Raw genomic sequence first — 1,153,433 nt, forward strand, 5'->3', positions numbered from 1 at the left:
AGGCTCTCTCGCCGAGGTGTGCGAGCTCACTATTTGTAGCGCATGAGCTTAGTTGCCCTGCAGCATGTGGGATCTTCGTTCCCCGACCAGGGATCGAATCTGCGTCCCCTGCATTGGAAGGCGGATTCTTTACCACTGGACCACCGGGAAGTCCCCCTTCCCTGTGTTCTAAAGAACAAATTTAATTAGAGAAATAAAGAAACAAAGGAAAACAGTCAGGTAAGACAAAATAATAAGAATGTAGCCATAAAACAAAGTCAAAGACCTTTAGTTCCTCCTTAGGGGCTATAGATAATATCCTGAGTTGTTTTGCAGATACTAAAACCCCCATCAGGTAGAAGAAGTTAACTGCTGACCACCAACATGTAGACCCCAGACCAGTTGGAACCAGAAGTTTGATGATGTTGGTGTTGACTTCCAAAGTACCACCGAGTTACCTCACCACCAACCAATCAGAAGAACGTCCATGAGGTGATCAGGCACCCTGAGACCCTCTCCCTTACCTTGCCTTTAAAAACCCTTCCCTGAAAGCTGTCTGGCAGTTTGGGCCTTTTGAGCATGAGCTACCCATTCCTGCTTGACCCTGCAGTAAACACTGTACTTTCCTTCACCACAACCTGGTGTCAGTAGATTGACTTCGCTGTATGTCGGGCAAATGGACCCATGTTTGGTTTGGTAACAAACACAAAACGCGCTGTTGGGCTCCGGTTGGTCAGAGCAATGAATTTAAACCATATGAAAACTATGTTTGGGGGGCAAATGGGAACCAGAATTGGTCTTCACTAAATAACTGCACATGTGCAAAAAGTGGGGCGAGTGATTAGGAAGGGTGTGAAAGGGCTTTTCTTGGAACATAGAATGGCATCTTGGTTAAATAAATTGTTGTTGGCACCAGTTGGGTTTAGATCCTGGCCATGCCACTGAGCAGCTCTGTGACCTTGGCCAAATTACTTAACCTCAGTCTCCCAATCTATAAAATGGAAATAATAATGTTAATACATATTTCATAACATTGTTGTGGGAATTAGATGAGTCAGTGCCTGGTGTACAGTCCCTGCTTGAGGAATATTATTTTCCTACCCATGGCAGAGATTATGCGGCCAGCCCCCTATTTGAGAGTACGAAGTTGGGACAGATTAGATAAATTTTGGTGTGTTGAGAGGCATCAGTACAGTTCAGGAGATGGTTGGGGGGTCTGGAAGAGCAGACTGTAGGAGCAATAAATTGGGTTGATTAGGATTGCTGTGGCTATTCTGTGCAGCCATTTCTCCTGGTCAAGTGTAGACCTAATGGAAATAAACCTCTTTGGAGTTACCAATATCCCTATCTCAACCTTCGCCTTGCTCTTGACTTGAGAAGGACTAGTCTAGACCAATCAGGGAAGTGATGTGAGCAGTCAGTCTCTTCTTCTCAGGTCTCTAACTGGCAACCAGACTGTTCACATTAAGTCTCCTGCTCTACAGGCTAAGTTAGCCAGGTACCTTTGGCCTGTTCACATTAAGTAGTGCTTTTAAAAACAACTTTATCGAGATACAATGCATATCGACCATTTAAGGTGTAGAATTTGGTGGTTTTTAGTATATTCACAGAATTGTACAAGCATCGCCACGAAATTTTAGAACATTTTCAATGCCCTGAAAAGAAATCACTTTCCCATTAGCAGTCATTTCCCATTCCTCTTTCACCCTAGCTCCTGGCACCACCAATGTACTTTTTATTTCAATAGATTTGCCTATTCTGGACATTTTGTATAAATGTGGTTCTTTGTGTCTCAGCATAATGTTTTCAAAGTTCATCCATGTTGTAGCATGTATCAGTACTCCATTCCTTTTAATTGCAGAATAATATTCCACTGTTTGGCTATAACATATTTTATTTATTCATTAATCCATTGATGGGCATTTGGGTGGTTTCCATTTTTTGGATATTATGAATAATTCTTCCATAAACATTTTGTGTGGACATGTTTTCAGTTCTCTTGGGTATATACCTAGGAGTGGACTTTCTGGATCATATTGTAATTTATATGTTAGAAAACTAAATTCAACTCAGTAAAATTTTGAAGATCTTGCTGGCTTTATTCAACAATTCATGAATTGTGCAGCATCCAATCTAGCAGATAGAAACAAATTCCGAAGAGCTATATGAAATGTAAGACTTTTATAGTCGGGAGGGAGCAGGAATAAGGAAGTTATACTAGGTAAAAAAACGAGTTGGTTATTGCAAGGTTAGTTTCCTTTAGGGGATGGTTAAGGTCTGTCAGGCAGATTACCTAACTAGTGATGATCAGGTGATTCTTGATTGATTGGTTTAATATTCCATTTTTGGGAGAGCCCAAACTGTAATTAAGTCTTGGTCTGGTGACATGAGGCTTAGCATAAGCAACTCCATTTTGGTCCTGTTGTCTCATTTTTAAACATATGTTTAACGTTTTAAGGAACTGCCAGATTGTTTTCCACAGTGGCTGAATCATTTTATAATCCCGCCAGCAACGCACGAGGGTTCCAATTTCTCCACATCCTCACCAACACTTGTTATTGTCTATCTTTTTAATTATAGACATCCTAGTGAGCTCAAAGCGGTATCTCACTGTGGTTTTGATTTGCATCTCCCTGATGCCTAATGATGCTGAGCATCTTTTCATGAGCTTATTGGTCATTAGTATATCTTCTTTGGAATCTGTACATTCAGATCCTTTGTCTATTTTTAAAATTAGGTTATTTGTCTTTTTATTATTGAGTTTTAAGTATCTTTATATATTCTAGATACAAGTCCCTGATCATATATATGATTTGCAAACATTTGTTCTCATTCTGTGGATTGTCTTTTCACTACTGTGGAGCTGTAGAGAGGGGTATGGGAATAGGTGAGTAGGTCAAGTTATAACACTACAAACCCTGCTGTCTTTATGGATGTTCAGCAGGTTTTCTTGAATAAGTATTCCTCAGATTTTGCAAGTGTTTGCTTAATTTCTAGAGTTCTGAAAAATTAATTTTGACAATTTTTGCTAGTGTTTTTATTGCTTTTATGGAGGGGTGGGTTTACAGAGGTCCTCACACTGGCATTCCAGAAATCCTGCCTAGATAGCCCTTATGCATATCTTTTTGAAGACATTAATAATAAATAATAAATAAATAAATAACAAAAGTCTGCCTTTTATTATTTATATATTTATATTCTTTACAAGGTTTTAAGTTCCTGTGGCTAACCTTATGTGTTTTTCATACATTAAACACTCACTCATACCACAGGTATTGAGTAAAAACCTTACATGGAGTAGGTGGTAAAAAGTGAATGACCAAATGAAATTTCATTCTTTTTTATTATCCCCATTCTGAATCCATTCTGAAGGAAGTGAAGATGTGACCTAATTTCTTATAAAGAGAACTTTTTCTTCCTGTCATGATTGAAGTGAGAGAATAATCCATTTTCACCTCATTACTTTTCAGTTGCCTCCTTTATGGGATATTCACAAGTCTTATCTTCGGGAGAGAACAAGTCTTTCAGCTCTGCTGGAAACTTTTTCTTCAAGTAATTATTTTCAGAAGCAAAACGTACAATAAGGCTTTTGTATTGGTTGAGCTCTCAGGTTTTGGGAAGTCCCACTATCATTCTGGCTCAAACAGTCTGAAAATTTCTTAGAAAAATGTGAATTATCATTGTCAAGACATCATAATGTAAGCTTCAGACAGGGGCATACGTTTAATTAACAAGATGAGAAACTAAGATCTGCAAGTTTTCCTATCTTACTTGGCTCTAGCTGAGAAGTCTCCTTCATACTAAACACCTATGTTTTTTTTCTTATCTTCTCCCTGCCATCTAGTTCCAACCTTTTTTCTGCTCCCATGTATTCAGTAAAAATAAACAAAACAAAAAGTTCTCCCCCTGCCACAGAAAAAAGGAAAGGAAAGAAAATGTTGCTAGGGGCTTAATGCAGTCACTCAACTGTTCTCTATTCTTTTTACCTTTAAGTATATGTTTTCCTGATATCAACATAGATCTACAAAAATTTTTGTTAGTATTTGCTTGACAAAACTTTTCCTCATTATTTTCTTTTTAACCTTTTGAGTCCTTATGTTGAGGTGTGTCTTTTGTAAATTGCACATAGCTGTATTTTTTTTGGCTTGATAATCTGTCTTTTAAAATGATGTATATGTCCATGCCACTCTCTCACTTTGTCACAGCTTACCCTTCCTCCTCCCCATATCCTCAAGTCCACTACCAAACATAAAATAGATAGCTAGTGGGAAGCAGCCGCATAGCACAGGGAGATCAGCTCGGTGGTTTGTGACCACCTAGAGGGGTGGGATAGGGAGGGTGGGAGGGAGGGAGACACAAGAGGGAAGAGATATGGGAACATATGTATATGTATAACTGATTCACTTTGTTATAAAGCAGAAGCTTACACACCATTGTAAAGCAATTATACTCCAGTAAAGATGTTAAAAAAAATCTACAAACAAAAAAAATAAATAAAAATAAAATGATATATAATTTACCTACAGTAATGTTCATAAAGTTTAAGTGTACTGCTTAATGGATTTTACAAAAGTATCCACCCATATAACTAACCACTAGCTACATCAAAACAGAATATTTCCAGTGTCCCAGAAGGCTCCTTTCTGTCCCCTCTCAGTCAATATTCCCCAAAGGTAACCACTGTAATGACTTTTATGATTATAGATCATTTTTTCAGTTATTTAACTTCATATAAATTGATTTATATAGCATGTACTCTTTAACATCTGGCTTCTTTCACTCAACGTTAGTGTGAGAGCATCCAAGTTCTTGCATTTTAGCAGTAGTTCATTCGTTATTTATAAGAGCTTCAAAATGGAAACAACACAAATGTCAGTCAATGGGAGAATGGACAAGTAAACTGATCTAAGGGGAAAAGAGTTCAATATTTCATCATTAAATAATACGCTAGCTTTTAAAAAATGCCCCTGATTTAGAGAAGTCCCTTTCTATTCTTAGTTTGGTGTGTATGTTTTTTTTCTTAAAATAATGATCAGGTGTTGAGTTTTATCAAATACCTGTCCTGCAAATATTGGCAGTTTTCTCCTTTATTCAGCTAATATAATAAATTGCATTGGTTGACTTTCAAATACTTAAGCAAGATTCATTATTGAGATACACCTCACTTAGTCATGATTCATTTCATACATTGCTGGATTCCTTTTGTTAATATTTTATTTAGGATTTTTTCATCTATCTTCATGACAGATATTGGCCTGCATTTTTCCTTTCTTGTTGTGTCCTTGTTAGGTTTTGGTATCAGTGTTCTGCTGGCCTCATTAAATACAACTGCTTTGGCTTTCTCTTTTGGTGTTTGCATTGTATATATTCCCACCCTTTATACTTTTAACTTTTCTGTATCTGTTATTTAATGAGTCTCTTTTAAGCAGCATGTAGTTGCATTTTTTCTATAAAAGAAAAAGCAGTCTGATAATCTTTGTATTTTAATTGAAGTGTTTAGTCTATTTGCATTTAAAGTAATTATTGAAGATAGTTGGGCTTATAGCTACCATCATGCTATTTGTTTTTTATTTGTTCTGTCTATTCTTTATTTAGTTTTTCTTTCTTGCCTTTTTATTATTAAAATATTTTTATTACTCTATTTTATCCTTTATTACTTTTTAGTTGTATATTCTTTTATAATTCCTTTCGTGGTTACCCTGCGGATTATAATATGCATCCTTGACTTATTCCAGTCCATCTTAAATTAGTATTTTTACCATCTGCTGAACACGTAAGAACCATATAACAGTTTCACTCCATTTATTGACCTCTCATCCTTTGTGCCATCTTTGTTATATATTTCATTTCTATGTATGTAAAAACCCTATGTGAGTTAATTTTTACGTTATGTATATTTTATCACAATACAAAACTCCCTACAAGACATTATCATTGTTTTAAACAGTTTGTGCTCTTTGCACCTCCCTGAAGTTTCATGCTTCCATCTGTGATCATTTTCGTTCCACCTGAAGTGTCTCCTTTCATATTTCTTGTAGTGTGCATCTGCTGGCAAAAAATCAACTTTTATTTGAAAATCTCTCTTGTTTATTGAGGTGAAATTCTTTTTTTTTTTTTTTTTTTGCGGTACGCGGGCCTCTCACTGTTGTGGCCTCTCCCGTTGTGGAGCACAGGCTCCGGATGCACAGGCTCAGCGGCCATGGCTCACGGGCCCAGCTGCTCCGCGGCATGTGGGATCTTCCTGGACCGGGGCACGAACCCGTGTCCCCTGCGTCGGCAGGCGGACTCTCAACCACTGCGCCACCAGGGAAGCCCGAGGTGAAATTCTTTTAACACAAAATTAACCATTTAAAAGTGAGCAGTACGGTCACTAGTGTTAACAATACTATATTATATTCTTAAAAGTTGCTATGAGAGGAGAGCTTTAATGTTTTCACCACCAGCACCACCACAACAAAACAGTAATTACATGAAGTAAAGGATGTGTTAGCTAACCTTATTGTGGTAAACATTTCACAATATACACCTGTATCGAGTCATCACATTGTACACCGTAAACTTATGCAATGTAATATGTCAACATATCTCAATAAAGCTGAGGGGAAAAGTGAACAATTCAGTGGCATTTAGTATATACACGATGTTGTGCAACCACCACTTCTATCAGATTTCAAAACATTTTCATCACTCCCAAAAGAAACCTTGTACCCATTAAGTCGTTACTCCTAATTTCCCCCTGTTCCTAGCCCCAGGTAACCACCAATCTGCTTTCTGTCTCTGTGGATTTACCTATTCTGGCTATTTCGTATCAATAAAATCATATAATATTATACAGGACTTTTTGTGCTGACTTCTTTCACTCAGTATAATGTTTTTGAGGTTCATCCACGTTGTAGCTCTGCTTTTGCTGCATCCCATAAGTTTTGGTATGTTTTGTTTCAACCATATATGCATCCCGTATTTAAGGAGTGTAGCATATAAGGTCCTGCTTGTATTGTTTGCTTGTCAACATCTCCAAGCACTTTTAAAAATATGTATTTTGTGTAATTTTTATAATTATTTCCAGTGGGAAAGTTAGTCTGCTAAAAGCTACTCCCTTACTGCTGTAATTGGAAGTCTTTTTTCCCATCCAGCTTTTGACTTCAACTGAAGAGGTTAGTCTATTATGTTATTATGGCTACTGGTATATTTGGATTTAATTATACATTCTAACCTCTCACTTTAATATTTCTCATTGTCCTGCTACTCTTGTTTCTCTTCCGCTACCTTACTTCTTGCTTCCATTTGGATTGATATTTTAAAATGTGTCTGTTTATCTCAACTACTTTTTCTATTTGGAAGTTATATGCTATGTTTTTATTCTTTTAGTGGTTACCTAGAAATGTTAACAAGCATATTTAATAAAGTATAAAGTAGGGCTTCCCTGGTGGCGCAGTGGTTGAAAGTCTGCTTGCTGATGCAGGGGACACGGGTTCGTGCCCCGGTCCGGGAAGATCCCACATGCCGCGGAGCGGCTGGGCCCGTGAGCCATGGCCGCTGAGCCTGCACTTCCGCAGCCTGTGCTCCGCAACGGGAGAGGCCACAACAGTGAGAGGCCCGCGTACAGCAAAAAAAAAAAAAAAAAAAAAAAAGTTTAAAGTGAATCAGTGTATTTGCCATTCTCCCAAACAATGCAAGGACCACAGAACACTTTAACTCAGATTGCCCTGTTCTGACTTATAGGTATTTATTGACCAGAGTTTTTGTTCTGTATTTTGACCCCATAAATTAGACATTGTTTTATGCATTCACTGTTTATTTTGGCTTACTCATATATTTACCACTTTCTAAATTTATTAGATCAAAGGGAAGGAAATGTAAGTTTGGTCAAGGCAAATACATTGACAGAGGTGTACTCTCCCAGGATTCAGGATTGAATGTGATGGGACTCAAGTACTTGAGACTGACACACAATGGGAGAAAGGAGGACTATTTTTGGAACCCAGATGATTCACTGAGTTTTTATTACACTCCTTTGCCCAATTATATTGGACAAATGGAAACTGAAGCAACCCAGTAATATAGATAATACCATAACGAACTCACATCCTATAGACATAAAGAACTTGGTTTTCCCGTGAATTTAAGAACCTGGTCTAGCCTGGATGCTGGCAGAGGGAAAGGGGAATATAGAATGGGTGGTGGAAGAAGGCAGCTTTGATCATTATCTTAAGCAAACTACAAAAACCAGAGATTGCAGCTGCTATGTTTTATGTTATTTTTTTAACCCTATTTTGATCCCCACAACCCTATGTAAAAAGCAGTAGTGGTGACCATTGTTTTAGGTTTCACGTGGAAATTTGACTGGATTCACATCACCCTGTGGTCATACAGTAGCTGGTGGGACTTTGATCCTGTGCTTGTGAAACAAAATCTTCACCTAGATGAAGGATGATGAGTGGATACTGGGGGGCATGAGGAGTGGACTGTGTTGGATAGCTTCCACTTGCTCCTCTGGATGCACTCCTCTACTTTTCTTCACTCTGCTCTAATCCCTGGGAGGCTGACCTTTATGGATTACATCAACAGGATCCCTGTCCTTTAGTTAATTTCTAGTTAGATATGTCCATTGGAAGTCCATGGCAGGATATCCTAAAGAGATGGGGGAGTGAGGTTAGGCTATTTATCACTCCCAGCTCCTTCCTGTAGGATCACCTAGAGCTGGTTCTTTCAGTCTGCCAAAGGTCACAATTCTTTTCAGAGTGGTCCTTCTACATGAATCTTTGTGAGTTCTGGTAATCACTTCCCTCATTCCTTCCAACCTAGGGGTTTTAACAGCTCCAACGTATAATGTTATCCCTTGTGGTTTTGCCACACCCTTGCCTATATCTTTGTAAACAATCCCTTTATTAAACCCTCCTTGAATTTTCCTATTTTGAGTGTGTCATCCATTTCGTATTGGAACCCTAATATGTCCCTTCTCCTTGTTTCCTCCCTCTCTCTGTCTTGTCCTTTTCCTTCTCCAATTCCCTTAATTGTAGGTATTTACTGTAATTTCAGCTATTTCCTGTAAGCAGATGACACCCACATCTATAGCTCAGTGTCATCCAGGCCTCAATCTCAAAGTCATATCTGACTCACAGCTCTGTCCCACTCCTACTTCCACTGCTACCGAATCAGTTGCTGTTACATCTATTTTACTTCTTAAATGTTTCTTCCATCCACTCTCCCCTCTCTAGGCTCCTGGCTATTATAGTGTGCAGCATGGCGATGAAGAGCATAGACATTGGCCTCAGTCAGACCTGGGTTTGAATTCTATATCTGCCACTTTCTTGGATGAGTTCATTCCCTCATTCAGTAATTTTTTTTTTTTTTTTTTTTTTCAGTACGCGGGCCTCTCACTATTGTGGCCTCTCCCATTGCGGAGCACAGGCTCCGGACGCACAGGCTCAGCGGCCATGGCTCACGGGCCCAGCCGCTCCGCGGCATGTGGGATCTTCCCGGACCAGGGCACGAACCTGTGTCCCCTGCATCGACAGGCGGACTCTCAACCACTGCGCCACCAGGGAAGCCTTCATTCAGTAAATATTTACTGAGCATCGACTTTGTGCCAGGTACTGTTCTAGCCCCTAGGGATTCAGCAATGAACAAGACTAACTCCTGCTTTCCTGAAGCTTACATTCCAGTGTGGGAGGCAGATTATAAATACATGAACAAAACAATAAATAAGATAATTTCAGATTGTACCCTGATGAAAACAAAACAGGGTAATGGAAAACAAGTGTCATAGGAGGAAGAAATCTTAAGAGTCATAAGGGAAGTGTGGCTAGAAAAGAGAAGAGGCTCTTGGACTAAGCTCTGGGGCATGCCAAGATTTGGAGGTTTGCAAAAAGAAGAGCAAGTGTGTTTATGGTCTTACTAAATGCCAGGCACTGTCCTAAGTGCATTATGTACAGTAATCCATTCAATCCTTGCCAGAACCCTAGAGGGTATCATTTTGATATCACCATCATTTTACTAAAAAGCAAACTGAGGCACAGAGAAGTTAAGTAACTTGCCCAAGGTCATATAGAAAGCAAATGGTAAAACTTGTATTTGGACTTAGAGCAGGGGTAGGCTAATGTTTTACGTAAAAGGCCAGATAGTAAGTATTCTTAGGCTTTGTGGGCTATGCGTTCTCCATTGCCACTACTTATCCCTGCCATTGTATAGTGAAAGCATTCACAGAAAGTACATAATACAATGTGAGTGGATGTGTTCCAATAAAACTTCACTTATAAAGCCAAGCCTGGGGAGGGCTGGATTTGGCCCACAGGCCAGAGTTTGTCAACCCTTGGCCTACAGAATTAATTTGGCATTCAGGTCCCTACCTGCCTCTTTCAACCTTGCCTCCCACTTGCTCTCAGTTGTTGGTTCCCACTTGCTCTCAATTGTTGGTTCACAGACTGACCCCTGTACACAGAGGGCAAAAAGACATCAAAAAAGCGGCAGAGCACTCCAGATTGGTAGGTGACAGATTTAATGAGCAAGGGAACTTACATACTAGGCTTATCTTTGGGGCGGGGGCGGGGGGCGTCCGCAAGATGAGTAGATCTCTGCATCCATTCTCCAGAATCTTAAAAGTTTATATACAGGCCTTAACTGGGTTTAGTCACGTATACGCTCCAGATGGTCTCAACACATTATTATCTCAAGGCTGTGTCCTTGGGATAGCTTGTAGCATGGGGAAAGCGAGCAGAATGCACATTCCAAAGATAAGGGCGGGGGTGAGGAGCTTCCAGTTGCCCGAGTCCAGCTTGCAGGTCAACTGGTAGTCACATCCTCTCCATGACCTCCTCCAACACCAGTCATCCATTTAATACTCCAGCCAAACCAGATGATGCTCTGTTCTCTTTGTTTACACTAGTTCCTCTAGCTTAATTGCCCCCCTCTTCAAGCTGTCTGTTAAAGTCCTATGTATCTGTATTGATTAGGGTCCTTTGCAAGCATTAGAACTAACTTTGGCTGTGGTATAGACTGCAGGTGCTCATCAATATCAGTGTTCTTTTCTTTCTGGATGCCCATCTAGATTACATTTCCCAGCCCACCTTGCAGTGAAGTGTGGCCATGTAACTGAGTTCTGGCCAACAGAATATGAACAGAATTGACATGTGCTGTTTTCCATAAAATCCTCCCACATTTGATCCTGCCAGCTGAATGCAGAGGATGCCTATTTTAGTCAACTCAAGCTGCTATAACAAAATACCATAAACTGAGTGATGTAAACAACAGAAATTTATTTCTCACAGTTCTGGAGCTGGGAAGTCCAAGATCAAGGTGCTGGCTGATTCAGTTCCTGGTGAGGTCCCTCTTCCTGGTCTTCAGATGGCCACCTTCTTGCTGTATTCTCACATGGTGGAGAGAGATCATCTCTTTTGTGTCTCTTCTTATAAGGGCACTAATCCCATTCATGAGGGTTCCGCCTTCATGATCTAATTACCTCCCAAAGGCCCCAACTCCAAATACCATCACATTGAGGATTAGGGCTGGGCTTCAACACATGATTTTTGGGGGAGACACAACAATTCAGTCATAGCAACTCCTAAGACCTAGAGGAGAGCAGAACCAAAGAATGGAAGGAGCCTAGGTCCCTGAGTAGCATGGAGAATAGTCCTCCTGCTAACCCACTTTGGATTGGACATGATTAAGAAATAGACATTTTTTTAAGCCACAAAGATTTAGGAGTTTGTTTATTACTTACCTAAATGAATATACTGGCTAATCAAGGAATACACCTGGAAGGCAATGATTTAGCTCACAGAAGGAAAAAGTAAACAACCAGGTCTCAGAAACAAGGCATCTTGCAGGATCTAGATAGAGGGAACTAATGGACCACTTTTCTAGGCACACTGGCACTATGAATCAGCTCCAACTCTTTCCCATCTTTGCATTGCTCAGCTCAAAATTTAAATTCCTAAGAGGATCCAATTGATTTGGCTTGGACCTCATGCCCGCCTCTTGACCAGAGAAGCGCGGGATATATTGGTTGGCCGTCCTTCAAATGCTACACACAGTGGGGGAAGGGAGTCTTCCAAAGGGCGTAACACAGCTGGTGCTTGTAATGTCCTGAAAAGCAGCAGTAAACATTAGTCTTTATGTGGTCCATGGAGAATTCTTAATTTCATTTATTGTATTTTTCAATTTCAGATTTTTCATTTGATTATTTTTTTATAGGTTCTAGCTTTCAGGTGAAATTCACTATGTTGGCATTTCTTTTCTTGAGTATTTATAGTTCCTGTCATACAACTGCAATAACTGGATCACTGTGAGTCTGTTTCAATTGCTTGGTTTATTTTTCTCTTCTTGGGCTCATTTCTTGGTATGTCAGTTAACCTTTTACTGACTGCAAGACTTTGTGCCTGCAGAGGTATACAGGCTCTAGATGATCCAAAGAGGTTTCCCCCCATTTTCTGCGAGGCAGCAGAAGGGCAAATTACCTTAATCCAATCAGCCACTGAAGTGACTTGAGGCTGTTTTACAGCACTTGCTAGACTCAGCCTACCTCTAGTTTGCCCCATTCCAAGGATATAGCTCTTTACGGGGTCCCAAATGAGAGCCAGGGGCTGGATGTTTCCTAGGGACCTTCCTCCGTGAGAAGTCCTGGACTCCGACCTTTATTTCCTCAGCTCTCTGAAACTTCCCCAAACTCCACTCTACTTTTTGGCCACTCTGCTTGACTTCTAATATTTTGCCCTGTGTAACTTAATTGGCAATTTCCTGAAAGGAAAAACCTGGGCTGAGTGTCAGGCTCACTTTTCTGTGCTTCTCCTCCCTCCAGATTGTGGCCACTCAAATCCTAGTTGGCTTTGGCAGAACTTAAACCCCAATTTTTGTCGCTTCAGTCCTGTGATATTACCTAAAGCTCTGGTGGCCTCTCTGCCTCTTCAGAGTCACCCTCTACCCAGTGTCTGGGCCACGAATTGACAAATATCCTAAGGGAAGAACAACATGTAGGAAGTTGGGCTTGCTTTGATGAATTTCCCTTCTTTCTGGAATCTGCCTTCTCAAGTCCTGGTTCTCTGATATTTTCGAAAAGGATTTTGTTTTTTGGAATTTCACCTGATTTTTCTAGTTACTCTCAGCAACAACATTGGTCTGCTACAAGTTACTCCATCTTGAAGCAGAAGTCCCTTGTATGGTACAATATTTTAATAAGTATTGGGCCTCCAAGAAATTTCTTATATATTTACCTCATTTATCTGGCCCATAACTGAATTGGAAACCAGATGTTTACAACACCTTAAATATGTAATGTTTAATGATGGTGACAATGTTACAGTGTGTGTATCAGTCAGATTTTAGTGCAGGAAACAGAAGCCACTCTAAGAAGTTTAAGCAGGAAGAGATGTCCCTACCTCTTTATTACAGAAATAGAATCATACAACCTGTTGTATTGAATACATCATATATCATGACATACATACACATGTCAATACACACACAACATTTTTTTCAGTTTGGTCTAAAATATCTCATAGTGAGATGTACTGTATGAATTTAGCCATTCCCCTATTGATGGAAATTCAGGTTGTCACCAGGATTTTTTTTTTTTGCCACTAAAAATAACACTGCAATAAATGTCTTTGTGGCAATGGACCCTGATGCTCTTATTTCTGTACAATAGAATTTTCCAAATAAGACTGCTGGGTCAAAGGGTACAAATATTTTAAAACCATAATAGATAGTTAAACTACATTCCAGAAAGTCCATAACAATTTACAGCAACGAATTTAGAACAGAGAATTGAGTACTTACAGAATTGCTGGAAGGTCTAAAGGAGTGGTGTGTAGGCTGGATTTAAAAGAATAGTTACAAAAAAATACTGAACTGAAACCTCAAGGGAGCTCTTACTTCTGATGTCACCTCTAGAGCCCTGCCGGAATCAAGGAGCTGCCATTGTCACCTCTGCAGCTCTCTCTGAATACCCAGGGAGCTAGATGAAGAGCATCCGTAACAGCGATCCAGTGATTAGAAACCCCATCAAGAAACTGCTGTTACTGCCTTTGCTGGGGGTAACCCCTCTGTTCCTCTTGATACCCAGGAAGCTGGAGAAGAAACACTGCAGAAAATCATTTCTACAGGCAGGACTGCAATTTCTAGCTTGTCAGCCAATTTCCATCTGCCAGACTTTCACATAAGTGCATCTACTGGGTGATATCTAATTCACATGCAAAGCCCTAGCTGGATGGGACTCTGGGGTGGAATGCAAGTGGAGTAAACCAATGCATACTGTTAGCCACAGTCTGTAGTTATTATATAGCATTACTAACTACCCAATTCTGCATAATGCTGGGCAAGACACCAATTTGGGCTATTCTCTGTCTACCACTGGACCTTAGAAGTGGGGGAAGATACAAAGAGACACTTTACAAAGCAGGAAATGCATATGACTTATAAAATTATGGCAAAAGAATGTTTAAACAACTCACCAGTAATCCAAAAATGCATATTAAAGCTAGATTTTTTTTTTGGCCTGTGGAATTAACAAATATAAATTTGAGACAAGCTGGAGCTGATGACAGAGCGATAAAAAGGACACTTTTATTTTATTCACTGTTAGAAGGAGCATAAATTGGCCCAAATATTTTGGAAAATGAATACCATACATGTCAGAAATCATCACTGATATTCATATACTCTGACCCAGTAATTTCACTTCCGGGAATCTATCCTAAGGTAATAATACTAATATACTGAAGAGAAGTTTATATTATAAGATATTCGTTATAACATCACTTATAATAGAAAAAAATTGGAAACAGCCTAAATATATAATAATAGGGGAATGGTTGAGTGAATTTTGGATCGTACACAAAATTAAGTATTCCACAGCCATAAAATAATGCATAAGTGTAATGATAATAATGTTAGCCAGAAACTTTTATTTTAATCCATCAAGCACTATAGGCACAATGTCTAAGATCTATGAACTTTTATAAGACCTGCAAAGGTGTTTGACACGTGATGAATATTATTGGCTTCAAAATATGTAAGTAACTGCAAAATTAAAGTCAATAAATGTTTAAGTAAATGTCAAAAAATGTAACACATCGATTTTATGAATTACTTCTTTTTGTACTCAGAAACATTTCAATACATTGGAAAAATTGTTGGTTAGATTGAATCAGTTTGTAAGAGTTCCTGAGTATATATAATCTCTGCTAAGAAGTCATAACTAATACATTTCAAAGGCAAAATTTTAAAAAATCACTTCAATTTAGCAAAAAATATATTTAATGTAGGATGTGGGTACATGTTAAAGTATAAATGGAGAGATTGGGGTGAGGCCACCTAAAGCAAGAGTACATGGGGTTTAGCATGGTCTTAAAATGCTCTGCCTAAGAAATGCCATGTTTTGAGTACCCACTGTGTTCCGGGCACTTTATATGCATCATCTTTAATCCCCACAGCAGTGCTGGGTTGTAGCTCTGTTTAATCATCGTTTCTTTCATAGGAGGAAACCTAGGCTTTAGGGAACTTATGCAAGTAGCCCAAGGTCACATGGCTAGGAAAGTCAGAGCTGGAATTTGAAGACAGGTTGGCTTGAATCCAAATCCTGAGCCCTTAAATTTATGTATGTTATGGTATCAAATTTTTTTTAAAAGGAGCTTACAAAATTGTATATGTAGTTTGATTGTGATTTTTAGAAAAAATACAGTATTCATTAAAAACAAAATTTTTCTGATTTTTACTGCTCTGCATTTTCCAAAATATGTTTACAAGTCATGCAACACTTTAATTAAAAAAAAAAAAAAAATTGAGGAGTTTGAGAATACTTGTATAATAGTGACATCCTGTGGCTATGTGTGGGTTCCTTACAGTCTCAGTTTTAATTTCAGTTTGGGACCTGACTCCTAGAGGGCAGCACTGAGCTTCATGCTGGTCAAGATTTGTGGGCTGAATGTGGCCGAAAACTAGGTCAGGATTCTACCTTTCCTCTCAAAACTGGAGAAAAATAAACCCATTTATAATGTCATTTTTTGGCAATTGTACTTAAATATAGTTCAATGTAATTTTATTATATTTAAAAATATTATTCTGGGAAGGGTCTGTAAGCTCCACAAAATTGCCAGGAATCCACATTAGGAAAAAGGTCACTAATGCCTTTATCTGGCATATTCCAGACAGGACGCTCCACCAGCTGGGTCCTGGAGAGAAGACCACAAGAAGCGGAGCTGGGCTTCCCTGGTGGCGCAGTGGTTGAGAGTCCGCCTGCTGATGCAGGGGATACGGGTTCGTGCCCTGGTCCGGGAGGATCCCACATGCCACAGAGCGGCTGGGCCCATGAGCCATGGCCGCTGAGCCTGCACGTCTGGAGCCTGTGCTCCGCAACGGGAGAGGCCACAGCAGTGAGAGGCCCGCGTACCACAAAAAAAAAAAAAAAAAAAAGAAGCAGAGCTGCCACTGACTCATAAAGAAATAGAATAGATAGATGGATAAATAAATAGATAAATGAAACACCCTCTAATAGTTTCTCTGTATCCTGAAGCAATATAGCAAAGTTGTTAAGCTCGCAGCCCTGGAGCCATGCTACCTGAATTTGAGGACTGACTCCACCATTTCCTAGCTATGTGATCTTGGCCAAGTCACATAACTTCTCTGGACTTATCTTTATCTCCATCTCTGAAGTGAGGATAAGAATTGTCTCCCACATCTTAGGGTTCTGAGAGAAATAAATAAAATAATACATTTATAGTGTTAGTTGGGGGGTACTTAATAATCAGTAATTATTATATTGCCTGCTACCCAAAGCTATCCTTCCTTTAAGAACCAATATGTATCTTGTTGAGCATCATAAGCAGAGAGAACTTTGTTATTGCTGCTGAATTCACAAAAGAACTTTCAGTGGGTTAGGGTTTATATGAAGCATTTAAAGAGAGGTGGAAAATTGCACTTCAGAGCTTGCACTGGAATCAGGCAAATCTGGCTTTGAATCTGGCTTAAGCCTGCAAGGTACCTGCTCTGTCTAAGCCTCGTTTGTCAAAGATGGAGAAAATATTACATGCATCATAGAGTTTTTGTGATGATTGAAACGAGAGAGCACCTTTCATGCTTGTAGCACAGTGACTGGCATGTAGAGCTCACAGCAACTGTTAAATTTTATTTTCCTCCTTATCTTCAGCAGGGTTATATGTGACATGGCAGCCCTTGTGGCAAAATGTGGACGTTTGCAGTCAGGAAGTCACGTGAGAACCTAGGGAGCAAGGGAGGTGGGGGAAGATGACAGAGAGTGGGAGATTAACTAGGAACACACCGTTCTGGACTTATTTTTATAGCCCAGGCCCCAGCCCTGCAGAATTATTCATCCTGTGCCTCAGTCTCAAAAAGAGTACATAGATCCCAGGCTAATGTCATGGAAATCCTTTCCCACTTTCCCATGATGTATATAATTGGGGGTTTCCTGTAGTGTTTAGTAGTGAAAAAAAAATTAAATATTAAAGGGCTGTGTTTCTGTCTTTGCAGCTAAAGTTAAGAGGGAACCTGGACACATGTGTCTGGCTTCACAGTCGGTCTTGTGGGGAGAGAGGGTGCCATTCTGGATCCTTGTTCCATGGCTCCTTAGGAAGTAAAGATCATCCAGAGTTGCTTGAATTCTATAAATTGTTAGGCTTCCATATAGGGAACATAGAATGGGAACTGATATAAGTTTCAGTAACATCCAGTAGAATCCCACTAATATTCTCCAACAAGACCCCTGAGGGACAATATTTAACCAGACAGTGTAGCTGATGTTTCTGACACAGCGATTCTAAAAGGTCCATAGGAATGACCCCTAAGATTGTACTCGTGAATGAACTTAAGGTTTTTGTAAAATTTTAGACTCACAAGGAACCCTAGTGGTTTTGAATCATTATCATTTATCATCATTAATTACACTGTCACTGAGGTCTAGAGATCCAATGAGTATTTTTGAGCCTATGGATAAATCCAGTGGCCCCACCCTACAATTTCTTTTTTTTAAATTAATTAATTTATGTTTGGCTGCGTTGGGTCTTCATTGCTGCGCGCGGGCCCTCTCTAGTTGCGGTGAGCGGGGGCCACTCCTAGCCATGGTGCACGGGCCCCTCACCGCGGTGGCCTCTCCTGCCTCGGAGCACGGGCTCCAGGCACACAGGCTTCAGCAGTTGCAGCACTTGGGCCCAGTAGTTGTGGCTCGCGGGCTCTAGAGCACAGGCTTAGTAGTTGTGCATGGGCTTAGTTGCTCCGCAGCATGTGGGATCCTCCCGGAGCAGGGCTTGAACCCGTGTCCCCGGCATTGGCAGGCAGATTCTCAACCACTGCACCACTGGGGAAGCCCTACAGTTTCTTTTAAGAGGCAGTCATTAAGGACCTTGAGTCTAAAACTAGACCACTTGTTTTCACAATCTGGCTGCACCACGTACTAGTTGTGTATCCTTGGGCAAGTTACTTGACTTTTCTCTGCCTCCGTTTCCTCATGTATAAAATGTGGATGATAATAATACAAACCCTATAGGACTGTTGTGATGATTCAACAATTTAGTATATGTAAAGCCCATAGAGCAGTGACTAACACATAGTGAGCCTTCAGTAACTGTTAGCTATAATTATTAACATAGAGAGAGACAAGTGTTTGTGGAACTCAATAAAAAAAATCACTTTAGAAGTTTTATTTATATGTTAATTCCCAGCTACTCCTACCTATAAACTTGGAATCTCATGCCTATTCAGGATTTTGGAGCATTCCTTGAATGTGGCCCCCTGAGCATCCTAGCCCTTATCAGAACTCTCCTGTGAAGAATCTGCTGTCCCCGTAGGTAGAGAAGGCTAGAGGGCCCTCACTTGCATGAATATTTCTATCACGTCACCTAACATTCCACAACTGGGGATTGTTTCCTTTGGGTAGTCACCAGGATTTCCTGGACCCCCTGTTAAAATGCAAGCAGCCTTGGACGTATAGCACAAGAGATGCATTAGTGGAATGTGGCAAGGCTAAGAGTGGGCTTTGTTGGAGCCAAATGGCCTTGGGTTTGAATTCTGACTCCACCACTTATTCAGAATCCAACTGTCTGGGCTTAAATTCTGCCTCCACTGATTAGTGGCTGTGTGACTTTGGGTCAGTCACTTTAACCTCTCTTTACTTCTGCAATTCAAACAGTACCTATCTTATGGGATCATTGTGCAGATAAAGGGAGATATAGGGATTCCAAGAATGCCTACCATATCATCAGTACTCAATAAATATTATTATTGCCTAACTTATCTGAGTCTTGGTATCCTCATTTACAAAATGGGGGGAATAATAGCTACTTTCATGGTTGTTGTGAATATAAAATGAGATAATGTACATGTAAAAATGCCTACCGTACTAAAAACCGGCAGCCAAATAATGACCATTGGCAAGAACAGGTGGAGAAACAAGAACTCTCGTATATTGATGGTGGGAATGTAAAATGGTACAGCCTCTTTGGAAAACAGTTTGACAATTCCTCAGAAAGCTAAACATAGAGTTATCACGTCCCAGCAATTCCACGTTTAGGTATATACCCCAAAGAATTGAAAACGTATGTCCACACAAAAACTTGTACACGATGTTCATAGAAGCATTATTCATAATAGCTAAAAAGTGGAAATTACCCAAATGTCTGTCCATTCATAAATGAGTGAACAAAATGTGATATATGCAATAAAGCAGAAAATTATTCAGCCGTAAAAAGGAATGAAGTAGTGATGCATGCTACAAGATACATGACCTTTGAAAACATTGTGCTAAGTCACAGATGACTACATATTGTACATGGGCATTTATATGAAATGTCCAGAACAGGCAAATCCACAGAGACAGAAAGTAGATTGGTGGGTGACGAGGGCTGGGAGGAGGGGAAGAATAGGGAATGACAGCTAAATGGATACGGGATTTCTTTGTGGCAGGTCATAGAAATGCTCTGGAATTGGATAGTAGCGATGGTTATACAACCTTGCGATTACATGTATCAAAACCCGCCAAATTGTACACTTTAAAAGAGTGAATTTTATGGTATGTGAATTATGTCTCAATAAAGCTGTTAGCTTTTTAAATGTCTGCCATATGGTAACCATAATTTAACAGAAATCATTTTTAGCCACCGACCCCTCAGCTCTTACCTTAGGAATACAGAACAGGTCCCTGAATGAATGATGCTCGCGACAAAGAGGATTGCTAAGGGGAAGGGGATAGATTTAAAGTATGGGCGTGTGTGCAGAGTTGGGGGAGAGGGAGTTGGGGGGTCTCTCTTGGAAGGAAAGGCAGTGAGGCATTTAAGGAGGACAGAAGGAGACAAACTTCACCTACTTCGAATTTTGCAGGGAGTCAGCCTGGATCATCTTTCATATCCTGGCCTGGAATCACAACTGATGAATGTTCTGGCATTTAAAGCCATCCTGGAAAAAGGACATCATGTGTGATTATTGGACAGAAGAGAGAAAGAACACAGAGGCAAAATCTGAGGGTATGTGAGTCCAACTTTGAAAGGTAGAAGTAGGCAGTAGTCCGTGGAGGATGCATTTATCCAGAGGACTCTGTTAATCTCTGGGTCAATGCATTTAGGTCAGCACTAACTCTGCTACAGGTGGGATCAATTTAAAGGATTAGAAGTGTCTCTCTAAATCCTAATCCTGGTCTTGGGCTGGGGATGCCGAAGAGTGATTTAAAAAAAAGGTTTACTCTCCCTCTCAATTATTTCCCCATTAATGGAATTTATCAACAGACTGGAGTCCTTGGCAGGACTATGAACGCAGAGGATGCCCTGAAATGGACACACGGGGTAGCCAGAGATATGCATGCGCAGATGGTAAATTGAAGACTTTTGAGTGGTGAATTACATGGTGAGTAGTTGACAGCTCTTGTTTATTAGAAATATTGTAGTGGGGAAAAAACATAGCCCACTTGGGAGCTCAATCTTCTGACTGAGATATATCAGTTTTACTGCAGTGTGTGGCGGGAAAAAAGAAACAAAATAAAAAATGAAAGAGAGAAAGAAAGAATGAGAGAAAGGGGGAAAAAGAGCTTTCAAGACACTTTAAATAAAGATTTGGGCTCAAAGGCTCTCATCCAAGCTTTCATTTAGTTTCTCTTGTGGTTCTTTTTTATTTCATCCTGATGTTGTCTTACACAAGCTGTTAACTTGATTCAGGCTGTAACTGCGAAGATCTATCATCCATAGAAGTCCTCAGCTTGACAAGCTAGGATGAGGAACCATTATCCTCAGAGCTATTTGTCATAGTCTTTCTTTGTACATGTTTAAAGAACAGTCATTTCCCTTTTGAAATCAGGCTTCGCATCACATTGTGAAAGCTACCTGAAATAAAATGATGCATCCCTATGCTCCTTTCCATGGAAGCCCGATTCCATGCAGGTGTTCAAACCTGAGTTACCTAGGCAACGGCCCCAGAAGAGCTGTGGGTCAGTAGTATTCTATTTTCAAAATTTCATACCTTCAAACTTTTGGTTATGTCCACATTTCCCATTAATCCCAAAGAAGGCTTCAGCAGGCTTGTTGTGAAGACAGTGTCTTTTACACAAGAGCTTTATAATTTTGTTTTTAAACCCAAATCAGCAGGAAAAAAGAAGGCTTAGGGCATCTTCTCTCCCCACTCCCTCCCTCACTGTCCCTTCCTTTTTCCCTTCATTCTTTCCTCCCTCCCTCCCTCCCTCCCTTCCTCCCTTCATCTTCCTCTCTTCTCTGTCTCCTTACTTTTTTTTTTCAGACTAAGTTTCCTTCTGCAGAATCCTGGGATCAGGGATCAAGACTACATTCTAGAGCAACACAGAACTTTCTGGTTCTCAAGGGAGTGCTAGCAGAGCTAGAAACACCACCCAATGCATGAAATAGAGCCCAGGAAGAACGGAGAGACAAATCTTCAGCTTGGGAGTTGTTTAACAAAGGGCAGCAACAACCTAGACAAATAGCAAGAGGTACTCTCTGACGTGTGTGTGGCTTGAGGAAGGACCCATGTTGTAAATGTGTAAACTTGAAAAATGCTACACAAAAGGAGCAAAATTTGAATTTGAATTTTTTATTATGTTAAGAACACTTAACATGAGATTTGCCCTCTTAACAAATTTTTAAGTGCAAAATACAATATTGTTAACTATAGGCACTGTGTTGTACAGTAAATCTCTAGATCTTTTTCAGCTTGCTGGACTAAAACTCTCTGCTCATTGAACTTGCCATTTCCCTCTCTCCATAGCCCTCAGCAGCCACTATTCTGTTCTCTGCTTCAATGCATTTGACTACGTTAGACATCTCACATAAGCAGAATTACACAGTATTTGTCCTGGCTTTTTCATTTAGCATAATATCCTCCAGGTTCATCCATGTATTTGCATATGGCAGGAATTTCTTCTTTTCAAAGGCTTAATAATATTCCATTTTATGTATTTACCACATTTTCTTTTCCATTCATCCATCGACGGACATTTATGTTGTTTCCATATCTTGGCTATCGTGAATAATGCTGCAATGAACATGGGAGTGCAGATATCTCTTTGAGAGCCTGATTTCAATTCTTTTAGATATGTATATCCAGAAGTTGGATTACTAGATTATATGGTAGTTCTATTCTTAATGTTTCGAGGAATGTCCATACTGTTTTCCATAGCTGCTACACCATCTTACATTCCCATTAAGAGTTTGCAAGGCCTAAAACAAAAGCCTGTTCAAGAACATGGTAATAAAACCTTTCACTTGTGCTCCATGTCTCCTCTTCACTATTTATTCAACAAACACTTGCTGAGTACCTATTATGTTTCAGGCCCTGTGCAGGGCCCTGGAGATACCATGGTGAGCAAAAGCAAGCAGGGAACTTACAAATTTGACCTTTTACACATGAGCCATGTTGGTGGATATTATTGCTCTCTTCCTCCTGATCTACATAGTTTCTTTTCCTGGTAAGATTTCTTGGCCAGGCCCTATAGTCCCCCACTTTTTATTTTGTAGCTACAGGCCTAGCACAGAACAGGTTCTCAATGTATCCTTGCTCATAGTGATAAGATAGTGAATGGTTTTAGGAATCCAGATTTTCAGTAATAGTATAACTACAGCATGGGGGTGGCACTCCACATTGTAGGTACTTGATAGAGGATTCTAGACCCAAATTTAAAATGATCAGGAACTAGATCTGCCAGATGGGAGTAAGCGCAAACCACTCCAGCAAAATCTAATTAGAACAGCAGAGCCTAGGGAATGTTGAATGAATTCAGAAAGCAGTTTCATAGTGCAGAGGTTTAGAAAAGTCACTGCTTGGAAGAAGTACAGAATCCCAGGATCAATGTACATCAGAGAAGAAAGGGACTTGAAGATCCTCTAGTTCAGCTGTGGGAGAAAAAGAGAGACCTAGAAGGGGGAACAATATCTTCAGTGTCACATGGTGAGTCAGTGGCAGATCTGGGTTCAAGATCCAGGTCTTCCGATTCCCAAAGCAGTCCTCTTTCCAAACAGCAAGGAAGAACTAGTATTTACTGAAGGACAACTGCGTGCTCAGCATTCTATCTTATTTAATCCCTTACCTCAAAAGCGTTCAATTAAATTTGCCTCCATCTTGTAGATGAAGCAGTTAAGAAGCAGAACTAACGTGCCAAAGGTCGTACTCCCAAGACTTCTGTTCTCAAAGACTAGGATTAGCTTCATATAGAGTACAATGTGATTGGAGGCCCGCACCCCCAGTTGTGCAATACTGCACCCTCAGTGAGGGGTCCCCAGGTTTGGCCGGAACACTGGTGGCAAATTTCTTCTAGTTGGATAATAAATTTCTGTCCCTCCTAGTTTACTCCATCCCTCCCCCTCATTACTTAATTTATTATTTCATAGGGAACAAAGGGATTTTTAAAAAACCACCAATGAATCATTTGAGCTCTATCTGGGTAGCATAGAAGGTATAATAAGGACTGTCTCAGTGACTTCATAGATTAGGGGCTGTTGGCAGGCAGTGCTTGATCAACTGGGATACAAATCCCCATCCTGCTACCATGTGCCCTCAGGCAAATTACATACCCTTTCTGAGCCTCAGGTTCGTCATCTGTAAATGAGGGTAATAATAGTATCTACCTCAAAGGGCTGCGACGAGTCGATTTAATTTATATTTATTTATTTTACTTAGTTATTACTATCATTAGTTGCTTTTCTTTTTTTTTTATTGAAGTATAGTTGATTTACAGTGTTGTACCAATCTCTGCTGTACAGCAAAGTGACTCAGTTACACACATATATTCTTTTTTTTATATTCTTTTCCATTATGGTTTACCATAGGAGACTGAATATAGTTCCCTGTGCTATACAGTAGGACCTTGTTGTTTATCCATCCTATATATAATAGCTTTCATCTACTAATCCCAAACTCCCAGTCCTTCCCTCCCCTCTCCCCCTCCCCCTCGGCAACCACAAGTCTGTTCTCTATGTCTGTGAGTCTGTTTCTGTTTTGCAGATGGGTTCACTTGTGTCATATTTTAGATTCCACATGTAAGTGATATCATATGGTATTTGTCTTTTTCTTTCTGACTTAACTTGGCTTCGTATGACAACCTCTAGCTGCATCCACGTTGCTGCAGATGGCATTATTTTGTTCTTTTTTTATGGCTGAGTAGTGCTCCATTTTAACCTGTGTACAAATGATGGGGCATACTATTGTGGTACGTCTGTAAGATCCAGCAGATATGCCCCTGAGTGGTTTCTTGAAGAGTCAGGCTTTCTCATAAAATTAGGGGTGAAAGTCAAGGTGATAAGCAACAGACCCGGCCCAGACAGAATTATTGCTGGCAAGCCCAGTCACACAAGAGCCAATTATTAATCCTGAAGAGAGCCATGCCATTTTTTTTTTTTTTTTTTGCATTACGCGGGCCTCTCACTGTCGTGGCCTCTCCCGTTGCGGAGCACAGGCTCTGGACGCACAGGCTCAGCGGCCATGGCTCACGGGCCCAGCCACTCCATGGCATGTGGGATCTTCCCGGACCGGGGCACGGACCCACGTCCCCTGCATCGGCAGGTGGACTCTCAACCACTGCGCCACCAGGGAAGCCCCATGCCATTATTTTGATCTTTGGTTGGAATTAAAAATTCACTAAGGATTTTCCTCATTACTGTCTCCCCCAAGCAGTTAATTCTTCTTTTTATATCTAGTGAGGTTATTCTTGGCCTTGGAGCAACTTCAGTGTTTTATTAATTCATTTCACAAACATTTATCTGGTACCTACTATGTGTTGGCTAGGCATTAGTGCGATGAAGATCCTTAGGAAGTCCCAGTACAGTGGGCTCTGTTCCCCATAGAGAGTTGCCCTTGTTGCCTACCCCTTGTAGTTGAAAGTATGAGGTCCTGTAAATACAGAGATAGCAAACAGTTCGGTAGCTTTGTTACAACACAGACCAGAAACAGGGACAGTTTATAAATCAGAGGAACGCCTTTCCTAATGGGTATAAGGCACAGGTGGAAAAACAATGAACTCAACCTGGGGGTGCTAATTAAGGCTGCACAGAGGAGGGAACACTTTATTTGGGTCTTGAAGGTAGAGTTCATCAGGAGAATCTGGAAGTGGAGTATGGGAGGAAGGAGGAGGACATTTCAGGCAGAAGGAATGGCATTTTCCAAATCCTATGCTTGGCAGACTATGTGACATATGTCTATAGAACTGCAAAAAATTTACTATAGCATCAGGAGAGAACAGGGAGATGGGGGGTATAGGGAAAGACAAGGGCCAAGTGGAGAAAGGCTTTGCATGCATCATCTTGAAAGAGCTCTCCACATTTACTGACTCCACTTCATTCATCCCCATTCTTTTTTTTTTTTTTTTTTTTTTGCGGTACGCGGGCCTCTCACTGTTGTGGCCTCTCCCGTTGTGGAGCACAGGCTCCAGACGCGCAGGCTCAGCGGCCATGGCTCACGGGCCCAGCTGCTCCGCGGCGTGTGGGATCTTCCTGGACTGGGGCACGAACCCGTGTCCCCTGCATCGGCAGGTGGACTCTCAACCACTGCGCCACCAGGGAAGCCCATCCCCATTTATTTTTGACTCATTGTGGGTCCTTCCACTTGCAGCCTTACTCTCTGAATCCAAATCTAATGGACAGAGACCTTTCATATTTAGCTCACCTGACTTCTCAACAGAGTGTGAGATGTGATAAACAATCTTCATCCTCAAAGTGTCATCTTCCTTGTATTGTAAGATATCACTGTCTCCTGGATTTTGCTGTTTCTCTGGACTTTTCATGGAAGTTTTCATTATAACCTCCTTTCTCTCTGCCTGACCTTTAATTGTTGTGGGTTTTCAGGATTTTGTCCTCTGACTTCTTTCTCTACTTTGCAACTCTCTTTTGTTGATCTTATACACTGCCATGTCTTCAATTACCCTCTATCAATTGATTACATTCAAATTTATATCTCTGGCCCAGCTTTCTGTTACAAGATCCAGTATGTCAAATCGTCAACTGGATCTTGCTACTTGGATATTCTACAGGCATCATCAGTTCAACGTGTCTAATAGAATACATTATATTTCCCAACCCTTCCTTTAGTGTTCCCTATCTCAGAGACTTATATCATTTTCTAACCAGTTGCCTAGCCCAAAATCATCTTGGAGTCCTCCTTTTTCCCCCTTACCTTCTACATCTTGTCAGTCACTAAGTTATTATTGGCTTTACCTTCTTAATCTCTTTGATGTTTTTAATCTTGGTGGAATTCATCTCCATTCCTCTACGTCTTTACTACCACTCTCTTGGTCTGCCATCATTTCTCATACGGATTACTACAACAGCCTCCAAACTGGTCTCCCTGCCTCCAGTCTTGCCCCCTTCCAACCCATTCTCCACACTGCTACTTGAGTAATCTTTAGAAAATGAAGATCTTATTACATCATTTCTCTGCTTAAAACTATTATCTACAGGATTAAATCTAAAAACTTACGAATGGCATATAGGACTCTTGGTGACCTGGCCCCTGCCTTGGTTGACATCACAGACCTGAGCAGAACAAATGCATATCTTTTTTCCTTTTTTAACCTCTGGGCCTTACTGTATATTGTTCCTTCTGCCTAGAAGGCTCTTAGCAACGACCCCCTTGCAACCCCACTCAGCTGGCTAACTTTTCTTTCAATACTTAACTCAGAGAGACGTCCTTCCCCCTCCCTCTTCTCCTCCCCTGAAATTTGGGTTTGGGTGATCCTCTCTGTTTTCCTCTGTCTGGGCTACCTCAGTCATAGCACTTCTTACTCTGCTTTGCCATTATCTATTTACATCTGTGTCTGTCCCCAAGAGGGCGGTGTGGTGGAGAAACATGGACATATTTGAAACCATAATAATGATAAAAATATCACTAATATAAAGTTAATGACCTGCCAACCCCTGTTAAAAGTGTTTGCTGTATGTTAATCCACGTAATCCTTACAACACTGTGAGATGAGCAACTATTACTGAAGTTGAATCAACAGTACTCGGTGATGGATTGAATGAGGGGCAGAGAAGAAGGAAGAGTCTCAGCTGACTACCAGGTTTCTGACCGGAGCAAGTAGGTGAAGGGTAGATGGACGCACCATCTCCTGAGATAAGGATTACAGGAAGTAGAGGAAGAGGAGGACTTTTGGTCAGGGTAGGGGAGAGAATCTTCTAGTGTAGGGACTGCCATTCCTTTGCCATTCTTTCATAACTGTTATTTCCAGAAGTTTCAGGAATAATGTGCGTAACATACCTTTGCTTCTGATTGACAGGCATTTGGAAACAACAGTGTCCATCTCGGGACAGCAGACTCACCTTCCGGTATTTCTTCATTAGCCTGCTGGAAGCAGGAGAGCTCTGTTCTTGGGACCCTGGCCTTTCTCTCACCTTATGCTCTGGTTTGCGGCTCCCGGAAGACAGCGAGGGCTCCGTGGCCTTGCATCCTTCAAGCTCCTGTGGTGTTTGTGCCTCCTGGCCCTTACGTCCCTCCCACAGCGGATATGGGCACCCCCCTACAAGATAGGGGTGGTGGGCCCTTGGACTTGTGATCCGTTGTTCTCAAAGGCCCTGCCCGAGGTTGCCGCTCGGTTAGCCATTGAGCGGATCAACAAGGACCCATCGTTTGACCTGGGTTACTCTTTTGAATACGTGATTCTCAACGAAGACTGCCAGGCTTCCAGGGCTCTATCCAGTTTCATTTCCCACCACCAGATGGCCTCAGGATTTATTGGCCCTGCCAACCCTGGCTACTGCGAGGCAGCCTCACTCCTGGGAAACAGCTGGGGCAAAGGGATTTTCTCTTGGGCCTGTGTGAATTATGAATTAGACAATAAAAATAGCCACCCGACCTTTTCTCGGACACTCCCTTCTCCCATCCGGGTGCTGGTAGCCGTCATGAAATATTTCCAGTGGGCTCACGCTGGAGTCATTTCCTCAGATGAAGACATTTGGGTGCATACAGCCCATCGAGTTGCAAGTGCTCTTCGGAGTCGCGGCCTACCTGTAGGGGTCGTCCTGACCACAGGACAAGACAGCCAAAGCATCCAGAAAGCTCTACAGCGGATTCGCCAGGCAGACAGAATTCTCAGTGAGTGCCTTCTCCTGGCTCAGCTTTAAATGTGGCTTCAGTGAAAGGATATGACAATGTCCAAAGTTTTCCTATCCTCACACCCTAGGATAGCACATCGCTCTCCAGTTCTTCATGCATTTGCTCCCTTTCAGTCACACTCGGGCCCCAAGACTCTCCTGCTTCGCCAGAGCCTATCTCAGCACCTGGGTGGGAAGATTAGCATCAAGAGCAGCTGCGGTCACACACCCTCCATGCCCTTAGGACCCCAGCAGTTTCAGATCAGCCAAGAAGCGTGTTCTTATAGCTCTGTTTTTGTCTGGTCTAGTCACTGAAGGGAGATTTACCCTTGATTCTCTTCTGGGTACTTTCCCTCATAGGTGCTCAGTGCCCTTGTGTCATCACATCTCACTTAGAACCTGTCTTCTCTGGACTCAAAAATGCACACCCACCCCTTCTCACTTTCCACCCCCCGAAAGCAGGGCTTCTCTCCCTGCAGCACACAACAAGCCGATGTGGAGGGAGCTAGCTGATAATTAAAAGCATATTAAAATGAGAAGCCTGCCTAAATTGTAACCTTTCCCCTCCCAAGAGAAGTTTTCTGTTCAAAGATGATTCTTAAAAAAAACCCACAAACAAACAAAGATGATTCTTGCAGAGACCATGGACCAAGTGTAAAGCAAAGGACTGACCCACTGACCCAGGGCGAGTTGGGTGCATTTTGGGAAAGGGGAGGGCTCTTCCTGGTCCTCTTAAATCAGATGGAAGTCTTTTACATATACATACTGCAAGCCTTTGTGACACTTGGTTTTGATTTTTTTTCTATTCGAATTTTTTAATCTCCACTTTACCTTTTTTCTGGAAAGTAGCAGTGATTTGTGGGGACACTGCTCATCCTCTCTTGCAGTCACTCCATCGCTTTAGGACAGATAGCTCAGAAACTACTTGTCAAACTGATTACTTCTAGGATTAGTCCTGGTCCCAGTCATTTCCTTAACACAGCAATGGACTTGTTAGAGAATGGTCCAGCTTAGGGCTGGCCTATACCCAGGAGCCCATTTTAAGTTTCAAGTGTCTCCAGTATTGGACCTTAATTATGATCATTATGGGAGGATGAGGGCAAGAATTTTTAGTTCCAGGAACTATAGTAGTCTGCTTCCAGCTCCAGTCTACAAGATCCTATAAATGTTAAGCAATCAGTGTGGCTCTGATTACTTCATAATAGAGCTTGATTCTTTCAAAGCAGAGCACAGAATTATTTTTAAAGATATACAACCATTTCCAGGGAGGAATCATGCCAGAAACAGGCTAACATACTTAATATCATAACTTTATGTTACAAATCTTCATGAAGCCCAGTGTCTCCTGCAAGTTTACATTCCATGAGTGTTTCACATCCCACCCATTCTAAATAGTATACTCTTTGAAATGACATTTTGACCTCTACCATGAAATGTTAAATAAATCCAGGCCCCGGAGCTCTTTGGGTTGTCAGACTGAGAGAAGTTAGGATTGAGTGTTTACCACCCACAATTCTTTTGAGGCAGGGAGGTAGCAAATGTACATATTATCGCCGTACTATTAGAGACGCATTCCTCTAGGTCAATGGTTCTTACTCTGGCCGCACACTGGAAATACCTGGATATCTTTTCAAAATGATTGGGGCCAGAGTACCACCTCCAGACATTCTGATGGTCTGTGGTGAGGCCCCAGCAAAGGTATTTTAAAGAGCTTCCCAGGTGCTTGTAAAATGTAGCCAGAGTCAAGAACCACTGCTTCAAGTTCAAGAAAATGCAAATAAATGTTCCCTACTTTAAGTTACCAGACAAATTTTTGTCTTAATATGACTTTGTTTAATCAGATTGCTTTCTGTATAGCAGTGTGGATCAGCTCGCTAAGGGAATGAAAATTTTAAGATGGGGGTAAGGGGGTAGGAGGCTGGAAGCCTAGAGAGGGAGGTATGTGGTTATGCAGCAAAGAAAGACCCTGGGTAGGGAGAAAAGCAGCAGAAAGCGCAGTAGGGACTCAGAAAGGGAGATAAAAGGGAGTGAAGACAAAGCTCTGCTCTCCAAGATTTTGCCCCGGGTTTCTGACAAAACATAGGCAGACTCAGGTGAGGTGTGCTGGGAACTCAGTGTTATGAATCAGAACGTGGGTAGGTTGGGGCGGATGCAGGGAAACTGAGCCGTTGGCTGAGCTGCGGCCTGAGTAGGACCTCGGGCACCTGAGTGTGCACTGTCCAAAAGCGTGCGTGGTACTCACACTTGGCACAGCTAGTTTTTGGTATCTGAGGGCACTCCAAGTGATGGGTGCGATATGACAGGAGGACTTGCAGAAGGGGAGTGAGTCTTAAAGTAAGGTAAGCTTGTTGTCCACTTGATCATCCATTGAGACTAGTGCCCCAGCTAATAGGAGCATGATTCAGAGTATGAATATAAATAGAGTATCAGGACTTTAGCCACGAGGCCTAGGGTTCAGGGCACATCTCCAGTCCAATCAGAGAATGGGAGATCTGGTGAGAAACTGAGCTAGAAGTTAATGAGTATGGATTGCGCCAACTGAGCAGTAAGGACGGTTACAATACACCATATCCAGCATCTACTAGATCAAATCTCTAGCTGATCTTCTAGCCCCTTTCAACTGGTAGGGCTGAGCCTGTGAAAGTATTCCTAGCTGTTGACTATTGGGACTGAAAGAGCACTGAGGTTTTTGTGGTGACCTCAGCTGAGAAGGGCTGAGGAAGGCAGTGCCTGGCCTCTTCCTTATTTTGCTGGGTATGAGACTACTTCTTAACACTGTGGACCCCCAAGTAAACCTTCAGAGAAGGACCTTTTGTGATGTACAAAATATAGTGGAAAGGGATCCCTCTGGAGAGGACAGGCAATATTTGGAAGTAATGGAAATAGCTGGAAGACTGGTTTTGTCTGACCTACTCACTATAACAGTGACCAAAGCCCCATGTGGCAGTGGCAGTGGTGGCGGCAGTGAGAGATAGTGTTGGGGAGGGAGGGTAGAGCTGCTATGCCACTTCTCTTCCTCGTAAATTTATGTTTCCAATTATCACTGGCACATTACTGGAATCAGAAGGAATGTCTTTCTCAGAAACTGGTCTAAATTTTGCTTACACAACAGCAGGACAACGATAAAATTTAATAGTAAAGATGATCATAACAATAATAATGGTTGTGGGCTCTTGGGAAGGGAAACAGCAGGGGTGTTACTAGAGGCTGCCATTGAGACAATGAAAGCAACCATAATACCACTTTACATGTGAACAGCTCTCTACAGTTTACAAGGTATTTGCATATAGATAATGTCATTTAATCCTCAGGGTTATCCAGGAGCAAGGTATTTTCTTCCAAGTTTTACAACAGCTGTGAATCTCACATAACAAGTAGGTAGGTGTACGCATTATTAACACCAAAGAATGGGGTAAATGAAGTCCCAGAGAAGGGGGGATTCGGGATTCAGCCTCTCCCAGATTGTCAGCTCACTTCTTTTAAGCTTCAGAGGCAATTACCAATTAACTTTGTGTCTGACAAAGTCATATAGGAGAGATATTAATCAAGGACAAAGGCCTCAGCTTACAGGCAGGGCTGCTGTGTGTGGCTTTCCCTGCCCAAGGGAATCTAGCTGAGTGGGTTTGAGGGCCAAAATTCAGTTCACTCTCTGCTCCTTAAACCATGAGTCCTGTTGGAGATTTTGCTCCAATGGCACAAAAGAGCATCACTCACCAGGCAGAGCACCTGAGGGACTGCAATTACCCAGAAGTTCTTTTGCTAATTCTCAACAAAGACTAGCAGGAGGCCCCGCTAAAAAGCTCTTTAGAGAACTTTTCAAATGGCTATTTCGAGCCCTCCTCCCTTCTCCTCACCTTTTTGCCTATCAATGCTTGGCTGCTTGTGAAATCCTTTCAATGTGGGTTTACAAGGTTGTTGAACCATTTGGGGATTTCTTTAAATCCTTCCAAATTGGGAATGCTTCATTACAGTATGATGTTCAGTAACTAGGACACAGTCAGAATGTCCTTCTCTCTTGTTTTTTTTTTTTTAAACATCTTTATTGGAGTATAATTGCTTTACAATGGAGTGTTAGTTTCTGCTTTATAACCAAGTGAATCAGTTATACATATACATATGTTCCCATATCTCTTCCCTCTTGTTCTTCCAAAGTCAGATACTTTATTACTACCTCATTGTCAGGGACCTGGCTGGCCTCTTCCATCTATTGAAGATTCTTGACATAAAAAAAAAAAACCAATAATAATAATAGCAATGATAATAGCTAATATTTATTGAGAATTTGTTATATGCTAGTCATTTTGCAAGGGTTTTATATGGACCATCTCATTCAATTCTTGCAACCTCCCTATAAAGTAAGGCCAATTACTATTTAATGCACTTCACGAATGAGACTTTGGAGGCTGAGAGAGGTTAAATAACTTGCTTAATGTCACACAGCTAGTGAGTGGGAAAACTAGGATATGTATTCAGGTTGATCTAAAGCAGTGCCTCTCAAACCTAAGTGTGACCGGAATCCCCTGGGGGGCTTGCGTCCCTCCTCCAGAGTTTCTGACTCAGGAGGGCTGGGATAGGGTACCAGAATCTGCATTTCTAACCAGTTCAAGGTGGTGCTGATGTTGCTGGTCCAGGGATCATACTTTGAGAATCACTGGTTTAATGAAAGACATGCTCTCCTGCCTCCTGTCCACTTGAGGGATGCCCCTAAAGCTTACTCACTTGACACCCTGTGTTCCATGGTGTATAATTTAGCCCTTCCATTTTTCTCTCTTAACTTTTGGGCCCACTGATGAAATTCTTTTAAGTGCCCCAAGGTAACAAGTATCGCCCCAGTTTTCCTACAGTAGTAAGAATAGTGATACTGTAATACTATGGCCAAGAGCCTTAGTGATGATAGGGAATTTGGTATACAGTTTGGTATAGATAAATGTAAGTAAATGTAAATGGTGAAAGGACAACTTGCTCTCTTGAATGGGTCCACTATCAGTAATGATATATTTACTGAAGACCCAGCCCAGGAGGAAATCTCTAAACATCTAGGCTTCCTGCGTTTAGGAGGCCTTACCTGCGTAGCAATTTAGGAAAAGCTGAAGAAAACATACGTTGCAAAGTATGGAGAAATATTAAAAGCATAAGCTGGGCAGCAATGTGAAGGCGATAAAAGTACTTGTAATAACAGTTTTACTGGGTAAGAAAAAACACGATCTGATGCAGACAGAATGGCCATTGAATGTAATATGTGTCTGACAGCATGCTGAGCTACTTGGACCAGTTTGACACTGGTGGCAGGTAAGTTAAGTGGTGGTCTCAGGACTTAAGGCCAAAAATGTGTGCAGTGTCCTCAGTCGATAGAAATAGCCACACATCGTGTACTACAGTGTTCTTAAAGTGTGGTTTGAGGGCCTCCTGCACTGAATCACACTTTGGGCGGTGGTTGGGAAACATGCAGATTCCAGAGCCTCCCTCCCTCTTTTTATGTATCCATTTTATAGAGTGCATGGGGGAGAACTGAGGGGAGGAAGGTGTGACTCTACTTGTTTCAGAGTGTGGCCAGATGGGGCTGAATCCTGGGGGAATGTGAGACCTGGGATAAATCACACTGTATGCCCCCCTCCTCCTCTGACCTGCTTACTCTCCCATCTCTCAACACTTGTTAACACAAAATAGGTTAAAATGAAGGTTAGTGGTAGGAAATGTCGCAAAAGGGTTAAAATGAAAATTAAGGACAATAGAATGGAGGGTTTCTGGGGATTGGGAGCAGTATTGTGGGCTCACAATATGAATATGACTCCTAAGAACTTCTTCAGCAATAGCTAGTGAAACCATCTTCATCTCACAAGGTGTGAGACTGGGCTCAGGTTCCTCCACGAAGCACTCCATAGCCAGTAATCTGGGAGAAATAAAATTTGCTTTTGGAGAAACATAGTTCCTCCACCTCGAGGAAGTATTGGATAGAGTATTTCAATATAGGAAGAGAGGTAGGAATTGAGTGACTTGGGAATTGGCTTCTCCTAGAGTTAGACATTTCCTGCTGCTAGCATTGAGGGTGAAAGGGAGGGTCCTGAGCAGCCTGCCATAGTGGGTACCACAGTATGAAGACATAGCTACTAGACAACTCAGTTGGGGCTCAGGTGGCTCAGAGAAAGTGCTAATATCATATCCTAGTGAGATGGGATCTCAGCAGGATGTATCTCCTGGTCCTTGTTTAGGCTATAGAGTGGCTTGACTGTTAACAATCAGGATGGAAACTTACAAATTAATGTTACTCAGTGATCACCTGTTGACCCAGGTCTTGTCAAGGATTTACGGTTTCTGTCCACTAATCCTTTCCTGACAACTTACAGGTAAAATCCCATTTTAATGAATGTCATTTTGAGATAATAAAGCTATTTAGTAAAATAATCATGTAGAACAGATGCATCTACAAATCCCTATTGACAAAGCACTCAATCTATTAAATTAAGATGGTGCTGTTTGAATTCAGTATTTATGCTTTCTGTTTTAATCGTGTTCGATGGAAAAGTCTTACCTTGCAAAAAATAGAGTAGCTTGTGATCATTCCCTCGAAGCTTCCATTTCATCATCTGTAAAATAATGGGGGAGTAAGACAGGCTAGATGGTCTCAAAGGGTCTTTACAGTAATAAAAATTCTGACTCTGCCTAAAATGTCCTCTGTGTGGGCCAATGAAAGGAAAATTAACGGGAGGGTAAGGTCTTGAGCACAGTTAATGACACTAAACATTAAACACAGGCATGTTATTATCTACCTGCCCAGCAAATATCCCTTCGAATTGTTCCTCCATGCTAGCAACCCAAAATGCCCATGTCTCGCATCTCAAGGAACCCACGAAAGATACCCAGATACAAAACTTCTCCTTCTGAAATTTTTTCAAACATTCATTGTTCACTGGGTATATAATATGTACCAGGAAACAGAAATAAAATACAGTTTTTGACTTCAAGGAACTCATGGTTTCATAGTAGAGGCTGACATAAATAAATAAGGGCAATGAATCTTGTAACTGCCATGACAGAAGTCAGTTCAGGGTACAGTGGGGCTCTAAACCAGTGTCACAAGTTGGTACCCTAGTAAAAAGAATGGCAGATGGAGATCTGTGTGCAGGAAGCTTATTGGGGGAATGCTTTCAAGGATAACACTTGTGAAGGAGAGGCAGCAGTAGGATTGGAAAAATTAAACTGTCATGCAGTCACAACAAAGGTCCCAGCCAGTCCCTGTGGGAGCTCTGGAGCTGGGGTGGCCCTTCAGTGTTGTCCAGAATTAAGGAGTGTTGGCCTTTATGCCTCCATATTGACCAGTCATTGGGTACAGGCAGATACAGAGAAAGGGGTGCAATGTGATAATAATGGTTTAATAGCCAGTTTATCGGGGGAGGAGGGGAAAGCCCTGATCTGTAGCATTTGCTAATTTCCATGGTGTTATAACACCCACCATGGCCAATTTCAAGCTACCAACATGACATTAACTAGTTCATAATATCCCTGAAAATGTAACCATAGTCTTTTGTGAACCAGCACAAGCCAGCTCCCCACACACTAGGGTGGTTCTCCTCGGCTGAGGGCAATTCCCTGAGAGGTATCAGCTATTATCTCCAAACACTCCCAGCAGCTAGGAGAATGAATGCTTCCTTCCTGAGGGTTGCATCTGACTGGCACACCGCAGCGCCCAATACACGTAGTATATGTTAAAATATTTGCTGTATTTCAACCAACACAAAGCACTTAGTTCTATTTCCCATCCAGGGGAGTAATTTCCCATCCAGGGGAGTAATTTTAATATTCCTTTAAGTTAATTAAATGAATTTTATCTCTATTGGGTAACCTTGGTCTCATAATCTAATCTCTGTTTTTGTAGAAGATCCCAATACTGACCCGCTTGCCAAGGATACTGTTGGAAGAACTGACCAGCTCCCCGAAGCACCTGACTAAACTCAGTTTTTCCCCTCAATGGACATGTTACTGAATTAATTTGACCAAAGTGATTCATGTTTAATGATGTAGCCAAACTTAGGGAGTTAGGGGCCTTCGGTTCTAGTTTCTCTTTCTAAATCCAATCATTGCCTTGTTGGACCTCTCTGTCACTCCATTTTCCCATCATACAATGTGTGATGATGAACAAGGGCTCAAGAACTAGCTCCAAAGATATCCCTAGAGTATTCAAAGGAAGGTTTGCGCATCAGAATACGTGTAGAACCTCTCAGGGTAATTATATTGAAGGAGCTAATGGTCATTTGAAAACTCAACTTATGGTGTGTGTGTTTGGTATCTAAATCCACTTCATAACTTACTAGGTACACCTTAAAAAATGAAGGGTACCATCTCTGGCTCAGAGGGGAAATTTTCTGAGGGTATCTAACAAGTGCAAAGAAGGTTTTTGAAAATAGATGAGGCAATACGTAAATACCAAAGACCAGTCATTGAACGTAGTTTAAGCATACTCAGTTCCTGAGATTAAAGGTTCCATGTAAGCATGTATAATTAATAGTTACCAAAGGCAGTAGGGTCTTTGCCTTTCTTCAAGGAGCTCAGAATACTTGCCAGGCATTATCTAATTAAACTACTCAATGTACCTGTGAAATGCATTGGCATCTACATTTTAAAGATGTGGGCAGTGAAGCACAAGTGGGCTTAAACTAAACTCATTTAGCATGCCAAGGGCGAAATTGGATACAAGACTTTCAGTCTCATGGTCTAGCTGCCACTCTTCAACCGTGGCCTCCACTAATCCACTCTATTCTAGCATAGCCTTGCCAAACAACATAGTTTCATAAGTCTAGGAAGAATTAAAGTGAGTGCAAAGTAATTCCAATGATAGGGAAGTTGGATTTTTTAAAATTGAACATATCACCCGTAATATTAGTAGCATTTATAGCAGAGTGTGAGTTAGTACCATTCATTGTCTATAATGGCCTTGGTAAGGGTGGGAACAGTTGGTCAACATCTGTTAGAATGTATGTCTGTAGGAGGTAGGCAATAAAAAGCAACAGTGGCTATGGGAATATCACCCATCTTCTCCCTCTAGCCTTCTTATTCTTAGGTATAATAATAGCTACCATTTATTGAGCGCTGTGTGCTAAGCCCATTGTATGTATTCCCCCTTCAGTCATCACTACCACCCCACGAAGTACATATTTACTATCTCCATTTTATGAATGAGGCAGAGAGAGGTTAAGTAATTTACCTAAGGGTATACAGCTAGTAACTGGTGATGTTAGGATATAAACCTAGGTTTTCCAACTCCAAAGCCTCTTCATTATGCTACCTCCCACTTGCTATATTTGTTTATTTCAGTCTAGTACCAGTCTCTGCAGCCCGTAGACGTGTCTGATTTTTCCCTATTGCCTAATTAGAGTCCCTGAAATACCTCAGCCTCAACTCAGGGTTTCAACATCTTGTTCATCTAAAGACATAAGGTAGATATCATTTACAAATTGGTTATAATACAATTATTTGTTTCTCCCAGTCTGTAGTTTTTGGTACTATATTTTACTAACATATTGCCACCATAACCTCCCTGCTTTGTCGGTTTCAGTAATCATCATGTGTATGCATTCGACCTTGATTGGGGGAGAGACTCAGACGCATCTCTTGGAATGGGCTCACGATCTGAAAATGACTGATGGAACCTATGTCTTTGTTCCCTATGACGCCCTGCTCTACAGTTTACCTTATAAGCATACCCCCTACCAGGTTCTAAGGAACAATCCAAAACTCCGGGAAGCCTATGATGCTGTGTTGACCATTACAGTGGAGTCCCAAGAAAAGACCTTCTATCAAGCGTTTATGGAGGCAGCAGCTAGAGGTGAAATTCCTGAGAAGCTGGAGTCAGATCAAGTAAGTGCAGATTCACAAGTTAATCATGAACAGAAAACCTCAAAAATCAGGAAGGTAAATATTTTTCCTATCAAGTGCCTCTATTCCATAGGAAACTCAGTCAACAGCAGGCAACCACACACAAATTTAAAACACCTTTTGTTTGCAGAAAACATTTATAAAACAAAGATACATTATTGGAGGTTTTGTTTTTAAATCTTCAAGCAACCTGCAATGATAACATATACAGCCATGAAGAAGAAATAAAATGTGTTTCAGAACAGGGAAACAAAAGTTTAATATATACTAGGGCCGTTCAAGGGGGCCTAGTAAAAAGAAATCTTGTTTCTCACCCGAGTTTGGAACCAATTCAACAATAGGAGAGCTGGTATATAGGAAGATATTACCATTATTATTGATAAAGCTGGTGCTGGAGAATGCGGCTTCTGTCTACATGCATTTGAGTTTCCCAGTATTGAATCTAGGGGTTGATCAGACTTCTCCATCTAGTTACCAGCATTGCTGGACCCCTATATTTCTGCCCCGTGAGGACATGCCTCTTGTAAAACGTCCAGCCTGAAAGAGCATAGTGGCGCTTACTCCCAAGAGAAAGAAGTTAGGAAGGCTTGGGCTACACATGTTTAGTTTTCCTTCCAAACTAACCAGTCAGATTAAGTCACTCCTTTGTGGGAAGGAATGAGTAAGGGGTTGAAGAGGTCAGGTGTTTTTTGTTAGTAGAGCTATCTCTATATGAAAGGAATCATTTGGAATGGGGAAGAATTCCTCCCTAATAATATACGAGAAATAATATTTATGTATGTATAGATGAATATATGTATAAACGTATTTCAGATCAAATCACAGCCATTTGAGGACTAGTGGAAGGAAAAGCAGTGGGGACAGGATGAAAGCAAGGAAATGAATGGACAAGAGTAAAATGGACCCAAAAATGGACAAAAGACAAAAACAAAGAGGGAAAAATACAAAAGAGACAAGGAATATGAGAGGAAGAGGGGAAGGCCAAAGATAGTTAGATTAGAAAAAATACAGAGAGGGTTTTTATAGGTTAGAGGCCAGATGTAGAAGGCAGTCATTTTCAGAATGGCCCATCAATAAGTTTAAAAATTCTAGCATTTGCTAACATATTGTATTAGTTATAATGCTCTGTTATAACTAATACATTAGTTATAATGTATTAGTTATAATGCTCTGGCTGTAACTAAGAGGCAGCTCAACACAAAATGGCCCAAGTAGTTGTTTTTTGTTCAAAACTGGAAGATATGGGGGCTTTAGGGTCAGTTAATTCAGCCTCTCATTGATGTTATCAGTGAATCAGGTTCTTTTCATCTTTCCAGTTTATAATGATAGCATGCTAAATTGCCCTCATGATCTGGGTCTTCTCCTGGTCCCAAGATGACTGCTACAGTTCCAGACATCATGTCCAAGTGCAACTGTCTACAGACAAAAATGGGGAATGTCCCTCTCTTGTGTCTCTTTTTAAGAGTGACGAAATCTTGCCCAAATGCTCCTCAAGCAGACTTCTCCCCACACTTTCCTGGTCACAATTGTGTCCCATACCCATACCCAAACTAATAATTTAGAAAGAGGAATGAGATCATCGTGACTGACTCTATGGCTGCTGGAAAAGTGTGCAAAAAATTGAAATTCCATTAGCAAGGAAGAAGGCTATCAGGTAGGCTGGTGGTTGTACCCAACTCTCACATTCTCCATGATCTTCTCCTTTTTGTATACTATTTATTCCTTTATCCTGTGCACTGCCTCTCTATCTGAATAAATGATTCAGATGAAACTTAGGTTTTCTTATCTCTTTCTGTCCTGAGTATTGATAACAAAGATTTTGCAGATTCTTGTTCTAATAAAAAAAGTGACCAGCAGAGATATTAACAGTGTTGGATTTAAACTTTATTGCCACAGATATGTTTGTAATAAATCTTTCTTTTAGGAGACACACACATGTTTAATTGAAAACAATTCATTGATTTGGTCAAGAAAGGCAAGAATCCCTCAAACTGCTAAGAATGATTGCTCAAACCAGTTGTTTGGTGTATTTATAAGCAAGCAATCATATGGTGAATTTTTGTACTTTTTATCCAATGATAGCGCATCACATAGATACAGGACTAAGTCATCTTTTTACTTTAATCACAGGATTGAGGGAAATAGAAAGGTGTGTGTGTGTGTGTGTGTGTGTGTGTGTGTGTGTGTGTGTGTGTATCATATGTATGAGCAGATATTTTGATAAAAAAAATTCAGACCTTCTACTCTTAATGTTTGATCCAATCTCTTCGAGCTTGTGGAAAACATAAGGTAATTAAGGTAAAAAAAGACGCCATTAGTGTGGTTGCTAGGCAGCTTGTACGCTACTTTAGACAAAAAAATAGAGAAAGTGAAAACAAAGACTGTAAAGCTTATTAAAAAAAAAGCTTTTTTGGATACATTTCCACCCCCACTTTGCACGTGCCTTGGCTTTACTTTCATAACCAAAGAATGATAAAAGAGTGAGACAATTATTTTCACATCTCTGATAAACAAAACCCCCTTTTTTCCTAAATTACCTTGCTAAAAGGTATTTTTGAAGGGAGCTAGTATAGCAGAAAGAACATATGATAAGGAGTTAGACAAACTCGGGTTTAAATCTCAGCTCTCACTCTTACTAGCTGCGTGTCCTTGGGCAAGTTACTTAGATTTTTGAGTCTCAATTTTACCATCTGTAAAGTGGGTTAGTGATCTACAGCTTCTAGGATTATTGTGAAGATTAAACAAAGTAATACGTGTGAAGTGACTAGCAGAGTGCCTGGCTTATAGCTACTTCCTTTCCACCTTTTCTTTTTGGGGCCAGGATGACCCTTATTGGTTGATGGTGACCTAGCATCTAAGTTACAGTCTGACCTCAACTTCCTGCTCTCTTGAAGTTCTATGATTATTGGCACAGAATCGCTCAATAGTTCCAGCTTTCAAAATTATCTCACTTTCAGAATTCCAAATGGTATTTTCTCAGATCAAATTATGTAGCTCAATGTTTGCTTATCCCTTGGCTCCTGTTGTTTTTTCCTATTCAGTCAACAGATCAACAACTATGTATTAAGCACCTGCCATGTGCCATGTACTATGCTGAACTTCAGATAGAACAGTAAACAAGACAGGATTTTTGTCAGTAGTGTGTTGGAGCCAGTTCATAAAAGCTAATTGTGTGCCTCTTTGCCAAACACTGTGTTCAGTGGCATCATGTTGGTAGCTTGAATCAGGCATTGAGAGCATTAACACCACAGAAATTGGTAAATGCTACAAATAAGAGTTTTTTTCATAGAGCTGTTGCCAACATTTACTAGCATATCACTTGTTCCTGCTCTTATGGGGCTTAAATTCTAATGAAAGAGAGATTGTAAATGAGTAAACAAATGTATGAGAAAGATGGCTATATTTCTCCCTTGCCCGATAACTTCCAGTGGAATTGAAATTTCTATATATAGGCTATATTGCTTATAGAAGTGGTTTGCATCCTCTTTTAGTTTATACACTTGCCCATTCAAAAATTATAAAAAACAAAAAACTAGGGCTTCCCTGGTGGCGCAGTGGTTGAGAGTCCGCCTGCCGATGCAGGGGACACGGGTTCGTGCCCTGGTCCGGGAAGATCCCACGTGCCGCGGAGCGGCTGGGCCTGTGAGCCATGGCCGCTGAGCCTGCGTGTCCAGAGCCTGTGCTCCGCAACAGGAGAGGCCACAACAGTGAGAGGCCCGCGTACCGCAAAAAAAACCACAAAAAACAAAAACATGAAAACAATTTTATACACAGTAAAATCTGTTAAATCCCTTATCAATTTCATTTGTTTTTCCTGAGGCTCTCTGTCCTCCTATTCCAATCTAAACTTGTTGTTCCCTAAGGCTGCTGTACAGCTGTTATGGTAGGATCTCTCTTTTCATCACCCTGGAAATTCGCTTTCTCTTTCTTCTGTGCCGGATTCACTATTCATGACTCTCATGACTCCCATTTTCTTGTTTACTCTCTCATTTTCGTTGAGCGCATCCTTTAGTAGCTTCTGAAAAAGGTATACAGGAGGTAAACTTTTGAAATTTTGCACTGAGAGTCTTTATTCTAGCTTCATTATTGATTGATAGTTTGATTAAATATATAAATCTAGGTTAAAAATTATTTTCTATTAGCACTTTGAAGACATGGCACATTGTCTTCTTATTTCCACCGTAGGTGTTGAGAACTCCAATGTCTTTCTTATTCCTGATCCTTTGAAGCAACCTGTTTTCACTCCTCCTTATCTCCCTTGGAAACTTTTAAGGTTAACTCTTTATTCCTGAAGTAATGAAATTTCATGATTATGTTTGGGTCTTTGACATGTATTATGCTGTGTATTTGGTGGGACCTTTCAATCTAGAAGCTCATTCTGCCTAGAAAATTTTCTTATGTTATTTTTTTTGATAATTTCCTCAACAACATTGTCTTTGCTCTTTCTGAAAATATTATTAGTTGGATAGAAGATTGCCTGGGTTGATTTTTTAATTGTATTATTAGTTCTCTTGTATCACCCATATCTTTGTTTTAAGCTTTTCTTCCTTGAAGAATCCCTCAAGTTTGTGTTCTGACACTTTTACTGATTAAAAAAATTTTGCTGCTATCATATTTTTAAGTTGCAATAATTGATTATAGTTGTTTGATTATTCTATTTTTATAGCATCCTGTTTTTGAATATGGTATTTTCTCATATTTCTCTGAAGATATTCATTATAATTTCTTTGAAGTTTTCTTCTGCTCTTTGTGTTTCCCTCAGTTCCTAATTTTTCATGCTTCTTTGTCTTGGTCTTTCTATTTAATCTTGGAAGCTTTCCTTAAATGTCTGATGATCCTGGCTATCTGTATGTTTTTAAGAGTGAAGCTTTAAAAGGAGAATTTGAAAGTGTATGTACATGTTGGTTATGTTGACCTGTAGGCTTTAGTATAGTGCAATTGGCTTGCCAGCTGTTGTATTTTTTTTTCCCCCAATACCTGTAGATCTTGCCTCTTGAGCCAGTCACTTTCTTCAGAGAAGAATGTTTCAACCTCCTTCCTGGGAGTTGTAATCCTGGTTGTCACTATTCTAGGAGCCATGTTGGGGGAAGTAGACTGGGATTCTCATCATTAAGTATGAAGACTTTAACTTCATCGCTCTTTTTTTATGGCCCACCTCACTCTCACTGTCATTTGGGTCAAGTGTCCCAGCTCTAGAGCTGCTCTGAATCAGTTTAACCTGTTTCCTGCAGAGATCTGGTTCTCCTTAGTACAAGTGGGGTGGCAGAAGTCTAACTGCTCCTTACACAGACATCCAAAGCCATCCCTCTTTCGTGCTCTGCCTAACCTCCACTTCTGTACATAGTGCCTCTAATTCCTAAGTCTTTCCAGGATTCACAGGGAGCAAATGTGCTTGCTGCTTACCAATATTCCCCTCTTCAGATACTTAGATTTAATCACCCTCCACTCTGCTAAATCAGTTACCACTCCTGTAGCAGCCTTCTCTCTTCATATTCTGTGGTCAAGATTATACTTGTCTTCTAGTGCCATTAGATATGGTGGTTTATTGTTTCTGTTTCTTGTTCTCCTTGTTGTTTGGGAGTGATGTTTGAGAGGAGGAAGAGAGTGAAGGAAAAAAGTCTTGATTTTGCTATCATTAATCGGGAAGTCATGAAAGGAAAAAAAGAAGTTACAAAAGGTATATATGATATTCTTTTATTGGTGGGTTTAATGACAGTCCATGAATTAACTTAGCATTTATTTATTAAGCTCAGATATAACATGGTAGTTAAGAGCATGGGCTCTGAAGACAGACTGCTGTAAACTTACTTAAGCTCTCTGTATCTTCTTTTCATTATTTTTAGATTGGGAATAATAATAGTACCTACCTCATAGAGTTGTTGTGAGGATTAAATAAGTTAATACACATAAAGAGCTTGCCTGGCACCTAATGATTCCTCAATAAATGTTTTTCATTATTATTGTTAATGTTGTTATTTTTATTATGATGATGGCCTTGGCACTCTGCTGGTGATATAATGGAAAACAAAATAGAAGCAAGATCTTTCCTCCAGTGAAGGGGAACGTTTTACCATTTCAGGGTGCTAAGGACACTGGGTCCAAAACTGGCACTCTATTACATATTTGTGACAAATTCACGACTGAGACAAGGGTCTTGAACACTAATTTCCATGATGATATTACCAGAGCCCTGTGTTCCTCTTCTTAAATGCAAACAATAGCAGCTATCACGTAGTCAGTGATTATTCTGCACCAGGTAGTTTATGTAAATGATTCCATTGAATCCTCAGACCAAGCCTACAAATTAGGTATTATCAACTCCATTTTATGGATGATGAAACTGAGGCTCAAGGTAACTTGTCCAAGGTCATACAGCTGGCAAGTGGCAGAGCTGGGATTCCAACCTAAGTCTACTATCTGAAGTAATACAACCTGACCATTTAACCACACATTAGCCTTTAAAAAAAATTACATCGTGTCCCATGTCTAGTGCTTTACTCAAAGTAACATTGCTAAGTGACTAATACTTTGATTTGAATGGGTATTTGATTTGAATGGGTATTTGATTTGAATGGGTATTTGATTTGAATGGATTGTTTTCCTCTGATATAGGAGGTGATAGGGCTTTATGAGGACCTGTGAAAAGAGAAAAATAAATCAGAATGGAGAGATTGCGGGGGTGGGACATCAGTGAAAAACTTCCTAATTTGGTCTCAGCATGATTGGGCAAGGATTATCACTTTGTACCTTTATATTTTGGCACAAAAAGACTTCTGAAATAAGATTTTAGTTCCTGCATTCTTCTCTTTCATTGTATTCCCAATGCTTGTTTTCAATGAAATTCTATTGGCTACAAATGCATATTGCTAGAACACACATTTTGGATATTTTTTTCCAAATGTGGCCTTATTTGGCTAAGCAAAAGAAATCCTCTGGATTTCTCAGCCAGTCTGGGGGACCTTAAGCTCCTACACCTATTGTTTTCCATTACCATAAGTATGGGTGCTTGGCAGGGGGATGCTAGGCCGAAGGCGATGTGGTTAGGACTGGAACATTCCAGGATGGGGCCCACTAGACAGGTTGTCAGAAAAGCTTGCCTGCAGCTCACAGTGGCTACAATTGTCTTTGTACTGCATTCTATGTAAAAGAAGAGTGTTATCTTCATGAGTATCATCATATCAAACAGATTAGGCTATTAGACATTTTTTGGCTAAGTCCAAGGGTTGAGATCATGCATTATTGGAGGTACCACCTTTAATAACAAGAATTCAATTACCCTTTGGCTTCTTGGTCTCTGTAGGCACGTGGCTTTTTGTTCAAAGGTGATGTTGCCATTTTGTCCTTCAAGTGGTGTTTTCCAAGCCAGGTGTTTTAATGTACACTTCCAAGGACAAAGTTCTTTGGAAATCCGTTTTGTGTCCTTTAAGCACAGTAAATCTGAACTGATGATAGTCAACTTGATGACACCATGAACCATTAAACTGAACAAATTCAAATATCACTGCTCCTGATCCAGACCTTGTTCTCTTGGATACAAGCTCCAAAAATGCCTAGGGTAGAGCTAGCTAAAGTCACTGAATAATAATGAAAGATAAGTTTCAATTATCATTCATTTATTCACAATTCATTCGTTCATTCAGGCTCAGGTCTATACAGCACTCCAAACCAATAGACTGAGTAATCAGTGGTTTCACCATTCTGGCCTGTGATATAACAAGGCCATCTGCCCGACAGAAGGTCTTGCCAATCCTGTCTTGCTTCTTTAGAACCTAGTCAGAAACCAAGACAGAGGGTTGTAAAGAGTGTCCTTACTTTCCTTGTCCAATCCTCTATCTCTTTTTCTCATTATTTGCAGCAGTTGCAACTATAGAGCTTTTGTTACCAACGCTAACAGAGTATGCCTTTGGCTTATGGGAAGGGGCAATTACCATTGCTGAAAGGCACAGCAGGTAAAATGGCAACACAAACCAGCTAGAACACAAATCTAAGGCCTCACAGCAAGAGTGGGGCATAGTGACAACCCCTCTTTTGCAACCAAATGCTGTTGCTACAGCTATGTTCTTTCCTAGCTTCAAGTCCCCCTACCATACTTCTGTGGCTCTGCGCGCGCACGTGCGCGCACGCGTGTGTACACGTGCATGTGTGTGTATGTGTGTGGTATGTGGTGGAGGCTGGAGAATCCTGAAGAACAAGCTTCAGGTTTCATTCATCTTGGGGAGTTGCTGTCAGTCAGCTCTAGCAGGGGTCAATCCGAGAGCACCAAGGGCAGCATAGGCTGGCCAGCTGAAAACTCTGTGCGATGGGTCAGCTCAGAGGTGAGGATGATGTTTTTAAGCGTTTTAATCTTTGCTTTTCGTTGTAGGTTAGATGCAGTCCCTTTCCCAGAAGGCTCTGTGCCTTTCAAAACAGAATACTAGCATTCTCCCTGCTCTCAGGGTCTTGCTGCCCTGTGGTTTTTTACTCATTTGTTTTACTAGTATTGATTTTATACTCTACCTTCCAGCCTTCACTTATCGTCATAACCTACCAAAGCCCCAGTAAACAGGCAGACTCTTGCAGCAATCCTAAATACAATTAAATGGATCATCTGAGAACGTCAGGAAGGGGAGTTAGTAAAAACCCCTGAAGGGACCTCAGTGTGTGCTAGGCAACTAAGTGTGGATGCCATGGTGGCAGCACATGTCATCCATTCACCATGCCTATATCTATAGTGTGTGTTAAAGCAGGGTGGTGAAGGGAGATCATTGGAATAGAACTCAGGAGACTGAGATGTTGATTTCTGCTCTGCTATTAGATGCTCTGTTACTGGGGCAAGGTCTTTGGCCTGAACAACTGGAAGAATGGAGTAGCTTTTAACAAAAATGGGAAAAACTCATAAATGGAGCACGAAGATTTGGGGTAAAGATCAGGAGTTTGATTCTGGGTACACTGAAACTTAATATTGTAGAGATACCAAGTAAGCAGTTGACTATATGACTGGAATTTAGGAAACAGGTCATAACTGGAAGTGTAAACCTGACATTTATGGCATAGAGTGGTATTTAAAGCCATGAGAGCAGATGAGATCACCAAGGGAGTGAGTGTAGATAGAGAGGAGGACCAAGGACTGAGCTGTGCGGCACGCCAATGTTAAAAGATCAGAGAAATTAAGAAGAAACTATAAACAAACCAAACAAAAAAGTCTGCAAGCTAAATTTGCTCCCTGGACTAGATCAAGATTTGGGAAGTTTCACAGGAGTTTAGAACTAGAAGAGACCACGGAGAACATCTATTTCAACCAAGAATGCTAAAATAAACTAAGAACCAAGAGACTTGGGTTCTAGTCCTGATTTTATGCCTAGGTGAGTGACCATGACCACTGCAGGACATCTGATCCTGTCCCAAATATCCATAAGACATTTGGTCCACACCAAAAAGTCCTTGATATTTGGTCTTGACCAAAACTTCCATCAACATTTGGTCCATAAGACATTTGGTCCAGGCCAAAAGGTCCTTGATATTTGGTCCTCTCCAAAACCATTTGGCATGGACCAAATATGCTCATGGACATTTTGGGTAGGACCAGATTTCCAGGACCTTTTGATGTGGACCAAATGTCTTATGGACATTTTGGATAGGACTAAATATGACCAAATCTCAAGGACATTTTGGCATGGACCAAAATCTTATGACTATTTTGGACAGGACTAAGTGTTTGCTAATCGACCTTGACAAATCACTTAACTTCTTTGGGTCTCTCTTTCATATCTAGGAAGTAAGATCGCTAGACCAGATGACTCCCAAGGTTTAGACATTCATGATTCTATATCCTCATTTTAGAGAGGAAGAAACTGAAGTCCAGAGAGAGGGAATAAGTAACTCGCCCAACATACTGGCATTAGGAAAAGACCTCAGGCCAGTGTGTCTTCTTCTATACTGTTGGTCTTGAACCCTGTATGAATATTAGAATCCCTGGGGAGCTTTTCATAATACTGATTACTGGGTTCCTAACCTAAAGTGTCTCATTTTGTTGGCTGGGTTGTGTTTGGCGTTAGTATTTTTGACATTCCTCAGGTAATGTGCAGCCAGGGTTGAAAACCCTCTGCTCTACATTTACAAGGCATGGCAGTGTTTTGCTAGCTGCTACACCACTCTGCATCTTGACTTGTATTTCTAACACAAAAATGATTCACTCAATTTTAAACCCTTTTATTCAGATGCAGATTGTTACAGGAGGATAGCTTTCTAGACCTTATGAAACCAAAGTAGCAAGTATCAGCTTTCCCTGAAGCTCAGTAAAATGGCATCACCATAGCTTTCTTGAACTCCATCCTAGAAGTGAAATGTGAAAAGCCACGAAGCCATGGCCAGTGTGGGAGGAAGCATGGAGGGATCATTTGCTCTTCTTCCCCACCTTTTTGGAAAAAGAATACAAGGTTTGTTCCAAAAATAAACTTACCAGGTTAATGAGCAGGGTATCAGACACAGGACACAAATGCTGTTGCTTTTACCATATTTATATGAGAGGAAGAGTCATGCTGTCCATTGTAGCAGCCTTGTTGCTTTACAGTGGCTTCTCACCAAAGCTTTGCCACTTTGCACAGCAATAGGATATGGGATTTCTTGATTAAAACCTACTCTCTCTATACACAACATTTGGCTCTGTATTTGTGGGTGTGTGTGTCAGTGTGCATGTCTGCATGTGTATAAGTTGGGGTATATGTTTAAAACTGTATTCTAGTGTTCACTTTCTCTGGGGAGCACGTGTCTAGGAGAATAGCCTTTTTTTTTTGCGGTACGCCGGCCTCTCACTGTTGTGGCCTCTCCCGTTGCGGAGCACAGGCTCCGGACGCACAGGCTCAGCGGCCACGGCTCACGGACCCAGCCGCTCCGCGGCATGTGGGTTCTTCCCGGACCGGGGCACGAACCCGTGTCCCCTGCATCGGCAGGCAGACTCTCAACCACTGCGCCCCCAGTGAAGCCCGAGAATAGCCATTTTGAACTAAGTCGGGACACAGACCTGGACTGTAGAGACACATTATTTATAGTCTTACCACATACACCTACCACTCTAGTAGTGCCAACCAAACAATTTTACTGGGTTTCCCTGGTGGCGCAGTGGTTGAGAGTCCGCCTGGCGATGCAGGGGGCACATGTTCGTGTCCCGGTCCGGGAAGATCCCACATGCCGCGGAGCGGCTGGGCCCGTGAGCCATGGACACTGAGCCTGTGCATCCGGAGCCTGTTGCTCCGCAACGGGAGAGGCCACCACAGTGAGAGGCCTGCGTACCGCGCAAAAAAAAAAAAAAAAAAAGATTTTACGGTGCGTAATGCGCTAGTAATTAACCTGGTCAATTTCCTTTGCATGCCTCTTGTCTAAAAAAAGATTTTACCGTGCATAATGCACTAGTAATTAACCTGGTCAATTTCCTTTGCGTGCCTCTTGTCTATTTCATACTTATTTTTTTAATGCCCTTTATAACTCTAAATCACTATCTTAGTTTAGGAGCATAAAAATATATTGTGTATGACTTGGTTTGCTCATAAAATTGTCATATTTGATATATTTAAAGATGTGAAGTCCTGGGGGAGAAAAACAGAAAAAATTCAGGGGAGAAACCAAGCAAGTCCTGAGAAACAATTTTTTTTTTTTTTCCTCTGGGTCTTCATAGCTCACCTCCACTCAGACGTGCAGCCCTTAATAATGAACACAGGCTTGGAATACACTCTGAGATTGCTCTAGGGTGACTAGGGCTCAAGATAATTGTAATTTTTAAAACTAGGTTTCACCGTTGTTTGGAACCATCTACAATTCAATTTACTTTATTGCACAAGCCATGAATAATGCTATGAAAGAAAATGGACGGGCTAGCGCTGCCAGCCTGGTTCAGCATTCCAGAAACATGCAGTTCTATGGATTCAACCAGTTGATAAGGACAGATTCAAATGGAAATGGAATTTCAGAATATGTAATCCTGGACACCAACTGGAAAGAATGGGAACTCCACAGTACTTACACTGTGGACATGGAAACAGAGCTCCTACGATTCAGAGAGACCCCAATTCACTTCCCTGGTGGCAGGCCCCCTCAAGCAGATGCAAAATGCTGGTTTGCAGAAGGGAAGATCTGCCAAGGAGGTAAGGAATGGAAAATCAATGGTAGTCAGTTTGGCTCAGCTTGGGTTACAGGGAACCTCTTTAGGAGGAGGCATATTTTAATATTGGGACACTCGTAGAATCAATCATTTGCATTTAGGTGACATAAACATCTTGGCACTCTACATAGTTAATTTAAAATAATAAGGACCATGATAGGTACTTTGCAGCCTTAAATAACCATCCACAATTTAAAAGCCCCCCCCCTACCTGTTTTTAAAAGGATCCCACTCCCAAAGAGGTTTTTCTAATAAGAGGAAGGCATGATGCTTTTTCTTGGTCTTTTGTAGGCTGTGATCTGTGACTGTTCCCCCTGCTAGAAAATTCACCTGTCCTTCCTTTGATGTATCCAAATCCTTTCAATCAGGTTCCACCACAGAAATACCATTTTCCACCCTCTCCTCTCTGAACTCCCCTTGAACTAAAAGTCTGTACCTCACAGCTTAGCACAAAATTGCTTTTCAGTTGTTTCTTGTGTATTGATTGTGTCTCTTCCTCCCAAATGGACTGCTCCTTGAGGGCAGGGACCAGAGCTAATAATTCTTATACCCTCCAACCACCCAACACAGTTGGCATCCCTTGAATACTTGCATTTGATTGACTGATGGAACTCCTCTAGTTTGTGGAAGAGGGGAAACTCCATCCAATCTCTGAGAGCCAGAGGGGAAATTTGGAAGGATCTATACTATTCCTATGCAAGTGTACCCCACACCCTTCTAAAACCAAATGCATCTATTTGAAATAGACTTCAACTTCTATTTTGTTTTAGCATGACATACCCAGCTATCTCTTTACTTGCCTCATCATATATTTCCCTCTGAAATCTTAGTAATCTATCCAAATACTTAGATTTTACAGAGGACAATTTACATCCTAGTGAAAACACTAATTATCAAAAACAGACTTACCCTTGAAGGACAAGTGTTACGTTTTTCATCTATAACTCACGAGGTCTATGGGCTCAGGTGAATTAAAAAGGTCTTTTATTTTATGAAGCCAACATAATACCCTTTGCAGATGAGATAATATATTTATTCTCAAGAACTCTATTGCTGTCCAACTTAAAGTACTCAAAGTTTTCCATTCGTGGACTTTTTTTCTCCAAAGAAACACCCGGGTCAGCCTTAATTCATGTGATTTGTTATTGGCAGAGTGGTGAGTGGTTTTGCTTCAAAACAGTGAAATTGCTTTCTGTGTCCATAAAGTCAACAAGACAGACTGTGCTGGAGAAAAATAGAATTAAGTTAGGTAGGTGTAGCTTGATTTTAGAGTCACCAGAAAGCACGAGGAGTCACTCAGTGGTGCCCTTTATTTACAGCCTCTTTCTGATGCCATTCTCCCTCTTCCTCTCTGCAGGCATCGACCCTGCCTTTGCTGTGATGGTCTGCCTTGCCTTGCTTATAGCCCTGCTATCTATTAATGGATTTGCTTACTTTATAAGGTACATTTTTTCTTTTTGTATGTAAAAACACAAGCCCATTATAGCCTTGTTAATATTGATTTCTGGGAAGTCATGTTGCAGTACAATTGCCTCATTACATGACCCACTGATTTTCTTTTTTCCGTAGTGATTTACCATCCCCACCGGCCCATTTAGAGTGAAGTGTTTTCATGATGCCAAGAATAACTTCCTCAGCTGTGTTGTCAGTGTTGTCCCCTGTGAGTAGATCTGGCTGTCAACACTATTGTGAAATAAGGGAACTAACACTTTAGGGCCTGCCTACTCCCTAGCTGTGCTCCCTTTTCCACTGGCAGAGTCTCCTATAACCACTTCCTTCCTCAAATGGTATGGACTGGTAGGTATGGACTGGGATATTTTAACAAGTTCCAAGAATTAGGCAGACTTTGGCTAGAATCTAAGATTTAGGAATAATGGTATTAATTCACAGGACTGTAGTGGGGATTAAATAAACTGAAGCGAGTATTGTACCTAGAACAATAGCTGACTCACAGTAGGTGCTCAAGAAACAGTAAATCTCATCTGCTTCCCAAGCACGTGGGACTCTCCTGCTGATTGTTGGGAGCCCAGGATCCTCACTTCGACAGTAATCTCTTTTGCCCAGGGTATCATATTCCAGATTTTTACTGTCCTTCTTCCTTGGACAAAAACTATCCTAGCTGATGATCAACATCATCAAGTCCTTGTTTTTCTCCCTCAGATCATCTAATACATGACCAACTACTCTGATGAACTAATTCAGGATCAGGGATAAATGGCTGAAGATGGCTTAATATGACATCCCTTTCTTATAATCTTTGCATTTTAACAGTTGGATCCTCCCCACATTAGGATGATTTGGGAAAAATGAAAAATGAAATCAGCCATACCCCTCCCACTTTACCCTTTCCACCCTGCGAACCACACCTTTGTTATCTCTTTGTGGGTGGTCCTAACAACAATATGACAAGAACTTGGTAGGGAACGGAGCGGAGCTATTTTGGAAAATTCCAAGAAGAAAAATGTCTAGAGTGTATTAAGTAGCTGTGTAAATTTTTTTTTTTTTTGTGCGATACGCGGGCCTCTCACTGTTGTGGCCTCTCCCGTCGCGGAGCACAGGCTCCGGACGCTCAGGCTCAGTGGCCATGGCTCACGGGCCCAGCCGCTCCGCGGCATGTGGGATCTTCCCGGACCGGGGCACGAACCAGTGTCCCCTGCATCGGCAGGCGGACTCTCAACCGCCACCAGGGAAGCCCCAGTAGCTGTGTAAATTTGGACAAGACACTAAATCTCTCTTGGCCAGAATTTTCTCAGTTGTAAAATGAAGGAATTGGATTAGATGATCTTTAAGAGCCCTTCCAGCTCTGATGTTCTAATGAGTCTGCAAAATCCTGGATTGAAACTATAACAGGTGTTACTCTTAGTGTTAGAATGTTAGCATCGCTATGAAAAACCACTATTATCCATCTCCCCAGTATTAGAAACTTGATAAAGCCACACAAAATAGTAGGTAGCTTATGCATTGTTAAAGCACACTTGATAAAGACAATAGTGTAGTTCAAAGGAAGTTTTTCTTTCAGTTTCTATGACTGTGACATATCTCTGCTCAGAACAGAAATTTAATGTCTTTAGCTGCTGCCAAAGAATGAAGTATTTAATTAACATCATGAGATACTTAGTGAAAATAAATGCCCTCCAATCAAAATCTTCCCCCTCTAGGGAGATTTGAAGAGTAATAGGCTCTGGTTCCCCAATGCCAAAAGATGCCATGGCAAGGTGGAAAATGGAATCACTTAGCTGTTTATTTGTCAGTCCCCCCCCACTCTCCCCCAAATGACTGATCTCACTGGTCTTTCCCATGGAATGGACTGGTTTTTTGGGCTTAGAGTGAGCCTAACCTGCAATTCTCAGGAAGGGAAGGAAAAAAAGAAAAAAAAGTCATGGGGGGGGGTTTGTTTGTATCTTGTGGGCCGAAGGGCAAAGAAGACTGGAGAGGAAAATGATTGGAGAGGAAAATGAGTGAGACAATTGGTACTTCAAGTGGTCACAGAAAACTCAGAGGTGGGAGAGAGGCACATCATTTCCCAGAGTCACTTGGGCCTTGGTTCTTCAGTTAACAAAGCACAAAAGGTGCCCTCTCTCTGCTGCCTTCCTGCCTCTCGCTGCCCACCGCGGCTGCAATCAGAAGAGCTGAGCGGCTGATGAGTTTCTGTAATAGATGGTGATTACTTGCAGGAGAGTGGCTCTCTGTTCCTTCCTTTTCTCTGTGTTTTGATTGTTTAAGTTTTTTTCTTTCTTCAGAAAGAAAGACGTGCAAAGAACCCAACCACCCCAAAACAAAGGATTCTTTGAACTCCTCCTTTCTCCCTGCTCTGAACCAGATTGCCTCGCCTTTCTATAAAGCTCTCCCGTGCTCTGTAATACTAATGATGATAATGAAAATAATGAGCTCTTATACTTTCATAGTGCTTCGCGCTTTTCAGAGCACTTTCACATATATTATCTCATTTGATTTTCAAAACAACTCTATAAAGCGAGTAATGCAAGGACTATTATCTGGCGAGATAGATGAGGACACTGGGGCATGAAGAGGTTAAATTATTTATCCAAGGTAATCTGGCTAATTAATGACAGAATCTGGATTGAGAGTCCAGTATTTTTTCTACTAGAGTGTATTCTGTAGCATGATTATTTTTACAGGTGTGCCTGTTTTAAGACAATTCACTGCACATATGAAATAGATAAGTTAGGGGGTGATGCTTTACTTTGCCAAAAGATTCATGTGCTCTACCCAAGAATTCACTACAGGGCTCTTTTAATTTTCTCTGCAGGGAAGCAGCTCCCACAGTGATAAGGGACATATTTGTTGGCAGACAATTAGAAACACATTAATTGTTTGTTTACAAATCAGTAGAATCACTGAGAAAAACTGTCTGGGTTGCCGGTACTTAAAGCTACAGTGACACTGTAGACTTCTTAGAGCAACTTGACAAAGCAGTTCCATTCAGTGGTTGTTTTCCCCATTCTGGCTGTCGGCTTTAATAGATTCCACAGGGTGACCATTACGGGGTTATGGAAAAAGTGAAGCCAAACTGTAGCTATCAGAGCCCCCAAGACAAAACAGAACAAAACAACCACACGGACTAATCCAAGGTTCCCTTCAGGTCCTCAGGTTGCTCAGTTAGCTCAACTGAGGACCCACCTGGCTGTGTGGGTAGACATCATAAACTCCTATGTGTCTAGTAATTGATCTGTAAGAAATAATTGCATTCACCGCAAATTAATGGACATGTTTGGAGAGAATCAGGTTTAAACTGTGAGACAAGACTCTTTAAACAAGAGACCAATTCAGTCAAAGGAAAAAAAACTCAGTCAGCCCACTTGTTTGGAATCATGTAGACAAAGCAACCAACTGATTGAATTTTTCCACTTTTCAACCTGTTGCTTTGGCAACGTACAGATGCAACTTTGCAAGACAAGTGGTCTGTGGGCAGAAATCTGGGCCCACAGCCAGACACCAAGGATTCAAGTCCCAGCTCTGCCTCAGGCTATGGAATCTCACATAATTTGCTTAATTTTGTTTTGTTTCTTTAATGTGTTTTTTTGTATTTATAAAATGGAGATTAATGATTCTTGGCCTTGGTATTATCAGAATATATACTATGGCATATGAGAAAAGTTGTTGAGTTCTTTAAAAGTATTCAGAGGTGTTGTTTTGAATGTACCCTTGATGTGGAATCACTGTTGTATGAGTCTGAGATACCATCCCCATGCAGCGCTTTCCCTTTTGATACCTCTTTAATAGCATTTTCACTTTTCTCTTTTGGTCTTTGTAACATTGCAAGTTATGAGGACCAGGCTCGTTCTCTCTCTTTGCTGTGGATACTGTGGTAAACATCTATGTGTGGTTATTCTCCCAATTATCTTGTATATTTTTAAACTTCTATCATAGGGCAAATTTACCCCTGGTTTGCAAAACATCCAGCCCCCTGTGACCTTCTGATTGTATGCTTCTTTCAGACGTCGTATAAATAAAATCCAGTTGATTAAAGGACCCAACAGAATTCTACTGACTTTGGAGGATGTGACGTTTATCAACCCCCACTTTGGCAGTAAGGTAAGGAGCATCCCTTGCTCTTACTGCACGGCCCAAGCTGGTATCCACACGCCACAAGTGACTATTGGGCACTTGGCATGTAGCTAGCCTGAACTGAGATGTGCTGTAAGAGTAAAATACACGTTGGACTTAGAAGACAGTATAAATGTAAAATATCTCATTAAAAATTTAAAATATATTAATGACGTGTCAAAATGATAATACTTTAGATAATATTGGGTTAAATATATTACCAAAATTAACCTCACCTGTTTCTTCTTAGGTTTTTTAGTGTGACTACTAGAAAACTTAAAAGTACATATGTGGCTCATGTTACATTTCTATTGGATAGTGCTGTCTTAGTTTTGAGAAAGTGATGCAGTGCACTTTGAGCAATAGTGTAGCTTTGACTACATATAGCCCTTGTTTGTACATTTGGACTCAACATGTGATTGCTAGTTCCTCAATGGTGGAGGTACATCTTTTTTGTTTTAATGTTAGCCCGTAGCACCTGATGTGGTGCTGATAGTGTAATAGGTGCTCTTAAAAGTGGTGAATGAATCAACTAGTGAAAGAAAGTTAAGCGTCACCAGGGGTCCTCTTCTGATTGTGATTGTGTCGTAATTGGCTATTTTCACTGAGTGCCTGCCACTATGTCCTGGCCTTGGGCTAGGCTTTGTAAGAGATAGCATGTAGTCCCTGCCTTCATGGAGATTACAGTCAAGTCAGAGAGACAAATCATACCATACGAGTCGGTAGATGCCATATTGCACAAAGGACACTAGAAATACGGTAGAACTTAAGAGGAGATAGATCAGTGGAGGAAGGCTTCTTAGAGACCCACCACCGAATCTGGGTCTTAAAGAAGGCGGGAGAGGATTTGTCTAGGTCCCAGGTCACAAACTGGTAACCACTTTTGTCTGACATTTATGGTTTAAAAAAATTGTAGCCAGAATTGTGAGATTATACATAAAAACCTGGATTTCTGGATGTTCTTTATAGGTTGGAAGATCTATCAACTTTGGGCATCATTGTGGCAACTGGCTGAAACTCTTCAGTAGTTGCCATTTTGGGAAGAATTTGCAAAAACGGTGTCTGCAGTTTGACACAGTTCCCATCACTCTCTATTGTCTTAATACTCAACTTAATTCATCAATTTATATTACCTGCCTCGCCCCTATAGGCCTCCTATAGGCAGAGAAAACAGCACAAACAAGAGCTTGGAAAAGAAAATGTGTAGGGAAGAGTTTTGTCCAATGCAGCTAGTAGTAGGAGACTGTGCCTCTTTGTGCCCAGTATATGTGGTCAGAATAAAGACATTAGTCTTTGCAAATTCTAGTATGGTGGTGGCAGGGCATAGGGAGAGGATTCCCACACCTCACATTGTTCTTATGTGCTATTCACTTTTGCTACACCAGCATACCAGATCTGAGAATTAATTATCTCTGTGACGGAACTGATCACTTGCCTAAATGTGACACTAAAAGGTATGCTTTAACTAGTTGGCTGGGTGAGAGTGGATTTACATGATAATACCCTGTGCATTTGGAATCAAATGAAAAGTTCAGCTGTTTGCTTTAAGTCTCAATTACAACCCTAACTCTTACTTGTTTAAATCACCAGATCCTTTTGTAAGGTTGATATCATGTTCCTGGAAATGTATTGCTGAATGCCAAAATGATCACTGTGGCTGAAAGCTACGTTCTACCCTTATGCCATCAAGACTTATTGATGTTAGTCTCTATTTTTGAAGCCACCAGAGGACACTGGAACTCAAGTGGTGGAATTTGTCTGGATTTGTCATATTCAATATAACTAGATGTTTGGGGTCTAAAGTGTCAAAACAATAAACATAGCTCAATTTTGGACTGAATTAGCCTCTCCTTTTTATAGGCCTTGCAGTAGTCCAGTAAATATAAAACCTCCTCCACCTATGCCTTCTCTCTTTCCTACTGAGACACAAAATATATTTGGGTTTCATACCAGTTCTCACAAAATCACCATAAATAGCAGAATAGTGCTACCTTCAGATGAGCAAAGTGCCCAAGGTTTTAAAATCTTGTTCATGATAATAGATCTTTTCTTTTACTTGTGCATGAATTCTGACATAATGAGAGTTAAAAAAAAACAATCATCACCACTTCTCACCATATGAGTGATAAAAATTAATAGCAACAGGGATAGATAGCCTTACAGGGCTGCTTCTTCTTCTTCTTCTTCTTCATCATCTTCTTCTTCTTCTTCTTCTCCTCCTTCTTTCTTTGCTATATTGGCCCAGGTGGAAAGGAATGGCATTACCTAGAAGAACATAGCCCTTGGCCTCCAGATCCTTTGTGGCACTTGGCTTGTATCATGGGTTCTTATGGAAGAAGATAAGGGGAGCATATATTTTCCTTAACTGCTGTGTAGTCACAAACTTGCAGCTGGCTGTGTCTAATCAGTCAAGAAGCCAAGGCAAGAATTCCATCCAAATGGAATGTCTGAAAGTGTAAACTCTTGGTGAATAAAAAATTAATTCAGTCTAGAAAAATTGGCAGGTCAGTAGAAGTCAGGTCAGGAAAGGAAGTTTTTAGAAGAAAGTGAAGCTGAAGCCCAAATATATGTGGATTTTGGCAGATTCTCTTGCTTTCTCCTTTGCCCTTCATGGAGAGGTTTATATCTCAATATACAGATCTAGGTGCTCCTGCTGAGATATGAAAATAAAGAATGAAAGGGAAGTGGATTCCTCTCTGGCCTTGCTCTGTTGAGGAGAGTTCAGGTTGATGCAAGGGATATGTGAAGAGTCGTTTTCCACCTTGTCTGAATTTTGAGCTGTTGGGACTTCAACACATTAGGGGCTAAGTATAGTTTACTATTGCCTTGGAGCTTTGTGATTGTCTTGTCTTGGTAGAATGAACTGAACTCGGGGCTAAATCAACTGGTGATCTTCAGTTTATTAAAGACGGTTAAGGGCAGAGTGTGTGAAACTACTTAAGATTAATTTTTATTGGCAAGCAAGAGAGAAACAAAGCATGATGTGGTACAAAGAACACAAGACCGGAAACATAACATCTACATTCCTCTTCCAGTCCCTAAGTCCTTCTCTAGGTCTCTGTTTCTTCATTGTAAAATGAGAGTGTTGGAGTTGGTGGTGGGGAATGGCCTAGACAATACCAAATGTAACTGCTAACCCTGAATTGCTATAATTTTAAGAAAGGTGTATTTAGAGAAGTGGAGAAGGATATGAGGAACTTGTTGACTTATTATTTCTTCATATGAAGTACATCTGCTGGTTCAGTTGAAGATATTAAGTTCAGTTGAAGATGTTCAATTTTAAAAGTTAACACACATTGGAGATAACCCTTCCTTTTGTCATTCAACTGTACACTTCCTAGCCCTCTCTTATCAGACTTATGTGTACTAATTAACAAATAAAGGAATAAGAAATTTGGCCTATTTAAACATCAGACTTATAAATCATGGGCAGATGATCTTCTCACTCTCTACCATCTTATAGCTTTCTGAGATATCTTCTGCCATTAATCTTGCCTGCACAAAAAAGGATGCCATTCAAGATGGTATAACATAAAGAGCTAGGCCTAAGAGCCAGAACAGTGGGATTCTGTCCTAATTTTTCTATTGATTTTTTCCAAATGTTAGATTCTCATCTTTTTCTCATTTTTGTCTATAAAATGAGGGTCCCAAATTAAATTATGACAGACGTTCTTTCTTGTCCCCCAAAATCCATGGCTCTAATCTTCTCTAGGAGATGGAAATATCTGCAAAGCTTTGCCTTTCTTTTGTGGTATATGGAGGTGAATTGTGGTATACGGAGGTGAAGCACAGAACCAATCCTAGCATTAAAAAATGCTGGGGATAGGAAAAATTAATCAATCTCATGTTTATAGAGCTCAACTCATAGAGTTACTCGATTAGGAATTAAAAAAGAAAAAGCATACCACGTAAGCATAGTGTCTATACCATAGCTCAATGCTCTGTCCTTAATCACGATAATTTTGTTCATAAACTTTCTTTTCTAATCATTTCACAGAGAGGAAGTCGTGTCAGTGTAAGCTTCCAGATCACGTCGGAGGTCCAAAGTGGAAGGTACCCAAGGCTCTCCTTTTCTTCAGGGAGTCTAACTCCAGCTATCTATGAAAACTCCAACATAGCAATTTATGAGGTAGGATATCCAACAGCTATCTAATCTGCTGCCTTCTTGGGTTTTAAATTGAGGCAGTGACGTAGGACTTACTTAGTCTTTGTGCCAAAATATTGAGGCCTTTGGTAAGTCTTTCCTTTTGATAAGTTTTTTTGTCCATTATCCCCTTACAGACTTGTTTGGTTGACATTTTTGACGATGATTTTCCTCGGCAGCTAATCTACTTACTTCCAACTTCATTGATCTTTCAACACCATGTATTTACTATGAATGCAGAAAAAAGTTCGTGAGGCCCAAAGACTTAACCATGTCACTTATTCCAGAAGACATAGATATAATAATAGAAGAAATGACTTCTTGAGTGAACTGTTTGTGATGGGATGTCTAGAGACATGCTTATATAGAGTAAGGCTTGGGGCAAGCTCTTCCCTTCAAATACTGCTTGTTCTTCCTCTACCTGTTATTCTCTGATACTACTGAAATCTTTAAAAAATTATTCATTTCTTTCCTTTCCTCAGCCTGTACTTCCTCTTGCAGTAAAAGGTTACCTTCTGATGTCTGAAATAGAAATCCTTTTTATTTCACTTAAATTTCTGTCTTTCAAGCTTTAAGAGACCACCCCCCACCCCTTGTTCTAAGATACTGGAATTTGGCAACCAGAACAAATCTTGCATCAGTTAGAGAGACGGAACTGTTTCTTCTCAGCAGGAAAGAGTTAAGCAGGGGGTAAAAGGGAAACTAGACTGCCTTTCTATCCCTCCTAAGTAAGGCCTTCCCAGTATGGTTTCCTTGTTTTGTTTGAAGATACTCCCAAAAGCAGCAAACACTCTCAACTTCAATAGTAACTACAAAGAAAGTCCAAAACAGGCCAGAATGAGTTTTTAGGTTGTCCACCATTGGATTTTCCAAGTGAATGCTCTCCTTCATTGGATAAATAATTTATAGCTACATAAAAACACCAAGATTAGCGTGGCATATATTTTCTCAGTGTACCTGAAGTGTGTTGACTTAAATTTGGAGCAGGAAACCTCTGGATCTTGCCTTGAACTTAATTTAATCAAAGAGGAGATTTGATTCAAATGTAAACTTGAGGTATTGGGGAATTGACAGTTCTACTCTCTCAAAGACCAAAGGCAAGATAATCTCAAGATAATCTTCTGAATGTCAGATGGAATGGGGCTGATGGCTTTACAAATATATTGACATCTCTAAGATTCTGAAGTAAATCTCAATACCTATGGCAGTCTCTTGGTTTTTCATCTGTAAATTGAGGGGTTGAACTAAATTCTTAAACTTGGCTGTTCATTAGAATCTCTGTGGGAAACTTAAAAAAATACCTATGCCCAGGCATAGTAACTCTGATTCATTTGGTATGGGGTGGACCCAGGCATTGGTATTTCTTTTAAAAGTTCCCCTATATGTGCAGCCAGGGTTGAGAATTGCTGAACTAAGAGTAAGGCCTCTTCTGGCCCAGATATGCTATGAATCTCTGATTCTGTGGAAGAATTTATGTGTTTAATTGTGGTATGTTTTATTTGGTGGAGCTGGAAGGTGATAGTGTAGAATTAAGAAGGGAGAAAATAAACATCTGTATGTAATTGGCCTTTAAGAATTTGTCAGATATTTCCTCACTTTGGAAGGAAGCAGACAGTTGAGTTAGTTCCCATAATGCCTGTTGTTGGTCAGTCAGATCATGGGTGTTTCTGAACTGTGTAGGCCAAAGGAGGACTTTATCTGCACAAAAGGAAGGTGTTAGTGAGAATGATACCACGCCATGAGGTCAAGATTAGGCTGATGGCAGGGTGTAAAGGAAGACAGTTGAAGCTAGAAAACTGCCTAGCTAGAGCTAACGGGGACTCCGGGAGAGAGCGGTAGTCAATCGAATCAACAGACCAAAGAAAGAGGTCCAGTGTGCCTTCTGAAACAGCCCTCTATTAGGAGTGTTTTAAAGATTCATTATCTAGTTTCTGTTTAGAATAAACCGAATTTTCATAAGAATTTTTACTGGAAGGTGTGGAAGTTCCAGACAATGTGCCTGGAGTAGCAGATACCTAATAACAGAGGACAGGCTTCTTTAGGACATGCCATAACATTGTAATACACTGACACAGATTCACACTCTGTTGGGACACACAGATGCATAGCCTTCGGAACTGTACAGGAAAATCAGCCCTTATCTCAGAGATACTCTGTGAGATGTAAAAGGAAAGCCGGCTGAGCAGACTGCTGGGGAAAGAGCAATGACTGGCCGATGCAATGGGGACGTGTCGGGATCTGTTCTAATAGCCACAGTCTAGGGGAGAGGGGGTGAGGTGGGCAGTAGTGCAATCCTGACACACTCAGAGAGAACCCACTGAACTGATCCTCCCTTTTCATTCTCTGACTCCTTCTGTCCCTCAACCTCTCCCTGTGTTTTGCTCTTTGTCTCATTTCTGTCTCTCCCCCGCACACCCTCCCCATTCATCTCTCTTTTCCAGAGCCTTTTTTTCTATCTTCCCACCTTCTATATCCCATATAGCTCTCTCTCCACTCCTCTCCTTTGCACCAACCATCTTTTCTCTCTCATCACAGAATTGGATCATCAAAGCTGAAAAGGACCTTAGAAATCATCTAAGTTGTCCAGCTCTATCAGTGAGGAAACTGAGGCTCAGGTCAATGAGGTAGCTACCCTAAGACCACCCCTGAATTTGAGGCAAAGCCAGGTCTAGAACTTAATTCTCTCGACTCTTAGTTAATACAACAGGGCCTTAGTGCAAAACTGATGGACTTTAAATTACTTCTAAAAACTTTAGTGGATAGAGTTTGATGTTTCTTCCTCTTAATTAAAAAGTGAATGATGAGTGAAGTATTTTATCATTCTTTCTCTTAAAAGAAAAAACAAAACAAATAGTGCATGCACAGTAAAGATAAAACCGGTCCGTATCCTCCCTTTTCCTCATTACTCATAAAGTAGGATACACACAGACTTAATAAACATTTGCTTATAAAGTTCATGAGAATTGTTTAAATCTTGAAACAAACACACACAAATCCCCCAAACCAAAGAAAGCCCATGGGAGGAAAGAGCAACAAAGTGGGAGATGGAAGACCTTGGTTCTGTTACTACCTAACCTTCTGACCTTGGGCAAGTCATTTAATCTCTTCAGGCTTCAATTACTTTAAATATGAAGCCCTCAAATTTGGTGATTTGGGAGGAAAAAAAGCTCTGCTTAACTACTTGTAAAAGTTAATAAGCAAGAGAGAAAGCGGACCCGTATCTGCAATAGGGCGGACTCCAGGAAGAAGGTATTAGGCACTGGCTATAGGCAGAGTCAGGGCTGCCAGTACTGATATTCAGGCTGTACACTGCACAAGGGAACCACTTCTAAGAGGGTACTATTCACATTGTAGACATATAGTAACGTATATGAGAGTGGTGCAGGAGTGAGCAAAGAGATTCTGGCCTCTCAGCCTAGTTCTGGAATGAGGTAGCGGACCTGACAAAGAGGCCTTACCTGGCAGGCAGGGCTTGGTGGTACGCAGAATACTGAAGCTGCTAGTGGAGTGTTTTCCCTGGTGTCTGGAGGATGTATGAGTCAACGAGAGTGTGGTACATGCACAGATATATACAGCTGGGGCTGCTGCCCAACATCACAGGGCTGCCACAGGCTGCAAAATAATATTCTCACATTATTTTTTTACTTGAGGGAAAGCACCCTTTGCTAATTAGCACAAAGTTGCCATAGAAGCTAGCGGTGACCGTGCTCCATGTAATATAATTGCAAACGTGCTGGGAAGGCTTTACTATATATACATCAGTGTATAACCCACACATGGGCTGACTGTAAATTCCCAGTTAGAGTTCATTCTTTCAGATTAAACCTCAGCCTTTGATCCCTCTAAAGGGCAAAATCCTTTAGATTTTGTGGGGCCTTACAATGGGCCTTTCTAACCGGTTCCTAAGTGACTATGATGTAACTGGTCTAGGGCCCCACTCAGGGAATTGCTGGGCAAGGGACCAGGAAAGCTGCCTTTGGTACTTTGACCAATCTGCTACAGACAGGCACTGGTCCTGGACTACCTTTCTGAATTTTGTGGGCGTGAGCCTGGCTGGCACAGTTTTGTTCAGCTGCTGAAGGTCTCTAGAAGCCATTTCCTAGTTAAAGGGTTTTGAGCTCCTTGGCCAGAAGATACCCTCTAACACCCAGTACGGCGAGTAACTCAGATGCCTGCAGCTCCCATTATTAGCCTTTGCCTCCGGCTGGTCTCCAGATGTAGTGCCACAGCTGGATATATTCCATAATAAGAGAGTGGCTACACTCTCTTATTCTCGGAATTTGACTGTACAGAGCTCTCTGCTTTATTATCTCTACTTGATGACAAATTGGTGCAGCCTGAAATGGAATCTCCAGGCTATAGGTAATAGACGTGAAAGCACTTTGAAGAGGAGAGAGCGCTGTGCAAATGTAAGGCATTATTATTATTATTACAGAGAAAAAGGAATCTGTGTGTTGCTTTTTTCAGATTTGGGCTGGACAGAAACTAAATAGGGCTTGGTGACTGACGAATCCTTGAGGCTATGCACGTAGAAGAAAATTATCTATCAGGCACTGGCGTTAAAGTGAAGACAGTAAAATAATTGTTGTTTTTGACTTGACAGCAGCCTTAGAAATAGCTGTATTGTGCTTAAAAAGTCAGAAATAGACTTCTGAAAGAGTCTAGATTACTCTATTACTATGGTAGTACATTTGTACATCCAAATAAAAAATGTTTAATCGATGTTTAAGCGAATCAGTTTATGATTAAAGGCATAACAGGCTCCCAAAATGACCTGTCCCACAAGAGAAAAATGGATCAAGGTAAATGCAGGAAACATTTGCTGCACTACATCTCCTGCCCTACATCTCTCGACGTAGACGCCTCAAGGCAGTGAGAATTGCAACCACTAACCATCACCATTAATCGCAGGAAACCTGGTGCTACATCACTTAGCTATGAATGAGTGAAATGACCCGGGACTTTCTGCAGTTAGTTAAGGAAGTCGTTGCAGAGAGCAGTATCATTCCTTTGATGGCATCTGCATCCCTGCAATTGTTGCCCTGCTTTAGTTAATTGGAACTTTAAACTTTAACTTCTCTGTGTGACCTCCTTTTTAGCTCTGAATACAGAATGTCCATGGGGTGGAGGGTGAGGGAGGAGGAACAACGCTTGTTTAGGTTGATGGTCTAACTATAGACTCTTCATGTGGAAGGGACATTGCTCTAAAGCTGCTGGCAACTAAGGCTCACCAACAATCTTTACCTTTTCTTTCTAGGGTGATTGGGTGTGGCTGAAAAAGTTCCCCTCTGGAGATTTTGGAGACATTAAATCCATCAAATCAAGTGCAAGTGATATGTTTGAAATGGTATGAGAAACCCTCTCTTATATATATTCCCACTGAAACCACCAAGCGTTTCTCCAAAGTAACTAATACCAGCTGTTAGGAAGATCCTTTAACAGATCAGTGCAGGGAAACTATAGGGTAGCTACTGACTCATTACGACCGTATGATGCAATGGCAAAAGTATGGGCTCCGGAGTCAGAAAGACATGAAGGATTCACTTCTCAGCTCTACCACTTAAGAGATATATTAACTTGGAAAAGTCACCTAAACTCCCTGAGCTTTACTTTCCTTATTTGTAAAAGGAGTATATTAATGTCTACCTCCCAGGGTTGAGATAATACACGTAAAGCATCTTGCACATTTCCTGACATATAGCTTCTTCGTAAAATGGTAGGTATCTGATTATTATTAAGTACATATCCCATAATCATTCAAAATCTCCGTTTGCCAGGCCTGGAAAAGTCATCTGGTAATTTCTGTTTACATAAGAAAAATGGTGATTTCCCAATGCCACCAATTATATTAAAAAAGTCCTTGGGGGCTTCCCTGGTGGCGCAGTGGTTGATAGTCTGCCTGCCGATGGAGGGGACACGGGTTCGTGCCCCGGTCTGGGAAGATCCCACGTGCCGCGGAGCGGCTGGGCCTGTGAGCCATGGCTGCTGAGCCTGCGCGTCCGGAGCCTGTGCTCCACAACGGGAGAGGCCACGACAGTGAGAGGCCCGCATACCGCAAAAAAAAAAAAAAAAAAAGTCCTTGGATAGTTTGTTTAAGGAAGCAGTCTGTACATAAGGCAGAGATGATGATGCTTCCTCTCAAACCATTTAAAATTGACTCCTCCTTGAACTTTGAGTTCATAAAAGATTTACGGAGACTGTCTCTGGTTCCTTCAGACTCATGAAAGTGGGATTTCTAGAAGATAATGATATATTTCTTCACATTTATGAATCAGGCAAGTTCAAATCAATCCAATAGGTTTGAATGAGACACCTGCTACATCCAGACTGCTGTACAAGTGAGAAAACAAGGGAAATGGGGAAATGGAAGAGGTGCAGCCCATGAGGGACCCAATGTGCCTCATGGATCAGAATGAGATGTTAGGATTTGGTATTTCCCTTACATGTGGTTCTGATGCCTGGAGCTGAAGGAAAAATAATGAGAGATGAATCCAGAAGGGGTGACTAAGATCAGAGCTAGAATAAGCAGTCCCACACTGGTTTGATGATCTGGGATGCTAAACAGAGAGCTAGATCCAAAGTATGGAGCCAAACAACGCCAAACCTGGGGCAGCTGATAAACTAGAAGTACGGAAGTAAGAAGACCCAAGGTAGAGTGTGTCCATGATACCTTTTTTGGGTAATTTAAAATTTTGACATAATTTCAAACTTGCAGCAAAGCTGCAAGAATAATTCAAGGAACTACTGTATATCCTACCCAGATTCAGCAATTGTTTACATTTTTCCTAGTGCTTTTCATTCTCTATTTATAAATTTATGTACAGTCGGCCTTCAGAGTCCATGTGTTCTGCACCCCTTGATTCAACCAACTTCAGATTGGTTGAATCTGCAGCTGCAGAACCCACGGATACGGAGGGCCCACTGTACTATTTTATTTTATTTTTGTTTTTTTTAAGTTGACAAGTATTTATTACATTGTTTGATAACAACCAATATTATGTGTTAACTATTATTTTTTGAAAGGGTAAAATCATGATTCTCGCACAAATACAAAATGAATACATGTCAAAGGTTTTGTTTAAATCATTAAATATATAAGGGAATCAGGAAGATATTACAACCACTTCAAGGGAGAATTCAAAGTACTGCTGTATCATTTTATATAAGGGACTTCAACGTCCATGGAGTTTGGTATCCTCCTGGGTTTGGAATCAATCCCCAGTGGATACTGAGGGTTGACTATATATTCTTTTTTTCTCAACCATTTGAGAGTATGGTGTAGACATCATGCCATTTTACCTCTAAATACTTCAGTGTTTATTTCCTAAAAACAAAGACATTCTTGTATATAACTATGGTATAATCATCAAAATCAGAAAATTTAGCATTGATACAGTAATATTATCTAAACTACTGCTCATATTTTAATTTTATCATTAGTCATAATACATTATAGCTAATTTTTCCCTGGGCCAGCTTCCAATCCAAGTTTACACATCGTAGTTGGTTGTCATGTCTTTTTAGTTGCCTTTAATCTGAAACAGAGTCTCAGCTTTTTGTTGTTGTTGTTTTTCTTTATCTTGATATTTTTGGAAGAATTCAGCTGAGTTATTTTGTAGATGGTCCCTCAATTTGGGTGTTTTCCATGTTCTTCTGGTTAGATTTAGGTTATGCATCTTCAGCCAGAATGCTACAGAAGTGATGCAGTGTTCTTTTCAGTGCTTTGTATTAGGAAGCACATAATGTTGATTGTTCCATTATTAGTGATATTAACTCTTATTGCTTGGTTTAGGTGGTGTCTACCAGATTTTGCCACTGTAGAGCTACTGTTATTTTTTTCCTCATTGTAATTAATACATAATTTGTAGAGAGATCATTTGAGTCTGTATAAATAGCCTGTTTTTTTGATCAAATTTTTACCTACTAATTTTAGCATCCATTGATGATTCTCTAACTCTAGCATTCTTTCTATGTTTATTTGTTGGCTCTGTATTGTAAGAAAGAGCCTTACCTTCTCTACCGTTTATTTATTTATTCATACATTTATACCAGTGGTTTTAATTTTATTCAATTATCTGTCTATCATCTATCTATCATCCATAATACCTCCAATTGTAATTGAATGCCACAGAGTTCATTCTATCCTTTCCCTTTCCGTATTTGTAACTCCTTTCTCCAACAGTTAGAAAACTGGCTCCCTTTATCCTCATGACATCTTTTTGTGTCCCCTTACTAACTTGTGTTACTATGTCAGGTGCAGATAGTAACTCAATTCTAGGGTGAAGGCCAATTTTCCAGAATTTACCATGTGAAAGGCCCTAATTCCTTTCTAGTACTTTTATGAAGCGGGAAGTGGATCTGACGATGCTATCACTGTGAGTCTAGCACTGCTTTGACTACTATGTGCCTTCATGATTTTAAAATTTTGGGACTGAGTATCAGGGGCCAGACTGGAGAACACATCTTGGTGAGCCAGCTATAGAAGGGAGTCGTGTACAGTCAGATAGATATTCCTTAAAGGGAAACAGCTGGAGTCAGAAGGCCAAAGGACTGATGACTTCCAACATCTTTTAGGGTCCCAACTTCTCCAAAGACGTATGCAGGAAAATCAGGCTGTATCTGTCTCCCAGTCTCATGTTCTTTCCCATCATCTGGAACTGAGTGGCCTACTCCTTGTACCTTCTAATACCTTGGCTATTTAGTTCCTTGCCGTGTAATCTCTAATCATCTTCTCTTCCATTTCACTTTGGCCATCCACTACTATCATTATACCTCGGGGTTTGTCATTATCTATAATTGCTACTGAAAATGCTTCACTTCCAAAATCATAGATTCAAACATCACACTCTCTGACTATAGCCTTCTCTTCTTTCAACTGTGCCTATATTTTACATTGGGTCTTCCTGTCTACTGACCTCTACTTTCTCCCATCCCACAAGCCCTTCTTTTATCTTCTTTCATGCTCACCTTAGATTTCATAGTTGACCGTTTGAACACATTCTTATTTCTGTCTTTTTGGACACACATAAAACTCATATTCAGGATGACCCTAACTCTTAACTTTCTTTGTGCCTGCATCTGAACAGCTGAGTATTATGGCAGAAAGTCATGCAACAAGGTATATTGTTTCCATCTTAAAATGTCCCTTAAAATTATCCTTTAAGTCCATTATAATACTTCATTAGTTAATTCACTTTCTACAACCTGTATTTCAGAGCTTCTCCATTTTCCTTAAAAGTCCAATGTTCTCTTCCTCTATTTTTACTGTTACCATCCTGGTCCAAGCCACCGTCATCACCCACTAGAGCTACGGCAATTGTCTGTTTTTTTTTTTTTTTAAAGAGACAGTTTAGTTTTTAGAGCAGTTTTAGGTTCACAGAAAAATTGAGCCTCCCCCACTATCAACATCCTGAACCAGAGTGGTACATTTGTTATAATCCATGAGCACACATTGACACATCATTATCACTCAAAGCCCATAGCTTACATTAGGGTTCAGAGGGTAGTACATCCTATGCATTTTGACAAATGCATAATGATGTATCTACCATTATAGTAACATACAGAATAGTTTCAATGCCCTAAAAATCCTCTATGCTCTGCCTATTCACACCTTCCTCCCCATAAACCCTGGCAACCACTGGCAATTGTCTTTACACATACCCACTTTTATCATTGTCAAATCTTTTCTCCACATTGCAATCTGAATCAAAGTCAAACCTGATCTTGTCAGTTCTCTGCTTGAATCTCTTTAATTAGATTCCTATTGTTCTTCTCTTTGTGTGGGGATTTTAAATTACAGATTCAATTTCTTGAATAGATATTGGACTATTCAAACTTTCTATTTCTTCTTATACCTGTTTCAGTAAGTTATGTCTTAAAAGGAAGTTGTCCATTCCATATATGTTGTCGAACTTACTGGCATAAAGTTGTACATAATATGCTCATGCAATCTTTTAAGTAGCCTTAGGATCTGTAGTGATGCTCCCATTTTCATTTCTGATAATGACAATATGTGTTTTCTCTTTCTTGATCAGTTTTGCTGGAAGATTATCAATTTTATTAATCCTTTCCAGAAATCAACTTTTGGCTTTGTTGATTTTTCTCTGTTGTATGTCTGCTTTCTATTTCATTGATTTGTATTCTGGTTATTTCTTTCCTTCTAGTTTCTTTGCTTTTAATTTGTTGTTCTTTTTCTAGTTTTTTGAGCTGGAAGTTTTTATAGTTGATTTTAACCGTTCTTAGTTTCCAATACAGTCACTTAAAGCTAGAAAACTTCCTTTAAGTACTGCTTCAGCTACATCCTGGAAGTTTTTCTTTTCTTTTAAAAAACTTTTATTATAGAAAATAACAAACACACAAAATAAACAGAATGATATAAACAAACTCCATATGCCCGTCACCCAACTTCAACAATTATCAACATTCTACCATTATTATTTCATCTCTGCCTCCACCCACTTCTCACATCTCTAACTTGGTTATTATTGTTGTTATTTTGCAGTTCTGTATTTCTGAGGTACAATTACACACATTGAAATGCTCATATCATAGATATATAATTTTGATGAAGAGATATGCCCATATAATCTAGACTTCTATTATGATATAGAATAGGGGTCGGCAGAGTTTTTACATCCTGGCCTGTTTTTTACATCCTGGGAGCTAAGAATGTTTTTTACATTTTTTAAGGGTTGTAAAAAAAGAAAACAAAGATTATGCAACAGAAACTATACATGATCAGCAAAGCCTAAAATATTTACTATAGGTACAGAAGAGGATTGCTGACCCCTGATATAAAACATTTCTTTCTCTCAAGAAAGTTCCCTTGTGTTCATTAGTAAATTATTGCGTCCCCCCCCCCCCAACCAAAGAAAACCACTGTTCTGGGTTTTTGGTCTATCTTGCATTAATTTTGCTTATCCTATAACCTCATATAAGTGGAATCATACAGCATACTGACTGATTCATTCGTGTTATCATGTGTATAAATAGCTTGCTCTTTTCATTGCTGAGTAGTAGTCAATTGCATGAATATAACACAATGTAATTATCTGTTTTCCTGCTGATGGGCATTTAGGCTGGTTCCAATTTTGGCTATTGTGAAGAAAACTGATACGAATATGCTTTTTATGTCTTTTTATGGACACATATTTTAATTTCTCTTGGGTAAATACCTAAGAGTGGAATTTCTATGTTAAAATATAGTATATGTTTAACTTTATAAGACACTATCAAACCTTTCCTAGTTTAATTTCCTACACGCAAGTTATGAGAGCTCCATTTACATCATCACCAATGATGTAGTCTTGTCAGTCTTTTTGGTTTTAGTATTCTAGTAGGTTTCTATGGGTATCTTATTGTGTTTTTTTAATTTTAAATTATGATAAAATGACAGAAATTACCATCTCTAAGTGTTGAGTATATTCACATTTTTTGGCAACAGATTGTCACAGCTTTTCTCTTGCAAAGCTGAAACTCTGTACCTATTAAACAAAACTCTCCTTTTCCCCAGTCACCCTCAACGCTTGATAACCACCATTCTATTTTCTGCTTCTATGAATTTGACTACTTTAGATACCTCTTTTTGTCACTGGCTTATTTCACATAGTATAATGTCTCATTGTGTTTCGAAAAGACTTTTTTATTTACGTATAATTTGATGAATGAATTATCTGTTCAGTGAGTTTTGATAATTGCATATATTGCATATATCTGTGTAACCACTCCCCAAAACAAGATACAAAATATGTCTATCACCCCAGAAAGGTCTCTTGTTTCCCTTCTCAGTCATTTCTTTTATCCCAGAGGCAATCATTGTTCTGATATCTATCATCATGAATTAATATTTTTTCTGTTCTTGGATTTCGTATAAGTGGAATGATAGACTATATACTCTTTTGTGCCTGACTTTCTTCTCTCAACATAGTATTTTTAAGATTAAATCCACGTTTTTGCAGATATCAGTAGCAGTTCACTTTTTTAAATTTCTGAGTAGTATTTCATTTTATGAATATATCACAATTTGTTTATAATTTTCCTGTTGATGAACATTTGGCTGGGTTTCCAGTTTTTTGGAGTTATGAATAAGACAACTATAAATATTTGTTTAATTAAGAAAAAACACATAACATAAATTTTACCATCTTTATTTTTAAATGTACAATTCAGCAGTGTTAAATATACTTGCATTGTTGTCAAACACATCGCCAGAACTTTTTCAATTTGCAAATATAAAACTCTGTACCCATTAAATAGCAGCTCACTTTTTTCCCCTCCCCCTCTTCTGGGTTAACCACCATTCTACTTTCTGTTTCCATGAATATGACTACTTTAGACACCTTATATAAATGGAATAATATAGTATTTGTCTTTTTGTGACTGGCATATTTCACCTAGCATAATGTCTTCAAGGTTCATCCATGTGGTAAAGTGTGAATAGATTTCTTTCCTTTTAAAGGCTGAACAATATTCCATTTTATGTTATTCATTCATTTCTTGATGGACATTTGGGTTGCTATGAATATGGGTGTGCAAGTATCTCTCTGAGATCCTGCTTTCAATTCTTTGCATATATACCCAGGAGTGGAATTTCTGGATCATATTGTAGTTCTATTTTTAATTTTTTGAGGAACCTCCATACTGTTTTCCATAGCAGTTGCATCATTTTACAATCCTACCAACAGTACACAAGAGTTCTAATTTCTCCACATCCTTGTCAACACTTGTTATTATCTGGTTATTTTTTTTAATTTATAGTAACCACCCTAATGGGTGGGAGATGATATCATATTGCCATTTTGATTTGCACTTCTCTGATGATTAGTATGTTGAGTATTTCTTCATAGGCAACTATAAACATTTTTGTCCAAGTATTGATATTTTTGTGAACATGTATTTTCACTTCTCTTCGGTAAATGCTTAAGAATAGACAAACTGAGTCATAGAGTAGATGTACGTATAACTTTATATGAAACATCCAAACAGGTCTCCAAATTGGTTACAATATTTTACACTCCTGTCAGAAATGTACAAAAGTTCCAGTTGCTTTAAATTCTCAGCAACATTTGTCTTTTTGATATTTGCCTTTCTACGGTGTATAAAATGTTATCTTACTGTGGTTTTAATTTGCATTTTCTTGATGACTAATGTTATTGAGCATCTTTTCATGTGTTTATAATTCATTTGTATATCTTCTTTTGTGAATTGTCTGTTCACATTTTTTCCCATTTAAAAAAATTGAGGGTTTTGCCTTTTAATTGTTGAAATGTAGACGTTCTTTATATAACCTTCCTTTGGTTAGATATATGTTTTACAATATTTTTTCTCAGTCTGTGGATTGTTTGTTTAATGGTTTTGATGAGCAAAATTTTTAATTTTGAGGAAATCCAATTTATGATTTTATTTTGCGGCTTGAAAATCTTTGCCAATTCCAAGATTTTAGATTTAGGATTATGATCCATTTTGAATTAGTTTTTATGTATGGACTGAGATAGTGGTCATGGTTAATTTTTTTTTCATAGCGATATCCAGTGTTCCAGTAACAATTATTTTAAAAAGCCTTTCCTTTCTCCACTTAATTAACTTTTCAACTTGGTGAAAAGTTGACTGACTATATATGTGTGGGTATATTTTTAGACTCTGTACTCTGTTTCACTAACTCATTAGTGTACCCTACTGCCAATATCACACTATCTTGATTATCACAGCTCCAGAGTAACTCCTATAGTTAAGTGGTATAAGCTCCTGCAAATTGTTCTTTTTCAAGATTGTTTTGGATAGGGTAGTTTATTTTAATTTTCAATAAGTTCTTGAATAAACTTGTTCATTACTTCAATAAAGCCTTCTGGAATTTTTCATAGGGGGTTATATGAATTTATAAATCAATTTAGGGAAAATGGACATCTTAACAATACTGAACCTTCCAGTCCATTAATGTGGTATAGATCTTCATTTATTTAAGTTTTCTTTAACTTTTCTCATCAATGTTTTGATGCTATTATACAATATTGAGTAGAAATGGTGAAGGAAGACATCCTTGTCTTGCTCTTGACTCTAGAGGAAAAGAATTTAATGTTTTACTCTTGGGTTTGATGTTACCTGAAGGTTTTTTCACACATGTCCCTTTGACTTCTGATTTTCTGTGAATTTTTTTTTAATCATGAAGAGGTTTTATGACTGCCTGCATAAGTTTAGATTTTAGGAGTTTAATTATGATGTGTCTAGGTGTAGCTGTCTTCATCTTACCTGACCTCTCTAGTATTTATCACATTTTCCTGAAATTCCTTCTGGCATTTACCTCACTTCCCTGAAACTCTTCCTGTGGTGTTCATAATGTTGTTCTAAATAAGCCTTTCTCCACTTCTCTAGCCTCATTTCTAAGTCTTTATGCAGGATGTTCTTCCTTTTCCCATCTTTTAAATGTTGATATTCACCCCCCGCTTTTCTTTTTATTTTATATGCTTCCCTTGGGTTATCTCATTCACTCCCATTAATTTCATCTACCATTTACATGTTTACAATTCCCAAGTCTATTTAGCTAGAACACACTATCTCCTTGGAATAGTTCCACCTTGATGTTCCACAGGCACCTCATTCTTAATGTGTCTCAAACTGAATTAATCAGCTGTCCCCATCACCCAGAATTTGCTTTCCCACTGTCTTAGGTCAGATTCTCTAAAAGCGGAGCCTGAGATGGAGATTCTTGTTCAAATTACTCATTGAGAGAATGCTCTCAAGAGAAAAGGAGTGAGGATGCAGGATAAGGCAGAAGCAAAAGCTCGGCAAGTATGTGATCTCAGCTTGAGACTAGCTTCAGTATGATTTTATGGGAGAAATACTGGAGCACAAGTTATACCATGAGTTCCACTTTAAGGTGAGGGAGTTGAACTTTTGTACCTTTCCCAGTCAGTCAATCATTAGCTGAGGTCTGTGGGTGGGCCCTAACCTTTCAAGTAAGATAGCTCCCCTTTGGCTTAGCCTCTAGGACTATTTTCCAGAGAATGGAGCGACTGTGAGTTACCAGCCAACATTTACAGCAGCTGCAGGATGCACTGTAAAGGGGATATAGGTGGGGCACCAACATATCCACTACTAAAACATCCCTGAATTTCTTATATTGATGTATATCACTGCCATCTATCCAGGAATCCAAGTAGAAATCTAGAAGCAAAAATGGAGCCCTTTTCTCTCTCATCCCCCATTAAAAAGTAATAATAATAGATAACAATTATTGAGTGACCGTAATATTAATTTCGAATTCTATAGCACGGTTCTCAAAGCTGCACAGGATGTGGCGCCTGTCTAACTCTCCAGCCTTTTATAAATTTATTTATTTATTTTTGGCTGTGTTGGGTCTTCATTGCTGCACACGGACTTTCTTTAGTTGTCTTGAGTGGGGGCTACTCTTTGTTGTGGTGTGCAGACTTCTCATTGCGGTGGCTTCTCTTGTTGCAGAGCACAGCCTCTAGGTGCACGGGTTTCAGTAGTTGTGGCACGTGGGCTCAATAGTTGTGGCACATGGGCTCTAGAGCGCAGGCTTAGTAGTTGTGGCTCACGGGCTTAGTTGCTCCGTGGCATGTGGAATCTTCCCGGACCAGGTCTCGAACCCTTGTCTCCTGCATTGGCAGGCGGATTCTTAACCACTGCGCCACCAGGGAAGCCTATCTCTTCAGCCTTGTGTCTCATATTCTTTCCTTTGCACTGTGTTCTGGCCACCCTAAACCTGTTGCAATTTCCTCAGCATAACATGCTCTCACTCTCAACCCCTCCCACCATGTCACCTTCACATGGTCAGCTCTTACTTGCGCTTCATGATGGTCTAGACATTACCTCCTCAGAGAAGCCAGATCTCCCAGACTGAATTAGATACTTACCATCTGAACTCTACCAGCATCCCGTTCTCCCATAAGAAACCACTTCACAGGGAAATACAGCTGTCAGTTTTGTTTGTCTATCACCCTTCTTTAAATGTGAGCTCTTTCAGGATATTGATTTCATTTTGTTTATCTCTATATCACTAGCATGCAGTCCAATGCCTTGGACATTGTTGAGACACACTAAATGCTTCTCACATTAGTGGAAAAAAATGAATGGATACAAAGGTAAAATGTAGTCAAAATTCGAAGTGTTTCTTCTGAAACAAATTTTGTAAGCTTTGGCCTGATGTTTATGTAAGCTATTTATTTTAATAGATGCTGCATAGATGAATATTCACGGAAAGACAATCTATTCCACCTCTTACTGTACTAACCTCTTTAGTATTCCTGGGTCACTGAGCTCCACTCCACAGTGTCCCTAAAGAATCAGGAAGAAGGCCCCAGCTCCAATTGAGACAGAACAGCTGTGACTCTCTTCTCTCCCTCTGTTTCCAGATGAAGGACCTACGTCATGAGAATATTAACCCTTTAGTGGGCTTCTTCTATGATTCGGGGATGTTTGCCATTGTGACAGAATTCTGTTCCCGAAGGAGCCTGGAAGACATACTGACAAATCAGGATGTGAAACTAGATTGGATGTTTAAATCATCACTCCTGCTGGATCTCATCAAGGTTAATGGAAAGACTGAAAATCCAAGATTTTCCCTGTAGATTAGAACTTCAATATTTTGGGATGTTTCACTTTCCTTGGATCATTGTGATGCTCTTGCTCCTCCACCTTCCTTCCCTGTGTCTGCCCTCACTTCTTCTCATAGCCCTTTTGTCCATATCTGTTATAAGGTCCTGATACAGAAAGAGTTTGCTTGCTCCTCACCTGCTCCCCTGTTTGAGGGCCAGATTTGTCTTTACTTCCTATAGCTATTGAGCACTCTTCTGCCTTAAGCAATCCTTTCTTCCATCCCATTTCTCTGCCTTCTGGATGTGGGAAAGTGCTCATTCCCAGGCTCTTTGGTTCTGCTTAGCCCCATCTCCTGGCTTTCACGTTCTAAAAGGTGGTTCAGTCTAGAACTAGGTGATGGGTCTTTGCATAGGTCTATACCATAGGTATAGATGTGGAACTCAGCATGACCAGAAAGCCAAAAGACCATCGGTTCTACCAGGCAGCACCTCCATTCTCAGAGGCAAGGACTATTAACAGCCAACGGGGTTCACAGATGGGTCCATGGATGGGCTTCAGTGGAGTCTATGAACTCCCTAGAGTGATATGAAAATTGTGTCTGTGTGCACTTGTAGTGGGCTGATTTGGATAGCCAATAGTCATTGAGCTTCCTGCATATTAATCACAGTCTTGACCCTTGTATTGTGGCCTCTTTTCAAGGTAGCTTTATAGACATTATCTCATTCCAATTTTCTATAAAAGAAGTGTGATTATCCTCCTTTTACAGAGGCTCAGAGAAACTAAATGAGGTTTTTGTTATATAGTGTCTACCACACATAGTAGATACTCAATAAACATTTACCAGCTGTCTATTAAGTGGCAGAGCTAATAATAGAATCTAAATCTCTTAATTCCTATTCTAATACTCTTTCCACTCACTCTGTAAGCAAAGTCCCGTGAGTTAAGGGAGAGTCCTCTAAATGAGTCCTCTCAGACCCGTGATGAATGAAACCTAAGCATTAGACACCTAGGGAGAAATCTCCCCCACTATAGACTCTGCTTGGAAGTACTGGAGACTACAGAATTTCCTAGGGTGCAAGATGTAAAGCATACAAATACAAAGGGGTGTCAGGTGGCAAAGTAGAGCCAGATACTTAAAAGGACTCAGCATAAACAGTCCCGAGATGACTGCACTAGAAAATGGATGTATTTATATGTGAATGATTAAACCCATCTGGTAAAGTCCTGGTAGATCACATTTGAATGTCATATAAGGTTGCCAAGCAAACTGTAGCAGTCAGTATCAGCTTTCTTGCTTTCAGCTTTCTTTTTTATTGTCTATTTTTAATTAAAAATATATAAAAAATAAATTGTATATATTTTATATAATTTTAATATATTTTATATAAATTATAAAAATAAGACATTTCTAATTATAAAAATAATGCATTCAATTAAATTTAGAAATCAAGTGATATAAATATATTGGGAAAATACTGACAATTACTCAATCCTCCTTCATATCTTCCCCCCAAATTAATCACTGTTGACAATTTGGTGATTAGCCTTGCAATTCATTTTTCATGTATTTACATACATTATAGATTTTGTTTGTTGTTTAAAATACATACTGTCACATAGTTCTGCAACTTACTCCTTTTCACTTACTTTATGGCTTAGATATGGTCCCCTATCGGTACATACAAATTGATCTTATTATTTTTAATTGTTGCAGAATATTCCATAGGTTGGATGTACCACAATTTGGACGTCCCTTCTCGATATTTATTATACATCCAATTATATAATATAAAGCAGAGCTGCAAGGAGCATTCTTGTGTATGTGCACATGTGCAAGCATTTCCTTGGAGAAGTAGAATCCCTAGGTCACAGGGTACACATACTTTCCATTTTGATAGCTATTTCCAAATTACCCACCCAAAAGGCTGTACCAATTTCCATTCCTGCCAGTAGTAGATGAGAGTTTGGCTAGACCTTTTGGGGGAAAATCAGAATCTTCAAATTCTTGACAATTATATATGTGTAGATCTATCTGTGTTTGAAATGTCAATAAATCTTCCAATAACACACAGTTCTTTATGCCCACAAGATATGATTCTTCATCAAAACGTAAAATTTTAGCGCTAGAAGGGACCTGGAAACGATTCTTGTTGTCAGAGTTTTGCTTTGCCTGCGTGTAAGAGAAAAAGGCTGAATTCTAGATCATAATAGCTCATGCCATTAACAATCTCAGAAAGTGGTTCTAAAAGCCCCAAATAGTTAAATAAGTTGCTAAATAAATCCTGTTTGTATCATCTGCAGGGCATGAAGTACTTACATCACAGAGAGTTTGCTCATGGGAGGCTGAAGTCTCGGAACTGTGTGGTAGATGGGCGTTTTGTACTCAAAGTGACAGATTATGGCTTTAATGACATCTTGGAAACGCTAAGACTCTCCCAAGAGGAACCTTCTGCGGAAGGTAAGCGATGTATTGTACCCTTCTGATGCACACAAGGTAACTCCAAAGTTCAAATGAGAACATGCCCTGAATTAAAGCCTCAGGCTGATTCAACTCCCCACTTTTGTTGAAAAGCAGCCTCATTTCCAAGCCAAAGGAGTTGAATGAAGTCTGCAGGCTGTAATCTCAGCGCAGCCAAGCCTTCTGAACAAAGCCAGTGCAATAATGTTGAGTTCCTGCTGTGGCAGGATTAGGTTATATTGTGTGGAGACCCCAGGTGTCCCTGGAGGAACTTGCTGAGCACTAGGCACACAGTAGGTGCTCAATAAATACTTGTCAGATTGAATGGAAGGTAATTTGGTAGCTGGACTCCCACAAAGCCCATTCTGGAATGGGATGTCACTAGAGCCTACCCTCACTGTCTCTGTCAGAGAGAAAGAAGCAAGGAGGGGGGGTCGGCAGCAAGTAAATGCTCTGTGGGTTGTGTGGGATGGCTTCAGACCGAACTATGGCCTTCTAGTAAATCAGTAGGCATGCCTGTAATGTCCACTTTGTGTTTTTGTCTTCTATTTAGTGCACGTGTGGCAACACCAAACAATGCCTGTAGAGGTCATAACAGATCAAAGAAATAGAAACCTGAGATGGGGCTTGGGAGTGGGTGATTGAGAACTATGAGGGAATGAATTGATGGAAGGGAGGGAGGAAGAAAGAGAAAGAGTAAGGAGAGAAAATGAATAGGGTTAAATACATATAGGAAGTTTGCACATTAAAAGTTTTAACCGGTATTGCAAGGGGGAAGAAGAGAAATAATGACACAAAAACACAGAGAAACAGACAACCCAGAAGAGACACAGAGAGGGAGAGATGCAAAATGACAACATATACTCATATTCTTAAAATGATCTTTGGTGTTATAAGCTTTAAAATTGCTGACTTTATAGGAGAAATGAAGAGTGCAGGACACAGAGAGACACATGCACGGATAGAGACACAGTCCAGTCATCAGTGGCATCATCTTTGAGCTTTACAAAGCTAGTGGAATACGAAATTTTAGGGAGTCATCCGGTCCAACTTGCTCATTTAACAGATGAGACACCTGAGTCTCAAGATTTGCCCGAATCGTGCAGCCACTAAGCAGCTAAATTAAAACATTTAGTAACAATTTCCTCTTTCTCTGCCCATCCATGCTTTGAAGGACTTGCAGCTCATGGTAATCACAATAGCAACAGGTGCTATTGTCTTCCTCTGTGTCTCTGTTTCTCTGTCTCTCTCTGTCTCTGTCTCTCTCTTCGTCTATTTCTCTCTGTGGGCCTGTTCTTGTTGACGACTTAGTCGTATGGTTATTATTTGGCTAATCCCAATTTGAAAGCTTGGAGTAGTTGCCTGGTGTTAGTGCTAGGATGTTGGGACGACCGCTGTAGACTGGGAAGTACTTAGCTTCCTGTCAAAATTACTCATCTATAAAAGATAAAACACAGTGTCCAGCTTCCCAGAATTCCATTGAATTCACAGGTTGGCTACTTTCAAACTTAAGAAGCTCTGGTTTCAGAGTGAGGAAAGCTAGCTGCAGTGGGTGTTTTTTATTTTTATTTATTTATTTTTTAAATTTTTTATTATTATTATTTTTTTGCGGTATGTGGGCCTCTCACTCTTGTGGCCTCTCCCGTTGCAGAGCACAGGCTCCGAACGCGCAGGCTCAGCGGCCATGGCTCACGGGCCCAGCCGCTCCGCGGCATGTGGAATCTTCCTGGACCAGGGCACGAACCCGTGTCCCCTACATCGGCAGGCGGACTCCCAACCACTGCGCCACCAGGGAAGCCCTATTTTTATTTTTATTTTATTTTATTTTATTTTTGGTGGACTGTGTCTGTCTCTTTCCCTGTTTCTCCCTCTTAACGTTTCATTCCATTCTCCAAATTGCAAGGGCAATCTGGATGCTCAGTCCATTCTTTGCACACTGCAGCCAGAGGGAGTTTCCTAAACTGCAAATCTGATCATGTTACAACGGTGCCAAAATTCATTGAATGGCTTCCCATTGCTCTTAGGATAAAGTTCAAACTCTCTTACGTGGCTTACAAGCCCTTCATGGTCTGGGCCGTGAGGACCTCTTGTGCTTAACCACTCCCTCCTCTGTCTCTGTGCTCCAGCAATGCTGACTGCCTTCCAGTTGTTTATTTGCACCAGGCTCTCTCTTACTTCCAGAACTTCACGCATGCTGTGCCCATTGCTTGGGACACTCTTCCCTTCCTATTCTGTTACCCACTCATCTGAGTCTGGCTAGATTCTCCTCCTCCCACAGGGCTCAACTTAAATACCACTGATTCAAGAGACTTTCCATGACCCCTTAGGCTTGGCTAAATTCTCCTCTTTATGATCCTTTAAGGCTTTGAACTTTGTTGTAATACCACATTTTGTTGGTATTACATGTTTAATTAGCTGTCTTCTCTCCCTCCCCAAACTGTAAGTTTTGTGAAGGTGAGAAACAGGTTTGCCTCCCTCGGTGCCTTTCACAGTACTTGGTGGAGTAAATGTTTGTTGAATCAATGAATGGATGAAATAAAATAAAATAAAGAAATTTGAGGCTCCCTGCCTTAGACGACAGGGCTAATAGAATCTTATAATTGGAAGGCCCTTGGAGATCATCTGGTTCAATTTCCATTTTATGGATGGGGAAACTGAGGTTCAGAAAGGTGAGCTGATCAGTGACCAAGTTGAGATTGTGAACCCAGGTCTCTTGACTTCCATCATGTGTTCTCTTGTACCACACCACACTGGCTCTCCAAGGTTGATTTTATCACCATAGCAGGGCTCAAGAGTTAGTAGTAGCTCCAGCAAACACAAAACAAGCCAAAGTGATTTTTCTAGTTTTTTTTTTTTTTCCTGAGAGTTCAAGTCTAATGGTAGGTAGTGGCTCTTACTTGACTCTGGAGTGGGAATGGGAAATGGGGGCAGGTTGTAAGTGTATTCATTACTGCCCACTCTCAATTACATAAGTATAGTGCGGATAAAGCCTCATTTTAGCCATTAACAACATACATGTAAGTGCTCTCTGAAAATACTGTTTGGTAGTGATTGTATTTAATAACCCAGCTTTTTACCAGAGAGTCATGTCCTCTTTTCCCTTCTTGTGCTTTTTTTTTTTCCTTCTTGTGCTTTTAAATGTGCAGGGAGAGAGGATGCCAGGAAGAAGCAGCTGCATACCATTTTCCCTCCCCCCAAAACCGTATGCCTGAAATCCCATGGTCAGAAATGTATTCCTTTGACTAAAGTGTTATTCAATCTTTTTGGCTTTATTTGCAAATATCAGTTCTCCTAGGTGAGGAGATAGAAGGGCAAAACCACTATAGTGAGCGTATCAGAGACTCACAGGGGTGGTGGGGCAGGCGAGTTGGGGGACAAAGGCTGGGGACATCTGGAGGGCAAAGAGAGATGAGTATGTGATTCGGGGTGAGGCTAGAATTCCCTGTTCCACCATTTTGATCAGAGTTGCCTCAAAGTAAGAATTTCCAGGGTGAGTTTCTCTTTCCTGGGTTTCGCTAACAAACCAAAATCATCTCTGACCTTTTATCCTCCTTCTTGCTTCATAGGACCTGTCCTTTGGGCTCCCTTCCCAATACCCCAAATTTGAGAAGATGAAAAGTTAGCCAGCGCTTTCCGCATGCCACCTTCACCCTCAGGAGGCACTCTTTTCCAGCCTCCCTATCTGGACATCAACCTGCTGTTTACTCTACCTCTCTCCCCTCGGAAGAGCATATTGAGCCTGTCCCCAGCCCTGTCCCTTCCCTGTCCATTGTAGCCTACCTATATATCTCGTTCCCCATCCTGCTGCCGTCGCCCCTGCCCCCATTCAGGCTCCTTTCACCTCGCCTCTGGCTCTTAACTGTAATAGCTTCCTAGCCGGTCTCCCTGATTCCAGACTCTCTCCTTCTTCAATCCAGTTTGTGCAGGTTGCCAGATTAATCTTCCCGAACACGGCTTTCATCAAATCCCTCTCCAGCTCCAGCACCCCTACTGCCTTTTGTATTCGCTCCAAATGCCTTCATTTGGCTCTCAGGGCCTCTCACCTTCTGCCCTCATTCTTCCAGCCACCCTCCCTCCCCCACTTCATCAACCCCATTTCTCATTTCTCATTATTCCTTAACAGAGCCCTTCTCTTCAGCCAAGCTAATCTGCTTACCAGCACCCCCATCCGCAATTTGCTCCTTTCTACCTCTTGTTCTTTTGCACATACTGTTCTTTCTCCCTGCAAAGCCCTTACCCTGTCGTCGGCTCTAGGAAACTGCATCCTTGACCTTCTTAACAAGCTCCTTTAACTTTTCCGGGAAGCCTTCCTGGATTAATTTGATCAGCTCAGTTTTTTTATTAGCTTGAACCTCATGGAATTGCCAATATTGAACCATTTTTGATCTACAGAAATGGAATTTCATATGTTTCAATATGAAGCATTCCCTCCAATTTTTGACTACTCAATTTATATTATTAACTGGTATTTCTTTATATATTGCTTAAGGGGCCCTCGCCCCAAATTTCTGAGTCTCTGCCATAACTCTCTGAAAGCAGAGATAATATCTTTTTTTCCCTGTTCGGGTCTGAAATGCAGCAGAGCACACAGTGGGTTCTCAATAGTGGCTTTTAATAGATTCATTTCCTTACACTATATAGTGGCCCTCATCACTATCTCTGTTGTATTGCAGTTAGGGGTACACGTGTGTGTCTTGCCCACTGGTCTGTGAGCTCTGCAAGGGCAAAGGCAAGGTCTAATTCATCTCTGGCACTGCCCCTGTCCCTAGCACAGTGCCTGGTACATAGTAAATCCTCAATAAATATTTGCAGAACTGAGTTGAAGGAATTGCTGCACCCTTTTGCTCTGCAAGGAACAGAGGAGAATTGGGGATCCTCTAATCCTCTTAGATAAGACCTGGAGAAAGCAACTTATGACTCCTCGAGCCCCAGCACAGTCAAATTATCAGACACATATAGATCTCAGCACACAGCAAATCCATGGCAACCAGTCGGGCAGGGCACTCGCCTTTCCCTGGAAGCCTGCCAACTGCTACTTGCAGGCTCAAGAGAGCAAGAAAGTCAGCACCAGATAGTTTTTTTATTTCGAGCTTCTTTGCCCTTCCCCACACCTCCGCTGTGTCTGCCTGCATGGTCCTGGTGTGGGGAAAGTAGTATGCTTTCTCTGAGAGTAATTCCTTAGATTCATAAATGCAGGCTCCAGGGGAAGGGGGGGCGCGGAGGCACTAGCATGCCAGTCTGTCTTAATACCAATATAAAGCAGTCAATGAAACAGCACCCTTGGAGCCCTCGAGGGCATTGCAGATGCTGTCAGTTAATCCGCCCTGTATTCATTACACAATGCTTTCTTTTCAGAGTTGCTGTGGATGGCCCCTGAACTGTTGAGAGCCCCGAGGGGCAGCAGGTTACGTTCTTTTGCAGGAGACGTCTATAGCTTTGCCATCATCATGCAAGAAGTGATGGTCCGGGGCACCCCATTCTGCATGATGGATCTGCCTGCCAAAGGTAAGCGGGAGGTGAGAAAAGGGTACCAGGAGCCCACCATGACCCAGATCACCAGGCCAACCCAGGCTGCTGCGATATGCCAGAAGAGTGAACACGATTCCGTGTTTGTGCTAACTGCCCACTGGTCTGCAAGCAGCCCTTGTGTGCAGGTGGGACTTGGAGCCAGACAGCTTTAGGCATTTGGAAGAAATAACCCTCACCCAAGAAGCTGGTCGTTTTCCAAACTGTGACATAAGCCAAGGGCCTACAGGACTTACGTTAGTCCTTTTTTTAGCAGCCCCCTACTACTCCTTTGAGACACCCCCTGCCAGACATTTCAGTGCCCCCTCAGTGATGCTCCTGGATGTCAAAAGTCCTCCCATTCTTTCCCTGTGACACGCCATAGTCTTTCATCCTTATCTCCCATCAGAATCTTTGGCTACCAGGCAAAATTTGAGGGGAAGCAGGATGTTTACGTATTCTAAAAGTATGAAATCACTAGATATTTACTAATTACAAATGGAAAAAGAGTAAGTTTATTAGTGGAGGATCCTGCAGACACCACCTTAACCAAGTGATCAAGGTACATCAACATCATGTACCCCTGCCATGATGCACTGAGAAGGGCTCAATACCACCCTCGTGGTATTCTTGCCCCAAAATGCATAACCTCAATCTAACCATGAGAAAACATCAGACACACCCCAGCTGAGAGGCATTCTGCAAAATAACTGGCCAGTACTCATCAAAAGTGTCAAAGTCCTGAAAGACAGGGAAGGAATGAGGAACCATCACAGATTGGAGGAGACTGAGACATAACAATTAAGTACGATATGGGATCTTGAATTGGATTGTGAAACAGAAAAAGGACGTTATATATATGGAATTTAAGAAAAAAAATGTCATGAAGAACCTAGGGGTAAGGCAGGAATAAAGACGCAGACCTCCTAGAGAACGGACTTGAGGTTATGGGGAGGGGGAAGGGTGAGCTGTGACAGGGCGAGAGAGAGTCATGGGCATATACACACTAACAAACGTAGTAAGGTAGATAGCTAGTGGGAAGCAGCCTCATGGCACAGGGATATTGGCTTGGTGCTTTGTGACAGCCTGGAGGGGTGGGATAGGGAGGGTGGGAGGGAGGGAGACGCAAGAGGGAAGAGATATGGGAACATATGTATATGTATAACTGATTCACTTTGTTATAAAGCAGAAACTAACACACCATTGTAAAGCAATTATACCCCAATAAAGATGTTAAAAAAAAAAAAAGAAAAAGGACGTTAGGGGGAAATTGATGAAATTCAAATAAAGACTCTAGATTAGTAATAGTATTGTACCAATATTAACTTCCTTTGTACTGCAGTTTTATAAGTTGCTAACATTCGGGGACATCCCTGGTGGTCCAGTGGTTAAGACTCCACGCTTCCACTGCAGGGGGCATGGGTTCAGTCCCTGGTCGGGGAATTAAGATCCCACATGCCACATGGCATGGCCAAAAAAGAAAAAAATAATAATTTGCTAACATTAGGGGGAAACCGAGTGAAGGATATATAGGCAATTATTGTACTATTTTTACAACTTTTCTGGAAGTCTAAATTTATTTCAAAATAAAAGATTTAAAAACTGCAAAATCAAACCAAACCAAACCTAAAATACTTAGTTGTCTCTTGCCCCACTCGGAGTTTTAGTTCACTCCTCTACTTAGAACCCCCCAACAGTTCCTCATCACAAGTTAAATGAAGCCCAGTCTCCTCACATGAGGTACAAGGCCCTTCACAATCTGGTCCCTAGCCACCTCTCTAGGCTTATCTTCTGTCACTCCCCATACTCCAGCTAAGGCACGTGACTGGCAGTGCCCTGAAATCACTACCTCCCACCTCTGTGCCTCCACACGTGTTGCCCCTACCTTCTCCCCACCTTGCCTCATCCAGCTCATGTCACCTCCACTGGGAAACCTTCTCTGACCTTTTCAGTGTGGGTCAGGTGTCCCCTCTGTGTTTTCCTGTGCATATATCTGCTAGAGCACTTATATTGCTGGTCATTGTTTATCCTCCCATTTAAACTGTGAGCTCCTTGAGGACCTAAATCATGCTGGGCCTAAGCAGAGAGGTGACCTATTTCACTCGTTGGTGTTCTCAGAAAGGGACTCCCTCTACCAGAGAGTTGGATGGGGCGGTTGCACTCCAAGGGGTCGACGTCCATGGAGTCTATTGCACTGGGGGCAGGGTGAGAGATGTGATGGAGAAACCATTACTGGTGTGGGCCAACCTGGGTTAACAGAGCAGAAGGTGTGGTGTCACAAGGAGCTGAGAAGTCAGAGGCAACAACTGAAATTCTTTCACGGAGGCAAGGGGACACTTATAATGGTATAAAGCAGTGCTGTTGGAGTGTTACAGCCAAGGCAGGGGTGGGAAAGGCACACTGGTGGTGGAAGCAAGGTTTGGTTCACGATGAGGATGTTAAAGTCAAGGGTGTGGAGAGGGGACTAGGGGTAAGAAATGAGCTGAAGCAACTATACACCAGTAAAAATTAATAAATAATAAAGCTATTCCGAGAAATGTGGGACATTAAATTTGAAAATGGAAGCTCCAACTTCCATGTGCAGTAAAATCTTTCTTCAACCAAAAAAAAAAAAAAAAAAGAAATAAGCCGAAGAGATAGTCGGGGCTTGGATTTTATCCTGTGGGTAATAAAAATCCATGAAGGGATGTTAAGCAAAAAAGTGACACGGCCAAATCCATGTTTTCAGAATGGTTTGTTGAAGGCGAGGCTGGAAGCAGAGAGACCATGCAAAGTGCTCGGCCCATAGTCTGATACACAGTTAATGTTCCACTGAAAGTGGGGTTCAAGTACCAGCAGCCAGAAGGATCCCAATGGGGCCCTGAACTATTTACTGGAGGTTTTTTTTTTAAATTTATTATTTATTTATTTATTTTTGGCTGTGTTGGGTCTTCATTGCTGTGCGCGGGCTTTCTCTAGTTGCGGCGAGCGGGGACTACTCTTCGTTGCGGTGTGCGGGCTTCTCATTGCGGTGGCTTCTCTTGTTGTGGAGCACGGACTCTAGGCACACAGGCTTCAGTAGTTGTGGCACGTGGGCTTAGTTGCTCCGCGGAATGTGAGATCTTCCCGGACCAGGGATCGAACCCATGTGCCCTGTGTTGGCAGGTGGATTCTTAACCACTGCACCACCAGGGAAGTCCCTTTACTGGAGTTCTTAATTCCCTTACCTTAGGGGCCAGGCAGGACCCATAGCCCGGAACTGGGCTGGGCCTGGGCCTTCAGCGGGGGCTAATTGGGTCTACTGTAGAGACTGAGAGGCTTAGATGATTTGGGGGTGGGTGAAAGGAGCCAGATCATTGAAACAATGGATAAACAACGAGGTCCTAATGTATAGCACAGGGAACTATATTAAATATCCTGTAATAAACCATAATTAAAAAGAATATGAAAAAGAATATATATATGTGTATACACACACACACACACACACACACACACATATATATATATAAACTGAATCATTTTGCCATACACCAGAAATTAACACATTGTAAATCAACTATACTTCAATGAAAACATAAATAATATCTAGCAGAAGCAGAATAAAGCTGTGCTTAAACGATACCAAGAGCTCAATTGATTAGTTTCTCAGTCCTTCCTCCATTGATTGATGTAGCCTTTGTTCAGATACAATTTATATTCAGGCCACCTAAGGAGAAAGCAAAAGACATTGCCTTTTTGTAATTTCTCCTGACCAACCCTATTCTTGGCTAAAACTCAATTATCTTTGCCGAATCTTGGTGCTTTCCCCACAATCTGTAGACCTTTTTCTTCTTGCTTCTGGACAGAAATCATAGAAAGACTTAAGAAGCCTCCTCCTGTCTACAGACCAGTGGTTCCTCCCGAGCACGCCCCTCCAGAATGTCTCCAGCTGATGAAGCAGTGCTGGGCTGAGGCTGCAGAACAGCGACCAACTTTCGATGAAATATTTAACCAGGTAAGGACTCCGTGAATCTTAACACTCACAGCCCAGAAGCCGTACTGAAACCAGCCTACCTAAAATGAACTCCGTGGGTTGTCATCACACTGTGGAACCTCTTGCAAGAGAAAAAGGCGTTCGTCTTGGGGAAGAAGCGTGGAATTGGCTATCTGAAGGCCTTTGGTGCTGAAGCATCCCCAGCACATCCTCCAAGAGCACAAGGATAGGTTTTTGCGCTCTGTATCTGATGAACCTCTGTTCCAGACCATCCACAATCCGATCTAACTGACCCTTCAAAGATGGAGTTGAACCACTAGGCACTTGCAGGACAATGGCATTGAGACCATTAGAAGATGGAATAGATGTATCCTGGACTAGATGGGGATCCTCGTAGAGCCCCCTTTGCTTTGGAAATTCCAGAGAACTCTGATGAGTATCCCATTTAAGTGAAGCCAGATTGCTTTTGGAGGGTCAGGGAAAATATGGGGTGTTTGAAACAGTGTTCCAGATGGAAGGAAGTGCAAATGTGGAGTACAAGAGCAGGGGATTCCTCAGGTTTCTGGGGAATGACTTGAGGCAATGGAGTGCACGAAAAGTGATAAGCTCTCTCCTTAAGATACTGAGTTTCTAAAGAGGTTGACGCTTTCCCTAGAGTTGGGGATTAAAAGGGGGAAATGGGGAGCAGACAGAGAGAGCCCTGCTAAGGGAGCCCTGCTAGGGTGTGGTTCCTCTGTTGGAGCACGCTGTTGAGGGATTTGTTCAAGCTACAGGATACCGAAGCTGAGGGTGCTCTCTGGGAGTGCTGTGTCAGCTCTGGCGGAGAGGCTTTGGAGCCTGGCTAGGGTACAGCACCGAGATGCTTTGTGAGTGGCAGGTATCTGAGGCGGAAAAAAGAAAGACTTGGATTGAAAGCCTGAGGGGCCCTGAATATGAAGTCATCCGTGTCCCCAGGTAACAATGCCTCCATTAGCCCGGCTGAGTTTTTTGAGGACACTCAAACAGGTATTCAATAGTATGGAAAAGGCAAAGGACCATGAAGGTCAAATTTCTGAAAACTTACCATGAGGCAGGAGAAAAAGCATTTGCCCTGGTGTTGATGCTAGAGATGCTATTTCAGAAGGCAGCAGAGAAGCCGGTGATAGATAGAAGGAGTGCACATCATACGACCTTCAAACAAGATTGCTTGGAGCTGCCCTCACTGAAATGCTTCAGTGGAAGTTTGGACTGTCTGAAAGACAAGGGTAGCCTCCCAACTCCCTGCAGCTAATAAAACTGAAATGGGAAGAGGAAGAGAGGGAGGCTCCCTGGGTTAGGCAATAGGGGGCGCCCAAAGCATCTGAGCTGGCTACTGTAGGACCGTGGTGGACACGTAGATCTGGACCAGGCGAAGAAGGAAACTCCTAGTGTTAGCCTTGGGACATTGAGTGCTATATACAGCACGTGTGGCTCAGCTGTATAAAAGGGTTCATTGGGACAGATTCCTAGGCATGTGCTGAGCAAAATTACCACCAGTCTTCCCTTGTTGTCAGCCCAGCATTTTGCATGCTGAATACAACAATAAGGAGGGGTTACCCCTCGTGATTCCAATGCTATGCCAAGCTCCTTGTCTCTGTAAACGAACAGGGTCCCAGGAGGGCTTATTAAAAATCTGTGGCATGCAGCCACCTCTAAAGGACGAGGGGCAAGACCAGTTGAATTTCTACATGACCCTGACTGACATGAAGGCCAAGTGCTAGGAGACACCATTATTCTTGGACCCCATGGTAAGAAATAGGGGTAGATCTTACCACGTCGAGCTTGGGTCGTATTTAAGAGGTCAAAGAACCTCCCACTGTCCGAGAACTGGCAACATGGTAGCATTAGAAGATAAGGATGATTTTATAGGTTGATGATCTAGAAGAGTAAAAGAACACTCCCTGCCCTCTTCCCCTGACCCCACTCACAACTGGCCTGAGCTCAAGACCAAATCCTGGTGCCTTTGAAGTGGCTAACTATTCAGGTGCTAGCATCTCAGAACCGAAGGATCCTGCCTGGAGAGCACCTTTGCTTAGACTTGAAAGAACCAGAAGGGTAGGGGAAGAACTACTCAGGGAAAAAGAGCCCTGTGAGTGGGCCAGGGTGACAATAAGGGTGGGTAGTGACTTTTCCTCTTTATACTTGGGGTCACCTCTCCTGTCTTTTCATTTTAGAGGAAGGAGTTTATGATAAGGGGGTCCTGTTCCATCATCTCTAAGTTTAAGAAGTAAGAATTCCCTGGCTCCTCTTTCTGTTTACTTCCAGTTTAAAACTTTCAATAAAGGGAAGAAGACTAATATTATTGACTCTATGCTTCGGATGCTGGAGCAATATTCTAACAACCTGGAAGATTTGATCCGGGAGCGGACTGAAGAGCTGGAAATTGAAAAACAGAAGACGGAAAAGCTTCTAACACAGATGCTACCACCGTATGTGTGAACACCTGAGGAGTGTGAATGCTTGTAACAATGTGTTCTATTAAAAACAGAAAAAAATTACCCATCAACTAACTGCTCCCTCCCCCTGTCCTGTACACTCTCTACTCCCAGTAGGTTTGAGTCACACCTTCAAATCAAAGAAGAATTGGAAAGCCAAGGGAGCAGAGCACACTTCCTAATTTTCCACTGCTTGTGGATAATGCTAGTCATTTAAGTTTTTGATGCCTCGGTTTTTCTATGTGTCACTTCATAACTTTGCCTGGAAGTTGACCAATTAAAAGGAGGCAGATTTTTTAGCTCCTAGAGGAAAGTAGCAGTGTTGTTTTTCTATGTTTTTCCTTCCTTAGGTGAAAGCCTTATGTGTTGCTACAATTTCCAAAATTTCCAAGGCACCTTATCATGTTGTAACATGATCTTCGAGGAGATAATTGGGGAAGCTAGTCTCATGCAAAGGCAGCTGCCTGGGAACATTTCCCCCTCAGGTGGGGTGGAGTTGTTGGGGGGAACTGAGGAAGGATAGAGAGTTGAAAAAAACTCCACAAAGGTACAGATCAGGGCTCTCTGCTCAATGCTGCATCCCAGCACCTGTCACAGTGCCTGGCACATTGTAAGCACTCAATATCTATTTGTAAAATAGATGAAAGAATGAGTGTTTGCATCCAGGTGACATTTTCTTCCTTATCACTTACTTGGTAGTGATTTTTGGAGAAGTTGTGTTCTAGCAGATGTTTTGTGTGGCCTGGAGGGAGACCTGTGTCCTCTGAGGAATAGCTGTGTCTGTTTTCAGATCAGTTGCTGAATCCCTCAAAAAGGGCTGCACGGTTGAACCTGAGGGCTTTGACTTGGTCACCTTGTACTTCAGTGACATTGTGGGCTTCACTACCATCTCAGCCATGAGTGAGCCCATCGAGGTGGTGGATCTTCTCAATGACCTGTACACGCTCTTTGATGCCATCATTGGCAGTCATGATGTATACAAGGTACGTTACTTAGCAGAGCAGTATATTCCAGAGAGAAATTTTGATATGAGGCTCACCTATGTGTACTCCAAAATGGAAGGAAGGATGCAATTGTATTGAATGCTGTTATTTAGGAATTAAAATGTAAATAGTACACTACTTCCATTGGTCTCCCATTGGAAATGAAGGCCAAATAGAATGCATAGAATTTCACACTTTCCAAAACAACAATCTCAACCCGGCAAGAGATTGCCAGTCAGATTTCTTTTGAGCTATTTTCTAGAACTGGGACTAAGGAGAGGTTGGGGCCAAAAAGCATTATTGCACTTCAGTTTCTAAGTACCCACAGTGCAGACACGGAAGGGGATACAGAAAGTACTGGTGTCTGGCCCATAGTTGATGACTATGACAGAGTTCATCCTGGTAAAGTTTGTGTACATCTAATACGTGCTGTTAAAACTTGGTTTCCTCCTTTAGGTACCGTTTTTATACAGGAGGGAACTCTGGCATTATACATGTCAAGGAGCTATTGGACCTGAGGCTCTCTGGGATTGCTGTAGGGTAACCTAAAGCCCACCTAGTGGTCTGAGGTCTTGGGAAGTGATTAATTGTGAGGTTGCAACCTACTGCTTCCACTTCCCCCCACCCCTCCAGCCTGTCAATTTCCACTCTTCCTTTCAAAGGTTGCAGAAGATGAGTACAGAACAGATGACTGCATTCACTCATTTCAGTGCCATGCTTCTTTACCCTTGATTGTATGTGCTGTCCTGTCTCTAGGCAGAAAATGACTAAAAATCTCATAGCTACATAGGAACGTTTCCACGTCTGCAACATGGTTACTTGTTTTATTGATGGAGAAAGATGCCCCAGGCATCCCACACTTTAGACAGCTCCTCTGTCCCAGGAACCCAGGTAGAGCTGGAGAATGAGTAGCTCCATTCATTGGATACTTCACAGTAGTATGAAATGTTCCAACTCTCAAATCACACACAGGGCAGTGTGTTTATCTCAGATTAGACAGGGCCCTTTCAGGTCAAGTAGAGAGCCTCGGGGCTAGGCCAAGCTGCCTAAATAGGGCTCAGAAATAGACATCATACCTGTCAATCAGCAGGAGCTGCAAACTAATCAAGAAGCACACATGGAAACCACGGTGGAGGAAAAATCCATGGAATCAGACTACCTGTCTTAACTTGTTGAACTCAAGCAGCCTGAAGAGAAAAACAAATCACTGGAAGCTAATTCAGTTGAAGCTAAAATCAAAGATGACTCAGTGTGGGCAGTAACACAGCCACTGGTTTAATCAATCCAGCTGATACTGTTCAGACAATTGTCGGGGGTCTTGGGAATGAGATTGTTAGGTATTTTGATACTTCACGGCTGCAGTAAGAAGCTAGTGGGCTGTTTTCAGGACAGAGTCGGGCTATATAAATCCAAAAATGGAATCTAAGTTTTCAGTCATTTTTAATCAAAACAACACAGTGCAAAGGAAATAAACATTGAACCAGCAGCGAGTTACCAAAACCGTTTGTGTTTTCATTTTCCTTACCTGTAAAATTGGAGTCACCTCCCCTGGCACTTGATAATCTGAAATGGAAGGAAGAAGGCTGCTGCAGAATTATGAAGTTAGTGATTTGTTTTCAGTTTCAGTTCTCCTACTACCACTCCGTCTCAACCAGACCCCTTTCTATACCGCCTCTTCCCTTTCTGTGTCCTTATGGTGGTTTATACAACCCACAGTTCACCACAGCAGTCTCACACCAAGGCCAAACAGTGCCCGTGCTCCCTGCCTTTCTAACTGTCTCATCCATATTCCTGGGGGCTCCTGGATGACTGACTCATTAAAGCTGAAGTGTCAACCACCAGTCAGTGATAATGGCCAGCCAGTGAGTTTCTCCCTCCCATATAGTATTTGCATTGTACTGTTGCCTTCCTCCGTGCAGGCAGGCACGCTTATCTGAGAGCAGGGATCCTTTTCTCAAATTGCACCAGGTATAGGAGGCCCTGAATGGAAGCATCCTGAGGTACAAAGTACTATAGGTGCAAAGGATCGCTGTTATTGGCTACACGGGAAGTCATGATGAGGGGCCTATTGCCAATTATGAAATTTTCTCTGGAGCTGAGTCATAGGCACAATCCTATGACTTGTTTCAAGACACGTCAGTTTGACGATGATGATGTGGTGATAATGATGGCGGTGGTGCTAATGGCTTGCGCTTATTATCCACCAGACAGGTTTTAAGTGCTTTGATATCATTTAGTACTTAGAAAATTCTAGGAGGTAGGTGCTGTCATTATCCCTGTTTTACAGGTAAGGATACTGAAGCACAGAGAGGTTAAATTACGTGACTAAAGCCACACAGTTTGTAAATGGTGCATCTGGAATTCTGAACGAGGCTGTATGACTTCAGAATTTCATGCTCTTAACTGTGGCAATCTGTGAGTTCAGTTCTTTAGGAGAACATAGATTTTAACTGGATCCAAACTTGTACTAGCAGAGTCTGACAGGCACATTTCATAGAAGTCCCTTCAGCTTACTTATCTTTCGGATTTACCTGAAAAGTTTCACCTTGCTAATCACCTCAAAGAGTGAGTACACTTCTGTGGGGAAGACGAGCACAGATTCATTTGCCTTTATTTACAGGGGTCCAGCTCTAACTGCCCCTGCAAAGCAACTGAGGGCTACTATTGCTGCTCCTTTGAGAGGTGGCAGTAGGACAGGAGGAGGGAGCTGGTGGGAAAAGACTGAGTTCTCACACCCAAGGAGACTGCAAAACTAACTCCATCATATTAGCGAGGCAAAGCAGAAGGAACAGAATCGTTCACCTCCTTCCTTTCCTTTTCCCTATACTTTCCTTAAGGCTGTTCTAGCTTACTGACCCGAAATCATCTAGAGAAATGCTTGCTGGGAAAGCACCTTCTCCTAGGTGAATTATTTGGAGCCTGGTAATTCTCTAGGGTCAGACAGGAACCTGAGAAGTAACTGCAGAATCTATAGGTATGGGACCTAGACATCAGTATTTTTTTAAGTGAAGCTCCTTAAGTGATTCTAATGTACAGGCAGGACTGTGAAGCGGTGACAGCCTCTCTCTGGCTTCCTCACTTTACAAGAAGAACACTTGGCCTCCATCATACCCTTTAAGCTCTGTGAAAACACACACACACACACACACACACACACACACACGTTATTTACTTGCTAATTCTATCTCCCCTGATCTCCAGGTAGAGACCATTGGAGATGCTTACATGGTGGCCTCAGGCCTCCCAAAGAGGAATGGCATGAGGCATGCAGCCGAGATTGCAAACATGTCCCTAGATATCCTCAGCTCCGTGGGTACCTTCAAGATGCGGCACATGCCAGAGGTGCTAGTCCGGATTCGAATAGGCCTGCACTCAGGTAACAACCAGCAGCTAAAGCAAGAGAAGACATTCCCGTGTACCTCAAGGGAAGGCTAGAAACGGGAGGAAGAGGGTAGCTCTCCCCTGATTATTGGCAGCTGGATTATCCAGGTGTCTAGTGCTACATCATTCCTTTATGTCTCCCCAAGTTTACTCTCTTCCCAGCACCTGCCCTACCCCAGTGGGCGGCAACCCTTGTTCTAGGTACCATACCCTTCCAGTCTACCTTTCCTGTTAGAGCCAACAGGTCCATGTTTGACTATGATACAAGACCAACCTGCACATGTGGTATTTAGGATAATTGCTTTAATTCGTTAAAATCTCAACTCCTGGAGTATTCTTCTCCCACACGCCTCTTCACTTGCTTGAACATCTTCAGGACTCCCCTTCATCGTACCCTTTCCACCTATCTTCACATTCATAGGTATCTTCACAGGTCTCTCACCTACTAGCCTCTTGCTCCCCTCCTCTTTATCTTTGCTTTGTTCTTCTAGGTTCCTTTTCTTCTCCCATCATTTTCATCCCTTTCCTACCAAATTTTGTAGAAGAATGATTGACATTTATCCTGCCATTTCTTCACTATCCATTGCCTCTTTAACCCCTTTGCAATCTGGCTTTAGCCCTACCACTTTTCCCGGTCCTAGTCTGCCCTTATCTCTGCAGCATTTGATATTCTTGACGATTCTCCCTCAATTGGCTTTTATGACCTCCTCCTCAGTCTCTGAATTCTTCTTCTCCATTTCATTTACTGGCTCTCTTAGCAATCCCTGCTCTCTAACTGCTCCCACATTTTCTGCAAAGCTCTGAGCTGTGATCTCCTTGCTCTCTGTATGTCCTGACCTCGAATTCATTTCTCAACCCACTCCAATCTGGCTTTCATTTCTACCATTGTCTGATAATCTCTTCTGTCTTTTTCTGTCCCATCAATATTGATATGCCTCAGGGTTCTGTCTTTCATCCACTGTTTCTCTCCCCTTATACGCTCTTCTGGGTCATCTCATCCATGTCTATAATTTAACTACCACTCGTGTGCTGATGACTTCCAACTCTACAACTTCAGCACCCGTCTTCTCCCTTAAGCGTCAGCCCTATATAGCAGACTTACTACTGACATTTCCACTTGAATGTTCCACACAGACTTCAGACTCAACAGATCCAAAACAGAATGATTTTCTTCCCACATAAACAGCCTCCTCTTCCTGTACTTATTTTCTATTTCAGTTGTTGTCACCACCATTTACCTAGTTATTCCAGTTAGTCTTGAGAGTCATCCTCCTCGACTCCTCCCTCACCCTGACCTTCACCATTCAACCAATTACTAAGTCTTAAACGTTTTACCTTTTCAGTATTTCTTGATTCTGTCTTTCTCTTCTTGACTCTCACTGCTTAATTCTAGGCCACCAGCATCTCTTGCCTGGATCACTGCAATAGCATCTTCTTGCTTCCACTCTTGCTTCTTTCTATCCATCCTTCTCATGGTCATCACCACATCTGTGTTTGCTTGCCTGTCCTTCCATTAGACTGTAAGCTCCTTGATGGCAGGAACCAGATCTTACTCATTTTTGTATCCTGAATGCTTAGCACACAGCAGGTGTTCAGTATTTTTCTTTTAAAGAAAAGCCTTCATCTCCCATTTGTGCTTCAGTTTCACATCAACAACCCCCCTCAGCACATCTCTTCTTGGACGATTCACCATTACTTCAAATTCTGCATATCTAAAGCTTCAAGTCATCTTTTCCCACAAACCAGTGTAAGCTCATAAGCCCATGCCAATTTCCTCACGGTTGCCAATCAGACAGTCAACACTTCTCCTTTGATAATGTCTCTCTTTTATCACTCCTTTTTGCCCTCCGTCCATCATCACCTCCTTTCCAGTACTTACAACCTTGTGCTTGAATTACTGCTATTACACTTAACGGTTTTCCCTGTTTTTACTTTCTCCCCTTTCAATGCATTCTATACACTGACCTGAGAAAGAAAAAGAAAAAGGATTTTCATCATGTAATTCCCTGCTCAAACTTCTCTAACGATTCAAGGTCTGCCATCTTGTACAACCCAATAGCCAACCTTGTCTCTAGTTTCTCCTTAGGCACATGAACTAAGCAGACTGCTTTCTCTAAGAGCTTCCCAAAATTCCATGCTCAGTCCCAACCACAAACCTTACCTTACCTTACCTTCTTCACTGGGCCATTTTTGACTGAACCAGGTCTTAATAAGCAACCCCTCCCCCATTTTCTGAACTATTAGAGCACTTCTGCCTGTGCCATTTATCTTGCCTCAGCCATACATTGTCTTGGGTTGTTGCTTAATTGCTTCCAGTTTGGTAGTCTCTTTTCTTCAATTAGATTATAAACTCCTGGAGAACTGAGACCACGTGCTACATTTTTTATTCCCCTTGGTGCCTAGCTCAGGGCTTAATGAATGCTTCTTAATGGGTGAGAAATGAATTAAAATGAGAAACATAACTTTTATTCTTCAAAATTAATGTTCAGAAAGAACTTTTTGAAGCAAAAACACTTAATTATTTTCTCTAATTCAGGAAACAGCAAAAAGATAATGCTGAACACTTTTCACATAGAAACAGAACAGAGACCAGAAAGGTGAAGGTGGAGAAATTTCTAGATCATCTTGAACTAGGTTTTCAGTAGGGTTGCTGAGATTTTTTCAAGTAATGTTCACCCTCTGGACACTTAACATGATCGTACTAAAATGCAAGAACAAAACCCATTCTAAGGGCAAATAGAAAATATTCTCAGATTATCTTTATATACTACTCTTCCATGCCTCTAACACAAATGATTGAATGTCAACTCTACTTCTTTTCAGATTTTCCAACTGTCTTAGCAATAATTCTCTTTATAGACACAATTTGTGAGACAGCGCTATGAGATCCCTCCTTCCAACCCTAAGGCACGAGAAAGAGCCACATTTTTTCCCTTGCAACAAACATGTTTGGATCCTGAATCCCTGCCCAGGCTTTTCTGATTGGGTTTAATGCTTATTTGTCCCTGTTGACAGATATAAGCATCTTGGGTGTAACTGTTACTTGGAACAAAGGTATAAATCAGAAGGGTAATCATTTCTTCATCATTATAAATTTGCTTTCCGGTAGGGCAAAGAGTTCATTACTCACTGTAAGACTTCCTTCAGATGCCCAGAGCTATTTAGTGGCAACTTTATTCTTTTATGCAGCTGCATTCCTTCCCTTGGCAGTGTTCCTCTATTAGCATTGGATGCATACCTGTTGACTATACTCCCAATTGCCTGCTACTCTATAGGGCCGGTTGCTGCTGGAGTGGTGGGCCTCACCATGCCCAGATACTGCTTATTTGGAGACACTGTGAACACAGCTTCTCGGATGGAATCAACAGGGTTACGTGAGTACTTCTAGAGGGATGGATGGGATGGTAACCTCCTGCTACTGACAAAGTGATTCTTCGTCAAGAGAGGAGAAAGAGGGACTTCCCTGGTAGTCCAGTGATTAAGACTCCGCGCTCCCAATGCAGGGGCCCGGGTTCGATCCCTGGTCAGGGAACTAGATCCCACGTGCCGCAACTAAAGATCCCACGTGCTGCAACTAAAGATCCCACGTGCCGCAACTAAAGATCCCACGTGCCGCAACTAAAGATCCCACGTGCCGCCACTAAAAACCACCCAAGCCACAACTAAGACCCGGCACAGCCAAGTAAAAAAAAAAAAAGAAAAAATATTTTCTTAAAAAAGAGAGGGGAAAGAGAGCAGAGAGATGTTTTACTGTTTCAAAGAAAAATCAAAGATAACTTGAGAAGTTGAAGATTTAACACACATTATTTTGGTCTCTAATGACAAACCAGCAGGGGGTGATGTTGGATTGAACATGATGTTGTTCTAGACGTGAAGCTGTAGCTAGGTGACGCTGAAACAGCCAGACAATTTGATCAAAACAACTCAAAAAAATCCTTTGGGTAAAGGAACAAATTGGCCAACCCGGTAGGTTTGGGAGCGTCATATTGAAAAAGGAAATAGGTAAGGGACTGACATTTTTCAGTTTTTCAGCTAGTTTGTGGAGACACACCCAGAGCCAGCTGTCTCTCAGCCAGCTTCTGTTTGCTGCTCTAGTCCTCTTTTTGAACTCGTTACGACCCCAGGAGTTCTGGCTTCATCCAATAGTGCCCTCAAATTTAGCTAGCAATAATCCCTCAATCTAAGGAGCTTGGAATTCTGAAATAATTAATTTCAACTTGCCTGTATATAAAACTCTTAGCTTCTTTCTATCAAAACAGGCATGGTATCAAAGATACCATTTCTCCCTACTTCTCTGAGAAGAAAACTGTACAAACCATTAAGTCACTTGTGCGCCGCTGGCAACTCTTCCTTGTTTATTTCCTGCTACTATTAAGGCAATGTCAGAATCAAAATGTGCTTTACCTATGTTATGGTTGAGCAAAGCGATTTGTTCAAGCTAGTATAAAAAAAGCATCAAGAACCACAATAGATTCTATATATAGTTTTCATGGATTTTACATTAAAAAAAAACACTTAAGCCCTTAGCAGCCCTGGCTGTGGCAGCTACTAAGCAAGACAAGCTCTTCTCAAACTTCAGCAATATACGTAAACAAGTCCCTGATGATGGTGGCCTATATCACAGTGGGTGGTGCCCTGTGTGACCCCCCCCCCCCGCATCACTCATGTGTGGAAACAGCCTTGCACAACGGGTCCAGTCTTAGTCAATCTAGCCTGTGCAGCCATGATTAAGGAGGCAGCATGGAACTTAGAAGCTGTTGTCAGAATACATTTTCTGACATCTGGGAAAGTCTTCGAACTCCACAGATATGGCAGAGGCCATGGAAGGAGTCATCCAGGAACTGCCGCACGCATATAACTTTGCTCTGGAAGTGCAACCCGAGATGAAGTGAAATTGATCATGGAAACGCAATGCAGATTTGGCACAGTGCTCTGGACTGATGTAAGCTTGGAGAACGCTGAAGTCATGTTCTGGTCTGCACCAGGGAAACTCACTCCACACATTTCACGTTGGAAATACAGAGTTGAGAGCAGAAAGTGAATTTTCAGATTCAGGCAGCACCTCGTCCAGGGATCAGCTAGCAAGGAGCAAATGGAGTGAACCATGCACAGCAGTGTGTATTAAGCACTGACTATGCAAGGAAGGCATTGTGAGGGATACAAAGAAGCATACGTATGTGGTCTCTGCACTACAGGAACTGGTTAGAGTGCTTTTCTGGAAGCTAATGACTGAAATAGGACATTAAGCGCCACTCCTGAGTGAAGATCTGTAAAGAGGTAGACTAAGTTCATGTTGGATATGAGACTAGGACGTGTCATAGGTCTATTTTTTTAAAAAATCAATCTCATCAATACCTCCTTTATGCTCAGTTGAATCTACTGATTCTGGAGTGGAAGTGACTAGTAACCCAGCCCTGGAGTGACCTTCCTTGCCACACAACTGGATGGTGGTTGGCATGAGCCATCTCTCTGTATTGAGCTGTGTGTTCCCCATCAGTAGGATTATTCTACTGAAATGTTCCCTCGCAACAAGATGCTAGTGGAATGTCACACATAGGGCTGGCTCGGGACACACTAGCTGAATTTTAAGGATGGGACAACCTTTTCGGAGCAGAGGTTTTGGGTGACCATGAGGTAGTGCGGAAGATACAAACAGTACTGAGCTGTCAAGAGAAGGAAAGTCATTGTAGAACACAGCATAAATTTCTTGCAGTTCTTTTCAGCCATGACTTGCTACTCAGATTGCACTCAGATTCTAAAAGAATTACTTTCTCAAGTGTGTGTGAGAGACTGTCTTGGACTTTTCTTGAACAAAACTTGAACAAGGTCTTACTTCATAGGATGACAGTTTTCAGGACAGTTAAGGATCCTACCTCAGTTAAATGATTGTTCTTCACCAAAGAATTACACTTAATTTCTAAAAAGAAGTTTTAGTCATAGTTCCTCATATAAAGCTCTCATCCTAAGTTGGGATTATTAGTTGGAAAATAATCCATTCATGTGTGTACACAGCTAGAGCCACCCACCCGAAGGACAGCTATAGATGTAGTCACCACAGAATGTTGGCAGAGGTCTTGGTACATTTCTCACTGATGTTTTAAGTTCAGCAATACTGAAAGACAGTTGGATGGATGTATGTGGAAGAGACACCCTTTTGCCTCTTAAGTAGGATGGGCAGACCTTGGGGGTTCAGATCCAGCAGCAGCCTGTGAGAGTAGCTGCTGAAGCTTAACTTCCCTCAGAGGAGGTCACGCTTCAGCTAAGAGCAAAGTAGTGGTTGCTTTTTTCTTCATCTCAAACCTCAAGTTGAATGAACACCTTTCTATTGCATGGTCTTTCATCTGAGATAGTGTCTAGGAGGCTGATAGGTGCTACAGCTAATGTTTTATTTGGTGTTTTGCCTCATGAGAAAGGCCATCCATCTCCGTCCCCTCCTCCTGTGAAACTCTAACTACAGCTCTCTCTCTCTCTCTCTCTCTCTCTCTCTCTCTCTCTCAGGGACTTTGCTTAGGGTCTAGTTCATTTAGAAGTGGGGGCATTTATTACATTAATATTTTTCTCACTGATTTTACCTGAAAAGATCCAAAGTCTTGCCTCTCTTGCTTTTACAGCTTATCGCATTCACGTTAGTCACAGCACGGTGACAATTCTTCGAACCCTGAGTGAAGGCTATGAAGTGGAGCTTCGAGGAAGGACAGAGCTCAAGGTATAATGTCCTTTTGTTTTTTGAGTCAAACCACTTGGACACACCTGCTCCTGGAGAGGTCATGGTCTGCTGAAAGAGTTTACCTGGGTGTCTGACTATAATTTGGGCCGAATTTCCAGCTCCATTTCTGGTTCCCAAAAGATTGTTCCTTTTTGCCTCACCTTTCATTCCTTTAAAATATGGCTACAGTGAGAAGGATCGTTAAAATCCCTCTGCATTTTTCTGACTAGGAGTTGCATTTTTCTCTCTTAAAAAATTGCCCAGAATTTGACATTTCAGTGAGCGGCACTATTATTTACATTTTCTAACTTCCATTTCATTTAGTATGTGGCAGTGCTACAGTATTGGCGAGTTTGGGTTTTCTGTCCATCTGCTTGGTGACTCTCCTTTCTGATTTTTCATCCACAACATTGACCCCCTGTTTACAGAGAGGCTTTATGTCTTTCCCCAAGGACCAGTCAGTTCTGATGAAAGACAAACATTTTATAGTGCCTTTTCTCTGTTAGGACTATCACTTGATCTGGGATTCAGGATTATAGTAATATTCCTTTTTCTTGTTTCACCATTTCCACTGGATTCTTTTCATCTTCCTCTGGGTACCCCAGGGCCCCTGGTCGTCCCAACTGTAAGAAACTCTAGAGATTTGATAATTTAACTCCATTTTCAGATGAAGAGCCAAGGCCCAAAAAGGTGAAGTAATTTGATCAGGGTCATATAGTCAGTTGATAGCAGAGTCAGGCCATAACCCAGGAAGCCTGACTTCCCATTCAGTAGTCTTTCTATGATACCATTGTCCATGAAAATTATTTCCTCAGTGATTATTCTTCGGCAAAGCAAAATCCGGGCACTGAGTGATGCACAATTTGTTTCTGTCATTTGCATGCCTACCCCAAATAGTGGCAATTTACATATAAAAGGATTTCAGAAGTCAAAGATTGGAAGGCCTGATTCTAGTTGATCAATTAATTCCCTTAATGGCTAGTCCTAGGTTGTCCCTTCCAATAGATCCTTAATATCTTCTAGCAGGGGGGATGGGTCACTTATTAGGGGACAGAGGTTTCTTTCCCACCTCTGCAGAGAATGCAAAGATAGGATGTGGGGGACGATATTACTTAGGCAATGAATCAAATCACCCAAGGCGTTTGTGATCCCTCTATATATTTGGACATTTCTCAGCAGAAGAGGACGAAGGTGGCTTGGCTTCCTGAAGCACTTGCCTGCCTGTATTACTAGACACAGATTCCCTCATTTAAGAGAGAATTTAAGAGCTGAGGAGGTGCCACTTTTGAAACTGAAAAGGAAAAAATATACCCCCATCCCCATGGTTTTTATTGCCCCCCAAATACCAGTCAGGAGCAATCACATCTTTGGGTGGTTCACATACAAAAACAGGACTACTTCAGAAGGGCCCTTTGCAACTTCACAGTTTCCCCTACCCCAGGGAATTTGGGGGGAGAGGCTGGGAGAGGCTTCCCCTAAGGCCATGTCAGGCCTTGGTTATTGGGGTGACAGGGACCTCCTGAGGAAGAGAGATTGAGAGGGAGATACTGAGAGAGAAGAAGAGAGGGTGCCCCAGGGGAAAGGAAGGGCCAATGAAAAGAAGGATAAGGACAGGAAGTAAGACCCACAGAAAGGAAGGGAGAGGAGGGGAGATCTTTTCTGTCTCTGTACCTCTGCCTCCCCACCAGAGGCAGGTATTGGCTATTAACTAGTAGGGACTTGGGGACAGAAGATTCCTTGTCCCTTGAGGGCATGCAATATATCCCCAATAAGACGACATCACCAGCACACTTTAGAAATTCTGATTTAACATTTCCACCACCACCCGCCCCCCCCCACCCCATCCACACCGTGTTGCTGGAAAGCAAGAATCGCTCTCGTGCCTGGGTCAGAAGGACTACATTTGATGGCCAGCCAGGTGTGATTTCAAAGCTGATGGCCAAAAACATCCTCTCCTTCCAGCTGGCTGATGCTTAAAATTCCTCCATCAGAGCCTCTTCTCTTCAGCTCAAGGCTTGGATCCAGTAACAGCAACACTCTTCCCCCCTCTACCCCCCATCCCATTTCCTTCACTGGAGTGATGACGCTTTAAGTTGTTTCTTTTAGTGGGATCAAAGATGTGGATTGGATTGGCTGAGAGAGGAGAACACAGAGAAGTTGAGTAATTGGATGGGAGGGGGGTACAAAGAAAGAGACCAAAATGAGGAAGCTTAGAGGAGGACACATTTAGAGACAAGAAGCTCATACTCTCTGGGAACCTGTTCCCCTGCCCACTCCAACCTCCCCTTGTACTAGACTGGCACAGAATCATCAGTGCTTAACGGGCCATTTCTGCTGTTTTCAATATTTTTCTCCTAATGGCCTGGCGATAAGTCATCTTATTACCTCTTCTCTTACATGAATGAGTCCTGTTTCAGTTACTGTTTTCCTAACAAGTTTGAAGCTCCTTGCTGAGACTTTGTATATATCTAGGCTTATCACGTATATTTGCCAGGGCCTCTTAGGTAGCTCTACATTCTGAAAAGATTTCCCCAAATGGTTGTTCTTAGCTGGTTTCTGTTGTCCTTGCCAGAGGTGGACATTTACACACCAGCAACTGAGCTAAGAAGTAATGAGGTTGTATTGACAGAGTCATGAAGGTCAGAAGGTCTGGTCCATAATTCTTGTCCCATCAATGACTCAATATGTGACATTGGACAAGTAACTTCATCTTCTCTGTGCTTCCATTTCTCAACATGGAGGCCTCTTCTGACCTGTGATTATCAGGCAGATCATTAATCACAAGCTTTAAAATTCCCTGCAGTTGCTTTTTGGCCTCTAGACCTGCCCCTTGACTCCAGTGTGTTGGAAAAGCTATATGGTGTAGAGGGGAGAACACTTAAAATTTGGAGTCTAAGATGTTAACTAGACTTCTTGTTGTGATCATTTCACAATATATACAAATATCGAATCATTATGTTGTACACATGAAACTAATATAATGTTGTATGTCAATTATACCTCAATAAAATATAGCAAAGTCATAGTAAAAAATAAATAAAGAAAATTTGTAGTCTAGTAGGGTTGGGTTCAAGTCCCAGCTATGCCTGCTTAGCATAGCTAAGTCATTTTATCACCATAAACCTCAGGGACCCCATTTGCAGAATGAGGTTAATAATAAACCTAGTTTCCACAGTTTTTGTGAGGATTAAATAAGACAGGAGTGCCAAAGTATCTTAAAAGTGTCAGGCCAAAGTAAGGTGCTATTATTTGGGAGGTCTCTGGGACTGCCTAGGGATTGATACTGAGTCAGAGAGTTTGCCTTAGGCTTCAGTTGTTACATACTTGTTCCCCCCACCCCACCTCCCTTCAGCAGACTTTTGAAAGTCGGGTGGGTAAACAGAGAGCTAGGATTCTAAGAATTCTCCTGGATGGGCTCCAAAACCTCAGAGAGCCCCTGGAGCTCCCCAGCATACTCTTTGATTTGGAAGCTTGCCTGAGTCCATAACACTTCCATCCTATTTTGCAACCATTGGTTTTGGCATGCCAGTATGTCCCAGGACTCACCCAAATATCTAGACAATCCTGGCATCTGCAGATCTCCCTTGGGGATTGGCATACTGTCCTCATAGCCCCTAGAGCTCAAGAAAAACAGTCAACTATGGTTGGGGGTTGGGGTCAAGTTTTGAGAGTATGTTTTACCAAAATGAGGTCCAACGACACCTTGAGTATTCCAGGCACTCAAGGAATGAGAGTGCCAGTTAATGGAACAGTCTATTTACTGAGCACCTGTTCTGTACGAGACACTGTACTAGGTTCTGTGAGGAAAATAAAGAGCTGAGGAAGCAGAAGAGTTGTGCTTCTGTTTAGGGCCCAAGACATGGCCTGATAATTGGGGGGTTTTTTTGTTTTGTTTTTTGTTTTTTGTGGTACGCGGGCCTCTCACTGTTGTGGCCTCTCCCGTTGCGGAGCACAGGCTCCGGACGCGCAGGCTCAGCAGCCATGGCTCACGGGCCCAGCCGCTCCGCGGCACGTGGGATCCTCCCAGACCGGGGCACGAACCCACGTCCCCTGCATCGGCAGGCGGACTCTCAACCACTGCGCCACCAGGGAAGCCCGTGATAATTGTTTTTATTTAATTACACTGTGAGCTCCTTAAGGACAGAGCCATCTCTGTATTCCCAGCCCTGACACAACGAGGGTGGAATAAATGTAAGAATGAGTGACGGGAGCATATTTTCAAGTTGCTCACTTCTTCTGAAAACAGAGTGGCCCCAAACAGTCCAATTACTTGAGGTTTAGGTTTAGGGTGGGTTGGCTGCCTGTTCGTGGAGGTTGGGCTGTTGTGGTATTCTCTTCCTACTTGCCTCATGGAGGGCTCGTTCAGAGCCTTGAACCAAATATTTGCGAACGCTTTGAGATTCTCCAGTTAAATGTGCTAATTTTTATTATGGTTGTTGTCGTGATTGTTAAGGGATGGATATATGTAATGTAACATAGAGAATAACGGATTTGATATTTAAAGGGGGGCAAACCTAATTGGAATTTCTAAGTTAAACTATTTAGAACTGTTCCAAATGAGATCTGCCGAGAGTGAGACCATATTTCAGATTGAGTTGGAAACACATCCCATTACTTTTCTCAGTCTTAGTAAACACATTTTTCCCTTACGGATTGGGGGAAATGACAGGACAGAGAAAAGAGAATTGAAAGGAGGAGAGAGAACCATGTTGTTGAGGAGGGTTGATTGGAAAGAGGGGAGGACAGCGCAGAGGCAGAAAATTTGGCTCTTCTGAGGTCATCACTCAGGCTCTGGGGCAATGAACTTGAGTTTACATTCCCTTCCTCTTCTCAGACCTGTGGTTCTTGACAGTCAACTAATGGGGCTGTAGGTGGAGGCCTCCCTGGGGTCTCTCTCTGTAAGATTCCCTTGGCAGGAAGAAAAGAACATTGCAGAAATGCAGACTTCTCAAAGCAGCCAGGATGCCCTGGGCTTAAGATCAAAGTTGCACGGCGTGCTTTCCATTTCTATTCCCTTTTTGGGTTTTGTGAGAGCCATTGGATGGTGGAGTGTTGGGGAGGGAGGTGGACTCTGAATGTGTGTACTCTAGATACAAAAGACAATGGGTTGCCTAATTCCAAAAGACCATGGCAAAAATGACAAACGGAATCTTTGATTGAACGTACAGATGTTTGGTTGCTATGAAGCGGAACGTCCACGTATTCCCAAAGATGGAGCTGCGTGTCAGCGGGTAGACAAAACATCTGGATGACAGCTTGAAATGCTGTTCGCTTTTCATCTGGCCTCTGTGGCAGCTTATGGAGCTTGTCTGAGCCTTAGGTATATATGGCAAAGAAGCCGTGTAGGAAGGAAGACTCCAGCGAGTGGTGATAAGGGGAAAGCAGAGGCAGTTTCTGAGCCAAACAGAATGTTTGCACCCTATTGAACAGAAGGACTTCTTTAGGAAAATTGGTTATAGCACGTTTAAGATTTTCCGTATTTTCTATAATAAGGGCAAAGGCACAGAAGAGACCTTCTGGCTGGTTGGAAAAAAAGGCTTCACGAAGCCCCTTCCCGTGCCTCCACCAGTGGGCAAAGATGGGTAAGTGGAGATCACACTTAGTTAGCATCGTCCCATGCCCCTCTCTGCCACACTCTCTTCGTTAACTATTTTTGTGTCTCTCCTGCCCCGCAGGCAAGTGGGCCATGGCCTGCAACCAGTGGAGATCGCAGCCTTCCAAAGAAGAAAAGCAGAAAAGCAGCTGGTGAGAAACAAGCCGTAAGGTAATGGCCAGCAGGAAAACAGAGCCCAGGAACTGGCCAGATATTCAAAGCTGGGGCTCCCTTTGGCATGGATGCCAGTCTCAGCCTACATTCTGTTGGCAGAGTGTGATGGAGTTGGTGAATTTCCAAGCTCCACTGAGTTGTGCAAAAACCTTGTGGGGAGGCCTATTGCAGAGCAAGCTGCATCTGAGGGAGGTCAGCTGCCCCGGCCTTAGAGAGAGCTTCACCTCCTCACTGATAACGTATTTGAATGTTAATGAGGCTGGCCTTGTTATCCAGTTATCAGGCAGGTGCACCCATCTGTCTCATCGTGAGCACTTGGGCCTCACGGTGGGCCACCTCTGGTCTTCAGAGACTCACCTCTATTTAAGCCACACAGCAATATTGCCACGACCCCCTTTTCCCAAGATTTATTGGCAAGATCATCTTCGAGGGGATGCTTATGTCATTTCCTCTGCAGGCCCTGCCCCATTGCTTCTGCCTGGCAACTCCCTGACTGCCTGGCTTGAATTCAGGACAATTTCCCTCATCCCTCCTCCCCTACTAGAAGCAGCAACAACAGCCTAATTATCAAGAATTCTCCCCATGTATTTATTTCTGAGGAATCCATTGCTTTATTGGGCTCCTGTCAGTATCTTTTCTCTTCTTTATCTTGCTTTCTTATTCTCTCTTTCATGGAGACACTGACCCTCAGACCCATTGCTCTCTCCACATATCCGTGGAAATCACACGATTCTAAAGTAAACATTAGGGCATCTCCACACACTCCTGCTCCCTTGTCTTTTTAACATGTTCCAGAATAATCGCAATTCCAACAGCAGCTACCAAAGGCATCCACATTCTTCCTATATTTCCACTAGCCTTTGTTGACTTTGTCAGCTCTCGATGACTGCTTTTCTCCTAAGAAAACCCAATGCATCCTCATTTCTGTGACTATCACAGGTACCCTCTATGTGTCGAAACATTTATGCTTCAGAAAGCTTCTGTACTGAACATGTGGCTGCCCTGCGGCCCCGTGCCACCTGGGACCTGGCTCTGTTCTTTCCTCCTAACCAATACAAGCAGATGATCAACTGGGACACACATTCATCCAATCTCCAAGACATTCTTTCCTGTGGGGAAGGAAACACCCAAGACACACAGCACACAGTCAGTCTCGGTCTCTGCCTCTGCCTCTGTCTCTCTCTCACAGCAGGAAAGGGTTTGGAAGCTCTTGAAGGGTTTTCCCTCTGGCAGGGTGGCACAGGCATTGGAGGTACCGCACAAGAACCTATCCATTCCTAAGAATGTGTTGGAGTTTGCAGCAGAAAACACTGCGGCTGACTCGCCGTCATTGGTTGCGTGCTTGGTAGCGCTTTCCCAGCACTGGAGATGGATGTAGCCGAGGCCATTTACACTCACTCATCTGGATCCCCTTGACAGAGGGCAAGATTCCGTGGGCTGTGCATCTGTGGAACGGATTGAAGCCAATTGGCCCCAAAGTGGATTTGACCTCTGATCCTGGCCTCATCAGCACTTGTGCTCTAACCAGCGTGTTAATTGACCACAATGGCGTTGGCAGGCTGTACAAATCACAAAAGTCCTCAAAAAAGAGCCCCCTTAACAAATTTCAGAAGGCTTGACCTAAATCCAAGAGCTCCCAGACATCTCACTTACCTTTCACTAAATGTCCTACGTTGATGCCACCGACTAACACCACCTATTCCAGAATGTTTCCAACTTTCTATGAAGTTTCAGGCTGACTCTTAGTGAGATAGACTCAACTTATAAAATACCCACAAGATCTAGGAATGCCTCACACGCACTGCCACTACCATGGAAGCCATTGAGGAGACACTTGAAACCTTGAGAGAGCATTGTGGTGTCAGACAGGGAGGAAGGAAAGATGCTGTGAAAGGGGGTATAGCTTTGGCGAAGTGACTGCAGGGCTTGCCTTTCAGGCTGCACCCTGCTGCCTACCTAGTAGCTTCTTCCTCCTGTCCTCCAATATCTACCACTTCCTAAAACTTCCTAGAGGTTGTTACTTTCCCTTAAATTTCACCAACTGGGGTTCATAAGCCTCCTCTTCCAACCATAGATATACATTTTGGAGGGTGAGGGGCGATTCATCACTAATATCATAATGAAGGTGAACTGAGCTAGATGCTCAGGAGGACTGGGAAGTTTCATTTTCATCAGGACTAGGAGAAATGAAGAAGTTGGCAGGTTTGTTTGTTGTTGTTGTTTTTTTTTTTTGCGGTACACAGGCCTCTCCCTGCCGTGGCCTCTCCCGCTGCGGAGCACAGCCTCCGGACGCACAGGCTCAGTGGCCATGGCTCACGGGCGCAGCCGCTCCGTGGCATGCGGGACCTTCCCGGACCAGGGCACGAACCCGTGTCCCCTGCATCGGCAGGCGGACTCTCAACCACTGCGCCACCAGGGAAGCCCGAAGTTGGCAGTTTTGAAGAATGAAGGATTATAGTGGAAGGCTTGGGACAAGACACGAGCAATGGATCCCTAGGAGATGTGTGAAGGGTGAAACAAGTATGAGGGTGGAAAAGTCAGTTTAGATTCCTCTACTTTAAAACTTTTGCTTTGGGTTTTCCTTGGACCCAAAGAATGGGAAGAAAGAATGCTTTGCCTTCTGCTCTCAGGACCTAGGACCTCAGCCAGAGGGCTAATATAACTCTGCTTCATGTGGGTTAAATCAGCCTTTTGTGTACTGGCCTAGAAACCTGACCACCACATATGTAACACAGTTTCTATGCAGCAAGGCATTCCAAACTCCAAGTCATTGACTTATAAATGTTTAGGACACATCTCATTAGGAAGTTGAGAATTACCTATGTATTAATGTGCCTCCTCTTTTTTTGTTGTTGTTAAATCTGTAAAAACCTTGTAAATAGCAACATTATGCAATTGTAATTATGGAATCCTGACAAATGTAATAATGTTTATTTGTTCGACAACCCAGGAAAGTTTAGCAATTTGCAAACTGCTGGTGGAGTAGCATGATGTTGCAGGGCTTGGAATCATTCATATTGAAATCCTGTGAAAGGCCTAGGATGGAGAAGGTATACTTACTGTTTTCTCTTTCTCCCACCCAGGAGCAAATGGCTCCAAGATTGGCATCTTCTCTTGGTGAGGCAATGGAAAAGCTCACTCCAGTTCAACAAATTGTTCTGCCTGGGCAAGAAATTAGTGAATGACTATACCTCTGAGGATGATGACCAATGTCTAGGGTTATTCAAGCCTAATTCCACTGTAAGGGGGCCCCTGGGAAGTAACTTTAATAAGCTTCGCTCACTACACAGCTATCACCCAAAGGCCATTTGAATGTATACTACAATGGATGTGAACCCTAAGGAAGGGCAGAGAACCACCTCCAAGTTTAGTCATTCTAAAAGAGCAGACCCTACTTGGACTAAGATAAGAAGCTCTCTGTTTTCACAGAAAAAAAGTAGGAGGCACTTTGTTTTCTTTTTCATTTCGTTTGAATCTCTAGAAAGTATTTAATGAGCACAATTTACAACTCAGATACTGTGAGATTAGTGCCAGGAAAAAACATCTTCTAGCAAACATACATCTGAATCCCAGTGCACTGTGACCTCAGTTGGCTGGAATGCATAGGGAAGAGGAGGGGGGAGAAGAGTCTGGTTAACTGTGTTGTTTGGATAACTGAGGGCTAAGAAGAAGTTCCTTTGTTTTCTGATTGCTTATTACTCAAAATCTTTCCCAAACTGTCATGATCCCTTTTCTTGTCTAAGTAAGGAGAATCTAGGCAACACAATTGAATTGTCCTTGCTAGGTGAGTATCTCACTGGGCCTCAGGGTCACATTCTGAACATGACGGAAGAGATGTAAGAGATATTGTTAGGGTAAAAGATATAGCGGTCGTAGATTGACTTGAGCAATTCCCTTACAGTTCGGTACTTTCCCTCCCTTCCCCTGTCCACCCTGCCTTTCAAGCCCCTACCCCTGCTCTTAAACTAAATCCCTTTGAACATTTGCTTTTACTTTATTCTTTTAGTTTTCCTACTTTCAAGGGGTTATTGGCAGTGGATTGCCACAGTCACATGGACCGAAGCAATAAGGCTTAAGTCACAGGCATGTTTAAAATAGTTAAGCAAGCTTTTCCTCTCTTTTATTATAAAAAATAATCTCTTTATTAAAACAGCTGAACCCAAACATATCAGCCAGTAAAGCAGTTAATTCTTTTAGAACAAGCCTTTTTAAAGAAAGAAATGCCTAAGGTATAATTTGATACCTTTCTCACTAATATTTAATTTTTCCATTATCAGCTCACCCCGAATCTGAGTCACAAGCTCTTCCCAGCATTTTCCCCTCAATCTTCAGTCAGAGCGCCCTTGGACTACTACTCTCTTCACAGAAGCTCACTTCTCTCAGCCTCAGGGTGGTCTATTTACTATACTAACGCTGTTCAAGAGGATGCAGAAAAGGCTCAAGTTGCCTTGCAGTCTCCTCGAACTGAGTTTCTAATCCCTTTTTCTAGACGTGGCAGTGGAGGAGGAGACATGAAATATCATCATCTACTGGTGGCAAGGTTCAGTCAAAAGCTGAACTTTTAAGACTTCTAGAAAGAGGCAAACCCTGAGGGAAGTTTCAAAGAAAGGTACCAACTTAAAACATGACTTTACTTCTCCTAGAGGAGGTGGTACTGCCCTCTTATATGAATATGGAAGGATTTTGGGGGGCAAGGTAGGGGGAATGAGGCTGCAGCTGTAGGTGCCATGGATCAGGATTCTCCCGGACATCGTGTAGTGCTTTAGCCCCGGGGACTGTCTAGCCCCTGGGCTGGCCCTGTAAAGTGAGCACTGACTAGCCAAAGTCTTTTTTTTTTTTTTTTTTTTTTTTGCTGTATGCGGGCCTCTCACTGTTGTGGCCTCCCTCGTTGTAGAGCACAGGCTCCGGACACGCAGGCTCAGCAGCCATGGCTCACGGGCCCAGCCGCTCCGCGGCATGTGGGATCTTCCCGGACCGGGGCACGAACCCGTGTCCCCTGCATCAGCAGGCGGACTCTCAACCACTGCACCACTAGGGAAGCCCTAGCCAAAGTCTTTTAGTGAGCCATAAGAGCCACTGAGTGTGATCGCTAGCTCTGTATCGAATCCTACCCTCTAGTTCCCCCTTTGGTATTTCTCTAGTCCAGCATGCCAACCAAGCCTACCTTGTCTAGCCTGCTAGTTCTGTCTTGGTCATGATCACATCTTCCTTTGCTTGATTCTATCATGAACCTCTATCTAAAGTCATCCATCCTTTCTTGGATTCTTTTCCATTAAGGCCTTCTGCATTGACCAAAACTAAGCTTTCTTCAATTTGCCTTAGTGTTTTAATTATTTATGGAGAAGAAAAACACTCTCTACTTTCATGTACCATTTGATTTATTTAGTGGAGTATAGCCTGATTCTTATATTTCTCTATTCATCTGTCACTAATAACACAGGAGCTTGAGTTGGTGGTTAAGAGGGACCAAAATGATTTTTTCAAAATGATGTTTTCCTAAGTAAACTATATTCTTTGCGCAAAACAAAATATTTAGGAAACAACTTAAACAAGGTTTTCAAATAGCTATTTAAATCAGTTTCACCACATCCCTTATATCTGCTTGTTTTCTTGTGATTTGCCTCTACTCAAAGTGGATTATTGGAAAAAGAAAGCCAAATGCTGATGAACTTCAAGTTGGGTTCTGCTTACTTGAGGTTGGACTGTACTCTACAAACGTAACGTAACAGAATGGTCATCCCATGGGGGATTATTTAAATCTCTTTAGATTTTTTTTCTTACTGATCTCAACAGTAATACATGTTCATTGTAGAAAATTTAGAAAACACAGAAAGGCACAAAGGAAATTAAAATTGCTCGAAATCCCTTTAGATCATTTATTCTATTTTATCCTTCCTGTTTGGGCTCACTTCATAGATTATTGCATGTTATTATAACATCCAGCCAGCCAAAGAATACCTGAAGTCAGCCTGATTCTCAAATTAGTCCACTTTACTTTTATTTTATTTTATTGCTGGCAGTGTTACTCATGTGTCTGGTGGCGGAGGCTGAATCTGTTTAGATTGTGGGCAGCTTTCAGTGATCCACTTATTCCTTATTTCAATCCATGTAGCTAAGCAGGAGGAGATAGCAGATGGCTATCTACCTCGTCTGTAACTTGGTTTACTACACAAAACTACTCTACCAAAAAGTGTTGTTCCAAGGACTCCCATTCTGCCTACCTCGTCTTAGACTTAGTATAAACAACTTTATTACCAAGCTACTCATCTCATCACATTCTTGTCCTTAAGCCAGGTGGAGTCAACTTGCAAGGAGTGGGAGGTGGCAAACAGCCAAATGGTAATACTTCGTACACTGGGTGGTCACATCTATGTGACATCAGACAATTGGATGTAACTTGAAAACTCAGTTGAATCAAGTAAGCATTAATTAGACAAAAGGCCACAATGGATTGGCCCTTTTATTTTAGCCTCCTCTTCAGCCAAAGCTAGTCGACTTAATCAAGCACATTTCCCACCTGGCTGGTTACTCCTAGCCCATTAAAATAATGGAATCTGTGCAATACGATTCTCTCTTACCCCTTCTCTGGTCCATGCCGTCTTCTCAGCTCAAGATGACTGATAGGTAGACCACAGACATAGCCACAAGGTACCTTTTAAAAACCTACAGTACATCTGTTATTTGTATGTTGTTTGGGTTTCTCTGGAGTGGTTTGTAAAAACTGTGCTATCTTACCTCCTTTCCAGTTTGGATTTGCTGCAGGACAAGCAATAGTGGATCTCTTTCAAAGAGGCACTGAGAGCAGAGGTGACTATTAATCTGTATTCTAACTTTGGCTCACTGCAAATTAGAGTGGCTCCAGATGCCACTAAAGATTTTTCAAAGGTGACCTAATTCCAAGCAAATGAACGTGCGCACATAGAGTTATAGACCTGGCAGGGCCCTGGAGACCATCAACCGTGCTGAAATGTGGAAAAGTATATTAGGCTCCAGAGAGCAGAAGCTATCTTCCTAAAGTCACCATCTAGTTAGTAAAAGAAGAACTGCTCTTACCAAGTCAAAAAGAGATCTGAGTTATCAAGGACAACCCTTGACCCTTAGGAACACTCCTTAGAGATCCTGGGGAAAGACCCCTAAGTGTACGTATGGGCATAAGCTTGGCAGGAATACTTTGGGGTGTTTTGAGCTAGGTGACTGTATTGACATCACAGTCCAGAGAGAGAGAGAAAAAAAATTGCAGATTCCTTGGTCACTATATCACCTTTATCATGCAGACAGGATCTCATCCAGAGCCATACATGTTCCTAAGTTGATTTGGCCCAAGTGGATGAGAAACAAACCTCCAATTCTGCCCAGGCTTATGGATTCATTTGTTAGTTGAAAGCACATGGTCTTAGTCCTATTTATAGAATTAAAGTCTCAGAAATACCTGAGAAGAGGCCTGACTTCAGAGGACATCTTAGGAACATTTTCACTGTGCCCATCATCCAAATAAGAGCTCCAGTATATGAGGAGGGAAGTCAGAGGAGAACCAAGCCTGCAAACTTCAAAACGAGATAAGAACCAATTCTGATTACTATGGTTGACAACACCTTTCTCCTCCAGAGCCATGAAATCTGAGTTGTGGGTACAGTTCTGTACCCAGTGGGAATAGTCTGGCCAGGAAGGGACTTTGCCCCTGCACTCACTGGCTCCAGCTACCTCAGGATGATTGAGCCCAGCATGGGAAGTAGTCCCAGGTGAATTTCTCATGACCATGCTTTTCTGGAACGAGAGATCAAAGGAAAAGCAATTGCTCCAAGCAAATGCTTAGAATCCTCTAGGGGACTAGCTGATGGAGGTAGGTTCTTTATAAGTGGCAGTATATTAACTTAATTGGGACATATTTGATGTGACTAAGAAGCAAGACCTGCTTGTTCTTTTGGGTATCCCTCGGTCCAGGAGCAATCTAGGGTCAGATTAAATTCACTTGGATGGTTGTGAGTCTGCAGAACCTGTCTCATAGGTCAGACTTGGGTTGACTTGGTCTCTTGTCCGCAAAGGACAAATATTAACATGAAATATCCTTATTTATGCCTATGAAGTGCAACACTACTTTAATGGTTTGTAGTGACAGTGTTCCAAAAGGGTGTCAAAAGATGGTTATGTTACTCCAGAGAAGTATATTTTTTCCCTCTCTGTGTATATCTCTATCTATATTTCTGTGTACCTTTCTGGGATTAAAGCTCAGATCTTATAATCTTCTCTATCCTCTTTCTACAGTTTATGCTCTAGCCCAAACCTAGTGCTTGCTCTTTCCCCTGACCTTTTCTGATTCCATGCCTTTATTCATGCTTTTCCCTCTACCTGAAATTCCCTCTGAATACTACCATAGGAGGCCAATCCTTCAAAGTCTAGTCAAATATCACTTTCTCCAAAAAGCCTTCCTTTTCCCCACTAGTGATATGTCCCTATTTCTGAAGTCCTGTAATAATTGTACCTATACTTCTTTAATGGTTATATAATATTAACTTGTTTTCTAGCTATTTGTATATTTGTCTTGTTGTCTCTACTATACTTCATTCTAGAGAGAGAAAAAAAATGTTACAAGCTTCTTGATGGCAGGAACCATGTTCAATTCATCTTTGTGCTCTGCACAGTGCCTGACATATATAAAAGGTACTCAATAAATATTTGGTGAATGAATAAATGAATGTTTCTATGCCTCTCTGTATATCTTTCCTCTGTGCATCTTCATCTCTTTTCCTTTTTTATTTAATGTTTTTCCGGTGTTTCCATCCATCTGTCTATCTCTCACCACCCTTCTCTATCTGTATCTCTATATAAATATATATATATATAATTTAGTTAACCATTATAAAAATGTATTTTGTATTTGTTGTGTTTATTAAGTTGAGGTTAAATATCTTGCTTTTCATTTGAAAAGCAGTAGTGTTTTTATATCCCCCTCATAAAATTTCCAAGAGGTAAATTAAGTCACATTTCTATTATGCCATTGTTGCTTAACCTTTTTTTACTTTGAGAGCCACTGTCTTTTTTTTTTTTAACATCTTTATTGGAGTATAATTGCTTTACAATGGTGTGTTAGTTTTTGCTTTATAACAAAGTGAATCAGTTATACATATACATACGTTCCCATATCTCTTCCCTCTTGCGTCTCCCTCCCTCCCACCCTCCCTATCCCACCCCTCTAGGTGGTCCACAAAGCACCGAGCTGATCTCCCTGTGCTATGCGGCTGCTTCCCACTAGCTATCCATTTTACGTTTGGTAGTGTATATATGTCCATGCCTCTCTCTCGCTTTGTCACAGCTTACCCTTCCCCCTCCCCATATCCTCAAGTCCATTCTCTAGTAGGTCTGCGTCTTTATTCCTGTCTTACCCTTAGGTTCTTCATGACAGTTTTTTTTCTTAAATTCCATATATATGTGTTAGCATACGGTATTTGTCTTTCTCTTTCTGACTTACTTCACTCTGTATGACAGACTCTAGGTCTATCCACCTCATTACAAATAGCTCAATTTCGTTTCTTTTTATGGCTGAGTAATATTCCATTGTATATATGTGCCACATCTTCTTTATCCATTCATCTGATGATGGACACTTAGGTTGTTTCCATCTCCGGACTATTGTAAATAGAGCCGCAATGAACATTTTGGTACATGACTCTTTTTGAATTATGGTTTTCTCAGGGTATATGCCCAGTAGTGCATAGGATTGCTAGGTCATATGGTAGTTCTATTTGTAGTTTTTTAAGGAACCTCCATACTGTTCTCCATAGTGGCTGTACCAATTTACATTACCACCAGCAGTGCAAGAGTGTTCCCTTTTCTTCACACTCTCTCCAGCATTTATTGTTTATAGAATTTTTGATGATGGCCGTTCTGACTGGAGTGAGATGATATCTCATTGTAGTTTTGATTTGCATTTCTCTAATGATTACTGATGTTGAGCATTCTTTCATGTATTTGTTGGCAGTCTGTATCTCTTCTTTGGAGAAATGTCTCTTTAGGTCTTCTGCCCATTTTTGGATTGGGTTGGGGTTTTTTTTGTTGTTATTGAGCTGCGTGAGCTGCTTATAAATTTTTGAGATTAATCCTTTGTCAGTTGCTTCATTTGCAAATATTTTCTCCCATTCTGAGGGTTGTCTTTTGGTCTTCTTATGGTTTCCTTTGCTTTGAAGTTTCATTAGGTCCCATTTGTTTATTTTTGTTTTTATTTCCATTTGTCTAGGAGGTGGGTCAAAAAGGATCTTGCTGTGATTTATGTCATAGAGTGTTCTGCCTATGTTTTCCTCTAAGAGTTTGATAGTTTCTGGCCTTACATTTAGGTCTTTAAACCATTTTGAGCTTATTTTTGTGTATGGTGTTAGGGAGTGTTCTAATCTCATACTTTTACATGTACCTGTCCAGTTTTCCCAGCACCACTTATTGAAGAGTCTGTCCTTTCTCCACTGTACATTCCTGCCTCCTTTATCAAAGATAAGGTGTCCATATGTGTGTGGGTTTATCCCTGGGCTTTCTATCCTGTTCCATTGATCTATCTTTCTTTTTTTGTGCCAGTACCATAGTGTCTTGATTACTGTAGCTTTGTAGTATAGTCTGAAGTCAGGGAGCCTGATTCCTCCAGCTCTGTTTTTCGTTCTCAAGATTGCTTTGGCTATTTGGGGTCTTTTGTGTTTCCATACAAATTGTGAAATTTTTTGTTCTAGTTCTGTGAAAAATGCCAGTGGTAGTTTGATAGGGATTGCATTGAGTCTGTAGATTGCTTTGGGCAGTAGAGTCATTTTCACAATGTTGATTCTTCCAATCCAAGAAAATGGTATATTTCTCCATCTATTTGTATCATCTTTAATTTCTTTCATTAGTGTCTTATAATTTTCTGCATACAGGTCTTTTGTCTCCTTAGGTAGGTTTATTCCTAGATATTTAATTCTTTTTGTTGCAATGGTAAATGGGAGTGTTTTCTTGATTTCCCTTTCAGATTTTTCATCATTAGTGTATAGGAATGCCAGAGATTTCTGTGCATTAATTTTGTATCCTACTTTACCAAGTTCGTTGATTAGCTCTAGTAGTTTTCTGGTAGCATCTTTAGGATTCTCTATGTATAGTATCATGTCATCTGCAAACAGTGACAGCTTTATTTCTTCTTTTCCAATTTGGACTCCTTTTATTTCCTTTTCTTCTCTGATTGCTGTGGCTAAAACTTCCAAAACTATGTTGAATAAGAGTGGTGAGAGTGGGCAACCTTGTCTTGTTCCTGACCTTAGTGGAAATGCTTTCAGATTTTCACCATTGAGGACGATGTTGGCTGTGAGTTTGTCATATGTGACCTTTATTATGTTGAGGAAAGTTCCCTCTATGCCTACTTTCTGCAGGGTTTTTATCATAAATGGGTGTTGAATTTTGTCAAAAGCTTTCTCTGCATCTATTGAGATGATCATATGTTTTTTCTCCGTCAATTTGTTAATATGGTGTATCACATTGATTGATTTGTGTATATTGAAAAATCTTTGCATTCCTGGAATAAACCCCACTTGATCATGATGTATGATCCTCTTAATGTGCTGTTGGATTCTGTTTGCTAGTATTTTGTTGAGGATTTTTGCATCTATGTTCATCAGTGATATTGGCCTGTAGTTTTCTTTCTTTGTGACATCCTTGTCTGGTTTTGGTATCAAGGTGATGGTGCCACTGTCTTTGGATAGCAAAAATGGTCTCCATTCATGCATTGAAAAGAATCCAATTATTGTTTACTATGGTTTTCTCTTAAGGCATTGAGAGGAACCAATTTTAGGAATTATAATACCTAGCCAAGAAAAGTGGAGACTAAAGAACTAAGTGGGGGGCATGATAGCTGTCTTGATATATGTGAAAGGCTACAATGAAGAGCAGGATTTCACTTTGTTTTAGGTGGTCTCAGGAGACAGAATCTGAATCAAATGATGGAAGCTAGAAACATAAGGTCAATATAAGGAAGAATTTCCTAGAAATCAGAGCAGTCCAAAAATGAATGTTTGGGTCTCAAAGACAGTGAGTTCTCTGTTATTAGGGGTATTCAGATAGAGGCTGAATGGCCATGTGGTGGGGATAGAGTAGATGATATTTCTAGGATTGTAGGGGGGTTGCAATAAATGATCTTTGAAGATCTCTTCCTACTTTGAGAGTCTCTTGGTCTATGATTCCCTAACATGCCTACTTAAAAGAGACTAAGGTGGTTTTCAAATTTTAAGAACATATAAAAACAGATCAACTCAAATTAAAAACAGAAGAAAACATTACAGGAAGTAGAACTAGAAAGTTCAGACAGCCCAATGATAAATCACTGTCTTTGACCACTAAGTTTTACTCTGAGTTTCTTGGCAGTTAAGGTAAAAATGGAAGAAAACAACAAAATTGAGTCATATGGTTCTCTGTCGAGAAAAAAAAAAATGCCTGTGAGTTCATCTGCCCAGATTTTTTTTCCTGCCACTGAATTCTAAGAGGAATTTATTATGTAATTCCTTGTACAATAGGTAGTGTTTATTATAATGGACAATGTGGTTTTACAAAAGATACAGATATAATCTTCAAATGGAAATGTCTTTTCTTCCCCTTCGAGAAAAGGGGATGTGTGTAAACTGTCAAATCTTAAGCCGTTTTCTGTCAGAACACTAAGGTATTATGGTTAAGGTAAGTTGCTTTCTGTTGATCTGCCTCAATATGGAGACCCAGAACAGAGAACCTAGAAGAATGGACAGTTGACACGATCCTTATCTATTCTCAAGTGTCTCCCGTATCAAGTGATCCTTTCGATCACAGACAATTCATTGTTGAATTCTCTGAGGGGTCTCTCAAGGAGGATTGAGATTAGGAACCTAAAGATTTGTGGTCTTTGCCAGTTACTTGCTGGCAAAGGACAATAGAGATATGCATCCTGGTCCTACCTACCCAGTAGGGATGCCGTGAGGATGGAAGAAGAGAAAATTGATGTCAAAGCACTGGGGAAAGTTACAATATCTAACCAAATGTCAGGGATGAGGGATAGTGCTTTTGCCACCAGACTGCATCTCACTAGGGCCTAGGCCTCTGGCAGGGCTTTGGTAGTTAGCTACTGGGAAAAGCCAATTTGTGAGATCTGCTATGAAGTGTCATTGCATATTGACAGGGGCAAGACATTCAACCTCACAGAAAGATGATTTTGTGAAATTAATGAAGCTTTGATAGAGTAAGGACCCTCGTTGTCCAGTATCAGAGTAGGTCTTATTCAAAGACAGTCTAGCAACCAAAAGTAATTTCAAAACAATTCAAATTCTTGTGCTAATCAAAAACCATGAAGGAGATTCAGAGCAGCTCGTTAAATTCCCCTTTATCTCGTGTGGGTTTTTTTGGTTTGTTTGTTTTTTGCATCATATTCCACAGGTCTCCAGTGTCTTTCTCTTCAATTTATCCACCCCACTCCCAACTTTCCCTGGACCTCCAGGCAGAGCAATTCTCTTTTCTCAATATTTTCCTCTGTCCAAGCACTTTATTATGTATATTGGTTTAGAATGCAGCCTAAATCCTTTCCCCCTGCCTCTCATGTATTCTTGCTTTCTCTTCTTGATTGTGTATAGCAAAAGGCCAAAGATCAATTTTGCTAAACATAGGAGGGAGAAGTTGGAATGGCGAGAATCCGAGAAAATACAACTCAACTTCTCCTTGATGCACTGGGAGAGGCGGAAGATTAACATCTACACATGCATAATTTTTCACTCCATCACACCATGACATGGAAATTTAGTCTGTTCTTCATTATGGAGAGATGGATCATCAGAATAACTCACTTTAACTCTCTTTTGTTATTAACCCAATTTCTCTTGTTTTTCGCTCCAACTTATAGAATAGATTTTCCCACAAGAGTTGGAAACAAAGACCTTTGGAAACAATAGTTGGTTATCACAAAACCTTCTTGTGGATGAGGTGAGAAAAGGTAGTAAGCCTGGTGGAAAGGCTGGGGTTCCTCTTGGACCGGTTGTATACATCATTCTAAGAGATGTCATCTTCAGCATGTAGAAGGAGCAAGGAGGAGTTGGCTAAACTTCCCAGTGTTTCCTGTGTCTTCCCTTTGTAGTGCAGCTTCAATATTTCACTTGTGGTATGAAATCCCCAAGCATTAGGAACACCTCTTCAAACAAAAATCCAACCCCAAATTCTAAAGCCAAATGTAAATATTTTGGTAACTGATTGCACCAGTCATTCTTCCCTATTGGTAAAGATTCTGGCTAAGAGAAAGAAAATTGAGTTGAAAGCACCTTAAAGATGTGGAGAAAACATCTTCATCCTCTCATTTATGGCTCTAAAACACTGGCTATAGAGTTAAAGAAATGCCAGCTTCTGTACATTTTAGAAAGGTAAAGAAGTATACACTATGTATAGATTTCTTCAAGATTCTTCCCAGATTAACAATGTAAATCACTTTAGTAGTCACTCTAACCTTGCTATTTCATGTAAGTCATGGGATGCTGATACCAGATGGGATATGCATTCTGGTTTCATACCAGTATTGGCACAATGTCTAAAGCACTTAGCAAAGGCTCTGGCATGTATTAATGAAAAAGCAGGTCAGGCTTAACGGTGATGAAAATGATATCTATCCTTAATCATCTACCCAAATATCTCGCCTACAGACCCCCCAATATTCAGTTTTCATACCTTGTTTTTTTTTATGGTGCCAATAAATAGATTCATATAACTTCAAAGGTGGAAGGGACCTCAAAGATCATTTAGTTCAACTTCTTATTTCACAGACTAGTAAACTATTTCCAGAGAAGAAAGTACCCTCTCTTAGTTTGCACAGCTGGTTAGTGGCAGAGCTGGGACTAGTGCTTCCTTTCTCTTTGTTTCAGGTGCATAGTTACTGTTAAATTCAAACACTAGCTGTCGGCAAAATATCCACCATTGAAAAAGCACCAAGTGTCCTCAGTAACTTCTGCACTTCACTTCAATATATTCTGACCCCTTTCCATTATGAAGCAGACGAATCATTAGTGATTAATTAGGTCTTCATACGGCACTATCATTTCTAGCCTGCTCCATGATCTTGCATTTTCTCCCTTCGTCTTTGGCGCCGATTGAAAAAGCTACACAAACTATTTTTTGGACGAGCTCAGTTGGTTAGTTATATCACATCAGTAGAAAGGAAAGGCCTCAACTTTTGATTATTTAGTCTACACTCTTAAGAATTTCCTGACTTATACTTTCTAAATGGACTTAGTCTTTAGACCTTACAAGGAAGTAAATCATACTTATGTGAATAATGTATTTATTCAGCGTTCTCCTCCCCCATGGGAGAGAGGCTTGAATTTGCCAATCTATGGATCAGTTTAGGATCACATATCAACCAATTAGTTTCCAAATCCACTAACCCAAATCTTCTGACTGTGAAAGGTTACAACTAGAACAAGAATCTGCTAAGAGCTGCCAGATCTCCCACATAACAGTTTTTCAGACTAACTTGTTAAAATAATGCCTTCATGATATTAGGTTACCTGATTTTAAAATTCCACCTTGTATTTGTGCCAGTGAGTTCTAATTCACTTAATTATGACACTCACCAGTGTGGTATTATCTATCCTGGGAAAGAGAGAATTGAATGTATTCAAAGTCAGTTGTAGGCAATGGCAACAGTAACTTCAATGGAACTGCAGTTCTGACCTGTCCTTCTTGTCCCTTATAAATATAAACTTAATTTCCAGAAGCCTGATTTAATATATTGAATATTAACCAGTAAACAGACTATTACCCAGAGGTCTAATATACCGTTCGCTTACCTGACTGCAATAGAACAATTTGGAATAGGCAGTTGTCTAGATTCCGTCCAAGGCGTTACTCGTTAAAGTGACTCATTGGTTAATCTGCATCCTGTGAGATCAGCTGGATATCCATACAGCCTGGTGACCCTGAGAATGTGCTTGGAAGTTTCTCCAGTCATTTTTTTCTTTTATCATAGTGTCAAAGAGGTACTGGCAAATGGGCAATAGTTGGAGTTTCTTTTCTGCTTCTTTTCCAATCCCATCTCTGAGCCAAGGAATCAATGCAAGGATGACACATATGGCAAAGAGATCTGGGAAAATACTCTGTTCATCAGGTCTGCAGAAGCAGCCAGGCCAGATATAAATGGCTTCCAGAGTGGAGTTTTGTTTGTGGTAGGGGTGCTGAAGTGATCTGGATTGTGAGTTTATGAGCAATCAGGTAACTGTGGAATTTCCAAAGCATATTTCCACTTTAGCTCATCATCCTTGGAGTAAACATCAACTGTGGCTATTAACTCCAGGCATCATTAGCTTTCTGAAGAGCCAGATAACCTGTCATTTTCAGATCAGGAAATTGCTAATCTATTCCTTTTAGCAGAAAATCTCATCATAATCAAAAGCACTATCACTGTGTACCTACTATGTGGCAGAAACTGTACATACGTGATCTCTCCCGATCCTCACAACAGTTCTGGGAGGCAGGTGCTACTATTAACTCCAATTTTCAAATGAAGAAACAGGCTCAGAAGGGGTAAACAAATGCCCAAGGCCACAAAGGTGGTTAAGTGGCAAGTGGAATCAAAACCAGATTCACATTCTCCTATACTCAAATGAGGCAAACTTATCCAAGGAGACCAAAGTAACATTTTCACTGCAGACTTTGTAAGGCAGTGGACTATTTGGAATTCTGAATTCTAGGAATTTATTTCCCACTTGAGGGAACAGTCTCCTAGCTTTGAGGCGTGGTTCGACAGATACTTGATGGATGAAGCAGCTACCGGAGAACACATAAGGGTGGGGGGCGAGCGTATTCAGCAACCAGAGGTAGAGTGTGTGCTCCCTGTGTTTTGCCTGGCTGGGTAGGTAGAAATGAGTTCCTTCAGAATGTGAAACAAAATAAGCAAACACAAACCATTAAATCACATTGCTCTTAACTGAAATTTCAGCCTGTTAGAGAGGTTTTGTTTTAAAGCATTAGTCAGAAGAAAAACAATCTACTGAATCAAACATCTTTTAAAGTTTTATATCACTAAAACCATCAATGCTTCAAGACGGTCTACCTTTTCTTACAGAAGGGGCCTCTGATGGATACTGAATACTGGAATTTGGATGAAACCAGACCAGGAACCAAATGCCAGGACTAGCCACACTCATTTGCTAAGCCGTACTTCACCAACTGAAGCCAAATATTCTCACTGAACTGTGACCTGAACCAAAGTTTGTTGTTATTGTTTTTCTTTTCTTAACAAACAGTGAATTTATTCAAACTGGAACCAATGCTGTATATTTTCTGAAGTGACTGAACCCAAACTAACACCGAACTTCAAAGTACATAATCTTAATATTAAACCTGAATTTAATTGATATACATGTTAGTCCAGTCAGTTTCAGTCCTTGATTGATGATGCCACTGAGATCCTAGAGTTAGAGCCCTACTCTGTGTTTAGAGAGCTCAGCTCTGCTTTGACTGAGCAACTCGGTCAAGACCCCTGTGTCACATCACCCCTAAACTCACCCACGTTCTGAGAGAGCATGAGCAATAGAATAAGGTGGAATTGTCTGCTTTCAAATACAATAGGATGCATGTGAATGTCACTATAAGATATGAAACACACAGGGCTGTTTCTAAAACACACCGTGTATACTCTTGCCTCGTTCTTTGCACATGCCTGGAAGACTTTACCTCCACATACTTTAATCTCTCCTTTTTTTCAGGTCTCTACTCAAATGTGACCTTAATGGAGAATGCTTTCTGTGATTACCTCATCAAAAATAGCACCCATCATACTTTTCTTCTTCATATCTTTTATAGCATCCAACACCACTTGAAAAATTATACTTTTATTTTTAGTTGTTTATTCTCTCCCACCACTAGAAGGTAAGCTCCATGAGAACAAAGACTGTTTTGTTCACTGCCCTATCCCAGTTCTTTCAATAGTGCCTAGAAGGTGTTCAATAAACATTTGGGGAAAAAAGAAAAATATGACATAAAATAATACGGCGTAGTCCAATGAACATAACTCTGGGAGTCAGAAGCCCTCAGATATAGTCCAAGCTCTGTCATTAACTTGTGGTCTGGGACAAATCATGTTTCCTCTCTGGTGGAGTGGGACTATTTGATTCTTCTTTACCTAGTTCATGGGGATGTTGTGAGATTCAAAAGAAATGATATAGATGGAAGTCCTTGGAAAAGCAGAGGGTACTAGACTTGTGTATGTTTCCCTTCCGACCGTTGAGGTCAGGTCTTCTGCAAGAAGCCATTTTCACTTGTTTAACCTCTGGCGATTGTCATGTTGTCGCCTTATATTCCTAAACTAAGGTAAGTTCCAGGGGACAAGAAGCAAATAAGCTACTAGTCAGTGGGCCTGGCCAGCCTTACTCCTTGGCAGAATGTGCCTAAAGGCCAAAAGGCCGGTCTAACTGAAGCCAGGATCCAAACCGATTCTCTTTGCCAAAACTTGCGCTGGTCCTGGGAATGAGCTGCACATTTGAAACAGGGACTCAGAGCAGTGACCTATTTGGTTCAGCCACCTCATGTGCCAGGCTGGAGGCCCCTTAATCCTTCAGGATTTGGTCACTCATCAGTCTTTCAAATGGCCTAGGACAACCAGGCGCAAGGAAGTCAGCAGTTGACTCCTTTCCTGGCATCCTGTTCTGCCCTCCTCTGGCTTGCCATGGACATACACTGAACAAGTCATCAGAAGTCACCAGATACCTTGGTGTCCTGGCAGGTATTCACCGGCTCCAAGCCCAAATCCAATACAGCTAAACAACAAGCTGTTGATGAAGTCTCTGAATTAAATTTATGTGAAAGGTGCTATAGTCTGTACATACAAAGATTCTTATTCATTTTCCATCCATCACCTGGGCATGCCTTTAGGGATCGCAGGCTGGCATGGTTACTTTGATGAAGTACGAAAACAAATCTGCTTTCCCCCAAAGTTTCAAATGAATCGACTGCACAGCCATTAGCTAATACCCCAAGTGAGACTTACTACTTCATGCTGCAAGAGATTTTGAAGGCGGTAGAGTGGACAGAGTGGGTGAAAGCTGAGGTTGCCTTGTGAATAGAAGAGAAAAAGGCACATCTAAAGAGTTTTCTGATCTCTAAGGCCTCTGAGTCTAAGATAACTTAAGGGTAGGTTCTGAGATAGGGGAAAGGGGACAGGAAATAGACTTCTTTATTTTCCCTGCCCACAACCCACCGCATTCCAGCTCTGCCTCAGCCACTCGTCCCTTTGGTCTTTTGTTCCTGGGGGTGGTGGGAGTAGGGTGGTGATGATGAAACAAGTCCATGAGCGCCCCTCAACTGCAACTCGTAACCCCTGCCCAGCCTGGGAGGGGCCCTCATTGCTTTGCTTCCAGCTGACCACACCCATCCCTGGCTCAGGGATCTAAGTACTCTTGGCACCTCTCCCTTGCAGGTGTCTTATGGCCTAAGCCTGCCCTCCTTCTTCAACCAGTTTAAATTGGCACCAAAATGACATTCACAGATTAAGTTACTTTAAATATTTTAAATTACAAAAGACAAACATACTTGTTGACAAATTTTCAACCAATACCAATGTGTATAAACTAGAATGGGAAAGGTCCCCTTTAATCCCCCAATTTCCACCCCAGAGGTAAATGCCATAAGTGGCTTGGTACGTTTAGTTCCAGACAATTTTCTATGTACTCTGTGTTCAGGCAATTCAAGCAGATCATTAAAATTTCCAGGGAAATTCAATTTTGAATTCTGGTAATGCCAGACGCTACCGACCACAGGATAATTAGGGAAGGTGAAAAAGTCCCGGGTAGCATGCCATGGCTCTTTGAGACCCCTGCTGGTGGGTGGCAATGCACGTGTTGGATGACTAGTCGGCCGTCCATTAATGAGGTGCTTGCTGAGACATACGTGGGACACCTATACCTCAGGAAGCTGTACTGAAGCAGCCTAGAACCTAGGTTGAGCATTCTTAGCTTACCCGGCAAACTCTGGGTTGTGGTTGAAGCCAAACATCCATGCCAGCCTGAGAGATACGATGTCTTCCTGGTGAAGGTGAAATATTGATGAAATATTGATTTTTTTAAATGGGCGCCTCTTACACTGCTGCTTGCTCTGCTCTGGCCCCTCTCCCAGAAACAAAAAGCCTTAGTCAACTTAGTCAATGGAAAGCTCTTAGTAGAAGAGCCTCAGATGCAACGAAGAAAAGTGACATACATACATGATGGGTTCATGGTTAGGGGTTAACCAAGCCGGTTTACTGTGGAAGGGATGAAGACGCGTGCGTCAGAGATTTCTGGAATGGCTAAGATCTTTACATTTAGTCCTTCATTCAGAGCACCCTCCAGTCTTTCACCGTTAAGCACTTTTCCCTGCCACCTCCTCACAGCCTCACAGGTGTCATAAGCTGTTGTCCTCTTTGGGTCACCAGTGAAGAAGCAGGGAAACGGTGGAGGTCAGGTACTTAACCTGTGATAAGGACTACAGAAAACCCAGCAAGGGGAGAAAGAACTAGTGGAAGCCAAGTGTCGCACACCCTGATGTCTGCTTCTCAGAACTGTGTTCAGTAGAGTCAGATTTTTAGCCTGCTTGTAAGTGTTCACTCGTTCACTCCCCACTTCATTTTACCAAGGACCTGAGGAAGTTAGGAGTCTCAGCTGTTCTATCTTACATTAAAAGTGCTGCACAATGGGAAGTGACGCCTCTTTCTCCAATGTGGATAGCCGCCAAGCAGCCCGGTAGGGTTGGGCTTAGGGTCTGTAAAGCTCAGGTTAGAAAACTCACTGTTTTAAGAAATATGTTGCCTTGTTCAGGTAGGTCCTAGTCTAATCAGAAGGTCTAAAGATCACTGGAGTTTGCAGCTGATAATGTATAGATCCACAGAACGGCAGAGCTGGAAGGGGCCAAACATAATATAATCTCCCTACTTTTACCCTAGACCTGGGAACACCGAGGCACACCAAGACACATGGTCTCATCAGACCACAGGCATGTCATCCATCCCCTCCTGTGGCTACCACTGGCCTATCAGAGACCAGAGGGCTTTGAGTCATTAGAAAGGGTCCTTCTCCTGCCTTGCAGCTTTCAGGTTTCCATTCCTCTAAGAGCTTTGTATTTGTCTTCCTTCCCAGCTCTATCATGAGAAGAAATTACTTTTATTCAGACTAGAACATTGAGGTGGGAGGATGATAATGGTCGTAAAAACCCTGAGCAACTTTCTAACCGCACCCTTTGCTATCATCAAATTCCCCTTTGGGGTGTCCCCGGTGGAACATATTATTTCTTTTAATCTTGCCAGTTGCTAGGAAGATGAGCCTAAGGGTGTGTGAGGTTTACATCACGAGGCAATTAATTTATTAATAATACTGTGGCTACCTTCAGTTCCATTAACAAACAGGCCTGGTGTGTGTGCCTTCCCTGAGGCATCTCGTTAAGCATTTGATAGAGCAGTGATTAGCATTAGCGTCACTAATACCTGACACTGGCTGTGTTCCTGGCGTCTGCCCTTTCAGGGCAGGAAGCAAAGTCGAGAAAATAAGCAGTAAGCAGAGAAAATAAGGCGAGTGAGGGGCTAGATATATTACTGGAAACAGGATGGGTAGCTTACACCAGCGATCCCCAGAATTTAGAATTTCATAGAAGAGTACAAATCATTTAATTTGGGAATGGCATAGGGTGGTCAGCTTTTATTTTGTTAAAAAAGGAAAACCTCTATAAGCAAAAATTTCCACCACTTCATTCATCAGTGACACTTAACTCCAAAAAGGTAGCAAGGACAGAATAAATTTAAAGTAAATGTAATTCATAAAACAACCCCTGCATTGTCCTGATTCATCTAATTTCAACACAGACCAGTAGAAACACGGTTATAGACTAGAACTAGGCACCTACTTGCTGGTCTGGAGTGACACTGGTAAGTTTTCCAGAAGAACAGACCGGTATGAAGAAGGGTAGGAAAGTTCTGGGCCCAAAAAGGCAGGAAGATGGAAGGTTCTTTTCACTATCCTTCTGGGGCATGAGGGTGTGCTAAAAGCAGGAATGTCCTATGGGTAGACACATCGAGGGTTTTCCAGTAACAAACTGGTATAGTTCCTGGATACAGCAACGTAGCACAAGCAGACTTCCCACAGCATGGTCTTTTACCCACCCCTCCAAATGTACACACACTTAGGGGGCCCCCTCTTTTCCAAATCCCGGCTGCCTGCATTATGTATTGATAGGGTGAAAGAGCCTTCTACTTAGCGTCCAAACACTCAAATTCCAGTCCTGATTCTAATACTAGTCAGCTGTGTGATTTCTGGCACGTTCCCTCCTCTCTTTGAGCCTTGATTTCCTCACGGGGATAATGAGGGAGTTGGACTAGACATGTCTATAGGCCCATGTAACTCTGTCATCCTCCCCACGCTACCCCACCCCTTACCCAAGCTGGTCTCTGTTTATTCCATGGCCGCTGCTCAGTTTGGGGTTGATGGAGTCTTTCCTGGTAGCTCATCCCTCTTTTACCAGCAAGTTTATTATCTGGTCCCTGCTGGATTGGTGGTGGAGGCTTCCTCACCCCGTTCTTACTCTTCTCCTGCCCCATTACCAGTTCAGCAAGGTCGGCTCAGGACTGCGTTTCCCCTACTGCTGTGCATTATATCACCAAAGAGTGCTTCATGCTGGGGTCTATTAGCTGAGAACCCAAGGTCACTTCACTAATTGTCCATGGCTCTCTGGCTATATGCTTTTCCTCTAATAGGCCAATTTGTCCATTTGTGATAGACAAGATTGCCTTTGGTCCAGAAACCCTTTTAGAGTGGATGACTCTATGATCCGGAGGCTGCTTCTACACCTAATTGCTGTCCTCCATTAGATATTGCTGGAGCTGTGCTATCAAGACCAAAAGGAGGAGAGAAAGGGGGAGTTCAAACAGAGGAAAGAGGAAGGAATAAATGTGGTTGAAACAGAAGGGTCCACTCGTCCAAGCATTATTTTCCCCCTCACTCTATACTCCCACCAAAGGGCACTGACATACCTGAATTTTCACCCCAGCTCTGTCACTTATCAGTTGCATGATCTCTGGGCAATTTTCTTAACCCCTCCCTCTGAGCTTCAGTTTCCCACAGTTGTAAAGTTGGGAGGATGTTTGTACAGATTAGACGAGAATATACATATAAAGCAGCACTCAATAAATGGTAGTTCTTGCAATTCCTTAAAGCAGCTCTGTGGAGCTATTGCTATTTAATGAAACCCTTACTGCCCTGCTGGGCAGAGCTGGCTAGTCTCCCTAGCTAGGCATGCCTATCAGAAAACAGGCCAGTCTCTTCGGAGAGGTGAAATATATACCACCCAGGCTGACAGTGACAGGCAGGGAGCCATCTTCAGCCTACGTATCAGAGAAGAGCTCACTGTAAGATGCTCTAGGCCTCACTACATCCTGGGGAAGCCAGACGGAATGCTTCTGGAATCACTTCGGGGATCACGGATCTTCACTAGGGCAAAGTGAAGATTGAAAGGGTATCTATTTCCTACCTATGTCTGGCATATGGTGTTTTAAAACTTAATTAATTTTACATTGAGGTTTAATTGACATACATTATATCAGTTTCAGGTATACAACATAATCATAATGATTCAGTATTTGTACGTATTATGAAATGATCACCACAGTAAGTCTAGTTACCATCCATCACCACACACAGTTACGGAATTTTCTTTTTCTTGTGATGAGAACTTTTAAGATCTATCCTCTTGGCAACTTTCAAATACGGCATACGGTATTTTTAATCCTGACAGCACTGTAAGATAAGCATTACATCCGCACTTTACCATTAGAGAAAGGGGCACAGATTAGTTTCATGTGTTACTGTGGCCTTGGTGATGCCATGCTCTACGTATTACATTAGCTTTGAGGTAAGGTTCACGTCCACAGCTAGCTAGTTACATCCATCCTTCTATGTGTGTGGGTTAGGAGGTAAGGTACTTCCCTAGGGGCCAAACATCAAGATGAAGAAGGAGGCACAAAACCACAGACATAAACACGGGCAGAGACAATCTTATGTGTTCACCAAGTCCTGTTTAATTTTCCTCTTTCTGGGCTCACAGGAAGGTTATATCTCCCACACTTCCTTGCAGTTAGATGGGACCCATGTGACTGTGTTTTGGTCAGTGGTATGTGGAAGAAGTGATGTAAACTACTCCCTAGGCTGGCCGTTAAAATATTTCACGGGAACCTTCAGCCCTCTCTTCCCCTGCCGCAAAGAGCTTGGAGCCCCACGTCGCCCAAGTTGGAGGAGAGCCCCTGATGACTCCCATCAGATTTTATGTCCATGTGAAATAAACTTTAGTTGTGCCAAGTCACTGAGATGTAAGAGTCTATTTGTTATTGTTGCATAGCTGATCTTATCCTGACTAATGCATATATCAGTCATATATAGTTAGAAATATATGCATACTCAAAAGAGTAGGTAAAGAAAGAGATGACAGGGGAAATGGTTTGGCCTGTCGCGCATGGGGGAATAGACGAATGACAACACGGATGGGAGTAACACAGGTTGGGGAGCCAGTGCAGGGGGTTTGTGAAGATCAAAACAACCTGAGGATGCCTAGCCCTCTAAGCTTCTTGTTTCAGGTAAGAAGAAACCTTATCTTCAGCTCTTGCTGAAGCTGCTCCCCCATCCAGAAAGACAGAGCAATGCTGGGAGAGGACATTCACAATAACTTAGATTAGGCTCACGTGTTAATCGCATCCTGGTTGAGCAGATGCCGATATTCAGCAACCCCTTGAGCTAAAAGCCATTTTGCAGATCATTTGGTGTATTTTCCCTTAAATCTTCCTTAGAAAAAAGGAATTTTCCTGTTTCATGTCCTAAGAATAGACAAAAAGAAGTCTCATCTGGCTGGGTACTATGGGCCAACCCATTCAGGTTGTCCTCTTGATCAGAGGCCCCAAATGTTACACTGGAGAGTGGTCTCTACATGTCATGCCAGGTATGCACATCTAGCCCCTGAACTGCCAAAGATCTACGCTGGAGCAGCTGTCCATGTCTTCCTCTAAGCCTGGGCCATTGCCTGCCAGCAATCCAGGCTGTTGCTTTAAAGTTCCCCTAAAGCCCACATTCTACAGTTTAAGAGCATTTCCTTTCGTGCTGTTGTCAGTAGACATGGGGAATGCCTATTACCCATTCTGGCTAATTGCCTCCACCCAGCTTAGCTTCTCCCCTAGGATGCTGAGTTAACTGCCTTTCATTAACCTAGGAAAACTTCCCTTTTTGGAAAGCCTCCCTTAGTGAGTATTCCGAGCCTGACAGCAGCTGTATTCCTTCCAATGTCTATGGAAGTCATTGACAATTTTACAACTTCTCGATGAAGTCTGAAGAGGAAGTGAATTCTCAGCTAGGTTGGGCCATCCACAGTCTCCCAAGGGACTGTAGAGTGGCTTGAGGAAAACCTCATCCTGGCCTATTACAACAGTGCTGTCTTGCCAAAGTACACAAAGCCAGCCACTGCGCTCTGCCTCGAGCTGAGCCCGAGCAATGGAGGGCAGAGTGCAAGAACGGCAGGGCTTCCCTGACCTGACAAGTCAGGTGGCCAGTCCTCAGGCCAGTCAGCTCTGTGCCATGCAGGAGTCACTGCAGCCAAGCGAGCACACTGGCTTCCACGCAGCCGTGCTGAATGCAGTGCAGACTTCCAAGAACTGCCTTTAGTTTCTGATCCTAAAAGAGGTACTGAAATGAAATATAAAGAAAGGATGAAAGAATGAGAGAGGGAGGTAGGAAGGGGGGAAGGGGAAATGAAATGAAATAAAAGGAAGCAAACCTTGCCTCTGAGTGTTTCTGGGACGTGACAATGAGCCGTGTTGAGATTATATCTGCACATAGCTAGACAACCAGAATGTGTGTGCCTGGTAAATTCAGAGCTCTGGAATTATGGCAGGAACTTAAGAACCAGGAGGCCCTCCCTGCCCTAGTGTGCCTTCTCCTGCTATCTAAACATATGCAAAAGGACTTTAGGACAAGTCCAAGAAAGCATAGCAGATGTGAAGTAATAGAGTCCAGGTGGATGTACAGAAGCGCTTAGATAATTTCCCTCATGCAACTTAGCACCCCAACCCGGGCATGGACCACTGGATTTCTCAAGTCCCACTGTTTTCCCTATTGGCCCAAACTGCTACCTGGCTCCACCTTGGGGCCAGCCATAGTCTTCCTCTTGCAGCAGCTTTGTGGAGCTCTGATACCTCATTAAGGTTGCTGGAGAAACACCAGACACCAGCAACCCAGTATCCATTACACTCAGTACAGCAGGGGAGACTTTAAGGCCTACATTATGAGGAACTGTGTTGTTTCTGGTGTCACTGAAGGGAAGTAGCAGGTACATCTTCAATGGATAGAGATGAAATAAGCACATTCTCTGAAGACCTGAGGGCAGGGGTGCTGGAACAGATGTGATTGTTTTTTCTTCTAGATCTCTTTCAGTTCCAAAATCCTGTAATTAGTACTATCATTTAAAAACTTTTATTTAGAAGAATTTAAACTTGAACTCTTGCCCTCCATGATAAGGGCATAGTTCTGTTCAGCTTCCCTGTAGTAGTCAGCCTGTTTGAGAATGCTGTGTGTGTGTGTGTGCACGCGCACGTGTGTGCATGTGCACGTGCTCATGTCTCTATAAGTGTGTGTCTATTTCTTTCCAAAGACAAAAGACTCCTGAAGAGTTATAGAGACCCACCTAAAGGTGCCCCCCATCCCAATCACCCTCAACCCACCCACTTAGATAGGCTCGAACTCTAGGGATTCCTGAAGCCAGTGTACCCCCCAGCACACACTTGAAATTGCTCTTTATGTTGCCTTCCACCTTTTACAAGCGCTGTCAACAAAGCCATCAGGGCTGAAAGGTGTCTGAAATAAGCAAGTAAGCAAAATGACCTGAAGGAAAGCGGGCAATGGGAGGTAGGGCATTGCGCCTCTTGGATTAAAGTTGTTTTTCCTCTGGGTCTTTAAGAAGAAGGGCATTGAGGTGACAAGGTCATAGCGTAAGAAGGGACTTTGAGAAATAGAGTCACATTTAAACCACCCCAGGCAGATGCCACAGCACCCCTATTTTTTAAATTTCTTGGCAAATTCCCTTAATTATTGTTTGTAAGTGCTCCCTTTTGGTTGACTTCTATTCCTTGTGCTAGTTACTTCTCGGTTTGAGGGTGATGATGTAGGTAGTAATGAGTCGGCTGTCCTGGGTGAGGCACTATGCGGTATACAAAGGAGGAAATCCTCCAAGATGTGGTCACCCTCTCTGCTTACTAGAGAATCTGGGTGCAGTTTGGACAGCTCAGAGCCTCAGTCTGAGGGAATGACAGGCCAGGCTAACAAGAAGTAGCAAGGGGATCCCACTGAGATGTGTGACACTTGTCCAAGAAATGTTCAGAACCGTCTTCGCTCTCGCTATTTCTGAGTAGTCCTACAGGAGTCCTCGAGAGTCAGAGCACTTCTTTGTTTCCTGGGTACTTCAGAGATTCCTGGCGCAGCTAAAGAAAACCAATGGAGAAAGCAGCTCCTTTCTCCAGCTTGTCTGTAGAGGGGTTATTTTCAGTTCTCCGCACGTAGCTTGGGGCCCCCTTTCTATTAATGCTCTGCATCTCAGAGGAAATAGGGATTCTTGTTTGAATGTTAGGCCACGTGTTTCCACTTAGCATGTGGCAGTCAACTATTGTTCTCATGCCACCTTACTGGTGGTGGAAGCTGTGTGGATTGGGACCTGTTAGTGACATTTCAGAGGAGGGGTGACAGAAGCATTAGTTTGTCTAGCAGCATCCAAGCTGGGACACAGTGTGAAAAATAAAAGAAAGTGCAAATATATAGACGCATGCACACACATCCACAAGGTTCTGGGCTTTTCTAACCTCCCCTCCCTAGCACCCCTCCCATACACACACACATAAACAGCCATGGAAGCAAAGCTTGGCCTCCCAGATGTACCCAAATAAGAGCTATAGGGCTCATATCTGGAAGAGCAAACATCAGGATTAAGGAAGTTAGAATCTTCTCCTCTCCCACAGATGTTCCTCCAGGCAAGGTCATCCCTAGATAAAAATAGGGCTATTAGGTTCCTCTTCTTAGTGTTCTCCATGCCCTGTGCCCAACTTGCTTGGCCTCACTGCCACATCCCACTAAAGCACTCACCTGTCCTCCACCTGCCTTCTGTCTGGTGGCTCCTTCAGAGGCTGGCCTCTCCTCCAGTTCTTCCTGGCCAGCATAGCTGTTCAGGTCAGAGTGGCAACCTGGATGGAAAAGGTCAGCAAAAGCTGAGAGGGCTGTTCGTGCTTCTGTGCTCTGTCCAGACTCTCCTCTGCGGTCAATCACCTGCGGCGCCTTCACTGAGGGAGGCACTATGGGTTGTGGAAAGAAGGAGGAGACAGGTTCTGAGCTCAGGAATCTCACAACAGAGCTGAGGAGGAAGAGGCTAACATACCCACTGGAGACTGAAAAACTGGATATAGTGGTGGAGAGAGAATTGCCAGCAACCTTCTTGCTGAAAGAGCCGAGAGGGCATGGAAGCTTCCGGGTGAGCTAGAAGAGCTTGGGAAGACTTTGTGTAGGACGTGGGAATTGACCTAATATCCAGTGAGACTCACCATCGAGCCCCATACTGTGACGGGTTGGCGATCAGCTCTGCCTGGGTGTATTGGGGTTTGGAGTTGGGACAGAGGGGTGTGGCGGGGAGCCATAACCTAGAACTCTTCTAACTGCAGTCCTCCTGTGGTTCTCTTCCTCCTTCGCTTTGCCTTCTGCACCTCCAGCTACCCCTCCAGGTATCATCTCCTTGAGCTTGGAAAATTCACCAAGCAGCAGCTGGAAGCCAGGCATTGGCTGCTCAGACAACATTGGCTGGATTTCAAGTTGCTTTCAGACCATCACAGGGGGAAATCTGCTGTGCTCTTGCTCATTCTAATCAAGACCATGTGCTCTGGGCCCCCTGGAAACATAATTGGTGGGATACTTTCTCTAATAGTTCAGCTTGCGGATTCAACAGGAAATACAAACTCAAGGTGCTGAGGAAGGGATGCTGGCTGCCTGGGCTCAAAAACAAGTCACCTGGGTTCCCAAGGGGATTGCTTGTCCTCAAAAGAGAGAAGCTGTTGCGCCTCTGGAAAGGACACAGGATTCTGACGTTTCTCTCACTCCCTCCTGCCCTGAGAAACACAAGAGCTTCTTGTATCAATAGCAAGGGGAAGCTAGCATGGGAACCGTGATCTACTTCAAAAAGCCTTCAGGGTACACTGAATGAGAAGCTGGGCATTTCTGCCAACAACTGCTGGCCAGAGGAGGCCCGGGAAAGGCCAGGCATTTACTGAAGGGACCTCTGGTGTGGTGGGAAGCTAGGGACCTGGGCTCTAGCCCCAGCGGAGCCATGAATTCCTTGTGTGATCTGGGAGCAGGCTACTCTTCCCCCTGCTTCTTTTTTCCCATCTACCCTGGGCCCCAACTTTCAAAATGAGGGAACAGCCTCCTCTCTAAGGGCTTTGGCAGCTCTGAAATTCTGTGCTTCAAAGTCCAGCTCTTTAGGCAGTGGACAACACTTGAGGGAAAGCAGCCTATGAGAAAGCTCGCTCCAGGGATAACTTCATGCACAGGAGTAGTGGTGATTGTCTCACTGGGGAGATTTGGCATACCCTTGCCTTGCCTAAAAGTATCCCCTCATTGATGGATCAAGAGCCTCTGCTTAGTCTGGTCTCCCTTCCTTTGGGATAGTCCCAGCTCCCATGTCATTTTCTAAAACACAGATGATCTGTGTAACCCCTTTGCGTGAATGCACTAATCAGACGTACTTCTCCCTAACTGGAGGATAGAGAAATAGGGAGAAAGTGATGGGGGAAGGGTAGAGATTTGGAAAAGCGGTTGCCCAGGATGCATATTTTCCTCCCTTACAATCTTACTCGGGGACAGCCCTGGAGTTTCTAGTCTTCTTGTTGTTGTTTTGTTTCCAGAGTGGATAAGGAAGTAGAGAGTTCGTACCTCCTTCTAATTATACCTTATTTGGAAAGTCAGTTTTCAGAGATGTTGGCTTATCCCCAGTTGGATTTGCACGAAGAGAGGCATCAAATCACAGGGCATTCCTGCTGCCATCAAGCAGCATTATATTTACGTTCTCTGTGAGGGATTTGGAAAGACCTTTAGCAATGGAGAGCCTATGGCCCTGTGCTCATGCATTTCCATTAATTAGACCCCTTTGTCATCATCAAGTTTCTCTGTTAGCTGAAGTTTTTCATGCTATGATTTGCAGGGGACATAGGGTTTAGTCCTAGCTCACTTCTTACCTAAACTTGTGACCTTGGCAGAGGTCATTTAATCTCTGTTTGCGCTAGGTTATGAACCACGCAAGAAAAATGGTCTCAATGGTTCACAGTTATACTTGGAAGGAAGGGCAGGCAAGGGGGAGAGAGGGGCAGGTAGAATGAAGTAAGTTGGGGAAAGGAATGGCGAAGAGAGGGAGTGGGTTGTTTTTTAATTAAAAACTCTATCACTGAGCTTGATCACCCACCTTATTCTCTAGCCTTGGCTCTGTGTGACTTTCGGCTGTTCGCTAAAATCAAACCCACCCTCAAAGGACAAAGATTTATCACCACTGAGGATATTGAAAAGAATGTACCGCAGGCTCTGAACTCAATTACTAAAGAGGAGTTCCAAAAAACGTTTTGAGCAATGGCAACATCACTGCACTAAATGTACACGGATTTAGCCTCTCAAGGTGCTAGTCTGAAGGGAACACCACTCTTTTGGATGTGCACGTCCTAATACGCTTGTGAAAAAGCAGCAGTCAAATTACATTATGGTCATATTTCAAATTATTGCCTGTTTCCTCTCCTTTCGTTCTCAATGGGGATTGGCAACAGCTAGTTGCCAAGTTTTGTAGGGAGCAGCTGAAAGCCATGTGGGATTTTTACCCTAGCTTGTTCTGTACCTACGGCTATTAGCTTCCCTTCGCTGTACATGCAATAAAACTGTACCATAGGAAACTGGCACTTGTATAATGCTTTGTGCTTTTCAAGGCAGTTTCGTATCAGATAATAATCTCCTGGAGTGAAGGAACCCCATCTTATTTACTTTTGAATACCCAAACCCTAGAACAACGCCTCACCCATAACACTCAATAAATGGTCATGGAATGGAATAGCTAACCTCTCATTTTATCCTTGAAACATCCTTGTAAAAAGGCAGACAAGGTATTAATCAAGGTATTACTCCTATTTTACAAGGACCCAGGACACAAAGAGTACAGTGTGTATGGGGGTGGAAGAAGTCTACCATAGTATTCAGGAACATGGGCTTTGGAGATAGTTCTGGATTCTAATTTGGACTTTCCGCTGATTAGCTATTGACCTTGAGTTAATCGCTGAACTTCAGTTTTCTCAACAGAGGAACAATATCCTCCTCAACTGAGGATAATAATAGTTTCTACCTCCTAGGGTTATTGGGAGGATGAAATGTGATCATCTGTGTAAGGCACTTAGCATAGGGCTGACGTAGTAAGTAAGCATTCAGTCAATCAATTCATTACTTAGTGAATTGTTTAGTTTATACAGCTAGCTGGTGGCAAAGCCCGACATGGAATCCAGAGCTAACTTTAAGTGTCAAATTCTTTGCACAAGACAAGGTAGAAATGAGTGTGAGATAAAGTGGCCTAAACTCTAGAGATTTGGCCAGCAAATGGAGTACAGAATCTGCTGAATGCCCTTTGTGCTTCTTACACAAGGGATCTTCTGAAATGGATGTTCAAGACCATTTGCACCTTACAGAAATATTATCTCAGGCTTGAAGGAGATCCTTTTGTGACTCAGTCATTCCAACCATGGAAGCTAGACCCTCTTACAGTTCCCAACCTCCCTGAGAATGGAGGCAACTATATAGATTGATAGATAGTTTGTAAATACATATACACATACGTACCCACACACCCACACACATACATTTTTTTTTTTTTTTTTTTTTTTGCGGTACGCGGGCCTCTCACTGTTGTGGCCTCTCCCGTTGCGGAGCACAGGCTCCGGACGCGCAGGCTCAGCGGCCATAGCTCACGGGCGCAGCCGCTCCGCGGCATGTGGGATCTTCCTAGAGCGGGACACGAACCCGCGTCCCCTGCATCGGCAGGCGGACTCCCAACCACTGCGCCACCAGGGAAGCCCCACATACATATTTTTAAGTAGCTGAGATAAAAACCAAGTAGACAGAGTAGCCACTGATTATAGGATGAAATCTGAGGCGGCATCTCCTTGCATTCCAACTTAAAATCCCATGGAACGGAGTTAAACAGAGGCCCATGTTGGCCTGTTTCCTGATTTCAGAAACATAAATCCAATCAACTGAAATGCCTCCTGTTTATACTGGCTACACAAGGCCCCTGAAGACTTTACACAGGAAGTCATTAAAATTCCTTATATTCTCCCCAGTTAAAGGCGTACCCAGTCAAGCGTCTTCCCTCTTCCTTCTATCCAGAGGAGATCTAGGAATCTAGCAGCCTTCAATACAGGGAAATACCTTCTCTCTGTTTGGAGACTTGCAGATTGTCCCATATGGGAATCTTGAGTGACAATTTCAGTGAGCTACCCAAGGATTCTTGGCAGACCCAGGAATGGCCACTTATCTCTGCCTTCATACCTGAGAAAGCCCATATTCTCCCCTCACAGGGCCTACTCAACCTAAGTTCTCTCTTTTTTTTTTTCCTGTCCTATAGTCACACCTGAAAAAACAGGGCCCTTACTCAGGCTGAGAAATACAGCCCCAGAGAGCCACAAACCTTTCAGTCTTCAGTGTTCAGAAGACCAAAGGACCAGATCTCCACTTCTATTTGGCCCTTCGAAACCCAAAGCCTGAAACATCCTGTTCTTTCGCCACATCTGTTTCTTTACCATACAGCTGGAGCTGCTCCAGTGGGGCAGAAGGATGAGTTCAAAAATACCCATCTTAAACTTTATATGTGGCTTGTCGTCAACCTACAAGGAGAGCTTAAGCTAAAGCGTGGCATTCTTCTCATTCCTTCTTTTCTAATTAACAACATATGATCTCCACTCCTTTCCCTCACTCCCCTGCCAGGAGCTCCCCCCTTTCACAGTGCTAAAAGCCCAAAGATACTTGCAGTTCAGGCCAGCAGGAGCCCATAGCTTACCCAGGTCTTTTCTTCTTCTGTAAGAGGAGTCCCAAATTACTTCTTTCTACACACCAAGCTGTTTCCCGCTCAACAAATTTTCAACTTCATCCTGAAGAGACAAATATAAGGGCATTTGTGGTTCTATGCCTCCTTGGGTTTGATAGATGCTCCCTGTCCTAAGCCCTCACACTGAGTACAGAGAGCAAGCAAACAAGCTCTGAGCCAGCCCTTCCCAGAGTTGGTAGTTTTGACCTCATCAGCCCAAACTTACATTTTCTGGCTCTCTCCCAAGCTTCCAGCACTCCCACTTACTCCCTTCTTGTTCTAGCTATATTTTTTTAAAAGAGCATTTCCCCCAACACGAGAGAGAGAGAGAGAGAGAGAGAGAGAGAAAGAGAGAGAGAGAGAGAGACAGAGACAGAGACAGAGACACAGAGAGACAGACAGGCACATGCTTAACCCCCAAAAATAGAGCCTGGCGACATAATTCAACAGGGAGTTATTCGAGGACTTAAGGATCTTCTTCATGACCCACAGAGCCCATAGCCTGGGTGACTAACTCCAAAACCTCTAATATGAGACCCACATTTCTTTGGGCTCCCATTTTATACTCGCAAGATCTCCTAAACTCCAACTTGGCAAAGAGATTTTGTGCTTGGCTATAGACCTCCCGCAGAGCCGATGCCTGGTGAGGGGCTGAGGAACAGCTATTCTTAGGTCATACTCAGATCTCTTCTTAATGGATGCACAAATAAAACCACGGACAGAAATATGACCTGAGGGTTCCCAGACCTCAAGACCACCCTTGGAACCCACAGGAAGTCCCCTGCCTCTCTATACACACACATGCAAAAAGCCTCCCTATAGCATAGAGAGTCCACATGGGAAACATCCTCCCTCCACCTCAAGGGGCCAATTGCCTCTGTTAAGTGTGTTAGAGTAACTAGGTTTTGCACCTTGTGACATATATCATGGTCTCCTCGGTTAAAAGGTGACACTCATGATGTCACAGCTGCAGGGGTGCTAGTGGCTAAAGAGACACGTACAGCCAGCTTTAACCCCTATGAATAGGTCAGTAGAGGAAAAAAATATGGCATAGAATGACATAAAGAAGGAAAGAGGACAGTATCTCAATATATTCCACAGGATCTGAACAGCCATGCCTAGAGGCCGTGAGTTAAGGCCCACTTCTACTCCCTGTCCAAATGGTGTCTGCACTAAAGCTATTATTTGCAATGCTTCATACTTTTTGACTGACAGTTGGCTTCAAAGTTTTACTCATAGCAAACCATCCTATACTTTCCTTTGCCAGGTATAGGGTATTATATTGACGGTATTCTCCTTCTAATGAACATGGGATTGGAATCATGTTGAGGATGAAGATTCTCAGTGTACTGAGGGGTAGATCTGAGACAGGACTCCCAAGAACTAAGGCCTCTCTCTTCCTCTTGTGCTATTGTTGGGAGTACCGGTTCAGGGCTCTTACTCCGTAGAGCCCACGTGAAACGTGAAGTCCACAATGTGGCTCCTATAGCAAAATTTATTGTCATACCAGTAAGTGAGCTTGACAACATGGTCACTGAGGGCCATGCTGGCCCAAGCAACAAAGATAGAGGAGTAGGTATCACTGTTAAACTCACAGGAAACAGCCTGATCCTCTGTGTAGGCCAGGATGTCCTTCAAGGGGCTGTCCGGTGCCTGATGTCATCATATTTGTCTATGTCTATGAGAGACATGTTAGGGGTAGAGACACAGAGGCCAATGAGATTCCCATTTAGCTGAGGAATGACCTTGCCTACAACCTTGGTGGTATCAGTGCTTGTAGGGATGATGATTTGAGCAGCACCATGATCAACAGGCTGCGGTTTTCCAGAAGGGCCATCCACAGTTTTCAGTGTAGAATTAATGGTGTGATCATGAGTCTCTCCACGATCCCTACATTGTCAGGGGTAACTACCCTTGACCAGGGTACCTAGAAGTTCGTGGTACAGGAGGCAATGCTGGTAATATTTAGTCAGTGATCATACTTCTCATGGTTCCCTTCCCTTACAAACATGAGGACAGCTGCAGAAGGGAAAGAAATTATAAACCTCCAACCCTCAAGTGAGCTCCAGCCTTCTCCAAGAGCAGGAAGAGGCTAGTGGACTCCACAGTAAACACCAACCTGTTGGAGAAATGTGGTTATGGATATTTTGACTAACTAAAATGTTCAAATTAACTTCCAAGGCTAAATGTTGATTAATTCATATATAGCTAATATGTTACCAAGTTCTGATGAAACAGAAGCAAACAGAAAGCGTTCAGCACCGCATGCATTTAGTAAGTTGTAAAAGAGCATGACTAGGTCAATTGAATCATTTCTCTGATACTGAGAAAATGGCATGGCTGCTATAACATGGTTGTATTTTTAAGGTCACCATGAACAAGCTACTGATAAATCACACCTGACAACCCCACAACAAATCAATGAGAACTAAACAAGCTTAACTTTCAAACCAATAAACAGAAGGATGGAAGAGGTGTCATTAAATGCAGCCTTCTTGGAGGCCAACATTGGAGGTGATGGTAGTAACTTGAGAAGAGATGCATGCTCTGCTGGCCCTTTAGCGTTAGGGTTGACAACTGATGGCAGTGCTTAAGGTAAAGGAAGACGTCAGCATTCTCCCAGGCCCCATATTAGAAGCATATCACTTAACATATGCCTTATCCACATAGCCTATCAATTACCTAATCTGTTCTTTCAAACCGTCTCCTGCCACTGTCCATCAACCTCTATACCCTCTTCCATCAGCCTAAGTGAAAGTTTTTCTCCATTCATGATTAATAATAGCTCTATATGAAATGCCCAAGTCATGCTAGACACTGATCCAAAGAGTTAGGAATACACTGACTCCTGTGTTAGAGATAGGATATTGGAATGATTATTCCATTTCCCAAATGAGTGCCTCTGCATTTCCCAGAAGGAGAGAAAGTCAAATGTTTCTTCAGTGACCTGTGTATGTAAGAGATGACTTGGTTTCCTGGGCAGATAGATTGCCATACGGTGACTCAGTGTCTGACCAATAAGCTACCCTTTTTGATGGGGTCAGTCATTCCCTTTATCCCTAGGACTTGAGTTGTCAGAGAGTGTATCACTGAACTTACCAACAAAGAACTTGGAAAGAGTTTCTATAGTACTATGACTTCTGTCCAAGCTTACCTCAATTAGTCCTTACATTTAGTTGATCAAAAAATAAGTATTTATAAAGTACCTGAGGGCAAAGCATTCTGTTAGGTACAGTAGAGTGGCATGAAGTGCAAGATGTAGCCCCTACCTTGGGATAGTCTATTGAGGAGGAAAATCTTATATGAGGCTGGTTGAGCAGCCTTCATGGAGTTATGAGGATCTGGCATGGAAAAGAATTGGAGAGACGGAGGGGAAGGAAGGCATTTAGGTCCGTCCAGAATTTTACTGTTTTTGGTCTGAAGCCTTCATAAGACTCACAGTATAAAGTACATATAATGTGCTCTTAAAAATAAACTATCAAGATCAAAACAGAAGTTAGAAGGCTTTTTTGAGTTTCAGTTTAAGAAACATTTTCCAGTTGTTTTCATAAAAGGGATTGTCAGTCTAATAATACAGTTGGATTAATAGTAGTGTCTAAAATAGTTTTAGTTCTGATTATTAAATGATTGGCAGAAATAAAGAATCCAGTGGTTATGAAACTGCCTGGGTCAAAACTAAGCCACTTACATCTTCTAGCATTACTCTAAAGTTGACATTAGTTAAAATGATCACCCAACTCTCACCAAAATTTCCAGTGTGTTCGCTGGTAACAAGAATCCATCAGCTCAAAGGAGTGATGGAACATTTTTTTTTTTTAGCACAGAAGCAGGTGCACTGGATTAGTGGAGCAGATGGAATCAGCCATCTCGAATGGCAACAGGTATAGTTTGGGAGCAGGATATTACAAAGGCTTACTGATGCCCACACAAGGCAAGAGTGACCAGGGAAACAAGTCTATACTTTCCTCCCAGGTATCCACCTGACCTCTTCCTCTATAATAGTGTCTATATAATAATGTCTCTTTTAGACACTATTAATAATAGCCTGTATTATTAATAGTATCTACAATAGTTTTCGTGCTGATTTTTTAATGATGTCACCTCCCCAGAGGGATCTTCCCTGGCTCTCCCTATGTAAAGTCAGACCCTCTGTCACTGTCTATCTTCTCATCCTGTTTCATAATTATTTGAATATACGCTTATTGTCTCTTTCCCCATTAGAATGGACTCTTCAGGAAAGCAGGGACTTTCTTGCCTTGTTTACTGGTATATGTTCAGCTCCTAGAACAATGGGGCCAATAAATATTTGTTGAATGGATGTCATAACATTTGAAAAAAGCTATATATATCAATAAATCCCAAATAGGTGATTGGACATTATATTTTAAACCAATGATCTCATATAGATTACTACTTGCTTTAGAAATGGTTTATGATGTGGGAAGGGATAAAGGCACAACTTCCTATACAGTCTCACTCCAGTTCCACCTTTTCCATGAAGTCTTCTCAGGTAACTCCATTTCTTTTTCTGACCTCTGAATGCACGCTGCTTAATGCGTAACTGTCCTTTGTGTATAGAATTTATCTGTAAATTCTTTAAGAATGAGGATGATATCCTATCTTTTTTACCCTATATTTTCTATCATGCCCAGCACAGCACGGGGAACATAGTAGGCACTCAAAACATTACATGACTTGTTGATTGATTCCAGATGGGGAAATTGGCAAGCATAAGCTGTTACAAATGAGCTTTTTTTCTGTTTTTCTAAGACAACCCAATAATCAACTGGTGTTAAAGACATTACTCATAAATCCTAACAAATCATTTTAACTATAAAGGTAAATTTGATCCATCTGCTTCTGCCCTGGGCTATGTGGATTACAGTGGGCTGGGCAGCCTGCAAAGATTGCTTCATGCCTTGCCCTTCCCAGATTTCTCCTTCTAATCAGCGAATGTTGCATTCTTTCTGGAATATGAAGATATTAGAATTCAAGCTGATTTCTGGAGGCAGTATATTCTCCAGCCCTGGCCTTCGGTCAAGAACATACTGGTGTGCGCTGGGGTTTTTTTTTCACCAATTTCAGTGACTTTTGGGAGTCCCCAAACCCAGCAAGAGACTGCTTCATTCTAATTCATCCTAGAGTATTCTAATACAAACTGGGAAGTGAGGTGTTTCTTGAATTCTTCTGATGACTGTCGGCTCCCATGGTACCTTGTGCCAAGCCTACATATTCCTACTCAGAAGGTATACTTATACATCTTGGGATGTAGAGAGTTTCCTTCTCAGGGATGGTAGCCTGCTAGTAGCACTGGCCAGTTATGTGGATTTTCAGTGCTGTAACTGACCTAAAGTAGAATGCAGGCTCATTGTCATACTGTTTAAGATGTTCTCTGCTTGCTCATTTCATTTCAAAATGCACCTGAATCTATTAGCCTCTGCGATATTCTCTGCTGAACCGAGTTGAGATATGGATTTCCCTTAGGTCAGCCTGCTTTTAATTGCAACGTTTCTTACAGCTGATGATAGGGACCAGAATCAGCATTCCTACCAGGGTGCCCTCTGTCTTCAAGGCCAGTAACTCCTAACATTTTTGGAGTAGCGACAGTCTATTTGATTTTGCTTTTTAAAAATTAAAAAAAATTTTCTTTAAAATTATTTAAAAATTTTTTGTTGGTTAAAACTAACATACAATATTATATTAGTTTTAGGTGCACAACATAGTGATTCAATATATTTTTTTAACATCTTTATTGGGGTATAATTGCTTTACAATGGTGTGTTAGCTTCCGCCTTATAACAAAGTGAATCAGTTAGACATATACCTATGTTCCCACATCTCTTCCCTCTTGCGTCTCCCTCCCTCCCACCCTCCCTATCCCACCCCTCCAGGCGGTCACAAAGCACCGAGCTGATCTCCCTGTGCTATGCGGCTGCTTCCCACTAGCTATCTACCTTACGTTTAGTAGTGTATATATGTCCATGATCACAACAATAAGTCTAGTTACCATCCACCACCATACAAAGTTGTTGCAATATTATTGACCATATTCCCTGTGCTGTAACTTACATCCTCATGGCTTATTAATTGTATGAATGGAAGTTTTTACCTTTTAATCCCCTTCACTTACTTCATCTGCCCCCCTACCCCACTCCCCGCTGGCAACCACTGGTTCGTTCTCTGTATCTATGGGTCTGTTTCTGTTTGGTTTGGTTTGTAGATCTCATATATAAGTGAAATCATATGGTATTTGTTTTTCTCTGTCTGACTTATTTTACTAGCACAATACACTCCAGGTCCATGCTACAAAGGGCAAAATTTCATTCATTTTTATGGCCCAGTAATATTCCACTGTGTGTGTGTGTGCGTGCGTGCACGCACGTGCGCACATCACAATTTCTCTATCCATTCATCTATTGATGAACGCTGATTTTGCAACACTTCTGCTTCGTTTGTCTTCTCTTGGGAAGAGTCAACTTTTGGCGGACAACATTAATGACAGTGGAAGAAGTAGTGGAAAAGAAGAGGAATACTAGTTGAGAAGTCAGTGGGCTCGGGGTCTAATTCTGCGGCTTAACAATGGTTCTTCAACTGAGTTGTGACCTGAGAAAATCACTTGCCTCATTTGGGCCTCAGCTTCATTTGTGAAATGAGGGAGTTGGACTAACTAGATTAACGTTTCCTAAATCTTGCTGCATCTTAGACTCACTGGGCAGAAGCACCAGTGGGAATTAAAAATACTAATTCTAGGGCTGTATCCACCCCTGACCTACTGAATTAGAGTATATCATGGTGAGTATCTATAGTTTTTTAAAGCATCACCAGTAAATCAGATATATGTATACATGGTTAAGACTAAATCAGGGTTTCTCAAACTTTAATATACATACAAAATCACTTGGGGAAATTATTAAAATACCTGCCCTTTATGATTCAGTACGTCTGGGTTGAGGCCTGAGATTCTGCTTTTCTGACAAGTTCCAAAGTGATGCCCATGCTGAACTTTGAGTAGCAAGAGGCTAGAACTTTGATGGTTCTCATCTGGGGACTTTGCCCCCCTCACCAAGTAGTGTTGCCAGATAAAGTACATTTTCTAAATCTGGCAATCCTATCCCTAGGGGACATGTGGCAATGTCCGAAGACATTTTTGGTTGTCACAACTGGGGATGGGGGTGGCTACTGGGATCTAATGGGCAGAGGCCAAGGATGTTGCTCAGTATCCTACAATGCACAGGACAGCCTCACCCTCCAAGCAAAGAATATCGGCCTAAAACATCAATAGTGTCAAGGTTGAGAACCCTGGTCTAGATGATCTAATTTAAAGTTTCTTCAAATGTTTACATTACCGCATATGATTCTGGTATATAATTGTAATAACGTCATATATTTTGATCAGTGATCAATGGTTGCTATATCAGAATTTTCTTCCCTAGCCATGTAGCTTATCACAACAGGAAATTTTCTAATAAACTTTTCTGGAACTTTCCAACAAAGCTTTTATATTTTTATTTCTCCAGGAATAACAACTGAGCATTGAGAATAGGAGAAATGTTGAGTGTCAGAACCTGAAAGGCCTTTAGTAATCAGTTCACTCAAACCCTCTTAACCCACAGATGGAGAAATAAAAGCCCACAGAAGGGAAGTGTCCGGCCCAAGCTGTGTTGTTTTAAGGAAATTCTCCACATATCTGAGGCTGTTAGGGTAATTAATTGTTTATAAAATGTCAATAGTACTACCTGCTTTTAATTGGCACACATTCTCAAAATAAACTGGATAAGGAGATACATTTTCCTCTCATTTGAAGACCACCACCTCCCCACCCCACCTCTGGCTTCTATTTCTATCCACACATTGAGACTGATTTTTCTAGATAGCTAAAGTTGCCTCATTCACTGAATACACTCATTCTGATATGGCAGGCTTTGGAAGAATTTGCTTTGGCTTGTAGTGGTAATGATAATAGATATTTATGGGGGATTTACAATTGTTGGGTGTTGTTATAAGGGCTTTACCTGGGCTAACTAATCTCACCAACCCTTACTTCAGAGATGAGGAAACTGAGGAACAGAAAAGTTAAGTCACCTGCCCAAGGCTACACGAATAGTAAGTGGTAGAGTCAGGACTTAAGCCTGACAGTTGGATTCTAGGGTCCATGCTATTGGCCATCAAACCAGACTGCCTCTCAGAGCTTGCAGTTTTACTAAGAGCTAGGAGTTCCTTGAAGGAAGGGAGCATGGCTTTTGTCTACATATCCCCTGAGATTAACACAATAATTGGCACATATTAGGAGCTCATTATTTGTAGGTTGCATGAGTGAATGCCAAGATTTGGTGCTCTCAGCAAAGAAACCCACAGGCAGGTGAAATGATTTTTTGCTTATTTCCCTTTCCACAGATGTGAGCAAGAGTTTGCACAAGACTTAACTGCCCACTCTGTTGCCTGAATAATTAGAATTTTTTTCTGAGGCAAATGGTCTTTATGTCAGGGAGGTACAGTGAAGACAGTCAGATCTGCAAGGAGCTATTCATCTGTCCTAGGTAAAATGTTAGCAGGTGGGAATGCTCCAAAGCAAGGCCAAGGGGTTCAGCCTGGGTTCTCCACCTGGAGGGCTGATGCCTCCATCTCCCGCTGCCTTTGATGCCGTTTCTAGGCTGGCAGCTGCCAAACCCAGACTTGAGCAAATGAGCCTATAAACACAGCGAGGAAGATCCCTTTCTTCAAGAAGCGCTGTGACAAGAGTTTGGTTAGGACTCAGCTCAGATGTTCCTCCCTCCCTTTATGGAGGCAGATCTTATGGAAAGATCATGAACTTTGAAATCCAAAGGACCTGGAGTCTCACTCTGTTTCTGCTACTTTCTACCTGAGTAACTTGACCTCTATTAGCCTCAGTTTTCTTGTACTGCATGGAATTTTGGGGAAGATTCCAAGTTAACTTCCCTGTCACATGGAAGGCTTTCAACAAACATTAGCTCTCTCTCCTCCAGCAGATCCAGGACTCTCCCTTGTTCTGAGTCTTGTGGAAAGAGTATGATTCTCCAGGCTGCAGGCAATCTGTAGCTTGTCCGCACATAGCTGTTCATTGCTCTTTATTCCCTTTCCTCCTTCCTTACAGCAGTAGAATTGCAAACTGATATCTCCAAGTTGACCCTGTGATGTTGAAACCCAGGAAAATCCTCAAGTCAAAGAATCCCAAGGATAACAATGGTCAGCTAACTGCTGAAATGTGGCATCATGGTGAGTTGGTAGAAAAAGTAATTGTATAAGTCAAAATGGTTGGAGTGACCTTAAATGTGTCCTTGGAGGAACTTTCTGCAGACATGTTGGTTTTCTGTACAAAAGGATGTGCTGCCTCAAGGTAGTCACTGGGACTACCTTGGCAACTGGGAAATGGAAGAGCAAAGAGGAAGGCCTCAGTAATAGAATTCTACATCCAGAGGTAAATTATATCTCAAGTACTCAGTCATTTTGAACCAATATTGTTTTTTCAGACAGAAAAAGTACCACCAGGAGGTAGAAGCTTTTTCTTATATGAATACAGAAAAGCCACCCCACCCATGCTTTCCCCCTACACATGGATAGAATTTCACCTTGTTCACAGATGCTCCTGTGTCAAGCATTTGCTATCAATAATTTTTTAAAGCCAAGATTTCTGGTCTGCATGTGAGTTCAATTTGTATATACTTCTGTGATCTGGAGAAAGAACTATAGACTTTGGGCTATAATAGGAAAGCTAGGAGCAATAAGCAGAAGATCAGGGTCTTCCCAACTTGATAAGAACATACTCCATCTTTACAGGGACAGTTACAGGAGGAAACCCTTAAGAAACATTTGACTTGTGGCTTATAAGAACACACTTGTCCTGAGCTTTTGGCTCAGATCTGCCACTAACTAGCTTGGAGACTTTGGGAAATTCACTTTTCTGGGCCTCAGTTTCCAAAGTTGTTACAGGAGGGGACTACAGTAGACAATATTCTTCTAGCACTCATACTTGAGGATTCTGTGGGAGTGCCAGAGATAGAATTGGATGTTGACCTTACAGTATCAATAGCTAACTTTCTGTTCTTCCGGTACTATCAATATGTCACTGACCAAGTTTAAGGGAAGGAGTATGGGGGAGGGAGAGGCAGAGAGCAAGGCCTGTGTGCTGAGACTACACCATGTGTTTTGTATTTGCCTAGATTTACACGTGGCCTAAAGCCTGTTTGTTCTGTGCCTGTATTGTTTCAACTTCCCTCCGTTTCATTGGTTCTATAAATTGGCTTTAACCCAATTCTCTCTGTTTTGGTCATTAGATTTCAAATTGGTTCCTGGCTTTGTGTACAATCTCCTTCTTTCTTTAATAATAGAATCGATCTCACTCCCCAGAATGATGGTTGGAAACTTGAAAGCAGGCTAGTTACTGTTCCTTCGTTGTATTCAGTTTCCTACCATTTACCTTCCTTTGGATTTTCTCTTTACAGCAGTGTCCAGCATCTTGGGCCTCAAATTCCTCTCTGATGGGCTGAGACCTCTTATGTTTGAGGAGGCTGGGTAATCCAGTGCCCCTTGGGAATATGTTGTTAGGACAGCCACAGCAAACAAACCTAAAATGAGAAATTGAACCAAAGCAGTCTAGTCCTAGCCCAGTGAAGCTCTTCAGTTGGTAAAAGGCTCTTGACACTTGCCAAGAGCTGAAAGGGTCCCACCTTACCTGAGCATAGAAGGGAGCTGTATCTGACGCAATGACAGTTAATCCTGCCCAGAGATGTGCTGGTAAATGCTTAACAACTGGCTCTGTGTGGCGGGGGGAGCCCCGATTTGTAGTGTTTGCCAATTTCCATGGTGAAAATACTCCCACCATGATTGATTGTAAGCTAACAGCATGATGTCACTAAATGTGGAATTGGAAAGCAATGAACACAAATGGCCCTTGAGGGTGGTGCAAGTACACTCCAGCATACCACCCGCCACCCAACTGCATCTACGATAGGCCCACACAGCCCAAAGCTGCCAGACCTGGGTTCTCTGGCAAGGACTGGGGAGGAGAGAGTGGTCCTTATACACTGTCCTGTCTCTCCAACCTGCTCCTTGGGAAATAAGCATTAGAACTGAGTGTAAAACATCATATACTTTAAAATCTCCAGGAGGAAAACTCAGTCACATCATGTCCTTCCCAACATGTTTTTTTTTTTTTTCCTACAATTTAGCTCAGGGTAAGTTTCATTCCTGGGTCCCCAAAAACCTTTTAAAGAAGACTCCCTTCCTGTTTAAGTCTCTAGAAAGGAACCTGCGACATATCCAGATAATGGAGACTCCTTTCTTGGTGACTAAAGAGCTCAGAAACATGTGGTTCGGCAGAATGCCTGAACTCTGATTGTATCAAGAGACCAATCATCAAATTGATTGTCTCACAGTTAATCTGATCCACTTTGGTTACCCCAAACCTGGGTTGATCATTCGATGGATATTATCAGATTTATTTATGTGTGACTATCCAACCACTTGCTTAGTAAAGGACCCCAAATGGTTTCTCAAACCTATCTTATATATAACAGCTAACATTTATTGAGTGCTTGCTATGTGTCAAGCTTTGCTCTACGGGTTTCATATGTAATGTATAATCCTCCCAACAACTTCTGAAGGAGGTACTACTATTATCACATTTTATAGATGAAGAAACTGAGACACAGAGAGGTGAAGGATCTTGCCCAAGGTCACACAGCTGATAAGTGGTAGAGCTAGGATTCAAACCTTGGCAAGCTCAAGAGTCCTTTTATGTAGCCACGATACTAATGTAATCTTACCATAGGCACAGAGTTTAATTAAAACATTAAAACTCTCCTAAGCTTGAAGTCAGGAAAGATGAGTTCTGACTCTGGCTCTGGCACTGGCTTGTGAGACCTAGGGAAATTTCCTCTATTTCTGCATGCCTATGCTATACGAATGTCGAGAGAATTCGATAGAAAATTCTGGAGCCATGAGCAAGCTTTTCAAAAGGAAGTTGTAGGGATCTAAGTTGTTACTGTTTCTCAGTGTCTTTCAAGGATCTCATGAAAAAGATTTGCTTTTGCTGGCTATATGTTTTGCAGTTTGACCCCCATTGTTCTCCTTTCAGTCTCTTCAGGAGAAAAGTCCTTAGAAGTTAGACTTGAAAGAAGTCCAGGAGAACAGTCAACTCCTTGCTTGTTCAGGCAGGATTGCTCTCCGTTGACACATCCCGTGTGTTTTGGTTTAGCGTTTCCAATCTTCTTCCCCTGAATACTTTGCTAGGAATTTTCTCCAAATCTTTTCTTTCCTCTGAAGAGTCTATATGTTATATCGGCTTATCATCTTCCAATTTCAGGCCAGACAGAACTGTGAAGCACTGAGGAACTATTTTTTCAAAGCTGTACCCATGCCCATTCCTTAGCACTATCAGCACGGTTTCAGGGTGCTAAAATTTATATGTACCATGAAGAAAGAAAAGGCTCTAGTTCTCAGGAAACACTATAATTTGGGCTGTGCTGGCGGAGAAGGAAGCCCCTAGTAACTGGGGCTGTATGTGGTTATTATTGCACAAAGTAGGGAGTGGTGACAGGAAATCCACACTGTGGCACAAATACCAATGCTAGTAGGAGGCTCAAGGAGAAAGTCAATAGTCTACAGCACTTCCTATTCTCCTCCCCTGCTAGAAAGATTCATGGCTCCATGAATGATCTGAAGTAGGGTCCCTACATAAGTTATCAGCCAAATCGAGACATTCTTTAGAGTGCTGTTTGCTGAATCAAGTCAATAGGAGTAAACTGGACTGTCTTGGGCAAACTAGAAAAGCTAGTTTCCCTATCCTGGAGATAAAGCTCTCTAAAACTTGATGGTGTGGATTCACAGTTGAGGACCCTACTCTAGGCCCATGTTGGACATCACAGAGTGCCCACAGTTGCCCAGGACAGCACAAGGAGATGAGACAGCTCCCTGGGCCATGCATCCAACCAGGGCATCAGCTGGGGGTTTTGTGTTCGTGTTTTGCAGTGTCTTCTCAGATGAAATTGCCATGCTGATTGCAAAAAGGAAGAACAATTAGCACATTCATTAATTAGAATCTTGTTTTTAATTCTACTGTGAAGAGTAATCTTTTGTTAACTTGAATGAGATCCTAAGCTTACCCTAAGCTTTAATTATAGTGTTATTATTTTAAAATATTGGCTGGCCCTGGACCAAGATGCTAGAGTGTTTAAATTTAAGTACTCCAGAGGTAATTTAAACACGTGATAATTTACTGACGGGTACTAATGACCCAAAGGAATTCCACATTGTTTAGTTCAAACAAATGATTATGATGATAACAGACCCTGAAGTATGCTAATCACATTCTTTGCCAGGGAGCGTGAGTACCTGTAAATGGATGTGTGTCTGTTTGTGGTTGCCTCTGAGCTGTCAGGAGAGGCTGCAGCATAAGGGTGTTGGAGACTTGCAGCCTTTCAGGTAGCATGACCTTGTTTGAGTTCCTGCTCTACTATAAGCCACACTAACTGCCTGACTCTTGGCAAGTTACAATCTCCTCTAAGTTTTAGTTCCTCAATTGTAAAATGAGATTAATAATACCCCTCTTGGAGGAGTGTTTGTGAGGATTAAGGAGCCAACATATGTAAAGTGCCGGGGACATAGTAGACTCCTGATAAATGGTAGTAGGAGGCTTACATATCTATGTAAAATCGATTCCATTTTACATAGATATCTTATTTGCAGTTGTGTATTCTTGTGTATATCTCCATGTTTAGATTTTCCAGGTGTCCGTATCTGACTTTGTATCCATGTACTTACCTGGGTATATAGATGTATATTTTGGTATTTGGTGAAATGTATCTCTCTCTGTATCTGTATGAGTGCAGTAGTCTTGGTATGCAGCTGTATCTATGCATATACTGAGTGAGAGTCTGTGTGTGTATGAAGGAGATATGCCATATCTGCATGAATGAATGTATATCGCTGTGCTTTCTGTAGTTCACGATCTCAGACTAGGCTGTGAAGACCACCTTAAGTATGACTCTTCCATTTCCAGCAATACCTTAAATTCTTTGGCCTTGATTTCATCCTTGTTTAGGTGGTCCAGGTAGTGGAGGTGGTTTGGTTGATTCCTTCTTTTATGGATTTGCGAGTATGCGTGTGTGTTAGAACCAATAGCTCCTTAGGCACAATTAGCTGCTTCCTTTCTCCTGCTTCCTTTTTTCTTTTCCTGCTCCTTCCTTCCCTTTCCTTCATTGTCTGCAACCTTACTGACTTTTCACCCAGTAACATCAGGGGGAGGAACACCTTAAGCAGGTGGGACGGCAGTCTTTGACTCTGAAACAAACTGTGAACTCATTCAATGGGAACTCAAATTTGGGTCCCTGTGTGTTGGAGACGCAGATTCGCATATAAAAGGAAGAATGTAAAGGTTGGAGAATCACCAGAGACAAACTGAGAGGCAGGTGCTTACCTTTGTGGTTTGATCTTAGAATAACCATGAAGTCCTCTCCACCTAGAAATTGTTCTCACACTGGCCTGTCATAGAACCTGAAAGTCCACCATTAGGTCCTGTGTCTGGCCGGGCTTTTCCCTGTGCTGCAGACACAGCTCTGCAGCCTGCTTTGTGGCACCCCTGTAATATTAAAGTGTGCCAAGGCTCCGTCCCACCTGCTGAACCTATATTCTCAAGTTCCAAAGAGTCTTGGGAACCTCCAGGACTATTCTGCTGGAACTTAAATTGTCACTGATGGGAGGGAGGCATTAAGGACAAACAATTGTTGCCTTCCTCCTTCTGCCTTTCCCTACTTTCAAGTCAACAGCCCATTATCAAGCATTGACCACATGAAGTCCTTAGGTTGGATGTGGGGACCAGATACAAAAAGATCATCTCTTTCCTCTCTCTCCTCTCCATCTTGCAGTCTTTACGCTAAGCCCTCCTCATTGCTGCTAGGAGCAAAGCAGATCAGATAGACCAACGACAAACTGTGTTGGTTATCCTTTCCCACGAGTTTTGGCATTTTAAAAGAGGGCCTGGGGGACAGATTCATGAATTCCTCCCCACACTTAAGCAGTGCCCCTACATTCTGAAATTAATCTTCTCTCTGACAATGGCTGGAGCCAATCGCCCATTTTGTCCACGGTGGAGACCATCTATGTGGTAGTGAGGAAGCATTCTGATTAAATTAACTTGACTTAAGATGTGAATGATATCTGGCTTAATGTGTTTATTTCCCAAAATAAATATACATTTCGAAGGGGAACTTGTTAAAAATAAGTAACTCTCAAATGGTAGGCGTTAAACAGCAATATGGGACCCTTCAGGCTTTCTGGGCCTCTCAAGATATAGCATATAAGCAATTAATGTTTTCTTCCCAATTCTCATAATATGCTGATATTCACCCAGTTCTTCTGGCGCTCACTTTTGTTTTCAACAAGCCTCACAACCATGCTGTGATGATGCAAGATGCCATAGGCATTCCCTTGACATAAGGGCTGCTAGGTTCCATGGAAGGGCACGAATCACCCTGGAGGTGTGGTGGAGTAGGGGTCGCAAGAGATCACCGCTACCTCTCCTCCCTGTCTTCTTCTCCTCTAACTTCTACTTTCTCAGAAAGCAGTTTAACGACCTAATTTTACTTGGTGGTCTACAGAGTAGACTTCTCATTGAACTACTTTGCTACTCTCTATTTAATGTATATGACAGAGAAAAACACCAATGATCAATATGTGAGCCCTAGCTTCACCTATATTGTTAGATGCAATATATTATTAATTTTTACTGTGTTTTTCTACCTTCATCAAGATCATTAGTAAATATTACTGCATTCTAATTTACATATATGCATTTACATTTTGCATTTGTATTTCACAACAGGGACCTAGCCTCTGTCAACACTTTTATACCCTAATATCTGTAACCAAAACCGAGGATTTTACTTAAGCTACTAAATTAATGCATTGTACAATAGCATTATGGGTAGAATTCTGAGTTTCAGATTTATGAGCTATTCGTTTGTACAGCAGACATTACTCTCTGTTCAATCTTTGGCCAGAACAAATCCTACCAATGTAAAGAAAAGGTAAATGTACTTTAGTATAGGTGAGGCAATGAGGGCTAAGTACATGATCAGGGAAGGGAAAATAGTTGTGTGTATTTCATGTCCAGGCTGAACCAAAAAACCTGTCCGTTGGCCAATCTATCTTAGAAGACTGGAGGATTGATGGGATTTCAGCAGCTGTTTAAATGATGGGAAAGACCATTTGATTGCCTGAAGGAAAAGTATTCCAGGGAGAATATATTGCTTTGGAAAAAGTTCAGAGGTGGGAGTGAGATGTGCCTTCAGGGAACCTGAAACAGGTGTGCCTTCACAATGAGGTGTAACCATAAAGTGATGAATGTGACTTCTTTTGATACAAACATACCAGTACTTTACATCCCCACAGTGTTGTCCTCTTCAAAGCAGACATCTTGAGAGTCTAGATTCTTAATGAAGCCCAACATACCTTTGAATATTCTCTTCTGGTCTAGCCTTCAGAGCCAAACGTGCAGACTGCACCCATTCCTTTAAGAGAGAAAGTGGAACTAACTAGCTGCAATGTAAAAGGGATCTGAAGACTGGAATATGACTCATGGCTTCCTAGCCACCACCTTTAATGATCACTTGGTAAGCTGGAGAGGTGACCACCGACACCAATATAGTAAATGGAGCCATCTTAATTAAAGGTGGAGAGATCCATATGGCCTCTGGGATCTTCTCCCAGGTATAACACCCCCTTTTCATTTTGATGTTTATCTTGAGTTGATGGTATATCATCCTGCCAGAGTTTGCTTGCTTGCAAATGGAGTTAGATGAAACTCTTCTACACTTTCTACCCTTTGTGAAATAGACTCCATGTGACCAAATGAATTCCATCTAGGTCTTAAGGGATAAAGACAAAAGCAAGAGAGCTGTATGATACAAAATTGAATAGATAGAGATCATTGGGTAGTCCAAGATGTCTGATGACTGTTATCCTGGAAGCCCATTCAAAGAGCTTGATAGGCAGGGGGGAAAGTGAGGGGGGGATAAATTGGGAGACTGGGATTGAGAAATACACATTACTATATATAAAATAGATAACTAATAAGGACCTACTGTATAGCACAGGGAACTCTTCTCAGTACTCTGTAATGACCTATATGGGAAAAGAATCTAAAAAAATTGGCTATATGTACATGTATAACGGATACGCTTTGCTGTATAGCAGAAACTAACACAACATTATAAATCAACTATACGCTAATAAAAATTTAAAAAAAAACAAACAAAGAGCTTGGGAGGGTATATGAGGTTTGTTCTATCAGAGGCTTCAGAGAGATTGACAGGCATGAAAACAAACTGTCATTTAGATTTAACAATGAAAAAAATTACACATCGTTTGGGATGGAGCTTAGGGTTGGGATCAGGGGTCTCAAATGACAGTGGACAGGGTCCAGATAAATGTTGGGGCTTGTGAATTTCACAATGTGAGTATAAACAGTGCTGCTACAAGAAGTTGATGTTAAAAGGGGGAAAAGAGATGCGGTTAAGTGTGTCAAATGTTAGATTCTGTTACTGAAAAAGTAAGGATGAAGGATGACCCATAATGTGTATTAAGCATCTATTTTGTTCCAGGTTCTTTAAATATATTGCTTCAGAACAAGCCTGTGAACTAGAGATTATGATACCCATTTTAGTGATGAGGAAACTGAGGCTCAGAGAGGTAAAGTAACTTGCCCAAAGATACATAGCTAGTAGTTGGCAGAGCTAGGATTGAACACAGATTTCACTGACTCCACTGAAAGTTCATGCTCTTCATTAGTGTATTAAGTTACTCTTTAAGGATGGATACAGCTGAGTGTGCACACAGAGAAGAAAGAGCTAGAAGAAAAGTGTTTTTTAATAAAAGGCTAACAGTCTGAAGGACAAAGACTTAAGAATGTGGGCAGCAATGGGATCCTAGCTTGGTGCTGCCAATGACAGGGAATGTAGGAGAAAGAATTAAGTAGTGTTTTGAGCAGAGATTGTAAACTGGTGGCCCATGGGCTAGATCCAGCCAGCACACATGTTTTGTTTGACCTGCACAGTGTTTTCTAAAATATCAAATTTATTGCCAGTATTTAAAAAGAAATTTTTCACATAAAATTTCCACTTTCCAGCTTCTTTTAAAAAAAATATCTGGCAACATGGGAACTTCAATCCTGCATGGCAAAGTCAGCTGGGGCCAGGTTACACATTATACTGGTACTTGCTTTCCAGTTTCCCAAAGCTTTCAGCACATCCTACACTTGGGTGGCTTTACTCATCAGATTACCTGCTGAGCCCCTGTAAACCTTTTCATTTAACACTGGTAGTTTAGATGGTCACCGTGGATGGTTCCCTGTTTTCTTTTCTTTCTTTCTTTTTTTTTTTTTTTTTGCGGTACGTGGGCCTCTCACTGTTGTGGCCTCTCCCGTTGCGGAGCACAGGCTCCAGACGCGCAGGCTCAGCGGCCATGGCTCACGGGGCCAGCCGCTCCGCGGCATGTGGGATCTTCCCGGACTGGGGCACGAACCCGCGTCCCCTGCCTCGGCAGGCGGACTCCCAACCACTGCGCCACCAGGGAAGCCCTGTCTGTTTTCTTTGAAGAAGATACCATCTTGTGGAAGAGATATCAATGAAAGTAGGGCAAGATATTTTCATGAGGTGATTCAAGGTGCTGAAATGTCTGATTTGATTAATGTCTGAGAGGAGCTAGAACCATTGTGGTGTCAGCCATCAGCTTAGCTGGAGGTTGGTATGTACTTCTTTAGTTGTTCAGTCATTTGGGTAGAGGAATGGGGGTGCTATATTTTTTTTCTTTTTGTTTGTTTACAGTTCAAGGTTGAATTGTAGACAGTTTTTAGTTGGCGAGCAGAGAGGACAGTGAAGACGTCCAGTGTCTTGGGTAAGCTTTACCTCAAGATACCAAAAGTAGGGCCTGTCATCCATTGCAAAAAATCATTGGTGGCCAGAGGTGTTAGTGTGTCCCTGAAAAGGAGGCAGCAGCTTAAAAGCAATAAATAGCAGGAGGCAGATTGTCTAACTATGTTAGGTGTTGGGAAGAAATGTGGGAAATAAAACAGTGATCCAGGAAAACCCTAGTTTATTTTTTAAGTGAATTTACTAAGGGACTTATATATATATATATATATATATATATATATATATATATACACACACATACATTTTATATATATATATATATATATATGAATATGATTCAGCCTTAAAAAAGAAGGAAATCCTGCCACTTGTGACAATGTGAATGAACGTGGAGGATATTAGGCTAAATGAAATAAACCAGTCATAGAAGGACAAATACTGCATGATTCCACTTATATGAGGTATATAAAAAGTCAAACTTGTAGAAGCAGAAAATACAGTAGTGGTTGCCAGGGGGTGGATGGTGGAGAAATGGGGAGTTGTTCACTGGCTATAAAGTTTCAGCTATGTGTGCTAAATGAATAAGTTCTAGACATCTGCTGTAGTAACCATATGGTATCGTGCACTACAAAATTTGTTAAGAGGGCTGATCTCATGTTAAGTGTTCTTCCCACACACACACTAAAGCAAACAAACAAACAAACAAACCCAAAGGAACACAAGGAAACTCTGGGAGTTGTTGGGTATGTCTATTACCTTGATTGTGGGGATGTCATCATGGATGTTTGCTTACGTCTAAACTCATTAAATTGTACATACTAAATATGTGTTGTTCTTTGTATGTCAATTATACCTCAATAAAGCTGTTAAAAGTATTGTATGAATCCATTTATATGAAGTGTCCAGAATAGGTAATCTGAGAGACAGAACATAGATTAGTGGTTGGTTGCCCAAAGATAGTGAGAAGGATTTGGAGGGAATGGGGAATGACTGCTAATGGATAGAAAGTTTCTTTTTGGGGTGATGAAAATATTCTAGAATTAGATAGTGTTGATGGTTGTACAACTCTGTGGATATATACTAAAAGCCACTGAACTGTATACCTTAAATGATTCACTTGCATGGTATGTAAATTATCTCGATAAAACTACTTAAAAATGAATTTATAAAACAGACGTGACTCGCTATACTGCATTGTTTCCCAAACTTGGGAAAAACTTAGTTCTTTATTGTATCCTTCATTCTTGAAAAGGCTTTTAGGCCGCTGTCCCTTAGGAATTCAGCTTAAGTTAGCAAGGAAGGCTAAAGATCATTGCTTAGCACAAAAGTTCCTTTCAATTGTGTGTCTATCTGAAAAGTCTCTCTGGCCTCAGTGTATACCCACCTCATCCTTTACACCAGGCCACTCTCCTCAGTGTATCTGGTCTCTTCCTGAGTGTTGTTAAAGACAAATATCATTGAATAAAAAAACAAACAAGCTAGCCAACTAACAAAACCAAAACACTACAGAGAATTCCCAAAGTCTAGTGTTAAAAAGGACCTTGAAATGGAGTAATATAGTCTAGACAGACTCAGATGGGTAATAGATAATCCTTTGCATGAACATATTTACATGAAAACAATTCCATAATTTCTTTTGATATGTGGTACAGCCAGTCTCCTTGCCTCATCTGGTAGTTTGCTCTATTGTGAAACCTAAATTAAGTACTGGGAATCCTCAGAGAGTATCTGAGAGAAGAACCCAGTGCCTCTAGGAAAAGGCCTGATGGATCTAAAAAAGGAAGTGGGGTGGAGAAAAGAATGGCTATTTTGGTGGAAGGGACTAGTTTATACTGAAGACCTTATAAACAGCTCTAAACAGGCAGACAGCACTTTGGCTCTAAGACCATTACCCTAGCTTTGATAAAAAGCTTTTTTTATTGATGTGGAAAAAATGACTTTAAAGTGGAAACTCCCTAGGCAATTAATTCCTAGTTTTATCCAAGACTTTTCTTTCTGAATTTGAAATTCAGTGATTTCCTTCTGTGATTTTATCAATGGGCCACAAGTCTGATAAGATTGCTTCCTTCCTGCACTTGGAACTCTGCCATCTCACTTGGAAGAAGTGCTATACTTGCCTTTCTGCCCTGGCTCAGAACTCAGTGGAACAAGTGGCACAGGAGATGTGTGGCCAAAAAGTGCAGAGGCAGGCCCATATGACTAGCCCAGGGGTAAACCAGAGTGGACTTGACTTGAATTCTCTCTCTTTATCTCTGTGAATGTTGATCAGCCTGCAAATCACCTTGCTTTGCCCAGCTAGTCTGTGGGTTGAATCAAGAGCATAGCTTGGAAATAACCATGGTTTATGCATGATTCTGGGGAGTAACCCTGGGTCCAAGATAATCTAGCTTTTCTGTGGTTGGCCTTGTCGTTAATACAGCTTTGGAAAATTTATTCAGCTGAGTAAATCCCATGGCGGGAGACAGCCATTATGTGGAACTCCTGAACGTAAGCACTCTTGAGAATTTGAGCAACAGGTCAAGAAGTAAAACTCACCTCCCTTGGCTCTGCCCTCTCTTCCCTCTAACCAATATCAGAAAACTACAGGGCAATGTTTCAGTTTGGGGAAATATCCCTGGTGACCTGATAGTGCTATCCTCATGTCCAAGATCAGTCTTTCACAGAAGAAGAATAAGGAGGTCTCCTGTCCCCAAATTTCCTTATCTACCATCATGCTTATGATTCTGCCATATGAGGGCTATTCCTTTGGTTTAACCCTTATGAAAATGCAACAATCATACAAGGGAAGAGTGACACATTAAGCCACCAACTACATTTAACACCTTCAGTGGAGTTCATTTGCTCCTTGGCAGAAGGGAAAGCAGGTCCCCGAGGAATTAGGATAAGGAATCTAGTAGAGGGACCTTGAGCCAGGAGGCCGGATAGAGGGAATCAGGGTCAAGGAGGACAATGGTGCTGAAAGGACAGGTGGAAGGATACCAAAGACAGTCAGCCCTGCTGTACTAGGAGATGAGCACAGAGGAGACTCTTAGAAAAGGAACCCTTCAGCTTTCCTGGCTCACCCAAGAGAACTGAGTGACACAATTACAGAGAGTAGCATGGCGGCAAGAGATTTGGCAGCAAAAGAGAGCTACTTGTAATGTGGCCTCTTTGTCAGCCACTAAAAGGTAGATGACAGCTAGCTTTTAAGCAAAAAAGGATTCGACATGTCTTTCTGTTTGTAGATATGTGGGTTTGGTTACCCCCAAAAATGAGTATGGAGAGAGAGTAGGGTAGGAGGAACAAGAATAAAGGTGCAGTGAATGTGAGTGGGGAGTGGGAGTGTTGGAGGGATGGCAAGCTCCGTGACATCAAAGACCTTGTCTGGGGCCCTCTGAGAAATGTGTTGCTTATTTTTTTTTCTCCTTTGTCCTTCCCTTCTTTCCTCTCCATTATTTGTCTCCTCTCTTGCTCCCATTCCTTCCTCTCCCTGACTTCTCCCCTGACTGGGTTTCAAGGAAGCCAGTGGTCTTCTTTAGTCTTCCTTTGCCTCTGGCCCCATCCCAGTCCCAGCTGGGGTCCCTCAGAACCAAAGAGGCTGCTGGCAGACATTGTTTTCACAAATCAAGTCACATATTGTGCCCAAAGTCTACATACACGGTGTTCATTATCAGCTCATCAGTTAATGGTGAGCAGCTGTATGCTTTGTGTGTTTTTCCAGAGCTGCACAGGGAGCCCTGGTAGCAGCTCACTGGTTTGGGCTCTGGTTTCCAGTGGAGTTGGAGGGAATAATTTGTTTTGGCTGTGGGTGACCTGTTACAATAGAATTTCTCTGCTTCTCCTTGGTATCCAGACTATTCCCTATTACCCTGTCTGATAGGCTATAAGAACTTCTCCAGCACAGGGTGGAGTTTTTTTTTTTTTTTTGCAGTACGTGGGCCTCTCACAGTTGTGGCCCAGGGAAGCCCCAGGGTGGAGCTTTGATAGCAATACAAACAAAGAAGATGACAGCACAGAAGGAATCTCACCTTACTCAGCAGCCCTTCCTCCTTTCTCAATAGTGACCTCCTTTTCCCACTCCCCATCATACTAGGCTGGTGTGGGATAGGAGTGAGGTAGTGTTTTTGTATCAGGAGTTACCTCCTTACAGATTATGGAAGTTTAGGAGAACCATGCCTTTCTTTGCACCCAAAGGGCTGCTGTGAAGGGGAGGTAGGGAACAGGACTCCCTATCTCTAACCTTTTCTCTCCCCTCCTGGAGATTGGAGTAATAGGTAGAAAACACTTTGTCATAGATGCTTCAAAAGTCAGGCATTTCCCACAGGCTCAAAGGGACTCTGAGTCTTCTAGGCTCAGTTGGCCTCTTTCATCCAGAGTTCTGCTGCTGCTGAAATTTACCGGGCATGAATAGAAGGAAAGGGCCGGGGAGTCTGTTGGCCCCCCTGAACTAAGCAGAGTCCTAGTGGTTAAAGAAGTCAGAAAGAGGTAGTGGGGTCAGTGCATGAGGGTAAAGAGGCCATTCTGAGAGTTCCCCAGAAAGTTTAGTGGTCTCCAAATTCTACATGTACTACTTCAGCTTCCTGTGCATACGGTAGATGCTCAAGAAATGCTTACTGACTTCAAAGGGAAAGGAAGTCACATTTTTTGAAGCCATTGGCTAGCTTTCATTAAGCTCATACAGATTTCTTGGAGAGGGGCTAGAAACATAGATCTGTATTGATCTTCAGGACTTCCCAAATCATTGTATTGGACCTACAACTATGACACATGTTGGGAGAAAATACCCTTTTGGCAAAAGCCAGCACCATCTGTAACATGCATTAAATTTTTCTTTTTTTCTTTTTTTTTTTGCGGTACACGGGCCTCTCACTGTTGTGGCCTCTCCTGTTGCGGAGCACAGGCTCCGGATGCGCAGGCTCAGCGTCCATGGCTCACGGGCCCAGCTGCTCTGCAGGATGTGGAATCTTCCTGGACTGGGGCACGAACGCGTGTCGCCTGCATCGGCAGGCAGACTGTCAACCACTGCGCCACCAGGAAGCCCCATGCATTAAATTTAAATGACTGATGGAGAGTTTGAGATTCAGAGAGGTGAAGTGACTTATTGAGCTTCTATAGTAGGATGAGGAGGAAGGTAAGAACATAACTCAAATATTCTAACTCTCGTTATACTAAGAGATTAATTTTCATTCCCCTGGTTACAATAGTGAGAAAGGAAATTCCATTTGTTCAATAGTTCTGCATACTACTAATATAAAGACGGTCAATTCACCATAAGCAGGAATAGGGAAGTAGCATTATGGTGACTCATCAGATGCAAAATGCCCGCCCCCCACCCCTGACTAAATGGTATTTCCAAGAACTTCATATAGAGTGTGATGCTAACTTTGCATATGTTTATGATTAAGATCCTGCAACATCTCATCTCTTGTATATTTCCATGGCACATTTCCCTTTGAATACAAGTATCTTTTTCATTTTATGAAATGCTAAGTACTACAATGTTTCCTTCTGCATATTCATTTTCTTTCTGAAAACAATTTTTGTTTCATATATGAACACTTTATTTGTGACAGAGGTTACATCTGCATTGCAAGGGAAGAATGTTCTTTGTCAATTAATGATGCTTGGTCAACTGGATATCCACATAGTGTAAAAAAAAAAAAAGTGAATCTTGCCTTCTATTTTGCAGATACACAAAAGTTCACCCCATGTGGGTTAATAAAAGAGTGTATTTATGATCTTGTGGGTAGGCAGTGAACATGTAGAGTACATTTACCAACAGCTGTTTTAATACCCTTGTCTACTAATTCTCTTATCTGTGCATTTTTAAGACTGTTTATATTGATTGATTTTCCTCCTCATTATGAGTTGTATTCTCCTGCTCCTTTGCATGCCTGGTACTTTCTGACTGGATGCCAGACATTGTGAATTTTACATTGTTGGGTGCTGGACTTTTTTTAATTCCTTTTTTTTGAAAGCCTTGATCTCAGACACAATTAAGATACTTGGAAACAGCTCCATCAGTTTGAGGTTTGCTTTTAAGAGTTTTTAGGTGATACCAGAAGCTACCAAAATATTTTGGTCTGGGGCTAATTTGTCCTCTCTACTGAGATAATATCCTTCTGTGTACTTTATCTGATGTCCCATTTATTAGGACATTTCTTGACTTTGGCTTTTGGGAATGTGAACTCTCAACAGCTCTGTTTGAGCTCCAAGAATTGGTCTGCCTGCTCCTTTCTGATGGTCTGAGGGTAGTTTCCTCACAATACATGATCAGAACTCACTGGAAAACTGGAAAGGGAAACTTCTGGGTGTCTCCAGAGCTCTTACTCTGTATAGACTCCTCCTCTCTATTACTCTGCCCTGCATATTCTAACACCTTGGCCTCCTCAAATCCTCCATCCTGTCTCCTCAACTTAGTGAGGATACCAGACTCTTTCCGGTTTCTCACTTCCTGCATTATGTCCTGGAAATTCTTTCCCAGAAGGAAGCTAGGGCAATTGTAGGGCTCACCTTATTTGTTTCCCTTCTCTCAGGGATCCTGTGAGGCCTTGTTGTCCAATGTTTAAAAATCACTGTTTTATTTCTCTGTTTTTTTCCAGTTTCATTTAGAAATAATTGACATACATTACTGTATAAATTTAAGGCATACAGCATGTTGGTTTGATTTACATATATTGTGAAATGATTACCACAATAGGTTCAGCTAACATCTATCTTCTCATATAGATATAATAAAAAGCAAAGAAAGAAAAAAAATAATTTTTCCTTATCATGAGAACTCAGGACTTACCCTCTTAACTTTCCTATATATCATACAGCAGTGTTAGCTATAGTCATCACATTGTATATTACATCCCTAGTACTTATTTATTTTTTAATTTTTATTTTTTTTGTGGTATGCGGGCCTCTCACTGTTGTGGCCTCTCCCGTTACGGAGCACAGGCTCCGGACATGCAGGCTCAGCAGCCATGGCTCACAGGCCCAGCTGCTCTGCGGCATGTGGGATCCTCCTGGACCGGGGCACGAACCCGTGTCCCCTGCAACGGCAGGTGGACTCTCAACCACTGCACCACCAGGGAAGCCCTATTATTTATTTTTTAACTAGAAGTTTGTACTTTTTGACCACTTCCTCCAATTCCCCCTATGTCTCTGGTAACCACAAATCTGATCTCTTTTTCTATGAGCTTTTTTTAAAAGATTCCACATGTAAGTGAGATCATACAGTATTTGTCTTTTTCTGTCTGACTTGCTTCATTTAGTATAATGCCTTCAAGGTCTGCCCATGTTGCAAATGGTAAGATTTCATTCTTTTTTATGGCTAAGTAATATTCCATTGTATATTTTTAAAAATCACACAACTTCTTTATTCATTCATCTATTCATGTGTATTTAGGTTGCTTCCGTATCTTGGCTATTATAAATAATGCTGCCATAAATATGGGGGTGCAGATATATTTTTGATTTTGTGTTTTCATTTCCTTTGGATATATTCCAGAAGTGGAATTGCTGGATCACATGGTAGTTCTATTTTTAATTTTTTGAGGATCCTCCATACTATTTTTCATAGCGGCTGTACCAATTTACAATCCCACTAACTGTGCTCAAGAATTCCCTTTTTTCCACATCCACACCAGCATCTTTTTTTGATGATGACCATTGTAACAAGTGTGAGTTTTTAATTTGGTTTTAATTTGCATTTCCCTAATGTCTAGAGATGCTGAGCATCTTTCCACATACCTGTTGGCCTTTTGTATATCTTTTTTGGAGAAATGTCTATTACTGCCCTTTGCCCATTTTTTTAAATGGGTTATTTGTTTGTCTGCTATTGAGTTGTGTGAGTTCTTTATATATTTTGGATATTAACCCCTTATCAGATAGAGTGTTTGCAAATATTTTTACCTTTCCATAAGTTTTCTTTTCATTTTATTGATGGTTTCTTTTGCTGTGCAGGGGCTTTTTAGTTTGAGGTAGTCCCACTTGCTTATCTTTTTATTTTGTTGTAAGTGCTTTTGGTATCCTATCCACAAAATCATTACCAAGACTCATGTACAGGAGATTTATTCCAATGTTTTCTTCTAGGTGTTCTGTGATTTCAGGTCTTACATACAAGTCTTTAATCCATTTTGAGTTAGTATTTACGAGAGGTATAAGATATGGGTCCAGCTTCATTCTTTTTCTTTCTTTTCTTTATTGAAGTATAGTCGATTTACAATGTTGTGTTAGTTTCTGGTGTATAGAAAAGGGATTGAGTCATACATGTATATATATTCTTTTTCATATTCTTTTCCATTATGGTTTATTACAGGATACTGAATATAGTTCCCTGTGCTATATAATAGGACCTTGATTTTTATCCATTCTATATATAATAGTTTGCATCTGCTAGTCCCAAACTCCCAATCCAACCCTCTCCTGTCCCCCTCCCCCTTGGAAACCACAAGTCTGTTCTCTACGTCTGTGGGTCTGTTTCTGTTTTGTAGATAAGTTCATTTGTGTCATATTTTAGATTCCACATATAAGTGATATCATATGGTATTTGTCTTTCTCTTTCTGACTTACTTCACTTAGTATGATGATCTCTAGCTCCATCCATGTAGCTGCCAATGGCATTATTTCATTCTTTTTTATGGCTGAGTAATATTCCATTGTATATATATACCACATCTTCTTTATCCATTCATCTGTTGATGGACATTTAGGTTGTTTCCATGTCTTGGCTATTGTAAACAGTGCTGCTATGAACATAGAGGTGCATGGATCTTTTGGAATTATAGTTTTGTCTGGATATATGCCCAGGAGTGGGATTGCTGGATGATATGGCAACTGTATTTTTAGTTTTTTGAGGAAACTCCGTACTGTTTTCCATAGTCGCTGAACCAATTTACATTCCCACCAACAGTGTAGGAGAGTTCCCTTTTCTCCACACCCTCTCCAGCATTTGTTATTTGTAGACTTTTTAATGATGGTCATTCTGACTGGTGTGAGGTGGTACCTCACTGTAGTTTTGGTTTGCATTTCTCTAATAATTACCAGCTTCATTCTGAATACTAGTTATTCCAGCACCATTTATTAAAGAGACTGTCTTTTCTCCTTTGCATGTTCTTGGCTCCCTTGTGAAATACTAGTTGACTGTATATGTTTGGGTTTATTTCTGGGCTCTCAATTCTGTTCCATTGGTCTGTTGGCCAGTACCATACTGTTTTGGTGACTATAGCTTCGTAGTATAGCTTGAAATCAGGAAGTGTGACGTCTTCTGCTTTGTTCTTCTTTATCAGGATTTCTTTGGCTATGGGTCTTTTGTGGCTCCATATAAATTTTAGGAGTGTTTTTTTCTACTCCTGTAAACAATGGATTGCATTGGATCTATAGATAGATTTTGGTAGTATTGACATTTTAACAATATTAATTCTTCCAATCCATGAACATAGGACACATTCCCATTTGTTCATATCTTCTTCGATTTCTTTCATCAAGGTCTTGCAGTTTTCAGAGTAGAGATTTTTCACCTCCTAAATTTATTCCTAAGGTTTTTTTTGATGTTTTTGTAAATGGGATCAATTTCTTTATTTCTTTTACAGGAAAGTCATTAGTATATACAAATGATACTGATGATTTTTGTATGTTAATTTTGTATCCTGCAAATTTACTGAATTCATTGATCAGATCTAACAGTGTTTTGGTTGAGCTTTTAGGATTTTCTATATATAAAATCATGTCACTTGCAAATAGAGATAATTTTACTTCTTCCATTTCAATTCTACTACCTTTTTATTTTTTCTTGCCTGATTACTCTAGCTAAGATTTCTAGTAATATGTTGAATAGGAATGGTAAGAGTGGGCACCATTGTCTTGTTCCTAATCTTAGACAACTCTGCATACTATTGATATAAAGATGGTCAGTTCACCATAAGCAGGAATAGGGAAGTAGCATTATGGTGACTCATCAGATGTAAAATGCTTGCCCCCACTCCACCCTCCCCAACTAAATTATATTTCATATAGAATTGTAAAAATGCTAAGTATAATAATGCTTTGCATATGTTCATGATTAAGATCCTGCGGCATTTCATCTCTTATGTGTTTCCATGGCACATTTCCCTTTGAATACAAGTATCTTTTTCATTTTATGAAATGCTAAGAACTACAATGGTTCCTTTTGCACATTCATTTTCTTTCTTGCTAACAAATTTTTTTTAAAAAAGCTTTCATTCATTGATTTATAGAAGCATGCTTTACTTTCAATGATACTGTATCCAAGTTGTTGCTAGCCAAGCCTTAATTATGTTCCTGCTTTCTGTCTCCCCTCCCCTTTTTCCTGTCTTTTTTTTCCTGCCTTATAATTATAAATAGTGTAATGTTCAACTTGACTGGCTTTCATTTAGGACTTTCCCCAAAGGCCCTAACAGAGGACCTGGGGATGAGCCAGTATTTCACAAGTTTGGTTTGGATATGTACCCCAGAGGTTTCCCAAGTCTCCAGTCTGCCAAGTTGGCCTAGCAATCTCCCCAAAATCACTTCTCCTGCTGCACTCTGCCCCTTGGACTTCCAGGGGATCTATTCAATTGGATCCTTGTCTTCTAAGAGGCCCAGGTATGCTGGTATCTGAGGCGTAGCTAAACAAACCCAGTAGGGAAAGGGGAGCTGCCTGTGTTACCACCATCAGAAGAGCCATTCCCCTCATCCATCTTTCATCACAATTCCCAGCAAACATTAAGCACTTGGTTGCAGAGGAAAAGATACATTCCCTTGACTCCTGGGGCTCCTGTTCTATGAGGGCCAGAGACACGCTTAACCAACAAACACACAAATATGAACGACATGACTGGGAAATGCTAAAGGGACAGCACTGAACAACGGTGTGTGTGTGTGTATGTGTGTGTGTGTGTGTGTTTCAAAGGTACATAAATTGAGGTAATTTTTCTAGGCCTTTCGTCCTTTCCAAAAAATTTAGGGCAGAGCTGACCATAAATTAAATTGGGCTTTTAGCCAGTACCCTTCCAAGCCCATGTCTATATGCTCCCACTTTCTCCATCCCTTTTTAAAAAGGAAAAGAAAGTCCTGTAGTAAAGCTGTGTGCAGCCATACTTTTATTTAGTAGAGGAAAAATGTAACCATCTTACATGTGTTGTCCCTTCTCTCCTACCTTTCTTCTGTTTCTTCCTCCTTCTAGTGTTCTTTTCAGCCTCTTTCTTCATAAGTCTGATCTCTCTCCATCTGCTCCCCTCTCTTCCTTTATTAACCCCTAAAAGCATCTCTTCTGGAGATTATAGCTGGAAAGAGAGAGAGAGAGAGAGAGAGAGAGAGAGAGAGAGAGAGAGAGAGAGAAGGAAGGACAGAGAAGGGAAAAGGGAGAGGGGGGAACAAGACAAGGGTGGGTGAGGTCTTTATGGAAGGACGACTATTTCTCCACATCTTAGCATATAGATTCTCTGCCTTCCCTTCACTTTCAAAGAAACTAATAGTAATAGGTACCATACAATGAATACTTATTATGTACAAGTTCTTTCCATACATTATCACATTTAATTCTTATAACTCTGCAAGCTAGCACCATTGATTGCTCCCATTTTACAGATGAGAAAACAGAGTTTCAGCAAGATTAGTCAAGTGGAACCAGATAGCTGTGGTTTAAATCCTGGCTCTTCTATCTACTAGCTAAGTGAACTTGGGCATGTTGCTTACCTCTCTGTGTCCTGCCTATCACAATTTCTCTATTCTAGAAAGGTACATAGCCTATATCCCATTTGCTAAGAGCCTGCATTTTACTCATCTGTTAAACTTGTAGGTACCAATTTGTTGACTGGAGAAAACCAGCCCAAATGTACTCCAGGACCCTCCTTCTCCTCCCATGGGATTCATGCACATAGCCAAAGATCTTTGGAAGACTTGGTTGGTGAGCAGTTCAATCTACTCATTTGTTGCATAATTAAACAAACGAACAAAAAACCACATCTGCTTGGTGTTGGCCATTCCAAGTGCCAAGGTTATAGTGGTGAACAAGAAGACATGGTCCCTGTTCTCATGGAACTTTTATTCTAATGGTGGAGGCAGACATTAATCACATTATACAAATAAATGCAAAATTGCAACTGTCATAAGTGCTACAATGGATCCAATGGGTAAGGTCATGATACTATTAATGAGGAAGACAGGGAAAACACCTGCAGAGAAGTGGTGATGGAGGTAAGATCTGGAAAATGATGGAGAGTTAATTTCAAGAAGAACTTTCCAGAAAAGGAAATAGCTTGCACCTTGTTGCAGGAGGGAGTGGTGCAAATATGATGAACTGAAGGCAGATGAGTGTGGCCAGAGTACAAGGAATGAGCCGTGTGCGGTAGGGTATATGTCAACATGTCAATGCTTAGGGAAGAGGCATTGTGTTTGAGCACACAAGCACATGTGGTACCCTTCCATCATACTATATAAGCATGGTTATGGCACATCAAAGAGTTTCCAGGGCAGTAATGAATTCAAACATTCCGTGTGTTGTTGTCATAAGTACATTCGTAGCATCAGTTCATGTATTCTAATTTATAGTCTGAAGAATATGGCAGCTGTGTGCATTCTCAGTTTCCTGGATCATGTCTATTTTGCGGGAAAATGATTTGGCCACAGGAAGTTTCCAAATAGTGAAAGAGGATTAGGGTTTAGTATACCATGAATGAGGCGTTTACAGTAGGGTAGGGACACTGGCTAGGCATCTTTCTCATTGATCTCTCATCACTTTCTGATCCCCCTTTCTGTTCTCCCAACCCCTCACCACCTTGAGGGCTGGGGTACTGGTCAGGTGAGCCAGTGCCAGGGTAGAGTTTCCAGGGACAGGAGTTCGAATTGGCCAGGGTAGTGACCTAGGACTAAAGATCAGCAAGAGCTGGAGGATGAGGGCAAGGCTATTCTTAGAGAGCATTGAGAGGGTCAGAAGCTGAGCATGGCAAGCCTAAGGGGTGAATGCAGGGCTACAAATAGGAGATAGTTCCAAAAAGGTTTGAAGCCAAGTATGCAATGGAACAGAGCAGGAAATGAAGAGAAAGGGCAGCAGAGACGTGAGAGGGTTCGAGGTAGTTGCCTCGAAGGAGAGCCTGAGGTTTGTGACTCATTTTCTTTGGCCACCTGCTGTGTAGTATGTGGGTGAGTTGGCCCAGTATAATGACATGGATCCGGGACTTCTCCTGGTTTGCCCAGTGAGAAGTTGTGACTTGCTCCAGAGCATTCTTGAGGTAGGAGGCTGGTTCCCACCAGCACTCTGCTAATCCACAGCCTTCCTCTTGCACCAGCTCCCGCAACTAGCACTGTGGAGCTGAGAGTTTCATCACCTCCTCTTTCCCCAGTCCCCGGTTGTCATGGAAGGACATGGGGCTATAGGGAGAGATATGGGTAGGTTGGGCTTATTCAAGAGTGCTGGAAGCCACCTACCCATTACATGGGCAGGGTGAGTAGAAAAGAGAAGTCAAATCGTTCACAGTTTCTTGAATTGTAAATAGTTCCAGCAAGGTCTTCAAGCACTTAGAAGGGTGGAGGTGATGTAAATTGGGAGGCAATAGTGTTCAGCGGTTAAAAGTGTGGGATGTAGACCTGAACTCAAATCCCAGCTCTGCCATGTGATGGCTGTGTAATCCTAGGTGAGTCACTCAACCTTTCTGTGCCTCAGTTTCTACAGCTGGAAAATGAGGGTAATAATATTTGTCACATAAGTTTGTTGAACAGCTTATGTGAGTGTATGCATGTAAAATACTTAGCATTGTGCCTGGCGTATAGTAGATGTCTAATAAATGGTAATGTTTATTTTTATCAGGAAGAAAACTGGATGGGATCTGCTATCTGAATTTTCTCCCCAAGTGCTTGGAATTTACATGGTTGGGATGGTGCTTAGTAATGCAGGGAAGTGGCAAGGATGAAAATTGTCATTGCAGTGACTAGGTTAAGGGTGCATTCAACATGTAAAAAAAATCCTGAATGGGAACTCAATGGCAGTAAACTGGGAAAATATGTCATGTTGCTGCACAAGAAGTACTAGCAGAGGTTTAGTCTGATGGCCCTTGGCAGTGGCCCAGGGCTGCCTCATTGAGAGTTAGGTGTGGGGCTTGGCTGGACATAACTGGAATAGCCAGGAACAGGCAGAACCATAGGGTGAGTGCTAATCTTTGCCTAGGAAGCACTGAAATGGTCAAATCTGGGAGATCCGTGTGAAGACAGACACAGGGTGCAGAGCCAAGATCAGGAAGCAAGTACCCATAAGAACCAGTTTAGAGTGAATGAAGAGCCAGAGTAGGAGCAAAGTAGTGGGTTCAAGGTGATGGCCATGAAAAGGGCCCTGAGGGCTGGTATTTGGCTTTATTGGCTGCTAGCTGAATAGCGTGTGGGTGGGTTGACTGGAGTTGGTTGGTATGGGCTGGGGCAGACAGTAATAACAATCCTGCTAGGTGGGTATAATTTCTATTTTGTGGGGGAGGAAACTGAGAATTAAAGAGGTCACGCAATTTGTCTTATGCCACACTGTTCATCACTAGCAAAGATGGGAAGGTGGGAATGATCCCTAAGAGGACAGTTGAGGTAACATGAAAAGCAAAGCAAAGTTTCCGCATGGAGGGCTGGGGTGAGGGCAGGAGCAAAAAGAGAATGTTGGCAGTTGTTATACTCTCTGAGACCGCTTTGATTAGAATTGCCACATCATAAGGTGTACAGTATGACTTAGTGGTTAAGGAGTATTTCTGGAGCCAGACTGCTTGGGTTCAAAATCTATCTCTGTCACTAAGCAGCTGTATTAATAGGAGAAAATTACTTAACTTCTTAGTGCCACAGTTTTCTCACATGTAAAGTGAGCAAATAATAATATCTATTTTTTAGAGTTGTTATATAATTTAATTCATTAATATAATTAAAACACTTAGAAAAGTGCCTGGCTTATAATAAGCACCATCTAAAATTTAGTTTTAATATAATAATAATAGACTTATTTCGAGGATTTAGATAATGCATATAAAATACTTAGCACAATGCCTGCACATAGTACGTGCTCAATCGATGAATTATTATTACTATAAACAGTCTACAACAATTAGGATTATGCAAGTATTGACCTCAGAAGGAATGAAGCAGCCTCACAAAATCCATGGGGGGACTATCTTTATGCTAGAAATCTGAGAGGGACCCACTCCTCTCCTGCAAATACTATCCCTTCTCTCTGATACAGCTTTTTAATTGCAAGAGAAATGGGCTGTCCTGGGAGGCAGAGTGCTCCCATCATTGCAGGCACTGAAGCATAGGCTGCCTAACTACTGAGCAGGGCTGCCTTATTGGGAATTGACAGATAATAATTATATCTAACAATGATGTAAGCACTCTTATTATCCCCCTTTTACAGATAAGGAAACTGAGGCACAGAGTGATCAAGCTCTTTGCCCAAGATCACATAGCTAGTAAGCGGCAGAGGTTCCTTCTAACCCCTGACATCCTTCTGTGAGACGTAGCAGATTCAATCTCAACACTGTAATATGAATAAAATTATTGGATCCCCTTTTCTTTTTGCCAGGATGAAGGGGAATGATGGTGAGTTCTGGATTAGAGGATTTAAAAGAGGAAAAATATAGGAGACAGTGAAGCTAGTGGGACCTCTACAGACAAACTTGATAATCTCACAACTTTATTAAGGGCAGCCTCAGAACCTTGAACCTAACTTCGTGAGATCAGAAATGCCTGAGTTCTCTCTCCCAGGAGTCCTCAGGGGACCTCAGGATCAGAACTGGCCCAGAATTGGTAAATGGAGACCCAAGTACCCAAACAAAGCTGTTCTGCCTGTTTCAGATATGCAGGGAGCTAACTTGCATTTTGCGTACTGCAGTGGGCTCTATTTCAGTCATCAGTCTGATCTCCTGCCAGAGCTGTGTTCATGGAGGAGGGAGGGGAAGAGAGGGGATTCCAGGCATGTAGGACAGTTCAGAGACAGGTGTGAGCAAGTCATATTTACTCAGGAAATAAGATTACTTGGCCTGGAACAATGATTTCAAGTCAGACAGTAGCAAGAACTAAAGGAAGTTTAACAAGGAGGAGATTTTTACCTTTTTTTTTTTTTTTTTTTTTGCGGTACATGGGCCTCTCACTGTTGTGGCCTCTCCCGCTGCGGAGCACAGGCTCTGGGCGCGCAGGCCCAGCGGCCATGGCTCACGGGCCCCGCCGCTCCGCGGCACGCGGGATCCTCCCGGACCGGGGCACGAACCCGCGCCCCCTGCATCAGCAGGCAGACTCCCAACCACTGCGCCACCAAGGAAGCCCAAGGAGGAGATTTTTATAGAGGGCTTTGACAGCGAAGTTTGGACTTTCTATGAGTAGTGAATATCTGAGCAAGAGAAGAAAATCAAAACACTCCAGAAATATTCTTAGTGACCTATGCACCCTACGTTGGAGGGAGGTGAGACAGAAGTTCCAGGAGGAGACTTGAAGACGGGGGAGGCTGTGTAATGGCTCAGCCTGAAGGGAACTAGATGCAGAACTGGATGGAAAGGGGGTAAAAGCCAAAGGAAGAGAGCTGGCAAGAAGGGATAAGAAAATAACTGGTTAACATCAAGGCTTCTATTATATTTGATCACATCTTTACTGAAGATAAGTTCCCTGCCTAGAATCCACTTCCTACCTTTTTTATTTGACTCACACTCATCTTTCTAGACTTAATGCATCATCCAGATTATATTAAAAATGATTTGTTCATTTATTTATTTTCTCTACTAGATTTTGAGCTCCTTGAGGACAATATCTATATCTATCCTTCCTCCCTCCTTTCCTCCCTCTCCATTTTTCCTTCCTCCTTCCTTCCTTTCTTTCTTCTTTCTTTCCTCCTTCCTTCCTTCTTTTCTTTCTTTCCTCTCTCCCTCCCTCCCTCCCTTCCTTTCTTCCTTCTTTTACCAAATATTTTTGGATACTTACTACAGTCCAAGGAAATCAAGAAAAAACTTCAGACATTCCACCTGATTCTGGCAATACTGAGCTTAGACACTGATGGCATGTCTTGTGTGAAGCTGCCTTAGTGACTGCCAGAGAAAATGAACTCTTCTGGTGTCATAGAATAAAGGATGTGATATAATAAAAAATATGTTCGGTCAAAAAATAGAACAAGGGGAACTCTTCCAAACACATTTTACAAGGCCAGCATTACCCTGATAGCAAAACCAAATAAGGATGCCACACAAAAAGAAAATTATAAGCCAATAACCCTGATAAATATAGATGCAAAAATCCTCAACAAAATATTAGCAAACTGAATTCAACAGTACATTAAAAGATCATAGGCCATGATCAAGTGGAAATTTATTCCAGGGATGCAAGGATGGTTCAACATCACAAATCAGCCAATGTGATACCTTACATTAATGAAAAGAAGGATAAATATCAAATGATCTTCTCAATAGACGCAGAAAAAGTATTTGACAAAGTCCAACATCCATTTATGATAAAAGTTCCTAACAAAGCAGGTATAGAGGGAACATACCTCAACATAATAAAGGCCAAATATGATAAGCTGACAGCAAACATCATACTCGACAATGAAAAGTTGAAAGCTTTACTTCTAAGATCAGGGACAAGACGCTCAGCACTTTTATTCAACATAGTATTGGAAGTTCTAGCCAAAGCAACAAGGTAAGAAAAAGAAATAAAAGACATGCAAATTGGAAAGGAAGTAGTAAAACTCAGTCTTTGCAGATAACATGATATTATGTACAGAAGAACCTGAAGACTTCATGAGAAAACTATTAAAACTAATAAACAAATTCAGTAAAGTTGCAGGATACAAAATCAATACAAAAAATCTATTGTGTTTCTTTACACTAATAATGAACTATCAGAATGAGAAAATAAGAAAACAATCCCATCTTTAATTGCATCAAAAGGAATAAAATACCTAGGAATAAATTTAACCAAGAGGTTAAAACTACAAGACATTAATTTAAAAAATTGAAGAAGACACAAATAAATGGAAAGATATTTCATGCTAATGGATTGGAAGAGTTAATATTAAACTGTCCATACTACCCAAAGCAATATACAGATTCAATGCAATTCTTATCAAAATTCCAATGGTATTTTTCACAGAAATAGAATGAACAATCCTAAAATTTGTATGGAACCACAAAATACCTTGAGTAGCCATAGAAATCTTGAGAAAGAAGAACAATGCTGAAAGCATCATGCTCCCAGATTCAAACAACATTGCAAAGCTATAGCAATTAGAACAGCATAGTATTGGCATAAAAACAGACACATAAATCAATGAGATAGAATAGAGAGCCCAGAAATAAACCCATGAATATATGGTCAATTACTTTATGATGAAGAAGCCAAGAATATACAATGGGGAAAGGGACAGTCTCTTCAATTAATGGTGTTGGGAAAATTGGACAGCCACATGCAAAAGAATGAAATGGGACTGCTACCTTACACCATGTACAAAAATTAACTCAAAATAGGTTAAAAGCTTGAATGTAAGGCCTGAAACTGTAAAACACCTACAAGCAAACATAGACAGTGTATTCCTTGACATAGATCTTGGCAATGTTTTTTTTTTGTTTTCTTTTTTGCGGTACGTGGGCCTCTCACTGTTGTGGCCTCTCTCGTTGTGGAGCACAGGCTCTGGACGCGCAGGCCCAGCGGCCATGGCTCATGGGCCCAGCCGCTCCGTGGCATGTGGGATCTTCCCAGACCGGGGCACGAACCCATGTCCTCTGCATCATCAGGCGGACTCTCAACCACTGCGGCACCAGGGAAGCCCTTGGCAATGATTTTTTGAATCTGACACCAAAAGCAAAAGCAACAAAAGCAAAAATAAACAAGTGGGACTATATCAAAATAAAAAGCTTCTGTACAGCAAAGGAAACCATAAACAAAATGAAAAGGCAACCTACTGAATGGGAGAAAATAATTGCATATCATGTATATGACCAGGGGCTAATATCCAAAATGTATAAAGAACTCATACAACTCAATAACAAAAAAACAATCTGATTTTAAAAATGGACAGGGCTTCCCTGGTGGCGCAGTGGTTGAGAGTCTGCCTGCCGATGCAGGGGACACAGGTTCGTGCCCCGGTCCGGGAAGATCCCACATGCCGCGGAGCAGCTGGGCCCGTGAGCCATGGCCGCTGAGCCTGCGCATCCGGAACCTGTGCTCTGCAACGGGAGGGGCCAGAACAGTGAGAGGCCCGCGTACCGCAAAAAAAAAAAAAAAAAAAAAAAAAAAAAAAAGACAGAAAGAGAAAAACAAATACCGTATGCTAACACATATGTATGGAATCTAAAAAGAAAAAAATAGTCATGAGGAACCTAGGGGCAAGATGGGAATAAAGATGCAGACCTACTAGAGAATGGACTTGAGGATATGGGGAGGGGGAAGGGTAAACTGGGACAAAGTGAGAGAGTGGCATGGACATATATACACTACCAAACGTAAAATAGATAGTTAGTAGGAAGCAGCCACATAGCACAGGGAGATCAGCTCGGTGCTTTGTGACCACCTAGAGGGGTGGGATAGGGAGGGTGGGAGGGAGGGAGACACAATAGGGAAGAGATATGCGAACATATGTATATCTATAACTGATTCACTTTGTTATAAAGCAGAAACTAACACACCATTGTAAAGCAGTTATACTCCAATAAAGATGTTAAAAAAAAAGATACACACTGAATGATGACATTATATAAACGTTAAAAGGCACACAGAAATACTTAATTTTGTTATATCTGTAGGTGTGTTTGTGTATGCGTATGGATACGTGTTTATTACAGGCCAATTTCAGTACAATTGTTACCTTTGGGAAACGGGAGAGAAGGGGAATAAAAGAAGAGGTGCTTTCGATTTAAATAAAGATGTTAAGAAAAAAATAAATAAAAGCAAAAAAAAAAACCACAGTGAGATACCACTACACAATATTAAGATAGTTAAAATTTTTTTTAATGACTGTAGCAAGTGCTAGAAAGGGTGTGTGGAACTGAAATTCTCATATACTCCAGGTGGGAATGTAAAATGCTTCGACCTGTTTGGAAAACAATCTGGCAGTTTCTTAAAAAGTTAAGTGTACACTTAATGACCTAGTCATTTCTCTCCTGACTATTTACCCATGAGAAATGAAAGCCTATGTTCATACAAAGACGCGTATATGAATGCTTATAGTAGCATTATTGATAATAACCAAAAACCTGGTAACAACCTAAGTGTCCATCAACAGGTACATGGAAAAACAAATTCTAGTGTATCTATACAATGGAATACAACATAGCAATAAAAATGAATGAACTATTGATACATGCCACATATTTCAGATTCAAACATACTTGAATCTGAAAATAATTATGCTTAGTGGAAAGAAGACAGACCAAAAAGCGTACGTACTGTGTGATTCCCTTAATGTAAAACTCTAGAAAATGTAAACTAATCTGTAGTGACAGAAAGCAAATCAATGGTTGCCTGTGGCAGGAGGAGCAGGAAGGAGGAATTACAAAGGATGAAGATAAAACTTTTTCGGATGATGGGTATGTTCACTATCTTCATCGTTGTGATGCTCTCATGAAGGTTTTATATATATATATATATATATGTATTTAAACGTGTGCAGTTTATTGTATGTTAATTATATCTCAATAAATCTGTTGGAAAGATAAAGGAAAAAACAGCAAAAAAATAAAGTAGTTAAGTTGTTGATATTTATACCTAGAATTGTACAGCCTTCATAGTTCAATTCAAACACCCATACAGCTCAAGCATTAGTAGGCAGTGTTTTTAAGGTCTCAAATCACTGTAAGTCTTTCCCTCTGGGAAAATATAACAAGTAAAGTTCATGACCCAGCCAAGTTTTCCAGTGCTAGATAGAACCTCAAATACTTCCTCTATCTCCACTCCCCTGTCCAGTTCCATACATCTTTAGATTTTGTTTGAAAATATTTATTAAGGATCTACAATGTGTGAGACACTGCACTGGGCAGGAGCGTGGGGTAGGGATTTCAGATACAAGTGGGAATAAGACATGGTCCCAGCCCTTAGAAGGCTCTAGTGGTAAATAGGTCAAAACAACATCCAACATCTAAGTGTGAAATGAGCAATGTTTGTTTTCTATGCTCCATTCCCTCTGCTCTTTTCCTCAATTCTCCTTATCAGAGAAAAGATTGATCAGCTGTGGGTTTGCCATCCTTTAGAGTCAATAAGCCTCTGGGGATTAACACAGTGCCTGTCTACTTATTCCCTGAGACTTCTGGGAGCCAAGGAGCCTGGGAAACTGGAGCCTTTCCTGCTTTTCTGGCTCTTGCCTGAACTGACAGCCTGATCAGAATGCTTGTTCTCAATATGCCTCAAAGCATGAAGGTTCTGTGGATCCAGAGTCCATTGAACACTCCACCTGGGTTTTTACCTCCTCACCTATCTGGGTTTTCCTAGCCGCATACATACACAGCGGAGCCACCCCCTTCCCCTGCCATGCCTTCCTTGCCCCTTCTGTGGTCCCCACACCAATCAGGCTGAACCAGATGGCCTAGAATTTGTGCTGCTAGGAGTCCCTTAGATACCCAGGGCTGATCCTTCAGAACATCAGAGAGTAATCAGGGAGGGAGGCCAAAGGTTCTGAGAGAATACGAAGGGGTTGGAAATGCCTGGTACCGCAGCCCAAAGTCTAGGGACAAAAAGAAAAACTAGGCATTTCATCAGGCTATATGTCGAAGTTTGAGGAATTAGTCATTTACATTGACTTCCTAAAGTATGCTTCCACATGACCATAAAGCCCAGTTACTTCTATGCAGATGATTCAATATATATCAGAATAACTCATTAGTTATAAGCTGTATTTTATCACAACACCAAGCCCTGTTCATAAATACTCAAGCTCCAAAGTAGTTGCTTCTACACAACCACTTTAAGACACATATTTTTTAGGTCACGAGGAAGTCGTGTCACACTCAGATAATGTTTGAAGCAAGAAAGAAATCCTTGTCATTTTTGAAGGTTAATAAGTTTAAAAGGTATGGTAAATCCAGAAAGTCTTTTCCTGGACTTTATCAAACAACTGTCTTTTGATACCATATAAAATGAGTGTGAGGACACAGGAAAGTGTATCTCTTCAATGAGATTTTGACACTTGAAGGGTCCTCACCTTCCTATCATCACGGTCTTCACCTCTTCCCAACATATGTACACCTTTCTAAATTGTTAAATCACTGGTTACTTTCACCTTGAGGAGTCTCTGCAGTCACGATATTCCTAGGAAGAAGGGTGGCCACTAAGGCATAAGTGTATCTAGGCAAAATAATATCCCTTTCCTGCTAAAGCTACTCCTGTCTCTTGAGCACCTTAGAGAATGTATGCTGCTTTTCAAATATTCCTGATTCTTCTGGAGGGAGGTATCTGAAGACTCCCTGACATTTAGAGAGGTATCTCTTGACTGAAAGGAGGAGGGAAAAGTTACTATTATGTTTGGAGTGGGATTCTTACAAAGCTAGGCATTCTGGAAAACACGAGCAGGTAAGAGGCCTCTGTATCATGGGTTCCAGTACAGAGCCAACTCCTGACTTGGCCTGTTGTGTGCATCATAACTGTAGGTGTCAGGGTAAAGTGTCCTTTGAGTAGAAGCTAGTCTGCAACTAACATTTCAAGCCATTTTTTGCTACTTTTTTAAAACACGGTCTTTTTTCCCCTCCATTACATTCTGTAAGTTTATTTGGGAAAAATGATTCTGGGCCTTTAAAAAGCTTTACTAAGAAGGAGGGAAATACCACTGTTTTTTCACACTGTGCTGGGCCAAGTTGTAAAATTTTCTGGAGTTAACCAAGACCAGTGAGTTCCAGCCCTGTAGTCTTCATGCTTTCTATATTTAAAATTGTTCAGAGAATAAGCATCACATTCCACTTTAGGAGACCCATTCTATTATTTACCAAAGTTCAGTGCAGTACAGAGGGTTGAGATGAACACTGGCTTAGTGTTAAACTCACTGAGACTAGTTTTCCTCATTTGTAAATCAAGAGGGTTGAACTACATCTCTAAAACTATACTCTCTAAAGTTCCTGAGAAAACCATAATTCAAAAAGAGTCACGTGCCACAATGTTCCTTGCAGCTCTATTTACAGTAGCCAGGACATGGAAGCAACCTAAGTGTCCATCAACAGATGAATAGATAAAGAAGATGTGGCACATATATACAATGGAATATTATTCAGCCATAAAAAGAAATGAAATTGGGTCATTTGTAGAGACGTGGATGGATCTAGAGACTGTCATACAGAGTGAAGTGAGTCAGAAAGAGAAAAACAAATATCGTATATTAACGCATACATGTGGAACCTAGAAAAATGGTATAGATGAACCAGTTTGCAGGGCAGAAAGACATGGCCCCAGCTCTTAAAAATCTCTGGTGGGATTTCTTTTCATACCACCTTAAAGGCCTTGAACATTTTCTTTAGGAGTTGAGGAGCCATTGGTGGGTGTTTTTGAGAGGAGGAATGGGTCTTGCTCACATTTAGAAAGCCAAATCATCCCAGTAGAAAGCACTGAGGAGCCTGTTGCAGTGGTTCCTGACAGGTGAGGAGGGCATGAGTTAAGGAGGATGGAGAGGAAGGGACCCATTGAACAGCTAGTCATCAATGTAAAATCAGTAAAACTTGAGGGCCTCTTAAGTGCATAGCATTGGTACCACTATGGAGCATGCAAAATAGTATGAGAGGCTGCCTTCTCCTTCATAGCTTGAGGAGATAGTTAAATACTCCTTTGGAAAGTCAAGCAAAACAAAGATTTCACTGTGGAGTAATGAGGCTGGGAGAAATAATTTGTAAGATGAGAAAGTGTTTGAAGCCGGTTGTGATGATTAATTCCTCTCCTTCCAAAGTAGATGCAAAGTACTGTAGGAGTTCAGGAGAGGAAGGAAATGCACATTAACTGGAGTGGTCAACTAAGACTTCATACAGGAAGGGGTTGGCAATTTGCAATAGGGGAAGAAATATGTGAAGCCAACAAAGTATAGGTTGGGAGTGCCAAGAGATTTGTTTGTGGAATAGCATGTGGTTGGGTTGGAGAGTAGTATGGAATACGTGGTCAACCCATAACTGCAGATAAGGTTGGATCAGATAGGTTGGAGTCAAATCTGGGAAGTTGCCAGAAGCCATGCTAGATAGTTAAGACTTTATTCTGAATGTAGTGAGAAGCTGTTGAAAAGTTTTAAACAAGAAGAGACAATATGATATGGGATTTAGGAAATGAATTTGATGGCAATGTGGAAGATGAACTGAAGTAAGGAGAGACTGGGGAGGTCAATTAGAAAACTGTTGTAGTATATTTTGTATGATCGTTCTGCCCTGTTGGTGTTCCTCCCCACACACCGGCACATGCACACACACCACCTACTTCTCTATTCCCTGGGTCACCGATGAAGCAGGATTCTTATCTGTTGGGGTCCTAAGTCCAATTTCAGCAGTTTCAGGTTGAAGTCACCACTCAGTAGGCATGTCTTGATCTTGGCACACAGAAAACTTTTCTTCTGGTGCTGCTTCAAGGCACCTAGTCTCTTCCCAGTGTCACTAAGTTGAACTTCCCATTGTGATTGGCTCAGAGCTCACAGTCAACCGCACATCTGCTTGGCATGAAATTATCTTACCCCACTGTCTTTCCTGGGATTTTTCCGAGATTTTTTTCCCTTACATTTACACAAAATATCACATCTGCAACTTCAGACTCACTATCTTCAGGAGACAGAACAGGCCCTAAATCTACAGTGACTTCTGGAGAAAAGGTAGTCATGACAGGTATCTAAGAACTGGAGTGGCATTCACATGGCTAGTCTAATTAGATCAAGGTGGGAAAATTCTCTTCCCAATGGCAGCCTCCCTTTGATTTCCTAGGATGTCAGAGCTAAAGGGTTCCTTCGAGATCATTCTCCTACAGATGAGGGGGCTGCGACTCAGAGATAATAGGCAGATTTTCCTAGATTACCCTGCTAATTATGACAACTGGGACTAGATGCAGTTTCTTAAGCTCCAGGTTCAGCCTTTTTTTCATTATACTTAGCTTTCAAGGCAGTGTTGTTCTGATCCCTGTTGCTGCACCCTAGAGAAAATTTTGCTCTCATGTGTCCATTTCTCAGGAAATTGAAAATCTAAAGATAAGGAAGATTAAGAGACCTATAATAGTGATTAATCAGCTACTCAGAATTTCAAAAGAAAGTAATAAGAGGTATCACCTTGAAGATTACAGAGTGCCCAAGGGCAGAGCAGCAATGGCAATAACATATTTTAAAATACTTGTTGTATTTATGGAATACATTTTGATATTCCTAATACTTCAAATATCTCTTTTAATTAAAATTTTTATTTTGAGATAATTGTAGATTATCATGCAGCAATAAGAAATAATACAGAGTGATCCAAAGTACATTTTATCCAGTTTTCTTTAATGGTAATATCTTGCAACACTATAGTACAGGATTGCAGGATATTGACGTTGATACAGGCAAGATGCAAGGTATATCTATCACTACTAGGATTTCTTATATTGCCCGTTTATTGCCTCACCCAGTTCCCTCCTGTCCCCCGTTCCGTAACTCCTGGCAACCATTAATCTCCATTCATATAATTTTGCCATTTCAAGACTATGTAAATGGCACCTTACAGTATGTAACCTTTTGGGATTTGCTTTTTTTCACTCAGCATAGTTCTCTGGAGGCTCATCCAGGTTGTTGCATGTATCACTAGTTTGTTCTTTTTTTTTTATTGATGAATAGTATTCCATGGCAGGGATGTACCACAGTTTGTTTATCCATTCACCTCAATGAAGGGCATCTGGGTTATTTCCAGTTTCGGGCTGTTACAAATAAATCTGCAATGAACATTTGTGTACAGAATTTGTATGAATATAAGTTTTCATTTCTCTGGAGTAGAAGCCCAAGGACATGATTGCTGGATTGCATAATAGTTGCATGTTTAGTTTTTAAGAAATAGCCAAACTGTTTTCCAAGTGGTTGTACCACTTTACAGCAGCAATGTATGAGTGGTCCAGTTTCTCTGCATCCTTACCAACGTTTGGTGTTGTCATTATTTTCTGTTTTAGCCATTATTGTGGGTTTGTAGTTGATATCTTATTGCGGTTTCAATTTGCATATTCCTCATGACTAATGATGTTGAACATCTTTTCATGTGCTTATAGCCTATCAGCATATCCTCTTCAGTTAAATGTTTCTTCATGTGTTATTTTTTTTGCCAATTTTCTAATTGGATTATTTATTTATTTGTTTACTGTTGAGTTTAGAGAATTTGATATATGTTCTGCATATGGGTCCTTTGTTCGATATTTGGTTTGCAAACATTTTCTCCCAGTCAGTGACTTGTCCTTTCATCCTATTCACAGAGTCTTTCTCAGAGTAAAATATTTTTAATTTGGTGAGGAGGCCCAATTTATTAATTTTCCTTTTCTGAGTTGTGCTTTTAGTGTCATGTCTACAAACTCTTTGCCAAGCCCTAGATCCTGGAGATGTTCTTCTATGTGTTTTCCTAAATAGTTTTGTAGTTTTGCAGGGTACACTTAAGTCCATGAACCATTTGGAGTTAATTTTTGTATGAGACATAAGACTTAGGTCAAGGTTCTTTATTATGACTTTTTTTCTATGGATGTCTACTTGCTCCAATACCATTTGTTGAAAAGGATCCTTCTTCCATTGAATTGATTTTGCATCTTTGTCAATAATCAGTTGGGCATATCTCTGTGGGTCTATTTCTGGGTTCTCAATTCTGTTCCATCATTCTATGTTTCATCATTCTATCACTCTTTCAATATCACAATCTTGATTACTGTAGCTAATAGTAAGTCTTGAAATTGGGTAAAGTGATTCCTCCCACTTTATTCTTATTTTCCAAAATTGCTTTAGCTGTTCTAGTTCTATTATTTTTCCAAATAAAATTTGGAATAATCTTGTCTATATCTACAAGAAATCTTGCTAGAATTTTAAGAGGAATTATATTAGACCTGCATATTAACTTGGGGAGAATTGACATCTTTACTATGTTGACTCTTTCAGTCCATGAACAAACCATGCCTCTCCATTTATTTAGATCTTCTTTGAATTCTTTCATCAGCTTTTTGTAGCTTTCAGTATACAAGTTCTCTATATATTTGTTAGATTTACACCTAAATATTTCATTTTTGAGCAATTGTAAAAGGTATTGTATTTTTAATTTTGGTGACCTCAGGTTCATTGCTAATATATAGAAACTCTAATAATTGATTTTAATATGTTTGTCTTGTATCCAGTGATTTTGCTGAACTTGCTTATTAGTTCTAGGATATTTTTTGTAGACTCCTTGGGAATTTTTATGTAGACCATCATGTCATCTTCAAAAAGGAAAAGTTTTATTTCGTCTAATCCATATGCCATTTATATCATTTTCTGGCTTTATTGCACTTGTTAGAACTTCTAGCATTATGTTTAATAAAAGCAGTGAGAATGCACATCCTTGCCTTGATCTTAAGGGGAAAGCAGTCATTCTTTCACCATTCAGTTTAATATTAGCTCTAGGTTTTGTTTTTCTTTTCTTTACATGCTCTTTATTTTGAGGAAGTTCCCTTTTGTTCCTATTTTTCAGAGAGATATTATCATGAACGAATGTTGAACTTAGTCAAATTCTTTTTCTACATAGATTGATATGATCCTGTGGTTTTTCTTCTTTAGCCTATTAATATAGTAGACTACACTGATTGATTTTCTAATATGAACCAGCCTTGCATCCCTGTAATAAATCCCAGTTGGTTATGGGGTATAATTCTCATTATATATTGCTGAATTCTATTCTTAACATTTTGTTAAGGATTGTTGCATCTATATTCACGAGGAGTATTTTTAGTTTTCCTTTTTGTACTGTCTTTGTCTGGTTTTGGTATTGAGGTAACAATAGCTTCATAATACTAGCCTCTATTTTCTGCAAGAGATTGTGTAGAATTGGAATTAATTCTTAGTGTTTGGTAGAATTCTCCAGTGAAACAATTTGGGTCTGGAGATTCCTTTTTGAGAGCTTAAAACTAGGAATTACATTTATTTAATAGTTTATAGGGCTATTTAAAGTATCTATTTAATATTTAGCTAGTTGTGGTAATTTATATGGTTTAAGGAATAATCTGTTTCATCTAAGCCTGTAGGGTTATATGTAGCATTCTCTTATTATCCCTTTGATGCCTGCAGCATCTACAGCAATATTCCCTGTTTCATTCCTTATATCGGTAAGTTGTGTTTTATCTCTTTTTTCTTTGTCAGTCTTGCTAGAGGTTTGTCAATTTTATTGATCTTTTCTAAGAACCAGGTCTTTGTTTCATTGATTTTTCTCTATCTTTTTTTAAATTGTATTGATTTCTGCTTTTATGTTTATTATTTCCTTCCTTCTGCTTCCTTTGTGTTTATTTTGCTATTGTTTTACTAGGTTCTTGAAGTAGGATTTATATTATTGATTTGAGACTTTGCCTCTTGGCAAATATAAGCATTTAGTGCTATAAATTCTCCTCTCAGAATTGCTTTAGCTATGTCCCATGGATCTGGATATATATGTTTCCATTTCATTCAGTTTAATGTATTTTTAAATTTCCCTTGAAGCTTCTTTGACTCATGGGTTATTTAGAAGTGTGCTCTTCAGTTTCCATGTGTTTGAAAATTTTCCTGTTAATTTTCTAGTTTGATTTCATTGTGGTCAGTGAGCATTCTCTAAATGATTTCAATTCTTTCGAATTTGTTAAGGTTTGATTTATGGCCCAGGATATGGTCTAGTTTGGAAAATGTTCTGTGGGATCTTGAAAAGAATATGTATTTAGAATGTGTATTCTGCTATTATTGTATGCAATGTTCTATAAATGCCAATTAGACCCTGTCATTGAATTCTTCTACGTCTTTGTTATTTTTTGGTCTAGTTATTCTATCAATTGTTGAGAGAGGGGTGCTAAAATCTCAAACTACAATTCTGTATTTGTCTATCTCTTCTTTTAGTTCTGTAAGTTTTTGTTTCACACAATTTGCAGTTCTGTTTCTTGGTGCATATACATTTAAGATTTCTATGTCTTTCTGATGGATTGACCCTTTTTATCATTTGCAATGTCTCTGTCATTAATTTTATTTGATCTGAAGTCTACTTTATCTGATATTAATATAGCCATTCTTGTCTCTTTGACTAATGTTAGCATGATATATCTTTTTCCATCCTTCAACTTTCAGCCTCCGTAAATTGCTTTAACTTATGTGAGTCTTCTGTAGACAACATATGGTTGGGTCATGTTTTTAAATTCACTCTTCCACTTTATTTTAATTGGTGTACTTAGATTATTTATGATTAATGTAATTATTGATTTGTTAGAGCTTATGTCTGCCTAGTTCCTTTGTGTTTTCTGTTTGTTCTCTCTGTTGTTCCTTTCTGTGTTTTCTTTTTCCTGCCTTACTTTGGGTTACTGGAGTACAAATTTATATCCACATTAGGCAGTGTTATAATATTTGCTTCAAACAGCAAACATAATTAGAAAACTCAAGATGAAAAGGAAAGCCAACTTTATTTACTCATAATTTTGCTCTTTCGTTTGTTTGATCTTTGAAGTTGAAAAATTCCTTCTTTTCTTGTTATGTCTTTGTTTACAGAACTTCTTTTCGCCATTCTTTTAAGGTAGGGCTGCTGGCAACAAATTCTCTTAGTGTTCCTTCATCTGAGAATGTTTTAATTTCCCTTTCATTCCTGAAGGTTGTTTCTACCAGGTACAGGAATCTGGATTGACAGTTCTTTTCTTTCAGCACTTGAAAAAATCTATGCTACTACCTTCTGGAAAATGCTATTTTTTGTCTTTAAGTTTTTAGAAGTTTGTCTATAATGTGTCTTGCTGTGGATTTCTTTTTTGGGAGGGAAGTTTCACTTCTTGAATGTGTTGTTTTGTATCTTTTGCCAAATTTGGCAAGTTTCAAAAGTTATGTTTTTGATTACTTTTTCCATCTTGCCATCTTTATTCTCTCCTCTGAGACACCAATGGCATGACTACTAGATCTGAGACTGTTCACTTTTTTCCCTGGCTATTTTCTCTCTGTTGTCAGATTGGGCAATTTCTATTTTTCTCTCTTCAAGTTCACTGATTCTTTCTGTTGGGAATTATCCATGGTGGGTTTTTTTTCTTGTTTTTGGTAATTGAAATTTTCAGTTCTCAAATTTTGATTTGGTTCTTCTTTATATCTTCTGTTTCTTGCTGAGGCTTTCTATTTCCTTGCTAAGAGTTTTTCATTTCTTTCCAGCACGTAAGTAATTGTGTGCTGAAGTATTTTTATGGGGCTGATTTGAATATTTGTCAGATAATTTTAATATTTCTGTCATCTTGGTGTTGGAACCTATTGACTGTCTTTTTAAAAACAGCTTTATTGAGGTATAACTAACATACAAAGGACTGTACATATTTAATGTGGACACTTTATGAGCTTGGGCATATGCAAACACCTGTGAAAGCATTTCATTCAGATTGAGATTTTCTTGGCTCTTGGTATGGTGAGTAATTTTTTATTGAAACTTGGATATTTTGGGTATTATTATACGAGATTCTGGATCTTATTTAATTTTGCTTTAGCTGGCTTCTTCTGACTCTGTCCTAGCAGAGAAGAGGAATGCATCTTGTTACTGCCAGCAGGAGGTAGATTCCAGATTCCCTACTCAAGTTCTTTTTTTCTAAATTTTTACTGTATTAAAATATACATAACTTAAAATTTACAATCTTAACCATTTTTTAAGTTATTATAAAATATTGGCTATATTCCCCATGTATACACAACCCTACTCAGCCTTTTTTGACACTCAAGTGGGGTGTCATTATTTTTGGGTAGTGGTGGCATTTTTAGCTCCCTACTACTGATATATCCCTGATTGGGAGGGGTAAGAGTACCTCACTACTGTTATCCAAGTGACATCTAATGATACCATGAGGTGGAGTGGCCTTATGACTGCTGGCTAGTAGTGAAAGCTCTTACTCTCCACTAGGCCTCCTCTGATACCACCACAAGCAGGGAGGGGGAAAAGTGCCTCATTACTGCTAAAGTGGGTGGAAGTTCAGGTTCCCCATGCAGTCTGCATTGACACTGTGGCGGGTGAAGGTGTGACCTTGTTACAAGCTGGCAGTGATGAAAGTCCCAACTCCTTATTTTGCCTTCTTTGACTTCAGCCTTTCTGTGAGGGTGTTGTGCTGTCTGGTTACAGACTCCAGGGAGTAGTAGGCTTGGATGTCCTTTACTAGCATGGATGGGCATGGGGCCACCATTTTATCTGTAGTGTTTAGCTGGAGTAGAACAGGTATTACCTAAAATGTTTTCTATCTTGTTAGGCTGTCCCTTTCTTGGTCATTTAGCTAGAGAGAGGAGGCTTTTGTGGGGACCTTTTTGTTTCCACCTGTAGGCATTTTCTAGTTGAAGGTTTCTTTCAGTTCCATGTCTGTGATATATGAGGCAATAAGAAAACCCAGGGAACTCACCACCATGTCATTCCTTGGGTCCCAAATTTCCTAGCCAGTGTGCTTTCTTCCTTCTAATTTTAAGTCTTCTCTTGTTTGTTTCATACATAATGTCCAGGGTTTTACTTATACTTAATTGGAAGGAATAGGAGAAAGTAACTCAACTGCATCTTCCCACAATCAGAAGTAATCAAACATATCTTTTAACAAAACTTAATTTGTGTGTGTGTGTGTGTGTGTGTGTGTGTGTGCATGCACATGAACACATGCCTTTTTTTCCTTTTGGTGGATTTTCCTGGGCTTCTGCTATCTATGGAGTGTCCTGGAGTCCAATGCTTCTATACCGAAAAATTTTCTTGCTTCAGAATTAGTACCTCTAACTATTCTAAAGAAAAGCTTTTTTACTTGTCCCAAGAAGGCACATTACATTGGCATAAGACAGTATTGTAGCGTGTTTAGGAACACAAACTCTGGAGCCAGACATATTGGGTTTGAGTCTCAGTTTTGTCACTGTGTGATCTTGGACAAGTTACTTAACTATTCTATTCCTCAGTTTCCTCATCTCTTATATGGGGAGTAAGAGATAGTGTGAATAAGCTAATATCTGTAAAACATTTAGAACAGTATTTGGTTTATTATTGCCCAAAATAATATGTAATTTATTATTATTATTATTTCGGCCACGTCACGCAGTTTGCAGGTTGCAGGATCTTAGTCCCTGACCAGGGATCGAACCTGGGCCTTCGGCAGTGAAAGTGTGGAGTCCTAAACACTGGACCACCAGGGAATTCCCAATAATATATAATTTAAAGTGTTGTGCTTGCATTCTATACCACTAAGAGGGATGTCTTCTTCTTGACTTACCTTCCAAGCTTTGTACCTTGTCCACCTCTCCACTCTCCTCTCACACCATTATCTCTTAGTTCTCTATACTCCAGTTGCCCTGAATTTTGTTTAGTTTCTTAAATATACCACATGCTCTTTCAGCTCTAGGCCTCCACACTATATCCTACTCACTCTTCAGATTTCAGGGAGGCTCTTTTCTGAGTCACAGCCTAGATGAGGTCTCCTTGCTTTGTGCTCTCCCAGTACCCTGCACTTCTTCTACCATTTATCCGCCTGACCTCAAGCAGCTTCAGACCCAGCAGAGGATTATCTCTGGTCCCTTGTGGCATTAACTCAGGCCTCAAGCTATAAGCAGCAGCTTATGATAATAACAATTCTGGAGCTAGTATGGTTGGGGCTGGGACACAAAGAGTTTGAGATTGACTTGAACATAGCTTTGAGTATACTAATTTGTACAGGAACTTGGGGGAACTTATGGCAAAAAAAGAGAACCTCATTAAATCTGCTTTATAATTTCATTTTAAATGCAGCTTCTTAGTCTTAAAACTTTTAAAAATAGCGTCATATGCAACAACAGTTTAGTTTTACAGAAAGAGATTTTCTAAGTGGAGGAATTTATTATTGACATGCAACACCTGAAATTAGGAGTGAATAAATTCTGACTTGGCAACTTCAGCTCAGTATGTCCAAAACTGTATCCCCCATGTTGATGTTCCGACTTCATTCTCTGTCTCAATGAATGATATAAACATTTCCCCATTTGTTCAAGCCAGAAACCTAGAAATGATTCTCCTCTTCTTTAACATCCTCATTCTTGCCACTGTGGAAAAGAGTATGGAGGTTCCTCAGAAAACTAAAAATAGAATTACCATATGATCCAGCAATCCCACTCCTGGGCATATATCTGGACAGAACTATAATTCAAAAGGATACATGCACCCCTGTGTTCCATAGCAGCACTATTCACAATAGCCAAGACTTGGAAACAACCTAAATGACCATCAAAAGATGAATGGATAAAGAAGATGTGGTACATATATACAGTGGAATACTACTCAACTGTAAAAAAGAATGAAATAATGTCATTTGCAGCAACATGGATGCAACTAGAGATTATCATATTAAGTGAAGTATGTCATAAAGAGCAAGACAAATACAATATGATATCACTTATATGTGGAATCTAAAATATGACACAAATGAACCTATCTATAAAACAGAAACAGAATCATGGACATAGAGAACAGACTCATGGCTGACAAGGGGGAGGGAGTTGGGGGAAGGATGGAGTAGGAGGTTGGGGTTAGCAGATATAAGCTTTCATATATAGAATGGATAAACAACAAGGTCCTGCTGTACAGCACAGAGAACTATATTCAGTATCCTATGATAAACCATCATGGAAAAGAATATTTTTAAAAGAATATATATATATATATATATATACATATATATATATACACACACACACAAAATTGAATCACTTTGGTGTACAGCAGAAATTAACACAGCATGTAAATCAACTATACTTCAATAAAAGAAAATATTGATTAGCATCCTCATTCTCCCTCTTCCTATATTCCTCAAAACCCTAGCACCAAATAATGTCAGTTCTGCTTAAAAATTTTGTGAATTGCCCTTCTTCTTTTTATCTACTGCCCAAGCTCAGGTGCTTGTCCTATTTCATTTTGACTTCTACAAACCTGCACAATTTATCTCCCTGACTTTGATATCTCCTGCTTGCAAATCATCATTCATCAAAATTTACCTTTGAAACCACAAATCCTAGCATGTCAAGTACTCACTTCAAAAGCTCAGATTGTTTTCCATCATCCATAGGATAAGGTTCAAAATTTTTAGCATAGTATATGAGGTCCTGGGTAGGACTGAACCCAATTTTATAACATCATTTTCCAGCATTTTCCTTCATACTCTCTATGTTCTAACCACATTGAAATATGACTATTCCCCAAACACCTCATCCTCAAATTCAAAGCCGCTGTGCCATTTGCTTGGACTTTTCCTTCAGCTTGACTGTCTATGAACTCATCTTTACTAATTTTAGTCTTTATTCTTTCTGTGCTTCATTTTGAAAAGTTTCTGTCATTATCTATTCAGGTTGACTATTTTTTTCTGTAGTAACTAATCTGACTTCACTTCCATCCAGTGAATTTTTCAGATATTGTATTTTTCAGCTCTAGAATTTCCATGTGTTTATTTTTTAATAAGTCCATTTCCTTTCTCTGTGTTCATGTATACCTTTAAACCCTGAGCATATTTATAATAGCTGTTTTGCATGCCTTCTCTGATAATTCTATCACCTCTGTCATTTCTGGGTCTATTTCTATGGACTGATTTTTCCCCAGTTATGGGTCCCATTTCCCATTTGCATGTCTAATGATTATTTTTATTGGAGGATGGAATTTGATTGCTACACTTTTGAGTGCTGGGTTTTCTTGTCTTCCTTTAAGGACTGTTGGACATTGTTCTGGGAGACAGTGGACTTACTTGCATATCAGTTTGATCCTTTCAAGGCCTATTTTACGTTTGTGAGATGGATGTAGGATAATCTTTACTCTTGGCTAATTTAGTCTTACTAGAAAGGCATGACCCTTCCTAGCTCCCTACTATCCAATTGGAAGCCCTGGTTGCTACATGAGGCCACTTTACTCTGGCTGGTAGGAACTTAAATATCTCCCAGCTCTGTGTGAACTCTGAGAATTTTTTCACTCTACTCACAGTTCTCCAATCATTCATTGCCCAGCTTCATTGAGTTCTGCCTAATGCATTCAGGGCTTTTTACTTAGTAACAAATTCCAGGGGACCTCTAGGCAGATTTCTAGAGTTCTTTCTCTGTGTAGCTTCCTCCTCCCTGGCTACCTCAGTCTTCCTGAATATTGATCTCTCTGCCCTCGACTTGGTGAAACCACTATGCTCTACTTGGGTTCCCCTGCCCTGCACCATGGTCTAGAATTACCTCTAGGTAGAAAGCCAACGTTAACTTCATTTGTTTCTTTTCTCTCAGGAACAATAATACTGTACTTTCTGTTGTTCAGTGTCTGTAAAAAATGTTTCTTCCTCCTCCTCATTTCTACTTTTCAGGTCTTGAGAAAAAAGTCTCTTCAGTAGTTCAGTCACCTGACTACCTTAGTAACGAAGTCATATAGTAACTAGGTCATATGGTCATGCCATTCAATTTCCATTCCTTTGCATCCAAAAAGCAGTGTTGAAGCATCAGTTGTGTGCATTTTCAAAAGTTTTTTCCTAGATAAAAATTATCCAAATGGGAAGGAATTCATATCTTGGCTATTCTCATACTACTGCCGTCTAATAAATGTTTGCAGTAGACTGTGTTGAATGTATTCATTTAAAGAATCCAAAGGGGGAGAGAGGGAGAGATAGAGTGAGAGAGAGAGAGAGAGAGAGCAAGAGAGAGCTATTTGTCCCACTAGTCTCTATAATGAGTAAGATTTAAGAATGAATATTCAGTATTTAGTTTCTACTATCCAATTGGTGTAGCTGCTATAACCCACGTTGGTGTTCTTTTCTGGGATTGGCAGAATATGAGGCAAAGATAATGATAGTTTTTGGTACAGATGACCTATGGCTGGACTTGTGTTGTTTCACTGTACAAAATCATTTAAAAATCCATGGCACAAGTCCAGGTAAAAAGAATAAATGGCATGATGCAGAACACATAAGAAGTCACAGCCCAGATGGGTTACAACAAAGATCACAGAAAAAGTATGCAGTGGCTGGTGCATAGTGCTGCTAATCAACAGTCTAACTTGCCTCCTGCTAGACTAACATTGTGCTTTGGTTGATAATGAGACTTCTCAAAGTCAAGGAGCTTTAATACAAGTTGTACTTGATGGGTTGCCATTGTCCTGCATGATCTTATTCTTATAGGATTCCAGAGAGTCCACAGACACACCAAGTCACTTCCCAATAATATGACAAATGTAAAAAGAGATTGAAAATGTCTGTGTTGACATTAGATGAAGATTTTAAGTTAGTATGCAAGAGAACTTTTCTGTTTAAAATGCAGATGTGATCTAAGAAAATTGGATGAAAACTACCTACACTCTCTACCTCTTCTTCCCAACCTTTTTTCTTTCTCTCTCAACTTGTCCTCTCCTTACCCTACCCTCAGCCCATTTAAAGGCAGTCAGATGAGAGTTGTGGCACGTTTAGCTTTTGGACTTACTCAACTTCGATCAAGTTGATGGATGACAGGGCCAGGAAACAGAATCATAGATGCTTCAGCTTGGGGGGCGAGCAGAACCCAAACTCATCATCTATCTTGATTTGACAGGTGCAGTAAAGGCTAAAAACAATGGAGACGATCCTGTCTCCCACTTAATACCCCATCTGCTGCTACTGGCTTCTTGCTAAGTTCCAGAACATGTTGCTTCACACACATAGAAAGCAGACCAAAAAATATACAAACACATGAAACGAGCAATTCAAAGTCAAAACAAATTAAACAAACTAACACCCCCCCCAAAAATTAAGATAGTAAAATGCACAAAAAAATTCTCTTTGCTTATTTGAGTCAGGGGGAAAACTCCTTTTCCAGAAACAGTTAGCTCTAATTTCCCTTCAATGAGTGATAGGCTTTATGACGTCTGAACCTTGGCAATAAGAAATCATGTCTTGTGGTTGAATCTAGAGGAAGACTTTGTTGGAGTAATTGCTGGGCACCTAGGCACCACTGTTGTGGTTTGCTGGGCAAAGCTGACATTCTACTGTCAATCAACACAATTTTTATTTATTCATTTTATTTACTAGGCACTGTGTAGGTTCTCCCACAAACCCCCCACTTTCCTGGGTTATGGCCTCCATTTCTGCTCACTGCTTAGCTCATTACTCCTAAGGTGTTAATGACTGTTAGAGGCCCCAAGTGCTACCTTCCCATTATTAAAGTTTTCCAAACTTCAGCCATTCACATGTCATGTTCTTATTTTTGTCACAGCAACATAACAGTAGTACTTAATATTTACCTAATATATCTCTTATTATCACCTTACTTTTTAAAATCACCTCATCTTAAGCTACTATATATATTTATTTCATATATATATACACACATATAAGATATATACATGTATAAATATAAACTATATACATATGCATTATACACATGATATGATACACACACACAATTTGACTTGTGTAATTGTGTACCACTTAAATACTATTAAAGGAGATGATTTTAAGTGGCACACAATTAGGTGAATAAATAAATAAATTGTATATTCATACAATGAAATACTACTCAGCAATAAAAAAGAACAAATTACTGATACATGCAATGACACGGATAAATCTCAAAAATGTTATTCTAAGTGAATGATTCCAGGAATGTATGATTCCATTAATGTGCAATTCTAGAAAATTCAAAGTAATCTATAATGATATAAGGCACATCAGTTGTTGCCTGGAATGGGGGTAGAGAGCATTGACTGTAAAGGGGCATGAGAATACTTTTGCGGTGATGGAAATGCTCTATATCTTGATAATGGTAACCATATGGGTAAACACACTTTTAAAAACTCGTGGAAATGTATATTTTAAATAGGTGCAGTTTATTTTTTTATAAATGATGTCAATAAAATTGATATTTAAAAAGTTCATCGGGCCATTGAAATGTGCAGTCAGATTTGATAACCATTGCTCTATGGCCGTATTCTCAAAGTGCATTCCTTAGATCATTAGCATCTGATTCCCTAGGAGCTCATTAGAAATGCAGAATCTCAGCCCCCACCCCAGAGCTGCAGAATCACAATCTGTGTTTTAACAAGCTCCACAGGTAATGCAAACGCACATTAAAATTTGAGAAAATTGGCTTGGGAGATAATGGAATCTTGAGCTGGGGTCAGCCTGGGTCCTGAATCACCACATGGAATTAAACTACCTGCTGACCAGGAATACTCACCTTATACTAAACAAAGAATAGAGTTCTCTGTGGCTGAGACGTTTTAATTTGGGGTCTATTTATGGCAGGTTAGCTTAACGATTACAAGATTGATTTAGAGGGTCTGAGAGCACAGCCCAAAGTGTTTTTGGTGGAAAGTAACTTGCAAATTTCACGTTCATGCTTCATCTTGAAAATGCACTCAGATTTCTTTCCATTTCACGGTGTATTTGTGTTTGTTTGAATGTAATAATAATGTTTTCAATTACGCATTAATTGAATTACTTCACTGCTTTCCCCTAAATCTGGAAGTAAAACTGAAATCTCTAAGAAGATGTGTCATGTCTGTCTTGTTGCTTTCCCTTCCTCCAAGGGTTAAGCGTCCACTGTTTAAGAAGCATGGCATTGGAATAGAAAGTATATGGCACAAAGCAGAAATTAAATAAAGGCTTTTCTTGTTGCCACATGTAAGATGGTTAGATTCGAAAGAGCACTGTCTGCAAAGAGTACTTTAGATAACAAGAATGACTGTCCAGTCATTAGACTCTCTAGTCTCTAGTATTCAGAAACTGTAACAAGCTGGGCAAGAAAAAATCCTGCAAGGCAAACCTTCCCTCAGTGTCTCAATTGATACCACGAATTGGTTTGCCTACTCTGTACAAAGGGCCACAAATGGTTCTGTATATTTGTAAAAGTTGGTGCAAGTATGCAGCGCTAACCTACTGAGCCCTTACTATGTGCCAGACCCTGTGCTGGGCACTTGCCTGAACAAAATTTCATTTGGTACCAACCACATATCAAAGAATAGTATTTTTTGCTTCAGGAGAGTGAGGTTCAGAGGGATTAGATGGCTTGCCAGGACTCACAGTGAATTGAATATAACACTGTCTGACTCAGATGCCAACCTCTTTTTACAACATCATTGTGCCCTAGGCAGTCACTTATCTACCTTTTTATCCTAATGTATTCCTATCATTATGAAAGAGAAAGGGCCCTGGGACAGAGGAAAAGATTGAATGCCAGCGAGCAAGCGAGAGCTCTTTCCTGTATAGAGAAGGAGCAAGGGAGTCAGTTAAAAGCAGATGGGTTCTCCACACCCTCTCCTGCACTGTTGGGAATGTAAATTGATACAGCCACTATGGAGGTTCCTTAAAAAACTACAAATAGAACTACCATACGACCCAGCAATCCCACTACTGGGCATATACCCTGAGAAAAGCATAATTCAAAAAGAGTCATGTACCACAATGTTCATTGCAGCTCTATTTACAAGAGCCAGGACACGGAAGCAACCTAAGTGTCCATCAACAGATGAATAGATAAAGAAGATGTGGCACATATATACAGTGGAATATTACTCAGCTATCAAAAGGAACGAAATTGAGTTATTTGTAGTGAGGTGGATGGACCTAGAGTCTGTCATACAGAGTGAAGTAAGTCAGAAAGAGAAAAACAAATACCATATGCTAACACATATATATGGAATCTAAAAAAAAAATGGTTCTGAAGAACCTAGGAGCAGGACAGGAATCAAGATGCAGACGTAGAGGACACGAGGAGGGGGAAGGGTAAGCTGGGACGAAGTGAGAGCACTCTCTTATATATACTAACATGGACTTATATATACTAACACATGTAAAATAGATAGCTAGTGGGAAGCAGCCACATAGCCCAGGGAGATCTACTTGGTGCTTTGTGACCACCTAGAGCGGTGGGATAGGGAGGATGGAAGGGAGATGCAAGAGGGAGGAGATATGGAGATATATGTATATGTACAACTGATTCACTTTGTTATACAGCAGAAACTAACATGCCACTGTAAAGCAATTATACTCCAATAAAGATGTTAAAAATAAATAAATTAAATTAAATTAAAAAAAGCAGATGGGGTAGCCGCCTCATCACTCTCCCCACTTCCCCCATTTGGAGGCTCAATGCACCTGACACCTGTCTCCTGCTCATTCTTTCTTGCTCCTTTTTCAGTCTCGACGCCCTGCCCCCTCTGCCCTCCCTAGGCTTTTCTCCCTTGTCCCTGGGCCACCTCACCCTCATTTCCCCTTCCTTTCCTTTGATTCCTAACCACTGGCACCACCACCACCCCACCCTCTGTCACCATCCCCACTTCCTTTACTTCTCCTTCTCTCTCTGTTTCTTTCTCTTCTGCTCAGCTTTCAAGGCCCCATTAGGGCCCCACCATTGACTCTGCTCTTACAATGGCTCAGTGGTTTTGAGATGAAGTAAAACATCACTAATTTGTTCTAATTGGGGGGAAAGGTCAGTCTGCCTTAAATGAGAAGTATGAGTGATAGGACATTTGGGGGGAGAAAATGCAATCTCATTACTTTCAAGTACATAAAGTAATCCCAATGACTAAGACAAGAGGATAAAAGGCAAAGCTATATGTCTCAGAGATCTGTAAGTGGTTTGACAAATAAGCGTGGCTCGTTTATAATTAGGACATTCAGTTTGGAGACACAAATGCTGCCGCTGAGGTCTATGCACTGAAGTAGGCTAATATTTCCCTTGTTTACACAATTAGTTTGTGAAAAGAGCTCTTTCATCATAGACACAGGTACAATCTCATTAGAAGGGTCCGGCATTTCAGACCCACTTTCTTATGTCACATGGCCTGTAGGAAGAGTGCTTAGTTCAGCCAATTCTCCAAAAGGAGTAATGGTGAACAATGACAAAAATACTCATTTTTCTGCTTCTCATCTATGCAAGAGTTACTGTCAATGAAAAAAAATTCCTGTTCTGTTCTTATTAGTTGGGGGTGAGGATGCGGACGTGTAGGGGAAAGAACAGAATGGACACAAGCAGAGCCAAACCTCAAATGGCCTTAGTTTGAAATCTACTAATTTAAAACTGGTGAAAATTGAGGAACCAGCCTACTTTATTTTTATGCTCCAAGAAGCCAACTTGCTAAGCTAATTATAATAGTAAACACGATTTTCCTGCAAAAATTTGTAAAATTCCTTAAAACACCAATTTTCCATGCAGTGTTCAATACTTCATTTATGTATAATTGTTAAGTTAGTTGTTAAATTGGTAAATTTCTTACCAATTTCTGGAAGCAGCTCCCTTGAGGAAGTCCTACCAGGAAGCCCTCTTTGGCTTATTTTAGTTTATTGTGTATGGAAGCAAACAACCATACTTATTTTCTTTTGGAATAGCTTATAATCAAGGCTTCCCATCAATTCAAACTAGCCTCCCGCCATCTTACATTTTCATAGCTCAACAGTAATTTCTTCCTGTACAATTAAGCAAGAATGGGAAGAAACGTGGGCTGAATTCTACAAAGTTCTCTCTGAATCATTAGGAGGCCAGGGTCCTTGAATTCCCATGCATCCTGACCTTCTGTCCCTGATAGTGAGGAGATAAGTGGGTAACTGGTAAAAACGGACATTCCACCATACTTTGCCTTGCAGTCTCAGAGGACTTCTTTGGCATTCACACTGTAGATATTCCACGTCTCGCTATGGAAACATAATAGGAGCATTTCTTCCACTGCTAGGGGAGTCAATTGATAGAAAACTACAACTTTTTCTAAAAAACATAAATCAAGGACTACTTCTTACAGTTGTGAAATTCTTCAGCTTTAACCCAAAGGATTCATGGAAGGGGTCCTTGAAATTGTTCAGTAGGCCAAAACTAGTGAGATAAGGGAGGAGCTTTTGTTTACAAACCATTAGAAGTACATTTGAAGGGATTAAGTTTGTTTGAAAGCCACTAAATTTTCTGAACAAGGTCACGGGTCTACTTCAAACTAGTCTGAGGTTTTGTGCTTTGGAGTTCATGCAAACAGAATATTTGTTTTTTTTTCCTGTCTGACTTACTTCACTGAGCATAATACCCTCCAGGCCCATTCATGTTGCTGCAAATGGCAGAATTTCATTCTTTTTTATGGTTGAGTAGTATTCCATTGTATATATGTGCCACATCTTTATTCATTCATCTGTTGATGGGCATTTAGGGTGTTTCCAAGTCTTGACTATTGTGAATAGTGCTGCTTGGAAAGGAGCAACAGGAATTCGTTATGAACAGAGTGTACTGAATGGGGTGAGGCTACTGGATTCAAATAGTGATCCAAACCTGGCAACTTCCAAGGCAGAGTTAAAAGGAAAGCCTTTGCCTGCAAATTTCTAGGAACTGTTGGAGGTGAGACTATGATGACTTCTATTTGGGACTTTAGGATGATGAAAAGGTCCAAGAGCCTCCCTTTATCTCCCCAAATGCCCAATTAACACAATATTTTAATGGTAGCACAATCAAGTTTAATATAATATAGACACAAACCAATATTTTTCAGAAAAATACTTGCTTTTATGTTCCGTGGTCTAAAAGGAAGCTGGGCTGCATTCGAAGTGTGTTTTTGTTCATATTGATGTTCTAATATTTTCTATGGATATATCCAGTTTTGACACTAAGTGTAAATCAAAGAGAAAATGGAATTTTGTTTACAAATTTCTGCTTACGAGTCTGCATGAATAAGTCTGTAAAATGACCAAGGGTGATTTAAAAGACTATCAAAGAGTACATCAAAAGTAGCCAAATATACAAATTGAAGATTTACTGACTAATGAAACTATTTGGCATCCCTTTTAGTACACATGTTCTTAAATGAGGCATATCTAATTTCTGGAGGTAGTCCCACACCTTTGTGCTTTGGGGTTGGAATCAGAGACGTTCTGAGTAGAGAGGGACTTTAGAGTTTACCTAGTATTTTGTTTTTTCAAATTTCTTTTCTTCAAGTTTCTTCAGTCAAAATCTTGCTTGAAAGCCCAACATAGGAACCTCGTAAAAGGGAGAGTCTTTAATTAAAGTAGGGATCGAGCAGTCTGAAACCTAGTCTACGCCCTCGCCACATCTTCTCCCATACACGCTGACTGGGGAAGCTGAGGTCTACAGAAACTACGTGACTTGGCCAAGTTCCCTCAACAAGTAAGAGTGTTAATTCCACTCCTAACTTTCTTTCATCTTCCTCACCTCAATTTTCCACCCCCTTGCACCTCTAGTAAAAGAAACACACATGCACATATGCACGCACTCACACACTATCCCAGGTGGTCAACAGAAGCTTCTCTTGCCTCTCACAAGCTGCTAACATCTCACTGTGAATGTCTTTATTGCATTCTATCTTCCAGGAATATTTGCATTTCCAAAGAGAAAAGTGGGAAGACGGCAATGGTGAAACAAATGAAATGGATCACTAAAGATAGCATGACAGCACTGTGGCAAATTTTGCTGTGTGTGGGCTTCCTCAAATCACACTCTATAGGCAACCTCATATTTACCCAATATTTAAGGCTAACCCTGCTGGTTCTTTTAAAAAGAGTGGCCTCAGACAAAAGCTCAACAGGAATTTGCATTTAGACCATTTTGGTCTTGAGATGTGAACAAGCAGAATGAGGGTGAAAGGTGCTCCCACTCTTATTTAGGGGTTTCCATTTTGCTGAACTTCTTTCTGAATAGGTGCAATGTTCCAGAATACTTTGCTTTGTTTTCTCTATGGCTAGGAGACAGGCCTGTGGGCATGTGTGTGTGTGAGTATGTGTGGTGTGAGAGAGAGACAGAGACACCCATGGAAAGAGACACACACAAAGACACAATACTGACACAAAGACACACACACACAGAGGTACAAAGAAAGAGAAACACAGAGTGGCACACACACATATACAGAGAGATACACACATTTACACAAAGAAACAAGAAGGAGACACAGTGAGTGACAGTGACAGAGAAAGATGGCAAGACAAAAACAGCGACACACATACACAAAGTGAAACTGACAGAGGGTAAGATTGAGACTGAGAAATTGGGAGAGGCACACACAAAGAAGCAGAATGAGAGACATATCTACAAAGATACACAGAAAGGGAGACTAAAGAAAAACGCTTGAGAGGGTGTGAGAGAGAGACTGATGGAGAAAAACAGACAGAGAACGAGGAAAAGCATGGTGATCGGGGAAGAGAGAAATCACTCCCATTTTTTCTTCCTCATTGGAAACCTTCAATGTTTGTTTCTTTTGTGTTCCATATAACTTGGAAATTAAATTTTATTATCATCTCCTATTCAGAGGCAAACTGCTCGCAGCAGTATCCGCTGCTCAGAGGCAAATATTTTCATCTGACTATAGAAAATATGTTTTTTTTCCCATTTTAGTTAGCAAATGTAATTGTTCGGGAATCACAATTATGGGAGTATGGGAGCCAAAGCTGAAGCCAGGGCTGACAGGGGATCAACATGATGAATTGACCAGCATTTTTCCAGATCCCCAGTGCCAGACATTCACATCACTCTGCAGCCCTGCCATGCTATGTGCTTTCTGGGTGTATGCCCCACGTAAGGCAGGATGTAGCCCATTTTCAATGTCTGTGTGCCTGGCACTCATGGCAGTCTTAGGATTTTCTCTATGCTCTTGGTGGGAGTGGTGCTCACTTCAGCAGGGAATTTACCATCTTACCTATTCCACCAGGAATCTTCCCACTGCCATCTAATACTGGATGCTATAATAGTTCTCATGTAAGAATGAAAAAAAAGGAGAGGCTCACATGGTCTCACAAATCAGACGCTGTAAGTGGTTCTGACCACCAATCACATCTAATAGTTTGGAGCCATTTTTCTCACACACACGCAGACAAAGAGAGAGAGAAAGAGACACAGAGAGAGACACAGAGAGAGAAATCAATGCTTATGTCTATCAAAAAATGTGTACAGGGCTTCCCTGGTGGCGCAGTGGTTGAGAGTCCGCCTGCCGATGCAGGGGACGCGGGTTCGTGCCCCGGTCCGGGAAGATCCCACATGCCGCGGAGCAGCTGGGCCCGTGAGCCATGGCCGCTGAGCCTGCGTGTCCGGAGCCTGTGCTCCGCAACGGGAGAGGCCACAACAATGAGAGGCCCGCGTATCAAAAAAAAAAAAAAAAAAAAAAAAAAAAAAAAAAAAAATGTGTACAAGTATGTTCATAGCAGCTTTATTCATAATAGCTTCAAACTGGAAACAACTCAAGTGCACAGAGTAGAACAAATAAATAAAAAATGCATAATTAATTATGTATTCCTACAGCAGAATACTACACAGCAATAATAAATGAATTACTGATATATTTCACAAAGCTGAGTCCCACAGACAGGAATTATAAGTGAAAGAAGTCACACACAAAAGAGTACGTATTATATGATTCCATTTATATAAAGTTCTAGAACAGGTAAATCTCATGAATGGTAATAAAAGTCAGAATGACAGTTACCTCTGCAGGGAAGGTATTGAGGAAGGGGCTTGAGGAAGATTTCTTTGGTGCTGGAGGATTTTTATATTTTAAATGGTTGGGGAAAAATTAAAAAGAATATTTCATGGCACGTGAAAATTATATGAAATTCACATTTCAGTGCCCCTAAATAAATACTTATTGGCACACAGCCATACCCATTTGTTTACATATTGTCTAAGGCTGCTTTTGTGCTACAAAGGCAAAGTTGAGTAATTGTGACAGAGACCATATGGCTTGCAAAGCCTAAAATATTTACTCTCTGGCCTTTACAAAAATGTTTGCTGACTCCTGATCTAGGTCTTGCTTACACGGGTGTAGACATATGGAAAAACTTGAACTGTGCATTCAAGATTAGTGGACTTTAGACACTTTATTGCAAATAATGTTTTCAAGATCTAGAGAAATGGAGATTAATAAGAACACTTGCTCAAACGCTTGGTTTACATTAGGTTCAGAAAAGAAATGCTGAATTCAGTTCCTTCTTTATTTTCATTCTTATAGATGAGAATCACTCCTTTATACACCTTCTTTATGACCAAGGTATTATGTGAAGCAATATTAGAAGCACCTTCGATATAAATTAACTCATCAGTAAAGCTCTTTCAAATCATAAATTCAAAATGACATTTTGCAGGTAGGAAAAAGCATAATATGTCATTTCCTATTCTCTTTTTAAAAGGAACAAAACAGTAAAATGGAAAATTGTTTTGGCAATAACAGAACACCTGACTCTCATTGGTGGTCCATCTCTGAGTCATGTAGTAAATCATTGTTAAAGGTCATCATGACTTGTCTGAACAGGCATTTGTGTTATTAACTAAAGAACTGCTAAAAAAAGTCCCCATGCTACTTTTTCACAGGAAAATATCTGTTACTATGAAGAGTCCAGTGTGAGCCAAATGACAATGATAAATGCACTATAAACATTTCTTGTTGGAAGCTTGTAATGATGCAATTTCTTTACACTGTCAAATTTGCTCCTAACTTTAGTTTCATATTTTGGCTGTTTCCAATATTTATAAATTGTAATGTATGTCAAGGAGCACATTTCAGTGTAAAAAAGAAAAGGAGAGCTAGAAAATATGTCTACAAGATGGCTTCAGGGTGCGAAGTGCATTTGTTTCTAAAAGCCAGGATACAAGTTTAAAATCACAGTCTGGCAGCCAGACAAGCCACTGACAGCCTTTTCATTAAATCTTGGCTAAATTGTAGAGTTGTGCTGTTGTTGTAGTTGCTGCTATTGTTATAGCTATAGTTGCAAACCAAACAATATGAGAGCGATCCAAATACAGTGGAAAGACAAAGCAGGGCAATTTTGTTAATCAGCTTGTGTTCTTTATGCTCCTATTAAAGACATTTTATATTCATCTTCTAATTTGCATCCAGCCTCAGATATTCCAACCAAGCTTATTTCACCTGATCTGAAATACCTGGCAGCTTTAAATTTGGAGTGGAAGGACTTCACCAGTCTCTCTCCAAGTCCTTTCTTATGAACCCGAATGACTGATCCCACCTCTTGAAGTGTTGGGAGATTTTAGCTCCAATTTAAAGTCTACTTGGCTCCAGAAATTCATTTGTACATGGGAAATAGCCCACCATGCGGTTGTTGGAGGATTGGATGAAATATGTAAAGTTCCAAGAACACAGTGGTGCTTTATTTTTTTTTAGAAGACTTATTTATTTACATTATTTGTTTTTGGCTGCGTTGGGTCTTCGTTGCCGTGCGCGGGCTTCCTCTGGTTGCAGCGAGAGGGGGCTGCTCTTCGCTGAGGTGTGCTAGCTTCCCACTGCGGTGGCTTCTCTTGTTGCGGAGCGCGGGCTCTAGGCGCACAGGCTTCGGTAGCTGCGGTGCGTGGGCTCAGTAGTTGTGGCTCGAGGGCTCTAGAGCACAGGCTCAGTAGTTGTGGCACATGGGCTTAGTTACTCCGTGGCATGTGGGATCTTCCTGGGCCAGGGATCGAACCTGTGTCCCCTGCACTGGCAGGCAGATTCTTAACATTGCGCCACCAGGGAAGTCCCACAGCGGTGCATTATGATTGCTACTGATGTCAGCTTTGTAAGAAATCCATTTGGTCCTTTCACCTAATTTGGTGGTAGTTGGTTCTGGGCAGAGTGGAGCAATAGCATCCCTGTTTAATAAAACTTTCTGCAGTGATGGAAATGTCCTGTATCTGCGCTATCCAACTCAGTAGCCACTAGCCACATGTGGCTATTGAGCACTTGAAATGTGCCTAGTGTGAATGAGGAACTGAATTTTTAATTTAATTTAAATACAAATATAAATAGCCACATAGGTGGTTATCATACAGCCACAGCACAGCCTTAGGGGACTGAATTTTACTTACTAAAATAGCTTTGAATTAGGTGTTCTTATCCATTTTTGAAGTGCCATGGACCCCTTGGGAGGTTTGGTGAAACCTACTGGACAATTTCTTTAAATCTTTTTTTTCCCCTTTCTTTTAGAACACAGCTTTATTAAAATATAATTCACATACTGTACAATTCACCCTTTTATATTTGTAAATCAGTGGTTTATAGTATATTCACAGATATATGCAACCATTACTATAGTCGACGTCAGAACATTTTTACTGCCTCAAGAAGAAACCCCATATCATTTATCTATCATCACCCCATCCCTCCACCCCTGAAAAGACTTTTGTTCCCCATTGAATGGTTTGGTACCCTTGCTGAAAATCAGTTGACCGTAAATGTATGGGTTTATTTTTGGACTTTCAATTTTTTTCCATTGACCTATATTTCTATCCTGATTACTGATGCTTTGGAGTAAAATTTGAAATTGGGAATTATGAGTCCTCCTACTTTATTCTTTTTTTTTTTTTGCGGTACGCGGGCCTCTCACTGGTGTGGCCTCTCCCGTTGTGGAGCACGGTCTCCGGACGCGCAGGCTCAGCGGCCATGGCTCGTGGGGCCCAGCCGCTCCGCGGCATGTGGGATCTTCCCGGACCGGGGCATGAACCCATGTCCCCTGCATCAGCAGGTGGACTCTCAACCACTGCACCACCAGGGAAGCCCCCTACTTTATTCTTTAATGTGATAGTTTTGGTTATTCTGGATCTCTCACCAGATTTTAGAATCAGGTTATCAATTTCTGCAAATAATTCTGCTGGGATTCTGCTAGAGATTGCTTTGAATCTGTGTATCATTTTGGGGAGTGTTGCTGAATTTAAAATGTTAAATCTTCCAATCCATAAACATGGGGTATTTTTCCATTTACTTAGAACTTCTGTAATTTCTTTCAACAACACTTGGTAGTGTTCAAGTTTTTCACTTTTATTGTTAAATTTATTCCTAAGTAATTTTTCCTATTTGATGCTATTGTGAATGGAATTGACTTCTTATTTTTATTTTTGGATTGTTCATTGCAAGTGTATAGAAATATAACTGATTTTTGTATATTAATCTGGTACCCTACAACCTTGCTCAACTCATTTATTAGTTTTAATAATTTTTTTTAGTGGATTTCCTAGTATTTTCTACATACAAGACCATATCATCTGTCGATAGATGTAGAGTTGATATTCTTATTTCTGTTCTTAGGAGGAAAGCATGCAGTCTTTCACCATTAAGTATTATGTTAGCTGTGGGGGTTTCATAGATCCCCTTTCTCAGGTTGAGGGTTTCTTTCTATTCTCAGTTTATTGTTTTTATCATGAAAGGGCGTTGCATTTTATCAGATGCTTTTTCTGTGTCTACTGAGATGATAGTGCAATTTTGAAACTCTATGTGTTGTATTACATTAATTGATTGTTGAATGTTAAAACAGTCTTGTTTGCTAGAATTCAGTGGTGAAGCCATCTGGGCCTAGGCTTTCCTTTATGTGTACTTTTTGATTACTGACCAATCTCCTTCACTTGTGTTACTTACAAGTCTATTCAGGTTGTTTATTTTTTCTTGAGTCAGTTTCAGTAGTTTGTGTCTCTCTAGGACTTTGTCTATTTCAGCTAAATTACTCAATTTGTTGGCATAAAATTGTTCATAGTATTCCTTTATAATCTATTTTATTTCCATAAGGTCAGTAATAATATCCCCTCTTTCACTTCTGATTTAGTAGAGTCTTCTTTTTTTTCTCTTGGTCAAACTAGCTAAAGTTTTGTCAGTTTTGCTGATATTTCCAGCTTTTGGTTTTATTCATTTTCTCTACTATTTTTTCTCTTTCACTAATTTCTGCTCTAGTCTTTCTATTTCTTTCCTCCTGCTTGCTTTTGGTTTAGTTTCCTTAACTTTTCTCAACGCCTTAAGGTGGTGGGTTAGGTTACTGTTATGAGATCTTTTTTCTTTCTTAATGTATCATTTACAGCTATAAATTTCCCTCTAAGAACTGCTTTATCTGATTCCATAAATTTTAGTAGCTTGTGTCTTTATTTTCATTCATGTTGAAGTGTTTTCTGATTTCCCTTTTGATTTCTGCTTTGACTGACTGGTTATTTAGGAGTGTGCTGCTGATTTCCACATATGTATGAATTTCCCCAAAGTCCTTTTACTGACTTCTAATTCCATTCCATTGTGATCAGAGAACATATTTTATAATACTTCTACCCTTTAAAATTTCTTTAGTTTTTTTTTTTAATGTCCTAGCAATGGTCTTTCCTAGAGATTGTTCCATGTGCATGTGAGAAAAATGTATTTTAGGCTATTGTTTAGTGGATTGTTCTATAGATATCTATTAGGTCTAAGTGTTTTATAGTGTTGTTCAAGTCTTCTATTTCCTCATTGATCTCCTGTCTTGTTGTTCTATCCATCATTGAAAGCGGGGTATAGAAGTGTCTAACCATTATTGTTGAATAGTCCTTTTTTCCCTTCATTTCTGTTAGTTTCTGCTTCATGTATTTTGATGCTCCATTATTTGGTGTACATATGTTTATAATTGTTATATCTGCCTAATGGATTGACACTTTTGTCATTATAAAATGTCCCTCTTTATCTCTAGTAACATTTTATGTTTAAAATCTATTTCGTTTGATATTAGTATAGTCACCCTAGTTTTCCTGTGGTTACTATTTGCATGATATATCTTTTTCCATCCTTTTACTTTCAATCTATTTTGTCTTTGAATCTAAAGTATGTCCAACGTGGATAACATATATTTGGATCATTTTTTAAAAATCCATTCTGACAATCTCTGCCTTTTTTTTTTTCCTAATTTAATGGAATTTTACTGTATGCCTTTTTTTTTTTAAACATCTTTATTGGGGTATAATTGCTTTACAATGGTGTGTTAGTTTCTGCTTTATAACAAAGTGAATCAGTCATACATAAACATATGTTCCCATATGTCTTCCCTCTTGCGTCTCCCTCCCTCCCACCCTCCCTCCCTATCCCACCCCTCCAGGCTGTCACAAAGCACCGAGCCAATATCCCTGTGCCATGCGGCTGCTTCCCACTAGCTATCTACCTTACTACGTTTGTTAGTGTGTATATGCCCATGACTCTCTCTCGCCCTGTCACAGCTCACCCTTCCCCCTCCCCATAACCTCAAGTCCGTTCTCTAGGAGGTCTGCGTCTTTATTCCTGCTTTACCCCTAGGTTCTTCATGACATTTTTTTTCTTAAATTCCATATATATGTGTTAGCATATGGTATTTGTCTTTTTCTTTCTGACTTACTTCACTCTGTATGACAGACTCTAGGTCTATCCACCTCATTACAAATAGCTCAATTTCGTTTCTTTTTATGGCTGAGTAATATTCCATTGTATATATGTGCCACATCTTCTTTATCCATTCATCCGATGATGGGCACTTAGGTTGTTTCCATCTCCGGGCTATTGTAAATAGAGCTGCAATGAACATTTTGGTACATGACTCTTTTTGAATTTTGGTTTTCTCAGGGTATATGCCCAGTAGTGGGATTGCTGGGTCATATCTGCCTTTTGATTGAACTGTTTAATCTGTTCACACTTAATGTTATTATTGATATCATTAGATTTAGGTCCATCATCAAATGTTTAGTTTTCCATATATCTCATGTCTTTCCCCCCTGTCTATTCCTACTTTACTGCTTTCTTTTGCATTAAGTGAATGTTTTCTACTGTGGCATTTAATTTTATAAATGATAGTTTCACTTATGTTTTGTGTTTTTTTTTAATTGTTGCATCTCAAATTTTCAGAATCAGCTTCCCATTTATACTATCTTAATTCTAGTAATATAGAGAAATTTTGCTCCTATATGGTTCTATTCCATTTTCTCCCTTCTTATGACATTATTGTTATACATATTACATCTATCAATGGCTATCAATGGTGCAAACTCACCCATACATTGTTATAATTGTTACTTTACCATCTATTGTCATTTCTTTAGAACATTACAGCTTTTCTTCAACCTAACACTATTGTGCTGTTATTGGTAAATATAGTACACAATATTACATTTTTATAAGTTATAGGTCCAACAATATATTGTATACATATTAGTTTAAACAATTGCTTTTTAAATCAGTTATGAGAAGAAAGGAGAAAGATGCATTAATTTTGTCTTTTATAATTATGTAGATACATTTACTGGTGCTCTTTGTCCATTTGGATTTGGATTACAATCTGAGGTCACTTTCTTTCAGCCTGAAGAACTTTCTATAAGATTCTTGTAAGATGGCTTTGCTAGCAACAAATTCTCTCAGTTTTTGTTTATCTGGGAAAGTATTTCACCCTCATTATTGAATGATATGGGAATTATTTTGGGTATGAGAATCCTAATTGACCATTTTTTCTTTAAGCATTTGAATGTTATCCCACCGTCTTCTGGCCTCCATTGTTTTTGCTAAGAAGTCAGATTAATTTTATTGAGGTTTTCTTGAAAGTAAGGTGCCTTTTTTCTTTTGCTGCTTTCAAGATTTTCTCCTTGTTTTTGACTTTCATCATTTTTACTATGATGTGTCTGCTTGTGGGTCTCTTTGAATCTATTCTGCTTGGAGTTCACTGAGCTTCCTGGATATATAGGTTATTGTTTGTTCAATCAATTTGGGAAGTTTTCAGCCATAATATCTTCAATTATTTTTCTTCTTTCTCTCTCTCTCCTCTCCTTCTGGTATTCACATTACATATATGTTAGTGTGCTTCATGGTGTCCCATGTTTCTCTGAGACTTTGTTCATTTTTCTTTACTCTTCACTCTGTTTTTTGGTTTGCATAATCACAATTGATGTATATTCAAGTTCACAAATTCTTCTTCTAGTTCAAATATACTGTTAAGCCCCTCTAAAGAATGTGTTTTTATGTTAGTTATTCTACATTTCAACTCCAGACTTTCCATTTAGTTCTTCTTTAAAATTTCGATTTCTTTATTGATATTCTCTATCTGATGCAACATTGGCACCATATCTTCCTTCACTCCTTTAGGAAAGCTTTCCTTTAGTTCTGTAAATGTATTTATCAATACAATGGCTACTTTGAAATCTTTTCCAGTTAAATTGACATCTGGTCCCTCTCTCGGGCAATTTCTGTTGCTTGCTTTTTTCTGGTACAAGGGTCATATTTTCCTATTTATTTGCATGCCTCATAATCTTTTGTTGGAAACTGGACATTCTAGATAAAATATTATAGCAACTGTGGGTAGTGGTACCTCTCCTTTGGAGCTTGTTGTTGTTATTTGCATGTTTATTTGGTTAGTTACTGACTGGATATTTTAATGACGTCTATTCCCCCCATTACACAGTGTTCAGTCTTTGATATTGTTCTTCAAGGAATCACAGCTTTGGGTATGCCCACAGTCACCCTGTGATCATAGTGTTAGAGTAGGGCTCTCTTTTACTCTTTCCCTGAACACACCCAGCTGTTAAGCTCTACTATTTGCCTGCTGATTGCTCTATTAGCTACTACAATGCCCTGAAGCATGAATTCCTCTACAAGCTAATCTAATCAGAATAACTTCTGAGGTCACTACTTGGTATCTGTTCTGACTTCATGAGGGTTCCTCCAGCTCACTTAATTACCCTGATTTCTCCTGCAAACTAGCTGACGTATAGTGTAGCCTGTATTATTAGATTTTAAATTCTCTTCCCAATTCCCTTCACCACAATCTCCACTCTTCTTTTCAGGTTTACACTTCTCCATGCTCTGTTGCAAAGAAAGTCTGTTCCTAAAACAGGAGCTATCTGCTTAATGGTCTACTTCTACCTTTCTCTCCCCCATTGCAGGGAACTCTCTGGGACTGGGCTCTAGATCTAGTGGTGGAGACAATTTAAGTTTCTCTTTGAGTGACACTCCCATTCTAGGAGCTCAGTGCTCAGTGAAGTGGGGTGGCAGTATCTGAGGTCCTCTTAGCTTGTTTCTCCTGGTATGAAAATACCACCTCATGAACTGGGGAAAGGGCTCTTGAGACCCAAGTATTTTCAGTGTACCATAGCCAAGGTAGAGCCACTGTTTCACAAGTGGGGGTTTGACAGAAGAAAGGAATCCCCACCTCTTCTTGACTGCACTGCTGAGGGCTTAGCCTCAGCAACAGGCAGCTGTGAGCAAGATGAGAAACACTGACATCTTGCTCCTCCTAGGAAGAAAGCCCACCAGCTGGAAGCTGGGGGAAGAGGGAGCCCTGTGTTCTTGGCTGTAGCAATCTGGAGTGGAATCTCGTTGAACTGAGAGGGCAGAGGGAGAGAGTGGTTTGGGTTCAATACCAGACTTTCTTAAAAAATTTCCATAGATTTTCTAGAATAGCTGATTCTTCATTTCTTGTTTGCCCTTATGACCATTTCCACAGACTTTAAATGGGGATATCTATATCTTTATATCATATAGATATGATTTAAATATATATAAATATATAAATATTATATATAATATATTATATATAAATATATATGATTTTATATAATACATAATCTCCATTTTTATTGGGGAGCAGGTCAGTGGAGCTCCTCACTGTCATACCAGAAGCTGATCTCCTCTAAAAATCTCTTCAAATAGATAAAATTAAATATACAGAATTCCAAAGGAAACTAAGTATGTTGAAATATAGTTTTCAAAATATTAACACGCACTTATGATATATTAACATATGTACTTTTAAATTAATGCATTAAATAATAAGATATAGTGATAAGTCCAATAAATGCCATAAATTCAAAATAGTAGTAAATATAAACTATTTTAAAATATCTTGTAAAATTTTAGTATAATATGAAAATATCTGTGATTATTACTGCAGAAAAATTACAGGGATGGTTAAAAAATTACAGGGATGGTAGTGTGTTGCCTACATTCATAATTAAAGAAAATGCTACATTTCAATCAGAGATTAGTGAAAATAAAGATATAAATTTTTCCCTTACAAATTCAGGGCCTCTGAATTATCTTTATGGACTCTTTGGGGGCAGCCATAGACCCCAGGTTCAGAACCAGTGCTCTAAATGGTCCCTGGGATGAGGAGAGAGAGTGAGGAATCTTAAGGAATCTCATCCTGTTCTATGACCAATAAAGCACTATTAAGGCAAATTAATATTTAAGCTATTGCAAAATCTAAATGTCTTTTTTCACAGTTTCCTTAACCTCCATTCCTTCTTCATCTAGACAGCTGAAACCATGATCTATATTTTTATCATTTTTTCTCCATTGTGTTTTTTCTCCTTCATATCCAACCCATCTTCTCTCTCTCTGAAATGGCTCAAAATGTTTCTGTTAAAATTTTCTTCCATTCTTGTAACCATGGCCACCTTACTCACTCCCTCTTCAGACCTCTGACTCCCAAATAGCTTGCTATCAAGAATGGCACTTTATTGTTTCTATCTGACAAGCTCACTATCATAACACTTTGCTTCTACCTCTTATTTCTTCTTCTCCTACAAGGGTTGGCTCAGTATGTGACATATGCAGTCCAGGGCTGTGAGCTGAAGTCACTCACCATCCTCTGATTTTTTCAATGGCAAGTCCTAGCACTAGGATCTAAGGAGAAGCTGGTACTGTCATAGACTCACGGAGATGCCACTCTGGACAAATTCACACTGCCATTCTCATTTGTTATTTTGGGATGTCACTGTTATTTAGAAGACTATTATCCTGATCCTCTGCTAAACCTTTGTTCATCTATCTAACTAGCTTCTTCCCTCCCCATTTTCAAATCCTGCCTTAAAATGGCTCTGATTTTGAAAGTATTTCTTCTGCTTTCTTTCACTTATGGAGAAAATCAGTGATTAATTCATAAATCCAGCTGTTAACCCTTGTTCCCAGAACCTTTTTCTAGTCCATCCCTGTGCAAAAGGCAATTTCAACTTGTAGAAGCCTACCCTGGTTCATTTCATAAAATTGCAAACTAAATGGAAGTCTGCATATAGGTACTGCTTGCTAAGGCCATTTAAACAATCTCTTAACCACACACTTTCCTCCAGGCTCTATAGCAATACTACTGGAGGGCCGTCTTTAAACAGAAAAGATGATATATGCATAGGTAAGTGATGGGAAAAAAGAATAATGAGCAATTCTGTTGCTCTCAATACGTAAGGTCATTCCTTATTTCTTTTAGTAAAAACTTCTACAGGCAGAATGTGGCTATGGGGAAACATTCAGTGTAACAGACCATTCCTGTGCCTGGGTAGATGACCCATTGTAATATTGCTTTGTTTATCAACTGGTTATACAAATTCTCTGCAATGATGACTCTGTACAAAAAGACACTTCTCCCCCTACCTGTACATGTAATAGCCTCTTTCTATAATAAAAATACCTGATCCTGTACTATCTGCACTATGTTTAGGAGAAGAAAATTAAACTGAACTGTAGATAGTCTCTTTAATCCTCATTTGTCCAGGCATCAAGTAGAAATTTCCGCTCAATTACTCTTCTTGTGGCATTCTTAAAATATTTCCCCATCATCTCCCCACCAAAATACCACACACACACACACACACACACACACACCCCCCAAACCTAGCCTTCCAAATCACTTAAATCAAACAAAACAAATCCCGAGGTGAATGTTGTGTGTATAATACTTCCCACATTTCTCTTCTGGTACATGCAGGAACAGGAATCTTAGTAAAATCTTCAAAAAAGAAGAATTCTGCTCTAATAAATTAATCGGAGCTCCTCTGAACTTAGTATAACAAGGCAAAACCAGTGGGTAGGAAGAAGGAGGGGGCAGAGTGGCAGGTTGCCAATTTCTTTTTGGATATATTGAGTATTAGAGTCTGGAAAAATATTGTGGAGATGTTCAGCAAGATGTTAGGAATTCAAGTATATTTGTATTTCACAATTTTGCATTTTATACCAAAACATCAGACTCACACTCTTAGATATTTACAGTGTTGATTAGAGTAGAAAGCTTCACTTAACCAACTGCCCTGGGGTAATAGATACAATATGTGAAAAAATGAATTAATGAATTTACTATTATTTTCTTGCTTTGGACATTGCCCTTTGTTCAGTCTTTAGCCCTTGAAACACATAAGTTTGGGAAGCATTTGTCTCTAGATAGCATACTTGTGGTCCTTACACTGTTTTACATAACAAAATATTGACTCACATCCATATTGTTATGGCATCATGAGAAGCACCCTATTTTGCACTCTGTTTTCCAGAAGCAACAATTATTATCTCTGTTATTTTCTTCATCTAAACATTTCCTCTGAGCTCTACATTTCAGCTACCTTTCCAGGAAGTTGAAATGTGAAGACTGGCCTCTTACAGATAAAGGAAAAGGATGATTAATCATTTTCGAGAATTAAGCACATCGTATTTCTAATGACATTAATAAAGTCAATAAAATTGGATGATCTAATTGTCTTTCACCTAAACAAAATGTCCCTAGCACCCTCTTTACACATGTACCATTACCAAGGTAATTTAGGCAAAAAGCTTCTGCTTTTATATGCATTACTTTGGATCATCATGTGGTTGTTTTCAGCCTGAATTGTCCCGATTGATATAGTGTGGGTTCATGAAAGAAAAGCATGCTGCCTTCAAATAGATGTGGGAGTGGGATTTTATGCATTAGGTGCATGTCATTCATCACTGCTCCCTTTGATGTTTGCAAAGAATACCTTTTGTGGAGAACTCAGAAAGCATGGTACATAGAAGCACTTAGGGATATTTACACCCAAATCTAAATGATATTAATTGGATACAGATTATAGGCTTTGATGAAGAAGTACACAGCCAAGACCAAATATTTTAGTGATCCTAGCTTCACTTCTGTGTTGGTTACTTTCTGGAACCATATTAGATATTTTTTTCAACCGACATTGTGCAAAATGTTAGTCGGGAATGGAAATTGAAAGCAAAGCTGGCTTAATATTAAAAATAAGATGATCGGGGCTTCCCTGGTGGCGCAGGGGTTGAGAGTCCGCCTGCCGATGCAGGGACGCGGGTTCGTGCCCCGGTCCGGGAAGATCCCTCGTGCCGCGGAGCGGCTGGGCCCGTGAGCCATGGCCGCTGAGCCTGCGCGTCCGGGGCCTGTGCTCCGCAACAGGAGAGGCCACACCAGTGAGAGGCCCGCGTACCGCAAAAAAAAAAAAAAAAAAAAAAAAAAAAGCATAGACTATATTTTAGAGTGTTTACTAGTTGTCTCTTCAGGGATTGATTTCTTTTCTGTCCAGCTTGATTGCAAGCACTAAGAGCCAGGGACTACAGTTTCTTTGTAGTCCTATCTGTAGCCCTATTTGGTGCCTTGGAAAGAGCTGATGTTTAAAGGATGTTTTACACTGATAGTCAATATGACGCATGTTCTCTTGAGTCTGGTACTTATGACCTAGGCATGTAAATAGTAGTAAATCTCATCTGAGCTGTTTTGAACAGAACATAGTATGTGTAATAGAAAAAACTTGCAAAAACTAGAAGGAACACATAGACTGGATGATGGCATAGTGGCACTGTTAGCTTTTAACGTAAACCAAATGGAAGAAAATAGAGAAGATCCTAGAAGATGGAAAGATCAATCTCATTTTTTGAGCATAAGAACAGAACTACATATTGAAACTTACAACTCAGTTTGACAGTCTGGGTGTAACTCTCATTCTACAAACTCCTCTGCCTTTCTCTCTCACTTCTCAGGGTTTCCGAGATCCCCCAAATCCTATCTCGTTGACTAGCTCCACATATAACATTTAATTCATCAGCTCTTACTTCATTTCTTTGCTGGAAATGACTCAGATTTCAAAAACAAATTTGCTATCTTATTGTCAATTTCTGTAGTTTGTTTCTAAATTGTCCTGAATATATCCCAAAGAGGGATGTTTTCCCCAATTTATAAAAGTACACCAAAATGCAGGTTAACAAAACTAGCACCTTAATGAAAAAAAATTTCACAGATTGATATTTTAATACCCATGTCATATTTTTTTAAAGACTGCAAATGAAATCTGAGTTGCTATTGAAGAGATAAAATGAAAAACTATGATGTTGGCAAGAACAAGAGTACGAATATTCATGAAGAAAGACAAGCATATATTTCCCTAAAATATAGTGCTCTCCTTCCCAGGGGAGGCCATCTGGCCTCTTTGATTGCTAGTTAAAACCAATTAGAACAAAATGGGGATACTATGTTATTGGGTTTCACCACAAGCCTTCTGGTTTTATCCTTAATCTTATGGTTTCTTCTTAAATGTTTTCTGTTAATGGTACAAATTGAAAACAACAGCAGCAACAACTCATGTTTAAGCTGAGTACAGTCCACCAGGGCTCAAACAAACACTTCTCATTCATATCTATAATCATTGCCTTATCCCAGAGAGGTAAAGATAATAACAACTCAGGCCTGCTTACACATACAAACTGTTTTCTTGGCCCTTATAACAGGCAGGTAGCTAGCTAACTGCTTATTCTTCACTCATGCTGTCAGCACCTGAGGGCCTGGGTGTCTCTCAAGTGGAGTGGCAATAGTGTCAGAAACACTGATGACCCTGATTTCACACACATTTCCTCAAAGTGAATTATGACAACACTGGAGTGAAAGAAGCTTGTATTGCTTTACCTATCTACACATTACAATCACTGGTACATAACTAACTCCAAGTCCCTCAATACTGTCAATTTTCTCGGTGTTTTGGTCCAAGCTTCCTCCTCTTAACGGATTACTAGTGAAGTCTGTTCTCCTTAGCCCAAATTTTCTTCTTACTAAAATATTTTTCCCCCTGGTTATAGCTCCATCAGTCACCTCTCACTTTCGCTTGTATCTGGGCCATAGCCACTTCTTCAGATGCTCCTCCTTGTTCTGTAAATTAATTTATTCTTCTGGAGAAGTAAAAAGAGACAGAACCTAATGACTCAAGTTTTAATCAATATATCCACTACCAAATTTGTAGCTATGATAAATTAGCTACATATACAAATAGTATAGAGTAGGGCAGTGTTTCCAAAGAATGGCATGCATACTATTTGTGATATGTGAGATGATTTTAGGTGGTACATAAACTAATATTTTTATGATAATAGTTACATATTTATTTTATCTTATGGGTACACACACACACACACACACACACACACACACGGCTAGCATTAGAAAACTGTGATTACTCAGATTCTATTGCCTAGGATAAGACTAAGGTTTCTAAAAAGGAGGGAGTAACTTTTTAAATTAAGTAAATGATAGTATAGATGTTAACATAGATGTGGCAAAATCATGAAAGTGGTACTCAAAAGACTAAAATTTGGGAAACATTTGTGTTAGGTTTAAGAATTCTCCCATGTTTTAATGCCCTGCTCTGCCACTTATGAGCTGTGTGACTTTGGGAAAGTCTTACTCATTGAGTCTCAGTTTTCTCATCCATGAAATGCACTTACTTCACAGGGATGAAAACTAAGAAAGACATAACATTCCTCCCTGAAACAGATAGGTATATCCAGATTAGGGCTTGAGCCTTAAATTTGGTCTTTCAAGCTAGTATGAAAGGAAGGGAAACTGTAGTTATCAGACAAAACATAGCAACATCTAATAGCAGAGGCATGAGGCGGTGGACGATAGTAGAGGTTTTGCACAAACAATCTCCCAGGACATCAGAAGCTACTTTTTGGTGGATGTTGGAAGAATACATTGGATTTCATAACAGACGCTTGTCTGGAATAAGAGACTGCTCTTCTAACATCCTTTGCATATCTCTGCACTTACCAAATTGGTTGAGAAGTTATATGTTTCCATGTCTGTTTCTCCCATCAGCTTGGGAGCACCTTTAGGACAGCAACTATGTCTTTTCATCTTTGTATCCCAACATCTAGCATAGTGTTTGACCCAATGTAATGGTTCAATAAAGGGCTATTTAACTGAAAATAACAAGGCTGATTTTGTGTTTTTAAATTTAAAACCCTTAAAACCTTGGTAACTTTATGATGTAATATGCTATGTCTTGCCCTTCATATTAGTGAAAACAGAGATTCACTACCTGTCTTTTCAATGGCTCCAGAGTACTAGAGGAATGTCTATGTTTGTGAATGAGCCTGGATATAATGAAAATGGAAAAATTCCTAGGTGAATATGAATACTAGAATGGTGAACATAATGCAAAGGGAAGCCACATGATTCCCCACCACCAAAATAAGCACTTTGAGAAATGCCAGAAATCCTTGGGTAGAGAAGAGAAAACTCTACTAGCCAAAGATGACAGACTCCATATCCCATTCTTACAATGTACTTTATTGATATGAATAAATTTCTATAATTTCCTTAATGAAATCTGGTACTTATGGCATGATGACTGAAGACATTGCGTCTCCCCCCCCATCACCTGCTCTACTTTCCCTTCTGATTTAAGCTAATGAGTAAGAAGGGGGAGATAATAATTATCACTGTTAACTAACTTTGGGGAAAAAAATCAAGACTGCTGAAACATGGAACCACCTAACTCTAATCTTTATTATCAAGAACAGAAGATCTTAAAAATATCCCTGATTACTATTCTGTAATAGATGGGATATAGAAAATAGCATACTGTCCACTCATAATATCTACTAATAGATAAATGTATCTAAAACTGAGTTATTATATTCTAATCTTGGAGTTAGGAAGCAATCAGTTACTCCATCATTTTCCTAGCCTTTTGACACAACCCCGGTAGGTTTCCTGCCAGCTTATAAGTGCACAATTTTGAAGGGAGGAAAGAGCATCTAAGACTCCAAGAACCCTTTCAATGTCAGGTTCCTTAGAACCAGAGCCTACTAGTTTTTGAGAGCTTTAACAAGAACCAGCTAGTGATTGTGGCTTACTTGATGGATATAACTTGATTAAAATTGTATTGGGACATGGCCAATAACTTATTTCACATGGGAAATGAAAAGACCTACAATACAGTAAATAGGAAAAATAAATATTTTAGATACTGCTGATTGAACTGTGGCCAAATCGATGATCTAGAGATAAAAAGCTAGGCATTCAGCCTTCTAATTAATATTTTCTTCTTTCATAAACATATGAGCATGGATGTATTTATTTAGAAGAGATGTAATAATGAAAAAAATTGGGGAAGCACACCTAGGAAAGAGTTATAATAAGGACTTTCTGGTCATTCCAGTTGTGAAACCTCTTTGATTTGGTTCTAATCTTATGCTATGGAAGGCACCAGACTATCTGTGAACAAACAAACACAAGCCCAAATTTGAGACATCCCAATGACAATCCTCTTGTTAACTTGATGTGGTTGAAACAACATCTTTTTGACTTAAGTTATCACCTCTGACATTTTGAAAAGTAATAAAAGGAACAGAGTGGAAGTCAATCAGCCTGGATTCTAATCCTTAGCTGTATCTTTAACTTGTTTTACCCTGTCTTTTGACCTTTTGGATACTTGTTTTTCCCATTAGTATACCAAAAACAACATCTGCTTCACAGGATGGGCTTGAAAATTAATGAGATGATGTCTGAGAAGTACTCGAATATCAGGTGTTCTGTAAATTCTAGGTACTGTTATTCAATATTAAAATTCATTACCCTTCTCAGAACCACCTAACCTGCTGCATCTGTGGTCTGATCTCAGCACACAGGTGTAAACAAGAAAATATCAAACTGGACACCATGTTCTTCTCACTTTAATAAATTATGGTCAAATTTCATTAGTAACTAGCCATATTTTTCTTCCTCAAGTTTTTTATTCAGAATGTTGAACAACTAGGATTTATTAAGAGTGCATGGCCACCATCGATAGATATTTTGCAAAATGGTTGTTCTTGAATGTGAATTCTTAGCAATACTAAGGGTAAAGGATTCTCACAAGTTATTTTGGGAAAGTCCACCCTTGACCAATTTTTTCTCTCTGCAGAGAAGAAGTGTGTATCTCCAAAATCCAAAAAGAATCTCTTGTAGTAACGAAAATACCATGAAGGAGTAAATATTACAGGGTTGAATTTGCAAACTAACACAATAAAGTCCATATAGATGGCCTGGTAACCTTGACCTGTACTTGACAGTACCCTGGAGGAATGTAATTTTTTGTTTTAATAAACTGAAAACTTATGCCCTGAAATAATGACAATAATGATAAATGATTTTTAAGCAGGTGCCTTTCATATATGATCTCCTTTGATACATGTTGAAAATATTTCTGAGATAAATGTTATATACCTGAAAACCAAGGCTCAGGGAAATTTTGCTAACATGCCCAAGCTCATACATTTAGTGAGTGACAGATCTAATATTTAACCCAAATTATCTGATTACAAATTTGATGTATTTTCCATTATACTGTGATAATTGAATATGTAGATATTCAGAGGTCCCCCCCAAAATCTTACAGTGAATCTGAAGCTTTTCTAATGAACCAGAATTCTATTGAAGTGGCTTTTCACTGAGGATTCCTATAGGGTTACTGAGGAAGTTACTTGCTTTGCCCTTATGAGTCTGTCTTTGATTACCTTCTTCAGAGCTAGGATTGTAGGACATTAAGGAATACAGCTTTCAAGACGGTTTCCTATTTCTATGCGTAAACAGCTTTCCATCAACTCAATCACAATTGCTATCTTTGTGCTTCTCCCTCTTCTCTCTCTATTTCTTTTTCTCCCACTGTTTTCACAAATCCTTTTGATTGTTTTTCCTCTAGGGCCCTGTCCCTTGCAAAATTTCCACTTGAAGTGTAGCTATTTCCTATAAGAAATTCCAGGATATGGACAGTCATACCGCCAAGTACCATATGCTATAGCTCCAGCAAAATGACAGAGTGTTTTCTGTTCTAACAATGTCCCTTCTGCTTAGGGAGCCCAACTCCTCCACCTATTGGTTTTTGTTTTTCAACTTTAGCCCCTTAAAACACTTATCTTTCCTTTGTCAACAGACTCTTGTTTCCTCTTTTTGGTGGGGAAGAGTGTGAAGCAAGGGCTCTCAGTGGAAAAAAAGGCAGAAAGTAAGCCACATAACTAAACTAGGGGAAAGTTGAAGGGGAAAGACTTTAAGAAAACATTCTTAATATGGGTGCTGAAGTAGCAACAAGGGATAAATGTAGGACACAGGTGGTCAGCATGTGTTTTGAGCAAAGGCAACATCATCCAACAGACAGCAGAATTCCTTTAGAATATTGCCGTTTGCTACATAGGCTCAGAGGGCTAGAGGACAGGTTTTCCTCCAGGCAATTGTTTCTACTGTGTCAGGTTGTATTACACCAAGCAAAGCCTGACTAAAATCCTGTCTGGTCTGTAACAAGACTGTATTTTAATTCCACTGCCACACCAACCAATCCCTACAAGTCTGCAATCATAACTTAGTCTGGGGAACAAAAGCACTGCCTGGCACAGTGCCTCCTGGCATATATAACCCACATCCTCCCTTATCTAAAATATCGCCTCTAAACTGACAAAGGAGCTCCCTTGTGGATATCAGCTGCTGTGTTCTTCTAGTAAAAGAGTAGAAATTCCAGGTGACTCCATTTTGGTCATCTCAGGAGCTAGAGGAGAATTACTGCTTTCTTCATTTTGTTGTTATGATGTGTCTTCCAGAAGTGTAGCTCAAAAATCATCAACAGATGGCTCTGGCAGAGATGAGTCCAAGGGTTTGGCTGTTGACAAATCTCCCTAGGAAGATCTTTACTATTGATCATTATGTTAATGCCACACCTGCCCATCTGTCTCTGGACTCATATGACCCAGGGTCTGTTGCCTAAATTAGAGAGCAGAAACCCACCTTGGGTTAGCTTCTAACCTACTAGCAGAAACAAAGTCTCATGGTACAAATGAGTGCTATGTAGGCACAGTCACGCATTCATTCATCATCTAACAATTATTCATTAAATGCATACCATCTGTTAGTATGTTGTTTTAGGTGTAAAGAGAGTGGCATCTGGAATTTAAACTTTTAAGTCCTCATCGAAGTCCGAGTGGACACAATCAGGGCAAGGCTGGAGATGTCATACAGTTAGTAAATCGACAAGCTTGCCTCACTACATTGAATACGAAATGACAAAAGAACCAATTAAAGACCTAGCAAGTATCAGCCAGTCTCCCTGAATAATCCACTTCAGTGCATTCTTAGTTGTCTGCATGATTCCTTGATCATGCCTATCTGCTTGAGGGTGTTGAGGTGTGATAGTGACAGTTTGGAGAATGCTTCAGACAACAGATTTCATAGACGCAGCTGGGGAAGGTGTTCTAGCAAAAAATGGTGGACTGGGCACATGTATTTACTTCTTTTCTGTTCCATAGTTTCACTGAAATGCTAGAAAACACATTTTCAAAATAATTAAACCATAACAGGGCTAAAAAATAAGAAAGGCATCCAGCAATAGCCCAAAAGTTTAAGGAAATCCTTAAAGATGTAAAGCAAATGGGATCTGATTAATGGAGGTAATAGAGGGAAAACTGCAACGTAAAACTAGGGTAGTAAGAGTATTTTCTTCTTGGAGCAAGAGAGCTCCAAGAAGTGCCATGCTCAGACTCAGGAAATACAGGAGCATAAGTGAGCCACGGGGTAATTTTCAGTGTAATTAAGGAACTGCATTCAAAACTGCTAGGCCAGTAGAATTGCTCGTCCTACCCACGGCCCTCCCTGCCATTCAAGGCAAACAGTGGATGCCAGTTTAGACCTGCCCCCAGGATTAAACCAGAAAACTGCATCTGCATTATAAAGAGAGCAAAATACCTGCCTGGAGTGGAGAGGCTCCGAAGGTGTTGGGTTTTGAAGAGAGTTTGAGGTAACTTTAGATCCCCACAACAGATAGCCATGAACTAATGATTCTCAACTCTGCTTGCATATTAGAATCACATAGGAAGGAGTCAAGTAGAAAACAACTGCTCTAAAGCAGTCATCCTAAACGCTAATGCACATGTGAACCACCTGGGGATCTCGTTAAAATGCACATTTTGATCCTGCAAGTCTGAGGTAGGGCCTGAGATTATGCATTTCTACCAAGCCCCCAGGGTCCCAAATTCCAAGGCTATTGGTAGAAGCACCACACTTTGAGTAGCAGAACCTAAAAGAATCACAAAAGACTTATCATTTCAAAACAGATTGGAAATACTAGCCAACTTGGTCAAATGAAAGTAAAGGTATAAGTTAGGAAGTGGGAAATGGTAGGAAGGCGGAGATAAATAAAAAGGTGCTAATTTCATTATCTTTCACATCTCACCTTTTAGGATCAACAGACACAGTCTAAAGTTAAAATAAGAAATATAGACTTAATTCATTATTGAAATCTATTTTTTAAATCCTAAAAATAATATAACAAATATGGGGGAGTAGAATGGAAATAGGAAGCCATGAAAATGAGATAGAATTTTCATCTTTCAAGATAATAAAAATAATTACATTTACTGAACACTGACTATGTCCTAAGCACTATCTAAACGTCTTACATGTATCAACTTATGTAATCTTCACAAAAACACTGTGAAGTAAGTACTACCATTATCTCTATCTTTACTGATGAGAAAATGGAGGCCCAGAGAGATTAAGGAACTTGCTCAAGGTCACAAAGCCAGGAAGTGGCAGAGCCAGGATTCAAACCCAGGCAGTCTGGCTTCAGGATCTATGCTATTAACCGCTGAATTGAAATGAACCAATAGATGCTGTTTAAAACACCAAGAAATAGAAGCATAAACATATTGTCTAAATTGGAAACCACCTGAAGAATAAAAACCTAAGTGGGGTCTTTATCTGTGGAATTCAAGGGCAACTGGCGGATAGAGATGAGGGTATTTATTTTACTTTTCATTTTAGACACTTCTGAATTGCTTGAAAGTGTTTTGCCATGTACAAAGTTATTTAATTTTTAAAAACTAGTTTAATGCTTTTTAATTAGAAAAATAGGAAAGAAATACCAACATATTAATGGTAATTATTAATGGTAATTATTTTCTAAGGGTGGATGGGGGTAGGGATTTATGGTCATTTTTTTTCCTTTTTTCAATTCTCTGTGTTTTCTAAATTTTCTGGAGTTACTTTAATCTTCTAAGTAGTTCAACACGTTTAAAATCTCAATGTGTATGCCACGTTGTCAGAAATAGTAGTTCCTGTTACTCCATATATTGAAAACAACTGGCACAACAGAGACTGGAGGTGGTACTGTGACCCCTTTGGGACATTTTGAAAGGGATCCTAGCTCAATGAAGAAATCATTACTTTAGAGTGGCTCTCCAAAATTAATATGGATTCTTATATGTCTTCTGATCCCTCGGCGTCTCCATTCCCTCTCACCACTCACCCCTCTGCCCAGTAGAAAAGTAAATACCTTTAATTGGTTATTTCAAGTAGCTTGTCACAGGCTATACTCTTTTACAGTCTTTTAAATATCAGAACCAATTCCGGGACATCAGAAATAGCTTCTGTCTGAGGCTTTCATGCAAACAGACCCCGGATATGCTACATTTAGCATGGCCAAGATAACAAGAAAGCTTCCTTCTAGAAAAAACGCTACAATTCCCCCATACAAGGCATTCCTTATGGACAGGTAACTCATCTTGACAGCTTTGAAGGTCTTAAATTCTTTGGGTATTCCCTTATGAATACCCCCTCCTGATCCAGTTCAACACCCAGGCTAATCTGAGATCTCTTGCACTTAATTATGCAATTTGATCAGCCGAAAGAGCTGAATCTGGGAGATCTTTCAGCATCAAAATTTCCGATGGAGGTGACTCAACATAACCTAGAATCTGCAGGGGCAGACAGCTGATATTATCAGCATTCAATGGGTATGGTCCTAGAAACTCAGCTAGGAATTTCAATGTTGTCTACTTAGGGATGTTACGGAGTGCATCTCCTCTTGATTTGAAAAGCAATCATCACAGAGCTGAGAATAATACAAATAGCAAAGAAATAGTCATGGAGCTAGTTGTGGTTCTTCCTGATTTCTATTACAATAGGGTTGCCTTGACAATTTATGCAGAATTCTTATATACAGGTAATACTGCTCTTGAGTTGCAAGCAAGTGACAATGTCAGTGCTATTTAACTTGTGGGGACTAAGCCCAAATACGAAGAGGTAGCTGATGTTTATCCCACCATTCTAGCACATACTGAGAAGCCAATACTTTCTTAACTTGATTTGGAAAGATTCCATATGCTGATAAACCAAAACATAATTTTTTCTCAGTAGACAATGAAGTGACTCAGAAATTATTGACTTGTGGAAGAAAAACACAGTAAAGATTGTGTTGCCCCCAGGGAGGCTTACAGATCTTGATATTTTAAGGAAGAGGACTCTCCTGTATCTCCTCTTGCTGTAGGTAGGTGGGAAGGGGTAGGGCTAATGCCACATGGTTAAGAAAGTGACACTGAAACAACAGAAGTTTTACTTTCCTGTTTCTTTTGTTTGATTTAATTAACCAAGTCTTGAAATAATGCCCTCAGATATTATTGGAATAGGTTAGCACACCTGGAATCATCAGATGCAGAGTCTTTACAAAACACTGAAAAATTCCAAAGAAGATGACAATTTAATTCACGACAGGTACTTAATTCAGAAGACCCCTTCATGAGAATACTGTAACGGGTATCTGCAGTTGTATCACCTCTTGATGTTGGATTCACTTGGGAAAGGTCATTTTACTGAGACTTTCCTGCTAGCAAGAGTATCAGGGAATTGCTTGACTCCTAGAGTTAGCTGCAATGGTGAGGGTGGGAGTAAGTGCCTTGTTCACAGTGCACTCAGAGTGTCTGTAGTCTCACAAGTCATGCATTTGTAACTGTTGCAAGGACTCAACGAAATGCTCAATTTCTTGCTTTTCTAACACTTAGAGTAAAAGGCATAGTGAATTGGTGCAATAGCTAGAACTACATTGAGTAACACTGGATACTTCCTAAAAGATCCCAGATTCTCACAGAATATCTTGAGAAACCTGTTTCACAGCTTATTTCAGTTAAAATGTTCTAATTTTATAAATGTCTTTGACACTGATTCACATGGGTATGGACCAATTTCTTATCAAGAGGGCTTTACGCCACTCAGATGCTTCCCTTACAAAATATATAAAACAGTAGTTTTTAAGCATTTGATAGTGTACATGCAGGTCTCCTACACTCAAGAGAGGAAAAGCACTCAAGTTGAAGTCCATATACTCCCTGGCTTTCTGTCTGTGGGCAATTTCCAAACGGTAGTGCAGGGAAGTGGAGCTCAAGCAGAATGTAGCAGTCTCATGAAGCGAAGGGAAGAGAGATCAGAGTTATGAGTTGCTAAGTTCACTGAAATTTGTGGGACAGTTATGGAAAAGGGGATACAGAAATCTGTGTAGGAGTACCCATTAGGTTCTTGGCCAAATCCTCAGCTCAACAGAGATTTCAGAACTCATATAGTGCTGAGAATATATTAGAGTTCTGACCCATCCAGAGTGAAGAGTCCTTGGTGAACATATCAAGTGCTCACCTGAAACATGAGAAAGACCACACTTTAGGAGTAGGAACCACAAACCAGGAGTAGGGGCTGCATCTTAGGACTAGAGGCAAAATAGAAATTGTCCCCCCACCCTTACCCAGCAAAACCTAAAATCAGGCCTTGATGGGATCAAGATGAGTCTCCAGTAATGTAACTGCCTTCCAGCCCAAAACTTAATAATTTTTGGAAGAAGACAACATAATCCAGAGTCTCTACAACATATTCACAATGTCCAGTAGACAATAAAAAAACTTAACTTACATGTAAAGAGGCAAGAAAATGTGAATTATAATACTAAAAACAAAATTCATTAGAAGGAGACAGAAATCATCCAGCTGCTGGAATTAATAGGTGAAAAAAATAGTTTGAAATAGTTATTGTAAGTATGGTTTAAAAATTAGAGAAAATAGGGGAAAACTGTAAACAGATGTGAAAATTCAGCATATAAAAAGAAACTCTAAAAAGAATAAGATGGAAATTCTAGAACTAAAAAATGCAATATCTAAAATAGAGAGTTTATTGGAATGAAAGAAGACTGAACATAACAAAAGGGATTGGTGGACTCAAAGACAGGTCAACAGAAATTATACAAATCAAAGTAAAGAGACAACAACAACAAAAAAAATGAATAAACCAGAACAGAATATCTGAGACTTGTAAGGCAATATCAAATTGTCTAGTACATATGTAATTGGAGTCCTGGGAGAAAGGATAGAGGGAATGAAGCATTAAAAAGTATTTGAAGAGATAATGACCACATTTTTTTTTAAAATTGATCAAAGATACTAGCCCATAAATCCAAGAAGCTCAGCAAACCTCAAACAAGAGAAATACACAGAGCACATGTAGGGAAGTCATAGTCAAAGTCTGAAGACCAAGGTAAATAGAAAATCTTGAAAGCAGCCAGAGAAACAAGCAGCATTTTATACAAGAAAACAATAATAAGAATGATATCTGCTTTCTTATCAGAAATAATAAAATCAGAATTTTAAAGTATCCTTTAAAAATGGAAGTGAAATAAAGATATTTTTGGCAGACAAAGCTGAAAGATTTCATCCCCCACAGACCTGTACTATAAGAAATACTGAAAGAAATTAAGTGGGCTGAAGGGAAATGTAATCAGATAGAAACAGTTCTGCAGGAACAAATTAAAAACCAGCAGAAAGAGTAAATTTGTGAATAAATTGCCTTTTAAACATTAATCTTATTATCATTATTATATTTATTCATTATTTATTATCATATTAAATCTCTTTAAAGATTGTTGGCTATTTAATGTAACCCTAACAATAAAGGAATGTGCAGAATATAGCATATGTGAAAATGAAATACACGACAAGAACCCAAAGGGTAGGAGAGTAGTCATTGGAAATATACTGTTATAAAATTATTAAATAGTTCACGAAGTAATATAGTACATTTTGAATGTTTAGTAGATGTATAGATATATTATAATCTCTAGAATAATCATTAAAGATGAAATAGCATAAAAGTAAAATATCAAAAAAAAAAGTAAAATATCATAAAAATGATAGAGGAATAACTAAAATATCAATGGGGAAATACACTAAAATACTTGACTAAATAAGTAAGTAACTAAACAAATAAAATACTAAATAATTTTTTTTGCTCTTTCAGCCATTTCTTTATTTGTAGTTTGTGTTAATGCAAATCAATTCCATAACATGAGAAGTTACTATGAATCAAAACATAAATACACAAACACAATATACAATCCAAAATAGATGTATGGCATTGGGGCATTAAGCAAAAGGGAATGTTCATTCATCTGCACAGTAGTTTCAGATCTGCTGGATATGGTTGTTTTGGTGTAGGTTTCTAAAAATGGAAAAAATGACTTTGACTATCAAGACTACTGTGGCCATATTAGATAATGGAACATCTAAGCATCAGCGTGTGATCATGTGAACAAAAGACTTTAGGGAGTGTCTATTTTTTAAAAGATTTCTGTGCAACAAGGCAGTTGTGAAAAGAATTACTTTCGAAAATGAAGCCTACTTTATGCTTAGGACCAGATTCTAACTATCTAACAATCTTGACTGATAACAGAAAGTGTTCAAAATGTTGCTATTCTGATTCACAGAGATTTTTTTAAAGTATTTACAGAAAGAGTATAAAAGTTTTTCTGAATTTAATGTAAATAAGCTTCCAGCCTTCACATTCCAAATGATTGATTTACATTTTGGCTCTTCCACGTATTTTCCTTTCTAATTTCATGATTTGTCAATTTTACCTTCAAAACACATCATTTTTAAAATCATAAAAAGTATTCAACATATGCAGAGGTAAAAAGCAGTTTGAAATTAATTGAGATCAATGTACTTCTACTCTTTGTTATCAGTTTAGCTAAATGAATCTAGCGCTCTTGTTAAATAAGAATAGTTGATAAGTATATAAGAAAAATTGACTCATTTTGCTTGGATTTGGGGTAGATTCCAATCCATAATTGCCCAGGTATATGTCAATTACTATATAAAAAGTAAAATGCAATGTCAAACTCAAAGCCTCAGAAGAAAAATTCAGTTCCCAAGAGAACAGTGATAGCTTAACAATATAAAACTTTATCTAGAATATATCAGCATTAAATTAGTACTGCTGAAGTAATGCATTGAGGATTTACAGTAACACTAGCTTAACAATATAAAACTTTATCTAGAGTATATCAGCATTAAATTAGTACTCCTGAAACATGCATTGAGGATTTACAGTAACACCTGGAAGTTCGGCTAATGTATACATAAGTACAATCATGGAAGCATTTTGTATTACCTGTTTTATGACCTTATAGATTTAATATACCAAATGAAAACTTAATCTCTATTCCACATCCAATCCTTTATCTCTAGATAAAATAAAATCTATTCTCACTTTCAAGGTAGAGATTTATGTGTCCATGCTACTTAAGCCACATTTAAGGAAATCATCTCAACTAATTTCAGATGCTGTCTCTCTTCATTTCGTAGATGCAACAAGAACAGATTTAGTATTGGAATTCATGATCTAGTCAAACCCTTCAAATCCCCTTCAAACCAATCAAATTTGAGATTCTCAACATTTTATGTATCAGTAAAATAAAGTGTAGAATTAGCAGATTCAATGAAGACCTGTCTTTCCCTTGTCACACTAGATGTCTAGATGCCATTTGGATTGGGTTTAGAAGATGAGCAAGTATAGATATTTCTTGGCCTGAGTCTCTTAACAGTAGAGATGTAAAAGGGAGAACAAGATCACAAAGAGGCTGGCTGTTGACTGCAGAGAACTGCTACTTGCCTTGGTGGTGGGGTTAACTGAATTTGAGGCAGCCAAGGTATTCTGGGAGGAGTTACTTGAAAGGGTTACAACAGTTGTTTGACTTGAATAAATCTGCATGGGTAGGAGTAACACCAAAAGCAGCAGCCCCAGTCTGAGCCTGGCCACCCTCGTTCTGCCCATGTCTGCTCCATTATCTCACTGGATGCCAGGTGTATGGAGAACCACTGGCTCTGGGCAAGTGCAGGCAAGGTCAATACTTAATAGATTTGATTAACCCCCAAAAGGTTAGGAAAGTAGGAACTGAAAAACAAAAAACAGATGACATAAATAAAAATCAAACACCAAGATGGTAGACTTCAATCTAAAATATCAATTTCATTTTGTAAATAGACTAAACATCCCAATTAAAATACAAGACTGTCAAATTTGATGATAAAGTAAGACCCCACCATATGTTTCTTAGTTTATACATATATTAAACATGGAGACACAAGGAAGCTGAAATTGAAATGATGGAAAAAGATATGCCATGCAAACCCTAAGCATACAAAAGTTGTTATGGCTATATTACTATCAGACAAAGTAGCTCATGATGAGGAGATATACTAGAAATAAAGTGAGACATTTCATAATGATAAAAGGTTTAATTAATCAAGAAGATATAACAATCCTAAATGTGTCGCATCTGATGAAAAGTCCCTAAATATATGAAGCAAAAATTATTAGAAAATAAAGGATAGACAATTCTACAAGCAAGAAGACTTTAACAACATTTTATCAGTAATTGATAGAACATGTAGAGAAAAATCTTAAACAACATCATCAATCATTTGACCGAATTGACATTTATGTAACATCAGACCCATTAATAGTAAAATACACATTTCGTAAACAACACTCACCAATACAGATCACATGTTGGGCCATAAAACAAGTCCCAGTACATATCTAAGGCTTGACATCATTCAGAGTATATTCTCCAATTACCCAGGTATTAAAATAGAAATCAATAACAACAAGATATATACAGAGTCCCCAAATATTTTGAAACTATGTAACATACTACTAAAAAACTCATGGGTCAAAATGAAATCACAAGGGAGATTAGAAAATATTTTTAAATGAATCGTAATAAAACAATATATCAAATGTTGCCTGATACAGCTGAAGCACCCCTTAGAGGAAATTTTATAACTTTGAATGCCTGTATTAGAAAAGAAGATATAGAATCAATAATTCGTGTTTCCATCTCAAGAAGTCAGATAAATAAGAGCCAATTAAACCCAAGTAAGTACAAGAAAAATAATAAAAATAAATGTGAAATCAATAAAATAGAAACAAATAGTAGAGATTATCAACAAAGCCAAAAGTCGTGTTTTTTTTGAAAAGATTAACAGCATGAAGACACACAGAGCAAGATTTATCAAGAAAAAAAAAGAAAACATAAATAATCAATGTTAGGAATGAAAGAGGAGATATCCCTATGGATTACACAGGTTTTATAATGATAATAAAGGGATAATATGAACAACTTTATGCCAATAAATTCAACAACAGAGAAGAAATGAATAAATTTGTTGAAAGAAGCAAATTGCCAAAACCAATACAAGAAGAAGTAGGTAATCTATACTTGTTAACATAGTGGAATTCATAACAAAACAGCTTTCCACAAATAGAGCTCCAGGCCCAGATGACTTCACTGATGAATTCTATCAAACATTTAAGGAAGGAATAATACCAATCCTATGCAAAATCATTCAAAAACATTTCTTACTAAATTATGAAACCAGTATAACTTTGATACCAAAACATGACATACAGGAAAGAAATTATAAACAAATATCCCTCCTGAACATAGATACAAAAGTCCTAACAAAATATTAGAAAGTCAGATACAGCAATATATGAAAAGGGTAATATGCCCTGATCAGTGGGCTTTACACAGACATGCAAGGTTGGTTTCACATATAAAAATTGACTAATTTTTATCAGATTAAAGAAGAACATCCTATAATCATTTCAGTAGATGCAGAAAAAGCATCTGACAAAATACAAAATACTTAGCAATTAATTTGGCAAAAAGTGTGTAAGATAAATATACTAAAAACTCTAAAACATTGTTGAGAGAAATTAAAATATACTTAAATAAATGCAGAATAAGATGTTCTTTGATAGGAAGAGTAAATATTAAGATGTCAATTGTCCACAAGCTGACCTAGAGCTGCACTGTCCAATATGGTAGCCATTAGCCACATGTTGTTGTTTATTTTTTTAATTTGTTTTGTTTTTATTGAGGTATAGTTGATTTACAATATTATATTAGTTTTAGGTGTACAGCATAGTGATTCAAAATTTTTATAGATTATACTCCATTTATAGTTATTATAAAATATTGGCTACATTGCTTGTGCTATACAATATATCCTTGTACCTTATTTATTTTATACGTAGTAGTGTGTAACTCTTAACACCCTACTCCTATCTTGCCCCTCCCCACTTCTCTCTCACCATTGGTAACCACCAGTTTGTTCTCTATATCTGTGAATCTATTTCTTTTTTGTTATATTCACTAGTTTGTTTTATTTTGTAGATTTGTGGTTGTTTATTTAAAATTAATTATAATTAAATAAAAATTTAAAATCCTTTTTTCATTTATACTATCCACATTTTAATTGCTCAACAACAACATGTATGTGGCTACCATATTAGACAGCACAGATACAAAGCATTGACATCATTACAGAAAATTCTGTTGGAAAGTATTGATTCAACGCAATCCTGAAAAATCTCTTTTTTAAAAGAAATTTGCATGTTGATTTAAAAATTTATTTGGAAGGCAAAGTACCTAGAAGAGCCAAAACAATCTTGAAAAAGAACAAAGTTGAAGGACTCATGCCACCTGACTTCAAGGTTTTGTATAAAGGAACAGTAATCAAGACAATGTGGTACTGGGGACAGGAGTTAAAAAAGGATAAGTGGAAAAGCAGAGAGTCCAGAAATAGACCTGCACATACGATTTTCAAAAAGGGTGCAAAGCAATTCACTAGGATAAAGGAAAACCTCAACAAATGATGCTTTAATAATTGGGTATCCTTATGGAGGAAAATCCTAGATAACTATCTCATACCACACCCAAAAAAGTATTCAAGATGGATCATAGACCTAACCACAACAATTAAAACTATAAGCCTACTAAAAGTATACATAGGATAATATCTTTTCAAACTTGTGGTAGGCAAATGTTTCTTTGAGAGAACATAGAAATCATGAACCACGAAAGAAAAATTAATATACTTTACTTCATCAAAATTAAAAATTTCTGCTCATCAAAAGACAACATTAAGGAAAGGAAAAAGCAAGCTACAGATTGGGTGAAAATATTTACAGCATAGAACAGACAAATAACTTGTATCCAGAATAAGGAAAGAATTCCTACAACTCAATAGTGAATGAAAACCTACCGAGTAAAACTGGGCAAAACACTTGAAAAGACACTTCACAAAACAAGATATACATGAATAGACAATAAGAACATGAAAGGATGCTCAGTATCAATGGTCATCAAGAAAATGAAAATTAAAACCATAATGAGATATAGCAATACCCACTAAAACTGCTAAAAACAAAACAAGACAAAAAATGACAACATCAAATGCTGGAGAGGATATGGAATAACAAAAACTCTTGTACATTGCTAGTGGGAGAGCAAAATGGTACATCTTTGGAAAACTATTCAGCAGTTTCTTATAAAGTTAAATGTAAATCTGCTGTATAACAAAGCAATTCCACCCCTAGGCAGTAATCCAAGAGAAATGAAAATATATGTTCACAGAAAGCACATACTGAATGATTCCATTAATATGATATTCTGCAACAGAAAATACTACCCTACAGATGATAGAAATCAGATCAGTGTTTACTTGGTGGTGGTAGGGCTGACTAGGAGGGCTTGAGGGAATTTTCCAGGGTAATGGAAGTACTCTGTATCTTGATAGGGATGTGGGTAACATGAGCATATGCATTTGACCAAACCAATACAGCACACTTAAGATCTAAGCATTTTACTGAATGCAAATTATAACTTGTATTAATTTTCTATTGTTGCAGCACAAATTATCACAAACTTACTGACTTTAAACAATACCCATTTATTACTTCACAGTTTCTGTAGGTCAGAAGTCCAGTATAGCATGAATGGGTTCTCAACTAAAGAGATCACAAGGCTGAAATCAAGGTGTCAGTCAGGTTGAGTCCTCAGCTCAAGGTTCTGGGGGAAAATATGCTTCCAAACTTATTATTAGCTGAATTCAGTTCATTGATGTTGTAGAGTTGAAACACCCCTTCTTTTTTTTCTGATTATCTGGCAGAGACTGTTCTTAGCATCTAGAGGCCACTTTCAGTTCCTTACCCCATGGCCCTTTACATCTCAGCAACAGAGAATCTCCCTCACATTGAATTCCTCTCACATTTCAAATATCTCTGATTTCCTCTTCTGCTACCAGCCAGAGAAAAATCTGCTTTAAAAGAGCTGATGTTATTAGGTCAGACCCTCCCAGATATATTAAAACCAACCAATTTGAGACTTTAGTTACATTTGCAAAATCCTTTCATAGCAGCACTTAAATTAGTGTTTGATTGAATAACCAGGGGCCAGGAATCGTGGGAGAGGGGCATTTAAAAATGCTGCAGACCACATAACCAAATAAAAAATGAAGGAGGAATAAAAACACTTTCAGGCAAACAACAGCTGAGAGATTTGTTACCAACAAATTTTACTACAAGAAATACAAAAGGAAATTTTTCAGGGTGAAAGGAAAAGGAAAAAGGTGGAAGCCTAAATCTACAGGAAGGAATGAATAGTGCTAGAAATAGTTAATATATCAGTTAATATAAAAGATTATTTTTAATGCTTCTAGAAGATTATCAACTGTTTAAAGCAAAAATAATATGTGGTAGGCTTTATAATATATGTAGAAGAAACATATGTGAGAATAATAGCACCAAGGGCTAGATGGGTTAAAAATGGAATTATAGTGTTAAAAGTTTTTTTACATTGTTTGTTAAATGATAGAATAGAAATTCAAAATGGACTGTGGTAAATTAGGGTTTTATATTGCAATCTCTAGGGCAACCTAGAAAATACTGGTTCAAATGTGTATAACTAAAAAGCCAACAGAGGACATAAATCAAGTTACTAACATCCATGATTAATTAAAAAGAAGACTGGAAAGAAGGGATAAAGTAATAAGTACAAATGGTTTAATTATAAAGCAAATAGCAATATGATAAAGCTAACCATATCAGTAACTATATTTAATATAAATAACTTAAAATGTTCAATTAAAAGACAGAATTTGTCAGATTGGTTTTTTAAAGACCCAGATATATGCTATTTAAAAGAGACACACTTTAGGGCTTCCCTGGTGGCGCAGTGGTTGAGAGTCTGCCTGCCGATTCAAGGGACACGGGTTCGTGCCCCGCTCTGGGAAGATTCCACATGCCGTGGAGCGGCTGGGCCCGTGAGCCATGGCCGCTGAGCCTGTGTGTCCGGAGCCTGTGCTCCGCAGAGGGAGAGGCCACAACAGTGAGAGGCCTGCATACAGCAAAAAAATAAAAAAAAAAAAGAGACACACTTTAAATATAAGGACATTAACATATTGAAAATATAAAGATAAAAAAAGATATACAATGCAAACACTAATTGTAAGAAAACTGTGTGGCTATATTAATGTCAGATAAAGTAGTCTTCAAGGAAAGGAGCATTACTAGAAAAAGAGTTGTGTCATAATGACAAAAGGTTTAATTCACCAGAAAGATGTGAAAATACTAAAGGTTTGTACACCCAATAACATAGGTTCAAAATGAGCCAACAAAAATTTACATAACTGAAAGAAAAATTCAACAAATCCACAATCATAGATGAAGATTTTAAAAACTCTTCTCACAGTAATTGACAGAACAAGAAGAAACAATATTATCAAGATTATGGAAGATTTGGATAACTTGATCAAATTGACATTGAGAGAATATTATACTCAGTGACTGTAAAATACACACTTTTACAAGTGTGTACAGATTGATTATATCATTTGTTTACCCTAGTGACCAGGAGCTGCGGCCCCCGCCTCTGCCCAGCATCACAAGAGAATATTGCTAGCCTGGAAAAAAGATCAAAATTCAGAATTCTAAGTTTCTACTGAATCAAGTATCACTTTTGCACCATCAGAGTGAAAAATCGTTAAGTGGAACCATCGTAAGTCGGGACAGTCTGTAATCCAAATTCATACCTGAAGTCAGAAGTTCTCACCTGGCAGGGATTTTGCTCCCAGGGGACACTTGACAACTCTGGAGACTTTTTTGGTTACCACGGATGCAGTGCTAGGGGTGTCTAGGGGGCAGAGGCCAGGGATGCTACGTGCAACATATAGTATTGTATATCCCCCTAAACAAAGCATGAGCCACTACGCTTTTTTGTAAAAAAAAAAAAGACTTAATTTCTAATTTGGGACTGACTAAAATAGATCATATGCTAGGTCTTAAAACAATTATCAATAGATTTCAAAAGATTGAAACACTAAAATAAATCAGAAAAAAGTCAATTTTAATGAATATTAATTTTTTAAAAAATAATAAATAAATCAGAGGATAAATCCAGATAATCTGACAATAGATAACAGGAGTTCCAGAAAGAACAGAGAAATGGAGGAGATAAAATTATTTAAGAAACCTTGCAAGAAAACTTCCTAGAACTGCAAAACACTAATCACCAAATTGAAAGGGCCCATCAAGTCCCCAGCATAGCAAATGAAAGAGAAACACACACACACACACACACACACACACACACACACACACACACACACTCACTAAGTCTTATAATTGCAAAATTTCTGAATCCCAGAAATAGAAAATGGGTTGGCAGGTATTTGGTCCTGTCTAAGATGTCTATAAGACATTTGGTTCACATTTAAAGGTCCTATACAAAACATCCATGAGCATATTTCATCCATGCCAAATGGTTTTGAAAAAGACCTAACTAATATCAAGGACCTTTTGGCATGGACCAATGTCTTATGGATGTTTTGGACAGGACCAAATGTCCTGCAAGGCCTACCCCATTGCCTAATTTGACTCTGAAGTGAAAAACATTTGAGTATCAAAAATAATGCAAGCACTGTTTATCAATTTAACTAAAAACAATACTATAACTATAGTAGGAGGATTGCGGACCTGAAGTAGCAGTAGAGATTGATAATTAAATCCTCATGTGCCATATCTGGAAATAAATAGGTACTATCTAAAAACAAAATATTAAAAATAATAGTCTATTATTTAAAGCTATGTGGTAAACAGCTAAAAAGTCAAAAGCCATTGAACCTGAGGAAGGGGGAATAGGGATAACTTGGGCAGAGAATGGTTGTTTTTCATTGTAAGACTACAGTATTTTATTTTTAAAAAGCATATGTATTAGTTTGAAAAACAGTGCATATTATACATTGCTAAACAAACATTATACCTTTCTTTAACCACAGAAAAGGAAGATTTCCAACAAATAAAGAAAATAATCTCCATTTATACTTTGAAGAATATATGAAATAAAGATATAGAAAAAGAGAAAATGATTTTAAAAATCTTTTTATTTAATTTCTGTGACATGTAATGGCATCTAATAGACAATTGGAGTCTTTCTTTAGCTCTTTGTAAAACTCTATTCCATTTAAGCAAATCAACACCTTTTGGCTTCTTGTTCAAGAAAGTAGATTGACTACACATACTTATATTCTCCCCATACAATAATAATAACAATAATATTAGTAATAGCTAACACTTATACAGTGTTTACTATGTATCAGGCACTGTTCTAAGTACTTTACATACCTTAATTATAGTAATTCTCCACCAGGTAGGTGTCATTATTATTTCCATTTTACAGATGAGAAAATTGAGACATAGAGAGACAAACTATCTTGCCCAAGGTATAAAGGATGGTCAGTGGCAGAGCCAGTAATGTGGATCCAAATTCCACGTTCTTGACAACTACACTCTCCTACCTCTCACATTAAAATTCCACTAAAATAATCATGAAGGACAAAAAGAAAATATAAAACAGAAAGCCAATTGTGTCCTTTCCTGGGAAAAATCCCCCAGTGGTCTTCCTTTACATTTACAATAAAATGCACACTTCTTAGCATGGTTTCAAGACCCTCTGCTTCCCTCTCAAATCTCACCTCCTACTGTCCTCCTATATCTTCATTGATCTGCCCCTGTTGGGTCCCTTTATTTGGTCATTTGTTTTGGTCCCTTGGATTTGCTAGTTGTTTTCCTGACTTAAGGCTGTTTCATTTTTCTGGAATGTCCTTCCCCAGACCTAATGCTTCTCATCATTCTATGTGCTCAAATTAGAACTATCTTCCCCAATTTAGGATTCCATGATTTTAGGGTCAAACGAGATACCTTCTCTGAGCAGCTTCTCTGCCTCTCACCAGATCTCTATATCATATTACTCTGTTTATTTGCTTCATAGAACTTAATATTCTCTGAGATTACCTTGTTTATTTGTTGCCTTGTTTATTCTTACTAGACTTCTTGTCTTTTCTCTATTGTGTCCTCAATACCTGTATCTTTCACTTTTTCTTTTCATCTTGTCTTTAGTGCATAGAATAGTACCTGGTGTGGAGGTCTCTAAGTGCCCCAAAACTACTTGTTGGGGGAGGAGAGAATGCAAAGAGAATTGGAATGGGTTGCAGTAGATAAAAGACTTCAAACAAACTTCTGGAAGCTGAAAGAGCAGATGAAAGGATGGTAACTGGTAAAGTAGAAAAAAGAAAGCCACAGCCTAAAAAACATTAGGAGGGGAGCTAGAGTAGATGGAGTTGGGCAATCTTTTCATGAAAACTTTAGGGTAGGAGTGAGAAGTGAGCTGAAAATGGGTAATGAAGCAGGTCTCTATAGGGAAATGTTGACCTCCTACCCACACATTTCCATTCCCCCACATAGAATGCCATGAAACAAAGTATTTTCCCCTAGGCTAAGACTGCCTGGAAATAACCTAATGAGCTAGTGTGGGAGTTGGTGTCTCAGAATAAAAACCTTCCTCATCCTGGCATTTAGAGTTCCCTGGCATACCAGCTAATTCACTGCCTGCTCACCCAAAGCAAATCCTGCCAGACCATAAGCCCTGTTCTCGTATGAGCTCCTAGTCAGCTTTCCTATTTTCCTACTCATAACTATGATGGATAATCAATCACCAGCCACAGGACAACTGAGGAAAATCTCTAACCTGAAAGAAAAAAAACAAATTAATAAAAAATATTCTTTGAGGAAATAGAATATATGGAACTGAAGATAACTCCAAAACAACAACCAGAATCATGAAATTCCAAAACACTAAGGATAAAAAGAAGAACCTAAAAATTTCTAGTGGAAAAAAAAAGTTTACCCTCAAATTAACAAGGATCAGATTGACATAGAGTTTATCAATACTAGATGCTAGAAGATGCTAGAACAATACTACAAAGTTCTGAGGGATACTTATTTTGAGTCTAGACTTTTAAAGCAAACAAATATATCAACTAAGTAAGATGATAGAATAAAGACATTTTCAGGTATGGAAAGAATGGGAAAGTTGACCTCCTAGGCATCCTCTCTTAGACATTACTTAAAGATTGTTACAGCAAAATGAAAGAGCAAAGAAAAAGGAAGTCATGGGATTTAAGAAAAAGTAGATCTAAATCAGAATAGTAAGACAGTGAAGTCCTAGGACAGTCACTGTGCAGCAGCTCATATTTGAAGACAAGATAGAAAAGAATTCTGGGAGAGCTGTCACTAGCATTGGTGTACCAAGGGCCAGGGCAGTAAGAGTCATTTTCTCTGGGTGTAGGCAATAAGAAAATGCATTTTAATAGAGGATTAAAAACTATAATGAAACTGAATAAAGTTGGTCAACTTTCTGTTACCACCATGTACCAGAAATTGTAAAAAAATATCAGTGATAAATACTCTTCTCTAAAAATATCTTTTGTTAGTCTAAGTAAGTTCTAAACAACTCTTGCAGTGATTGTTGGTTGAGTCATGGTGATTGATCCCACTGCCCTGCCCTTGGTATACCAATAGTACCCAGCAAAAAAAGTGAGGGGCATTGATAGCATGATTGAATGTTTAAAACAACTTGAGGATATGATCAAGGCAATTGGTAAAGTATAAAAATAGGATAATCTATTTGAACTTGATCATCAAAATATTCTCCACTGAATGGTACAGGAACATAACATCATTCCTGTAGAGAAGCAATTACTATTCCAGCACACAATTTGGCTATACAGTGAGAACTATAGTTATAATCATATAAAGACTGTCTGCTGGTATTCAAGTTTTAGTATCAATAAATCAATCTGACTAATTACAGTACACTTAAATATAGTTACATAACAGAATGTAAATGTCATCAGTCTTAACAATGTAAAAATAAAGGTTTAACTGAAAATGGTTAAAAGGTAGGGGATGATGAGGAACAGTGAAAAGAGAGTGGGAGTGTTAATGTCTTCATCTTACAAAGTGGGGAATCAAGAAACATGGAACCAGAGATGGAACATTAGTCCATTTAAATGTTAAATATAGTTAACATTTCAGAGGTAACTAGGGTTGAAATGAGAATGGGGCTCTAAATTATATAGCAAGAAAGACAGTTGAGCGGAGACTTACATAAACTCACCACATGCTTATCTAGCAGAGCAGGATGTCAATAGACAATGTCTAAAATCGATTAAGAAATAATAAACATATTACTTAAGAGATAATACCAGAAAAAATTTAAATGTTTGAAAGAATTAAAAGTGATTCTCACTGGGGAGCCACATTGAAGGTGGGCAGGAGAGAATTGCCTTTTTTTCCATATAAGTCCTTCTGTGCTGTTTGATTTTTTAGCCAAGCATTTAACCATATTACTTTACTAAAATTTTCTAAAGTTTTAGAAAGAAGTAACTTTGAAGGATTTGACAATAAACTCTATACATAGAGAGAGCATACTCTATATACTCTATATGTTATCTAAGAGTTCTTCAAAACTGTCTTAAGGGAGATAGCACAGCTCTGCAACTAATGTAACAATGCCCTCACTAGACTATTCATTCCATTTATTTCATTCACTCAACAATGCATGATGCTGAAGAGCAGTGAGCTCTCCAAAACTCCACAAATTCAAGCCATGGCTTCATTCCATGTCATAGATACAGGGATCTTTGATAAGCAGGGGTAGCAATGATAGTGGCCTATGCTGTGCCAACATCAGTGTTTAGAAGGATACCATTGCTTTTCTCAGGCCTTGGGAAAATGAATGTATCTTAGCATATGAATCTTAGGGAGCAGGTTAATTAACTTTGGACTCTTTAAGATAACTCCTATGACCTATTTTATGTAAAAGATTTGTTTCTTTTTCCTTGTAATATAGGCAATCTGTTAAAGTAGTTAATAGTCTTATTAAAGCATGGGTTTGTACAATGTACCAACACCCAGATTTTTTAAAACAGAATGCCATCCTGATAACCATAAAAATGTTAGTATTGAGTACCACTGAGCTAGAGAATGGACAAACAGTTAAATAATGTTTATAGCGGGTTTCCCTGGTGGCGCAGTGGTTGAGAGTCCGCCTGCCGATGCGGGGGACACGGGTTCGTGGCCCGGTCCGGGAAGATTCCACATGCCACGGAGTGCTGGGCCCATGAGCCATGGCCCCTGAGCCTGAGCGTCCGGAGCCTGTGCTCCACAACGGGAGAGGCCACAACAGTGAGAGGCACGCGTACCGCAAAAAAAAAAAAAAAAAAAAAAAGTTTATAGCTACCAAACTATTCTGAAACTAATTTTAGTATACCACAGTTACTTAAAGGAATGAAAGCAATGACAAAGCATATAAGCATTTCATGGGTAAGGGTTTTACTTCCAGAATATATGAAGTCTTAAGTTTTTTTTTTAATAAACAATAGTTTTATCAACAACGTTTTTACTTTACTGCCTATATTTAAAAATTTAAGTCATAATATATGGTCCTGCTACTATAAGATTATATCAGAAGAATTGTTGCTGGATATTCCCTCCTTATGTATTTCTCTTTCTTTCTTTTTCATCTTCCCTTATTTTCAACTGTCTTACTAGTTTTCTTTTTCTTTTTTTTTTTTGTTTCTATTTCTCCTTTTATCCTACCCAAGCCTTAGGCCTAGCACTGGCACCCAGTGGCACCCCAAGGCATTGCTGATTGCACTCAAATATTTTAAGTGATTGCTGACAACTATCATCATTTCTTTGCTAAGAAAAGATCTTTTGCTATTTTAGTTGAATCATCAAAATACCTCCTTAATTTTAAGATTTAATTATTCCTCTTCTATAACACATGACTTTGTTTTTAGACATCGCTGCTCTGTTGTCTCTTTTATTACCACGTTTTCCAGTACATCATTACCACCTGCCTTCATTCAAAATTTCTTTAACATGGTTAAAAAACTTCAGTTCACTTAACCTTTCCCTTTGAGTCGGAGTCACAACTGTCTTCGGCTGTCCTTCGAAATACTTATCTTCTTACGAACTTAGTTTTTAGGCATGAGAAGTGAGAAATAATGCAGTGGCTTAAGAAAATAAACTTGAAAGTCTAGCCATGCCTTGGCAAACAAACTCCAAATGAGATGTTTATTAAAAACGCCCAGTCCTTCAAAAGGGAGTTGCCATTGAGGTGAGGAAATGGGTTTGCGACCTGAAGGAGTCTGCTAATGGAAATCAACACTAGTTTCTAGTTTCTGTTTGTAGAGGCAGGTCAGAGGGATATCTTGAGAACTCCCATTCTGGTATCTACTTAGTACACTTCTGAAAGGATCCTGGACATTTTTCAGCCACTTCTCCAAAAAGATAACTTGTAGACAGCCCAAATAAACCAGTTTTCTGTATGTAAAATTCCCCAAGCCTACTTTCATTTTATATCTGGCAGAAAAATTGCCCATATGGATGTCATTCTAAGTAAATACTGCCATTTATTTTATTTTCCAAAACTCAGTCACTGGAGATAATTTAAAATTAAGATCGGTCCTCCTACTGCTGTATTAGTACTTATCTTCTATTATACTGAATGTTTTCCTAAAGAAATATTTTCTCGGCTGACAAATATAGAGGTAACACAATACCCTCTCATGACAGACACCTCTGTCAGAAAAGAACATTATGCAGTGCAGTCAATTCTTAATTAACTGGGGTTATGGGGAGCAGGCAAAGTATGGATTAAGTGTAATTCCACAGGTAAGTCCTACAGTTCATTTTTATCCATTAATTTCAACCTCTTTCCTAATCACGAGTTTTATCAGAGCTCTTGACAATTAAGTAAATGTAGAGATTTGTTTCACTTCCTTTCTTATCCCTGTCTAATGAGCAGGAGAATGGAGAGTGGGAAACAAGGGGAAGAGGTATTATCTACTAATATAATAGTCACTGGATCTAAAAGAGTAGTCTGTGTTGGCTCATTAGATAGCCTTAGTTTCTTCCTGATGTTTCCGGAGTTTCATCACTAAGATTGGACCACAAATCAGGAATCAAAAGAGCAAAGGAGGGGTCAGAAGTTTTAAAAATCCAGAGTCATATCAGATGTGTGAAATATATCCTCTAGATATATAGTTCTGGAGTCCAAAACTACCTATGTATGCAGTTTCAGTGCTAGGACCGCTTTTGTCTTCCAGAGCAATTTTTTGCTCCAGGCTCTAATTTCCAATCTGTGAAACAGGAATACCTCCAGACTACTGTAGGGTTAGTTTGAAGAAAAACTGATAATGACTGAAGAGCATATTTGATTAAAAAAAGAAATGCATCATCAATGTGGGCACAGGTCACTCTGCTGTCTTCTGTGGGGATTGTGAGTGATGCCAGGACTACGTGTTGGTCTCTCCTTCCTGGCACAAATAGTCAAAGCAATTGTATATGTGAATTGTGTGCTTATAAATAAGATAGCTCCAAATGGTAGTATTTTTCCCAGTTCTCCCGAAGAATCCTCACTTAGACTGGAATTTCCCTTTCTCTTGGCCTTATTCACTTCCTATCTGTAAAGCGAGGAGGTTGGACTAGATTATCTCTGAGGTACCATCTAGCTCTATGAGTTTGTGATGCCGTTTGTAAAAACTTGCAACTTGACCCTTTTTCTTCTTTACTTCAAGCCTTGCCCTCAGCAGAAAATCAAAAAGTCGAAAGTCAGTTCAAGCCATACTGCTGCATAAGAAAAAAGCAACATAGCTTTTTATCCTTTGGGTACTTTTATTATACTTTGAAAACAAAAAGAAGTATTGGAATTAATGTGGGTGCCAACTATAATTTCTATTCTCCTGTCCAACTTCTATGCCTAGTAGTCTAACAAATTTTACCAAGGTAAGTCCATATGTTAGATGAAAGTAGAAAGAGTAAAATACTACTTTACAGTGATGATTCATTGTTGTCTTGATAACAAAAAAACAGCATCTTTTTCAGCAAAAAAAAAACATTGATGTTACTCTTGTTTAAGAAGACCTTACATATTTGGAAAAAATGTCTCACTATCATCTAGTATTCCAGAATGACATAGGCATATAGACTATGGACAACAGTCAGCAATGAGTTTCTTAAACCAGGTTAGTAGGGATAAAAAGACATGTAAATAGGTACGTGCAAAAAAATATGTCTCTATATGGCATAGAGGGGATTATGAAGGAGTAAGTGATCAGTTTGAACTACAGGCAGGAGAGGGTGGCCAGAACAGAGAGTGTGAGTGGGGACCCATGGAGAAGATGGGAAAGTAAGGCTCAAGAGCCAGATCATAAAAGACCTTATAAATTTCAATAAAAACTTTTTGCTTGATCCTATAGGCCAGTGTGTCCCAAAGTATGATTATACATAGGAGGGATGTTTAAGGTGGTATATGGGTTATGTTGTTATTTTTAATAGTATTTATTTTAATGTGTATTAGAAAAATATTAGACCTTCAAACTCTTGATTTCACAGATGTAATTGCTCAGGGCAAAGCTAAAATTTTTGTAAATGAACAAATTTGAAGAAAAATATTACCTAAATAATAGTACAGATGGTACACAGATATGGCAAAAAATTATGAGGGTAATGTACAAAAGACTGATATTTGGGAAAGAGTTCTACAAGGGAGATATTGGAGGGTTTTAGATGGGGGATAAAATTATAAGATTTATTGTTTAGAAAGATCAATCTGCCTATAGCATGGAGGATAAATAAAAAGGGGGCTAGCTAGAGTATTGCAGTAAAATCTGAACTAAAGCAGTAGTAGTGAGACTGGGGAGAACAGATAGATATGAAGGCTATTAAGTAGACAGCATTTATAATGCTTGGTGAATGGGTGCATTAATCCATGGTTCAAACAAGAAAATGAAAACCACTCTAAGCATTTAACACAAAGGAAATTAAATACAACTGGTAACATTGATGATGGAAAAACTGAGATGACACACAGAGGAAGTTGAAGCTACACAGAGATTAGCAACAGCAGGAATCCCCTGTCACTCCCAAGGCTGAAAGGACAACAAGAAGAGATGTTTTACCAGAGACCAAGAGCAGAGGTCACACCATGGAAGCTGGAATCATTGCAAGCTTTTCTAGTGTTAGCTGAAGACATGCAGGAGACACAGCTGCTGCCAAAAACCACTGGATTCTCCTTTTATCCCATCCTCCAATTTCCTATTGGTGTTTCCTATTGGTTGACTCCAATCAGAACCTCCTAACATGGAAACATGGGAAACGCAGCTTGCAGTGATCAACCCCTCTGCAAAAAAAAGCAGAGCAAAGAAAGGTAAGGAATGGATCCAAGGGCAAACAAGCCTATGACTGGCACACTGTGGGTAGAAAGTAGGGAAGAAAGAAACATATAAGAGAAAATCTAGTTTTATGACTTGAATAACTGGTTGGTTAATGTACTCTAAGAAATATTAGAGTAGAATAGGTTTAAGATTTCATTTCTTAACCTTTGAGTTACATTTGAGGTATCTGTAGAACATTCAGCTGGATGGAGAAGACCAATAGGGAGTTGAAACACAGTAGAGAGAGCTGAATGGTGATAGAGATTGAATAATTCTATGGGTGGTAGTCAAAAGCATGAAAATAAATTGCTCAGGTATATGGTATAGATTGAGAAGATGAAAGGCCACGGATGATTCTTTAGGAAAAACTACCATTAAAAGAACAGACAGGGCTTCCCTGGTGGCGCAGTGGTTGAGAGTCCGCCTGCCCACGCAGGGGACACGGGTTCGTGCCCTGGTCCGGGAAGATCCCACATGCCGCGGGGCGGCTGGGCCCGTGAGCCATGGCCGCTGGGCCTGTGCGTCCGGAGCCTGTGCTCCGCAATGGGAGAGGCCACAACAGTGAGAGGCCCGCGTACGGCAAAAAATAAAAATAAGAACAGACAGAGGAAGAGAAGTCAGCAAAGGAGCCTGAGGGAGAACACTCAAAGTGGTGGGATTAAAAGTAGTGCCTAAGGAGTCAAAGTAGGACAGAGTTTCAAGAAGGGAATCTTAAACAGTGCCAAATTCACCCAGAGTGATTAAGTAATATGAGAATCAAAAGAGTCCATTGGCTCTGACTGTTAGGAGATCATTAGTGTCCTTTGCAAGAGCAGTCTCAATGGAGATTTAGGGGTGGATAGCAGTTTATAATGGTCTGGTGAAAGGATGGGAAATTAGGAAGGAACTAGAGACAGTGGAGCGGATCACTTTTCAAGAAGCTTGTGAAAGAAGAAAAGAGAAGAGAGAGGGTAGTAGCTTGAGAGGAATGCAGAGTCCAGAGAGGGTTACTGAATTTTCAGCATCAGAGCAACTTGGACTTGTTTATATGTCAATGGAAAGGGGGAAGATGTATTAAAGATACAAAGGAGACAGAGAGAATAGCTAATGAAGTTCTTGAAGGTATATTAAGAGATAGGCACCAGAGCCAGATGGAGATATTAAACTTGGACAGGAGAAGGAAAAGTTCTGACACCAGAGGGAGGAAAATGAGAGTGGATACAGGTAAAGATAAACTTAAGTGTGGGAAATAGAAAGAGTCCATCTGTAATAGTCTCAATTTTCTCTAAGAAATAAGAGTTAAAATAAGCTTCTAAAAGAGAGTGGAAAGATGGCAGGGTAGGAAGTTTTGTAATTTCCACTCTGGGGCTTGGACTAAGGCAGTGATCAGGGCCATAAAGCTGAGATTAGAGAACACAAATTTGCTGCAACACCAATGAGCACAACCGTGTGGTGTCCTCAGCAGATGGTATTATTGGTTGTAGAAGTTGAGAAGCAGGCAGTTAGAATGATCCAAGGCTGGAGTTTTTAGCCAAGTAGTTAGGTCAGAAAAACAAGAAGTGGAGGACATGGACATTGTTCATCGAGAGAGAGAATTCAGTGAAGCACTATGTCGTCCAGGCTCAGGATGGAAGGGATTGATAAGATAAAAGAGCCTGGAGATCCCGGTGTTGGACGAATTCTTCCTCAATACTTTACCAGTGATACTGGTAAAGTATTGGCTTCTTCTTGGTTTATTTTACTTTAGTTTTGTGGCCTAGGAAGAGGAAGGAAAGAAATGAATTAGAGGGCCATGAATATATTATGACCTAGCTACATAAAGTACATTATTTTAGTTAGCCTTCACTGCTATCTTATGGAATAAATATATCCATTATACAGAGGACACAACGGAAGCTCAGAGAGGTTGAGAGAACTTGCTGAAGCTAACGACAAGTAATGAACACAGAAAGAGTTCAAATTCAGTTCTGTCTGAAAATTCAGTGTTCTTTCCACTATTCCCTGCTGTCTCTCTACCAAAAAAGAAGAAAAGAAAAGAAAATTTATGAAAATAAAATTTATAAGTGAATTTACTAAATGATCAAATGAGCATGCAGTACTCTTGGAAAGCAATACTTCCCAAAATGGAGACTCCAAATGAGACTATCGCTGTCTCCAAAGGTTATCCTGAGCAGGTCCATAGACTGATGTCTTGTATGTGCTAACATGTGCAGTATGGCAAGGCCTATACTTTGGTTTCTGGCATGAGTAAATAATTTGCTTATGACATTTAAACCAGACATCATCTCATTGGTGTCTCATTTAAAGTAGTGCCAGCCTTTCCATTAGTTTTAAGTTTGGGTTTTGTTTTTGTGCCTGTGGCAAGGGAGAGTTGGAGGTGCAGGTGGTCCACAGAGCTTTTACCACTGGAAGAAGTCCACAGACTGAAAAAGATGGAGAGCCACTATATCAATGTCCTGGGAGCTGTGGCCTGCCCTCAGGGCTGGGTTAAAGAAGTGACTGTGTATTTGAGTGAGGTAATACTTGACACTCCGAATCTTGACCAGTAAAGGGATAGAATCAGGAGCAGATGGGATCAGCATAATAATCAAAGCTGGAGAACCAGAATCCAACATCCTTTCCCCAGAAATCTTCTTGGTCCCTAACTTTGAGTTGAGATGAACACAGGACAGATGAGACCTCTAGACTTCAGTGATTGGTATTGAAAGCAGGAAAGAATATAATTTTCTCTTCAGAATTAGACACTCCCAACACAGAGAAAAACTTGGTCCCTAACTTTGAGTTGAGATGAACACAGGACAGCTGACACCTCTAGACTTCAGTGATTGGTACTGAAAGCAGGAAAGAATATAATTTTCTCTTCAGAATTAGAGACACTCCCACCACAGAGAAAAAGCCCTAATAATTATAGTATGATGAATTTAGGCAATAGACAACCAGGAATGGGTCAGTGATTCTCCTCTTTTATTGAGTACTGAAATAGAAGGAATCAAATATTTATTGAGCACCTAATGCATGCCAAGCACTCATTTTATCCTCCTCATAAAAACCTTTGAGGCAAGCATTATTACACCTATTTTACAGTTGAAAAAATGAGACACAAAGAGCCAAATGAAGTTTCTCAAAGTCATGTAACCAATAAACAACATAACTGGGGCTTGAACTTATATCTACATGTTCCAAAACGCCTCAGACTACAAGGCATTAAGTAACAAGAAGGAGGTAGACATTTCTGATAGTGATCTAAGCAAAGAGACTATATCTTGTCCATCCCATTTATGAACACAGATGCTACCCATTCACCTGGAATCCCTTGCAAGATTTCCTAACATTTTTTTGTGTGTGTGCTATGGACCACCTTAATGTATGGAAAGCCTATTAAAGCCCTTTTAAAATGCATAAAAATACTTAGGATTACAAAGAAGACTATTAAAATTTACTTATCAAAAATTTTTAAAAATTATATGACAATATATGTGCTTTTTATTAAGGTTTTAAATAGAAGATCTAGCAGTGGTTCTACCTATAATTTCAAAGTACATGCATGATCGAAGGAAATGATAAGTTTCACTTAGAGTTTAATAAAAATAAAGATGTAACTTTTCTTTTAAAAAAAAACAAAGGAATTTCATGTAAATTTATTGGAATTTGAAACTTGTGAGAATATTGTGAATTACTTGGGTATGCGTACTATTACTATCATTTCACAAATAAGGGAATTAAAATTTTCCTTATTTTTTAAAAAAATTAAAATTCAAAAAATTGAAGTGATTGCTTCATAGTCTCAGCAAAGGAGTGGCATGTTTGACGTTAGAGTGCAATGTCATTCATTGACTTCTTTTTTTTAAATTTTTATTGGAGTATAGTTGATTTACAATGTTGTGTCAGTTTCAGGTGTACAGCAAAGTGAATCAGTTATACATATACATATATCCAGTCTTCTTTAGATTCTTTTCCCATATAGGCCATTACAGAGTATTGAGTAGAGTTCCCTGTGCTATACAGTATAGGTCCTTATTAGTTATCTATTTTATATATAGTAGTGTGTATATGTCAATCCCAATCTCCCAATTTATCCCTTCCGCCCTTACCACCTGGTAACCATAAGTTTGTTTTCTACCTCCATGACTCTACTCCATTTTGTAAATAAGGTCATTTGTAGCTTTTTTAAGATTCCTCATATAAGTGATATCATATGATATCTGTCTTTCTCTGACTTACTTAACTCAGTATGAGAGTCTCTAGGTCCATCCATGCTGCTGCAAATGGCATTATTTTGTTCTTTTTTATGGCCGAGTAATACTCCATTGTATATATGTGCCACATCTTCTTTACCCATTCCTCTGTTGATGGACATTTATGTTGCTTCCTTGTCCTAGCTATTGTAAATAATGCTGCAGTGAACATTGTGCATGTATCTTTTCGAATTATGGTTTTCTCCAGGTGTATGCCTAGGAGTGGGACTGCTGGGTCATATGGTAGTTCTATTTTTAGTTTTTTAAAGGAACCTCCATATTGTTATCCATAGTGGCCATACCAATTTACATTCCCACTAACAGTGCAAGAGGGTTCCCTTTTCTCCACACCCTCTCCAGCATTTATTGTTTGTAGATTTTTTGATGATGGCCATTCTGACTGGTGTAAGGTGATACCTCATTGTGGTTTCATTTGCATTTCTCTAATGATTAGTGATGTTGAGAATCTTTTCATGTGCCTCTTGGCCATCTGTATGTCTTCTTTGGATAAATGTTTATTTAGGTCTTCTGCCCACTTTTCGTTTGGGTTGTTTGTTTTTTTGATATTGAGCTGCATCAGCTGCTTGTATATTTTGGAGATTAATCCTTTGTCAGTTGCTTCGTTTGCAAATATTTTCTCCGATTCTGAGGGTTGTCTTTTTGTTTTGTTTATGGTTTCCTTTGCTGCACAAAAGCTTTTAAGTTTAATTAGGTCCCACTTGTTTATTTTTGGTTTTATTTTCATTACTCTAGGAGGTGGATCAAAAAAGATCTTTCTGTGATTTATGTAAGGTGTAATTTTTCTTAATAAAAATTGTTTTAAAATCCTTGAATTAAAACCATGGACCCCATCTATGCTCCACAAGGGGTCTACATAGTGGTGTGTTGGAGTTGACATGAAGTGGCTTACAAGAAATGACTGTTGAATTTTTAGGCAGTTTGCAAACTGGTTGCTAAATGAAACCTTTGTTAATAAGTAAATTATATAAATTTAGAATTCAATAAATTATATTAAAAACAAAGTCAATAAACACTAAAAACTCATCACTTCCTAATTATTTCATTGCATTCTATTTTTGTCTATGCTCTTGAGGTTATTTATTTATATCTATTGTATCTGTGTGGTAAAAATACTATATAATAGCATGCTACCATGCCATATCTTCCCAACTCCACTTTCGGTGACATCAGGTTGGTAACTTGAAATCAGCCATGAAAACCATGGAAGTGGTACAAACCAGGGCTTTTTACCCTGCTGAGACAACTGCTAAATACTTAATAGTATACCACTTTGTCCATTGGCTCCAGGTTAAGAACATCTGGTAGGATAAGTAACACACCTGAAGACTCTAGGACACTCTTTCAAATCAAGAATTCTAGGGAAGTCATAACAAAGATTTTTAAAAATACAAGACCAAAAATATAATCCACAAAAGAAAAGAGAAAATACTTCTATTCATCAAAATTAAGAACTTCTGCTCTTCAAAGATACTTTTAGGAGAATGAAAAAATGAGCCACGGATCTGGAGACAATATTTGCAAATCATATATCTGATAAAGGCCATATTTAAAATATGTAAATGAATCTCAAAACTCAATAATAAGAAAACAACCAAATAAATAAAATGAACAAAAGATTTAAACAGACACTTCAGCAAAGGGTACATATGGATGGCCAGTAAGCCCATGAAAAATACTCAGTATCATTAGTCATTAGGGAGATAGATAGAAATCAAAACCACAATGAAATACCATTATGCACATACTAGACTGGCTAAAATTTAAAATATTGACTATATCAAGTGTTGGTAAACACAGTGAACAACTAGAATTCTCACACATTGATGGTGGGAATGGTACAACCAGTTTGGAAAACAGTTTGGCAGCTTCTTACTTACACTTACTGCATGACTCAGCCAGTCTAAGTATCTTCACAAGAGAAATAAAATCATATGTCCACACAAAAACTTGTACATGGATGTTCATAGCAGCATTATTTGCAATAGTTCCAAACTAGAAACAACCCAAATGTCCATCAGCAGATGAACAAATTGTGGTATCAACACACAATTGAACACTATTCAGTAATAACAAGGAATAAGCTATTGGTACACATAACAACTTGGATGAATCTTTTAAAAATTATTTCAAGTGCAAGAAGCCACTAATAAAAGAGTACATACTATATGATTTCACTTATGGAAAATTCTAGAAAGTGTAAACTAATCTGTCAAGGTTTATATCAGATCAGTGGTTGCCTTGGGATGAAGAGCTGTGGAGAAGGGCATGCGGGAAGAATTATAGAGGGGCATGAGGAAACTTTTGGGAGTGATGGACATCTTCATTATCTTGATCATGGTGATCATTTCAGGGGTGTATACATATACCAAAACTTACCAAACGTTACACTTTAAACAAGTGCAGTATGTCAATTGTATTCCAAAATAAAATTTATTTTTTAAGAGTAAGACTGATCCTACTGGCAAAAGATTTAAACAGACACTTCAGCAAAGGAGATATATGGAATGCAAACAAAATCTTTTAAGGTTTATTTTTTTCTTAGTTTGTGTTTTTGAGACCCCTTCATTATGTCAAGCCACTGGAGGCCAATTATTTGAGGAGAGAACTCTTTCAGATTTGTTAAATGGTATTGTTCATAAATGTCTAAAACATTTCCTCCAAAGTAAATCATACTTTTCCCTATATTCCCCATTTATTATGTGAATATATATGGAAGCAGAAAGCAGAGCGTTTTCCTTTATACTTGGAGAAGCTGAGGCAGAGATAGTAAGCAATGTGTCTCAGGTCGCTCAGTAAGTCAATGGCAGAAATGGGACTAGACTCCAGATCTCCATCTTCTCATTCAAATGATTAAGGGAAAGCTCTCTGTTGGGAGAAAGAGCCTTCTGTTTGATTCCACAAGGTGATCAAAATTCATGGCAGGTTACAGAAAGGTAGGCCTTCCTGTTGGAGGAATCATGTTCTGTTCAATTTTAACACACCCTTGGGAGAGTATAATCAAACAAACTTGGTACTCCAAAATGTTTAAAGCATGTTTTAAGTTGGGTAACATTTTTGTTTCTTAATCAAAAGGTCTCTTATCTGTAGAGAATGGACTTGAGGACACAGGGGGTGGGGAAGGGTAAGCTGGGATGAAGTGAGAGAGTGGCATGGACATATATACACTACCAAATGTAAAACCGAAAGCTAGTGGGAAGCAGGCGCATAGCACAGGGAGATCAGCTCAGTGCTTTGTGACCACCTAGAGGGGTGGGATAGGGAGGGTGGGAGGCAGGGAGACGCAAGAGGGAACAGATATGGGAACAAATGTATATGTATAACTGCTTCACTTTGTTATACAGCAGAAATTAACACACCATTGTAAAGCAATTATACTCCAATAAATATGTTTTTTTAAAAAAAGGTTTCATCAATATGATATTGCTTGATACTGCTAAGCTGTCCATTTAGTACATAGAAGACTCACATTCATCCACAGATCCAGGAACAATATCTGAGCCAACATTTCATTAATTTGTATATTTTTCCCGAACCTATGATTGGTTGTGTCCCCCCAACTCCCTGCACCACCCTCTTTCCCTTTAGATGTTGCTGGGGAGATTTTGGCATAGCCTAGAAAAGGGAGGAGGGAAATGGGTAGGAAAAGGAGGAGTTAAAGGGCGAGTTACCGGGGACCACTGCTCTCAAGACAGACAAAAAGGACGAAACACAAGAGTGGGAAAACCCAAGCCTCTGTAACCCCTCTCTCAGAGTCAGGGTCTCCTTATGTGGGAATCCTGCCAGAAATGTTAAGGTAGCGCTGAAAAGGAAGGCAACGGGGCTTGAGGATGTTCTTACACTCCTGTTTAAGGATGATTTATGGAGTATAGGCCACCTGTAATACCCAAACCCCTATTCTTCAATGGGAGACACACACAGTCAGCCACCCATGCATACACAATGGTCAACAGAGACCTCAGTGGCTACCAGGACACGTGTATGCTTTTGAGCAGAAACAAAGGGACAAAGGGAGACATCCAGAAAAGCACACATTTTTCAAGCCCTCAAAAAATTAGTTAGGCAGAGAGGAGAATTGTGGGAGAAAGCGAGGGAAAGCCATAGGTGGTCAGAGAGGCAGAGGTGGAGGTGAGAGACTGGATTAGCAGTGAAGTGTGAAAGAGAGAGGGTAAATGAGTTAGTCTGGTTCCATAGAAACTCTACCTAAGGGTGGATTAGAACAGAATGAGACACAAATCTCCCCAAATACTAGTGTTTCAAAGCTAGAATTTTCTATCAAGCCTTTGCATTCCACACACTAAAGTAAATTCTAATCACCTTTTCTGCATTCTCCAGTAGATTCACTTCTCAGAACAATTATGCAAGTGCAAAATGATCATATTAGTATATATAAAAATATATATATTTAAATAATTCAAACTTTTAGGAAATGTATTTCTAAGAAAATAAGCATGCACATCTCATGATAGAAAGGCAAAAAAAAAAAAAAAACAAATGCAAAAACAACTACTGCTATCTGAGAAGCAAAAGAAATCCTGTAAAATTGAGAGCATCTTCTAACCATTGGAAAGCAGAAATTAGACAGCCAAAAGGAATTTTAAAAAAAACTACCTTTTTTTCTTTTCAAATTGTTCTCTGTGTTGGCAAACATTTGAAGTCACACATACAGATGGCTAAGCCAATGCCCAATATAATCTCACTATTGTAAGTCACTGGAGGCAGGGCTAAGCTGAAGTAGTGGAAAATCTGAAATACACAATATTTTTAAAGACATGCATTTTTATTACTTTCAAGTGCAAACAGTTACTCAAACTATCTTAAGACAATTTTGCCTGGTGAAGGACTGGCTTTCCACAAAGAGTTCAGAATGGATTGTTTAGAGCAATTGCAATTACCTTGAACCCAGCTATGAGAGTTTTTCAATGAAGTAGATTCTACCTTGGCACTCCATCTTTCAGAGAAATAACAATAGCTAATGTTTATTTTGTACTTCCTATATACCAGGCAAGCACTGTTCTAAGCAGTTTACTTGGGTTGTCATATTCATTCCTCATTATTACTGTATAAAGTAGATTCGATGATTAGCCTCATTTTCCTGATGAGGAAACTTAGGAAGATTAAGTACCTTACTCAAAATCATACAGTCACTTAAGAGTTAGAACCCAGATTTGAACCCAAACAGGCTAACTCCGGGGCCTGTGCTATTAACTAGAGTACTGTGCTGCCCCGGATAAACAACCTTTGGCCTCAGGTAAAAAATCTGATATCAAGGATTTATTTTCAAAACAAAAAAAACTTTCAGAGTATGTTTTGGCACCAGCACACACTGAATGCTCTCTTCTACATCCTGCGGTCTCTGCAGCTACATATGTGGTTCCAAACAAAGATCAGTGACTTCCAGAGTCATGAGCCTTGGGGACTGCAGGATCCTCTGGCATCGAAGAAAGAGCCAGTTATCTTCAGTAGACTGCATTGCTAAAGCAGGAAAGTAAACTAGCATCTTTCAGAGGAATTTGTAACGAGGGTTGAAATATAAAGGTTTTCTGCTTAACCTTTGGTTAACCAGGAAAGTAAATCATTACAACCTCCCCTCCTTGAAGAGTAAAAGTCATCAAGACTGCTGCAATGAGCCTAACAATTGTTTACATGTATATGAATACAGTTAAAAAATTGCACCTCCAATTGTATCTTCTCAGCAAGCTTTCTGTCTTTAGCTAGTGCATAGATGAGGTTTAGTCCAGCCTTGCCTTACCACAACCCTCAAAGATCTTTAATTAGTGGACTCAGGATTATGAAGATTTTCATATTTACCTCTGATAAACATACTAGTGGCGATCTAATATGATCATTCAGTGTTTTTATTGTGTGGTGAGAAATAACACCATGTGAACCAGGAATGATTATGACTACGGACCAAAAAAATCAGAGCAAGAAAATTGAACGAAAACTAAAGAAATCATCTTTTGATAGGTTGAAAAGTTAAAAAGCTGCTGGGCAGGTTGCCATGGATACCATGTCCTGAATATAATACTGGGTTTTTCCTCACAGTTAAACACTAAAGGCCTAACTCTCCAGCTGCACACTTCCTTTCTGTGCATGCAGTAGTGACTACTTGAAATGGAAATTCTCTATTTTGATGAATGAAAATGCAATGGGAAATTTCCTGTGCAAGAATCCTAACTTGCTGAAAGATATTCGAAGGAGATTAATTCCAAAAGGATTTTTATCCCACTTCTCCATTACTCAAGACTTCTAAATTAAGCTCACTGCACAACAACCTTTATAACTCTATAGTAAAGAATCAGAAATCAAGAATTAGTCATAATCACAGCAGACCTATATAGCCCTTTTTCTTTTTTATCACCAACACTTGCCACCCAATGGCACACAGTCTTACTGCCCATTTATTGGAGTTTTATGGGGTCTGGACAGAACAAAGAATATGGCAAATTGGGAATCCCCTCGATAGATCACAGAGACACTATCCCAGAAACATATACCACAATAAGTTACCGTGTCAAGAGTGCATTGCTCCCTTCATATTCTTTGGATTTAACAAAATGACTAAGAAGTTTCTGTTGAATTACAGGAAAAAAATTGAGCACATAAGAGGGTTTGTAGGAAAAGGCAAAGAAGGAGCAGAAGCAGCCCTATGTATAGCAGATGGACTGTAGGGTAAGACAGACCTACAGTTAGAGTCTAAAAGGCTCAAATCCCAGTTCTGTCACTTTACTAGCTGGATGACCTTGGGTGAATTGCTTAATCTCACTATGACTCCTCTAACTAATTTGTAATACATGGACAATAATAATACCTACACTACAGAGTTGCTATGAGGACAAAATTAGTCATATATGGAAAACATTTAGAACAGTATTAATTCTTCACTAAAAGATCATTGTTTTTATTATTCCTCCACACCTCAAATCGTTGACTTCACTCCAGCTATGGCAAAAATACAAGCTTATGATAGCACTAACTTCCACTTTTTATGTTCTGGGAGAAAACTGGCAGAATCTTCATTGCCTACCTCCTTCTGCATGCACCTTCTAAGTTCCCTCCCCCCACCTCTCAATTTCTCTATTAACTCCCAAATCCCCAGGCTTTCTACCTTCCCACCATCTGATCCTTGATTCTCCTGGCAATGCCTTCTATGCAGTTCATGTTCTTCACTGTTCCCCTCTGCTCCCTGAGAAACAGAACTTGCCCTTGGTGTGGCCCTTTGTCTCGTCTGAGTTATATGACTCATGATCTTCCACAGCTTTTGAGAATTTACCTTGTTCTCAAACTCTCGACTCTTTACCTTATTTTTCTTTTGCACCCCCTGACAAATCCCAAATGATCTTCTCTATCTCTGGGGGACATTCCTAACTGTTTTTGCTTATCCATTCTATTGTGCCTCTCAAAGAGCCCTGTGAGTTGCTTCTTTCAGAATCTTTAGATGCTGCTAGCAAGTCTTTTACACACTTGAGAACATAGATGCAAAAATCCTAAATGAAATGAATTAAGTTTTAACAAGTATAATCAAGAAAATAAAATAAAAGTGAAGACACAAATAATATAAACCAAAAGAGAAAAACTACAAATACAGATGAAATTATAAATAGTATAAGATATAGTACAAAATAATACTATATATTACTTTATATAAGTTATTTTGAAAGCCTAGATGAAAAGGAAATATAAATAAGATTGCCCTAATTGGCCCAGCAGACATAGTAAATGCGAATATACCAACACTTACAGAAGAAATTTAAACAGTAGTCAAACATATATTCCCTAAAAAATACATGAGGCCCAGGTGGTACTGTGGGAAAACTTTCAAGGAAGAAATAATTTTTATCCTACACAAACTCTTCAAGAGCATTCAAAAAAATGGACCCTATACAATTTATTTTCCTCAGTTTATGTACCTGGAAAAAAAGATAGCACAAGGAAAGAGAATTGTAGGCTAATATCACTTATGAATTCAGATGGGAAAATCCCAAATAAAATATTGATAAACAGAACCCCTAATTAAAAAGAACAGTATCTCAAAAAACTGTAACTAAATGACGTGATAGATGTGTTAACTAACTTTACCATGGTAATCATTTCACAATATATACATATATCAAATCATTATTGTAACACCTTAAGCTTACATAATATTAAATGTCAAATATATCTTGATAAAGTTGGGGGAAAGAAGGATAGTGTGTCAATGATAAAGGGTAGATAAATTTTAGAAAATCTAACAATGAAATTTACACATTAACAGATTGCAGAAGAAAAAAAATAGCATAAAAACATCAATAGATTTTGGGGGTAAAAAGCACTTAGTAAAATTTGGCATACATGCATAATTTTTTTTAAATCATAGAAAATTAATTAGATCTTTTTTAACTTCACAAAAAGTATCTACCAGAAACTTACATCAAGCATCATATTTAGCTGTGTCATTAAAACTCTCCCCATTAAAATAAAAAAATAAACAAGGATACTGGTCAGTAGTATTATTATTCAACATATTACTAGAGTCTTAGCTAATGAATGAGAGTTAAAAAAATGAATGGTATTAAGTTTGGCAACTTTATAGAAGAAAATGATTATGAAATGCTAAAAAAGAGGGAAAATGTCATTATTTGCAGAAATATTATCTACATAGTAATCCCCAATTAATAAACTAATACAGCTAAACGGAGTACAGAAAGAAGGTAGCTATAATATTGACATATAGAAATCAATCTTTAATATATGCCATCAATAACATATTAGAAAGTAATGGAGAGATAGACTAATGGAATAGAATAAAAGTTCAGAAATAGGTAGAGTCATATGGAAACTTTGTATATGATAAAGGGAGCATTTTAAATCTTAGGGACAAAGATGGGCTTTTTATTAAGTAGTGTTGGAACAATTGGATAACTATTTGCAGAAGAAAATATTGGATCCATACCTCATACCATCGAGAAGAATAAACTCTAGTAGAGGAGAGAGATTCAATGTAAAAAGTGAAATTATACAAGTTGAGTGTGGGAAAGGCTTTCCACCTAAGATGCAAAATCCAGATTTAATAAAGAAAAATATTGATGAATTCAACTATAAGTTTTTTTGCCTCTCACTGTTGTGGCCTCTCCCGTTGCGGAGCACAGGCTCTGGACGCGCAGGTTCAGTGGCCATGGCTCACGGGGGCAGCCGCTCCGCGGCATGTGGGATCTTTCCGGACCGGGGCACGAACCCGTGTCCCCTGCATCGGCAGGCGGACTCTCAACCACTGCGCCACCAGGGAAGCCCAACTATAAGCTTTTTTAACATGCGCACAAAGCAACATAAGAAAAATTAAAGACAAATTGTAAACTGGGAGAAAGGATTTCAGCATATATCATAGTATCTTTACTACGTACAGAACTCATAAAGTAAGAACAAAAAAATACGCAAACTCAATTTAAAAAAACAGGCAAAAGACATGAACAGATAATTTTTAAAGTGATATGAATGACCTTTGAAGATATGAAAAGATGTACAATTTGACACAACATAAAAGAAATGCAATTAAAACTAATCCAAGATATCATTTACAATCTAACAGATTGGCAAAAGTTCAAAGCCTCAATAAAACACTGTTGAAGAGGCTGTGAATAAAAATCACTCTCATACATTGCTGGACTGAATACAAAATGGTGCAACATTTATGGCAGGGTGAGGGATTTGGCATTGTTTAACACAACTACATATGTTTTTACCCAGCAATTCAACTTCTAGAAATTTACTCTGAAGATATTCATCCAAAAAAATGCAAAGAAGCCCACAGTTTATTCAGTTGGTGCATTATTTATAAGTGTAAAATATTGGGAAAAACTAGATGCCCATATAAAGGAAATAGATTCGATAAAATATGATACATTCTCACAATAGAGTATTATATCTCAAATGTATAATACTGAGTTATATTAGGAATATATAAAACTATATGCTTCATATCATTTATAAATTGAAAAATACACATGTAATAACACACAATATTATGTATTAGTTATAGATATGTTTATATAGAAAATGGACTAGAAAGATATATACCAAATTCTGGTAGTAGTTTCCCCTTGGCAGGTAAAAGAGTGCAATAGAAATGAGGGTGGTCCCTAAAGGAGATTTTAATTTCTATGTAATTTTCTATATATTTAAAAAAGAAAAAGGACTAGAGGTAAATACCACAAAAGGATAATAGTTATTAACCCATAGTGGTGGGAATATAACTAATTGTTCACTTCTCTGTATTCTTTTTATTAATTTTTTTCCAAAAGTACAAAAGGTATTGCAAATTTAAAAGGGAAAATGCATGCTTTGGGGAAGAATTACCTTCTCTTGCCTTCCAAGACAAAATGTGAGGTAAGTGAAGTAATCTTACTCTTAAACTTTAAGGACATTTTGGAGCTATGTAAATAGGACTTCCTCAAGGAGTCTATAGAGAGGCATAAAGATTTACAGTGGAAATAAAAGACCAAGGTTCTAGAGACCTGGATAATGGATTCAACATATCTCTGAGTTTCAGTTTCCCTTCTTTAAAATAAGAAAATCAAACAAGATATTTAAGATCTTTTCTAGTTATAAAAATCTACAGTTTTGCCCGTGCAATAGTAATGATCCATAAAAGCAGAATATCACTAGATGTGAATTATATGCCAATATCTTCATGAGGATGAAGCTCTGGGGAGAAGAAAATAGGAGAGATTAGCATAAATCATCTAAGAAATATGTGTCAGTCAAGGTACTTGATTTCCTGAAAGAGAAACTGGCTGTGATGATCTTAGACAAAAAGGGAATTTGTTGGAAGATCATCAGGGATTCAGAGAATCGGTGGCTAGCTGGAGGATCAGGCTTAGAAAGTTGTGTGGAACCAAGGAGGCGGGACCCAAAGCCAAGCCACAAAACAGAAGCTCCATGGAGTACTGCAGCAGAGCGTTCTTTCACTCACTCAAGAATCAAAGCCGTAAGAGAGACCTTCTGTCTTATTGAATCTAAGTCATATTTTCAATTCTTTCATGGGAAGAGGAAGAATCATTTTTTCATTCAACAAATATTTATTGAGTATGAACTATGTTCTTAGAGACAGAGCAGGAATAACACAGATACATTTTTTGCTCTGGAATTTAGAGTTGTTTATAAAGAGATAAATTTTTTGCTTCTCTTGTGTTTGATTTTTTACAATGAGAATATATTTATGTATTACTCTTGTAATAAAAACACAAATTTAGTTAAGGAAAAAGACTCCTGGTAAAACAATGAAGTCAAGCTGTCATAAAGGGATGAACATTTTGGGGAATTCTATGTGGCAGGTGCTAGGTCTTCAAGGACAGCCTCAGAATATAAACTTCATTGAAAGACAGCTGAGTTTGGGATGCTTAGGAAGAGTGTGAACTCTATGCTGAAGAAAATAATGAAGGTGAAAGATGGACCTGGAACATACGCCCAAAGTTTTTCAATGCCAGATTTTGAAGAGTAGTAGGAATTAACTAGGCTTGAGAGAGTGGGGAGAATGCAGTGTATGTTAAGAAAAGAGAAGCACAGGAGGAAAGGCATGGAGTCATGAGTAAGTAATCTGGTGTGGCAGCACACATGAGAGAAATTGGTAAAAACAAACAAACAAAAAAACCCAAGACTGAAGTTAGAGTTCTTAGTTGCAAACAACAAAATGCACTCCAGCTATTTAAAGCATAAAGACATTTATTAACAGTTATTAGGTAGCTCAGAGTATTATTGGGAGGGCTGAAGAAACAGGCTTAAGGCTAATCTTCCAGGAATAATGCCCAAAACCACACCACAAAACTGGCCTGATGAGAAGGAAATTGCAATCTCTACCACTGCCAAAAACTAAGTGCCAGGAACTCAACTTGACTGCAACGGGTACTGCTGCCAGTACCAACGCCACGTCTGTGTTGCTGCTGCTTCTGAAAGTTGGATGCCTCTACCACCACTTGTGCCAGCAAAGTGAGAGCTCCACACAGAGCCAGTTTCCTCATGTTACACACTCGCAAATCAATGTCTCACATGAGTGTGCCTGTTTGATCCTAGATTAAATGTCTGCTTCCTAGCTGCAAGGGAGGCTAGAAATTTGAGTTCTGACATCTATAGCTAAAGAGTGAGCCTAAATACACTGACATTTTTCTAAACATAGAAAACCTATTCATAAGATGTTGGATAGGCAGCTAGAAATATAAATGATGACCATTGCAAATAGGTTGGAGTCAGACTCTGAAAAGCCTTGAATGTCTTTATTAAGAAGTTAGACTTGGGCTTCCTGGTGGGGCACTGGTTGAGAGTCCGCTTGCCGATGCAGGGGACACAGGTTCGTGCCCCGGTCTGGGAAGATCCCACATGCCGCGGAGCAGCTGGGCCCATGAGCCATGGCCACTGAGCCTGCGCGTCCGGAGCCTGTGCTCTGCAACGGGAGAGGCCCCAACAGTGAGAGGCCTGCGTACAGCAAAAAAAAAAAAAAGTTAGACTTTATCTAGGTAGGGGATAAAGGAAAGTAGGCAAGAGTTTGAAGTAGGGGGATGATTGATGTTTCAGCTGCTCTTAAAGCATTTGTAAAATTTGGTACAACTGGAGGTAGCAAAAACAGTAAGCAATTTGCAATGGTACAGATAAAAAAAGTATATAAAATTCTGGACCCAGGCAGTGGGAGTACATAGGAAGGGGCGTAATACAAGACATTTCAGGGACAGAATGCGAAGGCATGAAGGAATAAGGGACTCATGAGGTCTGGTTCTCATCTAAGATAACGCCACAAGATTAGCTATCCTGTAGTTTGCTTGTTTTTTGTTTTGTTTTGTTTTGTTCTACTAGAATACAAGGGTTTTTTTTCTACAGATAAGATTGTTCCTCATGGGTTGATTTTTTAATTTGTCAAATATTTACACTTTGTACCTAAAGGGATTTTTCAGCTGCAAATTTCAGAGAGCTTTTCAATCTTCATTAGCCCTCTTGGTGTTCAGCTCATATTCTGGGAAACAAATTATTATTGTCATCCATCCATACACTCATTCTTTCAACATTTTTTAGTATATTCTATGGACCAGGTATGAGTTTCAAATCTCTGAAGGCAGATTATAATAATTATCATGCTTGATAATTATTGTAAAAGCATAATTATTTTGTAAATATAAAATATTATAAATGACATAAAATAGTACAAAATTTTATAGCAAAAATACAAAGAGGTCAATACTGTAGGAAATGGTCAAATTTGATATTTGAGGTTTTAGAGGATGGAGAAATTATTTTCTTTTGGGACTTTGGGGGTTTAAAGAAAGGCTTCATGAAATGAGATTTGAATTTGCAGGATAGGTAGGATTTATATGTGTAAAGATGTGGCTTAAAAGGAAGGGAATAACATGAGCAACATGGGATATTTTAAGAAAGAACGAGAGATTAGTTTTGGCAAGAGTTCAAGGTGTAAAGGAATGAAGCTAAAGAGGTAGATTGGGGCCATATTGTAAAGAACTGTGACTGCCAGGTTGAGGGGTCTGGATTGCATCCAGTAGGCAATGGGGAGCCACTGAAAAATTTGAGGCCTGAAGTGGCAATTGGAGTCATGCTTTAGAATGATCAATATGACAACTGTGAGGAGAGTGCCTTCAGGATCCAGAGGCAGGGAGATCAGATAACAAACTATTGCAGAGAGACAATAATGGATAGAGGAGAGGAGGAAATAGATCTCAGTACTACTATGGAGTGGAGCTGATTATACGTGGGCTGCAAGGGAAAAGAGGCCAAAGGCGACAGTGAGTTGTTTAGCCTGGATGAATGAGAAGGGTGCTGTTCACTTATTAGACTGACCAGATAACTCCAAAGAGAAAAAATATTTAGTGAGTGTTACATAGACAGAGACAAAAAGTTGAAACAGTTACTTAGATAATTTGAATGGAAAAACACGCCATTGGGGGAAAAGGAAAGTTTTCATACCTAAATTGAAGAATTTCATCATCTAAATCACTTGACACTCTTCTTTTCATCATAATGATGTAGACAGAGCTGTGTGAACTCATGACAAATATATTATTTGCTGATAGGAAAACCCAAGATTCCTCATTCTTCACCAATTAGTAATGCATTAAATGTTATTGTGATAGAGTATTTAAGCTTTCTGAAGGCAGGGACTTTGCCTGCATTGTTCACTGCCATATCACACACATAGAACTGTGACTACCACATAGTAGGCAATTAATAATATATGTTGAATGAATAAGTACTTATGAGCAAACAGAAAATTTTACTCTGATCTCATTTCTAATGCCATCTTATAGTCATATTGCTCTAATGGGTAGGATCTTTGAATCCAATAGAGAAACTGCACAACAACGAACTTAGAAGGTTATAGATTAATAGGAAGGAGAAGAAACAGTTATTTCTGTTCTTCTGTTTGAGCAGTGAAACTTTCAGCAGCCCATTTCTGTTGGATGAAAATGAATACCCACTCTCCCCAAAAAAGAACAGCAGAAACAATATCAGACCTAAACAGGGTGAGTTACATAATTTTCAGGGGCCAGGGCAAAATGAAAATGTGGGTCTCCTTGTTCAAAAAAGTGTCATTAAAGGTACTAAAATACCACCCTTCTCTGTCTCTCTTTCTGTCTCTCTCTCTCATCTTGTGATAGTGCTTTCTATTGGCTATTGAAAGCCATTCTAAATAGTAAAAACATTAAAGTATTAGCATGAATTTTACCATTCATCTTTATATTGTGAAATGCCTCTTTCAAATGCAAATATAAGAGCACTGAACTCCTATGTGAAATCACTGAAAAGACACAATTCATATTTCATAGCCCATACTTGCCTATATATTTTGTTCTTACCAGAACTGTGGAAACGCTGCACAAAACTAACTCAACCGTTTTTATTTAATTTATTTTTACACTCATATTCTACTGATACTCTCTACCTTCAGTTTGCTGCTGAATATGGAAGGACTAAAAGGAAAAGGAAGAATGGTTTGCTGTATCTTTCCCTTTTTTTATATGCATTGCTTTCAGCTTAAGTGGTTGGATGATTTGGGGAGGTAGGACAAGTAAGAAAGGAGATAAGAAGGGTTCCTTGATAGTTCATGTTTCTTAGGATGCTATTGCTTTTTTTCTGTGTTAGAAGCAAGTTCTTGTTGGAATGGAAAGTGTGGCCTCTCTGGCTGACAGCGTCTCCCTTACTCACTATTAGACATGTTGAACTCCCACAGAGTGGGTCCACTGGAATTCTGTGCTCTGGGGCATCATGAACGCTATATGCAAATACAGTGGCAAGAAATGGGGATGGACACACATATTGCATGTATCTCCACTGCTCACACACATGACTCGTCCCATTCTACTACACTTACAAAACACAAATTCAAAGATAAAATTATTAAGGCTCTCAAGACAGTGACAGCAGAGCATTAAATCAAGCGTGGAGTCCTTTTGAGTGTGAAGCCTTGTGTGAGTCCACAGATCATATGCCCATGAAGCTGACCCTGGACCTTATTCTCTCCATCTCAAATCCTACATTGTTCCCCCAAAGAGAAACACAGAAACAGAAAAACTATGTGTGTTTACAAAGGATATAGGTGGTGACATCAGAGTGAGGAGGTAGCAGACTATCCTGATCTGGCCATCTACAATGAAAACCATGAAAGAGAACCTCAAAGTCACTTTGGTAAGAAAAAGAAAAAAAAGAGAAGGGATTAAGATTATCTTTTTCACAGATGCTGTTGGAGCATATGTGACTGTCCTTATTCTCATATATACAAGCACCATCATTGGATGTTTGCACCCTCCCATATAGGTCCTTCAAATTCATGCAACCATAGTTGGTCACAATCCCCAACAACTCCCACATGCACACACTTCTAGGAAAAACATACATAGGATGGGCAAAGATCGACAACAAGATGTCAACCATCACAGTTAGAAACGTATAAAGAATACAAAAGGAAGGAAGGAGCAGAGAATGAAGAGGGAGAAAGGGAGGGATGAAGGCAGATGGTAAATGGACAAGAAGGTGAAAGAAGGATGAGGGCTGAATGGTGGATAAAAGAGAAGATAAGGGTAAATAAGAGAGTGGGCTGGGCTAGTTAGACCATGGTGCAAGGAACTACTTGATGGCATTCTCTACTGACAGAAAACAAAGTTGAGAGATTCAAAACTGTGATTTGATTAGAGATAAGGACCAATTTTCTCTAGAGAGTGAGGTCAGCAAGATGGCAGAGGAGGAAGCCCTGGACAATCCTTCCCCCTACAAACACACTGATTCAGTAACAATTCATGGACAACTTAGCTTTGTGAGAAATCAGAAACAAATTGAAAGGCTCCTGCACCTTGGGAGAACACAAAACCACATTCACCAAAGCTGGCACGAAGATTCATGACACTCTCTCACAAGAACCCCTGCCCCTGCTGCAGCACGATAGAATCAGGAAGAGACCCCCTAGCTCCCAACTTCACCCAGGGAAAGGAAGGGGTTAGTTCACATGTCCTGTGCCCCAAATTTTCTAAGGGAGATTTCCAGAGGACTGGCTTCTGTCTTGCCAGTCTTGGAGCTGTGATGGGTCCAGCACAGTCCAGCCTCCCATGGAAAAATGGAGGTGGCAGCTTGGGCTGGTAGATGTCATGCCTCCTCCTTCCTGCTCTCTCAACACAGAGCAAGCCAACCAATACTACAGCTGCTTGCTTTTTCCTGGGAACTGAGAGTTGGTAGAGGCCTCCAGAATCTCTGGCTAGGCTACATGGTGAGTGTCATCTCCTGCATGAGCTCAGTCTATGAAGACATGGATCTTTCTCCAGAATAGATTCCACGTTAGGTCACAAAACAAGTCTTAGTAAATTTAAGAAGACTAAAATCATATTAAGTATTTTTATGACCGTAATGGGATAAAACTAAAAATCAAGAGCAGAAGAAAAACTGGAAGAATTACAAATATTTGGAAATTAAACAACACACTTTTGAACAATCATTTGACCAAAGAAGAAATAAAAGAGGAAATTAAAATATACCTTGAGAAAAACAAAAATGAAAACACAACATACCAAAACTCGTGGGATATAGCAAAAGCAGTACTAGAGGGAAATTCATAGTGATAAATGCCTACATTAAAGGAAGAAACATCTTAATAAACAACTTAATTTTACACCTGAAGGAACTAGAAAATAAGAACAAACTAAACCCAAAGTTAGAAGAAGAAAGGAAATAACAAAGATTAGAGCAGAAATAAATAAAATAGGAAATATAAAAAAATGGAAAAGGTCAACAAAACTAAGAGTTGGGTGTTTTGAAAAGTTAAACAAAATTGAAAAACTCTTAGCTAGACTAAGAAAAAAAGAAAGAAAACCCAAATAAGTAAAATCAGAAATGAAAAAAGCATCATTACCTCACAGATATAGAGAACAAACTAGTGGTTACCATTGACAAGATAGATGGGGGCAGGGGCAAGATAGGGGTAGGGGATTAAGAGGTACAAACTACTATGGATAAAAAGAATGAGATACACAGATATATTGTACAGCACAGGAAATATAGCAATATTCTATAATAACTTTAAATGGAGTATAATCTATAAAAATATCAAATCACTACGTTGTCCACCTGAAACTAATATAATATTATATATCAACTATAATTAAAAAAAGGATTTAGATCAAAAGTAATGGGGGGCTGGATAAGACTGGTAGCAGAAGTTTATGTAAAATTTTGTTTTAGACTAACATGATCTAGATCTTTTTATTTGTCACTGTTCTGCTACTGCTATATTGCCAAATATATGGTAAGCCTTTCAGTAAGTATTTATGGGCAGACTAGCTTCAGAGTTTCTCTACTAAAATTTTATGTGTAAAAATATCCTTTTACATAATGTTATTCCAAGTCATCACTTTTATTCAGCATGTTTCTTTAAAGGGGAAAAATAAAACATTTTTACTCTTCTAAAAACAGAGGACCATTACAATTGATGCCACGGAAATAAAAAGGGTTGTGAAACCACCATGAACAATTATACACCAATAAACTGGATAACTTAGAAGAAATGGATAAATACCAAGAAACATACATCCTACCAGACTGAATCATGAAGAAATAGAAAGTCTGAACAAACCTATAACTGGTTTGGAAACTGAATCAGTAATCAAAAACCTCTGAAAAAAGAAAAAGCCCAGGACCAGATGGCTTCATGAGTGAATTCTACAAAGCAGTTAAACAAGAATTAATGCCAATATTCCTCAAAATCTTCCAAAAAAATTGAAGAGGAGAGAACACTTCTAAACTCATTTTGTGAGGCCAGCATTACCCTCATACTGAAGCCAAAGACACCACAAGAAAAGAAAACTACAAGCCAACATCCCAGGTGACCATAGATGCAAAAATCCTCAAAATACTTGTAAATTGAATTCAATAGCATATTTTGTTTTTGTTTTTGTTTTTGTTTTTGTTTTGCGGTACGCGGGCCTCTCACTGCTGTGGCCTCTCCCGTTGCAGAGCACAGGCTCCGGACGCGCAGGCCCAGCGGCCATGGCTCACGGGCCCAGCCGCTCCGTGGCATGTGGGATCCTCCCAGACCGGGGCACGAACCCGTGTCCCCTGCATCGGCAGGCAGACTCTCAACCACTGCGCCACCAGGGAAGCCCTCAATAGCATATTAAAAGGGTTATACACCATGACCAAATGGGATTTATCCCTGGTATGTAAGAATGGTTCACCATATGATAATCAATTAATGTGATACATTACATTAACAGAATAAAAGGTAAAAATCATGTGATCATATGAATAGAAGCAGAAAAAGCATTTTGACAAAATTCAACAGCCGTTCATGATAAAAACTCTCAACAAACTAGGAATAGAAGGAAATTACCTCAACATAATAAAGGTCATATATGACAAACCCATAGTTAACATCATACTCAATGGTAAAAACCTGAATGTGTTGCTTGCCTCCACCATAAAGACCATAAAAGTTAAATACACACAGTAGAAATGTACTGGGTGGGTACTGGGAAAACTTTTTCTCTCCTCACAAAAGGGAAACGACATAATATAAAGAGATTCCTACCAGGTAGAGTAAGTATCAACCCATTTTCAGATGATAAACTAGAAAAAAAGAGATTAAATTATCAATATTTGCCTACTAGCACATGTGCAAAGAATATCGGAACCAACCAGGGTCTCAGAGTCCTGATAAAAAACGTTAGTGATTCTTTTAAAAGTTTTATTGGAGTATAACACACATGCAGAAAAGTGAAGAAAACCTAAGTTTTCAGCTCAATGAATTTTCACAAATTGAACGCCCCCATGTAACCAGCATCCAGATAAAAATAAAACAACAAAACTAACATCCCAGAAGCCCTCCTCAAGTCTCCTTCTAGTCATTCCCTAGATAAGGGTGGCTACTATCCTGATTCATAACATGTATTAGTTTTGCTTGTGTTTGTACTTCACATAATGGAATCATACTTTATGCACTCTTTTGTGTACTCTTTTGGCATACTGTAATGCATTTATCCATACTGTTGATGAACATTTGAATCCAGTATTTACCTTTTATGAATAGTGCTGCTATTAGGATTCTTGTACATATCTTATGTTGATCATATAAGAGTATTTATGTTGGTTTATTACCTAGAAGTGAACTTGCTGGGTTATAGTGTGTACATATACTGAGCTTTAGAAGATACTATGAGAGTTTTCCAGAATTGTTGTCTCAGTTTATGTTCCCACCAGAATGTATTCATACCAATGCTCTTGATATTTGTTGTCTTTCTCGTTTTAGCCATTCTGGGTTTTGTGGTTACATGTCAGTGTGGTTTTAATTTGCATTTCCCTGATGATTACTGACATTGAACATCCTTTGTATACTTATTGACTGTTTAGATATCCTCTTTGGAGAAGTGCCTATTCAAATCTGTTAACCATTTTTTCTATGAGTATACTGTGGTTTTAAATTGCTTTCTGGGTGTTCTTTATATATTCTGATGTGTCCTCTGTTGAATATATGAACTTCAAATAACTCTCTTATTCTGTGGCTTGCCTTTACAATGACAATTAATTGTTAAACATGAGTAGGGCCTTTTAAAAAGGGCACTCGAAATATCCCTGTCCTCAACCAGCCCCTTTAGTAGGCAAGGGAAGGAAATTCTGTCCATTTTACAGATAGGGACAGCAATGGGAAAAGTTAAGACAATAAACTTGAAACTGGAATCTCATTACCCTGATTCTCTTGGTGTTCCATTCATACCAGATTCTATTTTAGATTCTTCTCTCTTCAGCTTCTCCGCCACCCCCTCCAACAACCACATGTCTCCATACAATTTGACTGCAAATTAACATTTAGTTTCCTCTTGGAGGAAGATCGATCTTGATGTCAGCTATAACCAAAAATCCGTTTCTGGCTCTTCACTCCATTCTATATTTCCAGAGAGATTACACAATCGTTAAACCAGTCACCAATTAAACGAATTTATAACAACGTGAAACTGGAATACTAGCAGAAATGTGCCTCACATGTTAAAAGTGCAGTAACTCTTATTTCATAACAAAATATTCCCACTGGAATTTTAAGGTTAGCTGAGGCAAGAGATGAATATACTCAGAAGACTTACTTCTGGGAAAAAATGTGATTTCAGATGCTCCCTCAATATTCATTAAATGTTAGAAAAGAGGAAAGGTTTGCTTTGTCTCTGGAAAGGCCCTGGAAGCCTGTAGGGGTTCAGTGGGACACAATTACCCACTTCATAATAAAGGATAATTCTTTAAACTTTGACAGAACTTTTGTTCATCGTGAGAAAAAATGTATACCGTCACGAGGAGGTGAAACCAATATCCCGACATCTGTGCCCTTCACCTAGCGCAAGCCTAATAAAAGGCACCTTTGAGTAGCAGGCAATAGAATCACAATGAAGTGACGTCACAGATCTAAGGAAGGCCCACTCCACCTCACCCAGGTATTTTCTCATCAACTGGCTGAAAATACAGTCCAGACTTTATTTCTACTTCAAGGTTTCAATCTCTATTAAAATTAAATTTGGGTATGTATGGTTGTGATGTTTGCACAACAACATGAATATACTTCATGCCACTGAACTGTAAACCTAAAAAGATTAAAGTGGTAAATTTTATGTATATTTTACCACACTAAAAAACAAGCAAACAAACAAACGAATTAAATGTGGATATGTGGGACCATGGTGTTAGGAACATTCTTTAAAATTCTTTCAGATACTTTCCTGAGAATAGATTTGTATGAGGGAAAAGGTGACAGAGAAAATAACATATTTATTGGAGGCCTTTAAGATACTGGGGCTTAAGGTGAAGAAAGGAACTGCAGTAGACCTTTTGGTATAAATGTAATTTGCTCTGAGTCTATGCCCCTTTGGGCTGAGCTATAGTCCAAGTTCGATTCTACACTCTTTTCCCACTTTCAGTTCTTTCCTCAGTAAATATCATTACCCTCAAGTACATATTATAATTAAATGTGAGCTAACAAAAACTGTATCCTAATAGAGGTCCTTAGGGAAATTTGCTTTAATGAAAATGGACAAGAATTATTGCTAATTAGGATATCAGTTATTTTATATAAAACACTTTAAAATTGTTCTAGGGTACTTGAATATGGTTACTATTATTTCGCAAAAACGAAGAGAGGAATTTGTAACCAAGGTAATCTTGAGGCTGGTCCATCTGGATTGTCTCAATTTCTAAATTAGTATAATCAGAATTTATGAGGTTTTAAATGTCTAGATTATATGAGTACCTCATGTCTGATTAGTTCATAATGCATTCTGTACAACATCCAGTGCAGTGGGCACTTAATAGAAATAATTTATATTGTGGAGGACATGCTTATTAATAGATTTTGCAATAATTGATTTACAATATAATGTATTCACGTATTAAATAATGAATTAAACACCTATGTCAGCCACTGTTGCAGGAACTGAGAATATAAACTACATCATTCTTGAATATGGAAGCTGACAGTCTATCACAGGGGACATTCATGTAAGTAAAGCTTTGGAATATTAATTGAGAAATGCTATAGTTTTAGCAAAACAGTATAAGATCACAAAAGAAAAATCCACTATTTTGAGTCCAGGATCAGAAAAGACTTCTCATGGAAGGCAACATTTGAGGCAGTTCTTGAAGGAAAATTAGAAATTGGTTGAACTTTGGTGGGAGTGGGAAATAATTGTGCATGCATAGAGATTAACATTGTTAAAGGCCATGACAGGTCAAGAAATTTTATATAGGGGGAATTGGGGAGGATAAACTGAATAGGAGGAAGGTCTAGGAAACTTCTCTTAAAGTGATAAGGCCATTTTTTCATAGAAGACACATCATCACGTTTCCATAGCTTGGGTATTTATTTGGATGGCTTTGGAAGGGTGATAAGGTTATGAGAGCTCTAAAGCTCTCTGAAGCTCCACTTACATTAAAGTATATGTTTAGGAACTAACAAAGGATTGGTTTGGTTTGGCAGAAGCATTTAGGTGTTGGGGGGTGTGATAGGGAGGGGTAAGAAAGGTAACCATCACTTCCTTAGTAGAAATGACAGGAGATGAGGATTCCAATGCAGCAAACCAACACTGAAGGACAATTAATACATTCATAAATAAGGAACAGACTCTCTTTTTATGACTAAGACCATTCATTTGTGTGATTTTAGAAAGAGAATCTGACTTCATTAAAGTCATTAATTCCTATGATTAGGCAATAGCATGTTTAGAATTTATATCAATATCTGAAGTCAACATGTCTTGTATTTTATAGTGGGGTAAGAGCTTCCATCAACAATCTTATATATTGGTCATTGTAATCAAGGCATAACAACTGGGCTTCCCTGGTGGCACAGTGGTTAAGAATCCGCCTGCCCACATATATACAATGGAATATTACTCAGCCATAAAAAGAAACAAAATTGGGCTTCCCTGGTGGCGCAGTGGTTGAGAGTCCGCCTGCCAATGCAGGGGACATGGGTTCGTGCCCCGGTCCGGGAAGATCCCACATGCCGTGGAGCGGCTGGGCCCGTGAGCCATGGCTGCTGAGCCTGCGCGTCCGGAACCTGTGCTCCGCAACGGGAGAGGCCACAACAGTGAGAGGCCCGCGTACTCCAAAAAAAAACAAAAAGAAAGAAAAGAAACAAAATTGAGTTATCTGTAGTGCGGTGGATGGACCTAGAGTCTGTCATACAGAGTGAAGTAGGTCAGAAAGAGAAAAACAAATACCGTATGCTAACACATATATATGGAATCTAAAAAAAAAAATTGGTTCTGAAGAACCTAGGGGCAGGACAGGAATAAAGACGCAGACGTAGAGAATGGACTTGAGGACACGGGGAGGGGGAAGGGTAAGCTGGGACGAAGTGAGAGTGTAGCATTCACATATATGCGCTGCCAAATGTAAAATAGCTAGCTAGTGGGAAGCAGCCTCATAGCACAGGGAGATCAGCTCGGTGCTCTCTGACCATCTAGAGGGGTGGGATAGGGAGGGTGGGAGGGAGATGCAAGAGGGAGGGGATATGGGGATATATGTATTCGTATAGCTGATTCACTTTGCTATACAGCAGAAACTAACACAACATTGTAAAGCAATTATACTCCAATAAAGATGTTAAAAAAAAAAAAAAGAGAATCCTCCTGCCAATGCAGGAGACACGGCATCGAGTCCTGGTCCGGGAAGATCCCACATGCCGCAGAGCAACTAAGCCCGTGCACCACAACTACTGAACCTGCGTTCTAGAGCCCGCGAGCCACAACTACTGAAGCCCACGCTCCTAGAGCCCATGCAACAAGAGAAGCCACCGCAACTAGAGAAAGCCCACGTGCAGCAACGAAGACCCAATGCAGCTAAAAATAAATTAATTAACTTATTTTTTTCAAAAGGCATAACAACTAACTTTAGCTAACAAATAGTTATTTTCACATTACAAGAATAACGTCAACTCCAAACCATAAATTTACTAATTGCTCCTCCTTATGGAGCACATAAACTGCTTTCCATGTCTATATTCTGGTTGTTTACATATCATATATAACTTAGTCTAGGTTCATCTACCAAATTCACATAAATACAAATCCTACAACTAGAGTATTTTCTTCACTTCTCTATCAACTACACGGAACATAAACCAAAGACAAGAATAGCAATTAGTACCTTTGTTATCAGATATCATTTTCTTGCCTTAAATTGCCAATATTAAGGCAGAACACTTTAACCACTTCAATTTTGTTCACTTGAGTGGGGCAGATGTGTAGAGGGAGAGAATACCCCAAAAAAGACCAGAGATGTTGCAGACTTACTATAGGGTGTGATCTATATCCCTAGCAAGGCACACTATGGGGCATATCATTGGCATACCTGACTAATTGGGAATAATAGGCCAATGGTAGACAGGCAAGTATCAAGCAAATAATTTGGGGATAAAAACATAAGAAGACATTTGGTCAACAGGCAAAAGCAGATGCATAAGCAGAGACACATTAGCATGGCAGGCAAGGTAGAGAGAGGTCATGAACAGGAAGGATAATTGAATAGGTAAGGACATAATAGTTAGCTAGAAGTTGTTACAGAAGATGCTTGAGATAAGAGTTAGTTGGACAACAAATGGGGGTTACGAGAACTCAAGAACTATAAAAGATACAGGAGTGAGTAATGGTCAGGCTGCGGAGGGAGTCCAGCAAAGCATGAAGAGAATCAATGATCTCAGTGAAGTTATTGGAGTCAGAGCAATTGAGTGTCCTGGTGAAATCAGGGAGCTTGTAAGAAGATTGTGGTTTGAAATAGAGCTGGGCTGAATGAAGTCCTATTATTGTTGGTGAGTGGTAAATGTAGCGTGAAGGCAAGCATTAAACAAAGTTTAGAAGAGCAATGACTCCTCTATCTCTGGCACCTGGTCGGTCACTAAAAATAAATATTGATTGATAGATGGCTTAACATAAATGTTGCTGAGAAAATAGCAAAGGAAGAAGTAGAGAGGAAAAAGTCATCTAAGCGCTAGTTACCCACAAAAGAGAAGGTGATAAAGGGGTGGCAAGGAGAGAAGTGGGTCTAGCCTACCGTAGTTATGATTAGTATATGAATGAACTTTGAGATATATGCAGTTTAAGGAAAAGTCTCTGGGACTCAGATTTTTCCACTGAAGAAGGTGGTGTGGGAGGGTTGGACTAATGATCAGTAGGGTCCCCATTCAGCTTCGATACTTCATGGTACATGTTCTAAGGTGAAGCTCTGAGTGTGCCACCGGCACACCTCCTCAACTCCACTGAGTTGAAAGAACCTCCATTGACTTGAAAAAGACCTCTTTGGTGAGTCCATAGAGAAATCTGTGTTTGCAGGAGAGAACAAGAGTTCCACTTGGTAAGATGAACTGGAGAGGTAAGAGGAAATGGGTTCTAACATTTGGTAGGGATTTGAGGTTGTCCTACATAATGGATTAGAATAAAGAGAGAGATGATAAAGAACAAGAGATTGTTTTAGGGATGTCGTGAAAGAATGCTATGGGATTACTAGGTTTAAAGAGAGGACCATAGTAATGAGAGGTTTAAAATAAGAACAATAACATGTGAAGAGGGATGGAGGAGGGATCTTATTGAGCAACACAGTAAAGAGCAAGAGTCAGGCAGACAGAGAGAGAGAATTAATTCAGGGTCACAGGAGGGATGTTAGTCTGAAACCAAACAAGCGATCTTTCACTCTCAGCCTTCTCTTCTGGCTCCTCTTCAATCTGCAAGAACGTACACCTGACTTCTTCATTTCTCCAAGCAATACGGCATAGTGCAAACAAACTTGGTTTGAATACCGCTTTGTACTGGCTGGGTGACTTTGAATAAGTTACTTCAATGCTCTGTACCTCATTTTTCTCAGTTGCAAAATGGTAATAGTACCTACATCATAGGATTGTTGTGAGGCTTAAATAAGTTAGTAATCTTTAAGTACCTTTAAGGCTTCTTTCCACTCCTCCAACCTACAGCCAATCAACTCCTCACAACTGCTACCTCAACCTTGATGTTACTCCAGTGTCCAAAGTAGGGACCTAAAGGATAAAAGGCTGGTGGGTCACAAAATCCTGTTAAATGTCATGTGATCAGCCTCTTACAATGGAATGTGCACTACATATGGAATAAGACAGAACTAGGTTCAAAACCAATTTCTGTCACTTAGAAGCTGTTTTAACCTTGGTTAATTACTTCTCTGAGGCTTAGTTTCCACACCCTTGTTGTGAGGGAGAAATGTAATAACAAATATAAAGTGGCAGGTACACAATAAGCATCAATAAACTTTAATCCTCTTTCTATTTTTTTCATCACCAAATTTCTGGAGTGAATTCTTAACACTGTGTATTAAAAATCTTTGGATTTTTCTACCCTCAACGTGGCTTTTTAAGGTCAATAAAAACCTCTGTGCCACATCAAAGGATAGTTTTTCTTTATCATATCTACTTCTCTGCTGCTGTTGATACCATGAATCACTACATACTCCTAAGCACATTCTCCAATCTGGGCCTCAGTAATATTAGTCTTCATCTGGTTTGCATCTCTTATCTTTGGCTTCTTCTCTAGTATCTGTTTCCATACTTTCACATCAAAGCATTTCCCACTGGCCTTAAGACTCCCTTTTGGGATTTTTTATTGCTCTACAAATGAGGCCCTGTCTGTTCTTAGACGAACTGTTAGAGATCCCCAAATCAAAGAGACTTACAGATCTTTGTACTACGGGAAGAGGAGAAAAGTTAGTTATTCTAAAAGATGTCAACAAGAGAGATGGAGGTACATCTTCCTTGACTGAATTAATAAATCAGCCAAGCTAAAAGTTCTATCAAGAGAGATTAGCAGTTCCGTGCTGATTGCCCATAGCATTGGCTTCTGCTGAAATTATGAAACCATCAAGTTGCACAGTTCTGAATGTGGTGGGTTTACTGTACCAGGGTCAATACCATCTGTCTCCTGGATTCAATTATCGTCTCTGTGGATGACACACAATTCTACTTGTCTGCGCTGAGCTTAATCCATGGGTTCAGTCCTGTATAACTAAGGCAACCATATTTTCTGCACCAAAAATCAGGAGACATATGCATGACCTGACAAAGGATTTTTTTTCTGATCTGTGAATTATTCATATGAAGACTTGCAAAGATTCAAAAATTCAACCACATTTAGTTGTACTTTTAATGAATTTACTTTACTGAAAAGATTTCTAGCAGATGTCTATCAGTGTCACCATCAGCGTGAGCATACATTTATTCTTTGTGGCTTCCTTCAGGCTAAACTTTCCTATCGTAAAGGGGAAATTTGATCATTTTTTCTTAACATCCTGAATGAGGTAACTTAGGGTAATGTTCAACCCATCTAACCCCTGCACACATTTAATTAGTTTTTAAATTATCACTTCTTTGAGAAAAAAAAGCTTTTTCTTTCTACTTTATTCTCCTTAATTCTGCTGTCACCGTCATCATACAGGCAGGTGGTTCATCAACTGATGTGTGCACCAGGAACAACTGGAGAAACCTATTAAAATGACCAATTCCTGGGCTCCACCTCCACAAGGCTTGATTTGATAGAGCTGGCATAGGGCCCAGAGGTTTGCAGCTTTAACAAGCTTCCAGTTGTTTCTGGTGCAGGTGGTCAAAGGACCACACTCCTGTAACACTGTTCTGTGTGAACTATCTACTTTGTTATTAATGTTTCAATTCAACTCTTTTAGCAAAGGCTTATATTTTTGACCATAAAATGATATTGAGGGGAAAGTTAATGTCTGTGATTCAACTTGAAGATAAAACATGTGCCTTGTATATTTAATCATGATACGGTATGAATCCAGACACCTACTGGGCTCATTATAAAAGCACTGTACTCTAATTGTGGGCAAAGTACCTGACGAAGAAAAAAATAGCCCCTTGAGATAGGGTTGAAGAGTCGAGGACTAAACAATCTTGCCTATGGTGCTAAGGAATTTGCATTTTACTCAGTAGATCGATGGGAAGCAATTGATGAGTTGTAAAGAGGAGGAACATTAGCACACTTAGATTTTAGAAAGTAATTCTCAGGTCATAATTTGAAGAATATATGAAAAGAGTACGTAGTTAGGGACGTTAACTGGGAATCCGTTGCAATAATTATTTTCAATTGAAGAAAAAGGAGGAAATTGAGTACAACCAGGTTTCTGATATTGGTGATGGAGTTGATGTTAGTAAATTTTTTTAAAAAAACATAGCCCCTTGAGGGCTGAAGCTGCCTATCAAGAATCACAGCATAATAATGGTAATAGCACAAGTAAAACTTACAAAATGGACCCATGAATGCCTGACTACAGCTTGTTTTCATTTTTAATTTCCATCTTATTTGAGACTTTTTATATTATTAATAAACTGCTTATGTTCAACTAATAGTAACTTTGGGTACCTATGAATGCCCATCTTAGTATGCAAACTTATAGAGAGCCCACAATCTCACTTTAATATTGCACACAGTCTAACTGCATATTTGCTTCCTCATCTGTGATGGCGCGGGCATCCATGGCCAGAGGAGAATAGGATCTAATGCCAGAGTAGACCTAGATGTTTCTGAGCATCAGTGATACAGAATATGAAGTAGTCTAAAGTTCCATCTCGGGAGGTTACACTGCCTACATACCAGAGGATCCACTACACTATAACAGGACTACACTTTTAGAAACACTGGTCCAGGTCTTCCTGTATTGTCTCCTCTAGTATAGGACCTATACTCTTGGAATCTTCTTCTGCTCAGCCTCAGTGGCTCCTTCAGCATCTCGCAGGAGTATGCATGTCCTCTCCTACCATTAACCAATTGTTTTCCATTGCTTACATTTTATCTTGTTTCCTCTGTAATCACTGCTTTCTCAGACATCATTTGTTTAGTCCTGTATAGGCCTCCTTGCAAAAGTAATCCTTTTCTATTACTATACTTGCAAATATTCCAGGATAAAGTAAAAACCTTTTTGATGTTTCTTGGCTGGGGTAAGCTATTTTTCTAACTCATAGACACGCTGAGGCCCTTTGTCACCTTCTTATCTTGTACAAGATTTGTCTGTGTTTGTTGGTTTGGAGAGAAGAACTATAGATACGTTCTTTTTTTGTGTTGTTTACATTTCTTTCTATAAATGTTAATATACTATACAAAATATTTTATACATTGCGTTTCACTTAGTAATCTATCTTGGACATCTTTCCATATCAGCAATATGGATCCTCCTCTTTCTTTTAAACTGCTGCCAGGTATTCCATTTTATGAATGTACAACAACTAATTTAACCAATCCCCTAATGAAGGATGCAAGCTTTTTTCAAGTTTTTGCTTTTACAATCAGTGCTGCAATAAACATTCTAGTACACACATTACATGCACATGTGCCCCTAGAATGGTGAATCACAGGATATGTGCATTTTTATGTGGATATATATGACCAATTTATTATCTACCGAGTTTACACTCCATCGATGTTTTAAAACTAACAGTAAAAATTTCTTCCCTTATGAACAATAAAAATCTTCCTGACTTTATGCCATTTCAACATTTTAAATATTTTTTATTTAAAATTAATATATTCTTCCTTTAAAACATTTTAGAGTAAGCTAAATGGCCTTTGGCCACCATTGTCAAATCTGGTCTAACTAGTCCTGCCCTCAAAGTAACCACCATTTTGAGGTTGCGTGTTATGGTATGTATTCCTCTTGACTCTTTTCTGAGAACTGACAATACATAAGTGGAGCTATAGAAGAGATATACTTTGAAGTTCGATGGTTTGATTTTTTGTTCATAAATGGTATCGTATTAGGCATATCATTTTGCATCTTTTTAAAACTTAACCATACATTTTTGAGTTCTCGCTACATTGATCGATGATTAATATTTTAAAAAGGTATTATTTCTTGCTCATGTTACATGCCCATTGAGGGTCAGAGGGCTCTGCTCATTGGACTCAGGGACCCAGACTGCTGGAGCAGTCACCATTTTGAACAATGACAGTCCACACGGCAGAAGAAAAAGCTTTTCAGAGTTTCCTACTTGCCACAGAAATAATAACTCGTTGACCAGAACTAGACACAGTCCTAATCAACCATAAGAGAACCACTGAGTGCAGTCCTACTGTGTGCCCAGAAGGAAAGGAGAACTGAATAACAGTGAAGATCACTAATTACTCTAATAATCAGCAATATTGACGTCATAGGGCATACGCATTTCCCACTTTAATATACACACCCAAATTAAATTCCAAAGTGGCTACACCAATTTGCATTCCCACTGTCAGACTGTGATCATATATATCTCCCCATGTTCTTCTCAACACTTGTTATTATTATGGTATTTTTGTTTGTTTGTTTTCCAGTCCAGGAAGAAAATGGTGCCAATATAACTTGTATTTTTTTCTGATTGCTAGTGGAGTTAAGCATCTTTTCATTTGTATTGGTCATTTGTATTTCCTCTTCTATAACTTACACGTTCATGTATTTGACCATTTTTCTGTTAAGTTGTTTTAAGTACTCTTACAAATTTGTAGAAGTTCTTTATATATTGTGGATATGAATCTTTACCTGCTAGGTACATCACAATTGTCACTAGATTAAATTGTCCATTTTTTTTTATTATTCTCCATAGGCACAGAAAACAATTACTTTGAATCTCTCACATAAAGTCCTCTGAAATATTTGAAAATAGGTCACTCTCTAAATTTCTCTTCTTTGGGCTAAATAGCCACAATTCTCTTAACCTTTCATCATAGGATTGATATTTCAGTTTCTTTAACCACATTTCCACTTTGTGTACACTTTATTACTCTAGTAGCCTACTATAAACACCATACACTTCTAAACTATATAACTGGCCTGCTTTGTTTCTTTCTTCTTCTCTTTTTAATTAGCAGCGAATAAGCTTAAAGCTAAATTTGCTTTCCACCAACAGAAAAGATATATGCCTTTATAACTTGCATGTTTGAGCCCCATTCCTAGTCTTACATCCTCACACTTGTTTATCTTTCTTCTTTGCCATCTATTTTTATTTCATTATATTTTATTTCATGTGTCATTATAAGATGTATAATTATATTTCTGGGAAAAGGCAAGGTATAAATAAATGGGTAAGGGGACAGAGAAAGAGAGAATAAGAGAGTTCTGAGAAATTTGTAATATAAAGGCCCATCTCCCAGAACTACTTAATCCTAATTTTACCCCAGTATTTGGTTGGTACTTTTCCCACAACAACTTTATGCTATAGATTCTGGTAAATTCTGATCCTCTCCATCCTACTCAGTCTTTTCCTTTTACACATGCACCTAACCATCAGTCCATCCTAAAAGTAACAACTTGTACTTTTCCCTTTTAAGTTTTATCCTGTTGTTGTAGGGACATTTCCCCCAATTGGTCAAAGTCATTTTGAATTGAATTGCCTTTGAAAATATTTAGCAGCCCCTGTGTCATTTTGTATCATTTGCAAACTTGATGAGGTCACATATCTCAGGCATAATAAAATTACGTACTTAAAGACAATCGCCATCTTGATAGTTTGATTAGAGCTTCATCATTTTCTGATTGCTGAGGATGTCTATTAGCACAGATATTTATTCTAGTCTTAGTTTGTACTATCAAGTAGTGTTCCTGCTAAACAGAATCACAAGAAATACAATGCCCCTTACAAGACAACGCCCCCAGACCTGCAGAGAACAACCGGGAACCCCTAGAAAGCTCTCAGATGAATTTCTGTGGCTTTGTCATCTCTCACTCCAGGTAGGACCTGGGTCAAATCTCTTAGAAGTTACTGTGCCTTCTTTTCCAAAACTCTTGTTATAGCCCTCACTATTGCTCCTTGTCTGTGTCCATCACCCATACATTGTGCCACCGTTAGTTGCTCTAGTTCCCTTTATATTGTTAGACCACTATGTCGTATAGTAAAATGTCATCTTGTTCAGTGTTGTTCCAATAAGAAAAACACCGAGGCAAGGAGATTTTAACTTGCTATAAGCAAAACCTCTTTTACAATTAAGGCCTTTCCAACAATGGAACAGACTGTTTCTTGACGTAGGTAACTCCTGAAGCCCAGAGGTATTCAAGCACAGGTTGGAAAATTCCCATTTCTCCCCTAAATTATACCATCTGTCATCATTAAAACCAATTAAATTTTAAAATGGAGATATCTATTTTTTTTTGCTGAATATACTTGAATGTAGTAAAGCATTAAAATAGTACAGAGAAAATGAAAGCCCTCATTATTTCAACCCCCAGGGATCCCCAGTGTTAACAGTTTCATGTTCATTCTTCTAGACATTTAATTTGTCTATATAAACACCTTGGTTTTTACACAAATGAGATCATATTATATATGATGTTTTGCAAAATGTTTTGTCCACTTAAAAGGTTAGATATCGTTCCATGTCAAGAATAAATATTCTTGTACTGTAACATTATATAAATTCTGTTAATTTATAGACTATGTGCCAAACTCAAAATCATGGAGAATCAAAAAATGAGTTACAATGAGATTATCCTATACATGCTGTTTTTTCAACATTTTATAAATTAAAGTATAGTTGATTTACAATGCTGTGTTAGTTTCAGGTGTATAGCAAAGTGATTCAGTTATACACACACACACACATATGTGTGTGTGTGTGTGTGTATATATATATATATATATATATATATATATACATACATACATACATATATATATATATTCTTTTTCAGATTCTTTTCCCTTATAGATTATTACAAAATATTGAGTATAGTTCCCTGTGCTATACAGTAGGTCCTTGTTGGTTATTTATTTCATATGTAGTAGTGTGTATATGTTAATCTCAAACTCCTAATTTATCCCTCTCCCCTTTCCCCTTTGGTAACCATAAGTTTGTTTTCTATGTCTGTGGGTCTATTTCTGCTTTGTAAATAAGTTCATTTGTATAATTTTTTTAGATTCCACACATAAGCGATATCATATGATATTTGTCTTTTTCTGCCTGGCTTACTTCACTTAATACGATTATTTTCAAACACTTAGAAAAGTTGAAAGAAATATGCAGCGAATTCCTATGTTCTCATCATCTTCATTCTGCACTTTTTAACATCCTGTTTGCTTTACACATATCTGTCAGTCCATTAATCCCTCTTAATTTTTGATATATTTCACATGAAATTGCAGATACCAGTACAAGTTACCCCTAAATACCTTTGTATGAATAACTAGAGTCCAATATTTGTTTATGACTTTTAAAAAACCATTTCCAGCTTTATTGAGGTATAATTGACAAATAAAAATTGTAAGATATTTAAAGTGTACAATGTGACGATTTTATATGACATGTACATTGTGAAAAGATTCCTCCCATTGAGTTAATTAATACATCCATCACTTCACATATTTACCTCTTTCTTTCTTTCTTTCTTTTTCTTTCTTTCTCTCTTGTTATTTTTTATGAGAACATTTAAGTTCTACTCCTTAACAATTTCAGTGTCATCAACTATAATCACCATGTTATATATTAGATCCTCAGACCTTATTTATCTTATAACTGACAGTTATACACTTTTACCAACCTCTCCCTATTTCCTCCCCCAGTCCCTGACAGCAACTTTTCTCTTCTGTTTCTACGAATTCAACTTATTTTTTAAATTTAATTTAATTTTTTTATATTTGGAAGTTTTTAAACATCTTTACTGGAATATAATTGCTTTACAATGTGTGTTAGTGTCTGCTTTATAACAAAGTGAATCAGCTATACATATACATATGTTCCCATATCTCTTCCCTCTTGCGTCTCCCTCCTTCCCACCCTCCCTATCCCACCCCTCTAGGTGGTCACAAAGCACCGAGCTGATCTCCCTGTGCTATGAGGCTGCTTCCTACTAGCTATCTATTTTACATTTGGTAGTATATATAAGTCCATGCCACATGTAAGTGATACCATGCACTATTTGTCTTTGCCTGGCTAATTTCAGTTAGTACAATGCTCTCCAGGTTCATCCATCTTGTCACAAATGAGAGCATTTCCTTCTTTTTTAAGTCTGAATAATATATATATATATATATATATACACACACACACACAAACACACACACCTCTTGGCTATTGTGAATAATGCTATTAACATAAGAGAACAGATGTCTCTTCAAAATAATTATTTTATTTCCTTTGGATATATACCCAGAAATGGAACTACTGGATTGTATAGTAATTCTATTTTTAATTTCTTAAGGAAACTCCATACTGTTTTCCATAGTGGCTGTACCAGTTTACATTCCCACCAACTGTGCACAAGGGTTCCCTTATCTCTACATCCTCGCCAACATTTGTTAGTTGTTGTCTTTTTTGAGGATAGCCATTGTGACAGGTGGGAGGTGGTATCTCATTGTGGTTTTGGTTTGCATTTCCTTAATGATTAATGATGTGCATCTTTTCATGTGTCTGTGGACCATCTGTTTGTCTTCTGTGGAGAAAATGTCTATTCAGGTCCTCTGCCCATTTAAAATTTTTTTCCTGTTTTATTGAGAAAAATTGACATACATCACTGTAGAAGTTTAAGGTGAACAGCATGATGATTTGATTTACATATATTGTGGAAAGATTACCACAATAGTCTTTGTTACCATCAATCATCTCATACAGATACAATAAAAAGAAAAGAGAAAAACTATCTCCTTGTGATGAGAACTCTTAGGATCCACTCTCTTAACTACTATATATTATATAGCAGTGTTAACTATATTCATCATGCTGTACATTATATCCCTAGTACATAATTTATCTTATAACTGGAAGTTTGTATCTTTTAACCACCCTCCTCCAATTTCCCCTCCCCCTACTCCATGCCTCTGGTACCACAAATCTGATCTCTTTTTCTATGAGTTTAGTAAGGCGTTTTGTTTGTTTTTTGTTTTTAAATTCCACATGTAAATGAAATCAGACAATATTTGTCTTTCTCTAACTTATTTCACTTAGCATAGTGCCTTCAAGATCCGTCCATATTATCGCAAATGGTAGGATTTCCTCATTTTTATGGATGAATAATATTCTGTTTTTTATATATATATATATATATATATATATATATATACACACACACACACATACATACATACCACGACTTCTTTATCCATTCACTCACTGATGGACATTCAAGTTGTTTCCATGTCTTTTTGCCCATTTTTAAATTTGGCTACTTTTTAAAATTTTTTGGATATTAAACCCTTATCAGATATATGGTTTGCAAATATTTTCTCCCATTCTGTAAGGTTGCCTTTTCATTTTGTTGACGGTTTCCTTAGCTGAGCATAAGCTTTTATTTTGATGTAGCCCAACTTTTTTATCTTTGCTTTTGTTGCCTTTGTTTTGGTATCAAATCCAAAATATCATTCCCAAGACCAATGTCGAGGAGCTTACCCCCTATGTTTTTTTCTAGGATTTTTATAGTTTCAGATATTACATTCAAGTTTGCTTTTTTTGTTTTTTTGTTTTTTTTGCGGTACACAGGCCTCTCACTGTTGTGGCCTCTCCCATTGCAGAGCACAGGCTCCGAACGCGCCAGGCTCAGCGGCCATGGCTCACGGGCCCAGCCGCTCCACGGCACGTGGGATCTTCCCGGACCGGGGCACGAACCCGTGTCCCCTGCATCGGCAGGCGGACTCCCAACCACTGTGCCACCAGGGAAGCCCACATTCAAGTCTTTAATACATTTTGAGTTGCTTTTTGTATATGGTGTGAGTTAGGGGTCCAGTTTCATTCTTTTGTATGATCCTTTAATTAGATAAAATTCACATACAGTGAAACACACAAATGTTAGGGGTACCATTTAATGAGTTTTTTAAAATGCATACACGCATACAACCCAAGACCCATTGAGATAAACACATCGCTTCCAAAAGTTCTTACTGCATACTGTTTTGTAGTTCACTCTTTTTGCAGTTAAAAGCATATTGTGATCATGTTTTGTTTCTAATATAGATCTTATTTCTCTTTTTACATTGTAAATGTGAAATATGTCCATGCTGAAAATTCAAATATCTTTTCCTCTCTAGTGGTGAGATCATATAAACAATACTGTTCTGCACCATGGTTTTACGTGTATCCCATTACAACATATCTTGGATATCTTTCCATTCCAGTACATGCTGAACTACTAAATTCTTTTAACAGATGCATAATATTCAATAATATGAATTTAACATAATTTATATAGTCATCCCCAAACTCAAGTATTTGAGTTGTCCAGTTTTTCATATTGGCAAACAAGGTTACAATGAAAAACTTTGGATATTTATCTCCACATTTGTTTTATATATTCTTAGGACAGAGTTCCAGAAATGAGATAAGGGGACTTTTAGGCAGAGTTCACTCCCACACACAGTCTACACACCCAGAAAGCAGTGTGTGCTATTTCTGTTATTTGAAAGTGTGTTTTCCAGGTTTCATCAGCTGGCAAGATAAAACTTATATTCTATGACAGAGGAGGCCAAATTAGGTATCAAAGGATGGAAAGCCAATCTGGGGCTTCTGGGCTAGGAGTCCAAGTATTGCAAAGCCCACGGACAAAGGGAGTTGGAACAATCTTTATAATAATAATAATGATGATTAACACCTGAAAACAATGTGTCATCAGCCCCATAAAGGAAAAAATGAGGAAGGAAGATATTTAATTACCCAGGGAATTCATAAATGCCAGAAATCTAGAGCAGTGGTTTTCAAACTTGAATTCATATCAGAATCACCTGCAGGGTTTGTTAAAAACCAGGTTGTTAGGCCCTACCTGAAGAGTTTCTAATTCATCAGGTCTTCGGTAGGACCTGAGAATTTGCGTTTCTAGCAAGTTGTCAGCAGCTGATGCTGCTAGTGCAGGTCATACTGCAACACACTTATCTAGAGAAGACTAGAAGGATAATTCTCATATTTTAACCAATATTGGCCAAAATTTTGTTCTAATTTTCACTTAGTCCACATGGACAACTTCATGTAGATAGAGATCTAGTGATAACCATTTCTTTCAACTTTTGTTTGGATGGGTTTTTTTCTAAGTGTTTATGAAACCATGCCAATTTCCCTTTAATCTCTGCTCCCTTAATGTTCCATATCTCTCAATCTCCACTACAGGACTGATATTAGAATTTAAAATTTAGTGAAAAACGTCTTTAGTAACTGAATTATCAGGTGGCAACATCTAAAATGGAGGTACAGATCCTTTTCACATATGCCTACATAAAGCCTATTTAGACAAAATGGCACAGATTTAATATGTGTACTGGAAAGTTGAATTAACTACCTTTCTCTAGATGGAATGTGTATTAATTCTGTTAATTTAAAACACTACATGCTAAAATCAAAATAATGCTGAATCAGAAAAAGAGAACTACAAGTATGAGTGCTTCTTTATGCATACACATAGTATTCCTCAGGGTTATTTAACTTTTGAGACGTGAAATTTACTAGTCCTTCAGGAACATGTCACCTCCACATATCACAAAATTTCTTGTAAAAAATATATATGTAAAATAAATATGATGACATTTCTCATTCTGTTATTTATCTTATTTTTACATGATTGATATCTTAAATAAAACTAAACTTCACTTCTAAATAAAAAGACTAGCCAAAGTACTATGGCGGGAGGAGATAAATTAGGAGTTTGAGATTAACATATACACACTACTATATAAAATAGGTAAACAACAAGGACCTACTGTATAGCACGGGGAACTATACTCGATATCTTGTAATAACCTATGATGGAAAAGAATCTGAGAAAGAATATATATGTGTATATATATGTGTGTGTGTGTGCGCATGTGTGTGTGTGTGTGTGTGTATAACTGAATAACTTTGCTGTACACTTGAAACTAACACAACATTGTAAGTTAAATATACTTCAATAACTATCAGATTGTGCAGCTCAAAAGCACATATGTTTCCAATAAACATTTACTGAACACCCACTATTTACTATTCAGTAGGTGCTAGGAGTACAAAGAGACAAGGGTTCCTGCCCTTAAGTAGTTCACAGTTTAGTGGGCGAAACAGATGTTAATAAATAACTGTAAGGCTATGTGAGAAGGGCTATTATAGAGGCATGAAGAAAATGCTGGGGAATCTAAAGGAATAAACTGTTATTTTTTTCTTGAGAAATTAGTAAGGTCTTCATAAAGATTGTGACATTTGAATTGGATCTTGAAGGTGTTGCCTGGTGAAAAAGATAAAAAAGGCCATTTCAGGCAAAGGGACTTTTACCCAGGCAGATGTTTGGAGGTATGAAAGAGCTTGATGTGCTCAGGAAAGAGCAATGAATTTGGTGTGTCTCGGTTCTAGGTGATAGGATTGGAAGCAAAAAAAAAAAAAAAAAAAAAAACCCAAACCAACCAAACAAACAAAATCTTGAGCAGGAACAGGAGAGAGTGATATGGACTGAATTGTCCCTCAAAATTCATTTGTTGAAGCCTTAACCTCTAATGTGACTGTTTTTGGAGATACTGCTTTTAGGAAGTCATAAGGGTAAAGTCTTAATCCAATAGGATTGGTGCCCTTATAAGAAGAGGGAAAGAGAACTCACACTCTCTCTCCAGGCACATGCACTGAGGAAAGGCCATGTGAGGACACAGTGGGAAGGTGGCCATCTGCAAGCCAGGAAGAGAAGCCTCACCAGAATCTGACCATGCTGGCACCCTGATCTCAGATTTCCAGGCTCCAGAACTATGAGAAAATACATTTCAGTCACCCAATCAATAGTATTTTGCTATGGCAGCCTGAGAACACTAAGAGGGCATTGCTGAGTTGATTTTGCACAAGAAGTCATGATAAAACCTTAGAGTAAGTTGGGATTTCTGAGTTCATCTCGACCAAGTGCCCACTGAGTGCAAGAATCAATTCTACAGTATCCCTTGGCTTGAAGCTATCCAGTGATGAAGGACTTACTATTCAATGATGCAGCCCATATCATAATGGATAGCTTTGATAGTTTGAAAAGTTTTATATCAATATGTAACCTGTCTTCCTCTAATTGCCATTGTCCTTTATTTTGTTCTCTAGAGCCACCCAGCACAGATTGGTAACTCTAAGATTGCTAGCTCTGGGCTTTCCTGGTGGCTCAGTGGTTGGGAGTCCGCCTGCCGATGCAGGGGACACGGGTTCGTGCCCCGGTCCGGGAGGATCCCACATGCCGCGGAGCGGCTGGGCCCGTGAGCCATGGCCGCAGAGCCTGCGCGTCCGGAGCCTGTGCTCCGCAACGGGAGAGGCCACAACAGTGAGAGGCCCGCGTACAGTAAAAAAAAAAAAAAAAAAAAAAAAAAAAAGATTGCTAGCTCTAAGAAGCAGCAGGATTCATTTAAGAAAAGCTGAGACCCCTTTCAACTCTACCTTTATAAATTGACCTGAAGTTGAAGACCTGTGCTTGTACCAGGAACCATATTTGTAAAATGTGTACTGACTAGGAATTTCTACCAGAAAAATGTACCTTAAATCATTTACCTGATGTCTGCAACAGGAATCCTGCGATAGCTGATGCTACACCTAAGCTATGTCCCATCTGATCATAACCTACAGGTTGAGGTTCCCTGTGGCTTTATTTCTTCCAGAATTTCAAGAATTCTCAGTGTTTCCACAGCATGCACTAGCATGCATGTATCCTGTTATTACAACAAAATTATTTCTTCGCACATAGAAGACTGGATGTTTACCTGGGTTATAAAGCACGACCTAATGGAAATACCCTAGGTTATTGATCAGAACAATGGGGTTTGGTTCTCCCCGTATACTCACCTAGAAATCATGACTTCACATGGGGAAGTATCTAATACTTCTGGGCCTCAGTTTCTTTATCTCTGATACATGAATATTATTTGCCTTTCCATTATGAATATGTGGTAAGAATAAAATGAAAAGTTCTTTAGAAACAGTCTACACAGACTTGTTCTAAGACCTCTGTAGAGACTTATTTTTCTGAGAAGATGTAGTAGACATACTTTTTTTTATTTCTTTCACTAAGAACAACTTTATATATGGAATGAATATACATATATATATTATTTTGTTATATGTTTGGTACTTATATATCAAACACAAGAAAAGAGGAGAGGAAAAGGCAGAGTGACTAGAAACCTCAGGATCTGAAGAATAACACAGTAAAGAGTTCCCTAGGTTTTCTTTTTGCCTTATATATCCCAGACTAGGTACTGGAGGAGCCAGCAACCCAGAAATGGTAATGGACTTGGACAAAATAAAGCCTCCAACAAAATTTTGCTTTCTCTAGCCAAAGGACAAGGAAAGAGGCAGCCTAGCAAGACAGAAATCTTTTAGACAATACAGACTCTACTCCAGCTAAACACCACAGGAAAAAAATCTGTGGTCATTTACATACCAGCAAAGGCCAAGTAGGAAGCCAAGTCTTCCAGGCTAGCCAGGCTGTAATGAAGTGCCCCAAACACTCTGCTAGGGTGGTGTCACAGAAGGACAAGTAGGGAGCTGGGACTTCATTCCTGCTGGGAAGTAATGAGGTTCTCCTCCTCCCCCTGCCTGCTGACTCCCACTACTGCAATATTAGTGGAGACCATGTGGGGAGCCCGGACTCCCACTCCCATCTGGCAGTGACGAAGCACCACTCCCCCTCCTCACTAGGGTAATGTCAGAAAAGGCCTAGAGAAGAGTAAAACTTTCACTAACCCCAGTGTTAAGGAGGCCATCATCTGGTGGTGTCAGTGAAGACTACTTGGGGAGCATTAATGAGGAATACCTGATCTTCCCATTCAGGAAGGTATCACTGTAGGCCAAGCAGAGAGCCAGAACTCCCACACTCTTTTGGCAGTAATAAAGAGCACCCTCTTTATTACACAGGCCAAGTAGGGAAACTGGACTTCTACTTCCACCTGGAAGTAATTAAGTGGCACTCTCATTTCCTCTGATGGCATGGTCTTAGGGGAGACGAGCTGAAGCAGAAAGTTTAAATAGGAATGAGAGTCTCATAATATCTGAAAGCCAGGTTTCAATAAAAAAATCTTTTGTAATAAGAATCAGGAAGATGTCTAACTGAATGATAAAAAGACAATAAATAAATATCAACACCGAGATAACAGAGATATCTGAATAATCTGACAAGGATTTTAAAATAGCCTTTATAAAAATGTTTCAACAGCAATTATGAACACATTTGAAGCAAATGACAAGATAGAAAGCCTCAAGAAAGAAAAAGAAGCTTTCAGCAAATAAATAGAACATATAACACAGAACCAAACGTAATTCAGCAAAGTTGTAGGGTACAAGATCAACACATAAGCATTATTTGTACAACTATATACTAGCAATGAACAATCTGAAACGGAAACTCAGAAAAAATTCCATTTAAAATAGCATCAAACTTGAGGATATGGGGAGGGGGAAGGGTGAGCTGTGACAAAGCGAGACAGAGGCATGGACATATATACACTACCAAATGTAAGGTAGATAGCTAGTGGGAAGCAGCTGCATAGCACAGGGATATCAGCTTGGTGCTTTGTGACCTCCTGGAGGGGTGGGATAGGGAGGGTGGGAGGGAGAGAGACACAAGAGGGAAGAGATATGGGAACATATGTATATGTATAACTGATTCACTTCGTTATAAAGCAGAAATTAACACACCTTTGTAAAGCAATTATACCCCAATAAAGATGTTTAAAAAAATAGCATCAAAAAGAATAAAACACACAGGAATAAATTTAAGCAAATAGGTACAAGATTTGTACAACTGAAAATTATAAAGCACTGCTGAAATAAAGTAGACCTAAATACATGGAAAAAGATTCTAAGTTCATGAATTAGAAGATTTAACAATGTTAAGAGGACAATACTTCTCAGAGCAATCCACAGATCAAATGAAATAGCTATCAATATTCCAACAGCCTTTTTCTCCATAGAAATGGAAAAGTTTATGCTAAAATCCATATGGAATTGCAAGGTACCCAAATAGCCAAACAACCTTGAGAAAGAACAAAGTTGGAGGACTCACACTTCCCAATTTCAAAACTTATTACAAGCTGCCCTAATCAAAATAGTGTGGTGCTGGCATAAGGATAGACATATAGATCAATAGAATAGAATAGAGAAACCAAAAAGAAACCATCAAATTTATGGTCAGTTGACTTTCAACAAGAGTGCCAAGACCATTCAACAGGAAAAAAATATTTTCTTCAATTAATGAGGCTGGAACAACTGGATGGCCATTTGCAAAATAATGAAGTTGCATACATTTCACACTTTGTACAAAAATTAACATGGATCAAGGACCTAAAGATAAGAGCTAAAACCTTAAAACTCTTAGAGTTTTAAGGGGTAAGTCTTCATGATCTTGGATTTGGCAATTGTTTCTTAAATATAACACCAAGAGCACAAACAACAAATAAAGAAAACAAAGAAAACTAGTTAAATTAGACTTTATCAAAATTAAAACCACTTGTGAAAAAAAAACACTTGTGGATCAATGGTCACAGTCAAGAAAGTGAAAAAACAACTCATAGAATGGGAGAAAATACTTACAAATCATATATCTGATAAGGATCTAGTATCCAGAATATATAAAGAACTCTTACAATTCAACAACAAAAAACAAACAACCCGATTGAAAATGGGCGAAAGACTTGGATAGACATGTCTCCGAAGAAGACATAGAAATGGCCAATAAGCATATAAAAAGATACTCAGCATCATTAGTCATTAGGGAAATGCAAATAAAAACCACAATGAGATACCACTGCACCCCCACTAGGATGTATATAATAATAATAATAATAAAACAGAGGGTTACAAGTGTTTGTGACAATGTGGAGATATAATCCTCATACATTTCTGGTGGGAATGTAAAAAAGTGAGGCCACTGTGAAAAAATGTTTGGCAATCCTCAAAAATTTAACATAGAATTACTATTTGACCCATTACTCCTGGATATATACCCCAAAGAACTTAAAACAGATGTTCAAAAAAAAATCTTATACACAAGTGTTCATGGCAGCATTATTCACAATAGCCAAAAAGTAGAAACAATACACACGTCCATAAAGTGATTAATGGATAAACAAAATGTGACATAGCCCTACAATGGAATATTATTCAGCTATTAAAAGAAATGAAGTACTTATATATGCTACAACATGGATGAACCTCAAAAACATGCTAGGTGAAAGAAACCAGACATAAAAGGCTACATATTGTGTTATTTCATTTATATGATATATCCAGAATAGGCAAATCAATAGAGACAGAAAGCATATTAGTGGTTGGCTGGGACTTGGTGGAGAGAGGAATGGGAAGTGACTACATATGGGTATGAGGTTACTCCTTGGGGTAGTGAAAATGTTCTGGAACTAGATAATGGTGATAGTTGTACAACACTGTGAATGTACTAAATATCACTAATGCTAAATTTTCTGTTATAGGTATTTTATCACAATTAAAGGAAAAGACACAAATGGATATTTTAGAACCAAGAAATTACAGTAAACAAAATAAAATAAAAACCACAATGAATAGACTCAAGAACAGAATGGAGGGGACAAATGAAAAAAGTAGCAAAACTAAAGTTAAGACAATAAAAATTATGCAATTTGAACAATGGAGAGAAAATAGATTTTAAAATTAAACAGAGCCTTAGGGATCTGTGAGACAGTAACAAAAGATCTACCAGTCATGTACCTGGAGTCCTGGAAGGCAAGAAAAAGAGAGCAGTGCTGAAAAAAAAATTGTTGAAAACTTGCCACATTTTGCATAAGACATAAAGCTACAGGTTCCAGAAGATGTTCAACCCCCAACAGAATCCACACCAAAATATCATGGTCAGACTTCTGAAAATTAATGAGAAAATTAAACTGGCAAACATCCAGAGAAAAATGACATCTTGCTTATAGGGGACAAATAATTCAAGTTATGGTAGATATCAATAATTATATTGCATGTAAATGGTCTAATGACAACAATTAAAAGACAAGAATTGGCAAATTGGATTTTAAAACATGACCAAACTATACACTATTTAAAAGAAATTCATGTCAAATATAAAGACACAGGCTGGTAGAACGTAAAATGAGAGAAGATATATCATACAAAAATTAATAAAAGTAAAGCAGGAGTGGATATATCAGATAGACTTCAGGGGAAAGAAGATTACTTGAGGCAAAGAGCAACATCATATAATATTTAAAGGGTAAATCCACCAAGAACACATAGCAATTCTTAATGCCTATGAACCAAACAACACAACTGCAAAATATGCAAAGCAAATACTGATTAAAAATGAAAGGAGAAATAGTCAAATTCACATTTATAGTTGGAAACTTAAACACAGTTTTCTCAACAATTGACAGAGCAACTAGACAGAAAATGAGCTAGTTTATAGAAAATCTCAACAATGTCATCAACTGAAAGGATCTTAGAGATGTTTATAGAACACTCCACCTGACAACAGTAGAATACATACTCTTTTCAACTGTCTGCAGAACATATATCAAAGTTGACCATATCCTGGGCCATAAAACAAACGTGAAAGAATTCAAATATGCAGTGTTTTCTCTGACACAATGGAATCACATTACAAATCAATAACAGAAAAATAAACAAGAAAATCTCTAAACACCAGGAGGTTAAACAACACACTTCTAAATAATTCATGGGTCAAATAATAAGTCTCAAGTGAAATAGAAAAATAAAATAATATACCAAATTTTGTGAGTTTCAGCTTAAGCAATGATGAGAGGGATATTTATAGCACTAAATGCTTACATTAAGAAAGAGGCAAAGTCTTAAGTCAATAATCTAAACTCCCACCTCAAGAGACTAGAAAAAGAAGAGCAAAATAAGCCCAAAGAATGCAGAAGCAAAATTATAATAAAAGTAAGAGAAGAAATCAATAAAAATTCAATGAAATTCAAAACAAAATTCAAAACAAAATTCAATGAAATTCAAAGGTGTGATTCTTAGAAAAGATGAATAAAATTGACAAACCTCATTTTGAGAACGAAAGAAGGAACTGGAGGAATCAGGCTCCCAGACTTCAGACTATACTACAAAGCTACAGTTATCAAGACACTATGGTACTGGCACAAAAACAGAAAGATAGATCAATGGAACAGGATAGAAAGCCCAGAGATAAACCCACGCACATATGGTCACCTTATCTTTGACAAAGGAGGCAGAAATGTACAGTGGAGAAAGGACAGCCTATTCAATAAGTGGTGCTGGGAAAACTGGACAGCTACATGTAAAGGTATGAAATTAGATCACTCCCTAACACCATACACAAAAATAAGCTCAAAATGGATTAAAGACCTAAATGTAAGGCCAGAAACTATCAAACTCTTAGAGGAAAACATAGGCAGAACACTCTATGACATAAATCATAGCAAGGTCCTTTTTGACCCACCTCCTAGAGGAATGGAAATAAAAACAAGAGTAAACAAATGGGACCTAATGAAACTTAAAAGCTTTTGCGCAGCAAAGAAAACCATAAAGAAGACCAAAAGACAACCCTCAGAATGGGAGAAAATATTTGCAAATGAAGCAACTGACAAAGGATTGATCTCCAAAATTTATAAGCAGCTCATGCAGCTTAATAACAAAAAAAAAACAACCCAATCCAAAAATGGGCAGAAGACCTAAATAGACATTTCTCCAAAGAAGATATACAGAGTGCCAACAAACACATGAAAGAATGCTCAACATCACTAATCATGAGAGAAATGCAAATCAAAACTACAATGAGATATCATCTCACACCAGTCAGAATGGCCATCATCAAAAAATCTAGAAACAATAAATGCTGGAGAGGGTGTGGAGAAAAGGGAACCCTCTTACACTGTTGGTGGGAATGTAAATTGATACAGCCACTGTGGAGAACAGTATGGAGGTTCCTTAAAAAGCTACAAATAGAACTACCATATGACCCAGCAATCCCACTACTGGGCATATACCCTGAGGAAACCATAATTCAAAAAGAGTCATGTACCAAAATGTTCATTGCAGCTCTATTTACAATAGCCCAGAGATGGAAACAACCTAAGTGTCCATCATCAGATGAATGGATAAAGAAGATGTGGCACATATATACAATGGAATATTACTCAGCCATAAAAAGAGACGAAATTGAGCTATTTGTAATGAGGTGGATAGACCTAGAGTCTGTCATACAGAGTGAAGTAAGTCAGAAAGAGAGAGACAAATACCGTATGCTAACACATATATATGGAATTTAAAAAAAAATGTCTTGAAAAACCTAGGGGTGAAACAGGAATAAAGACACAGACTTACTAGAGAATGGACTTGAGGTTATGGGGAGGGGGAAGGGTAAACGGTGACAAAGCGATAAAGAGGCATGGACATATATACACTACCAAACGTAAGGTAAATAGCTAGTGGGAAGCAGCCGCATAGCACAGGGAGATCAGCTCGGTGCTTTGTGACCGCCTGGAGGGGGGGATAGGGAGGGTGGGAGGGAGGGAGACGCAAGCGGGAAGAGATATGGGAATATATGTATGTATATAACTGATTCATTTTGTTGTGAAGCTGAAGCTAACATACCATTGTAAAGCAATTATACTCCAATAAAGATGTTAAAAAAAAAAAAGAAAAGCATTATTTGAAATAGCTATCAATAATAAAATGGATACACTGTGGTAAAAAAAAATTGACAAACCTCTAGCAAAGAAGATAAAATAAAAAGAAAGAAAACATCAAAAGGATAATAAGAGAATAGTAGAAACAACTCCACACATATCAATTTGACTATTTAGATAAATTGGACCAATTCATCAAAAAATACAAATTACCACAATTCATCCAAAATTCAGTAGATAACTTAAACAGCCTTATATCTATTAAGGAAATTAAATTCTTATTTTAAAATCCTCCCCCTCAAAATTTCCAAGCCCACATGGTTCCACTAGAAAATTCTACCAAACTTTTAAAGATTTTTTTGCCAATTCTATACAATATTCCAGAAAATAGAATAAGGAGGGAATTAATTTTTTAAAAACTAGTATTACTTTGATATAACAATGAGATGCCAGTACAAAAGAAGCAAATTACAAACAAACCTTATAAATATAGATACAAAAAATTAACAAAATATTAGCAATAGAATTCAGCAATACATAGAAGGGTTATCCACCATGACCAAATAGAGTTTATTCCAGTGATAAAAGTCTGGTTCAATATTTGAAAATCAAATCAGTGTAATCTACCATATTAGCCAGGCTAAAAAATCATATGATCATACCAATCAATGCCAAAAAAACATTTGACCAATTCAACATCTATTCATGATTTAAATAACTCTCAGAAAAACAGAAATAGAAGAGAATTTGCTCCACTTAATAAAGTACGTCCATATAAAAACTGGAGGTAAAATTTTATTTAATGGTAAAAGACTACATGCTTTCCCCCTAAGTTAAGAAACAAAGCAAGGATGGCTGCTCTTATCACTCTTATTCAACATAGTACTATACATTCTAGCCAGTACAATAAGGCCAGAAAAGGAAATGAAAGGAATACAGATTGGAAAAGAAATAAAGCTATCCTTTTTTGCAGATCACATGGTGATATTTGTAGAAAATAAGCAACGAACCTACAAAAAAAAAAAAAACCCTCCTAGATGAGTTCAGTGAGTTCAGGAAGGTCAAAGTACACAAGATAAACACTAAAATCAATTACATTTCTATATATTAGCAGTGGACACATACATGGCCACTGTAATAATGTTTATAACCGCTCAAAAATAGTGCATAAATGTAAAAAACATGTACAGGATTTGCACACTGAAAACTATAAAATGCTGATGAAGGAAATAGAAAAGGTCCAAATAAATGGAGATTAATACTATGTTAATGGACTGAAAGAACATAGTAAAGATGTCAATTTTTCCCAAATTAATAAACAGGATTACCAACAAAATCTCAGTAAGTTTTTTTCTGTAGATATAAGAAAGATTATGCTAAAGTTTATATGGAAAAGCAAGAGGACTAGAAAGCTAAAACAGTTTTGAAAAAGTAGAATAAACTAGAGGAATAACTCTGATTTTAAGACTTGTATAGGTAATGTAATCAAAACTGTATGGTATAATTCAAAAAGAGTCATGTACCAAAATGTTCATTGCAACTCTATTTACAATAGCCCGGAGATGGAAACAACCTAAGTGTCCATCATCGGATGAATGGATAAAGAAGATGTGGCACATATATACAATGGAATATTACTCAGCCATAAAAAGAAACGAAATTGAGCTATTTGTAATGAGGTGGATAGACCTAGAGTCTGTCATACAGAGTGAAGTAAGTCAGAAAGAGAAAGACAAATACCGTATGCTAACACATATATATGGAATTTAAGGGAAAAAATGTCATGAAGAACCTAGGGGTAAGACAGGAATAAAGACACAGACCTACTAGAGAATGGACTTGAGGATATGGGGAGGGGGAGGGGTAAGCTGTGACAAAGCAAGAGAGTGGCATGGACATATATACACTACCAAACGTAAAATAGATAGCTAGTGGGAAGCAGCCACGTAGAACAGGGAGATCAGCTCGGTGCTTTGTGACCACCTACAGAGGTGGTATAGGGAGGGTGGGGGGGGGAGACACAAGAGGGAAGAGATATGGGAACATATGTATATGTATAACTGATTCACTTTGTTATAAAGTAGAAACTAACAAAAAAATAAAAATAAATAAAAGAATGTATTACTCCAACAAAACAAAACAAAACTGTATGGTATTAGTTTAGGGATAGACACATACATCAACCCATATGTAAAGAACTAAGATGTAACACATATATACCAAACTTACTTTTGACAAAGGAACAAAAGCAATTCAGTAGAGGAAAACTTGTCTTCAACAAATGGTGTTGGAGAAATTGCACACTCATAGGCAAAAAAAAAAAAAAAAAGAACATTGACTTAAGTCTCATAAATTATTCAAGTATTAACTCAAACGGATTACAGATTAGTGGTGTCCAGGGCTTAAGTGTTTTACCTATATAGGGTTTTACCTATTACAAATAATGCTGCTGTAAACTTTTATGTATAAATCTTTATAGGGACATATCATTTCCTTTCTCTTGGGTAAATATCTAGGAGAGGAATAGCTAGATCCATATGGTAGGTGAAATGCTTACCTTTTAAAGAAGCTTCCAAACTGTTTTTCAAGTAGTTGTGCCATTTTACATTCCCACTAGCAATGTCTGAGATTTCCAGTTGCTCCCATCTTCACAACACTTGATATACTCAGTGTTTTTATTTTAGCCATTCTAGGGTATGTGTGTAGTGATATCTCATTTTTTTGGTTTTCATTTCTATTTCCCTAATGACGAATGATATTGGGCATCTTTTTATTGGCTTATTTAACATCCATATATCTTCCTTGGTGAATTATCTGTTTAAATACTTTGCCCATTTTGAGGAACTGAACAGTTTTCCAAAGAAGATGAACAAATGGCCAACAGGTACATGAAAAGGTGCTCAACATCACTACTCATCGGGGAAATACAAATCAAAACCACAATGAGATATCACCTCACACTAGTTAGACTGGCTACCATCAAAAGACAAGAGATAACAAGTGTTGGTGAGGGTGTGGAGAAAAGGGAAGCTTAGTGCATCGATACTGGGAATTCAAATTGTTGCGGCCACTATGGAAAATGGTATAGAGGTTCCTAAAATTTTTAAATATAGAACTATCCTATAATCCAGCAATCCCACTTCTGGGTATATATCCAAAGGAATTGAAAACAAGATACCAAAAAGATATCTGCACTCCCATGTTTATTGCAGCGTTATTCACAATAGCCAAGATATGGAAACTATGTAAACGTCTGTCAGTGGATGAATGAAGATGTGAAGATAGGAATATTATTCAGCCATGATAAAGAAGGAAATCCTGCCATTTGCGACAACTCACATGGATCTTGAGGGTATTATTCTAAGAGAACTAAATCAGACAGAGAAAGGCAAATACTGTATGATATCACTTTTATGTGGAATCTAAAAAGGACAAACTCAAAGAAACAGAGAGTACAGGTCCTTTGCCCATTTTTAAATCAGATTGTGGGTTCTTGTTTTGTTTTGTTTATTTTGTTTTGCTATTGAGTTGTATGAGTTCCTTATATATTTTGGATATTAATCTCTTACCAGACATATGGTTTGCAAATATTTTCTCCCATTCTATAGGTTGCCTTTTCATTTTGTTAATTATTTCCTTTGCTGTGCAGAATCATTTTTAGTTTAATATAGTGCCACTTGTTGATTTTTGCTTTTGTTGACTGTGCTTTTGGTGTCATAGCCAAGACCAAAGTCAAGATGCTTTTCTGCTATGTTTTTTTCTAGGAGTCTTATGGTTTCAGTTCTTACAGTTGTTTTAATTTATATCAAGTTAGTTTTGTGAGTGATGTAAAATAGGAGTCTAATTGCATTCTTTTGCATGTGAATTTCCATTTTTTCCAACACCATTTATTGGAGAGAGTATCCTTTCCTTATTGAGTGTTCTTGGCTTCCTTGTCATATATGAGTTGACTATATATGCATAGGTCTATTTCTGAGTTCTCAATTCTGTTCCATTGGTCTGTGTGTCTCTTTTTTGCCAGTACCACACTGTTTTGGTTACTATAGCTTTGTAATATAGCTTAAAATTAGAAAGTGTGATGTCTCTAGCTTTGTTTTTTCTCAAGATTTCTTTGGCTATTCAGAGTCTTTTGTGGTTCCATATGAATTTCAGGATTCTTTTCTATTTCTGTGAAAACTGCCATTGGAATTTTGATAGAAATTGCATTGAATCAATAGGTGGCTTTTGGTGGTATAGACTTTTTCACATTAATAACTCTTCTGATCCATGATCATGGAATATCTATCAATTTATTTGTCTCTTCTTCAATTTCTTTCATCAATGTCTTACAGTTTTAGGTTAAATTTATTCCTAAGTATTTTGATGCTACTATAAATGGAATTGTTTTCTTTACTTCTTTTTCAGATAGTTCATTTTTAGTGTATAGAAACACAACTAATTTTTGTACATTGATTTTGTATCCTGCAACTTTATTGAATTTTTTTTACTAGTTCTAACAGGGTTTGGTGAACTGTTTTTGTATATAGATTTTCTATATACAAGATCATGTCACCAGCAGAAAGAGATAATTTTAGTTCTTTCTTCCTGATTTGGATGTCTTTCATTTCTTTTTCTTGCCTAATTGCTCTGGCTAGGACTTCCAGTGCTATGTTGAACAGGAGTGGTGAGAGAGTACCCTTGTCTTCTTCCTGATCTTAGAGAAAAAGCTTTCAACATTTCACTGTTGAGTAAGATGTTAGCTGTGGGTTTGTCATATATGGCCTTTGTTATATTGGTGTAATTTTCTTCTATTCCTAATCTGTTGAGAGTTTTTAATCATAAAAGGATGTTGAATTTTGTCAACGCTTTTTCTGCATCTATTAAGATGATCATATGATTTTTATCTCTAATTCTATTAATGTGATGTATCACATTTATTGGTTTGCATAGGTTGAGCCATCTTTTATTCCAGGTATAAATCCCTTTTGATCATGGCATATGATCCTTTTAATGAGCTGTTGAATTAGATCTGTAAGTATTTTGTTAAGACATTTTGCATCTATATTCATCAGGGATTCTAGCCTGTGGTTTTCTTTTCCTGTAGTATCCTTATCTGGCTTTGGTGTCAGGGTAATAATGGCCTTGTAAAATGAGTTTGGGAGTGATCTCTCCTCTTCAACTTTTTGGGAAGAATTTGAAAAGGATTAGTGTTAATTTTTCTTTAAATGTTTTGTAAAATTCACCCGTGAAGCCCTCTGGTCCTCGGCACTTCTTCATTGATACATTTTTGATTACTGACTCAAACTCTTTATTCATTATTGGCCTGTTCTGTTTTTTTATTTCTTCATGATTTAGTCTTCATAAGTTATATGTTTCTAGGAGTTTATTCATTTATTCTAGGTTGTTCAATTTGTTGACATATAATTTTTCATTGCAGTGTCTTATTATCTTTGTATTTCTGTAGGATCAGTTGTAATGTCTCCTATTTCATTTAAAATTATTTATTTGAATCCTCTCTCTTTTTTTCGCAGTAAGTCTAGCTAAAGGTTTGTCAATTTAGTTTACCTTAAAAAAAAAGCCAACCCTTAGTTTTGTTGGTCTTTTCTATTTTTTTTCTATTATCTATTTCATTTCTCTCTGCTCTGATCTTTTTCTCTCCTTTCTTCTGCTAATTTTGGGCTTAGTTTGCTCTCTATTTTATGTTCCTTGAGGTGTAAATTTGGGTAGTTTATTTGAGTTCTTTCTTTTTAATGTAGGCATCTATCACTTAAACTTCCCTCTTAACACTACCTTTTTTTTTTTTTTGGTATGTTGTGCTTCCATTTTTGTTTCAAGAATTTTAAATTTCCCTTTTGATTTCATATTTGACCCATTGGTTGTTCAGGAGTGTACTGTTTAATTTCCACATATTTGTGCTTTTTATTAGTTTTCCTCCTGTTACTGATTTCTAGTTTCCTATCATTATGGTAGGAAAAGATATTTGGTATGATTTCAATGTTTTAAGTTCTCTAAGACTTATTTTGTGACCTAACATATGATCTATCCTGGAGTATGTTCCATGTACACTTGAGAAGAATGTGTATTTTGTTGCTGTTGGATGGAGTGTTCTGTGTATGTCTGTTAGGTGTATTTGATCTAAAGTATAGTTTGAGTCCATTATTTCCCTATTGATTTTCTGTCTGGATTATCAATCCACTGTTGAAAGTGGGGTATTGAAGTTCCCTATATTGCATTGTTGTCTATTTTTCCCTTCAGATCTGTTAATATTTACTTAATTTATTTAAGTACTCTGAAGTTGGACCTACTCATCTTTTTGATATCTGCAAAGTTTGTAGTGATGTCCACTGTTTTATTCCTAATATTTGTAATTTTTGTATTTTCTCTCCTTTTTTTCTTACTAGAGGTTAGTCCATTTTATTAATCTTTATAAAGAACCAGATCTTTGTTTCACTGATTTTCTGTTTTCAATTTCATTTTGATTTATGTTCTTATTTTTAGTATTTTTTCCCTTCTTCTTGCTTTGGGTTCATTTTGTTCTTCTTTCCTAGTTTTTTGAGGTAGGAGTTTATATTATTAATTTGAAATTTTATCTCTTTTGTAATGGAAGCATCTAGTGCTATAAATATTCCTCTGAGCACTGCTTTCAGTGCATCCCACAAAATTTGATATATTGTATTTTAATTTGCATTCAGTTCCATGCATTTTTAAATTCTTTTGAGACTTTTTAACCTGCATTAAGGTTAAAGGTTTAGCTAAAGGTTTGTCAATTTAGTTTACCTTAAAAAAAAAGCCAACCCTTAGTTTTGTTGGTCTTTTCTATTTTTGAGATTATTTTGAGATTATTGAGAGCTGTTCTGTTGAATTTCCAAGTGTTTTGAGGTTTTCTTGTTATCTTTTTAGTACTGATTTTTTGTTTGATTATATTATGGCCCAAAAACATACTGAATAATTTCAATTCTTTTAAATTTGTTGAGGTTTGTGTTATGGCCCTGGATAGGGTCTACTTTCATATATTTTCCCAAGGGCACTTGCAAAGAATATGTATACTGCTGTTGTTGGGTTCAGCGTTCTACAAATGTTAACTAGATCCTGTTATTGATGGTGTTGTTGAGCTCTTCAATATACTTGCTGATTTTTTTCTATTCTATCAATTCTTCATAAGATGTACTATACTCTTCAACTATAATTGTGGATTTGTCTATTTTTCCTTTCAATTCTATCAGTTTTAGCTTTACATATTCTGAAGCTCTGTTGTTTGGTGCATACTCACTTAGGACTGCTATGTCTTCTCAATGGATTTACCCTTTCATCATTATGTAATAGTCTTATCTGTTTCTGGTAATTTTCTTTGCTCCAAAGCCTACATTATCTGACATTAGTATACCCACTCCTGCTTTCTAGTGATTATATTTTCCACACTGTTACATCTTTTCCCATCCTGTTACTCTCTCAGTCAACCTATATTTTTACCTTTGAAGTGAGTGAGTTGTGTCATTTTTTGTTATCCATCCTGACATCTCTGACTTTTGGTTGGTGTCTTTACACCTTTTACATTTAATGTGATTATTGACATTAGTCTCAAGCATCCCATTTTATTTTTGTTTTCTATTTGGACTCTATTTTTGATGTCTCCATTTTCTTCTCCCTGCCTTACTGTGAGTTACTTGAACATTTTATAGAATTTATCTATAGTGTTTTTGAGTGCATCTCTTTGTTCTGCTGTTTAAGCATTTGCATTAGGCATTATATTATATATATTTAATTTATCACAGTTTACTGGTGTTAACATTTTTCCAGTTCAAGAGGAGCATAGAAACCTAAACTCCCTTACATCTCTTTACCCTCCCTTATTTATAATACAACTGTCAAATATTTTTCTGTGTACATTGAGAACTATATCAGGATTTTAATCTTTCCTTCAGCCATCAAACATAATTTAGAAAACTCAAGAGGAGGAAGAAAACCTATTGTATTTACCCGTATTCTTTCTTTCATTGGTTCTTTCTTGCTTCCTGAGGTTTGAAAATTCTTTCTTTTATCATTTCATTTCTATTTAGAGAGTTTCTACTAGCTATTCTATTATGATAGGTATGATGGTAACAAATTTTTAAAAGTTTTCCTCCATCTGATAATGTTTTGACTAATCTTAATATAGTTACCCCAGTTTTCATATTCTTACATTTGCATAATATCTTTACCTATCCTTTACTTTGTTGCGTCTTTAAAATTTGTCTCTGATATGCAACATATATTTGAGAAGTCTTGCTTTTTAATGCAATCTGACATTTTGGAGTTTTTTCCCATTAATATTTAATGTAATTATTGATGTGTTTGGATTTAAATATTTTGCTATTTGTTTTCTATTTGCCTCATTTATTTCTTTCCCTTTGTTTCTCTTTGTATTCTCTTGCATTTAATGAATATTTTTAATATGCAATTTAATTTCCACCATTAACTTTTAAGCTTTACCACTTTAGGTAATTTTTAGTGGTTGTTCTAGATATTAGAATATGCATTCTTAACTTACCATAATTTGCTTAAAATTAATGTTGTATTATTTCATAGTTCATACTCCACAAATGTAAGAAACTTATAGTATAATTCCATTTATCTTCATCCTTGGTTGTTTTGTTGTCACATATTTTACTTTAATATATGCAATAACACTTACAATGACATTATTTTTGTTTAAATAGTAATTTGCCTTTTTAAAAGTTTAATAAAATATAAAAAACTTGTCTCATATTTCCCCACATATTACATTCATTATCAGTTCTGGTGCTCCTTATTTCTTCCTGTTTATATATTATATATTTCTACTTAGTATCATTTCCTTTCTGCCTGAAAAATTCCTTTTAATACTTCTTATAGTGAAGATCCACTGCAGACATATTTTCTTTGCTTTCATTTATCCAAAAATGGCTTCTCTTTACCCTCATGTTTGAAGATTATGTTTTGATGGGTGTCAAATTCTGGAGTGACAGGTTTTTTGTTTTCATTCATATCATTCCACAGACTTTTGGCCTCCATTTTTTCTGATGTGACATCAGCTCTTATTTATATTGCTTTCCCTCTGTATGTAATGTGTCATTTTTCTTTCTCTGCTTTCAAATTTTCACTTTATTTATTTATTTTTTGGCAGGTCAACTATAATGAAACTAGGTGTGGACATCTTTGTATTTTTTTCTTCTTTGTGTTCACTTAGCTTCATGGATCTGTAGGTTGCTGAATATCACCAAATTTGAGGAATTTTCAATCATTCTTTCTTTCTTTTTTTTTTAATTTGGCTGTACCGGGTCTTAGTTGTGACATGAGGGATCTTCATTGCTGCATGCGAGATCTTCATTGCAGCGTGCAGGATCTTTGTTGCCATGTGCGGGATCTTTTTTAGTTGTGGCATGCAGGATCTAATTCCCTGACCAGGTATCGAACCCGAGCCCCCTGCATTGGGAGCACAGTCTTACCCACTGGACCACTAGGGAAGTCCCTCAATCATTACTTCTTAAAATATTTTTTCTGCTCCATTCTCTCCCTCTCTCCTCCCATCTGGGATTTCAACAGGTCTCAGCAACTCTGTTCATTTTCTTCCCAATCATTTTTCTCTCCATTATTTAGATTGGGTCATTTCTATGGTATTTCAAGTTCACTGTCCCTTTCTTCTGTCATCATCAATCTGATATGTTCATCTAGCTTATTTTTCATGTTATATTTTTGTGCTTTTTGTTTCTAGAACTTACATTCTGCTATGGTTCCCCATCTTTTTGTCCATTAAAATAGTATTTTCCTTTATGACCTTGAACATTTTAAAAATTATTGATTTAAATCCTTGATTGATCATTCCAATATCTGGATCATCACAGAGTTGTATTCCATTGACAGCATATTTTTTTCTTGATTTTAGTCATAGTTTCCTGATTTTTCACATGTCTAGTGATTTTTTATTGCATGCCAGTTATTGTCAAAGATACACTTTAAGGAGTCTGGATTTTACTTCCATTAAAGAATGATAACTTTTGTTCTGATATTCAGTTTATTTACTAGTAGTTTTCCTTTACCCTGTGGAGGCTTGGTTTTAAGCTTTGTTAAGATGTGTCTAGAGTGGCCCTATCTTTAGGGCATGGTCTTTATTCTTAAGGCATGGCCCTTCTGGTGCCTAGGTTTTAACAAAGTCTCTCCATTCCGGCTGGAATTGAATCCTAATATCTCCCTGCATTGTGTGACCTCTAAAATCTCCATTCTGCTCACTTCTAACAGCCACAGTCTGCTAGGTCTCATGGCATCTTGCTCTGCACTTGTGCAGTTCAGGCCTAAGCCAAACACCTAAAGGAAACCCTCTCACAAACTCTGGTCTCTGTGCCATTGTTGGAAAATTGTCCCCAGGCAGAGAGGTGGGAGAATGTGAGGCTCACCTCATTTGTCTCCCTTCTCTTAGGGTTCATATTCCTGTACTGTCTATTGTCTAGTTCCTGAAAATAGTGTCCTTAAATATTTTCTCTAGTTTCATTGTTGTTTATGGCAGGAGATCAAGTTCATTGCCAGCTACTCTGTCATGGTTGCAGAGGATATTTGGTTATTATTTATATTTTTCTAAATTTTTAATATTTTAATGTGTGTATATATATATATTGCTTCAGTAATCAGGTGAAATAATAAAGGCATATTTTAAATTTTTAGAACTATAATAAAATAAAATATTAATCCAGGAGAAAATATCACTTTCCGAATCAAAGACAATATTAGATCTCTATGTTACACCCTCCATTAGCAAAATGTTATTAGAAATACAAAGATGGACAAGTATAAATGATTTAATTCTTATGCTGGGTTTTTGAGGACATTTCTTTATTGAGTTGGCTGAATATTCAAGCTGGAGAAAAGTATAAAAACATGAATGGAAGTTTTTGTGTGCAAGTTAGTGCAATGTAGAAGAGTCCTGAGTCTTTGAAAATATTTATGGATGTGTGCAGACTGTGAGCACGTGAAAAAAAAGAAATATGATTGAGTGTAAAAGAAGAAAAGGGGGAATGGGGGCGGCAAGAAGTATGTTGAGGAAGGAAAGCTTTAAAAAATAGAAAAAGAGTGCACAAAAGTCTAGATATGTTACTCTGATTCATATTATATATTAATTTGCTCACAATATTCTCATTGATTTGGGGCAGCTGGACACACAAAGGGCCTTAATAAGAATGTGATATTTCACTCATTGTTTCTAAACAAATAAATGCGTACTGGATCATCTGTATTTGTTCCTACAGACCACCCTATTGGGAAGGAAGACCCTCTACTATTGTGTTCCAGTTCATAAACATCACTTACCAAATTAGCAAATACAGCACCTTCTGTGTGTTTTTTGTGAATGAGTATTCTTGACTGTATTAACTACCTAGGACAGAAGAGTTAATAACTGATGTTGCAGGGAAGCATTAATTGAGAGTGATTTCGAAAGTAGCAATAATAATTAGACTCTGAGACCCAGGAGGCCCAGATAAATGATAGATGGAAAGAAAAGCTTGGGACCGGGTTGGGGAGTAAAAGAGAGTGGGTACAAAATGGAAAAGTCAGTCAGGGACCAATGAATTAGTGTGAAACTCAGTAGGTTTCTCTCACACTGCTTCTCCTTTTATGTTTTGAATTCTCTGTTTCTGGCTCCTCCAGCTCTCCTTCTTCCTCCTACTTATTTCCTCTGGCTGTCTCCCAAAATTCAATTCTTGTCCCCCAACCATTCCCCTTTGTACTCACTCTTTTAGGGGAGCTAATCTATTCTTCCAATTTTGGCTACTCCTTGTATACAAATGAATCTAATATGTCTAGCACCAGCACTGACTGATACTAGTTTCTTATTTTCTTTTCTGTATTCTAGTTTCAGTTGCCCAAAAGATATTTTTCCCTTAGGTCTCCTACTGTCTCCTGAAATTTAATATGTCAAATTTTTAATTATTCTCCTTTTTCACTCTCTGGATCTTTTTTAAAACAAGAATTCCTCCTAATCTCACCACTACCACCACCACCACCTTAGTTTTCCAGTGTCTTTTCCCTGAAACTGTGGAATATTTTTGATTTCCTGCAAATCTTTATACAACATCCAATATATTGCTGAGTCTTTCTAATTCTTCCTCTGCAAAATTCCTTGGGTTGCAGCTTAATTTTCCTTTGTAAAATCACATCAAGTAATTCAAGACTTTCATAATATATGTTCAAATGGTTTCCTTGCCCCAGCTTTGCTTTGCTCTAGTGCAACCCACATAGATGCTAAATTCAAATCATGTTACTCCACTTCTCAGAACTCCTTTAGTCTGCTGACTTTATCAATTTAAACTCATCAGCCTAGAGTAGGTAGTACCCTACCTCAGCTGTCTCTCTATCCATGCCCCTCTAAAGCTCTGTTTTCATTTATTTCCAATATAAAATCACAGAAAGTACATACTAGAAGGTACCTTTAAGTCAGAAATCCATGCCAGGCATTTAGAAGAAGTTTCTAGAGACCTAGAATTAGGTGTAAAAGTCATCCAAATATCTGTATTAGAGGTGGCAGTAGGTAACAGACTGGGAAGTTTCAGTGTGATGAGATTCAAGGGCAAAATCTTGGGTCATGCAAATCTTTTTATGGATTCAGGAGGAGGAAGACTCAGCAAAAGTGATTTAAAAATCAACCACAGTGTATATATGTCCCTGCCACTCTCTCACTTTGTCACAGCTTACCCTTCCCCCTCCCCATATCCTCAAGTCCATTCTCTAGTAGGTCTGTGTCTTTATTCCCATCTTACTCCTAGGTTCTTCATGACATTTTTTTTTCTTAGATTCAATATATATGTGTTAGCATACGGTATATACCAAATGTAAAACAGATAGCTAGTGGGAAGCAGCCACATAGCACAGGGAGATCAGCTCAGTGCTTTGTGACCACCTGGATGGGTGGGATAGGGAGGGTGGGAGGGAGGGAGGCACAAGAGGGAAGAGATATGGGAACATATGTATAACTGATTCACTTTGTTATAAAGCAGAAACTAACACACCATTGTAAAGCAATTATACTCCAATAAAGATGTAAAAAAAGAAATTAGAAGAACAAAGTATGTATCTACTGAATTATAGGGATGTCAATTTAAAAAAATCACAGAAGGTAGAGGTAAATTACTCGATGTGTCTAGTATATACTAGGTACTTTACATCCATTGTTTCTAAACCTCACCAACACCTGGCAAAGCAAATATTATCAACACCTTTTTAAAGACGAAAAAAACCTGTAGCTCAAAAAAGTTACATAGTTGCAGGGCCAGGATTTGAATCCAAAACCTCATTGGTTTTGATCCAGTCTGTGCTCTTTTCATCAAAGCCCATTGCAAAGGAAACAAGAATGAGGAGGACTAAAAATATACTTTGGGATTTGGTGAGAAAGAGGATATTAGTAACCATCCTGAGTTCAGTTTCTATATAGAAATGAAAGTGGAAGTCAAATTGCATGTAGGTTGAAACAGAAAAAGCAACAAGACTCAAGAAATTTGCTAAGGGAGACAGATGAAGCTGTTGCTTGAGTATGTAGTAGGGTTAAAGGAAGGTATTTTATGGTAATGGAGGCCTGTGCATACTTGTCCCCAGAAGAGAAGATGCCAGCTGAAAGAGAGGGTTTGAAAATGCATGCAAGAAAGGGGATAAAGAGGAGGGAGAGATGGGAAGACCAAGCACAGGTACAGAGGAGTCAGCCTTGGCAAGAAGAAAGGAATAATTTTTTCTTAAAGGCAGAATATAGCAAGAGAGAGAGGAGGAAGTTAAACATTTTGAAATAGAAACTATGGGACTTCTCACTAAATTTCCATATACTATTGGTGAAGGGCCAGTCATGGGATACTTAAGGAGAGTGGGAAGGAGCTGAGGAAAACATTCCAAAAGGACCTATAATGTTCCACGCTCCGTATACATGTTTTCTCTTTAAATCCTCACAACCCTCTTTTTTTTTTTTTTTTTTTTTTTTTTTTTTTTTTGCGGTACACGGGCCTCTCACTGTTGTGGCCTCCCGTTGCGGAGCACAGGCTCCGGACGCGCAGGCTCAGCGGCCACGGCTCACGGGCCCAGCCGCTCCGCGGCATGTGGGATCTTCCCGGACCGGGGCACGAACCCGTGTCCACTGCATCGGCAGGTGGACTCTCAACCACTACGCCACCAGGGAAGCCCATAACCCTCTTTCTTAAGCATTTTATGTAAGAGGTAATCACGATGAGGTGAACAACAAGGAGTAGAGGACAAGAAGTATATAGACAAATTCCCCACACACACCCCAACCCTTCACCATTTCCTTTCTGGAACACATTTCCTGCTAACAGTTCAGTCTGTTAGAGCCACTGTGCATCTTCCCTGTGCCTTAAAAAATATGAGCCATGCTCCCACCACAGGGCCTTTGCACTAGCTATTCTCTGTGCTGCAAAGATCTTTCTCCCTGGAATCCACATTACAGTAATCTCCCTTATCTGCAGGGGATATATTCCAAGAGCCCTAGTGGATGCCTGAAACCAAGGATAGTACCGAACCCTATATACACTATGTTTTTTCCTATACATACACATCTATGATAAAGTTTAATTTATAAATTAGGCACAGTAAGAGATTAACAACAATAACTAATAGTAAAATAGAACAATTATAACAATATACTGAAATAAAAGTTATGTGAATGTGGTCTCTCTCTCTCTTTCTCACTCTCTCTCTCCCTCTCTCAATACCTTACTGTACAAACTGAATGCCGTTTCCATCTTTACTAAGCACTTACCATGCACTGTGGCTATAACTTTTGCAGTTTGAGGTATGACAGCCAAAGTTACACAGATTTCCTTTTCCTTCTTCACAAGTTCACGCATAGAGGATTCCTTCCTGCTGTAGATCTTAGCAACCTCAGCATTTGATTTTTTTCTTAAAGGAAGAAAGAAATCACTTTTTCACTTGAAGCGCTTTACGGCTTCTCTTTGGCCTTTCCGAATTACTAGCGTCACTTCTCTTGTGCTTTGGGGCCATTAGTAAGTAAAGTGAGGGTGACTTGAACACACAAGCACTGCGATACAAGAACAGTAGATCTGATAAACCTCGACGGCTACCAAGTAACTAATGGGTGGGATATGCTGGACAAAGGGATGATTCACATCCCAAGCAGGACAGAGTGGGATGGCTTGAGATTGCATCACACTACTGAGGATAGTGCAGAATTTAAAAGTTGTGAATTGTCTATTTCTGGAATTTTCCGTTTAATATTTTCGGACCATGGTTGACTGCAGGCAACTGAAACCATGGAAAACAAAACCTCAAATGGGGTGGGGAGGACTAGTGTATTCACTCTCTCAGATCTTTTAAGTTTGGGCTCAAATGTCACCTTCTTTGTGAGGGCAATTCAGACTACGCTGCTTAAAATTGAAATATGTGACACCCTCTCCCACAGTGGACCTATACACTCCCAAGCTGTCTCACTTTGGTCTACTTTATCACTGACTAATAGAGTATACCGTTTACATGTTTTTTAATGTTCATTGCTGTTTATCTGTCCCCCCACGTTAGAATATGAGCTCATGGGCAGGGATTTTTGTCCCTTTTGTTCAGTAATATACCCCACATGGCTGAAACAAACAGTAACTGATACATGAATATCCATCACTAAATATTTGTTGAGTGAATGAATGAATAAGTGAATAAATAGGAGGTTATAGTAAGTGGGACCAAAATTCAGAGTTTGGGGAAATTATGGAAGAAGAACTGTGAGTGGTAAAGGCTTAGCCTCCCCTCAGGGGGTTGAAGAAGTGGTGCGCAGTATCACTGGGAGTAAGAAAGCCGGCACCATCACTGTGGTGCTAGGGTGTTTTCCGAGGCACTAGGGAGACACTGTGAGCGTTACCTGAGGAATCTTGTATCCTAAAATTGCTGAACTCACCAAAGGAGACTACAGTAGTCCACCCTTATCTGAGGTTTCACTTTCCATGGTTTCAGTTACCCGTGGTCATTTGTGGTCAGAAAATATCAAATGAAAAATTCCAGAAATGGGCAATTCATAAGTTTAAAACTGTGTGCCATTCTGAGTAACAAGCATGATGAAATCTCATGCCATCCCCCTCCTCCCGGGTCCCACCAGGGACACCCATAACCCTCAAACAGCAAAAGTCATGGCCACAGTGCATGGTAAGTGCTTAGTTAAGATGGAAAAGGCAATTAATTTGTACAATAAGATATTTCAAGAGAGATTACATTCACATAACTTTTATTTCAGTATACTGTTATGATTGTTGTATTTTATTATTAGTTAGTTATTCTTGTTAATCTCTTACTGTGCCTAATTTACAAATTAAACTTTGTTGCAGGTGTGTTTGTATAGGAAAAAACATAGTATATATAGGGTTCGGTACTATCCTCGGTTTCAGGCATCCACTGGGGGTCTTGGAACATATTCCCCGTGGAAAACAGGGGACTACTGTACTGTCTTCCCTACTGTCACCTTTACAAGGCTTTTTTGGCAGCTTTCCCCACCTGCTCTTCCTCAGCACCTAGTAGAGTGCTGGGCACATTTCTGAATGGTGTTTTGAATTAATCATGGTTGAATGTTCCTGGAGAGAAAAACTGACAAGTCTATGGATGGAGAAGAAAAGACAGGATTAAGATAGGAATAACTGACGGAGGCTTGAGGAGGTTTTTTCCTTTGAAATCAGAGAGGAAAAAAAAGGGGGGAGAAGGAGCTGGAGGAAGAAGGGAAGGGAGAGAGGCAACAAAGGAAAAAATGGTGGTAGAGAACTCAAAGGATCTATATTAGGAGAGGAGTAGGTTTAAGGAGTATCTCATAGCCCTGTTTTGAGAATTACTAGTGTACAGACCACATAGTCTTTCTTTTTCTTACACACACATAACAAATTACATAGCTATGCTCACAGGGCTAAACTACAATTTCCCCAAACTCTACCCTTCACACAGTTGTTTAAACAAATTGTCTCACACACGCGCATACCCATAAAAAGACTCAGATCTCAGACACACACATCCTGATACTTACATACTTAGTGACCTCAACGCACATCCAGGTACCTACCAGGCCTTTATACATACAGACACACAGCCGACCCCCTTATATATGCTACTGTGCACACAATCCCATTAAATGCTTCCCCACAAATCAACAGCCATGGATCTGTGCACACAAATACACACATCTACATGGCTTAGCTCCAGAATAACTCATCTCCACTCCCCTCTCCTGTTTACCATCTACAGTGGAAAAGAGCTCTCTTTATGGAGAATAACTATTAAATAGATAGGGACCAGAAAAATCATTTGTTGTACATCATTGCTGTCGGTAATTTTGGTAACCAGATCAACAAAGCACTGTTATAATGGACCATCTGCAGTGACATGGAAATCAGGGTTATAAAGAACCCTTATAATAGGATTTTACCTCTAGCTAAGAAAAGAGGTCTACTAACAGATTTAGAGTATAAATAAGGGAAATATCAGCCTATTTAAGAGTGAGGGCCTTACAGCTGCATAATAATGCTAATTATCCATGATTCTTATCTCTTTGTTAAAGCACTTATAAGACTCTCTTGGCTTCTGTTCCAGTTAGCAGTATTACTGGATGTACCTGAAAGTAGTACAATTACTTTTCTTGCAAAACGTTCTATTACTTCGATTTTTCATTAATTCAGACTGACCTTACCTCCTCCCTTTCTCCCACCCTCCACCTCCAGTCCGCAATTAGGATGAATTAGACCAGTTTCAGTGTATGTAAAGACTTAAGGGTTTTATCCTTTTCTGCCTCGTATTAGAAGAAAATAAGGGAGAGAGCAGAATGTCAACATTGAGGCCCCCGGAGGGGAGAAATCTGGGAGGTCTGAGCAGTTGGATCAGAAGGAAGAAAAACAGGAGGGGGATTAGGAGGGAAGGGAGGAGAGTGGGAGAGAGGGGTACAGAGAAGGGGAGTGCAGAGAACGAGACACCAGAGGGGAGAGCAGCAGGGAGAAGGAAGCTGAGAGGGAGAAGGGCTAGGGACCCGAGGTGGAGGGAAGCAGAGAACTGAAGAGGGGGCAGAGGTGGGGAGGGGGAACGAGAAACCCAATATGAGAGGTAATGAGCAGGGGCTGCAGGAGAAGAGGCCTGGGAAGGAAGCAAAGGAGGGCATTCAAAGCCAGTCTCTGTGCTGAATTCTATGAGCCTCTAGGAATTTTACACACCCTCACACACACCGCACACACTTTACTCAGATTTGTTCCGTTCACTTAAAATATGGATAAGACCAAAGATTAACTGTGCCTCCCTCGCCAGTCTGTCCACGAGCAATTGCGCACATGAATACAGCACACAAACACTGCTCCACCTCGTTTAGAAAGGGTCTGAAATCCCTCAGCTACTTTGAGCGGACTTAAGACCATGCAGCGTATAGTTGTTGCCTGGGACCATATACACTCCACTTTCATTTCCCAACATCACGCGCGTTACTTAGGCACTACCTCGCCGACCGATTTGTTTTCTCTTCATTTCTCTCCCACAAGCCCCCGCGCCCCGAAACCTCCAAATTCTTTCCAACCACTCAGTCCTCTGAAGCAGCCAGATGACACTCCACCCCCAAAGCCCGGCCTCACAGCAAAAAAAAAAAAAAAGCAAAAAAGACGGCTGCGGTATAGGCAGCTTGTGGGTGTGTCAGTGCCCAGCTGCGGAGCTGCTCGCAAATGTGGCAGATCCTTGGGGTCGCTGTAGAGGCACCGAGCAAGGCAGCAGGCTGGAACTGCTCTCTCTGCTCCGGGGCTAAGGTGGGGCAGAGACTCACCTCACTAATGTTTGCAACTTTTTCTGAGGCTCCCAAAGGGTAATCTGGCCCTTTGAGTTCACAGTCTCCCCTGCAGAAGACCTTGGGGCAGGTTGTCAGAGCGCTCTTCCCGAAAATGAAACAGCGAGTCAGGATACAGTCCAGAGCTCTCAATCCTCATCTACCTCTGGTTAAAATCCTGTCTTACTCTTGACACCATGACCCCCTTCCCCAGAAGGGGTGAAGGAGTAGGGGCCATCTCTTTGTCCTCTCTTTGATCAGTAGTATTAAACTTATAGTCTTATAACCTGGCCACCAGTCCCCAAATCCTCTTCACTATTTACCGGAAAAAGGTCTGGTAGTCCTGATACAATTGTGCTCACTGACAACAGCTGGTCATGAAGGAAGTAGGGATGGGGGTATGTGAGGAGTACCTCCCTCTCTGGATGCCAACCCAGACCCTCACTATATTCCTCCTTGGAATCCCTGTAATCCTCCAGACAGCCATAGGGAAAAATAAGGAAGTGAATAGTACTCTAAATAGGGCAACCCAATAACCCCAAGACTTGGTTCCTGGGATGGAGCAAATTTCCACATGCCAAGCACGCTAGACTCTGTAGGTGGCATCCTTCCCTGCCTGACACACCAGAGATGTAGCGATAAACCAAGCTACGTGTAATAGAGGTTTCCAGCTGCCTTGCCCCAATACCTCTATTCTCAGAACTCTTCTGCCTGGGGAGATTCCTCAACCATCTCCCTAAGTTCTCTGTGTGCTAGTAAAGGTGTTCTTAACAGGGCTCTTTAAGAGCCTGGGTGCCCGTATCCCAGATTCCAGGCAGCTAGACAAGGGAGTCAAAGAATTCAGTACCGCATCTTCAGCTGCAGGTTAAGCAAAACGGGTGGGGAAGAAAGGATTCCTAGAGATGGATGAGGAGATGAAAACTGTGAAACCCTAGATCAGAAGCACCTCTGGTGACAGAGACAAATGTGCACATACCTACAGGGTAAGAGAAAAGCCATAAACATGTCTTTTTTACAAAGTTATTTATTTCAGGGAGTGTTCCCCTGGAGACTTCCTCGGTGCTCAGAGTTTTCACCAGGTGCAGAATGCAGTGCACTCCACGTCTTGGCAGTATTGGCACCTGAGCAGCACATGAACAAGGTGGAGTCACTCAGGAATAAGAGATGCCTCGAGCTCACCAACTGCCTGGGTCAAAAGCAGATGTAGGGGGTACCGTAAGTGGCAACGTAGACACCTAAACCTGAGAAAGTCGATGTCATTATTGTTTGAAAGAACTCCCAACCAAACCCACTCCTTACTGTTCTAATATGTCAACAGGTCCAGGACTAGGGTGAAGCAAGAAAAATGCCTAAGGTGCAAAATTGAATAAGGCACTCACTCTCAGGGTCATGCAGTTGCTAACCATATACTTGCATGGCCATGAGAATGAGTGTCTCCTTAAATTTTGCACCTTAGGCATTTGTCTTGCCTTATCCTACTCCTGGCCCTGTACCTCACTCTAAAAAGCAAACTCCATCAGGCCACATCTGGACTGGGAAAACCAGAAGAAAATCCAGTGCCTCATCTGCATCTGGTACTATGCAGTTCATACAAGCAAAGGAGCTTTAACAAAACACTGGGACCACACAACCAAGAATTAAGACAAGGCACATATTTGTAAGGATGCTATTTACCCTCTGCTTAATTTCTTCTCACAGTGGGGAACTTTTAAGCTTCTCAAGCAACTCGTTCCATCTTTGGTCAGCTCTATTAGAAACATCTTCCGTTACTGAGCAGTAATTTGCCTCTCCCCAAGGCTCCTACCTGTACCTCCTGGTTCTAACATACAGAAAAGCCTACCCTATCTTCTACAGGACATTTCTTCTGATAGTTGAATATAAGTAAAACATCCATGCATCCCTACATGTACATAAAGTTACAATTTATTACACATTGACAAAGCCCCAACACTGTGTACTGAGCCGAACTCTCCATGCATCACGAACATGCATCATCTCATTTAATCCTCACAATAATCTTGTATAAGGGACGTGCTTAATATTATTAACCCCATTTTACTAGTGAAGAAACTAAAACTCTCTAAAGGCGAGGACTGTGCCTGTTTATGTCAGCATTATAGACCCAGTGCTTAGCACAGCGCCTGACACATGGCAGGTGTTAAAGTAAACAGTAACTGATTTGAATGAGTAGGGCTCAGCGCCCAAGTCACACAGCCAGTAAGTGGTGGAGCTGGGATTCGACTTCGAAGCCCAAAGCCTGTTATCCTTTCGTTATTCCCACATTCCTAGTTCCCTCATCTGAACTTCATAAGGCATTCGAGTCCCTTCATCCTGATGGCTCTCCTCAAACGCAGGTCTATATCTATTTGAAGATTGACTGGTGTAACTGACCAGAGAATGCCACCATGCTCCTCCGACACCACCATTCATGAATTTTCAGACTGGTGTACATAGTGTTGTTGCAATCGTACTCCAAGTCCTCTCACCGTAGGTTTTCCTGTTACCCACCAACTCCAATTTCCAGCCAGATGTTCCATTCAATCAGGTCTCAGTGATACTGACGAGCTCACATTTAATGTCCTGAGTTCTAATACAAATTTCACTTTATTACACATACTGTCTCTGGGCATTAGTACACAAACATTTGTGGACACAATACTGTGACTAGCCCTTTCCCTAATTGCTTTCTCATGTTAATCACCAGGTAAATTCTAAACTTTGATCTTTTTTCCCCTTTTCCTGTCATACCTGCTTTCCTCTACTGGAACTAGATTTAATATCTATGCATTTTTCTTTATTATTTGACACAATCTGCATAATCAGGCAGCCACCTTCCAATCCTGTTAACTCTTCTTCCAAAGGCCCAACTTTCGAAAAGGAGAAATAGAAAAACAAACAAAAAAGACCTGTGTTCCTAGCTTCCCAGGTCGCTCAGTTTACTGCCACAGATTTCACAGTCTTTAGAGATATCTGTCTGATCTTCTGATGGTGTCCTAAGCATCGACAGGAACGGGTAGTGATCAGTAGCTTTGGTAAGTCTCTGCAGGTCCTATGGCCCATCCTAGATAAGTGCTCCTAGAAGATGGTACACTTTCAGGTTGGCCGTATTTGAGTCACTCCCGACTTCCTCTATACCTTCCATGGGAAATCCTAACGGCCAAGATATGGCTCCCCTGAAGGTCTGTAGTACATTCTCTTGCTTCTAATAGTGCTCAGGAATCCTTCATGTAATTTGCGCTTTTAAAGATGGTCTAGTTCACTCCATTGTGATTAGAGTCACACATCTATTATTATGTTTTATACATATTTATGTTTATATTTATTTGCAGTTGTACAGTGATTCCTCACCTTCTCTTCCTTTTCTGTGACCCTTTCTCCTATTTCCCTCCATGACTCTGTCTTTGATACCTTTAGCCATGACACCTTTGGCCCACGGATCCTGGGATGCTGCTGCTTCTTTAAAAAAATCAAGCTTCATTCTCTGGGTAAAAGGCCTTACACCTATTGGACATGTTGTATACCTCACCAGGTCAGGCGTTTTTATTTCTCCTTTTGCTCATCCACGACACATTCAATGAAAATTCAACTATGAGCAGAGCATTGTTTTAGGGACAGTGGATACAAATCTGTAGTTGCTAAAATAGAAAGACTGGGAATCTTGCCTTAGCTTTGAGTTCTTTCTATGTTATTAGAATCTAAAACGTCTTTGTTTTCTTTTAATAATATTGCCCCAATTGTTGTGGATGCTTTCCATCTTTCCTGATAATATGGAGTCCAGAGAGATGCTTTGTACAACTTCTGCCTACTCCCCAAACGTGGCAGCTAGATGGTTTTGATAGCCACATAGCCAGTGCTGAACTGCAGCAAGAAGTACACTTCCTTCAAGTTACTAGAGAAGGTCCCTAGGATTTTCTCCTTTATTTTGGGTTGAGATTTTATGTGGCGCCTCATCTTTTACGGGCACTATTGGTAACCCACTTGTTCAACAACCATAATATGCCACATTTTCTGTTGCCCTGGTAATATGAGCTTTTGCTGAGTACTTTGTAGAAAAAAAATTTTTGCGAAATAAGCATTTAAATTACATACGTAAATACCCAAGTAACATGCAATTTTATCCGAAGCTTATAGACACATAACATGCTGCCTTTTTGAGGTAGTTAGCTCACCATCACCGGGGACATTGAATTTGAGACTGTATGACCACCTTTAAGGGGTACTGTAGTGGAGATTCCTACACTGAGTTGGAGGCTAGTCTAGATAATTTCTAAGGTTCTTCTGACTCTAAGGTTTCATGTTCAAAAACAAACCCTCATAGGGTATACTCCGTGTTATATGACCCAGAGCTAAGTCCGAGGCCCTGAGGGCCCTCTGCATGTGTTGTGAATGTCTGGCATTTTTGTCATCCCTGTTGCACGCTCTGCATTCTTGGATAGCTTTAAGATAATGTCAGGATTGTGTGATGGAATACACTGTGGATATCTTCATATTCCTCACTATATTTAGTACAGTCATGCACATATTAAGAACAGAATGAATGCTTGTTGCATTTGAACTTTCAGATCCAAAGCTGTCACAGAATACCTGCTTTCTGTCATCCCTGAGATTCATGGCAGCCTGGTGATAACATGTGGCCAGGTTGTATCCACTGGTCTGGGCAATTTACTTGAATGTACCTACCCCTCTAGGGTGGCATGAACCCAGAGTCATCCAGAGGAGGAAGTCATGGAGGAAATCACACCATGTGTTTCTACCCAACCTCTCTTCATATTCGTAAACCTACTTACAGGTAAATAAGTTTCCAACGTACGTTGGAGGTAGCATTCAATAAGGAAAATAAAATTAAAAGGAAATACGTTGGAAGTGAGGAGAAGTAGCCCAATTACTTTACATTGGAGATAACTGGAGATTTTATGAAATTGTTTTTTTGTTTGTTTGTTTGTTTTTTGTTTTGCGGTAAGCGGGCCTCTCACTGTTGTGGCCTCTCCTGTCGCGGAGCACAGGCTCCGGATGCGCAGGCCCAGCGGCCATGGCTCACGGGCCTAGCCGCTCCGCGGCATGTGGGATCTTCCCAGACCGGGGCACGAACCTGCGTCCCCTGCATCGGCAGGTGGACTCTCAACAACCGCTCCACCAGGGAAGCTCTATGAAATTGTTTTTATAAAAGTCTCAAATAATTTTAGTGTTCATGAAGGGAATCACTTCTTCCCCTTCACTACCTATTCCCTTAGGCAAAGAGACCTGGACAATTTTGAATTCACAGTGTCTTAGGGAAAACCGTGCCTCAAATTTATTATTGATTTTTTAAATTTAGTTGCTAGGATGTTGAGTTCTTCCTAGGTATGATCCGAGGTTATACCATTTACCAGAAAACGTAGCGATAACAGCAGTTCTTTCAGATGGTGTATGGCTTGGTGGGCATGTAGATAGAAAGAGAATGGAACAGATGAATGGAGAATAGGTGGCACTGGAAAATGGCTCAGTAAGTAGATGATGGAAATTGGTGTTGGCATCTTAGAAAGGTCATCCTTTCCCTGCCTGAATTCTGGATCTATTGTGAAATAAGACAAAACAGTGAGCCTTTATCACTGATAAGGGATGGGTTGGAAGATGTAGCTCATAACATTAGTCAAGAGTTTCCTGATACCAAATTCCAGAATTAACAGAGATAATAACCCAGGCACAGGCAGTGCTCTATGAGATCAGGTCTCTCCCCAAAGGGTATGTTGAGAGTCCTTTCCTTATAAGAGCAAAAGAAGAACAAAAGAGGGTATAGCTCATTCCCAAGAAGAAGAGAGGGGACTATTCAAATCCAGTTTTTGTTCCCAAACTCACTAGCCATGTTATTCCACCTCTCATGGGGAGGCACAGTAAAGGGTGGAGAGAGGTCAAGTGCATTACAGTGGTGGCCAAACCTCCACATGATAGGACACATCACCCTGGAGAAGAAGCATTTCGTAACCCCCTTCACTACAAAGCAGGTTTTTAGAGTGAAAATTAGTGGTTAGAAAAGTGGCCCAAAAATATTAACCATTTTTATTTTCTACATGAGATATACTCTTAGCAAGATTGACAGCATGCTATTACTTCAACTTACAATTATTGGGTTGGCCAAAAAGTGACTTCGGTTTTCAAGGAAAACATAAAAGACACATTTTTCATTTTCACCAAGAACTTTATTGAACAACACATTCACCGTTTTGTTCCACTACTTTCTGTCATTTTTCAGGCAACTTCATAATTCCATCTTCCCAAAACGTTTTATCTTTTTGAGAAAAGGACTGTTCCAGGTGCCTTTTATAGTCTTCCAGGGAATTGAAATTTTTTCCATTAAGAGAATTTTGTAAAGACAGAAATCAATGGAAATCCGAAGGTGCAATGTCTGGTGAAAATGGGGGATGAATCAGAACTTCCCAGCCAAGCCATAACAGTTTTTGCCTGTCATCAAAGAAACATGCGGTCTTTCATTATCCTGATGGAGGATTTTGCATTTCCTGTTGACTAATTCTGGATGCTTTTCGTGGAGTGCTGCTTTCAGTTGGTCTAACTGGGAGCAGTACTTGCTGGAATCAATCATCTGGCTTTCCGGAAGGAGCTCATAATAGAGGACTCCCTTCCAATCCCACCATATACCCAATATCACCTTCTTTGGATGAAGACCGGCCTTTGGTGTGGTGGTTCCTTTCACTTGCTCCACAATCACTTCCGTTCCACATTATTCTACAGTATCCACTTTTCATCGCCCATCACAGTTTTAAAAACAGAACATTTTCGTTACGTTTAAGTAGAGAAATGCACAGAAATATGGTCAAGAAGGTTTTCTTCGCTTAACTTATGTGGAATCCAAACATCAAAGCGATTAACATAACCAGGCTGGTGCAAATGATTTTCAACATTTGATTTGGATATTTTGAGTATGTCGACTATGCCCTGCGTGGTATAACGTTGATTGTTCTCAATTAATGTCTCGGTTTGATCGCTATCAACTTCAGCTGGTCTACCTGACCGTGGAGCATCGTCCAGCGAGAAATCTCCAGTACAATACTTCACAAACCGCTTTTGACACGTTCGATCAGTCACAGCACCTTTTCCATACACTGCACAAATCTTTTTCTTGTGTTTCACTTGCGTTTTTACCTGTCTTGAAATAATAAATCATAATATGCCAAATTTGTTGCTTTTTTCTTCCATCTTCAATAGAAAAATGGCTACACAAAAATTCACCAATTTTGTTAAGTTTTTTTAAAAAATGCATGCTGATATGGCAGCTATCACAATACAATCTAACAAAAATGTTTTGAGTGAAGTTAAAGACAACTAAGAGCTACTAGAGCATCTTACGGAAAACATTGAAAGAACTTTTTGGCCAGCCCATTACTTATCTGAATCCAATTAGCTCAGTAATTCAGAGCTGTATGCTACAGTGATGAAAAAAGAAAGTCCTGGTCACATTTAAATATTCTCTATGTTATAAAAACCACATCAGCCCAGGGTAATTTTAGCATACAAATGATGACTTATTTTGACCATCTTAATAATCCAAGGCCCAGAGTGGAAATAACATGTCGATATGCATAGAAAGTGGCTGCCAGTGATAATGGGTTGCAAATATCTAAGAAACTTGTATAATTAATAGCTGAATTCCTCTAAGACTGATCTTTTACTGACAAGCACGTGGGTAGGACAAGTTGTCCACTGGATTTTATAACAGTCATCTATCCTAGAGGTTGAAAGGAAATTAATATTTTTCATTATTCTAGAGAGCAGCGACACCAAGAAGACAAAACTTAATAACCTTGTCTATCAATCGTTATCTATAGATGGACAAATTCAGTATTGGGTTTAGGATTATGGAAGAGGAAGTTTAAAAGCATTGCAAACAACACACCAAAGATTTAATAATATTGCATGAATTATGAGCCCATCTCCATCAGAATTTTTAGGATGAGTTCTGGCTGGAAGCTATTACTTTGAACATGGTTATTTTCCAATTTTAAATGAAAAACATATTTCCTTAATCATCACACACAATTATCATTTGCATTATTTCTCTGCAGGTTTAAAAAACTGCATGCAATGTAAACATAATTTGGCTACAGACAAAACTGATACTGATATCAGGTAGAGATTAGTTTACAGTAGAACACACATATTACGTGCTGTGCCCTGCTTTTGATCCTCTCCGCAGTGACTAAGCCTCTTGCCTTTTAGATTAGGTCAAACATCCAAATGGAACGAATGAAAAATATGACTAGGAGTTTTCTTTGAATTACTACAGAAGCTACAATAAAGACAAACCATTGATGAGAAAAGTAATGAACAACATTGCTATTAGTTGAAATGGAGTTATACTCTCTCCATTTCTCTAACACCCATGAGGAAAACCAACAGCATAAAAACAAATACTGTGGCCAAAAAATGTTAGTTTAATGTTGGTAATTAACAGCTAATTTGAACATTTTAAAAGATTAATTACCTTCTAGAGTTTCTAGAACAATCAAATCAAAACTGAATGTAAAGGGCATTTACATGAAAGCAGCTGTTTCTGTCTTTCCATGCAGTTAGATATGTAGTTTTCTTGGTGCTGTGATTTGTTGAATCCAATAAATATATTTCCTCTGCTGATGACTGAAACTCCACTCTTTGGTTTTAAGAACTCCCTCTTTGGCTTTTTACTTCCCATTAGTCTATAAAGGCAACCAATATTTATTGTACACCGACTGTTCCAGACAGTGTACAGGTTGCTGAGGTTACAAAGATAAATAAGAGCCATTCTCCACCCTCAGGTACTAAAAATACTCCTCAGAGGAGTATCATTAAATCCCTAACACCTAAGTGAGAATTAGTTTTATCGATCCCTTCCTGCAAGAGATACTGAGGTATAAAAAGGGAAAAGGAGGATTTCAAAGGGAGTTTGGAATGCACTTCTACTAGCATTAATGCATTCCTTTCTTCTGAGTCATTAATCCCTTGCAATTTCATCAGGAATAAATTCTAAACACATGAAATAAAACAGTAATTATGTAAAATCTCTACTTGCTCCAATAATATAAAATACTATTTCTTTCAACTACAGGATGGAAACAGGTTCTATGAGTACACTTTACTTATTAGTAAAAATGGAGTTGGGGTACAGTGAAGAAAGCCCTATTTTAGAGGCAGAAAGACCTAGGTTTCAATCCTAAAGCTGTCATTTACTACTGGTGTGATCGGAACTTAATGGCCCTGAACATCTGTTTCTTCATCTATAGAATGGGAATAACAATAAACAATGTATGCAAAGCCTTAAGCACAGTGCCTGGCTCATAGTAGGTAATTCATAAATATTGTGCCTTTCCGCCACACTAATCGTACAGAACTGCTGTTCTCTCCATGTAGTCTGGGGAAATTTGCAGGTCTTCAATACCTTTTCAGGGGGTTTGTGAGAGCAAAGCTATTTTCATAATAACACTAAAATATTACTTGCCTTTTTCACTCTCATCCTCTTAGAAGTTTACAGTGGAGTGGGGTGCCACAACGGATTGAATGGAGAAGCAGCTAGGACAATCCAGCTGTCTTCTATTAAGCCAGATATTAAAGAGATTTGCAAAAATGCAAAATAATGTCACTCTTCTCACTTTTCACTATTATATTTTTTAATGTAGTGTTTTTTTACAGCTATATGTTATATTGTTATATTAACATATAGTGGGTTTATTATTGTTCGTTTTAAATGAATTAAGAAATAAATATTTTAACCTTTCTCAGTTTTAATTTATAATATGGTAAATATTGATGGATGTAATTCACAAAAACAAAGCTCTTTGTGCACTCATGTTTTAGAACTACTGGGGCTAGATCATTGAAATTCATAGCATGCCCCCAAATCTAATTTTAGACCTTGGTTTTCCTACATTTATCTCTATACTTTCCATAATTAATATATACCAACAGATTTAAGGTTTACTCCATTCTTATTTTGGCCTCCATCACTCTTTGGTAGAAGTGTGAATATGTCAGGAACCAATGAAGATGTGTGCAAGAAGAGAAAGAAAGGGCCTAGAAATTTCACCAAATGATTAATCATCTCTGACTAATTATTAGCTGTAATGATTAATTTAATAGCTTACAGTGTGTTTTATTAAAGGGACATTTTAAAAAACATCTTTATTAAAGTATAATTGCTTTACAATGGTGTGTTAGTTTCTGCTTTATAACAAAGTGAATCAGCTATACATATACATATACCCCCATATCCCCTCCCTCTTGCATCTCCCTTCCACCCTCCCTATCCCATCCCTCTAGGTGGACACAAAGCACCGAGCTGATCTCCCTGTGCTATGCGGCTGCTTCTTAAGGGGAGACTTCTTGAGATACAGTGAAATTCACCCTTTTGGTGTACTATTCTATGGATTTTAACAACTGTATACAGCCATGTAATCACAACCACAATCAAAAAGTTCCCTTTGTAGTTAACCCTGACCCCTTCCCCAGCAATCACTCGTCTGATTTATGTTCTTTTTTCCTTTTCCATAATGTTATATAAATGCAATCATATAGCATGTAGCCTTTTGAGTCTAGTTTCCTTCACATAGCAACGCAAATATGAGATTTATCCATGTCGTTGCATGTATCAACAGTTTGTTCCTATTATTAATGAATTGTATTGTATTGTATGGATGGAAGATTCAGTTTGTTTCTCCATTCTCTAGCTGATGGATATTTGGGCTATTTCCAGTTTGGGCGATTATGAATACAGCAGCTATAAACAGTTGCATACAGGTTTTTGTATGGGCATATGTTTCTCTTTCCGTTAGGTAAATACCTATTAAGAAACATCCAAACCGTTTTCTAAAATGGCTGTAAAAATGACTTTTCCATCAAGCATGTCATTGATAAAAATTCTAAGATTTCAGTAATAAAGGAGCTTATCTCCTATTGGAGAGCTATGTTTGTAAACAGCAAAGAACAGACTTTGGGGAATATAAATGCATTCTGCTTCTCATGTTAAAATTAATTCTGAGAAATTAAGTTAAAATTCCCATATATTGCTCTGTTTGTCAGCTTTTGTTCAATACAGACATTTTGTTTACATTTGATTATCCATTAGAAAATATAAGCTTATGCATTTTGAATAGTGCTGTCATAACAAAATTCATAAAACATTTGATGTCTCTTTTTTTTTGTCTGGCATCCACCATAAAATATAAAACAAAACCTGGGAGAGAACATTCCCTCTCACCTCTGAAAGGGTTGGGGGGAGGGTGAACACAGGAGAGTTATTTCTTATTCAAAATCGTGAGCCTAACAATGTGGCCTTATCCATGATTTTCAGTAAAACATTAATGAGCCAGTTAGAATCAATGCTTAGAGAGTGGAGCTGTAGTTTTCTTTGCTCTTAAAACCACACAGAGCCAAAGGAGATTATTTCCAGGATAGGAGATTATTTCCAGGATAGGAGACCTGAGGAAAGCCAAAATTTTTAGAATTCAGTATTTTTATCAGTAGCTAAAATCTGTGCCTTCTTCCATGCTATTGGAGAGATACTCAAAAGTTCATAAGCTGCCTTGAGCTGTAGGTACCGTTTCATACGCTTCTGGACCTCTGGTTTCTGCGTTAAAATATTAGGTTGCAAGAGGTACTACGGGACATAGAGCATTCAGTCCTTTGGCTCTTTTGGTAAATGATGTTTACAAATGTGGCTTCAGAATCACTTAATCCATAAGAGAAATTGTCTTTTCAATAGCCATGCTAAGGTTCTAATCATTTGGTTTTAAGATAACAATCAGTGTTCAAGTGAGTGCATTTAGGTATATTAAATGAAATCTGAGCTCTGATAATATGTGTATACAGGAAATTCCTGCCTTAAAACAGTTTTAAAACTGTTGATTATAAATCTATACTCTTTAGTTGCCCTGGCAGACGTAAACCTATCTTTTCAAAATTTGAAAAGCTCTGACATTAGTCATTCCTAAGGTACTGCTAAGCTTTGAAAGCTTTGAGCCAAGCTTTGAGCCAAGATTCAGACGGCTATTCTCACTCATTTTGTATGGTGTATCAGTTAAGTTGCCAGAGGAAATGAGGCAGGGAGGTTTGATGACCAGTAGGGCTAAAGCCAAATTGCAGAGTATGCGCAGTTGGTTTTGACCCTTCTCACCTTCTTTTCTGATTGCCATTCTCACTTGCAGTTAGCAGCTCCTCACCACTATCTAGGGCCATTGTATTATCCCCTGGCCTCGGTAAGTTCAAAGTAACCCAAGATGCCCTCCTCAAAATTGATTTATACTGACAGACAAAGACAAATACTGTATGCTATCACTTATATGTAGAATCTAAAAAAATAAAACTAACTGGTGAATATAACAAAAAGAAACAGACTCACAAATATATAGAAACCAGTGATTACCAGTGGGGTGAGGGAAGAGGGGAGGGACAAGATAGGGGTAGGGGATTAAGAGGTACAAACTACTATGTATAAAATAAATAAACTACAAGGATATATAGCACAACAAAGGGAATATAGCCAACATTTTACAATAATTATAAATGGAATATAACCTTTAAAAATTGTGAATCTCTATGTTCTACACCTAAAACATATAACATTGTACATCAGTTATATACCTCAATAAAAAAGTGATTTATACTAAAAATAATCTTTCTGACTCTTCCCTCTCCCTACGATCTTGTTCCCTCAGCTGACTAGCAAAAAGGAAATAATTCTGGTTACTGAATAAAGTAATTCATATTAATTAGAGTATGAACAATTGATAGACTCAAACTTCCTGTGCTAGCTATATTCCATTGTCCCCCCCTGCCCTTCAGATCCATTTCTACCCTTTTTCATCCTGATCTGTGGCCTGGGAAACTGGACTTTACAGGCTGCATCAACAGGTCATCCTGTCCTTTGGCTTCACATTAGGTGTGGCCAATGGGAAATACTGGCAGATGACTTAAGGGCATCATAGTGAGATCAGGATACTTATTTCCTTAGTTCCTTCTCTGCTGCATCACCATGGGCTGTCTAAGTCAATCGAATAAGAGCCATACCTTCTGTCAGGCTGTCCTCTTACAGCTTTTAATGGATTCTGGCAACTGTGAAGTCCTCTTGCTCCCTTGGGCCTATAGGCTCCCCGATGTTTCTAGTCCTAGGACCTTGCACCATCCTTTGTTGCATTCCCCTAACCCTGACCACACATTTGCTAATAGCCCTTTTAATAAGCTTTCCTCAATTATACCATTTAAGCATGTCATCTCTTTCCTACCACGACACTGACTGGATTCCCAGGTAATTTACCCTCTTTTTCTCCTGCCCTGCCCTTCTTCTCACAAACAGAAATTAGATATCCCAATTCTGAAAGGTTATGAAACCTATAAGATATGGAAAGAAGCGTCTGCTTCTGGACATAGTGATATGTACACTCTTATGATTCAAGGATCATCTCTTACTATCTATAGAGATAATGAAGAAAGAAGCTTATAATGATAGTTCATATATTTTGAGTATTTTCTATGCCCCAAGCAATTTCTATGAAATGCATCAGTTGATCCTCATAATGACCCAAAATTTGTTATCCCCATTTTAGTTTTCAGAAATTTAATTATCATATATCTTGACATGGGTTTTCTTACGTTTATCCTAGTTGGGGTTTATTCAGCTTCTTGAACCTGTAAGTCTGTGTCTTTTGCCAAATTTGGGAAGGTTTTGGCCTTATGTTTTCAAATACCCTTTCAGTCCCATTCTCTCCTCTCCTTCTGGGACTCCAATGGTACAAATGTTGGATCTTTTGTTATTTGCTGCAGTCCCAGACAGAGGCTGTGTTCCTTTTTTTTTTTTCAGACTATTTTCTCTCTCTGTTGTTCTGATCAGGTAATTTCTATTAATCTGTCTTCAAGTTAGCTGATTCTATCCTCTGTCATCTTCACTCTACTAACGAGTTCATCCAGTGAGTTTATTCCCCCTGAGGGAGAGGAGAGTCTCAGGCCCAAGAGACCAAAGGGGTACCGACCTGGTCACTTTTTGTAGGATGGCCCCTCTTGCTGGTGCCATCCATCTCTCCAGCTGCCTCTGGGAAGGAGAAGGAAGTCTCTGACCTGCAGGGACATAAAGGCTTCCCAAGCCAGGTCATCTCATAAGGTGGGGTCCTTCTTCCTGGCGCTTGTCACCCCAGTATTTCTCAGTGGAGGAGCAGAATCTTGGGCCAAATCTCAAGAAGAAGAGCACTTCACCAGACTGCTTATTGTCAGCAAGACTTCCAGTCAGTCAATCCTCACTACCTTCTGGGCTTGCTTGGTCTTATCTGTGGAACTTGTGCAACTGGAGGAAGAACGAGCCTACCTAGGCTCTCTTCAGTTTCTAGGGTGGGGGGGGTGAGGAAATTCTGGGCCTGGGTCACCTTCTTCTGCTGGGTGGTTCTACACACTGCCACTATGTTGTTCCTCTATTCCTTAAGTCCCAAACCAATTCACCTTCCTCTTACCACTACTCAGACTTACCTTGCATTATTTCCTGGATTTAAAGTTGTATTTAATAGAGGGAAGCAGGAAGAGACAAGTCTATGCTATGTTATCCATACCCTGATCCTCATTCTTATTTTATAGAGGAGCAGACTGTATCAGAAATGTTAAGATATTTGTCAAAGGTTGTAAGTTAGTGAATGGCTGAGGTGGGACTCAAATCGAGGCAGCGGTTTTCCCAAGTTCATTTTCTCACCTTTGGATTTGGGGAAATTCATCAAATAACCAAGGCATTGAGACTAAAATATCTCTTTGATTGTACATGGAGCTAGTGAGCCCTGTATATAACTGCTTATCCACAGTATGATCTAGGAGGTGGTTTCAGTTCCTTCCAATGGTATGGTTCATAAAGAGAATTTGAAGGCATGGAGTTGAGAAATATTGACTTTGATTTAATCGAACCTTTTCTTCTCTTCCAAAGTGCACTCTGTTTGAAAAAGAATAAAGACTGGACCATTTTAAAATTAAGACCCCAGTAGCTGAATAATTAATTCTGAATGAACAAGCATACTTGCCGCCTAAAAATTTGGGAAAAGAACATTTTATTAGTTTTCCTTACTTTCTGAACCAGGAGGGCATTTTACTTGAGGGCTGCTGGGTATTGATGAAGGCCACTTCTTATTTCTAGGAATATTTACTGGTATTCACTAAAAGCCATCATGAAGGATTATCAGATATTCTACAGAATAGTCTGGCTATCTATTCTTATGCCTTTTCACAATTCCTTACATAAGGTACATACCAAGGAAGTAATTCACTTGATCTCAGCCCTATTCACAAAAGTGCAATTCACTTTATATAAGCATAATTGGCCAACAATTCTATAAATCATGTGATCGAGCTCACACCCACTTTCATCCATGTGCTTATGGGGAGGTTCCCCCTTATTAACTGGTTTTAAGGCTATCAACTCTTCCATCTCCTGCTCATAGTGCTAGTGTTTACTAAAGAAGGGATCAAGGACAAAAATAGGTCACTGGACTCAATATAGGTTCCAAACCTCAAAGCATCAGGCGATTTCAAGACTAGGCACACAACTTCACAAATAAAGAGGTTCCATGGTTTCCAGAATATGAGTCATTATCACATAATTTAAACCTGATGATAATATTCCTGTGCTGGAAACTACAAAAAAAAATTATCCTTATGATCCTTCTACCCTTCTGCTCCCTCTATATGAAGTGGCCTCCCCTGATCAAATATGAAATCTACGCTTGATTTATAATTTCTTCTTTGTTTCCTCTTTGATATTGCTAAAATATGGGGCCACGAAATTTTATTTTGGCTCTGTATGATGATGTACAGCATTTTCCAAGTGCACCTACCTATCCACATTATCTTTATCTTCTCCCTTCCTCTACCCTAGTTAACAAAAAGATCTTCATCAGGCAACAAAACGAAACTTCTTTAAGCCCCCATGCATATCAACTCATGCAAATAGATCCCCTCAAAGGTATTTTGTTCTACAAACCCTGGTTTTGTAGCACTCATTGGTTCTACAGACTGTCATCCAAATTAGGTACAAATAGAGCACCCAGTTGCATTTAAAATAATGAGAAAACTGGAAACAACATAAATTGTCCAACCATAAGGGAAAGTTTAAATAGATATGCTATATTATATAGTCAAATAATATGCAGTCTTTGAAAAGAAAATTGTACTAAAAGGAACCAGGGAGAAATAGCTGATTTCAGAGATGAAGCAGGGTAGGCACAAGAGGAGCCTGGCAAACACTGTTATGCCAGAAAGTAAGGAAGTGCTTTAGAAAAGTGATGGGAACGTGTCAAAAGTACACAGAGGCCACCTTGAATGAGCCACCATTGGCCAAATCTGGAACAAAATTAGGATCAAAAAACCCAAAAAAAACAAGGACAATGATTAATTATAAAACATTGAAAAAATAAGAACCCAGGAATTCATACTGGTAACAACTAGATAGATAAAAAGTAAGCAAATTGGAGAGGAAGGAGGTCTCTTGCTTACCTAGAATGCTGAGTGCCAACTGATAAATGTGAAGGGAGTGATGAGTTAGAAGATGATTCATTTTGCAATCATTATGATAAAGATCGGTCCAGGCAGGAATCATCAATGGATGCTTAATCTAGGGAAAATTTTTGATGAGGAGAAGGATATTTTCATATTATGAAAGTGTCTCCCTAAAGATTGCTTATTACTTTCAAGGGAAAATACTAATTATACAGTGGAGAAATCAGATAACACCTTGACTGATGATCACAAGTAACATCACCAAGGAGAAACAGATGGGCATTGTGTGCCTACTGAATGGTATCCCGAGAAGAACACAGCATTACTTATGTACTATTCTGGCCAGGAATGCATAAACTAAATCTAATTATGAGAACATATCAGAAAAAATGAGAAACCTTTTATGAAAAAAGAGAGGATGAGACTGTATTCTTCAAAACTGTCAATGTAACCAAAGACAAAAATGGCATGACGGTTAACTGCAATCCCTGACACTAGACTGAATCCTCTAGTAGGACATTTTGGGGTCAACTAACATAAATATAATATGGATAGGAGATTAGAAAAAATTATTTTTTCAATGTTATATTTCCTGAAGTTGGAGAGTGTACTATCATGTAAGACAATATACCCATTCTTAAGAAACACATGCTGAATAATATTTAGGAGTAAAGGGCTGTAGTGCAACTTTTCTAAAATAGTGCTGAAATAAAAAATATAGAAAGAGTGGACATGAATGATAGACTAAGTAGAATAAATTGTTAAAAATAAGTGCATCTCTACTTGGTTAAAGAATAAGAATGAATTAAAACTCTATGTATTATCATGAAAAGATGTTCCCCATATATTTTAAGGGAAGAAAAGCAAGTTGTGGTATATAACTAGTATTCAATTTTGTAAAGAAAAAATATGTATATGTAGGTTCATGTATGCATAGATAAATATATGGAAGGATAGACACAAAACAATTAACAAAGTTTCTCTTTGAAAGATGGAAATGGTGGAGACTTCATTTTTCACTTTTTGTACTGCTTGTATTTTTACAATTAACTTGAATTACTTTCATGAATATTAAAAATATTTTCCATTTAAAAGAATTCACATAGGTAGACATCTGAATTCCAAGAGAAAGAACAAATCATTCAAAATGAAGTATGACTAGAAATAGATATAAGGAGCTAAAATCTGTTTAAAAACACACACACAATATAGACAAGTATAACATAGATATTCAAGTAATCAGTGATAAAAATGTAAATATCAAGTTGCAGCTGGATCTCTTAGCAAAATAAACCAAGACCAACTCTAAAGTGAGTCATTTCTCTACTCAGAGCAAAACTAAATATTTTGTGAGTGTGTTAAGGTCCTCTGTGAAGAAAACCACAAAATTTCACTGAGAAACAGAAAAGACATAAAAGAAGAATTAAATGAATGGAGAGACATGTCATGTTTCTCAATGGGAAGACTTAATAGTGTAAAGGTGTGACCACTCTCTTTTCCTTGAAACGCATTCTTCTCTTGGCATTTATTCTATAATCTTCTCCTGTTTTCCTTGCTCATTTTTAGTCTTCTTTCCTGGGTTTTCCTTCTCCCAGGAACCTCTGAAGTATTTAGTCCTTAAGCATCTTCTCTTCTCTATTTGCATTCTCCCTAAGTCAACTCATCTTCTCCTGTGATTTCAAATACTCCCCATATGTTGATGACTTCAGCACTGACCTCTCCTCTGACTGCTAGAGTCATATATTCAACTACCTACTTGACACTGTCACACTGATGCATCTTAGGCATATCAAACTTCAAACGTACAGAACAGAACTCTTGATTTCTAACTTCAGCTTGGGACACTTATCCTCTAGATCTTCGTAAGGCTTCTTCTCATCAATTAAGTCTCAGTTCAAATGTCAACTCCCCAGACCACCTGATCTAAAATACTCCTCTCCATTTGCTGAAACAGATATTCATATCACAGTACATTGTTTTAAATGTCTTTATGGCATTCACTACTATCTGAACTTATTTCAGTATATATTTACTTGTTTACTACCCACCTCCACACTACCACCACTGACTAAAATGTAAGCTCCTCAAGAGCAATGATCTCGTTTGGCTTGTTCATTGACTTGTTCATTTTTTCCCAGTATGTATAATAGTGCCTGGCTCATAATAGATGCTCAATGAATACTTATAGAATGAATGAAGGAAAAATAATGTATAAATTTTAAATAATTTCAATCAAATCCCAGTAGTATTTGGGGAAAAGGGTTCTTGACAAAGAGATTATTCAGTTGTTTGGGGAAAAATGAGCATAATGGTATAGTAAAGAAATCTTTGAGAAAAAATGAGTAAAGAAGGGGAATTTTCTATAGTAGGTATTTTTAAATGTTAAAAATTGAATAATGAATAATTAAAATAGTGTAGTACCATTGAGGAACTGAAGTGGTAGATCAGTAGAATAGAAAGTCCAGGCCAGAGGCAAATACATGTAAACATTTAATACATGACAAAGGGAGCATCTTGCATGAACCACTGCCAGTAGTGAATGGTAGATTATTCAATAAATAAAGTGGAGATAATTGGCTAAGTCTCCCTTTCTCCCGTGTACTACAACCTCCCTGGAGTGTTACAAGTTTCTTGTATATCCTGACAGAGATAATCTTTGCACTTTCAAGGATTTCCTATTTATACATTCTTTTCTCCCCTCACAAATGGTAGTATACCACCACATTGCTCTGCACCTTGTTCTTTTCACTTAAAAATATCTTAGATATCTTTCCATATAACTACATGTTGAGCTGCCAAACTCTTTTTAATAACTGCATAATATTCCATTATATAGATGTATCATAATTTAAGTAGCTCTCAGTGATGGTTATTTCCAATCTCTTGAAGGTACAAACAAGGCTGCAATAATTATTTCACTCAAATATGACTGTATTTGTAGGATAAGTACTTAGGAGTGGAATTTCTAAGTCAAACGGTTTGTCTCCTTTTATTTTTGATAGATATTGTTTTCAAACTGTCCTCCATAGAGGAAATGTCAATGTATTTTTTCCAGTTTTATTGTGATATTATTGACATTTTGTGTAAGCTCAAGTTGCACAAAATAATGATTTAATGTATTTATATATTGTGAAATGATTACCATAATAAGTTTAGTTAACATCCATCACCTCATATTCTTGTGATGAGAACTTTTAAGATCTACTCTTTTAGCAACTTTCAAATATACAATACAGTATTGTTAACTATAGTCACCATGCTGTGCATTACATCCCCAGTACTTAAAAGTGAAAGTTTGTACCTTTTGACTACCTTCACCCATTTTCCCCACCTGCCCACTCCCTGCCTCTGGTAACCACCAATCTGTCCTCTGTTTCAATTAGTTCAGTTTTTTATATTCCACATATAAGTGAGATTATACAGTATTTGTCCTTCTCTGTCTGACTTATTTCACTGAGGAGTTACCAATTTAAACTCACATCAGCAATGCATAAAAGTGCCTGATTCCTTTGACTGTTCCCAAAACAGAGTACCAGAAGCTTTTTGATCTTTGCCAATCTAACAGGTGAAAAATGTTATCTCGAACTTGTTTCATTTGCATTTCTTTTATAATAAGTGAGTTTCATGTTTTCATATATTTATAAGCCATCATTTTTATTTCCTTTTATACAAATTATCTAGTTATTATTTTTTGCCTATTTTTTTCTAGCATATTGTTGGTCTGTTCCCTTATTGATTTATAGGAATTATTTATATAGCAAGAAAAGTTAGCGCACCATTTGGAAAAAAATTCCTACCCAAAGCAATAAGCCCAAATCAATTCTATATGGATTTAAAATGTGAATAAAAAACAAGAAAGAATAGGATACTGGTGAATATACACATAATCCCGTGATGAGGAGAGACTTTCCAATATGAACTTAAAGGCAGAATTCATAAAGGAAAAGGGTAATGCATTGGACTCCATAAAAATTTCAAGTTTTATGTGGAGCGAAATTACAAACAAACTCAATAAGGAAATGACAGCTATATATGTCCATATATTAGAGAGAGGAGAGAGAGAGAGAGAGAGAGAGAGAGAGAGAGAGAGAGAAAGCAAACATAGTGAGAGTGGTAAATATAGAAAGTGATCATTATACTACACTTGCAATTTTTTGATAGGTTTAAATTTTTCAAAATAAAATGTTGAGAAACAGTAATATTAAACAAGCAAAATAGAGAAATCCAAACAACCAAACTTTAGAATTAAAAAAATTAAACAATTATTACAGCATAGAGATTCTTTTTTTTTTAAGGAAACTTTATTTATTTAAATTATTTATTTATTTATTTATGTCTGTGTTGGGTCTTTGTTGCTGCACGTGGGCTTTCTCTAGTTGCAGCGAGTGGGGGCTACTCTTCGTTGCAGTTCATGGGCTTCTCATTGCTGTGGCTTCTCTTGTTGTGGAGCACGGGCTCCAAGAACACGGGCTTCAGTAGTTGCAGCACGTGAGTTCAGTAGTTGTGGCTCACAGGCTCTAGCTAGAGCGAAGGCTCAGCAGTTGTGGCGCATGGGCTTAGTTGCTCTGCAGCATGTGGGATCTTACCGGACCAGGGCTCGAACCTGTGTCCCCTGCATTGGCAGGAGGATTCTTAACCACTTCACCACCAGGGAAGTCCTGAGATTCTTAAAAAATAAGTATAAAGTTATATGCAATAAACTGGAAAATCTTGATGAAATAAAAATGACAGCTAGCAAAATAAAAAGCAATATTTAAAATATATATGACTGCCAAAAGAATAATATTCTTAATATAGAATGTATTCTTATGAATTAATAAGGAAAAGATATAGGTGAAAATAATGGACAAAGAACAAGATCAGGCAATTTACAAAATAAGAAATACAAATGACCAATAAACTGTAAAAGAAAATTCAAAAAATTCAACTTTGCCTGTAATCAAAAAATGCAAATTGAATAATGCCATACATTTTCTGTCTATCAGGGTGGCAAAGCTTAGAATAAAATGAAAATACTCAATGTTGAGCAAATGGAGGAAGATGGACACTATCTCAAATGCTGATGGTGGGCAGATAAATTGTCACAACTTTTCTGGAGGGCAATTTGGGTGAAACATATACTGAGAGTCCTCAAAAGTTCGTACCATTTTACTTTGCAATCCTTTTGCTAGGAATTTTTCTAAGGACGTAATTGGACAAATGTAAAAAGGCTGGTGGATAAGGAAGTCCAACATACCATTATTTTTCATTCAAAAAATTGGAAACAACTTAAATTATCAATAAAAAACTGGTTAAATATTTATGAAGCCTTTAAGACAATTATATATGTGTATGTTTATTGATATAAAAAGATTCACAGTCAATAAAGTGAAAAAAAGTTATGCATATTATGATCACATTTGTATGGAAACATTTTGAGAAGATATACATCAAAATGTCAACAGTAGTTGATTCTGGATGGTGGAATTTTATTTGCTTTTCTTTGCCCTTCACTCATCGATATTTCATAATTTTTGTAGAATGATAATATACAGTGTGCGTAATGAAATTTATACCATATCAATACACAAAGCAGTTTTACAATTCAATATGAAAAGGCAAAAATACCAGGGAAAAATGGGCAAAAGTCATAAACAGGCAATTTATCCAGTAAACAGTGCAATAGCCAACAATAGGTTAAAAAGTACTAAACACTAGTAATTAAATTAGTGCAAACAAAAACAATACACCTTTGTCACCCATCAGATCAGCAAAAATAATCAAGTGGATGTATGAAATAGCACTCCTCTACCAAAGGTGGCTGTTTCCAACGGTACCAGAATTTTGAAGGGCTTTTGGTCAATAAGGATCAAAAACTTGAAAAATGTGCATATCTGTTGATCCAAGAATTCTACTTTTAGAAAATAATCAGACAAGGGTGAAAAGATGTATGCTTAAGAATATTCGGCAAAGTGTTGTTTATAATAGCAATATATTGGAAATAATCTCAATGATAGTTGGTTAAATTATGTAAACCCATATTATAATGGAATGCTATGCAACCATTAAAATTGTTATTTTTATGTTACTGACAGAGAGAGAGAGAATCACAATATGTTTTAAATAGCAAAAAATCAATTAAATATATATTACAACATGGATGAACCTTGAAAACACTATGCTAAGTGAAATAAACCAGAGGCAAAAGGAAATATATTGTATGATTCCCCTTATAGGAGGTATCTAAAACAGGCAGGTTCATAGAGACAAAAAGTAGAATAGAGGTTACCCGAAGTTGGGGAGAGAAGGGAATGGCAAGTTACAATTTAGTGGGTACAGTTTCTGGGGATGATGAAAAGTACTGGAAATGGATAGTGATGATGGTTGCACAACATTGTGAATGTACTTAATGCCATGAAATTTTACACTTAAAAATGGTTAATATGGTAAAATTTTGTTACATATATTTTACCACAATTTTTAAAAGCCAATTGCAAATAACCATGTATAACATGATCCTATTTTGTGCCCACCATATGTGTATATGTTCACTAAAATGTCCAGTTGATTAAGCACCACAATGTAAACGGTATTTTACGTCAGGTGGCGACTTTATGGGTGATTTTATTTTATTTTTCCTGTCTATATTTACCTATATTTTTTCTTTCATGAGTGCAATACTTGTGTAACAATATTTTTTTAAAGCTCAAAAGTTATTAGAAATATCTGATGGGTGAAAGCACAGAGTCAGAAAGCAGAAATCTTTAGAAGTTTGGGAGAAATAAAAACCAAATATAACTCTTAGTTAACTTACATGTCCCAAACAACAAAGATTACTCTGTACTAGCCTTTGGAAATAGGTTCTCCACTATGTGTTTACAGATTCTTTATTAACTTATATAAATTTTTCAAAGTTAAGTCTTAAGGTTTTATTTCCTTTACTCTAAAATGTTCAAGACAGGAAGTTTTAAGTGTAGATCTTTATTGTTACTTGAGCTTACCTCCATTTAACTTGAAGATTTCTGTTTTGTTTTAAAATAGATATCTCCAAAATTTTTTAAGTGTTTAATAGATAAATATTTATGACCCTTTTGGTTTTTAAAGTAGATGTTGCATTGACTTGAAAATGACACTTATATCAATCCACTGCAAATTAAAGTTTAGTAGAGATGGGAGTAAATAATGTGTCATTCATTCATTCAGTCAGTATTTACTGAATACCTAATACAGCAGTGAACAAAACATAGACAATGTCTGCTTTCATGAAAAAATGAAACCTAGCTGAGACTGGAAGAATGAGCAGGAGTAATAACAGTTAGGTGAACAATCGGGAAGAGTGACTCCAGGAAGAATGACTAGTGTCTGCAAATTTCCAGAAGAAAGAAAAAGCTTGAAATAACTCAAGACCTAGGGACTTCCCTGGTGGTCCAGTGGTTAAAGAAACCATCTTGCAATGCAGGGGATGCGGGTTCGATCTCTGCTCAGGGAAGTAAGCTCCCACATGCCGCAGGGCAACTAAGCTCATGTGCCACAACTAGAGAGCCTGAGTGCTGCAACTACAGAGCCCACCGCTTTGGAGCCGGTGCACCACAACTAGAGAAAAGCCCGCACAACGCAAGAAAAGATCCCACATGCCCCAACTAAGACCGATGCAGCCAATAAATAAAAAAATAAATATTAAAAAAAAAAAGACCTAGTAGTGAGTGAGGAGGAACACAGCTAGAGTATAGGAAGGGAGTGAGGAGAAAAATGAAGGAAAATGAAGATGGAGAAACTGCAGCCAGATCATGGAAGGCCTTATAGGCATAATAATACTCTTAAGCTCAATTAGAAGACATTGCAGGGGATGACGTAATCAATCATACCTTTTAAAAAGGTCATTTTCCAAAATTCCTTTGCTATAATTATAGCCACTAATTTTTCTGGGGGTACTTGAAAGTTTTAAAGTCTTATCCATACACGTTATCTTTCCACATCCTGGTGGGTAGATATCATTTTCTTCATTTTACTTAGGAAGAAACCTAAGTTCACAAAATGTAAAGTGAACTCACTAAGATCATGTAGGTAAGGAGCAAAATTAGGACTCTAGTTGAGGTCTTCTGACACGAAATCTTACACTCTCTATTGCCCTACTTTGGATACCAATCATATCACTGGTATTCAACTATCCACATTATCTTTTCATTAGCTTTGAAACTAATCTTAAAGGCAGGACAAGACAACTCTTTGGGATCCACTTAATTTTTTTTTGTTAGGAAAATGAAAGTTGGAGAAAAAGTTGAGTGTTCCACTTAGGTGAAATCATGCTAATAGTGGATTATGTGTACAAGATGAACTGCACTCAACATGGCTAATGCTGTTTTCCAGAAGTCTGATTATGGGACATGAAAAATATAATAACACAAAATAGAAAAAGATTAAGGTAGATGCACACCAAATAGGGTACAATAGTTAATGCAAGTAAACACTGCAAAATAGAAAGCACTTACCAGTAACTCAGATGTAACCAATTATTAGAGAATGTTTTCAATAGAAATGGTATTAACAGTTACTATAGCTAAACAAAAAGATACATTTTCAAAAACCTACACAAAACTATGGAGTATGATTTGGGTACATACAGGTAAGTACTACTTACCAGCAAGGCTATATCTATCCATAACTGCACAATGAATGAACTGAAGCCTTAGCCAACCCATTTATTTTGGTTATCTTCATGATTGATGTGGAGAGCCAAATGACTGAGTGAACCAGAGCAATCAGCATCAATCTTGAGGATGACCAAAATGAACAAATTGGCTGTACCTAAACCAACCAGTCAATGTCAAGTGAACAAGTGCTTGCATAGCACTGGCTATATGACCAGAAACGTTCTAGATTCTGTGGGGGCTATAGAGTTAGAAGACATCGTCTTCTAATGGGGTTTATACTGCTTTGATATAAACTATTAAAGCAGTATAAACCCAAGTATAGAGTACACAATATGGTACCTACTATGTGGCTTCAGAGATCAGTATGAACCAGAGTGAGCAAAATTAAGTTGGACATGAAAGAAAAGATAAGATTTGAATTGCTGAAGAGAGAGAAAAACTGTATCACTCATTTGCTGAGTGCCTCCCCTCAAAAATCTATTTCTCCCTTCTTCTTGCAGTATTGCTGAATTCTCGCTTGGGAAACCATTGCATAGACAATTCTCAGCCAAGTGCTTTAGGCAGAGTTGACTCTAGCTCCAGGTGTGCATGATAACTGCATTAAGTCAATCAGGATAGTCTATCCTCCTGGCACCAGTGACTGCCTTCGGGATGGGTATGTAACCCAAGTCTAAACGAATTACTGAATCTTATTCCTCTGGCCCCAGTAATTAATATAAAAGTAGATTCTTAAAGGCTTCTATCATAGTAAACTTCTGCACATTTTCTGAGAATGGGACACAGATCTCTCTTCTACTGGTTAGTATATTATGAAGATTCGAAGCTTCTAGCCATTTAAAACCATTGTTGTAGGGAGACCCTGCAGTTGCCAAAGATCTACTATGTGGACCTTGTGGGTTGGTATGGACATCACCGAAAGCAGAGTGGAAGATATTCAGAGTAAACCTGGATCCTTGGTAACATCACTAAACTGCTAGATCGATCCTTGCCTGAAGCCAGAATTATCTCTGGTTTTATTAAGTTATATGAGCTAGTAAGTTCTCTTTATTTGAATGAAATCAGGTTTTGTCCAGCCATTCATGCGAATAGAGCAAAGGATTCATGCTGGTGAATAGTGAGCAATCATATTGGACAATGAAGAGAGCCTATATTGTAGAGAAACTTGAGTGAGTGAGACAGAATTTGGGACGTGATATGATAGGCAATTAAGAAACATGACTTGTTCCTGAAAAAGATAATGATGTGAATGAAGTTGTGGCCTAGGAATATTGATCAGACCAAGGCGAAGATAATGGACTGCAGGGAAAAGAGCAAGAATACAGCAGGGAAATCCTTTAGGAGGAACTGAGGGCTTGGCCTATGGTGGTGGTGAGGGAAATATAGAGAAAAGGATAGAGGAGTACTTTGGTTAATAACATGAGTTCTGGAGACTGCCTGAGTTAGAATCTGGAATCTACCATTGCTATTTATACCCTACATTACCCTACTTTGGATACCAATCATATCACTTCTATCCAACTAGTCACATTATTTCATTAGCATTTGAAACTTTAATCCTAGGAAGATTACATATCTTTCAGTAAATTAGAGTAAGTTCCCTACACACGAACCTTCAAGTTGCAAACTTTCAAAGATATGAACATGTGTTCTCATGTCCAATCACGTAAGTTAGTTCACGTGTCTGGAGTACATTGTCACGTGCGTGCATCCCCTACAAGTAGTTGTGCTTTTGTGTACTTTATTGTACAGTACTGTATAGGGTACAGTAGTACAGTATCTTTATTTCAAGCCCAGGATGTCCAGAAGCAAGCGTAAAAGCAGTGGTGATGTAACTGGTACTGCTAAGAAGCGCCAAGCAATAACGATGGAAACAAAAGTGAAAATAATTGAGAGAGTGTAGCGAGGTGAAAAGATGGTAGACGTCGCTCGTTCTTATAACATTGAACTCCTTGCTGTGCAACACAAGGAATTTACCAATGAAGACCTGATGGAATTGAAGGCCCAGAGAAAGGACGAAGAGAGACAAGAGGAAGAAGAAGTAACTGAAGAACAGAAGAGATTCACAACACAGGAAATGGCAAGGGGATTTTCTTTATTTGAGGAGGCACTGTTAGTTTTTGAGGCACAGGACGGTACACGAAGGTTGCAGCAGCCGTTCAGAATGCAATCCAGTGCTACCATGTCATCTATGACGAGAAAAGAAGAGCTACTACCCAGACATCACTGGATCATTTTTTCAAGAGGGTAGATAGAATTGAATCCAGCAAGGAACCAGAACCTGTGCCATCCACGTCAGGCGTGAGTGAAACTGCAGCTTGCCCTCCATCTCCTATTGCTGACGATCCTTCAGCTCTACCATCTCCCACCTCCCCTCCCTCCTCCAGTCAGTAACTCTTCTTGCCTGTTCACTCGATGCCAGCCCCTGTATGCCAGCTGTTGTACTGTACTACTGTACTTTTCAAGGTACTGTACTGTAAGGTATAAAATGTTTTCTTAATTTTTTGTGTTTTTTTATGTATTATTTGTGTGAAAAGTATTATAAACCTATTACAGTACAGTACTAAATAGCCAATTGTGTTAGTTGGGTACCTAGGCTAACTTTGTTGGACTTATGAACAAATTGGACTTACAAACACGCTCTTGGAATGGAACTCGTTCATATGTAGGGGACTTACTGTACTCAGTATTTCTGCCCCCACAATTTTCTCATTTGCAAAATGGGAATAAAAATAGTTTCTACATCTTGAGGCTGTCATTATGATTAAATTTGGAAATATATGCAAAATACTTAGAAGAGTGTGTAGCACACAGTAATAATATTCAATAAATGTTAACTATTATTCAAACAGTTTTCCAAGGCAGAATCTATAGGACTTGGTGACTGACTGAAGGAAACAAACAGAAAGAAAGCAAAGAGATTAGGACACTTGTATTCTAGCTCTAGGTATGCCACACTAGCTGTAGTAAACTTGAGCAACTTAATTTTGGGGGGGACTCTGATTAGTCATCTGTAAAAATATGTATTTGGATTAGATGATCTCTAGGGTGGCTTCAGGTCTAATATTTTATGTGTCTATGTAATCTAAGTTGTAAAAACACATATACATATAGTATTATATATGATATATGATATATAGTATGTTAATATTATATATCATTATATATAGCATTAGTATGTTATATTAATACATATTTTATATAGTTATATAGCAAAATTTTATGTAACACTTTGAATGCATTAATTAATTCAATCCTTTCAACAACTGTGTGGGGTGGACCATTTTACAGATAAGAAAACTGAGGCACAGAATGTTTAAATGACTTCTTCAAGGATATAAATAGTTGCAGTTAGGACCCAAAGTCAGAGCTTTGGACTCTGAACACCACAATATTTAGTATGGCTTGCTACGTTCAATTTTAAATGTCAGGACTAGCATGGGAGCTATAGCATCCCTGAAAAGTGTGGTGTGTCCACGTTAAGTTCAAAGAACTCTTGGCCCTCATAGAATAGGCTCATTTTCTGTCAGTAAATGCAGGAAAAGTAGCAGATACAAACAGCATCAAAGGGTTTCTAGATTATTGTAGAATAATCCCATTTCCATGAGGGCAGTTACTGTGGTGCTCAGGAGAAAAAAAAAATCCTTAAAGAAGGTGGACTTGAATAGAAAAAGATCCTTAAATGAGATCCAATCATCAATATGTTGCTACAATGCCCTATATATGGAGAGTATGTCTCCAAGATAGGTTAGCAACACGTGGTGTTAGTATTGATAGATCAGATCATAGACTGCACAGATAGCCATGCCTATGATAATAATGAAGGTTATGTAAGAGCATTAAGCCATATTAGCTACATGGCTACCATGTGCCAGGCAAGCCTCAAGTGATGGCAGGAGGAAAAGCCAGTAGTCATTGCACATTTAAATATTAAGACTTAAGAAAATTTAGTCTTGGAGGCCAAATTTAGAGCCCTAGACAAGAAACTCAGTGCCAAAATCTCTATGTTAATGTTTTCTAAAAAGCATCAGTTCCATGCAGAGAAATAAGAATGGATACTCCAAATTCTTCCTAACCCAACAGAACTCTTTTAGTAGTTGTAGACTATATAGGAAGGCTATGTTCCTCTTGAACAAAATGTCATCAGGAATCTTGTACTAAAAAGGAAAGGACATGAGGCAAGCTAGTAGAAAAGCATAATATTCAAACCAATGTAGATCCCACTGGAGTAAAGGAAACTAAAGAAAGGAATGGAAAATGGGTAAGGGCTATGACAGTGGCATAAATAAAATGGAAGACAACTTACAATGCCAACTTCTTAAATACACAATTGACATATATAGGAAGTGGTTTAAAATAAGTAAGAATACAATATAAGTACATATTTTTTATACTTTTTCTAGAAGCCTTAAAAGGAAAATAGCTGAATTGGAATGTAGACCAGCATGTAAGGATATATAACTAGCCTTTAAGCAATTTGATAGAAGGAGAAAAACCAACCATTTACAATGCCAAGTTATATATAACTACAGGAAGGCCCAGCCTGGGCTGATAGAGAAGTATGCTGTTGTGTGTATAAGGGTCAACATACATAGTATAAGCATAGAATATTTAGACAAGGAAAGGGCAATACAAACTATATGAGTGCAAAGATACCATCTTTAAAATGTAAAGCTCATTAACAAAATTAGTAGCCTATGTCTACTTCACAGAAGACTTGACCAGAATAATACAATTTTGCCACCCAAAATGGAAATAAGTCAATGTTATACTTCTGGAGGTTTTTAATTATTCACAAGCAAATTTATCAAACATGTCATTGAGATGAAATAGATAATTGAGATTTGCATAAAACAAATGACCACTTCTTATAATGAGATTTGTATGACTCTAAATAAAAAAAATATGACTTTGAGAGACCAAAAATATCCATAGGAACTACTGCATAAGAGTGGTTAAGTTTCGCATACTAGTGTAAACAAAAAAACAGACTTATCAATCACTTGGTTATTCAGTTTCAGCAAAGAGAGTGATGATAAAATGCAGGTGTTGCTACTTTTTAAAACATACTTTTACAAACTAAAATCTTTTAAAAATCACTTTAAAAGACCAAAAATCAATGAAAACTACAAAACTTTGTTGAAGGAAATCAAAGAAGACAAAAACAAATGGAAGGACATCCTTTGTTCATGGATCAGAAGAATTAATATTATTAAAATTTTCACACTATACAAAGCCATCTATAGATTCAATGCAATCCCTATCAAAATTCCAATGGATTTTTTTCACATAAATAGAAAAAACAATCTTAAAAAATTTTTTTTGGCTGCAAGAAACTCAATTTATTTATTTATTTTTATTTTTTAACATCTTTATTGGAGTATAATTGCTTTACAATGGTGTGTTACTTTCTGCTTTATAACAAAGTGAATCCGCTATACATATACATATATCCCCATATCTCCTCCCTCTTGCGTCTCCCTCCCACCCTCCCTATCCCACCCCTCTAGGTGGCCACAAAGCACAAAGCTGATCTCCCTGTGCTATGAGGCTGCTTCCCACCAGCTATCTATTTTACATTTGGTAGGGGAGGGGGAAGGGGAAGCTGGGATGAAGTGAGAGACTGGCATGGACATATAAACAATCCTAAAATTTGTATGCAATCACAAAAGACCCCGAACAGCCAAAGCAATCATGAGAAAGAAGAACAAAACCAGAGGTATCACACCTCCTGATTTCAAGCTATATTATAAAACTACAGTAATTAAAACAGTATGGTACTGGCATAAAAATAGACACATAGACCAATGGAACAGAATAAAGAGCCCAGAATTAGTTGCATATAATGACCTGCATATATGGTCAACTAATATTCGATAAGGAGCCAAGAATATCCAATGGGAAAAGGACAGTCTCTTCAACAGATGGTGCTGGGAAAACTGGATAAATACATGCAGAAAAATGTGATTTGACTCTTATCTTACACTACTCACAAAAGTTAACTCGAAATGGACCAAAGACTTAAACATAAGGCTTCATACTGTAAAACTCCTAGTAGAAAACATAGGGAAGAAATTCTTCAACATTGGTCTTGGCGATGATTTTTTGGATATGACACTAAAAGCACAAACAACAAAAGCAAAAATTAACAAGTGGGACTACATCAAACTTAAAAGTTTCTTCCCTGCAAACAAAACAATGAACAAAATGAAAAGGCAACCTATGGAATGGGAAAATAATATTTGCAAACCTTGTATCAGATAAGGGGTTAATATCTAAAATTTTTAAAGAACTCATACAACTCGATAACAACAAAATCAGACTTTAAAATGGGCAGAGGAACTAAATAGACATTTTCCAAAAAAAAATACAAATGGCCAATAAGTACATGAAAAAGTGCTGAACGTCACTAATCATCAAGGAAACAAAGAAAAACCATAATAAGCTATCACCTCACACCTGTAAGAATGACTATCATCAAAAATACAAAGACAAGTGTTGGCAAGGATATGGAGAACAAGGCATTGTTACTGACTGTTTGTGGGATTATAAACTGTTGCAGCTAGTATGGAGGTTCCTCAAAAAAATTAAAAAAAGAATCACCATATGATGCAGCAATCCCACTTCTGGGTATATATCCAAAGGAAATGAAAGCATATTATCTAAGAGATATCTGCACTCCCATATCTATTGCAGCATTATTCACAATAACCAAGATATGGAAATGGAAACAACTTGTGTCCATCAATGGATGAATGGATAAAGATAATGTGATATACACATACAACACATACACACACACAACTATCCAGCCACGAGAACAAAGGCAATCCTGCCATTTGGGACAACATGGATAGATTTTGAGGACATTACACTAAGTGAGATAAGTCAGACAGAGAAAGACAAATATTGTGTGATACCTCTTATATGTGAAATTTTTTTAAAATGAATTTGAAAAAGCAGAGAGTGGAATGGTGATTACTATGGAGCTGGGAAGTAGGAGAATGGGAGAGTTTAAGGGTACAAACTTGCAACTAGTAGATAAATAAGTCCTGGAGATGTAATACACAGTACAGTGATTATAGACACCGAAACTGTATTATAAACATTAAACTGGCTAAGAGACTAGATCTTAATTGTTCCCAGTACTTTTATTTAAAGATTTTTTTGATGTGGACCATTTTTAAAGCCTTTACTGAATTTGTTATAATATTGCTTCTGTTGTTTATGTTTTGGTTTTTGGCCACGAGGCATGTGGGATCTTAGCTCCCCGACCAGAGATCTAACCTGCACCCCCTGCATTGGAAGGCAAAGTCTTAACCACTAGACCACCAGGGAAGTCCCCTGTTCCCAGTACTTAAAAAGAAATTATAATCATGTGACTTGATAAAGGTGTTATTTAATGGTACATTGGCAAACATATTGCAATATAAATGTATCAAATCAATATGTTAAAAATCTTAAACTTACACAGTGTTATTTGTCAATTACATCTCTATTTTAAAAAGACCAAAAATGTGTGCAGTGTATTAAAAAAAATTTAGCAATAAAAACACTTTAAGATCTCCACAGCTAGGGAGGGAGGGAGACGCGACAGGGAAGACATATGGGAACGTATGTTTATGTGTGACTGGTTCACTTTGTTGTGGGGCAGAGGCTAGCACACCATTGTAGAGCAATTGTGCCCCAATAAAGATGTTAAAAAAAAATAAAATAAAGGCTATTTGAATAAAAAAAAAAAAAGATCTCCACAGCTATATGACAAAGTAAAAGAGGCTAAGAGAGGTGGTAGGGGGTAGAGGGGAATACACTTTTCAAAGATGAAAAAAAATTCCCTACATGAAGAGAACAGGAAATCTTTAAATGTGTGCCTGGTGGAGTAAAAAAAAAAATAATAATTTCAAGGATCACCCTACAAGACATTCCTAAATGAATATTAAAATGTTTTTAAGATATAAAACCAGGGAATGAGCTAGAGAATCAGTGGGGCTGCCTTATGATCAGGCCAAAAGTATAATCAAGCATGAAAGAGTGGTAGCAGAGAGACCCAGTGAGTTTTTTTTTTCTTTACTGTGGAATCCATGAAGGAGAATCCTGAATCTAAATGAAATGTGAAGTAATGAAGTCAGAGATATTAGATCATAAACAGGCAGGCAGAGTTATAGATATGATGTGAAATGATATACATATGAAGCTGCCATTTACTCTAATGTTTAAAGAAACTCAAGGGTGAAATGGTAGAAGAGTAGCTTCAAGTGGTAATATGTTGCCAAGGGAGAATCAGAAGATCTTCAAGTTGACCTATATCCACCAGAAAAAAACCCCAGAAAATTTCCTTTGGGGATTTACTTCCACAATTAGCCACCTGATAGAATAAACAGCACAGGGTTGAGTCCTGAAATAAACATAATATGTTGGGGAGGGACTTCCCTGGCAGTCCAGTGGCTAAGACTCTGCACTCCCAATGCAGGGGGCCCGGGTTCGATCCCTTGTCAGGGAACTAGATCCCACATGCTGCAACTAAAAATCCCACATGCTGCAACGAAGATCCCATGTGCCACAACTAAGACCCGGCACAGCCAAATAAATAAAATATTTTTTAAAAAGCACATAATATGTTGGGGAGAGAGAAGAAAACTGGCATCTATGTTTTGGATGCTATGGAGGTCAAACATGTCCCCCTTCTCTTTCTCCACCTCTGTCCTAAACCCAGTGATGCCTCTTTCAGAATGTATTAATTTAATAAAATTAAAATAAACTTCTGATAAACTTCAGAAGACAAATATTCTGAAAAAATTAAAATAATTTCTACCAAGATGAAAAACCCTGTCAGCTTTTTGGTCTTCACAAAAAAATTTTGTTTTTCTGGCAAGATTTCCATGAAGGGGAAAGATTCCCTCCCCATACAGAAGGGTTTTGAATTAAGCAGGAATCATGGTCCCCACATAAGAGTGATCTTGCCAAAGCAAAGAGTGCAAACACAGAGTCTGAAATCCCTCATGGATTTGGAAATCCACATCTTTCTGGTAGTTTATTCCAGTATTATTTCATCAGAAAAATAGAGCAGCAAAATATCAGTAAAATTACTTGTTATAATTTCAAGAAGTAAATTTAATACTATTTCCAAAGAAAAGAGCATGCCATTTCCATTTATATTCACATTTCTACTTTTTTTCTTTAATTCACAATTAACCATTAGAGTAATTTTCCATAAAAATACTTCTCATAATTCTGCTTCCTGTTTTAGCTATGAAAAATGCATCGTTAGATGGTGTCCTTCTTATGAATTTTTTAAAAAATCATTTCTCATAGACTTAACCAACTTCTGATTCTTTCATGCCAAACCATACTTTTTTAAATTGAACTTTTACATTGGGATCGTTGTAGGTTCACGTGCAGTTGTAAGAAATAATACAGAAATATCTCACATAAATTTAATCAGTTTCCCCCAAATATAGTACCATATCACAACCAGGATTTTGACACCCATACAATCCACCAATCTTGTTCAGACTTCATCAGTTTTATTTTTAGAGTTCCATCACCAGAAAGATCACACATGTTGTCTTTTTATAACCACAGCCACTTCTCTTGTGTGTCCTTAACCCCTGGCAACCACTAATCTGTTCTCCACCTTTTATAATTTTGTAATTTTAAGCATATTACAGGTGTACCTCAGATATATCGTGGATTTAGTTCCACATCACAGCAATAAAGTGAATATTGCAATTAAGCGAGTCACACAATTATTTTTTTGGTTTTCCAGGGCATATAAAAGTTACGCTTACACTATACTGTAGTCCATTAAGTGTGCAATAGCATTATGTCTTAAAAAACAATGTAAATACTTAACTAAAAACACTTTATTGCTTAAAAATGCTAAGCATCTGAGCCTTCAGCCAGTCATAATCTATTTTTTTAATAGATCTTTACTGGAGTATAATTGCTTCACAGTACTGTGTTGCTGTTGCACAACAAAGCGAAGCAGCCATAGGCATACACATGTCCCCATATCCCCTCCCTCTTGAGCCTCACTCCCATCCTCCCTATCCCACCCCTCTAGGTCATCGCAAAGCACTGAGCCCATCTCCCTGTGCTGTGCTGCTGCTTCCCACCAGACAACTATTTTACATTCGGTAGTGTATGTATGTCGATGCTCTCATTTCGCCCCAGCTTCGCCCTCCCACCCCATGTCCTCAAGTCCATTTTCTGTGTCTATCTCTTTATTCCTGCCCTGCAAGTAGGTTCATCAGTACCATTTTTTTTTAGATCCCATATATATGTGTTAGCATACAGTATTTGTTTTTCTCTTTCTGACTTACTTCACTCTGTATGACAGACTCTAGGTCCATCCACCTTGCTACAAATAACTCAATTTCGTTTCTTTTTATGGCTGAGTAATATTCCATTGTATATATGTGCCACATCTTCTTTATCCATTCATCTGTTGATGGACACTTAGGTTGCTTCCATGTCCTGGCTGTTGTAAATAGTGTTACAATGAACACTGTGGTAACGTGACTCTTTTTGAATTATGGTTTTCTCAGGGTATATGCCCAGTAGTGGGATTGCTGGGCGGTATGGTACATCTATTTTTATTTTTTTAAGGAACCTCCATCCTGTTTTCCATAGTGGTTTTATGATTTTTTGCTGGTGGAGAATCTTGCCTCAATTTTGATGGCTGCTGGCTGATCAGGGTGGTGGTTGCTGAAGGTTGGGATGGCTGTGGCAGTTTCTTAAAATAAGACAACAATGAAGTTTGCTGCATCAATTGACTCTTCCTTTCATGTACAATTCCTCTGTAGCATTTTACCCACAGTAGAAAATTTTTCAAAATTGGAGTTAATCCTCTCAAACCTTGGCATTCCCTTATCAACTAAATTCATGTAGTATTCTAAATACTTTGTGGTCGTTTCAACAATCTTCACAGTATATTCACCAGGAGTGATGTCTATGTTCGTGAAAAATATTAGTCTGTATATTTCTCTGCACTTTCTTTGTCTCATTTTGATATCAAGGTTAACACTTGCCTCATAAAATAAGTTTAAAACTTCTGTTTTCTGAAAAATTTATTGTATACAATTGCTGTTAATTCTTTAAGTGCATAGTAGAATTGTCTAGTGACACCATCTGGGCCTGGAAAATTCTTTTTCAGGAGCTTGTTAATGACAAATTCAATTTCTTTAATTTTTATAGGACTACTTTGGTTAACTGTTACATCTTGGTTCAGTTTTGGTAGTTTGTGGTCTTCAAGGAATTGATCCATTTATTCTAAGTTGTTAAATTTATGTGCATAAAGTTCCTCATAATATTCCTTTAGTGTCTTTTAGTAGCTATATGATTTCTTTCAGCCCTGATATTGGTGGTTTATGACTTCTCTCTTTCTATTTTTGTCATTTTTGCATAAGATTTGTCAATTGTATTGATATTCTTGAGGAACCAGCTTTGGATTAATTTATATTCTTGTTTTACTACTTTCAATTTGATTGATTTCTGCTCATACCTTTATTCCTTCCTTCTGCTTGCTTTGGATTTATCTTGCTCTTTTTTCCCTAGTGTCTTGAAACTTGGATTATAGATTTGAGACCTTTCATTTTTATTTGATAGTATTTGGTTTTATAAATTTCCCTCTTGGCATTGCTTTACCTGCATACCACGTATTTTGATATGTTAAGTTTTTATTTCATTAAGTTCTATGTATTTTAAATTTTCTTTTAAGGCTTCTTCCTTGACCCATGGATTAGATAGAAGGGTGTTGTTTAATTTTTAATGTTTGAATATTTTCTTATTGGTTTTGTGTTACTGATTTCTAGTTTGATTATGTTATGTTTGAAGAACATACTCTGTATAATTTCAATTCTTTTCAATTTGTTGAGATTTGTTTTATGATTGAGGATATGGTCTGTTAGGAATTGACTGTGTCCCCCCAAACTTCATATGTTCATGCCCTAACCCCTGATGTGTCTGTATTTGGAGATAAGGCCTCTAAGGGAGTAATTAAGTTTAAATGAGATCATAAAGGTGGGGTCCTGATATGATAGAATTTGTGTCCTTATAAGAAGAGATACCAGAGAGCTCACTCTCCCTTTCTTTTTCCATGCATAGACAGAGGAAAGGCCATGTAAAGACAGGGAGAAGGTGGTTGTCTGCAAGTAAGAAGAGAGATATCACCATAAATTGAAATTGCCAGAACTTTGATCTTGGATTTCTAGCCTCCAGGACTATTAGAAAATAAATTTTCTATTTTTTAAGCTACCCAGTCTGTAGTATTTTGTTATGACAGCACGAAGACTAATGCATGGTCTACCTCGATGAATGTTCCATGGGTGCTTGAAAACATGTGCATTCTGCTGTCGTTGAATGGGGTAGTCTATAAATGCCAATTAGATCTTATTGGCTGATGATTTTGTTGAGTTATTCTATATCTTTGCAAATTTTCCATCTGTAAGTTCTATCAATAGCTGAGAGTGGGGTGTTGTAGTCCCCAACTATAATTTTGGATTTCTCTATTTATTCTTTTAGTTTTATTGGGTTTTTAATGTATTTTTGAAGCTTAGTTATTTGAGGCGTACACATTTAAGCTCACTATAACTTCTCGGTGATCGACTCTTTTATCATTATGTAATATCTCTTTGGCAGTTATTTATCTTTGCTCTGAAGTTACTTTATCAATATTAATATAGCCACTCCTATTTTTCTTAACTTAATGTTAGCATGATATATCATTTTCCATCCTTTAACTTTCAACGTACCTCTGTTGATGTATTTTAAATGAATTTCCTGTAGACAGAATATTATTAGCTCATATTTTTTAATCCATTCTGTGAATCTCTTTTAATTAGTGTAGTTAAACCATTTATATTTAATGTAATTATTGCTCTATTAGGGTTTGTCTGTGTTTTATTATTAATTTTCTGTTTCTTTCCTTTGTTTTCCCTTTCTTGCCTTCCTGTAGGTTACTTGAACATTTTTCCAGGATTCCTCTTGTTTTATTTATACTGCTTCTGGGTATGTCATTTTGCATAGATTTTTAGGGATTTCTACAGGTATTACAATATCTATACACAGTTTATCACAGCCTGCTAGTATCCATGTTTTACTACTTTGAAAGAAGTATTGATGCTTACTTCCTTTCACTCTCACACATTTAAAATATAATTGTCTCAAGTATTTCCTCTACATACATTGAGCATTACAATAGATGTTGGTAGAATTTTTGCTTCAACCATCACATATGACTTAGAAAACTTATGAGGGGAAGGATAGTCTATTATATACCCATATTTTATCAATTTATTTATTCTTATTTCCTTTCTGAGTTTCCAAGCCTTCGTCTGCTATAATTTCCTTCTGTTTGAAGAGTTTTCCTAATCATTTATTTAGGAAAGGTCTGCTAATAATAAATTCTCTTAATTTCCCTTTGCCTGAGGATGTCTTTATTTCCACTTCATTGATGAAGAATAGATATAGGTTTGGGGGTATATAGTTTTTTTCTTTCATGACTTGAAAAATGTTGTGCCTCCTTCTTCTGGCTTCCATGATTTCAGACGAAAATTCCTCTGCCACTCACATAGGTGTTCCCCTATGAGTAATGGGCCATTTATCTCTGGTTGCTTTGAAGATGTTTTCCTGACTTTACTTTTCATATGTTTAATTATGTTGTATCTTAGCATGGATTCCTTTGGGTTTATCCTATTTGAGATTCACTCCATTCTTAAATTTGTAGGTTTATACCTTTTGCCAAATTTGGGAAGTTTTACACCACTATTTCTTCCAAACTTTTTCAGCCCTTTATTCTTTCTTTACTCCTTCTGGGACTCATAGACCCTTTGGCATCTGTAAACGTTAATTTTTTTGTTATTTTCCCACAGATCCCTGTGTTTCTGTTTATTTTTTCTCAGTCTATTTTCTCTGCTTTGTTCAGATTAAGTTCTATTTTTCAGCCCTCTAGTTCAGATTATATTTTCTGTCATATCCACTCATTATTCATCTCATCAAGTGAGTTTTTATTTCAGTTATCATATTTTTAGTTCTATCATCTCCATTTGATTCTTTTCTATAACTTCTCTTCCTTTGCTGAGATTTTTCTTTTTTAAATTTGTTTTGAGATAACTTGTAACTGCTCAATGAAGCAATTTTATGGTGGCAGCTTTAAAATATCTATCAGGTAGTTCCAACTTCTGATTCATTTTAGTGTTGGAATCATTTTTTTTTCCATTCCAGTTGTGATTTTCCTGGCTCTTGGTATGATGGGTGATTTTCTGTCATAGTGTATATATTTTAGATGTCAGGAGACTCTTGATCCTATCTAAATCTTTGAATTTAGCAAGCAGTCACCTTGTTTAGGTTTATCATGTAGATTATGGCTTACTTTTGTGATCTGTAGTTCCAGTGAAAATTGAGATTTCTGAGCTCTTATGATGCTATTTTGGTGTTTCCAACTTCTAGCTCTGCTTGAGCTCCTGCTGGATCCCTGGTGATGCTACCCAGTGTTGTTAGGTATGGAGTGGGTATACTAGACCCAGAGGATGGAAAGCATTTCCCCTGACCTATTCTCCCACTGGATGCCTGCTGATGGACTTCCCACTATATTTCTGCTTTTGCCTTCAGGGAAGGGAAGTGCTTACCTGGACCTCCTTCTCCTACGAGGTGGAGGGGCTGGGGCCACCAAGCCTAAGTCACTCTCTGCCATTGGAGGAAGGTCAAGAGATGCCAGCCCTGAGTCATATTCTTCTGGGTGGAGGGCCAGGAGACACCAGGCACAGTGGTGCCTCTAATATGGGCAGAGGGGCATACTTGCTACCTCTTAGTATTGAGTATGGAGGGAATTGTCCTGCCCATGTTCTGCTGTTACCACTGTGGGCAGATTGTATCCACTTCCTCCAGCAGGTGTGGGAACATGGTGAGCTATCACTCCCTGAATCAATCCACTTTTGCCACTAATTCTAGAGGATCATTTCTACTGATGCCAGCAGGTTTAGGTCTTACATTAAGTCCCTGCTGGGCTCCCCCATTTTCAATCCTTTGGCCAGAGGCAGCAAACTTTTTTGAGGGTTATTTTTTCTATACCTATTGGTGTTTCTGGGTTGCTGAACTCTCCAGCACCCAGTCCAGGATACATGGAAGATAAAAAGAAAACCTAGGGAGCTCACTGTAGTGTCCTGCTCCAAGTTCTGGGCTCTCCAGCCAGTCTACCTTTTGCTTTCTACATTTTTGAGCCCCTTTGTTATAGTATCTAATTTTATTTAGAGCCAAGAAACAGGGAAAATTGAGTCTTTGCCATCTTGCTTCAGCCAACAAAATTCTTTTATATTGGCCTTCCAAGTAATTATTAAAACTATTTGATATATTTTATACCTTTTTTGGCTATAGAAATAGCCAGTGATTTTATATCTTAGCATATATTCCCCTATGCCAGAGGTTGGCAATTTATGGCCTGCCACAGGCCAAGACGGGAAACATATACATTACAAAGTCAGAGTTCAGTAGCTGTGACAGAGACTGTATGTGTCTCACAAAGTCTAAAATATTTACTATATGGCCCTTTTCAGAAAATATTTGCCAATCCCTACTCCATAATACTATAAGCTCTGTTATTTAACTAATTAATTTGGAAATATGTAATAGGTACTGAGACACTGCCACACATAGGACACTTAATAAGCATTTATTGAGGGAATGAATTATGAATACTGACAAAAGTCCCAGTTCTCAAAAAACTCACAGTTTAAGACCAGATTATTGAGAGAGATAAACATACAAAAAGATAATTGCATTACAAATGGAAATATGCTTATGTAGTGTTATGGGAACCCTCTAGGAGGATATGGCAGAAATTACAGCTCTCCACTAAACTTTTTCTTCCATTTTTGGGCCCACAACTAGGCCACAATCTAGCACCTAATGTAGTTAGGTATGGCCAAGGGAATATGTTGTCTCAAATAAAATCTGAACACAAGTGACATACCCCATTTCCAGATCTAGATCCTAAAACTACCCATGCTTGCTGCTCCTCCATGCTCTTTCCTCTTTCTGGCTGCCTAGGATGTTGACATTCAAGGCAAAATGAAAGTCATGTGTTGAGGATTGGAGTGTTTTCTCAGCTTAGGTCTTGAATGACTACATAGAGGAGAGCTAGTCCACCAACCTGAAAAATCTCTCACAAATGTTAAAAGACAGAAAATATTTATATAGTGCTAACGTGATAAAATTTGGGGATCCATTTATTACTGAAGCCTGGTGTACCATATCTAATAAAGAAAGAATAACTTAACTGTACCTGGAAATGTAAAGTAAGGCTTCACAGAGGAAGTAATATATGAGGTGGGCCTTGAAAAATGAATCAGTTGTTCTTGTGTCAATGAAAGGAATGGACATTGCAGGCAGAATGAACAGGATGTCCACATGTATATAGGCACAGTGTGATATGGGAATGGCAAGATGTGTACAGCTAAAGCATGGAAAAATAAGAGACATTGAGAGAAAGTGATAGGAAAGGAAACTGGAGAGGATATTAGGACTTTTAAGTTAGTATATATTCATATATATATAGAGAGAGTTTAACTTTATCCTTTGAGTACTGAGGAGACAGCAAAGGTTTTTTTTGAGCTGGGAAGTAAAACAATCAGGTTAGTGGTTGAGAAATGTAACTGGAGGCACCAATGGTGATAGATTATATCTTGGTTGCATCAAAGATAAATCTCTTTGTAACTACTCTGACTTCAAGTTCTGAGATAAGAAATTTGTTACAATTATACACACTACTGAACTGAACAGAAATAAACAAAGCAATTGCAGGAAGCTTTCAAAACAATTTCAATTCTGACCATACCTCCATGGTTTCCAGCTTTGTGCATTTGGTATCTGGATTCGTGGCTGGACTCAGATTAAAAATATGGCTACCTTAGGGATATAATGTACAACATGATAAATATAATTAACGCTGCTATATGTTATATTTGAAAATTGTTGAGAGTAAATCCTAAGAATTCTCATCACAAGAAAACATTTTTTTCTATTTAATTTTGTATCTATATGAAATGATGGATGTTCACTAAACTTACTGTGATAATCATTTCAGGATGTATGTAAGTCAGACCATTATGTTGTACAGCTTGAACTTATATAGTGCTGTATATCAATTATATCTCAATAAAACTGGAAGGAAAAGTTAAAATAGCATTTAAATGAGTGTCATAAGTTTCATTTCTGTTAAATATCATTATCATAGCTAGCCACAAATGTCAAAGAAATTATTGTGTTATCTGTTTATAGATGGCAACTTTATTTGCAGCATAAATTGGCAGAAATTTTAGATTGTAATAGTAGGTAGATACTTTTCTATAGTGTAAGGGCATAATAAAAATTTTTATCAAGACTTACGAAACTCAAAACAGCAGAGAATGTCAGAAATTGTGAAGATTAACTGAAGATAATTTTTCCACTTCAAATTATGGCCTTGTTTGACAAGCTCATGCCAAATTAATTCTTTGCTGCAGAAATTCAGGGCTTTTCAAATTATTATATCGCTAAAGAATATTATACCATTAAGATAACTGCAAAATGAAAGCTATTTCCTATTTTCAGTGTCATTGCCGAAATAAGATGGTTCTAATCACAAAGACAGGGGGATTACTAAAGAAGTGACAGCGATCATTCACTCACTGCAACACACTACCTTCACAGCTGTGAAGAAACATAATGCTAAAGGCTTTGACAGCATATCTTTAAGTACACTGTCAAGAGAAGATACCTTTAAAGGCTATCTCTTAAAAAATTAAACAGTGAATAATGCCAAAAGATTTCAGAGTTATCTCTTGTAACGTGTTCTTCAAGTAGAAAGAAAATAAAGTTGATAAGAATGATTATCATAAAATTTATCTGTTTTTCATTATTGACATGCTGTCTCTAGTCCTTCTGAATCTACCGTATTACCAGTCAAGACCACCCCAAAATCAAAACAGAATATATTTTTGTTGCACATAAAATATAGGAAAACATAAAATCACTATCTTTTCTGTCCTTTCAAAATGGTTCCATTTTTTAGCAACAAAGCAGATTACATGACCAGAATGATCCTCCATAAGAAAGCAATAAAAATAATGGGTAAAACACTTTAAAGTATTTTTAGGGCCTTTTAAGGTCTGACAAAAAGTAAGGAATCATTTGGCTACGTATTTAAAAAATTACCTAAAAATAAAAAAAATTACCTCACAGTAAATTAAGTGGAACACTAAAGTTTTCATCATGATAACACTCACCAAACTATGTGGAATTAAGCATTAATTTTTGCATATTTAAAGGGTTTAGAAAACAGAAGAGAAAGCCCAGGGCTTCCTCAAGGTGTGGAATCAACCAAAAGGTCCTTATGGAAATCTTGAACCTCAAAAATTTGAGGTCAGTTTAAGAATAATCTATAAATAAATCTGCTTTCCCAAAAGACCAAGAGGAAAATTGCCAAGAGGGTTCAATATGGTGGCATAGGAAGATCCTGAACTCACCTCCTCCTACAGAAACAACAAATCTACAACTACATATGGAATAATTCCTTGGAAAGGAACCTTATTGGATGAACAGAGGCTTCACAAAAAAGGGTAAAATGACAGCACTGAGATGGGTAGGACAGGCAGAGATACAAGCTTGCCAAGAAAAAACCCCAAAACCCAGTTGCAGCAATCCACAATTGGGAGGGATCACACAAGTAAAAATCTTTTCCCTGAGGAGCGAGAGATTCAAGCCCCACATCAGGCACCACAACCCTTAGATCCTGCACAGAAGAAACAATACCCCTAAACACCTGGCTTTGAAAACCAATGGGAATATGCCCAGGAAAACTAGAAAATGGAAAATCCACTCTTAATGGGCTCACATGCAGACACACTCAACCTGAAAACCAGTACAAAAACATCATAGGTGAAAGGGACCCACTTACTAATTTTGAAGCATTTGTCAAAGAGGCAGGAACCAGTTCAGATGCTCCCCAGGGACTGAGTCATTGGTGGGAACCATTTATGCAATTTCAGGCTACCTTGCTAACACTGGTGCTGATGGCTGCCGTTTTGGAACTTTCCATCTAACCTGTTAGCACCAGTGTACATGCCCCACTGAGAGCCCTGCCCATCTCTGCACCTTAACCAGGCCTCAAAGTCAGCCAAGTGATAGCTCCACCTACCAGTGTCCTGTCACAGCTACCACCAGGTCCTGGAGCTAGTCCAGGGGTACAGCTCCACCCAGCAGTGTCCCATGGCAGCTTTGGCCCCACCACAAGAGACACCCATTGAGCACTTGGCTCTGGTGGCCAGGCAGGATTGCTTTTAGGAGTCCCAAAGGACATCTCCTAAATAAGGCCACTCTTTCAAGATTGGGGGAAATAGCTGATACACCTAATATATAGAAACAAACACAGAGAATTAGGTAAAATGAGGAGACAGAGAAATATGTTTCAATTGAAAGAACAAGAAAAAATCTCAAAAAATAAAAAAAACTAAACTAAATGGAGATAAGTAGCTTACCTGATAAAGTGTTCAAAGTAAAGGTCATAAAGATCCTCACCAAACTCAGGAGAAGAATGGATGAACACAGTAAGGACTTCAAAAAAAGAGATAGAAAATATAATAAAGTACCCATGAAAAATATACTAGAGGGGTTCAACAGAAGAATGGATGAGGTAGAATTAATCAGTGAGCTGGAAGACAAAACAAAGGAGCTCACCAAGACAGAGTAGCAAAATGAGAAAATAATTTTTAAAAGTGAAGACATTTTAAGGGACCTTTAAGGGACAACATTAAGTGGAATAACATTCACATTATATGGGTCGCAGAGGAGAAGAGAGAGAAAGGACCAGAAAAATTATTTGAAGAAATAATGGCTGAAAACTTACCTAATTTTGAGAAGGAAACAGACATCCAGGTCCAGGAAACCCAGAAATTTCCAAATAAGATGAACCCAAAGAGACACACATCAAGACATATAATTAACATGGTAAGAGTTGAGGATAAAGAAAGAATCCTAAAAGCAGGAAGAGAAAAAAAAAACTTGTCATGTACAAGGGAAATCCCATAAGGCTGTCAGCAGATTTTTCAGCAGAAACTTTACAGGCCAGAAGGGAGTGGCATGACATATTCAAAGTGCTGAAAGGAAAACAATTTTTCAACCAAAAATTCTCTACCCAGCAAGGTTATCATACAGAATTCAAAGAGAGACCAAGAGTTTCCCAGATAAGCAAAAGATAAGGAGTTTACCAACACTAAACCAGCCCTACAAGAAACATTAAAATAACTTATTTAGGCAGAAAAGAAATGGCACTAATTAATAACAAGAAAACATATGAAAGCAAAAAATCACAATGGAAAAGGTAAATATATAATAAAGGTAATGAATCAATCACTTATAAAGCAAGCATGAAGGTTAGCAGACAAAGGCAGTAAAAGTACAGAAAGTTAGCTAAGGGATGCATACAGTATAAAAATATAAAATGTGTCCTCAAAAGTATAAAATGTGTCATCAAAAGTATGAAATGACAGGGGAAGGGGTAAAACGATAAAGCTTTGGAATGTGTTCACATTTTAGTTTCTACCAACTTAAAACAGGTTACTATTGGGTTGACCAAAAAGTCCCTTCAGATTTTAAGTAAAAATAAAAGACACATTTTTCATTTTCACCAAGAACTTTATTTATTTATTTATTTATTATACAGCAGGTTCTTATTGGTCATCAATTTTATACACATCAGTGTATACATGTCAATCCCAATCGCCCAATTCATCACAACAACACCCCCCGCCACCGCGGCTTTCCTACTTTGGTGTCCATACGTTTGTTCTCTACATCTGTTCCAGGTGCCTTTTACTGTCTTCCAGGGAATTGTAATTTTTACATTAAGAGAATTTTGTAAAGACTGAAATAAATGGAAATCCGAAGGTGCAATGTCTTGTGAAAACGGGGGATCAATCAGCACTTCCCAGCCAAGCTGTAACAAATTTTGCCAGGTCATCAAAGAAACATGTCGTCTTGCATTATCCTGATGGAAGATTATGCATTTTCTGTTGACTATTTCTGGATGCTTTTCATTGAGTGCTGCTTTCAGTTGGTCTAATTGGGAGCAGTACTTGTTGGAATTAATTGTTTAGTTTTCCGGAAGGAGCTCATAATAGACGACTCCCTTCCAATCCCACCATATACACATCACCTTCTTTGGATGAAGAGTGGCCTTTGGTATGGTTGGTGGTGGTTCATTTCACTTGCCCCATGATCTCTTCCGTTCCACATTATTGTACAGTATCCACTTTTCATTCCCTGTCACAATTTGTTTTAAAAACAAAATGTTTTCATTACATTTAAGTAGTGAATCACATGGGGAAATATGGTCAAGAAGGTTTTTTTCACTTAACTTATGTGGAACCCAAACATCAAAGTGATTAATATAACCAAGCTGGTGCAAATGATTTTCAACAATTGATTTGGATACTTTGAGTATGTTGGCTATCTCCCACGTGGTATAACGTTGATTGTTCTCAGTGAATGTCTCAATTTGATCGCTATCAACTTCAACTGGTCTACCCAAACCGTGGAGCCTCATCCAGCAAGAAATCTCCAGCACAAATCTTCACAAACCAGTTTTGACACGTTCAATCAGTCACAGCACTTTCTCCATACACTGCATAAGTCTCTTTTTTTTTGCATTTCAGTTGTGTTTTCACCCTTCTTGAAATACTAATGCATAATATGCCAAAAATGTTGTTCTTTTCTTCCATCTTCAATACTAAAATGGCTACACAAAAATTCACCAATTTTGATGTCTTTTTTTTTAATGCACACTGATATGACAGCTGTCACAATACAATCTAACAAAATTGTTTTGAATGAAGTTAAAGACAACTAAGCACTACTAGAGCCATTTATGGAAAAAACCAAAAAAACCTTGCGGCCACCCCAATAATACCTACGATGTCATATGTGAACCTCAGTAACCACAAAAACCTTACAATAAATACACAAAAGAAGATGAGAATAACACTAAAACACCCCAACAAAATACAAAGGGAGAGAGTGAGAAGAAGGAGAAAGGAACATAGAGGACTACAAAAACAGCCAGCAAATAATTAACTAAATGGCAATAAGTACATACCTACCAATAATCACTTTAAATGCAAATGGACTAAATTTGCCAATCAAAATATATAGAGTAGCTGAATTGATATAAAAGCAAGATCCTTCTATATGCTGCCTACAAAAGACTCATTTCAGAAGAAAGGACACACACAGTTTGAAAGTGAATGGGTGGGAAAAGATATTCCATGTAAATGAAAATGAAAAGAAAGCTGGAGTAGCTATACTCATATCAGATAAAATAGATTTGAAGTCAAAGACTTCAACAAAAGACAAAGAATATCATTATATATTGATAAAGGGGTCAGTCCAGCAAGAAGATATAACATTTATAAATGTATATGCACCCAACAGAGGAGCACCAAGATATATAAAGCAAATATAATAGACTTAAAGTGAGAAATTGAAAGCAATACACTAATAATAGGGGACTGTAACATGCCACTTACATCAATGGATAGAACATCCACACAGAAAATCAATGAGGAAACAACGAATGTAAATGACACATTTACCAGATTAACTTAATAGATAGATATATATATAGAATATTCCATCTAAAAGCAGTAGAATACACTTTTTTCTCAAGTGCACATGGAACATTCTCCAGGATAGAACACATTTTGGGTCACAAAACAAGTTTTAATAAATTCAGTAGGGTTGAATCACTTTAGGCATCTTTTCCAACAAAATGGTATGAAACTAGAAATCAATCACAAAGGAAAAAAACAGGAAAAAACACAGAAGCATGGAGATTAAAAACATGCTACTGAACAACCAACGGGTCATCAAAGAAATCAAAGGAGAAATTTAAAAATACCTACAGACAAATGAAAATAGCAATATGGCATATCAAAATCTATAGGATGCTGCAAAAGTGGTTCTAAGAAGAAAGTTCATAGCAATACAGACCTATCTCAAGAAATAAGAAAAAATTCGAATAATCTAATTTTGCACATAAAAAACTAGAAAAATAAGAATAAAGGAGGCCCAGAATTAGAAGAAGGAAGGAAGTTATAAACATCAGAAGGGAAATCAATGAAATAGAGACAAAAACAAAAAACAATAGAAAAGATCCATGAAACTGAGAATTGGTCTTTGAAAAGATAAACAAAATCGGCAAATATTTAGCTAGGCTAACAAAGAAAAAAAAGAGAGAACTCAAAATCGTAGATTAAACAGGAGAAGTTACACCTGATAGCACAGAAATACAAAGGATTATAAGAGACTACTAGTAGTATTATAATATGACTAGGATTATAATTGACTACTAAGAACAATTATATGCCAACAAATTGAAGACCTAGAAGAAATGGATAAATTCATGAAAACATATAATCTCACAAAATAGAATCATGAATGAAGAGAAATTCTGAATAGACTGATTAATAATAGGGAGATTGAAATAATAATTTGAAACTCTCCCAACAAACAAAAGCCTATGGAAAACAGTATGGAAATTCCTCAAAAAATTAAGAATAGAATTACCATATGATCTAACCATTCCACATCTGGGTATTTAACTGAAGAACACAAAAACACTAATTTGAAAATATATATGCACTCCTATGTTCATTGCAGCATTATTTACAATAGCCATGATATGGAAACAACCTAAGTGTCCAATAATGGATGAATGGGTAAAGAAGATGTGGTTATATATACAACGGAATACTATTCAGCCATAAAAAATAATGAAATCCTGCTATTTTTGAAAACATGGATGAACCTTGAACGTATTATGCTAAGTGAAATAAGTCTGACAGAGAAAGACAACTACTGTATGATTCTACTCATGTGGAATCTAAAAAGCAAAACAAAACAAATGAATGAACAAAATAAAACAGAAACAAACTCATAGATGCAGAGGACACATTAGTGGTTACCAGGGGGGAATGGGGTTGGGGGTTGGGCAAAATGGGTGATGGGGATTAATTATATGGTAATGGAACACAGGAGATTTTTAAGACAATGAAGTTTTTTCTGCATGATGCTGTAATAATGGATAAAACATCATTATACATTTATCAAAAACCCATAGGACGTACAACACAAAAAGTGAAACTTAATGTAAACTATGGACTTCAATAATAGTGTATCAATATTGACTCATCATTTGTAAATGTACCACACTAATGCAGGCTGTTAAAAATTGAGGAAATTGTTGGGAAGTAATGGGCATATGGTAACTCTGTACTTCTGGCTAAATTTATTCTGTAAACCTAAAACTGTTCCAGAAAAGTCTATTAATTATAATTTTTTAAAAAGAATGAAAAAAATCTCTGAACATCAGTTCCAGGATACACTAAGTGGATGGAAAAAGCAAAGTGTTAAAGAGTGTCTACTGTAAGTCATCTTTGTGTAAGCAAAAATGGAAAATAAGAAAAAATGTCTATGCATTTATGCAAAAGGAAACATAGGAAGAAAAAAATGCAGAAATAATGAGATTTATACATATGTTGGGGTGGGGGCAGGGTAGAAAGGATGGGAGTGTAAATGGGATATAAAGGTTGGAGGTAGTTACATTTCTCTGAGAATACCTTTGTCTATAGTTCTGACTTTTGGAACCATGTTAATATTTCACATACTCAAAAAAGGGATGGGGAAAACATAAAATGGAAACAGAAACAAATGAACCTAACTTATAACCAAACTGAAGGAGGGGGCAGAATAAACCCAAGTAATGTTTGAATGCAGTATTTTGACTATATATCCTCAGTCTAAAAACAAAACAAAACAAAAACCCCTATAAACAAATATTGAGCTTGAGTTATAGGTTTGTTTCTCACAGTAGAATTGGTTAGCAATCATAAAACTGCTTTCTGTGCATTCTAGGATTGAGCAAATGAGTAAATGTATTATGGATAATGGGAGCCAGATTTCTCACTGTTGGAAAAGGGAGCTACAACTGTGGAAAGGGGGTAAGCTAGAATCAACCCTGTGATATTGGACTAGAATTAGATGTATCAATGTGAACTCTTAATTTTCATGCATACATATCATAAAATATATGTAAAATTATAACTTTATAACTAATATAACAAATTAGCATTTTATGTATATAAATAAACAGAAATGTATATAGCTTGGCCTATATAGATATAGAGGGCCTAGAAGCAATGACACTCTAGTAACAACAAGCACACATAGTACCCAGGACTCCTTGATGAAATGACTCATTCCAGAGTTGGAGCTGAGAAATTAAAAGATGAGTCTGAGGATCCTGTAGAGTCAGAAAGTAAGGAAGGGCTCAAAGAATGATGAGTACATGCCAAAGGGATACAGATGTCTCTATGAAAGGGCTTTTACTGGCCAAATGTAGGACTATTTGGGCATCAAAATAAATAATGATGGTTATGAATTGTAACCTATTAAATAAAATAAGAATGCATGAATCCATACTACAAGTAAACAAACAAACAAATAAAGAGCAAAATATCTCATTCTTACATTAGAATGCCAACTAACAAATGTAAAAGTAATGATGGGATTACAGAATAAGAATTTGGCAACCAAATCACCATAATAATAATTGACTTGGGCAAGAATTTTCAATGGATATTAACACAAGTGGCTGTGGCTAATCAAAATTAGTATCAACAGAAGGGAACAGATCAACATAGTTGAGTCTTCATATAATGTTCTGAGAAGAACACAATATTATTTCTGTGGTAATCCTGCCAAATTGTGTGGCCTGCATCTAGTCATGGAAAAACAACAAATAAACAAAATTTGAGAGCAATTTACAAAAATAACTAGCCTAAACTCTTCAAAAGTAACAAAGTCATTAAAGACTAAGAAAGAATGAGGAACTGTTCTAAACTAAAGGAGACTAAAGAGACATCACAAATAAATGCAATGTGTGATCCTGGACTGGAACCTAGACCAGAAAATAAAAATCTTTTTATATAAATGACATTATTAGCATAATTGGCAACATTTGAATGAGGTTTGTAGATTAGATAATAGAAATGAACCAGTGTTAGGTTCCTAATTTTGATAATTGCAGTGTGGTTATGTAAGAAAAAAGTTTTTAAGAAAATACATACTGAAATATTTAGGGCTAAACAGTCATCCTGTCTACAGCGTACTCCCAAGTGGCTCTGAAAATTATATATACTATACATATCTTAAGAACTTAGTAAAAGAACAGTAAAATAAATTCAGATAAGATAGAAAGAAGGAAATGATAATGAATAAAAGCATAAATTAATGAAATAGATAAAAGCAAGCAATAGAGGAAATGAATGAAGACAAAAGATGATTCTTTGAAAAAACTAATAAAACTAACAAAATTACTGTTAAGATTGATCAAGGAAAAATATGATAGGAAACAGAAATAAACAATATTAAGAATGAAGTGGGGTACCTAATTATAGATACTGCAGACAATGAAAAAATAATATATTATAAACAAAATTATGCCCATAAATTTTAGCAATCTGTATAAACCAAACAAATTACCCCCAAAATTATGTAACTTACTAAGAATGAACTGGAAAGAAATAGAAAACCTGAATAGTTTTATAACCCTTAGGTAAATGAATCATTATTCAAAAATGTGTCTAGAAAGAAAATTCCAGCTCCACAAGGTTTACTAGTGAGCAATATCTCACATTCAAAGAACAAGGAATTCAAATCTCACATAAACTATCCCAAGATAGTCTCATTCATGAACCAAGATATAAAAATAATTTTTAAAAATTAGCTAATTAAATCTAAAAATTATAAAAAATAGCGTATCAACATAAAAATGTATTTGAGGAATATAAATTTGCTTATTTTGATATCAAATAATGTAATCCATGACATTAATAGTTTAAAAAGAAAAAACAAGTGATCATTTCAATAGATGTAGAAAAGACTTGATAAAATCCAACATGCATTCATAAGAAAAATTCTTAGAAAACTAAAAGTAGAAGGAACTTTTCTAACCTGATAAAGGGTATCTGCAAAATTTCTTCAGAAAAGATCATACTAATCTACTTAAAAAGTGAAGATATTTCCTTTAAGATCATTAGCAAGACAAAAATTGCCCATTATTACCATTTCTATTCACCATTGTACTGAAGAACCTAGGTAGAATACATAGACAAAATTTTTAAACAAAATACATAAGGATTGGAAAGGAAGAGACAAAGCTGTCATTATTCACAGATAATATAGTATACCAAGGATATGTAAAAGCAACTATAGATAAATCATTAGAATAAATAAGATAGTTTAGCAAGGTAGCTGGACATAAAATCAATCTACAAAACTAAACTGCATTTTTTTAATGAGCTCCTGAACCAGCTTCTGTCTTTAATCCACGCTTTGTCCTTAAAATAATTACATATACCCTCGTAATCATATGTCTTGTCTTCTGTTGTCTCATGAGTCACTCTTTTGATAAATCTTGTTTAATCCATACAACTAATCTGTACTTGTGCAGCTGATCACACCCAGAGCAAATCAACTACCCTGATCTCAATTTTACACATCCCAAACTGACTTCATAATTCCCAAACCTGCTCCTTTTCTTTTTTTTTAACATATTTATTGCGGTATAATTACTTAACAATAGTGTGTTAGTTTCTGCTGTATCAAAAAGTGAATCAGCTATATGCATACATATATCCCCATATCCACCCCCCTTGCATCTCCCTCCCACACTCCCTATCCCACCCCTCTAGGTGGTCACAAAGCACTGAGCTGGTCTCCCTGTGCTATATGGTTGCCTCCCACTAGCTAGCTATTTTACATTTGGTAGTGTATATATGTCAATGCTACTCTCTCACTTCGTCCCAGCTTACCCTTTCCCCCACCCCCGTGTCCTCAAGTCCATTCTCTACGTCTGCATCTTTATTCCTGTCCTGCCCCTATGTTCTTCAGAACCATTTTTTTTTAGATTCCATATATATGTGTTAGGATATGGTATTTGTTTTTCTCTTTCTGACTTACCGCACTCTGTATGAAAGATTCTAGGTCGATCCACCTCACTACAAATAACTCAATTTCATTTCTTTTTATGGCCGAGTAATATTCCATTGTATATATGTGCCACATCTTCTTTATCCATTCATCTGTCGATGGACGCTTAGGTTGCTTCCATGTCCTGGCTATTGTAAATAGTGCTGCAATGAACATTGTGGTACATGAATCTTTTTTTTTTTTTTTTTTGCGGTACGTGGGCCTCTCACTGTTGTGGCCTCTCCCGTTGTGGAGAACAGGCTCCGGACACGCAGGCTCAGCAGCCATGGCTCACAGGCCCAGCTGCTCTGCGGCATGTGGCATCTTCCTGGACCGGAGCACGAACCCGTGTCCCCTGCATCAGCAGGCGGACTCTCAACCACTACGCCACCAGGGAAGCCCAAATATTTACAATTTTTCTATCTTCTTCTTGGATTGATCCCTTGATCATTATGTAGTGTCCTTCTTTGTTTCTTGTAGTAGTCTTTATTTTAAAGTCTATTCTTTCTGATATGAGAATTGCTACTCCAGCTTTCTTTTGATTTCCATTTGCATGGAATATCTTTTTCCATTCCCTCACTTTCAGCCCGTTTGTGTCCTTAGGTCTGAAGTGGGTCTCTTGTAGGCAGCATATATACGGGTCTTATTTTTGAATCCATTCAGCCAGTCTATGTCTTTTGCTTGGAGCATTTAATCCATTCACATTTAAGGTAATTATCGATATGTATATTCCTATTACCATTTTCTTGTTTTGGGTTTGTTATTGTAGGTCTTTTCCTTCTCTTGTGTTTCCTGCCTAGAGAAGTTCCTTTAACATTTGTTGTAAAGCTGTTTTTGTAGTGCTGAATTCTCTCAGCTTTTGCTCGTCTGTAAAGGTTTTAATTTCTCTGTTGAATCTGAATGAGATCCCTTCTGGGTAGAGTAATATTGGTTGTAGGTTTTTCCCTTTCATTACTTTAAATATTTCCTGCCACTCGCCTCTGGCTTGCAGAATTTCTGCTGAAAGATCAGCTGTTAACCTTACGGGGATTCCCTTGTATGTTATTTGTTGCTTTTCCCTTGTTGCTTTTTATAGTTTTTCTTTGTATTTAAATTTTGATAGTTTGATTAATATATATCTTGGTTTGTTTCTCCTTGGATTTATCCTGTATGGGACTCTCTGTGCTTCCTGGACTTGATTGACTATTTCCTTTCCCATATTAGGGAAGTTTACAATTATAATCTCTTGAAATATTTTCTCAATCCTTTTCTTTTTCTCTTCTTCTTCTGGGACTCCTATAATTCGAATGTTGGTGCATTTAATGTTGTCCCAGAGGTCTCTGAGACCGTCCTCAATTCTTGGCATTTTTTTTTCTTTTTTCTGTTCTGTGGTAGTTATTTCCACTATTTTTACTTCCAGGTCACTTATCCTTTCTTCTGCCTCAGTTATTCTGCTATTGATTCCTTGTAGAGAATTTTTAATTTCATTTACTGTGTTATTCATCATTGTTTGCTCTTTAGTTCTTCTATGTCCTTGTTAAACATTTCTTGTATTTTTTCCATTCTATTTCCAAGATTTTGGATCATGTTTACTATCATTACTCTGAATTCTTTTTCAGAATAATAGACTGGCTATTTCCTTTTCATTTGTTTGGTCTGATGGGTTTTTACCTTGCTCCTTCATCTGCTGTGTATTTCTCTGTCTTCTCATTTTGCTTAACTTACTGTGTTTGGGGTCTCCTTTTTACAGGCTGCAGGTTTGTAGTTCCCGTTGTGTTTGGTGTGTGCCCCCAGTGGGCAAGGTTAGTTCAGTGGGTTGTGTAGGCTTCCTAGTTGAGGGTACTGGTGCCTGTGTTCTGATGGATGAGGGTGGATCTTATCTTTCTGGTGGGCAGGACCACGTCCTTTGGTGTGTTTTGGGGTGTCTGTGACCTTATTATGATTTTAGGCAGCCTCTCTGTTAATGGGTGGGGTTGTGTTCCTGTTTTGCTAGTTGTTTGGCATGGGGTGTCCAGCACTGCAGCTTGCTCGCTGTTGAGTGGAGCTGGGTCTTAGCCTTGAGATGGAGATCTCTGGGAGAGCTCTCACCAATTGATATTACAAGGGGTTGGGAGGTCTCTGGTGGACCAATGTCTGGAACTCGGCTCTCCCACCTCAGAGGCTCTGGCCTGATACCTGGCCGGAGACATGGCTGCTAGTGATGGAGGGTCTCCTGCAGAGGTGGGGGGTGGCTGTGGCTCACCATAGGGACAAGGATCATAAACTGCATTTATATAAACTGGAAACAAACAATTGGAAAATGTGTTTTTTAATGCTTTTTTCTAATGTATACAACAAAAATTTCAAATAGCTGGGGCTAAATTCAATAAAAGATGTACAAGCATTTTACAATGTAAACTACAAACATTGCTGAGCATAGTCATAAATGAGTTGAGAGTTGTATCATGTTCATGAATTGGAATTCTCAACATTGTTAACATATCAATTATGAATCAAAGATATCAATTCTCTTCAAATTGAACTACAGATATATATATATATATATATATATTTTGGCCATGCCACGAGGCTGGTGGGATCTTAGTTCCCTGACTTGGGATTGAACTCGGGCCCCCAGCAGTGGAAGTGTGGAATCCTAACTACTTGACCGCCAGGGAATTCTCTAAAGATTTATTTTAATCCCAATCAAACTCCAGGAAGAATTTTTGTGGAAATTGATAAGCTAATTTAAAAATCTAAAATGCAAAGGATCTAGTATAACCAAGACAATTTTGAAGAAGAATGAAGTTGGAGGATTCATACTACTTGTTTTGAAGACTTCCCATAAAGCAACAGTATTAAGACAGTGTGGTATTAGCAGATAGACAAATGGATCAATGAAAGTGAAGAAAATTCAGAAATAGATTATCTTGATGACTATCTCACACTATAGAGAAAATGAATTCAAAATGGATCATATTTCTAAATGTAAAATGAATCCAAAAAGCTCTATAAGAACACACAAAGGAATAAGTTCATGACATTTGGATAGGCAAAGATTTCTTAAATAGGATACAAAATGCATTTATAATTAAAAATTACATACTGGACTTTACTGAAATTAAAAGCCCTGTGCTGTTCATCAAAATAACATCATTAAACTCATCAAAATAAAATCTTTGTGCATGAAAGGACACCATGAAGAAAGTGAAAAGATAATTCACAGAATTGGAGAAATTAGTGTCATATCATATATCTGACAAGGGACTTATATTCAGAACATATAAACAATCTTACAACACAATCATAAAACGAAAAGCCAACTAAATATGGGCAAACTTTTTTTTGCGGTACGCGGGCCTCTCACTGTTGTGGCCTCTCCCGTTGTGGAGCACAGGCCCCGGACGCGCAGGCTCAGCGAGCATGGCTTACGGGCCCAGCCGCTCCGCGGCATGTGGGATCTTCCCAGACCGGGGCGCGAACCCATGTCCCCTGCATCGGCAGGCTTACTCTCAACCACTGCGCCACCAGGGAAGCCCTGGGCAAAGGTTTTGAATACACATTTCTCTAAAGAAGATACACAAATGGTGAAGAAGCACATGAGAAGATGCTCAATATCATTAGCCATCAGAGATATACGTATCAAAACCACAGTGAGATGCCATTTCACACCTCTAGGATGGCTATAGTCAAAAAATACCACATAATAACAAAGTGTTAGTGAGGATACAGAGAAATTGGAACCCACGTAGATGTTATTGAGGATGGAAAAAAAAGGTGAGCCACTTTAGAAAATGATCTGATAGCTCCTCAAACAGCTAAGCAAAGAGTTAAAATATGATCCAGTGATTTCACTCCTAGATATATTCCCAAGAGAAATTAAAACATATGTCCATGCAAAATCGTGTACATAACAGCATCATTCATAATAGACAAAGAGTGGAAACACTCCAAATGTCCATTAACAGATGAATGAATAACAAAAAAATATGGTATATCCATACCAGGGATTATTATTTCAGCCACAATAAGGAAAGAAGTATTGATATAGGCTACGACATAGATGAGCCTTGAAAACATTATTCTAAATGAAAGAGGCCAGTCACCAAAGACCACATATGGTATAATTCCATTTATATGAAAAATCCAGAACAGCAAATCTACAGAGACAGAAAGCAGATTAGTGGTTGCAAGAGGCTGGGGGTATTTAGGGACAGTGGCGAGTGACTGCTAATAGGTAATAGATTTCTTTATGGAGTGATAAAAATGTTCTAAAATTTATTTTGTTGATGGTTGCACAACTCTAAAAGCCATTGAACTGCACACTTTAAATGTGTGATCTGTGAATTATGTCTCAGTAAGGCTATTTAAAAGTACATCGTTTATAAAATGAAAAAGCAAGCTAAAGGGTTCCAAAAGATATTTGCAATGCACATATCTGACAAATTACTCATATTAAATGTATAAAAAGAAATTTTATTTCTACAAATTAGTAAGTAATTTCTACAAATTAATAGGAAAAAGAAAACAATAAAAACATGGCAAAAAACTTGAAGAGACACTTTACAAAAGAGGATTAAAGTGACCAATTAGCATATGAAATGGTGCTCATCATCATTACTCATCAGTGAAATACAAATTAATGCCACAATGAGATACAACCCCAACTGGTTCTAATTAAAAATATTGACAATATGAATTGCTGGAAAAGATGTGGAAGAACTGGAACTCTCATACACTCCTCCTGGAAATGTAAAACTGTATAGCCACTTTGGAAACCTCTTTGCAAGTATTTACCAACACTCATCATATGCTTGCTCTGTGGCCTAGCAATTTCACTCCTCGGAATATATCCCAAAGTAATGAATGCTTATACCCACAAAAAGACATGTACAAGATTGATCATAATACCTTTTCTATAATAGCAAAAAACTAAAACCAACCCAAATATTCATCGTCAAAAAAGTCGCCAAAAAATTGTGGTATATTTATACAATGCAATCCTATTGAAAAATAATAATAATAATGATACATAAATGGTATCACAACATGAATGACTCTCAAATATATAACTTTAAGCAAAAGAAGCCAGACTCCAAAATATCGCATACTGTATGACTGCATTCATATAAACTTCAAAAACATTCAAAACTAACCATTAATGATAGAAATCAGAATAGTAGTTTCCTCTAAGGGAGTGATGGACAGGGCAGGCTCACATGGGAATATTACAGGGTGCTGAAAAATTTTTATTTTTATAAGAGTGATGGCTATATGGGTGTCAATATAAATTTTAAAAAATTAATAAGATGTACAATAAAGATTAATGCACTTTACTGTGTGTATGTTATCCTTCAATATAAAACAATAACATCATCAATAACAAAACATAATTCAAGCAAAAGAAGCCATACAGAAAACATACTTATGATTTCATGTGTATAAAGTTCAAAAACAGGCATAAAACTAGACAATGTATTTTTTAAGGATACATACTTAAGCATTAAAAACTTTAAAGAAAACAAGGAATGATTAACACAAAAGTCAAGTGTTTAATCTCTTGGGAAATGGGAGGATATATATATATATATATATATATATATATATATATATATATGATGACAGAGAGTCATGTATAGAGCTTTTGGGGTACAGTAATATTCTATTTTTTAGACTGAGTGGTACATGCATGTATGTTGATTTTTACTTTTTCCATCAACTTTAGAAACACTTTTCAATATATTTTTTGTGTGTATGCTAATTTTCAAAGTTAAGAAAAATATAAAACTACTACCCTATAAAGGAAAAAATATATTAAAGTATATCACATAGAGTTAGTTCTCTGAGAATTTCACTAATATTCTAAGGCTGGTTAATTTACTAAATTATCCATTCCTTGCCATCACAAGAGTGTTTTATAATTGGTATGGAATAAAAATATTATATTCAGTCATACTAGGGAACTAGTGTGAGAAAATTTACCTGAACACTAGGAAAATCTTCCAAAAGGAAATACTCAGAATGTTAAAGTTATGAAACATTTATCCAGGTACAGCAAAATATTTCCATAACTGAATTAAAAGAGTAATCAAATGAATTATGTATAGCATTGGCAAAAGATTATGAACTGATAATACACCAGAAAGGTGAACTAGCCCAGTATTCTTTCAACATATTCTTTCTTTGCAGAATTCACTGAACCATTGTTTATAATAGCAAAAATTGCAAGAAACTTACACCTACCAATTAGATAGTAACTAAACAAGTTATAGTGCATCCATACAATGAAGTACTCTGAAAACTATGAAAGTGAATATGTAGATATTATATACCTGTGCTGTCCAATAAAAGAGCCACTAACTTTATGTGGCTATCTAATTTAACTTAATTAAAATTAAATACAATTTAAAATCCAGCTCCTCAGTTGAACTAGCCACATGTGGTTCGTGGCTACCATATTGGACAGTGTAGAACAGAACATTTCCATCATTCCAAACAGTTCTACTGGACAGTGGTGTATAGATGTCTGCAGCAGGTTGTTAAACAAGAAGTGTACATTATGCAATTAGAAGGTGACTAAGGTCTAGAAAGCTAATGCACAGCATTGTGATTATAGCTAACAATACTGTATTATATATCTCTGAGTTACTAAGAGACTAGATCTTAAATGTTCTCACCACAAAAAAATGATAATTATGTGACATGATGAAGATGCTAGCTGACACTATGGTGGTACTCGTATTGCAAATATATAAATGAATTCAATCAACATGTTGTACACCTTAAACTCACACAATGATACATGTCAATTATATCTCAATTTTTTTAAGTATAAGTTATAAGAATAGATTCATGTTTAAATCTGTATTTGTATTTGTGAATATTTGTGGAAGGATACTCCAAAATGTTAACAGTGCTTATTTCTAGGACTAGCTTGTGGAATTGTGGGTAATTTTTCCCTGCTTTGTCCTACTTTACTTTCTGAAAGTTCCTATAAGCATGTGTTAGCTCTATAACCAGAAAAATATCAATCAATTATTCCATTTTCTGGAAGAAAAATAGACAAATTTTTTGTGTTCTTTGATATATTTCTTGAAATATTCCCTAAGGGAAAGATCAGAATCACAAAGCTATTCATTGCAACATTCCTCATAATAAAGGGAAGTTGGGGTGGGGGTAACTCTATAAATCAAATCATAGTAATACATAAGTAAATTTCTGGCTTGCCTCTATGATGAAATATTATGTAGCTGTTAAAAATAAAATGATTTGATCCTTTTATTTTTTCAGCTTTATTAAGGTATAATTGGCAAGTCAAAATTGTGCTTATTTAAGATGTACAGTGTAATGATTTAATATACATATACATTGTGAAATGATTACCACAATCAAGTTAATGAACACCCCAACACCTCACATAGTTACTTTTTTGTGTGTATGGTGCAACCACTTAGGATCTACTCTCTAAGCAAATTTTGAGCATACAATACAGTATTATTAATTGTAGTAACCATGCTGTACATCTGATCCCCCTAATTTACTCATCTCATAACTGAAAGTTTATATCCTTTGATCAACATCTTTCCATTTCACCACCTCCCTGCCCCTGCCAACTACTGTTCTACCCTCTGGTTCTATGTACTCAACTTTTTTAGATTCCATATAGAAGTGAGATCATACAGTATTTGTCTTTCTGCGTCTGGCTTATTTCACTTCGCATAATTTCCTCCAGGTTCATAGATGTTGTGGTAAATGGCAGGATTTCCGTCTTTCTCATGGCTAGATAATATTCCATTGAACTTGTATACATGTTCTTTATCCATTCATCCATAGACAGATACTTTGGTCATTTCCATATCTTCGCTACTGTGAAATAATGCTGCAATGAACACGGGAGTGCAGAAATTTATTTCTCAAGTTCTGGAAGCTGGAAGTCTGAGATCAAGATGCCAACATGGTGAGGTTCTCATGAAAGCCCTCTTCCGAGTTGCAGACAACTGACTTCTTGCCGAAGAGGACACAGTGGGTCCCTGGACAGGCAGGAATTCTCCTGGACTTGGGCTAAGTGGGCCTGGAGCTGGTTCACCAGGCTCCTTAAGGGTGTGCATTTAGACTTGAGGTTGATGGGCCTGTCTCTGGGAGCACTGAGATGTGTGACTCCTGGGGGGTCCCTGGGCGGGCAGAACTGCTCCTGGATCATGGCTGGGAGGGGCTGGAGCTAGCTTACAGTACCACTTCAAGATCTGCAGCTGGGCTGAGGCTTGTGTGCCTACCTCTGAAAGCACAGATGGGTGTGACTCCGGTGGATCCCTGGGTGGGCAGGACTGCTCCCTGACCATGGCTAAGAGGGGCTGGAGTCAGGTCACTAGCCACTTCAGGGTCCACAACCGTGGGCTTGTTACCTTAAGCATGGGGAGATGTAACTCCTGCCAGGTGCCTTGGCAGATAGTACCACTTAGTGGTAGGACCAAGGCTAAATGGAGCTGTATCTGAATCCACAGGGGGAAAGTGTTGTTGCCCAGTCTATAGCCATGACCACAGTAGGTGAGTCTGCCACCCTGGCATAGGCCAGCCTTGTGAAAGTGGACCTCCTCAGACTTGGTCTCCACTGGGATGTCACAGTCTACTACCAGGATTCCAAAGCTCCCACAAAGAAACTTTTGTCTGTGGATGGCTGCCAAATTATTGTTGCTGAGGGTACGTAAGAACAGGGAACCACCTATGCTGCCATTTTGCTGATGTCACTCTCTATAGTTTAAATAACATGAGAAAATACAAAGTTAAATGAAAAAATAGAAAGAATTATAGATATAGTATGCACTTAATTAAGAAAAATATTAAAAAGATCAAAGAAGACTAATTTTAATTTCTTATTTATATTTATGTTTTTCTCAATGGGAATGTATTACCCAATGGGAATATATTTAGTGTTTAAGTTATGAACATAGACAAGGAACACTTCCTTATGAAGTCTTCCAACGTGTGAAATAAAGTCCTAATGATAGAGGGCTTCCAAGCAAAGATGGGAAATTGAATGCATACATTTATTTTTCTTCCTCCTGAAACCCCACTAAAGCAACAGTAAGAACTGTGTAAAGACTTAAACCCACAGAGAAAAAAAAAATTATGGAAGAAAAGGTAAAAGCTACAACATTTCAGGTAAGCAGATGGACAAGTGGTAACTGTTAACTGTCAGGAAAGCCCTCTTTCTCCGTTCTCAGAACATTGGAAGCCAGGCCTCAGGCCTCCCAGGCAAGAGATTTAAAGATTCTTCTTGGAAATCTGAATCTCTAAAAGAAACGTTTTAGAGAAAGAAACGTTGGGGTTTCTCCTCAAAATGACCTGGAATTTACAATCACCTTTTAAAAAAAGTATTGTGAAATATTTTATGTATATAGTTATTAGATATATATAATAGATAAGCAAACAAATGAATGATCACAAACAACACTTGAGTAACCACCATGCAGATGAAGGAAGCTCGCTATCAGCCCCAGAAGACTCCTCAGAGCCCCTTCCAAATCTCTACCTGCTCTTTCCTCACCTAGAAATAACCACTATGTTGATTTCTATAGCAAGTATTTCCTTGATTTTTCTTTCTAGTTTTACTACCTCAGCATGCATCCCTAAACAATATAGTTTAGTTTTGTCTAATTGTTTAGACTCTATATAAATAAAATCACATAGCTTACTTTATATATGGCTTCTTACACTCAACATTATGTTTGTGAGGTTCATCTATGTTGTTGCACGTAGCTGTAGTTGATTCATTTTCATTATTGTAGAGCTGTGGTTCTCAAACTCGAGAGTATCAGAATCATTCAGAAGCCTTCTTAGAACACAAATGTATGGGCCCACACCTCCAGTGTTTCTGATCCAGAAGGTCTAGGATGGGGCTCAAGAATTTACTTTTCTACTCACTTTCTGGATGCTGCTGCTATGCTCATCCAGGAATCATACTTTGAGAATCACTGCTATATAATATTCTGTTGTATGAATATGCCATGATTTGTTTATTCTACTATTAACTACTACTATTTGTTTAGTCTACAATTAATGGACATATGAATTGTTTCCAATTTGCCTAGTTAGATAATGCTGCTATAAATAGTCTTGTACATGTTTCTTCATGCACATATGCACACATATCTACTAGAAATATACCTTTGCTGGATCATAGGATACAGATATTTTTAAATTAGTGGATAGAGTCAAGTAGTTTTGCAGATAGTGTACCAATATATATTCCCCTTAGCACTGTCTCAGAGTTTTGGTTAACCCACATCCTTGCTAACACTTGGTATTAACCATTTTATTGGATCATTCATGTTATCACATTGTGGTTTTGATTTACTCCCTCATAACTAAGGAGGTTGAACAATTTTTCATACATTTATTGGATGTTCTCTTTTTGGAACAGCATGTTCATGCCTGTTATTTTATAGATTCTTAGGCATTCTGGATATGAGTCCTTTGTCAAATAGATATTTTGCAAATATGTTCCATGGCTTCATTCTTCCCTTTCTGAATGGTTTGCTAAATAGATGCTCTGAATTTTATGTTATCAATTTTTTTCCTTTTACTACATTATCATGTATAAGAAATATTTCTCTACTGTAACATCATAAAAATATTCTCTTATATTATCTTCTGGAAGTTTTTATTATCTTGCCTTTCATATGTACATTTACACTCTTTGTGAAAATAATTTTTATGAATGTGAAAAGTAAGAATAAAATTTAATTTTTTATTTCAAAATTGCTATCCAGTTGTTTCTGCATTATTTGTTGAAAGAAAGCCTTTACTTTATCTCTACAAATACCACTTTTGCCCCATTCTCTCTTCCCTCTCATTCTGAAATTGCAGCTATCCATATGTTAGAACTTCTCCATGCATTCTCTATAGTTCCAGCTCCATTTCTTTATTTTTCACCTTTTGTATATGCTTTATTGGGGCAGTTTTCTTCTGACCTATCTTTCAGTTCATCAAATTACTCTTTGGCTAGGTTTTATCTGATGTTAAAACACATCCACCAACTTGAGGATATGGGGAGGGGGAAGGGTAAGCTGGGACAAAGTGAGAGAGTGGCAGGGACATATATACACTACCAAACGTAAAATAGACAGCTAGTGGGAAGCAGCCGCATAGCACAGGGAGATCACCTTGGTGCTTTGTGACCACCTAGAGGGGTGGGATAGGGAGGGTGGGAGGGAGGGAGACGAAAGAGGGAACATATGTATATGTATAACTGATTCACTTTGTTATAAAGCAGAAACTAACACACCATTGTAAAGCAATTATACTCCAATAAAGATGTTAAAAAAAACCCCACACGTCCACCAAATTTTTAATTTCAGTTACCATAATTTTCCAATTCTAAAATATCCATTTTGTTGTTTTTCAAATCCCTCATGTCTTTTTAAAAATTCTTTTTAGTATCCTGCCAAAAACTTCAATCTAGTCTTATAGCCCCTTGAGCATGGTAAACATAGTTATTTTAAAATTTGTGTGTGATACTTCATATTTCGGGATCCCCCATGCATATGTTGCTATTGATTATTTTCTCTGCTGGTTCTTGTTCATATTGTTTTGTCTCTTGGTGTGATTTAATTGTATATTAAACATTCTAATTAAAATTTGTTTATAGAAATAATTTGAAATTTAAGATAATGTTACCATCCTCCAGAGAAAATTTACATTAGCTTTTTGCCAAGCACCTGTGGGAAATAACAATATAGAATCACTATACTACAAGTTCAGAGATGAATATGATTTGAAGCTGGATTGAAGCTGCAATCCCTGCAAAAGTTAACCTACTTCAAGGTTACCCTTACTTCTATGGCAGATCCTTCAGGGCTCCAATCCAAAACATATGGGATTACCCAGGCCTCCTGCCTCTTAGCAGATCATGGACTCTTTTGCCCCTCTAGACTCAAGAGTCTTTCAACATTTCTGCTTTGTATCTTTGCCATGTTTTATAGAATTGACAACATCCAAGGGGAAGAGCAGTTCCAAAAGGATAGCTCACATTTCTGGATTCCCATCTTCTTTGATCCAAGTCTAATGTTTCTTCACTACCTTGTTTATTCTCTGATACACTGAAGATTTCAGGAAAGATTAGTTCTTTTTTTGCGGTTATCCTCAGTGGGAAGGTTAGTCCAATTTACCAAATCTGCAATTACCAGAAGCAGAAGTCCCCAAGCAACATTTTAGTTCCACAATCTTTAAAATGAGCAGACAACAAATGATAACCTGATAACTTTTTCTTATGAAAGACAGCAACCAAAACAAATAGAAGAGATTAACTTGTAGTAAACAGACCATGCAGTGTTTTAGATAGGCTGTAGATTCAGCTTCGTGTAAATGACATGTTACCTTCCTCTCCCTACCCTACACTCAAAACAGCCAATACAAAATGGTGGGGTAAGGACAAAATAAAATTCAATAAAAACTTCCATTCAAAGAAAGTAAGAATGAGAACATGTGGTAATCACTGCCCTGTAGCAATCATTGAATCCTTCTAAACATGATTGTGATGATTCTTTCCCTCCCTTAGCAGTGAGGTGAGTTCCTCTGGAAGTCCTATGGTGACAATTCTCTCATCTATTTCCTTCATATTCCGCAGGTCTACCCTTTGAAGTATATAGGAAGTGAATCTTAGGAGAATAGTATGCCCTTCTTTGGGGGCTGGAAGGCTTTTACAGTTCACTTCCTGGGAGCAGAGGAGGGAGGCTAAAATGTCAAATAATCATAGGTTATTTTTAGTTCCATTTCTTTCATACTTCTTTATTGAGGTAGAGTTTACATACAGTAAAATTCATTCTTTTTATTGAACATTTATGTATGGTTCTAAATACACATGTAGCTATGTAACCATCACCACAATCTAGCCTTATGTTACCCATTTGTAGTCAACTCTTCTTCCCAACCCCAGCCCCTGGCAACCACTGATTTGTTCTCTGTATCTATTGTTTTCCTTTTCCAGGATTCATATAAGTGGAATTACACAATATGTAGACTTTCAGTCTAGGTTCTTTGGCTTAGCATAATGTATGCATGCTGCTGCTTGTATCAGTAGTTAATTAGCTTTTATTGCTGAAGTGTATTCCATTGTATAGATGAAACAAAGCTTTTTGTTTCTTTACTTAGCAACTGAAGGATATTTGGGTTGTTTCCAGTTGGGGGTGATCATGAAAAATAAACTGCTATGAACATTCACATACAAATTTTTGTGTGCTTTCTTTTTTTTTAAACATCTTTATTGGAGTATACTTGCTTTACAATGGTGTGTTAGTTTCTGCTTTATAACAAAGTGAATCAGTTATACATATACATATGTTCCCATATGTATATGATTTGAAGCTGGATTGAAGCTACAATCCCTGCATAAGTTAACCTACTTCCCTCTTGCATCTCCCTCCCTCCCACACTCCCTATCCCACCCCTTTAGGTGGTCACAAAGCACCGAGCTGATCTCCCTGTGCTATGCGGCTGCTTCCCACTAGCTATCTATTTTACGTTTGGTAGTGTATATATGTCCATGCCAATCTCTCACTTTGTCACAGCTTACCCTTCCCCCATATCCTCAAGTCCATTCTCTAGTAGGTCTGTGTCTTTATTCCCGTCTTACACCTAGGTTCTTCATGACCTTTTTTTTCCCTTAGATTCCATATATATGTGTTAGCATACGGTATTTGTTTTTCTCTTTCTGACTTACTTCACTCTGTATGACAGACTCTAGGTCCATCCACCTCACTACAAATATCTCAATTTCGTTTCTTTTTATGGCTGAGTAATATTCCATTGTATATATGTGCCATATCTTCTTTATCCATTCATCTGATGATGGACACTTAGGTTGCTTCCATGTCCCGGCTATTGTAAATAGAGCAGCAATGAACATTATGGTACATGACTCTTTTTGAATTATGTTTTTTTCAGGGTATATGCCCAGTAGTGGGATTGCTGGGTCGTATGGTAGTTCTATTTTTAGTTTTTTAAGGAAACTCCATACTGTTCTCCATAGTGGCTTTATCAATTTACATTCCCACCAACAGTGTAAGAGTGTTCCCTTTTCTCCACACCCTCTCCAGCATTTATTGTTTCTAGTTTTTTTGATGATGGCCATTCTGACCAGTGTGAGATGATATCTCATTGTAGTTTTGATTTGCATTTCTCTAAGTGTGCTTTCTTAAGTCTTCATTCTTGTGGCTAAATACCTAGGAGTGGGATTGCTGGGTTTTATGGTAAGTGTATACGTAATTTTATAAGAAACTGACAAGCTGGTATCTATAAAACATCCTGCTAGGATTTTGATTGGGATTGCATTGAATCACAGGATTAGGGAGTATGGCATATGAAAAATATTGAGTCTTCCAATCCATGAACATAGCATATTTATCCACTTCTTTAGGACTGCATTTCATCAGTCTTTTGTAGTTTTCAACATACTGATCCTGCATATAATTTATTAGAGTTATAACTAGTATTTTATGGTATTTTTGGTGCCATTGTTTCACATGCTTTTGATGCCTTGGTTTGTGGATTCTTTTACAATTTGTATGGAAACACAAAAGACCCTGAATAGCCAAAGCAATCTTGAGAAAGAAAAACGGAGCTGGAGGAATCAGGCTCCTACACTTCAGACTATACTACATAGCTACAGTAATCAGGACAGTATGGTACTGGTACAAAAACAGACACATAGATCAATGGAACAGAATAGAGAGCCCAGAAATAAATCTATACACATATGGTCAACTAGTCTATGACAAAGGAGGCCGAAATATACAATGGGGAAAAGGCAATCTCTTCAATAAGTGGTGTTGGGAAAACTGGACAGCTACATGTAAAAGAAAGAAATTAGAACATTTCTCACACCATATATAAAATTAAACTCAAAATGGATTAAAGATCTAAATTTATGACTGGAAACCACAAAATTCCTAGAAGAAAACAGGCAGTACACTCTGACTAAGTCTTAGCAATATTTTTTTTGGACCTGTCTCCTCAGGGTGGGGAAACAAAAGCAAAAATAAACAAATGGTACCTAATTAAACCTAAAAGCTTTTGCACAGCAAAGGAAACTACTGACAAAATGAAAAGACAACCTACTGAATGGGAGAATACATTTGCAAATGATATGTCTGATAAGGGACTAATATCCAAAATATATAAAGAGCTCTTCCTCAATATCAAAAAAGGAAACAACCCAAGTAAAAAAATGGGCAGAAGACCTGAATAGACATTTTTCCAAAGAAAACATACAGATGGCCAACAAGCACATGAAAAGATGCTCAACATCACTAATCCTTAGAGAAATTCAAATCCCTAATGAGGTATCACTTCACAGATGTCAGAATGGCTATCCTCAAAAAGACAATGAACAGTAAATGTTGGTGAGGATGTGGAGAAACTGGAACCCTAATACACTGTTGGTGGGAATGTAAATTGGTACAGTCACCTTGGAGAACATTATGGAGGCTCTTCAAAAAACTACCATATGATCCAGCAATTCCACTCCTTGGTACATATCTGAAGTAAATGAAAATACTAACCTGAAAAGATAACACACACCCCAGTGTTCATGGCAGAACTAATTATAATAGTCATCATATGGAAGCAACCTAAGTGTTCATCAACAGACAAATGGATAAAGAAGAAGTTGGGTGTGTGTGTGTGTGTATATATATATATATGTGTGTGTGTGTGTGTATATATATATATATGTGTGTGTGTGTGTGTATATATATATATATATACACACACACACACACAATGGAATATTACTCAGGCATAAAAAAGAATAAAAATTGAGGCAGTGGACTTTGAGAGCAAGATTTATGATTTTATCCCCTTTTCCTCTTTTTGTGAGTGTGTATGTGTATGCTTCTGTGTGAGATTTTGTCTGTATAGATTTGCTTCCACCATTTGTCCTAGGGTTCTATCCATCCGTTTTCTTTTAAATTTTTTTCTTAATAATTATTTTTTATTTTAGTAACTTTATTTTATCTTTATTTTATTTTACTTGATCTTCTTTCTTTCTTTCCTTCCTCCCTTCGCTCCTTCCTTCCTCCCTTCCTCCCTTCCCTCCCTCCCTCCCTCCCTCCCTCCCTCCTTTCCTTCCTCCCTCCCTCCCTCCCTCCCTCCCTCCCTCTCTCTCTCTCTCTCTCTCTCTTTCTCTCTCTCTTTCTTCCTTCCTTCCTTCCTTCCTTCCTTCCTTCCTTTCTTCCTTTCTTTCTTCTTTTACTAATTCTTACTCCACATAATATCAAATGGCGAAAATCTCCCAGAGACCTCCATCTCAACACCAACAACCAGCTTCACTCAACGACCAGCAAGCTACAGTGCTGGACACTTTATGCCAAACAACTAGCAAGGCAGGAACACAACCACATCCATTAGTAGACTCACTGCCTAAAATAATAATAAGTCCACAGACACCCCAAAACACACCACCAGACGTGGACCTGCCCACCAGAAAGATAAAATCCAGCCTCATCCACCAGAACACAGGCACTAGTCCCCTCCACCCGGAAGCCTACACAACCCACTGAACCAACCTTAGCCACTGGGGACAGACACCAAAAACAACGGGAACTACGAATTTACAGCCTGCAAAAAGGAGACCCCAAACACAGTAAGATAAGCAAACTGAGAAGACAGAAAAACACACAGCAGATGAAGGAGCAAGATAAAAACCCACCAGACCTAACAAATGAAAAGGAAATAGGCAGTCTACCTGAAAAAGAATTCAGAATAGTGATAGTAAAGATGATCCAAAATCTTGGAAATAGAATAGACAAAATGCAAGAAACATTTAACAAGGACCTAGAAGAACTAAAGATGAAACAAGCAATGATGAACAACACAATAAATGAAATTAAAAATACTCTAGATGGGATCAATAGCAGAATAACTGAGGCAGAAGAACGGATAAGTGAGCTGGAAGATAAAATAGTGGAAATAACTACTGCAGAGAAGAATAAAGAAAAAAGAATGAAAAGAACTGAGGACAGTTTCAGAAACATCTGGGACAACATTAAACGCACCAACATTTGAATTATACGGCTTCCAGAAGAAGAAGAGAAAAAGAAAGGGACTGAGAAAATATTTGAAAAGATTATAGTTGAAAACTTCCCTAATATGGGAAAGGAAATAGTCAATCAAGTCCAGGAAGCACAGAGAGTCCCATACAGGATAAATCCAAGGAGAAATACAGCAAGACACATATTAATCAAACTGTCAAAAATTAAATACAAAGAAAACATATTAAAAGCAGCAAGGGAAAAACAATAAATAACACACAAGGGAATCCCCATAAGGTTAACAGCTGATCTTTCAGCAGAAACTCTGCAAGCCAGAAGGGACTGGCAGGACATATTTAAAGGGATGAAGGAGAAAAACCTGTAACTGAGATTACTCTACCCAGCAAGGATCTCATTCAGGGTTGATGGAGAAATTAAAACCTTTACAAACAAGCAAAAGCTGAGAGAGTTCAGCACCACCAAACCAGCTTTACAACAAATGCTAAAGGAACTTCTCTAGGCAAGAAACACAAGAGAAGGAAAAGACCTACAATAACTAACCCAAAACAATTAAGAAAATGGGAATAGGAACATACATATCGATAATTACCTTAAATGTAAATGGACTAAATGCTCCCACCAAAAGACACAGACTGGCTGAATGGATACAAAAATAAGACCCATATATATGCTGTCTACAAGAGACCCACTTCAGACCTAGAGACACATACAGACTGAAAGTAAGGGGATGGAAAAAGATATTCCACGCAAATGGAAACCAAAAGAAAGCTGGAGTAGCAATTCTCATATCAGACAAAATGGACTTTAAAATAAAGTATATTAGAAGAGACAAAGAAGGACACTACATAATGACCAAGGGATCGATCCAAGAAGAAGATATAACAATTGTAAATATTTATGCACCCAACATAGGAGCACCTCAATACATAAGGCAAATACTAACAGCCATAAAAGGGGAAATCGACAGTAACACATTCATAGTAGGGGACTTTAACACCCCACTTTCACCAATGGACAGATCATCAAAAATGAAAATTGATAAGGAAACACAAGCTTTAAATGATACATTAAACAAGATGGACTTAATTGATATTTATAGGACATTCCATCCAAAAAGAACAGAATACACATTTTTCGCAAGTGCTCATGGAACATTCCCCAGGATAGATCATATCTTGGGTCACAAATCAAGCCTTGGTAAATTTAAGAAAATTGAAATTGTATCAAGTATCTTTTCCAACCACAGTGCTATGAGACTAGATATCAATTACAGGAAAAGATCTGTAAAAAATACAAATGCATGGAGGCTAAACAATACACTACTTAATAATAAAGTGATCACTGAAGAAATCAAAGAGGAAATAAAAAAATACCAAAAACAAATGACAATGGAGACACGATGACCTAAAATCTATGGTATGCAGCAAAAGCAGTTCTAAGAGGAAAGTTTATAGCACTAAAATCCTACCTTAAGAAACAGGAAGCATCGCGAATAAACAACCTAATCTTGCACCTAAAGCAATTAGAGAAAGAAGAACAAAAAAACCCCAAAGATAGTAGAAGGAAAGAAAAAATAATGATCAGATCAGAAATAAATGAAAAAGAAATGAAGGAAATGATAGCAAAGATCAATAAAACTAAAAGCTGGTTCTTTGAGAAGATAAACGAAATTGATAAACCATTAGCCAGACTCATCAAGAAAAAAAGGGAGAAGACTCAAATCAATAGAATTAGAAATGAAAAAGGAGAAGTAACAACTGACACTTCAGAAATACAAAAGATCGTGAGAGATTACTACAAGCAACTCTATGCCAATAAAATGGACAACATGGGAGAAATGGACAAATTCTTAGAAATGCACAACCTGCCAAGACTGAATCAGGAAGAAATAGAAAATATGAACAGACCAATCACAAGCACTGAAATTGAAACTGTGGTTAAAAATCTTCCAACAAGTAAAAGCCCAGGACCAGATGGCTTCACAGGCAAATTCTATCAAACATTTAGAGAAGAGCTAACACCTATCCTTCTCAAACTCTTCCAAAATATAGCAAGGAAGGAACACTCCCAAACTCATTCTACGAGGCCACCATCACCTTGATACCAAAACCAGACAAGGATGTCACAAAGAAAGAAAACTACAGGCCAATATCACTGATGATCATAGATGCAAAAATCCTCAACGAAATACTAGCAAACAGAATCCAACAGTACATTAAAAGGATCATACACCATAATCAAGTGGGGTTTATTCCAGGAATGCAAGGATTCTTCAATATACGCAAATCAATCAACATGATATACCATATTAACAAATTGAAGGAGAAAAACCATATGATCCTCTCAATAGATGCAGAGAAAGCTTTTGACAAAATTCAACACCCATTTATGATAAAAACCCTGCAGAAAGTAGGCATAGAGAGAACTTTCCTCAACATAATAAAGGCCATATATGACAAACCCACAGACAACATCGTCCTCAATGGTGAAAAACTGAAAGCATTTCCACTAAGATCAGGAACAAGACAAGGTTGCCCACTCTCACCACTCTTATTCAACATAGTTTTGGAAGCTTTAGCCACAGCAATCAGAGAAGAAAAGGAAATAAAAGGAATCCAAATTGGAAAAGAATAAGTAAAGCTGTCACTGTTTGCAGGTGACATGATACTATACATAGAGAATCCTAAAGATGTTACCAGAAAACTACTAGAGCTAATCAATGAATTTGGTAAAGTAGCAGGATACAAAATTAATGCACAGAAATCTCTGGCATTCCTATACACTAATGATGAAAAATCCGAAAGGGAAATCAAGGAAACACTCCCATTTACCCCTGCAACAAAAAGAATAAAATATCTAGGAATAAACCTACCTAAGGAGACAAAAGACCTGTATGCAGAAAATTATAAGACACTGATGAAAGAAATTAAAGATGATAGAAATAGATGGAGATATATACCATGTTCTTGGATTGGAAGAATCAACATTGTGAAAATGACTCTACTACCCAAAGCAATCTACAGACTCAATGCAATCCCTATCAAACTACCACTGGCATTTTTCACAGAACTAGAACAAAAAATTTCACAGTTTGTATGGAAACACAAAAGACCCCAAATAGCCAAAGCAATCTTGAGAACGAAAAACAGAGCTGGAGGAATCAGGCTCCCTGACTTCAGACTATACCACAAAGCTACAGTAATCAAGACACTATGGTACTGGCACAAAAAAAGAAAGATAGATCAATGGAACAGGATAGAAAGCCCAGAGATAAACCCACACACATATGGTCACCTTATCTTTGATAAAGGAGGCAGGAATGTACAGTGGAGAAAGGACAGACTCTTCAATAAGTGGTGCTGGGAAAACTGGACAGGTACATGTAAAAGTATGAGATTAGAACACTCCCTAACACCATACACAAAAATAAGCTCAAAATGGATTAAAGACCTAAATGTAAGGCCAGAAACTATCAAACTCTTAGAGGAAAACATAGGCAGAACACTCTATGACATAAATCACAGCAAGATCCTTTTTGACCCACCTCCTAGAGAAATGGAAATAAAAACAAAAATAAACAAATGGGACCTAATGAAACTTCAAAGCTTTTGCACAGCAAAGGAAACCATAAAAAAGACCAAAAGAGAACCCTCAGAATGGGAGAAAGTATTTGCCAATGAAGTAACTGACAAAGGATTAATCTCAAAAACTTATAAGCAGCTCATGCAGCTCAATAACAAAAAAACAAACAACCCAATCCAAAAGTGGGCAGAAGACCTAAATAGACATTTCTCCAAAGAAGATATACAGATTGCCAACAAACACATGAAAGAATGCTCAACATCATTAATCATTAGAGAAATACAAATCAAAACTACAATGAGATATCATCTCACTCCAGTCAGAATGGCCATCATCAAAAAATCTAGAAACAATAAATGCTGGAGAGGGTGTGGAGAAAAGGGAACACTCTTGCACTGCTGGTGGGAATGTGAATTGGTACAGCCACTATGGAGAACAGTATGGAGGTTCCTTTAAAAACTACAAATAGAACTACCATATGACCCAGCAATCCCACTACTGGGCATATACCCTGAGAAAACCATAATTCGAAAAGAGTCATGTACCACAATGTTCATTGCAGCTCTATTTACAATAGCCTGGAGATGGAAACAACCTAAGTGTCCATCATCAGATGAATGGATAAAGAAGATTGGCACATATATACAATGGAATATTACTCAGCCATAAAAAGAAAAGAAATTGAGCTATTTGTAATGAGGTGGATAGACCTAGAGTCTGTCATACCAAGTGAAGAAAGTCAGAAAGAGAAAGACAAATACCATATGCTACCACATATATATGGAATTTAAGGAAAAAAATGTCATGAAGAACCTAGGGGTAAGATGGGAATAAAGACACAGACCTACTAGAGAACGGACTTGAGGATATGGGGAGGGGGAAGGGTAAGCTGTGACAAAGTGAGAGAGAGCCATGGACATATATACACTACCAAACGTAAAATAGATAGCTAGTGGGTGGCCACATAGCACAGAGAGATCAGCTCAGTGCTTTGTGACCACGTAGAGGGGTGGGATTGGGAGGGTTGGAGGGAGGGAGGGAGACGCAAGAGGGAAGAGATATGGGAACATATGTATATGTATAACTGATTCACTTTGTTATAAAGCAGAAACTAACACACCATTGTAAAGTGATTATACTCCAATAAAGATGTAAAAAAAAAAAAGTCCACCATGTTTCTGATCTGAAAAATCTGCCCTTGCCATCTGGTGCCTAGCCATTCCTACTTTTTCTGTACCTTGAGGCTAAGCCCCACCCCCCACAGCCCACAGAGCCTTTTCCATCCCTGTGTGTCCTGAGCATTCACCCTGCCCACCACCCAAACCTTGCCCTTGCTTAGGCCCTACCCTCCACAGACAAGGCTTTTTCCCCTCCTTTTTCTTTTCTTTTATTTTCTTTTCTCTCCTCCTCCTTTTTACTATTGTGGTATTGATGTACCTTCTGGTTGTTAATTCATCTATATTTTTATTTTTATATTCTTCCTAACATATCTCTTAGTTTTCTAGTCTAATTTTACTTTTTACTTTGTTATTGTTGGGTTATTTTGTTTTTGCTGCCCAAGGCAGCTTGTGGGGTCTTGGTTTATGAACCTGGGGTTGGCCAAAACTCCTGCAGTGGGAGCTCTGTTTCCGAACCACTGGACTAACAGAGAACTTCAGACTCCAGGGAATGAACATTCATCAGAGTGAGGTCTCATGGAGTTCCTCATCTCAGCACCAAGACCCAGATCCACCCAATAGCCTGCAAACCCCGGGGTTAGAAGCCTCAGGCCAAACCACCAGTAAAACAGGAGCACAATCCCACTCATTAAAAAAAAGGGGGGGGATGGCAAAAAAATATGTCACAGATGAAGGAGCAAGGTAAAATCCTACAAGACCAAATAAATGAAGAGGAAATAGGCAATCGACCTGAAAAAGAATTCAGAGTAATGATAGTAAAGATGATCCAGAATCTCAGAAATAGAATGGAGGCATTGATTGAGAAAATACAAGAAGTGTTTTAACAAAGATCTAGAAGAACTAAAGAACAAATAAACAGAGATGAACAACAAAATAACTGAAATGAAAAATACACTAGAAGTAATCAATAACAGAATAACTGAGGCAGAAGAATGAATAAGTGAGCTGGAAGACAAAATGGTGGAAATAACTGCCAAGGAGCAGAGTAAAGAAAAAAGAATGAAAAGAATTGAAGACAATCTCAGAGACCTCTGGGACAGCACTAAATGCACCAACGTTTGAATTACAGGGGTCCCAGAAGAAGAGAAAAAGAAAGGGTCTGAGAAAATATTTGAAGAGGTTATAGTTGAAAACTTCCCAATTTCACAAGGAAATAGTCACCCAAGTCCAGGAAGCACAGAGAGTCCCATACAGGATAAACCTTAGGAAAAACACACCAAAACATATTAATCAAACTAACAAAAATTAAATTCAAAGGAAAAATATTAAAAGCAGCAAGGGGAAAAAAAATAACATACAAAAGAATCCTCATAAGGTTATCAGCTGATTTTTCAGCAGAAACTCTGTAGGCCAGAAGGGACTGGCAGGATATACTTAAAGTGATGAAAGAGAAAAACCTACAACCAAGATGACTCTACCCAGCAAGGATCTCATTCAGATTTGATGGAGAAGTCAAAAGGTTTTCAGACAAGCAAAAGCTAAGAGAATTCAGCACCACCAAACCACCTTTACAACAAGAGCTAAAGAAACTTCTCTAAGAGGGAAATGCAAGAGAAGAAAAAGACCCACAAAAACAAACCCAAAACAATTAAGAAAATGGTAATAGGAACATACATACAATAATAACCTTGAACGTAAATGGATTAAATGCCCCAACCAAAAGACACAGACTGGCTGAATGGATATAAAAACAAGAGCCATATATTTGCTGTCTACAAGAGACCCACTTCAGACCTAGAGACACATACAGACTGAAAGTAAGGGGATGGAAAAAGATATTCCACGCAAATGGAAATGAAAAGAAAGCTGGAGTAGCAATACTCATAACAGATAAAATAGACTTTAAAATAAAGGCTGTTATAAGAGATAAGGAGCGACACTACATAATGATCAAAGGATCAATCCAAGCAAAAGATATAACAATTATAAAGGTTTATGAACCCAACATAGGAGCACCTCAATACATAAGGCAAATGCTAACAACCATGAAAGGAGAAATTGACAGTAACACAATAATAGTAGGGGACTTTTACACCTCACTTTACCAATGGACAGATCATCCAAACAGAAAATAAATAAGGAAACACAAGCTTTAAATGACACAACAGAACAGATAGATCTAATTGATATTTATAGAACATTCCACACAAAAGTGGCAGAATACACTTTCTTCTCAAGTGCACATGGAACATTCTTCAGGATAGATTACATCTTGGGTCACAAATCAAGCTTTGGAAAATTTAAGAAAATTGAAATCATATCAAGCATCTTTTCTGACCACAACGCTATGAGAATAGAAATCAATTACAGGAAAAAAAACTGTAAAAACACAGATACCTGGAGGCTAAACAGTGTGCTACTAAATAACCAAGAGATCACTGAAGAAATCAAAGAAGAATTTAAAAAATACATAGAAACAAATGACAACGAAAACCTATGGGACACAGCAAAAGCAGTTCTAAGTGGGAAGTTTATAGCAATACAACCTCACCTCAAGAAACAAGAAAAATCTCAAATAAACAATCTAACCCTACACTTAAAACAACTAGAGAAAGAAGAACAAAGAAAACCCAAAGTCAGTAGAAGGAAGGAAATCATAAAGATCAGAGCAGAAATAAATGAAAGAGAAATGAAGAAAATAGCAAAGATAAATAAAACTAAAAGCTGGTTCTTTGAGAAGATAAAAAAAATTGATAAACCCTTAGCCAGACTCATCAAGAAAAAAAGGGAGAGGACACAAATCAATAAAATTAGAAATGAAAAAGGAGAAATCGCAACTGACACTGCAGAAATACAAAGGATTATAAGAGACTACTACAAACAACTATATGCCAATAAAATGGACAACCATGAAGAAATGGACAAATTCTTGGAAACATACAAATTTCCAAGACTGAATCAGGAAGAATTAGAAAATATAAACAGATCTATCACATGTAATGAAATTGAAACTGGAATTAAAAATCTTCCAACAAACAAAAGTCCACAACCAGGTGGCTTCACAGGCGAATTCTATCAAACATTTAGAGAAGAGCCAACACCTATCCTTCTCAAACTCTTCAAAAAAATTGCAGAGGGAGAAACACTCCCAAATTCATTCTATGAAGCCACCATCACCCTGATATCAAAATCAGAAAGATATCACAAGAAAAGAAAATTATAGATCAATATCACTCGTGAACATAGATGCAAAAACCCTGAGCAAAATACTAGCAAACAGAATCTAACAGCACATTAAAAGGATCATACACCATGATCAAATGGGGGAAGAGCACAGCTGTTTTTATAACAGAGCATAGCTGGGTTTTTTTTTTGTTTGTTTTGTTTTTTGCGGTACGCGGGCCTCTCACTGTCGTGGCCTCTCCCATTGCAGAGCACAGGCTCCGGACGCGCAGGCTCAGCGGCCATGGCTCACGGGCCCAGCCGCTCTGCGGCATGTGGGATCTTCCCGGACCGGGGCACGAACCCGTGTCCCCTGCATCGGCAGGCGGACTCTCAATCACTGCGCCACCAGGGAAGCCCCATAGCTGTTTTTATAACAAGCTTTGTAGAGATAGTTATTTTTTGTTTTCTGTATTTTTTTTTTCTTTTTGCGGTACGCGGGCCTCTCACTTTTGTGGCCTCTCCCAAAATCACAGACTACTATAAAGAGCCTGATAGCCTTTTGGAGTTTTTCATTAGTGTCTTCTATGAGATAGAATCTTTGCAAAGTAAATGAGAAGAATGGATGAAAGCAGGAATAGTGATCTTCAGAAAGGAAATAATAAGCAAGAAGAACAGAAGAAGCATTTCACGGGCATTCTGAATAAAAAGAAAACAAACTTCAAACAATGTAGCATTCTATTTTCAGCTGAGAAATAATAGCAACAGAAGGCACATCAGTTTGTTTTCTGTAGCTATCAGATATTGAATGACTGTTTCCAAACACAGGTTCCAGCATAACACCACCATAATCTGAAAAAAGGATTATCATAAGGGTGTGAACCATCTCTGTATGTGTACTCGTTTTGTGCAACAGAGCCCTATAGTTCTAGGCAAACATGAAGATAACTACAGCCATCATTCATATCGTGTATGACAGCATTAGTCATAAAGTGGCTTAATACTGTATTTGCAACTAAGTAGGACAAAATTTCCTCAATTGCTTTCAGGTGCTTATGTACCTAACCTCCTCCAGAGTTGCACAGTATTTTTTTTAAAGTTTTAAAATAAAATAATGTGGTTAGTTGCCTAGTAAGTAAAGGTGTTTAATAAATGTTTGATAAAGATGAAAAGCAGACCTGGAAAAGTAGTGTGGAATGGGCCCCTGATTTAAAGTGGCAGTGTTTTTAAAAATATATATTTTAAGGTTAGGGTGATAACAGGAATACAGGCATACCTTAGAGATATTGTGAGTTCAGTTCTAGACTACCACAATAAAGCAAATATTGCAATAATGCGAGTCACACAATTTTTTTGGTTTTCCAGTGCATATAAAAGTTATTTTTACACTATACTGTAGTCCATTATTGTCTTAAAAAATAATGTAAATACCTTAATGAAAAAATATTTTATTGTTAAAAAATGCTAACAATCATCTGAGCCTTTAGCCAGTCATAATCTTTTTGCTGGGGGAGGGTCTTGTCCTGATGTTGATGCTGACTGATCAGGGTGGTGTTTGCTGAAGTTTGAGGTGGCCATGGCAGTTTCTTAAAATAAGACAGTAATGAATTTTGCCACATCAATTGACTCTTCCTTTCATGAAAGGTGTCTCTTTAGCATGCAATGCTATTTAATAGCATTTTACTCACAGAACTTCTTTCAAAATTGGAAGTCAAATCCTCTCAAGACCTGCCGCTGCTTTGTCAACTAAGTTTATGTAATATTCTAAATCCTTTGCTTTCATTTCAGCAATCTTCACAGCATCTTCACCATGAGTAGATTCAGTCCTAAGAAAACACTTTCTTTGCTCAACCATAAGAAGCATCTCCTCATCCATTTAAGTTTTATAATGACACTGCAGCAATTCACTCACATCTTAAAGCACCACTTCTAATTCTAGTTCTCTTGCTATTTCCACCACATCTGCAGTTACTTACTCCCCTGAAGTTTTGAACCCCTCAAAGTCATCCATGACGATTAGAATCAACTTCCTCCAAACTCATGTGAATGTTGATGTTTTGACCTCTTCCCACAAATCACAAATGTTCTTAATTGTATCTAGAATGGTGAATCCTTCCCAGAAGGCTTTCAATTTACTTTGCCTGGATCCATGAAAAGAATCACTATCTATGGCAGTTACAGCCTTAGGACGTGTATTTATTAAATAATAAGACTTGAAAGTTGAAATGACTCCTTGATCCATGAGCTGCAGAATGGGTGTTGTGTTAGTAGGCATGAAAACAGCATGAATCTCATTGCACATCTCTATCAGAGCTCTTGGGTGACCGGATACATTGTCAATGAGCAGTAATATTTTGAAAGCAATCTTTTTTTCTGAGCAGTAGGTCTCAGCAGTGGGCCTAAAATATTTAGTAAACCATGTTGTAAACATATGTGCTGTCATCTGGGCTTTGTTCTTCCATTTATAGAGCACAGACTGGGTTGATTTAGTAGAATTCGTAAGGGCCCCAGGATTTTCAGAATGGTAAGTGAGCACTGACTTCAACTGAAAGTCACCAGCTGCACTAGCCCCTAAGAATCAACCTGTCCTTTGAAGCTTTCAAGCCAGGCATTGACTTCTCCTCTGTAGCTATGAAAGTCCTAGATGGCATCTTCTTCCAATATTAGACTGTTTTGCCTACATTGAAAATCTGTTGTTTAGTGCAGCCACCTTCACTAATGATCTTAGCTAGATCTGGATAACTTGCAGCTTCTATATCAGCACTCACTGCTTCACCTTGCACTTTTATGTTATGGAGATGGCTCCTTTCCTTAAACCTCATGAACCAACCTCTGCTAGCTTCAAACTTTTCTTCTGCAGCTTCCTCACCTCTCTCAGCCTTTGTGGAATTGTAGAGAGTTAGGGCCTTGCTCTGGATTGAGCTTTGGCTTAAGGGAATGTTGTGGCTGGCTTGATCTTCTACCCAGACCACTACAACTTTCTCCACATCAGCAAAAAGCCTGTTTTGTGTGTTCACCAAAGTTAGTACTTTTAATTCCCTTCAAGAACTTTCCTTTGCATTCACAACTTAGCTAACTGCTTCGTGAAGAGGCCTACCTTATGGTCTATCTCAGCTTTCGACCTGCCTTCCTCACTAAGCTTAATCATTTCTAGCTTTTGATTTAATGTGAGAAATGTGCAACTTTTCCTTTAATTTGAACACTTAGAGGCCATGTAGGATTATTAATTGGTCCAATTTCAATATTGTTCTGTCTCAGGGAATAGAAAGGCCCGAGAGGAAGGAGAGGGATGGGGGAACAGCCAGTCAGTAGAGCAATCAGAACACACAGAACATTTATAAATTAGGTTTGTCATCTCACATGGGCACAGTTCGTGGACCCCAAAACAATTACAATAGTAACATCAAAGATCACTTATCTCAGATCATCATAACAAATATAATAATAATGAAGTTTGAAACATTGTGAGAATTACCAAAATGTGACACAGAGACAAGAAGTGGGCAAATGCTGCTGGAAAATCAGCACTGATAGACTGCTTGATGCAGGGTTGCCACAAACCTTCAATTTGTAAAAAAAACTGCAGAATCTGTGAAGCTCAATAAAATGAAGTGCAATAAAACAAGGTGTATCTATAAAACAGGGGAATGTATGAGAATGATATAGTCATGCTGAAAATAATGTTAAGTTGAAAATAACATCAAACCGTTCAAACTTCCTGCTTCACTTATTACAGTTAAGTAAAATCATATGAGACTATACTAAGAGATGGAAAAAGAAATGAAATCCTATAGAGTTTAATGTTCAATGGGTTCTATTTTCTGTAAAACTGTTTAAGTTTATAATAACTCCACTAAACTTGTTCACGCCAAACACCTAGGAGTTATCTTTGATTCATCCCTGTCCCTCATACTCTAAATCCAATCCCTCTGCAACTTCTGTAGACTTTACCTCCGAAATATCAATATATCCCAACTTTGTCCATTTATCTCTATCTCCACTACTATCAACACTGTTTAACCCAGCTTTATCTGGAGCACTACAAAATTCTCCTAGCTAGTCTGTCAGCTGCCACTTTTGACCACCATCAATCCAAGTGACAGTGGTGTGGTGTCCATTTTAAAACATAAATCAGGTAATGTCACTCTTCAGCTAAAACCTCTCCAATGGCTGCCCAGTTTATCTAGAAAGACTTCCAGACTCCTCATCCTAACCTACAATCCCCTCCCTGATGTGGCCCCTGGCTCTGACCCCACTATGCTCCAGCACCCTGCATTCTTTCTGTTCCTCTAACAGTCCAAGCTCATGCCTGCTTTTATGCCTTGTACTTTCTATTTCTCTGCCTGGAATGCTTCCTTTGATCTTTGCATGGCTCGGTTCTTCTTGGCATTTGCATATCAGAACAAATGTCCTCTCCTTTGAGAGAGACATTTTCTGATCAACCAACACAGTTATATTCTCTATCATATCACCCAATTCCATTTTTTAAACAGCACTTTTTACCACCTGGTATTTTCTTATGCATTTATTTATTTGGCTACTCCCTACTAGAATGTAAACTCCATGAGATTAAAGACATTATCTTATTCACTGCCATATTTGCAGCTCCTAAAATACTACCTGGAACATATCTGATTTGTGATAAATATTTCTAAATAAATGAATGAAAAAAGAGGATGAAAACAAATTTTGTTTAATAATTTAACGAGATGTTCAGTGGTTAAGATTTGTTGCTCCAAGGGCACACGGTAAACCTTACTCTCTGTGGATGGTCCAAAATAAGGAACAATCTAAATATATAGCAATTGGGATGTATATGTCTGTCCTCTTCCTCCCTGTCTCAGAAACATTAGAAATCACTTGTCCCCAACCTCTCATTTTTCAGAAGAGTAAACAATCATATATAACAGGGGTCCCCAACACCCAGGCTGCAGACTGGTACCGGTCTGCGGCCTGTTAGGAACCAGGCCACACAGCAGGAGGTGAGTGGCGGGCGAGCAAGTGAAGCTTCATCTGCCGCTCCCCGTCGCTCCCCATTGCTTGCGTTACCGCCTGAAGCGCCCCTCCTACCCCATTCGTGGAAAAATTGTCTTCCACAAAACTGGTCCCTGGTGCCGAAAAGGTTGGGGACTGCTGATATATATATAGGATTAAATGATCACACAGCTAGTAAGTTGCAGAACTGGGACTGGAACCCACCTCGCCTGAGTTCCGGTGTGGTGTTCTTTCCACACCTTTCTTATTACTAAAAATAAATATTTTGGTCATTATCAAATACTTGTTCTATTATGGCATAACAAAGCTTAAAAGATAGGTCTTTCATGAAGAGAACTAATGAATTCAAGGAAGTTTTACTTATGAGTGTATGGTCTGCTATGGGCGAGAACTTAAAATTGTAAAACAAAAATAAATCACACGTGTTCAATCCTCATGAAAAACTAACACTTGGCTAACGTTGAATGATGACATCTAAAAGTTAGAGATGTGTTGCAATACAGGTGCTAGAAGTAATTTGTAACATTGCAAAATGTCACAGAGGATTAAATTTTAACATATTAGATTTTCAATTCACAGAAAGATTGTATATAGTAAATCAATTTCCACTTTAAGTAATAGAAGTTTAAAAAAGGCACAAGCCGATAGTTCTAGTAAGTTGAGTGAGTTTTTTTTAAAACTTATGGTCAGAGTGGCAAAAACTTAACCTGGATATCTGAAAATCTTCAAAATTGATTTATGGAGTTAATACTATTTTAAAAGATTTCCAGATCACAGCATGCTTTCACATTTATATTTCAATTATTTTCACTGTACAAAAACCCTAAAACTTACAATTAATGGTTATAATGCCTCCAGATCATATGCATTACGGGACAGGAGACTGTGATCCTTATATTCTCCAGCGAAAATTCTTTTGAGTATAAAATGGCGGAGACAAAGGAGTCACAAGGTATCAGAATATGACATGAATGCATTTGCAAATCAAGCGGAGGTATTAGGTGACTATCACAGAGCTAGGACACTCAGGGAGCATGAAAGACAGCAGATTATCCCTGTCCTCAAGAAATTTACAATCATGTTGATGAGAAAAAAATTTACATCAAAACCCACAATTGTATTGTACACACATATGCACAGAGGGTGAAAATCATAGAAAGTAAATAAACTTTAAAGGTATCTCTTCCCTGATAAATATCAGCTTGTACTATTAGGCACTGTGAATAGGGTTTCTCAGCTTACATGTCTCACTTTTTGGAGTGCTCTCAGCTTTGATTCTGTAACACCTCAGAGATTCCAGAGGAGTGCTGAACCATGTGACAAAAGAATTCAGGTGGACCTTGAAACAATCTTTAAAGAAATCTTTTTAGGTAGGCAAAACTTTTTATTCCGTTTGGTTTCTGTTTTTTAATTCTGAAAGCACCAATTTTATTTTCCAAGGGACACCTCTTTTCAGATGCAAATGTGACTATTTCCTAAACACTCTATTCAAATGTTAACATTATTCCTTTCTGAATGCTAATTAACAAAAAGAAGGAATGGTTCATACTTGGTTCTTGATTTTGAATCGATGTGAAATATTGATGTTTCCCTCTTTGGACCAGATTTTTCTTTAAGGTATCTTTTCGTTGATTGTAAAATACATCATATACACAGAAGGCTGTACAAAGTACATATGTGCGGTTTAAATAATAAATACCCACTGAATGCCCATGTAACTATCACTCAGGTTAAGAAATAAAATCCCAGGTGTTTTTGAATGCACTGTCACAGAAGGAAGGGAGCAGTTTACGATGAGACAGAGTCTAAATTTCCTTGTTGTTCCTTAATCAAAAATGAAAAATTTCCCTCCTCATTTCTCTTTTGACATGTTAGTCCCAAATTTGGAAAAGGTCCTGAAGTAAACAAGTACAAACACCTTACTTCCTAACTCCTGAACTCAAATTAAATTCTTTACGTAATAGTTCATGATGCTCCCTGGTGAGGTATTCAAGGGGAAGAGGGAACGTATAGTTAATGAAGAACGAAATATTTTAAACCTATGCTGCTGACGTTTTTATAATTATGACTTACTGTCCTGTATTGTTGCTATTTTTTTAAAAAAACCTCATGTGAAAAATTTGACAGGGAAGAATGATTAACAAGCCTAAATAAAACGTGGTATCTAACGTGACTCTCAAGGGCAGTGGCCCTAAATACTGAAGAGTGCATTGAATGACTGATGTTTCCTCTTTTGCAGAAAAAAAAAATCCATTGTCTTCTGGGCTTATCACCTTATGTAGTATTTTGCACTTAGGTAAAATCCTTCATTCAACAAGTAGTTACTGAGTTCAATGCAGTACTAAGCACCATGAAGAGGTGAACAAAAGTAGAAAAACATAATCCCTGCCTTCAGGGGAGCTTAAATACACTGGGGAAGATAAAGCATCCACTAATGAGGCAACTGAAAAAAGTACTTACAATCCATAAACAATTGTCTGAGAGTAAAGCACAGACTGAACGTAGAAACTCACGAAACTAAAGCAGTTTGTAAGGGTGTTGTTTTCAACTTAGAACACATTTTACCAACAGAAATGTGATAAATAAATGCTGATTGGGTTTATAGGCTTGCCAAAAGAAACTCATTTAATTCGGAATATAGGGAAATTTTCTCTGTATATTTGCCAGGAAAATACAGTAGAAAGCAAAAGTGTCGTAATACTATTAGACAAAAATTGGAAAACAAAAACGATTATGAAATAGGTTTATAAAATACATCTCGATATATTCTGAATGCTGAGGCTTGAGAAAGAGCATGTTTAATTAAAGCAGGTGGATGAAGACTTCTGTGGAGATTCAGAAATGAATCCCTATCAAGAACACCTGCAGTCCGTGACACATCTCTCTTTCAACTTCAAAATATATATGTTTCACTTTCATTCACTCATTCAACAAGTATTTATTGAGGATCTCCACTACATGGCAGGCACTGGGAGTACATGGGGAGAGCGCATGGGGAACACACCAGAACACAGGGATCTTACCTTCTAGTGGGGGCTGGGAGGGAAAAAGAATGATGTCAAGAACGGATAAGTGCTTTTCCTTGCTTCGTGTTGACCATTACTCTGTTTATGACCAATATTAATTTTATATTTACCACCCTCCATGATTGGGGTTGGAATGTCTCTTTGTTCTAAATGGAACTAAAGGAGGGTGGGGCAAATATAGGGCACAGACATTTCCCGAGGTTTCTGGCAACAACCCCAGGATGGGAAAGGGACGTATGTTAGAAAAGATGACCTCAGCTATGACCAATGAGAGAAAGAAAATGGGCACGATTCCTTTGAGGAGGAAGGGTGTTACATCAGGCAGAAATCACCAAAGCCTTGCCATCAGTCACAGAGAGCTTGGGCACTGTTAAAAGGAGGTAGTTTGCATTGGCCATTTAAACCTGTTTTGGCCATTTCTTTTCTCCTCTTTTTCTCCCTTCCTCCTTCCTTGTTTCCATTCCTTCTTCCCTCCCTCCCTCCTCCCTCCCTTCCTTCCTTCTCTCCTTCCTTCCTTGAAGCAAACATATATTGGTGATTGCCAGGCACAATCCTAAGCATGAGGGATACAAAGAGGAATATGACACAGTCCTGGCCCTGGTCCTCAAGCAGTTTATAGCCTAAAACAGCGTTCCCAACTCAGGGATTCGTTATATCCAGGGGTAGTACTTTTAACTACTTAGCAACCCATGTAGCACAAGCCTACCGATGAGAATATATGCCAGTCAAAGTTCCAGAGTAGGGTTCTGGAAATCCACTGCTGTGCTAGTAGTTAACCTTGTAGTGGCTGCATAGTGGCGAGGAAGGAGGTCCTGAGGGAGGGGTTGGAGTAGCCAGGATAATTGGGTAGGTAACAGCACTTGGAGGGGGGTTGGTTTGTGGCAGGAACTATTTACCAAATGGTTAACAATGACTGTCATTTAATGATGATATGACTGTATCAATGGGTACCAATTAAATCCTTAGCTCTAACTACAGCCAACAGTTAGGAAAAGAAGGCAGTGGTTGCAGTGAGATTATGTGAGTGAGGGAAGCTTTCCTGAGTGAGTCCTGAGCTTAGTCTTGAGAAAGAAGATTGGCATTAATTGGTGACTAGGAAGGGGAGGACATTTAGACGTGAGAAATAGCCCAAGTAACAGTGGAAATGGATAAATCGTATATATAGAATGCCATTAAAGAGACCAACTTAACTGGAAGTGTGGACAGTGAGAATGTATTGTAATAGGATGAAGAGTGCATTTGGAAGAATGGGTTGTGTGTAGCAAGGGAGAGAGGGGGTTGGTTGTAGTGTCAATTGGGAAGAGGGAAACATATGCTAGGGTTACAAGTTTAGTTCTGACATAGCAGGAAAAAAGGGGGATGGCTACTCTGTCCTCGAGCAGTATGATGAAAGTGACGTATGAGGAAAACCATTCTGCTGACTATATAGAGACTGAAGAAGGGTAAGGCCAGTTTAGGTGGCTACTTCAGCAACCCTGGGGAAGAGTTCATTAGGGCATGAACCAGTATGGTGACTATGGAAATGAAAGGAAGGGTTCAATCTCACAGATATTGCAAGACCACGTGAGGAGCGGAGAAAGGAATCGATGATAAGCATAATATATTACATCTTAAATATGACAGCTGGCTTTCTAAACACCCAAAGAAAAATGTAAGTCTCTAATACTAATTCCTTAAAAATATCAAATTTAGCCATATAACGATCCTATCTAATTTACAAAATAAAGATCCTAACTCTTCACGATGAGGCAGTATGAACTGATAATCTTTTGATACTAAGAACGAGGCTGCTGTATGATACCACAAGGAACAGCATTAGCTCATTTTTTTTACTGTTCATTTATATTAACACAGAAAATGCATATAGTATGAAGTTGTTGACATTTATGTGAAATCTGCTAGATTTAATTGTTCTGATGTTCAGTTTACTTACTAAGTCACTTCCAAATGAAAGTTTTATCTTTTGAAGGTGGAAAGAAATGCTTGATTTTTAACTGAGTTAATTTTCAATTGACTCCTGAGATAACAGGGAAGCTTTAGGAGCCTAATTAAACCATGTATTTGCTCTAATTACTTTAGCGCAGACTGCAAGGAAACAAAAGCAGCAAACAGACCTGTTCTGTGCGCAGCAGCCAGGCATTTGACGGTTGTTTTCTCCAGCAGAGATTTTGAGTAGCACAGAAGTAAAGCTGAGACGAAAAGCCATCATCTGCAAGCAGTGGCTGCAGCCACAAATCACAGGGCAGCCCCTTTTCCTGCAGTGTAGAAAACATCATTTATCGTGCATGATTTTATTTATGTCCTAACAGAGAAAGCAATCATCATCACTAGCATCATTTTTTGATATCAAGGTAGCACCACATTTTTATCAACATAATTGGATGTTAGCTCACAAAAACTCTAGAGTTAATACTTAAAGGACAACTTATATATTGGGCGAGAATAATCGTGTTTTTAATACTGGCTACTTTTTCCTCTCAGGCTTTATTCTCTTGAACAATGTCCCTATTTAAAGTAACGGTTTAATTTTCAAGCTAAGTAAATCCACATTTCTATTGTTCATTTTGATTTCAGAACAAGTGGAATTTAGAAGACTGATGATCATCTGTATGAGGAAAAAAGCAGATGAGTTTTTATTACTACTGACTATCAATTCAGTCAAACAACTGCTTTCTTAAAACAGGATTCACAGGAGATTCCTTTTAAAGGCAAACTGCACTAAAGGCATATTTCTTCATTAGATAGAAACTGTTTTAAAGGTACTGTGGCTGTATTTATCCATTGATCTTAGTTTCTAGGTGTAAAATACCAGCTGAAATGCTTGAGTTTCCCCCCTTCAGCTAAAGTGGTAAACAAATAAAAAATATTGTAGATTTCATTACTTCTTGTCTGCTGTTTAAAAAATCTGTGCTTGAGATTCTTGGTTCAGAGTCCAAACTTTACAGAAATTATGACAACTTGAGCTTTCTGGGGTAACTTGTCCTAAATATGAAAACAAAAAATTAAGAGACAAGAATCTACAACCAAAGGAGAGTAGAACAGTAAAAGCAACCATCTGGTGAGTTCAGGCCAAATACAAAGTCTCTCCTTTTTGCCTGAACCATCTAGAGGTCTGTACCACCCCTCTGCTTTATTTTGCCTATGGAAACCTGACCTAAACTAAACAACTATTCTATATCATTAAGTTGTCCAGGAAGATGAAAGTTTAAATATATGTCAGACAAGCTACAGCATCTGGTGCAATTCAGTAATGATCGTCTCCTCCAGAGAGCTTCAGTGTTGGAACAACTTTTAGAACTGAGGAGATTTGGTTAACCTATGTAAAGAAAATAACGTTCTTCTAACCACACATTCTCCCTGTTCACAAATACTAATATTGACCATATCCTCTCCCATCGTAGAAAACACAGAAAGTAAGATCCCTCTATGAAACATTTCACTCTCTCTCTAATTCCATTCTGTTGCGGTCAAATAATATACTTTGCATACAAATAATCAACATTGATAATCTTTCACTGCAGTTATTTAAAATTATTTTCATGCTTGTTTTTGTTTTGTTTAACACATTGATTAGTCCTAGGGGTTCCCCCGCTAGAGTAGAAAATAATGTCTTACAAACTATTGTTTAAGAGTGCTCCATAACATTTAAGAAGTATAGATGCTATCTCATAATTTGTTGATATGAGAACAAACTTAGTTCTCTCTTTAAAACAGCAGGTAAGTTTAGATATGTGAGTTTGTTTAAAAGAAGGTTAGAAGTGATCATGGTAACATTTGTGTGTGTCAGTATCTCCCTTCTAAACTACACTACAAACCTCCTGTGCCAAATTTACACATCTTTCAAAACAGAAGAGAATCTAGCTTAAAAGTGATATTTTTCATCAACAGACTAGGAAAAAACTTGCAACAAATATGACAAGGTTTTAATATCTTTATTATGTAAACAAGTCACACATAATAAGACAAAAAAAACACCCCCAAAACACTAAGAACCCAACAGGTAAGGCAAAGGACACAAAAAGACACTTTAAAGAAAATAACACTATTGTCCGCAAATATATGTAAAAGGTTTCTTTTTCCTAATCTCACTAGTAAAAAAAAATGCAAATTAAAAAAACAGTGGAATACCATTTCACCCATCTTATCAGTGATTTTAAAAAAATAACAATATACAATTCTGGCAATCAGTGTGGTGACAGGGTAAACTGATAAAATATTTTTGAAAAATAATGCATCAGATAGAAGTTCATATATTTTAACCCAGTAATTCCACTCCTCAGTTTCTACCCCAGGAGAATAATTCTCAACATTAAAAAAAAAACTATAGGTCCAAGATGTTCATTACGGCATTATTTATAATATTAAAAAAAAGAAAACAACCTAAATACCTCGAACAGAGGGATGATTAAGTACATTAATATACAGCTGCCTAGAATAGTTTGCTGCATTTTAAATAATGTTTAGGTTGATCTATAATAATATGGGCAAATGTTATCATGTAATGTTAAGTGAAAAGAACAAGATACAATATTCTATACATTGTAAGCCTACCACTCTATGATAAAATTCTATAAAGACATGAGAAGTTTAAAATCTATTATTCTCAGTATTTTCAAAATTTTATTCAACATGCAGTTTAATGTTTTCCCATACATTTTTAAATGTCAAGTTTTTACTCAAAGCACTTTCAAATGCATTGCCTTGTTTTCAAAACATTTCTATCTAAAGCAAAACCCAGTGCTTGGAAAGGCTTATGAAACATTATAACATCTATCATAAAAATCTCAAATGATTTTAATCATTTTCATTTTGGTTATAGGAGTAGGGAATCTTCTATATATGTGACCAAGCAGCTGAAACGTGGGTAGCAGCTGCAGTCAGAGCTCTGTCAGCATCCACACTCCTTCTACCTCTAGCCCCTTTCAGAAATCACGGCTGCTCCTAGCACCTGTGAATATACTGTGCTTATAAACCGGTGGCAGCAGAGGGAATGTTAATGGTTATTTCTAATATTTTGGAGACAGCCAAAACCAATTTCTTTTCTCCCAAAATGGGAACATCAAAAAGGAGTCATTCATCCAAATGTGTTTATTCTGTTACTAACAGAGAACAAATTCTTAAGAGGGCAGGGTTGGGGGTTATTTTTATGATGTATACATTGCTTGGTTTACTGTTAGATTTTATGAATAATACGCTTTGCAGCATCTACCCAAGGGCAAAGGTGAACTGACATTCCATTCTTTTAGAAATACCACGTCCCACCCTCCCCCTCCAAAATCCCTCTTTGCAATTGTGGTCACCCCTTTAACATTTTAATGTAACATGGACCCATCTCCACAGTTAGGAAGCTGAAATCCTAGTAGAAGAGAGAGAGAGAGAGAGAGAGAGAGAGAGAGAGAGAGAGGAATTGAGAAACACTTCAGGTTGCACTTACACTCCAGCAGTTTTTCCAGAAACAGAGGAGGCAGTAGTTCTTATTTTTGAGGTGTCAAGCTGTAGACTGAGATTCAGCAAAAATCTTCTTTTCTCGACGCAAGGGATGTGAAATATATTCTAGGATATGTGTTCAGTATGATCCTGTGTTCTAGGTATGAGCTATTCTTTTTCTAAAGTTTTTCGGTCTCGATCAAGGAAAGGGAAACTTAATATTATTTTGAAATTCTCTTAAAGACGCCTTTCAAAGCGTCTCCCACGGGAAAATATCACGACAGCTCAACACTGGTGTATTTGAGTAAGAATCGAGTCCGATTTTTTTTTCGTCATGGCTGTTTTGCAGGCCCCCAAATTTGTGCTTTCATAGTCAGCATTAATCTAATAGCCAGAAACACCATCTTTTGCCAACCTGCGTCTCGTGGGCTACAGACGCGCCCTGATGAAAGATTAGGTTCATTTTGAGCGCATCGATGTTATCTGTGTGCCTCAGACTCGCGGGCTTTTGTCAGGGATGAAGCGAGCTCGCGAGTGCCTGCAGCGCAGTGGGCGGCAGGTCTGAGTGCCCTGGTGGTTAACACGTTTCCAGGGGGTGCCCACGCTTTCTCCCGAGACTCTCGGCTCGCCGTGCGCGGCAGCAACTAGTGGACCAGACTGTGACAGAAAGAGAGAATTTATGTGAGGGACGGGAAGAAAAAGAGAGGGCGCCCGGCTCGGTCCCGGGTCACCGTGGCTTGGGGATTTGCATGAGTTTATCACTACCATTAATAGCTACTCGCAGAGGGTTGTTTACCGCCGAACGCGCGACAACCAGACAGCGGAGCCCACTACGGGACGCAAGCCACTCCTCCACGCCCCTCAGCTCCCTTCCTGCCCCCCAAACTAATTAATTCGAGGCCGCCTCCCTGCCAGACACTCCCATTGGCTCCCATCCCATCCAATGAAAACCTTGTAACAGTTTCACCTGGCTTCGGCTTCCCAAATAAACAAACAAACCGTCCCGGAACCTTGCCAGCTCTTCTCCCCTGCACCGCCCAAGACAGCTGCGGAGGCTCCGCCTCCTCCCGCCACCTAGCGCCCCCTCCAGCCAACCGTGCCCTTGCCCCCGTCGCGGCCCGCTCTCCCGCGTCTCTCGAACTTCTCCCTCCAAACCCCGCCTACCACGCCCGTGCCTCCGTGGACTCCTCGTGAGGACCTGCGTGGCGAGAGAGCCCCTCCTCCTCCCGTCGGTCCTCCCGAGGCCCAGAGGCCGGAAGATTCTCCAAGAGGGTCTAGGCGGGATAGGAGGTGGCCCCGCCTCTCGGACCCACTGCCCCCTCCCTCGCACACCTCTGCTGGCGGCCGCTCGCGCCCCTCCACTGTGTTGGTAGCCGGAGCCACAGCGGCCGCCGCGTGAGGCAGCGGTCACGTGTTGTTTTGCCCGCCGCCGCGCGCTTCGAGTGGAGTGGGCGGGGGCGCGGGCCGAGGCGGGCGGGCGGGCGGACAGGGGTAAACGGCCTCTTCCCCCAACCCTCGCTTCCCCGAGCCCCCCCCCCCTCCGCCCGCTCACCTTAAAACCATCGTGCATCACCATGGCGAGTTGCTCCTTCGCTCGCGACCAAGCGACAAGGAGACTGCGAGCTGCGGCAGCGGCAACAGCGGCAGCTCTAGCTGCGGTGGCGCCCACCCCACTTCTTTCCTCGGGAACCCCGACCGCACTCATTGGGACCGGGTCGTCTTGTCCGGGAGCCATGTGGCTCTCCACGGCCACAGGCTCCCGGTCAGACTCCGAGTCCGATGAGGAGGACCTCCCCGTCGGGGACGAAGTCTGCAAACGCGGCTACCTGCGGAAGCAGAAGCATGGCCACAGGCGCTACTTCGTGCTCAAACTGGAGACCGCCGACGCCCCAGCTCGACTGGAATACTACGAAAATGCCAGGAAGTTCCGGCACAGTGTCCGCGCCGCGGCGGCTGCAGCAGCGGCGGCTGCCTCTGGCGCCGCGGTCCCCGCGCTCATCCCACCGCGGCGCGTGATCACCCTGTACCAGTGCTTCTCGGTGAGCCAGCGAGCCGACGCAAGGTACCGACACCTCATCGCTCTTTTCACCCAGGACGAGTACTTCGCGATGGTGGCCGAGAACGAGTCGGAGCAAGAGAGCTGGTACTTGCTGCTCAGCCGCCTCATCCTCGAGAGCAAGCGCCGCCGCTGCGGCACGCCCGGCGCGCAGCCGGATGGAGAGCCGGCCGCACTGGCGGCTGCAGCGGCGGCGGAGCCACCCTTCTACAAAGATGTGTGGCAGGTAATAGTCAAACCCAGGGGGCTGGGGCACAGAAAAGAGCTGAGCGGCGTGTTCCGGCTCTGTCTTACCGACGAGGAGGTTGTGTTTGTGAGGCTAAATACCGAAGTGGCCAGCGTGGTCGTCCAGCTCCTGAGCATCCGTCGCTGCGGGCACTCGGAGCAGTATTTCTTCTTGGAAGTCGGCAGGTCCACCGTCATCGGTCCGGGGGAGCTCTGGATGCAGGTCGATGACTGTGTGGTGGCCCAAAACATGCACGAGCTGTTTTTGGAGAAGATGAGAGCCTTGTGTGCAGACGAATACAGAGCCCGCTGCCGCAGCTACAGCATCAGTATCGGCGCCCACCTGTTAACCCTGCTGTCCACTAGGAGGCACCTGGACATGCTGCCGCTCGAGCCCGGCGGCTGGCTCAGAAGGTCCCGCTTTGAGCAGTTTTGCCACCTCAGGGCCATCGGTGATGGGGAAGACGAGATGCTCCTCGCCAGGCGCTACATAACACCCAGTGAGCCTGTGCCCCCCTCCAGGCGAGGAAGACTGCACCTGCCCAGAGCGCGGAGATCCAGGAGAGCGATTTCAGTGCCAGCCAGCTTTTTTCGCCGTGTAGCACCCAGCCCCGTGCGTGGCCCGCACCCTGCAGAAGCCCCCAGCGAGGGAGCTTGCCTGTTTTCTGAAGCACCTGGTTCCGGCTCTGGCAACTCTGGGGAAGAAGGCAATCCTCAGGGAAAAGAAGATCAGGAAGGAAACGGAGGCGACTATATGCCCATGAACAATTGGGGCTCTGGAAATGGCCGGGGCTCAGGAGGTGGACAGGGTTCAAGTGGCCAAGGTTCCAGTAGCCAGAGCTCTGGGGGAAGCCAGTGCTCGGGCAGGGGGCACGGCTCCGGAGGTGGCCAGGGCTCAAGTGGCAGCCAGGGCTCAAGTGGCCAGGGCTCTGGGGGCCAGGGTGCAGGAGGAAACCAGTGCTCAGGAGATGGCCAGGGCACCTCAGGTGGGCATGGCTCAGGCAGTGGCCAGGGAGCTGGAGGTGGGCACGGCTCAGGCCGTGGCCAAGGACCCGGAGATGGCCATGGCTCAGGCAGGGGCAGGAACTCTGGAGGGAGCAAAGGCTCAGGAAGTGGGAAAGGCTCCGAAGGCAATGGTGATCATGGGAAATCTCTGAAGAAAAGATCCTACTTTGGCAAATTAACTCAAAGCAAGCAACAGCAAATGCCACCACCTTCACCGCCTCCACCCCCGCCAGCTGCAGCAACTGGTGGAAAAGGAAAGTCTGGGGGAAGGTTCCGACTTTATTTTTGTGCTGACAGAGGAGCCACAAAAGAACGCAAAGAAGCCAAAGAAGTTAAAGACGCAGAGACCCCAGAAGGTGCAGCTCGGGGTCCCCACAGGGCCAGAGCTTTTGATGAAGATGAGGATGACCCATACGTGCCAATGAGGCCAGGGGTGGCTGCCCCTCTCTCAAGCTCCAGCGATTATATGCCAATGGCTCCTCAAAATGTCTCTGTGTCAAAGAAGCGCCACTCTCGATCACCTTTCGAAGATTCAAGAGGGTACATGATGATGTTTCCCAGAGTGAGCCCACCACCTGCACCAAGTCCTGCAAAAGCACCTGATCCTGACAAAGAGGATGACTCAAAGGACAATGACAGTGACAGTGACTACATGTTTATGGCTCCTGGAGCTGGTGCAATTCCAAAAAACCCCAGAAATCCTCAGGGAGGCTCTTCCTCCAAAAGTTGGAGCTCCTACTTCTCTCTGCCAAACGCTTTTCGGAGCTCCCCATTGGGGCAGAGTGACCACAGTGAGTATGTACCAATGTTACCTGGAAAATTCCTGGGGAAGGGCCTAGACAAAGAAGCCTCATCTAACAGAGGCCCCAAAGATGTAACTTCAAAGCCTTCAGTTGAGGGGTCATTCTCAAAGCCTAGAGATGAGGGATCACCTAACAAGCGTTCAGGTGATGGGCCCCCCAAGAACAAGACTAAGAGACCTAATCGACTTCCTTTTATTACAAAAGGGAATAAAATCAAGCCAAAACCACAAAAGCCCACACATGAGCAGAAAGAAGCCGACAGCACTAGTGGCTACATCAAGATTGACTTCCCTAAAAGAGGTAGCAATATGCCAGCTCCCTGTATTCAAAGACTGCCAGGTTTGTGGGGCATAATTGCCGACCCCAGACAGTTCGCCTTTTCGAATTACGTGAATGTTGAGTTCGGAGTGCCATTTCCAAATCCAGCAAACGACCTCTCAGATCTTTTAAGAGCTATTCCAGGTGCCAACCCCTTCTCTCTGGACGGTGCTAGGTGGCCACTTCCGCCTCTTCCTCCCAGTGCTACAGGTAACAGTGCTAATGAGGAAGAAGGTGACTACATTGAAGTGATTTTCAACCCAGCAATGACACCAGCCGTGCCTTTTGCTGACAGTGCCATTCGCTACGATGCTGAAACAGGTCGCATCTACGTGGTCGACCCATTTTCTGAGTGCTGTATGGACATTTCTCTCTCCCCGAGCCGCTGCTCTGAACCACCACCTGTAGCGAGGCTGCTGCTGGAAGAAGAGCTCGAGAGAAGACGCCCACAAAGCCGTTCGCAAAGTTTCTTTGCAGCTGCCAGAGCCGCCGTCTCTGCTTTCCCGACCGACAGCCTCGAGAGAGACCTCTCCGCCTCTTTAGCCGCGGCGGCGGCAACCGCGCCAACCTTAGCCGTGAGCCGGGCTTTAGCCGCCGCCTCCACCCTGGTCGCTGCCCCGGGCAGCGGCGCTGCCGCCGCGGGCCTCGAGGCCGCCGCGGGATCTGACTCCGCCTCCGTCAGCCGGTTCCAACCTGCTGCTAATGCTGCTGGTGCCGAAGTGGTAAGAGGGGCCCAAGACGTTGCGGGTGGCTCGAACCCCAGAGCCCAAAACCCATCGGCAGACCTTGCGGGAGGTAACAGAGCCGGCGGGGCTGCCGCTGCAGCCGCCGCTCCCCCTCCATCACCTGGCCGCGGCCGGGCGCCGAGACCCCCAGAGCAAGAAGATTCTGACGACGACGACACGTACGTGAGAATGGACTTTGCCAGACCTGACAACGAGAAGTTCGACTCTCCCCCAAGAGGTTGGTGAGTTTAGAATTCATTTCCCTGAAGTTAATGGTTATTGCTTAATGAATCGATCGATGCACTACTCTGTCTGCATTGTTAGGAAAATGTGAACTAACATTTCATTCACTGGTGCTTATTTAGCATGGAAAGTAGAATTCAGTTTTAATCATGCAATACCTTGTGATCGTTGCAAAAACTTGTTTTAATCTAATGATAAGTTTCTTTACCCGGAAAGAACCGATTATCATTTAAACATTGGTTCTACATTTTAGGAGTAGTTCAAACTTAAGGATATGTAGCATGAGGATGCTTTCAGATATCCTTCCCTAACGCTTAGTGAGTTATACAAACAGGACATCGTAAATTGAATCCCATCAACTCATTTTCAGATCAACAAGTGAAAGCTGCTTTTCTACAAATGACCATATTTAATTGCAGGAAATTTAATAAGAGCCCCGAATATTGAGCAGTAATAATCAACTGTTAACCTTTGGGGGTTGATGACATTCTCCTTCCGAAAGTTACTTTCTTAAAAAGCAGTCATTGTTATGCTGGTTTGCTGTGATTTACCAAGAAAGTTAAATCTCAACTGTTAGCATGAACGTCTGGAGGGAACAAAAGGTAAATAATCCAGAACAACAGGTGATTGAAAGAAGAGGATATTTGGCTCTGGAATGTGTTTTTGTGTTGATTTGCTTAGTTTCTACACAGGATATGTTGCCAGAAACCTTGAGCATTCCTTTTCTTTGTCACTAACAGTGACAGGCAAGTCACCTCTGCTGTGCCTCATTTTCTTCATGTAACTCCCCCCAAAGAGGGTATGGTGACAACACTATAATGGGTATGAATATTGTTTGAAAGGTTTAGAAAGCATTTAAAACATCTAATTGGTGCGTCTTCTGGGCAATTCAGTAAGCAAGATAATAAGGGCTGGAGGAAGACCTGACCCCAGGGGCAGCCTACCCTGGAAGAGTGGAAGTTTTTTTTAAAGGGTTACTTTTCCAAAGGAAGAAGTAAGAGAGAATAGGATCTTGGAAATAAGACTTCGAGTAAATCTGCTGTGTACATCGTGCAATGTTGTTATCAGGGTGTCTGGAGACATTCTCAAGAAATGATTTTGGAAGACGGTGTCTCCATAGTCTCAACTGCCTTCCCTCTTTACCAGAATGTGCTGCTTTTCCAGGGAAGAGAAGGGATGGACCCCAGCAGTTTTCATTCCAGTAGTCAGTTTAGTGAAGATTTTTGCTTTGCTTGCTTTGTGGAATGCTTTTGTGATTGGATCTCTGCCCACTGTGCTTGATCAGGCAGAACAAGTTGGGGACTGATCACAGCAGTCACCTAACAAGCTCCCTATTTAGTGCAGGTGTAGGCCCCCTCCCCTTTCTCCCCCTGCTTTAGAAAACTTGCCATACAAAAACTCACGTTTGCAGCACGGACACATTAAAGAGTGATCATTAAAACGACCAAAGGATGCTTTGGCTTGCCAAAGGATTCAATTCAGATCTCCTTTAAATTGTGAGCTTCCCCCAACACACACACACGCACACAATCACCACTACTACTAGAACCATGCACTTAAAATATACAGATCTATTTCCAAGGATTTAATTCATAACCAGCTTTTCAAGAACAGATCTATTTTATTCTGTAAAGTACACCTGGAAATTGGTCTTAAGCTACTGTTTGAACCTAACTGCTGAAGACACCATTTATGATATTGATGTGCGTGTTCCATAGCCGTCTATGTGGTACTTTGGAAAGGACAAGTTTTCATAGAGGTTTGTCTATACTTTCCACTACTCTTTGTTTAAGCAAAGATGAAAATTAGTGAAAATTTCTTCTTCCTTAAATAAACCCTGTCTTCCCAAATATTATCTAGATTCTAAAATAATTAACATTATCTTAGCATAAGTTACTGATTTATGAATAACTTCAAATGACTTCGTAGCTATTCTGGAGGCTTAATGTTCTCTAAATGTGTTGTTCATTGAGGAAATTCCTAACTTTATTGAGTAACTACAGCAAGGAGGCTGTATCTCACAGGGAGGTAGGTGGTTAGGTTAAAACAAGAGAGTGAATGTGGAAGCACTTTGGACCTTTAAAGCACTTTACAAGTGTAAGATATTTTAATTTTGTCATTGGATTAACAAACATTGAAGTTTCAACAATTTCAACAGATGACTTAGCTTCTTGCCAAAATGATTGGTCCTGAGACTGATTAAAGCACGTGATTTGCTGAGATATATAAAAGGGAGGATATATAGAAAGAACTCATTGCAGGAAATTACTTTCGCTACCATCTTTATGTAAATTGATATGGTAGAATGTTGTCTGTGAAGGGTTAAGAACAAGCTGGCTAATTCTGATTCTATAAAGCTATAGAATAATTTTCACCCATTTCTGATCTCTCTTCACCTTCCTATCTAACATTAGAAAAAAAGATCATCTTAGAAAATAACAAATATGCTTTGACAAAGGAGCAAAGGCACAGTCTCTTCATTAGGAGTTAGATATCTCCCAGAGTAATTTTAATCTATGGCAAATGCTTAGAACAGTTCCTGGCACATAGTGGGTGTTATACATGAATTGTTATACTACTATTACCATTGTTGTTACTGTTCTTATTATTATCACCTTTAGAAACACAAAGCTAAATTAAAGTTCTGTGTCCCCAAATCCCACTTTTCAGTTAGTCATTACTTTCACTTAAAATGGCTTACATGCTTGTTCAGAGTTGGGATCTTCATAGTTGGGATCTGTTTATAACTTGAGCGAAATGAAGGGAGCCCGTAAGGCAGTGAGACAACTTTTTTTCATATAACACAAAATTAATATATAATCTCATTTACCTACAAGTCACATTGCATATAAGTAAGTACTTCAAAGCCATTTGTTCAAGTCAGTTAGAAAGAAGCACACAGAAATATAACCTGGACTTGACTTTTTTATAAATGAAATAATTTAAGAAGTGTGAAGTCTTCAGATTTTAAACACGTGGGTTATAAGTATTAGCATTTAGGAGGAGAATGCAGTTTCTTATATGGTTTAGTGTGACTCCTGACCCACGAATGCATTTTTGCCTCTTTTACTGCTGTATCTGATATAGAATTCATAGTTTGAAATGACTTAAGGTTAAAAAAAATTCACTGATTTTTCCATTCCAGAGATGGGAAGATAAGAGCAGCTCTAAGAGAGGTGAGAGAATTGGCCAGCCAAATTAGTGAAGTTATAACAGCACCTGGTATGAAAAAGCAAAAAAAAAAAAATCTGTAGTAATTATCTTTTGAAATTGTAGACAGTGTTATTAACATGAAGGAGATATAAGCTTCTTTTCAGTGTACTACTGCCAACTCCTCTTGCTATAAATTATAGGTGCTTGAGAGCAAATTTTTTGTTGTATTGGACTTATTTATTATACGTTACTAGAATAAAATCTCCATATAGCAGAGATATGTCAGTCACCATGGATGGGTCACTTATTTTAGGCAACATTCATCCCCACCAAAAAAAAAACAACTGGACAGTCATTTGGAGCAGATATATTTGACTTATAACAATTAAAGATTTCATTCAGTTAAAGTTAACTAAAGTTATTGGCAATCATTATCCATGTGCATTCATTCCATTTTTAAGAGTGATGCTTCCCAGGTAAAAATTTTGGCCATTCACTAGCAAAAGACCTTCTTTAAACAAGGACTGGGACTTGAATATCACACATGCATCAAAACTCGAATAAGACCTCTTGCTTTCTTTTCCTCCCCCTAATTACCAAATATGAACCAAAACACTTCAGTCATTGGCAGGGAATTGTTTGGGAAACAAACTCGGGCTTCTTCGAGTGATCCCCCCAAGTCTTCATGTTGGAATAGAGATGAGGATAACCGGTGTAGGGAGAAATCAGGAATATTGTATGTGATTTAAAAGGGATCGTTGTTAAATTGTCAGCTTGTTGATGGAGGAAATGCCTTACAGTTGCCTACTGCCTTATAATTGGCAAAGCATATTTACATTCATTATTTTACTGGGGGACAGTAGGTACTGGAACTGAAGCTGGTGTTAAGAATTTCCCCCTGGTCAAAGAGGTAAGTGGCAGAGCAGAAAATCAAACCCATACATCTGATTTCAAGCCCAGTGCTCCACCCAGAACACCACACTGCCCTTTCATCAGATGTTCAATATGTTATTTTCCTGTTGATGAAAGATTATTATACAGGCAAGGATTGGGAAAATTTAAAGTCTTCTTGAATTTGATAGTATCCAATCTCGTTGTAAGTAATTCATTCGGAGTGTTACAACTGTGAGCCATCCACCAGAGCTTGGGTCATTTTCATTACATTGAACTGTTTGCCATAGCTTTAGAATAAAAGTATTTGACCTGTACTGGAATCGAAGGTTTTCAGTCTGGGGGAGGAGTTTGCTCATCTTTACCTCTCAAACACAAATAGTGTGTGTATCTACTTGGATCCCACGGAAACACTGAAAGGAATGAAAGGGGTACATTCAGTAAACTTCCGGTAATGGTCCTGTCCTTAACTGAAGTCACCTATGTGTGGTTTTCCGAATAATCCATTGACATTTGCCAGTTATGGCCAAAAGTCTTTCAATTCCATTTTTTCCATATGTATAAAATCTGATATTTTAATCTGCACCATCATGGTGGGAAAAAACAGAATAAAATGACACAGGTGGAAGCAAAAGCACTGTAAGAAAGAGATGCTCTTCATTTGTTTAAAAAGCAAATTTGCTTTTGGCAGTCAGGAAAGTAGACTTTAGAAGCCTTGAAAATCAAATCCCCTCCTTGGGACCAAAAAATCCGTTTTTAAATTCATTTTGTTTAGCACCTTTTTGAAAATGCTTTAAGACTATGTAAAAATAGCTCAGATAGCTCAGACATTTTATTGGCAGTATTGGAAAATAGCTTTTGTCAAATGCTTAATTAAAGCCTGCAGTATGTTTTGTCTCAGAGGTGCTGCCAGGCTCAAAGATGGTGAGGATCATTTACTGGAAAGTACTGCTTGGTCCTGAGTGAGAAATGAGAGATGAAAAAGGCTACCTTTTATAATCATGACATGAATACATTACAGCACACTCAGTTTTTACCACAACTATTAGATTGCTAATTTTAAAGCTATTGATAAAATTGCCAAGATAGTGCACTCACCACATGAAATGAAAATACGTTCTCTAGCAATTCTGCATTGGTTATTGGTTGTGCAGCAACAGGTCTTAGATTTCCATCTTCTTTTGAAAATGTTGGGCTGCACACTTGAGAAATAAGACTTTTTAAAGATTTTCTTTAATGTAGACCTCTATCCTAGTTTAAATTTGCATTCTTTTACAGGGTACCTTACAATTTCTGACTGAGGACTTAATTCCTTTTAGAATTAATGGAAAATATGTAGTTAAATATTTATTTATTGAAATGAGAAAATTATTGCTATTTTTTCCCTAGCTTCCTGACATGCCCTTTCTTATTGGTTAGGGTTGCATTGATTGCATTATGTGAGTCTTACCCTCCTGTGCCCTTTGCCAAACTTGTGTCCCTAATTTCAGGAAAACATATGCCTTTCCTGGTCTCTCTTTAGCTGTAAAGGTGAGGCTGCTCTGGGAGTCCCTCGAGGCCCCCAGAGGGAGGATTTCTTTCCCCAGACGTTGCCACTCCTAGTTCACAGGCTGCTTGCGCTTAGCTCGCAGGAACAGCCTTCCTTGTGGCCTTCTTGTTCTGCAGGTCCTGGGCTGTGCTGCCTGCCCTGCTCTCACTTGCTGGCACAGAGGCAGCTGGGCTGGTGTTTAAAGCCGTTTTCTGGTTGGGTTGACCACAATATGTCTGATGCTAGCCAGACCTTCTGGATTTACTGAATATCCAATTCCCCATAAAACTGTAGTCACTTGAGCTAGTTTTCACAATTTATATAATTGGCCTGTGATTACTAATTTGCTACTTGTAGACTTGAAACTCAGAGAGAATATCCACGAAGACTACCTCTAAATTCACCTTAAAAATGATTCACGTGTGCACCCACGGTGCCCTTGAAGGTCTGACCAATAAGTGTGGTGTTTAACTCCTGCCTCTTCATAAGTTGTGCCTCTGGTCTGGAAGGCATATCAACACTGTCCTCATACGCAAACCTGCCACCTCCTATGAAGGACTCCTTGTTGTGGCCGCAGCTCCGACCATAGTTTCTCCTGCCACCCTGCCCCCAGCTATTTTAGCTGCTTGAATTTAGGGGACCCTATTCTTATTGCCATGGCTAGAAGAGATCTTTTCCTGGAGCCTCATATTGAAACTTCAAACAGATCTCCCCACAGAAATGATGTTGTAAGTGACCATTGGGTGCAGTCAAAATCGTTCCTCTCCCAGTTCAGGACCTGCATAGGTTTAATACAGGCATGTGTGGGTGAACCTAGGAACCTATCCGCCATTTATTTATAACATTGTTTCCGTAGGATAATTTATTCTGAGCTTCAACTAAACAATGAGGCTTGGAATATGTCTCTTTTGTAAATCGGAGACTGCCTATATTAGAGTTCTAGTAACTTGCATTCTTTAAGTCTGCAGTAACTAGGCAGCAGAGTGAAGTGGCCCAAGTGTGTGTTGGGAGGTAGTGGCGAAGCTGACCTGCGAGGAAAATCCTGTAGCTGATCCCCAGATAGTTTGTATCCAGATAATCAAGACTGGAATGAACATGCATAAGTGGTCCAGGGCCTGCCTGCGAAGGGCAGGTGTGAAACAATTGAGCTGACCTTTGAGGAGATGGAGGTTTACAAGCGTCATCCATTTCCCTTAACAGATTCTTTTGAGTATTCCATCACAAAACCGTTGCCGCCATGAGGAGAAGCATATTTGATCTTCTAATCTGTAAAGGAGACAACAGTCCGCTGTGATTGGTGTTGTAAAGACTAGCAGCAATTATTGCTAGTTTTCACCCTTGAGGGACAGCACTTCGATTTTGATCAGGCTCTTGAGGGTCATCCTCCCATATATTTACAGGGCACAGAAAGGTGTGATGATCTATTCTTATTGGGGGAAAAAAACTGTATATAAGCCAGAAGCAGTGCTAAGCTAAATAATGTAACTGTATTACTATACACTCATCTTTGGGGTAAATGCTTCCATTTCTCCTCATTTACTTTCATTTGCTTGTCTTCAATGCTTTGTTTGCCCCTGCTTGTTTGTGATCACCAGTTGATCATGGGGATGGCTAGCATGTTGACTAATAAACAGTGAGAAATTTTCAAAAGAACTTGAATTTGTTTTTCAGTTCTAGGAAGATTGGAGTTAGAAATATAACTGAGGCCACGAGATTGGGGAGAGTAGAAAGAGAATGAGAGGCTAACTGGATATATCGTTATCATTTGGGCTTCTCTGGGCAGGGGAACCATTGCTGTGTTGGACTTCAGGCTGTAATAGAGGCATGTTTGCAATTCATGTGAAGAGGCCTGGAATGCCCTGGAGGAACTGCCTTCCTGGCTCACCCTGCACATTTCCAGGGATATTGAAGTCATGTGTGTTTTATTAGTATACTAAAGATTAATGTTTAGGTTTATATCATTAGACAAATTGAACCAGAAACATTTACTGCGTTTGTTTTTGAGAAGAAAATGATACCTGCCAGATTTGGGGGGCCAAGAGTAGGAAAATATTTTGACCCATCCAGAGTCCATTGAGTTTTCTCCCTTATGGAGAAAAACTACTTGAAGAGCATACCTCCCATTAAAAGGGCTGGAATTAACTTGTCATTAAAGAGATCTTTGATTAATCAGAAAGTAAGAATACCTGGTACAGTAATTATTTACAACCTGTCAATCTCAAGTGGAAGTAATCCATCAAAATCAGATCACATTCTTAAAAGCATCGACATTTACCTTTCTGGTGGTGGAATGATATCAAAATGAACAGGAAACAGAACTAAGATATGACTGTCAGCCCTTTGATTCATTTTGCAGACTGTTTTTGCTGGAGTTTTAATCCCAAATTGCTTTCCTTTGCCACCCAGCAAGCTTCTGGGTTATTTCCTACGCTGCTCTTTGGAATGTGCTCCGGGAATGTAAGCTCATTTTAATATTGGCCTAAGTAAAACAGGATTATAAAGGTAAATCTGTGGGTCAAGTTCCCATAATGCATTTCAAAAGCAAATTAAATTATTTTTGGATTATCTTGTTTTGGATAGCATTATTCCTTTCTACCAGCATGGCTAATCAAGAGTTGACAAATATATTTTGTAAAGTAAACTTGAAATCACACCATTATTTGCTAGGTTTTAGTATGTTGTCAACCATTCACTCAATGCTGGTGTGTAGGTGTTATAGGAAAGCAGTTGAAATATGAATCAAATTTTTAGTAGAGCCCCTGTCATTTTTTAAAAAAGTAAGAAGAAAGAAACCTCTAATAGCAACAAATGCCCCTAAGTTCACGCTTAGTGTAATGTTGATGGGGCAATTAGATGGAGCTTAGTTTGTATGTTTCTAGAAAAAATACCTGTGAAATATAGTATATTATAGAGGGTAGTAAGAAATCTCTTTTAAAGCCCATTCAGTATACTATATATGAACATATTTTTATATTAAAACAAAGTAGAAAACTAAATACCTAATTTAGTTTTGATATTGCCCCTGCAATATCTTTCTAACCTTAAATTTCTGTTAAAATCCTCTAGCTGACAGGAGCTTCAAAATTCCACAATGTCTAGCCTAATTTTGCAGTGGATAACTGAGTTGCTAGTATGTACTGTCGTGGTTAACCTCTAGCTATCACACCTTTCATCCTGTGTAAAACTGATAGATACATAGAATCTAAAGTTTCCTAAGCCCACTACTGACAAGAAAACTTAATGGCTTTACTAATCTAAGGTGTAATTTAAAAAAAGAAAACTTTTAATGTGGAGGAACGGCCCTATACAATGAATCACGATGAATAGCCATAAGTAGGTGGGAGGGGAATGGAGAGCTTTGATGCTTCATCCAGATGCAAGTTGTTACATTTTTAAAACCTCTGATGAAAGAATGAATAGTTAAAACGTATACTGCTGGTTTAATGCAAGATCTTGTACTTGAAGCCTACTCTGGGGGGGGGGGGCGGGGGCGGGGTGTGTGTGTTCCATGGATTTTTTTACATTGGCTGTAATGAAATAGAATATTTGGTTGTTTGATGTGACCTGATCTTAAATTAACACTCACATCCCATAATCGATTTGCTGACCATTTTATCCCCATCCCTTCTCCAGTTCAGCACCTTCTTCAATGTACCAGACACCCTTCCTCTGCCCCACTCCCGATTATGTACCCTCTCAATAAGCAGAAGGCCAAGAGAGTAATACCAGACTTCTTTTTGTTAGACAGATGGAGATTTCAGTCATATCTCCTTTACAGGTGTGATTTTGCTCTTTTAGACAAAATTTAGTGATTGAATCTGGAGACTAGCACCAAGTCTATGCTTAAAGCCTTTGACTCGTGCCACATAATTTGATGAAGGCATAATCAAGCATGTAGGAGAAGAGAAAATTTCTTTTTGCCCAATGCCAGGCTTACTTGCTGGCCCCACTGGGAGAAAGTAGAGCAGTGCATGCACATTGATTGACAAAGCTGCTATCCACCAGAAAAGTCAGAGTGGAGCCTGAGGGCAAAAGGAGTAACTGCCCTTGCGCCTTTGCTGGGCTTGTGCTGGCGTTTCAAACGTCACAGGCAGCCAGCTTCGTTATGCATGTCCGTGCAAAGGCAGTCTCCTCAGTATGGCTCCCCAAAACTACTAGTTCGATTTCGTTTTGTTCTGTTTTAGAATAGGGTGCGGGTAAAAGCGCTTCACACTTTAATTCTGAAAGTAACTTTTATTCTGTCATTTTTTTTCCTAGAGTGATTACATTGCCACAAAAACACATTTTAGAAGAAAAGTGATGCTTATGGAATTTCATCTTTGTCTACTCCAGATCTGCCTAAAAGAAAGAGAAATAACAGGCTTCTGAATAGAAAGCAACCTGAATTTCTAAAAGCCTACAAGTGGATGCTGTCAGTTGAATGATCCTACAACAGATCATTCGTACTGCTGCCTTATAGATCCAGTGATTTTTGAATTAAGAAATTCCCACTGTATTTTCTTTTTGTTTTCTGGCTTCCCTCCCCAGTCTGTCTTTTTGAAAGGAAACAAATACTATAAAAGTGAGCATCTCATAACTCATTTCCTCTTTTAAAAAAATGTTATTTACATATGTGTAAATTTGGCCAATACCCATTTTACTAATGTATAATACTTAGATTAAGTTTTGAAGTTGAAAACCTTTGAAATAAGAGGAGATAAAGAAGAAAGGTATGTTCCTGAGAAGGTAGGTATGATCTGGAATCTTTTTTTTCTGAGTAGTATATACACAAAACTTTTCTTGATCAAGGAATTAAACATGAACTGAACTGATACCTTGATGGGACATTTCTAATATTTTAAAGGCAGCACCAAAGGGCAGATTATCTCAGTTTTGCTCATTAACAAAACTGCAACATTCTGTCCATATTAAATGTTAACTAAACTGATACTGTGATTGAACATTTCCAATGTTATAAAGGCAGAACTGAGGAACAGGTGATCTGTTTCTTCTTATACAATACTGTGATGTTCTGCTTGCAAATCAATTGAGGATTTCCAAACTCATTAATTTAAAAAAATTTTAAAACCTACATTTTCCCCCTAAAAGAACCAAGTTCTTCAGAACGTTTCCTCACAAAGACCCTCTCTGCCACTCTGGGCCTCCCCCTTTCACCCTCCAGTCTTCCCCTCTTTCTGGCTCTTTCCTTGACACATACTTTCCCTCCTATGCCCAGGGCTCCTATAAAGAAATCAGTTTCCCATATTCAAGACATTAGTGTATACATACCAATCAATATTCTGACTAAAACTTAAGCCAAAAGGAACCTCTTATAAGGTCTTGTTTCCCTTTGGACAATGAGACTATGTAAGATGTACCAAATTAAAAAAAAAGAATCAGAGCAAGCTCGCCCCTCCCGTTTTTGCTTGCCTCTGATGGAAACTGAATTAAGATTTTAGGAACCTGGACCTTTGAGAACATGACACTAACAGGTGGTGATCACAGAGGATAGGTACAAAGGTCTTGAAGCTTGCTTAGAGCTTTGTTACGTGGTGGCACACAAATCACGACTTGTACCATCACTGGCAAACCTCATCATATCAAAGATGGGTGTGAGTGTCTGTATAACTGTGTGAGTGCTAACGTGTGTGCACACCTTTTGTGTACATGTGATTGTAGATGTACCTGTTGTGCGTAACTCTGTTTAAAAAAATTGCTTTGCATTTAATGTGCAACTTTGAAATAGTATAACATTTACCAGAAGTTTTTCGCCACTTGGTTTTGATGTCTTTGAACGTGTACTTCTATCTTCAAGCAGGCTTATAGTACATGTGTTGCTACACTAACTTTTCCGAAGAACCGAGTTGACTTCTATGATTTTTTCCTTGCCTACCAACCAAAGGGATGGGGGGGGGCTCTTTACTGTTTGTTCCCTTGTGAGTGGTGCTGAGGAGAGGATAAGGCTGCAGTACCAATCACTACTCCAGTTACTGGTCACTGCTAGGGTATCAGTTTCATCAGTTCCTTCAGACTCTTCTCTTTTTCCAACCTAATCAAAGAATTCAGTGTGGCTTTTGTTCATTATGGTAACAATGCGTCTTTAGGCAGCCTTTTCTCAAGCCTTCTGTCACCATTTTATTTTCAAGTAAGTTCAGTCATAATCGTTCAGAATTGTGGAATGAAAAGATTATTTGGGGGAAAGTGCTGTATTGCTTTATTTGCATATTAGGTTCAGAGGCTGCCAGCAGACAGGGTACAGCACAGATGTGACACTGCTGAATAAATGAATGGGAAACCTCATACACAACAGTACAAATAGTAACAGGTACAAATAGTCACAGGTACAGCATAACAAATATGCAATCTTTTGACGCTACTTCTTAGTTTACAGACACAACTAATTTATTCAGTATTGTGATGGAAGAATCTTTTTAGAATATGTGTACCAATATATCACTTACCGTCCAGCTACCAGTTTATGCTGCTGTTAAGAAAAACCAATGATGGAACGATTTTTTGTGACGTCTACATTTCATTTGGTATCAGACATAGTCACTTGGTCAGTAAAATCTAAAACTTTACAGTTCCAACAGTTCATTACATTTGCTATTTCTGCTTCACAGATCTGCGTTGAGTTGCTCTGGCTTTGTCTTCCTTTGTAAATACTCTTATATTCTTTTTTCTTTGTAAACATCTCATTTGCAGTTTTGGGAGACAAACGTGCAACTCTGTATAGTGTTTATATATATATCCGACTTGCCTTTCCATAGAGCTACTCGCAATAAATGTGTTCATGAAAGTTATTTGTGTGGAGACTCATTTTTTCTTAATAGTGTTATCTCTACTACTTCATTATAAATATATTTTTCTGCTCCATGGTAGGATTGACTGCATTTTTCAGAATAAAGCAGTTGGGATAACTGAGGGTTTGGGTTAAAGTTACTATGCCTAGAAACTTGAGGCTTTTTAATAGAGTTAATATCTCCCAAGTCTTGATTCTCCAAAAGTGGAGGTTATACTGCGTGGCATGTGGGACCTTAGTTCCATGACCAGGGTTCGAACCCGTGCCCCCTGCAGTGGAAGCACAGGGTCTTAATCACTGGACCACCAGGGAAGTCCCTGGTGTAGAACGTAACCTGAGTTTTCATGTCAATCCTGATAATGTGTGAATCCTAAGTAGAAGGGACTACTCAATAAGGTTTCAGGTAATCAGTTACAGTTTTCTTTTGTCTCCTTCTCTTGCCACTTACTCTTGCCCTTTAAATGACTCCCTTTTTATTTACTTATTTTTAACCCCTGGGAAGATAAATATGAGTACATGGAAAATTCACCAATGAACAGATAGCAAACATTTCTGCATTGATGAATGGATTGAATGTCAAGAATATATTAGTAAATTGTATTGTCAGCCTAATCAGAAGCCAAAGGTTTAAAGGAACACTAGACAAATGATTGCAACCCCGATTCCTTCCTTTACCAAATCGCCCTTGCCACAGAGAAGGGCAGTGTAATAAGACTTTGGGACCCATGCTTGCTCAAGGATCAACGGGGAAATGGGGGAGGGATCAGTGGAGTCAGATGGGCCACAGAGTAGGAAGCAGTTCCCACATCATGTGCATAAGCCACAAGCTTCATGGATTGTATGTTTGTGGACAATTGAGTTCATTATACAGCTTGAGTTTACTTGATGCACCTAAGAAGTTGTGTGTAAAAGAATATCACAGTGGGAATGTATTAGTTAGACTGCCTTTATCATTAGAAAGTGTCCACAACAGAGATCATCTTAAAATCTGTAATTAAAATGTGTATATGTACACACATATGTATATATAAATACATATACACACACTTTACAGATTTAATATATCTATTTATCTATCTATATCTATATATATGGATAGATAGATCTATCTCTCCTCTCTTCAAGGTAGACAATCTATATTTGCCAAGGCATAGCCCAAATATATTTTTTTCATCCCAAACAGCCCCTCAAAGACAGATAGGCACATCTGTGCTTTTCAGTCTATATAATCATTGTATACTCACTTGCTGATTCACATCTTAATGGAACTTGAATTCCTGCAATAGTAGGCATAGTCAGTGTGGCTGCTTTGACTATCAGCAGAACTTGCCAGCTGGAAAGCTCTGTGTTGAAGAGTATGTGAACAGAACTTCAGCTTCTCCACTCCTCTAATCACATACATAGCAGCCACGTGCTCACTATACAATGTGAAGGGGTACTGTTTCTTTAAAGCATAAAACCTATTCAGAAGACTTGTCAGGTAAAACATGCCTAAGTATACACAAGTTAAGCACCTTCAGTGGCTGCTTAGAAAAATATTACTAGGTGGTAACTGACCCCAAAGGGCATCTTGGAAATGCACCAAAATGCTTTTTAAAATGTTTTGAAAACAAAAATGCTCAAAGGCAGAACCTGGAAAATGTGAGTATGAAAATATGGTAAACCAGATCAGGGCCCCTAATTTATAAAATGTGCAAAAGAGAAATCATGCAAAATTAAGGCACAGAATGAGGCTCAACTGTATTCTGTTTTAGAAAAACCAATACATTTTCCCTCCAAGACAGGCATTTTAACGGATGCTGGTTTTCAGGCAGCTACCTTAAGTCCCAGTTCGCTGCTTACGCGTACTTTGGAGATAAGAAATGCAACTGAGCTGTACAAAATGAGACAACTTCCCTCCTGTCTCTTGTGCATGATAAATGCTAAAGCAATTAGGAACCACTGTTGCATACTACATTGGAATTTGTCAGTAACATCAGTGCTGTGCTATATAAATGGGGGAAACTTTTTAAAGTCCTGAGAATTTCAGAGAAGACCACTGATTTAACTTAAACATTTGGGTCCATAGAACTGAAATAGAAACAATCCCCTCCTTGACCTTTCTTGTTTGTTTTTTTTTCTTTTTTCAATTGAGGTATAATTGACATATAAAACTGGTAGTTTCAAGTATACAATGTAATGATTCAATATTTGTATACACTGCAAAATGATCACCACAATAAGTCTGTCACCATCTGTCACCATACGAGGTTACAAAAAATTTTTTTCTTGCCATGAGAACTTTTAAGATTTATTCTCTTAGCAACTTTCAAATATACACTACGATATTATTGATTATAGTCACCATGCTGTACATTAAATCCCCATGATTTATATATTTTATAACTGGAAATTTGTACCTCTTGACCCCCTTCACTTATTTCACCCATCCCCCCTCCCCCTGACAACCACCTTTTTGTTTTCTGTATCTATGGACTTTGTTTTGTTTGTTCATTTGTTTTTGCAGATTCCACATGTAAGTGAGATCATATGGCATTTGTCTCTCTCTGTCTGACTTCACTTGGCATAATGCCCTCAAGGCCCATCCATGTTGCTGCAAATGGCAAGATTTTATTCTTTTTATGGCTGAGTAGTATTCCATTGTACATATGTACCACATCTTCTTTATCCATTCACCCACTGATGGACACTTAGGTTGTTTTCATACCTTGACTATTGTAAATAATGCTGCAATGAACATAGGGGTGCATGTGTCTTTTCAAATTAGTGTGTTTTTTTTTAAAACAAATACTCAGAAGTGGAATTGCTTGGTCATGTGGTAGTTTTACCTTTAATTTTTTGAGGAACCTCTATACTTTTCTCCATAGTGGCTGCACCAATTTACATTTCCACCAACAGTGAACTAAGGTTCTCTTTTCTCCACCCTTACCAGCACTTGTTATTTCTTGTCTTTTTGATGATGGCCATTCTGACAGGTGTGAGGTGATATCTCATTTTGGTTTTGATCTGCATTTCCCTGATGATTAGTAATGTTGAGCATATTTTCATGTACCTATTGACTATCTGTGTGTCTTTTTTTGGGAAAATGTCTATTCATATCCTCTGCTCATTTTTTAAATCAGATTGTTTGGGGTTGTTTTTGTTTGTTTGTTTTGTTTTGTATTTTTGTTATTGAGTTATATAGTTCTTTATATATTTTGGATACAAATCCCATATCAGTTATATGCTTTACAAATATTTTCTCCCATTCAGTAGGTTGCCTTTTCATTTTGCTAATGATTTGACTTTTCAATCTCAGAATATGCGTTATAGTGTATTCTATTGCACTGGCAGTAACCTGAAATATCATTTCAATAACAAAAGGAGCAAGGAAATATTGAAATGGGAAGCAGATTCTTAAACATCTACAGAAAAATGTGATGCCCACAGTTCATTCTGTATTTCCACACTTGTAACTCCCAAGAAGTTTTTCAACATTTTTGTACTTTCTGCATCATTTTCAGGGAATTGAATGCATATTGGCCATTGAAAATATGTCCATGCTCAGATTTTTGTTATTGTTTTATTTTAGCTTTCTCAGAAGCAGTTTAGGAACCATCTTTCTGACCCTGCCTTTTTATTATGCTTTCTTTTCCTCTTTATATTAAGAATATGCTCATTCTAGGAAGACAGGCAGTATTGGTGGTGGTGCTTAGACAGTACTTAGAATTATAGCTAAATATCTCACATTAATTACACAGTAGATATAACGCATATAAGGTACAGAAACTGCAAAAAACTTTTTTTGCAAGACTACCAGGTCTTTTGGTGGGAGCACGACAATGACAATAGGTCAACCTTTTAGTTGTCAAGGATTCCAGTTTGGTTCCTTAACACCTTAGAAAACTACACTTGACTCTTAGTTTGTATAGAGTTGATACTCTGGAATTGGGTTTAGAACTACAAGGGATCTTAGGCATTGTATAGACCAGGCCCTACCACCCTTCCAACTACTTCTCTTTTCATCCACTTCTCTCCCTTGGAGAAGTCTATTTTAACCATCTTTCCTAGCTATTAAAGTCCTAATAAGAGGTCTAGTAGGAGAATAGGATGTAATGATTGGAAAGATTTCTTCTTAGTCTAGAGTTCTATGACACATGATACATGAAAAAAAATAAGAGTTTGCCATATAGGATTTGAAAGGAGGATTTTCACTTCTCCTTCCCTGTTTTCATACTTCCCACCCCCACTAAGAAATGTGTTCATTACACCAGTGGTGCTCACAATATTTCACTTTGTGGATTCAGAGCCTAAAACCGTTTTTTCTACTTTCCCCACTTACAATAAAGTAAAACACTGTATTCCTAAAGTTAATGAGAAAAATATCTTATCTGAAACTCCAACTGTTAAATCGCAACTGAGACAAAAGACTAGCCTATCCTAATACAAATATTCATATTACAAGAGGTAACAGATGACCCTACAGTTAAAGCCCTATGTGCCATATAGTAAACAAAATCCTCTACAAAGATTTTGACCTACTGTTGTAATGAATATTTGCCCTGTGCTGGCACCAAGTAATTGTAAGCAATGAGATATGAGACTTCCACTTCTGGCCAAGGTAGACCATATTTAATCTCCCACCTGAACAACTGAAAAAAGAACCTCAGAATATGAAACAAGGGGGTTCAAGACACTAGATATCAAGTAATAAAGAATACTGATCCCTAAGAGATGAGAAACAAACTTGGTAAGACCTACATCTGCCCTGTCTTACTGCCTTGAGAACAACTTCAGGTCATGGAGCAGGGTTGTGGAATCTAAGCCAATTCCTTGAATTAAAGAGATGGACCTCTAAGGCCGAGGAGGTCAACATGGCTAGAATTCATGGCATAGGTAAGACAAAAGACAGAGAAGATTCAAATTATTAAAATCAGATATAAAAAGGGGGCATTGCTACTGACATTACACAGATAAAAATGACTATAAAAGAATACTATGAACAATTGTATGTGAACAAATTAGACACATTAAATGGAATAGACATATTTCTAGAAGGACACAAACTGCCGAAACTGACAAAAAATAATGGAAAAACTGAATAGATATAACAAGTAAAAAGACTGAATAATCAATTTTAAAACTTCCCACATATAAAAGCCTAGAACAAGATAACTGGTGAATTCTACCAAATGTTTAAAGAAGAATTAATACCAATCATTCACAGAATTTCCCAGAAAAATTGAAGAGGCAAAACATCTCAACTCATTCCATGAGGCCAAAACCTCATAGATACCAAAATCTTGATACCAAAACATGAGGGAGACACCACAAAAAACTACAGACCAATATTCCTTATGAATATAGACACAAAATCTTTAAACAAACAAACAAACAATAAAAGCCACTAGCAAATCCAGCTAAGCAACATATAAAAAGCACAGGAGCAGACAGCTTCACTGGTGAAATCTACCAAACATTTAAAGAAGAATTAATAAAACCCTGGTTAAACTCTTCCAAAAAATTGAAGAGGAGGGAACACTTCCTAAGTCATTCTATGAGGTCAGTAGTATGCTGATAAGGCACTACAAGAAAACTACAGATTCACATCCCTTATGAATATTGATGTGAAAAATCCTCAACAAAATGCTAGCAAAACAAATTCAAAAGCATCTTAAGAGGATTATACATCACGATCAAGTGGGATTTATACCAGAATGCAAGGTTGGTTCAACATATTAAAATCCATGAATGTGATATACCTAATTAATAGAATGAAGGAAAAACTCACATGATTATCTCATTGATGCATAAAAAGCATTTGACAATATTCAACAACGCTTCATGATAAAAACATTCACCAACTCGGAATAGAAGGAAAGTTCCTCAACCTGACAAAGGGCATCTATGAAAAACCACAGCTAACATCATACTTAATGGTGAAAGACTAAAACTTTTCCCCTTAGATTAGAAACAAGAAAAAGATGTCCATTCTAATCATCTCTATTTAATATTATACTGGCGTTTCTAGCCTGATCAGTTAATAACAGAAAATGAATAAAAAGCATAAAGGTTGGAAAGGAAGAAGTAAAACTACTTCTATTTGCTAATGACATGACCTTATATATAGAAAATCCTAAGAAATCCACTAAAAACTATTCAAGCTAACAAATGCATTTAGTAAAGTTATAGGATACTAAGATCAATATATTAAAAAAAATGTGTTTCTATACACAAGCAGTTAACAGTTGAAAAAGAGAATTAAGGGGAAATTTCCATTTACAGTAGTGTAAAAAAGAATAAAATACTTAGGAATAAATTAAATAAAAGAACTACAACATTTGTTCACTGAAAACTACAAAACATCATTGAAAGAAGTTAAAGAAGACCTATATAAATGATAAGCCATCCTGTGTTCATTGGTTGGAATAGTGATTATTAAAATACAAAATTCCCCAGAGTGAGGCACAGATTCAGTGCAATTTATCAAAATCCCAGTTGGCTATATTTTCCCTTGAATTAAGCGACAAGCTGATCCTAAAACTTATATGGAATCACAAGGGAGACTGAACAAGCCAAAACAATCCTTAAAAATAAGAACAAAGTTGGAAGACTCACACTTGACAATTTCAAAACTTACTAAAATGTTACAGTAATTAACTGTGTGGTACTGGCATAAAGACAGACATATAGATCAATGGAATGGAATTGAGAGTCCAGAAATAAACCCACACATTTGTGATCAATTGATTTTTCAAAGGATGCCAAGACAATTCAATGGGGGGAAAATAGTCCTTTCAACAAATTGTTTTGGAACAACTGAATAGCCACATGCAAAAGAATGAAGTTGGACCTTTACCTCACGCCGTGTATAAAAACTAACTCAGAATGAATCAAAGACTTAAATGTAAGAGCTAAAACTATAAAACTCTTAGAAGAAAACATAGGGGCAAATCTTCATGACCTTGGATTAGATATGATTCCAACAGCAAAAGCAACAAAAGGAAAAATAGATAAATAGGATTTCATCAAAATTAAAATCTTTTATACTTTAAAGGACACCATCAAGAAAGTAACAAGACGACTCTCAGAATGGAAGAAAATATTTGGAAATATTGATAAGGGACTAGTATTCAGAGTGTACGAAGTACTCTTACAGCTCAACAGTAAAAAGAAAAATAACCCAACTTAAAAATGGGCAAAACATCTGAAGAGACATTTCTCTAAAGAAGACACGCAAATGGCCAACAAGCATACAAAAGATGTTCAACATCATTAGGCATTAGGAAAATGCAAATCAAAACAATGAGATACCACTTTACACCCACTGGTGTAAATATTCATGCACCTAATAAGAGATCTTCAAAATAGATGAAGCAAAACCTGACAGACCTGCAAGGAGAAAAGCCTTAGCACATTGTCATGTGCCCATGGCTGCTTCTGCTTGCTCAGAGAGGACAAAAGAAAATACTAGTTTCTCCACAATAAGATACCACCTCACACCTGTCAGAATGGCTATCACCAAAAAGTCTACAAATAACAAATGTTGGTGAGGATGTGGAGAAAAGGGAACCCTTGTACACTGTTGGTGGGAATGTAAATTGGTGCAGCCACTATGGAAAACATTATGGAGGTTCCTCAAAAAACTAAAAATAGAATTACCATATGATCCAGCAATTCCACTCCTGGGTATAAATCAGAAGAAAATGAAAATACTAATCTGTAAAGATAATATGCACCTCAATGTTCATAGCAGGACTATTTACAATTGCCAAGATATGGAAGCAACCTAAGTGTCCATCAACAGATGGATGGACAAAGAAGATGTTGTGTATATCTATCTATCCATCTATCTACCTATCTATCTATTTATCTAGACAGATATATACAATGGAATATTACTCAGCCATAAAAAAGAATGCCATTTGCAACAACATGAATGGACTTGGAGGGCATTATGCTAAGTGAAATAAATCAGAGAAAGACAAATGCTATATGTTTTCATTTATATGTAGAATCTAAAAAATAAAACGAATGAATGTAACAAAACAGAAACAGACAGATATATAGAACAAAGTAGTGGTTATCAGTGGGGAGAGGCAAGATAGCAGTAGAGGATTAAGAGGTACAAACTACTATGTATAAAATAAATAAGCCACAAGGATATATAGTACACGCAGGGAATATAGCCAAAATTTTATAATAACCATAAGTGGAATATAACCTTTAAAATTGTGAATTACTATGTTGTACGCCTGAAACATATAATATTGTAAATCAAGTATACTTCAATTTAAAAAAACCTGAATACAGGAAAAAAAAAGAAAATACCGCTTTCTCAGAGCAGGAGAAGGATGCATTTGTGAAAATGGCTTTAGACTGTTATCTCTTTCCACTCCATGTGGGCAGTTTTCTGTGCTGCTGCTGGACTTGAGGTGGGCAACAGCTGCCACCTGAAAGTACACAGTTAATTTAAGAACATATTTAAGTCTAGTAATCTCAAAGCCTGGCTTCTTACTATACTGATTATTATAAGCTAAGCAGGGCCCTATTTTAGCCTACATGTTTTCCAACTTGTCTTCAACCTTCCCTTCATTTTTATTCTGATAAGTAACCACATACTGCTTGGCCCAGTTGGTTTGATGTTGGTTCATTTGACTCCCAGCCTAAATTTCTGCTGAAGGGAGCCAAATAAGGAAAGTTATTGCATGTAAAGTATGACCAGTGAAGGTTATAGTTAGCAAACTCTAGTTGCTTCTGTGTGTTTATGTATGCTGGTGTTAATGAAATATAATGAACTTTCCTGTTGGAGCTAAAGAAAAGTTCCCCTCCCCAGAGTACTTTTTACATTGTTTAAAATAGACAATAGAGAGTATCTGCATGGTCTCAGGTTTACATAGCAATCAATACACACTGGTCCTTACTTGGACACTAGTAGCACTGGAGTGTTTGCAGATCAGAGCATTCAAATTCCAGGCGCTCATCTGGATTCAAGATCCCCGAGGAAGGTCATGTGAGGCGGACACCAGGCCAGACTCACAAGGTTTACTTTCACTACAGAGACTTGGACCAGACAGACAAAAGTATCCTGAGGTACCGTGGGTTTACTGTAAGTCCCCTATGTCCAAGGGCTAATTCTAAAGGGTCTCAGGTGCTGCAATGGTGCTGGGAAAAATCACTCATCATTAACTAGGAACCAAGATTTTCAAAACATGCAACTTATCACTTCTCATGAGGCAGAGAGCCCTGTAGTGCCAGGAATCTCCAATACATAGGATTCTGAATTTTTTGATACAGGCATCTTCATGACTAGATGGTGATGATTAGATTCTGAGTGAAAAAGAACTTAGCGGTTTGTTCTATGACCTTGAGAAAGTCACTTAACCATTCTAAGGCTCAGCTTCTGCATCTGTAAAATGCAGTTTGAATAGATCAGCACTGTTGAGGTTCAGATGAAATAATGTTTGAAGAATGACATTTTAATGAGAACTATATAAATGTAAGGTGTTACTCTTGTTTGCTACTGAGGCATCAGTGATAGTGTTTCTTACAGCCCAAGCAAGAGTCAAATTACTGCATCAGAAAAAGACACAAAAACCTGACATCTGGTTTACCATTCTGGCTTGCGATAGACTGGCAATAGCAAACACTTTACTGGCCCCAAGGAAATCAACCAGAAAACGATTTCACTTTAAATGAAAATATCTTCACTTCTTGGCAGGCTCCGTGTGGCCCTGGTTGAAATTTACAAGTAGTCTCAGACTGCCTTTGGCTTTAGAGGCTGTTACATCTTCCATAATCCCCAGTCTAAGTATTCATTCTGGTACCCTTGATGAACACAGGGAAGCAGATCTGAAGTATTTCTGCTGGCTCACCTTTCACAGGGACTCTTGAAGTTAGAACACCACTTGTTTTAGGTGATTTAAATTGTCTATTTCTTGGCCTAGTAATACTTTGGGGTTTTTAACTAACTACAGGCGTGTACACCTGACTTGGCAGATTTCTCTGGGGGAAGTAGTACTACTAGGAGTTTTCTTTCTGGAGCTTTCAGGGATCAGTTACCAGTGCTTAGCATCTAGTTTGCCAACTGAGAATCTTCATTCAGAGTAGGATGAAGCAAGCCAAATGACCACCTTGGGGGAAGTCAAGATGCATTCTTTAGAGATCCAGTGAAACAATATTTGAAAAGAGTTAAATAATTTAAGATTAACAAATATATTTTGCCTCGTTTCACCCCAAGAACCTTGGAACACAGCTTCCAATAAAGCTTGGTAAACTAGGTCTTAGACTAAGTGATGTTAAGTCATTTCTGTTGGCTTATCCCTCAGTACAAAGTGGCAGGTGCTAGTCATGCATGTCGGTTTTATCAATTCAGCCTCATTGTGCCACCTGCAGAATAAAGCACCTCCAACAGATTTTGGAAACAAGAAGCAGTTGCTCATTCGTCAGGTTATCAACAACACACAATACACTTATATTAGGATAGTCTGAGGAGAGTTCAATGAGAAAGATATAGGGAGTCTGTAGGGAAACCACAGAAGGTAATGCAGGAATCCAGGACGAGCAGCACAGCAACAGCAGACTTGTCATCATAAACATAGACCTGAAGGGATGAGAAGAGGTTACTACAATCAGAGGGGGAGATAATTAAGAAGAACAGGTCATCTTGAGAGGAGCAGAGACATTCAATTGAGGAGTACAAGCCAACCTGAGGTGACCCTAGAGGCCCCATAAAAATAAATACCCTAATCTCAGTCTTGCACATCACTCTGCTATCCTGTTGGGGAATCGCATTGGTTGAACCCAAGCAGAAGCCAGAGGGCACAGTAACCCTCGGGGGCAGAAAGCAGGGTGAAGAATGCAATGTGAATCCGGAAGAGGAAAACAGAAGATATGTGGCATAAATTGGTATGATATCAGCAATTCGTCGTCCTGTGGGGTCAGGTGTTGGGCATGCTGTCTACTCATAAAAGAAGAGAATTACGGTTACATAAATGTGATTTTAGCCTGCCCATGTGTTAGAGAATGGGTTGGTGAGCCAGCTTTCTCCAGACAGCTACTGCTGGCAAAAAGCCTCATGATCTGTCCTAGTCCGGCCTAGAATTAGATTTGGTAGTAACAGCATACCTATTCTTAGGAGTATATATTAGAGTGACTACCTATTTTTCTGGTTGAGTTGATTTTAGATTCCTATCTGTTATGGTGCCCTACAGCTAATAAGTATCTAATGAACGTTCGTTGCTATGGAACTTGGGAGACAGGCCTAGCTCAACTTTTTCCTTCCATGTCCCAACCTACGAGTGCTTCTACCGTAAAAGCCTTCCAAACATCCTGAATATACTCTAGAAACCACTGCTGTAAAATGGAAATGACATATGATTTCAAAATATTATTCAATTTATTTTGGAGCTGCCTATGGATGAAGGTGTTTTTACAGTCCAGTCTGAGAACAGAGCTTCTCTGCTGAAGAAGCCAATTGAAATCCTGGCCAAACAAAAGTGGCTGCATAGGGGAGCAGGGACATTTGCTTCTGTGTTGAGAGGCACAGGAATTACTACCAGAGCCAACTCTTAATCAGGCTCTTAAGAAAATCTTTGACAGCAAAGTTGTCCCTTATCTTGGCTGCAGATATTGGGTAACTGGGCCACCTCTTAAAATACTTTATGAGGACGGAAGAATACATGAGGATCTTTATGAGGATGGAAGAATACATGAAGCTAAAACGAGGAATCTCATCAACAATGAGCTCAACAAATATATGCTGACATTTATTTTTTTCCCATGTTGATTCATTTTTAAAGGCAATAGTGCCCTCTTGTGATTAACATATGAATAAACTTCTGATGGCTTGGCATGACCAGTGAGATTTCAATTAAACATGCCAATTGAGGCAAAGAACCTCACTGGCACCATAAGAAATAGAAAGTGTTTTTCAAATTTGCCCAGGTGAGAAAAGGCATTGTATAATCACGAGGTGTCCAGCGAAAACACTTTTGGAAGTGTTGGAGATGATGAGTGTGATAGCAATGTGGCGTACACACACACACACACACACACACACACACATATCTCATTTGGTTGGTACATGTAATAACTATTTGTATCTGATTAAGCAGAACAGTTCATTCATTGCCTGCCTATGTGGGAAAACCATTAACTGTATTTGACTGCAAAACTCACTATAGGTAACTACTAGAGCAGTTACATCAGAATAATCTTTGAATATTCAGTGGCAAGGGTGAGTCAACAACATTAAGATCCTGGAATGGACTGGGTTCATGTACTTTAAACAACAAAGCAGGGCTGGGGCTAGTTAGGGGATTTAAGAAACACAAAACCAGCTGCACATGCAACTATTAAAATATAAAATATTAGGAGGTTCTTTCTGAGCCAAGATTTTCAACCAGCTAAACATGAGAGGGAAAGCTACAAACAGCAAAACCTCTGGAATCAGTGTTTGCAGCTGTAACTCAAGGAGCAACCTTCAGGTGTACAGCATATAGAAAAATGTATGGGATGTAATATGGCATTTTCACTTACAATTACCCGTTAGTGTTTTCATGCGTGTAGCTCATGGAAAAATAAAGCTAGACTTGGCAATTGGCTAGCTTTGAACTCAACAGTATTACGAGCAATCAGCACTATGATCTACCATTATTTAGAACCTAAATTTTACCACTATACACTCTAAGCTTTAGTTTTTACATGGGTTCATATTAGGGTCTAAAATTCTCAAAATCATTTGGTTGTTTCATATCTTAGCTATAATACACATTTTATTATAGAGGCAAGTCCTCAACGATTTTAGAGAGCTACATGTGTTCATTCTTAATCATTAGGAATATTAACTCACTAATCTGCTTTAAAGATTATTAATGAATTCTTCCCAAAATAGAAAGTAGTTCTGCTTCCTTTCTCAGCCATCAACACAATGTTGTTAATAAATTTATTACCTCAAAAATACTTTCCAAGGAGTTGTTTTCTTCATTGGAAAAAGTACATTACTATGTCTCCTATCAGGTATCAGAGTGATCAAAGTCTGCAGGAACTCCTTTTGCTTTAGAACTGCTCTAAATGATTCTCTGAGAAGGCAGACTACCTGTTGATGTGCAGATGTGTAGTCTATCTGTAAATGAGCAGATTTTTACACATAGCCTGAAGAGATACACAACAAACCATCCTTACAACATATGATATCTTTAATTAAATTGATATTGGTGAGTTAAAAAACATTAAGTGAGAAGATGACAGCTAGGGAAATAAGGTATTCTTATGACTATTTATAATAAAACGTTTAAAATAAAAAAGTAAGAAACATCAATTGGCTTTGTAATTGAAGAGAGAAGACTAAGTATTGTCTTCCCAGTTCTTGTACAAGCACAGCCCACAGGAGAATAATTCTTACATAAAAAGCACAGGGAAAAGAATTGTCAATTTTTTAAATACATTTTTGTTTCTCAAAATTATTTGGGAGAACTTTGCCCAGTCGGGGATGAGCAAAAACAAGATGTAAGAAACATCAAAGCTGGGGGCATCTAGTGTTAAGAGTGTCTTGGAGAATATAGCAAAAGAGGAATTACTTCATTAAATATTATCATTTGGTATGTAACATGTACATTTAAAATTCTGATTAAAGTGACTAAAAATGACCTATTTTTTTAAAAAAAGTCAAATAAGAACTTAGGGGATAAAACTCAAGTTATATTCACTCTCGGTAATAACTTGATGCGAGAATATAAATTCTCTCACTTTGATAAACATGGATATAAAATCTTGCTGTTTGTATTCTAGGTTTTCCTAAGTTTTCTGTAAAGAGCGATTCATGTCAGGTCACATCTAAATGACTCAACATTTTGAGCTAAAAGGCTGTTTACACAATATACACATTCTGTACTTACAGAGCAAAATAAGCTTAACACTTTTATATTAAAAAACTGGGATACAGTAGGATTAGTAGCACCATGAAAAATAATTCTTCCCCCAAACTGCAGTCTTTTATTTTACTCAGTGTGACTCTTCTCTTAATTGAATTTTTAACGTGCCATTTTAGTTACTGGGCAAAATATATAATCTTCATCTTATAATCCTTGGGGAAAGTCATTCTGGACCCAAAAAGTAAATTCATTTCCTTATTTTGTTCGTAGAAAAATAATAGAGACCTTGCTCTGGCACATTGCTGAGGTACATTTGAATCTTCATGATTACTAGTCAGCATGTTCTCCTGGTCATATATAGTAGCACCATTGGTGGCAGCAGTGGTAAAGTTGGGGAGAGTGAGACATTGCATCCTGGGAAATATATATATATATATATATATATATATATATATATATCACATTTAAAAACACACAAGGAATTCTTCAAAATGTTATGTCCTCTTCATGCACACTTGACATCGACTAATACGTGTCCTCAAGTCTCCTGCTTTCAGCGTTTCTGACTGAGGTTTGCTGGGAAATAAGAAACAAGATTATCAGATTAGCCTTTTCTGGTATTTGGTTCAAATTCATATGTAAACATTCTCTTTGTGTTTCAGTAGCTCTTCTGATGACTTACTGGTTAACTTCTGAGCAATGCAATCTAACGCAATGACTGCTATAGCCTAAGAGTCATTAGTGGTCATAGGTATTTTTGTGATTCTCCTCCCTGCCGCCATTACCCTTGTCTATTTGTCTCTCCCTCTCTTTCTCTTATATATTTTTTTAATGGTCCTAGAATGAGAGGGATCTGGGCAATTGATGATGAATAAATGATAATACATAACAATTACATAAAGATAATACGTAAGAAAAGTATTAATGATAACAAAAAAAGCAACATATAAAAATAAATTGAAATTGAAAAAAAATTCCAATAGGATGAAGTATCCTGAGGTACATGTATCATATGTGGTCTTACTCATTCAAACACTTGGATGAGAGCCTTGAAAACATTCTGGGAAAGGAGACTACTGGACTGGGGAAGGCAACACAGATTATTGCTTCAATTTCTGGGGTGGCTTCAGTCGCTCACTTGTTATTGAGCAGGTCACATAACCTTTCCTTGCTCTGTTTTGCTTTTGAAGAATTATTACCAAGCCATCCCAAACTACATATACCTATTATTAGCCAAGTCTGCTTTGCTGACCTGAGTCTGGTATATGAGGAGAACAAGCAAGAATAAACGACATGGTCCTTTAAATTCCTAATATTTGTTGGGTATAAACCATCCATGAACTGCCTCTCTGTTCGCTAGCACCTCTGAAGGAAGCTTAGGACCTAAACTAAAGCCATAAGCACCTTACCTGAACATGTCTGACACATCTACAGTTGCCAGCCAAAAGCTGTAGGAGTTGGCATAATAGTTGCAGGTCCCCCGCCCATGACACTCAATGAAGGGAGCTGAACGAAACTCTTCCAAGCAGGAACCAGGGGAGGCCAGGGCTTGACCTGAGCCCTCTGCCCCTGCACTTGTGTGCTAGAAAAGACAAGGGAAAATGTGCCACAATACCCATGTGCCATGATGCCCTAGTGAACATCCAAAGATATATGCTGAGCTGGGCCAAAAATTCAAAGCCAGTGAAGGAACTAGAGCCAGAGGTAACAGAACAGTATCCACACCAAAGGTATCCAACAGAAGAAACAGGCAGATTATGAAAATATGTTCCAGCAAATGTATGAGAGGGAACACAGTGCTTGGATAGAAGCTATATGAGGTTCAAGCTTCTTACTACGTAGATGAGAGGGATTCCTCATATTAGATAGAAATGTAGATATGACGGACAGTCAGCTTTGATGACAAAGACAAGGAAGAGTGTTGCATACCATCATGAAGGAATAACCAATCCAGAGAGAATCCCATCCCTGAGGACAACGGGGAATCTGGATGGTCTGACTGTGAACTGCAATCACCACGGCCGGAGCTTCACATACTGCACATCTGGTAAGGGAAAGGCAGAAGGAACACAATCTACAGGGTAAGCATATGGGAAATAGCAGTCCCTCTTCTTTGGAAGGCTTCCTGGTATAAAAGCCCATTAAGGTGTCTTCAGTGCTCAGAAAAAGAGGAGAAAAATGCACTTTGAGAATTGCTTTTGCATAAGCCCAGTCTCCCAATATACATAATAAATTTATAAATGAAAAGTGTAAGCTTTTTTAAAAAGGAACTACAGAACCACTGCTATAGCATTTTCATTTTCTATTCTGCCCTAAATTTGTATCCATACTTGCTATAGTCAATGTCATAATTGCTGTAAGAGTTTGGCTCAGTGTACTGCACATACTACTTGCTGTCAAAGTGCCCAACTGGAGGGGAGACATTTAGTAATGCTGAAACTGTGGTAAGGACAATGTCTAGTAAACTTAAAAAGACAAGAAACAGACACTTTCTTAATCCCCACCCATTATTTTTGGCCCAAAGGATATTTATTAACCATTTGGCCATATCTGTAGAAGTACAACATACCCAGAATGCTGGGCAAGTACCCAGGCACTTGGAGATGTGACTTAAATCTATAAAATCAAGTAAAATACAGCTGAGTCTACCAAATCTTTAGTAAAGAGCATGAGGGTACCTTTTGAAATATGACTAAACCAATTTGGTAAAGTTTATCTACAAAATAGGGAATGCCTTTAGGGGATCTTTTATTCCCAAGGTTGGGACTGACAAAAAAAAAATCACACACAAAAAAATGAATTCCCAAAGGATTAGGGCAAATATATTGAAAAGGGCACCATGAATTTGCTATTAAGAGAGGCTGAACGAGGTTTAACCTTTATATTCAATGTCAAAGAAACTAGAGTTTCCAATGATTCACCCTTTATGGTTACTAGACTCCCAGGTCAATTGGGTCATGATCAGAATGAAAATGGCAATATCTAACATGCCTAGGAGGGCGAGTTAAACTAGGGTTCTAATGTAGCAACACTGTAGGAAATCTCTATTAATGGTACCACCCTCCTCTTAGTTACGCATGCGCCAAGTCTCAGCTACCACTTTCTCCTTCCCATAACTAATCATGCCAAATCTTATTTATTCTATTAATGTGATACATGTACCCTACTGAGAGTTCCAATCCACTCCTACCAGGACTACAGCGATATTCTCACTCTAACTGCTCTCTCCACCTCTGGACTATCCCCTTTGAAATCCATGTTATACACTGATGTTTCTGTAATCTTCCCTGAAAGCTCAAAAATGTCAGATGTCCCCATTACATACCAAATAAATTCAGAACTAAAACCTAACATTGAAAGCCTTCTACAGTCTAGGTCCAAGCTAACTTTCTGATCTCTTCTCCCTCTGCAACTTTTAGAAACTACATTCTAGACCTATCAGTCTACAACCCATTCCAATGTTCTCTACCTAGTATGCCTTTCTCCCTTATAAATGCCTGTGTCTCAAGTCCTTTACATCCTTCAAGGGCTAAGCAGTTCAAAACGTATTTCTTCCATATAGTCATCTCAGATTTCTCTAGCTGGAATTAAATATCCCTTTCCCAATGCTTTCATAACACTTTACTGGATCTATTGCAGCACTTAGCCCAAGCCTGATACATATTAATTTACATATATTTGCCTAGTGACTAGACTGTGAGCTTTTTTTGTATATTACACTAGTCTATCATGGGTCCTGGTCAAAAGTAGATCCCTGATAAATATGGATCAAACTACATACTGCACTGAGTATTATAAAGGCACCTCTATTCTACCTAACCTGAGATGAATATGATCAGATTATTAGCTTTGGACTCATTTCTAACTAGCTAAAGTAACTAGCTAAACTAACTGGAGATTGATAAAAATCAAAGGTATACCAGTGTCTCACCGACTAATGAATGGCTGGATGCTCTGGCCCTTCAGGGGCTCCATGCTCATTGGCATGGGCTCTGGGGTGGAGAGCCAGTAAGAATAGTCATTTCTTGAAGCAAAGTTGCAAACATTATTGATGTTGCAGAACATGAAAGGCATGGTACTGAAGCGACGAAGGCAGCTGCCGGCCGTTCCTGGGAAGAATGGGGAGAAAAAGAAAAAATGTCATGATGATTAGTTTCTTCTAACATACTAACAACCTTTTAAAGAGGAACGTTCCCCCATCTCTTAGATAATAAATATACTTTAATTCTTCAGTTATAAGATGCACATTTACTCATATTTTTACATCTCTAAAATCAGGACAGATCTTACAACTTATGTAGACATTTATTGTGGTAGCTTATTATATACTCCCCAGCACTGTTTTTAAACTGGTGAGGCATCTTATAAACAATGGTGTCTTACGGAGAATATTGGGTAATTTATTGTAGACGAGTGAAAGGCACACACTGATTCCTTATAATATCATATCAGTATTTCCTCTCCAGGCTGCCCTCGCTTCTTCTAAGACATCCGCAGTATATGTCTTATGTGGGTTCACAATCTCTTTAAGCCTAGGGAAAACTGTAGTGCTGACTAATATGCACAGCAACCATGGACAGGTTTGCAGGTAAATAATACAAGGGAAAAAAGTAAATAAGGGAGAAAGGAAGAACGTAAGGGGAAAAAAAAGGAAAGGAACTAGAGTCTTTAAATTTCTGAGCTGGTAGGGGCAATAGAGGTTATCTCTACCAGCGATTAGGCCATTCTTTTCTCATTTACTCACAAAAGAATGACGAAAAATGATGTAACCCCCTCACACATTTTTAAGTTGACATCTCAAAATTTTCATCAGAAGTTTAAATTGATACTGTGCCAGTTATTAAGTTATTGGTTATTGTCTCTTGGCTTCAAACCCACCCTTCTATACTTTGTAATACCGGAGCCTGGAATTTTGCAAACCACATTTCAACATTGCCAGCTGTCATTTGTAGTGTTTTGTGAATATTTATATTTAAAAACAAACTTTGACATCACTCTTTTAAATGTATCCAATGTAAGTATTTGAAACCTAACAATAAACCTTCTGAAAAGTGCATAAACTCATCTTTAATAACTGGAAATTATACAGTGCTCCTTTTGCATTTGGAAATTATATTTCCATTCCACTTCTCTCACACAGTTTTATCCTAATGTATTTTTTTTATTTTTGAAAGTCTTTTACTGATTATCCAATCATAGTTTTCTGAAACAAAAATTTAAAGTAACTTTTAAAAACTTTCTGTGACCCTAAGGCTTTACATGTTAAATATTTTATTTTGAATGGTCATCATCATAATAATTACTAATTCACATTGATCAAAAAGATAGTTTATTATCAATTTTGATAATTACTAAACGTTAAAAGAAAACTTTCATTGGAAATGCATTTCCTAATGAGATGGATTAGAAGTGAATTATAGAGCCTGAGTTGATGGAGACTTTAACAAAGCCATTATTTTGAATTGTCCTTCTGAATTTGTCCCCTAGAGGTTTTCATGTTTCAAGGCAATATGCCATAGTATGAGTCTTTTATAAAGTGGGAGATGGGTGGTTGTGAAAGGGGACGTGGGAAACAAGATTATCCAAAGCACATACACAGGCAGTTCGACTTTAGGAGAAAGTACATATGAAAGTTGAGGATTTGTAAACTAAGTCCTTTAAAATTATACATTGGAAATTCCTCATGTATCCAAAGGGGTATGCTTATCTCAGGCTGAAGATGACTGACAAAAGACCAATAATTCTTAAAACTGGTAGACTGTCAGAATCACTGGGAATTTTTATATAATAGGTTTGGGATGGGCCTAGGAACCTTTTCAAAAGTTCCCCAGGTTGAAAAGCATTGATTTATTGTAATTTATACTTTTTTCAGAAAAAAATGGCTCAGAGAGGTGAATGATTTCAAAGTTATGTGAGAGCAAATAACAAAACTGACATAACTGAAAAACGAATGGGTTTAGAATTGGTAGGTGTTACAAATGAAACTATCTTCAAAATAGAAACAGACTCACAGACATAGAGGACAGACTTGTGGTTGCCAAGGGGTAGGGGGTTTGGGGAGGGTTGAACTGGGAGTCTGAAGTTAGTAGATGCAAACGATTATGTATAGAATGGATAAGCAACAAGGTCCTACTGTATATAGCACAGGGAACTATATTCAGTATCCTGAGATAAACCATAATGGAAAAGAATATAAAAAAGAATGCATATATATGTATAACTGAATCACTTTGCTGTACAGCAGAAATTAACACAACATTGTAAATCAGCTATACTTCAATAAATAAAAAAGAATTGGTAGGTGTTGGAGTCAATTCTTATCTCCATCACTTTCTGAGTGTGTGGTTTTGAATAAGTCACTTAACCGCTTAGCCAGTTTGTGTGTGTGTGTGTGTGTGTGTGTGTGTGTGTGTGCACACGCGTGCATGTGGGTGTGTGTAGTGGAAAAATACAATACTTGTCCTATATCATTCTTGATCATAGTTGTGAAAATCAAATTGGATAATGAATATGAAAGTACTTTTAAATTATAAAGTAATTTAAAAATAAAACTAACATTACTAATCAGGGACAGAGATGGAAATATCCCTGGTCTCAGAAAGAAAAGGAAGATGTGCATAAAAGGAATGCCCATAATGATGAGAACATGGGTGTTTGGTTGTATTTATGCTGTAGGCTACCTATAAAGATGCAGAATTCTGGTTATAGTTTCTAAACATTCAAAGAGACTGTGATCTCATGAACTCTCAATGCCTCTATTAACACTATAGACTAATGGTTCCTAGTATGCTTTTTTTCTCCCAGACAGAACAGTTTTAGTATTCAGTGTGTTTCCTCCACCCTCTTTTCTATACACCATAATCCTTTCACTAATCCAGCAGAGACTATGTATTTACTTAATCAGGTGATTGTTTCCTTAACATCAAACCTATAACTATTCTTTGCTTAGCCATCAAGATATCTCCAGTTTGATCCTTGAGTGAGCTCTAAGCATAGACCCTGCAATCCAGTATCACACTTGGGATCTTGGGCCCTATCATGGCCTTCCTATGTCTGAGGCATAAGCTGTACCTGAGTCAGGGCCAGTTTATAGCCTCTACGTCTGAATACATACTATGATGGGTCTCGTTTGACCAGATACACACATTTTGAAAAGTTATAGTGATATACAGGGTAAGAGATCCCATTTTTTCTTTGCATTACATTTGTGAATTTCATGATGTTCAAAAACTTCTAATGCTTTCTATTCACTAGATAGGTTAGAGATTTGAAGTTTATAAGCTTGATTACGGGTATAAGCTAGCCTCTGACAGTAAAGAGAGAACGGAATAAAAGGAGAAAAAGTTTATGGGAGGGCTTCCCTGGTGGCACAGTGGTTGAGAGTCCGCCTGCTGATGCAGGGACACGGGTTCGTGCCCCAGTCCGGGAAGATCCCACATGCCGCAGAGCGGCTGGGCCCATGAGCCATGGCCGCTGAGCCTGTGCGTCCGGAGCCTGTGCTCCACAATGGGAGAGGCCACAATAGTGAGAGGCCCGTGTACCGCAAAAAAAAAAAAAAAAAAAAAGTTTATGGGAGAAAAACTAGAGAAAATTATCTAAAAGATAAGAGTATTTTCATAATAAAGATTTGTTGATTCTAAAATTAGAAAAAGATGCTACATAAAGAAAGCAAAAGAGAGAAGGAAAAGTAGCAGAGGGAAGATGAAAAGAAAAAAAGAGAAGTAGAAGAGAAAGAAGAAAGTTGTTTGGCAAACTCCTACTTTATTAGGCTCTTTAAAATGACCTGTGACTACTGGCTTCCATGTAGGTAGATGTGCCTGGCAGGTGTGGCCATGTGCCCTGGAACAGAGTGAGCACAGCAGACCTCTGGAGGTCTCTGTTGCTGCAGAACTGTTTTCACAGAATGGCCCAGGTAAAGAGACTTCAGAAGGCCTCTTACTATGGAGACCCCAGAAACTGGAGACCTAGACTATCTTCTTAAATGTCTTTATGGAGGCAGAAGGGATAGTGATTTCTAAAATAGGCAGCCCCAGGTCAAACAATGGGGCCTCAAAATGAAAAGTCAGAATTCCAGAAAAAGAAATGTTAGGGATTTGGAAGAGGTCTTGAAAGTCATTCAGTCCAGCCTCATCCCATCAACAAAACTGCCCACCCTATAGCATAGAGAAGATACATGAGAACACATTAAATGAAGTGGATCCTATATGGAAATATGGTGCTTTGTACAGCTTTAAACTACTCTGATAACACTTTATAAAGCTAAGGTGCTTATTCATGAACTAGCAAAATTAAGCAATGACCTTACTTTCTTTGATCTAGAATCCAAGATTCTCTTCAGCACTTATCTTTAACTTGATAAAGACCAGTGTCAGGAAAGAGGAAACTATCTCCCATGAGTTACGAACACTGCCCACTTAAGCAGCTGCTATACTATAGAGAGCCCAGAGAATCTGTTTCCTCAATAACTAAGCTAACAAAAGTACATATGGCCCTTTCCAAATGCCTTGCTTTAGGCCAAGAATTGTACCTCACACTAGCTAATCAATGCTTTTAGTTTAAAGTTAAATATTATTTATTTAAAACGTATAGTGAATATATTCAGCTGCCCTTGACATGATCTTCAGTTTAGAAGCCCCAAAAGAATAGAGAGAGACACTTTGGCCAAGGCTACTCTAGAACCCAACAAGATTTTCAAAACAAAAACAAAATGCATAGTAAGAAATAAGATGCTGATTATCTCACCCAAGTCTTGACCGTGAGCTCTTTTATTTCCTTGTACATACAGGAGAGAAAAGCCTTCATAAACCTGGATAGTTCCCTGTGGGCATTGTGGTGCATCTGTTGTCTGGCTGTGACGTGTGATGAGAAATCCATGGGCAACAGAGGAGGTTCCAGGGGGACCTGGGGGACCTTGCAATCCATCTGGCCCGGGGGGACCATCCAAACCACGGATACCTATTTCCAAAGAATCATCAGTATACAAATTAAGTAAGCTCTGATTCCCTATTTTGGCTATCGACACAACATTATGACCTTGTTTGATTAGTTAATATTTATAGAATGTCTACAAAGGCATTGTCAGATATCATGGATTTGGAGATAAATAAAATACAGTCCCTGCCCTCAAAGAGATTTAAATGTATTCTTTCTCTTCTGAAATTGGTTGATGACATTAGGCACTAAATAAATACTGAGTGAATGGAACATTAGATGGGAAAATGTGATGCTTATTTGGGGGGTTTGTGTTATCTAGTCTCTTGCTGTACTAAAGGAGTGCAAACCCCATGACGAAATTTCAGCCTGCTGTTTTGTTCATCAACGAGAAAGGAGGGGTGTGGCTGCCATCAACCTGCCAGCTTCAGTGCTGATAAACATTTTCCTTTGAATCTGTCTGGGGAATTATTCTCAGGCGTACCTTTTTGTTTAGAGAATAGGCTGGGTACTCTAAGGAAACTTTTCAAAATGTCTAATTTCAATCTACCACTGGTTCCCATTCTCCATTTGGCCACTCGACTTGAGCATATTTAAAAATTTTCTCTATTTACAGGCCTTTGGCCACTGTGTGTATAGATTTTCATTTGGGGGAATTTCACAGCAATGCCCATATATGTGATGAAGATGGCACTAACTTGTTTCTTCCCTAGAAATACAGTTAATGAAACAGGAGGGTGTTGGTTCTAGGAGCAACACAGTTATCACCAACCTGCCTTGTTGCCGCTGCTAGTTTTTACCAATACAAACCTTTATGTTTATATTATTTAGAGTTATATTTATATTATCTAAAGTTGTTAAAACATATTGAGGGACTTCCCTGGTGGCGCAGTGGTTAAGAATCCGCCTGTCAATGAAGGGGACACAGGTTCGAGTCCTGGTCCGGGAAGATCCCACATGCTGCGGAGCAACTAAGCCCGTGCACAACTACTGAGCCTGTGCTCTAGAGCCTGTGAGCCACAACGACTGAGCCTGCGTGCTACAACTAGTGAGTCCATGTGCCACAACTACTGAAGCCCACGTGCCTAGAGCCCGGGCTCCGCAACAAGAGAAGCCACCACAATGAGAAGACCACACACCGCAACGAAGAGTAGACCCCGCTCGCTGCAACTAGAGAAAGCCCACGCGCAGCAATGAAGACCCAACGCAGCCAAAAATAAATAAAATAAATAAATTTATTCAAAAAACATTGAAAATTATCAGAAGTTAAGTACAGTGAGTACCTGGAAAATCCTCATTTTGAGGAAAATCTGGGTTTTCCAGTGCTCTAAACACATAAATAAAAACCACCTTTCTATGCTTCTCTTATATTGGCACATCTGTGTCATCCCATTTTTCCCAAGCAACAGACTCCCTACCTAGCTATGCTCTCTCAAGAGGAGGCTCTCACAGCTTCAATCAGAGGCCGTATGTCCAGAGGTCCCCCAGACTTAAAAACTAGTATCAGCAGCATGTCTCACCTGGCTGGCCTGGTAAACCTGGGTCTCCTTTGTGCCCTCCTGCACCATCAAAGCCAGGGAGTCCATTGCGTCCAGGATCTCCTGGAGGGCCAATTGGACCTATAGGAAAATGAAGTAGGGTTTTCAAATGTGGGTAGAATAAATCCACATCCAGATAGATTTGGGACACTTAGGTCCTCGAGTGTCACTGAAGTCATAATCTGGTTTTGTCTTTAATTCAGATAAATGAAGGAACAGCTCAAGCCCAGGACAAAAGAAGCAGACAAGGATTTAGCTTTAATTTTAAACAATTCATTTGCCTCTGTGGAGATTTCCATAATATGGCAGTTGTGTTCTCCTCGCCTTCAGAACAAGATAGAGCGCAAGGCCAACTTTTATAATATATCTCACCATAGGCAAGGCTGTTACTGCCTGGTACACTTTATTTATGAAAAAACTGCTATTAAGCCACCTGATAAAACAGAAAGTCAAGTTAGTTTCTAGCTTTCTTTTTAATCAAAGTTGGCTGCAAGCATAGAGTCAAATGGCCAACTAGATAGGATTTAGTTTGAAAATCAGGCGGCCTCACAGTGGGGAACTGACAGCCCACCAAATCAGCCTTCTATCCTTCTTGTGGTTGGGATAGAGAAAGCACCATATCTTAAATGCATATTAATTTCATTACAGAGATTTTAACAACATTAACCTAATCATTCAAGTTAGGATAGCCAGAGGAGTTAAAAGAAATTGGACTGGGCCTAAAAGAAATTAGGGCATGAGAAATGAACACTTTCAAGGAGAAAAGGAAATGGAACCTAGTGGTCTGGTATTCTACTAGTTGCTGAGACTCCTATCGTCAGAGACAAACTCTAACAAGTGAAAGAAGAATGAGGGAAATGTTTTCAAATACATAAGGCTTAAAAAGATGATCTACAAAGGTACCTGGTAAACCTTGAGGTCCTGGTAGTCCTGGTAGACCTTTTAATCCAGGCTGGCCTGGAACCCCTGGTGGACCAGCATCTCCTTTGATTACAATACTCTGTCCTGAAGGACCAGGTAATCCAGGGGGGCCTAAGAGGCAAAGCACATGAAGTTGAAGGTAGGGAAGAGAAAGGTCGGAAAGAACGGACGCCAGAGTAACCTCAGGTCAGAATAAGAATTGGTTTGAGAGAAACAAGTTACATGTATTAGAATTTGCTATGTCCAACAGAAATCTGTTTGGGAAAATTATCATTATCTCACCCAAAAGGCTGAAAAAATAAATAATTTTCTTAGGGTCCATGGACAAATTAGGCATATTGTCTCAATTTTCAAGCCTTGAATCATGACTCGGTTACAAGAAAGTCTAATCCACTGCAAATCTGTGAACACTGGTGTCAAGGTTAGACAATTCTATTTGCTGTAGAGTCCATTCTGATTCTAACATCATTTGCAGTTCTTGTTTGTTGTGCTTGTCAAGGGACCCACTGAACTAACTAGTAGAGGAATTTAGTAGATGCTCTGTTTCACAGTTTACAGGAAACCTCTTTAAGTCTCTCAGCAAAAAGAACTCTCTTCATATTAAACATATACAAACATACTTATGTGACTTGCTCTTGTGATCTATTCAAGTGAATACGGGAAAGTTAGTATAAAGGTCAATAAAAATCTCATTGAAGCATTCTTGTTGGTCCTGCATCTACCTTAAACTTAAAAGGTCTGCTCCTGATATTACATTATTGAACTAGAGAGCTTGAGAAGATTAGTTCATAGAGGGAGAGTCCTGCCTATTTCCCCTCAGTTGTTGGGGACTGAGACTCTGAAAGTTTTGGTTGAAAGGCAGAATGCAAACTTTCAAATTCTTCAATGAGTTTAAGTATCAGGTATAACTAGCTCCAGAAATAACTCTTACCTGGGGGGCCAATAAGTCCTGGATCCCCCTCAGGGCCAGTTGAACCAGGTTCTCCACTGGGTCCTTTCATGCCTGCAAAGAAGGTACACACAATTGCACAGCAAAGCAACAGGGCCACAGCCTTTACCCAGCCAAATCAGAAAATGGGTGTCTTCTCCCAAAGTAGTTTAATGTAAAGAGGGAAACTTCCAAACACCCCTTCAAATACCTGGAAATCCTGGAACACCAGGGAGACCAGGATCTCCTTTCATTCCATTGAGACCTGGCCGGCCAGGATTACCCTGAATAAATAAAATCATTAATTTTAGAAAAAAAGTTGGGGGGAGGGAAGGAAGTGAGGGCATTAGGTGGTGATTTGTAGCACTGGCTCTAGAGTCAGACTTCCAGGATTCAAAACCCAATTCACCTCTTATTAGCTTATGTGACCTTGAGTTGTTTAACTTCTTTGACGCATCATTTTCTCACCTCTAACATACAGAAAATAATAGTATCTACTCCATGAAGTTGTTGTGAGGACTACATGAGATAATTCATATTAAGTACTTAGAAAACTGATTGGCATATGATGTATACTTAATAAATTTAGTTATTATTTTACTATCATTAACAAAGGCACTTTTTTTTGTGTGGTATGCGGGCCTCTCACTGTTGTGGCCTCTCCCATTGTGGAGCACAGGCTCCGGATGCGCAGGCTCAGCGGCCACGGCTCACGGGCCCAGCCGCTCCACGGCATGTGGGATCTTCCCAGACCGGGGCACGAACCCGTGTCCCCTGCATCGGCAGGCGGACTCTCAACCACTGCGCCACCAGGGAAGCCCGGCACTTCTTTTTTAGTGTAGCCCTGATGTGGTAAGTGTGTGAATTAGAATCTAAGAAATGATAAAGTCTGAAAGACTAAGCAAAAAAATATAGTGGGTTTGAGGACCCAGGAAAACAATGGGAAGAAGAAGAGTTGAAAATAACTCTAGAATGGATCTAAAGGGAAAATAAGTGTGGAACGATGCAGCTCTTATTAGTAGTAATGAAAAAAGAGGCAAGGCTGGAACATCTTATGCCCAAACGTAAGAAAGAACTTTAAAACGGGGGGCATGTCAGAAAGTCACAGGATCCAGCTTGAAGGAGCTCCCAAATCTAGGACAGGTTGAGCATCAAAATAAGTAATAATAGAATAAAAATTATGAATCATTGAAGAGAATGAGAATTTATGAGTCCATAATGATAACAAATAGTAAATAGAAGAGAAGGGAGGCTCTTGCTTACAGTAGGGCTGAGTGGTATATGTGGAGGTAGTTGCCACTATCACAGTATTGAACAGTTGAGGCAAAAATCATAAATAGATATTATATCTAGGGAGAAATTTTGATGTGGAATAGTATATATATTTGCATTATCTTAATGTGTCTTCCTGTAGTTTTGCTTATCAGTTACAAGGGGAAGAATAGTAACCATGCAGTGGAGAAACGAGGCAACAACTTGATGGGAAGATCAAAATTAAGATAACTAATGAAGGGCAGATGAACACCATGGGCCTCCATATCTAAGAACACACAACTCATGGAGTATTCCAACTGGGGATGCATAACCTGAATCTAATTATGAAGAAACAGCAGACAAAAGAAGAAACATTCTTTTTTTTTTTTAAATGTGAATGGGCTACATTTCTTCAAAAATGTCAAGGTTATGAAAGAAAAAAATAGGTTTAGAAACTGTTTCAGATTGAGGGAGAATAAAGAGATATAACAGTTAAATGCAACGCATAGTTTGGTCTGGATCTTATTTTGGATGAGGAAAAATGCTATAAAGGATATTACTAAGTCAATTGATACAATTAGAACATGTGGGCAGAAATAAAAATGTTACATCGATGCTCAATTTCCTGAAGTTGAGAACTGTACTATGGTTATATAAAAGAATATATTTAATTTTAGGAAATATTACACACTGAAGTATTTAGTGATAAAGGGACATGATAGATACAACTTATTCCCAAATATTTCAGAAAAAAAATACATAATTATACACACACACGCATACACACACAACATACATACAGAGAGCAAATGGGGCAAGACATTAACAATTGGTTCATCTGGGTAAATGTGGTTTTTCACCATTCTTGCAATTTTCCTATAAGTTTGACATTATTTCCAAACAAAAATTAGAAAGGTGCAAATGTAAGAACTTGCATGAAAGAAAATGAACAGAACTCGACAATACCAGATTTATAAAATGTTGGCATCAGACAGTAGTCTTGAATCAGGCATAGTGACATGTGAACTGGAAGGACATGGGAAATGAATGAGGTAGGAAGTGAGTAGAGAATGAATAAAGAGAAGATTAAAATTTTAAGTCTAGATGTCTAGAAGAATAGTGATAACAGGAAAAAATGGTTAGTTGTTAGAAAGCTTTAAGGACAATTTCTTTATAGATATTTTTTTCTGCTATAAAACAGCCATCAGAGTTAAAAGACTGAGCCCAGACTCTGTTGGCTGCAAAATCTAACAACAGTCCTCCTGAATGAAGGAAGGAAGCTTTAAGGATACATAAAGAAGTATGTGACTTTCTGGGTCACTCAAACGAAGGTGGAAAACACATGAACACAGACGTGGGGATATGCTATTATTCTCTTTTTACAGGTAAAGACAGAAACACAAAGTGTCTGTCTGCCTTCCTCACAGACACAAAGTAGAAGTGTACAGAGGAGCTGAAATCTGACCCTAACTCTATCTAATTTCAAAGTCTAAAATATCCCCACACTCACCATGATTACTTCTCTATGGAAGGACTACTCCTCCACATGCAATGCTCTCATATATATATATATATATATATATATATAGCTTAGTCAAGAGCTTTGACCAGTAAATGCTAATTAAAATAATGCAATTTGGAATTCTCATTTGGAATGCAAGCACCCACACCCCTTCCTCACCAAATACTCCCATTTCCTACCTGGAGTCCTGGTGGTCCTTGATCTCCTTTCAAACCAGACAAACCAGGTTGTCCAGGTTGGCCCGGGTTTCCTCTCTCTCCTTTAATGCCCCCAATTCCAGGGAGACCCCGGGGACCTTCTGGACCTGGTAGACCTTGATAATGCAAAACAAATAATCACATTTCAGTATAACATAAGAATAGCATCAAAGTCAGGCTTTTACATTATCCAAATATTATTAGTCATCTAAATACTATTAGTTTGCAGAATAAAATCCAGACTACATTAAATATATAGATCCATGCTGACTCTCTAATGTAAAGTGGGCTGGGTTCTTTTTGTTATTAACACTGGTTTGCAGACTCTTTTAGTTTGTATTTTATTATATATTTAATCCAATAAGCTCATATCTAAAGGAAGGACTTTGGACATTATAATAAAGATTGCTTCTGTAATCCCTAAGTGTTTAAGTGAACCAAAAGAGACACCATAGGACACTGTTCTCAAATTGGAAATGCATCAGAACACCCAGGAGGGCTTGTTAAAATAGATTCCTGGGTCTAACCCCAGAGTTCTGAATCTTGTTAGGCTGGAGAGGGGCCCAAGAATTTGCATTCTAACAAATGCCCTATAGATAAACTAGTGTCCTGTAGCTGAAGTTGCTGGTTCATGACCACACTTCGTAGGGCAATCAGGGATTCAAACCATTTGTCTCATTGTGATTAAAATAAAATTTCTTTACTTGTAAGTAGTTACTTTTATTCAGCTTGTATTACTATGTAATTAAGATAGTTATTTAAGCAAACTAATTGTTTAATTTCATTTTAGTGACATGCTTAATACATGGGAATATTTTAGTGTCAGAAAGTTATTGATTCAATATAGTACTTTTGAATTTATTTTAAATATGTTTTTGTATTATTTACAGTTTAAATATTTCTGAAGAGAAATAAAGGATTTGGCATATAACTTCTGAATAAATAATTTAAAAGGGGATTTGGTAAGCTCTTTCCTTATTCTGTGTTTTAAACTTTTCTTCCTAAATAAAGATATCAGGTCCATTAGGCAACCAAGAAGATCTGATAAATGGCCACATTTTTCTCACCAGGTGCTAAATAGCTGTTCCTTGCCTGCAGTGTGCTAAGCAATAGGAGACTAAGTAGTCCTGCCTTAAGAAAATAATTACGAAGCCCCAAATAATGAACAGCAACTAGTGAGCTCTTATACCTTCTCTCCTCCAGTAATCTTAGTTTTTCATTGGTTTCAACAAAAAAGGAAAATATGTAGGGATTATTTTTGAAGGAAATAACATAGGCACATGAATTTAGAATACTGAGTTCATGCTTACAATATGCACAAAAGGTCTCATTTTTTATCCTATCCTTTCCAATACTCTTATGACCCAGAATCAATGGCTACAGGCTAACAAGGCAGCATGCTATAGGGATTATGAATGCCGGACTCTGGAGCTAGAATGCTGGGTTGGAATCCCAGCTCCATTAATCTTTAGCTGTTTGACCTCAATAAGTTTATTCACCATCTTAGCCTCAATTTCCTCTTCTTTAAAATGGAAATAAGAATAGTACCTACCTTATCAGATTGTTCCAAGAATTAAATAAGATAATATATATAAACACAGTGCCTGGCACATAGTAAGAATTATTTAAGAAGTTTTAAACAATTATTATTATTACTAGTATTATCTTCATTATTGGTAAAACTGAAGGTAAGAACATATCTTTAAAATATAAACCTGTTTTTAATCTTTCAGCTATATCTATGTGATTTCATAATATAACAGTGTTCTATCTGTCACATGAGAAAGAGGAAGCAGGTTCACAACAGTACAACAATCATTTTATCTTTAAACAGTTTTAATCATATAGTCACCCTAGCCCAGCAACCAGACAGACACACTCAGAAATTCCCTTCCCAATCATAAAGAAAGGGTTGGGGTACTTTGAACTTAAACAAACAAATTAAAAACAACTTCTGAGTTCAAACCCCTTGATAGGGTTTTCTAAGAAAAATTGTTAGTCTCATCCATATGTATAATTTGGACTAGAAATCAGGTAGCAAATCAGGTCATTAAGAGAAAAGTAAACTATCTGTGAATCAGCCTAACAATGACTAGGGTAAGAGTAAGAGGAAGAAAAAAAGGAACATTTTACACCCTGCTTCCCCAGTTTGAAAAGTAAACAGAACATTGTTATCATTTGGAAAAAAGTAGGCATATTTTGGGCATTGCTCTGTTTGCAATTAAAAGGAAATTTGGGGAAATTTACATGTTATTAATTCAGACCTGTTCTAGAGTCTCTCAAATTTAAATTACTGATTTGCTAATGATACAAGATTTATTTTTAACAATACTCAGTAGTTACCCTCTTCCATTACTGAAAATAGCCATGAAAACACAGATCTGATCAATCTCAAGGAACAAAAATTCAAGAAAATAAAATCAACATACAGAGGTTACAAATGGGCCAGATGCCTGCCTGAATATCTTAATGCAGTCTTAAAAATAAGTGTATTTCCACTTAAAATTCAACATGTTTCTATGTATGAATTACCTATTATAAATAATTGAAACCACAAAGACCTAATGTCATTTCAAACTTGATTATAAACAAGTCACATTACCTTCACCAAAATGTTAAATACCAGAGCAGGTAGTATTTGAGGATAACAGCACTCTTCAATGACTTCTGAATTATAGCAAAAAAAGTGCATTTCTCTTGTCACACATACAAAGCATTAAAAAAAAAAAAAAAAGAATTGACCAGTGAAGAGTCTAACCTTGAAAACCTGGGAAGATCAGAGTTCACCAAAGCCCAAAGATCGATGTTAGCAGTATCAGACATCACACAGTACAAAATAAGATTATGAGTTAGAAGTGGTTCACATTATAGCACAAGTTAAACAATAATCCTCTTTGCCAGCATTTCTTATACCTACAGCGTAATCAGTATGCAAACAGGACCCTACAGGAGTATAGAGAGCCAAATATTTTAAAATAGAGCTTATTCTAGAAAATAAGCTGCTAATTTTCATTAATGCAAAAAATGCAAAACTCTACTGAAGACATGTTAACACTGCTACAGTGGCTTTCCAAAAGTTAGCACCTTCAAAACATTAAAGTTGGAAAGGTAGTACCGCTTCACTGATAGCCTTCTATTCCTCTGGGTAAAACTTTTGGGTAAAAGTTTATCTTGGCCTCTGCCATTCTTTAGTAAAAACATGAGGTGCAAATTTATTGGTGTGTGCAGGCTGCTCCAAGGAGCTACAGTTAAATTTAAAGGCCTTATTAGACAAATATACAAAGATCATAGGTGATCAAATAGAGAAATTAAAACACGAGTAGACAATGGCCATTACCAACTGTACTTCTGTTTGTCTTCTTTGAAAATCATTCCATGAAGCCAGATTGTGATTTTTAAAAATAATCCGTCAAGAGGCGTTCTTCTGTGCATTATTACTTGTAATAAGTTACTCAAAGACAAAAAGACAATATATGTTTGCTCACTATTGAGTTCGAATTTTCCAAAGATATGAAGACCATCAGTGAAGGGGCACTTCAAAATATTTTGGCATGCAATATCCCATCCCAAACCACAGAAAATATCACATTTACTTTATATTATTCAATGCACATATTAAAATAGGCTATTAACTATTAAAAGAAGGATCATTAAATAAAAAGATAAAAAACCTACAAACAGGACAACCCTTGGTTAATGTTAATTGACTATAAACACAATTTCCTTTTCTTACAAGTCTTGTTATGATTTATAAGCACTGAGGTTAGCAGAGAGAATAAATTGTGCTAGAGCCCTGAATCCTAGGAATCAGAAGCCCTAGGATCTATTCTTGGCTCTACTACTTATATCTATGGGATTCTGGGTAATTCAATCTCTCTGAGCTTGTTTTCTCACCCACATAATGGGAATAGTGTTGTCTGCCCTAACCTCCTTCAGAGTTGTTTTAAAGGTCAAATTCATTTAAAAAAATGTTGACCTGATATCTGCCATGTGAAAGATGCTACAGGGAACTCAAAGATTAGCTAGACCCAAATTCTGCCTTCAAGGAGCTTATAATGAAAGTATGTTACATGATATAAATGGTGGTATGTCATATAAATATAAAACATTGCTATTACTACCTAGTGATAAAACTTTTAAAGCATTTGACAATTTGAAATTCAGGAGGCCAAAAATCAGTTTCTGTTTGTTTAAATGGTTTCTAAATCACATACAGCAAACTGACTCAAGACAACACTTTGAGCAGTCTGGCAACACAATTAGCTAGATAAATTAGAATTCCTACCAAAGATAATTCAGAGTTTGAGTAAAGACATTTTATATATGTGTTTGATATAGAAGGACCAAAACAAGAACTCTTAGAAAAATATGTCATTGAACTATATGATATTTCAGTCTGAGTAAGTAACAAGGAAAACTTCAGATCATATCATAGCAAAACTTCTAAGACTTTAATTTCTAAAAGGTAACATTTTAATGAGTTATATGCCAAGTCAATTTTGTACATGAGGCTCTCAATCCATTATTTCTCAAATGATCTAACAAAGTTTAGCTGAAAAACAAAATAAAACAAAAATCTCAAGTCTTGTATATACGTGGTAATAACTAAAGATAAGCTGATGAATTGACTGGTAAATTTTAAATCCAGTTTCCACTTAAGGTTGTAGTCTTCAACTGTTGCAAAGAAGAGAACGCTGCAGATACCAGATTCCAATAACTATGTAATTTAGAGTACATCTGGTAAATAAGTTGTCAAATCAGTTTTAAAGTAATGTGGCTACTTTCCTTTTTCTTCTTTGAATATATTCTAGTGCCTCAGAAGAAAACAATATTCTAGCTGACAGTAAAGTCTGGAAGTGATCAAGGCAGCAGACTTCTATGTAAGTCAGATAGGACAGGACTCAAAATTACTTCAAAGAATACCCTAGTCTTCTCTTTATCTTGGCAATAGTTAAATATCATGTGTTTGTCTTAAACTTTTTGATGACATCCATTTAGGAAAAACACAAGAAGCAGTTAGTAGGGGTTGATGGAGCTTTTGAGTTAACAGAAAACAAGAAAGCGAAGTCAAGGCCCAGTCTGCTATCTATAAGAGTCTCCTAAAATGGCAGAAGCAGCTTTGCTCCATCATTTATCATATTTATAACTAGAATAAGAGGCCAGATCATAAGCATCAAGTTATGTAACTGCCTTTGTGGAAAGATGATACATGTTACTAGTAGAACAGACACTTAACGGAGTACTGGAGAGCCCCAAGTCAGATTCCCAGCTATGCCAGTAACTAACAATATGACCTGGAGCAAGCTTATTAACCTCTTTGGGCCTTAGTTTCCTCATCTGTGACTAAACTTTAGACAGGTTTCTCTGAGCCCTCTTCTCAACTAGGCCTCACCCCTTGGGCCCTGGCCTTGGTCTGTTGAGTCCAGTTTTAGCAAGAATCCTGCTAAGTCAGTTTAGGGAGAGCCTCCCCACCCTTGATATCTGATCAAGTTCCTCATTGCTTATCCTGATGTGTAAGTCCTTGGACTGCCTTTAGCGAGAACTCTAACAGGCCAGTTTAGCAAGAATCTGCTTACCCTTGATGTCTCCTTTTAGTAATTTTTCATCCACTGACTCCTTCACTCTGCTAGTGGACTATAAATCTCCATTTGACTTTGTTGTACTCAGAGCTGAGCTCAGTCTCTCCTATTACAATAGTCTCTTCCCTAATTCAATAGTCTTGAATAAAATCTGTCTTGCTATCATCAACAAATGCCTTGTGAATACCTCTTTGACAAATGTAAAAATGAGGTCCTTCTAGATCGATAATCTATGGTTATATGAAATGATGGGTTTGTGGGGGAGTAATAAACCAGGGAATTGATTCACACAGAGATAGACGGCTTCCTAAAAAGAATCTTGAAAAATTATGAATTTTAAAATCATAAGAAGAGAAAATTTCCTGCCATTTCCAATAGCCAGAACTCAGGATTATACTTTTTCCCCTTTTAGTTCCTCCTTAGAAATTTGAAAAGGGCTATTTATCTTGAAAAATAATAAACACACTCAGATATTTGTGGTTCTTTTTACTCCTGATTAGGTGAACATCTTTTAATATGAATTAGCAGTTTTCTAATGGGCAGCTCTTGGTAACTTTTCTTGGGTGTGTACTTTTTATATGTATAGGATGAAAGTAAGATTAAGAGGTTTCTAGTCTGTGCTGGTTGCACTGACTTTTTTATTTACTCTGTGCCTATTAGTCCATTTACATAGCAGCAGAATTTAGAACTTTGTGACAAACCAAAATGTGAAGATGGGATGGTTCGAAAAATTACAAGAGGTATGGCTCGTCAAGAATTGCATATTTGCAGGATCTGATAATACATATTATTGTTTAAAAAGAATGTCTTTTTGAAGAATAGTTCCAATTTCATTTACATTAACAGATACGAGGCAAAAATAGGAAATACACTCTAAAGGTAAACGTAAAATAGTATACAATATACTTTTGAGTACTAAAAATTTTCAACTAAAAATGACACAAATATATGAATTTTAAAATGATAAATCAGTTTTCCTAATTAGGTAATTTTGAGTTATTCCAATAGACAGAAAAACTGGACTCTGCAACTGGACTCTGCAAGTTCCTGACAACTTTCAGATAGATCAACATGTAAGAATTGAATTGGCATATATGCTCTTAAAATATATTCAAACACTTGAAAATATTAGGTACAGGTGTATATACACCTATATACACACATATACATACACTATATATGTGTATATAAATAATATACACATACATATATATATATATAAATATAAGAAAAGTTTCATACTTCATGCAGATACTACTTTGGAGTTAAGGAGCTAACCTGTAGGACCTGGATAGGGATCAAAGTTCACCAAGGCCCAATGTCATCATTAACAAAAAGGAAAAATATCAAAATTGTTAGAAATATCAAGAAACTAAAGCATTACACTAACTTCTTTCAAGTTAAACTTTAATTCAATAAAAGAATACTCTGCAGCTCATATTCATGCATCTGTATATAAACCAAACTATCACCACTTCACATCAACACTAAAATAAAAACAGCACATGTAACAAATTTTGAAAGACCAAAAATCATTTTGATAATAATTATTACTATGAGTGTAGACGACAACAATCAATTCTAAGAGCAATTGGGTTTAAAATTCCATTTTAATATGTAGTTTATGAACAAGTCAAGGAGTCACAAATACTCATCAGATGTGTGTTCTTCTTCTGACTACTTTTGTTATTATTTCTTTTAGAAACTATTATTATTATTATTATTATTATTTTTGCGGTACGCGGGCCTCTCACTGTTGTGGCCTCTCCCGTTGCGGGGCACAGGCTCCGGACGCACAGGCTCAGTGGCCATGGCTCATGGGCCCAGCCGCTCCGCGGCATGTGGGATCTTCCCAGACCGGGGCACGAACCCGTGTCCCCTGCATCGGCAGGCGGACTCTCAACCACTGCGCCACCAGGGAAGCCCGAAACAGTAATTTTTAAAGAAACTTTGTGACTGATGTCTTTATGTTGACATATTTCAGAGTAATGTTCAGCATTGAGCTCTATTACTAGTAAGAATAAGCAGCCACAGTGCTGATTAAAATACAAAAAATGATAATAGTTTGGTTTATTTGAATTATTGCATGCATAACCAAGCAAGATATTTGTGTCAATTCTTTACATTACATGCAAGAGAATTAACATGGCTGAGGAGCTTTTCACTGCTTTTCTTCAGTAGTAAACCAAAGTAAAACTTTAAATAACACTCTCTATAAACAGTCAGATCAGATAAAATCTAGTTTTGAAAATGATCTTCTGAACAAAGTATGTGATCCCATTTAATTCATGTTTTTAGAGCACACTGTATTAAAACTGACTGTAATCTCTTCAGAGTTTATGGAAATTTTCACTTTTAAATACATTTTAAAAATGGGTCAGAGACCTTCAAAGGATAAAAAGGCAATTGCTTTGTTTTTTTAATCTTACATTTCTCTTATTTTTAAAAAATCAATGAGGGCCAAGTTTTCAATAATTAGAAATATAAAAATTGAATATCAAGTCTCAAGAATGTATTAATAATCTATCTCCAGTGATTGAGCTCAGCGACATTAATTCAGGATGAAAATGAGCATTTCCAAACTTACTAAAATGAAATGACACAGCACAAACACAAAATGAAAAGTGAACATTGGATGCAAAACTGAGACTACTAGAGCAGTTAACACAAGACAAATGAGGTATAGACATGAAGCTGGTATGAAGAGATCACTATTCAATTTAATCATGCTGTGATGTTGAAGATAAATTTGATTGCCTAGCTCCTAGAGAAGATAAAATTTCTTTATTGTGCTTGGTGACATTTGCTGATCATATGACAGAACCATAGCAACACTTTTGGTATGGACCACAAGCATCTATTGGGTGATCACTAAAATGATTTCTGTGATGACATGCTGAGAAGCTCACATTAAAAATGCAGATGACATTTTGCTGCCAGGTTATCAGTATAGCTTTATGTTTAATAAAAAGACTAATAAATCCACTATTTCCTTTTTTCCTCCAAGTTGGTATGTTTTAGTTCAACTTTAAATGATGAAACGCATTACTGAGAAGAATTATTAGATGCCATGGAAATGGATGAAGCTATGAATAAAATAAGCTCTTTCTTTTTAAGAAGTTCTTTGGATTATAGATTCGAAAGTCCTAAAGACTGAATAACCTACCAGCAAAATGAAATAAATGGACTAATAAATAGACCATTCCCCTACCACTCATGTACATACCTGGTCTCCCTGGAGGACCTTGGGGCCCAGGGTTGCCTTTAGGGCCTTCCAGAGCTGGACCTGGAGAACCAGGAGGGCCTGGGGGACCCTGCAGACCAGGGAAACCATGAAAGCCTGGTTCACCCTTTGGACCTGGAAGGCCAGGGTTTCCTGGAATGCCAGGTAATCCTCCATCACCCTTTTGACCTATGAAAGTGAAGTCATGTTAGAGAACACATTAAATGATACTGAATATCAGGCTTGTCTGTAAGACTAAAGCTGCTCCCACTTACTAGAACAAGTAATGGAATTTACTGAGGTCATTTCTACCTCCTACCAAATCCCCAGCCCATCCAGAAAACCCATACTGTTATTTCTATGTATAGAAATATAGAAACAATAATAACTTGCATCCTAAAAGATATCCTTTGTATTAGGACACAGAGCAATGATCACATGACCAGTAGTTATGAGAAAAAAGGAGAAAAAATAGAAAAGTATAAAATATCTGCAACAATAGGTTAGAGATAGCTGGAGGAAATTCCTAACACAAATGTTTTGAGACTAATTTTTGAGACCATTGGAAGATATGGATCTTCAACGGTTGCTGTGTGTCCCCGAAGACCATTCTATCCAAGATTTAGAAACACAATCTAGATGAACTCTTTTCAACACCTTTTCTACACCACCGACATGCTTGAGAGCAATAAAACAGTCGCAGATTAGACTAATAATTTTTATGTTGGATTCATGAAAAAAATACAGGAATTTCTAAGAGATCTATGTGTGGTTTGAAAAAAGCCTCCATAGAATAGCCAATGGTCATTTCAGAACATAAACATACATATCTGTACACACATTCAGTCATTTAATTGACTACTTGGTGCTTACAATAATAGTAAGAACAAATGAGGGAAGGTAGATGTGTGTGCACACCTACCCATCCAAAATTCAAGATGTAAATTAAGATGGAGTTTTCAATAGACATTTTTATTATTGGTACATATTTCTACAGTTTTCTTATATTACCTTGGTTTTGGTTTCCATGGGGAGAAAAAAGTGTTTTTCTTCTGGCTAAAAGGGTTTTTAAAAACTTAGTGAAATCTACCTCTTCGTACAATTTTGCTTTCTTTTTTTAAAAATTTTAACATCTTTATTGGAGTATAATTGCCTTACAATGTTGTGTTAGTTTCTGCTGTATAACAAAGTGAATCAGCTATATGTATACATATATCCCCATATCCCCTCCCTTTTGCGTCTCCCTCCCACCCTCCCTATCCCACCCCTAACACTTATTTATGAGGTTAATGAAGAGATATCTATATGTAAATGTTCTTAATGGTGTATTTTTTATAGTACAACTCTTTATACTAAGTTGCTAATTAAGAAATGCTTTAAGATGTAACTCTAGCTTTGAGTTGTCTGGGGTTGTATGTGGAGATGAATAAGTAAGTGTACTGGAGAATATTATATTTTATGGACTGATATAGCATGCTTCATTAAAGTTTACCAGAAAGTCCTGGAAGTCCAGGGGGTCCTGGGATTCCAAAGCCTGGTTGACCTGTTAGAGCATAAACCAAAAATTCTCAAATAGATAATAATAACTGAAACAAGGACAAACTATTTTTGGATCATTTAGGTTTTTCGTAAGTGCTGCAATGTATATTATGTGAAACATGAAGACATTTCCAACATGGAACTACAATTCTAACATGAGAAAACCATATAAACTTATATTCTATTTGTGATGAGTGTTATCTTTAAAAACTCATGTCATATGAATATATGTGTATATATATAAATGGAATAGAGATTGCATAGTGAAAGGAGGTCATCCAGAGTAGTTGACTTCTTGATGACAAGAAGTTGTCCAGGTAGCTTCCTGACATGAAAAATTGAACAAGAAAGGATGTGGAGTTTTTCATAAGAGGGAGGCAACTTTATCGATAAATGTGAGGTAATATTCGCAGGACGGAGTGGAAGAAGGTAATTAGGAAGGGAAAAGTATGTGGTAGCTTAGAGGGTAAGAAAGAAGATACAATTTCACTATGGGTAAAAAAGGGCAAAAGTTAAAGTAGACAAGGAAGAAATTAGAAAATTAAGGACAATAAAAAAATATAGCACCTGGTTCACCCTTCTGTCCAGCTGGTCCAGGAATACCATCTTGACCTGGTTTGCCTTTTTCACCTGGAGGCCCTGGTGGCCCAGGACGACCTCCACCACCTAAAGAACAGAGTACAGCAGGTTACACCTATCTTCCTAATTCCCTTTTCCTTACATATCCCCAATTCTTTCCATTTTGGCTTCAAATAGTTCTACCCAAAAGACACAAAGTGTCTCTGGGACACTCCTTTTAAATCATGAAATCTTGTGGAAAAGAAATACAGGATAATTTGAGAATAAGGAACTGCTTTATCATTCATTCAGTATTCAAAACATTTCACTTTCTCATTTTAATCTACCTTTAGAATATATAAGAAAGCAAGATGTGCATGTGTCGGGGGATGGAAGTGGGGTGAATTATAGGCCTTGTATGGGGCCAAAGGAAGTGATTTGCTTTAGAATTCAGTAAACAAAGAAAACTACACCTTGCCATTCTAAAATAATCAGAGTGTCTACCTACTATTATAGGATATTTGAAATAACTCTCCTTGGAAAAAGTGAGCCCCCAAAATAAGGTCCCATAATAATAATTTTAAGCAACTTTTATTAAGAATTGCTCACTTCGTACCTAACAGGTAGTATTAAGTGAATGATCACCATGTTTCTTTGTCTTGAAAATGTTCACAGCTCCCAGAAATGATCTGACTTTCCAAAAATGAATAAAGCCTTAGTTTAACAGAACAGCAAACCCTTATTTTTCATTCTTACCTACAGGACCAGGTTCTCCTGGAAGGCCAGGGTTCCCAGGAGGACCATTAATACCTTTTGGTCCAGGAAGGCCTGGGGTTCCTAGAGTAAAGAGCTCAATTTAATGATAAAAGAAAAACCACACTGCTTTGAGAGCTACAATTCAAATTTATAATTTAGAGTGTTAGCATAGAAACAGTGAAGAATAGAAAGAAAACCCAAAAAGATGCTGGTGTTTGCTTGATGATTTAAGAATAATTTTAAGTTTTAAATTGATTTATCCAGAGGTTGACATTATTTTATATTCATAATAAAAACAATTATCACATATTATACTGGTAGAATTAATTGGTAGGATTCCATTGTATGGATATACCAAGTTTTTAAGAATCCATTCATTTCTTGTTGGACATTTGGGTTGTTGTCAGGTTTTAGTTATCATGAATATCTATTCTATTTATGGAAACCTGGTCTACTTAGCTATTATGAGTAATGCTGCTATGAATAACTCTGTGCTGGTATTTTTGTAGACATAAGTCTTAATTTATCTTGGGTAAATACTTGGATAGAAGTGAAACTGCTGAGTCACAGAATAGGTATATGCTGTGATTTATAAACAAACAAACAACAATATTTGGGAATTCCAGTTGCTCCAGATCCTTGTACAACATATCGTGATACCAGTTGTTTTAATAATAGCCATTTTAGTAGAAATGTAGTGCTACCTCATTGTGGTTTTAATTTGCATTTCTTTGATAGCTAACGATATTGATCGCTTTTGCACGTGTTTATTGAACATCCGTGAACCTTCTTTTGTGAAATGTACGTTCCAAGTCTTCGGCATTTAGAAAAGTGGATTGCATGTCTTGTTATTATTAAGTTGTAGAAGTTCTTTATATATCCCAGATATCAGTCATTTATGAGATACATGTTTTGCAAGTATCTTCTCCTAGTCTGTAGCTTCCCTATTCATTTTCTTAATGGTGTCTTTCGATGAGCAGAAGAAAAGAAGAACTCAGTTTCTTTAAAATAAAAAAAGAGTGTGGAGCAATTGGACATCTGTATGAAAAAAAATGAACCTTGACCCCAATCACACCATAAAACTATTCTTCTTCGAGACAGACCATAAACCTAAATATAAAACCTTAAACCTTAAACATTGGAAGTTACAGAAAAAATTAGAATATTTCCATAAACCTGAGTAGGCAAATATTTCTTTAATAGGACACAAAAGCACTAACCATGAAAGAAGAGTAAGAAAGGACTTTATTAACATCGCATGACAGCATTAAGAGAGTGAAAGGCAAATTCGAGACAGAAAGAATCTATTTGTAATACATATCCAGAATATATAAAGAACTGCCCTGAATAATAAGAAAAAAGGCAAACAACTCATTAAATAAGAGCAAAAAAACTTGGAGCAGGTACTTCATAAAGATGCCAAATGGCCAATAAGTATATGAAAAGGTGTTTAACATTGTCATTCATTAGGAAAAGGTAAATTAAAACTTCATTGAAATACCTCTATATAACCACAAGAATTGCTAAAATTAAAAAGACTGACAATATCAAGTGAGGTGAGGATACAGGCAACTGGACGTTTCACAACACAAAGTACTAACTACTATATGATTATGGCAAGCCACCAGGAGCCACCCATGGACATTCATACATTGCAGGTGGGACTGTAATGTATAAAATCACTTTGGAAAACCGGCACCATCTACTAAAGTTAAATGTACACCTACCCTCTGATTCAGTAATTCTACCACTAAGTTTTTGTGTGAGAGAAATGAGTACACGTGTCCCGCAAAAGACGTGTCAAAGAATGTTAATAGCATCTTTTTCCTTAATAGTCCCAAACTGGAAACAACCCAAAAGTCCATCAAGAAGAGAATGGGTAATTGATTATGGTTTATTTCTTCAATGGAATATTATGGAGCAATGATAAAAAAAAAGCACAAAAACTGCTGACTGGCAACAAGATAAATGAATCTTACATTCATAGTGATGAGTGAAAGAAGCTAGACACAAAGATATATACTGTATCATTCCATTTATGTGAATTTCAAAAACAGGTAAAATTAACTGGTGGTGATAGAAGTCATAGTAGTGGTTACCTGGGGAAGGGGAGTGTCACTGTGAAGGGGCATAGGTAAACTTCATGGGGTAAGGGAACTGTTTTATACCTTGATGTGTGTGGTAGGTGCATGGATATATATATATATATATATATATAATGTAAAAACTCATTTATTGTCTTGTACATTTTACTGTATGCTATACTTTAATAAAAAGGTGAAGGAAAAGATAACCAAAGGCCCAATGCATCCATGCCACTGTGCAATCCAAAAAACAAACAAACAAACAAAAATACAAGCGTAAACGGAGCAGGTACTATAACAATTGAGTTCAGACCACCTACTTGACTACAGTGCTTAAGTCCCTTTGCTTGCATGACTCAGTCCTTATCATTTGAATGAACTGCATGATTGTTCTACCAACAGCTACCCACCTGTGCCTGAGTACAACATTCTAAGGGAATCAGCAGCAGGCTAGGGCTTAGCAGTGTACATTATCACCTAGCAAACTAGTAAGGCCGCTTAGTTGACTTGTGGCTAGCAGTCAAAGACTCAAAAGTGCTCTCTGCCCACAGGATATTGTCCTGCTGAGTTGGTAATGCCCATTTTCATTTTATACAGAAAGAAATTTGGGCAAAAATGTTAAAGAGCTAGTTCGAGATTGCTTTGCTGGTCCATAGCTAATTGAGAAATAGAACAGAAGTCTGTCAATTAAGAAGTTGCTTTGTGACATGGGTTAGAGTAGATAAGAAAGGAGAGAAGGAAGCATTTAAGAAAAGTAATATTACCAGGGAATCCAGGAAGGCCTGGTTGTCCTTTTGCTCCAGGGCTCCCCGGTAATCCAGGCAAACCAGTATCTCCCATAGCACCTTTGATACCAGGGTTCCCTGGGTATCCCGGCAGACCAGGTTCACCCTAAAAACATGAATAGAAAGATAAAACTGAAGTCTCTACATGACTTAGATTTTATAACAACATAAAATTATTCATAGAGCTTCTACTGTATGTCAGGCACTCTACTAAGTGCTTTACATAAATTGCTTCATTTAATCATCACAACAGCCCTTTGGGTTAGGCTTTATCATCTCCATTTATAAATGAGAAAACTGAATCTTGGAGAACTCAAGTGCCTAAGGTCTCTGGTAAGTAGCAGAACTGGGATTTGAACCAAGATCTGTCAGACTCCAGAGCTCATGCTATTCCCATGATATGTAGATGCATTATTCTCATTAATCCTAACTCTGTAAGAAAGATACTATTATTATTCCCATTTGATGGTAATGCAGCTAATAAGTGGTAGAATCTGAGTTTGGATCCAGGCAGTTTGATTTCAGAACCTGTGATCATCATCCCTAGTATACTACAATGAAATTCATGGCTTACAATAAGCATGTCAAACAATAATTACAGTAGGTTCTACTGTAACAAGGGAAATTTCATCTTAACATGAAGAAGTCTATCAGTTCTTCAGTGGACATCTCAAATCCCATTTCCTCCATGAAGACTTCCAGGACAGAAAGCCTACCCTAAAAATTTAGGGTAGGTTCTTATTCCATTATGTTTATAATGCTTTCACATATGCATGTCTTGACTCTTCAATTACACTGAAAACTTCTTTGGGGTCAGAGATAATTCATATATAAGCACTTTTGCTCAACGAACATTTGCATTGTTTTCTTCTAATAAAGCCTTAGAAGAATTCATACCCACATTCATGATTAAAACAAGTTTTTCCCAACAACAATGAGAATATATGTCATAACACTAAATCTACCACAGTGTTCACTGCTCTGCTCATGAGGACCATGACCTGTCCAACAAAGTGTTCAACATCACCTGCTGAATACTTTCTTTTTCATTTAGTGCTTATGCTTGGCTAGGTGAGTAAGATCATATATTTGTGACTCAAGTGTTTCCACACTATGGTAAAAGCTTTTTAAACTAATGACTTTTCTCCTTACTTCCCTTTCTTAAAAAACAATTAACAATCTTGTGCTTGGAATATATGTATTTCTGTCTGAACCATTATAAATCAAATATCTAGCATATTTTTACACACATAATAGGTATACAATTGAATTTTGGATTGAACTGGTTCCAGCTTACGTACTTACACAGAAAAGCTTTGAATAAACTATCATAATTCTTCTTGTTATTGATGAACCAATGACATATATCAAAATTTAAAAAAACAAGAAGAAAATTCCATTATTCTGCTAATGGTAAACGTGAAATGCAGTAGATAAACTTCTGATTATTTATAATGAAGTATTTTAAATTCTACAAATAACCCCAAATTGTAATTTTGACCAGTTCTTGTTCCCTGATACAGTTCTTCTTACCACTGTATGGCCCTACTCCTTCAAACCAAGTGAACTGTAAAAAAGAAAGTAAATTTTCACTAGGACTTCTGAAAAGTACTACAATTTGCTAGTTTAAGTTTCACCTAAACTTTTATTATTCATACACTTGCAGAAAAAATAATGAGCTTCTAAAAAGATAAGCAAGAAGATAATGAAAAAGAGTACTCAGAAAATCAACAACCTGGCCAAGAATCCTATAAATCACTCTGAGAAGGGAAAATTCTAGTCTACTAATACTCTCAGCAAAAGCTAGGCAAGACTTAAACCACACTTATCCATACACTTAAAGCACAAATATCTATATTTATTCTAATGTCAAGCTTTGATATAATTCTTTTTTAAATTTAGATATAATTGACATATTAGTTTCAGGTGTACAACATAATGATTCAATATGTGCATATACTGTGAAACGATCACCATAGTAAGTCTAGTTAGTATCCATCACCATACAGTTATAAAATTTTTGTTCTTGTGAGGAAAAGTTTTAAGCAATTTTCAATATACAATATAATTTATTAACTATAGTCACCATGCAGTATATTACATCCCCATGACTTATTTAATTTATTGCTAGAAGTTTGTACTTTTTAACCCCCTTCACCTATTTCACCCACCCCCACCCTCCCCTGCCTCTGGCAACTACCAATATATTCTCTATATCCATGAGCTTGGTTTTTGTTTGTTTTATTGTTTTGATTTTATTTGTTTTTAGATTCCACATATAAATGACATCACATGGTATCTGTTGTTCTCTGTTTGACTTATTTCACTTAGCGTAATACCCTCAAGGTCCATCTATGTTATGACAAATGGCAAGGTTTCATTCTTTTTTATACACCACTTCTTTATCCATTCATCCATCAGTGGACATTTAGGTTGCTTAGCCACTGTAAATAATGCTGCAAGAAACATGGGGGTGCATATATCTTTTCCAGTTAGTGTTTTCATTTTCTTTGGATAAATACCCAGAAGGGGAACTGCTGGATCATATGGTAGTTCTATTTTTAATTTTTTGAGGAACCTGGATACTGTTTACAGTCCCAGAAACAGTGTGCAAGAGTTCCTTTTGTCCACATCTTTGCCAACACTTGTTATTTTTTGTTTTTTTGATAATAGCCATTCAAAAAGGTGTGAGGTGATATCTCATTATTTTGATTTGCATTTTCCTGATGATTAGTGATATTGAGAACCTTTTCATGTACCTATTGGCCATAGGTATGTCTTTTTTGGAAAAATGTCTATTCAGATTCTCTGCTCATTTTTGTGTGTGTGTGTGCGGTACGTGGGCCTCTCACTGTTGTGGCCTCTCCCGTTGCGGAGCACAGGCTCCAGACACGCAGGCTCAGCAGCCATGCGTGGCATGTGGGATCTTCCCGGACCAGGGCACGAACCCACGTCCCCTGCATCGGCAGGCGGACTCTCAACCACTGCGCCACCAGGGAAGCCCCTCTGCTCATTTTTTAATCAGATTGATTTTTTTGTTATTGAGTTGAATGAGTTCTTTATATATTTTAGATATTAACCCCTAATCAGATATATGATTTGCAAATATTTTCTCCCATTTAGTAGGCTGCCTTTTCATTTTGTTGGTTTCCTTTCCTGTGCAGAAGTATTTTAGTTTGATGTAGTCCCACTAGTTTATTTTTTTGTTTTTGTTGCCTTTGCTTTGGAGTCCAATTCAAAAACTCATTGCCAAGACCAATGTCAAGGAGTTTACCACTTGTGTTTTCTTTTAGGAGTTTTATGGTCTCAGGTCTTATGTTCAAATTTTTGATCCACTTTGAGTTGATTATTGTGTATGGTGTTAAGATAGTGGTCCAGTTTCAATTTTTTTGCATGTGGCTGTCCAATTTTCCCAACACCATTTATTAAAGAGACTGTCCCTTCCCCACTGTATAGTTTTGGCTTCTGTGTTATAAATTAACTGACCATACATGCTTAAGTTTATTTCTAGGATCTCTATTTTGCTCCATTGATCTATGTGTCTGTTTTTGTGTGAATACCATCTTGGGTTTTTTTTGTTTTTGTTTTTTTTTAACTCTGACAGCGTTCTCTCCCTCTTACTCTCCCAAAGGAAGAGAAGAACAATCATCAGTGGCTAGTGGCAGTTGCAGAAGTAACACCAAGAGCTGACTTCACATTCAGGAGAGAAGGCTGCACCTCCTTCTCGTGGTTTCGGGTGCTCTACACGTTCATAAAAACTTCTCTAGTAACAAACTATACAAATGATCCCTGAAAATATAGTCTTCATACTTTTTTGATTACTATAGCTTTGAAATATAGTTTCAAATCAAGGAGTGTGATGCCTCCAGCTTTGTCCTTTTTTCTATTGCTTCAGCTATTTGAGGTCTTTTATGGTTCCATACAAATTTTAGGATTGTTTGTTCTATTTTCTGAAAAAATGACACTGGAATTTTATAGGGATTGCACTGAATCTACAGATTGCTTTGGTAGAATGGACATTTTAACAATATTAATTCTTCCAATCCATGAGCATGGAATATCCTTCCTTTTATCTGTGTCTTCTACAATTTCTTTCATCAACATCTTACAGCTTTCAGTGTGCAAGTCCCTTGGTTAAATTTATTCCTAGATATTTCTTCTTTTTGATGCAATTGTGAATGGAATGGTTTTCTTAATTTTTCTTTCTGCTAGTTCGTTATTAGTGTATAGAAACACATTTTTTAATATTGATTTGGTATCCTGCAGATTGACTGAATTTGTTTATTAGTCCTAACAGTTTTTTTGTGTGGTCTTTAGGGTTTTAAAAATATATATCATGTCATTTGCAAACAAGTTTTACTTCTTCCCTTCCGATTTGTTTTTTCTTTCTTTTCCTTGCTTAATTGCTTTGGCTAGGACTTCTAATGCTATGTTGAATAAAAGTGACAAGGGTGGGCATCCTTGCTTGTTCTTAATCTTAAAAGAAAAGCTTTCAGCTTTTCAGCATTGAGTATGACGCTAGCTGTGGGATTATCATGTATCTCCTTTATTACGTTGAGGTATGTTCCCTCTATGCCCACTTTGTTGAGAGTTTTATCATATGTGGGTATTGAATTTTGTCAAATGCGTTTCTGCATCTATTGTGATGATCATATGATTTTTACCCTTCATTTTGCTAATGTGGTGTATAATATTGTTTGATTTGCAGATGTTAAGCCATCCTTGCACCTCTGGAAAATTCCCCTTGATCATGGTGTATGATCCTTTTAAAGTATTTGAGTTTGGTTTGCTAATATTTTATTGAGGATTTTTTCATCTGTGTTTATCAGTGATATTGGCTGTAATTTTCTCTTCTTGTGGCCTCCTCATCTGGTTTTGGTATCAGGGTAATGCTCACCTCATAAAATGAATTTTGAAGTATTCCTTTCTCTTCTATTTTTTTGGGAGAATTTGAGAAGGATTGGTATTAATTCTTCTTTAAATATTTGACAGAACTCACCAATGAAGCTGTCTGGTTCTAGACTTTTATTTTTTGGGAGATTTGATATAACTGAAAATGGAATATATCATCCCTAATGAGTCAAATTTAACATTGTGAAACTACCTAACAAATACAGTAACACTGTAAGACTAAAATGCTTTTTAACAAGCCTGAAACTAGAACTGCTTTCAAGGTCACTGTGCTGTATAACAGGCACTCCACGTAGAAAAAGGAGTCAAGTTGATACCTATTTTGCTGTTAAAATCCAAATTGATTATCTAAGAGTATTTGGATCATAGTCATTCTCTACTATCTCTTAATAACAGAATCTCGTTTCCATTCCATGCTATAACCTAAGACCTGGAATAAAATATCAGGCTGACCTCAATATACAGAATAGAAGACATCAAAGTTGGTGAAAAAGCTAACACTGCTATTGTGTTCCACTGTAAAACTGAAGAAGCACTGCCAGTAGAAAAAAAAAACCACAGTACAATGAGTTGAAAATATTTGGTGAGAAAGGGTAAAAACCATACCCTGTTTTATGGCAAGAAGAGTATTGCAATAGTAGTCCAATCAGTTGGAAGTTGTGGTTCTCACATAATTATTAAATTTTTTTACAGTTCAATTTATATTTGGAGATTAAAGACACCATGAACCAAGCCATATATAGGTTCTTCTTTAGTTAGGAAATATTAACAATAGGGATTTAAAGCGTGGATGCAGAGATACTCTTATTTAACATTTTACTAAATGATATAGGAAAGGGAGTATAAAATAAGATCTTCAAGTTTGCATGCTACTTTCCTCTCCCAGGTAGTGAAATTTTAAGCTAACAGGGACAAATTGATAAATAAAGGCTCAAAGCTGCCTGAGCAGGCCAAAACACAGTACATGGGATTCAATGAGTATGTGTAAGGTGATGAACTTAGAGAAAAGGCGATGAACTTAGAGAAAAATAATATGAACTAAGTTTATAAAATAATGAACCCTATGGTATCCTTTACCACCCAAGGAAGATACTACCTTAGTTGCTATAAGTCTATTCAGAAAATCTATTCTTTATGATTCAGTCTTGGTAAATTTTGTGTTTCTAGGAATTTGTCCATTTCAAAGTTATCCAATTTGTTGTTGTACACTTGTTCATAGTATCCTCATAATCCTTTTTATTTCTGTAAAATTGGTGGTGATGTACCCTCTTTCATTTCTAATTTTAGAAATTTGAGTCTTCTCTCTTTTTCTCTTAGCCAACCTAGCTAAAGGTTTTTCAATTTTGTTCATCTTTTCAAAAGAACCAACTCTTGGTTTTACTGATTTTCTCTATTATTTTAAATCTCTACTGTATTTATTGCTGTTTTAATCTTTATTATTTCCTTCCTTCTGCCAGCTTTGGGTTGAGTTTGTTCTTCTTTTTCTAGTTCCTGAAGGTATGAAGGTAAATTGTTGACTTAGGATCTTTCTTCTTTAATGCAAGCATTTACACTATAAATTTCCCTCTTAGCATTGCTTTTGCTGGATCCTATAAGTTTTGGTATGTTGTGTTTTCTTTTCCACTTGTCTCAAGATATCTTCTAATTTCCCTTGTGTCCTCATCTTTGTCCCACTGGTTGTTAAGAGTATGTTCTTTAATTTCTACATATTTGTGAATTTTCCAGCTTTCCTTTTGCTGTTTACATTTTATTGTAACTGGAAAAGATACTTTGTATGGTTCCAATCTTTTAAAATTTATCAAGACTTATTTTGTGGCCTAACATATGCCCTATTCTGAAGAATGTTTCTTGTGCACTTGAAAAAATAGATACTCTGCTGTTGTGGGTTGGAATGTTCTGTATAGGTCTGTTAGGCCCAATTGACTTTGCCCATTTAAAAATTGGTCTATTTGCTTTCTTATTGAATTATAAGAGTTTTTAAAATATACTCTGGATACAAATCTCTTAACTGATATATAATTTGCAAATATTTTCTCCCTTTCTGTGGGTAGTCTTTTCACCTTCCTGATGCCATCATTTGTAGCATAAAATTTTAATGTGGTTCAATTCATTTATTTTTTCTTTGTTTGCTTGTGCTTTTGGTGTCATATCTAAGAAATAATTACCCTAACCCAAGGTCCTGAAGATATATCATGTTTTCTTCTAAGACTTTCTGCTTGTCAATTTCAGCAAAAAAGCTATCTGGGATTATGATAGGGATTGCTCTGAGTCTGTAGTATGATTAGATTTTAAGAAGGATTAATGGAGGTTAGAAATATTATGCCACATTTAAAGAATACAGTCATTAAGTTTAAGAGTTGAAGAAATCTTAGGTACTACCTAGCCCAGCTGTCTCATCTCACAGACAAACATTATGTATAGAGTGCTTTATAATTTACAAAGTGTATTTTTAAATCTAACTGAAGCCTCACAATAACTCTGTGCAATAGGTATAATTCTTCTTTCTATTTTACTGACAAAGTAGTGAAAATACAAAAGAATTAAGTGACTTACAAGGTCATGTAGACAGACTCGGGACTCAAAGTTCTGCCTATTGATTCCCTGTCCAGGGTTTTCAGTGTACTATATTAATTATGCTTTTTGACTAACAAGGACACTCTCTCATAAATTGTGTCATTTGTAAAACAAACTACCATCTGACCTTTTACCACTATCCTTACTTCTTAACAGCTCACTAATTATAGAATTTTTTCTTATGCTTGACATCCCCCAATCATACTATCATGTCTTCTGAAACTTTTATTCTACTCTTCCTTTACAATATAGGCAGGCACTCTTCATTTTGCATAACAGTATTGGACTATAAAAATGAAAATGCAAGATGAAACCATGTAAAGAGATTTTAAAAATCAATGGGAAAAATATGATCATTCTATGACCTGTAAAAGTTTTTCTCAAAACACTAAAATCCCTCTTCCTGTCAGTTATACATGTATAGAGAGTCAAGTTCATATGTTGATCATTTCAACTTCACTAGCTTTCTTGGCTGCACATCTAAAGTCTCTCAAATGGTGGCAGTGTCAACATTCCTTTGGCTGGCTATTTCATCTCTAACTCCATCTACATTAGATTTAAATTTCATTTCCAGTATTATCACCTTTCCTTTTTTTTTTTTTACTGCACTTTCATCATTGTTGGTCAATTTTCTCTTTTGATTATCCATTTTTGTTAAATTTCAGTTTGGTTTATCAATGAGAGACAGAGGCAACACACCTACATGCTTTGCTGTCAATGCATTATGGGAACAATAGATTCACAGTGATGAATCACTGACAGAATTTGAAAGAAGTGAAATGACTGCTCACTGATCATGATGCACAGTAGATATTTACATAGTGGTTTAGGGATTGAAGAGCTAATATATCATGGTAAATTAAATTTGAACCATATTGTTGTGGAATGATGCTATTTAACTAAACTGTGGTAACAAATTTGTGCATATCAGAACTGTACAAAGCAAGGACTGCCTGTGCCTATTAGAACTGAGAGGTAAAATCTTATTTTTTAAATATGTCATCATTTTAAGATAAAATAATACCACCTGAAAGAAAGAGTAGGATACTTCAAATACATGATTTCCTGGTTTTGTCAGCTCTGCAAATGTCCAAATTTAGTGTAGATTTCCTTATTGAAATATACTTGTAGGATGCATAGAAAAACTAAGAGTTAGCCTCTTGCTTGAAGAGTTGAATATACTGTGGACACTGGCCAGTTGAAACATGGTTTTCTGCTGCCATCCATTATAGTTTCAGAGATGAATTATTATGGTAATTTTGGTTGCACTATATGGATGTTAAAGTTCACTCAGTCTAGAAAAAAATATGTATAGACAAATTTAGAAAAATTTTAAAATGTGATTTCAAATCAATGAGTAAAGAATGGAGCTCATAGCAAATGGGTTTGGGTTATTTGGATAATTTATTTGGAAAAAAATATATACTTCCTCACCTTGCAAAACATACAGAAAAAGTCAGATGGGTTAAAGATGTAAACATAAAGAACAAAATCATGCAAGTACTGGAATAAAATATATAGGATTCTTTTTATAATCTTAGATATAGAAGTCTTCATAACATTCAGAAAACTATGCTCCTGATCTTTCCTGCCAAATCTGTTTCTCCCCAAATCTTTCCTATCTAAGTATGTAGCAACTCCATTCTTGCAGTTGCTCAGATAAAAACTTTAGAGTCATTCTTGACATCTCTCCTTCTCTCATATTCCATACACAAATCTTGCTGACTTGACTTGGAAAATATCTTAAGATTCTGACAGTTTCTTATCACTTCCACTGCCACCACCCTGATCCAAGCTATCAACATCTCTAGTTTGTATTATAAATAAAAATAAAAATAAAATAATAATAATAAAAAGTGTCATAATTGGTCTCACTCTTTTCATCCTTACATCCTTATATCCAAAATGAGAGCTGTGATTTTTTTTAAATTAAAGTACAATCATGTTATTCCTTCCACTTGTCCCTTATTTCACTTAGGAGTATAAGCCTTACTATGATCTAAAAAGCCCTAGATAATCTACCCTCCATTACCAACCTGATCTCATCTCCTACTGACTTTCACCTCAATACTTGGCTTAATTCACACTAGCCTCATTTATATTTCTCGAAATGCCAGGGTCTTTGAATGACTAACCCCCTCATTGCATGAAGCCACTTAAACAATGGTTATCAGAGAAGCTTTTCCTTACTACCCTATTTTAAAAAATGTAACATTTCTCAGCAATTCTTATCCCCAAGCCTCACTCTAATTTTGCAATACCTTCTAACAAACCTATTTATTTTGTTTATTTTGTTCACTGACTAGATGTAAACTCCATGCAGGCAGTGAATTTGTTTCACTCATACTCTATCTCCAGCACCTAAAATAGTTCCTGGCACATCATACATACTCAGTAGGTATTTTTTGAATGAATGAATGAGTATAACATTCGTTTATGTTAAAATGTTAAACTTCTACTTGATGAAATATACAGTAAACACTGTAGTAAGACAAGCAACTGACTGGGAGAAACTATTTGCAACATATATAATAGACAATGGATGCATCTTTGGTGTTTATAAAGTACTTTTACAAATCAATAGGAAATACATAAGCAAATCCCCTCCTAAAAAATGAGGCAAAGAGTATGAATAGAAAATTTGCTGAGCAGATATACATAGAAGAAATCTCACTTGGAATCAGGAAAATTCAAATTTAAACAATGATATGCTACTTTTTACCCATTAGATTGGCAAAATTAGAAAGACTGATAATACCTAATACTTGTAAAATGAGGAGAAAATAGAAAATTTCTTACACTGATCAAGGGAGTATCAAGCAGTAGAGCTATTTAATTAGAAAAATTTGCCAGTAACTATCAATATTAAAAAGGAATATACAGGCTTCTGCACACCATCCCAGAGCTGAGGTGTTGGCACAGTTATTTCCCAGGAGGAACTCTGGTCTGAAGGGCCAGGTGCGAGAACTCTGCATGCGGCCCCCTATGAGCAAGGGAAACCAGACTAAGCAACAAGGGAAAAAAAGTTAGACACTCCACGAGAAAATGAGGAAAAGCAGCAATTAGAGGAAGACCTTCAAGATGGCAGAAGAGAAAGACGTGGAGATCACCTTCCTCCCTACAAATACATCAGAAATACATCTACATGTGGAACAGCTCCTACAGAACACCTACTGAACGCTGGCAGAAGAAACTCCCCACGTACCTGGGTAGGGCAAAAGAAAAAAGGAAAAACAGAAAAAAGAATAGGGACGAGACCTGTCCCTTGGGGAGGAAGCTGCGAAGGAGGAAAAGTTTCCACACACTAGGAAGCCCCTTCGCTGGTGGAGATGGGGGATGGCAGGGGGAAGCTTCGGAGCCACGGAGGAGAGCGCAGCAACAGGGGTGCAGAGGGCAAAGTGGAGAGATTCCCGCACAGAGGATCGGTGCTGACCACCACTCACCAGCCCGGGAGGCTTGTCTGCTCACCCACCAGGGCGGGTGGGGGCTGGGAGCTGAGGCTCGGGCTTCGGAGGTCAGATCCTAGGGAGAGGACTGGAGTTGGCCACGTGAAGACAGCCTGAAGGGGGCTAGTGAGCCAAAACTGGCCGGGAGGGAGTCAGGGAAAAAGTCTGGACCTGCCTAAGAAGGAAGAGACCACTGTTTCGGGGTGTGCGAGGAGAGGGGATTCACAGCACCGCCTAAACGAGCTCCAGAGACGGGCGCGAGACGCGGCTATCACCGCGGACACCAGAGACGGGCATGAGATGCTAAGGCTGCTGCTGCAGCCACCAAGAAGCCTGTGTGCGAGCACAGGTCACTCTCCACACCACCCCTCCCGGGAGCTTGTGTAGCCCGCCACTACCAGGGTCCCGTGATCCAGAGACAACTTCCCAGGGAGAACAAATGGCGCGCCTCAGGCTGGTGCAAAGACATGTGTGCCTCTGCCACCGCAGGCTTGCCCCACATTCCGTACCCCTCCATGCCCACCTCGGGCTGAGTGAGCCAGAGGCCCCTAATCAGCTGCTCCTTTAACCCCGTCCTGTCTGAGCGAAGAACAGATGCCCTCAGGTGACCTACATGCAGAGGTGGGGCCAAATTCAAAGCTGAACCCCAGGAGCTGTGTGAACAAAGAAGAGACGGGGAAATTTCTCCCAGCAGCCTCAGGAGCAGTGGATTAAATCTCCACAATCAACATGATGCACTCTGCATCTGTGGAATACCTGAATAGACAACAAATCATCCCAAAATTGAGGCGGTGGACTTTGGGAACAATGATATATATATATTTTTCCTTTTTCTCTTTTTGTGAGTGTGTATGTGCATGCTTCTTTGGGTGATGTTGTCTGTAGAGTTTTGCTTTTACCATTTTTCCTAGGGTTCTGTCTGTCTGGTTTGTTTTGTTTTGTTTTATTACTTTTTAATTGTTTTTATTTTTAATAATTATTTCTTATTTTAATAACTTTATTTTATTTTTTCTTTCTTTCTTTCTTTTTTTCTCCCTTTTCTTCTGAGCCGTGTGGCCGACAGGGTCTTGGTGCTCCGGCTGGGTGTCAGGCCTGTGGCTCTGAGGTGGGAGAGGCGAGTTCAGGACATTGGTCCACCAGACACCTCCAGCTCCACGTGATATCAAACGGTGAAAGCTCTCCCAGAGATCTCCACCTGAACACTAAGACCCAGGTACACTCAATGACCAGCAAGCTACAGTGCTGGACACCCTGTGCCAAACAACTAGCAAGACAGGAACACAACCCCGCCCATTAGCGGAGAGGCTGCCTAAAATCATAATAAGGTCACAGACACCACAAAACACACCACCAGACACGGACCTGCCCATCAGAAAGACAAGATCCAGGCTCAAAACACAGGCACAAGTCCCCTCCACCAGGAAGCCTACACAACCCAATGAACCAACCTTAGCCACTGGGGGCAGACACCAAAAACAATGGGAACTACTAACCTTCAGCCTGCAAAAAGGAGACCCCAAACACAGTAAGTTAAGCAAAATGAGAAGACAGAGAAACACACAGCAGATGAAGAAGCAAGGTAAAAACCCACCAAACCAAACAAATGAAGAGGAAATGGGCAGTCTACCTGAAAAAGAATTCAGAGTAATGATAGTAAACATGATCTAAAATCGTGGAAATAAAATGGAGAAAATACAAGAAACGTTTAACAAGGACCTAGAAGAACTCAAGAGCAAACAAACAATGATGAACAACACAATAAATGAAATTAAAAATTCTCTACAAGGAATCAATAGCAGAATAACTGAGGCAGAAGAACGGATAAGTGAGCTGGAAGATAAAATAGTGGAAATAACTACACAGAACAGAATAAAGAAAAAAGAATGAAAAGAATTACGGACGGTCTCAGAGAACTCTGGGACAACGTTAAATGCACCAATATTCGAATTATAGGGGTCCCAGAAGAAGAAGAGAAAAAAAAGGTGACTGAGAAAATATTTGAAGAGATTATAGTTGAAAACTTCCCTAATTTGGGAAAGGAAATAATCAGTCAAGTCCAGGAAGTCCAGAGAGTCCCATACAGGCTAAATCCAAGGAAAATATGCCAAGACACATATTAATCAAACTATCAAAAATTAAATACAAAGAAAACATATTAAAAGCAGCAAGGGAAAAACAACAAATAACACACAAGGGAATCTCCATAAGGTTAACAGCTGATCTTTCAGCAGAAACTCTGCAAGCCAGAAGGGAGTGGCTGGACATATTTAAAGTGACGAAAGGGAAAAACCTACAACCAAGATGACTCTACCCAGCAAGGATCTCATTCAGATTCGACAGAGAAATTAAAATCTTTACAGACAAGCAAAAGCTGAGAGAATTCAGCACCACCAAACCAGCTTTACAACAAATGCTAAAGGAACTTCTTTAGGCAGGAAACACAAAAGGAGGAAAAGACCTACAATAACAAAAGCAAAACAGCTAAGAAAACAGTAATAGGAACATACATATTGATAATTACCTTAAATGTAAATGGATTAAATGCTCCAAACAAAATGCATAGATGGGCTGAATGGATACAAAAACAAGACCTGTATATATGCTGTCTACAGGAGACCCACTTCAGACCTAGGGACACATACAGACTGAAAGTGAGGGGATGGAAAAAGATATTCCATGCAAATGGAAATCAAAAGAAAGCTGGAGTAGCAATTCTCATATCAGACAAAATAGACTTGAAGATAAAGACTATTAGAAGAGACAAAGAAGAACACTACATAATGATCAAGGGATCAATCCATGAAGAAGATATAACAATTGTAAATATTTATGCACCCAACATAGGAGCACCTCAATATGTAAGGCAAACGCTAACAGCCATAAAAGGGGAAATCGAGAGTAACACAATCATAGTAGGGGACTTTAACACCCCACTTTCACCAATGGACAGACCATCCAACATGAAAATAAATAAGGAAACACAAGCTTTAGATGATACATTAAAGAAGATGGACTTCATTGATATTTATAGGACATTCCATCCAAAAACAACAGAATTCACTTTCTTCTCAAGTGCCCATGGAACATTCTCCAGAATAGGTCATATCTTGGGTCACAAATCAAGCCTTGGTAAATTTAAGAAAATTGAAATCATATCAAGTATGTTTTCCAACCACAACGCGTTGAGACTAGATATCAATTACAGAAGAAAATCTGTTAAAAATACAAACACATGGAGGCAAAACCTTACACTACTAAATAACCGAGAGATCACTGAAGAAATCAAACAGGAAATAAAAAAACACCTAGAAACAAATGACAATGAAAACACGATGACCCAAAACCTAAGGGATAGAGCAAAAGCAGTTTTAAGAGGGAAGTTTATAGCAATACAATCCCACCTCAAGAAACAAGAAAAACCTCAAATAAACAACCTAATCTTACACCTAAAGCAATTAGAGAAAGAAGAACAAAAAACCCCCAAAGTTAGCAGCAGGAAAGAAATCATAAAGATCAGATCAGAAATAAATGAAAAAGAAATGAAGGAAACAATAGCAAAGATCGGTAAAACTAAATGCTGGCTCTTTGAGAAGATAAGCAAAATTGATAAACCATTAGCCAGTCTCATGAAGAGAAAAAGGGAGAAGACTCAAATTAATAGTATTAGAGGGCTTCCCTGGTGGCGCAGTGGTTGAGAATCTGCCTGCTAATGCAGGGGACATGGGTTCGAGCCCTGGTCTGGGAAGATTCCACATGCCACAGAGCAACTAGGCTCATAAGCCACAACTACTGAGCCTGCGCGTCTGGAGCCTGTGCTCTGTGACAAGAGAGGCCGCGATAGTGAGAGGCCCGCGCACCGCGATAAAGAGTGGCCCCTGCTTGCCACAACTAGAGAAAGCCCTCGCACAGAAATGAAGACCCAAAACAGCAAAAATTAATTAATTAATTCCTACCCCCAACATCTAAAAAAAAAAAGATCCTTTAAAAAAATAGTATTAGAAATGAAAAAGGAGAAGTAACAACTGACACTGCAGAAAAATAAAGGATCATGAGAGATTACTACAAGCAACTATATGCCAATAAAATGGACAACCTGGAAGAAATGGACAAATTCTTAGAAAAGCACAACTTTCCGAGACTGAACCAGGAAGAAATAGAAAATATAAACAGACCAGTCACAGGCACTGAAATTGAGACTGTGATTAAAAATCTCCCAACCAACAAAAGCCCAGGACCAGATGGCTTCACAGGCAAATTCTATCAAACATTTAGAGAAGAGCCAACAGCTATCCTTCTCACACTCTTCCAAAAGATAGCAGAGGGAGGAACACTCCCAAACTCATTCTACGAGGCCACCATCACCCTGATACCAAAACCAGACCAAGATGTCACAAAGAAAGAAAACTACAGGCCAATATCACTGATCGACATAGATGCAAAAATCCTCAACAAAATACTAGCAAAGAGAATCCAACAGTACATTAAAAGGATCATACACCATGATCAAGTGGGGTTTATACCAGGAAGGCAAGAATATACAATGGAGAAAATACAGCCTCTTCAATAAGTGGTGCTGGGAAAACTGGAAAGCTACATGTAAAAGAATGAAATTAGAACACTCCCTAACACCATACACAAAAATAAACTCAAAATGGATTAAAGACCTAAATGTAAGGCCAGACACCATAAAACTCTTAGAGGAAAACATAGGCAGAACACTCTATGACATAAATCACAGCAAGATCCTTTTTGACCCACCTCCTAGAGAAATAGAAATAAAAACAAAAATAAACAAATGGGACCTAATGAAACTGCAAAGCTTTTGCACAGCAAAGGAAAACATAAAGAAGACAAAAAGACAACCCTCAGAATGGGAGAAAATACTTGCAAATGAAGCAACTGACAAAGGATTAATCTCCAAAATTTATAAGCAGCTCATGCAGCTCAATATCATAAAAACAAACAACCCAATCCAAGAATGGGCAGAAGACCTAAACAGACATTTCTCCAAAGAAGATATACAGATTGCCAACAAACACATGAAAGGATGCTCAACATCACTAATCATTAGAGAAATGCAAATCAAAACCACAATGAGGCATCAACTCACACCAGTTAGAATGGCCATCATCAAAAAATCTACAAACAATAAATGCTGGAGAGGGTGTGCAGAAAAGGGAACCCTCTTGCACTGTTGGTGGGAATGTAAATTGATACAGCCACTAGGGAGAAAAGTATGGAGGTTCCTCAAAAATCTAAAAATAGAACTACCATACGACCCAGCAATTCCACTACTGGGCATATACCCTGAGAAAACCATAATTCAAAAAGAGTTATGTACCACAATGCTCACTGAAGCTCTATTTACAATAGCCAGGACATGGAAGCAACCCTAAGTGTCCATCGACAGATGAATGGATAAAGAAGATGTGGCACATATATACAATGCAATATTACTCAGCCATAAAAAGAAACGAAATTGAGTTATTTGTAGTGAGGTGGATGGACCTAGAGTCTGTCATACAGTGAAGTAAGTCAGAAAGAGAAAACAAATACTGTATGCTAACACATATATATGGAATCTAAAAAAAAAAATGGATGTGAAGAACCTAGGGGCAGGACAGGAATAAAGACGCAGATGTAGAGAATGGACTTGAGGACACGGGGAGGGGGAAGGGTAAGCTGGGACGAAGTGAGAGAGTGGCATGGACTTACATATACTACCGAAGATAAAATAGATAGCTAGTGGGAAGTAGCCGCATAGCATAGGGAGATCAGCTTGGTGCTTTGTGACCACCTAGAGGGGTGGGATAGGGAGTGTGGGAGGGAGATGCAAGAGGGAGGAGATATGGGGATATATGTATATGTATAACTGATTCACTTTGTTATAAAACAGAAACTAACACACCATTGTAAAGCAATTATACTCCAATAAAGATGTAAAAAACAAAAAGGCATATGTATGCTGGATTCCAGCAAATCTATTCAGAATTTATTCTATGGCAATATTTACCAAATAATCTTAAGATATTTATGTAGATATGGATAAGAATTTCAGTGCAACATATGTTTGTAATCATGAAAATATAGAAACAACTTCAGTACTAATAATAGGTTAAATTATTTATGGTTAACCTAAACAGAAAATACTTTATAATTATGAAAAAGAATGAGGTGTATATTTATAGGCTGATAAAGCAAGTATGCTAAGATCTACAAACTATGACCACTAGGTCCAGAGCAGATATATAGTACTGAATATGATTTCATGCATATAAATAAAAATATAACTTCCATTCGAAGATGCCACATCATTCCATGCATCAATAACTGAGGGAAAAATGCTTCTAATTATCATCGTAAGATGTTTCCCATTGTGAGATGCACCTCAATATCAGAGATTTTGAATTGTACAAAACTGAGTCTTAAAATTGATGAAATACCTATCATATATACAAACATATATATGCGTAAAAAGCCTTTTCTGTACAAATACATGAGGAACTACTAAACGTGGTTACCTTGGGGAAGAACTGTGGATTTGGAGTATGTAAATGTGTGGAAAGAAGAGTTCTCATTTTACATCATTTCATACTGGTTGATTTTATTGATTTATAACATTATACATAAAAGTTTCATGTGTACAACATTATATTTCTACTTCTGTATACACTACGGTGCGCTGGTTGGTTTTTAAAATCAATCTAATTTGTTACTATTAATATAAAAACTTAAAAAGACAAAAATTGAAATGCACGTATCTTTTGACCCAGCAATTTCACTTTTAAGAATCTCTACAGTATAAATAATTGTACATGTGTCCACAGGTATGTGTAAGAATGTTCATTATGATATGAATTGCAACAGAAGTAGGATATCATGCAGCCATTAACAATGATGTACACTGAGGAAGAAAACTGATTAAGATATACTGAAAGAAGAAATATTAAAAGGCATAAGTGATAAGGTAACATACAGAATAGTGTGTATTCTATGATTCTACATATGCACAAAGTATAGAAAAAACAAAATTCTGTGTGTATATATGTGTGTGCGTGTGTGTGCGTGTGTGTGTGTGTGTATTGAGAGAAAGAGAGAGAGAAAGAGAAAGAGAATATGTTGCAAGGGATTCAAATTTACACACCAACTATTAACAGTGGATTCTATGGGGAAGGGAATGGAATAAAGAAGACGTGTTATAAAGGAGATTTTCACTTTTGCCCTTGATATGTCTGTATTATTAGTAAAATATGTGTTCATGTATTACTGATAAAATTTAAATAGAAAAAATTAAGATTCATTTCAATAAACTTTATACTGTTAATCCACAATTAATATGCAGAAATTTCTCTTGATTACTTCTTAAAGTAAGTTGATGGACTGGGCAATCAAAAGATATTCTTTTTGGGGACTTCCCTGGTGGTCCAGTGGTAAAGAATCCGCCTCACAATGCAGGGGACACGGGTTCGATCCCTGGTTGGGGAACTAAGGTCCCACGTGCCGCAGGGCAACTAAGCCCATGTGCCACAGCTACAGAGCTTGCGTGCCTCAATGAGAGAGGCTGTGTGCCACAAACTACAGAGCCCACGTGCCCTGGAGCCCGTGCACCACAACTAGAGAGAAGCCTGCGTACCCCAACGAAGAGCCCGCTCGCTGCAACAAATAAAAGATCCCGCATGCCACAACTAAGACCCGATGCAGCCAAAAAAAGAAAGAAAATAAATATAGTGTTTTTGTATACTATTAAAAAGAAATTATCTTTAAAATGTTATTCAATAACTTCTTATCTCAGTGGGAACTTTCACTACTTTCATGGAAGTTGAGCAACACAATTCCTTTTCTAATACTCTCAGGTTTTGTGTTGTAACTGAATGATTAAACATCGTTATAAGACAAACAATTCACTGGGAGAAAATACTTGCAACATATATATTAGACAATGGATACCTCTCTGCTAGTTATAAAATACTTCTGCAAATCAATAGCAATTACTACCTTTTTACATGGAATTAAGCAGTTATCAAACATTTGTGAGTCCAGTGATTCTTAAACAAGTTCTAGATTTGACTGCTTGAGAAATACCACCAAAGTTTTCACATTGACTAGGGACAGAGAGAGATATGTAAAACTGTTTTCGGAGAACCACCTCAGATATGCAGTTAAGAATACTACTGCACCTTCATTAATTTTATAAGTTACTTTGCCTATAAGCCTCTTCAAATTAGTTAATAATAATATTAGGACAAAGACCAATAACTCCATCACTAAAAAGGAAAAAAAAAACCCAAACTAGGCAGAAATATGCTTTTGGGTTACTGAAACATGCTCAAAGAGTAAGATAGAGGGAAAATAAAGAAATCAGAAAGATTTCCCCCCCTTTTTTTGGACTGTCTGCAAACCTAAAATACATCTCCTTACAATACAGGAGAAAAGAGAAGGAATGAACTTCTTGCCCAGCCTATACCACGTCATTCTATAGTTTAAGTAAGAATTAGGAACGAGTACAATGTTAAAGAAAAATCATATCTGCTCAGGCATATGCCTGAGGAGGATTACCTTTGGGCCAGGAAGACCTGGAAGACCAATGCCTGAAATACCAGGATCACCTTTTTCTCCTTTCTGTCCAGGTAATCCCGGGGATCCAGATTGTCCAGGAACTCCAGGAGGTCCAGGAGACCCTTTTGCACCCTGGGGGCCTGTTAGAAACATGTAATATGCAATCTTTTACAAAATATTGTTTGTGGGATATATATGATGCACATGACCAAGCAAAAAGACTTTTAAAAAGAATTCTTCAAATTCTGATATATATAATAATGAGCTTTACAACCAGGATTATATAAAAGCCTATTTTTCAAGGAAGTTTAAGTGAAAGGGTATGCTGGAGAAAACAATGTAAGTTTGTGAATTCTTTCTAAAGCTCTGTCTCTTAAATCACACTTCAAATATTTGGGTAATGAGAGAGCTCTACCCACTGACTGCCTTAGATATTGTCTCTGTTTGACTCTATCAACACCAGTCTCATTTCTAATAACAAAGATAGTGAACCATCTTCCATTAAGGAACTAAATATTTGGGAAATTTTCATCACTCACCTGGAAAGCCCATATCGCCTATGTTTCCTTTAAGTCCAGGAGGTCCTGTAAGTCCTGGCTTCCCAGGGAGACCAGGGTTACCCTTGGGACCTACAAAAGTCAAATTGGTAAAATTAAGACAACTCAGCAATATTAAGGTTTCCTGGTTTCCTGGTATGGGTTGTAATTAAAATGCAAGCGTGAGATTGAATGGATTAAATCTTAACATATGATTAAGTTCCACAGATCTAACTCAGCATAAAACAGTTAAGAGTTACCTAAGAAATCTCTTTAGGAACACATTACAATATAATCATGGTAACAGAGGTTTCCTAATACAAATTTATTTTAAAAATGCAAAACTTTCACCAAGACACCTTGTTTCTTGCCCTAAAACTATTCCAATCACCTGAAATCTTATTTGTTGTTTGTGTATAAGTAAGTACCTTACTATATTTATCACAGGCAAATCCAATATAAAGGGACTCTTTTTAAAAGATTCAGAAGTGGCATTCCCATGTACAGCCTGATCATGTGAGACCAGAAGAGGAAAGTGGTAACCTATCATGATACACCCTCAGCACATTAGGCCAGGGATAGATAAGAGTTGATGGAGAAGTACTGGACTACCTCCCCTCAACAGTCATGGCTGTTGTGCTTACACATTCTTCCCAGAGCTTAGATACTTGAGCTCTGTGGTGTCACCCAGGTATTTTCCAAGGACCACAATGTTGCCTTAAATATTATTTTCTTTTATTTTTTCTTTCACACTGTCTTCCAGCTTGGGGAAGAAAATGCAAAATATGTGAAGGATAGAAAAGGAGATAATTTCTCCTTCCTACTACATCAAGGTAATGCAGTACAGAGTCCAGAACAGAATAACTGACCTAAAGGGCTCCTACAAAGATGGAGATGAGCTACTCTTTATTCCTTAGGGGCCCAACTAAAAGAAAATGGCTTAAGAAGCAGCAAGAAAGAGTTTTATTAGAAATAAGAAAAACAAATCCATGTTGACTGTAAGAGTGATTAATGCTATAACACATTACCAAGGTAGACTGTGAAATTTTTATCCCTAGAAACTTTTAAAAATAGAATTGGCAGCCATCTGTTTTACATGGTTTAATGATTGACTTATCTGAAGACAGAGAACTGAAAAGGGTGAATTCTTCAGGCTCCTACCAGATAACCTGTCTTATTTACATATGCTGCAATGTATATAAATAAAACACAGCACCTTACTTGGATGTACTTCTGATTTTGCATACATACTGATGCCACAAAAAGAAGAAACTGAGCAAAGCAAAATATTCTACAAATCTTGTCTGTTGACACTTGGGCCAAATGGCAACATCTTTGTTAAGGAGAGGTCCGTATCTCAGTAGCTACCCAAGCATATTGCCATGACCAGATTCAAAATATCATCACACATGATAAATACATAATTACTTTGTTCCAGGGTTCAGGATCAACCACCCAATTGCTACAGGTGGTTTATCATACTTACCCGACGGTCCTGGTAATCCAGGCTGTCCACTCAGTCCAGGTTGCCCTGGGTCTCCAGGCAAACCCTGATAACCTTTTGGCCCTGCAACTCCAGGAATACCTTCCAAGGATGAGTATAAGAAAGACAAGTTAGGCTGATATCATTAAATAAATTTGGTGAAGCAAGCTAACCAAACTCTGAAATATGAATGAAATACAGTGATATTCTGATATAGTATGAACCAACAGCACTGGACTCACTAAAATCCCCCACTTTTTTATTTAGCTACCATTAAGAATTGCAGAGCACTCAATAATTAAGTCACTTTCCTCTTTGGTCCTCAGTTTCTTACACTGTAAAATGAAGGAATTGGGGAGGATTATCTCTAAGCTATCTCTTAGATTCTATAACTATCTTTAATAACCCTATATCACAGGCAAATACAGTTTACTGCCTCTGTTTTGCAGAAGGCATAATGGAAAGAGAAGAGAAGCCTTGAAAGAAGTAAGTCAAGAAAGTATCTCATTTTAACAAGAATAAAAATTAGGTGGCTTTGCTTCTTTCATGACTGTATACAGTAATGTCTTAACACTCTTTTTTGAGGAGAAATTCCACCAGGTCCTGCTCATAGGGAAGCTTATAACATCTGTGTACACACACACCTGCACACACACTCACACGCGGACTGACAGTAGTAATGGTTACAACACAGTCACAAACTTTACTATGATCTGCAAATAAACATATATAGTTTTTAAAGTTCCATGTTGTTTGAAAGACTATTCTATATAGATTGGATTGTGTATTATTTATTGATCTGTGCTTATTCATATTTTCTGGTGCTTTGTTATGAATATATTATACTTTTATAAAAAGAAAAAAGGACTTTTAAATGTTAAAAACCTGTTACACTTCATACCTTATTTGCTTCTAATAAAATAACTGTAACAACACAGTCATTCCCTAGACCTACTTTCAGCGACCTCCCCCAGAGCTGAGCTTGGCTGTTCAAAGTCCAATACTTGTTTATTCTTCCAGGGTAGAATAACAATGAACTGTACGTAAAAGTCAAGCATGATGTGGATATCAAAACACTGCAGGGCAACAAAGTACCACTCATCCTCATCTGGTTTTAAGGCGAAAAAGTTTAAAGGACCAGCAAATTTTCCAAACACTGAAATCTGTTTTCCAAGTCATTCTGGCTATAGATCTTTTTTCTCTTGACCACATCCTATATACTATTTTCTGGAAGGCCTGAAAGTGACTGTCTATTTTAAAACCTCATAGTTTGTGACAGATAAACTACAAAGAAAATACTCAAACAAAAGTTGATCAGTGAAAATTAATTTTCATTACCAAAATTTGATGCACCTAACTGCCTTTTGTTGGTGAGCCCTGGATTACAAGTCACTTTCCATGCTATTAAAAATTAAAATTCATATATAGCAGGAAACACATTAATAAATAAATGCATTCACTCACCTGGTAGGCCAGGGTCCCCTTTCTCTCCTTTTGAGCCCAGCAGATCTGGATCCATTGGTCCAGGAAGGCCTGGAAGGCCAGGCTCTCCTTTACTACCTTTCTCTCCTGCAGGGCCAGGAAGTCCTGGCTGACCCTGCAAACCATCATCACCTAAACACAACATGTGTGGGGAAGACACAGCAGATCAGATTTATCCGTCCAGGATTAATGCATATATAAAGATTATTCATATGTTACATAGTTGGGTAGGCCACTGACCACCCAAAACACTTAGGCACCTTATTTACTGTCTATAAATAATTCGAGCTCACACACACTTTTACACTCAAATAACAATCTCTCTTCTGGGATTCTTGGACAATTACAAAGACTGTAAAAAGTAAAAATTTAATCCCTATATTCTGTTATTTTGAGCTAAGCACTTACCATGTTTCATAGTATTCAAGCTAAGCATACCACCAAACTTAAAACAGTACCTATTTAAATGCCATGAAAATACAAGAAACAAAATACAAGTAAGCATTGCTCATTTTAAAGCAGTCAAATAAAAATATTCTATATTGACATAAAGTAAAATATTTAATTTTCTTTCTTTCATGCATCTGCCAGCAAACCCTGAATATTACCTTTGAGACCAGGAACACCACTCCTGCCAGGAATTCCCAAAGGTCCTGTTGGGCCTGGAGGTCCCATCATACCCATTTCACCTTTGGCACCTTTTAAGAATATCGATAAGTATCTTTTACCTTTCCTTGACCTTGGAAAGATAAAAGATAAGTTTAAAGATGTCAACTGGAAAACTATTGAATCTTGGAGGGAAGGCACTAAGTTTCACCCCTTTCCAACTATTGTAACCTTAGTGACCACTACTGCCTATATCATTGTGGTAATTAGTCTCTAAAGATGGTCCCCAAATGAACCACACTTCCCAGTATACACAGCCTAGAGTAGCCTTCTCCCCTTGAATTTAGGATGACTCTGTGCCTTACCCTTGACTAAGTGACACTGTATGACTCCCAATGCTAGATCATAAGAAGTCTTGCAGTTTCCATCTGTGGCTCTTAGTACACTCACTTTCAGTTTTGGGGATTCTCTCTTTTGGAAGCCAGCTGCCCTGGAAGGAGAGCAGCTACCCTGATACTACCATAACACGAAGTACCTCTATGGATAATTAGATACCATGTGAAGAGGCCAATGAACACTCAGGTGTCAGAGAAGTAGATCCTTCAACACCAACCACTCCAGCTGATGCCATGTGGATCAGAGATAAACAACCCTGGCAAGCCATCCCTTAATTCCTAACCCGCAAACCTTGAGCAAAATTAAAAGGTTGATTTAAATCATTAAATTTCGGGGTCATTTGTTACACAGCAATATATAACTGGAGCCCTCAGACAGAAAAAGTGTAATGCAAATAGCAAAGTGAGTTTCCTACAATCAAAGACATTTAACACTTTTTCTTAAAGGACAGTGTCAATCCAGAAAAGTACAAGAGGATAATATATCAGAGTCATATTAGTTTTAACTTCCTGAATCCAAAATCAGGGAAGACTTAAAAATTACCTGGAAAGCCAGAGGCACCTGCTTTTCCTGGGAGCCCTGGTGATCCTGGGGGTCCCATAGGACCTGGTGCTCCAGGGATCCCTGGACTGCCTCTCTCACCAGGGGGTCCTGGAACATCAAATCCAGGAGGCCCTGGATCCCCCTTCTCTCCTGGTATTCCATGCAAGCCTATTTAATACAAACCAATATTAAGAAGTATTGAAGCAGTTTTAAGAGATGTATCTGGTTATTTTTCTAGCAAACAAGTGATAGAATCCTGTATATAACAAACCTAACAGTGAGTTAGAGACACTTTTGGCATCATGCACAGAAAATAACCAACAATAAAAGTTTAGGATTCTCAAGTATATTTCTCTAAGAAGGTGCTTCTGAAATTATTTCTCATGAACGATCAATCTTTTCTTAATTCCTGGTCCATCATGGACTATTTTTTAAATAAAATACAATAAAAATTACTAAAATACTAAAATAAAAAAATTAAAGACATATAAAATACAATCCTACCTTTTGGTTATTATATTCAATAAATATAATAACATTGTCAAACTGCTATAAAAGTTTCTAAATGCTTACTCTCTATTTCTTCTAATTCCAGTGCAGACTGGTAACAAACAGTTTGTAATTCGACACTGGTCCATTGACCACACTTGGATTTGCATTGCTCTAAGGTATTATGAATTATAAAGATGTATTTCTGTAATCCATAAAAAGATTAATTACTGAATAAGTAAGTTACATGGGCCCTTTTGACTTTATTTTGGCTTTGTTTTACATGTTGTTTTAATAATACATTATTATTAGTCTTTGTTGTTAACTTTTGTTTCATAGTAATCCAGCCAGGATTTTATAGAAAAAATATGTCATTGCAAAAATATACTCCAGGAAACAAGGTGGTTAAAAAAGAATATGTTTAGTGAAAAGAATTACACTACAAACATGGTGCAAGTTCACACTCCAATACCTATCAGCTACGTGACTTATTAAGTCACTTAATGTTGTTGGTCCTCATCTGTTAAATGGGGATGTGCCATAACTGACTGAAAGCTGCGGGATGAAACAGGTGACCATTCCAAGCATCCCTTCAACAATAAGACCTAATTTTATTACTGTTGAAGATTCACAGACAATTATTTTTATAAGAGAGCAAGACACTGGCATTTTAAGACCTGTTTGATGTCATATACCAGCATGCCTTTAAACTGATTAAATTCACTTTGAAGATTAGAGAATTCCATTTAGTTGGTACAGTAGTGATGATTCCAATGCTGCCATTTCATAGTAAAAAGATTATTAAAAGGGGAGAGATATTTTATATTATTATATTTATTAAATATGATGAGATACCTAATCATGTGTACAATTATAGCCCTATATGAATCACTGTCTATTGTTATATTACAGCCCAAGTAGTTTTTAATAGCTGAGTTTTCAAGATAACTAATTAGTCCTTTGAAATATGCTCCAAGAGAGTGGTTCTACAAAATAATTAAAAGAAACCAAAGACTTCAATCTGGAGAAATCTTGTTTGTTTTCCAAGTTTAAAGCTTTAAGGTATGGCTTTTGGGAAAAAAAAAAAGATGAATAAGGTCTGAGGATTTAATGTATAACATGGTGACTATCATTGATAATACTGTATTGTATAACTGCAACTTGCTAATAGAGTAGAACTTAAGGGTTCTCACACAAAACGCAGAAAATATGTGAGGTGATGGATGTGTTAACTTGATTGTGAAAATTCTTTTACCACGTATACATATATCAAATAATCACATTGTACATTTGAAATATATTACAATTCTATTTGTCTATTATACCTCAATAGAGCTCAAAAGATAATAAATCAAAGGAAATATCCTATTTACAGTTTCTCAGAACCATTTTCATGAAATATCTCTTGCATCTTTTACGATGATCCTATTATATTTGAATGATATTTTCTATTTGCACTAGTATAATAAATTCTCAATATTAAAAAAGAAAAAGATAAGGCTTTTGAGAGAGAACTACAGTACCTGGTAGACCTGAAGTTCAAGAGGCAGGAAGTTATAGTTCAGCAGTAAGATGAACCACCCAAGCAGAAGCAAGTTGCAAAAAGATTCATTAGGTTAGGAAACAAAACTAACCATGTAAAGATTAGAACAAAAAGTCTACGAATAGAATTTATTAGATATTGATTCATTACTAACATATATTAGTAATCAGTAAAGAAATGTATTTTAGGCATTTCCTCAGATGCTCATATAACATATACTATAAATGTGTTTGCCAACAGGGACATAATAAAATATTTACATTCACAAAAAGTAATACTTTTTGATGAAGATCAGCTTTACACTCTTGTTTATCTCTGATCTTTATATTGCTGTGAATGATCACTTTGGAATTTAAGCTCGTAAAGGTTAGTTAGAATTTAAAAATAAACTTGATTTTATACTGTAACAGGTTAGGTACAGATAACTCAATAATTATTAGTGCAGTCTATGATTAAGCAAACTACATGTACTAGGCAAAGATCTCTGCATTGTCATTAGTAGTAGTAACAGATATTATGCTGCGTTTTTCACAGCATAGATCTTTTCCATGACTATGTCAGGAATTGGCATCCTGGTAAGATCCAGAATGAAGAAAGTCAATATAAATTCAAAGGCTCTGCTGAATCTCCTTATACAATAAAAGGAATTATATGGATATATCTACAGAGGCTAAGTACATTAGAGGTGTATAATGCTCTAAATTTATTTGCAGCCAAATGGAATGAGTTTATGGGAAAAAAGAGAAAATTCCAAAAGCATGCATTATCTGTGAAAACTTTACATACACACACACACACACAAACACACACACACACAGCCCAAGGGTTTTATAGCCAAAAAAAGTTAGAAAACTACAATGTACTCTCCTTCATCTATAAAAATGACACGACTAATTCCTTGTTCCTTTGATTCACATTAGTGGTGATGAGCCTGAGCTGATTCAGCCATGCACGTGTTCCTGAGGCTGGGCAAGTGTTACACCACATTTAACTCAGGTTAGGGTATTATCTGTAGACATGGAATTGAGTATATTTAACTGACCTCTAAAACGATTGACTAAAGCAATTATCTTCTAGTTATTGGCCAGACCAAATAATAAGAACCAAAAACTTCCATTTCTGCCTGGGTTACTAGGGCATGGGGTGAAAAGCATTTTGCTTCTTGTCCCTTAGCATTTTTAAAAAAATTTATTTCCCTACTGCCAAATGAGGAATTGATATTCAACAGGTCTTTAACTTATAAACATGCATTAAACTGTACAGCCTGCTACAGAAAAGAGAATGACAAATAGTAAAGCTTAATTAAATAATAGAAAACTGGAGTCAAAAGAAAAGCCTGAAAAGCATATATTTCTGGAGAAATGACAACATAGAATACTTTGCATTAAGTTTTCTACTACAAAATGAAACACAGCAAGTATATTTAATAAGCTTCTTATTAGAAAAAAATTGGTAGTTAGAATTTCAGCCATGCAGTATAAGTCAGGTGTATCAAGATGTTAGTAGTAGCCTTGCTGATCATCCTGTTATTGAGATGTACAAACAGAAATTATGGTATTTTTGAAATGGACTAAGATAATATTCTGCTTTGGTGATACAAATAAAATTTACTTTAAAAGTGAGTACATGTTGCTATTATCAAATACAAAATGTGGTCATCCTTTGGTAAAAAAAATTGTGATTTGAGAACATTTCTATATTAATAAGAATGCATTCAATACATTTTCATGGCAGTTGCTTTAACTTCATTTGTTTGTTGAACCATATTAGTTAAGATCTTCAATTCTGTAGCAAAATATATGTTTACAGAAGGAAGAGATGAGATTAAATTCAGCATCATTACTTTCCCCCCTGCCCATTCTATATGGACTTTATAAATATACCTATATATCCATCAGTTAAAAAGAAACAACATTAGATGAATGAAACATCATAGAGCATTAGCTAAATTTGAAAAGGCATAAAGCACAAATGAATGTATTTTTATTTTGTTCATATTGGTATTAACAGTGGTCTCTTTTTATTCTTGCTAAGCTGTGATTTAAGAATTCAAAATGCTTCCAAAACCTCATGCAATTTTGGGAAATAAAATAAATGACAAAACACAACAGAAATGATAAATTCATTTTAGCCATTTTGTGAAACAGCGGGCCAAGACTATAATGGCCAAACCTAAAAATTAATTGTTTTCTCTCAAGATCCCTCTGCTAGTTGGACAGATGATTTTCTCATGAATGGTGAAGCACTTACTTTTTAACAAGCTGGTTCAAAGCAACACTGTAAGTTTTCTTATTTCTAAATCAGTAGTGACGTTAGGGGGCCACTAAAAAAACGGTATAATGTGCCATAAAATAAATGTTTAAAATAGGACATAAGCAAAAATAACCTTTACTTTCCAGGCTTTTATATTGTTAATCAGTGTTTCTAGATGTTTAGCATAATAACTAACAAAATACCTATTGTCAATTAAGGTCAGAAAATATATTCCATTGTTTCAAAGTCAATGTATGTATATCTGAACGGTGCGTTTAAGTCATCCGATGTATTCATGTGAAGGAATGATGAAATGTTCCATATTTGTTTTAATTTCATATATTATTATAGTGCTTTGCAATAACATAATCTTGGCCCAAGTGTGGCCCTTACTATGCCTGCCTAGATTAAGATAAAAGTAATTCACATCACCAGATGTCTCAGAATCCACAAACTCGAGTAAGCTCTCACACAAACATAGAGGAATCATATGATTCTCTATTAGGTTACAAGCTGACAAAACTTTTCTGAGTATTCATATTAAGAAAAACCTTAGCGTGCTTATGAGTTGCAAAGTAAATGCTGATTTATGGGCAAAAGAAGAGAAAATTCAAGTAAACTCACTTATCTTATTAAAAAAATTGAGAATGCCTAAGAAATATTTTTCAAAGAACTTTTTTAACCCTAGTTCTCATGTGCTAAGAAATGTTACGAGGTTCCACAAAGGTCTATTAATGCCATATAGCTACTCAGGTCTGAAATGATTAGCACTAGAAGGTCTGGGATTCCAAGGCTATGACTAGCTCAATGATTATAAGCCATGGCAACACACTGCAATTGTTAAATTGCACTGTTGTTAATAGATCAATTTTAAATTAACAGGGAGGGGAAATTTCAGGGATTAAAGTAGCTCTTGTGATCTGTGCTCTTTCACTTTTACATAATTATATAAGTGGACATGTTAACTCGCAAATCTGTTTTCTGGAAGACTGTTACATAGGTTACACTTTATTGAGGGGCTAATCAACCTCTACATAATTAGTGCTACAAAATGCACATTTACTCCAATCTTACCAGGTTGACCTATTGGTCCAGGAATTCCTGGTGGCCCTGGTGGTCCCTGAACACCTGTTCCTGGCAGCCCAGGAGGTCCCATTGTCCCAGGTTGTCCATTTGGTCCAATGTCACCTTTAAGGAATAAATATAGTTTAGATATTAAAAACAAAAATAGCTGAGTCACTAGCCTTTAGCGTTGGTTCACAAGTTATAATTACAATGAGTTTGTAGTATGTTTTATCATATGTTTGCTAAATATCAAGTTTCAGAATCAGTTACGTCATATCCAGAAAATTTCTACTTGAATTCTCACTGAAAATGCAGTATATTTGCAGACAAATCTGGGGAGAATTGACTGTCTCTTCCCATCTACACATACGATTTATTAACCAATTAATTCTACCCTTTTTCAAAACACAAGTTTCAAGCTGTTAATAATAGAGTTTTAATTTTTCCCACAAATACATTAGGCACATTTTGTTTTATTAATTTCTAGATATGATATAGATTTTTTGCAAATTATATTTTATTTCTTATTTGTTTCAATATTTACAAACACACCATTCTAGTTGTCACAATGATATTTTGCACGTAATTCTGCTACCTGGAACATCCTTCCCTAAAGATTCAGTTCAAATGTCACCTTGTTTATGAAGCTTCCCAAGGCACCTTAGATGCGGCCCTGAACAAAAGTAACATATGAGGTAAACTAAATGCTTCCAAAGTCATCATTTTTTTCTTTTTTGTTTAATGATTCCAATGTTCAGTATTAAGCACATTTTCTTCCTCTTATAGTTCTTTCCTGATGGATATTAGCCTTATTAATTTATTATTGGTCACTATGTTGCCTTGAAGATGCTGTACCAATTTCTCCTATAGTTTAGTCACTAAGTTCTGATACCCAGCCACTGGTGTAAGTATATCTGGTGGGTGAACTTTTATTGTGGTCTGCTTGCTGTGTTTTGACTATGGTCTATTGGTCCAAAACATTAGTGCTACATATTCATAAAAGTTCCGGTTGAGATAAACACTATCATGGTGATACCACCTAGATTTTCTTATAGTAGAGAACAATCTCTGAGATCTTCAAGAGCAGAGTCTATGCCTTTGTGTTTCTAACGATTCAAGTAGTAATAAACACAGAATAAGAACATAATGAATGTTTGAGGAATAAAGGAATTACGTGGCAGAAAGCCCCAAATTCTTTTTTTCCTAGCACCTTAGGAACTGTACTGAGGTTTTAATATTTGGGAATGATTCCTATTAGGATATGGGGATCCTATACTTCCTTTCTAAGGTTAGGCAAATGCTTGATAAAGAGCTGAAGTTTAAAATGGGCTTCAACCCCTTTCTTCCCAACCTCTGTCTCAAGGATATTTTCATAAACAAAGTATAATGAGTGAGTAATTTCCATATGGAGACTGTTTGCCACATAGCTTATCATTTGAAATGCTTCTATCTGCAAGTTTGGGGGGGTCACAGGTTTAAGCTGGGGGAGGTAACTGATGGGAAACACTATCTGTAACTTTGAGTGTTACAGTTTATAGCCGGCCAGAATTGTGTACTCAAAGACAGGAAGGTATTTTTAAAAGCGCTTATCTGAGAACAATTTGTATTGGGTTAGTTTGGGGCTCTTGCTGGCAGAATATAGGCTGGTTAAATTTGGCAATGCTGTTTTATTGCTTTAATAGGAATCAATCCAACATGTTTCAGAAGCATGGGGTTCTTCAGATTATTTTCTGGAGGCCAAAACGTTGACCAGGAGAGTCTACTTCCTTGCAAACCAGAAAGAAAAAAAAAACAATTGCCAAACCAGTTAGACTAATTCTATTCATATACATAATTAGGGAAATCAAAATCAAGGGGATAGAAGAAACCAATAAAGAAATGAGCAAAGGACATGAGCAGTTTACAGGAAAAAATATGTATGTCCTTTAAATATATGAAAAGATGGTCAATTTCCCTCATAGTAATGGAAATACAAATTTTAAACTACCCTGAGAGTAAAGGAAAAGGACCTAGTATATCCAAATAAATTTTTAAAAAAGAAAAAAGTTGGAGAACTTATATTACCTGACATCAAGTCTTACTGTAAAGCTACTGTAATATAAACAGTTGGTAGGAACTTAAGGATAGTAAGATAGATAAGCAGAACTGACAGCACAGAAATACACCCACACATAAACAGTTGTTTGATTTTTGACACAGACACCAAAATAATCCAATGAGGAGGGAGCTATTTTAAATAAATGATACTAAGCAAAAATTACTTGAAATGGATGATAGTCTCCAACATAAAAGCTAAAACTATAAAATTTACAAAATAAAAAGGAATATATTTGCAACTTTGGAACAGGGAAAGTTTTCTTAGATAAAACACAGAAAATAATCATCAAATAAGAAAACAATTGATAAATGAAAAGTCAATAAAATTAAAACTTTTGCTCATCAAAATACACTAGGCAAGCCAGATAGGGATAAAATACTCATAAACATGTATTTGACAAAGAACCAGTATGCAGGATACGTAAAGGTCACTTCCAACTTAACAATAAAAAGAGAAACAACCCATATATATATATATATATATATATATATATATATATATATATATATATTTTTTTTTTTTTTTGCGGTACGAGGGCCTCTCACTGTTGTGGCCTCTCCCGTTGCAGAGCACAGGCTCCGGATGCGCAGGCTCAGTGGCCATGGCTCACGGGCCCAGCCGCTCTGCGGCATGTGGGATCTTCCCGGACCGGGGCACGAACCCATGTCCCCTGTATCGGCAGGCGGACTCTCAACCACTGCGTCACCAGGGAAGTCCAACAACCCATATTTTAAAGTGGGAAAAATATCTGAATATGTAAATAATTCACCAGTACATGTAAAAGAGCTCAACATCATTAGCCATCAGGGAAATGCAATCTAAAACCAAAATACGTTACCTACATACCTACTAAAATTCAAAAATGAAAAGACTAATAAAACCAAATGTTGGAGAGAATGTGGAACAACTGAAACTTTCATACCGTATTGGTTAGAAAATGATACAACCATTTTGGGAAAAGGTCTAGTAATTTCCTTCTTCTATTATTGAGTTATAGTTGATTTACAATATTATATAAGTTTCAGGTGTACAACACAGTGATTCACAATTTTAAAGGTTATACTCCATTTATAGTTATTATAAAATATTGGCTATATTCTCCCTGTGCTGTACAATATATCCTTGTATAATAATAATATCTTTGTATTTATTTTATAGTACATAGTAGTTTGTACCTCTTAATCCCCTACCCTATCTTACCCCTCCCCCTTCCCTCTCCCCACCAGTAACCACTAGTTTGTTCTCTATTTCTGTGAGACTGTTTCCTTTTTGTTATATTCACTATTTTGTTTTATTTTTTAGATTCTACATATAAGTCCTATCATACATTATTTGTCTTTCTCTGTCTGACTTATTTCACTAAGCATAATACCCTCCAAGTCCATTCATGTTGTTGCAAATGGCACAATTTCGTTCCTTTTTATGGCTGAGTAATATTCCATCGTATATATGTGCCACATATATGCATATGTGCATATCTTTATGCATTCGTCTATTGATGGGCATTTAGGTTGCTTCCATGACCTGGCTATTGTGAATAGTGCTGCAGTGAATTCTGGGGTGCATGTGTCGTTTTGAATTGTGGTTTTCTCTGGATATATGCCCAGGAGTGGGATTGCTGGATCATATGGTAGTTCTACTTGTAGTTTTTTGAGAAACTTCCATACTGTTTTCTACAGTGGGTGTACCAATTTACATTCCTACCAACGATGTACAAGGGTTCCCTGAAAAAGGTCTAGTAGTGTCTTATACAACTAACATGCACCTGTCTTATGACCCAACAATTCTACTCTTAGGTATTTACTCAAGCATAATGAAAGCACATGTCCATTAAAAAAAAGTTGTAAAAGAATGTTCTTAAGAGTTTCCCTCATAATAGCCAAACACTTTGACACAGCGCAGGTGTCCATCAACAGAGAACGGATAAACAAACTTTGGTATACTTATACAATGAAATGCTCATTAAAAAAAAAAAAGGACTACTGATAAACACAACAACATGAATGAATCTCAAAAACAATAATCTGAGTGAAGGAAGCCTTACAAAGAAAGCACATGCTGTATAATTCCAAAGGATTTCTAGAACAGGTAGAATTAATTTTTGATGAAAAAAATCATTACCGTATGGTTGCCACTGTGGATATTGGGGTTAGGACTGAGGAAAGGGGCAAAAGGAAAATTTCTGGGATCATATCTTGATAGGGGTTTGGTTAAACAGGAGTATGCATCTGTTAAAATCCAGAAAATGTACTCTTAAGATTTGCACATTTCATTTTTTTTAACATCTTTATTGGAGTATAATTGCTTTACAATGGTGTTAGTTTCTGCTTTATAACAAAGTGAATCAGTTATACATATACATATGTTCCCATATCTCTTCCCTCTTGCGCCTCCCTCCCTCCCACCCTCCCTATCCCACCCCTCCAGGTGGTCACAAAGCACCGAGCTGATCTCCCTGTGCTATGTGGCTGCTTCCCACTAGCTATCTATTTTACATTTGGTAGTGTATCAAAAGAAAAAGAACAACCATAGAAATGCATGCTGCAGTATTTAGGGAGAAGTGCATTGCTACTGTAATTTACTTTGAAACGCATTAAAAATAAGTCAGTGAAAGTAGAAAGGGATGAACAAATACGTGACAAATCATGCATAGTAAAATGTTGATAGTAGAACATCAATGGTGGGTATACAGTAGTCACTGTAAAATTCTTTCTACTTTGCTTTATATAAAAAATTTTTTAAAAGCCCCACCGGGGCTTCCCTGGTGGCTAAGTGGTTGGGAGTCCACCTGCTGATGCGGGGGACATGGGTTCGTGCCCCTGAGCGGGAGGATCCCACATACCGCAGAGCAGCTGGGCCCGTGAGCCATGGCCGCTGGGCCTGCGCGCCCGGAGCCTGTGCTCCACAACGGGAGAGGCCACAGCGGTGAGAGGCCCGCGTACCACAAAGAAAAAAAAAATTAAATGTTGGCAGAGAGATAAAGTGTGAATTGTAGAATCTAGGTGGTAGATAGATGGGTTTTCACTGTACAATTCTTGTTAATTTTTCTGTGTGTTTGAGATTTTTCACAATAAAATGTTTAAAAAACTATACTGAGATATCTACTTGTTTCCAACAGTTTGGCAAAAATCCAAGAGTTTATCAACATACTCATTTAGCAAGGCTGTGGGGAAACAAGCACACCCATACATTTTGGGGGGGAGTGTAAAAAGGTACAAATGGAGAGGAATCTGTCAATATCTAGAAATGCATTTGCCCTTCCATTCAGAAAACCCATTTTTATTACTCTATTCTAACATTACACCTGTACACACATGAAATAACATGTATGCAAGATTATTCAGTGTGGCATTATTTCTAATAAGAAAATATTGCCAAAAACACAGTCTAGCAACTAGCAACTGGTAGGATAAAACATGGCATACCCAAGCAATCCAATACTAGGCAACTATTTTTAAAAAATCACAATCTCTATGTACTAACATGGAGGATTCTCTAGAATATAAAGTTAAATGAAAAAAGTGCAAAAGGTAGTACTCTATCTTTTGAGAAAGGTAGTAAATAAAAATATATATATTCTTTATTCTTCTTTAGCACAGGGAGATCAGCTCAGTGCTTTGTGACCACCTAGAGGGGTGGGATAGGGAGGGTGGGAGGGAGACGCAAGAAGGAGGAGATATGGGGATGTATGTATATGTATAGCTGATTCACTTTGTTATAAAGCAGAAACTAACACACCATTGTAAAGCAATTATACTCCAATAAAGATGTTAAACTATATATATATATATATATATATATATATATTCATATTCTTATTGGCTTGTATTTGTATGAAGGAACACCAGAAGGACAAATAAGTAACTAAAAAATGGCTACATATAGGATGGGGAGGAACATAATGGATGGATATGCGGTAAAGGGAAGACCTTTACAAAAGTGTTACTTCAATACATATATGATTGTATCATCTATACAATGAAATAAAACACAACATATACCAATGGAGGATTAAAAAAAAGCCATGATAGAGTGGCAGCATAGGCTTTCTAGTTAATTGGGATTATCACCCATAAACTGTCACAACAGTTTCAATTTCTATAAATTTAAAAGCACATTGAGAAGTAGCAACAGCCTCCATACCTTTTGGTCCAGGTAGCCCATCCAAGCCAGCTTGTCCTGGAGGACCTTGAGGTCCTGGGAAACCACGATCCCCTTTTGGACCAAGTATTCCTTTGAAACCTGGGAGTCCTGGAGGCCCAGGTGGCCCAGGTAGCCCAAATCCTGGTTCTCCCTTGAGCGTACACATGATAAAACACAACAAAGACTCCCATGACTTTCTTGGTGTTTACTGTTTACTACAGAGAATTTAAAGCAGAAAATACAAGGTAATATCCCCCCTGCCATGGTAAAGGGAGTAGGATAATTAAATGAAAAGTAATTGGCAAGCAGGACAGAACATCTGGAAGGATAGGAAACTGGGCTTAGTAAAACAAATTGAATTATTTGGTCTGGTTTCAGGACAAAAAAGAAATAACTGAGACAGCATGAGATTAAAGAACTGAAGTGATGAAATATGATTACAGACTGGGTACTCTATTAGATGATTATTTTAAATTTGACTAAGTACGATAAAAGAATTGTGGGTTTTCTATATAATGTCTGTTTACTTAGAGATGAATACTGAAGTATAGATATTTATAGGTGAAATGACACAGTATTGAGATTTGGGTTAAAATACTTCAGCAAAGAAAAAAAGCGTAGATGAAGCAAATATGATAAAATCTTGATAATCTGGAATCTGAGTGATGGATATATGAAAGTTCACTGTATTATTCCTTTTACTTTTGCGTTCATTTGAAAAGGTTAATAATAAAATAAAAACAATCAATAGAGAAGTGATTTCTCATGACAACTGTGGCCATGGTCAATTTTTCTTCCCATGGAAAAAAGTTATTGATAGTAATCATAAAAACACAGGAAGTTTAAATTAATTAAACACAGAGAAAATACAGGAACAGTTAGGATAATTACGTACCATGGCAGTTTGCTGAAGACTGACTAAGGAAAATTTTACATTAGCTAAAATGTAGTAAGAGGGACAGAAACCAACTCAAACACAGTACCATTATTAGTACTAAGTCGATAGCAATGATTTGCATTAAGTATCTGGGATGGAATTGGGACAGAGGGGAAACGTATGAGAAGTACTTGGCATGATATTCAACACCATTTCAACCAAACATCACACAGACATGGACAGAGATTAAATGGAATGATGGTATTACAGAAAAGCACAGGGGAAGCTGATGATTGTATTCTCTCATCTCATCTCATCATATAACCAGTCACTCTAAACAGGTTCAGAAACTTTTTTTTTTTTTGCTTCAAATTTGACCCCCTTGGACTATTAAAAAGTATTTGGAATTAAATATTTTTAAATAAAAATACAATAAGTTAAGTTTTATTTATACAGTGAAGCCTTGGGATGATGTCTAAATCAAAATAGAGAAGGCTAAGGAAGGTAGGGGGAATAGAAAAAGAATAAAAAATAAATTAAAATGTCTCAGACCTTTAGTCCTGGAAAGCCTGGTGGCCCAGAAGGACCTTCTAGACCAATTCTTCCAGGTGTCCCAGGTGCTCCTGGAGGTCCTGGAATTCCAGGGAAACCTGTAAAATTAGAAGCCATTTTTTAATCTCCAAAGAGAAGACACTGTAAGAAAGATACCCAAACTCCCAAACCCACATTTTCACCCTATTCAATCATGCTTAGTGACTACAGTAAGATGGTAAAACCACAATGACATTCTAGATGACTACTTCAGACTAAGCCTTACAGATACCTGATATTCTCTCTCAATCACCATATGGTCCCCTATTATTGTCATATAGGGCTAATGTGTGTGGAAGATATGCTCTTCTAGGGAAATCAAAGCTATTACCAACGAGAAAGAACTAAAAATAAGGAATGAATCCAACACAAAAATGCAGAGAAACTTTTCTTCTTCTTACATCTGGATACAGTATGATAAAAGACCTACTACATAATTCTGGAAGTGATCTAAAAACAATTGCAGAAAATAAATAAGGAACCACAAGCTTTAAATGACATATTAAACAAGATGGACTTAATTGATATTTAAGGGCATTCCATCCAAAAACAACAGAATACACTTTCCTCTCAAGTGCTCGTGGAACATTCTCCAGGATAGATCATACCTTGGGTCACAAGTCAAGCTTCGGTAAACTTAAGAAAACTGAAATCGTACCAAGTATCTTTTCCAACCACAATACTATGAGACTAGATATCAATTACAGGAAAAAAATCTGTAAAAAATACAAACACATGGAGGCCAAACAATACACTACTAAGTAACCAAGAGATCACTAAAGAAATCAAAGAGGAAATCAAAAAATACCTAGAAACAAATGACAATGAAAACACGATGACCCAAAACCTATGGGATGCAGCAGAAGTACCTATAAGAGGGAAGTATATAGCAATACAATCCTACCTCAAGAAACAAGAAAAATCTCAAATAAACAACCTAACATTACATCTAAAGGAATTAGAGAAAGAAGAACAAAAAACCCAAAGTTAGCAGAAGATAAGAAATCATAAAGATCAGATCAGAAATAAATGAAAAAGAAATGAAGGACACAATAGAAATGATCAATAAAACTAAAAGCTGGTTCTTTGAGAAGATAAACAAAATTGATAAACCATTAGTCACACTCATCAAGAAAAAAAGGGAAAGACTCAAATCATAGAATTAGAAATGAAAAAGGAGAAGTAACAACTGACACTGCAGAAATACAAAGGATCATGAGAGATTACTACAAGCAACTCTATGCCAATAAAATGGACAAACTGGAAGAAATGGACAAATTCGTAGAAAGGCACAACCTTCTGAGACTGAACCAGGAAGAAATAGAAAATATAAACAGACGGATCACAAGCACTGAAATTGAGACTGTGATTAAAAATCTTCCCACAAACAGAAGCCCAGGACCAGATGGCTTCACAGGCAAATTCTTTCAAACATTTAGAGAAGAGCTAATACCTATCCTTCTCAAACTCTTCCAAAATATAACAAAGGGAGGAACCCTCCCAAACTCATTCTATGAGGCCACCATCACCCTGATACCAAAACCAGATCAAGCTGTCACAAAGAAAGAAAATACAGGCCAATATCACTGATGAACATAGATGCAAAAATTCTCAAAAAATACTAGCAAACAGAATCCAACAGCACATTAAAAGGATCATACAACATGATGAAGTGGGGTTTATCTCAGAAGTGCAAGGATTCAATATACGCAAATCAAACAATGTGATAAACCATAGTAACAAATTGAAGGAGAAAAACCATATGATCCTCTCAATAGATGCAGAAAAAGCTTTTGACAAAATTCAACACCCATTTACGATAAAAACCCTCCAGAAAGTAGACATAGAGGGAACTTACTTCAACATAATAAAGCCCATATATGACAAACCCACAGCCAACATCGTTCTCAATGGTGAAAAGCTGAAACCATTTCCTTTAAGATCAGTAACAAGGTTGTCCACTCTCACCACTATTATTCAACATAGTTTTGGAAGTTTTAGCCACAGCAATCAGAGAAGAAAAAGAAAAAAAAGGAATCCAAATTGGAAAACAAGAAGGAAAACTGTCACTGTTTGCAGATGACATGATACTATACATAGAGAATCCTAAAGATGTTACCAGAAAACTACTAGAGCTAATCAATGAATTTTAGCAAAGTAGCAGGATACAAAATTAATGCACATAAATCTCTTGCATTCCTATACACTAATGATGAAAAATCTGAAAGAGAAATTAAGGAAACACTCCCATTTACCATTGCAACCAAAAGGATAAAATACCTAGGAATAAACCTACCTAAGGAGACAAAAGACCTGTATGCAGAAAACTATAAGACACTGATGAAAGAAATTAAAGATGATACCAACAGATGGAGAGATATACCATGCCCTTGGACTGGAAGAATCAACACTGTGAAAATGACTATACTACCCAAAGCAATCTACAGATTCAATGCAATCCCTATCAAACTACCAATGGCATTTTTCACAGAACTAAAACAAAAAATTTCACAACTTGTATAGAAACACAAAAGACCCAGAATGGCCAAAGCGATCTTGAGAAAGAAAAATGGAGCTGGAGGAATCAGCCTCCTGGACTTCAGACTATACTACAAAGCTACAGTAATCAAGACAGTATGGAACTGGCACAAAAAACAGAAATATAGACCAATGGAACAGGATTGAAAGCCCAGAGATAAACCCACACACATATGGTCACCTTATTTTTGATAAAGGAGGCAAAAATATACAATGGAGAAAAGATAGCCTCTTCAATAAGTGGTGCTGGGAAAACTGGAAAGCTACATGTAAAAGAATGAAATTAGAACACTCCCTAACACCATACACAAAAATAAACTCAAAATGGATTAAAGACCTAAATGTAGGCCAGACACTATCAAACTCTTAGAGGAAAACATAGGCAGAACACTCTATGACATAAATCACAGCAAGATCCTTTTTGACCCACCTCCTAGAGAAATGGAAATAAAAACAAAAATAAACAAATGGGACCTAATGAAACTGCAAAGCTTTTGCATAGCAAAGGAAAACATAAAGAAGATGAAAAGACAACCCTCAGAATGGGAGAAAATATATGCAAATGAAGCAACTGACAAAGGATTAATCTCCAAAATTTATAAGCAGCTCATGTAGCTCAATATCAAAAAAACAAACAACCCAATCCAAGAATGGGCAGAAGACCTAAATAGACATTTCTCCAAAGAAGATATACAGATCCCCAACAAACACATGAAAGGATGCTCAATATCACTAATCATTAGAGAAATGCAAATCAAAACCACAATGAGATATCACCTCACACCAGTCAGAATGGCCATCTTCAAAAAATCTACAAACAATAAATGCTGGAGAGGGTGTGGAGAAAGGGGAACCCTCTTGCACTGTTGGTGGGAATGTAAATTGATACAGCAACTATGGAGAACAGTATGGAGGTTCCTCAAAAAACTAAAAATAGAACTTCCATACAACCCAGCAATCCCACTACTGGGCATATACCCTGATAAAACCATAATTCAAAAAGAGTCATGTACCACAATATTCATTTCAGCACTATTTACAATAGCCAGGACATGGAAGCAACCTAAATGTCCATTGACAGACGAATGGATAAAGAAGATGTGGCACATATATACAATGCAAATTACTCAGCCATAAAAGGAAAGAAAATTGAGTTATTTGTAGTGAGGTGGATGGACCTAGAGACTGTCATACAGAGTGAAGCAAGTCAGAAAGAGAAAAACAAATACCGTATGCTAACACATATATATGGAATCTAAAAAAAAAATGGATGTGAAGAATCTAGGGGCAGGACAGGAATAAAGATGCAGACATAGAGAATGGACTTGAGGACACAGGGATGGGGAAGGGTAAGCTGGGACGGAGTGAGAGAGTGGCATGGACATATACACTACCAAATGTAAAATAGAGAGCTAGTGGGAAGCAGCCACATAGCACAGGGAGATCAGCTCAGTGCTTTGTGACCACCTTGAGGGGTGGGATAGGGAGGGTGGGAGGGAGATGCAAGAGGGAGGAGATATGGGGATATACGTATACGTATAGCTGAATCACTTTTTTATAAAGCAGAAACTAACACACCATTGTAAAGCAATTATGCTCCAATAAAGATGTAAAAAAAATCGCAGATATTATACACATATATACACATAAAATCAAATCTGACTCTTTTGAAGTCATGTAGCATAAATGAGTAAGGACATGTTTAAGCACTGATCTCAGACCAATGCACACTCTTGCCATTCATGAGAAAAGAAATTCTGTGAAGAATAAAGCATAACTGAAGCAACAGCCCTAAAAATTTCAGTAAATCAAGAGAATATGATTTAGGATAAAACATTACTTGGATATAAGTGTGCAATAAATCTGTTTTCTGTTTAATACAATTCATTCATTTAACAAGTATCTATTGAGCGCTTAATACGTGCCAGGACTTTTCTGAGCCCTGAAAATACAGTGATGAACACAAAAGACAATAATTACTGTGATATTTAAAGCTTGTATATCATTTTTGCATATCTAGGATTTAGATATTTTCTTGTCTGGAATGTTTTACATAAAGACAATGAAACTATAGTACATACATGCTGTGACTTTTCCTTTACATTCTTTATTGCACATAGAAAAAAGTTGCACGAATATACTTTATCTGTTTTGTGAGCTATATCAAAGAATAATATCATACTAACCAGCTAACCTACCTTGCCTGCTACCCAGTCCTACATACCTTTGGGACCAGGTGGTCCAGGAAGCCCAATTCCAGGGATACCTGGTTCTCCTTTGCTACCAGGTATACCTGGCAAGCCTGGCTGGCCTGGGAGTCCAGGTTCACCTACGGAGAAACAGCAGTTTTTTGGAAGTAGCCAAAGACAGAAACCAACAAGTGTTGAAGACATGGTCAAATAAATTCCTCACATACCTGGAAGACCTACTTCACCATCTCTGCCTGGGTTACCAGGCAAGCCAGGCTTCCCTGGCTGTGTTATGGTCTGACCTGGATCACCTTTAGGACCTAAGAACAAGTGGGAATTAATAGTGAATGGGAAGTGTTCACTTGACTAAAGATCTCCGCTAATTAAAACAAAAAAGAAAGTACTTACAATCTTCTAAAAATTCAAACTAACAAAAATCCATGAGAAAAACAATCCTGTATATATTTTCAAGGAAGATACTAAACAGAAGGATGAAATTTCAAAGATAAAAGTAGATGACAGTATTAAGGGTTTCCATGAAGATGGCATCTATAAAAATATTAGGCATCTATAAAAATATTTTCTAAATGTAGGTCAAAAGAAAAATACTTATTTTTGGTTAACTAGTTTTGGTTAAGGTTTTACATGTGCAAAGTCCAAGTACAACTACTTCTCATTAATTGAAATAAGAATTTGAAATAGGCTCAGGACAAAGATGGATTTCTCAAACATGACATAAAAAGCACTAACCATGAGAGAGAAAAGGTTGATATATTTGACTACATTCAAAGTGATTTCTGTTCATTGAAGACACCATACAGAGAGTGAAAATGGCAAGCCATAGTGAATTAAGATTTTACAAAATAAATAGCTAATAAAGAACTAATACAAATTATATATATATATATATATATACACACACACACACATATATATTCCTCCAAATCAATAAGAAAAAGAAACAATCCAAAAGAAAAAATGGTCAAAACACTTGAATAGACATTTCACAAAGAGAAATTCAAATGGTCAACAAACATATGAAAAGGTGGTAAACATTAATATAATCAGAGAAATATAAAATAAAACTGCCATGAGATATATCACACTCAACAGACTGGCAAAAATGAAAAAGTCTAACAATACAAAATACTTATGCGGATACAGAGCAACAAGAAACCTCTATTACTGCTGGTGGGAATATAAATTGGTACAATTGCTTTGGACGTAGTTTGGAATTATCTAGTACAGCTGGAAGATGCATTTATTCTATGTCTCAAGAATGCTAATCTTAAATATATACCCTAGCCTAGGGATTGGCAAATTTTTTCTGTAAAGGACCAGACAGCATATACTTTAGGCTTTGTGGGCCATCTGGTCTCTGTAGCAACAACAACTCTGCAGTAGTAGTGCAAAAGCAAGCATAAACAATAGTGAATGGCTGTGGATGTGTTCAAATAAACTTTTCATTTATGACAACATGTGGAGGGCCAGAGTTGTAGTTTGCTGATCTCTGTCACAGAGCAGTGTATGCACATGTACACCAGAAATATATATAAAAGAATGCACATAGAAGCATTATTCATAATAGGCCTGAACTATAAATAACCCAACTGTCCATTAACAATAGAATGCATAAAGCAACGGTGATACATACACACACACACACAGTGGGATACTGTACAGCAGTGAAAATGAATATGCTATATCCATACACAAAGTTAACATAAAGAATACTTACCCTATGCTTCCATTAATATAACACTCAAAAAGAAGCATAATTAAAGTACTTTGATAGGAATACATATCTAGGTGATAAAACTGTATATAGAAGGAAATTATGCAAAAGTCAGGACAGTGTTTACCTTTGGAGAAATGGAAGGGGATTATGATTAGGAAAGAACAGAGAGAGGAGGATAGGGGTTTCGAGGATGCTGGCAATGTTGTTTCTTGACGTGTGTGGTCGTTATGTGTGTGTTTCCATTATATTTGTTAAACTTTGCATTATATATATCATGTACATTATATATATCATGCACTTAAAAACAACAACAGTAACAATAAATATAGTCAAAAAATTTAAAGAGAAGCCCCTCTTAAAACACACACACACACACACACACTTATGTTTCCCTGCTAAGAAGCTCCGAAAAGGCCCAAATATAAATGGCGATGGAAACACAACTCTCATAAAAAGAAGCCAAGAATGGCCAAAAGATAATAAATACATTTCTGCTTTTAAGCACCAAACTAAAAACAAAACAACCATAATAAAGTCACCTGGTATTCCTGGCTGGCCTGGATTTCCTGCTACACCTTGTATGCCTTTTTCACCTGGTGGGCCTGGAGGGCCAAAACCAAGAGGGCCCATAGGCCCCCTATTTCCTGGGAGACCTGGCAAACCTGGGTTCCCAGGGGGACCTCTTTCACCCTTAAAAGCAATTCCACCCTGAAAAGGGAAAAATTTAATACAGAAACATAGATATAACAGCTATCTGTAGGTTGGTATTACTAAGTACAACTAGAGAAATGATACAGCCATAAATAGTTCTTAAAAACTACATAAGTGTGTGTTATTATCGGGTGGTATGTGTGCTCACTCTACTTATTCATTCTTTTAACAAATATTTTTGAGTTCCTACTATGTGCCAGGTGCTGGTGATAAAGCAAAGAATAAAAATTGGCAAAAATCTCTGTGTTCATGAAGTCAAGAAGTTTACAGCCTAGCTAACATTTAATAAAACAGCACTTTCTACCTAAATATCCTGGGCTGTGTGTTGTGCACAAAATAAGAATCTACTCATTTATCTTCAATCTGTAGGCTCCATGGCACATTTCACACAGCCATCTACTCACACTAATCTCTAAGCTTACTTTATATAAAAACCAAATTAGTCTTTTGTTGTCTGGTCTAAAAAAAACCAGACAAGGCTATGTGGGATAAGAAAAGGGGAACCTCACAGTGACCCATAAGCATCTTAACCTCCTGCCTACCTAGTCATAGCAAATATTACTCAATATAGCAGTGGGTTAAGCAGAAATAATTAATAAAACCACTGAGAAAAGAACTGTAAAGAAACCCTATGTAGTTAATAACAATGTACCATTACTATATATAATCACATTCTTTTAAGCATTGATTACATGTTCATCTCAGCACCAGGCCTATCCTAGGAAACATCACTAACAATTTGACATGACAAAACCAAGAATATCAAACCAACTCACAGGTTCTCCTTTGGGGCCAGGAAGCCCTGGCAATCCATCCTGTCCAGGGGTGCCAGGTAAACCAGGAAGCCCTGGAGCTCCAGGAGAACCCAAATCTCCTTTGTCACCCTTCATTCCTGGAAAAGTGAGGACGTCACCAGGTTCACCTTTAGGTCCGGGAAAGCCTGGAGCACCTGGAGCTCCTGGTATGCCCTGAGGGGGGGCAATAAAGAGGGGAAAAAGAAGAGAGAGAAAAAGAAACTCAGTTTCTTTTTTTCTAATACTTTCTCCAGTTTATCCCATCAACCTGCCCAATAACATTTAGTGTACCAAGCTATGAGTCAAGTGAGACATATGAGTCAGCACGAGCAAAAGAATCAAATGTATCATAATAAGAAAACTAAATTTCTTTTATATATATCCACAAGTGAAAATCAAAGTGTAAATAGGTTTCTTCTACTTCTTTTGTTATATGATATACTCAAAACTTACTGTTAATCCTTTGGGACCGGTTGCACCAGCGTGTCCTTTTTCACCCTTCTGTCCAGGGAAACCAAGAGATCCTAATACACACACACACACACACACACACACACACACACACACACACACACACACAGAGTAATGTGAGCTTTGAGCTTGAAATCCTGACAAAGCTCATATAAAAATCAGCAAGTCAGGAAGTCAAGTTTTAAAATAAGAATGCCAGACTTCCCCAGTGGTGCAGTGGTTAAGAATCTGCCTGCCAATGCACCAATGCGGGGGACACGGGTTTGATCCCTGGTCTGGGAAGATCCCACATGCCGTGGAGCAACTAAGCCCATGCGGCACAACTGCTGAGCCTGAGCTCTAGAGCCTGCGAGCCACAACAACTGAGCCTGCGTGCCACAACTACTGAAGCCCGAACGCCTAGAGACCATGTTCCGCAACAAGAGAAGCCACCGCAATGAGAAGCCCATGCACCACGACGAAGAGTAGCCCGCGCTCGCCACAACTAGAGAAAGCCCACTGCAGCAATGAAGACCCAACACAGCCAATAAATAAATAAATAAATTAATTAATTAAAAAATAAGAATGCCATTCAATCCCATTTAACAAGTCACATTTTGATCTTTCTATTCTATGCTCTGAAGGCGAGGAGATCATCCTTTCTTTTAGGTAAAGCTAACATTTCCTGGTACATACAGCATTGTATCCTTAGGTATTTCCAATTCCAAATCCTCTCAGAGTTCGCAGCTACCAAGTACTATGCACAGAAATGCTCTGCTCTTATAACCACCCCATTGCCAAGGTGAGAAGGAGATAAGGACAAAGTCTGTGTATCTTTCTTTGTTCTTACTTAAACAATTTTCCTAGATTCCTACCAATTCTTTCTTTGGTTTGTCACTCCCTAAAATTTGGTTTATGAGAAAGGATTGGTGCTCAAAGACTAGAGAAAATATTACTAAGCAGTGCTCTCAAAATGGGTCCCTGGACCAGCTGCATCAGCATCACCTGGGCACTGGTTAGAAATGCTAATTCTTGGGCCCTCCACCCCAGGTCTACTGAATCAGAAATTTGGGGGGGTGGGACCCAGGAATCTGGGTTTTAACAAGCCCTCCAAGTAATTCTGATGCACTCCCAAGTTTGAAAACCACTAGACTGGAAGTACAAGGCTAGATGATTAACTTCTAGGGGCAGCTATAAGACTTGCTGAAAATCTATTTCCAAACACCAAATGTGTGTTTGGGAGACACACTAGACAGAAAGGTAAGAGATCTGGTATCTATTCTCAGCCCTGACTGACTCAGACATGAAGTGTGATTTCAAGAGAATATAATCCTGGGAAACCCCAAGAGGCAGTTGAGTAAAAGAGTTGGAAATGGGGAAGGGGGAGTTATATATAGAAAGAGGAAGACAAATATCATATGATATCACTTATATGTGGAATTTACAAACAGAGTACAAATGAACTTATCTACAAAACAGAAACAGAGTTACAGATGAAGAAAATAAACTTATGGCTACAAGGGGGGTAAGGGAGGAGGGGGATAAATTGGGAGGTTGGAATTGACATATACACACTACTATACATAAAAGAGATAACTAATAAGGACCTACTGTATAGCACAGAGAACTCTTCTCAATACTCTGTAATGGCCTATAATGGGAAAAGAATCTAAAGAAGACTGGATATATGTGTATGTATAACTGATTCACTTTGCTGTACACAGGAAACTAACACAACATTTAAATCAACTATACTCCAATAAAAACTTTTTTAAAAAAGAAAGAACATTTTAAATTTTTTAATTTTTAAAAATTAAAAAAAATAAAGAGGAATATTGGCAGTTGATTGCCAAACTCTGGTAGAAGACCATTTCTTAATGACAACATGTGATAACATCCCAATGACTAGAAACTTGGCCACTGAAAACCATATTCAGGGGTCAGGTATTATGAACATTTTCCCCAGTTTTCTGGAATAAAGAAGTCTGACTCTGTATAAGTTATTTTCCTCACCATATGGAAAATAAGGAAGATATTTTTCCTGGAGTAATACTGTCGAAATTCTTTAATAGAAAATGCTGGTAGCTTCAGCTACTGGAAACAAGAGCATAATTTATTTCACAGCAGATAGTGACATTTCATATTTAATTATTTATGGATGTGAGTGACTAGTCATAAAATGAGACACTGGCATCATTTAAAACTATAAGCTCACTAATATCTAGCCAAGAAATATTTTTAAGGTTGCCCTGAGGAAGAATGTGTTACCTGGGGGACCTGGAAGACCTGGCAAACCAGGTTCACCTGGAGGCCCTGAAACACCAGTTCCAATACAGTTGAAGCAGGTGTCACCTTTGTCACCTAGAGAAAACCATAATAAAAAACAAATTTTACTTGAAGGGGTACATATACCTTCTTTAGATAGGTTCTAAAGAAGTTAGCACTAAGGGACAATATTCCTACCTAACAGTGTAGCTGGAGAAGCCTATATCTAGAATCAATTTACTTGATAAATATTTACTGAGCAACTACTATGTGTCAAGCACTGTTCAAGGAGTTTGTAATACATTGATAAACAAAACAGACAAAATCCATACCTTCACAGTGTTTACATTCTACCAGTGGCTGGGTAAGTGAAATTGGATACGCTTAGGGGTGGGTGGCAGGTTGCAATTTTAAATAGGGTGGTCAGGATAAGACCTCATTGAGAAGATGACACGTGATTAAAAAAACTTAAAGGACATGGCACGTGCATAACGACTATAGTGCAGTCCAGGTAGAAAGAGTAGCCATGTTTGGCATATAGAAGGAACATCAAGGAGAACAGATTGCGGGAGTACAGTGAGGAAGGGGAACCAGGTCAGACAGTTAACAGGTTATAACAAGTGGCATATCATAAAATATCACATAGGCCACCACAAAGACTGTGGCTTTTACTGTGAGTGAAATGAGAATTTAGGAGAAGAAATTAAACAGAAAAGCAACATGATATGACTTAAGTTTTAAAAGGATGACTCTGGTTGCTATGTTAATAATATAATCTAAGTACAAGGATGGAAACAGGGTAAACACATAAGTGGCTACTGCTGAAGTGATCTAGGAGAGATAGTAGCTCATTCCAGAGTGACAGCAATGAACATGATGAGAATTGGTTAGATTCTGGACATATCTGAAAGTAGAGCCAATAGGGTTTTCTCATGGATCATACAGAATTCAAGAGAAGAAGGGAATCAAGGATGACTCCATGACAGATCAAAGGTCGAAATGTAAAAGGCAAAAACGATAAAGCTTTTAGAAGAAAACATAGAGGAATATCATCAGGTCCTTGGGATAAGCAAAGATTTCTAAAACAGGACATAAACAGCACTAACCATAAAAGAGGACATTAATAATTTGACTTCTTTTAATTAACAACTTCTGTTCAAGAAAAGACGCGAGTAAAAAAGCAAGTCACAGAATGGGAGAATATATTTGTGATACATATATCCAACAACCCAATCAAAATAGAAGAAGATAGGTATTTTACAAAAAGAATGTACAGACTATAAGAAAAGAGGCTCAGCATCAATAAGTTGTGAGGAAAATGGAAACTAAATCCTCTTTGTAAAATGGTTAGGTGGTATCTATGGAATCAAAGATACATCTACCTTATGATCCAGCAATTCCATTACCAGGTTTACACAACAGAAATGAATGCTTATGTCCTACTGTATATATATATATATATATATATATATATATATATATATATATATATGAATGTTCATAGCAGCTTTATTCATAATAGCCCCAGACCAAATGTCCATTAACATTAGAATGGATGAATATGGATAGGAATATTCATTCAATGAAATACCAAAGAGCAGTGAAAAAATACTGCTACAAACAAAAACATGGATATACCTCACAGATATAATATTAAGCAAAAGAAACCAGATAAAATATTAAGACATAAAAGAGCCCATACTGTATGATTCCATTTATACAAAGTTCAAAGTTAGGCAAACTGTTTGATTGAGGATACAACAGTGGTTACCTTTGGGAGTGCTGTATAGGATACACAAGAGAGTCTTCTAGAGTCTTGGAAAAGTTCTATATTTTGATTTAGACAGTAGTTACATGGGAGGTAATAGATAGACATACATACGGAGAGATATACATATAGAGACAAAGTATATATAGGAGGAGACATATCTATATATAGAGAGAGACATATCTATACCTATATCTATATCTAATATATACGATATGCCAGGAAGGTAGGAAGAAAAACAGAGCATGTAATATACTGAAAACCAAGTGAAGAAAGTGTTAAAGAATGGAAAAATCAAGGAAATAATGGACTGAGACTTGATATTTGAATTGGCAGTGAACAGGCTGCTGATGACTGACAAAAGCAGCATCTATGGAGTGGTTGGGGGAGGGGAGTGAAGTCCTGAGGAGTATGTTTAAGAGAAAATGAGAGTAGAGTTACCTAGAGACAGTGAGTAGAAAATTCTTGAAGAGTTTTGCTCCAAATGGAAGCAGAGGAATGGCGTAGTATCAGGCAGGGGAAGTGGGATTATGATAAAATATTTTTAGATGGGTGAAAAAAGCATATTTGTATACTGCTGGGAATGATCCAGTAAAAGGGGAAAATTGATGATATGGGAATGACAAGAATTTCTGGAATGAATTTTTGGGGGAGAACAAGAGGAAACTGAATCTATTGTACAAACAGAAGAACTGCTTTAGATAGGAGCAGTAACAATAATAGGCAGGAAGGCAGAATATAGGGGCAAGATGCAAATAGGTGGGTAAATATGGTGGTGGCGGCAATCTGTGAAAGTTCTCTTGTTATTGCTTCAATTGGTCAGTGGAAGAGAAAGCAAAGTCACAATCCTAAAATAAGAATGCAAGAGGAGGTGTTAGAAGTTTGAAGAGAGAAGGCACAGGCTCAGAAGAGGTGGTAATTTGGAATTACCAGGGCTGTGTTTTTGTTTGAAGTGAGTACAATGGCAGGAGAGGAGGGCAAAGGTGTCAAGAGTTTATGTATGAGATTGATTATGGAATTTAAGCTGGGTTAAGAGAGCAGAAAGGACATCAAAAGGTTGAGGGACAGTCAAAGTTGGTAGGTTTCAGTGAGTGTGAAGTAATGTTGGAGTCAGGTTATTAGAGGTAGTAAGCTAGAAAGATAGGATGTAGTGGTCACAAAATGAGATTCGGGAAATCAAAATATGGAAGTGTGCACTACTGGTAACGTGTGGTCTTGGGGTATGACCATGGGAGTGAGTGGCTGAGGTAGGATGGAGGATATAGGGGATTTTGCTGATGATTTCAAAGGATGAAGGAATATGGGAATCAAACCTTTCACTCCTTGTTCTCCTTGGAGTCCTCTATCACCTGGAGATCCTGGAGGGCCAGGAGGGCCTGCTTCACATACCTCATCACCTGAGATAAGATAAAACAAGAACAGCAAGCCAATTTTTGTAAAATATCCAGAAGACAACAAAGAGAAAGTCTGATAGGCTAGGAAAAAAAGAGATCTATTTTCAGTTATTTCTCTGCATTAATACAACTACCTATAAACAAAAGGAAGATATAATATTAGTGATAATTTGAAGAACAAATCTAAATATCAAAGAATCACCAAAAATCAAAAGTAGAAGCAGTGGAAGAATATTTAGCTATCAGAAATACAAAGAATGATGTCAACCTTCAGCTAGATTCACTTACAAATAAAGACAAAACAAAAACAACAATAGAACTTAACAGGAAAAAACTATAGCTTACTAGGAGGGATGTGAGGGCCAGGAGGGCCAGGAGGCCCTGGAAGGCCAGGAGCCCCAGGCTGTCCATCAAGTCCAGGAGATCCAGGAATGGAAATTCCAGGTGGACCTTCATCCCCTTTCTGGCCCCTTTCCCCAGGAAAGCCAGGGGGCCCAGGAGGACCTGTAACTGCAAGTCCTAAGATAAAAACAAATACCCATTAAAAGTGATCAAAATGATCTTATTTTAGACATATTACTTTGGGTCTCAATGAGACATTAAGTAATGATAAGATCTTCCTTTAATGTATAACACCAGTTATGATCTTAGTTTTTTCTATGAGAATCAACATCTAGAGAAAAGATGGAAAGTTCCAATAATGTAAGTACTACTTTGAGTATAAGAAAGACTAATTTAAAGTAGCTTTATTACTTTTGGAAATGTACTAATAACTAACTCTCTACTCACTCTCCTTTGACTATGATTTTTTAATCTCAGAAATACCAGGAAGCCATTTACAGGGAAAAAAAGAGGCATCTCAAAGTTCTCATGTAAACGTGGCTCTGTTTCTGGACTTTCTTCTGTTCCACTATCTGTTCCTGCACCATTAACACACTTTTTCATTACTACAGCTTTATAATGTTTGCAAAACTGGTAAGGAAAATATACCCATCTTTGTTCTTTTTAAAACCATCTTCACTACACTTACAAATTTACTCTTCCAAGTGAATTTCAGAGTCAGCTTGTCAGTTTCATTTTAAAAAGCCATTGTAATTTTGAATGAGATTAATTTGAATTTAAAGATTAAATTTTGGTAGAATCGCCTGTATATAATATTGAGTTCTCGCATCAAGTAATAATTATTATATCTTTCCATTTATTAATTTTATATTATTTAATAGTATTTTACAAAGTTATGAAAGAGATCTTACACATCTTTTGTTTGGTTTATTCATGGGTAAATTTGATTGCTAATGTCAGTTTTATGACTGTTACTTTTGTTAACTGGATTTTGTCCTCTTGTACGTTTAATTATTTTATTGTTGGTTTAGAGGAAGGTAAGTTATTTAAGTTTGCAACTCATATTTGGCTACCTTGCAAACATTCTAAGTTCTGGTAATTTGTCATTTGATTCTTTTAGGCTCTATGGGTAGATTATCACATGGCCTGTGAATAACCAAAATTTGGTTTGCTTTTTGTTTTTTATCCATACACCTCTTTTTTTTCCAGACTTAGTATGCTGGCTGGGATCTTCAGTATAAGATCAAACAGTATTGGTGACCATATCTTTTTTTTTTTTTTTTTGTGGTACGCAGGCCTCTCACTGTTGTGGTCTCTTCCGTTGTGGAGAACAGGCTCCGGATGCACAGGCTCAGCAGCCATGGCTCACGGGCCCAGCCGCTCTGCGGCATGTGGGATCTTCCCGGACCGGGGCACTAACCCATGTCCCCTGCATTGGCAGGTGGACTCTCAACCACTGCGCCACCAGGGAAGCCCTGGTGACCATATCTTTATCTGATTTTTGACTTTAATGAGAATGCTCCTGATGTTTCACCAAAAAGTATGACATTTCCCGAACAGTCCTGTACTTCCCGTATGAAGTAGATAGCTTCAAGAGAATATAAGGCATCAAGTCTTATATTCTGTCATCAAGTTAAGACAGTTCCCTTTTATTTATATAAATTTATTTATTTTATTTATTTACTTTTGGCTACTTTGGTTCTTTGTTGCTGTGTGTGGCTTTCTCTAGTTGCGGCGAGCGGGGCCTACTCTTCATGAAGGTGCGTGGGCTTCTCATTGCAGTGGCTTCTCTTGTGGAGCACGGGCTCTAGGCGCACGGGCTTCAGTAGTTGTGGCTCACAGGCGCTAGAGCGCAGGCTCAGTAGTTGTGGTGCACAGGCTTAGTTGCTCCATGGCATGTGGGATCTTCCCGGACCAGGGCTCGAACCCGTGTCCCCTGCATTGGCAGGGGGATTCTTAACTACTGTGCCACCAGGGAAGCCCAAGACAGTTCCTTTTTTATTTTTCTGAATTTTATTTTATATTTTTATACAGCAGGTTCTTATTAGTTATCCATTTTATACATATTAGTGTATATATGTCAATCCCAATCTCCCAATTCATCACAACACCCCACCCCCCACCACTTTCCCTACTTCGTGTCCATACATTTGTTCTCTACATCTGTGCCTCTATTTCAGCCTTGCAAACCAGTTCATCGAGATTCCACATATATGTGTTAATATACAATATCTAGATTCCACATGTGTTAATATACATTAACACATATGTGTTAATGTATACATAACACATACATAACACATTCCACATATGTGTTAATATGTTTTTCTCTTACTTCACTCTGTATGACAGTCTCTAGATCCATCCACGTCTCTACAAATGACCCAGTTTCGTTCCTTTTTATGTCTAATAGTCCATTGTATATATGTACCACATCTTCTTTATGCATTCATCTGTCAATGGGCATTTAGGTTGCTTCCATGACCTGGCTATTGCAAATAGTGCTGCAATGAACACTGGGGTGCATGTGTCGTTTTGAATTGTGGTTTTCTCTGGGTATATGCCCAGTAGTGGGATTGCTGGGTCATATGGTAATTCTATTTGTAGTTTTTTAAGGAACCTCTATACTGTTCTCCATAGTGGCTGTATGAATTTACATTCCCACCAACAGTGCAAAAGGGTTCCCTTTTCTGCACACCCTCTCCAGCATTTGTTGTTTGTAGATTTTCTGATGATGCCCATTCTAACTGGTGTGAGGTGATACCTCATTGTAGTTTTGATTTGCATTTCTCTAATAATTAGCGATGTTGAGCAGCTTTTCATGTGCCTCTTGGCCATCTGTATGTCTTCTTTGGAGAAATGTCTATTTAGGTCTTCAAAACAGTTCCCTTTTAATCTTAGTTGTTTTTTTAAATATATTTATTTATTTGTTTATGTATGGCTATGTTGGGTCTTCGTTGCTGAGTGTGGGCTTTTTCTAGTTGCGGCGAGCAGGGGCTGCTCTTCATTGTGGTGCGTGGGCTTCTCATTGTAGTGGCTTCTCTTGTTGCGCAGCACAGGCTCTAGGTGCATGGGCTCGGGACTTGTGGCGCATGGGCTTAGCTGCTCCATGGCATGTGGGATCTTCCTGGACCAGGGTTCCAACCCATGTCCCCTGCATTGGCAGGCGGATTCTTAACCACTGCATCACCAGGGAAGTCCCTAATCTTAGTTTAAGGATTTTTTTTTCCTTTTAAAAATGAATATGTATTGAATTTTACTGTTGTCTTTGCATCTATTGGCCTATTCTCTTTTAATACGTCAGTGTGGTCAATGACAATGATGTTGAACCATCCTTGCAATCTTAGGGTAAAATCTATTTGGTCATAATATCATATTGTTTAATATACTTCTGGATTGATTTGATAATATTTTATTTAAGATTGTTACTTCCACATTCATAAGTGATATTGAACTATAGTTATTTCCAGTGTATCTCCTTGGTGGTTTGGTATTGATACTGCTAAACTGAATTTCCTTTTTAAAAAAATGTTCTGAAACAGTTTATAAACTATGAGAATCACCTGCTCAAGAACCTGGTAGATTTCATCCATAAAACTCTATAAAACCACCCACAAAACCAATGCTTTTTCATGGAGATCATTAACGTTTCAAAATCTTCTATGGTAATTGATCTACTTAGGTGTCCTACTTTCTCGGGAAAATTTTATTACTTTATGTTTTCTGTTTCATGAGGAATGTATATTTCACCTAGAATTTAAAATATATTGACATAGTTTTAGAGTTATCTTGTAATCTAAAAATTTTAATTGTAGTTATGGTAATAATCTTTTTTCTTTACTGATTTTATTTGTGCCTTCTCTTCCCTTTATCTTGACCATATTTTATTTTTACCTTTCTCAAGTTTTTCCATCTATTTTGCTTGTGCTTTTTTAAAAAATTTGTATTGGAGTATAGTTGCGCTACAATGTTGTGTTAGCTTCTGCTGTACAGCAAAGTGAATCAGTTATACATATACATACATCCACTCTTTTTTAGATTCTTTTCCCATATAGGCCATTACAGAGTACTGAGTAGTGTTCCCTGTGCTATACTGTAGGTACTTGTTAGTCATCTATTTTGTATATAGTAGTGTGTATATGTCAATCCCAATCTCCCAATTTATCCCTCCCCGCCTTTGCCCCCTGATAACCATTAAGTTTGTTTTCTACATCTGTAACTCTATTTCTGTTTTGTAGATAAGTTCATTGGTAGCCTGTTTTTAGATTCCACATATAAGCGCTATCATATGATATTTGTCTTCCTCTGTCTGACTTATTTCACTCAGTATGACAATCTCTAGGTCCACGCATGTTGCTGCAAATGGCATGTGCTTGTTTTATTTCTTATTATTTTTCCACCTTAGCTCATTTATTTTCAGTATCTCTAATTTTGTGATAAATTAAGGGTACCATGAGTTTTGATACGGGTTGTTTATTTAGCATTTAGTAGTTCATCATCTCCATTTCTGTATTCTCTTTACCTCTAGAGTTATTTAGAAATATGCACTTTAATATACAAATATTTGGTGCTTTTTGTTGTAAATTTCTGACTTCATTTCACTGTGGTCACAGAGCATGGCCTGCATATAATTTTACAAGATTTTTTCTGGTCTAATAGAGTCAATTTCTATAAATGCTTCATGTGTGTTTGAAAAGAATGTACATTCTCTGCTGCACACAGTTTTTCTCTCTCCCCCATAAATACAGCTTAATTGTGTTGCTCAAATCATTTATATCCTTTTTATTTTTCACTTACTTGACATATTGGGGAGTTGCCAAATTATCCCTTGTAGTTTATCAGTTTTCATTTTACATATTCAAAGCTATATTTTTACATGCATAAGTTTAGTGACCTTTATATCACTGTGGTATAAACTGTCTATTTATCCACGTGAAATATCTGTTTTTTAATGCATTTTTTCATTGAATTCTATTTCACACTGTATTAGAATTGCTAAACCAGCTCTCCTTTGGTAGCATTTGCTTAATATCTTCCCATTGCTTTATTTTCAAAATTTCTATGTTGTTTTACTTTAGATATGTCTACTGTGCACAGCATACAGATATTTTTATTCTAATTTTATTTTAGTTTTTGTCTACTAATCAGTGTTTAGTCCTTTCACATTTATTGGAGTTGCTGATTTATTTTTAACTTCTTCTTGTCATTTTATTTATTTTTTTCTATTTATTCAGGTTTATCTGTGTCTGTTTTTTCCCAATCCTAATTTGTGTGACATAGATCCAGCTTTTTGGTCATCTTCTTTCCTCAACAAGTAAGTAATGTATATTATTTCTATTCTTTCCTAGTGGTTACTATTAAAATGTTTAACCTATGTACTAAAACTTATATTTTTTGAAAAACTTAGAGAGTTAATAATATTTATATTCTCTCCCTCTAACAAGACAAAAAACCTTATCATTCACTTCCCCATTCTCGCTGTACGTCCATATCCTGTGTTAGTCATGTGTACAATTATACTTCCATATTGTTACTTAAAATACTTCTATTATTTTTTATGATCCATACTTATTTAGACTTAAAATACTTTATCAATATCTTTCCTAACCACTGGTTCTTATATCTTACCCACCCCCACCGCCAACTTCATCCTGAATTATCTTCTTTAAGTAAAACCTCCAGTAACTATTTCAGAGAAGATCTGGAGGTAGTAAACTTTCTAAGCATCTCATCTTCACACTAGGATGATAGTTTGATGTAATATAGAATCTCAAATTCATAGTTATTTTTCCTTATTACTTTGAAAATGTGCTCCATTATCCTCCTCTTATTCTCACTGTTTTGTAGGTGATCTGCCTTTGCTCTCAGTTTTTAAGAATTTCTTTTTACCCTTAAATTCTAAAATGTCCCTAAAATTTGTCTAGTTACGTATTTTTGTATTATTATTTTACTTTTGCTTCGTAATTCATAAGCCTTTTCACAGGGAATCATTTTTTAATAGAAAGAAGTTCTCAGCCATTAATTTTTCAAATATTGCTTCTTGTCCTATTCTCTCCTTGAACTCCTTCATGCTGGATTTTGGGACTTCTAAGTTTATCCTTTGTGCGTCTTAAATTTTATTTCATACTATCTAACACTTTAACTTTTCTGCTACATCCTTGGAGAATTCCTTATCTCAATTTTCCAGACACAGTATGTGTTTAGTCCATTACCTTGAAGTTCGAAATCCAAAGTGCATACTTAGAGCGAAATGGGACCCACAATTTATTCTCTTTCTCCTTGGGAGGAACACTGAGTGTCACTCATCTCATCATGTTAATATTTCATTAGCCAAATATTTTTGAAGGAAAAGTAACCATAATTTATTATACATGTATGTGTGACAGATACTGTAGATGTTTTTTTCAAATATTACATAAATCCTTACTATCACCTCATTTCACAGAACATCCAAATAAACATGCTAAACAAGGGTACTGCTCAGTTTGTGGCCAAATTAGAAATGCTCTACTATACTGTGTATCTTCAACAAAGGAATGATATAAAACTCAGTATTGAGCGCCAAGATTTGACTGCACAGCAAAATCACCATGGGGATTTCTAGGTAGATGTTTCTGGAATTCTAAGTGGATAGTGCTATTTCCTATATAAAAATACAGTAAATCTTATATAACTAGGCATTATTAGCACAATGTTCCCTTTCATAACAGCATGAAAGGTATAATGATTAATTTTTGGATCATAGTACTGTTTGGTGTAATTTATTAATAACAAAAGGTAGAAATGGTATTTTTTTAGGGTAAAAGGACACTATTCAAGTAACTTTGCTTTTTTCTTTTTTTTTTAAAGTACAGGTAAGAAACTTGGTAAGAAAACAGGTAAGAAAAGCTATAGTAAGAGTTGAGAAGTTTCTGTCAATTAAAAAATACCTCTGTCTTCCTTGCCATGCTCACCCTGGAACTAGTATGATACTACTGTATACTTGGATTAGTAAAGATACTATAAATTCAGGGCTATTAAGTACAGCACAGTCTCTTTTACCTGGAGGTCCAGGAAGGCCAGGTGGACCCTGTATTCCAGGAAATCCTCGCTCTCCTTTTTCTCCAGGCAAGCCAGGTAACCCAATGCTTCCTTTTTCTCCTACAGTTACACCAGTTCCAGGCCTAGGAATCACCTTTATTATGAAAGAAAAACATAAAGGAATTCAAAGAGGAAGAGACTTGTTCTTCTGAAAATAACCTAGCAGCTATATATGATTACAGTGTATCATTGTCACAAAGTGTTCAGATGCAAAATCATCAAGACTACTTACGAAGATTGTGAGTCATATTCTATATTACTTCTATGCTTCAACAGATTAGAAAATGTTCAGTGCCAGTACCAATATTACCACTCTCCTGAGCCCCAGACTTACAGAGCTAGAATTACGTTTGATGTCTCTTATCTTATAATTCACATTCGATTCATTCCAATCACCTAAGTCTGATAATTCTTTACTAAAAATGTCTCTCCAACGTGTCCCCTTCTTTCTTGTTGCAACAGCTTCTATCCTTACCTTACACTTGGACTAACAGAAGCAACTCTGAGCTTGTCCCATTTAATCCAAATCTACTACTTGGACACACTTCCTCAAGAACCAATTTTTCTGTGTTACTTATCCTGTTAAAGGATTCAAAATTGTTCACTACTTCTCACTATATCTGATGTCACTTTTAACCCTGGACTCTGTCAAGTTACTTCTCACTCCCAATACCTCTCTCACCTGTTTCACATCCTGAATGACCTTTTAGGAGAGTGAGACCTGATTATAACCACTTCATGCATCTTGCAGATTCCTGCTTTTGCCTTTGAATATGCCATTCTAAACATCTATAATGCCTTCCCCCAATCTTTCTCTTTGTCAACCCATATTTATTTCTTCTTCTTAAAAAAAAAAAAGAAAAAAAAAAGAAAACACATCTCTACCAGGAAGGCTTTATTAATTAAAATCAACTAGCTGATCATTCCCTTTCTATCTTCTTAGACCCTTATGCCTAAATAATTTTACATTAAATAATCTAAATATAAATAAATTAACTTCATAGAGCTATAAAGGTAAAGTAAGCTTTACATTTAAGAAACTATCAGTTTGAGACAGAAATCATCACCTACTGGCAAAGTGAGATATTTATCCTGGCTCTTTTAGATATAAGAAATATTCAGACAAATGGACACTGAAATTTGTGGGACCTAGAATTGGGATAGTAGTTCAAAAGGGGAAGTGAGCTGTTGGATTGGAATGCACTCTCAAATTTTCCATTTCTTCTGATGTTCATCAAAATTTTATTTCATTGTTCAGAGAAATTGCTTCTTAGAGAAGTAAAACTCTGATTTTAAAATGCAAGTGAATAAAAATTGTCTAAGATCTTCTTTAAGTACCTCCTCATTAGATTTAGTAAAGTACCAAGTATCAATATCTGATACTCACTATGGACAAAAATAATTAATGTTATTCAAATGTCTGAACATATAGGTTTTATAGGCACTTGACCCTTTGCAGCTTCAGTGCAGCCGAAAGTCAAGAGTCTTAGCAAATTTCAATGATAGTAAAACCAATATGTCAACTGCAACAGTGACATTTTATTCTTAATAAGAATGAAAATATATTTGACTAGAATTTCATGGTGAATGCAAACATGACAGAAGATTTGTAAACCCCTCAAGTATTCTTTTACAGAGCAGTTTCCTACATTTCTGATTAAGAGTTCCTAGAAAGCACACACTCAGGGAAGAAAGAGGTGTGAATCAGACAATTACAAATTGAGAAAACCTATTAAGACCAAATCCATCTTTCCCCTGAGCTCTGCAGGGGAAAGGACCAATCCCCTAGTTCCTCAACACTTTCTTTTTTTGAAACTTTGTAAGCAACACTTGCATCACCTGCTGGTTACTTGAGAAATGATTTGGCAATCATGATGCAAAACAACCTAATGCCGTAATTTTGGACCTTTATTATGGAGAACTAATATACAGGCAGAACAATACAAAGACTTTGAGGTCAACATCACTGAAGTTTCGGATGTAAAGACTTTTAAGCCAGGAAAAGTTGATCTTGGAATTTTGTGTTCCATGAGGAAAAGTTACGGAGTATATAATTAAAACATGAAAATTAAAATGCACTAATAAATTTAATAAATAAAAACTGAAACAAAAAACTTACAAGTCCAGGAGGCCCAGTTGGGCCAATGTCACCTTTTTGGCCCTGTTCAATACAATTGTAAAACAGGTTAGTAAAAATCACATGAAAACATCAATTTTCTCAAAGATATAACAGATAACTATGTTTCATAAAGACCCAGAAATCCATAATAAAATATCTCAAAGAGAAATACAAAATGAGGTAATGAAACAGTACTTAGCTAAGCCTAGGAAGACCTGTGATGTTGTCTCAGATTTACAAGCTCTATGATGCTGACTAAATCAATTAACTTTTCTGCCTTATATATAGACCAGACTTCTAAGGTATGTCTAGCTGTAACATCCTTTGATTTTAAAATCCCTATTTTCCAGCAAACTATAAATACTCTATAAAGAAGATGCTGATTTACAAACTTGTAGCACTAGAATCAGCTATAATCATTACATTTTTGTTTTTTACATTTAGCCATGTTCCTTTTCAAAACACGTGTCAACGGCATAAATTTAGTGTCATTTCCATCAGTGACAGATATTTTAGAGATGATGGCCTTAACTATTATCAGGAACAGTTAATAAATCATAATTGCTTTTGTGACTTTGCTCTTAGAATCTAATGAAAGACAAATTCAGACAAAACTGTTTACCTTTAACCAGTAGCTACAACAGCTGAAGAACACAGTATTCAACTGTTACTCTACTGGCCAAGACCCAAGAATAGGTATCTCTCTCACACCTCTGTTCTCATTCTAGACTTGCTCATAGGAACCTTTCATCTATCTATAAACTCCTTTTAGTTTAAGAAGATACTCTATCCTATAACTTTACTTACACTAGAAAAACAAAATTCTATTCTCTGAGTATTTATTATCTTCCTTTATTCTAGCTGTGCCTCTAAAGCCAAGCTAGAACTTGGATCTAGTTTAGAGATAAACCACCATTAAAACGTGTGCCCTCTGGGTACGTTCAAGTTTGTAACACCTTTCCCTCCTTGCCTGCAGAACAAAGCTTTTCAGTTTTGGTTTTCATAGAAAGCAATTAAAGACCAGAGAGATTGGAAAACTGGATATTTTGTGATTTGCTATAAATAGGAGAACTGTGTGCTTCATACATTCTTTCAAAGTCACTTTTAAAATAGGCTGCTAAATAAATGACTTCAGTCAGGCTGCATAGCCAAATGAAAAAAACAACAAAGAATTAGCCACAGACTTCCAGACAATAACTGCATAGAGAATGGAAATGTTTAGTGGCAACATTCTAAATTCACAACTATATAAGCCTTTTTAGTATGAGGACCTGACTAAAATAGTGCTGAATCCTCTTTCTGGAGAACAAAAGTTTTGCCGATACATGCTCAAAGCAAAGGCATCAACTTTTAACAATGGAAATGCTAAAGTTAAACATTTCTCCATGTATTTCTATCACATGGACTGTGATTTAGGATAGTGAGTGAAAATTTAGAGGAACTGGTATAACAGAAAAGGGAGCAACACCAAAAGATGGATAAAGAAGGTATGTTTTGAATACAAAAGCTAGTTATTTAGAATTTTTTCATTTATAACTCAAACTTGGGCAAGAAAAGGAGTGTACTAACTGGAATAAAACCAGTCACTTCAAAGTGTTAAAATTCTTACCTTTTCTCCATCCCTTCCTGGTTCACCAGGGTAACCAGGATCACCAGGCAAACCCTTTAAAACATGGAAGACAGAGTGACATCAGCAAAAATGGTGGAGTAATTAGGACCTCCAAAAATCCTCTCCTCCATGAAAGCAACAAGGACACTTGCAAAAATGGTCAGAGTCAACCTTTTTAGAACTCTAGAAATTAACCAAAGGCTTGCAGCAATCCAGGAAGTGTTTCTTGAAAAAAAATAAAAGATTGAATCTTGGTGAGAACACAGAGGTTTGTGGCTCTATTCCCATCACACTTCCTCAGCTCCGCAGTAGCCTTGAAAACCAACAGCTCACAATCAAGGTAAAAACCAGCAGCACAGCAGCAACTGGAAGGGAAAGAACCAGGTTGAAGCTTCTTCAAAGCCCCATTCCCAGAGAATTGTCATTTTTGACCTGTCTGGTGGTTCCCAAAAAGATCCCACTTGCATGGCTATGTTTATTTGACCTAATTTTAGTTCTCCCAGTGCAAACAGAGAAAAGCGTTTTCCCTGGGGATATCAGTCAAAAACAATCAGAGGGAATTGCTGAACATCATGGCTGCCTAAATCACTTTTCCAAAGGAAGCCAGTAACTGGGGCCCTGAATTTAACCCCACCTTATGCCATTTTATATGTTTAAGCCATTGGTGAATCTAGAGTTTATAAGCTGAGGACTGCCTGTTTAGGAAAATCATCTGGAAATCAATTTATCTGACTTTATAACTTCCAGTCTTGTTAAGAATGCTCCCTTTCCTTCAGAATAGTCTCCAAATTTCATCAAATTTTCTATCTGTCCTGGAAAACCTCTTTTAACATCTATGGTGGATACTCTTGAGACTGAGGCTGCCTGAAATAGTGTTCCTGGACTTGCATATTTTATTTTCCTCTTTTTTTGGTAGCAATTAGAATTATATGTCAAAACTTTTACTGAAAAAACTTGCATTCACACAAAAAATAGTATGGGAATGTTTTTAGCAGTTTATTCCTGATGGCCCAAACCGGAAACAACCAAAATATCCTTCAATGGGTAAATGCATAAACAAACCTTGGTACATCCATATAACCACATAATGGTCAGCAATTAAAAGTTAATGAATTACTGATATACAGTACAGTGCGTTATGCTATATGAAAGAATTCTGATTCAAAAAGCTATACACAATATGACTCCATTTATATGCCACTCTGGAATAGGCAGCATTATAGGGATGGAGAACAGATCAGTTGTTTCCAGGGGCTTTGGGGAAGGGTAGGGAATAGCTACAAAGGATCGTGAGGGAACTTTTGAGGGGACGGAACTATTTTTTATTATGGAGATCGTTACACAACTGTACGTGTTTAGCAAAATACACAGAACTGTACACTAAAAATGGTTCATTTTACTGTATACAAATTATATCTCAGTAAACCTGACAAAAATCTGTCTTGAAAAACAGAGACATTTCAAATTCACATTCAGAAAAGAAAGAAAGCAAAATTTCCATTCATTTATACTACTTCCAAAGCCAAGCTTCTTTGCTATCCTGCTTCTTTACCGACATGTACAAATGTTGCCATTTTTTTTTTGAGGGAAGGGATAGACTTTAAATACTCACTGGAATTCCTGGTTGGCCATTCTCTCCATCTTTGCCCGGTTTACCCTATAGGATTCAAGGAAATGTAAGAATATATATTTGTTATTTGGAAATATAAGGTTAAAGAATATAACAAGCTTTTTCCTGCGTGGGACTCTCTTAAGTAGACTTTTCGGACTTCAGTGTTATAATAAATAAATGAATATGTCAGTCATGACATTTTGAGGCAATGAAAGCAGGATTTAAGAGGAAAAAAAGAAAATGACACACATGTGCATGTGCACCGGCAGGCGCACACACACACATAGACACATTTAAAATTTTTTGCAAAGAGTATTAGTAGCCGTAACACTTACTCTTTTGCCAGGCTCTCCTTGCTCACCCTTCTCACCTTTCACACCACCTGGAGGACCCTGTACACACAAAAGTAATTTTACATTGGTTCATGGAGTACTATGTGTCAATATCAATTTACATTAAATGATGCTAAAGAATTTTAGGTTACTTACTGGAGGACCACGTATCCCTGGAGGTCCAGGAGGCCCTTGGTCACCAGGAAGTCCCTATGCAGTAGTAGGGAGAAGGAAAGCAATATAAATACAGTTAGCACTAGAGCTAGCTAGGAACACTTTTAACAAGCTGAACTATAAACTCATGTAATATAACCAAAGATAATAAGATGTTTCAAATTCAAAGTTGAAATCTACTAGGCAAAAAATCTAGAGCCATCTTTGCTCATTTCAGCTAATTTTTAGGACAAGCCAAGTTTTGAGGTAAATAGCAAGAAAACACTTCAAATTAAAGTATTAATGATTTTTTTTAGTTTATTTATTTATTTTATTTTGGGTTGTGTTGGGTCTTTGTTGCTGCACGCAGGCTTTCTCCAGTTGCGGCGAGCGGGGGCTACTCTTCGTTGCGGTGCTAGGGCTTCTCATTGCGGTGGCTTCTCTTGTTGTGAAGCACAGGTTCTAGATGCGCGGGCTTCAGTAATTGTGGCACGCAGACTCAGTTGTGGCTCGTGGGCTCTAGAGTGCAGGCTCAGTAGTTGTGCCACCCGGGCTTAGTCGCTCCATGGCATGTGGGACCTTCCCGTACCAGGGCTTGAACCCCTGTCCCCTGCATTGGCAGGTGGATTCTTAACCACTGCACCACCAGGGAAGTCCCAAAAGTATTAATGATTTTTTATTCTTATAAAATATTTTATAAAAAGCAAGGGTACCTAAAACTTGGAGATTTGGGAGCTATATAACACACATCCATTTTGGCAGAGATTTAAATGGCCCAATACATATTGATGGTAGAGTTTCAGTATAATTTGTCCTTTATTCTTAACTTTCTTATTAGCATTTAAGTGAAACAACAATGCACACACTCTGTTGAAGGGTGAGCCACTATTCTATAAAAGATGTGTTTGATCCCCTCATCTACTCTAGTAGAAGCAAGGTATCAGAAAATTATTTCTAAAAACGACAAGATTTTATAGAGTAATACCATCTTTCTCCCCACATATCAGTGAAATGTAGAGTCATCTAAAACAATGACAATCTATCTTACCATGACTTGATTTTGTATATAAAGGTATTATTCATAATAGCCAAAAATGGAGAAAAATCCAAGTGCCCATCAACCGTTGAATTAATAAATAAAATGTGGAATATACACACATAGGAATATTATTCAGCCATAAAAATGAACAAAGTACCAATACATGCTACAACATGGATGAACTTGAAAACATTATAATAAGTAAAAGAAACCAGACAGAGAAGACCATATATTGTATGATTCCATTTATACAAAATGTCCAAAATAAGCAAATCTACAGAGCCAAAAATTAGATTGGTGGTTGCCCAGGGCTCGAGAGTTTGGGGAGAAATGGGGAGTCATAACTAACTGGTATGGGGTTTTGCTGGAGGGGGCTCATGAGAATGTTCTAAACTTAAATTGTAGTGGTGGTTTCACCACCCTGTGAATATACTAAAAAAATATGTAATTGTGCCCTTTAAATGGGTGAATTGTATGGTATATAAAGTATATCTCAATCAAGCTACTTTAAAATTTTAATTATCTCAAATCCTTGTTATTTTAAAAGGCCTTTCACATATAACCTTATTCCAGCTTGTAATGCATTTTAATGCAATGCTACTTTCATAGCAAGATATTCATTGATTTCCTCCCTACATACTCACCTGATCTCCTTTCTGAAACTCTACATCAATTGGTCTTTTCTGTTCACTGATCTGCCCAGGTGGCCCAGGGGGGCCCTGAAGACCTTGCTCACCCTGTTTTCAAGATAAAATAAGAAAGTGATATTTCATAGTTTAAACAGACAATAATATAACATGTAAGCTAAGACAGTTGCAGGAAGCAAAACCACAAGTTCAAATGACTATGACAGGAAAAAACTGAGGGCTAAATAAGCAACTTTCTTCTTTACTCACCTTCTCACCCTTGGGTCCCTGGAAATTTAAGCCCATATTCCCCTGAAGAGAAAGATTTCAATTTAAAACCTCATTGACAATAACAAAAATAATCCACACCAAATAAAAGATGTAAAAAAAAAAAGAAAACTACCTTTGGTCCTGGAAGTCCTGGTGGGCCAGGAGGGCCCTAAGAATAAAAGACACAGAAAAGGGAAAAAAGTGTTATACTAATGAGTATATTAAAAAATTATTTGGTTTCATAAAAAGTGAGGACTGAAAAAGCCCTTCAAAATAATATTTCCTGGGTTTTTTTCTCATTGCTCTCTAGTCAGAGACACACATTTAAATTGATCTATAGAAACTAGATAATTGTGGAGACTTCTCATGACAGGCTACAAGTGGGCGGGGGAAGAAATGCAAGGATGGGTAGAGGCAGAGGAGTAACACTCGTGCCAAAAATCAATACAAAAATTAATCTCAACAAACATCAAATTTATCGTATCAGAATTATAGGTTAAATTTAGGTACCATAAGACAATTAACTGTCTAGTTGTAAAAAGCATGTGTTTACTTTTTTAGTCCAGTTTTATTTTATATAATCTTTGTATATTTGAGAATGTTTCAAGGTTTGAAAAGTTAAATTGGCATTTGTCTGCCCAAGTATATCACTTCTTGATGTCAGCTGACCTATTTATTTACATATTGTACCTTGGTGGCATTTCTAAGACTTTGCTTCATCTGTTGAATCAGGGTTAATTGCAGGCACATTAAGAAGCACAGAGTGAATCTGTTATGTGGTCACAAGAGTTAACGAAATTCAAGGTGTAACAATACACCTAGGGTAGGCCAAGGTTGTAAATAACAGAGTTAGGAAAAAGTGCCATGGTCCAGAATCTCATGTTTTGCAAGACACCTACAACTAAAACAAACTAAACTCAGAGGTTTTCTAATTCTCTCCCAAAGATTTATAAAAAAGACAAAATCACAATCTTTTTCTGATAGATCTTCTAGTATTTATCGAACGTTATTTCCTTCATTCATGAATAGAGGACCAATTGTCACAAGCAAAAATGTACACTCTATAAATGTATAATGAAAACTGTCAAATATATGGTAGATGAGCGATAGAATGGCATATGAGAAATTACTTTGACTGAAGTACAATTTTCTTGCCCTTTTAAGAGGGCAACAGCAGAGCTCTAAGTCTAAAACATGACTTGAATGAAATCTAAGTATTTCAGGGGTAAAAGTACTTACAATTTATTAGAGTAGAAAATGTAAGTGACCATACAGGTAGTAAAGTAAGACAGCTGGTTGCACATTCAGGGTCTTTATAAGTTTTTGCTTCTTTCCTGGGGAATACCAATCCTTATCCCATTGCACAGTGATTCACTACCCTCACCAATCCTACTGTTTTGTTACAGGTCCTTAAGAAATGAGAGCCATTTTTTTTTGTGAATACCTATTTTGTGAATACCTCTTTAACAGCAAACCACAGCTTGAAGAAACATATTTCATCAAGTGACTGAAGAACTGCCTTAGAAGACTTCATAAGATGGCCAGAACTGACAAAATATTTTAAATCTTTCCTTTTGTGTACTTCATTTTTTCCATCTATAAAATGGAGCTATTACTTAGCATATATATTGTTCACCATAACACTGTAAAATCTCCCATAAATAAGAAAATTTAAGAAAACTATAGATCATGAACACTATAAATACATTATACTTTCAAGTAATACAAATAATATTAATATTTGTGAAAGAAATCAAAAGAAAAGGAGAAATGAAATTACAGAAGCAACCTTACCATCAAACCTGGTGGTCCTAGGGGACCAATTGGCCCTGGTATACCAGTGGGACCAGCTGGGCCCTGTTACAAAGGAAGTAAAGAAAAGGATGAGAAAAAAAAGTCTCACTGTATTGTATAAAGAACTAAATGGATGAAATTCTAACTTCAGTTGCCAGAATTCTGTTGTACATTTCTATAATTCTGAAGTGTTATAAGCAGAATTTTAAAATGTAGAAGAATAAAAGCATTAAATAACTATAAAGAAATTCAACTAAACAAAATGGGTGCATTAGAAAACTTATGTTTTACAGTGGTACATAACAAATGTGGGACAAACACATAGTAAGGAAGTTTTAAAATATAAAGCAATAACGATGGACATTTAGTGGGGCTTTTATGCTAGAAATGGGAAGGGAAAGGCTACTAGATTCAAGGTGGCTTCTCTAATTTTAAAATAAAAATAAATAAGATTAAAGACAAAGAAGGAAGTGAGAATAACTGGGACAAAAGGTAAGGGAATGATATAACTGTTTTGGAACACAATTTGGCATCTTAAGGAGTTGAAATTTTGACTGCCCTGAAATCTAGTAATTTTATATCTAGGTATAAATCCTGGATTATTCTGTAATTTAAAAAAATCGCAAAACAACCCAAATATCCAACAATAGGAGATCAGAGAAACAAATTCTAGTATATTCAAACGAGGACTGTTATACGGAAGTGAAACTGAATGAACTACAGCCACATACAATAATATGGATGAATCTTAACATATCAAATAGAAAAAGTTGGAGAAAACTACACATAAATTTTGTATTATTTCAAAAGCTAAATACTCTTGTTTAAAGATATATGTATATATAATAAAACTATTTTTAAGAAGCAATGGAACACCCAGGATGGTAGTCACATCTTGGGAGAATGCAGAAGGATGTGGCTGCCAAGGAAACCACAGGTTGATTCAAAATTATTTGTAATGTTCTAGTTCTTAAACACTGTGTTGGGTTCATAAGTGTTCATTTGGTTGTTATGCTTCATAACCTACATATATTTTGCATGTATTCTGATATTTTCAAATATAACATAATACAAATTTATAAGAGAGAAAAGATTGGGAGTACTTAAGAACATATGGATGGGTTATATCAAGTATGGAATGAGAAGGTGGCTAATGAAAAAAGTTCCTGAAATTGTATCTTAGTGATCAAATACTAGAAAGTACTGATTTTTATTTTTGGCAAAGGGATCAATCTTCATGAAAAATAAACCTCAAGAAATTAATTTCCTAATCTATAAATTCGCAAAAGTTATTGTTGTCTCCATGTATGTTATGTGTAGGCTGACATGACTATTTTTCTGAAAATTATACTTGATGTTCACTATGTATAAATTTTATCCTTTTAGCTTTCAAAATATGTTCATGTTATATATAACTGATAATGTTACAAATTATGTCTTCTAATATCTTAAATGGGAAACCCACAATTTTTATTTTTAATCAGACCATTTACTCCTACCACCCTACTGATCCCCACAGCATAGGAATAAGAATATAGAAGCCTATTTCTGCTGCGAAACCCCAAAACAAAAATTTCCATGGAAACTGGACTGAGAGTTAAAAGAACAAAGCAGCGCTTCTTAAAATTCTCCCTGGTCCAGAATACTTTTATTTTCACGTACAAGGTACCTGCAATATCTATCAAACCTCAAGTGATAATTTCTATAACTAAAATAGACAGTATTAAAGGCAGAGGATAAAAAAGTGATGCTGTGGTCTGATTTAATCAGTATAGCAAAGAAGAAAATCACCAGATGCTTACTTGTATTCCAGGAGGACCGGGAAATCCTGGATTACCCTTTGGCCCTGGCAGTGATGACATAATTATACTACCTGGTTCTCCCTGAAAGAAATCATCAATGGAAATTGTAAGTAATAGTTATGATACATGAAAACTGGCAAGAACACAAAAAAGTGATCTGAGAATTCAATCTGTCACAGAAGTGTCCCCAAAGATTAGGTGATCTCAGTAATTAACGTGAATAAATTTACCTTATTTTTTTTTTCTTATTTTTTTTTAACATCTTTATTGGGGTATAATTGCTTTACAATGGTGTGTTAGTTTCTGCTTTATAACAAAGTGAATCAGTCATACATAAACATATGTTCCCATATGTCTTCCCTCTTGCGTCTCCCTCCCCCCCACCCTCCCTATCCCACCCCTCCAGGCTGTCACAAAGCACCGAGCCAATATCCCTGTGCCATGCGGCTGCTTCCCACTAGCTATCTACCTTACTATGTTTGTTAGTGTGTATATGCCCATGACTCTCTCTCGCCCTGTCACAGCTCACCCTTCCCCCTCCCCATAACCTCAAGTCCGTTCTCTAGGAGGTCTGCGTCTTTATTCCTGCCTTACCCCTAGGTTCTTCATGACATTTTTTAAATTTACCTTTTAAAGGAAAATGAGGAAGTGGCCAGAGTACGCTGAAGTACAGTCGATTTATTAAGAACCTGTCATACCTTTAGTTACTCATTCATTAAAAACATTTATTAAATATAAATATTTGCCAAGAATTATGTTAGGCTTTGGATGCTTTGTAGTGAAGAAGATAAACAAGACTTCTGTTCTTATTGTACTAATAATATACTGGGGAAATTCAGACCATAATGCATAAACAAATAAGATGACAAAATTTTCTGTTTAGGACTATAAAGGATAACTACATGGTACATGATAAAGAAACAGTGGAGGGCTTCCCTGGTGATGCAGCAGTTAAGAATCTGCCTGCCAATGCAGGGGACACGGGTTCAAGCTCTGGTCCGGTAAGATCCTGCATGCCGCAGAGCAACTAAGCCCATGCACCACAACTACTGAGCCTGCGCTCTAGAGCCCGCGAGCCACAACTACTGAAGCCTGTGTGCCTAGAGCCCGTGCTCTGCAACAAGAGAAGCCACCGCAATAAGAAGCGCATGCACCCCAGTGAAGAGTAGCCCCCGCTCACCGCAACTAGAGAAAGCCCACGTGCAGCAACAAAGACCCAACACAGCCAAAAATAAATAAATTTTAAAAAAAAAGAAACAGTGGAGGACTAAAAAGAAATGATAATTATGTGACGTGATGGAGGGGCTAACTATCGTTACAATGGCGATCACATTACAAAATATAAATGTATCAAATTAACATGTTGTACACCTTAAATTTACACAATGTTATATATCAAATATATTTCAACTAAAAAAAGAAATAGTGGAGGAAATTAGTTTGGGTAGTAAAGAAGGGCAATCTATGAAGTTAACATTCATGCTGAGATCTAAAGGATAATAAGGAGTCAGCCAGGTGAAGATGGGGGAAGAGCATTAGGCAGTGTAAGCAGCATGAACAAAGGACCCAGAAAGAGGAGAGCTTGGGCACATTCAAATAACTTAATGCAGACAGGTGTGATCAGTGAGCCAAAGGAAAAGTGGTTTAAGATACGGCTGGAATATGGGGCAAAGACCAGAATATGCAGGTCTTACAGGCAATGGAAAAGAATGTGAACTGTATCCTAGATGCAGTGGAAAGCCCTTGAAGGTTTATAAGGAGGGAGATTAAATATTTTTCATTTTGTGCGAGTCCTTTATTATGCGGAAACTTCTTATATTCTTAGTGTATCCTGACTGATACTGACTCAACATTATTTAGGATTATGGCTTTTGGACTGTTGTATCTTTTGGTATGAAATGACATTATGCAATAGAAAGGCAATCTATTTGCTGGCAAACACGTCATTCAAATCAAATATTCTGTCTTGCTGTCCCACACCAGAAACAGAGCGAGGTCTGGCATTAGGAGCCATGGAGGCAGCAAAAACCTCTCTTCTGGGATTCAAGGCTTCTCCAAAAGTTCTGTGCTTCATAACAAGGAGGGAGATTAAATTATTGATTTACATTTTTAAAAGATCATTCTTGGCTGCTCTGTACAGAATAAATCAGGCTGGGAGGTGAGGGTGTGTAAAAAAAGAAACTAGTTAAGAGGCTACTACCTAGTCCAGATGAGGCATTATGATTAGTGTGGTGGCAGTGGAAATGAATAAAAGTGGATGAATCTATGATATATTTTACAAGCAAAATTAACAGCATTTAGAGATAGCATGGAATGAGGAGCTGTGTGAAGAAGTAGAAAATGCAAATACTAACTCTCAGGTTTTGATACATGCAAAAGTGTACATGATAGTGATACAAATTTTAGAGATGGGAAAAACAGGAGGAACAGGTTCATTTGGGGGTCTGGGTTAACTTTGAGCATGTTAATTTGAATGTCTGGGAGATATCTGAGTGGAGATGTCAGGGAGGCTGTTTAATACATGCATCTAACACAGAAGAAAATTCTGTTTTAGACAAAGAAATGTAGGTGTTCCATAACTAGACAGCAATCAATAACATGAGCATTAATAATATTGCTAGGCATAGAAGAGAAGAAGGGGTCAGGACTGTGTCCTGATACCTGCTGGATAGAATAACATGAGCTTGCATAGAAGACTGCAGAATGACCAGAGATGCATAAGAAAAATCAGGAAAAGGTAGCGTCTCAGAAGCCAGAGAGAAAGAATATTTCTAGAGGGAGCAGGTGGTCAACTGTGGTGGTCCAGTGGCTGAGACTCTGCGCTCCCAATGCAGGGGGCCTGGGTTCTATCCCTGGTCAGGGAACTTGATCCCACATGCCGCAATTAAGAGTTCGCATGCCACAACTAAAAATCAAAGATCCCGCGTGCCACAACTAAGACCCTGTGCAGCCAAATAAATAAATAAATAAGTATTTTAAAAATGTAATGAGGAAGGTATCAAAAAAGAAATGTGAGTCTGATATACACATTTGCAAGTGTATCAGCCCATAAAAGGTACTTAAAGCCACGAGAACAAAGGAGACTACTTAAGGAGAGCTCGTAAATGTGCACCTGCACAACTTCTAGAAGCATCCATTTTAAGACAGAAGTCAGAGACATTATCTGATTGAAGATGCAGGCTTTCTAAATATTTTATTCAAAATGTTTACCTTCCCAACATGAGATGCTTACCTTCATACCTGGGATCCCAGGAGGTCCCTATTATTAAAAAGAAAAGGGATTATTTTATATACATGAGAGGGGAGCAAGCAAAAGAACACAAATTGAATAGACTACTGTAAGATCATTCTGAGTACAAGGTATCTTAAGATACTTAGAGATGACATTTATATTAAATACCACAGAATCTTTAGTTTTACAGAGCAGAGAGCTCTGTGTATTACTAACTTCTTTTATAAAAAATCCTCTTCTTGGGCTTCCCTGGTGTCACAGTGGTTAAGAATCCACCTGCCAATGCAGGGGACATGGGTTCGAGCCCTGGTCCCAAAAGATTCCACATGCCGCAGAGCAACTAAGCCCGTGCGCCACAACTACTGAGCCTGCGCTCTAGAGCCCGCGAGCCACAACTACTGAGCCCACGCCCCGCAACAAAGAGTAGCCCCCACTCGCCACAACTAGAGAAAGCCTGTGTGCAGCAACGAAGACCCAACATAGCCATAAATAAATAAATAAATAAATAAATAAATTTATATTAAAAAATCCTCTTCTAGTTTAGTATTTCAAAATGTACTCCTTTGTTCCACATGAATGCACTGAGCTCACTTTCTACAATTCTGCTTCTTCTGTTAATTCCTGTGTTCATTATAATCCCAAATTTTATAACTTACTGGAGGACCCTGTAAACCAGGAAAACCGGGACTGCCTGGAAATCCACGTTCTCCCTAGAAGGAGTTAAAAATAAAGAGCGTGAGGAACAAAAAACAAAGCGTAGCTATACCAACAAACAATGACTTATTGAAAAGATTTCTGTAAAAGCCATTTTGAAACATACCAGATTGCCAAAAATTCATTAGCCTTCACTTTCCAATTACTTCAATATCTACTATCCATATCAATTCAGCCTTCTAAGATACTTTTATCTCTACTCATCAATCCCAATCAGAAATAAAGAAAAAAATCTTCTACCTTAGTCATTTTCTTCTGACAAATCCATTTTGAGACAATCATACCACAGATTCCTGGCCATCATCACATTTAATAGTTAATGATCTGCCCCAATTTCCTGCCCATGTATTATATAGATTTTTATTTTAACTGCCCTATTGCATTTTTCTTTCATCATAAACTATTTCAAATTATTTTTGTAAAGAGGAAAAGATGATAAGAAAGAACGCCATTAATATCACCAAAAGGACAATAATAGCAATAGTTCTAGCAATTGCAGGTCATTATGTTCTCTAGGCACCCAATTTTTCTCACTCCCTTTTGTAAAGTACTAATATGGACATTTGGTTTAGAAAACAAAAGCTAAAATTGCTGTAGAAGAACCCCAATGCAACCTCCTTTCAAATACCTATATGCCATAGTAATCTTAGAAACATCCTCGTCAGAGGCTTAAAAGAGTAAAATGATTACAGCTATGTGCCTTTGAGTTACTGTCCAATATCCCTCTCTCCACCACTTTTTACACATGGACAAAGTAGGCCCAGAGAGAAAGGGAGTGGCCTGTACACTGAGTTTAGAAGACAGAAAACAAAACAACCCATGTATTCTGGCTCCATCTCTAGGGTTCGTTCTATTAGTTACGTAGTTAGAAATATAAGAAACCATTTAATCTGAAAGTATACATAATAAATCAATTTTCAAAAACTTTGTTGCTCACATGATTGGGGGCCTCAAACACAAGCTAATCATGAGATCTGCTAAGGTGCTGCTTTAACAAAAAGAAAGAAAAAGATCCCTTTAATCACATAGCATGCTATACTCATTGTAGATACATCTGGTCTTCAAAATTAAAACTGGCTAGTGGTCTGTCGCTCAAGGCGTGCTGGCAAAAACCAAACAAATTACCAGAATAGGCATACAAATGTAGCCTACTTTAACATGCAATGTGCCATGCAAACTAATTCCACATTGGTTCTATGACTGTAAGGTCACCCCAAGCAGAAATGAAGAACCAAGCCTCACAAAACAAACCCACAATCAAAATCAAAATGATAATAATAATAATAAATAATGGCATTATTATTATTGGCAAGGGTCACAACGACTTGGAGAAATATTGGAGGTAAAAATATTTTATTGCCTTCAAGTATATACTACAACGATTATCACAAAACGTGGCCTCCCATAATGCAAAATAGCTTTTTCAAGTTATTTTAAATATATGCCCTAATATAAAATATGACACGTCATTAGTTAGAAAAATCTAGGGTATTTCATAAATAGTTTCACTGAATATTATGTGCAAAATGGAAATGCCAAAAGGATATACAGAAAATAATAATAAATTTCATTAACCTATAGGAAAATGAGAAAAGTGAGGGAAGAAGAAGCAGAAACAATAATATGTAAGCATTCAAAAAGAGCAGATTTTCCTCTTTTTTTTTTCTTTCTCTCATTTTATATTAAATCCAAATAGTTGGAATTAGGATTGACTGAAGATAAGAAAAGAGGGTCAGGAAACGATGTTTGTAGTATGTGAAGTTTTATTTTTTCACTTGTTAAATTCATTATTTTCACTGATGGAGAAGTTTCAGGTTTCATACTAATAGTTTATGGTAAAAACTGATGTGATATATTACATATAGATTTTTAAGATTTTTCTTAAGGAAGTTATTAGGCAAGGTAAAGAAGTTTTAAGAACATGAAAGATTTGAAAACTTAAACTGTACCTAGTTGTTTAAAAGAGACAAAGCTAATGAATGACATTCACAAGTATTACTCTTAACAACCGATACAATATTTGAAACATATATATCCTAATTCCTTTTTAACTCTCATCTTACTTTACACTAAAGTCAAAAAAAAAGGATTTGGTAAATAATCTTCAACCCAATGCAATATCCCAGCTAATTACACAAGCTTCAAGAATTACTGATGTTTCAATATATTGAAAATGTTAACTGAGAACATATCCTATGTCTGTCCTAGACGTGAAGCTACTATATCTCTTCTTTGACATTCTTCATATTGATTCCTTGAAATTTTTAAGTCTATTATTATCAAGCATATTGCTTAAGACTAAGTCAAAGAAACCTCACCTTGGTTCCATTGCATCCAGGGATACCTTGAGGTCCTGGGGCCCCATCATGGCCTGGCATTCCCTTTGAAAGGGGATATAACACATGTATAATATTTCTTAGATTACTTTTTAAGGGATTTTAAAATAAGAAGCCAAATCCTACTTACAGGAAGACCTGGTGTCCCTGGAAATCCAGGAAGTCCAGGAGGACCCTATAAAAGAAATAAATTCCTTGAATCAAATAATAATCAGTAACAATAAAATAATATCCTACCTAAGGGAATTATGAGAATTACATTTAGAATAGCAATGGACAAAATGTGTTTCACTGATTATTACCACTCGTTCTTTTAAACACTATAGAAAAAAACTCCTATATGTGTTTAAAAATCTCTTTTATAGAAAACTATAGGAAAAAACTCCTATTTGAGGGAGCATTGCCTTTATTGCACTTAGTAGGAGCAGGCAAATTAGTGGATGAAAGGTCTTTTCTAAAAGACAAAGTGATTCTCCCAGGTTTGTGATGAATATTGAATTCAGCAGGTTATGGGTATGTGGCAAATATATCTGCCCCTGAGAACATCAGTGTGATCACCCACAAAATTCTTTAATCAAATTCCCCTGTCAGGATTGGCAAAAATACAAGTTTGACAAAACTCTCTGTAGGTGAGGCTATGGGGGAAAGGTACTCTCATACAACTGCTAATGGGATTTAAACACCATGGAGAGAAATTTGGAAATACCTAACAAAATTACACATGTATTTATTTACTCTTCGAAGAAATTCATTTCTAAGAATCTATCCCAAAGGCACACAAGAAATTATGAAACAAAATATGAAATTCAAGGTTACTGACTGAAGCATTATTATAGCTAAAGTCTAGAAATGGCCGTATAACCATATTAAATAGGGACATGACTAAATAAATAGGGATATGACTAAATAAATTATGGTACATCCGCATAATATAAAACTATGCAGCTGTTAAAAAGAATGAGCAAAATCTCTGTACATTGAAATATGTAGTGATCTCCAGGATATAATGGTAAGCAAAAGAAACAAAGTGTAAGTAGTGTATATAATACACTAACTTTTTATAGCAAGGGTAGTGATACTAAACAATGAAAAGATAAACAGAAAATAATAAAAATGATTACCTCTGGGGGAAGGCGGAAAGAGAATAGGGAGATGGAAGGAAGGATAGGTAGCATCTCTGACTATACCTTGTCTTATAGAACAATGTAAATGTTTTAAATAATGAAAAATTAGAAAGCGGTAAAAAGGAAATCGTTAAAACTTGAAAGCAAACTGGGACCAATGAACCTAATGTACAGCAAGTTGTGGACAGTAACCATACAGAGAAGAGAATTACTTCAAGTGTCTTTAAAACATGATATTTTAACTGAAATTAGTCAATTCAAAGGGGAAAAGAAGAACAGCAAAGAAATAATTAGTGGCATTTAAGAATTCTATTATTAGTATTAAAATTGAAATGTTGTTTTATTTGCATATTGTTATTTTGAAGCTATTTAGTTTCAACAGTGCTTAGAACATAGTTAATGGTAGCTATAGCTATTAAGAGATATGATTATTATGAAGAGCTTTAATAGTATACTGATATTCAGTTACTACAAAAAAACATAGATACATGTCTGCTAAAATAAACTAAGAGTTTTGAGTTTCCTCCTTGCTTTTCCAGTGCCCTACCCACACCAGTCATAAGCAGCACGTAAGGCAAGCTACATGTTGTTAAGACATAGATAGCAAACAGACTGTTTTAAATATTTATATAAAATGTGTACATCTACTAAATTTCTGGAGATCCAGAAGATCAGAATGTTTGTCTTTGTTACACATAGCCACCACCCATGTATTTTATATTCAAATTCAGGGACCTTGTCAATCCATGACAACAGAATTTCAGAGCTAAAAGGGACCTTGGAGATTGTGTTGTTTGACTCTCTTCAATTTAACAAATGAAGAAACTGAGGCTCAAAAAGTTAAATATGATTTTCCAAAAGTCAGTACTATTTTTAAACGTCACAGTTTCCTCCCAAATCGAAAACACACTGAAAAGTATATATCAACCTAAAAGCTTTTCAGAAAAATTACACTAAATGTCTACTTCAATTTTGAGACACATCCTGATTTCCAGAACATTAAAACTTGAAAAATCATACATCTTAGAACTGAGGCAATATTGTATTCTTCCAAAAATAGTTATTCTTTAACCTAACGGTTTAAACTAGTGCTTCACAAACTTGTTCTCTTCAAGATACACAAATAAAATTATAATATTTGTATGTAGGGCCCGGGGAGGGTACACAGCCTGATGTGATCGATCAGCCCTCTGAACCCAGAGGACTGAGATGATCGCACTGGTTGGGAAGTTCTGCTTTAAATCACCTGTATGATATATATTTTTAATAAATTGAAAAATTGTTGTAATTCAACACTTTCTATTTCTTAACCAAAAGTCTTCTTTCATTAGTTTAAACAGACATCTGGATATATAAAGGTAACTATCAAAATACTAGACAAAGGCTAATTGTAGACATATACAAACTCTTAAATTTAACGTTTTAAAGGCTTCAGTTTTCTTTCTGCATTTCAATATGAGTCTTTTCTAGTTGCCTCATAACACTTCATTTGCTTCTTCTCTATTTTGACCAACAAAGCATTTGATACAGCAAATATCACTTACTCTGATCCCTTTTGGTCCTGGTGGCCCTGGAATTCCATCACTACCCTGAAAAATACAACATATTTAGTTATTTTTCCTTCAAAAATAGCCCTCAAATAACTAATTTTAGACTGTAAACTGAGACACATTTTTGTGAACCTTTGTGAAAGTTAGTGAGACACTTACATGCCCAAGGAAGAAGCATGTATTATTGAGACTGAAAGCACTGAGGTAAGTCAGATGCTAAAAGAAGCGCCTTTATTTACTGAGAAGAAAACTGTTAACATGTAGAAGAAACTTTATACCTGTAAAGTTAATTATGAAGCATGCAAGAAAAGAAAGATGAAATAGTAGTATAGATATTCCCCAAATCATTTATGCATAAACAAAATAAGAGCTGAAAATCTGGGTAGTTTCTATATTGTGTCAATCTGCTTGCATCATCTCTGGGCCTAAATATGAGCTGTTCTTGAGTTTGCTGTTTTAAACCTTTGCTATGTTTTATAAGACACTTTCTACTGGCAGAGCTAAGAAAGAAAAAGAAAACCACAGACTTTCCTTTCAAGCTTCTGCTATAGACTCCATGCAAAAGAGGCTGCCCACATGTTTGTTCATCTATTTACCCATTTCTAGTTACAACCGCATTGCTGAGAATTTAGTCTTGCCTCACTAAGTTTTACTATGTAGTTTCTTTTAAAAATGGAATAAAGAAAACCTAATTCTGCTCCAATAGGCAGGAATTTCAGTGGAACATACAGCTAGTAGGCCACCATCTGAGCCTTTAGATAGTTTTTATTAAACTGGGACATCTTGCATTATACAAGTGGCTTTCAAACTACTCTACTTACAACCCTAGAATTTCCCCTGGAGGTTCCTTTATGCCTATGCCACCCTCCTTCAATCACTGAAGCTCTGTTTTTATCTGTTTTATTTGGGGCTTCCATGAAAAGTTTTATTTGAAGAAAAGGTTACCTGATGTATTAGTTCCTTATGCTCCTCTTACAAATTACCACAAACTTAGTGGCCTAAAATAATACAGTCTTACAGTTCTGGAAGTCAGAGGTATGAAGGGTCTCAGTGGCAGAGCTATGTACTTTCTGGAGATTCTATGGAGAGAATTCATTTACTTTCTTTTTCCAGCTTCCAGAGCTACCAGCATCCCTCTGCTCATGGCCCTCTTCTATGTTCAAAGTCAGTGATGGCTGAATGAATCTTTCTAACATTGCACCACTCTGACACTGACCCTTCTGCCTCCCTCTTCAACATTGAAAGGACCCTTATGATTATACTGGGCCCACCCAGATCATCCAGAATAATTACCCTAGTTTAAAACCAGCTGACTAGCTAGCAGCTTTAATTCCACCTGCAATCTTAATTTTGCTTACCTGTGAAACCTAACATATTCACAGGTTCTGAGGATTAGGTTATGGACATCTTTAGGGGGTGGGCATTATTCTGCCTACCACACCTTGCTTTAAAACAAGGTTAATAATCTACTCTTTTCACAAAAGATGCATCTCTAAGGAAATTAAAGTAAATCTAATTCTATTTTAAAACTAGAAAATTGTTTGTTCAATGAATCTTTTTGTGTCTTCCCACTAAAGGTGAAAATAAGACAAGGATGCCTTAAAACTATACTGGTCATACTAACCAACGTGGCTAAATAAGAGAGAGAAATTAGAGGTATGAAAATTGGAAAGAATGAGGTAAAACATATTATTTGCAAATAATACGATTGTATGCATGGAAAACCCAAGATAGTTAAATGAAAAACTATAATCAATAAGATAATTCAGTAGGGTAACTATATAAAATTAATATGAAGAATTAATAGCTTTCTTATATACCAACAACTACCAGTTAGAAAACATAATGGAAGAAAATGTGCAATTTACAATAGCAGAAAAAGATAAAATATTTAGCAATGAACTGAGCAAGAAATGTATAAGATTCATAAGAAGAAAATTTTAAAACACTTCTGAAGTTCAAAAAGGAAGACTGGAACAAATGGAAAGGCATTCCATGTTCCTGGATAATAGGATTCAACATTAAAAAAGTCAATTATCAACAATTTAGTTACAGTGAGAAAAATTCTGAAGAAAAAAAAAGATCAATGAGGGGACACTAGTACTGGCAGATATAAAAATATAGCATAAGATGTCAATAATTAAAAGTTTGGTTCTGATATTTGAATAACCAGACCATTGGAAGAGTATGAAAAGTTGAGAAACAGGTCCATATATTCATGTGAATTTGGTATATAATGAAAGTGGCATTGCAAATCAGTGGGGAAAATTACATTGGGACACACTTGTGAGGACATCTGGAAAAAAAAGTGGAACTTACATCACAAACCATACCAGGATGAATTGAAATCAATAAAATATTCACATGAAAAAGTGAAACTATTAATATTCTGGAAGAAAACATGGGAGAATTATTTTATACTCTTACAGTGGGGAAGGCATTTAATATTCAAAACCCAAATGCCACAAAAGACCTCTGATAAACAAAACACACACACACACACACAAAACACACAGACACATAAATATACACATACACATGCACACACCCATCGAAGACAAATGACAAACTGGTGGGATGTAATTGTAACTCACAACACAGATAAAGGGCAATCTCCCTAAAATATAAATAGCTCGGTGAAATATGAAAACACCAACAATCCAGTAGAAAAATGGGCAAATGGTATAAATAGACAGTTCACAGAAATGAAAAGATGCTCAATCTTATTTTTAATAAGAGAAGTGCAAACTAAAAGTACATTGAGAGGCCATTTTTCATCTAACAGATTGGCAAGAATCCAAGTTTCATAATAGGATTGGGTGAAGCTACAGGGAAATTGATCTTCTTGTACATTGCTGAACCAAGGATAAATCATACAACTTCTTGGGTGGCAATTTGGTGATATCCACAAAAATATATAAATACATGTATGCTCTGATCCAGCAAAATCACTCTAGTAATCTTAGAGATAATCCCTTATTGGGGAAAGAAAATCTATTTAAATTGTACATCATAGCAGCACTGTTTGTGGTAGCAAAAAATTGAAAACCACCTAAATGATCATCAATAGGGAACTGGCTTAATGAGTTATGGTTTATACACACAATATAATACAATGCAGTTATAAAAAACGAGGAGGTTCCGTGTATACTGATATGGGATACCTACAATGTATATCAAGTGAAAAACAAAGGTCAAACAATGTGTTGGATACCATTTCATAAACAAAGGGAGGTAAAAGTGTGTATGTGTGTATATGCATGTATGTGCATGTATATATTTATATCTGCACACATATTCATAAAAAATTCTTGGGCATATTCACAAGAAAATAACATAAGTGGATGCCCATTAGGAATATGTAGAACTCAGTGGCTAATGGACACAGTGTAAAGGAGATTTTTTTCATTGTATACCCTTTTATGTTAGTTTTTTTTAACAAAATGAATATATTATCTATTGAAAATCAATTAAATTTTATTTTTAAGAATAAAGAAATCCTTTGGCAATCTTTATATATACACTCCTATATATATTTGTTTTATATATATTTACTTTCACATATGAGTATACAGATTAAAGAATAGTCCTACAAAATTTTTGACTTGGTATGTATGTTAACACATACACATATGCCCGAATACCCAATCACATAAAAAGTATAAATTCAGCTATGTTGGGGAGCATGAAGTCATACTGAAGATAGAAGCAGAAAGTGCTTCTAATTCAAAATCTCCAAAGTTTAGAAAGCAGTCAAACCTCCTCCTTTTATGGATATAGAAATGGAATCACAGTAAAAGACTGGATTGCTTTCTAAATTTAAACTGCATACAACCACACATTTAAAAATTATCATACTATTGTACAATAGTCCCAGTTAATGCTAAACTATTTCAAAAAATCTGATGTAGTTAGCTCTTTTTTTTAAATTTTTTTATTATTTATTTATTTATTTTGCAGTAAATGGGCCTCTCACTGTTGTGGTCTCTCCCGTTGAGGAGCACAGGCTCTGGACGCGCAGGCTCAGTGGCCATGGCTCACGGGCCCAGCCGCTCCGTGGCATGTGGGATCTTCCCGGATCGGGGCACGAACCCGTGTCCCCTGCATCGGCAGGTGGACTCTCAACCACTGCGCCACCAGGGAAGCTCTTTTTAATCTGACCTAAATCTTTATTAGACTTGCCACCTCTCACTGAGCATAGTGTGCAAGAAACTCAGCCCCAAATCCCAGGTAAACTCAGATACAAGAAATGTAACTTTATTTTTCTATGGTTCAACTTAATTTCTATTTCAAAGCACCCATTTCACTAAGATGGCTGAAACTTAACCTCAGTTAATTGGACTTCCCACCTCATTTTCACAAGCCTGTGCCTAAGCTATGGAGGGCTTAAGCAGTTCTGAGACGCTGAGGGGTGGGACAGTCTAGTCCAAGCTGGAATCCATTGAGATGTCCCATGCCAGCAGTCTACATGGACTGCTGCTGAGTTAGTGCTCAGTTCTACCCACTTGACTCTTTCAGATCCTTCTGCTATTTCTGGGTGCACAAGAAACATTCTGCTATTTTGCACCTCATTGGACATAGGAAATTCTGTTGTATGGCCCATCTACTTAAATTTTATGCAGTCATTTAGAGTCTTGCCTTTTCCTCAGTGTAAAGTTCTACTCAGGAAATTTAGCACATGTCCCTTCTGCTCTTGAATCTAATAAAACTTCCTTGGTGTACTGCCACCTCCTCAGAGATCATGCTCAAGCCTATTCCCACAATCTATGCTATGGTATAGTTAAGTGTTAAAAAGTATTTGTGCGTTTAAATTAATTTTCCCCCTTTACTCAGAGGACTACTTGATGAGTATCCATTTGATTTCCTTAATGCTCTAATGACACGATGTACCACTATTCCATGAAATAAAATTAGGAAAAAAGGGTTTCTAAACCACTATTATTTTCCAGGAAAATGAACAGAACTGGCCCTTTCATATATCAGTTCATCAGTCAAAGAGCCATTAAAAAAAAAAAAAACAGAAGCTTTTCCCAATCTTAAAATTCACTATTATCTCTTCACATCCTATATCTTAACATGCATATAAGATGCTATCCTTGCTCGTGGTATAGGAGAAACTGCCCACACAGCAGTCAATGAGGAAAAGTATTGCCAACTGACAGGATAACAGCACCTTTGGATCTATGAGCCTGGGTACAGGAGAGGGAGAGTGTAAGGATATATTGTCTCCTTCTTTCTCTCCCACAGAGTAGCCTGTGTGACTTCCACCTCACCAAATTCATTGATACACCTGTCTCAGATAGCTGCCGCCACTGTAAATTTGACAAACTGGTAGACATGTCTCTCACCACCCAACCCCATCTATTCCTGGCTTGGTAATGTTTGGAGCTTATGGTTACACTCACTCCTCCAGGCAGGCCTGATTGTCCTGCTTGGAATAATTTTGATCATGACCATGATCCACTGGAGCCTCAGATTAACTACCTATTTTTTGACATAACTCCTCAAAGCCCGACCCATTCAGGTCCATGTTGAAGTAACCTATGTTTCTCATTTGGGTCCTGAAAAATCAAGAAATGGAACCGAGGAGTCTGGCTCCTGGCTAAAGACCTATGTGTGATTTTTCAGGCCCAACCATATGGTAAGCCTCATAGAGGAAAGCTGCCCATCCCACACCAGAATTAGCGCACAGCCAATGCATGTCAGTCTCTGAAGGGAACTGTAGTAAAGGAGTCAATCCCCCTGGCTGGTCATGCTCTTATGCGTATCTGCACTGAAAGGCCTCTTTACGTGGAACCTTGGTGAAGACGTCTTCATTCAGAGAGGGGGAACCTTGAGGACATTTTTTCTGTACTCTGACTCAGTAGTTCTCCACTCCTAGCCCTTCCCCCCTCCCTTCTTTCATCCCGCTGTCAGGTATACTAAAAAACAGCAGTTTTTTGCTCCAAGCTCCCTGAGCAGTGAAACAATTCCCTGTGTCTGTGCTTATCCATTTCACCCTCACTGGCACTGTTCCATGAGGAATAATGGAAGAGTGGGGGAGTCCACGCTTTCTCTGGTTTATGTTTTGCTTATACACACTGTCACGGTTAAGTGACTAAAGCCTTGACTGTTACTTTCATGTTGGCTTGTTGTCTTAATCAGTACTCTGACACCTGGCAGTTAAGCTCTCTCCAGCTCAGCTGAGCTCCTGACAGGACTTAATTTTTGTTAAGGATCCCAATGACCACACACAATTAACAGCTTCCAAAAGCATTTGAATACAGCAGTAATATTCAGCTTTTTTAAAAAAACAACAACAATGAAGTATAGATTCTTGGCCATTCTATTGTTTTATTTAAATATTAGTTTCTGGCTATAATTCAGTAACTTTTTAATTGATTTGACACCTGTCCCACATTAAGATGGCTTAATTCCTTTGGTATTACTGGTTGGTAATTTGGCACATACCTTTTGTCCCCGAGGCCCTGGCGGCCCTTCTGGACCTGGAAATCCAGGCAAACCTGGATGGCCTTCCAAACCTGGAAATCCTCTCTCCCCCTGCAATTGAACAAGAATGAAAGATAAAGTCATTTGTGAATTTTCAAGCACAAACATGGTTGAGATTCAAAAACATCAAATGACTATCTAGAGAAGACTAAATTAATTTAATTATGCTAAGTTCAGAGTGTCCACTAACATGGAGAAACCTGTAAGATAGGAGTGGAAAGATACAAATCACTCTGAATTTATATCATATTTGGTAATGTAATCTCTTGCTTTCTCGTAAAAGTAAAAAGCTTATCAGAAATGAAGTTTATATATACTGACATCAAGAATTTAACAGGGAAGATGGCAATAAATCCAGGAAAACAGGAATGAAGGGGTTACATGAAATAAGTATGGTGCAGGGATGAAGAAGTGCAAAAGGAAAACATCAGAGAAGATTTCAGGTTTGCTGTGGAGTACAGAGTTGCAGGATTATTCAGAATGGAAATTCATTTGCTGATTAGCGATGAGTTAGCTAGAAAAAGGCTCTATAACATCAAAATTTTTATATTTTTCTCTGACTGTAAAATCAATACAAAAAGGAATCAATGTTTGTTGTAGAGGAAAAGAAAAAACCACCAGCAATTGTGACTCAAGTCCCAGTTCTGACCACAGCACTTATCAACACCAGCACAGGAGGGCTGTCTACCTACTAGTGAGGGTCTACTAGGTCTACATCTTATCACCATCTATCAGGAAAGGCTGCCTGATGTGCATATCTATACAACCAGATAGGTGGGTGTTGCAGGGTGACCATGTATACTAATATACCATTAGATAGACACATTAGGGTTAGTTAACTTGCATACAGTCAATTTATATTAAGAGTGTGAACCCTAACATCTCTAGGGGATCCAGTCACAGAAAGCAAATTCATCACTGTTAAGTTTAAGAACCCTAAGGGCTCACAGCTCCGTAGCATGTGCTTCCAACTGCAGTGCTGCAAGCAGTTCCTCTACTTTCCTAAGGCTTGAAGGTGGAGTCTCCGGCCAGAGGCTCTAGACCTTGTTCTGGGAACCCTCTTCTCCCCAGATCCCATCCACAGTGACAACCTAGGCAGCACCTGAGAAAGAGAAAGCATCCATATCTACAAGGCAACTGACTAATGGGCCATTAGAAGCACTTACCCTTGGAGGTTAAGGTACAATAGACTTTCATTCATAACCCCAGTATGTGTGTGTATGTGTGTGTATCTGTGTGTGTCTGTGTGTGTGTGGCAACAGGGGGTAAATACTAAGTTTAGCCTAGATAGCTTAGATGATCTTGTATTGAATAACTTCTCATGTTGAAGCATCCTACAATAAATATAAGCCCTTTGAAAAGGCTACTTCTGATCAGTTCTCACTTATTACTTCAAAGCAAATGAAGCAAATGTTAGCCAGTTAAAGGTAGGCCTAAACATTCCTGTAGCTTTGCCAATAATTATTATTGACATATTACAGCATTTTCTCTCTATTTTCTATAAATATATCTCTTTATTGTTTTAATTGCTCATAGAATTATGATAATTTAGTATCCATCAATCTCAATGTCATCATTTTGAAGGAAATAGAACAAGAGAAGAAAAATAAAAGATTCAAAAATTTTAGAGCTGGATTGGCTCAAATCATTACATAGCCCATATTGGCAGAGCGGGTAGTAGAAATCTGACCACAAGTGCCAGTCAGAAAGTAAGCTAGAAGGAAAAAGACAATCTAGTTCAAGTATATTTCCATAAGTGGAAAACACAGCTACGTTTTGGGATCTCCGCTAGTATTTAGAGCATATCTCTGCCAAAACTTGAGAATAATGCTTGAAGAGAGCTATATTTTCTCAGAAGCAAAACTGCTACCCAGGCTATAGATATGAGAGGAATACACTAGAAACTGAAAGTAGAGAGTGCTAAAAAGCTTAACTGTGCTGGGATTATTAAAAACCATATACCTATACCAGATACTTGTCCTGAAATCTCACACTATAGTCAAACGATGTTGTAGTCCTATCTAGCTGACAGAGCAATATTATACCACAGAAGACAGAAGGGCAATTACTGGAAAGTAGCAAAAAGAATTGCAATAGCAATCCCCAGCCTTTGAAAGGTAGAAAGTTTCCTGCAGTAGAAACTATAGAAGGCTTCCATGAGGAGAGGGTGCCAGGAGGGTCCTCTACCTAATTCCTAATACAGATGGCAGGGAAGGCTGACATTTGTTATGTGCCTACCCTTTGCTACTGGTTGTCAGGCAATTATTTAATCCTTACAGCTACCTAGATTTTACTGTAATTTTCTCACACTCACTAACACAGAAAATGGTGTAGAACATCTATTTCTGAAGGTCAAACTTTAAAAAAACCTGGTTTATGCTGCCTGCCCATATTTGAATAAAAATCAGTCTTATTTTTCTTTATGGAATAATATTCTTCTCCCCCTGCCTGTCCTTTAAATATTGGTATTTCTCTGGAGGCCCTTTTTGACCCTTTCTCCCCCCGTTCCCTGGGAAATCTCAAACATCAACACATTTTTCCCTAAAAACTGGGCTCACAGGGCCAACTATCTTAAACATCTCCACTTGAATATCACACAGATGTTAAAAAAGAAAAAAAGAAACAGGCTGGGACCTGGGACCCTTTGCTACAGTGTTGCAATGCTTGCACCTGGACACAGCTCTCCTGGAAAACAACACACAAAGAAACTATATGGGACTAAAAATAACTGCACGCATGTGCAGTTGGGGCAAATTCTGGACCCCAAAAGATACAAAAGATCAAAAAACCCAACTGCCACTTTTGAAGAGCCTGGAGCAAAAACAGGGTGTCAGGAGCAAAAGCAGGGTACTGAGCATGCCCCCTGCACACACCACCACCAGAGGGGTGGGCAAAACACCTAAGCCACCCCTCTGGCCCGATCCCTGGATGCACCCCTACCCCTGCTGCAGCAGGGGCCTCAGTAAAGCCTTGCCTTAAAAAAAAAAAATCCATGATGTATTTTCGTAAATGCTTTCTTTGCATCTGCTGAGATAGTTACATGGTAGGCTTATTCATGTTTAAAACTTGTATTTAGGGGGCTTCCCTGCTGGTGCAGTGGTTGAGAGTCCGCCTGCCGAGGCAGGGGATGCGGGTTCGTGCCCCAGTCTGGGAAGATCCCACGTGCCGCGGAGCGGCTAGGCCCGTGAGCCATGGCCGCTGAGCCTGCGTGTCCGGAGCCTGTGCTCCGCAACGGGAGAGGCCACGACAGTGAGAGGCCCGCGTACCGCAAAAAAAAAAAAAATTGTATTTAGTCTTTTAATATGAATTATAATTTTGGTTTTCAAATGTTAAACCAACCATGCATTCCTGCATAAACCCCACTTGGTAAGAACACATTATCCACTTTATATGCCATTGGATCTGATTTGCTAAAATTCTGTTCTTCATTTCTGCATCTATGTTAATGAGCTATAGTTTAATGATTTTTAAAATTTTATCTTTGTCCGGCTTGGGTATTAGGGCATATTTGTTTCATAAAATTAGTTGGACATCAGCCCGAATGCTTCCTGTAAGGAACGGCACCAAGAAACGGAGGAGAGCTTAAACAAGCTTTATTTGGGAACGCTCCCGGGCGAGGTTCACTGGTCCGAGAGAAAGGGGCCAGAGAAGTCGCGCCCGGGCGAGGGTTTGGGCAGCATTTATAGAGGAAGAAGGGAAAGGGGTGTGGTGAATCCGGGAGGGCGCAGGGTATTCCTTATTTGGTGGTCTTTCCGGGTATCGTGGCAATATCTGGTGCCGGTCGCATCAGTCTTGGGACCGTTAGTCCCGCCCCTCGAAAGGCGGGAAGCCTGGGCCGGGTGGAAAGTCCCCAGGTCAGTTCCTGGAACTGGGTGGTCCGGAAAGTCTCCAGGTCAGTTTCTGGAACCTGGTGGTCCAGAAAGTTTCGGTCTGATGCAACCTGTGAGTCTGATTGCGTTCCCCTGCCTCGGGCCAGTTGGCCTTACACTTCCATTTTCTAAGTTTATGCAAGATTGATATTGTCTCTTACATAAATGTTTCACATAATTCATCAGTGAAAACTTCTGGACTGGAATTTTTATGTGTGTGTGGGAAGAGTATGATAATTCAATTTCCTTAGTAGATATAGGGCTAGTCATATTTTGCTTCATTTAGTTACTTAGTTTTAGGTAACGTGTATTTCTCATTATTTGTCCATCTTTCTTCAGTGTTCTTCATTCTGCTGTTAAAAGCCCACCTGGTAAACTGTTCTTTCTTATATTTTGCTTTTCAAATCTAGATTTCCCTTCTTTTTATTTCACAATTTCCAATGCTCTGTTGCGATTCTCTATCTGTTCATTCATTATTCACAGAGTTCCCTTTAAATCAACAAATATATTTATCCTATCTGCTTTAAATCTTTGTCTAAGAATTCTAACATCTGTGTTATTTCAGAGTTAGTTTTCATTGATTGGTCTTTTTCTTGACCATGGGTCGCTTTTACTTGTTACTTCACGTCTAGTAAGTTTTAATTGCATAGTGGATATTGTAGTTATTAATATGTACACATACTGGATTGTTTTATATTGTCTAAAAAGTATTGAACTTTTGTTTTAGGAAATAGCTAACTCAGCTGAACTAACACTTAAAACTCTGTTTTCCTTTCAATGGACAGCAGTTAAGTCTGTGTTCACTTATTGCAGGCTTCCAGCTGTTCCTTCTTGCTGGGTTGCATGAATCCTCCCCTATACATATAAAGTCCAGGGTCCAACCAAGTATTTGGGCTGCATTTACAAGCAGATTTTTGGTCTCTCCATTCTGTGACTCCCTCCATTCCAGCATATCTCCCATCATTTTCCAGCCATTCTGGCATCCTCAATTCTGTCCTGGAATTCTCAAGCCACTGAGACTTTGTTTTTCTGTCTGGGTTCTTGCCATCCTTTGCCCTGCAGACTGAAGCGCCCACCCAGGAGAAAAGGCACATAAGTGCAAACTTGCCCACTGTACTTCCCTTCTTTAAAAGACTCCTCTCTACTTTTTTCCTACTTTGGCCACTCTCCTGTACTATTAAATAGTTGTTATATTTTGTCCAGAGTGTTTACTTATCTTAAGGAGAGTTAATCTGATAAAAGTCATTCCGCTAATATCAGAAATGAATCCCTCTTGGTGTTTTTACTGCTACAGAAAGTAGCTTTACTATAAAACTATTCCCCTCAAGCTAATGTTATTCAAATAAGCGTTCTGTATAACACTCTTCAATTATCATTAATAGGTGTTCCGTTAGAAGGAAGCAAAGTGGGTTAAATGGTTAAATAGAGCTTGGAAATACAGCACTGCAAAACAAACAAATAGGTTTCTTTACTCCAGGACTTTTAAACACCTTTAGTATGCTAGTGTACCTTTCTATATGCCTAAATGGAATATGCTCTTGAGATATTATCCCAAACTTTTTCATATATCATTAGTAATATTCAATAATTCATTCAAAAATATTCACTGAGCCCCAAAGAGTGAAGACTAGGGTATGATCACCTTCCTCCTAGTACAATTCCTTTTTGGCCACAATTCACTATCCCTTTTTAATCTTCTGTTTTCAATGTCAGTCACTGATTCATAGTGGCTAGGTTTATGTTATTTAATCATCACCAATACTTACTTTGTAATCATCATATCTATATAATAGGGATGCTGTTGTGGTTAAAGTGAGATGAAAACAGAGATAGACCATCCTTAACTTAAATGGATTAGATAAAAATACATGAAACACATGAAATTGTATGGTAACTAACACAGATTAGTAGCCTGATAAATGTTTGGTTCCTTAAGAATTTTGCATTCTTTTGCCTATTAAGTCATTGACTGCAACAAGATTCATCAGAGGTTGGCAGACTACAGCTCTCAGGCCAAATTCAGTCAGATCCCTGTTTTGTATAGTACAAGAGCCAATAATGTTTTTACACTATTAAAGGGCTACTTTTAAAAAGGGAGAAAATTATGTGACAGAGACCTTATGTGCCTCACAAAGGCTAAATTATTTACCATATGTATTTTTACAGAAAGTGTTTGCTGATCTCTGAGATATAGTCTAACCCTTAAAGCAATCTAAAATAAGCAGTAGAGTAAAATTCATTTTATTTAATTAGATGCTGAGGTACAAGCCCTGTTTTTTTTAAAAAAATATTAAAATCACGATTCTATTGGTTTTCCAAGTTTTTTAAGGCTCATCTCATATCTTACCTTTTCTCCTTTTATACCACTACAGTCACACTTTGATCCTGGAGAACACCCATAGCAAGCCTATAAGGAAGAGAAAAGGGGAGGAAAATCATTAAATATGAACCTGAAAACCAGACTCTGACTTATAGCTCAAATGAATTCAATAATCCAAACTTGTAAAACAACTACCAGAAAAACATCTGAAAGGATATATACAAAATTGCAAACAATGGTTACCTCTGGGGAATCTTTCATCTTTTATTGTATACATTTCTGTTTGAACTTTTCAAAATGAGCAAATACTTATAATTTTAATCTCCCATTGCAGAGCACAGGCTCCGAACACGCAGGCCCAGCGGCCATGGCTCACAGGCCCAGCCGCTCCGCGGCATGTGGGATCCTCCCGGACCGGGGCACAAACCCGTGTCCCCTGCATCGGCAGGCGGACTCTCAACCACTGCGCCACCAGGGAAGCCCAAAAAATGTCTTTTTATAAATGAAAAAGAAATCCATACAACTTCCCTGTAATATGATTTTCAGCTCTAAGGAACTCATTTTCTCTCCTAACATCACTTATAAGAAATTACCTCTCAATCTATATTAGCAAAGACCTCGGCAACTAGCCAAAGATGCCTGCTACTTAAAGTCCCTTGCTCTTCTGCATTCATGAGCATGAAATACATACTGTCTTTTACCACCTTTCTTTTCTTTGCTTCCGCTATTTCATCACTAGTAGCTCAGTCTCTAATAGCTCCAAGCTTTACCACAAAAGTTGTTCCCACAGCCTAGGTATCCTAAATAGCCACTCGTAACAACTTCATTCACTCATATGAGGAATTGAGGTACTAGAGCCAGAAAAATATACTCCTCCAAAATAAGAACCTGTAGGACAAGAAGACAATAGATGATGTCTGCCATCCAGAACTATCCTTTACTCTGGCATGAAGCTGAACTGCTTAGAAAAACAAATAGTAATTAGTTTAACATATGTAGATAGCTCAGCATTTATGTACAATAAGGGGTTACGCTTCTCATCAAATAAGAGAAATTTTTATGTGATGTAAATACCAAATAATGTTTATCAATGTTCAGCCATCGGAGACTATGAATTAAAATGTACGATAGCCTCCGTCCCATCATTCCGCGCTTTCCTTTACTCCAATCACTACCAGTGTACCTTCCCCAATCCTTAACAAACAACTAACCTTGTCCTTCCGGTTAGAAATCCTAACCCACTCAGCTGCAACTCGAAGTCACCCTCATACTGAAACTCCTTTTCCTGATTATAACAGCAAACTACAGGGGCTTGATGTTGGGGGAAATTTCTCATGCACATTGCAAAAGACTGTTCCAATAACAGATGTGAACTTGACATTTCTAATTGAAACAGTTATATAGCCACTATTTATTATACATGGGTGATTAGGTTATATACTCTGCTTTTAGTACTATATGCCAACTACATTAAGAGTTAAATAGACTTATTTTTATTTTTTTAACATCTTTATTGGAGTATAATTGATTTACAAAGGTGTTAGTTTCTGCTTTATAACAAAGTGAATCAGCTATACATATACCTGTATCCCCATATCTCCTCCCTCTTGCATCTCCCTTCCACCCTCCCTATCCCACCCCTCTAGGTGGACACAAAGCACTGAGCTGATCTCCCTGTGCCATGCGGCTGTTTCCCACCAGCTATTTTACATTTCGTAGTGTATATATGTCCATGCCACTCTCATACTTTGTCCTAGCTTACACGTCACCCTCCCCGTGTCCTCAAGTTCATTCTCTATGTCTGCGTCTTTATTCCTGTCCTACCCCTAGGTTCTTCAGAACCTTTTTTTTTTTTTTAGATTCCATATATATGTGTTAGCATACAGTATTTGTTTTTCTCTTTCTGACTTACTTCACTCTGTATGACAGTCTCTAGGTCCATCCACCTCACTACAAATAACTCAATTTTGTTTCTTTTTATGGCTGAGAAATATTCCATGGTATATATGTGCCACATCTTCTTTATCCATTCATCTGTCGATGGGCACTTAGGTTTCTTCCATGTCCTGGCTATTGTAAAAAGAGCTGGAATGCACATTGTGGTACATGACACTTTTTGAATTATGGTTTTCTCAGGGTATACGCCTAGTAGTGGGATTGCTGGGTTGTATGGAAGTTCTATTTTTAAGGAACCTCCTTACTGTTCTCCATAATGGCTGTATCAATTTACATTCCCACCAACAGTGCAAGAGGATTCCCTTTTCTCCACACCCTCTCCAGCATTTATTGTTTGTAGATTTTTTGATGATGGCCATTATGACCAGTGTGAGGTGATACCTCATTGTAGTTTTGATTTGCATTTCTGTAATGATTAGTGATGTTGGGCATCCTTTCATTTGTTTGTTGGCAATCTATATACCTTCTTTGCAAAAATGTCTATTTAGGTTTTCTGCTCATTTTTAATTGGGTTGTTTTTTTGATAATAAGCTCCATGAGCTGCTTGTATATTTGGAGATTAATCCTTTGACAGTTGTTTCATTTGCAAACATTTTCTCCAATTCTGAGGGTTGTCTTTTCGTCTTGTTTATGGTTTCCTTCGCTGTGCAAAAGCTTTTAAGTTTCATTAGGTCTCATTTGTTCATTTTTGTTTTTATTTCCATTTCTCTAGGAGGTGGGTCAAAAAGGATCTTGCTGTGATTTATGTCATAGAGTGTTCTGCCTATGTTTTCCTCTAAGAGATTGATAGTTTCTGGCCTTACATTTAGGTCTTTAATCCATTTTGAGTTTATTTTTGTGTATGGTGTTAGGGAGTGTTCTAATCTCATTCGTTTACATGTAGCTGTCCCGTTTTCCTAGCACCACTTATTGAAGAGGCTATCTTTTCTCCGTTTTATTATCTTGCCTCCTTTATCAAAACTAAGGTGACCATATGTGCGTAGATTTATCTCTGGGCTTTCTATCCTGTTCCATTGATCTATATTTCTGTTTTTGTGCCAGTACCGTACTGTCTTGATTACTGTAGCTTTGTAGTATAGTCTGAAGTCAGGGAGTCTGATTCCTCCAGTCCTGTTTTTCTTTCTCAAGATTGCTTTGGCTATTCAGGGTGTTTTGTATTTCCATATAAATTGTGAAATTTTTTGTTAGAGTTCTGTGAAAAATGCCATTGGTAGTTTGATAGGGAGTGCACTGAATCTGTAGATTGCTTTGGGTAGTATATTCATTTTCACAATGTTGAATCTTCCAATCCAAGAACATGGTATATCTCTCCATCTGTTTGTATCATCTTTAATTTCTTTTATCAGTGTCTTATAGTTTTCTGCATAAAAGTCTTTTGTCTATTTAAATAGGATTATTCCTAGGTATTTTATTCCTTTTTTTGCAATGGTAAATGGGAGTGTTTCCTTAGTTTCTCTTTCAGATTTTTCATCATTAGTGTACAGGAATGCAAGAGATTTCTGTGCATTAATTTTGTATTCTGCCACTTTGCCAAATTCATTGATCAGCTCTAGTAATTTTCTGGTAGCATCTTCAGGATTCTCTATGTATAGTATCATGTCATCTGCAAACAGTGAGAGTTTTACTTCTTCTTTCCTGTTTGGATCCCTTTTATTTCTTTTTCTGCTCAGATTGCTGTGGCTAAAACTTTCAAAACTATGTTGAATAATAGCGGTGAGAGTGGGCAACCATGTCTTGTTCCTGATCTTAGTGGAAATGGTTTCAGTTTTTCACCATTGAGAATGATGTTAGCTGTGGGTTTGTCATATATGGCCTTTATTATGTTGAGGTAAGTTCTCTCTGTGCCTACTTTCCGGAGAGTTTTTATCATAAATGGGTATTTAATTTTGTCAAAAGATTTTTCTGCATCTATTGAGATGATCATATGGTTTTCCTTCTTCAGTTTGTTAATACGATGTATCACATTGATTGATTGCTGTATATTGAAGAATCCTTGCATTCCTGGGATAAACCCCACTTTATCATGATGGATGACACTTTTAATGTGCTTCTGGATTCTGTTTGCTAGTATTTTGTTGAGGATTTTTACATCTATGTTCATCAGTGTTATTGGCCTGTAGTTTTCTTTTTCTGTGACAACTCTGTCTGGTTTTGGTATCAGGGTGATGGTGGCCTCGTAGAGTGAGTTTGGCAGTGTTCCTCCCTCTGCTATATTTTGAAAGAGTTTGAGAAGGATAGGTGTTACCTCTTCTCTAAATGTTTGACAGAATTCACCTCTGAAGCCATCTGGTCTTGGAATTTTGTTAGTTGGAAGATGTTTAATCACAGTCTCAACTTCAGTGCTTGTGATTGGTCGGTTTATATTTTCTATTTCTTCCTGGTTCGGTCCCAGAAGGTTGTGCTTTTCTAAGAATTTGTCCATTTCTTTCAGGATGTCCATTTTATTGGCATATATTGCTTGTAGTAATCTCTCATGATCCTTTGTATTTCTGCAGTGTCAGTTGTTAATTATCCTTTTTCATTTCTAATTCTATTGATTTGAGTCTTCTCTCTTTTTTCCTTGATGAGCCTGGCTAACGATTTATCCATTTGTTTATCTTTTTTTTTAAGTAGACATATCAGTCTGGATACCTAACTCCATTATTGGGGTATCGTTTCCCTATGCCGTTATTTTGTAGTATATATCTTAGAACACATGAATCAGAATCACCTAGAGATGTTTATTAAAATTTCAGATTATGATAGCCAACTTCAGACTATACTACAAAGCTACAGTAATCAAGACAGTATGGTACTGGCACAAAAACAGAAATATAGATCAATGGAACAGGATAAAAAACCCAGAGATAAACCTACGCACATATGGTCACCTTATCTTTGATAAAGGAGGCAAGAATATACAATGGAGGAAAGACAGCCTCTTCAATAAATGGTGCTGGGAAAACTGGATAGCTACATGTAAAAAAATGAAATTAGAACACTCCCTAACACCATACACAAAAATAAACTCAAAATGGATTAAAGACCTAAATGTAAGGCCAGACACTATCAAACTCTTAGAGGAAAACAAAGGCAGAACACTCTATGACATAAATCACAGTAAGATCCTTTTTGATCCACCTCTTAGGGAAATGGATGAAAAATAAATAAATAAACAAATGGGACCTAGTGAAACTTAAAAGCTTTTGCCCAGTAAAGGAAACCATAAACAAGACGAAAGGACAACCCTTATTTTGGGAGAAAATATTTGCCAATGAATCAACTGGCAAAGGATTAATCTCCAAAATTTACAAGCAGCTCATACAGCTCAAAATCAAAAACAAAAAACCCAATCCAAAAATGGGCAGAAGACCTAAATACACATTTCTTCAAAGAAGATACATAGATTACCAATAAACACATGAAAGGATGCTCAACATCACTAATCAGTAGAGAAATGCAAATCAAAACTACAATGAGATATCACCTCACACCAGTCAGAATGGCCATCATCAAAAAATCTACAAACAATAAATGTTGGAGAGGGTGTGGAGAAAAGGGAACCCTCTTGCACTGTTGGTGGGAATGTAAATTGATACAGCCACTAGGGAGAACAGTACAGAGGTTCCTAAAAAACTAAAAACAGAACTTCCATACAACCCAGCAATCCCACAACTGGGCATATACCCTGAGAAAACCATAATTCAAAAAAAGTCATGTACCACAATGTTCATTGCAGCTCTATTTACAATAGCCAGGACTTGGAAGCAACCTAAGTGTCCATCGACAGATGAATGGATAAAGTTGTGTCACATATATACAATGGAATATTACTCAGCCATAAAAAGAAATGAAATTGAGTTATTTGTAGTGAGGTGGATGGACCTAGAGTCCGTCATACAGAATGAAGTCAGAAAGTGAAAAACAAATACCGTATGCTAACACATATATATGGAATCTAAAAAAAAAAAAAAGGTTCTGAAGAACCTAGGGGCAGGACAGGAATAAAGACACAGACACAGAGAATGGGCTTGAGGACACAGGGAGGGGGAAGGGTAAACTGGGACGAAGTGAGGAAGTGGCATGGACATATATGTACTACCAAAATAGATATCTAGTAGGAAGCAGCCGCATAGCACAGGGAGACCATCTCGTTGCTTTGTGTCCACCTAAAGGGGTGGGATAGGGAGGTTGGGAGGGAGACACATGAGGGAGGAGATATAGGGATATATGTATACATGTAGCTGATTCACTTTGTTATACAATAGCAACTAACACAACATTGTAAAGCAGTTATACTCCAATAAAGATGTTAAAAAAATACCATATGCATACAATATAATACTATGCCATATCATCACACAAGGGCTACTCTCACAAGTCTCATAAACTCTTAGAAGATAGTAATTTAAGATTTCAATACATAAGTCATCTTTGACTTGCCTACTCTTAACACAAAACCTCCATTTTGGGGGATGGAGTGGGCACAGAGTCGCCATTCTTTAACAGTCCAAGGGTAAAAATTTATGTATCTTTTGTTACATCCCTTCATTTGATATCCTGACACAATCCATAAACAGATCTATTTCTTCCGAATAAATGCTATCAATAAAAGAATGTCAGTAGAGTTGAAGGAGGTCTTAGAAATTACCTAATATACCTCCCTCATTTTAAATATAAAGAAATGGACGGCGAAAGACAGCGCCAGAGCTAGAATTAGTTTCTTGACTTTTTCAATATTCCAAACTGCTTCCCATATACTTTCAAATTCTGAGCAAAAGCCAGTATGTCTTGCCAGATTTTTTATGAAGAGGAAACATTTTCTCACTATCATAAATGTATTTCTTTAAAAATCAAATTATAGATGAACCTATTAATCAGTTTGAAAGCCTTTTAACCAAAGCAGCACCTGCCACTTCCTACAAATCTAGAACTAAAAAATACATGGAGACTCATTAAAAATTTGATGACTACAACATGTGATTCACCAATACTAACATAGGTAATGAGTTTCCTTGATTAAAAACATTACAATTTTTAAGATAACTAAAGAAAAAGACACACTCATTTGGTTTTCAAGATTCTATTTTTTTTTCCAACAGGGATGGAAGAATGTTGGGGAAAGGAGGCGGTGGCCTAAACCTTAGTTTATGTGTTTATGCTCATAAACTAAGGTTGGTCAAAGTGAACCCAAATATTTAAAGATATCAAGTATCAGACAGTGGAGCTCTTCTGGCATCTAGTCTGGACAAATTACCAAATGCTTTATTACCAGAAGTACTTTAACCTTAAAAATCCACAAACAAGTTACTCACATTAGCTTTAGTGATTTTACATTTAGGGTGGAGAAGCTATACCTATTTTAGGCAAATTTTATTATTTCCAAGTATTATTGGATACCATTTGGAAATACGTGAAATGGAGGAACTTTTTAAAAAATTAGGTTACTAGATACTTTTAATGGTGTTTGTATAAATGGGATTTTTACATTAGAAAATTACCCTAAATCAGAATGGCATTTGTTGAGAGAAGATTCTATGATTGGCAGATAGGAAGAAAAACCAAGTGTAAGCTACCTTAATCAAGAGCAACTTTCTCCCCAATTTTAGGTACCAGTAACCATAAATTAAATTTGAGAAGTTTTTATTGAGTCTGGCTCTGTACAAATTAATATGGAGTATAGGGAGATTATTAAATAACTTATCTCTCTAGAAAATTTTATAACCTAAAAAGAGGAATTAGAGAAATAAGCAAATTAGTATTTATTAGACAGAATAAGATAAATGACACAAGATGAACATAAAGTATTATGAACACTGAAAAAAGAAAAAAATGCTTAGAAAACTGATAACACACACAAAATTTTTTTTTCATATGTTACTCTAGTAGATTTTTCCCTAGCAAGAATTTCCAAAGTTTTTAAGTGGTACAAGCAATATTTGAAGGAAATAAGTATCTATAAGCATATTCATGATCTAACTTTGAAAATAAACACAAGTAAGGATCACATCACAGAATTAGCAGCTTTCCAATTCTTAGCTTTGTATGATCTATGATATCCACCTAAAACATTTCTAGCCATCCAGCCTCACCTAGTTAACACCTCTAGTGATGAACTCATAATGCAGCCCATAGTACTAAGGTTTAAGACACTTGTGCAGTAAGAGATTTAATCTGCTTAAGTCTCTTACAAAGAAAATTCAACAATGGGAACTCAAGCAAGTAACAGATTAAAATCACTTTAAAATGAGATCAACCCAATGAATCACTTAATAAAGCTGTAATATAAGCAGAAGAAGAAACATTTAATTTCCCTACTCAAACTAAAAGCGGTTATTTTACTTTGTGGGTAGAAGGAGATGGACAGTGCTTACACATAAATTGTTCCTGCTGGAATTATTATTCATTTTTAATATGAAAACTTCGTATGAAAATCTGGTGATATATACATTTTCAGCAGTAAAACGAAACATACATTCTTTTTACATCTCCGGACGCGCAGGCTCAGCGGCCATGGCTCACGGGCCCAGGCGCTCCGCGGCATGTGGGATCCTCCCGGACCCGGGGCACGAACCCGCGTCCCCTGCATCGGCAGGCGGACTCTCAACCACTGTGCCACCAGGGAAGCCCCAAAACATACATTCTTAAGTGATACTATCATATCCAACCTGCCACTAAGGGATTATAAGCCTGAGATAAATGTATTGAAGATTTTAGGGTGAAAGGGTTGTAGAATAATAAAAATGATAACCAACATTTTAATAGCCCTTTACAATTTACAAATGATATGATATATATCACATTTGGTCATCTCAGTAATATTGCTGGGATGTATGCAGCTATACTTACCTATGGTATCACATGTAGAAATGGGGATTTAGAGAGCTTAAATGACTTGATATAGGACCACACAGTAAGCTAATACTTACACTCAGGTTTTTGTCTTTTGCCTCCAAATGCTATGTTCCTTCCACTACTAACTCTGGAAGAAAGTATCCAAAATTTCCAATTAAAAATCAGTGGTCCAGAATGATGGAATTACAAACATGAGTAATATAATAAAATCATTGGATTTTATGTTATAATTTACTTCTGGACATTATGAAAACTTCCAACAGCATTTAAAATGACTTACTTTCAGATAAATGAGTTAACCACAACTATGGGTTCACTGAGAAAAGAAAATTGAGAAGTAAAATAAACCTTGATCTTGTAGCAAGAAGATTTTTATAGACTGGCTATTGAAAGCACTGTGGCTTTCCATTCTACCAGGCCTGTACAGACATCCTGAGTTTCAACATCTTTCTTAGGATTTCAGTAAAGCAGTTCCATTAATGTAAAGAGGTTATAGCACAAGTTGAACTTATCTGAGTTATTTGTGGCCTTGGAAGAGTTCTAACATTACAGATAAAAGAAACAAGCAGAAAGACCACAGTACCATGATAATAAGAATAAAAACTTCAGAGTTCTGCTGAGCATAAATATGTCTGGAATGTCTCCTATGAAGCAGTCAAAACCTGTATTCTAAGTGCATTTAAGATAAAGACACAGACCTACTAGAGAATGGACTTGAGGATATGGGGAGGGGGAAGGGTAAGCTGGGACAAAGTGAGAGAGTGGCATGGACACATATACACTACCAAACGTAAAATAGCTAGCTAGTGGGAAGCAGCCGCATAGCACAGGGAGATCAGCTCGGTGCTTTGTGACCACCTAGAGGGGTGGGATAGGGAGGGTGGGAGGGAGGGAGACGCAAGAGGGAAGAGATATGGGAATATATGTATATGTATAACTGATTCACTTTGTTATGAAGCAGAAACGAACACACCATTGTAAAGTAATTATACTCCAATAAAGATGTTAAAAACAAAAAAAGACTCAGTGCATCCAATTCTAGGGCCCTATGCCAGTGTAAAAATGCACTAATATACCCTAGGCCTCCCTGTTGGCTGCTGGCAGGAAGGTAAGAAGCAGAAATTGTTTTTTGCCCTTACACTGAGTAGACCAACATTTCCTGTGCATTTCTAACAGAATTACTGGCTGATCACCGCAGCAGCTGGTATTCATGGTAGGAGGAGCTAATATGATCTTTATTTCACAGGCAGCAAAGCAGGAAACCCTGCTACCACTTTCAGTAAAGCAAGTGTTCTGCATGAAAACCTCCATGGTATTTTCCAACACAAACAGAAATCAGAAAACCCTAGTTTAGTACAATCACAAAAAGCAGGCATGCTTCAGTTCTGGCTGTTTCATTTATAATCAGCAAGGAAAAAAATCAATGCCTTCTTAATAGTGTTCTTGATTTTGGGACACTGATTACATAAAGTCACATATCAAAGGTGAGAAGCAGTATACCACCGTCACCACTGCCACCCCTCCCAAATCACAAAAGCTCTAGCTCCATCTAATAGGCTGGTAATTGTCAAGTCAATATTTAGAAAACTTACTTCCTCTAACATTAAAGCTGGCAGTACTTTTTCAATATTTGTCACTCAGAGTATTTACAAAGTAGCTTCAATTTATATACTACTCAAAATCTATTGTCACTTTGTGCTCTTGTCATGACAAAAATCTGTCTTTACTTAGCCCTGTCTTAGAGAGATCGGTGGAAGTGTAGGTGAGAGAGATGATTTGACAAACAGATCTGGAAGATGAAGACAGAAAATCCTTTACAGGCAGAAAGAGTCCACACATACCCTACATACACAGAGCCAATCTATGAGCTTTTATTTTAATAAAAATTGCAACAACCTTGCAATTTGCTATTTAATCAAGTTTGTTAACATGATATTGTACCTGATTTCCATCATCAGTCCATTTCTTAGGAACAAATACTACTGTTGGGTGAAAAGCTTTAAGAACCATACATAAACTAGCAAAACAATTTTAGAAATCAAAGTCTACCTGGCTAGTCATCTATAAGTATAATTGACGGCAAAGCTGAATTTGAAACAAAAAGAATAAATACTACATAACAGAAAATCATAAAAAGAAATTCAAATGGTACATCTGGTAGAAGAAGAGCTACACATATGTGAGTAGACAAAATCAGAACAGAACGTACACTATCTTGACTTGTGGCTAGATGTTTGAAAACGGAATTTCTCCTTATTCTTGAGGGAATACCGACCACATTCCTAGTTAGTTACTAACCCTCTGTAATATGTAGACACACCACGAGATGGGTTGTATTCAATTCAATTCCATAAACATTTATTGCATGATTTACTATCTCAGAAAGCAATGATAACTGCTGAGGATGGGGAAAGATGGCACAAAGGTGAATACAGTACACAAAATCTGCCTTCGAACACCTGGCAATTTAGTTGGAGAGACACACAGGCCAATCAATTATTATAATATAATAAAAACAATAGGAAATAAAAATGCTATGATGGAAGTATAAAACAAAGTGCTATGTGAGAAAAGATAAAGGATTAATTCTAATTAGGAAAAAGTCATGACAAAAGAACAAATCAACAGGCATTTTCTATAGCAGATTTTAAGGGAAAATAATGCGGACAACTATTCACAGAACTTCTCTGTGCAAAACAGTAGCCACGGGCTTCCCTGGTGGCGCAGTGGTTGAGAGTCCGCCTGCCGATGCAGGGGACACGGGTTCGTGCCCCGGTCCGGGAGGATCCCACATGCCGCGGAGCGGCTGGGCCCGTGAGCCATGGCCGCTGAGCCTGCGCGTCCAGAGCCTGTGCTCCGCAACGGGAGAAGCCACAACAGTGAGAGGCCCGCGTACCGCAAAAAAAAAAAAAAAAAAACAGTAGCCACTAGCCACCTATGCCTAATGAACACTTGAAATATGGCTAGCCCAAAGTGAAATGTGCTATAAATGTAAAATATACACCAGCTTTCAAAGAGTATAAATATCTCACTAATAAATTATATATTACATGATGAAATGATAACATTTTTAGATATAGTGAGTTAAACATGTTATGAAGGTTCATTTCACCTGTTTTTTATGCTTTTTTAAGGTCATTTGTAGAAAAATTTAAATTATGGGTCACATGCCTTATACTTCAATTCAATAAAGCTGATCTAGAAAACAAAAATGACAATTGTGATCGTTACTGGCGAGATATATTTGGCCTATAAGACAGAACCAAGAAAAAAGAATAATGAAGAGTGGGTGGGAAAAACTATCTTATAATAAGAGGAAATATTAAAAACATGATAATGAATAAACAAAAACACCTTCTCATCACCTGGGTAATACAAAAATTTCTGTGCCGCTTCCTTTTCTGTTACAATGGTAGCCCTAAATCTGACTGCCTTGTCCCCAATCCAGACCAATTAAATCTAATGTGCACCCAAGGCTGAGAACCACTAAGTTTAAAAAATTGGGAAGACTCAGTCTTCAAAAGGTGGTTGAAATCAGATTATTTCCAACCAAAGCATTCTGCTCTTTAAGGCTGAAGAGCACAGTTGAGGTGATTGACATTTGGCAGTAAAAGGAACGTAAGGAAGAAAAACTGTAATGTCAGATTGGGGTTGTTAATAGTAAGGGAAGAGAGGCTGAGCTCAGTCAACCGCAGACCCTGTAAGCTAAAAAGCAGATTTCTGAAAGTTCAAAATTATGACTGTGATTTCATGACCAAAGACTCTAATAGCATAGTGATTATGGGCAATCCTAAAAAGTAAAATTCTATCATACAAGTATGAGAATTCAATGACAAAGAAAATAGAGCCATATGAATAAACCAGAGGTACAACACAGGGAACACTCTGACTAAATTAGATTTTTAAAATGTGAAAAGATAGAAAAAGGAGAAAAAGAAATGAAGAAAGGCACAAATGAGTAATATAAACCTGTAAGAACAATCACAGGAAAGGTAAAAACATAAAAGGGACCAAAGCTCATGGGGGAAAAAATGCTTAGAAAAACAAAAGTAGCAAACAGGGACGTGGTTAGTGTGCTATTTGGGAAACACTTGGTTTCCTTCATCTCCAACAAGAAAGGTGGTCTTCAAACTGGACAGAAGAGAAGTTGAGACCCTAACTAAAGGGCAGGCAATGTCATTAACTGTTAAATGTATTCACATTTCCAGGTTCAAATAAATTAGGCACTAAGCTAATGCAAGCTTTCTCATAACCACTTTTAGGAAAATCTTTAAATGTATGGAAAGCAGTAAAGATGTTTGGATGACTCAAATTGGAAAATTTTCAGTATTGTTAAAAAGAGAAGAATTAGAGGAACTACAGAAAAGTTAACAGGTGAAATTAGTTAACAGGTTGAAATAGTTAACAGGTGAAATAAGAGAATCGTTTTTTAGATAAGGGAAATGGAATACCATAGTGACTTTAATTTCAGCAAGGCATTTAATACAATATACTTATAGATAAAATGGCAAAATGTGGCTGGATGAAATTATGATTCAGTCACATGAGTTCCCTAAAGTCCTTTCTATAGACCACAAGGTGGTCCCACAATATCTGACTCCTCTCCTATCTTTCAGACCTTATTTCTCACACTATCCTATTGTCTAACCTTTTTGCCCTGCCTCAAACATGTCGAAGAGTGTTCATGCTTTAGGGCTTTTGCTTTTGCTGTTGCCTTTGACTGGAATGACCCAATCCCAGATATCCACATACCTGGCTCATTCATTCATTTCATTCAGGTTTCAGCTCAAATATTATCCCTACAAAGAGTTCTGCCATGATCATTCATTCTAAAAAAGCAAAACCATCATTCTCTATTTCTTATTTTTCTTCATAGTACTTATGACTCATTATGTGGTTGGGTGTGTGTGTGTGTGTGTGTGTGTGTACTCTGTCTCCACACTAGAATGTAACCATGAAGACAATGAGTTTATTCTGTTCGCTAGTAGATCCCAATATCTGAAACAGTGCTATTCATCTTCTCCCTCTTCTACTAGCCATTATAAATCCCTCTCATCATTAGCTTTCCCTCTATGGGTCTTGGTGTGACTTAAATATTCATTCCTGAAGGAATTAATCCATTGGTAATGATCCATCTGTCATGTCAGAGTTGTTCCAGGTGTCCATTCACAGTTTAAACGGGGCAAGGAGACATCAAGTAGATCCCCTGGGTTTCACCTGTATTCTTCCCTGATCCCACATGTGTAAAAGCAGCCCAACCTCCTCCTTATTAGAATCAATAATCTCTGGCAAGATGGAAGCCCCAAGACTAACTGCAAGAATGGGAGACCATGGTTCATCCAACTAACCTCTCTCTTCTAAGTTTCCCCTCAAGAAGACAGGATCATGGGCACCATGCATGGACAAACTGCTCCCCAAATCTGCATGGGCAAGTGGAGGTATGCAGCACAGGGAATGTGGGGGTTATGGAAATGTGCCACTCAAATATACTGCAGGGATCATGGCGGATTTACAGTCCAAGTTGCCATCCCTCTAGACCACCATCATGCTCAAAATAAGGCCATGCTTCATTCAGGCTGCTCCAAGACAATGACTGATCACAGCAGGAATGCTATTACAGACCCATTCTTGTAGGACAAGGGACTCCACCAACAGGTGACTGGCTCAAGGACTCTCCATTGGCCTGGTCAAAACTTTGTTAGAGCTGCACTGCAGTCTGGCACACTTCCTTCCACTTGTCCTTTCACAGCTGTCAGACCTGCAGTACAATCTGAAGGTACACCCTGCCTATTACTGCTTCTCTGCAGTTTATGATACCTCTTTGAACAAGCCAAGTTATTAAAACTGAGTTGCCTACCGAAGGCTCTAACATGCTCAGAAAAAATGATGACAATTCTATTAAAAAACTGATAAAAGACTGTCAGATAAAATCTGTAATGAAATCCATAAAAATTGTTAATCACCACGTCAAAAAGACTTTCATGATTAAGAGGAAGTAAATAAGCTTAAGTACATGTGAGTAAATAGTAAAGTGCTATTGATCCATTTAATTCAGTCTAGTTTCTTGAACACACACTAAATGAGATGGTTAGTTCCTTTCAATTGTTTATATCTACTTCAATACCACATCTGTTATTTATATCATTGAGCTAATTACTATTAAAGAGTGTGAAGTCTTCATTTTCATTGGACTTCAATTTAAGCAGCAAACTATTACTGTTATACCTAAAACAAACATGGTGTTATCATCTACAAAGCTATCACTAAATATAACATTTACAGTATCATCTCCATGGGTACAGCTGACTGGTCAAAACAGCCATGAATGTATTTTTTATCAAAAGTAAGCCTTCTTCCTTACCCTTTCAAATGGGGGTAAATTAAGTCATACAATGAAGAATTCCATCACTGTAACAGAGACCAGGCAACAGAAATGACAACTTAAGAAACTGATAACCCACCCACACAAAAGTGGGTGGGTTATAGTCCCATTTCAGGGAAGAGTACTCAGTTCTGACGTACATCAAACCCTTTTCAGAAGAAGATGGTATGAACATTAGAAGCTACCTTTTATTGAGCACCTACTTCATCAGAACTATTGTGTTAAGTGCTTTACATGCATTATATCTCAATCTTCACAGCAATTGTGGGTGGCAGTAATAGTTACTTTCATTTTAGAGATGACGAAACTGGTAGCAAAAATGTTTGTAACTTGTCCAAATTCACACAGTAAATGGTAGAGCCAAGAATCCCACCAATATCTTTGATTCCAGAACCAGCATGAAAAATCACTAAACCAAAATACTCCTATCCTGTAACAATGGTAAATAAACTACAGATCAGAAAATAAAACACCCATGAATAGAAAATTGCGTAGCAACTAATAAAAATCAGCAAAGTTCTCTACCTTCTCCCACTTACATAATAAGAACAAATGACAGTTCTGAATTTCTAACCTGTTAGGAAAAAGTCATAGTTCTGATTGAGGTGTTCATGCTTATATCAACTTTTTGAGCATCTCTTAGTTATCGAACATGGAAAGAAAGTGAAAGAGATGGAGAATAAAGAAAATATTTGTAAGTGTATGTGCAGAATTGTACTTTATTCATTACATTGAGTTTAACTAGATAGATGTTAGCAACCTCAAATACATAGTTTTTAAATAAATCTATCTTGTACACAATTTCCCCAATGGTCAAAATCAATCAGAGATGCAATAATCAGAGACAACTGCATAATTAATTAAATAATTGTTAATTGCTTTAATGGCAAAAGATTCAAAGAATTATATAGCTTTCACTTTGGCACGTAGCACAATACTTTTTTTTTTTTTACCACCATAACGTGTAAAAGTCCAAACTGCAATATGCAACATAATAAATAGCCTTATATACTGGATTTCAACTTTAGGGACTATAGGAGACGTGAAGGTGTGAATGGAAGGAGCTCTGGTGATATTACACACACATCCTTTAGACAGAGAAGCTCCACTTTTATATGTGCTTTACTTTTTTGATACATTTAAAATAAATGTTTGAAACTAAATTTCCTAGTCTATCTATAGGATACCAGACATGTGATGACCTACCATTTACACAACATATATTTCTCTTATCTTTTCCTCATCTTTCCTCTCTATTCTAATCTCTTGCGTGCTTTTATTTACTTTTCTAACTATGCCTGTGTAAATGGCGCCCCCTGGAGTTAAACAGTACAAAACTAGTGCGGTGGTCTTGGATCGTGAGTCCTGCTAAGTTTCAGGAAAGGTTACCTAATGCTAGGTTCACATATTCCTAAGGATTATGCCCCAAATTATACATATTATTAGAGTAGTTTCCCTAATAAATTGAAATGGCCTTCCGAAAATTATAATGGTTCATTCAATCCAGCTGAAAATACTCAAAGTGAATCATTATTCATATTAGGAAAATGAGGGTATTTATTATAACTTAGTTAAAAAGCTTGTTTTTCTTTATTAGATCTTTTGCTTAATCTTGGGGGGTGGTCACAAACTTGACTTCAAGACTTACTGTAAAGGTACAGTAATTAAGACAGTGTGGTTTCTTAAGGATTAGGAAATAAATCAATTAAACAGAATATAGCATATTAGATTTTCAATAAAGGTGCCAAAGCAATCCAATAGGGAAAATATATTCAAAACATCGTGCTGGTATAACTGGATATCCCTATGGGGAAAAAATTAGCCTCAATTCCTACCTCATACCAAACACAAAAAATATTTGAAATGGATCATAGATAAAAACCATAAAAGCTAAAACCCACAAACCTGCTAGAGGAGCATATAAGAGAATATCTTTGTGATTTGAGCTTAGGTACAGATTTTTTTAGACAAGACAAAGAAAGGAAAAACCGTAAGAGAAAAAAACTGATAAATAAGATTTCATCAAATTTCAAAATGTCTATTCATCAAAAGACATCATAATTAATATAAGAAAGGCAGAGAATGGAAGAAGATATTCACAATACATATATCTGACAAAGAAATGATATCTAGGATATAAAAAGAACTCCTACAACTCAACAATAAAAATACAAACAACCTAATGGAAGTACAGCCACAAGATTTGGACAGACACTTCACAAAAGAAGATATACAAATTAACGATAAGGACATGAAAAAGTGATCAACATCACTAATTATCAGTGAAATGCAAATTAAAAACACAATGAAATACCACTATACAATCAGCAGAAAGGCTAAAGATTAAAAAAGACACGACATCAAATATTGAAGAGGTGTGGAATAACTGGAACTCTCATACATAGTTGATGGCAATGTAAAATGGCATAACCACTTTTGGAAAACTGTGGCAGCTTTTATGTGTCATAGGGAAGCATACACCTTCCCTGTGACCCAACAATTCCATTCCTAGGTGTTTATTTAAGAGAAATGAAAACACAGAATCACAAAAAGGCTTGTAATAAAATGTCCACTGCAGCTTTATTCATAATATCCAGAAACTGGAAAGAGATTAAGTGTGTATCATTAAGATAATGAATAAACAATCTTTGATAAATTCATACAATGAAATATGACTCAGCTATTAAAGAAATGCAACATGGATTAATTTCAGAAACAGTATACCGAGTGAAAGTCTCACACAAAACAGTACGTGTTATATGATGCCATTTATATAAAATACTAAAACAGGCAAAATGATTGTGTGGTGGAAAAAATCAGAACAAAGAACAAAGGATGCCTTTAATGGGGGTAAGGGAAAAATTGACTGGGAAGGTGACATAACTTTCTGGGCATGACGTTAATGTTCTCTAACACGATAGAGGAATGGGTCATAACTTTCTGGGGATGACGTTAATGTTCTATAACACGATAGAGGAATGGGTCACACAGGTGTATGCATTTGTCAAAACTCAGTGAATGCACGCTTGAGATTTATGCATTTCACTATATATAATTTTAACATCAAAAGGAAAATCTGTAAACAAATATTGTATATTAATAATATATATTGAAGTACTTGGGGGAAAATGTACTGATTTCTACAATTTACTTGTTTTTATCTAACAGTTTATTAAGACATGATTTCTGTGCAGTACAATGATTTTTATTATATTCATAGAGTTTTGCAACCATCATCACAATTAATTTTAGAACATTTTCATCATCCCAAAAAGAAAGCCTATACCTGTTAGCCACTCCATATTTCCTTCCAATCCTCTCCCAGCCCTAGTTAACCACTAATATGTTTTCTCTCTATAGAGATTTGCCTATTCTGTACATTTCATACAAAGGATCCGTTTTTGAATTAAATGTTGTATATGGTGGAGGTAGGAGACCAACTTTATTCTTTTGCATGCTGACCCAACAACATCTGTTGAAAAGCCTATTCTTTCCTCCATCTAATTGCCCTGGCACCCTTGTAAAAAATCAATTGCCTGTAAAAATGAGGATGTATTTCTGGACTCTCAATTCTATTCCATTGATCTATATGTCTCTCTTTATATTAGTATCACACAGTCTTGATTACTGTAACTTAGTAGTAAGTTTTGAAATTAGAAGTGTGAGTCCTCCAAATTTGTTCTTCTTTTTGAAGACTGTCTTGGCTATTCTGGCTCTCTTGTATTTCCATAGGAATTTTAGGTCAGCTTCTCAATTTCTGCAAAGAAGCCAGAAGTAATTTTTACGGAGATTGCATTGAATCTTTAGATCAATTTGGGGAGTACTGCCATCTAACAATATTAATTCTTCTGATGTATGATCATGGGATGTCTTTCCACAATTTACTTCTAAAAAATAATATGAATTAATGAATAGATAATGGAATGGATAAATTGACACACCGATAAAACAACTACAGCAAAATTAAATGATAAATCTGGCAGTGGCTACATGAGGGATCACTGTAAAACTTCAACTTTGCTCCAATCCCACAACCAGAGATATAATGTTGACTTGGATCTCAGCATATTGCCTACCGCTAGCTACCCTGGGTTTTGTACTCAACTCACTTGTGAACAATACCTACCACACTCTCAACCATACTGACTACACAGATATCTGGACTTACAAAATGCCTACTGTTGAAACCTACCCTATATCCTGGTTTTGTTCTATACTCTCTGGGTTTCATCCATGTTCACCAAACATCTGGCTACAAAAAAACAAAGGTGATACTTCAAGTTGCCCCATTTTAGGAGCCCCAGGTCCTTCTTCTTTGGTTTGCTACCTCTCAAATAATCAAAGGGAAATAAAGAAACACAAATAACCCGACAAGACTTTGATGATTGCCTAATGGGGAAAAAAGAGAGTATCGGTAGAATGCTCTCCATAAATTTTCAAACTACAAAACCCACAATTACAAAAAGCACTAGGATATATAATGTCCCAAACAAACTGTAGTAATATGTAACTGAAAGGTCATTGACACAGCTATGTCATGGCTAAAGGTTAATTTTTCACCTTATTTCACTTCCATCACAATCATCAGCAGATAGCTTTCTGGTTAGGATCATTATGACTAAAAAGAAACAAACAAAAAAATAAATAAATATTATTTATAACTCCACAACAATTAGAGTGTACCTAATAATGAGCAGAGGAAATACGGCCACAAGGAGATATAGCTGTCCAGCAGACAGCTGCCTAGGCTCACTCACAAACTAAGTGATGGCCCTGTACTGCTTTCTGGCCTAAGGATGCATTATTCAATTTGGTACTGCAGTAAAACTACAAACAACTATAAGAAATGTACCTTTAGTTCAGTACCGAAAAAAGGAATGATAGAGCAAAACAATTTTGAAATAAGTGACATCTATTCCAGATCAAATAAATGATCCACACTTGTGTTTAAGGGGGCAGGGGCGATGGGGTGGAAAAGGAGGAGTTATGGATTAGGAAATAATGGGAGTAAGTCTGACATACACTAGATAGCAATGGTTCTTAAACTTTCCTATATTCTGAATCATCTGTGAAGCTTGTTAAAAATGCTGATCCCAAGTTCAAACCCTCAGAAATTCATTGTTTGAAGCGGGTTCAGGACTCTATATCCTATTTAGCAAGCATCCCAGGTGACAAAACTGGGTAGTCTTCTGACTACACATGAGATACTGACCTAGAGAAATAGGGCAAATAAGATTTTATTTCTTTTCATTTTCTTATGGCCTCATTATTTGTACTTAGCATCATTTAATCCTAGACTGATCTAAGAATAACATACTTACGGATACAGATATGAGCATCCTGAAATCATCCAATTTAGGGAATTAGAAAAAAAAAACTTCCTCACTCTATGCCCAATAACCTTTTGGATTTTTCTCTAATTATTTTGTTTCCAGTTTTTCTCTCCACCTCCCAACAACCTCTCATCCTTCCTTGGTCCTCTGGTCCTATTCCTCTTGCTACACTCATCCCTCACGGTTGATATAAAACAGCCTAAGTAAACTCTGACTTCTAATGATTACTTTCTTTCCACAATTTTATTGCAAGGGAGGGTTAATACTAGATCTCTACCTATATACATGCACCTTTTAAAAAGCCCTCTATTTTTGTTCTTTCAATGTTTCTTTTAAAAACTTATAAGCTGTCACATACATTTGTACAAGACAAAGAAGTTAAAGAGTTTAAGTAACAGTTCTAAACTGTCACCCACTTAATTTTACAAGCACCTGATGAAGTATTCATGTATTTTTCCATTACTTCTAAAGACTATGAGCAATAAAGTTTATTTCTTACTTGGCTTGGAAAATTGGAGCAATCACAATGGATTACATGTGCTAAAACTTACTTTATCCTATCATTGGCTACATTAACCAGATTTAGCTGGGTAATTCTTCAAAGTAATTCTTTTCATCTCCCTTCCCCCGATCAAATAGCTTTAAAAATTCAAGCCAAATTCTCCCAGTGTCTCCTGACATTGGGTAGCCTTCCATGCTCTAAACCAAAGGGAACCAAAAAATGTATTTGGCTGTGAAGATTTTTATTTCTTTAAGACTTTGAAAAAGGAGGACAAAAATAAAACCTGGACCTATTCCCAAAGAGCGTAAGTGCCCCTTTGATCCTTTGGCAATTCCCATGGGAGCCTGAAATACTGCACCTACTCAGACATCATTTAATGTTCTGCTGTTGGGGGAAAAAATTCTCAAATGTAAAACATTGCTAGAATTTTAACTACCATATAGTATTTTAGTAATTTCTCAAACTGCCTGTGATAGCTTAATAAATCCTTTATTTTTTAATTCCCAAGAAAAAAAACAGTTGTTTTTTTCTTTCCTTTCTAGCTATAAAGTGACATTTTCAGTCTGGAAATAAAAACATAGACATACCAAAAACTATGAAAAGAAAGAAAAAGTTTCCCAAACTCCTAACATCCAAAGTTGGACTATGTTAATGTACTGATGTATCTAATACCATAGTCTGTCAATCTGTCTATCTCTTTCAGTGTGTATGTGTGTATTTGTGTGTATTTTTTATACATAAACATATACACTTATTATCTATGTACATAATGTATATAATATATTGTGTTATATAGCTTTATATAATATATATTATACATAAATATTCATATACACTGATGGATGTTTTATAAAAAGAACATCACAGTTCAATTGTCTTGCTTGGTAATAAGAAATCAATGAGAGGAAAATATTTAACAACCAAAATAGCCAACTGTAGGGGACTAGTTACATACATTATGGTATATTTATTCAAACAAATATTATGCAACTTTGAAAAATCTTGTTTTTGAAAAATAGTTAAGGAAATAGGAAAATTCTCATGATATAATGTTAATTAAATAAATACAATAAAAATTGTATTATAACACAAAGAAAAATCTAGGTCCAGATAGCTTCATTAGTGAATCTGATCAAATATTAAAGGAAAAAAATTAATATCAATGCTACAAACACTTTCAGAAAATACAGGAAGAGAAAACACTTATTTAGAAGGTGTCAATTACCTTGATACAAAAACTAGACAAAGGAATTACAAGAAAATATAACTATAGACAACTATTCCTCAAGAACACAGGAGCAAAAAATTTAATAAAATATTACCAAACTGAATAGAGTGATACATAAAAAGAATATTATATCTTGCTCAAATAGGTTTTAGTTCCCAAAATGCAAGATTGGCTTAACAATTAAAGATCAATAAATACAATCTTATTCATTAACAGATTAAAGGAGTAAAATTATATGGTCATTGGATAAAATTCAACACCATTCATAATAAAAATTGCCTCCAAACTAAAAATAGAAGGGAACTTCCTCAACCGGATGATGTGCATGTAAAAAAATACATCTAACATTATACTTAATAATAAAATATTGAAGACTTTTCTCTCTATGATTGGGAACAGAGATAAATACCCTCTCTCATCACTTGAAGATGACATAATTATTAAATGTTGAAAATTCCAAGTCATGTGTAAACAACTGTAAAATCTAAGTAAGCAAATTTTGTGATATCACAGTATAAAAAGTAATTATACAAAAATGAAACTAATATTAAATTATTATAAAATTAAAAACTGTTAATACAATTTACAATGTTGTTAAAAGTCATCAATTACTAAGAGATAAAGTTAAGGAAAGATGTGCAAGACCTATGCAATGAAAATAATAAAATATTGCTGAGAAAATTAAAAGGTTCTTAAACAAATGGAAATATATGCAAAGTTCATGTACTAGAGTCTAAATATTATCAATTTTCCAAAAATTGATCCATACATTCAATTTTACCCCCATCAAAATCCTAGGAGACATTAAGAAATGGACAAACTGATTATAAAATTTATATGGAAATGAAAAGAACGTAAACTGTTCAAAATAATATTGAAAAGGGGAAGAAAGTTGTAAAACATACTCTACACGATTTTAAGACTCACTCACTAGAATGCTACACAACCAAAATGGTATAATGTTAGTGAATGGATAGATCAGTGAAACAAAATGGAGATCCCAAAATTAGATACACAAAAATAAAGTCAAGTGATTTCCAAAAATCGTACCAGAAAACTTCACTAGGAAAAGAAAACTCTCCAATAAATTTTGATGAAGCAACAAGATATCCATATTTTTTAAAAAGAAATGTCAATCTCTATCTTACATCATTCAAAAAATTACTTTGAGATCAATAATTACCTTAAATATAAAAGATAATATTTTAAAGCTTCTAGGGGAAAAAAGGAAATACCTTTTTGACCTTGGTATAGGAAAAGATTTGTTAGACAAGAAACAGAAGAAATAAATACTAAAAAAAAATAGATTTCATCAAAATTAAAAACTTCTACTTATCAAAAAACGCTGTTAAGAAAATGAATAAACAAGGAACAGACTGGAAAAAGACCTGTGCAAAACATATATAATAAAGGATTAGTATGCATAATATATAAGGAACAGTTAAAACTGAACATTAAATGGCATTTTTAGCTTGGAGATGTAGATAACTAGGAAGACGTTACTCCTAAACTTGAAACAAGAGAAAGCTGAGCAACGTGCAGATTAACAACTTTTCTTGGACCAATCACAGATAAAAGAGATCACAGGGCAAACAACGTGCCCAAACTTACAGAGAGAAACCAGTTTAGAACATTTGATTATCTGGGGATGATAATATTGAATGCATAGAAGCAGGCAGGAGGATGAAATTAGAAATTTTAACTACTTGCCAAAGGTCAAGCATGGACAGACATGAGTGTGAAACTTCTGGGAGCTACACGGAAGACATTCTCTAATAGCCCTTTCCAGGAACCTCACCAGGCTCTCTGCTGGGAAAGTAAAATGAAGTAGTCACTTTAGAAAACAGAATGTTAGTTTTCCAATTAAGTAAACATATACGGTTACCATATCACTCAAATATTCTACTTCTAGGTATATGTCAAAGAAAAATGAAAACATACATTTATACAAAACCTTTTGCACAAATATTCATATCATTATTTATAAGAGCCAAAATGAGGAAACAACCAAAATGTCCATCAACTCATGAATTAATGAACAATATGTGGTGTATCCATATAATGAAATTTGATTCAGTAATGAACAGGAATGAAGTACTAATTTATCTTACAACATGGCTGAACCTTGTAAAAGTTCAGCTAAGTAAAAGAATACAGTCACAAAAGAGCACATGTTGTATGATTTCATTTATATGAAATATCCAGAACAGTCAAATCTGTGGAGACAGAAGTAGATTAGTGGTTGCCTAGATCTGAGAGATTAGGGGAAAACAGGAACTTACTGCTAGTAGTATGAGGTTCCTTTATGGGGCAGTGAAAATGTTTCAAAATTAGATTGTGCATATAACTGTACAACAATTTATGAATACAATAAAAAAATTGATTTGTACATCTTGAATGAGTGGATTACAGCTCAATAAATCTTTTTCCTTAAAAAAAGAATAACAGTATTAAAAAATTAAAGCTGTAGTAGCAATATTAATTTTTGACATCATATTATCCAGAATAAGTGATACTGACAGAGACAGAGGAACATTACATAATAATAAAGGGATAAATTATTCAAGAAAACATGACAATATTTATGTGTGTATGCAATGAACAACAGAGCTTCAAAAAACATGTGGCAAAACTTGATAAAACTAAAAAAAAACTGAAGTAGCAAATCCATGATTGAATTATTTTTTTGAATTTTATTTATTTTTTTATACAGCAGGTTCTTATTAGTTATCCATTTTATATATAGTAGTGTATATATGTCAATCCCAATCTCCCAATTCATCACACCACCACCACCACCCCCTGACACTTTCCCCCCCTTGGTGTCCATACATTTGTTCTCTGCATCTGTGTCTCAATTTCTGTCCTGCAAACCTGTTCATCTGTACCATTTTTCTAGGTTCCACATATATGCGTTAATATACGATATTTGTTTTTCTCTTTCTGACTTACTTCACTCTGTATGACAGTCTCTAGATCCATCCACATCTCTAGAAATGACCCAATTTCATTCCTTTTTATGGCTGAGTAATATTCCATTGCATATATGTACCACATCTTCTTTATACATTCATCTGTCGATGGGCATTTAGGTTGCTTCCATGTCCTGGCTATTGTAAATAGTGCTGCAATGAACACTGGGGTGCACGTGTCTTTTGAATTATGGTTTTCTATGGGTATATGCCCAGTAGTGGGATTGCTGGGTCATATGGTCATTCTATTTTTAGTTTTTTAAGGAACCTCCATACTGTTCTCCATAGTGGCTGTATCAATTTACATTCCCACCAACAGTGCAACAGGGTACCCTTTTCTCCACACCCTCTCAGGCATTTACTGCTTGTAGATATTCTGATGATGTCCATTCTAAATGGTGTGAGGTGATACCTCATTGTAGTTTTGATTTCCCTTTCTCTAATAATTAGTGATGTTGAGCAGCTTTTCCTGTGCTTCTTGGCCATCTGTATGTCTTCTTTGGAAAATGTCTATTTAGGTCTTCTGCCCACTTTGGGATTGGGCTGTTTGTTTTTTAATATTGAGCTGCATGAGCTATTTATATATTTTAGAGATTAATCAATCCTTTTTCCGTTGATTCATTTGCAAATATTTTCTCCCATTCTGAGGGCTGTCTTTCCGTCTTGTTTGTAGTTTCCTATGCTGTGCAAAAACTTTTAAGTTTCATTAGGCCCCATTTGTCTATTTTTGTTTTTATTTCCATTACTTTATGAGGTGGATCAAAAAAGATCTTGCTGTGATTTATGTCAAAGAGTGTTCTGCCTATGTTTTCCTCTAAGAGTTTTATAGTGTCCAGTCTTACATTTAGGTCTCTAATCCATTTTGAGTTTATTTTTGTGTATGGTGTTAGGGAGTGTTCTAATTTCATTCTTTTACATGTATCTGTCCAGTATCCCAGCACCACTTACTGAAGAGACTGTCTTTTCTCCAATGTATATCCTTGCCTCCTTTGCAATACATTAGTTGACCATAGGTGTGTGGGTTTACCTCTGGGCTTTCTATCCTGTTCCATTGATCTATGCTCTGTTTTTGTGCCAGTACCATATTATCTTGATTACTGCATCTTTGTAGTATAGTCTGAATTCAGGGAGTCTGTTTCCTCCAGCTCCACATTTTTCCCTCAAGACTGCTTTGGCTATTTGGGGTCTTTTGTGTCGCCATACAAATTTTAAGATTTTTTATTCTAGTCCTGTAAAAAATGCCATTGGTAATTTGATAGGGATTGCACTGAATCTGTAGATTGCTTTGGGGAGTATAGTCATTTTGACAATATTGATTCTTCCAAACCAAGAACATGGTATATCTCTCCATCTCTTTGTATCATTTTTAATTTCTTTCATCAGTGTCTTATACTTTTCTGCATACAGGCCTTTTGTCTCCCTAGGTAGGTTTTTCCTAGGTATTTTATTCTTTTTGTTGCAATAGTAAATGGGAGTGTTTCCTTAATTTCTCTTTCAGATTTTCATCATTAGTGTATAGGAATGCAAGACATTTCTGTGCATTAATTTTGTATCCCACAACTTTACCAAATTCATTGATTAGCTCTAGTAGTTTCCCGGTGGCATCTTTAGGATTCTCTATGTATACTATCATGTCATCTGCAAACAGTGACAGTTTTACTTCTTCTTTTCCAATTTGGATTCCTTTTATTTCTTTTCCTTCTCTATTGCCGTGGCTAGGACTTCCAAAACTATGTTGAATAATAATGCTGAGAGTGGATATCCTTGTCTTGTTTCTGATCTTAGAGGAAATGCTTTCAGTTTTTCACCATTGAGAATGATGTTTGCTGTGGGTTTGTTGTATATGGCCTTTATTATGTTGAGGTAGGTTCCCTCTATGCACACTTCCTGGAGAGTTTTTATCATAAACCGGTGTTGAATTTTATCAAAAGCTTTTTCTGCATCTATTGAGATGACCACATGGTTTTTATTCTTCAATTTATTAATATGGTGTATCACACTGATTGATTTGCATATATTGAAGAATCCTTGCATCCCAGGGATAAATCCCACTTGATCATGGTGTATGATCCTTTTAATGTGTTGTTGGATTCTGTTTGCTAGTATTCTGTGGAGGATTTTTACATCTATATTCACCAGTGACATCGGTCTGTAGTTTTCTTATTTTTTAGAATCTTTGTCTGGTTTTGATGTCAAGGCGATGGTGGCCTCATAGAATGAGTTTGGGAATATTCCTTCCTCTGCAATTTTTTTGGAAGAGTTTGAGAAGGACGGGTGTTAGCTCTTCTCTAAATGTTTGATAGAATTCACCTGTGAAGCCATCTGGTCCTGGACCTTTGTTTGTTGGAAGACTTTTAATCACAGTTTCAATTTCATTTCTTTTGATTGGTCTGTTCATATTTTGTATTTCCTCCTGGTTCAGTCTTGGAAGGTTATACATTTCTAAGAATTTGTACATTTCTTCCAGGTTGTCCACTTTACTGGCACAGAGTTGCTTGCAGTAGTCTCTTAGGATGCTTTGCATTTCTGCGGTGTCTGTTGTATCTTCTCCTTATTCATTTCTAATTCTATTGATTTGAGTCCTCTCCCTCTTTTTCTTGATGAGTCTGTGTAATGGTTTAACAATTTTGTTTATCTTCTCAAAGAACCAGCTTTTAGTTTTATTGATCTTTGTTATTGTTTTCTTTGTTTCTATTTCATTTATTACTGCTCTGATCTTTATGATTTCTTTCCTTCTACTAACTTTGGGTTTTGTTTGTTCTTCTTTTTCTAGTTCTTTTAGGTGTAAGGTTAGTTTGTTTGTTTGAGATGTTTGTTGTTTCTTAAGGTAGGATTATACTGCTATAAACTTCCCTCTTAGAACTGCTTATGCTGCATCCCACAGGTTTTGCATTGTCGTGTTTTCATTGTAATTTATCTCTACATATTTTTTGATTTCCTCTTTGATTGCTTCAGTGATCTCTTGGCTATTTAGTAATGTATTGCTTAGCTTCCATGTGTTTGTGTTTTTTACGCCTTTTTCCCTGTAACTGATTTCTAATCTCATAGTGTTGTGGTCAGAAAAGATGCTTGATATGGTTTCAATTTTCTTAAATTTACTGCGGCTTGATTTGTGAACCAAGATGTGATCTATCCTGGAGAATGTTCCGTGTGCACTTGAGAAGAAAGTGTAATCTGCTGTTTTTGGATGGAATGCCCTATAAATATCAGTTAAATCTATCTGGTCTATTGTGTCATTTAAAGCTTGTATTTCCTTATTAATTTTGTTTGGATGATCTGTCCATTGGTGTAAGTGGTGTTAAAGTCCCCCACTATTATTGTGTTACTGTCGATTTCCTCTTTTATAGCTGTTAGAAGTTGCCTTATGTGCTAAGGTGCTCCTATGCTGGGTGCATATATATTTATAATTGTTATATCTTCTTCTTGGATTGATCCCTTGATCATTATGTAGTGTCCTTCCTTGTCTCTTGTAACATTCTTCATTTTAAAGTCTATTTTATCTGATATGAGTATTGCTACTCCAGCTTTCTTTTGATTTCCATTTGCATGGAATATCTTTTTCCATCCCCTCACTTTCAGTCTGTATGTGTCCCTAGGTCTGAAGTGGGTCTCTTGTAGACAGCATATATATGGGTCTTGTTTTTGTATCCATTCAGTGAGCCTGTGCCTTTTGGTTGGAGCATTTAATCCATTCACATTTAAGGTAATTATCAATATGTATGTTCCTGTTACCATTTTCTTAATTGCTTTGGGTTTGCTTTTGTAGGTCCTTTATTTCTCTTGTGTTTCCCACTTAGAGAAGTTACTTTAGCATTTGTTGTAGAGCTGGTTTGGTGGTGCTGAGTTCTCTTAGCTTTTGCTTGTCTGTAAAGCTTTTGCTTTCTCCATCGAACCTGAATGAGATCCTTGCTGGGTAGAGTAATCTTGGTTGTAGGTTCTTCCCTTTCATGGCTTTAAATATGTCATGCCACTCCCTTCTGGCTTGTAGAGTTTCTGCTGAGAAATCAGCTGTTAACCTTATGGGAGTTCCCTTGTATGTTATTTGTAGTTTTTTCCCTTGCTGCTTTCAATAATTTTTCTGTCTTTAATTTTTGCCAATTTGATTACTATTTGTCTCAGTGTGTTTCTCCTTGGGTTTATCCTTTATGGGACTCTCTGCACTTCCTGGACCTGGATGGCTATTTCCTTTCCCATGTTAGGGAAGTTTTCGACTATAATCTCTTCAAATATTTTCTCGGGTCCTTTCTCTCTCTCTTCTCCTTCTGGGATCACTATAATGCGAATGTTGGTGCATTTAATATTGTCCCAGAGGTCTCTTAGGCTGTCTTCATTTCTGTTCATTCTTTTTTCTTTATTCTGTTCCACGGCAGTGAATTCCACCATTCTGTCTTCCAGGTCACTTATCTGTTCTTCTGCCTCAGTTATTCTGCTATTGATTCCTTGTAGTGTATTTTTCATTTCAAGTATTGTATTGTTCATCTCTGTTTGTTTTTTACTTCCACTAGGGCTTTGTTAAACATTTCTTGCATCTTCTCGATCTTCGCCTCCATTCTTTTTCTGAGGTCCTGGATCATCTTTACTATCATTATTCTGAATTCTTTTTCTGGAAGGTTTCCTATCTACACTTCATTTAGTTGTTTTTCTGGGGTTTATCTTTTTCCTTCAGCTGGTACATAGCCCTCTGCCTTTTCATCTTGTCTATCTTTCTGTGAATGTGGTTTTTGTTCCACAGGTTGCAGGATTGTTGTTCTTCTTGCTTTTGCTGTCTGCCCTCTGGTGGATGAGGCTATCTAAGAGGCTTCTGCAAGTTTCCTGATGGGAGGGATTGGTGGTGGGTAGAGCTGGCTGTTGCTCTGGTGGGCAGAGCTCAGTAAAACTTTAATTCACCTGTCTGCTGATGTGTGGGGCTGTGTTCCCTCTCTGTTGGTTGTTTGGCCTGAGGCGACCCAATACTGGAGCCTACCCAGGCTCTTTAGTGGGGCTAATGGAGGACTCTGGGAGGGCTCACGCCAAGGAGTGCTTCCCAGAACTTCTGCTGCCAGTGTCCTTGTCCTCAAGGTGAGACACAGCCAACCCCCACCTCTGCAGGAGACCCTCCAACACTAGCAGGTAGGTCTGGTTCAATCTCCTATGTGGTCACTGCTCCTTCCCCTGGGTCCCGATGCACAGACTACTTTCTGTGTGCCCTCCAAGAGTGGAGCCTCTGTTTCCCCCAGTTCTGTCGAAGTCCTGCAATCAAATCCCGCTAGCCTTCAAAATCTGATTCTCTAGGAATTCCTCCTCCTGTTGCCGGACCCCCAGGTTGGGAAGCCTGACGTGGGGCTCAGAACCTTCACTCCAGTGGGTGGACTTCTGTGCTATAAATGTTCTCCAGTTTATGAGTCACCCACGCAGCAGTTATGGGATTTGATCTTATCATGATTGCGCCACTCCTACCATCTCACTGTGGCTTCTCCTTTGTCTTGGATGTGGGTTATCTTTTTTGGTGAGTTCCAGTGTCTTCTTGTCGATGACTGTTCAGCAGTTAGTTGTGATTCCAGTGCTCTTGCAAGAGGGAGTTAGAGCATGTCCTTCTACTCTGCCATCTTGAACCAATCATCCCCTGATTGAATTTTGAGACTTCATCAGTCCTCTCAGTAACTGATAGAACAAACATGATGAAATCAGTAAGGATTTCTTCATGATGACCTGAACACTATTAAGCAACTTGATACTTATAGAACATTTCATCTAACAACAGCAGGATGCATGTTCTTCTCAAGTGTACATAGTTCATTCACCAAGATAAAACATATTCTGGGCCATAAAAAATTATAAGTTTAGAATAACAATCATACAGAGTATATTATCATACAATCATACAAAGTATATTATCTGACCATAATAGAATTAAATAGAAGCAGAAAGATACTCGGAAAAATCCCCTAATGTTTGGAATGAAACAAAACAAGTCTAAATAACTTATGGGTCAAAGCAGAATTCTTTAAAGAAATGTATTTTGAATAAGTGAAAATGAAAACAACATGTCAAAAATGGGTGGCAGGGCTTCCCCAGTGGCACAGTAGTTAAGAATCTACCTGCCAATGCAGGGGACACGGGTTTGAGCCCTGGTCCAGGAAGATCCCACATGCCGCGGAGCAACTAAGCCCATGCACCAAAACTACTGAGCCTGCGCTCTAGAGCCCATGAGCCACAACTACTGAAGCCCGTGCCCCTACAGCCCGTGCTCCACAACAAAAGAAGCCTGTGCACTGCAACAAAGAGTAGCTCCAGCTCACTGCAACTAAAGAAAGCCCACGTGCAGCAACAAAGATGCAACACAGCCAAAACTAAAGAAATAAAATAAATTTATTTAAAAAAATGAGTGGCATATAATTTGCAGCAATGTGGATGGACCTAGAGAATATTATGCATAGTGAAATAAGTCAGACGGAGAAACATAAATACTGTATGATATCACTTACATGTGAAATCTAAAAAAAATACAAATAATGTATATGTAAAACAGACACAGACTCACAGATATAGAAAACAAACTTGTGGTTACCAAAGGGTAGTGGGGGAAAATAATTAAGAGGCATGAAATTAACAGATACAAACTACTATGTATAAAATAGATAAGCAACAATGATATACTGTAGAGCACTTGGAATTATAGCCATTATCTTGTAATAACCTATAATGGAATACAATCTGCAAAAATACTAAATCACTACACTGTATACCTGAAACTAATATAATATTGTAAATCAACTGTACTTCAATTTTAAAAATGGGTGGCATATAGCTAAAACAGTTCTTAGAGGGAAATTTATAGCATTAAATGCACATATTAGGAAAAAGGTCTCAAATCAATAATCTAAGTTTATACCTTAAGAAATTAGAAAGGGAAATACAAAATAAAACCAAAGGAAGTAGAAAGAGTAGAGCAGAAATCAATGAAACTGAAAGCAGAAAAATAGAGAAAATCACTGAAAACAAAAGCTGGCTCTTTGAAAACATCAATATAATTGATAAACTTCTAGCCAGGCTGACTAAAGAAAAAATACACCTAAATTATCAATAGCAGAAATGAAAGAGAAGACATCATTAGTAATCCAAGAGCCCTTAAAATGATAATAAAGGAATACTACGAACAACTCTATGCTCATAAATTTGACAACTTCGATGAAATGAACCAATTCCTAAAGATCTACAAATTACAAAACTCACCTCAAATCAAACAGATAACTTGAATTGTCCCATAACTATTAAGAAATTGAATTCACTGTTAAAAACCTTCTGAAAAAAATATTTCAGCCCAGATAATTTCATTGGCAAATTCTACAAACATTTGAAGAAGCAATAATACCAATTCTATATAATCTCTACTGGAAAGTAGAAGAAGATGGAACACTTTTCAATTTATTTTATGAGGCCAGCATTATGCTAACACCAAAACCCTATTTAGACAATACAAAAAGAAGAACATTACAACCCAGTATCCCTCATCAACATAAACGCAAAAATTCTTCATAAAACATTAGCAGATTGAAGCCAGCAATATACATAAAGAATAATATATTGTGACCAAATGGGATATGTTTCCGGGATGCATGAAGTACTTCAATATTTGAAAATCAATGTAATCCTACATATTAGCAATCTAGAGAATAAAAACTTCATTCAGTAAAAGCATTTAAGAAAATAAAATACTTATTCATAATAAAAACCTAATAAGCTAGAAATATAAAAGAAATTTCTATGTAAAAAAACCCAGGAAATCAACAAAACATCACGTATAACTAATAATTGAGACTACCAAGGCTGTACTCTAAGAGGATAACCGGGGCTTCCTTGGTGGCGCAGTGGTTAAGAATCTGCCTGCCAATGCAGGGGACACGGGTTCAAGCCCTGGTCCGGGAAGATTCCACATGCTGCAGAGCAACTAAGCCCATGCACCACAACTACTGAGCCTGTGTGCCACAACTACTGAAGCCCGTGTGCCTAGAGCCCATGCTCCACAACAAGAGAAGCCACCACAATGAGAAGCCCATGCACCACCATGAAGAGTAGCCCCCGCTCGCCATGACTAGAGAAAGCCCGCATGCAGCAAAGAAGACCCAACACAGCCAGAAACAAAATAAAATAAATAAATAAATTTATTACAAAAAGAGGATCACTGCAATGATCAGCTTAAATTAATTAATTAACTAATGCAAATCAGTAAATGGAAAAAGAGATAGAAAATATCAATTGTATTTTATATACTAGCAATGTGCAATTGAAAACTGAAACTAAGAAAGAAATATTATTAACAGCAACTCCAACAAATAAAATACTTTGGTATAAATCTACAAATTATGAACAGATTTATATATTTTAAGCATTTTTACCACAAAATGCTCATAAGAGAAATTAAAGAAAATGTAATTAAACGGAGACACATACTATGTTTGTTGATTTGAAGATGCAACATAGTAAAGATGTCAATTCTACCCAAAATGATAGATACATTTGGTGTAATTCCAATAAAAATCATAGCAGAAATTTTTGTAAATACAGAAAAGCTAGTATTAAAATTTACATGGAATTGCAAAGCAACTATACTCCAATAAAAATTAATTTAAAAATTTACATGGAAAAACAAAGTAAGTTGAATAGCCAAAACATTTTTAAGTACAATAAATTAGGAAGAAACCCACTGAAGATTTTAGGACTTTTAATGACAAAGAGACAGTAATCAACACAGAGTGGTATAGATGGAAGGATATACACATAGTGTAAAAGAATAGTCAGGAAATAAAACCACACAAATATGGTCAAGTGATTTTTAACAAAGGAACAAAAGCAATTCAATGGAAAAAGGGTAGTCTTTTAAACAAATGATATTCAAACAATTGGTAATCCATAAACAAAAACATAAACCTTAAATGAAATTTCACATCTTACACAAAAATTAACACAAAATGGAGGAGATATCTAAATGTAAGCTTTAAGACTATAAATATTTTATAAGAAAATATAGGACAAAATCTTCCTTAGGCAAAATTATTCTTCAACAATAAAATGTCTAACACACACACACACACACACACACACACATTCTTACAGATATGACGAAGAAAACACATTCCATAGAAGAGAAAAAGGATTAATTGTACTTCATCAAAATTAAAAATTTTTGAACTGTGAAAGACACTGTTAAGTGAATGAAAAGAAAAGCTCAGACTGGAAGAAATTTTGTAAATCACGTAGTAATCAAAAGACTTGTATCCCAAGATTATAAAGAAATCTGAAAAACTGAACAGTAAGTAAATAAGAGCCAAATTTAAACATGCACAAAGGACTTGAACAGATAGTTCACAAAAGAAGTTATACAAATAAGCATATGAAGAGATGTTCAACATCATGAGCCATTAGGGAATTGAAAACTAAAACCATGATGAAATATCACTACAAAGGAGAACTAATGTACAAATGAGTCAGTTTCTCTACATCCTTGTTCAGCTTTTGGCATTGTCACTATTTCTATTTTAACCATTCTAATAGGTATAGTGATATCTGATTGTGGCTTTAATTTGCATGTCCCTAATGGCTCACAATTTTGAACATCATTTCATGTGCTTAACTGTCATCTGTATATCCTTTCCTGTAAGATGTATGTTCATGTCCTTTACCCATTTTCTAATAGGATTCTTTGTTTTTTAATAATGAATTTTGAGAGTTCTTTATATATTTCAAGTACTAATCTTTTGTTGGATATGTGTTTTACAAATATTTTTGCCCAGTCTATAGCTTGTATTTTTTATCCTTTTAGTAAAGACTTTCACAGAACAAAAGTTTTTAATTTGGGTGAAGTCCAATTCTTCAGTATTTTCTCTCTTAAATTAGGCATTTGGTATCAAATGTAAGAACTCTTCACCCAGCCCTAGGTATGGAGGATTTCCCCATTTTTTTTCCTAAAAGTCTAAAGTTTCATTTTTACATTTAAGTCCACAATCCATTTTGAGTAAATATTTTTAAAGATGTGAGGTTTGGGTCAAGGTTCACCTTTTTGTCTATGAATGTCCGACTGCTCCAACATCATTTTTTGAAAAAGTTATCCTTCCTCCATCAAATTTCTTTTGCTGCTTTCTCACAAATTAGCTGGGCATATTTATATAGGTCTATTTCTTGATTCTCTCTTCTGTTTCATTGATCTATGTGTCTATCCCTCTTACATTATCACAGCTACGGTGACTAACTTAGCTATACAGTAGGTCTTAATATCAAGTAGAGTGATTCCTCCCACCTTTACTCTTCTTTTTCAATATTCATAACTGAGTTTTAAGCATTGTACTCTAACCCAGAGCCCGAACACATCAAGTGTACATCTATCTAAGTAAGTTCTCATCCCCAGTGATACTAATTTCAATCACGGGGGTAGAGAGAATGAGAGGATGAAAAAGCTTAATTTTATTTTAATTGTTACAAAGTTGGCATTATTTCCGCAGTATAGAATCTGCCATTCATATATATTAATACATTTAAGGCATTTTGAGACCATGTGAGTGACTCACTGGATGATTGTTTATTTATAGAAACAATCATTTCCACATAAACCTCTCTTTACATTATCTAACCTATGAATGCACTGAATAAACACATCTGAAAAAACATCAGTGCTTTAATTTATAACAGAAAAAGTCCTTCTGGAAGTAAATGCTTATAGAATGCTGAAATACAAATTAAGAAAATAGCATAAATGTATTAAAACGTGAAATATTTTCTTATCTATAAAAGATTTAAGCATCTCAAAATGAAAAGATAGAAGAACCAGATGTCCTCTTACCTCCTGCCCCTTACACTAACTACAGCTGATTACATCTTTACTTATGGATCTTTTCTCCTCCCTTGCCCTTCCTATCACCCATTTGCCATAAGGCTCATTTATATAAAATGCTGACCTATAAGAAAATCTACGTGTTGGAGTGAAATATTTTTCTAGAATAATAATTTCAAGTAATTCAATTATGGGTCCTGTTACACCCTGAGGCAGCATCTTTTTTGCTGTCTCCATAATGCTAGATCTGTTTGGACTTACAGAGGAATTCTACAAAACTATACACAGAGTTCAGTATTATAATTGTTTAGTTCAAAAACAGCCTTAAATATAGCCTCAATATAGCCTGTGCTTGAAATTTAATTTATAAAAACAAGAAAGAAGTACTATGTACTTAAATAGTTGCAATTCGGTTTCTTATGAAGAGTTTTTATTATTTTCTGAGCATCGGCCAATATCAAAATAAATCACAAAGTAAACAAAGCAGTCACAGTTTAACCTATTTTAATGTGCTTCACTATAGCTTTAGCCTGTTCCCGCCAAAATACTAATTTACAAAACAAAAGTGAGAATCAACTAAAATGTCAAAGAACATTTAAACGATACTATTCTTTGCATCAGTTCTATGTTGGAGATACAAGGTAAGCCCTATAAATGCTGGTTAATGCCCCATGCAATTGGGGAGCTCCCTCAAGTGAAATATGATACTTTATTTGATGGCTATGTAGACCCAAGGCTTAAGTCCCTATAATCCCTGGATAATAGACAAACTGTTCTGTACACACATTTACTCTTTTTTAAGAAAAACAGAATTGGAGTTAAACAACAGCATATCTATTGCCTTATGATTTCTACTGATGACATGTCACCAACATAAAGTATGTAAATAAAAGCCAACACAGAAAAACACCACAAAGAAGCATCTTAATCACTAAATTCAACTCTTCCAACAAAGGCTTAATTAAGAAAAATATTTAAGTCACCTATAGGCTGTCCCAGGACACTTCCTAGATGCTCACTACTTGAGTTAGCAGCTTGTGAAGTAAAATTGATACTTTTATTTTTGAAATCATTAATTTTCCCTTTGAACTCTACTCAAATTGCTTTATATACATGAAGTATACTTAGCTGATAAAACTGATAGTCTTTTCCCTGATGTTCTCTATTTTCTGCTAATAAGAGCCCTGAAATGGATGCACAATTCCAGACTCACTTACTGAACCCCCCCCTCTACCCTTGTTTATAAATGTATCTTTTTAAAAATTCCTCTTCCTTTTGATAAGTCTTGATAGGTATTAGAGGTCTATAGTTTAAGATGGTATTACACTAAACAATCCATTTTTTAAATAGTTATATAATGCTTTCGTTATAAAATGAAAATATTAAGCAAATTTAAATGCCCAGTAGAAGGTACAAGTGAGATGGTAAAAATTGGGCTAGATAGTTGGAAGAAAGAGAAATATAGCAAAACCAGGTACTATTCGGGAAAGGGTTTATACATACGATTTTATCTAGAGTCAAAGAACCAAATCCTGCAAAATACTCAGTGATTTTTTAACATTTGAGCAAAACTCATCAATCCATATGCTCACAAGAAATGGGTTAGCTTCTACATATCAAAATAAGACAGAACAATAACCAAAATTTAATTATAAGTTATAATGCAATAAAAAGGCCAGACATTTTTAATAGCTATCTATTTCTATAAAAGCATATTTTACTAGTAAATGAGAATCCCCTCTGTTGTGTTAAATACTTTATTCATCCATTTCACTTATTCAGTGAGCAATACAGCAAGTTAAATCTCTCCCACTCAACAACTTCCATCCTTCTTTTTCACCTTTAATGATGAATGTCACATTATATTTTAAAAAATGAAAACATCCTCAAAGTGGACCAAAGACCTAAATATAGTAGCTAAAATTATAAAACTCTTAGAAGAAAACATAAGAGAAAAGCTTCATGAATTACAATGAATTTAGTAGCAATTTCTTGGATAAGACGCCAAAAGCACAGGTCACAAAACTAAAAATAGATAAACTAGACTGCATCAAAAGTAAAAACTGTGCATCAAAGGACACAATCAATAAAGTGAAACGGCAACCTATGGGATGGGAGAAAATATGTGCAAATCATATCTGATAAGGGGTTGATATCCAGAATATACAAAGAACTTCTACAACTCAACAACAAAAAAACAACAACCAGATTAAAAATGGACAAAGGACCTGAAGAGACATTTCTCCAAGGAAGACAGAAATGGCCAAGAAGCACATGAAAACACGCTCAACATCACTAATCAACACGCAAATGCAAATCAAAACCACAATGCGGGACTTCCCTGGTGGTCCAGTGGTTAAGACTCTGCGCTCCCAATGCAGGGGGCCGGGTTCCATCCCTGGTCAGAGAACTAGATCCCGCATGTCACAACTAAGAGCCTGCATGCTGCAACGAAGATCTCGCACAAAGCAACGAAGATCCCACAGGTGGCAATGAAGACCCAGTGCAGTCAAATAAATAATAAATATTTTTTAAAAAAACAGATACACATCACACCAACTAGGGTGACTACTATGAATGTGGAGAAACTGAAGTCCTTATGCACTGTTGGTGGCAATGTAAAATGGTACAGTTGCTATGGAAAAGTGTAGCAGTTCCTCAAGACATTAAAAATAGAATTACCATGTGATCCAGCAATTTCACTTGCAAGTACTCAAAAGAATTAAAAGCAGGGTCTCAAAGAGATACTTTACACCCAAATACTATTATTTTCGGTTGGTCTATTGTTTGTCCAACTGCTATTCCTTGCTCTGAGAGGCAGTGGCTAATATATTTGCCCTTAAATCTATTAAATGCCCCCCAAAGTAGCTGCCTCAACCTTCAGAGAGTTCTGAGTTAGGCAAAATAAGGGTAGGCCTTTTAGAGCTAATCTTCAGGGAGCCACTAGGCTGGTCAAAATGAACAACCACAATTCTTTAAGAATGAGGTCATTTCTACTACCTCCAGCACTAAGAACTTGTACTTGGAATATGGACTGTTGTCTTCAAAGCTTCTTCCAATCTGGAGTGAAGGGGATGGGGACAAGGTAAGTTAAAATGCCACAAAGTTCTCTTACTGAGATTCAACTGTTTTTTTCCTTGATTAAGCATTTACCTGGTTGCTATAAACTTTTGATTGGTTTCCAGAATACCAATAAGGTTGATTCTGAGAGTATCTGCTAGTTTATTTGTGATTTTATGGAAATATGGATTTGGGGGATTCCCTGCTCTGCCATGTTCATTGGAATTAAGCCTGATTATATCTAAACACATTTTCAAGACAAAAAATTTAACATAGCATTTAATAGTTAAGACACGAAAAACAATTAATGGATGAAGTGCCACACTTTGATGTGGGTAAGAGACGCCCCATAACTTAGCAGAACCCACTCTACCAATTCCTCAGCTGCTCCCAGTTCCTAGAGGAAAGAATCTGTGGGGCCACAGGGAAAAAAACATCAGAAGTCTGTGCTTCCCCCTTCTAGATCATAATTTGTGTACCCAAGATCCCCAAATTCCCTGCCCAAATAGCCCCAAGCCACTTTCATGCGCCCACATGGGCCTCTCTTCAGGTCTACTCTTCACCAGCCTTTCTCAGCCCACTAACCTTTCTCAAGCCCTAAAGAAAATTATTCATGTAACCATTTTCTCCACTCTCCCAAATACAGGACAAGGCTGATAGCATTTTAATGTTTTCATCTAATAGATGTCTTGGGTTTAATTTAAAGCATTAAATGGTTTAATTATTTAAATAATTTAATGGTTTAATTCTCTCCTGGAACTCATTTTGAAGTGTTGTTCTAGAGGGTGGATCTTGCTATCTATGTGCCCACTATTAAGCCCAAGGGGTGGTCAAAGTAGGCCAGTGACAGGGACCATGGACAGAGCTTGTATACATAGGCTGGAGTGAAGCATACATTAGAGTGAGAGGCCCTTTCTGGTGCAAGACAGAGACAGGTATCTAAAGAGAAGGAGGCCAGCCAAGGTCTAGGAGCCAACTTTCCCAGTGCAATCGTGTGCCAGTGTTGAAGTCGGAGGAGTTTGAGAATTCTAAACTTGAACCTGACCTTCCAGTTCATTATAAAGGCATATTTGTCAAAATGTGAGAATAGGACTTCATTTTATTTAACAGTTTAAATTGGGTTACAAATTTTTAAAATTTTATACATATGGCATGTAGATTTGTATTTGTACTCTTGGCTCAGTCTATACAAATGTTGACACAGGTCTGTATAGATAAAACAAACCAATTTAGTTATCTCTATAACATTGATGAGGTTCAAAATGGGTAAAGAACAACAGATAGACACTGCCCAAGTAAGTTACACTTCATTATATTTATACAGTATACATAAATATTGTTAGATGAAGACCTGAAATTCGTCCATTTTCCCAAAAGTAATGTGTGCAATGCAAACTTTAGGGAACCAGCAACTTTCTAAAACAAAGAACGAAGACAACTCTGAATCAATATTACATCCCAGTTAACTGTAACACGGTGGAGAGATCCTTCCTAAAAACTAGTTTCTAGGTCTAAATAAGCCTACTTGAAGGTAGTACATTTGCATAAGTTATTTTTTACTATTATTGATCACAGTGACAACTAAAGTCCTTTCTAAGTGAAATGGTCCTGCCAACAGTTCCTAACACAAGGCCAGCCACAGACAATCATATTTTAGACCACATGACCCAGACTTCCCATGCACATGACTATAGGTAATTATAGACAAGGAGGAAGCAAGGTAACTCAAAGACAATCAACCCATAGGCTGGCCAGTGGACTATGATGTGGCAAGCATGAAAAGATAAATTATACCAATCAGACTGAGCAGATTTACTCTCATGAATTTGAACCAGGAAATAGCAAGAGATTAACTTAGGTAGCAATGAGAACAAAGCCAAGAGGCCATGATACAGAATGGCTACAAAGGTATGTTGGCCATGTGCAAGCCAATATGCATGCACCCCAATGTTCACTGCAGCACTATTTACAACAGCCAGGACATGGAAGCAACCTAAATGTTCATTGACAGAGGAATGGGTAAAGAAAATGTGGTACATATATGCAGTGGAATATTACTCAGCCATAAAATAGAATGAAATAATGCCATTTGCAGCAACAGGGATACACCTAGAGATTGTCATACTAAGTGAAGTAAGTCAGACAGAGAAAGACAAATATCATATGATATGGCTTATATGTGGAATCTAAAAAAAAAAGGTACAAATGAACTTATTTACAAAACAGAAGTAGAGTCACAGACGTAGAAAACAAAATGTATGATTACCAGGGGGGAAAGTAGTGGGGGTGGGGGAGGGATAAATTGGGAGATTGGGATTGACATATACACACGACTATATATAAAAGATAACTAATAAGGACCTACTGTATAGCACAGGGAACTCTACTCAATATTCTGTAATGACTCACATGGGAAAAGAATCTAAAAAAGAGTGGACATATGTATATGTATAACTGATTCACTTTGCTGTACACCTGAAACTAACACAACACTGTAAATCAGCTATAATCCACTAAAAATTTTAAAAACAAAAATAAAGTTAAAAAAGAGGAAACAAAAAAGTATAAGGAAGAGAAAAAAGAGAACAAAATAAATATGTTATAGATAATATGGAAACTTGGAGCTCATGAACAAGCTATCCTCTTCTGACTACCTCACCACTGGAATACACTACAGTTCCATTCTACAATAACCACCCCACCCATATCAAGGGGTAGAGTGGATATCTATTTCTAAGAACCCAAACCATCCCTACTCTTTACTAAAATAGACAGACTGCTTCTCCAATAAAGATTCAAACAAATCATATTGCATTTATTCGTATGCTAACACATATATATGGAATTTAAGAAAAAAAATGTCATGAAGAACCTAGGAGTAAGACAGGAGTAAAGACGCAGACCTACTGGAGAACGGACTTGAGGTTATGGGGAGGGGGAAGGGTGAGCTGTGACAGGGTGAGAGAGAGTCATGGACATATACACACTAACAAACGTAGTAAGGTAGATAGCTAGTGGGAAGCAGCCGCATGGCACAGGGATATTGGCTCGGTGCTTTGTGACAGCCTGGAGGGGTGGGATAGGGAGGGTGGGAGGGAGGGAGATGCAAGAGGGAAGACATATGGGAACATATGTATATGTATAACTGATTCACTTTGTTATAAAGCAGAAACTAACACACCATTGTAAAGCAATTATACCCCAATAAAGATGTTAAAAAAATATTCATTTATTTTAAAGAAATTATAAATATTTTAACACATTTGGGTTTTTATAAAAGGCAGCTGCATAAGATACCATGTTTTATGCAATTCTATTTCATGAAAATTCAGATTTTCAGAGAAAAATGTGGAAATATTATTCCCTATAAATTAGATTTTCCTTTAAATGTCCCTAGGGACTTAAGAGAAATTTTCCAGAAATGTGCTTACTGAGAATAGCAAAGAAAGTGAACAGTGAAAAATCACTAATGTCTCAAAAACAACTCCACAGAATAGAAATCCAATAAGAATGGGAGGTTTAAAAATGCAAAATATTCAAAAGGAATTTTTAAAACTGTAAAATAGATGGTTGTGATCTAACAAATGAAATACACAAAAGAATCAATGGTTTGAAAGATATAATCATTCCCAATATCCCTATTAACATGCCATTCAATCTAAACCACATTTTAAAGTGGGTTTCGACTGTTTAACATGACAGGAAGTATACTTTTCTGCTTTCCAGGGTATCTATTTTAATATAAACTTTACACAGGCTTCTACAGACTCCTTGATCTTTTATGAATGAAAAGAGAAGTACAATGTGACTCATATTTTTAACATAATCAGCCATTTATGTTAGATTTCTTATAGCAAAGGTTGTATACGCCTTCCCTTTTGACATATATTACCAATTCACCAAAAATATATAAAATGCTGTTCACAAATGGCTCAAAAAACATTTTAAGTCATAATTAACTTGACAATAGGATCAATAATCTCAAATGTATAGATTCCAAAACCTTGAAAACCATTAAAACCAGAAAAAATCCCCCTAACTTAAAAATTGATGCACAAGGTTGGTATTCCTTACTGTACTGGCCACTAATAACTGCAAATAGGCCTACTCAAATAATGAGTTTATCATGCCATTTACCTGCTGAAAAACCTATACATGCTCTAACTGGTATGTCATAAATCATATTACCGTATAAATCCCATGAATTCAGGGATATATTTAACAGCTATGTATTAACAGTTCCCAGCAAAAAGTGGGGAAAATAGTAGGGGTTCCATAAATACAACTCCTTAGATTTTCCTATTTCAAGAAGGAGTTACAACCTTAAGCAAAATGTTCTTATTACTCCATGATGTGATCTCTCTAGTACAGGCCAAGCTTATTTATCTGGGGTCATCTAAATAATAATCACTTACTTCCACCTCCTGAGTTGACCCTCTCCATACCTGCAATTTTTTTGATATTGGGCTCAAAAATTGTCAAATAAGACATTTGTCAAAGATTATACCCTCCCTCCAATAAATCCTTATTCCTTTAGTCAGTAATCCCTCCATCAGCCTATCACATTTATTTAATATGATAGAGATAAAAATAATTACAGTAAATATTATTACAAAGATTCCTTAGTCTATAACACTATTGTTCTTTCTTTAGTACAATTCCTCACCTATTTACAGTGTTGTAATCTTTAAAATCAAAATTAATATTACAAACATAAAATATCTATCAATCGCAATGGAGTAAGACAAATATACCTGCACTATGAATGAACAAATAGTGAATGAATATTAATAAATGAGCTTCATCATTCTCAGCAAGCCTACAGAAGTTGAAATCCAGATTAATGTATGCACTCCCATCTGAAAACAAAACAAGGAAAACACCATAAAGACTATTCTGGGTAGAAAAATCTAAATAATGGAGTGACATACCATGCTCATGAATTGGAAGACTCAGCATAGTAAAGATGTCAATTCTCCCATATTTTTCTGTAGGTTTAATTCAGTTGCTATCAAAATTTGAGCAAGGGTTTATAGACACAGACAAACTAATTTAAAAATCCATATGAAAAGGCACAGGTCCTAGAATACCTAAAACAATCTTGGGAAAAAAGAATAAGTGAGAGGAATCAGTCATCCCAGTAAGGCTTACTATATAGCTATGGTAACCAAATAGTATGTTACTGGTGGAAGGCCACACAGATAAATGGAACAGAATAAAGAACGCAGAAGTACAACCACACAAATAACCCAAGTGATATTTTTTACAAAAGTAAAAAAGCACTTCAATGGAAAACTATAGCCTTTCCAACAAATGGTGCTGGGGCGATTAATTAAAAATGGATCACGGACATAAATTTAAAAAGTACAACTATAAACTTTTTAAACATCTTTATTGGCATATAATTGCTTAACAATGTTGTGTTACATTCAGCTGTATAACAAAATGAATCAGCTATACATATACATATATCCCAAAAATCTTGTGTCTCCCTCCCACCCTCCCTAACCCACTCCTCTAGGTGGTGACAAAGCACCGAGGTGATCTCCCTGTGCTATGCGGCTGCTTCCCACTAGCTATCTATTTTACATTTGGTAGTATATGTAAGTCCATGCCACTCTCTCACTTCATCCCAGTGTACCCTTCCCCGTCCCCATGTCCTCAAGTCCATTCTCTACGTCTGCATCTTTATTCCTGTCCTTCCCCTAGGTTCTTCAGAAACTTTCTTTTTTTTTTAGATTCCATATATATGTGTTGGCATATGGTATAAATTTTTCTCTTTCTGACTTACTTCACCCTATATGAGAGCCTCAATGTCCATCCAATTGACTAAAAATAACTCAATTTTCTTTCTTTTTATGCCTGAGTAAAATTCCATTGTATATATGGGCCACATCTTCTTTATCCATTCATCTGTCAATGGACACTTAGGTTGCTTCCATGTCCTGACTATTGTAAACAGAGCTGCAATGAACACTGTGGTACATGACTCTTTTTGAATTATGGTTTTCTCAGGGTATATGCCCAGTAGTGGGATTGCTGGGTCGTATGGTAGTTCTATTTTTAGTATTTTAAAGAACCTCCACACTGTTCTCAATAGGGGCTGTATCAATTTACATTCCCACCAACAGTACAAGAGGGTTCCCTTTTCTCCACACCATCTCCAGCATTTACTGTTTCTGGATTTTTGGATGATGGCCATTCTTACCAGTGTGAGGTGATACGTCACTGTGGTTTTGATTTGCATTTCTCTAATGATTAGTGATTTTGAGCATCCTTCCATGTGTTTGTTGGCAATCTATGCATCTTCTTTGGAGAAATGTCTATTTAGATCTTCTGCCCATTTTTGGATTGGGTTGCTTGTTTTTTTGATATTGAGCTGCATGAGCTGCTTGTAAATTCTGGATATTAATCCATTGTCAGTTGCTTCATTTGCAAATATTTTCTCCCATTCTGAGGGTTGTCTTTTCATCTTGTTTATGGTTTCCTTTGCTGTGAAAACCTTTTATGATTCATCAGGTCCCATTTATTTATATTTGTTTTTATTTCCATTTCTCTAGGAGGTGGGTCAAAAATGATCTTGCTGTGATTTATGTCATAGAGTGTTCTGCCTATGTTTTACTCTAAGACTTTTATACTGTCTGGCCTACATTTAGGTCTTTAATCCATTTTGAGTTTATTTTTGTGTATGGTGTTAGGGAGTGTTCTAATTTTATTCTTTTACATGTAGCTGTCCAGTTCTCCCAGCACCACTTATTGAAGAGGCTGTCTTTTCTCCATTGTATATTCTTGCCTCCTTTATCAAAAATAAGGTGACCATATGTGTGTGGGTTTATCTCTGGGATTGTTATCCTGTTCCACTGATCAATATTTCTGTTTTTGTGCCAGTACCATGGTGGCTTCATTACTGTAGCTTTGTAGTATAGTCTGAAGTCAGGGAACATGATTCCTCGAGTTCCGTTTTTCTTTCTCAAGATTGCTTTGGCTATTCGGGGTCTTTTGTGTTTCCAGACAAATTGTGAAATTTCTTTTTCTAATTCTGTGAAAAATGCCATTAGTAGTTTGATAGGGATTGCACTGAATCTGTAGATTGCTTTGGGTAGTACAGTCATTTTCACAATGTTGATTCTTCCAATCCAAGAACATGGTATATATCTCTCCATCTGTTTGTACCATCTTTAATTTTTTTCATCAGTGTCTTACAGTTTTCTCCATATATGTATTTTCTCTCCTTAGATATGTTTATTCCTAGGTATTTTATTCTTTTAGTTGCAATGGTAAATCGGAGTGTTTCCTTAATTTCTCTTTCAGACTTTTCATCATTCGTGTACAGGAATGCAGGAGATTTCTGTGCATTAATTTTCTATCCTGCTACTTTACCAAATTCATTGATTAGCTCTAGTAGTTTTCTGGTAGCATCTTTGGGATTCTCTATGTATAGTATCATGTCATCTGCAAACAGTGACAGTTTTACTCCTTCTTTTCCAATTTGGATTCCTTTTATTTCTTCTTCTTCTCAGATTGCTGTGGCTAAAACTTCCAAAACTACGTTGAATAAGAGTGGTGAGAGTGGGCAACCTTGTCTTGTTCCTGATCTTAGTGGAAATGGTTTCAGTTTTTCACCATTGCGAATGATGTTGGCTGTCAGTTTGTCATATATGGCCTTTACTACATTGAGGTAAGTCCCCTCGATGCCAACTTTCTGGAGAGTTTTTATCATAAATGGTGTTGAATTGTGTCAAAAGCTTTTTCTGAATGTATTGAGATTATCATATGGTTTTTATTGCTCAATTTGTTAATATGGTGTATCACAATGATTGATTTGCGTATATTGAAGAATCCTTCCTTTCCTGGGATAAACCCCACTTGGTCATGTTGTATGATCCTTTTAATATGCTGCTCTATTCTGTTTGCCAGTATTTTGTTGAGTATTTTTTCATCTATGTTCATCAGTGATATTGGCCTGTAGTTTTCTTTTATTGTGATATCTTTGTCTGGTTTTGGCATCAGGGTGATGGTGGCCTCGTAGGATGAGTTTGGGAGTGTTCCACCGTCTGTTATATTTTGGAAGAGTTTGAGAAGGATAGGTGTTAGCTCTTCTCTAAATGTTTGATATAAGTTGCCTGTGAAGTCATCTGGTCCTGGGCTTTTTGTTTGTTGGAAGACTTTTAATCAACGTTTCAATTTCAGTGCTTGTGATTGGTCTGCTTGTATTTTCTATTCCTTCCTGGTTCAGTTTTGGAAGTTTGTGCAGTTCTAAGAATTTGTCCATATGTTCCAGGATGTCTATTTTATTGGCATATAGTTGCTTATAGTAATCTCTCATGATCCTTTGTATCTCTGCAGTGTCTGTTGTAACTTCTCCTTTTTCAGCTCTAATTTTACTGATTTGTGTCTTCTCCCTCTTTTTCTTGATGAGTCTGGCTAATGGTTTATCTTTTTTTTTTTAATCTCCTCAGAGAACCAGCTTTTAGTTTTACTGATCTTTGCTACTGTGCCCTTCATTTCTTTATCACTTATTTCTGATCTGGTCTTTATGATTTCTTTCCTTCTGCTAACTTTGGGGTTCTTTTGTTCTTCTTTCTCTAACTGCTTTAGGTGTGAGGTTAGGTTGTTTATTTGAGATGTTTCTTGAGGTAAGATTGTATTGCTATAAACCTCCCTCTTAGAGCTGCTTTTGCTGCATCCTGTAGATTTGGGGCCATCATGTTTTCATTGTCATTTGTTTCTAGGTATTTTTTGATTTCTCTTTGATTTCTTCAGTGATCTCTTGGTTATTTAGTAGTGTATTGTTTGGTCTCCTGTGTTTGTATTTTTTACAGTTTTTTTTTCCTGTAACTGACATCTAGTCTCATAGCAATGTGGCTGGAAAAGATACGTGATATGATTTCAATGTTCTTAAATCTACCAAGGCTTGATTTGTGACCCATGATATGATCTATCCTGAAGAATGTTCCATAAGCACTTGAAAAGAAAATGTATTCTGTTGTTTTTGGATGGAATGTCCTATAAAGATCCATTAAGTCCATCTTCTTTAATGTATCATTTAAAAGCTTGTGTTTCCTTACTTATTTTCATTTTGGATGATCTGTCCATTGGTGAAAGTGGGGTGTTAAAGTCTCCTACTATGATTGTGTTACTGTTGATTTCCCCTTTTATCGCTGTTAGCATTTGCCTTATGTATTGAGGTGTGCCTATGTTGGATACATAAATATTTACATCTGTTATAACTTCTTCTTGGATTGATCCCTTGATCATTATGTAGTGTCCTTCTTTGTCTCTTCTAATAGTCTTTATTTTAAAGTCTATTCTGTCTCATATGAGAATTGCTACTCCAGCTTTCTTTTGATTTCCATTTGCATGGAATATCTTTTTCCATGCCTCACTTTCAGTCTGTATGTGTCCTTAGGTCTGAAGTGGGTCTCTTCCAGACAGCATATATATGGGTCTTATTCTTGTATCCATTCAGCTAGTCCATGTGTTTGGTTGGAGCATTTAATCCGTTTACATTTAAGGTAATTATCAATATGTATGTTCCTATTAGCATTTTCTTAATTGTCTTGGGTTTGTTTTTGAAGGTTTTTTCTTTCTCTTGTGTTTCCTGCCTAGAGAAATTCCTTTAGCATTTGTTGTAAAGCTGGCTTGGTGGTGCAGAATTCTCTTAGCTTTTGCTTGTCTGTAAAGGTTTTAATTTCTCCGTTGAGTGTGAATGAGATCCTTCCTGGGTAGAGTAATCTTGGTTATAGGTCTATCCCTTTCATCACTTTAAATATATCCTGCCACTCCCTTCTGGCTTGCAGAGTTTCTGCTGAAAGATCAGCTGTTAACCTTATAGGGATTCCCTTGTACATTATTTGTTGCTTTTCCCTTGCTGCTTCTAATATTTGTTCTTTGTATTTAATTTTAGATAGTTTGATTAATATGTGCCTTGGCATGTTTCTCCTTGGATTTATCCTGCATGGGACTGTCTGTGCTTCCTGGACTTGATTAACTATTTCCTTTCCCATATTAGGGAAGTTTGCAACTATAATCTCTTCCAATATTTTCTCAGACCGTTTATTTTTCTCTTCTTCTTCTGGGACCCCTATATTTCAAATGTTAGTGCATTTAATGCTGTCCCAGAGGTCTCTGAAACTGTCCTCCATTCTTTTCATTCTTTTTTCTTCATTCTGCTCTGAGGTAGTTATTTCTACTATTTTATCTTCCAGGTCACTTATCCGTTCTTCTTGCTCAGTTATTCTGCTATTGATCCCTTCTAGAGAATTTTTAATTTCATTTATTTTGTTGTTCATCACTGTTTGTTTGCTCTTTAGTTCTTCTAGGTCCTTGTTAAACGTTTCTTGTATTTTCTCCATTCTATTTCCAAGATTTTGGATCATCTTTGCTATCATTACTCTGAATTCTTTTTCAGGTAGACTGCCTATTTCCTCTTCATTTGTTCGGTCTGGTGGGTTTTTACCTTGTTCCTTCATCTGCTGAGTATTTCTCTGTCTTCTCATTTTGCTTAACTTACTGTGTTTGAGGTCTTCTTTTTGCAGGCTGCAGGTTTGTACTTCCCATTGTTTTTGGTGTCTGCCCCCAGTGGGTGAGGTTGGTTCAGTGGGCTGTGTAGGCTTCCTGGTGGAGGGGACTGGTGCCTGTGTTCTGGTGGATAAGGCTGGATCTTGCCTGTCTGGTGGGCAGGACTGCATCTGGTGGTGTGCTTTGTGGTGTCTATGAACTTTTTATGATTTTAGGCAGCCTCTCTGCTAATGGGTGGAGTTGTATTCCTATCTTGCTAGTTGTTTGGCATCGGGGAGCTTGCTGGTAATTCAGTGGAGCTGGGTCTTAGTGTTGAGATGGAGATCTCTGAGAGAGCTCTCACCGATTGATATTATGTGGGGCTTGGAGGTCTCTGGTGGTCCAGTGTCCTGAACTCGGCTCTTCCACCTTGGAGGCTCTGGCCTGACCCCCGGCCAGAGCACCAAGACCCTGTCATCCACATAGCTCAGAAGAAAAGGGAGGAAAAAGAGAGAAAGACAAAACAAAATAAAATAAAATAAAGTTATTAAAATAATAAATTTTAAAAAATGATTAAAAATGATTTAAAAAGTGAGAAAAAAAGGAAGAGAGCAACCAAACCAATAAACAAATGCACCAGTGATAACAAGTGCTATAAACGATACTAAGATAAACATAAAAATCAGAAACTAGTCAGTCACAGACAGCAAACCCCAAGTCTACAGTTGCTCGCAAAGTCCACTGCCTCAATTTTGGGTTGATGCATTATCTATTCAGGTATTCCACAGGTGTAGGGTACATCAAGTTGATTTGCGGAGATTTAATCCGCTGCTCCTGAGGCTGCACAGAGAAATTTCCCTTTATCTTTTTTGTTCAAACAGCTCCTGGGGTTCAGCTTTGGTTTTGGCCCTACCTCTGCATGAAGGTCGCCCTCCGGCAATTGTTCTTCACCCAGACAGGAGGGGCTTAAATGAGCGCCTGATTAGGGGGCTCTGGCTCACTCAGGGTGGGGGAGGGAGGGGTATGGAATGCAGGGCGAGCCTGCGGCAGCAGAGGCCAACATAATGTTGCAACAGCCTGAGGCATGCCTTGTGTTCTCTAGGGGAAGTTGTCCCTGAATCACGGGACCGTGGCACTGGCCAGCTGCACAGGCTCCCGGGAGGGGAGGTGTGGATAGTGACCTGTGCTTGCACACAGGGTTCTTGGTGACTGCAGCAGCAGCCTTAGCGTTTCATGCCCATCTCTGGTGCCCGCGCTGATAGCCACGGCTCACGCCCATCTCTGAAGCTCATTTAGGCGGTGTTCTGCATCTCCTCTCCTCACACACCCTGAAACAATGATCTCTTGACTCTTAGACAGTTCCAAACTTTTTCCCAGACTCCCTCCCGGTCAGCTGTGGCGCACTAGCCCCCTTCAGTCTGTGTTCACGCAGCCAACCCCTGTCCTCTCCCTGGGATCTGACCTCCGAAGCCCAAGCCTCAGCTCCCAGCCCCCACCCGCCCTGGTGGGTGAGCAGACAAGCATCTCAGGCTGGTGAGTGCTGGTCAACACAGATCCTCTGTGTGGGAATCTCTCTGCTTTGCCCTCTGCACCCCTGTTGCTGCGCTCTCCTCTGTGGCTCCGAAGCTTCCCCACCCCCTGCCCACGCCCTGTCTCCTCCAGTGAAGGGGCTTCCTAGTGTGTGGAAAGTTTGCCTCCTTCACAGCTCCCTCCCAGAGGTGCAGGTCCTGTCCCTATTCTTTTGTTTTTTCTTTTTTCTTTTGCCCTATCCAGGTACGTGAGGACTTTCTTGCCTTTTGGGAAGTCTAAGGTCTTCTGCCAGAGTTCAGTAGGTGTTCTGTAGGAGTTGTTCCATATGTAGATATATTTTTGATATATTTCTGGGGAGGAAGGTGATCTCCACATCTTACTCCTCCGCCATCTTGAAGGTCCTCTCCTATAAAACTTTTAAGAAAAGTTTTAGTATCTAGGGCTAGGTGAAGAGTTCTTAGATTTGACACCAAAAGCACAATCCATAAAAGGAAATATTGATAAACTGGACTTCATCAAATTTTCAGTCTTCTGCTCTGAAAAAGACCCTGTTTAGAGGACAAAAAGACAAGCTACAAACTGGGAGAAAATGTTTGCAAACCACACCCCTAACAAAGGACTAGAACTAGAATATATAAAGAATTCACAAAACTCAATAGTAAAAAGAACGAAGTCCAATTAGAAAAAGAGCAAAAGCCATTTCACTGAAGAGGATACAAAAATGGCGAACAAGCCCATCAAAAGATGATCAATATCATTAGCCATTAGGGAACTACCAATTGAAACCACCTTGAGATATCACTACACACCTGTAAAGAGTAGCAAAAATTTAAAAATAGTGATAACAATATATGTTTGTGAGGGTGAGGAGAAACTGGATCTCTCATTTACTTGGGATGAGAATGCTACCCTGTAAACAGTTAGGCACTATCTTATAAAAGTAAACATGCAACTACTATACACCCCAACAATTATACCCCTGGTCATTTATCCCAAAGAAATGAAAATTTATATTTACACAAAAACCTGTACAGTGATATTCAAAGTAGCTTTATTTATAATAGCCCAAAACTGCAATTAGCCCAGGCTTCCTTCAGTATATGAATGATTTAAAAAATCATTACACAGTACATACGTAAGATGGAATATTACTCAGAAATAAAAAGGAAATAACTACTGATAATCAGAACTTGGATGTAGCTCCAGCAAATTATGCTGGTCAGAAAAGCTAATCACAAAAAGATACATACTGTACTCTTCCATTTGTATAACATTTTTTAAGGGACAAAATTTTAGAAATGGAAAAACAGATTACTGGTTGCCATGGGTTATGATAGTGAAGGTGGGAGTGTAAAGTGTATGTAATTATAAAAGGGCAATACAGGTATCTTTGCGATATTGGAGCTGCTCAGTATTTTTTTTAATATTTATTTGGCTGCACCGGGTCTTAGTTGCCACAGGCAGGATCTTTCGTTGTGGCATGTGGGATCTTTAGTTGCAGCATGCAGGACTTAGTTCATTGAACCTGGGCCCCCTGCATTGAGAGTGCAGAGTTTTACCCACCAGACCACCAGGGAAGTCCCGGAGCTATTCAGTATTTTAACTGTGGTGGGGGATACATGAATTTATATACCTGATGAAACTGTATAGTATTAAAACACAAATGAACACAAGTAAATGTGGTGAAATATGAATAGACTGGTGGATTGCATTAATATTAATATCTGGTTGTGATATTACATAACACAGATGTTACCATTGGGGGAAATAGGCAAAGAGTACAAGAGATCTCTCAGTACTACTTCTTAGAATTGAATGTGAATCTACAATTATTTCAATAAAAATTTATATGAAAAACGCAGCAATTTGAAAAGCTGTTCACTCTGCTATAGAACCTTCTAAATTATTTAATATTAGCAGTGATCAGAACTTTAACTGCACATTTCAAATCGCATAAATTGGGAATCTTAGTGAAATGAAACAACTAATATATCTCACCAAAATGTTCAGTCTACCCACTATTGCCCAATTAATACATAGAACTGTCTGTGGCTAGAAATAAAGTAGGACTTTGACAGAAAAAATGAAGAATGGCAAAGAAATATGTACAAAAAATCTACCTCTTCAATGCTATTATTAGAGGAGCATTCTGAGTAATTCTTTTTGACACAAAGTCAGTAATATTAGCAGAAAGCAAATCCAGGCAGCATTAGAATAAGATTTTACAAGAAAAACAAAATCAAACAATATGTGGAAAAGTGTTTTTAAAAATGCAACTCAAAACCTAAATATAAATGTGATCCAATTCAATTCAAGAAACAGTTTGTGAGTATGGGGTACATGCAAAACTCTTAAGCTAGTGCTAATGTGGAATACAAATTATATCCTCTAGAAGTACACAATCTAGTGAGAAAGGCAGACACACAAGTAACTAACGATGATACATGCAGACACTGATAAGTCGTATAAGAGAAATGATCTAGTGTGCCATAGACAAAGCTGAGAACAATTTTGTTGTATGATGCAAAAGAGTCCAGAGCCATTTATGCATCATCAAACACACTGAAATATACACTGAACTTCTGGGGCTTCCCTGATGGTGCAGTGGTTAAGAATCCGCCTGTCAATGCAGGGGACACAGGTTCGAGCCCTGGTCCAGGAAGATCCCACATGCTGAAGAGCAACTAAGCCCGTACGCCACAACTACTGAGCCTGTGCTCTAGAGCCCGCGAGCCACAACTACTGAAGCCTGCGTACCTAGAGCCCGTGCTCCACAACAAGAGAAGCCACCGCAATGGGAAGCCCACGCACCTCAACGAAAAGTAGCCCCTGCTCACTGCAACTAAAGAAAGCCCACACACAGCAATGAAGACCCAATGTAGCCAAAAATTAATTAATTAATTTTTAAAATAAATAAATAAATATACACTGAAATTTTAACCTTCCTGTAATGTGGCTTCATACACATACTTCAAATGAGAACATATCATAATTTTAAATAATTCTGTGTAAATTCTAACACATTGTTAAATTTCTAATTAAAGAATAATTTTATTTCTCTTGGAATATAAAAAACATTTTTAAAAAGTACAATCTATGTTAAGAAGTAACAAAATATTGAGTTAAATTTCTTATGAGTAATTTAAATCATTTAAAATTACTAGGGGATGTTAGTTCAGTTGTTGTCAACCATGATATATTAGCTGTATAATGAGTGAATTATAAAAAGCTAGTGAATTTTTTAAACACATAAAATGTTCCTGGCTTAGAGTTTATTTGACCTAAACATGCTCTTTGGAATCATCCTTGTTCTCTTGTGCAAAGGAACATGCCCATAGGTATATATTAAGGAGAAAAGACATTGTGCCCATGAATCCAGTAGCATCCCAACCATTATAAAAAGGAAATTATTTTTTATAAATATCAAATGGTCTTAAATATACGAAAAGATGACTCAACCTTACCCAGAAAATGCAAATTAAACCCACAATGAGATATAATTTTTCACGTATCATATTACGATATAATGTTTGATAGCACAATATGTTGGTGAGGGTTGGGGAAGCAAGCACTTTTATATCTACTGCTGGTATAAGTGTAAACTGGTACGTCTATGGAGGACGATTTGGCTATATCCATCAAAATGACAAAAGTACATACTATCCAACCCAGCAGTCCCATTTCTAGAAATTTATCCTACAGATAGTACATATCTGAAATGACCTATTACAAAGTTATTCATTGCAGAAGTGCAATACCAAAAGTCAGGAAACAATCTATATATTCCTCAACAGGAGACTGGTTAAATAAATTATGGCATATTCATACAATCAAACACTACTGTGTAGCCATAGCTCTTTATGTACTAATATGGAATGATGTAAAGCAAAGTACATAAAAATGTGTAAAAATAAGGAAAAACAATAAAGTATATTTATGTTTGTGAGTGCCCATGCTTTTTATGCATCAAATAGCTCTAGAACTAAAAACAAGAAATGTTAACACAGGTTGCTCTGGGAAGGAGAACTATGTAGCTGGACACAAAGAGTGCCCTTTCATTGTATACTCTTTTATAACTACCAAAATTTGAACCACCTGAATGCAGTACCTAATCAAAAATAAACGTAAGAAAGAAAAAGAAAATCAATCCAGAGTAGCACAGCTCATCTTCAAGAAGCGATTATTACAGCTAATTTCTCCTGTCTAAAAAACACCTTGGGGCAGGGTAAGAACCAAAGGTACCAATTTATTTCAGTTACAAAATCAGTATTCAGGTTGATGTTTGTTTCATGGTATTTTGGTAAGTTTTCCCCACTGATGTTTCCTGATAAGCTATATGAGAGCTTCACCTTTGCAGATCCTCCAGATCCAAAAGAAAACACATCATCAGAGAATCATCATTTTGGAATAAATAAGTCAACATTTTGATAAATACAACACTGTGAGGGTCATTACTTTTGAATTAGTGTAAGTGAAATATACAATGTTGTTCAGTTTACCTAATTACCTTTCAGATCAGTTAACCCTCTTTTCTCTCTCTCTCTCTCTCCCTCCCTCTGTGTCACATACACACACACAGAGATTTTTTTTATAATTAAATATAGATAATTCTTTCTTTATGTGCCTTATGTACAATTCTAGTATTGCACTCATCATGCTATATTGTAACTTCTTTCTCAACAGAACTGTGAGCTCTTTGCGGTGTGAAGAGATTATGTACTACTCACCCTGGCATACACATTGCAATGTGAAAGTCTGACAACTGCCTAACTTCCTCCCCCAAACACTCTCTCATGTAATCATTATTTGCTAAATTCTGATAAATTTAAATCATAAGAAAGTAACATTGATAACATGTCCTTCCACATTTTTATTGTTTAGAAAACTTCGGGAAAGTCTATTTTAATCTTAGTCTATCTGAACATTTGCGCATAACACTATTTAGATTTGGCATATAGACCAAAATACATTGAAATGAAAATATTTTCCAAGGTGTCCTTTGAAAGCACAAATAAGAAATGTTCTTATACATGGTGTACTGGTTTGAATATTGTCCTCCCAAACTTCATGTTCATCAAGAACCTTAGAATGTAACCTAATTTGGAAGTAGGTTCTTTGCAGATGTAATCAAACTAAAGTTATGTCATACTGGATTAGGGTAGGCCCTAATCCAATGACTGATGTCTTTATGAGAAGAGACAAATTTGGACACAGAGACACACAAAGACACACATCATATCACCATGTGATGACAGAGGTAGAGACTGGAATGATGCATCTATAAGCCAAGGAATGCAAGTAATCACCAAAAGCTAGGAAGAGGAAAGGATGGATCCTATTCTAGAGCCTTCAGAAAAGAATGGCCCTGCTGACACCTTGGTTTCAGGCTTCTAATCTCCATAATTGTGAGAGACAATAATTTTCTGTTATTTTAAGCCACCCAGTTTGCAGTATTTTGTTATAGCAGTGCTTGGAACCAAATATACATGGAAAATTAAATGTTCAATGCCAAGTAAAACGAAATAGTTAAATAATGTTAATAGTATTAGCTCATTTCTGAAAACATCCTAATATATTTCAGCCTAACTATAATGAGATAATCAACAGAGGGGTAACAATTATTTTCCACACTTCCCAATGTGAAGCTCTGTTAGCCAGTTTAGTCTCACAAATCCCAAATAAATCAAGTGTATTCCTAGATCCAGATTTTGTCCCAGCTGTCTATGAACCAGGAAGGGGCTTTCACCAGACATCAACTCTGCCAGCACTTTGATCTTCAACTTTCCAGCCTCCAGAACAGTGAAAAATAAATTTCTCACCCAGTCTATGGTATTTTGTTAGAGCAACCTGAACAGACTAAGCCAGTAATTCACTATATTAATAGAAAAAGGGAAAACATACTGTATAATCATCTCTGTAGATACAGAAAAAAACATTTAACAAAAATTCAGTAGCCAATTGTGATAAAAACACACCAAACTAGGAAATAAAGGTAACTTCCTTAATCCAATAAAGGACATCCCTTAAAACCTAGAGCTAACAAGAGTTTCACAGCAGTGGCACTATTGACATTTTGGCCTGAATGATTCCTTGTTGCACAGAGTAGGTAGGTGGGGGTCCTATGTATTGTAGGATGTTTAGCAGCATCTCTGGCCTCTATCTACTAGATACCAATTAACAGCCCCCAATCATGACAACCAAGAACGTCTCCAGATGTTGCCAACTGTCCTCTGTGGCAGTTTCCCCACCCATTGAGAATCACTGAACTAACATCACATTTAATGGTAACAGACAGAATGCTTTCCCCCTAATAACAGAAACAAGGCAGGGATGACTGATCTCACCACTTTTCTCTCACTGTTTCTACTGAATATTGTACATTGGAGTTCAGTACCAAGAGAGCAAGGCAAAGAAAACAATAGATAGGCATAAAGAATGGAAAGGGAAAAGTAAAACTGTCCCCTTTCAAAGACATCATAATTGTACATATAGAACGTTCTTAGAATCTGTAAAAAGCTACTACTAGAAGTAATAAAACTGGTACACTGAAATGTATAAGACATTGCTAAGACAAATTAAAGAAGTCCTAAAAACTAAATATATTATAGACATGTGTAAGAGGACTCAATATCATTAATGTTAACTGAACTACAGATTAAATGCAATCCCAACCAAAATCCCAGGAGACTTTTCAGAAATTGACAAGCTGTTCCAAAATTTATATGGAAACACAATAATGTTAAAATACTTAAAACAAACTTGCACTGTCTGATTTCAAGGCTTGCTATAAAGCTACAGTAATCAAGACAGCATGGTATTGGCATATGGATAGACAAGTAGATCTACAAAATAAAGTCCAGAAATAGATTCACACATATATGGTCAATTGACTTGCAACAAAAAATGAAAACATAACTCAACAGGGAAAGGACTGTCTTTCCAAAAGAAAAAAAAAACAGTGAAAGAACAACTGGATATTCATACTGAAAATTTTGGACACCAGTGAAAATGGTGAAGCAGGATGCTCTAAACACTTGTCCCTCCATAGAAACATCAAAAAAATCAAGCAGGAACTATCAGAAGCAAATTTTTTAGAACTCTGGAAAACAATCTAAGGTTTACAACAACCAAGCAAACGTTGAATCAAGAAAAACACAACTTTAGATGGTATAAAATGTCTGTGGTGTTTTTGCTTGCTCTGACCCAACTGCCTCTCCAGCTTAGTGGCAATCTTCAAAAGGGCAGCCACATTCACGTTGTGAAACACTTGTCCCTGGTTCCAGAGGGAATAGAGCAGATTTTTTTCACAAAGAATTGTTTGTCTGTCTAATCTCTATGGGGGCTACCTAAAAGGCTAATGCAGGGCACTTATCTTTGTTTCACCTAACTTAGAAAAGACTCAGGACAGAAGAACCATATGCATTGTGAGAAAACACTGTAAAGTGAATGAACAACCTACAGCTTCCTGGGGCAAAAGATTACAGGTGAGGAATATGGAGACAGTGCCAAACACCTGGGAGGAAAAGCAGGGAAGAGACTTTCCTTGGGAAAATTAGGGCACTGAAAAGTGCCCATATATACTAGGAAATTTTAAAAAGCAGGCCTATGCCCAGAGGAGAACCCATGCTCAAGAAAGACCTGAGTAAACCTTGAATTTTCACTCTAGCTGATCTCCAGGCACAGTGTAAGCAGGAAGTAAAGGCTAAAGCAGAGCTACACATGGCCTGGCTAAGTGTTGAAAGAGTGCTGCAACACACACACACACACACACACACACACACACACACACACACACACAGAGAGAGGTAGGTAGGAAGGGAGGAAGGGGGTGAGAGAGAGAGAGAGAGAGAGGAGATTTTCCTTCTCCTTCCCCTTGTTTCTTTAATCCTTTTCCCTCTCTTTCTTTATTGATTATTGGCATTCAAAGAAATACCTATCAAAACACTATCTAAACACAAGATAAAGGAACACAAATTTCAGTACCACACATAACAAGGGATATGGTCTCTGCTAAAATAGGTTTTAAAGTCACCAAACAGATAACTGCTGCCCTCAAACTCTGGCAAAGGGCAAGAATCGGATTTCCAGAGTTACTACAATAAAATATACAAACACCTTGTCTTAGTAATATTTGTTTGCATATGTCCCCTCAGGCAAGGAAAACAAAAGCAAAAATAAACAAATGGGACAACATCAAACTAAAAAGCTTTTGTACAGTAAAGGAAACTATCAACCAACCAAAAAGGCCACTTACTGAATGGGAGAAGATAATTGCAAAAAATATATCCAATAAGGGGTTAATATACAAAATATATAAAGAACTCATACAACTCAATAGCAAAAAAAAAAATAAACAACCCAATTAAAAAATGGGCAGAGAACATAACATTGTAAATCACCTATACTCCAATAACTTTTTAAATTACATTTAAAAAAATTTTTTTAAAATGGGCAGGGCTTCCCTGGTGGCACAGTGGTCAAGAATCTGCCTGCTGATGCAGGGGACATGGGTTCATGCCCCAGTCCGGGAAGATTCCACATGCTGTGGAGCGGCTAGGCCCGTGAGCCATGGCCGCTGAGCCTGCGCATCCGGAGCCTGTGCTCCACAACGGGAGAGGCCACAACAGTGAGAGGCCCATGAACCCCCCCCACAAAAAAAATGGGCAGAGGATCTGAATAGACATTTTTCTAAAGAAGGCATACAGATTGCCAACAAGCACATGAAAAGATGCTCAACATCACTAATCATCAGGGAAATGCAAATCAAAACCACAATGAGATGTCACCTCACAACTGTCAGAATGGCTATTATCAAAAAGACAAGTGTTGGCAAGGATGTGGAGAAACGGAACCCTTGTGCACTGTTGGTGGGAATGTAAATTGGTGCAGCCACTATGGAAAACAGTAGGAAAATTCCTCAAAAAAATAAAAATAGAACTACCATATGACCCAGCAATTCCACTCCTGGGTACTTACCCCAAGAAAACAAGAACATTACTTGGAAAAAATATATGGTCCCCTATTTTTATTGCAGCATTATTTACAATAGCCAAGATATGGAAGCAACCTAGGTGCCCACTAACAGAGGAATGGAAAAAGAAGATGAATAGATAAAGAAGAGTATTACTCAGCCATAAAAAAGAATGAAATCTTGCTACTTGCAACAACATGGATGGACCTAGAGGGAGAAATAAGTCCAAGAAAGACAAATACTATATGATTTCACTTATATGTGGAATCTAAAAAACAAAACAAATGAGCAAACATCACAAAAGAAACAGTCATAAACAGAGAGAAAAAACAGGTGGTTGCCAGAGGGGAGGGGATGGGGGGAAGAAAGAAATAGGTGTGGGAGATTAAGAAGTACAAACTTCCACCGGCAAAATAAATGAGTCAAGGTATGAAATGTACAGTGTAGGGAATATAGTCAAAACCTATGTAATATCTTTGTATGGTAACATATTGTAACTAGACTTATCCTGGTGATCATTTCGTTTTGAAATGTATAGAATAACCAAAAGAACTAACACAGTGTTGGGACTTTGCTGGTGGTCCAGTGGTTAAGACTCAATTCTTCCACTCCAGGGGGAGCAGGTTCAATCCCTGGTCAGGGAATTAAGATCCAGCATGCCACATGGGGCAGCCAAAAAAAAAAACTAAACTAAATAACATAAAATAAAAAATGAAAAGAACTAACATAGTGTTGTAGGTCAATTATACTTCAAAAACAAACAAACTCAGAGAAAAACAGATCAGCTTTGTGTTTACCATGGGTGGGAGGGGTGAGAGGAGAGGAAATTGGAGGAAGGCAGTCAAAAGGTACAAACTTCCAATTAGAAGACAAATAAGTACTAGGGATGTAATGTACAACATAATAAATATAATTAACACTGCTGTATGTCATATATGGAAGTTGTTAAAAGAGTAAATCCTAAGAGTTCTCATCACAAGGAAAAAAATATTTTTCTATTTCTTTAATTTTGTATCTATACAAAATGTGATGGTGGAGGTTCACTAAGTTTATTGTGATAATCATTTCATGATGTATGTAAATCAACTTATTATGCTACACACCTTCAACTTATACAGTACAGTATGCCAATTATTTCTCAATAAAAATGGAAGAAAAAATTCAAATTCCACTTTCAACCAAATATTATAAAGCATATAAAGAACAGGAAAGTATAGCCCATTCAAGAAATAAAATTGATAGAAATCATCATTAAGGAAGTATCGACTTTGTCCTTATTAGACAAAGACTTAAAACAACTATCTTAAATATGCTCAATGAGCAAAAGAAAACCATGGATGAGGAAATAAAGGAAACCAGAAAAAAAATGTGAACAAAAGGAAACTATCAACAAAGATACAGAAAAAATGAAAACGAACCAAACAGAAAATCTAAAGCCAAAAAGGATAATATTTGAAATGAAAACTTCACAAGAAGAGTTCAACATCAGATATCAGCAAGCAGAAGAAAGAATCAATGTAATTGAAGATAATTAAAATTATCCCATTTGAGTGACAGAAAGAAAAAGAATAGAGAAAAAAAAACAGAGCCTAAGGTACCTGTGGAATACCATAAAGCAGACCAACATAAACATTTTGGAAATACCAGAAGAGAGAGAAAAGCTGAGAAAGAATATTTGAAGAAATATTAGCTGAAAACTTTGCAAGTTTCAAAATACATGAATTAATATATTCAAGAACTTCAATTAACTCCAGGTAGGACAAACTCAAAGAGATCCAAGACATATTATAATCAAACTGTCAAAAGACAAAGACAAAGAGAGAATCTGGAAAAGCTGCAAGAGAGAAGCAACTCATCACAAAGAATGGATTTTCAATACATTAACAGCTGATTTTTCACCAGGAACTATGCAGCCCAGAAGGGAGTGGGATGACATATTTAAAGTACTGAAAGGAAAAAAAACCCTGAAAAACAAGAATTCTTGGTTGTGGTTCTGGCTGCCTCTCTGAAGCGTTATCTCACCTGGTCGTCAAAGCAAACAGTGATGTGTGAAATGTAAGAACATCTGAATGAAGGCTTTGGCTCCAATCAGATGCATGCCTCAACCCAGCAGGCAGAGAGGTACTGGTATGTAAGTCATGTCATTTTTCTGCTCAAAACGCTACAAGAGCTCACCATTACCTTTAGAGAAAAGCCAAAGACTTGAGGAAACTTGCAGAAGCTGCTTAGATAGCCTCATCCACCAGAGGGCAGACAGCAGAAGCAAGAAGATCTACAATCCTGCAGCCTGTGGAACAAAAAACACATTCACAGAAAGATAGACAAGATGAAAAGGCAGAGGGCTATGTACCTGATGAAGGAACAAGATAAAACCTCAGAAAAACAACTAAATGAAGTGTAGATAGGAAATCTTCCAGAGAAAGAATTCAGAATAATGATAGTGAAGATGATCCAGGACCTCAGGAAAAGAATGGAGGCAACGATCAAAAAGATGCAAGAAATGTTCAACAAACACCTAGAAGAATTAAAGAACAAACACCTAGAAGAATTAAAGTACAAACGATCAGAGATGAACAATACAATACTTGAAATGAAAAATACACTACAAGGAATCAATAGCAGAATAACTGAGGCAGAAGAATGGATAAGTGACCTGGAGGACAGAATGGTGGAATTCACCGCCACGGAAAAGAATAAAGAAAAAAGAATGAAAAGAAATGAAGACAGCCTAAGAAACCTCTGGGACAACATTAAATGCAACAACATTCACATTGTAGGGGTCCCAGAAGGAGAAGAGAGAAACGACCCAAGAATATTTTGAAGAGATTATAGTCAAAAACTTCCATAACATGGGAAAGAAAATAGCCTACCAAGTCCAGGAAGTGCAGAGAGTCCCAGGCAGGATAAACCCAAGGAGAAACACGCCAAGACACACAGTAATAAAACTGACAAAAATTAAAGACAAAGAAAAATTATTTAAAGCAACAAGGGAAAAATGACAAATAACATACAAGGGAACTCCCATAAGGTTAACAGCTGATTTCTCAGCAGAAACTCTACAAGCCAGAAGGGAGTGGTATGATATATTTAAAGTGATGAAAGGGAAGAATCTACAACCAAGATTACTCTACCCGACAACGATCTCATTCAGATTCGATGGAGAAATCAAAAGCTTTATATACAAGCAAAAGCTAAGAGAATTCAGCACCACAAAACCACCTCTACAACAAATGCTAAAGGAACCTCTCTAAGAGAGAAACACAAGAGAAGAAAAGGACCTACAAAAACAAACCTATAACAATTAAGAAAATGGTCATAGGAACATACATATCAATAATTACCTTAAACGTGAATGGATTAAATGCTCCAACCAAAAGACACAGCCTTCCTGAATGTACACAAAAACAAGACCCATATATATGCTGTCTACAGGAGACCCACTTCAGACCTAGGGACACATACAGACTGAAAGTGAGGGGATGGAAAAAGATATTCCATGCAAATGGAAATCACAGAAAGCTGGAGTAGCAATACTCATATCAAATAAAATAGACTTTAAAATAAAGAATGTTACAAGAGACAAGGAAGGGCACTGCATAATGATCAAGGGAACAATCCAAGAAGAAGATATAACAATTATAAATATATATGCACCCAACATAGGAGCACCTCAATACCTAAGGCAACTGCTAACAGCAATAAAACAGGAAATTGACAGTAACACAATAATAGTGGGAGACTGTATCACCTCACTTACACCAATGGACAGATCATACAAACAGAAAATTAATAAGAAAAGACAAGCTTTAAATCACACAATAGCCCAGATAGATTTAATTGATATTTATAGGACAGTCCATCCAAAAACAGCAGATTACACTTTCTTCTCAAGTGCACATGAAACATTCTCCAAAAGAGATGACATCTTGGGTCACAAATCAAGCCTCAGTAAAATTAAGAAAACTGAAATCATATCAAGCATCTTTTCTGACTACAACACTATGACATTAGAAATCAACTACGGGGAAAAAAACGTGAAAAACACAAACACATGGAGGCTAAACAATATGTTACTAAATAGCCATGAGATCACTGAAGAAATCAATGAGGAAATCAAAAAATACGTAGAGACAAATTACAATGAAAACACGACAATCCAAAACCTGTGGGATGCAGCAAAAGCAGTTCTAAGAGGGAAGTGTATAACTCTACAAGCCTACCTCAAGAAACAAGAAAAATCTCAAATAAACAATCTAAACTTATGCCTAATGGAAACAGAGAAAGAAAAACAAACAAAACCCAAAGTTAGTAGAGGAAAAGAAATCATAAAAATCAGAGCAGAAGTACATGAAATAGAAACAAAGAAAAGAACAGCAACGATCAATAAAACTAAAAGCTCGTTCTTTGAGAAGATAAACAAAATTGAGAAACCATTAGCAAGACTCATCAAGAAAAAGAGGGAGAGGACTCAAATCAATAAAATTAAAAGTGAAACAGTAACAAGTGACACTGCAGAAATACAAAGGATCATAAGCGATTACTACAAGCAACTGTATGCCAGTAAAATGGACAACCAGGAAGAAACAGACAAATTCTTAGAAAGGTATAACCTTACAACACTGAGCAAGGAAGAAATAGAAAACATGGACAGACCAATCACAAGTAATGAGATTGAAACTGTGATTAAAAATCTTCCAACAAACAAAAGTCCAGGACCAGATGGCTTCACAGGTGAATTCTATCAAACATTTAGAGAAGAGCTAATACCCATCCTTCTCAAACTCTTCCAAAATACTGCAGAGGAAGGAACACTGTCAAACTCATTCTATGAGGCCACCATCACCCTGATACCAAAACCAGGCAAAGTTACTACAAAAAAAGAAAATTACAGACCAATACCACTGATGAATACAGATGCAAAAATCCTCAACAAAATACTAGCAAACAGAATCCAACAACACATTAAAAGGATCATGCACAATGATCAAGTGGGATTTATCCCAGGGATGCAAGGATTCTTCAATATACACAAATCAATCAATGTGATACACCATATTAACAAACTGAAGAATAAAAACCATATGATCATCTCAATAGATGCAGAAAAAGCTTTTGACAAAATTCAACACCCATTTATGATAAAAACTCTCCAGAAAGTGGGCACAGACGGAACCTACCTCAATATAATAAAGGCCATATAAGACAAACCCACAGTAAACATCATTCTCAATGGTGAAAAACTGAAAGCATTTCCTCTAAGATCAGGAAACAGATAAGGATGTCCACTCTCACCACTATTATTCAACATAGTTTTGGAAGTCCTAGCCATGGCAATCAGAGAAGAAAAAGAAATAAAAGGAATACAAATTGGAAAAGAAGAAGTAAAACTGTCACTGTTTGCAGACAGCATGATACTATATAGAGAGAATCCTAAAAATGCCAGCAGAAAACTACTAGAGCTAATCAATGAATCTGATAAAGCTGCAGGATATAAAATTAATGCACAGAAATGTCTTGCATTCCTATACACTAATGATGAAAAATCTGAAACAAAAATTAAGGAAACACTCCCATTTACCATTGCAACAAAAAGAATAAAATACCTAGGAATAAACCTACCTAGGGAGACAGAAGACATGTATGCAGAAAACTATAAACACTGATGAAAAAAATTAAAGATGATACAAACAGATGAAGAGATATACCATATTCTTGGATTGGAAGAATCAGCATTGTGAAAATGACTATACTCCCCAAAGCAATCTACAGATTCAGTGCAATCCCTATCAAATTACCAATGACATTTTTTACAAGACTAGAACAAAAAATCTTAATATTTGTAGGAGACACAAAAGACCCCATATAACCAAAGCAGTCTTGAGGGAAAAATACGGAGCTGGAGGAAACAGACTCCCTGACTTCAGACTATACTACAAAGCTACCGTAAACAAGACAATATGGTACTGGCACAAAAACAGAAATATAGATCAATGGAACAGGATAGAAAGCCCAGAGATAAACCCATGCACCTATCATCAACTAATCTATGACAAAGGAGGCAAGGATATACAATGGAGAAAAGACAGTCTCTTCAATAAGTGCTGCTCAGAGAACTGGACAGCTACCTGTAAAATAATGAAATTACAACACTCCCTAAAAGCATACACAAAAATAAACTCAAAATGGATTAGACACCTAAATGTAAGACTGGGCACTATAAAACTCTTAGAGGAAAACATGGAAGAACACTCTCTGACATCAATCACAGCAAGATCTTTTTTGATCCACCTCCTAGGGTAATGGAAATAAAAACAAAAATAAAATAAAAATGGGACCTAATAAAACTTAAAAGCTTTTGCACAGCAAAGGAAACCATAAACAAGATGAAAAGACAACCCTCAGAATGGTAGAAAACATTTGCAAATGAAACAACTGATAAAGGATTAATCTCCAAAATATACAAGCAGCTCATGCAGCTCAATATCATAAACAGACAACCCAATTAAAAAATGGGCAGAAGATCTAAACAGACATTTCTCTGAAGAAGATATACAGATTGCAAACCAATACATGAAAGGATGCTCAACATCACTAATCATTAGAGAAATGGAAATCAAAACTACAATGAGATATCACCTCACACCGGTTAGAATGGGCATCATCAGAAAATCTACAAACAACAAATGCTGGATGGGGCATGGAGAAAAGGGTATCCTCTTGCCCTATTGGTGGGAATGTAAATTGATACAGCCACTAGGGAGAACGTTATGGAGGTTCCTTAAAAAACTAAAAATAGAATTACCATATGACCCAGCAATCCCACTACTGAGCATATACCCAGAGAAAACCATAATTCAGAAAGACACATGCACCCCAATGTTCTTTGCAGCACTATTTACAACAGGCAGGTCATGGAAGCAACCTAAAAGCCCATTGACAGATGAATGGATAAAGAAGATGTTGGTACATATATACAATGGAATATTACTCAACCATAAAAAGGAACGAATTTGGGCCATTTGTTGAGATGTGGATGGATCTAGAGACTGTCATACAGAGTGAAGTAAGTCAAAGAGAAAAACAAATATCGTATATTAACGCATATACATGGAACCTAGAAAAATGGTAAAGATGAACGGTTTGCAGGGCAGAAATTGAGACACAGATGCAGAGAACAAATGTATGGATACCAGTGGGGGAAAGTGGTGGGCAGGGGGTGGTGGTGTGATGAATTGGGAGATTGGGATTGACATATATACACTACTATGTATAAAACTGATAACTAATAAGAACCTGCTGTATTAAAAAAAAAAGAAGAAGCAATAATTCGTTACCTAGCAAAAAACATTCAAAAATGGAGGTATATACACTACCAAACATAAAATAGATAGCTAGTGGGAAGCAGCTTCATAGCACAGGGAGATCAGCTAGTTGGTTTGTGACCACCTAGAGGGGTGGGATAGGGAGGGTGGGAGGGAGGGAGACGCAAAAGGGAAGAGATATGGGAACATATGTATATGTATAACTGATTCACTTTGTTATAAAGCAGAAACTAATACAGCATTGTAAAGCAATTATACTCCAATAAAGATGTTAAAAAAATTTTTTTAAATAAAAATTTTTTAAAAATGGAGGTAAAATTAAAACATGCTTAGGGGCTTCTCTGGTGGCACAGTGTTTAAGAATCCACCCGTCAATGCATGGGACACAGGTTCGATCCCTGGTCCGGGAAGATCCCACCTGCTGCAGAGCAACTAATCCCATGTACCACAACTACTGAGCCTGTGCTCTAGAGCCCACAAGCCACAACTACTGAGCCCATGCGCCACAACTACTGAAGCCCGTGTGCCTAGAGCCTGTGCCCCAGAACAAGAGAAGCCACCACAATGAGAAGCCTGTGCACTGCAACGAAGAGTAGCCCCCGCTCGCTGCAACTAGAGAAAGCCCGTGTGCAGCAACAAAGATCCAATGCAGCCAAAAATAAATAAAAATAAATTAATTTAAAACAATTAAGACATGCTTAGATAAACAAAACCTGAGGGTTTTCATTGCTATGGCATTATAAGAAATGCTAAAGGGATTTAGGCAGGAAGGAAAGGACACTGGACAGTAACTCAGAGCCTTATGAAGAAATAAAGATCTCTAGTAAAGGTAACTACATGGGTAAATATAAAACCCAGTATGTCCTATATAACTTAACAGACAAATGCATAAAAAGATAACTAAAAATATATGTTAAAGTACACACAATATATAAATATGTAACATGTGAGAACAACAATTATGGTATCAATTCAAATCAGACTGTTATAAATTTAGCACAGTAATTTTAACTCCCATGGTAACCACCAAGAAAATATGTAAAAGAAATACATAAGGGAATTCCCTGGCAGTCCAGTGGTTAAGACTCCACTCTCTCACTCTCAAGGATCCCAGTTCAGTCCCTGGTCATGGAACTAAAATCCCACAAGCCATGCAGAGTGGCCAAAAACAAAAAAACCCAAAATAACAAAAACCATAAAATGAAATGAAAAAAGAATCAAACTGGTACAATAAAAAAAATAAATAAGGGACTTCCCTGGTGGTCCAGTGGTAAAGAATCTGCTTTCCAATGCAGGGTACACGGGTTCAATCCCTGGTCAGGGAACTAAGATTACACCTGCCGCAGGTCAAATAAGCCCATGTGCCACAACTGCTGAGCCCACACACCGCAACTAGAGAGCCCACATGCCACAAACTACAGAGCCCACATGCTCTGGAGCCCTCGCGCCACAACTAGAGAGAGAAAATCCACACACCACAACTAGAAAGCAGCCTGCTTGCCACAACGAAGAACCCAGGCACTGCAAAAGATCCCACATGCCACAGCGAAGACCCTGCATGTGTCAACTAAGACCTGATGCAGACAAAAATAAAAAATAAATAAATAAGGAATTAAAAAATAAGTTGAACAAAAAAGAAGAGATTAGTGTAGAAAATGAGGGGCAAAAAGGGTGTAAGCACCCTAAAAGGGTGAAAACAAACAGCAAAATGACAGAGGTAAATCCTTTGTATTAATCCATTTACTTTAAATGCAAAGGATTAAATTCTCCAATCAAAAGGCAAAGACTGGCAGATGGATATGAAAACATGGATCCAATTATATGATCTCTATAAGAGACTCACTTTAAATCCAAAGAAACAAATAGTTTGAAAGTTCAAGTAAGGAAAAAAATATTCCATGCAAATAATGACCAAAAGAAAACTAGCTGCCTGGCTATAACAATATCAGACAAACTAGACGTTAAGTGAAAACCTGTTACAAGAGACAAACAAGGACTCTATATTTTTTTCAAGGGTAAATTCATCAATAATTTATAACAATTATAAACATACTCAGCAAACAGAGCCCCAAATATATGAAGTAAATATTGACAGAATTGAAGAGAGAATTAGACAGTTGTACAATAATAGTTTGAGATTTCAATAACCATCTTACAGTAATAGACAGAATATCCAGACAGAACATTAATAAGAAAATAGGGGTCTTGAACAGCACCATAAACTTATATCTAAAAGACATAAATATATAACCCTCTACTCAAGAGCAGAAAACACATTTTTCTCAAGTGCATGTGGAACATTATCTAAGAGAGAACATATGTTAAACCAAAAAACCAATCTCAATAAATAAAAAAAGACTGAAATCATACAAGGGATCTTCTCCAACCACAATGGAATAAAGACAGAAATCAATAAAAGGAGAAAAACTAGAAAAATCACAAATATGTGGATGTTAAACAATTCATTCCTAAACAACCAATACATCAAAGAAGAAATCACAAAGGAAATTAGAAAACATAGAAGGATAAAAGTGAAAACGCAACATACCAAAACTTATGAGATGCAGTAAAGGGAGTGGTCACAGGAAAATATATAGCAGTAAATACCTACATTAAAAAAAAGGAAAGATCTCAAATCAATAACTTAACTTTGCACCTTAGAAAAACTAGAAAAAGAAAATCAAACCAAAGGCAAAGTTATCAGAAGGAATTAAATTATAATGATTAGAGTGGAGATAAATGATATAGAGAATAGAAAAATAGAGAAAAATCAATGAAACCAAAAATTGGTTCTTTGAAAAGATCAACAAAATCGACCAACCTTTATCTAGACTGAAAAAAGAGATGTAAATAACTGAAATAAATAATGAAAGTTGTGACATTACTACCAACCTTACAGAAATAAAAAGGATTATAAGAGACTATGAATACTTATATATCAAAAAAGTAGACAACCTAGATGAAATGGACAAATTAGACACACAAATTACCAAAAGTAACTCAAGAAGAAATAGAGAATCTGAGAAGGCTTATAACAAGTAAAGACATCGAATCAATAATCAAAAACCTCACAACAAAGTAAAGTCCACAATCAGATACCTTCATTGGTGAATTTTACCAAATATTTAAAGAAAAATTAACACTAATTCTTCTCAAAATCTTCCAAAAAATAAAAAGAGGAGGTAACACACCCTAACTAATTCTATGAAGCCAGTATTATCCTGATACCAAAACCAGACAAAGACACTAAAGAAAATCATAGACCAATATCCTCTATAAAAATAGTTGCAAAATATCTCAACAAAATGCTAGCAAACCAAATCCAATAGCTGACTAAAAAGGATTATGCACCATGATCAGGTAAAATTTATTCCAGAAACTCAAGAATGGTTAAATATAAGAAAATCAATCAATATAATATGCCACATTAATAGAACAAAGGGAAGAAAACGCATGATCACCTCAACTGATACAGAAAAAGCATTTGACAAAATTCAGCACATTTTCATGATCAATGCACTCAGAAACTAGGAACAGAAGGAAACTTTCTCAATATGATAAAAAGTATTTATGAAAAACCCACAGCTAACTCAATACTCAATGGTGAAAGACTGAAAGGTTTTCCTCAAAGATCAGGAACAAGACAAGGATACTTGCTTTCACCACTTCTATTCAACATAGTCTGGAAGTCTTGGCCAAAGTTAATTAGGTAAGGAAAAAAAATAAAAGGCATCCAAATTGGAAAGGAAGAAGTAAAACTATGTCTGTTTCATACATACATACAGAAGTCTTAAAGTATCCACAAATGGGGATTTCCCTGGTGATCCAGTGGCTAAGACTCCGCACTCCCAATGCAGGGTACCTGGGTTCCATCCCTGGTCAGGGAATTAGATCCCATGTGCCACAACTAAGAGTTCGCATGCCACAACTAAAGATCCTACATGCCGCAAGTAAAAGATCCCACGTGCCGCAAGTAAAAGATCCCATGTGCCACAACTAAGACACGATGCAGCCAAGTAAATGAATATTTACAGTATCCACAAATGAAATACCAGAGCTAATAAACAAATTCTGCAAAGTGTTAGGTTACAAGATCAACACACGAAAATCAATTTTGTTTCTATACAACCACAATGAACAATCTGAAAAGGAAATTAAGAAAACAATTTCATTTACAATATCATCCAAAAGAATAAAATACCTAGAAATAAATTTAACCAATCCCACTACTGGGCATATACCCAGAGAAAACCATAATTCAAAAAGACACATGCATCCCAATATTCATTGCAGCATTATTTACAATAGCTAGGACATGGAAGCAACCTAAATGTCCATCAACAGAGGAGTGGATAAAGAAGATGTGGAACATATATACAATGGAATATTACTCAGCCATTAAAAGGAACAAAATTGGGTCATTTGTAGAGACGTGGATGGACCTAGAGATTGTCATACAGAGTGAAGTAAGTCAGAAAGAGAAAAACAAATATCGTATATTAACGCATATATGTGGAATCTAGAAAAATGGTACAGATGAACTTATTTACAAAGCAGAACTAGAGACACAGATGTAGAGAACAAACGTATGGACACCAAGAGGGGAAAGGGGGGGGTGGGAAGAACTGGGAGATTGGGATTGACATATATACACTAATATGTATAAAATAGATAACTAATGAGAACTTGCTATATAGCACAGGGAACTCCACTTTGCTGTACAGTAGAAACTAACACAACACTGTAAAACAACTATACCCCAATAAAAAAAACTTTTTAAAAACTTAACCAAGTGAAAAACATGTACATCGAAAACCAGAAAAAATTGATGAAAGAAATTAAAGAAGACAAAAAGAAATGGAAAGACATCTTTTGCTCTTGGATTGGAAAACAACAATATTAAGATGGTAATACCACCCAAAGCAACCTATAGATTCAATGAAATCCCTATCAGAATTCCAACGGCCTTTGAGCAGAAATGGAAAAGCCAATCCTCAAATTCATATGGAATTGCAAGGGGCCCAAAGTAGCCTACATAATCGGAAAAAAAAAAAAGAGAAAGAAAGTTGGAGGACATACACTGCCTGATTTCAAAACTTACTACAAAACTATAGTCATCAAAACTGTGGTACTGGCATAAAGATAAAGAAATAGTCCATGGAATAGAATTAAGTGTCCAGCAATGAACCCATATGGTGAATTGATTTTTGAGAAGGGTGCCTAGACCATTTAATGGGAAAGGATAGCCTCTTCAACAAATAGTGCTGGGACAACTGGATATCTACACACAAAAGAATAAAGTTGGCCCTCTACCTCATGTCATTTACAAAAACTAATTCAAAATGGATCAATGACCTAAATATAAAATCTAAAACCATAGAACTCTTATAAGAAAACAAAGGAGTAAATCCTCACGACCTTGGATTTGGCAATGGAGTCTCACATATGACATCAAAATTATGAGTAACAAAACAAAACATAAAGATAAATTGGAGTTCATGAAAAAAATTTTAAACGGTGTATAAACTAATATTATTAAGAAAGTAAGAAGACAATTCACAGAATGGGAGAAAATATTTGAAGTCATGTATTTGTCTAGTATTCAGAATATATACAGAACAGAACTCTTACAACCCAACAACAAAAAGACAAACAGCCCGATTAAAAAATAGGCAAAGGCCTTAAATAGACATTTTTCCAAAGATACACAAATGGCAAACAAGCACATGAAAAGATGCTCAACATCATTAGTCAGTAAGAAAATGCAAATCAAAACCACAATGAAGAATTACTTCATTAACAAACTAGAATGGTAATAATAATAATAATAAAACAGAAAATAACAAGTGTTGAAAGGGTATGGAGAAATTGGAATGCCAGTACACTGCTGGTGGGAAAACAATTTGACAGTTCCTCAAAAACTTAAAGATAGAATTACCACATGGCCAGTAATTCTACTCTTAGGTATATACCCCAAAGTACTGAAAACAGGTACTCAAACAAATACAGGTACACACATGTTCATAGCAGCATTATTCACAAATGCCAAAACGTAAACTGCCCAAATGTCCATCAATGGATGAGTGGATAAACAAAATGTATGATTCCGTTTGTATGAAATATCCATAATAGGTAAATCCAGAGACAGAATACAGATTGGTGGTTTCCAGGGGCTGGAGGGAGGTGGAAATGGGAAGGAACTGCTTATTGGGTACAAGGTTTTATTTTGGAGTAATAAAAATGTTTGGAACTAGATAGGGGTGGTGACTGCACAACATGGTGAATGTACTAAATACCACTGAATTGTTCACTCAGCAATAATTAAAAAGATCCTATACATTGCTGGTAGGAATGTAAAACAGTAAAATCATCGTGACAAATATTTGTGTGGTTTCTTGTAAAGTTAAATACATTATATACTCCATTCCTTTGTATTTACCTAAGAGAAATGAAAATTTTGTGTACAAGATGACTGTACACCAGTGTTCACAGAAAAAGATAGCAGATCAGTGGTTTCCAGGGTACAGGGACAGGGCAAGATTTCACTGGGAAGGACACAAGTGAACTTTTTGGAGTGATTAAACTATTCACTATCTTGATTGTTGAGGGTGTATACATTTGTCAAAACTCACTAAACTGTGCACTTAAAATGAATGCAGTTTACTGTACGTAAACTATACTTCAATAAAGTTGACTTTTAAAAAATAGAAGGGAGGGAGCCTGAATTGGGACTTGGACCTCTTTGTAAGATTTCCACAGGCAACTCCCATGAGGGACGCTTCACTGAGGTCCCTGTTTGCGCCAAGGAATGCGGAGGCAAAACATTGTTGGAATAGCTAAGTTATTCACTTGTTCCCGTAAATTTACTAAATGGTATGTTGTATTTCCTAAAATATTTAAAGTATTTATTTAAATTTCCTTTAGGTGAGAAGGAACCCCCTGAAATTAGTTTAGGAATAACAAATTTACATATATGTAACATACATGCATGCAGACATGCATATCTATACTACAACTATCTAAATATTTAGTTTCAACCAAATACATAATTTAATAATTAAGAACCTTAGGAAGCTTCCTAGGAAATTAAAGTGAGCTAAGTAGTTTTAATAGTTTTTCTCTATGGATGCAGATAAACCTGCTTTCTTATTTACACGCTAGTTTTAATTTTGTCTTTACAACTACTCCCACTTCCCCATTTTCCTGTCTCTTTCGGACCATTTCATCTCTAGTCAGACAACACTACTTATGAAATTATATCTGTTTTTAATATATCAAATACTGGTATAGGCATACTTAACTGACATAATGTCTAGCCAACACCTCTAGAAATAAACTAAAATAGTGTTTCTAAGTCATTTTTCCACTTCATGGTAAAGACCAGAGATGAAGAAAGCTAATCAAGAAGGAAAACAAATTACTATGCCTAAGAAAGGCAACTAGATTTCAGTAAGTTATATTGAGACAGACTACAGATCCTGCAGGAGAATCACTGTTATCATTTGTTGAACACTTACTATATGCTAGGCATTAAGGCACTTTAGGTCAATAATATTAGCCAAGTTAGTAGGTGGAAGAGTCATGACTTAAACCAAGCGTGATGTCAATGTCCATGCTTTAAACTAAACCATTACATTATACTACCACAGTAACTTTAGAACTAGCCATTGCAGGGGTTTTGCACTGCCACAAAAAAAGAGAGGAAGCTGTCCTACCTACTGCAAAACACCAAAGTACTACAGCTATCCACCATTCTAATTCCTGACCCTTTGCTATTCAGGATAAACTCTCTGAGCAGTCGCTCCCTACCCCAGTTCTATTGAATAACCTAACTTCCAAATCCTGCTCTGTCCAATAATTTGCTGTGATAAAGTGCAACAGTAAAGCAACAGTGTGGAGAAGATGAATGTACCTCCCACACTACATGCTGACTACCTCTTAAAGAAATGACTAAGAAATGTGCAGAATCCTAAAATAAGATGGGTACAACATGCCTAATGGGATGCCACTCTCACTTTTCCCAGCTGCATTCACTTACACCATCTTCTAGACAGATTCAGAAAGTGTACATCCTCTCATCAGTATAAACCCTAAAAGTATATCTCACTACCACAACACCCTATCTTGGCTATGAAGTCAACTCTCAGACACTCACTGAGACTGACACAATTTTTTCTTCAGGGAAATTATAAAATGGGGTGGGGATTAGAACAGCAACAGGTAATATTATCCAATTATTTTCAACCAATACTGGGAAACAGCATAAACAGCCTTAATAAATCATTAGTTAAAATGATTTATTAAGGCTTTGGAATAAATTATAGAACTTGTAAGTAATTAAAAACTAAGATACCTTCTTGAAGTGTTTATTAGAGAGTTACTACATATTTTACAAATCCTGAATATTCCTAATTCAACCAGAAAACACTCAACTAAAATGTAAGGTTTAAAAGTCTTCCTTTTGGGGCTTCCCTGGTGGCGCAGTGGTTAAGAATCTGCCTGCCAATGCACGGGACACGGGTTCGATCCCTGGCCCGGTAAGATCCCACATGCTGTGGATCAACTAAGCCCGTGTGCCACAACTACTGAGCCTGTGCTCTAGAGCCTGTGAGCCACAACTACTGAGTCTGCGTTCCACAACTACTAAAGCCCGCACACCTAGAGCCTCTGCTCTGCAACAAGAGAAGCCACCGCAATGAGAAGCCCGTGCACTGCAACAAAGAGTAGCCCCCGCTCCCACAACTAGAGAAAAGCCCGCGTGCAGCAACGAAGACTCAATGCAGCCAAAAATAAATAAAATAAAATTATTTAAAAAAATAAAAAAGTCTTCCTTTTAAGAGGGAATTTCTATTTTATCACAAATTTTGTGTCAATTTATCTAAATATTTTGGATACATTTACAAGACCTTAAAATAAAATCACAGGTTTCATACATACATTACATATTTTGCTCCAAATATAAGTGAAAAAGTTGAATCCAGCATTCAATATCACTCTTTTTAGTGTTGGTAAAGTAAAAAGTGGGAAGGTGTAAATAGTGAGGGGAAAAGATGAGAATACATGTTACACTTTACATGAAAGAGTACATACAAATTAAAGATATTTCCTCTCCATAGTGTTCAATGACAGAATTACTACTGGCATTAGGTTATTCTGGCAGCCTCTGGAATTTTTTACTTAAAAAAAAAAATCACCGAAGTTCTTTTAAAAAGACAGGTAAAGGAAAACTCTAAAACTGACCCGAAATGTTTATTAAAATAATAAAATCCTGTTTTAGTTTTTCATTAATTCACCTAGCCTCTTTTCCTTTAACAGGAATAGCGGCATAAAAATGGCTAAACCCTAAAATGTGTTGTTAAATTGTTTAAATCCAAAAAAAGTTGAAATATACAGCCGTCAACTAGTATGCAATATTTTAAAAACATGTTTATTGCAAAAATAATAAACATTTACTATAGATAACTGAGAAAATAGACAAGGAAAAAAAATAAGGACCCATAATCTATCATCCTCTGAATCTTTTTTCTCCATTTAATTTTGAATAAACATTTATCATGGAGAAGTTCTTTGTTAATATAAAAATTTCATGTTTAAACTGATATTGCATTCTTAAAGACAATGGTATGGAAAGGAGATGAAACTTTACACCCTAGAGTATTCTACCCAAAATGAACCAAGTTAATGTTCTTATGAGTATACATTTCCATTAATTGTGATTTATGAAAACCTATGTCTATATACTTTTCTCCTATAATAATTTATGATTTTACTAACATTTAAACCCAATAAAAATCTTTACAGAATTTTTAAGTACCATGAAGAATACAGATGAAAAAGTAGACATGTAAGCAGAAGTAAGAAAAATATTATAACCTGAAATAATTTAATCGCTCTTGCCTATGAATATTTTCAGTTTTTCAAAATAAATTAGGACCTGATTTTAAAACAAAGCCTGAGTAACAAAATGTTTATAATGTCTCATGGAAATCAGAAAGACCTGATTTTGAACTCACCTGTGTTTTTTAGCATATTGTCAACTTCAAATTATAACGATTTAACCATTTGAAGAAAAAAGATATTTCTCTTTCCCTATCTGGGTATAATGGAGTGCAGAAAAAATGAGAATATGGGTGTGAAAATCTACTAGGATACATATAAGTTTGTAAGCTCATGTTTTAAATATAATGGTTGTCAATCTGCAAATTCAAATGTGTCATTCAAATTAGTTAGCAAAACAAACCTAAGCCCCTGAAGATGAACCTCTTTTTCCGCCTCTAAAAAAGGTGACCTTTCTCAGTTTAATCTCATTTGTTACTTTACAACATTAGTCTGTGTTTTTTTCCATTATACGGTATACACAAATGAAGGCATGAAGGCTATGATAAGGTCTAATAAGCTTGTGCTATAACAAAAAAAAGTCTTTACTGCAACTGTGGAGAAAAATGAAATGCCTAAATAAGCTGTAAAAGATAAACAGCAAGTAGAATTGAGAGAAGAGCTAAGGATGCATTTATTCACTATGAACCAAATTACTATAAATTGAGTACATTCACTCCAAGGTAAAAAAAAAATTTTTTAATTAGAAACCCAGGAACTCAACTGACCATAAGAACTAGAAGAAAAAAGATATCATTTTTCTTCCTCCAAAATGTATTTAGTACCTTTAAGGAGTGAGGAAAATGGGAGAGGGGAAATCTAGAGAGATGAATCTTGCCAGATAGTGGAAACTTTCAACATACCCACATCTGAAAAAAATGTATAGCTTATTTCAAAAATCACAACATAAAAGGAATTGACTCCTTCATTTTGAAACAAAACAATGAAAATTAACATGACCTTAAAGCTAGGGAAAATTGGCTCATTTATAGTCAGCTAGGAAAACTACTCAGAAGGGATACTAAAGCTTAAATAAATGCTTCACATTTCAGAAGGCTTCCTGAAACTAAATTAAATCATAGTAACTCAAAATGGATAGGGCCATTTCCTACAGGGTCGTCGTTCAAACATTTCTCCTACGAAGTTAAGTCAAAATAAAGGAAAGTTAGAAAAAGTGTCTTCCTCATCCCAAAATAAACTGAACTGTATTTTTTTCTAAAATATTTTTATCAGTTACCCAATCTTAGTCCTATAGTTTAATTCTTTGTTTCATACATTATCGAAGAGAAATAAGACACTTAAATGAAGTAAAATAAGGTAGTAGGAAATAAAAACTATAGGAATGACCCTAGTCTTCTGTTCTCTCTTTTTTGTTTTTTAATTTTTATTGGGGTACAGTTGATTTACAATGTTGTGTTAGTTTCAGGTGTACAGCAAAGTGAGTCTGTTATACATATACATATACATATATCCACTGAGTTTTAGATTCTTTTCCCATATAGGCCATTACAGAGTATTGAGTGGAGTTCCCTGTGCTATACAGTAGGTCCTTATTAGTTATCTACTTTAGTGAATATATACAGTAATGTGTGTCAATTCCAATCTTCCAATTTATCCCTCCCCCTTCTTACCCCCCAGTAACCATGTTTATTTTCTACATCTGTAACTCTATTTCTGTTTTGTAGATAAGTTTATTTGTAGCCTTTTTTTGATTCCACATATAAGTGATATCATATGTTATTTGTCTTTCTCTGTCTGACTTACTTAGTATAACAATCTCTAGGTCCATCCATGTTGCTGCAAATGGCATTATTTTGTCCTTTTTTATGGCTGAGTAACATTCCATTGTGTGTGTATATGTCTGTGTGTGTGTGTATACACACACACACACACACCCCACATCTTCTTTATCCATTCATCTGTGGATGGACATTTAGGTTGCTTCCATACCTTGGCAATTGTAAATAATGCTGCTATGAATATTGGGGTGCATGTATCTTTTCGAATTAGTGTTATTGTTTTTTCCATATATATACTCAGGAGTGGAACTGTCAAGTCATATAAAGGAAATAAAAGCAAAACTAACCAAATGGGACCTAACTAAACTTAAAAGCTTTTGCACAACAATGCAAAGAAAACCATTGACAAAGCAAAAAGACAACCTATGGAATGGTAGAAAATATTTGCAAATGATATGACCAATAAGGGATCAATATCCAACATATATAAACAGCTCATACAACTCAACATTAAAAATAAAAATAAACAACCCGATTAAAAAATGAGAAGAATTGAATAGACATTTTTCCAAAGAGGAAATGCAGATAGCCAACAGGCACATGAAAAGATGCTCAACACTGCTAATCATCAGGGAAATGTAAATCAAAACCACAATGAGATATCATCTCACATCTGTCAGAATGGTTATCATCAAAAAACAAAAAAAACACAAATAACAAATGTTGGCAAGGATGTAGAAAAAAGGAGGGAGTGTAAATTGGTGCAGCCACTGTGGAAAACAGTATGGAAGTTTCTCAAAAAAATAAAAATAGAACTACTATATGACCCAGCAATTCCATTCCAAGGTAACTCTTTGTTTAAAAAATGATTATTTATTTATTTAGGCTGTGCTGGGTGTTAGTTGCAGCACATGAGATCTTCATTGAGGCATGTGGGATCTTTCACTGTGGCATGCGGGATCTTTCACTGTGGCATGCGGGCTCTTCGCTGCGGTGCGCGGGCTTCTCTCTAGTTGTGGTGTGTGGGTTTTCTCTCTCTAGTTGTGGTACACGGGCTCCAGAGCACATGGGCTCTGTAGTTTGCGGCACATGTGCTCTCTAGTTGAGCTGCGTGAGCTCAGTAGTTGTGGCACATGGGCTTAGTTGCCCTGCGGCATGTGGGATCTTAGTTCCCTGACCAGGGATTGAACCTGCATCCTCTGAATTGTAAGGTGGATTCTTTACCACTGGACCACCATGGGAGTCCCTTCCAAGGTAACTCTTATACTGTAAATTTAGATAGATAGATAGATGGATGGATAATAAGTAGGTAGACAGATAGGTACAGATATAGGTATACAGATGACAATATCTAGTTTTAGAAGTCTACTCAAAGGAAATAATCTGAAAAGTAAATAATTTTGTTCAGCTATGTTCACAGCAGTGTTATCAACAGAAATGACAGCAGGCTATGTTGGAACAGTTGCTACTGGACTTGCCATCTTGCCAAAAACAACCAAAAAACTCTGCAAAGTATGTGAAACAAATGTTTTCATACATTGGGAAAAGTTAGCAAAGACGGTGGTTTCAACACTTAAACATTCTCCTGAAGGTCCTAACAATAAAATAAGGGGGGAAATTGAGTGTGCAGACTACAAAGGAAGAAGTAAATCTATCTTATATCTTAATTCACAGAAGATATAATCACATTATGTAGATAATTCTAAGAAATTCATTGAAAAGCTACCAGAAATAATAAATTAATTTAGCAAGATCATAGTATATATGTCAATAGAAAAATATCACTCACATACACAGTGATATGTACACACCTACACAGTGAAAACTACAAAATATTGCTGAGAGAAATTAAAGAACACCTTAGTAAACAGAAAGATATACCATGTTCATTTATCAGAATAAATGAATACCGTTAAGAGATCAATTTTCCCCCAAATGATCTGCAGATTAAACACAATCCCATTCAAAATTACAGGAGGTTTATCTGTATGACTTGACAAGGTGACTGCAAATTTTACATAGAAATGCAAAGGAGGAGAAGAAGGATGAAAGGAGGAAGAGGCGAAGGGAGAGGAGGAGGAGAACGAAAAATTTGAAAAAGAACAAATTTGGAGAATTTGCACCGCCTGATTTCAAGCCTTACTATAAAACTACAGTAATGAAGGCAGTCTGCTATTTATTACCTTAAGCGTAGACATATAGATTGAGGAATTTACTAGAGTCCAAAAATAAACCCACACATATATGGTTAATTATTTTCAACAAAGGTACCAAAGTAATTAAATGGGGAAGGGATTATCTTTTCAAAAAATGGTGCTGGAACTAGTTAAACACATGGGAAAAAACTGAACCAATACCCTTACCAAACACCATACACAAACAACTAAATGGGTCAAAAGCTGAAACTACTTTTTTAAAAAAACTTTTAGAAGCAAACACGGATGAAAATCTTGGTGACCTTGGAGTAGTCAAAGACCAGTTAAGAAAATAAAAAGGCAAGCCACCAAATGGGAGAACACATCCACAAAACTTGTATATATCAAACAAAGATGTTGTATCCCAAATATGTAAGAGCTCTTACCACTCAAATATAAGAAAAAAGAAATGACCTACTGATAGACACCATATGGATAAATCTAAAATGCATTACATTAAGAGAAAAAAGACTCAATATGTTACATGCTGGCTGATTCAATCTATATGACATTATGAAAAAGGTAAAATTATAGAATTAGAAAATAGATCACTGATAACCAGGAACTGTGGGTAAGTGGAGGAGCTAATTACAAAGAGGCAGCATTAGGAAATATTGTGAGGTGATGGAACTGTTCCGAATCGTGTTTATGGCAGTGGTTACAAGATTGTATGCTTTTATCAAAACTCACAGGCAGTACATCAATGATAGTAAATTTTACTGTATATAAATAAATAAAAAGAACTATAAGAAAACTACAAGGAGGTAGCAATACTCAGACATCAAAATGGCTAAAACTAAAAAGAGTAACAGTAGCAAACGTAGGTTAGGATGAGGAGCAACTAGGACTTCTATACATTGGTGGAATGTTCAATGGTACAACCACTTTAAAAAACAATTTAGCAGTTTCTTGTAAAATTTAAAATAGACTTATGATACAACCCAGCAATTCCATTCCTTGATTATTTACCCAAGAAAAATGAAAGCGTATGTCCACACAAAGACTTGTTCACAACATTCATAGCAGAGGAAGTGGGGGGAAACTCTGAAGACAATTTTCTCCATCTGACTCAGTACTCAGTACCTTTCTCACTCATAGCACTTCTCCTTTTCCTCTCCTAGGTCTCCAGCTCCCTAAAAGTGCAGGAGCTTTTTGTTTGAGGCTCCTGCATCAGTGAGATGACCTGATCCCCAAGTCTGTGCTGATCCACCAGACCTGCAGTCACTGCATGGAGAAAAATGTAAATGGGAGGGAAGGGGAGTTGGCACTTTCCCTGATATAGTCTCTTGCTTATCAATCATAATAAGCAGTTAAGGGGTTGTTATTTTCATTTTGGCTTGCTTGTTTTAACTGGCTACTAAGACACCTAGCAGTTCAGCTGAGTTCCTAACAACATGATGATTTAAATAGGTGCAAATTATTTCTTGATGAAATTTAACTTTTTTTTAATGTCAGCAAATAGGAATGGGATAGGAGCTCCTCAATCTGTTACTGTGTAAAACTTAAAGCTAACATAGTAAATATATTCCCCAAAAGATAGAGTGCAAAAAAAAAGGATATTTTCTCTTACCACTTCTATTAAACTTGTACTGGAAGTCTTAGCCAGTACAATAAGGTGGAGAGCAGAAAAAGGCATATGGATTGAAAAGGAAAAACAACTCTATTTTTCAGATGATATGATTATGTACATGGAAAATACAAACTACTAGAATCTAATGAATAATCTTAGCAATGCTGTTCTATATCTTGATTGACTACACTTACTATTGTATGCATCTGTCAAGACTCACAGAACTGTGCATAAAATGGGTGAATTTTACAATATATAAATCATACCCTAAAAAAGAAAAAACAGTAATATCTTAGGGTAAAAAGATCAATATATAAATGAATGTCTATATCTTAGCAACAAACTAAAAATACAGTTTTGAAAATTATACCATTTACTATACAAGCATATGCATAGGAAGAAACTGACCAAATGCTGAGCATGACTTCTATGATGAAGGTAATTAAAGAATATCTCAGTTAAAGGAGAGATGGGTTCATAGATTGGGAAAATCAATAATTTTAAGATTTCACTTATTCCTAAATTGATCCATAGAATTATTGCTATCCTTACCAAAATCTCAAATAGTTTTTTAGTAAAAATTTACAAGATGAATCTAAAATTTATATGGAGTAAACATTCAAGACAATAGTCAAGACAATCTTAAAGAACAAATTTGAAGGACTTACACTACAAAATTTAAAGCGTTATTATAATGCCAAAATAATGAAGAATGCATAATATTGGAATAAGGATAGACAAGCAGATCAACAGGCCAGACTAGTAAGTTCTGACCAAGACCTATACATTCAACTGATTTTTAATAAAGCCATCAAACCAAATCAATGAGAAGAGGTATTTCTTTTCAATATATGGTACTGGAATGACTGGTTATCTATATAGAAAAAAATGGTCCTAAAGACAACTGAAACTATAAATATTCTGGAAGAAAACATATGATAATATCTTTGCAACCTTGGAGTTTAAACATTTTTATAGAAGACACAAAAGGCACTGAAAGGAAAGGGGCATGGCGGAGCTTGGGTAACAGAAATGTTCTATATCTTGACTTGGATGGTGGTTACCAAAGTGTATACAATTAAAAATATATATATTTGAGCTGTTCACCTAAGATCGGTACATATCACTTTATGTAAATTACACTTCAATAAAATAACTGTTAAAATGCAAAAATTAAAGTGTTCATAGAAGCTTTACGTGTAATAGACAAGCCGTAAATAACCCAAATATTCATCAACACGTGAATAGAAAAACACAGTGTGGTATATCCATATAATGGAATACGACTCAACAAGAAAATAATGAACTACGGATACACATTACAATGTGGATGAATCTCAAATGCTGAAAAAAAAAAGATCCAAAACAAAGAAAGTGTACATATGACTCCATTTATATGACTCTAGAAAACAAAATTAATGTACAGAAAGCAGATCAGTGGTTACCTGGGGATGGGGGATAGGAGTAGGAAGGGAGAGAGGGACTACCAAGAGGCATGAAAATCTTCAGGAGTGATTTATATGTTCATTATTTTTAATGTACTGGTGGCTTCACAAGTGTACACGTAAGTCACAACTCCTTAAATTGTACACTTTAAATATGTGCACTTTATTTTATGTCGATTATACCTCCGAGTTACTTAAAAATTATAGAGACAAGGATTTGAGCTCAATAAAAAAGAAAGTTCCTTCTAACAACCAGAACAATAGAATTTTAGAGTGGAAAGAGACTTTGTGGGTATTGCTGACAACGTAGCATCTACCCTCTCTTTGAGCACTTTTAGTAATGGGTCATTCCTGTTACTAAATAGCTTAATGGTTAGAAAATAATTGATATCAAGAGTTCCTATAACTTAACTAATTGATTCTAGGTCTTGTCTCTTGGCAAATAAATCTACCCTTCCCCAAAATTCAAAATTCATTCCACAATTAGCTATTGAGAATCAACTACATACAAGGAACGAGTCCATACACTGTGACGAATACAAAGATATGTAAGCCAAGAACTCTGGTTTTATGGGTTTTCCAATTTGGTATCTAAAAATAACTGTAACTTTAGCTCATAGTCTTTCTTCATCAGTGTCTCCTCTGCTGTGGTTTGTATAGTGAGAATGTTTCTGACTTGTCAATTAGACTGAAGATTATAGGAAAGATACAAGTACAATCTAGTACATTTTCTATTTGGTATTTTAACTCTATCTACTAGGATGAATAAAATTACAAAATCATATCACCAATCCCTAAACCAATGTGGTATACTGGAGAGAGGAATGGAATAATATTACTTCTCTGCCTCTGCAACTAACAAGCTGCATCTTTCATCAATCACTTTCCTGTAAAATGATGGGAGCTGGTCTCTGTAGTGGTTTTCAAACTTTATAAGACCCTTTTACTCTCTTAAAAATCACTGAGGACCCCAAAGCTTTTGCTTATGTGGGTTACATCTATCAGTATGTACCATATAAAATAAAACTGAGTAATAATTAAAATAATTATTTCTTTATTCATTTAAAAGCAACAATAATGAACTCAGGGGCCTTCCCTGGTGGTCCAGTGGGTAAGACTCTGCGCTCCCAATGCAGGGGGCCCAGGTTCCTTGCTCTCTGGTCGGGGAACTAGATCCCGTATGCATGCCGCAACTAAGAGTCCGCATGCCCCAGTGAAGATCCCGCGTGCCGCAACTAAGACCTGGTGCAGCCAAAATAAATAAATAAATAAACAAACAAATATTTAAAAAAATAATGAACTCATTACATGTTAACATAGATTATGCATTTTCATGAAAATAATTATATTTTCCAAAACAAAAAAAAAAGGGAGAAGAGGGATTGTTTTACATCTTTTTTGCAAATCTCTTTAATGTCTGCCTTGATAGAAGACAGCTAGATCTTCATATCTGCTTCTGCATCCGTTCTGTTGCAATATGTTGTTTTGGTTGAAATATATGAAGAAAATCTGGCTTCATGAAGTTATATATTTGGAAAACTGAGTATTTTAATACCTTTTTAAAATAACTGTAGATATTCTTTGATACTATGCCAAAATTCTGCAAGTGGTAGACAAAAGAGTCTACCTAAAAGAAGGTAGGTTGCAACATAGAATCTGATACCTTATCTATTTAATTTTTGTACTCAATTACGTTAAAACTGATTGATCTAACTTGTCTTTCAATGGATCTTTTAGCCATCATGATTTTGTAACATCATGCATTAGTCATTTGGAAAGTATTAGTTCAGTGGGATTTGCAGAACTTCCAAATGTTAACACATTTTATTACATAATATAAAAAAATCATACACATTAATATAGTTACCAATCTCATTAGAAAAGGCTAAGTTTTGGAAAGCTATCAAGCCCATACTCAAGATTCAAGTTTTCTAAAATTCTAATACTTGAAAAGCTCAAATGTTTTCATTGGCAACAAACACTGCCAGTTGTCTTCCTTGAAATGACAGACTCACTTTGCTCATTTTCAAGAAAATTCCTGCCAAATACTCAAGTCTGAATAACCACAGTTTGTCTCAGTTGTTCTTTCAAGTAAAAATGTGTTCCAGGCAAAAATCAGCTAGTTCAGCCCCCAACTCACACAACTCACAAAGCACAAGAGCTTTTCCTAGAAATGATGTTACTTCAGCATACAGAAGCGTTTTCTGTATAATTCCCATTTTGTCATACAGAAATTTTAAAATATCTGTACTCAAGGGTCAAGATTGAATAAAATCAATGCTACATTGAGGACACTGTTAAGTAAAATTGGCTTTTTGTCCTCCAAGACTATGAAGAATACAGCTACTAGGACAATTTGGTATACTGCACTGTCTTACCCATCATCAGTGCAAATGTCAACACAGTGAAAAAGGCAAACAGTCTTCAAATTATTGTTCAAATAGTCCTCATGTTCCTCCTGATAGGATGTCAGGAATCTCAGGGGTCTTCAGATCACACTTTGAGAACCACTGACCTAATGTCCCTCCAATGCTAAAATATCTATAGTTATGTAAATAGCCAACATCTTTCATTTGTACAACTCTATAAGACACTAGTTTCCCTATTAAGAAAGACATCTTACATTTAACAAATACATCAAATTCTTACAAATCTTTTAGTCAACTGATCCTGACAACAAACTCATGAGGTTGTGAAGCAGGAACTATTTATTCCTTCCTAAAAGAACCTTGATTTTATTCAAATTTTCCCACCCTCTAACTTTTCCAGGCAGCAATGTGCTTTGGTGTGTTGCAGGGGGAGGTGGCAGTGTAAGTCACTTGTCTAACTCTACATTTATGGTCCTATTCCACTTGCCAATGTACCGGTGTAACGTAATACAATTCTAACCAGTCAGATGTAAGGGTGAAGGTATGGGACTCCTGAGAAAGTTTTCACTGCTGATAAAAAGGGACACAAATGAACAGTTCATACTCTTCTTCTATTAGGCATTGTGGCATCTGCATGTGATCCCTGGAACTGCAGCAGCAATCTTGCAAGTATGAGGGGCACGAATCTGAGACAGTAAGCTGATAGGCAGAGTATGGCAGAGGAGAAAGTGGAAAGAACCTGGGTCACTATTTGGCTGAATTAATTAATTTTGGAGGTACTCTACCTCCAAACTTCTTGTAATGTGAGTTAAAATTTTTCTCTGTTAAGGCAGTTGAATTAGTGTTTTCTACCACTTGCAACAGAAAACAACCTGATATAAACAGGCACTACTATGCCTTTCACATACAGAAGTGTTTTACTACATCAATTAGATTATGAGATTATGGACAGAGAAGGACTTCTCCTCCTTTAGCAAGTCCTGGAGAGCTCAAAATACAGAATATACGAAACAATTTTTCACTAGTGTCCCACTCTTAATACCATCTTCCCCCGCCAAAGTTCCAATATCTCCTTCAGGATTCCATTAATGTCACACACACTATAAGAAATTTTGGAAGCAAATCAGCCAGTTCTGTTAACATATATGAAGAGTGTCATTTGACTGAATTATAAGATGATACAAATGCCAACAGAATTTCTTCCAGTTCTATTTTAGTACTCACTGTCATAAAACCAATTCCATTAACCTGACTAGCACTTGCTCAAAAAAGGTGCTTAAGTCTCTCTACAAGTTAAAAAGTAAAGCAAATGATTTAGTAAATTTTTTTAAGTTAAAAATTAAATTTAGCAAAAACCTGTTTCTTTTGTAACATTTGCCTTTGGTTGTCTTTCATTAGCAAATAGCAAGGGATTTAAGGTTCCCTTTTCAACAGGGTAGCAGGTACCATTACAGACTACACTTTTGGTAAAAGGCCAGCAGAAGCTTCTAAAGGAACCAAGGGCAGTTGGACCTATACAGATTATGAAGGTAAATAAACTCAAGCATTGATGCATAAAATGAGAATCTGGTTAAAATGAAAGAAGCTAATGTATCAGAGATCACACTAAAGACGCCTCTCCAAAACACCTCAAGAATTACTGCTATTAAAAACAATCTTTGTAATGAGGATTTAGTTAAGTGGTTGGGTGGTTCATTTATAATGTTAATTAGAAGAGAATTTATTTTCAAAAATCACTTCTGTTCTATGGTTGCTATTGTCAGAAGGGGATGAGATGATGGAATGATTACATTTTAAAAAGAAAATCATTAGAGGATAGAACCAAATCTGCCAACCAACTGGCAATCAATTGAGCATCAATTCTATAGTCACTGTACTAGATAGAAAAAAAATTATTAAGACTGTCTCATAGGTACTCTTTTATACTACTGATAGGAATATAATTGGTAAAAACATTCTGGAAAGTAATTTGGCAAGAGCAGATCCCTATCATTCAGAAGCTTAAAGTTCAGCTATTCAAATGCCACCTGGAAAAGCCATAATGTGTAACAATTTGTGATTTTGTGGAGGAATACATTTGAAATGCACAAGCCACAAGGCTATCATAAAGGCAGTAAAGTCACTTAGCTAGTGAGGAAACACAAGGAAAAGGTAAGGCGGAAGTGTTGCAAAATGGATGGGGGACCTCTCACTCCATATGTACTTCCAAGTTTGTTGCTAAAAACAGGAGATGGGGGCTGGAATAGTATCACCCCAAAGTGGGAAAAACAGATTAGAAATTAATGGGGGGAAACTTCTGGAGTATCACTTAGGGAGGATGAAAGCAAGGGACAACAGTAGGCAAAGACACCGGCATTTAAGTGTAAAGCTCATAGGCAGCTATGGGGTAGGGGGTGGGGAGAGAGGGTAAAGGGGGTCTCCATATTCAGACACATTCCAAAACTCTCCTGGGGGAGGGAGAATGTCAGTGAGTTTGGAGTATGTTACACCCTTGCTATAGCTAGGAAGAGGTCAGTGGGGGAGGTATTCATGGAATACAGGCTCCACCTTCCATATAGGGGAGAAATGTAGGGGGATGCATGGTTTACAAAATTAAAATTTAGGTCCTTGAGGATGAATGGCCCAGGCAATTATAGCAAAGAGCTATTAAAGGATGAACTGGTGGGTAAGCCTATCTTTAGAATCAATTCATGTGACCAGTCACGGAAACGGTAATGGGAATTATTCAACTTTTCAACATGACTCTATTTTTCTGTACTACCGTGAATGAAATAGGAACTGAGGAAAATTTCATGAGCATGTTCTAGAGCTAAACTGCTCAATCACTTATTAACTGTGTGACCTCTGGTAGTTTTTTTAACCACCCTGTTGGCCTCAGATTCCTTGTACATAAAATGGGAATAATATTATCTACCTAAGATGGTATAACATAGTAACCACTAAAAAAAAAGTTAGCTATCATATTATCTGTTGATACAGCCTTTCTAAATGTCAGGGTCTACTGCATGTACCAAAGACTTTAAAAATACTGATGACCTTTAACCCAATAATTCTCCACGAAGGAGGCAGTACTAACAAAATAATACAAAATATGGAATAAGAATTGTTTATGGCCGTATTTCTTATAATGACTAAAAAAAACTTGAAATTTAAAAATATAGTCTATAAAAGTGAACACGTAAATTAATTGTGGTGTGTATAAATACAAATTGTATGCAATCATTTAAAAATAATACTTTTAAACTAAGACTTTTAATAACATGGGAAAATAATAAGTGAAAAAACAATAGCATATAAAATTGTATATATCATAATCCCAACTTTTAAAAAATTTTAATTAATCTACTTTTTAAAGAAAATATTAGATACATAAGAAGGTAGATCATCAAAACAATAATACAGGTTATTTCTGTGCTGTTGGTAGAACTGTGGAGAGATATTTATTTTCTTCTTTATAATTTTCTCATTTTTCAAGTTTCCAACATTAAGCATGTATTATTTTTGTCATCAGACAAAATCAACATGTAAGTTTGTTGAATGAACAAATATACAGTTCTTTCCCTCAAAAAGTCTATAATCTAATAGGGAGAAGACATAAAATCCCATGAAACAAAATGCTTGTAAGACCAAATACATTTAGATACTAGACAAGAGGCTAAATATGACAAATGTTCAAAGAAGGGTAAAATCAGCAACTGATTTAATAGTAAGGGAAAGCTCCACAGAACTATTTATCTATGCTCACTAGCATGGAAGCTCCATGAAGGCAGGGACCCTGTCTATCTTATTCAGTTTTATCTATAGTGTCTAGCACAAAATGATTTTGTGGATAGTACATATCCATGAGGGGAGAAATAGAACATAAATATAATTCTTAAGTACTTATGAGTTGCTGAATAAATATCTGCTGAATGAATGTAAATGTTATGCTGAAATTGAGGAAAGATTTGGATCCACAGGATTCTAAACAAGATGGAGAGCCAAAACATGTATGTAATGTGGGATGAACTGGGAGATTGGGTTTGACATATATACACTGATATGTACAAAATAGCTAATAAGAACCTGCTGCATAAAAAAATAAATAAAATTTTAAAAAAATGTATGTAATGCTCAAGGGATTATAGGGAAGTTCACCTAAGCTAGAATGGAGGGAGTGTATTGTAAAATGTAATGAAAAATAAGGATGAATGAAGGGAAAGATCATGCTAGACCTTGCAAATCAGGCAGAGAATTTGAGAGTTAATGAAATAAGAAATGGCAAGTCAATAACTAGTTTGTAATGACAATAAAGGAATCTAATTGAAATCTTATTGAGCACTTACTATGTACCAAGTACTATTCTAAACGCTTTACATAACTTCTCTCATTTTATCCTCAAAACAATGTGTGACATAGGTACCACTGGCCCCCTTTTGCTAATGAGGAAATTAAAGCTCAGAGGTTACTACCTGTCCGAAGGTCACACATCCTCCACTCAGACTCCAGATCTGACTCCAGAGGGCAATTTCTTAAAGACTCTGTATAAGACCACAAAATATGCCTGAAGAGAGGTACCAGAAAGCAGCGAGATCCCATAGTATCAAAGAGGTATGTTTATTCTGTGATTTTGGACTGGAATCAGAGATATCAGTGCAAATTCATGGTTTTGTAAGAAATATAGAAGTGGGTATGTGTCTATGTATATATACATATATTCCCTAGTTTTATCTGCTGAGAAGGCTTAGAAGCAATGACACCCCAGTAATAATGAGCACGCCAAGCACCCAGATCTTGATCTCTAAATACCATTACTCAACAAAAAGAATCAGAGCTCCTTAGAAAAATGGCTCATTCCAGGGTTGGGGCAGGGAAAGTAGAAAATGAGTCTGGAATACCTTGTGGTACCAGAATGTAAGAGAATGCTCAAAAAATGATGGGACACACTGAAAGGACACAGGAGCCAATTGGAAGGGGCTTCTATTGACCAAATCTGGGGTTATTTCAGCAAAAAAAAGGAAAAATAGCAGAATTCATTATAGTTCATAGAATAAAACAAGTATCCATAAGTCCATACTATCATAAATAAATCACTGAATAAATAAATAGAAACAAACAGAAAAGAAGGTAAAGTTCTTTGTTACATTAGAATTCAACAAATAAATGCAGAAAATGTTGCTAACTGTAGATCACCATTTGAAAAATATCACAGCAGTAATTATTCAGGTCAGAATCCTCAACAGATGCTAAAACAGTGGGCAAAACTATGATGAGAAACAAGAAATGTACATTGTCTTGCAATATTGCCCCATATAGTCTTAGAAAATCTGGTCGCTTTGTAATTACAAAGGGAGAAACAGTGACTTTACAGTGGATAAACCTGGCAGACACAACCTTGACCAACTTATCAATTTTAACTCAAGGTAGAGTCTCATATGTTGAATATACATACATCAAAAGCCAAGTAAAAACACAGGAAAAAAAGGTACACACTCTTTACAGTCACAGGACACACACATATACAAATACACACACAAGACTTAAGTTATAGAGAGAGTTGAGTGAATAGAATTGGATATGATGGGTGGGTAAATTGGTAAAACAAAAGAAGTGAGTTGAACATCTTAAGCAAAGTATTCTACCACATACACGTACTCTGTCTTATCACAATAGACACGCTCCTGAAAAGTTCAGTATATTTAAAATTATTATGGACACTAATTACAAATATAATAAGACAAATCTTTCTTCAAAATAATCACCTACCACAAAATTACACTTGTTCTGTAAATCTAACCTTTTATATATGTAATTATATAAAATCATACAATCTGCAATAAGCAATTGCTTCTAGATTACTTTTAAATTATCTCTCTATAAATAGACATACATATAGAGATCAAACTCTGATCTTTTTATTCTAATCCCAGAGCTGTTTCCATTACAACATGATGCTTCTCCTAACATCAGCAGGAAGAGATGTAATCCCCATTATATTTTCCATTTCACCTCCTGTGTCTCCCCCTAACTCAAAAAAAAGTAGCAGAGATCCAAATACTCTGAACAGCAAATACATCTCTATAGACCACATACAAAGGAGGCAGTATAGGACAGTCATTAAGGGTAAAGAATTTGGAGTCAAATTGCCTGGATTCAAATTTCCAGCTCTACAACTTGCTAACTATGTTATTTTTGGCACATTACTTAACCTCTGTGATCTGTAGCTCCTTGATCGGTAAAGTGGGAATAACAATAGTATATACTTCATAGGTCTGTTGTGAAGATTAAACATGATAATGTACATTTCCATATTAGCACAGTGCCTGGCACACAGTAAACATGCAAAAATGTTAAGTTATGATAACAATGTCAACAAATTCTCCCTGTGGAGCAGTATACTTCAGATGAAAAACTGTTCCATGGCCACAAACCACACTGCTACCCTTAACAAGTTGTTGCTCTTAGTCACAAGGGAGATAGTACATTTAAAGAAACTTATCCACTCCACTGCGCGCGTGCACACACACACACACACACACACACGAAGTTACTAAAAATTGTATAGTAGTACTAGAATTTAACACACCATATTCATAAATCTAAGTGTATATCCTACTAACAGAGAGTCAGCACAGGTACCTTTACATAAAAGTACGTATTTCCATCACTAGAACTGACCTTTCCAACTAAATTTGCCTTCTTCCTTTATTGTTAACCTTTCGGAATAAGAGTTACTTTATTCCACCTAACAAACTCTCCACCTAAAAAATTTTCCACATATTTGTGATATCCCAATTTGGCATGACTTCAGAGATAAAGAAATCACTTAACTATGAAAAATTAAAGCAATTTAAGTAGCAATGCTCTTCCTGGTATAAAAGTCCCAATACTAGACTACTTCAGTCAACAAGCAGCCCCACTACCATCCAGTTTACTCTGGAGAAGGTCACCAATATCCCCAGCACTAGTATGGAAAGCAGATACCATTCATATCTCTGAGATGATTAAAACATTACTCTAACTAGGATATTAATGTGTGAAGCAGAAAAAACAAACCCTGGTTTTATTAGAGGCACATTATACTAATGATAGGGAAATGGGGTCTAAAATGTTCTTTAAAAATTACATAGGAGGAAAATAAATAAATAATTGCATAGGAGAAAAAAGGAAAAAAAAACTGCCTGGTGTCTTCTGTAATTTCTTTATGAACATTCAATTGTTAAGGAGTCCAAGAAAACAAGCTTGCTCCCAAATTTTGTCAATCATAAAAAGAAATTTCATTTTTAACATAACATGATTTAATATAATCTGACATAAAGTACAGCTATACATACCTGTATGATTGGTATCTGGTGTACATTTATTAATAGCAACGTCAAAAGTAAAAAAACGAGAAATATTTAATCAAACATCCACAAAATCTTTGCCCCTGGGCCAAATGCCACAAGCAGTAAACACCAAGATGAAGTTTTTAAAAGGAACTATTTTCAACAACACAATTGTAGTTTTATCCAAGGGCCTGCAGCCCTACTGAGTGGCTAAACCTTAGCCCATTAAGAAGCTCTGCATCATAAAAGCAATTTTAAATTATCTATCTACTTTGATGGAGGAATAATTATGGCAAGTGTAATTAAAAATATTTGATATGCATGGTTTTTCAGCAGAATTGCCATTATTATTATGTTGTGCTTAGAGTAATATGAAAGTTACTTTTCTCATACCTTGAGTACACACCTTCTGGAGGATGGGAGGAGGGCAATGTAACCTGAGGCATGCTGAGTGTATAGAACAGCTAGACAGCTAACTTACAAGTGGACCCACGTAAGCTATATAACACAGCAGTTGCATATAAAGAATTGATAGTCACTCAACCATGTGAAGGCCTAAGCCATGATCTCATATTAAAGTGTTTTTAAAACCACCCATTATGTTCACTCAAATATAACTTTTAAATAATTTGTCACACACTTAATTCTCTATTTAGAGGTTAAGTGAAATTAAGGATGATGGGTTTCAGTCTGGAGAACATTTTCTCTGACAAAGCCATTCATTCCTTTAGATCTGCCTCTCATCCCCAGAAGGATAGTGGGTGGGACCTAGATACCCTTCTAAGAGATATATTAGGATTTTAATTCTACATTCCTAAAACTGAGTGGAAGTTTTTGCTCTGTCATTTCACGTGTACTTCCCTCCTCCACTCTCCTTTAAACCAGAACACTCATTCTCCTGTGAAAAAGAGACCGTTCTTTTCCTTTAAATAGGTGATGGGCAAATTCTCAATTTGTTTCAGGTGCCTTAGTAAGCTAAAAAAAGTAAACAACAAAAACTGAGAACTTAAAAAAAAAAAAAAAGACGCAGAAAAACCGAAGCCTGAAGCCATCCGTCTTTACCTCATTCTTCTTGGTATGTTACCTGAGCATTTGCAACAAGGATGTCAAGAGGGAAGCAGTCTCTACAGAGGCTTTACTGACCAGAGGTGAGGGTAGGTTCATGTTCCTTAAGGAAAAGGCAAAAGGGAAGAACTTCACAGGCGCGCTTAACACTTTGGTGGAAGGTGGATTTTAGAAAGGCCAAAATAGTAAACTATCGACAAAGTTTAAAGAGTGCGTGGATTGGGCACAACTAGTGAAAAGGTTAGCGGGCATGTAGGGAAACACTCGAGGTGGGAGGGTGCGGAGGAAAAGTTTTAAATATCCACCAGAGCTTAGTTATCTATTAACATGCATCCTCCTCCCCAGGCTCTGCTCTTGCCCCCAGAGCAGCTAGCTGCAGGGAAAGCAAGCAGCCCTATTTTTAAACACTTAAATCTCTCCCTTGGACTTCAGAAGGCTTGAGTTACTAGCGTTGTAAATAATGTTTCTTCCTAAACAAGTGAAGGCACACCTGAATTCCCTAGCCGAGGCCCAGGAGAAAGGAAGGTAAAGGCACAAAAAGTGATTTCAGCGTGAGAGCGAGGTGATGGGGTGGGGGTCGGGGGTAGAAGGAAGGACTTACCGCAGCCTCTGCGGGCTGCCCCCAAAGACTCAGGGCCAGTAAGAACAAGCCGGCAGCCAGGCTGACTCCACGCAGTTTCATTCTTCTCCGGCTCCCGCAGCTCCTTCAGCACCCGCACGAAATCCCTGGCTGGCTCTGACCAACTGACATAATCTTGAGGGTTTATAGGGAGAGAGCTAGAGCCGGAGAGAGACAGCGAGGGTGTCCCAATTGTGCCGGTCGTCTTGGGTGAGGAGAAAGTAGGTTTTTAAGAGTGGAAGGGGAAAAGAAAAAAAAAAAAAGCAGCAGCTATTCTTCCCTCCCCGCTCCCCTCCCCAAAGCCGGTCTCTCGGGAGCACTTTTCCCTTCTGTCCAGACTTGCAAACTTTTTCCTCGCGCAAGTCCCACAGATCTACTTTCCTCCCTCTCTTCCCCTGCACCGCCCCCTCCCCACCAGCCCTGGGGAATTTGAGGATCACTCCGCCACAGTTTTAGACCGCACCAGCAACCTGCGAGGGAGTGACGCTCAGTTATTTGGAGGAGGGAAACGTCCAGCCCAGTTGACTGCGCACCCTGACTCCCCCCGGGAAGCTTTTCTATTCGTTCACTTGCACCTTCCGTTGATACTCCTTTTCCCTGCCCAGTCCCTCTCTCATTGGTGTGAGCACCAAAGCCAATTACAAATAGACCTGAGCTGGGACTATTTTTTGTAGCGGAGGGATCTAAGAGAACGGTTTCTTTTATTGTTAATGATTAGAAACAAATTTTGGTGCCTGCTCCCAGGGCTGCTGGGGTTGTTTGCTTTCCACCTGCTCACAGGAGGGAGTTTCTACATACAACAGAAAATGTGAAAATATTAGAAACATATAAATATATTTATATAATTAAATATATGCTTACAGCTGAAGAATTAAGAAAATGAACGTACATATACGTGTGTGAAGACTTTATGCATATTATATTCATATAAGATTTGGGAGCGTTCAGTAGATATGAGTAATTATTATGTGGTTGGATGTTATAGTAACACAGTCATATCTTTTTCTTTAGCTACATTGAATGCCATAATTAATATTTACCTCATACTGACTAACATAAAAGGCATTGACTCTCATTGCAGATGTTTCTCGGAGAGATTTAGGGTAGGGGATTAAATAACTTTAGTGCAATTTTCCTTAATACTAACACGGACACTTAATTGGAAATATTTGTATGGAGTTAATGGCAGTTGAATTGATGTCTCCCAAATAAAGTAGACTTGAACGTTACTTTGGTAATTCTGACATACAGATTTTTTAAAGCACCATCAGGCCCAGAAAATATTTTATGTGGACTCCTTGGGGGATCTTTTAGGGATTTCTTGACGAATTCTTCAGAACAGTTGTTATCTCACACCCTAGAATTTACCACTTTAGCGTCTTTCAGGGCTTTGGACCTATATCACGGGGGCCCACTTATCCTTAGGTTCAGCTCAGCTAAAGGTAGTTTTACAACCCCAGAAACTACCACCACCCCAAGAGGTTAGTGTGCAATAAATTAGAATTAGTGATATGCATTTGGGAAAGTGTGCAAAGGCCCATGTGTCTATGTGGGAGGAGTATGCCTTAATCTGTATATGTGTAACAGTTAACAGTGCTTTAAGAAAGTGTTTGATGCACAGTTGCTTACATCTTAGTGTGTAGGTCTGTGGGCCTGTGCGTGAAGCTGTGGAGATGCGTGGGAATGTTACGTGTAGAGGTGCCTGAAAGTGAGAAAGACGACCGGCTGCCCGAGGTAGGGGGGATGATTGACAGCAGACAGCCCCGCCCCCTTCCCCTCCATTCCTTCCTCCCCTGGTGCATGGAACTATCTTTTGAGTGCGGCAAGTTGTAGCGGGCACCGCTGACCGTGTTTCCCTTTGGGGCACCTCTTTATCTAGAAGCTGAGTTTAGTTTCTTCAGAAGTGAGCCACTTCGCCCCCCTACCCCATCCTCTTGAATAAGGAAACAGCCGCCAAGCATCCGATGAGCCGCGGCCGCGGAGCCGCTTAGCAGTCTCCCGGGACCCAGCTCCGGAGGAGCCGCAAGCATGCACCCTGGGTGAGCTGTTGCTGCCCCGAGCTCCTCTCCTCTTTCCTATTCTGGGCCACTTTGCCGGACCGGGACTATACTTGTACTTCTGTCATTACAGAGAAAGTTGGGGCAGGCAGCAAAAAGGGGTCGGGGGTCTATGGGCAGACGCAGGACCCCGGAGCCTAGAGAACCCATGTTATTCACCCTCCCTCCCGTTTCAGGTTGTGGCTTCTCCTGGTTACGTTGTGCCTGACCGAGGAACTGGCAGGAGCGGTGAGTCTCATCTCCCGACCCCTTTCCCTCCTCCTCCTTTGACCTCCTCCCCATCCCACCTCTTGTGTTTGTGTAAGGGGGTTGCAGAGGGTTGCGCCATGAAACGGAGTTCACATCATTCTCATTTCTACTGGGAGTTAATGGGGTTCTTAGAAAGGAATAGCACAGTGTCAGGCTAATGCCTTTGGGACTCAGGCATCTTTCTGTTCCAAAACTTCGTAAGGGGTTGGGAAAATAAAAGTAGAAGACACAAGAGGCACGCATTTCTGAGCGTCTTCCCGGACGGCTTAAAGATGACTGACATCTGATGCCTTTCTCTGTATCGATCTCCAAGGCAGAAGAAATGTAATTTTCCCTGGCTTACAAGAACATGAATTGGCACACAAGTTTGAAAGTGGGAGGAGTATCCAAGAAGTGGGACTTGGAAGTACCGAGAATGTTGTTAGAAGTTAAACTTTAAGTATTTTCTTGTGAGTCCTCTGACAGTACCAGGTGACAACATCTGGATTCTTTAACTGCCTGAACTGCACTGATACTACTAGATGATGTTCAGTTTCTGCCTGATGTTTCCTTTTACTGGTTTTCTCTATCATCAGAAAGTTAAAGTGGTTAGAATAGGAAAAAAAATTCTAAAAGTTAACATTTCATAGGCTGTTTAGATATCATCCATCAAGTCAGCTAGGGGCTGCAGGCAAAGGGTTTTCTGTAGACGTTTGGTCAAGAAAAGTTTAATAGATCCCAGAAAGTAGTAATTTCAATGGAATTACTAGGATAAGCTACCAAAAGTGGCGTGACCTGAATAATCAGAGATGCTGCAGTTTTCCAGACTCACTAGCAACTTACGCCTGCAGAAATAAAGTTAATCATTGAGTTCAAATATGAAGTTAACTATTGAGTACTGTTTCACTGTTCTATTTTAAAAATTCTTAATAATTGCCAAAGTCATGCATGTACGCTATATATGTGTGTATATATATATGTATATATATGACAGCTAAATATATATTCCAAATATTTACTTTGTGAGTTTTGACAATTTTCACTGATTGGCTCTATTTTTAATACTTCAGATATTTTAAAATACTATTTATAGAGCCATACTTAATTCAACCCAGTAAGATTACCTAATACTTTTATGGGAAAAAAATGGATTACTTTGTCCTGGTGTATGTCTTTAAGAAAATATCAGAATAAAGTGAAATGACTTCTCTTATGAAAAGAGGATGATGCCAGAAAACTTGACTTTTAATGTTTTGTGACCCCTTAACTCAGAACATCAGCTTCTATGTAAGTAAATTCTAGATTTTGTAAGCAGAGGTATTGATCTAGTTTTCTGCACACTTCCCTTTCTGATTCCTGCAGTATCCAAGTTTAGTTATATGTTACCTTGAGGCTCAATACTACATTTATTGAAAATGCCAGGTTTTGATTAGTTAACAATTTGTCTGGGAATCTTGCTACTTATAAAAATGTCATGCATGGGCAGAATACCCTCCAGTAAAACCTTTATTTCAGACTCTGGCTGATCGTATTCAGTGTACTTTTGGGAAAAGCATTAACAAATCATTCTAGGAGATTTCCCAAACACTGCATCCTATCACTTGATAACTTTAAAAGTTACTAGAGGATGTTGTCTTCATTTCTGAGAAGTGTTGAAGCATGTCTCCAAAATCATCCACTACTTTGGTGTGTGGATTTTAGACTCTGTCCCATTGTTTTACCATGTCACCTGCTATGTCAGTGTGACTGACCTTGGTAAGACTAAAATAAACCTTGAGATACACTGACAGTACTTTATTTTTTGCCTTCACTTCATAACTACTTCATTCACCTATTATTTACTTCTGCATTATATGTTTGACATTGTAAAGCTAATTTTTAATTTCTGGAAAAATGGCAAAGAGAAAGAGAAGAGTAACAGGATAAGTTCTCAGAAGGTGACTTTGCTGAGGGGAAGTTTTTTCCTTTGTATTCTTTGTACTGGATTATCATTTATATTAGCTGGTTCTCATCTTCTACTCTCAATTCCAGTTCATCATCTGGGTTTGTAATATTTTTCACCTTTCAGATGATTTTAAACGTTTGAATTCTTTGTAACTTTTTGACTTATATTAGTGAAAAATAACTTATAAATAGATTGGCAGGAACTATGTTGTGCTTCACTATGACAAAGTCTCTTCACTGTGAGAGTTAAACGTTGTCAATAAAGGAATACTGGTGAGCATTTAAGATAGGGTCATTTAGGTGCTTTTGAGTTCTTTCTTTGTCAGAGTTTATAAAGCAGTACTTTTGAAGGGATGGAAAACTAAATGTTAAAACCCAGGATTAAATAATGAATTTTCATTAAATTTCTTTTAAAAGAGTGCTGATCTTCATTTATTTGAAATATTTTCACAATTTATCTGAATGAGATAGAGCCTAGAATTTCAGAACATCCATATTGGTTTTTTGGTTATTAAGTGCCTAAGGCACCACACACAAAGATTTATTTAAACACAGTCTCTAACTCTGTAGGAGTTCACTTTCTCAGACAATGGTTGTCATTTTGTTCCTTAAAGGATAGGATACTTGGGACTTCCCTGGTGGTCCAGTGGTGAAGACTTCAATCTCCCAATGCAGGGGGCCGGGGTTTGATCCCTGGTCAGGGAACTAGATCCCTCATGCCACAACTAAAATATCCTGCGTGCCACAACGAAGATCCCACAGGCCGCAACTAAGACCCGGCACAGACAAATAAATAAATAAAAATATTTTTTAAAATATAGGATACTTATTGATAAATTACCATCAGCATCATGTTAGAGAAGAGACTAGAAAGACCCATATCTCACCAAAGGCCAATATGTTTAGAAGTTAAAATATATCCCAGATTAGTCAGGGTCCTCATGTTTTCTTCCCATTTTGCCCCAAATCTGCTTTCACAAGAGGATCTAATACAACCAGACATATTTAAAAGTCAAAGCCCAGCGGGAGAGTTATTGGAGTGGGGAAGAGGCAAAGGGGAGAAAACAACCTGTCTATTATCAACTCTGCCTAGAGCACAGGTAAAGTGCCTTTAGCCACATTCAAATCAAGATCTGATTGAAATACAAACTTCTTAAAGTTGTAACTTGCTCAGGTTGGTCCTTTCCAATGTGATTTTCAGTCATAATCACAGTCATCAACGTATGAATGGAGTGTTAAGGTTTTTCAGAGATGGAGAAAATCCCTTCCTAATGTAAGGATCAAGAGGAATATTTGCCTTGTTTGGGCTGTCTCTAGGATTTTTCTTTTTTTCTCTTTTAAAACAAGTTTATTAAGATATAATTTACATACCATAAATTCACACATTTATGTATATCATTCAATGATTTTTAGTAAATTTACCAAGTTGTACAACCATCACTATATCCAGTTCTAGAACATTTTCATCACCCCAGTAAGATCCTTCATATCCCTTTAATTAATCCCTATTCCCACCCCCCAAGCCTAGGCAAGCATGAATCTACTTTTCTACCTCTATAGATATGTCTTTTCTGGACATTTCATGTAAATAGAACCAATTAATATATAATCTTTTGTGTTTAGCATTTTTCACTTAGCGTAATATTTTTGAAATTCATTCATGTTGTAGCATATATCAGTATTTTACTCCTTTTTTTTTTTAGTATTGGTATTGGTATTTAGTATTGGTATTCCATTATGGATATACCCCATTTTCTTTATGCATTCACCAATGAATGGACATTTGGGCTCTTTCCACTTTTGGCTCTTATGAACAATACTGCTATGAACATTAACATACAAATCTTTGTGTGGGCATACATTTTATTTCTCCTGAGTATATGGAATTGCTGGGTTGTATGAAAACTTTATATTTAACCTCTTAAGAAACTGCAAAACTGTTTTCCAAAGTGGCTGTACCACCTCACATTCCATCAGCACTGTATGAAAATTCCAGTTTTGCTACATCCTTGCCAACACTTGTAATTGTCTGTCATTTTTATTATAGCCATCCTGGTGGGTGTGAAGTGGTGTCTCGTTGTGGTTTTAATTTGCATTTCCCTAATGACTAATCAATTAAGCATCTTTTCAAGTACTTATTAGCCATTTGGATATCTTCTTTGGAGAAATGTTTATTCAAATATTTTGCCCATTTGAAAATTGGATTGTCTTATTATTATTATGTTGTAAGAGTTCTTTGTATATTTTAGATACGAGTCTTTTACCATATATACAGTTTGCAAATATTTTCTCCCAGTCTGTGGCTTATGTTTTCATTTTCTTAATATGAATTCTTAAAGTAGTCTTCTGCTTTGCCTGCTAGCAAATATCCTATATCAGCTAGCTATGAATGATTGGAATATATAACATATATATGTGTGTGTGCACGGACATCAAATATGTATCTTGGGTGACTGGGAATGCTGATACATATGTATGAGTGCATCATCAAGTGAACCATCAAATGACTACATAAATAGGTAGCAATAGATGATAATGTAGTTATATTATTGACAGGTCAAAAGAAACATTTTCAGATAGGAGTGGAGGGGAAAATAGATATTATTTAATGTGTTACTAAAGAATCAGATAGATATATTACTATATCACAAATTTGTTTTATTATACATTTTGATGATTGGTTTCTACTGTAACCCCATGTGTTTTATTGACTACATTTAAAAATACTTTTCTGAAAGGGAGTCGGTAGGCTTCACTAGACTGTCAGAGTAATCCATGGTACTGAAAAAGAACCCATCTAGTTATGCAGTTGGTTTTTACAATTTGGTGTCTAAGGCATCTTCAGGTGTGAGGGCATTTGTATTGACTACAAGTGCCAACAACCTTTTAGATTCTAGACATATTATGGAGCCTCCAGTAAATATGCCTCTATCTTCTATAAGATCATAGTCAAGCCAAATCACAGGAGCAAAGTGGGCTATTCCCCTAATTACTTCATTAATATAATAATGAAGCAAATAGATTGACCTCAATTATCAATACATATTGGTGTTCACTTGCCTCAATTTGTGCTTAATTCCATAATTTCACCACCATGCTTGGAGTATAGACTTGTCCTATCCTACGTAGATGACAAGACATATACATCTAGAAAGAAGATATTAGGAAAGCACCATGCTGTATTAAACTACCAAGTCCTTTTAAGCTGACCAATGTCCCAGTGAGGCAGATCATAGAGCTCTAACTTGTTTTAAGGTCTAAATATAAATAGAACACCTGATAAGCATGCCCAAGGGAAAACTGACAGGAAAATTAGCTAAGAACAATTATCTACTCTTACCATCTGTAATTTATCCCGCTCCTAGGATATTTTTTCTTCTACAAACAATATTGAAGTCTCCTCCATTATAAAAACAAATAAAATTTTAACAAACCATGGCTTCATTTTCCTCTGTTACTCTAACCCCCTCAATCACATTACCACCAAATTTCTGGTCATTTTCTACTCTTCTTCAACAACCATCTACCCTTAAGCCTATTACAGTCTAGAAGGAGGCTATTCTACCAAAATTGCCCTCTTTCAAGTTACTAATGGATACCTGACTGCCAAGCCCAATGGTTTCATTGCAGTCCCCATTTTATCTGACTTCCTTACTGTAGTGCTTGGCATTCTCTAGTCATTCTCAAACCGCCTTTCCCCCTTGGTCTTCCAAGTCACGATGCCTCATTGTTTCTCATTACACTTCTCTGATTTTTCTTTCTGGGGGGCTGTGCACCATATGGCTTGCAGGATCTTAGTTCCCCAACGAGGGATTGAACCCAAGCCCTCGGCAGTGAAAGTGCAGAGTCCTAACCACTAGACCACCAGGGAATTCCCTCTGATATTTTTATTTCATTCATTCAACATTTATTTATTGAGCAGCCACTGTATTCTAAATAGTATGCCAGGCTCTGGTGACACAGTGGTGAACAAGTCAGGCATGACCTTTGCCATCATGGAGGTTACAATCTTCATCACTCCCTGGTCATAAAATGGTGGTTTTGCTCAGCATTTTTATCCTTTGCCTTCTTCTTGCCTCAACAGTTTTAACTATGCCTCCTATACATTAATGACTACCAAATTTTTATTTCCAGCCCAGATGTCTCTTTTTAGCTCCAAATCTTTATTTCCAATTACCTACTAAGTACCTATATCTCAATTAGTTGTTACATACAAAGCACTTAAAATGGCGCCTAGAGCTTAGTATAAGCCCTCAACCAATGCCAGGTCTTATGTTGTATTGCCCCAAAACACAGTGTATCTGAACATGAAATTATTTTCTACTCTACCATGATACTCCAACCTGCTATCTTTTTTCTCTTTGTTAAATGTCATCACCATCCACCCAGTTTCAAGCGAGAAACTATAGAATCAGGCACCAAACCTCATTATCTCCATCTCCACCAAGTTCTGTTAGTTTTACCAAAACCCCGCAGAATCCAGTTTTCTATTCATATTCTAATGGTTCCAAGTCTCATCATCATATATAAATAATCTCCTAACTAGTTTTTCTACCCCCTGACTCCATTCTAATCTCTACACTGCCACCAGAGTTATTTTATTAACAACAAATCCAGCTATGTTATCTCCTGATTTAAGTTTTGTTGGTTTCTTGTTTCTTCCAAGATTAAAATACATACTCCTTGGCTTGACACATTTAAGGGCCTTCATTATCTGGCCCCAACTACCATTCCAGCCTCATGTCTGAGTGTTTTTTCCTGCCACCTCTCCTTCTCAAACTCATAGTGTACATTACGCTTCATTCAGACTGAACTTCTCTCCATTCCCAAACTACTTTATGTTCTTTCACATTTTTTGCTCTTCTATATGCCATCCCCTCCATCTGGAATGTCTTTCTCCACCATTTACACCTTCTCTTCCTAGTGAACTCCTCAATCTTTAATACCCAGATAAAATGTTGTTTCCTCTATGAAACAGCCCCAGTCCTCTTCAGAAAGGATTTATTCTTCCTTCCCCTGTGCTTCGAAAACTCTTTGGGCCCCTTTGGTGGAACCTACCACATAGTTGTGAAATTCCTATGTTTGTATGCAACGTTGCCCTCTTCAAACTTACAATGTCCAGGATACTGCCAAGCATATAGGAAGTGATCAGTAGATGACTTTCAAGTGAGTAAACAGATCTACTCCTAATGGCCTGTAACAACTGCCTTTTCCTTGTCTCTTTTGAGAATTATAAATGTTAACTCTAATAACAGTTGCTTTGATGGAAAAATAACCACCTTGTTCAATGGTATAATGTTTAAGAGAAAGGACTCTGGAATCAGACTTATGTTTGAATGCTGCCTCTGCCCTCTGTGTGACGTAAGGCAAGTCATTTTACCTTTCTGAGACTCAATTTTCTCATCAGTAAAAAAGGGATAATAACACCTTCCTCCTGAGAGTGTCGGGTGATTAGAAGGGAGAACGTATGTGTAGTTACCATTCACAAGGTAGTTGCTAAATCCCCACTCTATCCCCCTATGGAAAAGTATTCTCTATTTCTTTTAATGCTGAGGGAAATTTTTAAAGTATTTCCTAATTTTGACAACTGATAAAAAGAGATGCCGGGGCTTCCCTGGTGGCGCAGTGGTTGAGAGTCTGCCTGCCGAAGCAGGGGACACGGGTTCGTGCCCCGGTCCGGGAAGATCCCACATGCCACAGAGCAGCTGGGCCCGTGAGCCATGGCCACTGAGCCTGCGCGTCCGGAGCCTGTGCTCTGCAATGGGAGAGGCCACAAGAGTGAGATGCCCGCGTACCGCAAAAAAAAAAAAAAAAAAAAAAAGAAGAGATGCCGGACAAGACTCTCATTTTGTAGATTGTATGTCTAGAAAAATGGTCGTGTTTCTCAATTTCCCCCTTGTCTCTTTTTCCCTCTTCTACCACTTTCATAATGACATATAATTACTAGTGCTTTAAGTTTACAAAGCACTTTCTCAATATCTTATTAGCAGCTCAAGACTACCCTGAGAAATATATAGGGCAAATATTCTCAGCCCAGAGAGATTAACTGATTTCTCTAAGATCACAAGTCCAGCAAATGGCAGCATTTGGGTTAAAACCCACTATACTCTGCTGTCTCTCTAATTCAGGCATCTTATCATCTCTTATCTGGACTCCAAAACAGACCTGACTTCCTCTGGTTTCAGTCTTCCCCTGCCCCCCACCCCCTCTCCTGATAGCCATCCTCTGCGAGCAAGGGGCCTATTCTGAAATACAAATATGATCATGCCACTCCAAGTTCCCCATACCCATCATCATCTGGCCCTGCCCACCCATCCAACCCCATCTCCTGTTACTGTTCTCATTCTGATGTTTAGACCACAGTTTGCTTTTGATGTTGGCTCAGCATGCCAACATCCTCCTGCTTTGCCTTCTGCTTGAAACACCCTTCTTTTCTCATCCTCTTTCTTCCTCCTGTCTCTGCCGATGGACTTAGTATTTTTCCCTTAAGGCCCAGTTTAGTGAATGTTTTTCTGAAATCTCCCCTTCTTTCTAGCCTTCTGTCTCCCCCTCTGTTTTTCCTTCTTTTCTTCCTTCAACAAATATTTATTTAGTGCCTTCTATGTGTCAAACACTGTGGCCATCCCTGTTGTTTGAAGGACCATGGCAAGTACCAAGCCAGTGTGGCTGGAACACAGGGAGGGGGAAGTAGAGGGAGGGAGGTGGAAGATTGTGTGGGGTGAGGCTGGAGGAACAGGAAAGTACCAGATATATCCTGTACTCTTTTTGTTTTGTTTTGTTATACTTATTTTATTTATTTGGTTGCACTGGGTCTTAGTTGTGGCACGTGTGCTCCTTAGTTGCGGCCAGTGGGCTCCTTAGTTGTGGCATGCATGTGGGATCTAGTTCCCTGAGCAGGGATCAAACCCAGGCCCCCTGCATTGGGAGCACAGAGTCTTAACTACTGCGCCACCAGGGAAGTCCCTACCCTGCACTCTTATTGGCTCCTGATTCCTTAGAGCATTTACCTAATGCCTGCACTAAGGTGTATTTCTCTGGTGGAGTGTAATAGGTGTTATAGTTATTGCTGGCCACCATCTCTGTGTCTAGCACTGGCAAACCCTTATACCTGGAGGGCTCACTCCTGTGGCACATATCTACCCCTTCCAGATTTATAAAATTTAGGTAAGTCATGAGGTATGTGTCTTTTCTTCAGCTTTTTGGGAGGGTTCCATGTTTTAAGTCTGGAGGTCTATTTCCTGATTTTTTTCCCTTTAATGGATTATAGTGTGGTTAAAAAAGTAAAGAGCTCCATATTTGGAGCCAAATGTTTCTCAGTTCAGATACAGACTTCAGCATTAATTATGGCCTTAGGAGAAATCACTAAATGTATTATTGGCTGAAAAATTATTACTATTGTTATTCTGCTCCCATCACTCACTGTGACTGCCTTTGCACTAAAAATGAGTGGTGAACCCATTTTGGGGGCATTTTTAGAGTAAATTGCTTAATTATGTGTTGAATTTGTATTTCAAGCTTCCTAAAGGGAGAAGAGTTAGAATTGTTATATTTGTTCCAGTTTCTCCAAAGCCACTTCTACCTCTGCTGCCCTACCTTTGTGACTTCCTGTAGAGACCAGGGTACCAACTGAAGATGATGTCTGAAGACACCTCTTCAGGCATCTTTGAAGTCCCAGTTCCCTTTAGTCCAACAACAATAGAGGTAGTTTGCCATTATCTCTCAATCTGGTTGCTTTTACTGAGGGGGAGTTGGTGTTCTTCAGTGGAAATTTCCCTGGCCCTAAAGTTCTAACAGTATTTACCTCAGAGAGACCAGGCTTTCCCAGAAATGTCTGGGTCTTCTGGCCAAGAGACTGAATTAGTCCTTTGGGAGACACATTTTCTCTGGGGGAGAGAAGGAAAGTTAAGTGGTATTTCTCCTTTGCTCTGTAAATCTTTGAGCGACAATTTTTCCTTATCCAGAGCAGAGAGAGTTGGCAGAGAAAATCTAAAATGCCTAGAATCTCGAAATTCTGTTTGTGAGTGTAGCAGATCCCTTGAGAATGAAGATCAACTTGAGATTTATAAGATTTATGTGACCTTGCCTTTGCGATAAGATTAAGTTGCAAAAATACTCGCCAGCATCTAGATACCCAGAACATGCTCATAGATAATAATGTTGGTGTTGATGCTGATAAGGATGAAGAAGAATGATGAGAGCACTTTTCAAAATTTACAGCAGTAGACCCTGTTCCCCGGAACAAAATCTTATATGACCCCCAACATAAAAACCGAAGTGTTTTGCTAATAAGTCAAAGTTTTTAATATTTATTTGTAAAGTCAGTAAGAAGGAAGAGAATGGAAAAAACATAAAATCTGAAATTGAGAACTATGGCAGTCTTAGTCTCCAGTTTATTCCTGTGTGGAGAAAATTCTGATGTACCCAAATAAGTAGTGGCTTTTTGCCTAATAGTTTGTCTTGTCATCTCTGGATATTCTTCGGTTAAACAGACATAGGAAGAAAATCTATATTTCTAGGTATACATACACTACTCTCTCTGTCCTCTCACTTTCATTCTCTCTCTTTCTCACATACACACACATAAACACACACACACATTGCCAACTTGACAGCACAGATTAGTGCAATCGGTGATGGTTTCTGATGTGTGAATGTTCGGTGTGGAACCCATTTGAATGGTACATGCTGTGTTTTATTACAGTCTTAAAATAGTTTAAAATGGAATTTTTAACTGAAATTAAAATCAGATGTTGTGGAACTGTTGAAATACCGCCACCCTTTAAAAACACTGGATTATATGATAAGCCAGCATCAAACTTCATAGATCAGAATGAAGTGTTCTAGAAAGTGAAAGAAGGAAGAGGTCAGTATGGATTGTAGTTAGAGAAACCTTCACAGAAGTAAAATGCGTGCTGGGCCTTAAAGGACTCCTAGAAAATAAATGATAAATGTGGAGACGGGATATTCTAGATTTTTCCAGGACATCCCCGATTTCAAGTTTTTCTTCTCTAGGTCTCTATAAATATACTTGTATTTGTCAGGACAGATGATTTATCTTTGATAGTTAAATGTAGTCCTATTAAATATCAAAGAGACAAGCTGATCAGAGCATGAGCAAAAACATGGAGGAGGTATGAGGGTGCAGTGTCTTTGAGGAAATTAGAAAAAGGCACACTTTCCTCTAGGCAGTCAGAGCTCCCTGCCACGCCTCACTCCTTGCTGAGCAGCAAGCAGTGTGGATTTCAGCCCCCATGTGCCCCCTCAGTCAAGGTTCCTTTTGCAGTGAACCCCATGAGCAGTCATACACTGCAGCCCTAGCAAGAATATGGTTGAATGGAGGACAGCGAGAAGACCTACCTGGGTAAAGCACCGGAGTAGAAGGAAATGATTATGGACAGCTGAGGCAGGGTTAGGTTATGGAGGTCTTAAAACCCAGGCAGAGAGAAAAAGTTGGCTACAAAGCGCTGTGCTGATTGCTATTTGAGGGAAATACTGACATGATCAGTGGGTCTTTTGCCCGCTCTTCATATGTCAGACAAGTGCCTGTACATATAACTCCCTGTATCCTATATATCCAACGTAAATACACATATACATACCAAGAGTGTGCTGTTTTAATTTTTATTGATTTCTTTTTCTTTTCAATGTAAAGACTACTCTCTAGCTTTAACCACAGTCTTTGCCTTTACTTTCTTGCCTTCTATGTATTATCCTAAATCACCACTTTTATTCTTCCCCTCCTCAAGAAGTTGTAACATCACCCAGATGCCTACTCCATTAAAACATTGTAGTTCTCCCCCCAACCCCCAAATCTCTCCCTACTGGACCACCTGAAGAATTTAAGGCACAGTGGTCAAGTTGGAAGAGATCCGTAGCTTTCTTTGGTTTAATGTCCAGCACCTGTTTTGAGCCCTCAGCCTGCGATCTCCAGTCTTGAAGCCCTGAGACTGGCTTGTGGCTCCCGCTTTCCCTAATGGCTGTGACAACCAAAGGTGCTGAGAGAGATGGCAGCTTCTTCGTCCACTGACTCCCAGTTTATACTCTCCCTGTCAGACTATAAGTCAGGGAAGAAGAGAGTTCTGACATAAAACATTGTACTTTAGAGCCAAATTGACAGCACTTCCTTTCTCTATTTTGAAGGATCTCCCTATGCATTTCTATGTGTACATTTCTCTGTAAGTTTGGTTATGCCCTCCTGTATACCTGTGAGAGTATGTATTTATTTAACATATTTTGTTTGTCAGGTTTTTTTTCTTTTTTGTGTTGTGTCTTTTACTGTCTTTTTAAAATTTTGAAACAATCTCAAAATTACAGAAAAGCTTCAAGTATGCTACAATAATTTATTTAACCATTTGAGAGTAAGTTGCCAATATGATCCAACATCACTCCCAAATACTTTAGTGTATATTTCCTACAAACAAAGATATTCCGCTATGTAGTCATTTTTTCTCTTAAAAATTATTATGAAATATTTTAGGCAACAGGAATGTTATTTATATAATATTAAGTAAAATAATATAATGAACATATATAATAATGTAATTAAACAAAATATGATGAATATATGACCATCACCCAGCTTAAGAAATAAAATGCAATTGAAACCACCTGTGTATCACTCCCAGCCCCACCCCCACCCCCACCCCCACCCCCCCCACCTCCACCATCTTGAATTTGGTATATATCATTCATTCGTAAGATGGAGTTTCTAAGTGGGTTTCAGGTAGGTCTGTAAGTGCCCTGAAACTGTATGTAAAATTAGATATGCATGTACATTTTTCTGGGGAAAAGGTCCATAGCTTTGATGACATTTACATGCATAAACGTAAGCTGTGTGTGACATAGCAGAGTTCACAAAAAAATAGTCTGCAGTTAGCACATATCCTTTTCCGCCACTCATTTATTGCTTAGCTCTTTCTATTCTGGCTTTCTCCCCAACCAATTCACTGAGATTGAATTGATTAGGTCACTTCTTAATCACCAAATTCAATTGCTTCTTCTCAGTCCCCATCCTCACTGAACTACCAGTAGCATCGTACTCTTCACTCACTTCTTCTAGACTCTTTCCCTCGCCTTGGTTTCTGCACTCTCTTGACATTCTTCAGTCTCCTCATCTGAAAAGTATAATACCTACCTCATATGGTGGTAAGGGTTAGTTAAAATGTTCATAAAGTGCCTGATTGTTGTATGTGCTCAATAAACTGTAGCTATTATTCGCAGTCAATTCTCATACCACTGTGGTGTGTCTCATCATCTCCCAGCCCCCTGTTTAAGGTGTTATGAATGGACAGAGGTCATGCCAGGAAGACAGCCTGCCATTACTGCCTCAGCTTCCTGCAGTGCTGTTCATTAGCCTAATAGTAACCCCTATACGTATTCATAGTTCTCCTTAGGGCAGGGTCAGTGATCCTAAGAGTCTTTAAGAGAAAATAATTTAGGTGAAGTCTAGTTAGCCTTGAATTACATAGGGATATAGTTTTAAATTTCATCCCCCAAAGTTTGTAACGCTGTTCTCAGCCTGGTCACCTTTAAAAACCTCAGATGGTAAGAAGTTAGTTCTCCTTTCCTTGTTTGTTCAGCTTTTTGCCCACTCTGCTACTAAACAGACTGACAAATGTAGGTGCCAACTCTATTACGAAGGACACCTGCTGGCTTCAAGCTGGCCTAGGGCCAGTTATCCTGGACAGGCCATTGAAGAGCCATATGACTTTCAGACACTATTTACTTGGAACAGAATGAGAGGAAGGATTTATATCAAGTTACCAGTCCCCTGAGTCTGCCCTGTCCTGAGCTGTCCTCTTTATCCTTCATGTCCTCTATTAGCTGCCAGTAACAGTGACATACTTTTGTTCATATGCATAATAGAACCTTAAAATATCTGAGGGCACAAACCTCTGAGAAGCACCAATGCCCTCACTGAGGCCCATCAGCTAAGAGAAAGTCAGCCAAGTTATCTTTGCCCTCTGTTAGGTAGAGTGCTTGACCTCATAACTGCCATCCCTTCGGTCAGGATAGGATAGGTTATGTTGCTATAGCAAACTACTCCCAACATCTCAGTGGCTTAAAATAACAAAGGTCTATTTTTGGTTCACACTGCATGTCCATCATGGGTCATCTGGGGGACATTATGTGGTCCTCAATCTAGGACCCAGAGGGAACAGCCACCATCCGGAACACTACTGATTGTTGTAGCAGAGGGAAAGGGAGCTCTGCAGGTCTCACACTGGACTACCAATTAAGTCTTATTTCTGTATGTGACATATGTCACTTTTTTCATATACCATTGGTCAGCCTTGATCAGAGACCAACTGGAGGCCAAGAAGGGCAATCCTACCATGTGCCCTGAAGGTGGAGAGCTGGAAATATTCAGTCACACTGTTACTTAATGTTCTCTGTAGAAAGACATCCCTGGTCTCTAGCCCTGTCCCTTTCCCTGGGACATCTTGCTAAGTCACTTCCCTTCAATTTCACTCATTCTTGTTTATCTGCTTCTGTAAAAACCAAGCTACTTCTTATCAGTTTGGTAATTATTGTGCATACGGTAGTAGGCTGTGTTGTTTAATGCAAGGTTTTTTTTCCCCCCGATTTGAATTCCTTCAGCCTCTTTGGTGTTCCTGCAGTTGTATGCTGCTGTGATATACAGAGGTATTAGCTTGAAATAGTTTTGTTTAAATAAAATGCTGTCTTTTGGACTCTTCCTCACCTCCTGCTGTTTACAGTTGTAAGTAACAGAATAGCTATAATTCTGTGATCCTCTGACCATAAAGATGGGATTAAATGACTTGCCCAAGGGTGTGTAGTTAGTTGGTATCGGAGGAGCCTGAACTAGAACTCAGGTTTTCTGACTCAGAGTCTGTTTTCTTTTTATTACACCAGGCCCTATTATAAAGAAAGTTGTATAACTGGCAGCTCTGTAATTTACTACCAGAGATGACTGGTAACAACAGAACCTAGTCTTTAATCTTGAACAGAAGGAATTTTCCACTTAAATGTCTCCTTTGGAGTATTTTGATGAATTCCATGTCATAAAATCAGATTCCTGGGATTCCGATGCCAATAAGTTTGTGTTCTTTCTTGAAGCAAATAAACAACTGGCCCTGAATGAATCAATGACATGATCCTGACTATCTGTAAGACTCAAACAAATAAGGACTTTCACTTTATCTCAATCTAGAATAAGGCATTGCACGCATTGTGTTTTTGCAGGTTTGTTTCTCACTAGTATTTAGAATGTGAGACAATGTTCAAGGCTTCAAATTACAAATGGTATCAATAGCTTAGTGAAAGAATTACTGCACAAGCTGTGTCAGCCTGTCTCAATTTGGAGTTAGTTTTTGTGTGAACTGCTGTGGGCTTTCCTCAGGTATAGTTTACTATAAAGCTCTTCAGTGGCATTTCTAGTGTTAACCAAATTCACTATTGATAACTGTTTAAGAAAAGGCCCTACCTAGGGACTTCCCTGGCAGTCCAGTGGTTAAGACACTGTCAATGAAGGGGGCGCAGGTTTGATCCCTGGTTGGGGAACTAAGATCCCACATGCTGCACCACGCGGCCAAAAGATTAAAAAAAAAAAAAAAGGCCCTAGCCAATGAGACTATCACTAAAAATCATAGATAATAAAGGAGGCATCTCTAATACAAAAACAAGCCCTAACACACAGGCATAGAATTCTTGTTAAGATATGAACAAATATGACATGGGTGGTCCAGGGTATCTGCAGATAACACGAACCTCTGCGCAGGCTTAATAGAAGAATACACCATTTTATATACATTCAATAATATAAATTGTAGGTTAGGAACAAGGAACCTTTTTAAAGAATGCCACACACAACCCATTAGGACGATATTCTGAATTGTTCCAATACTTTGCCTTCTGCTATCAGGTGGTCTTGATTACTCTTTGGACACTAAAACCCAGCATTATTGCCATATATAGAAGCACAAGGCTAGATATCTGAGAACACTGGCCATTAGTGCAAAGGCAAAGCCAATTTCTCTTATATCTGTGGTGATAGAATATCTTCCATAATGTTTTCTCATGGAGTCCTTTGCCATAGTCATTTAGCTACCAGGTCAATTTTTTCCTCATGGAAAATTTCACACATGAACAAAGCAGAGAGAACAGTATCATATGACCTCATGTTCCTATCACCCAGCTTCAACAATTATCAGTTCATGGCCAATCTGCTATGAGGTCTTTATGAGGATTATCATAATCATTTGCATTTCATGGCTATGAACTATTTTTAAATATCTTTTCACTTATTATGGCAAATGTAAGTACAAATATTAGGCTTTTACGTAAAGAGGATTTATTCACACCACCAGAAAAATAGTTTTCAAAATATTCATATCACTAGAATAGCTCAACTGCAGACGTTATCAACCAATTTCCTAAGAAATTCTTAGAGTCGAGGGAGCCAACATCCTCCTATCAGGATCTATCCATTGTATCAAAGGACTTAAAAGCTAGAAAAGGACCACTGCTTCTCATATTGTGGTCTATCAACCTTTGGGTATCAGCAAATGTATTCTTGGGGATCTATAAGTTCTTAAGATTAAGAAACATTCTTCCAATATCAAACTGGTAATAATCCTTCTGAGTGTTCACTCTTGTACTCATGTCGAACTCTTTTATCAGTACTTATCTTTTAAAATGGCAATGCATTATCAAAAGGCATTTTTATAAAATAAGATTTCACTTTCTTTCTTTTTTTTTTTTTTGCGGTACGCGGGCCTCTCACTGCTGTGGCCTCTCCCGTTGCGGAGCACAGGCTCCGGACGCGCAGGCTCAGCGGCCATGGCTCACGGGCCCAGCCACTCCACGGCATGTGGGATCTTCCCGGACCGGGACACGAACCCACGTCCCCTGCATCGGCAGGCAGACTCTCAACCACTGCGCCACCAGGGAAGCCCCAAGATTTCACTTTCTTAGTCAGTGTTTCTCAAATAGATCCATGAATCCATTCTATAGTTCATTAGAGTTCTGAAGGAGCAGAAATCCCACTCTGAGGGAAGAATACAGGAAAAATTGAGAGTTTTATCACACAAGTTACCATTGAAACAAATAGATAGGCCCCAAAGTTTAGTTGTGCCCTCAGTGAACAGAATGTGGACATTCTGGTGGAGAAAAAAGCTTTCTGAAGAATATAAGGTTGAAAAGTTAGTAGTGGAAAATAACATTATAAAGGTGTATTGGAACTGAATTATTTAAGTTAAAACATAATACCTTACTATGAGGTTAAGGAGTCTACACTTTTATATTTTCTGTCAATATGATATTGTTTTATGTGAGGTCGGGGATATTGTCTTCTTTAAGTGTGGATTCTGTAAACTTGGGTGGCTCAGTAGGAGAATATTTTGGCAGTCATTTTCTACTCTCAGGTACAGTGTAGAGAAGCCTGTCTCCATATCAAGGTAGGATTCTATACTGGGTTTTAATACTCTGTAAATAAAACAATATTCTCTCTATATTCATCTCCATTAGTAAGCATTGAACTTGACAACAATGAAGGTTTTAGTACTTTTTTGTCATGCAGAACTGAACATTATTTTAATTTTATACCTATATTACACGTAACAACGATCTGCTGGGGGAGGACTCCTATCTGCTGAAACACAGGTTACTTAGTGGCTTTGGAGAATTCTAAGCAGGCTTTGGGATGCAAACTTACTAATGCTTTCATTTTTCACTCCAGAGCTCTGAAAGGCAAGACCATAGCTTAAGCTATTGTATGTAAATTAATGCCTGCTACTACCAATAATGCAATAACAATAGCAAAAGATGATAATGCCTGTGCCAGTCGTTATACTAAGGATCTTATTTACTTTTTTATTTCATCCTCACAACAACCCAAGGGTAGTAGGGTGAGAGGATCTTCCTTCCTTGTTTGCTTGAGGTACTGTTGATATCAGGTAGTGTACATTGGTGGAAGGCGCTAGAGCTTATCTGTTTGTATTTCCTATGGGCAGTTTCTCCATCTTGCAGTGGGTTGTGTCGACTGAAAAAAATGCAGACCCCAGAAGTTGAGAATTATGGGTTTTTGGGCAAAATTTCTGAGGACTCAAACCCAGGAAGCAGCAGCCTCTCAAATAGCTCTGAGGAACTGCTCCGAAAGGGTAAGGGAGGAACCAGGATATATAGGAGTTTTGCAACAAAGACCAGGTAGTCGGAACATCAAAAGATTACTGTTATTAATTAAAGAAAACCAGATATCTCAAGTTAATGAATTTAGTGCTTTTCTCTGCATGGGAAGATGCAAGAGTCTGGGCTCATTGAAATCATTCCTTTGATATGCACCTTACCTATCTAGGGCCATCCTGTTCTTTCCTATCCTGAGTCCCCTCAGGGTGCACCTTTGGAGGTGGCTGCAGTGACTGAGGGCATCCTTTGTTTGCTAATATGGCAGGCAACATTTTTCATTCACGGTTGCTACTGCTGTAACACTCATTCTCATAGCAGGGTATGAGTACTTCATTCGCATCTAAATTTACATGCAGTTAACAAAATTTCTTTTATGTGTACTATCTCATGTGATCCTAGCAGGAACACTATGAAATAGGAAAGGAAAATATTTTACAGTAATATACTCATTTAGGATGAAGAAATGGAGGCTCAGATACTTCTTACTTGCTCGAGGTACAAGACTTCTTCACATCACCTTCTGCTCCTGTTATATTCAATCTTGACTCCTCTTGAACTGTTGAAAGTATATTCATCTTTTTTTTTTGATTAAAAGGGAGACAGAAACTAATCCTCATTTATCTTTCGCCTAACATGATGTCAGGCATACAACAGGCACTTGATAAATGCCTGTTGACTTGGATTGGTAGATTTTATACTTAAATAGAAGAAGAGCTATGAGAATAAAATAAATTTTAGATAAGGCTTGCCATTAGTATGAGGCTATTCATTAAGCTATATAGTCTTCTAAACATTCCTAGGAACTCCCTGCTACAGAAGGGCCCCAAATGTTTTACCTGCCATTTATCACATACTGTCTAAAATTAGACTATTATAGATCCATTCCCTTGGCCACTGATACTCCTAGACATTATCCTTAATTACATATATCTCTAGAAAGTACAGATCATTTATAGATTAGTACAAAATATTTTTTTTAATCTTTGCTGAGTGTTTGGCCAGGGTAGTTTTGAAAGAGGTAAAAGATCATTTTGGAGCATGGATCACTACCAGGGAGATTTTGAAGGAGTGTATTAACAAATTGTTTATTATCTACTGTAACAACAATAACTAACACTTGTTAAGAATACCTATGTGCCAGGGAATTCCCTGGTGGTCCAGTGGTTAGGACTCCATGCTTCCACTGCTGGGGGCCTGGGTTCGATTCCTGGTCGGGGAACTAAGGTCCCGCAAGCTGTGCAGCCAAAGAAAAAAGAAAAAAAAGAATATGTGGCAGACTCTGCGCCCTAATTACTATTATTATCTCATTATTACAAATGAGATACCTGAGACTCAGAAAAGCAAAACAGTGATTTAAACCATGGTCTGACTTAACCCAAATCTCCCATTCTTAACCATTACCCTGTACTACCTAATCAGTGGGAGTTAGGAAAAGAAGGGGAATAGAATGAAAAGGAATGTATAAATTGTTGCTAGGAAGATGCCCGAGCCAAACATTGACTTAAGTCACAATGGAGACTTCAAATCTGTGGGCTCAAGTCCTATGACAGGTATTTTGGCCTGGATTCCCCCTAGGTAATCACCTCCCTTTCATTCAGCATTACTGGCTACTTTGCCTTTACTTGTGCTTATTTACTTATTCTCTTTGGTCTTCATTGTTGCTGTTTCTCAAGTGGAGCCTGAACAATATAGTCAGATGTTCTTTATATAAATCTTATCTCCAACGTATAGCTCAAAATGTGTTCCTTATAAATTCTTGTCATGCAAGGCTACTAGGAATAATGAATAATACGTCAGGAGAGTTGCTTTTTGCAACTAGTAAATAGAAAGTTTGATCATTCTTCCGGAGTGAACTTTAAACAACCCATTCTCACAGGCTGCAATGTTGAATAATAATGATGACGGTATCTTTCCACTTGTGTTTAGGCCTCTCATATGTTATCTGAGTTGAGCTACTCAGCAGTTAATATGAGAGAGGTAGCAATTATTATACCCATTTTATAAATGAAAGGGACTGAAGCTAACTGATTTTAAGTGGTCACCTGGCTGATAAGTAGAAAAGTCATTTACAGAGCCACAACCTGAATTCAGTGGTCTTCCAACAGTCCCACATTATTTGCTTTTCTGTCCATCCTGTGACTTGATACATCCCATCTTACAAAGAGATCTGCTCTTTTATTGCAAGCCTCTTCTGTGAATAAATAAATGGTACAGATATTAAGTCCTAGAGTAGTCAGTTGGGGTGGTTGAGGGGAGAGCCCATTTGGGAAGAGGATAATCAGGAAAGTTTCCTTGTAAATTTGAGTTGCAGGATGATATATCAATTTCCCTCCTTCTTTGATAAATCCCATAGGTGGGCAAAGGATATGTTTCCCTGAATCTAAATTGATGGGGGTGCTGATAGAGATTGGTGAGCACGTGTAGGGGTGGTAGGGTGTTGTTCTTAGACCTTTCAAAAGTATGCTTATGTGAAATGAAGTCGTTGGACGAAGAGAAATCCTACTCACCTGCCAAGGTCCATTCAAGTTGCACTACTTCCGCAAAGCATGCTGTGACCATTCTGGCCTCCATTAATCTCCCTTTTCTCTAAAATCCTCTAATAATTATGGTCTAGACTGGAGGTTGCAAACTGGTGAGCCATGGTCCAAATCTGGCTCAAAGATGTGCTTTGTTCTCATCATGCTGTATGCTACAGGTAGAACCCTGTTGGCTTTCCTGGACAGGAGGGCAGGACTTTGAGCCCATAGGCTTGCCACAATCCCCCAGCAAGGCCCTCCAGATGCTCTGGTGCGATGAAATACAACCATACTGGGAAAGCCAGGTTTCAGCAGTTCGTAGCTAAGGATATGTGTGGTTCATTGAGCAAGATGACCCTCTTCTTCCTCAGCACTGATGTAGAATACACTTAGGAAAGGTCTCAGCTAATGCATCTCCACAACTGGAGAGAAAAGAGAAAATGGCACCAAGCTTTCTTAGAGATTAGATCACCGCCCTATTATATTCCTTTCTGCCTCAGACCATTGTCCACTGAAATTGATTAAAGTCTTGTAGTTGACAGGCAGATTGAATATAATCTTTTCCTCCTCAACCTATTAGTCACTGACTACTGAGCATAACTCTGAGAGGTCTGATTAGAGAGTTCCATTAAAAATCGTCATACAGTGCATTTTCCATGTCTCTATGAATTTCCCTTTGCTATGTGCACTGGCCATAGACTTAACCCTCAACCCATGCATTTTGTAGCAAATGAGATGGGGAGAGAGTGAAACCTTTAATTAGTGTCTCTTGAGGATATGATGGTTCTGAAGAGCTTTGCATAGATGAGAATCACTAGATATTATCTACATGGTCCCTGAAAACCAGTAGTAATAGATGTTTAACTCCTACATTGCCTTCAGTCTCTGTGAACCTCCAGAGTGCCGTGGACCTAGGCTGGGAAAACTAGTTCTGAATAGACTGTCTAGAAGCCAGGCAAAGTCAGTGCATCCAGTTTGCAGTAAAGCAGTGGGAACTGCCTGAATGCTGCTAGAAGGATGGCAGGGTTATATTATCTCTTCTCTTCGGGGTCCTGCAGAGCGTGATGAATCAGCTCAGATGGGCTAGACTGACCCCAGCCCCCAGTGTTGTGATTAACTTCGTAAGCCAGGCAATCCATTGACTCAATTCCATCATATAGACTATTTCCTTTCTTTTAAAATGTGTGAAGATTAAATCTATCATCTTCTTACACCTGAACTTTAACATTCGTACTTTCATTTGGAGATTCACATCTTTACACACTAACATGATCCCCAAATAAAGTCTTTTTACCTCTGATTACTTTGACTGATGTAGCAATCCTCCTGTGTGCCATTAAGACTACTAAACATTCAGGCTATATAACCTACTCTTCCAAATTCCACAATAAGGTACTACCAACCTTCCGTTTCCCCAAACAACAGCATGTGGGTCAAATGATATATAGACTGCCCAGCAATGACTAACAAGACCTTTCAAAAGAAAGTCACTTCCGTAGCTTTGAATATTTGGCATGCATATACCAAATCAATTTCACGGTACTCCAAGCTGTGCAAACTTTTTGATTGTGCCAGAATTTTGTTGAATTAGCTGAACATGAAATTCAATGTTTTGTTTCCTGGATCAGGGAAATGCCTTTGTTCAGCTAACGGGTGTGTACCCACTGGAATCATTATACACTGGCTGTCAGAATGCCGGAAACTTTCCTATGTCAACTGGGCTCCCTTTTCATTCCGTGGAGTTGGTGCCTAAAGTGGTTGGGTGCCAGAGGGTCACAGGAGAGGCAAAGGCATTTTAGTGGTTTTTTTTAATCAAATTAGTAGGGTGTCGACTAAAGAAAATTGCACAACCTAAAAGTTGAGAATTATGTTTATTTGGTGGACTTTCTGAGGACTCAAGCTGCGGAGGTAGCCTCTCAGATAGCTGTGAGGAACTACTCCAAAGAGGTAAGGGAGGAGCCAGGATATATAGGGGTTTTTGCAACAAAGACATCAGAAGATTTACCGCTGGTTAAAGAAAACCAGATGTCTCAGGTTAATGAATTTAGCACTTTTCTACATACAGGGAAGATGCAAGAGTCTGGGTTCCTTGAAATCACTCCTTTGATATGCACCTTAGCTCTCTAGGGCCAGTATCCTGTTCTTTCCCATCCTGAGTCCCCTCAGGGTACACCTTTGGGGGCGTTGCTGCAGTGGCTGAGGGCTTGGCTGTGGACAGCCCATTTGTTTCCATCCTGAGTTCCCTCAGGCTCAACGTTGGTGCGGGTAGTGACTGATGGCTTGATGGCCGCAACATCCTTTGTTTGCTGATATGGCGGGCAGCATTTTTAATTCACAGGGGCAGGGGTGGTGTTGTGGGATCCCTCCACAGACCTCCTACAAACCAAAAATGGCCCCTCAAATGGCACATTATGATAATGATGCACCCTTATCCCTCACCTCTGCTTCCTCATCCTTTCTGAATTTATGGAAGTCTTAGATTAAGTAGAATGCTCCTTCACGTAATAAGCTTAAGACATGTTAAGCAGCGAGAAACTACCTCTGTTCTCAAACTTCTTGTGAGAGGGATATAGAAACTCTAGCCGGTGTGCTGTACTGCGTCTGATATTTCTGAGAGGACATAAATCTTTGTCCTAAGTTGTGCCAGATCGTCTAATATAATTAGAGTGAGTAGTAATAAACCAGTATTTACATATAGTACTTGTTTGGGGAAAGCTAGATAAACCTACAAATCTACTGACACCATCTCTCACTCCTTTTCCTGGGCAGGCATTTTGGATGGGTCCCAAAACACGTTTCCTGCTTTTCTATTAAAGCAAACACTAATGTTATTCCTGTAAGTCTTTTCTTTTTCCCTGATAAGGCTTATCTCATGCTCCTCTTCATTAAGATCTAGGTGTGCTTTTGTGAAAATGCCTATTTTAGCATGTGAAATGCAGCCCCCTCGGCACAACAGGCACCCCTATGGCCTCCCTTGCATGGTCTCCATAAATCTCTCATCTTCCCTCTGATCCCACCCCTACCCTCAACACTGAGCATCCCCTCCCTCCAAATAGCAGTAGAGGGAAAAAACTGAAACTAAAGAGATGCACTTGAAAGGCTTGCAGATTTTAAAATAAAGCTTAATGTTCTGAAGGAGCAACTCTGGCATGCACAGGTGCCCTGGATTTACAGATGTCAGGTACCTAGAGTTCTAAAACAATTGAAGTACATCTCTCTGTCCTGCTGGTAGATTAGAATATCCTGGATAAATTAAATTCATAGATAACCTAGTACTCTTATTTAACCTGTTTGTTTCAAAGGGGTGGGAGTAGTGGAAATTCACTGGGTACCAACTGGAGGACTTCTGGCCCTACCACTGTGGTCTTAGGCATTTCACTTCAATTCTTCCTGAGTTGCTTCTTTTGCAAAATGATGATAACAGTATCTGCCCTGTACACCTCACAAGGTTGTAGCCAAATTCCCACATAATAGTGAAAGTGTACACAAGACCCCACAGAACTTGAAAGTTATATTATTTCAGACACCTCCCTTCCCTATCACAAAGGAGCCAAAACTGCCTACCACTTCCTATCAACTGCAGCTAGAAGAAATTAAAATGTAAACTTATTATAATCATTAATCTTTTCTGTAGTTTTGTTATATTTTTAAGACACTGTCCACTTACCAAGTGAAACGTACCTTCTCGAAAAGACTTTATGATCTTGGTATGTAATTATGATTTACTGGCAAGATTTTTAAGAGAAGGTATTTACTAGTGCCTGCCTTAGCCCACCTCTGGGCTTCTCTTTCTTATACATTAATCACCATATTGAAATGCAATTTATTTACTTTTTAATCTATGTCTACTGTACCCAAATTCTTCAGTTTTGCAGATGTTGATTGTTTTACCCTTTGACAGTTTTTTCTCTTTTTTAGTATGAGTTGATGTCTAGGCAGATAACAGTTATTAAAAGTTTGGGAAATTATTGTCCTAGGTGGCCCTAGTATAGAGTTTGGTTAGGAGAAAACATTCTCTGTTTAAGCTTAAAAAACACACCACAACTCGTTTGTCATTCATATAAGATGGAAATTGAGTTCTTCGTGCAAATTTCACCAAGAAAATACAAATATGCGGTAGTAAAGTAAGATGAATGGCTGGACTTTTGTTAGGGATAGTGCAAAACAAGTCTTGTTCACCCTAAAATCGTGATAACCAGTCTTTGAAGAGATATTTATTGATCAATCGTATTAATTATGTATGCATGCAGAACCTTCACAAAACATACTGGTCAATTCCCCAAAACCCTCGGACCTGATGCTTGACAGCCACTGAGAAACTCTCTCCTTATTCTCAAATTCTCACCTTCCCCAAGGATCTTTCTCCTGGATGATAGGAGGAGGATCCTGGAGAAGACTTCAGGGGACAAGCCTGGAATGAGCTGCTTGAGATATGCAGAAGGGTTGGTCATGCTCAGCTCAGGGAAAACATTGTTGGGAGCAATCTCATTAGCCATTCAATGGAAAAATGAAGACCATCCTCTACCCCTGACCATACAGTGCCACTATTGACCTTAAGGGTCATAGCTTTCAGCACGAGATTTGGTATCCAACCCATTTTTTTTGCCTGATGCCTTGCCATCCTTTCCTACTACTTTTGAGGGGCTTCAATTAAAGAGAGCAACATAATGGAGTTTTTACAGAGCTGACTGTGGGCAACAGGGTTTGACATAGTGGTGAAAGCACGGGAGGTAGTGTTAGATAGACCCCAGTTCCATTCCAGCTTTTCCACTTCCTAGTAGTGAGACCTTGCTGAAGTGATTTAACTCCTTTGAGTTTACTCAAGCCTGAATTTTTGCATTGGTAAAAGGGGAATAATAATAGTATCCATATATCAGGATTGTTTTGAGGAATAAATGAGATGGTACATTTAAATCACTTAGCATAGTAATCACTTGATTGTTGCTGGTAGTTGCTCCCAATGTCATAGTTTCATTATAATTATTAATATAATAAATAATAACTTCCTATCATCGTCGCCATTATAGAAGGTCTCTGGGAAGCTCTGTGGGCCACAGCTTAAGGAGAAGAGTTTACTAGATTCTTCTCCTTACAAACTCGGGCCAAGTTCCTTCTACCTAATGTGATTATGCCTTCTGTGAATATAGACTGCTTAAAAGCTAGGCATTGCAACCACTGGGTTCCCAGCTATGGAGACCAAAGATCCTGAACATTTCAGTTAGGCTGCATCTCTTCTTAATTCCCAAAGTACAGTCCTTAAATGGTCTAGAACAGTGGTTTTCAAAACTTTTTGAACAGCAGCTTACTCTTTTTCACCCACGTGAAATCATACAAAGAGCCCTAATATAGAAAACATATAAAGGTAGTATTTTATTAGTTTGAAATTTTTCATAGGTGCATGTATATAATACTTGTATATACGTTCAGTGCAAGAAATGAAACTAGGTGTTAAGGATGACAGTTGTAGTCTTTTGTCATTGTAATCCACATTTGTTTTTGCATTTTGTTTTCCACACAGTTAAAAAAAATAAAGTTCACATAGATGTAGTAATCAAAAATTGTTGCAGTTTGTCTTAAGAACTAATCCAGCGCTTAAAAGAATATTAATAGAAAAAAATTGCATGAACTTGTATAAGCTACTTAACTTCCCTGAGCCTTGGTTTCCCTATTTGTACAATAGTACCTAGCTCAAAAGGTTATGAGGGAACATAAGATATTGTATGTAAAGGTCTTTGAAGAATTTTGCACACTTTTCAGAGTGCCTAGCACGTAGTAAGCAATCAGTAGATATTAACTGGCACGGCCATGATCGCCACCACCAGCAGCATCTGCTTGAATTCCTTAAATCATAGAGCAATAGAATTGTTCAATATATTCCTTAGCTCCTTGCATCTTACCTGTTTGGTGGGGAACACTTTTTCAAATGTATCTTACAACGTTTTAAATGCTTCATTTTAAATGTCCATCTCTGTCAAATACTAACTCTAGGTTCTCTAGTACACAATTTGGAAACCGCTGGTCTAGACATCTGATTAGGTTTCTGCAAAGTCCTTGCCTGGCAGATTATGAGCTGTTTGAGAGCAGGGGCTATATTTTATTTATTTATTTATTTATTTATTTATTTATTTATTTATTTATTTTTGCGGTACGCGGGCCTCTCACTGCTGTGGCCCCTCCCATGGCGGAGCACAGGCTCCGGATGTGCAGGCTCAGCGGCCATGGCTCACGGGCCCAGCCGCTCTGTGGCATGTGGGATCTTCCCGGACCGGGCACGAACCCGTGTCTCCTGCATCAGCAGGCGGACCCTCAACCACTGTGCCACCAGGGAAGCCCTATATTTTATTTATTTATGTAATCCTTATAGTGCCTGGGACAGCAGATGTTCAAAAACTATTTCTTGGATTGTATTCAAGTTCACTTCGCTGGATTTGAAAGAAACTTCCCTTCACCCCTAAACCCCTTGCCACATAAAACTAAATTTTCTTCTTGGTCTTCCTCTCCATTTTCTCCAACATTGCTATACATTTTTTTTTTGTCTCCTGAATTGAGGGTACTAACCTTTATGTAGGTAAGGAGCTCCTCAGCTTCTCAGCGAGAACGTTCAGATTTTGAAGGACTTAATATCCACTAAAGAAGGAAAGGAAGTTACTCCTGTTCAACAGTCATTAAGAGGTCACTGGCCCTCCTTCTCAAACCACAGTTTGGGGCCCTCCCGAGAGTTTGCATTTTAGCATTAATCTCTCATAGGAGAGGCAAGAAACATTTGATTTTAGGCTCGACAGTTTCTGGTTATAAAATTTACTTTTAGCAGCCATCTAAAAGTCATTAGCAGTCATAGCATAGTCCAAGCCATTTGATTACATATAATTCACTGCCAGAGTTGAGGTTTCTGGTAATAAAATCACAGGTACCATAAAACCCTGATAGTTGTATATTAACACAATCTGTACTTAAAATCCAGCAGGCAAATTTAGATTGCCATTCCTTAAAGAGTTAGAGGACTACTGCCCCCCTTCCTTCCTTTCTTTCTTCCTTCCTTCCTTCCTTCCACAAACATTCTATAAACCATCGTTACCACCACCACCATCAGTCCTTGCCCTGAAAGAGTTAAATGTCTAGCAAGGGAGACAGACACACAAACAAATTTCCATTGAATTCATTGCATAGCATTCTACTTGAAATATGCAAAGAGTATTACGAAAGCAAAGAGGAGGGAAGCACCTAAAGAAGTCTCCATAGGACATCCTAAAGGATAGAAAGGAGTTTTCCAGGGACAGGGGTGAAGATGGAAAGAAAGACTAAAGCAGAGGTTGCTGCACTGAGCATAAAACCAAGGCAAGAACTAGCATGGTGTGTTTGGAAATCTCCAAGCAGTTCAGTGTTAGAAAAGCACCATGTGCCAGGTAGAAATCAATGAAAAACAAAGCCAGGACAGGCAGGCGCCAGATCAAGAAGGACCTTGAATAACATAAGAAGCCTGAAATGTTTCATCTAAATGATAGTGATCTACTAGAAGATTCTAACATAAGGGTGGATACTAGAAGTCTAGTAGAATGATTGGGTGACAGTTTTCCTAAGTTGTACACTAAGAGGTGATAAGTGTGGGAACTAGGACAACGATTGTAGAAGTGGAGTGGAAAAAGCAGATTCACAAGAGATATTTGGGAGATAAAATTGGTAGGACTTTTTGATTTGGTGCACATGGGGTCAGAAAAAGATGAATTACTCAGGAAAACTCCCACCTTAGGTGTCTAGCTTAGTGATGGCAATGATTGATTCAACACGTGAAGAGGGAGAGATTTAGGAGGAATTAGACATGACATCAGTTTTTGGATGTTTTAAGTTTGAGATGCCCAATGTCCCTTGGTCCTTACAAGTGGAGATAACCATGAGACAGTTGGAAATACTATTTCTCGGTAGAGGTTTGAGCTTGAGATACATATATATATATATATATATATATATATATATAAAATAAGAGATACAGATATGTATAGATATATATGAATGATGGATATATTGATGGTAGTTGAAACTATGAGAATAGATGAGCTTAACTCAAGGAAAACATGTAGAATAAAAAGAGCAGAGATCTGAGAATAGAACCCTGGTACAACATCAATATTTAACAAATGCTTCCTGAGTGTCTATGCTAAATATAAGAGGGCCCTGACCTCAAGCACTTTACAACCTACTTAAAGATAATACTGGGACTTCCCTGATGGTCCAGTGGCTAAGACTCCACACTCCCAATGCAGGGGGCTCGGGTTCGATCCCTGTCAGGGAACTAGATCCCACATGCCACAACTAAGAGTTTGCGTGCCACAACTAAGAGTTCGCATGCTGCAACTAAGACCCAGCACAGCCAAATAAGTAAAAATAAATAATTTTATTTTAAAAAAAGATAATACTAAATTTCAAACTGTTCCTCAAAGTGCCAGGGTTCTGAGGAGCTACCACTGAGGCTGCTGCATGGGGCAAGGAAGAGGCTGGGCAGCCACTTCACTCATGCCAGAACATGCTTCACTAGTGCTTAACTAGAGCACCTTCATTGCTACTCTGTGTGTGGGTAAATGATTTGGGTGGGGGTGAATGGGGACCTTACTGTTAAAAAAGAGAATTTGGCCACCACTTCTCTGAAGGACTGATTTAAATATAATCCAAAACCAAAATATGTGGGATGAATATAATGCCTCGGACTCTACTTTTGGTGAAAAGGAAGGAATGAGATCAATGTTGAAAAATTGGTAATGATATATAACCAGCATTCAGTTCTATTTCATTCACTTCAACATCACTAAATCATCATATATTGCTAAGTATGAGCTAATAGATGGGAAAATGGAATACATATTTGTTAGGAGATGCCTGCCAGATGAGGTATTGGGTACTGAGACAAGGCCAAATAATGTAGATTCTTAAATAGTATGCTCTTGAGTTTGTTCTTCAGTGGGCTTCTGCCATTCAACCTTTTCACTCATCATATATGACACATGAGGTGAATTGACAATTATGATTACTCAGTGATGCAATTTCTACAAATGAAAACTTCTGGTAGGTTGTTGGTCATTGTTTCTTCTGAAAACCTGGGAAAAGGATAATCTGCTTATGAGGGTGATAGCTTCTGTCTCTCCTCCATCCCACTCCAGTAATTAAGCAACAAAACTTGTATCAGTTTTATGAGTTATCAGCAAAGGATATAAATCCCTGGAAGTCAAGCATATAAAGATAATCAGTGTTATATTTCTCTGATAGAAATGGATTAGTAAAGTTTGCATATTTAAAAAGTTAAAAATGAAGTAGTTTTTGCAAGTCCTTACTTTATTAAAATAAGGTATAATTGATCTATTGAAAAATAAAATAATTGTGCTTATTTATTGAATTATTATCCTGAAAGCACCCAGGTTCCCCTCCATTCGTCGAAAACCTGTATTCTAGTCAATTAAGTGGAACTTAATTATTAGAAATGAGCAATGTATTTATTGAAATAAGAAATGCAGTGACTGTTTAAAACAATAGCTCAGGCCACAAGTGAAGAGAGAATTGGTAAACTAGAAGAAAAATCTAGAAGAATTATCTACAATAGAGACAGAAACACAAGGAGCTGAAATATATTTTTGAAAAATAGAGAGAGATGGAGTACAGAATGTGAACACTTAAGTTATATCTAATTAGCTCCCCAGAAGGAGAGAATAGAGGGAATTGAAGATAGGCACTATTTGTAGACATGATCACTGAGAATTTTCCAGAACTGATGAAAGACATGAGTCCCAGATTCAGGAAGCACAACTTATACCAAACAGGATGAGGGAAATAGAGACAGGGATAGAAATAGAAAGATAGGGATGGGGAGGGAGAGAGAGAGAATCCCAGCCTAGGCAAAGGTAATGAAACCTCAGTACACCATCAACAAAAATATCTTAAAAGCAGAAAGATCACTTACGAAGGAACTACAGTTAAAGTGATAGCAGATCACTTACCACTCACAATGGAATGCAAAATTTAACAGTAATGCAAGAAGAAATTCACAAATCTACCATCTTAGAGGAAGATTTCAAAGCACCTCCCTCAATTATTGATACTTAAAGCAGATAAAAATTAACAAAGCTGTAGAATATTTGAACAACCTAATTGACAAGCTTGATATAATGAATGTGTATAGAACGCTGTACCCAGCAATTAGAGTATACACATTCTTCTCAAGCACACGTGGAACATACTTGAAAATTGACCATGTCTTGTGCCCTAAAGCAAATTACAACAGAATTCAAAGAAATCCATATCCACAGAACATGTTTTCTAACCACATTGAAATTAAGTTAGTCAAGAACAAAAAGAAAAAATTTTGAATCCTCATGCATTTAGACATTAAAAGCACACATTAAAAAAAGAAATCATAATGTAAACTAAACATTAGAACGGAATGATTATGAAAATTCTACATATCAAAACTGTGAGACATAGTGAAAGGTATATAGAGAAGAAAATATATAGTGTTCAATGCTTATAATAAAAAGGAAAGACTGAAAATTAATTGTATAAACATTTACCTTAAAAGATGTTAGAAAGATATAGAATAAATCTAAAAGATTGAAGAAAATTAAAATATGAGCAGAAATTAATGAGATAGAAAACAAACATGCAGTGGAAAGCATCCTTAAAATCAAAAGCTTGTTCTTTGAAAAGAATAATAAAACTGAAAAACCTCTGGCAAGAAAAATAAGGTCAGTATAATCAAATAATCGATATGAGTGATATTTTAGAAAAAAGGATATAAGTACAGATGTGATAGATATTGAAAATATATACAGTGGAATATTACTCAGCCATAAAAAGAAATTGAGTTATTTGTAGTGAGGTGGATGGACCTAGAGTCTGTCATACAGAGTGAGGTAAGTCAGAAAGAGAAAAACAAATACTGTATGCTAACACATATATATGGAATCTAAAAAAAAAATGGTTCTGAAGAACCTAGGGGCAGGACAGGCATAAAGACGCAGACGTAGAGAATGGACTTGAGGACACGCAGAGGGGGAAGGGTAAGCTGGGACGAAGTGAGAGAGTGGCATGGACATATATACACTACCAAATGTAAACTAGATAGCTAGTGGGAAGCAGCTGCATAGCACAGGGAGATCAGCTCGGTGCTTTGTGACCACCTAGAGGGGTGGGATAGGGACGGTGGGAGGGAGACGCAAGAGGGAGGGGATATGGGGATATATGTGTACGTATAGCTGATTCACTTTGTTATACAGCAGAAACTAACACACCATTGTAAAGCAATTATACTCCAATAAAGATGTTTAAAAAAAGAAAAAGAAAAAAATCCAAAATCTTTACATGGTTTATAGAATGTTTCATGATCTACCTTCTTCTACAACTTCAACATTCACTGATCTCACTCTTAACTTCTTGGAATTCATCCCATTCAAGGAAATGACTTGGAATATGCTATTTCCTTAGCCTGAAATAGTCCTATTCTCCTTCGACTGGCTAAGTACTATTCCTGATTTAAATATGACCTAAATATGACTGCCTAAATACTACTCCTTCATTGAAGAATTCCTTAACTTTCTGGATTGTGTTCCCAATTTAAGCTCTGATGGCATCCTGACTTTTTCCTTTGTAGCACTGTAATTAAATATTTATTTCTATACTTATTTGTTTAATGTTTGCCTCCCTACCATAGACGGTAGTTGTCTTGAGGGCAGAGACCTCATTGTCTTATTCTTTATTGTATTCCCAGTATATAACACAAAGTCTGTTATAAATTGATGCATGAATATTTCGTGAATAAATGGCTTAAAGCAAAAAATAATATAATGAGAATGTTATGAACAACTTTATGGCAATAAATTTTGACAGTGGACAACTTTCTAGAAGAATAATTATTAAAGAAATGAATTCTGTAGTTAAAGTTTTACCAAAACTTCATAAAACAGATTATCCCAATATTAAACAAATTCTTCCAGAGAATAGAAAAAGTGGGAGTATGCCCACACACACAACTCAGTTTTTGAAATAAGGATAACTTTTAGAAAAAAAAAAGATAAAATGACAACAAAGGAAAATGACTGGATAGTTTCTTTCATGAATATAGATGTTAAAAGCCTAAACAAAATATTAGAGAAATAAATCCATCAGGATATAAAACAGAAAAACTATCATGACATGTTGGGTTAATTCCAGGAATGCAACAGGCATACCTTGTTTTATCATGCTTCACTTTATTGCATTTTTTTACAAATTGAAGGTTTGTGGCAACCCTGCTGCAAGCAAGTCTATTGGCACCATTTTTCCAACAACATTTGCTCACTTCATGTCTACTGTGTCACATTGTGGTAATTCTCACAGTATTTCAAACTTTTTCATTATTATCATATTTGTTATGGTAATTTGTGATTAGCAGTCTTTGATGTTACTATTGTAATTGTCTTTTTAGGAATAAAGTATTTTAAAATTAAGGTATGTACAAACACAGGGGAGATAGTCAATATTTCATAATAACTAAAAATAAATGGAATATAACCTTTAAAAATGGTGAATCACTATGTTGTATACCTGAAACTTATATAATATTGTACATCAATTATACCTCAATAAAAAATAAAATAAAGGAAAAAATTTAAGGTACGTACATTGTTTTTTCAGACGTAATGCTATTGCACACTTAATAGACTACAGTAAAGTGCAAACATAACTTTTTTTTTTTTTTTGGCCATGCCATGAGGCATGTGGTATCCTAGTTCCCTGACCAAGATTGAACCCCCATGTCCCCTGCAGTGAAAGTGCAGAGTCCCAACCACTGGACCACCAAGGAAGTCCCCAAACATAACTTTTATATGCACTGGGAAACCAAAAAATTTGTGTGACTCGTTTTGTTGAGATATTCACTTTCTTGTATGGCTCTGGAACCAAGCTGGCAATATCTCCAAGGTATGCCTGTATAAATGTAATTTACCATATTAATAGATTCAAGAAGAAAAACTTATGCTCCTCTCAGTAGAGAAATTTTCACACAGTAGTGTATGGATAACTCCCTGACAATTAATTTGATCTCCACAGAGGTTGAAACATCTTTAAAGCAATAAGCAATACATTTTATGTCTCGTATTTCAGTTTGGTTACTTCCTGTTAACCTGCAGATATTGTGAATTTTATTTCATTTAACAGTAAAACTTATAATTTCCTGATTACAAAATAATATATCTTCATTATAGAAAGTAGAAAAATATAGAAAAGCACAAAAAAGGAGAATAAGATTACCCATAATTCCACAACACCTAACATTATTGTGCATATCCTTCCAATAGTTTTGTGTATGTGTGTGCATTTGTGTAACTTACATGAATGTGATTATGTGTGTGCATACTACTCTGTTGTAACCTCCTTTTTGCATTTATCAATATCATAAATATTTTTCATATCACATCCCTACCAACTTTATACATTATCATGCAATGGCTGTACTGAATCATATCAAATGGCTATACTGTAATTTATTGAGTTACTCCCCTATTGTTAGGCAGTTTAGGTTGTTTTCAATATAAGTTCTTATAAATAATGCTGTGATTAACACTCTTATAGCTGAGGCTTTATACTTATCTATGCTTTTTCTTAAGGTACATAACTACATGTGAAACTGCTAAGTTAAAGGGTATACACCTTTTCTAAAGACCCAAGAAATTACCAGCTTCAGGCACATAACCAGGTACATGTATTGACTTAAGATATAGTGAAGGTAGCATCTCAAATCAGTTTTTGGAGATAGTTGGCTAATAATTTTGAAAAAGTCAAATCTGTGTTGAACACAATGTACCAGAATATATGCCAGGTAAAGTTTTAACATGCCAGTAAAGTGTTAACTGTACGAGATAAAACCCGCAAAAATCCTAGAAGAAAATGTAGAGAAGTGTTCTCATAAGTGTGAAGTAGGGAATAACTACTCTTATAAAAATCTTAAAACATAAGGAAAAATGTTGATACATTGGAGCACATTCTAAACTTTTTGTGTCAAAAATATGTCGCGAAAGAATTGGTAGACTGCCACGTTTGGGAAAACATTTACAACACATGCATAAGAAAAGCTTAATCCATTACTATTTAAAGAACTGAAGGTTATCTATGGTTTGTGTGTGCGTGTATATGTGTATGAAAATATAAACACATACACATGATTACTTGGGTCTTTTTCAAGAAAGAGAAGTCAAAGCTTTCTTTTTTAGCCTTCTTCAGTTTGGGAGCTGGAAAACAGATTTTCTGAGACATAAGAAGCTTTTTAGTCTGAGGTTCAGGTGACATGAGACACAGCAGTTTCACCTCGCTATACTTGGAGCCCAGATAAAAGTCATATTCCCTCCATCATCACTTTGAGATGCAGCTCTAGTCTTAGCTAAGGGAAAAAATAAGAGGGCTATGAAAATCTGGGAGTGACTATTAAAATGCTGATAGTTAAATTAACCTCTTCTGATGTGAAATGATTAGTGAGACATTACCACCTGTATGTGATTTGTATGACTAGAGTCTTTATACATTGTAGTACAGAAATCCTATAGTTTAAGATCCTCTGGAGGAGAGAGGAAAGAAGGAGAGGAGAGAGAGAGAGCAGAATCAAACTACGAGCCTAGGGATTTCTGTTTCCTAGAGGTAATAAGGGCAAAATATTAACCCAGCAGTAAATGTGGTAGAGAACTAATTTCTTGTAGAATTGTCTTAGACACATTTTGCTAGCAAATACTAATCTTTACTAACCTTCACCTCACAATAAAGGAGGCTTAGTGTTGGTCTTCAGAAAAGAAATATTTTATTGGCAGCCATGTAGTCTGGATAGAATGTCATAGAAATCATAAAGCATGCCTTGACTGGTAGTCATGATGACAAAGATAGAATAGCTTTCAGGCACTGAAAGGAACACAATAAACTCCCTGAAATCAGCCATCTCCATTTCCTTCCTCAATGTGAAACTGACTTTCGATAACTTACAACTTAGTGTGACCTCCATGTTAGACAACTAGGAAAACAGAATGGGCTGGGAAGTTTGGAAGTTTCTCCATTATCTGGGTATATATACTTGGATGGACTTTTCCATGGTTCTTTTCCATTATCAGACTTTCAAAATGGTTAATAATGAAAGATGTTAGGGTGACTCATTGGGCTATTCAATGGTTATTAAAATTTGCTGCCTTCCCTGGGTGTCTCATCTTCTTTCCAGCCCTAGCATTTCGTGTGTTGAAAAGAACATTGCCTGAAGGGGAAACACTGGGACAAACAGTACGCTTGGAAAGAATCCAGCTAAAAACTTTGAGGCATGTTCCTGACCCAAATAGGAAGATACCCTATTGTCTTTTTGCCCCAGTTTTGCTTGATTTGTAATATCTAAAGAGTTGCAGTTTACAAATTAGACAGGTCTAGTATTTATGAAAGATACAAAATAGAGAATCTTAGAGAATACTTAAAACCATCAACCAGGGCAGAATCTAGCATAGTACGTTGAACCTAGTAGGCATTTCGTAAACATTTGTTAAATTGAACTGAATCGTTTCATAAAACAACGTTCTGTCTTACTGATTAGCTAAAAAAAAAAAAATTCAATGGCTTTCTATTAGTGAGAAATCCCAGTTCAAAATCTTCTTCCCATTCTGCACCCAGCAGTAGTCACCAGCTTTATTTCATCCTAAGTACAGTCATTCCTCCTTCACCATGGCCAAATGGATACAAGATCTCCTAAGCCCTTGACTACCCACTACAAGAGGAATGCTCTCACTTCAACTTAACCAAACACTTCACACCCTTCCATTTACAGTATGGATTCCACATCCTCTACTTATTCTGCCCCGACACTCTAGCTCCAAAGTACTTATTCCCGTGTTTCTCTTTTGGCTTCTCCTCTAGTTTGGCTCTTATCCAGTATGCTTATTGGTTTCTTCAGATTGCAGATTTGTCAGTCTGTTTTCCTCAAGTAGATTTTTAAGTCCTTGTAATGTCTCATATCTCTTTGTATACCCTTCCTCTTTATTTTTCTAGATTATTAACCTAAGGAATGGATCCCTTAAGAATCTGGGTAGAACTGTATTTCAATGTAATAGATTTCTTTGTAATCCTATATAGCTTATTTATTTTTAAAATTTTTCATTGAAATAGAACATGCATCCGGAAAAGTACACAAATCATAGTGTACAGCTCAATGAATTTTTACAAGGTGAACATAACTGTATAATTAGCACCCAGAATAGGAAATAAGCATATTACATGCACTCCAGAAGGGCCCCTCAGGCCCCCTTCCAATCAGAACCCCCAAAGATAACACTGTCATGACTCTGGCACTCTAGTTTAGTTTTACCTGTTCTAAAACTTTAACTAGTACGAATCACTGTTATGTGTTTTACTTTATGCATTTAAAGCCATTATTCTGTCTCCAAAGCCTTCACCAGACTGCCAAAACGTCCATGGCACCCCGCCCAAATACACAAACACACAATGGTGCAGAACCCCTGGACAACCCCTTCAGCCTTTCCAGCTCTAGGATTTCTAAGAGTCTGATTCTTCACATAAAATGAGGGAAAATGTGCAGAACTAATTGCAAGAGTAAAGTGACTCAGAATCTGATAATGCCTAAAATAGATGGGCAGTGCCGAAGGTTTGCAGAGATTGATTCATCGTTAGTCAGTTCTTGCTGCGAGGGCAGGGTGGGGAGAGTACTTTTTGACTGAGCAAAATGAGCTTTATTTAACTATTTTATCATATATTGCTCATGGCTTTGTCGTTCTCAAAATAATTTTAAGAATAGTTACCTGCTTTGTGGACTAAATTCTCACATCATCTAGCACAGGGTCCTGCATGTACAAGAAGCTCAATAAATATCTGATTATTCATTTTGTGTTTTGGTTGGCCATCTTGACACAAAATGTCAGCGAATTAATTCTTTCAAAAAGGTACATCTTGTCTGCTTGGCAGTTTTTAAACTAACTTCAATGGAATTTGTTTGCTTGGTGTCCGTTACAGGGAGCTATGTTCACACTGAGGGTGAACAACACTACACAGCCCTCCAAGTATAGGCAGAGGCTGATCTACTCCTAGTTATGTTCTTTTTGCCTAGCACTTTATTGTCCTGAATATCTTCTGTTCATTTAATGCCATTTTTGAGCGCTTACTATACACACAGCAATGCATTCAAAGGCTGTGGCAGATGAAACAGAAATATAATACACTGATCCCAGTCATTCTGTAATTTAATACCTAGTTTGAGAAACAAGATATAATAATGAAAGAGAGCTAAAAAAGATGCAAGACTGACTATATTTGAGCAACAATAGTAAATGGTAAAGACAATAAAAATTATTGACTGCAGCCTCCCTTTTGGGACGTTGGAGAAGGTCTCAAAAACAGATTGTCAGGACTTCCCTTGGGGTCCAGCTGTTGGGACTCCATGCTTCTGCTACAGGGGGTGGGGGTTCGATCCTGGTCAGGGAACTAGGATCCTGCATGCCACGTGGCACGGCCCCAAAAAAGAAAAAGAAAAAGAAAACAGATTGTCACCATTATGGTTGATTCAGAATTTCTGTATAGGAGAGGCTTAGGGGATGGCAATCTGATTAGAAGGGAGGATGGAGGACTTACCTTGAAGCTACATGTACATTAGCAAGCACATGTGTTAGAATGTTTATTTGTGTTAGATCTTAAAGAATAGACGGGGTCTGGCTTAGTGAGAAAGAGAGGGTCTTCTTGGTTGAGGATTCAGAATGTACTGTGTGTTTAATTGCCTTTGTGGAGGACATGATGTGTAAGACAAGGTTCCTATTCTCAAGAAAGTTGCAACCTATATGGAAAGGCATGATTTACATGCGTAGAAATAATAGAAATAGAAATACAAATTTAATTACAAATAGAAATAATTTTAAAATAAGTGTCAGTTTCAGGCAATAAGTGATCAAAAGAGAGAGTGCTCAACATTTGCCTCGGTGGTCAGGGAAGGCTTCCTGGATCAGGTGAAACTTCAGTTAGACCTTAAAAGAGGCATGGAAATTGGATAGGCAGAAGAAGAAGGAGCCCATGACATTGATTTGCCTTCCCTGACTTCCTGGTCAGTATTGAACTCGCTTCCTGTGACTTACCTTCTGAATGATACTATTTTATAAATCTTAAGTGAATAGTGCCTTGAATTGTTTCTAAATTGTAAGCCTATTTCCCCAACCAGCCTGTTGAATGATCATTTAGCATTGCGAGGTGGTGCTGTATCATACCTTTCTGTCCTGAAATAGTTACCGGAGCTTCTATAGGTGTCTCACTGCCAGGAGTTCAGGCACTGGGCCACAGACCTCAGAGAAGAGAATGCCTTTGTGCTGGAGTGAGCTTAACAAGAGAGAGCACCTCTGCCCCGACACATTTGATGAATTCACTCAATTTGGGAAAACCCAAGCTAGTGCACAGACATTCAGATGAGCAAAGAAAAAGCTCCGTTCACCTTCTTCATTCCAAGACTGTGCATTCATTCTTGTGAGGCCTTGAGAAGGGAGAGTGGAAAGAGGAGGAGGAGGAGTGGAGTTTCTGACCTGAATTCCACAACAGAGGAATGTGTGAACAGCGTGAGGCACAGGTACGGGCTAGTGCTCTCACATACCTGGGGAAAGCAGTTTGTAATCCAACTCCCATTGCTCCATAGACAGTTGACAGTTCGCTCTGGAGAATGAACATTAATATTAATATTTTCTGCTTTTTTTCCCCAGAGTTTGGGGAATGAGAGAGGGGTACCGTGAGAAAGGAGGAGAGACAAATACCATTTTGAGACACTTATAAGTATATCCAGAATGACAGCGTGTATGGTTTAATGCTGGTTAAAGCTGTCCTGGATCAGCCATGTTTAAATGAGGAATACAAGGAATACAAACTGTGTTTGTTCTGATTCATCATAAAACTGCAAGATGGTTAACTGGGAGAAAAAATGAGGTCAGCCCCTCTTATTATGGAATCCTTTGGAAAAGCTAGTTAAATGTATTTTGGACTGCCTTGGTGAGAAACTCTTGGGACAGAAGTTAAGTTCAGAAAATATAAAATACATACTGGCATAAGCATAGTGCATTTGTTCAAACTGCCATGCAAACTGTAAGGGCAAATATCAAATATAATTCAGGGCACCTAAAACGGTGAAGAAAATGTGGAACGTGCTTAATCAGACTGACGGGATAAACCAAAGTCAAGTCATTTCTGTTTTATCAGATTTAATGCTCTCTAGATATTGGGTTAAGGGAAAATCTGAGATACCTACAGTTATAGTGTCCACTCACTGTGATTTTTTCTTTCGATCGTACTTATCCTTTGAGATTGATGAATACCGCCAGGGGGCTTTTGCTCCTTACCTAAAGAATGATCCTTTTACTGAGGGGCCATATTTCATAGTGCACACAGGATCTGCTGTCATGGAGGATAGGCTCCCTCAACCCCCAAACTGATAAGTTCTTCCCATTTTAAACATTGAATCATAATCTGATGTTCCGGAGGTAGCATGTGGAAGGCCATGCATTAACACACATTTAGCCTTTGATGAGGAGCTGTTTATAACCTTTGCAGGAAAGGGTATTCTTGTCCTTATTTTTTGTTTTATTTTTCTGTAATGCATCAAGAGACAAAGGCAAGCAATTGTAAATTGGCTGAGGTTGGGATGGGATGGTGACAATATTAATATAAAAGCAAGCTTCACGTGATAATCTACATAAATATACCTTACTAAAGAAAGTGGTGAATGGCAACATAGAACTCCAGAACCTCTATTCATATATGGATCATTTTTAGTGTCAGCTCTTTATTGAGTAATAACACACTTTCGATAAAGTATACAAACATCAACTGTTTAGTTCAATATATAAAACAACCTCCTAGATGAAGATATAGAACATTTCCAGAATTGCACCAGACTCCTTTCTAACTTCTATCACCATAGATTAGTTTTGACTGTTCTTGAACTTCATAAAAATGGAATCATACAGTGTGTATTCTTTTATGTCTAGCTTTTTTGTCTCATCAGGTCTGTGAGATTCATTCATGTTTTTGCAAGCAGCATGTACTATTAGTGAACAATTCAGTAATTTTACAAGCAGATAATAAATGCCTTTCATATACCAGGCATTGTGCTAGCCACTAGGAATCCATAGCCCAGTTATATGCCTTCAAGGAACTCACAGCTTTAGAAGGTAAGATGGACAGGTTAAAAATAATAATATAGCCACAGCCACTTTCTTGTGACTAATGTTTGTAAGGGTTACCTTTCTCATCCTTTTACGTTCAACCTATCTATGTCTTTATAGTTATTTGGTAACATTACATTCATTTATTTAAAGTGTACAATTCAATAATGTTTAGTATATTCACAGATATGTGCAATCATCACCACAATTAATTTTAGAATATTTTTACCATCTCAAAAAGAAACCCTGTACCCATAAGCAGTCACCTGCCCCCCGCCCCCATAACTTCATCTGCCCAAATCCTAAGCAACCACTTTTGGACATTTTATATAAATGCAGTCATATAGTATTCAGTGTTCTGTAACTGGCTTCTTTTACTTAGCATAATATCTTCAGGGTTCATTAATTTGTAGCATATATCTGTACTTCATTCTTTTTTATGGTTGAATAATATTCCATTGTATGGATATACCACATTTTCTTTATCCATTAATCAGTTTAAGGACATTTGGATTTTTTTCCACTTTTTGACTATTAGGGATAACATTGCTAGGAACATTCATGTACAAGTTTTTGTGTAGACATGTTGTTATTTCTCTTGAGTATATACCTAGGTGTGGAATTGATGGGTCGAATTATAACTCTATATAAACTTTTTAAAGAACTGACAGACTGTTTTCCAAAGTGGCTGCACCATTTTACATTCCACCCAGCAGTGTTATGAAGGATCCAATGTCTCACATCCTTGTCAGCACTTGTTATTGTCTTTTTGACTATAGGCATCCTAGCAGATGTGAGATAGCATCTCATTGTGGTTTTGATTCCCTTTTCCTTAATAGCTAATAATGTTGAGTATCTTTTCATATGCTTATTGGCCATCTGTATATTTTTGTTGGAGAAGTGTCTATTCATTCAGATCATTTGTCCATTTTTAATTGGTTGTCTTTTTATTATTGAATTGTAAGAGTTCTTTAAATATTCTAGATACAAATTCTTTATCAGATGTATGAATGTCTGTCATCATCTTTTCAATTTCTTGTTAATGTCCTTTGAGGCACAAAAGTTTTTAATTTTGATAAAGTCCACTCTATTTTTTCCCTATGTTGCCCATTCTTTTGGAGTTATTTATAAGAATCCATTGCCCAATCTAAAGATTTATCCCCCTTTCCTTCTAAGAGTTTTGTACTTTTAGCTCTTATAGTTAGAACCTTAATCCATTTTGAGTTAATTTTTGTATATGAAGTGAGGTAAGGATCCAACTTCATTCTTTTGCAAGTGGATATCCTGTTGTCCTAGCATCATTTGTTGAAAAGACTTCCTTCCCCTTGACTGACCTTGGCACGCTTGTCAAAAATCAGTTGATCAAGATGTGTAGGCTTATTTCTCAATAAAGTCTTGATTCTATTCTATTGATCTATGTGTCTATCCTTACACCAGTATTACACCGTCTTAATTACTGTTGCTTTGTAGTAGGCTTTGAAATCAGGAAATGTGAATCCTCCAACTTTGATCTTATTTTTCAACATTGTTTTGGCTATTCTGGGATTCTTGCTATTTCTTTAGATTTTAGAATTGGCTTGTCAGTTTTTACAAAGAAGCCAGCTGGGATTCTGATGGGAATTGCATTGCATCTGTTGACCTATTTGGGGAGTATTGCCACTTAAAATATTATCTTCTGATGAATGAATATGGATGTTTTCCCATTTATTTAGATTTTCTTTAATTTCTTTCAAAAATGTTCTATAAATTTCAGAGCATAAATTTTGCACTTCTTCTATTAAATTAATTCTTATATATTTTATTCTTTTTAATGAAATTGCTTTCTTAATTTTATTTTCAAATTGTTCATTGCCAGCATATAGGAATACAATTGATTTTTGTATATAGATCTCGTATCCTGCAACTTTGCTGAACTCTTACTAGTTCTAATAGTTCTCTTCTGCTAATTCTAATGGATTATTTAGGATTTTCTATATACAAGATTATGTTACCTGCAAATATAGTTTTTAGTTTCTTCTTTTACAATTTGGATGACTTTTATTTGTTTTTCTTGCCTAATTGCTCTAGCTAGAATTTTCAGTACAATGTTGAATAAAAGTGGTGAGAACAGACAACTTCGTTTTTATTCCTGTTCTTAGGGTGAAAGTTTTCAATCTTTCACCACTAAGTATGATGTTAGCTGTGGATTTTTTGAAGATGTCCTTTATCAGGTTTAGGAAATTACCTTTTATTACTAGTTTGTTGAATTTTTTATCATAAAAGGGTGATGGATTTTGTCAAGTGTTTTTCCTATGTCTATAGAGATGGTCATGGGATATAGTGTAGTACATTAATTTATTTTGTTGAATTTGCTCTTTCTTTTCCAATTCTTTTAAATGTAAACTTAGATTATTCATATGAGATATTTCTTCCTTCTTAATATTGGCATTTGTAGCTATAAATTTCTCTTTAAGCAATGATTGAGCTGCATCTCCTAAGTTCTGGTATGTTTTGTCTTCATTTTTATTTATCTCATAGTATTTTCTGATTTCCCTTCGATTTCATCTTTGACCCTTTGATTATTTAGCAATGTGTGATTTAATTTCCACATACTTGTGATTTCCCCAAATATTTCCTGTCTATTGATGTCTAATTTCATTCCACTGTGGTTGAAGAAATAGTTTGTATTATTTCTATCATTTTTAACTTATTCAAATTTCTTTTATGTTCTGTCCTGGAAAATGTTTCATGTGCAATGTATATTTTACTGTTGTTTGGTGGAGTGTTCTAAAGATGTCTGTTAGATCTATTTATTTTATAGCATGGCTGAACATTTATTGCTCTTCTGCCTACTTATATTCATTATTGAAAGTGAGTAATTGAAGTCTCCAACTATATTGCTGAATTATCTATTTCCGTCAGGTTTGCTTCATGTATTTTGGTGCTCTGTTGTTAAGTGCATATACATTTGTAATTGTTATATCTTCTTGCTGGGTTGACCTTTTTATCGTTATGAAATGTCCCTCTTTGTTTCTAGTAACACTTTTTGTTTTAAAGTACATTTTGTCTGATTTTGTCTTCATTTCAAATGTGACTATTTATGCTAAAATTATGAGTCTATGGTTGAACCAGGGTCTTGTTTTTTGTCCATTTTGACAGTCTTTACCGTTAAATTGCAGCATTTAGCCCATTTACTTTAAATGTAGTAATTGTTATGGCTGGGCTTAAGTCTAATTACTTGCTATTTGTTTTCTATTTGCCCCCTTCTGTTCTTTGTTCCTTTGTTCTTCCTTTCCTGCCTTATTTTGAATTAACGTTTTTAAATTTTGTTTTCTTTCGTATTCCATTTTATCTCCTAACAATATTGGCTCTTTAGTTATGTCTTTTGGTTATTGTTTTTCTTTTAAGGGGGAGGTTGTTTGTAGCGGCTGCACTAAGGTTTATGGTTAACCACAATATACATGGTCATGAGTATGTAGGTGGAGAATAATCTGGAATGTTTGGAAACGAAGATGTTCTTTGAACCTGGATCTCAGAGATCAACATAGGGGTTAACATAACCAATTAATCTGACTAGAGTGATCATAATATTTCCATTTATCAATTACTTACTATATGCCAGGCACTGTGGTAACTGCTTTATACACATTAAACTAACTCATTTAATCCTCACAACCACCTAATGGAGTAGATATGAGAAAACTGAGACTCAGTAACTTTCCAAAGGTCACATAGCAAGTACAGAACAGATCCAGGATTAAAACCCTGGCAGAAATAGAGACACAGATGTAGAGAACAAACGTATGGACACCAAGGGGGGAAAGTGGGGGTGGGGGGTGATGGTGGTGTTGGGATTGACATACATACTAATATGTATAAAATAAATAATAAGAACCTGCTGTAAAAATAAATACACAAAATCCAAAAAAAATTAAAAAAAAAAAAAACCAAACCCTGGCAGACATAATGGAGATGAAAGGAAAATTATATATTCTAATTACTGGAGTACATTTGAAGATTTCTGAGCAGAGGTGAGATGTGAGCAGACTTGTATTTTAGCAAAATAACTCTGGCTGCTGTATTGGAAATGGATTGGAGGGTACCAAAACTAGGGCTGAGAAACCAGTGAAGACAATATTGTTACAGCCTAGGTGAGAAATGACGAGGTCCTAAAATTAGTAATTCTGGAGGTGGAAGGGGAAATTCAAATTCAAGAGAAAAAGAGAAATGTATACATTAGAATCAATATGAACTGATATTGCATTAGTCATAAGGAGAGAGAGAAAAAGGAGGAAAATCAAGAATGAAAAGTCCCTACCCTACTGCATGCCTATTACTGAGTAAAGCTGAGGAAGAAACAGTAAGTAATCATGTCAATTATTAATAACAATATCATCGATTGTATATGATGACGTATATGTTAGACTGTATACTACGCTGTTGTCATTAATAACATTATTGTTGTTGCTGTTGTTAATAATACCCCTGTAACCAATAACTTTTTTTTTAACATCTTTACTGGAGTATAATTGCATTACAATGTTGTGTTAGTTTCTGCTTTATAACAAAGTGAATCAGTTATACATATACATATAACTCCATCTCTCTTCCCTCTTGCATCTCCCTCCCTCCAACCCTCCCTATCCCACCCCTCTAGGTGGTCACAAAGCACCGAGCTGATCTCCATGTGCTATGTGGCTGCTTCCCACTAGCTATCTATTTTACGTTTGGTAGTGTATATATGTCCATGCCACTCTCTCACTTTGTCACTCTCTCACTTTGTCACAGCTTACCCTTACCACTCCCTGTATCCTCAAGTCCATTCTCTATTAGTGTCTTTATTCCCATGTGTCTTTATTCCCATCTTGACCCTAGGTTCTTCATGACCATTTTTTTTTTAATTCCATATATATGTGTTAGCATACAGTATTTGTTTTTCTCTTTCTGACTTACTTCACTCTGTATGACAGACTCTAGGTCCATCCACCTCACTACAAATAACTCAATTTCGTTTCTTTTTATGGCTGAGTAATACTCCATTGTATATATGTGCCACATCTTCTTTATCCATTCATCTGTCGATGGACACTTAGGTTGCTTCCATGTCCTGGCTATTGTAAATAGAGCTGCAATGAACATTTTGGTACATGACTCTTTTTGAGTTATGGTTCTCTCAGGGTATATGCCCAGTAGTGGGATTGCTGGGTTGTATGGTAGTTCTATTTTTACTTTTTTAAGGAACCTCCATACTGTTCTCTATAGTGGCTGTATCAATTTACATTCCCACCAAGAGTACAAGAGGGTTCCCTTTTCTCCACACCCTCTCCAGCATTTATTCTTTGTAGATGTTTTGATGATGGCCATTCTGACTGTTGTGAGATGATATCTCATTGTAGTTTTGCATTTCTCTAATGATTAATGATGTTGAGCATTCTTTCATGTATTTGTTGGCAATCTGTACATCTTCTTTGGAGAAACGTCTATTTACGTCTTCTGCCCATTTTTGGATTGGGTTGTTTGTTTTTTGATATTGAGCTGCATGAGCTGCTTGTAAATTTTGGATATTAATCCTCTGTCAGTTGCTTCATTTGCAAATATTTTCTCCCATTCTGAGGGTTGTCTTTTCATCTTCTTTATGGTTTCCTTTGCTGTGCAAAAGCTTTTAAGTTTCATTAGGTCCCATTTGTTTATTTTTGTTTTTATTTCCATTACTCTAGGAGGCGGGTCAAAACGGATCTTGCTGTGATTTATCTCATGGAGTGTTCTGCCTATGTTTTCCTCTAAGAGTTCTATAGTGTCTGGCCTTACATTTAGGTCTTTAATCCATTTTGAGTTTATTTTTGTGTATGGTGTTAGGGAGTGTTCTAATTTCATTCTTTTACATGTAGCTGTCCAGTTTCCCCAGCACCACTTATTGAAAAGGCTGTCTTTTCTCCACTGTATATTCATGCCTCCTTTATCAAAGACAAGGTGACCGTATGTGCGTGGGTTTATCTCTGGGCTTTCTATCCTGTTCCATTGATCTATCTTTCCGTTTTTGTGCCAGTACCATACTGTCTTGATTACTGTAGCTCTGTAGTATAGTCTGAAGTCAGGCAGCCTGATTCCTCCAGCTCCGTTTTTCTTTCTCAAGATTGCTTTGGCTATTCGGGGTCTTTTGTGTTTCCATATATATTGTGAAAATTTTTGTTCTAATTCTGTGAAAAATGCCAGTGGTAGTCTGATAGGGATTGCACTGAATCTGTAGATTGCTTTGGGTAGTAGAGTCATTTTCACCATGTTGATTCTTCCAAACCAAGAACATGGTATATCTCTCCATCTATTTGTATCATCTTTAATTTCTTTCATCAGTGTCTTATAATTTTCTGCATACAGGCCTTTTATCTCCTTACGTAGGATTATTCCAAGATATTTTATTCTTTTTGTTGCAGTGGTAAATGGGAGTGTTTTCTTAATTTCACTTTCAGATTTTTCATCATTAGCATATAGGAATGCCAGAGATTTCTCTGCATTCATTTTGTATCCTGCTACTTTACCAAATTCATTGATTAGCTCTAGTAGTTTTCTGGTGGCATCTTTAGGATTCTCTATGTATAGTATCATGTCATCTGCAAACAGTGACAGTTTTACTTCTTCTTTTCCGATTTGGATTCCATTTATTTCCTTTTCTTCTCTGATTGCTATGGCTAAAACTTCCAAAACTATGTTGAATAAGAGTGGTGAGAGTGGGCAACCTTGTCTTGTTCCTGATCTTAGAGGAAATGGTTTCAGTTTTTCACCATTGAGAATGATGTTGGCTGTGGGTTTGTCATATATGGCCTTTATTATGTTGAGGTAAGTTCCCTCTATACCTACATTCTAGAGGGTTTTTATTATAAATGGGTGTTGAATTTTGTCAAAAGCTTTCTCTGCATCTATTGAGATGATCATATGGTTTTTCTCCTTCAATTTGTTCATATGGTGTATCCCATTGATTGATTTGCGTATATTGAAGAATCCTTGCATTCCTGAAATAAACCCCACTTGATCATGGTGGATGATCCTTTTAATGTACTGTTGGATTCTTTTTGCTAGTATTTTGTTGAGGATTTTTGCACCTATGTTCATCAGTGATATTGGCCTGTCATATTCTTTCTTTGTGACATCTTTGCCTGGTTTTGGTATCAGGATGATGGTGCCCTCGTAGAATGAGTTTGGGAGTGTTCCTCCCTCTGCTATATTTTGGAAGAGTTTGAGAAGGATAGGTGTTAGCTCTTCTCGAAGTGTTTGATAGAGTTCGCCAGTGAAGCCATCAGGTCCTGGGCTTTTGTTTGTTGGAAGAATTTTAATCACAGTATCCATTTCAGTGTCTGTGTTTGGTCTGTTCATATTTTCTATTTCTTCCTGGTTCAGTCTTGGAAGGTTTTGCATTTCTAAGAATTTGTCCATTTCTTCCAGGTGGTCCATTTTATTGGCATATAGTTGCTTGTAGTAATCTCTCATGATCCTTTCTATTTCTGCAGTGTCAGTTGTTACTCCTCCTTTGGTATTTCTAATTCTATTCATTTGAGTCTTCTCCCTTTTTTACTTGATGGGTCTGGCTAATGGTTTATCAATTTTGTTTATCTTCTCAAAGAACCAGCTTTTAGTTTTATTGATCTTTGCTATCGTTTCCTTCATTTCTTTTTCATTTATTTCTGATCTGATCTTTATGATTTCTTTCCTTCTGCTAACTTTGGGGTTTTTTGTTCTTCTTTCTCTAATTGCTTTAGGTGTAAGGTAAGGTTGTTTCTTTGAGATGTTTCTTGTTTCTTAAGGTAGGATTGTAGTGGTATACACTTCCCTCTTAGAACTGCTTTTGCTGCATCCCGTAGGTTTTGGGTCGTCGTGTTTTCATTGTCATTTGTGTCTAGGTATTTTTTGATTTCCTCTTTGATTTCTTCAGTGACCTCTTGGTTATTAAGTGTGTACTGTTTAGCCTCCATGTGTTTGTATTTTTTACAGGTGTTTTCCTGTAATTGACATCTAGTCTCATAGCGTTTTGGCTAGAAAAGATACTTGATATGATTTCAATTTTCTTAAATTTACCAAGGCTTGATTTGTGACCCAAGAGGTGATTTATCCTGGAGAATGTTCCATGAGCGCTTGAGAAGAAATTGTATTCTGTTGGTTTTGGATGGAATGTCCTATAAATATCAATTAAGTGCATCTTGTTTAATGTATCATTTAAAGATTGTGTTTCCTTATTTATTTTCATTTTGGATGATCTGTCCATTGGTGAAAGTGGCGTCTTAAAGTCCCCTAGTTTGATTGGATTACTGTTGATTTCCCCTTTCATGGCTGTTAGTATTTGCCTTATGTATTGAGGTGCTATGTTGGGTGCATAAATATTTACAACTGTTATATCTTCTTCTTGGATTGATCCCTTGATCATTATGTAGTGTCCTTCTTTGTCTCTTGTAATAGTCTTTGTTTTAAACTCTATTTTGTCTGATATGAGAATTGCTACTCCAGCTTTCTTTTGATTTCTATTTGCATGGAATATCTTTTTCCATCCCCTCACTTTCTGTCTGTATGTATCCCTAGGTCTGAAATGTGTCTCTTGTAAACAGTATATATACAGGTCATGTTTTTGTATCCATTCAGCCAGTCTATGTCTTTTGGTTGGAGCATTTAATCCATTTACATTTAAGGTAATTATCGATATGTATGTTCCAATTAACATTTTCTTAATTGTTTTGAGTTTGTTATTGTAGGTCTTTTCCTTCTCTTGTGTTTCTTGCCTAGAGAAGTTCCTTTAGCATTTGTTGTAAAGCTGGTTTGGTGGTGCTGAATTCTCTTAGGTTTTGCTTGTTTTTAAAGGTTTTAATTTCTCCATCAAATCTGAATAAGATCCTTGCTAGTTAGAGTAATCTTGGTTATAGGTTTTTCCCCTTCATCACTTTAAATATGTCCTGCCACTCCCTTCTGGCTTGCAGAGTTTCTGCTGAAAGATTAGCTGTTAACCTTATGGGGATTCCATTGTGTGTTATTTGTTGTTTTTGCCTTGCTGCTTTTAATATTTTTTCTTTGTATTTACTATTTGATAGTTTGGTTAGTATGTGTTTTGGCGTGTTTCTCCTTGGATTTATCCTGTATGGGACTCTCTGTGCTTCCTGGACTTGATTAACTATTTCCTTTCCCATATTAGGCAAGTTTTCAACTATAATCTCTTCAAATATTTTCTCAGTCCCTTTATTTTTCTCTTCTTCTTCTGGGACCCCTATAATTTGGATGTTGGTGTGTTTAATGTTGTCCCAGAGGTCTCTGAGACTGTTCTCAATTCTTTCCATTTTTTTTTCTTTATTCTGCTCTGCAGTAGTTATTTCCACTATTTTATCTTCCAGGACATTTATCTGTTCTTCTGTCTCAGTTATTCTGCTATTGATCCCTTCTTGAGAATTCTTAATTTCATTTATTGTGTTGTTCATCTCTGTTTGTTTGCTCTTTAGCTCTTCTAGGTCCTTGTTAAACCTTTCTTGTATTTCCTCCATTTTATTTCCAAGATTTTGGATCATCTTTACTATCATTATTCTGAATTCTTTTTCAGGTAGACTGCCTATTTCCTGTTCATTTGTTAGGTCTGGTGGGTTTTTACCTTGCTCCTTCATCTCCTGTGTGTTTCTCTGTCTTCTCATTTTGCTTAACTTACTGTGTTTGGGGTCTCCTTTTCGCAGGCTGCACCTTCATACTTCCCATTGTTTTTGGTGTCTGCCCCCAGTGGCTAAGGTTGGTTCAATGAGTTTTGTAGGCTTCCTGGTAGAGGGGACTAGTGCCTGTGTTCTGGTGGATGAGCCTGGATCTTGTCTTTCTGGTGGGCAGGTCCACGTCTGGTGGTGTGTTTTGGGGTGTCTGTGGCCTTATTATGATTTTAGGCAGCCTTGCTGCTAATGGGTGGGGTTGTGTTCCTGTCTTGCTAGTTGTTTGGCATGGGGTATCCAGCACTGGAGCTTGCTGGTCATTGAGTGGAGCTGGGTCTTGGCACTGAGATGGAGATCTCGGGGAGATTTTCGACATTTGATATTATGTAGAGCTGGGAGGTCTCTTGTCAACCAATGTCCTGAACTTGGCTCTCCCACCTCGGAGGCACAGCCCTTACACCTGGCTGGAGTACCAAGAGGCTGTCATCCACATGGCTTAGAATAAAAGGGAGAAAAGAAAGAAAAAAGAATATAAAATAAAATAATTTTATTCAAATCAAAAATAATTATTAAAAAATATTTTTAAGTAATAAAAAAAAAGAAAGAAAGAAAGAAGAGAGCAACCAAACCAAAAAAACAAATCCACCAATGATAACAAGTGCTAAAAACTATACTAAAAAAAAATGGATAGACAGAACCCTAGGACAAATGGTAAAAGCAAAGCTATACGGACAAAATCGCACACAGAAGCATGCACATACTCACTCACAAAAAGAAAAAAAGGGAAAAATATATATATATCGTTGCTCCCAAAGTCCACCTCCTCAATTTGGGATGATTCCTTGTCTATTCAGGTATTCCACAGGTGCAGGGTCCATCAAGTTGATTGTGGAGCTTTAATCCGCTGCTTCTGAGGCTGCTGGGAGAGGTTTCCCTTTCTCTTCTTTGTTCGCACAGCTCCTGGGGCTCAGCTTTGGATTTGGCCCCGCCTCTGCATGTAGGTCGCTGGAGGGCGTCTGTTCTTCGCTCAGACAGGACGGGGTTAAAGGAGCCGCTGATTAGGGGGCTCTGGCTCACTCAGGCCGGGGGAGGGAGGGGCACAGAGGGCGGGGCGAGCCTGCGGCGGCAGAGGCCGGCGTGACGTTGCAGCAGCGTGAGGCGCGCCGTGCGTTCTCCCGGGGGAGTTGACCCTGGATCCCGGGACCCTGGCGGTGGCGGGCCGCACAGGCTCCCCGGAAGGGGGGGTGTGGATAGTGACCTGTGCTCAAACAGAGGCTTCTTGGTGGCGGCAGCAGCAGCCTTAGCGTCTCATGCCCGTCTCTGGGGTCCGCGCTGTTAGCCGCGGCTCGTGCCTGTCTCTGGAGCTCCTTTAAGCGGCGCTCTTAATCCCCTCTCCTTCGCGCACCAGGAAACAAAGAGGCAAGAAAAAGTCTCGTGTCTCTTCGGCAGCTCTGGACTTTTCCCCGGACTCCCTCCCGGCTAGCCGTGGTGCACCAACCCCCTTTAGGCTGCGTTCACGCCGCCAACCCCAGGCGTCTCCCTGGGATCCGACCAAAGCCCGAGCCTCAACTCCCAGCGCCGCCCGCCCCGGCGTGTGAGCCGACAAGCCTCTCCAGCTGGTGAGTACTGTTCGGCCCTGATCCTCTGTGCGGAAATCTCTCCGCTTTGCCCTCTGCACCCCTGTTGCTGCGCTCTCCTCCGCGGCTCCGAAGCTTCCCCGCTCCGCCACCCGCAGTCTCCACCCGCGAAGGGGCTTCCTAGTGTGTGGACACTTTTCCTCCTTCACAGCTCCCTCCCACTGGTGCAGGTCCCGTCCCTATCCTTTTGTCTCTGTTTATTCTTTTTTCTTTCGCCCTACCCAGGTACGTGGGGAGTTTCTTGCCTTTTGGGAGGTCTGAGGTCTTCTGCCAGCGTTCAGTAGGTGTTCTGTAGGAGCTGTTCCATATGTAGATGTATTTCTGATGTATTTGTGGGGAGGAAGGTGATCTCCATGGCTTACTCTTCTGCCATCTTGAAGCTCCTCACCAGTAACTTTTTAAATGAATATGATAAGGGTTAACATTTACTAAATGCTACCTAAGTGCTCAGAACTGTTGTAATTATTTTCTTTACATACATTACCTCATTTAACCCCCATAACAGCCTATGAGTTAGGTACTGTTATTCGCATTTTGCAGTTATGGAAGCTAGGGTACAAGAAGGTTACGTGTGCAAAGTCACACAAAGTAGCCAGTAATGCAGCCAAATATAGTCTGAAGGTGTTGCTATCTTTTGTTTGGTCTGTGCAGCGTTTTTTAAATTAATTTGTTTTCAACATGTAAAAAGAAAGACAATTTACGTTTTTTAAAGATACAGATTTTTCTGCTTCTTTTAAAATATATGCCCAAATCTAGCTACACTTGGCATGTTTTCCCACATGGCAATATTCAGCTGGACTTAATGAGCCTCTGCTTTAGACAGAGCATAGGCTCTCATAGACTTCAATGCCTACCCAGCCTTCTTAACTCATTTATGTTATCTGACCGTCCTTGTAGGGATATGAGTCACAATCCTTAAGACATGGGACATACCTACAGTTCTCAGGGAATTTTAGAGAAAGACAAACATAGATAAAACAGTAATAAATAATACAACTTATAATTTAATAATACACTTACAACTGAAGGCACAGTTTAAAGTTATAGTTATGAACTGGTCATTTTTACAACAGATGGCTTACATTGAAGAGTGGGTGAAAATAGAATCATAGGCAGAATTGATCTACTTTATGAAAAATAATACTCCAATAATAGTAGTGCTCATATGTGCTAGGCATTGTAATAAATGCTTTACATGAGTATATCTCTTTGAATCCTGTCAAGAACCCTTTGAAGTAGATGAATATTATTGTCTCTTTACAGATGAGGAAACTGGTGCCCCTACCAGTTTGGTGATTTGTTTAAGGACACACAGCTACTCAGTGACTCAAGAACGCTGAGCTCCTGATTTCTGGTTCAGTGTCCTTTACAGAGCAGTTTCAGAAAGAGCTGAAGATCTGGGCAGTTTCCCCATTCTCTAAGGACAGTTTGTAAACTGAGGAGCTAACAGTGTTGCAGAGAATTTGCAAGTAGGATTTGCCTCAGGTGTTCCAGAGTTGCCTCTCAATTTCTTTCAGGGAGCTGTTGAATAAAAGATGAGACAGATCAGTAGTGGTAAAAAGAGATCCCAAAAGTTAATCAGTACTACAGATTGTTCTGGATTGAAATTGATGTTATTGCCTGTGGAAAAACTCCTAAGTCCAAAGTGTATCCAATCCCCTGTCTATTATAAAGCTCAGTAAATAACCTGTGGGTCAATGGAGACCTCACTCTTCATTCTGGCCAGTGCATGATCTATGTCTCCAGCCCTGAAGAAATCCAGTTTCTAAAAAGTGATTCAGTTAAACTTTTTTTTTCTTAAATGGCAAGCCATCTATTTATGAACTAGTTTACTGAGATAATCCCCTTAAGCTGTAGAGAGCAATTTATATAGGAAAGAATATCAACAACATTCTTGATTCACAGACGTAAAAACTAGCCTCCTTAAATTTAATCTATGTTAATTAAATATATGAAGGCCTCTGTTAGCTTGTGTTCTTAAAATAGTAGATTGACAGCCTTACCTCATTAACTGAGTGTTGAGCACAAACTCCCCTGCTGGAAAATCTCAATAATGCATAAACCCAGGAGATTCCATGCTGAATTCTTAGTGTGTTGGGTTAGTTAGTGGGTGGATTCTTGGGGTCATTATCAAATACTGGTGGCAGAGAGATGTGTAAGACAGACCACCAGGTTCAGCTTTCTAAAGAGCTCTGAAGACCTCTGCTCATTGGAAATAATGAAGTGAGAGGATACCAAGGGAGTCACAGGGCAGAGCAAATAGAAGACTCTTCATTGCCAAATCCTTGGGGGATATTCTTTCTGTACCACCCAGCCTTGAGAGCTTTTTAAAAATATTAACTTATTTTAAATGCGATATGGAGACAAATCTAGTATTTTTTTACCTGTATGTGCTATAATACTACTACTGTGTCTCCATCGGCTATGAAGTGCACTACAAGTAATATATTAATAGTAACATATAAAATGTGTGGATTTCTTAATATAAATAAAGCAGACTCAAGGTTACTCCTTGTATCAGTCAGGATCTCAGCAAAAAGCATATGGCACACTCAAAAGACTAATAAAAGAGAATTTAATAAAGTGACCATTCACAAAAGTGTAGGCATCCTCCCTGGGCACAAAACAGAGTAGAAAAAGGTAGACAGTCAATCTGGAAGAGCAAGAAGAATATCGAGCACATCCCTTAACAATATGTTAGCCCAACTGCAGTAATAAACAAACCCCAAATTTCAAGGGCTTAACATGATAAAGGTCCAATGAGGGTCCATGGAGGAAATAGGAGCCTCTGTTCCATGCAGTCATTCAGGGACCCACGTTCCTTCCATCAAGTTTGTGTGATGGCCTAAGGCAGAGGTCAGCAAACTTTTCTGTAAAGGGCCAAGTAGTAAATACTTTTAGGCTTGTGGGCCATACAGTCTCTGTCACAACTACAACAACTGTTGTAGCGCAAGAGCAGCTATGGATAATACTTAAATGAACGAGTGTGGCTGTATTCCAATATATATATTTACAAAAAAATAGGTGGCAGCTGGATTTGACCCCCGGACCATAGTTTGCCAACCCTGGCCTAAGGCATCATCACAGTCTTTCTTAGAGTTCTCTGCATCTGAGGGCAAATAAGAGGAGAGAACGTATGTGGAGGATTGCATGTGTTGCTTGTTACTTCCAACTTTGCTGTAAACCGTTGTTTCCCAAAGGATGTTCCACATATGTAACACATGCACTGGAGACTTTCTTAGAGGAAAACTGGGTCTGAGGCCATATGAATTGGGAAATATGTTTAGTAGATTCTCCCTCTGCGTTGAGATTTATAATGGATATTAATATATCAAAGGCTCTGAAAAGTCCTTCAGTATATACACTTTTTTAAAAACTTTGGTGAATGCTGCTTTATAATAAAGTCACTGATACTAACCTGCATTCTGAGTGGGAGATGAAGGAAGCAGGGTTACAGGTAATGCTGGGGGTATTATTTGCAATCCCAGATGTGCTCGTGGGAATTCCTCATGCATGAAAACTTTAAAAAATTAATTGTAAAGCCAATACATGAACATAGTTAAAAATAAAATTCCTTCCCTACCGCCTGTACCAATTACTTGCTTACTTCAATTTCTGTATATTATGTTTGTATGCCTATTACTGTGCTCTGCCTCATGCCTCTGGCGTGCTGTCCCTCATGCCACCTTCACATTCAGCTTTAATTTTGATTCCAAAGACATTTGTTTGTTTCATCCCTCACTGTAGTATTGCCAATGCCTACAATACCATTTGACACATAGTGGATACTCACTCAATAAATGCTGCATAAATGAAATCTTGTGCTGCCTGGTAGACTAGATTTCTTCTTAGTATCCACAGCTATCGATTCTATCTATCTCTCTATCTCTATCTGTATCTCTCTCTCTCTCTCTCCCTCTCCATCCAATAGTCTATTCCAGTTCCAAGCACCCTCCAGTTAGGACAGGTCATTTAGGGTATCAAACACAACCTCCCTATTATTTAGAGCACTGATTCAGAAACCCAGATGATAATAAAAATCACCCAGGAGGGGTTTAGAAGAATATAGATTTCCAGGTTTCCAGAATCAGAATTTCTAAGGATAGGATCGGGGAATCTGGAACTTTGAAAAACTCAATTGTTTTTTCAAATGCATAAATACATAAATATTTAATTCAAATACATAAACATTTAATTAAAGATTGTTGGGTACCAACAGGGAACAAAAGAGACTAAGTTCTTTATTTCATGGAGTTTGTATTCTAGTAGGGGAATCAGCAAATAAAATAGTTAACAAATATGTAATATGTCAGGTAGCATTAAGTCCTATGGGGGGAAAAATATAAAGCAGAGTCGTGGGGCACAGAATGTCAAGAATGCACATAACGTTTTAAGTAGGGTGGTCAATGAAGGGTGCTGTTTTTTCTCTGATTTCCACCACCTCCCCATTCCCACCAATTCATTCTCTGCCCATTTTCGCTTTGCTCTATACCTGTGATAGCCAGTCTCCAAGATGACCCCAAGTGATTCTCAGCTCCTGCCATTGACACCCTTGTGTGGTCATCTCCCACATTGACTCAGAATCCATCTGTATGACCAAGAAAATATGGCAAAGGTGACCGTGTGTGATTTTCAAGGCTAGGTCTAAAAGACATTGCAGCTTCCACTCTGACCTCTTTTCCCACTCTGTGGGAAGCTAGGTGCCATGTCAGGAGGACACTCAAGCAGCCCTGTGGAAAGGCCCACATGAGGAAGAACTGAGATCTCCTGTCAACAACCAGCATCATCTGGTCAATCCTATAAGTAAGCCACCTTGAAAGGGAAGCCTCCAGCCCTAAGTAAGCCTACAAATGACTGCAGCCCCAGCTGACACCTCGATGGCAATCTAATGTGAGACACAGGGCCTGAACCACCAAGATAAGCTGCCCCCACATTCCTGTCTCACAGAAACTGTAAGACAAAATAAACATTTACTACTTGAAAAGAATCTCATCACTCTGATGCTTCGTTAGGTTTAGAAACCCAGGGTTTGAGCGTTCTTCTCAACCTTTTTCTTCGTAAGCTTTGACATGAGATGAAAATTCACATACACGACACATAGAAAATTTTTAACAGTGGCTAGTTCTGAAGAAGGAGACTGGAGTGTATCCGTGGGAGAAGTAGGAGTCTGTATATATATATATATATGTACATCCCAGAGCATGTCTCCAACCCTACAACTAAGCTAAGGGAACTAAAAAACTCAGGCAACATGAACAATCCAGGAAGGGGTGGAAGAATCCAGTTTCTATTATTAACAAGCATATGCGGTAGTGACCAGGTTTCTTTTAGACCCTCATAGCACCCTAGGCATAACTCTAGCTCTGAAAAAATGCTATGATATTTTAAGATTACATGTCTGGACCTGACTAAGCTGAGCTATTTCCAAGGCCTAACTAGAGTACCTGGCACAAAATAGATGCTCATTAAAGCTTGCTGAAGTGAACTGAATAGCAGAGCCATCAAATTATGAGGACTAGGATACAGAATTAGGGCCAGACTGGCAATGACAGTGGTGTTGTGATGACTATAGACTAGAAAGTTGAGTTAGGGTTCTTTAAATGCTCCTCTTTTCTCAGCTATTATTTATCTTAATCCTAGGGGTTGGAGCCTGGCTGAAGCTGCAGGTGGTAAGCAAATGGCCCCCAAAGGGAAAGCCACAAAAGCTGGAAACCAGGTAGAGGCCTGACTGGTATATTAAGATACCTGAAGAAAAGATAGTGTTGGAATAGGTAAGGGTACCTACTCTATACCAGAATACAAATAAGAATGTTAGAAGCAAGAATTTTCTAAGAATCTCAGATACCATGTTAAGTTTCTAAACTCCCACTGATTCTGATGATAAAAATTCTCTTCCCCAGGCAGCTCAGAAAAACAAATCTTTGAGGATAATATTATTTTCTTACATCTTCCATTCAAAGTAGTCCAGATTCTTGCGATCAGCAATTTGTAGCCCTTGAAATGTTAAGAAGAAGCATACCAGGCATCACAGATTAGTGGTGTTCCCCAAAGAGGTAGATTGTTACACCTGCCCACCCAGACCAGCGTTTTCACTACAAACCAGATTGGGGGGGCGGGGAACCTCCCTAATTCCTGAGACAAGCACCATCAACATGATTGAAAAATCTACCGTCCAAATCATTCATGTCTGAATACCTAGAGATGCTCTTCCCCTTCAGCCTAGCTGAGTGAAGAAGGCACCTCCCTGGAGATGGCAATTAGATTAAAAATCTGGAGCCTTCCCCTTGATTACTTAAAATGATACTAAGTCCTTGAGCTAACTTAGATAGGTGGTAATGGTATCCAGGGGACAGACAACTCAGGAAAGACAACTTCATTACACTTTCTGCACAGTTTACTTACTTAACGCTTTGAAAATACTTTTGTAAAGTTTATTAAAGAGGCTGCAAGCTTTTTAACAGTGGATCAGAGAGCTCTCTCCTGATTTCAAATAGCTGAATGAAATTCTGCCAAGGGCTGATAATAACAATCTTTCTGTGTCGTGGATTGCCAACCCTTACTTCCACCCTTTGAGCAAGCGTGAAGTTCTAATCAGTATAATGAATGAAGTAGTTATTAACATTTCGAAAAAACACCTGTAATTGCTGCTCTTTCGTGAATTATAGTGGTAGATTCTAGCTCTTTTTCTTTGGTCAGACTGCTCGTCCAGGCACTTTGTGATTAACAAGGCAGGAGGTTATTTACCAAATAGATGAATGAGGGGGCTGTTTACTAAAGAATTCACTCACCACCAGGAGCCTTCTCTCTGTGTTGAAATAGGGTTTGATTTATACCCTTTTGACAATTACCTTCGAAGACTAAACTGTCAAGCACACCTGTATTTTAGGGACCATCCTATTAGTGATTTATGAGCAGTAAACAAATGTGTAGAATATCCATTCCAGGTATACATACCTCAGATAACTTTAGCTCCCTCCCCACCACCCCACAAGTCGCTTAGCCTGGTTGTCTCAGTTTCCCGGTTGTTCAAGTGGGATAATGATACGCTCCTACCTCTAAAAGGTGTTTTGAGAATTCAGCAGTTAGTGAGCTGCTTCGAAGATGAACTGCCTTGTTTTCAGGATCTTTTTGCTTCTAGTCTGGCTCGGTTGCTACAGCAGTTAAACATATAATGTTGTAAATATGCCATGTTTGGTTTTCACAAAACCGTACTCTCTTGGAAACAAAATTTGCTTAAAATATTTTCCCACTTCTCTGCCTTTGGTCTGTGTGGGACTTGGGGTTAATTAGCATCCACAAGCTCCTATCTAAGCCTTTTCGAAGGACTAATTAACTAGTGTATACTTTGTCAGATTCTAACAAGAACTGATAAGGAGTCTTTTTACCAGGTTTTATTTTCTCTCAGGGGAGGATATATTATTTTAGCAAACATTTGTTTTTTCCAAGGAGACAGTATTTGTTGATTTAACCCATGTTTACTAAGCACCTTTAAGGCCTATGCGGGATACGGAAGAATACAAAAGAAAAATTTTAAAAGGCGCTGATGGATCTGAGGTTAAGCTAGTTATAAAAAATGGTAAACCACAAACATTATGCATATGTCTGAAGGAACTCTCCAGTAAATGAGCAGTGAAGTGGGTATAAGGTAACAGGCTTGACTAATGTAGAGGCCTTGCTTTGGATAGTAATGAACAAGATGATGTGTGTAGGATGGACTTCGGAGGGATATATAAAGGGCTTAATCAGGAAAGGAGAGCTTAATCAAGGAAGAGGGTGGGGAAACGGGGAGAAGGAGGCTATAGGGAAAAGAGTGCTGGGCTGGGATTCAGAAGAGCTGGGTTTAGTCCTGATGCAAACTTCGTTCTGCAGCTTCTTGCCCTTGGGTTGGTCACTTCCCCTCTCAAAACTTTAGGTCACCCCTCCACATTGCAGGGGTTGGGACCACATAAGGGACTTCCAACCAGGGCATTCTAGAATTTGAGAGCTTTCTCAGAGAAGTGAGTTTTAAATTTTAAATCCAGTCAGGTTCTCAGGTTCTCAATAAGTCTCATGGCTGAAGAGTGAAAGATTACAGGGGTGAGGAATGAACCTTCTGAAGGCCCCTCCATTAAAGCTCAGGACCAGAATAAGGAAACACCAGTCATGGAGAAAAATATACATGAGAGAAAATTCTGTATCAACTCCATTAAATTGGGGCTTCCCTAGTGGCACAGTGGTTAAGAATTATCTGTCTTCAAGAGTCCCCTCTTAGGGACTTCCCTGATGGTGCAGTGGTTAAGAAGCCACCTGCCAATACAGGGGACACAGGTTCGAGCCCTGGTCCGGGAAGATCCCACATGCCGCAGAGCAACTAAGCCCGTGCACCACAACTGCTGAGTCTGCGCTCTAGAACCCATGAGCCACAACGACTGAGCCCACGTGCCACAACTACTGAAGCCCCCGTGCCTAGACCCTGTGGTCCACAACAAGAGAAGACACTGCAATAAGAAGCCCGCACACTGCAACGAAGAGTAGCCCCCGCTTGCCGCAGCTAGAGGAAGCCCGCACGCAGCAATGAAGACCCAATGCAGCCAAAAATAAATAAATAAAAAATAAATAAATTTTAAAAAATTATGCAAATCTGTTAAATTTGGGGAGAGGTGGTATCATGTAGTAGAAAGAACATAAGCTTTGGATTTGACTAGACCTGGCCAAGGTTTGAATCCCAGTTTATCCACTTGGTTATGATTTCAGGCAAGTTCCATAACCTCTCTGAGCCAAAACTTTCTAACTCTTAAATTGGAATAATAATACTATATACTTAATAGGCTTGTTTTGAAAACTAAATGAGTTAATCTGAGCAAAGCATGTTTTACCTACCTGGCTTGCCATAAACACTCAATAAATGGTAGCCATTTATAGCTCCCAATTACTGGAGCCCTGGTTTGGCTTGACTGTTTTGCTAGACAAGTTAGATTACACAAAGGGGCCTCTTTAGCCCCTCCTTAGAGACTGAGCTTTTATCATCTTTAAATTGAGGGCCTCCGTGTCAGCTTACACAACAGCCCCTTCCCCCAACGCTTAGACTTCCTCCACTCCCCTCCCAGGAAACAGGTTTTGAGGCATCTCTGCTATTCTCAATTTGTCAGTATCTGGATTTGCCTGGTCCCAGTCAATCTAGATGTAGAGAGTTGGACCATATCCTTGTCCTTTAGATGCCTGTGCGTATATCTGATTTAATTCCTGTCAGTATCAAGAGTTTTCACTGGATACTGAGGAAGCCACTTCCCGTACCAGGCAGTCCCGACCACCCTTCCTCTCATTCACAGGGGCTTACTGGGGGCCTCTGCTGGGGTAAAGACTTGGGCTCTGTTACTCAGATGTTAGGCAAAGATCTGTTTGGCGATTAGTTTGATTAGATAGGAGTTGCACACAAAAGGGGGCTTGTGCATTTATTGTAGTTACTGAGATTAAGGGAGCCAGGTACTGCTGTGGGAAGCTGCCTCATTGAAAAGAGAGGCCATTCTTTGATGTTGAGAGGCCCAGCCTTGCTCAATGAGAGAAAATGACTTAGTTTCCTTGATTTTGCAAAGCACTTGAAAAGCGCTTTAACCAACCAACCCCTTAGCTTGTCTTGTACAATGCTTGTTTGAGGGTGGGGATTTAAGTCTGCGCAGAGGAAGCAAAGCAGAGATTTCATTTTTTACTTGTTTCCCATGATCTCAGCGGCAGCTCAACTGACTCTCCGGCCACCCCTACCCTGGCTTTTGTTGTTTCTCTTTTTTCCATCTTTTACACTTAGTCACACGCTCTTCTTCCCCACCTCCCATGCTGGTCTTTTTTCCAAATAGCGCCTCTGTCATGGTCTACATTGATCTAACCCATACCTCTCCATGGCACTCACCCATTTTAGTTATTTATTTTTGACACATGCAACCCCTCACCATACATACGCCTTGCATTCAAGCTCTTCTCTATATGCTTAGTTATTTGTGTGACTGGAAGAAAAGAAATTATATAATCCTAAAGAGTATAGGTGTGCCTTTGGGAGCTGTACTGTGCTTAATATCAGAATAGGAGTGTTTCTGGGACTTCCCTGGTGGTCCAGTGGTTAAGACCCCACGCTTCCAATGCAGGGGGTGCAGGTTTGATCCCCCGGATGGGGAACTAAGATCCCACATGTTGTGCGGCATGGCCCCCCCAAATTTTTTCTAATTAAAGAAAGAAAGAGGACTGTTTCTGATCTTGCAACAGCCGGCAAAATAAATTCGGAAGATGTACTATGAGGAAGGCCTAAAAGTGTGAAAGCCTGAGAAGTGGTTCACTTTCCCTTCTCTCTGCTTTGTGTGTCCACTACTCTGTAGTGAAGCCCTCAAACTTCAGCCCTCAAACTGATTCTAAAGACAAGCTTAAGCTAAGTGGAGTGGCTCCCTCCCTCCCCCATCCTGTTCTTCTTCTCCCTGTCTTTCATCTCATCATGTATGGAACATACTTGGCACTGGGCCTGGCAAAATAAATGATAGTTTAACCAACCCCTGGTATTTCTTTTCCCCTTTCCCTGCTTTACTTTTCATCATAACACTAGTCACCATCTGCCATACTATATATTTTAGTTAGTTTCTTTGTTGTGTCCTTTCTACACCCCCCATACCCCCTCCCTCCACATACACAATGTAGGCTCCACAGAGGCAGGAGCTTGGGGGTTCAATGCTGCACCACTAGCCTGGCACTTGGTAGTTGCTCAGTGCATATTTGTTGAATAAAATACGTAGCTTTTGTCTGCTCTTCTCTGGGTCGTTGGATTATGCGGACACTCTGCCGAAGATCCCAATGAGCTCACTTCTCCCAAGTGAGGAACTGCACTCGCCATCTCACTCTTGGTATGAACCGTACCAATGGGAAGCTGAGAAATCACCCACCTCAACACCAAGGAGACAACAACCACAATGATAGCTCAAAGCTCTTAAGTCAGCTAAAAGTGCCTTGCTCTCAAGTGCAGGTTTTTGTTATCTAGATGTCCAGAGCAATGGATAAAATGAGACAGCATTTACCTAGAGAAGATAGATCTTTTCCCAGAAGATGCATGATTGGGGGCAGTTTGGGAGGCTGGCTGAAACAATGGTGCAGAAATCTAAGGCAATCAACTAAGCAAGGTTAGGAGAGAAGGCAGAGAGGGCTGAATTCTTTGTTTCAGATCTGAGTGATTTCAGCTGCTCTTGTCGAGGGAGGGAGTGTTTTTCTTGCATAAAATCTCCAGCCCTGCATCTGGCCTTATTGTCTGTCTTGCTGTGCTTTGGCTCAGAGATGCTGCTCCAAATGGAAAACTTGCCCTTTGAATGGCTTTACTTGAAAACTTCTAATTTGCTAGAGCCAATTAGTTGTTGAAATTTCACAGGAAGTCAGAGTATCTCAAGGTTGAAAGTTTGAGAGACATTTAGTGCAATGATTCTCAAACTGTGCTTCATGAATGTAACTTAGGTACAGTCTCTTTCTTTGGCAATTAAAACACTGGCTGTTGCCAAGTGTTGGCAAGAATGTGGGAAAATGGTAGATCTCAGACCTTGCTAGTGGGAGTGGAAATTGATGTAGCCTTTTATTGGGTAATTTGGCAACATATGTCAAAAATTTAAATTCACGTACTCTTTGACCCATCATTTCCACTTATTGGAGATATCCCACAAATATACCATATTTCATTAATTCTAAGATGCACACTTATATTATAGATGTGCATTTTATCCATATCTTAATATTTGTGCAATTGGGATGCACCTTTGATTCAATGAAATACGGTACTTCCCCACATTCACAAGAAGTTACCATATGGATTTTTATTGCAGTGTCACTTGTAACAGTAAGATCAAGAAAAGCATAAATGTCCATAGATGGAATACTGGTTAACTAACTCACATTCATGCCAAATAATATCCTATGCGGTTACTTTAAAAATTAGGTTGATCTATATGTGATGATTCAAAAAAATTTTCTGAGGTATATAATTAAGGGGAAAAGTTAAGGTACATAATATCATGTTTAGAAAAACCTTTGTGGAAAAAGAAACCTGTTTTAATAAGATGCTATATATGTATTCTGACATATATGTACAAATATATTTTTGGCAGGCTGTGTAAACAACTATTATCAAAGATTTCTTTTGGGGTGAGGGTTGGCTAGTGGAAGGGTTTTACTTTTCATTTTGTACCTTTACTATACAGTTTGAATTTTCCTAATATGTTCCTGTATTGCTGTGTTTTCTTAAAAACCAAAAAAGGTTTCTGAGAGATGAATTATGGTTCTTTTTTCCCTTTTTTATACTTCTCTGTATTAAAAACACACAATAGATGTTATTTAAAAAAGGAAATCAGTAAGACAGCCCCTGTCTCAGTAGAGTTCTTAGTGTGATGAACCAGAGAACAAATGCTTTACTAGGTCCAATAATAGAGATTTGAACAAAGTGCTGGACGGGGAAAGCATGGAGGGGAAACTGATTTGGTGTCTCCAGAGGTGTCAGGAAAGTGTCACAGAAGAGGTGACATTTGAGCTGAGGCTTGGTAGAGCAGAGGACATGTGGTGGGAAGCATTCCAAGAAGAATAGACAGCACCTGTAAAGGCACAGTGCTAGTTCTAGGAGTGTTGGGAGGTTCCGTGTGGTCGGAGACTGTGTCTGTGGGCGAGCGAGTGTGGTGAGTAATGAGAACAGATGAGTGCATACTGTGTGCTGGACACTGGGCTAGGTGCTTTGTGTTTTTCACCTCCAATCCTTAGAAGGGTATTCAGGAATGTATGGCCTTGAGAACATCGATGGTGGTAAAGAGAGCCCAGGGTTTCAACGTGAATCAAATTGGCTTCCAATGCAAGCAATTTAGTCTATCTGATCCTTCCTTAAAGAGTTGTGATGAGGTTTTAGGGAAGCTGTATATAATGTGCTTGACATATAATCAGAACCTATACAAGTTAGCTGCTATTAATATTCTCATTCTTATCGTTCCTTCCTTCCCAAACCTAATGTAGTGCTGCATATGCAGTAGGAACTCAGTGAATCCCTGCTACTGAATGATTTATGAGAGAGTCAGGTAGGTGTATGGTAGGACATGATATGACAGAGCCCTCACCTCCTCGTCTCCTCCAGCCCTTAATACTATACAGGTCAGAATATTTTGCCTGAGAGAACCTAGTACATACCCTCTCTGGATATGTGAGGAGACAGAACTCCTACATCTAATAAAACAGGAGTTGTATAATTTCCCTGTGAAGCTGATCTCTCCCAAGGATTTTAGACTACATGGATGATAGAATAAAAAGTAAAAATGGAAAACCACCAATGCAAATCAAATTTAAGGCAAAGTCTGTTAGCTTCAATAAACAAGGCAGTGTAGGACCAACACCAGAACTGAAGCAGGCAGACCCTAAAACATGGCTGCCATGTCATGAGAATTGAAGCTAGAAGTTGGAAGTCCCCACTTTGTCATTTATTAGTGGTGTGACCTTGAACAAGCCACTTCCCTATGGAGAAATGGTCCCTCTCTGCTCTCACCTATAAAATATGGGTTGGATTAGAGTTAGTTAGGGTCAGCAAACTGCAGCCAAATGTAGTCCACCACCAGTAAAGTTTTGTTGGAACACAGCTATGCCTATTCATGTGGTATTATCTATGGTCGGTTTTGCAGTTACAATGGCACAGTTGAGTAGCTGTGACAGAGACTGTATGGCATACAAAGCTGAACACGTTTACTATTTGACCCTTTACAAAAAATGTCAGCTGACTGCTTATTGACGTGTAAGGTCTCTTCCCCCTCTGACATTCTTGTGATGCTGCTAAAGGCTTAATGCATGAGACTATTTGCAATCATTAGGTTCATCTTAAAAACCTTTCATAAAACTTGGAAATTTTCCAGAGGCCCCATCTATAAATTTGTTACTAATGCAGCAACTCTTTGTGAAGCATTTGCTGTTTACTACGGACTCTACTGGTTCTGAGGTGCAATGGGGAGCAAAACCAGACATGATCCTGGCACTCGTGGAGCTTACTAGAAGAGACAGTTTTTAACAGAACCTCAGCACATCTTTCACTTTGGAAAGCAAAGCCAACTAATTATTTCATAGCTGGTTGATGACTGACCAGGTTTACCTATGGGTTTATGAACATCTTCATTCATTCATTTATTAGTTCATTCACTCATTCATTCAGCACATATTTATAGGGTTCTTACTATGTGCCAGGTGCTGGGCTGGGCTAGATACTGAAATATGCTAATGAAAAACATGGACAAATTTCCTGTCCTAGTTGACCTTACATTCTATTGGGGATGATATATGTTAATCAAAAGATCACAAATAAATATATAATTTTCAACTGTAGTAAATGCTCTAAAGGAAAGGAACGTGGTCCTAAGACAGCATATAACAAAGGAATATGCTGTAGACTGGAGAGGTCAGAGAATGATTTCTGAGGAAGCGCTTCGGCTAAAATTTGAAGGATGAGTAGGATTGATAATCTAGATAGTACTAGTGAGATCTGTTTCTTTTCTTGGTTGATGGAAATGGAGTTTGGGGCATCTAAATCAGTGTTTTTCAAACTGCAGGTTGAATGAAACCCATTCTTTTTTTTTTTTTAATCAATTGTATGGATCCTGACCAGCATTTGTTTCCTAATACAATAGAGTGGAATGGACAAGACAGGAGTAGAAATGAATGAAACTTTCGTATTGCATTACTGGAAATAATAGTTTTGTGAAGCTATGTAAAATGCATTTCTTACTGTGAGTCAGTCTAGAAAGTGGGAGCCACTGATCCAAAGGATCTGCCTTGACTCTATAAAGTTACAGTTTATCAGATAACAGCTCTGTTCTTTAGGTGCCTGCCTTTAAAGGCAGAGGGATGTGTTCTTCAGGTCTGTTTCCTTTCACGTTCCTTTCAGACAAAGCATGACAATGAGAGAGCATAAGCCATCATTTACTGAGTTCCTACTTTGGTGCCCGACAGTGCTTTGTGTAAATTATACCATTTAATCCTCACAGCTGTCCTGCAGGATTGACACAATTCATTATCCCCTTTTCAGTTAATGATGCTTGAGGCTCAGAGAGGTTAAGAGACTAGCCCATGGTCACACAGCCAGTAAATTTTTCTTGCCTAAGTAGTTAGTAACAAGATAAACACAAATAAACTCAATTTGGTACTGTCTGAACATTCAACCGATAAGTTAGAAATTAGTCAAATTTGAAATGCTGGTTGAGAACCTCCTAAGGTATCACCTGTTTGATGATACAAGTTCTGTAGACCTTTCAATTGAGTCCATCTCTCTGTCTCTTCTCCTTTCTAGATAAAGTGTTTCTTAATTCCTGAGCTGCTTAGATGGAATTTGGACCCACTTAATTCCAACACGGCAAAACTCATTCTTTGCAACTGAAAAGAAAGCATCAGAAAGTATGACACTGATGCCACACCATCAGTCCCCTAGCCCTGCAAATCTCCAAAAAAAAGTCAGTAAAGAAGGGATATTTGTGAATAATAGACTCCTGTAAGGTCACAATAGGCAATAACAGAGTGATCAATTCTCCAGGCTGGGAGATACAAACAAAAGATGCATGGCAAGTGAAACTACAAAAGAAGGCCTCTGGGAGGAGACTCTGATGCTATCATTAAAAGACTCCAACTGGTTCCATTTAATTTTCTCAAGCAAAATAGATTAGCAGGTATCTCCTCATATTCCTACTCCAATAATTTCATTCTTTAACATACAGTGAGAATGGAGGGGGCAGGGAGAAATCCTTCAATGACTAAATAGAAGGAAATTAATAGCCTTTTAGGTCAGAGAATTATAATTCTAAAGGCAGATTTTCCTTAGCCAGATAATGAGCTGCAGTTAAAGAGAAGATTGGAATAATGTGAAGATAATTTCACAAGTGCCCCTTTTCAGGACCCTCTGTTTTAAAGTGGCAATCTGCAGTGTGATGTGATGAAAAATTACTTTGGAGTGGGTGTCATAAAAACTTGGTCTGGCTATTGTCTCTAATCCAAGTTTGGATAAACTTCGGAAAGTAAGTTCACTTCTCTGAGCCTCAGTTTCCTCATCCTGTAAAACAGCAATGAAAACAAAACACCTGACGTAACTCCCGGTGTCGTTGTGAGGATCAGGTGACAATAATGAGTAAGAAATGTGTCTTATAAACTGAACACTTCTATAACAGTATAAGGTGTGAAGATGATACATCAGGTTCTTAAGAATTTACAAGGGAAAGTCCAGAATCCTCAGAAGAGGCTTTGATGCAGCTAATAATGTGGCCCGACCTCATCTCTCTACCCTTCCCATTCATGCCCTTATGAGACTTCTCTGCTCTATTTACATGGTTCCATTTGCTCTCCTGTGAATAAAACGTTATCTTCGTGCCTCTGTTACTTGACTTATATTGTTCTTCCTGCCTTTTGCCCGTCCCCTTTTATTTAACCTGACTAGAACAGCCAGGAAATGCACCTAGCTTAAGAAGTGCTTCCTCCAAGAACGCTTTCTACATCCTCACTGATATTCAAAGCATGGTCCCCACACTAGCAGGATCAGCATCGCTTAGAAGCCCATTAGAAATGCAGATTTCCAGGCACCTCCCAGACCTACTGAACCAGTTTATGATCAGGCCATCCAAGATGGCTCTTCCCTTGCTCTCTGTACATCCCCTGCTCTACCAGTCCCTGCTCCACCTACGCCCTACTCACATGACTGACCTTCCCTCTTAATCATAGAGCCTAATCAGTAAATGCCTACGTGCTTTCCCCTGGCTCCAGCTAACGATTGTTCTAATCTATAGATCAGAGCATCTCCACCATGATACCTTATCAAAGGGGGTAGTGCCCCTCTGCTAGTTTCCCTGGTAACCAATGAGCCAACCTAACATCAATTGCCCCTATAGCTAGTAACCTTCCCCCTGCCACCGAGTAGTGAAGACTGCCACCATGTCCTGCCCACTGTTGGCCGCACACAGTGGGGTGTCGCTCCAGGACCTTGCTTCAGACACGTAAGCTCCCCCATCCATTAAACCATTGACGTCTCTGTCGCTGACTCCGGGCTCTTTTTTCGGTCTTGAAGCTGGGCAAGTACAGGCCTTGTAGGCCTGCAGGGTGCAGTCCAGCAATCAGCTTCTGCATTTTAACAAACTCCCCACTGTGCATTACAGTTTGAGAAGTGCTGTCCTACACAGCTCCAGCCCTCGTTTACTCCTCCCTTCTCTGAACTTCTAGAGCACTTGGGGTTGTCTGTCTTGTTACTGAATTGCTTCCCAGTTAAACTATTCTTTTCAACTTTTAGACTGTAAGCACTTGGGAGGCAGCTATTTATTTAATGATTTTGTATTTAGGAATCATTTTTTTACCTGCTTTCAATTCCACAGAGGTTTCCTTTGTATAAGCCATTGCGGGTACAGAAATGAGTAAGATGTAGTACCTACCCTGAGGAGCTCAAGGTCTAGTAAAGGGAGGGATTCCTTCCTTCCTTCCTTCCTTCCTTCCTTCCTTCCTTCCTTCCTTCCTTCCTTCCTTCCTTCTTTCCATTCCTCAACGTTTTCCAAACATTACTCTGTTACATACACGACACTAGTTGTGGGAATATAAGGATAGGCAAGACAAAGCCTCTGCTTTTGAGTCTGGTGGAAATACATATGACCATAAGCAAGTATCTTTTTTAAAAAATATTTTATTGAAATATCACTGATTTACAATGTTGTGTTAGTTTCAGATGTACAGCAAAGTGATTCAGTTGTACATATACATACATTCTTTTTCATGCTTTTTTCCATGATGGTTTATCACAGATATTGAATATAGTTCTTTGTGTTATACAGTAGGACCTTGTTGTTTATCCATTCTATATATAATAGTTGGCATCTGCTAACCCCAACCTCCCATGCCCTGTGTGATGAACCAGTATGTGGATAGATAGATAGATAGATAGATTCTATATTCTCTGTAATATTCCATTGGTTTATTAGCCTCTCCTTGACCAGTACCCCATGCCTTAATTCCTAGAATTTCATAATAAGTTGGAAGAGTGGTAACCTATGTCTTACTTTTTCAAGATTACTTTTGTATTCTTGCCATTCTGTATTTCCTATACCTGCACTGTCCAGTACGGTGGTGACTAGCCACAAGTAGCTATTTATTTATTTATTTGGTTGGTTGGTTTTCTGGGGTTTTTTTTATTGCAGTATAGTTGATTTCCAATATTGTGTTAATTACTGCTGTACAGCAAAGTGATTCCGTTATACATATATATGCATTCTTTTTTTATATATTCTTTTCCATTATAGTTTATCATAGGATATTGAATATAGTTCTCTGTGTTATACAGTAGGACCTTGTTGTTTATCCATTCTATATATAATAGTTGGCATCTGCTAACCCCAAATTATCCATCACTCCCTCACCCCCCTCCCCTTTGGCACCCACAAGTCTGTTCTCTACAGAAGCAAGTATCTTTAATAAATGTTTCTTAATGCTGTAACAGTGTTGCCTCGTGAGTGCAGTCGAGTGATTAAGTGATTTCAGAAATGAGGAGATAGGAAAGGCTACAGAAAGAAGTTAGGGTTAAATTTGGAAGTTGACTTTGAACCCCCAGGTAGAAGAGGTTTCCCACACAGAGTGAATAGCGCTCACACACACATACACACACACACACTACATGGTATGTTTAGGGAATGGCAAGTCGTCAGGTGTGCGTACATCATGTGGGCTATGTGTGCATGCTGGGGAGGAGGAAGGCAGAGGCGGCTGGATGGCTGCAGATAAGGCTCAAAGTTAGGCTTGAAGTCACAATAGCCAGGACATGGAAGCAACCTAAGTGTCCACTGACAGATGAATGCATAAAGAAGATGTGGCACATATATACAATGGAATATTACTCAGCCATAAAAAGAAATGAAATTGAGTTATTTGTAGTGAGGTGCATGGACCTAGAGTCTGTCATACAGAGTGAAATAAGTCAGAAAGAGGAAAACAAATACCGTATGCTAACATATATATGGAATCTAAGAAAAAAAATGGTTGTGAAGAACCTAGGGGCAGGACAGGAATAAAGACACAGACGTAGAGAATGGACTTGAGGACACGGGGAGGGGGAAGGGTAAGCTGGGACAGAGTGAGAGAGTGGCATGGACATATATACACTACCAAATGTAAAACAGAGAGCTAGTGGGAAGCAGCTACATAGCACAGGGAGATCAGCTCGGTGCTTTGTGACCACCTAGAGGGGTGGGTTAGGGAGGGTGGGAGGGAGATGCAGAGGGAGGGGATATGGGGATATATGTATATGTATAGCTGATTCACTTTGTTATACAGAAGAAACTAACACACCATTGTAAAGCAATTATACTCCAAAAAAGATGTTAAAAAGAAAAAATATCCTATACAACATGTATAACACTAAGAAACTTATGGGGTTTTTTTCCTTTCGTTATACAATGGGTAGTTCTTAGTGATTTTCAGATATTATCATCTCATAACAAGTGCTCAATAAAACTTCCTTGAATTGATTGTGGAAGGAGAGAGAAGAGTCTCTTCAAGGGGATAGGCAAACTGTCCTTTAATTTGCTCTGGATTCTGCAGTCTTGATTAGGATTGTCAGGGGCCTGCCATGATGGGGTAGGAAAATGTGCCTGACTGAAGAGAGCTCGCTGTCCGAATTGTCAAGTCAAAGCACAACTTAAAGGCTCAGAACAAATTGATCTGAATAAAATGTGGGTTATTATGTCATTGAAACCCATACAGAATGTCTGATGTAGGTGAAGAGCCCTTGAAGGCCCCCTTTTTTCATATTCTTTTCCATTATAGGTTATTACAAGATATTGAATATAGTTCCCTGTGTTATACAGTAGGTCCTTGTTGGTTATCTATTTTATATATAGTAGTTTGTATCAGCTAATCCCAAACTCCTAATTTATCCCTCCCCTCTTTCCTTTCCCTTTTGGTAACCATAAGTTTGTTTTCTATGTCTCTGAGTCTATTTCTGTTTGGTAAATAAGTTTATTTGTATCATTTTTTTCGATTCCACATATAAGTGATATCATATGCTATTTTTCTTCCTCTGATTTACTTCACTTAGTATGATAATCTCTAAGGCCATCCATGTTGCTGCAAATGGCAATATTTCATTTGTTTTTACAGCTGAGTACTATTCCATTGTGAGATATATATATATATATATATATATATACACCACATCTTCTTTATCCATTCATCTGTTGATGGACACTTAGGTTGTTGCAGGCCCCCTTTACAGGTAACAGACTTGCAGGTGTCTCGAAAGTGAACGTGGAAGTACATGAGGTTGGAGTTGGGATAAGTTCACAGCTGTGAAGATGAAGTCTTGTAGTTTGGGGTCTGCACACACAGTATCTGAGCCTTGCTCTTCTACTTACTAGTTATGGGGTATGAGGAAAGTTACGCCTATGTTTGGAGGCTGAAAATAGGCCCCAGCTATTTTTTATTTTTATCACCTGCTTCCATACTTGGGAAAGATCTTCCTGTATGAAACCACGAGCTCAGCTGGGGTGTTAACACTCCTAAGTAAGTGCCCACTAAATTCCTTGCTTTATTGACTCTACTGTGAGAAACCTCTGAAGAGGTTCCAATCATCCCAGATGTAGACATGTATGAGAGACTGTAGGATGTCAGTTGATTCATGGAATCATAGACTCAAGGGCTCAAAGGGAATGGTGAAACATTGCTTACCCCACCAAAATCCCACTACAATATACCTACCAAATAATAATCCCACTTTATGTTTATGCTCCTCCAATAGGCCCGTGTCACGTCCAGCTACAGTTCATGCCCCCCTGTGCTAGTATTGAATACAATTATCTTCAGCCACTCTGGGTTTGAGGAGGTTTCTCCTTGTTTTGAGCTACCGTAATATGACACGCATAAATAGAAGTAAACATGGCAGAGTCTCTAAACCAAGAGACTTGATTGCCCTGTATTCTTCTGTACTAGTTAGATCATACCTCAAAATTTAAGGATAGCTCTGGGCCATGAGGTTTAACACATACGTAAGGCAATTGACTTGTGTTCAGAAGAGAGTGGCTTGAGAAGTGAAGGCACAGGTGAACGAACTGGGGCTGTTGAGACTGGAGTAGAGGGGACTTCTGGGGCAGATTAGTGGTCTTTAAATATTTGAAGGGTCATGCCGTCATGAGGGAAGGAGAGTAACCGTGGGCCATATTGCCACAAGGACTAGAGCTGAGATCAATATGTTGAAGCTACAGGAAATAAATTTCAGCTCAACGTGAAGGAAAGCTGTCTAGTAGTCTGAGCTCTCCAAAGGTACAGTAGGCCACCTTAAGAGGGAAGGAATTCCCAGTAACTGAAGTTATTCCAACATAGGCTGAATGTTTTTCAAAAGCAGAAAGGACGTTGCAGAGCAGAGGTCCCCAACCCCTGGGCTGTGGACCACTACTGGCCTGTTAGGAACCGGGCCACACAGCAGGAGGTGAGCGGTGGGTGAGCGAGCGAAGCTTCATCTGCCGTTCCCCGTCGCTCCCCATTGCTCGTGTTACTGCCTGAAGCACTCGCCCCACCCCATCCGTGGAAAAATTGTCTTCCACGAAACTGGTCCCTGGTGCCCTAAAGGTTGGGGACCGCTGTTGTAGAGGACATTTCAGCATTGGATTGGGAGGCCAGCCATTTTGGCCCCATTGGTGGACCCTGAGATGCTCTCAAGGAAGCCTGATACTCCAAGGAATCATTGGAAAACCACTGGACCTAAGTGACCTTTACAGTCTAGTTTATTCCCATGTTCAAACATCAGTATATCTATAGATTTTACCCATTTGTTCAAGTTCTACAGTCTTGTAATCTGCTTCTCTCTTTAATTTTTTTCTTAAACTTCTAAGTGGGGAGCTCTATGCTTTCTAGTAGACTGTATTTCTCAGGTCTCCAAAGGGGTTCTTGAGCCAAATGACCTTTGACCACTCCATGCAGGCAGAGAAAAGTTATTAGAATTATGTAATACATATTCTCTCTCTCTCTCTCTCTCTCTCTCTCTCTCTCTCTCTCTCTCTCTCTCTCTCTCTCTCTCTTTCTCTCTCCCTCCCTCTCTCCCTCCCTCTCTTTCTCTCTCTCTCTCCCCCTCCCTCCTTCCTTCCCCCCTCCCTTTTTCTTACAGACAGACAGACAGACAGACACACATACACACACACAAGTAGTTTGGTGAAATTGAGATCTAGAGATGCCAAATGACTTTGTCCAAGATCATATGCTACTTATTTTAGATCCAGAAATGTGACCAGAACAACATACACTTCATTATTAATGGTGTGGTTTTAATTTCTAAAGAGATAGTAAGCCCTTCTCTAATATCCTCCCACCAAATATGTATTATATTAATTTATTTATAATTGTGTGTTAGTAAGGCAAATCTATGGTTTCAAGATATAAAACAATATCTCATGGTATTTGTGACTTCTTTTATCTCAAATCAGTGAGGTTTCACTGGCCCCTGAAGCTGCTGTGCTCTTAACGCATGAAACTTAAGATGACTATGGGCATGCCTGTTGCTCACAGGCTCTCGCCTGTGAAAAGATTCTGGGATGTTCTTTATGCATGCTGTCCATGTTTTGTGACTTGAAAGTTCCATCCACCTTCCTTTAAAATCCGTTGGCTAAGGGCTTCCCTGGTGGTGCAGTGGTTGAGCGTCCGCCTGCCGATGCAGGGGACACGGGTTCGTGCCCCGGTCCGGGAAGATCCCACATGCCGCAGAGCGGCTGAGCCCGTGAGCCATGGCCGCTGAGCCTGCGCATCCAGAGCCTGTGCTCCGCAACGGGAGAGGCCACAGCAGTGAGAAGCCCGTGTACCGCAGGAAAAAAAAAAATCCCTTGGCTAAAATCAAATGCTGTCCCTGGGATGACTTAGTGCACTGGGCCTGGGAGAGATGGCTTCCTCTCTTGGATGGCTGAGTAGCTCCTTTACTCTATTTACTGCAAGTGTTCATTGCTCTGGGGCTCTGGGATTCTTCAGGATGAAAGCCCTCTATAAATATTTGTTATTGTTATGATAACCAGTATGGCTTCCTGAGTGAGATAAATTTGTCTTCTGGCTTCTGCTTCTCATAGCTTCCTTCCCTATCCTTTTATTTCTCTCTCCAGCTAATTTTTTGTGTTAGAGAATCAATCTATTTGTGCAGTTAATTTAACTGAACGCAGTGTGATAGACGTTATCAACTTTTCAGGTTGTGACTTCTAAGGGATAAAGGCATTGAACCTGGGGGTTCATACCATAAATATATTATTTTAATCAACCAGAGGGGGAAAGATCCTCAAAAACAGGATTAAAAGTGATAGCAGAAAAATAATTAAATATTACATGGAGAGGTCGTGGGGACTGGTTTCCACAAAATTAAAAATGGTAAATCAATGTTTGCAATATCCTGTAGACCATCATCCTGATAGCCCAGGCTTTCCAGGTTCCTATAGGATGACAGTCAGATCGTTTACCAGGAATACAAGACCTTCCTGATCTGGCCCCAGACTAGTTTTCCAGACTCATCCATTTCTTCTCTCTCCCATGAATCATTCTCATCCCTCCTTGCTTATAAAGTCCCCTTCCTTCCTAAATCACAACACACTGCTCCTTCAGGAGTTTAGGTGACAACTCCATTTTGAAACTGCCCTGACTATGTTTACCCTCAAACATCGATCTTTCTGTTCCCTCTTCTGAAATCCTATACACCTGTCTGCATTCTCATTTGGCACGTCATACTTTAAGGCAGTAAATTCTAATAATCTTCTCATGTGAGTCATTCTTGTCTCCCAAATATTAGCAGTTTGTAAGCTTCTGAGAGACAGAGCCTAGTACTGCTGCCTTAAATGATGTATCACTGTGTTCTTAACAGCACCACGTGCAGATGAGACACTAAATGAATCGGTTGAGAACTTAATGTTGAGGAGAGTTGTAGTTGAACAGAATGGAAAAGTGAGACTAATAGTTAGCATGAATGAAAGGATGTGGGGACCCAAGCAGTTGAACTAAAAGAAAAATGAATAGATCTCTGGAGTTTGGGATTATTTAACAGTTAGGTAAAGGTATTTGATGGTAGCCACCACACAGACCAAAACATCTGGTTGCCTCCAAATATCATTGGCACAGCTGTTGGGGTGCTTAGAAATACTTTGCTCTTGAAGTTAATGACTTTTGTCCAGCTGTGTCCAGTCTTCCAGCAGCTGCTCTGAATATAGCACTTCTGGATCACATCTGTTGACTCTACACAAGGAAGATATATACATGGGGATTCTTTTATTTCCTTAACTCCAAATATGTTATGCAGGTAGTATTTCCCTGAAACTTGTACATCCCAAAGGCAAATGATGACAGCCTCTGTCATTTAATTTTGCTGAACATGTGAGCATTTGAAATAAATAATGTACATTTGCTCACTCGTGCCTACTTCCCACCATGTTGCATTCCATATTGATACACCACTCCCACTTCAAGCCAAGAACTTGTATTGAGTTCTGAAACACAGAACAGGTACCTAGTAGGCACTTAATAAATATTTCCAGGTTTGGCTGATTTAATTAGAGATCTGCTAAATAGAGTCTATAGGCTAAACCATCTGTGTTTAATTTTAAGAAGAAATGATTAAGGAGAGACATGATCATGAATCTCCTGGTACAAGGTAGAGTATTACATGGATAGTGTAGACAGTTGTCCTCCATTACCTGGGAAGACATGATAATAGGAAAAAACCTGCAATTGCAACTTGCTTGAGTTAGATAAGAAGACAAAATTAGCAGAGTGGTTTAAAGCAAGGACTTTGGTGTCAGACAGATCTGGATTAGAATTCTGGATTTGGTCACTTGCTAGCTGTGTAGCCCTGGGTAATTCATTCTCTGGCCCTCAGTTTTTTCATTTCTCAAATGAGGATAATGATATTGCATACTGCATGCAGTTGGTTTGAGAATCAAATGAAATGATGCAGGACACTTGGGCATTTGCGGGGAGGTAGGGAGGGAGCCAGTAGAGAATAAGAGGTTGATACAAAAAAGGGAGGGAATCACTGATTAGCAGGGACTTGGAGATAGTATCTTTTGAATACTGTGGCTAGAATGCAGTGGCTAAAGCTGCTTCCAGAATGGTTTGGGATTCTGTTCTGTCTTGAACCATGTTCAAACTATATCTTTAGTATAGATCCAAGCCCTAGCATTCTGAAGTTCTCTTCAAATGATACCCTCTCCCCGTGCCTGGTCTAGAAACGCCACCCTCTGGAAAGGATCTGGACTCCTAAGTTTCCATTTCAGCTACTTTATTCTACTCATACTTCAATTTATGCTGTATTGTCAGCTCATAGAATTCAAAAGGAAAGGACTGCTGTAGAAAGACTTCTGCTCTGTTATGTCTGCAGCCTCCCAAGTCGAAAGGAATATTGATTGAGTTCCCTGATAACCAATAGAATGAGAAGATGAGACAAATTTTTAAAAGTAATTATCCATTGAGCTTAGGTCTGCTCAGATGTTATAGGTGAGGCAGAATGAATTCTTAGTGTTTTCTTAGCTCCTTTACTTATCAATGTTCATGCTCCCATTCAGCATATGCCTATGCTGTACCACATGCTGTGCCCAGCACTGGAAATACAGAAATGAAAATATATTCTCCTGGCTCTTGAGGAACTCATAGTCTAGGAAGGAAGACAGACAAGAAAACTGATAGTTCCAAGGAAGAGTTCTAAGTGCTATGCATAGGGGTATGGTAGAAATCTGGGACACATGAAATAGTGTGGGAGGTATCAGGCAAGACTTCTTGGGGAACCTGAGTGCTAGTGATACTATATAAGAATATCCTTGAATCTGCTTCAGTCATTTGCAAACGTTGGTACTTTAACAACTATTTGTGACAAATTGTTTATATATAGCCTACTACTGTTTTTAACAGGTCTATGTGTTATGACAGAAGACTATAAAATACCTTCTTAACTAGGGACCCTCCCAGTTCCTAGCTAACCCTATTCTGGGCCATCATATACTAAAGGCCAGAGTTACTCTTCTAAAAGTTCCCAAGATGAGTTGGCGAGTTGGAATTATCCAGAAGAAGGGGGAGAGGGAGAAGCAAAGAGAGGAAGGGGTGGCATTGCAGGAAGGAAATAACAGTGTATGGAAAAGGAAGGGGATGAAAGAGGGGAATTTTTAGTGAAAAAGGAGGTTGGTGAAAGTAACAAGAGAAGGTGGGAGGAGCAGACACAGAGGGCCTTGTATGCCATAGTAAGGGAGTTGGACTTCATCCTGTAAGGTAATGAGAAACCACAGAAGCAGCTGTATTTAAGAGTGAGGGTCACTCCATGTGTTGTCATTGATCTATCTCAGTGGTTGTCAGGGAGAGAAACTGAGGCAAGGGGTGCAAGTGGAATTTTACCAAATTCCAGGTTGGAATGACATTTTAGGGCCAAAACCGGCATGGAGTGAAATCATTTTATCATGTCTTTATTGAGAAGTCACCAACCTCTGGGCTAGGGACTGTGAAATAGCCAGTAGAGGAGGCCTAGCCTATCTGTTGCAGGTTTTTGGATCTTGTATAGTCTAGTTCCCAGGGTGTGTAATGTTAAAACTCTACCAGATGTCTTCCAGCTCTAACATTCGTTTTTCTCTTGTCCCAGTCCTGTTTTTTTTCAAGCTCTCTTCCCATCATTGTAAGCATTCACTGAATGAATTGTCTAGACTTCTCTGTTTGTATAGAGTTATGTATGTTCAGAATATAATATTAAAAGCATGATACAACTGAAAAGGAACAAAGGACAGTCTAGTATGAGGTGGTGTGGACAAAAATATTTCAACTTCAAAACCCTTCTTTTTTTCCCTCCCTAAAAGGAATTGAAAAGACGTTTCTACACTTTGCTCTTAATATCATGAGGACAATGAGTTAATGTCTGCAGGCATTTTTAGTTTTTTCAGACAAAAGGTGCTACTTCTGCTTTTATTATTTCAGTAGATAAGTACTGCAGATGAAAAATTCCAGGGGGAGATAGCCTCATCCACCAGAGGGCACACAGCAGAAGCAAGAAGAACTACAATCCTGCAGCCTGTGGAACAAAAACCATTCACAGAAAGATAGACAAGATGAAAAGGCAGAGGGCTATCTACCAGACGAAGGAACAAGATAAAACCCCAGAAAAACAACGAAATGAAGTGGAGATAGGCAACCTTCCAGAAAAAGAATTCAGATTAATGATAGTGAAGATGATCGAGGACCTCAGAAAAAGAATGGAGGCAAAGATCGAGAAGATGCAAGAAATGTTTAACAAAGACCTAGAAGAATTAAAGAAAAAACAAACAGAGATGAACAATACAATAACTGAAATGAAAACTACACTAGAAGGAATCAATAGCAGAATAACTGAGGCAGAAGAACGGATAAGTAACCTGGAAGACAGAATGGTGGAATTCACTGCTGCAGAACAGAATAAAGAAAAAAGAATAAAAAGAAATGAAGACAGCCTAAGAGACCTCTGGGACAACATTAAACGCAACAACATTCACATTATAGGGGTCCCAGAAGGAGAAGAGAGAGAGAAAGGACCAGAGAAAATATGTGAAGAGATTATAGTCGAAAACTTCCCTAACATGGGAAAGGTAATAGCCACCCAAGTCCAGGAAGTGCAGCAAGTCCCATACAGGATAAACCCAAGGAGAAACACGCCAAGACACATAGTAATCAAACTGACAAAAATTAAAGACGGAGAAAAATTATTGAAAGCAGCAAGGAAAAAGCTACAAATAACATACAAGGGAACTCCCATGAGGTTAACAGCTGATTTCTCAGCAGAAACTCTACAAGCCAGAAGGGAGTGCGATAATATACTTACAGTGATGAAAGGGAAGAACCTACAACCAAGATTACTCTACCCAGCAAGGATCTCATTCAGATTCGATGGAGAAATCAAAAGCTTTACAGACAAGCAAAAGCTAAGAGAATTCAGCACCACCAAACCACCTCTACAACAAATGCTAAAGGAACTTCTCTAAGTGGGAAACACAAGAGAAGAAAAAGACCTACAAAAACAAACCAAAAACAATTAAGAAAATGGTCATAGGACCATACATATCGATAATTACCTTAAACTTGAATGGATTAAATGCTCCAACCAAAAGACACAGGCTTGCTGAATGAATACAAAAACAAGACCCATATATATGCTGTCTACAAGAGACCCACTTCAGACCTAGGGACACATACAGACTGAAAGTGAGGGGATGGAAAAAGATATTCCATGCAAATGGAAATCAAAAGAAAGCTGGAGTAGCAATACTCATATCAGATAAAATAGACTTTAAAATAAAGAATGTTACAAGAGACAAGGAAGGACACTACATAATGATCAAGGGATCAATCCAAGAAGAAGATATAACAATTATAAATATATATGCACCCAACATAGGAGCACCTCAATACATAAGGCAACTGCTAACAGCTATAAAAGAGGATATCGACAGTAACACAATAATAGTGGGGGACTTTAACACCTCATTTACACCAGCGGACATATCATCCATAATGAAAATAAATAAGGAAACAGAAGCTTTAAATGACACAATAGACCAGATAGATTTAATTGATATTCACAGGACATTCCATCCAAAAACAGCAGATTACACTTTCTTCTCAAGTGCACACAGAACATTCTCCAGTATAGATAACATCTTGGGTCACAAATCAAGCCTCAGTAAATTTAAGAAAATTGAAATCATATCAAGCATCTTTTCTGACCACAACGCTATGAGATGAGAAATGAGTTATAGGAAAAAAACATAAAAAACACAAACACATGGAGGCAAAACAATACGTTACTAGATAACCAAGAGATCACTGAAGAAATCAAAGAGGAAATCAAAAAATACCTAGAGACAAATGACAATGAAAACACGACAATCCAAAACCTTATGGGATGCAGCAAAAGCAGTTCTAAGGGGGAAGTGTATAGCTCTACAAGCCTACCTCAAGAAAAAAGAAAAATCTCAAATAAACAATCTAACCTTACACCTAAAGGAACTAGAGAAAGAAGAACAAACAAAACCCAAAGTTAGCAGAAGGAAAGAAATCAAAAAGATCAAAGCAGAAATAAATGAAATAGAAACAAAGAAAACAGTAGCAAAGATCAATAGAACTAAAAGCTGGTTCTTTGAGAAGATAAACAAAATTGATAAACCATTAGCCAGACTCATCAAGAAAAAGAGGGAGAGGACTCAAATCAATAAAATTAGAAAGGAAAAAGGAGAAGTTACAACAGACACCGCAGAAATGCAAAGCATCCTGAGAGACTACTACCAGTAACTGTATGCCAATAAAATGGACAACCTGGAAGAAATGGACAAATTCTTAGAAAGGTATAACCTTCCAAGACTGAACCAGGAAGAAAGAGAAAATATGAACAGACTAATCACAGTAATGAAATTGAAACTGTGATTAAAAATCTTCCAACAAACAAAAGTCCAGGACCAGATGGCTTCACAGGTGAATTCTATCAAACATTTAGGGAAGAGCTAACACCCATCCATCTCAAACTCTTCCAAAAAACTGCGGAGAAAGGAACACTCCCAAACTCATTCTATGAGGCCACCATCACCCTGATACCAAAACCAGACAAGGATACTACACAAAAAGAAAATTACAGGCCAGTATCACTGATGAATATAGATGTAAAAATCCTCAACAAAATACTAGCAAACAGAATCCAACAACACATTAAAAGGATCATACACCATGATCAAGTGGGATTTATCCCTGGGATGCAAGGATTCTTCAATATACGCAAATCAATCAATGTGATACACCATATTAACAAATTGAAGAATCAAAACCATATGATCATCTCAATAGATGCAGAAAAAGCTTGTGACAAAATTCAACACCCACTTATGATAAAAACTCTCCAGCAAGTGGGCATAGAGGGAACCTACCTCAACATAATAAAGGCCATATACAGCAAACCCACAGCCAATATCATTCTCAATGGTGAAAAACTAAAAGCATTCCTCTAAGATCAGGAACAAGACAAGGATGTCCAGTCTCACCACTATTATTCAACATAGTTTTGGAAGTCCTAGCCATGGCAATCAGAGAAGAAAAAGAAATAAAAGCGATCCAAATTGGAAAAGAAGAAGTTAAACTGTCACTGTTTGCAGATGACATGATACTATACATAGAGAATCCTAAAGATGCCAACAGAAAACTACTAGAGCTAATCAATGAATTTGGTAAAGTTGCGAGATACAAAATTAATGCACAGAAATCTCTTGCATTCTTATACACTAATGAAGAAAAATCTCAAAGCGAAATTAAGGAAACACTCCCATTTACCACTGCAACCAAAAGAATAAAATACCTAGGAATAAACCTACCTAGGGAGACAAAAGACCTGTATGCAGAGAATTATAAGACACTGATGAAAGAAATTAAAGATGATACCAACAGATGGAGAGATATACCATGTTCTTGGATTGGAAGAATCAAGATTGTGAAAATGACTATACTACCCAAAGCAATCTACAGATTCAATGCAATCTCTATCAAATTACCAATGGCATTTTTTTTACGGAACTAGAACAAATAATCTTAATATTTGTATGGAGACACAAAAGACCCCGAATAGCCAAAGTAGTCTTGAGGGAAAAAAACGGAGCGTAAAGAATCAGACTCCCTGACTTCAGTCTATACTACAAAGCTACAGTAATCAAGACAGTATGGTACTGGCACAAAAAACAGAAACATAGATCAATGGAACAAGATAGAAAGCCCAGAGATAAACCCACGCACCTATGGTAAACTAATCTATGACAAAGGAGGCAAGGATATACAAAGGAGAAAAGACAGTCTCTTCAATAAGTGGTGCTGGGGAAACTGGGCAGCTACATGTAAAAGAATGAAATTAGAACACTCCCTAACACCACACACAAAAATAAACTCAAAATGGATTCGAGACCTAAATATAAGACCGGACACTATAAAACTCTTAGAGGAGAACATAGGCAGAACACTCTTTGACATAAGTCACAGCAAGATCTTTTTTGATCCAACTCCTAGAGTAATGGAAATAAAAACAAAAATAAACAAATGGGACCTAATAAAGAAAAAAAAATTCCAGGGAAATGAAGAATGATAGTTATACCCCTGAACTGACTTGTCTACATTGATGACATGTTGCCAGCTTCTTGACACTTATTTAATCAGACTGTTTCTTTGGAGAGGTCTTTAGGTAGGTGATGGAGACTTGGATTTATGGTTGTTGTTTATGAAGAGGGTTAATATTCCTACACTCTGGTATTTCCTGCCCTTTTTATGATTCTTCTGAATGTTTTATCAAAAGTTTAAGCCTGGGTGCTAAGGCACAACTCCATAGATCAAAATCCCATGTTTTAAATCTGATTCAATATAAAGTGAGTTATTTCACTATTCAAACCCACCTGCTTCCTAGGGTCCCAGCTACTTGGGTTAGCCTCATAACTTCCTAGGTTGCTATGTAAGACTTTTCAGTGTGTGTTATGCAAATTTCAACTCTTAAGGATAGATTCTTATAGTGCTTGGACACCTCCCCCTTGTATGGTTTAGGTACAGACTATGGAGCAAGATTGCCTAGATTTCAATCCTAGTCATGTCATTTAATAGGTATTGACTTTTTAAAAAATTTATTTTATGGAAGTATAGTTGATTTACAGTGTTGTGTTAATTTCTGCTGAACAGCAAAGTGACTCAGTTGTATATATAGATACATTCTTTTTCATATCCTTTTCCATGATGGTTTGTCACAGGATATTGAATATAGTTCCCTGTGTTATACAGTAGGACCTTGTTGTCTATGCATCCTATATGTAATTGTTTGCATCTGCTAACCCCAAACCCCCGCTCCATTCCTCCCCCATAATAGCTATTGACTTTAAGCTAGTCTTGAAACCTCTGTCTCTTTGTCTCTGTATATCATGCAGTTTCCACCTATGAAAACTGGGGTTATTAATAGTATCCACCTCAGGGGGTTCTGGTGAGAATTATTAGTAAATGACTTCAACAGGTAAAGCATTTGAACAGTGCCTGTCACAGAGTTAATAATATTATTTGCCTCTGAAACTCTGTATTCACTATTTCCTCTCTCCATAACTTTCTTCCCTAAGCGATATTCATGACTGACTCTTTACATCATGCAGATGTCCACTCAAATGTCATTCCCTCACAGACGCCTCCCCTGTCCACCTAATCTAAAGTAGGTCCCTCCCTGCCGTGCTCTATCACATTGCACTGTGATTACTTCATTGTCTGTATCCACTCTCTGAAACCATCTGCTTTCTGTATTTACATATTATCTGAGTACTCTCCCTAGAACGTAAGCTCCACAAGGCCAGTGTCCTTGTCTGCCCTGTTCACCACTGTATCTGTATAGTAGTGCATAACACGTGGCAGAGTTCAATTCATATGTGTTGAACGCAGAAACAAATACAGTTATTCTATTTTCTGAACCAAAATCCAGGCAACCTCTTCTGTCAAAGAACCTTTATATGTTTCAAGGTATAAGAAACAATTGGAAGATATACTTTGGATCCTAAAATACTGAAATTTCTTGTACATTTTCAATGGTTTAGGTGGGATAGAAGAGAGAATGTCATTAGCACTGGATTGGAAAATCCAAGCATATGATCTCTGCAATGCTGGCATTTCCTACGGAGGTCATTGCAAAATGGGTACCTGATAATGTTGGTCCCAGCCTCCCATGGGTCTCTCTGGATAGATCCTGACACCTCAATGGGTATGACCTTGCCATTTTTATTATATCATCACTAGAGCATTTAGCACATGATTTGCACACAGCGGGTACTCAATAATTATCCACTATATAAATGAATTTGCTTTTTTTTTTTTAGCGTCACAACTTTATATGTCAATGAGGTGTGGAAAGAAAAGAGACCACTTGCATAGGAATTTCAAGAGTTAGGGCTTATTCTTGGGGATTTGAGAAGTGGATACACTAACAACAGCTAAGCTCTTAACAGAGACTGTCTAACCCAGGCCCTGGAGACTTCTCAAAGAGACCATTGTTTGGTGGTTTCAAGGTGGGCTCCCTCTCAAACTTTCAGGTTGCCATGGAGATGGCATGTTTTTCTTCCTAAATGATATTTGCTTGTAATCTCAGAAGTCTGGTCAGCAAATTAGCACAGGTGATTTAAGAGTGGGGAGGGGGTGGCTATGGTAGCTTGGAGGTCTTGCTACCCTATAAAGGTCTAGTTTTTTTAAATGAAGTGAGGAAAGAGAATCTAAAGACCATCCTAAAAAAAGGCTATTGTTGGAAAGCCTTTCCTTTCCCCTCTGATGAATGAGGATGTGTTAATATGAGGAAAGACGGAAGGGTTCCAGGTCACAAGGTTCAAAGGTCAGGGCTGCAATATGCCTGTAATAGTTGTTGTCACAGAAAATAACATTTGTAGGGGGAAATGTGTGTTCAGAAGTTGTTATAGTCAGTGTCCTACAATAAAGCACTTATACGGTAGAAGTGAACTAAGCAGCCCGGAATTATTTCATGATGTTTGTTGGTTTCAGTTTATCTGAGTATATGCTTCTTGAGGGAAGAGACCGTATCTTAACATTCCTTTTGCGTCCTGTATAGCACCTTATCCTGTCTCATCTGCAAGGTTTCTCTTGTTTTCCCACTCCCTTGTATTAATCTTTCTGAATCACTTCTCTGATAGCTTTGCTTTCTATCCAAACATTTAATGGTGCTTCCCTGCCAATTAAATAAAATCAAACCCTTGAGTCTGATACTAAAACCCTTTCAAGATCTATCTTTCTAGCTTGCTTTCCCACCCCTTCCAAAATATACCCTAATCTCAGACATCCTGGAGTACTTATCTTGCATTTCCTGGTTATTCCCTGTGCTTTGTTGGATCAATCTTTCCCATCACCCCTTCCCCTGCCGAATGTTTGCTTATGCTGTTCCTTCCCTCTGGAATGCCTCTCCCTCACCCTATAATCTCTAGCTAATGAAATTCTTCCCATCCTTTAAAGCCCATTTAAATGCCACCTCAGTGGGAAGTGATCTTTTGGTGTTGCGAATTCCTTTAGCCTTTTCTCCTAATCTTCTTTTCATCCTCCCAAGGCTCAACACAAAGCCTCCATACAGGTATTCAAATATTTGTAGACTCATAAATGAACTGTAGGTTGATTCACATATATCCCAGGGCCGTAGAGGCAGAATTGACCGCCATCTAGCAAGGCTAGCCAGGAGGTATTCTGTATACTGAAGCCTGTTTTCTCATTGTCTTCCATGATACAAAGAGAAGATGACTTGGGGGATTGTTTGGGAAGTGATAATCAGGCAAAGAGAAGGAGGCTTACTTGACTACCACTGAGAAGGAATTTCTCAGAAGACCTGGCTTTTCACTGCCCTGAGCAGTACAACACAAGCCTTAGAGGGAAGGGCACTGGGACCAAACACTGAGGACTGTGGCCTTGTCTGGTCTTTCTTATTTCTTGCCACCACTACCCTGTGTAGCTCAGCCTGCCTGTCAGAGAACTCATCACCTCTTCAACCAGTGGCCTATCACCCTGATGCCAAGGAAACTATATAATGGGATTCCACAGGGAGGGAATAGATAAGAGGAAAGAAAACCATATATATTCCTTTCATTAAGACATTCTCATAAGGAACCCAAGTTCTAGCAAATCGCATGAAATGATAGACAAAAATTGCCTGCTACCTTGTTTAGAAGTAGTATAACAGAGTGTAATGCCAATGACAGAGGGCAGTAAGCACATAGCCTTTAGGGACCTTAGCATGGTGGCCCAAAGCACCTTCCATAAGTTTGATGCTCATGCTTTATCTTAAAATCCAGACCTGCTTTGTAGTCTCATCCATAATGTAACTGTGTTTGAATATTTAAACTAATGTTTGAGGGAATTTCCTGGCGGTCCAGTGGTTAAGACTCCACGTTTCCACTGAAGGGGGTGCGAGTTTGATCCCTGGTCAGGGCACTAAGATCCCACGTGCCTTGTGGCATGGCCAAAAAATGAATAAATAAATAAAATAATGTTTGAAGTTAAAGTTGGTGCTCCAAATACGTGTACCAGGTTTATGCTGCTGTGGCTTTCAGGGACTACCTGGCACACCACTGAACATTCCAGAATATTCTCAACCTGGATTGGATTAGTGAGGATTAGTGAGATAATACATAGAAAGCATGTAGCCCAGCGCCAGATAGATAGTAAATGCTCTCTACATGGGACGTGTTTGTGGTTAATTTCTCTCAGAATACGGTTTTTTGGCCATTAAGAGATTACTATCTTCCTCAAAGGTTTGTCACGAGGATTCTGTGAAGCATGGGTACAAAGCACATTGGCTCCTTGCTTCCTGGCAAAGTAAAAGTCCACTTTTGAGGGAAGCACTTTGCAATTCACACCTTCCAGGGTACAATGTTGGGTTGCATTCACATTAACACATTTTTAGAATTTGTTTCTATAGGTCAAGTGTGTCCCTCCCTTTCTATCTAGAAGTACGCATGCATGCATGAGGGCACGTGTGCCGCACGTGCGTGCGCGCGCGCGCACACACACACACACACACACACACACACACACACACACACACTCTTCATGACAGGCTCATGAATACTCCTCCTAATGCCTGCGTTCACCTAAGTCCAAAGCAAGGACTGCAGGCCAGAGGGTTCTGATCAAGATTCCTGTGTACCCAAAACCTTGCCATGTTGATCAAGGAAGACGAGGTTTTGTAATATGATGTCAATTATCCAGGCAATTTTCAAAGGACACAGTGCTCTCTGGCAGAAATGATCTCTGATTACAAGCCTCGGGCAGTGAATATATGGGTAGCTTGTTTTACTCTCTTGCTTCTGTGTATGTGTGTTTAATTTCTATTTCTTGCTACCTGAAGAAATACAGCCTCAATGGTTTTTCTTTGCACATAGCATCACTATTTATCCCAGTTGGAAATAACTTTATTTTGTTGTTCTTGATTTTTCCCCTTCTTTCTGCCCTTCTACAAGCAAAGTCTCCTTTTCCATCTTGAAGCATCTGAGTTTAAGATCAACGTACAGTCCTGTGAGTGTATCACCATTTGGGATCTGTCACAGGGCAATACAGTCATGAACTTCAGCAATAGACCACAGGTTTTATTTTTATTTGCTCAGGGTGTGGCTGTGAGACTCTTCCCAGCTACCCTTCCAACACACACACACACACACACACACACACACACACACACACACACACACAGAGTCATCTCCCTTTAAAAATACTGCTTATTTTTTGTCTTTTTTTCCCCACCACACCGCGTGGCTTGCGGGATCTTAGTTCCCGGACCAGGGATAGAACCCGGTCCCTCGGCAGTGAAAGCGCCGAGTCTTAACCACTGGACCACCAGGGAATTCCCAAATACTGCTTATTTTTATGTTTAAACCCTAAATTTAAAAATTAAATTATACTGGTTAAAGGGAAACACAAGAGGGAAGAGATATGGGAACATATGTATATGTATAACTGATTCACTTTGTTATAAAACAGAAACTAACATACCATTGTAAAGCAATTATACTCCAGTAAAGATGTTTTTAAAAAAAGAAAGTTAATAATTTAAAAAAATACTTTATTTTTATTTATTATTATTATTATTTTTGCAGTATGCGGGCCTCTCACTGTTGTGGCGTCTCCCATTGCGGAGCACAGGCTCCAGACGCGCAGGCTCAGTGGCCGTGGCTCACGGGCCCAGCCGCTCCGCGGCATGTGGGATCTTCCCAGACCGGGGCACGAACCCGTGTCCCCTGCATCAGCAGGTGGACTCTCAACCACTGCGCCACCAGGGAAGCCCTACTTTATTTTTAAATTTAAAAATGCAGATAAATATAAAGAAGAAAAGACCATCCCACCACCTCTCCCCCAAAATAGCCACTGTTAACATTTCTAACAGTGGGTATTATATCTTTCCAGAACACAGATTCATTTAATTTCAACTTAGTAATGAATAGTAAACTGTCAATAGGGCACGTTTCAGAGGGATTGACTGTCCCTGCCCAGGCTCTGTAATGTAAGCAAAACTTTCCCTGCTCATTGCTGGCTAAAACCTTGAGTTCTAGCTTTCGAAAACGTAAGGGTTAGTTTTGACAGTCAACTCTCCGTGCTCTCCAGGCCCTCACTGCCCCCAAACTAGAAACAAAGTTAGTACTAAGTACCAAGGTCCTTTGAACATCATCTATTTTTCAGAAACCACTCTTTCAAAAAGAAATCAATTATAGGTGCTTTTTGGGAGAGTAGGATGTATGGCAAAAGGACATGAAGCTCAGTGTTCGGCAGGATTTAGTTGTTATGTATAAAACAACGATGAATCATTTAAATCTTTCTTGAAGCTGTAGCACTTTTACTACATTGTCACCACCCATCAGCACGTTAGGGCAATATATTTATATATAAAGATTTCTTTAGACACTTGAATTCTGTTTTTCACCCTTTCCACTTAACACCTACAGCTCTGGTTCTCAGACTGTAGCATGCCTCAAAAACACCTGGGACACGGGAGGATTTAAGAAAAGGGTGTTTGCTCCCAAGTTTGCGATTTAGTAGGTTTGGGATGGGGGCCTGAGAATTTGCATTTTCACAAGTTTCTGGGTGGTGCTGTTGCTGCTGCTTTGAGGCCCAGATTTTGAGAACCACTGCCTTACTAGAATGTATAGGAAGGATCCTATCCCAAAATATTTAGGGAGAAGATGAAACTGTAAATTATCCAAAATACTCTTCTTGCTTTAGGTGAGTTTTTCCAGAAAATTATTGGACTTAGCTACCACCACACTCCACCACTCCATACATATTGCAGATTTTACTTTTCAGATCTCTTAACAGCATTTCTGTTCCAGAGTTCCTTTTTATCTACCCCTGTGCCTTCTAATCAACAGAATTGCTCTGATATTCGTGTTTCTGAAAAAATACAGCCTTCCAATACCTTCAGATGATATCTGGGCCTGTCTCTTTGGGAGAGAGGATTTCTGGCTCTGCCAATTATTAGCTGTAGATCCTTGAGCAAGTTCCCTAATCTCTCTGAACTGCAGTATCCACATCTGTAGAAAGGAAAAACCCCAAACAGAAAAACACCTGGCTTGCCCAGGGAGAGTGAGCATTAGACAAGATAAAGCATGTATGAAAGACCTAGCATAGGGGACAATAAGTATTAGGCCTCTATCCCTCTTTTATTATCTACATTTATACTGCAAGTGACGCTCTACCACTATTTCCAGTGCTGATTACTCTGTTATAGATTATAAATATCTGAGGGAGCCTAGGCAACATCTCATAGATATCTTAGCAAATCAAGTTTTCCTTATAGTTCTAAGGCATTTTTGTGTCAGGGACAAGCGGGAACAAGTTTAATAATAATAGTTAGAATCTATTGGTGCCCTCTACTATGACTGCTGAGAATGATCTCATCTAATCCTAATAACAGCCCTATAATGAAGGCATTATTATTATCATCATTATTTTTCAGATGAGGAAATGGAGGCTCAGAGAGGTTAGGTAACTCGCCTGACGTCACACAGATACTAGTGAATGCAGAGCGAAGATTTAAACCAAGGGCTGTCATTCAATAAAAAAGAAATAGAGAAAAATAAACTAAGGGCTGTCATCTGTCCAAAGGCTGAACCTCTAACCACTACCTCTTCAGCTTAGAATCATAAGCTGTCCCTGTCTAAAAGGGACCTTAGACATCATAGTCTGGTCCTCCCACTGTAGAGAGGAAAGAGCTGAGGCACAGGAAGGGGATCAAGATACTCCAGCTCACTAATGGCAGAGTTCAAACGTGGGTTGAACCCAACCTCTGCAGTTTTTACGGCGGTGTAGTTTTGCTTTCCTACAAATAAAAGTTTTCACTCCCCAGCGAAAGCATTGGACAAACAATGGCTCTGCTGAATTAGGAGGGGAAGTTAGATATTCCCATGTTTAACAACCAGTTCTCTATGGGAGGAGGGGAAAGCCCTGTTTTGTAGCATTTGCCAATTTCCACGGTATAAATACTCCCACCAAATCTGATTTCAAGCTGTCACAGTGATGTCACTAAATGCATCGTTGGGAAGAGATGTGTACAATCCAGAGTCTTGAGCTGACGTGAGCTGACTCTAGCATGCCACCACCTCCATCCTTGTAGAGAATGACAAACCAAACCCTGGGTATTGTTTCAAGGTAAGATTCCAAGAGTCAAGAGCAAAAGAAATGAATGTTTCTTATATGCCAGGATTCTAAAATTCAATAGAATTGGTATTCTGGCCAACTCTTCTTTGAGAGTTTAGGCCTGGCTCTATTACTGATATTGAACCCCTGTCAAGGGCCTCTTGTGACTTATTTATAGAATCTTTTTTCCCCCCAAAGGGTACAGGAATATATTGTGTCATGCTCTATCTTTAGAAATGCAAATCCCTTTTCTCAAATGATATCTTTGAGATTGAGGACAAATTAAGGCACTTATACGTTGTTTGTTTGTTTTTATTTTTGAAATAAAAAATCTACAACAGCCAAAAACCCTTTTAAAATTTAGAAAATAACCTAAGGAATATATGTTTATTTTCGGAAATTTAGAAAATACAAACAAACAAAGGAAAATAGGTTAGAGACTTATCTGTTATTCCAAGAGCCAGAGATAAACAATGGCTAACATTTTAGTGTGCATATTTCTAATTTTTTTCTCTTATATGCAGATAGATTTTTTTTTTCAGAAATGGCTCTACTGTAAAAGAAATCCATTTACAGAATGAAAAGATACCACAGATTATTATCCTCCCGGTACAGGTCCTGCCACTCTATTTGTATTCACGGAAATGGTATGTTAGCTATATTTATGTTGATGTTCTACACGCATTTGAAGATAATATTACTAATGGGGATTGTTATCTGTGAGTACAGATGGGGCTCAAAAGACCAGGGTGACAGTCTCAGCCCTTTCCAGTCTGTAGACCACTGTACACACAAAGACTGTTTTTGAGTTACAATTGCAGCTGTGCTGATAGGGGTGGTTGATTGGGACTCTGCCTCCGAGACCTCAGGTCATCCTGGAACTCAGAAAACAACCCCCTCCTGCACTCCCTTATTGCTGTAGCCAGGCTGGCCTGCCTGCTGCTTGTTTCCTGCTGCCTGCAGCTCGGCCCCATTGTTTGAAGTGGGGCTTCAGAGCCGCTTTAATGGGTTTTCTTCTGCCCTCCCTGCTTGGGGTTGCCTCACTGCAGCTCACCATACAACAGTCTGATCTGGTGTCCTGGGGCCATCCATCCTTCACACATGTCCAGCCCAGTGGGGTGCTGTTAGAAATGGAATTTGTTCATTCCCTCTACTCAGTCTTGATTTTAGTGAAACAATACCCTAGAAAAATTTACCAGTCATAATAACAATGCGAGATCATTGACTCTGGGAAATTAATGTTTCTTTCTGAAATAGATGCTCATTATTAAGTTGGGGAATAGGAGCCAATCAGAGTTGCCGAAACGTAAGGTAAAGTAGCTGACCTTTCTGGAATCTTGGCTTTTGGCTCTTAATCTCAGTTGTGGATTTTCTTGACAGATCCTCTTCTCCCATGTTCTCTGAGTTTGATTCCCTACCTGAAGGCCACAGTTGAAAGATGGATAACCACAAAATGTTTGGGGAAACGTAACTCATAATTAGGAGTTGCTTAAAGTTGTGGTAAATTGCATATATAGAAATGGGTGATGTTTGATGCATTTTTGCTGACATTTTTGTTCTAATGCATCATTATTGGTGAGGTAGACTGTCGGGCTCCTTCCAGGGAGACGAAACCTTTTTAGCTGGGAAAACAATGTGACCAAAGAGAACCCAGGCCTCTGGACAGTTTGTGAAAGACAAAGTATTTTTTAGTTTCAGAGGAGTGAAGAGTACTAGCTGTGTGACCTTAGGAAAATCACTTCACCTGTCTGTGCCACAGTTTCCTTCCTCCTCAGTAAAAGGCAATAACTAATATATGCCTCGTAGGGATGTCACAAGGATTAAATGAGACAGTGCACATGCAGTGCTTTACACACAGTGCCTGCCACAGAGTAAATGCCCATCCAATGCTGACTATTTTCTCCAAGGGGAAGCCAATGTCCTCATAGCCCTAGTTGTAAGGTAGCAATCCCAAGACAGGGAGTCAGCTGACCCTCCAGTTAAGTGTCGGTGCCATGGAAGGGGGAGAGTGGCTCCTTGTTTCCCTCTATTGTGTTGCTTCGAATCCTTGTGAATCACAACATTTAAACCTGTCGTTCTCACCCTTGGCTGCACATTGGAATTGCCTGCAGAGCTTTAAAAACTACAAATGTCTGGGCCGCACCCCCAGAAATTCTGATTTCATTCATCTGTGGTGGCGCCTGAGCAATGGGATTTTTCAGAGCTCCCCAAGTGGTTGTAATGTGCATCGAGAGTCGAGAACCACTTGATTTTAGGCAGATGCCGCACATCTGTGATAAAGATGATGAAAATCAGCATCATACCACTGAAGGCAGCAGAGTGCCACTACAGCCACTGCTGCCACTGCAGCCTCTGTCACAGATTCCTCCCAAATCTCTTGACCCAGGGCAATAATCACCAATCCACGGAATCCGCATTGGCCCACCTGTATTTACCAGATGTCACCCCTAGCCATACTGTTCCCCTCTCCATTTAATGTGTCCAATGTGCATAAGGGAGGATAAAAAAGCTCACACCTGGCCTTGTGATTAAGTTGAGTAAACATATGACAGTGGCCTAAGAGTTAATCTCATTAATGCTGATCTCCTATGCTTGGGCTGTTAGCTATTGCTCAGCTTTTATTAATTTAGGCTTCAACATGTATCTGCCTTGTCCACAATTCCAGATGGTGCTATAACTCATGGCCTTCTGTCAGTTCCAGAAGATGACTACATGTGTTTTATTGAGATAAAATGTAATTATGCCGACTTTCAACTCTTTTGGTAATTTTGGCCCATTTGTGGATGATAAGTGGTAAAATGCACTCTTCATTATTACACACTAAAAATCATCTGAAAACAGATTTGTTTGGTTAATGAAGTCTCATGGGATGGGAGAGATGAGGAAGGGAACATAGTACTTGAGGTTTTCGTTAAGTATGGATTACAAACAAGTAGGACAACTGTTGTTTGCTTGGAGGGCTCAAAGCCAGGCAACAAAAACTTACCTTGAGAGGGCAGCAGTTAGGAACATGTCTCCACCCTTTATGATTTTGATGTATTCTAGCTTGGTGTAGACACTTAATCCAGGGTGGGACATATTAGTAATATAGGCACAATCATCCCGCCACCTACCCCCCATGGTTAGTGTTCATCTGGGTAACAGGCTCAGTGTGCAGTTAATTTCTATGTAAAATGGAAATATAAATCATCACTCAAATACTGGCATTTCTGCCTGGATTCTTTCCTGTAAAAGTCTCATTGCTCTTGATGGAGGAAAATGGATATGGTTTTTACACAGGGACATGATCTATGAAGCAACTCTCTGAACCCCAAAAAGCCCAGTTGCATATAAATTTACCAATTTGAAATCAGATGATCTCGAATCAGAAACAAATGATGGTTGATCATGTAATATGTTATTAATTTAAAGCATTCTTAGGAGAAAGAACATTCACTGGAAATGAATTATTGATAATATGGCTTTTAATGTGTGACTTAAGTTGCTGAAGAAAAGTTTAAAGTATCTTTCAGAAATGTTAAAAATAATGCCTTCTGGAAGGGACTTACTGCTAAACCTCAGCAAAATTTAAGTTTTATCTTAAGCACAAATCTTATATATTCCAAGATCTTCCCCAAAACTCTGTTACTCTGCCAAGTAGGATGAAGAAAGCAGAAGGGGAGGATAGTTCGGTTTGTTTTGTTTGTAAAGCTGTCCCTCTTTCTTGTTTATTTGTGGTGGCCAGGAGAGAGGTCCTGGGCTGCTTTGTTCTTTATCTGGGATCACTACTTTACCAAATGAAGGGTTTCGAAATCCTTAGTCTGCTCCCTTGAAGTGAAAAGCAGAGGCAACTTTTGCCTCTAAGTACACTCTAAATGGAAACTAATGTTTTGGGTGTTTCAAGGGGCTGACTTTAGACACAGAGCTTTATCGTGGAACTTTTAATGCAGATCTGAGGCTTCCAGAAATATTACTTTTTGGAATGGAGTTGATTTTATCCTTGGAGTTTGATTAAATGGATGCAGTACATACCAGCTACTGTCGGCAAAGTGGATCTTTACAGATATAACATTCATGAAAAAGAAAACAACAAAAATCAAGCTATTGTATGTTTTGAAACATCTTTATTGGAGTATAATTGCTTTACAATGGTGTGTTAGTTTCTGCTGTATAACAAAGTGAATCAGCTACACATATACATATATCCCCATATCTCCTCCCTCTTGTGTCTCCCTCCCACCCTCCCTAATCAGTAAGTCAAGCTATTGTATTTTATCCCTACCATTTGGTAACAGACAGTTAAGGTTTCTAATCAATTTCACTATTGTTTGATTGGACCACCTTTTGTTAACGGCTAGATACGTTTAAATGGCAGCAACTTAACTCTCCCCAGTCCTTGCCCTCCCCCCCACCACCCCTGCCATTTTTGGCTTTTTGCCTCTGCAGCCAAAAATAACTGGTAAATTATGTTCATTCTCATCCTAATTTGGAATGGAAGGATAAAACCAAAGTTTTACTGCAATCTTTTTGGTGCCTCAATCACTTCTGGCATTCAGTCACTCTAAACTTTTAGTAATGCTCTGGTTTCTATTTCAGCTAAGAGTTAATTCATCAGTGAAATCAAATCTCAAAGCCAGGTTCCCTTCCAATCCCCAAATCCTGTTTATCTCAAACCTATATACTGCTATACTGCTATGGCTAGGAATATTTATTGTTAGATAGTGTTTTTGTTAGGTTTTTCTTCTTGAAAGAGAGGGACTGTTCTATATGCAGTAGTTTTCATTCTGTAGTTAGACATCCTATCCAACCAAAAATGAACCTTAAGAACCTCAACCTCAATTTTTCACTGCCCTAGATTGTTATCTATGCCTCCCAGATAATGCTACACTGCTGTCCCGCTGGTTTATATGGTATGAAGGCAGGAGCCATATTTTAGTGGCTTACACATAGCAGATGTTTGTTAAACTGAATTGAGTGTACCTTGTAGTTTATGGGAACACTGCCAACCCCCAACCGTTGTACATATATAGTAGGTGCTCAATAAATCTGGGGTAATTATGTTAATAGTGTGTTTTTGAATTGAAAAAGGATAGGAAATGGAGAATGTCCTTGCTTAGAATATAATTTGTAAATAAGCGTGCGTGTTTATGATGTATCAACTGGGCCCGTATGTGCTTTGCTTAGAAAACCAGATTACTGCTAAAGTATTCATATTCCTAAAATTTTAAAGTTTAGTGCAATTTAAATCAAAATTTTCAATACCTTTAAAAAATGTGTCCATAAATATTTCAGTGTGTATCTCTAGAAGATAAGGAGGCTTTTTTTTTTAACACAACTATAGTACTGTTATCACAACTGCAAAAATTACCAGCCATACATTTTAAAAGTTAGATGTTCTTAACTATCACCCAAAGTTCCCAACTTCTACCTACTGAGTACTTCTTGCTGCTCTCCTAGTCCACCTTTATTTTGCTTCTTCTACTCTGCTCTTTTGCTTACTCAGAAAAGAGAGCCTCATGTGGTTTTTGATGGAGTATGACCAGTCCTTCTGAATCACCCATTGTGGTGTCTTGGGCTTGGATATTTTTTCAGTTAGACTTCTCGGGGTTGGGGAATATGAGATTTATTATGTGTGGATACTAGGCCAGGCACATGACTTATCTCCTTTAATCTTGACAATAACCCTGCCAAAGTAGATTTCATCAACAAATACCTGATAGTTGAGTTTTTTAAGTCCCTTTCGAACATTGGATATGAGTCTATGTAGGTGACCTGGACAAGGCAGAAAGAATAATAAAGGAAGCCAATGACCATTTATTGATTACTTGCTATGAACCAGGCACTATACTAGAGGCTTTTTAATTCTCAAATAACCCTAGGAAGTAATTATTCTAATCCCCAGTTTACAGATAAAAAAATGAAATTCACAGATATTAAATATTTTGCCTATCTTTCAGACCTTTAGTTCAAAAATCTGAAAATCCTAAAGGCATGAGATATGGGTGTAGTTAGTTGTCTAGAATGAGAAAGGAACTAAATGTTCTATGTCTGCTCTGCATGATTTAAAACATCTCCCCAAAACCCTATAACATATGTAGTATTCATCCTCAATTTAAAGATTAGGCTCAGCAAAGTTAAGTTACCTACCCAAGGCACACAGGTAATCAGGCAGCATAAAGGGAACTTGGATCCAGGTCAACCCTGAAACCTGTGCTTGTCCCCTTGCCCTGTGCTGCTATTTCTCTGGTTACTGCTAAATCTGAACACACAGAGTTGTCTTTGCACCTTACTTATGGCAATTAACATGTGTTACTCTGTATTCTGATATATGTATCACAGTCCATTGTATTTTCAACTGAATGTAAACTCCATGAGGCCAGGGATCTGTCTTTTTGTTTTGTTTTTATTTTTTGGCCGCGCTGCACAGCATGCGGGATCTTAGTTCCCCAACCAGGATGGAACCCGTGGCCCCTGCAGTCTTTTTGGTTCACTGATCTATCACCGAGATCTATTGGGTTGGCCAAAAAGTTCTTTCGGGTTTTTCCAAAAGAACTCTTTGGCCAGCCCAACAGAACAATGCCTGATACACAGTTGGTATTAAATAAAGAATTGTTGAGTGGATATGTATGATTTTGCTCCCTTGAGATATACACTTCTTGAGCATAAGTGAATCTTACCAAATTATTATCATGTATGCTAACTCTAGTGTTAATATAAATTGAGAAAACAAGACCAAGATTTATAGGAGGTGTCAGGGAGTAGAGAGAGGTGGTCCCCAGAAGAGGCTGTGACACTTTGAATGAGGGAAAGAAGAAAAGGGAAAACTGCCAGGGAAAGACAATGAGCTTCCCTCCCTCTGGAGGAACCAGTGAGGGTTAGCAACCTGTAAGTCTTAGCTTGAGAACAAGCTAGAAGGCCTGCTTAGGAGGCTAGGGGGACGCTGCAAATCACTGTGTGGTCTCTGGAAGCAGAGTGGGTCTCATCTCGGCCTGAGTTCCCATAACGTCACCCATCCAGACCCTCACTCTCATCCCCCGGCAACTTGGCCTGTGGCTGTGAAAGGAGATCAACATTTCCTGCCTGCTTCCAAGATTTGGTGGGTACTTCAGGGGGAGCCGGGGAAGAAACAAACTTCAACCCCACTTGGGGGCCTTAGGGGAGGCAAAGTCAGTTCCTTCAGGTCAGTTCCAACTCAGTAAGCTCAGAAGCTGGGAGCAGAGAAGTTACCACCTCCAGCATTGGGGAGGCACATGGAAGCTGGTAGATGGTAAGGGAATGGTGGGAGGGGGGTGATAGAAAGGATAATACGGCATGGAAATTCTCATGGTCCTGACACAGATTCACCTAACATTTGTGTGCACTGTGTAATCTTGTTACTTATGCCTCTTAATGCAACCTTGTGGAATAAATAACTGTTTTTATTTCAGACGTCCCCAGGAATGCCAGGAAAGGAAGGCAGGCCTAGACCAATCTGACTGTATTCCACATAAGTAATGTCAAATTGCACGGATGCAAGACCCAGACGTTACACATTCATCATTTCATTTGTTCTTCCTGCTGATCCTATGAAGCAGAGCAGTCATTCTGATCCCCATTTTCTAGATGGATAAGCTGGGTAGCAATGAGGTTCATTGGCATGTATGGCATGTATGTTCAGGGACATACTTGCCCAGTAACTACTGAATGATCTGTTTGTAGGAATATTAATCTGGTTTTGGTATATTGGATATAAAAGAAAAGGGAGAGGCAGAGGGCAAGGTGATATTGCAAAACCGCTGCAAATATCTAGGCAAGAGATAAGGAGCCTGCGCTATCACTGAATAAATTGTTCCCAAGTCCAGTGGTAACTTCTATCCCTCTTATTATTGAACCTCTCATCAGCTCTCAACAAAGTTGTGTATTCTCTTCCTTCCTGTGTGGAAGTGCTTTCCTATTCCAGAGACTCAGCTTCCTCTGACCTCTAAATTATGTAGTGCTCTAAGGCTTGGCCCTAGGCCCTCTTTTCATTTCTTTGTACCCTAATCAGTCTTAAGCATTTTCATGGCTTTAGTGATCTCATATATGCTGATGATTTCCCAAGTGATAGCTCTAGTCCAGACCTTAGCTCTGAGTTCCGGACCCACTTTGGCATTCATTCATTCAACAAGTATTAATCAAGTGCTTGCTATGTGCCAGGCACTCTTCTAGCCACTTTGGTTTCACCATGAAACAAAACAGACAACAGCTTTTACTTCACTTACATTAGGAGAGGAAACAGACAATACATATAATAATTAAGTTATATAGTATGCCAGAAGGTCAGAGGTGCTATGGTAAAAAGGAAAGGTAGAGCAGGGTAAGGAGGATTGAAAGTTCTGGGAATGAAGAAGCAGTATTTAAATAGGGTGGACAGGAGAGGCTTCACTGAAAAGGTGAGATTTGAGCCAACACTTGAAAAAATGAGAAAATTAGCCTTGTGGATATCTGGAGGAAAACTGTCCCAAGCAGAAGGAACAGCCAGTGCAAAGGCCCTGCAGTAGGAGTGTGGCAAGGAGGCCAGTGTGGCTAGAATGAAATAAATGGAAGGTAGAGTTTTAGGTCAGCTTAGAGAGTTTAAAAAGGGAGGAGGTAGGTCATATAGAGTCTTGTAAGCCATTGTAAGGATTTTAGCTTTTATTCTGGGTAAAATGGGGAGCCTTTGGAGAATTGGGGGCAGGGGACAGACATTATAGACTTACGTTTGCAAAGGATGACTGGCTATTGTAGGAAGGCAAGAACAGATGGAGGAAGACCAGTTAGGAGATTATTGCAATTGAATTGTCTACTTGATAGCTCTTCTTGGATGTCTCAAAGGAAGCTCAAACTCAACAAAAGACATCCCCCTCTACTCTCCCCACAAAACCCCAACCCGGTCCTGCTCCATTGTTCTTTACGTTAGTCAATGGTCCTACCATCCACCTAGTTGCTAGAGGAGAAACCTGCATACCATCCTTGATTCCTTGTGTGTGTGTGTTCATATATATACATATGAAACACTTTGCTGTATGCCAGAAACTAACATTGTAAATCAACTATACTTCTTCAATAAAAAAATAATCTGTTCTAGGGACTTCCCTGGAGGTCCAGTGGTTAAGACTTCTGCTGCACGAGGTACGGGTTTGATCCCTGGTCGGGGAACTAAAATCCCACATGCTGTGCAGTGTGGCCAAAAAAATAGAAAAAAAAATTGTTTAACTATACAAAGCTAAATATGAGAATCGTTCCCCTGTAAGCTTCTGGCCATTTTTCTCCTCTCATGGCCTTCATAAAGCATAGCTATTTGTGTAAATACACAAGTTTGATCTGCCCTCCTGTCTACTCCCCTCTATTAGTAGATTTTAAGTTACTGGAAAAGAAAGGACTCTATTTTTTAATGAACTATTTCAGATATTTATCACTCCTATGCATGTCTTTTTTTTTTTTTTTGGCTGTGTCTGGTCTTAGTTGCGGCACGCAGGATCTTCATTGCAGCATGCGGGATCTTTCGTTGTGGTGCATGGGCTGTTCATTGTGGTGCACGGGCTTCTCTCTAGTTGTGGTGTGTGGGTTTTCTCTTCTCTAGTTGTGGCGTGCGGGTTCTCTCTTTCTCTAGTTGTGGTGCTTGGGCTCAGGGTGCGTGGGCTCTGTAGTTGTGGCACACAGGCTCTCTGGTTGAGGCATGCAGGCTCAGTAGTTGTGGTGCATGTGGGCTTAGTTGCCCCGCAGCATGTGGGATCTTAGTTCCCCAACCAGGGATCAAACCTGCGTCCCCTGCATTGCAGGATGGATTCTTTACCACTGGACCATCAGGGAAGTCCACTATGCATGTCTTTATACTTTTACTACATTCCTCAAAAACACAGAATATTGTTTTACATATTTATAAACTTTATGTAAATGATACATAATTTGACAGCTGTTTTCATCCAACATTATGTCTTAAGATTCAAATATGTTATAATTCCATTTCTTTCATTTTAACTATTATCTAGTATTCCATTGTATGCATATAATCATAATTTGTGTATCTTTTTGTCTCTTTTTGGCTATATTTTTTTTTTGGCCATGCTGTGTGGTATGCAGGATCTTAGTTCCCTGACCAGGGATCGGACCTGTTGCCCACTGCAATGGAAGCACGGAGTCCTAACCACTGGACCACCAGGGAATTCCCTCTTGTTGGGTATTTAAGTTATTTTTCTATTTTGGGATAACACAGACAACCATTTTAGGAAAATTTGGTGATATTTAGTAAAAGTAAAATGGATGGACCTAGAGGTTGTCATACTGAGTGAAATAAATCAGACAGAGAAAGGCAAATCATATGATATCGTTTATGGGCGGAATCTAAAAAAAATGATACAAATGAACTTATTTACAAAACAGACTCACAGACTTAGAGAATGAATTTATGATAACTGGGGGGAAGCGTAGGGGGGATGGATAGATTGGGAGTTTGGGATTGATGTATACACACTGCTATATTTAAAATGTATAACCAAAAAGGACCCACTGTATAGCACAGGGAACTCTGATCAATATTATGTAACAATCTAAATGGGAAAATAATTTGAAAAAGAATAGATACATGTATATGTATAATTGAATCACTTTGCTGTACACTGAAACTAGCACAACATTGTTAATCAGCTATACTCCAATATAAAATAAAAAGTTAAAAAAATATGTATACTTTTCCAAATCATCCCATGTATTGACTCTCAAGAAACGAAAAAGAAAACAAACAAACAAACAAAATGCACATGCTCTTCAACACAAGCAAGTCCATCCCTAGATACATACACTAGATCTACACTATCCAATATGGTGGCCACAAACCATATGTGGCTATTTAAATTTTAATTAATTTAAGTATCAGTTCTTCAGTTGAACTAGCCACCTTTCAGGTGCTTAATAGCCACATGTGGCTAGTGGCTACTAAATTTAACAGCGCAGATATAGAGCATTTCCATCATTGCAGAAAGTTCTATTGAATTCCCCAGTGTTGCCTTGGAGAATGACTTTATCTGCACATGCCCAGTATACCATGAACATAAAAAGCATCTGATATCTACGGAATGAATGAATGTGAAAATATTGCATTACAAGGCTGTATATGGTAAGTGTTAAATGAGTTCCAGGAAAAATAGCTAAACAAGTTTAGAAGGGGTGGGATTTGAGCAGAGTTTCAGGGTCCTGTGCATGAGTTTGGAGGAGAATTGAGCAAGGTGTTTATCCAAGGCAGTCAAGTGCAACATAGCAAGAAAAGGAGTTGGAATCATTATTGTGGAGGAAATCAGATAGCTCAAAAACAGAGAAGCTGTAGCAAGAATAAGATCCAAGGCAAGACTGTGAGTGGGGAAAATGAGTCATGAGGTCAGAAGCCAAAAAGATTAAAAGGAGGCCAAGAGGTAGAGTGCAAGGCAGGTCAGAGAGAGCAGTTCAGGACAGAGGCTGTGAAAAAAATGTGAAGATCTCTGAAGCCTGTGTACTCCTGGCTTTGAGATGAAAATCTTGTTGTTTCCTGAGCAGATTGCCATCACCCACAAGACGGGAGGCCTCTCCACTGGAAGCTATGGTTAGGAGAGGGTTATCTGGAAGAATGTGGAAGAAGATTAGAATTTGGGTCCCATTACAAGTAGCTGTGAACATTTGGAGGTTGGAGGATGGGGCCTGGACTAGGCTGCTGAGAACAGCATTCTGAGAGAGTAATTACTCTGGAAAGAGTAAGAGACAGTGAGGGAGCAGGTGTGGCAAAAGAAGAGCAGATCGAAAAGGAAAGGGGGATGAAAAGGGCAAGGGTAAGATGAAGCAGAATACGAGTGGGGGCATTTTACATGTCTTAATATTGGCTTTCAATTAATTGTAGGGTTCTTTCTGGAAATTCAAAACAAAACAAAACAAAACACAGGAATGCTGTGTGAGGTTCAGAAGCCATGGGTCTGATTCAGTTAGAAAGTACAGTTCTAGCCCCAGGCTCTCTGAGTTGCTCTGAAGTCCACTCCTAGTTTTCCGGAAAGCTTCTCCCCGGAATCCACTAACTTCCCCAAGTCAGAGGTAGTGATGAAAAAATTCTGGTCCCCAACATTTTTGGCATGGAGGGGACAGGTGTGTGGCCACAGGGGAAGTTGGCTCTGAGTGGAAAATCAGAGACAGCCATTTGAAAGTGCATGAGTCAAGCAGGGTATCCCATGTCGCTGTCTGAAATCTTGTGAAGCTTAGCTTGACCATAAAAATCCTATCTCTCCTGCCCACCCCTCATCCTTTCACATGCTATAGATAGTCTAAACTCAGTTCAGATTTCTGTTGTTATTTTCAAAACTCAATCAGAGTAGTACCTACCTTCAAAACAAATAAAGATGTAACCAATTCTAGGACCAGACGAAACAAAGCTCTTTTATAAGCTTGCTTACAATATTGCAAACTCATTTCTAACCATGGCTTTTGAGGACCAAAGCCAATGACAGAAGAGCGAGACACAGTGCACCCAAAGGGGAAACAAACTCATCTGACCTTAGGAAAGTAATCATTCAAGTGGAGATTATGCATTACGAGAGCAGCCAACTGTCTACCAACAGTGGGTTTGCAATCACAGAAATCTTTCTCAATGGCTTTCTATACCCTCTAGCAATGTTGTCAGAGGTTTGGATTCCTGAACAAGACCAGTCTGAAAGAGCTGTGTGTGTGCATTGCTAATTCTTTACAAAGATTACAGCTCTTTGATTCCCAAGGCTATTTCTTGTTCTGACTCCCCTGTTTCTTTCCACCTCATGTAACTTCACTCTTCAGCCTCAAATCCCTGTGCCCAGGCATGAGCCAGTCTACTGAAATATGGGCAACTGTCTTGGCATGCATGGGCAATCAGATGTTTGAAGAAAATTGATGAATACCCATGTGTCCAAGAGATCCATGGGGCTTAGGGAATTAAAAGGCTTATTCTTGTGGTTAAACACTGGGAATGCCATCTCATTCCCGTGCACTGATTTCTCTATTATCAGCTGGTAAGCCACAAGCAGATCCCTTGTTCATCTGCCAGGATGCAAACTAGCCCTTCTTTCAAGTCCCACTTTTGTTCTCAGGCTTAGGAATGCTGCAGTTATTCCAAAAGGAATCTGGCTGGCACAGTTAATTGGACTTATTAGGTCATAATTACAGTATCAGAGCATCAGCCTGCATTTTTCTGGATGTGATTATTGGCGCTTCCTAATGTATATCTTTGGGTCCTGATGCCACCATTTAGGATCCAATGGTTGAACTGATAGAAAACTAGCATATAGACAACTAGGCTGAATGCTTCCCTGAGCCCTAAGTCTATGAATAAACTGTGTCCTTAGGAAGGAGTTTTGGGAAAGCAATTGATAATCATAAATACTAATGTATATTGAGTACTTGCTATGTGCCTGGCACTATGCTTGCATTATCTCATTTATATTTTTTTACTTTGTTTTCTAAAAAATTTTATTGAAGTATAGTTTATTTAAAATGCTGTTTCAGGTGTATAGCAAAGTGACTGATATACATATATATATATATTCTTTTTTTTTACATTCTCTTCCATTATAGGTTATTACAGAATATTGAGTAAAGTTCCCTGTGCTCTTCAGTAGGTCCTTGTTGATTGTTATCTACAGTAGTGTGTATATTTTAATCCCAAACTCCTAATTTATCCTTCCTCCTCCCCTTTCCCCTTCGGTAACCATAAGTGTGTTTTCTTTGTCTGTGAGTCTATTTCTGTTTGCTAATAACTTCATTTCTATCATTTTTTTAGATTTCACATATAAGTGATATATTCACAACACACAACAAGCGGAGGTACTATTATTAATATCCCACATTTACAGATGAGCAAACTGAGGCTCAGGGTGGGTAAGGTAACTTACCCAAGATTACACAGCTAGTAAACACAGAATTGGACTTTACTCCCATGTCTGTTTTGATTCAGAACATATGCTCTTAACTAGTACACTACATTTTCTCTTCTTGAAAAGCGTCTGTCTGCTCCTTGCTTCGCTAGCGAGAGCTCATCTGATTTTAATTTGTTAGAAACTAAAACGCAGTAGAATAAACAGATGTTTCCTTTCTGATGAAGTGATGGATTTTATTGTTCTATTTTACATGTCACTAATGGGTTTGAGGCAGATTGTGGAAATTTGTAGGTCACACATCAAAAGTATTTATTGGGCATCTATCATGAGCCAGCACATGTTGGGTGATTCAAAGACGTGTAAGAAACAGGTATTACCATCAAGAAGTGTCTTACCAGAGAAATAAGGCTAACCCACAGGAACCCCTCCGAGAACATATACACATGTATGTATAAAAAATAATACTCCAGGACTTCCCTGGTGGCGCAGTGGTTAAGAATCCGCCTGCCAGTGCAGGGGACACGGGTTCAAGCCCTGGTCCGGGAAGATCCCACATGCCGCGGAGCAACTAAGCCCATGCGCCACAACTACTGAGCCTGCACTCTAGAACCCACAAGCCACAACTACTGAGCCTACATGCTGCAACTACTGAAGCCTGTGTGCCTAGAGCCTGTGCTCCGCAACAAGAGGAGCCACCACAATGAGAAGCCTGCGCACCGCAGTGAAGAGTAGCCCCCGCTCGCCGCAACTAGAGAAAGCCCGCGTGCAGCAGCGAAGACCCAATGCAGCCTAAAATTAATTAATTAATAAAAAAAATAATAATACGCCAGTTCAGGTGACATCTCTAAGTGCTATGGGAGACAGTGAGGTGTTAATAGAAAGGACACAGGCCTAAGAGCCAAAAGGTGTTGTTTTAGGAACAGTCATGCAATGTTAACTTTTCATATTAATTTTAAAGTAAAGTGGGCTTACCTGGGTCATTCTGGGTTTCTTGATTAGAAGCAGAAGACAAGAAATAATCAGGAAGTCTTCATGGAAGGGCGGGTCGCATTCGAATTGGTAGGGAGGAGGGAGGAGACTCCAGGTCCCGGGAAGAATCAGGAAGGGACAGAAAGAGTTATGGCAAAGAGAGGAAAATGAGCCCGGAGTGTTGATGGGCCAGCAGAGAAGAGACACTTAAATGCTTTACGGGGCACAACCCACGATTAGACACAGGGAAAATCAGGGACCAATGGACTGATGGATTGATTTTTATTGTGGTAAAATACACATCACATAAAATTTACCATTTTAACCATTTTAAAGTCTACAATTCAGTGACATGAGTACATTCACAATGTTGTGCAACCATCACTACTATCTTATTCCAGAATTTTTTCACCATTCCAAGTGGGAACCCCATACCCATTAAGCAGTCCCTCCTCATTCCCCCCCTCTCCTCAGCCCCTGGCAATGACTAATCTCCCTTTGTATCTATGGATTGGCCTATTCTGAATATTTCATATAAAGGGAATCACACAATATGTGGCCTTTTGTGTCTGGCTTCTTTCACTTAGCATATTTTTAAGGTTCATCCATGTTATAGTATGTATCAGAAGTTTTCTCCTTTTTATGGCTGCATAATATTCCATTGTGTATATGTGTGTGTGTGTGTGTGTGTGTATACCACATTTTGTTTATTCATTCATCTGTAGGTAGACATTCGGATTGTCTACACCTTTTGGCTATTATGAATATAGCTTTCGTGAAGGCTGGTATATAAATGTTTGTTTGAGCTCTAGCTTTCAGTTCTTTTGTGTATATAACAAATAGTGGAATTACTGGGTCATACGATAAACCTATGTTTAATTTATTGAGGAAATGGCATGCTTTTCATGGAAATCTAGCATAGTGGTTTAAAACAAAGGTTTTGAAGTTTGAGTTGAATCCTAGCTGTGCTATTTACTAGTTGTATGGTTTCGAGCGAGTGATGTAACCTCTGAGCCTCAGTCTTCGCATCTGCTGAATATGGTTGCTTGGGGGGTTACATGGCATATACATGCAAAGCACTTAGCACAGTGCCTGGCACACAGTAAGCACTAAATACATGGCAGCTACTAGGAATACCCTATATAAGTCTCACGCTAAATGTGATGTATAGTCAATAGCACAGATAAGTAGAGGCACAGCCCTTTTATTGACTTTGCCACTTACCCGTGCACCCCCTTGTAGAACTCTGGAAGTGATCTTAATCTCCAGAGAAATGAGGTATGTTGGTTTCTTAACACCTCAATTTTTAACTATGTAAATTGTGTGTATACATGTACAGATATGCACACACACATACATACACATATACATATTAATTTTTCTACTCAGAAAGTTTCTTTAAAATGTCAAAAGCCTGTGTGTTTTTTATATAAGACACTGTCCAAGAAGAGACAGTGTACTAGTTAAGAGCATGTGTTCTGAATCAAACAGATGTGGGACTAAATTCCAATTCCGTGTTTCCTAGCTGTGCAATCTTGGGCAAGTTACCTCACCCCTCTGAGCCTCAATTTCCTCATCTGTAAACATGGGGATATTAATAGTACCTACATTTGTTGGTTTGTTATGAATGTTAAGTGAGATCACGCAAGCATAGTGCTTGCCACACAGCAAGTTCTCAACCCTCTGTCTGTTGCTGCAGAAATACCCATGACATTGCCCTTCCCTGCTTTCCCACACCCTCCAAGCCATCGATGTGGCCCATGGGAGTTAAAGAGTCAAGGGACTTTAGCCAGATTCGAAAGAATATCAAATGATCATAAAGATTCTTTCCAAATGAAATGAAATTACACCATAACAAAAGCAGCTCAAGACTCTATAATCTCAAATGTATCTTTTGAATTTCCTGCTTATGATTAGTCTCTTGGCTGGAAGCTGTATTTTTCTAAGAGGGATTAATGTTCCACCTACACAAAACAGAATCATATAGTATTTGTGCTGAAAGGGGAAGGGGCAGTGAAAGTAATTAACATCCATTGTACACTGTGCACTCAGTTTGTCTTATTCGATCTGTGTAACAACCCTGTTGTGAGCTAAGTATCCATATTCCCACGTTGCAGCTGCGGAAACGAGCTCAGAAGCAACTTGCCCAGAACTAGTAAGTGTTATAAACCAAGATTTGAACCCAGATCTCTCTGAAGGCTTCAATTTACTATACCACACTTGCTTTAAAGAATGTCTGAGATCTTGTTTTGCTGTTGGTGAAGCAGAAACCAAGAGAGGTAAAGTGAGTTACCCAAATTCACTTAAGCCAGTTAATAGTAAAGAAGGGACTAGAAACCAGTTCCAAGAATGCCAGCTCACGTTACTTTTTTGACTCTAAATGAATGAATAATGTAGTGGCTCATCAGTTAAAAAATGATTAGAAGATTGGAGGGAATCTGAAAATAAGTTTCATCTGTACCTTAATTACTCCCATTTCATGTTTCACAGGCTTTATTGAAAAACTGTTTTGTCCAGTTAGAAATAAACCAGTGACCTGTGTTCCCAGATGCCTGTGTGCCCACTGCATTTGCTACTTGATATTCAAAAGTAGATATGCAAATGTGGGCAGTCCACTGATTTCAGTTCTATTTTATAAACATGTATTAACCACTGTGGTGGTTAATTTTATGTGTCAACTTGGCTAGGCTATGGTGCCCACATATTTGCTCAAACACCAGTCTAGATATTGCTATGAAGGTATTTTTTAGACATGATTACATTTAAATCAATAAACTTTGAGTAAAGCATACTACCCTCCATAATGTGGGTGGGCCTCATCCAATCAGTTGAAGGGCTTAAGAGGAAAAGACTGAGATCTCCTAAGGAAGAAGAAATTCTGCCTCCAGACTGCCTTTGGACTTGAGACTGTAACATCAACTCTTCCCTGAGTTTTCACCCTGACAGCCTGCCCTGCATATTTCAGACTTGCCAGTCCCCATTGTATGAGCCAGTTCCTTTAAATATGTACAGACAGGGCTTCCCCGGTGGCACAGTGGTTGAGAGTCTGCCTGCCGATGCAGGGGACACGGGTTCGTGCCCCGGTCTGGGAAGATCCCACATGCCGCGGAGCGACTGGGCCCGTGAGCCATGGCCGCTGAGCCTGCGCGTCCGGAGCCTGTGCTCCGCAACGGGAGAGGCCACAGCAGTGAGAGGCCCATGTACCGCAAAAAAAAAAAAAATGTACAGGCATATGTACAGATGTACATGCATGCATACATACAGTAAACACACACACATCCTCATAGTTCTGTTTCTCTGGAGAACCTTAACTAATACAGCCACCTACTAACATACCAGGCCCAGTACTAGGCTCTGGGAAGATAGAGAAGAGATCTCTGTACAAAGAGATTTGTACAATGTGGCAAAATATGGCAAAGCACATTGACAAAGGTAGGACAAGGTAGGAAAATAAAGCCACAAGAAGAGTACACAGGTGTATTTCCTGCTGCCCTTTACACCTGCTAATAATGCTCATGGCACTCAGACTTTGTCTGTAAATGGACAATATACTTAATTCTGAAGGAGAAAGCTTGCCACCAGGCAAAAATAGATTCTGCTTCTCTCTTTAGGCTATTGTTTAAATCTATTGATTGAATTTATTAATTCAGTAAACATGTATTGAATCTTGGCTTTCTACCTGGTGTATAATGACAAAGTGGTGACGATCTAAGAAGTCTCAGTGTTGCCAGGGCTTTTTCCCTAATATTGTCCTAATCTCTGGAGCCCAGGTTAGGTATGGAGAAGTTGCTTGATGTCACTGTGCAGTGAAAACCGGGCACATGGATGCTCCTGGTCAGCGCATTTGTCTCTCTGACAACTTGATTTGAGCCAAACTAGACAGTGCATCTATGGGCTGGGACAGTAAGCTGTCCCCCGGCTCCCACCTCCTGGTTTTCAGGACTGCCTCTTCAGTTTTCAGGCTCTATCAGTGCCTAACTTGCACGTAACACCCATCAGAAAGGCTGGCCTGGTATTTTAGGGAAGACCTATGTCCTTAAAATGTGCTGAATTCCACTTATGCCCCAAAACGCAAGCTCTTCTCTCACTCCCTGCACTGGAGTCATTTACAGCCTTGGGGGAGAGAAGACTAATGAATGTCCATAAAATACTTGGAGAACCATGCAAGGTAGCATGTGAATATTTTCAAAAGTTTGTCTTCTCCCCAGTATCTGAGCCAGTACCAGTCTTATAGAACTTAAGTGAATGTGTCTCACTGGCTAAAGTGTGAGCTCCCCAAAGGCAGGCTTTGTCCCATTCCGCTTTGTATCCATACAATTTTAGACCCGACTTTCTCTGCTCAGATCTTTAATGTGAGTGTTCCTCAGGCCTTTTCCCAAGGACCTCTTCTCACCATGCACAATGTCATTCCTGCACAATTATATCTTTCAGCCCAAATCTTTCCAAGCTCTAAGGACATATATAGCTGACTACTTAGATATGTCACCCTGGCTTTCACAGTTTCCTTAAATTCAGTGTGTCCAAAACAGAACTCATTCTCTACACACACACACATATTGGTCCTATTCCATGCTTCCCCATCTCAGCAAATAGCACCACCATCCTCCCTGTTGCTCAAGCTGAAGGAGTCACCTTTGACTCCTCCATCTCCCACATCTCATCATTCACCTTCATCCGTCCATTCACCAGTTCGGAAACCTAAATTCCTTTCCTAAAATCCTTTCTTATCGAAAACTTCAAACATATACAAAATAGAATAGTACAGTGAAACTCCTCCCATGTACCAAGTGCTCAGCTTCAGATTGACCAATTCAGACACTCTTGTTTCATCTATCCCCACTTCTCACTCTCAATTATATTGAAACAAATTCCAGAGATCATTTGACTTCATCTGTATTTCATTATGTATTTCTTAAAAATAAGTCACGAAAACATCCAAAATCCCATTATCATACCAAAAACAAAATGAACAATAATTCCATAATATAATCAAATAGCCAGTCAGTGTTCATATTTTCTCATTGTTTTGCTTCCTTACACTTGAGTGTCCAAATAAAGCCCCTACATTATGATTAGGTAGTAAGTCTCTTAAGTCACCTTTTCCTGTAACAGTTGCCCACGGTTTTGATTTGTTGGTTGCCGTTTCCTGCATTTGCTCTTGCATTATTGTAAAGCATTGGTAGTTAGATCTAGACACTTGATCAGATTCTTTCTCTCTCTCCCTCCCTCCCTCTCTCTCATCTCTACCTCTATCTCTATCTCTGTCTTCCCTCTTTGTCTCTTTCTCCCCCTCCCTTCCTCTCTCTCCAAGACTGTTTCATCATATTTCATCAGGTCGTATTTTATCCTTCCCATCAGGAGGTGTAAAATGTCTGCAATATATGCTTGTTTCTCTGGGATGTCAGCAGTTGTTGATATGCATTGCCTCAATCCTTTACCTCATAGGGGCTTGCAAATGTTGATTCTGTAATTCCATCTTTTATTTTAGGGGAAACATTCCTTCACTAATTCTTATGGTTACCCTGAGTTATAGTTCATTTAGTAAAGGCAGGATAAATGCTTGGTTCCACCACCACTCCCCCCCATTTATTTTTCTACCAATTTAAAAAATACTTAATTCTCTAGCATCCTCCAAAGGTGACTAGTGAGGGGTTTTTGTTTGGGGGTCTGGAGGAGAGTACCATTATGAACTCATGGAGTTTTAAATATTTTAAGCATTTCATTCACTGCAGTTATCATTATTGATATACAAATCATCACTTACTTGGCCAGTGGAAGTGTATTCAGATTGGCTTTTGAGTCCTTTTGAGTACCCTAATAGTATTTTTAACAGCTTTACTGAGGTATGATTGACATACAGTAAACTGCATATATTTAAAGTGTACATTTTAAGTTTAGACATATGTATACAACCGTAAAAACATACCCCACAGTCAAGATAATGAACACATTCATCATCCCCAAACGTTTCCTCATGCCCCTTTGTAATCCCTCCCCTCACACTTTTGCATCACCCCCTGTCCCTGGACAATAACGAATCTGCTTTCTGTCACTATAAATTAATTTTCATTTTCCAGAATTCTATGTAAATGGAAATAAAGAATATAAATGCTTTCTTACTGGCTTCTTTTACTTAGCATATTTATTTTTTATATTCATTTATGGTATTGACTCTATTATAGTCCCTTCGGAGATACGTGATTTGCAAATATTTCCTCTCAGTCTGGAGCTTGTCTTTATATTCTCTTAAGAATATCTTTCAAACAGTAGAAGTTTTTAATTTGGATGAAGTCCAATTTCTCAATTTTTTCTTCTTTACATCAAGCTTTTGGTGTTGTATCTAAGAAATCTTTGCCTAACCTAAAATCTTTGTCATAAAGATTTTCTCCTCTGTTTCTACTGAAAATTTTAAAGTTTGGGCTTAAATTTAGATCTGCAATCCATTTTAAGTTAATGTTTGTATATGGTGTGAGGTACGGATCAAGGTCCTTTCCTTTCTCCTTCCTTCCTTCCTTCCTTCCTTCCTTCCTCTCTCTCTCTCTTTCTTTCTTTCTTTCTTTCTTTCTTCCTTTCTTCCTTTCTTTTCTTTTGCATAGGATATCCAGTTGTTGCAGTACCATTTGTTAAAATCTATCCTTTATTTACTGAATTGCCTTTGCCATTTTGTTGAAAATTAATCGGCCATATATGTGTGGGTCTATTTCTGGACTCTCTATTTTGTTTCATTGGTCCCAATAACACACTGTATTGATTGCTGTAGCTTCATAATAATACTTTCAAAAGTCAAGTCCTGGAAGTCTTAAAGTTTTGTTTTTCTGTTTCAAAGTTGTTTTGGATATTCTAGGTCCTCTGTAGTTCTGTATGCATTTTAAAATGACATTGAATCTATGATGACCAATTGGGTAGAAATCGATTTCTTAACAATGGCTTTCCATTTACTTAGGTCTTCTTTAATTTTCTCTTCAATTAACTTTTCAGTGTACAGGTTTAGCCAATATTTTGTCAGGTTTATTCCTAAATGTCTCATATATTAGATGCTATTATAATTATATTTTAATTTCAATTTTCAGTTGTTTGCTGTTAACATATATACAATTGATGTTTGTATATTGAACTTGTGTCATTAAACATTACTAAACTCACTTAGTTCTAGTTGCTTCTTTCGTAGATATCGTAGTATTTTTACATTGTCATCTGTGAATAAAGACAGTTTTACTTCTTCCTTTCAAATCTGGGTGCCTTTTTCACCCATGCTTTATCAAACTGGCTAGAACCTCCAGCACAATATTGAACAGAAGTGTAAATGTGGACATATTTGCATTGCTCCCAATCTTAGTGGAGAAAGCATTCAGGCTTTCACCATTAGGTATAATGTTACCTATAGGCTTGTTCATAGATGCTCTTTAGCAGACTGAAGAAATTCCCTTCCATTTCTAGTTTGCTTTGGGTTTTTATCAGGAATAGATGTTGAGTTTTGTCAAATTATATTTCTGCATCTATTGAGATAATAATATTTTTCCCTTTTGGTCTACTAATATGATGAATTATATTGATTGACTTTTGAATGTTAAACCACCCTACCATTCCTAGGATAAACTGTACTTGGTCATAATGTACCATTATTTTTACATACTATTGGATTCAATTTCCTAAATTTTTGTTAAGAATTTTTGTGTCTATATTCCCAAAAGATATTAGTCTGTAATGGTAATACTTGATTCATAGGATGAGTTAGGAGGTAGTCCCTCATCTTCAATTTTCTGGCAGAGTTTGCATAGGAATGGTATTTATTCCTTAAAGCTTTGGTAGAAATCACAAGGGAGGCTATCTGGCCTAGGAATTTTCTTTGTGGGGAGGGTTTAACTACAAATTCAATGTTTAACATCAATATAGGACTATTCAGATTATCTATTTCTTCTCAGTGAGCTTTGGTAGGTTGTATATTGCAAAGGACTTACCAAAGGTGTAGTTGAGGCCTTGTTATAGATGGGCTTTCTGAAATGAGTTTTGCATGTCACTTTGCCTGGAAACAAAAAGCAGATGAGTTTCAAAGCCATGAAACAGAATCAGAGACAGAAATACTGGCCCACTCCTTTGCTTGTGGGCTTTGGCTAAGGCCAAAAAGTTTGAATTGGAGTTTAACTTTGCTTACGACATATCATGCTTTTATTTTTATTTTTATTTTTTGGCATGTTTCTTTTTGAAAGTCTGTTCCCACAACCAAGTAGACTACTCGACTAGTTTCTATTTTCTGCATATGAGAAGGGATTAGGGCTGTTTCTCCTAATTTTAGAAATGCAGGCATATGTGACAAGTTAGTTTGTCTTTCTTACCGTGCAAGCAAAATTAAAAACAACTTCTGAAAGGATTTACAGCTTAAAATTACAGCCATAAAATTAGGTAAAAGTAACATGCAGTTCTTGGCAAATGAAGACAGAGATCCTAGTCTTCTATGTACTGGGTTTTGTAATTTGGGGAGGGGTTCCCTCTCATTTTCCTTCTAGTCATGAGGGATGGACTTGCTATGAACCGTTCTATTTCCCTGGTTTAGATCCTCCTCCCCATGTCCTCTTTGCTCATTTCTGAGCAAGCAGAACATCTATACTCTCATCTATATCAGTATGCCTTAGAGACTGTCTATATCATGAGCTAAATATCTAGCTAAAAAATTATAGAAACAACCTGCATTTGTTTCCCATTCTATATCCTTCTGATAGTTGCTACTGCTGGTGAATTCCACATGGACTCACTGTCTGTCTCAACTGAGCATTGGTTAAATTCTCTCTTCCAAGTACAAAAGACAGAAATGGCAGCGTCCTTGATCCTTTGGACTCAGTAATAGATGAGACAGTCCGTCAGGGTATTTCCAGCAAGTCGAATACTCTGTCCTGGAATCCCAGTCCTTCCTATTCCTGTAGGTTCAACTCTTGGAGAACTTATTGACTCTTCCATCCTAACTTAGGCTACCAACTAGAAACCCTAAGGGATTTTTTTTCAACTTGGAATGATTTCCCTAAAAACATCATATTATAAATAAGCCATAAGGCTCTGGGACAGGCCACTAAAGCCCATGACACTGTATGCCTAAAGTCTAGTAGCAAGAATAGGCTCACAGAAAGTAGGACATGAAGCCCCACCATGCTTTACACAGCTGAGGAACCTGAGGATCCACCTGGCCACTCAAAATAATCTTGTATATTTTTATTAGAAACTGTCGCCACAATTTCTCTGAAACAGTCAAAAGGAGAAGCTGTTAGAGTGAGCAATGAATACCATAATGAAACATAAATAGTGCTATTGGAAAAGAGGGAGGGTAAGATTTAAGAAAGGATGTGTGAATGAATGTATTGTATATGAATTATATCTCAATAAAATTGTTACAAAAAAGAGAAAGAAAAGATGTGACTAGGATTTCCAGAGAAATGGATAAGATATGAAAAGCATTCCATGAAAATGGAATAGCTGATAAATAGAACTCAATGAGTAGAATATTGGAGGTGATAGTTTGGCCTACAATGGTGGTTTAGCCTGATTTAAAGGGGCTCTTAAATGTTATGCCTGGATTTAGAAGTTTACAGATAAGAGAGGGTCATGAAAGGTTTTTGAGAGAAGACAGGACATAATCACATCTAAGTTTTAGAAAAGTATCTCTTTACCTTTTCCAATAATACTTCTCACTTTCTTCTTTTGATCATAGTTGTCATTAGGCTTTAAGCTCCTTGAGGGTAATAAAAGTTTCCTAAATATTTGTCTTTCTTTCATTGTGCCCAACACAGTGATAATACATAGCAGGTGTGCATTGAAGTTTGTCCTCAAATCAGTGAAGTAGACTTGGTGTGAGAAAGCCTTGTTCTAGACTTGTCCCTTTCTGGTCGTGTCCCCTCTATTTAAATATGTCTCAGGTTCATTCACTTCTCCTCATCCAACTGCCATAACCCTTGTTCAGGCCACCATCTTCTCTCCAATAGTCTCTCTTTATATATATATATATATATATATATATATATATATATATATATATATAAATTTACTTATTTATTTATTTTTGGCTGCTTTGGGTCTTTGTTCTTGGGTCTTCACTGCTGCACGCGGGCTTTCTCTAGTTGCGGCAAGCAGGGGCTACTCTTCGTTGCAGTGCACGGGGTTCTCATTGCAGTGGCTTCTCTTGTGGCAGAGCTCAGGCTCTAGGCACGCGGGCTTCAGTAGTTGTGGCACACGAGCTCAGTAGTTGTGGCTCGCGGGCTCTAGAGCACAGGCTCAGTCGTTGTGGCGCACGGACTTAGTTGCTCCGCGGTATGTGGGATCTTCCCAGACCTGTGGGAAGGGTCTCAAACCCGTGTCCCCTGCATTGGCAGGCGGATTCTCAACCACTGCGCCACCAGGGAAATCCCTCTCCAACAGTCTCTTAATTGGTCTCCCACCTCACTATTACCCGCTCCTGTCCACTAGCGATACTGCCACTAGAAAAATTTTTCTAAAATATCAATCTGACCATGTTAGTCTCTGCTTAAAATAATTCAGTGACTTCCTGTTGCTCTGACAATTAAACCAAACCTCCTTAACATGACCCACAAGACTCTGCATGAGCAAGTCTTTGCCTGCCTAAACAGCAAAATCTTCTGTCACTCTCCCCTTTACTTTCCTGTTAAAGTCACTCTGGCTTTCTTTAGCTTCTCCTAGCTGCCACGTTCTTTCTCACCATAGGGCATGTGCATTGACTTTTCCCTCTGTCTGGAAGATTCTCTGCCTCACTCCCATCCCTTGACCTAGCTGATGCTTCCTGTTCTTCAGACGTCAGTTTAACTGCACTTTTTGGGGTTTTTTTGGCCACGCCGTTCGGCGTGGAGAATCTTCCCCGACCAGGGATTGAACCCATACCCCCTGCATTGAGAGCATGGAGTCTTAACCACTGGACCACCAGGGAAGTCCCCCTAACTGCACTTTCTTAAATAAACCTTCTCTGATCCCATCAAGGAGGCCAAGTGTCCCTGTTGTACGTTCTCATATCCTTCCATTGGTCTCCTTTGTATCGTATAGCACAATTATAATTAAAAGATTATTATTTACTCTTCCAACATCTGTCTCCTCTACAAGAACATAGAGCAAAGGAGCAAGTCTATTTTGTCTAACAGGGTACTCCCAGGGCATAATCCAGTGCCTGGCACAGAGTAGGCATTCAGTAAATCTTTGTTGAATGAAGAAGTAGTGCTTATATCTTAATGACTTGAACATTGTAAACTTTCAGAGTATCCTGTTTTTCTCCATCACACTTTGCACAATGATTATTCTTCAAATATTTGTGTAAGTATTTATCTGTATCCCATATGAGAATATCAGCTCCATGATGGCAAGTACTATGCTTACTTTTTAATCAATTTATATATATATATATATATATATATATATATTTTTTTTTTGCGGTACGCGGGCCTCTCACTGTTGTGGCCTCTCCCATCGTGGAGCACAGGCTCCGGATGTGCAGGCTCAGCGGCCATGGCTCACGGGCCCAGCCACTCCGCGGCATGTGGGATCTTCCCGGACCGGGGCACGAACCCGTGTCCCCTGCATCGGCAGGCGGACTCTCAACCACTGCGCCACCAGGGAAGCCCAATCAAATTATATTTTACAGACAATAAAATGTGCTGATTATACATGTGTAGTTTCATGAGTTTTGACAAATGTGTACACTCATAAACATCTCTCCAAACAAAATATAGAACACATCCATTATCCCAGGAAGTACTCATGCCCCCAGTCAACCTCACTCTCACAACCCTGCAGAGGTAACCACTGATTTCTGTCATCATATATTCGCTTTGCCTATTCTAGAGCTTCGTATAAGTGGATTCATACTGAATATGCACTTACGTGCATGGCTTCTTTCACTTAACATAGTATCTGTGATATTCATCCATGCAGTTACATGTATCAATACTTTGTTCATTTTTTAAATTCATGAATAGTATTCCATTGTACAAATATACCACAGTTTGTTTATCTACTCACCTATTGATGGAAGTCTGGGCTCTTCTCACTTTGGGATTATTACGAATAAAACTGCTATGAACTTTCATGAAAAAGTCATATTCAATTTTTTTATCATCCTACCCCTAGCACCTAGCACAGTGCCTCATACACAGCAGGTACACAATACACATTTGTTGAGTAAATGAATGAATCTAATCCTTCCAATGTTAGTGATAACTGTACCTTTCCTTCCTGCTTTAGAAACCATATTAGAAGGCAGAGAAGTTAGAGTGACTCAATTACAGAAGGAAATGTGAATACCCTCTTAATATGTTTAAAAGTAAGTTGCAGAGTTTGTACTTTAAAATGTTATTACTAACAATTACTTTTGACACTCCTCACATCTGAACTTGTCACACAGGTGTGTCATGATGCTACTTGTAGGATTTCCGGATAAAATATAAGATGCCCAGTTAAATTTGAATTACAGGTAAACAACAAATAGATTTTTAGTGTAAGTATGTCCCAAATATTGCATGGAACATATTTATGCTAATTGGGGACATACGTATAAGACAATATGCTAATTGGGATATACTTATTGTTTTTCTGAAATTCAAATTTAACTCAGCATCCTGGATTTTTATTTGTTAAAACTGGCTACCCTAACTACATGTGAACTGTGTGACCTCTGGTCCTCAGGCCCCTTCCAGCTTTAAAGCTCAAAGATTCCTCACTTTCTCCCAGTCTCTTTCTCACATATTTTTCTCATATATCCTTCAGAAATGTTGTTCTACGAACATTATGGACAAGATTTAGTTTTTCTGTTTGTGTGTCTTAAACATTTGCTTGGTGAATTCACTTTAAGGTCTAGCTGGACAGTACATCCCTTCAGGCCCTGGTTCATTCTGGCTGGCTAGGGCTTTTCCAAGTGAAATCCAAAATGCTTGTTCCTCTCACCACCCCCTGAGCCCATCTGTTGCGTTTGTGTACGTGTGTGAACACAGTTGGACAGACGGAGGGAAATGCCTTCCTGAACTACTCATCAATGTCTGGTGTCAGCTTCATCCTTAAAATAAAGTGTGGGTGACAAGTCTCACCTTGTAGGGAGCCAGCTCGTACAGATCCATTCCTTCTCTTCCCAGAGCCTTTCATTCATAAACTCATAGGGAACTGTTCTTAAAAGGCAAATGCACATTAAACGTGGGAGAAGACTAAGGTTGGTTTAGCGTGTGTGTGTGTGTGTGTGTGTTTAAATTTCAATGAATAGGTTTTGCTTTGGAATTGCTCAAAGTAAAGCCAGACTCTCTGTATTATTATCACAAAGTACAGAAACCTAGGATGATGCTACAGGGGGCCAGGCTTAATGGAAGGGCACTAAGATTTTGAGTCAAACTTGGGTCTGAATTTGTGCCACTCCCTAGCTATATGACCTTGAGTAGGCAAACTAGTAAACCCCTTCAAGCTTCAGTTTTCTCATCTGTGAAATGATGGCGGTAATAGTGCCTACCACACAGTGCAGTTGGGACAGTTCTGTGATACAGCAAAAGTGAAGTACTTAGCCAGGCACATAGCAGATGCTCCATGAGTGGTACCCATTATTATGAATGTGGCCCCAGGACTAGTTCTGATACAGCCAAAGAGGCCTCTCTCGGTTTTTGGACCCTGAGGCAACCAGCAGGGAATGAAGATTTTAAAAGGGCACCTCAGCATCTTGTATTATTTTTCATTTTAGAAGTTTACCTGTGCACTGAAAAGAAAGGCCCTGTCTTTGAGTCTTCACTACTGCCAAGTAATACCAACTCTGAGACTCAGGTTTAAATTTTTTTTTAATCTGGAAAATTTATATATAAATGTTCCTTGTTTCAAAAGTAGTTGTGAGAATTATATCTATAGGATGGTTGTTTAGAAAGTGTACAAACAATGCAAGTTATGGTAAGTGTACAAACAATGTAAGTTATGGTAAAGTCAGTAAACCCATCTTGATAAAAAAAGCAAAAGAATAAAAAGACACCTCCCAGGGCTTCCCTGGTGGCGCAGTGGTTGAGAGTCCGCCTGCCGATGCAGGGGACGCGGGTTCGTGCCCCGGTCTGGGAGGATCCCACATGCCGCGGAGCGGCTGGGCTCGTGAGCCATGGCCGCTGGGCCTGCGCGTCCGGAGCCTGTGCTCCGCAGTGGGAGAGGCCACATCAGTGAGAGGCCCGTGTACCGCAAAAATAAATAAATAAATAAATAAAAAGACACCTCCCAACACTCATCTTTCTCTTCCTGACTTCCCAAGTTCAAGCTGATTCCTGGAATTGGTGGCAGTGGGTTTAGTGGGGGGGGGGGGGAAAGGCAGAGAATGAGGATAGCCGGTTTCTTATCCCAACTCTGATACTTAACTTCCTATGGTGAGGAAGTCACTAACAGCTGAGCCTTCATTTCCTCATCTTTAAAATGCAAATCAGTCATCCAGTGATCACCTAGTAGGCAGGCACAGTACTAGATAATTCCAGCTAACATATATTGAGCATACTATATGTGGCAAGCACTTTGCTAGGGGCATTACCTTTAACCTCCCAAAACCCAATGAGCTAAAATATTATTATCCCTATTTTATAGTTGAGGAAATTGAGGCTTAGAGGGTTTAAACTGATTTGCTTTATAGCGAACAAACCAACATCACCTCAGAGGAACTTACTGTCTAGGGGGATAGGTGAAGATATAAAGAAAGCATTGTAATATTGTGTATGTGTGTATGTTGCTGCATATACCTGTACCTCTAAAACACCTATGTCAGATTTGTGGTAGAGAATCAAATGAGATTTGGTGTGAAAGGTGTTTTGAAGAAATCTGACAGTGTTAAAATAGAGCTTTACCATGAGTTATTCACCATTTCAGAGAATCACTGCACTCATAGCAGCTCCATCTGTGGTACTTGAGTCAGCAATACCACATTCCAGAATCATTCTGCTTCAGCAGACTGTAGCATTCCTGGTGATTCTGCATCAAGCTGCTAGCCTCTGATGACTTCATTACATCTTCTTTTTTTTTGATTAATTAACTTATTTATTTTATTTATTTTTGGCTGTGTTGGGTCTTCGTTGCTGCACGCGGGCATTCTCTAGTCGTTGTGAGCAGGGGCTACTCTTCGTTGTGGTAGTCAGGCTTCTCTCTGCGGTGGCTTCTCTTGTTGCAGAGCACGGGCTCTAGGTGCGCAGGCTTCAGTAGTTGTTGCATGCGGGCTCAGTAGTTGTGGCTCATGGACTCTAGAGCCCAGGCTCAGTAGTCGTGGCACATGGACGCGCCATGCATGCATGCTCCACGGCATATGGGATCCAGGGCTCCACGGACCAGGGCTCCAACCCGTGTCCCCTGCATTGGCAGGTGGATTCTTAACCGCTGCGCCACCAGCAAAGTCCCTACATCTAATAGAGCCATGTATGAGTATTTACATATTAAAATAGATATTGTTTCATTATGAACTACTTTTGTTTTTTCTTTGCAATACAATTATGGCATAATAAGTGCTTTTTTTTTTTTTTTTTTTTTTGGCCACACTACGGGGCTTGCGGGATCTTAGTTCCCCGGATCGAAACCAGGCCCCCTGCAGTGGAAGCACAGAGTCCTAACCACTGGATATGCATTGCATACATATACATGGAAGGGAGAAAGCATTCCAGCGTGGGAATGACACCAGTGATGTGGCCTGGTTTAGCAACGGTTAGCGTGTCCCCAGACAAGCCAGGATAGGTCAGAGACTTCCTCTGTTCTTGGTCTTGCCATGTTCCCTGGAAGCCACTCCTTTTATCCCTGCCCTCCCCCCGGCCCCCTCCCCCGCCCAGTGTAATTGAAGACTCCTGGGGGAACTGCCAGGACCAGCATTACAGGAAATTGCCTTGTGGCCAGTGGGGCTTCTCTGGTTACTTTCCTCAGTGACAGAAGACAGTGATGGCTTCCTGTCTGTTAGCTGGGTGTCTTTGCCTCCTTGTTATGCCAAGTTCCCAAGAAACCTCAGCTTGTGCTCCTTATATTTTTGTTCAGCTCCTGTTATTGGGATTTTTTCCCCCTGTCTTATCCAGCTCCCTGCCTCCAGCCTCCTTGCTCCATGCTAGAGATCTGGAAACTTTTGGTCCATGATGGACAAATTTTATGGGACACCTAAAGGGCATTGTTTCGAATTAGGCCATAGCTCCAAACAGATACCAGTTTGGCAATGCCTGTTGAGTCCTCTCCCTTGAAGGTGATGAATTTATCATCCGGAAACAGACTGGTGTTTTTTCTCCTTACTAATTATACGTGTTCATTGAAGACTGCTTGGAGAATACAGAACTATATGGAAAAGCAAATAGAAATTATCCATTATCCTGAGAAATATAGCACTCAACATTAGACAAAGGGGGCACAGCACTGGTGAGGATTAAATTCAATGCTGCTCTGCCTCCCTGTTCTCTATTCCATTCCAGCCCCCAGCTTTCACCTTCCACAGCACCTCTTGATCTCACCCTTATGAAAACTTGCCTGTCCTGTATACCATAAAGTGGAGGGCAAACTGGAAACTGTACAAAAGCACTTACCATGTCAAAGGCATATAAGAGAGATAAAATATCTTTCATATCAAGAAGGTGTTTGGAATCTAAAATAGCAATATTTTGTCATAGCTCTGCCATCACTACCTTATTACCGAGGTGTTGTGGTGATAAAGGGTTGTGGGAATGTCTAAAGAGATAAGAGACCATCTGAGAAATTCACAGGGCTCCCTGGGAATTAGGAAAAGGTTCACAGTACAAAGAGGCAAGAATGATTAAGTGTGAGGCTGGCTCATAAATATGCCTTTCTCTTTTGAACAAAACAGCCAACATTAAACAAAAAAGTTGGATGATACTAAATCCATCCCAGAGATAAAGTTCTTATTACAGATAATAGTTAGAATTTATGTGTTGCTGTTTTCCCAAGGTGGGTAGGGTCAGAATGGCAGTTTCCTCATTTTTGAGTCTGCATTGAGACAGAAGACTTAGAAAACACTAAGGCATAAGGGTTAAGGTCAAGGCTTGGGAGTTAGACCTGTGTTCAAATCCCAGCTCCGTGAGGTCATCAAGCATTTTTCACATGCCATCCACTGTTTTAGACATTGGGGATGCAGTGTTGGACAGCACAGATAAGGTCCCTACTTACATGGAGCTTACATTCTAACGGGGCGGGGGGGAGACAGAATGTTTAATGTTGAAAAGGTAACATAGTGCTATGATAGGAAGTAACTGGGGGCTACTTTAGGTTGAGTGGTCAGGAAAGGCCTCTCTGAGAATAGACAATTGAACTGAGACTAGGGTGATAAAAAGAGGCCAGTGATCAAAAACATCTAGGGGAAGAGCATTCCAGGCAGAAGTAACAGCTGGGGCAAAGGCCCTGAGGCAGGAACAGGCTTAAGTGTTTAAAGAATAGCATGAATACCAGTGTGATTGAAGCAGAGTGAGCCAGGGAGAGAGTGAGGAGAACAGGTTGGAGAGGGTCAGCACATGTCAGGTCATGCGGGGGACTTTGGAGAAGTTCACCTTGTTATAATCATCATCATAAAACAGAGAAGGTGGGAGTTCCCTGGCAGTCCAGGGATTAAGATTCGGCGCTTTCATTGCCGGGGTCCTGGTTCGTTCCCTGGCTGGGGAACTAGGATCCTGCAGGCCACGCAGTGCGGTTCCCCCCCAAAAAAAAGCAGAGAAGGGAAAAGGAAGTTGGATTGGAGAGTTTAGGGAATAGTGTACAGTATCACCTGAGAAACTTGGATCTGACTAACTGGGCACAGGGGTTTGAATGCTGTGCTGAAAGTGGGACCCTGAGGAGAACAATTCTGAGGGCAGAGTACAGGGTGGCTATTTTCATCTATCATTACATTTCTGGCACTTGAATTTCTCTCAGGTTCTCTGCTACAGTTGCTGCTTTCTCAATGAGTGCAAATATATAAGTCCAGCGGGGCTTAGGGATACAGCTAGAGTCTATTTCCAGCCCCATGTAAAGAAATGCTCTTGTATTTTGTGGCTGGAATTTCTACCTATGTGGGGAGACGTCACAGTTCCCCAACCAGCTACCAAGCTGGCTATATAGTGAGGTATAGACCTGACCTAAAAGGGTGCTAGCTTAAGATGGCTTTTTATTTCATGGGACTCATGACACCGCCAAGCTGCTCTGATTTATTTTGTTAGGAGGAGTGTGGCTAAGGGGTATGCTTCCTGGGCAGCATTGCTTCTTGCTTCACATGGTTCCCTAACTTTTTTCTTTTTTTCTTGTTTTTAATAGGGAGAGAAGAAGCCCTATGGAAAGCCATGTGGAGGCCAAGACTGCATTGGGGGCTGTAAATGCTCTCCTGAGAAAGGAGCCCGAGTAAGTTGCTTCCTTCATTGTTGAAAGACAGATAGTCACAGGAGCCGATATCTGAAGTGTGTGTGTTTTCTTTAGAATTAAACTGCTTAGAATTTTCTCTTATGACCTCATGGAACAAGCAAAGTGATGAAGACCAGCTGGAAGGAGCTTTGCTGACTAATGATAGGCAGAACTAGATTAGTCAAAGTCTCTGACGGACCGGGAAGAGGTTTCTTTCATTGACTCAATAGCGAAGTTTCCTCAGAGTTTCATCTGGGGTATTTCCAAAAGGCAATTAAGTTGTGCAGAACCAGATTATGATATGTTTGTAGATGCACATCAATTTTCATAGCTCATTTACAGATAGGTTCTTCCCTACCACTCTGGGGGCAAGTGGTCCAATCGTTATCTACAGACTAGGGATGTGCTTCATCCAAAATCAAGGGTAGCCATAAAGTCCAGAAATATAGGTGACTATAAAGAATGATTTATAGATATTATATTAAGGCATAGGACACGTTTCAAAACATTAAGTGATTTATTCAATGTATTGTCCTTTAATAGCCATGACCAGTTCAAATTGTTGTGCAAATTGCAATGAACACAGTGCCTTGATACAGCATTTCTATCAATCCTCATATATGCATATGTGATGTGTTGCCCCAGATGATTTGTATTTTTGATTTGCACTGAAGAAACCTGCATCTTTAGTATAACTCAGCAAAAGTATTCAAGGGGGGGGATCAATCCATAAAAAAAATAAAATCCTATCTGCGTTTTCAAAATTTATGGCCACCCTGTAGAATTGAGATCTTCCGACTTGCAGCATTGTATTTACACTCTCATCACATTCAAACCAGCCTAAGAGCTTACATTGTCAAAGGAAGGTAGCATAAATAGGTCAACCAAACCCTTAAAAACATAGCCGAACAGGGAACAGAGTGACCACTCTACCTCCTCTTTCATTATTTTCCATTTGCAGTACAGTGAAATGTCAAACTATGCCAGAATTTGAAGGAAAAGTATAAAAAGCCATCTCTTCATCAAAAGGGACCAGACATATTATACATTAAAGGCAGAGACTTAGGGAATCATAAAATATTAGAAAGCGAAGGTATCTTTGTGAGCTTCTCGTCTTATCCACAGATGGTAGAGGAAACAGTCTCTGAGAAGGAAAATGACTTCCCAGGTCACACAGCAGATTGATGACAGATTCAGGCTATTACCTGGGTCTTTTGATTTCTCGCCTATTTACTTTACCCACTGCTGTCTCCCAGGGAAGTCGTGTTCACTACAGCCAGCGAGGCCCACGTTCTTCCTCTGATCTATATCTAGGCAACACTTTAGAAAAAAAATAATTCTACAACAAATATATGAATATGTTCTTAAACAACAGCAAGCAACACAGACAATGCAAAAGTCTCCCTTGATGTTCTCTCGGTCCCACTATTGTCTTTCTGGTCTTTTTCTGTGCATGATCAAAGGTAGGTATGAATATGTATAACAATAGTTTCATTTTCTGGGTTTTTTTTCCCAAACTATAATCATAAGTATACTATGCCGTTTTGGGTTGGTTTGTTTGGTCACATAATATGTCCTTAAGATCTTTTCCTCCACCCCAAAGTTTAATCTAGCCATTTGCCTTTTGATGACCACATAGTTTGTTTCCAAATTTTTGCTATTTTGAAAAATGGAAGTGCTACAGTAGAAATCCTTGAACAGTCGTCCTTGTACTCATTTCTAGTGTTGACGCTAAGGATACGAATTACCAGATGTAAGGGTAATGGGCACTTTTAATTTTAAAAGCCAATGACCAATTACCCCACAGAGTATCTATTCAAATTTATTTACATCAGCATTGTTGTACAAGAGTGCCCATGTTTCTATACCCTTGCCATCACTTGATATTTTTGTTAATATGGGTGAAAATCATCTCAATTCCCAGACTACATGTAAGTTTAAGCATCTTTTCACATATTCATTGCAGGTTTGTATTTCCTCCGTGAATTTCCTGGACATATCCTCTCCCCACTTTCCTAAGGGGTGATTCTTATTGATTTACTTTACCCCTGCAAAGATACAGCAAGTAAAAATGGCCCAAGTGGAAGCAGATGAGATTTGAAGTTTGACACAAAAGGGCATTTCCTGATGGAGCATGAGAGACCCAGCAGCCAGGGAACTGAGAAACAACTCTGAACTGTTTGTGGGGCTGGGGAGCCTTTAAAACTAGAAATTCTTGTATATTCTGAACAGAGGTCAGTCCTACACCAGGCAAACATGCCTACGATGACCTCATTGTTTCACCCCTGGCTGAGATTTTGATCTTTGAAGATAGAAGGCGGTAGATTTCCTCTGTGAGGAGCTCTCATTTGGATTCCAAACATCTGGAGCCCTAATCTGGCTTCTCCTTTGAAAACATGAGTGGTTGAAGGGTCGTGGGATGGAGAAAAATAGAATATCACCGCACAGATTTTTTTCGTCAATATTTAAAAGACTCGGTGTCCACACAGTCAGATATGCTCCTAAAACTTTATTTGTGAAGCCTGAAGTTTCTGGGAACGCTTGTCAAGGTTAGTGAACCAGACCAAGCTGTATTTCATGAGTCAAGAGCAGGAATGTCCTATTTCCCAAGTAGATCAGGAGGCCGGTGCCCATGGGGCCGATCCTGTGCACACGGATGCTTGAAGCTGCCCACGCAGCCAGGTCCTTTTTACTCATCTTCCCTACCCTCTCGCGTTCCCAGGGCCAAGCAGGATTGTTTAAACTGGACCCAGCACTGTTGACCCTGCAGGGCAGCCCCTCAGTACCCCTTTTGTGCAGATGTCAGAAAGATTTGAGACTGTTTTCCTTAGCTGAGAAGAGGGCCCCTTTTGGATTTCAAGCTGTTCTCTCCAGCTCTGCGAGCTGGGAGGGGAACGGAACGTTGGTTCACCCCTGAGATATGCTGCAGCCCTTTGCAGGGCCTGCCTCCTGCCTTGGGGAGACATCAAGCACGTAGCTTGCTGGGCAGTGTGTATTTTTCCTTTGCCAAAGGCCTCTTGAACTGATTAAGACATTTACACAACACCTAGCACTCCTGCGCAACTGTGATCCAACCCTTTTGGGCTTTAAGCCATCTCAAACTGATTTCTCGAAGGCATGCCATGCCTGGTAAAAAGCCCTTGCCTAGCGTTGCTGCACTGCTCTGTGCTTTCCAAAGCATCTTTTCCCAGGGTCTGTATCATTATCTGTATGCAACAAATAAACTGATAAGTGATTTGCCCAAGGTCACTAGCCTGTCAGCGGCTAAACCTTATTTGGCCTACTTTAGGAGAATGGCAACTTTAAAAAATGACATGCCTAGTAATGTTAAATAAAGGTGTTTCTCCCCCGCCCCTGGACATTTAAATTTGGATTTAATGTTTGACTTCAAGCTTTCTTTCTTGCGGGTAAGTGTTGTTATCTGGAAAAACCATTCTTTTGAGTTGTTCTCTTCCCTGGTTATTTTTTTTTCTTCTGCCATTGGATTGATCAAATCGTTGTAGCTTGACATTTCCATCCCTTGCTCTCTTTTCCCTACTGGATTTGAAAGCTGTCTCTGCATTACCGGCCGGTGTTTGTCTGAGTTGGGAGCAGGCGGGACTGTTTGTTTTATTCTGAGTCTACTATTCCTTAATAGCGTTTCAGAGTTTTCCCTGTTTTAAGTGTTCTGGTGTTTACATAAAGCATGGAGAGCTCCTGATTAGCCATGCCATCTAAGGGTGCATTATCACAGAGAATCCCAAACCACAGGGAATGTTTGGATTCCCCACCTAGGTAAGGGCTGTTTTATGGCCCCTGTTTTATGGCTGTGGAAGCTATATGCTAGCTAGAGAGTTTATGAGACTAGCCTGAGTTTCACGAGAAACAGCCCAGGGTTCTTAATTCCTTATCTCCTGCCTGCATCCTGCTGCTTCTCTGTCACAAAGTGTGTTTCCCATGAATTCCAGAGCCCAGATGCATTCACCACCAGCCCTTCAATTTACTCTCCTCCTGCAAACAGCTGGCATTCCCTGTGTCAGCTGACTGGCGCCATGGCTACCGAGAGTACCCAGAGGTGGTTCCATTTTCTCCTGAATTAGGCAATTCCGGTAAAACATCTTTCTGTTCTCTCTGGGTGCCCTGGCCAGCCACTGTCCTTAGCCTCTCCAGTTCCAAAGCGAAAGCTCATAATGCGCATGACCTCCTTGGGTGGCCGGGCCTTGCTCCAGCTGCCTGCGGATCAGGCGTCTTGCCCCTCTGAAGGCTGGCCTCACTGCTAACGCTGGTCACCACTAACCTTCCTGTTGCCAAAAACAATGGACATTTTTCATTCTTATCTTCTTTGACTTTGCTGCACGAGACGCCCCCTTGTTTCCTGCAACTCTCGGTTCCCTTGGATTTCATCGTGCTCTTCTCTCCTGGTTCTTTCCTATTCTGATTGGGACTCCCCAGCGTTCTCTCCTCATCCTACTTCTCTTCTCACTGTAGGCCTCTCCCAGGGTGGTTTCATATATCCCAGAGATCTCAGCTACCACCCATACGATGATAGATATTCAGTGTCTATCTCTAGTTCAGACCTTTCTCTGTAGCTTCGGATCAGCATTATCAGTTTCTCGCTGGATATCTCTGCTTGGAGTTTCACTGGCACCACAAACATGTATCACACAGAATTCAACCAGCAACTCCCACCAGACATGTTCCTTCCTAAGTCCTACCTATGTCTTCCCCATCTCAGCCCCACCAAGCACTCCATTGCTCAAGCCAGAAACCCAGGAGTCATTCTTGTCTTCTCTTGCTTTTCTCTACCTCCAATTCGTCATCAAATCCCATCTATTTATCTTCTTAAATTGAGCTCAAATCCATCCACTTTTCTCCATACCTATTTTTCTCCAATCCAGGCCTGTATAATCTCTTACCTGAACTGCCGTAATAGCCTCCAGACTGGTCTCTCAACCCCCAGTCCCGCTATTTACTGTCCACTTGCCACTCTGCTGTCATCATCTTTCCAAAACATAAATATGATCACAAAACTCTTGCTTAAAATCTCTCAATGGCTCCCCATAGATCTCACAATAAAATCTTAACTCTAGCAGGCTTACAAAGTCCTCCATGACAGGGCCCTTGACTACCTCTCCAACATTACCTCTCATCGCTAGGAGCCTCCCTCTTCGGAAAAAGAAACAAAACAAAACCCTACACATAAACCGAACTATTTATAGTTCACAGAACCTGCTATGTTATTTACTACATTCCAGGTTTTATACCTGCTACTCCCTTTACATGTACTTCCACTTTATATGTACTTCCACTGGCTCTACCCTTTTTCTGCTGACTTGCCTCTCTTTACCCATCCTTTAAAACTGAACACAGGCTTCACCTCCTCAGAAGCTTTCCATGATCGAAGGTTATCTACTCTTCTCATCCTTCTTCTCATGCCGAACTACAGCAATCTAATGACTTGTCTGATCTCCACTATCTTATGAATTCCTAAGGGGCAGAGATTTGGTCTCCTTAGACTCTGCAGGGGCGGTAGGCAGTACAGATTGTTTCATGAAGGACTGACCAACCAACCAACCAATTTGGTTGGGTATGGTTCCAGCCCTGCTCTCCTGGATCAGCTCTTAGGTTGCTGTGAAGCAGATGAGAGTCTCTTGTCTAGAGAGGAATCCATTCTGCTAAAAGAAGGCAAAGAGCCAGGGCAGTCATTGCCATATCTTTTTTTAGGTCTTGTTAGCTGTAAGGATCCCAGCTCTTGCCCACACTCTGGTTCCCATAGCTTGCTTTGGGATTTTGCTCTACCTAACTCCTCTGGGGTTTTGACCTTGAAAACCCTGATTGCTTCTTACTCTGTTTTACTACCAGCAATTCGTTCTCTTTCCAAGATGAGGACATTCATGAATAATCGTGAGTGAAAGATAATCACAACCTTTCTTTTTGACATTGATTTCACCCTCCTCTCCACCAAACCTTTTGCTTAAAGCCTCTTAACCTTATGCAAAGTTGATGGTCTTGAGTTTCCCTTGTTCCTCTTCCTTGTGGGGGGAGAGGAAAAGTGTTTGCACAGGGAAGTAGCCACTGGGTGACAGTAGGGGAGGGAAGTAAAAAAAATCAAAGAGCCCTGTGTATTTTAAATATAGTTGTTTGGGTCAAGGATAATTGATGGTAATGTTAAAAGTTAGTGTCTCTGCCCGGAGTCAAGATGCACTCGTAGCCCAGCAGATGTTTGTGGTTATCTTAATCCTCTCTTTGATTATATTGGGACAGTGTGGGATTTATGGAACATATTATCCGTACTAGCGAGGCAGGCTTCTGTTAAAGAGGAGCAAAGGAGCTGGAGGAGGAGATTAATACGCAGCTGTGGAGTCAAGAGCACTGCTTTAGGTAGCCAGAGACCTCAGTGCCATGCCTGAGCTTTGCCAACTGGATGACATTGGGCTGCTGCTTTCCCCTCTCAGCATCCCAGTTTACCAGTCAAAAGAGTGAGGGACCCCGTGCTACTGTACCATGTCGAAGTCAGACCCCGTGCTACTGTACCATGACAGTTCCTTGCCCCTCAAGTGTCTTATCATGCTTTCTAGCGTGGCAGTGAGATACGGAGGCCATTTTTGACAGTGTTCTACCCTCTGGAATGGTGTCTTGGCAGTTGCCTCAGACGTAAATCACTCGCTGTGGCTTTTTACTGCCGATGCTAGAAGCGCCTAACAGCTGAAGTTGCACCCCTGCAGGAATGTGCCGTGCTCTCCTCCTTGGCCATCTGGCTGGTGTGATCTGAAGAGAGTCACAGGGATGTCGACTCACCACACACCGCCCCCCAAATACCTTCCCTGCCTGGCCTGCCTGCAGTTCTAGCTTTAGAGACATACTCTTCAGGTTAAGCATGGCCCCATCTTTGCATTGCTTGAATAAATTGCATAGGCCTCTCCTCTGGGGACGAGTCGTGTGTACAAATCTTTAGAGACTGCTCAGTTTCCTTGTCCTGCCCTGCTCATCCATATGTCAGAGACATTGGATATCAAGACATGGGTGAGGATCTTGCCTGCTAATGTGTGACGTAGTCTCTCCTCTCCCAGAATCTGCCTTCATCTTCCCTCCACAGATGTACCCTCCTCTCCTCTCCTTGTTTTTCTCTGGTCTCTAACTTCCTTCTTTCTCCTTCCCGGCTTCCCTCCCTCCGGCTCTAGCGTTTCTAGCTCTCCATCCCTCATTCTCATTTTCCTCACCCAGTTACTGCTCTCTGCTTTCAGTTGCCTCGGAGTGCTTCCTGTGTCACCAGTCCCTGTTTTCTGTCCTCTATGAGCAGGTGTGAAATGATAGCAGCAGGAGATCGGAAAGAGTGGCTGAGATGTACTTACAGAAGCATTGCACTTCTCCAGAGATTCTAAATCTCAAGGCCTGGATCAGTGGTCTCCAAAATTGGTGGGTTTGGGTGGAGGGGGAGGTTGGCACATGCAAATCAGTCCATTGTAAAAATCAGTGTGAAAGGAAATATTACGACTTCTATTTCCATTTAAATTGAAAACATCTAGAAAGAAATTAAGATTTGGATTAAAGCAATGTCATTTATGTAAAGTGCTTAAAACAGTGTATAGTACACCAAGTGCTATCTAAATATTAGCTATTATTAGCACTACTATTAAGCCTTTCAAATATGCAATACACGTATTGTCACTGGCACCCTCTGTTGCATATGCTTTGTAAGGTATTCTGAGGGAAGAATGGGAGCCCACAGGTGGAAGGGTTGACCCTGGAGCCCTTACTTTTTTTTTTTTTCCTCTATGTATACCAGAGGTATTGCTACCTCCTTGGGCCCAGTTAAGCAGCTTTACGGATTATATTATCTAACTACATTAACCCTCACAAAATGGACAAGTGTCTTAAGAAGATTCCTGCAAATAAACCATGTATTGAAGATAATACCAATTGCGCTTCCCTGGTGGCACAGTGGTTGAGAGTCCGCCTGCCGATGCAGGGGACACGGCTTCGTGCCCCGGTCTGGGAGGATCCCACATGCTGCAGAGCGGCTGGGCCCATGAGCCATGGCCGCTGAGCCTGCGTGTCCGGAGCCTGTGCTCCGCAACGGGAGAGGCCACAACAGTGAGAGGCCTGCGTACCGCAAAAAAAAAAAAAAAAAAAAAAAGATAGTACCAATAATGTAAGCACATGAAAATGGCAGCGCTCACACTTCTCTTACTACTTGAATGAGTTTTTCCATCAGCCTCATTGTGAGGTAAAAAGCACAGCAACCTAATCATACCTGACAAGAAGTCAGCAAAAAAGTAATGATGCAAGAATAATCAAGAAGACTAAATGAAATATGGATTTATACCCATTCTCAGTAATGAAAGATCTTTCCCTAAGTGTATATGGTGCCTTGAAATATTAACTAATAATACAATGAACAAGACATTTGACATGCTATTTATTTCATCTTTAGCTCATCCTTTTACATTTTCTATTTATTTTGTGCATTTCATAATATATGTGTAGGTACATATATATGCAGAGTAGGACATGTATATAATTTATATAATCATTAATAATATAGTGTGTATATATATAAAGTATGCTCTCATTTGTGTGTGTGTGTGTGTGTGTGTGGTACGCGGGCCTCTCACTGTTGTGGCCTCTCCCATTGCGGAGCACAGGCTCCGGACGCGCAGGCTCAGCGGCCATGGCTCACGGGCCCAGCCACTCCGCGGCATGTGGGATCTTCCCGGACCGGGGCACGAACCCATGTCCCCTGCATCGGCAGGCGGACTCTCAACCACTGCGCCACCAGGGAAGCCCTGCTCTAATTTTCTTTTAACTGAAAAGGGTGTGCAATCAGAAAGACTTGGAAACCACCGGCCTAGACCATACTTAAAATAGATGGGACCCACGAGCAGAGGCAAAAGAACTTGAGATGAGATAATAAATGAGATAAGAAAAAGAATAACTGTCCCCAAATCTCTTGTTCTTTCCCTATCGAACAGCCATGCCACCAACTTTAGAGCCTCACCTTGACAACTTTATATAAAATAAAGCAATGGATATCTCAGGAGCTGGGAGAGGTGAGACAGCAAAGAAATTTAAAAATCATAAAATCTCAAGCCTGGGAGGTTGGATCCAAGCCTCAAGTGGCATATCGTGGTTTCTAAACCATGCGTGTGAATGCTCTTTCCCTCTCTTTAAACGTGAAGACTTTTAGAAGAAGCCATTTCAGAGAGGTTAAGAGACTTTCCCAAGGTCCCTTGCGAGTGGCATAGCTGAGATTTGAACCAAGTATTCTATCCCCCTGCTCAGCGTTCTTTCCACCATGTCAAATGGCCTCTTAATTTCATGGCCATAATCAGCTGAGCTCATCTTGATTAGATTGTTGTGAATGGAGGAATACTTGTAGTGGAGAAGAAAAAGATGCCAAGAAGATGTAGACCAGATCTCAGCAAATCAATCGTCCTTTCCCTGCCCCAGTGAGAAGTAAGCCCTGACCATGTGTACAGCATCTGTTTATATCCTTGTCTGGGTTTTAAAATGTTTTCCTAATATCCCTGTCTTTTAAAAGTCACAAGAACTGAAATCCATGCATAAGGAAAGCCTGGTTTTCATCTGTGATTACACAGATGAAAGTTTTGTGAGGTGTCACATCAGTTTTTACAGCTCTGATACAGGTCTGTCCCTTTATGTAGGCCACTCGCTGTATGGAAGTTCTCTGCAATGGAGTTAGAAATGTGTAGAGATGAAACTACCAAGTATATGTCAAGGAAATAATATGGTGTCTGTTCTGAGAAGACTTGCATTAATGGAAGTCTTCCAAGAATGTTTAACAAAATTAATTCATGGCATCTCTCTTAAGCTATAGAAGTCGATGGGAAAAAATGTGCATTGCTTTGCAGAAATTTACCTCACTGTCATCTTTTCAAAAGAGCTTTTATTTTAACACATAAGGCAAATGGCCAATTATTTAGTGACCACCTTTACTTATAGAGGTAGAGGTCCTAGACTATGTTCTGCATTTTGTTTTTCTCATTGTGTTGCATCAGGTTCAAACCCACTACACAAACATTTAAGGAAACACTCTGGGGGGGTGGTGCAGGTACTCCGGAGAATGCAGACATATCACAAGCACCAGAGTTAGGGAGACTACACACATACACACACACACACACCCCCCACAGCCAGCAGCAGCCCTTAACTACACAGCACTACATCATCTGCTTGAAAGTCTGAGTGCCAGAGAGCACAAGTCCTCAAAAGGAGGTATTGGTATAGACTGGAGTGATTAAACAAACTATTTTTTAAAATATTATGACAAAAATGTTTCTTTAGGAATATTAATTTGATGGGGGCTGTACAGAGTGGATTAGAGTGAGAGACATGATAGGTGGATAGAATGCTCTCTATTTTTAGAGGTTAAGTGGCATGTCCAAAATCCCCTAGCACAGCAGAATGGAAACTTTGCATTTTCTGCTGCTCAGATCCTATCTTTCTTAAATGATTCTCTCCAACCTTAAACACACGCAGAGATGCATACACATTCAAACAGTGATTTGACGATGAAGGCTCGTCTTCATTGAAGGTATCACCTTTTTGTTTTTTATTAACTGAACGATGGTACTAGTTCCTTTCCACCACATTCCTCTAACTCCTTGGAAACCAGTATCCCCATTGGTTAGTCTCTACTGATCCCAACTGAGGAAAACTCATCCCAAAACCAAGTGGAATCAGCAGCACTGAAGTGACCTTATTTTGATTACAGAGAGGACAGTAAGGTGCTTCTCTCCATCACATGCTAAAAGCTCCTACAGTTACTACAATGCCCAGTGAGAAAGGCCACCTCAGTGGGTTCTGAAAGAGCATCTGTTTCCTACTTGATGCATTTTGTTGTGGGAGTTATGAGTGAAAGGTGGGGTTTGAGGAATCATGAAAGAAGGAAGGCACTGGTTCACATAAGACAGATCTTAAAGCTTGATCAGCGGAGAAATCTACAGAATACCTTAGAATGGTTCCCTTATCCTGAATTACCAGCTAGGACCTTAGCAGGCTCTGTGGACTTAACTAAGCACTCGGCTTTGCTATGACAGCTTTTACAGTTTTTACAAGGTTAGTTTTACTCCTTAATTTTTGAAAACCCAGAGGAAAAAAGGTTCGTTCCTTTAGACCCCAGGAAGATTAATGTATATGTTTGGTTATCAGCCATATCAAAGAAACCATGGTCTCTGGCCCTGTACATGTCTTTTCTAGTTCAAGTAATTGGAGCAACTTGGCATTCCACTGCCTTGGTTGGGTTCCTTCTTGGGGTTGACACCAGTCAGTGGTTGCTGCCCCCTTCACATGTTGCTGCGGGAATGCCAGTAAAGCTCTGAGCAAAGCAGGGAGCTGTGGAGAAACAGGCTGTGAGGCCCTGAATGGAATGAGGGGTAACCAGGGTTCAGGAGCCAGGTTTCCCCAGAGAGAGACAAAAAGAAAGCAAACAAAAGGAAGAGACAGGTCTAAACAGGCTCCCCAGACAGGGCCCCTGTGCTGTAAGAACAGAGCCTTAAACTTCACAAAGCTCAGGAAGGGAGGGGAGCCAGGGGTTAAACACAGCCTTTGCAATTCAGTTGAAGAATGATTAACTGAGCACACACAGAAAAGCCACACGTGTCCATATAGAGCAACATTTGTTATTCTTAAAACCAGCGCAGACACTCCATGAATTTAAAAACGTACCTAAAGCTGTACATCCATAGAGATATTAGTATTGATCCCCAGAAACCCCAAGGGTACCACCCCTCAGAAACAGACTCAGAGAGGCTCAGCAGCGCAGAAATACCGGGAGTCCCACCATGCCTAACAGAGGGCTGGTTTTTGAGGCATGTGACAGAGCTTAATGCCTGATGAATCCAGTCCCGGCACCTGGGGCCAAGGTTCCAATGACTGGCACCGGAGTAAGACACACGAATCTCTCTTTGAGTTTATCTTCCAAATCAGGCCCAAGCCTGGCTCTAGCTAAGAGCAGGATGGAAGCCAGTCTCCTCCCGCCCGTGTGAAATGAGGGGCCGGGCGTGAAGGCCTCCCAGGTCCCTTGGAGGAAGCAGAGCAGGCGCTGTAGCAGAGCCCCTGCCCCCTCGTCTCCCCCAGGCTCCTCGACAGCCTAATGACAAGCCGCCCCCAGGCCCCAGTGTCCCAGATCCCTGAGGGGAAGCTCATCGCCCGCCCGCCTGCCCGGGAGTGGCACGGGCTCCTCGCGGGGTCCCCAGAAGCCCCCACTCCCCGAGGGCCCCGAGCCAGCACCCACTCCCACACCCAGTCCGCCCCCGGCGCCCAGAGGCCGGGTCTCCCGGGGGCCGCTCAGCTCACTTCGCAAGGCTGCCTCCCAGGGGAGGAGGACCGGCCGGGAGGAGACACACAACTTCCTCCGCAGCCAGAGGGGGAGGCCCGGGGCGGCCCTGAACCACCGACCCGCCGCCCCACCGCGTTCACGGCCCAAACCGAGGGCCCGCCGGCCCTTAGCCATGGGAGAAGCCAGTGGGGAAGAAGCAAACACGGAAACAAACACAACCTGGGAACTGTGGACCAGCTTCCAAACTGAAAGTCCTCAAATATACCTTGGCCTCCCCCTCGCAAAAAAAGCATTTGCCTCATGAGAAAACCTAGGCACTTAGACTGCAGGATGGCAGAGCCAGAGCACCTCGGGGGATCATGTCGTCCAACCGTTTCATCTTACGTATGGGGTCCATAGTGTGGAAGAGACTTAAGCTCCAAGGAGTTTTCCTTGATTATGAAGGCCAGGGGTGTGTGTACTGAACCATGGAACTTGTGAGCAGGAATGCCCTTAGCCCAGTGACCAGATATTCTTCCCACTTCCCAGGGATTCACAGGTACCCAGAACAGGGTAGGGGAAATTTCCCATTTTGGTAGTACAAGAAAGTACAGTGGTTGAGAGCACAGGTTTTGGAGCCACATAAGCCCATCTTTTAAGACCTGGCTTTATCAATTACTAGATGTGTGGTCTTTACCCAGTGATTCACAACCAGGGGCAGTCTTGCCCCCCAGGGAACATTTGGCCAGGTACGGAAACATTTTTGGTCACCATTATTGGTGGGGTGCTACTGGCATCTAATCAGTAGAGGACGGGGATGCTGGTAAACATCCTACAATGCACAGGACAGTCCCTCACAACATGGAATTATCTGGTCCAACATGTCAAGAGTGTCAAGGTTGAGAAATCCTGTGTTAGGCAAATGACTTAACCATTCTAAGCTTTAGTTTCTTCATCGGTGACCTGGAGTAATAGTACCTATCTCACAGGGTTGTTATAATATATAGACTAAAACATATAAAGCCATTAGCATAGTGTCTGGCACAAAGTAAGTGCTCTACTAATTATTAGCTATTAGTTCCCCAAACCCTCCATTAACTCCACCTTCTCTTATAGCTACTGCCCTGTATCTCTGTTCCTCTTACAGCATAACTCATTGAAATAGTTGTTTATACTCAAAATCTCCACTTTTCACATTCTCTCTCGAACCTACTCTAATCAGGCTTTCTTTGCCACCACTCCTTTCTTATAAATGTCACCCGTGACATCCACTTCCACTTTGTTAATTGCAACGACCGTTTCTCAGTCTTCATCTTACTTGACCTGCCATCAGCATTTGAAATGGCTTTTCACTCCCTCTTTCTTGAAAAACTTTCTTTGCTTGGCTTCCAGGACACCACTCCTTTGATTCTCCTCCTACCTCAATGTAGAAAGCTTTGCTGCAAGAGGAGGAGGACTTGGTCTGGTTTGTTTTGTTTTGTTGAATGAATAAAGTAATGAATAATATTTATTTTAAGGATTAAATGAGATCATGTATGTAAAGTGATTAGCACACATCAAGCACTTAACAACCGGTCACTGTTACCAGTACTACTACAACTATTACCACTGATGTTATTGCTATTATTATCCTTCTCCCCTACTGGGCTATGAGCCTCGAGCACGGATTAACGTTTAGCTTTATTCAATAGCAGGGTATATATCCAAATCTGGGTATATATCCAGAAAACAGTTTGCTCTGGATGAGAGTACTTGACGAGGGCACGAGCCTAGAGCAGGACCTTAGAGGAGAAATAGGTTTGGAAGAGCTTGATCGGGGGTGGGGGTGGGTGGCTAGAGTCTCATGGGAACAGGCATCCAGAAGGGAGTCACATCTTAGCCATTTCCACTCCCCTCTTCATAAATGATGAGACCATAAAAGGTAGGGAGTAGCAGTTCTCACCCATTAATCATCTCAATTCCTCCTCTCCCAAGTATGGGGGAGAAGTGGGACTGTGACCAAATGTTAGCATGAACAGAGCTTATCTGTTGGACTTGACAGAGTAAAAAGCAACATAAATTCACTTGACTCACAGTACTGGTTGCACTTCATTTTCAGTCATCTTGAACTTTGAGCAACTTTGTACACTAATCAGCTCCTATTAGCATCTGTACAAATTTGCAAGTGGCGTTTATGTTAGCCTGAGGATTTGGCTCCTTAGGGATAGCCATTAGAAAAAGTACATAACCCAAATTTTATTAGAAAACTTGTGAACACTCAAAACATCTATTAAGTGTTGCTGATCATTGTAATAACATAATTTGTCAGCGTTTTAGTGAAAATGAGGTAATAACCAAATAGGCTATTTGAACCAAGATTCTCTTTTCCATTAAAAATGGAATGACTGGTTTTTATAATATTCATGCCATTAACTACTGCCAACTGTGGCATTAAGTAATGACTAGCCTTTCCTTTCTTTCCTTCACCACCTACTCCAAACGAAATGTCCGTAGCTTGGACCCTAAGAAATGCTATTAAATAAAACCCATATGTTTTCAGTCCCTGACCATCTAAAACCTACACCCCTGCTCACTTGCATTGCATTATAGCCCATGTGCAGTAACCAACCTGCTTTACAGATGGCTCAGCCTATCTGTAACTTGCCAGATGGGACCTGGCCAAGTGCAGAGAAAAATTGCAACCTGGTTTACATTAACAACCGAAGACTTTTTTTTTTAATCCACAAAACTCTAACCATTGACTTCAAAAGGAATTATGGTAATACAACTTTATTTTCAAATCAGCATTAATTTTCTTTGGGTTTGAACTTGCCATCAACTCAGAGATCTTCTAAAAATTAACTTAGTTTCTAAATTTTCTAAACCTTTTCAACAGGCTTGTTTTTTTAAGCCTTCCAGTAGGTGCTGAATAAATACACAAGTGACATACAAGTGACATAAAGGCCACCATGATTTTCCAACTGGCTGTGCTGTTGGTGACTTCTGGCAGCTCTACTATTATTTGTCAAAGACCCTCCAATACCCATCTGGGCCCACAGATAGCCAAGGCTCCTGAAAGAAGTGTTGATAGAGCCCAAGGGGGGAAGTTGTAATTCATTCTGGAAAGGTGACCCAGCTGCCCGAGTCCCCTGAGCCCTCTATAGATGCCAAATGAGCTCCTAGCCTAGTAGTCCCATCTGTGATCTAAATGTGTCCAGAAACCACCCACTCATCTCCTCATGTCGACTGATGTGCTCACAGAGACATATTTTTCCTACTAAGATATAGACATTGCTTTCAGAGCTGTCCGAGGAAATGATTGTCATCTTTTTCATGGTCGCCGTCATAAAAGTGATAACACATAACAACGAGATAATAATAGTTGTCACCACTTATGAAGTATTTACTATGTGCCAGGCATTGTACTAGGTATTTTACGTATGTTGTCTCAATACTTTAATGAGATATAAATATCATACCAGAAAGCTAACCCTTTGAAAGAGTACAATTCAGTGGTTTTTAGTACATTCACAAGGCTGCCCAAAACCATCACAACTATCTACTTCCATTACATTTCATCACCCTGTCTCATTTAATTTTCACAGTAGCCATGGGGAGTAAGTATTTATTTTAAACACCATGTTACAAATGAGAAAACAAAGATTTAGTGAGGTTAAGTGATTTACCAAGTTCCCACAGCATGTAAGAACTGAGAGTTCTTTCATGTGGAACTGAGAGTCAAAGGCAGATCTCTCTGGGCCCCAAACCCATATATCTCTTTCTGTCCCCTTGATGGTCCTTTATTTGTACCATGGTCCATTATCGGTTCCACCAACAGGGACACTAAAGGGAAAAGTCGTAACTTTCTTATTTCTCTCTTCCACTTCTTGCCCTCCTCTCCTTTATCCCTCGTGGGATTAATGGCTTTGGTATCCCTAGCAACCACCCTCCTCCTGCTCACACCGCCTTCATATACATACTAATATACAGCACACAGTTCCCCTGTCAAAATCTCTTCTCAGCTAGTGACTTGACTTTGCATTGAAGGTCTAAAAGACTTACAAAACTTTAATTTGTTATACTCTCTTCGGCCTACTTTTGTTTAACAGTAAGCCATCATTTAGCATAGTGATAAGAACAAGACTTATTTTTTATCTTCTGGCTGCATTGGGTCTTCATTGCTGCGCGCAGGCTTTCTCTAGTTGTGGCGAGCGGGGACTACTCTCCACTGTGCGGGAGCTTCTCATTGCGGTGGCTTCTCGTTGCAGAGCACGGACTCTAGGCGTGCGGGCTGCAGTAGTCGTGGCATGGGGGCTCAGTAATTGTGGCCCGCGGCCTCTAGAGTTCAGGCTCAGTAGTCGTGGCACACAGGCTTAGTTGCTCTGCGGTATGTGGGATCTTCCCGGACCAGGGCTCAAACCCGTGTTCCCCTCATTGGCAGGCGGATTCTAACCACTGCGCCACCAGGGAAGCCCTGAAGAAAACTTTTGACATCAAGCTTAGATTTTAAGTTCCAGTCTGGTTTCCCCATGCTAAATGTGTTACTCTGGGCAATTCACCCCTGTGAGTGTCAGTTTCCTCAGCTGTAAAATGCAAATAATAATAATAATAATACATGCGGGACTTCCCTGTCAGTCAAGTGATTAAGACTCCACACTTCCAATGCAGGGGGCGTGGGTTCAATCCCTGGTTGGGGAACTAAGATCCCACACGCCACGTGGAGTGGCCAAAAAATAATAATGGTACACACGCATCACAGACCTGCTATGAGGGCTAAATGGCATATACATGCTAAATGTATAATGCAATGCCTTGAAACAGAGTACATGCTCAGTAAATGGCAGTAGTTATTTTGGTGGCTTCAGTGGGTGGGTAGAATGCAGAATTATAGAGCACACATTAAGATATATGGCCTAGAGTCTCTCTAGACTGCAGGCCCACAGGGCAAATGTTGATTAAAAAAAGCATTTATTATGCAAGGAAATGAATGATAGTTTACCAGGTAGTATACCAATCAAGTTAAATAGTTCCTGCAAACTCTTGCCAGGTTAATCAACTAAAAGCATAAAGATCCCTTCTGGCATTAAATCTCTGGTTGCTTTCCTCACAGCAGTCACAGCATTTCCCTGTTGTCATCAAAAAGCAAAATTTGACTTGGAAGATACTGAGCACAGCCAGGAGTGGCACAGTGTCCAGTTGGGTCTGACCTGCCTGAGGAGATCAGGTAGTCCTGGCAGACCCATGTGGTTGGATAGAGGTCAAAGGCCCTAATATAGCCGAGAGTATAACCCATGGGCTATTTTAGAGTTAGCAGGTTAAGATGAGAATCTGGAATAGAGATTTCAAGCAGGGTTATCAGGTTAGGCTTTAAGTCAATTTCAACATCCAATCCAAACGGGAGCAGTCAGCAAAGGTCCAAAGAGCAGGGTGCCCCAACACAATCCAGGAGCAAACACCAGAGACCCAAACTTGACCCACGAGCATAGTTGCCATTATTTATTTACCATATAAACAGACACTTTGCTAAGGGCTTTACTGTGTATTCATTATCTCATTTAATTCTTACCCCTATCTTATAAGGGTAAGTAGCATTATCTTCCCCATTTTAAAAGTTAAGGAAACAAAGGATCATAGTGCTGGAAAGTGGTGAAGCTGGGATTAAATCCCAGATCTGTCCAACATACATGCCCTCAACCACTGCATCATATGAATGCATCCCCAAACACTATAGTACTGCTGGTAACCAGAGGCCACACACTTGGAGACTTAGGCACAAGGATAAAATGATCCTAGCGATAAAGCTGACTCGCTGCTTAGCCAGAGAATTATTGAACTTGGGGTCATGGTTTTTTCTACTTTGTGGTAGGAAGAATATGCTGAGGGTCTGAGGTGGGGCTGAGAGTATCAGTATCAGAGACGTTGTCTTAACTGCCTCATATATTCTAATTTTCAGTGGTCACAAATAGAATAATAGCTCCTATCACTCTACCTTTAAATTTCTTATCTGCTTCCCTTGATCTATAAAAAAAAATATGACAAGCAGGAGGAGGTGGCTCTTTGTCCCCTAAAGAGCTATGTAGCCTTCTGGTAAATTAAATGACAACAATTCTTCTAAAAGGTGGCCCCATTTTGCAAGGATGGAGTCTGGGTGCTACAGAAATAGGCTCAGAAGGAAAGCGCTGAAGACTGTGGTAGATGGGTGGCCTCTGTTGGAAACCACCTTGCTCTTTTTGGAGGGTGGAGATAATACTGTGAACTACCTCTGAATGCTTTCTTCCCTCTAGTGGTCAGTGGAAGGAGGAAAGAACGGTGGTATAAGCGGTGCCCACTTTTTACTGTAAATGCAATCCTGGAAATAACATCCGAAGAAGATTACTTCCTTAAAGAATAATATTATAATTGGAGCTATGTTTCAAACCAAGGATACTATATCAAATAAATTTAAAATATGGCCAACAATTTCTCATATTAGCAAAGATACTTACAGTAGGACTATAATAATTCCAAATAATAAAATTAAGGCTTGTGCCTTATAATGGACACAGGTACAGTCTACATAATGATTATAAAAGGGATCCCTGCTGTATCATTCTTTTTTCATCTAATTATAAAATGCCACCTAAAATAAACAATACAATATACATTGACTAAACTTTTTATTCACAATTTTTTCACCTTCTTAGATGTTAACTTTAAAGTGCTTTCCAAAGTAATCTAAGTTCTTTCCACAGAGCCATTTATAAAATGAAGTTCCACAATCACCCAGATACTGTTCAAACAATTTCCAAATGTGTCTTCCAAATTAATGCTGCCAATTTCCCTTCCCAATTAATCCTCTCTGCATTTTGGCAATGTGTATCAATAGCCTTAAAAATGTTCACAGCCTTTGACACAGTAATTCCACTCTTACAAATGTAATTGAAGGAAATAAAGCAGTACAGAAAGATTTATGAATGAAGATATTTGTCAGAGCCCTATGTATAACGGTAAAAAGTGGAAAAAGCCTAAATGTCATACAGTAGGGGAATGGTTAAGTAAAGAAATATGGTATATCCCTTGCAGTGGAATAATGTAGTCGATGATAAGATATTTCTTTGAAGAATCTTTAATGACTTGGAAAAATGCTTATGATATAATGTTAAGTGGGAATTATGGGCAACAAGTATTTGTACAGTATGATCTCAAGTTTGTAATGATGATAATTATAATATATATCTAACTGTAAAAAAAAATACTGGAAGAACATACACCACAAAATTAGCAGTGGTTATCACCAAGAGGTAGAATTGTGGGGGAAATTTTGGACAGGCAGAGGAAGAAGAGCCCACAAAAAAGACTGAGAAAGTATTCCTAAATAGGATGCTAATGAGATCTGAAGGAATGAGGAGATAGCTAGGTAGCAGAGCCAGGTGGGTTTTCTTGGGAAGAGGCCTGGATCTATTCTGTGAACGAGAGGGTGGACTCAAGTAGGGTGACCAATCATCCTGGTTTATCCAGGACTAAGGGGTTTCCCAAGATGTGGGAGTTGAAGTGTTAAAACTGGGAAATTTCTGTGCACACTGGGATGCATTAGTCACCCAGACTCAGCAAACTGAGGCCGGTAGATGGGTAGTGTCATGACCAAAGTCACACAGGAAGCAGAGCACTGGGCTGGGAATTCAAAGGGCTTAATTCTACTCCCTATTTATTTATTTATTTATTTATTTATTTTTGCGGGCCTCCCACCGTTGTGGCCTCCCGTTGTGGAGTACAGGCTCCGGACGCGCAGGCTCAGCGGCCATGGCTCACGGGCCCAGCCGCTCCGCGGCACGTGGGATCCTCCCGGACCGGGGCACAAACCCGCGTCCCCTGCATCGGCAGGCGGACTCCCAACCACTGCACCACCAGGGAAGCCCTACTCCCTATTTTGCTGCCTCTTAGCAAGATACTTAATTTCAGTCTTAGTTATGGCTATAAACACTTACCTTGTTTGCTCACCAGCGTGTTCTGCAGACTATATTCAATTATTCGCAAATACAAGGGATTATCAGTAATAATAAACATGTACTAGGCACACACTACATCGCTTTGGGGCACAATTCTAAGATTAGGGGAGTATTAATAATTCCAAATTTGTAGAATTTTGAAGTCTTAGTGAGATTATATTTCTAAATAAATTAATACAATGCTTGTCTTCTAGTAAACACTCATTAAACATTAGCTCTGGTGATTATATGTGACTGATTATATGTCTCAACTTGAAAAGACAGATCCGAGAATCCCCTAAAAGTACTATCCATGCGATAGTACTTCGATTAATACTCCCATTTTACAGATGGGAAAATTGTGGCTCAGAGAGGTTAACCGCCTTGCCTAAGTGTATACAGTCAGTAAGTGATAGCGCCATTTGTCCCCTGGTCCAGCACTCTTTTTCCACTTTATTAAATTGCCACCCAGTCAAAAGCCTTTTGGCTTTTTTTGAGAACATTGGCAACAGTTTTTTTTCTTTTTACTGTAGACAACCTTCTTCTTACGTACATCTTCAGTTTAGTCAAAGCCTACCCTTAGGCCAAATAGAGGACACCAGGGAACAATCTATGGGATATGCAAGCCTCAGAGAACTTCAAGATTCTTTAGTAAGGCTGTAAACCAATTACAAGGTCTGCAAGACACTTCTCATACAGTAAGGCTGAAAGTCAGTAGTGTTCTGGTGAATGTTTAGCCACTGGCTCTGGGAGAGGGAGTAGAGGGACCCTGATTTGTGGCATGTGCAGACGTCATGTAAATATTTCCACCAGGCCTGATTTCAAACTACCATTGTGATTGGCGTCTGTGAACCAATGCTAGCCAGTACAAGCCAAGACAGACCAGTTCCAATGCACCACTAAAAGCAGAATACCAACTTTGAATCAGTTGCTTTCCTGAGCGTATATAAACTCAGTGAGAATTCAAGTATGGGCATTATTCAAGGAGCTTGGTTTTAGTATGTCAAAAAGGGAGGGGGAAGGGAGTATAAGTTAATGGGTTAGGATCCAGCCGGTGAGATAATTTAAGGCAAGGCCCAGGGGAACAGAGGAGCTTCTGATTACTGCCTGCAAGTCCAGGTCTGGCCATTCATGAAACCTCTCAGTAAAGCCAAAGCTAACACCTGTCATAGGAATGAGAGAAACTTTTTTTTTCCCTGCTTGTCAAGCTTTTCATTTTCCCACCAACTTTCTATTTTGAACATTTTCAAACCTTCAGAAACGTTACAAGAGTAGAATAATGAGCGCCCATATAGCCTTCACCTAGATTTACCAATTCTTAATATTTTCCCACATCTACTTTATTACTCTATTTTTATGAACTATTTGAGAGGTATTTGCAGATATCTTGACTCTTCACCCCTAAGTACTTGAGTAAGAGTCTCCTAAGAACAAGGGCACTATCCTATATAGCTACAATATAGTCATCACACTCAGGAAGTACAACTCTGATACCACAGACAGGTATAAAGTCTATATTCGCACTTCCCCAATTGTCTCAGTAATGTCCTTACAGCTTTTTTTTGATGCAATAAAATATTATGAATTGCATTTAATTGTCAGTATCTTTGGTCTCCTTTAATCTAGAACCTCACACCCCACTTTTTTTTCTTTTGTCTTTTATGTCATCAACATTTTTTTAAGAGTCCAGGCCAGATGTTTTGCAGAATGTCTCTCAATTTGATTCCTCTGATTATTTCTCATGAATACATTGAGCTTAAACTTTTTTGTTTTCCATAATGTTATATCCTTCTCAGTGCCTCACAACAGGAAGAACATGTCATTTTTACCATTATTGATAATGGTACGCTCGATCATTTGGTTAGGGTGGTATCCAACGTATTTCTCCATTGCACTGATACTGGTAAAGTTTTGAGTTTACGTGAATATCCTGTTCCAGGAGAAGCTTCTTTATGCCACAAGTATAAATTACCTTATTACTGAAAATATAAATTACATGGTTCACTGCAGAACCATGGGTTGAAAAGGCATTTTCCCTAATTAAAAAAAAAATAGAAGATGAGATTTATTAAAAAAAAAAAAGCTGGCAGTAAGCCTCTTAGACAAATTCATGAGCTATTCACATGACAAGAGATCTTATCTAAATAAGGGGTTCCTTATCTAAATTGTGACCTGCTGCTGGAAGCGTATGTCCCAGTCTATACATATATACGTATCCCTAGAATATAGCCTAGTGCCTAGGCTACCATAGGTGTTCAGGGAAAGTTTATGGAATAAATGTCTCTCTAATTGTGCCGTCTCCATGAATGAGAAATTAATCATACTAAGTAAAAATATGTACTTTATTTTGTCAACTGGCACCAGCTGGAATTGATTTGGCTGCTTAAGCACCACTCTTCTCATGGGAAATGACAGAAATTTCAGTTTTCATCCAGGTATTTGACCTTACTCAGGCGCTATTCAAGTCTCTGGTTATTCTAAAAATCTTAGCTTCTCTATATTAAAGTCAGAAACTGCTCTAAATAAATCAAGGATCAGCCCTGTATTTGTTAGGATTAGACTTGGCCGCAAATCACAGAAAACCCAAAATAACAGTGGGTTAAACAATACAGTCATTTATTTCTCTCTGATGTAAAAGTCCCCAGTTCTGGCCAAGATGGAGTAACAGGGACTGGATTTACCCTCCTGCCTGAAACAAGTGAAAAACCAGACAAAATGAAAACAATAGTCTTCAGACATCGGACACCAGGCAAGAAACAACAGTGATCTCTGAGAGACAGGACACAAACAAGGTGAGCCCTATGATTGCCCCAGCTTACTGCCTGGAAAGAGTTTCCAGTCAGTGATACAGGGAGAGGGAATCCAGGCAGGGCCAGGTGGATGAGGCTATGGAACCGGGAGTTGGGAAAACCAGGGCAGCTAGAATTTGCAGGACAAGGTACCGGAGAAGAGAAAGCTGTACAGAAAAAGAACTCTGGAGATTTGCAGAGTCCCCCTTGACTCTTCAACTGAATACTGATCAACACATGTACGTGAGACTAGGAAAAGGACCACCCAAGAGGAACAGATATCATCACACAGGACTAGAAATAGTGCCTGTTCCTTCCAGCCAGAGTGGAAAATCTCATAATTCACAGTATCAGAGTTCTCAAAAGGGTCTTGCCTCAGTAGTGGTGCCAAATTAGCCCTAGACTGAAGGCTGCTCTAGACCTGCCTAATGAAGTTTAAAAAAGAGCCTTGAAAGGCTCAAACTGTTTCCAAGTAACTTAACTGTGTTCCAGAACAAAGCCTAAGACTATCCAACGAGGCAAAATTCACATCTGACATCCAATCAAAAACTTCCAGGCATCCAAAAGAAGGAAAATATAACCCATAATAAGGAGAGAAATAAATTAAAACTGACACAGAAATAACACAGATAATGGGGCTGGTATACAAAGACTTTTAAACAGTTATTATAACTATTTTCCATATGTTCTAGAAGCTAGAGGAAGGATTAAGCATGTGAAATAAAGATATGGAAGATATTAAAAAGACCAAAATAGAACTTCTAGAGATGACAGATTCAATGTCTGAGATGATCTAAAAGTCCATATAGGTAGTTGAGGGCTTGTATGGCATCTCCATGATCCCTAGGGACCCAGGCTCCTTCTGTCTTGATGCTCTCCCATTCTCAACCTATGGTTTCCAATTTATGATCCAAAATGGCTTCTCTAGCTCCAGCCATCATATCTGCATTCCAACCAGCAGGTTTGGAGACTAAGGGAAAATAGTGTGCCCCTCCATTTAAAGACACTTAGAAATCACATGACATCACTTTCCCTTGCATCCAGTTGGTCAGAATATAGTTTCAGGGTCATACTCATCTGAAAGTGAGATCAAGAATCGTAGTCTTTATTCTGGGTGGCTATGTGCCCAGTTAAAATGTCAGAGTTTTACTACTTAGTGAAGAATGGGAGAACCAAAATAGGGGGGCAACTAGCCACGACTTTTCAAGTTCAGGCTCCTATCAGTGCAGGAGAGGTCCTGATCCAGTTTGAATAATATTATGATTCCTGGCTTAAAAACAATCTGAATAAGACACACCTCAGTGTTTTTCATACTCAAAAATTTAAAATCTAGGGCTTCCCTGGTGGCACAGTGGTTGAGAGTCTGCCTGCCGATGCAGGGGACATGGGTTCGTGCCCCGGTCCGGGAAGATCCCACATGCCGCAGAGCAGCTGGGCCCATGAGCCATGGCCGCTGAGCCTGCGCGTCTGGAACCTGTGCTCTGCGACGGGAGAGGCCACAACAGTGAGAGGCCCGCATACCTCAAAAAAAAAAAAAATTAAAATCTGGCTAATTTGGTTTGAGGTTGTTTGACTTCCAACCTCCATACCTCCATATAATTTTGAGTTTATATCAAACTGCCAGAGTTGCTCCATTTCCCCGATCAGTGACACCAAGCTAAAGGTGGAGTTTAACATTTTGTTTGACTTATGCCTATGTTTATCCTGGCCAAGAAAGTGGGGTCATTCAATGTGTTTATGCCCTAGTCCTGAAACAGCTCACTTTCTTTCTTTCCTAATAAAGTCACTAACACCTGCAGCTGAAACTAACTTTCACAGGGGCATCCATATTGCATGCCCTGGAACATCAGGGCCTTCTTCCTGATGGAGGAAATTTAGCACATGATAGATACAATCTGTTATTTGCAAGAGATGGTAGGTGGACATGCAATTGATCTGTTTTTGTCAGGCAAGAAACTATTGCTGAAAAATGGCAGTTCTTTCAAGGTGCCATACAAACCAAGTATATGACTGGCTCACTGAGTGTTCCCATAGAGCATTTTGCACTAGCTCTGTGTGCTGTCTTGAGCAACTCAGACCAAAAAATCTACAAGAAGTCAGGCCTGGGTGCTCTCCAGTTAGTAATGTTTTAATAACCTTCTGCACAGATATTGCAGTAGAATATTTCCACTTTCTCCCCAAAAAGCTCTCTCCTCCTGTAATCACACTGCTTCTCTATTATTAGCATCACAACCATCATTATTCTTTACACCAAATAATAGTGATTTTTGAAGTATAACATACATAGGAGTTTCATATAGCAAACTAACAACCTAAAGAAATGCTTTGGTGGAAGGAGTTGAGATAGAACCTACAGTGCTGATTTGGACTCCAGACTGTGACCTCAGGGGAAGACTCTTTCCTTGTTATGGAACCAAATTTGGGTCCACTCTCCTGCATGCAGTAAAGCCAATCTACTGACACCACGTTGTGGTGACAGAAAGTACAGCGTTTATTGCAGGTTGCCAAGCAAGAAGAATGGGCAGCTCATGCTCAAAAGACCCGAATTCCCTGATGCCTTTCAGGGAGGGGTTTTTAAAGGCAGTGTGAGGGAGGGAGCTGCAGGGTGCATGATCAGCTCATGCATAATTCTCAGATTGGTTGGCATCAAGGTTAAGTTTTGAGCATCACCAACCTTCTGGTTTCAACCAGTCTGGAGTATACATGCTTGTGGTCAGCAGTTTTCATCTGGTGGGGGTCTGCTTCCTGTATAAACAATGTAGGAATGTGTGTCAGGCCTGTATCTCCATCTTTCAGGGAACTAGGAGTTCAGTGGTTCTGCGATGTGGTGGATTTATAGTCTAAATTGTTACCAGTTTCCTGGCCCAACAAGTATTCTTTGTTTATACATCTTCACATTTCCTAATCATTAACTCTTGAGCCAGCCTTTTGAGACTCAGGGGAGGCCTGGGAGACTAAAGCAAAACCCTTTTACTTCAAAGGACAGGGACACAGGGGCTTGTATGCGGTTTCAATTCCTCCTTTTGTTTGATACTCCTCAGTCTTGAGGGGAACAAGTTCAGAACAAGAAAGAGAATACAATTTTGGACAGAGAGGTTAATCATAAACTCAGCAGAGGAACTCGGCTTTAGGGAAACTCGGTTTCAATCCCTACTCCTATTTCAACCTTCCCCAAATCTTTGAGAGAACGGGACAACCACCACTCTGGCTACTCTTGGGCTCTCCCACTGTGAACCTGTCCACAGAAGTCATGATGGAGTAGATTCAGTAAACACACTCGTTGACCTGCTGTGCCCTATTTAATGTGGTTTCCCATTGGACATCCAGTAGACCCAGAGCATACCATCTAGACCAAATGGAAAGAGATGCTTTTTGACTTAACAAAATGCTGTTTGTCAGGTGTAATTTTGTTTTCAGTAAGACCTTGAAGTTTGGATAAAATGAAGGTAGGGATGGAGAGTTAATGTAAAGGGAAGATAACTCATGAGACTGGGTGTCTATTTTCACCCAATAAGAAATGGACATTAACAACTTAAGTTGTTTTCCAGGTGAAGGTGAGAAGGAAACCTCTGTTAGGCATGGAGGTGTATTTGAAGCTTGATGCTATATGAGCTCAAAAACTGGAACTTTGTTCCATTTATTCTAACAAACCCCTCACTGACCATGCTATCAAAAGATTGGAGTGAATGCTTGAACTGTCAATGACTATTAACACTAAAAATTGCAAACGTTTGCCATCTGAGCGCCTGTCTTTCTGACCCCTCTTTTTTTATTGATTTGGAAAACATAACATTCTTTGAACTGGTTGGCTCCAGATCTGTGAAGTGTTTTGGATCCAACCAGTGAATTGCCACAAACGAGGCAAATCAAAGAGGATTTTTTGCTGTCTTTGAGAAAAAAAAACGTGTTGAGAGTTTCACCCAATAATATGCAAAAGGACAATTCAGCTTTAGGTCTTTGTGTCTTTCTTTTCAGTGGATTAAACCTGAAGCACAAGAGCTATCTGTCCTCCACCAGTCAGGCAGGGCAATAAAGTAGTATTAACAAATCAATAAATATAACACTAAACCTATTGAACGTGTTATAATTCTCTCTGCCTCCGTATTTTGGGCTTCTTCATCTTGCTCACATTTCTCAAGTGTGGCCCTTCTTCAGATGTCGTCTTACATAACCAGAACATATTTTCAAACAGCAAATTAGCATCCAACAATCTTCCTCCCCCAGCACCCTCTATTAAAGAGGCTCTACCTTCCTCCCAAGACCTCTTTTTTCTTGGGAACCCATATCTAATACATTCTTGTCACTTTTTATGCCCTTGTCATGGTAGATTTTAAAGGCTTTTTAAAGTGTTCCTGTTATAAAGCACTGTGTCCTGCCCCTACCTGTAATCAAGGATGTCAGATCCCACAATTGTCAGTTTTAGCTACTGAAGAGAATAAGAATGAGAGACTTTGAGGCTCACTTCCCCCTCGAAACTTCAGAGAGCCACTCTATGGACAAAAGATGTTGTTCACCTTAAGGTACAGACACCCCAGAGCAAACATTCTCTTTGAACCAACAGGTACATAGCAAGTGTTTACTGAACACCTATTCCGTGTACAGCATTGAGCTACGTACCAGAGTAGAAATAAGATGGGCATAGCATGGTCCCCATCTTGGATGATGTTCTATTTTCAGCTTGGGGAAGGGAAATATATAATAAACCCTAAGAATAGAGTGTCCAGCTTATGAACCATCAAATGTTAGGGCTGGAGAGAACCTTTAGTTATCACTTAGTACAACCATGTTTTCAAACTGTGGATCCTCAAGCCTTAAGATTCAGCAAAGTGCCTCAAATGCTGCCTCTCTGCCCTTCTTGCCTCTGTCCCTTTCAACCAGTGACACTGCTTTGAACTTCTATAAGATGTTGTTTGTGTCACTATAGCTCCATAGATTTTGAAAATTTACAAGCCATAAGTCTAGTCCAACCCTCTCGTGTTACAGGTGAGGAAACAGAGCCCCAGAAAGTGAAGGGAATTTGCTTGTGGCTCCATGGCCAGTTAGAAGCTGCAACCCTCAGTTTTCTGATTCCTGTGATCTACTTCCCCATGTCACCTAGCAGCCTAGCAGCAGACATTTCTAAAATATCAGCGTGGCCTGCCATCTTAAGAAGAGTCACTTGTCTCAGGAGCAGGAGGAAGTTGCTTTGGGGTATCTTGAGCCAAGTGCTTAGCCTGAGTTATTCCACAGTATCAGAGAAAGGAGAGATCAGTGAGAGGTATTGTTCAGCCTCCCATTTTGCTTCCCCCAAGTGGGTCCTCATCCTTCACAAAGCAATAAGACTACCTAGCTGGTAGAATTGTGAGGATTAATTGAGATCATGCATCCAAAGAGTCTGGCATATAATAGGTGCTAAATAAATGGTAAATCTTAATCATATAGCTATTTCTTTGGAATATAAAGTGGTATCTTTCCGTGATGTGGCTCCCAATTATTATATAGGCAAAGAAAATGAGGATTCGTGAATCAGAATCCAAGTCCAGGGTGAGCTAAACTGGTTTACCAGATGGATGCCAATTTCATATGTTATTTGGTGGAGTCAAGGCACATCCTTCATTTCCCAGGGAGCCTGGTAGGGTTTGGCAATCCTAGTGTATCCAACTGTGCCAGGACAGAGAGCTAAATAGAGGGTGTGGTACTAGGTTTCTTTAAAGCACAGGTCTGGAAAATACTATGCTTTGCCTCTCATAATTGAGCTGGCATACATGGAGAAGAAAATTGTCAAAAAGGATGTTCGTTTTTCTTGGATGAATTCAATTCTCAAAAAACAAATGAAATTTCCTCACTTGCAATGAACACACTCATACGTCACTGCATAGAGACCTAAATAGGAAGAACCCTCTGTTTTGGAGACATGGCCTGGGAAGTGTCATTGATGGCATTGCCTGGTTTCACGGAGCATTTGCTTTCTGTTTAGTTTCTGTGACTTTGGCTGGGGAATTTTCCAAGGCAAAGGTTACATTTTGGACTTGAAGATCAAAGCTCCACTCATTTGAACCACCATTCTACTATCAGTCCCACATAGTTGATTTCTTTCTGAAGACATATGTGGTTTCCTTTGGGTTGCTGACTTAGATATTTCAATTCCAGTGTTCCCACTCTGCTATTTCTCCTTGGATTGTGGATAAAAGCCCTTCTTCTCCTACTTGCTTTATCTCTTCTGAGCTGTGGTCCTGATTTATTAAAGGTTAAGCAATTTACCCCAGATTTCTTGGCTAGAAAGTAGCAAGAGCCAGGAGTGGAACCTAGGCAATACGACCTTAGAGTTTAGGAGCTTAACCCCTATGCTCTATTGCTCAGGGATTCAAAAATCAAGAGGAAGCACCTCAAGGCTGGTGGAGTCAAGGGTGAGTTTGCAGAGAAAATAACCATGGGCCTTGAGGGATAGATTTTGACAGAACAAAGCATTGAAATAATGTGAGTATGCCATACAGGTAGCAAAGCACAGGGTAAAATGTGGGCCAGGGTAGATCATTTGGCTAGAGTATGGGGTCATTTGAAGGCTGTATTGGAAGATGATTCCTTAAACAGAGTTGGGATTATATTATGGGGAGCCTGTTTTGACAGGATGAATTTATGCTTAGTTCAGTAAGCAACTGAAGGTTCTTTCCTTCTTCCCCTTTTCCTTCCTTCTTTCCTTGCCTCCCAAGTAATATATGTGCTAACAATTAATATCTAAAAAAAAAAAAAAAGAATTCCACCTGAAAGCCCCTCAACAGAGATTATTCATGTTAACATCTCTCTCTTTCTCTCTCTCCCTCTCTTTCTCTCTCTCTCTCCATATATAGAGATATATATTTCCAGACTTTTATCCCATGCAAATATATACATATAAATAATTCCATATTATTGGATATTCCATATTTGTAGAAGGAAAAATTCTAAGATGCCTGCTCCCTGGCTATATGCCCTATATAATCCCCTCCTCTTGAGTGTGGGCACACCTGTGAATATGATGTGCTATGGCTCCCTTGATAAGTCATGTTATATGCCAAAGGTGGTGAGCTGGTCACGCCTGTAATTACATTACATTATATAAGAATTTCCAGCTGGCTTTGAAGACTGATCTTCACGTTGTGAGAGAGCCATGTGGCTAGGACCTGAGAGCAGCCTCTAGGGGCTGAGACTGACCCCCAGCAGTCAGCCAGCAACTGACTGGGGAAATCGGGGACCTTAGTCTTAAAACCACAAGGCACTGAATTCTGACAATAAGTAGTGAGCTTGGGTCACAGCCCTGGCTGATGCTGTAATTTCAACCTACTAAGTATTGACTACATCTTCTTCTTTTATGTAGCCAGTTCTTAAAGATAGCAAATGACTGGCCCAGAGGGGTGCCTTTCATATGCAAACCAACCAATCCAGACCCAGTATCTGAACCACCCCCTCTGTTTGGCTCTTACACTCCAGAAGGCAATATTCCTCTGCCCTAATCATCCCAGGGCCAGGTACCAGACAACTAGTGACAGCTTCTATAGCCCAGAGCCCACTGAAATTATTCACACTAACCAGTCTTGAGCCTGATTACGCTGCCTTGCCTTGCCTTTCCCATAGAAACTACAATAAAGGCCCTTGCCCATGCTTTTCCCTCACTCCTTCTGCCTCCTGGCCAACCCTGGCACTTCCCATGTGGCTCTGTGCGGTGTGCTGTGCCCCTCTTCTTGGAACCTGTAGTAACAAATTATCTTTTCAACGGCAGTCATCCCCTGATCTGTTGGCCTCACCATACTTGACTGATAATAAAACCGATATTTTAAAACAGTGAGAGACCCTTAGCAGCAAACTATGCTCAGACTCCTGGCTCATGGAGACTGTGACTTAATAAATTTGTGTTGTTTTAAACTGCTAAGTTTGTGGAAATCTGTTATGCAATGATAGAAAACTAACATACACATAAAATTGATATTTAAACAGACTATATTCTTCTCTAACCTATGTTTTTTCATTTAATGTAGCATATTTATGTTCATGTATATAGAGATAAATAGAAATAGATGTATAGATATGGATACACCATTAAAAGATCTTGAGTAAGGGAATGAACCACTTAGAGCTGAGAATTTAAACAGCAGTAAAATGTGGTACAGTTAAGAAAACCCAGAAGTGGAGGAAACCTGGCAGGAGATTATACTGGTTATCTGGATTGGTAGTTCTCAACCTCGGAATCTCCTAGAACAATTTTTAAAGTACTGATACCTGGGACTCACTACCCCCAGAGATGTTGATTTAATGGTCTAGGGTACAACGTGGGTATTCAGTGTTTTAAAACCTCCCCAGGTGATTCTAATGCACAGCCAAGGTTGAGAACCACTGGCAGGTAGAGGGTAAAGTGTGCAATCTTGAAATAAAATGGTCCTGTGGAAATAGAAAAGGAGGGATGGGGTGAATAAGGCATTGCTGAGGAAACCACCAATAACCCAGTAGTAAGAAGACTGAGAGGTAAGAAGAAAGCTCATCTTGCTTTTATTGTTGTTTAGTTTGTTTCCAATTAGATTTCCACTCATCTCATTAGTATTATTATTAGAATTTTCATGAGAAGATAGAAACGTGAGGCTGCTTATGCGTGCATGGAGTGGCAGGAATGTTGAGGAGGTCTCAAGGAGCATTCCAGCCAAAGGAAATGTTATGAGCAGTTTCAAAGGAGGGAATTCGTTTTCCAGGTATGAGCCTGAAGTTAGTGGTTGACACAATGAGTGAAGTTAGAGGGACAGAGCTGTCACACAGAGGCTTCAGTGCTATAAGAAAATGGGTCGTTCTCATTCCTTGAAAAGAAAGGGAATGAATAGATTTTTCAAAACGGTAGCTGAGAAAGACGACCTGAGTGCAACATGAAGGAAAGTAGAGAAAACCTAAAAGCCAGGAGTCCCACCGGCTGTTACAGTAAGCAAAGCATGGGGAATGGAGCCTATTATAGGGCAGAGCAGTGGGAGGGGAGAGGAGCAGGACAAATCCAGAGATGCATCCGAAGAAAAGGCAAATTTGAAGGACCTATTGGATGTGGGTTGCCAAGCTTTGGGTATGATGGTAAGATGGTAATAAGGGATCTGATCAAAATGTATCTATTTTGGCATTGTGGTTAAAGGAAGGGTAAACTGATTAGATTTCAGATGTTCTTGGGTATCCCTGAAGGCAGCTGATACTGAGGGAATTCATCCACCGTAGGCTTTCCCTTGCTCAGAGTGAATGGGTGACTGATCGATTTCACAAGGGAAACGTAGTAGAAATAAAGTGGTTTAAAGTAGTTCGCTTTCTCGCATTCTCTATAAAGGAGAGAACTCCCTTTGGACAGCTGCATACAGTGAGAAACAGCAATCCCAGCTGCCAGTAAAGAGAGCACACAATTTTTTTTCCTTTATAGACCCCCAAGGTGGAATTTTCTGAGGCTGTATCTGGTTGTGATTCATATTTTTGGCTGTGGTTCAAGCCTTGGCGTGCGACCTGTAAGCTGGTCACTTGTAGCTGAAGCAGCAGATGGTCGTTCCTCCTTCCCTTAAATGGCTGAGTCTGGCCCGATTCCTTAGGAGTGTAAATAATTTACTCTCTAGTCCACTGAGTCCAGTTAATATTACTTCTCAAAATACTCCTGCCTGCGCTCTTATATTTACTTATACTTTTCTTGCCAAGGTCTTCTAAATATCCCTTCTAATATTTATTTTCTGGGTAGAAATACTGGCCTGACCCAAACTCTGTGAAGTAAATTGTGAAGGATGGGAGCATCTTTAGTCAGCCCAGTGGGATTTTTAAGTACAACTGTCCCCCTCCCTTAGGGAAGTTTTGTACCAGAAACAACCGTGTGAGATCCTGCTTTCCATCAAGGGTTTATTGGTTAATGAGGCCTGTGGCTGGTGTGGTGTTCCTGTGTTTAGCTTTTGGAACTCTCAGAGACAGTTGCTTGGAATAGAGAGCTGACAGAATTATTGCTCAGCAAGCCTGCCGGCCACAGCCCACATGACTCCACCAACATCGATGAATTTTATGGCTGGTTCAGTGAACACAGCAAGTATTTGAAGAGACACAGTGAAGAGCTGTTGGCATCCTGTTCTGCTGTCTGAAGAAGTCTGCAAGGCTTCTCGTTAAGCCATCCTTTTTCTATCTCCTTCTACTCTAGGCTTTGTTGTTCTTCCTCAAGTGCCTGAACAGGGACTCATGGGCAACGATGACTTCAGGATGAGGTCACTGGAGTGGAACCTTGAGACTTAGCCCCCCCGCTAGTTTACTTGTGGCAAAGGGGACCCTTTCAATTAAAACCTGCAGTAACAGAACATGACCAAATTCCACTTTACCCTAGCATTCTAGCCCTTCAAGCTGCTACACTCTTAAAACAGTCCATTGCATTTGTATAAACCTTGGATGTTTTGTAAAAGTACTCTCATATATTATCATATTTGAGACTCATATCACCTCTACAAGTTATATCAAATAACTGTCACTATGTAACAAACCACTCCGAAACTCAGTGGCTTAAAAGATTTCTTATTTCTCACCAGGCTGTAGGTTTCTTGGGCGTAGGCCAGTCTAAGTTGGGCTTGGTCATGAGTCTGTGGCAAGCCTAGGGATTACCTGGTCTAGGCTGGGAATGGCTGTGCTTCACGTGCTCCTCATCCTCCTCCTAGAACCATGGGCTAACCTGAGCGTGTTATTTTCATGGTAAGGCAGAGAGAGATGCAGGGGTGAGTAGAGCCAGTAATGCCTCTTAAGGCCTGGGCTCATAATTGGCTCACTGTTATTTCCACATCATCCAATTTGCCAAAGCAAGCTCCATGATCAAACCCAGAGTCAATGGATGGGAGATGGCAGGGGCAAAGAATTGGGGTCAGTAATGCAGTTTTCCACAGGTAGCTAGGGCAGATATGACTGTTCCTGTTTTACAGATGAGAAACCCGAGACCCAGAGAACTTAAATGCTTTGCTCAAGGTCACATGGAAAATCTGGGCAGGTCTGGAATGCAAACCCAACTCTTATGACTTCTAGTCCTCTCTGCTTTTTGCCACACTAAATTCCACGATCCCATAACATACACAGCTAGGTAAAGGTCCACGGCTCTTGTCTCTTCAGGGATGAACCCTCATGGCCTGGTCCTTTTCTGTTCTCTCTTATGCCCCTAGGGTTTGCCTCCTTCACAGTTGTCACAATCTACTCTTCCATTTGGACCTGTTTGGGGGGGAGGATGGAAGTTCCTCCTACTGAAACATGCAGACACAAATTCTCCCGTCCCTGAAACAGACATACCTATCTCTCCATTTTTAATAAAAATAGATCTTTAAAAAAATCTAAACATCACATATTAGTTGAACTAGAGTGGCCTCAAACCCCAATATACTATGGTTCTTTGAAGAATGGGAATATTATAATCATCTGAAATCTGTCAGCTTGCTTATTGCTGACTCTGAGCTTTACTTAGATGTTAATAGGTCCAGGCTAGTGTTGTCTTAGCCCTTACCTGACTGCCTTTGTAGAGTTTTTAGTTGCCCTCAAATCATGCCTCTGCCCCATCCTGCCCAGTCTGGTCTGGGTAGAATTTTAGTCCAAGCTGCTCAAACCTAGCCTGAAGAGATTTGAGCTGGTATCTTTGATATAGCCTGCAAGATTTTTTCAGGTGTGAGTCTCCATGGCAACCTGTGTCTCTGGCTTTTGGTAGACTTGCGCTGCTAAGTCTGGCTTTTGGAATCCTAAAGGTAGAAGATACCATCTGCCCTTAAATTCTCCTCCTCAGGGTTTCTGGCCAGCATGCACTGACAGTGTGTTTGCCTTATATGAACCTTCTAGACAGAGGTCTCCATGACCCCAGTCTCTGAAAGCCCCTCCCTTTTCCTTAGCACAGTTCTATCCTTATCTTTTTTTTTCCTGTAGTCTAACTTCCAGCAGCTGGTTGCTGTGGCTGTCTGGCTATATCATTCAGTGAGGCTCCGTCTAATCTCTTTTGAGTCTAAGGGCTAATGTGCCTTAGCCATAGCAAGGAGGCTGAGTTCTGATCTCTTTCTCCATACTTCCATGGAATCCTGGAAGACAGATTACTTGCAGTGATTTCTGGAGGCAGAAGGTAAGTGAGTAGCCTCTATAGTGGTAGAACTAAGAGGGAATGCTGGTTGTCCTTGAGCCTTTGGAGAATATAGCTAAATCCGGAGGAAAAGTGAATAAGGACCAGCTTGGTAAAAAAAAAAAAAATAGGTGCAGCTGCTGGAAGAAACAAATTTCTGCTACTGATAAAGAACCTCAGTAAATTCAAAGTGTCCAGTTGTGGTCCCTGATTATCAGTAAATTCAAACAGTGTCCAGTTGTGGTCCCTGATTATCTTGCTGGCTCATTGCTAGGGAGATAAGAAAGCAAAGAAGTCTGGTTAGGAGCATCGCCATAGATATTTTGTCTCTCACTTTGGTATGGTCCACCATTAGGATATGAAGAGGAAGCAAGGAGGCAGCTGACAGGGTAGCACCACATGCTATGATTCCTGACTTGTGTGTCTAATAGTTGACAACATGGTACAGTAGTAGTCAGTGTGGGCTCTAGAGCTAGACTGCTTGGGCTTGAATGTCTTTTGATGTGTGACATTTAGCAAGTTTCTTAACTCTAAGTTTTAGTTATCACATCTATAAAACTGGGCATGATGCATCCTACCTCATAGGGTTGTCATGAGGATTAAATAAAATATAAAGTTCTTAGCACAAATCTGGGCACATAAGAAGCACTAAATAAATATTAACCATTGTTAACATTAGCTGATGCACATTTTGGGTGGGGGGACTTTCAAGAAGGAAATCAGTACCAGAGTACATTGAGACTACGTGGTATCTATTGGGCATTCCTTTTTTAGTAAACTCTTAAATATAGTAAAAGCTCCCATCACTGACATCTACTTAACTGATGTGGTGGATTGAGTTGATGCTTTCCCTTCCTACTGAAATATATACTGACTAATGCTCAGGGCACAAAGAAAGGTCACGGGCAGTAAGTTACCCTTCAGTTGACCCTTATACTTCTGCTCCCATGTGTCAGGTTGATGCTTATCAAGAATTAGTTGTTTTCATTATCAGCTGGCACCGTTTATGGAGCATACTGCCCTATAGCCACTGAATTAAATGTCATTTCTCTCCTATAAGGTCACAAATATATTTAGCTTGATCTGAAAAAAAAGAATTAGTTGTTTCGTCACCAAACCCATTTTTGCCAGTTGTACTTGCTAATGAAGTTAGGTAACATTGTAAATTTATGAAATATGAGCGTAAAAGGAAGGCTACTGTTTCCATGTAAACTAAGTTCGATTCTTTGGAAAGACTTGATAAAGAAAAGTCTTAAAAACTGCTCTATTGTTGAGGCAGGGGGAAACATGAAACTGGAAATCAAATGGGATGCATTTGGGATGTAACTTACGGAAGAAAGAGTCAGAAATGTCAGCCAAAGGACCCACACTCAGAAAGAGGGGCTTGGTCTTACATCACATCACCAGATTGCTGAATGAATATACATTTGTGTGTTTTAGGTTGAAATAAAATGCTTAAGGACCATATGTATCATTTTATATGATTTTTCACTTTAACCAATCAATTACTTATTATACAAGACAGTATTATATACACAAGAGAGCTTCTACTATATGGTCAGTGTATTGTGTTAAGTAGTTTATATGCTCTGGGCTTGAAAGAAGGCCCAGTAGAGTACATTTACCAGCTTTATGGGTGAGAGCTTGTAATAGGCAGAATAATGCCTCCCCTCCCAAAGATGTCCACATCCTAATCCCCGGAACACTGTGAACATGCTATGTTATATGGCAGGGGGGAATGAAGGTTGCAGATAGTAGTAATGTTGCTAATCAGTTGATCTTGAGACGGGAAGATTATCCTGGATCACCTGGCATGGCCCAATGTAATCAAAAAGGTCCTTACGCGTGGAAAGAGGGAGGCTGAAGAGAGAGTGTCAGAGTGATGTGAGGTAAGAAGGACTTGACTGATGTTGCTGGCTTTAAAGATAGAAGGAAGGGGCCATGAACAAAGGAATGTGGGCAGCATTTAGAAGCTAGAAAGGCAAAGGAATTGATTAACCCCTAGAGCCTCCAGATAGGAATGCCATTCTGCCAACACTGATTTTAACCCAGTGAAATGCATTTCAGACTTGTGACCTACAGAAGAGTAAAACAATAAACTTGTGTTGTTAAGCGACCAGGATTATGGTAATTTGTTATAGCAGTAATAAGAAACTCTTGCAGACATTGAGCCAAGTTGATGACAAACAACAAATTCTATCCCCTAACCATCACCACCACTACCACCTCCTGGTCCCGCAACTGTGCTTATAGGAAGCCTAGGCCCTTCATACTTTCAGGTACCCTAGACACAGAATTTACACTTAATATCTGTGTCTGGCCTTAGAAGCACTATATTTACTAAGTTCCTACCATTTGCCAGGCAGTACACTAAATGCTAAGGCCTCACTGATGAACAGCATAGATAAAGGATCTGTCTTCATGGAGCTCTCAGGCTATTTTCATTATCTCTTCCCATTTCAAGACCTATATTTTACAGGAAGATGGTTCTCAACATCTTCATGTGTCTTGACTGAGGAATACCTTGTTTTTTGCTCATTTGTAAAACAGAGAGTTTAGGCCATTACGAACTCCATTCTTCCCCTAATCCTTTTCCTCAGATTGCTTTTGATTTGTGACTCCGGTACCTCCTCTTTCACCCATTCACCCATCCCACAAAGTGACTTTGCAGAATTCTATCATTACAGTCTTCCAACATAAAAATACCAACAACAAAACAGATATTTCCACCAAGGAAAGAGAAGGATGGCTCCCTCATGCTCCATCTTCCCACATGGCCATGTTTGTTGTAAGCTTTCCACTCCACTCAGGTGTTTTCCTCCATCCAAAATGAAGGACCTCATGAACTCCAAGTCTCTCCCATTTATCAGGTCCAGCTTATGTCTGCCTTCAACAATCCCCTCCCCAGCCATAGCAGCTCACCTTTGCCTCTGTAGTATGCACAGTTCTGAGTCACGCCTTTGTGTCCTTTATTATTTGTCATTTTGTCCTCTATTACATGTGGCATCTGAGTTTTATTACTTTCCTGATTGGAAACCCCTTCGATGGTTTCCCAGTGCCTTCGGAATAAAGTCCAAACTCTTCATCATAGCGCTGAGTCATCACGATCTGGCAGCCCTGTCTTCCTCTTCATATTCTAGTGCCATTCTCCACCTTCCTCATCTGTCTTAGTCTTTTCAAGCTGCTATAACAAAAATACCATAGGCTGGATGGCTTATAAGCAACAAAATTGTTTTACTCACAGTTCTGGAAGCTGGGAAGTCTAAGGTCAAGGCACTGGAAAATTTGGTGTCTGGCGAGAGCTCACTTCGAAATCCATTGATGGCCATGTTTTCACTGTGTCCTCACATGGTGGAAGGGGTGAGGTTGCTCTCTGGGGTGTCTCTTATAAGGGCACTAATCTCATTCATGAGGGCTCCACCCTCATGACCTAATCACCTCCCAAAGGCCCCACCTCCAAATACCATCACATTGAGGGAGTAGGTTTCAACATATTAATTTGGCAGCGACACAAATATTCAGCCTATAGCACTATCCTCAGCAGCCATTCTGATATTTTCAAATATCAAACATTTGTGATATTTTCCATCTTCTCTTCAACCTCTGGGCCTTCAACATGCTGCATCTTCCTGAAATGCTTATCATCAGCTATTTCTTTTCCCACTCCTGCCCCCACCCTCCTCACTAAAAATCACCCCGTATTAGACCTCCCTTGATAGTATCCTCCCTTAGACACATAATCCTTTAGCACCATGCATTTCTTTGTAGCACTTATTAACTTGTAATTACTTGGATTTTTTTTTCTTCCTCTAGATGTAAGCTCCATGTTTGTTGAAAGAAAGAGTGTGGGTGAATGAACTAATGAATGAATGATCTTTTAGTCTCAACTTTTACAGCTGTTTACTATCTGTCTCCTCCAATTAAAATGTAAGCTTAGTGAGGCAGGAACCTCGTCTATCTTATCGACTGCTGCTGTGTCACCACCAGTGCCCAGCTTATAGTATATATTTAAAAAATATTAGTTAAAAACAATGTTGGCATCTTTGTGGAGTCCAGTCAAAACATACCTTTCTTAAATCTTAGGCCACTTATACATAAAGAAGGAAGCAATGAGAAAGTTCCCAGTGTTTTGGGATTCCCCCTGAACCTGGAATCCTGAAATTAACTCCATTTCTTTCCTGTCATCTAAATGATATTAGTTAATACTACTTAGAAAGTTTACAATGTTGTTTTCCTCAAGTACTTCTACATAATTTTCCCCCTATGAATTAATTGTATTTTTTGTAAGATGAACAAGCCAGATATAATTGGCCCTATTAGATAGATCAGTGACTCTTAAACTTAAATTTGAAGCAGAATCACCCAGAGTGTTTCTTAAAATTGCTTATTCTTAAAGCCAAGCTCAATTCTGATTCTTTAGATCTAGCGTGTAGCCCAGGAATCTGTGTTTTTGAAGCTCCCCCCAGGTCATTCTGAAGCTGATTGTCCGGGAATCATACCTTGAGAATGCCTAATATGGATTTTGAATTGAGTGTTTGGGCAGTGTAATGACCTTTTCGGATAATAATATTAGATACCATCCATTGATAGTTACTGTTTGCCAGATACTGGTCTGTTCCAGGAGGCCTTATAGAAAGCTATCATTACCTAATTTAATCTTTTCCACTAGTCTATGAGGAAGGTATTAATTTAATCCCTCATTCTGTAAGTGAGAGAGCTGAGGCTAAGAGAGGTTAAGTAATTTGCCCAGAGTCACACAGATAATAAGTCATAGTGCCACTCAACATATTCTGACTCCAAAGCCCGCCTTTTTCCTTTAATTCCAGGCTACTTGCCTCCCACAAAGCTCTCCTCATTTGCAGACTTCTGGATCCTTGGCAAGCTCAATGTGCACTTACCTCTACAGTCCTAATCAGAATTATGATCTGTTGCCTTTAAAGGTGCTTTATTGCATGTTACCGAGGGAAAAAGGTCTGTCTTCCTACAGTCCTTTGTTCTGCATTTGTAGAAACAACAGACCCCAGGGGAAGAGGCCCTTTCTTAGAAGAAAAAAAATGTTCTTTCTGCCCTCCTCACATACCACATTAATTATCAGCTACAGAAGAAACTGCTGAAACTTCTGGCCCACTTGACCTTTCTTCTCCTCCAAACCAGGAAGCAGCACAGCAAGAGAAGAGCTTCATTCTGAAGCTCAAGTGCTCTCCCACATACCATAGCCTGGGACAAAGGTTCAGAGTGCCGGGTATGATTCCTGTGATAAGACAACCATCAATAGGTGGAATGTTTATGGAAAATAGATTGGGATGTACAAACAAGAACTCTAGTTTGAATTTAGGGTAAATATTGAGTGAAACTCCCTTTATGCTTGGCCTTTCCTGTACACTTGATACTAGGAGGTCATACAGAGACCCTCCATGAACCCAATATGATAAATTCCTCTGCATAAGGCTTTCAACTTGTAGCAGAAGCTGGGGTTGAAAGTGCTTCACTGGGTAGTAGAGGTAGCTAGGTGAGGGATCTCTCTATTGCATCCACTTCTGGCTTCCACCTTCTCCTGCTTCAAAAGAGTGTCCTGGTGGACAACAATCTGGATACTTAAGTATGATACTAGAAGCAAAAGCCAGGAAGGCTTCTCCAGAGGTTATTAGATCTCTGCCAGGCAGGATTTAAGGTAAAGATGGCAAACAGTAGTTTCATGCCCACTCCATGCATGAGTGGCTGCCTAGAACAATATAGTGAGAAGAATTATGAGGCCACATATGAGCTCTGCAGGAAAGAGTGCCAGAATTGATTAGTGATGTCTGCCATGGACATGAAAATTTGCCAACAAATGATCTACTTTTTTTTTTCCACTCTTGCTCAGAGCTAGTAGTTCCTTAACATGATTGCACACAAATCACAGGAAGCTTTTGTAAAAATACTGGTACCTGGAGTCCACCCCAGACCAATTAAATTAGATTCTCTGGAGGTGAGATTCAGGCATCCGAGCATCCACGGTTGAGAGCCACTGCTCTGTACCATCACAGATATACAGAAGACTTAACTCAGTACTTCTCAAATGCACTTCCTCCAACAAGGACCTGCCAGGCTGGCTGCATAAGAATTGTCTAAGTAGCTTGTAAAATTGGGGATTCCTGGGACCAACTCCTAAAATTTTGAATTTGGAAGTATGGGGATAGGTCCCAAGAATTTGTATTTTTAAAAACCTCACAGGAGGAAGCTGATGTGCACCCAGGTTTGGAAACCACTGCCCTGAGCTCTTCATAATGCCTCAGATGAATGACAACTCTAAGCAGAACCTTGTACTCTAGGACAGTGATTTTCAACCCAGACTGCACATCAGCATTTCCTGGGAAACTTCTTAAGAACACCAGTGCCTGGGTCTAACTCCAGATCAATTAAATCACACTCTCTAGGGTAGAACCTGGATGATTCTAATGTGCAGCTAAAACTCTAAGAATCAATGCTCTAAGAAGTAGGATGCAGGAACCTCATTTGAGAACTTCGTCAGGTAGATGTCATTTCTCTTTTGCTATGGATTCCGTCCCTGACTTAGTCTAGTGCTTTGGCTTGATGTTAGGCGGTAGAACCCCTTCTGTTTCCCTAACCTTGTTTACCCACTAGAATCTATCATTTATTATGGTTATGGTTGTCTTATGGGTCTTCCTGGACTAAGTAAACATTGGCTGCAGTTGCTTACTCATTTTTTTAAATGAAGAGCTACTGAGTGTACCTGAGTGTTTATAAAATGTAGATTCCAATATCTTTACCTCTATAAAGAAAGGTTTTTGAAGATGTTTTTTTAAATTTTATTTAGATAATCAAATGAAAACAAGGGCAATTGATGCTTTTAAGAGACAGTCTTTGTAAAGACAAGGTTGTATTTAAAGTGAGAGGCCTTCAAGGCCCCTCACTGTGAATTAGTAGGAGCAAAAAGACAGCTTAACTGCCAATCCATGATTAGCTATTGTAAGGGAGAAAAAACTTTTCCTTGACCCTCTTAGGGTCCTTTGCTGGGTCTAGAAATTAAACTGACAGAGACAGAGTAGCAGGGAAAAAGCATACAAATTAACTTTTAAGTTTTACATGATACGAGAACCTTCATAAGGAACTGGAGACCGGAAGGAGTTATACTTGTATATTTTTATGCTAGGTTTGTTGAAGAGTGGGCAGTTGTGTAGAAATATGATAGGTTAAGGAGTATGAGGTAAGTGTAGTAAACTGAGGAACACTTAGCAAGGCCTGTTTGTTCAGATTCTTCTTCGCGTCTCTTTGTCTTCGGAGACAAGGATGCTCCTTTCCTCTGGGTATGGGGAAGGCATCTCACATAAGGGTTTTATGACCTGTTTCAGGGGAGAAGGGTGGGGGGAAGGTCAGAGTGACCTTCCTACTTCTGCCGTTTTCTCAAACTCCTTCAGCTTAAAATATTCAATATATCGAGGTGCCATGTTTGGGGGTAGCATGCCCTGAACCCCATCACCTGGCTGGTCCTTTTTGAAGCAAATGGAAGAAATATCACTCCATTTTTTGAAGCTTTATCTTTATGTTTGTCTGCCTCACATTAGTTGTGTAAGACAGCTAGACAACCACAGACAGAGTCAGCCTTGCAGGGATGACCACACCAAACATGGTGAGATTTGCCGAATACAGTAGGAACACCCCCTTATTCCTCAAAATGCATTTTTTAAAAAATTCCCTCTATTTCCTCATTTAGGCTTGAATTTCCATCACTAATGATGAATGTATTTCATTTAAACATTCCCTCGTCAGATCCGTGTTTTTAAATATAAACAGAACTAACACATTAAGTCCCCAATACCTCCAATACTCTCAGGAAGGAAGAGCCATGACAATCTTGGTGGAGAAATGACACCATAGAAGAGAAGTTAAAAGAACCTCACAAAGAGAGCCCAAGGCTTCGAAGACTAACTTCTCTTCTTACTGCAAGTTGGTTTTTCCTTGCACTTCCCATTTCAGGATTTACTTGCAGAGGTAAGCTGTTTGAAAAACCAATTTGAGACAAGAGGGAGGAGCCTCCACAATGGCACCTGCCAGCATGTGCTTCATGCAGTAGAAGGAGCTCCCCAGTATGTGCTGCAGCCACCCTCTGCCTCTCCAGGAGACTCTCCAAGACCAGCAGATAAAGGAACAATCGTTTCCAGGCTGCTTAGGGCGAAGGAGGACACATGGGAGACTGATACACAGACTTGCTACCATTCCTGTTTTCAGCTCCATACTCAACCCTTACCTTCTGAGAGTTATCCTTAAAACTATGCAAAGCAGTACTAGGAGGACGTGGAATTCGCGTCTCCTCACAACTAGGGCACCTACCAGGCACCGGTGGGGGACCATGGACACCTAAGGGGACAGGAGGAACCCCCAGAGACTGGCTTGTGGTATCTTGGTTCCCAGGTTGGAGGTCAGACCTGAGCTCCTGTGGTGGGAGCTCTGAGTCCAAACCGCCGGACTAACAGAGAACCTCAGACTCCAGGGAATATCAATCGGAGTGAGGCCTCCAGGAGGTCCTCATCTCAGCACCAAGACCCAGCTCTATCTAACTGCCTGTAAACTCCAGTGCTGGACGTCTCAGGCCAAACAACCGGTAAGACAGGAATATAACACCACCCATCAAAAAATAAATGAAATGACAAGAAAATACATTACAGACGAAGGAGCAAGGTAAAAACCTACAAGACCAAATAAATGAAGACAAAATAGGCAACCTACCTAAAAAAGAATTCAGAATAATGATAGTAAACATGATCCAAAATCTAGGAAATTGAGTGGAGAAAATACAAGAAACATTTAACAAGGATCTAGAAGAACTAAAGAGCAAACAGTGATGAACAACACAATTACTGAAATGAAAAATACTCTAGAAGGAATCAATAACAGAATAACTGAGGCAGAAGAACAGATAAGTGAGCTGGAAGATAAAATAGTGGAAATAACTGCCAGGAAGCAGAATAAAGAAAAAAGAATGAAAAGAATTGAGGACAGTCTCAGAGACCTCTGGGACAACATTAAATGCACCAACATTCAAATTATAGGGGTCCCAGAAGAAGAAGAGAAAAAGAAAAGGTCTGAGAAAATATTTGAAGAGATTACAGTTGAAAACTACCCTAACATGGAAAAGGAAATAGTCAATCAAGTCCAGGAAACACAGAGAGTAGCATACAGGGTAAACCCAAAGAGAAACGTGCCGAGACACATATTAATCAAACTATCGAAAAGTAAGTACAAAGAAAAAATATTAAAAGCAGCAAGGGAAAAGCAACAAATCACATACAAGGGAATCCCCATAAGGTTAACAGCAGATTTTTCAGCAGAAACTCTGCAAGGCACAGGAGAGTGGCAGGACATATTTAAAGTGATGAAAGGGAAAAACCAACAACCAAGATTACTCTACCCAGCAAGGATCTCATTCAGATTCAATGGAGAAATTAAAACCTTTACAGTTAAGCAAAAGTTAAGAGAATTCAGCACCAACAAACCAGCTTTACAACAAATGATAAAGGAACTTCTCTAGGCAGGAAACACAAGAGAAGGAAAAGACCTACAAAAACAAATCCAAAACAATTAAGAAACTGATAATCGGAACATACATATCGATAATTACCTTAAGTGTAAATGGATTAAATGCTCCCACCAAAAGACATAGGCTGGCTGAATGGATACAAAAACAAGACCCATATATATGCTGTCTACAGGAGATCCACTTCAGACCAAGGGACACATACAGACTGAAAGTGAGGGAATGGAAAAAGATATTCCATGCAAATGGAAACCAAAAGAAAGCTGGAGTAGCAATTCTCATATCAGACAAAATAGACTTTAAAATAAAGACTATTACAAGAGACAAGGAAGGACACTACGTAATGATCAAGGGATCAATCTAAGAAGAAGATATAATAATTGTAAATATTTATGCACCCAACATAGGAGCACCTCAATACATAAGGCAAATGCTAACAGCCATAAAAGGGGAAATTGACAGTAACACAGTAATAGTAGGGGACTTTGACACCCCACTTTCACCAATGGAGAGATCATCCAAGATGAAAATAAATAAGGAAACACAAGCTTTAAATGATACATTAAACAAGATGCACTTAATTGATATTTATAGGACACTCCATCCAAAAACAACAGAATACACATTTTTCTCAAGTGCTCATGGAACATTCTCCAGGATAGATCATATCTTGGGTCACAAATCAAACCTTGGTAAATTTAAGAAAATTGAAATCGTATCAAGTATCTTTTCCAACCACAGTGCTATGAGACTAAATATCAATTACAGGGAAAAATCTGTAAAAAAATACAAATTCATGAAGGCGAAACAGTACACTATTTAATAACCAAGAGATCACGGAAGAAATCAAAGAGGAAATCAAAAAATACCTAGAAACAAATGACAATGAAAGCATGACGACCCAAAACCTATGGGTTGCAGCAAAAGCAGTTCTGAGAGGGAAGTTTATAGCAATACAATCCTACCTCAAGAAACAAGAAATATCTCAAATAAGCAACCTAACTTTATACGTATGGCAATTAGAGAACAAAGAATCAAAGAACCCCAAAGTTAGCAGAAGGAAAGAAATCATAAAGATCAGATCAGAAATAAATGAAAAAGAGATGAAGGAAATGATAGCAAAGATCAATAAAATAAAAGCTGGTTCTTTAAGAAGATAAACAAAATTGATAAACCATTAGCCAGACTCATCAAGTACAAAAGGGAGAAGACTCAAATCAACAGAATTAGAAATGAAAAGGAGAAATAACAACAGACACTGCAGAAACACAAAGGATCATGAGAGATTACTATACGCAACTATATGCCAATATAATGGACAACCTGGAGAAAATGGACACATTCTTAGAAAAGCACAACCTTCTGAGACTGAACCAGGAAGAAATAGAAAATATAAACAGACCAATCACAAGCACTGAAATTGAAACTGTGATTAAAAATCTTCTGACAAGCAAAAGCCCAGGACCAGATGGCTTCACAGGCGAATTCTATCAAACATTTAGAGAAGAGCTAACACTTTCTTTCTCGAACTCTTCCAAAATATAGCAGAGGGAGTAACACTCCCAAACTCATTCTACGAGGCCACCATTAACCTGATACCAGAACCACACAAAGATGTCACACAAAAAGAAAACTACAGGCCAATATCTCTGATGAACATAGATGCAAAACTCCTCAACAAAATACTAGCAAACAGAATCCACCAGCACATTAAAAGGATCATACACCTGATCAAGAGAGGTTTAACCTAGGAATGCAAGGATTCGGCAATAAATGCAAATCAATCAATGTGATATACCATATTAACAAATTGAAGGATAAAAACCATATGATAATCTACAGAGATGCAGAAAAAGCTTTTGACAAAATTCAACATCCATTTGTGATAAAAACCCTCCAGATAGTAGGCATAGAGGGAACCTACGTCAACATAACAAAGGCCATATATGACAAACCCACAGACAACATTGTTCTCAGTGGTGAAAAACTGAAACCATTTCCTCTAAGATCAGTAACAGGACAAGGTTGCATACTCTCACCACTACTACTCAACATTGTTTTGGAAGTTTTACCCACAACAATCAGAGAAGAAAAAGAAATAAAGGAATCCAAATCGGAAAAGAAGAAGTAAAACCGTCACTGTTTGCAGATGACATGATATTATACATAGAGAATCCTAAAGGTGCTACCAAGAAAGTACTAGAGCTAATCAATGAATTTGGTAGAGGAGCAGGATACAAAATTAATGCACAGAAATCTGTTACATTCCTATACACTAATGATGAAACATCTGAAAGAGAAATTAAGGAAACACTCCCATTTACCATTGCAACAAAAAGAATAAAATACCTAGGAATAAACCTACCTAAGGAGACAAAGGACCTGTATGAAGAAAACTATAAGACACTGATGAAAGAAATAAAGATGATACAAACAGATGAAGAGATATACCATGTTCCTGGATTGGAAAAATCAACATTGTGAAAATGACTCTACTACCCAAAGCAATCTACAGATTCAATGCAATCCCTATCAAACTATCAATGGTATTTTTTCACAGAACTAGAACAAAAAAATTTCACAATTTATATAGAAACACAGAAGATGCCGAAGAGCCAAAGCAGTCCTGAGAACGAAAAATGGAGCTGGAAGAATCAGGCTCCCTGAGTTCAGACTATACTAGAAAGCTACACTCATCAGGACAGTATGGTACTGGCACAAAAACAGAAAGATAGATCAATGGAACAGGAGAGAAAGCCCAGAGATAAACCCACACACATATGGTCACCTTATCTTCGATAAAGGAGGCAAGAGTATACAGTGGAGAAAACAGACTCTTCAATAAGTGGTGCTGGGAAAACTGGACAGCTACATGGAAAAGAATGAAATTAGAACACTTCCTCACACCATACACAAAAAGAAACTCAAAATGGATTAAAGACCTAAATGTAAGGCCAGACACTATAAAACTCTTGAGGAAAACATAGGCAGAACACTCTATAACGTAAATCACAGCAAGATCCTTTTTGACCCACGTCCTAGAGAAATGGAAATGAAAACAAAATAAACAAATGGGACCTAATGAAACTTCAAAGCTTTTGCACAGCAAAGGAAACCATAAACAAGACCAAAAGACAACCCTCAGAATGGGAGAAAATATTTGCAAATGAAGCAAGTGACAAAGGATTAATCTCTAAAATATACAAGCAGCTCATGCAGCTCAATTATCAAAAGAACAAACAACCCAATCCAAAAAGGGCCGAAGACCTAAATAGACATTTCACCAAGGAAGACAGAGAGATGGCCAAGAGGCACATGAAAAGATGCTCAACATCACTAATCATTAGAGAAATCCAAATCAAAACTACAATGAGGTATCACCTCACACCGGTCAGAATGGCCACCATCAAAAAATCTACAAACAATAAATGCTGGAGAGGGTGTGGAGAAAAGGGAACCCTCTTGCACTGTTGGTGGGAATGTAAATTGATACAACCACTATGGAAAACAGTATGGAGGTTCCTTAAAACACTAAAAATAGAACTACCGTATGATGACCCAGCAATCCCACTACCCGGGCATATACCCTGAGAAAACCATAATTCAAAAAGAGTCATGTACCACAATGTTCACGGCAGCTCTATGTACAATAGCCAGGACATGGAAGCAACCTAAGTGTCCATCATCGGATGAATGGATAAAGAAGATGTGGCACATATATACAATGGAATATTACTCAGCCATAAGAAAAAATGAAATTGAATTATTTGTAGTGAGGTGGATGGAATGAGAGTCTGTCATACCGAGTGAAGTAAGTCAGAAAGAGAAAAACAAATACCGTATGCTAACACATATATATGGAATCTAAAAGTAAAAAAAGCTTCTGAAGAACCCAGGTGCAGGACAGGAATAAAGATGCAGACGTAGAGAATGGACTTGAGGACACGGGGAGGAGGAAGGGTAAACTGAGATGAAATGAGAGAGTGGCATGGACATATATATACTACCAAATGTAAAATAGATAGCTAGTGGGAAACAGCCGCATAGCACAGGGAGATCAGCTCGGTGCTTTGTGACCACCTAGAGGGATGGGATAGGGAGGGTGGGAGGGAGACACAAGGGGGAACTGAGATGAAGTGAGAGAGTGGCATGGCCATATATATACTACCAAATGTAAAATAGATAGCTAATGGGAAGCAGCCGCATGGCACAGGGAGATCAGCTTGGTGCTTTGTGTCCACCTAGAGGGATGGGATAGGGAGGGTGGGAGGGAGACACAAGAGGGAGGAGATATGGGAATATATGTATATGTATAGCCGATTCACTTTGTTATAAAGCAGAAACCAACACACCATTGTAAAGCAGTTATACTTAAAAAAAAAAAGAAAGGAAATTGAGTTGTTATTTGTAGTGAGGTGGGTGGACCTAGAGTCTGTCATACAGAGTGAAGTAAGTCAGAAAGAGAAAAACAAATACCGTGTGCTAACACACACACACACACACACACACACACACACACACACACACACACATATGGAATCTATTTAAAAAATGTTCCGATGAACCTAGGGGCAGGATAGGAATAAAGACACAGACGTAGAGAATGGACTTGAGGACATGGGGAGGGGGAAGGGTAAACTGGGACTAAGTGAGAGAGTGGCATGGACATATATACACTACCAAATGTAAAGTAGATAGCTAGTGGGAAGCAGCCGCATAGCACGGGGAGATCAGATCGGTGCTTTGCGACCACCTAGAGGGGTGGGATAGGGAGGGTGGGAGGGAGACGCAAGAGGGAGGAGGTATGGGGATATACGTATGCATATAGCTGATTCACTTTGTTATACAGCGGAAGCTAACACAACACTGTAAAGTAATTATACTCCAATAGAGATTTTTTTAAAAAAAAAAAACCTAAACTAAATAAACCAATATGAGTCCTCTGAGAAATAGTGTGCTGGGGCGCTGCCATCTCTGTAGCCCCTGCACCTGGTTCGGGATAGTTAATGAATGGCAGCCAGTGAAAATGTATCATTGCAGAACTGCCATGGGAGGTTTTGGATCCAGCCTTGGACCCAGCCAAATGAGTCCCAGTAGCCAAATGTCTGGAGGACAGCCTAATCATCCTTGTAAACAAGACCATTTCCTTTGCCCCCTGCCCATGGAAAACAGGACCCAACAAACCCCTTGCTGATGCCATATCCCCATCCATGTGCTCAGAGAATAGACCATTGTGTTTTCGCCAAGAGCTGGCTATCCAGTGAATAATGTGTTCCTATACATTTACACTCAGTGTGGAGTATCCTAGGACATGTTTATACTCAAGAAAGGTTAGTATTAACATTGTGTCAGGGGATTAATCCATTTTAATCGCAAATGCCAAGAAAAAAACCCTTTCTTTGGCGCCCAGATGTATGACTTTGGTTAAATATTTATAGATCATTTGGAATGTTTACTCTTCATTCTGGAACTAGGTATTTACTTGCATAATTGCATACTCTTCCCCCACCTCCAACCCTATTCAGTGTTCTCCTGATGTTTTCTCTCTATAAGGAGTAGCAGGGAGATGATGGGCACATCTGGCTACTGGAACAGAGCTTCTGATGTTGGTGGGAGCTGACCCCGAGCTAGTAGAGTAACCAGGAAAATACTCTAGGTATATTACCAGGATCATGGAATGAGGAGGGGCCTCAGAATCAGGAAACCTGGATTCTAGCCCGCAATCTGCTACCAATTAGGTGTGTGACCTTCGCTGGGCCTCAGTTTCCTCATCTATAAAATAAAAGAGATGAATTTGAATTTTTAAAATTTCTTCCAGCTCTGAATCCTCATGGAAACGTTCTCTAAGCCATTTGAAATCCCTACCCACTCCAGGTGTAATACTCAGGCTCTCTGGAGCAGTGCCCTCCAATCGAACCTTCTGCAATGATGGAAATGTGGTGTCCCATAAGGTAACCTCTAGCCACATTTAGCTACGGAGCATTTCAAATGTAGCTAATGTGGCTGAGGGACTGAATTTTAAATCTTATTTTATTAATTTAAATGTCATAGCCATCTGTGATTAGGAGCTACCATATAGGGCAGCATAATGCTAGACGATTAACAATGGTATTGCCTCGCTCCTTACAGAAGGCCATTATCTGCGCTAACGACGGTTTCTAATTTGGAGAAGATTAAAGAAGTGGTTGGTAAACACTGCTCAGTTGGAATGCTCTGTCTTTGATGTAGAAGGTGGGATACAATGAAATATCCTCAGATGGGTTGAGGTTTTCAAAATATACAACTCCTGAGTTCTTATTAATGCCAGTTAAAAGTGTCAAGCCATGGAACTGATCTCTTTTTTTCTGTCTGAAATGTTAATATGCTTTTAGCTGCACTATGGTAAGCTGGGAAAACAGTATCAGTGTAGGGCATTCTAAGACATCACACAGATTGCACAGAATCAACCTTCATCATTTCACATTAAACATTTTTTATACCAAAAAAAGAGCTTGTTTACTTAATTTGCAAAGTGTTTCTTTGCCATTTAATAGTTGACTGATCTATATTTCATAGCATTGACTGCAGAGAGTTATTCATCTGTCTGAATTAAAAATAGTGGCAGCTCTTCATTATACAACTCGTTGAGTTGAAAATCAGCTGTGGCTGTTCCTGGACTTGCCTTTCTTGCTTCCAAATTTACAATATTTTTCTTGATATAGTAAATAATATATGATTATTAGTTATTACTAAAACTAGTACCAGTAATAACTAAGTAATAATAAGCATTTATTAGTCAAGACTTTCTATCATAGCTCTTATAGTACAAATAGCATTCATGATAAATCTTGGGAATATTTGAAAAAATATTAAACGCCAGTCCATGAACTGGTGAGAATGGAGAGTTCTAAAGAATATGATCCACTTGCCCAAGTGGTATTGTATATGTCAGGGTTGGTAAATCCATGGCATGAAAGCTGTCATTTCCCACCCATTCCTTTGTCTTTGGCTTTCTTTCCCACTGAGCTTGGACCTAGCCTCAGAATTCTTCTCAACACAGTGTTCTAGGCAGCCAGTATCAAACAAGTGAGACAATTAACTGACAACATTTAAGGTGAAGCTGATTTTCCCTCTCTGGTTTTTGCCGTGTGGACATGATCGATTTGTAAGAAACAAAAACACAGTAAAATACTATTATATTTCAGCTCTAGAGCTGAAAGGATCCCTAAAGAGCATGCAATCCAATCCCCTTATTTTATACATGAGAAGACTGAGGCTGAAAGAAGTGAGGCGACTTAAATAAGGTTAGAAAGTCAGTTGGTGGCAAAAATAGGACTAGATCCCAGCCTCCTGACTCAGACAGACTCAGCAAGACAGACACCGTCTCCAGCCTACCACGTGGTAATTGTACTTTGCATGTTTGGTGCAGGAGTATCATTGCTCTTGAGTTTACTGGAAACGATGTCTACTTTCCTGGACAAATGAGCTGGATAGGCCTATTAAACTGGGCCCATCTATTGGTTTGTGGTGTGGCCACATCCAAACAGATTATCTGGTATATTTTCCCATGAGTCGGATTTACATGTTTTCCAGACATCTGTGTCCAGTGCCAACTGATTGGAAGAAAGAAATAGCAGCCCATTAATTGAAACGACCAACCCTAGCTTAGCAGGACCCACTGGAATGTTTAGTTCTCATTAACAAATACAATCTTTATTTTTATCATTAGCAAATTCCTGGATGTTTGCCTTTGTTAATGTGTTGCTCTTCACCTAATAATTTGCTCCTCTTAATACAGCCTGTGTCCTCAAGAGGGGTTGCTCCTATGCCTTAATAAACTGTTTATTAAGTTTAATAACATTGATATCATTGTCAGGCAGTTTCTAAGGGTTGAGCCCTCACATTTTAAATAGAGAGGAGTGAAACCTGCTATTCTAATCATGCAGTAGCAGGAACCTGGGAGTCTGGGTTATTCCATCTTTATTATTATTTTTTTGATTTATAGTTGATATACAATATTGTGTTAGTTTCAGATGTACAGCAAAGTGGTTCACATATATATATATATTCATATATATACTCATATATGTGTATACATATATATATATTCTTTTCCAGATTCTTTTCCATTACAGGTTATTACAAGATATTGAATATAGTTCCCTGTGCTATACAGTAAATCCTTCTTGTTTAGCTATTTTATATATAGTGTTGTGTATCTGTTAATCCCATACTCCTAACTTATGCCTCCTCCCTTCCGCCTTTGGAGTTACCCGTTCTTTAGATTGTGTTTACAATCTAAATGGTTCTTTAGGTTGGCAATGTTAAATGATTTGCAAAGTGAGAATCACATTTATTATTTATTAAGTAGTATAATGACTATAAATGAACAATCAGGAGAAGGGTATAATTGTGGTTAATGGCATTATCATTAACTGCCAGGTGCATCTGTTTCTGAACAAACATTCAGTGCCTCTGTTTAGAGGTATGTTTATATCCTAGTTTCCCCTGCTGTTGAACATTCCCATTAAGCAGCAAGTTTTATTAGAGTAGTTTACTCTCCTTCCTTTTTTTCCTTTTAACACTTTGGTTGTGTCTCAAAGATCCCCTTCTTGTTTTTCCAATTAGATCCTTATAATCCTTTCAGTAAACTAAATTTCAGTGTGTCTGAAGCTTCTCAGCTCTTCCGAAGGCATGAGCAGGAGAGGCCTGATCCCCCAGTTTCCATAGGAAGACACACCCTTCAGCTAGTGACTTGTAATTTCCTTTACAAGATTGGCTTGGTTCCTGCCATACCTTGGGTCTACGAAGAAGCAGACCAGACACTCAGGGTTCCTTTTTTTTTTGCTTTTAACATCTTTATTGGAGTATAATTGCTTTACAATGGTGTGTTAGTTTCTGCTTTATAACAAAGTGAATCCACTATACATATACCTATATCCCCATATCTCCTCCCTCTTGCATCTCCCTGCCACCCTCCCTATCCCGCCCCTCTAGGTGGGCACAAAGCACCGAGCTGATCTCCCTGTGCCATAAGGCTGCTTCCCACTAGCTATCTAGTTTGCATTTGGTAGTGTATATACGTCCATGCCACTCTCTCACTTCATCCCAGCTTACCCTTCCCCCTCCCCATGTCCTCAAGTCCATTCTCTACATCTGCGTCTTTATTCCTGCCCTGCCCCTAAGTTCCTCAGAACCATTTTTTTACATGCCATATATATGTGTTAGCATACGTTATTTGTTTTTCTCTTTCTGACTTACTTCACTCTGTATGACAGACTCTAGGTCCATCCACCTCACTACAGATAACTCAATCTCATTTCTTTTTATGGCTAATACTCCATTGTATATATGTGCCACATCTTCTTTATCCATTCATCTGTCAATGGACACTTAGGTTGCTTCCATGTCCTCGTTATTGTAAATAGAGCTGCAATGAACATTGTGGTACATGACTCTTTTTGAATTATGGTTTTCTCAGGGTATATGCCCAGTAGTGGGATTCCTGGGTCATATGGTAGTTCTATTTTTAGTTTTTTAAGGAACCTCCATACTGTTTTCCATAGTGGTTGTATCAATTTACATTCCCACCAACAGTGCAAGAGGGTTCCCTTTTCTCCACACCCTTTCCACCATTTATTGTTTGTAGATTTTTTGATGGTGGCCATTCTGACCGGTGTGAGGTGATACCTCATTGTAGTTTTGATTCGGATTCCTCTAATGATTAGTGATGTTGAGCATCTTTTCATGTGCCTCTTGGCCATCTCTATGTCTTCCTTGGTGAAATGTCTATTTAGGTCTTCTGCCCATTTTTGGATTGGGTTGTTTGTTTGTTGATATTGAGTTGCATGAGCTGCTTGTAAATTTTGGAGGTTAATCTTTTGTCACTTGCTTCATTTGCAAATATTTTCTCCCATTCTGAGGGTTGTCTTTTGGTCTTGTTTATGGTTTCCTTTGCTGTGCAAAAGCTTTGAAGTTTCATTAGGTCCCATTTGTTTATTTTTATTTCCATTTCTCTAGGAGGTGGTTCAAAAAGGATCTTGCTGTGATTTATGTCATAAAGTGTTCTGCCTTTGTTTTCCTCTATGAGTTTTATAGTGTCTGGCCTTACATTTAGGTCTTTAATCCATTTTGAGTTTCTTTTTGTGTATGGTGTTAGGAATGTGTTCTAATTTCATTCTTTTACATGTAGCTGTCCAGTTTTCCCAGCACCACTTATTGAAGAGGCTGTCTTTTCTCCATTGTATATTCTTACCTCCTTTATCAAAAATAAGGTGACCATATGTGTGTGGGTTTATCCCTGGGCTTTCTATCCTGTTCCATTGATCTATCTTTCTGTTTTTGTGCCAGTACTATACTGTCTTGATTACTGTAGCTTTGTAGTATAGTCTGAAGTCAGGGAGCCTGATTCCTCCAGCTCTGTTTTTCTTTCTCAAGATTGCTTTGGCCATTCGGAGTCTTTTGTGTTTCCATGCAAATTGTGAAATTTTTTGTTCTACTTCTGTGAAAAATGCCAGTGGTAGTTTGATAGGGATTGCATTGAATCTGTAGATTGCTTTGGGTAGTAGAGTCATTTTCACAATGTTGATTCTTCCAATCCAAGAACATGGTATATCTCTCCATCTGTCTGTATCATCTTTAATTTCTTTCATCAGTGTCTTATAGTTTTCTGCATACAGGTCTTTTGTCTCCTTAGGTAGGTTTATTCCTAGGTATTTTATTCTTTTGGTTGCAGTGGTAAATGGGAGTGTGTCCTTAATTTCTCTTTCAGATTTTTCATCATTCGTGTATAGGAAAGCAAGAGATTTCTGTGCATTAATTTTTATCCTGGTACTTTACCAAATTCATTGATTAGCTCTAGTAGTTTTCTGGTAGCATCTTTAGGATTCTCTATGTATAATATCATGTCATCTGCAAACAGTGACAGTTTTACTTTTTCCGATTTGGATTCCTTTTATTTCTTTTTTGTCTCTGACTGCTGTGTCTAAAACTTCCAAAACTCTTGAATAATAGTGGTGAGAGTGGGCAACCTTTTCTTGTTCCTGATCTTAGTGGAAATGGTTTCAGTTTTTCACCATGCAAACGATGTTGCCTGTGGGTTTTTGTTGCAATGGTAAATGGGACACTCAAGTTTCTTGACAGAGAAGAGGATGTGAGTGTCTTCCCTTACCGGGTAAAAGTAGAAAAGGGAAAGTTGTAAAAATTTGTGTTTTTTTCATATTATCTCAGCTCCTCTTTCAGTGAGACCCCATAACTCATCTCTAATGAGCTCTATTCCAACTGTATCGCAGACTATGCCCTCTGAAATGTTGGCTTTGAAAATGTTACTTCTCCTGGCGCTATTTAGCCTCAAAGAGACCCCTCCCACAGAGTATATGTAGTTTACGTGTACACTCTTAATAAAGGAAAGTCTGACTGCCAACATCAGCTCCTTCAACTTCTGCCAGATCATTCTTCTTTCTCATATTGCTGTCACCACCAGCCTCATTTTCACATGAAATCAGATACCTTCCTATCAATACTGAAGGAAGGTATCTCATCCCACACTAGGATCCACCCATTCTACTCAGATCATTGACTCCTTCCACACTATTAAGCTCAAGGCCTTGTATCAGAGCTTGCTTTTCCTGTGGAATTCACATAGAGACCAAAACCAGTATAATGGTGAGCTTTCCAATTGCTAATTTATAAATGTCTGACATTTTTCTCTGTGAGGGAATTTGAATGAATTTGAATTTGCAGGTCCTCTGTTGTAAAGGTCTAGGGTTAAGGAATCTCTACTTCTACTCCCCTTTACCTCCTTAGAATGTGTGTTACCATTATCCTCAAACCATCCAACCCTGGGATACTTGCAGAGTCCATATCTTTGCCCATATAGCAAATCATGGTTGGGGAAGAATCCTTTATTAGTTTGGGACCTCTATGAAGCAGACTCTAATATGGCATTAGATATGCATGAGGTTTATTGAGCTGAGTTCCCATGAGGAAAAATGGGAAGGGAGCCAAAGGAAGTAGGGGCTGTTAGATCATAGTGCGGGGCCAACCCCTGTGAAAGAGAGAGGGAAGGAAAGAGGATTGGACAAGTAGAATCTCAGATTGCAGGACAGTTTTGAGAATGTTTCAGCCAAGCCAATAAAGAGTCCTCAAGCCAAAGTCGCCCATGAGAGAGGAGTCCCCTGTCTCACGGAAGGGGCCCACATTAGTATTCTTGCCATGCTCAGCCATTGGCTAGGAACTGCCTGCTGGAAGCATGACCTCGGCTCAAACGCAGCGATGGATTCAGAGGGTCAGCAGCTAGGGCCATCTGTCAATTATGCTCCCCAAAGCAAGAGAACTGTGTGGCACATTTTCAGGGCTGCCACAAAACCTAATAATCACTGGGCTTGGTTCATTGGAAAATCTTCATCTCCAGCTGCTACTCTGACCTAAGCACTGTGAGTAAACATTATTTCACCCGTGTCAGTGGCTCACAGCAGGTTGTTTGAATCAGCCATCTCTTTCCTAAAAATCTGGTCAGATCCCCTGCACCATCACTAAAATCTATTAATCAGTTTTTCTGGTCACATGAGCAAAAATCGAAAGCATCAGCTTCTTCTTCCCTGGGTCCATCTCTGTCTTTTCCAGTGCTCAAGAGATAGCCATCCTCGTTGTCCTTTGTGACCCCAAGCTACTCTGCTTTCTTCTACTTCTCCTTTGTTTCCATAATCTTTCCATAATCTGGCTCCTTCCCTTCTGCTATCAGACATGTCCTGGTTTCTCCACTCTTGCATAAACCTTCACTCTACCTCAATTTGAAATCCAAATTACTTTCCCATCTTTCCACACTTGCTGCCATTGGTTCAGGACAGTGCGTTACAGTGTAATACATGTTCCAATGTGAGTGTGTGTCAGAGGTCACCTGCAGGGCTTGTTGAAACACAAATTATTGGACCTCCCCTCCCAGAGGTTCTGATTCAGTCTGTTTGGGGTGAGGATCTGATCATTTGTGCTTCTAACGAGCTCCCAAGTGATGTGGATGCTGCTGGTCCAGGAGCCACACTTTGAGAAGCACTGGTATAGCAGTTAAGAGTGTGGCTTCTGGATCCAATCTGCCTGAGTTCAAATCCTGGCTCTGACTCTTAAGTTGTGTAACATTAGGCAAGTTCTTAGTCCCTCAGTTTCCTCATTTGTAAAATAGAGGTAATAATGCCTACCTCATACAGTTGTTGTGGAGATTACATGATTTAATATATATAGTTCTTACTACAGTGGCACGTGCCTGGCACATAATAAATGCTGTAACTTGTTAGGTATTATTGTTCAATTGACCCAAAATGCTAGAGCCAGTAAGAATAATCTAGGCCATCCCTCACCAAATGCAAGTCCAAATTTGCATAATACCTTTATTCTTGCCGTATGTAGTACTCATTATTTTACTGAATGCTTTTCTTTAGGTTGGCTCATGGTTTTACCTGGCTAAATTTATTTTAAAATAAAAATAGAAATGGAAGACCAGTGTTTTCCAAATTTAAGACAGAATATATACAAAACTATTAAAATAAAATAAATTTATCTGTGTACCACCTCAAACCACTTATTGTTTGGGTATCCCTCTTTGAAAGAGGATTGATGTCACTCATAAGCCTTCTTTTCAAATTAGGAAACTGAAATCCAAAGGAAAGGAGGTACTCACTTATGATCACAGAAAGTTAATGGTAGAGCTGAGACCAAGTCTCCTAAATCCCTGACAAGGACACTGTCTTTACTACCTCTTGGAAGAAATGCCCCACTACCCCTTCCTCCTGCCTTAGGATGACATTATAGCAGCTGTCTCTCTAATACTGAAGACACCTAATTTCTATCAAGGTTTTGTCATTTAACCTGATTTTATAGGTCTGTAACAACATCTGTTTTTTATATCATAGGGGTTTTGGCCATGGTTGATTATAGTCCTAAGAGCTTAGAGTTGGAAGAGAAGCCGAACATGCTGGCTGCCAGATAATTAGGAGGAAGTGTGAAAAATGAACATGGGCAAGAAAAACAGTCAGAGGTTTTTAACAGGGTGAGGTTGGCAGACCAGTGACAGGAGTGAACTGAAAAGCAGATTCAGGGTACATAACACAACTTGGATCTCAACAAAGTTAGAGGAAAGAGGAAACAAGAGCAGGGAAGAGGAAAGAGGCTCCGAATGCTGTGTTGTTTGGTAGGCCATATGCAAGCATGGGAGAAGTCTATTTAGCTGATGAGTGTCTTTATAGAACCATCAGTCCTTTCTCAAGTTCTTTCAACGCCCAAGGGCATCCTGGCCCTCACCTTGAGAAATGCTGCTTTACATTTTAGTGTGGAGCACTAACACAGACTCTTCTAGATAGCATAGACCCTCACCTTAGTCCAATTCAAATAGCAGTCCATCAGAGCAGAGCTTTGCATACAGCTCCCTTCAGGAAGTAAGTCCCCTCAATTCTGAGGTGCCCTTCCATTTTTCTTCTTCCCTGTGAGACTCAGAGTGGCTTGAGCAATTAGCAGAACCAACAATGGGGGTTCTTTGTAAGTGTGCTCTCAAGAGGGATAGAGCCTTCTTAAGCCATCCAACTTTTGGAAAGCTTCCCTGGCAGATCTAGGGAAGGGTTTATACAAAACGTGGCCAGGGTTTGCTTTTTCCCTGAGGCACCATTTTCCATTGTTGCTTTTTTTATAACTGGAGTTAAGAAGTTCAGGATTATACAAAAGATGCTGAATAGCCAAAGCAATCTTGAAAAAGAAAAATGGAGCTGGAGGAATCAGGCTCCCTGACTTCAGACTGTACTACAAAGCTACAGTCATCAAGACAGTATGGTACTGGCACAGAAACAGAAAGATAGATCAATGGAACAGGATAGAAAGCCCAGAGATAAACCCACGCACATATGGTCCCCTTATTTTTGATAAAGGAGGCGAGAATATACAATGGAGAAAAGACAGCCTCTTCAATAAGTGGTGCTGGGAAAACTGGACAGCTACATGTAAAAGAATGAAATTAGAACACTCCCTAACACCATACACAAAAATAAACTCAAAATGGATTAAAGATCTAAATGTAAGGCCAAACACCATAAAGCTCTTAGAGGAGAACATTCTATGACATAAATCACAGCAAGATCCTTTTTGACCCACCTCCTAGAGTAATGGAAATAAAAACAAAAATAAACAAATGGGACCTAATGAAACTTCAAAGCTTTTGCACAACAAAGGAAACCATAGGGCTTCCCTGGTGGCGCACTGGTTGAGAGTCTGCCTGCCGATGCAGGGGACACGGGTTCATGCCCCGGTCCGGGAAGATGCCACATGCCACAGAGCGGCTGGGCCCGTGAGCCATGGCCGCTGAGCCTGCGCGTCCGGAGCCTGTGCTCCTCAACGAGAGAGGCCACAACAGTGAGAGGCCCACGTACCGCAAAAAAAAAAAAAAAAAAAGGAAACCATAAACATGATGAAAAGACAACCCTCAGAATGGGAGAAAATATTTGCAAATGAAGCAACTGACAAAGGATTAATCTCCAAAATATACAAGCAGTTCATGCAGCTCAATATCAAAAAAACAAACAACCCAATCCAAAAATGGGCAGAAGACCTAAACAGACATTTCTCCAAAGAAGATATACAGATTGCCAACAAACACATGAAAGGATGCTCAACATCACTAATCATTAGAGAAATGCAAATCAAAACTACAGTGAGGTATCACCTCACACTGGTCAGAATGGCCATCATCAAAAAATCTAGAAACAGTAAGTGCTGGAGAGGGTGTGGAGAAAAGGGAACTCTCCTGTACTGTTGGTGATAATGTAAATGATACAGCCACTATGGAGAACAGTATGGAGGTTCCTTAAAAAACTAAAAATAGAACAACCATATGACCCAGCAATCCCACTACTGGGCCTATACCCGGAGAAAACCATAATTCAAAAAGAGACAGGTACCCCAATGTTCATTGCAGCTCTATTTACAATAGCCAGGACATGGAAGCAACCTAAGTGTCCATCGACAGGTGAATGGATAAAGAAGATGTGGCACATATATACAATGGAATATTACTCAGCCATAAAAAGGAGTGAAATTGAGTTATTTGTAGTGAGGTGAATGGACCTAGCGTCTGTCATACAGAGTGAAGTAAGTCAGAAGGAGAAAAACAAATACTGTATGCTAACTCATATACATGGAATCTGAAAAAATGGTACAGATGAACCTAGTGGCAGGGCAGGAATAATGACACAGATGTAGAGAACGGACTTGAGGACATGGTGGGAGGGGAGGGAAAGCTGGGACAAGGTGAGAGAGTAGCATTGACATATATACACTACCAAGAAGGAGGGGATATGGGGATATATGTATAGATATAGCTGACTTACTTTGTTGTACAGCAGAAACTATATATAACAATTATACTCCAATATAAATGGGAAAAAACCCCTTATCTCACTGGAAAAAAAAAGTTCAGGATTTGCGCAGATAAGGTAAAGTAAACAAAATGTTTTACCCCACTGGTGGTTTCTCCAAGCTTAACTTCCCCTCTCCCCACGTACTCCTTCCATCCTAGTTCCTTGATCCTGGCATATACACACCTCTGACCCCTCTTCTATTCTGCACAGTTCCCCAAGATAAGCAAAACTAACAGAGGTAGCTATATGCAGAGTGCCCATGAGTGTTACCACATCTATTGATACAAGATTTAGAGAAGTGTGTGAGCTGTATAAAATGGACATTCTGGCCTCAAATCATTGTGCGTTTAACATGTACAGTTGATTGATTTCACCTTTTTTTCTTCCCAGACAGGAATTAATTATTCCCCTTGCATGTTAGCAAACCAACATGTCATGTTCTTTGGGACTCGGAGTGTGTTAATTCAAACCAAATTACAAAAGTCCCCTGATGTCAACTATAACTGTCTAGGAGTACTTTCGTTGCAACCCTATTCCAGGCATCTTAGGGAAGAATATTATAGAGTAAAAATCATTCCCTTTAAATTAGGTGTACCCATAGGATTACACATATCCCACTGAAATGTTCGGTAAAATCTTGTTAGGCCAGAACCTTTGCTATCTGGGATATCTGTGGTACTCCTCTTTTAGGAGGAATCACATATGAGAGGGAAATGACCTGAGAGGTCAGGGATATAGCCCAGAAAAAAAAAAAAAGAGCCTCCATGTAGCATCCTGGGACCCCTTCCCATTTAGTCCATGTCCTGCAGCTCTAACAAATACAGACTCAGACAATGGGAAATGATCTACTGGAGAATAACTCAGAAGCCACTGAGCTCTCAAATAGCAAAGAAAGATTTTCTATCATCTCCACGTGACTCTCCCTTATGAGACAGGAAGTTTGCCTCTGACAATTTAGAGAGATTTGCATCAATAAGGGTTTTTCCATGAGGCCTCAATGAACCATACAATTCTGTAAATTTGCACAGTCCATACTCCAAGAGTCCCCATTACATAAAAGATTTGCTGTAAACTCTAATAAATACCTTAATAAATTAATGAGTTTTCTAAAAGATAGGGCCCACAGGAACCCACAGATCCTAGGATATAATTCCCAAGGGCTGAGGAAGTTGCTTGTGAATCAGACAGGACCTTCTCCAGCTTGCGGAAGAAGTGGGGGTTCTAGTTCTGCCCCAGCCTGGCCTGGGCTCCACGGGAATATACGCATTCTCTATTTTTACTTGGTTTCTGGGCTTGTATGTGCAAATCATTCAGTGGTCTCAGTACCTATGACAGGATCCAGGATTCTCATTTCAACAAATATTTCATGGCCATGTGGCTAGGTTCTAGAGAAACAAAGATGAACAAGACAGAGACCCCACCCTCAAGCACCTCACTACCTGGTGACAGAAGGAGACCAGGAGATTAACAATCACAATTTACAGAGGTAAATGTTATTAGAGAGGTATAAACACAATGCAAAGTGAGCATTTTTTGTTATTTGACGGATAGTAGAAATAGCTATAAGGATGATGATTTCCTTTGCTGATGTGACCACTTTGTTTTTATGGGTTAAGATCAGATTTACTTGAACTAGGAAAAAAAAAGAAAAAACATAATTAGTTCATCACTGTACGTTATAGGGATATATGTTGACCAGCATATAACTTCTTGCAAAAATATTTTCACATGAGAATTCACATTTGGGCCTTTATTTACTGTATAACATAACTTTTGTATATCTAGCTCCCTTCTATAATATCCGCTACACGAGGGCAGGGATTTTTGCCTGTTTCGTTCACTGTTGTAGCTGCAGCGCCTAGAACTGAGCCAGTGAATGTGTAATAAATATTTGTTGAACAGATGAGTAAATTAAATATAGATGATTAAAAATTATGAGAAGTGCCTTGAAAGAATATTAACGTGTGTGATTAGAGATTATAACAAGGGGATCTGCTGTAGATCAGGGCACCTCGATGGGTCTCTCTGAGCCAGAGACATTTGAGCAGAGACATGGGTGTTACCCTTTAGACAACAAACAGCTCCCATTTGGCATACAAAAACTCCTGGAAATCTGCAGGTGTCTGGTTTTTAAGTGACTCCCATTTGCAGGCTACTCAGTTGACATGTTAAGAAATGGGTTCGAAGTGGCAATTTGTAAGCGGGGGTTCTTGTTGATTATCTCAGTCTCCCAGTTCTACCTAAATCATTGGGTTTAAAGCCAAGGCAACAGAGTTCAGACCCATGTTTCCCTCCTGCTTCAGTCCCCATGTGGGATTCTGCATAGACTTAGCTCCGTGCATTCAGTCTCTTGAAACTCCTCTGTGACCTCTCTGGAGCTGGTACCACCACTCAGGATGCTCTTCTTCGTTGGCAAGAGACAGGTCTGCCATCTGGAGTCAGAAAAACAGCCTGCCAACCACTGAACGGTTCAGCCTGGGCCCTGGACAATGAGCATCGGGCAATAGCCAATTCCTTGTCTGCAATTTGCTGATTATCACACCCCAGGGTGTGGGATTGTACAGCCAGGACCGCTTTGCTCTGCCTCTCATCAAGGCAGAATGAACACAGATCCTGACAGGTCAGATCTTCCCCCAGACCTCAGAGGTTGCTGTACAAAGGACCAGGCTTAATCTCTGGCCAAGTGTATAATTCATTTATCTGCACGGTCATGAATTCTGGGCTCTCAGGGCAGGAAGCGTGGGGCATTGTGACTGGTTCTACAGGCCCAGGGAGTCACTTAAGCCCTGATTGTATTGTGGAGGGAGGGATTTCGGAGACAAAGGCCTCTGTCCTCCAGAGATTGAGCAGACTGGAAGGGGAGCCTATGCGCACAAACAAATGGCGCTGTAGGGAGAGGTTGACAGCCTTGTCATCAATGCCCATGAACTTCTCTAGATCATGTAAGTGATGACAAGGGGGCTGGAATTAATTATTTCATAGACTTTAGCCGAGAGGAGTTGAGATAGGTAAAGAGTTCATCTCAGGATGTTTGACCACTGCACATCCGCCACTTTGCAGTGGAGAGAAGTTTTAAACACCAAGGGCTACTTTTTTCACTTGTCCCCTTCTCAGGGAGTTGTTGGGGGTCTTAATGGTCTTAATTTTCACCTCCAGCTGTCAGAGCTCCTTTACCACCACCCAAAAGACTTGAAATAGAAGGCAGTGCTGTATAGAGAGCAGATACTTTAAAGCTAATTGGAAATTGTTTGGAAATTTACAGTTTCCTGGCTTGGCCAGCTGGCGCTCTCTCTCTGATCCTCTGGACTTCCTGCTGAAGAGAGATGGGAAGGGGATGCCATTCTGTGTTCCTGGAGTTTCATTTGCATGGTTCCACAGCCTGAGGGAAGTTGACCCGCTGCAATAAATGTAGCCTCAAATTTAGAGTTATTTGGATTTTCAAGTGTTTCCAGCTCCATATCTTTCATGTCACTGCAGCCTACATTGAACTGTGCAATGGAGGGCATTTTAATCATGAATTGTATGTTATATATACACTGCAGGCTCTAGAAAGGGAGGAGGCGGAGTGTCATGGAAGGCAGAAAGCACTGCAGAGGAAGGCAAAGCACAGAGCTCTAGTGCCTACTCTGACCTTGTATACTTCACCTCTTTGTATGGTGAAATATCTGGATGCGTCATTTTTTACTTTTCTCCCTATTCATTTTTGGGATGTGATGTGAAGGACATGATGAAATGCCAGGCCCAGATCTCCCTAACCAATCCTGTTAGTATCTACACTGACAATCATTCCTCACTCCATTGAAGGGTCTCTGAGTGCAATCATTATCTGGAATGCGATCAGGCATCAAATACATTATCAGTCATTAATACTTTTCCCCTCAGATGCATTTATCAAATTAGTCTCAAGAGAAAATTGGGACCCCTGGGGAAACGGGCTGAAAGTATAGAGCTCTCTATGGTGACTGGAGAGGATTTTGTTCGCTTAGTCTTTTTACCCTTTGACACCTAATAATAGGTGCATAGATAGTTGCATAGATAATCAGATAGTTCCTAGATAATCAGCAAGCACTAAAGATTCCCTGCTTCATATGAGTTCACTTATCTGCCGGCCAACAGCCTTATCACCGGTAAAACCATCAGAGGACTCTATTATCCCAGTGCATCCCAAGGAGTTTGTTGCTTTTTTCAGCAAATCTTTGTTAAGCGCTAATTCTAGCACTGTGCTAGGTCCTGTAGAGGATATGGAAAATATTTCCATAGTCTTCCTTTAATGAGCTTGTTTTCTGATTACTGGAGATAAGTCGACAAAATCTGCAATGTATACCTTTAAGGACCACGTGCTAAGTGACATAATTAGTGCTCCAGATAGAGTTTTGCAGTGATGTAGCAGATGGATTAGTCATGATAGGGTTCTTGATGGAGATGAGACTTTTCCTGGGGCCTTGAAAAATGCATGTAATTTTAATATGAAGAGAAGAAGGAAGAGGGCCACTTGTGCAAAGAGAATTACACGAACCAAGGTCCAGAGGTGGGAATGAGCCTATAAATGTATGTGGAGGGGTTATGTAAAAGAGATAAGGGTAGAAAAAAAAAGCTTCAGACCAGAGTAAAGAGCAGAGGAATCTTGATTTGATCCTTTACAGCAGTATCTTCAAAACCTTTTTGATCATACACTCCTGTCAGAAAAATACATTAGCGTACCCCCAACGTACGTATATTTATTTGTAAAGTGTATACTTATACTGATGCACTAGTACATTATAAAGCATAAGCAAAAATTATAAAGGATGATGTAATAAAATTTTAAAAGTTCTAATATTTCCTTCTCATACCCCCCAAAATCATCTTGTGTTCCCCCTGGGGTGCCTGTGCCCCCGCTCTGGATACCACTGCCTTAGAGCATCAGTTAAACATTTTGGGACCACAGAGCCCTTTAAAAATCTGATGAAAGCTACATGTCCTCTTCTCTCCCCAGAAATCCATGCACAGATGCTTAAGTTTTTTGTACAATTTCAAAAAGGGTGGAACAGGGGATGAACCCTCTGAAGCCCATTCTTAGACCCCAGTTTAAGAACCCCTTCCCTGGGTGGAGAAAGGCACTGAAGACTTCTGAGTAGTATAACAGCCTATAGACTTTAATCTTTTCATTGAATTTGGTCATCGTGCATAAGATGAATTGGCTGTGGCCAGGGTGGTGTGGGGAAGGGCAGGTGGTGGAAGCAGGGAGACAAATTAATAGGCTATTTCAAAACCTCAGGCCTGAAGTACAAATGTAATGACGATGGCAAAGAGAACAGATGCAAATAACATTTCAAAGGAAGCGTGAGCGGGTCTCAGTGATCAGTAGCAGATGAAGGGGAGGGAGGGGAATCAATGGCAACTCTGAGGCCTCAAGTTTGGGGTAGTGGAGGAAGGGCAATGATTCTTGGAAACTGTAAACTGGTTCAGATGACAGCCCAGCATCCCAATAGAAATCATCTGAGGACAGTGAGAAATGCGGGATGAAGCTTGGGAAAACAATCAGACGGGAGTCACAGATTGGGGAGTTGAAAGAATGGGAGTAGAGCAGCTATGAGAACAGACAGAATAACAGTGGTCAACATTTATGTACCAGGCACTGTTCTAAGCACTTTACATACATCGATTCAGTTAATCCTTATGACAGCCTCTGTGAGGCAAGTGCTATTACAATCATCATTCCATTTTATAAGTGGGAAACTGAAATAAAGCAGCTTGCCTCAAAGTCACAGAGCTAGGAAGTATCAGTAAGGTTTCCAGCCCAAGCGGTCTCCAGAATCTCTGCCCCGGAGCTCTATTCCGTGTGGCGTCTCAAGAGTGAGGGGTGGAGAGTGAGTGATGGGAAAGTTCACAGGGGAGAGGAGAAGAGGAAAGGACTAGCACCTGTGGAGCACCCCAACGGATCAGGCATTGTGCCGGTGCTCTAATAACAATAAAGGCAGTAGCAGGGGCGTAGTTAAAACCACCAAGCGCTCTCTGGGGCATAGTGAATATACGTCATTTTAAAATCAGTCAGCACCCAAATGGCATTTCTAGTTGGAAAGAATTCCCCATTGCATGAGTCTTGTTGTAGGGCAGGGCTTCACCCCTTACTGTGGAAGCTGAAGGAGACCAGATGCTTTCTTTCCCCGTTCCTGGGTAGCTAGGGGGTGGGCACAGGACCTATGCCAGGCCAATAGGGCACTTTCCCTGCAAGTTTCAATCTGGAGCAACTGAAGCTAAGATGACAAGACAGAATTCAACTACAATGGTAGTCCATGGCTGTGGTTATGGTACCTCGACCAGACTGTTCCTGCTACTGAGGTTCCAAAGTCTTCTCCACCCTTCCATCTATTCTGGAAGTCTCCATATCACAGATTGTCAAACTACAAATCTGGCCCATTACCTTTTATTCCAAATAAAGTTTTATTAGCACACAGCCACGCCCATGCATTTATACAATACGTATTGTCTTTGGCTGTTTGGGGCCTACGGTGGCACAGTTGAATATTTGCAACATACGTACAGTTGAATAGTTGCAACACCATACATACAGCCCACAAGCCTAAAATATTTACTACCTGGCCCTTTCCAGAAAGTTTGCCCTCTCCTGCTCTACATCCTTCCAGTACCTCCCTTTTTTGCTTAATATATGCAGACTTGATTTCTGTTGCTTACAGCCAAGAACTTTAACTGATACAAATGTATTATCTCATCTAATCCTCACAACAACCCAGACAAGTAGGTGCTATCATTAACCTCAATTTGAAGAGAAGAAAACTAAGACACAAGGAGCTTATCTGCTCGGGATCACACAGATAATAAGTGCAAGGAAGTGACACAGCTGAAATTCCAGCCCAGTTCTATCTGACTCTATCATACATGAAAGAAATGAAGAGAATGGAGATGGAGCAGTTAGCAGTCCCAGACCTGTTTTGAGATAGCAAATGAAGGAAAATTATTTCCCCATGTTGTGTGGAAGCACCAAAGTGATCAGCACCATGGAAACAGAGAGGAGAAAGGAACAGAGATAGTAGCAGCTTGGGTTTGACATGTTTATCTCCCTCTGGCTGCTTCTATGCAGCCTATTAAAATGTTGGTTTGAGCCTCTGTCAAAAGGTTACACCGACCTCTCAATTCTTACGTTCTCTGCCAGCCTTTTACTCGCTGAGACATCTAGAATACATTTGAGTTGCAGCCCAGAGGTATACTAGACTGTGGAGTTTGAATTCTCTCTTCAGGTCACTTGGACCTATGCTGGATCCAGGTGACAGGAGCTGAAGTACCATATTGTTTCGTTTGCTAAAATCTGTGCCTTTTGAGGACAGAGTGTGTTGGGCTGCACCCCACAGGCCTGTAAGCCTTGTAGTTGCCCAGCCTCGAGGCCAAAGAAGGAGCCCAGAGACAGCAACAGGGACGTCAATGGTTTATTGGGTAGGGGACATTACACGTCCTCAATAAAAGGGCCTGGAGTGACACCCCCCACTGTGGACGGCAGGCAAGACATGGCAGTCATCCTCACTCCTGGAGGAGAAGGCAGCTACCATTAATAGGGGGAACTATGTCAGGTTGGCTCATCAGTTACCAGGGAAACCAGCAGCTTGGGCACAGCCTCAGGTTAATGACCATCACGAGGGCTGATGTTTCTCTTTAATAAAATAGCAGGTGGAGCCATTCGAGCCTAAGGATTCGAACAATCAGTAGCTAGGGCATGGGGCAAGCAGGTTCCTGTGAGTAGGGTGTAGGTGAGGCAGGAACTGGTCGAGCAGGGGATGTACAAAGAGCAAGAGAACAGCCATCTTGAGTGGCCTGACTGTATAGGGTGCAAGGCTTGCTCGTTAATACCACCTACATATTGAAATATGTAGTCGGTGCCGTCTTTTGAAGTGGCTCATGTGGAGATGACCACAAAAGCTAATTTCACAGGCAACTCTCTGTCCTCTCTGTGTGACTAGGGCAGATGGTCACTTTCACCCTGAGCTCAGCGGTCTGGAGCTTTTGCTTTGCTAAATGCAGACGACAATGGCCAATAAGCCACAGCTTTTCAGGGGTGGGTGGGAGAAGGTTCAGGCACATACAGCTTTTCAGTCTTACCCACTGGGCCTGGAGTTCCTTCCATGGGACTCTTGTGAATCCTTACAATAACACGGTGTTCCCTCTGCTCAGTATACCATTTAATTAAGCTAATTAATGACAAGTAAACATCTCACAGCAGCGAGCCTTCTGTTGGAAGAGTCCGAAGGTAGCAAGGAGCAAAATGCAGACTGGTGAAGGAGGCTTCTTGGACCAAGGCTTTTGGAGTGTTATCGGACTGACCTGTTTGTGTATGCACGTGGGGACTGACGGACACACACACACACACACACACACACACACACACACACCTTTCTGTTAAAAGAAATCTTCTTTTAAGCTCGTTGGGAGAATTTGTGAGTTTCATTATTGTCACATGTACTGATGGAGTGATTTGACCCTCAGCAAACTTCCCTCTCTGATAATTTAAAGAAGAAAACTCTACTTCTGCCAAGTAGGTTGGGAGAAAATTTGTGAGCGTCCTGTATTTTGTAGCACGTGATGGGCCCCCAGGAATGCCTTTTTTTTTTTAACCGTCTGCTAATGGGCCAAGGGGACACCCGAAATGGTGTCTAAAGACAGACATCTTTTTGCTGTGGGTCAAAACCCAGCTCCATGGCTGTCCGAGCTGGCTCTTTTTTGGATGAGTGCCTGGAGCTAACTAGCAAAAGAGTGAACCCAGGGAAGCCGTTAGGAACTTTCATTATTATTTCTTGATGATCTGTATGTGGAAAAGGAGTGTTGGTCAGGACAGTTGTCAAACCAGCCTTCAGCACACTCATTCGCAAGGTCTAATCACCAAGCTCTGATCATATTCACCTAGTACTGAATCCTTTTTCAAAGCATTTTCCCATTAAAGATTCTCGTTAAACCCTCGCAACAATCCGGTGCAAGTTCCATGATTAGGGGCTACCCTGTAGATCAGTAGGTCGACAGCTATGCCATTCGGCAGGTCAGGTGCTCAGGTGTGTGTTTCCAGGTGCCCTGGGCCTGGGACCTGGGGAATTGTGGCATCACTGGGCAGCTCAAAGAGAAGCAGAGCCTAAGCAAACTGAACTCACAGTTGCATGTTTTTAATGATCGGTGACCAACGATACAACGATGACCAACAAGAGACTAAGATTCTCTCAACCCTTCGATTTTGCTGTAAAATTCTTTCAAATTAAATCTTCTATGATCAAACTCAATGTTGATTCTAAGCACTATAACTCTGAGAATGTTGCTTAAAAGTGAACACTGAATAACACATTGTGGCAATGGAGCCCTGTTTGGTGTAATCAGAGAAGAGCGTTTGATAGCTCACTTCTCATTCTCCCATGAAGGAAGCAAAAAACGTTGATGAACACGTCTGAAGAGTCCAGTTTTCACAGGGCTTCCCGTATGCCCACTCAGACAAGGGGATCATATGTCTTAGTTAAGTCCACAAACGGAAAAAACAGATCATAACATTGCCGTTCTTCTGAAGAGAACTAAAAGAGAAAATATGACAGCTGTCATTTCATTAAATGTCACATAAGCTGCCCCAACTTTGGGGGAGGACATTCATGTGTTTGATGGATAGGACTAAGTTGTTTGAGCAGGAAGGGGGCTCGTGTCTATCCTGCCATGAAGCGGTGATATAGGGTGATGTTTCTCCAGACACATGCGGTAGCTTTTGTGTTCACGCAGGTGCAAGGGTGATGCAACTTCGACGCTGCATTCACTTCAACTACTATGTAAAGCAGAGGCTCCCAGCTTTGGTTGCACATTAGAATCACGTGGGGAGCTTTTTCAACTCCCAGTGGCCATGCCATACCCTGTCTTAGCTTGGGCTATCATAACAAAATATCATTGCTGTGGCTTCAACAACAGAAATTTGATTACAGTTCTGGAGGCTGGAAGTCCAAGATCGGGGAGCCAGCATGGTTGAGTTTTGGTGAGAGCTCTCATCCTGGCTTGCAGATGGCCACCTTCTCACTGTGTCCTCACATGGTGGAGAGAGAACTCTGGTGTCTCCTCTTCTTATAAGGGCGCCAGGTCTTTCTGATCAGGGCTCCACCCTTATGACCTCGTTTAACTTTAATCACCTCCTTAAGCCTGTTTCTCCAGTATAATTATGGGGAGTGGGTGTGTAGGCTTCATTATGAATTTTAGGAGAATGCAATTCAGCCCACTGGATACCCTAAACCAATTAATTAGATCAGACTCTCTGAGAATGAGACCCAGACATCAGTAGTTCTTAAAGCCCTCCAGGTGATTCCAATATGCAGCCAAGCTGAGAACTACTAATTTATAGCAGCCCACAACCAGCAGCATCAACATCACCTGGGAGCTTGTTAGAAAAGCAGCATCTTGGGTCTTACCCCTGACCTCCGGAACCAGAACCTGAATTTTAACAGGATGCCCAGGTAATCCGTATGCACGGTACATTTTGAGAAGCGCTGATTGAGAACATCTAACACGTTTGTACTCTAGAGCATCTTCCTCCTTCCTTATGCAGTCAAATATTTGCAACAATAGCTATGTGAGCCCTTCACAAACTATAGGATTATCTCCGATACCAGATGCTTGGCTGGGCAGTCTTCAGACAATTGCTGGATGGTACAGAGTACGAGGTGGTCTGCTGGGGTCTGATCACTCACTCAGGTGCCATGCGCGTTGCTGGGTAACTGCCAACAATGTGAGTGAAGTGACCAGTTTGAGGTTCTCTTCTGAAAACAGGAGTGCAGTCCCCTCTTTCTTCCTGGTGATGTTTTTGCTATTGGATCGGTTTCACAGAATTATCTTCTCTCAAAACCATTTGCAGCCTATTTTTCAGGCTATGAATTTCACCCCGTTGGCTTGCTCAGCTTATTATCACCAAAGGTTTTGATTATTAAGAGGGCATACCACTAACCCAATCTAGATGTTTCCTATATGTACTGCTCATACTTAGCAGTTTCCATGGTTTCCACATAAATCACCCTCTTTGTCTGGTCTTGTTACAACCAATCATTAATTGCGTGGTGATTGTTTTTCTTTGGTGCCAGCTACTCTGGGCAATAAGGTTTTCTTTGTTGTTGTCAAAATGCATTTTACTAGGTTCAGTTGGGGAAAATGAAGAAGTTCTAGAGATGGATGGTCGCGATGTTTGCACAGCAACGTGAATGTACTTAATGCCGCAGAACTGTACACAAAATTGGTTGAAATGGTAAATCTTTTATGTCATGCATTTTACCACAATTTTTGAAAATAATGCATTTTACTAAATGCAGTGTTGTGTCTTGGTTTGGATCCTGGAACAGAAAAAGGGCATTAGGATAAAAACTGATGAAATCTGAATGAAGAATGGAGTTTTGTTGTTAGTCTCATACCAATGTTAATTTCTTGGTTGTGATAAATGTACAATAGTTATGTAAGATGTGAACATTAGGGGAAATCAGGTGATGGAGGTGTGGAGTATATGAGAACTCTTTGCTACCCTGGCAACTTCTCTATAAATCTAAGATTATTCCCCAAAACAGGTTACTAAAATATTAAAAATTGTTTCTAGTCTGACGCATCATTTTGGAAAGGATGTAGGAAAGACCAGTAGAGCAATCTGACAGAAGACAACAAGAGCTAGAATTCTTTTCTTCTCCAGAGCTTTCAGGTCAAGCCCCTTAGAAATGATGGTAGCTGAGGATCAACAGAGCACCCCTCACCATGATATGGTCCTCTACAAATAACTTGGTCAGAGGGCACTTTTCCTTCAGGGCTCCAAGCTGTAAAAAGGTAATTCATTACTTCTGTGTATCTCACAGAGGCTCTTCATAGTACTATTTGCTGAATGTCAGTTCAGCATAATAGCTAAGAGTGTGGAAGCCTGAATTTGAATAGGGCTTCTCCCACTTTCCAACTGTATGACTGTGGCTAGTTATTTAACCTCTCTTTATCTCATTTTCCTTATATACAAAGTGTGGATGATAATGGTACCTCCTTCATAAGACTTTCTGAGCATTAAATGAGAGCATCCTTATGAGGTACTTAGCACGGGCCTGACATACAGTGAATGCTGGGTGTTATTATTTATGTGCAGATACTATAGTGTGTTTTATATGCATTTATATTACATGTGAACCTCCTATCATGTCTCACTTTTATTTTTCACAGCTTTTAAATTATATATTATATATACTACAACAAGTTTTAAATTACATTTAATATACAGTGTAGTCAAATCATAAGTGTACAGCACAAAGAATTTTTACAAAGTTAACACCCATGTTAACAATCAGATCAAAATATAAAACACCATCCTCACCCCAGAAGTCCCCATGTGTCCCCTCCCATTTATTACCCACCATAATTACTCATTTGTTTTTGTTTCTATTCAATTTCAGAGATCCTTCCCCCTCCATAGTTCATAATTTAATATAATTTGGGGATAGGCAAAACAATAACATGGTTCAAAAGTCAAAACTCTGCATTAAGAAAAACAAATATCGTATATTAACGCATATGTGTGGAATCTAGAAAAATGGTATAGACGATCTTATTTGCAAAGCAGAAATAGAGACACAGATATAGAGAACAAATGTATGGACACCAAAAGGGGAAAGGGGGTGGGGGTGGGATGAATTGGGAGATTGGGATTGACATATATACACTATTGATACTATGTATAAAATAGATAACTAATGAGAACGTACTGTATAGCTCAGGGAACTCTACTCAGTGCTCTGTGGTGACCTAAATGGGAAGGAAGTCCAAAAAAGAGGGGATATATGTATACATATAGCTGATTCACTTTGCTGTACAGTAGAAACTAACACAACATTGTAAAGCAACTATACTCCAACAAAAATTAATTTAAAAAAATCTCTACATTAGTTAATCTCTTTTTCTCCTTCCCTCTCTTTCCTCCAATATCTAATTTGAAGTAACATAGCTATTTATTTTTAAACGAGAATCACATGGCATTTTTGTCAGAAAATTACATGCATGGTAGTTTCTAAAACATTCTGCAGTACTTCACAGACCCCTCAATTCAGTTCAACCAATATTAAGTGAGCACCTACTATGGCAAAGCACAGTAGTGGAAAGAAAGGTGAAGCAAAGTCCCATCTTTAGATGCTCCAAGTCCAGTTAGGGAAACAGACCCTTAGACATAGAATTCTAGTTGTTCAATGCGCACTCTGAATATATGATAGAGGTGCAAAGTTCTGTATGGAAAATTACCATTCACAATAACAACAAAAAGGAGAACTTGTAACATATTTTTTTGTTAGTAGTTCACCTAACAAAAAGTATATCAGACATTTTCCAGATAAAATTTTTGAATTCCATTAATGAAACATAAATGACCTGAATAAATGGTGGGATATACCATGTTGGCAGATGGGACGACTTATCATTGTAAAGATGTCAATTTTCTCCAAATCTATCAATTCAATGCCATTCCCATAAAAATACCAGCAGGATGTTTTAAGTAACTTGAAAAACTTATTCTAAAATGTATATAGAAGAATAAATGTCTATGAATATCTAAGTCAATTTTGAAAAAGAACAGATGAGAGACTTGCTCTTCTACAGTTTGAGACATCATCATCATCATAAACTGTAGGACTGTCACAGTAAAAGGCAAATAAACCATAGAAATAGCACATAGAGCACAGAAACAGATGATAATAAGTACAGTACAATTTCACAGCAAGGGAAGGATGGATTGTTTGGTATTGGAAGGAGTGGGTCACCATGTGGCAAAACTTCCCAATCAGTGTGTCATACTGAAAGCCACAAATGGGTTATAGGGGTGTAGAGCTATTGATCCCCTTGACCCTTAGGATGGCCAGGCAGGACCTAAAGTGGCCAGAGCTCCGGTGGCCTCCATCTCTGGCTATGAGCAGCCCCATTCGTTTACCACATTATGCTTGGCGCATACTACCATATACTCTCTATGCCATGACATCGAAAAGATTGAGAAGCGCTGCTATATGGAGAAAAATGAAGTTGCATCACTACTTCACATCACCTACCAAGGTGACTTCCAAGTGGATTAGAAGCCTAAATGTGAAAGGTAAAACTATAAATGTACAATTTCTTTATAGTTTGAAATGGTATAGGACTTCATAAGTAAGACCCCAAACTCCAAAACATAAGGTCAAAAAAGTCATGAATTTTACTACAACAAACCTAAGACTTTCAATTCAATGAAAGGACACCATAGACAAAGTTAACAGACAGATGATAGACTTGAAGGTATTTGCAATGTCTAAAACTGACAAGGCATTGATATCTAGAATGTCCGCAGGACTCTGGTAACTTATCAAGAAAAAGGCAGAAAACACAATAGACAAATGGGCAAAGCATATTTACAGTATGGACAGCTCACAGAAGGGAAAACTGTATTGGCTAACAGGCATATTCAGAGAAATGCAAATTAAAATAACAGAGAACAAGTTGTACTCATCCAATTGACAAAAATTAAAAAGTCAGATAACACCAAGCGTTTGTGAGCATGTGTGGGGGAAAAGGAATTCTCGTGTATTGCTGGTGGGAGTGTAAACTGGAATAGCTTTTTTTTTTTTTTTTTTTGCGGTACGCAGGCCTCTCACTGTTGTGGTCTCTCCCGTTGCGGAGCACAGGCTCCGGACGCAAAGGCTCAGCAGCCATGGCTCCCGGGCCCAGCCGCTCCGCGGCATGTGGGGTCCTCCCGGACCGGGGCACGAACCCGCGTCCCCTGCATCGGCAGGCGGACTCTCAACCACTGCGCCACCAGGGAAGCCCTGGAATAGCTTTTTGGAGAGCAGTATGGTGGCACTTTTTGATGGTAACTATGTATATATTCCCACAACCCAGCAACCTCACTCCTGAGTATATATCCTGGCCAACTTCTCCATAGTTCTGAAATGGAACCTTTATGAAGATATTTATCATAGAATCATTTGCTTATCACAGAATCATTTGTGTTAAGGGATTGGCTGCAAACTAGGTTGTCCGTCAGTGAGGGAATATACATAGAAAGCAAGCTGAATGCATAGTATGCATACTAACAAGGATTAGGAGCAAATACCAACATAGATCTTAAAAACATTCTCATGAAAGGAGAAATAGAATGATCTCTATATAGCCCAGTGACATTTGCTTGAATTTAAATACACACATACAGGGCTTCCCTGGTGGCACAGTGGTTGAGAGTCCGCCTGCCGATGCAGGGGACGCGGGTTCGTGCCCCAGTCCGGGAAGATCCCGCATCCGGAGCCTGTGCCCCGCAACGGGAGAGGCCACAGCAGTGAGAGGCCCGCGTACCGCAAAAAAAAAACAAAAAACAAAAAACAACACACATACACCCCAAAGGTAGGAGACAGATAAAGATGTGGATGTAGGTGATGTCCACGTAGGTGTAGGTGTAGGTGTAGATCTAGATCTAGATGGATATCTTGAACTGACATCAAATACATTCGAGAAATTTCCTGTGAGGGGACAAAAATGAGAGTGGAGATTTGGATGAAGGAAAATTTAAAAATAAAAGGGTGGGCCTTATATGGACTAATGATTCTGTTTTGCCATGAACTGAGGGGTGTGACTAATCCAGCTCTCTGTAGCTGAATTCCAAACCAAAAAAAGTTGTTTCAAGTGTTAGGAAAAAGGAGACGTTAACTCCAAGCAGGGAAATAAGAGAAGTGTTTTTTGGAAGAGGTCAGATTTGCGTTGAGCTTTGAAGGATGGCTAGAACCTTGGTAGAGAGTTCTGGAAGAGAAGGGTATTTTTGGCAAGGAAACCACTTGGTTGGAAGCCCAGGGGTGAGAGAGTACAGTGTGGATTTAAGAATCAGCGAGGAGACTGTTATACTTGGAGTCTAGGGCAGGTAAGGGTGTTTAGGGGAAAAATAAGCCTGCAAAAACAGGTGGGAACTGAATGAAGGGCCATCAGTGCCCAGTTAAGGAGTACAGGGGGGTTAGTTGCGAAAGTAATGGGGAGTGATTTACAGTTTTGAGCGGAGAAACAATAGGATCAGACTTAGGAAGATTACTGTCCAGAGTGTTAGATTGTGGCAATGTTTGGACACAGAGAGGACTCCAGAGGCTGTTGTCATTATCCAGGGGAGAGCTAATGAGGGACTGAGATAAGCTTTGGTATTGGTCCCTAAGGGGACCAATAATAGTGCTGTGGACATGGACTTGGGAAATTGACAGGACCTGAGAAATAAATTAGAGCGATGCCTCATCTTTATAGAGGAGGTGGTAGAAGCTGTAGGTGGTGGATGAAATCACCAAGAGACAAGCAAGAGCCTCTGGGCAGAATGGAAGGGACCAGTAAAGAAGATGGCGACATGATAAAAGACTGGAGAGTCCAGAGTATAGAGCAATGAAAGCCAAGGAGAGGGTTTCAGAAGGGAAACGAGTGCTTAGCAATGACAAAAGCTGCAGAGAAGGCCTATGGGATTCGAATTTAGCAGGGATCACTGGTTACTTTCCAGAGAGGACTTTCGAGACAGAGGAGTTGGCCGGCCCAGATGGCCTGGGGGTGGGGAGAGTGGTAGGAGAGGAAGAGTGGCGGCAATGAGTGATGTCTATCAAGAGGTTTGTTCTGGAAGGGTGATGGAGAGATGGAGTGGTCAGAGCAGCGGAGGAAAGATTTTTCTTTATTTTTTTAGCATCAAGTAGGTGAGAGTACATCTTGAAGACCAACAGAAAACAACCAGTCCAGAAGATAGAAGGGGAAGAGAGGGTAGTTACAGGAGTAGGGTCTCAAGGGATAGGAGGGTTCCTCTGAGCGCTGGAGCAGGCTACCTGGCCATGCTCATTAAAAGCTAGCCTTGCTGTACCTTGATTTCCACCTTTCCCCTAATCATGCTCCTTTGTTTTGCCTTTGGGAGAGCATCCCTCTCCCAGATGACTTACTAGAGCTTTCCCCTGCCCCCCTTTTACACCTCCTCACTTATTTTTCCTTCTGCTGGGTTCCAGAGACTGGTTGAAACTAGACTAACAAAGAAACCTCTCTTTGTCAGTCAGCAAGTTGAGAGAAGTGGTTAGCTGCTAGGTTCTTAGGCCAAAGGACCTGCAGCACTCAAAGCCTTGAAGGGGAAAGCACTTGAAGGTCTGTTTACCACTCAACTTTAGGGGACAATTGTTGCTACTCTTGGCTACAGGCTTCACTGGGGATTTTATCTCTGCAGAATTCTCTGTTAACTTTTTCTGAAAGATTGCCAGCACCAGATCTAAAAGCTTTTAAAATCCTCATAAAACCAGAGAATGAAAAAAGTGGTGATGGATGGAGAGGTAAGGGGGGGCCATGGGGCCTCTCGCCCAGATAACCTCCCCGGGCCAGGCCCCTGGACAGGCCAGCTCCATTTTCATATCTTTTGTCCCCCAGGTCCTAGGGTTTGGCTCCTTTTGCTTTCTTTTCCAGCTGCTGCTTCCTTCCTCCCCAATTTTCCACCTGGATTCCTCTCAGAATCCTCTCCTGATTTATCCCTAACTCTGCTTTCTCTGGGAACCAGATTATTGTTTTAAGCTGTTTAAAGTGCTTTCATTTCTCCTATCTCTAAGGGAATAGTTGGGCAGAGTGAAGTATAACAAAATTGTAAATGACACTGTGGCAGTGGGGAAGGTACAGAGGACCAAGAACTCGGACAAAACATGTCTTCAGTGAACTTTGAACATGGGAGCTACCTGCTTCCCTACCCACACATGACACTGACTCTGTCCTGGGCCTTGGCACCATTATCTTTGCATCAGCCCAAACCATCTCCCTTTGAATTGGATACTACACCAAGGTCGTGTAGATGTGGCGTGACATCGCTAATGGTCTGGTGGATTTCTCCACATTTGGATCACCAGGTTGCTCTCTCTGGCTCCAGATTTGTCTTGACAGCCTTGACTCAAATACTAAATGCTGTGCATAGTTCCTAGCTATAGTTAGTCCAGCCTTCTCCCTTTGAGCCAGGCCCAAATGATCTAGGAAGTCATCTGTTTATCAGAAATGGCTAGCTCCCCTCCGGCTCACTCTCCAGCCTGGCCCCCAAGATCAGTTGTGTCAACAGTGCTTTCATATCCTCCTGTTGGACGCACCCTTCTCCCTCACCCCCAGTACTTCTGATGTATGTACCAGCACCCAACCCTGGAAAACCCCACTACCTGCTTTGCCAGGGCTGCCAAGTACTGTTTGAGGAAGCTTCCCCAACAAAAGTACGTTCTCTAGTGTCGGCAGAGCCCTCAGAGCTGCTTGACAGCCCTTCACACTTTTCTAACAATTGACTTCCTGCCATGGCCTCCACAGCATCTCCTTCCCGCCCTTTGCCAGTCATCCTCAACCTCAAATACCCTCACTCTCTACCTGCAACCTCGCTTCCTACATTTATTGAGAAAACTGAGGTCGAGTTGAAATGGACTTTCTCCACTTCCCTCTTTCTTACCAAAAGTCATCCTGGCTCCTTTTCTTTATGCATCCTTCTCCACTCTCTAGTTTGGAGGGATAAAATGTGCTCCTCTATCTTCAAGACAGACCTATCGACAGCCCTTGGGTTCAGAATCCTATCCCTTCTGCCTTCCTCTGCCTTATGGTATATTCATGTGTGTACATAACTAGTCTCTCTGACCTGGACTGAGTGCACCTCAAGGGCAGGGACTGTTACTTTCATCTATGTGCTCCCAACATGTGGCACCATGGCGGGCGCACGGTCGGCGCTCCACAACTGTTTTCTCAATTGATGAGTTATGAAGGGACGATGTAGATTGACTTGAGTTCTCTGTCCTTTGTGCATCTATTTAATTGGTTAATAAGTGTGCCACTGGGCAGCAAGACGGATGAAGGGAAGAGTCAAAAGGATTCAATAACCTCCAGATCCAGGGCTTTGGGTGGAGTTACATGACATTTTGGTGGGAATTTTGGACCCAGAATTGACCTGTCTCTTTATAAAGGGAGTAGCAGAAAGAGCACCAGACTGGGACTAAGAAGGTCTGGCTCAGCTGCTCAGAAGCTGTGTGGTAACGGACAAGTTAATTCACTTCTGGGCTCAATTACTTCTCTAGTACTTAGAGATGGGGTTATTCTGAACATTCAGTGGAGTCGTGGATGTACAAACACAATTGAAATCTGAAGCGCCTCTCCAAAGCAAGCTTGCAGCTTGTTTCTGATGCCACTAATAGCTCTGGAGCTTCTGCTCGTCACCTATACTGCAGCAGCCTCCGGCAGCACAGCCCGTCTTTCCTGTTGCACACAGAACTTGATTTCATCTCAGATTCCCATTGTCCACCACGTAAAAGGAAAATGTATCAGAAATGTGGAGCTTCTCGCCCTCTAGACCCCCTTCCCCTCTCCTTTTTGGCCTGTGCACGTCTGTGCGGATGACTGGACTTGTCCATAGGGACTACTGCATACAGCCAGCAGGGGGCGCTGTAAGTCATCCCGTCTTCTTGAATTCAAATCCATGGCTGGCTGGGAGGTGTAGGGTAGGCTAAGCCAGAGTACCAGCAAGCCCTACCATTTTAGCAGACTCCTGTGCCTGCGGGCATGTGTATTGGGGTTGGAATGCCTATCTCTTTATCTGCATGGGTGTGGAAATGAATGCTCCTCTGGTTCTAAATGAATGCAGGGGTGTGGGCCTGCAGGAGAACAGCAGGGAGACTAAGTTGTTCCTCTCCCTCCCCTGCCCTGCCCTCCCCTTTCAGAGCTCCCTGAGTTCTTTGGCAATGGGGTCCTAGCAGATTTCTTTGATCCTATCCTCCTTTTTCTCCTTCTGTTTAAGGAGCAGTAATTGGTTACTCCCTGTTACCTTCCACCCCCAAAACTTGAGGGCTTCTCACCGGAGATTTGGGGAAGCCAACACTGATCCAGAAGCAATCAGCTCACACAAGCTCAGTATTGGACCAAAGGTTGTGTGGTATATCAATGATGGGTAATTTATTATGTCAGAGAAAAATGCCACAAGTATCCCTTTTCTAATGGAGTAGGTACACTACAGCAAAAATTGCTGTAAAGTGAATTTCTGGCAAGACCTGTTTCACTTTGAGTTTTTACTTATAAAACCATGGCTATGTTTTGCTAGAAAAAAGAAAAGAAAAAAAGATTGGCTCCAGGTTGTAATTAAACCATGTGTTTTAAAATAAACCACATATTTTTTTTATTTATTTATTTTTGTTGGAGTATAATTGCTTTACAATGGTGTGTTAGTTTCTGCTTTATAACAAAGTGAATCAGCTATACATATATCCACATATCTCTTCCCTCTTGCATCTCCCTCCCTCCCACCCTCCCTATCCCACCCCTCTAGGTGGTCACAAAGCACCAAGCTGATCTCCCCGTGCTACGCAGCTGCTTCCCACTAGCTATCAGTTTTACATTTGGGAGTGTATATATGTCCATGCCACTCTCTCACTCTGTCCCAGCTTACCCTTACCCCTCCCCATATCCTCAAGTCCATTCCCTAGTAGGTCAGAGTCTTTATTCCCGTCCTGCCCCTAGATTCTTCATGACCATTTTTTTTTTTAGATTCCACATATATTTGTGAGCATACGGTATTTGTTTTTCTCTTTCTGACTTACTTCACTCTGTATGACAGACTCTAGGTCCATCCACCTCACTACAAATAACTCAATTTCATTTCTTTTTATGGCTGAGTAATATTCCATTGTATATATGTGCCACATCTTCCTTATCCATTCATCTGTTGATGGACACTTAGGTTGCTTCCATGTCCTGGCTATTGTAAATAGAGCTGCGATGAACATTGTAAACCACATATTTTTAAACTACAATAATAGGATAAGAGGGTAGGTCCGCATCCTTTCTAAACTATAATGACAACCCTGTGCTGGACTGGCAATTTGCTCCTACCTTTCACAGCTTTACATTCTGCTCTTTGTTTCATTCAATTTTTTATCTACTGAAATCTCCTCCTCGTGAACCTGTATTTATTTAAGAGCTTACTGCCCTATGAGCCCAGCAAACAGGGGTTTTTGAAAACTGGGAGTTTGGTTACTAGGGGTTTTTTTTTTCCCCCGAAGCAAAGCTTAGTCCGTGGAATGAACCCTCAGCCCCTTTTCACATACATTGTCTCAACTGATGCTCAAAGCAATTCAGGAAATCGGTAGGGCAAGTAATATCCCCATTTTGCTGATGAGAAAACTAAGGCCGAGAGATGAATTGGCTTTCTCAAGATCACACAGTTAGAAAGTGAGGGCAGGAAATAGAAACTTAATCCTATGATTCTGCTTTAAACAGGCGAATTTTCTGTTTACTAGAAGGCTTTCTAAGAGACTTGTGCTATCAAACCATACACAAGTTGCCCTTCAAATTCTAAGGAAAACAAAATTATGGTAAGTTAAGTATTTCAAATTTTTCCAACGTGTGTATTAGTTTTAGGTTAAATTCATTCTAAGTAGATAGAGCTGTATTTATTTTCTCATGCAGTCTGGAAACTCAGCACACACTTTATAGTACAGTGGAGCTCTTTGTATAGTCTGCGTGTATATTTGAAGGGTTATGGAGACTCATTCAACCATTTGTAATGGTTACAGAGGTGTTTGGTTGTTCTGTTTTTATTTTTGTGGCCAACTATTGGTCATATTTCCAGTTTCATCTGATTTGGGCTTCTTGACCATCCCAATTATAATACTATTATCATAAAAGAAAAGATTTTTCTGGTTTCTGATGTAGTTTTAGGAACATGTTATAGAGAAAAGGGAGACCTGAAAATTCTTCATCAACTTATTTGCCTCTATCTAGCAGACGTCTCTGCTTCATCCTATTTTAATAATTATTAGCATTCCCCAAGGGCAAGGGAAAATACGACATGTTTAAAGACAAAATTATCAATTTCTCTCACCACGATGATCATCAAATTAGTACACTGTGCCTGTATTCCCCCTTCCACCCCTAATTGAATATGCTAGCATTAGGGACTCGTAGCACATTAGAATTTGTCTACGAGAACCTAGTAAACTGTCCATTGCCCACAGACCAATCAATAAGGCCACTTTAATTGTGGAACAAGAAGGAATCTTCCATCTTTTTAAGGTCTAGGATGTGCTACCCCTTGAAGTGCCTTTTGTGACTTAATTTATTAATTCTGTTAAGCGAGTTTCTATTAAATAGTACCTGTTCCAGTGAAAAGATTGGGAAAATTGAGATGAATTGTTCCAGTATCAATGAAAATGAAAATATTTTCTGCCCAGAGTAGCTCTCACTGCCCCTCTTCAAGTGGGTTTGTGCTTCTGTTGATACTTTCAGGGCATTATTCAATGCAGAGAGGCAATATAAGCTTGGTAGAAGAAGCAGAGGATTTGGTATCACCAAAATTGGCTTCAGCAGTTGCTTACTGTGTGAATTCAAGCAAATTCCTTACCCTGTCTATATTTCAGTTTCCTCATCTGTAAGATGCAGCTAATACCCACCTGTTAGGGCTGTTTAGAGGATTAAAGGAGACAGGTTAAATGAGACGGCACTTAGTATGTGTTTGGTGAAAAGAAGGTTATTATTATGTTTTGGAAGAGAAATGTGAATAAACAGGTAGAATGGAGGGCTGCAGAGCCTTGCCTAGCAAGAGTTAAACGTTAGCACTCTGGGAGGTGTCTTTCCAAAAATTTAAACATGCTGACAACAGCCAATGGGATGGGTGTGTGTGTCTTTGCAAACAAAACATGTAGATGCATGTCTTCATGCCTGGCCTGGCTGCTTCAAACACTGATTATAGCTTAAGAACTAGAAAATAAATGTGTTTTCATTTGGGTGTTGAGGGCGAGACTCTGATACTGCTTCTCAGCTATGGCAGACACTGAGAATTTTGGGGGTTCTTTCTTTGGTAGACACCAATCACCTATTATTATTTTTTTTTTGGAAGATGGGAAGGGTCACTGGCTGTGCTGGCGAATTGTAGATGATGCTAACATTATCAAGCTGAACCAGGGCTTCCTGGGCCACCAAATGGATCTGTATATCTGTATAATATGAGTCTTTATCTGCCGACTTTAGACCTATTCTTCACCTGCCGGTGTCCTTTCTCCGTTATTTACTTCTGCAGACAGCGCTAGACCATTAGTGCTGTTACTAGGAGAGTGGATTGTAGGGCTGTACGGATGGCTGTTTCCGTTTGTCGCAATAGAAGGAGCACAGAGCTGATGGGGAGGCCCTGATACTCACTCTGCCACTGACCAGCTGTGTGAAATTAGCAAGCCTCATTGACTAACCGCTTTGTAGCTTGGTGCCCTCCACCTACTTCACAGGTGGATCGTGATGCTCCGAAAGAATGGTGAAAGGAATAGTGTTCTGAAGTTTCTTAAGTAATCTGCCCTTGGGGGGTATCATCATTAGTTTCCTGCTTACCACATATTTCATGGCTAGGGAGAGATCCCAGCTACTTAGGCCAGAATCTGTTAACTTCTTACACCCACTCCGCCCTGGCCTCATAGCTGAGATGGGAACTCCAGCTGAAAAGTAGGGACAAATTGTAGAATTCAAGCCACCTGGTCCCTAGGCTGGAGGTCAGGAATTTCTGCTCCCCTTTTCCCAAAGGCCACAAGGGATGGCAGCAAAGTCTTTTAATCCCATTTTGCCCCTAATGAGACTTGGAAGTGGCCTTCTCAAGGATTCCCATGTGCATATTTAATTCTGTATTTTCATTCATTCCACAATTGTGCTTTTTCCACACAACTATGTTTTGAGGGTCTACTGCACACCAGACACTGCATCTCTCAGAGATACCAGGGCAAACAAAGTCCGTTGAGCTCCCTACCCTCTCAGACTTTCCAGTCTAGTGACAGAAACAGGTGCTGAACATCTCCCAAGATGGTCCGAAGGTATCTTAATCCCCACCTCTCCAGAGGTGAACTCTCATCTTCCACCCAAAACTTCCTCCCCTAAGCTTCCTCATGTCAGTGAAGAGATCCACTCGGTCGCCCAATCAAGAGACTCGGGAGTCCTCCTTCACACCTCCCTGTCTTACCCACCAATTCCAATCTAGCATCAAGTCCTATCATTTTTAGCCTCTGAAATATCTCTTAAATCCATCTTGTCCCTGTCTTCACTGCCATGAACCTAGTTCAGGTCACCATTATTTCTCTCCCAGAGATCACAACCTCCTCACTGGGTTCCCTGTCTCTGGTCTTGCTGCCCCATCCACTCCCTTCCACTTGTGATGTGTCCAGAGGTGATACTGTATGAACTTGAGTTAGTCCCTTTCCCTTTCTGGGCTTCAACTTCTCCATCCTGAACTGGATGATTGCCTAAGTCTGGTGCAGCTCTCTTTTCTGTTGTTCCGTGATCAGATGTTTCTTGCTCGTACTCTAGTGCAGCCATCCAGACTTCCAAAGAAGATATTGATACACCTGGCCCTCTGGCTTCTTGGTGTGTGTATTCATTCATTCATTTCTCCATTCAGCAAACATTTACTGAGCACCCACTGTGTATGAGGCACTGTAGTTAGCACAAGTGATTCAGTGGGAAGTAAGACACAGGCCCTGTCTTAAAGGAGTTCAATCTCTTGTGGGGGGTATGGACACAAATAGACAATCTAGCCCATTCTGTGGAGGGGGGTAATCATGAAAGTTTCCCTAGAAGAGCTGATATCTTGGTTGGAGCCTGAATGATAAATAGGAGCTAGCCAGGAGAACAAAGGCATGTACAAAGGCCCTGAGGCAGGATGCTGGGAGAGACTAAAGCTAGACTGGAGAATGGCAGACCAAGTGGGAGGCTGTGGCAACACTCTAGGGGAGAGACAAGGAAGTCCTAAACTAAGACCATGGAGGCAGAGAAAAATGGACAGGCTTCAGTTATATTTTCAAGGTGGAATTGACAGTCCTTGCTGGTGAATTGGATGTAGAAGATGAGGGAAAGAGAGAGGTCATGGAGGACCCTTGGGTTTTTGGCTTTATCAGCTTTGTAGATGGACTGCTATTTACAGAGTTAGTTCCATTAACTCAGGAGGAAGCATCTGGTTTGGGGAATGAGGCTGGGGAAAAGATGATTGGTTCAGCTTTAGTCTTGTTGAGTTTGAGTTGGAATATCCAGGTGAAGAGGTCTGGTAAGCCATTGGCTATAAGGATCTGACACATTGAGAAGAGGAATCTGGTCTGGAGGTTCAGACTGGGGAGTCATTAGCTTGTAGATGAGGTCCCTTTGAGGAGAATGAGCAGACCCTGAAGAGCTGAGTGCCCAAGAGATCCAGGACATCAGTGCTAAGAGGGGAAATACTCTCCCAGATGTGGAGTGCCCATTCATTCCTGGGCACACATCTCTGCCCCAAAGAGAGTTTCACAGTGTTGTCTGTGCATTGCCCACTTATACTTAAGGAGCATTAAGTACCCAATTATAACGTCTCCATTTTACCATAAACATGCCTTAAAGAAGAGAGGAAACAGATACGTTCATGCTATCTACCAGGTGTGTTACATTCACTGACTCAAATGCTTCCAATAACCCTACATTAGAGCTATTATTTCTTGGAGCCCTTAGAAACTCAGAGTGGTTAAGTCACTTGCCCAAGGTCACATAGCTATTAAATGGCACTAAGATCTGACTCCAGGTCTGTCCTACTCTAGAGCCTGCACCATGATAACACCTAACAGCACTCCACCACATCCTGCAGTATAGCCAGGTCCTTAAGAAAGCCTGTGCACACCGCTTTTCCCTTCTGTGCTTCATAAATATCATTTGCATCCCCTAGCTTAACACTTTGCTCTCCATTAAAATACAAATCCCCTGGGGAGAAGTAAAGCTCTAAGTTGTTGTCAGTCATTTATGCCTCAGTGGGAATGAATTTCAGATTCTTCCTTAAGAACAAATTTTAATTTTATGGGAGAAGGACACTGGAACCTTGAGGGAGGGATAAAAAGGCAGAAATGGGCTTCGTAATGAAAAGTCATTCCCCTCTTAGTTTCATAGTTCTACTTGGTTGGAGGCATGTGCTGTTAAGGTTCTTAGATGCTATTTCTGCATATGTGTACTGCTTTATATGCAGGCCCATTTCTGGGTCAGCTAACCCAGTAATCTGGGGCTGGGGCTCGGGTGTGGTCTGATCGAAGGTGAAATTGAACTACACACTGGGGACTTCCCTGGTGGTGCAGTGGTTAAGAATCCGCCTGCCAATGCAGGGGACACAGGTTCGAGCCCTGGTCCAGGAAGATCCTGCATGCTGCAGAGCAACTAAGCCCGTGCACCACAACTACTGAGCCTGTGCTCTAGAGCCCGCGAGCCACAACTACTGAGCCCGCGAGCTGCAACTACTGAGCCCACGTGCGGCAACTACTGAAGCCCGCGCACCTAGAGCCCGTGCCCCACAACAAGAGAAGCCACCGCGGTGAGAAGCCCGTGTACCTCAACGAAGATGAGCCCCCACTTGCCGCAACTAGAGAAAGCCCGCGCGCAGCAACGAAGACCCAACACAGCCAAAATAAATAAATTTATATATATTTTTAAAAAGCCAGCGTTGTCTCAAGCATTATCTAAAAAAGAACCACTACACGCTGATCCCAACCCACTGTGGTCAGCAGGAGGCAGCCAGCCTGGGCCTTAGGCTCAAGTCCCAGCTCACTCTCTTGAGAATTAGACCCTGATGTGCATATTTAAAATACCGAGCAGATGGAGGCAGGAGAGCTTGTTGGAAAGACTTGGAGGAGTCCCTTCTGCCCTGTCTGGGTCTATTTGCCAAAATAAATGACATGTATCAGGGCAGGGCATTGGTCCAAGCCCATTGAAATTCTGCTAGCAGTCCAAACAGTGATGATGTTTCAGATTGGTTCTGTGAAATGATCAGTTAGGAAGAGAGAAATGATGTGTGAGCATCTGGCTACTGCAGCCTACTGATGGGGACAGTCCCAGGGGCGGGCCTGGGGTGAGGGGGGGCAGCCTCAAGGACCCCCCCAGGACATCTGCCACTGGCAAACAGGGAGAGAGCCACACGCTGGCAACGGGTGGTCTAGTTTGAGTCCCATGCTGTTCCTCACTAGCTACGTGACCTAAACAAGTCCTTCCCGTTCTCTCGGCCTCCTTTTTTCCCCGTGTGTATAAAATAGAGCCTGGATGGAACGGTCTCTAAGGGCCCTTCTTGCTCCAACATTCCGTGACTTCTCTGACACCGGTTTGATTTCTTTTTCTCTGTAGTGGGAGAGGGAGAGGCCCACCCACCCACCTGCTTATCTGTAGCCTCTGTGTTCTCACACTGCCCTCTGCTGGCCGTTATGAAAAGTGCCACCGATAGCTTCTTTGGAGGAAAACAAGCGAACAAACCAAAAAAAGCACTTCATCATTGATTTAGTATTAAGCGTCAGCAGTCCACTGGGCATGGTGACAGAAAGCCTGTGCATTGGAAATGAGGGAAAAGATCATACAGCTATAGGCACAGAGTAAGCATAGCTAGAGATGGCTGACAGAACAGCCCAAGAAAGAAATGTCTCTCTTAATTTTTTTTTTTTGCCATCTTCGTCTGTTCACGGTGCTCTGTGCCACTGTATGAAAGAAAGGACCTCAGTGGATAGGAAGCCTCCTTGTCTCGTATCCTAGGACTGCAGGCTGCAGAAGGGCCTGGTACCACACTAAAGAGGAAGTTCTGGGCCAACAGCGCCTCAGAGGCCTTAAGACATCCCGCAGGCCCTGCTTCTGTCTGAGAGGTTTCTAGCCGGGACCAGCCCAGAAGTACACCTTCCTCCAAGGGGTACCGTTTCAAATGCCCCTTTGGAAAAAGAATTCGAATTCAAAGAATCCATGAGCTCTTTCAGAGACTCACTTTAAGCTCTCTGACTGGAACGGAGGAGTCATCTGTGTGGCTATGGTAAATTCAGCCTGCCCTCCCAGCCAAGAGAGAGGGAGCGGGCCATGGAAGCCTGCCTTTTCTGGATGGAATCAGATTTCCTGTTAAATCCAGCCAGGGAATTGCCTCACTCCTATGTCTCTTTGCTTATTCTTGCTGAGTGTGCACTCACAAAGGCAAGAGACCAGGTCTGGAGTGTGCCAACCCCTATGCCCACACCAGGCACTGCTCGGGCTCTAGTGATGTGAGCGAGATGGGAATTGGGCCACGCCAGTCTGCCCTCTCAGTAGCTGTTCAACGGTTTATCATGCTCTCACCTCCCCTCCCTTGATGCGCGAAAGCTTTGGGCAGGGCTCAGATTTGGGTCAAGCATTCAGTGCCCTGACTGCATCTCCTTTGCTAGTAATAACATGGTCTTGCCAAACCTATCGTGCCTCTCATCCTCCCACCAACCAGTCCTTTCCTCCCCCAACAGCTGGTTCTTATCTGTCTCCCTTGTTCCAGCCTCAGGCAGGCTGCCCTGGCCTCATGCTCGCTCGCTCGCTCGCTCGCTCGCTCTCTCTCTCTCTCTCTCTCTCTCTCTCTCTCTCTCTCACACACACACACACACACACACACACACACACACACACAGAGACAAGCGCGCACGCGCACATGCGTGGGTTCTTCCGAACACTTGTTGATGAGTTTCAGCCCTGAAACACTGCCTTCCTCCCATCCCTCCTGTGTCCCCAAACCTCTAAGGGTTCCCTATTTCCTGCCACATCAAGTCTTCAACTTCCCTGCCTTGCTTTCCAGGCCTACTTCAGCTGGGGCCCACTCAGCCTTTCCAGTGTGGCCCATGACTCCCCTGAGCCGTGGACAGAATGTAAGCATTCCACAAACCCTCCATGGCCAACCCTGCCTTTGTGTTCCCGCAGCACTTCTGCTCCATTCCGGACTTGAACTGTTTGCAATGGTTTTGTGTACATTAGTCTTGAAAGCTAGGCCCACATTTTAGACCTCTTTGTTAATCCTCAACCACAACCCAGCACTATTTTTTTAAGTGTTGTTCTTTTACTTTTTAGTTGTGTGTGTGTGTGTGTACATACAGCGAAAATTTATAAGAGTAATAAATAAGAGAATCATTGTAAACAGAAGTCCAACCAACAGGAGGTAAGAGCATAAAAAGCAAAAGTTAACCTCCCACCCCATCATTCTCAGAAATAAGCCTGTTAAGCATTCTGCAGCCTAGCACCCTCTGTAGGTTGCGTGTTACGGGTCGGGAAAGTTTGATTGGTGGGTGGCAGCCGCAGAGAATTGCATCTCCTTGGGAAGAGCATCTTTTACTTCTTTGCAAGAGTCCCGGGTCTTCGTGGGCCTGATTGACATTTGCGTCTCCAGTACGTGAGTCTAACCACTGCATAAAGCATCTGTCCTCTTCTCAGCCCTTTCAAAAGTAAATCTTGAAGGTGAATATTAAAGGGCATGTTTAATGGACTTTTCTCAGAATTTTGCACAGGTTTGTAGGAAATTGCGGGCAGTCGGTAAAAGGGGCTAAGGGGCAGAGATGGAAGTGTTTATGAAAACAGGCTTTCTACCTGATACGGTGTTGTGTTCTCTGAGAGTTAATGCACATTACTAATGGTTTTCATTTTTCTGCCAAGAAAATTCAGTTCCTTCTGGGATTTGTTATAAACAGACTAGCCGGCCTCTGTTGCACCCACTGGGGTTAATTCTCTATCTCGGTCAGCTAGAAAATGTCAGCCTGAACTCTCAGATTTAATTGTTACAGACACTTTATCACCAGGGCATTCAAAATCCTCAGGCTTCTCCCTCTTGCTATCATCATTGATACTTAATGGATATTCTCAGGCTTCTTGGATTTTACACATTCAACACTGTACAGATGGCGGGGGCGCAGGGGCATAGAGAGGGAGCAGATAAACAATGTGTGTGTGTTCACTGTGAGTGTCTGTTTCTAGTTGCAGTGCTGGGGTTCTGGGAACTGCCGTCAAAGATAAGCTGACAGGTTGGTCAACCGTGGGTTTCTGGGTTCTCCTCCCTCTGGCCCACCGAGGCAGTGTTCTCCAGGCACAGCCATTTCCGGGCTTCACTGCAAGCATGCGGTTGGCCATTTGGACATGGGTTCGAAAACGTCCTGATGCTCTCCAGAGTTCTGTTCTTTCACTCTTCTGATGGCCTAGCATTAACTAGGAAGAGGACAATATTATCCAGCCTGAATAACTAATCTCCCAAGAAGTACAAAGTTGAAGGATCTTGGCGCACATGAATCTTATTAAATGTGCTTATAAAATATGTTCTATCCAAATAAGCTTAGCAGCCCCTAAAATAGCCTGTTCTGATCCGTGTCTGGAACTTTGACATGCTTCATAGGTCTCTAAGCCAAAATTATTTAGTGAAGTGATGACAGTGTTCTTTGTGCATGGGAAAATGGGAAGCGGGGATGGTAAGTCCTCTGTTGACTAATCGTACTCCTTCTGTCCATCTTAGGGGCGACCAGGACCAATTGGAATTCAAGGTCCAGTGGGTCCTCAAGGATTTCCTGGCCCTAGTGGTTTATCAGGGTTGAAAGGAGAAAGGGGCTCCCCAGGACCTCTGGGACCGTATGGACCAAAAGGAGATAAGGTAAGAACACCAAAGCTTGATTTTTCCTTTGACTCATGGGCTGTGAGTGTGAAGGTAAAAGGTTCTAAATCTCAGTTCTGTTTATTTATGGAAAGGATACTAATCCCAGATACCTTGGTGCCAGGCTACATACTTTAATAAGAGACAGGCTGGGTGTTGTGCTGCTACAGCCCATTTTTGGAGAGATTCCCATAGCCAGCAAGTCAGAAAGTGCATGTATAAGCTATTTGCTAGACAAGTGGGCTGACCGTGGTGGGAAGTCATGTGGGTTTGAACTGGGCACGGGTCAGGAGGCCAATCAACAGGGCAGCAAAGGAATCCAAGCAAGGGGAACGGGATGCAAGGGGTCAGATGCTTGGAAGCCAGCTGGGCCACAAATATAGGGAAAGAGATGCAAGAAAGATTGGTCATGTCATGGTGGCTGGCTGACTGAGGTTAGCAGTTCAGTTTATGTTATCTGCCGATTTTAATCACCTCCTATTCACCCCATTGGTGAGGGAGGGATTCCTGCTCTAGGGTCCTGGGGATGGCCGAAGATATGACACCTGACATTGGACAGAAGAGATCAACAACAGGTTTATTAGTCACATACACTCACAGCACAGGGGAGGAGGACATCACACCCCATGCAGGGCCACACAGGGCTTGCGCTCTGGAACAGAATGGGCCACAAGGGGCTGTGAGAAGCAGACTTTTGTCATGTCAACAGGGTGAGTGCCCCTTGATTCTCGAGGGAGAGTATGACTGGCTTGTTTGAAAAATTCAGTGGGTCAGCAGGGGACGGAAACCCACTACTCAGGAATAAGCGAGAACTGCACCTGGTCTATTTAATAAGAAGGGTCGTTTGCCCAAGAGACCTTATCTTCAGAAGCAGAGTGGAGAAATGAACTTTTGCTTAGGCCATTTGAGGCCCTCCCAGTTTTCCCAGATGTCAAGGCAGCATGTAATATTTAGCCTTATTTTTAGGTCTTACACCACGTTGTCTAAGACAAGAACTGTCCGAGACCTTAGGTAGAGGCTAGTGATTGCTTGGAAGTGGAATAAGGAGCAAGGTGATGCAATGTGGGGAGGGAGGTACAAAATACTTCTTAACGACTTAGGTCATGAATCACATGAACAAACCCACTTCATCTAATGGAGATCAGTTATATCATCTCTTACATTCCTCTCCCTACTCCTTTTCTTAGGGTCCCATGGGAGTTCCTGGCTTTCTTGGCATCAATGGGATTCCGGTGAGTGTGTTCATAGAAGCATTTTTGAAATTTATTTTATTGAAGTATAGTTGATTTACAATGTTGTGTTAGCTTCTGGTGTACAGCAAAATGATTCAGTTATACATATATATACATTTTTTCCATATTCTTTTCCATGATGGTTTATCACAGGGTACTGAATATAGTTCCCTGTGCTATACAGTAGGACCTTGTTGTTTATCCATTGCACAGAGGCATTTTTAATACAACCTCTAGGTTCTGCCTCATAGCTCAAGCACTTTGGCCTTAACAACATCCTGTCTCAGGCACACGTGCTCAGGGTCAAGTGTTGAGATGTGCGTGGTAAGGCTTAAAGGGCAGTGCTCATCCACAGTTTCCTTGGGATTCAGTTACGGGCAGAGCTAAACCATATGGTTGGGGCATGCAGAGACATGTGCAGGCATAAAAGACCATCAGTATCTTAGACAGTGAGTTAGGTCTTATGGCTTGAGGGGAGCTTTCATTGGGGATGAGGGACTGGTGTGAAGATAGTGCCACATTAGAGCACATACATCCTCATTATAAGAAAATTAAGGGGGTTCATGAAATTAGATAGAAAAATACTTAGTGATACCTTAATACATTTAATTTTAATAATTTCTTTCTTCAGCCTTATTTCAGAGTGAATTTCCCTTTAGTTGTTTTTTTTTCTTTTTGACTCTTAAATACAATTTTTAAAGGTTGCTTTTTATTTACAGTTATTACAGCACATTGGCTATATTGCCTGTGTTGTACAATACATCCTTGAGCCTGTCTTACACCCAATAGTTTGTACCTCCCACTCCCCCATCCCCTATAGTGCCCCTCCCTTCCCCCACCAGTAACCACTAGTTTGTTCTCTATATCTGTGAGTCTGCTTCCTTTTTGTTATATTCACTAGTTTGTTGTATTTTTTAGATTCCACATATAATTGACATCGTACAGTATTTGTCTTTCTCTGTCTGCCTTATTTCACTTAGCATAACACCCTGCAAGTCCATCCATGTTGCTTTAAATGGCAAAGTTTCGGTCTTTTTTATGGCTGAGTGGTATTCCATTGTGGTATATATATATCACGTCTTCTTTATCCATTCATCTGTTGATGGACACTTAGGTTGCTTCCATATCTTGGCAATTGTAAATAATGCTGCTATGAACATTGGGGTGCATGTATCTTTTTGAATTAGTGTTTTTGTTTTTTTCGGATATATACCCAGGAGTGGAATTGCTGGGTCATATGATAGTTCTATTTTTATTTTTTTGAGAAACCTCCATACCGTTTTCCACAGTGGCTGCACGAGTTTACATTCCCACCAACAGTGTAGGAGGGTTCCCTTTTCTCTACATCCTTGTCAACATTTGTTATTTGTGTTCTTTTTGAGGATAGCCATTCTGATAGATGTGAGGTCATACCTCATTGTGGTTTTGATTTGCATTTCCTGATGATTAGTGATGTTGAGCATTTTTTCATGTGCCTGTTGGCCATCTGCATTTCTTCTTTGGAAAAATGTCTATTCAGTTCTTCTGCCCATTTTTTAATTGGGTTGTTTGTTCTTTTGATATTGAGTTGTATGAGCTGTTTATATATGTTGGATATTACCCCCTTATCAGTCATATCATTTTCAAATATCTTCTCCCATTCGTTAGGTTGTTTTTTTGCTTTGTTGATGGTTTTTACAAAGTGGCTACTCCTAAGGTCACTTGGAGACAGCCTCTTCCACTCATCCTGAGGAACTGGCTTTGCTAGAGATAAGTGGGAAGTCTGGAGCTTGCAGACATCTCCTTTTCCCATTCCATCCAGCTCAATCCCTTAGTTTCTCCATTTTCACCCAATATCCCTACTTATCCTGCCACTGGAGGTTGCATGGTAACATTTCTCCAGCCTCTAAGATACAGTATTTGGAACTTACTGCTATCACTTTTTAGTTATATCCTTCAGCACTTCTCTATATATTTAATCTTTAGCCTGGACTGTGTTTGCCTCTAGCAGTGGTTTTCAACCTTAAGAGAAGAACCAAATCTTGTGTAGAAGCTCAGCATATATAGAACAGGAAAAAATGGAGCTCCTCCATTTGAGGGAAGTCCTACCTCATGCCTTTATCTTTCAAACAACCTCTAAGGAGTTCTTTTGAATCATATCAAAGCAGTTTGGTAAACTTTTGACTTAACAGCTTCTTGTGTTACACTACATAATCATCTAGTATCAGCTAAGGGGGTTCGAATTTCTTTGTGCCAATCTATAGGAATTTCTTGAGTACCCGCTATGTGCTAACACTCTACTATGGGAATACAAAAAAGGCATATGGCTCTACCCTCAAAGGTATTATCATCTGATTCACTTTTTCCCCAGATCTCATATACATTTGTGGATTTAGAGAATAGAAGGCTCACTTACCTTGTATTTGTTATACGTATCAACAAATCGGCCATCATATGTCTGCCTGTTATTCAACTGCAGAGTCTGAAAAATGCCCAGGAAGGGGCCAGTGGGGAAATAAGTGGATGGGGTTGGCCACCCTTTTACGCCATCCTCTGGCATTTTCTCATGTCTGTGTTCTATGACCACGTCGTCCAGAGTCTCCACTCAGAATGTGTATCTTGTGGGAACCAATGGGTGAGGGAAACTAGCAAACTGGAGGCCACCTCTTCCATTCATCCTGCAGAGCTGGCTTCACCAGAGATGAGTGGAGGATTTGAAGCTCGCAACAGTACTATACCCTTCCTCCCGTAGTCTCTTTTTAATGGGGGCTGGAAGGAAATGAATCCTGTGAAGCAGAGGCTGATTCCAGTTCTGAGCTGGAGCCCACCCCAGAGTCCAGCTGGACACTTCTGCCTCCAACTTGTGGCCAACAGAGCCAGAGGGCTTCTAGAAATTGACCACTTCTCTTTGAGGGCTTCGTTGCTTGGGAGAATGAGTCGCAGCTGTCCAGATTCCTCCAAATGAGTGCGCTGCTCCCAGTAGAAGTCCCCACTCCCTTGGCCCTTGCTTGGCCCTTCCCTTGACCTAAGGTTGCACATTTTTTCTTTTGACTTTCAATCGCTTTAGCTTCAGGCTCCAAGCCTCACTTACTCTAAGAAATTATTACCCCCTGTTCCCTCCCTCTCTTCCAGCTATTCATGATGTATTAATGAGCACCTCCTGTTGACAGCTTACCTCTCCTTGCCATCTCTGTTCTTCCAGGAGTCTTTGGCGTCTGTCCCACACACTCTAGCTCCTTATTACATATGGCGCGTGGTATTTATTGACTGTCTTGTACGATAGCCTTATCTAGCTCCTTGAAAGCACGGAGTCTGTCTTCTGCTCCTCTCAGAGGCCTCAGAGACCCCAGGGCTAAATTCAGCATAGAGCAGGAACTCCAGAAATATTGGGGGGACTGAGTCCAACCTCTAGTGCCTATAGAAGCAGCAGTTCTCAGACTGGCAAGACTCCCTCAGACAGAGGAAAACACAGATACCCTCAGCCCAGTCAGACTAATGATTTTGCCCAACTCTCAGCAGCACTTTATTAAGCCATTTGACTAAAACCAACAGCTTCCCTAAAACACATCTTACTAAACTGGATCACTGCACAAAACTGGTTTCCCCTCTTGATATTGGCGGACTGCTCACATCTGTGTCACTGGTTTTGGTCCCAGAACTCCATTTTTGCTGTCATGTAGGCACTTTCCACATGAATGAGCAAGAGCATCCAAGTCTGTGCACTAAGGGGCACGGCCACCAGTTGAGAGTGAACAAACAAGCAGTCATAAAGATATTCAACATTAAAACAACGTGGGCGAGGGGCGGTAGGGCTGTGGCTTTTAATGATATCACAGCTGTGAGTTGGGCTGTTGGCACCCACGAGAAATGTAGGTTGAGCCAATGTTTTCAGTTCAAATAAGTTGGAAGCAGAAGTTTTCAAGTTGTCCTTTGCAATTTATGTTTAGCTTTTCCCGTGGAGTCAATCTCAAACATTTCCCCGCCTAGAGACTCATAAATGAACACACGAGGTTTGTATCTTCAAAGTGACCACGTACCACTCACCAAATGGAAACTTTTCCTTTGCACTCTGGGTTCTGAGGAACAGTGTTTTTCTGGAATACAGCAGATCCACCTGTTCTGTGTGTTCAATCCCCTGTGATTATATAGAACCGTGGTTTTCTCCCTCAAAGAGCTGCATTCCCTTGGAGAGCTGTGGCACACACATATGTAAAGTCATTATCTCTACCCAGAAAGGGCAAAACCAAGGTCCCAGGGCTAAGGAAGATCCCTAGTACTGAGCCAGCCTGTTGTCTTGTCTTAACTCATCTCTGTTACCCAGTTGAGAGATAACCCCTAGCAAACTTGGCCGGGACATTTAAAAATGGTGATTAGGATCCCAGGAAGAAATAGACACTCTACCTGAAGGGGTCGGCTAAATAGAGTTAAGTGAAGGGCTTATTTAAAGGATGCAGGCGGGGTTAAGGGAAACAACGGTGCAGGGTGAAGCAACCAGCACAAAGCTGTTACCACCCCTAGTCCCAAAGGGGAAAGGAGGAATGGTAATACTGGAACCCTGTAAGACCTGGAGCCATGGAATAACAGTTGCCCAGTGGGAGCTAAGATTATAGAGAAATGTGGCCACTGCCAGAAATATAGCCAAGGAGGGAGGGCATGGGAGAAATAAACAATCTGTGCTCGTCCTTCTCGTGCCCTCCCATCTCCTGCTTGTGCCTCCCAGTGACCAAATATAATTGGAAGACAGAGGGAAAGGGAGCCTAGACAGTACCATCCGTGAAGGTCAGCCTCCCAAGGCACAGATCTAGGGAAGGTAGAGTGTAGATCTTCAGGGCAAACAGGAATAGCCATCTCATTTGGTAATAAGATGTTGATGACTCTAGTAAGCTGTCTCAGTTTCCCCAGTGCAAATAAAACTCCTCACCTGAGTCTGGAGAGGCATAGCTTATAACAGGTTTATTGCAAAGATATGTTTATTGACCACTCCTCTGGACTCTGCATTCCATAAGTCCAGCAGTCTAGACTCATACTCTTGCATTAACATATCATCTATCTCCTACAACTATAATAGCAATGACAATGAAACAGAATTCTGTGGAGCATTCTCACAATAAGCATTTGACAAAAGGTTGTTTCCTCTAATAATTTGAAAAGTTGATTTTTGAACACATGGCATGTTTCCCTCAAATCATTAAATATATACACATATATATTATACATATATGTATATACTTTTTAAAGCCAAATATATATTTTATATATTTTTTAAAGCCAAAAAATATATATGTATATACATGTATATATATATGTGTATGTGTGTGTGTGTGTGTGTGTGTGTGTGTGTGTGTGTGTGTATATATATATATATATATATATATATATATATATATATGGCTTTTAAAAGTGTGTATGGGAGGGTGGGAGTCTACCTTTTATTGACCCATCTAGATTTTTGGTCTTTCAGGTCATCTCTTTGTTCCATACCCAACACACAACCTGCTTTTGATAGATTGAAAAAGATATATTTCCTAAAAAGAGGTAGATTCTGTGCACCAAGAAAGCACAGAATTATTGAATTCAGACACCAACTGTATGTGAATGATTACTGATTCCCCAGCAAAACAACTGCCTCAGTAATGAGTATGAAGAAGAGAAGATACAGTTCCTTGACTGAAGCAATAGCATGACGTGAGATAATGACAAAATAAGGTTCAAAGTGTGGTTCTTCCTTGACTTGTTTATTTTTGACCAAGCAGCATTCAGGAGAGGTGGTGCTATGGAAACTCCTTCTGCTCTTGACCAAAATCCAGCCTCATTTCCCATGCAGAACTTCCAATACAGAAAGCCGTGCCAGGCTGCCCAGGTTCCAGTCTGTTCTGAGGAATTCCCAAGGCCTGGCATGATTCCCTGTTGGTAGCAGTCCAGCTGCCTGGCAGCTAAGCCCCATCTTAGTACATCTTTGTACTGAAGGAAGGTGAAGTTGCAGCACCCTGTGTAGCCCATCTCTTCACGTTTGATCCCTTTGGTTTCAGCTTGGATCCTATTAAAACATCGATCTTTTGGGGAGGGGTAACACTGAGCGGTCATCAGCCACCTACACCTGAGTATAATGAACAGCGATGGCAGCAGAGGCGATGGGGCAAAGGGAGTGGGCAAGGAGCCAGAGTTTGACAGCATCCTTGACTTCTCTCGCTGTGGAGCTTGGAGTAGCTGAGAGTCCTGTGGCTGACTTGATCCCTTCTTTCTCTTTGAACAGGGCCACCCTGGACAGCCAGGACCCAGAGGCCCACCTGGCCTGGATGGCTGTAATGGAACTCAAGGAGCTGTTGGATTTCCAGGCCCTGATGGCTATCCCGGGCTTCTCGGACCACCCGTATGCTGCTAGATCTTTGTACATTATTTCAAATGTCTTTGCTTGCCTCCAAGTGTGCCCTATCTTCTGCTTCTCTGGAGAGCTCGTTAAGTAGCCGAGGGGCAACCACTGCAGACCCTTGTCCAATGCAGGAGTCTGTACTGGCAGCACCACAACATTAAAAGTCTAAAGAAGAATACCAGTTTCAGGGAAGTGTACACATGCTACACTACTTAGGGTTTGGTTTTTTTAATGATGCTTTTAGAGTTGGCAAGATTATGAAAAGACTGTAGTAAATTTTAGAGCAAAGTACACACTTGGGCTATTTGACATTTTCCCACATTAGACGATATGGGGAGATGCCGTACTTGGAAGGCTTACATGGGATCACGGGAGCACTAACAGTGACCCAAAGGGCTTGGCAAGCTTGGTCTCTACCAGCGATTCTTAACCAGCGGTGATTTTGCCCTGGCCCCACCCCCGGGGACATTTGACAGTTATTATTGACACTTTTGGTCTTCATAACTGGGGGTGTGCTACTCGCACAGGATAGCCCCCCATCACAACATCAAGGAATCATCTGTCCCAAAGTATCAATAGTGAGAAATGGTTGAGAAATCCTGCTCTACACTGACGTAGTTTTCCCTCTTCCCACCCGCTCCCCACATCACAACCCTCAGTTCTGGGATTGTTAAGACGTTTATTGGATCTTGGTGTCATCACTTTTATTTCATTCCATTCATCCAGATAGAGCTCAAATATTGGGATCTAAAAGATCTCTAAAAGATACCATGCCCTTGCAAGGCTACTTTTATGAGTGGCTGGAAAGAGAAAAATAACACATTTCAAGCCCATTCTCAACCTCATTTGAAATAATCTAAGAGAATAAGGGTGCTAATGTGATACATTTAGCTAGAAATTACACGATCTGTTAGACTCCATAGCTACGTGAATTAATTGGCGTTTTACTGGAAGAGAATTGCCTTCAGTGACCAAGTTGTGGGTGTGAGTGCATACGTGAGAAGGTGAGACGGAGAAAGCACAAGCGCCAGATTGGCATAAGGACCTTCACAACTGAGGACCAAACCGATATGCAGCAGGGAGTGGGGGAGAAAGATGTATTACCAACATAGTATGAGCTGGATGAGTCACAGAGGCCTCCAAACACTGCCATGGCAACAGGGGAGGAAAACAGATCGCATCTGCGTTAAGACAATGGAAATCCAGCAAAGTAAGGAATCACTGCCCCCAAGAGGGAGAAAAGGAATTTTGAGGTAATGAACAGCCCCTGACAGCCAAAGGACCAGGGTAAAACCTAATCCTGTCCCTAAACCTCTCCTTAAGCCTGAATAGGAACTTGGGTGTGTGTTTTACTAAGCTGAACCTTACTAACCCTGCCGAATACTGAATGGATACCCTTTGAATCTTCTTTGATGAAAGTAGTGGCCGTGAGAATAAGGGGAAATCGGAAGTGTTAGGCAAGAAGCTGGTTTGCGCTTCTGGAACCACATTGTACTTTTATTATACCTATGGCCCTTGAACTCAGGAATCCATCGTTCAATCAACGCTTCAGTCCCCAGAGCTTAGCCCTACCCGCAACACTAATCCCAACTTCCGCTTAGGTATAGGGATATTGATTTTCCCCAGGAGGCCAACATCTAGCAGACATTAGGTGGCATCTGCCACTGAGACATTAAAAAGTCTGGCTGACTGGATGGGTTGGGCATACTTTGAACTGTTTTCCATGTTAACAGTGAGACACACCAGCCTCTTAGACAGGTGTAGAAACTGAAGTTGTATGGTAGAAGCGCAGGATGGAGATGGTTTTGTAGCTATATCTTAGACCAGGCGTCTGCAAACTGGCCCATGGGACCCTTGTTCCATGGCTTGTTTTTCCATTTTTAAAAGACTGTGAAGAAAAACAGAAGAACATGAAACAGAGCACAGATATGGCCCACACAGCCTATATTATTTACTATCTGGCTCTTTACAGAAAAAGTCCACTAACCTCTGTCCTAGACCTAGTCCCTGTCAGTGACTTGTACCTGTGAGATATGGAGCAGGTGAGCTATAGGCTTATAAACGGCATGTGTATTATATGTGGATGTTCAGATTGGTACTCTGAGTAGATTCAAAGTCTACTTTCTAATCCCTTTACAGACTTCTGACTTGGAGGCTGGGGGAGCAGGCATGCAGCACAGTTCAGGGGATGTACTTTGCCCCTTTAGCATGGCCAACTCTGCCATAGACTAAGCCACATGGTTTCAGGCTCTTGCTTTTCCATCCTCTGTCTGATCAGATCACACTATTAACAATATTGTGTGTGTGTGTGTGTGTGTGTGTGTGCGTGCGTGCGTGCGTGCGTGCATTTCTTCACAAAATTTTCTTATTTTGCTCAGGGGCTTCCTGGTCAGAAAGGCTCTAAAGGTGAACCTATCCTTGCCCAAGATAGTTTCAAAGGAATGAAGGTAAGAGCCTCTAAGGCAGACAGCTGAGTAGGCTATAAGCTGAGTTCCCCGGGATGGAGCCCCACATCCAATGAAAACATTTCCAGAACTAGCATCTGTGTCTCTATTTAAGGAGCAGACCAAGCTGGATTTTAAAAGAATCCAGAGCTTTTTGTGGTGGAAACATTGACAAATGTTTGCAATCATACTGTCAAAAAGATTTGCTTTGTAAGATCTAGGCCAAAAATAGGGGACAGATCAGCAAACAAACTGTTTGCATGGGCGTCATTTTCCTTGACAAGCCGAGACATTTCCTGGAGGCAGATACCTTTAGTCTACTACAGAATCTTTGATGTCTGCATACCTTGGTTTGAAGCCATGTATGTCTCTGCCCATCTTAACATGGCCACCAGCCCAGGAACATGGCTCCGCCCTTTTCTGTACCTGCATACCAGCCATCACCCTCGCTGGGCCCCTGGCTATCTACGAAAGTTGCCCATCAACCCTGCAGCTGGCTGGAAACGTTCATCTCTTCCTGGAATTGACAAGAACCTTTTGTATTCTTGTGGCTGTATTCTTGACGTATGCTGCCTGGTATCCTGTGGGCCTTCAGTAAACTCTGGTGCCAAATGACTGACCCTAATCCCTTGCAGAGTGGGAAGGGAGCCCATCATTTCCCTGGGAGCAGACGGGAATCTATGTGTGCAACATCTGAGGGGAAGATGCGCCCGAGCTCACTCAGCTGAAGATGGCATCTTTCTGTCTTCCACCCATGCACAGAGCCAGAAATATTGGAAATCACTTTGGAAGGCAGTGATGGGTGTGGGTAGCTGAGAACTGAAGAAGGTACAGGGTTTGGGTTCTTGGCTCTAGAAGCCATAGCTGAAGATGGAATGTTAGACTTGGAAAGGACCTCATGATTGTCAGATTCGTGTTGCTCATTTTACAGATAGAAAAACTGAGGTAGCCTGAGGCTATGTGACTCGTTCACAGGCACAAGCCAGCTTCCCGAAGAGCTAAAACCCAGGCAGTGCTCTTCCCAGGTTGCAGAGAGCTGATTTTTCACTATAAGCCAAGCGGGGTAAGACTAGCAGGTGTCAGAATGTGACCATTGTTGTAGCAAACATTGATTAAATGGTTTTGCCAAAAACCAAAGAGACCCTGGACCCAGCGGAACACAGCAATTTCCACAAGATGGTTATAGTACAGATTCCTACGGTGACTTAAGATGCTGCAAAGTAATTAAAACGTAATCAGAGACTACATGCTCTATTGATTCTCCCTTGAAATGTCTGATTTGCGTTGTATACATATGGGCACAGATTCTCTGGGGATGAAGGTACACTGGAAGGTAGCTTTGCTTTCCTCCAGAAAGAGCAGGAAAATCACCAGCCCGCAGAAGCAGTTTCTAATTGATAAGTTCCTAGCAAAGGTGAAAATTAATTAATCCAAGTAAAATATGAATTCCTGTTCAACCAAGGCTATAATATTTTTCTTCTAGAGTCTAGATTTTTCTTAGGAAAAAAAAAAAAGTAGATGGTTGAATCTCTCCAAGTCATGCATTATTTAAAACACAAGACCTTGACAGAGGAGGCCCAAGCTTCAGTGATGCGTTTTTATGCCTATTGCATCTTAGGTCAGTTATCTGTGAAATACCACAAGCTTAATGTATTCATCTCTTCAATGTCCTGCCTTTGTCTGTTTCTCAGGGGGAGCCTGGGCTGCCCGGACTGGATGGAATCACTGTAAGTTGTTACCTATGTGTTGAGCTCCCAATGTTTTTCTAGTCAACAGTACCAACGACCCCTTTTCATTCCTCTCTACGGTGTTCGAAGGTCTTTGTAGAGCTTCTCAAGGACAATCCAGAGAGGTAAAGTAGAATAGATCACTCTATCGACATTTGCCAAATGAGAAAGTACTGAGAGGATGGACTGTCTGCCTCCAGTGACAAGGCAGGCTGGCTTTCAGACCTCTCGGCCAGGGACCTGCATCCTCCCTGGGATGTATTAGGAAAGAATTTTGCCTGGCATTCGGCAAGCATTTATTAAGTGTTTTCTGTGTGTTCAGAGTACTGTGGGTAAAATAAAAGAAGCAAAACACTCTTCTTTAAAAGGTATTCCACGTAGAAATTTTTTTAGGGACTCAATAAGAGTGAGTCCATGAAAGGCCATGAGTTGTATTAATAAGAGCTTTGTTTTTCCTTGACTTTCCACATTGTCATCATTTTCCTTTGAAGTGGCTTCACAAAGGCCCCTTCTCTCCTCTTTTCCTGTATCATGGTTCCTTCCTTTCTTCTTCCATTCCAGAACAGATACTGAGCAGAACAGATACTGAGCAAAGGGCTAGGAGTGATCCCTGAGACAATTCAGACACGGTCTCTGCACACACACACAGCCACCTCCCACCCCAGGATGTGAAAAACTAGTAGGAATGTGGCGTAAGGATTCCACTGACATCATCAAGAAAGAGATGCTGTCCACCTAAGGCTACATCATGAGAAACTTTATATCTAAGAGAAGGTAGCCTCTGAAAAGTGTGGGTGACATTTAGGCTGGCTGGCAATGGGAGGAAGCTTTCTAAACAGAGAGAGTAGTGTGAGCAAGCGCACATGTAAACAGGGATGAGTGAGGACCAAGGGCATAGAGGTCTCCTAGAGTGAAACAGCATTGGCTTAGATGGTGTGTTAACTAAATCTGTAGAATAACATCCAGTGTATTTGCTGCATAACTTCTCTTAGAGATGCCTTTCCCTGCCCCCAGAAGTACAGTGTTTGTATGCATATACAGACATGATAAATAAACCACTTAGATTTGGGGAGGGGGGAGGGTTCCTGGCTGGATAAGAGATTTGTGGTCAGTAAGGAGACCACAGGTTATTAGTTACTGTCAGAGCAATGTTCTACTCTCATATATTCCTGGGGAACCTTTGAACCCCTACTTTCTCTCCCTCCTAAGTCTCAACTTCACTTAGCCTCTCCATCCCTTGCCTAAGCACGTATCACCTTATTCCTGCTCCCCAGCTTTAACAGGGCCATGCATTTTCCCATACCATCTTTCTCTTCAGATTTCGTTCTCTTGCTTTCAATATTGTCATCATTCATTTCAAAATATTTTCTAGTTTCCCTTCGGATTTTTTCTTTGACCCATGGAGACTTGTGGCGTTTAATTTCCCCAAATTTGTGACTTTCCAGATATCTTTATATTATTGATTTCTAGTTTGATTTTTATTGCAGTTAGAGAGCATATTCTGGATGATTTCAATGCTTTTATATTTGTTCAGTTTTATTTTATGGCCCAACCTATGGAACTATCTTGGTGAATGTTCCATATGTACTTGAAGAGACTATGTATTCAGCTGGTTGGGGCGAGTATAGATGTTAAAATCTCCATCTAGAATCATGAAGTTATCTATTTCATCCCTCCCTCAGTAATTAATAGAACAACTAAACAAAATATAAACAGACCTAATGGATCTTCTTTGTCCTCACTGATTTTTTAATCTATTTCTCCTTACAGTTCCATCAGTCTTTGCTTCATGTATTTTGAAGCTCTGCTAATAGGTGCATACACATCTAAGATAGATACAGATATATACATTTTCTATTTCTTCCTCATTCAGTCTTGGCAGGTTGTGCATTTCTTCCAGGTTGTCCATTTTATTGGCGTATAGTTGCTTGTAGTAATCTCGCGTGATCCTTTGTATTTCTGCAGTGTCAGTTGTTACTTCTCCTTTTTCATTTCTAATTTGGTTGATTTGAGTCCTCTCCCTCTTTTTCTTGATGAGTCTGGCTAATGGTTTATCAACTTTGTTTATCTTCTCAAAGAACCAGCTTTTAGTTTTACTGATCTATGCTATTGTTTCCTTTGTTTCTATTTCATTTATTTCTGCTCTGATCTTTATGATTTCTTTCCTTCTGCTAACTTTGGGTTTTGTTTGTTCTTCTTTCTCTAGTTCCTTTAGGTGTAAGGTTAGATTGTTTACTTGAGATTTTTCTTGTTTCTTGAGGTAGGATTGTATTGCTATAAACTTCCCTCTTAGAACTGCTTTTGCTGCATCCCATAGGTTTTGGGCCATCGTGTTTTCTCAGTTTTTAACTCTCATGAATAAAGTTGCTATGAACATTCTTGTGCAATTCTTGTGGATATATTTTTTTTGAGAAACTGCCATACTTTTTTGACCTTGATAAAAACATGCCTCTCTAGGGCCCACAAGGAGCACCCGGATCTCCAGGAGCTGTGGGACCCATAGGACCACCAGGATTGCAAGTAAGAACCAGCTAAATCTACCACGTGTTCACAGCATTCACGTGAATGCTTTCCCTACCAGGTCGTGAAGTAAATGTAAGCCCATAAAATGTAGGCCCTCCTAGCAGAGAAAGGCAACTTCCATTCTAGGAGGTTAAAGTGAAGCATGCTCTTGTAAGGAGCTATTTGTTATCTTCTTTTACCAGAGTCTCTCTGACCATCCACTCTGTGCCTCCAAAGCCTCCTAGTCTAGCTCAACCTAAAGTATAGCCCAAGGATGGCTAATACCCGGCACATTTATTGTGACCTTCCACTCCCCTTACCCACGACAGACATTGCTAATTAATCACACCATTATCACCCACCCTGAGCACAGAGGCAGCTTCAAAATCTTTCTCAATCCTTCACCTTGGAGAGCTCTTCCCACCTACCTATTTCCCATCACTGGCTATAGGAAGAGCATAGCCAGTCATCTGTGTGGTTCTGGGAAATCCACATCCCCAGATTGTTCTCTCTCCAATGTGTGAAATCCCACCACCACTGATTAGTTTGCTTTACTTTCACCAAAAGTCATCATTTAAAAAGCGCTGGCCTAATGGGGAAAATGACACATGAAGTCTTCACTACCTTAGCATGAATGTGGTTATCAGGTCAACTGGGGAAATTTCAAAGGCGATTTTAAAAAAAGGAACCCAGGGAGAAGGAGCTAGAATCTGCTACACCAAAGCCAGACCACACCAAGGGGGTGGGGGACTTATCTTCAGTGACTCTCAACATGCCTAGATTCTTCGGGGCTGAAACTAAAAAGCGCTCTTTCCTTTCATTTTAAATCTAGGGTCCTCCAGGCCCCCCTGGTTTCCCTGGTCCTGATGTAAGTATACTTTGTCTTGGGGCATTTGACCTCCTACCGCTAAGTACTCTAGTTTCCCCAGAGATATTCTGGTCTGGTTAAACATACTTTCTGGTAAAAAAGACTGCATTCCAATTTAAGTTCCTGGAGGTTGTTTAGTAATTGATTTTGTTTTTCCTCCCTACACCCCTGTGCCTCAGGGGAATATGGGGTTAGGTTTCCAAGGAGAGAAAGGAGTCAAGGTAAGTAAATTTTGGAACATACGCTCTGCAGTCCATGTGCTCCTAGAAATGTGTCTAGCTGCACACATACGCCTGCTTGTGATAGGGCTGCATGTGCACGCCTAGGCTACTGTAGTCTTTTTCCTTCAAAATATTGTAGTCTTCCTGCTTCCTACCTGTGAAATGTACATGTCTTACAAACATACGCTCTTGAGATATATTTTCTCTTCCTTCCACCTGGGTGTTTCCCTGCTGATTTGTATTATATTGTGTCACCTTCTCTTTCCTTTTCTCTGCTTCTCTTCTCTCCATCCTTCCTCCTCCTCCTCCTCCTCCTCCTCTATCTCTTCTATCTCTCCTTCTTAACCCTCTCTCATCATTCCCTTTTATTTCCCTTCCCTCATTCTCCTATTTCCCTCTATACAAACTGTATAGTGATTTAGGAGCCTCAAGGGAGACTGGGAGCTTGCCCTCCCCATCCTTGGTGGCTGCCTCTTGTAGATTGCACTGTCTTCAAGGAGCAAATCCAGTCTTCAGTGTTCCAACACGGACTTCACTGCCTCTGCTTGTGCTCTTGGCAACGATTGGACCAATTAGAGTCTGATCACTATTGCCAAGAGGTAGCCATTTACCTTGCTCAAATCCTTTTTTGCTTTCTTCTAAACACCCTTTCATGCATGACCATGGCAACCGTGAACCTGCCATTTACTTTCATCCATCTTGTTTCCTCCCTCTGCAGTGCTGGTACAAAATGCATCTGGTCAGGCTTATAATTCTTTTCACCCCTTGAGACTGGTAGCTTTGTTTCCTCATTGATGCAAGGGTGAGGGTGAAGAGGCTAAAGTCATGGACAGTTGATTTGTGAATTACATCCTGAGGACAAACCTACCCTCCGGAGAAATATCTGTGTGGTGTCTGCCTTGCTTAATGTTTCCTTTGATCTTACAGGGGGATGTTGGCCTGCCTGGCCCTGCAGGACCCCCACCATCCACTGGGGAACTGGAATTCATGGGATTTCCCAAAGGGAAGAAAGGATCCAAGGTAGTGAACATTTGAGAACAAGACGTTAATACCAGATAATAATAATAATACCAGATAATAATAATAATAATACTATTAATACCAGAGTTCAACTCTAATAACCAGAGTATACTGGAAGGATAGAGGTTCTGTGTAATATGGATATGAGCTTAACCGGGTTTCTGAATATTCGTTCAAGTGCTATTTTCTGTGTTTGTTTTGCAGATTCAGTTATCAAAATGCTGAATAACTTAAAACAAACATTGAATAGTTGGGTTTTTTTCCTCCTAACTACCAACCCTGTCAATACTTATGTTGTCCCCAAAGCACTGTGACAGAGCAATAGGGTATAATGGTTGCTTTCAAGTTATCTGCTTAAAGAAACTATTTGCCCTCAGAAGATGACCCTGCAAATAGTGTATACTGTCACCAAGTGGCAGTAGATGCCCTAATTTGCCTGATCTGAACTACCAAGGCTGAAGCTGTAGACCTGTTTAACCGAGATATTTTATAATCTGTATTTTGATATGAATGTACACGTGGTTGTATTTGAATGACTGTTTGCTGTTAAGGTGTGCAGATATCTTTCAATAACCTGACTTCCCTTCCTTCCTGGGGATTCCTTAAGTTTTGTGATCCTGCACCTGTGGTCAAGGGACCCAGGCAGGGGAAGGTGTTTAGTCCCATTTCTTTAATTCTGTCTTTGTGGAAGCAACAGCTCCAGGCCTTCTCCAGGTTGACAGGAAGTAATTATTGAGTTGGGAACAGTTTGGGAGCATATGAAAAATTGCCTGCCTCCCTAATCATTCCCAAACCTTAGGGAGCCCTTTCATGGCACTTATAGATAAATTAGCATATCAAGGAAAGAGATTAGAGTATTATGTTTCCCTTTGCAAACTGTAATTGTTACTCTTTTCCCAAAACCATTGGTGTCTTTGCAGCCAGTAATTTGCTAGAGGAAATCGCACTGAACAGCTTCTTCCACTAGAAAGAAAGCAGATGATCATCTTTTCTATCTCCCAATTAGCCTGAGCATTTGAGACTCTGTTTTGGATAGTTTTCTTTGCCTGTCATGGACTTTGGTCCTTTCCACACTACTAAGGGCTCCGTAAACTAAGACATCCTGGTGTAGTTACTAGTTGTGGAGACTAGGCAATCTGCACCAGCCTCTGGTGTCCCAATTGGGATACCCTATGGTTTCCCACTGCCCAGCCCAAGTAACTCAAGGGAACTATCTCCTTTATGTTCACTGCTTCCTGCTGCTACTCACTAAGCTTTGGTTGATTTTCCAGGGCGAACCAGGGCTTCAGGGCTTCCCAGGAATAAGTGGTCCTCCAGGTCTCCCGGTAAGTCTCCCTATTTGGTCAACATGTATTCAAGGATCTGATTGGACAAAAGCTATACCAATAGAAAGCTAACAGGAGGACCTCCTTCCTATGGTTATTGTAGAGAATTTCACCATCTTCATTGTTAGAAGGCATTTAAGGAAATGTCTTGTTTCTCAAACCCATGGGGACATTAGGTTCTTTATGAGACTATATAGCTTAGAGGTTATAATCTCAAGCTCTAGAGTTAAAACAGACCTAGGTTTGACTTCTGATTTCAGCAGTTTCTAGCTATGTAACCTTGGACAGGTTTCTTAACTTTTCTGAGCCTCAGTTTCCTAACCTACCAAAAAAGGGATAATAATGGGGTGCTTATGAGAATTAAATGAGATAATATGCATGAAAAGGGCTTAATAAATGCCTGGCACGTATCAATTGTTGAGTAAATGGTAGTTACTGTTAGTGATCCTATTTTCACTTTCCTATGTGCCCTTGTATCTTAGATTCTTTCACCCAACAAATACTTTTTTGAGGGCCCCTAGTTGCCAGGCCTTCTGTTGGACTCTAAGGCTGCAACAGCAACTAACAGTCAGATAAGGAAAAGTCCCTGTCCTTGAGGAAAGTACATTCTAATTGGGGGGGATGAGGGAGGGGAGAGAATCAACAAGTAAACAAATGAAGGAGAACAAGTTCATATATTGGTAAGTGATACACAGAAGACAAAAAAAGGGTAAAAGTGTTGGAGTGTGGATGGGTAATGGGATGGGCACCTTTGGACGGAGTGGTCAAGAAGGGCCTCTCTGAGGGATCGCTTATTATGAGGGAGCGAGTCATGTGGAAGGTCGGGAAGAGTGTGTCTGGCCAAGGGAACCATAAGTGTCAACACCCTGAGGTTGGAACAAGCTCAGTGCTTTAGAGGAACAGCAAGAAGGTGAGCGGGTGGAGAAGAGTGAGCAAGGCCAAGAACCAGGCAGAGAGGCAGGAGCCATATCATGGAGACCTTTGTAGGTCAAATGTGGCTTTTATGTTAAATGTAATGGGAAGCCATTGGAAGGCCCTGACTTGTATTTTTAAGATCTCTCTGGTGGTAGTGGGAGTTGGGGGGCTGGGTTATGGAGGATGGGGGGAGGGGAAGGCAGCAAACAGAGGCTACTGCAACAATCCTGGTGAGGAGTGGTGGTGGCTTGGACTAGGATGATGGCAGTGGAAATGGAGAGAAGTACATGGATTCAAAATGTAAAAAGTTTTAAATTTTTGTTACAGAACATTTCAAACACATACCAAGTAGGGAGAGTGGCATAATGGTCCCCCTGTGTACCCATCACCTAGCGTCAATAATCAGCAACTCACGGCCAATCTGAAGCCAACAACAGATGTAGCATTTCATTACAAATACCTCAGTATTTCTAAGAGATAAGGACTTTTTAAAAACATAATGATGATTTCATCACCACTAATTAATTATCAGAAATGACAATATCTGTTAAGTCAGAATTCAGGTTTATGATTGTCTCATAAATATATTTTTTTATAATTACCTGGTTTTGAATCAGAATCCCAATGACGCCCACAGATTACATTTGGTTGATATATCTCTTAAACTACAAGATATGTTTTGAAGGAGCTGATGAGATTTCCATGGATTGGGTGTAGGGGTCAGGAGGGAAATGGATGAATCAAAGATGACTAGGCCTGCCCCCGGCTTGCTGGCAAAGTGGGGAGAGATGACTCCGGTGCTTCCCTGCAGTTCTTTGAAACACTTTGGGTCTCTCCAGGTGGCCGGAAAACACAGCCAGTAGAGCCAGTGGCACAGATTACTTCCACAGTGATCCCTACTACTCCATAGAGACACAGGGGCAACAGAGAACCATCTATTCGATGGCCTTGATTTTAATCAGCTCAGTATCTAATGAATCATAAAGGGAAAGAATATTCATGTTGGAGACGGGACACCTGGACTTCAGCCTCAGCCCCAGCTCTGGGCCTTCAAGTATCTGAACCTCTCTGTATATATGTCATGTGGCAATGGTCATATCTACTATTTTGAGGCCCAACTCACAATGTTCATCAGGTTTCTTTACAAAGTATAAATCTGTGCTGTCCAATATGATGACCACTAGCCACATAACAGCTACCAATCCTTTGAAATGTGGCTAGTCTGAGATGAGATGTGCTGTAAGTGTAAAATACACACCAGATTTCCAAACCTAGGTGTGAGGGAAATAATCTAAATTATCTCATTAACAATTTTTACGTCAGTGTTGAAATGACAGTATTTATGATGTGTTTGGTTAAATAAAATGTTGTTAAATTAACCTCACCTATTTGTTTTACTTTTTTAATGAAGCTACTAGAAAATTTAAAATAACATAGTAGTTCACATTATCTTTCGATTGGACAGCACAGACATAGAGTACTTTGCAAGTGGGCTGGGGAATAAAGCCTGCACCTTTCTTTGTGAGCATTTCACATAAATTCTAGTCACGTCTTATCATCCCTATGATGTAAGCAAGGTGGGCTGGGTTTATATCCCTGACTGATGAGGAAACCATGGCCTGAACGGGTAAAGAGGCTTGTCCAGAGTCACTCAGCAAGTTATTAGCAGAGCTGAGACTGAAATTCAGTTTTCTTGAATACTAGCCAACTCCAGGCTTTTTCCTCATACCATACTGCCCCCTACTGTTCAGTTCATTCTTGTCATGGTGGTTGTGGATTGCGTGATCTCTGGTGCTTTGCAGTTCACTGGCTCACGCTCCCTCCCTCCTTACCATTCCCTTCCCTGTTCTACGTCAGAGGATTTCCCCTTCTGCAATTTCACCCGTTCCCTTCTGCCCTGTGAAAGAAAGACACACTGACTGACAGCAATGCACAGTGGTAAACTGCAATACCGTTTCAAGCTCAGCGTTTCCAGTGTTTCACAGTGTGCCCTGACAAATAGAAACCCCAGTTGATTGTAAAGACATCCAAGGTGGAAAAAAAAGCTTCCTTTATATGGTACAGCATCTTTTCAGAGAGTGGGAATCAAGAAACCAGAGTTCTCAGGCCACTTTGGTGTGGATTCCACATGCAACCCTGGCCAAATCCTATAACTCCTTTGCTGCTGATATCTCTATCTGCTTAATGGGAACATCTACAGGTAACTTCTGTGACTTCTGCCAGAATAGTTGTAAGAAGAAAGGTGGTGACGTGTTTGAGATGCTCTGGGCTTTTCAGAGGAAACACACTTCTCAAATCCAAAGCCCTCACGTTGGCTTTCAATTATCCACACTCACTGAGAAACAAGGCAGCGCTGAGGGTGCAAATCTCTGGGGAATCTGAAATGTTCCCTTCAACCATTTGTTTTCTTTCCATCCTAGTCCAGATCTTTGCAGGGGCTGCTGACAAGTGGCCAACCTGAGAGATTTAGACCTCACTTTCTTTCCCTTGCCCCTTCTGCAGTGACCCAGCATCCTTGCTTTTCTGGCTCAGCCCCAGCTTCACACATTTCATGACATTGTCCCAGCAGCACACTCATGTGTAGGCCACAGATGGTCCCGTGGAGACTGTCAGAGAGTGTCATATACCTCTGTGCCCTCCAAGGCACCAGCAAACGCAGGGTAAGGCAACAGGGCAGATGATGGGAGAGAGAAGGGAAGAAAGCGGTGAATCCTGAGGTACCTATTGAGTGGATCTGAGGCAACTACTGGACAGGCGGGAGTTCTCTTTCTGCTGAGCACCAGGCTTTCCAGGCACTTCAGGTAGGTCCTTCGGAGGAGGAGCCCCATCTTGACAGACTTAAGCTAAGCCCTCCCCTCCGCCCCACCCCCACCCCCACCGCAACCCGGTGCCCTGAGGGGCAGTAGCAGCAGTGTGACAGGGTCAGAGTTGACAAGGAGACCGACTTTCCTAACCTCTCAAGTCGCCCTCGCAGTGCCAAGCCAAACCGATCGCTGCAGTTCAGCCTCCAAAATGTGACCCCACAGTATGCTCATTCCCCGCCCCTCCCCCATGGCCTCCGTCCCCCTTTTCAGGCTTCAGCCTCCCTCCTGCCTTCCTGCCCTCCTTGTGCAGGTGGGCCTCGCCCCTCTCCACCGCCCTCACTGGGGCCGGGCGAGGAGCTCAGGCGGAGAGGGTGACCACCGTGCTGGCAGCCTGCCTCTCGGGCCAGCAGGCCTCTGAGGACCCAGGGCCAGAGTGTCTTTCACTCCACAGCGGGGCCTGACGCCCCCTGGTTCCAGCCTACTGTCTGCAGCTTGCCTTTTTCTCACACCCCCCTCTTCACCCTGCCGTCCGCCCCGACTCCCAGCCACGTGACTGAAGTTGAGTTTTTGCAGAGCCGCTAACACCCATGAACCCAAAATACCAGGAGACCAGGGCCCTAGAGAGCAGGCCTGTAAACAGCTAAGCTAGGCTCTGATGAGGTGTTCCTGACCGTGGGTGAGAAGGGATGAGGGAGCAGTGGGTGCTGGTCAGCTCATGATGGCGACTGACTGGGCCGGGGCCGGGGCCCAAGACATCTTGCTAGAACAGCTTGTTCAGCAGGGCCTCGTACAGGGCCTCCCTGTGCTGGGAGACAAGCTGAGCCTACAGCCCAATATCTTGCCAAGTCATTTATGTTTTATTGGCTCTAACCCCGACACACAAATTGCTTTTTAACATTTTTTTTCCTTTTTAAACTTTGTATATGTTTTTTTTGCTCACCTTGTAGCTCAACCTCTCACACCCTCTCTCTGAGAAAGCAAGAGTCCAGAGGCTCTTTCTGCTTTCCGGAGAAGAAGGACAAGGGCCCCTTGTCTTTACAACTGTGGTAAAGATAGGTGGAGGCTGTGAGATGGTACCTGGACATTCTTTTCCTCACACTTTTGAACAGTTTTTTTCCCTTGGTCACACTGTTCCATTTAATTCAACAAGTATGTATTGGACCACCTTGTATGTGTCAGGCTACAGTAACATGCCTTGGAGGAGACAGAAGTGAATGTGATACAGACCTTCTCTCACAGACTTTCATCCGGAACCTGGCTTAGGGCTTGAAGAGTTTGGGGCAGCGTGGGCTGCCGTAGCTTCTGTGCACAGGCCAGGGAAGGCTCCGTGAAGTGTTTGACTTCAGCCGCCAATAGATACATGCCACCAGGGGGCAGCATGCCTTGGTTTCCAATTTGAGCTGCAGAACTAAGTTTGCATTCAGTTTGACACACAGGCCTTTCAAATAGAAACCCTATTCAGCATGAGGTCTGAGCAATTTGACTCCTAACTGTGGATGTAGCAAAGAGGGAAGGCAAGTAGGAGCCAAAGGCTGCTTTGAGTTGGACCCTTCACAGACGTACACTGCCCTCCTCAACAACAACGACAGTAAAAACAACTCACGTTTTAAAAACAAAAGAAAGTAAAAACTTGGGCCTAGAAAACTAAGGGCTATTCAGCCAACTGTACCCACGGGAATGCTCTGAGTATGAAAGAGGAAGAAAAAAAAAACTACAAATGGGATTGGAGCAGTGCCTTTATAATTAGCTGAGCCAGGTCACATCAAGAGGACAACAGGAGGTGTGCCATAACATTTAGTGTCTTTCACAAGCTTACGTCTGAGAGAACTTCACTGCCTCCTTTACTCTCATAATAGGCCTAAATGCTATCTGCCAACATCCGTGCTCCAGGAAGTCCCATTTTAAACAGTAACGACAAAGTGACCTCGATTACATTTGCCATGAAAGACTTTATCCACTCTAGTAATGAATTCTTCTGTATCTCGGGGGCCCAGAATGTGCTTGCCCTGGACCCAGAGGGGAGGAAGCTCTCTCATTCACTCTGCTTTTTGGATTTCTGCTTATTCCTAGAGAATCCCCAAGTCATGTCCGTGGCTGCAAGCCCTCACCTTCTGTGAGCAGGACAAGAGGGGTTGGTGACCATCTTGCAGTCCCTTTGAGAGTGTTCCTAAAGCCTGCACAGTTCTAGATCACGCCTAGATAGAACCACTCCTTCCCACTGAAGAGGATGTTGCAGTCATCATGTCTCCAAAGGGCAAAAGCTCTTCTAGCATCGATCCCCAAGGATTAACACAATTCTCCATTTGTGGGTCATCTTTGACCCAAGCTCCTAGATGGTGGGAAGCAGCCTGTTCTCTTGGAAAGGGCCCTGGAATGGAAGCTAACGCCCTGACTGTCTCATTGACTCTCTAACCCATGCAAGATGCTTGGCCCTTCTGAGTGTTAGTTTCCGCATCTGTAAAATCAATGAGGTTAGATCTGTCATTATTTCTATGCTGTTAGTTCGTGTTTCCATAAATACTTGTAATAGTTTTCTGGGGAGAAGACATTACTTCTAGAACCAAAAAGAAGCCTTTAATGAATGGTTCAAATTATCTTCAAGGCCTATGTGTTTCTCAGGCGGTGACGAGACGCTCAGCATGGTTGAGCTTCCCCAGTGGGACAGTGGAGCTGATTGGAAATTACCACCTTGCTTTGGATGGAGCCAGGAGACCTGTGAGGAAATGAATGTTATAATCTGTGGTCTCTTTTTCCTTTAGGGTTTTGGAATTGCTGGAGAAAAAGGAGAAAAGGGAATCCCTGGTTTGCCGGGACCTAGGGTACGAACCTGGAATTTTGCTTGCCTGGATCTGTCAAGTCACCCGGTCCCTTTTGTTTTCCGTTTGCATCTCTGTTATGTAACTTGATGGCCTCCTAAGCTTCTCTTGTTTCTCTTTCTCAACCCTCGGGCAGGTCCCTAAGACCTCTTCCTCTCCCTTCTGCCACATTCCCTTGACTTAGTGGCTCCTTTGAATAAGGAATGAGGTACAGTAAGTCCCTTACATACGAACCTTCAAGTTGTGAACCTTTCAAAGATGCAAACGTATTATAAACCTATTACAGTACAGTACTATATAGCCAATTGTGTTAGTTGGGTATCTAGGCTAACTTTGTTGGACTTACGAACAAACGGGACTTACAAATGCACTCTTGGAATGGAACTCGTTCGCATGTAGGGGACTTACTGTACTCCCTACACCAGGTGGTTCCTCAGCCCGTTTACTCTCCTTGTCCTCAACTATAATTATCTTCTGGGCTAAAGAATGACATGTCTTACTTTCATTCCATTCTATCCTGAGGGAAGGTGGGGTAGGGGCAGTTTGCAGGAATGGAAGAAAGAGGACCAAGTGCAATTTTTATAGGACAGAAACAAACCTGGGAAGTTCTAGAACATAGTGAGTAATGTTTGGAGTCAACAGTTTCCAATAATAATCTCACTTCAAGTGGAGAAATAACTGTTAGCCTCTCTGATTCCTAGCTTCAGGCACTTAGGTCTTACGTTGTTAGTAATTGGCCAACCTTAGCCTTAAAGAAGCAACACTTCAGAGAATTAATTGTCTTTTTAGCTTGGTCATGAAGTTTGTCAAGAGTCTTTTGAGTATTCTGCAATGTTCATCCATTACCCTGCCATTTCTTTCTCCACTTTCCTCTACTCCCCTGTCTTGAAAACACAAAATCACCAACAAAAAATGCATTGGGGGAGAGAGACAAGAGGCCCTCCCACAATCTATTTAAAAATCTCATGACTTGGAACTAATGCAGACTAAGTATAATACCACCCAGCCCTTCTACCCAATTCCACATAGTACTTAAAATGTTTCCATTTATTTAGCTCTTTAAAATTTCCCTGTGTGCCTATTCAGCCTGATGGATTAGTGCTTAGAAAGAAGTCATTAAGGCACGTCTAGGAACATTCTCTTACCTGGTTTTAGGAGCTGCTAAATCCTGATCTCAGTTGGAGAGCTTTGTTATGTAAGTCTAGTTGCTTTGTCTAGTATGGGCTATTAATCTTTCTAAGGTACCTCTATTCTCTTTACAGGGTCCCACGGGTTTAGAAGGAGTCCAAGGCCCTCCAGGGAGTCAGGTATTTTGGTTAATATCATTAAAGCCTCAGTGTATAAAATCCAAATCAGAAGGCCCTCTTGCTTTACTTAACATGACCATCAATGCAAAGGGAAACGCTGCTTACGTTTCAAATTGTCCACCTCTCTTTGTTTGATAGAATCTCAGCCACTCACTTCTTTTGTTTTTACCCAAGAAGATGAGTGTCCAGTGTTCAGTCCTATGATGAAGTAGTACTCCTTTAACATGTTATCAGGGCCTAGCAAAGCCAGCCTGCTTGTATTCGTCTCTAGCCTTGTGGCCCTTGTACCTCCTAACATGCAAGTTGGCTACCTAAGCACCATATTGCCTTCTGGAACATTTTACGGCTTCCAGAGTCAGGTATGATCCATATATATCCTGGAATGCCGGCCAAAATCCCTGTGCCATTTGCCCTGGCCTAATCCAAAAACCAGCCCCTCTTGTGCTCTTAGACATTCAATTCAGTTGTAACTATGTTTCTGTCACAGGGCAAGAAGGGGTCTTCAGGTTTCCCCGGGCTTAATGGATTCCCAGGAATTAAGGTAATGTTTTTAGGAAGTGAAAATCCAGGATTGAGGAGATGGAAGGGTGAAGAATTAGTATAAATGCTATTTAGTCCATTTGGGCTGCTATCACAAAATATCACAGACTGGGTAGCTTATAAAAAAGAGAAATTTATTTCTCATAGTTCTGGAGGCTGGAAGTCTGAGATCAGGGGGCCAGTATGGTTAGGTTCTGGTGAAGATCCTCCTCCGGCTTGCAAACTGCCTACTTCTTGCTGTGTCCTCACATGGTGGAAGGGGCAGGCTAGCTCTCTTGGGCCTCTTTTATAAGGGCACTAACAATGGTGGGAGCTCTGCCCTCATGACCTAATCACCTCCCAAAGACCTCACCTCCTAATATCGTCATCACCTTGGGCATTAGGTTTTCAACGTGAATTTTTGGGAGACACAAACATTCAGATCATAGCAAATGCCTATATGATGAAATGGAGTCTTTTTTAGTATTTTGACATTTTAGATGTCACCCTTTTCACACGAAATGCGTACAAGCAAATCCATCCCTACAAGGAGAAATATTTTATTATTGACATTGTTTAGAATTGCCAACTTTTGGGTTTTGTTATCGTTTTTAAATTCTCTCAAGCAATGCATCCCCTTATTGCCTGCACCTGGGACAGACAGCTCCTACCTCCCAAGCCTGGATGTGCCACTCTGTCTGATTCTGGTACCTGAGTCTCCCTTTTGAGAGAATTAGGACTCTTTTGACTTCCTCTGCCTGACATCACCCACTAACAAGGGCCGTGACAGTAGCAGAGTCCCAAGCCTGCTGAAAGTGGGAAATAAGTTAAAACTCGGGCTTCCCTGGTGGCGCAGTGGTTGAGAGTCCGCCTGCCGATGCAGGGAACACGGGTTCGTGCCCCGGTCCGGGAAGATCCCACATGCCGCGGAGTGGCTGGGCCCATGAGCCATGGCCGCTGAGCCTGCGCGTCTGGAGCCTGTGCTCCGCAATGAAAAAAGTTAAAACTCTGTTCCCTCCTTAGCACCTCTTGGGTGTAGCCATATTTTCTATTCCTGCGATATGTTTCCCAGGCCCAGAAGCAGATTGTCTTGGAGTCAGGTTGCAAGATAAAATTGGGATCCCTTGTCCTTGACAGGTTCTCAGTTGAGTGTCAGGCCTCTGGGCTGCCTTGTGTCACCTTCATCTTAAATTTATTGGACTTTGAAATTAACCTATGGATTGTTTGGCCCTGGAAATCAGGGGTTACAGAAGGAGGAACCTTCCATTGTCCCAGGGAATGGTTTTGAGGGAACATAAATCTTATGTGATGAGGTCACAGAAATATTTGTGTTTAATGTATTTAATCTTTGCAGGGTGAAAAGGGTGACATTGGCCTGCCAGGCCCAGATGTTTTCATCGATACAGATGGTGCTGTGATCTCAGGTGCAACTTTTCATTGATTGGAGTGGAAAAAAAAAAAGATAGGAAGTTGACTTCTATATCCCCTGTAATTGTTAAGAGGATACTTTGTCAGCCACTGGATTGCTGCTAAACCCGATCCCCACAAGGGCCACTCGTGGATCCTAAACTTGGGAAATGAATCTAACTCCAATGTCTTAGGCAAAGAAGCCAAGCCCCATACTCCATGTTTGTGTTGGGTCCACCGAGACTAGGATTTGCGTTGGCCTGGGTCTGGATTTGCTAAAAATGGTTCTCCTAGTGATGCTTAGGGAAGGATTCATACCCTCCCAGCTAGGCTAACTTCAGCCTGATACTCTGGGACACACAGGGTCTCATGTACGTGATCCCATGCATGCTCGAGCTTGACAATTTCACAGGAAGTGGAAAAGTATCTTTGGTTAGGGGAGCAAGTATCTTTCGGTTAGGACAGCCCTCAATAGTGTGACACTTTGGAAGTTTGCCTTCACCTCTCCTTGTTCTAGTTACTGTGTGTGCCCAACTCTTCCCTTCGCCTTCTCTAGAGATCTAGATGTCAGTGTCTCCAGCTACTCCTCGCTTGACCAAAGGCTTCTCCTATAGTGCCTCTTCCATCTGGGTCTCCTAACTTCCTTCTCCTCACATCCTCTCAGGCCTGTGCCCTGTCTGGTAAACTCATTAAAGCTGAGGTGTTAATGGTTGACAGTGGCTTCCTGTGTTCCACGCTCAAGAAACCTGTGTATAACGTGAAGAGTAGGCTTCGACACCTTAACCCAAATGGCAGAGATTTGAGGCATGACAAAAGATTACTAGTAGTAGAAGAACCTTCCTAGTACTTATCACATCTTACCATGGAAGGTAAGCCCTGGCCAGACCAGTACTGAACAGTAGGAGAGCGTTAGCTCAAATAGGCCCATTATCACATGAGAGCATTAGCATCTGGGAGACCTGTGAAGGGCAAGAAAGGTGCTTCTAACCTGAGGACATCTCCTTGCAACTCTTTTGAGGCATTTTGTGGCATTTGTGGGCCTCCCTTCAGTTTGCTTACTGCTTTTGTTGTTGTTGTTGCAATGCCAGGTTATCCTGGAGACCCCGGTATGCCAGGCCTCCCAGGCCTTAAAGGAGATGAAGGCATCCAGGGCCTGCCTGGCCCTCCTGGTGCCCCTGGATTACCAGCTTTACGAGGTAAAACAAACTAACCCACCCCATGCACAGATCTCCACTCTGGTGCTCAGCATCCCCTTCTATACTCTGGTCTGGGTACATACCCAGCCACAGTCAGAAGAAAGGTAGACTGTAGTCAGTAGGCTCCCTGCTGCAAGCCCAAGGCCAATGTATATGAGAATAGGGCCTGGGTAAGCAGCTTTCCTTTGACCTCAGGAATGTACCATAGCTAGATAGGCAATCCCAGACCATCAATGAGGGGGCCTGGGTTGGCCTGCCAGAGCCCTGTCACCCTTCTGTTTATGTGCCCTCCCAGTTGATGCTTGCCAGAAGCCCAGACGAAAGTTTGTACCCAGACCTTCACTCTGTGCTTAACCCAGGATCCTGTGGACGACATCCTTGACACAGTCATTGGAGGAACACGCCCATATGTCACTCTATAGTAGTAAACAGAGAAAGGGCATGCCAGCGTCTGGGAGGCAGTGATGTTCCAAATAGAAAGCCTCAGACATTACTTTTAAAGACAGCAGTTTCTAAATTCTCTGGAGATGGGCCTCTGTAAGGATACCTGTGCTTTTAAAACGGCCCCTTGGAGGAGGTACAGCTGATCTCAGCACCAAGGTGGAAAAAATCTAGAAACGGGAGGCTGGAGACCCAGGTTTCCCTCTCAGGTGCCACTTAGAAGTTCTGCACCTCTGACCATGTTTCTGTACGTCTTTGGGCCTCCATTTCCCAAGAGGTTAGGCTAGCTGATTCCTAGGGACCCTTCTAACTCAGCTGCAGGAGAAGGGCAAATGCTTTCCCAAATTCTCCCTCGGAGCTAGTGTCTAACATCGGCACTGATTGGAATCCCCTGAAGAGGAGGGTGATGTGATGAGCATTTTTGTGTGGGCTTATCCTTCCAGGTGGCCCCGGTACTCTAGGGCTCCAGGGAGTTCCGGGCCTGAAGGGGGACCAAGGAAACCCCGGCCACACCACAACTGGGGCAGCTGGCCTCCCTGGCAGAGATGGTTTGCCAGGCCTACCAGGCCTACCAGGCCTACCCGGTAAGTTGTGTGTTTCTCTCTTTGGTCTTGAGATCCAGGTTGCAGAACAGTCCTGATTTTTGAGGGAGGGAGCATCTCACAGGTTAGGGACCACAGCGATCAGAGTGTTCACCAAGGAATAGGCAAGTGAGGGCCATCTCGATGATCAGACACTACCTAATGCCTTCTGACTTCGTAGTCATTCCCTTTCCCCCTTCACTGTTCTCAGCCCCTAGGCCTGTGGTCTTGCAGCTCCTGAAGGAGGAGCATTGGCTCTTTCAAGCTTTCCCTGGTCCTCAGGGCTCCAGCGGGGCGGGCTGAGAGTCCAAGAAATGGGAAACCAAGCCTGGATCCTCAAAGTGGCTGCTAAAAGCCTCCACAGGGCTTATTCTCCTTAGGTCATCTACCTGAGTATGAGATTCTAGATTCTAAGAAAAAGGCTAGAAATATGCCCCGCATGTTTCTTTGTAACCTGCAACCCCTGACCACTGCAGCTTGTACCCATCTCCTCTTTTGTCCTAAGAGGACTTCCTGGGATAGACATGGGGACTGCTGAGTTGCTGAAGCTGCCTCGGTTATTCCCATATCCCCAGTGTCTAGTCCAGTGCCTGGAACATAGTAGACATCCTATAAGTAGTAGTAGTAGAGAGAATTGAGCCAACAGAGTTTGGACTTGCTACAGACTTTGGGTTCTTGTCTTGGATTTTTGGGGGGAAGGGTGTCTCTGCTCTGGTGGTTGGGGCTCAAGGACCCTTGGTGACTGAGCTGCTATGCTGAGTCACATGAGCCCAGGCTCCTGTAAGTTGCCAATCTTTTATGTTTTTTTTCCTAAAGGTCCAGCATTTGAGACGGGAACTCTACAGAGCACAGAGCCAGGGTTGCCTGGTCTCCGAGGAGAACGAGGTCCAAAAGGAAACCCAGGCCTCAAAGGAATCAAAGGTGATTTTGTTCCCTTAGGTTTCTTTGTTCCCCAAACTCCCTGGAGAAGGCCCTCTGGGAAGAAGCAAACTAACAGCCTTGGGAACCTGAACAGGACGAATCCTGGATCTTGAGTGGGAATGTGATTATACGACTGTTGGAAGTGCTCTATTTGGAGCTCTAAGACTGAGGCTGGCGGTTGAGGTCACACAGGACAAAGTGGCCCCCAGGCTACTCTACCTGCCCCCTCCACCTGCAGAAGCTACTCTGCACATTCTGCAGCCCCTCTCAGTTTGCAAGGCCAAGGCAGGAAGTCACTTATGATTACCTTCAGCCCGAAGGAGAGGTCAAGACCTGGAACTCTGAAAAAGCCAACTGGCTCCAGGAAAACAACTCCGATCCCCACAGATTGACTGAAGGATTGATTGATTGCCCCAGCCTTCGTCTGCCTTGCACTTTCCATCTTTCTGTTGGGTCATTCCTCCATTTCATACTCTGAGGGGCAGATGCTAAAGTGCAAATAAATCACTTCATTATAGTTCCAGCCCAGGGCAGGGTGGAGGAAGAGGTGAAAGTACTGGCCGAAGAGAGGTTTGGGTATACCTGGGGGTTTCAGGTACCTGAGATCTCTCCTGTTCTCTCAAGGAATTTACAGCTCTCCTCGACCTCAAACAGAAAGGTTTTAACTCACTCCTCTCCTTTCTCATTGCCCTATCATAAAATGGCACTACGTAAGTATAGGAGCTAGTTCAGAAATTTTTGAAAGCCCCATCTCTAATTTTTAGATCCAGGGAAGATGGTTGAGGGCAAAGGATATTAAATTTCAAGTCTCGACCTAGGATGTCAACTTTGGCCCTTCCCTGACTCACTGCAGAGCTAGTGTGCTTCTTGATACCATTCTCATACTTAAAAACAGGGCCAACTCTGATGCCTCCCCTCCTATATTCCCATGGGACCAGAAGGTTTTTTCTCTCTCTCTCTCTCTCTCTCTCTCTCTCTAAGTCTGGAATAGTGATAGTGATTCTCAGGTGATTCACTGGACATGAGAATCACCTAGGGGAAATTACTACCAATTAGATTCTTGGACCTGGCCGCCTGAGAGTCTGACTGATTGGACCTGGGGTGAGGCCCAGCAAGCTGCCTTATAAGCAAGCATCCCAGGTGACTCAGGCAGGAGGTCATGGATCACACTCGAGAAATGATTATTTGGAGAACAGGCTGTTCTTTCAGAGTTTCAGGGATTATCGCTTTTCTAAAGGTAGGAAGAGGCCCTTCAGGATCTTAGGGAAACTCAGAGTCACCTCTGTTGATCCAAAGTCTCATTTCCTAGACCAGAAGCATGGAAGGTATAAGTGGCTGGGCTATAGTGCTAGTGACTCCTTGCTATCTCTTCAAAGATGCTTTGCTGAAATCTCTGTCATCGATTTATTTGGCATTTGTCTCTGTGTACAAAAGACAGGGGAAAGACATTCTGGTGAATAGTATGTTCAAGTGGCTTGGATTCCGGACTCTCAGTTGGTTAGTGTAGGTCAGTGGTTCTCAACTCTGGCTGCACATTAGACTCACTGATGGCTGGGCTCCACCCCAGAAGACTGAAATCCAAATCACTAGCACAGATGTACTTTGATGGAAAGTGAACCTAGTTCATTCGAGTCTGTTCTCTGCAGGCCTTCTGATTTCCTCCATGGAGTTGTTCAGGTCACGAATTACCGCTGGCAGGTCTTCCTTCTTCTTGGAAAGATGGCCCACTTAGATTAATGTTGTCTTTTTTTTTCCTCCAGGGGACTCTGGTTTTTGTGCTTGTGATGGTGGTGTCCCAAACATTGGACCACCTGGGGGGCCAGGCCTACCTGGACCACCAGGTCTCCTGGGCCTTCCGGGCCTGAAAGGAGCAAGAGGAGATCCAGGCTTTGGGGGTGCACAGGGCCCATCAGGGGATCCAGTAAGTCTTACCAAACTTTGGCCCTGAGGGAGCAAATGGGAGCTTTTAAATGCCCCTCACTCCTCACCAATCACTTTCCTAAAACACATAAAAGAAAGATGGGGATGAAGCAGACCTTCAAGGTTTTGATCCATAATATGAAGAAGTCTATCTAGGTACCTTGAAAGTCCCTTTCTGCTTTAACCTACCTATGTTCCCTCCCTTCCTCCCTTCCTTCCACAAAATTATTTACATTTGCCTAGAACTGTGCCAGGCCCTGAAGACAAGGTTCCCATCCTCAAAGATTTCAAAATTTAGAAAGGGTAAGGAAATAAATGGGCAATTATAATCCAAGATGACGACATAATCCAGTGTCCAGAACTGTGCCAAAATGTACCCACGGACCTGTTTTAGGTCAGACCTATGCGAGGCGCCAGAATCCTATGAAGTCTGCGTCTCCTCATCATTCCCTTCTGTCTTTTTGTCAGGGTGTATTTGGGCCTCGAGGTCTGGAAGGCCCCAAAGGAAAGAAAGGGGAAGCGACTCTCAGTACAGGATCAGGGATGCCAGGAGATCAGGGTGATCCTGGTCTCCAGGGGCTCCCTGGTGAGACAGGAGCCCCAGGCAAGGACGGAGTACCAGGTTTACCAGGCCTGCCGGGCTTTCAGGTAAGTCGATTGTTCCTGGGTAAATAGTGCTGTAAATCCTCACACCTGACTTGGCAGGTGGGCGGGTGGGGAGTAGCTGATGGCTGCTTCCTGCCTCTGCCACTGACACTTTTGTCTCTGTGCTTTTCCTTTCTGTAAAATAGGAATCTTTTTCTCAGAATGGGTCATTGGCTCACTTGATAAACGCTAGTGACAACTGACCACATCACTTAAAATGTTTCAGCTTCTGAAGAGCTTTCCATTGCAAGTAATCCAGCTGCTTTCTATGACCCCCCCCCACCGGAGTTGTCCTTTCCCCTCACCCACACCAATCTAGAACCTTTTGCATTATCAGATCACTCAGGGTTGACAAGCTTCATTCCCATTAACTCGACTCAGAAGAATTGATTGAAAAACTAGAGTGACAGAGAATTTTCACCAAAAAATAAAGCCCTGCTCATACTGGTTAGGTGTTTCTTTCCTATGGTCAGAGGGCTCTCCAGATAAGTCTCTTAAGTAATGATTCATCCTTTCCTATGTGTTGTCTAGGGTGATGGTGGACAGGGCTTCCCAGGTGAAAAGGGGTTACCAGGACTTCCTGGTGAAAAAGGCCGCACTGGTCCAATTGGCCCCCCAGGAATTGGGCTACCAGGATCTTCTGGACCTCGTGGACTTCCTGGAGATAAAGGAGTAGATGGATTCCCAGGGCAACCAGGCCCCCCTGGGATTCCAGGTGAGTCAGGGAATCAGATGGCTTTGGGCTTGGAAAACTGACTCCTTGAGGGTAGATATGACCCAGATGCGTGAAATGTGTCATAAGAAGGCCAACTGGAATCACTACTTTCAATCCTCTTGAGGGTTTTCATGTGGAAAAAGGATCATACTGTGGTACAGTTACACAGAACAATATAGATTTCAGCCCTACTAAGTGAAAAACTTCCTAACAGAGCAGTCTGAAAGTATAACAGAATGGCCCTGGGAGGTTATGAGCTCATAATCCCTGGAAGATTTCAAGCAGAAGCTGGATGACCATTTATTACAAGTGCCATGGAAGGAATGAGTGGAAATTGGACAAGAAAGGTATCCTCTAAGTTGTATGTAATATCATCAGTAGGGAAGAACCGTTCCTTAATTCATGAGATCTCAGATTGAGAAGAGACCCTAGTTCTATCTAGTCTGATCTCCATTTCATACCTTAAATCCCTCCCATTTATGTAACTTCTCTTTCTACTTGAATTTTAGTAATCATAATGAGTGACAGCCCTGCTTATAGATCAAGGTACTATGCTATTAACTTGCCTTCTTGCATACAGCTAGAACAGTTCTCCATCCTAACTTCTACGTTTCCACAACTTCTATGTTCCCATTAGTGGTACCACACTTCCTGTAGTCGTCTGAAGTTTGAAAACTTGAAATTCATCTCATATTCTTCATTTGCAATGCCTCTTATCTTTGTCCCTTCTTCTTCTTGGTATTAAGCTCATTATCTCATGCCTAGCTAACACCTATATGCTTGTTGGAATAGATGGATGGATGGATGAATAGATAGATGGATGGATGGATGAATAGATGGATGGATGGATGGAAGAATGACAACTTCCTAAGTAGTTTTTCATTTCCTACCTCTAGACTTTCCCCACTCAATTCCACTATGAACACTGCTGCCAATTTAATAATCTGTAAAGAGCTGATTCCATCATGTTACTCCCCTAGTCCAAAGCCACAAATGTTCTCTACTAAATAGAGGATAATGTTGAAACTCCTCAGTCTAGAATTCAGAAGTCTCCAAACATGGACACAACCAACCTTTCTAACCTGACTTTATCTCATACTCTTCATGATTAAAACAAAACAAAACACTAAGACAACTGTACCTTTCACTGTCCCCATAAACAATATATTCATTTCTAACTCCACAATTTTGCCCATGTTGCCTTTTTCTTGAATACTCCTCCTTTTCTCTATGTACTCACATCCCATCCAACTTTCAGGCTTCGATATAGGCCCTAATTCTTCCACTAAGCTTTCTCATGACCCCTATGGTATGTCTTTGCCAGTTGGATTACATATTTCCTTCCATTAATGCTTTTACTTTTTCCAAATGCATTGCAAGCCTCTGGGTACTAAGGAAGGTGAGTAATCCTTTTCAGTGTTTCTCAACCTGCCTAGTATAGTGCAGTGTTCCACAGGAGACTAATATACATTTACAGAGGAAAGGGCCTTTTCCATAACCAAGGAGCTTTTTCTTAGACCTATTTCTCCTCTTTCCACCTCGTCACCTTGAAGAATTACAAAAAAAGAAGACAGATACCAGGTCTTGTAAAAATTTATTTCTTTTAAAATGTACTTTTGTGAATTGGTCTAATAAGGATTACAGTACAAGTTAAAAATTGGTGATTCAGGATTCTTAAACCCAAGTCAGTATTTCAGTCCAAGTCAGTATCCCCATTAAGGCTGTGAGGAATTGTGTCAAACAAAACCATTCGGCCTTTTGGAAGTCCTGGTGTCAGCTATAGCTTTGCTTCCAGCTCTGTTCCCAGAGACATTATTCATGGTCATTCCACCGCCCCTCCGCCAATTGGGTCTTCGTTCTAGTTCAACCCATTTTGCAGGCAACTAGGTTTTAAACTGCGTTATATTAACATGGTGCCTATAAACTTAGATATGCTCAAATCTGGATATTATCAACATTCCAACTGCTTGGAAACAGAAGGAAGCCCACAGGAACATTTCTGTCCCAAACTTCACTATCCCTGGACCCAGAAAGTTCTCAGGAAACTAGTGATCTAGAAAGCTATAGCCTGGGAGATGCCTTATGCAGAAAATGTTCTTGTTGCAGTACCAAGACTTTCCAAAAAATTACTTCAATTAAGAGCATTAGCTTTCTTTTTCTCTCTACAGCCACCAAATATAACTCCTCAAACCTAGCTTTGTTTCCACACAATTGTAAAAACACTTAACTTGTGGGCCCTAAACATTTGCATTATGGCCATTACTGTTGCCATGAAAGATGAAGATGTTGTTCCTAAATGTACTCACTCCAACTGGTCGTGGCTCAGGCTAGGACAGCTACGTTGCCAGGAAAGGGAATGAAGTAATCAGAAGCCTTTCAACCTAATAGTGTGAATTATTACAAATCCTGGGCAAGGAGACAACTGGCTGTTTCCAAAGAGGCTCTGATCCAGATGCTCATAGTAATCAATCACCCTGGTTATCACTGCAGCGGCTACTGTGTCCTTGATCCTGTGTGGATGCCAGCTTTCTCGACTCAGTCCAGACAGGGAATTTGATCGGTGGGCTACAGACGAGACTTCCCTTGGGCCTCAAGGAACTTCTGTCCCGGTTTAATTTTCTTCTTTACTTGTTTGGTCTAGGTGACTGCTGCTGCAGGGAGAAGGTTGGGCAAGGAGACTTAGACACACAGGGAGGTGAGAGGTAGTTAGGTCTAGAGGTTCTCAGACACCAGGGATGGCAACCCCACCCCTTCCTTTTTGTTCACTTAATCTCAGACACTCACAATGGTCTGAGTACCACGCTGGAGGCCCGGGCTGGGGAGGGGTGATCCTAAGGCTGGGGTGCAATGACTCACGCTGACACCGCTGCAAAGTCTCCTTAGCACACCTCTCCTGTGGGGGAGGACAGAGGAAGTGGGCATGCAGTCTCTGCGAGGGGCTGGCTCCTTCACTGTGCATGTTGATGGCTTGGCTGATCTCTTCCTTGAGCATCTTCACTTGTGAACTTAACTGAGGCCATGACTTGCCTTGGGAGGTACCTGGAAGGAGCCACACATGTCTGATATTTATTCATTGGAACCAGAATCAACTGAGATATTAGAAACTTGATAACCAGAGGTGCTTTTTTATTCTGAAGATGAATTTGGTCATTAATGGGGAAAATTCTGAATAACTAGGTCATTTGTTGCACTTATAAAACAGAACAAGGGCAGAGCTGGTTTCTGCTTTGTTGGGGAGAAGGCTCGGAATTCAGGGATGTAAAATAAAGGACAGGAATGTAAAGTAAAAGAGTCAGGTAGCAGTATGACTTGAAGTCCTTACCTTCTCACCATTTTGACCCTCTGCTTGCAATACACAAATGCGGTGTGTTGTACAGGACTGGTCCGAGGCAAAGGGAAGTATGTCCTTGATTTCCTCTGGGTTCTACTCATCTTCCCTTTTCTAAGTATTTTTCCTGCCCTGGAACCTTTCCAGATGCCTGTCCTTGGCCCCATCTTCTAAAGATTTTGTTTTGCTCTGGCTATCACAGGTGAAAAGAATCTGTGAAACACATATGATAAATTGAAGATGGATGGCTTCATGTTTGGACCTGGCCCAGAGATATTTGTATTTTATCCAGTTTGTTTTTTAAGACATAAAGCAATGGAACTACAATGTTTGACCCATTAGAGTCAATCAGCTACTGAAATAGTTGGGGCAGGAGGGTTTTCTGCAGGGTCCCTCTCATGATACCATCTAGCGAGGCAGTTCTTCAGCCTAGTCCAAAGCTGAGCACAGGACTGGCAGCCCTCTCCCCATTTAGCATCTCATCCATCATAAAGCATGTTTCCGCAGTAGGGAAATAGCCCTCCAAAATAGCTCCATCATTTCAACATCTGGCAGGATGGAGATGGGTATGACTACCTATGGAGGAAGATCAGGCTTGTGGCCATCTTCCCACCTGTGAAAATATAACTATAGGAGCCTGAGGTCTAGAAGGCAGAGAGTTGCTGCCCAGGCTACAAAGTAGTGTCACTAACCTGACTGGGGTAGAATCCAGGGGATGGCCTTGCGGGAGCTCTTCTGAATACTCCTCCTTAAGTAAGATACTAAAACACTAGTATTCACTGAGCACATCCCAGGGTGCCAGGCGCTGTGCTAAGTGCTGTTAACACTATTCCATATAATCCTCACAAGCACCATATGACGTAAGTAGCTCCAATTTTACACATGAGGCTCAGAGAGGTTGAGTATCTTGCTCATACAACTAGTTAGTAGCAGAACTACGATACGAGCTCAGCTCCGTCTGGCTTCAGAGCCCAACCTCCTAACCAATACATTATACTGTTCAATTCCCAATTTTGATTTAGGACTAGAACAGGTGGGCTAAAATGCCATCAGGCCTTGAAGTTGGAAAATGGAAGCGGGACTGGAGGAGGAATGCTAGCCAGTTCAGTAAGCAGTCTGAATCATAGGTTGTATACATATCTTTAAGAGATGCAATTTGTGATTTATTTTACGTACAGGCAAAAGCTATAGCAGTTTATTAGAACTGTGGACTCTGGCTTAAAGTAGATCTCAGGGGGTTGTTTTAATGAATAGGCAAGACTGATTTTAATTAGCAGTTGTTTATAAATGGCATTTGAAGGAGCCAACTAACAATTTGGTCACTGGTATCTTATTAAACCTCCCCCCTGTGATCTTACAGGCTCTTTATTTGTACTCTGAGTGAGCAAGGAAGAATTTGCCAGGGGAGGGGCTCCGCAGGTCAATTTCAATGTCTTGAATAGTGAAATTGACTACCCCTTCTCCCTGAGTAGCAGAGTTGACAGTTTCAAATGAGGAGCTGAGGGAAGGGTCACTGTCTGCCATGGCCAAGAGAGTGGCCTTCAGTGTTTACCTGGTACAGACATATGGGTCCATCTGACCAAGGACAATCAATAGGTTTCAGTAGATCTCAAATAACACGTGTCAAAAGAACCCAGTGGTTTGGGAAAAGCCTCATTCCAAGAAAAGAGCAGTCATCTGAACTTGAGAGGTGTTGGCTTCAAACACTCCAATCTAGTGATGTGGACATAATAATAACTAACACCAAGCACGCATCCCAGGGAGGGGCTCCATCTGAAGGCAGGGTGAATAGGCAACTGCCGTTTGCTGCTCTTCCTACACAACGGGAAACTTTGTTAGAATGAGATGTCCTGACTTGGACACTAGGGGCATTCGTATCTGTGAGAAATTGCACTAGGAGTAACTCCCGAGAGCTTCTGATGCTACGATTTTTCTGCATGGGCTCCCAGCTTCTGGGTGGGAAGAATAACTTAGCTGTTCCATTCGATGGAATGGGAGTAAAGGCGCATGCTAGGGGGAACTCAGGGGGTTCACCACCTGCTCACATGTTACCATTTACAGGTATCACCTTGCCTTGTATTATTCCTGGGCCATACGGTCCATCAGGATTTCCAGGAGCTCCCGGATTCCCAGGTATGGAATGAGGCCAGGAAAAGCCACTGAGCACACTTGTAAGGGCCATGCACCAAAGGAAGCTGAGGATAGCCTGGTAGCATTTGGGGATCCACATTCCTTCTGAGAGGGCGGCCTTGAGGATTGAGGAAATAGAATGGCTGCTAGAGAGGGCCGTGTGGGGAGGTGAGAATAAGAGAGATTCTCCAAGAGCTTAGAATTTTTTTTGTTTTCCGGCTGCACAGTGCAGCTTGTGGGATCTTAGTTCCCCAACCAGGGATCGAACCCATGCCCTCGGCAGTGAAAGCACGGAGTCCTAACCACTGGACCACCAGGGAATTCCCAAGACTAGGATTCTTGACTGGACGTCACAAATCATAGCTAGCCACACCGACTTTCCTTTCCCCTTACCACTCATATTTGGGTTTTCAGGCCCTAACGGGGCCCGTGGCCTCCCTGGGACTCCAGGCCAGCCTGGATTGCATGGAAATAAAGGGGAGCCCGGAAGTCCAGGATTGGTTCACCTCCCTGAAATGCCAGGTAAGAAAAGGAGCTTCTCCTCACCTGCTTCTCCTTTTGTGTGAGTGTGTGTTCGGATTGTGGTAGCCATCCAGCCACTATAGGAAGTTAGGTTTGTGCTCTGGTGTAAGTGGGACGGTTTTGATTTCATACTCAGGCAAGAGAGCTTAGAGCTATAGAATGCCAGCATCTCAGAGCAGTAACGGCCATTTGAGGAGGAAACTGAGGCTCCTATGGAAGGTGACTCACCTGAGATCACAAGGTCACTAGTGATAGAGCCAGGACTCTGCCACATGGTCTGACTGCAAGTTCTATGGCAGTTTCCTGGATCAACTCCTTAAAGGTCAGAGAAGGAGATTCAGATGAGTGAGAGGGAAGTTGTCGTATTTCAAAGACTTCGCTCACACCCTGTCATTCCAACCTGAGCTTCATTGTTCTGCACTGCACCAGTGGTTCTCAAACTGTTCCCTCGGCCAGAAGCGTCAGCATCACCTGGAAACTTGGTAGTAACGCAGTGTCTTGGCCCCTTGGCAGAGTTACTGATCAGAAACTCTGCGGGTGGGCCCCTCAATCTGGCTTTTCCCAAGCACCCCTGCCCCAGGAGACTGATGCACGCTCAGTTTGAGAACCACGCCTGCTCTGCAGCCTGGGGCTCATCTGAGGCCATGTTCCCTTGGGCTTATCAGTGCTACAGATCCGTCTGCCACCCAGAAAGAGGGAGGCATGACTTGGCAGGAGTTAGACGACTCCAGAAGAGACCAGGCCTTTGACAGGAGGTCCCGGGCGTAACCTGTGCTCTTTGGCCACTGTAGGCTCCCCAGGAGCGGGTAGCTGAGCTCTGCCCGCTGAGCTAGAACCTCCTCCAGGGCACACGGGGCAGTGCCTGCCACTGGGCAAGTCTTCCCAGGACCAGAGACTCCTGACCTTTAAGGGAAGCGACACACATTACTAATATGTTAGCTTTTGTAGTAGGGAAAAAACCTGTGTCAGAGTCCTCTCCCCAAACCTATCACTTCTAAACCTCCATGGCCTTTTATTTTTGCCTCTTTACACTTAGGATTTCCTGGACCTCGTGGAGAGAAGGGCTTGCCTGGGTTTCCTGGGCTCCCTGGAAAAGATGGCTTGCCTGGGAAAGTTGGCAGTCCCGGCTTCCCAGGTCCCAAGGGAGCCCCTGGTGACATCATTGGTGCTGAAAACGGTGCTCCTGGGAAGCAAGGCCTACAGGGACTGCCAGGAGACAGAGGATTTCCTGGAGACTCTGGCCTTACAGGACCCAAGGGTGACTCTCTTTGCCCCACTTATCTGACGGTCTACAGAAAACCTTTCAGTAACTGCTATACTTGCATGAATACCTGCGTGACTCTGGGGTGATGGATTAATTAGGGGCTTGAAATGAAAAGTCATTCTGTTCTGTCCTTCCCTTTGTGGAACTTTTTCTTAAATCACCTGCGTCCATTCTCCTGTCTTAGTAATTCCAGAAGTATCTATAATCCGTAGTCAGATTTCTTGCAGAGCCTGTGATGAGCCACAAGGCTTGAGCTGACAAGACAGTGGCCCGTGGGGTACATCCTGGGCAGGCTCTTCCGCTGGAAGTTGGTTTGCTAATCGGTCCCTGCTCTCAGTCCAGGCTGTAATTGTCTGGCCCTTCCTTTCCTTAGGTTTGCTTGGGAAGTCGGGCTTGCTGGGCCCCAAAGGTGATCGGGGCAGCCCTGGAATACCAGGCCGCGCAGGACAGCCAGGCCCCCGGGGATCTGATGGTCTATTCGGCATCAAGGGCAAACCCGGGCTCCCAGGAGCACCAGGCTTTCCAGGCACTTCAGGTAGGTCCTTCGGAGGAGGAGCCCCATCTTGACAGACTTAAGCTAAGCCCTCCCCTCCGCCCCACTCCCACCCCCACCGCAACCCGGTGCCCTGAGGGGCAGTAGCAGCAGTGTGACAGGGTCAGAGTTGACAAGGAGACTGACTTTCCTAACCTCTCAAGTCGCCCTCGCAGTGCCAAGCCAAACCGATCGCTGCAGTTTAGCCTCCAAAATGTGACCCCACAGTATGCTCATTCCCCGCCCCTCCCCCATGGCCTCCGTCCCCCTTTTCAGGCTTCAGCCTCCCTCCTGCCTTCCTGCCCTCCTTGTGCAGGTGGGCCTCGCCCCTCTCCACCGCCCTCACTGGGGCCGGGCGAGGAGCTCAGGCGGAGAGGGTGACCACCGTGCTGGCAGCCTGCCTCTCGGGCCAGCAGGCCTCTGAGGACCCAGGGCCAGAGTGTCTTTCACTCCACAGCGGGGCCTGACGCCCCCTGGTTCCAGCCTACCGTCTGCAGCTTGCCTTTTCCTCACACCCCCCCTTCACCCTGCCGTCCGCCCCGACTCCCAGCCACGTGACTGAAGTTGAGTTTTTGCAGAGCCACTAATATCTTTTTTATCCCCTTTGTCCTTCTGTGTTTCTGGGGTCTTCACATAGGCTGTCCAGGTGAGAAAACAGCACACAGGCTCACAGACTAACACTCCCACTAGCTTGGCCTCTTGGGGAATTATCTTACTATACACTATAACCTGGCAAGGCCAGGGGTCCCTGAACTCATGCTGTGGGGTTGGCCCCCATTGAATTTCCTTCCCTTGTTGTGGAATCCCCTTCACAGCCTCCCATTAGAATCCTGGGGCTCGCAGCTACTTGATGCTTTTCAATCCATAGAAGGCCAAGTCAGCCATTCATTTAGGTCCTTGGGGGCCCAAATACCTCTGTCGTCACTCATTCAATCCTTTGGTTTTTTAATTTCCTTGCTTTGTACCTGAACATTCCACTTTGGCAGCAGCTCAGGAGCTTAATCCCATTGAGCAACTTAAAGCCTGGTGAAAGAAGTTTCAGAATACCTAGGATACCAGATGGGCCTTGGGGATTTCTACAGTACTTGGCACTAGGGGGTCTTTCAACCCTAATGCCAAGGAACTGGCTGACTTAACTGCTTGCATGAGGGATTAAAAGGGCAGCCCTGTATCCATGGCTCCCTGGGAGGCTGAAACAATGGCTTGGCTTTAACCTCTACTTCACCAGTTGGCTCAGGAAACAGCCATTGTGGAGTGATTCAAACTGGAAGTACCAGGAAACTAGAGTCCAGTTGCCACCCTGGCTTCCCAGAGCTCCATTCAGAGGCTAAAGTGTGAACCACATTCATGAAGGGGGGAGAGTTATCATCAGAAGGGGTTTGCTCCCCCCCTCCCCGCCCCCACCATCTACAGTGCCATGTTGAAAGAAGTCGCCATTGGCAGGGCGCCCTGGGTGGTAGGTGCTAATGCTTCAGCCAGCTAAGAACTCTGCCTGTTAGCAGCCTGCCTAAGCCATTGTTAAAGGGCAGTTTATAAACGCCAACAAGCCAACCAACCAGAAGCCATGGGAATGGGCAGCGGCCCAGATCTGGACAGTCTCACTTGACAGCTGTCCTGTGTTCTCTCCTGTACTGATTCAGGACATCCTGGAAAGAAAGGTCCAAGAGGCGATATAGGTCCCCCTGCATCAGCTGGAAAGAGAGGCCTGCCTGGGCTGAAAGGCCTTCCGGGAACTCCAGGGCTAATTGGCTTCCTGGGGAACTCCGGCTTGCCAGGGGCCACTGGACTGCCAGGCCTGCCAGGTCCGAAGGGTAAGTGAAGGTATCAGGAAGGCACCAATGGGGGCCAAAAAGGAGCTGCCATGCTGCCCAGCTCGCCCCCTCCCTCCTCTCTGCCTGAGAGAGGGGAATGGGGAGGGAGGTGGGCAGGGCTTTTTTGGCAAGATAGTTGGACAAGGCTAGTGCTAAAGGAGGAACCCCACCCAAGGTGATTCGCCTTCCCTGCCTGCTGGGTGGATCACTGGGCTGAATAGCATGGGCAGGGAGCCCAAGACAGGAACAGCCACACCAAGGTTACTCATTTGCACAACTTCTACCGTAGAGCCTGATAGCTCTCAATTCCTGTGACTGTCCTGCTAGACATCAGAGGTTGGGCAGGGGGGGAAAGTGACTGGTCCAAGGTCACACAACTGGTTAGCAACAGCACCAGGCTAGAGCTCATCTCCCTGCCTCCTGGCCATAGGCTTTTTTTATTCCTCCTGTGCCAAACATGAGCTCTAACTTGGCAAATCATAAGAGAGGTTCCCACCTCTTCTTTCCTTTCTGGTGCTTAGTACAACGTCCCTCTCCAGGGAAGTAGCATAACATGTATTGACTAAGAGCTTGAGCTTTGGGGTTAGAGAAACTTGGGTTTGAATCCCTTCTCTGCAACTTCCTAGCTGTGTGACTTTGGGTGAGTTAATTAACGTCTCTGAGCTTCCATTTTCTTATATGTCAAACAGGGATAATAATAGAAGTTCTTGTTTCTCAACAGGTGAGAAGGGGTCTGTCGGACTGATAGGTTTTCCAGGGATTCCAGGTCTCCCTGGTATTCCTGGTGCAAGTGGATTAAAGGGAATTCCTGGGTCGATGGGAAGAGTTGGACCATCTGGACAGGCTGGTAGCCCTGGTGAAAAAGGTGAGCTGGGGAATCGAATTCTGGACTTGCCACCCATGCTTCCCAAGGTACATCTTGTTTATCAACTTTGTCATTCCTGTGGCTTATACCAACCCTGTGTTAGATAATAATATTTGAGGTTTCTGAATGAAGTCCTTTTAAACCAAAAGACCTAATCACTCTGAGTTACTACTGCGCGTTAGAGGCCTGGACACACATTCCCGATGCTCAACGGAGAAGGGTTTTGAGTAGGGTCTAAAGTTGCAGGTGGACCTTGAGCTTGTCAAAGGAGGGAGAGGGCGTGCACATTAACGCAAAGTTTGGGAAACAGGGGCGGCGAAGAAGGTGGAAGAGCCCAGAAAGGGGGCCTGGGGTGGGGCCGGAAGAGCTGATATGAGCGGTCAGCCCGTGCCTGACCTCGTGTCTAAGCTCCCGCTCACACGGCTCTCATGATCTCCATCCCTGCAGGAGACAGAGGCGACCCGGGGCCAGTCGGAGTACCCAGCCCCAGACTTCCAGTGCTGAACCTGCACTTCACAGGAGACAAAGGCTCTCAGGGCTCACCTGGATCCATCGGATTTCCTGGGCCCAGAGGTGCTGGGGCAGGGAATGGACAGGAGAAATGCCCGAGACAGTTTTTATGACCAAATTCAACTTCTTTCCTGAGAAAAGGCCCCACAGAACAAGAACCCCCAGAGCAGCAGTATGGGTGGCAGCTGGCGATCCACAGAGGCTGCCTTCCCTGGGCCTGAGGGGGGCCTATACTGTGAGCCTGCCAATTTTCATTGCCACCGTGGAACTCCGTTTTTGAACCACGGGCGGCTGTATCCCTGGAAGGGCCTGGAAGACAGTGGGGATGGGCACTGAGTGGCTTTCCCAGTGAGGCACCTCCCTCTATCCCCACTCCTCCCCCTAAGCTAACTGTCCCCAAGCTTGCGCTTTGGCCGCCTGTGACCCAGGGCATGTGCACCTTGGGGAGAAGACTTTCTCTTGCCTAGAGTCTTTCCCCAAGACTTTTACCTCTTTCCCAGGTGACAAAGGAGAGGCTGGCAGCCCTGGGCCACCAGGCTTGCCCGGAGCTCCTGGCTTCCCCAGCCTCATCAAGGGACTTAGTGGGAGACCAGGCTCCCCTGGCTCCACAGGACTACGGGGCTTACCCGGCCTGAAGGGGTCCCCTGGAATCACAGGTTTCCCAGGAATACCAGGAGAAAGTGTGAGTCTGCCCACCTCTTTATCTCCCCACCAGGGAATCGCCTCCATAGCAGGGGGATGTGTTCCTATTGCCCACCTTTCTGATCCCAGCCCACTTACCAGCCCTCTTGCCCAGCTCCCTCCCCCAGCTCACCCCAGACAAGGCCCCTCCTTGAGTCTGCCAGGTCTTCTCACCCTTTCCCAAACACCCCCTCTTCCTTCCGGGGCCCTTGTTCACCTCTCTTCCCCCGCGTGGCAGAGCGTCCTCCTCAAAATTGCTGACTACCTGCCTATCCTTCAGGCCCCAGCCCAGGCACCCGCCCCTCCAGGAGTCCCTGAGCTCCCACCCTGCTGTCACCCTACACTTCTCACTGCTTACACTTATCCTAGTTGGTTCTGTGTGGGTCTGATTTCCTCGATGAGACTGTTAGGACTTGAGAACAAGAACCGCCTTGCATGCTTTTTGGTCTGCATCCCACCGCCAGCATCCCACGTTGAGTTTGGGACAGCAGAAGAATTCGGTACAGACTATTTGATGTTTTGATTTCGGAAAGGTCTTTGCCAGTTGTTGCCTCTTGTGGAGACAACAAAGACTCAAAACCAGTTTCTCTGGGTTCTTAAAAGTTTGGGTGGTAGAGTAGGCTTAGCAATGAGAAGACGTAGGCTTGAATCTCAGCTCCATCACTCATTAGCCCTGTGATTTTGTGCGTATCGCTTAACTTGCCGGAGCCTCGCTTTTCTCATCTGTTAAAAATGGGAATAATTTCCAAACCTTCTTCAGACCATAGTGAGGGTTAAGTGAGCTGATGTGTGTAAAGCAGTTACGTTGTATTTGGCACATGGTAGGCTCTGAGTAAATAGTAGCAATAATAGTAGTAGTATTGAAGGGACTAAATAAACTGTATCACAGGACACCTGTGTTCCCTGCAGACAAAGTCCCTGTCCTTTAAAAGCGTCAATCCAGCTTGTGGAGAGAAAACACCACACACACACACACACACACACACACACACACACACACACACACACACACACACACACACACCTGAAGCAATTGCAAAATAAACAATTCTCAACCTGCTACTTACACACTAGGAAGGATAGAATCAAAGTGGGACAGCGTTCTGGGACGGGTCCCAGCATGAGCAGAGGCTCAGAATGAGTAGATATGGCAATACGCAGAAGAGGCCAGGTGAATGCAGGGGGTGTCGTGGGTCGTGGTCCAGTGACCAGAGTGACCCAAGTTGGACTCCTACCCAAGGCACTAGGTAACGTATGTCCTTACTGGGTACATCTCAAATGAATCAAAACCATACCAGATGCCAGGGAAAGAATTGTACCAATGGCAGCTGACACGCCCATTTCCCAGACTCAGATAGCGTGTTGGACATTAGCCAGTGAAGGCAGTTTTTCTCGTGAAAATCACGGAAATATTAGACCAAATTCAGACTCCAGTACCTGTATGCATACAGCCCACTACCTGGTGGCAGAAAGACTCTGTTCCTTGTGAAACCTGCGGCAGAGAGCTAGCCCCACGTTGGTGAGGTCACACTTGTTCTCGTGCATAATGGCTCCAGAGCTTTGGCATGGCCAGTGATAGCCAACTGTATGTAGAGCAGATCAAATGCCTGGCCTGACTGTTAAGTTTCGTATTTTCTAAGAGACTTGCTAGAACATTCACACCTTGATTTCCCAAGGTACCAATTTTGATAGGCATTGGGAAGTTATGAATGACAAGACCAGGATTAATCTGCAGATCGAATCCCTCCCCTATAACCCGTAAATACGCATTTCCGCCCCCTTGCTCATCACCTTCCCCTCTGCAGGATGCCCCCCACCTGTTTGCCCCTGCCACAGACCACTCGATGGACATCTCTCCAGCAGTGGCTCAGGGAAGGGAGGGGGAAGAGAGGGTGGGAGGCCCTGAGCGCTGGGCAGAAATACTGACTCCCGTCTTGCTTTGAAGGGTTCACAGGGTCTCAGTGGAGCTCCTGGGCTCCCAGGAGCATCTGGTCTCCCAGGTTTAAAAGGTAAGGAGCATTTTCCCCTTTAATGCGTTTTTCCAGAGCAAGGTGGATTTCTAACAGGCCCAGGGCTCTCCCTGGGGGAGACATTGTGTTTCGAGGAAAAGGAATCGATTTACATTTCCCCTTCGGCTGAACCCCCTTTGCAGTCTTTGTTCCTCAAAGATATGCGACAAACAGTGGTTTGACCCAGCTGCCTTCCAGACTCAGCAGCAGAGGAGAACCTCAGCTCTAGACAGTCTCCTCTTCTGGTGATGTTTTAGGGCCCCTCCTCTCATCTTCTCTGCCCATACTGAGCCTAGTGATGTGTTTCCCAATGGAGATATGCTGCATGTAGCAGCATTTCATGCCAATTGTCTGGAAGCATCCCAGCCCTTCATTGGGGCATAAAAGCATAACCTTTTACCCGGTGGGTAACTGTGTCAAGGAGCCTCTCTGGCTATGATTTTTTTTCCCTCAAAAGATCTATGTGCTGCAAATTGAGCTGTAGCTTCTCCTGACCACTTGAACAATGTCTTGATATCCCCAGGAGATCAAGGCCAGACACTTGGAATTTCTGGTAGCCCAGGACCCAAGGGACAACCTGGGGAGCCTGGTTTCAAAGGTAAGGCTGCTGCACTTTTGTCTCCCATGTCTCACAAACTCCTCAAAACTGAGGATCGGAAGGAATTTTGGAGGCCAACACCAAGTTCTGCAACTTCTATGCAGTGCAGAAAAATTCCTACCTGACAGGTATCCACTTAGAGGCAGTCAACAGTTTTCCCAAGCAAACCAACCTACTTTTCCTTCAAGGCTCACAGACTTATGGGATAAGTCTCTAAGACCTTTAAGATAATGGTGTCCTCCCCCTTAGTTTTTAGTTAAACTAAATACTTCGTGAACATTTCCACCCATTGCTCCTACTGCTGGGAACACTCAGAACAAGTTTACTTACTTTTCAATTGGGAAGCATCTTTCAAATATGAAGACAGCTGTCACAATCCCTTTCAGAGTATCTTTGTTGGATCCAGCTCCCATGGCAACTCAAAATGGCTTCACCTTCCTGCTCCCCCTCTCCCGTGGAGGAACACACTGCCTGAACTGTGGCCTGATCACTCCTCAGCATTTTTCTTGATTTTGTAGGTGTGAAAGGAAAAGATGGACCAGTTGGTGATGTGGGTTTCCCAGGAAACAAAGGTGAAGATGGGAAAGTTGGTATTTCTGGAGATGTTGGCCTTCCTGCCTCCCCAGGTACCATGCCACATGACAACTTTACTCTGAAAAAGTTCAGGTCAGCTTCAGGTCACAACCCCTTCTGAACTTCTGCCTTGTTTTCACTTTTAGGACTCCCCGGGGTTGCAGGCATGAGAGGAAATCCAGGACTTCCAGGTTCTTCAGGCCACCCAGGGGCAGCTGGGCCCCTGGGCCCCCCTGGCCTAATAGGAACCAAAGGTATGAGAGTTGGGAGTAGGCAGTGGGGAAAAGGGTCCTTTCCTCAAAAAAAGGATGGCAACTACTTTTTCTTAGGAGACCCTAGCTGGGATTAAGCCGTATCCAGGGGAGTCATTGACTGGGTTTCATGAGGGATAACAGGAAAGGAGGAAGAAGAAGAAGAAAGGAGTGCAAACGTGAATGGGAAGAGGAGAACATGGGATCCATGGAGAGCAGAGTTGGGAAGGAAGGTTGTTGCCCTGGCATATGTAGCCTTTTCCTGACTTAGAGATTGGGCAGCAAGTCTCTGGGAGCTGGCAACTCAAGGTCTTGGCATTGCCACTCTGATTTCTTCTTGAAGATACCTCATTATCTAGCACCCTGCTCTTAAGCTATATTGGTCTCTAATAAAAGGCAGGAAGACTTAGGGTGGAGGGTGGAGACTAGGTGTGGTCCAGTCTCCCTTAGGGCATTAAATAATGCCTCAAGAGAGACCATGACCTTTGAAATGAGGACTTTGCAGTGTCCCTGGGGGCAGGACCTTTTGCTGACCCTTCATGATTCAGAGCTGCTGGAGCCATTTCTGATATTCTCTCCCCTCAGGTTTCCCTGGACTTCCTGGTTTACATGGACTGAATGGGCTGCCAGGAACCAAGGGAACCCATGGAACTCCAGGTAAGCAAGACCCTCAAAGGCATAGAGGAGAGCACTTGCTCTTCCGGAAGCCTGACAGAGGCTGGCCTTGAGTTCTTGACTCTGGTGTATCCCATATCCTCAGACTCCTAGGTCTCCTTGCCAGCCCCCAATTTGGGATGCCTTGATGTGGGGAAGAAGGAGGATGGGGTTCGTCCTTCTACCCGAACGAGCTCTCCTTCCTGTCATTTCAATCCTCAGCCTCCGATGTCTGTCAAGCAGGCCCCCTGCAAGTGAGCTATAGGCACAAAGGTCTCACCCCACTGACTTCTGTCCCCACATCTCTCTGCATCTCCTCCTAGGACCTAGTATAACCGGTGTGCCTGGGCCAGCTGGCCTGCCTGGTCCCAAAGGAGAAAAAGGTTCTCCAGGAATTGGCATTGGAGCCCCAGGAAATCCAGGCGTGAGAGGACCAAAAGGTAGCAGGGGTAAGTGAGCCCAAGTCAGGCTTGGCTGGGCAGCCAGGGTTGGGGTTTCTTTAGGGCCATGTGGCTTACAGGGATGAGCAGTGCATGTCTTTGCATCTCTGGGAATCTCAGAACCCAGTGGAACTGACCACCGACAAAAAGAGGGTAGGCTACACTTAGGGCTTTCCTGGGAAGGAGTGTCAGAGAGCAGTTCAGTGAGTCCCACCCCCCCAGCCTCCAGGTTCCCTCCCACTCTCCCTTATTAACCTCAGGGCCTCTCTTTCTCACTTGGCCACAGCCTGGGTTTAATGGTCCTGAGGGACTGTGCTTGTCCACTTAGCGAGTGGTTTACCAGAAGTTCCTTGGTGTCCAGTGCGGTTGGTAGTCCCAGGGCCCTGGAACGACAGTGTGGCTGCTGGAAGGAGCCCAGGTCTAAGAGGATAAATGTCTCCCTAGGACAGGCACACAGCAAGCACTTGATTAGGATTTACTAGGTTTACTAGAAATCCGGTTTCGTCTTAATCTCGGCCCCTGACTCATCACATAGTCTGAAGTCCCTTTCTGAGCCCCCATTTCCCCACTTCTCAAATAGTGTGAATGAATTCTGATTCATTAACTCTCCTTAGAAATGTTCTGGAGACGCATATACCTCCCACTCAACGTAGAACAAGAAATGAATTTAGTGTAGTATCACAGCTAAGAGTATGGGCTCTGAAGTCAGACTGCTGGATTCAAATTCCAGCTCTCCCTCTCCCTAGCTACATGACCTTGAACAAGGAAGTTACGTGCCCCTCCATCCCAAAGGAACGTGGGTTTCCTTTTCCATAAAAGGTGAATAAGAGAATCTACCCCATAGGTTTGGTGAGGAATCAATGAGGGGTGAGGTAATGTATATGGAATCACTTAGCACAGTGCATGGCACATAGTAGTTGGTCAAGAAACACTGGCCATTCTACCATCACATGTTACCTGGGGAAATCATGTTTTCAAAATGTTCTGTTCCTTATAGTTCTGGGGCCTGATGTCCCACCACATTATTTTATGTGTTTATGTGCATGTGTGTGTAGGTTTTCCAGGAACTATATTCATGCATTAATTCATTTCCAGCTGCATTTTATATTGGGGCATCTGCTATCTCTGTGTTTACTCTTTCCTTTGTCTGGACCAACCTGTACTTTTCTGAAAGCCAGCAGCTTCTTCAGAGTGAGGCCTCCAACAGGGTCTGAGCCTGTAGGGAGGTTGTGTGGCTTCTTTGGCAGGAGATAGAGAAGAAGGGTCCTGGGTGGAAGCACAGGCTCGATGCCTGTTCTGTTTTTAAACCTTGACTATGAATTCCTGGTCATTAAATTATTCATTGCCTTTGGCTATCTGAGGAAATAAAATCACAATTACAAATACAGTAAACAGCACATGTCAAGGTGGATACATTTCAGGCACATAATGGAGAGGGGGAAGAAAAGGAAGTTGCACAGGAATATATTTGGTATGACTCCAACCAATATGTTGTTTAGGGATACAAATATGCATGGTCAAACTGTGATGAAAAGGGAATGATGAACACAAACTTCAGGAGTGGTTGCCTCTGGGAGGGAGGGAAGGTGGTGGAATCTGTGAAGGGCATGCAAAGAAATTCAAAGGTATCGCTATCTTCTTTTCCTTAAATTGGGCGGTTGGAACACAGATGTTCATTGTATCTGGATGATTTTTTAACATATGATTTATAAATATTCTTCTGTTCTTCTCAATGTCTAATTTAAAAAATTTGTTTTAAAAGAATATAGGGGGCTTCCCTGGTGGCACAGTGGTTGAGAGTCCGCCTGCCGATGCAGGGGACGCACGTTCGTGCCCCGGTCTGGGAAGATCCCACGTGCCGCTGAGCGGCTGGGCCCGTGAGCCATGGCCGCTGGGCCTGCGCGTCCGGAGCCTGTGCTCCGCAATGGGAGAGGCCACAACAGTGAGAGGCCCGCGTACCGCAAAAAAAAAAAAAAAGAATATAGGAAATCCCCAACAGGAACCGAATCTCTGATTTGATTAAAGAAATCAGTGTACAATGAAGATTTACCCCCAAGAAAATTTCCTAGGAACAATCCCCATCCCTACAATACCTTCATCTAAATAACATTAAATTAGGCCAAACATTTTCGTATTTGCACTAAATATTGAGAGGCTGCATTCATATATTGGAGATTTTTTTTCTTTAGGTCTCTGACAATAGAATGAGTTGGGAAAACATGCCATCTTGCATTTTCATGGGATCATTTACAATGTCTCATTCCTTCTACCCACCACCAGTCCCTCCCATCAGGAAACTTGCACAAACCTCTTAGATAGCCTCATCCACCAGAGGGCAGACAGCAGAAGCAAGAAGAACTACAATCCTGCAGCCTGTGGAGCAAAAACCACATTCACAGAAAGATAGACAAGATGAAAATGCAGAGGGCTATGCACCAGCTGAAGGAACAAGATAAAACCCCAGAAAAACAACTAAACGAAGTGGAGATAGGCAACCTTCCAGAAAAAGAATTCAGAATAATGATAGTGAAGATGATCCAGGATCTCGGAAAAAGAATGGAGGCAAAGAACGAGAAGATGCAAGAAATATTTAACAAAGACTTAGAAGAATTAAAGAAAAAACAAACAGAGATGAACAATACAATAACTGAAATGAAAACTACACTAGAAGGAATCAAAAGCAGAATAACTGAGGCAGAAGAACGGATAAGTGATCTGGAAGACAGAATGGTGGAATTCACAGCTGCAGAACAGAATAAAGAAAAAAGAATGAAAAGAAATGAAGACAGCCTAAGAGACCTCTGGGACAACATTAAACGCAACAACATTCACATTATAGGGGTCCCGAAGGAGGAGAGAGAGAGAAAGGACCAGAGAAAATACTTGAAGAGATTATAATCGAAAACTTCCCTAACATGGGAAAGGAAATAGCCACCCAAGTCCAGGAAGCGCAGAGAGTCCCACACAGGATAAACCCAAGGAGAAACATGCCGAGACACATAGTAATCAAATTGGGAAAAATTAAAGACAAAGAAAAATTATTGAAAGCAGCAAGGGAAAAGCTACAAATAACATACAAGGGAACTCCCATGAGGTTAACAGCTGATTTCTCAGCAGAAACTCTACAAGCCAGAAGGGAGTGGCATGATATACTTAAACTGATGGAAGGGAAGAAACTACAACTAAAATAACTCTACCCAGCAAGAATCTCATTCAGATTTGATGGAGAAATCAAAAGCTTTACAGACAAGCAAAAGCTAAGAGAATTCAGCACCACCAAACCAGCTCTACAACAAATGCTAAAGGAACTTCTCTAAGTGGGAAACACAAGAGACGAAAAGGACCTACAAAAACAAACCCAAAACAATTAAGAAAATGGTCATAGGAACTTACATATCGATAATAACCTTAAACGTGAATGGATTAAATGCACCAACCAAAAGACACAGCCTTGCTGAATGGATACAAAAACAAGACCCATATATATGCTGTCTACAAGAGACCCACTTCAGACCTAGGGACACATACACACTGAAAGTGAGGGGATGGAAAAAGATATTCCATGCAAATGGAAATCAAAAGAAAGCTGGAGTAGCAACACTCATATCAGATAAAATAGACTTTAAAATGAAGAATGTTACAAGAGACAAGGAAGGACACTACATAATGATCAAGGGATCAATCCAAGAAGAAGATATAACAATTATAAATATATATGCACCCAACATAGGAGCACCTCAATACATAAGGCAACTGCTAACAGCTATAAAACAGGAAATCGACTGTAACACAATAATAGTGGGGGACTTTAACACCTCATTTACACCAATGGACAGATCGTCCAAAATGAAAATAAATAAGGAAACAAAAGCTTTAAATGACACAATAGACCAGATAGATTTAATTGATATTTATAGAACATTCCATCCAAAAACAGCACATTACACTTTCTTCTCAAGTGCGCATGGAATATTCTCCGGGATAGATCACATCTTGGGTCACAAAGCAAGCCTCAGTAAATTTAAGAAAATTGAAATCATATCAAGCATCTTTTCTGACCACAACGCTATGAGATTAGAAATCAATTACAGGGAAGAAAACGTAAAAGACACAAACACATGGAGGCTAAACAATACGTTACTAAATAACCAAGAGATCACTGAAGAAATCAAAGAGGAAATCAGAAAATACCTAGAGACAAATGACAATGAAAACATGATGATCCAAAACCTATGGGATGCAGCAAAAGCAGTTCTAAGAGGGAAGTTTATAGCTATACAAGCCTACCTCAAGAAACAAGAAAAATCTCAAGTAAACAATCTAACCTTACACCTGAAAGAGCTAGAGAAAGAAGAATAAACAAAACCCAAAGTTAGCAGAAGGAAAGAAATCATAAAGATCAGAGCAGAAATAAATGAAATAGAAACAAAGAAAACAATAGCAAAGATCAATAAAACTAAAAGCTGGTTCTTTGAGAAGATAAACAAAATTGATAAACCATTAGCCAGACTCATCAAGAAAAAGAGGGAGAGGACTCAAATCAATAAAATTAGAAAGGAAAAAGGAGAAGTTACAACAGACACCGCAGAAATGCAAAGCATCCTGAGAGACTACTACCAGCAACTGTATGCCAATAAAATGGACAACCTGGAAGAAATGGACAAATTCTTAGAAATGTATAACCTTCCAAGACTGAACCAGGAACAAATAGAATCCATGAGCAGACCAATCACAAGTAATGAAATTGAAACTGTGATTAAAAATCTTCCAACAAACCAAAGTCCAGGACCAGATGGCTTCACAGGTGAATTCTATCAAACATTTAGAGAAGAGCTAACACCCATCCTTCTCAAACTCTTTCAAAAAATTGCAGAGGAAGGAACACTCCCAAACTCATTCTATGAGGCCACCATCACCCTGATACCAAAATCAGACAAAGATACTACACACAAAAAATTACAGACCAATATCATTGATGAATATAAATGCAAAAATCCTCAATAAAATACAAGCAAACAGAATCCAACAACACATTAAAAGGATCATACACCATGATCAAGTGGGATTTATCCCAGGGATGCAAGGATTCTTCAATATATGCAAATCAATCCATGTGATACACCATATTAACAAATTGAAGAATAAAAACCGTATGATCATCTCAATAGATGCAGAAAAAGCTTTTGACAAAATTCAACACCCAGGCTTCCCTGGTGGCGCAGTGGTTGGGAGTCCGCTTGCTGATGCAGGGGACATGGGTTCATGCCCCGGTCCGGGAAGATCCCACATGCCGTGGAGTGGCTAGGCTTGTGAGCCATGGCCACTGAGCCTGCGCATCCGGAGCCTGTGCTCCGCAACGGGAGAGGCCACAGCAGTGAGAGGCCCGCGTACAGAGAAAGAAAAAAATTCAACACCCACTTATGATAAAAACTCTCCAGAAAGTGTGCATAGAGGGAACCTACCTCAGCATAATAAAGGCCATATATGACAAACCCAGAGCAAACATCATTCTCAATGGTGAAAAACTGAAAGCATTTCCTTTAAGATCAGCAACAAGACAAGGATGTCCACTCTCACCACTATTATTCAACATAGTTTTGGAAGTCCTAGCAACTGCAATCAGAGAAGAAAAAGGAATACAAATTGGAAAAGAAGAAGTAAAACTGTCACTGTTTGCAGATGACATGATACTATACATAGAGAATCCTAAAGATGCCACCAGAAAACTACTAGAGCTAATCAATGAATTTGGTAAAGTTTCAGGATACAAAATTAATGCACACAAATCTCTTGCATTCCTATAAACTAAGGATGAAAATTCTGAAGGAGAAATTGAGGGAACACTCCCATTTACCATTGCAACAAAAAGAATAAAATACCTAGGAATAAACCTACCTAGGGAGACAAAAGACCTGTATTCAGAGAATTATAAGACACTGATGAAAGAAATTAAAGATGATACCAACAGATGGAGAGATATACCATGTTCTTGGATTGGAAGAATCAAGATTGTGAAAATGACTATACTACCCAAAGCAATCTACAGATTCAATGCAATCCCTATCAAATTATCAATGGCATTTTTTACGGAACTAGAACAAAACTTAAAATTTGTATGGAGACGCAAAAGACCCCGAATAGCCAAAGCAGTCTTGAGGGAAAAAAACAGAGCTGGAGGAATCAGACTCCCTGACTTCAGTCTATACTACAAAGCTACAGTAATCAAGACAGTATGGTACTGGCACAAAAACAGAAACATAGATCAATGGAACAGGATAGAAAGCCCAGGGATAAACCCACGCACCTATGGTCAACTAATCTATGACAAAGGAGGCAAGGATATACAATGGAGAAAAGACAGTCTCTTCAATAAGTGGTGCTGGGAAAACTGGACAGCTACATATAAAAGACTGAAATTGGAACACTCCCTAACACCACACACAAAAATAAACTCAAAATGGATTTGAGACCTAAATGTAAGACCAGACACTATAAAACTCTTAGAGGAAAACATAGGAAGAACACTCTTTGACATAAATCACAGCAAGATCTTTTTTGATCCAACTCCTAGAGTAATGGAAATAAAAGCAAAAATAAACAAATGGGACCTAATGAAACTTCAAAGCTTTTGCACTGCGAAGGAAACCATAAACAAGACGAAAAGACAATCCTCAGAATGGGAGAAAATATTTGCAAACGAATCAATGGACAAAGGATTAATCTCCAAAATTATAACAGCTCATGCAGCAAAATTATAAACAGCTCATGCAGCTCAATATTAAAAAAGCAAGCAACCCAATCCAAAAATGGGCAGAAGACCTAAATAGACATTTCTCCAAAGAAGAGATACAGATGGCCAAGAAGCACACGAAAAGCTGCTCAACATCACTAATTATTAGAGAAATGCAAATCAAAACTACAATGAGGTACCACCTCACACCAGTTAGAATGGTTGTCATCAGAAAATCTACCATTAACAAATGCTGAAGAGGGTGTGGAGAAAAGGGAAACCTCTTGCACTGTTTGTGGGAATGTAAATTGATACAACCACTATGGAGAACAGTATGGAGGTTCCTTTAAAAACTAAAAATAGAATTACCATATGATCCAGCAATCCCACTACTGGGCATATACCCAGAGGAAACCATAATTCAGAAAGACACATGTACCCCAATGTTCATTGCAGCACTGTTTGCATTAGCCAGGTCATCGAAGCAACCTAAATGCCCATCGACAGACAAATGGATCAAGAAGATGTGGTACATATATACAATGGAATATTACTCAGCCATAAAAAGAAACGATATTGGGTCATTTGTTGAGACGTGGATGGATTTAGAGACTGTCATACAGAGTGAAGTAAGTCAGAAAGAGAAAAACAAATATCGTATATTAATGCATACATGTGGAATCTAGATAAATGGTACAGATGAACCGGTTTGCAGGGCAGAAATTGAGACAGAAATGCAGAGAAGAAACGTATGGACACCAAGGGGGGAAAGCGGCAGGGGGGTGGGGGGTGTATGATGAATTGGGAGGTTAGGATTGACATGTATACACTGATGTGTATAAACTTGATGACTAATAAGAATCTGCTGCATAAAAAAAAAAATAAAATTCCAAAATTTAAAAAAGTGTCTCATTCTTAAAGAAATACTTGAGCTTTTTTTTTTTTAACTACTTGAGGTCAGTAGTACCTTTATTGTAGGTTTAATGATATATTGGTGTAATTATAAAATCAAGAAACAGGTGAAAAGAGAAGGAGGCTCCAAATATTGCCATGGAAACAGACATTTTTACAATCCATGTGCTGTCCACACTTACTCTACTATATTTGGTGTCTTGTTTATTGGTTTTGCATAATGTCAGCACATATATATGTATAGATATATGAAGTTATATTTTCAGGACAAAAATACAATGTCTTTCATTTCAGATTTCTACCTTTGTGAAAAAGAAAAATACTTCAACGATTCATCAAGACCTAACTGACAATGCTAAAAGTAGCACCAAGTGGTTTTGCAACTAGTTTTTTTTTTTTTTTTTTTTTTTTTTTTTTTTTTTGCGGTACACGGGCCTCTCACCGCTGCGGCCTCTCCCGTTGCGGAGCACAGGCTCCGGACGCGCAGGCCCAGCGGCCATGGCTCACGGGCCCAGCCGCTCAGCGGCACGTGGGATCTTCCCAGACCGGGGCACGAACCTGCGACCCCTGCATCGGCAGGCGGACTCTCAACCACTGCGCCACCAGGGAAGCCCCTGCAACTAGTTTCGCTTTTTGTTTTTCCTTTGTTTCTCTTCTAGACTTCTAATAAGTGGAAACTTTTCTTTAAATTTATTTTTTCCTCCTTTATATTTCCTCAGTATTCAATTAATCAATGAGCTGCTAAAGACACCCAAGTTAACCAATCTGCCATCTTTCTTTACAAATTATCATGGATATACTATTTCTTAGCGAAATATGAGAAATTCAACATTAATATTTTCAGCTTCTCTTGTCAGAAAAATAAAATTCAACATCATATTTTGGGATTTTCTTGTCACAAACAAGAATCTCAACCACCAAAACAGTTTGTCAACCAATTCAAATCTATTCCCCTTCATCTGACTATCTTTTAGAATATACCAAAGTAATAAATGCATTTCTTCCATGTTACAAGAATAAAATAGATTTCTACATTTGTATACGTGGCTTTGATGTGTTTTCCCAGCAAGATTACCATCTGTGTTTTCAATGTATGCATATTGTATAAATCTACTATAATCGGTTGAAATTTTTGGTTTTGAACATATTATAATAGAAATCATTCCACAAACAGAAAACATGTAAAGCAGTATTAAACTTTGAGCAAACGAGTATTACGTATGTACTCCAGTAAATGGCTATTCTCTTTGGCCAAACAGGGAGAAGGGATTCAGGCAATTCAGCAAGCATTCAGCTAATATCATGAATTACCTATAAAACTGTTTTCCAGGTTGCCTGGAAGACCCAGTAGTTAGCTGTAGAAGACATCGGGGGTCATAGCGCCCTTGCCACCTCCATTCTGCTTGAGCGGGCGAGTGGGTGTCTGTTCTGACTGGCTGGGGCCTGTGCCCCACCTCGATCTGTGACCTCCTCGGAGTAGCCGCAGACAGGACTGGCTAACTTGATGAAATGTTGTGCAACAGGGACAGTAGGTTTAAAAACGCTGTAGGAAACTTCGATTCCAGGTGTTGCAGTCATACCTTCTTTGCTTCCTGATTGAGGGAAAATCTGTCTAAAGTATTTCCATTAGCAGCGAGGTTGCGGAGCTGGAACTTTCCGAAGCTCTGTCCGTCCCAATTCAATGCAGCGCCTGCTGCGAGCGAGGAGTCTCTGAGCCCCTGCCAGCTGCACTGGGCCGATGGCTGCCAACGGAGGAGAAAGGGAGAAGAGCCCTCTGCTGGCCTCAGCTGGTCTGGCTCCTACCCTAAGGGCTTCCATTTCCTTGTGTGAACTTCCGTTTTCTCTGAGAGCCTGGCCCTCTCTTAGCCACACAAAGCCCCTGCAGCCCCTTTTATTTATTCTTTGCAGGTTTCCCAGGTCTCCAGGGCCCCGCTGGTCTCCCTGGTGCCCCAGGTCTCTCCTTGCCCTCAGTCATAGCAGGACAACCTGGCGACCCCGGGCGACCAGGCCTAGATGGAGAACAAGGTAAAGTCAGGAAGCCCAAAGAGGGCTGGCCATCACCTTTTGTCTGGAGTTTGGGGAGGGCCTGTCTACAGTCCAGCCCCATCCCCACTGCTGGACGTGCACGGGCCTGTGAGGCCCCACGTCCCTCCTCCCGCAGGGGCACAGGGGGTTGGAATGGGCTGCATTTTGCTAAAAGGGTTTGGGAAGGTCTGGGCACTGGGGCCCCACAGAAGGCAAGGGAACATTATCTGCCCTGGGAATAGCCTTTGGCTTCCTATCAGTCCCAAGGCTTTCAGCAATGGCCGCTTCCTCTTCCCTCTGCCCTCATCCCTCTTCCGATCTTATCCCTAGGCCGCCCAGGTCCCCGGGGGCCCCCAGGACCCCCTGGGCCATCTTCGGATCAAGGCGACCCGGGAGACCCTGGCTTCCCTGGAATTCCTGGCCCTCAAGGGCCCAAGGGAGACCAAGGAATTCCAGGTTTCTCTGGCCTCCCTGGAGAGCTAGGACTGAAAGGTATGACTGCGCGGCTGCCTGCTGGGTCCTTTCCCACTCCACTGTCAGATATGGCCCCTTCCTGCAGCCCTGTGAAGAGAGACCAGCTGATGATGCTTTTCCTGCCCTCGCCTCTGCTTAGTCTCAACCCCACCACCACCAGCACCACCGTGCCAGGCCCTGACTTGCTTTCCTTTGGACTTTGCCAGGCATGAGAGGTGAGCCTGGCTTCATGGGGACTCCAGGCAAAGTTGGGCCACCTGGAGACCCAGGACTTCCGGGGATGAAGGGGAAGGCAGGGCCAAGAGGTGAGTTGAGAGCATGTGCCAGGCTGATCCTGAGCTCAGGGGAGGGGTTGGGGCGTATCATTCCTTCAGGAGTCACTGCTAAGCACGCCAAGAAAGCCTGAATGGCTGAAGCAGCTGGATCAAGCTCCTCCAGGGAGGGAGTTTCTCCACCTCGGAGATACCTCTGCCTCCATCAGCTCCCAGGACTGAAGGCCATTGCCGCTTTGCCACCACGGATCTTGCCACTGACCTCCCCTCTCTGCATTGTTTCTGCATTTGCGGTCACTGCGTTTGCACTCAGATCACCACTCACCCATTTGCTGAATCCAGAAATGAAGAACCATCCTTTCTGTCCTTTATCACCACTCCCCTCACACACACATCCAATCCATTAGCAAGCCCTGAGGCCTGTGTCTCCTATAAACGTGCCTTGCATCTGCCCCCCTCTCATCACCTCCACCTCTACCACTGAGGTCCAAGGCACCAACATTTCTCACGTGGACCACTGCAGTGACTGCTAACTGGTCTCCCTGCTTCCATTATTCACCTCCCCCAACAATCATTTCTCTATACAGTGGTCAGAGAGGTCTTATAAAAACAAATCATTCATGGGCGTCCCATGGCATAAGAATTAACTATGGCCACGAAGCCTTCTGTGATGCCTCCCTCTCCATCCTCATTACCAGCCCTTCCCCTTTGCTGTTCACTGTGCTTTTGTCACACTAGCCTCTTTCAGTTATCCAGTTATCCTGGCTGGCCGCAGGGCCTTTGCACATGCTAGTCCTACTTCTGGAACACTCTCCCCCACCCCCCAGCTTGTTCTAATGCTTTAATGGTCTCAGCTTAAGTGTCACTGCTTGTAAGAGGCCACTTATAACTCTCTCTAAAGCAGGTTCTCCACCCCATAGCCCTCTCCGCTCCCTCCCACTGTCCGTGCACTGTCCATTTCCTTTACAGCACTTCTTACAATTTGCAGTAAGATTAATGGTTTTTGTCAGGTTATGCATTTTTCATCTTTATCACCAGACCATCGTCTCCTAAAGGTCTTACTCACTGCTCTATCCCCTGATCTACCAGGCTCTGGCACATAGTAGGCCCTCAAATACTTTTTCAATGAATTCATAAGCAAATTGGCTTGTTTGGCTTCTATTAGTAGGCCAGCTGGCTGGGTTTGGGGTCTCGGCTGTGATGCCAGCTGAACCTCCGGGAGCCCACCCTGGCCACTTCCTCTGCCTCCGCTTGACATTTCTGTTTCTCCCACGTGCCCACAGGCTTATCCGGCCCCCGAGGCACTCCTGGACAAACACCAATTGCAGAAGCCATCGAGGCTCCTCCTGGACCCATGGGTCTAACAGGCATCGATGGCATCCCTGGCCTCATGGGGGACCCTGGGGCCCAAGGCCCTGGAGGCCTACAAGGTGAGGAGGGCGCCAGAGAAAGGGGACTTCGCGGGGAGCTGAGATGGCTTTGGCTGGGAGGCTGAAGCAACTGGCTGGGAACCCCGGCTCCAAGGGGGCACCTTCATGGAGCGTTTCCTCGGCTCCTTCACAAAGCTTCCAAGCTTCTCACCAGGAAGGAGGGGACCAGCAGGGCCAGCAGTTGTACTTGGCTTCAGAGAATGAAGCACACGGAACGAAGTGCTCTGTGTGGGCAGAGCACAGCAGCTAATCCAGACAGCTCATCCCTCGCTAACGTGCTGCTGCGGGAAGGAGGGAGCGTGGTGGGGGGACAGAGAGCAACGGAGAAAGCCCAGGGCTGGGGGACGGAAAACCCGGCTTCCAATCCCAGTTTTGCCCCAGCCGGAGTAAGCTAGCAGTCTGTCTGGACCTCGGTGTCCTCATTTCTGACATGGGACCCCAGCAGTTGCCCTGCATCCTCCCTAGCATTGCTGGGAAGATGAGAGGAAGGGAGGGGGACATGGGTGTGAAGGAGCTCAGAAGGGCTAAGTTCAGAGTGAGGTCCCAGGGCTGAGCTGCCTGGACGTGAACTAAGGACTAGCCCAGGAGGCTCAGTCCTGAGCTCAGGGTGATGGCCAGTTCGCCCTCTCCTGGTGAGTCCTGGGCATGACACACGAGTCCCCTTTCTCCGAGGAAGGCTCCTCCAGACACTGCACATTGAGTACCCCGCTGTGGGCCTTCTCTCCTGGCAGGCTTCAAAGGTTTACCTGGCATCCCCGGCAAAGATGGCCCCAATGGACTCCCTGGCCCACCTGGGGCTCTTGGTGATCCTGGTCTCCCTGGACTGCAAGGCCCTCCAGGATTTGAAGGTCTGGCAATGTCGGCACTAGGGGGCAGAGGGCTTCTGTAAGGGTTTGAGGCTTGAGGGTGAGTCAAAATCTCGAATCGTGGAATTAGGAAACTGGGCAGTAAAGCTTGATACTACTAGCAGGCTGGAAAACTGGGCTCGAATCTGTTCACTCCATTCTGAGCCTGTGAAGGATTAGAGCCCTACATTCCAGAAGGCAAAGGACTGTTCCACAGAGTTCTCTGGGTTCTCTTCCAGCTCTTAAGAGCTATAACTCTATACTATAGCGTGGCCCCCTGCCCTGCACACCTCGTCTTCTACCCAGGGATTCTGACGTGGATGGAAGGGGGGTGGTTCAAGGGAGAAGAGAATCTGAGATAAGACATGGCTGCTCTGCTACTTACCTTCCATTTTATATCAGAGACGGCAAATCAGTTGTCCTGAGTAGAGAACAGTCCTGAAGCTTGCTGGGAAAGTGCCGCGATTGTTAGCCACGTCTGTCGGGCAGGAGAGGAGGGAGTGATTTTTGCCTCGCTAACCCCGGCTCTGCTTTTTCACTGCCTCTGATCCAGCGGGTCCTTGGTTATCTCTGCTCTCTCCATCTCAGGAGCTCCAGGGAAGCCGGGGCCCTTCGGGAGGGCTGGAATGCCTGGGCAGAGCGTGAGAGTGGGCTACACCTTGGTGAAGCACAGCCAGTCAGAACAGGTGCCCCTGTGCCCTGTCGGGATGAGCCAGCTGTGGGTCGGTTATAGCCTGCTGTTCGTGGAGGGGCAGGAGAAAGCCCACAACCAGGACCTGGGTAGGTACCGGCTCGCACATCCAGCCCTGGCCCTCTGTCCCCACAAGGACCAGGAGCCACACTCCTCGCTCCTCCCAACCCTTGGTGGGCCCATGTTGGGTAGTGGGTTACAAGCACCAGCTCTGGAGTCAGGCAGATCTGGGTTCAAACCCCAGCTCTGCCGCTCACTCTGGACACGTTATTCAGCCTAAGCTTCCGCCTCCTTCTCAGTGGAACAAGCCTAATGCTAGTACTTGTCCCATAGGGTAGGCTAAGGATTACGGGAATCACCCATGTAAAATGCTTAGAACAACGTTTGACACGTATTAAGCATCCATTAAATGTTAGCGATCAGTAGTAGTAATAATAATATGACCTGCCGGCAACAATGATCACCCAAGAATTAATTGAATTGTCTTCAGGTGTGTGTTTCAGCGAACCACAGTCTCACTCTATTAAATGCTGATTTGACAAAGCAGACTAATTAGGGAGTCATCATTCAGTTTCTAAAAAGATTCTTTTCATTATCAGACTTCCCTGGTGCATAGAAAATAGACTTCAGTGTGTGTACAGTGGTCCGGGATAGGAAGGAAAGGCGTCCCTGCTCTGCTACAAGCAGTTGGATATGAACCCAAACCACCATCTAGTCCAGCTGTAGTGGCTCCAGGGACGATCGCAGCCCTGCCCCTCAGCCAGAACTTACCTGCCCCTGCCCACCTTCTCTCCTTGCAGGGTTTGCTGGCTCCTGCCTGCCCCGCTTCAGCACCATGCCCTTCATCTACTGCAACATCAACGAAGTGTGCCACTATGCCCGGCGCAACGATAAATCCTACTGGCTCTCCACCACCGCGCCCATCCCCATGATGCCCGTCGGCCAGACGCAGATTCCCCCGTACATCAGCCGCTGCTCTGTGTGTGAGGCGCCCTCACAAGCCATTGCTGTGCACAGCCAGGACATCACCATCCCGCAGTGCCCCGTGGGCTGGCGCAGCCTCTGGATTGGGTACTCCTTCCTCATGGTAAGGTCCCGCACCGCCCTCTCCACCAGGAGGAAGGCCGAGGGCGGGGAGCGCTGGGAGGGCAATTCTGAAATCGAGTGCTGAGGGAGCCATGGTCTAACGACCTGTGGACTATTCCGTGCTCTCTCCCTTCTCTGGAGCACACCGCCAAGGGCTTGGGGCAGACGGAGGGCTCTGAGAAGAACTGCATCCTGTTGGCGGTCTCCTTAATTCAGCCTTTCTCAGATTTGTCAGTGGAAATGTTCGGGGGGCACCTAACACACCTTGGACTCGGCGGGACGGCAGCAGTTTGGGAAATACTGGCTGGGATGCAGCCGCAGCCCAGGAGCCGTGGGTTAGGAGGGCCCTAGAGAGCTTGGAGGGGGCGCTCCTGGCTCTGAGGCTGAGACAAGGGAGGATGAGCGCCCCCGGTCCTAAAACATAGCTATTGGTCCGCTGGCCAGACGGGGGGCGGGGGGGGCTGAGCCGAGAGACCAGAGCTGAGAGACGGAGCAGCGGAGTCCATCACCTCCCAAGGTGACCAGTTCACAGCCACTGCCCATCTGTTTCAGCACACGGCCGCCGGCGCTGAGGGCGGGGGCCAGTCCCTGGTCTCCCCTGGCTCCTGCCTAGAGGATTTCCGAGCCACTCCTTTCATCGAGTGCAGTGGTGCCCGGGGCACCTGCCACTACTTTGCCAACAAGTACAGTTTCTGGCTGACGACGGTGGAAGAGAGGGAGCAGTTTGGGGAGGAGCCTGTATCTGAGACGCTGAAAGCCGGGCAGCTCCACACCCGGGTCAGCCGCTGCCAGGTGTGTATGAAAAGCGTGTAGGGTGGCACCTGCCACTCTGCCCCTTGCCCCCCCCCTGCCCCGCACAACGGTCACCTCACAAACCTGAACGGTCTGAAGAAGGAAGGCCAAGCCCTTTTGCCCATCTGTCAAGTTGTACATTGGAGTCTCGTTTGGGCTGGACTACTGGACACTGGTCACCTCCACCCTCAGGCCCCATGGGTGAGCCCACCCTGCTGAGATCTGCTGTCCCATTTCGGTGCTACAGTTTGTGTGACTCTTCATGGCTACCTCAGAAAGACCTGCTGGGCCACCACTTTCTTAGAATGCTAGCTTTCCTCACTCTCTTGATCAGAAAGCTCTTCGTGATAGCGAAAGGAGTCATTTCATTATGTCCAGAGGTCACCGCACATCATTTGGCTTAAACTAGAACCCAGTGTTTTCACATGAAAAAAATTTCTCTGGCTCAACATTATGGATGGCTCAAGCCTGCACAGGGCAAGCTCTCACCTCTTCCCAGAGACCCGCTGTGTCTAGGCAGGCAGCAGAGCTGGAATGAGATGCCAGCCAGTGTCCCGGGGTGAGCTCTGACCCCTTCGAGAGTGAGCACGACTGGGCCCCAGACTACTTAGGGACGCTGGAAGACCAGCAGCCGAGAGGTGCTCAGGAACTTCACATGGTCGTAGACAAGTCACTTCCTCCTTGCCGGCTCCCTCCCCAGCCACAGGCAGCAGACTTGGCCTTGTTCAGAGTAGAGCAGAGGAGGCACCAGATGTGGTCAGACCCATAAAGCGAAATGAGAACCGCAGCCCTTTCTCCCGGGCCGGGGGGAGAGGGGAGGATGGGTAAGGAGGTGTGAATTTTGCTTTTGACTCCAGGAACAAAAAGGAAAATCCCTTGTCCCAATTTCTCAGAAGCCCCTGTTTATTCCAAATGCCATTCAGATGTGTGCAGTGTGGCAACTCGACACTGCAGTGTTGGTTCCTTTGCATTTTGAAGCTGTGAGAGACTTTCCATTAAAATGTCCATCCAGTCGTTCTTTCACAGGTAGGCTGTTAAGCCATTTTGATATGTTTTTAAAGCCTCATAAAAATCTAGCACAGTCCTCTCTTTAGCAGTTAGCAGACCCAAAGCAAGCCTGAGTAGACTGTAAAGTATATTCTGTTTAGGGGGATTTGTTTTAACCATTTCCTTTAATTATCAGTTTCCCAGAACACTTAGCTATGTTGACATGAGGCAATTCCTTCCAGGTGATTCTGTTTCCTTAAATATTATGTAAACTGTGCCAACACAGACAAAGCATAATCAGTATAACCTGAACTATTGTTAACTTCACCTCCTCAGTAATAAGCATGGTGTCAGCTTTGTACATTGCAAATAAAAGGAATCCAATATGAACATTTGACTCCTTTGACATTCTTTCTTTGATGAAAACTTTTCTAAAGTCCATCTCACTGAAATTCATAAGCCCCCCTCAGAGCCAAGGGGGTTCCTGTCACTGCAAGTCGAGCTTTATAACAAAACACTGAGACACGGAAAAATACAATTAAAGTCAAGGGTCGATAATGTCTTCCAACAGGCAACAAATCCACACCATGCTTCAAGATAAGCCTACAACTGTCTTTAGCCCCATCACACGCTAGAGTTCAAGAAAGGAATTTCCATGTTTCTGGGGCCTCAGGATCATTTATAGATAAATCAAAAGTAGAGAAGTTTTAGGGCCTCCCTGGTGGCGCAGTGGTTGAGAGTCCGCCTGCCGATGCAGGGGACACGGGTTCGTGCCCCGGTCCGGGAATATCCCACGTGCCGCGGAGCGGCTGGGCCTGTGAGCCATGGCTGCTGAGCCTGTGCGTCCGGAGTCTGTGCTCCGCAACGGGAGAGGCCATAACAGTGAGAGGTCCGCATACCGCAAAAAAAAGAAAAAAAAAAATGTAGAGAAATTTTAGTCATTAAAATCAAATCTAAGATATATGTGCATATATTTGTATATGCATAAAATATATCCTCTGGAAGGATAAAGAAGAAATTAATAACATTGGGAGTGTTCAGGAAAGAGAACTGACCTGTGGGAGGGAGAGACATTTCACTGAATACCATTTTGCACCTTTCGAATTCTGAACCGCTGGAATATATTATCTACTGGAAAAGAAAAAAATGGAATCTAAGGAAACAAGTGTTCAAATATTCCTAAATATACCACACAAAAAAACCCACCTTGGTTTGGTGCTAGCTTTCAAACCGCAGTTGCTGGCCTTCCTGGGGGCTTGGTTGCGCATGGAGGTGAAATGCATAGGTTAAGAAGACAAGGAGAGGAAAAGGGGAAGATAGCACTGGGACACGAGGTGCATCCACACAAGAGAGTGGTTAGCAAAGCCAATTTGACGAATATGAGCTTTCAAATTTAGTATGTTGCTTGCTAGTCCTGAAATGGTTTGGAATTGTATTTGATGCACAGATTAATGTCACCACACGAATAATTCTTTCCAGTTATGACTGTCAAGCAAAATGGAGTCAAATTCAAACACAATTTTTAATTTCCCAAACAAAAATCAACAATTTAAGTCAGTGATTAGCAAACTACAGGCTGTGGGCTAAATCCAGCCCTCTGCCTGTTTTTGTAAATAAAGTTTTATTGGATTACGGCCAGGCTCATGTGCATGCACATTGTCTATGGCTGTCTTGGGGTTTCACCAGCAGAGATGAGGAGCTGTGACAGACACTATGTGGTCTTCAGAGCCTAAAACGTTTCCTATCTGACCCTTGACAGAAAAAGTCTGCAGACCCCTGATTTAAATGATAATGATTTAAGGACAGGGTGACCATCTGACAAAAGTATCAGTAAAGATGGGGACAGTGACGCATCAAATAGTTAAGGTTCTCGCAAATGGGAAGGAGATCAATAAGTATACATTTGATGTAATGTCTTTGACACACTTTTTGAGATCAATTATAATTATTTAAACACATGTTCAAATAATTTAACAAGAACTTTTTTTCCCTGATACGATTATCACTTTATTATTAGAGCAAGAGAACAGGTTGCTTCTTAGTATTTAGCCCAGAGAGGTCTAACCTGAAAGGGTGAAGAAGCACAGGGTAACCATCTCTCATCTGCTGGTGCTGGAAGCAAGGTGGGAGTTGCTGTCTATCTTCCAGACATCCACCTCCTCATTTCAGTAGCTGAAGATTCGCTGTGGCCATGTAAGAAGCTGGGAAGTGCAAGAGACGACTCCTAATCTTTCTGCTCCTAGATTCCATGATTGTTTTAGTTCTTTCTGGGGAAGGGGTATATTGTTCACTTGTGTGTTTTTTTCTGAGAAAAGGTGATTGGCTCAGTCATGATTGCTATCAAGTTTGTATGTTGTTGGCATATCAGGCACTTGCTGACTAGAAAAGTTTTTTGTGATGAATTCATGTTCTTCTGGTGCCAGATGGAAGACAGATCTCCAAGGTGAGTTCCCACTATTCTATATGCTCAGAATCTCGAAATCTTCCTCCAGGTCAAACTCCTCTAGTTGTTCAGTAGAGTCGATGAATTCTATCACAATACAGAAAAGAGGAAGAAAAGAGCTTGACACTTTGTCTCAAGCGGTCAATAAGTTACTCAGTAGTTAAGACCATGCATTTTTTTTTTCTTTTGCGTTATGCGGGCCTCTCACTGTTGTGGCCTCTCTCGTTGCGGAGCACAGGCTCCGACGCGCAGGCTCAGCGGCCATGGCTCATGGGCCCAGCCGCTCCACGGCATGTGGGATCCTCCCAGACCGGGACACGAACCCGTGTCCCCTGCATCGGCAGGCGGACTCTCAACCACTGCGCCACCAGGGAAGCCCCAAGACCATGCATTTTTAATTGCTTTGCTACAGAAAAGTTTGTGTAGAGGAGACTTATAGGTGGGACCACTGCTGAGTATTAGCAATTCTCTATAAAGAATCAAAATAGGTTTAAGGGCCAAGATGTGGGAGTAGAAAGACCCTGAGCTCATCTGCTCTCATGAGCACACCAAAATAACAACTATCTGCAGAATAACCATTGATGAAAAAGACTGGAACCTACCAGAAATGATCTTCTACAACTAAAGTCATAAAGAAGGATCCACAACATGACGGGTAGGAGGGGCAGACTCGCGATATAATCAAATCCCATACCCCCAGGGTGGGCGACCCACAAACTGGAGAATAATTATATCACAGAAGTTCTCCCACAGGAGTGAGAGTTCTGAGCCCCACATCAGGCTCCCCAGCCTGGGGGTCTGGCACTGGGGGGAGGAGCCCCCAGAGCAGTTGGCTTTGAAGGCCAGTGGGGCTTTACTGCAGGAACCCCACAGGACTGGGGGAAATACAGACTACACTCTTAAAGGGCACACACAAAAATCTCATGTGCACTGGGACCCAGGACAAAAGCAGTGATTTGATAGGAGCCTAGGCCAGACCTATCTGCTGGGCCTGGAGACTCTCCTGGAGAGGCGGGGGGGTGGGGTGGGGTGGGGTGGCTGAAGCTCACCCAGGGGACATACACCCTGGTGGCAGACATACTGGGGAACATTCAACTACATGAACACTCCTGGTGGCTGACATGTTGGATCATTAGTGCCAAGACCTGGCCCCACCCGACAGCCTATAGGCTCCAGTGCTGGGACACCTCAGGCCAAACAACCAATTGGGCAGAGACACAGCCCCACCCATCAGCAGACAGGCTGCCTAAAGAAGTCCTGACCCACGGCCTCCAGACAAGCCCCTAGACATGGCCCTGCCCATCTGAGGGCCAAGACCCAGCTCCACGCACCAGTGGGCAGGCCCTGGCCCCTCCCACAAGGAATCCTGAACAAGACTCTAAAGCAGGCTCACCCACCAGGGGGCAGACACCAGAAGCAAGAAAACTACAATCCCACAACACAGGCCAGAGACCCTATCCTGGGACCAGCTGGCCCCTGACCCTGCCAACTAGCAGGCCACTGCAACCTCAGGGACACCCAAGACCCCATACCCAACTGTATCAGAAACCAGCCCCCCCTTACCAGTGATCTGAAATGAGCTCTGGGATCCCTGGGCCCAGGAGCCACACTCCAGGAAGCAGCTCTGCCTGCCAGTAATCCAGCACTAACCCCTGCCAGTAGTTGGGCAACAGCCCCAGAGGCTTCGGGACCCTGACTCCGGCCACCAGCGAGCCAGCACTAGCTCCAGGGCCCCCTTGGATTCCACAACCAGCCACCTCGTGACCAGGCCCCACTAAATAGCAACCAGCAGCATCTGCACAAGGCAGGGCCTGGCAACCAACCAGACTAGAAGCCAACTAAGCCTAGCAGACCACCCACATAGTCAGCCCGCCACAACAGAAGGAACCAAACAGCCCTCTTAGGGGGAACACCTAGAGCATATAGCTTGGGTGACAAGAGAGGAGTGCACTGCTGGAACACATAGGATGCCTCCTACAGAGGGCCACTTCTCCAAGGTTGAGAAACGTAACTAACCTACCACAGACATAAAAATACAGATAGCAACTTAGACAAAATGAGGCGGCAGAGGAATAGGTTCCAGACAAAGGAACAAGATAAAACCCCAGAAAAAGAACGAAGTGAAGTGGAGATAGGCAATCTACCCAAGAAAGAGTTCAGAGTAATGGTCGTAAAGATGATCAAAGAACTCGGGAGGAGAATGGATGCACAGAATGAGAAGCTAGTTTTTAACAAAGAGAAAATACAAAGAACAACCAAACAGAGATGGAGAGTACAATAACCGAAATGAAAAATACACTAGAAGGAATCAATAGTAGACCAAATGATACAGAAGAATGCACCAGTGTGCAGGAAGACAGAGTAATGGAAACCACTGCAGCTGAACAGAAAAAAGAGAAAAAGAATGAAAAGAAATGAAGACAGTTTAAGAGATCTCTGGGACAACACCAAGTGCACTAATATTTGCATTATAGGGGTCCCAGAAGGAGAAGAGAGAGACAAAGGGCCTGAGAAAATATTTGAAGAGATAATAGCTAAAAACTTCCCTAACCTGGGAAAGGAAACAGGCACCCAAGTCCAAGAAGCACAGAGAGTCCCATATAGGATGAACGCAAAGAGAAACACACCAAGACACACTGTAATCAAGCTTACAAAAATTAAAGATAAAGAGAGAATACTAAAAGCAGCAAGAGAAAAGCAACAAATAATATACAAGGGAACTCCCATAAGGCTATCAGCTGATTTTTCAGCAGAAACTCTGCAGGCCAGAAGGGAGTGACACAGTATATTTAAAGTGATGAAAAAGAAAAACCTACAACCAAGAATACTCTACCCAGCAAGGCTCTCCTTAAGAGAAATCAAAAGCTTTACAGACAAGCAAAAGCTAAACGAATTCAGCACCACCAAATCAGCTTTACAACAAATATTAAAGGAACTTCTCTGGGTGAAAAAGAAAAGGCCACAACCAGAAACAAAATTATAAAATGAAAAAGCTCACCAGTAAAGACAAATAAAGGTAGTATATCATATACAGACAAAACTAGTAGGGAGGTTAAAAGACAAAACTTGTAAAGTCACCTGTATCCACAATAAGCAGTTAAAGGATACAGAAAACAATCAGATGTAAAATATGATATCAAAAACTGTAATCGTGAGCAGAGGAGAGTACAAATACAGGGTATTTAAAATGCACTTGAAATTAAGAGATCAGCAACTTAAGCAATCACATTTATATAGAGACTGTTATACAAAAACCTCATAGTAACTGCAAACCAAAAACCTATAATAGATATACACACAAAAAAGAAAAAGGAATCCAAACATAACACTAAAGGTAGTTATCAAATCACAAGAGAAGAGAACAAAAGAAGAAAAGGGAATAAAAGACCTACAAAAACAAATCCAAAACAATTAACAAAATGGCAATAAGAACATACATATCTATAATTACCTTAAACGTAAATGGATTAAATGCTCTAACCAAAAGACACAGACTGGCTGAATGGATACAAAAACAAGACCTGTATATATGCTGCCTACAAGAGACTCACTTCAGATCTAGAGACACATACAGACTGAAGGTAAGGGGATAGAAAAAGGTATTCCACACAAATGGAAATCAAAAGAAAGCCAAAGTAGCAATACTCATATCAGACAAAATAGACTTTAAAATAAAGACTGTTACAGGAGACAAAGAAGGACACCACATAATGATCAAGGGATCAATCCAAGAAGAGGATATAACAATTGTAAATATATATGCACCCAACATAGGAGCACCTCAATATACAAGGTAAATATTAACAGATATAAAAGGAGAAATTGACAGTAGCACAATAATAGTAGGGGACTTTAACACCCCACTCACATCAATGGATGGATCATCCAGACAGAATATCAATAAGTAAACACAGGTCTTAAATAACACATTAGACTAAATGAACTTGATACTTGTAGAGCATTCCATCTGAAAGCAGAATACACATTATTTTCAAATGCACATGGAACATTCTCCAGGATAGATTACATGCCAGGCCATAAAACAAGCCTTGGTAAATTTAAGAAAACTGAAGTCATATCAAGCATCTTTTCTAACCACAACACTATGAGATTAGGAATCAACTACAAAAAAAAACTGCAAAAAACACAAACATGTGGAGGCTAAACAATATGCTACTAAACAACCAATGGATCACTGAAGAAATCAAAGATGAAATTAAAATATACCTAGAGACAAATGAAAATGAAAACATGATGATCCAAAACCTATGGGACGCAGCAAAAGCAGTTCTAAGAAGGAAGTTTATAGTGATAGACGCTTACCTCAGGAAACAAGAAAAATCTCAAACAACATAACCTGACACCTAAAACAGGTTAGAGAAAGAAGAACAAACAAAACCCCAAGTTAGTAGAAGGAAAGAAATCATTAAGGTCAGAGCAGAAATAAAATAGAGACTAAAAAAACAATAGAAATAAATGAAATGAAGAGCTGGTTCTTTGAAAAACAAAATTGATAAACCTTTAGCCAAACTCATCAAGAAAAAAAGGGAGAGGGCCCAAATCAATAAAATCAGAAGTGAAAAAAGAGAAGCTAAAACCAACACCACAGAAATACGAAGGATCATAAGAAACTACTATGAGCAACTATACGGCAATAAAATGAACAGCCTAGAAGAAATGGAAAAATTCTTAGAAAGGTACTATCTCCCAAGACTGAACCAGGAAGAAATAGAAACTATGAACAGACCAATTACCAGTACTGAAATTGAATCAGTAATTTAAAAACTCCCCACAAACAAAAGACCAGGACCAGATGGCATCACAGATGAATTCTACCAAACATTTAGACAAGAGTTAACAGCTATCCTTCTCAAACTATTCCAAAAAAGTGCAGAGGAAGGAACACTTCCAAACTCATTCCATGAGGCCACTATCACCCAGATACCAAAACAGAACAAAGATATCTCAAAAAATAAGAAAATTACAGGCCAATATCACTGATGAACATAGATGCAAAAATCCTCAACAAAATTCTAAAAACTGACTCCAACAAAAAACTGACTCCAACAATATATTATAAGGATCACACACCATGATCAAGTGGGATTTATCCCAGGGATGCAAGGATTTTTCAATATCTTCAAATCAATGTGATACACCACATTAACAAATTGAAGAATAAAAACCATACGATCATCTCAATAGATACAGAAAAAGCTTTTGATTAAAGTCAACATCAATTTATGATAAAAACTCTCCAGAAAGTGGGCATAGAAGAAACATACCTTAACATAATAAAGCCCATATATGACAAACTCACAGCTAAACATCTTACTCAACAGTAAGAAGCTGAAAGCATTCCCTCTAATATCAGGAACAAGACAAGGATGTCCACTCTCACCACTTCTACTCAACATAGTTTTGGCAATCCAAGCCACAGCAATCAGAGAAGAAAAAGAAATAAAAGGAATCCAAATTGGAAAGAAAGAAGTAAAACGGTCACTGCTTGCAGATGACACGATACTATACATAGAAAATCCTAAAGATGCCACCAGAAAACTACTAAAGCTCATCAATGAAGTTGCAGGGCACAAGATTAATATACAGAAATCTGTTGCATTTCTATACACTAACAATGAACTATCAGAAAGAGAAATTAAGGAAACAATCCCACTTACTATCACATCAAAAAGAATAAAATACCTAGGAATCAACCTACCTAAGGAGGCAAAAGACCTGTACTCCAAAAACTATAAGACACTGATGAAAGAAACTGAAGATGACACAAACAGATGGAAAGATATGCCATGTTCTTGGATTGGAAGAATTAATATTGCTAAAGAGACCATACTACCCAAGGCAATCTACAGATTCAATGCAATCCCTATCAAATTACCAATGGCATTTTTCACAAAACTAGAACAAACATTTTTACAATTTGTATGGAAACACAAAAGACTACAAATAGCCAAAGCCATCTTGAGAAAGAAAAACAAATCTGGAGGAATCAGGCTTCCTGACTTCAGACTATACTACAAAGCTACAGTCATCAAAACAGCATGGTACTGGCACAAAAACAGATGCATAGATCAATGGAACAGGATAGAAAGCCCAGAAATAAACCCATGCACTTATTATCAATTAATCTACGACAAAGCAGGCAAGAATATACAGTGGAGAAAAGACAGTCTCTTCAATAAATGGCATTGGGAAAATTGGACAGCTACATGTAAAAGAATGAAATCAGAATATTCTCTAACACCATATCCAAAAATAAACTCAAAATGGATTAAAGACCTAAATGTAAGACCAGATACTATAAAACTCCCAGCAGAAAACATTGGCAGATCACTCCTTGACATAAATTGCAGCAATATTTTTTTGGATCCGTCTACTAGAGTAATGGAAACAAAAGCAAAAATAAACAAATGGGCCCTAATTAAACTTGAAAACATTTGCACAGCAAAGGAAATCATTTTAAAAAATGAAAAGACAGCCTATGGACTGGGAGAAAATATTTGCAAATGATGTGACTGACAAGGGATTAATTTTCAAATACACAAACAGCTCATACAGCTCAATAGCAAAAAAACAAACAACCCAATCAAAAAATAGGCAGAAGACCTATATAGACATTTCTCCAAAGAAGACATACAAATGGCCAACAGGCCCATGAAAAGATGCTCAACATCACTAATTATTAGAGAAATGCAAATCAAAACTACAATGATGTATCACCTCACACCAGTTAGAATGGGCATCATCAAAAAGTCTACGAATAATAAATGCTGGAGAGGGTGTGGAGAAAAGGGAACCCTCTTACACTGTTGCTGGGAATGGAAATTGGTGTGGCCACTATGGAGAACAGTATGGGGGCTCCTTAAAAAACTAAAATAGAACTACCACATGACCCAGCAATTCCACTCCTGGGCATATATCCCGAAAAGACAAAAACTCTAATTTGAAAAGATACATGTACCCCAATGTTCATGGCAGCACTATTCACAATAGCCAAGACATGGAAGCAAAATGCCCTAAATGCCCATCTACAGGTGAATGGGTAAAGAAGATGTGAGATACACACACACATACACACACACACACACACACACACACACACACACACACAACTGAATATTACTCAGCCATAAAAAATAATGAAATAATGCCATTTGCAGCAACATGGATGGACCTAGAGATTATCACACTAAGTGAGGTAAGTCAGAGAAAGGTAAATACCATATGATATCACTTATATGTGGAATCTAAAAAAATTATACAAATGAACTTATTTACAAAACAGAAACAGACTCACAGACATAGAAAACAAATTTATGGTTACCAAAAGGAAAGGGGCGGGGAGGGATAAATTAGGAGTTTGGGGTTAACAGATACATACTACTATATATAAAATAGATAAACAAGGACCTACTATATAGCACAGGGAACTATATTTAATATCTTATAATAACCTATAATGGAAAAGAAACTGAAAAAGTACATATATAACTGAATCTCTTACTGTACATCTGAAACTAACACAACACTGTAAATCAACTATACTTCAATTAAAAAAAAAAGAATCAAACTAACTGGACTTGTTACACAGTCCTATTCAAAGTGATGAAGTTGAGGCTCTGTAAGACCTTCAAGGTACCTTTTGAATTACCCATGGCCTCTGATTTGTCTTCTGAACCAGACCATGAAAAAAAGAAATTCTAGTCATTTTGATTTTGTATGGAACTTTTACACGGAGCTCATTTTTTTTTATTATCATTCTTTGAAATTGGCAAATATTAGTTCATCAGAAGAAGCACCATTCCTTGATCAGTGCAGCTGAGTAGAAATTTTTCATTTCCACGGAAAACATGACGCACAATTCCTTCTGTCTCATAAAACAACTGCTAGGCCTTCCCTGGTGGCACAGTGGTTGAGAGTCCGCCTGCCGATGCAGGGGACACGCGTTCGTGCCCCGGTCCGGGAAGATCCCACATGCTGCGGAGCGGCTAGGCCCATGAGCCGTGGCCACTGAGCCTGCGCGTCCGGAGCCTGTGCTCCGCAACCGGAGAGGCCACAACAGTGAGAGGCCCGAGTACAGCAAAACAAAAAACAAAAAACAAAAAACAAAAAGCAACTGCTATCCATGGGTCTGCTGGCCAGAGAGCTTCTGAACGACAGCTTACCTGCCCCCGTGGTTGTCACTTCTGGCTTGGCTGGAGGAACAAAGGGAGGCCAGTGTGATGGATGTTTCTGAACTAATTCAAACATCCTTAAATTTTCCTTTAGAATTTCCTGAGGAGACATAGAAACAGTTGTAAACACTGCAGAGTCACTACATACCTGCCCAGTTGGCAGTATATGACTCCAAACCCTAAGAGAGTGGCCTGGCTGTTGAAAGGTGAAAGCAAAGGCTTAGCAAATACACCCATCCTCTACTTGACCCGTCTGAAGACCCAGCTCTCTTCAATTCTAGATACTGTTGGCCAGGAAGGAAGGACGCTGGAGGGAGGATCTGATGGAAGGCCAGTACTCACTGCCCATGCTCCATCATGAGGTCTTACGCCAGTTGCATGGGACCAACTCAATTTAGGGGTGAGATGTTCCTGAAGTGTTGGCTCCAAAGAAATGTTGGTTAGTCAAGTTAAATCTGCCCCCAAAGACTATTGGTACATATTGGCATGGTTTCAGTTTCAATCCAAGACGTATGATATATGTCCTAATTTAAATAGCATAGTCTTATCAGAAAATTTTCTTTCTAACGTTAAATGTGATATACAGTTTTGCGGCATTCTGAAATGTAAGTAATGCCTTTAGAAAATAATTCTCCATTATGTCTCAGCCAATTATTAACTGCGGTTTCAGATTCAGCTGGGGACTTTAGTGTTAATTATTTGTTCACCTGCAAAGAAAAATCTTCCCTCCTTACACTTACAAGAGGCTCTGAGATCCCATCTCTCCAACCCCTCTGTTTTGCAGATAAGAGAACATGATGTCTCCTGCCACCCCATCCAGGGCTCTTTAAACTACTCCCTATGATTTCCCCTCATTCTTTCAATAAGAGTTGATCAATATCTTCCACATAATTGGCATGTGTTAGAAGCAAAGGATGAGGGAGGCAGATACAAAAGTTGTGAGCCAGCAAAATGATAAATACCCTCTGACATAAAATGCCAAAAAGAAAGAATAACTTGCTTTCGTATTTACACAGATTTCTGCAAACTGTGTTTGCTTTAAGTGGCAGTGTGCCTATATTTTATATAAATAAGACAGTTAATAGAAAGGCAAGCCCCTTAAACCATAATGGAACACATTAAACTGTAAATGGACACGAAACAAATAGAAAAGTAGTTTGGCTTCTTCAACCATCTCAGTGTTACAAACAGAGTAAGGAAGAATTTAGGCTGAGCTATATGAAATTGGCATTTTTAAGTTAAAATGGTAGAATATTAGTTGAATATTTCATTGACTCACGGGCTCAATGAGATGGAACATTCAGTAGTTAAAAATATCGCTCACCTGACACACTAAGCATATTGCAAACCAAAGTTTTCCTTTAGTTTCCCCAAAGTTATGTACAATTCCCCACATCCTAGTTTCTTTCTTTTGCAATAAAGTCATATCAGGCTGGATTTATGTTATTATGAAAAACCGTCTTGAAAAGGAATTATATTGAATAACACTTGTTTTTTAAGACTAAGAAAAACATACATCTTTACCTTCTGAACAAGGCTACACCAGCTATCAAAGTCTTTTTCTTCTTTGCAGAAAAATCCCTTGGGGGAAAGCAAAAGAAGACAACTTAGAACTGGTCAGGGGCACCCAGGCAGGCCCTTTGTATTGCAAGATGGAGCCGTTGGCCCGGAGTTGTGAAGTAGGATGTGGGCCACTTCCTTTGGATGTGTCCTCCCAGCAACAAGGAGGAAGAGTGTCTGAGCTTATCTCTCTCCTAGATCAGTGCCTCACTTGGACACACACATCTGCTCATTCATCTTCATATTTTCTCTCTCTCTCTGCCTCTTTCTCTTATTCTGTCCCTTTCCCTTTTACCCTGTCCCTTTCCCTCCCTGATCCTCTCCCTTCACACGGTGAGATACAGTAACTTGAAAAACAATCTCCAAAGCACAGGGTTACTTCCATTACATTCAGTGCACAAATATACCTACGTATAAAAAACGACCCATTAAAACCAGCAAACAAAAGCCAAATAGTACTTTTAGCTAGAGGCATTACTTAACAAGGTGGCTTTGACCTTAAGGAAATTATCTTTTAGAATAAAGAGGTGGTGGTGTGATGAATTGGGAGATTGGCATTGATATATATATACACTAATGTGTACAAAATGGATAACTAATGAGAACCCGCTGTATAAAAAATCAAATCAAATAAAATTCAAAAAAAAAAGTCAGGGACGTCCCTGGTGGTAAAAAAAAAAAAAAAAAAAAGGAGTAAAGAGAACCATCAGCCTCCTTCCCCATCCTCAGAACCATCCTACAGCACTAAAAGAATGGTCCAAAACAAGAGGAGGACTCTGTCAGCTCTCCATCACTGGCCCTCCAACAATCGGGTTAAACTGGTAGAGAGGACGCAGACAGGCCTCAGAACAACTGGCTACTTCCCAGGCAGCTGTCCCTTCCATGTGTGGACGGCAGTCATATTTCCAGCGGGGGAAAGCCTGCAACTTCCTGGATTGTGTGCCCAGAGGAATGGACATTGTCCACCCAGGAGGTCTTGCCTCCTTATCCCTCCTTCCCTATGTCTCACCTTATTCCCGGTGCCCGGATAGCAATATTTAGAGGGCAAGAAGGAAAAGGGGGAAAGATGGTAACACTGGTCGTGACTAACATTTCTAGAATGCTTACAACACGCCAGGCACTGTGCCATGTGCCTTACACATAGTGTACTCATACAGCCATGCAAGGAAGGAACTACCGATTTGCCCACTGGAGAGATGAGAAGGCCGAAGCTCAGAAAAGTTAAGGGACTCCCCCTAAGTCCATGGCTGGTAAGCAGCTTCGATCCTAACTCGGCTTCAGGGCCCATTCCTTCCCCACTACACCACACGACACTACCTCTCGTGGGGGTGGGGAGCGAACATTCTTTTGCCGCCCTACCTAACAACCTGGATAACTTCCAGGGAGCCAAACTGTGATAGGGCAGCATTGTGTCTCTTGGGCCACCCAACCTTCAGATACCCACCAATGCTACGGAAGGATCCAAGTTCAGGATGTTCATTCGCTGTGGAGGTTGCAGACAATGGAAAGTCTGGTCGTCAACCGTCCCGTTCTCCTCAGTGTCAACAAAGGTCTGGGTTGTGTGAGGGTCCAGGAAAATGAGCTCATCACCTGTTTTGAATGAGACATGCTTAACCTTCGAAGAACCACCGGCCCTGGCCACACTGCTGTCCTTGGGATGAGGCGCTCTGGTTGTCCTAACCCCTCCCTTGGTGACAATGAGAATGAGATGACAGAAAGCCTGAAGGAGGGTGACCATGCTTGAAGGAAGCCACCCACGCCCAAAGCCAATCATTCAATGCGAAGACTTGCCCTAGCATTTATATCTCCTCAAAGCCCAAGTCCAAAAGTGGAAAGGCACAGGTTTGGGGAAAGGGGGGAATGAGCGACCACAGATGACATGGCGGGCTCGGTGAGCAGCAGTAGCCATGAGTCCAGGTGCCATCAGGGAGCTTCCTGACCCTTTCAACACTGGAAAGCCTCTTGCTCTAGACCATTGGTTCTTAGACCTATGGTCAAAGAGCACATCTGGGAAGGAAAAAGGCCTTGGCCTCCAAAGGAAATGGGAATGCTGACTCTGCCATGGGTGAGACACCAGGGAGCTGACTTCTGGTCTTGATGCTCTAGCAAGTTAGTCATTGTTAGCAAGTCAGTAATTCCTGTCAGAAAGCACTGCCTTGGTCACAGTAATATCAGTACACATACGCCTTGCTGGGAAAACTCACTTTGAGATTGGTCGACCGTTACAAATTGGAGAAAAATGCTGCTTCATTAAATTGAAAAAGTCTAGCCCAATAATGATCTGGGGGGAGTATGGGATAATAAAATCTCTACTTTTATCTAATGTTCAAAGGGTTGAGAGTCCCTCTAACGCTCATCAGCAGCACACCGAGTAGGCTGACGTACCTAAGGGGTCACCCCAACCTCGCTGTCCAGGCCTGAGAACCATCTGGGCCTCTGTGTTCTAGACTGGGTTAAGCAAGCAAAGAGAGAGATCTGCCTGAGGCAGGAGGATGGGGTGGGAAGGGACACCCCGAAGACACTCTCTGGAATGGCACCCAGGATTCTTCTGCGTACATCTAAGTGCTTCTGTTGGCAAAGAGTGTTTCTGATGTCTGATGCCAAGTTTAACTTATCTCTGTCGCAGACCTAGGACAAACCACTTCACTCTGTCTTAATTTTCTTGCTTTTAAACTGGGGTCACTGGGTCTGTTCCAGTTACCTCACAGGGTATTATCAGAATGAGAAGATCTCACCTCTGTGAACTGCTTAAAACACGATACAAACGCAAGGTAGTCATAGATGTACCTTGCTGAGACTCAAAAGGAGTTTCCTACAAATACATGTTTAAGAGCATATGGAAATCAATGCCCCCATATGGCTTGCTTTAGGAAAGTCAAGGCACATATTCCCCCAGACCACAGGCAGGTGAGACCAGTTATAGCAAAAAAGCCTCAAGGCTCAATGAAGAGCAACAACCAGGATGTTTAGAGGAAAGCCTACCTAAGACCATAGAAAGGGAAGGGGAGAAGGAAGCTGTGCCCGAGAAAATGCGACTCCAAAGGAGGATTAGGACCGAGCGTTCTGCCAGTTTTGAGTTAAGGTACTGGGAATAATAGCAGTGTCCTCTCTGACTCTGGCCCTTTCCCGTGTGTGTGTGTGTGTGTGTGTGTGTGTGTGTGTGTGTGTGTGTGTGTGTGTGTGTGTGTGTGTGTGTGTGTGTGTGTGTGTGTGTGTGTGTGTGTGTGTGTGTGTGTGTGTGTGTGTGTGTGTGTGTGTGTGTAGCTCTGTGGGCTGCCCTATTTCTGAGAGTGCTTAAAAGAGATACAGTAGATCAAAAAAGTCCTAGAGAGGGCTTCCCTGGTGGCGCAGTGGTTGAGAGTCCGCCTGCCGATGCAGGGGACACGGGTTCGTTCCCCGGTCCGGGAGGATCCCGCTGCCGCGGAGCAGCTGGGCCCATGAGCCATGGCGGCTGAGCCTGCGCGTCCGGAGCCTGTGCTCCACAGTGGGAGAGGCCACAGCAGTGAGAGGCCCGCGTACCACAAAAACAAACAAACAAAAGTCCTAGAAATGATATGGGGACTAAATCAAGGTCTCTAATGAGGCCCAAGAAGAAGTGGCAGGCAGGTCCACCATCTGCAGACACTGGGCTCATGCGACGGATCTCCAGGTGGCACCCTCCACCAAAGCACAGGGGACAAACATTCTAAGCAGAAAAAAATCTCCCAGCCAGTCTCTCACCCTGGCCATAGTCTTGTGCACCAGGAGCTTCTCCCAGCTTCCCACTGGGCAAGAGGGCACTCGGGAAGCAATGTGGTGTGGTGGGCAGGGACGGCCAAATTGGGATCGAATCCTGGCTTTGCTACTTTTGAGCTCAGTAACCTTGAGTAAACAACCCCTCTAAGTCTTCCGCTAGGCATAAATGGAAATAATGATCTCTACCTCACAGGGCTGTTGTGCTAACTCTATCAATCAATCAGTCTAAAGCTATACATCTCTACATAACTATCGATATTCATCTATATCTCTCTATACATGTATATATGTTTTAATATATAATTGTATATTATATAATATAAATTATATATTTATATATAACATAGGAAACAATATATTATAATGACAAGTAATATAAATATATATATTTTTATACGTGGAGAGAGAGAGAGAAAGAGGGGGAGAGAGATTGAGAGAGAACCCTCTGCAGAGTCCCTTGTTCAGAAAATGGCAGTTCTCATCTGTCCCCTCCCTTCAGACATTCTGCCAATCCAGACTCTCCCCACCTGAGCCTAATACAGTAAGGGGGTAAGTCAGAAAATGGGAGTTGAGGGGAGTTTGGAGCCTCAAGTGAAGGTTAAACAAAGGATTTATGGACATTAGTGGGCAAATGGGCACTATGTAAACTTCTGTCTTGGGAACTGAGGATTGCCCACACCTCTTTCAAAAGTAGTCCAACTCCACCAATGTCTCCCCAACCCAGTGGCCTCAGGAAACAGGAGGGCTATGCCAGCTTGGCAAATTCTCTCTGGGTAACTTGGGATAAAGGAGGCCAGTGTGCCCAGGATTCACTGAGATCCCTCCAAAATTATTTTCCAGTGTTTCCACCTTTTCCTCAAGCACGGACAATAGGAAATATATTTTTGCTACATTTTCTTTGACAGGAACCCAAAAGTTTAGAAACAGAGAACATCTAAATTTATAACACTCTAAATACTGGGGTTTGTACTTAGAAAAAGAAAAGCCTCCACTTTCCGAATGTTCCATCAAGCTGTAGTTCTTAGGATAGACCAGTAGATGGCAGCATTCGAGAGAGCCCCAGCAACTGTGGAGAAACCCGACCTTAAAGAGAGAAAGAGCGAGCAGAGGACAGAGGCGCTGGGGCCAGGCTGGCTCTTTTTGCTGAGTGCTTTCCTGTGAGGGGACAACATGGTGAGCTGGGGGTCAGCCCTATCTTCCATAAAGGGAGCTTGAGGCTGAAAGAGCTGACACTCTTTTCCTGCTGGCACACAGCTAGCCAGCCAGTGGGAGACCGACCACATACAGGGCTGGGTCTGTTTCCACCCGCCCCACCTCCACGAAACCCCGAGGAGGAGATGAGTGGGGAGGTGACCAAGCCCATCTCACTCAGTCCTCTGCACGTGCCTCAGGCCATTCCCCACGCCTGCTCTGGCTCTCCCTTGCACTCTAAGCTCATAGCTTCCTCGAAGCCCACTCCTGCGAGAGGTGTCCCGTATCCCACTTCCCTCACCGCATCACTCCCTTACTCTGCGGCGCTAAGCAGGTGTCTAGGCCCTTGGTACTCAAAGTGTGGCACCAGGAGCACCGGCACTACCTAGTTAGAAATGCAGGCTCTCAGGCTCCGCCCCAGAACTGCTGAACCCACATTATAATAGGCTCTCAAGGTGATCCATGTGCACATTAAAGTTTGAGAAGCACCGGGCTAGCTCCCGTCGTGCGCCAAGGGCCTTAAATGTCTCTGGTCACAGCTAGTGAGTAAGGTGGCTGGGTTTCCAGAGGCATCTACTGAGGCAGGTAATGCCGGGCTGCTCATCAGGATCCACATTAGGAGGTTAGTCGTTTTAAGGCTTAGCCTCCAGTATCAGGAAAGGGATACCTCTGTCTTCACCTCCTCTTATTCTCACCAGAGTCAGGGCTCTGAACAATAAGCTAGCAACCCAAGCTGCATGAGCCTAGGAAGCCAGAGGACGGCTCCTAGCCTGAACGCCCGAGCCCCAGTAAGAGGGGTATCGGCAAGGCCAGGGGAGCGAAGCCCTGCCACCCTGGGCGCCACAGGAAAGAGAGACAGGTGCTGAAGCAATGCTATGACCTTGGGGCCGTCCAGTGGGAAAGCAGCCACGGAACCATCTTGTCAAGAGGCAATGAAGCAGAGGCACTGAAGGGGGATCTGCTCTCTGTCAGGCACAGGTAAATGTTACTCTCCAGGCCAGAGACAAGATGAGCTGCCCAGAGGCCACAGCATCTCCAGGCTAGGTGAGGGCCCCCTAAAACTGGAATTGCCTGGTCTCCCGTGCAGACCTTCTGCCCACCCTCCCCTAGCCCATGATGACTTACTTGTGATTCCTCTTTTCTTACCTAAGAATCCTATGAAATAATAGGCGTTATTTGGTTTTCCTCCTAATGCCCCTAAAGACTGTGGCATCTTAAAACACTCCTGGAGGGAAAGAGAACGCAAGATTCTCAGCTCATGTGTGGACTGCTGCTCACGGATCTCCGTGCTCACATGGCGGTGGGATGGGCGGGCAGCAAGCGGCTTGGGGAAAGGTGCGACTTACTTTGAAGGCGTCGACATAGACAGGATTGATTTGGTTTATGCCCAGGCGGAGGGGCACAATGAGCAGCAAGGGTTTCCAGGCTGGAGAGCAGGCAGAGGGGCCCTTACTCTGGGTCGAAGCATTCAGAGACTCAGGGGGGCTCTCGGCAGCTGTTTCAGCACTCAAGGGGAGGGTGTGGCACATTTTTTCTAGAAACAGAAGACAAGAGAGCTGGGTAAATAAGGGGCATCCAGCCCTAGGAGATGTGCCAAGGGCAAAACCAAAGGAGACCTCACATGACAGCCGCTGCCTGGAAGGCCCTTCCCCCGGCCACCGGGGCCCTGCTGCCCGACCTCCTACAGGAAGCCCAGGCCACTCCTCCAGCCCTTACTTCTCCTCCTTCTGGCAACTGAACACTCACTTACCTCTTGTCAGATATTATGGGCTCACTGGGAGAATCTCATTTCTCAACCAGACTGCAAGGGCCTTGGAAACAGGGACTGTATCTGTTGGTCCCTCTAACCCCGTGGCAGGGAGCACAGGGGGGCTGCCACAGAAGACCTGTCAGTGGTTTAACGGATTACCCGCACTTGGGGGGTCCTGCAGGGAAAGGGTCTGGTGCTTCACTGAGGGGCAGCAGAGATCCTCTAATTGTTTTCTCCCTTTCAGAAAGCTGAAAGGGAAGAGAAGAAGGGGCACAGGGAATGATTAACCGGAGCCCGGTGCTCCCCTGTCCTGCTAGATGGGCAGGCCAGAGGGTCGTGGGGCGGGGGAATGGGGGTGTGTATGTATCTTCTTTCTCTTTTTCTCCTTCGCTTTCTGTCTTTCTCTCCCACCACGCCCCACACACATTCTGAATGGTGAGGAAGAACCGCATCACCCAGCCACCCGAGAATGTAAACTGGCCCAGGACTCACTGATATCTTCAATAACCACGGTGTTATCCATTGAAACATAAACAGCCAAGGAATTCCATTCATCAAATAAAGCAAGTTTTCTGCAAAGCAACATACAATGAAGTCACAATTGGGGAAGATGGACATCTCGGCAGGAAGCAGTACAACCTACGTATGCCCAGCGTTCCTGAAGTTACTGAACACTGAGCCACAGAGAAGTTGGGATTCAGGTCAGGTCTGGCTCCCTTGACTGAGCTCTGGAACATTCTATGTCCAGGGACCTTAAGAATGCCAGAGGCACTGTTTCCGCACCTCAAACATAAGGCCTGCTTTACAAAATGCAAAAGGCTGCCTTGCTAAATAATGTTACTCCTACTGGGTGAGAGAGAGAGGTTACCAGTGCATCTTTTCCCAAGAGATTTTGTTTTCTTTTCTTAAATAAGAGACATTCTGACTTACTCCTTCTTTCAAAAAAAGAAAACTGTTATTAATATACACATATATATATATTTGTTTAGGAGCATACATAATACAAATAATAAGTTCTAGGGAAATTCAGGGAGGGGGGGAGAGAGAGAGAGACAGGTGATCTCTTCTGTCCCTTCCCACATGCGGTAAGGGTGCTGTACCAGGAGACTTGGGCCGCAGATGGCTTCAGTGCTGGGCCTTGCTGGTCAACAGCTGAAGACAGAGCATGCTGAAGTGCATGACTTCAGAGGAGACTAGAAAGAAAACCCCTTTAAAAGAGAGATTATCTGATGTCTGAGTAAAGTACCTTGTCTATCTCTCCCTTATTTCTTTCTCCTCTTGCCAGTATGAAGAAGACAGGTTTACCCTGGCTACTCTGGAATTCTGCAGTAAAGCCCAGTCTCAATGGCCGATAAAACAAAACAAAACAAAACAAAAGACACATTCTCTCCCAAACCAAAGTAACTCCCAAGAAGAGGTTAATTACCATTATATTTTAATTTCATTTAATGTAGTATCTTTCCCCCAAAATAATAATGACGACATCATCATCATCTACTGTTGTTAATAACAATCACGATGACTCAGAACCCACTTAAGTTCTTTAAAAATGTATGTTTCCATTTGCTTCTTGTGGGAAGCTCAAAATTTAGAAGAAAGAAGCAAATTCTGAGGGATGTCATTTATAAACCAACCATATCAAGCTAGGTTTGGGGCTCGGCACAGCCATTCTAATCTTCTACACTTTCTGTCCTGGGTTCCTACAGTGGTTCCCGAAATACCACCAGATCCTGACTCAGCAGATCAACAACACCCCCAAAACCACTACGGACCAAGGTAAGAAAGTGGTCTCAGAGAGGCTGCACTGTTAGCAGAGTAATGCAAAGACACAGGTTTCACTTGGGTCCCCAGGAAGTCCAGACTACTCCCCTCAAAAGCACATTTACAAAGCATTCCAGTTCATTGAAGGTTGGCTAATAATTGAAACAGTGCCCCATCTGTATTTTGCATGGAGCAGGTCCCATCATCACATGCCAGAGAGCCAGGAATTGAAGTAGCTACCAAAGGAGGCTAGACGGTTTCAATTTGCTGATGCCTAAATCCAGCCCCAGATTCTATCTGCCATTTTCATTCATTCATTCATCAAGTATTTATTGAGCACTTACATGTGCCAGGCAGTTTCCTGTGCTAATATTACAGGAGAGAACGAGGCAAATACAATCTCTGCCCTCATGGAGTTCCCATTTGGTGATAGGTTGTCAGAAAGGAGAGTGACAATAGGTGAGGTGGCCTGCAGGTGTAGGTGCTGATGCCACTCACCCCATTCATTTCCAAAGCATTGGTCCTGGCCTCTCCATGTCGCCTCTTGCTGTGGGAGGTGAATTCTGAGACTTAACAGGACAATTGCGAAAGTACCATGCTGGGGTACCTTGAGTCTCCTAAGAGATGACAAACTGATTCTAAGACTCCCTTGAGGTTTGTCTCCTCTAATAGGTGGTGAGGTCCTTGAAGCAAGAACTACACCTAGTTTATTTCTGTGCACTCAGTACTTAGGGCAACAGAGGCACCCAGTAAATGTTGAATGAATCAGTGAAGAATTTTTTTTTATATACCATACAGGGTGGGAGTCTGTGTCTTGCCTAGGCTGGCTCAGGCTTCCCCACTTAGTGCAAACCCTTTGGCTTCAAAGTGACCCTCAGGCTGACGGCTGAACACGTGAGCACCAATCTACAAGTGGGATACAGAATGAGTCCTGAGGGGCCTCCCCATAGACTGATACCAATGACTATAACTGTGATTTACCAAGACAGCTGCCCACACACATTATACATTTCAAAGAACTATCTGAGCAAAATGGTACAGATGTTTGGCGGCTTAGTGGGATGGCAGGAACAGCTGGGTTGATGGGATGTTGAGTTGGTGGAAGGAGGCATAGGAGATGGTAGAATAAGGCGCATGACAGACTCTTTTACTTACTTTAACACCTGTGCAACTGTATTTGGTCCAAACCATTCGCCAATTGATTTCCCTTCTCCTACACCCATCTGTGCTGTTTTTATGTGGAAAAATAATAAACAGGTTAGCAAACCACCAACTCCTAATTTTTTGCATAAATAAGTAGATGGGATGACTTAGTAGAGCCACATATAAAGCACGGAACAAGAAAAGCAAGTACAGCAATGTAAGCTGAATTTCACATACAGTGTTCCTTTCCTCTTAATTGAACTACAGAACAGAGAGACAGCCTTTAAACTACTCATGTGACCTTACCCATTTGATGGATAGAGTAGCAACAGTCTTTTCTATCTAGGAAGCACTGTAGGATTCGTTGGTATTCTTTGGGTTGTTCTTTCTGTCTCTCCCAGTTCCAGTCTTTTTAGGAAAAAGAAAAAATGAGTTAAAATCATTTTTATAACTGCTTGTTATCTCTGCACTCTTACTGGGACTACGAGGTTAGAAGGAAAACAAAAGAGTTACATGTAGAAGGTGGGAGCGATCAGGTCAGAACATTCCTAAGGATCTTTAATGTTGATGACCAAGACATCTGGAAACTGATTTCTTTCAAAGACTCACTGGGTATAAAGTAAAAGCAAAACAAGAAGTTGACCAAGGAATTGACTTAGCCCACGAGCTTGAGTTGGATAAATATTACATGAAGACAGTGTCACAAGGCCTTTCTGGTCAGCTACTCAGTGAACAGGAGGTCACCACAAAACCTGGCAGTATATCCGTGTCTCACCCAGACGCTGTTATGTCTCATGTCCACACAGACAGCAATGGCTTTGGTTCGTATATTTTGGCAGCATTGCCCACAGAGTCTCACGGGGGGAAGTGCTCTTCTGACACACACCTATTCCCAGGGGAATACACACAATTTGCAACTAAGGAAGCTTTTTTTTTTAAATGCATGCTGCCATTTTTACACAACCTTTTAAAAAGGCCACGATGAGTTTTGGAAAAACAAATACCTTTGTTATCAGGTGTTCCAGGTTTCCTTATGACCAAAACTAAAATAAGTACATCTGTGGGGATCCCATCTGTGCCTCAGGCACAGCCCCCCAAATCCGATAGGGGCTGCTTATCGCTTACTGAGGACAACTGCAAAAACTCTCGTCGTCACTGCTGTGGACAGGACGCAGTATTCCCATTCCCTCAGCTCTAGGAACTCTGTCTAATGGGACAGATTTCTGAGACTTAGTTTCCTTCCAAGACAGAAGTTTCTCTCCTGAGGTTTTAGAGAGCATTTGAATTCACAACTGAAATCTACTTGAAGCCAAAGGCCACTATCTCCAGAGTCTTTAGTTCTCTTCGCTTCTAGTATTTCTGAAACCAAAGTTTTAAACTTCGCATCCAGCAGTCTTCAAAGGGTGAAGAACACCCAACTGTTTTTCATCAGCTACCAAACTGTCCAAGTCTGGGGGAAACCCTGATTAGCTGGCTTCTAAGTACCACTAAATATTTACTGATGACAGTGATAAGTGAACACCCCACCTCAACTGTAAAATAACCGAATAGGAAACACTCCAAAATACTTCTTTATAAAATTACATCTTCTCATTCATCTTAGCTACAAGATCTATTTACACATTCTTCCTGCTACTTGCTTTTATATTAAGACAATTGAGATTGCTGACTGTGGGTTTTTTCCCCCAGTTTGCTTTCCACAAAATTCACTTCCAGAAGAATCATCTTGAAGTGTTTCATAAATGAGAAAGTTAAACAGTAAGAACAATCTGCTCCAAGAAGTATGTGTACAGTAGAGAAATCACTGGACAAGGAGACAGAAGACCTGCATTCTATTCCCAAATCGATGCCTTCTTGCTGTTTGACCCAGGGCAAGTCACCTTACTTCCTGAGCCTCAGTTTCCTCATCTGTAAAACAGAAATTATGATACTACCCAGGAAACACAGGCACAGGACATCCTAGACCCTGAAAAGAAGGCACGAAGCCCTAAACTCTCCCCAGCCTCTTCCCCAATCTTCTCTGGGAACCGCAGGAAGATGTGTGAGGTTGCGTAGTCCCGGACAGGGAGCGACGTTTTTGTACCTCTGAATCTCAAGGAGCAAAAGCCAATGAGTTCAGCAGCCCAATCTCATCCAAGGTGTTCTTTCACTCCCTCATCCCCAAGGCAAACCAGACTTTCACCCAAGTGCCTGAACTGGCATCTACCCAAGGTCAGCCTACAGATGCCGACAGGGAAGCACACGCATGTCTTAAGAAAGCAAGACTCGAGAGTTCCAGCAGTGATTACTGGAAGGTTCTTAATGAAGCAGCCTCCTGAGGAAGCTGATTTAAGGATTTCTTCATCATCGAATGGACATCATCAGTGAACCCAAACCAAAATATCTCCCTCATTAGGCACTTCCTTTAGGTCACTGACATCCTTCACTAGGCAGATATTTTAAATGAGGTCAAAAAACAGACTTACCACCACACCCTTCTTCCTGCTCCCTTTGTTATCTGACCTGTTTAAGGACTCATGCGAACAATAGTGAAGATGGAAACTCTAAATGATACACCTGCCTCAGCGTTCATCTGCCCCAGGAAAATAAGTCTCCGGCTTGGTGAGTCACAAGGAAATGCCGGCTGTTTTCTTCTCACGAGAGGTTTTGTCAACTTGTCAGCCCCACTACTTGGACTTGCAGAGAGCACTTCAGGACCTGCAGCTCTGTTCCCTCGGCACCAGTGCTAAACTACCAGCAGCAAGTGCGACTGCAGAGGTCTCCGAGGCAGTTTCCAGAACAAATTGAACTCACCCCTGCCCAAGTGTCTGCAGATAAGGGCTTGAGCCAGCATCATCTGTCCACAGCGTAGCATACATCCCCAGCCGGCGTCTGACGAAGGGCCCGTTCCCCCTGTTGGCAAAATGGATGGGAATGAATATGAGATCCTTGAACTGCCCTTTCCCGAAACATCAGCATATTTGGGAATCATACAAGACAGACAGGCACACATACTCGGAATAGAGAGGCACGAGATATAGTCAGACATCAAACAGGGTCTGTTACAGGGTGGAACTTGCAAAGATAATGCTGAGTTAACCAAAACAGGTTCTATGGCCAAAGGAAAACAAACAAATGAACAAAACCTGCCCCTTATGTTTTCTGCCTAGAGACATCCAGGTATGTGTACAGTTTTGGTATATGACTAACATGTATGACTACCAACACTTAGTCCATGCCATGTCATCATCTGCTTGACCAAACCTGACTTTTCACAACTCACTTCTCGGGGAGGGCAATCTTACCTTAGTTAAGGAATAAATGCTACCAAACTTGATTATCAAAATGGTCAAGGAAATCTGGAAGGCTCTTGACTGTTCTAAATATACATTATGAAGGTCTGAACAGTAAGAGGGAGAATGTGAAATAGAGGAAAGAGTCCTAGATTAGGCATCAGAAGACCAGTCTCATCTGTAGACTGGGGATAATAGCACATGCCTTGCCTACTATTAGTGGATATTGTAAGAATTAAAAGAGAGAGTCTAAACGTGTTCTACAACCCACTCAGGACGATGTAAATATTTGGTGTTATGAGTATGGTCATAATTAAAAATACCACTAATAAATTAGAAATGTACTACCTTTTTAAAAGGCATAAAGCCAGTTAATAAGGCAACGGGTTCCATTTTAAGAACACTTGATGTAACAAAAATCCCATAAACGTGGCCAGGGTGAGCTCAGTATCCTTTTTCAAGGTACCAGTGAAATGAGATAACTTGGATGGTGGAAGAGACATTCTGCTTTCATTGCTTCATTTCCCAACATGGAAGTGGAAAAGTATGCTGTAAGCATGGTCTCACAAGACTAACTGTAAAGGGGGTCATCAACCACGTAAGACAAGTGGGCCAAGGTGGCCGCTCCTTTCCTTTTGTTGTGGGGACTGAAGGAGAGTTGCTACAGCAAGATGGGGAAGGTTGAGCCAATTTGTGAGCTGGAAGGGGAGTCCTTTGGCTCTTGCTAATGGTGGGATTATGGGCCAGATTAGTATGGAAAAGATGCAAGGAAGCCCACATAAAAAAAAAGATCATCTCTTCCAAAACATTGTCAGAGTTGAACTGCAAATGTTTTCAAATCTTGCAAAGATCTCTTCACCCAGAAAAAAGTTTAACAGTTTAGAATCACTGGGTACTAAAGATTGTTCTTTTGCGTATTTTGCTCAGGTACTTCCTGTGGAGAGCAAAAAAAAAGAAAAAAAAAATGTCTGTGTGAACTTCACTCTTTGCACTTATCAGAAAGGTTTATTTCACTCCAGTTACTAGGTCCAGTCCTGGACCAAAATTAGTCAGACAGGTTTCCTCTTAGAATAGCTTCCACCATTTGAGTTTGGTGATCCTTTCCTACAGTACCACGAGACTAGGAAGAGGTCACCCTACTTGCAAACATTTCACAAATTTTCTCTGGAGGGATCCTATTCATTTAGCTCATTGAACTGTCCTTTTTTCTAGACAGCAGCTGGTACTCTTAACTGACTAGAATTAGTTCCAAGCAAGTCCATTATAATTCATCTCCCAGTGGCAAGATGTTTTCATCTCACAGGGAAAAAAAAAGCAAAGGAATTATTTTCTTTCCTTCAAGGTACAGCCAACTTTAATAATCAAATATCTCCACAAAGCAGTGGATTATAATTTAATAGATACTGTCCAAATTAAAAGCTTGACTTTTGCCTTGCTCTTAGAATTAAAACAAGTAACACTTCTAAGTGCCTGAACACTTGGAGGTGGTTGGGCTCAAAAGTATACTGGCATTACACATTAACACCATGGAACCATACACGATGAGGCACGTCGGCAATGAGATTTCTGGATGAAGCATAAGACTTAACTACTCCGCCACATTAAATTCTTCGCCATAGTGAGCTGTTAGTTCTGAGGTTTCCATGATGTCACTGATAACCTCAGGAAAGCTATCTACAAAGAAGAAAGCACAGTATAATAAATGATATACCTACCAATCGGTGAAAATTTCCTTCTGTATGTAAACCACAGACGAGCACTTATATCAGACAACAGCTTAGATTTTTCTGTAATTAAATGTGAAATTAAAATTAAATCACCGTATCCCATCTGAAGATATCTGCCTTTGATTTCTGAGCCAGCAGCAAACTCAATTTCAAATAACCAGACAATTCCATTGTCATGAGGCTAAGGGAAATTCATAGGCAACCCAAACTCATTTTAGCCAAATAATTTCAGCATTTCCTCCCACCTATGTATTTTTGTTTGTTTGTTTGTTTGTTTGCGGTATGCGGGCCTCTCACTGTTGTGGCCTCCCCCGTTGTGGAGCACAGGCTCCGGACGCGCAGGCTCAGCAGCCACGGCTCACGGGACCAGCCGCTCCGCAGCATATGGGATCCTCCCGGACCGGGGCACGAACCCGTGTCCCCCGCATCGGCAGGCGGACTCTCAACCACTGTGCCACCAGGGAAGCCCCCACCTATGTTTTGATCAGAGCTACTGGCTAGTACAATGATGCTGAGTGGTTCCTGCCTCCTTCTCACTGAGAGCCAAAGCCCCAACAAGTACTTAACACTGGGGTCACATGACCAAAAGACAAGGACTAGGAAAAGCAAGGATCCTGGATAACCTGCTCACAAGGCAATCAGCCCCTGCCTGAATGATGACGGTTGGTTGGATCTCTTATCAGCATCCATTGTCTGTTATCTAAAACTAGGGATGGGTCCTGTGTGTGTGTGTGTGTGTGTGTGTGTGTGTGTATGTGGGGGGGGTACACACAAATGTTTAACTATGAAGGAGATGTCCCTGCTAAGCAAATTAAGTGTATAAGAAATTTATCAATACTACCTACTGCAACTGGCATTTTTAATCTAAATGGATGTATAACATCACAAATGCTTTTGTATATTTTTTTCCAAAGCATGCTTTCTTGTATTTCATGGCATAAATTTACTTCGATGGCCACAAATCTGGCATCCACATGTCATCTGTACTTAGATGTGGTTCTGTCTTTCTTAGTCTTCTCTCTCCCCCTTCTCAACAACACATCTATATTTGTATTCTATAGAGAACTTATAGCCATTGCACTTTAAAAGAAGAAAAGGAAGTTCAATTTTATCCAATAGTCTCTATTTTCTCTCCTGCCTTTCCTTTGAACAAATCAGAAAGTTGAGCTGTCTGGATTTTCCTTCCCCTTCATGTTGCCGGTGCCTAGCACATTATGGGAAGCAGACGCAAAATGGTTAAGAGCAAGACTTCTGGAGCCATATTCTGCCTGGGTTTGAACCCTGACTCTACTACTTACCAACTGTGTGGGCTTGTCACTTAACCTCTCTAAGCTTCAGTTTCCTCATCTGTAAAATGGGGAGAGTGATCGTACCTACTTCATAGACTTATGAGTATTCAACAAGATAACACTACATGGAAAGTAGTAGCTTACATGGTACAGTATGCAGTAAGCCTGAGGTAAATGTTAGCTGTTATTATATTCCCTCCTCTCAAATGCTCACGCCACTCACTCCTTCCTCTGATATTCTCTATGTCTTCCAGCTTGCCTATATGCTAGAAAGTCTGGGGAAAAGTTGTATAGACATTTTAATAATAATTTCACCTTGAAAGGCCTTTTCCAGCCTAACATTTGAAAATGGGCATATTTGAGGATATGGAAGCAACCTAAGTGTCCATCGACAGATGAAATGGATAAAGAAGATGTGGCACATATATACAATGGAATATTACTCAGCATAAAAAGAAACAAAATTGAGTTATTTGTAGCAAGGTGGATGGACCTAGAGACTGTCATACAGAGTGAAGTAAGTCAGAAAGAGAAAAACAAATACCATATGCTAACACATAATTATGGAATCTAAAAAAAAATGGTTCTGAAGAAACTAGGGGCAGGACAGGAATAAAGACGCAGACATAGAGAATGTACTTGAGGACACGGGGAGGGGGAAGGGTAAGCTAGGACAAAGTGAGAGAGTGGCATGGACATATATACACTACCAAATGTAAAATAGATAGCTAGTGGGAAGCAGCCGCATAGCATAGGGAGATCAGCTTGGTGCTTTGTGACCACCTAGAGGGGTGGGATAGGGAGGGTGGGAGGGAGATGCAAGAGGGAGGAGATATGGGGATATATGTATATGTATAGCTGATTCACTTTGTTATACAGCAGAAACTAACACACCATTGTAAAGCAATTATACTCCAATAAAGATGTTAAAAAAAAAGAAAATGGGCATATATGGCAACTTGGGGATCCCTGTTGTCATGGAATGCTGAACTAGAAGAGATCATCTCCAGTCCCCCTCCAGTTAACTACTGGTGAAAGGAGTTAAGATGTGGAAAGAGAAAGTGAATTATCCAAGGTAGAAAAGCCTGAATACAAAAGGTCTCCTAATTGCTAGCACTAGGTGCTCTCTACTATTCAGGATTCTCCAATCAAAAGGATGAAGCCAGACTCAGATGGAGTTAAGAGATGCTAACTTCCTCTCCTGCCTTTTTTTTTTTAAATTTTTTTAATTTTTTGGCCATGCCGTGTGGCACGTGGGATCCTAGTCCCCCAGCCGGGGATTGAACCCACGCCCCCTGCATTGGAAGCGCAGAGTCTTAACCACTGAGCTGCCAGGGAAGTCCCCCCTCCTGCCTTTTGATCAGCTTCTTCTGTCCCTCCCGCCATGCTAGGGCCTCCAAAGAGGATCTCTCCTCAGATACAAAAATCAGAGCTGCCTCTCTCCAAGTTCAGGCTTTATCTATGTGCTGGGTTGTTAGCAGTTTCAGGTGAAAAGGTCTTTCCCAATCTATAAGAGAGTAAGGGTAAAGAAGAAAAATCCAAGCCTCCTTTCCCTCTAGTTGCAGTGGGTAAAAAGTTCTATACAAAATCAGAATAAACGGAGACAGTGCTGCAGTCAGCAAAAGCTCTAAAACTATAAGACTTCTCAGTGTCTGATATTGTTGCTGACTTCTAAACAGCCATGGGCTGTTTAGAAGTCCCTTGGGTGGCAGTGTTTTTCATCTAGATAGAAAAGGACGTGAGAGGAATGAGAAGTATGTAGCCCAGTCATCAAAGACTAGATACTGGTTAGTGATACCAGGAGCAGGTCCATGTTTTTTGAAACCCGAGGCTTATAGAATCTGGGGGTTCTCCTTTAAGGAAAAGAACAAAAATACATGACTTTTTCAAATCGTACAAATACCAATGACCATGTGAACACGCTGCTAGGGCCTCTCAGGGCCTTAGAAGGGACCTTGCATGCAAGCAAGGGGCCTGAGGCTTAAAACTCCTCTGGTTGTCAGGTAAATCCGCCTAGGAGTAGCATTAACCCTTATCAACCCAAGGAGGAAAACAGGATAGGACCTTAACCCTGGGCACCCACCTCATTTGGGTTCTCACAGTCCAATGCTACCAAACCTTACCGGTTTTAAGAAGATGCTGTTTCCCCAAGATCCATACCAGCTCATCTGTATCTGGAAATTCTTCTAGGTAGTCAGCGAAAATAGTAATCTGGTTTTCATACTTGGATAAAACTGAAAGAAAAAGAAAGAAACTTAGGCAAAATTTAATACAGAGGGCTTGCTTCTTTGGTTTACTGATTATTACCTTTGTCCTGAAGGTAAAAGGTGGCTGGCTAGAATTTAATGGAAGCAAATCCTTTTCCTTGAGGAACAAAGACACTCACAAGGCCTGAAAATTCTTTAGTAGAGGGATTTCCTCTTGACCACCTATTTTGACCTTCCCTTTCTCATGGTCCCATGTGGCACCATCTCTGAATAATTTTTTGATCACAGCTATGTCAAACTTTTTTTTTCCAATGGGGCTTTCTTTGTAAATAGTCACTTTCCAGCTTCTCCTAGTGTGACTGTAGCAGGTGGCACAATAATACCTGCATACCTAACCCCTGTCCACATCACAGGGAATATTGTGAGGTTTCTAGCGGCCAGTGGCTTAGAAGGGGGTTATGATAAGCCTGAAAGACTATACAACAGTGAAAACGTAACATTTTAGCTGGAAGACCAGATGTTTTAACAGTACTTTCATTTACCATTTTATTCACTTATAACTTCTGCAAAGAAGAATCTTGAAGCTGCCGATAAATATAACTTGTTCTTGGGATTCACAAGTGACTCTCTCTCAAGAGAAAGCAACTGAACAAAATACAATTAAATCTCATAAGTTCACAGGCCACAGTCTCAGAACTTATGGCCATGTAATGCGAGATATGTTAATATTCACTTTTGTACCACCTGTGGAGAAAGGGTCTGCTAAAAGAGTCGAGACTGATTTATGAAGGGGTCTTATTGCAAAAGTTCCCTTTAAGTAATTTTCTGAGAGAAAGAATATTGTAGGTAAATAAGTTTCCAAGCCAGCCCAGAAAAATCTATCTTAACCTGTAACCAGAAAAATCAAATTGCTAGTATATATCATAGTTTATGGTGTTATTTCAATGACAAATCATATTTCAAGTTCAAAGCTGAGACAACTCAACACACACCTTCTCTTCTCAGCTCTTGGAGGCTCCCAGCCCCTATGGGGAGGGGAGCTCAGACAGAGTAGGGGTCATTTTGTGCAGATACAAGTAGCTGCAGGGACTCTCCCAGACCAGTCCCTAAGAGCACCAGGGGAATAGTTTCCTATAAAAAATGGCATCGTGGGATGTGTTTAAGCTCACTTGAAAGGACAAATTGCTTTCTTTTGGCTTTGTTTTCTAAGGCATGCTGTTTTCATAGAAATAAATGTTCTTAAGTATAAATGAGTCTTATCTGATCATGAAAACAGGTTACGTGGTTGGAGGCTGATGTTATACTTTGTATAATTTGTAAAAATTGAAGTTATAATTTGTTTGAAGTTAAAATTTTAGAAACACAGCTACCCAGGGATACTGCCTTTCTTGAAACATATTCCAGAAGTCCAATCTTTCAGGGATTTAGGTAGCCTTTCTCCTCAAGATGTTTTAATCATTAGGGTTACAGCCTTGGCAGTATTTCAAACCTAAAGAAGTTAGAAATGAGACGGCCATTTCATTCCCCAGTGAAAACTCATCACTGCCGAATCTGCCAGGGAGCTTGTGCCGTCTTAGCCTTTCTGCCACTGGCCTCAGCCCCTGGCCCATGCCCAGGAAACAGCAGGCTAAAAATGATCATCCAGGTCAGGCCATCCCCAGGAGGTGGTGGACTGAGGTGGCATAAATCACACTGTGTACCTCCCCACCCTACTCTACACCCCTCACAGGCAAGAGAAATCAGCTTAAGATGAACATCCAGTGTAGCATAGAAAAGAGAAAAAAGAAGTCAGGAAATAAGTAGCTTGCGAGGAGTGTGGGAAAGGGGCAACCTCTCTGGCATTCCCCTGGTAGGGATGAGGAAGGGTGGTACTGGATGAATATACAGCATGTATGCATATAAGCCTTGGGTCTTTTTTTAGTACTGGCTGAAAAAAGAAACATTTTTCTATCGCCAACCCTGTCTCAGTGAGTCATTGCCCAGCTATCTGGTCAAATTAGTACAGCCCCTTAAAGCCTGTGAGAACTGCACTGCTTCATCTGAGATGGCTCTGACCAAAATGGTAGCCAAAGAATTTTCCTCTTGCTCTTCCACACCACCCCCCAAGGCCAGCAGAAAGGGCACTACAGTCTCCATTCTGCCTGATTCTCCTCTTAGAAAACAGACTCCCAGAATGCAGTGTGTCAGGCCATAGCCAGCCTGAATTGAAAGCTACATGGATGAAACAAATGAAAAGCCAGAACAGAAGATGAGATTAACAGAAGCAAAGGGCAGTAACACAGGGAGAGTATATAAATGGGAGTCCGGGGAGGAGAGAGGAATTGGTCTTCCACAAGAAGACCTCCAAGAGACGAAGAAGCCAGCTGGGATGTGGCTGGGGCGCAGAAGTGAAATGGCATTTCCAAACAAATCACTTCTCACTAACGGCAATCCTTTGGAAAAAAATTTTCGAAAACTACTTTTGTCTTGTCTTAAAATTAACAAACAAGACATCAGCCCCATATGAGTTCCTTGCCCTTTCAGCCTGTTTATAAAGACATAGAACTGTACAGGCAGAGCTGCAAATACTGCAGCTTGGTGGACCAAGAATTAGCTTCTACAAGGTCCGATAGACAATAGGCTTCACTCTGTTCCATTCTACTTTAATAATTATTGCACCGAAGTCTCTGCTGGGTTAGCTTCGTAGTCAACTAATAATTCATAAAAAGGTTTCCATAAACTCCTGGAACCAAAAAGTCTCCCAGTCTTGGCCAAGTGGCTCTGTGTACATGTTGGGGCATGCCTTCAACAGTCAGCCAGGCAGTTGATTAACTCTGCCTTAGTTTTCCCTTTCTGCTTGTACAGAGCTCGAGGATAGCCAGAGTGAGAGCTGAGGGCCTTCTCAGGTCTTTCCTGAGCATGCGCACAGCCTTGGGAATGAACATAGCCCTGAACATGCATGTGGTCCTCCCATATTCCCAGGAATATGCCTGAACTTTTCAAAGCCCCAGTGGATATATTATTCCTTAGCTTTACCTTTTAAACTTTTTGGTTATCTACTCCTCAAACAGCTGTGAAGTTAATCAATTGCCTCTAATAATTTTCCAAAAAAGCCCCGGCAGGGAAGGCTTTCTGTACCTCCAAGTCAGGACAAATAAATACAAGTCTTGTAAGTGGGGTCTTCCGGGAATTGTCAGACAGATCAAATAATGACAATTCTCTAGAAATGAGGCTTGACAGGAGCTCCAACTGTGTTCTGCGTCCTCCAGGGGCTACCAGGTTGCTGGCTTTCCCTATGGCTGCAGGCTGTGGATTCTCAAGGCTACTGCAGAGCTGGAGAGCAAAGGATGGGCATAGCGCAAGTGAAAACGCCACAAAGCTTACTATTCTTACCAAAATGCAGCCGTTTTTCATGAATAAATACTCCCCAGATTGGTGCAAGCCTTTGGTTAATTTCCAGAGTGCTGCAAAAGTTGATTCTGATCATTTTTGCCAATTCTTGTCATTTCTATTATGGGTAGAATTTTCAGAAGTCCTCATTCTGCCATTTTTGCTGATAACTTACTTTAATAATTTGCTTTCCAGGGAGCTTCCCTGGTGGCGCAGTGGTTGAGAGTCCACCTGCCGATGCAGGGGACACGGGTTCGTGCCCCGGTCCAGGAAGATACCACATGCCGCAGAGCGGCTAGGCCCGTGAGCCATGGCCGCTGAGCCTGCGCTCCGCGATGGGAGAGGCCACAACAGTGAGAGGCCCACGTACCGCAAATAAATAAATAAATAATTTGCTTTCCAGTGATTGACTATATTTCTAAGGATTATTTTGTAAAACTGCAAGTAAATGAAGAAAAAATCATTTTAAACAAGATTTTCTGATAGGGCTTAACAAAACTTGTACATCAAGGCTCCCAGATTCTGTGGGGTTTGTGCCCCACAAACAACACAATCACTCTAAAATGAAATCAAAAGGTCACAGAATCTCAGGGCCAGAAAAAGCCTGAGGCACCACAGCATATCTTCCTTGTAGATCACCCTATTCTAAAAGCACTCCAGGATACTGCTGCTTCCAAAACTGCCTTCTCAGCGATACATTTTTTGAATTTTTTTAAAAACTGAGGTATAGTTGATGAACAATATTATTTAAGTTTCAGGTGTACAACACAGTGATTCACAATTTTTAAAGGTTATATTCCATTTATAGTTATTATAAAATATTGGCTATGTTCCCTGTTTTGTATTATATGTACTTGTAGCTTATATTTTATACATAGTAGTTTGCGCCTCTTAATCCCCGACCCTTATCTTGCCCTTCCCTACTAGTAACCACTAGCTTGTTCTCTATATCTGTCAGTCCGTCTCCTTTTTGTTATATTCACTAGTTTAATACATACACATTTAACATACTGTCAGGTCACAGCTTCAAAAACATAAGAAAATGTTCACGTCAGACAGGTATGGTAAGGGCTGAATATACATTAATATACTCATTCCATAAATTTTTACAGAGTACCTACTATGTGCTAAGCACAGAGAATAAGACATCACTGAGATGTAGCCTCCATCCTCCAAAAGCTTTTAATCTAGTAGAGAGGATAGGTCTGGAAACAACTAACAACAATAAGTCCTATAAGAAAGGAAAGTGAGAGAGAAGAGATCAAGATGGTGGAGTAAGAAGACATGGAGCCCACCTCCCCCCACAAAAGCATCAAAAATACATCTACATGTGGAATAATTCTCACTAGAACTAACTGGAGGGACTTCCCTGGTGGTGCAGTGGTTAAGAATCCACTTGCCAAGGCAGGGGACATGAGTTTGAGCCCTGGTCTGGGAAGATCCCACATGCCATGGAGCAACTAAGCCCATGTGCCACAACTACTGAGCCTGCACTCTAGAGCCCATGAGCCGCAACTACTGAAGCCCACGTGCCACAACTACTGAAGCCTGTGCACCAAGAGCCCATGCTCTGCAACAAGAGAAGCCACCGCAATGAGAAGCCCATGAACCACAAGGAAGAGTAGCCCCCGCTCACGGCAACCAGAGAAAGCCCGCATGCAGCAACGAAGACCCAACGTAGACAAAAATTAAAAATTAATTAATTAATTAAAATAAAAAAGAAAAGAATCTATCTGCCAATGCAGAGGACACGGGTTCGAGCCCTGGTCCGGGAAGATCCCACATGCTGAGAAGCAACTAAGCCCCTGTGCCACGACTAATAAGCCTGCGCTCTAGAGTCCGAGAGCCACAACTACTGAAGCCCACGCCCCTAGAGCCCGTGCTCCACAAGAGAAGCCACCACAACGAGAAGCCCACGCACCACAACGAAAAGTAGCCCCCTCTCGCCACAACTAGAGAAAGCCCCCACGCAGAAACAAAGACCCAACGCAGCCAAAAATAAATAAATTAATTAATTAATTAAAAAAAAAACCCTGGAAACTGGCAGAAGCACTCCTGTACAACCAAGATTGTAAGAACGATCCACACATAATCTAGTAGGAAGGGAAGAAAAGTGATCAGGTTGAGACCCGTGCCCCTGGGAGGGGAATCAGAGGAAAAGGGAGGTCGCATGGGTGGACACCCACCCTGGGGAGTGATCAGGTTGAGCCACAGACTGGGTGTCCCAGAGCTGGGGTTCTTTGTGGAGGAGACAAGGCCCCTCGGCTGGTTGGAGGACAGCTAGACAAACAAGACTGGACTCCACTTGTGAAGAGTGCATGCACGTTGGCTGTCCCCGAGGCAGGGCAGAGATCGATCTGCTCTGAGGCGGCTGGTTTTCCCACGACCAGCTAGCCATGCACCTCAGCCTGAAGAACCGAGCAATGCTTCCGTCCCACTCATTCCATGCCACAGCACTCCAACTGGATCTGGGGTAGCCACGACCAGAGAAAAGACTTGACCATGGGATGCAGAGGTGACTGAGTCGTGGGGTGGAGCCTGGGTGGGGCGGCAGTGGCCATTGTTGACACTTACTCAAGCAGCGTCCCAGAAGCCACTCAGATCTCTGATGGCAGCCACCCCACCACAGCTCACTCCCCCACCCCAATACACACAGAGTGACCACAAGGGCCCTGCCTGCCCTGAGGAGTTCTACAACAGGGTGGGAGCAGCTGAGGCTGGGGACAGTGACCAGCTGTGAGAGACAAAGGGGAACTGCCCCTAAGGCAGGGCAGAGAGAGGTCTGCCCTAGCAGCTGCTGGGTTTCCCGTGACTGCCTTGCCGTGCCCGCCAGCCCAAGCTCAGTGAATACTCTAGCCCCGCTCAACCCACGCCATAGCACTGACTGGATCTGGGGTGCCCATGACAGAGGAAAAGACTCAACTATGGGACACAGAGGTGACCCAGTCCCAGAGTGGAGCTACTCTTAGCTCTTACTCAAGCAGTGCCTCAGAAGCCCCCCAGATCTCTGACAGTGGCCGCTGTACCACAGCTAACCTCCCAATATACATGGAGAGTTCACACAGGCACCGTCTTTCCACAACAGGGCAGGGGTGGCAGAGGCTGTGAGGAACAAAGGGGATCTGCACCTGAGGCTATGTGGAGCCACAGACACCTATACAGGCAGTGCATTAGACCTCTGTCAGCGCATGGCCCCGCTTGCTTCAGCACTCTCCTCCTCTGAGGCAAAGGTCCTGGTGTGGGGAGAGGGAAAAATACACACTTAAAGGGAACAGAGTTAGCTCAGGCCCCACCCCCAAGAGGGTGGTGACAGCCACTGAGCAGAGAGGAAGTCCCACCTCACACCCACCTCCAGCTCTAGCCCTTATATCTCCAGCCACACCAGCTACAAAGGTGATAGCTGCCAGCACACCCTGAGGAATGATGTGACTTGCATTCACATCAAATCCAGCTCTCCCACCAAAGGCATCCGGCATACACAGTCTGTATAGAGATGGTCCCACAGAAAAATACACCTTCAAGACTGCAATAGATAACTGTTTCACCTAAATCACAGAGGCAAGAAAGTTAAGCAAAATGAAAAGGCAGAATAACTACTCTTAATTGAAAGAGCAAGAGAAAGCCCCTGAAAAATAATGAAACAGAAATAAACGATTTACCACATAAAGAATTTAAAACATTGGTAATAAAAATGTTAACTGAATTAGGGAAAAGAATTGATCTAAACAGTGACCATTTCAACAAGGAACTAGAAAATATTTAAAAAACCCAATCAGAAATGAATAATTCAACAGCTGAAATAAAAAACACACTAGAAGGAATGAATAGCAGACAAAGTAATACAGAGGAACACATAAGTGATCTAGAAGACAGAATAATGGAAACCACACAATCAGAACAGCAGAAAGAAAAACACATTTTTAAAAATTAAAGCAATTGAAGAGATCTCTGGGACACTAAGCATCCAAACATTTGCATTCTATGGGTTCCAGAAGGAGAAGAGAGAGAAAAGCAGACCAAAAATGTACTTGAAGAAATTATGCCCGAAAACTCCCCAAACCTGAAGAAGGAAACAGATATCCAGGTACAGGAATCACAGAGGGCCCCAAACAAGATGAACCCAAACAGACCCACACCAAGACATATCATAATTAAAATGGCAAAAGTTATAGATAAAGAGAGAATTCTAAAGGCAGCAAGAGGAAAACAAAGAGTCATATGCAAGGGAACCCCCATAAGGCTATCAGCTATTTCTTTGCAGAAACCTTGCAGGCCAGAAGGGAGTGACATAATATATTCAAAGTGCTGAAAGGGAAAAACCTGCAACCTAGGATACTCTACCCATCAAGATTATCATTTACAAGGAGAGATAAATAACTTCTCAGATATGCAAAAACTAAGAGTTCATCAATACTAAACCTACCGTAAAAGAAATCTGAAGGGTCTTCTCTAAATGAAAAAGAAGTAAGAATCTATAGGAAAGGGAAAATTCCACTAGGAAAGGCAAATATATAGTAAGGATTGAGGATCAAACACTTAAATAAGCCAGTATGTAGATTAAAAAACAAAAAATTGTAAAAGCAACTATAACTTCAGTAAACAGTAAAGGGATAAGATTGAAGATGTAAAATATGACATCAAAAAACACAAAATGGGGCTTCCCTGGTGGCGCAGTGGTTGAGGGTCCGCCTGCCGATGCAGGGGACACGGGTTCGTGCCCTGGTCTGGGAGGATCCCACATGTTGTGGAGCGGCTGGGCCCATGAGCCATGCCCGCTGGGCCTGCGTGTCCGGAGCCTGTGCTCCGCAGCGGGAGAGGCCACAGCAGTGAGAGGCCTGCATACCGCAAAAAAAAAAAAAAAAAAAAAATGTAGGGCAGGGAAGTAAAAAATGTAGATCTTTTAGAATGTGTTTGAACTTAAATGATTACTACTTTAAAACAAGTAGATATAATTATAGGTCAGCATATATGAACCTCATGGTAACTACAAATCAAAAACCTACAATAAATACACAAAAACTAAAAAGAAAGGAACACACACACACTGCTAAAGAAAATCCTCAAACCACAAGGGAAGAAGCAAAAAGAAGAAGAAATGAAAAGAGAATAACTACAAAAACAAGTGGAAAACAAGTAATAAAATAGCAATAAGTACATACTTATCAATAATTACTTTAAATGTCAATGGACTACATGCTCTGATCAAAAGACATAGGGTGGCTGATTAGATAAAAAGCAAGACCCTTCAATATGCTGCCTACAGAAGACTCACTTCAGGGATAAAGACACATAGAATAAAAGTGAGGGGATGGAAAAAGATGTTTCATGCAAACAGAAAGAAAGCGGGGGTAGCAATACTCATATCAGACAAAATAGACTTTAAAACAAAAGCTATAACAAAAGACAAAGAAGCATATTATATAATAATAATAAAGGGATCAATACAAGAAGAGGATATTACATTTGTTAACATATATGTACCCAATACAGGAGCACCTAAATATATAAAGCAAAGACTAACAGACATAAAAGGAGATATTGACAATAATAAATAATAGTAGGGGACTTTACCACCTCACATCAATGGACAGATCATCCAGGCAGAAAATCAATAAGGCAACAGTGGTCTTAAATGACAAAATAGTCCAGTTGGACTTAATATATATCTACAGGACATTACAATGAAAAACAGCAATACACATTCTTTTCAAGTGCACACAGAATGTTCTCCAGGATAGATCACATGCTAGGCCTCAAAACAAGTCTCAACAAACTTAAGAGGATAGAAATTATATCAAGCATTTTTTCTGACCACAACAGTATGAAACTAGAAATCAATGACAGGAAGAAAAATGGGGAAATCACAAACACATGGAAACTAAATGACATGCTACTAAAAACCCAACAGGTCAATGAAGAAATCAAAGAGGAAATCAGAAAATACCTTGAGGCAAAGGAAAATGGAAAAACAACATTCCAAAATCTATGGGATGTAGCAGAAGCAGTTCAAAGAAGGAAGTTTATAGCAATGCAGGCCTTCCTCAAGAAACAAGAAAAATCTCAAATAAACAACCGATCATGCCACCTAAAGGAATTAGAAAAAGAACAAACAGTACAGCAGAAACTAACACACCATTGTAAAGCAATTATACTCCAATAAAGATGTTAAAAAAAGAACAAAGCCCAAAGTCAGCAGAATGAAGGAAATAATAAAGATCAGAGAGGAAATAAATAAAATAGAGATAAAAAACAATAGAAAAGATCTATGAAACCAAGAACTGTTTTTTTGAAAATATAAACAAAATTGATCAACCTTTAGCCAGGCTCACCAAGAAGAGAGAGGACCCAAATAAATATGAAATGAAAAGAGGAGAAATGACATCCATACCACAGAGATACAAAAAATCATAAGAGAATACTATGAATAGTTATATGCCAACAAATTGACAACCTAGAATAAATGGACCAATTTCAAAAAACATACAACCTGCTAAGACTGAATCAAGAAGAAACAGACAATTTGAATCCACTGATCACTAGTAGCGAAATTGAATTTGTAATTAAAAAAAAAAAACACTCCCAGCAAACAAAACTGCAAGACTGGATGGCTTCACGGGGAAATTCTACCAAGCATATAAAGAAGAACTGACACCTCTCCTTCTCAAGCTATTCTGAAAAATTAAGAGGATGGAACACTCCCAAATTCTTTCTACAATGCCACGATTACTCCAATACCAAAACCACAAAAAGATGCTACAAGAAAAGAAAATTACAGGCCCGTATCTTTGATGAATGTACATGCAAAAATCCTCAACAAACTATTAGCAAACTGAATCCAACAATATATAAAAAGGATCATATACCATAATCAAGTTGGATTTATTCAAGTTGGATTTATTCCAGGGACACAAAGATGGTTCAAATTTGCAAATCAATCAATGAGATACACCATATTAACAACAGGAAGGACAAAAATCACGATTATCTCAATAGATGCAGAAAAAGCATTTGACAGAGTTCAATATCCATTCATGATAAAAACTCTCATCAAATTAGGTATAGCAGGAACATATCTCAATGCAATAAAGGCCATTTATGACAAACCCACAGCTAACATCATATTCAACAGTAAAAAGCTAAAAGCCTTTTCTCTAAATTCAGGAACAAGACAAGAATGCCCATTCTCTCCACTATTTAACATAGTACTGGAAGTCCTAGCCACAGCAATCAGACAAGGAAAAGAAATAAAAGTATCCAAATTGGATGGAAAGAAGTAAAACTGTCACTATTTGCAGATGACATGCTACTTTATACAGAAAACCCTAAAGTCTCCACCCCAAAACTATTAGAACTAATAAATGAATTTGGCAAAGTTGCAGGATACAAGATTAATACATAGAAATCTGTTGCTTTTCTGTACACTAATAATGAACTATCAGAAAGAGAAAGTAAGAAAAAAAAACTCCCTTTAAAATTGCATTAAAAAGAATAAATTATCTACAAATAAACTTAACCAAGGAGGTGAAAGACCTATACTCTGAAAGCTATAAAGCATTCTGAATGAAACTGAAGATGATACAAAGAAATGGAAAGATACACTGTGCTCTTGGATTGGAAGAATTAATATTTGTTAAAATGGCCATCCTACCCAAAGCAATCTATAGGTTTAATGCAATTCCTATCAAAATACCCATGACATTTTTTTCACAGAACTGGAACAAATAAAATTCATATGGAACCACAAAAGACCATGACTTGCCAAAGCAATCTTGAGAAAAATGAACAAATCTGGAGGTATCATACTCCCTGACTTCATAATTATACTACAAAGCTATGGCAATCAAAACAGTATGGTACTGGCACAAAAACCAACATATAGATAAACAGAATAGAATAGAGAGTTCAGAAATAAACCCACGCACCTATGGTCAATTAATCTACACCAAAGAAGGCAAGAATATACAATGGAGAAAAGACAGTCTCTTCGATAAGTGGTGCTGGGAAAACTGGATGGCTATATGTAAAACAATGAGATTAGAACATTTCCTCACATCACATACAAAAATAAACTCAAAATGGATTAAAGATCTAAATGTAAGACCTGAAACCATAAAACTCCTAGAAGAGTTCATAGGTAGAACACTCTTTGACATAAATTTTAGCAATATTTTTACGGGTCTGTCTCCTAAGGCAAAAGAAATAAAAGCAAAAATAGACAAATGGAACCTAATTAAACTTAAATGCTTTTGTACAGCAAAGTAAATCATCCACAAAATGAAAAGATAAACTACGAATGGGAGAAAGTATTTGCCAATGATATGACCAACAAGGGGTTGATATCCAAAATATACAAAGAGCTCATATAACTCAATATCAAAAAAACAAACAACCCAACTAAAAAATGAGCAGAAGACCTGAATAGACATTTTCCCAAAGAAGACATACAGATGACTAACAGGCACATGAAAAGATGCTCAACATCACTAGTTATCAGAGAAATGCAAATCAAAGCAACAAGGAGATATGACTCCATACCTGAATGGCTATCATCAAAAAGCCTACAAATAATAAATGTTGGAGAGGATGTGAAGAAAAGGGAACCCTTGTATACTGTTGGTGGGAATGTAAATTGATGCAGCCTCTATGAAGAACAGTATGAAGGTTCCTCAATAAATTAAAAATAGAACTACCATATGATCCAGCAATTCTACTCCTGGGTATACACCTGGAAAAAACGAAAACACTAATTCAAAAAGATACACACACCCCAATGTTCACAGCAACACTGTTTACAATAGCCAAGATATGGAAGCAACCCAAGTGCCCATCAACAGATGAATGGATAAAGAAGATGTGGTATATATATACAATGGAATATTACTCAGTCATAAAAAAGAATGAAATACTGCCATTTCCGGCAACATGGATGGACCTAGAGAATATTACCCTTAGTGAAATAAATTAGACAAATACAAATACTGTATGATATCACTTATATGTGGAATATAAAAAAATACAAGCAAATATATATGTAAAACAGAAACAGACTTACAGATATAGAAAACAGATTAATGGTTACCAAAGGGGAAAGGGAAGGGGGGAAGAGCAAATTAGGGGTATGGGATTAAGAGATAAAAGCTACTATGTATAAGATAGATAAGCAACAAGGATATACTGTATAACACAGGGAATTATAGCTATTGTCTTGTAATAACTTTTAACAGAGTATAATATGTAAAAGTACTGAATCACAATGCTGTACACCTGAAACTAATATTGTAAATCGACTATACTTCAATCTAAAAAAAAGAAAGGAAGGTGATGTGGAAGGCAACAAATGATTAATCTGGGAATGAATGGATCTTCAACAACCTTGAAAAGGTGGCATCAGAGCTGAACCTTAATGGAAATAAGATATAAGTGGGATGGGGGAAGGGAGGAAACTCCTGTATGGGGGAACACCAAAAGGATCTGACAAGCAACTGCATGTGGGATGGGTCTGGGAAGAGTGAGAAAGAGAGAGAGTCAAAAATAAGTTGCAGTTTTCAAGTGTGGGTGATGAAATGGTAGCAGAAAAACATGGTTGGGGATAGGGGGATAATAATCTTGATCCAGCCAGAACCTGTTGGAGTCATGGATTTGGTTGACAAAGGAATGAGAGGTTAAAAAAAAAAAGAGCGAAGAGGAAAATCAACCTGCATAGGGATCATGTAGACGGGCATCGTAGATGGCAGGTTGATTAGCAGAGCCTAGGAAAACAGGAGGAATCCAGAAAAACAAAACTCAGCCTAAAATGTACCTTCATCCCCTTCCTCCTGGGTCCACTTAGTGTCCTGGTCTTCCCAGCCTCTGCTCATCTGTGCATAGGCCCTGCACCCATCTTCATTTCTCTTCCTTCCAGTGCCCTGCTTTTCTGACAACCAAGAATTTTGAAAATAAAGAGCTGGATAACAATTCTTAGCACTGGTCTAGACCTATGCTATCCAGTACAGTAGCCACTAGCCACGTGCAGCTATCTACAATTAAATTAATTCAAATTAAATACAACCAAAAATTCAGTTAGTTGCCTTAACCACATTTCAAGCACTCAATAGCCACGTGCAGCTAGTGGCTACCGTATTGGACAGCACAGCTGTAGAATAGTTCCATCATCACAGTTCTATTGGACAGTCCTATTCTAATGGCATTTCTATGATTCTGTAGGAGGTGGAGGTGGCGTGGGTTGTTAGGAGGGGTACTCCAAGTGCTTGGAAGAGAAGATGGGTTCACTTGTCTCTTTCTTAAGAGAGCCTGTATGTGAATTTCTAAGTAATTGAGGCGGCAATTATTTATTAAGTTCCGTACGTGGTTCTGTGAGGAACACAGAGGAAACATCCTTATAAACATTCACTAAATGTTAAATAAACAAGCTAAGGCATCATAAAATCATAATCTAGTTAAGCATATGAGCCTTAGGTAAATGAAATAGCTAAAAATACAAGGTAATGTATATAGGCAAGTGTTGATAATAACTAAGTGCTGTCAAAATTCAGAAAAGGGGGAAGTCAGTCAGCATTGGAGTCATCAGGGAAGATTTCGAGGACGATGCAGGATTTGGACTGGTCCCTAAATTATTGCTTGGATATGGATGAGCAGAGATAAGAGGGGAGAATATTCCACATGAGAGGAACACCTCATGTGTGTCAGAGACAGGGACAGGTTCCAGAGAATACTGAGCAAAGAGATTAGATAGGTGGCTTAGGGCTGGATTGTGGAGGCTGGAAAGCCAGGCAGTATAGTCCAAAGTCTCGGTAAAGCCATTAACAGTTTTCAGAGCACTTTCACATGACCCTGTGACAGCCCCTTGGGATAGCCAGGGCAAGGATCATTACTTTCATTTTAGAGTTGAGGAACTGAGTCTCAGGTGATATGACTTGCCCAGGGTTATATAGTTAATGAACAGTATAACCAGGATTCAAACTGAGTTAATCTTACTCTCCATTCAGTATTCTTCCCACTATACCTTGCTGTTAGGATAAAAGCTAGATTTGAAGCACTGGAGAGAGGGAGACCAATGAGAAAGTTGTAATAATCCAGGCATGAAGTGTTGAAGGCCTGACCTAAGGTGGCAAGAAACCAGATGCTCTGGTTATATAATATCCCATAAAGCAGACTGACAATTCAGTACCCACTGTTTATAGGGGAGAGTAAGATTAGACAGTCTGAGGTTAGAACACTAGAGTTATTTTTAACTGGAAGTGATCTAAACTACCCCCAAAGGAATAAATATTAACAATATAATTCATATACTGTGTCCGGACTTTTCCAGACAGCTGCAGGCAATGTTTTGGACATGGTTCCTAAGCAAATATCACTTTATATGTCTATGCATTTTAATGAGCCATTTCTGACTTGATAGTGTTTCTTTCCTCTGTCGATTTCAATTTTCATTTCTGAAAACTAATTGGTCATATGATTTCTTACCTCATCTACATTTCCAGTGAGAAAGGACTAGTGCAAAAAGGTCAAGGAGCTACAGGCCTTGGAGTTTTTCCATCCTATTTAGTAAAACTAATTATTAGCTTAGCAATTAATTACCTAATAATGATTTACTAAGAAAACACTAAAATACAACATTGCCAGATTAATCTTAAAGGATTTCTCTGCCCATGTCACTACGCTGCTAAGAAATTTCCACCAGCTTCCCAGATCGCTCCAACTGATAGGAATCAAATACAAATTCATCAGCCTGGCATTTAAGGCCCTCTCCAATATGGCCACATTCTACATTTCTAATTGTTCCCCACTGCTCATTACTCCTTCATGAGATCTACTCTTTTCAGCCAATATAAACCACATGATACACTGGAGGTTCTTTGCTCATTCATGTCCTACTTGCACATAAGTCCTACCACAAATACTACCTTCTCTATGAACCCTTCCTCTTCAATTTTCCCACCAAGAAATACTTGCTCCTTCTTCTAAGCCTCTATAGTCCTTTATTTATATCTCCTTTATGGCACTGGGCACTTTTTACTCTAGATTATTGTTATTTGCAGGCATGTCATCTCTCTGCTATTGGAATGAATTCCCATCTCAGCCCACGTAGTGTTCATCTCTGTATCTCCTACAGTTCTGATCATAGTGTCCTGCAGTAAGTTGTCCCCTAAGGGCCAACAACTGTTTATTGAATGAATGGGCACACTGACTAAAGTCCAAAAGCTGGTTTATATGTCCATCCACACATTAATTTAACAATCCTTTGCTGAGTGCCTAGCATATGACCAGCACTGTGCTAGGCCCTGGGGATAGCAATATATTTTAAGCAATTTCAAGTCTAATGGGAAGATAATGAGAAGGAGAGTTCATTTTGATATAGTAGGGTCAGTGTCTGCACAGGGGGCTAGGGCAGAACAGCAGAGGGTTGTCTAAGCCAGCCTAAGGTACAGAGAAGGCTTTGGGAAGAAAGATGATGGCAGGACTTAGCCTTAACGGATAAATGTTAGGCAATTTGGGCAAGGGAAGGACGTTCCTGGCCGAGGAGAAACATGTACCAAAACACTGAGGGCTGAGAGACTGTGGAATAGTGATGCCACATGGAGACTGTCAAAGATTGAAGTTGATGAGGCAGGCAGGGCTGAGAGATGCTGGTCTTGGAAGCCTTGGTAAAAATTCTGGACTTCACCCAGGCTTCATGGAGCCCCTGAAGGGTTTCAAATACATCCAAGAGGAAGTCTAGGTATTCCACTATTTGCAGAAACCAAGCTGTGCAACAAGTAATTGCCTGTAATGTAGTTGGGGTTTTTTTACATTCATTATCAAATTAAATTCTGTTAAGAAACAAAACAAAACAAAACAGAAATCCTCAAAAACCTGAAGTAACCATCTTTGTCAAGGAAGGGTTTAAGGTGAGTCTCTGTCTTACAGCACACTCAGTGGTACAGCACAACTGGAGAAATCCTGAATCCTTTCCAGAAACAGTACTCTTCATTTGGAGCACTTTTCCAGTTTTCTCCTCTGTTTACAACCACCTCACCCACTTCCCAGACCACAGGAATTTTCCATACACTCTTTCAACATCACACTTCATTAGTAAATGTTGCTAGCAGACATATGATGTTTAAAAATTCTTTACCTCCAATGTAATGTAAAATTATACTGCCAGAGTTAAATTGTTGGATTACATAAAATTATATGTGTATCTTCACTTCCAAAACAAAAGATGTACTCCCAAGTTAATCCTAAGGCAGATTTCTGTAAAGTGAACTTGATTTTTCAATGTTATTTTATGATCATTTGAGCCATATTACCCAAGAAAAGACAATTTGACCCCATCCAGGAAAGATACAGCTTGTATTAAAATGGTTCCTCAGCCCTGATGTGCACTCTATGTATCAGACATGAGGAAAATAAATATCTATCTACCCACAAGCATGAAAGACCCAACCCTCCAACCACAACAAAAATACTCTCTAATATCTGACAGGCAGAAAATCTTGACCTGCTAAACAAAACACAGATCCATTTTTAATCCCTAAAAGTGGCTCTTCATAAAGTGGGTTTTCTTATTCTCTGCCATCAGTTCTTTCATTAATACTAAGTTAAATTATTCTAAGTTAAATTAATTCAGTTAAAATGTCTTTTTATTGCACCTACCCTAGCAATTCCACTCTTAGTTTTATATCCAAGAAAAATGAGCACTCATGTCCACCAAAAGATATGGTAAAAAATGTTCATAGCAGTTTTATTCATAATAATCAAAACCTAAAAACACAAATGTCTATCAACACGGATGTTATGGACTAAATATTTGTGTCCTCCCAAAATTCATATGTTGAAGCCCTAATCCCATGTGATGGTATTTGGGATCTTCAGGAGGTAATTAGGTCATGTGGGTGGAGCTGTTATGAAAGGGATTAGTGGCCTTATAAAAAGAGATACCAAAGAGATATCTCTCTCCAGCATGTAAGGACACAGCAAGAAGGTGGCCATCTGCAATCCAGAAAGAGGGACCTCACCAGACACCTAATCTGCTGGTTCCATGTTCTTGGGCTTCCCAGCCTCCAGAACTGTGAGAAATAAATGTTTGCTGTTTAATCCCCCGGTCTATGGAATTTTGTTACAGCAGCCTGAATTGACTAAGACAAGGGGAATGGATAAATAAATTGTGGTGAATAACACATGGGAATGGTACACAGCTACAAAAAAGAACTAACTAATACTATACGCAAAACATAGATGGATCTCACATACCTTATGTTAAACAAAAGAAACCAGACACAAAACATTACATACAATACAATTCTATTTATATAAAGTTTGAAATCAGGAAAAGCTAACCTATGATGATAGCAGTCAAAGCAGTTGTTACCCTTGGGAGAAGGTACTGACTAAGAGGAGGCAAGAGAGAAACTTCTGGGGGATCAGAAATGTTCTGTCTTGATATGGGTGGAGGATGCACATACATAAAATTTCATTGAGCTCTACACTTAAGATTTGTGTACTTTATTGTCTGTAAGAAATACCTCAGTTCAAGAAAAAAGAAAAAGATAAGTCCCTATAGTGGATTTATTTCTGGTACAGATTGGCAATACGAATAAAAATTATGCTAACAACAAAATATTATTTTGTTATCAGGAGCAGAGATATAGTTATGAATTTATCCCTGTACACACACACACACACACACACACATCAAATATAAGTGCAAGTAGTTTGGGGCTTCAGATATTATTTAGATATAAGGCTAATTTATTGGATTTTTTCATTTATAGCATTCTAAAATGTTACCTATTTATACAGGATCATTTTGATTTGAAAGTCACTTCATCAGAGAAATATATTGAATTTGTTCCCCAAATCTTAATGAAAGAAAACATAGTATACTAAAGAGAACACTGGCCTATGAATTAGAAGAGCTGGGTTTTATTTCTGCTCTTTTACTAGCCAAGTTACCTTGGGCCAGTCTTCAAGCAAAGATTCCCTTTCCTTATCCATAAAATGGAGATAATACTTTCCTCCCTACAAAGCTATAGTGAGGATCAAATAAGAAAATGGTTGTGAAAGTGCTTTGTAAAATTTAAATAAGTGTTAATATCCTCAAAGCTGTGTTTAATTAGAATTTGTGCCTGGGTGTGGCCAATAGAAAATGTACTTAAATTTCAAAGCTTGTATTTCAGTTTCACATATCTTACACTTCACCAGAGTCAGGATTAGCACATACACTCAAATTCTAAGATACCTGAAAAGTTGAAATAATTCCATTATAATAAATACTAAAAATAGATATGTTCAGGGAAGTTAGTAACTGCCTTCCTTGTTTTTCCTAATTATGACTTCTAGATGTAGCTCTAGTGATGTAATATGCATTATATTCAGTTCACACTTCTAGAACTTTTTTGTTTGTTTTTGTTTTTGTTTTCTTTCTGTGGTACGCGGGCCGCTCACTGCTGTGGTCTCTCCCGTTGCGGAGCACAGGCTCCGGACGCGCAGGCTCAGCGGCCATGGCTCACGGACCCAGCCTCTCCGCGGCATGTGGGATCCTCCCGGGCCAGGACACGAACCCGTGTCCCCTGCATCGGCAGGCGGACTCTCAACCACTGCGCCACCAAGGAAGCCCTGGTATTCTTTTTTTAAAAACTTTTAAAATTAATTTTTATTGGAGTATAGCTGCTTTACAATGTTGTGTTAGTTTCTGCTATACAGCAAAGTGAATCAGCTATACGTATACATATATCCCCTCTTTTTTGGATTTCCTTCCCATTTAGGTCACCTCAGAGCAATGAGGAGAGTTCCCTGTGCTATATACAGTAGGTGCTCATTAGCTACCTATTTTATACATAGTAGTGTATATATGTCAATCCCAATCTCCCAATTCATCCCACCCCTGCCTTTCCCCCTTGGTATCCATACATTTGTTCTCTAAGTCTGTGTCTCTATTTCTGCTTTGCAAATAAGTCCATCTGTATCATTTTTCTAGATTCCACATATAAGAGGTATTATACAATATTTTTTTTCTCTTTCTGGCTTACTTCACTGTATGACAGACTATAGGTCTATCCACATCTCTGCAAATGGCACAATTCCATTCCTTTTTATGGCTGAGTAATATTGCATTGTATATATATACCACATCTCCTTTATGCACTCCTCTGTTGATGAACATTTAGGTTGCTTCCATGTCCTGGATATTGTAAACAGTGCTGCAATGAACATTGGGGTGCATGTGTCTTTTTGAATTATGGCTCAGGTATATGCCCAAGAGTGGGACTACTGGATCATACGATGGTTCTACTTTTAGTTTTTTTAAGGAATCGCTATACTATTCTCCATAGTGGCTGTATCAATTTACATTCCCAACAACAGTGTGAGAAGGTTCCCTTTTCTCCACACCCTCTCCAGCATTTATTGTTTGTAGATTTGTTTGATGATGGCCATTCTGACTGGTGTGAGGTGATATCTCGTTGTAGTTTTGATTTGCATTTCTCTAATAATTAGTGACGTTGAGCATCTTTTCATGCTATTGACCATTAGTACGTCTTCTTTGGAGAAATGTCTGTTTAGGCCTTCTGCCCACTTTTTGATTGGGTTTTTTATTTTTTTCATATTGAGCTGCATGAGCTGTTTGTATATTTTGGAGATTAATCCCTTGTCAGTTGCTTCATTTGCAAATATTTTCTCCCATTCTGAGGCCTGTCTTTTCATCTTGCTTATGGTTTCCTTTGCTATGCAAAAACTTTTAAGTTTAATTAGGCCCCATTTGTTGATTTTTGTTTTTATTTTCATTATTCTACGAGGTGGGTCAAAAAAGATATTGCTGTGATTTATGTCACAGAGTGTTTTGCCGTGTTTTCCTCTAAGAATTTTATAGTGTCCAGTTTTACATTTAGGTCTTTAATCCATTTTGAGTTTATTTTTGTGTATGGTGTTAGGGAGTGTTCTAATTTCATTCTTTTGCATGTAGCTGTCCAGTTTTCCCAGCACCACTTACTGAAGAGACTGTCTTTTCTCTATTGTATATTCTTGCCTCCTTTGTCATAGATTAGGTGATCATAGATGCGTGGGTTTATCTCTGGGCTTTCTGTCCTGTTCCATTGATCTATATTTCTGTTTTTGTGCCATTACCATACTGTCTTGATTACTGTAGCTTTGTAGCATAGTCTGAAGTCAGGGAACGTGATTCCTCCAGCTCTGTTTTTCTTTCTCGAGGTTGCTTTGGCTATTCAGGGTCTTTTGTGTCTCTGTGCAAATTGTAAAATTTTTGTTCTAATTCTGTGAAAAGTGCCATTGGTAATTTGATAAGGATTGCACTGAATCTGTAGATTGCTTTGGGTAGTATAGTCATTTTCACAATATTGATTCTTCCAATCCAAGAACATGGTATATCTCTCCATCTGTGTCATCTTTGATTTCTTTCATCAGTATCACTGATGAACATACATACAAAAATCCTCAAGAAAATACTAGCAAACAGAATCCAACAACACATTAAAAGGATCATACACCATGATCAAGTGGGGTTTAACTCAGGGATGCAAGGATTCTTCAATATATGAAAACTAATCAATGTGATACACCATAGTAACAAATTGAAGAATAAAAAACATATGATTATCTCAATAGATGCAGAAAAAGCTTTTGACAAAATTCAGCACCCATTTATGATAAAAAAAAACTCTCCAGAAAGTGGGTATAGAGGGAACCTACCTCAACATAATAAAGGCCATATACAACAAACCCACAGCAAACATCATTCTCGATGGTGAAAAACTGAAAGCATTTCCTCGAGGATCTGGAAAAATACAAGGATGTCCACTCTCACCACTATTATTCAACATAGTTTTGGAAGTCCTAGCCACGGCAATCAGAGAAGAAAAAGAAATAAAAGGAATCCAAATTGGAAAAGAAGAAGCAAATCTGTCACTATTTGCAGATGACATGATACTATACATAGAAAATCCTAAAGATGCCACCAGAAAACTACTAGAGCTAATCAATGAAATTGGTAAAGTTGAAGAATACAAAATTAATACACAGAAATCTCTTGCATTCCTATACACTAACAATGAAAGATCAGAAAGAGAAATTAAGGAAACAATCTCATTTACCATTGCAACAAAAAGAATAAAATACCTAGGAATAAACCTGCCTAAGGAGGCAAGAGACCTGTACTCAGAAAACCACAGGAGACTCACTTTAGATTTAAGGACACACATAAGCTGAATTTGAAAGGATGGAAAAAGACATTCCATGCAAAGTGTAATCAAAAGAGCGTAGGCGTGGTATACTTATATCACACAAAATCGATTTTAAGTTTAAAAAAATTGCCAAGAAATACAAAGAAAGACATTATATAATGATAAAAAGTCAATTCACCAGTAAGTTATAACAACACAAATATAAAGCATGCAACGTCAGAGGACACAAACATATGAAGCAAACACTGACAAAACTGAAGGGAGATATAGACAGCAACAAAATATTAGTAGGGGATTTCAACATGTCACTCTCAATAATGGACAGAATACTCAGACATGAGATCAGTAAGAAAACAAAAGACTTGAGCAACACTATATGAGCCTGACAGCCATATATAGAACATTCCACCCAATAGCAGCAAAATACACATTCTTCTCAAGTGCACACAGAACATTTCCTAAGACAGATCACATGTTAGGTAACAAAATAATTCTTAACAAATTTTAAAAGGTTGGGATCATACCAACTATATTTTCCAACCACAATGGAATGGAACTGGAAAATAATAGCAGGAGGAAAACTGGAAAATTCACAAATATGTGGAAATTTAAAAACACACTCTTGAACAACCAGTGAATCACAGAAGAAATCAAAAGGGAAATTGGAAAATACCTTGAGACAAATGAAAATGAAAGCACATCATACTAAAATTTATGGAATGCAGCAATAGCAGTACTAAGAGGGAAGTTTATAGTGAAAATTGCCTACATTAAAAGAGAAGAAATTCTTCAAATGAACAATCTAATATTACACCTCAATAAACTAGAAAAAAAGAACATATTAAGCCCAAAGTTAGGGGAAGGAAGTAATTAAGAGCAGAAATAAACAAAATAGAGAATAGAAAGAAATCGATGATACTAAGTGCTGGGTTTTTTTAAAGATCATCAAAATTTACAGACCTTTAACTACAGTAGTTTAAAAAATACTCATAAATAAAATCAAAAATGAAAGAGGAAAAAATTTTAAATGAAAAAGGAGATATAATGAATGCCATAGAAATTAAAAGGATTATATTGACTACCATGAACAATTATACATCAACAAATTGGATAACCTAGAAGAAATGGATAAATTCCTAGAAATATATAACTAATCAAGACAATCATGAAGAAACAGAAAATCTGAACAGAACTATAAGTAGCAAGGAGATTGACTCAGTAATCAAAAACATTCCAACAAATAAAAAGCCCAGGACCAGATGGATTCACTGGTGAATTCTATAAAACATTTAAAGAAAAATTAACTTATTTTAAAGAATTAACTTTCAATTCATGTCTAAGTTAATTCTTAATTTAAAGAATTAACTTCATTCCTTTTTAAAAAGAGTTTCAGAAGCCAATCTTTCTCAAACTCTTCCAAAAAGCTGAAAAAGAGGGAGCCCTTCCCAGTTCACTTTGTGAGGCCAGCACTATCCTGATGCAAAAACCAGAAGAAAGACACTACAAGAAAAGAAAACAATAGGCCAATATCCCTGATGAATATAGACACAAAAATTTTCAACAAAATGCTAGCAAACCAAATTCAACAGCACATTAAAAAAATTATACACCATAACCAAGTAGAATTTATCTCCAGGATGCAAGGATAACTCAACATATGTAACTCAATCAATGTGATACACCACATTAACATAATGAAGGGAGAAAAATATCACATGATCATCTCAATAGATGCAGAAAAAGCATTTGACAAAATTCAACACTTTTTCAGGTTAAAAAGTTGAGTATTCTTAACTCAACAAACTAGGAATAAAAGGAAATTACCTCTACATGATAAAAGCCATATATAAAAAGTCCACAGTTAACATCATACTCCGTCATGAAAAACTGAAAGATTTCCTCATTCAGGAACAAGACAAAGATGCCCACTCTCACCACTTCTATTCAACATAGTACTGGAAGTTCTAGCCAGAGCCATTAGGCAATAAAAAGAAACAAAAGGCACTCAAATTAGAAAGGAGGAAGTAAAATTAGTTCTGTTTATATATGACATGACCTTATATGTAGAAAACTCTAAAGACACCACAAAAATTGTTAGAACTAATAAATTAATAGCATATGCTCTAACTATTAAGTCTTTACAGGATACAAAATCAATATACAAAAATCAGTTATATTTCTACATGCTAACAATGAACCATCTGAAATGGAAATTTAGAAACCAATTTCATTTAAAACAGCATCAAAAAGAATAAAATACTTAGGAATAAATTTAACCAAAGAGGTGAAACTCTTGCACACTGAAAATTACAAAACATTGCTGGAAGGAATTTAAAGGTACAAATACATGGAAAGATATCTCATGTTAATTGACTGTAAGACAATATTGTTCAAATGTCCACACTATCCAAATCAATCTACATGTTCAATATGATCCCTATCAAAATCCCAATGGCATTTTTTATAGAAATAGAAAAAAATCCTAAAATTCATGTAGAACCACAAAGAACCCCAAATAGCCAAAACAATCTTGAGAAAGAAGAACAAAGCTAGGTACCTCACACTTCCTAATTTCAAAACATATTACAAAGTTACAGTAATCAAAACAAAATGGTGCTGGCATAAAGACAGACATATGGACCAATGGAACACAGCACAGTACCCAGAAATAAACCCACACATATATGGTCAAATGATCTTTAACAAGGGTGCCAAGAGTACACAATGGGAAAAGGATAGTCACTTCAACAAATGGTGTGGGGCAAACTGAATATTCACATGTAAAAGAATGAAACTAGACCCTTATCTTACACCACACACAAAAATCAACTCAAAATTAAAGCCTTCAGCAGAAGACCTAAAACCATAAAACACTTAGAAGAAAACCTAGGGAAAAAACTTCAAGATATTGGTCTTGGCAATGATTTCTTGGATATGACACTAAAAGCACAGGCAACCAAAACAAAAACAGACAGATGGGACTACATCAAACTAAAAATCTTCTGCATAGCAAGGGAAACAATCAACAGAATGAAAAGGCAACCTACAGTATAGGAGATTTTATATATATATATATATATATATATATATATATATATATATATATGTAAACCATATCTCTGATAAGGGGTTTATATCCAAAATATATAAGGAACTCCTACAACTCAATAGCAAATAATAATAGCAACTTTATTTTAAAATGGGCAAAGGACTTGAATAGACATCTCTCCAAAGAAGACATCCAAATGGCCAACAGATATATGAAAAAAGTGCTCACCATCACTAATCATCGGGGAAATGCAAATTAAAACCACAATTAGACATCATCTCACTCCTGCTAGGATGGCTATTTAAAAAAAAATAACAAGTGTTGGCAAAGATGTAGAGAAATGGAACCTTTCTACACTGTTGGTAGGAATGTAAAATGATGCCACTGTTATGGAAAAATAGTATAGATGCTCCTAAAAAATTTAAAATAGAACTACTATATAATCCAGCAATACCATTTCTGGGTATTTAACCAAAAGAATTGAAAATAGGCTTTGGAAGAGATATTTGCACTCCCATGTTCATTGCAGCATTATTCACAATGGCCAAGAGGAAGAAATAACCTAAATGTCCATCAATGAATGAATAAAGAAAATGTGGTATATATATGGTATATAAATACAATAGAATATTAGTCTGCCATATAAAAAGGAAATCCTGCAATATGCTACAACACAGATGGAACTTGAGGACCTTGTGCTAAGTGAAATAAGCCAGTCACAGAAGATCAAATACTGCATAGTTCCACTTAAATGAGGTATCTAAAGTAGTCAAACTCATAGAAACTGAAAGAATGGTGGTTGCCAGGGACTAGGGGGAGGGAGAAATGGGGAGTTGCTATTCAATGGGTATAGAGTTTCAGTCATGCAAGATGAAAACAACATTGTGGGGAGGACTTCCCTGGTGGCACAGTGGTTAAGAATCTGCCTGCCAATGCAGGGGACATGGGTTCAAGCCCTGGTCTGGGAAGATCCCACATGCCATGGAGCAACTAAGCCTATGCGCCACAACTGCTGAGCCTGTGCTCTAGAGCCTGCAAGCCACAACTACTGAGCCCACGTGCCACAACTACAGAAGCCGCATGCCTAGAGCCTGTGCTCTGCAACAAAGAGAAGCCACCGTAATGAGAAGCCCACGTACCACAATGAAGAGTAGCCTCTGCTCATCGCAACTAGAGAAAGCCCACATGCAGCAATGAAGACCCAACACAGCCAAAAATAAATAAATAAATATAAATAAATTTTTAAAAAATAATTTTAAAATAAAATAACATTTTTTAAAAATTGTGCCTATAGTTAACAATATTGTGTAATGTACACTTAAAATTTTAAGAGGGTAGATTTCATATTATGTGTTTTTTACCACAATAAAAAAATATGTGATATGCAGCTAAACCGCTGCTGAGTGGGAAATTCATAGCACTAAATGCTTACCTCAGAAAAGAGGAAAAGTCTCAAATTTAAAAATATAATTTCCCACCTTAAAAAAAAAACTAGAAAAATGAGTAAAATAAACCCAAAGCAAGGACAAGGAAGGAAATAATCAATTTAAGAGCAAAAATCAATGAGATTGAAAACTGAAAATTAATAGAGAAAAATCAATGACATAAAGAGCTGATTCTTTGAAAAGAGCAATAAAATAGACAAATCTCTAGCGAGAATGACAAATAAAAAAACAGAGAAAACACAAATTATTAATATCAGAACAAGACAGGGGATATCACTAGAGACTCTGCAAACACCAAAAGGATAAAGGAAATATTACAAACAAATTTTACAATTTTGAAAACTGGACCAATTCCATGAAAAACACAAACAAACACCCAATATGAAATAGATAATTTTAGTAGTCCTATAGCTATTAAGGAAATTGAATCTGTACTTTTAAAACTCCAGAGCTTCCCTGGTGGCGCAGTGGTTAAGAATCTGCCTGCTAATGAAGGGGACACAGGTTTGAGCCCTGGTCCAGGAAGATCCCACATGCCATGGAGCAACTGGGCCCATGCACCACAACTACTGGGCCTGCGCTCTAGAGCCTGCGAGCCACAACTACTGAAGCCGGTGCGCCTGGAGCCTGTGCTCCCCAACAAGAGAGGCCACCACAATGAGAAACCCGTGCACCTCAAGGAGGAGTAGCTCCCGCTCACCGCAACTAAAGAAAGCCTGCACAGCAAGGAAGACCCAACACAGGCAAAAATAAATAAATAAATAAATAAAAATAAAATTCCCTTTAAAAAAAAAAAAAACTCCAAAAAAATCTCCAGGCCCAGTTGGTTATACTAGAGAATTCTACCAACCACTTAAAGGAAAATTAATACACAATTAGTTTTGTGTAGATACTATTACACAATCTCTTCCAGAAAATACAAGAGGAGGAAATACTTCCCAATTCTTATTATAAGGCTAATATCTCATTGATATGAAAATCAGACAAAGATAGTACTGAAAAATTAAATAACATGCCAATATCATTCATGAATAGAGACACAAAAATCCTTAACAAAATATTAGCAAATAGAATTCAGCAATATGTAAACAAATTTATACACTATGACCAAGTGGATTTATTTCAGGGATGCAAGCTGGGTTCAATATTTGAAAATCAATCAGTGTAATAAAAAAAAATCACATGGTCATATTAGTGGATACTGAAAAAGCTATTTGACAAAATTCAACATTTATTGACGATAAAAATCCTCAGAAAACTAGGAATTAGGGGGGAATTGCCTCAATTTTAAAAAGAATATCTACCCAAAAAAAACTACAGTTAACATCACACTTAATGCTGAAAGATTGACTGCTTTCCCCCTAGGATTGGAAACAAAGCAAAGGTTCAGCTCTCACCACAGCTATTACACATAGTACTGGAATTCTGAGCCAGAACAATAAGGGAAGACAGAGAAATAAGAGGCATAAAAAGTGGAAAGAAAGAAATACCACTGTCCCTATTTGTAGATGACAAGATGGTCTACAAAGAAAATCCAAAGAAACCAACAACAGAAAAAACCTCCTAGAACTTAATCAGTAAATTCAGCAACATTGCCGGGTACAAATTATATAAAAATCAATTGCATTACTATGTACTAGCAATGAACACATGGAAACCAAAATTTAAAATACAATACCATTAACAGTCACACAAAAAATGAAATAATTATAATTCTAGCAAAACATATACAGGACTTGTATGTTGAAAACTACACAATGCTGAAAACGACACGATGCTAGCAAAAGAAATAAAAGAAGATGTGAATAAATGGAGAGAGATGCCCTGTTCATGAATTGAAAGACTCACCATAGTAAAGATTTCAGTTCTCCCCAAAGTGATATACAGTTCTTATACAATTCCTATCAACATCCTAGCAAACTTTTTTTAGATATAGGCAAGCTTATTCTGAAAAGTATAGGGAAAGACAAACAAACAATACTGAAAAATAATAAAGGAAGAAGTATCACTCTACCCGATTTTAAAATTTATTATAGAGCTATAGTAATCAAGACTGTGTGAGATGGCAAAGGGACAGACACACAGATCAATGAATCAGAAAAGAGAACCCCAAAATAGGCCTATACAAGTACAGCATACTCATTTTCTACTATAGTACAAAAGCAATTCAATAGAGCTGAAGCAACTGGACATCCATAGTTTAAAAAAATTAACCTCAACCTAAACCTCACACTAAATACAAAAATTAACTCAAAATGAATCATGGACTTGAAGGTAAAATATAACTAAAAAAACTTTAGAAGAAAATCTAGGAGAAAATCTTTGAGACCGAGGGCTTAGTGAAGAGTCCTTAGACATAGCAACAAAAGCACAATCCATAAAAGAAAAAAATTGATGAACTGGACATCATCAAAATTAAAAGCTTTTGCTCTATGAAAAAATCCTATTAATAAGATGAAAGGACAAGCCATAGACTGGTAGAAAAATATTCGCAAACTACATATGTGACAAAGAACTTATATCTAGAATATATAAAGAACTCTCAAAATTCAACAGGTAAAAAACAAAAAAACCCAAACAATGCAATTATAAAATGGGCAAAGGATTTGCAATAATGTAGATAGAATTTGAGGTATTATGCTAAGTGAAATAAGTCAGATGGAAAAAGACAAATACTGTATGATTTCACTTATATGTGAAATGTATAAACAAACAAAATAAATGAACAAATGAAACCAAATATAAACAAACACATAGATACAGAGAACAGAGTAGTGGTTACAAGAAGGGAAGGGGCGGAGGGATGGCAAAATGGGCAGCGGGGGTCAACTGCATGGTGATAGATAGAAACTAGATTTTTGGTGGTGAGCCCACTGTCGTGTACACAGAAATAAAATATTGTACACATGAAACATAGGTTATTAACCACTGCTACCTCATAATTTTTTTTTATTTTAAAGAAAATAGGCAAAGGACATGAAGAGACATTTCACTGAAGATATAGGGATGGAAAATAAACACATGAAAAAATACTGACCATCGTTAGCCACTAGAGAAATGCAAATAAAACCACAATAAGATATCACTATGCACCTATCAGAATGGCTAAAATAAGAAACAATTACAACGACAATGCTGGTAAGGATGCAGAGAAACTGGATCTCTCATACATTGCCAGTGGGAGTGTAAAATGCTATATAGCCACACTGGAGAAGTTTCTTTAAAAACTAAACATACACTTACCATATGACCCAGCAATTACTCTCCTGGGCATGTATCTCAGACAAATGAGAGTTATGTCTACACTAAATCCTATACTCAAATGTTTATAACAGTTTTATGTGCAACAGACCCAAACTGCAAATAACCAAAATGTCTCTCATTAGGTAAATGGTTAAACAAACTGTGGTATACCCATAGCATGAAACACTCCTCAGCAATAAAAAAAGAACAGACTACTGATACATGTATCAACCTGGATGGGTCTCAAAGTCATTAAACAAAGTGGAAAAAATTGGAAAGTATCACATTCTCCATTACTTCATTTATATAAGATTCTCAAAATGACAAAATTATAGAGTAGGAAAACAAATTAGTATTTGGCAGGGGTTGTGGACAGCTGTGACTATGAAGGGGTAGCTTTCTAGTGAAGGAATATTTCTGTATCTTGATTGCAGTTATGGTTGCACAAATCTACGCAAGTGAGAAAATAACATAGAACTGTACACACACATCCTACCAATGTCAATGTCCTGTTTCTTACCTTGTATTATAATTACATAAAATGTAATGACTGGGGTAAACTGGATGAAGAGTGTATGGTACAGTTTTTGCAACTTCTTGTGAGTCCCTTATTCTTTATAGTAAAAAGTTTAAAAGTAAACCATTTATAAAGCAAATAACTCAGAAAACAAGAGTGTGTGGAAGCTAAAACCCAGGGAGCAAGTAAATAAAATGTTTTATTATAATAGCCTATAACAATATGCCAGCTTTACAAAGAGAGAGATTTAAACGGGGAAGATTTGCATAGGTCAGTGACACACAATACCAAGGACATTTTTATCTGTAGGATTAAAACATGTGCTTAAAAAAATATTAGAGCCACAGATTAAAATGTCTCATCTTAAACCAGGCAACTGGCTATTGTGAATTGTTTGCAATTAACCACATAAACAACTTACATCTGCAAACAGTGAAAAAAATCAATCGCAAAGGGTCTTCAGGCCAGTTGTTCAAACTTTACCTAGTAAGTGGTGGGAATGGAGAAGTTTCATTCTGGATAAGACAGAACCTATTCCTGTGACCGTCATACAGTTAACTGTCATATACCTCTGTAGGGTTTCCTCAAGTTTGTTTCACTATAGAATATATTGGTTTCCAGCTGTGCTATGGAAAGAATATTTACATTAAATAAAATGTTTAGTGATAATTAGAAAGGAGCAAGTAGGGGGAAACTGCCTCTCTCTGCACTGTCCACAATGATAACCACTTGCCACATGAAGCTATTTAAATTAAAAATAATTAAAATTAAATTTAAAATTTAGTCCCTGGACACATTTCAAGTGCTCAGTGTGACTAGTGGCTACCCTACCGGAACAGCATAGATACAGAACTTTCCCATCATCACAAAAAGTTCTACTGGACAGTGTTGCTCTAGAGCATGAAAATCATGACATTTCCCAAGAATCATAGGTAGTGTTACAGCCCAAAGAGCTCTGACAGGAATTAGTATTCCGTTACCTGAGGTTTGCATTTTTTTTTTTTTTTTTTTTGCTGTGCGCGGGCCTCTCACTGTTGTGGCCTCTCCCGTTGCGGAGCACAGGCTCCGGACGCGCAGGCTCTGCGGGCCATGGCTCACGGGACCAGCCGCTCCGCGGGATGTAGGATCCTCCCAGACTGGGGCACGAACCCGTGTCCCCTGCATCGGCAGGCGGACTCCCAACCACTGCACCACCAGGGAAGCCCCTGAGGTTTGCATTTACACATAATTTCATCTTCAGCAATATTGAGCAGTATGTTGCAGTGGTTAAGTGCTAGGGCTTTGGGGTAGAATAGCAGTGGATTTTAATTTTGGCTCCAACTTTTGCCAAATTGTGTGACCTCAGGCATGCTACTTCGCTTCTCTGTGCCTGTATTCTCATTTTTTAAAAGGTGGAGACTGGAGGATAATGGTACCTCCCTCATAGGGTTGTTGTGAAGGATTAAATGAGTTAAGCCCAATACCTCACACATGTGATCAGTAAACGTTAGTTATTCTAAAGGCCAGAAGGTGAACTTGGCTTGTTCTAGGACCTAGACTCTATAAGACCAGTAGTAAAGGGAATATGCAATCGTATGCACAGCAACGGAGTCAGTCCCTAACAGGGCCCCCCTTTGACTCTTCTTGATAAACAGTAACCACATTGTTCCTCCATACTTTAGGACAGTGACAAAAGGGAAGACACCTTTGAAAGCTTCCAAAGAGTCAAAGAATACCTTACCCTTGGCCTTAAGGGACTCAGAATTGAAAGTTAACCATCCTGTCATATCAAATAAAATAAAAGCACAACACACAGTCTATAAAGGAAGATTACCCAAACAAGTCACTCAGTAGGAGAGGCACTTGGAGTTGTTTTTCCAGCTGTTTCTGACAATCAAATCCAATTTCTTGATGTATTATTATGGTGAAATTGTTACTATACCCAATCCTGTGTGAATACCACACAACAGGCCTACTGTACCTCTGTAATCAACTGGATAAATATTTATTGAACACCTGCTAAATACAGGACACTTTTACACACCAGCCATCAGCAAACTACATCTGGCAGGCCAAATTAGATCCACTATGTGTTTTTCTTATGGTAAGGAAGGTAGGAATGATTTTTACATTTTTTAACTGTTGGAAGAACTGCCTTCAACCACTACTACCAAACACCGAATGGCCCTGGAAATTAGCTTTTGCTCCAGACTTGATAATGTTTCTTAATTAATTCAACTTAAAATTACAAGGCAAAACAGCACTTATATGTGAAATTTACACTGCAGGAAAGTCATTTCAACAGCTAACATTGTTTGAATCATAAGTAATGTCAACATGCTTTATATGCATCCCATGCTGTCACAGGTCAAAACAACAAAATCACAGTGAGATACCACTTTGCACTCACTAGAATGGCTATAATAAAAAAGACATTAACAAGTGTTGGTAAAGATGTGGAGAAATTCTAACCCTCCTACATTGCTGGTGGGAAGGGAAATGGTGCAGCCACTTTGGTAAAGTCTGGCAGTTCCTCACAAAGTTAAACATAGAGCTACCATATGGCCCAGCAATTCCCCTCCTAGATACGTGCTAAGAGAAATGAAAACACATGTCTGCACAGAAACGTGTACGTGAATGTTTATGACGGCATTATTCATAATAACCAAAAGGCAGAAACCAACGAACTCATGAACAGATAAGTGAAATATGGTATAGCCAAACAATGGAATATTACTCAGCCATTAAAATGAATGAAGTATTGATATAAACTAAAATTTGGATAAATTTCAAAAACCTTATACTAAGTGAAAGAAGCCAGACACAAAAGATTACATACTGTATGATTCTATTTATATAAAATCCCCCAAAATGAAAATCCATAGAGACAAAAAATAAATTAGTGGTTGCCTAGGCCTGGGAGTGGAAATGGGGAGAGAGTGAAAACAGGCATGAGGTTTCTTTCTGGGGTAATGGAAATGTTTCAAATAAGAGTGTGGTGATGGTAACACAATTCTAAAATACTAATAACATTAAATTGTACAATTTTTAAAAGTGTACAACACCAAAAGCATGACCCATAAAAGAAAAAAAACCAATAAATTAGATCTTGTCAAAACTTAAAACTTTTGCACTTCAAAAGACATCATTAAGAAAATGAAAAGACGAGCAACAGAGTGGGAGAAAATATCCACATATCATATCTACAGGGACTTGTATCCAGAATATATAAATAATTCTTACAACTCAATAATAAAAAAACAATAAAGATAATAACTCAATTTAAAAATGGAAAACATGTATGAATGGTTAGTAAGTAAATGAAAGGGCGCTCATCATCATTAGTCACTAAGGACGTACAAATTATAACTACAATAAGATAATTTCACATCCATTCAGAATGGCTATATCAAAAAGACAATAACAAATGTTGGCAAGGACGTGGAGAAACAGAAACCCTCATACATTACTAGTGACAATGCAAAACAGTGCTGCCGCTTTGGAAAATAGTTTTATAGTTTCTTATAAAGTTAAAGATAAATTTGCCATATCATGCAGTCATTCCACCCTTAGGTTCCTACCAAAGAGAAACGAAAACACCTGTCCACACAAAGACTCGCACGCTAATGTCCTTAGCAGCATTATTCATAATAGCCAAAAACTGGAAACAACCTACATGTGTAGCGAGTAGACAGACAAAATGTTTTATAGCCACATAATGGAATACTATTTGGCAATAAAAATTAATGAAGGGGCTTCCCTGGTGGCGCAGTGGTTGAGAGTCCGCCTGCCGATGCAGGGGACACGGGTTCGTGCTCCGGTCCGGGAAGATCCCACATGCCGCGGAGCGGCTGGGCCCGTGAGCCATGGCCGCTGAACCTGCACGTCCGGAGCCTGTGCTCCGCAACGGGAGAGGCCACAACAGTGAGAGGTCCGTGTACCGCAAAAAAAAAAAAATTAATGAAGTACTGGTACATGCTACAATATGGATGAACCTCAAAAAATATTATGCTAAGTGAAAGAAGCCAGGCACAAAAGACCACTTCTTATTTGATTTAATTTAGATGAAATGCCCAGAATAGGCAAATTTATAGAGACAAAGTAGATCAGTGGTTACCTGGGGCTGGGAGTGGGAACGAGGATTAACTGTAAATAAATGAGCATGAGGGATCTTTGGGGGGAAATGAAAATGTTCTGAAACTGATTATGATTATGGTTGCACCATTCAGTAAAGTTACTAAAAATATTTAACTATACTTAAAATGGGTGAATTTTATGATATGAAAACTATATCCCAATAAAGCTGTTAAAAATAGGAAAGGAAGAGTAGGGGAAACTGGGTGAGGGGTACACAGGAATTCTGCATTATCTTTGCAACTTTTCCATAAATCTAAAGCTATTCTGAAATTTAAAATGTATTTAAATAAAAAATAACAAGAATATGTTTGTGGATTCATACCTATCTGTGTGAAAAGACATTTACAAAGATGAAATGGGTAAAATCTCATTACAGATCAGTATTAACAGATGAACATTTGAAATGATTTTGATGATAGGGAACACTGACTATTAGCCCCAAATAAACAAAATGTTATCCCCCCCAAAAGAATTCCATTATTCTCATTAGTAGTCTCATATTACAAAAAAATGCTCAATTATTATTACTATACCTTGAATTTCATCAATAAATATTTGTTGAAATTTGTTTTCTCCCTTGTCATATAAGTACCTACAAATTATCCTCGATTTTGCCTTTTGGCCTCCAAAGCCTAAAATATTTACTATGTGGCTCTTTACGGAAAGGTTGCCAAGCTCTGTTCTACACCATAACAGGGTAAATATAAACATAGTCAGTTTCTTTCTTGAGTGTATTCTTATCGTTACCTGGTTTTGGTATGATGCCAGCCTGGATATGCCCTATAAAGGATAAGCCTTGCATCTCTTCTGCTATGGCACTATTTAGGAATCCTATAAATAGAAACACTATTAGCTTAATAGTTGTAGCAAAACTTCGATGTCACCGTTATTATCGTGATATTAAAGAGCCAACACCATGCCACAGTGTCAAGATGACCCTCATCAAGTTGTGATGTCACCACGCCATGGACTCCCCGAGATCTCTTAGATATCAAGTGGGTCCTATGGCATCACACCCTGCCTTTGGCATCACCCTGGCACATCACCTTACTACGGTGTCATATGCTATCACTGTTGTGGCAGAATTCTGCCCTAATGCCACTCCGTCGGAATGTAAGAATAATTAACCCCCAGTTCTTTCCATTCCTTTGGCGGCGGGGGAGGATGGCCACAGGCACTGGTTCGAGCTCAGGAGGTAGTACTCAGCTGCTACCGTTTTCCCTTCCGCTTACCACTGCAGGTCAGGGCCGCCGTGGGACAGGACTTTCTGGCTCCCATAACTCTCTTGCCATGACCCCGCACCCACTTCGCGTCACCGACTCAATGCCCCAACAGCGACCACCCACCCCGGTTCTACACTAAGCCGCTCCCCGTACCTGACTCCATTCTCCAGCTGTCATCCTGGGCCAATTCCACCGGCCACTTGACTACGGCGGCCGCAAGGGACCCCGGGACTCGTAGTTCCGCGCTGCTAACGGCAGAGACGGAGACAGCGGCAAAGGCTCCTCCCCGCCCGGAACTGCGCTCAAACTGCAACTCCCAGAGGCGCCCTGCGATGGGAAAAGAAGCAAAGGAACGAGCGCGATTGGTCACTGGGGGAGCTCTAATGCCTGTTTTGATTGGCAGTCGGAGCTGGCGACGTGAGGCGGTCTTTGGTCAGGCTTCACCGAGATCCTGGGAAAGCGAAATGGAGGGGTGTGTGTCTAACCTAATGGTCTGCAACCTGGCCTACAGCGGGAAGCTGGAGGAGTTGAAGGAGAGGATCCTGGCCGATAAATCCCTGGCCACTAGGACTGACCAGGTAAAGCAACGCTTGGGGCCTCTCCGCTGGCGGCGGCGGCGGCAGCGGCGGAGGCCAACGTGGCTGCCCGGCCCAGCCCAACCCATGGGGAGGCCGGTTCCGAGAGGGCCAGATCCCCGCCCCCGCCGCCCCATCCTTACCCCAGGGTCACCTCAGGACTCGGGACCGGGCGGCCGGAGCTAGCCCCACAAACCGCCAGTGTTGTTTTTTGGCCCAGTACTTAGTCGCTGTATTTTGGATATTTCTAGAACGTTTGCGCGTTTCTCAGAAATGCCCAATCTTTGAGACATCCGTGAGAAGGGAAGTTTTTGGTTTTTGGAAGTGGGTTTGTTTGCTTTTATTAGTGACTATTCAACGGAACACGTGTAACTGAACGCCTCAGCTGGGAGCTGAGGATACCGTCGAATAGAAGGATCAGACGTTAATAAAATAATCCCAAATCATATGTCCGATTATAAATTGTGGTAAATACTCGGGAGAGAAGTTGACGTGGGGCTTTCAGAACATATGGAAGAACCTGATTTAATCTCGCTTAGAAAAGCCGAATGTTGTCGTAACTGAAGAGGCTTTGCAAAGGAGGGAAGATTGGCTGTATCTTGAAGGATGAGTGGGATTTCCCTGGGGGATGAAGGGGCATTCTAGGCAAAGGCAGAACAAAAGTGAGTGGACCTTGGGAAGTGTTTCTTTCTGCCCTCCTGCTCAAAAGACCCTCATGCTTTCACCCTGAGTTTCTAGAAAGATTCACGGTGCCCTCAGTAAGCCATCATACATTTATAGATTGCCTCCTATTTGACAGGCACCGTGCTCAGCACTAGCAAGACAGTGTCACATAATTACAAATCTCCATTTTGTGTGTTTGGGAAGAGAATTAGAAGTTCAGAGACTTTTTTTTCTGGAACTTTTCTTTATTGCTCAACCTGAAAATGCCTTTGTCTAGTTTACCTTCATTTTGCTCTGGTGATATTTAATACTTTAGATTTAATTTAACAATATTAAGATTTAATAATACTTCTAACCATTCTTCATCAAGTCAATGGCATGAAAAAGGGAGAAACTATTCAAGATCAAAAGACTTAAGAAACATAACAAACATTTGCAACTTATGGAGCTTGTATGGATCCTGATTGAAACAAGCCAAGTGCAAAAAGGCATTTGGGGGACAGTTGGGGAAATCTGGGTATTTGATGTTATAAAGGAGTTAGTGTTAATTTTAATCAGTGTAATAGCTATGTAGTAAAGTATTTTTTAGATACTCAGATATTTAGGTATGAAAGGTCATAATATTTAAGATTTGTTTTTAAAAATCTCATCAAGGAGAAAAACAGATGAGGCAAGTATGGAAAAATAGTTATAAGATGTAGGTGATAGGCATATGGATTATATTACGTTCCCTGTATTTTTATATGAGTTTGAAATTTTTGTAATAAAGTTTAAAATACCATTTTCTTTTACATAGGGCTAAGAAATATAGCAGTCACTGCAAAAAAAATAGAGAGAGAGAGAGATTCCCTTTGAGAAACATGACTAACTCCTAGCTTATTATTTTTTTAAAGTAACGTTGCTCTCTAATTCTGTGTGTGGTATGTTTTTTTTGTTTGTTTGTTTTTGCGGTACACGGGCCTCTCACTGTTGTGGCCTCTCCCGTTGCGGAGCACAGGCTCCGGACGCGCAGGCTCAGCGGCCATGGCTCACGGGCCCAGCCGCTCCGCGGCATGTGGGATCTTCCCGGACCGGGGCACGAACCCGTGTCCCCTGCATCAGCAGGCGGACTCTCAACCACTGCACCACCAGGGAAGCCCTGGTATGTTTTTTAAATGGTTATAATCTCAACTAGTTTCATGAATATTTCTTTCCCACAAGATACATTTGTTCTTCCCAGAGCATCTAGAAAATTCAGAGCTGACGGGTTTGTGTCCCAACTTCACGATTTACTAGCTGTGCGACCTTAACAAGTTGCTCACCCTGAGGAGTCTGTAAAATGGGGATAATATCCACTGTATAGGATCATGGGGATTACAGGAGATGATGCACGTAAAACTCTTAGCACAGCGCCTGACATAAAAGTACGTACATAATGGAAATAGCCAAAGCTGTATTTCTGCCAAAGCACTGAAATCAGTTTTTTGCTCTATTGCTTTCATGGCTCTAGTCTGCCCAGAATTACCTACTTTAATCAATGTATTCTCCTCATGTTACTAAAACCTTGGTCTCTCTTATGTAAGTAATATGGTTTAAGGTTACCTACCTGAGGATCCAGTGCTCTCCATTTCTTGTTCCCAAACCGTAGGTTTGCTGGCTCCAATATTAATTTTTGTTTCTGCTTTCTTGCCTTAGTGCTTCTATTTTTCTTCAAGAATGTTGGTCTTATTGCTTCTCTGCTTCCCGTGTAGGACAGCAGAACTGCCTTGCATTGGGCATGCTCAGCCGGACATACAGAAATTGTTGAATTCTTGCTGCAACTTGGAGTGCCAGTGAATGATAAAGATGATGTGAGTACTAGGCAGAGTTGATAAATTCCCAGTTATCTTTAGACTCCAGACTGGTGTTTACTAAAGCCCGAGTATTAAGCTCACAAACAAATTTTAACCTTTATGACTAGGAAGTTACAGCATGGCCCCAGTGACCAAATACAGGACTGGTGGTTGCATTATTTCAGAATGTTCATTTTGCCACCCATAGCCTGTAATTTAAGGTAAACATGCAGATCAAGTCTTATTATGATGATCCCTAAGAGACTACAAATCCTTTTTATTATGTTAGAAATTGTTTTTGGTGAATATTGCCTGAATAATGAGGACCTAGATATCTTTTTTTGTTATATAAAGATTTGGTGTAATGGTATTGGTTATATTAGGATAAGACTTGTGAAGAATAAGGATGGAAATGTTTTTGTAGGCAGATTCCTTTTCGAGGATGCTCAATGAAATAATATTGATAATGGCAAAAAAGTAAAAACAGTTTAATGGAGGAACAGTTGAATACAGCATATATATACACCTAATAAAATAATACGCAACCAGGGGATTCCCTGGGGGTCCACTGGTTGGGACTCCGCGCTTTTGCTGCTGAGGGCACACGTTCAATCCCTGGTCAGGGAACTAAGATCCCGCAAGCCGCCCGGCATGGCCAAAAAAAAAAAATAATGATAATGATAATAATATGCAACCAATAAAGTGATGATTCCAGAGAATGACATAGAAAAATTTTCACAACGTAATGATAAGTGGACATTGTGGAAAATGCACCTCACGGAACTTGATATCCTATTGGGGTATCCTTGATCCCAATCTTAAAACACATTAGAATTAGACTTATGTATTATTTCCATGTTGTGGGATTATGGGTGCTTTTCTTTTCTTCTATATATCTGGTTTCTAAATATCCTGCAGTGCTTAATGAGGGAAAGAGAAAGAATATTATTTTTTTAAACCATTTACACACAGCTCTGTAAACCCTGCCTAAATGTTAGCATTAATCCCTGTGCCTTTTCTCCCTGGTTTTTGTTCTGCCCACTTCTTTTACAGGCAGGTTGGTCTCCTCTTCATATTGCTGCTTCCGCTGGCCGGGATGAGATTGTAAAAGCTCTTCTGGGAAAAGGTGCTCAAGTGAATGCTGTCAATCAAAATGGCTGTACTCCCCTACATTATGCAGCTTCCAAAAACAGGCATGAGGTAGGGTTCCATTCCTAGGCTACTTCTTTTGAGTTCTAAACCTGTACGCAAACACAAATAGATCCCTGCATTGTTTTCTTCTCCATCTTCCCAGATTGCTGTCATGTTACTGGAAGGCGGGGCTAATCCAGATGCTAAGGACCATTATGAGGCTACAGCAATGCACCGGGCAGCAGCCAAGGGTAACTTGAAGATGATTCATATTCTTCTGTACTACAAAGCTTCCACAAACATCCAAGACACTGAGGGTAACACTCCTCTGTAAGTGACAAGTAGCAGTCATTTGTATTCTACCTGACATCAGCCCTCTTGCACTAATTCTTACACATCATTTTTTTTTTAGTCTGCTTATAAATGTAATACATGTTTATGGCAAAAAAATTTGAAAGTACACAAAAGTATAAAGATAAAAATTCAAAATGCCTATCATTTTGCCACCCAGAAATAACCACTGATAACATTTTAATGTATTTCCTCCTTGTCTTTTATATGCAAATGTACATACGTTACATATGCTTTTTTTATTGTAAAATTGGGACGATACTGTGTATATAGTTTTATATCTTGTTCTTTTCACCTCATAGTATATTGTGAGCATTTTCCAATGTGAATAAATATTTCTAAACTGTTTTTGAATGGCTATCCACAACGCCATTTTATGGATAAGGCATAATTTAATGATTCCTCTATTACTGTATATTTAAGCTTTTTTGAGTTTTCCATTATTATAAATAATGCTACATTGACCAACTTTATACAAAAATCATTGGCCATACTGCTGATTATTATCTTAGTATAGAAGTTAGAAGTAGAATTGCTGGGTCAACAGATACACATAGTTTAAGACAATTGCTGTATATTCCGAGATTGCTTCCAGAGGAGTTGTATCATTGTACCCTCCCAATAGCAGTGTGAGAGTGCCTATTACCCCCTCACCAACACCAAAAATATCCTTGTCTTATAGGAAAAATGGTATTTCAGAGTTGTAATTTACATTTTTTATTATCAATGAAGCTAAACATTTTTTAATGGCTATGACTATATTCCTTCTCTAAATTATAACATTTTGTGTCCCTTTCTCTGTTTCCTTTTGGAGAATTAATTTATTTTTACTGATTTTTTTATGTACCCTTGACTTGACATAGTACAAATATTAACCTTCTGCCATGTTGAAAATATTTTTCCCAGTTTGTCTTTTCATTTTGTTTATGATTTTTTTGAAATAACCGAAGATTTCAACTCTATACAGTCAAACCTATTAATCTTCCCTCATAACTAGAAAGTGCTTCCTCACCCTGAAATTAGTTAACTATTCACCTGTATTTTATTATATATTTTTTTAAAACATTGCATTGGTTTGGTTTGGTTATTGTTTTTCATTTAACTCAAATCCATCTGGAATTGATTTATGCTTGACCTGAAGCTGTCCTCTCCCTTGATATTTTTTCTACAGTACTTGGCTACTATTCTTCCTTATCGAATGGTGACTTTTTTGAACCAGAAATTCTGTGAGTCTTCTTTTTAGTCCAAAGTAGGATTCAATTTTTTTTTAAGTATTGTTTTCTTAACTCTTAGTTTTACAATTTTTTTTCTGTAGTTCTGAGCGACTCTGTCTAGAAAAACATGCATATTCTATCCCTTTTCTCCAAATAAGAAAGGCAGGGTGGCCTGGAGGAAATTTAGGAGTCAGGCAGTATCGGGTCCTGAGCAGAGCCTACGATTAAGGAATAGCTACATGCTGTTTACCCAATCCAAACTCAGCCACTTAAACAACTATATTAAATACTTGTATTAAGTAACTCAGAGAAGTTACTTAACTTTCCTGAGTCTAATTTCCTTATCTGTAATGTGAGGATAATAATTCCTTCCTCACTAGATTGTTGTGAAGGTTAAATAAAATAACATGTTAGGGTCTAATACCCTACCTGGTAAACCGTTAAGTGCCTGACAAGGTTTCCCCCTCACTTACTGCTCAGCCATGTCATCATAGGCAAAGACTAACCTCTGTCACATTTCAACTGTAAAATGGTGATAATAGTACCTTGCTAACTTACAAGGTGTCTGTAACAATCAGATAATATAAAATTTTTTAAACTGCTTTTCCAAAATTTAAACCACACAAATTGCTGTTAGCAGGTTGTGTATGGAGGTTTTTCTAAGTTCTAGCCTGGAATTATTGCATGTGTTTGGTGTAAACCACTAATCTTCATAAAATAAGGACGTTATTCCTTAGGCCGGCATTTACATCACTTCTGTTGTAGTAGGACCAGAATTGTGATTTATGATCTGGTATTATAAGACTATTCCAATGAATTTTAACTTATAAACAGTCTTCCCCATGAAAATCGATTTTCCTTTCCAGATTAAGTAACTTTCCGATATTACACTACCTAATAATATGCAGTTTAGACTACCTGTCAGGAAATCCTAACCTTTACATAGAATTGCAAATGATTAATCCATCTTTGTGGTCCTTGATTTCAGACACTTAGCCTGTGATGAGGAGAGAGTGGAAGTAGCAAAACTGCTGGTGTCCCACGGAGCAAGTATTTACATTGAGAATAAAGAAGAAAAGACACCCCTGCAAGTGGCCAAAGGTGGTCTGGGTTTAATACTCAAGAGAATGGTGGAAAGTTAAGCAGCTTGGATTTACTCTTACTTTGTATGTTTTGTGGTTGTCCCCTACTGTCCTAGAAACTAATGTACTTGTGCACAAGATGTCATCTATGAATTATGAAGTTGTTTCATCTTCCAAGTATTATAAACATGTTGACTATTGTTCCTGCTGAGGTATTTTTTTCTTAGCTTACAACTTGCTTTCCAGGCATTGAATAACAATAATAATAATTGAGATTGTTCTATTGTTGTATATTATTCTGTATTGAATCTTGGTTAACTTTGAGTCAGTGATTCTGTGGCTGTTGTGAGTCTTCAGCACCCTGCCATGCACCCTTTATCCCCCTCTGAGGCAGAACAACCCCAATAGCACCAGGCCAATTGTTTTGCCAAATGTTTCTAGGTGGATTCTAGAATGTTCTTCCATACAGTTGAAACACATCGTAACTCGTTTTTCAAGCCCACTCAGAGGCCTATGCCAAATATTTCTGTTTTTTCCAACAGTATGGTTTAATTTGTTTTTGTTATAGGAGGAATACTTACATATTGTGAGGATGAAATTTTCAGTTCAGAGGGCAGGCACGCTATCCAAGTTTGGCATTCATAAACACTAAAATAATGAAAAATAATAGCCTGTGTACCAATGTATGTTTTTAATGATGAGCTATTTCCCTCCAAAATAAAGTGTATTGTTTTACACAGGCCTCTCACTGTTGTGGCCTCTCCCGTTGCGGAGCACAGGCTCGCGCAGGCTCAGCGGCCGTGGCACACGGGCCCAGCTGCTTCGCAGCATGTGGGATCTTCCCGGACCGGGGCACGAACCCGTGTCCCCTGCATCGGCAGGCAGACTCAACCACTGCGCCACCAGGGAAGCCCAAGTTTATTGTTTTTATAAAGGAAGTTTTAAAGTACCTATATTAAGTCATCCTGTATTGAAAAGAATGTCAAGCTTGTTATGATGTGTAACAAAAATGTGTTTTTATTTGTATTTCAGAAACTAAAAAAATAAAATGTTGAGAGAATCTCCCAATTCTTTTTGCAAATCAGACACCCACTTAAGCCTTTAAATCCTTTATAAAGACAATTTCTTTATAAAGACAATTTCTGGGTAGCTCTGAAGTCAATAAAATCAGTGAAGCTTGACCTGCAGCTAAAATCTTTAAAAATAGTAATCTTCTGAATTGCTAATTAAATGTGGAGCAAAAGAAAATTAATAAGTGTAAACTTGATCTCAATTTAGGGAAACATTTTAAATGATTACTAGTCATAAAATCTAATGAACTGCAGGTGACTCTTCAAATTATTTTTTAATTTGAACTTTATGCTGCAAATATTGCTTGAAATAAGTAATCCAAGTGAGTCCACAAACTTCAATTAATTTGGGGTCAGAGACTTAATGACCAGTATCTAAAATGAGTTTTGTAAACGCAAACCGTGTTGTTGATATACAGACCCTTTTACATAAGTATTTTGAGTGCTGAGCTTTACGATTATTAATCAGGGAAGCATATTCTTATGGAACTAAACTTTGTTTATTGAATGCCAGGGATAGAACTAATGACAGGGGAAATAATTTGTTTCTAATGCTTTTTAGCATGATCAAAGAGTAAAGTTATATCTAATAGGGCCTGTTAGGGCTGAAGGTATTCATAAGTACTGAGTTTTATTGTCTGAGGTAATAGGCTTTGTGAATGCAAAAGAAAATTCATCTTAGTTCTTTATAATACAGATGGAACCAGGCCTCAGGTAATTTGTAGGCTGTTGGCATTTTAAATGAAGTGGCTTAACATTTCAATCATTGATTTGTGTAAACTAAGGATATTGATGGCCTCGGATATTGATCAGATTGTTACCTGTTCCCTGTAGGAAACCCAATAGAGATGAAGCTGATTCAAGTTCAGCAGGTTTTACAGTTACTTTCAAGATGAACTCAGGAAAGATGACAATTTTAATTGTAGAGCTTAACTGAGAATATAAGATGGAAGAAACAGGTAAATAGAAGAGTGGAAAAAATTACATTCTCAACTATCTATTGGAGGGAATCCACAGTTTCAGTGAGGTTCTATGAGTGAGATTCAAGATAATTCTGCATTTTACTTTGTAATCTTTGACTTAACAGCTTAACTGTATGACCCCAGTGTTTTGATTTCCCAATTTAACTATACCAACTACACTGAGTTCATTACATGGCAGCGTCTTCTACTTTCTGTTGCCATATCCTTTTACACTATCAAACCCCCAAAACCTTCTGTTAGCAAGTTTGATATAGTGTGGGAGCTTTCCTTTGGGTGTATGACTCTAGCTTCACAGTTCTATTGACTGCCTAAAATTGAATGCAGAAATTTTTATGTTCATTTTTCTGGGAAGAGGGTTCAGTAACTTTCATCAGATTCTCAAAGGGATCTGTGACTTCCCAAAAGGTTAAGGATCCCTGGTTGAGAGAAAAAAGAATGCTGAATCAATTATCAGTAGACCTGGGTTCTACAAAAGTAGAGTACCACACTTTTTAAATGTTTATATCCATTCTCCATTGCAGGCATTAAGACGATAGAAATCATCTCCATTTTACAGATGAGCAGACACTGAGAACTAGCACTACAGCCAACACTAAAATCTAGCTTTCCTGGATCCTGATCCATTTTCTTTCTGCCTCTACTCAAAAACAGTGGGCCAAATGGAAGGTACTGTGGTATTTTGATAATAACCCATTAGTTGTAACACCCCACCGACCAAACCCTGTGCTTTTTTTTAAATTCGTGGGTTTGGGGGATTTTTTGTTTGTTTTCTGGTTTCCCAGAACCTTCATTATCATCTCCGAGTTTTTTGTTTTTAGACCAAAGCTTCAAAGACAAGTGGGATTGAGTCTTCATTGATTGGTTTGAACATTTTATGAGACCCTCTAACCTGTTTTACAGGTTAAAGGTTGTAAAACCACCTTTTATTACTAAAACTTGGGTTTGTTTCATTGAAATTAGTAGTTTGGTGCAGTTGAAGGAGCATTACACTGGCAATCAGAGAACTTGGGATCTAGTATTGACTTTGTAAAATCTTAGGCAGATCATTTTACCTCACTTCACTCAGGGATTCTCCTCTGGAGATTGGGTGGGGTTCTATAGGAATGACCCAGCTTTTTAAACTACACTTACCCCTTCCTGTCTCCCCCACCAAGAATATAATTCTGCATCATCTCCCACTTCCACCCCATCATTGTCAGGAGTGGGCCATTGTGTGCGTTACTACCCTCAGGTGCACTGAGATTGAAAAAGTTCAAGTACTATTGATCTCAAAGCTCCTTTCTAGTTCTTCTTACTGAAAGTTCATCAAACCTGAGTTACAGGCCAGTGTAAAAGCTGCAAATATTAACTTCTCAGCATACAATATTGCGGGGAAAGTTCACTTGGTACTCTAAAGGACATGGGAGATCTCAAATGCATAATTTCTTGGTTGTTGGTCAAGAATTACTATGTTTTATTCCTTTTTTTTTATCATAGATCACTATTATTTGGAGGCCCTCCACAGTGCCGTACAAATTCCAGCCTTCCCTTCAGTCAGCACACTACTGTTGATAATGACGTGCAAGAACTTGTCATAGTTAGAAAAGCTGTATATTACATGAAGACAAGAGCTAGCTCTGATTCTGCTCACCATTGTATCATCAGCCACAGTATCTGGTCCATAGTACCCATTCAGTAAGTGTCCAGTGGGTGACTGAATACACAGATGAATTTGGGGAGAATAAGGACCGACAGACAGCCCAAAAGCTGTTGCATTGACTTTAGCATATCCTAGTTGCTAAGTGCTGAAACAAAGAGGTGACAGAAGTTCCTGGAAGTCTTTTTGGGTGGTGAGAAGTGAATGGTTAAGAAGCCAAGGCTGGTTTCGAATTTCGTTGGGACTACCTGTAAGGTCAGATCTTAACAAACGGCACAACGAAACAGAGGAAAGCTTCAAGTGAGCTCTTATTAGGGAGCGCTCCCGGGCGAGGTTCACTGGTCCGAGAGAAAGGGGGCCAGAGAAGTCGCGCCCGGGCGAGGGTTGGGCAAGATTTTATAGGGGAAGAAGGGAAAGGGGTGTGGTGAATCTGGGAGGGCACAGGGTATTCCTTATTTGGTGGTCTTTTCGGGTATCCTGGGGGACCGTTAGTCCCGCCCCTCGAAAGGCGGGAAGGCTGGGCTGGTTTCAAAGTCCCCAGGTCAGTTCCTGGAACTGGGTGGTCCGGAGAATTTCGTTCTGATGCAACCTGTGAATCTGATTGTGTTCTCCTGCCTCGGGCCAGTTGGCCTTACATCCCGACATCTTTGGTGTAATGGGGCAGCGTTCTGATCTCTGGCTACTTCATGCTGAATGGGGGCGTCGAAAGGGGAGTCGGGCGACCAGAGGTCCGAGGCTTAGGGGAGACCAGTGGGGGGGTTCTGTAGGAAGCAAGGTGTTAAGGACCGAGGAGCATTTGGTTTGTGGCCACCCGAGAGACTTCCTCCATGCGCCTGCGAAGGAACCTAAGAAAACAGGGAGCAAACATGAGCAAGATACAGATGAGAATTAAGGGGCCTAAGATTGGTGTTAGCCAGGTATAGAGGGTGGATCGCCACCAATCGGGAATTGGGGAGGCGAGGCGGACTGTTGGTGTTTGCGTTGGAGTTCTTCTCTTAAGCGATGGAGGGCTTTTACGTTGTCTTCGACGAGTCCTGTTTCATTGATGTAATAGCAGCATTCCTCCTGTAGGAAGAGGCAGGTACCTCCTTTGTCGGCCGTCAGGAGATCCAGGGCTCGTCGATTCTGGAGAGCGACTTGGGCTATGGAGGTGATTTGGCGCTGGAGAGAGGAGATGGAGCCGGCGGAGGCTTCAATGGCTAGCTGGAGTTTATGTTCTAAGTCGCGGGATGTTGAAACACTATGTGTTAGGGAGGTGTGGGAAGTAGAATTGAAGGGCTGGTCGAGCGGGACAGCAGCTAAGGGCGGCCGGCCAGGCGAGGCACATAGAAAGCAGTCAGAGATGTTACCTGTTCCTGTGTGGTTGAGTATCTGTACTGCTTGACGGACGAGGGTCAACCAAGAAAAAGGATCCTCTTTGTGTTCGGGGTGAGGTAGTTGGTGTCTTAGGGCTTGTTCTGTTCCCTGGATGGCAGTGGCTTGTTCGCTCAACTGTTGGATAACTTTGGGAATCAAACTGATATATGAGCGAAAGACCCTGATAGAGCCCACGGGGTAGGCATCAGTTGCCCATCGGTAGGTTTTTCCTTGTACCCCTTTTACCCATCTTGTGTCCCAGGGATCTTTGATGTTGATGAATAATTGACCCTTGCCATTTCTGGTGAGCAGGTGGGATTGTCAGAGCGAGCTCCTGGTATCTAGTTTTGCCACATGGATGTTACATGAGTGATAGGGGCACCCCCCATAGGTCTCATTCCACCATTGACAGTAGTCTCGGGTCTGATCGTAAGTGAAGCAGACAGCGGGGGTGGACCATCCCAAGGGAACACCTTCTATGTTAAGAGATGGGGATCTGGACTGTTACCAAGGCCTGGCACCCATCTGGTTGGCAGTCTCCCGTGCCCAGGACTCGGGTGTGGGTCCGACCTTTAGCTTGCCATGTCCCGTGGACATGGAAGCGCCATAGGGACATCTGGTGAGTCCTGGGTGGCAGGAGGAGCAGCAGGAGGAGAGACAGGGTGACGAACAAGCCGTAGTCTCGTGGGACCCAGCGGTAGGGCCGTCCAAGTCTCTGGAGTTGGGGCCATTTTAAGGCGGGAAACATGGTACCAGGAAGGGTGTCCCAAGAGTTTAGCTGCCGTGGGAGTGGTGAGGATCACCGTACGGGGGCCTGTCCACCGTGGCTTGAGAGATTGAGGGTGTAATTCTTTGAGGAGGACGCTATCGCCGGGTCGTAGAGGGAGAGAGGAAGTTTCAGAGACAGTCACTGTCGGTAGATGACGGTCAGCGTGTTCACGGAGAAGATGGCGAAGCAGGGAGAGGTAGGGAAGGTAGGAGGCTAGGGGTGGACTCTGGGTTGGTAGGTTGTGAAGGAGGAAAGGGCGGCCGTAAAGTAGTTCAAATGGACTGAGGCCAGTTGGAGTCCGAGGTGAGGCTCGGATTCGGGTAAGGGCTAGAGGAAGCAGGTCGGGCCATGAGACACGGACCTCAAGGGACAGTTTGGTGAGGTGGTCTTTTAAGATCCCCTTGGCGCGTTCAACCTTACCAGATGATTGGGGGTGGTAGGGGATGTGGAGTTTCCAGGTGATCTGGAGAGCCTGTGATACCTGTTGAACCACCTGAGAGACAAAGGCGGGTCCGTTATCCGACTGAATGGAGACCGGCAGACCAAATTGGGGGATGATGTGTTGAAGCAGGATGGTGGCGACTGTGTCTGCCGTTTCTCGAATTGTTGGATAGGCCTCGATCCAACCTGAAAGGGTGTCAATGAGAGTGAGCAGATATCGGAAGCGTTTGCAGCGGGGCATATGGGTAAAGTCGATCTGCCAGTCTTCACCAGGCTGATGTCCACGCACCTGGTGTGCAGGAATTCGGGGCCGTAGGCCTCCTTGTGGGGAGACGGATGCGCAGATTTGGCAGGCCATGTGAGTCTTTGAGATGGGCTCTCTAAGTCCTGGCAGATGAAAGAGGGGGTCCAAAACACGGAACATTGCTTTTGGACCAATGTGTAAGGATTTATGGATGTCTGATAGGAGGCTGGCTGCTTGGGCCAGAGGTAGGGCAATTTTGTTGTCTATAAAAATCCATCCTTTGTTGTCTTTGTGTCCCCCTTTTGATAGTAAGGGAGCTTCCTCATGCGGGGTATATGTGGGTTGGGTAGGACTGGTGAAAAATAGGAGTGGAGCTGGAGGATCCCCTTTTGTAAGCTCTCGGGCCACGGAATCGGCCTTCGAGTTACCTTGTGCTATTGGGTTGGATGGGAGTTGATGACCCCTGCAATGGATAATTGCTACTTCTTTAGGAAGCTGGAGGGCCTCCAGGAGTTTTGCAATGAGGGAAGCGTTGACCACTGGGGATCCCTTAGTGGTCAGAAATCCGCGTTCCCTCCATAGTGCTGAGTGGCTGTGTGCAATGAGAAAGGCATATTTAGAATCTGTGTAGACGTTAACCCTTTGGTCTTTGGAAAGATTAAGGGCTCGTGTAAGTGCGATTAGTTCAGCCTTTTGGGAGGTCGTTCCTTCTGGGAGGCTGTTAACCTCGATAATAGTTGAGATAGTTACCACCGCGTAGGCTGCCCGTCAGCGCCCGTCAGGACCGAGTATCGAACTACCGTCGACAAAGAGATTGCAGTCCGGATTTGAAAGAGGGGTGTCAAAGAGTCCCTCTCTTGGTGGTTTGAAGGCTTCTATGACATGAGGGCAGGAATGGGATGGAAAACCCCCAGTGCCAGAGATAGGCAGGAGGGAAGCCGGGTTCAGGCGAGGGGAGAGATCAAGAGAAACAGCTGGGTTTTCAATGAATAGTAGTTGGAACTCCTGGATGCGGGAGGGGCCCAGGAGGGAGAGAGACTTGTGGCCTAGGAGGTCGACCAGCCGGTGGGAGGAAAACACGGTTAGTGGGTGGGCCAGAGTCAGTGTGAGTGTTTGTTTGGTCAGTTCGGCTGCCGCTGCTAGGGCCCGAAGGCATGGTTGCCATCCCCAAATGGTTGGGTCTAGCTGTTTGGAGAGGTAAGCCACGGGGCGGTAGGAAGGCCCTACAGGATGGGCAAGGAGTCCAGTGGCTATTCCGGCCCGTTCATCCACAAAAAGGTGAAAAGGTCGGTTTGGGTTGGGCAGAGAAAGGGGAGGAGAAGATATCAGAGCGTTATGGAGGGTGAGAAAGGCCTGTCGAACTGCGGCGGAAGGAGAGGTGAGGGGTCCTTGAGGGGGTTCTTTAGCGGCTAGATATAAGGGTTTAGCGAGGAGAGCAAAGTTAGGGATCCAGTGTCGGAAAAATCCTATAAGGCCCAAAAAGGAGAGAATTTGTTCCGCTGTTTCCGGAGGCTGGAGTTCACGGATAATCCGGGTGCGGTCGGCTGTTAGACCTTTTGTGGTAGGGGTAAGGTGGAGCCCCAGGTAGGTTACAGAAGATACAGATAACTGAGCCTTGGCTGGGGAGACCCGATAACCGCGAGAGCCAAGGTAATTGAGGAGATCTGCAGTGTGTTGTCTTGAGAGGCTGAGAGACGGGCTACAAAGGCGGAGGTCATCTGCATATTGAAGGAGTGTGCTGGGGGTAAGGGAGCAGGAAGTGAGGTCCCGTGCCAGCGACCGAAGAGGCGAGGACTGTCGCGGAAGCCCTGGGGAAGGACTGTCCAGGTGAGCTGACTGGAAGTATGAGTATCCGGATCCGTCCAGGTAAAGGCGAAGAGGAAATAGGAGTCGGGATGTAGGGGGATAGTGAAAAAGGCATCTTTGAGGTCCAGAACCGTAAAGTGGGCTGTGGATGGGGGGGACATGGGAGAGCAAGGTGTATGGGTTTGGTACTACTGGGTGGAGAGGAACTATGGCCTCATTGATTATTCGGAGGTCCTGGACCAGGCGATAATCCCCAGAGGCCTTGCGGACAGGCAGGATGGGGGTGTTGCAGGGAGAGTCAGTGGGGATAAGGAGTCCCTGGTTTAGGAGTCTGGTGATAATAGGTTGTAGGCCCCTAAGGTGAGTCTCAGAGATGGGAAATTGGGGCCTTGATGGAAATTTGGAGGGGTCCTTTAGGCGGATGAGAACGGGGGAATGGTGTGTTGCTATTATGGGCTTAGAAGTATCCCAGACTTGGGGATTGATTGGGTTCGGTGTGATTGGAAGAGGGGGATAAGAGGGGGAGGGTTCTAGAGACAGGCCGAGAAGAGGAAGCAGGAGTTGGGAGGAGGGGACCTTAGGGTCAAGTCTGACCAGCTGGAGGGAGGCCCCTAAGTGGAAAAGGACATCTCGGCCTAGCAAGGGAACTGGGCAGGATGGTATGACTAAGAAGGAATGAGTAAAAGGGAGTCCTTCGATATGACATGGGAGTGGACCGGTCTGGAGTGGGAAGGATGGTTTGCCATCAATACCCATGACCGAGATCTGGGAAGGAGAAACTGGCCCGGAATAAGTAGGCAGGACCGAATAGGTAGCCCCCGTGTCCACCAGAAATGAGATGGACTTACCCGCTCCCTGTAGCGTTACCCTGGGCTCGGTGAGGGGGGGTCTTCGAGTCCGGGTGCTGTCAGTCGTCAGCCGATCCCAGCAGTTCGAGTGGCAATGCCGCAGGGTCGGCCTGCCCCCCGCGTGGAGCCGCTGAGGGAGGGTCAGTCGTAGGGCAGTCACTCTTCCAGTGGCCCATGAGCCCGCAGCTGGGACAGGGCTTAGAAGGAGGTCGGGGATTGGGACAGTGGCGAGCCCAGTGGCCTTCTTTTCCGCATTTGAAGCAGGCCCCCGGCAGGGTTGCCTTTTGCGGACCCCGTGGATGCTGTGATCCATGGGAGATGGCCGGCCTTAGGGCGGCTACAAGAGCTTGGGTTTGGAGGGCCACCTTCTGGTGCATCCGAGCCTGTCGGCTGGATTCTGCCAAATCCTCAGGGCCATTGTAGACTTTAAAGGCCATCTTTACCAGATCTCGAATAGGGGTTTGAGGGCCATCTTCTGCCCGTTTTAATTTCTTTCGGATGTCCGGGGCTGATTGGGTGATAAAATGGGTGGCTAGGACCGCTGCCCCTGCCGGGGTGTCGGGGTCCAGCCGGGCGTAGAGAGTTAAGGCCTCCGTAAGGCGATTGAGAAAGATAGCTGGATTTTCGTTAGGTTCTTGGGTTCTCTCTTTTAGTTTTTCAAAATTGACTACCTTATGAGCGGCAGCCTGCATGCCAGCCAGGAGGCATTGGATCATGAGGTGGCGTTACGGTGGCCATCTTGGCCATCCTGATAAGTCCAGCCTGGATCGGTGCCAGGCACGGCAGTCGCTCCGACAGGCATGGAGTTGTCGGTAAGGTGAACCTGATCTGCATGGTTTCGGGCAGCAGTTTGAATTCTTTCCCTCTCGTCAGGGGTCAGAGTAGAAGATAGGATCACAAAGATATCGTGCCAGGTTAGATCGTAAGCTTGAGAGAGAGAGCGAAATTCTTTGATGTAGAGGGAAGAGTCGGCAGAAAAGGAGCCTAATCGCTTTTCTATTTGAGAGAGATCTTGGAGAGAAAAGGGAACATGAACTCTAACTAATCCTTGCGCTCCTGCTACCTCCCTCAGAGGGCAGAGGAGGTTTGAATCTTGGGAGTCGTGAGAGCGTGTATGTGCACGAATTGGCGAAGCAAGGGGCGTGGGAGGAGAAACCGTCTAGGGAGGCGGGGGACCGGTTGGAGGGGACGGAGAGGGTTCGGGAGGAGGAGAGACCGCCTCAGGGTAGGGTGGAGGTTGGAGAGGAGCTCTGGAGGGGGGAGAGGCGAGAGATTCGGATGGGTCGGCTAGTGGAGAGGGGTCATCGTCAAAGGAAATTAAGGGCTTGAATGTAGGAGATGTCTGTTTGGCAAGAAGGATCTGGGAAGTGGAACAATCGACGCAGAGGGAAGGGCGGGAGCGCAAATACCAGAAGGCCTGAACATAGGGGACCTCGGACCATTTGCCCGTCCTGCGGCAGTAATTATCTAGATCACGGAGGATGTTAAAATCGAAAGTCCCTTCAGGAGGCCATTTGGATTGATTGTCTAGAGGATATTGTGGCCAAGCCACAGTGGAATAGAAAATAAGCCGTCGGCGACGGAGATCTTGGGAGAAGCCGAGGGCTGTAAAATTGGCTAGGAGACACCCCAGGGGCGTCTTAGGATCTGGTTTCGATTGTGAGGTTCCCATGACCCCCAGTCTGTCCCTGAGTGAATGGAGAGGGAGAGAGGCGTCCCTGGTCTCAGTCTCCAATTCACGGCAGGTCGGAGGGCGGTCAGGAGATTGGGACGTCTCCACAATCACCCGAGGCCCGGCGGGTCGGAGAGCGGTCAGGTGATTGGGACGTCTCCACAGTTGCCCGAGGCCCGGAGAGAGGACGGAGGGATCCCTGACGCGGCCGCGATTAAGGACAGGGAGTCCGGTGGGCAGGGACTCTGAGGGTCGGAGGGAACAAGGGAGGGGGGCTTACCCCGTTTTCTGCCGGATCGTGTGGATGAGTAGAGGTTCCCTGGTTGTCTCCTGGGGGAGGGGAGGAGCGGCCCGCGCGGTAACCCGCGGGGCTTGGTACCCCTCCCGGGTTTCGGCACCAAATGTAAGGTCGGATCTGAACAAACGGCACCTTTCTCCAAAGAAGATATACAGAGTGCCAACAAACACATGAAAGAATGCTCAACATCACTAATCATTAGAGAAATGCAAATCAAAACTACAATGAGATATCATCTCACACCAGTCAGAATGGCCATCATCAAAAAATCTAGAAACAATAAATGCTGGAGAGGGTGTGGAGAAAAGGGAACCCTCTTACACTGTTGGTGGGAATGTAAATTGATACAGCCACTGTGGAGAACAGTATGGAGGTTCCTTAAAAAACTACAAATAGAACTACCATATGACCCAGCAATCCCACTACTGGGCATATACCCTGAGAAAACCATAATTCAAAAAGAGTCATGTACCAAAATGTTCATTGCAGCTCTATTTACAATAGCCCAGAGATGGAAACAACCTAAGTGTCCATCATCGGATGAATGGATAAAGAAGATGTGGCACATCTGGAATATTACTCAGCCATAAAAAGAAACGAAATTGAGCTATTTGTAATGAGCTGGATAGACCTAGAGTCTGTCGTACAGAGTGAAGTAAGTCAGAAAGAGAGAGCCAAATACCGTATGCTAACACATATATATGGAATTTAAGAAAAAAAAATGTCATGAAAAACCTAGGGGTGAAACAGGAATAAAGACACAGACTTACTAGAGAATGGACTTGAGGCTATGGGGAGGGTGAAGGGTAAACGGTGACAAAGCGAGAGAGAGGCATGGACATTTATACACTACCAAATGTAAGGTAGATAGCTAGTGGGAAGCAGCCGCATAGCACAGGGAGATCAGCTCGGTGCTTTGTGACCGCCTGGAGGGGTGGGATAGGGAGGGTGGGAGGGAGGGAGATGCAAGCGGGAAGAGATATGGGAACATATGTATATATATAACTGATTCATTTTGTTGTGAAGCTGAAACTAACATACCATTGTAAAGCAATTATACTCCAATAAAGATGTTAAAATGAAAAAAAATAAAAGAAAGAAAAAAAAACAAACGGCACCACGAAACAGAGGAATGCTTCAAGTGAGCTTTATTAGGGAGCACTCCCGGGCGAGGTTCACTGGTCCGAGAGAAAGGGGGCCAGAGAAGTCGCGCCCGGGCGAGGGTTGGGCAAGATTTTATAGGGGAAGAAGGGAAAGGGGTGTGGTGAATCTGGGAGGGCGCAGGGTATTCCTTATTTGGTGGTCTTTTCGGGTATCCTGGGGGACCGTTAGTCCTGCCCCTCGAAAGGTGGGAAGGCTGGGCTGGTTTCAAAGTCCCCAGGTCAGTTCCTGGAACTGGGTGGTCCGGAATGTCTCCAGGGCAGTTTCTGGAACTGGGTGGTCAGGAGAATTTCGTTCTGATGCAACCTGTGAATCTGATTGTGTTCCCCTGCCTCGGGCCAGTTGGCCTTACACTACCCACTTAACTTTTAACTACCTGTAGCAAAATAAATCAGGTGGTACCTTATCTGAATGAGAATTAAGCTGAAACAATTTGGTCGAAGCTTAAGCTATCAGAATATTTGGGTAATGACCTATTCCATTACTTATCTTCTGATCCACTGATGATTAAGCAGGAAAAAAAAACTTTCTTTTGTTCCCTTATTGGAAATCTCTTGAACATAGGAGTCCATTTTCCTGCCCAAGTAAAATTTAGTGAACACAATTTTGTTATGATTCTGTATTTTATACAGTCTCAGGATTCATCACAAACATAAATATATGGTATATTATGGATGTACTAATAGAAAATTAAGGAGACTGGGATAAAAGTTGCACTGACCCAGAGTGGCCTTATAAGTAGGTGGAGTAGTTAGATGCTAACCCACATGGTTTGATTTGAGAGGGGCTGAGAAAGCTTCTTTCTTCAGGAATATCTCCCCTCTGGATTGTTCCAGTGCTTGAAATTCCACCATTTTTAGTATCGTTGGATTAAAGAATTATCTGTCTTCAAGAGTCCCCTCTTAGGGACTTCCCTGGTGGTGCAGTGGTTAAGAATCCGCCTGCCGATGCAGGGCACACGGGTTCGATCCCTGGTCCGGGAAGATCCCACATGCCGTGGAGCAACTAAGCATGTGCACCACAACTACTGAGCCTGCACTCTAGAGCCCGCGAGCCACAACTACTGAGCCCACATGCCACAACTGAAGCCCATGTGCCTAGAGCCCGTGCTCTGCAACAAGAGAAGCCACTGCTGTGAGAAGCCCGCACACCATAACGAAGAGTAGCCCCTGCACACTGCAACTTAGAGAAAGCCCGCACACAGCAACGAAGACCCAATGCAGCCAAAAATAAAAAAAAAAAATTTTAGAGTCCCCTCTTAAAAGATAAATTTTCCTAAGAGAGCTAGTTTATTATCAACCGGAATGACATCACCGGATGATGAAAGATCATGTTCACTGGACAAGAACAGGTCACAGAACAGCTACCTTTTGAAAGGGTGGCAAGGGTAAAGATAGGTTGAGCAATGAATCCTGCCTGAGGGACTCAGATCCAAATGGGTCACTGAGCCAGTAGGTGCATGACAACCCTGGGTGTCTGGAAAATAATGCCAGAAGGCCAAGAAGGGAACTGAAAGGAGAGACCCAAAGATACCACTTCAGATTAACCTCACCTACTTCCCAACCTTGCCCAGCTAGGGTTTCTGCATTGGCAACATGTACTCTATATCCTTAAATCTGGACCATACCCTCCATTCCTGGCAAATTCATTATGTTGATTTCAACTCACCTTCCAGACTATCAAGATCATTTTGAGTATCCACGCACCCCAGGATGCATGATTTATTAAGTGTACCTTCTGTGTTTTTATCTAATTCACTAGTTCTTATTCTTGGATTCAGGGAGTCTGTAATTTATCTAAAACTGTACTTGACATTTTGTGTGTATAAGCATTTTTCTAAGGAGAGGGGTCCAGAGTTTTCAGTATATTCTCAAAGTGATCCATGGCCTCAAAAAAGGTTAAAAACCACTAATCCAACTATTTATCGGCATTTTGATCAGAACAGTGCTAATAAGAGCAGAGCTCTATAAGACCACCAAGAGTGCCTGCCTTCCTGTTCAGCACCAATTCAGCAGAAATTTGAGGGTGGTGTTGACTATTACATATTTTTAGTCTCTTGCGATTTACCTCTGTCATAAGAGTAGAAGGGAAGGTGAATTCCAGCTACTTTGGCATTCTGGTAATTGAAATTTTTAAGCTGTAAATGTTAGATCATTCTTAAGACCTTCATCATTTTGCTTCCTGAACCCATCAGACACCGTATGTCATAATATTATATTTGGTCTGAATGGAATTACAGATGCTTCAAAAATCCCTGCGATTGGCTGAAAATTAACACATCAAGGAAAATGCATAAGTAAAAACTTGCTATCTCTTCTCTCCATGACTCTGGACAAGCGTAATATTAATTTTAATTTCAATCTACCCTAAAACCTTCTAAGACTCTACCTCAATTAGTGTATAGGTATGATCTATATACAAATGGTTTCACAGTTTCCTCTACATGAAAATCTGAATGTGATAAGTTAGAGATTCATTATTTTAAAAGACTTCACTTAGGGGCTTCCCCGGTGGCACAGTGGTTAAGAATCCGCCTGCCAATGCAAGGGACACGGGTTCGAGCCCTGGCCTGGGAAGGTCCCACATGCCGCGGAGCAACTAAGCCCATGCGCCACAACTACTGAGCCTGAGCTCTAGAGCCCGCAAGCCACAACTACTGAGCCCACGTGCCACAACTACTGAAGCCTGCGCGCCTAGAGCCCGTGCTCCGCAACAAGAGAAACCACAACAATGAGAAGCCCGCACACCGCAACGAAGAGTAGCCCCGGCTCACCGCAACTAGAGAAAGCCCGCGCACGGCAAGAGACCCAACACAGCCAAAAATAAAATATAAAATAAAATAAATAAAAATTTTTTTAAAAAAAGACTTCACTTAGAAGGAAGTCAGACACAAAAAAGTGCATACTGTATGGTCCTATTTATATGAAGGTCAAGAAAAGGCAAAGCTAATCTCTAAGGATGGAAAACAAATCAGTGGTTGCCTGGGTCCAGGGTGATGGTGGGATTGCACAAAGGGACACAGGAAACACTTTGGGATGATGGAAATGCTCCATTTAGATTATCACGGTGGTTTCATGGGTGTATACATCTGTCAAAACTCATCAAATTTTACACTTGAAATAGGTGCAGTTTATTGTACATAATGTATATATCAATAAAATTATTAATAAAAGATTTACCTTAGGATCATTAAAATAAGATTTTTATTGAGTATTACTTATTGAACCTTAAAATAAGATTTAAAATCTGATTGATTACACAGATGAAAAAGTCTACCGGTAAATTTCTTCAAAGTGAGATGTGGGTAAAAAATGATCAATAGAAAAGCTTTTTAACAGGTGAAGAGGTGATATCAATGCATTTTAGTTAATATTAAGCATGTATACAAGATTGATATCTCTTTATTAATGTGAAATATCCCAACAGTAAAATAGATTAATTAGTTCCGATTATCCAAAATAGATCTTAAGTGTTCATTTAGAACAGTTTCCTAGTCTGGCCCTTCCAAAGTAGATAGCATCAGACAGTGTGACAACATAATAGCTCATGCAAAGCTAAATTGTACATCACCTGTAGTATCAATATTTTGTATTCATTGCAGGAAAAGTGTATTTGGAATTGTTTGCCTGTACGTTATTTTGCATTTAAAAATTGGGTTATTTTAAAATTTTGCTGTGCTCAGATATTGGATAGCCGGTGGTTCTTTGGGAAATCTAATATGATAAATGAAGCATTAATTTTAAGACCTAGTGTTAAATGCTATGTACCAATTAATATGTACCCTTTATTTCCCTCTGGAATTTTAAGGAATTTTTTTCCAATCTATGAGATAATGCTGGTGAATTCTTTTCTTAGTGGTCAATGTGAAAATGAATAGGGAAGCTCTGTCAACAACAAATCCTAGAAATAATAATGAATCCAGTTAATGCCACCTTGTCATGTGTGCATGTGGAATCTCAAAGAGTAGCTAAAAATAGAGAAGTAAGATTGTCTGAAATAAGACACACATGTTGTAAAACACCTTCAACTGAGTTCAAAATCATTTGTCATTTAATTAGTTGCGTTTACATGTTAGTCAAATTGTAAGTACTCTATGCTGGTAATGCAGGAACCCTTGCATTTATTTAGTAGTTATCTTGACCTGTCTGCTTTGGATTGATGGTAGGAGCACCTTGTTAGAGGAGGGTTGGTCAGAATGGAGGGAGGTTGTGGGTTAGTTAGGTCAACTGAATCCCAAACGCCAGTAATGGGTTCCTTAGTGATGAACACTACTCAGGCCACGGGCCTATGTCTTAATCACCCCCTCTCCCTTATCACAGAAGGGCTCAGCTACAATCGAGGGCTCCGGTTCCTGCTGTGGCTCCAGCTTGATCTCAAGCTCAGGCGCTGAGACCAGCTCCAGGGCAGGCTGCAAGGCAGGCTCAGGCTCGGGGAGAGGCTTGCCACCTGGCCCCAGGGTGGTATTAGGCTCAGCCTCATGGATGGAAGGTGGCAGAGTTGCTTCTATTTGGATGATATCTTCATCTGGTATTGTCTCACACTCTGCACTTTGGTTTACATTTGTCATTGGTCTGCAGGAAGAAGGCCCAGGGAAGAACAAGTTAGGGTTTGACATCTCACATGGAGCCATAGGCTCTGTAGCCTCCGTGACCATAGGTCCCAATCTGTTCAGGACCTCTGTGATTTCTGATAGTCTGACTCACTGTCAGACCACGGGTCTCCATTTGGAGTGCAGAAAGGTTAGGTCTCAACAATATAATGAGAGTTCAAGAAAGACAAACCAGTGTTTAAGAGGTGAGAAAACTTATGAGGTTGAAAGGGTCTAAAGTTCTAATAAGGTCTTTGGCCAAATTCATGGCTCTGGTGCATATCTAGCACCCACTCCATCTAGCACAATGCTTGGCACTTGGTTGTGGAAGCACAGAAATGGATAAGAAATAACATTTGATAAGAAATAACAAAGTGGTCAAGAGCCTGGGCCCTCAGCACTTTTGCTTCCATGGGCCCCTTGTTCCATAAAATAAACATTAAAAGTTACATTTTGTCACTCGTGGTAGAAGGACAAGTATATTAATATATTAAAACATTTTCTTAACCCTAAAAGGATTGTCGTGGCAGTTAAATGAGTTGATACACATAAAATGCTTAGCACAGAGTCTGGTACGCAGCGCTCAGTACATGATAGCCATCACCATTCTTTTATAAAAGCAGTGAGGGTGAGCAGAAAGATGCCTCTATATCTTATGCTAAAAGGAGTGCTTAGGAAGAGCTGACTGAAAGAGACAGGCCTGAGAAATGTCTATTCAAGTAAAGGCAACAAAGTAAGGTCTTACTGGAGTTCTGTGGTGGGTTTAGAATTTCTCTTCCTTTTCTTCCCCTTCTCTTTTGCCTTGTTCCTCGCGAAGCACACCACAGAGAAGATAATGGCAGCACCTATTAGGGTACCCACCACGGCCCCGACAATGATTCCAACTTCTGGATCTGGAGGACACAAGCAGCTGGTTAGTAAAGTGGAGCATAGTGTCTGCCTCATCCATGTGCATTCGTGACCGGTGGGGAATATCCAGGGCATTCATATAGTGGGAAGGTGCCTTGTATAGGCTGAGAGCATGGAAACCCTTAGAACTCTTTCAGCTGGACTCATAGTGGGAGAAGAAAGGTAGACTGGCTTGACTATGTAGCCTTCCCATTCACATTTACACACATAAAGAGAAAAGAATATGCCAACTTGGGGGAGGTGGGGTCGCTTTAGAAATGCGGTTTCAGACTTCCCTGGCGGTCCAGTGGTTAGGACTCTGCGCTTCCACCGCCGGGGGTGTGGGTTCGATCCCTGGCACGGCCCCCCCGAACTAAAAAATGCGGTTTGGAGAAGTAAGTCTTCACCGTGCATTTGCTTGGGCAGTGAGAGAGACACGATGGAGCTGCAATCCGGTCACCAGAGAAATGACGTCTGTTACAGGCAGGGACATTTCACCAGGCTTTCCCAAAGCATGCGTGAAGTAGTTCCCTAAAAACCTTCTCTTCCATAGATTCCATGCTCACCAAAGAGCCTCATGCATTCTGGCCACTGGGAAGGGATATGCCCATTTCCATAAACAAGCATCTGGTTTATTAGATCAGTCTATGGAAAAACTTAATGAGTGTGAAATGATCCAGCTGAGCGCCAGACCTTCAAGCACTGAGGTATTGTCCCCAAGAGACCATGTCTGGATTCCAGGTGGGCCCATCCCCATCGGCCTCCCTTCAAGCAAGGATGAATATCTTATACTCTGAGATGAAAGGCTAGTTGGGTTGCCTGATCATTCTTTTAACTTTCTATGATTAAAGGAATACATGTGCATCATTTAGAAAGTCAAACAGTTCTACTAGGCTTCTAACAACAACAAAAAAAATCAGCAGTTCCTTTCTCCACTCCTTCCCATCTCTAAGTCCCATTCACAAGAGGAATTTGCCCCCATGTTTCTATTACACTTGTTCTAATATGTTCTGCCTTTTCCAAATTTTGTCATTTTCTATTGGCTTCCTACTCTGGAGGTTGAAGATTTAACTCTTACACCACTCCCCTCACATCCCGCCATATTCTCCTAATATAACATAAGGTATCGTTAAATCAATGTTTGCAGTATTATGACCATGTAAATATTGTTCACAGCTGCAGAACATAGTATGACTCTTTCTTGTACAACATTTTAAAAATTTCCCCAAGGTTAATAATTGCCTCATTTGGGGATTTATGGGTTTTTTAATGTATTATTACTAATCCCCAAAATTTCTAGCAGAAGTCTTTTCGGTAGTTCAAACACATCAGCTAATCTATCAGTTTCTTATGTTGTTGTTGTTTCCTCCCTTGGAGACATCCCTTCTGGAGTCCTCCACCTTCCTCCCTGAGCGTCGACTGGTTGCCCTCCTAAGCCTGCTGCTCTGCTGTCATCCTTCAACCTCCTTTTACCCTCATCCTAATTTTAAAGAAACAGGCTTTGCAAGCTCCATCTCAAATAGCACTTCATTGGTAAAGCTGGCCCTGGTTCTGTAATCATAATTAGTTGTTTCTTCTTTGGCATCCTATAGACCCTGTGCAGACCTCTGTTATAACATTTAACAAATTTTAGTGTTTGTGCCTCTAGCTAATCTGTGAGCTCCTTGAGTGTAAGACATATATCTTATTAATGTCTGAATCTCCATCGCCTAGGACATTCCCTGACATACAGTAGATAGTCAATGAAGGTTTGAGGAAGGGAGGGATGGAGGGAAGGAGGGAGGCAGGAAGCCAAGAAGGCAGGAAGGCAGGAAGGAAGCCAAATGCTAGACATCATTGAAAAGAGGATTCAAAAGGAAGCAAGGCTCAAGTACAAATCTGAGGAGTCTCTATATCTGCAATATGACTCTACCTCTAGAAAGGCAAAAAGAGATTGGGGAAGATATGGAGAAAAACAGCAGAAATGATCAAGGGAGCAGGGACAGAATGGGACCACAAAAAAGGACACACAAAAAGATGACGTTTCCAGCCATAAAAAGAAACGAAATTGAATCATTTGTAGTGAGGTGGATGGACCTAGAGTCTGTCATACAGAGTGAAGTAAGTCAGAAAGAGAACAACAAATACCGTATGCTAACACATATATATGGAATCTAAAAAAAAAAAAAAAAACAGGTTCTGAAGAACCTAGGGGCAGGACAGGAATAAAGACGCAGACGTAGAGAATGGACCTGAGGATATGGGGAGGGGGAAGGGTAAGCTGGGACAAACTGAGAGAGTGGCATGGACATATATACACTACCAAACGTAAAATAGATAGCTAGTGGGAAGCAGCCGCATAGCACAGGGAGATCAGCTCGGTGCTTTGTGACCACCTAGAGGGGTGGGATAGGGAGGGTGGGATAGGGAGGGTGGGGGGGAGGGAGACGCAAGAGATATGGGGGCATATGTATATGTATAGCTGATTCACTTTGTTATACAGCAGAAACTAACACAACATTGTAAAGCAGTTATACTCCAATAAAGATGTTTAAAAAATGGCTGAAAGTGATACGAAAATGAAGGAGCAAACTGGAGTTGGAAAATGTCTGATTCCGGACAAATAAAAGGAAGAAAGCCCAGCTTCATAGGAGAATAATAATCCAATGGAACTGGGCCCCCTGGATATGGTATATATTAAAATCACAGATTCAAAGGAAGTTTGAAAAAATGAATAAATGACAGGATCTGAAATGTAATGAAGTGATCCTTGAGAGGTGTAGCAAGGTATCCCTTGTGAGAACTTGCCCCCTAACTGGCCCAATTTGACAATCTCAGGCCCTCAAGTCTATGCTTAGTAACTAGGCACGTTTGAACTGGAAGGTTGAGGTTTAGAGGCATTGTGACTCTGCCAGTTACAAACTGAATGACCCTGAGCAAGTCACTTACCTCCCTGAGCTTTAGTTTCCTTTTCAGTAAAGTGAAGCTTAACAGTATATTCTGCCTCCTAGACGGAGTGATTGTAGGACTGAGCGGGATAATGCTCACAGCACGCGGCCAAGCGTCCGGCACATAGTTTGTGCTCCGCGATAGTAGCTGCTCTGAATGTAGGTGCAAGTGTCGTTATTACTATTATTATTAGAGGCAGATTTCAGCAAATTAGTTAATAACTGGAAAGTTTGTGAGCTCCATGTTTGACGCAGATTGCTGTAGCTTCACCTGGATCTACCAACAGCATCACAAAGAAAATTCAGCCTTGTACTATGAATGAGGCTGTTGTTTTACTTTCTGGAGATTTCGTGAGGGTTAAGCAAATTAATTTTTGTAAACAATTTGAAGCAGCATGTGGCATATATTAAGTATTATGTAAGCATTAGATATTAGGATGGTCATCCACCATGTCAACCTATAAATAAAGCACCAAAGTCTCCAGTCAGGAAGGACTAACCAGGGATTCTAATTAATTTACTTGATTGGCAGGCCCAGCATACTTGACTTAAGGAGAAACTGTTAAAGTTATATGATCAACTCACGTGATGAAGTTAGGTCAATTTCACAGGAACTATTGCCAAGGTTGTTGATAGCGGTGCACTGGTAATAACCTTGTACAAAATTGGTCAGATTTCCAATAAACAAAATCCCGGTGGCTGGGTCTGTCAAAACCAGGAAATAGCATTTTGAAATCTCTTATGTGGGTAGAGATCATGTGAATGTAGCAGATCATTCAATGCCCACCCACTTCCTCACATTGGCCTCTCTTTCTTGAGATGTCCAGGGTCCAACTAGACCCCTGGAGACTCCCATCTGGGACGATGCCTATTTTCTCCATACCCACCACCTGCGAGCCAAAAATGGTCTTGGTTTCTAGAAGTTGGGGAGAAGACCAGAGGACAGCCATCTTGATGAGAGATTGACATTCTTTGTACATTCTCCTCCCAGAAAACTCGAAGACTGTGCTCTAAGGACAACATCCAGTCACACACACATGCTGTCGACCAAGCCCACACACCAGGCCTTGCCAGGGGCAGCAGAGGGCGATACTCACTGAAGGTTTCTTTCACTGGGACGATGTCTCTTCCTTCAAGTTTATACCAGTAGTACACCGGGGAAGGTGTTCCAAGCACAGAGAGGCAAGTAAGAGATACAGGATGGCCAGTTTCTGGTATTCCTTGGATGCTGCAAAAGGGCTTAGAAGGTTTGACTGTAAGGCAATGACAAAGAGTAAAAAATCCTGCATGACGAATGGCAGTCTGTACCAATTTTAGTCACTTCCTCACTTTCCTTTTGTAGAGTATGTATACTTATTTGTTTTTAATCTTTAAAAACTTATTTTGACAGTTTTCTAGCTGTACCACCAGGTGGGAGTAGAGCACTTCAGGTACAAAGACCTTCTGTCACTGGGCCATTAATATTCTAATAGCATCCATTCTATCTGCCTGCTCCCCAGATTCATAACCATGAATTTCTGCATTGTGCCTTAAAATATGCCTTTATTACAAAACAACTAGGAACATAGTTTATACTTTGGAAGCACAGTCTTAAAGGAAAACAGAACCCTTAAATACTTTGAGATAACTGGTTACTTATTCTTTTTAAAACATTGTTTTATTAATGCCATATTTTTCCTTTGTGAGTCATTTTTTGGCATTTATTCTTCTGGGGGTGACACAAAATAGAGGGTTTGAATTTGCCCGTGTCCCTCATCGGGAGGGGAAACCCGTTGCGGGGGAGGGGTGTGCTACCGGGCACTGAAATCTTGATTCATCCTTCATGCCACAAGCACTTACTTGAGTGCCTTCTGTGTGCCCAGCACTGGACTAGGCACCAGAGATTCAAAAGTGACTCGACACAGTTCTGAAGTAGGGTGGGGGAGTGGTAAGAGATTAGGCTAGAGAGCAGTGAGGCCATAGATTAGGGGGCTTCGTGTTTCATGTATTTTATACCGAGAGCAGCAGGACCACAGAAGGAATTTAAGCAGGGGAGGGATGATGATCATTCTAACGTTTTAGATGAATTGCTCTGACTCCAGGGCTTCCTGAGCCAAGAGACAGGAGGAGACAGATTCAAGCCGTATTAAGAAGTCGAGAGGGCTTGAGGACCAGCTGGATCTGTGGCATGAGGAAGAGGATGGGCTCAGTGATTAATCCCAGGTTCCTGATTTGACAGCTGGGTACATGATCTTGCCATCCCCTGAGATAAATACAGGGTTAGGGTTAGGGTGAGGGTGAGGGTGAGGGTTAGGGTGAGTAGCAGGTTTTCGGGGAAGTAGTGAGGAGGAGGAAGGGGCGATGATGAGGTCAGTTTGGGATATACTGAGTTTCATCTGCGTATGGGGAACTCCTGTGGGAAGCTGAGAATCTGATTCTCCTCACTTATCTTACTGCTCACAGCTTATTCTATCCTCAGTCTGACTTATAGACAAGGATCTGAATCGATACTTTCCAATTCACCTTCCTTAATTCGGATATAAAACACTCCAAAGGCATAGATTCTCTGCCTTCGGCTAGTTAGACCCTAAATGCTCCAGGATGCCCAGCTCTCTGGCTCTTACTTGGGAGGCAGCAGTTAAGAGCACAGCTCTGGATCCACACCGAACACTGCTCCACAGCTTTACCCTAGACGTATTTAGGCAAGTAACCTAACATAGCCAAACCTCAGTTGATTCATCTGTAAAATGTGAACAAGAGATTACCTGGCCTCCAGCTAATCCAAATATATTGTATTTATATAAATAAAATAATGTATATAGTATCATACACGAGGAATTGCTGTTGGCCACAGGCAGGAATGAACTCCTGCTGCCACATTTCCGACCTTGCCACTGATAATCTTCCAATCTCAGACTCTAACCCACTGTACGTGTGAGCAGGAAAACAGATGGATATAGCTATAGTTCTTTGAAAATTTCACAATCCCTTCTTGTCTTTTAACAGAAGTGTACTGATTTGTGATATTCTGTTATAGTTTCAGATGTACAGCATAGCAATTCAGTATTTTTGCAGATTATGCTCCATTATAGGTTATGATAATGGGTATAATTCCCTGTGCTATACAGTATGTCCTTGTTGCTTATCTATTATATATATAATAGTTTGTATCTGTTAATCCCACACCCCTAATCTGTCCCTCCCCTTCCCTCTTCCCTCTGATAGCCACTAGTTTGTTTTCTATGTCTGTGAGTCTGTTCTGCATATACATTCATTTGTATTATTTTTTAGATTCCACGTATAAATGATATCCAGTATTTGTCTTTCTCTGTTGGACTTATTTCACTAAGCATAATATTCTCTAGGTCTTTCCATTCTGCTGCAACCAGCAGTATTCCATTCTTTTTTATGGCTTAGTAATATTCCATTGTGTATATGTACCATACCTTTTTAAGCCAATTGTCTGTTGTGCCATCCCTTCTTTTAAACAGGTGTCTTTTAATTAAAAGAAGTATTTTTCTGTTTAGCTCTTTATTCTTTCTTTTTTTAAATAAATTTATTTATTTATTTTTGGCTGCATGGGGTTTTCATTGCTGCGCGCAGGCTTTCTCTAGTTGCAGCAAGCAGGGGCTACTCTGCATCGCGATGCATGGGCTTTTCACTGTGGTGGCTTCTCTTGTTGCGGAGCACGGGCTCTAGGCACATGGGCTTCAGTAGTTGTGGCTCACGGGCTCTAGAGCGCAGGCCCAGTAGTTGTGGCACATGGGCTTAGTTGCTCCGCAGCATGTGGGATCTTCCTGGACCAGGGATCGAACCCATGTCCCCTGCATTGGCAGGCAAATTCTTAACCGCTGTGCCACCAGGGAAGTCCCTCTTTATTCTTTCTTACTGTTGATTTCCTCAGATGGAGATAACTCCTTGGATTTGCCTACCCTAAATAAACTAGGCTATTTAACCAGAAATCCAGTGCACCTATCACTAGATTTAGATATTGCCTTTTTTAAAAACATGGTGATTTTATTCCACTATAAGTGGAATAGAATAATCTGAACCGAAAATTAAATGGGGGTGCTTCATCACGAAGCCAGACCCCAGGACTTGAACTAATTATGGACAAAACCCTGGAATTACTTGCATTCATTTCTTGAGCCCAGAATCAAACCCAGATAGGCATTTTTCTATTTTGCTGAACACATTTTTCTTTATTTTTTATTAACCAAACACTTAGTAAATCACTTTGAACCACATCCCAAATCCATATATTTTCTAAGACTACTGATTCAGTATTGAATTGACATTTCATCCAGTTAAAGTCCCCGACAGAACTTGGATGTTTTACTGGCAAAGCCACTGATCTACCATTTAGCTTTATTGCTTTCTACAGAATTGGGATGGGAAGAAGAGGCTCACCTCAGAAAATTAATGAAAATGCTTCACTGTGTTCTCAAACCTTCTCTAAATTCATCATTTTCTTTTTATGTGCCAAATTGCAGAGGGAAGATGATGCTCCTTCCAAGTGCATACAAAATAATTATTCAAACTTCTGCTGGGTATTTTTCAGAGATTCATTTTCTAAGGCTATCATACCTAATGGAAGTCTCTCAATTGAATGGTCGTCCAAACCACCTGGGCCTTTGTGCATTGCTGTTTCCTTCACCTAAATCGTGCCCTGCCACCTCAGCCCCTCTTCTGCCTGACACGCTCTTGCATATCCTTCAACATTCAATGCAGAAGTCACTTTCTCCAGGAAGCCTTCTCCAGTTCCCCCTGCACGGCTTTATGCCCTTTCCCCTGTGATCTCCCAGCTCTCCTCTCCTCCCTCCACTGTAAGCTTATGTTATATATCTGCCTCCCCCACTAGACTTTGAAGTTTAGGAGGGCTGGGAGCTGAACTTTGACATCTTTCCATCTCCATTGCCTACCATGGTAACTGAACATGTGTTCAGGGTTTGCCGAATGAATTTATGCATAAATGAGTGAATGCATGGGATCTAGGTCTACCACTGGGTTATGAAAAGTCTCCGAAAGATGCATTGCTAGGAAGAGCAATATTTAAGGAAATATCAATACCTTTCTCCTCAGTTGGTCTCCCTTACACACTTGCCGCTACCATGCCCCACCCCTCAGTCAGGGCAAGCAGAACAGGCACTCATGTGCAATAGAATTTGAGAACTGCAAGCAGCCTCTGCAATTTTTAGAGGAAATATCAGTCTCAAAATTTCCAGAAAGCATAAATTTGTGGAATGCCTTTGTTCTTAGCCTAATTAATAAAAATAGGATTTTGAGAGTTCCCAAACAAAGAAATCCACAGAGCCTTCTGTCTCTTATCTTGCCTGGATACTGGATGCTTAAGGAAAAGTCATGGCACAGTCATTGCAAGAACAACTGACCCAAAGACGCATGGGAAAAAACAACTTAGAGAGGAAATGACCCTCAACTTCTTATGGAAGTTGATTGGGGACTCTCTGAACTTTAAGAATATTAACCACCCTAACTTTACCTCAGGGCTATTTCCAAGTTCAGAGAAAAAGAGGCTTGGCTTCTTTAGGTTGTTTCTGGTCAGGACAACCCAGAGCCAGGGAGTAAGAGAAAAACATTAGAGGACTAATCCCTCAAATTCTATGAACACTGAATCTCCAGCATATCATTTGATTCTCATAACGATAATATGACAGGGCAGGAATTTCAACCCCATTTCAAAATGGCCAGAGAAAGGTGGACTGACTTGTCTGAGGCCACTGAGTAGCAGAGTAAGAGCTAGAACCTAGGTCTTCTGACTCCCAGCCTGATGTGCTAGCATCTATTCCACACTGGAACATCAACTCTCCCAGGAAAGGGCTTGTGTATACTTCTCTTGTCATCCCCTTTACCCCAAAGCCTAGCACAGGGTACAGCAAAATAAAAACATGATAGAGTCATCCCGTTCCTAGAAATCAGCTCTTGATTACCTTTTCTTCTTTTCCAGGTGGGTAGATGCAGTGGCAAACCTCACAGTAAATAGCTGGTTCTTTTTAGGCATCACCTGGGCAGCAAGCTCAGACAGTTCTGGGCAGTCCTCCTGGGGTGTGCACCTTGTTACCAACTGCGGCTTTTCAAAGCTACTCAATTATCAAGTCACTGATTTGATCTAGTTCCTCCTTTCCCGCGATGGATATACACAGCTCAAGAGCAGCAACGGCTAGATAAGCTCCATTCGGGTTACTTAGAAGTGGGAGAGCCCTTAGCTCAACTGGTTAGTTGGCGAAGGTTGACAGCCCTTTCATCCCTCCCTTCAGTACATCTGAAGGCCTGCAGACAGGACCTGCTAGGCATACAGACAGGGGCAAAACTCCCATTGTCCTCTCAGACAGAGACTGGAAGGATCCCTAAGAATCACCAAAATTGTGAACTTCCCCAGGAGCAGAAACCACGCCTCCATCCTGGCTCCTGGCACAAAGCAGGCACTCAATAAATGCTGCATAAATGAACCACTCCAAATTCATTTAAGAGCAGATATGACTGGCCCCATGTCACATACTGAATATCTGTGTATAAATAAATTAATTCTCAACTCTTTCTTTTTTTCCAAATAGCATTAATATTTTAGAAAGGGATCCATCTGCCTTTATGTCACAGAATGATTTAATGGTGGGAATTGTGGCTGGCTTTGGAGAGGTAACAAATTGACAGTTGTTTCCCCCAGGTAGGACTGGCCCTAATTGGAGGTTCCCTCGGAAAGAGTTGCTAGTGATCATATAGTGGGACTGTGCATTTTCCCATCTGTTCTCATCGCATCCTTCAGAGATAGGGATCCAGGAAGTGGTCATCTATTGCTACCTGTCATGTTGGCAGCCCTTTTGGTTTGACAATTGTTTCAACATGTTGTATGAGTGATTTCTCAGTGTTACTCTGTGGGTTGGGTTTGTGGTGTGTCTTGTTTTTCCCGATAATAAAAGGAGCAGGGAGGATATTTACCCTGGGGCTTAATTGGTACCAATAACTCACTGCCCTAGCTCATTCAATTCCTAAGTTGCTGCAAGAAGAGAAAAAGCAGAAAAAATTGTCCATACCTAACACACTGACGTTGAGGGTGCCTTGATTTTTGCCGAAAAAGTCAGGGGGGTTGTTAACATCGCAGACGTAGATGCCACTATCTGCTGGTTGCATACGTGCAATAGTGATGGATGCGTTACCTGGAGCATTGGACCCTACAATGCGATCTTTAAATTGCCCGATGGCTGTAGCTTGTCCACCTTCAGAATAGTAAATCTAGGACAGAAAATGACAGAAATGAGAACTGGACAGTGTCCGGGGCTAGGGTAAGCTACGTGGAAGTTCCCCCTATCCAATGTTACCTACTTTGACATTGAATGAAAAAAGGAAGCAGTATCCCCCCACCCCCACCCCCGGTAAGGAACAGGTCCCTGTGGCAAAAGTTTCTCAGCTCAGTGGGACACTTTAGCTTTCTCACAGCATTGCACAGCCACGACCTCATTTGTGCTCAAAGCAGCTCTGTGATGTCATCAGGGCAGGGAGATATGCATATCTTATAGACAGTAGGCACCTGGAGCTGACAGAATTCAACTCCTAAGCTTAGGCTAACAGATCAAGATGCTCACCTGATGAGTCTACTCATCAGGAAACTCATTATATAGGACACAAACATCTGATGGGAAAACCAAAAGCATCGTCTTTCCTACTTGATAAACATTTTTGATTTCGGTTTACTTTACCCAGTGGGATTATCTAGAATATCTGATTTCCCTAAAAGAATATTCACGCTCCTTACATGCATATTCCTTTGGGTAAGCAAAACTGAGTTCATCCTGTTTGTTAGAAGAATAACATTTCAGAGCAGAGAGGCTCCTGAGAAACCATCTGGCCCCATCGCTTCATAGTGGTGGTGCGAGAATGAAGCAAAGTAACTCAGCCAAGGGCCTAGGAAGTGCTTGGTCAATGGTAGCTGCTACCTTTCTCCCCACATAGCAGGAGGCAGAACTGGAATTATTACTGCTTTTAGACAAATAAGGACACTCAAACACAGAGATTAAACGACTCACCCAAATCCATAAAGATTTATTTATTATTATTATAATTTACTAGATTTAAGAAAGATCTTGATTATAGTCCCATCTCTGTTAAAGAATATGGATATTCAGATCATGATGGCAACTGTGGAAGCAGCATGGTGTGATGGAAAGAGACCTGGTCTAGGAGTAAGAAAACCTGGGGTTTATTTATTTATTTATTTATTTTAAACATCTTTATTGGAGTATAATTGCTTTACAATGGTGTGTTAGTTTCTGCTGTATAACAAAGTGAATCAGCTATATGTATACATACATCCCCATATCTCCTCCCTCTTGCGTCTCCCTCCCACCCTCCCTATCCCACCCCTCTAGGTGGTCACAAAGTATGGAGCTGATCTCCCTGTGCTATGCGGCTGTTTCCCACCAGCTATCTATTTTATGTTTGGTAGTGTATATATGTCCATGCCACTCTCTCACTTCGTCCCAGCTTACCCTTCCCCCTCCCCGTGTCCTCAAGTCCATTCTCTACATCTGCGTCTTTATTCCTGTCCTGCCCCTAGGTTCTTCACATCCATTTTTTTTTTTAGATTCCATATATATGTGTTAGCATACGGTATTTGTTTTCCTCTTTCTGACTTACTTCACTCTGTATGACAGACTCTAGGTCCATCCACCTCACTACAAATAACTCAATTTCGTTTCTTCTTATGGCTGAGTTACATTCCATTGTATATATGTGCCACATCTTCTTTATCCATTCTTCTGTTGATGGACACTTAGGTTGCTTCCATAAGACCTGGGTTTTAGCCATGCTGGACCTCTGACTGTGACATGGGGGCAGTAGCCTCTCCTCATGTCTACATGGCAACCTACTTTGCAATAAGAAACAAAGTTATTTAATCTCTCCAAACTCTAGTTTCCACATCTGAATGAGGAACCAGAGTAGTGTTCTCTAAAGTATGGTATGTACTCCCTAAGCATAGGCCGACAAGTTGATTTTAGGTGGCAAGAAATTGAAAACTTTAAAAATGTAATGTGTATTAGAGACATAGCTATCACATCCAATCTGTGACTTCATGGATATTATTGCTTACAGGGAAACTAAGGCAGACATTTTTAAGACTTTTAAAAACCAAGTCAGGGAGTGCCCTGGTGGTCCAGTGGTTAGGACTCAACACTTTCACTACCGGACCCGGGTTCAATCTCTGGTCAGGGAACTAAGATCCCACGAGCTGCGTGGTGCGGCCAAAAAAAAAACAAAACAAAACAACAACAGCAAAAAAAACCAAGTCAATAGAGAAAACAACATTAAATAATTACTAGTGTTGGTAATACACAAATATGACACAAATCATGAAGATGAGACATGAATGACTAAACTTTGGGAATCACTGGACTAGGTGGTCCCTGAGGTCCCTTCATAATACACAAAGCCTATTTACACTCTTTGCTAGTTTCATATAAATGTGTATAATTCCAGTGATTGTTTTTTATTATTCAATAAACTGGGATTGCCCTAGTCCAATGGCAATTAATATTTCATAAAATCTACTAGAAGAGACTTATGGTTCATTTAATTCACTCTCCTCACTTTACAGAAGAGACTGAAGCTCAAAGAGGTTAAAAAAAAGACACACAAAGTTAACAGTGGGGCCGGGTCAAGAACGTCGTTCTTCTAATTCCTTGTCCAGTGCCTTTTACATTAACAGGCTAACGAGAGGGAAGGCAATCAGTAAACCAAAAGATATTGTCTAGATAAATTCAAGTGTATTCTCCTTCAGGTAGAAAGCCAATATACTTTTAAACTAAAGCAGAAACGGAGATTCTGATGGAAAATTCAAAGAAAAGAGTATATTTAAGGAGAAAACCACTTGTCTCTCTCCTCCAGTTCTCTAACATCAACTAGCTTTCTTTTCTGCCCTAAATGAACCATTTATAATTCAATTCACACCTACTGAAATCACAAACTTTTGCCCCAGAGGGGTCTTGTTTGACTTACAAACTGGAAAGCCAGTGTAACCTAAGGTATTCAGGTAGGCCAGGAGGAAGTTCAACTTGTCAAAGGTCTATTACCTTCATGTGAGTTGACGTCCAAGATATCCAGCTTTCCATTTCACTAGCCAGCGCTAGCCTTATTTACTTTCTAATTAACAATTTGCGGTCCTGTGGACTCTTACCTGGAAAGCAGCCTGTGGTCTATCAAGGAAGCCCTTTACAACTGAGACATCTGGCCGCTTCCCTGCTCCTAGGAGGACTGAGGGTAGGTCGGCCTGTTTTATGTTGAAGCCTGATGACATCACAGGGAGATACATCAGTCCTGCCTACGGCCCCCAGTAAGTCCCAGAGGATCTAGTTGAAAGGACTTTATTACTGCAGAAAACGGGGCCACGAGAATGTGTTTTAGGTCAGCACTAGGACATGAAAAGAAGCCACATTGTAAAAGTCTCACGGTTGGCCAGGAATCAATGAGCAAATAAGTCAGGAGGCCCTGGACTTGTAACTTCCCGACAAAAAGGACCTTCACCAGCCCTTCTATCCTTGCTCCTCGCACTGTAGCCTGATATATCCTGCCGTCGCACAAATAATACTGGAGGTGTCTGGGAGAGAAATGGAGGTAAGGAGGTGTAACATGGAGACCTAAAAGGGAAAGGCCTTGGCCTCAGGGTGCTGTGTGAGAAGGAAAGTCCCCAGGGCAGGTCAGCGGCCAGACACACAGATGGAGGGACTTTCTGTTAGGGGAAGTCCACACTGTCACACTGTCCTTGTAAAGAGAAACAAAATGAAACGCTTTCCTGAAACCACTTATCTAATCACACAGGAAGGACTGAAACTTCGTTCGATTTTCCACAAAAGAATAACCCTTTTAGAAATCAAAGCTGAACAATGGCCAAATCCCGGCCCATGATCCTGTGAGTCTTGTATACTTTTCAAAGAAAGTATATTGTCAATTTAGAAATCAAAGCAATTGAGGCCCAGGAAAAGTCATGGTTGTTCAACAGGCCACATCCTTTGGGGGTGGTGATATGGGGGCTGACAAGTCAGCTTTAAGAAAACCCATCCAAGTGTTCCCTTAAGTGGTGCTTGTTCATTCTTTTGCCCACTTGCCCTTTGTGGCTGTGTTCATGACAGACTGCCCCACTTTCCCCCCAAGGTCCTCTCTGCCTGCCCCTTGGTGATATTAGAGGCTGACATGTGGAGACATAATAGCACATTAGTTATAAGAGCCCCTTAGAGATAACTTAGCTCATGGTTGCTAAGGCTGAAGAGCCTTCAGGAACCAGCTGGATATTGGACATATGGGAAATGGCTGGGAGGGGCTGGTGGATAGTGGTAAGATCATGGAGGATAGTGGGAACTGTGGTGAACTGGAGAGCCAAGACAAACAAGGCTTTCAAACTGTGGAAATGAACAAAATACTGGGCTGGCCAACCAACATGCATCCACTGGCCAAATCAGGCCCAGAGGCTGCCAGTTTGCAACCTCTGATTCATCCTCTTCTATTACAGAAAAGGACACTGAGGCCCCAGTAGAGGAAGTGATCTTCCCAAGGTCACACAATTTGTAGTCAGACCTAGAATCCAGACCTCCCAATTCCCGCTGAATACATTAACACGGCACTCATAGCCCTGCCTTAGACGAGGAAGATTCCCAGGCAGCCTTCCCCTCTTGGGGCCATCCCATCCGCTACTCCAACCCAACCCTTCTCCTGCCAGTTGCTGCTATTCATTGGCATGATGCTTCCCATGCCGAGTGGGTTCACCACATGAGGCCTTCGACGGCTGCCAGCTGCAATGACAGTCTTTCTCTCCCTACTGTGCCAAGTTCCTATTCACAGGAGGCCATGCAGCTGGGAGCCAGATTTGTCCAAAAAGATTTCTTTCCCCTCAGCTTTGTGACACTGCTCTCTAACTAGAAGCTGGAGTATAAACAAGAAGGGTTGAAAGAATTCAGTCTGCTTTCTGTTTGAGTCTGAGTTGGAGTTAATAAATGCCTTTAGCCTCCAGAGCTGCTTTGTGGGTACATTTTGGAAATGAGGAGGGCATGGAAGTCCACAGCAAACCACCCATTCTTTCCCTTCCAGCTTCTTGCTTTCCTGCACTGTTCATAAAGGCGCTAGCCATGGGAGGTGAGGAGTATAGAGTGGCAATGGTCTCAAGGCCAGAATTTTCTCTAGACTGCATAGGGGGGCTGGGATTGCACGTGGAAGGAATATAACACCAAAAGGAAGGCTTCCCTGCCTCCAAACCACTCCCTTCCCAACCTGCCATTTGCCTGAGACACCCACCAACCGAACTGCTTCTTTGAAGCATGGAGGGTTTCGGCTTAAATTATTTTCTTCGGGAGACAACAAAGTGAACGATCACCAGTCCTTAACACCTTAGCATTACACTAATTTATCAGATTTAACAAGGATAGACACCTGAGGGAATGGGACACAGAATAGATAAACTTTGATGGGAAGGGGTGGTGGGAAGAGAAGAACTTGGAGTGTTTCTCGGTGGGAGCCACACTGGCATTTGGGGCAGACAATTCTTTCCTGTGTGGGTCTCTCCTACATATTGCAAGACAATAAGCCTCTCTGGCCACCACCCACTAAATGCTGGTAGTGACTCCCATTTATAACACTTAAACCAATATTCCTCTCATTTTCAAATGCCCCTGAGGAGATGAAGCACCCGCACTCCACCAACATCTGAAAAGCATTTGATAGAATGCTATCTGCAGAGGCCAAGTTGGAAGAATCTGAGCGGCCATGGAATATAAAGATACTAGGTTCTAGAAAGAGGTTGTCCACATTATATGTGTGTTAGAAAGGTGAAGATGGCACAGGGTTTCTTCCACTGTGGCTATTCTGGAAGAGTAAGTGTTGTTTGAGAGACTCATGCTAAGTAGGGTCAATGCCTGTTCTGTTCATGGGCAGGTGAAGTCTCTGTACTTTTACCAGTGACTAGCTGGGTGGTAGAGGAGGCCATTCATGTGATCAGAGGGGAACCAAAACTTCTATGCTAGCCTGCCTGTTCTGGGGCCTAGAGGCTTCAGCTGTGACTCCCTGCTGAGGGACTGACTATCTGAATCTGTCCATGTCTTCTGAGAGGAGGGCTTCTCTAAGAGAAATACCATGCTAATGAATACCCTGGCTCCTGGTCAGAAGACTTATGGAATACTTCCATAGCCCCCATTCACAAAGGAACCCCATGGGGGGGATAGTCAGTAAGAGATGATATTCTCTCCGGGGTACTGAGAAATACTAGGTCTTGGAGTCAACTGCTCCTTTAACACAATGATCTTGGGGGAGGAAAAGAAGATGAACTTATGACAAGAGTTGACCACTGCCCTGCTCAAGGCAGCCACAGGTCCCAAAGCCTTTTGGAGGAAGCTGAAAGGAATTCCAGACATGGGCATGAGAAGGCAAACTCAAGACTGTCCCAGCTTTGCCAGGGGCTTGTGCTGATCTGAATTGTTACCAAACTCAGACCCTCCCATCCTACTCCTAAAAGCTGGTGCCACTGTCCTAGAGACCCCAAACAATGAAGGGGTCCAGTACAGGTGTTCTTGCCTGACAGGTCCAACTACATCTTTCCCAAGCTTCTCTTGCATGCACCATTTTTAGACACTGACTGACTGCCTTTTCCTTCATACCCTCACTATCGAGGCATGGGCTGTGCTGTGTTTGATCAGAAGTGGGTGAAAGCTTTCGACAAAATTCAACACCCATTCATGATAAAAACCCTGCAGAGAGTAGGCATAGAGGGAACTTTCCTCAACATAATAAAGGCCACATATGACAAACCCACAGCCAACATCGTCCTCAATGGTGAAAAACTGAAAGCATTTCCACTAAGATCAGGAACAAGACAAGGTTGCCCACTCTCACCACTCTTATTCAACATAGATTTGGAAGTTTTAGCCACAGCAATCAGAGAAGAAAAGGAAATAAAAGGAATCCAAATCGGAAAAGAAGAAGTAAAGCTGTCACTGTTTGCAGATGACATGATCCTATACATAGAGAATCCTAAAGATGCTACCAGAAAACTACTAGAGCTAATCAATGAATTTGGTAAAGTTCAGGATACAAAATTAATGCACAGAAATCTCTGGTATTCCTATACACTAATGATGAAAAATCTGAAAGTGAAATCAAGAAAACACTCCCATTTACCACTGCAACAAAAAGAATAAAATATCTAGGGATAAACCTACCTAAGGAGACAAAAGACCTGTATGCAAAAAATTATAAGACACTGATGAAAGAAATTAAAGATGATACAAATAGATGGAGAGATATACCATGTTCTTGGATTGGAAGAATCAACATGGTGAAAATGACTCTACTACCCAAAGCAATCTACAGATTCAGTGCAATCCCTATCAAACTGCCACTGGCATTTTTCACAGAACTAGAACAAAAAATTTCACAATTTGTATGGAAACACAAAAGACCCTGAATAGCCAAAGCAATCTTGAGAACGAAAAACGGAGCTGGAGGGATCAGGCTCCCTGACTTCAGACTATACTACAAAGCTACAGTCATCAAGACAGTATGGTACTGGCACAAAAACAGAAAGATAGATCAATGGAACAGGATAGAAAGCCCAGAGATAAACCCACGTACATATGGTCACCTTATCTTTGATAAAGGAGGCAGAAATGTACAGTGGAGAAAGGACAGCCTCTTCAATAAGTGGTGCTGGGAAAACTGGACAGGTACATGTAAAAGTATGAGATTAGATCACTCCCTAACACCGTACACAAAAATAAGCTCAAAATGGATTAAAGACCTAAATGTAAGGCCAGAAACTATCAAACTCTTAGAGGAAAACATAGGCAGAACACTCTATGGCATAAATCACAGCAAGATCCTTTTTGACCCACCTCCTAGAGAAATGGAAATAAAAACAAAAATAAACAAAAGGGACCTAATGAAACTTCAAAGCTTTTGCACAGCAAAGGAAACCATAAACAAGACCAAAAGACAACCCTCAGAATGGGAGAGAATATTTGCAAATGAAGCAACTGACAAAGGATTAATCTCCAAAATTTATAAGCAGCTCATGCAGCTCAATAACAAAAAAACAAACAACCCAATCCAAAAATGGGCAGAAGACCTAAATAGACATTTCTCCAAAGAAGATATACAGACTGCCAACAAACACATGAAAGAATGCTCAACATCATTAATCATTAGAGAAATGCAAATCAAAACTACAATAAGATATCATCTCACACCAGTCAGAATGGCCATCATCAAAAAAATCTAGAAACAATAAATGCTGGAGAGGGTGTAGAGAAAAGGGAACACTCTTGCACTACTGGTGGGAATGTGAATTGGTACAGCCACTATGGAGAACAGTGTGGAGGTTCCTTAAAAAACTATAAATAGAACTACCATATAACCCAGCAATCCCACTACTGGGCACCTACCCTGAGAAAACCATAATTCAAAAAGGATCATGTACCAAAATGTTCATTGCAGCTCTATTTACGATAGCCCGGAGATGGAAACAACCTAAGTGTCCATCATCGGATGAATGGATAAAGAAGATGTGGCACATAGATACAATGGAATATTACTCAGCCATAAAAAGAAATGAAATTGAGCTATTTGTAATGAGGTGGATGGACCTAGAGTCTGTCATACAGAGTGAAGTAAGTCAGAAAGAGAAAGTCAAATACCGTATGCTAACACATATATATGGAATTTAAGAAAAAAAATGTCTTGAAGAACCTAGGGGTAAGACAGGAATAAAGACACAGACCTACTAGAGAATGGACTTGAGGACGTGGGGAGGGGGAAGGGTAAGCTGGGATGAAGTGAGAGAGTGGCATGGACATATATACACTACCAAATGTAAAATAGATAGCTAGTGGGAAGCAGCCGCATAGCACAGGGAGATCAGCTCAGTGCTTTGTGACCACCTAGAGGGGTGGGATAGGGAGGGTGGGAGGGAGGGAGACGCAAGAGGGAAGAAATATGGGCACATATGTATGTGTATAACTGATTCACTTTGTTATAAAGCAGAAACTAGCACACCATTGTAAAGCAATTATACTCCAATTAAGATGTAAAAAAAAAAAAAAGTGGGTGGATCTGAGAACTGAATGCTACATGGTGTACTGCCCATGTAGAAGAATATTACTATTCTACCATGTTTTGAAGAGAGGCACAGAGTGATTCAGATACTTGTCTAAGGTAACCAGTACTGAGCAAAATTGTTGAACTTTGATTAGAGGGTGGCATTGATAGTCTCCCCTTGAACGATGTTTCCTGCTAAACAAATATTCAGGACCTTTGGTAAAGACAAAAGACCAAAAGACCAGTGATGGCTGAAGAGACACTGGCCCTCCTTCTTCTCCACGTCTGCCCTTGGGCCTCCTCTAGCCCGCTCAACTCGCCTCTCCCTCTGTCTTTCTATAATCAGAACCCTTGCTTTCCTTTAAGGCCCAACTCCACTATATCCAAACCACACTGATTTGTCTCTTCTCTGAACTCCTTGTTTTGGATCATACATCCTTCTGAAAACCTGATGAAAGCTACAGACTTTTTCCCTCAAGGGATATGTGTTGGCATACATGCTTGCACACTCACATGCGTGAGTGCATGCACATGCGTACACGTGTATATACATGCACACACACACACACATACTTTTGAGTATACCATTTTAGTCCCTGGACTAATTTAAAGAAGGCATTACCCTTAGGGCCAGATGAAAAAAATCTAGGAATAGGCAGCTTGCAAGTAGAATCATCCTCCTCCTTTGACTTTCACCCACCCTCCTCCAGCAACCTCTTCCCCAGACCCTAGCCTCCCCTCCTGTCTCTTATCCTCTAGCCTCCAGATGCCTTTTATTTCCCAAGGTTCATTACTACTTTGCCTTTATCCACCCACCTGGAGAGTCTCATCCCATCAGGACTCAGTCTGTCACAATGAGCTAGCTCACTTGACAGGCAGAGCCCAGATATTAAGTTTGACAGAGATTTGCAGATCAACTAGGACATATATTTGAACTGGGGTTTTCTGGAAATAATAGGGAGCGATCTGAGGGATGGGAGAAGCCCTTTCAGAACTACTGCTCATTTCACCTGTGAGAAAGACCCTTCCTGTCTACTCTAGAATGCATGATATACTTGATGTTGACCTACACAGAATTGAGATAACAGGCTGTAACTGAATATGAGGAGAGGACAAAAGCCAAGTCACTTAGATGATGATCTTCCCTAAACAGCTATCTTCAAACACCTTGCATCTGAGGTTCTGCTCCTGTTGCCACTGGCTTACCATTCCTTCTTCTCACACTTACCCCAACAGTTTATGTCAGAACTACCAAAGGAGAGGAGTTTAGGGGGAAGAAGTCCTTACAGAAACTGGCTGTGACTCCTTATGGAAGAATGTCCACTGGATGGAAAGCTTGTCCAGTGAGGCCACAGTGGTGGTGTAGGTGCAGATGAGAGTGACATTAGATCCAACAGTCACATTCACAAAATCGTCTGGGATAGTCACTTGCACTCCACGAACTGGACCTGAAAAGATAATCATCAAAAAACGATGGTACACACTCACATTCTGATGACATTTTTTTCATTACAAAGCACTTTCAATGACATCTTATTTGGGGAATCCAAGGTAAGGAGAATGTAGAATGAACCATATAGGAAAGTCGAGCAAGCAACTGGCATGGGGTAGGGGAGTTTCTAACAAATTACAATGTGAAGATGTTCAACTCCTACGTGATGGTGAGGTAATAACACTGAACTGGGAATTTCTTCTGTGTAAGGATGGCCTGACAAAGAGGTTCTTAAAGCGTTGTCCAAGGACCCAAAAAGTCCATGAGTATGGAGAACAACCAATTCAGTTTGCCCAGGGCTGATGAGGTTCTGTAGATATGGCACTTTCAGTTTTAAAACCAGGTGAGTCTCAGGCAAGCTATACTGGTTTTGCCAGGACTTTCACTGCTTAAACCAGGAAAGTCCCAGTAAAACTAGATGAGTTGGTCATCCTAGCCCTGAGACCATTTTGGGGAGGCTACAAGATCAAAATGATGTTCATAATAATACTAAGTTGTTATTTTTTTCACTCTCATCTTCTCATGAGTGTACAACGGAGTGTTCCAGCAGTTACATGACAAGTAATGATATTCCTCTAGTGGCTAATGGAATGCATGTTTGTGTATTTTTGTGTTTAAATTTCTTTTAGTTTTACTTTCTAATACAATAAATATAGATAGAAATAACCTACATAGCAAAAAGTCTTTTGGGCCCTCAACAATATTTAATTGAAAATTTTATTGGGATAATAGTAGATTCACACGCAATTCTAAGAAATAAGATGGAGATCCCATGTACACTTTACTCAGCACCCCCATGGTAACTTATTTTGTAAAACTACTGTATAATATCACAACCAGGACACTGACATTGATACAGTCCCCTGATTTTATTCATTTCAGGTTTCTCCAGTTTTACTTGTACTCCTGTGTGTGTATGCATTTAATTCTACACAATTTTATCACATGTGTAGGTTTGTGTATCCACAACCACAGTCAAGATACTGAACAGTCCACCACCACAAAGATCCCTCATATTTCCCTTCCATAATCACACTCACCTCCCTCCTGTACCCCATCCCTGATCCTAAGCATTGGCAACCACTAATCTGTCTTCCATTTCTAAAATTTTGTCATTTCATAAATGTTACGTAAATGGAAGCATGGTAACCTTTTTGCTGATTAGCTTTTTTTCACTCAGCATAATTACCTAGGAATTCATCCAAATTGTTCTGTGTATCAGTAGTTCATTGCCTTTTATTGCTTAGTAACATTCAATGTTATGTATGTACCATCATTTGTTTAACCATTTACCCATTTAGGGACATCTGGGTTGTTTCTAGTTTTTAGCAGTTGAATAAAACTCCAACAAACATTCATGTACAGATTTTTGTATGAGGATAAATTCCCATGTCTCTGGGATAAATTCCCAAGAGTGCAATTGCTGGGTTAGATGGTAGTTACATGTTTAGTTTTACTAAAAGTAAAAACAAAAAACAGCCACACTGTTTTCCAAAGTGTATGAGTGGTTCAGCCTCTCCACATCCTCATCAGCATTTGGTGCTGTCACTATTTTCTAATTTAGCCATTCTAATAGGTGCGTAGTAATATATTATTGTGATTTTAATTTGCATTCCCCTAATGCAAATTAATGATGCTAAATAACTTTTCCTGTGATTATTTGCCATTTGTATATCTTCCTCAGCAAAATGTCTTTTGCCCATTTTCTGATTGCCTAATTTTTTACTGTTGAATTTTGAGAGTTCTCTATACAACCTAGATGCTAGTCTTTTGTTGGGTAGAGCGAACATTATTTCTTCCTTTCCTATCTGTATGTCTTTAATTAATTTTTATTGCCTTATTACAGCAGCTATAACTTCCAGTATTTTATTGAATAAGAGAGTTGAGAAAGTAGACATCCTTGCCTTGTCCCCAGTCTTAGGGGAAAAGCATTCAGTATTTCACCATTAAATACAATGTTAGCTATAGGATATTTGTAGATGTTCTTTATCAAGTTAAGGGAATTCTGCCATGGGTTGAATTGGGGCCCCCAAAAGGATACGAACAAGTGCTAATCCCTGGTGCCTGTGAATGTGATCTTATTTGGAAACAGGGTCTTTGCAATGTAATTAATGATGACATAGATCACCCTGGATTTAAGGTGGGGCCTAAACCCAATGACTGCTGTCATTATAAGAACAAGGAGAGTGAGATTTGTCACACAGATACATAGAAGGAAAGGCCATGTGAAGATGGAGTCAGAAATTGGAGTGAAGCATATACAAGCCAGGAACGCCAAGAATTGCTAGCAGCCAGCTAGGAGAAAGGCATGGCATGGATTCTCCAGAATCAATTCTGCCAGCACTTTGACTTTGGAATTTTGGCCTCCAGAACGGTGAGAGAATAAATTTGTCTGTTTTAAGCCACCCAGTTTATGGCGATTTGTTGCAGCAGCTTTTGGAAACTAACACATCGTCTATTCCTAACATGCTAAGAGGTTTTGGGTTTTTTGTTTTGGTTTTTTGGTTTCTCTCTTTCATGAATGGGTGTTGGATTTTGTCAGGTACTTTTTCTGTATCAATTGATATGCTCTTTTTTTTTTAAGTTAGCCTGTTGATATGAGAGATTACACTGAATGGTTTACCCCAACTATGCAAGGCCGGTTCAACACTTGAAAATTGATTAATGTAACTCATCACAGCAATAGGCTAAAGAAAAATATCACATGATCATATCAATTTATTCAGAGAAAGCGTTTGACAAAATCCAACATGCATTCATGATAAAAGTTCTCAATAAACTAGGAACAGAGGACTTCTTCAACTTGATGAAGAACATTTACAAAAACCCTACAGCTAACATCATACTTAATGGTGAAAAACTAGAAGCTTTCCTACTAAGGTCAGGAACAAGGCAAGGATATCCCCTTTCATCACTCCTTTTCAACCTCATACTGGAAGCCTAGCTAATGCAATAAGACATAAAAAGGGAATAAAAGGTATACAGATTGTGAAGGAAACAAGAGATGACATGACTGCCTATGCAGAAAATCCAAAAGAATCAGCAAAAATCTCCTGAAACTAATAAATGATTATTGCAAATTTTTGGGATACAAGGTTAATGTACAAAACTTTATCGCTTTCCTATCTATAAACGGGACTCTACTCAATATTCTGGGATAACCTATATGGGAAAAGAATCTTAAAAAGAATGAATATATGTATATGTATAACTGAATCACTTTGCTGTACACCTGAAACTAACACAACTTTGTAAATCAACTATACTATAATAAAATTAAAATCAAAAAAACACAATACAATTTACATTAGCACTCCCAGAAATGAAATACTTCAGTGTAAGTCTAACAAAATACGTACAAGATCTGTATGAGGAAAACTAAAAAATTCTGATGAAAGAAATCAGACAAGAATTAATAAATGGAGAGATATTCCATGTTTAAGGAAGACTCAATATTTCCGAGATATCAGTTCTTCCCAACTTCATCTATGGACTCAATGTAATCCCAGTCAAAATCCCAGCAAGTTATTATGTGGATAGCAACAAAGTTATTCCAAAGTTTATATGGCGAGGCAAAAGACCCAGAATAACCAAGACAAATACTGAAGGAGAAAAACAAAGTTGGAGGACTGACACTAACCAACTTAAAGACTTCCTATAAAGCTATAGTAATCAAGACTGTGTAATACTGATGAAAGAATAGACAAATAGATCAATGGAACAGAATAGAGAGGCCAGAAGTAGACCCACATAAATATAGTCAACCGATCTTTGACAAAGGAGCAAAGGCAATACAATGGAGGAAAGAAAATCTTCCCAACAAATGGTTCTGGAACAACTGGATTTCCATGTGCCAAAAAAAAAGGATCTAGACATAGAACTTACACATTTCACAAAAATTATCTCAAAATGGATCACAGATCTAAATGTAAAAAGCAAAGGTATAAAACTCCTACAACATAACATAAGAGAAAATCTAGATGACCTTGGGTTTGATGATGACACCAAAAGCATGATATTTACAGAAGACAAAGATAATAAAGGACCATTATCCAAAATATACAAAGAACTCTTAAAACTCAATAATAAGAAAGCAAACAACCAGATTATAAAATGGCAAAGACCTTAAAGAGACAGCTCACCAAAGGTGCTATATAGATGGCAAATGAGCATATGAAAAGATGCTCCACATTTTATGTCAGCAGGGAAATGCAAATTAAAACAACACTACTGGGGGACTTCCCTGGTGGTCCAGTGGTTAAGACTCTGCGCTTCTAATGGAGGGGGGACAGGTTCGATCCCTGGTCGGGGAACTAAGATTCCACATGCTGCATGGCGCAACCAAAATTTTTTTAAAATTTTAAAAAAAAATCCACAACAGTGACACACTGAATGCTGATGAGGATGTGGAGCACCAGCAACATTTGTTGCTGGTGGGAATGTAAAATGGTACAGGCATTTTGAGATAGTTTGGTGGTTTCTTACAAAACTAAACATACTCTTACCATACTATCCAGCAATTGTGTTCCTTGATATTTAACCAAAGAAGTTGAAGACTTATGTCTACACAAAAATCTGCACACAGGTTTATAGCAGCTTTATTTATAACTGCCAAAACTTGGAAGCAACCAAGATGTCCTTCAGTAAGTGAATGGATTGATAAACTGTGGTACATCCAGACACTGACAATATTATTCAGTGCTAAAAAGAAATGAGCTATCAAGCCATGAAAAGACATGGAGGAACCTTAAATGCATATTCCTAAGTGAAAGAAGCCAATTTGAAAAGGCTACACACTGTATGATTCCAACTATATGACATTGTGGAAAAGGCAAAACTATGCAGACAGTAAAAAGATGAGTGGTTGACAGGGGTTGGTGTAGAGGAAGACATCAATAAGTGGAGCACAGAGGATTTTTAGGGGAGTGAAAATACTCTGTACAATAATATAATGGTAGATACATGTGATTATACATTTGTCAAAACCTACAGGCATTGTGTTAGAAAACTCCTACTTAAATCTTTTATTTTAGCAGACAGTCACTTTTGTTTTATGTTTTGCACACAGGTCTTGGCCTATTTTTGCATATTTCTAATGCCAGTTTAATTTTTGTGGTGTTGTTTTGGTCTGTTTGGTTATCTGGGGTCACCAGGGCTTCTATTTATCCCTGACCCCGTCGCCTGAGCACGTGGAAGCATTTCCCTAGGTCAGGTTTCTGCGTATCTCTCAGTGGGAGACAGGTATGGCAGGACACTCCTATTGGAACCCCCAGCTGCCCTGGTGTCTCTTTGTGGGGGAGGAGAGACAAAGAGCCTTCTAGAACCAGATACTTTCTGTGGTTTCATCCCTCTTATCTGTTCCACCCTCCCTCCTCAGTATCGCTAGGTGAAAGTAGGGAGTCTCAGGCCCAGTGAGGAAGGAGATCACTTCTTTTGTCTACTATCGTTGGTGGGTCTCCTGATGATTGCCCCTTGCCAGTGGTGTTGAGCTCATCTGATGTTAGAGGGACTCCCACTCAGTTTGGGGGAAGAATCAGTCTCCCTGTGGGCTGCTATGTTAGGATCAAGAAATGCCAGGACTGGGGCCCCTTCCTCCTTTGGATAAAGAGGCATAAGATACCCTGCCTCTCTGTAGTTCCCAGGGTCCAAGCCAGTTTGCTTTCTTCTTACTATCTTTCAGAGTTTTCCCTTGGTTGTCTCTTGCATTATTTCCAGGGAGGCTTTATACTTGTGCTTAGTAGGGAGAAGCAAGGAGACACAGATCTATGTCATTTTGCCCAAACCAGAAATCTCCCTCAAGATTTAAGACTGTAAAAGGGGCCTAAGAGAACTATTGGCCTTAGAAAAGGATCTGCTTCCCATACGATTTAGAGGAATACCAAAGAGCTCCCTACGCCAAAATCCAGCCTACCACTGTACTTGAAATCCTTAGTACTATGTAAACATTTTCCCAAGGGATGTTATAGGGGACAATATTTTGGGTAACACTATAGAGGCATTGGCTCATCGTAATAACTGGTTATTATCCATTGCGAAGTCAGAGTATAGAAGCTTTCCCGGATGGAACATAAGACTGTCAGGCAAGTATTAGAAAAGGTCAAGTTTAAGAGGTGCTCTCTATGCTGCAGGGGAGCTAGAGTGAGAACGCTAGCTGCCTTCCAGGTTGGGACAGGATGAGGATACAAAGATGGTGGGAAGAACAGAGGAAATAGTACAGAAAGACAAATTCCTGGCCCTCTTCCCAAAGACGACTTTAATTTTATTTTTTCTTTATGACAGTGGTCAGGCAAAAGGAACTCAGAGAATTAAACATTTTGAAAATTTTAAAGAAAAAGCAAACCATGGTACTGATTACCCTTGGTTTCCTGGATTCAATAGCCATGTCCTTTGTCACAGCCAGGCCATCTGGTCCAGCTGCTTCTCTGTTAGAGTTGGCTGTTTACATGGCAACCAATGTCTTGATGAATTGAGAGAAGTGTTTTAGGGTAGACACCAAGGCAGCACCTTCTAACTCCATGCAGTTTTCCCTTTCCCAATGTTCTCCTCCCTATGGGTTTCTGGTTCCCATCATGCGTATCCCCAAAACAAAATTGGCCTGCAGAAATCAGCTACATTTTCTGATGGAAAGTTCACTGGAGAAAGCTAAGTGACTCTCTCCTGCCCTCAGAAGCCCATCTCATTTCTCCTGGAAGTTAGCCACATCCATCTCTGGCTATGCCCAAATAGTGACTTCCAAATGTCTTTAAAGCAACCAAAATTAAAGGGATAGAATGGGGATTCGGTGGCCATTAAAGTTCCCATAAACTTTCCCCTAAAAAAGGGGTTTTGAAGGTATTATTTGGCCATCATTTTTGTCCTCTATTTTATGTCCCAGTATCTATTATGGGATTGGCTAAAGGTAATAATTTATGGTAGGTAAGGCAAAAAAAGAACAAAAACCAAAAACAAACCAAAAAAGCCTTTAAGGGCTACCCTCGACAAAAGTGCCTGAAGGCAGAGTAAACACAATTCTCACACAAGGTAAGCCATGGAAGAAGTCTTGATGCCTATCAGTTAGTATCTGTTGAACACCTATTTTCTGCCACAAAGAGTGCTAACACTGGGGAAATACTCATGAACAAGACAGACACAATCTCTGCCTGCCATGTCAACGCATGAGGAACCATTTATAGTACAGACCAGAATGGAGGCAAATGAAAATCAAGGATTTGGGATTTTCAACGTATTTTTAATAGAAGACATATAAATATGTAAATTGAGATCTGTAAAAGCTCAACAATATCACCTCGGAATAAGTATGGTAACCTCCAAATCTACTGTGAGACAACATATTTTTAAGAATACGACACATTGTTCTGTAAATAGGTAACAATTGGCAAGGCAATATTTCCAGGCCATTTTTATTGCCCTGATTCCCAATACTCAGCACCATAATCAATCCTTAAATTCTGAAGAAAAGACAGTTTTCAGAAACTGTCCATCTCTAATATAATGACAATACATTTCAGAGCTGAGTTATATATTTCCAGATGAACTTTAAAAAAAAGTCACATCATTCAATTAGTGCACACTCACTACTTAAACCTCTGAGACCACTGTCTATCCCAGCACTGTCCAATAGAACTTTCTGTGATGATGGAAATGTTCTACAGCTGTGCTGTCCCACGTGTAGCTATGGAACACCTGAAATGTGGCTAGTGTGACAGAAGAACAGAATTTCTTATTTTATTTAATTTGAATTCATTTATATTTAAATAGCCACATGTGGATAGTGAACAGTACAAATTTAGTCTTAAACTGAAAGTGATTCTGTGTGTGTCAGGAAAAAAAAATGTTCCCTTCCTTTGGATTCATTTAGTTTAAATTGAGAAATTATTTAAAAATTGAAAAAGTCAGAAAAAATCTCCACATTGACAAGACTGTGAATAAACAGCAAAATAAAGATTAGTACCTGATTTAAACAAACTCAGAATTGCAATTTCACTCACTGACCTGGCTGAATTAAAAACAACACCCCCCAAAAAAAAACACATACATGGTTGAAATATGTGTGACTGCTTTTAAAAATCAGTGAATACTATTAAAGGAAAATAATCCAAGCTGTATACACTTGAGTTAATCAACACTCTAGAAAGATTTTAAATGCCTCATGTTTTGGTAATGATTGTTCATTCATCTATTTAATGCCTACAATGTGGAAGGCACTTTGCTTGTAGGGGGATTATTATTCTCCTATTATACCAAATAGCCATATTTGACCTGATGCATTTGAAGTGATTTAATTTCCAGCAACTTCATGTAAAATTGCTTCATTTTTGAGTTAGGGAATAATATAACCAAATGATCACTAACGTTATGGATCTGACTGCAAAACCAAAGTTCAAATATATTACTGCATTAAAATGCATAGCACGTACCTTCCGAGAATGGAAACAACATTAACATATCTTTCCAACAGGTGACTAATATATATTACAAGCATCTAAAATGATATGCTTGAACTTTTGCAAAAGACATTTTTTTTTTGCAGAAGACATTGTTGATTAACATTATTTTCCTGAAGTAGAATTTAACCCAACTTCCTTAGAAGTCAGCAGAAAGGTTTTCATTAAAATAAAATCAGTCATGCTTACCTGTACAAAAAATTCATTTTATGTATGTAAGTGAAAATCATTTCTGGATGCTTGGGGTTTGAGGAGGTAATCCACTCTTTTATTTTTCCACCTTTATTCAAATATGATTTACATATAACATCGTGTAAGTTTAAGCTGTACAAAGTGTTGATTTGATATATATTTCAAAATGATTACCACCATAGCATTAACTAATACTTCCATCACATCACATAATTATGTTTTCTTTTTTGTGGTGACAATATTTAAGATCTACCCTCTTAAAAACTTTCAACCATATAATACAGTATTGTCAATTGTAGTCACCATGCTGTACATTAGATCCCCAGAACTTATTCATCTTCTAACCGGAAGTTTATACCCTTCGAACAACATCTCCACATTACCGCACACCCACCACCCCTGGTAACCACTGCTATACTCTCTGTTTCTATGAATTCAGTTTTTTGTTTTTAGATACAATTCTACATATGAGTGAGATCATACAGTGTTTGTCTTTCTCTCACTTATTTCACTTTGCATAATGCCCTTAAGGTCCATCCATGTCACGAATGCCAAGATTTCGGAAGGTAGTTAATTCTTTCAGTAAACCTTTCCTATGTGCCCACCATGTGCCAAGCACCATGCTTGACACCAAAAATGTGACATTCTTCCTGACCAGGAAACAAGTCCAGGTAGGACATCAAATTACACATGGATGGAAACATTACCAGTTACCTCATAGCCATTTCTGGATCAACTGATGGACACTACTAACGCCAGGCATACATTACTGAACTCTTTCTTTCTCTGACTTCCATACTTATGTAAGCAAACAACAATATATTGTACCATATATTGTACCATATTTCCATTCTATCTACTAGACTGACACTACCACATTTTGCTTTGGGCCAGCTAAATTGTATATGTACACTATACACCAACAAAACCAGTTATACAGTAATTTAAAAGCAAAGTCTCTGAAGTATTTATTGGTCACTCTGATTGGGCTTTGTTCCAAAAGTCATAATCAAGTAAGATCCTGACATCATCTAAGTAAGTTTTAAACAATAAAAAAAAATGTATACAAGGTATAAACCCAATTTTGTAATGTAATACATACACTTGCAAAGGAAAAAAATAAGAAATTCACCCAAATCTCTGGTAAGATTTCTGGTGACTTTTATTTTCTTATTTATACATTTCCGTATTTCCAACCTCTCTACAAAGACCATACATTACACTTATAATCGGTAAAAAGTATATATATATATATATATGTTTGTTAGAGTGAACAACCACTCTTGCAACTGTTCTGAAACTGGCATCTAGTATAGGCCAGAGAAAGGCGTCACATAGGGAAGTAGGTGTTGACTACAGGTGTGATTTTTAGAGGGCTAGTGCAGAAGGCCCAGGGGCGACCCAATTAGCTAATGACTGGAAGCTCTTTAAAAGGAACAAAGACTTTCACTGTCTAAAGTTAAGGTTTTAAAATGAATATCCCTGGGGGAAAGGGAAAATAGTAACATATGTTCCCACCAGGATGGAAATTGAGAAAGGCGGCTTTTTCCAGCTCTAAGTCCTGGTTAGATCACTGGATAAATGCAGTATTGCCTTCTGGTGACTCCACGGAACATGTTTGTTTAAACAGTAACGAACATTTAGAGAGCTATTACTAAATACCATATAGTTTTGAAAAGTAACACTTTTTTCTGATTATAAAAATTATGTAATATTCTTTGTAGAAACCGTGGAAAATATGAAAAAGGCAGAGAATAAGATAAAAAAACATCTATAATCCCAGCAGCCGGAGGCAATCACCATGAGCAGTTTGGTATATAACCTTCTAGTAATTTATTCTAGGAATGTGGGTATATCCTGCTTTTTCACTCAATATTTTATCCTGAGCATTTTCTTATGTCATTAAATATGTTTAGTAAACCTCATTCTAATAACTGCCTAATATTACTGATGGCTTAAAAATATCATTTCTTGGGTAAACAACCTTCTTGTATCTACCATGGACCTAATTTATCATAAGAACAGATTCAAAATGTATCCGGTATTTGAAAAAACTGGCCAAGGGGTTTTTCTGAATTAGTGATCTCTCCTGGGCCTACCAACATTAGGATTTTGACTCTAAAAATAATTTTGTTCCACTCAAACCCCTAAAAACACCCATATTGTGCACAACGATAAACCACTCACATATTTTCCTAAACACAGTCTTATGTTTGGAAAAGGACAACTCTTAAGAAATGTTAGATAGTAAAGCACTCCCAGCCAGGCTTAGCAAGTCAATCAAAATGAGTTTGAAGGAAATGCTGAAGTAAAACAGAGAAAAATGTATCCTTGGCACAAACTTCAGCTTCTGAGTAAATTCATCTGTTCAACTTTCAAACAAAAAAAAGGGAGATACTGTGATTTTCCTGTGAAAGAAATCCTTATTCAGAAACTACATAAAACAATTCTATTTACAGGCTGGGCCCCCAAAATATCAGCATGACACATATTTGCTAAGCAAGATTTCCGAAAATTATTTTACTCAGCATACGAATCATAGTTCCTTTTAAGCACAGGAGGGGAATAGTCTATGTAAAAATTTGTGATTTCAGTTTAAAAAGAAACTCTATTCCCAATGATCTGTGGTCGGTTGGAGATCCTTTCCTTACCTGCAAGGCAGCTTAGGATCAGAAAGACCTTCCAAAATGTGAACACCATCGTGCCAAGGTTCGCTGAGCGCAGCCAGGGTCCAGTAGCTCTCCTGGGCTAGGCTGAGTCTCAAACTGGCTTCTTCAGTCACACCGAGGTTTGCCAGTCTTATCTGCTGGCATCACCAAGCAAACAAGCCTCTTCGGGCTTACTTATTGGGTACAGACCTTTCTCAGAGCAGATGTGTGTTTCTTTGAAACACTTTTCATGGGGCGTGTTTCCTTGACATATTTGCTACTGTGTTAATAATAAACCCACATATTTAAATTCTTCAATCTTACACAGATTCTCTAAGTTTTATTGTTTAAAATCAATCTTATTGAAAAGCTGTACTTGGGGGGGGAAGATATAATTGGAAGAGAGTCTATATAAATAAAAGTTGACAAGGCTAATTAATTTCAAATACTTCTATAAAAGTCTCAGGGCATTGATTCACTAACCTTTTACAAATTAAGTTAGCAAATTGGTGCTCTAAGATTTTCTCAGGGGACAGGGTTCACAGGAAGGGCACTGCGGACATGAAGTAAGAAAGCATTCATTTCTATGTGAACAAACTCTGGACATGTCACACTTTTGTGAAGCCCTAGCAGTAGGATGAATTGCATGCTTTTGTCTTCCAAGTTAGAAACCCTATAGCATTTATTCATCCACCTAATTTTGCAAAATCAGGTGAATGAATAAATGCTTTAAGACTTCCACTGGATGAGCCTGAATTTTTGCAGAATTAGGATACTGAATAGGTACCACAGAGTTAACTTGGAAAGGGGGTTCACTAGAAAGGAATGGCAGGCTGCAGAGATGAGAGGCCTTCAATTGAACATGAACTTCTAACAAAGTTGCTCTCATGCTTACGTTACCCTGAGATACATAAGGGCCTCCTCTGGCTCTTCACCTGCAAGCTCTAAATGCTGGTGTTTCTGTCTCTACAGTAGTTCTCAGATTTGTCCCTTCTCCAGTCTGCTGCTTCCATCCCGGTCCAGGCACGCAGCTCCTCGCCTCTAGCCTACTGTAGCAGCTTCCTAAATGGTCTCCCTGACTCCTTCCCCCTTCACTCCGTGTACCAGCCACATGCCAATGTTCCAATCTTGATCACGCATCTTCAATGACACCATTATGGACTCTTTCATCAAGTCCAAAGTCCTTATTCTGGATTCCCAGCCTTCCAGCCTCTGGTCCTCACCTCATCTGAACTTAAGTCATGTTAAGTCATCCACCTGAAAAATGCTGTCAAAGGTTATTGCCTCAAAGTGTTCAGTCCCATGAAATATGTGCAAGTTGCAGTGAGATGTTTTATGAATTTTAATTCACAGGAAATATTTGACACCATCTCATCTCAGCCAAGCCAGTTTCCCACTGCTCCTCAGAAAGCCATTTTGCTCTCATCAGGTATGATACCTTCTCGAAGCCTTCTCTGTCCATGTTCATGTCTGATGCCAAACTTTGGCTTCAGGTGAATTCCATCACTACTTAGAACTTTCTCCTCCCTCCTTTTGCTCTCTAAGCATATTCTTAGCGCAGATCAGTCATGCTGTCCTATGTGAAAACTTTGAAGAGCCCACAAACCGCCCCTCTCTGGGCTCCCTCTTGGATAAATCTGTATTGTACTTAGATCCAATACCCTACAGTTGGCTCCTGATTACTCTTCAGTAGTCTCCTGTTTATTAATGGGGTCTCCCCTAAATCCACTGGCTGTGAGCCCCTCCAGGGCAGGGACCAGGTCTTATACAAGGAGTTCCCAACTTAAGAAAGGGTATGCCCCAAAATGTATTGGTAAGCCCATTGTTTGAACCCAAGAGTACACATTCCTGCTAAAGCAATGCTATAAATGAAGTCTCATTCCCAAACCTACGCAGAACATAGTCTAGCAGTGGCTTGAATTCTGGGTGCTGGGCAATGTAGGGTAGGGGAGGAGAAGAAGGGGCAGCAGGTGGCAGAGAAAGAACATTCCTTTCCTTTCCCAAGACACAGGTTGAGTACAAGGCAATGTTTTTTCCCAAATAACTATTACATGTCTTTGTCACCCACCTTCCCTTCTGCCCCCCACCCTCGTGGTCCACTGGCCCCTCGTGTACCTAGGCTTCCCTAAGGGAGGGTCTTACTCCCCCAAAATCCTGTGCGGAAAAATTACTGTTTTCTTTCCAATCCTATTCCTCCAAGAAACACACTCCCTCCTCTGTATAAGCAGGTATCAGCTCCATACTAGGAGGGAACAAAATCAATTGCCATGAACATTCCCCAACCTGTTTACACTATTGAAAATAGAATGCTTGTCTTCCCCCAGGTAAATCTCTGAACGGGAGTATCAGGCAATGAATAAAGACAAATGGTCTGAGGGAGGTTTTGCAGAGGAGGACAACTTGTAGGGCAGCCTTCTGGAGGTCCACACCAGCTCTTCTCAGCCTTGGTTCTGCCTCTGAGCCACCAAGCCTCCGAGAGACCCATAGTTTTCATAATGGCTCCTCTGGAAGTAATACTGGCTTTTCCAGTGGTGGGGAGCTGGAATGGGGAAAGAAATCTCTGAGTCCGGTGTTTATCAGCTAAGGACTTCCTGTGTTTCCTTCCGTGTGCCATAGGTGATATAGTAGGGTGATCATATAATTAATCATAAAACTAGGACAGTTTTGAGAGTGAAAGTGGTGCTATTAACAATTACATGAGACAGATAGTGTAAACCGTGACAGTCCCAGGCAAACCTGAACGTCTGGCCTCCTGCCCCCAGGAGAGTGCTAAGCACACAGGAGGTGCTAAATAAGAGCCTGCTGATTAATTCAGTATGTCCAGGGTGATTGGCCCTGAGATGAGGAGTGGAGGGTATAGCTCAAGGCTATTGCCAAAATCCATCTGCACCAGAATCTCTCATACAAACATAAAACACTCTAGAAAATTTAAGTAAAATGCTTACACTGTTGCTATGTGGGAACTAACTTGGACAGGTAGAGCTCTGTTAAAATAAGAGATCATCTAAAGTTTCCACTTCGGACTGAATTTTGATGTCATTGACTATTGCTCAGAAGAAGCGAGTCATTAACTGGCATGTGAAATATTATCAAATATCTTGCAGAGTTTTACAGAGCTTTACAATTTTCAAACTGCTTTTCCATTTTATCTTCACAACTGATAATAAAGTAGGGCAGGTATTATCTACATTCTCTGTATAAGAAAACAGAGGCTCAGAAACGTTGTGTCTTTCCCAAGGCCACAGAGCACGGATTAGATGCTGTCCTTCCTGTCACACTGCACGGTGTAACTGTATCGTAACAAACATGCCACTGCCTTCAGGGTTCTTCTCTGGGAACTTTCAGAAACGTGCACTATCTGACTTATCCCTCATTTTTTTTATACTTAAAAATTACAAAAGTAATACATTTTGACTGTAAAGGGATTTCAAAGAACAAAGAAGCATACAGAGGATAAAAAAAATTCTCCATTCTCTCACCCACATGTGTAATCTCATGCCATGTTCACAAGCAATGGGAGTTTTTCATTTTTCTCAGCCTTTCTATGAATTTACACACATGCACATGAGGTGGGTTTATTCTTTTTTTTTTAAGGTAATCATAACAGATGTATTGCTCTATTAAGTTGGGTTTTTTCCCCCCAGAAAGCGCTTTTGTTATCTCTTTATGTTACCATGTACAAGTACATCTATAGATCTACCTTATCCGTTTTAAGGCTATATGGTATTTCATAGTATGAATGTACAATACCACAACTTACTTTACCATTCTCCTCTTGGTGAATTCTTAGGTCATTTCCAGTATTTCACTATTATAAACAATGGTGAAATGAACATTCTTTTGCTTATATTTCTGCCCACTTATGTGATTATTTCTGTAGATTAGGTACCTAGAAATGGAATTGCTGGATGATCAAGGGGTATGAACATTTTAATTTGGGGCAGATTATGAAACATCGCTCACCAGAAATTCTTTACAAATCTACACCTCCATTAAGAGTGTATGAGAGTGCCCGTTTCTCCACAGCCTTGTCCACAATGAAATTTATCAGTCTTTTAATTTTATTAGTATCATGGATGAAAACTGGTATTGCATTGTTGTTTTAATCTGTATTTCTCTAATGAGGTTAAGCCTCTTTTCATAGATTTACTGGCCTAATTTCTGTTCCTTTTCCTGTAAACTGCCTGTTTTATGACCTTATACCATTTTCTCACTGAGTTATCTTTGCATATTGTAGAAGTACTCTTTACAGTTATGAATCTTAATCTGAGTTTGGTACATACATTACAAATATTTTCTTCCAGCCCATCACTTTTTAAAAAAATTTGTCTTTTAGTATAAAGAAGTTTGCATTTTGTCGTAGTTAAATCTAGCAATTTTTTTTCTTTGCAGCTTCTGAGTTTCATGTCTTCTTTAAGAAATCCTTCTCTAATCCAAGACTATAGAAATATTATTATATAATGTTAATATTAATATATAATATTATACTTTCTTCTAGTGTTTCTATCATTTTGTCCCATCTTTCAGTTATGGCAATTCTCCCCTTCCACTTTCTCAGGCCAAAAGCCTTTGTGTTATCCTTGACTCCTCTGCTTCCCTCATGGACCACAACTAATTCATCAGCAAATTCTTCTGGGTTCGTGTTTAAAATATACCCAGGCTCTGACCACTTTTCCCACCTTTCACTGTTACCATCTGAGTCTCAGTCGCCATCATCAATTGCCTGGCTCACTGCAATAGGCCCCTAACTGGTCTCCTTGCTTCGCCTTTGTCCCCCTTGTCTATTCTCACGGCAACTGGAGTGATTCTTTTCTATGTAAGTCAGATTACGTCTCACTTTTGCTCAAGATCCTCCAATAGTTCCCAATTTCTCTCACAGTAAAAGCCAAAGTCTTTAAAATGACTTAGAAGACCCTAAGGTGATCTGCATCACCCATTCCACACCTCTCCAACCTTATCTCCTACCATTCTTCCCTCTCTCACTCTGCTCCAGCCACCTGCTCTTCTTGTTGACCTTCCACACCAGCCAGGCATGCTCCCACTTTTTAGGGCATTTTCACTGGCAGTTGCCTCTGTCTGTGACACTCTAACCCCAGATATCAACAGGGCAAACTCCCTCATCATGTCTTTGCTCAAATGTCAGTTTTCAACGGCTCCCTTATTCACACAATTTAAAACTGCAGCTGTCCCCACTCCAGCCCTCCCAGTCCCCACTAGCTTTTCCTTTTTTCATAGCACTCATTAACGTCCAACATACTATACAGCTTACTTATTGTTTACTTTTTCACCCAACTAGAAAGTAAGTTTCAAGAGGGCAGGAATTTCTGTCTGTTTTACCAAGGGCCTAGAATGGTGCCTTACACGTACCAGGTACTCAATAATTTTTTGTTAAATGAACAAATTTGTGAATTTGGATTTAATCCATTTGGAATTTATTTTTGTGTATTGTGTGACATACGGCGAAATATTTTTTTAACACCCTAATGTCCTAAATTAGAGCAAATCCTTACTCTTTAAGGGAATTTTCTCTTTGAAAATAGCTAGTTCATTTGAGGCTAATTCTAATAGTTAAGGTAGGTGATCAAGTTCAGTAATGCTGTTTTGTGGTCAAGAAATGAGGCATAATTATAAGATAATGAGCCTGCTGTCTTCGTGTGGCTTGGGAGCTGGTTCAGAAGTCAATCTCAGGTTTCCAAAAGACAGATCAAGGTCATTCTTATGGCACCATTATGAGAGAGACAAACAGACAGAGACAGAGAGATCTGGGAGTAAAGCTTTTCATATATATATGTTTTTTAATTTAATTTAATTTTTTATACAGCAGGGTCTAATTAGTTATCTATTTTATACATATTAGTGTATACATGTCAATCCCAATCTCCCAATTCATCACACCACCACCATCCCCCCACCCTGCTTTCCCCCTTGGTGCCCATATGTCTGTTCTCTACATCTGTGTCTCTGTTTCTGCCTTGCAAACCGGTTCATCTGTACCATTTTTCTAGGTTCCACATACATGCGTTAATATACAATATTTGTTTTTCTCTTTCTGACTTACTTCACTCTGTATGACAGTCCCTAGGTCCATCTATGTCTCTACAAATGACCCAATTTCGTTCCTTTTCATGGCTGCGTAATATTCCGTTGTATATATGTACTACGCCTTCTATATCCATTCATCTGTCAATGGGCATTTAGGTTGCTTCCATGACCTGGTTATTGTAAATAGTGCTGCAATGAACATTGGGGTGCATGTGTCTTTTTGAATTATGGTTTTCTCTGGGTATATGGCCAGTAGTGGGATTGCTGGGTCATATGGTAATTCTATTTGTAGTTTTTTAAGGAACCTCCATACTGTTCTCCATAGATACTGTATCAATTTACATTCCTACCAACAGTGTAAGCAGGTTCCCTTTTCTCCACACCTCCTCTCTATTCTGTTCCATTGATCTATATTTCTGTTTTTGTGCCAGTACCATATTGTGTTGATTACTGTAGTTTTGTAGTGTAGTCTGAAGTCAAGGAGCCTGATTCCTCCAACTCTGTTTTTTTCCCTCAAGACTACTTTGGCTGTAAGGGGTCTTTTGTGTTTCCATACAAATTTTAAGATATTTTGTTCTAGTTCTGTAAAAAATGTCACTGGTAATTTGATAGGGATTGCATTGAATCTGTAGATTGCTTTGGGTAGTATAGTCATTTTCACAATATTGATTCTTCCAATGGAAGAGCATGGTATATCTCTCCATCTGTTTGTGTCATCTTTGATTTCGTTCATCAGTGTCTTATAGTTTTCTGCATACAGGTCTTTTACCTCCTTAGGTAGGTTTATTCCTAGGTATTTTGTTCTTTTTGTGACAATGGTGAATGGGATTGTTTCCTTAATTTCTCTTTCTGATCTTTCTTGTTAGTGTATAGGAATGCAAGAGATTTCTGTGCATTAATTTTGTATCCTGCAAATTTACCAGATTCATTGATTAGCTCTAGTAGTTTACTGGTGGCATCTTTAGGATTATCTATGTATAGTATCATGTCATCTGCAAACAGTGGCAGTTTTACTTCTTTTCCAATTTGTATTCATTTTACTTCTTTTTCTTCTCTGATTGCCGTGGCTAGGACTTGCAAAACTATGTTGAATAATAGTGGTGAGAGTGGACATCCTTGTCTTGTTCCTGATTTTAGAGGAAATGGTTTCAGTTTTTCACCATTGAGAATGATGTTTGCTGTGGGTTTGTTGTATATGGGCTTTATTATGTTGAGGGAGGTTCCCTCTATACCCACTTTCTGGAGAGTTTTTATCATAAATGGGTGTTGAATTTTGTCAAAAGCTTTTCTGCATCTATTGAGATGATCATATGATTTTTATTCTTCAATTTGTTAATATGGTATATCACATTGATTGATTTGCATGTATTGAAGAATCCTTGCCTCCCTGGGACATATATATTTTTTGATAGTTGAAGTAGTCAACATGGGAAAATCAGAATTTATTGGACTTCCTTATACACTATTTACACTTTTGTATGATTTTTAAAATTTTGAATTATATTTAGAAGGGCACCATATAGTCAGTGCTTTGAGTCTTAAGATTTTAATTCATTCCTGTTGGAACGGTTCTGAAGAAGTTGTTTCAAAAATTCCTTGTGCAATCACAGCACCATTGAAGCTTCATTGTTTTTTCCAACTGCCTGCCAGGCATCTCTGCTTAGATACCCCACCTTGCGCATCAAACTTTACCTCACACATATCATCCTCTGTTTCCAAATCTGTGCCACTTCCCAGCCACTGTTGCTGGTGCTCCCATTATAAATCTTCGTTGGGGTATTCGTTGGCTTCTACTTTTATTCACCCTGCCAATCCACCAGTACCAAATCCTATTGAGAACGTCTTTAATAGTCTATCTTCTTCTTTCCATCTCTTGCCTTACTCCAGCTCAGTCACTGTTATCTCTCATTTAGATGGTTGCAGTAGCCTCCTAGCCCATCTCCTGGCCTCAAATCTTCCTCTCAAATCCATTTTTTAAAACCCTGCCAGATAAGTTCTCCTAAAGTCCAATGTAATCATGTTATTCTTATAATCAAAAATCTTTCATGACTCCCCATCATCTTTTTGCCAAGACATAAACATTTTTATCTGGCATCCAGTAGGTACCCAATCTACCTTTCCTGTCTATTTTCTGCTATTTGTAACACCAAAGAATGTCAGAGCTGGCCGAAGTCTTACGAGTAGTCTCCAAACAAAACAAAATACTGGGCTTCCCTGGTGGCGCAGTGATTGAGAGTCTGCCTGCTGATGCAGGGGACGCAGGTTCGTGCCCCGGTCCGGGAGGATCCCACATGCCGCGGAGCGGCTGGGCCCGTGAGCCATGGCCGCTGAGCCTGCGCATCTGGAGCCTGTGCTCCGCAACGGGAGAGGCCACAACAGTGAGAGGCCCGCGTACCACAAAAAAAAAAAAAAAAATACTCTCTGTTCCCTGAACATATGCCTCACTTTTTCACCCCTGTGCTCTTACAAAGCTATTCCCTCCTTCTAGATCACTCACCCCACCAAGTCTCATTGTCAAATATCTACTCATCCTATAAGCCTCATCACAAATGCTAACTCCTCCATAGATTGTCTCCTGATTCCCATATGATGTGATCTCATCTTTACAGCGCTAGTGAATACCATTTGCCCAGCACTTAGAGGTTAATGCAGCTACTCGTGTACTGGTCCTCTTCATGCTTCTAAGAATGCAAGCTCTGAAGGAGGATAAGGACTGTGTTTAGGTGATTTCTCTCTCTCTCTCTCTCTCACACACACACACACACACACACACACACACACACACTGAGATTGTTATGGGCCAGGCATTACGCTAAGTTCTTTATATGTATTATATCACAATCTTCTTCAAAGCTTTATGATATATATAGGTAGTATTATTATGCCCATTTTATAGCGGAAGAAACAGAAGCACAGGGAAATCCGGCAATTTGCACAAATCTCACATATAGCAACAGATAGACTCAGGACTCATATTCTCGTCCCTCTCAACTGGCTTCAAATCTTCCTGTTATATAGCCTGCATCCTATTTCACATGCACAGTTAGATGGTCTTCTGCCCTCTTCAGTGGGCAGTACCTATTGGCTCCTGGCCCCCCTCCCCGTCCTTTACTGCACACATCTACTGAGCAGCCATGTTTATCTTGCTTAACCAGTTCCCTGCTGTGAAATGGCTGCCAGTCATCCTCCTCACAAGTAAAGCTGTTGTTGGTCAAAACCTCAGTCCCTGGTAACCACCTATGGCTGAAAATGAGGCTCAGAGAGAATTTTTCCAAAGATCACATAAATGCCAGAGACAGGACTTCAGCCCGAGTCAGCTGGCTCTGGGACACGTGCTCTTAACTCATGGTAGACTGTGAGTTAAAGGAACCGGCCTAGTAATGTTTGATGAATTCACTTTTTGAAGTTCATGGTATATCAAAGTGACTATTTGAAAGGTAGCATTCATTTGGATGTACACGATCTCGTATACTTGTTGATAAACAAATCTAGAATAACATCATCAACAACAGCAAACTTCCTTATTCCAAGTTAACACTGAATTGCCTTAAAAACAATAAAAAGAAGTGGCACGTAATTCTACAATTCTCCACACCAGGAGGCTGGGAGTCCCAGACTAGGGATTCCAGAAAGGGAGACTCTCAAGGAAATTCCGTGATGGTGTTATTCAGTGAAAGAGTCCTCCTTCTGCCTCCCATCCCTGTGTGTAAGGACAGGAATTTCCTTCGGCACTCAACCCCGTGTGAACTCGCAACCCCTAAATATGCTCTCTGAGCACCTTGCTGAGAATCCTCCCAGAGGCCTCCAGAGAACGGCCAGCAGCAGCTTTCAGTAAAGCTGTGAAGCAAGGGCACGTCAGGAATATATTTAGGTAGGACTATGGAGGTTCCTGTCATGTCGAATTTGGGAAATCTTTGTTTCCTGTCCTGGAGGGAAGAATCATGCAGAAAGTTCTCCTTTGGTAAGTCATGTTTTAACAAGAAGTATGAGTCAGATTGCGTTGAGTAGCCTGGGATTGCTTACCTAGCGATAGTAGGGAGGCTGGAAAGAGTTAGTACCAGGAACCCTATGTTAACCGATAGTGTGACTCAACCTGCTGTGTACATTAATGTGTTTGGGGAAGCCTACTCCTAGGCAGTTTGTGTTGACGCACTGTATAAACACATGTCCTAGGCTCTGCTTCGGAAAGAAAATGCATGTATGTGCAGGCGCAAGCGCACACACATGAGCGCACACACAGGCACACACCTATCCAACCCAAAGAGGCCTCAGACCATCCCATTCCTTCCAGTTGGGAGAGGTCAAGTTTGACTTGAATCCAGAAAAATCACATTCTAACTGTACAATTGCAGGGCCCTGGTTTGGTTGGTTGTTTTTTTTTTTTTTTTAGCCAGTCTTATTCAACACTTCCTAAATTTGCCATACCTGAGTGAAATGAACCCTAAAAATCAGAGGTCCTTTTGGAGCCAAGAGATTGAAGAGTTTCACAGCTGCGGGAGGCGATTAATGGTACTGTGACATAGTAATGAGTCGCCAAATGCTGAAGGCTTACTAGCTGATAGGCCCTGCGTTAAGCATTTAATACGCATTGTGTCTCACACTAATCCTATGAAGGAAGTATTAGTTATGCTCCTCGTTTTACAAATGAGGGAAAGGAAGTTCAGAGAGGTAAAATGAGCTTTCATTGGTCACACACTTTGTAAGTGGCAGAGTGGGGCCTTGAGCCCAAGTGTGACAGCTCCATAGCCCATGCCCTTGCCAATTATGTGATGTGACCTCCCAGCCGCGAACAAGGGACAGTAAAACACATAGGTAACACAGCTCCTGCTTGCATGGCTCACACTCTTGCTGGGAAGACAAGACAAATACACACCAAACAGGGATTGATGCTAAGAAGTATGAGATTATGAAAGCCCACATTATGCAACACAGAAAACAAATAAATACAAGTTCAGAAAGCAGCATGTGGGCCACTGCAAGGGATGGTGGTCAGCCCCCAAATCTTCCTTGCAGAATGAGCTCCATGGCAGGAGAGAGGGATTCTGGGAGGAGCTGAGTAGGATTTTTGAAGGTAAAGATCTATAATGAACAATGAAAAGAGAGAGGTAGTGTTTCAGAGGGCAAGAAAGACAATAAGTCAAGGAGGTCAGGTTGCTTTATGGAAGGGCTGGAAAAAAGATCATTGGGAATATCTAAAAAAGAGTTGTTAAGTGGAGGTCAGGCATGAAGGAGCTTACAAAGAAGATAGATGGCAAAAGCAGGAAAAATGGCAAAGGTGTCAAATTCTGTCAGATTTGGTTTAAAGTAGGGAAGCAAATGAAAGGCCTCTTTTTGTGTTTGCTTGTCTGCTTGTTTTTTGTCCTGCGCGGTGTTTTGTTTTTGCTGTTTATAGTGTGCTCGTTTGCTAGTTTTAATGAGGCAGCATAGCAAAGCAACAAAGAGCACAGTCTCCAGAGTCAGGCAGCTTGGCTTTAAGCCTGGGCTCTGCCACTAACCAGCTGAGGGACTGTGGGTAAGTTATTTCAATTCTTTGTGCCTCATTTTCCTCACCCATAAAATGAGATAAAAGAAGACCTATCTCATGAGATTGTTATTGCTATAAGAATCATACAGGTTATTATTTGCAAAGTGCTTAGAACAGTGCCTACATATAGTAAGCACTATAGATGTGATTTTTGTATAGATACAAATGTAATTTCTTATCAACATTGAAATATGTGGGAAATTTCTAAAATCACTGTGTAAAGATCTTTCTCCTAAAACAACTGGTAGATGAGGCCATCCAGGCAGATTGCAGCATGGCATCAACTGAGGACAGCTGAGGAGTGGCTGATGCCTTCACATGGGGCTCACAGTTCCCGTCACCCCCAACTGCTTACACCTGGCCCACCTCACGTGCTCTTGTGACTCCCGGTTTAAAGTGAAAGGGACATCCTGATTCCTAATAAGCCCCTATATTTACAAAGAGAGCTCATAAAGGAAGCAATTTGGGCCAGGATCCCAGGCCTGGCTGAGCTCACAGGATGCTCTCACCCTTAGAGTCTAAGGGAAGTATCTGTCCTCCTCCCCAGCTGGGGTCCCTCCTTTGCCTCAGGTGTTGGGCCACTGGGAGGCACCAGCACCCGCATCCCCAAAGCCTCCTCCACTGACTCAGATCTTCCTGCCCAGTTCAGCGCTTCTCATGGGAAGAAGGATTTAGGGCTCCCATAATCCTTTGCAGCAGCAACTGTGTGGGAAGCACAAAGCTGAGACCAGCAAAGCAGGAATGGGTACGCTTCCCCTGAGGGACCAGGCCTTGACAAGTTATGTCCTCCTCCTATGCTCGTTTAGAGTATTAAACTGTGCCTCAAGGTCCGAAAGCTCCACGACTCAGGAAGAATTTACACAGCAGCTAGCCCCAAACCACGCTGCGAGGTCAACCAAGTTTTCCTTCAGAGCCACCATCCATTGTAGCATTCCCAGGCAGTCGGCTTCCTAGTGGTCCCTGGCTCTTCGTGTGCTGGAGCTGCTCAGGACCACTCAGTAGAGACCTTGGCCTGAGCCACCCGCAGTGGTTTTCCGACAGTCTCGAAGCCGGTGTGTCTCTCGCTCAGAGGAGATGTACTTTCCGCCCTCCAGGAGCACAATTGAGTGATTGAGTCCTGCTTGGGCGGGGTGGGTGTGCAGGCCTGGCCGCTCCCAGGTGTCACCACCTTTGCTTGTGAGGAATGATTAATGGTGGGAATGTCAGGGCATGCAGGAGAGGAAAAGCTGTGGGAGGAGATAATTGGGGAAAGAGACCTTGGGGCTTCAGTCAAACCCCGCCGCTGCCACTGCCTTTGAATAAGCGCCATGGCTATTACACCTGCATGCGGCTTCGCGAAGAGGGCCACAGGAGGCCCACTTCCAGGGTTAGAAGTCCTGTTGCCCGTCACGCAGGAAGAGTTAATACAAAGACATGATGTGACACCTCTGGACCATCGAGTCCAAATGCTTCATTTCATGGAGCACCAACCTCGCCCTGGGTGTCACAGCTCCTTGTAGAGGCTGAGCAGGTAGTAGAACACAGGTCTCCTGGCTTTTGGTATGACTTCCTGGGAGAGGAAAAGGTGTAGAAGTGGGAAACTCGAGACTTGTTCTAAACACCCACGTATCTGATGAATAACAGCTCGGGAGCCCTTTCCAGCTGGGCGGAGGCACGCAGCCTGGTCCCAGCCCCAAACCATCAGGAAATAACTCTGGCCAATCTCCACTACTTCATGACCCTCCCAAGGCAAACAGTGCCTGGTCTCAGGTGGGACCAGCATCTGAGAGCCTTGCGGGAAAGACTCTGGGTAGAGAGGGCACTAAGAGAAGCATGTGTCTCTGGGGAAAGCTGTTTTGACCCATGCATATCTCCCAGGTGCTACCACCACACAACCCAGCAAGTCTGAAATTCCTTACCCCATTTCTCAGCTAAGGCTTTGTGCTCAATGGGTGGTCGAGGAGGGTGATGATAACATGGTCTAGCCCTCCGTTGCCTCTCTGACCTCCCACCACTCTCCCCCTTGCTCACTCCTCTGTAGCCACTCTGGCCTCCTTGCTATTCCTCGAACATGCCAACCATACTCCCACTCCAGGGCCTTTGTACTTACTGTTCTCCTCCAGCTATCTGTATGGTTTGCTCCCACCCTTCCCACAAATCTTTGCTCAAATGTCACCTTCCCAGAGATCCCTTCCCCAACTACTCTAAAAGTGCACCTGACACCCTCTAAGGCCTTACCGGCTTTTATTTTCTCCTCGTGGCATTTATCACCATCTTACATTATATTACACATCTTGTTTAGTGTCTTCCCACACTAAAATATCAGATATGTGAAGATAGGGACTTTGTATCGCATGTCCATTCCTGAATCTCCATCACTGAGAACAGTCCCCGGCACATAACGGGTGCTCAATAAATATCTGCTGGATAAATGGATGAGTGGCTAGAAAGGGGACTTCATATTTTTCTTGGTGTGTGGTTACATATAGCAAGTGACATTGTAAACACATATTCATTCCATTTATTCATTTACCAAACAAATATTCATTGCATGCCCTTATGTCCCAGGCACTGTATATTCAGACTAGTGGAAAAGAAAGATGTGTAGACAGGGAATGACAATACAGTGCAGTAAGTACTATCCAGTGTTTTTGGAAGCACAGAGAAGGAGCTGGTGAAGGCTTACTTCTTAAAGGGAGATGGCTCTTGAAGAGTAGGAGATGTTAAGAGAAGAAAATTGAGGTGAGGATGTGGAGAAGGGCATTTCAACATGTGCATGAACATAGAGAACCATGTGGAGAAAAACTTTACTGTGTTGGGCCACAGAGTGGCAGGGGAGGAGAAATGTAGGGAGAATCAAGGCAGGGGATGAAGCAGAGGTGCTAGCTATAGGGTCTTGCCTGCTGTACGAAGTACAGAGTTAAGCCTTTAAGTCAGAGGGGACAAACTTGTCAACCATGGAGAGAGCCAGCCTACAGATGTATATAGTTTGAGCTACAAACTTATTATTTTAAATGTAGTGGCCAATATTTTAAAAATTAAAGTATTTCACATAAAAATCCAGAATTTTAGCTTTTCTTGAACTATCAGAATATCACACCCAACTAGCCCACATGGCTATGACTGTCAGCATCTGAGCAGTTGTCCTCATTAAACAGGGCTTTTGCTCTCCAATTTGTCAGTCTCCACTCAGCCTGCTTCACTGATTATGTTATGGCTGATCCCCCAACCCCTAGTATGGCCAGAAAGTGGCAAGGCTTGGGGTTTGAGTCCGCACTCTAACCCAGTTAACCGATTAATGCCTGGCATAAAAATGGCCCTCCATAATACTTTATTTGAAGAATGAACAAATTCATATCACTGTCTCCTACTAGAAAGTCTTTCCCACTGTCTCTGCCTAGGCAAATCCTGCCCCATCTCTCAGCCCAGCTCAGATACGGCCTCCTCCATGAAGCCTTCCCTGATTTCATGTTCCTCACCCAAGAGATGTGACTATGGCTGTGGCTATGGGGTGGCTATGGGGTGGAGGATATGAAGGCAACAAACCTGGGGTACAAGGGCGTATTGTAGGGAGCACTGGGATGGTTCGAGCTGTGCTGTAGGGGGAAGGAAAAATCTGAGGTTTGAACTTAAGAATCTGTGTACCTGAGTGGAGAGTGCATAAATGGTGGAAGCTGAGAGACAACTGTGAAAGAAGTAAAACAGATCCCAGTTTTTTCCTTGCTTGGAATGTTGTCTCTTTTTATTTCTCTTCTTGTTTTCTTTCTTTTCTAGCCCTCTGTCCCCTGTACTTTAACTGGCATTAGAGAGTTAACAGAGGACCCACAGGCTTACAAAAGACAACTTTCCAAAGAACTGTTCTGAGAGCAGCCAAAATGAGATTGCACCAACAATGCCCAGAGAGTTGCCGTAAACCAGAACATCTCCAACCATTCCAACTTCAAGTTGTGCAGCACTAACAGTTAAAGAAAATTGCAACCTGAAACAAGACCACAGTCCTATAACCCTCTCTTCTGCTCGTCCTGTAAAAACCCCAATCCTACTTCGGCTCAGGGAGTTACCTGATGCTGAGGTGCTCCTGGATGCATATCAACTGAATAAGTCTGTAACCTCTATTTGAGTCACTGTAACTATTTTTGACAGTCTGGTGCTATGACTCGGATTGGGTCTGGATAACCCTTGGGCCTACTGAGATTCAGCTACGGACAGAGCAAGCTGGGGAACCTCTTCCTCCCTTCTTGGAAGCCCCTGGTGGGTCGAATGGTAAGTCCTGTTCCCACTCATGTTCTTTTTGGTTGCACGCAAGTTGCAGGCTTTGATTCTCTGAAAGGGTTAACCCATTGTATGACTGAAGTCACTGCCTCTATTTCCTTTTCGTCTTTTGAGGTTTTCTGGCCTTTCAGGTTCTCTGGGAGCAGAGAATGGGATGATGATCCTAAGGTTGAGCAAGGCCTTTCTTTCTTCTTCTATGTTGATCTCTTTTATTATGGGCTGAATGGAGTGACTTTGGGGAAGACAATTTTGTTTTGTTTTTAATTTTTATTTTATATTGCAGTATAGTTGATTTACAATGTTGTGTTAGTTTCAGGTGTACACCAAAGTGGTTCAGTTATACATATACATATATCCATTTTTTTTCAGATTCCTTTCCCATATAGGTTATTACAGAATATTGAGTAGAATTCCCTGTGCTATACAGTAGGTCCTTGTTGGTTAGTTATTTTATATATAGTAGTGTGTATATGTCAATCCCAATCTCCCAATTTATCCCTCCCCCCACCACCTTTCCCCTTTGGTAACCATAAGTTTTCTAAGTCTGTGAGTTTCTGTTTTGTAAATAAGTTCATTTGTATTAGTTGTTAGATTCCACATATAAGTGATATCATATGGTATGTGTCTTTCTCTGTCTGACTTACTTCACTTAGTATGATAATCTCTAGGTCCATCTATGTTGCTGCAAATGACATTATTTCATTCTTTTTTATGGCTGAGTAATATTCCATTGTATATATGTACCACATCTTCTTTACCCATTCCTCTGTCGATGGACATTTAGGTTGATTCCATGTCTTGGCTATTGTAAATAGTGCTACAATAAACATCGGGTTGCATGTATCTTTTCAAAGTATGGTTTTCTCTGGGTATATGCCCAAGAGTGGGATTGTTGGATCACATGGTAGTTCTATTTTTAGGTTTTTTTTTTTATTATTGGGGTATAGTTGATTTACAATGTTGTGTTAGTTTCAGGTGTACACCACAGTGGTTCAGTTATGCATATACATATACCCACTCTTTTTTAGATTCTTTTCCCATGTAGGCCATTACAGAGCGTTGAATAGAGTTCCCTGTGCTATACAGTAGGTCCTTATTAGTTACCTATTTTATATATAGTAGTGTGTATGTGTCAATCCCAATCTTCCAATTTATCCCTCCCCCCTTTACCCACTGGTAACCATAAGTTTATTTTCTACACCTGTAACCCTATTTCTGTTTTGTAGATAAGTTCTTTTGTATCCTTTTTTAAGATTCCACATATAAGCAATATCATATGACATTTGTCTTTGTCTGACTTACTTCACTCAGTCTGACGATCTCTAGGTCCATCCATGTTGCTGCAAATGGCATTATTTTGTCCTTTTTCATGGCTGAGTAATATTCCATTGTCTATATGTACCACATCTTCTTTATCCACTCCTCTGTTGATGGACATTTAGGTTGCTTCCATGTCCTAGCTATCGTAAACAGTGCAGTAATGAACATTGGGGGTGCATGCATATTTTCAATTTATGGTTTTCTCTGGATATATGCCCAGGAGTGGGATTGCTGGATCATATTGTAGCTCTGTTTTTAGTTTTTTAAGGAACCTCCGTACTGTTCTCCATAGTGGCTGTACCAGTTTACATGCCCACCAACAGTGTAAGAGGGTTCCCTTTTCTGCACACCCTCTCCAGCATTTGTTGTTTGTAGATTTTTTGATGATGGCCATTCTGACTAGTGTGAGGTGATACCTCATTGTAGTTTTGATTTGCACTTCTCTAATATTAGTGATGTTGAACATCTTTTCACGTGCTTTTCGGCCATCTGTATGTAGAGGAAGACAATTTTGAACACAGTGGTCCATTTGGGACTCTTGGGACCCGTCAAGACTTGAGCCTTAGAATAAAAGGAAACAAGATGGCAGCTTTCTTTAACTGGTAAGGAGAAGCTGAGAAAAGAAACAGTATAGAAAGATTCCAATCTACTGAGTCCTCTCTTAAAACAACCTCAGCCTTCTCTCTTCCCAAAGACCTTCTCCTTTCTAACTCTGTGCCTGCCCCTTATAAACCAATTCCCTCCTGGCCTTCCTCCCCTCTTGCTCTCTGTCCTCTGCTCTGCCCTCTTTCTCCTCCTCTTTCCCTTTCTTAGCTTCCTCTCACCTTTAGACCCCTACCTTCAGAACTCTCCAGATACGCGCAAGGCATAGAGATAGGAGAAAGTCTTTTCAAGGCAATCCCTGAAGGTTTTCCCTCTTCCACTGACTGAGGAATAATTCAAACCTGTCAACAAGGGCGCAATGAATTTGTCTCTAACTTTAGGGACCAATTAGAAACCACTTTTAAAGAATATTCAGGGTTGGGCATTAATGCTAACTGCTTTACAATGGTGTGTTAGTTTCTGCTTTATAACAAAGTGAATCAGCTATACACATACATATATCCCCATATCCACTCCCTCTTGCGTCTCCCTCCCACCCTCCCTATCCCACCCCTCTAGGTGGACACAAAGCACCAAGCTGATCTCCCTGTGCTATGCTGCTGCTTCCCACTAGCTATCTATTTTACGTTTGGTAGTGTATATATGTCCATGCCACTCTCTCACATTCTTTGTTAATGGCCTTAAGCCTGAAATATCAGATATTTAGAAGCACAAAATAGCCTGGCAGACTACACCCATTCATGAGTTACACTTTGTGTCCAGCACTTTTTTGTTCAGAATTTTGAGGAGAGCATAATAAACACAGAGAAAACCGCACACTGCAAATTTATGTCCTTATGACTTAAACAGCTTGAAGGAAATAGACGGCCCTCCACAAATACAACACAGATAGACATGCATACCTGTAGATATTGCAGAGAAAATGACACTGGGCCTGCGAATGTCCCACTTTGGCCAGGAAACAAGACACTGAACTAGGGTTGCCAGATTTAGCAAAATAAAATACAGGAAATTTTGAATTTCAGATAAACAACGAGTAATATCTTAGTGTGAGTATATCTCATGAAATATCTGGGACACACGTACACTAAAAAGTGATTTGTTTCTTATCTGACATTCACATTTAATTAGACTTCCTGTATTTTACCTGGCAACCCTATACAGGTTGCTCAGTCAGAAACAAAGTGATTCCTCCCCTCCAAGAAAGTCATCCTAGAGTATCCCCAATTGCCTTTGGATCAACAAGGAGAAATAACTGTTTATTCACAAATGGTCATTCAATCTCATTTTTAGTAGGCACTGGCGCCACACTCTCTACCATTAATTCCTTCTAGTTTCCCACCACCCTCCCTTGGGATAATAAAAAATCTCCGTGATGGGATTTACCAATTGAATACACTCTCTCCCTCTTGCTTAGCCCTTTGCGTATATCTTTGGGACCCTTAACTGCTCAATGTACCTTTCTCTTCTGTCCTTCCACCCTCTCTAACCAATTCAGATGGGACTTTTTGGTTCGATGGGGAACTGCTATTAGGTGTACCCCCAAAGGACTTTTTCTTGATCTCTTAGACTCTGATAACCCAGTATGCCATCTTATGTTGGCTGTCCTCAACTACCTGAGTAGTACCTGAGGACTACTCTCCTGAGTCCTCCATTCACTTTCCCCCTAAAATTACCTCAGTTTTCTGATTTAATTTCTTCATTACCCAATATCCTCACGGCCCCCTCATCTACAGATATGGGAAAAATAAAGGATATAGAACCCTTACAAGTCAATATTGATCTCACAATCCCTCTGCCTAAATTGGCCAATATCTCCTAAAACCCAAAGCACTAGAAGGAGTATGACCCATTGTGACAGATTTCATAGTTAAAGGCTTAATCATTCCTTGTACTAGTGTCTGCAACACTCCTATCCATCCAGTAAAAACATCCTAATGGACATAGGTACCTCTTTGTATAAGATGTAAGGCTACAAACTGTACAGTGTCCCACATTTCCCTATGGTTCTCAGCCCAACACTGTCCTGGTTTCTATACCACCAAATTCAACATACTTCATAGCATTAGATGTCTCTTCAGCCTTCTTTGGTGTTCCCTTACATCCTGATTTCCAATACCTTTTCACTTGAACATACAAAAATTATTACACCTTGACTGTGATGCCACAAGGCCTCACTGAAGCCCCTTCATACTTATCTCGGGTTCTCAATCATAATCTCCAAGAATTCCAATTTCTCTGTTCCTCTAACTTGATCCAATATACAGGTGAGCTGCTCTTATATTCACCTGATATAACCTCTTCGCAAGAGGCCTCTTTATCTCTTAGAAACTTCAGCTATAAAAGGACATACAGTTTGTAAGGATAACTTACAATTTTGTTACACTCAGATTCACTACCTAAGCCATGGTATATCCTAGGGAGGCAAATCTCTCTGAGCAGACAGAAGTACAGCCATTCAAAATCGCCCTCACCTTATTACTAAAAGGCAACTTAGCAGATTTAGAGCCTTTAGGGATATTGCAGTTAGTGGATTCCCAACTTTTCTGAATCACCTGCCACCATCTATGACATGACTAAAAATGACATCCCTGAACCTCTGCCTTCAGAGGGTACTACAGAGTTAGCTTTTGACCAACTCAAGGCTACTATCCACAACCCTACCATTCTGGGTCACCCCCAAATTTTACAAAGTCTTTTTTTCTCTTTAAACATAAAAGGGATGGTCAAGTTCTTTGTGTTTTATCTCAGAAACATAATGGAAATCAGAGACTCATTTGGTATTACAATCTTTCTCCCTATTCGGTAGTTAAACATATCCCACTTGTCTAAGAGCAACAGCTGCAGCTGCATTTGATCTTGGGGTCACCTTTCCACCTACTGGTACCTCACGCAGTTCAAATTCTTCTCACCAAAAACACTCAACATTTTTCTGCTTTCAGACTCACTTCCCATGAACTGCTGCTTCTGTCTTCAGCTCATATTGCCTTCTCTAGGAGTCATACTCTTTTTCAAAATTGAGATATAATTCATATACCATAACATTTATGTTTTACAGTGAACAGTTCAGCCATTTTTTGTATATTCACAAAGTTGTTCAACCATCACCACTATATAATTCCCAAAGATTTTCATGATCCCCAAAAGCAAGGCCATATCCATTAGCGGTCACTTCCCCGTCTCCTTCCACCCCAGCCATAGTCAACCATTAATCTACTTTGTGTCTGTATGGACTTGCATATTCTGGACTTTTCATGTCAGCAGAATCATACAATATGTGGCCTTTTGTGGCTGGCTTCTTTCACTTAGCATGTTTTAAGTGTCACCCATGTTGTAGCAGGCATCAGTACTTCATCACTTTTTCTTGCTAAATAATATTCCATTGCAGGCATATACCATATTTTGTTTATCCATTCATCAGTTGATGGATATTCAGGTTGTTTCCACTTTTTGACTATTATGAATAATGTTACTATGACCATTCATGCATAAGTTTTTGTGTGGACATATGTTTTTAATTCTCCTGGCTATATACCTAGGAGTAGAATAGCTGGATCATATAGTAACTCTACGTTTAACCTTCTGAGGAACTATCAAACTATTCAACAGCGACTGCATTTTACATTCCCACCAGCGGTGTATAGGGTTTCCATTTTCTATATCCTTACAACACTTATTGTCCATGTTTTTTTCTTAGAGCCATCCTTGAGGGTATGAAGTAGTATCTCAATGTGGTTTTGATTTGCATTTCCCTAATGACTAGTACTGTTGAGCATCTTTTCATGTGTTTATTAGCCAGCCATTCATATGTCTTATTGTCATAATCTTAATCCAGCTATCTTATTCCCTCTTCCAAAGAAGTGAGAATCTCATGATTGTTTAACTTTAACCTAGGAACTCCATCTGTCTCTTTCTTATCCCCATGAAACATCTCCACAAAACCCAGACTTAGAATTCTTTGTAGACAATTCATATTTTGAGACTGGACAAGTATATTTTCAAGTTAGGTATACTGTCACCACTTTCCAAGAGCTTACTGAATTCATTTATTTTCCTGAAGTCCACTTAACGTAACTAGTTGACTTATAGGATTGACTCTAGCCTACCAACCAGCAAGGAATGAAAGGGCTAGCATATACACAGAAAGAAGATATGCCTTTGGTGTGGTTTATTATTTTGGCATACTAATGAAACAACAGAGCTTCCTGATAGCTGCTGGTACTTAAGCAGCTGTGAGCACATTCAAGCTTTACTAGATGCTGTACTCCTCTCCAAGAAAGTGACTGTAATTAAAGCCCACGCTCATACTAAGGAACAAACCCATGAGGTGAAAGAAAATGCCTTGGCCGATCAGTATGCTAAACAGAGTGCTCTCACCCAAGTTCACTTGGCTCAGCAAATCAAAGATGATCTGGTTACTCCAGATTACTTCTATGAAACCTTGAGCAAACTTCAGTTAAAGCATCAGACTCTGAAAAAAAAAAAAGGATATTGGGAGAAATCTGGATGTTCCCTTCATCAAATGGGCTATGGAGACACCAAGACTGTCCCTTGGTCTCTCCAGTCTCTCTGGAATGAAGCTTGATGAAAAATTTGCAGGCTATGACCTATCATAGTAAACAAACTTGAAAACTGCTCTGGGACAACTTTTTTTTTTGGCCACGCAGCACATGGGATCTTAGTTCACCAACCAGGGATCAAATCCCTTAATTCACCAACCAGGGGTCAACCAGTGATCAGTGGAAGTGCAGAGTCTTAACCACTGGACTGTCAGGGAAGTCCCTGGAAAAACTCTTAAGGTGGGACATAGAGAGAAACCATAGCCTTAGGGATGCTTTGAACATTTACAGATGAACTTTGTACAGCCTCCTACATCACAAGAATTTGAATATGTATTTACTATTGTCTGCTTTCACTCTGGATAGCTAGAAGTTTTTCCTGGTCCTTGATTACTACAGATTAGAATGTTAATTGTGACCCCCAGGGCAACCACTAAGAAAATAACTTGAAGATGTATATTAAAAGAAATGACTAGGGAATTAAAATGGTATGCTACAAAATATCAGTTGAACACAAAAGAATTCAGTAATGAAGGAACTGAGGAACAAAAAAATGAGGCATATAGAAAACAAATAGCAAAACGGCAGAAGGAAGTTCTTCCTTATCAGTAATTACATTAATGTAAATGGATTAAACTCAATTAAAAGTCAGAGAATGACAGAATGGAAAGAAAAAAACAAACATGATTCAGGCATATGCTGTCTATAAGAGACCTGTTTATAACCCAAACCACAAATAGGTTGAAAATAAAAGGATGGAAAAATGTATTCCATGCAAACAATAACCAAAAGGGAGCTGGAGTGGCTATACTAATATCAAGCAAAACAGACTTTAAGGCAAAAATTGTTACAAGAGACAAAGAAGGACAATACGTAATTATAAAAGGGTCAAACACTCAAGAATATATAACAATTATAAATATAAGTTCCCCCCAAAATTGAGCCCCAAAATATATGAAGCAAAAATTGACAGAATTGAAGTGAGAAATACAGTTCTACAATAATAGTAGGAGATTTCAATGTTCCACTATCAATAATGGATAGAATAAATAGAGAAGATTATCAAGGAAATAGAAGACCTGAGTAATACTATAAACCCACTAGACCTAACAGACATCTAGAGAATACTCCACCCAACAACAGCAGAATAAACATTCTTCTCAAATACACATGGAACATTCTACAGAAGAGACAATATATTAGGCCACAAAACAAGTTTCAGTAAATTTTAAAAGACTGAAATCATACAAAGTATGCTGTCTTGCCACAATGGAATGAAATTAGTAGTCAGTAGAATGAAATTTGGTAAATTCACAAATAAGTGGAAACTAAACAGCACATTCCTAAATAGCCAATGAGTCAAAGAAGAAATCACATAGTAAATTAGAAAATATATTGAGATGAATGAAAATGAAAACACAACATACCAAAACATGTGGGATGCAGCAAAAGTAGTGCTCAGAGGGAAGACTATAGCAGTAAAATACCTACATTAAAAAAGAAGAGGGCTTCCCTGGTGGCGCAGTGGTTGAGTGTCCGCCTGCCGACGCAGGGGACACGGGTTCGTGCCCCGGTCCGGGAAGATCCCACATGCCGTGGAGCGGCTGGGCCCGTGAGCCATGGCCGCTGGGCCTGCGCGTCCGGAGCCTGTGCTCCGCAACAGGAGAGGCCACAACAGTGAGAGGCCCGTGTACCGCAAAAAAAGAAAAAAAAGAAGAAAGATGTCAAACAATATCCCAATGTCCACCTTAAGTAACTAGAAAAACGAGGAAACTAACCCCAAAACAAGCAGAAGAAAAGGAATAACAAAGATTAGGGCATAAATAAATGAACTGCAGATCAGAAAATAATACAGAAAATCAATTAATCATTCTTTGAAAAAAACAGCAAAATTGACAAACCTTCATCTAGACTGACGAAGAAAAAAAGAAGTCTCATATTACTAAGATCAGGAATCAAACTGAGGGCATTACTACTGACCTTAGAGAAATTCAAAAGAAAAAGGATTATAAAGAATACTACAAACAAATGTATGCCAACAAATCAGATAATCTGTTTCTAGGAACAGACAAATTCCTAGAAACACACAAACTATCAAAAGTGACTCAAGAAGAAACTAGAAAATCTGAATAACAGGTAAAGTGAGTCAGTGTTTGAACTGAGTTTTCTTAGAAGCTGTATCTGTCTCTTTGGCATCCACTAATTACAGGGCCAAACTAATGGCCAAATTTGTTTATATCTCCTCTGTGATATAAACAGAGCCCATACTTTGAGCCACCTCCTTATCTAACTCTCACATACCAAGCCAATATTTCCCCTGAACTAAGTCAACCCAGGCCAGATAACAGACAACTAGGGACAGCCCTCCTATGCCCCAAGGCCCACTAGAATTATTCAAACTAGGAGTCCTAAGCTACTTACCCTGCTCTGCCTTGCCTTGCCTTTCCTGGAAACCCCAGTAAAGGCTCTGGCCTAGGCTTTCCACTCACTCCTTTCTGCCTACTGACTGATACTGGTGCTTCCCCATGTGGCCTTGCATGGTACGGCATACTCCCTCCTCCTGGAAAATATAAGTAATAAAAATCTTCTTTCAGTAGCATTAACTTCTCCATGTTGACATTCAGTCACCTCTACAAATTAAAATACCACAGGTATAATCATTGATACAGTTAGCAGTAAAATAAATAAATAAATAAAAGAAACAAACAAACAAAAAACTTACAATACAAAAAAGTCTAAGACCAGATGATCTCACTGGTGAATTCTATGAAACAATAAAAGAATTAAAACCAGTACTTCTCAAATTCTTCCAAAAAGCAGAAAAGGAGGGAACACATCCCAACTAATTCTATAAAGCCAACATTGCCAAAGCCAGTCAAAGACATCAGAAGAAAAGAAAACTATGGACCAATATCCCTTATGAATCTAGATACAAAATACTAGAAAAACAAATACATCAGCATATTAAAGGATTATATGACATGACTAAGTGGGGTTTATCCCTAGAATGCAAGATTGGTTCAACATATGAAAGTCAATTAATATAATATACCACATTAATAGACTAAAGGGGGAGAAGCACAATTATCTCAATAAACACAGAAAAGGCATTTAACAAAAATCCAACACCCTTTCATGATTAAAAAGAACTCAAAATACTAGGAATAGAAGGGAACTTCCTAAAGATGCTAAAGGGTATCTATGAAACACACACAGGTAACCTCATACATAATGGTGAAAAAAGGAATGTTTTCTCCTAAGATCAGGAACAGGGCAAGGATGTCTGCTTTGACACTTCTACTTAACATTGTATGGGAGGGTCTAGTCAGGGAAATTAGGCAAGAAAAAGAAATACATGGCATCCATATAGTAAAGGAAGAATTAAAAGTACCAATGATTACTGATGACTTGATCTTATATATAGAAAACCCTAAAGTACCCACAAATAAACTATTATAGCTAACAAATGAGTTCAGCAAAGTTGCAGGATACAAGATCAATATACAAAAAAATCAGTGTTATTTCTATACACTAGCAGCGAAAAGTCAAAAAAAAGTTAACAATTCAATTTATAATAGCATCAAAAAGAATGAAATACTTAAGAAGAATCTTAACCAAGGAAGTGTAAGACCTGTACACTCTAAATTACAAAATTTGTAGAAAAAAATTTAAAAGACCTAAATAAATGGAAAAGGCATCTTGTGTTCATGAATTGGAAGACTTAATACTATTAAGATGGCAGTACTTGTCAAAATTAATCCACATACTCAAAGCAGTCCCTATCAAAATTCCAACTGCCTTCTTTGGAGAAACTGACAAGCTGGTCTTAAAATTTATATGGAAATGCAAGGGATCCAGAATAGCAAAAACAATCTTCAAAAAGGAGAGTAAAGCTGGGATCTAACACTTCCCAATTTCAAAACGTACTGCAAACCTACAGTAATCAAAAGAGTGGGGGTATCATAAGAACAGACATGTCGATCAATGGAATAGAACTGACAGTCCAGAAATAAATTTACGGTCAATCACTTTTTGGCAAGGGTGCCAAGGCCATTCAATGGAGAAAGAATAGTTTTTTCAAAAAATGGTGCCGGAACAAATGGATATCCACATGCAAAATTAATAATAATAATAATTTGGAACCCTACCTCACATAATATGTAAAAATTTACTCAAAGTGAATCAAAGAACCAAATGTAATAACTAATACTATAAAACTCTTAGAAGATAGGTAATAAATATTTGTACCTTGGACTAGGCAGTTGTTTCCTTTTTTAAAAAAATTTTAAAATTTTTATTTTACTTATTTATTTTTGGCTGTGTTGGGTCTTCGTTGCTGCACGTGAGCTTTCTTTAGCTGTGGCAAACAGGGGCTACTCTTTGTTGTGGAGCACGGGCTCTAGGCATGCGGGCTTCAGTAGTTGTGGCTCATGGGCTCTAGAGCGCAGGCTCAGTAGTTGTGGCGCACGGGCTTAGTTGCTCCGCGGCATGTGGGATCTTCCCGGAGCAGGGATCGAACCTGTGCTCCCTGCATTCGCAGGCAGATTCTTATCCACTGCGCCACCAGGGAAGCCTAAGCAGTTGTTTCTTAAACATAATACTGAAAGGACAAGCAACCGATGAAAAAATAAATTGGATTTCATCAAAATTAAAACTTTTGTATGTCAAAGGAGACTACGAAGAAAATGAAAAGACAACCCATGGAATTAGAGAAGATATTTGCAAATGACATAGCTGATAATGGTCTAGTATATAGAATATATTAGAATGCTTACAACTTTATAAACTCTATAAAAAAACAAAGAACCCAGTTTAAAAATGGGCAAAGGATTTGAATAGACATTTCTCCAAAGAAAATATACAAATGGCACAAACACATGAAAAGATCATTAGTTATTTGGAAAATGCAAATCAAAACCACAATGACATACACTCACTGGGGTGGCTATAATTAAAGAAATGAAAAATAACAATGTGTCAGGGAGGATATGGAGAAATTGGAACCGTCATACATTGCTGCTGTGAATATAAAATGGTGCTGCCTCTGTGGAAAAAAGTTTGGCAGTTCTTCAAAAAGTTAGACATAGAGTTACCATATGACCCAGCAATTCCATACCCAGGTATATACTTAAGAGAAGTGAAAACCTACATTCAAACAAAAACCTGTGCACAAACGTTCACAGCAGCATTATTCAAAAACTGGATACAATCCTATTGTCCATCAACTGACGAATGGACACACAAACATGGTGTATTCATACAATGGAATATTATCCAGCCGTCAAAAAGGAGTGAAGTTTCTCAGCCTTAGCACCATCTTCTGAGAAACCTCTGTGCCATGAGAGTGGAGTGGAGGAAGAAGAGAATGCACAGGCTAAAGCACAAAAGAAGAAAGATGAGGCAGAGGTCCAAGTAAACTTGTACACCCATGGAAGCCACAGGAGCAGAAACAAGAGAAGCCATAGCCGGGGACGCTGGTACAAACTGTTGGACTGCATGCCTACTGTCTAGAACTTATCTCAATGGATCTAGAACATCCATGGCCGTTCTGACTGCCTCAACTACCTTTGAGAGACCCACCTTGCTCATGTCAAAATGGTCCTTTTTGGTCCTTTGCCCTGGACCTGTAACATTATGGGCTAGTTCTGTTCTCAGTTGTGGCTGAATGTAACAGGTGTACAATAAATCATCTCTTTTGTTGTCCTAGCTGAAGAAAAAGTAAAAGGAATGAAGTGCTGATACATACTACAACATAGATGACCCCTGAAAACATTATGCTAAGTGAAACAAGCCAGACACTAAAGGCCATATATTGTCCGATTTCATTTATATGAAATGTTCAGAGTAGGCAAGTCCATAGAGACAGGAAACGAATTAGTGACTGCCAGGGGGAGAATGGGGAACAACTGTTTAAAGGGTACAGGATTTATCTTTGGGGTAACAAAAATGCTCTGGAACTAAATAGCGGTGATAGTTGCATAATATTGTGAATATACAAAAAATCACTAAACTGTACACTTAAAAGTGGTTAAAATAGCGAAATTTATCTCAAAAAACTTAATTTTTACTTTTCTTAACATTTTTAAAATTATTTTATTTTATTTATTTTACTTTTGGCTGCGTTGGGTCTTTGTTGCAGCGCGAGGACTTTTCTCTAGTTGCGGCGAGCGGTGGCTTCTCTTGTTGAGCACGGGCTCTAGGCGTGCGGGCTTCAGTAGTTGTGGCACTCAGGCTCAGTAGTTGTGGCACGCGGGCTCTAGAGTGCAGGCTCAGTAGTTGTGGCACACGGGCTTAGTTGCTCCACAGCATGTGGGATCTTCCCGGACCAGGGCTCGAACCCGTGTCCCCTGCACTGGCAGGTGGATTCTTAACCACTGCGCCACCAGGGAAGCCCCAAAACTTAAATTTTAAAAAGAGGGGGAAAAAAGGAACATTTACAAGAATCCTTACTGCTAGACGGTCTGTGTGGATATAGCAAAATAAATTTTCTTTTTAACGGTTTGGGGGAAGTTAAGAGAAACCTTTTCAATTATATACACAGGACTTCAAACAAGAGACAGAAAATCTTCCCTTAGTGTTCCTATTGACCAAATGTGGTATGTTGTCTTACCCCTTCTTTTTTCCATTATCAAGGTCTGGTAGAATGGAGACCACCTATTGGCTACTGACCCCTCCACTTGTCTTCTTTCAGGATTCCAGCAGGCTTCTGGTCTGGCAAAGCCTTTGCTCATTGTTGCCAGGGCCAAGTAGCATCTCCTCCAACTGGGAAACAGTGGTCACACCAGATCCTCAGAAGCGTGTGGGTCCATGGTCTGAAGTTGAAGTGGCCTAGCTGACACCCATGCTGATCTCCCTTCTCCGGTCCTCAGGGCTCCTCATAGCCCATCTAGCATCTGGGCTGCCACCATTCTTCTTGCCCCACCAAGCTCGCTGCCCAAAGGTGCCACATCCTTGGCAGCCTGGCCAGGGTGGGCTGGGAGACCATCAGCTGCAGGTGTGGTCAGGACCCAGGGAAGCCAATACAACCTTCAGGTCACAGTGGGTGGGGTCACCACTGCCTCAAGGCCAGGACCGGACTGGTTGCAGTGCCAAGGATTCCAGGTCACTGAAGTACCGAAGCCACTGCCCACCAGCCCCCTTCAAGCTCACAGACCAGCCCTGGCCAGGAGGTCTCCAGGGCTGGAGCTCCAATCTCACCTTGCTTTCTGCTGGAACTGACTACTTGAGCTAATGGGGTTTCAAAATTAAAACTTCCTAAACTTTCTGAATACTTATACCTACCTTGGCCTAAGGTAGTCTCGTTGGCCCTAAGGCGCCCTTTCCTTTTGGCAGACATTGTCCCTTTATGACTATATCACAGACAGATTAGTGGAGACTGGGCATTACACCCTGATTTTCCACTCCACTTTGCTGCAAGCAGATACGACTCGGTACTGCAAAAGACTAATGCAATCGACTCAGACTTAATACCAAGAGGTTCAAACTGTCTTTCTGGGCCAGAACCCCTGCTTGCATATGGATATTTTTACCCCTGATTTTGTACCCTCGTATTTATAAGGGTATAAATAGTGTGACCATAGATCACAGCTGACCCCAGGCAGTTCAGGGACTTACCTCCCCGCGGGGGAAGTTTTGTCACAGTGTAAAGACTAGTAGCACTGCTTTTATAACCTGGCTGGGACAATAAACTATAAGGTCACCAAACCTTCTTGCACTAATACTGATGGGTTCGAGGAGAAACCCTTACAAACACACCCATGCAGCCCCTGGGGACAACATAACTGCCGACACACCACCAGCAAAAGGGAGACAATATGGCTGCCAGAGCCAACTGCACATGCGCACAGAGGCACGGGGTGGGGGGCGGGGGGGCAGGGGAGGGACCAGGAGCAAAGTATGCAAACAGGGCCTGCAGGGCTTTTCCTGACCTGATACCAGGGGGTGAGGGACTCAAGAGTTTTGCACCTGAGTTTGCCTGTACTTTAGTTGGAGTTGCTACAGACAAATTCCAAAGTCACCAAAATGGGCATCTGATGCATGGGGACATAATTCCAGCTGCCTAGGAAGCGTATTTGGGGAGCAGCAATTGGATGGAAAATGGCTGTGGGTCAGACAGCTGCATTTGAGCAGCGAGAGTGGGCTGGGAGCTGCTTCCGGGGCCCAAGGAGAACAGCAAGCTTCTGTAGGCAGTCAGGCGGGTGTTGTGGATGAGGGTACAAACAGGTATTTGGAGCTGCAAATGAAAAATGGTGCCTGCCATATTAGGAAATAAAGGACGCCCTCAACCACTATAGCCCGCCCCAGCGGTGAGCCCTGGGTGGACTCAGGATGGGAAAGAACAGGATACTGGCCCTAGAGAGCTAAGGTGCCTATTAGAGGAATGATTTCAATGAGCCCAGACTCTTGCATCTTCCCACACATGAAAATGGTAAGATGAACATATCTGCAAAGCAGAAAAAGAGACATAGGTGTAGAGAACAAATGTGTGGACACCGGGGGGAAAGCGGGGAGGGGGGATGAATTGGGAGATTGGGATCGACATATATATGCCGCTGGATATGAAATAGATAACTAGTGAGGGCCTGCAGTATATCATGGCAAACTCTACTCGGTGCTCTGTGGTGACCTGGATAGGAGGGAAATCCAAAAGGGAGCGGATATGCATATACATATGGCTGGTTCACTTCCACGTGCAACAGGAGGTAGCACAACATTGAGGTAAAGCAACTATACCCCAATAAAAAATACAAAACAATTTTTTAAAGTGCTAAATTCATTAACTTGAGATGTCTAGGTTTTCTTTTTTTTTAAACATCTTTATTAGAGTATAATTGCTTTACTGACAGTAATATTTTGATGTCCCCGACTACCTGGTCTTTGTTGCAAAACTCCTATATATCCTGGCCTTACCCTTACCACTTCAGAGCAGTCCCTCAGAGCTATCTGAGAGGTTGCCTCCCAGTCTTAAGTCCTCAGAAAGTCCCCTGAATAAAACATAATTCTCAATTTTTAGGTTGTGCAGTTTTTTCAGTCGACAGAGCCCAGGTCCCACTGACTCCAAAGTCCGTGCCCTTCTTTACCTTGCTCTTAGACCATGGCACGTAGTAGATACCAGTAAACACCATTTGAATAAATGAATTCACACCACGGTCTCTTTCTGAAGAAGTTGTTCCCTCCATCTCTGGGGAAATCCTGCCCTATCCCTCAAGGCCCAGCCCAAACACAGCCTCCTCCATGTAGCCCTGGGTAATTCTGTGTCCCCTCTCAACCCAGCAGTTGCAGTCTCTCCCGTGGCTATGGAGTGAGTAGGGGGAGACAGGGAGAGGCATTAGCGCTGGAGTGCAGGGGAGCGTTGGGTCCTTTGGGATGAGACAGCTGACGGGGGGAAAATCCCGAGTTTTGCAGATAGAGATTTTTGGCTGTTGAGTTTGTCTATTGGAATTAAGGCTGCTATAGGAGATTTTAGCTGGTTAAATCCATGACATAATAACCCATCCTGAATCCTACTCTAGAGAAGTGCCTGGAGACTTTTACTTTTAGCAAGTAGTTCTACTGATTGTTATAATCAGGAACATTCCCAAAACTGTTCTCCTCTAACCCTCTCAATTTACCGGTTAGGAAACTGAGACCCAGTAAGTGAAACTAATTTACCCAAAGTCACACAGCCAGTTAGTGACAGAACCAGGATAAACGTTAATCGATTATATCTCTTACAGTAACCTTATATTGAATTCCCCAAAGACGACACTGCATCTCAGACATACTAACTCATTTGGCAAATACTTGTATGAGTAGAATTTATAAGATTAGCACTTGCCGCCTGCCAGGATTCCGGGGAGTGTGATGCTTAATGGGTAAATTTTGATAGGTGGAAAAAAAGTGGGAAATTGGTCATGAGACACTAGGCAGTTAAGTGAATAAAACAGAGGGTACAGGCAGAAAGTAGCATGTATATAGTCCTTCAAAATCCTCAAGCCTTAAATATGAGAATAGAAATTATGTTCAGAAGATACTCTGAATAATAGGAAGTAGGGGGCTACATGAGTCTGGAACTTGAGAGATCAAAATCTGGCTTGGAAACAGATCTGGAAGTCGTCAGCATAAAGGTTGAAGTTGAAGCCACGGAACTAGATGCGCTCACTCAGGGACAGTTATTCAGAGGGGCGCAGATGAGGACAGAAGACTGAAGGGACAGCTGTTTAAGGAATAGTTACAAGAAGATTTTACAAAGGAAGCAGAGGGAAGCAGCAAGAGGGCTGGGAGGCAAACGAGGAGTGAGGAGGATGGCATCAATGATCGCTCTGCCACTGAAACCTCCTTCTGTCACCTCCTTTCCTAGACCTCACAGTCCACGTTCAACATCACTTGAATGTCCCCTGCAAGAATGTCAGAGTTAGGCCTTTAGGGGTTATTTATGCAAGGGTATCTCAATCTTGACACTATTGACATTTGGGGCCAGACAATTCTTTTTTGTGGATGGCTGTCCTGTGCATTGTAGGAGGTTTAGCTGCATCTTTTGCCTCTATCCCCTAGATACCAGTAAGACACACTCCCCACCCCCCAACCGCCGGTCATGACAACCAAAAATGACTCTAGACATTGAAAAATGTCCCCCGAAGGGACAGAATGGTCCCCAGTTGATAACCACTGGGCTACACAATCCTCCCATCTCTGAATTTCTGGTAGGGGACATCCAAGTGATGAACCTCAGGCAGATGATTAGAAGGGTCTGGAACTCAGGAGAAATGAGTCTAGATGAGGGTACATATTTGATAGTTTATCAGCATGTGGTGGGAGTTGAAGCCATGAGCATGGATGAGATCACCCAGGGACAGGGCGTAGCATCAGAAGAGAACAAGACCCAGGACAGAGTCCTAGAAAGCACTGACATTTAAAGGGGAACCTGAGATGAGAATTCCGAGAAGGAGGAATAACAATTCTACCAAAGCTACTACTATCATTTACTACCACTTGCCATGTGCCAATGACTATGCCAAGTTCTTCACAAGCTTCATCTCATTTAATCCTGAACAGAACTTTGTGAAGTAGGCATTATCATCTCCATTTTCCTGAGAAAGAAACAGGCCCAGAGACATTAAGGAAGCCTGCAAAAATGTATGCTGTTAGTCAGTGCCAGAGCCAGGATTCAAACCCAGATTTGTCTGCCTTTTCAGTTCATACATTTGCTACCAGCAAACCTAGGAAAGAGGGTGGTCCTGGGATCCAAGGAATATAAAGAAGAACAGAGCAATCTATAGCATCTAATCCAGTCCAACAACATAGGCAGGTCAGAAAAGTACAGGAAAAGTGTAGCAGATGAGCAGCAAGGATGCCATACGTGACCTTGGTGAGGATGGTTTCAGTAGGTGGTGGGAAGTCAGGCTGGATCGCAGACAGTTGAGGAGAGACTGGAGAGGAAAGACGTGGAAAAGCAAATGGAGGCTTCAAAGCATTTAGATTTGAAGGAAAGAAGAGAGATAAGGTGGTAGCTACAGGAAGGGAATAACCTAGCGTCTAGGGAGGGTTTTTTTTTTTCTTACAACAAAACTTACATGTTTAATATAGAAGATTTAGAAGACATTGGTCAATCAATGCTATCCCACAAACCAGAAAAAATCACAGGTAATATTTTGGCATTTATCTTTCTGGTCCATTGTTGTCCTATACATACACGCACACATTTTTAGAAAAATGTTATCAAACCATTCATATTGTTTTGTAACTTGTTTTTTAATTAAAATACATAGTAAACACTTTGCAATGATAATAGCAATAAATGTGCTGTGTAAGCATCATTCTAATATTTTCTTGCTATTCCTATGGGCCATATTGAAACATCATTTCTCTCACTGTCAGCATCCTTCCCTTCCCTTCCATTCCCTTTCCTTTCCTTCTAGCTTCTTCCATTATTTTCCATCCCAGTCCCCACCCCCACCCCCAAACACAAGCTATCATGGATTGGAAGTGTAATTAATTCAAATCGACTTAATTTTGAAGAAAATATGAAGAAACTGAATAAAATATCAGAGAAATACTTGTTTGAAAAGAGAATTTGGGTTTTTTAAGCTGAATGATACTTGAGCATATTTATACCTAACAGTGTGTGTGTGTGTGTGTGTGTGTGTGTGTTTGTGTGTGTGTGTGTGTGTGAGAGAGAGAGAGAGAGAGAGAGAGATAAGGAGAAAATAGTAGAGAGAGATTGAAGATACAGCTGGGAGGCAGGAAGGGAGGGTTGTCAAACAATGGATCAAAGTTCCGAAGAAGGAAGGAGGATACAGGGCATAGATGCCACAATTAACATTAAATAGATGTCTTTAAGTCTGTGAGGGGTGTATCACGTTGGGTGGCAGGAAGTTGAGGTAATTTCTGGCCTCTGTAATTATGGAAACGTAGGAGTCCAGGTTAACTGCTGAGAGGCAGGGGGAAGGGGGCTTATGAAAACTGGTGAGGAGCTGAACTGGCTTCTTAGGTGAATGGGAGAGAATGCTGATGAAGGGATGAAGGACACACAAAGTATCCATCATGGCAGTGTGGAAAACCCAGCTGAGACTGAAGCCAATCCCCATGCATAAGAGATAGACATTTTCGTTTGATGTAGGTTTGGGGTTCTGCTAGTATGCAAGTACAAAGAATGGGCAAACAGCAAGCAGTTTGAAAATATTGGTAAGTTGTCTGGGGTGGAAATGAAGAAGAGAGGGCTGATAGATTTCTTGGGAAATAATGGAGGGGTCAAAGGAGTAGAGGGTTAAATGACTTAGAAGAATAACTGTAGTGACAATAAAGACTAGAGAAATAGAGGGTTTTGGTCAGAGAAGTGGAACTGTAGCCACCAGGGATGCCACAGTGCTAGGCCACAAGGACCGAGAGATTGAAGCTACCTCTTCTGGGATCGATGCCACTCCAGGCTATGGCAGTCTAGAAACTATAACCTCTGGGTTTGCCATCATGTTAATCCAAATAGGCAGAGACTATACATGCTAGGCTGAACGAACTCTGGCCATCGGACCTGGTTTCCACTCTCCTCCAAGATCTGCTGAGATGAAACCCACCAGGCCCTCACCCTGGTTGTCATCACTCCTCCAGCCACAACCTCCTATTTTGAGATTTTCAACTAGCACTATGAAAATGTCTCAGCTCCTAAAGTCCACGGATCCCTCTACTTCTTCCCAATCTATTAGGACTCTTCTTTTTTATTTCCCTCATTACTTAGCTTAGATGCCATGGTTTATCATTTCAGTACCATTCTTGCCAGTTCTAAGTTCCCTTGCCTTGAACTTGTTTTGTAAGCCACCTACCCTGCTAAGCCCAACTCTGTCTTCTCTGTACATGCACCTGAGCACTGCTAGAGAAATTCACACAGGTATTTCAAACCTTCTCAGTCTCCTTAAATCCCAGTTCTCCCTCATATACCTCCCTCTTTCCTTCATATCCACCTCTATTCTCAGCAGTTCTTCCAGCATCACAAAGAAACTTATCTCCTTCCATCTTCATCTTCTTTTTTGTTACATTAGAAAAAAGGTGTTGCTTGTTCTCTCCACTGGCAATAGCTCTGTGTATACTTTTGATCCCATTGTCTGTCTTTCAGAAGTCTTACACTATTGATGATCCCTCATCTTTCCTATTTGTTCAAATTTTTTCTCTCCACTGGATCCTTCCCAACAGGTTTAAACATGTTGAAGTGTCTCTATTAAAAACAAAACAAAAGAAAACAAACAAACAAAAACTTGCTTAACCCCACACTTCACTCAAGCAACCACCTTCCCCTTCACAGCCAAACTTCTTGAGAGAGTGGTCTTTCTTACTGTCATTGTTTCCTTGCTTCCTGTCTACACCTCAGTCCACTTCCATCTAATTTCCAGCCCTTTACTACAGCAAAAACAGCTCTTGTCACAATAACCTCCATACTGTCAAAAGTAATGGGCATTTTTCATTTCTCACCTTGCTAGACTTCTTTGCAGCCTTTGACCAGTTAATCACTTCCTCCTCCTTAAAATGTTCACCTCCTTGACTTTTTAAAAAGTTGAAATTATTCTTTTAAGATAATTGTAGATTCACACGCAGCTATAAGAAATAATACACAGATCTCATATCCTTCACCTAGTTTTTCCCAACAGTAACATCCTGCAAAACCATAATATAATATCCTAACCAGAATATTGACATTGATACAGTCAAAATACAGAACAGTCCCATCACCACAAGGATCTCTCACAGTGTCTTTTAATAACCACACCCTCTTCTCTCCCAGATACGTGCTCTCCCCCATCCCTGCCCTTAACCTCTAATCAGTCCTTCACTTCTAAATTTTGTCATTTCAAGAATGTTATATATATGGAGCCATAAAGTATGTAACCTTTTGAGACTGGCTTTTGGCACTCAGCATAATTCTCTGAAGATTCATCCAGCTCATCATGTGTATTGCGCAGTTCATTCCTTTTTAATATTGAGTAGTATTCCAAGGTATGGATGTACCATGGTTTAAGTTGCTTTGTATTCACCTGTTGAAAGACATTTTGGGTTGTTTCCAGTTTGGAGCTATTATGAATAAAACTCCAATGAACATTCATGTATAGGTTTTTGTGTGAACATAAATTTCCATTTCTCTAGGAAAAATGCCCAGGGGTACAGTTACTGGGCCATATAGTAGGTTTATGTTTAGTTTTATAAGAAACTGACAAAATGTTTTCCAGGATGGTTGTGCCACTTTTTGCCAGCAATGTATGAGTGATTTTTTATCTCCATTGTTATCAGCATTTGGTATTATCACTGTTTTTTATTTTTGCCATTCTGGTAGGAATGTAGTGTTTTTTGCAGGGGGTGGGGTTTCTGGTAGTTCTATTTGCATTTCTTTAATGGCTGATGATGTTTGACATCATTTCATGTGCTTCTTTGACATCTGCATATCCTCTTCAGTGAAATATTTGTTCATGTCTTTTTCCCATGTTCTAATTGGACTGTTTGGTTTTTTACTGTTTTGAGACTTCTTTATGTATTTTAGATTTGAGTTCTTTGTTGGATATGTGGTTTGTAATACTCCTGCTGGTTTGTAGCTTGTCTTTTTTTAAAACTAATTAATTAATTAATTTCTTTTTGGCTGTGTTGGGTCTTCGTTGCTGCACGCGGGCTTTCTCTAGTTGCGGCGAACAGGGGCTACTCTTTGCTGCGGTGCACGGGCTTCTCATTGCGGTGGCTTTTCTTGTTGCAGAGCATGGGCTCTAGGCGCACGGGCTTCAGTAGTTGCGGCACACGGGCTTAGTTGCTCTGCGGCATGTGGGATCTTCCTGGACCAGGGATCGAACCCGTGACCCCTGCATTGGCAGGCTAATTCTTAACCACTGCACCACCAGGGAAGCCCTGTAGCTTGTCTTTTAATCCTCCTAACAGAGTCTTTTGCAGAGCAAAAGTTTTTAATTAAGTTTTAAATTTTATCTAGCCCTAGGTTCTGAAGATTTTCTCCTATGCTTTTTCTAAAGTTCTATAGTTTTATATTTTGCTTCTAAGTTTGCAATTCATTTTCATTTTTGTATAAGGTGTGAAGTTTAGGCTGAGGTTCATTTTTTTCTTTTCCTTTTTCTGTCTTTTTTTCAACTATGAATGTCCAATTTTTCCAACACCATTTGTTGAAAAGGCTATCCTTCCTCCATTGAACTGCTTTGAAAAAAAAAAAAAACCTTGGCATGTTTGTGTGGGTCTATTTTTAGGTTCTCTATTCTGTTTCAGTGATCTATGTGTCTATCCCTCTTCCAATGCCACATTATCTTGATTAGTAGTAAGCTTAATAAATGTAGTAAGCCTTAATAAATGATACCTATTTTGTTCACCACTGTATCCTCAGCTCCTTGAACAGTGTCTAGAAAATTGTAGATACACATTCCGAGGTGGAGCAATTCTGGATGAGGATGATGTCACAAGCTACGCTGTCTAATGGAGTTTTCTTCACTGATGAAAATTTTCTCTATATGGTCGGCACATGTGGCTATTGAGCACGTGAAACGTGGCTAGTGCAACTGAGGAGCTCATTTTTAATTTTTATTTAATTTTAATTAATTTAAATAGCCACCTGTGGGACTTCCCTGGTGGCGCAGTGGTTAAGAATCTGCCTGCCAATTCAGGGGACACAGGTTTGAGCCCTGGTCTGGGAAGATCCCACATGCTGTGGAGCAACTAAGCTGTGCACCACAACTACTGAGCCTGCACTTTAGAGCCCGCGAGCCACAACTACTGAAGCCCGCATGCTACAACTACTGAAGCTTATGCACCTAGAGCCTGTGCTCCGCAACAAGAGAAGCCACCGTAATGGGAAGCCTGTGCACTGCAATGAAGTGTAGCCCCCACTGGCCGCAACTAGAGAAAGCCTGCGCACAGCAACGAAGACCCAATGCAACCAAAAATAAATAAATTAAATAAATAAATTTTTTTAAAGACCTGTTTAAAATAAATAAATAAATAGCCACCTGTGGCTAGTGGCCAATGTATTGGGCTGAACAAGTCAAGAGAGCAGCCATGAAAGAGCGTGACTAAAGTGGAGGCAGGTCACTATGGAGAACAGTATGGAGGTTCCTTAAAAAACTAAAAATAGAACTACCATATGACCCGGCCATCCCACTACTGGGCATATACCCTGAGAAAACCATAATTCAAAAAGAGTCATGGACCACAATGTTCATTGCAGCTCTATTTACAATAGCTAGGACATGGAAGCAAACTAAGTGTCTATCGACAGACGAATGGATAAAGAAGATGTGGTACATATATATACAATGGAATATTACTCAGCCATAAAAAGAATGAAATAATGCCATTTGCAGCAACGTGGATGGACCTAGAGATAATCTTACTGAGTGAAGTAAGTCAGACAAAGACAAATATCATATGATATCACTTATATGTGGAACCTAAAAAAATGATACAAATGAACTTCTTTACAAAACAGAAACAGACTCACAGATTTAGAAAACAAACTTAGGGTTACCAAAGGGGAAAGGTGGGGGGAGAGGCATAAATCAGGAGTTTGAGATTGACATATACACACTACTATATATAAAATAGATAATCAATAAGAACCTACATATAGCACAGGGAACTCTACTCAATACTCTGTAATAACTTACATGGGAAAAGAATCTGAAAAAGAATGGATATATGTATATGTATAACTGAAACACTTTGCTGTACACCTGAAACTAACACAACATTGTAAATCAACTATACTCCAACATAAAATAAAATTAAATTAAAAAAACAAAATTGTCTTCTTCAAAGTCACTCCATTCAGTCCATAATAAAAGAGATCAACATACACCTGAAACTAACACAACACTTTAAATCAACTATACTCTAATGTAAAATAAAAATTAAAAAATAAATAAAATGGAGTTAGGTCAAAGTCATTAGGTTTTAAGAAGTCAAGAACTGCTAGGCCAAAATTTCGGATGAATAAAACAGGTGAACAGTGAAGTCCCTCAGGACAATGACATGATATTGGCAAGGAAGGCTGTGTATTAAAAGCTAAAAGGCCTGATTTACTTTGAGGGCATGAACAGTGTCTAGACAACAAAAATGAGGTTGTGGTAGATGATTAGACTAGCATGTGACTTAGTGTTGTGTTTCCAGCAGGGCAGAGAAACAATGGCCAGGAAGCTGCCTCAAAAAAGCAGGAGGGGGCTTCCCTGGTGGCGCAGTGGTTGAGAGTCCGCCTGCCGATGCAGGGGACGCGGGTTCGTGCCCCAGTCCGGGAAGATCCCACATGCCGCGGAGCGGCTGGGCCCGTGAGCCATGGCCGCTGAGCCTGCGCGTCCGGAGCCTGTGCTCCGCAACGGGAGAGACCACAGCAGTGAGAGGCCCGCGTACCGCAAAAAAAAAAAAAAAAGTTAACATTTTGTGTAATAAATGTTTTTTATTGTGGTAAATTACACATGACATAAAATGTATCATTTTATCTATTTGAAAGTGTACAGACCAGTGGCACAAAGTACAATCATAACGAATGAGTGGTTTTAAACAAAAAAAACGCTGGTGAGGCGCATTTGTGGTGGTGGCCAATGATGAACTCTGGTGGCCTTCACTGTTCTCAAGGTTCCAAATGCAACCAAAGTATAGTGACAAGGTACTTCAGACCAAGTGCTGGATGAGGTATACATGATCTTGAAGCAGCTGGTAGCTCTGGTCTGTAGGCTCTGAGGTGGGTGCATATACATTTAGTTCACTCAAAAGGAAGGCATAAGTGAATGTTCAGCCCAGTTCTCTCCTGCCTCTGAAGGGCCCACTAACACATTATTCTGAGCCACAAAAGTTAATGAAACCTCTACTAGCCTTGTCTCCTGACCTGTAAAATGCAGTAATCGTCCCAGAGTTGTCACAAGGATTAAATATATGCAGACTACATTAGCATAGTGCCTGACACATGGTATGCTCTCAATAACTGGTTCCTATTATCATTATTATATTATGGTCCTGATCAAACTCTGCCTTCTAGCAGAGCTATTAGAACAATGGACATATCTCCTCTGTTCAACTGAGATCTTGTTAAGGGAAAGGACTGTGCCTACTCATCTTTTTATACCCCATAAACACAGCACATAGTAAGTAGTGCATACACATGTGTTGAATGAAAATATTCTCCCTTTATGTCTACCTCCTTCTTCCTCCAACCCTAGCCAGAGTCCACATGAAGAGGTGTGGTTGTTAAGAGCACAGGTTTTGGGGTGAGATAGGTTTGAATTTTGGCTCTGCTACTTACCTGTGTGACCTTTGGCAAATTACTTAACCACTCTGCATCTCATATAGAACATGAAGAAAATAAATATCTACTTCATAGAATTAAATGAGAATATATAGTAAAGCACAATGCCTGTCACAGCTGAATGCCTGAACAGTAATAATTCCTCCTCCTCCTCCTCCTCCTACTATTATCTGTTTCTTTCAGAAAAAGGGGCATGCCTCCCCCGCTCCCGCCGTTCTGATGGGGATTAAGTGAGAGAGAGGCTTGGTGAGAGAGAGTGTGTGATACAATCACACTAGGGAATGGAACTTTCTTTTTTTGGCCGTGCCACGTGGCTTGCGGGATCTTAGTTCCCTGGCCAGGGATTGAACCCAGGGCCACCGCAGTGAAAGCACTGAGTCCTAACCACTGGACCACCAGGGAAGTCACAGAATGGAACTTCTTCAAGGAAGATTTCCTGGACTGGAAAAGCAAGAAAGAGATAAGAAAAGCAATCAACCATAAACAAAACTGAGAAGTGGGTGACATTTGTCTGTGGTGACTCCCTTCCACACCAAGGTCATTACCTCTCTTTCCAATTTAGGCTTTTACTGATATGCCCAGTCTTCCGTGTTGCCTGTCAGTGCTGTAGAACCTTCCCCGCTCCTGTTCTTACCACCTAGCTCACATGTTCTGTATGTTCTAGACTCTTGGAAACCAATCGGGAACTAACTTACTAACCTGAGGTGAGATGTTAACAGCGCTTTTGAGCACCTTAACTCACGAGAGAGACTGGCTTATAAAAATTACAAGTCTGGGGCTTCCCTGGTGGCGCAGTGGTTGAGAGTCCGCCTGCCGATGCAGGGGACACGGGTTCGTGCCCCGGTCCGGGAAGATCCCACATGCCGCGGAGCGGCTGGGCCCGTGAGCCATGGCCGCTGAGCCTGCGCGTCCGGAGCCTGTGCTCCGCAACGGGAGAGGCCACAACAGTGAGAGGCCCGCGTACCGAAAAAAAGAAAAAAATACAGATCTGGGTGTTGGGGAAGGGGCAGAGGGGGCAAGTCTTTGGACAAAGAAAACTTTTCCATGCTGCACAGGCAACTGTCTACTTAGCCCTTGGGCGGAGTGAGTCTTGAACAGAAGAAAAGGAAAACAAAGTGGAATAGGCAGGTGCTTCCCAATAAACTCCTTTGATGCCCTCAAAGTGCTAATAACCACAATAAACACCTCAAAGTTGCAGCCGCCCCCTTTTGTATTCACACTCATTATCACTCTCATTGACACTACCTTTTGTGATCCTTTTTCTTTTGAGGCTTCCCCAACCCCTGCTTGCCTCAGATCCAGAGTCTGTTGCCACCTGCATTTGCCAGCAGCTGGTAGACGACTCCAGCTTTCTACCATCCTTGGGCCTCCATTCCCATTACAGGCCTGCCTCTCTGCAATCATCTACCACCAGTGGACATCTCTGAACACCTATCACATGTAAGGTCCTATCTTTCCCCCTGGCTACTACTGAGACTGTGTAAAGTGTGGAGCTTTATGAACGAATGTGCCACTAGTTAGCTCACAGAAAGAGATATATTGAAGCTACTTTCCCAAGAATGGAGAGAACTTTCAACTGATTTACCCACCTGGTTCCTTTTTAAAAAAAAAAAAAAAGTGTACCAACACTAGGGTGATCAACTATTCTGGCTTTCCCAGGACTGAGGAGTTTCCTGGGATGTTCAGGAATCAAGAGTCCTGAATAAACTGGGATGGTTAGTTACCCTCAAACATTTATGGACTGCCCACTGTTTATCTAGCATGACTTTAGGTACTGATGGGTTGCCTTCCAGGCCAGCCTTAAATGAATGGCAGGGAAAGTGATGCTCTAAGGCAAAAATGTGCTGGTAAAGTTTTAACAACCAGCTCTCCTGGGGAGGGGGAGGAGGGGGATCCCTAATTTGTAGCATTTGCCCATTTCTGTGTTGTAAACACTCCCATTATGGCCATTTTCAAGCTACCGAAGAGATGCAGAGTAAAACACCATTATTTAACATTTCTACTACACAAATACAACAGATGTGAGTTACCTCAAGAGCACAGATGATAGTAAAATGTGATAAAAATTAGTAGGAAGTCATGAGTCTAGAGTATTTATTACCTTTAATAAAATTTATGTAATTGCAAGTTTATATCATGTGATTTTTTAATGATGGCTTTAACAACTGATTGCAAAATTCCTGAAAATGTAACCATCAACTTTCACCAGTCAATATGAGCCAGTTCCGGCACATCACTGTAAGAACCCTGGGAAATCACCCCTTTTCATCACTCACATGTCTCCTTCCCACTGGTATGCCACAAAAGACTGAAGACCAACCATTTGCAATTTATTCCTTTGATCTGAGCTCTGCCTTTAGTATGCTAAGATGAGCAAGACCAGGAATAAGGACACAAGTTCTAATCTCAGTCTTATCATGAATTGGCTGTGTGACCTTGACTTCTTTGGATCCCAGGCTCCTTATCTGCAGAATAAGGGGCTTAGCCAACTGGTGTTCTTAAATGACTCTTTCAGACATGTTTGTGTGTGTTTGTGTATGTGTTTACAGCTCTGTTGAGGTACAATTCACATACAATAAGCTAGATATATTTTCAGAGTACAATTTGATGAGCTTTGACTGAAATAATCACCACAAACAAGATAATGAGCATATCCATCACACCCAAATGTTTTCTTGTGCACCTTTATAATGTATCCCTTCCTTTCCTCAGCTGTCACTAGGCAACCACTAATCTGCTGTCACTAAAGAATACTTTGAATTTTCTAGAATTTTATAAAAATGTAATCATACAATATATATTATGCTCTTATCTTTATTTCCTTTTTTCTGCTTACTTTGGATTAAATTTGATCTCCTTTTTCTAGTTTTTTATTATGTAACCTTAAGTCATTGATTTAAGACCTTTCTTTTCTAAAATATGTCTCATGTTTTCATTTTCATTCTGTTGAAAATACTTTCGAATTTCCCTTGAGACTTACTCTTAAGCCATGGATTATTTAGAAGTGTGTAATTCTTTCCAAATATTTGGAGGACTTTCCATGTATTTTTTTTTTACTGATTTTTAATTTAACTCCATTGTGGTCAGAGAACACACTTTGTATGACTTGCATCCTTTAACTTAATATTGAGATTTGTTACATGATCCAGATATGGTCTATCATGATATTCAATGTGCGCTTGTAAAGAATGTTTTCTGTTGTTATTGGATCGAGTGTTGTATAGATGTCAATTAGGTCAAATATATTATTTGTGTTATTCAAATTTTCCATATTCTTATTTTCTGTCTTTTTGGTCTATTCATTATTGAGAAAGATATTTAAGTCTCTGACTAAAATTATGGATTTGTCTATTTCTCAAGTCATTTTTTTCTTCATGTATTTTGAATGTTACTAAAATGCACATATCTTTAGGATTGTTATGTCCTCATGATTAATTAGCCAATTATGAAATGGCCCTCTTTACCTCTGTTAATATTCTTTCCTTTGCAGTGTACGTTCTCTGATAATAATAGTCACTCTAGCTTTTTAAAAAATAATGTTAACATAGTATACCTTTCCCCATCTTTTATGTTTCACCTATTTTTGTTTTTATATTTAAAATGGATTATCTATAAGCAGCATATGGTTGAGTCTTTAAAATATATTTTTTTCCATTCTACCAATCTCAGCCTTTTAATTGGGTTGCTGTGAGACCATTGACTTTAATATGACTACTGATACAGTTCTGTTCAAAACTACCATCTTGCTATTTTTTGTCCCAACTCTGCCTGTTATCCAACGTCTGGAAACTGCTGTTTCCCATATTTTGACCATTCTTTGAGTCGTTCATGTGAGAGGGTAAATCCACTCACTGTTACTTCATTATTGCTGGAAGTAGAAGTCCTCTATGTTTTGTTTTTCATACTGACTTGTTATTTATATTTGGACATTAGTCTTATCTTTATACATGTGACAAATATGTTCCTCCAGTTTATCAATATTCTTTTAATTTTATTTATGGTGATTTTTTTTTCATAAAGAAATTTTTAATTTTGATGTTGTCAGATCTTTCTCTTCCTTTGGGTTTTTATGTCATGTATGACTGCCCTGTATTTTCTTCTAAATTGTCATGTTTTAAAAGAAGAAAAATAACCCCTCAGTATGAATAAGTTTTATTTTTAACATCAAGTTTATTAATTATAAACGTAATACATGCACATGGTAAAAAACAAGTAAAACAGAAGGCTATAGATGAAAATGAAAAGTTCCTTTCGTGTTCTCCCAGTGCCCCTGCTTGCCAACTTCCTCTTGCCAGAGGTAACTTCTGTTAGCAATTTCTTGTATATATCCTTCCTTACATACCCTGGACACATACGTACACATGCATATTTATCCTTTTGTACACAAACAGGACACACACACACACACACGCACACGCACACATACACACACACACACAGGGTTCTGCAATTTTTCATTTAACGTTATATCTTTGAGTCCTTAATGTGACTGAATTTTATCAGATGTTCACCAGACTGACAGAGGGACCAGGGCAGTCAGAGAACACAGTAAGGAAAGTGCACAGAAAAAGGTATATTCACCTCTGTAAAGCCAACACTTAGCACAAAACCTGGCACATAATAAATCCTCAATAAATAAGTGTTAAATAACTAAAGGGAAAGAAGAACTTGAGAAAACTGGAAACAAATTGCTACCTTGACCATTCTTCTCAGGCCAAACCGGGTCTCTGAGAGTTACCACCTCCCAGGGCAGCAGGGAACAATACCTGATAATAGATGAGGACATGGAGAGCTGGACCTCTCGCCTGCAATAACTTTCCACCGTGTGTCTCTTCCCCCACTAGATTCACCACCTCCAGCACACACATTTAGTTCAAATGCACAGTTCACACTGACTACATGGTCTGGGGGCTCAAAGACTACACAGCTCAACTATAAACACACTCATACATACAGCTACCATTAATCAGTACCTACTGTGGGATAGGCACCATGCTGGGAACAGCAGCCCTGCAAGGTTAATGTCAATTTACTCCCATTTTATAGGTTAGAAAACTGAGGCTCCAAGAATCCAAGTGACTTATTCAGGGTCACACAGCTAGTAAGTAGCTTCCAGAGACAGCTCTACACCTTAATCAGGTCAGCCTGCTTTTCTGTCGGTCCCACAGGCTCTGTGCTATTTTCCTTGCCTGGCACTCCCTTTCTCCACTTGTCTCATCTAGTGTTTTGTGGAAGCCAGGCAGAGATAGAAACATGGGCTTGTGCAGGATCCATGCTAGGCTATGGAATACGCTGTGAGGGATGAGTAGTGAGTCAGTCATAAGAGTCTATGAACAAGAACAAACACATGGGGGAGGTATTAAAAGTTCAGAAAGGGAGTGGAGCCTGGGAACTGGAGAGCACCCTCAGGAGCCTAGGATATGAATATTGTGGCAGCTCAAGAAACTCTAATGCAAGTATTTCTCTCTCCCTAGGTGCTTCTGGTGAGCTGCTCACAAACATAGCCCTTTTGCCTGCAGTCTTATAGCCACTGGCCAGTGTATCTCCCCGCATCTTAATCCTATTCATTCTCAATGCCCACATTAAGTCTCACCTCGATGAAGCCTTTACCTATTAACCCAACTCATTCCTCTCACTTTCTTTTGTGAATTACAGTTTTACTTAAAATCAGCACCATAATATATAACATGTGTTTGTCCACCCTCTTGTTCTTTAATTATTTCAGGTATCTTGTCTCTTTAAGTGGACTCCTTCACATGGCTTTTTTTCTATTGTTTCCCTGCCCTGTCTGAGTATTGAGAAACCTGGCTGGATGCTAGTCCCAACTCTCCCACTGAGCTGTGTGACTTGGAGCTCGTCACAACTTCTCTGAGCCTCATCTTCCAACCTTGGAAGGTTTTTGTAAAAACACAGTAAACATTGTAACACAATATAAGAATGTAAGGTATTATTGCTGAAGACATTTCAACTAAGGTGCTTCCACCTTTTACATCCTATTTAGTGGATGGGTCTATGTAAGAAATAGCAATCACTGCTGCTTGTTTCACACTAGCATCCTCAGCAAAGGTTAACAGGTTTAGAACAAGAATACTGCACAACTGTTAGAGATGGTGCCAGACAGAGGAGGTCTATATGCAGCTGATTCAGGGGCTCTCCTTGGAAACTACCAGGTGATTCCAGGCTTGCTCATTTTTAAAGCTTCTATTTTTCTGAATGTTTCTTCATGTAAATGATCCGTGTCAATGCTATGAAAAATGAAAAGAATCTTGTGTCAAGTCAAGCCAACAGACGCCTTCAGTACCTTTCTTTCCTGTTCTTAAGGATAAGATTCCTGTTCACACTTGCACCACACCACCACTCAGTTACTTCATCCACTCCAGTATCTACCTTCTCCCTCAGCCTTAACACCCTTCCTCGGATCTCAAGAGAAAATGCTTAACTTCCTCTTGAACTCTCACTCCTATCCCTCCCTGCAATTGTCCAAGGCCCTGCTCCATGAGTCCATCTGTCCCTGATCCTGTATCTATAACCTCTCCCTCTCTATGGGCTCCTTTCTCTCAGCTTACAAATTTGCCTATCCTAAAAAAACAAGACAAAAAAGAAAACGAACAATCCCTCCCCAGCCTACAACCCCACATTTCTTCTCATTTTCACAAAAATCTTGAAAAAGTAGTCTCCACTCCTTCTCTACTTCTTTATCTTCCATCTTCTCAAGTCACTGCAATCTGGTTTCCAGCCCCATCACACCACTAAACAGCCCCTGATAAGGTCACCTATGGCCTCCTAATTGGTAAATCCAAAGGACACTTTGCAGTACTCATCATTTTGGATATCTCTGCTGCATTTGACACTGTTGAGCAATTCCTCCTTGAAACTCACTTCTTCCATAGCTTCCAGGACACCTTTCTCTCTTGGTTTTCTCCATGGGTTTTCCTTTCCATACCCACCTCTTAAAAGTTGGTACTGCCCAGGTCTAATTCCCAAGAGATGTTCCTCAGAGGTTCTTCTCTTCTCATTCTCCCTAGAGGATCTCATCCATTGCCATGGCTTCAGCTATCACCTCCAGGGAACACTCCTATATCCAACTGTTACCTACTAGAAAACTTCCCACAATGTCCTGCAGGCGCTTCAAACTCCACATGTGTAGCCCTGATTAAAACGTATTGACTACAAAAGAAGGTATAAACTCTTTCAAGTGTGTAGTGAGGTACAGTTTTTAGTTTTTAATAGATAGAAGCTAATCTTTATCTAGCAAAGTGAAATGAGTAGCCCTGCTAGTTATGCAATTGTAGGGTAAGTAGACATTTAATGCCATGGAAGTGTAACAAGAACTTTAGAATTTTTTGAGTGACTTAGCAAAAGCTGTCTTACCTCCTGACATGTATAACTCACTGCTGGAGAAGAGGCAGGTCAATACGCTTAGGAAGCCTGGGGGTCTTCCGGGAGTTAAGAGACCACCTACTCTCAACCCCTTCTTTCCAAATTTAGAATTAGGAACATGTGTCAGGGTGATCTAGGGGGCTTTATCCAAGGCCCAGTGCCTGGGAAAGGCACCAAGGCACCAAAAATAAAATATCTTGAAGCAAGAAGAAGGCTTAAGTGGGGCTCCTGACTCAACTCAGGGGCGTACATCTTTGTGGGCAAGGACTGGCTTCACGCATACATACCTGTGGCTGATTCAAAGAGCTCTTCTAGACCCAGACACTCTGACACATATGGTACTTTAGAGAACAATGACTGCACATTTGGGTGTGGACTGAAATATATGTAACCTCGGAGTCCAAGTATAACGGCACTACAGGGCTGGGAGGGATCCACACCAGCCAGGGTATCACCATCCAGTCACCAAGCTTCCGTGGGACTGGGTAGGATCATCGGTTCTCAAGGTGAGCCCCACGTGGCAGTAAGAAACAGCAGTAGCAGTGGACTGATTCTCCAACCAGCTTTGGAAGCAAAACTGGCTCCATCTTTGGAACCAGTTTTGGAAAGGTGAGGAAAGGCGCCCAAATGTACTACTACTCAGATATGTGAAAGAAAAGGGTGACAACTGAATTCGAACCCGGAATTCTGCAAACAGATCTTACTAATCACACACGGCATACAAGGCCTTGCCTACCCCCTCAGTCTCATTTCTTGACACATTCTGCTTTGCACTTCATGCTCTAACAATAGCAAACTTCCTAGAGGTTTCCCACCTCTATCCCCCTCAAGTACCACAAAACATGCTGCTTATTGTCTGTCTACCTTTGCTCATGCTATCTCCTGAGCATGGACTACCCTTCTCCGTCCTTACCCCCATTTCCCTGGCTATAGTCCCGAGACTCAACTCAGGTGGCCCTTCCTCCAGGAATCTTTCCCCGAGCCTCCTGGGCTGGGTGAGTTGTCTCCTGCCGTGGTTCCCTTAAGATTTCATGATTACCCTACTGCATTCATAAGTTTATGTGCCTGTCTCTACCACTAGGTTCACTGGTCCCTAAAGAGTACGAGTCACGTCTCTCATCTTACTCATTCTTGTCTCCCAGCACCTGGCACATTTGCTTAGCACATAGCAGATATTCAGCAAGTGCTTGTAGAATGAGTGAAGGTGAGCACTTGTCACTCTGAGGCCACAACCTCTTTTTTTCCCCTCAATCTTCTGAAAGTCTAGATACCTAGTCTTTATTGAACTGTCTCCTTGCCTTGCCCCCAGATGCTCTAAATTAATAACTGGTTTCCTATATGCATTTACTAAACGCAAACCACTGAACTAGAAAGTTTATGGGGAAAATACAATGAGGAATAAGATTCAGACCTCATACTGAAGCAACTCTTAGAAAACAACCTTCTTCCTTCAGCCTTTCCGATTCTCAGACAAGACTCCCCTTTTAAGAGGCTCTCCTGGATTTATCCCCTCTCTAGCCCACCACCACATTAAATGATCAACAGTTTCCTCTCACTTTACTTGGGCAAGTATATATTTCTATTGATTTCAGTGTTATCTGTCTTATATACACTCTAATGTTCAAAATTTATTTGAGGTCAGTGAATGGTATCTACTCTGTGTGTGCGTGTGTCCTTTATTTTGTATTTTGAGCCACTATTGCACACTGCTATCAACTTGTAGATTGATAAATTACAAGGGTTTGAAGGTTGGCCTGAAAACACAATGGAAGCACATTGGTTAAAAGACAAAGGGTGAGAGAAACAGGAAACGGTGCAACAATTTACAATAAAAAATAAATAATGGCATCACAAAATAATTTCTCTGTGATGTCGTTTAGGACCTTTGCTGAAGCTTACACACCATAGGGTGCTACCACATTAAATTACTCTATATTTAAAGAAACATTAGGATTGATTGCTGAGTTTATTTCAACCTACTGAAAATACAGACTCCAGTCACCCTTTTCTGAGAAAGACACCAGGGAGGTCCCTAAACCCCGGAGGCTTATTATGTTGTGAATAATTCCCTCTTCCTGGGCAGTAATTGCCACAGTCTCGAGTCTAACAGACTTCACTTTGCTAGTAGAGAACCAGCTTCTGTTTCAGCCAGACTTGTAATCAGGCCTTTATGCTGTTTTCATTTACGCTTCAATCCATCAAATTGGCTTTGGAATGTGGAATTTTTGCACTCAGCCGTTATTTTCCATTATGTGTTCCAGTTCTGAATGCCAGACATAAATGGCCATTTGGCCACTGGTTAGCCGCCAACAGAGCAGAGCTACATCCTAATTAAGAATTACTTTGTGTGTTATGCCAGCCTGCTGAGCTGGCAGGTGAACATTGACCCGAAAGGGTGAAGACCTCCACTTTCTGTAACTGTAATTCTGCAACAGCTTCATACCCCTGAGTCTTGAAGACTCTCAACATGTAAACATCAAGCCCTCTGGCAGGTATTAGAAGAAGAAAGGGAAAGGGTCTAACATTTATGGAGTACCTCCTACGTGCCAGGGGCTGCACATTCATAATTAACGTCTCACTTCATGCAATCCCCATGCTAACATCAGGTAGTCAGGTGCTACTCATGTTAGCCCCATTTTATAGACAAGGATACTCAAGTTCAGGGAGGTTAAGTAAGTAAGCATGGTCATATAGCTAGTAGATGCTAGACCTAGTATTTAAGCCAGACCTAGCAGAATGTGGATCTGATGCTCTTTTTCCTACACCCTGTTGTTTTTCTTAGCAGTAGTATCCAGCACCTACCTGTTCCCTACCTCTCTCCTTGTCCCTGTGTCCAAGGAAGAGGCCTACTGGTAATTTCACTTACTTTGATATTTTGCCTAGGCATGGACATCCCTCAGTTTTTCTTCTCTTTTCTCACTGCAATGACTATGATCAAACCCAACGTGCCTGTCCTGACCCCCTCTCTCCCACTTCCCCCACCACAGTAACTTACTAGAACGTTTGTAGTTTACATATTGGATGAATCAGTGCATCACACAGCACTTGAACTCCGAAATCCTTAAGGTCATTTCCACTTAAGTCTAGCAATGTTAGGTTCTCATTTCTGTTGAGGACAGAGGCGAGGGCTCCACAGCACGCGTCTGTGAGATGACATTCTGCTAGCCTACGGGGGATTGGGGATTCAAGAAAGAAACCGGTTTTACCAAGTTCCACAGTGACCCTCCATTTCATATACAGCCTGGAACAAGAGCCCAGGGTACAAAGAGTCTCTGTGCACTTACCACAAGGTCTGTAGCTTGCAGGAGGGGTGTTTCAGCCCTTCACACAGCACCTGCATGCCCTCGTCCCCTAAGGCATTGTCACTGAGGTCAAGAACTCGTAGGTGTTCATTGGTGTACAGTGCATTGCACAAATCCTGACAACACTCTCCAGTCAGGTGACAGGTCCACAGTCTGCCAGGAAGTAAGGTAGATAAGGTTGGCATCATTTCATCTGCATTGGGTCACTTTAGGTATTAGGATTACCCACTAGAAAAACACATTAGAAAATCAGAGTGGCGGGCTTCCCTGGTGGTGCAGTGGTTAAGAATACGTCAGCCAATGCAGGGGACAAGGGTTCGAGCCCTGGTCCAGGAGGATCCCACATGCCGCAGAGCAACTAGGCCCGTGCGCCACAACTACTGAGCCTGTGATCTAGATCCCGCGAGCTACAACTACTGGGCCTGCATGCCACAACTACTGAAGCCCGCACGCCTAGAGCCCGTGCTCCACAACAAGAGAAGCCACTGCCATGAGAAGCCTGTGCACCACAACCAAGAGTAGCCCCCACTTGCCACCACTGGAGAAAGCCCGCGCAGCAACGAAGTCCCAAAGCAGCCAAAAATAAATAAATAAATAAGTAAATAAATTTATTTTTAAAAGAAAAGAGAGCTTCCCTGGTGGCGCAGTGGTTGAGAGTCCGCCTGCCGATGCAGAGGACACGGGTTCATGCCCCGGTCTGGGAGGATCCCACGTGCCACGGGGCGGCTGGGCCCGTGAGCCATGGCCGCCGAGCCTGTGTGTCCGGAGCCTGTGCTCCGCAACGGGAGGGGCCACAACAGTGAGAGGCCCACGTACCACAAAAAAAAGAAAAAGAAAAAAGAAAATCAGAGTGTCATGTAAAAAATATCCCTTGGGCCAGGGCCAAACAGAGATTATGGAGAGGGGAAGATTTATTCCCCCTAAATTATCTGGGTCTTCGTTTATTGTTTCCTCAGAGATTATATCACGAGGCCAGAAAAAAATCACTTAATTTTGGGAGTTGCTGAAACATCAAGGAACTCTGCCTGTGGCTATTGTCCACGATACTTACGCCAGATCCTTTAACTGACAGTCAGGCTGTTTTAATCCTTTACACAGCAATTTCAGTCCCAAATCTTCAATTTTGTTATTAATGAGAAGCAGCCTTGTCAGGCTCCGGGTAGAGCTCAGGACTTGGGCGAGGGACTCACAACAAGCTGCAGAGAGGGAACATTCGGAAAGCCTGGAGGGATGGGGACACCAAGGTGGCGGTTAACCATGGCAGTGGGGAGTCCCACCAAACCTCAAATGCCAGTGCCCACGAGAAGGACAAGGACAGGCAGACACTTACACAAGATTCTCGATTATACCATTTGCATGCCGCAGACCTTCACAGAGATGCTGTACTCCTGTGTCCCCCAGGGCATTGGCAAACACAAACAGCTCTTTTAAAGTCTGACTCACTTGCAAGAAAGAAGAGAGCTCCACACAGCTAGCATCTGTTAGGTAACATGTGCTCAAGCTACCCAGAGACAAAGAAGAAAAATCAACCACTGCTGTCATTTAGCTTCCCGGGAATGTTCTCCCAGTCTCCCCATTTAGCCAAGTCCTAGCCATCCTTCAAGTTCCAGCTCCTGGCCCACCACTTACACAGAGCCTCCTCCTGAGGTCTCCAGCCCACAGTGACCTCCTCCCTTTCCCTGGGCTCATCTGGCATTTCTAAATGATTTTACAGTGTTCGGCACTTGATTACACATTGGACTGTGTTGCTCTCTAACTGTTTCACATCTGTGTGTCCTTAAGGGCAGCCCTGTCACTTGTAGTCCTTCTGGTAACTCCATCCACATCTAGCCCAGTGTTGGGTACATAGTAGTATTCTTTACAGAGTTAATATTTAATTAGCATCACTCCTGTAAACACACAGGATGGTAGTATACTGGAAAGAGCATGGGGTATGGAGATAGATTTTGGAGTCACATCCTGACTATACCACTTTTTAATGGTGTGACCTTGGACAAGTCACTTTTCCCCCCAATCCACGAAGTTTCCTCATCCGTACAATGGGGTAAGAAAACCCACCCTATATAGTTATTTCAAGGAGTGAATTACGTGAAATAACTTCTGGCAAGCACCAAGCAGAGATGCTGGCACACAGCAGGCATTTAGCAAGTTTAACAGTTATAAGATGATGCCGGATAGTTGTAAAAAACTTACTCTAGCTTCTCTACTTTACAGTTGGAATGTCTGAGACCCTCACAAAGATACTTCACTCCTGTGTCCCCCAGGGGATTTTCACTCAGGTCCAGCTCAGTGAGGTTTGGATTGCAAATGAGAACAGAGGCAAGATATCTGCAAATAGTCTCTGAGCTTCCAGGGAGAAAGCTAGCACACAACCTGGAGAGAAAGAAAGATGAACAGACACAGAATTGGCCACTTTATCATCCTATTCCCTACCTGCAAAATATCATGAGCAAAGAAAATACAGGCTCACCCATATGAGACCCCCCCCAACCCTGAATATGTCACAACCCCCTTTTACCCATGAGAGGGACTTGTACGTTGCTCCCACAACACTGTGTCCCCCAATGAGAACTCAAAACATGTTGACTGCTCCCCAAAAGAAAAGAATTGGGAGGAAATATCAACACGACCTAATCTCATTTTAATTCCCTGCATGGATTTTAGCACTCTATCTCATATCTTCTTTCGAATCACAGGGGAAAATGCTATAATCATCCTTAATACAGTTTACAGTCAAAAGATCTTTCCTTTCCTTTCCTTTTGTCTATAAGTTCATTACTAATTAATTTGCCATCCTTAGAGAGACCCAGCTCATCACCATCATCCATATAACATTTCTTCTTTGGCACAAAGAGTGGTTTTTACTGACCTTCCCGTCTTCTCAATCTTTGTTTCTCCATATTAGGTAGTCCAATTCCCTGAACTATTTCCCATCAACTTTCTCTTCCATCACTTTCAAGAATTTCTACGATATACATTACAACCTCTGAGTCTTCAATTTTCTCTTGAGTTATCAGGCTCCAAACTCAGTCTTGAAGGGGACTCATAAAGACATCACGTATCTATATTTCCCCAACTTGGAAATTTTAAATAGAGGTATTTTGCCAAAAAAATGAGATTCAAAGTGGATTTAGAAAGCTTTAATGCTAAAGAGATTTTACTTTAGAAAACCCCACATATATGTTGTGATTGTTAATTTTATGTGTCAAGTAGTTGGCTAGGTCATGGTACCAGATATTTGGTCAAACATTTTTCTAGATGTTTCTGTGAAGGTACTTTTTAGATGAAATTAACATTTAAATCAGTACACTTTGAGTAAAGTAAACTACCCTCCATAATGTGGGTGAGCCTCATCCAATCAGTTGAAAGTTTATCAGAGAAAGACCGACCTCCCAGGAAGAAGATGGAGTTCTGCCAGCGGACTGCCTTTTGACTTGAACTGCAACACTGGCTCTTCCCTGTGTCTCCAGTCTGCTGGCCTACCCTGCAGATACTGTACTTGACAGCTGCCATAATCCACGTGAGCCAATTCCTTAAAATAAATCTCTCTATATATTTATACACATCTTTTTGGTTCTGTTTCTCTGGAGAAACCTGACTAATATATATATGGTAAATTTTTTATTATGGTCACTACATGGACTTTGAAGTCAGACACATCTGGGTTTCTACTTGTGCCTTTGCCATGTTATTTAGCCTTCTGAACTTGGGTTTCTGTTTCCTCATCTGCTAAAATGGGGATAGTAACCTGAATCTCTCAGAGCTGTTGTGCGCATTAGAGGAAATCATGTATACAAAGCACGCAGCAGAATGCTTAGCACAAAGTAATTGCTCAGTAAGTGTGGGTTTTCATTACTGTCATTAACGTTATTGCCACTTTTATTCTTCCTCTCCATGACTCCTTGAAATGTGTTTTGATCATACAACATCCATCTTGAGCTGCACTATTTTTAACTTTTTTCTTGCAGTATGGAAACTAATAGTGACAACTTACTTGAGCTTCTGTACTTTGCAATTTGGATCTTTTAAGCCTTCACAGAGCAATTTCAAAGCTGAAGCTTCCAGTTTTGTTTCACTAAATTCCAGCTCAGTGAGCCACTGATTGGTGCTGAGAACAGCTGCTAGCGCACCACAAGAAGCAGGAGAGATAAGGCATCGGTACAACCTTCAGAGAACAGAAGAATGACCTCATTACCTTATTCATGCTCTCCCCCAAAACAAAAGAAATTGACAAAAAAATTACATGAACACAGACAACAAATTCTCCTGCTCAGTTACCTCAATGTCTGTAAGATACAGTTTGGCTGTTTTAATCCTTCACACAGAAGCTTCATTCCGGAATCTTCCAGGGTATTCTTCACAAATTCCAAATCTGTCAGATATTGGTTGGTTTCAAATACTAAGGCGAGGTCTCTGCCATAAGAAGCTGTGAGGTGGCAGAAAATCAGTCTGTGTGGAGAAAAAGGCATTTCAGAGAAGAAAATAGAACTCTCTTTAAAGGTACCCATTTGTCCCTTACTGATGTAATGAATTATTTAAATTCATTCAATAATTAATTTATCAGATGCTTACCACTGTGCTAGATGCTGAAGCCACAGAAATAATTAAGATCCAGACCCTGCCCTCAAGGAATGCCCAGTTAATGGGGAAAAAATTAGAAAATCATAGATTATAATACAGTGTGAAAAGTAGTGCAAGTGGTATGCACAAGATATCATGGGGACACAGAAAGGTGGCACAATTCAGCCTGGCTTGAGGTGGGGTTTGGAGGATCAAGAAATATTTGTAAGAAGAACCACTACTTGAGTGTTGTTCTGAAAGGGTGATAAAAATTGAACAGGACTTAGGTGGATGAGGAGAATGGGAGTGGGGAGAGCAGGAGGCGCTGAGGGACAATCCACTCATGCAGCAGCCTGAGTGAAAGCCAGGAGGCAAGAGATGGGATGCTTCATCTGAGAAACTGCCAATTATTTGCTATGGCCTACTTTAAAACACTGGAAGATATATATCAGACTGCTAACAATGGTTATCTTCCAGGTTGAAGGGAAGGGTTGGATTACAGGGAGACATTTACTTTCTAGATATTTAGAAATTGCTTACAGTGATCAGAAGTTATCAGGAAAAAAAAATCTTAAAAATCTGAAAAACATAATACATGTTTACTATAAATAATTTTTACAATAGAGAAAAATATAAAGAAAGTTTTTTAGGGCTTCTCTGGTGGTGCAGTGGTTGGGAGTCCGCCTGCCGATGCAGGGGACACGGGTTTGTGCCCCGGTCCGGGAGGATCCCACATGCCGCGGAGTGGCTGGGCCCATGAGCCATGGCCGCTGAGCCTGCGCGTCTGGAGCCTGTGCTCCGCAACGGGAGAGGCCACAACAGTGAGAGGCCCACATACCGCAAAAAAAAAAAAAAAAGGAATGAAGTTTTTTTGAGAAAGTTCTGTATTTCTACCACCCAAAGATAACCACTGAGGATTTTTAATGCATGCATACATATAGCATCATATGTTCTCTGTAACAAGTGAAATCACAGAAAGATTTTAAAAGACGAAAACTTTTTCCCAACTTCCCCTCCAACTCCACGCCCCAGAGGTCCCCAGCGTTGAGAGTCTGATGTGTATGCTCCCACTCCTTTCTCCAAGATCATAGAAACATATGCAAACACACACACAGGATTTGTACATTTTACAAAACTAGGACCACAGAAAACATTACTACTTTACATGCGTTTTGCCATTCAGTCCTCATCTTAGGCCCATAGGTAAAAACTGAAATTTAATTATAGCACAAGGTCATACAGTAAGTGGCAAAGTAGTACTCAACCTGAGGGCTGTCTGGTTTATCCCCTAGGCCTGGAAAAACCATTAGAAGTTTAAAGAGACATGGTCAGATCCCTCTGATGCCAGGGTAGGGCAGGAAACAAACCTGGGGTCAGAGGGCTGCAGTGGTCCAGGGAATAAATTGCCCGGGGTGGGGGGAAGGGCTGGAGGCAGAGAAATTCAAGACACGTTTTTGGGAGGGATATGGCCAGGATTTATTACCACTTAGGGTGATGGGGATGAGGCTGTACTCTGGCTCCACCTTCTTCCTCCACAGGGTAGTGGAGGCCACTGAGGAATGGGGGCTGTTTCTGGTTCTAGAATATTCCACCTGTAGGAAGGGCAGGCCCACCGAGTGGGACAAACCATTATGGTGGTGGTGGGGGGGGTGTTTGAGACTTTTTGTACTTGATTACAAGCGCTTCACGTTCTTGGTTCTGAATCTTTTCTGACCACTCCTGTTTCTTCCGGCCTGCAAAGACTTTCAACAGCGTAGGGGGTTCCCTTACGTCGGTGGAGGGGGGCGGGAATCTTCCTCACGCACCCCACCCACCCCCACTGTTTCTGGAAGTTGGAACAGTCCCAAGGTGAACGTGTGGAGTGGTAACAAGAGGCTTTCTTTGTTAAGTCAGAGCCCTCAGGGAGAAAAAGAGAGCGAGCAGTGCCCTCTCTTTAAACGTGGTAGGCCCGTGTGTTCGGCGTGCACCTGCACTAGCCAGGAGGTGAGGCTTGGCAGGAGGTGTCCTGGGGCAGAGCTCTTTACGGGGTGGGGGGGGGGAGGCAAGCGGAGATGAGGAGACCGAGGGAGAGGGGAGGGGACAACTGGTTGATTCATCCCCGCAGGGCCAGCCAAGCCCCAAAGGCCCTCAGCTATCATGGCCTTGAAACTCGAGGACCCTGGTAACGGGTTCCGGCATGGCAAGGTGGTGGCCTTCATCAATGAGAGCATGGCCAGGCACGAAAAAGGCTCTGCGTTCTATCTCGAGAATATATCCTTGTCCTGGGCGGCGGTGGAGGACAAGCTCCAGGCCATACTGGAAGATCATCAGGTGTCCAGCGAGGCCAAAGAGGCCTGTGTCTGGGGCAGCCTGGCCCTGGGCATGCGCTTCTTCCACAGGCAGAGCCACTTACACTGGTACAGGGTGGAGTGGCTGTACTACCTCGCCAAACTGCACAAGTCGGTGGCGCGGGCCTTGGTCTCAGACATGAAGTTGCTCAAGGCACAGCAGGACGTGGAGCGCAAGGAGACGGCCTCCCTGCTGCAGCAAGCCCATGCCAGGCTGGCGGAGGTGCAGAAAGAGCGGGACCTCCTGAGGTGGAAGCTGTTGCAGGCAGTAAGATTACTCTGACTTGGTCCCTGGCCCGTCCCGGGACCCGCCCCCAGTCCCGTTTGCCGCTCCCACGCGTCCCCCCACCCCCCCCAGTCCCGTTCGCCGCTCCGCCACCCCACCCCCACCCCCGCCCCCAGAACAGGTCTCAGATCTGCTCACTTCTCTCCAGGAGTCGGTTGCAAAGGGACCAGGCCTGGCCACTGCCAGTGGGACGGGGCAGAAGGAGCAGGTGAGGAGGAAGAAGAGGCAGAGGCCACTGCTCCTACTGCAGCCACTTCTGGAGCCACAGGAGGAGGAGGAAGACAGAAGGACGTGGAAGGGTCAGAAGCTGCCGAGGGAGCAGAGGAGCTGCGTGGAGACCTTATGCAGCCTCTCGGAGTTGGGAACCAGAAAATTTACACCTCTGGTGGGCAGAGGGAGGGAGAGCTCAGGTCCCTGGACACAGCCACGCTTTATTTACCTGGGATAGCGAAGTCCAGGTCCACAGCCTCATAGGAACCCCCTCCTGTCCAGCTCCCTGCCTCATTCCCATCCTCACACTCACGCCCCTTATTCCCCTTCCCAGACGCACCCACGTCCTCCCCACCAGCAGCGCCGTTCACAGCAGGAGTTCCATCTCAGACGTCTCCCTGCTGGGGGCCCTCTGATTCTAGCTTGTGGTCTGATGTGGGGGGCCAGGGAATGGGCCCTCAAGAACCACAAAGAGACGGGAGGGACTCTGATCGCCACCAGCAGGGGAGACCTCCAGTACTTCAAAGGCCAGGGGACAAAACTTGCTTCCACTGTGGGAGGGGAATCTGGCTATAAAACCCTTGAATTCAGAAATGTGAAACAGAATAGAAACGTACCCTGATGGGAAATCAATTTTCAGAGGGAGGGGGAGGGGTGGGGGAGGGCTTGGGAAGAGTGGAAGGAAAGGGTGGGTGAATGGGGCAAGGGAGCTGCGAGAGAGATGGGGAAATGGGGTGGAAGGTAGGGTATGGGGTGGTGGCCAGGGAAGTTGTAGATTGGGGGCTTACGGAGAGAGAGACCTAGAAAGACAGACGTGTTCTGATGACCGTCTTTGTGTTCCAGAGCACTAGTACTCGACACCCCAGAACTACTGCCGCTTCTGTGTGTGTCTCTCCCCAACTCTAGCATCTGGTGGACCTGGGCAGGCAGTATATAACACCCTTGTCTCTGCTTCCCCCCCCCACCCCTGAAACTAGACTGTAGATGACTGGAGCACGAGTGGACATTTGACCCATCCTGAGCCAAACAGATCCTCACACTAGAGAATCTGAACAGAGAGGCAGATTTCATAGCCAGGGTGGTGTCGGGCAATGAAGCAGTGGGTCACTGGGAGTTGGGGGCAAGGTCGGGGTCATGGACACCGAGGCCACAGCTGAGGCCTGGCCTTGGCTGTGGGGGAACAGAACCGTGTGCTCTACAAAGGCCCAGTGCCCTTTAGAGAATCACAGTCTGAGGCCCCAGGGAGCAGAGAGGCAGAGAAGCAGAGAGGAGTTGATCCCGTGACCCCAGATGTGCAGAGTGGCAGCCCGACCACTTTTCACTTCCTGCAGTTGTGCTGAGTGAAAATCCACTTTACACAGATCCTTTTTTCTTTAAGCTAACTTCACAGGGTTCTTGGACTGGGCAACCAGATTATTGCCAAGCCAGAAATTTACACCAGAAGAGCAGTTGCAAATCACAAACCGTCAAAGAAAATGTTGGAACTGGCAGGGGAGGTGCATCAGGGAGTGATGGGTAGTGGGGATTCCTGCATCCCAAGTCTCCAGGAATGAACTGGACAGGAAGCTCATTCATGTTCTGAGTGAGTTATATCATGAGAAACAGGCCTGGGGTTAACCCCGGGCTTACAACAGGGCCACCTCTAAAGGAATCCTTCAGGGCTGCACACAGAGGACGCCAGCACCAGCTGCAGACGAAGACTACTATCGTTCAGCCCCATGACAGGAGAAGCCTCCCCAGTCTCCAGTGGGGAAGCAGGAGTGGTGGGGGTATGGGGTGGGGAGGGGTACGAGGCAGTGGGATGGAGGGCTTTTATGTCTTTATATACTTTGGTGTTGTGTAAAGTAAAATAAATGCTCACAAAAATACAAAAAATAAAAGTAAGTGAATTTGGTGAGTTTGGAATTCGGGTGAGTTTGGAAAGGCTACCTCTTCCTCTGGGGCAGAAGGGAAGGAAAGCAGACACCGCTGTGTGTGGTGAGGAGGTGGGAGGGAAACCAAGCAGGCTCCTGTCTGTGTGTGTATGATGTGGACAGACAAGCAGACAAGTCACCTGAGAGTGAGCGAGGACCTAAGGTCCAGGTGGGGGGTGGGGGCTTCAGAGCATTGGCGCTTGGGGGAATAATTGCAGAGGAGGATAGGGGTGGGGAATGGAGGGAGAGAAAAGGAAACCAAGGGGAAAGACAATGGGAGTCTGGAAGGAAAAGGCAGGGGAGTGGGGTAGGGCCAGGACGGGCATCAGACACAAACTCTTGGATTTTACAGTCTGACACCCACTTGCTACAGCAAAAACAGCACATACAAAAGGAGAAGAGGCAGGAGGGGTTGGCAGGGATCGCTGCCTGACTCCCTACCCCTTCTAGGCTTGTAGCGTATCTTTTCATCAGCTGGGAGTGTAATTTCTAGCAACCTAGTCTTTACCTGCAAATACCTAAGAGTTTAAAGCAAAGTTCAACTTACTTCAGGTCTTTGACTTTACAGTATGGGTTACGCAGTGCTTGGCAGAGCAAGTGTAGTGGAGAGACTGGCAAATTACGCAGCTGGAAGGGCCTAAAAGAGATGAGAAAGCAAAAATAAAATGATTAACAAAATTTTAAGTAAAAGGCTTATTTTGGCTTCTGTTGCCATCTTAGTGCTAATTTACAAAAACCTTAGGAGGTATTACCCCATTTTTCAGATAAGGAAATTAAGGCACAAAAAGGTAATTTGCCCAAGGTCACAGAGGAACAGAATGAAGGTCAGTACTCAGGTCTGTCTGACTCCAAAGCCAAAGCCATGGTACTGTATGCCAGGCACCAAGGTAAACACTTTACACACAGAATTTATCTTATCTGGTGCTTAATCCAATGACAGGTATTGTAATCACCATTTTGCAGATGCTTAGAGAGGTCAAGTGACTTGCCCAAGCTATCTGTACACTGTAACTGATTCTTGGTTGTCAGTACTAATAGAAGAATTAACTACAATAATTGAGAACTAGGAAAGTTCAAAACGGTTGACCTTTGAACAATATGGGGGTTAGGAGTACCAACACCCCCACAGCTGAAAATCCACATAAAACTTCACAGTGAGCCCTCCCTATCCCTCCATATCGGAGGTTCTGCATCTGAGGATTCAACCAACCTCAATCCTATAGTACTGTAGTACACATTTATTGAAAAAAATCCCCATGTAAGTGGACTTGCGCAGTTCAAATCTTTGTTGTTCAAGGATCAACTGCAGTAAACTCTCACTTAGTCAACACACTTGGGAAAAGTGGGTGTTTTTGTGGGGGTTAAACTTTGAAAAGAATTTAAGCCTTCTGATGAAAGCAATGGGGTTGAAGGATGGGGACTCCATCTAAGGCTGATTTTCTGGAAACCCAAAATGAGCTAGAAGCCCCTTTGTGTTTCCATCAGTGCTTAAAATCTCTCAAATGTATACTGTCCATTATTTTACTTTATAATATACAGTTGGATTGAAGCTGTCATGAATTCATGAAGACACTGTAGCCAAAGTGCTTCGTAATTCCAAGTCCATGTAACTTCTCATACCCCTTCCCCTCTGGTCCCAAAGTCTTGCTGCACCTCCCTTCCCCTCCTCACTTTCCACAAACATACCTATGCCATGTTCAATTCCACCTCTATGCTACTGCCCACTGAGGAACTAACAATTACCAGAGAAAAGACTTGGGTTAACTCACTTCCCAAGTTGAGCCTTCTGCCCACTCCTGTCTCCTTCTCAAGGTCCCCTACCCCTCACCTGGCCCCACAACTAAATGAGAGGCACTGTCGATATTAACCTGAGTACAGAGAACAGACTTATGACCAGTGGCATTTTCCAGACAATGCAGGTATAAGTCTCCTTGGCTGCTTTAGTAAGTCAGTAGAGCTGTATTTTGTAGTAGACAGAGTACATACTGTGTAAGTGGTTTACCTAAACCTCTTTGAACTCCAGCTCTCAACTCTCCATGTAGGTGTGAGTCTAGAAGAAAGAACCCAGGCTTTATAGCAATATACACAGGAGTGCAGCTATGTCCCTTACCAACCTGGAGCTCTTTGAGGCCTCAGTGATGAAGTATATGTAGAGAAGAGTGAGGACAAATAGAACATTAAATTTACAACTTTTTCCAGAATAGTCATCAGCACCAAAATAGCAGAGTCTTCAATGATAATCTTAATGATTTATATGCTCATAACTTTTTATAATTATAAAGCACCTTCACAGAGAGACAGTGAAGACTAATGGACACACACACTCACATACACACACTTACAGTGGCTAACACAGTGCCTAGCACATAGTTAAGTTCTCACAAATGTTAGCTTTCCCTCAGTGTCTACCTTGGCCAGTGCTTAATATGTAATAGATACTCAATAAATCCTCATTGTGTTGATTGACATACAATATGGAAAGCAGAGATAATTCAATTTATTTATTGAAAGTGCTAGAAATGATTATGTGCCTGAATACTTGAAATAAACAAGAAGGCCTATCATTTCTGTAGGCCAAAACACTGGTGAAAAGACATTAGTATACTCACTGATTAAGTGTCAAGGTTGGTGGCATGAATGCTGAAGCTTGATCTTCCTCCTCAAATCCAAGTAGATGCTGACACTTCAGAGACACTGACAGGTGACTATGACTGCTTTTTACACAGAATGACATAGCCAGAATGTCCATTTTTGTATAGGTAGGTTGAAGCAGTATAATTGACCCTAAATCATCAATTATCCTTTTTGCATATTCTTCTTCCTGAATCTCATACAAACAGTGAAACAAGTCCACTGGCTCAATCTGTAACCTAGAAGATTTATCCTTTATTTCTTTCTCAGTCCACTTCAATAACTCCTCTCGAAGTCCTGGAGAGACTTTTCTCCCAAAAGTAGTTTCCACAGACTTTCCCTTTCCTTTATGTAAGAGGCCAAATAAGAACTGTATTGTTAATGATGAAAATCCTTTCCCATATTGCTGGAATATTTCTTGCCACGTTTTCCCCACTTGATCAAAAAACATCCAGCTGCTGTCATTCTTCAGGGCATAGAACACAGCAGTCAGGAACTCTTGGAAACTGAAGTGAAGGAAAGTATAGACACTGACACCTCCTTCAACTTTTTTCAAAAAGTGATTGAGAAAAGTGCAGTTGGTATCATACACTCCTATCCCATGTCTTCTGAGGTCACTGATTTCAAACAGGACCTGCTGGTTCTGCAGTCCCTCTGCAGCCAAAGAGCAAAGGCCCCACAGGCAACTCTGTCCCTTCCACACCGAGATGCCTGTAAGGGTTTTGAGGCACTTGGAAAAGTAGAACAGATACACATCAGTCATGGTTTGAAGTGATCTCATAAGAGTCCTGTCACCATCTCCCTGTGACTGCAGGACACTGCAGATCATCCAGGAGATGATGGGAAGAGAAGACATAATGTCAAGGCCTTCATTTTCTCGCAGACCATAAAAAACTCTCATTGCAGCATTAGCACCTGAAAACTGACTCAAGAAATATGCTCTCTTTTCAGCATCTGTAAACCACAGGATCTCTGCCTGGGTAGCTTGTTTTAACAGAGAGTGAAGCTTCTTCATGGTTGTAGGCCGGGCAGTTATCAGGAGGGAGGATTCAGGAAACAGTTTTTTCCTCACAAAACTACATAAGAGGGTCTCTACTGGCTTCCTCTCCAGGGGATTGGCACTAAGATCCTCTTCCTGGTCACCTACAGGGTACTGAAGCTCAGGAAATCCATCAAGAATGAACAGAAGCTTCTCTGGATATACAAGAATAACATCCAGGATTGGTCCGTCAATATCTTGAAAAGTGTTAGTGATCAGGTCAGCAGCGCTAAGGTTAGCAAAACGGCTTATTTCTCTGCAGTTTACATAGATGAGATAGTCAAATCTGCCTGGAGTAACCATTCCTGCTGCCCAGTCAAACATGAACTTATGCACCACAGCTGTTTTCCCAATCCCAGCACATCCCTGAAGCACCACAGTTTGGGATAAGCTGGAGCCCTCTTCATCAGGATCAAATATATGTTCCATCTCAATAAAATTATTTTGTTGAGGAATTCCGCATGGTGGCTTTTCTGATATACAGTGTTCTTTTACAACAAGCAGTCGTGACTCTATATGCTTGCCATGGTGATAACATTTGTCAACTCCTTTTTTTAGGTATTTTTCTTTCAGATGTTTTCTAAATACTTTCCTGTAATCTAATGGGGTGACACCAAGAGTCAGTAATCACAGAATACTAGACAACAATACAAACAACAACTATAACTAATACTACCATCACCACCATCTCTACTCAGATGTTTCAAAGCCTCCTCAAACTTCATGCATCTGAGCTCTTGATTTCTATTCCACTGCCCAACCCCCCCAAAAAACCCCTCCTCAGGGCTCAGAAAAATGTTGGGATTCATTATTTCTTTTTTTCCCCTTGAATCCTCCACATCCATTTAGCAAGGCCTATCATTTATATCTCCAAAATAAGCCTCCAATCCATTTATTTGCCACTACAACCTCAAATACCACCCAATACAAGGCACTATCAACTCTTTCCTGGACTGCTGAAACAGCCTCCTACTCATTTATACTCTTGCCATCTATGGCTCCTCTCCACACAGGCAGCCAACGTGATCTTCTAAAAATATCAATTACATCACGTCACTGCCATGGCCCAAAACTTTTCAAGAGCTTTTCATTGCACTTGATATCAAATCCAAAATCCTTACCTCATCCTACAAGGTCTGCTACGATCTGGGCCCTATCTACCTTCACTCCCCAGCCTTCTATATCACTCTCCTTCTCAGTCCCTATACTAAAGCCACACTGGCTTACCTTTAGTTCCTCACAAATGCCATGTTCTTTCCCACTTCCAGGCCTTTCCACCAGCTATTATCTCTGCCTGGAACACACTTCTTCCTGCTCTTCCCATGGAGATCCCCTTCTCATCCTTCAGACCTTAAACATTACTTCCTAGAAGAAGACTTCCCTGACCATCCAGTTTAAAGCAGATCCTCTCTACTATACCCTCTCCCAGGACCCTGTTTTCCCTTTACAGCACTTAGCACAATTTACAATTGTCTTGTTTATTTTTTTCATTATCTGTCTTTCTCACTAATCTACATGAAAACAGGGACCTTGTCTGTCTTTTTCATCATAGTACTCTAAGTACCTAGCTGGTGCCTGGAACATGGTAGACACTCAATATTTATTGAAAATGGCTATAAATGCTTGCTTTTGAATGAAAAAAAGCCATTTATTATGCCTATTCTGTGTCAGATACTGTACTAGGCCCTTTACATACATTTTAAAAAATTTAATCATCATAATAATCCCATGAAGTAGGTATTATCCAGATTTTATAGTTGAGGAAACTGAAAACTTATAACCAGGGTTATACGTTCATGGGTGTGCAATCTGTGCTTAGGCCTCGTGCTCAGAGCATCCATACTTGGTGTAATGCTCTGCTGTTCCTATCTTGAAATTCTTAATAATTTTTGAACAAGGAATCCTGTCTTTTCATTTTGCACCATACCCCATAAATATGTAGCCAGTCCTGCTTATAGCATTGGGTAACTTGTCCAAGGTTCAACAGCTAGTAAATGGCAGAGACTTCAATGAAGACTCAGGTTTGTCTGAAGCCATGGCCTATATGCTTAAATACTATATTACATAGTTTTTCACTTTCTGCAACTAGAAAAAATAATCCAAGGAGTCAGTTATCAAATTCAAACTTCTGTTAAGTGAATATCTAAGCTAGTATTTTCCAAATAAGTTTCTTGTGTAACATTTTTGCAAGATATTAATAGGAGAGCTGTGAAAAAGGTGTCCAGTGGTCAAATAAGGTAAGGGGAATGCACCTTCTATCCCATTTTAGAGTTTCTCAATTATTTCATATGCTAACATATTAGCATATGAAAGGCTCTGAGCGAATCAACAGTTAAAAAAAAACAGACTGTTTAACGTGGTTTAATCCAGTATTTTCTGGACTTAAATGACTACAGAACCCTTTATTAAAAGCAAAATTATTAATTCCTGGAGAATAGTATTCTGTAGAATTCAGGTTGGGGAATGCTGATCTAGATAAGTGTTTGCAAACTTTTTCTGTAAAGTTCCATAAATAGATTAGGCTTTTAGGTCTCTGCTGCAATTACAGGCATGCCTTGGAGATATTGTGGGTTTAGTTCCAGACCACTGCAATAAAGCGAATATTGCAATAAAGCAAGTCACACAAACTTTTTGGTTTCCTAGTGCATATAAAAGTTACACTTACACTAACTGTACTGTAGTCTATTAGGTGTGCAATAGCATTTTATCTAAAAAACAATGTACACACCTTAATTAAAAAGTTCTTTAGTGCAAAAAAATGCTAATCATCATCTGGCAACACAGGGTTGCCACAAATCTTCAATTTGTAAAGAACCATAATATCTGTGAAGTACAATAAAATGAAGCGCAATAAAACAAGGTATACCTTTACTCAACTCTGCCATATTAGCGTGAAAGCAGCCCTAGACAATATGTAAATGAATGGGCATGGGTGGTTCCAGTAAAAGTTTATTTACAAAAACAGGCAGCTGGCTGGATTTGGCTCACTAGCTGTAATTTGTTGACCTCAACCTAGATCATTCCAGAAGCAGACTGGTCTATTGTCTCCATAAAGTCCTGTATATCTGGTGCTTGACTACCATCATCAGAGGTCCTCCTAGTATTTGAATATCTATTCTAAATGATATAAAAGTCCTATTTGTTATGACAGTTTGGGACTTCATGAATATTACCAAAAAAACCATTGATTGTTGCTCAGTGAATATGGGGGGAAAAATGGGAGGGGAGTGGGGGTGAGTGGGGTTCATGGGAGACACTATTCCCAAAACAGAAAAAGAGTAAATCAGAAAAGACATCTACCTGTAAGCTCCTTCCATGAAAATGAAGCCAGAGAACTTGAAGCAGCTGTGGGAGGAAGAGCTGGGGTTAAGAGTATCGCAAATACACCTTTGTACCAAAACATGAAATACACAGAAATTTAGTCACACTATTACAGCCATTCATGCTGTTCCCCAAACAGAAATAAAACAAAGCAAGCAAGCCACCTCACATCTATTCTAACTTACCAAAAAGGTATTTCATAGCTAATGTCCAACATAAAGTAAACCTAAGAAATTCCCGCACAAATATATTTAGGGTGTAAACATTTATATTTATATGATAAATAAGGAAAATTTTAGGCATGAATTTAAAGGGGAATTCATTATTTTAAGTGACTGTTTCTGGTATTTTTTTTTCCTTTGAACGTTAGCTTATTGCTTCTGTTGGAGCTTCTGTTGAGCCTAATTTGTTAATGAGAAAGAATAAGACATTGCTGATGTTAGTTCGACAGAAATATACAATGACCTACATTCAAATGCACACACACACACACACACACACACACATCCCTTCACATTCCTATAGGTTTTTAGTACTTGCACACCTTTATAGGCAAGAGTGAGACATAGTTGGGAGCTGTGACTAGGTGGATGGGAGGAAGCAGAGTATGGAGAGACAGATATTAGAATGCCACAGAAATGGGCAGCAAGTGAGTGGTCTGTTGAAGATAACCAGTTTCTATTCCCCATAACTAAACATTCCTTGGAGTTCAGGAATCAGCCACATGGGGAAGGACTCCAGAAATCTTCACTCTTTACTCTTTTGTGCTGTTTCCTGTGAAAATCTGTGGTTACAGTAAAGGAAGAGACTTAAGAGTCTTTTAAGATTATAGATGCTTTGGGGACTATGGAAAACATTATAAACACCAGATGCCTCTTCACAAAAATTGTGGAGAGATTATTAATGGGTAAATTCTGTATCCATGTAATACCTTAGTATACATATACCTATACACATACAACACAATTTTAAAGATTCAGAAAAATCCCACAGTCCATGAGGAGAAGTAGGGGCAAGAGAATGAACAAGATTACCTAGATTACACCCTTTTTTACCTCATTCAGTTACTCACCTTTCTGTTCAGACAATAAGCTCCAGGTGCAAGCAGGTTCCATATCTTTTCGTTTCTTTTGACTGTTCATCCTGGCAAATCAAGAAGACTGTAACCCAAAACAGAAATGATGACTTTAATGCCTGGTGGAAGCCCAGAGTAAAAAATTAACTCAAGAAAGACTACTCAAAGCATCACAGAGCTGGGGAAGAGAGAAGGCCTAGTAACCAAGTAGAGAGCTAGCGTGGGACTAGGAGATCACAGGAAGATAAACCAAAATCAACAGTCTTCAGCTTGAAGAGAAAAAAAAACTAAAGAGTATAGAATATCCACAGACTTTTGAAGAGTACAAATACGGGAAATGTCAAATTGAGCTCTAAAATGCGTTATTAAGGGAAGGATAGGATTTAGGCAGTATACCTCTAATGTTTGTGGCCAAGATAAGAAAGAATGACTGTGTCCTTCTACAACACAGTCAATTTGGTACCACTGGTAAAGGGAGAATTCTAAGACCACAGATTAGAATACTGTGGTATAAGAGAAACAGTTTAGAGAGTCAGGAGATCCAAGCCCTAGTTCCATTTCTATAACTATCTACCTATGGACCTTGAGTAAGATTCTTCTACTTTCTGAATCTGTTTTATTATTTTCAAAATGGTGGAGAGAATGTTAGCCCAGGTTTCTTTCCAGGTTGAACATTGTAAGATCAGTGGTCCTAAGTCCCAGTTGCACATTAGAATTACCTTCACACCACCTTCCAGAATTTGTTTTCTTTGTTGCAATATTACTTATCAATTTCTAACACACTTGATTATTTTCTTATGAGTTAGGTTTATTATTCACTTTCAGTATTTCCCCTTAAATTGAATTATTGGCCCCAATTCTCAGCCCTTGCCATGAACTTGGCAGGTCCACACCAAAGAAGTGGAACTTATTTTCCCACCTCTTATCTTTTTTTTTTCCCACCTCTTATCTTTGAGCTCAGCTTTGAAACTTGCTCTGGGTAATGGAGTGTACACAGATGTGACTCAAGTAGGGCCCTGATATGTGCTTGCACAGTTGTACATGCTCCCTCTTGTGATTCTGCCACTGGCATGAGATGAGCCATGAGAGAAACAAGCCCCAGGTAGTCCACTCATCCAAGGATGAGAAATACATGCAGTAGAGCCACCCCAGTTTACTCACAGTCCTTCAGCAAGAAAAACAGAGTCACCCCAGCCCGAATCAGAGTTGCCCAACAGAACCCTGCCTAATCAGCTGAGTCCCAGCTGGCCTCCAGATCGGTGAGAATAAGTGCTTAATAAATTCTTAACTTTTCATGCCACTGAGATTTCGTGCTTGTTGTTATGTATTGTTGTGGCAATAGCTAACTAATACATCTTGCTAGAGAGTAAATGCCTAGAAAGTGTTTGACATAGAGAAGACATTCATTAAATGTTCATTGAATAAACTGAATAAATGAATAAAATCTTAAAAATAATACAGTGCCTAGTCTGCATTCCTGATTAATTAAATCAGAATCTTTGATGATGAGGTTTGGCATCGACTTTTTCTTAAGTTCCCAAGGTGATTCAAATACACAGCCAGGGAAAAGAGCCACTGTTCTAAGAATCAGTTTTTTTGATAGAGTGTATTGGTGAAACACACAGGCTTTGGAATCAAACAGATGTGTTCAGGCCCTGACTCTACCACTTACTAACTATGTGACAACCACGGAATTAACATCTCTAAGCCTCAGATTCCTCAACTATTAAATAGGGATAACAACAGTATATAACAACAGTTGATCACAACCTTTCTTAAAAGGTTATTATGAGGATTAAATGAAGTATGCATATGAAGTATTCAGTACACTACATGGTACATAGTAAGGGCTCAATAATCCTAAACTATAGCTAATGTTGGCATTGCTGTATCATTTGATAGAGAGTAAAAATGTCTAAACTCAGATAGACCTTACTTAAATTCCATTTCCACTGCTTTCTAGCCACATGACTTCGAGTAAAGTTACTTAAACTCCTGAGACTACAGTAACCCATCTGTAAAATATGGTGATAATAATAACTATTTCATTATTTTGTTGTGAGGATTAAATAAGATGACACACATAAAACTCTTAGCAGAGGACCAAGTGCAATATAAATAATGTCTATGTAGATCGTCCACCCATTTTTTGACTGGGTTGTTTTTTTGATATTGCATTGCAGCATTATTTCTAATAGCCAAGATATGGAAGGAACCTAAGTTTCCATTGATAGATAAATATATATATATATATATATATATATATAACGGAACATTACTCAGCCATGAAATCTTGCATTTGCAACAACATGGATGGACCTAGAGTGTATTATACTAAGCAAAATAAGTCAGACAGATAAAGACAAATACCACATAATCTCACTTATATGTGTAATCTAAAAAACAAAATGAATTAACAAGCATAATTAAACAGAAACAGAGTCATAGATATAGAGAAGAAACAGGTGGTAGCAAGATTGGAGGAGACTGGGGGAGGAGAGAAATAAGTGAGGGAGATCAAGAGGTACAAACTTTCACTTACAAAGTAAATGAGTCACAGTGTGGGGAATATACTCAATAATTATGTAATATCTTTGTATGGTAACAGATGACAACTAGACTTACGATGACATTTTGAAATGTATAGAAATATTGAATCACTATGTTGTGTACCAGAAACTAACATAGTGTTGTAGGTTAATTATACTTCCAAAACAAACAAAGAAACAAACTCCTAGAAAAAGAAATCAGATTTGTGACCACCAGAGGTGTGTGTGGGGGGGAATTAGGTGAAGGTAGTCAAAAGGTACAAACTTCCAGTTATAAGATAAATTAAGTACTATGGATTTAATATACAGCATGATGAAGATAATTAACACTGCTGTATAAAAGCTGTTAAGAGAGTAAATCCTAAGAGTTCTCATCACCAGGAAAAAATATTTTTTCTATTTCTTTAATGTTGTACCTATATGAGACGACATAATGATTTCATGATGTATGTAAGTCATATCACTATGCTGTACATCTTAAACTTACACAGTGCTGTATGTCAATTATATCTCGAAAAAATTAGAAAAAAAAAGAAATTGAAAAGAAAAAGAAATTATACCAGAGAGTTAGTTACAGTCAACAGACCTTTAGGGAACTATGGGGGTATTTTATAACTGGTTATTAGACCCAGTTAGAGTAAAAGGCTGTGAGATGGCCCAAATTCCACGATGGGAAAGTAGTATCCATTGTACTAGGAGTTCCACTAGAATATATGGAATCATTAAGCAAAGTACCAAAAGGTGCCCTCTTCAAGAAGAGAAATCAAAGTAAGTAATTGAGTCTCCTCCAAGCAGCTGAATTACAAAATGGTAAAATGGTGCTTCTTCCTCTGGGCTAGGGGAGCACCAAGCTAGGGAACACAGGTTAGAGAGCAGGGTATGGGCTAATTTCACTCCCCCTTCACACCCTTGGCTGTGTGCCTTTTCAGTCAACAAACTGTACAACTTTTCATGGTGACTCGACATGGTATGCATGCTGCCAAAAACAGGAGAAAGAAATGCTACAAATCTCACCTCCAGGCCTAAAATGAGACTCTGGATTTTTTTATTGAGATATGATTCACATATCATAAAATTCACCCTTTTACAGTGTACAACTCATTGCTTTGTAGTATACTCACAAAGTTTTGCAACCATCACCACTATCCAATTCCAGAACATTTTCATCACCCCAAAATGAAATGCTGTACTCATTAAGCAGACACTCCACATTCTCCCCCCACCCCAGCCCCTGGCAACCACAATTCTACTTTATGTCTCTAAGGATTTGCCTATTCTGGACATTTCATATAAATGGAATCATACAATACGTGTCCTTTTGTGTCTGGCTTCTTTTCTTACCATAATGTTTTCAAGATTCACCCATGTTGTAGCATGTATCAGTTCTTCATTCCCTTTTATAACTGAATAAGAATCTATTTCACATCCACTGGAATGGCTGTAATTTAAAATATGAAAAATGGCAAGAATGTGGAAAAATCAGAACACTCATACATTGCCAGTGGGAATATAAAATGGTGCAGTCACTATGGAAAAGTTCAGCAGCTCCTCAATAAGTTAAACACAGGATTACCATGTGACCCAGCAATTTTACTCCTAGGTATATACCCAAAACAATTGAAAACAGGTATTTAAACAAAAATTTGTACAAAAATAGTCACAGCATCACTATACTAAATAGCAAAAAAGGTGGGAACAACCCCAATGTCCACCAACTGATGAACTGAATAAACAAAATGTGGTATACTTACAGTGGAGTACTATCCAGCCATAAAGGAACAAGGTACTGAAGCATGCTATAACATGGATGAGCCTTGAAAACATTATGCTACATGAAGGAAGCCAGACACGAAATTCCATTTATATGAAATGTACGTAACAGACAAATCCATAGAGAAAGAAAGTAGATTAGTGGTTGCCAGGGGTTCGGGGAAAAGGGGAAGTGGTAGTGACTGCTAATGGTTATGGGATTCTGTTTGAGGTGTTAGAAACATTCTGGAATTAAATAGTGGTGATGGTTACACAGCATTGTGAATATACTGAAAATAACTAAATTGTATACTTTAAAAGGATGGGTATTATGGTATGTGAATAAAATCAATCAGATCAATTTAATAAAAGCTATAAACTAAACTTGTGGTAATCATTTTGCAATATATACATGTATCAAGTCATTATGTTGTACACCTAAAACCAAAACAGTGTTATATGTTAATTATAACTCAATTAAAAAATAGAAAAAATCAACTGTAAAAGTAGGAAAAAAATCAATGAAAAATGCAATTATAGAAGAAAATGAGAAAGTGGAAACAACCCAAATGTCCATCAGTGGATGAATGGATAAACAAAATGTGGTCTAGACATACAAAACATTATTCAGCCTTTAAAGGAAAGAAAATTCTGAAACATGCTACATGGATTAAATTTGAAAACATTACGCAAAGTGAAATAAGCCAGGCACAAAATAAAAAATATTATATGATTCTAATTATATGAAGTACATAGAATAGCCAAATTCATAGAGTCAGAAACTATAACAGTGGTTACCAGGGTCTGGGGGCAGAGGGTAATGGGGAGTTATTGTTTAATGGGTACAGCGTTTCACTTTGGGAAGATGAAAAAATGTTGGAGGTGGCTAGTGGTGATGCTTGGATAACAATGTAAAGTACTTAATGCCACTGAATTGTACACATAAAAGTGACTAAAGTGAGCTCTACCCACAGCCTGTCCCTCCCATCAGGAAACTTGCACAAGCCTCTTAAATAGCCACATCCACCAGAGGGCAGACAGCAGAAGCAAGAAGAACTACAATCCTGCAGCCTGTGGAACAAAAACCACATTCACAGAAAGATAGACAAGATGAAAAGGCAGAAGGCTATGTACCAGATGAAGGAACAAGATAAAACCCCAGGAAAACAACTAAATGAAGTGGAGATAGCCAACCTCCAGAAAAAGAATTCAGAATAACGATAGTGAAGATGATCCAGGACCTTGGAAAAAGAATGGAGGCAAAGATCGAGAAAATGCAAGAAATGTTTAACAAAGACTTAGAAGAATTAAAGAACAAACAGAGATGAACAATACAATAACTGAAATGAAAACTACACTAGAAGGAATCAATAGCAGAATAACTGATGCAGAAGAACGGATAAGTAACCTGGAAGACAGAATGGAGGAATTCACTGCTGCAGAACAGAATAAAGAAAAAACAATAAAAAGAAATGAAGACAGCGTAAGAGACCTCTGGGACAACATTAAACGCAACAACATTCGCATTATAGAGGTCCCAGAAGGAGAAGAGAGAGAGAAAGAACCTGAGAAAATATTTGAAGAGGTTAGAGTAGAAAACTTCCCTAACATGGGAAAGGAAATAGCCACCTAAGCCCAGGAAGCGCAGAGAGTCCCATACAGAATAAACCCAAGGAGAAACACGCTGAGACACAAAGTAATCAAATTGGCAAAAATTAAAGACAAAGAAAAATTACTGTAAGCAGCAAGGGAATAATGACAAATAACATACAAGGGAACTCCCATAAGGTTAACAGCTGATTTCTCAGCAGAAACTCTACAAGCCAGAAGGGAGTAGCATGATATACCTAAAATGCTGAAAGGGAAGAACCCACAACCAAGATTACTCTATCCAGCAAGGATCTCATTCAGATTCAATGGAGAAATCAAAAGCTTTACAGACAAGCAAAAGCTAACAGAATTCAGCACCACCAAACCAGCTCTACAACAAATGCTAAAGGAACTTCTCTAAGTGAGACACACAAGAGAAAAGGATCTACAAAAACAAACCCAAAACAATTAAGAAAACGTGAATGGATTATTTTATTTATTTATTTTTAACATCTTATTGCTTTACAATGGTGTGTTAGTTTCTGCTTTATAACAAAGTGAATCAGTTATACACATACATATGTCCCCATATCTCTTGCGTCTCCCTCCCTCCCACCCTCCCTATCCCACCCCCCTAGGTGGTCATAAAGCACTGAGCTGATCTCGCTGCGCTATGCGGCTGCTTCCCACTAGCTACCTGTTTTACGTTTCATAGTGCATATATGTCCATATGTCCATGCCTCTCTCTCGCTTTGTCACAACTCACCCTTCCCCCCCCCATATCCTCAAGTCCATTCTCTAGTATGTCTGTGTCTTTATTCCCATCTTGCCCTTAGAGAGACAAGATCCAGCCTCATCCAACACAACACAGGCACTAGTCCCCTCCACCAGGAAGCCTACACAACCCACTGAACCAACCTTAGCCACCGGGGACAGACATCAAAAACAACGGGAACTACGAAGCTGCAGCCTGCAAAAAGGAGACCCCAAACACAGTAAGATAAGCAAAATAAGAAGACAAAAAAAAAAACACAGCAGATGAAGGAGCAAGACAAAAATGCACCAGACCTAACAAATGAGGAGGAAATAGGCAGTCTACCTGAAAAAGAATTCAGAATAATGATAGTAAAGATGATCCAAAATCTTGGAAATAGAATAGACAAAATGCAAGAAACATTTAACAAGGACCTAGAAGAACTAAAGATGAAACAAACAACGATGAACAACACAATAAATGAAATTAAAAATACCCTGGATGGAATCAATAGCAAAATAACTGAGGCAGAAGAACGGATAAGTGACCTGGAAGATAAAATAGTGGAAATAGCTACTGCAGAGAAGAATAAAGAAAAAAGAATGAAAAGAACTGAGAACAGTCTCAGAGACCTCCGGGACGACATTAAACGCACCAACATTCGAATTATAGGGGTTCCAGAAGAAGAAGAGAAAAAGAAAGGGACTGAGAAAATATTTGAAGAGACTATAGTTGAAAACTTCCCTAATATGGGAAAGGAAATAGTTAATCAAGTCCAGGAAGCACAGAGAGTCCCATACAGGATAAATCCAAGGAGAAATATGCCAAGACACATATTAATCAAACTGTCAAAAATTAAATACAAAGAAAACATATTAAAAGCAGCAAGGGAAAAACAACAAATAACACACCAGGGAATCCCCATAAGGTTAACAGCTGATCTTTCAGCAGAAACTCTGCAAGCCAGAAGGGACTGGCAGGACATATTTAAAGTGATGAAGGAGAAAAACCTGCAACCAAGATGACTCTACCCAGCAAGGATCTCATTCAGGTTTGATGGCGAAATTAAAACCTTTACAGACAAGCAAAAGCTGAGAGAGTTCAGCACCACCAAACCAGCTTTACAACAACTGCTAAAGGAACTTCTCTAGGAAAGAAACACAAGAGAAGGAAAAGACCTACAGTAACGAACCCAAAACAATTAAGAAAATGGGAATAGGAACATACATATCGATAATTACCTTAAATGTAAATGGACTAAATGCTCGCACCAAAAGACACAGACTGGCTGAATGGATACAAAAACAAGACCCATATATATGCTGTCTACAAGAGACGCACTTCAGACCTAAGGACACATACAGACTGAAAGTGAGGGGATGGAAAAAGATATTCCATGCAAATGGAAATCAAAAGAAAGCTGGAGTAGCAATACTCATATCAGATAAAATAGACTTTAAAATAAAGAATGTTACAAGAGACAAGGAAGGACACTACATAATGATCAAGGGATCAATCCAAGAAGAAGATATAACAATTGTAAATATTTATGCACCCAACATAGGAGCACCTCAATACATAAGGCAAATACTAACAGCCATAAAAGGGGAAATCGACAGTAACACATTCATAGTAGGGGACTTTAACACCCCACTTTCACCAATGGACAGATCATCCCGAAAGAAAATAAATAAGGAAACACAAGCTTTAAATGATACATTAAATAAGATGGACTTAATTGATATTTATAGGACATTCCATCCAAAAACAACAGAATACACATTTTTCTCAAGTGCTCATGGAACATTCTCCAGGATAGATCATATCTTGGGTCACAAATCAAGCCTTGGTAAATTTAAGAAAATTGAAATTGTATCAAGTATCTTTTCCGACCACAACACTATGAGACTAGATATCAATTACAGGAAAAGATCTGTAAAAACTACAAACACATGGAGGCTAAACAATACGCTACTTAATAACGAAGTGATCACTGAAGAAATCAAAGAATACCTAGAAACAAATGACAATGGAGACACGATGACCCAAAATCTATAGCATGCAGCAAAAGCCGTTCTAAGAGGGAAGTTTATAGCAATACAATCCTACCTTAAGAAAGAGGAAACATCTCAAATAAACAACCTAACCTTGCACCTAAAGCAATTAGAGAAAGAAGAACAAATAAACCCCAAAGTTAGCAGAAGGAAAGAAATCATAAAGATCAGATCAGAAATAAATGAAAAAGAAATGAAGGAAACTATATCAAAGATCAATAAAACTAAAAGCTGGTTCTTTGAGAAGATAAACAAAATAGATAAACCATTAGCCAGACTCATCAAGAAAAAAAGGGAGAAGACTCAAATCAATAGAATTAGAAATGAAAAAGGAGAAGTAACAAGTGACCCTGCAGAAATACAAAGGATCATGAGAGATTACTACAAGCAACTCTATGCCAATAAAATGGACAATCTGGAAGAAATGGACAAATTCTTAGAAAGGCACAACCTGCCAAGACTGAATCAGGAAGAAATAGAAAATATGAACAGACCAATCACAAGCACTGAAATTGAAACTGTGATTAAAACTCTTCCAACAAACAAAAGCCCAGGACCAGATGGCTTCACAGGCGAATTCTATCAAACATTTAGAGAAGAGCTAACACCTATCCTTCTCAAACTCTTCCAAAATATAGCAGAGGGAGGAACACTCCCAAACTCCTTCTACGAGGCCACCATCACCTTGATACCAAAACCAGACAAGGATGTCACAAAGAAAGAAAACTACAGGCCAATATCACTGATGAACATAGATGCAAAAATCCTCACCAAAATACTAGCAAACCGAATCCAACAGCATATTAAAAGGATCATACACCATGATCAAGCAGGGTTTATTCCAGGAATGCAAGGATTCTTCAATATATGCAAATCTATCGATGTGATAAACCATATTGACAAATTGAAGGAGAAAAACCATATGATCATCTCAATAGATGCAGAGAAAACTTTTGACAAAATTCAACACCCATTTATGATAAAAACCCTGCAGAAAGTAGGCATAGAGGGAACTTTCCTCAACATAATAAAGGCCATATATGACAAGCCCACAGCCAACATCATCCTCAATGGTGAAAAACTGAAAGCATTTCCACTAAGATCAGGAACAAGACAAGGTTGCCCACTCTCACCACTCTTATTCAACATAGTTTTGGAAGTTTTAGCCACAGCAATCAGAGCAGAAAAGGAAATAAAAGGAATCCAAGTCAGAAAAGAAGAAGTAAAGCTGTCACTGCTTGCAGATGACATGATACTATACATAGAGAATCCTAAAGATGCTAGCAGAAAACTACTAGAGCTAATCAATGAATTTGGTAAAGTAGCAGGATACAAAGTTAATGCACAGAAATCTCTGGCATTCTTATATACTAATGATGAAAAATCTGAAAGTGAAATCAAGAAAACACTCCCATTTACCACTGCAACAAAAAGAATAAAATATCTAGGAATAACCCTACCTAAGGAGACAAAAGACCTGTATGCAGAAAATTATAAGACACTGATGAAAGAAATTAAAGATGATACAAATAGATGGAGAGATATACCATGTTCTTGGATTGGAAGAATCAACATGGTGAAAATGACTCTATTACCCAAAGCAATCTACAGATTCAGTGCAATCCCTATCAAACTACCACTGGCATTTTTCACAGAACTAGAACAAAAAATTTCACAATTTGTATGGAAACACAAAAGACCCCGAATAGCCAAAGCAATCTTGAGAACGAAAAACGGAGCTGGAGGAATCAGGCTCCCTGACTTCAGACTATACTACAAAGCTACAATAATCAAGACAGTATGGTACTGGCACAAAAACAGAAAGATAGATCAATGGAACAGGATAGAAAGCCCAGAGATAAACCCACGCACATATGGACACCTTATCTTTGATAAAGGAGGCAGAAATGTACAGTGGAGAAAGGACAGCCTCTTCAATAAGTGGTGCTGGGAAAACTGGACAGGTACATGTAAAAGTATGAGATTAGATCACTCCCTAACACCATACACAAAAATAAGCTCAAAATGGATTAAAGGCCTAAATGTAAGGCCAGAAACTATCAAACTCTTAGAGGAAAACATAGGCAGAACACTATGACATAAATCACAGCAAGATCCTTTTTGACCCACCTCCTAGAGAAATGTAAATAAAAACAAAAATAAACCAATGGGACCTAATGAAACTTCAAAGCTTTTGCACAGCAAAGGAAACCATAAACAAGACCAAAAGACAACCCTCAGAATGGGAGAAAATATTTGCAAATGAAGCAATTGACAAAGGATTAATTTCCAAAATTTACAAGCAGCTAATGCAGCTCAATAACAAAAAAACACACAACCCAATCCAAAAATGGGCAGAAGACCTAAATAGACATTTCTCCAAAGAAGATATACAGACCGCCAACAAACACATGAAAGAATGCTCAACATCATTAATCATTAGAGAAATGCAAATCAAAACTACAATGAGATATCATCTCACACCAGTCAGAATGGCCATCATCAAAAAATCTACAAACAATAAATGCTGGAGAGGGTGTGGAGAAAAGGGAACACTCTTGCACTGCTGGTGGGAATGTGAATTGGTACAGCCACTATGGAGAACAGTATGGAGTTTCCTTAAAAAACTCCAAATAGAACTACCATATGACCCAGCAATCCCACTACTGGGCATATACCCTGAGAAAACCAAAATTCAGGAGTCATGTACCAAAATGTTCATTGCAGCTCTATTTACAATAGCCCGGAGATGGAAACAACCTACGTGCCCATCATCGGATGAATGGATAAAGAAGATGTGGCACATATATACAATGGAATATTACTCAGCCATAAAAAGAAACGAAATTGAGCTATTTGTAATGAGGTGGATAGACCTAGAGTCTGTCATACAGAGTGAAGTAAGTCAGAAAGAGAAAGACAAATACCGTATGCTAACACATATATATGGAATTTAAGGAAAAAAAATGTCATGAATAACCTAGGGGTAAGACAGGAATAAAGACACAGACCTACTGGAGAACGGACTTGAAGATATGGGGAGGGGGAAGGGTGAGCTGTGACAGGGCGAGAGAGAGGTATGGAAATATATACACTAACAAACGTACGGTAGATAGCTAGTGGGAAGCAGCCACATGGCACAGGGATATCGGCTCGGTGCTTTGTGACCGCCTGGAGGGGTGGGATAGGGAGGGTGGGAGGGAGGGAAACGCAAGAGGGAAGACATATGGGAACATATGTATATGTATAACTGGTTCACTTTGTTATAAAGCAGAAACTAACACACCATTGAAAAGCAATTATACCTCAATAAAGATGTTAAAAAAAAAAAGAAACCAATACAGATAAATCATGTCATTCACCTAATCAAAACCCTTTAGTAGGAGTATTCCCAATGCTCCTAGGATAAAGCCCAAAATAATTAAGGGGCCCTGCCATCCAGTCTCAGCTCCCAATACTCTCCCCCTTGCTTAATGTGCTCTAGCCACAGGAGACACCTTTCAGTACTTCAAGTCCCTTGCACGTGTTCTAGCTTCAGGTCTCTGCACATGATGTTTGTTTCCTCTATGTGGAACACTTCCTCCATTCATCCCTCCTCTATCTCCTTCTACCCCAGCTGATGCTTCAGTTCTCATCACTTCTTTAGGAGAGTCTTCCCTGACATTGCAGACAGAGTCAGGTCCTCCTGTTATAAGTACTTATAGAACGCTTATTTTTCCTTCATAGCTCTTATCTCAATTTGCAGTTTTCTACTTATAGGTGGGATTATTAATGTCTGTTATCACTCCTACTAGACTGTAAGCTCCATGATAGCAGGACTCTTGTCTGTCTTGTTATAACCTGACATTTAGTAAGAGCGCAGTAAATATCTGTGAAATAAATGACTGCTCCCTGTTAAGCAGGGTGGACCTTATCGGCCCTAGCTCCATTTTCCTCTCCATTCCAACCCACGTCATCAGATAAGTAACCTCAAAGGCTATGGATGACTCATCCAACACTCTAGCTTCATTGTCCCTTGACCTCCTCTACTTCTGCAACCTCTGACTACATGCCACTTCACGTGCCATTTCTAGCTATTAGTGCCCTAGACCACCCGATAAACATGGAGCTGCTCCACTTCAGAATTTCTGAACTCCACTAACCCAATCTGGCTACACCCTCTTACCCTTATTACTTCTTGGTTCTCAGAATACCCACTCCTCATTCTCATCAAGATCTCCCATCCTTTGACTTCTCCCATTCTTCAGCTCATTACCACTTTATTGCTTAACTCCCTATCCAGTCTAGTGGCCATGGTACATCACTTCAGACACTCTTGCTAGCAGCCTCACTGCTCTAATCCATTTTAATCTGCCATTTACTGAGCTACTATGAGTTACTATGGACCACTCTATATGCATTACTTCTGGAACTTCTCACAACACCTATATGAGGTAGAGACCACCATTACCCCCTTTTACAGATAAGGAAAAGGATTCTTAAAGAGGTGAAGTAACTTGTGCGAGGTCACACAGAAAGTGATGGAGCAGGGTGCAGCTGGGATCTGAAAGAGATCTGTCTGACACCAAGGTCTGTGCTCCGAACCAGCAGGTTACTCTGTAGCTCAGAGGGAATGGTAACTCTGACTACAACACGGAAAATGAACGGGAGGGAAGCAGGCCAAGTGTGAAGGCTTGGCGACCAAGGCAGCAATCCAGGGGAGAGTTGATGGTGGACTAAGCCTTATCTCTCAGAACATCTCAAAAGATCCAAACTAAAAGCCCACTTACTTCAGGCGTGTGACTTTACAGGATGGATCTGGTGGGCTTTGGCTGAGGATGGCACAACTAGGTGTGCCTAGAAGAGACCAAAAAGAAAACCAGCAGTTTAATACATTCTTTCAGGATACAATTTCTACTTTAACTTATCTACTTACTTATTTATGTTTATACTTAAGGTATGATGACATTCATTAAATGCTTCCGTTTGCTGGGAATTTATTATAGTCTTATTTACACTTCCAACCACGCTGTGAGCTACTCTCCCATTTTACAAATGAGGAAAGTGAGGCGCAGAAAGATGAGGGAAATTGCTTCACATCCCACAGTTAGTTAATGATAAAGACGGAATCAGAACCCCAATCCGCTTCTTTCCTAGTCACTTACCCAGCCAACGGCCAACCTTAAAGCCGCACTCCCCACACTACACCCGGGCCATGGAGACGCTTGCGGGTGCGGGGATCCGAGGACGCGCTGCGCTCCGACCTGAGGACCTGAGCAAGAGCAGGGAACTGACCAGCACGTCTGAGGCCGGTGCCCAGACCTGGGCTGAGCAGCCGGCCGGCTCACGGGACCCGGTTGCGAGGCCTGGCGCCCCGGCTGGATGGGGAAGGCCATGGGCCCCGGAGCGGCCGTACCCTGGGGAGCGACCCCGTTTCTTACACCCACTCTGAGGGCCCCACCTCCCAAAGGCACGGTGACACGGCCTGGAAGCCACCAAGCCCAGGACGGGCCCGCAGAGAAAGGAGGCAACAGCTCGGTCACCTGTTCCGTTCCCCCGTCGCAGAATCACAAGACCCAGTGGCGAATACCTAAGTCACCTATTTGGGTTTTCTGCCCGACTTCAGCCACAGTCTGGGGTCTACGAATGGCCGTCCTTGGGCCCAGGAACCACCATGTGCTTTTGTTTGGTTTTTTGGTTTTGTTTTTTCTTTTTGAGGAGATGACCGATACTTTTCCTTAGAATTTCAAACGGGTCACGTCCACCCTCCACCCGCCCTTCAAAAAATTAAAAAGTTAAGAATGCTGACTCGGAGCTGTCAGCCAGAGACGCTCTGATATCTTTACCTCAATCCCGCAAGCTCGCGGTGTCAGTCCCCACCCCCGGCGTCCCTCAGCATTCCTTTCCGTTCTCTCCTCCCCCACCCCCACGCACGCCTACACGCACGCACCCCACACGCACGGCCCCCCACACGCACGCACCTCCCAACAGACGCGCCGCACGCACGCGCCAAGGTTCTCCACACACACACCCATAAATTGCTGCAACCAGGCGCGTTCTCCCGCGCCTCTCCGCGCAGACGCGTGTTCCCCAAGTCCCGCGCCTCGACCCCCACTCCACACGCGCATCCTCTAGAGCCTCTCCCATCTCTCCTTTCCAGGGCGGGCTTTCCTCAGGGGCTGGCGGCCCGGCCCTCCCCGCCCCCCAGCTTCGCGGGCAGCGAGGTCCCTCCCCGGCGCGCTGAGCTCACCCCGAACGAGCCTGCGGCAGGCCAGTCCAACTGGGCCGCCGCTTCCCTCCTCGCATCCCAGGAGACACCGGGCGGGGTGTGGCACCTCCCACGCTCGGCCACCGGGGCCTTCGGACTACTGGGAAGCCAGCCACTCAGCCGGAGGGAACTCCCTCGACTTCCTGTCCCTCCCAACGGAGTGGGCGCTGGGGGGCAGGGTGGTGCGGCGGGAGGCGTTTCTCGTTCTCGCTGAGAAAAGCGCTCACCTGGTTCCCAAAGCCAGTTTGCCCTTCCTCTCCTTCCTGCCAGAGGGAAGGGAGAGCCAAGGTCTTGGGGCGGAGAAGGGGAAATGACTCAGAGAGGAGGCGTCTCAGAGGGAGGGGCCGGCCTGGAAAGGGGGGGGGCATTGGGGAGCGGGAGGGAAAGGGGAGGAAAAAAGAGGATGGGAAAACCGCGGTGGGAGAGGTTTCGAGAGTGTCTAGCGCAGTCCTGGGAATCCTGCCTGGTCAACCCCGAATCCAGGAGCCACTAGGCTGGATCTTTTCCTAGGTTTTGGGCCCTGACTTCTTTACCCCGTGCCAAAGGCAGCCAGAGCCAAGACCCTTGCTAGCAACTACCGGGCAGCACGGAATCTTCTGGGCTGGGCAAGGGCACAGGAATTAACTCTTCGCGTCCTTTGGAGTCAATACTAGTAGTCTTTACCTCATAGTGTTGCTGGGAGAATTAAATTAGTTACTACATCTCAAGTGATTAGAATAGTGTCAGGGACACTGTAAGCAGTCAATCAGTGATAGCTCCTATTATTACGAAGGTGTTCATTTGTTGGTGGTCTGTGTCACCTCTAGATTGTGAGTCTCATGAGGGCAGAGACTACGTATTTTCTTTATCACCGAACTACAGCACCTGACACAAAGCAGCTATCAATAAATTATTTGTTGAGTTAATGAATAAATGGGTGATTGAATGATAACTTGGACTAGTGGCTATGCCAAGACCTTCTCTGCCACGAAAGGGGTGCGTTTGTGGAAGTTTGAGGAAGAAGGGCTATGATTGGGAAAGGTGGCACATAGGACTCCTGTGGATTGCTATATCAAGTGACCTGCTCTGCCCTTGGAAAATGGAATGTCTGGCAGTTTCCTACATGGACGACTGTCAGACAGCTGACCCGAAATTTGAAACTGAGCTGTGGCTAGCTACATCAGTATTTGCATCTTGTACAGTTAGTAAGTAAAGAAGGAAGGGGGAGAGGGCTGAAGCGGAAAACTCAAAAATAATGGTGGCAAATGTTAAGTGAGGGAGATTGGTGGGGGGAGCTCTGAATGAATCGAAATGTGTATGGAGGAGTATAGTGACCCCAAAAGGAAATCGGATATCGGTCCTAAAGTGACAGTAATGTTATCCACCTTTCTGTTCTAGTCATAGGGTTCCTGATGATCTGCCCTCATGTCCCAGCATTCTTGGGGTAGGTATGCAGATTAGGCTCCTATCACTACATTCACTAAACTTGCATTTATGGAAATTAATACTGTTAGAGCGAGAAGGGACCTTAGAGATTACTCATACATTTCAATTCAGAGTTGAAAAACTAAGAGCCAGAAATGGATAGCAAAGGACTTGGGCTTTGGGATTCTCTGGCCTTGGTACTGAATCTTTCAGGGCCTGAATTTGTTGTGTGTCCCATTATTCCTTTAATTCCTGCCCCACCCTATCCCAAGCCCCAAAGAGACTGAATAAAAGGACATAAATAGAAGGTCAGCAGAAAGGAGGGAGAAAGGAAGTTCCTCACCAGACCCTTACTTTACTTCCTTTTTTCCCCCTCCAGGGAAGGTACCTGGGCCTTCAGCTAACTGCTATAGAACAACAGCTCCACCACGGTACCCTGGAAGTTGCGTTATCCACATAAACCCCACAGGCAAAGGCTTGAACCACAGCTAATCTGAGTCTTGGCAAAATGCCTGTGACCCTCCCAGAGAACAAGAAGATAGGAGGCTTGCAAGAAGTTGCTTCACGGCCATCTTCCACTCACCTCTGTATCTCTCCTCTCCCCTGGGAAACTGTCAAGAGACAGTTTTGCATCGCCTCCCACCTGCTGAGATCTGATGAGATAAGAGTCTTCCTGACTCATCCCACTCAGAAGAGAGCTACAGACTATAAAGTCATTTAGTTGCAGTCTAGAATTGGCTTCGGAGCAACTGGATATCCCATAACTACCATTGCAGTCCTCTGGCCCCTTTTGTTTCAGTGTAATTCTTTTTTTTTTTTTTTCCGGTACACAGGCCTCTCACTGCTGCAGCCTCTTCCGTCGCGGAGCACCGGGTCTGGACGCGCAGGCCCAGCATCCATGGCTTACGGGCCCAGCGGCCATGGCTCACGGGCCCAGCTGCTCCGCAGCATGTGGGATCCTCCCGGACCGGGGCACGAACCCGTGTCCCCTGCATCGGCAGGCAGACTCTCAACCACTGTGCCACCAGGGAAGCCCCAGTGTAATTCTTTTTGGTGCTTGGGATACGAACCACTAGGAGCAGGAAACTTTGACTACTTTTCCTTTCACTAATAAAATAAAAAACTGTTTGACTCTGAACGTCATTCATTGTATCTTTACCTGCTAAATGAGTTAGGCCTTGGACTTGCCTTGCCTTGTGTACTTGCTGCTTGCTGTGAATTTCACATTTCTGGTATATCACAGCACCCTCCCTTATCATTGAGGGAGTTGAGCTGAACAAAAAGATATGTACATCATAATGGCCTTTTCCTGCCACTGTACATCGGGAGAATCAGCTCACATTCCATGTTTCTGGGACTTCGAATCTGGTGGGAGGAGTAGCAGATCCTCTTTGCCGTCTATGCACAAGTAGAGTGGGCATTTACATTCTGTTATTTGAAAGACCCCTCTTGGCCCAGAATATGTTCCCAACAGGCTTACCAGAACATTGTTGGCTGACCCTTTCCAAACCTGAAAATCTGAAGCTTGCCCCCACCCCAGTCACCCCTAGGTTAGACAACAAAAGCATTGCCTCTGGAAGGTCCTTGTTAACATTTTCTTGTTTTCTGAGAAGGAAGGAAGAGGTAGAGTGAGGAGTTGATAGAGATGTGATTTTTTTTTTTTTTGGCTGTGTTGGGTCTTCGTTGCTGCGCGTGGGCTTCTCATTGCGGTGGCTTCTCTTGTTGTGGAGCACGGGCTCTAGAGTGCAGGCTTGGTAGTTGTGGCGCACGGGCTTAGTTGCTCCACGGCACGTGGGATCTTCCCAGACCAGTGATCGAACCCGTGTCCCCTGCATTGGCAGGTGGATTCTTAACCACTGCACCACCATGGAAGCCCGAGATGTGAATTTTGCCCATGCCCTTCCATTTACACATTACTGATGGCTAATATATTAATTCTTCTAATTGTTCCCTTTGAAAGAGACTGGCCATAAAGAACAATAGCCTGTTAACCAAGAGGGAGTTGTGGGAATGCTGGACCAGAGATACATGCCTGAGAGGAATTATATGAGTGGTGGTGTGGAGTTCACCTAAGACAAACCTCACAATATATGAGGTGGCCCATTTGTCATTCTGCTTATCAGGTTCTTATTCTATTCAACCAGCACTTACCAAGTATCTCCTATGTACAAGGCTGGTAAGAGCTTCCACTCTCACCCCTGCGTCTCCAATAACAGCTTTGTTTTTCAGCTACTACTAGTAACTCTAATTCAGAGATTGAAAATTATTGGGGTAGAATTATTGAGTTGCATACCCCACCAGATTATAAAGTCAGGAATACTTTTTAATATGCCCCCGCAGATATGAGTAGAGTCCTTGGAACATAAATAAACGCCGCGTGAATGACCAGGCCAGACCTATCACAACTGTAACTTGCATGTTATGCCCGACAGTTATAGGAAGATCACCTTGGTCCTAACCCTGACCCCTAGAAATTCACAGTGAGGGAGAGTCATTCTCATTAGCTATCATGCTATATACATTTCCAGTATCCATGTAACAACCTATCTGGCCTCCATTACTCCTCATCTTTGTAACACACCACCTCGCCCCTACCTACAGGCTCAGCTTCACTGAGACTCTAGGACCAACGCTATTTCTAGGAAGGGGAATATAAAGAGCTCCATGTCTGCTCTGGCCTGGCACATTAAGATGGAGCCAGCCTTTCCAAACATCACATCCCCCAAAATGTATAAACTCTTAGCTGTGGGTAATAGCCCCATATTCAGCTTCTGCATGGGCTGCTGTTCTCCAGATGGCCCACTAACCCCTGAAATTCCAAATTTTTGTCTTTTATATTTTAACCCTCTTGCCTTTGGGCTATAGTTCCTAGTCGCTTTGCTAGCTGCCACCCTTGACTGGCCTGCTTCGCTTCACATTGCATGCCCCCTTTAGTAACTCTGATTAAAGTGTGTCCAAGCCCAGCTCGGGGGTGGGGGGGGGGTGGGGGTGGATCTCCTAACCCTCCCAGGCTCCTCCTACAGGCCAGATGTTTAACAGCAAGTCAGCTTACATCTGGCCCTATCCTGACTTTAACCACTAGGTTCCAGCACTGGGATTTTCTTTGTTCTTCCTTAATTCCCACCTTCTGGCCCAATCACTGAAACTGAATGTGCCGTGTTTCCTTGGGCCTTATACTTTCATTCTTTAGTCTTCCTGACTGTATCTTCCTCCTGAAACCAAAGTCTTCATGATTGGATCTCGATTTCCAGATGCTCCGGATCCTCCCTGCCCAAATCTCTACCCACTACATAATTAATTTCCCCTAAGTCATTTAGACAATTCCAGTAACCCATGACCTTTTTCCTTTTAATTTCCCCCAATTCAAACTCCAGTGAGAGACAATCAAGAACTCATGAATACATGTATATTTATTTAATTCATAATATAGCATTTTGAATGGGCTGGGATATTTTTTTTAGAGGGATGAGGCTGTGTAATCCACAGATGCTCAGATTTCTGTCACTAGGAGAGACACTATTGGTCCAGAGCTCCCAGTACAAACAAGCCTGGGATAAAATATTTGATAAAAAATAGTCCAATAATAGTCTAATAAATATTCTAGCTGAGAACAACAACATAGCATATGTCTGAAGCTGGCAGACCAGACTGTAAAAGGCAGTTTCACCTGACCTAATGGCGGTCAACCTGGCCAACCTGTAATACACAAAGTACAGCCCAATGGCTCTGAGGCTGCAGTTGGCTTCAGGAATTAAAATAAGTGTGGAAGTAGTTCTCATCTGTCATCCTCACATTCTCCATTCTGTAGAAGAAAGGGTATCAAATATTTGCACTTATCAAAAAGTCCATCTGTGGATTGCTCCAA

The 1,153,433-nt window shown here is 39.8% G+C and overlaps 8 protein-coding genes, 1 long non-coding RNA gene, 1 other non-coding gene and 1 pseudogene across 15 annotated transcripts; 5 read left to right on the forward strand and 6 right to left on the reverse strand.

Moving 5' to 3' along the window:
• The first annotated feature begins 9,222 nt into the window (after nucleotides 1-9,222).
• GUCY2F (guanylate cyclase 2F, retinal) lies at nucleotides 9,223-107,972 on the forward strand. The gene is made up of 19 exons (XM_060137287.1): nucleotides 9,223-9,264; nucleotides 27,747-28,497; nucleotides 38,047-38,348; nucleotides 50,128-50,482; nucleotides 51,857-51,941; nucleotides 55,959-56,055; nucleotides 60,065-60,196; nucleotides 65,469-65,558; nucleotides 76,585-76,761; nucleotides 79,070-79,226; nucleotides 84,582-84,731; nucleotides 88,559-88,707; nucleotides 90,970-91,133; nucleotides 91,930-92,122; nucleotides 95,324-95,498; nucleotides 98,779-98,877; nucleotides 102,115-102,209; nucleotides 107,703-107,791; nucleotides 107,885-107,972. Exons 1-19 carry the CDS (start codon nucleotides 9,223-9,225, stop codon nucleotides 107,970-107,972), a joined length of 3,390 nt encoding a protein of 1,129 aa, XP_059993270.1.
• A 34,573-nt stretch (nucleotides 107,973-142,545) lies between these two features.
• LOC132513077 (glyceraldehyde-3-phosphate dehydrogenase-like) lies at nucleotides 142,546-166,434 on the reverse strand (annotated as a pseudogene).
• A 244,428-nt stretch (nucleotides 166,435-410,862) lies between these two features.
• On the forward strand, nucleotides 410,863-424,574 carry IRS4 (insulin receptor substrate 4). The gene is made up of 2 exons (XM_060136891.1): nucleotides 410,863-414,658; nucleotides 424,493-424,574. The coding sequence occupies exons 1-2, from the start codon at nucleotides 410,863-410,865 to the stop codon at nucleotides 424,495-424,497; spliced, it is 3,801 nt and encodes a 1,266-aa protein (XP_059992874.1). The 3' UTR covers nucleotides 424,498-424,574.
• A 15,602-nt stretch (nucleotides 424,575-440,176) lies between these two features.
• On the reverse strand, nucleotides 440,177-658,370 carry COL4A5 (collagen type IV alpha 5 chain). The gene is made up of 51 exons (XM_060137786.1): nucleotides 658,097-658,370; nucleotides 562,563-562,622; nucleotides 556,308-556,397; nucleotides 549,852-549,896; nucleotides 547,314-547,358; nucleotides 547,166-547,228; nucleotides 544,790-544,843; nucleotides 544,134-544,160; nucleotides 540,902-540,982; nucleotides 539,100-539,162; nucleotides 537,439-537,474; nucleotides 537,306-537,347; nucleotides 537,054-537,146; nucleotides 535,374-535,427; nucleotides 535,221-535,277; nucleotides 534,886-534,930; nucleotides 533,274-533,327; nucleotides 531,665-531,706; nucleotides 529,507-529,639; nucleotides 522,469-522,642; nucleotides 522,043-522,126; nucleotides 518,965-519,057; nucleotides 516,700-516,770; nucleotides 516,229-516,420; nucleotides 515,281-515,449; nucleotides 513,231-513,323; nucleotides 513,039-513,143; nucleotides 508,238-508,335; nucleotides 506,809-506,959; nucleotides 500,577-500,690; nucleotides 495,218-495,385; nucleotides 494,281-494,370; nucleotides 493,655-493,804; nucleotides 492,194-492,292; nucleotides 490,711-490,800; nucleotides 490,172-490,311; nucleotides 470,664-470,790; nucleotides 467,816-467,896; nucleotides 467,069-467,167; nucleotides 466,455-466,505; nucleotides 464,966-465,151; nucleotides 456,143-456,276; nucleotides 453,399-453,471; nucleotides 453,191-453,262; nucleotides 452,242-452,370; nucleotides 451,321-451,419; nucleotides 449,612-449,824; nucleotides 444,801-444,978; nucleotides 442,799-442,913; nucleotides 442,279-442,451; nucleotides 440,177-441,445 (listed from the first exon to the last, which is right to left on the reverse strand). The coding sequence occupies exons 1-51, from the start codon at nucleotides 658,175-658,177 to the stop codon at nucleotides 441,364-441,366; spliced, it is 5,058 nt and encodes a 1,685-aa protein (XP_059993769.1). The 5' UTR covers nucleotides 658,178-658,370; the 3' UTR covers nucleotides 440,177-441,363.
• LOC132514152 (small nucleolar RNA U3) lies at nucleotides 474,279-474,489 on the reverse strand. The gene has a single exon (XR_009538644.1). It is a non-coding gene; the product is annotated as a small nucleolar RNA U3 (small nucleolar RNA).
• Nucleotides 658,371-660,131: 1,761 nt separating the features above from the next.
• LOC132513581 (collagen alpha-6(IV) chain-like) lies at nucleotides 660,132-942,766 on the forward strand. Its single transcript, XM_060138057.1, has 46 exons — nucleotides 660,132-660,153; nucleotides 660,348-660,399; nucleotides 784,652-784,735; nucleotides 875,955-876,089; nucleotides 877,277-877,321; nucleotides 883,554-883,670; nucleotides 886,049-886,117; nucleotides 887,806-887,841; nucleotides 890,299-890,361; nucleotides 891,176-891,211; nucleotides 891,391-891,432; nucleotides 892,360-892,452; nucleotides 893,724-893,777; nucleotides 900,256-900,315; nucleotides 901,575-901,619; nucleotides 902,107-902,160; nucleotides 903,493-903,562; nucleotides 904,634-904,741; nucleotides 905,626-905,766; nucleotides 906,580-906,684; nucleotides 908,445-908,605; nucleotides 909,073-909,252; nucleotides 909,781-909,964; nucleotides 912,606-912,659; nucleotides 915,354-915,425; nucleotides 915,837-915,944; nucleotides 916,981-917,202; nucleotides 917,582-917,743; nucleotides 919,381-919,551; nucleotides 920,273-920,416; nucleotides 920,864-920,989; nucleotides 921,427-921,608; nucleotides 923,553-923,616; nucleotides 924,140-924,214; nucleotides 924,733-924,840; nucleotides 924,934-925,041; nucleotides 925,624-925,695; nucleotides 926,016-926,141; nucleotides 935,683-935,799; nucleotides 936,130-936,291; nucleotides 936,480-936,578; nucleotides 937,829-937,975; nucleotides 938,707-938,823; nucleotides 939,409-939,600; nucleotides 940,312-940,598; nucleotides 941,150-942,766. The coding sequence occupies exons 1-46, from the start codon at nucleotides 660,143-660,145 to the stop codon at nucleotides 941,408-941,410; spliced, it is 5,121 nt and encodes a 1,706-aa protein (XP_059994040.1). The 5' UTR covers nucleotides 660,132-660,142; the 3' UTR covers nucleotides 941,411-942,766.
• Nucleotides 942,767-943,879: 1,113 nt separating this feature from the next.
• On the reverse strand, nucleotides 943,880-1,008,044 carry ATG4A (autophagy related 4A cysteine peptidase). Of its 4 annotated transcripts, none has more exons than XM_060137863.1 (13): nucleotides 1,007,938-1,008,044; nucleotides 972,563-972,673; nucleotides 969,139-969,210; nucleotides 966,945-967,043; nucleotides 964,458-964,559; nucleotides 964,164-964,236; nucleotides 961,740-961,819; nucleotides 960,844-961,031; nucleotides 960,644-960,722; nucleotides 956,016-956,161; nucleotides 954,536-954,592; nucleotides 953,003-953,111; nucleotides 943,880-944,906 (listed from the first exon to the last, which is right to left on the reverse strand). In XM_060137863.1, exons 1-13 carry the CDS (start codon nucleotides 1,007,945-1,007,947, stop codon nucleotides 944,836-944,838), a joined length of 1,197 nt encoding a protein of 398 aa, XP_059993846.1. In that variant the 5' UTR covers nucleotides 1,007,948-1,008,044; the 3' UTR covers nucleotides 943,880-944,835. The 4 variants fall into 4 exon arrangements, with proteins under 4 accessions (XP_059993846.1, XP_059993845.1, XP_059993847.1 ...); XM_060137862.1 differs by lacking the exon at nucleotides 954,536-954,592 and adding an exon at nucleotides 1,007,309-1,007,392 and having other exon boundaries at nucleotides 1,007,938-1,007,976; XM_060137864.1 differs by lacking the exon at nucleotides 953,003-953,111 and adding an exon at nucleotides 1,007,309-1,007,392 and having other exon boundaries at nucleotides 1,007,938-1,007,976.
• A 162-nt stretch (nucleotides 1,008,045-1,008,206) lies between these two features.
• On the forward strand, nucleotides 1,008,207-1,015,679 carry PSMD10 (proteasome 26S subunit, non-ATPase 10). Of its 2 annotated transcripts, none has more exons than XM_060137866.1 (5): nucleotides 1,008,207-1,008,362; nucleotides 1,010,753-1,010,851; nucleotides 1,011,887-1,012,033; nucleotides 1,012,128-1,012,294; nucleotides 1,014,518-1,015,679. In XM_060137866.1, exons 1-5 carry the CDS (start codon nucleotides 1,008,249-1,008,251, stop codon nucleotides 1,014,669-1,014,671), a joined length of 681 nt encoding a protein of 226 aa, XP_059993849.1. In that variant the 5' UTR covers nucleotides 1,008,207-1,008,248; the 3' UTR covers nucleotides 1,014,672-1,015,679. The 2 variants fall into 2 exon arrangements, with proteins under 2 accessions (XP_059993849.1, XP_059993851.1); XM_060137868.1 differs by having other exon boundaries at nucleotides 1,012,128-1,012,215; nucleotides 1,014,518-1,014,661.
• Nucleotides 1,015,680-1,016,023: 344 nt separating this feature from the next.
• On the forward strand, nucleotides 1,016,024-1,018,707 carry LOC132513296 (uncharacterized). Its single transcript, XR_009538429.1, has 3 exons — nucleotides 1,016,024-1,016,640; nucleotides 1,017,186-1,017,330; nucleotides 1,018,141-1,018,707. It is a non-coding gene; the product is annotated as an uncharacterized LOC132513296 (long non-coding RNA).
• A 12,292-nt stretch (nucleotides 1,018,708-1,030,999) lies between these two features.
• Nucleotides 1,031,000-1,065,604, reverse strand: VSIG1 (V-set and immunoglobulin domain containing 1). Its single transcript, XM_060137288.1, is given in 9 exon segments — nucleotides 1,031,000-1,031,466; nucleotides 1,032,229-1,032,376; nucleotides 1,035,884-1,036,003; nucleotides 1,036,396-1,036,551; nucleotides 1,042,327-1,042,525; nucleotides 1,052,648-1,052,808; nucleotides 1,064,140-1,064,212; nucleotides 1,064,214-1,064,291; nucleotides 1,065,575-1,065,604. Coding segments are annotated over 9 exon segments (1,251 nt in total). The 3' UTR covers nucleotides 1,031,000-1,031,180.
• Nucleotides 1,065,605-1,109,327: 43,723 nt separating this feature from the next.
• Nucleotides 1,109,328-1,148,214, reverse strand: LOC132513566 (NACHT, LRR and PYD domains-containing protein 12-like). Of its 2 annotated transcripts, none has more exons than XM_060138033.1 (14): nucleotides 1,148,147-1,148,214; nucleotides 1,146,687-1,146,753; nucleotides 1,133,219-1,133,306; nucleotides 1,132,126-1,132,170; nucleotides 1,127,765-1,129,424; nucleotides 1,125,703-1,125,792; nucleotides 1,120,138-1,120,308; nucleotides 1,119,854-1,120,024; nucleotides 1,118,053-1,118,232; nucleotides 1,117,190-1,117,360; nucleotides 1,116,911-1,117,081; nucleotides 1,115,842-1,116,012; nucleotides 1,115,553-1,115,723; nucleotides 1,109,328-1,111,422 (listed from the first exon to the last, which is right to left on the reverse strand). In XM_060138033.1, the coding sequence occupies exons 3-14, from the start codon at nucleotides 1,133,286-1,133,288 to the stop codon at nucleotides 1,111,341-1,111,343; spliced, it is 3,153 nt and encodes a 1,050-aa protein (XP_059994016.1). In that variant the 5' UTR covers nucleotides 1,133,289-1,133,306; nucleotides 1,146,687-1,146,753; nucleotides 1,148,147-1,148,214; the 3' UTR covers nucleotides 1,109,328-1,111,340. The 2 variants fall into 2 exon arrangements, with proteins under 2 accessions (XP_059994016.1, XP_059994017.1); XM_060138034.1 differs by lacking the exon at nucleotides 1,148,147-1,148,214 and adding an exon at nucleotides 1,147,928-1,148,024 and having other exon boundaries at nucleotides 1,133,219-1,133,289.
• Nucleotides 1,148,215-1,153,433: the final 5,219 nt, after the last annotated feature.

Source organism: Lagenorhynchus albirostris, chromosome X (assembly GCF_949774975.1).
Source record: "Lagenorhynchus albirostris chromosome X, mLagAlb1.1, whole genome shotgun sequence".
Lineage (NCBI taxonomy): Eukaryota > Metazoa > Chordata > Mammalia > Artiodactyla > Delphinidae > Lagenorhynchus > Lagenorhynchus albirostris.

Bases quoted from the DNA above. Each gene is read 5' to 3' on its own strand.
- PSMD10 (XM_060137866.1), top strand. From the start codon at position 1,008,249: ATGGAGGGGTGTGTGTCTAACCTAATGGTCTGCAACCTGGCCTACAGC. The intron at 1,008,363-1,010,752 runs GTAAAGCAACGC...CTTCCCGTGTAG, and splicing joins TGGCCACTAGGACTGACCAG to GACAGCAGAACTGCCTTGCA. The intron at 1,012,295-1,014,517 runs GTAAGTGACAAG...CCTTGATTTCAG, and splicing joins ACTGAGGGTAACACTCCTCT to ACACTTAGCCTGTGATGAGG.
- LOC132513581 (XM_060138057.1), top strand. The intron at 919,552-920,272 runs GTAAGTGAAGGT...GTTTCTCAACAG, and splicing joins AGGCCTGCCAGGTCCGAAGG to GTGAGAAGGGGTCTGTCGGA. The intron at 936,579-937,828 runs GTGAGTTGAGAG...ACGTGCCCACAG, and splicing joins GGGGAAGGCAGGGCCAAGAG to GCTTATCCGGCCCCCGAGGC.
- IRS4 (XM_060136891.1), top strand. From the start codon at position 410,863: ATGGCGAGTTGCTCCTTCGCTCGCGACCAAGCGACAAGGAGACTGCGA.
- COL4A5 (XM_060137786.1), bottom strand. From the start codon at position 658,177: ATGAAACTGCGTGGAGTCAGCCTGGCTGCCGGCTTGTTCTTACTGGCC. The intron at 535,278-535,373 runs GTAAGTAACCTA...TTGTGTGTACAG, and splicing joins CAGGGATACGTGGTCCTCCA to GGTCCTCCAGGTGGTGTGAA. The intron at 492,293-493,654 runs GTGAGTGAATGC...CATCCTTGGAAG, and splicing joins AGGGGACCCTGGCCTACCAG to GTATTCCTGGAGTTGCAGGG.
- GUCY2F (XM_060137287.1), top strand. From the start codon at position 9,223: ATGGCGATGAAGAGCATAGACATTGGCCTCAGTCAGACCTGG. The intron at 60,197-65,468 runs GTAGGATATCCA...TTTTCTTTCTAG, and splicing joins CCAACATAGCAATTTATGAG to GGTGATTGGGTGTGGCTGAA. The intron at 65,559-76,584 runs GTATGAGAAACC...CTCTGTTTCCAG, and splicing joins CAAGTGATATGTTTGAAATG to ATGAAGGACCTACGTCATGA.
- LOC132513566 (XM_060138034.1), bottom strand. From the start codon at position 1,148,024: ATGCGCGTGTGGAGTGGGGGTCGAGGCGCGGGACTTGGGGAACACGCG. The intron at 1,146,754-1,147,927 runs GTGTGTGTGTGG...GGTCTCTTCTAG, and splicing joins CTGGTTGCAGCAATTTATGG to GCACACCTAGTTGTGCCATC. The intron at 1,115,724-1,115,841 runs GTAAGTGCACAG...AATCCCCCGTAG, and splicing joins TGCAAGCTACAGACCTTGTG to GCTAGCAGAATGTCATCTCA.
- ATG4A (XM_060137862.1), bottom strand. The intron at 972,674-1,007,308 runs GTAACGATAAGA...TTTTTCTTTCAG, and splicing joins TGGCATCATACCAAAACCAG to TTTTATCCAAGTATGAAAAC. The intron at 967,044-969,138 runs GTAGGTATATCA...TTTTGCCAACAG, and splicing joins AAGGAAATTTTCACCGATTG to GGGGAACGGGCCCTTCGTCA.